Source organism: Jaculus jaculus, chromosome 10 (assembly GCF_020740685.1).
Source record: "Jaculus jaculus isolate mJacJac1 chromosome 10, mJacJac1.mat.Y.cur, whole genome shotgun sequence".
NCBI lineage: Eukaryota > Metazoa > Chordata > Mammalia > Rodentia > Dipodidae > Jaculus > Jaculus jaculus.
Genome location: NC_059111.1, coordinates 86,981,911 through 88,135,343, shown reverse-complemented (window position 1 = coordinate 88,135,343; position 1,153,433 = coordinate 86,981,911). Strand labels below are relative to the sequence as shown.

Genomic DNA, 1,153,433 nt, shown 5'->3' with positions numbered 1-1,153,433 from the left:
TTACCCACCAAGGCTGTGTGCCACCATTGCACTGGTGTGTACTTCTTGTCAAGGTGGTTGCTTCTGAGAAGCTTAGACCCCTGCTTGCCCACACTGTTCTTGGCCTCGTTCCCCCAGTAGCTCATGTGGTGCTTTCCAGAACTAGATGGGCTGGCTGACTGGGGACTGGCTCTCTTCCGGATTCTACCAGGTCTCGGTGTTCTGTGTCAGCAGCAGATGGTGTCTTCAGCAATAAGGTCTTACCTTTTACCTCAGGCAGGTTATAAGTGCTTTGAAGGAAACCTGTCTTGTTTTGGGGACCTCATATGCCTTTCTGATCAACAGCTCAATATGGGTATGTGGTGGTTTGATTCAGGTGTTCCCCCATAAACTTAGGTGTTCTGAATGCTAGGTTCCCAGCTGATGGAGATTTGGGAATTAATGCCTCCTGGAGGGAGTGTATTGTTGGGGGCCGGCTTATGGGTATTAAAGCCAGTTTCCCCTCGCCAGTGTTTGGCACACCCTCCTGAGGCTGTGGTCCACCTTATGTTGGCCAGGGGGTGATGTCCACCCTCTTCTCATGCCATCCTTTTCCCCTGCCATCGTGGAGCTTCCCCTCGAGCCTGTGAGCCAAGATAAATCTCTTTTTCCCAGAAGCTGCTCTTTGTTGGGTGATTTCTACCAGCAATGCGAACCGGGCTACAACAGGTAGCACTGATTTCTGGTGCTGGGAGTTACAGGTTAGAGTAAAATGTCTTATGGTTAGGGTTCACCTCACTCTCCCCAGGGCCCTTCTTTCCAGAAGCCACCCCCCCCAATACTCCTGTTGAGGTTTAAATCTTTTAGCCTACCTTCAAGAAGAAAGGTTTCTATGGCACCAGTTCATTTTGGGTTTAGTTTTGCGTTTATTTTTCCCCAACTTCCCCTCCCCCTCCCCGCAAACCCTTCCATTCCTATTGTCTGGGTCTTGAGTTGCCTGTCAGATATGCCAGCAACTCAGGCTGATCCAGGTTAGGAACTGCAGATGAGTGAGAACACGTGGTGTTTGTCTTTCTGTGGTTGTGTGTGTTCACAGAGTATGATCTGTTCCAAGGCCGTCCATTTTCCTACAGACTTCATTGCATCATTATTTTTTTTTTTTTCTTACTGCAGAGTCGTATGAATGAGCCACAACTTTGTTATCCATTCATCATATGACGGGCACCTGGGCTGATTCCAGATCTTAGCTATTATGGATTGAGCAGCTATGAACATAGCTGTACTGAAGTGTGGAGCTTTTAGGGTCAATGCCCAGTAAGAGAATAGCTGGGACTGTTGGCAGTTCTGTCTTCATCTTTTCCAGAGTCTACATGCTAATTTCCATGGAGGTTGCACAAGTTGGCATTCCCGCCAACAGTGAATGAGGGTTCCTCTTTCCCTACATCCTCAGCAACATTTACTGTTGCTTGATTTTTTTTTTTTTTTAATGATTGCCATCCTGACTAGGGTAAGGGGGAATCTCATAGTTGTTTTAATTTGCATTTCCCTGATGATTAAGTATGTGTTAGCCATCTGTGTTTCTTCCTCTGAGACCTCCCTATTCAGTTCTCTACCCCATTTTTTCAGTGGGTTGTGTGTGTGTGTGTGTTTTGTAATCTTATTTTATTTAAATTATTTTTATTATTGACAACTTCCATAATACCATGAGAGTTCCCTCCCCCATCACTTTCCCCTTCACAATTCCACTCTCCATCATATCCCCTCTCCATCTCAACAGTCTCTCTTTTATTTTGATGTCATCATCTTTTCCTCCTATTGTATTGGTCTTGTGTAGGTAGTGCCAGGCACTGTGAGGTCATGAACATCCAGGCCATTTAGTGTCTGGAAGAGCACGTTGTAAGGAGTCCTACCCTTCCTTTGTCTCTTACATTCTTCCTGCCACCTTTTCCACTTGTTTGTGTTTTTATTGTTCAGGTTTTTTGTACATTCTAGATATTAGGTCTCTGTGGTATAGCTGGTGAGGGTTTTCTCCCATTGTGTGGGTAATTTATTTGCTCTGATTATGGTATTTTTTGCCTATGCAAAAGCTGTTTTGCTTCATGAGGTCCCACTGGTTGTGTGATTGTTTAATTTCCTAGAGTACTGGAATATTGCTCAGGAAGTTTTTCACCACTCCTATAACATGAAGAGTTCCTCCTATTTTTTTTTTCTTCCAATAGTAGAAGAGTTTATGGTCTTATGTTGAGGTCTTTAATCCATTTGAAGTTGATTTTTGTGTATGGTGAGATGAATGGATCTAATTCATTTTCTTATATGTAGTTGCCCAATTTGTCCAGCATCATTTGTTGAAGGTGCTGTCTTTTCTTCAGTATACATTATTGGTACTGTTGTCAAAGATCAAGTAGCTGTATTGACTTGACCTAAGGGTCAGGCCTTCAATTCTGTTCCATTGGTGTATATGTCTGTTTTTATGCCAGTACCATGCTGTTTTTGTTACGATGGATTTGTAGTGTAGCTTTAGATCAGTTGTGATGACACCTCTAGAGGTGTTTCTTTTGCTGAGGATATGTTTTGATATCCTAGGCCTGCTGCCATTCCATATGAATTGAGATAATTTTTTCAATCTCTGTGCAGAATGATGATGGGATGTTTATTGGTATAACATTGAACATGTATATTGCTTTTGGTAGAATTGCCATTTTCAGTCAGGTGTGGTGGTGCATGCCTTGAATCCCAACATGCTAGAGGCAGAGATAGGAGGATCACTGTGAGTTCAAGACCACCCTGAGATTACATAGCGAATTCCAGGTCAGCCTGAGCTAGAGTGAGACCCTACCTTGAAAAACAAAACAAAACAAGAAAAGAGTTGCCGTTTTCATAATATTAATTCTATCTATCCAGGAGCATGGGAGGTCTTTCCATCTTCTCTTGAGTGTTTTTATGTTTGTGTTATATAGCTCTTTCACATCCTTGGTTAGTGTTATTCCTAGGCATTTATTTATTTTTTTGTGTGTGGCTATTGAAAATGGGACAGCCTCACTAATTATTCTATGTATTTTTACCCTTTGCATATACACAGGCTGCTGATTTTTGTGTGTTGATTTTGATTTATTTTATTTTTTATTTTTATTTATTTGAGAGAGGGAGAGAGAGGGAGAGAGAGGGAAAGAGAAAGAGGCAAGGGCGGGGGGAGGGAGAGAATGGGCATGCCAGGACCTTAAGCTGCAAAAGAACTCCACATGCATGTACTACCTTGTGCATATGGCTTATGTGGGTCCTGGGGAATCAAACCTGGATTCTTTGGCTTTGCAGACAAGGGCCTTAACTACTAAACCATCTCTCCAGCCCTGTATGTTGATTTTGTATCCCACCACCTTGCTGAAGGAATTAATCACCTCTAGAAGTTTTGAGGGGAAACTTTTGGGTCACTTATGTATAGGATTATGTCATCTGCAAATAGGGCTAATTTGACTTCTTCCTTTCCAATTTGTATGACTTTTATATCTTCCTCCTGTCTTATTGCTTGGGCTAATACTTCTAGTAGTATATTGAAGAGCAGTGGTGAGAGTGGGCACCCCATCTTGTTCCCGATCTCAGTGGGAACTCCTTGAGTCTTTCCCTATTAAGTTTTACCTGCGATTTAGGTGCTTTATATATAGCCTTCTTTGTTGAGATATAAATCCTCCACACCTATTCTCTCCAGCATTTTATTTATTTATTTATTTATTTACTTGAGAGCGACAGACACAGAGAGAAAGACAGATAGAGGGAGAGAGAGAGAATGGGCGCGCCAGGGCTTCCAGCCTCTGCAAACGAACTCCAGACGCGTGCGCCCCCTTGTGCATCTGGCTAACGTGGAACCTAGGGAACTGAGCCTTGAACCGGGGTCCTTAGGCTTCACAGGCAAGCACTTAACCGCTAAGCCATCTCTCCAGCCCCTCTCCAGCATTTTGATCATGAAGTGATGTTGTATTTTGTTGAAGGCTTTCTCTGCATCTATTGAAATGATCATGTGATTCTTGTGATTGTTTATATATGTCGTATATGTTGACAGATTTCCATATGTTGAACCAACCCTGCGTCCCTGGGATAAACCCTAATTGATCAATGTAGATTAATGCATTTAATGTATTGTTGAATTTGGTTTGTGAGGATTTTGCTCAGGATCTTTGCATCAAAGTTCATCAGTGATGTAGGCCTATAGTTACCTTTTCTTGTTGTATATCTGTCTGGTTTTTATACTAGAATGATGGTAGCTTTATAAAAGGAGCTGAGAAACATTCCCTGTTTTCCAATTATGTGAAATGGTTTACGAACAAGTGGTTTAAGTTCTTCAATGAAGGTTTGGTCCTTTCTTGGTCTTTGTACTTTTTTTTTTTCCTGTTGGACTTTGTACTCTTCTGTGTGGAGTATTCCCTGAACTATTTTCTGTAGGTCTGGATTTGTGTTCATATAATCATAGTGTTTACTTTTATCATAGAAATGTTTCCTTTCACTGTCTATTATGAGGGATATTTTCACTGGGTACAGTAGTTTGGGTTGGAAGTCATAGTTTTTTAGACTTTGAAATGTCCTATTCCAGGCCCTCTGGCTTTCGGGCCTTCCAGTGAGAAATCTGAGGTACTTCTGATGGATGGCCTTTATATGTAACATGTTGTTTCTCTTTTGCTCTTTGTTTTTATTGTTTAGAGTTTAAACAATAATGTGCCTTGGAGAATTTCTTTTTTGGTGAAGTCTGTTTGGAGTTCTGCTATCTTCTTCTATCTGGATGGCACTTTCTTTTGAGAGGGTGGAGAAGTTTTCTTTGATAATTTTGTTGAATAAGTTCTTCATGCCTTTGGTCTGAATTTCTTTCCTTCTGGTATACCCATGATCCAGGTATTGGATCACTTTATGATAGTTCCCTCATGTTCTGGTCACAGGATTTTTTTGAATTTATCAAACTTTTTGGACTCCTGAACTTTTTCTTCTGTCTTCTCTTGTAGCTCTGAGGTTCTGTGTTCCACATTATTAATTCTCTAGAAATTGAGAGTTTCTAGAGAGGTTTTTCACAAGTTCAGTTTGATTTGTATTTTCTGTACAATATTCAAACCTTTGTCAAGTTCCTATTTTAGATCATGTTTTAATTTTCTTAATGCTTCTTGGAATTCATTCTTTTATTTTTTATTTATTTATTTTTTTTGGTTTTTGAGGTAACGTCTCACTGTAGCCCAGGCTGACCTGGAATTCACTATGGAGTCTCAGGGTGTCCTCGAACTCACAATCCTCCCACCTCTGCCTCCTGAGTGCTGGGATTAAAGGCGTGCACCACCACGCCCAGTGGGATTCATTCTTGTATTTAATTAAGCTTCATTAAGCTTAACCAGCTGATTGTTGAGATTCTCTATTTTTTGTCTCACTTTTAATTAATTTATCTCTCTTTTGAGATCTCTCTGGTTTTCTTCAATTAAATTAAGCCTATTGAAGACAGCTGTGTGCATTTCATTTATGCAATTTTTTTTGTTGTTATTGTTGATTTGCTACCAGTTCTGCAATTTGCTTGGTCAGGGTCACATATCTTGTGTTTTCAAAATTTGGGGAATTCATTCCTGTTGTCTCCTCTATGTTTTCACTGGAGATTTCCATTGTAGGACTAGAAAACTTTATTGGACATCACTCAGTTTGTTGTTTTGTGTTTGTCTTTGTTTACATTGGAGTCTGTCCATGTCAGTGTGGGACCCTTATTTACTTAAGGAGGAAGCAAGATTTTTCTCTTGTAGTGTCTGCATTGGGTGTTTTTTTTTTTTCATTTATTTACTTTTAAATTTTTTTATTTTAGAGAGAGAAAATTGATATGCCTATGCCTCAGCCACTGCAGAAGAGAGATCAAACATGGGGGCCTGGGCTTTGCCAGCCAATGCCTTAACCACTAAGCCATATCTCCAACCTGAGTGCTCTGCTCTGTGTTTGAAAAGAATAGGTCTGTAATGTCTTTATATTTAGGGTTGTGCAGGTTGAGGAGGGCTTAAGCGCACCAGCAGCTCTGGGCTGGTGCTTAACACCAAAGGTGCGGTTGGAGGTCTGGGGTCTCTTCATCCTGCTCTGTGCTGTGTCTTGCCTGTGGCTCCAGGGCCATAGCACTTGCCCTTGCTCCCCTAATGTACCCAGGTGGGCAGGTTATGGAAGACTCACTGATTCCCCCTGGCAGGTGGTTGTCACATATTCTTGTGCTCCCTTCTTGGGCTGAGGTAATACCCCAAGTAATCACTGGCAGATGGGTGAATAGATGGTAGGGTTCACTGTGTTCCATTGGCCAGGCTGTATCGGGCAGTTGGCTGGTGTGGGAGAGACAGGAACGCTGGCCAAGGGTCACACACAAAGGTGCCTGCAGGTCCTTCTCTTTAGGCCAGGCTGCCCTTGAACCTACTTATGTAGCTGAAGGTGGCTTGAACTCCTAATTCTTCTGCCTTCATTCCCAACAGCTAGTATTATTTATAAACATTCATTGCCATACCTTGACAGAAATGTCAAAATTTATGTAAAAATATTCTTGTGTCTTTTATGCTAAGATGCTTTAGGGACAAAAACTAAATATAAAATAATAAAAGAGAGATCAAATAACAGGTACATTTGACAAATTATATAACCACTACATATTTAAATTTAGAAAACCATAAGATCATAAGTAATTTAAAATGCTAAATAGTTTTCTAGTCAGGTTGTCTACCAGCAGGGTTTGAAAACATCCATCTTGTCTTACCCTTGTATGAATGTTTAGAAAAAGCAGGATGTCTGGTTAAGATGGTGATGTAGGAACCACACTAAAGCAGTCTAGGGGAGAAAAAGCCAAAAATAAACCCAGCAAAATACACCCTTCTATACTAAAAAGTGGGGTGTATAAGAAGTTATCAACTGCAGCAGAGAAGCAGGAGAGATGCAGAGCATCTAGAGATCACAGAAGCGGTCAGAAGAGGCTCCAGCAGGGGCAGCACCAGGTCCACATGGCCAAAGCCACAAGGCTCGGCCTGAGCTGCCGGGAAGGCCAGGTGAGGGGATTCTCTCACTCACACTGCAGCTCCTCGCAAAGAGGTATACAAAGGGAAAGAAAGACGAAGAGAAGATGGCGAGGACCAATGGAGGAGTGGCTTGTGAGGAAGAGGATCATGAGGACCAGCGGGAGAACTTCATCCACCATCCACAAGCTCCCCTCCCCCACGGCCAGCACAAGCTCCAGCAAGCACCAGAGACCTGGGGAAGGGAGCTCACCTACACAGCACCCGGCACAGGCGACCAGAGCAGCAACCTCCCAACCCAGCCAGCCTACCTGAGCCCACAGCACAGCAAAGAGGGACCCAAACAAGAGCACAGTATAATTCAGATCAAAACCATCCCAAAAGGTAACACCAGGTCAGTACCTGCCAAATAAGCCTGGTATATAGGCTTGAATCAGAATTGCTAACTGCACCTTCCATGTCAGGAGAAATTATATATTAAATCTGATGGGTGGTCAATGGATTTGCCATTCTTTTTAAAGAATATTTTGTTTTACTGATTTGGCAGAGAAGGAGAGAGAGAGAGAGAGAGAAAGAGAGAGAGAATGGGCACGCCAGGGCCTCTAGCCACTGCAAATGAACCCAGACGTGTGTACCCCCTTGTGCATCTGGCTAATGTGGATCCTGGGGAAATAGAACCTGGGTCCTTTGGCTTTGCAGGCAAATGCCTTAACTGCTAAGCCATCCCTCCAGCCCAGATTTGCCATTCTTAAGTAAGCTATATTTTGGGCTTTTCATTTGTTGCTTTCTCATTTATGGTGCCTTTGTTTCCTCTTCTGTCATTTGTGACGGAAGGATCTCACTTGGTCACAGCTAACTTGGAACCCTCAACAGACCAGAAATCCGAGTTAACAGGATTAAGGGCATGGGGCAACACACATCCTAAAGGACTGTGATTTTGTTAGGGGATCTGGTTGTCATAATACCTACTCTTACATAAATACCTGTGCTGTTTTTCGTTGAATGTATACATTGTTTAGTTGAATTTTAGAATCTTCCTGTATTTTGTTCCACTCAGTCTACTTGAATACTCTCATATCAGACAAACCCAACATCTAGGATCACTTTTGTAGTTGCTCTGAGAGTCTTAAGAGCCATTCCTAGTGCCTTAAGCTCCTACCCTGAAGCTATATAATATCAGGTTGATTGATACATCTAGAAAAAGCAGGATGTAGTATAATCCCAAATAGGCATGTAACCTTTAATATACCATAAAGTTAGCTTGGATAGCAGAAATGGCATCTCATTTTAATTTTTAATTCTTAGATTATTTTGAAAAGTTTAATATATGAACATGCAGCATTTTAATCATATTCCCATTCCTTTATCCTGTTTTTGGTCTCCCTCCCTCTTGCCCCAATATTTTGAGGATCCTCCTCTTTCTAAGTCTTCCTCCTCTGTTGTCTTGTTCCTTTTGGCCTCCCCCATCTGCCATGTCAAGATGTTGATGGGCTTGGAACCATGTTGGTCTTGTGAGGGCATCAGTAACCATCCTGTGGTCATGAATGCACCAGTCAGTTCATGTCAGGGGGACATGAACCCTAAAGTAGCCTATAGCCTCTGTGGCTCTTCCATTCTTTCTGTCCCATCTTTTGCCATGTTCCCTGAGCCTGGGACGGCATGGTAGAAATCTCCTTTACCGTTGAACTCTCAATGGCCTCTTATTTTATACTTTGATGAGTTTTTGTAAAAAGATTTATTTATTTATTTATTTATTTATTTATTTATTTATAAGAGAGAGAATGGGCACACCAGGGCCTCCAGCCACTGTAAACAAACTCCAGGAGAATCGAACCCGGATCCTTAGGCTTAAGCCATCTCTCCAGCCCTACTTTGATGAGTTTTGAGACACCTCATTCCCTACCACCATCGCTATAGAGATGGTTCTCTGGCTAGCAGTGAGAGAAGCACTCGTTCTTTCTGTGTCTACTTCTACAACGTTCCCTGAGCCTTACTTAGGTTAGAGATGGCTCATCCAGTGCTAAACCCTGAGTTTTCCTTGTCATGTCGATGAGCCTTTGGTCTCTCCAGTATTTGGAACTATCTTTAAAAATAAGGTTGTGTAACTAAAAGTGAGAACAGCATTAATCACATAGCTTAAACATATCACTTAGAAGCCTTTTTGATGGCATAACATCTCTGTTTAGTCAAAAAAGATTCCCCCTACCTTCTATGATTTTTCAAGCATAGAATTTTGACAAGGTTGCATATGCACACTAGGTGGCACAAGCATCTGGAGTTTGATTGCAGTGGTTGAGGCCCTGGTGTTCCAATTCTCTCTCTCTAAAAAAATAAAAATCCTACCATTGCATGACGTGGTGGCCTATGCCTTTGATCCCAACACTTGGGAGGCAGAGGTAGGAGGATCGTCATAAGTTTGAGGCCAGCTTGGGACTACAGAGTAAGCACTAGGTCAGCCTGGGCTAGAGTGAGATCCTACCTAAAAAAAAAAAAAAAAAAAAGGGCTGGATGTGGTAGTACACACCAGCACTTGGGAGGCAGAGGTAGGTGGACTGCCATGAATTCAAGGCCACTCTGAGGCTATATAATAAATTTCAGGTCAGCCTGGGCTAGAGAACAAGACAAAAAAAAAAACAAAAAAAAAACAAGGGCTGGAGAGATGGCTTAGTGGTTAAGCACTTGCCTGTGAAGCCTAAGGACCCTGGTTCAAGGCTCGATTCCCCAGGACCAACTTTAGCCAGATGCACAAGGTGGCGCATGCATCTGGAGTTCGTTTGCAGTGGCTGGAGGCCCTGGCGCGCCCATTCTCTCTCTCTCTCTCCCTCTTTCTCTCTCTGTTGCTCTCAAATACATAAATGTAAAATTAAAAAAAAAAACAACAACAAAAAGCCTACTTTTCAGTAGAGCATTGGTTATGTTGTTGATTTTGTTTATTGTTTTAGATAGTTTAAAATATGTATGCCTTACATATTTGAGTGCCATACATTTCACTCTTCTCTGTTCTTGAGTACATCTGCTATAGAAGATTTTTAAAACTGAAAAAGTTATAGAACTTAAAAATTTTCATTTGCATGTGTATGAATTTGTGTAAGAGTATTTATGGGTGTGTGTATTTATTTATTTTGCAAGCAGAGTGAGACATACACACACACAGAGGGAACCCACACACAAAGTGAGTGTGCCAGGGTCTCCAGCCACTGCTAATGAACTTCAGATGCATGTGCCACCTTATTCACCTGGCTATATATGGGTACTGGGGAATCAAACCAGGTTGTTAGTTTTGCAAACACCTTAATCACTGAGCCCTCTCTCTAGCCCAAATTTTTATTTTTTTTATTTTGTTTTGAGTTGGGTCTCACTCTAGCTCAGACTGTCCTGGAATTCACTCTGTAGTCTCAGGGTGGCCTCAAACTCATAGGGATTGTCCTACCTCTGCCTCCTGAGAGCTGGGATTAAAGGCGTGTGCCACCATGCCTGGCTCAAATTTTTATTTTTAAAAATAATTTATGTATTTATTTATTTGAGAGAGAAGAGAGAAATTGCTAGAGAGATAGAAAGAGAGACAGAAAGAAAATGGCCATGCTAGGGCCTCCTGCTACTGTAAGCAAACTCCCAGCACTCTGGGAGGCAGAGGTAGGAGGATTGCTGAGAGTCTGAGGCCACCCTGAGACTCCAGAGTGAATTCCAGGTCAGCTTGGACTAGAGTGAGACCCTACCTCAAAAAAGAAAAAAAAAAAAAAGGAGCTAAAACTGTCTGCCTATTTCTCAAGTGTACCCGTTTCTCCTCTCAAGTTAATGTCCTCCCTAGTTCTGACCTCATATCACCTTTCTCTTTTTTTCTTTCTTTTTTCTTTCCTTTGTGGCAGTACTTAGTGTCCAACAGGAACCCTTCCTCTAGCCCTGTAAACGAACTCCAAATACATGTGCCACCTTGTGCATCTGGCTTATGTGGGTTCTAGGGAATTGGACCTGGGTTCTTTGGCTTTTCAGGCGAGAGCCTTAACTGCTAAGCCATCTCCCCAGTTCTGCAAATATATTCTTGTTGCTAATCTTTACCCCAACTCCAACACAATTCACCAAAACTAAACAACAATGGTAATTACATTTTTGCTTTTTATTTTCTTCTGTGTTAGAGATAGGACATGGGGCCTTTCACATGGTAGACGAAAGCTCTTCTATTTTGGGGGGGGGGTTGAGGTAGGGTCTTGCTCTAGCTCAGGCTGACCTGGAATTCACTATGGAGTCTCAGGGTGGCCTCGAACTCACTGCGACCCTCCTACCTCTGCCTCCCGAGTGCTGGGATTAAAGGCGTGCGCTACATGCCTGGCTTAGACAAGAGCTCTTCTACCACTGAGTGACATCCCCCCCTCCAGGCCCTTCTCTAGATTTTGTATACATACCCACTGTTACAGTCAGGTTCACATTGCTGGCAGAAAAGACCCGACCAAGAACATCTTGTGTGAAAAAGGGTTTATTGTGGCTTACAGACACAAGGGGAAATGATGGTATGAGCAGAGGGTGGACATCACCTCCTGGGCAACAGCAGATGGACAACAGCAACAGAAGAGTGTGATAAACACTGGCAAGAGGAAGCTGGCTATAACACCCATAAGCCTGCCCCCAACAATACGCTGCCTCCAAGAGGATTCAATTCCCAAATTTCCATCAGCTGGGAACCTAGGCATTCAGAACACAAGTTTATGAGGGACACCTGAGTCAAGCCACCACACCATCTATGGAATATCCACATTTGGGCTTGTGTACCTCCCCCACCAAGTGTGTACTTTAAGTGGTTATGACTAGCTAAGGAAAAAGATAGGCAGTAGTTGCACGTGGGATTCCCAGAGGCAAAGTAAGGAGGAAGAATACTGCGTTACCTTTGAGACTGGAGGACAGGGTCAGAGGAGCTTTGTCATGATAGCTGTTCTGTGGGGAAGACAGGAGCTCAAGGTAAGTGGCTTTTGGAGACCAAATAACTGGTTGGATTGGAGGCTGGCAGGGGTGGAATGGCAGGAGAGCACTTGGGGTGTTTGTGGGAGTAAAGTATGGAGATTAAATGTTGCTTAGCAGGAGCCCCACCTTCCTCTTATTTGTAATGGGAAAGGTATTGTTTGCATGTTGTTTGTGTCCAGGGATGGGAACACACCAAGACTGAGAATGAGCCAGCTGGGAACTCATATACTAGGCATGGCGATGCTTAAACTCCAGAAATATCTATGGTGCGTGGGATGAAGGATGCTTAGAAAGGGGTTTCGATATGGAGGGGACCTGACGTCTGAGGGGGCAGTGGAGTTTCAGGTTCACTGTGTACAGGAAAGATGGTGGCACTCAGGAGGGCAGGACTGTTTATGTCTGGGTCACTGCTGCACACCCAGGACTGAACCCACTGGTACAGTGAGTCATTGCTGGGTGAAGAGATGAATGAGCAGGCAAGGAATTTGCTGTTCCACTGGGAACTTGAATTGTTAGGCGTGTGGGTTTTAGTGCTGTGTGATGAAGGAGTTCAGAATGTGGACCATTAGAAGGTTGCAAAGGGTGGGAACGTTTGATGGAGTGGGGCAGGGCAAGGAGCTGAGGTTAAGGATTCCAGTGATTCATTGCCAGCTATTAAAATTGCTAAGGAGGTTTATGTATATGGAGGAAAAATAAAACCCCAGAGCCATCAGAAGTAAATTTTTTTTGAAGGGATAAATATTGGTGGCGATTATTTGGAAGTTATACAGTATTATGGCCTTAAAATGAAGAGGCTTAGCTGGGTGTGGTGGCGCATGTCTTTAAGGCCAGCCCTCAGAAGGCAGAGGTAGGAAGATCACTGTGTGTTTGAGACCACCCTGAGACTACATAGTGAATTCCAGGTCGGCTTGGGTTAGTGAGACCTTACCTTGGAGAAGTAAGTGAAATGGCTTAGAAAGGGTGGTGGGTCAATGTGTCACACTGAGCTCTGGGATACTGGTAGGCTTAGAAGTGAGACCGTTCCAGAAGTAGTTCCTGTTACATTTGTTTCATGGGTCTACAACTTCATGTCTGATCCACTGGGGTTATTAGGAGCTATAAGACCCAACTCTACTCTTTACTGCCTTAAGATAGATAATGCGTGGTCATTTGTGGGATCCAGCACTGTTATTCCTTTCCTAAAATCGGTTAGATGTCAAGTTTCATGAACTCACTAGTCTATAAAATTCCTTCTCACTGAAGGATAAGGGCCATGGAGAGGACTAGGGCGAAGTGGGCTTTCAACATCGTCGACAATGGAAGGGAGAAGAGGAGAATGCATTTTTCCTGGTGCCAGGTCTGGAGCCCAGCAATTAGTGCCCACTAGGCAAGCATTCTATGACTGAGCTACACCCCCAAGCCATTTAGGTCACCTTTCTTTTTTCATTTTTGTTTTCTTTTTTTAAGGTAGGGTCATGCTCTAGCCCAGGCTGACCTGGAATTCACTATGTAGTCTCAAGGTGGCCTCGAACTCATGGTGATCCTCCTACCTCTGCCTCCCAAGTGCTGGGATTAAAGGCATGTGCCACCATGCCCGACCATTTAGGTTACCTTTTGATGAAAGGAAATATTTGAGAAAGACAAAGGATCATCCTTAGCTTCTTCTCCAAAATATATAAACATACAATTATAAATTTTCTTTAAAAACCCATACTCAACGTATAATTTATTTATTTATTTATTTTGGTTTTTTGGAGTCTCAGGGTGGCCTCAAACTCATGGCAATCCTCCTACCTCTGCCTCCAGAGTGCTGGGATACAAGGCGTGCGCCACCACGCCCGGCATCAAAGTATAATTTATTATAATGTTTTCAAATGAAAAAGAAAGGAAAGGAGGGCTGGGGAGATGGCTCAGTGGGTAGTTTTCTGGGCAAGCCTGATGACTGGAGCTCAGAACGGCAGAAACCAAGTAAGGTCGGGTGCAGTAGTGCATCTGTAATGTAGCACTCCTCTGAGAGATGGGAGGTAGAGGCAGGAGAATCCCAGAAGCTCACGGTATGCTGCAGGGAACAAGAGACCTTGTGCAAGGACTGACACCAGAAATTCCCTGACCTCCACACGTGCACTCTGGCACACGTACTACATTCCCATGCACGCACACACACAAAGGTAAGAAAGAAGAGGTTTTTTAAAAGATAAAAAGAAAGGCACACACACAGGCATGCTTTTGGAGTCACTTTTGCGAGAAGAGAGAGAGAGTGTGTGTGTATGGGCATGTCAGGACCTCTGACTACTGCAAATGAACTCCAAATATATGCACCACTTTGTGCAGCTGGCTTTACATGGGTAACTGGGTAATTGAGCCCCGGTTGTTAGGCTTTGCAGGCAACCACTTAACCATCTCTCCAGCCCCATATATCTTTTTTTAAAAAAATGCTTAATTATTTAAGAGAGAGAGAGAAAGAGAATGGGTATGCCATTCTACTATGAAGAAACTCTAGATGCATTTGCCACTTTGTGCATCTGGCTTTACATGAGTACTGGGGAATCAAACCCAGTTCATCAGGCTTTGCAAGCAAACACCTTTAACTACTGAGCTATCTATCCAGTACTATCATATAACTTTTAAAATATTTTCATGTATTATGAAAGAGAAAGTGTGTGCAAGAGAGAATGGGCATGCCAAGGGCTCTAGCCACTGTAAACAAACCCCAAATGCATGTGTCACCAGGTGCATTTGGTTTGGCTCTAGAGAATCGAACCTGGGTCCTTTGGCTTCCCAGGCAAGCAGTTTAACTGCTAAGCCATCTCTCCAGCCCTCATGTATCTTTTAAAATTACGCTTATTGAGGAAACTCAGGAAAACCTCTGAACAACGTTATGTGAGGTATACTGATAATTGTCAGGAAACAAAAAGGAAATGAAAACATTCAGAAAGGGTTTGATAATCAAAACTACAATCAATAGAGATTACAGGTGAAAACCTTTTGATGAAGTTGGTTCCTAATTATAATGGCAGCTATAGGCGCTAGTTTACTTTGACCACGTATGTTAACGGCTGGGATGGTGTCAGCAGACTTTACAGCATCCCAGCAATGGTTCTGCATCACGCCGCATGCATGGCACAAGTTACCACTTTTTGCCTCTGTGCTTTCCATCTGTTGTATCATAATTAATTTCTGTCTCTTCCCAGTTATGATTTGACTGGGCCATTAACACTTGTGGTTTAGATTTTTTTTTTCTTTTGTTTTTTCGAGGTAGGGTCTTGCTCTAACTCAGACTGACCTGGAATTCACTGTGTAGTCTCAGGGTGGCCTCGAACTCATGGTGATCCTCCTACCTCTGCCTCCCGAGTGTTGGGATTAAAGGCGTGTGCCACTACACCCAGCTTGTGGTTTAGATTTTTCATGAGTGTGAATTATATAATGAACACAACCTCTAGGACTTTCCCTTGCTTACTATATCAGGAGCTCCCCAGGATTTTTTTTTTTTTTTTTTTGAGATAAGGTTTCACTCTAGCTTAGGCTGACCTGGAACTCACTCTGTAGTCCTAGGCTGGTCTTGAACTCATAGCAATCCTCCTACTTCATCCTCCCAAGTACTGGGATTAAAGGTGTGTGTCACCACCCTCGGCTCAATTCTTAATTTATTTCATCCCTCCATCCTTAGGTCTGTGATAAAGACTTTCCTTTTCTCCTTAGCATTGACATCTTTTACATTTGTTTACAACTTCATCATTTTGCTCTATTATCTTGATAGGTTCTGCATATGTATTTAATTATTATTATTTTCTGGTTTGTTGAGGCAGGGTTTCACTCTGGTCCGGGCTGACCTGGAATTCACTATGGAGTCTCAGGGTGGCTTCGCACTCATGGCGATCCTCCTACCTCTGCCTCCCTAGTGCTGGGATTAAAGGCGTGCACCACCACGCCTGGCGTATTTAAATATTTTTGATGAATGAAGCCTTAAATGCTCTTAGTTTTTCTAGGCATAACTGGTCACAGGTTTCCTGAATGTCCCATTTGGGCACTACACAGATCTCAGCAGCGGTGAGGAAAGGCAGTCTTTTCCTTCAGTACCAGTGCAAGACAGTGCGGACCTGTTTTCACTTACATCGCTGGAAACCAGTCTGCCTTTGCTTCCCATGGTCGGCTGCCACCTTCCGGCCTCTAGGGTGCTGCTCCTCCCGCCGCTTGCTGTTCTCCAGGCATCTCTATGGTCGAATATGCATGCAAAGAACAGTGTCCCTGGACATGTTGGGTCGCATGTTTTTCAAGATTTAAAAACTGTCACGTTTACCCAGCTATAGCCCTCCTAGGCATACATCCCAAGGACTCATCTCATTTCCTTAGAAGTACGTGCTCTACCATGTTTATTGCTGCTCAATTTATAATAGCTGGGAAATGGAACCAGCCTAGATGTCCCTCAACTGATGAGTGGATAATGAAGATGTGGCACATTTATGCAATGGAGTTCTACTCAGTGGTAAGGAAAAATGAAGTTATGAAATTTGCAGAAAAATGGATGGACCTGGAAAGGATTATACTCAGTGAGGTAACCCAGGCCCAGAAAGCCAAGTGCCACATGTTCTCCCTCATATGTGGATCCTAGCTACAGATGACTGGGCTTCTGCATGAGAATGAAAATACTTAGTAGCAGAGGCCAGTAAGTTAAAAAGGAGACATAAAGAGAAGAGACAGGAAGGGAGGAGGGTACTTAACAGGTTGATATAGTATATATGTAAATACAATGATTGTGATGGGGAGGTAATATGATGGAGAATGGAATTTCAAAGGGGAAAGTGTCAGGGGGGAGGGAGGGAATTACCATGGGAGTTTTTTTATAATCATGGAAAATGTTAATAAAAATTTAAAAATAAGAAAAAAAAACTGCCACGTTTATTAATGAACTGTGTAGGCACTCCATGTCTGGAGTAGCCTGTTTTCTGCAATGCTTTCTGTCGCTTTGCCAAGATGCTACTTGAAATATGACTTACTATGCCTCCAGCTTCCTTTCACAAACTATTAATCTATGAACTAGTATCAGAATCAAAGCAACAGTTAGCCTATTTTTTTTAAGTTTATTATATTTACTTATTTATTTTTGGTTTTTCGAGGTTGGATCTCACTCTAGCTCAGGCTGACCTGGAACTCACTATGTAGTCTCAGGGTGGCCTTGAACTCACTGTGATCCTCCTACCTCTGCCTCCCAGTGCTGGTCTTACTCTAGCCCAGGATGACATGGAATTCACTATGTAGTCTTGAGCTGGCCTCAGACTCATGGTGATCCTCCTACCTTCTGCTTCTCACATGCTGGGGTTAAAGGCGTGCACCACCACTCCTGGCATTGCTTTCAACTTTTTTTTTTAAAAAAAATTTATTTATTTGAGAGCAGCAGACAGAGAGAGAAGAGGGAGATAGAGAGAGAGGGCACGCCAGGGCCTCCAGCCACTGCAAACGAACTCCAGATGCGTGCGCCCCCTTGTGCATCTGGCTAACGTGGGTCCTGGGTAATTGAGGCTTGAACTGGGGTCCTTAGGCTTCACAGGCAAGAGCTTAACTGCTAAGCCATCTCTCCAGCCCTGCTTTCAACTGTTAATGATACAGGACTTAACCATACAGAAAAATTGAAAGACTAGCATAATGGACCCATGCATATCTACTGTCAAGATTCAATATTTGGGGCTAGAGAAATGGCTTAGCAGCTAAGATGCTTGTCTGCAATGCCTAAGGAACCAAGTGCAAGTCTCCAGGTCCCACGTTAGCCAGATGCACATGGTGGCGCATGGGTCTGGAGTTCGTTTGAAGTGGCTAGAGGCCCTGGCACATCCATTCTCTCTCATTCTATTTGCATCTTTCTCTAAAATAAATAAGTAAGTAAAATTAAAAAAAAAAACTATTTTGTCTACATTTGTTACCTGGAATTACACTGGAGATCAGAGAACAATTTTGGTCCTTGCCTTCCTCATTGCTTGTTGCAGGGTCTCTCATCCACTGCTTCACCAGGCTACCTGGCTTGTGATTCTCCCGTTTCTGCCTCCTTTCTCACCTTAGGTACACTGAGATTGCAGACGTACACCATAGTGTCTGGTTTTACATGGGCTCTGGGGATCTGAACTAGGGTAATTGTGCTTGCTCAGCAAGTGCTTTATCTACTGAGCCATATCTCCAGCCTTTTTAAAGTACAAATGTGAAATAATAATGCATAAGCTGTTTTTATAACTCTGTCCCATTGATATACAATAGTTGGCATTTTCTCCTACCTGGAAAATACTGAGCTGTAATTATTCACAAGTATCTTTTTTAATGACCACATGCGCTCTTTCAGTATGGTTGTATCAAAATTTATTTTTCTACTATGTGTTTAGGATGCTTCAAGTTATTCATTTTCACAAAAATATTTTAGGATACTTATCTTTAAATTTTGAATTCTTTCCTGGGAATAGTGTTTCTATATTCTTAAGATCTAAACCACGCACATGACTTAGAAAGCACTCTGGTCAGTGACCTGCTCATAAGCTATCTTGGGATTTCACTGAATGCTGGCTCTCCTCTCTCTAGATCTAATGCCCATCAAGTTGTAGTTTGCCTCATGCCTCCTTGAATTTTGCTTCACTTTTCAATTGGTATGCTCTCTTTTTCAACTACCTTAAAAGCCTGCTAAGTTCAGATATTCTGTTTTATTTCCCTGCACAGTCATAGCATCGTGCACTATGTTTTACTCATCATAGTGGCTCAACAATATTTTACTGCTGTGACAAATTTAGTTGGCTTAAAGTGATTTGAATTGCCTCTGAATTTGAAGGCTTACGTCTCATGGAAGGATCCTTTGCTGTGCTCTTCACAGTTAAGCTTGGACAGCCTTGTGTGTGTGGAGCGGAGGGCTGGGCAGGATGCTGCTCCTGTGTTTCTTGAATCAGTCCTATGTTCTGACTGAGATAGTGTTACTCTTGGCGCTATGATCATTCTTTAATTTATAAATTTTTACTTATTTGCAAGTGGAGAGAGAGATGGAGGGAAGAGAGACAGACAGGATGGGTGCACTAGGTCCTCCAGCCACTGCAAATGAACTCCAGGTGCATGCACCACACTGTGCATCTGGCTTTACATGGGCACTGGGGAATAGAACCCAGGTTGTGAGGCTTTGCAGGCAAGTGTCTTAACCTCTGAGCCATCTCTCCAGCCCCTGTGGTGTGCATGTAGGAGGGGGCAGGTATGGACCAGTTACAAGTAAGATGGCTGGGTGTCACTCTCTACATGTGACGAAGACTTTCTTGACAGATGAGTGCACGGAAGGGGTTCACATGCCTTGTGAAACAGATAAGTGAGGATAATCATTACTTATTGACTATTACTAGAACAAAGTTACGTTCCATGCTTTTTCATGGCTTATTGTCATGAAATAAGACCTGATCAGTGGCAAAACTTTTTCTTTGAGAATCTTTTGGGTTTTATTTCAGTTAAAGTTAATATTTAAGTCAATGTTATCACTTACATTAAGTATTTTTTTCTTAGCTATTCTTCAAATCTATGTTTAAAGCTTCACAGTTTTAAATATAAGTTTTAAAGCTTGAAACACTTTATATTCAGGAAGGTTTAAATCTAGAATTATGAATTGTCTCTTAAGCAACAACTGATACTTGGACACAATCATTCTTCTCCATGAGAAAGTTATATCTTTGCCGCATAGGTTGCAGCATAAACTTTACAATGAATAATTGCAGTTTTCTTTTATTATCATTTTTAAGAGGATGAGAATTTCTTTAATGGATTGTATATTGAGGATGGAAATAATGTCTTTTTGACAAATAGAACCTGATCTCGGGCCTGCAACTGCTATTGGACTACTGTAAGCTAATCCAATAAATTCCCTTTAAAAAAAAAAAGAACCTGAAAGTAAGTACTCAATAAATGTTTCTTGATCTATGAATAAACTTTTCTGGGTTGCTATTGGTGGAGCATGATCAAAGAACAAAGCACTTCCTCTGAGACTACCATAAGATGTTTTGCAACTGAGATAGATGATAGTAATACCTCCTTGCAACTTGAGGCATTGGGAAAATCTTCAATTTGCAATAGTCATCCCTTAGAGAAACCTCACTGGCTATGGTACTACCACTGTGCACAACCAAAATAAAAGTTTAATTTATGTCTTATAGCATGATGGACTGTCACCATTTCTCTCTCTCTTTTTTTTTTTTTTTTTTTTGGTTTTCTGAGGTAGGATCTCACTCTAGCTCAGGTTGACCTGTAATTCACTATGTAGTCTCAGGGTGGCCTCAAACTCATGACAATCCTCCACCCTCAGCCTCCCAAGTGCTGGGATTAAAGGCATGTACCACCACACCCGGCTACTGTCACCATTTTCTTAAGATGAGTAATGTTCATACAAACATAATGCTGGAAAAACATATCAGAATTTAAATCCAGTATGTTCGTTGTCTTGTAAGCAGTGGCTTGATTTCCCCATAATGACATCCTTAGAAAATCAATACTGGCCACAGCACCCTGCTGTGTCCCGCAGGCTAAACGTGTCCCACGCTACAGAGACTGAGCACTGCATCGAGTCCCTGATTGCTGTTTCCAGAAGCGTACAGGAAGGGAGAGGAAGAGCAGTACCTTCTCCAAGACGGAGCTCCCAGCCTTCATGAAGACAGAGCTGGCCGCCTTCGCAAAGAACCAGAAAGACTCTTGATCCTTGACCGCACCCTGAAGAAGCTGGACGTCAACAGTGTTGGGCAACTAGATTTCTCAGAATTTCGCAATCCTATTGGAGCCATAACTATAGCCACTATTCCTTCCTGGGGCTTCCAGGAAGCATTTCTAGCCCCCTCCCTTCCCTTCCAGCCACTCAGTCATCACCTCCTCCTCCAGCCCACACCTCCAGAGCCCGGCCATACCTCCCACATCGTGCAGCTCCCTGTGACTGGTAGAAATAAAACAATGTCTTAAAAAAAAACTTTAAAGAAAAAAGAAAATAAATACTGTTACCTTTTTCACATGGGTAAATCAATTAAAGGATCATGTGTAAACATAAATGTTAGTGTCATGTGAATATTCTCATTCTTATGTAAGGGACACAGAATCCATTCATACTTTTTATTTTTTAAATTATTTTATTGATTTATTTAAGAAAGACAGAGAACCAGGCATGGTGATGCACGCCTTTAATCCCAGCCCTTGGGAGGCAGAGGTAGGAGGATCGCAGTGATTCGAGGCCACCCTGAGACTACAGAGTGAACTCCAGGTCAGCCTGGGCTACAGTGAGACCCTACCTCAAAAACAAAAAACAAACAAACAAACAACAACAACAACAACAAAAACCCAGAGAGACAGAGAAAGGATGGGAGAGAGAGAATGGGTGTGTCAGGGTCTCCTGCCATTGTAAACAAACTCCAGACACATGCTCCATCACGTGTATTTGGCTTAGGAGAGTTCTGGAGAACCTACCCTGGGTCCTTTGGCTTTGTAGGCAAGTGCTTAACTGCTAAGTCATCTCTCTAGCCCCATACATTTTATTTGTTTTTAATATTTTTATTGAGCTAGGCATGGTGGTGCATGCCTTTAATCCCAGCACTCGGGAGGCAGAGGTAGGAGGATCGCCATGAGTTCAAGGCCACCCTGAGACAACATAGTGAATTCCAGGTCAGCCTGAGCTAGAGTGAGACTCAACCTCAAAAAAACAAAGAAAGAAAGAAAGAGAGAGAGAGAGAGAAAGAGAGAAAGAAAGAGGAAGGGAAAGGAAAGGAAAAGGAGAGGAGAGGAGAGGAGAGGAGAGGAGAGGAGAGGAGAGGAGAGGAGAGGAGAGGAGAGGAGAGGAGAGGAGAGGAGAGGAGAGGAGAGGAGAGGAAAGGAGAGGAGAGGAGAGGAAAGGAGAGGAAAGGAAAGGAAAGGAAAGGAAAGGAAAGGAAAGAGAGATGGAGATAGATAGGTAGAGAGAATGGGCACACCAGGGCCTCTAGCCCCTGCAAATGAACTCCAGGTGCATGTGCCACCTTGTGCATCTGGATTACTTGGGTACTGGGGAATCAAACCTGGGTTGGTAGGGTTTGCAGTCAAGCGCTTTAACTTCTGAGCCATCTTTCCTGCCCCATTCATACTTTTGATAGAATGCCATTTTCTCATCATTATTGCTTGTTCACGTGAACCAATTTATTATTTTGTGCACTACCAGATAGGTCTTTTTAAGGGACTGGAAAGCGACTCAAGTATCCTTGCGGTGACAGATGCTTTACTCAGCAGTGTGTGTGGTGGGGGGATGTGATAAAGGAGACCAACTTCCCAGCTGCACCCCTTCCTCTGCCTGTGCTCCCCACAAACAACCTGTAATTGCCAAATACATGTCAAATTCCTGTTAATAGTGGCTTGTTCTGTTTCCCCAGTTATTCCAAGATTCAATACTATGTATATGTATATGTGTGTGTGTGTGTGTGTGTGTGTGTGTACACACACACACACATATACACATATATGTTCTCTGTTTGTTTTTCAAACTCCTCTGGGACCATTTCATTCACACATTTAATGTAATCCACTTTTTCTTTACCTTCTACTTACCTTCACAAGGCTAAGCGACCCTGTGTATGTCTACATATACAACTATTAGGCCATCCGTCTGTTCTGTGTCACAGAGCTCCTGTATGTAACGGGAGCTGGAGGAACAAATATGGCTGTGGCTTCTGAAGGAACCAGACAAGTAGTTGTCCCTGTTGCAAAGTTCCTGTGGGTAACATCATGTTCCTTTTCTAGGATTTTTCAATATGTATGCATTTCTCTTGCATGTGTGTACGCGTGTGGGCACACCTGTGTGCAAGTGTGTGTGCATATGTAGACATACGCCTGTGGAGCTCAGAGTCTGCTATCTGTATCTTCTTCAGTTGTTGTCCACTTTATTTATTTTTCTTTTCTTTCTTTATTTTTCTTTCTTTATTTATTTAGTTTTGATTTTTTGAGGTAGGGTCTCACTCTCGTCCAGGCTGACCTGGAACTCACTATATAGTCTCAGGGTGGCCTTGAACCCACAGTGATCCGCCTACCTCTGCCTTCCGAGTGCTGGGATTAAAGGTGTGTGCCACCACGCTCGGCTCCACTTTATTTCTTGAGACACGGTCTCTGATTGAATCTGGAGCGTACCAGTTTGGTTGGACTAGTTAGCCAGCAAGCCCTAGAGATGCCTGTTTCTGTGTCTCCAGCACTGGGTTTATAGCAGCACCTCGCCAAGTGGCCTGGACTGAGCCATCTCCCCAGTCCTGCTTCTAGGAGTTTTACTAATACTTCTAACCCTAACCCTAGATATGCTTACAGAATAGAACGCACAGGCCTCATTGAAAACTTCTTAACAAAGAAAGAGTGCTAATTGAAAAACAAAAAGCAGGGATGTAGAAAAGCAGCACCTGGAAGTAGTAGTAAGGAGGAGACAGGGCAAATTTTAAGCTCTGCTCTGAAGACGGATTTTTATCTCCCTCGAATAACTCCCTTTCCACCCTCTAGTTAATTCTTGATACCCCAGATATTTGAGTCAGGTCAGAAAACAATGAAAGTAATCATTGTGAAATTTTACTGCAATCCTGTTATTTTTACAGCCTCTCTGATATAGTTAATCTTACTCCCATTTTACAGCTGAGAAAATTGGAGTTCAAAGACACCAAGTGATTCCTAGAGTCAATAAGTGGCAGAACTTGGACGTGATCCAAGGGCCTTTGATTCTGTACTTCCTTCACTAAATCACGGTGGGAAGACAATAGCTCAGTATTTGGGAGATGACTTGGGAGATGACAAAAAAAAAAAAAAATGAGCACATAAAAAGTGACTATATTTGGGATCTCAAATGTAGTCTAACAGAATTACATACAGAGTCATTTACAGGGTAGGGAATGACAGAGAAATAGAGTGTCGAGCTTTCTTCTAGCTCCCTAGATGGGTGCATGTCAACCTATAAAGAAAGGCTAGGCTTCACTGGCTTCCGAAATGACAACCATAGCTCCACAAAGCACAGACTCGTAAAAGTCTCAGGAAGTCCCAAAGAGAAACCTAAATTGAAAAAAAAAAAAATTAAAAAGAAAACACACACACACACACACACACATACACACATTAAGGTGTGTGTGGGTGGGGTGGGAAGAAGAACCACTTCAGTCTTTGTTGCTACAATAAATGGGGAGCAGCTAAAATCTGGATCCCTTTTCATTACATTGCAGCTGCCAATCAAGCGAAGAGAGAAGTCCACAGTACTGGGACCAGTAAGCACAGCAAGGGATTACATACAGCGGTTCTGTGTGATATAAAAAGGGCTTCTTGGTAGATACCAGAGGATGGTCTCCACTTAGAATAGGGAACATCTCAACATTTACAAAGACTCTGTTATAGCCGGGCATGGTGGCGCACACCTTTAATCCCAGCACTCAGGAGGCAGAGCTAGGAGGATCACCGTGAGTTCAAGGCCACCAGACTACACAGTGAATTCCAGGTCAGCCTGAGTTAGAGCAAGACCCTACCTTAAGAAACAAAACATAACAAAAAGAGAGTACTTCCTAGAATCCAGACTTCCCTGTTTATGTACATCTATAAATATTTATAATGGCATGCTGATGGCCCAGATGTAGTCATTATGAATGGTATACGTGTACTGAAATGCTACCTTATCCCACAAATATGCATAGTTGCTGTGCTAATTAAAATTTTTTTAAATCTATCTTTAAAAATTACAGACTAAACATACTTAGGTTTGGGATTCCAGTTGTAAAGAGAGGAGTGAATGAATGATAAGGAGCATTTAAGAAGTATAGAAGCTCAATGAGCAGGTATGGCATAAGCTGTTTTCTGTATTCTAAACTTGGATCCCTGAGTTTCCTCTTCTGTTACCATGGCGAGCATCAGCACAGATGTCTCTGGTACTTGGACAGCCCCCTCTTTTCCTAAAATGCTCACATCCTCTGATGTCCTATGCCATATTTGAATATAGACTGGAGCACGAGGCAAGGACAGTGGGTCTCAGGACATTGCTAGATAACCATATACTAGCCTGGCAACCTTTTCCTTGTGCAGCTGGCTATACATGGGTACTGGAGAATCGAACCTTGGTCCTTTGGCTTTGCCAGCAAGAGACTTAACCACTAAGCCATCTCTCTAGCCTGACATGGCTTTTTCTTTGTTTTTCCTTTCCAAATTTATTCTTCTTATAAAGACACCAATCCTATTGGATTAGTTAGGACTCAATTTAGTAATTTCATTTGAAGCTGTTTACATTTTGTTTTGTTTTCTGAGGTAGGGTCTCACTCTGGCTCAGGCTGACCTGGAATCACTATGTAGTCTCAGGGTGGCATTGATCTCTTGGCGTTCCTCCTACCTCTGCCTCCCGAGTACTGGGATTAAAGGTGTGTGCCACTATGCCTTGATACTTTTTTTTTTTAATTTTACCCCTGCTCCCATTTCCCAGGGGGCTCTCCTCAGTGGGGTTATGATATTCACTGTGGGGTCATGAAGGCCTCAGTCAGGCCTTGTGAGGTAATGGTTTAGGGGGTGTTGACGGTGCCTCAGGGTATTCCTATCCACTCTATGGCACTTATAATCTTTCTGCTCCCTCTTCTACAGTGTTCCCTGAGCCATGGCAGGCCTGTTGGCAGTCTGATTTAGTGTTGAGTTCTCTGTAGCCTCTGGGTTTCTGCTTTCATGGGTTTTGATTGATCACTATGTCTGTCACCATTGTTCTGGAGCTGGTTGTCAGGCTAGCAGTGAGAGCAGTATTCATGTCACTACTTAGTCTAGTTTCTCCTGGGCCCTGGCAGATGTATTAGGGGTGTCATGTCTCACAGTGGATGGGTGGCTATCTTCTTGTCTTATTGATGGATCTTGGTTGTCCTGTGTTTTCTCTGCCATCTGTAAAATAAAACAGATTCTCCAACCAATAATGAGAGCAGAAGCTAGTTTCTTCTTCAAAAATTCTCTCCAAATATGCTGGTATTCCGAGATATTGGGTGTTAGAACCTGAACATATGTAATATCCCAGAACAATGGCTAAGCTTGTAATTTTGGCCTTCTCCCACCTTAATGGAGTTGATAAGTAGTTATGATAAATTTATCCTTAATATTTGGTCTTTAGTTTCTGTCCTCTGAGTCTCTTCATGATGAACAAAAGACTATCCAAAAAGCAAAGCAAAGCAGAAATGCCATCCTCATCCGCATCCCTGGTAAAACTAAAGGGAAGAAGCTGGTTGTGAGCTCACTCTCGGATCTGATTTGTCTAAGAACAGATGTCCTCTCTTTCTGCCAACAAAGCTGATTAGCCACAACCTAAGTGCCTTTGTGGCAAGAGCTAATTTTCACATTCCATGCTGCCTGCTGTGTGGACACCCATTAAGCAACAAGTTACTGCTCCTGTGAGCTGTTGCCTGGCAAAGCTCTGTGATCCACTGGACCTCCTGTTTCTGCCTTGTGTTCTTAACTCACAAGGAATTAGTGCTTGCCAGGCCAGTCAGCGTGCTTGTTAAGACCCATGTGGACACAGTCTATTGGCAAACCAGCAATTCTGCCGCTGGCATTGGAAGAATGAATGCATCAGCTCCCCTGGGCTCAAGGTCATAACAGGGATGTTCTCCTAGGCGTGAAGGAGACGGTGTTTGAACTTGTGCCAAGCTTCATGCTTGGGACGAAATTGGTGCTCAGTGAATGCCGTTATTATTCACTCTGTCAAAAAAGTCTCAACTCGCTGTGGCCATAAATGAGATGGCTTTGTTTTCAAGTGACGCTCTGTTCAGGATGACAGGCTTCCTTGATGCATGTGCGTACAACTCCACAACTTGGAAGTCACACAAGTTATTACAACAGTTTCTCAACCATGGTCTAAGAGTCAATATTATTTCCTACCAGAATGAGATAGGAAGGAAAATATACAATACTAATACAATCTTAATTTTTTATTTTTTAGAGAGAGCACATGTGAGAGAGAGTGGGGGCTGAAAGAGAGAATTGGCACTCTCTGGCCTCAGCTACTGAAATCACACTCCAGACACCTGCGCCATCTAATGGGCATGTGCAACCCTGCGCTTGCCTTGCCTTTTTATTGCACCTGTCTTAGGTGGGATCCCCTAGGCTTCGCAGGCAAGTGCCTTAACTGCTAAGCCATCTCTCCACCCCTCAATATTAATTTTTAAATGTTCAACTCATGCTTAGCCCAACCTCTACCTATACCCTATACGTACAAATAAAGCCTTTTTATTTATTTATTTATTTTGCGTTTTCAAAGGGTTTATTAAAGAATGTTCTTAAAAGCTAATTTGCTCGTGCTGTCTGCATAGTAAAGGTGATGGAAGAGAGCAGGGTCCCAGGCCTCGTTCTGCTGCAGTTCCCGTGGCAGAGCAGCGTGGTCGTTCCTGCAATGTGAGAATAAATTAAAAAGAGTCTCTTCCCAAGACGAGGCGTAACAACAGGAGACGCAGTGAAAAGCCGTCTTCCTTTCGTTCTGGGGTGTTGGAGCCCGTATTTTTACCATCACAGGCTACAGTTTTCACTTTATCCACCTTAATAAGTTCCGTCACTTCTCTGGATTCAACATCATTCAATGCAAAAGCCCACGCATTATCGCAGCATCTGTATGTGTTTAGAGAGCCCCTGAAGTTGACTCTGCTCCTGACCCTCTGGGCCAGCGCTGAGTTTGTAGCCTTATCGGACTGAAGCAGAACTTGAAGGCAAGTTGAGGGGTGATCTGTTGAGACTGTATGCGCTCATCTAGGCTCTCCTGAAGGCTGTTCCCCAAAGTGGTATTTCTGTACAGCTGATATGCCATGGCTTAGGAGGAAGAAATTGCTTTTTTCAGGCTTGCGTTGATGTCCTGGGGGAGGCGTCTCCCGCCGCCGCGAGCCCCGAGGGAGGCGCCCACCCGCCAGGACTCTCGCTCTGCCGCTGCCACCGAAACCCTATTTATTTATTTTTGAGACAGGGTCCCGCTCTAGCTCAGGCTGACCCAGAGCTCTTTCTGTAGTAGCTCTAGCTTGCCTTAAACTCAGGGTGATCTTCTTACCTTAACCTCCTGAGTGCTGGGATTACAGGTGTGAGCCACCACACTCGGGACTCCGGCTGGTTGGTGTTGACAGTGATGGCCATGGTAGGGAGTGGTCGTGGTGGTAGCCGAGGTGCTGCTGTGGACGCAAGCAGTGGTGGGGTTGGTGGTGGTGCAAGTTGGGTTGCTGTACTTGGTGATGGTAGCAGTGGGGCTTCTGCTGGTTGTTGCTGCTGATGGTAGTGGTGGCAGAGATGTCGGCGGCAGCGGCAGGATTGTTGCTGGTGTTACCGTTGCTGCTGGTGGTGATCGGGTTGCTGGTGGTGTGGGTGGTGGCTGCAGTTGTGATGGGGTGCGGGTGATGATGGTGATAGTGAGGTTGCTGCGGCTGGACGCAGTTGTGGTGGGGTTGCTGCTGGCTGTTGTTCGTGATGGTGTTGGCCGCATCACTGCTGGTGATGCTGTGGCTGCTGGTGGCGATGGGGTTGCTGGTGGTGTGGGTCGTGGCTGCGGTTGTGATGGGCGGGGGTGGAGACGGTAGCCGTGGCGGTGTTGCTGCTGGTTGTTGGTGGCGATGGTGGTGGTGGTCGTCATGGTGGGGCTGCATCGGCTGTGGGAGAAGCTGGGGCGGTGGTTCCTGCTGCTTCAGTGTCCATTCTCTGAGAGCCCGCGCTTCAAGCCCTCCTTTTCCACCATCTCCCTTCTGATATGGTGGTGGGCTGAGGCGGAGGTCTCCTGACAGAGTGACTTGTCAGGAAGTTACTGATTTTCTGATGCTCGCCCATGCTTATAAGTTCATGTTTTACAGCAGCAGTACAGTTCTGATTCTCTCTGAGGTGTATCTGTTAGTTCCTTGAAGGGTGCCAAGGACATACTTGGTCTTTGCTCCATCCTTGGCCTGGCAGATCTGCCATACAGGGGTGGTCTACTCCACTTGCCCTTTGCGCCAGCAGACCTGCCAACTGTTAGGTGATTGCTGGTGGAGTAGAAGGAAGAGAACTCAGTACCAGACTCCCTCAGCAAGAGTCATCTTGGCCCACAGACGCTTGGGAGTCCTTGTTGCTGCCAGTAGGAACATTCCAGTTGCCCCACCCAGCTAAACCATCTCATATCTACCAGCATCCTCTGATGCAGCACCAGCCATGTGGCCAGGCCAGGCCAGTCGCTGATCTGCTCTCTGACACGACACTACCACACAACACTGCTCCTACCCCTGGTTTTGTTGATGGGCAGGGTCTGGGAGTTATCTGGCTTCCTGATTTAGTTTCTAAAGGTAAAGGAGGAGTACGGCTATGTTTCAATGAAATTTTAGCCTCCCAAACTGTGACCACCTCGCTTCTAGTGTCCCCTCCCTCCTTAGGTTCTCTTGGAAAGGTGGACACGCAGTTGGGGTGGTAGCACATTCACACCAGCTGTGGCCTTGTTCCAAGCTGTGGGGCATTTTCTGGCTCTTCTTTATCCATGGTGGGTCAAGTTGGCCACTTTGCCACTCAGAACCTAAAGCCATACATACCATTCCTTTGGCTTTGGTCCCCTAAGCTGAAGCAGAAAAAGAAAGGGCTGGGCTGGATGGCCTTGAACATCCCACGTCTCTTTGAAGTATGAAAACCACTTGATAAGGAAGGGAGTCTCTATCTCAAGAAGCAAGTTCACTGAAGAAAGTGTAGAGATAGACTTTAAAGGGCAGAGACTGTAAATACACTGTGTGATGCTCCAAATGCAGAGCATGTGCTACGTAAATAGCCAGATGCACTTGGCTTTAAAAGAATTAATTTTGAGGGAATTACCATGGGACTTTTTTTATAATCATGGAAAATGTTAATAAAAATTTAAAAATTAAAAAAAATGATTTTAGCTGGGCGTGGTGGCACATGCCTTTAATCCCAGCACTTGGGAGGCAGAGGTAGGAGGATCGCTGTGAGTTCGAGTCCACCCTGAGACTACATAGTTAATTCCAGGTCATCCTGGGCCAGAGCGAGACCCTACCTCGAAAAACTAAAAAATAAAATAAAAATAATTAATTTTATTTATGTATTTGAGAGAGGGAAAGACGGGGAGAGAAAGAGAGGGAGTGAGGGAGGGAGAGAGAATGGGTTTGCCAGGGCTTCTAGCCACTGCAAACAAACTCTAGATGCATGCACCACCTTGTGCAGCTGGCTTACATGGGTCTTGGGGAATCAAACCTGGATCCTTTGGCTTTGCAGGCAAACGCCTTAACCGCTAAGCCATCTCTCCAGCCTCTGGGCTTTCTTTACTGGATACTTTGCTATTCTATCTCTCATCTTCACAACTTATTATACCACAGGCTTTTTATTCATTCATCTCTCTTACGGATGAGGACCTTGAAGTTCAGAGAAGTTGTCCAAGTTATGTGAGCCTCTTAAGTAACAGCATCAGGACTTGAGCATGGATGTGTTCATTTCAACCTCTGAACTATGTTGTACAAAAAGCTTCCCAAGACATGTACAAGCAGTGTAGGTTGTGGTAACGAATAGACCCCCAACACATACACTCAAGAGAAGAGGATTTCATCTGTCTCATACAAACAGCATACAAACAGCCCAGATGCATTGCACAGGTCGGTGGGATGGGCTTTCTTCATGTTGTCCTGCCTCTCTGTTACGTGACTCTGCTGTCCCATAGCATGGGTATTTTCTTATTCTAAAAGTCAGGCTTACTTGGGTACAATTTGTGTGCAATAATGTTCTTAATTTTAGGTATACAGTTTATTTTATTTTTATTTTTTTGGTTTTTTTTTTTTTTTGAGGCAGGGTCTCACTCTAGCCCAGGCTGACCTGGACTTCACTAAGGAGTCTCAGGGTGGCCTCGAACTCACAGTGATCCTCCTACCTCTGCCTCCCGAGTGCTGGGATTAAAAGTGTGCGCCACCACGTCCGGCTAGGTATACAGTTTAAAGAGGGTTTTGTTTTGTTTGTTTTTGAGGTAGGATCTCGCTCTAGTCCAGGCTGACCTGGAATTCACTATGTAGTCTCAGGGTGGCCTCGAACTCACGGTGATCCTCTTATCTCTGCCTCCTGGGATTCAAGACATGTGCCACCAAACTGGGTCCTCAAAGAGTTTTGTTTTATTTATTTATTTATTTATTTATTTTTACAAATACAGACACTTGTGTAACCGTCATTACATTTGCAATACAGAACATGTTCATTGCACCCAAAGTTCCCAGAATCCCCTTGTGGTCATCTGTTTGCTCCCCTGCCAATTTCTGTTCCTCCAAATATGCCTTTTCCACAAGATCATGTAGATGAAATAGCGCAGAAATAACTTCTTATGTGTAGAAATGTTCTCCTTAGCATAATCTTGTCAGTATTTCTAAACATTTTAATGTGTCATGGGCCCCTTAGGCTGTCTGGCCAAGCCTCCAACTTACTTCTTAGAATAAAGTTTACAAATGCATAAAATAATATATGTAAGATTGCATAATGGACCTTATGCTCAATTTTAGTGATTAAAGTATTAAAAGACCTGATTTATGATACGGGAATATGTTTTTATCAATACATTAAATATTAAGAAATAGAAGTAGGGCTGGAGAGATGGCTTAGCAGTTGAGCGCTTGCCTGTGAAGCCTAAGGACTCCAGTTCGAGGCTCGATTCCCCAAGACCCACGTTAGCCAGATGCACAAGAGGGCGTATACATCTGGAGTTCATTTGCAGTGGCTGAAGGCCCTGGTGTGCCCATTCTCTCTCTCTCTCTCTCTCTCTCTCTCTCTGTACCTTTCTCTCTCTGTCTGTCGCTCTTAAATAAATAAATAAATAAAAGAAATCGAAGTAGATGCAGCAAGTATTATAATATCAAGTACTGATGAGAATACAGTGTATTTTGAGATATTTATCTGCATCAAGTATAATAAAATAGAATAGTTTTAGTGATTTATATCCATGAAAGAATTATCCTCTTCTCATATATATTGTCCCTGGTTTCCCACATTGGTCATGATAGAAAATGGTGAAATTCTCTCTGTCTCTCTGCTTTTCTCTATCTATTTCTATCAAATAAATACAAAATAAAGTGATATTAAAAGAAATAATGGGCTGGAGAGATGGCTTAGTGGTTAAGGCACTTGCCTGCAAAGCCAAAGGACCCAGGCTTCATTCCCCAGGACCCATGTAAACCAAATGTAGAAGGTGGTACATGTGTCTGGAGTTTGCAGAGGCTGAAGGCATACCCATTCTTTCCCTCCCTCCCTCTTTCTCAAATAAATTTTAAAAAAAGAAATAAAAAAAAAAGAAAATGGTGAATTTCAGATAGAGGCTATTGAAAATGAGATTTAAAATGGGCTGGAGCAATGGCTCAGAAGTTGAGGACACTTGCTTGAAAATAAAGATTTGAAGGCCATTTTCATCTTAATTGTAGAGTCCCCAAATTGTATCTGTGTATCCCTTAGGGGTCTGTGGTTCCATATTTCCTGTTTCTAATGCTTCTTTACCATCTGCCATCGGCTAGTTCGCAGGAAAAGGTCTGTAGGAGGTATGTCTGGGCCTGGCCTGCAAGTGGCAGATGTCAACTCTGCTCATGTTCTATGGGAAAGAACTTAAGTCATATGGCTCCACCTACCTGTAAGAGAGATGAGGGAGCCTGGTACTCAAAGATGAGGTGAGTGCCGTTTGATAGATGTGCCACGGTCTCCATCACACTGATCTTGCCAGCGTCAACACTCACAGTGTATCTCTGAACACACGACCATCATATTGATAACATTAATATGAAAAGTTTAATGATAACATCATTTAGTTAGCCTGAAATGCTGGGCACAAATATGGATTTTCTCATTCCAAATCCTATGCTCTGAAGAATGTTTTGCCATATATATATATTTTTTCATGGTATGTGTTTAAAGGAATACTAGAAAGGTCTATTTGCATGAAAATACTGTTTTTTTTTTTTTTTTTTTCTAGCCTAGTCTGACCTGGAATTCACTATGGAGTCTCATGGTGGCCTTGAGCTCAGAGAAATCCTCCCACTTCAGCCTTCCAAGTGCTAGGATTAAAGGCATGTGCCACCATGCCAGGCACTTGCCTTATTTTTCTATAGGATCCTTGTATTTGGGGTCTAATGCTCTGTGGCTGCTGTCTTTAAATTTTCTTTCTTTTATAATTTTTTTCAAGGCAGTGTCTCACTCTGGCACAGGCTGACCTGGAAGTTACACTGTAGTCCCATGCTGGCCTCAAACTCTTGATTTATGAGTGCAGGGATTGAAGGTATGCACCACCATGCCTGGCTCTGTCTTGAATTTTTTTTTTTTTTTTGAGGTAGGTTTTCACTCTAGCCCAGGCTAACCTGGAATTCACTATGGCGTCTCAGGGTGGTCTCGAACTCATGGGAATCCTCCTACCTCTGCCTCCCGAGTACTAGGATTAAAGGTGTGTGCCACCATGCCAGTTTGAATTTTTTTTTAATTTAATTTTTATTAACATTTTCCATGATTATAAAATATATCCCATGGTAATTCACTCCTTCCCCACCCCCACACTTTCCTGTTTGAAATTCCATTCTCCATCATATTACCTCCCCATTACAATCATTGTAATTACATATATACAATATCAACCTATTAAGTATCCTCCTCCCTTCCTTTCTCCACCCTTTATGTCTCCTTTTCAACTTACTGGCCTCTGCTACTAAGTATTTTCATTCTCACGCAGAAGCCCAGTCATCTGTAGCTAGGATCCACATATGAGAGAGAACATGTGGCGCTTGGCTTTCTGGGCCTGGGTTACCTGACTTAGTATAATACTTTCCAGGTCCATCCATTTTTCTGCAAATTTCCTAACTTCATTTTTTTTTTAATTTATTTATTTGAGAGTGACAGACACAGAGAGAAAGACAGATAGAGGGAGAGAGAGAGAATGGGCGCGCCAGGGCTTCCAGCCTCTGCAAACGAACTCCAGATGCGTGCGCCCCCTTGTGCATCTGGCTAACGTGGGACCTGGGGAACCGAGCCTCGAACCAGAGTCCTTAGGCTTCACAGGCAAGCGCTTAACCGCTAAGCCATCTCTCCAGCCCTTTACCGCTGAGTAGAACTCCATTGTATAAATGTACCACATCTTCATTATCCACTCATCTGTTGAGGGACATCTAGGCTGGTTCCATTTCCCAGCTATTATAAATTGAGCAGCAATAAACATGGTTGAGCACGTACTTCTAAGGAAATGAGATGAGTCCTTTGGATATATGCCTAGGAGCGCTATAGCTGGGTCATATGGTAGATCAATCTCTAGCTGCTTTAGGAACTTCCACACTGTTTTCCACAATGGCTGGACCAGATTGCATTCCCACCAGCAGTGCAGAAGGGTTCCTTTTTTTCCACATCCCCGCCAACATTTATGATCATTTGTTTTCATGATGGTGGCCAATCTGACAGGAGTGAGATGGAATCTCAATGTAGTTTTAATCTGCATTTCCCTGATGACTAGTGACGTAGAACATTTTTTTAGATGCTTATATGCCATTCGTATTTCTTCCTTTGAGAACTCTCTATTTAGCTCCATAGCCCATTTTTTGATTGGCTTGTTTGATTCCTTATTATTTAACTTTTTGAGTTCTTTGTATATCCTAGATATTAATCCTCTATCAGATATATAGCTGGCGAAGATTTTTTCCCATTCTGTAGGGTGCCTCTTTGCTTTTTTCACTGTGTCCTTTGCGGTGCAAAATCTTTGTAATTTCATTAGGTCCCAGTGGTTAATCTGTGGTTTTATTGCCTGAGCAATTGGGGTTGTATTCAGAACGTTTTTGCCAAGACCAATATGTTGAAGGGTTTCCCCTACTTTTTCCTCTAGCAGTTTCAGAGTTTCCGGTCTGATGTTAAGGTCTTTAATCCATTTGGACTTAATTCTTGTGCATGGCGAGAGAGAAGAATCTATTTTCATCCTTCTGCAGATATTTATCCAGTTTTCAAAACACCATTTGCTGAAGAGGCTGTCTCTTCTCCAATGAGTATTTTTGGCATTTTTATCAAATATCAGGTGGCTATAGCTACTTGGGCTTACATCTGGGTCCTCTGTTCTGTTCCACTGATCTACATGTCTGTTTTTGTGCCAGTACCATGCTGTTTTTGTTACTATGGCTCTGTAGTATAGGGTAAAATCAGGTATGGTGATACCACCAGCCTCTTTTTTGTTGCTCAGTATTATTTTAGATATTCGAGGTTTTTTGTGATTCCAAATGAATTTTTGGATTGTTTTTTCTATTTCCATGAAGAAAGCCTTCGGAATTTTGATAGGTATTGCATTAAATGTGTAGATTGCTTTAGGTAAGATTGCCATTTTCACAATATTGATTCTTCCAATCCAGGAACAAGGGATGTTTCTCCACTTTCTAGTGTCTTCTGCAATTTCTCGCTTGAGTGTTTTAAAGTTCTCATTGTATAGATTCTTTACTTCCTTGGTTAGGTTTATTCCAAGGTATTTTATTTTTCTTGGTGCAATTGTGAATGGGAGTGATTCTCTGATTTCATCCTCTGTGTGTTTGTTGTTAGCATATATGAAGGCTACTGATTTCTGTGTATTTATTTTGTATCCTGCTACATTGCTGTAGGTTTTGATCAGCTCTAACAGCTTGCTAGTAGAGTCTTTAGGGTCCTTTATGTATAGAATCATGTCATCTGCAAATAATGATAACTTGATCTCTTCCTTTCCAATTTGTATCCCTTTTATGTGTGTCTCTTGCCTTATTGCTATGGCTAAGACTTCCAAAACTATATTAAATAGAAGTGGGGACAGTGGACACCCTTGTCTTGTTCCTGATTTTAGTGGAAAAGCTTCCAGTTTTTCCCCATTTAGTAATATGTTGGCTGTAGGCTTGTCATAAATAGCCTTTATTATATTGAGATATGTTCCTTCTATATTCCCAGTCTCTGTAGGACTTTTATCATGAAGGGATGTTAGATTTTGTCAAATGCTTTCTCTGCATCTAATGAGATGATCATGTGATTTTTGTCCTTCAACCCGTTTATGTAATGTATTACATTTATAGATTTGCATATGTTGAACCATCCATGCATCTCTGGGATAAAGCCTACTTGGTCAGGGTGAATGATCTTTTTGATATACTCTTGTATTCTGTTTGCCAATATTTTGTTGAGAATTTTTGCATCTATGTTCATGAGGGAGATTGGTCTGTAATTTTCTTTTTTTGTTCTATCTTTGCCTGCTTTTGGTATCAGGGTGATGCTGGCCTCACAGAAAGAGTTTGGTAGAATTCCTTCTTTTTCTATTTCCTGGAAAAGCTTAAGAAGCAATGGTGTTAGCTCTTCCTTAAAAGTCTGGTAAAATTCAGCAGTGAATCCATCTGGGCCTGGGCTTTTTTTAGTTGGGAGATTATTGATAACTGTTCGGATCTCCATGTTTGTTATAGGTCTATTTAAGTGATTAATCTCATTTTGATTTAATTTAGGTAGGTCATATAGATCAAGGAAATCATCCATTTCTTTCAGATTTTCATACTTTGTGGAGTATATGCTTTTATAGTATGTCCCTATGATTTTTTGAATTTCTCTGGAATCTGTTGTGATGTTACCTTGTTCATCTCTGATTTTATTAATTTGTGTCTCTTCTCTCTTTCTTTTGGTCAGATTTGCTAAGGGTTTATCAATCTTGTTTATCCTTTCAAAGAACCAACTCTTTGTTTCATTAGTTCTTTGGATTGTTCTTTTTGTTTCTATTTCATTAATTTCTGCCCTAATCTTTATTATTTCTTCCCGTCTACTAATTTTTGGTTTGCCTTGTTCTTCTTTTTCCAAGGCTTTAAGGCGAAGCATTAGGTCGTTTACTTGCGACCTTTCTAATTTCTTAATATAGGCACTTAAGGCTATAAATTTACCTCTTAGAACTGCCTTCATTGTGTCCCAGAGATTTTGGTATGTTGTGTTCTCATTATCATTTGACTCTATAAATTTTTGATTTCCTTTTTGATTTCTTCATTGACCCACTCATCATTTAGTAGTGTATTGTTTAGTTTCCATGATTTTGTGTATGCTCTATAGCCTTTCTTGCTACTGATTTGTAGTTTAATTCCATTGTGGTCAGATAGAATGCAAGGAATTATTTCAATTTTCCTGAATTTGTTAAGATTTGCTTTGTGTCCTAATATATGGTCTATTGTAGAGAATGTTCCATGTGCTGCTGAAAAGAATGTATATTCTGCAGCCTTTGGATGAAATGTCCTGTATATATCTGTTAGGTCCATTCCTTCTATGACCTCATTTAGTCCAGATGCCTCTCTGTTTATTCTTTCCCTGGATGACCTGTCAATTGATGAGAGTGGGGTGTTAAAGTCACCCACCACCACTGTGTTTGGTGTTATCTGTGACCTTAGTTCTAGTGGTGTTTGTTTGACGAATTTGGGAGCCCCCATGTTAGGTGCATATATGTTTAGGATTGTAATGTCCTCCTGTTGGAGTGTGCCCTTAATCAATATAAAGTGACCTTCCTTATCTTTCTTGACTAACGTCGGACTAAAGTCTACCCTGTCTGATATTAGGATAGCAACCCCTGCTTGTTTTCTAGGCCCATTTGCTTGAAACACCGTCTTCCAACCTTTCACCCTAAGATAATGTCTATCCTTTGTAGAAAGGTGAGTTTCTTGGAGACAACAAATTGTAGGATCCTGCTTTTTAACCCAGTCTGCAAATCTATGTCTTTTTCTTGGGGCATTGAGACCGTTGATATTAAGAGATATTATTGAAAGGTGTGTATTTATGTTTGCCATTTTTGTGTGTGTGTGTGTGTGTGTGTGTGTTACTGGTTCTACCTGTGCTCTCTTCTGTTAACTGGTATTTGAGTATAGCTTGTTTTTTCTAGGTTCCTTATATGTGTGCTTTTCCTTTTGTTCAGCATGGAGGATTCTATCAAGTATTTTCTGTAGAGCTGGTTTTGTCTTCAAGTACTCCTTTAACCTGCTTTTGTCATGGAATGTCTTTATTTCTCCATCTATTTGAATGGATAACTTTGCAGGATAAAGTAACCTTGGTTGACAGTTGTTATCTTTCAGAACTTGGAATATATCACTCCAAGCCCTTCTGGCTTTAAAAGTTTGTGTTGAATAATCTGCTGTAATCCTGATGGGCTTGCTTTTGTAGGTAACTTGATTTTTCTCTCTAACTGCTTTCAATATTTTTTCTTTGGTGTGTGTGTTTGGAAGTTTGATTATAATATGGCGAGGAGAGGTTCTTTCTGGGTTTTGTCTGGCTGGGATTCTAAAGGCTTCCTGTATCTGTATTGGCACCTCTTTCCCAATTTGGGGGAAATTTTCCTCTATGATTTTGTTGAAGATGCCTACTATGCCTCTGGAGTGGAGTTCTTCTCCTTCTACTATGCCCTGAATTCTTATATTGGATCTTTTCATAGTGTCCCGAATATCTTGAAATTCCCACTCATACTTTTCTATAAGTTTGTCTTTCTCTTTGTTGGACTGCATTAGGTCTGCCACCTGGTCTTCTAGCTTAGATATTCTGTCCTCTCCCTCATCCATCCTACTGGTGAGATTTTCTACAGAGTTTTTTTATTTCATTAACTGTGTTCTTCATTGCTAGTAATTCTGACTGGTTTTTCTTTATTATTTCTATTTCCCTATTATGTCTTGTATTGCCTTCTTTATTTCATTAAATTGGTGTCCTGCCTCTTCTTTGATTCCTTTGATTTCCTCTTTGATTGTTTTCATGTGTTCTTTGACCTCCTTGAACATATTTATAATTATTCTTTTGAACTCTTTCTCAGGCATTTCCTCTAACTCTTTCTCACTGGAGGACATTTCTGATGCATTAATACTTTTAGGTGGATTTATATCATCTTGCTTTTTAGTGTTTCTTGTGTTATAATGTATATATTTTTGCATCTTGGATTAAGTTAATGCTTGGATTTTCTAGCTAGCTGTGTATTCTTAGCTGTATCAATTGATTTGATGTAATATATTTTCAGGGTAGGACCTTAAGGTATTAGGTGTGGCTCTTAAGACTCTCAGAGTATCTACAAAGATGTTCTTAGGGGTTGAGTTTCCCTGCTATAGGAGTTTTCAAGCAGGCTGAGTGGAATAAAATACAGGTAGATTCTACAAGTTAACTAAACACTGTACACATTCAATCAAAAACAGCTCCGAGTATGTATGCAAGAGTAGTTATTATAATGACCAGATCCTCTATCAACAAAGAGGTTTAGATTTCTGGTCTGTTGAGGGATCCAAGTCAGCTTGTGACCAAGTGAGACCCTTCCCTGGTGCAATCCCAGTTACCTTGAGTGATTTTGGTCTCAGTCAAGTTGCTGCCTGGGTCGTCGGGCTGCTGTTCTGATTTCTGGAGCTGGGTACTTGCTTTTCCTACGGGGCAAACCGAGCCGCTGCTGCTGCCTCTGCTGCTGCCGTAGCTGCCACCACCAGAGCCACCACCAGAGCCACCACCGCTGCTGAAGCTGCCGCTGCCGTGACCACCGCCGCTGCTCCCCCCAAAGCCGCTGCTGCGGGATCTGCCGCTGCTGCCGCTCCTGGGTCCGCTGCTGCTGGGGCCGCTGGTACCGGTGCTGGAGCCGCTGAAGTTGCTGCCGAACTCTGCTCCTGCTTGGGTCCCGCTGTCAGCCCAAGTTGGCGTGGCCGGGTCCCAGGCCGCTGCTGTGTTCGCTGGAGCTGGGTTCAGGCGTTGGGGGATGGGAGGGAGCCGCAGCTGCTCTGGCTCTCTCACTGCTCCACGTGTTCTTCTACCTCGTGGTCTTCTCCTCTGCTGCTCGCTGCCGCTCTCCCCTCACGTTTCCCGAGTTGCGGAGAGCACGGTGTGAGGGGAAGCGCCCGCACCTGGCTTTTCCTGCGGTTCGAGCCGAGAGTCTGGCGGCTTTCTGCTGCGCCGCGGCCGAGCTGCCAGAGCCGCTTTTCCCGCCTGTGCAGGCTCTGGATGCTCTATAACTCTTCTACTTCTCCGCTGCCGCCTCAATTTCCTATACACCTCACTTTTTAGTAAAAGCGTGTATTTTGCTGAGTTTTTTTGGTCTTTTTCCCCCCTAGGCTGCTTTGGTGTGGTACCTACGCCGCCATCTTAACCAGAAGTCCAGTTTGAATTTTTTAATAGTGTTTTATTTATTTAATTGAGAAAGAGGGATAGAGAGAAAGTGAGTGAGAGAGAGAGAGAGAGAGAGAGAAATAACGGGCATGCCAGGGCCTGCAGCCACCACAAATGAACTGCAGCCGCATGTGCCACCTTCTGTATCTGGCTTTACGTGGGTACCGGAGAATAAAACCTAGATCCTTTGGCTTTGCAGGCAGGCGCCTTACCACTAAGCCGTCTCTCCAGCCCTATCTTGAAATTTTTAACAGTAAGTCTGGAGGGATAATACAGCATTTTCTGGGTACTTGGATGTTTACTCACATGAAATGTCATTTATCACGCTCCCTGACTTATCAGCTTAGGTTTTTCAGCGGCGTTCTGCCTGTTGCTTGATACACTGGGTTCATCTTGCCTCCACACATGACCACAGCCACCCTCTGCCTGGACCAGCAACCACATTGTTCTGGCAGAAGGGGGAAACTCATTCTGCTTTTATCTTTTGCTCCTATAGTGGCCCTGGGTGCAGGCACAAGGAAAGGCAGAGTTGAGTATGTTCCCTATAGGGTCTCAGGACAGGACAAGTTGGCAGTCTCCACCCCAGGATTAAGGCACATTTGGCAGGGGGTTGACGAGGCACTGGCCTCTTAAATTCAATCAGTCCATTCCAGGTACTGATTATTAGCATATATTAGCAAGCTGAGTACAGTTCTTTGAGGTTGCTTTTCCCAAAGTGCTAGGCATGGGGCCCTGCATTTGCCCTAGACCCTGCATCTTATATAGTTGGCCTGGCCTGAGATTTCAATTAAAAACTGTTTGTGGATAAGAGACAACATACTTTATTTCAGAACAACCTTCCTTCCTCTTCTCCTCCTGTTCTTCCTTTTCCTCCTCCTTCTCCCCTTTCTTGTTCTCCTGTTCCTCCACCTCCTTTTTTTCTTGTAGCATGGATTTTCCTAGAAGGTATGGAAGGATACTACAAAACTCCTTTATCTATATTCTACTACTGTATTAGCACAGTCAATTAATTAGTTTTAATAACTGTGATCAAAAAAGCCAAGGAATCTGACTGCAGAGAAATCTATGGGATTTCCCTGTGTGAAGTCATAATAATAAATCCTGAGTGATTGTGGCAGGAAGGGCCAAACAAGAAGGCTCATGCAGAGTGGTTAGAGCACCCCAAAAGATGCTAGCCTGCAAAGGCACACAAAGCACAGAGCAGTGGTTTGGGCTTGCTGTGCAAGGGGAGGAAGCAGAGGAGGAAGGAAAAGAAACAGACAAAAGGTGACTCTCCTTTATTTCACAGGGTTTGTGAAAGCAAGCATGTGTGACTGTGCTTGGCTTTGAAGATTCTTAAAAGAGAGAAAAGGGGCAGCATGAAGCTGAGGTGCATATTAACAGTGCTTATGTGGTGAACTCTAAAGAGAAGACTTGTCTGATAATGCAGTTTGGCTGGTAATTTTGTCAATTCCGCTACAAGTTGACTGTATCTCTATTGGTATTAGAGTCTCTATCATGAAAAATCACTCTGCTCAGGACTTCTTTTTTTTTTTTTCTTCACTATCAAAAAGAAAAGACAGCAAAGTCGGGCATGGTGGCGCACGCCTTTAATCCCAGCACTCGGGAGGCAGAGGTAGGAGGATTGCCGTGAGTTCAAGGCCACCCTGAGACTACAGAGTTAATTCCAGGTCAGCCTGGACCAGAGTGAGACCCTACCTTGAAAAGGAAAAAAAAAAAAAAAAAAAAGAAAAGACAGCAGAAGAAGGATTAGAAACTGAAACTATAAGTTGTTACTATGCTACTATTCAAAACCAGTACGCTACTTCCTTCCCCTCAGCCATGCACAGATAGTAAGCATTGCTTTCAGCACAAAAGGTAAATGTTTTATGTCAAATTGTGTTCCCTTCCTCAGAAATTTGTATTTTAAGGAACTAAACCCCACTACCTTGGAATATGGCCTCATTTTGAAACAGCATCATTGCAGAGCCACGACAGGCTGGATCCCTAATCCAGTCTGACTGGTATTGTTATGAGAAGGGGAACTGGGGCACATGCACACGCAGGGAGAGAACACTGTGTGGGGATAGGAGCAGAGCTTCCTCAAGCCAAGGATCCACCAGCAGTTAAGAGAGTCATGCATCCGAACACCCCTAGTGCCTTCGGCGGGGGCACAGTCCTGCTTGCAAAGTCCTGCAACCTGTGCTTCTTACCCCCAGAACTCCAGAGGAACACATGTATGTTGCGTAAGCACTCCGTTTGTGATACTTTGCAATACAGATCTCCAAACCAATACAACAAGCAGAAGTATTGCTGCATCTGTGAGAGGTAAGTCACGTTTCAAAAGAGTCATTTTATTAAAAACTGGCTGGTTCAAATGAGTTACGAAACAGAAAGCAGGTGCTCCTCAGGTACACAGAGAAAATCACCAGTTTCGGTCATGTACATGTAATCAGTCAGCCCCCACTTACATTTCTGAAGGAATCAGAAACTCCTCAAAAGGTACAAAGAATAGCCAGGTGTGGTGGAGCAAGCCTTTAATCCCAGCACATGGGAGGCAGAAGTGGGAGAATCACCGAGTTCGAGGCCATCCTGAGACTACAGTCAGCCTGAGCTAGCGTGAGACCTTACCTCGGAAAAAAAAAGGGGGGGGGTACAAAGAAGCACAATAAGCCTATTCCTCTTTTGGCTTATTTTTTGGAGAAACAAAGGTGTTTTTTAAAAATTTATTAATTTTTTTGTTTATTTTTATTTATTTATTTGAAAGCAACAGGCAGACAAAGAAAGAGGCAGATAGATACAGAGAGAATGGATGCTCCAGAACCTCCAGCCACTGCAAATGAACTCCAGATGCATGTGCCACCTTGTGCATCTGGCTAACGTGGGTCCTGGGGAATCAAACCTGGGTCCTTTGGCTTGGTAAGCAAATGCCTTAACCACTAAGCCATCCTTCCAGCCCCAGAGAGGCTCTTGAGCCTCTCACAGTCAATTCTCTACACAGCAGCTGGAGTTCATAGAATCAAACCTGATTATATATTTTCTTACTTTGCTTAAGCCCTTTCTAGTTAGCTGTCATTAATATCACACATCCTAACCTGTCCCTTAAATCATGACTTATATCATTTTCTACTTGTGAAGTTGAGTCTGGAGGCAGTATTAGGTGACTTCATTAATCTTGAAACCAGGCTGTGACTGTAAAACTGTCTAATTTTTTTTAACATATGGAGAACCAAAACCACTCACCTGAGATCACAGAGCTTGACACAGCACAGGGAAGATGATGCCCTTCCCCACTCTGGGAGTCAGAGGAGGGTGTGAAGCAGACAGACTACTATCTCTCAGACCTACTTTCTCATTTCTATAACTAATGTCTCATAAAACTTCTTTTATTACTCTTAAATAAAAATTGTAGATAATATAAATTATCCACATATATTTTCAAAAATCAATATAGTAACTTAATCTAATATAGAAGAGAAATAAGAGGAAAGTAATATATTTTAAAAGAATAGCTCTTTCAATGTGTAAGTGCCTAGGCATGTCTAGACTAGAAGATATAATGGAATTAGATTTTTCTGTCTTTTAATAATAGAAAAGCTTGAATTTAAGAGAAGAAACTATTTTGCATAATAAATACAGGAAAATAACAGAGCAGAGTATGAGTGGAAATGAAAATAAATACTAGAAGTAGTTTATGTAATAAGAGATCAGACTTATTTGAATATGATACAAGAGAGGAAATAACCATCACTGAAGTAGGAATAAGAGCTGAGAGAAATTACAGGTAGCCAAAAAGGTGAAAATGAGGGACTGCCATGTTTGTACAGCTTTTTTTTTTGTATTATTTGTTAATTTATTGTAGAATAAGTCTCCTCATTATGACATTGCACAGAAAGTGACATCATACCCAAAATACACCTTTTGTCTTAAAGATTTTTATTTATTTATTTATTTATTCGAGACAGAGAATGTAGGGGGAGAGAGAATGAATGGGTATTCCAGGGCCTCTAGCCATTTTAAAACAAAACCCAGATGCATGCACCACCATGTGTATCTGGCTTACATGGGTCCTAGAGAATTGAATCAGGGTCCTTAGGCTTCACAGGTATGCACCTTTACTGCTAAGTCATCTCTTCGCCCCCACCTCTTGTCTTAAGATCCCACTAGGTCTATGGCTGAAGAGATTGCTCAGTGGTTAAAGCACTTGCCTGCAAAGCTTAAGGACCAGGGTTCAATTCCCCAGTACCCATGTAAAGCCAGATGTACAAGGTAGCTATATGTCTAGAGTTCATTTCCAGTGGCTAGAAGCCCTGGTGTACCTATTCTCTCCCTCCCTCTCTCGCTGTCTCTCTCTGCCTCTTTCTCTCTTTCTCTCTCTAAATAAAATAAGTAAAATATTTAAAAAAATCATGCTAGGGGCTGGAGAGATGGCTTAGTGGTTAAGCGCTTGCCTGTGAAGCCTAAGGATCCCAGTTCGAGGCTCGGTTCCCCAGGTCCCACGTTAGCCAGATGCACAAGGGGGCGCATGCGTCTGGAGTTCGTTTGCAGAGGCTGGAGGCCCTGGCGTGCCCATTCTCTCTCTCTCCCTCTATCTGTCTTTCTCTCTGTGTCTGTCGCTCTCAAATAAATAAATAAATTAATTAATTAAAAAAAAATCATGCTAGGCCTGGCATGATGGCGCATGCCTTTAATCCCAGCACTTAGGAGGCAGAGGTAGGAGGATTGCCATGAGTTTGAGGCTAACCTGAGACTTCATAGTGAATTCCAGGTCAGCCTGGGGTAGAGTGAAACCTTACCTCGCAAAACCAAAAAAAAAAAAAAAAAATCATGCTAGGTCTAATATTAGGTATCTAAAACGATTTGGATACTAAATCCTTAGCTAAGTAAAGAGGAACAAGGCAGACTGGTAAACAAAAGGTATTAAAAGAGTCCACCAAAGGGATTATTTTATAGGTTTCTGGGAATGAAAGTATTGTTGAAAAATAATAAGCCACTAAAATCATATAATTTCATATGTAATTTTCACAACACAGACTGCTAACTCTAATATAGCATTAAAGTATTTCAATTGGAAATGGCAAAGTATTTTTAATTAATTTATTTTATTTGCAAGAGGGTGAGAGAGACAGATGAGAGAGCAAGAGAGAGACAGAAAGAGGGAGAAAGAACAGGCACAGCAGGGCCTCCCGCCACTGCAAACGAACTCCAAACATGTGCTCCACCTTCGGCAGCTGGCTTATGTGGGTGCTGGGGAATTGAACCTGGGTTGTTAGGCTTTGCAGGCAAGTACCTTAACTGTTAAGCCATCTCTCCAGCACTGGCAAAGTATATTTTTTTTTTCCCCCTAGTTAGGGTCTCACTCTAACCCAGGCTGACCTGGAATTCACTATGTAGTCTCAGGGTGGCCTCGAATTCACAGCGATCCTCCCACCTCTGCCTCTCAGTGCTGGGATTAAAGGCGTGCGCCACCACGCCTGGCCTTGAAAAGTCTTTTTAAAATGTTTCGCTGTTAACATTCAATAATATCTCTGTGTTTGTAAATTTGTGAAAAAGTGGTCTCAAATTCTGCCTCACCAATGTTGGTGAATCAGTGAGTTTATTGGGGGTCGCTTCCAGAGCAGGGCGAGAGGTTACTTACTGGAGCACGGATGACTTACAGACAGCTCTACAGGGGCCGGGCGTGGGGCACACGACTTTAATTCTAGCACTTGGGAGGCAAAGGTAGGAGGATGGCCACGAGTTCCAAGCCACCTAGGGACTACGTAGTGAATTCAAGGTCAGCCTGGGCTAGAGCAAAAAGAAAAAATGAAAAAAAAAGACAGCTCTGGGCTGGAGGGATGCCTTAGTAGTAAATGCCTGCAAAGCCAAAGGACCCAGGTTCGATTCCCCAGGACCCACGTTAACCACATGCACAAGGGAGCGCACGCATCTGGAGTACATTTGCAGTGGCTGAAGGCCCTGTGACACCCATTCATTCTCTCTCTCTCTCTCTCTCTCTCTCTCTCTCTGTCTCTCTCTCTCTCTCTCTCTCTCTCTCCCACCCTCTTTCTCTGTCAACTAAATAAATAAATAATAATAAACATTTTTAAAAAAAGATAGCCCTGCATCATTGAAAAGGCCCCTTGAAGCCGGGCGTGGTGGCGCATGCCTTTAATCCCAGCCCTTGGGAGGCAGAGGTGGGAGGATCGCCGTGAGTTCGAGGCCACCCTGAGACTCCATAGTGAATTCTAGGTCAGCCTGGGCTAGAGTGAGACCCTACCTCAAAAAAACAAAAAAAAACAAAAGAAAAAGAAAAAAGGCTCCTTGAGCAAAGGTGATGTCTCTTCGAAGCTGCATCTCTTAATGTGCAGGCAGCTCAGCTGGTCAGAGAATCTCCTTCACCCCACCCTTCAGCAATTGTTTATTCTTTACATAACCTTGGGGGTGGTCTTCCAACCTTTTCTCTAGACTTGTTGACCTCTATGTCTTCTGAGCCTCCCTCCTCCCACTCCCCAGGAGAGAATGTTGCAATTCAGAGAAAAAGCTGGTCAGAGTCTGTCCTTCAGTGCTCCTTAACTTTGGGGTGTGCTCCTATGACCTTTTATGTTTCAGCTCCCCCAGGTTTGTTGATCTGTGACTCCCCCTCCCTTCAGGAGGTAGCAGTCCATGCACAGGAATTTGCTGTACAACAGAGGGCTATCAGAAAAAAAAAAGGCAGTAACAATTGTTGGCAATGACGTAGAGACACTGGAACCTTCCAACACTTCAGGTATGGTGATAAAATGGCACAACAACTTGGGAAAAATCTGCCTTTTCCTCCAAAGGGTGGTGTTTAGCTACCATGTGTGTAGTTACTTTCTCATTACTGTGAACAAATATTTGACCAGAAGCTACTCGTGGAAGGAAAGAGTGTATTTCGGTTTACGGTTCCAGAGGGTAGAGGCCATCATGGCAGGGGAGGCATGTTGGCAGGAAGGGGAAGCTGGCCTCACACCGCAGCAGAGTTAGGAAGCAGAACAAAGCAAGTGGGGCTGGACCATAAACTATCCAGGCCCTCCTCCAGTGACCCAAATCTTCCATACGGCTCTACTTCCTAATGGATCCACAGCCTTCCCAAATAGGACCACCAGCTGGTGACCATGTATTTTAAAAATGCCCATGTGGCAGTGACCTCGGGATGACTCAGAAGGTACCATTGTGCTGGAAAGAAGTGACTGGAGTTCTGAGTAACATCTCGATCACACCTGCCAAGGCTCAGGGTCTAATGCGGAAGAGGTGGAGGAAAGAATGTAAGAGCCAAAGGAAGGGTAGGACTCCTTACAACATGCTCCTCCAGACACAAAATGACCTGGATATCCATGACCTCACAGTGCCTGACACTACCTACACAAGACCATCATAAGAGGAGGAAAAGATCATGATATCAAAATAAAAGAGCTGGGCGTGGTGGCGCACGCCTTTAATCCCAGCACTTGGGAGGCAGAGGTAAGAGGACTGCCGTGAGTTCGAGGTCATCCTGAGACTACATAGTGAATTCCAGGTCACCCTGGGCTAGAGTGAGACCCTACCTCAAAAAACAAACAAAAACAAATTTAAAAAAAATTAAAGAGAGACTGATTGAAATGGGGAGGGGATATGATGAAAAATGGAATTTCAAAGCAAAAGTAGGGGGGGTGGAGGGAGGTTATGACCATGGGATATTTTTTATAATTATGGAAAATGTTAATAAGTATTGAGAAAAAAAAGAATTGCCAAAAAGGCTCCAGGTTAGTGTCCTGGCTGATGCCTTCTGAGCTGGACGCTGGACAGTCGAACGAGTGGTGTCCAGGAGAATTATGCATGGCTGTTAATAAACTACCTTGCATTGAGCCAAGCAGTTAAATTTAGCTTTAACGGTAATCACAGCCAAATGGCCTCTAAGAATTGCATTCCTGGGCTGGACCAGAGGCATTCCTGCCCCCACAAAAGTAACTGATGGCTCCTACAACGCATAAACTACAACCCCATGGGGAATACCTGCAACCCTACCAAGGAGTGTCCCCAAAGGAATGGGGGGGGGCAGGGATGAGGGAAAAGAGGGTACCAACACATGAAAGAAAGTGGATTTCAAGCAAAGCCAATAACCTAGGGCCAGAGAGGTGGCTCAGTGGTTAAAGGAGCTTGCTTGCAAAGCCTGATGGCCTGGGTCCGATTCCCCAGTATCCACATAAAGCAGATGCACAAAGTGGCATATGTGTCTGGAGTTCTTCTGCAGTGACAGGGTCCTCTGGCATACCCATTCTTTCTCTCTCTCAAAATAAATAAATATTTAAAAAGTGAAAAAAAAATAAAGATGCCCATGTGGGGCATTTTGCATTCATACCACCACCGTTACACTCCTAGGCTTATATCCAGGAAAATTTAAAACTGTGTGCTTATACAAAAAAAAAAAACAAAAAAAAAAAAACTTACATACCAATGTTCATGCCAATTCTATAGTAACCCAAAGTAGAAGCAACCTAAATGTCCATCAGTAGATGGAAAGTTAAATGAGGGCTAGAGAGATGGCTTAGTGGTTAAGGTGCTTGCCTGTAAAACCTAAGGACCAGGTTCGATAACCCGGTACCCATGTACAGCCAGATGCACAAGGTGGTGCATGTGTCTGGAGTTCATTTACAGAGGCTTTCAGCGGCCCTAGTGTGTCCATTCTCTCTCATCTGCCTCTTTCTCTCTCCCAAATAAAATAAATAAATAAAATATTAAAAAAGAAAAGTAAGTGCAATGTGGTATATCAATAAAACAGTATATTTTTTAGCCATGATAATAAAGCACTGCCACATGGTACAACATAAATGAACTTGAGCCAAATTATGGTAAGTGAAAGAAGCCATACACAAAAAGCCATATATTAGGTTAGTCCATTTATGTAAAATATACATAACAAATCCATAGACAGAGAAGGCAGATTTCTGTCTAACTAAGGATAGTGAATTAAGGAGAAATGGGAAGGGAGAACTAAAAGGTACAGGGCTTCTTTTAAAATGCTCTAAAATTGGTTTTATCATTGCCTTACATTTATGAATTCATGAAAAATCTTTTGCGGGTAGTGAGGAAAGGCATAGTTTTGTTACAGTTATGTAATTAGAGTTAAGAGTAAGATGTTTTTGGTATACTATTGCACAGCGAGGTGACTGCTGATAAAAAAAAAAAAAGGTATTTCCAAGAGCTAGAAGAGGAATATGAATGGGCTCACCACAAGGTGATGCATATGTTTAATCTGATTTAAACATCACACAATATTTTGAAACACCACATGCTATCCTATAGATATGCATTTTTAATATATTAATTAAATTTAAAAATTGCATGAAAAATACAAAAAAGAAATTAGGTTTCAAGTTGTGTGTGTTGGGAAACCTATTGCTCTGGGTTGGATCAAATTTGTTCTGTTTCTCTGTCTCCTCATCTTTCATGTAACTTTTAATTTCTGGAGTATGTATAAATTAGGCATCATACCACATTCTCACTTATTTCCCAAATATGAAAGCAGATTACTTCAAAGTAGCCCTATTAACTCTACTTATACTTTCATCTGAAATTAATATTTGAGTGGAACACGTGTCTCACACCGCACTAGTTTTCTACTGGCACTTAAGAACCACCTGGTGAGACAGGGCACAGTGGCACATGCCTGTCATCCTGGCAGATTTGAGGCCGGCCTGGTCCACACAGAGAGTGCCAGGCCAGTCAAGGCTGGATAGGAAGACCCTGTCTCAAAACAGTAAAGTAAAAATTCACCACGTGATGCTTAGACCTAGGCAAGTGTTAGAATTTATAGTAATTTTACCATCTATAAACTTCTAGATAATACTGGGTGACTTTTTTCCCCAAAGTATAAACAGGTAAAATAAAAGCGCACACAATTAAATAAAAACCTACAGTTTAAGAGACATGTCACACCATAAATAGATCAAGTCTCAACAGTACCCACTTGCATATAAAAAATGGAAAAGAAAAAGAAAAAGAAACCTTTAGGGAAAGCCAACTTCAGTCCTGGCTCACCTCACGGGAGCAAAATCTTGGATGGCTCCTTTTGTTCAAGGACGACTGGAAAAGTTGAAATACAATCTTAGCTGCTACCTATGATGCTTGTTCAGAAATCTTTCCACACCAACCAGACAGTGGGTAAAGTATGACTTGAGAAACAGAGTGGCACTACATCAGTTCAAGACCCAGCCACCAGCAGTTGGCACAGATCATCCCTCGGTTCTGCATGACTCAAAGTTAGAAGGTCCCTGTGCTGAAAGCCCTGGGCTGAAACAGGAGATGCCATGACACCGTACCAGGCTACAGGGGAGAACGCATCCTGACTACTACTGCCAGGAGACTGGGATTTAGATAAGCACTGGACTGACTTTAAAGCTAACTAAAGAGCATTTCAAATTCATTAAAGAAAACAAAGCTTAAAAATTATGTTTGGGGGCTGGAGAGATGGCTTAGCGGTTAAGCGCTTGCCTGTGAAGCCTAAGGACCCCGGTTCGAGGCTCGGTTCCCCAGGTCCCACGTTAGCCAGATGCACAAGGGGGTGCACGTGTCTGGAGTTCGTTTGCAGAGGCTGGATGCCCTGGTGCGCCCATTCTCTCTTTCTCTCCCTCTATCTGTCTTTCTCTCTGTGTCTGTCGCTCTCAAATAAATAAATTAAAAAAAAATTTAAAAATTATGTTTGGTCAGTATTAACCTGCTTAAGTCACTAAGTAAATATTAAATAGGCTACCACCAATGGTAAACAGAATACTCAGTACTTGGTATAGATAAGAATAAGCCAGGCTTTACCCCGACAGGACAATGTTTGTGTGCAAAGTGCCAGTTTTATTTACAAAACTAGTTAAGTAAACTTTAAAGCTTGCTTTGAAGCAGAAAGGCTAGCATCTCTTCAGCTGCCTATGGAAGTGGTGATGTTCAATCTTGTGGATGTGAGTCACCTCAGGTTAAAGCCCAGACTGCCAGTGAGTGCCAGGATGAAGTCATGGGCAGCCAGCATGTTTGCAAAAGCCAACAAGGCTACCTCAAAACTAATCTTGTTCACTATTGCTAATGATGTCACCTAGAAAGAAAATGTATATTTAAAACAATAGCTCCTTGGATTCTTAAAGATTTTATTTTTATATATAGAGACAGACAGAGACAGCGAGAGGGAGAGAGAGAGCCAGAGAGAGAGAGAGAGAGAGAGAGAGAGAGAGAGAGAAAGTGAGAACGGGCACGCCAGGGCCTCTAGCCATTGCAAACGAACTCCAGACGCATGTTCCACCATGTGCATCTAGCCTACGTGGGACCTGGAGAATTGAACCTGGGTTCTTGAGCTTTGAAGGCATGCACCTTACCCACTAAGCCATCTCTCCAGCCCTGATTCAAATTTTTGAAGAAAAAAGGACCCCTTTGGCACAAGGTTCACAGGCTAGTCAAATTACCAAGCTTGAAAGATTTTGTCTGTGTGAATGAATTTGTTTGAAATCTAACCCATGACTCCATGGTGCAGTGGGGTGGAGTGTTCATGGTGCATGTTTATTTACAACATTTGTTTTTTTCAACACATTTGTTTGAATTTTTGTTTGTTTTTATTATATCTTGTCTCTGTGACGTACATAGATTAAATATTCATTTTCCTTCACAATTCAAATGTCCACTAATGGATAATGGATAGGTAAATAAAATGGACTATAAGCATACTAGAAAATATTATTAGACATTCAATAGAAGTAACATTCTGGTATATACAATAGACTGGATGAACCTTGAAAAACGTGCTGAGTAAAAGAAGCCAGACACAAAGGGCCGTGGCCCCACTTTCATTTATATGAAAAGTCCAGAGCAGGCAAGTCCATAGAGAAAACAAGAGGATTTGTGATTTCTAGAGCCTGGAGGGAGAGCAAACATAGTAACTACTAATGGGTATGGGATTTGTTTTTGGATAAAATTAAAATTTTCAGCAATTATATCACATGATGGTCACACAATTTAGTAAATATACTGAAACCCACTGGATTATTCATCTCAGAAGGGCAAGTTTTACTCTAAGTCAGTGATAATGTAGTGAAAAATATATGTAAGTACATTTTATACCCATAACAAAATGATGTCATATATCTTATACACTTGAGTGCAGGATGATACAGTTAACCTTGTTTCAGACCTGGTGCATTCAGTATGATGTTAAGATAGAAAACCTCATTCTGTGACTTACAAAGGTCTCCCAACCTCATTTCATACCGTGTCCCTGAGCAACACTCACACTAGCACTCCTTCCACAGACACCTTTGTACCTGTCTGAACTGCTTCTCTGAATGCTCCATTTGGGGACTTAATGGTTGCTTCATTTATTTTTATTTTTTAAATGCTTTTAAAAATTATTATTTATTGGGCTGGAGGGATGGCTTAATGGTTAAGCGCTTGCCTGTGAAGCCTAAGGACCCCGGTTCGAGGCTCGGTTCCCCAGGTCCCACGTTAGCCAGATGCACAAGGGGGCGCACACGTCTGGAGTTCGTTTGCAGAGGCTGGAAGCCCTGGTGCGCCCATTCTGTCTCTCTCCCTCTATCTGTCTTTCTCTCTGTGTCTGTCGCTCTCAAATAAATAAATTTAAAAAAAATTAAAAAAAAATTAAAAAAATATTATTTATTTATTTAAGAGGGAGAGAGGGGGAGAGAGAGAATGGGTGCACCAGGACCTTCAGTCACTGCAAACAAGTTCCAGATACATGCACCCCCTTGTGCATCTGGCTTATGTAGGTCCTGGAGATTTGAACCAGAATCCTTCGGCTTTGCAGGCAAATGCCTTAGCTGCAAAGCCATCTCTCCAGCCCTAATTTTTTAAAATTCATTTTCAGTTTATTTTTATTTATTTGAGAATGACAGACCGAGAGAGAAAGAGGCAGATATATAGAAAGAATGGGTGAACCAGGGCTTCCAGCCACTGCAAATGAACTCCAGATGCGTGCACCCCCTTGTGCATCTGGCTAACATGGGTCCTGGGGAATGAAGTCTCAAACCAGGGTCCTTAAGCTTCACAGGCAAGTGCTTAACTGCTAAGCCATCTCTCCAGCCCCAGCCCTAATTTTTTAAATACTTTTATTTAGCTGAGTGTGGTGGCACATGCCTTTAATCCTAGCACTTGGGAGGCAGAGGTAGGAGGATTGCTGTGAGTTCGAGGCCACCCTGATACTACATAGTGAAATCTAGTGTTGCAGTCAGGTTCACATTGCTGGTAGAAACCACCCAACCAAGAGCAGCTTGTGGGAAAAGGAGGTTTATTTTGGCTTACAAGCTCGAGGGGGAAGCTCCATGATGGCAGGGAGAATGATGGCATGAGCGAGGGTGGACATCACCCCCTGGCCAACATCAGGTGGACAATAGCAACAGGAGAGTGTGCCAAACACTGGCATGGGGAAACTGGCTATAACACTGATAAGTCCACCCCCAACAATACACTCCCTCCAGAAGGCATTAATTCCCAAATCTTTATCAGCTGGGAACCTAGCATTCAGAACACCTAAGTTTATGAGGGACACCTGAGTCAAACCACCACATTCTGTCCCTGGCCCCCATAAACTGATAACCATATGTGATATAAAATGCAATGCATTCATCCAACTTTAAAGTTCTCCATAGTTTTTATCAATTCCAATGATGTTCATACATCTCCATAGTCAAAGATCTTTTAACTGAGCCATAATACCAAAAAATAACCTCAAAAAATCCATTATGGCAAAGAATAAACATTCACACTGCAAAAGATGGCATTGGGCATAGCAAAGAATATTCAGTCAATACAAGATTTAAAACAACCAGGGCAAACATCAAATTCTGTAGCTTCAAGTCCACAAACTCTAGTCAGTGACAAATCTCCAAGTCTCTGGCATTCCAATTCCACCCCTCCAGCTAGGCTACTTGGAAAACTTCAGTGGGGCCAGTAGCTCTCCTTAGCAGCCATCTTGTGGTCCCAGCATCTCCACTGGGTCTCCACTGCAAGCCAAGGTTGACCCTCATGGCCCCATGGGGTCTCCATGCAGGCCACCAACAAACCTGCTTCACACTGCCCACGGCCATTTCCAAAACACAAGACTGTGTTGCAAACTCAATGAACCTCTCTTTCCTGCATTTCTTATACTCCACAATGCCAGGTAGGGTGCCAGTTTGTAAATCCAAGGGGGGAGTAAAGCAGACTATGAAGAATAGGACTCTCCTTGAGCACTCAGGCCCCTTCAAAAGGGTCTTTTGTTGCCCCAGTGCAGCCCAGTCTCAATGGTTGTAATCTCTCAAACAATTTGCAGGTGAACAGGCAGTTTAGGCCCAAAGATTTTTCTTTATGTGCCATATCCCTCTGCTCACACCAGTCCATTTCTATGCAAAGCAATCCTGCACAACTTCTCAGGACATGGGCATAACAGCAAGCTTTTCACACAAACTGCTAGTCCAATACAAGCAAAGCTCTTTCTCATCCTTGTAGGCCAAACCTCACAGTCCATAGTTCTTACTGCATTCAGGCCTTTAACTCTGACCAGAATAGTCCATCAAGCTGTACTTACAGCACTGCAAGGCATCTCTTAGGCCAAGGTTTCAAATCCTTCCACATTCCTCTTGAAAATCAGCTCCAAAAGGCCAAAGCTACATAGTCAGGTGTCTAGCAGCAATCTCACTCCTTGGTACCACTTTACTGTTGCAGTCAGGTTTGCATTGCTGGTAGAAATCACCCAACCAAGAGCAGCTTGTGGGAAAAAGAGGTTTATTTTGGCTTACAGGCTCGAGGGAAAGCTCCATGATGGCAGGGGAAAATGATGGCATGACAGGCCAACATAAGGTAGACAACAGGAAAAAGAGAGTGTGCCAAACACTGGCAAGGGGAAACTGGTTACAACACCCATAATCCTGCCTGAACAATACACTGCCTCCAGAGGCATTAATTCCCAAATCTCCATCAGCTGGGAACCTAGCATTCAGAACACCTAAGTTTATGGGAGACACTTGAATCAAACACCACATCAAGGTTAGCCTGAGCTAGAGTGATACCCTACCTTGAAAAAAAAATACTTTTATTTATTTATTTATTTGCAAGGAGAGAAAGAATATCAATATGAGTACACCAGGCCTCTAGCCACTACAAATGAGCTCCAGATGCACGTGCCACTTTGTGCATCTGGCCTTACTTTGGTTCTGGGGGATCAAACCTGGGTTATTAAGCTTTGCAGGCAAGCACCTTAACTGCTGAGCCTTCTCTCCAGTTCATTTTTGACACTTTCATTCATATACATAATGCATACTCATCCAAATACCTTCCCTTTTGTTCCTCCCCTCCCATTAAAGCCCTTCTTCTTCCCCTTAGACCCCCATCCTACTTTCATGCATTTTATAATCCACTGAATGAAATCAGAATCACTTGCATGATGGGGGGAGGTGATTTGCTGAAGAATGAGTACCCCACCAGTGGTTACACTGCTGCTGGATGTGTTTTCTCATGTTCCAGCAATCAGCCATTGTCACATTTTCTCCTGGGAAGTGTGTGGTCTCATGGACCCTTCCCTCATCTACAGTGAAATATGGACGGGCTCAGTCTTTGCACAGGTAGCCACATCTGCTGTGAGTTCATGAGGGTAGCTAACTGTTGCCCCCAGAAGACAGCATTCTGTAGCCCTACTTCTTCTTCTGCTGGTTTTATATTCTTTCTGCCTCCTCTTTCATAAACTCCCCTGAGCCCTAGAGGGTGTAGTTTAGATGTCATGTTTAGGGCTGAGCACACACTAGTCACTTATTCTTGGTAACTTTGCCAGCTATGTATTTCTGTTTCTTTCTTTTTTTCTTTTATTTATTTATTTGAGAGTGACAGACAGAAAGAGGGAGATAGAGAGAGAGAGAGAATGGGTGTGCCAGGGCCTCCAGCCACTGCAAACGAACTCCAGACACATGTGTCCATCTGTGCATCTGGCTAATGTGGGTCCTGGGGAATCGAGCCTCAAACCGGGGTCCTTAGGCTTCACAGACAAGGGCTCAACCACTAAGCCGTCTCTCCAGCCCACTTTTATTTTTTAATCAAATCTTCCCTGATTTTCCTGACAATGTCAAATACCTCTACGATACCCTTTCATGGCACTATATCTGTTACTATACTACTTAGTATGTATACATGTTAAATTTGCATTTGATGGTATGTTTTGAATGAGTATTTCTCTTCAGTTAGATGACTAAACTCTTAGAGGGCTAGTATATCATGTCTGTTAGTATATCATATATGCACAATTACAGTACCTGTGGTAGTTTGACTAGATGGCCCCCAATATATTCAGCATTTTGTTACTCTGTAGTTTGCATCTGCAGCCACCTGGCTGAAGGCAGTGTCACTGGGCAGATCTTAAGGTGTGGTGGTGAGTTTGAGATTTCAATCTAATGATATGCAAAGTATGCCTAGCTGGAGTTCCTGAAGTGTGCTGTGTGGCTTTTGGACTTATGCTTCTCTCTCTGTGTGTTTGGTCCTGTGAAGGCAGGCCAGCTTCAGCCATTATGGAACTTTCCCTGGATCTGTAGGCTTCAATAAATCCCTTCCTCCATAACTGTGCCTGATCTGGAAGTTCATCTCAGCGAACCTGAGGCTGCCTGCTACAGTATCTAATACAGTGCCTAATTTATCTTTAGAAATCAGCAAACACTTATTGAATGAATTAAAGAGTGGGTCATTTTTTTCTGGTTCGTTCCTGTGATAACACTTTAGCGTTAGTTTATTTCTACTAATGTCCATTTATTCCTTCATTTAAAAATGTCCAGAGTGCCTTCTATGTGCCAGGGTATATTACCTATGGCTCATGAAATGACAACTGGATAATCAATTATGATTAAGGTAGAGGAGTAATTTTTACCTTGAGAGTATTTTTTTCTTAAATATTTTTCTGCTTTTTTTAATTTGTTTGTTTGTTTTGTTTTATCAAGGTAGAGTCTCACTCTAGCCCAGGCTGACCTGAAATTCACTATGTAGTCTTAGGGTAGCCTCGTCTGCCTCTTTTTTGTTTTTTAATTTTGCATTTATTTATTTATTTGACAGAGAGAAAGAGGGAGAGAAAGAGAGAGAATGGGCACACCAGGGTCTCTAGCCACTGCAAACTAACTCCAGATGCCTGTACCACTGTGCATCTGGCTAACATGGGTCCTGGGGAATGGAACCTGTGTTCTTTGGCTTTGCAGGCAAATGACTTAACTGCTAAGCCATCCCTCCAGCCCTTGTCTTCCTCTTTTTAACACAATGCAGGATGAACTAGTAGACAATGATATATTTTTCTGTTGGCTCTCTTGTACTTCCCAGAAGATAGCATTTCTTTGTGTTCAAACAGAATCCTAAGAAACAGCTAGATGAAATACAAATGAAGATATGCTTCAAATAAAAAATAAATAATAATAATAATAAAAATCTTAACAAACTTTAGTCTTTTATCTTAGTTCCCTAATTAACTTATGTGTTATTTCATACCTATATTTATATGGCTAGATTTTGCATTTAAAATGAGGAAGAACAAATATTGAAGGGTTTCAATGATGTCTTTTCTTACCTCACTTATTATATTACAGTTCTCACCTTAGCAAGAGATTAAGAAAAGAGAACTAAACTCAATGCGGTAAATTTTGAATATTCTGAAGTAGCTGTTCCTTGTTGTATGAAATTTTGAGAAATGTAAAGTGACTTTTTTCCTGTAGATGAAAATGACATTACCCAAGTTGCTGGCAAAGTCTTCCAGCAGTAAAATCATTAAAAACATACTGTGCATTGACCCAGTTTCTGCCACTACCAGAAGACATTTATTTTAGAAAAGTGAGTCAAAGTCAATTTAGGTACCCCCCCCACACCAAGGTGCTGAGAAAGAAATGTTTTTTGCATGACCATGAAAACAAGGATACTGCCTCCAACATCTAGTTGTCGCTGGGTGATTTAGTGTTGACTGATTGTACTATGCTTCTGTGTCATTTTGACAGAAATCCCTGACAGAAACAACATAAAGGAGGAAGGGTTTACTTTTGCTCATGGTTTCAGAGGTGTCAGTCCATCATGGCAGGGAAGACATGGAGGAGTTTGTGGCAGCAGGAATGTGCGGTGGAGGTTCCTCACATGGTGCTGGATCAGGAAGCAAAGAGTGGCTGGAACTGAGGGCAGGGAAATAACCTTTAAAGGCCTACCTCTAGTGGTCTACTTCCCACCACTCAGTCTCTACCCCCTGAAAATTCCACCCACCCAAAATATTGCCACCCATTGAGAGACAAATATTCAAAAAAATGAGGGCTGGAGAAGATGATGGCTTAGCGGTTAAGGTGCTTGTCTGCAAAGCCAAAAGACCCCAGTTCCATTCCCTATGACCCACATAAGTCAGATGCACAAGGTGGCACATGCATTTGGAGTTCATTTGCAGCAGCTGAAAGTCCTGGAACACCCATTCTCTCTCTCTCTCTCTCTGTCTCTCAAGTAAATTAAAAAATATAAAAAAATAAAAACGTGGGGGAAAATTTCAGACCAAAACTCACACAGACATCAGAGGTCTTGCCAAGAATCTGGACACTGATTTCAATGGGGCTTTCTCCTATCTGGAAATTATTCCACTTTCACTTTCCTGATGTCTTTTTTCTTTCTTTTATATTATTTTTAAAAATATTTTATTTATTTATTTATTTGAGAAGGGGTGGGGAGAGAGAGAGAGAGGAGAGGAGGGAGGGAGGGAGGGAGGGAGGGAGGGAGGGAGGGAGGGAGGGGAAGAACAGCCAAGCCAGGGCCTCCAGCCATTGCAAATAAATTACAGACGAAAGCACCACCTTGTGCATCTAACTTACCTGGATCCTGGGGAATCGAACCTTGGTCCTTTGGCCTTGCAGGCAAATGTCTTAACTGCTAAGCCATGTTTTAAAATTTATTTTAATTTTTAATTTATTAAGTATATACTTTGTATGGACACATCATGTGTTGGTACCATCATTTCCCTCCTCCCTGCCCTCATTCTACTGAGGACCCTCCTCAGTGGGATTGCTGGTATTCCCCATGGGGATGTGAGTTATGAGTTGTGAGAGCAGCAGTCAGTTATTGTGGGGTGAGGCAGAGCCTCTGGATAGCTCCTCCCACTCTCTGCAAAATTCCCTAAGTCATGGCGGCTGTGTTTTAAGACTACTTTAGTGTTGAGCTCTCAGGAGGTTCTGGACTTCTGCGTTGGTGTGTGTTGAGTATCCTCAGTGTGTGACACCTTCGCCTGGTACAGCTTGTCAGGCTCCCCTTGGAAGCAGCACTCTTGCTCATCTCACCAATTTCTCTGTGGTTTCACCTGGGTCCTGTGTGATGGGGCGCTTCATCTTCTGCCAGGAAGTCAGTAGAGTTTGTTTGTCTTTGGTTTTCATTGCCTTCTGAAGAAGAAAACAGATTCTCCAATGGAGAGTGAGATCAGCATAGGCTAAAAGGGTATTTAGAGAGGTTTTGATGGATGTAGCCCAATTTTTTTGGCCAAAAACTAGTGAGAACTTGGTGTTGGAGACCATAATATTGTTCTCCATAGGATTCTAACTTGGTTCCAGTTCCAGCTATGGGTTCCTTTCCACTGAGTGATCTCATAGCCAATCAGAAAGCTAGTGGTTACCCATGAAGGCTAAGTACCACCACGGCACAAGTGTGTGTGTCTTGTCAGGCATGTGTCCTTTTTTTTTTTTTTTTTTTGAGGTAGGGTCTCACTCTAACCCAGGCTGACCTGGAATTCACTATGTAGTCTCAGGGTGGCTTCAAACTCACTACGATCCTCCTACCTCTGCCTCCCAAGTGCTGGGATTAAAGGCGTGTGGCACCATGCCTGACCTTTCTTTCTGTTTTGTTTTTAAACAATTTTTTTTAATTTATTTGAGATGGTGGTGGGGGGGAATAGGCAGGGAGAGAGAGAGAGAGAGAGAGAGAGAGAATGGGTGTACTAGGGCCTCTAGCCACTGCAAATGAACTCCAGATGCATGTGCTACCTTGTGCATCTAACTTATGTGGTACCTGGAGAATTGAACCTGGATCCTTAGGCTTCACAGGCAAGCACCTTAACCACTAAGCCATCTCACCAGCCCTGGATTTTTTTTTTTAAATGTTTAACTTTGTTCTTAAAAGTCAAAAGTAAACATCCTTCCAATAATTTTCCATTGCAGAGGAGACACACTCTCCCTTTTCAGGCAAGATTTCAGATCTGGTAGTCCAATCAGGATGCTAATGAAATGAGAGTGACAAGTTCATGCACATAAAAGAGCTAACTTCAGGGCTGGAGAGATGGCTTAGCAGTTAAGCGCTTGCCTGTGAAGCCTAAGGACCCAGGTTCGAGGCTCGTTTCCCCAGGTCCCACATTAGCCAGATGTACAAGGGGGCGCATGCATCTGGAGTTCATTTGCAGTGGCTGGAAGTCCTGGCGCTCCCATTCTCAATATCTCTCTCTGTCTCTTTCTCTCTCTCTGTGTCACTCTCAAATAAATAAATAAAAAATGAACAAAAAAAATTAAAGAAAAAGCGCTAACTTCATTCTGTTCCATGCTCTTGAACTTTCGTCTTGCAAATAAATCTCCTTGCCAATGGGGAGAAGCAACTGGGAAAATTAAAGAAGAGGGAGAATGCAATTTTACATATCTTTATGATGAAGCTGGATGCTCTTTGAGAACTAGACTGCAAACTGAGAGAGTAAGAACTTGCTTATTCGTGGATATTCCTAGCAAATAGATACTAAGTAAGCTTTCGTTTTTAAAGGCAAGAGACTGTGCCTTTCATTAATATAGCCTTGGTTTATCATAGTGTTTAGAATAAGATACTCAGTAAATATCAATTACATGAATTTATTGATAATAACCTAATTCTCATAGTAATTGAAAATTTTTTCTCACTTCATATTATGGATTTATTGATAATGACCTAACCCCAAGGTAAGTGCAATCTTTTTCTAACTTCATATTATAAGTTAGGAAAGAACGGTTTCTGTTTATATAAATAATCATTAGTTGGTTAGATTCTTACATTATAGATCAATTCAGTTAGTATTGACTCTCTTTGACTTATATTTCCACACTGATAATTAGAAAAACCTAAGTGGGATTATCAAAATTATTTTTGAAAGGAATTTCTAAAAATAATTGTTCCCACAAACACTAATAACAAAAGGAAAAATATTAATTATGTAGTTGAGAAAACAACCCCTTAAGCCAGTGATCATGATTAGCATTATATACAGACATCACATTGCCTCTGTATGTGACAACCTGAGAAAGATTTATGTGCTATCCCATTGAAAATGCACAGACTTGGGCTGGAGGGATGGCTTAATGGTTAATGTGTTTGCCTACAAAGACAAAGGACCCAGGTTCAATTTCCCAGGACCCATGTTAACCAGATGCACAAGGGGGTGCATGCATCTGGAGTTCGTTTGCAGTGGCTGGAGGCCCTGATACACCCATTCTCTCTCTGCCTCTTTCTCTCTGTCGCTCTCAAATAAATAAATAAATAAATATAAACAATTTTTTTAAAATGTACAGACTCATCTATTCATGAAGAAACATCAGATGGGCCCAAACTGACTCATCCTAAAAAACAATTGGTCTACATTTTCCCAAATGTTATTATAATGAAAGATTGGCAAAGGCTGAAGAACTGTTTTCAGTTAAAGAGCAGAGACATGACAACTAAATGCAATATGTGATCCTGAGTTGGACTTTATTCTTGGAACAAGGAATAGCAAAATCATGGGCTGGAGAGGTGGCTTAGTAGTTAAGGCTTGCCTATGAAGCCTAAGGACCCAGGTTTGATTCCCCAGTACCCATGTAAGCCAGATGCACAAGGTGGCACATGTGTCTGGAGTTTGTTTGCAGTGGCTAGAGACTCTGGTGCATTCCCTCCCTCTCTCTGTCTCAAATAAATAAAATATTAAAGAAATAACACAATCAAAATTTAAAAAGCAGGGCTGGAGGGATTGCTTAGTGGTTAAGGCACTTGCCTGCAAAGCCAAAGGACCCAGGTTTGATTCCCCAGGACCCACATTAGCCAGATGCACAAGGGGGCACATGCATCTGGAGTTCATTTGCAGAGGCTGGAGGCCTTGGCATGCCCATTCTCTCACTCTCTCTCCCTCTTTCTCTTTCAAATAAGTAAATGAAAGAAAATAAATTATTTAAAAAAAAATTAAAAAGCATTATCAGGAGACCAGGCATGTGCCACCATGCCCGGCTAATTTTCTGAGTTTTTTAGTCATGCTGTGGTTATGTAAGAAAAAGATATCCTGTCATGGTGTTTGACAGTTATGGGAGTGACCAACTACTCTCCGATTGGATTTGAGGCTCACTCCACCATAGAGAAATCACACCTGGGTGGCTGGGGAGACGGCTTAGCAGTTAAGGCGCTTGCCTACAAAGCCTAAGGACCCAGGTTCAATTCCCCAGCACCCATGTAAGCCAGATGCACAAGGTGGCACATGCATCTGGAGTTCATTTGCAGTGGCTGGGGACCCTTGCTTGCCCGCCCATTCTCTCTCTCTAGCTGCCTCTTTCTCTCTTTTGCTCTCCCCCTCTCTCAAACAAATAAATTTAAAAAATATTAAAGAAAAAGAATTGAAAAGCAGGAGGATGGGATGTGAGGCTTCAGAATGTTGTTTTCTGGACTGGACCAGTCCAATAAGTCCACTGAACTCACAGAGAATGTGGTTAATTGCATAAGACTGAGCTCGTCAATACTTCATCAAAGGTGAGAGAGGAGTCCATGAGACCCCACACCACCAAATGAATAGTGGCAAGGGATGATTAGTCAGTGAGGGACAGTCAAGTTGTCATGTCCTTCAGTGGTGCAGCCAAGGTGGGTTGCCCATTCTCTACCCACGATCATGCAAGTGACTCTAATTTAACTTACTAGGTCAAAACAAACAAAAACAAACAAACAAACAAACAAACAAGAAACAATGCATGACCATAGAGTGAGGATCTCATCAGAAGAAGAGTTTTAGCAAGAGGGGAAAGATGGAGGGTAATTGGGTGAGGGAAAAGTATGATCACAAAAGCATTGTGTACATGTGTGAAAGTGTCAAAAATACAAAGTCAAAACACATATTTATATGGAGAAAGGAGGAATGGAGGGAGGGAGACAGAGAAGGAAGAAAGGAGGAGAGAGAGAGAATAGATGTTTATTGCTATGATAAACAACTTGAGGGATGAAGGGTTTCTTCTGCCTCGTGGCTATAGGTATGTGAACTCATAGCTGCTGGCTCCATTGAGTCTGGGCTGCAGTGACGCAGAGCACCATGGCACTGGAAACATGGGAAGAGACTACGTACAGTGTGGCAGGCAGGAAGCAAAGAAAGAGTAAGGGATGGGGACCTGGTATGACCCTCAAATGCACATCCTCAGTGACCTACTTCTTCCTGTTCAGGCCCTTCCTTTAAAGTTTCTGCCACCCTCAAAATATCAACACCAGGCACTAGCTAGGGGCCAATTGTCCCATACATGAGCCTGTGGGGGACATTGCGTAGTCAAACCAGAAGAGAGAGAGGGAGCGAATGAAGGACAAATTATTACAAATTGATGAATCTGAGTAACAGAAACATTGGGATTATTATTCTTGCAATTTACTTCTGAATTTGACATTATCTGAAAATTAAATTATAAGGCTAGGCATGGTGGTGCATGCTTTTGATCTCAGCACTCAGGAGGCAGAGCTAGGAGGACTGCCATGAGTTCAAAGCTATCCTGAGACTGCATAGTGAATTGCAGGTCAGTCTGGGGTAGAGTGAGGCCCTACCATAAAAAAAAAAGAGAACAAAATTAAATCATAAAAAGTCAACTATAAATTACCACTCTTCAAAATAAGATTGGGGCTGGAGAGCTGGCTCAGTGTTTAAGGTGTTTACCTGCAAAGCCTAACAACCTGGGTCTGATTCCCCAGTACCTACGTAAAGCCAGATGCACAAAAGTGGCATGTGTGTACCGAGTCCACTGCAGTGGCAAAAGACCCTGGCATGCCTGTTCTCACTCCTCTCCTTGGAGATAAATGAATAATTATATTAAAGAAACACAATTAAAATCATGCCTCTACATGATGACCAGCAACTTTAAGTATCCAGCTATGGAATATATTATTTCTTTGTTTTTTGTTTTCTGAGGTAGGGTATCACTCCAGTCCAGGATGACCTGGAATTCACTATGTAGTCTCAGAGTGGCCTTGAACTCACAGTGATCCTCCTACCTCTGTCTCTTAATAATACATGATGATAATACATGATAATATTGACTACTTTACATATACATTGTATCTGACGTCTTTCACTCTACATTGTTTTCTAAGATTCAGTTATTGTCACGGTATAATTTCTTTACTTTTATTTTTCATATTCTGTTATATGAATTTACCATATTTTTGGTCCATTCTGTTGCTGGACATTTAAATTGTTACGAGTTTTTCGGCATGATGAATGAAGTTGCTGTAGAGTTTGTCTTTTGCTATAAACATAAATGCATTTCTGGTGTGATATATTTGAAGAGTAAAATCGGAGGCTCTTACGATAGGGACATTTTCAAATTTAGTTGATAATGCCAAACAGTTTTTCAAAATCATTGCCCAGTGTACATTGTCCCTAGTAGTTTATGCTCTATCCACATCTTTTTAATGTGAATTCCAAATTAGTACTTGGCTTTTTAATTTTTTTTTTCAGTTTTCTGAATTCTGATGGCGATTTATTGATCTCTCATTGTGGGTATAATTTGTAACTTTATTAATGAAATTGAACGTATCTCAATACTTTTAAATGTACAAATTAAGCATATACAACACACGCAGGACATTTCCATGAATCTTTCTGTACTTAAGACTTCAACTAATATCCTGCCTTCCCCCTCCCCCCCCCCACCCTCCGTGGTAGGATCGCTCTAGCCCAGGCTGTCTGGGACTCACTGTGTATTCTCAGGGTGGCCTCAAACTCATAGTGATCCTCCTACCTCTGCCTCCTACTGGGATCAAAGGGAGCTTATCCTGCCATTCTTTTAAAAACATTATTTATTTCAGAGTGAGAGACAGAGACAAAGATAAACAGAGAGTATGGGTGTGCCAGGGCCTTCTGCCACTGCAGACAAACTCCAGACACATGTGCCAGTTTGCATCTGGCTTTTACCTGGGTAAGAGGGAATCGAATCCCAGCTGTCTGGCTTTGCAAGCAAGCATCTTTAACTGCTGAGCTATCTCCCCATTTCCCCAGCTCTCAATTTAAAAATTATTTTGTGAATATGCACTTTTATCTGGCCAGTCTTGTATTTCCAGTGCTTCCATCCATGTTCATCCCACTCTGTTACTTTTTATGTTTTCTTTCTTGCTTCTGTGTGTATAATAACTATTTACAAGCCCAGGTGGTGCCCAATGTGTCCTCCTGTGGTGGGGTACACTGTCCTGTAGTGGGAGAGTGCTGTCTGTGGTGGGGTGCGCTGTCCTGTTATGGGGCTTGCTGTCCTATGATGGGGTGTGCTGTCCTGTGATGGGGCGTGCTGTCCTGTTTGGGGCTTGCTGTCCTATGATGGGGTGCGCTGTCCTGTTATGGGGCTTGCTGTCCTATGATGGGGTGTGCTGTCCTGTGGGGGATGCGCTGTCCTGTGGTGGGGTGCGCTCTCCTGTGGGGGTGCACTCTCCTGTGGTGGGGTGCACTCTTCTGTGGGGGGTGTGCTCTCCTGTGGTAGGGTGCGCTCTCCTGTAAGGGGTGCGCTCTCCTGTGGGGGGGTGCGCTCTCCTGTGGTAGGGTGCCCTCTCCTGTAAGGGGTGCGCTCTCCTGTGGTGGGGTGTGCTCTCCTGTGGGGGGTGTGCTCTCCTGTGGCGGGGTGCGCTGTCCTGTGGTGGCTGGAGCAGAATTCCAGGTGTCCATTGCTCTACCCCCGTTCTCATTTGAGCCAGAGTCTCGTACAGGTCCTGGAGCTTTCCCTTCCCCTCCCCTCCAGGACGTCAGGGGATTCTTGGGTCTGTTTCCCTATGCACTGGGGTTATAGGTGACCCCCACCATGGCAACGCCCAGCTGTTTATGTGGCTGCTGGAGATCTGGGATCTCTCATGTATCACAGGAAGTTTTCTTAACATTCTTTGTTGTTGTTGGTTTTTCCAAGTAGAGTCTCCTTCTAGCCTAGGCTGACCTGGAACTCACCCTGTAGTCTCAGAGTGGCCTGGAGCTCACAGCGATCCTCCACTTCTGCCTGCCCAGTGCTGGGCTCAAAGGCCGGCGGCACCACGCCCGGCTGCGCTTGACTTCTAAGTCATATCTCCAGGCTTTTAAATACTTTTGAAAGATAAATGTGAACACAGTGAGAGAGGTTCACACTTGTTTCCTCACAAAACTTTTGGTGAAGGACCTTTGGGTTTTTCTGACTCCAAAATAATTACTATTTAAAAATAAAACAACTATGGCCTCGAGAGATTGCTTAGTGGTTAAGGGGCTTGCCTTTGGAGCCTAAGAACCCAAGTTCCATTCCCCATTACCAGTGTAAGCCAGACGCACAAGGTGGTACATGCGTCTGGAGTTCATTTGCACCCTGACTCTCTCTCTTTCTCTTTCCAATATACAAATAAAATATTTAAATAAAACCCTAATGTTTCTTGTTAATAGCTAACTTATTTATAAATGCAGTTGGCAGTCAAAAGGGATTTTGAAGCCAAGTGTGATGGTGCATACCTACAATTCCTGCACTTGGGAGCCTGAGGTAAGAGATAGTGATTGGAAGCCAGCCTGGGATACATTGTCAGACCCTGTCTCATTCTTTGTGGAAACAAAACAAAACAAAACAAACAAACAAACAAAAAAAAAAACAGGAACAACAGAGTGATAAGAGATTGGTAGTAAAATAAGATTTATCTGGACAATATCTGTTGATGGTGTGGACTACTGAAGGAGAGATTAGTAGTAGGGAAACCACAGAGGTGATTATTTCAATGGTTCAGAGATAAAGTCTGGGGCCAAAAGATTGATGGTGCATATATGAAGAGGAAGTGTTTTTTAATTTTTAATTGTTATTTATTTGAGAGAGACCGACAGAGAGAGAAAGAGGGGGAGAGAGAGAGAGAGAGAGAGAATGGGCATGCCAGGGCCTCCAGCCACTGCAAACGAACTCTAGATGTGTGCACTGCCTTGTGCATCTGGCTAACATGGGTCCTGGGGAATCGAGCCTTGAACCCGGGTCCTTAGGCTTCACAGGCAAGCGCTTAACCGCTAAGCCATTTCTCCAGCTCATGAAGAGGAAACTTTTATTGGCAAAACTACTAGCTTATGGTTGTAGGTTAGCTGTTGGGCATAAGTGTACAGGTAACTTTCATTACTTTGCATCAACCTCTGTCTCTTTCTCCAAGGCTTCTAGGGGATCTGATGGGCAGCAACACTGTCACTGGCATGAGGAAGGGAAGATCAGGTTGGTGAGAAGATAAATTTAGTTTTGGTCCTGCTTATTTTGAGATGTCTGGGAAAATTCACATGGTGGGCCTCATGGGCAGTTAGAAGCATGACTTACAGGCTCCAGAGGCAAGTCTGAGAAGGAGCTAAATTTCCAGGTATCACCAGAGTATATGTAACTCAAATCACAAACTCTGGACCCATTGCAGCTCAGACGTCACCCACTTCCTTATTTTATTTTAATGGAATAATAACATTTAACATAGTATCTGTGTGATGATTCAATGAAAGAGTTATAGGGCTGAATGTCTTGTCTGAGGTTAGTGATAAATTTATCATTAGGTATTATGATTAGATTATAATACAGGCTCACTTGTGAGAAACCTTACTTATAACAACTTTTCTGGAATTTATATAAAGGTAATATGAAATGCATTTGAGTGCAAGACCTGAAAGGTAGGGTTTGGTGTCTACAAAGCAACATGGTGTCACCTAGCCAGCAGGGCTTTAGCACTAGAGGGGAACAGTGGTGCTGAGAAAATTGGATATCCAAGTATGGAATAAAACTAGATCTATATTTATCACTCTGAATAGTAATCCATTCAAAAATGAATGAAAGATGGGCTGGAGAGATGGCTTAGCGGTTAAGCATTTGCCTGTGAAGCCTAAGGACCTCGGTTCGAGGCTCGGTTCCCCAGGTCCCACGTTAGCCAGATGCACAAGGGGGTGCACGCGTCTGGAGTTCGTTTGCAGAGGCTGGAAGCCCTGGCGCGCCCATTCTCTCTCTCCCTCTATCTGTCTTTCTCTCTGTGTCTGTCGCTCTCAAATAAATAAATAAATAAAATTAAAAAAAATAAATGAAAGACTTAAATGCAAGATCTGTAAGTATGAAAATGTTCCAGTGGATGTGAGGGCGATCTGGATGCAACACCTGTCATTGATTGCCAGGGTTTGATTCGGCTGATCTGGCCTGCCAAGTGAGTGTCCCCTTCCTCCCTCACTGCTCCATGTGCAACCCTTTCGAAGCTGTGTGCTCCCTCGAAGAGGATCACCTTCCCCAATAGAGGAGGACCGGTCTTTGGTCAAGGGTACCTGAGTAGCTGAGACACAGGGAAAACACTTCAAGATGTAGCCGTAGGGAAGGACTTTCTGAACAGGACTCTAGTAGCTCAGGAAAAGATTCTAAGAACTGACACATGAGATTAAAGGAAATTTTTAATAGCTTCTGCATAGCAAAAGAAAGAACAGAGTGAAGAGAATGACTATGGCATAGGAGAAAATTTTGCTAGCTATATATCTGACAGAGGATTAGTCTCTATCACACATATAAAGAACTAAAAAAATTAACACCAAAATTAAACAATCCAGTCAAGGCTGTGTGTGGTGACACATGCCTTTTCTCCCAACACTCGGGAGGCAGAGGTAGAAGGATTGCCTTGAGTTCAAGGCCACTCTGAGACTACATAGTGAATTCCAGGTCAGCCTAGGCTAGAGGGTGACACCCTACCTCAACAAACAAATAAACAAAAAATTGAAACAAACAAACAAAAAACCCGAAACCAAACAGTAGGGACTGGAGAGAGAGCTCAGCAGTTAAAGGTGCTTGCTTGCAAAGCCTGAAGGCCCAGGTTCGATATGCCAGTATTCACATGCACAAAGTGGCACATTTATCTGGAATTTGCAGTGGCAGGGGGCCCTAACACCTATTCTCTTTTTCTCTTTCTCATTTTCTCTCTCTCAATTAAAAACATAAATATTACCCAGCACTCGGGAGGCAGAGGTAGGAGGATCGCCGTGAGTTCGAGGCCACCCTGAGACTACATAGTTAATTCCAGGTCAGCCTGGACCAGAGTGAGACCCTACCTCGAAAAAACAAAAACAAAAACAAAAACAAAACAAACATAAATATTAAAACAAGCAAACAAACAAGCAATGGGCTAGAGAGATGGCTTAGCAGTTAAGCGCTTGCCTGTGAAGCCTAAGGACCTCGGTTCGAGGCTCTATTCCCCAGGACCCACGTTAGCCATATGCACAAGGGGGCGCATGCGTCTGAAGTTTGTTTGCAGTGGCTGGAAGTCCTGGCATACCCATTCTTTCTCTCTCTCTCTCTCTCTCTCTCTGTTTCTGTCTCTGCCTCTTTCTCTCTGTCTGTCGCTCTCAAATAAGTAAATAAAAATAAAAACAGACAAACAATACATACTGGCAAGGAGGTGGGGGAAAAGTAAACCTTATACATTATTGGTGGGAATGTAAACTAGTGTGGTACTTACCTTCTTGTTTCTGGCAAAAACAGGTGACAGGAGGAAAGGGTTTTATTTTGGCTTACAGTCTTGAAGGGATGCTTCATAATGGCAGGGTAAAGATGGTGGAGCAGTGCCTGGACATCATCTCCTTGCACACATAAGGTGGACAGTAACAGCAGGAAAGTGAGCCAAGTTCTGGCTGCAATACTCTTACGCTTGCCCCCAGAAATACATCTCTTCTCCCAGAGGTCCACTTCCCAAAATGCCATCAGCTGGTGACCAAGCATTCGGAACACATGAGGGTATGTGGGACTTCTGATTCAAACCGCCACAACTAGTGTGCTAACCTACAAGGAAAGAGGTCCAGTCAGCAGACAGCTCCAGCTGCGGAGAATGTGAATGGCTCTGTCGCACTGCTAGATGACTTAGAACTGTGTGACTCAGGCAAGGCCAACGCAAATTACTGATCTACAGAATTGAAATTGAAAGCCTATATAACGGTTTTGTGTTACTAATTGTGGGTGATGTGTTATGTATCATGTGTGTGTGTGTGTGTGTTTCTCTCACCTGAAGGGAAAGAAAGAATAACTCTTAACTATAGAATAGACTTAGGACTACTCATTAGGATGTATTTCCGGGCTTTTAATGAGGAATGCTAGTTTGAGGGTAGCTTGGGCTACAGCGAGATTGTCTCATAAAAAAAAAAAAGAGAGCCGGGTGTGGTGGCGCACGCCTTTAATCCCAGCACTCGGGAGGCAGAGGTAGGAGGATCGCCATGAGTTCAAGGCCACCCTGAGACTACATAGTGAATTCCAGGTCAGCCTGGACCAGAGTGAGACCCTACCTTGAAAAACCAAAAAAAAAAAAAAGAAAGAAAGAAACAGAAAGAAATTCTTGAAGAATGTGTTAGGCCATTCATTACTGTGACCAAATACTACTGACATGAACAACTTAAAGGGCAGGGGCACATTTTAGGCTCATGTTTTCAGAGATCCCGGTTCACAGGCCCTGGCTTTGTTGGCCCTGGACTTATAGGAAAGCAGAACATCACAGCTCCAGGAGCATGTGGCATGAATCAGAGGAAGCTGAAGGGTCAGGTACAACCTGCAAAGCATGTCTCCAGCTATCCAAGTCCTCTAGGAAGGCCCTGCCTCCCACAACAGTGCCACCAGCTGGTGTTGTAACAAATAAGTGTTCAACATTTGAGCCTGGAGGAAACATTTCATATTCAAACCATGACATGTTACCTATGTTGCTGCAGCAAACAGGAAGGAAGCTCAGGGCTTTCTGAGAGTTTGAGTACCTTGTTTTCAGAGGCTGAGTGGTAATACTAAATGTCCAAAATCTCCCTAAACTCTAGGGCTTGGGCTAGGGAGATGGTTTACCAGTGAAGGCACTTGCTTGTGAAGCCAAAGGACTCAGGTTCGATTTCCCAGTACCCATATACACCAGATGCACAAGGTGGCACATGCATCTGAAGTTCATCTGTGGTGGCTGGAGGCCCTGGCCATTAAAATCTCTCTCAAATAAACTCTAGAGCTCTGAAAAAAAAATTAAATTCTTGTAATTCAACAACTCCATTTTGACTTTATAAACATATATAATACCTTGTTTTTTAAAAAATTTTTATTTATTTGAAAGAAACAGGGACAGAAGAATGGAGGAGGGGGGAGGATATACAAGAGCATGCCAGGGTCTCCATCTGCTGCAAACAAACTCCAGATGTAAGCACCACCTCATGCATCTGGCTGACGTGGGTCCTGGGGAATTACACCTGGTTCCTTTGGCTTTGCAGTCAAGTGCTTTAACTGCTAAGCTATATCCCCAGCCCCCCCCTTTTTTTTTGAGATAGAGTCTCATGGAGCTGAAGGTGGCCTTTAACTCCTGGCTCCATCTCTCAGGACTGGGATTATAGGCATGTGCATGGCACCTGGTTCTGTACATAGTACCTCAATATTTGTCACAACTGGCAGGACCTACTGGTTCACCTTCCATACTCAGTGTGCTCCAAGAAGCTTTGGCATGGTGAAAACAACACAATAAAGGCAATATAGCACAATGGCTATGTTGATGCATTCCAGAGCCAAATTGTTTGGGTTAAAAATTTGACTCAACTCTCAGTTGCAACCTTGATAAGCTTTTTTTATTTTTATTTTTTGGTCCCCCCAAGGAAGGGTCTCACTCTAGTCCAGGCTGACCTGGAATTCACTATTAGTCTCAGGGTGGCCTGAGAACCCGTGGCAATCCTCCTGCCTCCTGAGTGCTGGGATTAATGGCATGTGCTACCACGACCGACTTGATAAGCTTTTTTTTTTTTGCATGTATATATGTGCAGTATGTGTACATGCATGCTTGTGTGTGTGCAGGTGCACATGCATGTATTTGTGTGCATGTGGAAACCAGAGAAAAAAGCCTCAGATATCATCCTGTGGGTTCACTGTCCACTGGCATTTATGTGAGCATTGGGGATTAAAGTCTGGCCCTCATGCTTACGAGGACAGCCCTTTACCAAATCATCTCTCCAGGCTTTGATAGGTAGTTTCTTCCTCCTCCTCTTCTTCCTCTTCTTTCTCTTCTTTTTTCAAGGTAGGGTCTTGCTCTAGTCCAGACTGACCTGCAATTCACGATGCAGTCTTGGGGTGGCTTTGAACTCCTATCTCTGTTGCCTGAGTACTGGGATTAAAGGTATGCAACACCACCCCTGACATTTTGACCAATACTCATTTATCAAACATTTATAACTCACGTCCAGCCTGAGTTGTTAAAGTTATTTTTTTTTATTAACAACTTCCATGATTATAAAAAATATCCCATGGTAATACCCTCCCCCCCCTTGCCCCTTTGAAACTCCATTCTCCATCATATCTCCTCTCCATCTCAACCAGTCTCTCTTTTATTTTGATATCATGATCTTTTCCTCCTATTATGATGGTCTTGTATAGGTAGTGTCAGGCACTGGGAGGTCATGGATATCCAGGCCATTTTGTGTCTGGGGGGAGCACGTTGTAAGGAGTCCTACCCTTCCATTGGCTCTTACATTCTTTCTGTTACCTCTTCCACAATAGACCCTGAACCTTGGAAGGTATGATAGGGATATTGAAGTACTGAGCACTCCTGTCACTTCTTCTCAGCACTGTGATGCCTTCTGAGTCATCCCAAGGTCACTGCCATCTGAAAAGATTGTCTACCAAAAGTGAGACTAGCATTAATATAAGGGTATGAACATTAAGAGAAGTGCTTACTGGGCAGTTTGATAAGCATAGTATATACATTTAGCCAGACAGCAGTAGACGTTACACCCCTAGGGCTCATGAGTACCCCTGTTTTAAGTTTTCAGTATCAGGGATGTATTCCCTCCCATGGAGCGGGCCTCAAGTCCAATTAGAGAGCAACTGGTTTCCACCATGTCAGATGTGCCACTATTGCACCCTTTGGCTCATTTGGCCTGGCTGGCCAAATATAAGGCTTGCAGTGTCCACTGTTGAGTATCTTCACTGGTGAGTTCTCTCTCTCCCATTGAACTGCATGCAGAATTGCTTCTTCTAGCTTTCTGTCAGCTGGTCTACATGGAGGAGGTTATCAGCTCAGTTCCAACAGGATTTCTCAGTTACCTTGTAGCCCAAGTATGTGGAGTCTTCAGCAATAGGGTCTTACCACCTATTTCTGGTGGGAAACCAAGGGCCTCTGCAATGAGCCTGTAATGTTTTGGGGGCATCAGGGACCTCACTGGCCAATACTGAGTTGTTAATGTTTTAAATTCACATAGTAACTCATTTAGGGACTGGAAGATAGCTCAGTCTGAAAAGTGCTTGCCTAATTAGCATGAAGACCTGACTTCCATGCCCAGTATCTACATAAATGCCAGGTGCTCACACCTATAATGCCAAGAGGTAGAGCCATTCCAATTCCCAGGGCTTGCTGGCCTGCCAGTATAGCCTAACCTATGAGCTCCAGGCCAATGAGAGATCCTATCTCAAGAACAAACAAACACAACAAAAAAAGGTGGGCCAGGCATGGGGGCACATGCCTTTAATCCCAGCACTGGGAAGGCAGAGGTAGGAGGATCACTGTGAGTTCAAGGCCTGCCTGGGACTACATAGTGAATTCCAGTCTGGGCTATAGTAAGACCTTATCTTGAAAACAAACAAAGATTAAAAGTTTATCAAGGAGCCACTTGAACACCTTTAATCTCAGCACTCAGGAGGCAGAGGTGGGAAGATTGCTGTGTGGCCAGCCTGAGACTACATAGTGAATTCTAGGTCAGCCTGGGCTAGAGCAAGATGCTGCTTTAGAAAAACACAAAACATTAACAATTCAGCACATCTTAGAGGTTAGTATTCTCATCATCAGAATTACCTAGGTCCTGAAGCCAGTTCTGTTACTGACATGGGGCACATACTTAATATCTCAGGCTCTGTTAAATTTCCTTAGGTACAAAATATGGTTAACTGGCAAGTTCAATAGCTTATTTTCATTTTTAAAATTTGCTGGAGAGGTGGCTTAGCGGTTAAGGTGCTTGACTGTGAAGCCTAAGGACCCAGGTTCAATTCCTCAATACCCACAGAAGCCAGATAGATATACAAGGTGGTGCATGTGTGAAGTTCATTTGCAGTGGCTAGAGGCCCTGGCACTCCCATTCTATCTGCCTCTTTCTCTCTCAAATAAATAAGTATTTAAGAAACAAAACAAAAAAAAAAAATTTAAAACTTATGACCCAGTACTTAATATATATCATGCTCATTTCAATCTTGTCTCTAATTTTTCTGTTTGTCGTCTATTGTTATCTATAACAATTCTGAGGATCCTCTAACCCTGACCCATTTGTTGTATTACTTATAGCACATTTCCTCAGTTATATATATATATAAATATATTTTGTTGTTGTTATTGTTTGAGGTAGCTTCTCACTTTGGTCCAGGCTGACCTGGAATTCACTATGTAGTCTCAGGGTGGCCTTGAACTCACTGTGATCCTCCTATCTCTGCCTTGGAGTGCTGGGATTAAAGGCGTGTGCCACCACGCCTGGCATACTTTTTTTTTTTTTTTTTAAGGTAGGGTTTACTCTGCCCCAGGGTGGCCTGTAACTCACAGCAGTCCTCCTACCTTTGCCTTCTGAGTACTGGGCTTAAAGGCATGTACCACCATGCCTGGCATTTTTACCAATACTTGTTGACCAAACATTTATAACTCCCACAAATCACAAACAAAGTCTTTTCAAGGTCACCAGAACTTAGAATTGGGTATTTGTTTTCATATGTGTAATATACTTGTGTAAAAATTAGAAAAACATCTCAAGACAAAAAAATAAAATTCACCTCAAATTTTACCAAACACCTTCAATACTGACATTTTAGTCTTCTTTCAGTTTTTTTTTTTTTTTCAAGGAAGGGTCTCACCTGTAATTCATTATGTAGTCTCAAAGTGGCCTTGAACTCATAATGATCCTCCTTCCTTGACCTCCCAAGTGCTGGAATAACTTTTGTCAAGTTTAAAAAGAGAGAGAGAGAATAAATGGGCATGTCACGGTCTCCAGCCACTGCAAATGAGCTGCGGGCACATGTGCCACCATGTGCATCTGGTTTATGTGGGTCCTGCGGAATCAAACCTGGGTCTTCAGGCTTTGCACTGCAAGTGCCTTAACCACTAAGCCATCTCTCCAGCCCACCCCCCTATATTTTTGAGGTAGGGTCTCCTGTAGTCCACGCTGACCTGGAATTCAGTGTGGTCTCAACTCAAAGCAATCCTCCTACCTTTGCCTCCTGAGTGCTGGATTAAAGTTGTGTGCTGATATCCTTTTCACATGGCTTAGGAGTAGGATTTAATCTTTATTTACAGGACACAGAAAGATAACTTTTTTTGTGTTTTTGAGGTTGGGTCTTAGTCTAGTTTAGGCTGACCTGGAATTCACTATGTAGTCTCAGGGTGGCCTTGAACCCAGAGATCCTCCAACCTCTGCCACCCAAGTGCTGGGACCAAAGGTATGTGCCACCACACCCAGCAAAGATAACTTTTTTTTTTTTTTGGTTTTTCAAGGTAGGGTCTCACTCTGGCTCAGGCTGACCTGGAATTCACTATGTAGTCTCAGGGTGGCCTTGAACTCTCGGTGATCCTCCTACCTCTGCCTCCCAAGTGCTGGGATTAAAGGCATGCGTCACCACGCCCGGCTTAAAGATAACTTTTTGACTGCAATTCTAATTAAAGTTTAGGTGCCTAATTCAGAAAAAATATCAACGTAAACAAAAGCATAACTAAAAAAAAAATCTTCTAGTTTCAGCATCACATTTCAAAAACTACATTGTTTTTTATTTTCAAAATTTTTTAATTAACTTTCATGATTATAAACAATATCCCATGGTAATGCCCTCCATCTCCCCCCCCACTTTCCCCTTTGAAACTCCATTTTCCATCATATCCCCTCCCCCTCTCAATCTGTCTTTTATTTTGATGTCATGATCTTTTCCTCCTAATATGATGGTCTTGTGTAGGTAGTGTCAGACACTGTAAGGTGATGGATATCCAGGCCATTTTGTGTCTGGAGGAAGCATGAAAAACTACATTTTTAAAGCTGAGGTATATTACATATAGCTATTTTATAAATTATGTTTTTGTTGGTTGCCATCATACAGAAGTACCAATTTGTTGCATGCCCATTTATAATGTCTGACATTTCATGTTTGTTTCATGTGGATGCTTCTTGTCAAGGGGACGGATACTGAGCACACACACACATACTATTTAATATGGTTGCTGATCACTTTTTCTAGTCTCTTTATTGTCAGTTCCATAATCAGGCTGCTACAATCCATGAAGTCCTGTTTAAATGCTTCACTCAATTTGTTTTCTTCTTTAGTTTTCGCGGTATGGTTTTGCTCTAGCTCAGGCTGACCTGGAATTCACTATGTAGTCTCAGGCTGGACTTGAACTCATAGCAATCCTCCTACCTCTGCCTCCTCAATGCTGGGATTAAAGGTGTGTGCCACCATCCCCGGCTTCATTCAATACTTTTACAGTAACTATCCACTTACAATTATTTTTTTTTTCCGAGGTAGAATCCCACTCTAGCCCAGGCTGACCTGGAATTCACTCTGTAGTTTCAGGGTGGCCTTGAACTCACAGTGATCCTACCTTTGCTTCCTGAGTGTTGGGATTAAAGGTGTATGTCACCACATCCAGCTCTTTCTCAAATGGATTTTAGTCATTCCTTTTTTCTTCCAAACACACACAGCTGAGTTGAGTTCCAGGCTAGCTTTGTTTAAATAGCAAGCCCATCCTAAAATACAAGCCCACAGAGCCAACCTACTGAACTTTTTTTTTGGTCCATCTTCTCCAGGGCCTTGCTCTAGCCCAGGCTGACCTGGAACTCACTATGTAGCCTCAGGCTGGTTTAGAACTCACAGCGATCCTACCTCAGCTTCTCAGTGTGCTGGGATTACAGGCACGTGCCACCATGCCCAGTGAACTACTTTTTCAGTAGGCAGCAAACTGGCATCTTGAGACAACTGTGAACATTTTCACTGATCGTGGGGGAGGAGCAGATAAACAGGACTAATGGGCATTTATTTTTCCTTTCTTAAAATTTCCTGACCAACCTTGAACACATTTGATTGACGCTATCCAGGGCAAGAACTCCATTCTCCGAGCTGGGGAGAAAGAAGGGGCGGATCCTCCCTCGTGTTGAGAAGCCGCCCGGTGTTTGCACATTTGACAGAAGACTCAGATCTTCTAGGTTCAGGGATTTTCCAAGCAGGATGCAGACGCAGAAAGAGGAGGGAAAGTGCGTATTAGCCACGTGACCCAAGTTCACTTTTCAGGTTGCAAAAGAAAACTGCTGGAATAAATACCGATGTCCTTCTGCCGCAGTTTACATTAGTAGCCTGACCAAGGTCACCCTTGCAAAAAAAAAAAAAAAATTAAATTAAAAAAAATATATATGTTGGGGGAGTTCACTTCTAAACTTGTGTAGGAAAACAGCTGGAGTTGGACTTCTCTGCCATTTCCGAACGCACCTGACAAGCCTTTTCAAGATCGCCAGTTCTCGGGGTTCACAAGCGTCCCCTTTCCTACTTTCCTCCGGTGCACGGGCCACAGCTCCCTGGGTCCGGGTCCCGCCGAAGGACAGCGCGCGCAACAGTTTGGTGGCCGCGGCCGCGCGCGCCCAGGGTCTCCCACATCCCGGCGGGCGCACGGCGCTCCAGGCTCCGGGGGGCTCCCCCGGGAGGACGCACGCGCGCTGCTCGCCCGCGCCGGGCTGGCTGGAGACCCTGCCGCGCGCGAAACCGCGCCGTCGTCTCCCAGCGGGCCCCCTGCGCCCCCGACCCAGGCCGGGCCCCGCGCGCGTCGCCTCCCACCCCACAAACACACGCATGGTGGTGGTGGTGGTGGTGGGGGTGCGGGCCGGGCGCATGCGCGCGGAGCCGCCGGGCGTGCCGGCCACACTCCCCCCACCCACTCGGTGAGCTTGTCACTTCCTGCCCTCGCCCCATCTCCGTCCGGGGTCAGTCAGTCGCTCCCTGTCGCCGCCGGAGCCTGTGGGCTTTTTTTCCTCCACCCCCCGCCGTCTCTCGGGCTGTCCGGAGAGGAGAGGGGCGGCCGAGGCCCGGAAGGACTGACTTTAATAAAAGTTTCCAGAAACATCTGCAGCCGGGGCCGGGGCCGAGGTCGTGCTGGCTTGGGTGTGGGTGGGGAGGGGGCCCGCCGCGCGCCTCCCCGCCCCTCTCTCCACACACTCCCCCCCCGCCCCGCCCGACAAGCCGCGGGGACCGTTGCAGGTGGAGCGGCGCCGAGCGACGGAGCCGCGATCCCGGGCTGCGCCCGCGGCGGCCGTTGCCTTGGCGAAGGGGGGGGGCGCCCGGGCTCCTGCCCGCTCCGGTTCCGGCGTCTCCGGCCGCCGCCGCTGCAAAGCCGGCCGGGCGGTTCCTCCTGTCAACTGTCCCCTGCGCCCGGGAACCGGACGGACGCTCGCCGCGAACCGTCGCCGCCGCCGCCTCGGGCCCCGAGCCCCGGGCACGGACGGGGTTGAGCCGCGGCGCTTCCGCGTCGGCGCCCGCGGGGGACTCTGTGGAGCGCGTCGGGCCGCGCCGCGCTCGGCTTCGCGTGGTCCTCCTCGGAGGCTGCGCCAGGTGGGGGCCCTCCGCTGCCGCCGCCGCCGCCGCCGCCTCCGCCGGGCTTTAGTTCCGCAGCCGCCGCCGCCGCCCGCCCGCCGCCGCCGCCGCCGGCCCGCCGCCTCCGGAGTTAAGTAAGTTGCGCGCACTCGGTGGTTGGGGACCCGGACTGCGCCACCGGAGACTTCCCACCGACCCCCCACGCCCCCGGACCCTCCGCGGTCCTCCTCCAACGCACGTGCGCGGCGTGGGCCGGCCGCGGGCGGGAGCCGCACCTCGGAGGGCCGCGCAAGGAGCCTCGGCGACGGCGGCGACCGCGGTGCCGACCGCGCTCCGCTCCGCGCCGCTCTCCGCGCACCGAGGCCGCGGCCGCCCGCGCAGCGCAGCGCAGCGCAGCGCAGCGAGCCGGGCCTTGGCGCAGCCGTGGCCGCGCCGTGCGCTCCGGGCTGCGTTTCCGGGTAGGGTGGTGAACCTGTGCCGTGGGGCCGAGGCCGGACACGGGTCCTGAGCGCGTCGGTTTCCTCCCCCGGAGACGAAGAAGGTTGCCCGGGGTGGAAGGAGAAGCGGGAGGGCGCGCGACGCTGGGGAACGCGAGGTGGGAAACTGCAGCCCGAGCCCCCTCAGGAAGTTTCTCAGGGTCAGTGACGGGGGTTTGTGCTTCTCTCCCGTAGCCAGGCCGCCATGAAGAGCTTCTCACAGTGAAAGGAAAAGTAGGTCGTACCCACTTGAAAATGCCTTTAAGGGACAAATACTGTCAGACTGACCACCATCACCATGGATGCTGTGAACCAGGTATGTCTCTCCTCTTTCCCAGTGACTTTATCAGAGACGCTTGGCTTTCCGTTTTTGTTTTCTTTTTTTGTTTTTTTTCCTCCTTTCCTCCACTTGCCCAATAAAAAAAACATGCCTTAGGAAAGCAGGCTATAATTTTCTTCAGCATAACACCAGTTATGTAGCTAAAAGCCTGCATCCAACCAGAGGTCTCTCATGCTTGATCCCCTAAAGAAAGTGCTGAAAGTGTCACTTCCAATCACTTCCACAACATCGGCCAGCTCTTTCCCTTCTCTTTCAAGGCAGCCTGAAGTTGGTGGTATACCCCACGCTCTGTGAAGGTTTGAAAGGAAAGAGAAAGGCAAATGGAAGTATTCGGGCACTATTTGTCTTTATAAAATAGTTTTAAGTCTAAAAACCGAAAAGTTTCTCATGCAGTTTTTAACCATGGAATAGTGCTGAAACCCTAAAAACAACTTTAGTTTGCCTTAAGTAGGGTTTCTTGCATTTGTTGACAGAATCAGATTTTATTTAAAAAATGCTAAGTTTATATTGCATATTACTTACAATAAGGATTTTAAGGTGGAACTACTTCAGTTAAATTTATGAAATGAAAACAGGTTTTGGATCCTCATGAAGAGTGTTAGCAAACTTAGTTTGATAGACATGGTGTGTAAATTATTGGTAGCTCCATCTAGACTTGCTTTGTGACACTGGGGGGTATAATTTCAAACAGAACCTTGAAGACAGTCACTATATCACATATTGTAATTCAAAGGCAAATATTTATCATTATTATGATTGTTAGTATTATTTTGCACCAGCACTCTCTACAGTGCACTTTTTGCTCCGTGGAGGATTCTGTGAGCTCTGTATAGGCCACCATGAACTTGATACAGGACACTATAAGCTCTATATAATGTACTGTGAACTCTATGCAGGATACTGTGAGTTCTGTGCAGGACATTGTGAGTTCTGTACAGGACACTGTGAGCTCTCTACATGACACTGCGTTTATATTGGGCACTTTATCGTTTCAGACCTAAAAGTTAATACATTTTTTTTTTTTTCCTTTTGCTCTTTCTTATGTTGGAGCATTTTAACTACACTAGTCTATTTAGGTTTTTATCGTAATAGAGTTCATTTAAAATAATTTTCTGAGAGAAAAATGCAGCGGTAAACTTTTTCTGACAACTTTTCTACACATGACTGTAACGTTTGCACTATAGTCTTATACTCTGTTGGGGTCAGTAATAACTGATCTTGTCTAATACACAGGGCAGTCCTGGAATGGGATTTCATTTCTATTCCACTGCTCCTGACCTATCTAAATTTCAGTACCCTTTTGTACCGTATATTTGAATTTGTATTTGGAGTGAAGATAAATTCTTATATATATTATATTACAGAGCTGGAGTTTGTTTGCTTATTCATTTCTTTGACAAATTACCATTGAGCACCTATTAGATATCAGGTATTGGCCAAGGCAGTAGGCATATAAACAGTGACAATGATAACGTGTTTTCCTCATACAACTTGTGAGTGAAAAAGAGGTAGATATAAACAGGTAAACTAAACATGGTTTACTTGGTACATGTTAGTAATTAAGTTTACTAGAGGCTTTTAATGCCTTCAAAATGTTTTCTGGAATTTGACTTTTTAAAGTATATTGGATTCTTTTTTCTTCTGCTTTTTTCCCCTATTAGTAGAAAATCTGATCAACTGTGTTCACTGAACATGATTAGTTTTCTTTTATGAGAGCTTTTTCATGTACTACTTATCAGAGTTACCAGACTAAAGGTTATTGCCCATTATCATCATCATCATTATCATCTTGCTTTCTTAGGGTTAGTATTTTCTGAAGGTTTGGTTCAGAGGAAAGCTGAAATTTGCTAATTTACAGGGTTGTTCATTGTCATTTGAAGGGAAAATGTGTGTGGAGTGGGAGTCTGTTTTAGCACTAAAAGAAGTGTAGTATGGTATGGTAGTTATTAAGCTGTCCTCAAACCAGACGTGGTAGCCATGCCTTTAATCCCAGCACTCTGGAGGCAGAGGTAGAAGAATCGCTGTGAGTTTGAGGCCACCCTGAGACTACATATTGAATTCCCAGTCAGCCTGGGCTGGTCTAGTGTGAAACCCTACCTCGAAAAACCAAAACACAAAACCCAAAACAAACAAACAAAAGTCCTCAGATGGAGGGAAGAAGATGAAGGTGACATGATATCATATTTGAGAAATTCTTTTTTTTTTAATTTAATTTTTAAATTTTTATTTTAAGCCAGGTGTGTTGGCGCAAACCTTTAATCCCATCCCTGGGGAGACAGAGGTAGGAGGATTGCTGTGAGTTCCAGGCCACCCTGAGACTCCATGGTGAATTCCAGGTCAGCCTGGGCTAGAGTGAGACCCTACCTTGAAAAACCAAAAAAATTTTTTTAAATTATCTTTTTATTTGTTTCAGAGAGAGAGAGAGAGACAGACAGACAGACACAGAGACAGAGACAGATAGAAAATGAGCAAACCAGGGCATCTAGCAAGCGAACTCCAGACTCATGTGCCACCTTGTACATCTGGCTTACGTGTGTCCTGGGGAATTGAACCTAGGTCCTTTAGCTTTGCAGACAAGCACCTTAACCGCTAAGCCCGTGTTTGAGAAATTATTAAGTGTGCTTTCCTGAGCCATCTGTCCTCATTTGAATTATGGTCAGTGGATGAGTCCTCAGATGAGAATATTCTTGAAGGACATCATGTCTTAGTGGGATGGGTCAATCTGTAGTGAGGGGTAGTGTTCTAAGCCTTGTCAGTATGTGTATATTCTTGCATAAGAAATCTGAGTAGTTGTCATGCAGCTCCATCTGTGTGCTCTCTCTTTCCTGAACGGTTCCCCTCTTTTGCCCTGCAACTATTGCCTCATTCCATATTTTTTGTAAGGACATTCCAGACATAGCTACATGTTCAAAGATTTTGTTCTAAGGTAGAAAGGAGTTTTTAAAAAGTGGACATGTAGTCTTAGAAGGATGTGAAGAAAAATATTCTGAGGGTATGGGTTTTTTGGTTGGAGGGAGATAATTTTTAAGTGGTTGTGACTTGGGTGGGTCTGATCTTGGAAGGGATAGCAGGATATGTAGGTGGAACTACACAGATTATGCATACCAAGTAAATGGGTATAGGCAGTGCTGGGTTAACCTTGGCTTTATTTTGAATGTTATATCAGGATCCCTATGTGTTTTGGTGGTAGTTAATAAAATTCTGAAGATGGTAGGTAAAAAGCTTTGTTCTAGCATTAAAACAAGGTATTGTTATGTGGAAGTAGAAGTTGGTGTATTATAGAAAGTTTTCTGGAGCATATGCCAAATGAGGAACTCTGATACCAAGCTTCTTTGTTTCTCCTCATGTCTCTCCCTTAGCATTTCTCTTTCTCCCATTCTCAAGTTCTTATCACTGACAGCCAGACCTTGAAATGTTTAGTTCTTTACATTTGTTTTTATCCCACTCTCACTTGTCCATCTAGTTAAGGTAGACAATATTGTCGGTTTGCTTTTAAACCCTTGCTGTTGTTTCTCTGACAGGTTGAATCCTACTTAAATTATGTAAAAAGATCAGTTTTTGGTGTCAGGAAAGTGGCTGACTTTTAATGAAGATGCAGCTGTTGGAGGACCTGCTGTGTACCAGCTGGGTTTCAAGCTTCCTTAGCTCACTTCATCCTGGCACAGTCCTGCTTTTGGTACTTCATTAGCCCCATTTTAGAGAAGAGGAATGAGATCTGAGGGTTTAGTTTGTCCTAGTCTTGCCTTCATAAATGGCTAAACAACAGTGCAGGGGTCTGTGCTCCATAGCTGCAGTTACTGCCAGTGTGAGCCTGTTCTTAAGACCAGTGTATGATGAGTGCATGTATATGCGTTCCTAACTGAGTTAAAATACTCCTAAAGCATCTCTTAAAGTTGGGAAATACTGTTTGGTAAAATGACTTGATCTAAGACATAGCTTTTCTTGTCTGTGTACACTGAGTACTTGACATGAAGTATGAAGGAGAATTTATACACATAGCAGGTTCCAGACTCTTTAGCAAAAAGCTGAGTGCTATTTAGATCTAAGTCTCAAGCTGGAGTAGCACACACTGTAGAAGTCCCCTTGCACTGAGTGGATGGTCCCTGCTTAGGATGGCATTAATTGAGTGGAACATTATGATCTGTCAAAAAAGCCAGTTTTTCTCCACCACCACCCTTTGCCTTTATTTGATAACTGGTAGAAAAACATAGTTTTCCCTTTCAGCTACCTTGTTTTATATGATCTGATTGTAGATTTTATTGCTAATCTGAGATATGAAAGTGAAAATTTTATTTTTAAAATGAAAAGGTAATTTTTATTTTTACTTGCAAAAATGTGTTTCTTCTAAAATGTGTATTTCCAGGGTCTGAACTAATAATCCTTGGTGATCCACCCTGATAGAACCATTACTAAATTTTGTTGCTATAGTCTCCAAGATACTTCTGTTTCCTTAGCATCTATTTATACATCTCTACATATATTCATCTCTGTATCTATATAAATATGTATTCATGTAAAAGGATCATCATCTATAGTCTGGTTGGTTGTTTAACAATTATTGATATCCTTTGTTGTCAGTACATACAGAGCTGGCTTGTGGTTTTCAGCAGTCATGACACATTTTGTTTTACTGAATATTTAAAAATTTTATCCTGGTTGCTATAAAGAGACTTCGAAGTTTAAAGTTTTTCTCACTTGTATACAGTGCTATAGAGTGCTGCAGTGGAAATTCACATCCGTAATTATGTACTTGTCTTGTTTCTCTTTATGGCAATTGGGTTTGATTTTCACTCTTAACATTGTCCATAGAGCTGCAGATTATCCCAAAACTTTTGAAATGGGTTTTTGGCCACCATTGCCTTGGAGTTTTTGTTAAATGTAATGATTCCTTGATGACAGGAATAAAGAAGCAGACATTATGTGTACTAATGGATGCCAAAGTACAAAAAGTAAGCCTTTATGGTTAAATCTAATAACTAGCTTTAACTGGCCACATACAGCCTTTAATATTGAGATTTATTTTAATTCTCTCCCACATTTATGCCTAATTGATGATGAACTATACATATGTGACATATGCATGTGATTATTATTAGCATCATTGTAGCAAACTTGCTTATTTCAATAGTGAATGATTTAAATAACCCTTTTTTGTGGGGCTTGGGGGTCTTTGTTTTCCATGTAGTTTTTATCCTGGAGCCTGGAGATCCTCCCTTGTTACAGCAACCACTACAGACATCCAAATCTGGCATTCAACAAATAATTGAGTGCTTTCGATCAGGTATGAATGCTTTAGGATGTATTGTTCAATCTTCATAGCAGTTTACTGTTATCAGAAGACATTGTACCTCAATTTAAAAAAAAAATCTATAGATTAGTTTTCTTTATAGGATACTTTTGTCACATTTTAAAGACATAAATATTGACTTGATCTAGAAATTTATTTTCAATACTACATACTAAAAGTTTAAAATCAATTAATACAACTTAAGGAAATGTAGTTTGTGTGCAAGAAAAATGCCACTTATTCCTAAAGCAGTGAATTATTTTGAGTCTTTATAAGCTTCAGCACAGATTGTTTTCTTAGAATGTAAGATGATGTTTGTTTATTTCTGTTCAGGCATCTCACTTTCTCTGCCCAGTTCTAGAGTTTTTAGTATCTTTAATAGAGCAGAGAGAATAGACAAAACATGTGTTCCAGCCCTGATATATTTGTTAAGCTTATGTTTCAGTTAGATCATTAGCCTAGTGTGGTGGTGCACACCTTTCATCCCAGCCCTTGGGAGGCAGAGGTAGGAGGATTGCCGTGAGTTCGAGGCCACCTTGAGACTACATAGTGAATTCCAAGTCAGCCTAGGCTAGAGTGAGACCTTACCTTGAAAATCACCTCCCCCACAAAAAAAGGAAAAAACATTCTCATCCATAGTTATCCTTTGAACCTTGAAAATTTTCATGAAGATGATAAGCTTTGAAATAATAAGATATCACTTTACTCTTTTTTAATTTTTTTTTTTTTTTTTTAAGGTAGGGTCTCACTCTAGCACAGGACTCTGTATTCTCAGGGTGGCCTCGAACTCACGGCTATCCACCTACCTCTGCCTCCCAAGGGCTGGGATTAAAGGCGTGCGCCACCACACCCGACAAGACATCACTTTAATGGTCAGTAAATGTTCATTAGTTTTTTTTTTAATTTTTTATTAGCATTTTCCATGATTATAAAAAAATATCCCATGGTAATTCCCTCCCTCCCCACACACACTTTCCCCTTTGTGTTCATTAGTTTTATTTGGAATTCACTATGTAGTCTCAGGCTGGCCTTGAACTCATAGCAGTTTTCTTACCTCTGCCTCCCCAAGCCTGGGATTAGGGGCATGAGAAGTTTTTTGAAGTCTTTTTCTTTTTTACTTTTTAATTAATTTATTTATTTGAGGGAGGGAGAGAAAGAATGGGCATGCCAGGGCCTCCAGCCATTGTAAACAAACTCCAGACGCATGTGCCCCCTTGTGCATCTGGGTTATGTGGGTCCTGAGGAATCAAACTGAGGTCCTTTGGCTTTGCAGGCAACCGCCTTAACTGCTAAAACTTTAAAGTTGTCAAAGGGGTTGGAGAGATGGCTTAGCGGTTAAGGTACTTGTCTGCGAAGCCTAAGGACCCAGGTTCAATTCTCTAGTACCCACCTAAGAAAGGTGGCACATGTGTCTGGAGTTTGTTTGCAGTGGCTAGAGTCCCTGGTGTGTCCATTCATTCATTCATTCTCTCTCTCTCATGCTCTCTCTCTCAAATAAATAAAGATAAATAATTTAAAGTTGTAAAGGGAAAAATCACATACTTGTTTTACTTAAGGATTCTTAGAAATAGGTTTTCATTAATTTTTTTAAATGAATCTCTAAGACATATTTAGGGGGGTGTGTGTGTGTGTGTGTGAGTGATTATGGGTTTTAAGTGCAGACCCACGTGTGCCACAGTCTGCACATGGTGGTCAGAACAATTTTGTGTTGGGTTTTGCCTTCTACCTCGTTTGAGGCAGGGTCTCTTGTTCAGTGATAGGCTTACCAGACTAGCTAGCCTTCGAGCATCTGGGTGATTCTCACCCTAGAGCTCTGGGATTATAGATGATACTAGTGATAAAATGGCTTTACATGGGTTCTGGGGATCTGAACGTACATATTCAAGCTTGTGTGGCAGGTGCTTTATGAACTGAGCCATCTCCCGAGCCCAAGATCTGTTTCTTAGACTTCTTAATCTGTATTCCTCATAAGATTGCTTCTGTGTACATTGTATCTAATTCAGTGTTAAGTGTGTCTTGTGTGCCTGCCTATTTTAAATTAGATAGATGGTCTTATAACCTGTTTCTGCATTTTGTTGTTGTTTGATTTTAACTTTTGGTAAGTGTCCTTGGTTAATAGAAATAACCTACAGATCATAGGTTTCCTATGGTGAATATATCTTTTCTTTTTATGTATTTATTTGAGGGGGGGGCAGTGGGCACACCAGGGCCTCCAGCCACTGCAGACGAACTCCAGATGTGTGTGCCACTTTGTGTACCGGGCTTACTTGGGTCCTGGGAGATCAAACCTGAGTCCTTGGGCTTTTCAGGCAAACGCCTTAACCTCTAAGCCACCTCTCTAGCCCCAAACTCAGATTCTTTTTTTAAAAAATATTTTATTTTTATTTATGTATTGAGAGAGGGAAAGAGGCACAGTGAGAGAGAGAGAATGGGCATGCCAGGGCTTTCAGCCATTGCAAATAAACTCCAGACACTTGCACCACCTATGGTGAATATATTTAAAATAAAATTTTACTTGTTGGATGCAGTATGTATATTTCTGGCATAACATAAAATACTTAATTTCTGTTTGTTATAGATATTCTGAAAAGACAGTTGAGTTCTTTTTGTTTTTTGTCATGGCAATAATAGGAATAGTTTTTTCCATTTAGTAATATTACCTAAAAGTATTTTTGTTTATTTATTTATTCATGTGTGTGTGCGCACGAGAGAGGGAGAAAGAAAGAAAATGGGCAGCCAGGGCCTCTTGCCACTACGGAGAAAGTCCAGATGCATTCACCACTTACTGCATCCAGCTTTAGATGGGTGCTGGGGAATTGAACTGGGACCATTGTCATGCTTTGTAAGCAAGTGCCTTTTTTCCTTTTTTTTTTGAGGTAGGGTCTCACTCTAGCAAAGGCTGACCTGGAACTCACTATGTAGTCTCAGGGTGGCCTTGAATTCACAGCGATCCTCCTACCTCTGCCTCCGGAGTGCTGGGATTAAAGACACGCACCACCACGCGTGGCTTGTAAGCAAGTGCCTTTAACTGCTGAGCCATCTCTCCAGTCTGAGTAGTATTACTTGGTTTCTACTTTAATAAATTGCAGTAAGGTTATTTAAATTTTTTCTCATAATTTGTTTGCGAAGGGAGAGATAGAATATGGATGCTCCAGAGCTTCTTGCCACTGCAAAGGAATTCCAGATACATATGCCACTTTGTATCTGACTTTAGGTGGGCACTGGGGAATTGAACCTTGGCAATCAGGCTTTGTGAGCAGTGCCTTTAATTGCTGAAACATCTCAGCCTTGAGTTGAGTTAAGGTAATTTTAACTTATTTTATGTGTTATTTGAAAAAGAAGTTAGAATTGGTTAATTCATAGTGCTTTGTAATATAAAAATGCCTTTTTCACAATATTCTGTGTGCAGGGTCATGTGTGTGGCCTGGGTGTGTATATGCATGTTCGTATGTGTGGGCCCACGTGTGTGCGGGTACATGTTGAGGCTAGCAGTTGACATTAAATGTTTTCCTCAGTTACTTTCCACCTTATTTTTTGAGACAACCTCTCCACTGAAGCTGGACTTGACCAATTCAGCTAGATTAGCTAGTTTGCAAGCCCTAGGGATTCCTTATCCCTGCTTCTCCAGCATTGGGGTTACAGGTGTGCACCACCAAGCTCAGCTATTTTTGTGGGTGCCAGGGATCTGAACTCAGGGCTTCATGTTTTTGTGACCAGCACTTTAACTGACTAGACCATCTTCCTACCTCCTTGGAAGGAATTTTTTTTTTTAAATTTTTCCCCGAGGTAGGGTCTCACTCTAGCCCAGGTTGACCTGGAATTCATTCTTTAGTCACAGGGTGGCCTCGAACTCATGGTGAGCCTCATACCTCTGCCTCCTGAGTGCTGGGATTAAAGGCATGTGCTAGCATGCCTGGCTGGAAAATATTTAAAGATGAAATTAATTATCTTCCTGTTACATTGTAGTCCTATCAGTTTTCTTTGCATTTCTTTATTGTTTGAATAAGCTAAAGGACAGTAAGTGTGACATGGGTAATCTGAATTGGTATCATTCCACAGTGATTTATATTTATTTTTTGAAATGTATTATTTAAAAAAATTCTCAAGCAAATTAGCCTTCAGTTATTTTTTTTTTAGTGTAGGAAAATCCTAAATATATTATAATTTCTTTTTTTTTAATTTTTATTAACATTTTCCATGATTATAAAATATATCCCATGGTAATTCCCTCCCTCCTCACCCCCACACTTTTCCATTTGAAATTCCAATCTCCATCATATTACCTCCCCATTACAATCATTGTAATTACATATATACAATATCAACCTATTAAGTATCCTCCTCCCTTCCTTTCTCTACCCTTTATGTCTCCTTTTTAACTTACTGGCCTCTGATACTAAGTATTTTCATTCTCATGCAGATATTATAATTTAAATTAGAACTTGTTTAGAAATAATGTTGAGTGGCATAGAAAAACTAACTTTATTGATAAGTAAGGTATTTTAATATCTTCTAGACAGTGATCTCTTGTCTGTTGGCTAATCTAAAAGGTCCTGAAGTAGCTCTTCCTTAGTATAGAGCTGTCTGAATTAAGGCCCATTAAGACCTTATCAGAATGGGATGGAATGACTGGGGACTTGATAAAGATTGAACCCTGACAGTGGCAGTGCCTCTCTGACCAGTCTTCTCAGCATACCCTTAGTGACTCACCTCTTGTACGCTCTTTCCATTACGGTAGGTCACAGTTGAGAAGTCTGTCCTGCTGGTACTGCATGTCTTTGGTACTAGTCTAATGGAACTCTGATGACCATGCTTTTGTGCCCATTAACCTGTAGAAGCTTAGTCAGGGCAGACAGTAGTAATTTTAAGATATCTATCTATGTCCACAAGCTCAGACAGCTATCTTCAGCTTTCTTGGAGGGTTTAACCTTCTTGTACCTATACTGCGCAGTTCACACACTGATGTTAATTCCTGCCCAACCTGGATTCTGTCTGAGGAAGACGCTGACTTTTTTTTTTTAATTTAAGGTAGGGTCTTGCTCTAGCCCAGGCTGACCTGGAATTCACTATGTAGTCCCAGGATAGCTTTGCACTCATGGTGATCCTCCTCACTTTGCCTCCCAAGTGCTGGAACTAAAGGCGTGAGCCACCATGCCTGGCTCAGTTTTGAGGTTTACCAATCCCATGTCTGCTGTACTGGCTGTGTGACCAGTTTTAAAGATTTAGTTATTTATTTTTTTGGTTTTTCGAGGTAAGGTCTCACTCTGGTCCAGGCTGACCTGGAATTAACTCTGTAGTCTCAGGGTGGCCTTGAACTCATTGTGATCCTCCTACCTCTCCTCCCGAGGGCTGGGATTAAAGGCGTGAGCCACCATGCCTGGCTCAGTTTTGAGGTTTACCAATCCCATGTCTGCTGTACTGGCTGCGTGACCAGTTTTAAAGATTTAGTTATTTATTTTTTTGGTTTTTCGAGGTAAGGTCTCACTCTGGTCCAGGCTGACCTGGAATTAACTCTGTAGTCTCAGGGTGGCCTTGAACTCATGGCGATCCTCCTACCTCTCCTCCCGAGGGCTGGGATTAAAGGCGTGTGCCACCATGCCCGGCATAAGATTTATTTATTTATTTATTTTTTAATATTTTTTAAATTTTATTTATTTATTTATTTATTTGGAGCGACAGACACAGAAAGACAGAGAGAGAGAGAGAGAGAGAGAGAGAGAGAGAGAGAGAGAGAGTGGGCGCGCCAGGGCTTCCAGCCTCTGCAAACGAACTCCAGACGTGTGTGCCCCCTTGTGCATCTGGCTAACGTGGGACCTGGGGAACCGAGCCTCGAACCAGGGTCCTTAGGCTTCACAGGCAAGCGCTTAACCGCTAAGCCATCTCTCCAGCCCAAGATTTATTTATTTATTTGAGACAGAGAGAGGGAGGGAGGGAAGACGGGAGGGGATATGAATGAATGAGAATGGATGCGCCAGGGCCTCTAGCCACTGCAGATGAACTCTAGACACATGTGCCACCTTGTGCATATATAGCTTACATGGGTACTGGGGAATGGAACCTGGGTCCTTAGGCTTCACAGGCAAGCACCTTAACCACTAAGCCATCTCTCCAGCACACTCTTGGCCTTTTATTTCAGGTTTTTCTTTGGATTGTTTTCTTGACTTTAAATTTTATCTTTCTCACTTCTGATACCTCTTTTATTTCTGGGTACTTGATTTGTAAATTAAATGTTTCTACTAATATATGGACTCTGAGTTAAAAAATAATAAACCACTGCAGGATGCAGGACAAAAGGTACAACTATTAATTGTTCTGTTCCCTACTACCTCTTTGCTCAGCAGCTACTTGCTGTGTGGTTTATGGGGTGGTTTTCTTCTAGGGTCCTTTTATATGTACAAACAAATATCCTTGCTTTTCTTCCCAGTAGAAATGGTAGCAAGTTGCACATGCTTGTATAGCTTTGTTTTGTGGCTGTACATTTGGTTATTGACATTACTCCAGTGATAGATGTCTCATTTCTTTTGAAGACTGCTGGTTTAGCACCTATATTTTCTACTGTGAGCGCTAGTGTGTGACTAACTTGAAACCTACTGTTTGTTCTAAATCCTTGGCCTCTGGGCCCACTTTGACTGTACTGTTTCCTTTTGTGGTCTTACCTGTGTAAATTGCTAGGATCACATTTATTTAAGTATTTTTATCTTTATTTATTTATTTGGGAAAGAGGCTGACAGAGAGAGAGAGAGAGAGAGACAGCGAGTGAGAAGGAGAGAATGGGTACACAAGGGCCTCCAGCCACTGCATGTGCTACCTGTACATCTGGCTTATGTGGGTACTAGGAAACTGAATCTGGGTCCTTAGGCTTCACAGGCAAGTGCCTTAACCACTAAGCCATGTCTTCAGACCCAGGATCTCATCTTTGATTTGGCATCTTCACATCCTTCCTTTCGAAGAATACTTTGCTTTTCTTGCCCTTTGACCGCCTCTCCAAACAAAATCTTAAATAAAATGTGTGATGCCTTTAGATACCAAATATCTTTTAGGTATTTATTAAATTGATTTGAAATTAGTATATTTTTGGGGGGGCTTCAAGGTAGGTTCTTGGTCTAGACCAGGCTGACCTGGAATTCACTATATAGTGTCAAGGTGGCCTTGAACTCATAGCGATCCTTCTACCTCTACCTCCCAAGTGATGGGATTAAAATGTGCTCCACCACACCTGGCTGAAATTAATATTCTTTTAAAACATTTTTGTTTTATTTGTGAGCAGAGAGAGGACAGGAGAGAGAGAGAGAAACAGAGTGAGTTTGTTTGGATGTGTCAAGGCCTCTTGGTGCTGTAAATGAACACCAGATACATGCACCACTTTGTGCATTTTGCTTTACGTGGGTACTGGGGAATTGAACCTGGGCCAACAGGCTTTGCAAGCTATTGCTTTTAAACACGGAGCCATCTCCCCAGTCCCTGAAATTAATATTCTTAGTTTCTTAGACATCTTAGGGAGGCAACAAAGCTGTAGAATGCCTTTGATCAGAAAGAAAATTGAGGGAGGGTGTCAGATATTCAATACTAGCCTTTAATAAGAAGTTAACATCATCTTATTCTTATAATATAATATTATAATATTCTTATAATATTATTAGAATATTATATTGTAGTACTGGGCAGATAGCTCAATAGTTAAACGATAGTCACTTGTAAAACCTGCTGGTCCAAGTTCAGTTCTCCAGTACCCATGTAAAGCCAGATATATAAAGTGACACATGTGTCTGGAGTTTGTTTGCAGTAAGAGACCTTGTGTTCATGTTCTAGTTTTCTCTCTCTGTCTTATAAATCAGTTAAAAGAATAAAAAAGAATATAGTGTAATGTAATATTGTAAAAAGAAATGACATATAACTTTATAGAGAAAAGGTTCTTCATGTAGAATATTAGCATACTATGTAAAGGAACTCCCATTTTCTTTTTTGACTCAGGGAGGAATAAATTAACTTTTATAGTATGCCAATGAAAAGAATTCTGTGTAATGTTGGCTATGTGATTGTTTTTCTGGGTTTTGTCATTTAACTTCTTAGAGGTATTTTGTTTCTTCTAGGATTGAAGCTACTTTAATTGTAGGTGTTATAGCTGTGACTGAATTATGATGCCTCAGTTTTAATTCTTGATAAGCTTAGGATGAAAGTATGGTTTATGAGACACACACAGGAAAGTGCCCTGTTCTATGATGGAGTTTTTTTAATCCTCTTCCTTCCCTCCCTCTCTCTCTCTCTTTCTTCTTCTTGGCACAGTCTCACTCTAGCACAGACTGAACTGGAATTCATTCTGTAGCCCCATGCTAGATTCTCCTACGTCAACCTCTTGAGTGCTTGTGACTAAAGGCATGTGTCACCACTCCTGGCTCTTAGGATGGAATTTAAAAAAATTATTCATTTATTTGCATGTGTATGTAGATTGGCATGGATCTGTATATGTGGATGGGTACACCAGGGTCTCTTGCAAATAAATGCCAGATGCCTGCATCACTTTCTGATTCTGACTTTACATGGTACTGGGAAATTGAACCCTGGGCTAGTAGGCTTTTGTAGGCAAGCATTTTTAACTACTGAGCCATCTACCAGCTGAAATGTTTTTTTTTTTTTTCTTTTTTGACTGTTTGATAGCAACTATAGGAAAATTAAAATGGGACTAGATTTTTTTTTTTTTTTTTTTTTGAGGTAGAGTCTCACTCTAGTCCAGGCTGACCTGGAATTCACTATGTAGTCTCAGGGTGGTTTCGAACTCACAGTGCTCCTTCTACCTGTGCCTACCTAGTGCTGGGATTAAAGATGTACAACACCATGCCTGGTGGGACTAGATATTTTTATATGTAATTATTTGATTTATCATTTTTAGCATTCATTTTTAAAGCATGTCTTGTCTTCTTAATCATGCTCCCGGGAGAGCAGCTATTTATAACTCTGAAGTTCTCAGGGTCACAGACCACATCTTTCATTTTCATATTTCCAGTGAATAACATTGTACCTGGTATTTACTAGGTGCCCTATTAAGTATTAGATTAACCTGAAAGATTCAGAGGTAGGAGGATCGCTGAGAGATTGAGGCTACCCTGAGAGTACATTGAATTCCAGGTCAGCCTGGGCTAGAGTGAAACCCTACATCCGCCCCCCCAAAACCAAAAAATAAACAACAATAGGAAAAAGAAAGTATCCAGGTAAATTGAAGGATTCATCAAGTAGACATGGTTCTCAGCCAATTTTATTTTGTTGAGTTTTTTAAAATTATCTTTTAGTGCTTCCTTACCTTTTTAAGAATCTCTTTAAAAATTAAATTAATTAATTTGTTTATTTAATCTTGGTTTTTTCAAGGTAGGGTCTTACTCTGGCCTAGGCTGACCTGGAATTAACTATGGAGTCTCAGGGTGGCCTCAAACTCACAGCCATCCTCCTAACTCTGCCTCTCCAGTGCTGGGATTAAAGGCATGTGCCACCACACCTGGCTTATTTTATTTTATGTATTTGAGAGAGAGATAGAAAGAAGGATATATAGAGAGAATGGGTGCTCCAGGGCTTTCAGCCACTGCATATGAACTCCAGATGTATGCAGTACCTTGTGTATCTGGCTTACGTGGATCCTGGGGAATCAAACTTGAGTCTTTAGGTTTTGCACGCAAATGCCTTAACTGCTAAGCCATTTCTCCAGCTCTGTTTTTTGAGGTAGGGTCTCAGTCTGTAGCCCAGGCTGGAATTCACTATGTATTGTCAGGGTGACCTCAAACTCACAGCAGTCCACCTCTTTCTACCTCCAGAATGCTGGGTGTATGTCACCATGCCTGATTTTATTCTTTTCTCTTTTTTGGTTTTTTAAGGTAGGGTCTCACTCTGGCCTGGGTGTGCGCCACCATGCCTGCTTTACTCTTACTTACAAGTTTATTATGGTCTGTGTCAGTGTTCTATCATAAAAAAATGACACATCTTATCCTTTGGAGGGATTTTTAAAAATTGTTAAATTATTATATTTATTGAAGGAGATACAGAACCGAGGGAAGTAAATAGAATGCACTTATTGGCCTGAGAATACATGTAATGAACCTGAAAAACCTGTAGAGAGAACAGGAAAACAAACAAACAAAACAGAAAGCTCCTGCCATGTGAAGGGCAGAAGGACAGAAAAGAGCCCTTGTGGGAAGTAGGAGCACGGGGATTCTCCCTCGTCTTGATGATGAGATGCTTACCAGAAGCTGGAGGTTCATGAGTAGTCAGGCAGCCCAGAGAGCTCCTGCCCCCCTCCCCCCTGATATATTTATAACCTTATGGTGGTGGGCCCTACATTCCAGTTCAGGTGAACCAGAGAGACAGCTGGTTGGTCTGTGCTTGGGGCTGTCTCAGGAAGAGGCTAGCCATGATGCTCTGGGGGCTGAACTTGGCAATCATGATGTTTAAATCCTAGGAAAGACCTCCCTCCCATGATGGGCCCAGGTTGTGGAAAAACAGATCTCCTTTAGAAAAGAGATAAGGAGTCAGATCATCCTTTGATCTCTAGCAAAGTGGAGACTGCAAGGATGGGCCCAAAGACATTCCTACTTCTTACTTTCAGGGCCCAATTACCCTTACTGCCTAACAGAGCTACTTGATTGGAGGGATTCTTTTTTTAAAGTTCTTGGCTGATTAACTATGGAAGCAATAAGTAATGACTTCTCAGATCATTTAGAAATCTAAGGCAAGGAAAAAAGTGCAAAAAAGGAAATAATTTGGAGAAAAACAGCATGGTTCTGTTTATCAGCATCAAGATTAGTGGAAGAACTTTATTGCTACTTAGATGTGTGAGGAAAGAAAAATGGTAGCTTGACTTTTGGGTTTTTTGAGGTAGGGTCTCATTCTAGCCCAGGCTGACCTGGAATTCACTGTGGAATCTCGGGGTGGCCTTGAACTCACGACAGTCCTCCTACCTCTCCCGAGTGGATTTGGGACATAGTGATAAATACGTTTCTTCCAGTAAAAACTTAGGTGTATAATTTAATTTTATTGGGAATTAGGTTCATATTTTTTCATAATTCTTCATGATAGTTTTGGCTAGTTCTCTGATGCTTAATGGATAAGCCAAAATGTAGAGATTGTGTAGCTCTTTAAGAGTGTATTACCTAGATAAGTCAGATTTAGTATCTACAGAAGTAATAATATTCCAGTAACCCAGTAATATCTTGTGAGAGAGTTTTGATGGCTAATAAGGATAAAATAAACCTTCAAAGTTAAGTGTAAATACATTTCAGAAGGTTGGAACTGAAACATATGACTTTCATAGACCCTCTGATGTTAATTATTCTGCTTATAACAGTTAATATTCACTAGTAGTACCAAAGGTAAAGCTAAGCAGGTATTCAAATGTTGGCTGAATGATGAAACATTCTGTATGTAAAGGCCCTGAAGGGTATTATTAAGGGTACGTGTGTTAATATTAAGTAACAAAGTAAGTCAGAACTAGTACCATTTTTTTAAATTGGAGAAAATTCAAGAAATGAAATGTATTAGTAACTTACCTGTGGCAAAGGTGTAGGAAGTAACAAAAAACTTTTATTTTTATTTCATTATTGTGAATGCTTTAAAGATTTGATGCTTTTTGCCTTTTATTTTTTCTTTGATCTTTTATCATAATACTTAGATTAGTGTCAGTTCTTTAACAAATACTCATTATTATTAGAAGTGAACACTTTGTAGTGTTAGTGCTGGTCTTGGCTGATTGGAGGGTTTATAATGTAAAGGATGGAACAAACACTGAACTGATAATTATATTGAAAACTAATTGCAGTTGAGTTCTGAGAAAGACCTTGAATAAATTTACAGTGCTTTCAAGATACAGTAAAATTCAAAATTACCTCTCAGTATGGACCAAGATTCTTTGCTATAACACTAAATAGTTATGACTCTACATTGGTCTATTTAAGTAATGTAAGCTGATTAAAAAAAGGGAGGTAGGGCTTGGGAGATGGATCAGCAGTTTAAAGGCACCTCTTGGCAAAAGCTAATGGCCTGTAGGATTGATAGCCCAGTATGCATGTAAAGCCAGATACACAGTAACATATGCATCTGGCGTTTGTTTGTAGTATCAAGAGGCCCTCATGTGCCCATTCTCTCTCTTTCTCTCCCTTTCCTTCCCCTCTCTCTCTGCTTGCAAATAAATAAAAATACTTAAAAACATAAATAAAAAAGGAGATCTTAGACAATCCTGTGACAGAGTTTTGATCTTTACTGAACTGGGAAAATGTGTTGGAAAGAACTCTTTTATTTTTCACTTTCTAATTCATAGGAGAATGCCAAAAACATGTAGAATGTGAAGGAACACATTCTACACACTGACTCTTGAAGTAGAAAAAGGGCATCAGTTTTGCTATTGAGATCGTCAGTGCAGATTAAGATTTTGCTTAGGACCTAGCTTATAGCTTCTAAACATAGTAGTAGATATTGGAAGTATCTATTTTGTTTTCAAAGAGTAATTCTACTGTTGGATTATTAGGTTATTGTTCAGTTTAAAAGTGAATGCCAAGGTTACCTTTTACATTTTTTTTTCTTTTTTGTTCCAGGAACCAAACAACTTAAGCATATTTTATTAAAAGATGTGGACACTATTTTTGAATGTAAATTATGCCGTAGTCTTTTCAGAGGATTACCAAATTTAATTACCCACAAGAAATTTTACTGCCCACCAAGTCTCCAGATGGATGACAGTAAGTTTTATTTGTATATTCACTTATGCATTTTATAATTAATTCTAATCCTGTGGTTGCACATTTGTATTAAAATGATAATGCTACCTAGTTGCAGATAATTTTTTTAAAATTTTATTTACTTATTTGAGAGAGACAAACAGAGAGAAAGGGGCAGAGAGAGAGAGAGGGAGAGGGAGAGGGAAGGAGGGAGACAGGGAAGGAGGGAGGGAGGGAGAGAGGGAGAAAATGGGCACTCCAGGGCCACCAGGCACTGCAAATGAACTCCAGATGCATGCGCCCCCTTGTGCATCTAGCTAATGTGGGTCCTGGGGAATCAAGCCTCGACCCTGGGTCCTTAGGCTACACAGGCAAGCACTTAACCACCAAGCCACCTCTTCAGCCCAAGTTGCAGCTAATTTAATGATGGAGGATAAAAATTAAATGCTTGTTATATTCAATTTCTTGGGTAGGTATTGTCATATCAATGCTCTCTGCTTGGTTTTTCCTAGGTAAGCTATGAGGTTAAAATGTATGATTATATATATTTGTATTCAGGTATTGTGTTTTATTTGTAAATGTTTGCATGGGCCATATAGCTAATATTTATAAGTTAAAATATTATTATTACTTTTTATGAATGTGTGTGCGTACATGCAGGAATATGGAGGCCAGAGGATAATCTTGAGTGTCTTTTTTTTTGGGGGGGGTTTCAAGATAAGGTCTCACTTTAGCCCAGGCTGACCTGGAATTCACTATGGAGTCTCAGGGTGGCCTCGAACTCATGGCAATCCTCCTACCTCTGCCTCCTGAGTGCTGGGATTAAAGGCGTGCACCACCATGCCCAGCTTTGAGTGTCTGTTTTTTAAAAAAAATTTTTAGTTAAAGTTATTTTATTTTATTTATTTGAGAGAGAGAAACAGACAGGTACACAGAGAGAGACAGACAGACAGACAGAGGATGAGCATGCCAAGGCAACCAGCCGCTACAAATGCAGTACCACCTTGTACATCTGGCATACATGGGTCCTGAAGAATCAAACCTGGGTCCTTTGGCTTTCCAGGCAAGCACCTTAACCACTAAGCCATCCCTTCAGCTCTTGAGTGTCATTCTTAAAGCTTCATTCACCGTTTTGGCAATAGGATCTTTCAGTGGCCAGGAGCTTTCCAAGTAGACTAGACTGTTAGGGCACTGAGCCTCAGGGATTTGCTTCTCCCTTCCCAGTGCTGGGATTACAAACATGTGCCAACACCTGGTTTGTTTTATGTGGGTTCTTGAGATTCACCTCATGTCCTCATGCTTGTAAGGCAAGCACTGTACCAACAAAGCTACTTCCTCAGCCCATTGGTATTTTAAAATTTATTAGCATTTGCAAGGAGGGAGAGAGAGGGAGTGAATGGGTGCATTGGGGCCTCCTGCCACTGTAAATGAACTCCAGGTACATGTGCCACTTTGTGCATCTGGTTTTAAGTGGGTACTGAGGATTGACCTTGGGCTGTCAGAGTTTCAAGCAAGTGCCTTAACCACCGAGCCATCTGTCCAGCCCCATTTTGAATCTTTAAATAAACCTTTTTGATGTGGATGTGGGGATGAATTGGAAACCCCAAATCAAATCAAAGTACTGCTTTGATTATTATCAAGCTAACTTTATTTTTTTAAGTATTGTATTTATTTGTTTATTTGAGAGAGAAAAAGAGAGGGAGGGAGAGAACTGGCGTGCCAGTGCCTCTCGCCGCCCCACCTTGTGCATCTGGCTTTGCGTGGAAGCCTGGGTCCTTTGGCCTTGCAGGCCAGCACCATGACTGCTGTCACCTCCAGCCTGTCAAGGCTGACTGTAAATAGAATAGGGAGTATAGATAAAACAAATACATATTTTGTCTACACATACTTAGGCTTCATTTATTTACATTTTATTACAAATGTATACCAACGTTTTTCATGTTATTTTGTCCATCCTGGATTATGAGGACTTTGAATTAGCTTTACTAGTCTAAAACTTTTAGACTAAGCTGGGCATGGTGGCACACACTTTTAATCTCAGCACTCGGGAGACAGAGGTAGGAGAATCACCATGAGTTCAAGGCCACCGTGAGACTACATAGTGAATTTCAGGTCAGCCTGGGCTAGAGTGAGACCCTACCTCAAAAAAAAAAAAAAAAACACAAAAAATTTGAGACTGAAAATAAGTAATAGTCTTTTTGTTGTTTAGGACAATCTCTGAGCTTACATTTGATCTTTTTTATTGTACTAAAAATTAAATGGTACACTACAGAAATTAGTTGAAAATGTCAAATAGAAAATTAATTTCTTGGTATTTATTATATTTAGATTATGGAATTAGCTTACTGAATGAAATTGATGTGTATTTGTCAGATTATTGTGCATTTCTTGGTAATTCTACCAGTACTTTTGTGGAAGTATTATCATACTACTTCATTATTTAAAAAAGAAGGAGACGACTATAAAAATCTACTGATTCATTTGTTTCTCAATCGATACTAGATTTGGTTATCTGTTTATAGCTAGATTTTTAGACTTGAATGTGGAGATAATAACTGATACTGGTCAACTCTCTTGCTACCAAATAGGTAGGCTTTTTGATTGCCTGTGAATGGTATATAAAATTAGCTCTTTTAAAATAAATTTATAGTTTTTCATCTTTTTTTGGTAAAATTGTGTCATGTTAAGAAAATTGTATGATAGAACTACATTTTTATTCATTGAGCCATTTATGTTTTCTTGCAATTATTTACTTTTTTTTTTTTTTTTTTGAGGTAGGGTTTCTCTCTAGCACAGGCTGACTTGGAATTTACTATGTAATCTCAGGGTGGCCTTGAACTCACAGCGATCCTCTTACCTCTGCCTCCTGAGTGCTGGGATTAAAGGCGTGGGCCACTATGCCCAGCTTTTAATTATTTTTATTTCTGTGAGATGTTCAAATGGTGATATCATTGAGGTATGTTATTTGTTAAGGTTTGCATTAACAAGAATACTGTTATGTTTTATTAACAGTCATTTATGCAGTAACATTTTTTAAAAATTTTTTATTTATTTATTTGAGAGCGACAGACATAGAGAGAAAGACAGATAGAGGGAGAGAGAGAATGGGCGTGCCAGGGCTTCCAGCCTCTGCAAACGAACTCCAGATGCGTGCGCCCCCTTGTGCATCTGGCTAACGTGGGACCTGGAGAACCGAGCCTCGAACTGGGGTCCTTAGGCTTCACAGGCAAGCGCTTAACTGCTAAGCCATCTCTCCAGCCCACAGTAACATTTTTTAATGTTAATTTTATCCATCGTCAGTCATGAGAATTTTAAGTTGGTTTTATGAAACTGAAACTTTCAAACTGAAATAAGAAATAGTCTTTTTGTCATAGGAGTAGAAGTAGCTCTTTAACTTTCTTAATAGTCATGTAACATGATGATAATTTAAATTAAAGCAGTTTTTAGCTCAGCTAATACTAGTTTTATGTTGATAAAATACTGAGAATGCTTATATCCAAATAAATAGGTACCAGAAGTAAATTTTTTGGCAGAGTTTCTTTTTTTTTTCCTCAATTTTTTTTTTTTATTAACATTTTCCATGATTATAAAATATATCCCATGGTAATTCCCTCCCTCCCCACCCCCACACTTTCCCATTTGAAATTCCATTCTCCATCATATTACCTCCCCGTTACAATCATTGTAATTACATATATACAATATCAACCTATTAAGTATCCTCCTCCCTTCCTTTCTCCACCCTTTATGTCTCCTTTTCAACTTACTGGCCTCTGCTACTAAGTATTTTCATTCTCACACAGAAGCCCAGTCATCTGTAGCTAGGATCCACATATGAGAGAGAACATGTGGCGCTTGGCTTTCTGGGCCTGGGTTACCTGACTTAGTATAATACTTTCCAGGTCCATCCATTTTTCTGCAAATTTCCTAACTTCATTTTTCTTTACCACTGAGTAGAACTCCATTGTATAAATGTACCACATCTTCATTATCCACTCATCTGTTGAGGGACAGCTAGCCTGGTTCCATTTCCCAGCTATTATGAATTGAGCAGCAATAAACATGGTTGAGCACGTACTTCTAAGGAAATGAGATGAGTCCTTTGGATATATGCCTAGGAGCGCTATAGCTGGGTCATATGGTAGATCAATCTCTAGCTGTTTTAGGAAAATCCACACTGTTTTCCACAATGGCTGGACCAGATTACATTCCCACCAGCAGTGCAGAAGGGTTCCTTTTTTTCCACATCCCCGCCAACATTTATGATCATTTGTTTTCATGATGGTGGCCAATCTGACAGGAGTGAGATGGAATTTCAATGTAGTTTTAATCTGCATTTCCCTGATGACTAGTGACGTAGAACATTTTTTAAGATGCTTATATGCCATTCGTATTTCTTCCTTTGAGAACTCTCTATTTAGCTCCATAGCCCATTTTTTGATTGGCTTGTTTGATTCCTTATTATTTAACTTTTTGAGTTCTTTGTATATCCTAGATATTAATCCTCTATCAGATATATAGCTGGTGAAGATTTTTTCCCATTCTGTAGGTTGCCTCTTTGCTTTTTTCAGTGTGTCCTTTGCGGTGCAAAATCTTTGTAATTTCATTAGGTCCCAGTGGTTAAACTGTGGTTTTATTGCCTGAGCAATTGGGGTTGTATTCAGAAAGTCTTTGCCAAGACCAATATGTTGAAGGGTTTCCCCTACTTTTTCCTCTAGCAGTTTCAAAGTTTCCGGTCTGATGTTAAGGTCTTTAATCCATTTGGACTTAATTCTTGTGCATGGCGAGAGAGAAGAATCTATTTTCATCCTTCTGCAGATATTTATCCAGTTTTCAAAACACCATTTGCTGAAGAGGCTGTCTCTTCTCCAATGAGTATTTTTGGCATTTTTATCGAATATCAGGTGGCTATAGCTACTTGGGCTTACATCTGGGTCCTCTATTCTGTTCCACTGATCTACATGTCTGTTTTTGTGCCAGTACCACGCTGTTTTTGTTACTATGGCTCTGTAGTATAGGATAAAATCAGGTATGGTGATACCACCAGCCTCTTTTTTGTTGCTCAGTATTATTTTAGATATTCGAGGTTTTTTGTGATTCCAAATGAATTTTTGGATTGTTTTTTCTATTTCCATGAAGAAAGCCTTTGGAATTTTGATAGGTATTGCATTAAATGTGTAGATTGCTTTAGGTAAGATTGCCATTTTCACGATATTGATTCTTCCAATCCAGGAACAAGGGATGTTTCTCCACTTTCTAGTGTCTTCTGCAATTTCTCGCTTGAGTGTTTTAAAGTTCTCATTGTATAGATTCTTTACTTCCTTGGTTAGGTTTATTCCAAGGTATTTTATTTTTTTTGATGCAATTGTGAATGGGAGTGATTCTCTGATTTCATCCTCTGTATGTTTGTTGTTAGCATATATGAAGGCTACTAATTTCTGTGTATTTATTTTGTATTCTGCTACATTGCTGTAGGTTTTGATCAGCTCTAACAGCTTGCTAGTAGAGTCTTTAGGGTCCTTTATGTATAGAATCATGTCATCTGCAAATAATGATAACTTGATCTCTTCCTTTCCAATTTGTATCCCTTTTATGTGTGTCTCTTGCCTTATTGCTATGGCTAAGACTTCCAAAACTATATTAAATAGAAGTGGGGACAGTGGACACCCTTGTCTTGTTCCTGATTTTAGTGGAAAAGCTTCCAGTTTTTCCCCATTTAGTAATATGTTGGCTGTAGGCTTGTCATAAATAGCCTTTATTATATTGAGATATGTTCCTTCTATTCCCAGTCTCTGTAGGACTTTTATCATGAAGGGATGTTGGATTTTGTCAAATGCTTTCTCTGCATCTAATGAGATGATCATGTGATTTTTGTCCTTCAACTCGTTTATGTAATGTATTACATTTATAGATTTGCGTATGTTGAACCATCCCTGCATCTCTGGGATAAAGCCTACTTGGTCAGGGTGAATGATCTTTTTGATATACTCTTGTATTCTGTTTGCCAATATTTTGTTGAGAATTTTTGCATCTATGTTCATGAGGGAGATTGGTCTGTAATTTTCTTTCAGAGTTTCTTAATAGAGAATTTGAGTAGGATTATTATTTCAGATTAAAATATTACTTTTCCCTTAACAGATCTTCCTGATGTAAATGATAAACAGAGCCAAGCCATAAGCGATCTTCTAGAAGCCATCTATCCCAGAGTGGACAAGAGAGAATACATTATTAAGCTGGAACCCATAGAGACGAACCAGAATGCAGTGTTTCAGTATATTTCGAGGACAGATAATCCTGCTGAAGTCACAGAGTCCAACAGTGCTCCCGAGCAAACTGAAGTTCAAGTACAGGAAACAAGCCCTGAGCAGCCCACAGCAGTACCAGATGCAGACGCCGCAGTGGAAAGTGTGGCCCCCCCTCCTGTGGAGGGTGCTGCAGACGAAGCTGTGCCTGCATCTGAGGAGCAGCCTCAGGAGTCACAGGCTGACCTGGAAACGTCTGACAATTCAGATTTTGGACATCAGTTGATATGTTGCCTTTGTAGAAAAGAATTCAATTCTAGACGAGGTGTTCGTCGTCACATTCGAAAAGTACACAAGAAAAAGATGGAAGAACTAAAAAAGTACATTGAAACACGAAAGAATCCAAACCAATCCTCTAAAGGACGCAGTAAGAATGTTCTAGTTTCATTAAGTAGAAGTTGTCCAGTATGTTGTAAATCATTTGCTACAAAAGCGAATGTAAGGAGGCATTTTGATGAAGTTCATAGAGGACTAAGGAGGGATTCAATTACTCCTGATATAGCAACAAAGCCTGGGCAACCTTTGTTCCTGGATTCTGTTTCTCCTAAAAAATCTTTTAAGACTCGAAAACAAAAGTCTTCTTCAAAGGCTGAATACAATTTAACTGCATGCAAATGTCTCCTTTGCAAGAGGAAATATAGTTCACAAATAATGCTTAAAAGACATATGCAAATTGTCCACAAGATAACTCTTTCTGGAACAAACTCTAAAAGAGAGAAAGGGCCTAATAATACTGCCAACAGTTCAGAAATAAAAGTTAAAGTTGAACCAGCAGATTCTGTAGAATCTTCACCCCCTTCCATTACCCATTCTCCACAGAATGAATTAAAGGGAACAAATCATTCCAATGAAAAAAAGAACACACCGGCAGCACAGAAAAATAAAGTTAAACAAGACTCTGAAAGCCCTAAATCAACTAGCCCGTCAGCTGCAGGTGGTCAGCAAAAAACCAGAAAACCAAAACTTTCAGCTGGCTTTGACTTTAAGCAACTTTACTGTAAACTTTGTAAACGTCAGTTTACTTCCAAACAGAACTTGACTAAACATATTGAGTTGCACACAGATGGAAATAACATTTATGTTAAATTCTACAAGTGTCCTCTTTGCACTTACGAGACTCGTCGGAAACGTGATGTGATACGACATATAACTGTGGTTCATAAAAAGTCATCTCGCTACCTTGGGAAAATCACAGCCAGTTTAGAGATCAGGGCTATAAAAAAACCTATTGATTTTGTTCTAAATAAAGTGGCAAAAAGAGGCCCTTCAAGGGACGAAGCAAAACACAGTGATTCGAAACATGATGGCACTTCTAATTCTCCTAGTAAAAAGTACGAAGTAGCTGACGTCGGTATTGAAGTAAAAGTTACAAAAAACTTTTCTCTTCACAGATGCAATAAGTGTGGAAAGGCATTTGCCAAAAAGACTTACCTTGAACATCATAAGAAAACTCATAAGGCAAATGCTTCCAACTCACCTGAAGGAAACAAAACCAAAGGCCGAAGTACACGATCTAAGGCTCTTGTCTGGTGAGGAAGTTAGAGTTTTGCTTTTATTTCCCCCCACCGAACTAAAAAAAAAAAAGTCATTTGACCATAATTTATAGCTGGTTCCATTTTAACACACATACTGTTTCCATGTATCTTACAGCAGTGGGAGCTGCAAGAGGGATGCACATACTGCGTTTACCTCTTCAGTCCTTTATTCCAGTGGCTTGGGAACACAAGTTAACTTCAGAACTTACCTTCCACAGGACAATGCAGTGTAGTCATAGGTAGTTGAGACAGGCTCAGTGCTTTCCTTTTAATGCTGTAAAGTCTATACAATTATTTTGGCATGTGTTTACAATAGAAATCTTGTGTTTAACTAACTTTGCACAGATTTAATTTGATTTAGTGAGTTAGTCTATTAATTTTAATGCATCATAGGAAAGCTAAATACATTAGAAAGAATTTATGAAGGAGATAATTGCAGAAAAATATTTTGAGGCACTGTAATTATTGTAAAAATTCCTCTGTGATGACTAAATAAAGTGCTGTACTTAGGAAAAAAACCCAGATTGAATTTAAAATGGTTAGCATTCATTATTTACTTTGAACACAGTGCTTGGCAAAGGGAAAAGTTAGTAAACAAGTTTAGATTGTTTTTCCTTTTCATTGTGAATGTGTGTTAATAAGTTTCTTTTTTAGTTTTGATCGATAAGAAAAAATATTTAGGTTCAGATACTTGTGTACTTTATGTTTAATAAATTTTCTAGTGAAGAGTTCAACACAGGTAATATTTTTAAAGAGGAATTTTTTGTGTGTGGTTGTGCATCACAGGAAAAGTAAAATCTATCTGGAAGAAAGAACAATACTACTTTTAGAAGATGATTTTGGAGCAAATTAAAATTTTAATATAAATATCAAAGTAGTAGATTGCCTGTCCTTGTTTTCACAAGTCAATATTTGTAGCTTCTTTTCAGTATCTATCCCTTGTATTAAGGCATTTAATGTACTTAGTGTTAAATTAGTTTCAGGTTTAGGTTCTAAAACAAAATAACTTAGTTTGAATACTTAGTAGGTTAAATGTTGTGGTTTTATTATCACACATTGTTTTTACTTGTGTGAAAATGAGAAGAAACCATCCTTTAGAAGTTATTTACTACTGTATAATTTTAAGACCAAGGTTTTGTTGGTAAACTTAAGTGTTTATTTATTCCCATTTCTCCTCAGATAACTTCAAGTGATGTACGAAAAGGTTTGGAGTTCATGTTTGTGGAAAGACTTTAAGTTGTTGTTAGAACCACTAAACGTCTTCACATGGTACTATGAGGAAAAAAAAAGAACGTTTTCATAACTTTCCACCCGTAACTGCTGTAAAATAATAACCATCTAACCAGGTCTAATCCCAGTGCCTACCCTGCACTTTGAAGTCGCTGTGACTTACATCTTGTCTTCATAGGCCTTCAGCCAACCAATTTGACCTTGTGCATTTGGTCTACAGTTTCTACAAAACTGTTGCGTATTTTGTTTTTCAAATAATTTGTTGATTAAAGTGATCAACAACTTGAAGAAAAGAACAGTCAATTGACATAAATTTTATGTTTAGTGGATTTAAGTTTTGTTTCACTTTATATGGAAAAATTTTCATCTGAATTGTACAGATAAATAAGATTCTCTAGTGAGCATATGTTAGGAACAAAAGACAAATTAGTGTCAACACATTATAAATATTTAGCCTACTAAATATTTGTAAGCATTTTACATCCATTTATTTCTAGCTTTTTCTTCAGCACTTAAATATTTGAAAGTTTTATTTGAAAATATTTACTAAAGTTCTAGTTCATTTTCACATGTAGATCATTACATTTTTCATTTGTAAACATCTGAAATTTTTATGAAAATTAAACATTCCCCTGTTTTTCTTTAAATTTTATATAAAGCACTTTAATGATAGATGCAATCTTATTTTTCAGTTCTTACTTTTTTAAAGGCCACACATTTAACTAATGTTTATATGAAGGTAGCTTTCTGATACTTTATAGATGCAGACAATCCATGCACAGCCACTTAGTTTATTTCTTTACTGCTAAAAAAGGAAGATGAGGGTGTTAACCCTGATCCCCCCCCAAAAAAAATTTCAAATGACTACTTTAGATAATATTGGATTTTACTGTAAAACTTAAAAAATGACGAGTTCTTGTCCATTTTTGTAATCAAGATTTTAGGAAAACAGAAATCTATCTTTATGAAAATTTGGACAGGTTTTTGTGTATCAATATTTTGTACTTTTTAGGGGATACTTTATTTTTTAGTAATTTGTGTCAAATTATTTTAAAAGGTACTGCAGAAATTATACCATGTTTTTATATGGGTTCACTCCTGTATTTAGAATGGACCCTGTCCACTTTTTGTATCAAATTTTAAATGTTGAAGGTCTAGAAGGTCATAATAAAATGCTTCTGTAGCTAGAAAAACATTTACCCTTCTCAGTGCTTTGCACTAAAATATACTGTGAAAGGAAATTAGAAAGACTGTAATTGTTGCTGGAAATGTTCTTTATTGAATGTACATGTTCTTGTTCAAAAAAATGTACTATATGTGATGAAAATAAACCAGACTAAAAGTTATTTCAGCTAAATGTGCTTCCACAAAGGTGCATTGGTTGAAACTTAAAATGTTTTATTAAAACTTACTCAGTGACTATGGGCAGCTACATTTGGATGATATCCTGATAGTTTATTTTTAAGAAGTAGTGATTTCTCTTTAATTTAAAAATAGATTACTTTTCCACAGATAGAAAATTTATGCTTACAGATCTAACTTTAATGACTAATAGCATAATATATTTAGGGGCTAAATGTGTAGTAGGTATTTAGTTTATAAACCATCTTCTTTAGTTGCACATTATTAAACCTGTATTTTTGACATTTGCAAGGTGTTATCTTTTTATGCATTCTTACACATAATACATACACTATTTCACCCTATCCCATTCTGGTTTACTTGTTAAATACTGTAGATTTTTTTTTTTTAAATGGTTATTGGAGGAGGGGAGGCTAACTGCTCGAAATCCTTTATCCCATCCACTGGAGTCACAGGATCATTTAGTATGTATCCTTCTTAATAATTCTTGGGCGACAGAACAGGACTTAAGGAGAAATTAGGTGTTAAGGAGAAATTAGTTGTTCCAGGGACTATCAGAAGATTTAAGCTAGCCATGGTGGTGCCTTTGATCCTAGCACTTGGGAGGCAGAGGTAGGAAGATCGCCTTGAGTTTGAGGCCACCCTGAGACTACATAGTGAATTCCAGGTCAGCCTGGGCTAGAGTGAGACCCTACCTTGAAAAACCAAAAAAAAAAAAAAAAAAAATTTAAGATTTAATCTAGGTCATATAGGTTAAAAAAAAAAAAAAAAAAAAAGAAAGCACTGTGTCAGGGCTTTCCTCAATTCAAGGGCCTAGAGAGATGAGGAACATTTTACCATTGTAGGGATCACAACAGATGTCATGGGCTAAACGGTCCAGTTTAGGAAGGTAGCACGAACAAAGGTCAGTTAGAAAGTCTGTTCTTCCTTTTTTTTTTTTTTTTTAAATTATTTATTTATTTATTTGAGACAAACAGACACAGAGAGAAAGACAGAGGGAGAGAGAGAGAATGGGCGCGCCAGGGCTTCCAGCCTCTGCAAACGAACTCCAGACGCATGCGCCCCCTTGTGCATCTGGCTAACGTGGGACCTGGGGAACCAAGCCTCGAACCGGGGTCCTTAGGCTTCACAGGCAAGCGCTTAACTGCTAAGCCATCTCTCCAGCCCTGTTCTTCCTTTCTGATTGTATACTTTTTGATTTTATTTTGACTTTTGAGCTGTGTAATTTCAGAGGTTTAGGATTAAGGCTCTTGAGGACAAGAGGCCTCTACAGAGTTTGTGCCAGAAGCTTTTTTTGCACATAGGTAAACAGAAAACATGCTTATATGACTTGTGTAGTGAGGAACAGTACAGTAGATAGTTATCGAATACTGGATGGTTTTATCTTTAGACCTAGCTGGTACTATAAAATTGTGTCTGCTGCTTCTGCCATTGGTTCAGTTAAGAGTGTTTCTAAGCCAAGTGTGGCAGTGAATGCCTGTAATCCCCATCTTGGAGGTAGAGCAGGTGAATCATGAGTACATGGCCAGACCGGACTGCATAGTAAGACACAACAAATTTAAAAGATTTTTTTGATTAACTTTGTTTCCTAAAGACACCTCCCATTGTGTTGGAAAAAGAGAAATAGGGATAGGGGTAGTATTTCCACTTCATAAGACAAATTAGTACATGTGAGAGGTGGAGGAGGTCTGGCTGATAATAGGCAAGTGTTTGTTAGGATGTGTGGATTTACCTTTAATATGCAACCATTATTGTTACGATTTTTTGTTCATGTCTTTAATTTTTTAAAAATTTTATTTATTTATTTGAGAGAGAGAGAGAGAGAGAGGGAAGAGACAGGATGGGTGCACCAGGGCCTAGTCACCGCACACGAACTCCCAGTGCATGCGCCACCCTGTGCCTCTGGCCTTTGTAGGTACTAGGGAGTTGAATGTAGGTCTTTAGGCTTTGCAGGCAAGCCTCTTGACCCCCAAGCCATCATATTCATATATATATATGGCTTCAAGAAGAAGAAACCTTTGGAAAGACAAGTTCGGGCTTGGGAGGTGGCTCAGTGGCTAAAATGCCTGTCATGCTATCATGAGGACCTGAGTTCAGATCTCAGCACCCATATAACAAAAATGCCAGGAGTGGTGGTGTACACCTAGTCCTGGGAAGTGAGGGCAGGGAAGACTTAGAACTGACTGGTTAGCTAATCTTAACTGAATGGGTGAGCCCTAGGTTCAGTGAGAGACCCTGCTTCAAAGAATAAGATGAAGCGATTGAGATGCCCAAGGTTGACCTCGCTCCACATATACATTATGGATACGTGCACGTCCACGCACATGCATGTCCACACACACATGCACACACACACACACACACACACACACACACACACACACACAATACCCTGAATTTTTCATATAGTTTTGATCATATTAGCTGACATGAGTGCTTGACACAGGCTGTTTTATTGTTGAGAAGTGCCTTCACCATTTTTAAAGAAAATGTATCTATTACTGATTTTTAGGCAATTAGAGTGTTCTATTGAGCTTTAAAACTGGGCACAGTAACAGAAAGTTCTGTGGTTTTTCTATGGCTTAATTTATGAGTTATCCTTATAGGTATTATGACAAATGTGTATGGAAATAGATACATTGCTTCCTATTGTGAAGTTGAAAAAGACCTTTTCAAGCAGCATGACTACTGAGTATGAGATAGTAATGCCAAGAGTTTAGAAAATAGATTTCCTGCAGTGGCCACAGCAGTATTCTAGATACTCATTTTTGGCGTTGTAGAAGTTACTTTTCTAGTGGGATCCATAGTCTTATGAGGAGTATGATGTAGCCATGACTCTCATCGTTGATTTGAAGCCAAGGTGTAGGATCTATGAAGGGTGATGTTGGCGCCTAACTAGACAAAACCCCTCTACTCTGCTCTTCTATCTCTGACTCTATGTGCCAAGGAGAGTAGGATAGGCAATTTTAGGAGCAGGTGTTTTTTTTTGTTTGTTTGTTTGTTTTTATTTATTTGAGAGTGACAGAGAAAGAGGCAGAGAGAAAGAAAGAGAGAGAGAATATGAATAAGTGTGCCAGGGCCTCTGGCCACTGCAAATGAACTCTAGATGCATGCACCACCTTAGGCATCTGGCTTATGTGCGTCCTGGGGGTCGAGCCTCAAACTGGGGTCCTCAGGCTTCACAGGCCACCGCTTAACTGCTAAGTCATCTCTCCAGCCCTAGTATGTGTTTTTTAAGGCACTAGGCACAGGATAAAATGCAGAATAACGAGAAGTTTCACTTAATACTTTACTAACTTTACAAATCATCTCTCTTCTCTTACAATTGCTTCTTTATCCCTTTCTTGTAAATTTCTAATCCCAGCCTGTCTTTTCTTCTGTTTAATTAAAAGAGATTATTTGGCCGGGCGTGGTGGTGCATGTCTTTAATCCCAGCACGTGGGAGGCAGAGTTAGGAGGATTGTTGTGAGTTTGAGGCCACCCTGAGACTGCATAGTGAATTCTAAGTCAGCTTGAGCTAGAGCAAAACCCTACCTCAAAAAAACAAAACCAAAACCAAAAAAAGATCATTTGTACCTGATGGCTAAAACATTTTGGTGTGGGGGTGGTGAAGGTAGGATTGTGCATTCCATTTTCTTAGGAAGTTTTATTGGTTCATGCTAGATTTGGAAGTATTGTTTTCAAGCTTCTTCCTGAACATCTTTTTTTGGTCTTTTTGATCCCCCCATCCCCACATGCTTAGTTGTTACATGGAGTCACCAGTGAGAATGTTTCCAGTCTTCTGGTTGTCATCACCTCCTTTTACATGTTGGTCTCTCCAGGATGGCTTCTAAGAGCCTCAGCATTTCACACAAAGGTGACACTGTCTTATCTTTTGCAGACACATGAGAGTCACTGGCTAGAGGTTTTGGCTAGAATTAGTTCCTCAGTGGTCCCATTTCAAGAAGGATGCTTGGCCACATTCTGCCATGGTCTTACACATATTGACACCACAGCACCTGAAGTAAGGAAGGTTTTGGTAATTGTGCCCTTAGGCAGTCAAGTTGCTGAGACTGTTTTGCACATTGCCTATCTATTATATTTAGTACTTTATTTATATATTTATTGAGGTAGGATTTTGCCTTATAGCTCTGGCTGATCTCAAACTCACAATCTTTTGCCGTATTACTCCTAATTCTGGGATTAAAGGCATGTGCCATCATATCTAGCTCATCTAGGCTCTTTCAATAAGGGCTTGATAATTGTATTGAAGCATGTTTCGCTTTTCAAAATTCTCTCATTTGAGACTGAGTCGTAATTTCACAAACTTTTATCGTCTCAATATTGGATCATATTTAATTTAATTTATTTATTTATATTTTATTTTTTGTTTTTTGAGGTAGGGTCTCGCTCTAGCCCAGGCTGACCTGAAATTCACTGTAGTCTCCGGGTGGCCTCGAACTCATGGCAATCCTCCTACCTCTGCTTCCCGAGTGCTGGGATTAAAGGCGTGCATTACCATTCCCGGTCTGGATCATATTCTAGAAAGTATCACCAGTACTAAGAAGAGTTTATGAAAATAAAGTCAATGTTAATTAATAATAACAAACATTTATGGAACACTTGAATGCCATATACCACTAACATTTTATATACATAGTGATTTAATCCTACCAACAGACCTGTTTCATTATTTCTATTGTAGAGAAAGAAAATGGAAGCTTGGAGAAGGTCAGTGACATTCGTGGTTTCACGTAGTGAGCAGGCTTGATCCAATACTTCATAACTAAGTGTGCACCTTTACTCAGTGCAGCCTTGCCTTTGCACATTGACCATGTTATGTTGTTGCCACCTTATAGTAGTGAGCAGGAGTAGATTAGCTGGTAACATTTTTTTGTTGTTGTTTTTTGTTTTTTGAGGTAGGGTCTCACTCTGGCCCAGGCTGACCTGGAATTCACTATGTAGTCTCAGGGTGGCCTTGAACTCACAGTAATCCTACTTCTGCCTCCTGAGTGCTGGGATTAAAGGTGCGTGCCACCATGCCTGGCTTTTTTTTTTTTTTTTTTTTTGTGGTAGAGAGACACTGTAGCCCAGGCTGACCTGGAATCACTCTGTAGTCTCAGGGTGGCCTCAAACTCATGGCAGTCCTCTTACCTCTGCCTCCCCCCTGCTGGGATTAAAGGTGGGCAGCACCACTGCCCAGCAGTTGGTAATTTTTACATCCACTAATTATTTCCTGTATGATCTTTGCACACTTATTTAAATGTTCTGTGGCTTAGTGATCTCAGCTATAGATGTGGATAATATTTATTACAAGAAGAAGAATACATGCAAAACACTTAGAGCCATGCCTGGCATGGTACCGTAAATGTTAGATGTTATTACTATAAATGACTTACATGTAGTATTTGCAGGCAGAACTTTACTTAAGTTACATTCTTATAGAGATTTATACATTGAAAGAGAGAAATTTATTGCTACCCAACAGATTTTATTTGTTGAAACCAAAATTACTTGCTATTAATTATCCTCTTAATCAGATGTTAGTTGCTCATCTTAAAAACCACTTTTTTCTGGGCTGGGGAGATGGCTTAGTGGTTAAGCGCTTGCCTGTGAAGCCTGAGGACCCTGGTTCAAGGCTGTTAGCCAGATGCACAGGGGGTGCACACGTCTGGAGTTTGTTTGCAGTGGCTGGAGACCCTGGCATGCCCATTCTGTCTGTCTATCTGCCTCTTTCTCTGTCAGTCACTCTCAAATAAATTAAAAAAACCAAACAAACATTTTTTCTGCCCGGTGTGGTGGTACATGCCATTAATCCCAGCACTTGGGAGACAGAGGTAAAAGGATTGCTATGAGTTCGAGGCCACCCTGAGACTTCATAGTGATTCTAGGTTAGCCTGTGCTAGAGTGAGACCCTACCTTGAAAAACAAAATAAACAAACAAAAAACCCTATTTTTCTTTTGTCTTGAAAGGTAATAGGGAGCTTTAAGTATATTCATTACAGGTTAAGCTTTGTTGTTTTTATGTCTTTTACTGCAACCACCCATCTGTTTGAAAAATCTCATTGGCATCTTTTCTGTTATACAATTTTTAAGAAAATTTTTTTTTCATTTTAATTTATTTATTTGAGAATGACCGAGACAGAAGGAGGCAGAGAGAGAGAGAGAATGAGAATGGGCGCACCAGGGCCTCCAGCCACTGCAAATGAGCTCCAGACATGTGCGCCCCCTTGTGCATCTGGCTAACATGGGTCCTGGAGAATCGAGCCTTGAACTGGGGTCCTTAGGCTTCACAGGCAAGCGCTTAACCACTAAGCCATCTCTCCAGCCCTGTTATACAATTTTTCTCAAGACTTTCAATCTTTAAATTTTTTTTAAAATTTATTTGAGAGAGTGAGAGAATGAGAATTTCTGGGTGGGCCAGGGCCTCCAGTTACTGCAAACGAACTGCAGATGCATGTGGCACTTTATGTATCTGGCTTATGTGGGTCCTGGGGAGTTGAACCTGGATCGTTTGGCTTTGCAGGCAAGCAACTTAACCACTAAGACATATCTCCAGCCCTCACACACATAGTTTTGGTCATGCGTAAAATGTTGACAGGGAACAAATTAATTGAATAATTTTGAAATATTTTTAAAATATAAAACAAGACTGTTTGAAAGAAGGCATTTATGAAAAGAGACTTCAGGAGAGCACTGTTTAGCTGAGTGAGGAACTTTGATGAATGTGTCATGAAGAGATAAGACGAAATGCCACCCATCAAAAGCCCTGCCCATAGTAGGCACTGGTGACAGTACTTCACCTTCCAGACAAGGCCCTTCTTCAGTTATGTTATCTGCTGGGAGAATTGACCACACGCTTGATGCTTCTTTGTTAAGGTGATGATTTGGAACTTGTACTGTTCCAATTTGCATTACTAGACGACCTTGTCCCTGAGTTAAACAAGCCTTTATATTTGAAAATTCAGATGTGTGGCTGGATTTTCTTTTTTTAAATTTAAAAAAAATATTAGAAAGAGGCAAATAGAAAGAGAGAATATAAATGAATGAATGGGTGTGCCAGGACCTCTTGCCTCCACAAGAAAACTTCAGACATGATGTGCTATTTTGTGCATTAGGTTTTATGTGGGAACTGGGGAATTGAGCCTGGGCCATCAGGCTTTGTAAGCAAGTACTTTTAACTACTAAGCCATCTCTCCAGCCCTCTTCTCCCTCTCCTCTGTCCTCCCCTTTCTCTTCCTTTTTCTGTAGTGCTGAGAGAATGAGTCTAGATGTTGTGTGTGGTACATAGGTATTCTTATTACTGAGCTGCTTCTCTCGCCTGTGGGTTTTTTTGTTTTTTTTTTTAAGGTAGGATTTCACTCTAGTCTAGGCTTACCTGGAATTCACTCTATTCTCAGGGTGGCCTCCCAATTCGCAGCTATCCTCCTACCTCTGTCTCCTGAGTGCTGGGATTAAAGGTGTGTGCCACCATGCCTGGCTTGTTTTTTTTTTTTTTTTTTTTTTTTTTGGTGAGACAGGGTATCACATGCTATAGGCTGGCTTAACACTTGCTGTGCAGCCCGGGCTGTCTTCAAAAATCAAGATCTTCCTGCTTCAGCCTCTTGAGTGCTGGGCTATAGGCTTATACCATGATGATACCTGGCTTGTGGGACTTCATAATGAATCTGAGACTCAAATGCTTGTCTTAGGTATATTCTTGGCAAACCATATCACCCTATTGCTTTAAATGCTTACTCCTGAGAGCTAGGATTAAAGGTGTACCACTACACCCAGCCCTCTGGACATCTGGTAATGCTCAAGAGTGTCCCAGCATTCTCTTTGTATGGGCAGGGTTCAAGGATGAAAGATAGGCTAATGGGACACATAAGGTTAACACATGTAGTGAAATTTATGAATAATTTTCAAGACATGGATTTTTTTAAGTTAGATTTCCCATAAAAAAAATCATAATCTTCCAGTTTGTCCTTTCTTTGCTTAGCTCTCAACTATTGTTCAGTGTGATTCTAAGAAAACTGGTTAATGTGCCACAGAGTTTTCACACAAACAGATTTATGCACAAATGAGAGTAGGAACTTTTAAGAGATGGGTTTGTTTCCTGTAGCTGTCCAGGATCTCCTGTTAATCTCTTCAGTACAGAATTGTATTAATTTTTAAGGTTTAGTTAGCATGCCCCTTTTTGATTGATGAAATATTTATGGGCTCAATTTTATGCAGGTCTTCTGCAGGAAGGGACAGTCACTGTGAGGTCATAAATGCAATGGCCACTTCATGTCCAGAAGACAGGGTTTCCCAGCACTCTTCCCATTTGTGGCTTTCACCTTCTTTTTGCCTCCTCTTGGGTTGGATACCTCATTCAGGATCCTTCTCCCTAGGACAGTTACGCAGGGCTCAGTAACAGTGTCAAAATCACAGATGTCACAGAAATGAGACCCTGTAAGCTTGGTTTGTCACCATCCAGCTGGCCTGTTCCCTAATTGCAGGTATGTGGGGACATGGGCTCTCATACAAATTTTGTGTTAAAGTTTATCTTTTGTTTTTATTTATTTGTTTATTTTTAGTTGCAAGCATGCAATTTTGTTTGGGTTGTAGCTAGTAAGGGGAGGTTTCTTACAAGTTTTTGGTGATGAAAATATAGGAGTAATTGTACTAGTTGACTTCACTGTATAGATTTTAAGTAGGTAAGGTATTAAGGAATCTAGGGGAAAGACTGGGTGTTGGTTTCAGCAGTTGAAGTGTTGTGTCTCTTCTACTAGCCTTTTTTCAGACTTAAAAAAAAAATTTATCCTCTCAACATGGTTGTAACTGCCTCGTTATTTCTATTTTCTGCCTTCTCTATACTTTAGGTTACTTTCCCTCTGCAGATAGCTTGTGTTGAGACCTTGTGAAGGAGAATCTGTGTTAGATGTAATACCTGTTGGGTAATGTCCCATACCAGCTTTCTTCATAGGTTACTGGCTAGTGTATTAACTGTCTTTAGGACAGGGTTCTCTGCTGGTCAGTCAGTAGGTAAAACATGGCTCAGAGCCCAACAAAGGGAACCTTTTTTTAAAGGGGTGTGTGTGTGTGTGTGTGTGCGCGCGCGCATGCGTGTGTGCACGTGTGCATGCGTGTGTGTATATATGTTTATTTCAAAGTGGGCACACCAGAGCCCCCTGCCACTACAAACGAAGTCCAGACGTGCACTACTTTGTGCATCTGGCTTTATGTGGGGACTGGGAAATCAAACCCGGGGCCATCAGGTTTTCCACACAAGTGCCCTTAACTGCTGAGTCATGTCTCCAGCCTGAGGGATGCTTTTGGTAAGAATATTTTTGAAAGCGTACTGTTGGAATGTAATAATAGCTTTAAAATCTCTGCTTTTATTTATTTCTTTGTAGAGTTAAAGGTAATGATTGTGACTGTTACATCAAAGCATTAGTAGTCCTTTCCATAGAGAGGAACTGTGGGAAACAGTCCTTTGGCCAGCACCTGCAGACCCTTCTCTGAACTGCTGTTGCTGTTTCCATCTTTGGCTTTGTGGATTTGTAGGGGTCCTGAGGTGTTTGCTGAGAAGGAGCTCTTACATTTCCCGTAGCTGCCTATTAGGCTGTTCTGCCAGTTGCTACTGTTTTCCAGACACTCACAATTGAGCTGCACAGTTTGAATTGGTGATTTAGTCAATCCTAAATCTTTAAGGTATTGTTCCTGCTTTTCTGCCCATGTTCTCAGCATTGGGGCTGACTCTGCAATAGCTGCTTTATCCTGTCACACATTCCTTCAGCAGTAGACACTAGGGGCCATGGAGGGCCTGGCATCAGTTTTGCATTTGTTGGGGAAAAGAATCTAATAATCATTAAAGTGTGGCGTTTGAGCAACTGCTTAATCTTTCTAAGCTTCAGTTTGTATGTCTGTGAAATATTAGAAACTTCATTGTATGTAGGTTTCCGGTGGATGATGATGTGTGTATAAGTACTTCACACCATATTGGATATAATATACTTGGCTTTTCTTTGCCTAATTCAAGTAAGTGTCCAACGTATTTATTGCTGTTGTAGTGATCACTAAAGTTGGTATCATATTATGCCTGAAATACTTTCTAGCACGTAGTTTCTGTTTATCTTGCTTAGCCATTTGTTGCTCGTTGCTTTTTGGATTAATTCAACCGTTGAATATAAAGTCAGTTGTAACATCTGTGTGATAAAGCCAAGATACCCAGCAGTTCACTAAGTTAGAGCAGATCTGCTGGAATGTGATGATGTTTTTGGCAGAACCTTTGTTAATTGTTCAATAATTTTCTGATCCTTTGACAGTTTTTTCTTTGTTAGTGTGTTTACTAAACAATATGCAGTTTTGAGTAGCGAAACTTCCTCTTTCTCCATCCCTCACTTCCTCCTACTTTCCCTCTCATCTTTCTCGTTCAACTGTACTGTGGGTGCATAGGCAGATTTTGAATTTACAGGCATCAGTTCTGTCTTGACGTTGTGTTATTGAAGGAAAGAAGGTAGGGGTATTATGTCGTCTATCTTCGGGCTTGTGAGGAGTCAGTAGTCTTACCATGGTTTTGCTTTATCAGCTACCATGTAGGGCTTCTCTACACATGCGTTTCTCTTCATTGGTGTTACAATGACCTGTGGCCGACATTGGCTTTCTGTTTGAGCCCTCCATTGTTACTAAGTAATGGTACAGGTTCAAACTTGCAGGCAGTGTTGACTGTATAGCCCACAATTAATTGCATGTTATATGGGTATGTTCTTGATGGTTTTTTTTTGATAATTTTTTTTAGATTTATCTTTGTTTAAGTCACATCTACTGAGTTTCATGAAATATAGCTCACCTTGGTAAACCAAACTTACCATCTTTTCAAGCTCATTCCTCCCCTACATGTTTCTGGCGTGTTCTCACCCTTCCCTCTCCGTTACCTACCTATTCAGAATCCTAACAAATACCTTGACTGCTTTTCCTTACCTCTGTCTGCCATGTCATCACTGACCAGTGCCTGTCCATCCTGCTTATGACTGTTTCCACATTTGACTCCTCGTCACCTCACTCAGCATTTAGCAGCTTAGCGTGGCTTCGTCTATTGCACCTTCATTTTTGTTGTAGTTTCTTAACTGACTTTTTTTTTCATCTTTCATCTTGTTGTCAGAAATGACTTAAAACATAGATTTGGGTTTTTGTACTTTTCATCATTTGGCTCAAAAAAGTCTCAGCTTAAATGTTGCTTCTGAATAATCTAAAATATGTCTTCCTGCCTCATTTTATCATCTTACTTTCATATTGTCTGCTAACTTAGTTTGTAATCATCCTGATATTGTTTGTTAATTTGTTTTTTCATATTTATTTTTATTTATTTATTAGAAGGAGGGAAAGAGAATGGGCAGGCCAGGGCCTCTAGCCACTGCAACTGAACTGCAGATGTGTGTGCCACCATGTGCATCTGGCTTACTTGGGCCCTGGAGAATCAATCCTGGGTCCTTAGGCTTCTCAGGCAGATACCTTAACTAAGCCATCTCTCCAGCCCTGCCTTGTTTTAATATCTGCCTTCCCACTGAAGCAACTTATGTAAGGTAAAGGATTGTGGATAGAGTAGTGTTGATCCTGTGCTTCGCACAGTGCTTGGGACTTAGTAATGCTCAAAAAACTTTGAAGTGGATGAATGATAATTTATCATTACAAATAGGCAATGGCTGAGGTAGCGATATCATAGGGTTCTGGGATCTTTTTACATTCTCATGGTCCTTAGTCTGTAGTGCTGACCTTTCTGAAATACTCATCATCCTTATCCTGTCTTTATTTCCCCAAGGGTGGGAGTCAACAGTTACATTGCCTACCACATTGACACTTCTGTGGAGCTACTGTGGGTCTTTTATTAACCACAGAATTATGAGTGAATCAGAGCACTTTTAGATCCACACTTGCCTCATGAATTTGGTTCTGAGGGAGTTCCAGTCAAATAACAGGCCATTAGGTCTGCTTTCTATGTAAATGTTTTTCTCTGTGCATTTTCCCCAGAAAGCTTTTTGAGATAGGTGGTTCTCAAGCTGCAGCTTGGAATAATTGTGTCTCTGTAGAAGCTCTGCACACTAGTCCAAGAGCTCATATGGGACATTTAATACATGCCTTCCTACTCACGTAGCATCTTAGGAGATAATGTGTTTAGATTATTATTTTTAGTGGCAGCAGCTTTCCCTCAGGTGCTAAAGCTTAACAAAATGACTAAATAGGGATCTTTTCAAAAGATACACTTTTATGCTTTTATAAACCAAGTTTGTTTATCCATAATCATTAGGAATAAGTCAAACCTGGAACATGTAGAGTAACAAATGCTAATGAACATATCAGTTTAGTTATTGGTTAAACTTAATTTGCCTTTTTTTATCGAGACAGGGTCTCCCTCTAGCCCAGGCTGACCTGGAATTCACTATGTAGTCTCAGGGTGGCCTCCAATTCTTGGCAATCCTCCTACCTCTGCCTTGCGGGTACTCGGATTAAAGGAGTGTGTCACCATGCCCAGCTAATTTGCCTTTTAAATTTATCAGTTTACTCATTTCTTCGTCTATCTCCTTTGTGTACCAAACATTTAGGATTTGAAGAAGAGACTTGGTTATTCCATAACTATAAACAGTATACTGATAATTCCCACCCCACTGCTATTTTCCCCTCTCAAATCCATCCTTTATTGAATCCTATCTTCTTTCCAATTAGTTTCTCTTCTACATTGATGCCATCATCTTTTCCACTTATCTGAAGGACTTGTGTAGGTAGTATCAGGTACTGTGAGGTCATGAATATCAAGGCCATTTTGTGTCTGGAAGAGTACATTGTAAGCAGTCCTACCCTTCCTTTGGATCTTACATTCTTTCTACCATTTCTTCTGCAATGGGCCTTGAACCTTGAAGGGTGTGACAGAGATGTCTCAGTGCTGAACACTCCACTATTCTCCGCACTTTGGTGAGTGGTCACCACCATCTGAAAAGAGAAGCTTCTCTAAGTCAAAATGAGAGTAGCATTAATATATAGGTATGAACATTTAAAAAAGTGCTTAGAGGGCAGTTTAGTGCGTATAATATATACATTTAGCCAGACAATAGCAGGTGCCCCTAGAGCTCATGACCACCTCAGCCATAGGCTTTTGAGTAGGTTTTCAATACTAGGCATGTATTCCCTCCTGTAGAGCAGGCCTTGAGTCCAAGTAGAGAGCAGCTGGTTTCTCCCACAACAGGCATATTGCACCAGTTGGCACATATGGCTTGGCTGGCCAATCTTAACAAGGCCCAGTGTTCTTAACATTGTTGATGACTTCTCTCTTTCCCGAAGGGCTATATGCAATATAGCTCTTTCCAGCTTTCTGACAGCTAGTCAACAGAAAGGAGCTTTCCAGCTTGGCTCTAGCTTGATTTCTCAGTGACCTGCAGCCCAAGCATGCTTTTCCTGCCTCTTAAACTCCATGTGTCATCGTTCTCTTCATCTCTTCCACCTACTTCCTTAATATATCTTGAATCTGCCTGTTTTTCCCAAGCCCCACCCCTTTCTTGGCTTACATTACCTTTGTCTCATGTCTACACTAAGCACTAAAGTAATAAGATAATACCTTTCTGTGTTTCCACTTTGCCCTTCCTTGGTCCATTACTTCAGACCATGGCCCTAGATAGAACAAAATCTTGAGCTATGCTCTTTTTCCAGAAGGCTCTGTTGCCTCAGTTTGAAGAGTCCTTTGTGTTACCTTTCTAACTTTCTCCTTGGAAACTCATTTTCCCTGTTTCTGGCTAGGAGTAGATGTCCCTTCAGGGTAATCATTTTATCTCCCTGTCCCTTGGTAGTCATTACTGCTATGCTCCAAAACTAGACTGGAAAGGCCCTTCAAGGCAGAGATGGGTCTGTTCATCTTTGTGTCCTCAGAGTTTAGAACAGTATCTGGCACATAGTATATAATCTGTAGTATTTGTGCAGGAAATGAGTTTTGCATGGAGATTGTCAGTTAAGTGATAGGCAAAACTGCTCCAGAATATCCCATGATCATCTTTATTCCCAACTTAATTTATAATAAATTCTTTTCTTTAAATTATGTAGAGAGAGGGACTGCCTGACCTCCCAGGGCCTGCCACTACAAATGAACTCCAGACACATATGCCACTTTTGTGCATCTGGCTTTACATGGGTATTGGGGAGTCAAACCCAAACCATCAGGATTTACAAGCAAGTGCCTTAACTGCCCCTTAGTGCCAATTCTAAACACAATATTTGCACATTTGGAATATGGTGATAAAAATTAATAAAGTATATCTTTAGTTCTAATAGCTTTTAAAAATATGTATGTATATCCAATGAGAGAAGGAAAGAAGCAGGAAGGGGAGGAGGGAAGGAGAGGGAGGGAAGAGAAAATGGTATAATAGGGCTTCTAGTCCCTGCAAACAAACTCCAGCTGAATATGTCACTTGTGCATCTGACTTTATGTGGGTACTGGGGAGTGAACCCAGGTTGTTAGGCTTTGTAGGCAAGTGCCTTAGCCACTGAGCCATCTTTCTAGCCCTAGTTCTAATGTTTTTAACTTATTTTACTTTTGATATTGCTTGAATAGAGTATTTGAATTTCGACTAGTATGAATAAAATTGCTGTCTTGGAAAATCTTTTTATTATTTATTAAAATTTCTGCTTTTACTTCTTTTGCATTAGAATGGTTGCAACTTAAGTGACTTATGATGTTAGAAGCACAGCTGTGTCCTGAGCTCATTTAAAACTGAGGTCCTTATCTTTCGTGGGGAAATACCAGTTAGAAAGGGCTGTGTGATGGTGTTAAATTTTACTTCTCACTGTTTGCATATGAATGCTTTTAAATCAGTTATCAGGTGACTTGGTTTCATCATGATTATGGAGTCAAAGGCAAATCATTTTTTTGGGGGGTGTTTGAGGTAGGGTCTCACTCTAGCCCAGGGTGACCTAGAATTCACTATGTAGTCTCAGGGTGACCTTGAACACATGGTGATCCTCCTACCTCTGCTTCCTGAGGGCTGGGATTAAAGGCGCGTGCCACGACGCCTGGTTCGGCTTAAAATTTTTTACAAATATATTTTATACTTTATTTATTTGAGAGAGAGAAAGGCAGGGACAGCGAATGGGTACTGCAGGGTCTCTAGTCACTGCCTATGAACTCCCCGTGCATGTGCCATTTAGTACATGTGGCTTTACATGGGCACTTGGGAATTGAACCTGGATTCTTCGGCTTTGCAGGCAAGCACCTTAACAGCTAAGCCATCTCTCCAGCCCTACTTTAAAATTTTATTTACATATAGCATGCGTTTTGGTCATATTCACTCCCATTTTCTTCTCTTGTCCCCTTCTCACTCCCAAGGAACCCTTCTTCCCAGCCACTCCCGCTTCTGCTTTGATGTCATCTTTTTTTTTTTATGACCCACTGAGTTGAACCAAAGTAGTTTGCATGAACGTGGGTGAGGTTGTTTACTGGAGCACAGGCAATTTACCTGTGACTACAACATTAAAGAAAATGTCTTCCCCTTTCCCAAGTCTTACCATGATGCTAAAAGAAAGGTAAGCCAGGCCGGGCGTGGTGGCGCATGCCTTTAATGCCAGCACTCGGGAGGCAGAGGTAGGAGGATTGCCGTGAGTTCGAGGCCACCCTGAGACACCATAGTGAATTCCAGGTCAGCCTGGGTTAGAGTGAGACCCTACCTCGAAAAAGAAAAAAAAAGAAAAGAAAAAAGAAAAGAGAAAAGTAAGGCATGCTTGTGCTAGTGGTGCCTGTTGTCATAAAATGTGTTTTGTTCCAACAGAGAACCGACGTGGGTCTTTTTGGAAGGGCATTCTTATGAGTTGATCGTAACCTTTTCTGTAGACTACTCAAAGGATTTCATATAAATCTACCAATGAGCATTTGTCTTCTTTTTACAGAATGAGTGCCTGTAAGACTAGTGATACATAGAACTATACTTTGAGTATACTGGAGGAGTTTAGTGTTTAAAGGAGTTCTGCATTTGGTAAGGTCAGTGTTCCTTAGGTTTGCATTAGTGTTTGGCTGTTCAATGATACGAAATTGAATGGTCTATGAAAAATTGAGAATGCACAGATGCCTGGCCTTCCTCATATATCAAATTGCAGCTTCTGGTGGTAGGGAATGAGACCCTCTGTAGGTTTTCTTTTTTTTTTTTTTTTTTAATTTTTATTAGCATTTTCCATGATTATAAAAAAAATCCCATGTTAATCTGTAGGTTTTCTTATCTGAAATGTTTGAGACTAGAAGCATCTTAGAGTTTTGATTTTTCTTTTAATTTTTTGAGATACTTACATATAATGAGATATCTTATAGCTTCTGATTGTAGATTTGTTCAGTAAGTTTGGGACAGAACCTGAGATTTTCCTGTTCCAGTAGCTTTCATGTAAAACCCATGCTGCTGGCCTATGTTCTTTGCTTTGTGAGTGATACGTTACCAAGAATAGTCTATGGTTTAAAAAATTTCCTTTTATTAGCTGGGTGTGGTGGTTGTTCATGCCTTTAATTCTAGCACTTGGGAGGCAAAGGTAGGGGAATCACTGTGATTTCAAGGCCAGTCTGGGTCAGCCTGGGCTAGAGTGAGACCCTACTCAAAAAAAAAAAAGGTACTTTAACAATTACAGTATAAATTGGGTGTGGTGACACAGTGTCATTGATTCTAGTACTTGGGAGGTGGAGGCAAGATCAGTTCAAGGCCAGCCTTGGCTACATAGAGTTTGAGACCAGCTGGGGAACATGAGACTTCTTGAGCTTTTATATCTAGTTTAAAATACTCTTTTTTATTCAAGATTCAGTACATAGAGGACAACCTTTGTCCTTTTCTTCTATGACCATAAGATGTGTGACAAATGTGAATCTGAAAATAATTTCTCACTGCTGACCCTCCTCTGATCTATCTATGATCCTGTGAGGTGAAATGAAGACAAATATAAGGGAGAGGGGGTGTCTGTTCAGAGACCTTGCTGCCTCTTAGCAATAAGTGGACCGTGATCTCTTCCAGATTACGTGCCTTTCATTTTTCAGTGTGATACTGTTGGAGGTGGGTGGACTACTAGACTTTAGGTGTTAATTGACAATTTTGTCTTTTCATAAGCTCAGTAAAAAGGTAGAAATAGTTTTATAGCCTTTAAGTAACTAAGTGACCTTTGATTCTAAGAATTACAAATAATAACCCAGTTCTTACTGGGGTTGGTGATGGGAAACCAGAGGGCTCTGGTGCTATGACACATGGCAGGAAGTTGGCTGCCTTGACTACAGCTGATTAGGGGCTGGAGGGTGATGTCAGCAAGTTTACCTGTTACTGATGCATAGGTGGTACCGTGGGCATGCAGTCAGACAGGTGTTTACTAGGTTGAATTAACCTAGATTCCTATTTGATCTTCTGAGTGATGCTAATGAGTTTACTGCTTCTAAGACTAGTTGTGTTTGAAGTTAGGTTTATATTTCCCTTTTACAAGACAGGTGCTTTATCCAGCTAAGCAATGGTTATTTCCTTTTCAAATATTAAAATTTTTCATTTTAAATTTTTAGTTAGTAGAAGATGAAATAAATTGTTTAAATATTTTTTTTTGTTCATTATTTATTTATTTATTTGAGAGCGACAGACACAGGGAGAAAGACAGAGGGAGAGAGAGGATGGGCGCGCCAGGGCTTCCAGCCACTGCAAACGAACTCCAGATGCATACACCCCCTTGTGCATCTGGCTAACGTGGGACTGGGGAACCGAGCCTCGAACCGGGGTCTTTAGGCTTCACAGGCAAGTGCTTAACCGCTAAGCCATCTCTCCAGCCCTGAAATAAATTGTTTAAAACATCAGGGGACAAGTTGGTAATGGTAAGGGAATAAAATCTTTTTAGAAAATTTATTGACTTGTTTAGATGTGCATGCCTTATACTTGTAGAGGTCAGAAGAGGATATCAGGGGTCTTCTTCTGTTGGCCCTCCCTGTACCTTATTTCTAAGACAGAGTCTCCCACTGAATCTGGAGCGTGTACCATTTTTTGGTTAGACTGGTTGATGTGGGAGCCCCCAGTGATCCTCCTGTCCCCTCCAATCCCAGAACTAGGGTTACAGGCATGTGCTGACATGCCTGGCTTTTTACATGGGAAGGGTGCTGGGGATGGCACTCAACTTCTCATGCACTTTTATCTAGTGGGCCGTTTTCTTACCTCTCTCTCATTTGATACAGGGTCTTGCTATGTAGCCCAGGCTGACGTAGAACTCACTATGTAGACTGCCTTCAATGCACAGTCATGTCTCAGCTTCCTACATGCTGGGATTAGATGGCTGTGTTAAAATGCTTGGCTTAAATTTTTTTCTTTCTTTCTTTCTTTCTAGAAGTTGCTCAGCTGCTAGCTAAAGAAAGCCAAGGAATTTCATGAGTATCAGACAGTTTGAGCTTTAGTATCAGGCAGACTCAGATGCTGTGGATACAAAGAGGAATGCATTGTAAGAATGAGAGGGTAGTCTTAAGGCACATTAAGGCTATTATACCTAAACTTATCCTTGAGGATTTTAAAACATATTTTATTTGAGAGAGAGAGCGAGAAAAGAGAAAGAATGGGTGCACCAGGGCCTCTAGCCACTGCAAATGAACTCCAGATGTGTGTGCCACCTTATGCATCTGGCTTTATGAGGGTCCTGGGGAATTGAACCCAGGTCCTTAAGCTTTGCAGGCAAGCCCCTTAACCACTGAGCCATCTCTCCAGCCCCATTTTTGAGTTTGGACAGAGTTAGCTAGGCAGAAAAAAATTGTCAGATAGGTACAGAGACATGAAATGGTATGTAGATTAAGGGAAAGAATATAAGCCAAGGCAAAACATAGCCAAATTAAAAAGGATCTTAGTTTTGGTCTTTTTAGGAGTTGTACGTGATACTGTCCTTATGCTTCTGACCAAGGCAAAAACTGCACCTGTGTTCCAATCCAGGCAACAAAAGTCGAGGGCAAGCAGACACAATTCATATGGCAAACTTAAGTAGCACCCATCACAGAGTCTAAGGGGAAAGATGCTATTAAAAGCTAAACAAGGGCTGGGGAGATGGCTCAGTGGTTAAATGCACTTGCTGCTTAAGTGTAATGGCCTCTTTGGCTGAAAACTGCCAAGTTAGACTTCCCAGAATCTGTGTAAAAAGCTAGGCGTGGCCAAGTACTTCTGTAACTCCAATAAAGCAACAGGGGAGGAACTAGGGGTCACTGGAGAGTTGCTGGGGCTTGGTGACAGCAGCTCCATGTTGATAGACCTTATCTCAAGTGGCTGAGCGATAAGAGGACCCTTGATGGTGTCTGGCCTGCACCTCCACGTCCATGGGGCACACACATCTCTCTCTCTCACACGCACACACATACTACACACTCAAAAGCTGAAAAAATGACTGGAATACATTAGTTTCACTGTGCAGAGCTGCACTTTTGGAACTACTGTATACTTGCCAATAAAAGACAAGTCTTGCATTGCTGCATATGTTCCCTGGCTCGCTCTGCCCTCTCTCCTTTTCACCTCTTTTCCGAAGAAGAACGTAGCAGTGAAACTTTCCTTGTTCTTGCCATCTAGACAGCCACTGGAGTTCAGACGGAAATCTTGCTTCTCTAGAGAAGTGAAGTGGTACATAGGCCAAGGGTCTTGGGAAGTTTCGCAGGCTGGCTTCACAGAAGTCAGCCCTGCTTGCCACCGAGTGCACTGACTTGATACAGAGTGTAAGCCTGCATATCATTTGCACCATCTCTTTTGATTGACTTTAAAGAGCCGACTGTAAAGGGAAGAATTCTCCAGAGACTTTGTGTGTGAGTTTTAATAGAGCAAGTTTTATGGATGAGTTATGACCCCTGACCTGAAGACCAGCGTCAATAATAGAAATGCTGACAGACCCAAATTAGAAGAGGGTAGTTACAATAAAGGAACGATTTTTATTCCCATGTGATCTATAGGGAAATGGAAACCCTCCCACAACTTTCTGTTTTAATGCCTTGAAAATGGTTTCTTGATGTTTTAGCTTTAAATCAATAGATATTTGCATAAAACTTGCAACATCCTGTCCCTATCAAGTGACAGAGCATACTGCTGTAGCACAGAACCATATTAATCATACACTTTGACTGGTACCTGTTTCAAACATAATGTATCTGTTTAGTGTAAACACTGATTTTTCCCCTAGCAAGCTTCAGTATACCAATGTGTACCTCAGTACATCACTAATAGGTTGACAAATAAAACAGTGCATGTATCATTTGAAGTGTGACAACAAAACAAACTACAGAACTTAGAGTGAAGTTCTGCACTGAACATTTCGTTAGCTGCCTTTTTTATACTTGTTATTCTTTCTTGCTGTATGTATATTGACATTTTAGAGATAAATTTTTAGCAAGTTCTTACAAGGTTTATTAGTATGTTATCAGTGACGACACATAATTCTTTGTCCGTGTAGTAGCGAGCACTGAGTGTATATTGTGTATGTTGTTGAGACTTAAGTACATTATAATTTTAGCTTTATAATGTCAGCGAATCACAGATAGATAGTAGTTTTTCCCATGTTGTGAAACCCTTACTGCTTTATTCCATCCAGTAGACCCAATGTATAATCTTACCAGATAAATAGGACTGGCCTCTCTAGATTTCCTGGTTTTGTGGGTGAGCTGATTTGACTTGTGAGTATGAAGGTTGTTATAAGAATAATATCAGGCACCTGCAAGAAAATATTGGAAAAGTTTCCCAAATATTTGGCATGTATATGTTTTTCTCATGCCTTGGGACCCTGCCTTACCAAAAACTTGGATCTAAGAGCATGTTGATCTCTTATCTGAGCCTTAGACAGTAAGTTTTAGTACATTGCTAACACGTCATCACTCCTTTGGAGCAGATTATAGAGGTTTGACATCTTTTAAAGAAATGAATACTCTTAGTGGTTATTACTTAGAAGCATACCATGCCTACAGTGAATTCATCACCTCACTACCTCCTGCTACTGCTGCCACCATCTAAGTAGGCAAGACTCCCCTTTGGCAATTTCTCACTGGCCCATGCTTGCATTGTCCTCTTGCTGATGCCACACTTAGCGTCTTCTGTGAATCTGTTGTTGATGGTTCTAGTCCATGAGACTTAGTCCTTACAACTTTGCCTTTCCATTCATTTTCATGTTTACTGTTTGTGTTAACATTGCATTATCACTAATTGCACTGTCCTCATGACTAAAGCGCATGTCCTTGGAGATGAAGACTATTACTTTAACCCGACAACATGTGGGCTTATGCATGGTGGATCTCCAGGCCTGTTCCCCATTGTACCAGGCCTATTGAGTTAGTGCCTTCTCCATATCCTGTTTTCTTCTGGTCTTGGTCTTCTGTTGCTCTACTTGGGTTCTGCTTAGGAAGATTACCGATGGCTTTAGAGGATTCTTGGGCCAACTATGAGAATCAACATTTTCCAATTTTAGAATATATGCTTTAAATTCTATTACAAAAATTTCCCTCCTTTATAACATTAACATGTGTTGGGCTGTTTGGAACATGTGTGTCTTAGAAGCAGTAGTTGAGCTATATTAAACAGATTTTTTTAACAAGAAATAGAAGCATTGTCGAGTTTGCAAGCCTGAATGTTTTTCTAGACTCTTGGTTACTCTGCTGTTTTTGCAGCCTGATGGAGATGGTGCAGGCAGAGGTAGAGAGAAAGAATTACGCTATGTAAGCTGCTGCAAAGGAAGGCTCGTAGTTAGCTGCTTTTTCCAGCTGGCATCTTCAGTATGCCTTTAGAACCATAATTCTGTTGAAATGGGGATGGAGAGCTAGAGACTTGGTATAACTCCATTTAAAATGGAGAAAGCGGAGGTAAGTGGTTGCACAGGGCACGTGTAGTTACTGAAGAGGTCAGGGACAGAAGGGAGCTGTTCCTTATGATTATTTTAATAGGCAATAGCGTAGATCTGAAAAACACTGCAAGGATGTAAACTGAAAGTTAAGTTTTATTCCAACCTCATCGGATTTTCCATTCCCTTCCCCAGAGACAAGCAGTTATTAGTGTCTTGGGCTTTCAAGAGCTGTTTTATGTTTATGGAACCATCTAGATGTATACATTATCCTTGATAAGAATGGTAGCTTATTACACATATTTTTCTAAATCTTTTTCCCCTTGTTCAGTAGTTATGTGAAAACTGTAAAATACAGGTATTGTTATTTTTGCTTTTGGTGTTTATCATGCCCCATTTTATGGAGAGATGGCATAGCAGTTAAGGTGCTGGCCGGCAGAGCCAAAGGACTCAGGTTCTGTTCTCCAGGACCCATGTAAAGCCAGCTGCACAAGGTGGTACATGTGTCTGGAGTTCGTTTGGAGTGACTAAAGGCCCTAAGCATGCCCATTCTATCTGCCTCTCTCTTTCTCAAATAGATAAATAAAATCAAAAGAAAGAAATGGCAGAAGGCTAGAGATGTAGCAGGTCCTGTGTTCAATCCCTAGCATACAGCAGCAACAAAAACCTAAAAGACATGGCAGAGATAAAGATTTCAGGTAGTGGCATGATTTTAGATTTGTACAGAAGACTGTATAGGGCTGGAGAGATGGCTTAGTGGTTAAGTGTTTGCCTGTGAAGCTTAAGGAACCTGATTCAAGGTTCAATTCCCCAGGACCCACATTAGCACAAGGGGTCGCTCATGTCTGGAGTTCTTTTGCAGTGGCTGGAGGCCCTGGCATGCCCATTCTTTCTCTCTCTCTCTCTCTCTGCCTCTTTCTATGTCTGTAGCTCTCAAATAAATAAATAAAAATTTTTTAAAAAGATGCTCCCTGTGACAGTTTAGTCAGTCAAGTAAAAAAAAAAATCTTAAGCCGGGCATGGTGGCGCATGCCTTTAATCCCAGCACTTGGGAGGCAGAGGTAGGAGGATCGCTGTGAGTTCGAGGCCACCCTGAGACTACATAGTGAATTCCAGGTCAGTCTGGGCTAGAGTAAGACCCTACCTCAAAAAACCCCCAAAAAATCGTAAAAAAATTCTGTATGGTATGTACCAAATAGTCTTATGGAAATGAGATGCAATAATGTTATAAATAATAAAAAGTAATAAGTAATATTATAAATCACTAATGTTTCATTTTCTAAATCTTTAAATTTCAACATCATTTTCAAATTACAGAAGTTTTTCATTTGTTTCCAGAGACAGTTTGTAGCTATGTATTTTAATTTTGATATGATCCACAATTTAATATGCTCATCTGTATAAAAATATACAATAAAATTTGGTCATTCTGGATTTATAGGAGCTCTTATCAACCAATGCAATTATTGCTTTGTTTTTCAATAAGTGTAACTGATGTTGGGTCCATCCCAGCTTGTTGCTTGCAATTTTAGAGGCAGTGTTTTGGGCCATTTCTATAGATAATTGACCTTTTAAAAATACTTTGAGTAATTCTTATTCTTACAATCCTTTAATTCTTCCAATTTACTTCCTTAATTTCATTTATGCTTAATGTTGACTATGTGAATTTACTAATTCAGTATCTTTTGGCTGTTCATTAGTTCATAACTATTTTGTCTTTGAGATATTTTAAAATTTCAGTTTCTTGCCTCCAAATACCCTTATTCCCTGTACTTTTCCCATCTGCAGTGTAGATCTGTTGGAAGAGATTACCTTAATCTTACTGTGAGCTCCATAGCAGACTTGATTTGTGTCTCACTTGAGTAGATGATGTTAGTTGTGGTTCTTTCCACTTAAACTGTGCTTATGTTCATTTCAAGCTCTGATTAAATTCTCACAGAGTGGAAAGTTGTTTTGAAAATGGTAGCCGCATCTTATAATAGGAAGTTTGCCGTGGTGATGGGCGATGGTGATTAGAAATTCAAGGGTAGAGGTAGGATGATGGTAAATTCAGCAGTCAACAATGATGCTGCAGATCTAACAAACACAATGGGCGAATCAGAACTTTTGTGTGTACATGAATACAGAAAAGAATGATTCAGATGAGGCAGTCACTCTATCAGAAATCAGTGCTGTTAGCTTTCTCTTCTCCGTCCATCCGGAGGCTGGATTGTTCTTCTTAAAGTAGCAAATGGTAGGAAAATTGCCATAGACTGCTCTGGTGTTTTTTAGAGAAAGCACATGGTTCAGTTCTGAAGCTAGAGGTCAGAGCCACACTTTGCGATCAGTCAGAATTAGGCAGCACTGTACGAGTTCATTAGAGAAGTAGATCAGTTCAGACTGGAGAGATCATGGGAAACAATGAGAGGCAGACTTTGGTCTGTGTCTTCAGAGAATGAGAGCACTTGAATAGTAAGAGAGGGAGAAAGCTTTTTTTTTTTTTTTTAAATGGGCAAAGTGCCAAGAACAAGAGCACAGGGGCAGGAAGTAGAGCTTTTTAGGGGAATGAGGAATCAGTTTGTCTCCCCCCAGTTTATTATTTATTTACTTAATTAATTTATTTAGTATGGGGAGAGAGGGAAAGAATGGGCACACCAGGGCCTCCAGCCACTGCAGTCTAACTCCACAGGCATGTACCACCTTGTGCATCTAGCTTACAGGGGGTCCAGCAGTATCAAACCTGGGTCCTTTGGCTTTGTAGGCAAGTGCCTTAAAACTGCTAAGTCATCTCTCCAGCCTCCAAAACTTCTTAAATACAGTCCATGAAAGAGAACAGATGAGGCTTGTCAAGTGATAGCGTTCACTCCAGACTTGGAAAACATAGGCAGCTATGCTATTTTTCTTTGGCATGCAAATGAATGAATCTGTTGGTGTTTGTCAGTCCTTCCAGCACCAAGTTTCCTGTGCTTTCCAACATCATCAAAGAATTTCATTTCAGGACTCTGGAAGCTGGAAAGATGGTACATCTTTCACATACATTTTCACTCTTGCTTTAGCTTTTACTGTAAAGTAAAATTCAAATGGAAGAAGAAAAAAAAAAAAAACCAGGGTTGGAGAGATGGCTTAGCAGTTAAGCGCTTGCCTGTGAAGCCTAAGGACCCCGGTTCGAGGCTCGGTTCCCCAGGTCCCACGTTAGCCAGATGCACAAGGGGGCGCACGCGTCTGGAGTTCGTTTGCAGTGGCTGGAAGCCCTGGTGTGCCCATTCTCTCTCTCTCCCTCTGTCTTTCTCTCTGTGTCTGTCACTCTCAAATAAATAAATAAATAAATGAACAAAAAATATTAAAAAAAAAAAACAGTGCTGGGAAGGAGGGTGGATGGTACACCTGTGATCCCAGGCATGCAGCATGGCTTTGAACAAAGGACAGTCACTTATTATTGTACCTCATTACTTCCCTTATCCCTGGCTGGCACCACCTTTCCAAGATGTATGTCAAGAAATAGGAATAGAGTATATTTTTCTCTGCCACACAGGATTTGCAGAGATTTTACATGGATTTAAGGTAGAGTATATAATGTAAGATGTCTGTAGCATGAAAGTCTTGGGGGAATTTGATGTCCCATTATATAGACTAAATCTGGCAAAACATATTATCTTTGAATATTTTATTTGTCATTTGTTTATGTATTTATTTGAGAGAGAAAGAAAGAGGCAGATAGAATGAAAGGGAAATGGCATGTCAGGGGCTTTAGCGGCTGCAAATGAACTCCAGATGCATGTGCTACCTTGTGCATCTGACTTATGTGGGTTCTGAGGAATTAAACCTGGGTTTTTCGGCTTTGCAGACCAGCGCCTTAATCACTAAGCCATTCATCTGGCCCAAAACATACTATTTTGGTGGCATATACCTTGACAAGTCAAAGTTTTCCACTCTGCCTCCGGGGAAAAGTCTCTATTGATTATTAGAGATGAAGTATGTGTTCCTATGTTACAGGCCTTTACACAATTCTAAGTGAGCGAAATATCATTGAACTTTACTACTGAGCAGTTGGCAGTTTTTAAAAATTCTCAGGAAGCAGCCATTTTTCATACATGAAAATAACAATGTAAGGGAAGCATAACCCCTTTGTTGCTTTTTACATGTTTATATTTAGGAAATCAGTTTCCAGTACAGTCCTGTATATCTTTTTGGAGGAGGGTCAGAATCTCAAAGGTTAACAACTATTGATTTAGCTAGTGTGGAGATGTTGGGATGTTCTATGAATCTCAGCAAAGGAATAATAGGAAATTAGAAAGTCTGAAAAACATGAAGTGAAAAGCTTCTGCAGGACTGCAGGGTGATTTAGGGAATCCAGGTTAGCCTTGGGGTTCTGAGTCATCCTAGTAATCAGAAAGTAGTATTTTAGATAGCCTGTCCTTCTCAACGTAGAAATCGCGTTACCTATTTTTTTTGTTGTTGTTGTTCTTAGTGTCGAGCACAGCTCCAAGACATAACAGGCATTCCAAATGTTGAATTAACTTGAAACTACCATATGACTATGAAAGCAGGATTATAGCACCAATAATAAATGGTTTTCTCTCTCCATCTATATTTAATACTATTGCATTAGATAATTTGGTGAATAATAAGATTGGTTTTTTTATTATTTTTTTTTGGTTTCTTGAGGTAGGGTCTCATTCAAGTCCAGGCTGACCTGGAATTCACTATGTAGTCTCAGGGTGGCCTTGAACTCATGGTGATCTTCCTACCTCTGCCTTCTGAGTGCTGGGGTTAAAGGCATGCGCCACCATGCCCAGCCAAATTTTTTAAAGAAATAATGCTTTATGGGCAGGAGAGATGGTTTAGTGAGTAAGGCACTTGCCTGCAAACCCTAAGGACCCATGTTCAACTCTATAGGTCCCCATGTAAGCCAGATGCACAAGGTGGCTCAAGTGTTTGAGGTCGCACATGCACACAAGGTGGTGCATGCATCTAGAGTTTGATTGCAGTAGCTGGAGGCCCTGGTGCTCCAATTCTCTCTCACCCTCTCATAAAAAAAAATTACCAAAAAAAAAAAAAAAAGGAAATACTATGTAAAGATCTTCTTCCCAACCCCAAACCCCCTCCAAAAAGAAAAAAAAAAAAAAAAAAGCAGCCAGACATGGTGCTGTGTGCTTTTAATCCCAGCACTTGGGAGGCAGAGGTAGGAGGATCACTGAGTTTGAGGGCAGCCTGAGACCACATAGTGAATTCCAGGTCAGCCTGGGCTATTGCGAGGCCCTACCCTGAAAAACAAAACAAACAGAAAATAAAACCAAAAGAAAAGCTTCTATAGCCTTCATTTTGTTTAGGAAGTCAGTCAAGACCAATGCTTGGCCTTGGGATTTGTTTTTTGTATATTTTATTTCAGAACATTACTAAAGGCGTGCCTCTTGTCATAATTCTATCAAGTGCTGTCAGAAAACAGGAGACTTGTAGGCTGATGCTGGTATGATTGATTATATCATCATCTATTTAAGCCACGAAACAACATTCCAATAACCATCTAATCTTTTTAATTTGCTCATCATTAAATAAAATCAGTCTGACAACTTTGAGGTCACTTTGGCTTAAAATATCTTTGGAGCTTATAATGGATTTTCTGTCAATTTAATAATAGAGTCCTGCCACCAATCCTCTATATTACTTGATTATCCCCTTTATATATTTCCTAGAATAATTTTTAGCAAAACAGAATCCCTAGGTATAACTAAAAATTTAAATTATGATTGAAAGATCACAATGTTTAGGCTGTAGATTATTGTAATATTTTACTTTTTCTCACATTGAATTCTTTCAAATAACAGGGAAATTACTGAGACTACAGGCCATTTGTATTATTTAAATACTCCATTCCAAAAACATGGTGAATTTTTCCAGTTTCAGCAAACTGTGTTCCCAAGTCTGTGGAAATTACAAGACAAGTTACCTATCAAAAGCCCAGAAGACTTTCTCAACTAGAAATGATTAATAGAGTAAAAAAGGTACAATTTTATAAAAGACAGTGGTTTTGGTTAGCTTATTTTTTTCAAGGTAGGATCTTACTCTAGATCAGGCTGACCTGGAATTTACTGTGTAATCTTAGGGTAGCCTTGAACTCACAGTGACTCCTACCTCTGCGTCCTGAGCTGGGATTAAACGCATGCACCACCACGTCTGGAGTAACTGTTAATATTAGGGACCAGCTGCTCAGGAATACTCTGAGTTACATGGATTATTTTAAAATTTATTTTTATTTATTTATTTGACAGCAAGAGAGAGAGAGAAAGAGGCAGTTAAGAGAGAGAGAATGGGTGAGCCAGGGCCTCCAGCCACTGCAAACAAACTCCAGACGCGTATGCCCCCTTGTGCATCTGGCTAACGTGGGTCCTAGGGAATTGAGCCTCAAACTAGGGTCCTCAGGCTTCACAGGCAAGCACTTAACCGCTAAGCCATCTCTCCAGCCCAGATTTATTTATTTATTTTTTGAGGTAAGGTCTCACTGTAGTTCAGACTGACCTGAATTTTTACTATGTAGTCTCAGGGTGTCCCCTAACTCATGGTGATCCTCCTACCTCTGCCTCCCGAGTGTTGGGATTAAAGGCGTGTGCTACCACGTCCATTTACATAGAAAATTTAAACGACGGTAAACTTATTCAGTGAGTTATCCATTCTTTCAAATCTCTTCATGCCAATCATCACATAAATTCATAAGTGCGTAAAAGTGGAATAAAACTATAAATTGTGTTGATATTTTTACTAAGAAAGTGAAACACACTGTATGAAATTTGGGAATTATATAAAAAAATGTTTTCTGCAGACTTATTACCAGGAAATAACGACCTCACATATTGCTGTGTTTCTCCATTATTTTATGAATGTGTGTTGTCTGTGCACAACACCCACACACTGCAAAAGTGGATGAAACGTTTTTTTTTCATTGAATAAATACTTTTCCATAATATACTTTTTTTAAAAAAAAAAACATCATTCGAGAATGGATGCAGCAAGTGAACTGCAGACAATTGGGCCAGTGTGCATCTGCCCTGGGCACTGGGGAGTGGAACCCAGGCTGCCAGGCTTTGCAAGCAAGTTTCTTTAGTCACTGAGCCATCTCTCCAGCCCTCCTTCCGTGTTGTTTGTATTACTACCCACTATGCTTTCTCGGCCGGCCCTCCACTTCCCGCCCCCTATAGCCCGAATTTTCCCCCACGGTAGGCGTTGCGATGCCGATTTCGTTTGAACCTTCCTTCCTTGCGGGACTCGCTTCGCTCGGGTCGGTGCGTCCGAGCCAGCCGCTGCGCTCCCGCGGGCCCGGGCACGTCCGTCCGCCGCCTGCGGGGCGGGCACCGCGGGGCCCGGTGGGGGGGCGGGCTTCCCGGGGCTCGCGCGGCGTTTCGCGCCCGATGCTAACGCGCCTGTCTCTCTTTCCTCCCTGGGGTCCGTCCGCCGCGCCCGTGCCGGCCGAAGCCTGGCGAAGCCGTCGCCCCGCAGCGCCGCCGTCACCACGCGCCAGGCCGCCGCCAGCTGCCGCGCCAAGCTCCGCGGCGCCGCCAGGGAGCGCCAGCACGCGGCGCGCGGCCTCGGCAAGCCCGGCAAGCCCGGCGCCCCGTGAGCCGAGCCGCCGCGGGACCCGCGCCAGCCTGCGCCGCGAGCTCCGCCCTCGGCCCGAGCAGCTCCCGCCGCGGAGCTCCCGGCCCCAGCCCCGGACCAGTGCCTTAGGGCCGAGCCGCCACGGCGCAGTTCGTCCACCCGGGCCTGCCAACGTCCCCGCCCCGGTCCCTGCTTCCTTCCTGTAACGCAGACGTAGTAGATGTTGGCTTCGCAGTCATCCCTAGTTGGTCCCTTACATCCTTAGTTCTTGAGAGACTAGCTGCTGTCGTCGTCTTCACCTCCGACCTGTCATCAGCAACCTCCATCTGCAGAAGGTTTTTTTTGTTGTTGTTGTTGTTGTTTTTGTTTTTTAAACCTCTCAAAGCCCCATCGACTACAGGGGTGGTTGACATTACCCTGGGTCCCGCAGCATGCACCACTCTTGGTCGAGCTGAATCTTCCGCGTCCAAGTCCTGTCCTTCCTGCAACTTCATCTTCAGTGACCATCTCCTCCCTTTGGAATCAGTCCTTGTCGCCTCGGACGGACCTGAGCTTGCCATCCTCGGAAACGGCCTCCCCCTCTGGCATCTTGTCCCGTGGTGACCGTGAGATTGCGTTTCTCAGGTCAGCACCATCGACTGATCCATAGCCTCTTCTCCTGCCTTCCCAGAGGCTCCACCATTGGGTTTGCATTGAGGGCGCGCTTCCCACTGAGTTATTCCCAGTTGATTGGTCACAACCAACTTTGGTTGATTGGTGATGGCCCCTTCATGTGACATGCATGACTTCTCAAAAGAGCAGTTTTACTCCGGGGACCACTCAACACCTGGCTGAGACTCTTAGCACTGTGGATGTGCAGTAGTCTCCGGCTCTCGCCTCTCCTTCGTAGGTGGATCAGCCTGTTTTATGATATAAAGAGCCTTTCCCCTCTTGCTTTCCTGTGTTCGCAGGTGTCCCCGCAATAGAACCTTTTGCACAGTGACTCCTGTTGTCTGAACTAACACATTGTTAAACATTCCACTCTTTTCACAGCCAGCCAGTTCATTAAACAAGGGTCAGCCCTTGTCTTGGAGGCACTTCAGTCCACTGTCAGAGTTCCTCTCTGAAATGCAATGTTTTCAGCATTCTTTTTAAAAAAGATTTTATTTATTTAATTTATTTGAGAGAGGGAGAGGGAGAACAATACGCATGCCAGGGCCTTCAGCCCTGCAAATGAACTCCAGATGTGTGCGCCACCTTGTACACCTGGCTCATGTGGGTCCTGGGGAATCAAACCTGGGTCCTTTGGCTTTGCAGGTAAGCACCTTAACTGCTAAGCCACCTCTCCAGCCCGTTTTCAGCACTCTTGAACCTTGGTTCCTTCCAAGTCATTTTCCTGACAAAAATCTCAGCCCTGGGTAAACTTTGCCATTTTCATGAATAGGCCCAACTGAAACAAGTGAAATTTTTCTCTAAGAAAATCACAGAATTCAACCAACTAGGTTTACTTTCAATCCATTATCTCAGACTTTCAACTGTGCTATTGTTCCTAAGACAACCTCATTTCCCCATGCTAAACCCACTGTTTGTATGTTTTCATCTCCCAGAATGTTTTGATTCTTCCTATTTCCCTGAGAAATAGGAGTCACCGTATACACATTTCCTCATCTTTACATGACACGAGCCTCTAAACCAGTGTGGAAACCATCTTGTCCTTTTTCTGGCTGGAGGAAACAAAGGCCAGTCTTTCTCCCCCATGCTCTGGATTCCATCCCTCTTGCCTTTTGAATAACTTTAGGTTCTCTTCTTCCTCTGCCCGGTCATTGGTTACCCATCAGTGGGTTGTTCTCATTAGCCTACAAGCATATTCCACTGCCCTCCTCCATTTTACCAAAACCTTCCACGTGTCCGTCCTTTGCATCACTAACAAATTCTCTGTAGCCACACTTTTTATTGGCAATTTTCAGGCATGTTCGTATGTATTTTGATTGTAACCCCTCCTATTATTTTCTTTTGTTTCTCTCTATATACCTCTTCACTGAAAGACTTCTTCTTTCCCACTAGTCCCTATTCTATGTTGATGTCTTCTTTTTAAATTGTCCTCCTTAATCCTCCATGGTGACACATTGAAGGGCCCAATTGTGCTGGTAATAGTAGCCACTGTGAGACACAGAAGAGTGTCCCAAGACACTCATCCCCATCCTCCGGCTCTTGCAGTTTTTCTCCTGAGCCTTTGAGGGTGTGGTAGAGATGTCTCATTTAGTGCTGAGCCTTCCACTGGCACTTGTAGCACTTTGATGGGTTTTTAGTGTCTCTGCTAGTCACCACCACGTGCACAAAGAAGCTTCTCTGACTCACATCGTCAGGTGTAATCTGACCCTCGCCTCTTTCTCCAGCCCCCTCCATGGTCCCCTCTATTGTCTATCATGATGTGGCTATGTTAGTTCCTCCAAGATGCTACACAAGACCTTTGCTTGCACCTCAGGGCTCAGTATATGCTCCTCTTAAGCTGCTCTTCAGACCACTGTCCCCACCACAGCCTATCCTCTAGATGTAGGTCCCGGACACTGCGTGGAGAAAAGCCTGCCCAGAGTACCGTATTGAAAGTGGTCCTCACTTTCCTTCCCATTTGCTGTCTCAGTCTTTTATTTGTAACCTTATTTATTTGTTTTTTTACTTCTTGGGGCCCATCTCCTACACTGTAACGTATGCGGGAAGACACTGTGCACGGGTGTCTGGGTCCTTCAACACTGCATTCCCTGCCCGTAGCACAGTGTTGGGTGCATAGCAGGTGCACAGTAAGCATCAGCTGAAGGAACAAGTAAGTGAATATGCTAATTCTTCTGTGTGTGGGGGGGTCACTTTTTATTGATTAGTAAGAGTGCTTTATATATTAAAACCACTAACCATTTGTTTATATTGTATCTTGCCCTTTCTCAGATTATGCCAGTTTATGTTTGAAAACATCCTCTCCATGCTGTTATATAAATGTGTGTTTCCTTTTATTTTAATATTTTAGAATTAAATATTTACTCCAAATGGAATTTATTTTTGATATAGTTGTAATTAAGGGCATAAATATTTATTTAGTTGTTGCTTCCTCCTTTATTGAAAATTGCCTTTTCTACTGTTTTGAATATTCCACATTCATCAAATATTAAACTCTTATTCATACTTGGAGTGGTTTCTAAATTTATTGTTTCTTTGCTGATTTTTTTTTTTGTATCCTGTTCCTGAACCATTATATTTTAATTATTGTCATTTTATCATTTGCTTTACTGTGTGTTTACAATTGGGTAAATGTTACTCTTATTTTTCAAAATATCTTAGCTATATTTGTGCATTTATTTTTCATGATAAGCTTTAGTTATATTTTTGTCAAGTCCAAAAGAAATCCTACTGTCATTTTATTTAGACTTGTTTTAACAGTATAGATTATTTGGGAGACAATTACCAACTTTATAATATTAAGTTTCCTTTTCAGAATCTTGTCATATGTCAAGGTTGCTGCAAATATGTATGTTCTTTAATCTTTTTATGTGTGGCATAATTCAATTAGTTACTAGATATTTTGTATCTTTGTTGCTATTTGACTATGATCACTTTTTCCATTTTTAATTTTTATAACTAGCTTGCTCCTTGTAGAATCAAGCAATTGGTTTTGTATTTGGCAACTTTTCTGAATTCGGGCTAATCTTTCTTGTTGATACCCTTCTAAATAGCCAAAATTTTAAGTATAATTGGTGATAATTTTATCTCTTCCTTTACAATATTTATACCTCAACTAAATAAATAATGGTGATAACTTTGCTCTTATTCCTAACTTTTTAGGGATGCCATTAATATTTCACCAGCTTTTAGCTGTTGGACTGAAATACAGATCTTCATCAGACAAAGGAAATAGTTTTCTGGTTCAAGTATGCTAAACATTAGTTCTTGCTGAATTACATTAAATCTATTCCAGGCAACTAGAGATTATCATGTGTCTTTCCTCTTGTGCCCTATTATCACAATAAATTACATTAATAGATTTCTCAATGTTGGGTTGTTTCTGCATGAGAAGCGTTCTGTTTAATCATGGGAATTTTTTTTTTTCCTGTTTAAGTTTGATAATGATGATGTAAACTCCTTACATTTTATTTGGGATTACTTCACTTGCATTCATGGAAAAGATTGGATTTCAATTGTGTCATTTGCTATGCTATTTTATTTACCTTCAAAAGATATATTTTCTATATTGCTTTATGCTTTAAATTAATGTATCATGTAGGAATTGCTTATTATTTAAGGCCTGGAAGATCTCATCCATAATACTATTTAGAGTTATAAGATAAAAGATATAAGATAATTTTCTGGAAACCTTAAAAACTTTAAAAAAGTCTTCAATGTTTTACCCTAGACATTTCTTGAATATCAACATAAAATTATATTTTTAAAGAAAGTTATAAATTTTCATACAATTTTAAATTTTGTTAGCAGATTTCTACACATATTTATCTTGAAATTAAAAATGTTTTTCTCTGTATCTGTGGCTGTAACTTCTTTCTCACTTCCAAGTACTAACCAGGCCCGACCCTACTTAGCTTTGGAGATCAGAAAAGATCGGGCAAGTTCAGGGTGGTATGGCCATAGATTTCTCTCTTATTTATAAGCTTTTAGATATAGTTTTCCTTTCTTTTCTTAGATTTGCCAGTCTTTTTAAAGAACAAACACTTAGATATTTTATCAATTCTATTTTTTCTACTGCATATGTCAATATAAAATTTCATCTTTAATTATTTCCTATTTTTTCATAAGTTTATTTTTTAATTGTTTCTTTGTAATTGGTGACTTAGTTCTTATTTAATAATGGGATGCCTAAGTCTGTAAGTTTACCTCTGGGCACAGCTTTGACTGCACCTCAAAATTTGGTATGTAGCCTCTTGATGTTACTATTTAACAATGAGTTATAGTTGCTGTCTGGATTTCATTTTTAACTGGTGTAATTTAAAATAGTGTTTTGCTGTTAATTCTTTAATAAAAAACAAGTTTATTAGTATTTATGTTGCTATTTTAATAAAGTAAAAATTTTGTTTGTAAAAAGTGAAATTAGCTGTGAAATAGTTTTACCTTACATTGTATATAAGCACTACTATTGAGTTCCCCCTTAACAAAATCTCACCAATAGTGCCAGCCACTGTCAGCTTTACCTACAGAAGATCAAGGTTTGAGATGCTACTGGTGCTAGCAACTGTCCTTGTTACCCAGTAAGAAAGAGCTTAAAAATATTTACTGCATAAATCCTCAAATAAAAGATCATCTAATAATTAGAAACTTTCATTAACGTTTATGAATTCAGGAATGGTTTGAGTGAGTATTGTGAACTTTTTAAAAAAATATTTTTATTTATTTATTTGACAGAGAGAGAAGAGAGAGAGAGAATGGGCACACCAGGGCTTCCAGCCACTACAGACAAACTCCAGACGCATGTGCCCTCTTGTGCATCTGGCTAACGTGGGTCCTAGGGAATTGAACCTGGGTCCTTTGGCTTTGCAGGCAAATGCCTTAACTGCTAAGCCATCTCTCCTGCCCTATTGTGAGCTTTTGACATTAGAAAAATTTTCTTTTTGACTTGGAGAAAGAATATTTTTAAATATTTTGTAAAAAAATCTCCCATGCGGGCTGGAGAGATGGCTTAGCGGTTAAGCGCTTGCCTGTGAAGCCTAAGGACCCCGGTTCAAGGCTCGGTTCCCCAGGTCCCACGTTAGCCAGATGCACAAGGGGGCGCACGCGTCTGGAGTTCGTTTGCAGAGGCTGGAAGCCCTGGCGCTCCCATTCTCTCTCTCTCCCTCTCTCTGTCTTTCTCTCTGTGTCTATTGCTCTCAAATAAATAAATAAAAATTAAAAAAAAAAAACAAAAACCTGTCTCTTGAAAAAAAAAAAATCTCCCATGTGATCAATATATATAAATAAAACTAACCATAATTCCTTTAGTCAAAGAAAATCATTGTTAATATTTTATTTCCTTCTGAGACCGTTTCTCTATATTTGCCTCTTGCTGTGGTAGAACTGTGCTCATTCTTTTGCACTGGTTTTTATTTATTAACTATTACTTGAATTTCCTTACAACAAAAGGAAGTGGAGATGGTAGGAAAAGAATTTGTCTTAGTAATCAGAGTGTCGGGACAGAGCTGTTTCTGCTTTGGTTGCCAGTGTCTAATGGGCTTGCATTCCTGGAAGACCTCCTGGTACTCCTGTTTAATTCCTCTGCTTCTTGAGTTGGCCATACGTAGTTTCTATCACACTGAAGAGCTCTGACTGAAAACAGTGATTTTGTTTGGATTGACTTAAAGTATTTTCAGAATGCTAGTCTCAAGAGACCCACTACATGCATGTGTACATACACCACTTACATTTGGAAGACATCTTACTTTATTTATGGATATGGAGTTTCAGAGTACATTTTTATATTAGTGTCTTTTGGGAGTTCTACATTATGACCAGAAACTTCTCTTTAAAACTGCATATTTCAAGCCGGGCGTGGTGGTGCACTTGGGAGGCAGAGGTAGGAGGATTGCCATGAGTTCAAGGCCACCCTGAGATGACAGTGTTAATTCTAGGTCAGCCTGGACCAGAGTGAGACCCTACCTCGAAAAACCAAAAAAAAAAAAAAAAAAAAAAAAAAACAAAACCAAAAACTGCATATTTCAAGCTGGGCGTGGTGGCACATGCCTTTAATCACGGCACTCAGGAGGCAGAGGTAGGAGGATTGCCTTGAGTTCGAGGCCACCCCGAGACATCATAATGAATTCCAGGTCAGCCTGGGCTACAGTGAGACTCTACCTTGAAAAACTAAATAAAAATAAAAAAATAGAAAACCTACATATTTCAAGGTAAGGGAAAATGGAAGATTGCTCAGTGGTTAAAAGTGATTGTTGCACAAATCTGATAACCAGAGTTTGGATACCCAGAACCCATGTAAAGCTGAACATAGGTAACTCACACATCTCGAATCCCAAGGCACCTATGGCAGTGAGAGGTAGAGTGAGAAGACTCTGGAACCTTATTGCACTACTAGTCTGGTTTACACAGTGGCAGAACCCAGGAGACCCTGTCATCAACGAGGCGGAAGGTGAGGTTTGACATCCTGAGCTTGTTCTCTGATCTACACACACACACTGTGGCATGTACATGCCCATACATAAATACACACACACACACACATCAACCATTTCATTTTATTTGAACGCTTTCTTTCAATAAAACCTGTTAGTAGCCTTTATAACTTTGCAAGTGATTTGGTTTGTTAAATGACTAACATCCCACCATGTCCACTAAGGTAGCATTGACAATTAAGTCTCAACTGATTTAAAAGTACATTAGAAAGTTTATTCTGTGTGTTCATATTTGGTTATACTTGTTTGGTCACTGGTATGATGATTTTGGTGTGGCTCCTGTCATTAGGTACTGAGGACTCATTTCCAGCGTTGCCTTCACATTAAGGCAAGAAAGGTTCTGCTTTGGGCTCTATGCGTCTGAGAGCCTTGCTCTGGCCCTCTTTGGTGACTTCTGTTCTGATGGTTGAAGAGGCATTTGGGCCAGGGAATGTGATCACCTGGCAGGTGAGCATCTTTGGACTATATTCTGGACACCTGGCACCAGCAGTCTCAACTCAGACAGCACCACTTTCCATTCTTTTCAAGCCATCATTTCAGCCCAAAGTATGGCTGAAGGAGGCCTGTGCACTATGGCGTAGGCATAACTTGGTTCTATAGGCTTGACCCATGCCTGTGAGGCACCTTGAAGGGTGATATGCACATGGAGCCATCGGGTCAGTACTAACCAGGCTCCCATGTTCCAGCATGGGGCACTGAGCAATCCAGTTAGTCTTAGTTTGAATGTGACCTGGTGGTAAATTATAAAGGCATGTTTTTCAGCATAGACCAATAGAAGGTGTTTTATTTAACAGCTCATTGTCTTGTTTGTAACTTTGAATGTACTTGGACATGTGGTATAAAAGCCTGTATTTCATTCTGGTGCCACACTCTGCAGGTGTTTAGCTTGAGATTGGCATTTGGAGGCTAGAAGCTGTGGGGCTTTGATTCAGGTGTCCCCCATAAACTTAGGTGTTCTGAATGCAGGTTCCCAGCTGATGGAGATTTGGGACTTAACGCCCCCCAGGAGGCAGTGTGTTGTTGGGGGCAGGCTTATGGGCATTATAGCCAGCTTCCCTTTGTTAGCATTTGGCACACTCTCCTGTTGGTGTTGTCCATCTGATGTTGGCGAGGAGGTGATGGCCACCCTCTGCTCATGCCATCATTTCCCCTGCCATCATGGAGCTTCCCTCTAGTCTGTAAGCCAAAATAAACCTTTTCTTTCCCACCAGCTGCTCTTGGTTGGGGGTTTTGTGCCAGCAATGCAAACCTGACTGCTTAACCAACTGCAACAGAAGGAAAATGTGCAATCCTGAAGGTACTAAGAAGTGTTGAAGCTTTGGAGGAAAGTTGCTACAACATGTCATTTGAGAGTAAACCCTGGGCACCAGTGACACTCAGCCTTATGGAGCCCTTAAGCTTCACATGGAGTACTGCTGCCTTCTGTCCTGGATTGGACCATAAACTAGACAATGAGTATTTCCACGGAGCTCCTGGACCACAATGGACTGAGGATGTCAAATCCCAGCACAGAACTGCTCTGTGTTCTAACAGGCTGGCCCGAACATGGCTGATTTTCGTACGTCTTTGTTTTTGGCCTTACCAGTAAGTAAGACATTCAGAATTAGATCTTGTTTATAAAATTAAGGTAATAGCATGGCTCATATACTCATGTACAGTGGTCAAGGATTTTCAAGTAGCTACATTTTAACAAATATAAAAGAGTACAAAAAGGTGTACTATGCCTTGAAAGGGTAAAACAGGGTTCTCTCTTGGTCTTCAAGTTCAGGGAAATTCCAGGAAGAATCTGTGTGTGTGTGTGTGTGTGTGTGTGTGTGTGTGTGTGTGTGTGTATTTTATTTTTATTTTTTTATTTTTTTTGAGAGAGAGAGAGAGAAAATGAGCAGAAAACCAAGGGACAGAGTTCCAGGAGGGAAAACAACAACAACATAACAACATTGTAAGCAGCAGAGAAGACATCATAAGAAGTTGAGGGCCCAAGAGAACATGAGGAATTAGGATCGAATGAAAGTCTGTGCCATTAAAGAGGTTGAAAGCAAGCTGGGGAGTGTGGCTGGATAAGACAGAGCAAGCAGAAGCCAATTGTATCAGGCTGTATTCACAAGTCCTGAATGTTTCCAGTAAAGCAGCCAGAATATTGCTGTACCTTCTATGAGTTCGTGGTCTCAGAGACACAAAAAAAATGTAGTAAGAAAATAATTTATAAAAGAAAGAGATAAAGTGCTGCTGTAAAGATACACCAGTTATCTGGAAGTATAGGAGAAGATCTCAACTACTGCTGAGTCACTCAGAGAAAGGTTTTCAAGGACTTCCAAGGAGATGGGCCCAAGGGCTGCTTTAGTAATAAAGGAGCCACCAGGCTTCCCCAAGATTCTCATGTTGGAAGTCTCATCTTGGCCTCAGATGACCAGCATATTCATAGCTGAAACTGTACACCAATGAAGCAGTGGCTCACAAGGTCCAGTGCTCTTTCTCAGAGACCTTTGAATTTAAAGTCTGCCTGGAATAAACAGTAACTATGTTCAATAGTGATGTTTCAGACACTTTGATCTTGATGGGGGGGAGGGGGTACCAAGATTCATTGTGGGTGAGGGAGGGCATGGAGCAGGAAGACCAGTGATCCCTTCTAACAGTGGTTCTCAACTGGGGGAAGTTTTACTCCATCTCCCAACTGTGAACATTTGGAAACTTCTGGAGATATTTTTGATGGGTTGTCATGCCTTGGGCTGGAACTGGGAGAGGCTGGAGGTGAGGGATGCTGCTGAACATCCGGTAAGGGCAGGACAGGCCAGTTCTGCACTGAGGGCCCACCTAGCCCAGTGTAGCCATAGGCCTGAGGTTGAGAAAGCCTGCCTCACATCATGACATGGAATTTCCATAAAGAGCCCTGCCTTGTCTCTGAGTTATATACTTACCAGGTTGAACAATCATAACTTGAGGGAAGCCACAATGTAACTTCTGTTGTAATCTTCAACTGTTCCTTTAAAATGGGTCTGTGGGGGCTGGAGAGATGGCTTAGCGGTTAAGCGCTTGCCTGTGAAGCCTAAGGACCCCGGTTCAAGGCTCGGTTCCCCAGGTCCCACGTTAGCCAGATGCACAAGGGGGCGCTCGCGTCTGGAGTTCGTTTGCAGTGGCTGGAAGCCCTGGCGTGCCCATTCTCTCTCTCTCCCTCTATCTGTCCTTCTCTCTCTGTCTGTCACTCTCAAATAAATAAATAAATAAATTTTAAAAAAAATGGGTCTGTGGGGGTTGCTTCTGCTCTGTTCTTGGATGAAGACAGGGACAGACCTTATGAACTGTCTGCTCATTGTTACACAATGAAAGAAGTTCTATGTTGATTTTAAATCACATGCCACACTGTCATTTCAGTGATTAAAATGTCTAGTCAGGTGTCGTGATAGAAACTTGCCAAAAACTGGGGGTTGAGGCAGGAGGAAAAGGGAAAAGGAAGATTCTTAATGGACAAATAGTGTTCTTGGGCATTAGGGGACCATTCACTAAATGTGCTCAGAGCTTCCTGAAACACAACAGTATTTTTGTTTTCTTTTACAAAATCTTTTACATAACTTTTACAAATTAAAAATTTTTACAAAGTAGTAACTTTGAAAATACACAATAAAAAAGAATTGCAAAGAAAGGCAAAAAAAAAGACAGGTATACAAATAGAAACCCACACTTCAATGTTAGCATTTAACAGACATCAAATTAATCTATCACAGTACTATGAGGTTTTCTAAAAGCTTTGATCTAATTTTCATCAAAAGACTTCACCATGAATACCAGTTTATGGAATGGCACCATCTCTCATACTCGTTTTTGCTTAATCCTTCCCTAGGGTACAAAAACATGTGACGTGATCTTTTTCCTCTAAGGCTTGTCTTTGTTTTGTACTGAATCCATCTCTCTCTCTCCTCACTCTCTCTGCCCCCCTTCTCTCTCAATTCAAGACATCTGTTGAACTTACTCTGGAGATGCTGGGACAAAACACTAGACCAGAAGCAGATGATGGGAGGAAAGAGTTTATTTCTGTTTACCATCTTGAGGGGACGTTTCAGCATGGCAAGGAAAAAGATGGTAGATCAGAGGCTGGACATCACTTATTGCCACAACAGCTGGCAGAAAGCAGCAAGAGAATGAGCTGAGCTCTGGCAAGGGGGAAGCTGGGCTACAACACTCCAAAGCCAGGCCCAGTCACAAACCTCCTCTAACAAAGTTCCACCTCCTAAATTGCCGACAAGTGAGAGCAAGTATGCAAAACATGCGAGGCTATGGGGACACTGTATACTCAAACCATCACAGCATCCCGTGTCCTGACACCATCTTGGAGAACAGATTGCCTCATTCTCTGGCTCACTTCTCAGGCCCCAAACAGCAGGAACTCCTCAAATTCTGTCAGCAGAATAACTGCCACCTCCCAAGATGTTGCTGTTTTATTCCTATCACTTACAACCATGTTACTTTACATAGCAAAGAGGACTGTGAAAAGGGATTGGAAAAAGTTAAGATTGTTAAAATGGGAGTATATACTAGATTTCACAGGTGGGTGCCTTTAAGTGAGAGAGGAGGCATGAGAATCAGAGGAGGTGAGGCAATGACAGAAGCCAAGTTCCAGTGACACCGAGGCATGCCAGCAGCCCACAGAAGCTGGGTTAGGTCAGGGAGCTCTTCTCCAGAACCTCGTAGAGTAAAAGGTTCTGCTCACACCTTGATTTTACCTCATGATATGACTGGCTTCGAGATCTGTAAGATCAGTGCTGTTTTAAGCCATGAAGGTTGTTGTCGTTAGTTGGAGCAGTAGTAGGGGACAAACAAATCAGACCGACATTCATGGGAGCCCCAAACTTGAAGAGACTCATCAAAGGTGGTTCAGATGGCTCTTTAAGTCACTTTGGTTTGACTCTTTTTTTAAAAAAATGTTTATTTATTGAGAGACAGAGAGTGGGTAAGCCAGGGCCACTGCAAATGAACTCCAGATGCATGTGCCCCTTTGTGCATCTGGCTTACATGGGTCCTGGAGAATCGAACCAAGGTCCTTTGGCTTTGCAGGCAAAAGCCTTAATTGCTAAGCCATCTCTTCAGCCCCTTCAGTTTCAGTTTTAGACAGCACAGGGCTGGCTTCCTCCTTAGCGGACCTCCCCTTTCAGCAGCTTCTTTGTTTGGGAGAAAGACATAGAGCCGAGAATTTAACGGACAACCTGTAATGACTAGTTTAGTAATTTTGAGCCAAATGCTCCTTGAGATGGGTGTGGTGGCACACAGCCTTTAAAGAGGCTGAGGTAGGAGGATCCCTATGAGTTCAAAGCCAACCTGAGACTACATAGTGAATTCCAGGTCAGCCTGGGCTAGAGACCCTGCCTTAAAAAAAAATCTCTAAATTAGAAACAATTTTCAGTTTTATTTCTATGCCATTCCTTATCATCAGTTTGTTTCTAACTAAAAGGGATATGCAATTAGCACTTTCACATATTTGATTGTTTTAATAATTTCCTCTGACATTTTTCTTTCTCTTGGATATTATAAAAGTGCTGTGTAGAAATTAGATTCCAGTGAATAATATGATTAATCCCCCCATGTGGGTTTTTGTTTCTAGTGTTAGCTGGAATCTGAAAATGATAGATTCACACCCAAGTTTCTTAAGATAAAGCTACACTTAAAAGGAAACAGTTTGGTATTGTTTTACTTATCAGACTCTTGATCCTCGATGATACACAATTAGTTATCATTGCACATAATAAATCAAGCAATGACCCAATACTTATCTCCAAAAAGTACTCTGGTTATTATTACACAGTTTCGGTTTTTGAAACCTTAGTCTAAGTTCTTTTTTTAAGAGAGTAAGGCTGCATTTCTGAAAGGAAGAACAGTGAGGACAAGATTCAGAAGCGTTCCTATTCATACTTCACAAAGTAGCCATTTGCTGACTGTTTAAAATGTATGCCAGTGCCCTCAATTCAGTAGGATGTCAGGAATTATTTCTCCTGATTAATTGCCCAGGAAATATCCAGAAGTGATTGGGTGATCATCCTTTTGGATGTCACTATTTCCAGTAGTTACCACATCAGCACTGAAGAAACCGAATGAGGAACTGGAGCTACATAACCACAGAAGACCCACTATGAAAGGACAGGGCTGTCGGGCCGAAGCAAGCCACTTTAGAATAATGAAACTTTTAGAAAAGTGTTGTAAGTTTATGAATTCTTTTTCTTTGAGATGTCTGGATTCTTGCATAAGTTGAAAATGGCTTGCCTTTGAGCTGTTGCCCTTCTGGAACCCCTATCAAAACAATTCAGCTCATTTCGATTGAACAAGTTAACAGAAATGAATTAGGATTGAAGTTCAAATGGAAAAGGGTATTGCCTAATAGGACAGTAAAAGATCAAGACATGGGTCTTACATCTACTAGTCTTTGACTATAGACACTAATTTTACCTTTTTAAAAGTACTTATTTACTCATGAGCGAGTGAGCAAGCAAGAGAGGAAGAGAGAGAGAGAGAGAATGGCCACACCAGGGCCTCCAGCCACTGCAAATGAACTCCAGATGCATGTGCTACCTTGTGCATCTGGCTTACATGGGTCCTGGGAAATCAAACCTGGATCCTTTGGCTTTGCAGGAAAGTGCCTTAAACACTAAGCCATCTCTCCAGCTCAAATTTCATCTTTTGATGTCTTTTATGTTTATGAAATTAGTGGAATCTACAAAACTCATTTAATTGAGTCTCTTAGAAAACATGTTAATAAAAACGGGACATTCTTAAGACATAGAGGAGACTTGGAATCTGCTTTATGATATGGTTAAAGCCTGGATGTTTGTAGTCAGGAATCAGTCTAGCTCTGCAGAGTCCTATAAAGCATCAAATTTGCTCCAGTTATCCTCCATACAGTAATTCTAAAGCATGGAGAGGCAGTGTGTACCTAAGTGTGAAATGCCAATCTGCCCTAGAACCAGCCTCAGGATGTGGTATCCCAGAGAGGAAGACCAGAGACTTTGAAGGAGTCAGGCAAGCACAGGTGGACCACTGACTTGATGTGTGGCCTGGGTTACATCACTGCCTGACTCAGCTTTATCAGAAAAATATCAAAACAGTCCATTCTAAGACAATGGGGTTGTGTGTTCAACACAGTATCTGTCACATGAGTGTCTAGTGAATGTTATCAGCATTCAAGATTGAAGGGGTTATTGCAGTTACCTTCTCATTGCTGGGACAAAACATCTGACCAGAAACAGCTTATGGAAAGAAAGAATTTATTTCTGAATCAAGGGCAAGAGGAATTTTTTTTTTTTTATGAGAGAGAGAGAAAGAGAGAATATGCATGCCAGGGCCTCCAGCCACTATAATTGAACTCTGTGTATCTGGCTTCCATGGGATCTGGGGAGTGGAACATGGGTCCTTAGGCTTCCCAGGCAAGGCGCCTTACCCACTAAGCCATCTCTCCAGCCCATAGGGGAAATTTTATCATGGCAGGTAAAGTATGGCAAAGCAGACCTCCAGGATGTCACATCTTGTCATAGCATCTGGGAAGAAGCAGCAAGAGTGAGCTCTTGAACACGGGGTGGACCAGGTTAGCAAGCCTCAAGGTCCACTCCCAGTGACAAATGTCTTTCAGCAAGACTCCACTTCCCACAGGGGCCACAACCTTCTAAAGTTGCCACAAGTCAGGGACAAGCTATTCAAGGCACATAAGCCTATGGAAGGGGGGAGCATTTCTTTCAAACCACCTCAGAAGAAAATGTTTTTGTCCTCTCAAAATGCTCAGAGAGGAAAATGGATGAGAAATTACATAAACAAGATTTAGCAACCAAGGTGCCTGATATTATGAACACTAGAAACACCAAATGTTGGAGAGCATGCAGAATGATCAAATTTTTTACATTTATTGTTGCTGGGAGTATTAAGTAATATAATTATTTTGAAAAACTTCTAGCAGTTCTTTATCAGCTTCAATTAAGAATACCTGATGACCCAGAAATTTCACTCCTAAGGGAAACAAGGCATATGCCTACTTACAGACTTCCTCATGTAAATTCACATTGGCTTTATTCGTAATAGCTGGTTACTGGGAACATGTGTGGTATTATTCAAGAGCAGAATGGACAATTGTGGTGTACATACAATCCACGAACAATGATTGTCAAAGAATGGACTTTGGAACAGTCCTCACAGAAACATGACCAATGTTGAGGAGACTATTTAATTCAAAGAAACCTTACACAACAGAATTTTTAGTGTATAACTTCATTTTAATAAAGTGATTATTATTTCTGTATATATTTATTTTTTGAGAGACAGAAAGAGATATGAGTATGGGCACACTAGGCCTCTGATCACTGAAAACAAACTCCAAATGCATGCATCACTTTGTATGTCTGACTTTATGTGGGTACTGGGGAATCAAACTGGGGCTGACAGGCTTTGCAAGCAAGCACCTTTAACCAATGATCAATGATCTATCTCTCCATCCCTCAACAAGGTTTTAGATCGGCAAAACTGATTTATGCTAAAAAAATCAGAACAGTAGTTTTCTCTTGTGTGGAGCATGTCTACTGACTGGAGAGGATACTTTCTGGAATGAGAATAATATTCTATGTTTTGACAGGGGTTTGGATAAACAGTTGCTTGCATTTATCAGCACACAATGACAGCCTTAAAATTTTGATACTTCCCTCCATGTAAATTTATTCTCAGTAACAGACAAGAGCTAGAAACAAGTATTGAACTCAACTTGATGCTACTGATGTGTTCAAGAGTGATATATACGAATATCTGCAACCTGCTTTGAAATGCAGCAATAAGATAGACAAGCCAGGTGTGGTAGCATATGTCTATAACCTCGGCATTTCAAAGGAGAGGGCGCAGAGACTGGAGGATTAACCCAAGTTTGAGGCCAACATAGATGACATAGGGAGTTGCAGGCCAGCTAGGGCCTGGAAATATAGCAAGCTTCTGTTTCAAAAAGAGAGAGAAAGAAACAAGGAGAGAGAATAAAAAGGGAGAGGAGGAAGGATTAATGCATCACAATGCAAATTCAGTAAGATGTAAGTGTAGCAGAATTTGAAAGACCAAAAAAAAAATGATAGAACAATGGATAAATGTGTTATGAATCAAATGTAGTAAATATTAATTATCAAGTTAAGACAGGAGAATTCACTCTTCTCAGTTCCTGGTCCCTCCCAACTGTAGTGCGACTGGAGGAGATAAGCTACCCCTCACACTTCAGCCAAGCCACAGCTGAATCCACAGAGGAATGGGGAGAGACTAGTAAGAGAGCTGCTTCTAGGCTGTTCCTGATAATCAGCGCCAGGGTGAAGGAGACAGACCCTGAGGACACTCAACACCTACCAAAGCAGAGATCCAGAGGCTCCCAAGAGCTCATCACTGAAGTAGATTTAAAACTCACCCATCACGGCTCAGGGACTCTTGCGGAAGAGGGAGCAGAAAGACTGTAAGAACCACAGGTTGGGACATCATGCCCAGAGGAATCCCCCCCCCATAACTGACTACTTCTCCCACAATGCATAAACTACAACTGCGTGGTGAATACCTGCAACCCCACTGAGGAGCGTCTGCAATGGAATGGAGGCAGGGACGAGGGAACAGAGGTACCAACACATGATGTACCCACACGAAACATCTTGTTAATAATAAAAAACATTTAAAAAAGATGGGAGAATTCAGGTGTAGGCTGTAAAATCTTCCCAACTCTTCTGTATATTGAAAAGTTCTTTAATAAAATGATAGGAAACATGCCATTATTAATACTTGTATATGCTATCTTCCTCTTTGTGAAGTTGAAGGCACTCATTGACTGGTTAGATCTAATCCTCTATTTTTCTTCTTCCTGGAAGTACTTGACTTCTGGGATTTGGCTGGTGAGGACTGGTTTCCGGTGTTTCCAGTGCTCTCGGCAGCACCTGCAACCCCCACACCTCTTGGCAGCTCAGCTTCTTTGCCGTAACTGATGGCAGTTCCTTGGGCCACTCAAATTCCTGTCCTCAAGGATCTTACCACGTTAAGTCTTGTAAATCCTCCTAGGGGTGCTCTGCATGGGATGCTCTTGTGTCCACTGCCCACAGGCTCCTCTAGGATGGCAGGTGGAGGAGCCAGGGACCGCTGGACTGACTTGGTCTATCAATACGGATTTTTAAAAAAATATTTTCAATTAGCCTACCAAGGATTGGGTTTCATCATGGCATTTTCCCACATGCTTTGTTTTTGTTGATCCTCTTCTCCCGTGATCTTTTCCTCATCCCGCATCCCCTTCTGCTGGTCGTCCTCCTCCCTGCTCTACCTCCTCCTGCTTTTGTGTCACATGCATTCTGCTGCCCTCCCACGCAGCCCAACAGATGTGTTCATGTGTGTGCCTGATGGTATTTCATATGGGACATATCTTTTCTTTCTCTCTTTCATTCATTTATTTTTTTAGCTCTAGGAATTAGAATATGAGGTTTATCTCACAAGGATAAAGGTTGTCATATTGACAGTTTCTAGTGTCAAGGGCACTAATCTAGAAGTCAGGGGAACCTTACTTCTCACTGTGTTCTTCCCCTAATTTTGGGCACAACTCAGAATGAGTCCTTTAATCTATATAACGAGCTATTGGATTAGAGACTGTGTAAGGATTGTTTCAGTCTTAAATTCTAGGGCCAGGTGTTTTTTTTTTTTTGTTGTTGTTGTTTGTTTTTCAATTTTTCAAAAAGAATGGTTGGCAATTTTTATACATGAGCATAATGTAATTTGATCATAAATCCCTCCCAGTACCTTCTTTTGTTCCCCCCTTTCACCTTTTCTTTCCAGTTAGATCTTCTTCCATTATGATGACTTTCCCCCATTTCCTTCTGCCCTCCTTCTATTACCCATGTTGAAAGTTGATGTGTTCACTTGTGTGGAGGTCTTGGGGAAGTAGCCACAGCCACCCTGAGGTCACAATGCAGAGGATATTTCATGTCTGGAAGACAGTGTCTCCAAAAGCACTTCTCTCTGGGCACTGGAGAGATGGTTTAGCATTTAAAGCACTTAGCTGCAAAGCCTAAGGACTGGAGTTCATTTCCCAGTACCTATGGAAAGCCAGATGCACAAGGTGACACATGTGTCTGGGGATTGTTTATAGCAGCTAGACACCCTGGTATGCCCATTCTCTCTCTCTCTCAAATAAGTAAATTTTTTGTGGGTTTTTTTGTTTGTTTGTTTGTTTTGTTTGTTTTTCAAAGTAGAGACTCACTCTAGTCCAGGCTAATCTGGAATTCACTGTGTAGTCTCAGGGTGGCCTTGAACTCAATGCCATCCTCCTACCTCTGCCTCCCGAGTGCTGGGATTAAAGGCATGCGCCACTGTCCCCCACACTCCCCACAATGGCAAATAAAATGTTTTTAAAAAGTGCTCCTGTCCATTCACTGGCTCTTACATTCTTTCTACCCCAGTTTCTGCAATGCTCAGTAGGATTTTGTGGGGTGATAAAGATATCTCACTTTGTGCCGTGTTTTCATTCTTTACTTACCCTCAGCACTTTGGTGAGTTTTGAATCTCCTTAGTAGCCGCCACCATCTGCAAAAAAGCAGCTTCTGTGACCAAAGGTGTCATTAGCACCAATGTTTGGGATTAGGCATAAATATTTTTAGGGTAATTTGATGGGTTCAGTGTACCCATTGAATCAATTAACAGCCTACTGTGGTGTCCTCCACAGATCTATGACCTTTACACCCTTAAGCTTCTGACTAATTTTTCAGTGTCAAGCCTGTATCCTTTCTCATGGAGTGGGTCCCTGATCCAGACAGCAGTTGGTTACTCCAATACCACTCATGCCACTATTGTACCAGTGGGCACCTCTTATCTAGCTAGTCAATTGTGTAGCAATGCGAGGTTGTTCTGTGGTTGGGTAAGTCTGTTGAATTTTCTCACCCAGCAGCCTGCATAGTACTTTCCTGAATTTTGGCAGCAAGCAAGCAAGGAGGGAGTAGGCTTCCTGCTCGGTTCTGACTTGGTTTTTCAGTTTCGATGCAGACCTGCATTCAGATCCTGACTTAGGGCTGTAGAGATGGCTTAGTGGTTAAGGCATTTATTTGTCTAAAAAGCCAAAGCACCCAGGTTTGATTCCCTAAAACCCACATAAGCCAGATGCACAAGGTGGCACATGTGTCTGGAGTTCACTTACATACAGCAGCTGGAGGCCCTGGTGCACCCATTCTCTCTCTCAAATAAATAAATAAAAATATTAAAAAAATCCCGATTTATTGCTTTTTAATTATGTAACCTTAGACAAATTGCCTACATTTTTTGAAGGGCTGCTTTTCTTATCTGCATAATTAGAATAGTTAATAATAATATTCTCTACATCTCTAAGTTCTGCTTCCATGGATTTGATTAATTCTGGATTAAAATTATACAGAAAAAATTTAGTGAATATATACATATTTTTTGTCATTCTCTAAACAATATAGTGCAACAACTACTTATAAAGCCTTTACATTGCGTTCAGCCTTGTAAGTAATAATAGAAATGATTTAAAGTACATGGGAAGATGTCTGTAGGCTATTTACTTTTGGCTTTGCAGATAAGCACCTTAACCACTAAGCCATGTCTCCAGCCCAGGGCGCATGTTTGATTCCCCAGTACCCATGTAAAACCAGATGCACAGGGCAGCACATGCGTCTGGAGTTTGTTTGCCAGGGCTAGAGGCTCTAATGTGCTTATTCTCTCTATCTGCCTCTTTCTCTCTCTTACATAAATAAATAAATTAATATTAAAAGAAAAAAGTATGAGACAAAATAAGCATTTTCCTTTTATTTTATATATTATGTATTTTCAAGGTGAGAGAGGGTGAGCCAGGGCTTCTTGCCACTGAAAACAAACTCTAGACACATGTGCCACTTTGTACCTCTTGCATTATGTGGGTACTGGGGAATTGAACTGAAGGAACCCCACGCTCTGCCCGGGTATGGCGACACCCCAAATCACTCACGAGAAGTGGTCTTGATGCAAACTATAAGAGGATTTTATTCCAAGCGCGCTGGGGCCCACAGTCATACACCGCACAGGGGTAGAGGACTGCAGAGCCCCGAATGCAGGAACAGGACAGTTTTTATAGGGTTTCTAACAAAGCCTGTGCATTAGACCAATCATTTTTTTAACATCAGGAGCCCGTGGGGTGCGAGCCAGTCAGTTTGTGCCACTCCATAGTTTCTAAGCCAATTAGTTTAATTTGTTCAAGCCCCTCGTGGATCAATCAGTCTCCTATGACCTTGGTGGTCAGCATTTGCGCAGGTCCTTGGGTGGGGGTAGCAGAGTGTGGTATCAGTCTCCTATGACCTTAGTGGTCTGAGGCAGGCTGCTACGGCTTATGGTGTGGGCTACTAAGGCTTACGGGTGTGAGCTATTAAGGCTTATGGTGCAGGCTATTTACAGAAACCAAATAAGTGGTTCACTTCATTACTCATTTCCCATCCTTGAGGGCTATCTCATGCCCTTTTTACCTAGTTTTATATTAGGAGCGGGCTCTGATATAATGGAAGAGGGATTCTTTACTTGCTTCCAACAGAGAGTAAAGCCTGGAGTTTGAGGTATGCAGGGGCCCGCTTAAGCGCCCTTTGGAGCGTGATAGTATTTCTGGGCTTCTGAATTCTTGGGCTTTTCAGAACCTGACACCATCAGGCTTTGTAAGCAAGCATATTTAACTGCTGAGCTAATCTCTCAAGCCCAACATTTCCTCTTTGTAATTGATTTTTAAAAATGTATTTATTTTTATTTATTTATTTGACAGAGAAAGAGAGAGGGAGGGAGAGAAAGAGAGAGAGAAAGAGGAGAATGGGCACACCCGGGACACCAGCCACTGCAAATGAACTCCAGATGCGTGCACCCCCTTGTGCATCTGGCTAACTTGGGTCCTGGGGAATCAAACCTGGGTCCTTTGGCTTTGTAGGCAAATGCCTTAAGCACTAAGCAATCCCTCCAGTCCCTCCTCTTTGTAATTAATTTATCTCTAGTACCTGTTCCAGTGATGGGAAACTAAGACACAAACACTACATCAAAAATATAAAGATAGGGCTGGAGAGATGGCTTAGTGGTTAACGAATTTGCCTGTGAAGCCAAAGGACCTAGGTTTGATTCCCCAAGACCCATGTTAGCCAGATGCTTATATGGTGCTTGTATCTGGAGTTCATTTGAAGTGGCCAGAGGCCCTGGTGCACCCATTCTCTCTCTCTCTCTGCCTCTCTCTCTCTCTCAAAATTAAAAAAAAAATCTCAAAAATTGAAATATAGGGCTGGAGAGATTGCTCAGTGGTTAAGGCTGTAATGCCTAACAACCCAGGTAATAGTCCCCAGTCCATGTGTAGCAGACAGATTCAGGTTCCCTGAAATGAACTTTCAGACCAGGCACAGTTATGGAGGAAGGGATTTATTGAAGCTTACAGATCCGGGGGAAGTTCCATAATGGCAGAAGAAGCTGGCCTGCCTTCACAGGCCCAAGCAGACAGAGAGAAGCACAAGCCTTAAGGTCAAAAGCCACAGCACACTTCAGGAACTCCAGCTAGGCACACTTTTCAGATCTTTAGATTGAAATCGGAAACCCACCACCACACCTTAAGATCACCCAGTGACATTGCCTCTAGCCAGGTAGCTGCAGATGCAAACTACAAACAACTGAATATATTGGGGGCCATCTATTCTATTCAAACCACCACACCATGCAAAGTCAGATGTACAAAGTGGCACAGGTATCTGGAGTTCATTTGCGGTGGCTAGAGGCCCCGGCACACCTATTCTCTTTCTCTTTCCCTGTCTCCTTGCGAATAACTAAACTATTTTAAACAAGCAAAAAATAATAAATGTAAAGATATAAGGGACTTATATTGAAAAAGTTCAGGAACTAATTTTCCAGTGATGCCAAACATGGCTGTTTAGACAGTGTCTATCTTTCCATGGTTTAAATTATGATTTTTCAGTATTATGACTGAATTTTGATGTTTCTCTAGGCTAGCAAGAGTCCTGTGCTGCTATGTTCAGATGTTTGGTAAATTGGGTGTATTTAGTGCTTTTCCAGCTTATAGTATTTTCAACGTACAGTGGGTGTATTGGGATGTAGATATGCCAGAGATAGGGGAGCATTTGAATTTATCTTTTAGGGTTTTCTTAGGCATTGAAAAAGACCGTGGGAAGGCTCCAGTCAGGTCTGAATACAAGGTGAGCAAGCAGCCCAACCTTGGCTGTCACTATTGCCACTCTTGCTGCTGCAGCCATGGCTGGTCTTTGGATAGCTGTCATGAGCATATTTATCTGCAAATGTCCTCCAGTGCTTCATGCTTCTTTCTCTCTTAACAGACCTTTACTGTTATTCTTTTTTTTTTTTTTTGGTTTAAATAAAGCTAACTTAAACACTTTTCTTTCTGATTTAGAATGGCTAGATGTATTTGCAGTAAACTATAGAGGGTGTGCTTTATCTTTTAAACCATATTGATTTTTTTCAGAAAGGATGCCATATTAAAAATAAGGGTCCATTTTAATTTCACACACTCATCATGATCTTTCATCTTCTAAAGGCAAAAATCTTCATATTCTTTCTTCTCTGAATCATAAGGGCTAAACTGAAAAATCAATTCTTCCTGAGAAAGGAGAAAAAGAGTGTTATTACAAAGTAAAGAATAGCCCAAGAACGGTGTGAGTGGATCAATGGAACCATTGGAGATGCCATTAGTTCCCTACTAAAAACTAAACCATCACCCGTGGCTGTGGATGCCAAACATCTATCCCCATCTGAGTTGATCTGTAGGAATATAAGCAAATACTCATTGGCCTCAGCTCAAGATCTCAGTCTCTCACTTCCCCTCTCAAACTACATGACAACTGAAAATATTAACCCAATTAGATAAGTGCAAATGCATTTAGAAATAATTTTAGCCAAAGGAAGGGTAGGACTGCTTACAATGCAGTCTTCCAGACCCAAAATGGCCTGGATACCCATGACCTCACAAAGCCTGGTAGTATCTATACATCACCCTCATAATAGGAGGAAAAAATGATGACAACAAACTAAAAGATAGACTAATTGAGAGGGGGAGGGGATATGATGGAGAGTGGATTTGTGAAGGGGAAAGTGGGAGAGGGGAGGAGTTATCATGGTTATTGTTTATAATTGTGGAAGTTGTTAAAAAAATTAAACTAATTTTTTAGAAAGGAATGTTTTTAGTTATAAAGTAGTCTATACTCACTGGAAGCATTTATAACTTTTAGAAGCCAGAAGATAAAAACTTTAAAAAAAATTTTTTTTTTTTTTATTTTTTGAGGTAGGGTTTCACTCTAGCTCAGGCTGACCTGGAATTCACTATGTAGTCTCAGGGTGGCCTCGAACTCACGATGATTCTCCTACCTCTGCCTCCCAAGTGCTAGGATTAAAGGTGTGTGCCATCATGCCTGGCTTCAGAGGACGAAAAGTTTATTCTAAACATTGGATTATATGTTTAACATAATGATAACTTGTTTTGGAGTGCTTGGGTTCTAGAATTTTAGTGTATATGCTCTTTACACACATGTATGCAGATGCACATGCTCTGCGTGTATGTCTGTGAAGGACAGTGTCAGTGACCCTTCTCCATTGCTCATTAATGGGTTTCCTTAAGAAACCTCTCAAAGTTTCCTTGAGATGAATCTCTTACTGATTCTAGAGTTCATTTTTTTTTGATGGGGGGTGAGCCACAGTGATTCCCTGGTCTCTGATCTCCACAGGACTAGAGCTAAGGCATGTCAGGCCATCTCCAGCTGGGGATGTGGGTTCTGGGGAGTTCAACTTCCGTGGTCTTAGGACCCCTCAGGCCCTCATGCTTGTATAGGAGGTGCTCTAACTGCTAAGTTATCTCTCTAGCCTGGTTCTAGAATCTTTTTTTTTCTTTTTAAATTTTTTTTTTACTAATTAGTTTTGTACTCAGCGAATACAGTCAGTTTGGTACCATTATTATTATTTTTTTAATTATTTATTTATTTTGAGAGCGACAGACACAGAGAGAAAGACAGATAGAGGGAGAGAGAGAGAATGGGCGCGCCAGGGCTTCCAGCCTCTGCAAACGAACTCCAGACGCGTGCGCCCCCTTGTGCATCTATCTGGCTAACGTGGGACCTGGGGAACCGAGCCTCGAACCGGGGTCCTTAGGCTTCACAGGCAAGCGCTTAACCGCTAAGCCATCTCTCCAGCCCCAGTTTGGTACCATTATTAAGCTCATATGTGACCTCCCCTCTCCCCCTGGCCCCTCCTTGTTGAGGTATATGGGTCATGCATTCTAGAGTTAGCCCACAGTTATGGGTAGGATAAATGTCTCTGCATATCATGACCCAACATGTGGCTCTGACATTCTTTTCCGACCCCTCTTCTGCAAAATTTCCCTGGGGTCTTTCTTCATCAATTCTTAGACCCTTACATTAGAAACTTCCGAACAAATATTACTATCTTATTTTTATTTAAGATTCTAGAACCATGAAGCACACCAAAAATGAACCCAACATGGACCCATGAAGAAAGACCCCAGACCTAAATAGTATGTAAAGGCAAAGAGCATTTATTCTGCAGAATTAGCCAGCATGTGGGGGGGTCAACCATTCATACAAAATGGGCAAGGAGCACATAGACTCCTTTTAAGCACAGCTAGAGGAATTTTGGTGGGTTTAGTCTTTTCTAACATGATTGGCTAATTTGAACAGTAACTGTACTTGTATTCTTTTGATTGGTCCTAAGGTTTTGGCTGGCTAGGTCTAGGGGGATTCTAGGCAGGTCAGGTAATCTTTAAAATGATTGGCTAGGCAAGCAGCAGTTATAGTTGTGCATCTCTGATTGGTTGGGGCAGAAGGCACAAAGGGACATGTCTGGGCATGTCCAGGAACTGACTTAGCCTCTGGGCTGCTATCTTCCTGGCCACATGTCAGGGTAAGGCCCTTTCTAGAAGTCCCGCCTGCCTCTCTGGGAAACTGAAACTAAGGCCTTGTTAGAGTGGTGCCTTACTGAAACCTATCATGGCATCAGTTTGGTTTCTTCACTAACATAACCCTTGTCTTGAAACAACTTGCCAGGCCGGCAAGGGACTTGTGGGACACACAGGCACAAAGGACAGAAGCTCACAAGTGTATGTTTGTTAAACTTTTTATTTATTTATTTATTTTTTTTGCTCCAGCCCTTCTGTGAAAGTACAGATCCTTTGGTTACTACAAGAAACAGCTGGGATGTGTGCTCTATAGCAGATGGAAGGAGTACTCTTTCACTTAAGCTCATTTACAAGACTCATGTTCTACCACCAATGGCAGGGAAAGGCCTTTTATTTTATTTTATTTATTTAAGTACAAGGTCTCATTCTGTAGCCCAGAACCCTGAACTCATGATCCTCAGCCCCCTGAATGCTGGGTTACAGACATGCACTACTTTACTCAGCTGGAAAAGCTTCAAGGCCCTAGATCCGTCCTAATGATAATTTTTTTTGGCTGGATTACAAGCTCATTGGCTGGGTGAGAGTCTGTGTTTCAACTTGAGAGATATGCAGAGCCATTTTTAAACATTTATTTTTTTCGGGCTGGAGAGATGGCTTAACATTTAAGACACATACCTGTGAAGCCCAAGGACCCTTCCAGATCCCACTAAGGTAAGGAAAGTGCTAGGTTGCACATGCCCACTAGGTGGTGCAAGTGTCTGGAGTTTGATTTTAGTCGCTGAGGTCCTGGTGTGCCAGTTCTCTCTCTCTCTCTCGCTCTCAAATAAAAAAATTAAGAAAAAAAAATTATGTTTTCCATTTTTGATGTTTGTATTTGTATATGTAATGTCTTTTGAGTGTATTCCCTACAATTTCCTCTTATTCTTCTCCTCCTCCTTCCATGAATACCCTCTTCTATTAATCCCTATTTTACTTTCATGCTTTGAAAATATTTTATTTATTTGAGGGGGGGGGGAATGGGCACACCAGGGCCTTCAGCCTCAAATGAACCCCAGAAAGAATAAAGGTGATTACATCCAAGCCACAGCTTGGGTAGAACAAAGGGTTAAAGTGTTCATTTTCACAAAGAATTGAAATTTTGATGCATAAGCCTATCACAACATTTCCTACCACTCATCTACTTAAATGGTACTTACTGTAGAGTTTTTGCCTACTTAACCAGAGTAAATTTCACTTTGGGGAAGGACATTCAAGAAGAATTTCATCTTCTCACCATTCAGATCAGTATGGTTTCAAACTTCAGGCATGTGGGGATAGAGAGGCCCTCTGTTGCAGTCGGGTTCGCATTGCTGGTAGAAATCACCCAACCAAGAGCAGCCTGTGGGGAAAAGAGGTTTATTTAGGCTTGCAGGTTCAAGGGGAAAGCTCCACAATGGCAGGGGAAAATGATGGCATGAGCAGAGGGTGGACATCAACCCCTGGCCAACATAAGGTGTACCATAGCAACAGGAGCATATGCCAAACATTGGCAAGGGGAAACTGGCTGTAACACCCATAAGCCCACCTCCAACAACACACTTCCTCCAGGAGCCATTAATTCCCAAATCTCCATCAGCTGGGAACCTAGCATTCAGAGTACCTAAGTTTATGGGGGACACCTGACTCAAACCACCACACCCTCACTCACATGACTGTCACTCCCTTTCCCCAGTCATGTTGGAAGCTCATTTGAGAAGAGGGCCTCTGCAGAGCAGTAACACACTGGTTTATTTCTTTAGCACTAACCCTATTCTGTCTAGAAATTTACCACTAGTCACTTTAAGAGAATAGATGGGCTAAAAGGATTGGAGGGAGTTCACAGTTAAAAAATCTGAAGTTTTTCCAGGTTAAATGCTCGTCTTGGGTTTGACTTTGAAATCCAAATTCCTAGCCCGTAGTGAAGGAGGTGAAAGCGGGGAGAAGGCGCTACCTGAGAAACGCATGGTGTGTGTTTTGTGTGTGGCAGCCATGACGTTTGGATAGTTACAAATTCAAGGGGTCTAAAACCATCCTGGTCTTGAGGAAAAGGTATTGTCGTCCGTTTAAAGTAGCTCAATCCCTGTCAGATTAGTTATCCTTCTTTTCCTTCCCTTCTCCCTGCATGTGACCTGAGTCCCCGAGGGGTTTACCCCTCATCCCAGCATCTGCCAGAGCATCTGTGATGCCCGGCTCCGCTGTGGGGCATGTGCACTCACGTGACTTGTCATCTGTCCTCTCAAGCGCAGGCCACATGCAACGAGCGTTCTCCCGAAGCTCAGCATCTTGCGCTCCAGCTTTGGTCCCAAGCATGGCTCTCAGAGGGACTGGGTCTTCTCAGAGGCCCATCCTTCTCCTGATCTCAGAGGGCCCACCGGCAATGGCAGCGGGAGGCCACGTGCCTCGAGCCACAGTCGTGGCTGATATCTGAAGTTCGGCTTCCATCAGGGAGGAATTGAGATTTCTGACCTATCTTTTCTTTGAGGGTCAGTGGTCAGGTACCATGCTGGTGGGGAGAATGCCCAGGCACCTTCCTCTAGACATCTGGGATGGCAATCAAGACCCAGCCCTCCTTAGTTTCCGGATTTCTAGTCTACTGGAAAATGTCAACTCCTTTCCCTCTTTCACTCTTGGGAGTAAGCAGGCAACAGTGTATGTCTCCCGGGGCCACCATGAAACGGTTATGTATTTCACAGTGTCACATCTGATAGAGCACTACCCTATCACAGGCACCACTGAGTCCTGCATCTCTTGTGATGGCTTTCTGGAAAATAGAAGTCATATATCTTGAAGAAGGAGCACGTTTTCACCTAATTCACACCAAGATATTCATGGTAAATGAAACTCAAGTAACCTGGCTAGTATGGAAACATCTTTTATTTTCCCTCCAGTCCAGAATTTCACTTCTGTGAGGAGGAAAATGGCCTATGACATCTTCAGGCACCCTTGGCCATCACCTGGCTTGCTGATTCAATGCTGTGCTTAGTGGGGATGGGGATATGGCACCATGGCTCAGTGGCTGCTGGGCTCACTGCCCAGGATTGTGAGGCACGTAGTCCTGCTTCCTTCCTCTGTTGTTGTCTCTACCTCGTCTGTCCCTCCCACCCCACAAGACCTCACACACACCGCTGAGCTGCATCCCTGGCCATGTCAGCTCTCCCCCAGCCTGGGAGCTTCACTATTACCTCTAATCCCAGAGAACTACAGAAAGCCTGCCGTGCCCCAGCCATGTTGCTGAATGTACATAATAGTCTTTCTGATGAAATTAGAATCAAAATAGCAGAAAGCCTATTCCATTTTAACTATTATTTGTGCAAGTTTTATTTCTACAAATCTATGGGAATAAATAACAAATCTATGACCTTAAAGATGTGTTTGCTTCTCGGCTGGGGGGATTGCTCAGTGGTTAAGGTACTTGCCTACAAAGACTAAGAACCCAGGTTCGATTCCCCAGTACCGACATAAAGCCAGATGCACAAGGCGGCACATGCATCTGGAGTTTGTTTGCAGTGGCTATAGGCCTTATTGTATCCATTCTCTCTCTCTCTCTCTCTCTCTCTCAAATAAATAAACATATTTTTTTTTTTTTAAAAAAAAAGATGTGCTTTCCCTGGACTAGAGAGAGACCCTACCTCAAACACACACAAAAAAGGTTGTGTTTTCTTTTTGAATAAGAAGCTAAGGCCACTATTAACCTTCTATGCACTAAGGAATGAATGATAAGTGTATAGTAAGTCTTTGCGAATCTATTTTCCCTATAACAGTAGCCTCTGAGTTCATGGAGTCCCTTATGGGAAGAAGCACAACATTTGGCTTTAAAAAATGCTGGGAATGATAGCTTTTGGGGTGAAGAAGAGAGGAGAAAAGAGAGTAATGAGCTGGGGGTATAGTTCAGTTGGTGGGGCACTTACTAGAGTACATGAGGCTCTGGGTTAGAGCCCCGGCACTGCAAACCAAACACTGCTGCTAATAATGAAGCAAAGCAGTAGGTACTGCACTTTTTGCTCTGAGCAGTTCCGTAGAATATACAATTAGAATGCCGATTTATAGGGTAGGGAAAGGAGATTGCAGGAAATTATACAATGGAATCACGATAAGCCCGCTGATAAGTAGGATTTGAATCCAGGATTGCCTAACTTATTCTAAAGCCTATGGCATTTTGTTGTTGTTGTGAATGTAGCAATGAAGGTCCAAATGGTTCAGCCTTATACCTGATTTGTGTGCATTGGGATTAGAAGAGACCAGTTTCTCAAGTTCTCCTTCGTTTACAAATTCTGTCAAATACTATTACCTATTAAACCTTAGACCAACCCACAAACTCTAAAAAATAAAATAAAATAAAATAAAATAAAATAAAATAAACCCTAATCCAAATCTCATGGCAAATGCTGTCTTCCTGTCAGACAGGTTTATGTGATTATCTGTACATATCACCAAAAGAAACCTGTTAGAACCTTATAGGCTTCCTTAAAATTAGGCCTCTGATGCTTCTGTATTGATGACTAGACTTACTTTAATATTTGTTACTTAATGGAGACAAATTTGATTTTTTTAGAACAACATGTATAATGATTCCCCCATTAGTCTGTCTCATCAGATAGATAGATAGATAGAGAGAGAGAGAGAGAGAGAGAGAGAGAGAGAGAGGGAGGGAGGGAAGGAGGGAGGGAGTTGGTGCACCAGGGCCTCTAACCACTGCAACTTCAGACACACGGGCTACCTTGTACATCTCGCTTACGTACGTACTGGGGAATCAAATTTGGGTCCTTGGGTTTTACAGACAAGGACCTTAACTGATGAGCTATCTCTCCAGCCCTGTCTTGCCAATTTTGATCATGAAGACATTGTTGACTTTGAAACATTGCATAGGAAGGGGCACAGGAGTCTCAAGAGATAAATAAATATTTCTAATATATATATTTTAAAACGTTTTCAAAGCAAGCCCAATAGACTGACCTTTTTTTTTTAAATGTGAGAGAACAAGAGTGGGAGCAGGAGCCGGGGGTGGGTGGGGGGGATGGAGGAAGAATGAGAATCGGTGCACCAGGGTCTCCAGCCACTATAATTTCAAACTCCAGATGCATGGACCACTTAGTGCACATGTGCGACCTTGCATGCTTGCATCACCTTGCGTCTGGTTTATGTGGGACCTGGAGAGTCAAACATGGGTGCTTAGGCTTCATAGGCAAGTGCCTTAACTGCTAAGCCATCTCTCCAACCCGTATCTTTTCTTTTAATTTTTATTTTAATTTGGGTCATAACACTTGGAAATGGCAGTGCCTCCATAGACATATGTTAAAGTGAATGGAGCACTGTAAGCTACTTTGTACTTACCCTGCAAACTTTATTTGTCTTATCACTCATTATTTCATTCATTCAATTCCTTATTTTGTTAAGAAAAATGCAGTCTAGAAGAATAGTCTAGGCTGCAGCCCAGTGAGAAAACTTACTAGGACTCTCCCAATCAGGCGTGTGGGCCACTACATGGTTGGCTCATATGATGGGGAGACAGTGCTGCTGCAAGAATCCTTGCTTAGGAGTAGCCGCTCACCTGCTCACACTGGTCCCGTAGTATACATGGGGATGATCAGGAACCTGCTGGGCCATCAGAAGGGAGCTGCGTAGTTGGGCCCAGTGCCATACACCTGTAATTCTAGCTGCTTGGGAGGTTGAGGCAGGAGGATCACAACCTCAAGGCCTGCCTGGACAACCTTACTAAAACTGTGTCTCAAAATAAAAACTAAAAAGGAGGCTAATGCTATAGCTCTGTGGGAGAGCACTTATCTAGCATACACAGGTCCTAGGTTCAAATGCAAGTATGAAAATAAACAAACAAACAAACAGATGGGGGGGGCTTGTATTTGATCTGATTCAGAAACCAGCTGATTTTTCATGTGGGAGCTGGAGTATGGTCTGTTTACGTCCATAGTTCCCACCTTTGACACACCCCTGAGGTGCTTTTGAACATGAGTATTCTAGACCCCATCAACAGAATTCAGATGTACTGCTGGGCTGGGGTCCTGAGGATGTTTCCTCTTTAAAAAAATATTTTATTTATTTATTTATTAAAGAGAAAGAGTGAGAGAGAAGGCGGGGGGAAGGGGCATGATGGCGTCAGTAACTACTGCAAGCAAAGTCCAGACTCATGTGCCACCTGCCTCCTTGTGCATCTGGCTTTACATAGGTACTGGAGAATCAAACCTGGGTCCTCTGGCTTTTCCAGCAAGTGCCTTAACAGCTCAGTCCTAGTCCCCTACTTTAAAAATATTCTATTTATTTATTTGAAAGAGAGAGAGAGAGAGGGGGAGGGGGCACATATTAAGAGAGAATGGGGGTATTTCCTCTTTCTCATGGTTGTGAAGCAAACATCAGATTGACTGAAAAATACTGTTCAATGTAATTAGTCTCCTAAGCTGGAGAAGTCTGAGCATTGTATTTCCAGGGTCTAGATGCTTAAGTTCTGCATTCTGTACAATTTTAACTAAATTATGCAATAATTTTTTTGCTCAATTTCCCAAATGAAAAAGGGAGTGAATCAAACTCACAAGATGGGTGGTAAATGTGTTAATCCATTTGTAGCAATTACCTTACATTGCTGGGAAGAAGAAGCAGTCTATAGAAGGAAAGGATATCCAGCTTGTCCTTTGGAGGGGAAATTTCTTCATGATGGGGAGAGCATGCCCTGAACAGAAAGCTGGATGTAACATCTTGTCACATTGGCAGGGAGGAAGCAATAAGCGTGAGCTTGTTATGAACACCCAGTTGAACTGAACTAATCAACCTCAAGGCCTGCCTCCCATGATACACCTCCTCCAGCAAGGCTCCACCTCCTAAAGCCTCCATCAGCTGGGAACTAAGTATGAGGCCATGGGGGACATTTTATACTCAAAGCACCACACCATTGAAAGCATGTAGAAGTCTGGCACATATCAATAAGTGTTATTGCTAAGAACCAAGGAGAGTCAGAGTGCTTGATGACCCACCATAGATTAGTGGTAAGACCCCACTGCTGAAGACACCATACACTGTTAACATGTATCATGGAGCGACATGGCTAGCAGCCTGAAGAGAGTCAGTCCCCAGACAGTGTGTCTAGTGCCAGAAGGTGCTACATGAGCAACTGGGGGAAAATGACCAGTATCTCTCCAACCAACACATGGTCTAATTTACCTATCAGCAAATTACCTGATGTGATGCTCATACAAGTGCAATAGTGGAACATAGCCATGGTGGGAAACCAACTGCTCTCGATTTGGTGAACTGATCTGCTCAGTGGAATGGAATTCATGGCTGGAGCTGGGAAACAAGTCAGAACCATATCCAAAAATGAGCCCGCTCTCCACTAAACTCTCTAAAAAACAGTGGTTATCACATTTACTTGGTGTTAACTTTACTGTCTGGAGAATCTGCTTCTCTTTTTCAGATTGACACAGATCCTAAGGAAAGAACCACCCCATCCTACCTCAAAAGGGCCCCAGCTGCAACTAAGAATAATTGGTGAAACAAGCAAGGGTGCTGTTTTCTTAGTGAGCCTGGTACCAGCACAAGGATGAAGGAGATGGACACAGAGAACAATCAACTGCTACCAAACAAGATACCTGGAGACACAGAGGCCCCCAAGACCTCATCACTGAAGCAGACCTAATATGAACCCAACATGGCTCAGGGAAATTTGTGGAAGAGGGGGCAGAAAGAATGTCAGAGCCACACGTTGGGTCATGACACGCAGAGACATTTCCTCCTATCTATAATTGAGGGCTAATCCCATAATGCACGACCCATATACCCCAATAAGGAGGGTCCCTGTGGAGGGGGAAGGCAAGGAGGAGGCTAACAATGGTACCAAGTTGACTGTATTCACTGACTACAAAAATAAAAAAAAAATAAAAAAATAAAAAGAACCAAGGAGAGCCAGGCATGGTGTTGCATACCTTTAATCCCAACACTTGGGAGGCCAAGGTAGGAGTGCTGTGTGTTCGAGGTTAGCCTTGGACTACAGAGTGAGTTCCAGGTCAACTGAGGCTAAAATGAGACCCTACCTCAAAAAGAAGGAAAGAAAGAAAGAAAGAAAGAAAGAAAGAAAGAAAGAAAGAAAGAAAGAAAGAAGAAAGAAAGAGGGAAAAGAACCAAGGGGAGAATTTATTGCTTTGAGGCTTCTTTGAAATTATTTATCACAGAATAATCCAGAGATCATGCTACAGAGGGAGCTTGTAGCTACACAGGCCCATGACTCTATTACCAACTGGATGTGTTGAAGGTTTTTTTTTTTTTTTTTCTTTCCTTTCTGTTCAAAACTATAAGGAAGAGACGTGGTAGAATTTTGCCAAGGGGGAACCCTCTCCACTAAGCTGGCAAGGAGACATTTCCCAGGTGTTTGATTTAGACAGAACTTAGAAACAACTCAATCTTGAGAGCGGGTAGTACAAGGAGAACAGTGGATGGGCGCTGCCTCAATGGCCCAAGAAGTGTGCTTTATCTCTCTACCGCTGAGAAGCTGCTAGTGTATTTTACATATCATTTCCAGGATTCTCATGGTTCTTATTGGAGAAATGGGGAAACCTATGTCTTTTTTATGTTCTGAGAGGCAGCCGTCTTCTGAAAACTATACTTAAAATAGAAGACTTATGCATCGAGTTGCCATCATGCTTCTTAACCCCTCTGCCACAGGGAGTGGAAAAATCTTGTTTTCTGATAAGAAGGCCAAAACAGTTTGCCACGAAGCAATGGGATGCCCATAACAAATCACTTCATTAACAAACAAACAAAAAAAGCTAAAATACGTATATGGCCTCTTGATTAATTTAAATAATTAACATATGGTTATAGCCAGTCTTGAGCACATTGATAGTAACTAATTTTAACATTATTATTCATGATTTTTTATAACAGAAGTAAAGAACTTCTGCTCCTTAAATATCATAAATTAAGGGCTTACAGCAGAACATAACCCCTCAATGCTTGTTTGTACCTCTGTACTTTGTACCACATTCCGATTTCACTAAATCCCGGAGGCATGCTAGGTGGCCACCTTATGTTCCTCTACAGCTAGAAACAAGAGCTTTAAAAAAACCTGTTGCTTTTAGCCTCTTTGCCAAATCATACATGGTGGAATGATAGGATCTGTAAGTCTAGAATTTGCAATGTTATGGCCAGAATCTTTTTCTTCTATCCTTTTCTCCCACACATAAAAATAAAAATAGTGGATAAGCTTCCATTTTTTTGCAAGCTACTTTGAATATAGGATAGAGCTGAGAACTTGTAGGACACTTTTTTAAATGTTAAATTTGAAATGAGGTATTGTGTATTATCATCTCTTTCTTCATGTTAACAAGCAAGCTGTTTACTATATTGGTTTATCAGGGTTATACCCCAACTTATATCTATACAATAGAGAAAATTCATCCAATAATTGAGTCATGTGAGATGGAATATTTCTTTTCTTTTTTTAAAGGTTTCTTATTTTTTTATTTTTATTTTTTTTGGTTTTTCGAGGTAGGGTCTCACTCTGGTCCAGGCTGACCTGGAATTAATTCTGTCATGTCAGGGTGGCCTTGAACTCATGGCGATCCTCCTACCTCTGCCTCCCGAGTGCTGGGATTAAAGGCGTGCGCCACCACGCCAGGCAAAGTTTCTTATTTTTTTCTTTTCAATTTTTTTAATTAACAACTTCCATGATTATAAAAATATCCCATGATAATACCCTCCCTGCCCCCCACTTTCCCCTTTGAAATCCCATTCTTCATCATACCCCCTCCCCCTCTCAATCAGTCTCTCTTTTATTTTGATGTCTTGATCTTTTCTTCCCATTATGATGGTCTTGCATAGGTAGTGTCAGGCACTGGAGGTCATGGATATCCAGGCCATTTTGTGTCTGGGGGGAGTATGTTATAAGGAGTCCTGCTCTTCCTTTGGCTCTTACATTCTTTCTGCCACCTCTTTCACAATAGACCCTGACTTGGCAGGTGTGATAGAAATATTGCAGTACTGAGCACTCCTGTCACTTCTTTCCAGCACCATGATGTCTTCTGAGTCATCCTAAGGTCACTGCCATCTGGAAAGAGAAGATTCTCTACCAAAAGTAAGAATAGCATTAATATAAGGGTATGAACATTAAGAGAAGTGCTTACTGGGCAGTTTGATAAGCATAGTATATACATTTAGCCAGACAGCAGCAGACATGATACCCCTAGGGCTCATGACTACCCCCGTTTTAAGTTTTCAGTATCAGGGATGTATTTCCTCCCATGGAGCGGACCTAAGATGACATATTTCTTAAGTCTTGTACTTCAACTTAATCCAGTGAGCATTTGTCTCATATATAGAGGGTATTATAGGTTAAACAAGATAAAAACAATAATGCCTATTAAAGATTCATATTCTCATGGTCAAGAAAGATGTTCACTACTAAAATAATTAAAATCCAAAGAAAATTTTGGTTAAATGCTTTGAGGTAGAAATTATAATCCAAAATGATATCTGGTTTACTATAAAGCAGACATTTCCAAATATTTATTTTCACTCAAGATAATATAATATCAATATCATTATATCTGAAAATAATGTATTTAAAATTCTTCATTTGATCAGGATGGGAAACTTGAGACCCAAGCAGGCAGAGTGATTTGCTCATGGTCAGATTAGCTTCCATGCTCACGTTGTACCCATGACAGAAATTTGCTTTGCTTTTGGTTTCCCATCGTGATGAGACACAAAAATACTTCTCGATGAGGTGACGAGCTAACCCTGAAGCTAAATACGTCTCCTAATTTTTCTTCATCTAGAAAAATGATTTTATGTCATTTTAAGGAGATTACAATTAAAGTAAATTTTGCTGTGGCTCCTGTTCAAATGTATTTGCCTTCATTCAGGGGAGACAGTCACTGAGAGGGAGAGAAGGGTTGAGGTATGTGTGTGTGAGAGAAATACACACATACACACAGACACACACACACACCACACAGAAACAATAATGCTATAGGGGGGAATTTTGTGGGAGGGATACAATGAAATGAATTCAGAACCTTTTGTTCATTTATTTATTTTGGCATAGTGAGATTATCTAATACATCAGGGATTTATGTTTACTTCTGTTGTTTAGAGGTCCTTTACCATCCTTTCTTCCCTCTCCCAAAATACTGAAAAACATTTACAGAATTTTGCTCCTCTTCTGCTACTTCCCTATTCCTTTCAGGCAGATTCAGAAAAACTTTTACTCACTTGACACATTTTTCAAAAGTTTCCTTCATTCCCATGGTCAGCCCAATTCCCATTCTCAGATACTTTTTTCCTTTTCTTTCTATTTTTCTTTTTTGTCTGCCAGGCATCTTTACAAACAGGTTCCTTTGTAGATAGTCCTTTGGACTGCCCCATCGTGAGTTCTGAGTCTGCTAAACTAATTATGTGCTAAAGCAAACCTTGTCCATTATCATATTGTCCTCGGTTGGATTACCCCTAGGAAGAAGGCTCCTATTGTATCATTTTCCTGCCTTTATAATGTGATCTTCCCTAGCTCCTGTTCTCATGCGTGTATCCTTGTCTTCCCTACATCCTGTGCTCATGCTTATATTCTTGTCTTCCCTAGCTCCTGTGGTCATGAATATATTGTTATCTTCCATAGCTCCTGGTCCCATGCTTATATTGTTATATTCCCTAGCTCCCTTGCTCATACATATACTGCTGTCTTCCTTATTTCCTGTACTCATGTCCTCAGAGTGGCACTTTCTTTTTTTTTTGTTTGTTTATTTTTGTTTATTTGAGAGTGATAGATAGATAGATATAGATAGATAGATAGAGGGAGAGAGAGAGAGATAATGGGCACATCAGGGCCTTTAGCCACTGCAAACAAATTCCAGATGTATGTGCCACCTTGTGCATCTGGCTTACATGGGTACTGGGGAATCAAGCCTCGAACCGGAGTCCTTAGGCTTCACAGGCAAACACTTAATTGCTAAGCCATCTCTCCAGCCCCAGAGTTGCACTTTCTTGACTTCCCCAAATATACTCTCCCAGGACATTGCCTATAAACCAACCAACCACACAACTAACCAAGTAACCAACAATGAAACTATTGTCCTGAAACTCAACAAGAATTTCTTAGAAAATTTTCTACTAGTCATATATTATTCCAATATGTACATTTTTTGGAATTTTATATAAAATGAGCAAAATAAGATATTGAGGCAAATCCTATACAAAGTTACCATAATAAAAAAAGAACAAGGAATAGAATGACATCATTACAAGAAAAAAATCACACTGAAAATTATCCATTAGATGAAAAAATTATGTATATAGACTACTACTTTAAAGTAAGCTAAGGGCTGGAGAGATGGTTCAATTGTAAGGTACTTGTCTGCAAAGCCTAAGGACCTGAGTTTGATTCCCCAGTACCCACGTAAAGCTAGATGCACAAGGTGACACATGTTTGGAGTTTGTTTGCAGTGGCTAGAATCCCTGGTGTGCCCATTCTCTCTATATATTTGCCTTTCCCTCTCTTCAATTCTCTCTCAAATAAATAAAATTGTTTCAAGCAATCTAAAAGACCTTTGAAATGGTATAAGACAGAATTGTAAAGTTTCAAGTAGCAGCAATCAGTGCTTCAGATAAACCTCACTGGTGATGATACTTCCACTCTGCGCAGGTCAGAATTATAGAGATTCAAATAAATTGACAGACAACTGCAGAAAGAATTATGAATTAACAAAAAGTAAGAATTGGAGCTGGAGAAATGGATTAGTGGTTAAGGCACTTGCCTGAGAAGCACAAGGACCCAGGCTTGATTCCCCAGTACCCATGTAAGTCAGACACACAAGGTGGCACTTGCATCTGGAGTTTGTTCACAATGGCTAGAGGCCATGACTATTCTCTCTCTCTCTCTCTCTGTCTTCCTCTGTCTCTCTTTGAAATAAATAAAATATTTTTAAAAATCATAAGATTAAAAAAAAACAGGGATGGAGAAGATGAGTCAGTGAGTACGAACACTTGTACAAGTATAAGTACTTGAGTTTGATCTTTGGAGCTCATATGAAAAGCCAGGCATGGGCTGGAGAGATGGCTTAGTGGTTAAGCACTTGCCTGTGAAGCCTAAGGACCCCAGTTCAAGGCTCGATTCCCCAGGACCCACGTTAACCAGGTGCACGAGGGGGTTCGTTTGCGGCAGTTGGAGGCCCTGGCATGCCCATTCTCTATCAATCTGCCTCTTTCTCTCTCTGCCTGTCACTCTCAAATAAATAAATAAAAATAAACAACAACAACAACAAAAATTATCCAGGCATGGCTGGGTGTGCATGTAGCTCCAACAATGAAAGGTGGGCTGAGATAGAATTGCTGGGGCTAGTTTGGTGAGCCAGTCTAAGTGATAAACAGTAAGCTTCAGGTTCAGCAAGAGTCCCTGTCTCCTGGAAATAAGGCAGAAGAGTGATACAGAGGATACCTGATGTTCTCCTCTGACCTTTTCACGTGCACCCATGGGCCACGTGCATCTGTATGACATGTGCATATGCCACACTCCCCCCACAATGCTACACACAAAAATAAAAAAAGAATAAAAAGACATCAGAAGGATCCTAAAATGAATGGGCACAAGTAATAACCACAGAGGAAAGAAGGGAGGGTTTTAAAAATAGACAAACATGATTCAAAAGAAGACAGATATAGGCCATATTAAAGATGGGGCCAAGAGGACCCAACCTATCAATGAGGAAGAAATTCCAAGGAAGCAAACAGAATACATTATTAAAAATCACAGATGAAAATATACCCCCCCCCCAACAACAGAAATTGCATATGGAAAGCACACATAGGGGACCTTAAAATATAAACCCAGGGGCTGGGGAATTGCTCAGTGCAAAGCCTGCCAGTCTAGGTTCAATTCTCCAGTGCCCATGTAAAGTCTTATTCACAATGTTGTGCATGTGTCTGGAGTTTGTTCACAGGGCACGAAGCCCTGGCATGTCCCTTCTCTCTCTCTCTCTCTCAAATAAATAGATTAATTAAAAAATTATATCCAAGAAGACCTACATCAAGAAATATTGTAGCAAAATTAGTAGACTTTCAAAGAAAAGAAGAGTGCCTGGTGGTAATCAAGCTGCTCAAGAATCACTGCACAGGCTGGAGAGATGGCTAAGTGGTTAATCGCTTGCCTGTGAAGCCTAAGAACCTCGGTTCGAGGCTCAGTTCCCCAGGACCCGGGTTAGCCAGATGCATAAAAGAGTGCATGCGTCTGGAGTTCATTTGTAGTGGATGGAAGCCCTGATGCTCCCATTCTCTCTCTCTCTCTCACTCTCAAATAAATAAATAAAAATGAACAATTTTTTTTAAAAACAGAATCACTAAATTGCATTGCAAATTCAAAGCCTGTCTTGGCTTTAGTGCAAGTTCAAGGCCAGCCTGGGCAACTTAGTGAGACCATCACAAAACTAAAAATCCAAAAAAGGGGTCTGGAGAGATGACTTAGTGGTTAAGGTACTTGCCTGCTAAGCCTAAAGACCCAGGTTTGATCCCTAGAATTCACACAGGGCAGATGCGCATGATGGCACATGGGCCTGGTATTTGTTTGCAGTGGTTAGAGGCCCTGGTGCATCCATCGTCTCTCTCTCTCTCTCTCTCTCTCTCTCTCTCTCTCTCTCTCTCTCTATATATATATATATATATATATATATATATATATATCACAAATGCATAAATAAAAATAAAATATTTTACAATAATGCAAAAAGGCTAAAGATATAGCTCAGGGGCAGGACATTTGCCTAATGTGCATGAGGGCCTGGGTTTAATCCCGATAATATATATGTATATATTTCTTATGTACATATGTCTATATTCTCTCTCTCCACATATATAATTATTTATGCATATAACCAAAAGCAAAAAGCAGCTAATCACCCACCAAGGTCAGAACACATGGCCCCTAAGGGAAATAGTGGTGGACTATTATTTTAGACCATATGCAAAAATGGACTATGAGTTTTGTACCTCAAAACTGTCCAGTCTAAAAAGTAGACAAACATTTTTGTTTTCAAGCAAATGTCTCACTCTCACCCAGGCTGACCTGGAACTCACTCTGTAGTCCCAGACTGGTCTTGAACTCATGTCAATCCTCTTACCTCAGCCTCCCAAGTACTGGGATTAAAGGTGTGAGCCACCAGGTCTGGTTGGACAAATATTTTGATGTACAAAATATTATTGCTGTGAACATTTCCTAAGTAGTCTAATGGAGAACAGGCTTTAGCTAACTGTGATGGAGAGATGTCAGTAGGAATACTGGTGTGAGTGTAACTAGAGAAAGGGCATTACTATGACTTAGAGGACTGCCGTGTTTGTGACGTGGGACAAAGCTCATGAGTTGTCCCAGGATATAGTACGTCTGTCATTCCTGTGTCTGTCCTAGAGAACTAGGATCTAGGGTGTGGAATAAAGATTTTGGACATAGTATAGATGAGGCTAATGAAAAAGCCACAGTGTTGGTTTTTTAAATTTTTTATTGATAATTGTTTTAATTTTTTAAGTATTTTATTTATTTATTCATTTGACAAAGAAAGAGGGAGGGAGGGAGAAAGAGAGAGAGAGAAAAAATGTGCACACTCGGGCCTCCAGTCACTGCATACAAACTCCAGACGCATGAGCCCCCTTGTGCATCTGGCTAATGTGGGTCCTGGGGAATCAAACCTGGGTCCTTTGGCTTTGCAGGCAAATGCCTTGACCACTAAGCCATCCCTCCAGCCCCTATAATTGTTTTAATTTTAAATATTTAGATTTGTTGGCCTTTCATAAGTTGAGTACAATCTTTATAGCAAACTACCTGTGACAATAATTAATGGCTTTATAAAACTATCTACAAAATATATTAGGTTATAGCAACATTTAGAAACAAAAATTATAACAATTATATCCATGATGTTTTCCAGTTAACTCCTGTCCAGTCCATGGTACTAATTTTTTTTTCAAGCTAGGGTCTCTAGCACAAGGTGACCTGGAATTCACTAGGTAGTTTCAGGGTGGCCTTGAACTCACAGCAATCCTCCTACTCCTGCCTCCCAAGTGCTGGGATTAAAGGTGTGTACCACCAAACTGGCCTAATTTTAAGTTAGAAGTACCAACATGTATTTCTGGCCACCACTTTGCTTGGATTGTGGTCTTGTAATATCACTCCCATTAACAGAAACCAAGAGTCTGTAGGAAATCACTGGTTCCAGATATGAGATGAAAATGTGCATGATGAGACTAGAATATTTTGTCTATATGGTGTAAGATGGCTATTAAAAACCACTATAAACCAGGCATTGTGGCGCATGCCTTTATTCCCAGCATTCACGGGCAGAGGTAGGAGGATTGCTGAGTGTTCAAGGCCACCCTGAGACTACATAGTGAATTCCAGGTCAGCCTGGGGCTACAGAGTGAGTTCCAGGTCAGCCTAGGCAAGAGTGAGACCCCTGCATTAAAAAAAAAAAAAAAGATAGAAGGGAAAACCAAACAAATAAAATAAAAAATTATAGTCTAGTCTGACGCTGCATAACCAGTTTCCTACATATTGTGATGGTGTGTGGTTATGAGCAATGCAGATTAAACATCCTTGGTCTGAAAATCCCCAAATATGAGACAATTATAAATCTCACTCTTGGAGGGGCAGCGTGTGGTGGTGCACACCCTTAATTCCAGCACTTGGGAGGCAGAGGTAGGAGGATTGCTGTGAGTTTGAGGCCACCCTGAGACTACATAGTGAATTCCAGGTCAGCCTGGGCTAGAGTGAGACCCTGCCTTGGAAAAACAAACAAACAAACAAACAAACAAACAAACAAACAAGCAAGCAAACAAACAAAAAACCCCCACTATAATAGTGTCAGAAAGAGTCGGGAATCAACTATATTTGCTGGTCAAAAATTGGGCAATTTTGAGCTATAGTACGGGTAGGAGGCTAAATGGATTGAAGTGTATGTCTGAAATAATCAGTTTGTAATAATATAAAACTTAGTAATAATGAGGGAATGGTAGGGAAGTGATTTATTACCTTGACACTTCCCTCCTTTATTAGGAGGGAAAGAATCAAGCATTTCCTATATGATCTATACCAGTGGGTATGCTAGATAATTAAATAATAGATGAGAAATGTCTCTTTATAAAAAAATTCCAGCTAGTAAATGAAGATAAAATGTTAGCAATAAAACATCACCATTTTGTACCTCCCAGTGAATTAATGGACCTAGACAATAGCCATCAATGACAGCTAATATCACAGGAAACAAAATAATCACATGAGGACTTACCAAAAGGATTTTTTTTTCTTATGAAACAATTTTGGTTTGTTTCTTAGACTGGCCTTGAACTTACTATATAGCTCAGGCTGGCCTCAAACTCACAGCAATCCTCCAACTTACAGTCTCTTGGTTTTACAGGCATACCCCCAAGATACCCAGCAGATACCAATGTATACCTAAGTCCAATATTTGGATCCAGCTTCCAATTTTTAGGAAATGTAGAGGTCAGTAAATGTGAACAGAACTGTACATATGTAGACAGCACAATGCAGCCAGTGGGAAATCAGGCCAGTGGTATGAGATTTTTCACAGATAAAATGTAATGTAAAGAAAAATGATGAGAAGGAAATCTGAAGATTTTGACAGCTAATCAGTGTGTGGTGGTGCACACCTATAACACTGGCTGAGGTAGGAAGATCCAGTGTATATCCAGCCTGGGATATATAGAAGACAGAGAGAGAGAGGGAGAGAGAGAGAGAGAGAAAAGGAAGAAGGGGAAGAAGGAGGGGGAAGGAGGGAAGAAGGCAGAAGGGAAAGAGGGAGGGAGAAATAATGAAGGGAAGAAGGGAGGGAGAGAGAACATTGTGAAATTTATAAAACAGGAAAGGCTAAATAAATTATTGAGTTTAATGATAGACACATGGAAATAAAACAAGCAAAAGGAAATATTAGGCAATGATTACTAGGATAGGGAAAACAGTTTACTTTTGGAGGGAAGGTGAGAGAAAGGAGAGAAAAGTTTAGAATTGGGAGAAGGCATGTGATGGGCTTCTGGTAAAAGAGAGAGAAAGAGCGAAAGTGCACGAGAGAGGACAATTTCTTTACTTGTGTGATGGTTATAAGACCCAATAAAGAAGTTTCCTCTGAAACTCTCACATGTGAAATGGTTTTCTGCAGTGCTGTTTCCTGGAACAGTTGGAAGTTGACAGCTTGATTTAATTTGGGATAGAATTTTGCTAGGTGCGATGTGACTTCTCAGGACAAATATCAACCAATTACAATACAGATTTATTTGGATCAAACATATCACTTATATAAAAATGAAACAAGGGATGGAGAGATGGCTTAGTGGTTAAGTGCTTGCCTGCGAAACCTAAGGACCCCGGTTCGAGGCTCGGTTCCCCAGGTCCCACATTAGCCAGATGCACAAGGGGGCGCACGCATCTGGAGTTCGTTTGCAGAGGCTGGAAGCCCTGGTGCGCCCATTCTCTCTCCCTCCCTCTATCTGTCTTTCTTTCTGTGTCTGTCACTCTCAAATAAATAAATAAATTAATTAATTAAAAAAAATAAAAAAAAATGAAACAAGTAGGAAATTCAACACTGACTACATGATATTATGGAATACTTATTTTTGTTTTATTTTTATGAGAGAGAGAGAGAGAGAGAATGAATTAGCATGCCAGGGCCTTCAGCCACTGAAATTGAACTCCAGACGTATGCTCCATCTTGTGCTCACGTGCAACCTTGTATGCTGGCATTACCTTGTGCATCTGGCTTACATGGGACCTGAAGAGTCTAACATGACTCCTTAGGCTTCACAAGCAAGCCCCTTAACTGCTAAGCCATCTCTCCAGCACAGGAATACTTATTTCTACAAAATTATAGTGGCACTGTATAATGCTTTCTTTAGAGATACATCAGGAAATAACGATGAATACAATGGTATGATAACATGTATTGTCCTCAAAATTATCCAGTAGGAATGGCATTGTGTATAAAAGCTGGTCCAGGTGACACCCATCTGGGCATAGACTGAGGCTCAAGAAACATAGTTTTTGCTTGAGATACTAGGAGTCACTGACCAATTTTTTTTCCTTTTTTATTATTTTATTGATAACTTCTATACTTACAGACAATAAACCATGATATTTCATTCCTTCCTTCCCTTCCCAAATTTCCCCTTCACAACTCTGCTCTCCATCATATCCCCTCCCTCTCTCTATTAGTCTCTCTTTTATTTTGATGTCATCATCTTTTTTTTTTTTTTTTGAGGTAGGGTTTCACTTTAGCCCACGATGTAGTTTCAGGCTGGCCTTGAACTCATGGTGATCCTCCCACCTCTGCCTCCCAAGTGCTGGAATTAAAGGCATGTGCCACCATGCCTGGCATCATCGTCTTTTTCTCCTACTATGAGAGTCTTCTGAAAATATTGCTAGGCACTGTGAGGTCATGGATATCAAGGATAATTTCTGTTTGGGCAGTTGCACTGTAAGGAGTGGTACTCTTCCTTGGGCTCTTACATTCTTTCTGCCACCTCTTCCGTGATGGACCCTGAGCCTTGGAGGGTGTGATAGAGATGTTTCAGTGCTGAGCAGTCCTCCGTCACTTCTCAGCACTATGTTACCTTTTGGGTCATCCCAGTGGTCACCACCATCTGAAAAGAGAAGCTTTGCTAACTAAAAGTGAGAGTAGCATTAATATATGAATAGGAACATTAGGTGTAGTGCTTTCAGGGCAGTTTGGTGAGAAGAATATATGCATTTATCCAGATAAGAGCAGGCTTTATACCCTTTAGGCACATGACATCCCCTGCCATGGGCTTTTGATTAGGTTTTAGTACCAGGCACGTATTTCCTCCCATAGAGTGGGCTTTCAGTACAATTAGAGAGCAGTTGGTTTCCCCCGGAGCAGACATGCCACTACTGTGCTTGTTCTGTCATTTGGCCTGTCTGGCCAAACTTGAGGCTTGCAGTGTCCACTGTTCTCACTGCCGATGACTTCTGTCTCCTATTGGGCTGCACACAGTGCCATTTTTTCCATCTTACAGTTGGCTGGTCTACAGGGAGAAGGTTTTCAGCTCAACACCAGCTTGAGTTTTCAGTGATCTTGCTGCTCATGCATGTGAAGTCCTCAGCCATAGGGTCTTACTATCTGTTCCTTGTGGGAAACCAAGACTGGCCACATTTTTTTTATGTGTGAGATAGAGATAGATAGATGGAGATATAAAAAGAAAGATCAAAAAGAGAGAGAGAGAGAGAGAGAGAGAGAGAGAGAGAGAGAGAACTCCAGGGCCTTCTGCTACTGCAGATGTATGTGCCTCTTTAGATATCTGGCTTTACATGGGTAGTGAATTTAACTGCTGAGTCATCTCTCCAGCTACATCACTAGCCACCTTTAAGAAAGGAGTTTTTTTTTTTTTTTTTTAAATTCTAATCTTATTTGAGAAAGAAATAGAAAGAGGGAGACAGAGAGAGGAAGAGAGAGAGAATGGGGATGTCTTGGCCTTCAGCCATTGCAAATAAACTCCAGATGCATGTGCCACCTTGTGCATCTGGCTTATGTGGGTCCTGGGGCATCGATCCTGGGTCCTGGGGAATGGAACCTGGGTCCTCTGGCTTCACAGGCAAATGCTTTAACCGCTAAGCCCTCTCTCCAGTCCAAGAAAGTAGTTTAATAGGCAATGATGAGTCAGCAGATGGGAGTGAGCTATATTTCAAGTCTTTAAGGAGTGAGAAATTAGGAAAAAGAATATGTGCTATCATGAATATTTAATGATGAAGGGAAGGACATTAGAACTGGCAACAATGTAATAAATGAATGTGCCCTGCTCTGCCTGTTTTGAATCTTATACATGTACACAAAAATAAGTTCAAATTTAGGATCTTTTTTTTTAAAATTTTTTATTTATTTATTTGAGAGCGACAGACACAGAGAGAAAGACAGATAGAGGGAGAGAGAGAATGGGCGCGCCAGGGCTTCCAGCCTCTGCAAACGAACTCCAGACGCGTGCGCCCCCTTGTGCATCTGGCTAACGTGGGACCTGGGGAACCGAGCCTCGAACCGGGGTCCTTAGGCTTCACAGGCAAGCGCTTAACCGCTAAGCCATCTCTCCAGCCCAAATTTAGGATCTTTTTGACAGCACAATTGAACGACACATTACTATGGAGGCGAACATGCAATTATGGGTATTTTCTACCATATTGTGAAAAAAGAATAAAGTACTAAAATTATTTACTTCTCAGCTTTCTAGGATCTGATAATAGCTACAATTTTTTTTTTTTTACTTTTTATTTAACAATAACTTGACACTTGCAAAAAAGTTTTTAAGAGTGTGATGTGTATCTGCAAATCTTTTATCCATATTTTAAGTATTTCATCCCTTACCTCAAAATAGTGCAATTATTAAAATCAGGGAGTTTACATTGATATAGTGTTATTAAGTATATCTAATTTTATTAACTGTTCCACTGATATCCTTTTTAGTTCAGAGTCTAATCCAGGTTTTCATAGTGGATTGAGTTATCATGTCTCCTGGGATCATTTGCTATGGATTAGTTCCTTGACTTTAAGTTAATTAATTAATTTTATTTTATTTATTTATTTTGGTCCTTCATTGGCTTTGACCAGCTGTTGTGAAAAGCGTCATACAGTTTATATTCTTTTTAAAAAATATTTTATTTTTATTTATTTATTTAATAGAGGGGTAGATAATATGTGTACCAGGACCTTCGGCCACTGCAAATAACTCCAGATGCATATTCCACCTTGTGCATCTGGCTTATGTGGGTACTGAGGAATCAAACCTGGGTCCTTTGGCTTTGCAGACAAGTGCCTTAACCACTAAGCCATTTTTCCAGCCCGTTTTCATTCTTATCTTTCCTCACAGTTCAATTTAGGTTATGTAATTTTTTTTTCTTTTTTGGCAAAAATACCACCACAGTGAAATTCTGGGCATCATACTGATAGGCATGTGATATGTTTTTTTTTTTTTTTTCCACCACTGCTATTAACCTTATCCACGCATTAATGGGATATCTGCTAGGGTTTCCCCAAAGGGTTCATCTTTTCTCTCTTATAATTAATATTCATCTTATGGAAAGATACTTTGGGACTCTGAAATTATCTACTCTCTTGTCAAACATTTCACCCATAAATTTAAGCCTTTCGCAGTGGTTCTTGTTTAACTGAATGGCTTCCGTGGTATCCATCCAATTGATTTTTTGTTTTCATTATTCTTTCATCCAACATTTATTACTTGAAAATCCACACTTCAGAAGATTTATTTATTCTTTATTTACTCATTATAGATCTTAGGATTTTATTTTAGTCTATGGGCTATAATCCATTCCTACTTTTTTTTCTTGTTGTTACTTAAATTGTCTTAGCTATGATCCTTGGGAGTCCCTCCAAGTTGACTACCGTTTTCGTTTGATGCATTTGAGTTTGTTTTTGTTAGAAACAAGGACGCGCTAAAAATATTGGCTCTGACCCTGAAAAGATACCAATGCAGACACTTCTGGATGTTCATTTTCCTTCTTCTGAAATCTTGGAAAGAGACCACTCTGCGGAACAATAGGCGGTCCCACAGGCTGAGCTAGGTAGTATTTCTCCCTCCCCTCCTCTCCCCTCCCCTTTAGTAGCAAAGCCACCTCTCCTGTTCTGAAGCCCCGTCAGTCTCATAGTTATCTACATCTTTTCCTGGCCCCTTTCAGTTCTGCTGTGGAGACCGAAAGTATGGCACCAAACGGAGAACCAGTGGATGGGGCTCTCCACTCTGCTTTTTCTTTGCTTATATGTTTTTCCAGAAACTTTGTTTTGCACTTATGTCATATGGTGGCCTTACCTGTTCTCACAAGCGCAGCTCTGCTCTTGTTCACCCCAGTGTTATCCTGGCAAGCTGGCCTGTGCACTGTTGGGAGATTGCTCTGTGTGGAATTGAACCTGGGTCCTTTGGCTTCGCAGGCAAGCACCTTAACTGCTAAGCCATCTCTCCAGCCCAGGTGTCTGGCTTTCTATGTGGGTTTTGGGATTCCAAACTCTGGTATTCACACTTGCATAACAAGCATTTTATCTACCCTTCCATCTCCCCAACCCAGAAAGGAGGAAAATGAAACATCTAATTGAGGCTAAATATAAATAAATGAATTTGAGGCTGACAGGTACAGAAGGCTGAGTCTCAGTGTCTAGTGGAATTGGGTAGCGCAGGCTGTGGTATAGTTTCAGTTGGTCAAGCGTGGAGGCTCAGAAATCAGACAGACCTGGCTTTAGTCCTGTAGTGGTTTGATTCAGGTGTCCCCCATAAACTTAGGTGTTCTGAATGCTAGGTTCCCAGCTGATGGATATTTGGGAATTAATGCCTCCTGGAGTGTATTGTTGGGGGCGGGCTTAAGGGCTTTATAGCCAGTTTCCCCATGCCAGTGTTTGGCACACCCTCCTGTTGCTGTGTTCCACCTTACGTTGGCCAGGGGGTGATGTCCACCCTCTGCTCATGCCATCGTTTTCCCCTGTCATCGTGGAGTTTCCCCTCGAGCCTGTAAGCCAAAATAAATCTCTTTTTCCCAGAAGCTGCTCTTGAGGAGTGGGATTGCTGCTAGACACCTGACTGTGGCTTTGGCCTTTTGGAGCTGGTTTTCAAGAGGAATGTGGAAGGAGTTGAAACCTTGGCCTAAGAGATGCCTTGCAGTGCTGTAAGTACAGCTTGATGGTCTATCCCGGTCAGAGCTGAAAGACCTGAAGGCAGTAAGAACTATGTACTGTGAAGTTTGGCTTATGAGGGAAAGAAAGAGCTTTGCTTGGACTGGGCTAGCAGTTTGTGTGAGAAGCTTGCTGTTATGCCCATGTCCTGAGAAGTTGTGCAGGGTTGCTTTGCATAGAAATGAACTGGTGTGAGCAGAGGGATATGGCACAGAAAGAAAAATCTTTGGGTGAATTGTTGCCCATTCAGCTGCAACTGAGAGATTACAACCTTTGAGATGGGTTAGCTGACCTGCGCTGGGGCAACAAGAAGAATGTAGACTCTTTTGAAAGGGCCTGAGTGCTCAAGGAGTCCTGTTCTTCAAAGTCTGCTGTATTCCCCCCTGGATTAACAAATTGGCATCTACCTGGTATCATGGAGTATAAGAAATGCTGGAAAGAGGGTCATTGAGTTTGCAACATGGTCTTGTGTTTTGGAAATGGCCATGGGCAGTGTGAAGTAGGTTTGCTGGTTGCCTGCATAGAGACCCCGTGGGGCCATGAGGATGAACCGTGGCTTGCAGTGGAGACCCAGTGGAGATGCCGGGACCATGAGATGGCTGCCGAGGAGCTGCTGGCACCAATGAAGTTTCCCAGGACTGTGAGTAGCCTAGCTGGAGGGGCGGAATTGGAATGCCAGAGACTTGTTGCTGGTTAGAATTATCGGACTTGAAGATTTGTCACTGGTTTGAGTTGCTGGACTTGAAGCTACAGAGTTTGATGTTTGCCCTGGTTGTTTTAAATCTTGTATTGGTTGAATGTTTCTTTGCTATGCTCAATGCCATCTATTGCAGTGTGAATATTTATTCTGTGCCATTATGGGGTTTTTGAGGTTATTTTTTGGTATTATGGCTCAGTTAAAAGATCTTGAACTATGGGGATGTATGAACATCACTGGAATTGATAAAAACTATGGGGACTTTTAAAGTCAGACTGAATGCATTATATTTTACATCATGTATGGATATCAGTTTATGGGGGCCAGGGGCAGAATGTGGTGGTTTGATTCAGGTGTCCCCCATAAACTTAGGTGTTCTGAATGCTAGGTTCCCAGCTGATGGATATTTGGGAATTAACGCCTCCTGGAGGGAGTCTATTGTTGGGGGCGGGCTTAAGGGCTTTATAGCCAGTGTCCCCATGCCAGTGTTTGGCACACCCTCCTGTTGCTGTGTTCCACCTTATATTGGCCAGGGGGTTATGTCCACCCCCTGCTCATGCCATCATTTTTCCCTGCCATCATGGAGCTTCCCCTCGAGCCTGTAAGCCAAAATAAATCTCTTTTTTCCAGAAGCTGCTCTTGGTTGGGTGATTTCTACCAGCAATGCAAACCGGACTGCAACAAGTCCCATGCCACTACCCATGTGTGAACTCAGGCATATTCCTGGACCTTCTTGAGGCTTACCTAAAAGAGCCATGTTTGAATACTAAATTGAACCATTATCATAAAGAACTCAATACAGTGAGTAGACTATAATAAAGCCTCTGCTAAGTGTAAGCTATTACGATGATCTGAGACCAAACAATTACACATTTAATACCAGCCTGAGACTACTAGAATGAAAGTGAGGCCTATGAAAATGATCAATAGTTTTGTGGTTTTACAGGAACACGTAACTGGCTCCATTTACATAAATAAATGAATTTGAGATTTTAAAAGCTCCCTGCCTGGGCATTCTCAAAATTCTCACACATCATAATTGACTCCATTGTAACCACTGAGCTGGAGCTCTGGATTCATTAGTCTCTAAAAAGCTGACATTTAAAACACGTGTTTGGGGCTGGAGAGATGGCTTAGTGGTTAAGCGCTTGCCTGTGAAGCCTAAGGACCCCAGTTCGAGGCTCGGTTCCCCAGGTCCCACGTTAGCCAGATGTACAAGAGGGCGCACGCGTCTGGAGTTTGTTTGCAGAGGCTGTAAGCCCTGGCGCGCCCATTCTCTCTCTCTCCCTCTAACTGTCTTTCTCTCTGTGTCTGTCACTCTCAAATAAAAAAATAAAAATAAAATAAAATAAAACACGTATTTGGAGCTGATCAGAGGGTAGTAGATCCTTATGCTGAGGGAGGGCAGGTCTGTTGAGAAACAGGTTTTGCCTTTCCCTTTCTTTCTTTTTTTTTTTTTTCATTTTTAAGTTTTTTGAATTATGATCTTGCTCCAGCTCAGACTGACCTGGAATTCACTATGTAGTCTCAGTGTGGCCTTGAACTCAAGTTGATACTTCTACCTCTGCCTCCCCAGTGCTGGGACTAAAGGCATGTGCTACCATGCCCAGCTATGTTACCTTTCTTACATGAAAGTTGACTACCTCAAGCTCAAATGAGTATGGGTTGACTTTTTTTTTTTTTAAATATATCTTTATTGACAACTTCTATATTTACTAACAACAAACCATGGTATTTCCCTCTTCTCCCCTCCTCCACTTTCCCCTTCATAACTTTGCTCTCCATCATATCCCCTCCCTCTGTCCATTAGTCTCTCTTTTAATTTGATGTCATCATCTTTTCTCCTATTATGAGGGTCTTGTGTGGGTATTGCTAGGCACTGTGAGGTCATGGATATGGATATCGAGGCCAGATTCTGTCTGGACAGTTGTATGTAAGGAGTGGTACCCTTTCTTTAGTTCTTACATTCTTTCCACAACCTCTTCTGCAATGGACCCTGAGCCTTGGAGGGTGTAAGATAGTTCAGTGCTCCTCTGTCCCTTCTTCTCAGCACTATGTTGGGGCATGTTTCTTCTACTCCCAGTTTCTAGAATACTTTTACTATGAAAGGATGCTGGATTTTGTTGAATGCCTTTCCTGAATCTATTGAGATGATCATGTGATTTTTGTCCTTTAGACCATTTATATGATGTATTACATTTATTGATTTGTGTATGTTGAACAATTCCTGCATCCCTGGGATAAAGCCAACTTGGTTAGGGTGAATAATCTTTTCTTTTTTTATTCTGTCTTTGCCTAGTTTTGGTATGAGGGTGATGCTAGCTTCACAGAAGGAATTTGGTAGAATTCCTTCCTTTTCTATTTTGTGGAAAAGTTTGAGAAGCAGTGGTGTTAGTTTTTCCATGCAGGTCTGGTAAAATTCACCAATGAATCCAGCTGGGCCTGGGCTGTTTTTAGTTGGGAGACTTTTTATAACTGCTTGGATCTCTGTACTTGTTATAGTTCTATTTAAATGATTTATCTCATCTTGATTTAATTTTGGTAGGTCATATGAATCTGCAGCCTTTGTAGGTGACTTGTTTTTTCTCTCTAAGTGCTTTCAATATATTTTCTTTGGTTTTTTGTATTTAGTAGTTTAATTATAAGATGGTGAGGAGAGGTTCTTTACATATTTTGTCTGTTTGGTGTTCTAAAAGCTTCTTGTATCTGCATTGCCATTTATTTCCAAACTGGGGGAAATTTTTCTTCTATTATTTTGTTGAAAATGCCTACTAAGCCTCTAGATTGAAATTCTTCTCCTTCTGTTATACCCTGAATTCTTATGTTTGATCTTTTCATAGTGTCCTGAATATCTTGAAATTCCCATTCATACCTTGCTATGAGCTTGTCTTTCTCTTTGTTGGACTGTATTAGCTCTTCCACCTGGCTTTCTAGTTTAGATATTCTGTTCTCTTCTTCATCCATTCTACTGGAGAGACTTTCCACAGAGTTTTTTTTATTTTATTGACTGTATTCTTCAGAGCCAGGATTTCAGCCTGGTTTTTCTTCAATATTTTTATTTCCTTACACATGTCTTGTAATGACCTCTTTATTTCATTAAGCTGCTTTCCTGTGTTCTCTTTCAGAAGTTTGTTTTCTTCTTTAATTCCTTTGTTTTCTTCTTTGATTCCCTTCATTTCTTCTCTGATTTCTTTGAGCATAGATACTATCATTTTCTTGAAATCTTTGTCAGGCATTTCATCTAGAACCATCTCATTGGTGATCATTTCTGATGATTTATAGTTTTGGGTGGGATTGTATTGTCTTGATTCTTTGAGTTTCTTGTATTATATTGCAGTGATTTTTGCATCCTGAATTGATTTAATGCTTGGGTTTTCTACTTATCTGCAGTGTTCCACAGATGTGGCAATCCACCTCTATATACCCTCAGAATATGAGTTCAAGGTGCCAGGTGTAGCTCTTGTCTCCCAATCAAGCCACACAAGTAATCCTAGCTGTTGAGTTTGCTTGCTAAGCAAGTATTCTAGTGGACTGGGTGGAATAATTTACTGGAAAATTCTAAACTTCAACTGAGTAACATACACAATCCATAAAAACCAGCACAAAGTATGCAATTGTGGGGATTAAAACAAACAGTCATATAAAGCCAAAATCCCTAAGGGTGTGTGTTGTTCTACATCCTTAATCTTATCAGCTGGGAGGCAGAGATTTCTGTTCTGAATTGGGTTCCAGGTCAACCTGGATCTGGATCAGACCCTGCCCCCAATAATGACAGAAGCAAAAAACAAATGCCAAAGGTAACAGTATTCAACCCCCAAATACAGGTTATTTGAAAATGTTAAAGCCAACTAAGAATATATACCCCATAACCTGCCCTGACAAGTAAAGAGAGATTAGCATGTGTCTGTTTTTTTTTTTTTTTTTTTTTTTGGTCAGTCAACCTCGTTACCTTTTGGGTGGCTTCCAATCTCATCAATGCTGAGTGCCCGCCTTGATCCCTCCATGTTGTGCTGTGCAGCTGTACCTCTGATCCGCTCTGATGGCTGCACAGCCCCTGAGGGCTGAATGCAGGAGGTTCTAGGTTCTCATGGTGGGGGATGGGAGAGTTCAGACTTCTGGAGTTGCTTGCACTTTCAGTAGCTCTTTAGTTGATCTCAGCTGTCTTTCCTTCAGATTTCTTAACGTTGCAAGAAGGCTGATGGAGTGGAAACGTCTGTTGCTTGGTCTCTGCTGCTGCTGCTGCTGCCTGTGCGCCCTGCGGGTGTGTGGGTGGTGGGGCCACAAGCGACTCAGTGGGACTCTGGCCATTTTCCTCCTTTCTGGTGGATCTTGGTCTCTTGGCTTCTCCACTGTGTCTAAGAATAACCTGTATTTCTTTACTGTTTAGAAGAAGAGTGTATTTTGCTGGGGTTTTGTTTAAGTCCTTCCCTAGGCTGGTATGGCATGGCTCCTATGCTGCCATCTTACCTGGAATTCATGGGTTGACTTTTAAACAATATTTTATTTGAGGGGGGAGGGAGAGAGAGAGAAGTAGATAGAGAGAATGGGCATGCCAGGGCCTCTAGCCACTGCAAACTAACTCCAGATGCATGAGCCACCATGAGCATCTGGCTTATGTGGGTATTGGAGAATGAAATCTGGGTCCTTAGGCTTTGCAGGTAAGGGCCTTCACCATTAAGCCATCTCTCCAGCTCATGGGTCAATTTTTATTGCCTGGTGGTATTAAGTAGTTGAACTTAAAAGGGCTCTTGAAGACTTTAGGCTGTAACTTTGGAGCCTATGGAGTCAAACAGATGCTCTTAGGGGCTCTGTGAGTAAGATTCGCCCATTGCCAGGGTCCCAACTCATCAGATACTGTCCTAGTGGCCTGGGTGAGGTGATATATATCTGAGTATGCTCAGAGGATAGACTGTCATGCCAGAGGATCTGGTTCAGTAACCAAAAAACATAGCAGGAAGGGATAATGTGGAGACAGAGGCAGATGACAGCGGCTGGAGGTGCCCCTTTGGGTGTGAGAAGCTGCCTCACTCCCAGTACTGCAGCGCTAACAACCCTACCGAACTCTGCTGCCGCCCAAGAGAGTGAAGAGAAAGCAAACTCAATTGTCCACCTTTGCCCTTGGCATGACTGAAGAAGCACTAATTTCAGTTAACGTAATTGGAAGATTAAATTTCCTATAGCAGAGATGACTAAGAGACTGAGAGAGAACTTAAGTCCAGCTATGGAAAAAGTAAAGGTTGTATTTTTATATCCTTAAATATTGGCTTGCAACTAAAAAAAAAACCTGTATTCAGTACATAATTCTATAGAAACCATATGAATTCAGTGCAAGAAGCCACCATAGCAACTTTCTGTTATGTTTTCAAGTGAAAAATGCTCTATATTTTGCTTGGGGAGAGGAAGATGGTCTTTCAGTCCCTCTCCCCATATTTGTAGTTCAATTAAAGCTCCTTGAAAAGCACTATCCAATCAATTGCATTTACTTTTTCCATGGGCCAGAAGCCATTAAGGGAAATGAAGGAAATTTTGGTACCAAGGATATATTAGTTACTAATCCGAAATTATTTCTGGATTAGGAACACTGTGGTCCATGTTGTGGGCAGTAAAAAGTGCATTACACCTCGTCTGTGGACTAGGATAATGTGCCAGTTTATAGACCTTGCATGTCCCAGAGGGCCTCAATTTATAGACCTTGCATCCCCCAGAGGGCCTTATAAGTCTGGTAGTTGTTCTCAAGAGCTCTATTTGTTTTGCATTTAGATCCCCAAGAGAGCTGGAAAATCAAATGAATAAACACACATATACAAAGAGGTACCTGGTTAATTATGTGTTGCAGGAGCTACACACACTCCATTTCTTCTTTCCTGTTTCTTTTATAAACTTTAGAAAACTTTGTCAAATAAACACTTTCTGATGTGAGAGGCTTCTATTTTCCAAATACAAGATACAAAATACCATAGTAAAATTTTTTTCTCACCATGAAAAGAAGTTGAAATGGACAAAGTAGTGCTGGGATGTATTCCTGAGTGGAGAGCAACCAGATAATTGTGATACTTACAGTTGTTGAGAATCATCACTGTGGAGAGCTCTGTTTGGGACTTGCTGCATTGCTCCTTAGATTTGTTGCTAGAAAATAAGTCTTTTCCATCAAAATTATCTCCATTGAACCTATGTCCATGGTCCTCTGATAAATCAACCTGCTGGCTGGGAGCCTGGTGAGGCTCTGAGCTGTCCTATGACTCAATGCTTCAATTTCTTCCTATTGCTAAAATGGAGATGATATTTGCCACAGACATATGTTGCAGAGATGTCAGGGTAATTTGTGAGCTATTACTGAAAAGTACTTTAAGTAGTTTACATGAAGAAAAAGAATTGTGAAGTGGAGATGAGGATTACTTTCACATTGCAAAAAGATTTCACTTTGTACCAGAGCTCTGCAGACACATCCACTGGGGATAAGAATTGATGACTCACAGGTCTCTCTGCAAATTCATCTCACATTTTTCAACATCTCCTCATCCTAACACAGGACTCAAGAGAGCTGCAGGTCTTCAGCCAGTGATGTAATCTTAGCATTTTAATTCTTGCAGTCAGTCATCCCAGAAAATGCCATTCACAGGGTTGCCATATGGAGCAAGTCCTCAGAACAATTGGAAAACCCTTTACAAATTAACAGTGTTACATATAAATAGAGCATAGATCATGAATTTTGAGCGAGGACATATGGGTGTCTGCTCAACCCTTTCTTTTTTTTTAATTGACAACTTCCATAATTGTAAACAATATCCCATGGTAATTCTCTCCCTCCCCCCACTTTCTCATTTGAATTTCCACTCTATATCATATCCCCTTCCCCTATCAATCAGTCTCTCTTTTATTTTGATTTATCACCTTTTCCTCCTATTATGATGGTCTTGTGTAGGTAGTGTCAGGCACTGTGAGATCATGGATACCCAGTCAATTTTGCATCTGGAGGAGCACGTTGTAAGGAGTCCTACCCTTCCTTTGGTTCTTATATTCTTTCTGCTACCTCTTCTGCAATGGACGATGGGCCTTGGAAAGTGTGATAGAGATATTGCAGTGCTGAGCACTCCTCTGTCACTTCTTCTCAGCACCATGGTGCCTTCTGAGTCATCCCAAGGTCACTACCATCCGAAAAGAGAAGGTTCTCTACCCAAAAGTGAGAGAAACATTAATATATAGGAATGAACATTAAGAGAGGTACTTACCAGGCAGATTGGTGAGCATAGTACATACTGTTAGCCGGACAGTAGCAGACATGACAATCCTAGGGCTCATGACTACCCCTGTTGTAGGTTTACAGTATCGGTTGCATTGAGTCATAGGATATTCTAGATTACCCTGGTATACTCAGGCCAGCAAACTCTCTTGACTGGGTCTTACATGCTGCTTCTAAGATAAGGTAGCTATGAAACAGTCATTCTCTTTTCACCCAGTAAGTACTCTAAATTTAACACCCACCTAAGCATCAGGACTTGTTCTAGATAAAGTCTGTAGAGCTGCGTGGACCAAGTGCAGGACTTAGATCTGTTAATCAGTTCCATTTCTAGTATTTTTAGACCTTAAACAGTGCTTTTTTTTTTTTTTCTGGAGCTGCCTTAGATTTGGGATTGAAGTATAAACTTCATTAAAATATACAAAGCCAGAAAGAATTCTGACAAAAAAAGATTCCAAATAGCAGACAAGGCCCACTAAACTAAACAACACCATATGCTAATGTAATCAGTATTCAGAGAAGTCATGCTCAAGTTGGGCAGAGATCTGGGATCCTTCCTGTGAGGTCTGAATCCTTTCTCTTCAGTTTTGTATTTCTGAAGATTCTTGGAGATTGATATAAAGAGAGGTGCACCAGGGCCTCACCCACTGCAATTGAAGTCCAGATGCTTTTGCCACCTGGTGGGCATGTGTGACCTTGTGCTTGCCTCACCTTTGTGTGTCTAGCTTAGGTGGGATTTGGAAAGAGATCGAACATGGGTCCTTAGGCTTCGCAGGCAAGTGCCTTAACGGTTAAGCCATCTCTCCAGCCCCAAGCTCGTGTTATTTCTCTCTCTCTCTCTCTTTCTCTCTCTCTCTTTTTTTTTTTTTAATAAAGTCATGTTTTTTAAATCCATCTTCTAGCTCAGCTCTATTTTACCTTATATTCCTTAGAACAGTTTGGGTCATGCATAGAAGTGTAAAGGGAGAATTTGAGGCAGAATAAACTAGAGGCCCATTTTCTTTTCTTGGTTAATTCACTTGTTTTTCATTTCCCTCTATTAGAAAAAAATCAGTGAAAATGATATAGGTGGCACACAGACAATATTATCATTACTTACTTGTCTAATGGTCTTTCCATTTTCAGACTTTGTTCCATGAAAAGTTGACTTTTTAATATCAAATAATATTTCCTCCCATTTTCTGCCATAGAACTGAAAAAGAGGTATCATTTTGCAAGTCATTTGGTATATAAGATTTTGTGAAAGGACATTGTATCTGAGACATCCACAATTTTTAAGTACATCTCCATGTTTTCATAAATTTTCAAGAAACTAAAAGCCACAACTTTGTTTGAGAATCATAGAAAGCTGGGCATGGTGGTGAATGCCTTTAATCCCAGCACTTGGGAGGTAGAGGTAAGAGGATTGCTGTGAGTTCAAGGCCAGCCTGGGACTACAGAGTGAGTTCCAGGTTTGCTTTGGCTAGAGTAAGACCCTACTTCAAACAAAGAAACAAACACAACAAAAAAGAAAATCATAGGATACCAGGCATTTAAGTATTCATAACACATTCACACCAAGATGAAAATAGTGCTTCAATCTTGAGACCACCTGAGCAGCCAAAGTGATCTTCCCTTATCTGCAAGAGGATAGGTTCAAGGACCTCCAGTGGATGTCTGAAATGAGGTTAGTATCAATCCTATACTTAACATCCAGTTTTCCTATTCTGATGATAAAGTTTAATTGACCGGTTAGTCATATAAAAGATTAACAGCAGTAGTTAATAATAGCATGGAATGGTTAAAACCAGATACTGAAATAAAAGCTGCATGAATGTGGTCTCTTCCTCTAGAAATGGCTTATTGTACTGTGCTCATCCCTCTTGTAATGATGTGAGAAAAGTGAGGTGGGCACTGAGATTTGTCTACTATATAAGGATCACTTGAGCACCAAGCCCCGTAGAAACGTGGCAGTTGATCTGATGGCTACTGACTACTGGGCGTTTAGCCCATACAGAGGAAAGATACCAGACAAGGGATGCTTTATGCCCTAAGTGGGATAGAGCAGGATGGGTGTTGCCATTATATTTTTTGTTGCTGGAACAAAACACTTTACCAGAAGCAGCTCACAGGAGAAAAGGGTTTAATTCAAGCTTACAGTTTGAGGGGAAGCATCACCTTGGTGGAGAAAGCTGTCTTACTTCATCACACATCCACAGCAGAGAGAACAGCAGCATGAGCAGGCTCTGAACACACCCAGCTTAGACTCAAGGCTCACCTCCAGGGACACACCTCATCTAGTGGGGCTCCACCTGCTGGAGACTAAGCAGAAAGCTTAATCAAAAATGTGAGCCTGGGCTGGACAGATGGCTCAGCAGTTAAGCGCTTGCCTGTGAAGCCTAAGGAAAGAGGTTAGCCAGATGCACAAGGGGGCACACGCGTCTGGAGTTCGTTTGCAGTGGCTGGAAACCCTGGCACGCCCGTTCTCTGTCTCTATCTGCCTCTTTCTCTCTCTGTCACTCTTAAATAAATAAATAAACAAAAAATTTTTTTCAAAAATGCCTGAGCCTATGAAGAACATGTATACTCAAACCACCACAACGGAACTGTATGGGATTTCAACATGCTTCTCAAAACACAATTTAAAATTATGAAGTGGTGGGTTGGAGGGATGGCTTAGCAGTTAAGGTGTTTGCCTGCAAAGCCAAAAGATCCAGGTTCAATTCCCCAGGACCCATGTTAGCTTGATGCACAAGGGGGTGCATGCATCTGGAGTTTGTTTACAGTGGCTGGAGGCCCTGGTGAGCTCATTTTCTCTCTCTCCCTCCCCCTCCCTCTTTCTCTGTCAAATAAATAAATAAATAAACATTTAAAATATTTAAAATTATGAAATGCTAGTTTCTGAAAATTGCCATTTAACAATTTTAGACTGTAGTTGAGTTTAGGTAACTGAAACTGCAGAAAGCAAAACTGTAAATAAGAGAGCTACCACAATTGGGTGCAGAGGTGCTGGTACCCGACGTCTTTCTTTACAGAAAGAAATGAAGGTATGATAATGGAAGGCTCAGCTGTCTTGTTCCAAAGATAAGTTAGTTTTTGCAGCTATATCTCATGAAGCAGGTAGTAAAAGTTAATTTATTCCCACATTCAAATTTCCAGTAGAGAATCAAAACTCTAGCTGAGTTGATTTTCACATTATATACGGGACCACACCTGAATAGCTAATGGAACAGAAGGCTTACTCCTTCCATCTCAATATGATGAAGGGGAGCTATTGAGGTGAGCCCAGGACAGGATAAACACAGATATAGTTAGTGACAGGAGTCTCATAGGTAATGAATGAAAAATGTTCCAGGCTGCATTGTCATCAGGGAATAAATTCCAAACTGTCAGACTCTGGTGGTCTCTCAAGGTTGCCTGTGTTGCCCAGGGGGTGCTTTAGTCATATTTGCGTACCATCCCAGCTGTCATTGCCGCCACATCTTGCCTTGATTTTCTCAATTCTAACTCTTATGTGACACTGTTTATTTAGTGACTGTTTTGTCATGCCTAGCATGAGCATTCCAGGAGGAATAAGAAAACTCAGTAGCAGAGGCCAGTAAGCTAAAAGGAGATATAAAGGGAATAGAAAGGGAGGAAGGGGGACCTAATAGGATAGTATTGTATATATGTAAGTAGAAGAACAGATCAATGGGGATGAAAAGGCCTGAGTGAGGTCAGGGGAAGAGATTGGGTAAGGAAATGTGGAGGGAGGGCTAATCAAAATCTAAGAGGGTATAGATAAGTCATATGATAACCTACTTTTTTGGACAATGGAACACACAGAAGCCATAGATTTTTACTAGAAATTTTCAGTGCTAGGGATGGGATACCTTCCAGTGAGTTGTTGGCCCCAAAACATTACAGGCCATTGCTGAGGCCCTTGGTTTCCCACCAGGACTAGATGGTAAGACCCTATTGCTGAATACTCCATATACATGGACTGCAAGGTCACTGAGAAACCCTGCTGGAGCTGAGCTGAGCTGATAACCTCCTCCATGTACACCAGCTGACAGAAAGCTGGAAAAAGCCATTCTGCGTGCAGTTCAAAGGGAGAGAAATTACCAGTGAAGATACTCAACAGTGGACACTGCAAGTCTTATATTTGGCCATTCAGGCCAAATAAGCCAATGGGTGCAATAGTGGCACGTCTGTTATGGGGCAAACCAACTGCCCTCTAATTTGACTGGGTGCCTGCCCCATGGGAGGGAATACATCCCTGATACTGAAAACCTACAACAGGGGTAGTCATGAACCCTAGGAGTATAACATCTGTTGCTGTCTGGCTAAAAGTATGTATTATGCTCACCAAACTGCCTGGTAAGCATGTTCCTTAATGTTTCTACCTATATATTAATGCTGCTCTCACTTGTAGTTAGAGGACCTTCTCTTTTCAGATGACAGTGACCTTGGGATGACTCAGAAGGCACCGTGGTGCTGAGAAGTGACAGAGGAGTGCTCAGCACTGAAATATCTCAATCATACCTTCCATGGCTCAGGGTCCTTTGTGGAAGAGGTGGCAGAAAGAATGTAAGAGCCAAAGGATGGACTCCTTACAGCATGCTCCTCCAGGCACAAAATGGCCTGGATATCCATGACCTCACAGTGCCTGACACTACCTACAACAAGACCATTATAATAGGAAAAAAGATCATGACATCAAAATAAAAGAGAGACTGATTGAGAGGGAGAAGGCATATGATGGAAAGTGGAGCTTCAAAGGGGAAAGTGTGTGGGTGGGAGGGAATTACCATCGGATATTGTTTACAATGATGGAAGTTGTTAATAAAAAATACATTAAATTAAAAAAAATAGAATCCTAGGACCATGTTTAGGTTGACTGTACACTTTCACTGTTTGTGAGGTCCTGGCATTCCTGTCTTCATAGAGGGGCTGAGAAGATGTCCCCAACTGCCCTGCTCTTCTCCCCTGGATTAGCACAGAGCTCTGCTCATCTGGAGCTGCTCAGTTCTTTCTGGAAATCATCAACTGGGTTCTATACATTCTTCCCTTCAAGCAGGCTAGAGAGGAGTGAGGGGCAAGAACAGACACCTTGCTCTTGCTTCTGATTCTTTTTCCTTTCCCTCCCCTTCCCCTCCCTCCCTTCCTCCTTCCCTCCCTCCTTCCTTCTTTTTCTTCCTCCTCTTCATTTTCTCCTTTCTTCCTTATTTCTCATGCTTCTTTATTTTTCCTCTCCCCTCCTCCTCTTTCTTCCATTCTTAATTTTCTTTTCCTTCACCACACCCATCCCAGTCTCTCCCAGGTGGAAGACACAATTGCTGTGCAAAGTGCATATGAGCAGGTGGACACTGAAACTGAGATGCAGAGACACAGGGTCATAGAGACTGGGGTGGGGGTAGAAGACAGCGTCATTAAGGAAAGGGGAGTTGTAGTTTAACTGGACTCAAGATTTGTGGTTCTACTTGGCATGTGCACAAATTGATGAAACACATGGGTGAGAACTGCTGGATTCCATCATTCTCTGCTTTTCTTCTATTTGAGTCTCTGAATTTTTATATTTATTTATTTATTTATTTATTTTTTTGGTAATCTCTCTGCTAAGATGGGACTGTTGGCTCTTCTTGCATGAGTCCCTTTACATTTTTTTTTTTTTTTCCTGAGCTCAGAGATACTAGGGAACATTCTGGCTGGCAGAGCAAGCCATTTCCCAAAAGCAAAGGAAGGTTGTACCTTCTTCTGCTCAGACCTTGCCTTTACTGTGGGGACCAACTCTGATCCCTCCCATAGTAGGGATTTGAGCTTTTGAAACAGCAGAGAAGGTAATTGCCTGTTGATCTCTGGAAGTAGCTTACCCAGGGGTTGTTGGCATCAGATGAGATCACCTTGATGAAATCTGGCAGGTCTAAATCATATTTTAGATAAGATGTTAAAACAACTTAATAAATAGACTGCTTCGGCATCTGAGAATGCTCATTTATAGAAAGTCAGTAGGCTAATTATTTCTAGTTATTTATAGAAAGAAGTTTTCCAAGGACAGAAAGATACTAGACAACATTTTATTAGATGATTATACTTAATGAATAGTAAGAAAAAGATTCTTTAAAAAAATCTTAAATTGCCCTCCCTTTAATAAATGAAATGGCTGGAATTAATAAAGTCTATAGAAGCATATAGTTGACAAAGCTTATTCTAACACACATTCTAGTTAATTTTACAACGGCTCTGTGTGATGATGGGGAATAGGGACCATAGGCCCTTGCCCAGGGTCACGCAGCCAGCAGGGAGCTGAGCAGATCGCCAGCTTTTAAATCTTGTTTCATGGTTCTTTAGTACATCTTAAACTCAGAGTGAACTTGAACAAGGTGAATGCAAAGCCTGCAGCACTTTTGTGGCCCGATAAGCCATCCCATGGCCCCATGTATACATTGTAGCTGTGTTAGTTAGCCCCGCATAATTCTTTCACCTTCTTTGGTAAAGCGCCAGTGGCCCCTGTTCTCCACACATAAACACGTAATTCTATACACACGGAAAAAATTCCCTTTGATAATTTTCAGAGACTTTTTTAATTTTAATTTTTATTAGCATATACTAATTAAACAAAATAGTAGGTTCGATTGTGATATTTTAATACATGCTTATCTAGCTCAGGCTGACATGGAATTCACTGTGGAGTCTCAGGATGGCCTCAAACTCACAGCGATCCTCCTACCTCTGCCTCCAAAGTGCTGTGATTAAAGGAGTGTGCCACACTCCCAGCTTCTTTGATCATATCTATCTCCACTACTACCCCTTCTCATTCATCTTCTCCTTTTCTTCCCAAGGCATCTCCCTTCTGCTTTCATGTCTTTATTTTTTAAAGAAATCTAGAATATGCATGTTTTCTTAGAGAAACATGCAGTATTGTTTCTCTCAGTCTGGCTTACTTTGTTTAATATGATGATCTCCAGTTACGTCAATTTTCATGATTAAAATTTTCATCTTTTTTTTTTAATTTTTTTAATTTATTTATTTGAGAGCGACAGACACAGAGAGAAAGACAGATAGAGGGAGAGAGAGAATGGGCGCGCCAGGGCTTCCAGCCTCTGCAAATGAACTCCAGATGCGTGCGCCCCCTTGTGCATCTGGCTAACGTGGAACCTGGGGAACCAAGCCTCGAACCGGGGTCCATAGGCTTCACAGGCGAGCGCTTAACCGCTAAGCCATCTCTCCAGCCCAAATTTTCATCTTTTAGTTATTTGGCTATGAATACTAATTTTACTTAAAGGTTGGCTATGATGTTTTAGCAGGCACAGTGGATATTTAGAAATTCTTGCAAGTGAGAAAAAATATCTATCCTACAAGTTGTTTTTGATTATAATACAGATTCTAAGTATAGTAGATTCAATAATTAATAGTACAAATAATAAGGTAAAATTTTTCTGAAGCCTTTGTGTTTTGATCTTGGAGTTTGCTTTTCATATCTTTTTAGGGATCACGTATTTTCCAAGGTCTTTTAAAAAAAGCACAACCTAGCCGGCCGTGGTGGCGCAGGCCTTTAATCCCAGCACTCAGGAGGCAGAGGTAGGAGGATCGCCGTGAGTTCAAGGCCACCCTGAGACTACATATTGAATTCGAGGTCAGCCTGGGCTAGAGTGAGAGCATACCTCCTCGTCCACCTTCTTCGTGTGGACCTGCTGGGAGCAGCACAAGAAGAAGCACCCCGACTCCTCGGTCAGCTTCACCGAGTTCTCTGAGAAGTGCTCGGAGAGATGGAAGACCATGTCTGCAAAGGAGAAGTCCAAGTTTGAGGACATGGCCAAAAGCCATCAAGCTCGCTCTGACAGGGAGATGAAAAACTATGTTTCTCCCAAAGGCGATAAGAAAGGAAAGAAAAAGGATCCCAATGCTCCCCAAAGACCACCCTCTGCTTTCTTCCTGTTTTGCTATGAACATCACCCAAAGATCAAAAGTGAACATCCAGGCTTGTCTACTGGGGGTACTGCAAGAAAGTTGGGTGAGACTAAGCTAAAGGAGTATGAAAAGGAGATTGCGGTGGCACGCTGTGCCAAGGGCAAGGGAGGTAGGACAGAAGGGCCCTGGTCCGTCAACTGGCTCAAAGAAGAAGGATGATGTGAAAGACGAGGAAGAGGAGGAGGAAGAAGATGAAGAGGAGGAACAGGAGGAAGATGAAGAATAAATGGCTGTCCTATAATGTGTGTGTGCTCAGGCCACTGTTTTGCTAAGAATGTGAAATTGAAGGCAGTTCAATGTTAGCTGCAGTATAAAGACTGTACAGAGTTGTGTATAACTGATGAGATTCTTTGTAGAGAAAACACTTTAAAAAATGTATTTACTTATTTGACAGAGAAGGGGGAATGCGGGGAGGGAAAGAGAGAGAATGGGCGCGCCAGGGCCTCCAGCCACTGCAAATGAACTTCAGACGTGTGTGCCACCTTGTGCATCTGGCTAATGTGGGTCCTGGGGAATCGAACCTGGGTCCTTAGGCTTTGGAGGCAGCACCTTAACCACTAAGCCATCTTTCCAGCCTGAGAAAATACCTTTTTTTTTTTTTTTTAAAGAATGCAAGTTGTAGCTTTTTGAGGAGCAACTTACAGTTAGAGTTTTTTAAGCTTTTAATGTTGAATGTTCCTAAATATTTAATGGTTTCTTTAATTTCTTGTGTATTGTAGAATAGCAAAGTTGATAGGAATTCATGTGAGTAGTAAGTTTCGTGATCTCTAGGATGTTGAATTATTTTTAATCACAATAAAATTATGTATATTAAAAAAAGCACAACTTCAGTTTTCTCCTGTATACATGGAATGCAATAGCAGTGTCTATCTCATAACATTAAGAAAATTAAATAAATTTTAATTGATATGTTTAAAGCTGTCAAGACAATACCTAGCATATACTATTCAATAATACTTAGCTATTGTTATTTTTCCTACTAGCCAAAATATCTTTCATTATATTCATCACTGCAGAACAAGTTTTATGGGGAGCCAGTAATTTGAATCCTGCTCCACAACTACAAGCATATTGTTGAATATTCAAATAACTTTGGAATATATTTCTTAAGAAATGATATGGTTTAAAAGACGAGACAATATACTATAATTAAACTCTGGCAAGGATATCAATGAATATTTTATTGAGGCAAGCATGAATTTCTTCCGTTACATTATGGTGGCCCAGTACAGTAGAGGAAGAGGGATGAGGTGGCGTTTTGAATCTTGGATTTGAGTTTTGTTATCTAGGCAATATTGGGTGAGTTACTTGAGCCTTCAAAGTATCAACTTCTTCCTCCATGAATGGTGGTGCTCCTAGTGTGGGTAGTGGAGGGTTGGGGAAGGCTAACTGGAGTAGTGCCCACACCCGTGCTTAGCATACATCCTTGGATCCTAGAACCATGACTGTGAATTCAGCATCAGACCCCAGAGAATGGTCCTTCTTGAGCCCAGTGCTAGATGGTCACTCAGGCTTTTGTTTTTCACATAGAAATACTTGGAAAACCTTCAAATTCCTTGTTTACAGCTGATTTAAAAAAATCCACACCTTTTCTTTGTTTTGAGATTCCCTGCCCTGTCTTCCCACACTCCCAGGGTGAACTACTATTTGAGAATCACTATGTATTTGGCATTTTTCTTCCAGCAAAGAAACTGTTGTTTTCTATGCTTTTCTTTCCCTTTTGGGGTGTGTGTGTGTGTGTGTGTGTGTGTGTGTGTGTGTGAAAAAGTCAGAGGACACCTTCTGATGTTAGGTACTCACCTTGCATAAGAATTTCTGGGCCACTCTGCTGTCTTGGCCTCTCGTCTCCCTTGGGATTATAGTTGCTTGTGCTATAGTATCAAGCATATTATATGGGCTTTGGAGATCAATGTGGCAGGTTACCCCTCTGTACTTTCTATTATGAAAAATGCTGTGTTTATACCCATGCTTTTAGGTACATGCTCTCTTTTTAAATAGTCTAACATTTCATAAGTCATTTCTTGGCACACTGTTGTCAAATGTAATTTATTTGTCATTTAAGAGAAATATTGAATAGTTTTTCATTAACTATTTTTCTCTTTTCTCCTTCTGTAATAATTTTCTGTTTCAATCACAACTTCTTTTACTTAAACATGAAATTTACAAGCCAAATATGTCAAATTCTCTGAAATACAAAATTATCTTTAATTTGTTACTCTGCAGTTTTATTCATTTCTACAAAAGGTTTCATGTTGGCAAAGTATTGACTTGAAGACAATTCCTTGGATTCCTACTTATTTTATTATTTAATTTATTTATTTTTATTGACACTTCCATAATTCAATAACTTGTGATAATTGCATCCCTTCCCCCATTTTCACCTTTGAAACTCCCCTCTCCACCATCCCCTTCCTCCTCCTCTCAATCAGTGTCTCTTTTATTTTGATGTCATGATCTTTTCTTCCTGTTATGATGGCCTTGTGTAGGTAGTATCAGTAACTATGAGGTCATGGATATCCAGGCCATTTTGTGTCTGGGGGAGCACGTTGTAAGGAGTCCTACCCTTCCTTTGGCTCTTATATTCTTTCTGTCACCTTTTATGCAATGGACCCTGAGCCTTGGAAGGTGTGATAGAGATATTGTACTGCTGAGCATTCCTGTCATTTCTTTCCAACACCATGATGCCTTTTGAGTCATCCCAAGGTCACTGCCATATGAAAAGAGAAAGTTCTCTACCAAAAGTGAGAGTAGCATTAATATAAGTATATGGACATTAAGAAAAGTGCTTACTGGGCAGTTTGGTGTGCATAGTATATATATTTAGCCATATAGCAGCAGACATTGCACCCCTAGGGCTCATGACAACCCCTGTTTTAAGTTTTCAGTATCAGGGATGTATTCCCTCTCATGGAGTGGGCCTCCAGTCCAATTAGAGAGGGGGTGGTTTCCCCTATAACAGACATGCCATTATTATGCCCATTGGCTCATTTGGCCTAGCTGGCCAAATTTAAGGCTTGCGGTGTCCACTGTTGAGTATCTCCACTGGTGATTTCTCTCTCTCCCATTGAATTGCACACAGTATGGCTTTTTTCCAGCTTTCTGTCAGCTAGTTTACATGGAGGAGGTTTTCATCTCAGCTCCAGCAGGATTTCTCAGTGACCTTGCAGCCCAAGTATGTGGAGTTGTCAGCAGTGGTGTCTTACCATCTATTTCTGATGGGAAACCAAGAGCATTGGCAATGGCCTGTAATGTTTTGGGGATATCAGGAACTTCCCTGTCCAACATCTCACTGGAAAGTATCCCACCCTTGGCATTGAAAATTTTCTAGTAACAATCTATGGCTTCTGAGTGTTCCATTGTCCAAAAAGGTAGTTTCCATATGACTTATTTATATCCTCTTAGATTTTGATTACCTCTCCCTCTACCTTTCCTTTACTCAACCTCTTTCCCTGACCTCACTTAGGCCTTTTTTACCCCATTCATATATTCTTCTACTTGTATAAATACAATACCATCCTATTAAGTCCTTCTCACTCCCTTTCTATTCCCTTTATATCCTCTTTTTAGCTTACTGGCCTCTGCTACTGAGTAGGGTCCATGTATGAGAGAGAACATGTGATGTTTGGCTTTCTGGGCCTGGGTTACCTCACTAAGTATAATACTTTCAAGATCCATTAAGTTCCCTGCAAATTATATAATTAATGTATTACATTTATTGATTTGCATATGTTGAACCATCTCTGCATCCCTGGGATAACAACTTGGTTGGGGTAATAATATTTCTGATAGATTCTTGTATTCTGTTTGCCAGTATCTTGTGGAGAACTTTTGCATCTATGTTCGTGGGGGAGATTAGTCTGTACTTTTCTTTTTTAGTTCTATTTTTGTCTGGTTTTGATATCAAGATGATGCTTGCTTCCTAGAGGGAATTTGATAGGATTCCTTCTTTTCTATTCCATGGAAAAGTTTAAGAAGCCTTGTTGTTAGTTCTTCCATGAAGTTCTGGTAAGATTCACTGGTGAATCCATCTGGGCCTGGATTTTTTTATTTGGGAGATTTTTGATAACTGCTTGGATCTCCATACTTGTTATAGGTCTATTTAAGTGGTTAATCTCATCTTGATTTAATTTTGGTAGGTCATATAAATCAAGGAAATCATCCATTTCTTTCAGAGTTTCAAACTTAGTGGAGTGTATGTTCTTATAGCATGTCCCTGTGATATTTTTGAATTTCTCTTGTATCTGTTGTGATGTTGCCTTTTTCACATGAAATTTTATTAATTTGTGTCTCTTCTCTCTTTCTTTTGGTCAGATTTGCTAAGGGTTTATCAATCCTTTTATCCTTTCAAAGAATAAACTCTGTATCATTGATTCTTTGGATTTTTTTATTATTTGTTTATTTATATTTCATTATTTTCTGTCCTAATCCTTCTTATTTCTTCCTGTCTACTGATTTTTGGTTTTCCTTGTTCTTCTTTTTCCAAGGCCTTAAGGTAAAGCATTATGTTTTTACTTGCAACCTTTCTAATTTGTTAATATAGACAGTTAAAGCTATAAAGTTCCCTCTATGGACTGCCTTCATTGTGTCCTAAAGGTTTTGGTATGTTGTGTTCTCATTATCATTTGATTCTATGAACTTTTTATTTCCTTGTTTAGTTCTTTCTTGACCCATAAATCATTTGGTAGTGTAATGTTTAGTTACCACGATTTTGTGTATGTTCTATAGCTTTTCTTGCTGTTGGTTTCTTGTTTGGTCCCATTGTGGTCAGATAGAATGCAAGGAATTATTTCAATTTTCCTGAATTTGTTAAGATTTGCTTTGTGTCCTAATATATGGTCTATTTTAGAGAATGTTCCATGTGCTGCTGAAAAAAATGTGTATTCTGCAGCATTTGGATGAAGTGTCCTGTAGATATCTGTTAGGTCCATTTGTCCTATGACCTCATTTAATCCAGATGCCTCTCTGTTTATTTCTGCCAGGATGACTTGTCAGTTGATGAGAGTGGGGTGTTGAAGTCACCCACTACAACTGTGTTTGGTGTTATCTGTGACCTTAGTTCTAATAGCATTTGTTTGATGAAATTGTGAGCCCCCATGTTAGGTACATATATGTTTATGATTATACTGTTCTCCTGTTGGAGTATTCCTTTAATCAATGTAAAGTGACCTTTATCTTTCTTAACTAATGCTGGTCTGAAGTCTACTCTGTCAGATATTAGGATAGTGACCCCTGCTTGTTTTCTAGGCCCATTTGCTTGAAACAATGTTTTCTAACCTCTCATCCTTGAATAGTGCCCATCCTTTGTAGAAAGGTGAGTTTCTTGGAGGCAACAAATAGAAGGATCCTGCTTTTTAACCCCGTCTGCAAACCTGTGCCTTTTTGTTGGGGCCTTGAGGCCATTGATATTAAGAATTATTAAAAGCTGTGTGTTTATTTTTGCCATTTTACTTGTTTTGTAGTTCTTACAGTTTTACATTTGATCTCTTATATCAGCTAGTATTTGGGTATTTTTTTTTTTACTTTACTTATTTATTTATTTGACAGAGAAAGAGGGAAGGAGGGAAGGAGAGAGAGAGAGAAAGAGAGAGAGAGAGAGAGAGAGAGAGAGAGAGAGAGAGAGAGAGAGAGAAAAGGAGAGAGAGAGACAAAGATAGAGATAGATAGAGAGAGAAAGAGAATGGGCATGCCAGGGCCTCTAGCCACTGCAGGTGAACTCTAGATGCGTGCATCCCCTTGTGCATCTGGCTAACATGGGCTCTGGGGAATCAAACTTGGGTCCTTTGGCTTTGCAGGCAAACTCCTTAACTGCTAAGCCATCCTTCCAGCCTTCAAGTATTTTTTTTTCCAGGTTCTTTATATGTATGCTATTCTTTCTATTCATCCTGGAGGATCATTTCAATATTTTCTGTAGGGCTGGTCTTGTCTTCAAATATTCCTTTAGCCTGCTTTTGTTGTTGAATGTCCTTATTTTTCCATCTCTTTGATTGGACAGTTTTGCTGGATAAAGTATTTTGGTTGACAGTTGTTATCTTTCAGAACTTGGGCTACATCATTCCAAGCCCTTCTGGCTTTTAAAGTTTGTGTTGAGTAATCTGCTGTGATCCTGATGGGCTTGCCTTTTTATGTGACTTGGTTTTTCTCTATAACTGCTTTCAACATATTTTCTTTGGTTTGTGTGTTTCATAGTTTAATTATAATATGCAAAGGAGAGGTTCTTTGCAGGTTTTGTCTGTTTGGTGTTCTAAAAGATTCCTGTATCTATTGGCATCACTTTCCCAATTTGGGGGAAGTTTTCTTCTAGGATCTTACTGAAAATGCTTACTATGCTTTTGGAATGAAATGCTTCTCCTACTACACCCTGAATTTTTATGTTTGATCTATTCATAGTGTCCCAAATGTCTTGAGATTTCCATTCATACCTTCCTATTAGTTTGTCTTTCTCTTTGTTGAACTATATTAGATCTGCCATCTGGTCTTCTAGTTAAGATATTCTGTCCTCTCCTTCATCCATTATCCTGGTGAGATTTTCTACAGGGTTTTATTCTTTTAAATTTGGCTTACTGTATTTTTCATTGCTAGCATTTTTGACTGGTTTTTCTTTATTATTGCTATTTCCTTATTCATGTCTTGTAACGACCTCCTTATTTCAATATATTGGTATCCTGTGTCTTTTTTGATTCATTTGATTTCTTCAACCATATTTATAATCATTCTTTTGAAATCCTTCTGAGGCATTTCCTCTATGTCAGTTTCACTGGAAATAATTTATGATGGATTTATTGTTTTTGGTGGATTTATATTGTCTTGATTTTTCTGTGTGTTCCTTGTATTTTAATGTAGAGACTTTTGCATCTTGGATTAATTTCATGCTTGGGTTTTATAATTATCTGCAGTATTATTAGGTATATCAATCAATCTGATATTATGTATCTTCAGGGTGGGTGCTTAAGGTGCTAGGTGTGGCTTTTATAACTTTCACAGCAACCACAAAAGTGACCCTGGGTGTTGGGTTTGCCTGGTATGGTGGTATTCTAGTAGGCTGGGTGAAAAAATCCAGGCAGATTCTAAAATTTAACTGATCAATATGCACATTCAGTGAAAACCAGCACAGAGTATTTATGCAAGCGTAGGTATTGTGACAAACAGATCTAACAATGTCAAAGTCCCTAAGGATTTGTGTTGCCTCACACCCTTAATCCTGTCAACTGGGAGGCTGAGATTTCTGATCTGTAGAGGGTTCCAAGTCAGCTTGTGACCAAGTGAGAGCCTGCCCCAACGAATGACAGAAGAGGAGACAAAGGAACTATAAGTCACGAAGCAACAAATGACAAACCCAAAATATGGCTTATTTAAAAATGGCAAATCTGTGCTGGAGAGATGGCTTAGTGGTTAAGGTGTTTGCCTGCAAAGCCAAAGGACCCAGTTTTAATTCCCCAGGACACCACGTTGGCCAGATGCACAAGGGGGGGCATGCATTTGGAGTTCATTTGTAGTGGCTGGAGGCCCTGGTGCGCCCATTCTCCCTCTCTCTCTCTCTCTCTCTCTCTCTCTCTCTCTCTCTCTCTCTCTCTCCCTCTTTCTCCATCAAATAAACAAAATTGAAGAAAGGTTTTTTAAAAAATGGCAAATCTAACCATCCATCAGATTTAACACATAATTTACCCTGAAATGGAAGGTACAATTAGCTCTTCTGATGCAAGCCTATATACTAGGCTTTTTTTTTATTGGGTACTGACCTGGTGTAGTCCCAGTTACCTTTTGGGGTGGCTTTGGCCCCAGCTATGCTGTGTTCCCACTTGTGCCCCTCTTTGCTGTGCTGTGGGCTCAGGTAGGCTGGCTGGGTCAGAGGGTCACTGCTCTGATCACTGGGTGATCACTCTGGGTGCTGTGTAGGTGAGCTCCCTTCCCCAGGTCTCTGGTGCTTGCTGGCACTTCTGCTAGTGGTGGGGGAAGGGGAGGCTGTGGATGATGGCTGAAGTTCTCCCGCTGGTACTTGCAATCTTCTTTCTCGTGAATTGCTCTGCTGGTCCCTGCTATTCTCCCCTTCACATTTCTTGAGTTTGCAAGGAGGCTGGTACGAGTGGTAAACCCCCTTCACCTGGCTTTTCCTGCAGCTCAGTCCTAGTCTGGTGGCCTTGGCTGTGCAGACCTGGTGCCACCACTACTGGAGCTGCTTCTGCCTGCTTCTGTGCTCTCCAGATGCTCTGCATCTCTCCCCCCTCTCTGATGTGGGCTGTGGTTGATAATTTCTTATACACCTTCACTTTTTAGTAGAAGAGTGTATTTTGCTGTTTCTTTTTTCTTTTCTTTTCTGTTCTTGTTTTCTTCTTTTACTCCCCTAGGCTGCTTTGGTGTGGTTCCTACACTGCCATATCAACTGGAAGTCTGGCCCATTAACTGGATTCCTAGTTCTAAGATACTACACTGATCCTAAACTATTTCTGTGGGTAACTTCTTTTTTTTTTTTTTTTTTAGGTTGTTTCTTTGTTGTTTTTTTTTTTAAATTTTTTATTAGCATTTTTCATGATGTGGCTAACTTCTCTTAGGGACAGGTGAGCCACAGAACAGTTTGGTAAGAATTGAAAATCTGAAAATGGGAATAAAAGAAGCGGGAAGAGATTTACGTGGGATAGAAATTTGTATATTATGCCTGGGAGGAGAGATAGGACAAATGAAGGAAAGCGTTTGGAAAGGAGGAAAGGAAGAAGTGGATGTAATGACTTCATAAGGCCGAGCGTGTGAAAATAAAGGCACGTTAGTTAGCATTAGAGGCCCAAGCACCATAATTGGAAATGAATTACATAAGACATTGAGATTTTTCCTCTTCCTTTAAAAAATATTCATTTATTTATTTCCAGCCAGAGAGAAGGAGAGAGAGAGAGAGAGAAAGAGGGAATGAATAAGAATGAGAGAGGGAATGGGTGTGTCAGAGTTTCTTCCTACTGCAAACAAATTCCAAATGCATGCCATCACTTTGTGCATATGGCTTTATGTGGGTTCTGGGGATTTGAACCCAGGATGTCAGGCTTTGCAAGCAAGTGCTTTTAACTGCTGAGCCACCTTTTTAGCCTGAAACACTAGGATTTTTCAATTCATGTATGTGTGTGTGTATGCATGCGCACATGCACGTGCGTGTGTGTCTGCTTGTGCATGTGGAGGACAAAGAAACCTCAGGTACTGTTCTTTTTTTTTTTTTGGAGATTGGATCTCTTATTGTCCTGAAGAAGGGAATGTGTGAGTGTGAGCTGTATTAAGTCATTCTATACAGGAGTAGCAAATGCAGAATCCTCAGGAGGAGGATGGATGGGAGACTGATTTGAATGACTGTTCCTCCTCCGTGTGTGGCCAGGTGCATGATTTTGTGCACATTCCCCTGACTCACCCCATCAGGATGACAGGGCCAGCCTTTCAGCAGGGCGCCCGAGAGCTGGGGATCTGTAAAGCCATTTCCTTATGTTCTTCACCACACCTTCAGGGTATGTAGCTCCACATAGTCCCCATAAAATCCAATATAGTAAGTCTTCAAACCCCAGCAGAAGACTCTAAGTCGGTGGTCTCACCAAACACAGGAGCAAAGGGGCAGATTTAATCATCCATATTTTCCATTCCAGAGGAAGACAGTTAATTTTGAATATCAATGTCAGCACCTTTAGGAAAATAAAAATTTGACAATAGAAAGTATCATGTTTTGACTACATGACATCAGAAGGGAGGTAGAGAAGAAAGTTTATTAGCTTGTATGCTCAATCAGAAGATTTCACTTGGCTTAATTCGATTTTCCAGATGAATTAAAAAAGTGAAAATAATACAGGGTCATATTTTATTGCATTTGGTTCTTATTAGATAAACATAATAATATCTTATTAGCTAAACATGTTAATGCAATGCATTTTCCTCTTTGAACATTAAGGTTTAGTACTTAAAGTTAAGCTCATCATATTTTCAGTAGGGATCAGTCAAGAAAGAGGGGGAGGCTCAAGGCCCTCATTCAACAGCACTATATTTACCACTCCATGGGACAAATTTTACCTTATACTGCACCATGACATTTTACTTGGGCAATATTAGCAAGTACAACAGCCTGTGAAGAAAAGTTAACTTTCAACAAAGACATCAGGAATGAAGTAAAATATGAGAAGTCAGTGTCATTGCTGTTAGGATCCCTAAAATGTGCCACAAAGTTCTAGCAGTAAAACTTCTTTGAGGTGTGTTGTGCAGAGCAGTAAGGTTTATGTGGAAAAATAAAATGTGAAAGAATGTACTTTTGCCCTTTCATGGTGTGGTGCCTCCTAAACGCTGGCCCCTTTCCTTCATGCACAAGATCTAAACACTGTATCATCTCTCAACTATGAGAATTGATAAAATACACAGTTTATAAAGTCTTTCACTAGAATGTCAAGTATCCTGAGCTGTGTATAGGTGAACTGCGTTTTCATCTCTTAATGAGGTAAAGTAGCCCATGTCTGGAGATCCATGGCCTTCTCAGACCCCGTTCCATATGGTAGAGCTCGTGTTTGAATCTAGCCGTCAGAGTAGGGCTTCAGATGGCTTTAGATGTGCACAGCTTCCAAGTATGAGCTAGAGAGTGTGCTTGTACACATACGCCATGCATGTGCATTCACATATACATGTTTCAACACATTCACACAAACACATGTGCCATACACACACTTAGACACATTGACACACAGACATATATGCATTCACCTACATACAGACATACTCATATATTCACACACATACACACCACACACATCTTTATACATATAGACACATTCCCACACACACTCTGCATGTGTATGCATGCGCAGTGGCCCCCAGAGATGGCACATTTAAAGGTGTCTCTGTGGGAGTGGGAGGTTTTCAGCTAAGCAGTAGTGACTCCTTGTCACCCAGCTCTTCTGATGTGGTCTGTGTATTCCCACTCGAGGGGACAGTTACGGTGAGGGCGAAGTTGCTACCACGTGGCTTGTGGCTTGGTTCTCAGCTTCTCAGGTTCTCAGTTCTCAGCCCCTGTGTGGTGGGGACTCCTGAGGGGTCTCACCTCCCTCTGGACTAGGGTTGGTCAACAGTCCTGCCTATTAGGCACAATGGCATTTTCCTGGTGGTGGCAGGCAGATGAGCCCTGGGCAGTGGTGCCCTGCCAGGTCCTCTCTATTTTGTATTTGCTGCTGTTTTCCATCCTCCTTACCTTCCTCCTCAACATTGTCTACTTGATCATTAAAAGTACCAAAGCCCAGGCCTTGAAAGTCTGTCCAGAGTAAAGCTGCGCCACCTCCATTCCCATTCACACTTTCCGTGTCAGAAGCCAGAACATCCATCACTCAGAGCTGTGCTTTCTTTGGTCTTGCCCCATTTGTCTTCTCTGCCTAGATGGAAATCCCCGGCCCATGTTGACAACTATGATTATGATTATGATTATGATTATGATTATTATTGGTTTTTCAGGGTAGGGTCTCACTGTAGCCCAGGCTGACCTGGAATTCACTATGTAGTCTCAGGGTGGCCTTGAACTCATGGCAGTCCTCCTACCTCTGCTTCCCGAGTGCTGGGATTAAAGGCGTGCGCCACCACGCCCAGCTTTTTTTGGCAACTATTTTAAGGAAGGCATTTTTTTTTTGAGTTTGTTTGTTTTTATTTTTATTTATTTATTTTTATTTCAGAGAGATAAAGAAAGAGAGAGAGAGGGAGAAAGAGAGAGAGAAGGAGGGAGAGAATGGGCATGCCAGGGTCTCCAGTCACTGCAAAAGAACTCAAGATGCATATGCTACCTTGTACATCTGGCTTATGTAGCTACTGGAGAATCAAGCCTAGGTACTTTGGCTTTGCAGACAAGTAAGCGAACTACTAAGCCATCTCTCCAGCCGAGGTTCTTTAAATTAAATTGGCATTGAACACATATGTTGAAACTTTAGCATGATTATTTAAATAGTACCAAGACAACTTGTAATTAGGGTAGGCTATCTATAAAACCAAAGATATCAATTTATAAATGCTTAAAGATATATTATGCACTTATTTCTTTAAGGACAGGAATTTCCACCCCACATCCCCAATTTTAATTTTTATAGGTAAAATAACCTCTTTGTCTTGTACTGTTCAAAACCTAATATGGGGTACAAAGTTATATTGCAAGGTCTGCTGTCTATGCTTGCTACTGTGTCTGAAGTCGGACATCCTGGCAGGGTTAGAATTAAAATGAAGAGTGCTTTCATTTATTTTTTGCAAATCTTATATATATGTATGACATAGTTTGAGGATTACACTGGAAAGGATCATATTTGAATTTAAATCTGTTTTCATTAACATGTGACCTTGACCAAGATATTGAGAAATAAAAAAAAATAATAAATGGAGTATGTCATGTACAGATGGTTACATAAACATGGAAGAGCCCCTTGGCAAATTTAATACAATTTTAAAGTTCTATTGTAAAGAATACTCATTGTAAGCCTGTGCAGAATCACTTGCCTTTTAAAAACTCTCATCTGTTTAGAGCTTTCTTGGATTGAAGGTTATATCTCAGAATGTATAATTGATGTGTCAGCTTCTTTCGTTCCAAGCACTCAGCTCTTCTTTGTTTCACGCAGGGTGGAAGCCCAGGTCCTTACAGCAGTTTGTAAGGCATTTCCTCCACACTTCTCATCTTTGGACTCTCACTCTTTTTAAAAACTTTCTTTGCTTTAACTTTAAAAAAATTTTTTATTTACTTAAGAGAGTGGGCGAAAGAGAAAATGGGCACATCAGGTCCTCAAGCCACTGTAAACAAACTCCAGTTGCATGCACCGCCTTGTGCATCTGTTTCATGTGGGTACTGGGTGATCAAACCTGGGTCCTTAGGCTTTGCCGGTAAACGTCTTAACCACTGGTCCATCTCTCCAGCCCCGGGGCCATAAGTGTTGTTATTCCTTTGCATGCATGCTCTTCTGCCTCCTTCCTTCCAGTCAGCTTGATATCGTGTTCCCACAGAGGTCCTAACCCACTCTCCCACTCATGCTATGCTGCCCAGGTTTTCCCACTCTCCTTCTATTTATTTATTTATTTTAGAGAGGATTTTAAATTATTTTATCTTTTTTTACTTTTTATAATTTTATTACCATATAATTTTATAAAATATTTTAATTAGTTTTGTACTCAGTGAATATAGTCAAGTTGGTATCATAGTTAGCCTCCTCTCTGTCCTCCCCCCTCTACCTGGCCCCTCCTTGTTGGGGTAATGGGTCATGCATTTGTTGGGTTAGCCATCAGTTATGGGTAGGAGGCAATGTCTCTGAGTATCACGACCCAACCTGTGGCTCTGACATTGTTTCTGTCCTCTCTTCCATAAGTTTCCCTGAGCCATGTTGGGTTTGTTTTAGGTCTGCTTCAGTGATCAGGTGTTGGGGGCCTCTGGGTCTCTGGATATCTGATTTGGTAGGAGTTGACTGTTCTCTGTGTCGATCTCCTTCACCCTTGTGCTTGTACCAGGCTCACCAAGAAAACAGCACACTTGCCTGTTTCACCAATTAATTTTAGTTTCAGCTGGGGCCCTTTTGAGGTAGGATGGGGTGATTCTCTCCTCATGATCTGTGTCTACTTGAAAAAGAGAAGCAGATTCTCCAATGGAAAGTAAAGTTAGCACCAGATAAACAGGATAACCATTATTTTTTTAGAGAGAATTTAATAGATGCAGACCCTCTTGTAGCCCATGATTGGTGGGAGCTTGATAATGGAGAGCAGGCTCATGTTTGGATATATTTCTGACTTGTTTCCCAGCTCCAGCTATGGGTCCTGTTCCACTGAGAGGATTAGTTAGCCGAATCAAGAGCAGTTGGTTTCTACCATGGTTGTGTGCATCTATTGTATTTGTGTGAGCATCACAACAGGTTATTTGCTGCTAAGTAGGTTGGACCATGAGTTGCTTGGACAGATATTGGTCATTTTCCCCCAGTCACCCATGTAGCACCTTCTGGCACTAGACGTGCTGACTGTCTGAGGACTGACTCTCTTCTAGCTTCCAGCCATGTCACTCCATGTTATGTGTCATATGGTGTCTTCAGTAGTAGGGTCTTACCACTAACCTTTGGTGGGTCATCAAGTACTCTGACAGAAATCTGTCATTCTTTTAGGAAACCTTGTAGGTCTCTCTAATCAAAAGTTCATTGTGGATAATAGCCACCTAGCCACCTGCTGGTACTGGGAGTTACAGGTCAGTGCCCATGAAGAGAAGGAAGAAAAAGATAAGTAATATAAAAGAGTGAGAGAGAAGAGGGACAGAAAGAGAGAGAGAGAGAAGCAGTAGAAGATTAAGGTCAGTCTTCATCGTACCCTCTCCAGGGCCTTGTGACTCAGGTGTTTCCTCTAAGGGCCTAGTGAAGGTTCAACCATTTGTTCAGCCTTTTAGGATGTAGAATTTTATGGTACCATTGCCATTTGGGTCCAGATTTGTGGCCCCTCCCCCTCCCTTCCCCTCCCCACCTTCCCCACCCACCCTATTGTCCAGTCCTTGAGATGCTTGCTGGGTATGTTGGCATCTTGGGTAGATTCAAGTTAGGTGCTGTAGATGAGTGAGACTATGCAGCGATTATCTTTCTGTGATTGGGTGAGTTTACTGAGAATGATCTGTTCCAGGTTCGACCATTTTTCTTCAAATTTCATTGTGTTGATTTTTCTTACTGCTGTGTAGAATTCCATCGTGTAGATATACCACATCTTAGTTATCCATTTGTCTAGTGATGGACATCTGGGTTGATTCTAGCTCTTAGCTATTACGAATTGAGCCACTATAAACATGGTTGAGCAAATCTTTCTGGACTAAGGCTTGGAAGTTTTAGGGTATATGCCCAGTAAGGGAATAACTGGGTCTGTTGGTAACTCTATAGTCAGTTTTTTTAGGAGTCTCCATATTGCTTTCCAAAGTGGTTGTACCATTTTACATTCCCACCAACAGTGGATGAAGGTTCCTATTTCTCCATATCCTCACCAGCATTTGTTTTCATTTGATTTTTTAGTGTTTGATATCCTTACTGGGGTAAGGTGGAATATCATAGTTGTTTTCACTTGCATTTCCCTGATAATTAGGGATGATGAACATTTTCTTAAGTGTGTGTTTGCTATTTGTATTTCTTCCTCTGTGAACTGCCTATCCAGTTCTTTGCCCCATTTTGTGAGTGGGTTGTTTGACTTTTTATTGTTTAGGTTTTTGAGTTCTTTGTAGATTCTAGAGATTAGCCTCTGTCAGTTGGATATTCAGCAAATATTTTATCCCATTCTGTGGGTAATCTATTGGCTTTGCTTATTGTATGTTTATGTGTGAAGAAGCCCTTCAGCTTCATGTGGTCCCATTGGTTGAGTGATTGTTTAAGATCCTGTGCTACAGGGGTTTTGTTCAGGAAGTATGTTTTCATTCCTATATCATGGAGAGCTCCTCTTATATTTTCTTCCAGTAGTAGCCGAATTTCTGTTCTCATATTGAGGTCTTTGATCCATTTGGACTTGAGTGTTATACATGTGTGAATCAAGTTTCAATTTCCTGCATATGGTTATCCAGTTTGTCCAGCACCATTTGTTGAAGATGCTGTCTTTTTTTCCAGCCTATATTGTTAGGGCCTTTGTCAAATATCAAGTAGCTATAGTTGCTTGACCAAAAGTCTGGGTCTTTGATTCTATTCCATTGGTCTATACTCCTGTTTTTATGCCACTACTATGCTGTTTTTATTACTATGGCTTTGTAATATAGCCTTAGATCAGGTATGGTGATGCCTCCAGAGGTATTTCTTTTGCTGATGATATTCTTGGATATCGAAGGCCTTCTGCCTTTCCATATGAATTTTGAGATCATTTTTTCTATCTCTGTGAAGAACAATGTTGGGATTTTAATTGGAATTGCATTAATCTGTATATTGCCTTTGGTAGGATTGTCATTTTCACAATGTTAATTTTGCCTATCCAGGAGCATGGGAGGTCTTTCCATTTTCTCAAGTCCTCCTCAATTTCTTTTTTGAGTGTTTTTATGTTTTTGTTGTATAGATCTTTCTCTTCCTTGGTTAACTTTTTTCCAAGGTATTTTTTTTGTTGCTATGGAAAATGGGGCAATGTCTCTTATTTCTTTCTCTGTATCTTTGCCATTTGCATATAGAAAGGCTACTGATTTTTTTTTGCATTGATTTTGTATCCTGCTACTTTGCTAAGAGTTTTGGTATGGAGTCTGTCAGGTCTCTTATGTATAGAATCATGTCATCTTCGAATAGAGCTAACTTATTTGAGAGAGAGAGAGGGAGAATAGGCATGCCAGGACCTCTAGCCACTGCAAAGAAACTTCAGATGCATGTGCCACTCTGTGCATCTGGCATAGGTGTGTACTGGGGAATTGAACCTGGGTCCTTAGACTTTGCAGGCAAGTGCCTTAATTGTTAAACCATCTCTCCAGGCTCCTATTCTTCTTTTATATTGTATTTATCACTTTTAACCTATGGCATGATATATTTATTTTTAGTATGTTGCTTCTTTTTCTTTTTTTAAAATTTTTTATTTGCAAGCAGACAGAGATAGAAAGAGAGAGAGAATAGAGAGAGAATGAGCATCCCAGGGCCTCCAGCCACTGCAAACAAACTCTAGATGCATGTGCTATCTTGTGCATCTGGCTTATGTGGGTACTGGAAAATTGAACGTGGGTCATTAGGCTTCACAGAAAAATGCCTTAACTGCTATGTATCTTTTCTTTCTTAAGTTGTAAGCTCCATAGGAACAAGAATCTTTGCTTCTCCCAGTGATGGAACCTCAAAAAAATCCTTGCATTTCTTGTGGTGCTCTGTTGAATGAATGATTGGTACATGGGGGGAAAACTCACTCCAGAAATGATCTTTTATTCCTTTAAAACTCCCAAGCACTACAATTTCTGTTTTATAATTGGAAAACTGGAGCTCAGCAAGATTAATTATGTTGTTCATATTAAGATATGTTACCACGAGTCACTGACAGGATTGTACCCAGATCTGCCTGTCACTAAAGTCTCTTTCTCTCTGAAATAGGATCATCATTGATAAAAAAAAAATGGAATGAATCATGTTTTGTTATAGTGTGATGGAGGCAACCTCAGACTAATCAAGTAAAGCTCTTGGGTTTTGGGATTCTATACGAGTTGTGTGCTTTTGAGATTTTTGAATAAGTGCTTGAGGATAGAAGAGAGGGTGCTATAGTCTGAATGCTCATGTCCTTCAAAAACTCACATGGTAAAATTCTAATCGCTGAGATAATTGTTATTTGTGGCAGCTAGAGCTTTTAGGAGATAGTTAGGTCACAGTTAATACCCTTTATCATATACACCTAAGGGAAGCCATTCATTTGGCCACCATGTGAGGACCAAGCTAGAAGTCACCATCTATGAGCCAGCAAGCCCTCACTAGACACTGCATCTGTGACCACCCTTGATCTTGGTGTTTCCAGTCCCCAGAACTTCAGGAAATAAATTTCTATTATTTGGAAGCCATATAGTTTAGAGTATTTTGTCATAATATCTGAAAGGACTAGGATGGGATGATTCCAAAGAGTTTAATTATATGTTCTTGAATTTGTATGTAAAAGAAACTTGCCTAAGCCGGGAATGGTGGCACATGCCTTTAGTCCCAGTGCTCAGGAGGCAGTGGTAGGAGGATCACCATGAGTTCAAGGCCACCCTGAGACTACATAGTGAATTTCAGGTCAGCCTGGAGTAGAGTGAGACCTTACCTCGAAAAACCAAGGGGGGGGGGGGCGCGGGGAAAACACCTAATCTAGAGGAGATGGGAGAAGAATGATATAGATGTAGATGAATGAAAGATCTACAGTAAGCAATGCGGTGTTCCATTTTTTTTTTTTTTTATTTTTAGGCTCCTATTTACCTAACATCTCTTAAGATGACATCACTCAGATTTGTGTGTTCAGACCAATGTGTTAACAATACAGATTCTGGGGCCAGGGAGAAGGCTCAACTGGTTCTTGCTGTGCAAGTTTGAGGACTTGAGTTTGGATCCATAGTGTAGCCACATAAAAGCAGGTTGTGGCATCTGGAGTTCCAGAGCTGGAGAGGCAACGACAGGAGGAACCCCAAGGTCTTCTGGCCAGCTTTTCTAGCCAATCCCCTGGCCTAAAAAAATATGCTGGAGAGAAATAGAGGAAGACAACTGATGTCAACCTCTGGCCTCTAAATGTATAGGACACATATGCAAACACACTTGCATACACCTGTGCCTAAACAGACATACATGCATGCATGCACACACACATGCAAAAGACAGGGTACAGACCTCTAATCTACTTCAGAATTGCTGGGTTAGTAAGTGTGTGGCCCCAGAAATCTGCATTCTCAACAATCTCCTCATTGAGACTTTCAAGCTAGTGACCCAGAGATGGCAGTCTGAAACCTGCCATAAGGCTTGAAAGTGAAAAAGATGACTTTAGGGATTTTTCAAGTCTCTAAAGTGTTCAATATTTAACTTTTATCTTTTTATTTTTTCTCTAAAAAACTGGAGGATTGTGTCATATTAAGACATTCAAATTGGCTAACAGCTCTCTCCAAGGAGCCTTTGCCATTTGGCTGGTTAGTGATTGGAACCCACTGACAGAGTAGTGATTGAAATATGTAGTCCTTGCATGTAGCTTGCCTTCTGGGCATACTTATTGAATGCAAGTACTCTACAAACCCACCTTGGAAATGAAGTGTGACAATTGTTCTTGCTACTGTCATTAAGGATGAATGCTAATTTCCGAAGCATATATATTTCTAAACTACTCTTCTAAGGTCCACCATTTATGAGAAGTCTAGAGAGGTGAGAACATTGAAGAAATGCCTTTCATTTTGTAGAAAAGTCCTCTTTTTTTCTTGAAATCTCTTAGTTATCACCATGTGGTTGAGAGATGTGCCTTAAGAAAGACGTGATTAAAGGGAAGCCTAATCAGTGTGTCTGCTTAGTATTTCCCTGTTTCCAACTTAACAGGGAAATGAAACCCTACATATGTACTATTGTTTGCAGGTGAGGGTTTGGCTGGTTGAGTTTTAGGGGGACAAACAAGTAGATTGCAGTTTTGGTGACATTCTAGCACAGGATAAAAACCTTAATTTAAAAAATATTTTATTAAATTTTTTGTTGAAAACTTCCATAATTGTAAACAATATCCCATGGCAATTCACTTTCTACCCCTTCGCTCCCCTTTGAAGCTCCACTCTTCATCATAGTCCTTCCCCCTCTCAATCAGTCTCTCTTTTATTTTGATGTCACCTTTTCCTCCTATTATGATGGTCTTGTGTAGGTAGTGTCAGGCACTGTGAGGTCATGGACATACAGACCATTCTGTGTTTGGAGGAGCATGTTGTAAGGAGCCCTACCCTTCCTTTGTCTCTTACTTTCTTTCTGCCACCTCTTCCGCAATGGACCCTGAGCCTTGGAAGCTGTGAAGAGATATTTCAGTGCTGAGCATTCCTCTGTCACTTCCTCTCAGCACCATGGTGCCTCCTGGGTCATCTCAAGGTCACCACCATCTGAAAAGAGAAGGTTCTCTAAACCAAAAATGAGAGTAGAATTACTATATAGGTATGAACATTAAGAGAAGTACTTACTGGGCAGTTTGGTGAGTATAATATATACACTTAGCCAGACATCAGAAGACATTACACCCCTAGGGCTCATGATTACCCCTGTTTTAAGTTTTCAGTATCAAGGATATATTCCCTCCCATGGAGCAGGCCTCCAGTCAAATTAGAAGGCAGTTGTTTTCCACCATCACAGACGTGGTACTATGGCACCCATTGGCTCATTTGGCCTGGCTGGCCAAATAGAAGGCTTACAGTGTCCACTGTTGAGTATCTTCACTGGTGATTTCTCTCTCTCCCATTGAACTTCATGCAGTGTGGCTTTTTCCAGCTTTCTGTCAGCTGGTCTACATGGAAGAGGCTTTCAGCTTAGCTCAGCTCCAGCAGGACTTCTCAGGGGCCTTGCAGTCCAAGCATGTGGAGTCTTCAGCAATAGGGTCTTACCATCTATTCTTGGTGGGAAACCAAGGGCTTCAGCAATAGCCTATAATGTTTTGGGGGCATCAGGGACCTCCCTGGCCAACAACTCCCTGAAAAGTCTTCCATCCCTGGCACTGAAAATTTTCTAGTAACCAGCTATGGCTACTGAGTGTTCCCATTGTCCAAAAAAGTAGGTTTCCATATGATTTATTTATATCTGATTAGATTTTGATTAGCCCTCCCTCCACCTTTGCTTTACTTAATATCTTCCCCTGACCTCACTTAGGCCTCTTCACCCCCATCAATATGTTCATCTACTTACATATATATACAATACCATTGTATTAAGTCCCCCCTCCCTTTCTATTCTCTTTATAGCTCCTTTCTAGCTTTCTGGCCTCTGCCACTGAGTTTTATTCCTACTCACATAGAAGTCCAATCATTTGCAGCTAGGATCCACACATGAGAGAGAATATGTGATGTTTGGCTTTCTGGGCTTGGGTTACCTCACTAAGTATAATACTTCCCAGATCAATCCATTTTACTGCAAATTTATTAACTTCATTTTTCTTTCTTTCTTTTTTTTGTTGTTTGTTTTTTCAAGGTAGGGTCTCATTCTAGCTCAGGCTGACCTGGAATTCACTATGTAGTCTCAGGGTGGCCTTGAACTCATGGTGATCCTCCTACCTCTGCCTCCCAAGTGCTGGGATTAAATACATGCACCACCACACCTGGCTCATTTTTCTTTACCACTGAGTAGAACTCTGTTGTGTAAATGTGCCACATCTACATTATCCACTCATCAGTTGAGGGATATCTAGGCTGGTTCCATTTCCTAGCTATTGTGAATAGAGTGGCAATAAACAGGTTGAGCAAGTATCTCTAAGGTAGTGAGAGGAGTCCTTAGGATATGTGCCTAGGAGTGGTATCACTGGGTCATATGGTAGATCTATTTTTAGCTGCCTCAAGAACCTCCACATTGATTTCCACAATGGTTGGACCAGATTGCATTCCCACCAACAGTGTAGAAGGGTTCCTCTTTTTATACATCCTCACTAGAATTTATGGCCATTTGTTTTCATGATGTTAGCCAATCTGACAAGAGTGAGATGGAATCTCAATGTAGTTTTAATCTGCATTTCCCTGATGACTAGGGATATAGAACACTTTTTTTTAGATGTTTATATGCCATCTTTATTTCTTCTTTTGAGAACTCTCTATTTACTTCCATAGCCAATTTTTTTAACTGGGTTGTGTGATTTCATATTATTTAATTTTTTGAGTTCTTTGTATATCTTAGACTTTAATCCTCTATCAGATGTATAACTGGCAAAGATTTTCTTCCATTCTGTAGGTTGCCTCTTTGCTCTATTCACAGTGTCCTTTGCTGTACGAAAACATTATAATTTCATGAGGGCCCAGTGGTTGATCTGTGGTTTTATTTCCTGAGTAAAAATATTTAATTTTTGTTCATTTATTTGAGAGGGAGGGAGAGAGATACATAGATAGATGATAGATAGATAGATAGATAGATAGATAGATTGATAGATAGATAGATAGAATGAATATGGGTGCACCAAGGCCTCCAGCCACTACAAATGTTCTCCAGATGCATGTGCCACCTTGTGCATCTGGCTTATGTGGATCCTGGGGAATTGGACCTGGGTCCTTTGGCTTTACAGGCAAGTACCTTAACCACTAAGCCATGTATTCAGCCTAAACCTTTTGTTTTTTAAAGTCTTGAAACTGGACTGTAACTTCATAAAGCTTAATTTGTGTTAGAGTTGGTTATATTAAATGAATTCATTGGAGACTTTAATTAACAAGCTGGAGTCCCAGTTTATCAAGCGTTGATGGCAGGAACATTGCCCATTTGAAGGAGTAATCCATTTTGGGTGAGTATGGTAGCATTGCTGGGAATTCCCCCTGGCACATGCAGGCTTAGAGTGAGGAAACTGGGCATTGATAAAATAATACTTAGCTTAGGCTGATATTGCTTGCCACTTTAGTTTTCTTGAGTTTAGGAGTGGAGATTTTTCTTTCTTTTAAACTGAAGTTTCATGCATCTATTTCAGTGATCTTATTTCTTATGCCATTTTCAACTGCCACAAAATTTTACCAAAACATTACTTAAAAAAATAACATTACTTGTTAATGCCATATCCATAATTTATTGTTACATTTTTAAAAAACAAGTTCTTTGCTAATCCTCCATTGTTTATTTATTTATTTGAGAGAGAGAGAGAGAGAGAGAGAGAGAGAGAGAGAGAGAGAAAGAAAGAAAGAGAGAGGGAGAGAATGGGTGCACTGGGGCCTCCAACTGCTGCAGATGAATTCGGATGTATGCACCACCTTGTGCATCTGGATTATGTGGGGAATCAAACCTGGGTCCTTTGGCTTTGCAGGCAAATGCCTTAACTGCTAGGGAATCCCACCAACCCTGATCCTCCAATTTTATTAGCAAACCATCTAAATCAAGTATACTTGAAGATGTTCCTGTTAAAGTGGTTTGTGACATATCTCAGGCCATTTGGCCTCTTAGCGGCAGGACTAAGTCCTGTGTGCTCACTGTGGATGCTTTCCTTTGACTTATATACTTTCCCCCATTCCTGTGGTTAACTAGAGATAGGGGAACAGTTTTCAGGTGGGGAATTGATAATTATCTAAGTCCCCTCAGAAGAGTATCTATCATCATGATCTCTTCTTATTTTATTTTATTTATTTATTTAAGAGAGAGAGAAGGAGAAAAGAGAAAAAGGCAGGTAGAAGAGAGAGAATGGGCTTCCCAGGCCTCTAGCCTCTGCAAAGGAACTCCAGCTGCATGTGCCATCTTGTGCATCTGGCTTTACAGGGGCACAGGGGAATCGAACCTGAGTAGTCAGGGTTTGTGGTCAAGTGCCTTAACTACTAATCCACCTCTCCCACCCTCTTTTTATTTGTTTTTATTAGCATACAAAGAATTAGGTTCCATGCTGGGGCCATTGCTCAGTGGTAAGTCGCTTTCCTGGCCTGTGTAGATATATGAGGCCCTGGGTTTCATAGTCCAGTCCTGCAATCAAACAGAGACATACATGTGGCAAAACAGTTAGGTTTCATGATGGAATTTCCAAACATTTTTTGTGTTTCTTCTTCTTTCCCCTTGTGCCCACCTTTTTTTAACCCCTTTTCTTCTTTTGTATATGTTTCCCTTTGTCCTTTTTTCCCTTCTCCTCACCCTCATTCCCTTCTTGTGGTTTCCCGTCTCACATCATAGCCTCTGCTTCACAGCCCTTATTTACTACAGCTACACAAACACAAGAGTTAGAATCCACAGATGAGAGAAACATGTGGTTTTTGTCTTTCTGGGGTTAGATTACCCCCCCCTTAGTATAATTTTTCCCAGTGCCACCCATTTTCCTGCAAATTTCATAGCTTCATCTTCATGATCTCTTTAGTAGCATTCTAACCAAGCTAACCATGCCACGTGGACTCAGATGACCAGTCGTGTTAATTGCTATACTGAAGGGATGACTGGGCAACACTTGGTGTGTATAGAATTACTATAACTAGAGGAATTTGCCTGAAAATTACCAAAAGCTTTATCTTTTATTTATTTATTTTTTCCCTTAAGCATTTCCCTACTAATGTATGCTACCACCACCAGCTAAAATGCCTTACTTTCTATACTTTAAAATTTTCACATAGAAGCATTTTGAAATAAATTACCCCTACCCATTTTGAAGTGTAGAACTTCAAAGCTCAGTTGCCTTTCAACAAAAAAAGAAACTACTATATTTCTGTTTTAAATTTAAAAAAAAAAACAACTGTACAATGTTTTTTTAAATAGTCCTTTAATTTAACTAAAATTTTTCTAAAGCATATTTTCTTAATTTTATTAGTGCAAAATTATATGCTATCTCAGCAGAGCATGGTGGTGCACGCCTTTAATCCCAGCTCTTGGGAGGCAGAGGTAGGAGGATTGTTGTGAGTTTGAGGCCACCCTGAGACTACATAGTAAATTCTAGGTCAGCCTGAGCTAGAGTGAGACCCTACCTTGAAAAACAAAAAAAAACCAAAAATATGATATCTCAAATATTATAGAACTGATGAAAATATTACTTTAATCATTAATAAAGACATGTTTAAAGCTATGTTTATATTACTTATCAGTCTTAGTGACACTGACTGAAGGTGAAATGATGCTTTGAAAAGAGAAGCCAAATACCAAAGGATTAGCCAGATGTCTGGTGGTATTGTGGAGCCCAAGAAGCAAGAAGAACTGAAGGTGAAAATCCTAATTGCCTAATAGTTCCTTAGTGATAGTTGTATCTGTTATAATTTTTGTAAAGAGAAAAATCATTATCTCTCCAAATATAAAATGAACATCTGTCAAAAACTTTTTTTTTTTCAGTTCACTAATAAATATGGGAACCAGTAGGATGTAACAATTGGTTCAAAGAACTGCTGAGTTGTTAGACATTTGTAGGCAATGCTAAAAGAAGACTGAGGGATTAAATAGAAAAGTGATTAATATCCAACACAGTCATAAACCATAACCTCTTTGGTTATCTATGCTATCAGGGACAAGACTACAAATAACCTCTGTTAACCACAGAGTTGTAAACTGGCCCAGATAATAAAAAGTCAAATCCAGTACTGCATGTGTCCTCTTTCCAAGGCCTTCTGACTATCAGAGCCTACTTGTCTTAAACTGATTCCTCTTTACTTCCTTTAATTACCCCTTTGTGTTTCCAATACATATTTGCTTTTTAATGGGAATTCTACTTTTGTCTTGGGTAAAATTGAGTTATATCATTTAGTCAGTGATAAATATTTTCCTTTTTTATTTTCATCTGTCCAATCATGCTTCTACCCACTCTTCTATCCATCTACTCATTCATTTTTTCTATCCTCTTTTAATTTTTATTTATGTGAGAGCAACAGACAGAGAGAGAAAGAGGGAGAGGGAGAGTGAGAGAGAGAGAATGGGCGCGCCAGGGCCTCCAGCCACTGCAAATGAACTCCATACGCATGCGCCCCCTTGTGCATCTGGCTAACGTGGGTCCTGGGGAATTGAGCCTCGAACTTAGGCTTCATAGGCCAGTGCTTAACCGCTAAGCCATCTCTCCAGCCCTCTATCCTTTTTATTTTTTGATGGTGTTATGGCTGGAAACAAAGGCCTGTTCAGGTGAAGCAAACACTATACTATTGGGCTCCATTATAATCCCATTTTTCTATCCATTTTATTAATTTATTACCATACATATTCAATAAGCATGTACTGAATTCTGACTATAGGTATGTGTTAGGAGGTATGGTTACTATTCATGCTTTCTCTGAATTCAGGGTTGTAAGCTAATTGGGGTAACAAGCTATCCATGAAAACTAAGAGTTATTTTGTTTATCAAGACTAAAAATTTTTTTTAATCAATGTCTATCAAGATGAGACTGTAACATCTTCCTAAAAGAACTATTTTCTTTTTTTTTTTTTTTAAATTTTTTTTTTTTTTAATATTTATTTGAGAGCGACAGACACAGAGAGAAAGACAGATAGAGGGAGAGAGAGGGAATGGGCGCGCCAGGGCTTCCAGCCTCTGCAAACGAACTCCAGACATGTGTGCCCCCTTGTGCATCTGGCTAACGTGGGACCTGGGGAACTGAGCCTCAAACCGGGGTCCTTAGGCTTCACAGGCAAGCGCTTAACCGCTAAGCCATCTCTCCAGCCCAAAAGAACTATTTTCAATAGGAAGTGTAACTCTTTTGAAGCAGTACTATAATGAAGACAGTGTTGTGTTGTGTTTGGAAATCTTTAATTTTGCCTAGTGAGTCACATGTCAATTCAATTCAACAGAAATTTAGAGAGCTGTACAAAGTGCTGCTTGCCCATAATCCCACCATGGGAGGCTGAGGCAGGAAGATCATGAGTTTGAGATCAGTTAAATCCTGCCTCAAAAAAAAAAAAAAAAAAAAAACCCATAAAAAAGAAAAGAAAAAGATAACAATGTGCCTTAGGAACTAGGAGAAGGCTGGGTGAACACTTTTGCAGAATTTAGCTGGGAGGCAAATCCTCTCCCAAATGCCTGAGAAAATAGTTCAATGGGAGTGCTTGCCTAGCATGTGAAGGAGCCTGGGCTCACCTTCAACATCCTAAGGTGGGACGGGAGGGAAGAAGGGAAGGATGGAGAGAGAGTGAGGGAAAACAAATCCTACTCAAAAATCAACATGATTATTGGCAAATACAAGCCCTTTTGTGGGGAGGAGAGGGGACAGAATTGTATGAGCTCAGGCCTGGAACTCAAAATCCTCTTGCTGAGATTAATAGAATAAACCATCCAACCCAGCTTCTCTTGAGTGTAGATTTTTTTTTATAAAGAAAGAGAATATGGCTGGGCGTGGTGGTGCACGCCTTTAATCCCAGCATTCGGGAGGCAGAGGTAGGAGGATTGCTGTGAGTTCAAGGCCACCCTGAGACTCCATAGTGAATTCCAGGTCAGCCTGGGCTAGAGTGAGACCTTACCTCGTAAAACCAAAAAAAAAAAAAAAAAAAAAGAAAGAGAATGTGAGTATATTTAAATACCCAAGGTGTTTTCTTTTACGTAGTGAAATGAGGAAAATTGATGATGAATGTATTAGCTAACTTTCCACCGCTATAACAAAAAATATCTAGATAACTAATTTACCAGGAGTGAGTGTTTATTTTGGGTCACAGTTGTGGAGGTTCCAGCCCATGACTGGTCAGCTCTGTTGCTTTTGATTCGCGAGGAAGCAAAGCATCATGCACGAGTCCACAATGGAGTAAAGCTAGTCACAGCTTGGAAGCAAAGGGTGAAGAAAATGGATTTTCATCACTCCCTTCTGGGACATACCTCCAACGATCTGGAGACTTCTTGTGGGGTCTTACCTCTGGGACACTCCACTTCACTGGAGAAGAAGCCTTTAATGGTGGACCATTGAGGGACATTCAAAATTTAAACCATCAGAATGGAATTTCAGTCGTTTTATGAATGTATTTTTTGTGGGATTGTTTGAGCTGATTTATAGTTTAGAAAAGTTTGGTTGGTTATTTGTTGGTTGGTTAAGGAAAGAAAGCAGGAAACAGAAGAGGGGAAGGAAGGATATTACATTCCACTAAGGTGTCCTAGCTACCAGAACCATAATTGAGAAATGGGGCTGTAACAGAAAGGTACAAGATCTAAAAATGAGTGTTATATTGCCTTGCTACACATAGAGAATAGCCAAAGTATGTCATAGAGGATTTCACAGTAAGTCACTTAGAGGCCATTCCTAGTTGAGGGAAAATTCTAGGAAGTTATATTTCCTTGTCTATCTAAGTAACATGTATAGGGCTGCTTTCAATATTCTATAATTTGTCTTAATACAGTTTAGTTATCTCAGCCATGTTCACTAGAGAAGAAATAGTATGCATGTGTTGAGATTTAGACTTTCTATTGTCCCTGTGTTAAAATGTTCATAGTTTTCCTTTTTGTGGGAGAACTACGGGGAGCTGATTAGGTTGGATTAGTTTAGGGAGACAAGGTTTAGAAGTATTTGCCAGTCTGTCTGTGTGGCCCACAATTACTCTTATTCTGAGGGAAGAGTCCAGGATACTACAGGACCCATCCTTATAAAAATGTAAATCATGTCAACTGATCATATTCCCATCAAATTATCCTCTCCCATGCCCTTCCCCCAGCCTTCATTCCAGCGAGGGCTTTCCCCAACGTGTATCAGTAGTCACTGTGGCCATGAATGCACCAGTCAGTTCACAGATCTGTAGGACAGTGCTCCACGGTACCCCTTCCCACCCTGTGGCTTTTACATTTTCTTTCTCCCTTGTCAGCATTGTTCCCTGAGCTTTGCGGAGGGTATTTGAAATCTACAGTGTTAAGCTCTCAACAGCCTCTTATTTTCTGCTTTAATGAGTTTTGAGCCTCCTCAGTACCTCTGCCACAATCTTCACAGAGAAGGTTCTCTGGCTAGCAATGGGAGCAGCACTCATATTTCATCTACCACGTCCTCTACAATGTTTCTTGGGTCCTGATGGATGTGATGGCCATGACTCATCCAGTGCCAGACACTTGACTTTCTCATCATTTTATTGGTTCTCAGTACCAGACATTAATTCCGTCCCATTAAACAGGCCTCATATCCTATTGTGGGCCCCTGGTTCCACAGGAGATCGATGTGCACTGGCTCCCCAGAGGCATCCAGGCAGCTGTGGAGCAGGGTCTTGACTGGCTGTGAGTGCATAGGCAGAAACACCCGGTGGGCAGTGTTGGAGAGCAGCTCATTATTTGTCAGGGGAATGGGTTTATAAACATTTGTGGAAGAGCAGGAAGAGGTATGGTCATAAGGGGATTGGTTAGTACAGAGGTCCTGCTGATGCCTAATTAGCATGTAGTGACATCACGGGTGAGTGGGGAAGAGGGTCACAAGGTCTAAGTAGCGGTGGGAAAAGGTATAGGGTACAGGTCACAGGGACATTGGCTGTGGGAAGGCTGCTGGCTGATACCTCATTAACATATAGGGATGTGCTGGGCAAGCAGCAAGGGGTCACAAGGCCCTGGGGAAAGGGGAACCTAAGTCTTATCAGGATGTCCAGGAGTCTTGGGCTGGGGAAGGGAGTGGCCTCACTCCTGCCAGCCTTGGGGCCCAAAGTTATCAGGGTCTAGGACAGCTGCAACCTCCTGTGGTCTGGCCATTAGCCATGCCTGGCATCTCAGGCCCACTTTTACCCTCAGTGGCCTGGGGCCCTTACCTGTGCCCCATATCTATGTGCCACTATTGTACTCACAGGTACACCTTGCCTGGATGATAGTGTTTGTAGCTTGTGGGCTCTACTGTTCACACTGTTGATGATTTTTATCCCCAGCAGCTCCCACAGAGTGCTTTTCAGCAGTATGACAGCTAGCTAGCTAGCAGGATATCTCAATATAGCTACCTTGATATCTCAATATCCTGCAACTGCAGCCTGTGGTGTCTTTCAGCAATAGGATCTTACCATTTAGTTCTGGAGGGACCCATCCTTTTTATTCACATATTGTGAAAATAAGATTGGATTTATAAAGCTACAGCTAGGAGAACACTGTACTCAAGAGTATATAATACATACGTGCCTTGAGAAGTGTAAGTAAATCACAGTATTCACTCTTCTTATCTGTCTCCTTCTTTGAACATATTTGTGATTAAGACTTTTGGCCAGGTAAGTTAAAAACCTGGAGGGATGGCTTAGCAGTTAAGGCACTTGCCTGTAAAGCCTAAGGATCCAGGTTCAATTCTCCAGGACCCATGTAAGCCATATGTACATGGTGACACATGCATCTGGAGTTTGTTTCTAGTGGCTGGAGGCCCTGGTGCACCCATTCTCTGTCTCTAATAAACAAATACAGATAAAATATTTAAAAAAAACAAAACACTGCTGTAACTCTGAAAGAAAAAAAGTCCAAGTGTATTCCTGGTTAATGCCAAGCCTAATGCCCCCAGCCTCCTCAGACATCTGTGGCAGCAAGAAGCAGCATTAGATGGCCAGTCTTCCACTCACATTCTCCTCTTTAACTAACTCAGCAGGGGACTTTGGCCAGTCATATGGTGGTTCTGGGCATCCGTTTCCATTACGATATGAAGGGTTTGGATAAGATCAGTTCAAATGGGTTTTGTAGGTTAGTGATTCCAGATTTGGACAAAATTTGAGTTCTGTAGGAGAAAATGCTTTTGTTATTTGGTGACTTTAATTCTGTTCCTTTATTTTGGTGCAACCGTCTGGGTTCTCTCCCTGCCTTGTCTCCCTTTCTCTTTCCTCTCTCTTGCTGCTTTCTTTTGTCTCTCTTCAAAGTTCCATAATAGTTTCTTCTAATAGAAGAAAGATATGAATTTCTTCCCCTAATAGTTTTGAATTTTTTGGGGTGGTGGTGGTGAGGTAGGGTCTCTCTCTAGCCCAAACTGACCGGGGAATTCACTATGCAGACTCAGGGTGCCCTTGATCCTCCTACCTCTGCCTCCCGAATGCTGGGATTAAAGGCGCGCACCACCACATCCAGCGGCTTTGAACTTTTTATGAAAGAAAATCTCAGCCCCTGATTGCTTAATTTGAGCTTCAGAGATGTCTATATGAGAACGTATTTTTCTTTTAAAACTATTTACTTGCAAGCAGAGAGACAGAGACAGACAGACAGACACACACACACACACAGAGCTCTGGGATCTTCTGCCAGTGCAAATGACCCCTTGATGCATAAGCCACTTTGTGTACCTGGCTTATGTGGGTACTGGGGAACTGAACTCAGGTCGTCAAGCTTTGCAACCAAGTACCTTTAACCACCGAGCCATCTCCCTAGCCTGAGAATGTTTTTCTGCAAATAGTTCATCCGAGGAAGCCACAGTGGTGAAATTGCTGCTCTTGTCCGATGGTGTATACTGTGCAGACTGGGCTTATCGTGGCCTCCGAGGACAGGGTAGTATTGTTCGTTAGGGCATTTCGATACCCTCAACTGATTTAGATTTGAACACGCTGAATTATAGAAATGTCTTTGTGGCAGGGCACTGGATTTGCCTGAACGGGTAACTTGACTTGAGGAGATTTATTCTTCCCTGAGCAGTGGTAGGCGAGGATGAGACCTCTCCTTACCTGTGGACGCTGAAGCACGATCCAGGGCCATCGAGGCCTCTCTGGGACTTCTAGTCACAGTCACACGCTTCTCCTTAAATTGCAACACGGACAGGATCGCACCTTAGAGTGTAGCTGCTGGAGGCCCTGCACATGTTGCTAAAATAGTATCAGAACTGAGGTGAAAGGTTTAATTTTAGGCTTCTTAAAAACTGGGCTCTTCTTCCAAGTCTGGGATCAAATTGTTGCTTACTGTCTCCTTTTTTCTCTCCCCACCTCCTTGATGGCTGCAAAGTTCTCTGTAACCACCCAGAATTAAGAGAACAAAGTTAAAGCTGCTAAAAAGCAGAGATTTCCCACACCACTGTATTTTTTTTTTCCTCCCCTTAAATGCAATAATGAGTTAGCTCTTGGTTAAAGGAAATTCTGTGTAGGTGGTATATATACTTCCTTGTGAAATAGCTATTTCGGTGTGTGATATGTTGGACATGGGTGTGTTTAAAGCTCTCCAAGTAGTTGGACCTGTGAAGGTAGTTCAGTGGTTAAAGGCACTTGCTTGCAAAGCCTGATGGCCCAGGGTTCAATTCCCGAGTCCCTCATATAAGCCAGAGGTACAAAGTGGTACAAGCATCTGGTATTTTATTTCTAGCGGCAAGAGGCCTTGGCATGCCCCACTCCCACACATGCAAATAAACAAATGATAATAAAAATTGACAGATGAAAACCCTTGCCAGTCATGGGACATGCAGCCCAATCTCCTGCACAGACCCACTCGAGATGGCAGGCTTCTGGGATGATCCTCTGTAGTCCTTGCTTCCTGGTATTTATGTCTTGTGTAATCCGCTTATTTCCCCTGAGTGTGGGCTGGACCTAGAGTGTCACTTCTAATGAATAGAAGGCGACAAATGTGGTAGCATATCATTTCCAGGAGTAGGTTACAGAAGGCTGTGACTGCCATCTTCCTGGCGATCGTGGCTCTTTTCTTTCTTGTTTGTTCTGATGAATCCCGATGTGTTGCGAACGGCCTTGTCAGAGGCCCATGTGGCAAAGAGCTCGGGGGGTGGCCACCAGCTCACAGCCAGCAAGGATTCATGATCAACAAAATCTGTGAGATATAAAAACATTTACATGGCAGTAGATAGTTCGAACTAAACCCTTCTTTAACAAGGTTATTATTTTTGGTTCCAAGTACCTAAAAGGGATTCATGATTTGTTTACTTTAAGTCACATTTTGTAGTTGGAAAATCCTGTTTTAGTAAGATACTAGAAAAACAGTTTTTTGAGGCAAGCCCAGCAGATTGGCCTCTTTTTCGATGGGGGGGGGGAGAGAAAGAGGGAAAAGGGGGTGGAGAGAGAGAAATAACTGGCAAGCCAGCCCCTTCAATGAAACTTTAGATGCATGTGCCCTTTTTGTGCACATGTGCAATATTGTGCACTCACGTCACTGTGCATCTGGCTTAAGTGGGACCTGGAGAGTCAAACATGAGTCCTTAGTCTTTTCAGGCAAGCACCTTAGTAAGATTATTATTGCTATTGTTATTATTTTTATTTTGGGGGGAGAGAGAGAGAGAGAGAATCAGCATGCATGCCAGGACCTTCAGCCCGCACCAAACGAATTCCAGATAGAGGTGTGACCCCTCATGGCGCACATGAGACATTGTGTGCTGGCATCACTGTGCCTCTGGCTACATGGAACCTGGAGATTCAGACATGAGTTCTTAGGCTTTGCAGGCAAGTGCCTTAACTGCTAAGCCATCTCTCCAGCCAGTGAGATTCTTCTTAACTGCCAAGGAGGGGAAGCTGCTTTCCACAGCCCCATAGCCACTGCTTGTTTCTTCTCTCCCTGTTCTTCCTGGACTAGCTTGATTGCTTCTGCCCATAGCCTTTCCAAATACCCAGAACCCTCAGACTGGCTTGTATGATTTAGTTGTGGGTTGTTAATTTTCTTCCACTTTCTACACTATTGCACATCTGGCAGCCTGGGTTGGAATGCCTGTGGTCTTGTGGCTGGACTTCATTTGGGTCCTTATGCAAAATAGGTAATCATGAGTCACTTGGTTATTACCTCAGAAAGAATCGAATAGCATAATGGTACTTATTTTTGAGTTCATGTTCATTCACATACTTGTGATTGGCTACTATGACTCGACCAGTTGAAAGACAACCAAACAAGACAAAATAATCTGCCACCACAGTGAGCTAATGATCATTTCTGACACCACGATTATCACAAGAAGTTTTTTATTATAAATTTAGTCCCATCTGAAATATAATACAGATTGTTTTTTGAATAATATTGGCTAGCAGGTACCATTTATGTTCTTTCTACTTGCCATTGTCCTAAGTGGTTTTCTTATATCAGCTCTCAGAGATTCATATTTAAAATCTAATGAATAATTAAAAAATATGAAGTTTAAATAATTTTTAAATCTGAAGAGCTTAAATGCCTGAATGAAAGTCACATTAAAGATTAAGTTACATGAAGCAATTTTCACAAAGTGATTTTAAAATGTGATGTATGCTAAGCTTTCTTCAGTGTCAACTTCTAACCTTAGATGAAACTAAGTTGTCTGGCATGATGGTGGTTCTGGAGGTGATGATGTGTCCTTTGATTCTTTGCCAGGTCAATAGTCAAGTATATCATAATTATTTACTACCAGAGACCCAAATGTTGTCATAGCCTCAAACCCACAAGATAGCAAGTTCAAAAGCAGGGTGTGGTGGCATGGACCTGCAGTTCCAGAGCTAGGAAAGTGGAGAAGGGATCCTTGGGGCTTGCTAGCTAGCTAGTTTAACTGAATGAGAATGCTCTAGGTTCACTGAGATACTGTCTCAACAAAATAAAATAGGGCTGGGCAGGGTAATGCACACTTTTTTAATCTCAGCACTTGGGAGGCAGAAGTAAGAGGATTTCTATGAGTTCAAGGCCACCTTGAGACTACACAGGGAATTCCAGGTCAGCCTGGGCTAGAGTGAGACCCTACCTCAAAAAACCAAAACTAAATAAATAAAGTAGATGCTGGATATTGACCTCTGGCCTCCACACATTTCATTTTTCTTCCAGGCCATGCTATGCTAGTGGGGAAGAGGGCTGTGCTTTGGTGTAGGTGATTCTGTGCCTCTGAGCACATAATCATTGCTTAGAAAGGTCATGTGACCATGCTCAGTTGGACCTCAAGGGGTTCTTTGAGCAGCAGGAACACTTATCCCCATGGCTCTGGGTAAAGGGTGGCAGATGTTACCATGGTCACTTTATTAATAAGAATAATACTAGGTGTGGGCTGGACAGATGGCTTAGCGGTTAAGGCACATGCCTGTGAAGCCTAAGGACCCTGGTTTGATTCTCCAGATCCCACGTAAGACAGATGGTGGCGCATATATCTGGAGTTCATTTGCAGTGGCTAGAGGCCCCGGAATGCCCATTTTCTCTCTCTCTTTCCTCCCTGTCTCTAATAAATAGATAAAAATAAGATCTTTTAAAAAAGAATACTAGGTGCTATCGCAATTAAATCCCATATTCCAGTGACTCAACACAAGTTTCTTATTTAACAATTCCATGTGCATATCTGGTGGTCAGGCAGCATTTCATAGCTTGGAGATATAAGGACCCAAGGGACCTTCCATATATGTTAGCTTTCTGCCATTATAACAAATACTTGTACTAATCAATGTACTTAAAAAATACTTTATTCATTCATTTATTTATTTGAGAGAGAGAGAGGGAGAGAAGGAGGGGGTGGGGGAGAATGGGTGCACCAGGGCCTGTAGCCATAGCAAACAAACTCCAGACACATGTACCACCTAGTGCATCTGGCTTTACATGGGTACTGGGGAATCAAACCTGGGTCCTTTGGCTTTATGAGCAAGTGCCTTAACTGCTAAGCCATCTCTCCAGCCCCATCAATGTGCTTTTGATTTTGGGGTTCAGTCCATGATCAAAATCTTACTGCTTTTGAATCTATTGTGATACATCATCTTGGAAGCACGACAAAGTGAGACTGCTCACCTCATGGCTGAGAAGAAAGAGAGGAAGAGGAAGTGACCAGAGCCTCTATCTCTTTTGAGGACATGATCCCAGTGACCCAAAGACCTCTCATTATGCTGCCATCTTCAAGTTTCTACAACCTACTAATAGTGTCACTCATGACCTAAAGCCTTTGATGCACTGACCACTGAGGGACACTTAGGATACAGACTATTGCCACCGCCAATCCTGGGAACACAGAATTCTCTGCCTCCAATTGGCAGAGGGAAGAAAGAAAGGGAATATGGCACCTTGGCCCATACGTGACATAAGTCACCTCTGTTTATTTTGTAAGTGTGAACTAGATATATGAACTCCCCTACAGTGGTTGGAGAAATGTAGGTCTGAGTGGGTATATGTGTGTGTTGTGGGGGAGGGAGGGATGTAGCCTCTTTTCAGCGACAATTCCATCCTGTTGAAAGAGAAGCATGAATTATGGCTTAAGAGGTGTGTGTCTGCCATGCAAGCATTATAGATAAAGAATTGTAATGCAGGCAGAAATGTAAAAGTTCATGATTATATAATTTGTTAATGGCAAAGTTAGAGTTTGAACTTGAACTCTCAACACCCTGCACCCACCAAAAAACAAAAACAAAAACAAAGCCAACACCAACAGCAAAACTATATGGATGGAGTGTGTAAAGAAAAAAGATTTGTGGCTATGAACAAGTATAGGACAGTGTAGGTATCTACTCCAAGGGCTCCTGATATCTACTCTAAGGGCTCCAAGATATACCACCTGGGACTTTGCAAGCAAGTTCATCCATTAATTAATTGATTTACTCTTCTGAGGTAGGGTCTTGCTCTAGTCCAGACTGACCTGGAATTCACTATGTAGTCAGTCTCAGGCTGGCCTTGAACTCACAGTGATCCTTGAACTCACAGTGATCCTCCCACCTCTGCCTCCTGAGTGATGGGATTAAAGGCATGTGCCACCACACCCAGCCAGTTTAAAAATTTTTAATGGGGCATAGGGTTTGCCTGACCTTTGGAGGGTCCTTTACCACCCGTATGACATACCGGAATTATTGGGGAATCAACATTATCTAGGAGCAGTTCATGACCAACAACAGGTAGGTGTGTATTGATACCCCACTTCCCTCAGCTCACTGGTATTGCAGCTCACATGTGTGCCCTCTACACTGACTTCTGGAAGAGGTCTGAGAGTAAATTCTAGGTGTATGTGTTGTGTGTGTGTGTGTGTGTGTGTGTGTGTCGCAGCAGTACCAAACTGGATTACTCTCTCTTTCTTTCTTTCTTTTTTTTTTTTTTTTTTTTTTTTTTTTTTGGTTTTTCGAGGTAGGGTCTCACTTTAGCTCAGGCTGACCTGGAATTCTCTATGTAGTCTCAGGGTGGCCTTGAACTCACAGCGATCCTCCTACCTCTGCCTCCCGAGTGCTGGGATTAAAGGCGTGCGCCACCACGCCCGGCTTACTCTCTCTTTCTTGACTCATGTCTCCTCTTTTTTTTTTTTTTGAGTCAATATATATATTTTTTATTTGTCAATAAATAAAATAAAAAAATTTAAAGGCACGATGGAAGCAAAGACATCATTTTTTTGGCATCTAACAACTTTTTGTTAAAGCTTCAAGAAAATCCAAATAAACCTAAAAGAGTGAGAGAAGCATTGACTTGGGAAAGAAAAACAGTCTAATTGCCTCAAATCCTTCCCAAGTTCTAAACTTAAAGAGTGAGAGAAGTATTTTGTTTGGAAAGAAAAAAAATTGCCTCAACTCCTTCCCAAGTTCTTCCTCTTAAGGGAACTGAACTGCCTGCCCTTGCATCTCTGCCTAGTGCCTTCTCACGGAGCTCAAACGAAGCTGGCAGAGATACCCATGTCCTCTACTGGATGCGCCCTCTTGGGAGAACTTCTCCTGCACATCTATTATGCAGGAACTAGACAACTGTGGGGGTGAGGAGCACATTGCTCTTGTGAACCTCATTGGCACTGTGTGATTGTCGGTGTAACATGTCTGATCTTGTTTCCAGCAGCCAGTGCCTTAATGAACTGAGAAAAGCCTACGTGATGCACTCCTTGACAATTGCAGATATCTAGTAAGAAAAACAACTTAAGAAACCTCCTTCATTGGGTTTGCTCCACATAGAAGAACTTCATTCAGGATCCATAATCTTGGGTGAATGGCCTGCAAAGGTTCTAGTCTTAATGATTACTCCCCAAACAGAAATAAATCTCCATGCACGGCCTAACTCTCACAGCTTGAGCTAAATGGGCCCAAACATATGGTATCTTTTTTTCTTTTCATTTTCCAACACATGGATAATTTCTCACATTTTAAATCAACTGAAAATGAGAAGATTATAGGAAAATCTTCATGGAGGATTAGCTACCAGGATATATAGTTTGTTTGCATAAACATTTGTGGTGGGATGGACGATGAGGTCACTTTACATAGGCATATTCCACACTGTAGAAAGTTGGAACCCAAGAAGAATCTCCATAGATGACTCTGGAATTATCTGCTTGTTGGACAAGCCTGGGGCATCTGTCACTCTCTCCTGACTTGGCTTTAATGAAGACCAAGTAGAGCGTTATGTCTGGGCTTGTATAGCCAATGCTTCTGCCACGTAAGTGTGGTTGACAGGGACCCACCTCTGTAGAGGGCAGTCTTTTTGTGCTGAAGTGTGGCAGGTTATAACTTGCGTATGAGCCCATGCCACTTGCTCAGGACCTTCCAGGTAGAGTCATTCGAAATACTCCAGATTGGGCTGGAGAGATAGCCCTTAAGGCGCTTGCCTGCAAAGCCTAAGGACACATATTCTGCTCTCCAGATCCCACGTTAGCCAGATGCACAAAGGTGAGGCAAGCGCAAGGTCATACATGCCCACTAGGTGGCGCAAACGTCTGGAGTTCGATTGCAGTGGCTGAGGCCCTGGCGTGCCAATTCTCTCTCTCTCTCTCTGTTGCTCTCAAAAAAGAAAGAAAGAAAGAAGGAAAGAAAGAAGGAAAGAAAGAAAGAAAAGCAAAAAGAAAAAGAAATACTCCGGAGTTAGGAGAAGTACCCCATTCCTAATGAACTATTGACTAGATTTCAGAGGGCGCAAAACTGAGCATCTGAATACTTTCCCTAAGAGAGATCACGGCTACTTAGTTCACACAGGGTGGCATCAGAAGAGGCAGCGATGCGCCTGGAAGACACCAGTTCTCTGCAGGTAATGATCAATAGGGAAAAGAGAAAAGCAGCTCATTAGGCACTTCCCTCCCAGGGAGCTTGCTGGGCCTGGTCACATCTCCAAAGCCACAGACAGCTGTGTTGTCCTCATGACCATGGGCCTGCTCAGGCAAACACCAGACAGGGGACCAGTCCTCAGTCAGCTGCTCTGTGTGTCAGGGTATTTTCAGACGTGTCCTGCCTGCTTCCTCTTCTATGTGTGTGTCTTTTCCCTAATTGTACCGTAGAATCTACACAGGGAGTCATTCATGCCCCGATGATCCCCGTGTCTGCTCAGACAGAGGTCACCAGTATGGGGGCTGAGCTGTATGATGTAGACACCAGGCTCTGGAGGTTTTCTTTCTACCTCTGGGGTAAGGGGGGGGGGCGATTAAGATCCCTGAAAAAGTCCCCATAAGCTCCATATCAGAGATGCAGCCAGACAGTCTACTCAGCCCCATTTGTATCTAAAAGGGATGTTCGGCACTGGCTTATTTTATCCCTTCAAATCCTCTTCCCTCCTTCCAGCTGTCTGTGACCATACAAAAAATGATTCGATAGCCAAGTGGCTTCTGCTGATCAGATGAGAGAGGATGAACGAATAGAGAAGAGGACCCCCACTCCCGCTGAGCTGCAGATCTGTTTGTCTAAGTGAAAGACGGCGAGTGTAGCTTCAAGGAAAGGAGGAAAGAGACAGCTGTCTTTTCCACTGAAACTTCACACACTAATGCCAGCCTTGGGAGAGGCACCTGCAAAGTAGTGTCTAGGTAGGGCCCTGTCAACTCTCACTGCTAGCTCTAGTGCTGTCTGGTCCTGCCTCTGCACGCGGGTCTCCTTCTTCATCTGCCTAGTGGGATTAACAATTTTGGTCGTTTCGTGGACATGACTGGAGCCTTAAAGCCTGAAATGGACAAGGTGTACACAGTATACAGGAGGTAAATCAAGTTACCTGTCATGGTGCTTATAAGTTCACGCTGCGCATGAAGTTGAAATTCGAAGCAGGGGAGGGTTTGTCTAGTTTTGAGTCGATCCTGGCTCCTGCACCCTCCTCATCTCCCAGTGGCTGCCCTCCGCAAGCATCCACCCCTTCCTCCACCCCGGCTCGGGGCTCCGGCTGCAGTTGCGCGCCGCCGCCTCTAGATGGAACTTTCTCACCAACACAAAGCCAGGCGGGCTTGGGCGCCCCGGGAGCCGCGCTGCGCGGCTAGGGGCTTCCGGTTTTCTCTCTGCCCGGCTGGTGCAGAGTGAGTGCGGGGGCCTGGGCGGGACTTGGCGGGGAGGGGCCCTGGACTGTGCGTTTGGAACCAGCGGGTTACTATCCACCGGATGCTAGGGAATCCCGAGGTTTTCCCGTTCTTCCGCGCGGCTCCTCGGGAGTTTCCTACCCGCGTCTGGGCTCCTCTCCGTCTCCATAAAATGACAGTCGCCTGCTGTGGCCGCCCCTCCCCGTGCAGTGCCCGCAGTAGGACCGGGATCATGTCCAACTTCGAGCTCAAGGGCTCGGGAGCCGCTCACCTCCCTCCTCAGATTGCTGCTGGACAGGACCGATGACCGAACAGGCGCGCAGCGGGAGGCAAACTTTGCGGGACAACCGCGCGGCTTGCGGGCTCTACTTTGAGCATCGTCCAGAAGAAAGGAGGGTGGCGGGATTCTGTCACTGGTCATTCTTCTTCACAGTGACCTTTTTCCGAGCTGTGCTCAGGAGAGGGGACCCCGGGGCCGAGGCTCTCCAGGCAGTCGGAGGCGCCCTGCCGCCGCACCTCTCCCCGCGCCCTCCCCGCGCCACCTCCCTCTCTCCGCACCTCTGGGTCCTCCCTTTTCTTGTTAAGGGCGGGGCACGCGGGAGTGATTGCTTAAAAACAACAGCAACAACAACAAAAAATTAGAACTACTGATATTTCTGGTCCCTGCGTCGTTTGGGGCTGAAGCGCAAAGGGGGTTCTGCGCGCAAGAGCTCGCCCCGTTCTTGCCCACGCCGGGGAAGAGGGGGGGGAGGTCACTTCGTGACATCGGAAATCCAGGGGTCCCTCCCCTCGGGGTTCTTCTTCCTCGCTTCCCGGGGTGACTGGTTGGCGCGAAGCGATTGGCGATCGGGGGGCGCGCGGGGGGTGGGTGGTGCGCGATTCCAGCCGTGGCTCCCCGCGCCGCGCGGGGTGAATGGCCGCGGGCGGAGGATCGGGAGGCGCCCTGCGCAGACCAATCGCGGCCGCCGGTGGGAGTATTTGTTATTCACAAGGAAGAGACTTGGTGGCCAGCTCAGCACCCTCAGCCCCGAGATCAGCCACAAGTGCGGCCGCGGTGCTGTCCTTAGGCGGCGGCGGCGGTGGTGGCGGCGGCGGCGGCGGCGCTGACATGGAGCTGCGGGTTCCCCGCGGGCTTCCTCACCGCGCCCTCTGCGGGGAGCAGGGTAAGACTTCCCGCCGAGCAGCAGGCACAGGAAGAGAGGAAAGAAAGCAAGTGCTGAACCACAGGGACAAAAACCAAAACCCAAACAAAACAAGCCCCCCCCCAGCCGTCCAACTCTCCCCAAAACAACCGAGCTTGCTGAAAAGAGGGGCATCACCCCCTGTTTCATTATCTTTCCCATTTTCTTGCCCCAAACCATTCAGCCGACAGCCAGGTGCCCGGATCCTTCTAAGAGTACTTTAGTGATTGGCTTTTTCCAGGGCACAAGTAGATGGCCTTGCATACTCAAGAGTCTGGGAAAGAACAGGCAGGTGGAGGAAACGCGAATAGAGAGAGAGAGAGAGAGAGAGAGAGAGAGAGAGAGAGAGAGAGAGGGAGAGAGAGAGAAAGGGAGAGAGAAAGAGAGAGTGGGCACCAGGGGGCGAGGGGCTGGCCGGGCATTGGAGCTTGATTGGATGTCTGTTGATTTTACGTTGCAAATAACAAGGCAGCCAGCCCTCTTGTCTTCCTATGATTACGTTCCACCGAAGAGGTTCCGAATAGAGGGAGGCTGAGCTTGGAACTCCCAAGCCTTGGAGATGCGATTCCCCCAAAAGTTTTGACAGCGAACGGGAGATTGAAGGGTGACTGGAAGCGGGCAGGAGCTCCAGGGATGCTCTAATGGGGCGTGCGGTGGTAGGATTTTAAGTCGCTCTGCCTCGGATTGCCTGCCCTGGGTGAGCTGGACCTGCCCGGGCCGAATCCGGACTTGCCCTGCTGAAATGCCCAGGTACCTTCATTATGCTAAACCAGAGGGATTTCCTAAGTTAGCGGATTCCAGTTTGAGTTTGGGGCTAGAGCCCCCCTCTTCGCCCCCGGTCTTTCCCAGTTTGGGTTGGAAGGATGTCTAGCAAGGATCTAGGGAAGGGGCGGGGGCGTCGCAGGAAACGCCCGGTGGTGTGGGGGTCCTGGAGACCCCCATCTTTGCGCAGCGCACGCTCTGCCTTGAGTTTGCGTCCCCTCACCCCCACCCCCACGAGGTTGGGATTCCCGTGTCTGCCCCCCACGGTGGCTCTGGGAAACCGTGGAGTTCGTGTTCTGTTGGGAGAGGTGGGGGAGGAGGAAAGGTCTCCGGGGGGTATCTTGAGTTTCCTAAGCCAAGGCTAACGCTCCCCTCCCCCGACAGCTCTCCCGCAGCACCTCCAGATAGAGTAGCTCCGGTGTGTGGTGGACCTGCTCGGGGTGTGGGCGCTCGTGGCCACCAGGTGTGGCGGGGCCGGAGGCGCTCCCGGCAGTGGGGAGCGCAGAGGCTGGAGCCCCCGGCGCGCGGGGAGGACTGGGGCGGTGCCGCGGTGCACCCGAGAGGCAAGAGTAACCAGGTACTTCCACGCGGCCCTAGAATCTACCCAGAGTTGGGCTCCTGCAGTCCAAGGAACTGGGAAGAGAAAGGAAGATGCAGAGGGGAAGAGGGGAGCCCTAGCAGGGTGAGTGGCTTCTTTCTGGCGGAGATGTAGAGACCTCTCAGCTGCGCAGACGAGTGAGCCCTGCTGCTCAAACAGCTGAGAGATCCCTTTAGGTTCGTTCCTTCAGTTGATGAATATGTGACAGAATCCTGCCCCACCGCCCCAATTCCACAACCACCCTGTTTGTCTGACAAGCTTCTTTGGTGCAAATGAAATGCAGAGGCGCGTGCTAGTCACCCAATTGCGCAAGACGGCACCCCCGCGCTTCCCCGAGGCATTGCTTCCAGCACAGATTGGGGAGCCCGAGGGGGGGGGGGTCAGAGCGTGTCTCCCTGCCCAGGATAAATGGGAGGGGGCGAAAATACCCACTTGCTGGTTGCAGGAGCTAAAACCCCCCGTCGCCCCAAGTGAGTCCCACCCGTGGAGGGAAAGCCTTTTTCGTCAACCGGGGCTGATCTTTTCCCTCAGACCTGAGAGCATGGAAGTCTCCTGAACACCCGAGGATTTACTAGCGTCTTGGCCACTAAGGCGCCAGAAGAGAGATCTTACCAATGGACGGAGCTGGAAGACAGGGTTTGCGTTTGCGGTGGAGCTATTTACAAGAAAAATTACAAACAGGGGATACACATTCCGATGATAGCTTGTATTTTGCTTAAAAGAAAAATAAAAAGAGGAAAAGAGCCACCAGCAGGTAGATCTTGGATAAACAGCTTATTGCACTTGACCGTAATTTCCATTTTCCGTTATGAAATTGTTTGTCAATAACTGCAAATGGCTAAGAAACCACTTTAGTTGACTTAGGTCACCTGCTTGTGAACAGGGTCTTGGTAGGAGACAGAATCTGCTGTATGAACTCGATTCTCTGGCTCTTAAAAATACACGGCTTGGTAATTTTGAAAAGAGCTGTATTCACTAGGGAAATGATTTACTAATGTAATTTTCCCACTTCAGAGTCAACCACAGGTTGTTACCACATCTAAGATAAAGGCAGGGAATATTTGCTCTTAAATCAGGGACGTGGAGACAGTCTGATGAGGGGAGGCTTTCCAGGAGACATTTTGCCCAGAATAAAGAAAAACATGCTGAGAACACAGTTCTCTACTGTCTGTAAGCTCAATTTGTTTCACTTGGCTTGTGTCGCCTAGTTCTGCCCTATTGCCCTGTTGCAAAGTTATGGCTGCTTGAATAATCCTAACCATCTCAATCCCAAAGGAAGAAGAGGGAAGGAGGCACTGAGCTCCAGTGCGTGCAGGAGAAAGTTAGAGGTCTGGAGAGAGGTGCTCTTTTCAAATCTGGCCGGGCAGGTTGAAGCTGCTATGGGGCTTGTTGAATTGGTATTTACGCAATAAATGACCCAGCTGACATTCACGTTGGTAGACAATCTTTGTGTAAGAACGTCCATTGTCTTTGGGCCAAAACACGCGCGGGGACTGCTTCACCCACACCCGTGCTTTTGCAGCAGTTATATAGTCTTTTTTATTATTTTTTTCTCACAAGTCTCTTTTCCTCTGTCTTCCTCCTGTAGTTCCTGTACCTCCAGCGTCCAACGTGAGGAGCACTGTGCTTTAGTCGATGAATGGCACTGCTGTGTCTTAGAAAGGAGATGCTAGCGGGCTTATCCCTCACGAGATGCATAGCAGAGACCTGGTCACCTCTCAGCGCCTGTTGAATAAGCTGCCTTCCAAAGGTTCAGCAATTGCTGCTGTGTTCTTTATAGAGCCTGACTGGGTGTCACGCATCTCATGCATAGGGTTTCACTGGAGGGAGCCCTTGGAGCCAGTACCTTATTGTTTCCATCACAACAGAAGTTTTCCCTCCCTTCCTTTCTGCCTCCCACCCGACCCCTCCATGCCTTTCTCCTTCTCTTTCTTTCCACTCAGAGCATTTTTGTTGATTTTCACTTATGTTTGGTGCTTTGACAGGTTGCAGCAGACTCATGCACAGACTGGAAGGGTCTCCAGTAGTGTGTTGTCCCATCCAGTCCTCACATTCTGCATGCTGGGTATGTCTGTTGGGGTGATTTGAGGGGCACAGTGGAGAGAAGGTGCTTGGTTCACAGCTCCCTGCTGTGCCTAGTCACACAAACACACTCTCAACTATTACCGATGGTAATTAAAAAAATTTTTTTTTTTTTTGCTCAATCTAATATGGCCTGTCCTAAGCATCGTTTTATAAATGCAGATGTTTAGGTTGGGGAGATGGCTCAGTGTAAAAAAAAAAAAACAAAAACAAAAAACATTTGCTATGCAAGTCTGAGTACCTGAGTTTGGGTCCTCAGGACCTTCATGCCAAATCCCTGGGCATCTGTAATCCCAGTGGCCCTACGGGGAGAAGAGAGATGAAGACATGAGACTTGCCTGGAAGTTCTCAGGCCAACTGGTCTGGGGAAGGCAGCTATGAACAATGAAGCCCACAGACGAAGCTATCCACTCCACACGCACTCTATGCCACGTACATGGCTGCACTACCCATGCTTACGCACATAAACATGCATGCGGGCACACATATACACTCCAAAAAAAAAAAAAAGTTAAGAAAAGAAAGAAAATGTAGATCCTCCAGTTGCAAGCTGGTTGAAATTCACCAGGTTTTGATACTGGCTGATGAATCCACTTCCTCCTATCTAGTGTGGGCTATGATGCACCTTCATAGGGGCATGTCAGGGGGGAATGAGATAATATGTGCAATGCTGCAGGCATATTGTCAGCATTCAGAGTTGGTTTCCCTTTATCTGCTGCAAACTGTAAACATGACTTCCCATTTCTTTAAATATGGTCGTTTTATGCAACAGTGGTTATCAGAAAAAAAGAACGGTACAAATTGAATTCTACTAAATCAGATTGTACTGTATCTAGCTATTTAAAGAAAAATCTGTGGTGAATTCTTTTGTTATGCAAATCATCTTGTTATAATTTATCTATCTAGTAGGTTGAGCTTCTTGTGGATCAGATTTTCTTCATATGGGCCTTGTTTGTGTAGAAGAGCTTTGAAAACCTTTCCTCGTGGCTGGGGAAAAGTCACTCAGCTTGCAAACAAGATCAGTTACTGCGTTCAGCTGGGAAAGCCTTGCTCTTGTGTTTGAGGACAATCTCATATGGCCTTAGACTGAAACAAGAGAACGTCAGAGTGGGAAGCAGGAAGACAGTTGGGAGACTGCGTGGCCTATGTCCCTCATTTCACAGACAAGGAGGTACAAGCACAGAGGTGGAGTGACAGGATCAGTGTCACCAGCCTGTGACTCCCAGACAAAGATCCAATTCCAGGCCTCTGTTGCCAGGAGAGCTCACTGGTCCCCATCCATACTCTGCCCCTCCTCCCCCAACCCAAGGATCTGCACATGGACCAGCCTGGGAGATGATACAGACATCTGACGGATTTCCGAGCAGCTCAGAGAACTGCAAGTATAGGCAGCTTCAGATGAAACTTTGGGTTTGGATGGCAACATCCATTCAGTTGCAGCCCCTTCTGTTAGGGAGCAGAGTGGAATGTGGCATAGCTATGCTGCTTGGGCTGTTTTATGATTAAAAAAAATGTATTTCTAGGTGAATGATGTTTCTCCATAAGGATTTTATCAGGTCAGAACTTAATGGCCCTTGCTATGTGCTGGGAGAAGATGTGAAAGTTGATGTGGATAGACTCCATGTGTGTTGGTAGTCTCATCCCCTTGGCACCATGTGGCCAGAAAGCCAAATTTGCAGTGTGGATGAAACACACTGGATATGTTTAACCCTTTGAGAGAAATTAGAAATACCTCTGTCTCTTGGAAATGTCCCAAGTGTCCCTTCTTAGAGATCTCCTCAGTGTTTTTAAGGAGCTAACCACTGAGATGCACCTCGTTGAGAAGGATTTCAGGGGCACGGGGGAGCCCTCACCCCTCTGTACTGTCACAACCAGTCCCTGCGCTACTGGGGAGCTCTCAAAGGCAGGGCCCACCTTGGGGGTTGAGGATTTTGTGGGTGTTTCTACCTGCTAGTTCTAGCCTTGGAGTTCTACTGGATTTTTGGGGAGCCTTCTTTTCTGACTTATACAAGAGGCAATGATCAGCAAGCGGAAAATCCGTGAGACACTCTTAGGTGCTTAAGACTTTGGCATAGAGAAGGTTCATAGAAAATGAAAGGATCCAGATGTGGTGGTACAAGCCTGTAACCCACGCTACTTGGAGTGGCTGAGGCAGGAAGATTGCAAATTCAAGGCAATCATCAGCAGCTTATTGAGGTCCTGTCTCAAAGTAAGTTAAAAAATGACTGGGGATATAGCTTAGTGGTAGAATGACAGCCTAGCATGCCTGAGGCCCTAGGTTCAATCCCTGGCTAAAGTAAAATAATAAAACATACAAACAAATAAATAAAGCAAAAAGAAACACAAATCAGGACTCTGGTCTCTAAGAAGCTGTTCTGACTAGCTTCTCAGGAAATGGTTTCAACACAGACTTAAATTACAGCCAGGGAACCTGCCCATCAAGAGACCCAGGTCTGTAGGACAGTCAGTGAAAGGGTGGGCGTTGCAGTCAGCTTCACATTGCTGACAGAAAACACCCTACTAAAAGCAGCTTGTGGGAGGAGAGGGTTCAATTTGGCTTACAGACTCCAGGGGAAGCTCCATGATGGCAGGATAAAAAGATGGCATGAGCACAGGCTGGACATCACCAGGTCACCAGGTGGACAACAGCAGCAGGGGAGTGTGCCAGGCACTGGCAAGGGAAAGCTGGCTATAATGTCCGTAAGCCCATCCCCCCAAATACACTGCCTCTAGGAGGCTTCAATTTCCAAATTACCACCAGCTGTGTACCTAAGCATTCAGAACACATGAGTTTGTGGGGGAGCACCTGGATCAAACTACCACAGCTGGTGATGTGTGATGTTCAGCACACTTAGAGGAGGAGAGAGGCCTGGACAGGAAGTCTCTGACAGTTCCTGGTTATGCCTTGCTGCATAGTTAGCCTCTCCACTGGATCCTGTAATCATGCAGGGAATCTGCAACCCTAAGAATTTCCAGGGTAAAGGACTCACGCCTCCTTTAAGAAGTCCATTGTTATAGGTGATTTTTCTTCCAAGCCCAGAGGAAAGTCGGTTTGGAAGAAAAGCCATTTTACTTGAAATCCAACACAGAGCATGAAGTAGAACTATTTGGATCCATAGCACAGGAAGGTCATTATTCCTTTAAAACTTAGTAATTCCAACTAGGGCAAGTTTAGATGAAAGCTCACAAGAATACTATAAGAGCCAGACTAGGCAGTGTAACATTATACAGTGAGACATGAATGAAGTCATTTTCCACAAATTTTCACAACCCGATTTCCCCAAGAATTTAAAAGAGAAAGTAAACCTTCCTGCCCTCAGGTCTCAGCTTTTCAATGGCAGTGTGTCAGATTTTGAAACAAATGCAATACTTTAATAAACAATTCTGATCTTATTTTTTTAAAAAAAACATTTTGTTCTTGTTACTTTTATATATTTATTTGAGAGTGACAGACAGAGAGAAAAAGAGGCAGATAGAGAGATGGAGAGAGAATGGGTGCACCAGGGCCTCCAGCCACTGCAGATGAGCTCCAGACACGTGCGCCCCCTTGTGTATCTGGCAAATGTAGGTCCTAGGGAATCAAGCCTCAAAATTGGGTCCTTACGCTTCACAGGCAAGCACTTAACTGCTAAGCCATCTCTCCAGCCCAATTCTGATCTTATTTTTAAAGTGGCAAACAAAATCCAGTAAAAATTTACCAACTGGGCAAATAGACACACAGTTGCTCACTTCTAGTAGAAAAGGAATTACAGACCAGGTTAGCTTCCATTTACTGAGCACATACCCTGGGCCACATATTGTGTTTTCCGTAGGAGCTTGCCAGCAGGGCCTGTCCTCTGTTCTGACAAGAAAATCAAGCATCAGAGAGCTTGTAACTCGTTCTATGCTAAGAGGAGAAAACTCAAGCAAAAATTGAAGCAAACTGTCCAATACATGATAACTCAAATGGAACCTCTCCTTTTTCTTAATTTTTTTTAAAAAATTCTTTTTATTTATTTGAGAGAGAGAGAGAGAGAGAGAGAGGGAGAGAGAGAGAGAAGAGAAGAGAATGGGCATTCTGGGGCCTGTAGCCACTGCAAACAAACTCCAGATGCATGTGCCACCTTGTGCATCTTGTTTATGTGAGTCCTGGGGAATTGAACTGAGGTCCTTTGGCTTTGCAGGCAAATGCCTTAACTGCTAAGCCATCTCTCCAACCCAATCTCTCCATTTTCTCTTGCACTGCATTGAGCTGCTAAACAAAACAATTCTCCCTGACCGTTCTTAAAATTAAAGCCCCAAACACACCCATGAGACACTGCGTGAGTAGTTAAGGAAATCTGGTGATTAGTAGACTGTCTCCATGTTTATCTGTAAGTGCAAGCCTCATATTCTTTTGGTTGTTAAGTACTTGGGAGGTAACATGCTGTCATGAAGGAAGGATACAGAGAACAGGTTCTATCCATTCTTGAAGTTTCTTCATCTTCTTCTTCTATTCCAGGCTCTGCCAAAGAGGATTAGCTCAGCCATATGGACTTGGTCTAATTTCTAAATTACTGATCTGAGTTATTGAGATTTTCCTGACATGACACCAGCCTTCTTTGTGAAACTGTAAATTATAATCCTGCTTGTAGTCATGAGTAATGAATTCTCCATCATTTAAATGCTTTCATCCAGGAATTCAAGTCATCTTTCTGAGTGTTTTCTTTTGTGGAATGCCTGAGGTCAGGCTGTTGTGGAATCTGAGTTTCTGAGGTGAAAGCACCTGCTGGATGAACTAAGTGGTAACAAAAAAATCAGAAAAGGACTAGGAATTTGGGGCAGCATAGAGGGAAGCAAAGTGTAGCATGTGCCAGGATGCAGGGAACTCTTGTTGCAGGTAGCATAGACATATCTCAGCAGAGGGGACAGCAGTTGGCTCAGACTCCCATGCACACTCAGAAAGCTGGTGCAGTGGGCTGCTTGCTGTGTGCCTCTTTTCAAACCTGGAAGTGAACAACAAAAAAAAAAAAGTGCAACTTTCTCTGAAGGTACTTGGACATATGTTCAGTTGTCCCCTAGGGAGGCTCCATCCTTTCTTTCAAGACAAAGAAGATGGAAAGAAAATTTTATGAGCTGGAACTTGAATAAGTGAATGGAAAATACAAGCAGATGTTGGTTGGCTTGGGTGGAGGGAAATGGTCCAAACTCCGGATTTCAAACTCATATGTAAATAGCTGAGAAGTGAACATTAGATTAACCATTCTGCCAAAATAAATTGGTGCTGTTTATTCTCTTTATTACATGTGCATTTTAAACCTCAGATTCCCTATGTTAAGTCAACTCTCATTTTCAGCTAAATCGCCTCAAAACTGTTTTGAAAGAATCTCATGGAATTCTTTAAGGCCCTAGAATAAACTTTTTCCTCTAAATTTGCCCCTAGACGTTTTCACTCTAGATGAGTCTTGATGAAATAACTGTTTTCCCCACTGAGTCAGACAAAATTAAGAATCTCTGCAATCGATCTACAACTCTGATGTGCTCCTGGTGATGCTAGGATCAAGGCATATTTACTTCAGATCTACAGGCATGCCCATTGCTTCCATCCTGACAGATTAATTGTGAACTCTGACAATGGTAACAGGAAGATCTTCACATATAACCCTCCCCTTGTGTTTAATTTTCAAGCCTTTGTTTTATTACCAGAGAACAATAGGATCATTTTATATGAAATCTTTGATGTTCTATGCTAAATATTTTCACAGGATATAAGATATATCTTTGCCTGCCTTCCTTCTTTCCTTTTTTTCTTCCTTCCTTCCTTCCATTGAAAAATCATTGTTTCCCACTGGGAAATCTGGGCTGCTGAAAAAAATGTCATTAACAGACTACTGTCTTTTTTGAATATGTCACAGAAAATAACCTTTCATTATCATTTTGTGGAAAAAATTTAAATGTTAAATTCAGATTGTTGTAAAGGCAAAGCAGATTTGAAAAGAAACAATGACGTACATCAAAGGGTTTCTATTTTTATGGAAAAAAGGATTTATCGAAATAAAATGCTAAATAAAAAGACTATCTGGCTGGGAAGAAGCAATCTAGCTTCAAATACTTTTCTCTTTCTCTTGCTCTAACCATGTCATCAACCTTCCTGTGTCGATACAGTGCGGCCAGGTGTTCAGAATCACAGGGGACAAAAAGAGTTAGTTTCCTACTGAATGGGGGAAAGAAAAAGTTGGCGCAGACAGGGCTTAAATATATGAAAAATATAGTCCCACTGAGCTGAAGCTCCTCTTTTCCCTACCCCTCTCCCCAGGAGTGATTGTGCTGCAGGGCTGACTCCCAGGACGTGAACTGTTGACCTCATCCCAGCACCAGAACCCCGGATGTTATTCTCATTTCGGCATCATCCCAGGGATGTTAACTTTCCATGGGGAATAAACTCGAACCTTAAGGATCTGATGGAAATTCACTGTGACGTTCAAACAAAACACTTGCTGAAACCCACAGAGCCTTTTTCTCATGGGCCCCGATGGTAGCCTCCAGAAGGTGCAGGCTCAGGTGGTCCCCCTTCTTCTGCGTCGAGAATAAACTTCGGGTCAGAGATTGCAATACCACCTGTGGAGAAAATGGTATGCGACGGAAAGCGCACAACCTCTTGCCCTTGTTTCTTCCTCTTGACGGCCAAGTTCTACTGGATCCTCACGATGATGCAAAGAACTCACAGCCAGGAGTATGCCCATTCCATTCGGGTAGATGGGGACATCATTTTGGGGGGTCTCTTCCCTGTCCATGCAAAGGGAGAGAGAGGGGTGCCTTGTGGGGAGTTGAAGAAGGAAAAGGGCATCCACAGACTTGAGGCCATGCTTTATGCAATCGACCAGATTAACAAGGACCCAGATCTCCTCTCCAACATCACTCTGGGCGTCCGGATCCTTGACACGTGCTCCAGGGACACCTATGCTTTGGAGCAGTCGCTGACTTTCGTGCAGGCGCTGATAGAGAAAGATGCCTCCGACGTAAAATGTGCTAATGGAGACCCACCCATATTTACCAAGCCTGACAAGATCTCTGGTGTCATAGGTGCTGCTGCGAGCTCTGTATCCATCATGGTGGCTAACATTTTACGACTTTTTAAGGTAGGTAAAGGCCTCGTTTATTTAAGCAGTGTGAGAGTACCATAAATCGTTGTGATTTCTGGTGTGCGTTTACAGAAGAAAGTGAGGATGAAGATGCTCACAGAACCTCTCTCTGTCATTGGGTAGCCTCAAGTGGGGATTCTGTGACTGGGTTTCTACCTGCGTCGCTATTGATGATGAATGGGTTAATCCTGACACTCTTTTGTTGAAAAAAAAAATGGTGGAAGATTCTGTGACCTGTTGGGTTATCTCCTCAGTGAGGCATTTTCAATCAAAGCAAGCATCTTTGCTTTGGAGAATGATGAACCTCCAGTCATATGGAACGTTTCCCCTCTGCTTGAGGTACGTGTGAGATAATTCATAAGGTGAAACTTCTCCAAGGTGGGATGCTCTGTTGTGACAAAAGTTCCTGCGTGGAGAAAAAGCAATTATTACTAACATGCAGATAGGAATGACACCCTGGGAAATAAGGTGGCCATAAAGTTGTCAGGCTTCTTAAAACTAGAATAGAGTAGGTCCTCATTAATTCAGACTTGGAATTATTACGAATAATTCTTTTTTTTTTTTTTTTTGAGGTAGGTTCTCACTCTGTTCCAGGCTGACCTGGAATTCACTATGAAGTGTCAGGGTGGCCTCGAACTCACAGTGATCCTCCTACCTCTGCCTCCTAACTGCTGAGTGCTGGGATTAAAGGCGTGTGCCACCACACCTGGCATTACGAATAACTCTTATTGAGTTAATAGTTCAAATTTAGCAGGATAAATCAAGACATTTTTACTTAGGTTTGATGATCCCTTTCATATACTTTTATTTATATAATGAATAAAATTGGAAGCATTAAAACATATATATATATATGCATATATACATGCATATATATGCATACATACATACTTTGGACATTATAAAGTGCCATCTAGGTATTGTAATTCACCATTTTCATTGAGTTTCTCACCTTACTTATTAATATACATTATGGAGACTTTTGTGAAGACATATTTTTTTTTAATTGAAACTACTTTTCAGTTTGATTTCTTACTCAGTGAGACTTGACTTTTCCAACTTAATCTGAAGTAATGTAACTTGATTTTATGTTGTTCAAAAGTATGTCTATGTATGTCAGATTTAAAGTTGGACTGATGACAGATAAGAGTGATAAAAATGAACAAAGTGATGGAAAACTTCACACACACACACACACACACACACACACACACACACACGAAGATCAAAGGAATGGAATCAAAGGCTTTCTGGTTGGGAAGACACCTGGGAGGCCCATGAAGTCTGGCCTGTCTCTCATGCTGGGATACTCCTGAAACATCCCTCATGAGGCTCCACAGTCTCTCTGTGAATAGCTTTCACTGAGCAATGAGAATGCTAAGGGTAGTTTAATGTCTGTTTGCAGATTGATGAAAATCCCTCACATGAGGAGGCTGCTCTCTGCATCTCACAGAATCTCTCTGTGTCTCCGGCAGACTGAAGAGGCACAAAGAGGCCCCAGGGAATGTGGGAGTCATTTGAGCAGGACATTAGAACAGTCTCCTGGCAGCGAGAAGGACTTGAGATGAGAACTGGCAGCCAAAGGTGCTGTCATTCTCCATCTCTGGAAACTCTCGAAGGAAGCCAGGCAGCTAGCTGTGAGGTCTCTCGGGGTGGCCACCCCTTCTCTAGAGGCAGACATGGAACCCCGGCTGCTCCGGGATTCTCTCACCTCTTGGGAGCTAGGATTCCTCTAGGGAGTATTGTTTCTCTGCCACCCATGTCTTGCTTTGTGCTGGGTACAGACCAGCCATTGCCTCCCCTAACCCCTCTCTTATTTGACATCCCTCCTCACTTGCTCCACAGCATTTCTCCTCAGTTCTAAACTCTGTGACCTACTGCTAAGAAACACCCACTCTTGGAGATGAGGAGAACCTTCTTGAGGATCTTTCCCTTCTAGGACATTTCCTTTAGATACGAATTGCTATTCCTGTCAACCTCATAGCGATTTCCTTTAAGGCTGCCTTTTTCCTATAGCCTGTTGCTCAGATAAAAGTATGTCAGGATCTGAGGAGTGGTACAGGAGATAAAGTGCTTATCTGAGGTTTTCAAAAAACTTGTTTGTATTATTATTATTTTTTTTGCCACAGAATCAGCTTATCTATGACAGTGATGATGATGACATTGGTGATGATGATGAATAATAATGACACTGGGTTGGGTTGGTGTATTTAATGTGAAAATGCAGGTGAAGCATTCTGGCAGAGCCTGGTGTATCCTTCAGTTGCTCAGGCTGCTGAAGGAAAGTTGAAACCATCTGGAGGCAAGAGGAGAGCTTTGTGTTGTACAGACCATACCTGGCTCCCCTCCACTCAGTTCTCCCCTCACTGGACACTCTATGACTCTCTTGTCTACTTCTGGAGGGAGCCCATCAGAGGAGGGGAATTACTGCTGGGCTTCTGAGTGGAGTCAGTACTTCAGGATATCTCTTGATACACTAGCCTGAATGCCTGGGGCCCTCTACCTCCTTTGATGGGCATGTACGGAGTAGGTCACTTTTAGCCAGAAGGGGAACTGGTTATGGTAGATGTAGTTAACATTAATTTTTAAAAATTAATTGATTTATTTGCAAGGAGAGAGAAAGAGAAGACGGGGGTGGGGTGGGGAGAATGGGCATGATAGAGCTTCCAGCTGTTGCAAACAAACTCCGGATGCATGCACCACTTTGTGCATCTGGCTTTATGTGGGTATTGGAGAATCAAACCTGGGTGGTTAGGCTTTTCAGGCAAGTTTAACGACTGATCCATTTCTCCAGCCTGGTAGATGTAATTAACATTTTCAGTACACTGGCACAGAACAAACACTTAACTTATTGGAAACAAATGTGCATTTTAACCATATTACTAGATTTGAAAAACTGATCTCATCAAAGTCTCTCTGCTGCACAGTATAGGTGCTCATCACATCTTCTAGCTGACCCTGGAAATACACAGATGTGAGGTTGGTAGCTGAAACCTACCATTGTGTTGTCTTCATTTATTATGATGATATATGTGTGACAAGGCAGCACTTCACAGAGATTATAATTATGATGTAATGCTGGTTACTCTTGGGATAGAAAATGGTCTATTTTAAGTACAGATGGCTTTTACTTATACCTCTATGACATGAAGTATTAGAATGATTATCAAACGAATGATTTAATAAGTTAACATATTCTAGATTGGAATACAACTACAGTTTGAAAAATAATTTTCTAAAGGTAACTGTTATGATGACATGAGTGAAAATAGATTTTATTACAGTTTATGTGCCCCTAGAACAGCATACTCTGAGTAGAAGCAAAAAAGATGCCCAGAAATCCTTATATTGCTTTTTTGATTATTTTTAATATCTATTTAGAGAGAGAGAGAAAGAGAGAGAGAGAGAGGGAGAGAGAATGGGCATACCAGGGCCCTCAGTCACTGCAGACAAACTCCAGACATAGGCACCACCACGTGCATCTGGCTTATGTGGGTACTGAGAAATCAAACCTGGGCCCTTAGGCTTCACAGGCAAGTGCCTTAACTTCTAAGCCATCTCACCTGTCCCCATGCATTGATCTTTATTCTCTCTTGGTTTTTGAGGAAAGCAGTGTTGTCCTGTCTTTCTTTTCTTATCAAATTTCAGAAGAAAATGAAAAAGTTGGTCCCTTAACTTTATGGAGAGTCAGACGAGGTACTGGAGCCAGACACTTCCTGAGGGCAGGAAACAATGTGCGGCTGAGGCTTACAGGATACTGAGTGTCTCAGGAGTCCAGGGGTCTTCAGCCCTGAGGACAGGTGCTACTCATGCCACTTTCTTACCTGCTAGGAAACTTTCCAAGTGGCAGGACCACATAAATAAGTAGTGCATCTTACCCTGTCTGGGGACTATTTGCAAAGAGAGGGGTAGTGATGACTCATTCCCCAGGTATGTTTGTTGGGAGTATAACCAGGCTTGCAAGTCACAGAACAAGATTTTGATGATCTGCACTTTCTGGAAGCACTACGATGCTAGAACACACATATGGGCTGGCATCAAGCATCAATGATAATTCAACCTACAGCAAGTTAATAGCTTTAGATGACAGCAGTATGAATTATTACAATTATGTGATATGTAATTATGGAATAGCAGACCCAGAAGAGTTTCTCAAAACAGCAATCAGATGTCTTATTTTGAGCAAGGATTGAGCATTGTACATTAAAAATAACACATCGATGCTGGAGGTAACTCACATTAATGTGTACAGAGATGCACTGAGTTATACAAGAAGACAGTGTCAGATCTAATTTCTCTCTTTTCTGTTTGGCTAGTTAACTTTACCTGGACTGGTAAGTTTTTACTGTTGAATAATGGGGGTTAGATAGCCTGTGGTGCATCCTTCCACAAAACAATCAAACAAAACTTTTCAACAGAAATCCATTTTTGAGTAGGCTAGAAAATTTCTCCCCATGTGGATTTGCAGCGGTTATTCATGTCTAAAATTGATCTTCATGTTAAGTTAATGAAATACAGAGAAGTGTCTCATTCCCCTGGAAGTCTTTGCCTGCTCTGCAATGTTTACAAAGATATATTTTTTTCCAAGAGACTCTACCAGTTGTACAAATCATTAAAGCCAAGTGTTTTGTGAGTTATTTATTGTACACAATGGGTTTTATTAACTGTAAACTACAAAAGGTAAATCTGCAATATCAAGGCTCATTTAGTTAGAGGGATAGATAAATGTGCACACTCCATAAACTCAACAGGAGGCAACACATTATGCAAATCTTGCTTGATAACAAGTAGATGATGGTGAGTTGAAGGAGGGACTCATTTATACCGTCTTTTGGTTCTGTATCAACTAAACTTCAAAAGAGCCCATTCACATTAGAGGAGGTATCATACGTACATTGTCACAAAGTAGAGCATTGGATGAGAACGAGTACTGCCCATGGTAGGTGGCACTTAAAACTCACAGCTAGGGAGGGCTGGAGAGATGGCTTAGCAGTTAAGGCACTTGCCTGCGAAGCCTAAGAGCTCTGGTCTGACTCTCTAGGTCCCATGTAAGCCGAATGTGCAAGGTGACTCAAGTGCCCAAGGTCACACATGCACACAAGGTGGTGCACACATCTGGAGTTGGATTTCAGTGGCTGGAGGCCCTGGTGTGCCAGTTCTCTTCCTTCCTCTCATTCTTGCTCTCTCTCTCTTTCCCTCTATATCTTTCATCAAAAATTACAAAGAAAAAAAAAAAGATTTAAAACAAAACACAGCCAGGGAAACTGTCACAACATTCCAACTTGCTTTACAAAGGCTTTTCTCAATTTCTTTACCTAGGGTTTCTTTGATGTATAACCATGAGGCAGCAGGCTATACTTCCTGTTAACTCTACCCACACTAAGGTCGTTACACTTGTCCTTATTCCCCACTAGTCTGTAAGCTCATTGAGTTCAGGATCAGTGTCTATATCATTTGTTACTCTGAGCCTATCCTTGATTCTGGACCTGCCCCGAAACCTAAGCATTATAGAGTTAATTAATGAACAAAGCAACCATGTCTTTCTACTCACTTATTTATCCTAGTTCCAATACTAGACATAATATTTGAGTACTTAGGAAAGTAGAATTTTGTTTTCCTTTTTCCTTTTTAGTAAAAAGAATAGAACAAGGGGATGAAAAAAACAGTATATTTTTGGAGTTCCTCATTAAAATATATATACACACATTACATTGTATTGACAACTTCTATACTTTCAGACAACAAACCATGGTATTTTCCTCCCCTCCCCCACTTTCCCCTTCATAACTCTGCTCTCTGTCATATCCCCTCTCTCTCTCCATTAGTTTCTCTTTTAATTTGATGTCATCATCTTTTTCTGCTATTATGAGGGTCTTGTGTAGGTATTGCTAGGCACTGTGAGGTCTTGGATATCGAGGCCAAATTCTGTCTGCACAGTTGTATGTAAGGAGTTGTGCCCTTCCTTTGGCTCTTACATTCTTTCCGCCACCTCTTCCACAACGGGCCCTGAGCCTTGGAGGGTGTGAGATGTTTCAGTGCTGGACACTCCTCCATCCCTTCTTCTCAGCACTATGTTGCCTTTTGGGTCATCCCAGTGGTCATCACCTTCTGAAAAGAGAAGCTTATTTAACCAGAAGTGAGAGTAGCATTAATATATGAGTATGAACATTAAGTTGGAGTTCCTGATTTTTATATACATTCACATCTTTTAAAAAATATTTTGTGGGCTGGAGAGATGGCTTAGCAGTTAAGTGCTTGCCTGTGAAGCCTAAGGACCCCGGTTCGAGGCTTGATTCCCCAGGTCCCACATTAGCCAGATGCACAAGGGGGTGCACGCGTCTGGAGTTCGCTTGCAGTGGCCGGAAGCCCTGGCATGCCCATTCTCTCTCTCTCTCTCCCTCTATCTGTCTTTCACTCTGTGTCTGTCACTCTCAAATAAATAAATAAAAATGGACAAAAATATTTAAAAAATATTTTGTTTATTTTTATTTATTTATTTGAGAGTGACATAGAGAGAAAGAGGCAGAGAGAGAGAGAGAGAGAGAGAGAGAGAGAGAGAGAGAGAGAGAGAGAGAATGGACCCTCCAGGGCTTCCAGCCACTGCAGATGAACTCCAGACATATGTGCCCCCTTGTGCATCTGGCTAACGTGGTCCTGGAGAATCTAACCTTGAACTGGTGTCCTTAGGCTTCACAGGCAAGCACTTAACTGCTAAGCCACCTCTCCAGCCCCTACATTCACAACCTTTAAAAACAGATTTTTGTAATTAAAAATTAAATAATAAAGAAGGGGATGGAGAGATGGCTTAGCTGTTAAGGCACTTGCTTGCAAAGCCTAAGGACCCAAGTTCGATTCTCCAGGTCCCACATAAGCCAGGTGCACAGGGTGGTGCATGCATCTGGAGTTTGTTTAGGGTAGCTAGAGGCCATAGGGTGTCCATTCTCTCTCTCTCTCTCCCTGTCCCTAATAAATAAATAAAAATAAAAGCTTAAAAAAATAGTGAATGAGTAATATATGAATGCATTCTCATTCTGAAAGGTTTAAACACCAAATAATCATCTAAACTAAAAAGTCCACTTCCCAGAACACTATTAATAAAATCACATATGCACACATGGCTTTATTTATAGCCCAGTCTTATGACTTTCTTTTCCACTTAATAACATATATGGGAGAGATTTCTGCATTGGCTAGTGCAGGTCTTCTAACTCAGTAATTTTCAACCCTGGCTGCACATTAGCATTACCTAGATAGAGGGATGCATGAACTTTATCCAAAGACCAAAGAAACTAGATGGAGCCCTGCCTGCCTGGCATGTTTTAAAGGCTTTCTAGGTGATTTAAATATTTTTCCAGGATTGAGAACACAAGACTTTGTTTTCTTGTTTTAGTGCATTCTTGGTTTTCAATTATAGGGGTAGACCATAATTTATTTTACAAATTCTTGATAGGAAAATAGTCAAAGATTATTTCCTTCAATTTCTTTTTATTTTAATATTAGTAGTTATCTAGAAAAGATAACTTGAAACATACCAAGTATTATGATATGCAATATACCATGATGCCTGATCTTGGTCAAACATAAACAATGATGATTATGCTCAGGGGACCTTTTAACATTATTTTAAAAATATTTATTTTTTAAAATTACAGACATACTTAGTATGGACACATCATGTGTTAATAACCTGCTTTCCCTTGTCTCTTCCCCCATTCTGCTGGTGGTCCTCCTAAGTGAGGTTGAGGTTATCACCCATGGGATTGTGGGTTATGCATTGTGGGAAGAGCAGTCAATTGTTGGAGGGAAGGCAATGCCTCTGGGCATGATGTCTCAACCTGTGGCTCTTACAATCTTTCTGCCCCCTCTTCCACAAAATTCCTTGAGCCCTGGTGGGTGGATTTTAAGTCTACTTCAGAGACAAGCTCATAGGAACCTCTGGATCTCTGCTTTGGTAGGTGTTGAGTATCCCCAGTGACCGTCTCCTTCACCCGGGTGCTGATTGCCAGGTTCACCATGGAGGCAGCACTCTTGCTCATCTTCCTAATTCCTCTGTGGTTTGAGCTGTGGCTTGGCTGAAGTGTGAGAGGTAGTTTATCTCCTTGGGTCTTGCTACCTTCTGAAAAAGAAAAACAGAATCTCTAATGGAGTGTGAAGTCAGCATAGGGTAATTGGGATAAGTATTAATTTAGGAAGAATTTGATGGATATAGCCCCTGTTTTAGCCAAAGACTAGTGGGAACTTGATATGGAGAGAACATAATCTTTGTCTCCATAGGGTTCTGACCTGCTTTCCAGTCCCAGATCTGGGTTCCTTTCCACTGAGCAGATCTCTGAGCCAATCAGAAAGCGGTTGGTTTCCCACCAAGGGTGGGCACCACTATTGCACAGGCGTGTCAGGCTGTTTGTCAGGCTGGTTGCTTTCACATAGCAGTGTCCGCTGCTACCACACAAGGTTGTTGGCCATTTTCCCCCCAGCAGCTCATGTAGCACTCTCCAGCACTATAGGGGAAGACTGTCTGCGAACTTGCTTTCTTCCAGATTCCAGCCAGATCTCTTGACGGTCTGTGTCGGCAGAATGTGGTTTCTTCAGCAACAAGGTCTTACCTTTCGCCTCAGGTAATTAAGCGCTTTGACAGGCACCTGTCTTGTTTTGGGGAACTTGCAGGTTTCTTTGGGGACCTCATAGGTCTCTCATGTGTAGCCCAGGCTGACCTCAAATTCCTGATCCTTCTATCTCGGTCACTTTGGCAATATCCTACCAGCGTGCACCACTCTTTCGATTTCTTAGGATGGTTTGAAAAATGGTTGTAACAATGCTACACCTCACCCGATGTTGGCTCTACAGTGAATCTAAGCATCAGTAGAACCCTTTCTTTGAGCAACAACCACACTGCCATCGGTGGCTGGCTTACACCAGGTAGGAATACATCACAGGCAGGGATTTCTGCAACATGTAGTGATTTAGCATCTGTTGCTGTAACACTCAGGCTGTGAAAGAAGCATAGTGGCTTTTCCTGGGTAGAATAGATTTTAAACTTGGTGAAATTAAATATTACTTTCATTTTCTGCAGCCCACCAATGGTCTGAAATTCTACAGTGAATATTGAAGATATTGTAAGAACTTTCATAATGATTAATGTCCATCTTTGGTGTATTTTAACACAACAAGGGTGGCTTAAAAGTAGTGAATGGAATAAAAAAAAAGTAGTGAATGGACTAGAGAGATAGGTCAAGTGTACTTCCTAAGTAAGCATGAGGGCCTGAGAGAGCCCGAGACCACCCGAGTTCCATCTTCAAGACACACATAAACAGCTGGGCACTTAAACAGCTGGACATGGCTACACATGTCTGTAGCTCCAATCCCATAGGAAAGCAGAGACCCAGGAATTGCCAGAGCTTATGTGAAGAAACAGCCAGCTCTGGGATCAGTAACAGACTCTGGCTCAAACAAGGTATCTCAGTGGTTAAGGTGCTTGCTTGCAAAGCCTAACGACCTAGGTTCCAGGCCCTCGTACCCATGTAAAGCCAGATATACAAAGTGGTGCATGTATCTGGAGTTTGTTGTGGCTGGAGGCCCTGGTGCACCCGTTCTCTCTCGCTCTCTCTCCCACTCCTCTGTCTTTTCTGTTTGTAAATAAATGAATAAATAACTAATTGGTGGAAGAGTGATAGATTGAGGCTCTCTACCTTCTACCTGGACCACTGCAGGGGAGTGCACTCTACCTAAGGTAAGTGGCACATGGATGCTTTATGAGCACATGCATATGCCTGTGCTCCACATACATGCAAAAAAATGTAGGAAATATTTTCCAAGAAAATAGCTTGGATATAGATGAAAGTAGATATTTGGTTTTTCAAGGTAGGGTCTCACTTAAGCCCAGGCTGATCTGGAATTCAGTATGTAGTTACAGGCTGGCCTTGAACACACAGAAATCCTTTTTCCTTTGCTTCCTGAATGCTAGGATGAAAGGTGTGCGCCACCATGCCTGGCTGAAACATGTGTTTTAAAAAGTTGTTTGCAAACCTTTCTAGAACAAGGGTAGAAGTAAATAAATAAATAAATTTTCATAAGGAAAATACAAAAAAAACTTATAAATTTTATAGACTTTTTTTGGAGAAGTTTTAAGTTTATAGAAAAACTGAAGAGAAGTATTTTTATTTGCTTTCAGCTCAGGTGGCTTTTATAGATTTTATTTTATTTTATTTTTTTATTAGCAAACAAAAGTTATCTCTTCCTAGGAAGGTTTAAACTCTGGAGACTATCCTGTGGCTGTGGTTCAGTGACCCTCAAGCTCAGCGTGCATCACAATTGCCCAGAGGCTAGCTGAGACACAGATTACCGAGCCCACCCTCCAAGTTTCCGATTCAGTAGGTCCAGGACAGGGTCTGAGAACTGGCATTTCCGGGAGGTTCCTACGTGATGCTGAGGTTGCTGTTTCCCAGACTCTGCTCTGAAACCACTGCTCCATATAAATTGCTGGCTGGCTGACTTAGCAGGTCAAAGGATGCAAAACAGAAACGACAGATTTAACAATGTTTTCTCTGACAGCAGTGTTTTCTTCCCCTTTTGACTCATACCTGGTTAGACTCCCGCGCGTGTTGGTCAGCATTGCCACAGCTGCTGTGTGGACCTATTTTTAATTGTGTGCTCCTCTGGAAGTTGCCTTCCATATTAAAGAATTCATCGCTCAGGAGTCATGATCCATGTCATGGTCACTTGAACAAGATTCTTAAAGCAGGGTCACCCACATTACCATTTTTACTAATGAGACTATAGAGCAAAGTGACTTACATTGTAAAATACACCCTAACTGGGATTTGAGCACAGAAAGAAACAAAGAGGCTATGATTTGTTTTCAGTGCCCAGCAATTTGTCTTCAGACTCCATGGCAGCAACTTCCTGATTTACATTATGAACTGAGATTGGCAATAACATTCTATAGCAGTCTTGATCAATTGGGGATCATGAAAGGCTTCTTTCTTTCCCCATGGTGGGGAAAGGGCCTGTTTACTCATTTAATTGATATAATACATATGTTGGCAAAATAAAGCGACGTCTCTTTAGGCTGTAATGGGGGACTTTTCCTATTCTCAAGCCCTCATAATGGCATAAAAATATACATGCAATTATTACGTATTTTAAATATATAACAAACACCAGGTGGAAAGATGATGAGGTGGTCTGGGTATAGTATTGTCAGTGGACCCCTTTATCTGCTCCCAGAATGAGGCCAATCTTCAGTTTTCATGTGGGTCCAATATTGGTGTGCCCAATGCTGCTAGTTTCCCTTCCTGTGGGCATCCTTTGGGCATAGATGTATATATTGATATATTATACCCCAGACCTACCAGTTAATCCCAGACTTACAGAAATCACGGGTTTTCCTCTCCATATCCCCCACCAAGTCACACAAGGCTCCCCTGGGCTGTGTGCATGGGAACTATTCTTGTCCTAGCACCTCCCCTTGCCTTCCTTCTCTCTGGCTTTGATTAGTGCTTGCATTATCTCTTACCCTTTATGTCAAAGGATCTACCTACACCATGGCAATTCCATAATTAGCATCCTTGGAATGTTTGTGCTTATGTTGTTTATAGAACAAATCCCACATCCTGCTTATGCAGATTTGTTAGACACTTGTGACTTATAGATAGTATCCTTGTTATTATGATAGTTTGTTTAAATTGTAAATTATTATGATGTACTTATCTAGTGATCCTAATATTCCCCTTTTAGGTAAAATAAATAAATATAAATTACATAAAATAGGCTAGACTCTATAGTCATACATTCTGGATTCAAATTTTGATATAATGCTTATTAACTGTATGCAATAGTGTTATGTAATAGTGTTAATCTCTCTCTCCATATATATAGCTTGATTATGTATAAAAAGTAGACTGTGAGTACCTTCTCCATAAAGGTTTAAAATTATTATAAATAAATAAATGTAATATTTTCATCATCTTTAGTCCCATTACATTCGCTTGTGCCCCTAGCCCTTCTGCTGAACCTTTTCTTCCTCCCAACTAGTCCTCTTTCTACTTTGATGTCTCTTTGTTTTGCCTATTTAGAGGGGGTTGGGTATTTGCTGGAGCATGGACAACTTACCAGTGGCTATACCACTGAATAAGATGTCTCCCTCTCCTTCTCCGTCTCCTCCAGCCACCATTAACACCTGTCAACAACACCCCAGGGAGGTATGAATGCTGATAAGACAAAAGGAAGAGTGTGTAATGGTTAGTCTGTGGTAGTCGATTCCACAGGATTTACAATCATCATGGAGACACACTTCTGGTCATGTCTGAGGAATTTTCCATATTAGGTTAACTGAGGTGGGAAGACATGCCCTAACTGGGCAGCAACATCCCACAAGTTGGGTTTCCACACGGTGTAAAGGGAGAAAGATAGCAGAGTATTCAGCATCCATTGCTTTCTCTACTTCTTCTCTGCTTATGTGATAATATAACTCTGGGTTGCTGCTCCTGCCATACTTTCCCTGCTGGTGATGGACTCTTATCTTCTGGAATTGTAAGTGGAAATAAACACTTCCCTTGCCTAATTAGCTTTTGGTGGAGTATTTGTTCATAGCTATGAGAACGTAACTGACACAGAGCTCTAAGACAAGCCCTGCTCTACAGCAAGCACGACAAATATTCATTATGAAAGGTAACTATCTTCATTGGATAGTTTGAGTTTTTTAAAAATTTCCTCCAATTTCTTAGCCATTTGTACTGTTCCTAGCTTGTGAATAATGGCAGACTAGCTTTAAAGTCAATGGTCAAGAAAAAGAACAAATAAGATGGTAGGTTCAAGTGGGCTCTGGCATATGGCATGCTGTCTTGTTCTCTTGATGGTCACACAGGGACCTTACTGGCTCCATGTTGCAGCCAGGAGATCTAAGAAAGCAGTTACTGCTGATAACCTAGTCAAAATTCAGTGTCTGGGAGGGCCACATGCCCTAGGAGGGAAGTTCCTTCTGCTGTTCAGCTATGTAGGTACATTATGCCTGCTAAATAGACCTCTGAATGCTTACAGTTATGCATATATATCAGTGCCATTCTTACTTTTCATTAGAGAAGTCTTTCTCTTCATATGGTGGTGACACTAAGGAGCCTGAAAGCTCATCAAAGTACTGAGAAGAAGTGAGAGTAGAGTGTTTAATACTTATTAAGATACCTTTTCATACCCTCTAATGGCTCAGAATTGTGTTGGAAAAGGTAGAGGAAAGAATGTGACAGCCAAAGGATGGGGAGGAATGTTGGTCTCTCTCAGACAAAAAAATGGTCCTTGTATTTGTGACCTCACAGCCCTGGTTGTTTTCTACACAAGGCCTGCTCATAATATTGGGCCCTCCAATAGGCTGCTGTGGATGGTGGACGAGGGCAAAACAGAAAAGACATCAATACTGAACAGGGATAATAGGAAAAAAGTGGAGGTTCAGTGGTGGTGTATAAGGGAAGAAGGACAAAGGAGAGTGATGGGGGAGATCATGTAAGGTTTTTTTTGTTGTTTGTTTGGTTGTTTTATTTTTTTGTTTTTCAAGGTAGGGACTTGTGCTAACTCAGGCTGACCTGGAATTCAGCATGTAGTCTCCTGCTGGCCTCGAACTCATAGCCATCCTTCTACCTCAGCTTCCTAAGCGCTGGGATTAAAGGCATGTACTACCACCCTCAGCTAAATTTTTTATTTCATGTTTGTCTAAGTTTTTTATTTTATAAATTAAAAAAATAAGAAAGCAGTGTACTTGTATACTTTCAAAGTACATGTGTTAGGGCATAAGAGTCAGCTTTATTTAAAAATTATCAAATGAAGGATTTTTTAGGTGACCTAGAGGTAAACTCTGTTAAGTTTTAATATTGTTTATGTACACAGGCAAAAAGTGCCCTTAGGATTCAGTTTGGAGGGACAAAACAATACAAAAGCAATTTTGGGTGGCCTACATCCCTAGGACCCCAAGATTTATAGAGGAGTTGTGGTTGAAAGTGGACAACAGACTAACCTGAGGGGTGAATGGCAGCTTTAAATCTATTTTGGTTATGAATTACTTTTCTTTGCCATGTTTGGTGCCTTGACCCAAAGGCACAGACTACTTTGTTGATTGATGAGCTATTTATCTTCCAGGATTGTCCAATATGACAGACACCAATTCCTGTCAAAGGGAAGGAGAGAGGATGTTTTTATAGTGCAGACTTATCTAATTAAAAATGATGTTTAGGGTTGGAGAGATGGCACAGCAATTAAGGCAATTGTGTACAAAGCCTAATGACCTGGTGTTGTAGTCAGGTTTACATTTCTGGCAGAAATCACCAGACCAAGAGCAGTTTGTGGGGAAAAAAGAGGGTTATTTACAGACTCGAGGGGAAGCTCCATGATGACAGGGGAAAACAATGCATGAACAGAGGGTGGACATCACCCCCTGGCCAACCTAAGGTGGACAATAGTAACAGAAGAGTATGTCAAATACTGGCATGGGGAAACAGGCTATAATACCCATAAACTTGCCCCCAACAATGTACCGCATCCAGGAAGTGTTAATTCCCAAATCTCCACCAGCTGGGAACCTAGCATTCAGAATACCTAAGTTTATGGGGAACACCTGAATCAAACCACCACAATCTGCTCCTTTCTTCCATAAAGTGATAACAATCCATGATATAAAATGCAATGCATTCAGTCCAACTTTAAAAGTCTCCAATTTTTATTAATTCTAATAATGTTCAAATATCTCCACAATCCAATGTCTTTTAACTGAGCCATAATACCAAAAAAATCCCCCGAATCCATAATGGCACAGAATAAACATTCACACTGCAAAAGATAGCATTGGGCATAGCAAAGACATATTCAAAAAATACAAGATTTAAACAGGGCAAGCATCAAACTTTGTAACTCCAAGTCCAACAACTCTAGTCAGTAACAAATCTCCAAGACTTATAATATTAACCAGCAACAAGTCTCTGGAGTCCCAGTTCCGCCCCTTCAGCTAGGCTACTTCATCCAAGGCTGGAAGCTTTCCTTAGCAGCCATCTCATGGTCCCGGCACCTCCACTGCAATCCATGGTCCATCCTCACAGTTCCATTAGGTCTTCATGCAGACATCCAGTAAACCTGCTTCACACTGCCCCTGCCCATGGCTATTTCCAAAACACAAGACCGCAGCAAACTCAATGGCCCTCTCTTTCCTGCATTTCTTATACTCCACAATACTAGATTGGGTGCCAATTTGTTAATCCAGGGGGAAATAAAGCACACCTTGAAGAACAGGACACTCCTTGAGCACTCAGACCCCTTCAAAAGAGCCTACATTCTTCCCGTTGCCCCAGAGCAGGTCAGCTGGTCCAATCTCAAAGGTTGTAATCTTTCACTTGCTGCTGAATGGACAGCAGTTTTGGCTCAAGATTTCATTTCTGTACCATATCCCTCTGCACACACCAGTTTGTTTCTATGCAATGCAACCCTGCACAAGTTCGCAGGACATGGGCATAACAGCAAGCTTTTCACACACACTGCTTCTAGCCCAGTCAAGACAAAGCTGCTTTTCACCCTCATAAGCCAAACCTCACAGTCCATCGTTCTTACTGCATTCAGGCCTTGCATCTCTGATCAAGCTGTACTTCCAGCACTGCAACAGGGCATCTCTTAGGCCAAGGTTTCAAATCCTTCTTGTTCTTCTTGAAAATCAGTTCCTCAAGGTCAAAGCCACATGGTCAGGTGTGTAGCAGCAATGGCACTCTTGGTACCAACTTTACTGTTGCAGTCAGGTTCACATTGCTGGTAGAAATCATCTGATCAAGAGCAGTTTGTGGGGAAAAGAGTTTATTTTGGCTTATAGGCTTGAGGGGAAGCTCCATGATGGCAAAGGAAAGTGATGGCATGAGCAGAGGGTGGACATCACCCCTTGTCCAACATAAGATGAACAATAGCAACAGGAGAGTGTGCCATACACTGGCATGGGAAACTGGCTATAACACCCATAAGCCTGCCCTCAACAATACACTACCTCCAAGAGGTGTTAATTCCCAAATCTCCATCAGCTGGGAACCTAGCATTCAGAACACCTAAGTTGATGGGGGACACCTGAATCAAATCACCACACCTGAGTTTAATTCCCCGGTACCCACATAAGGCCAGAGACACAAAGTATCACATGTATCTGGAGTTCCTTTGCAGGCTGATCTGGAAATCACTATGTAGTCTCAGGCTAGCCTTGAACTCACAGCGATCCTCCTACCTCGCCCCCCCTCCCCCCAGTGTTGAGATTAAAGGCATGCACCACCATGCCTGGATTTAATGATTTTTTTTTTAAACGAAATCCAAGTCAGCCACTTAAACAGTAATCTTTTTTAGTTTAGTTGGAATACAGAGATTTTAGGAGTCATTCATTACGGAATTTTCAAAAACAATTTGTTTTCGTTGGGTCTCATCCCCCCTCCTCTCCCTGGTCTCCTTCTCCCCTCTCCCTCATTATCCTCCCTCCTGTTTACATTCAAATGCCAATTTTAGAAGTTAAACATTTTAACAAAATACAATCAAAAGATATACTAATTTAGTACTTGCTGCTCAAAAATGACAGTACAAAAATATCAAAAGTCTGATTTCCTTAATTACATCTCTGTTTCTACAAGACCAGAAAACCTTATGTGTAACGTAGAGCAGTTTGTAATATATGGTTGTCTTGAATCTGCGCCAAGGTGTTTATTTTCCTCATGACCACATATCTGACAGAAGCAACTGCAGGAGGCCAGGTTTACTTTGGTTGCACTAGAAGGTGCAGCTTATCACGGGCGTGAAGCAGCTGGTCACATGCAGCCTGCCGTCAGGAAGCAGTGAGTGATGAACGCTGGTTTTCAGTTTGGTCTCCCATTTGTGTTTGGTCCAGGGCCTCAGTCCATGAAATAATACCATGTACACTTAGGGTGGGTCTTCCCACTTCCTTTATCCTAATCTGGAAACTCCCTCACAGACATGCCCAGAGATTTGTTTTCATGGTGATTCAAATGTCCCATTAAGTTGACAATCAAGACTTGACGTCACAAGTTTCATTGGCATCATGTGATGTCACGTGCAGGGCCAAGTGCCTGTGCTGTGTTGTTCAGAACCAAGGCTTCTGTAAAAGCATCTGATGCACACAGCTAAGGAGCCTCAGTTAAAAGCCATGTCAGCCAGGGCTGGAGAGATGGCTTAGGAGTTAGTCTGCAAAGCCAAAGGACCCAAGTCTGACTCTCCAATATCCACATAAAGCCAGTTGCACAACGTGGTGCATGCATCTAGAGTTCTGCTGCAGTGGCTGGAGGCCCTTGTGTGCCCATTCTCTCTCTCTCTTCAAATAAGTAAATAAATAAAAAACTAATATTAAAAAAAAATCCATGGCAGTGGGCATGAAGCATCTACAGGGCAGAATGCTGAAGATGAAGGGTGTGAATTGTGGGATTTAAGGAGGGCGTTGTCAAACCCAGAAGGAACCATATGTTATCCTTTGTTCTTTGGAAAGCTATACAACCCAATATCAAAACTTTTGCTCTTTATTTCATTCGCCACATGGAGATATATATACACATATATATACACACACACACACACACACACACACACACATATATCATGTACATATATATGTATGTATGTACATACGTATATTGTTGCAGTCACATTTGCATTGCTGGTAGAAATCACCCAACCAAGATCAGCTTGTGGGAAAAAGAGGTTTGTTTTGGCTTACAGGCTCAAGGAGAAATCTCCATGATGGCAGGGAAAATGATGGCATGAGCAGAGAGTTGACATCACCCCCTGGCCAACATAAGGTGGACAATAACAATAGGAGAGTATGCCAAACACTGGCATGGGGAACCTGGCTTATAACACTCCTAAGCCTGCCCCCAACAAATGCCTTAACCACTAAGCCATCTCTCCAGCCCCCACACGGATCTTTTTGCTATTCATACCATGTTCAGTAACCATGTAGAAGCACAATTAATCACTAACAGATAAATTGAAAGAATTATCAATGAATTGATGCTATCTGCCTTTTTCTCACAAAGCGAGCTTCTCCTTCAGACACACCACACTTTCTTTCAGTCTCCTGACTCCTGAGTAGATGTGAAGTCTTATCCACACTGTCTCTCACCGCGTGTTCATAGATCTCAGTAAGGTAAAAATTTTGAGCAGAAGGCATTTTGAGTGATTTGGAAATAGGTTCTGAACTGAAAATGGTATAAATGATTATTTTACTTTTGAATACTGTAGTGCTTTACCTGGCATTTCTAGCCTCATAATGTCACCTACTGAAATGGGAGCTTTTTTTTTTGTTGTCTTTAGAACCACAGGAGTGGAATTTTAAATTCTTGGGGTTTTTCCCTCTTCTGCCTGAGGAAAAAAGATACTGTAAATTCCATTTTTTAAAAGAGTTTGGCTTCCTCTATTTCATTTATATTCATGTGGCTCAAGCATCTAGTGAGCTTGGCTGGTGTATAAATTAATATTTACAGGTAAAACCTCTCTGAAAATAAAATAGATTAAGTGGAGAATATTTTTTTTCCCACAGCTTCCTTCTCTAACGAAAATGAAATAACCCAGCACCACTTCTGTGCTCAATGCCCCATCTGTCAGCTCCATGCTGATTTGAGCTCAGATTGTCTTGGGAGTGTTTGGGGCCAGGGTCTTCATGTGAAGTGGGGGAAGAGGGGTCAGTATGTGCTAGGAGAATTGGAAATTGGACATTTAGGCTTATTTTCACCTTTAACTATTTCTCTGAATTATATAGAGAGACTAAATGAAAACCTATATTGGTATATTGCAATAATTCAATTTCACTCTCTCCTCACCAGTATTATGCATAGCACAAATAAAGTTTTTAGATATTACATCAGTGGTATGAAATATGATATGGTATATGACTGGTAGAGAGATAATATTTTGACATTAATAAAAGTTCATGGTTTCCTCTAATAGCATTAATATTTCATTTTGGTAACATAGTATAAGTTTAGGTTTGGATAATAAAATTAATGTAAAGCTTATAAATAATACTTATATGCACTTGATGAGAATTGCTCCTAAAGTGTGTGTCTAGAGGGTATTTACATCCCTTTAGAAAACGGTTCTCTTGCGAGCATACAGTTTTCCTTTGTACTTTATTTTAGACAGTTCAGGCTTAAGTGCTGTGGCGTTTCATGGGTTTTAAATTGGATCCCTTCATACCCATTATTATCCATGGACATTTAAACACTGATCCCACAATTGGCAGTTGAAAGATGCTTCATGAAGCTTTATAATAGATGTTTAGAAAGTGATTGTTTTTGCCTATTTTCCAAACACTTGTAATCATGGAATGTTAAAGTTAGAAGGGATTTTTGAGGTCTTCTTTTATAGTCCTCCAACCAACTCAAAACCTAATTATATAGGGGTAGGTATGGTGGCACACCTGTCACTCAAGCACTAATGAGGCAGAGGCATAGGCATTGGAAGTTCAAGGCCAGTCTAGGCTACATAATAAGGTGCCATTCTTTAAAAACAAACAAACCAAATCTCAATGTATTTTATGAAGACCCTCCATCGGCAGTTATAGGTGGGTAGAATATTGCATGGCTCTTGGGTTAATCATGACTCCACCCAACCCCGTGTTCTGATGAACACTTGGAGGGATAATCTTCAGATGTCCAAGGACTCCTCCTGTTCCTGAGCCTTGAATGCTGCAGGTTACATATTCTCTTTGCAGTGTCAGCTTCTCATAGCAACAGCCTCAGAGCTAATAATTATTGACAGCTACCTATATGCCAGGCACTGTTAAACAGTATGCCTGGTCTAATTTAATCATCATCACAGTGATCAGGAGAGTATGATTTGGGAATGAGGAAATGAGGCTGATCTTAGGCTACCCAGAAAGTATGTAGCCACTCCATACCAAACTTGGGCCTCATGGACTCAGAAGTTTCAAACTGTTCCTACGTACCACCTTTCAGATTATTATTATTATTATTATTTGAGGTAGGGTCTCACTGTAGCTCAGGCTAACCTGGAATTCACTATGTAGTCTCAGGCTGGCCTTGAACTCATAGGAATCTTTCTACCTCTGCCTTCCAAGTGCTGGGATTAAAAGCATGCTCTACCATGTCTGACAATATGGTAAATTTTCATATTTTCTGATGGTGTCCTTTTTTGATTACATTCCTATTGTTAGTTATCCCTATCCTGAGTTAAATCCACTTTCCTTGCTGTTCTAAAAGATTGTCTTTGGGTAGAGAATTTAAACCCTCCACATGGATGATGTCAGCTTTGTAAGCCTCATATTCTTTTTTTAAAAAATTATTTATTTGCAAGGGGGGAGAGAGAGAGAGGGAGAGACATAAGAGAGACAGATAGAGAGTGGGCACACCAGGGCCTGTATCCATTGCAAATGAACTCCAGATGCATGTGGCCCTGGTACATCTGGCTTATGTGGGTACTGGGGAATCGAGCCTGGGTCTTTTGGCTTAACTGCTAAGGCATCTCTCCAGCCCCAAGCCTCATTTTCTTGGTGTGTAGGTGGTTGAAATGCAAGTGGGCTGTTCAGTACATCCATGATGGACACTGACCTTTGCACAAGGAGAGGATAGACCTTGTGACCCCGTGTGCCTGCCTTCCTGCTGAGGTAGCCGCATGAATCCCAGGGAATGCTGGGAAACTTGAATTCCTTAAGCGGCTCTAGTGGGACCTTCTTATTGTTCCAGATGTTTTCTGAGGACGTCCGATAGGAAGAGTTTGTATTATCACAGATGGTCAGGGAAGTTTGTGTGTCAGGAAGTTTTCCATGCAAAGATTAGTATATCTAAAACTCTTATTATTTTTTTTTTTGAACTTGAGGGCAGGATTGATGAAATTGCTTCAACTTCAAGAAAACACTAAAAACATGAAAATAAATACATGTTTTTTTTTTTTTTTGCCTACTCTTTTCCCAAAATAAAACATTCCCTGTGTCAACATTCCCTTAGCATGTGGAATCAAGTTCTAGATCGAACAGAGGGATGACAAAATGAGCTTATCCAAATGAAGATTCTTTCATTGACTTTTTCCAGTAGATTCTAGATTCGAATAGTTTAAATGCATAGATTGGGACCAAGGAGTAGATGACATTAGCAATGCCAGAGTAGAGTCTTTCAGCCACTCTGTGGGGTGGTCCCATCCTGAGAACCTCTCCTTGAAGCTCCTGTGTTTACCACTTGTACTCTGTTAGCTCATCTTGATTTCCCATCCCTCATTCTTTAAGACACACCATATTTGCTTACACTTTCACTTTGAAAACACTTTTGAGCTTTTTAGAGTTCTATTGCATAAAACACCTTTTTATACCTTTTGTTTCCATGGTAATCGACTCCAGGACTGCTCTAGAACAACACTATCTTCATGTGCAAGGGGGAAATTGGAGCATTATGGATTAATACAGTAAATACCAATACCCCTGTATGAGCATGTGCAAGGCTGATCAAAGCACTTAGAAGGTGACCATGAAGTGATGTGAGCCCATTTTCCCCTTCACAGTCAGTTGGAATTTAGAGGGTGAATTCTGCATTGTTGACGAATGGCTTGGGAACATTGGCATGAAATTTAGTGTTCCCTAATCAGTTCAAAGCAGAAAGGACAAAATTAACTTGAGGCAGTATTTTTGAATTTAACATGGCATAAGAAGCAGTGGAGGCTCCCTTTCTGAATTTTCCACAATTTTCTGTAATTTTCCCAAGTGCCAGTTCTGCTTTTGGGAAGTCAGGTGGAGGAGGCAAAGCTTTCTCCAGCCATTCGTCTGGGCAAAAGAAGATTGTGTCCAAAAACCTCAGGGATGTCTATTTGGTATTGTCTGAAAACATATCTTTTTAGGAAGTTTGGTTATAGAGCAAAATGCAATAGAAAAACCTACACAGGGAGAGACTTGGCTAAATACAGGACAAACATACAAAGTAAAGATTTTCTTGGGTAAAAACAGAACTAGGTTTGTCAAAAGCTTTAAGTTTGTGAATATGTAGAAGAAGAAGTAATCAGGCGTGTTTGTCAGCCCTGACTTTTATGCCCCCCACCCTGGACTTTTGTTAACTCATTGGAATAGGGCAGGGTGGGGGAGAGAGGGAGGAATGAAAAATCTGAGAGAAGGAAGGAGGATGGAAGGTTAAAAGGAATATCAGAAGTGTGCCACAGTGATGGTATTTATCTGGAAAGAGACAATGAATTAAATCCCATTTTCACTAATGCAGATTTTAGTATTTTAAGTCACCAGTGCCATTATTGGGTATATTAAGCAGCTGTTTTTATGTTGACATGATTAAAGCTACATCCAGGATAGTGAGTGCCGTCTAATGCACAAATACTCTTCCAAAATTTCTTTCTCTGTTTGTGCTTCAAGCATAACAATGATCAACGACTATAATGCAAAGTTTTCAAAAGCATTCTTCCAGGATGTACAAAGTTGAGAAGCCAGAGCATGGTATAAAGTGATTTACTCTATATAAGACCGGAGGGCTCCCCACCTGCCTGGGAGAACTCAGTACTTTATTTCCTAAGTATATTAAAGGGAAGGCCATTCATTTCGGTGTTCAGTATTCATTTTGTTTCTCATTTTCTTTTCGGACTGGAAAATACCTGCTGAAAGGTATTTTCTGTGTGCCGGGATGGCTCAGCAAGACTGGCTGACATGGAACCCGTACCACTGGCACATACGGGGCCCTGCCAGGAGAGTTGCATTTAGGGCTTGCTGTTCCACCCGTTACAAACCTTTATCCAAGCTTTCCTGGTTCATTCCTCCATGAGAACAGGTTGCACACAAGGTAGGACTTCTGGCCTTTGTAGTCAGAAGTTAAATAACCCTCCCACCCCCAGGAAGGAAGGTTAGCCTGTACCCAAGCCCTGGCAAGGAACTCCTTGGGTGTGCTGGCACGTCAGCTTGCTACTCCTGAGAAGCCATCCATGATTGCTAGTACGAGCTTCCACCAACCCACGTTACACTCACGGTAGAGCTCTGAGGAGGAGCATGCTGAGGTCGTCTCAGTACCCACCCCAAATACAGCCTCGCTTTGCAGAGGGACCGTCCTTTCCTAAGGTGAAAGTGTATGTAGTTTGCATCAAAGGGAGACTCCTCCACCTCCTTTCTGTTTCTCCTTCACTCATTGCCTGCTTTTCTCTGGTTCTTTGAGCATTTTATAGAATTCCATTTTGATGTATCTATAGTGTGTTAGAGTATCCTTTGTATAGCTCTTTTTTTACATGCACACATGAATGATTTATTCCAGTCTGCTGGTGGTGTCACTCTATTAGAGCCAGTGAAGTATAGAAACTTACTTCCTTTTGCCCTTCCTCCTGTGTGACATGATTGCCCCAGATATTTCCTCTGTGCACTTTGAGAAGCATGTTAGATAGTATTATGATTTTTGCTTTAATCATCAGCCAAATTTAGAAAATTTAAGAGAAGCAAAGTCTATCACATTTACCCATATTTCTGCTTGCTGTTCTTTTTCCTTCTGGATATTCTAAATTCTTCCTTTCATCTTTTCCTTTATGCTTAGAGAATGTTTTTTTAGATATTTATTTATTTGAAGGACAGAGGGGGGGGGGAGGGAGGGAGGGAGAGAGAGGGAGAGAAAGGGAGGCAGAGAGAGAGAGAATGGGTGCACCAGGGCCTTCACCCACTGCAAACGAACTCCAGATGCATGTGTCACCTTGTGCATCTGGCTTATGTGGGTCTTGGGGTATCAAACCTGCATCCTTTGGCTTTTCAGGTAAGCACCTTAACCACTAAGGCATCTCTCTAGCCCTTAGAGAATGTTTCTACCCACTCCTATGTCTGCTAGTGACAAATTGGCTTAGTCCTCAGTGAGGACCTGAGAATGCCATCCCTGAAGAGTCTTTGCTCTGGATATAGAATCCTGATTGACAGTTCTTTTCCTTCGGCACTTGGAAAATATTGTACCAGTTCCTTTGAGCCTCCTTGATTTCTTTTGAGAAATCTTCTGAAAAAAAAAAATATGCAGTTTCATCCTGTTTAACTTTATCTGCCTGCCTCTCCAAGTTGGGGTTGGATATAATGTAGTTTACCACTGTGCCTATGGGATGGGTAGGGAAGACAGCATGCATGCTCAGTCTTCCTGTCAAAGTCCCTTTGAATCTTCATTTCTAGCCACACCAGATTTCCTTTATGTTGCCTCACCTTTTCAAGGTCAGAGAATGTGGTGTGATTCCAAGCGCACACACTAACTCATGGGAAGCTTAGCTTGGAAGGGAGCAGCTGCGTCTCTAGCACTGGAGCAATGGGAAGGGCAGGTTCCCCCTCACCACCGCATGCTTTGTCCTTAGACAAACCTGGGTTCAAATCCCATTCCTACCATGCACTTGACACTGAACCTTAATCGATATATTTAACTTTCCTAATCCCTATTTTTTAAATTTATCCATTATGAAGACTCAGGAGTGACATATTTCTTGTACCAGGAACATATTTGGTGCTATAAAAGAATTGTTATTATTATAAAATTATTATTATTATAGATTACAAATTCCCAGAGATTTTTGTTACAGATATAATATCTACCAGGAGACAAACCCATCCAAGCTCCTTTTCTAGAATGCTGTTTTATGTCTCAGATAGTTACATGGTAATTTCCAGAAATGACAAGCCCACATCCCAAATTCTGCCTCCAGGGGAGGTGCATTTGGACATGGCACAAGAACTGACTCCTCTGAGGAGGCGGGATGATATTGGAAGGTGGGGAGCTTATTGGTGCTGTTAATACTGTGACGAAACCCCAAAATTTGTGTAAGAGATTTTACAGCAGAAGAAGCCAGTTAGAGGAAGATGGGGGAAGTTTTTCCTTTTTTGTTCTCCAACAAGAATTGGAAGAGCAGGGATTCTAGGGAGTGTTCAGGCAGTGGCAACCTCAGCTTGATTAGTCACCGCTCCTAAGTACAGTGAGGTGAGAAGGAGGCCACTGGTAGTTTTCCCAAGAGGAAGGGAAGAGAGAATGGACACGCCAGGGCCTCCAGCCACTGAAAACAAACTCCAGATGTGTGCACCCCCTTGTGCATCTGGCTAACATGGGTCCTGGGGAATTGAGCCTTGAACCGGGGTCCTTAGGCTTCACAGGTGAGTGCTTAACCACTAAGCCATCTCTCCAGCCCTAGCCAAGCACTTTTTAAGACTTGGAGATAAGGAGGCTTCCTCCTTTGGGGTCTGAAGACTGTGGTGGAAAGGCCAAGAAACTTAGTAATTGAAGAGTGATGAAAAAGTTCACCTTAAATCTTAAGTCTTGAAAGCAGATTCTGGGGGCTGGAGGGGTGGCTTAGTGGTTAAGGCATTTGCCTGCAAAGCCAAGGACCCAGGGGCTGGAGGCATTGGCATGCCCATTCTCTCTCTCTCTATCTGCTTCTTTTCCTCTATAAAATAAAATAAAATAAAATAAAATAAAATAAAATAAAATAAAATAAAATAAAATAAAATAAAGTAGATTCTGAGAGGAATTAAGCTCTCCTGTTACAGTGGGACTATGCTGTGAGTAGAAGTTGAGTAAATGGGTTCAGAATATTGCAGTCACCTTCTTGTTGCTGGACAAACACCCAACCAGAAACAGCCCAAGGGAGGAAAGAGCTCATTTCAGGCTCACGGATTCCAGGGGAAGCGCCATCGTGGCAGAAGCAGGTTGCTCACTTCATCCCATATCCCTAGCAGACAGACACCAGCTGGTACCAGCAAGCATGAACTGAGCACATAGGGCTGGACCCACCCCTGATGTCCACCCTGGTGACACACTTCCCCCAAGCAGGCTTTGTCTCCCCAAAGCACTCCCAGCTGGGGACCGAGTAGGAAATGGTCAAGAACACCCGAGGCTGTGGGGGTATTTTGTACAAACTACCACAGCACCTGAACTTCTGCTGCTTGCAGTCCGTCAACTTTATCCTTGATTTTCATTTCATCTATTAGAAGATACCCCCATTCTCAAATTGATTGAGTTAGTGGTAATATTTGGCGATAATTCTTTGGCTCATTGGTGCAGCTTATGCCTGTCAGGGGGAGAGGCAGATTTCCACCCTGTTTTTCTATGTTCCCACGTGCAGAGACTGGAGAGCTCTAGGGAGTAGTGAAAGGAGGTGAAGTTGGGAAGATTGTATGTAACCTTAGCAGTGTCAGCCTTGCAGATATCTGAGGACAGTTTCCTTCTGGAGAACAGAAGTTTGTAATGGGAAGCTTGTCATGTAACATGAGTGGTTTTTTTTTTTTTTTTTTTTTTTTTTTTTTTTGCTTTGCCATGACTCTTGATGAACTAGTGTCACAGATTCACTGCTTGTCCCCGAGACTTGTTTTGGCATTTCAGGAAATTGGAGACCAAACATCAGAATGTACTCCTTCCTTTCATGCATGGCTACTTACAAAGCTGTCATCATTGTCAAACCTCAGCTCCTTCTGAGCACCCTTTCTGGCTGGAGCCCCACATTAAGGAGTTGAAATTTGGTGCCAAAACGACTGGATGGATAGTAAGGCAAGGAAGGCATCTCGAACAAGCTTTTTCTGTGGACATAGTTGCCTTTGTTCACTTTCAATGAGAGTCAAGCATTTCTTACCTGGAGTTGGAATTATAAGTTGATCATCTTCCCCTTTTGTTACTCTCTTTTGTCCCCTTCCCCCAGTCTACTGAGGAACCTCTTGTTGCTAGGTAGTCCTTCCTCTGTTTTGTTGTCTCATTCCTTTCGTCCTCCTCTTTATTCTATAGCAAAATGTTGATGGGCCCAGAATAGTGCAGGTCTTGTGGAGGCATCGGTAGCCACTTTGGAGTCATCTCCCTGCTACTGAGCTGTCATATGTCACTATGCGACCTGCTGGGGGAGAAGAGTCATCAACAGTCAGAACAAGCAGTGGATCCTTCAGGCTGCAAAGCCAACCACCTACCTAGTCAGGGAAGACCCACTGGTACAATAGTGGTAATATGTTATGGGAGTCATCAACCACTCTCTGGATGTTTCAAAGGTGTTTTCAGGTTTTATTGATTTGTTATAAAAGACTAAGTTCTTGTGGGACAATTTTCCAAAGGGTTCTCATCTTCCCAGAATTCAGTCATTTGAGAGGTAAGTAAGAAGTGCCCAGCTAGATGCAGCAGTTGGGGCATCTTGCTAAGCAGTGAGCTGCTTGCTTTGAAGGGGGGTGAGTTTGAGTGTTGCTCAGTACATTGGTCGTTTTATAAGGAAAAGTTACCTTGTGACATGGGAGGCAGACTGGTGCTCTGCTGGGGTTTATGCACTTGTGACATCTGTTCCCACTGGGTGGAGCTTCAGAATCAGTGCAGAGGCTTAAATAACCATTTTTGCTGGATTTCAGTAAGGCTCCTTTATCAATGCCACTTTCTCTGCTGACTCTCCTTTTAACTTGAGTTCTTGAATTATCTGTGGTCATAAATAGTGACTTGCTTAAAATTCTATGTTCAACTCTAAAAATAAGTTTTGTTTAGAAAAAAAAATTAATAATTCTTGTATCTCCTTAAGATTTAGTGGAGATATGACTTGTCGGAATAATTTTTTGTCAGAGAGGCAAATGTTCTTTATGGCATTTCTATATTTCAGTCTGCCTCCTTTGGGTTAGATATCACCTGCACAGATATCACTACTTGCTACTGATGATGACTGATGTTAGTCAAAAAAAGTTCTTCTGTGTCAAGAGGGCACTCGGGAAGCCGGCTGTGAAGAGCCGTTCTCACCATGGGAACGCATTCATTATCACTCATTCCACTTTGATGCAGCAACACATTACAGTTCCTGGCATAATGAGAGGCAGGTTTCAGGAGCTACTGTTGCACCCCACTCATACCTGCCAAAGTATAAAGACAAACTGTGTTGGGATTAAAGGATGGAGTCCCTTTGAGCTTCACTGTGGCAGAATGGGAAAGGCTCATAATGACAGACAGAACCATTAAGAGGCGCGAAAGGAAAAGCAACAGCCAGGCCGAATGTGTTCTGGGCCAGAAAGGAGTTGACGCCCTTTGAACATTTAGGTTCAAATGATGTGCCATCTTTGATCCGCGAAGACCACGCTGCCGACCTGGTGTCAGAGGAGCGAGCGCTGTGGGCTGTTTTCGGCTGGAGGGATGGATGGGCTTCCTTCCGCTTCGTCTTCTCAGGACTGGCAGAGTTCTCGTTTGGGACCAGCGACAGCACTGAGGAGCCTGTTGAATGTTTGTCATAGGCCAGGCCCCCTCCTCATTACCTTCCATTATTTTTCACATCCACCAACCTTTGAGGGAGGAATGTGGCCTCTTGAAAAAAAAATATATTTTTTTGAGGCAAGCCCAACAGATTGGCCTTATTTTATGAGAGAGAGAGAGAGAGGGAGAGAGGGAGGGAGGGAGGGGGAAAGAGAGAGAGAGAGAGAGAGAGAGAGAGAGAGAGAGAGAGAGAGAGAGAGAGAGAGAGAGAGAGAGAGGGAGAATATGAATTGGCATGCCAGAGCCTCCAGCCACCGCAGCCAAGTTCCAGACATGTGCGCCCTCTTGTGTGTATGTGCCACATTGCATGCTTGCGTCACCTGTGTCTGGCTTAAGTGAGACCTGGAGAGCTGAACTTAAGCCCCATAGCCTTCACAGGCGCGAGAGAGCCTTAACCACTGTGGTGGTTTGATTCAGGCGTCCCCCATCAACTTAGGTGTTCTGAATGCTAGGTTCCCAGCTGATGGAGATGTGGGAATTAATGCCACCTGGAGGGAGTACATTGTTTTGGGTGGGCTTATGGGCGTTATAGCCAGTTTCCCCATGCCAGTGTTTGGCACACTGTCCTGTGCAATTGCCCACCTTATGTTGGCCAGGGGGTGATGTACACCCTCTGCTCATGCCATTGGTTCCCCTTGCCATCATGGAGCTTCCCCTCGAGCCTGTAAGCCAAAATAAATCTTTTTCCCACAAGCTGCTCTTGGTTGGGTGATTTCTACCAGCAATGCGAACCTGACTGCAACAACCACTGAGCCATCTCTGCGGCCCAGGCATGTGTCCTCTTCACACACAACAAATGGGGACATGGAGACCTAAGTGGGCACAAGCACTTGCACAAGGCCGTGCAGATGGTGTGGTGTTTGATACAGCGACAACAGCCCCACCAAACAGCAGCTGTAATGTACCATCTCTTACTACGGTCTGTTTAGCAGTTGAGGACAGCACCTGGGAGTGAGAGGAATGTGGAATGACTCCTGGTTTCCCCAATGTCCTGCTCTTTGAACCTGGGCCATTTCCTTAAGAGTGGTGGGGCAAGCAAGGGAGCGAGAGAGACCGTTATTATCAGTGTTCTCTTTTATTATTTTGCATTTGCCCCAAATCAGAACAAAGCTAAGAAGTGGTGGTTCTCTTGTGAGCCTGTGTTGTATACACGAGTGTGTGCTTGTATGTGTGTGTGTGTGTGTGTGTGTGTACATGAGAGGGGGCAGGCTCACATGTGTAGATGAGGTCGTAGGCTGATGTCAAGTGTTTTCCTTAATAGATCTTCACTTTACTATTCTTTAGCTTTTTGTTTTTTTGTTATTTCATTGGCAACTTTATACATGGACATAAACCAGCAAAAGATTTTAATTACTGCAAGGAGCTTAAGTGTCAGGGTCTCAGGATGAGTTGATTCAGAATGTGTGCTGGGCAATCCCCCGGGGGTACCCCAGGGGCTTCCAGAGCTGAAGGGTGTTTCAGAGATCTCTGATTTGCACCCTGATTTTTACAAAGGCTGGGCCCAAGGACCCAAGAACAGAAGGGGATCTGCTTGAATATGACTGATTTTTAGTTGGCTGAAAATGTTGATACTGGGGCAGCTGTACAAGGGGCTCAAGCTTGGAACATTCTGGAAATCCTGTCTTCTCCAGATTCAGGGTGGCAGTAGAGGAATGAGGAACTTCACCCTTGCTTGTGCTCTGTGAGCTTTTTCATCATGACCAGCCAGTAAATGCACCCTATTTTTAGGGTTTTTTTTTTTTTTTTTTTTTTTTTTTGTATCTCCTACAATGGTCACAACAAAGTTCATTATTTTCTTTTGGGCTCCTATTGAACCTAATGTCATTTATTGTACTTAGTAGGATTTTTTATTTTTTTTTGCTATTAGTCTTTCTTGGGATTCAATTAGATGGTGCAAGGAAAGCTGCTCTTTTACCTTTTATAAAATTTTATTTATTTATTTATTTTGAGAGAGAGAGAGAGAAAGAGACAGATATATAGAGAGAATAGGCATGCCAGGTCCTATAGCTACTGAAGAGGAACTCCAGACACATGTGCTCCCTTGTGCATCTGCCTTACCTGGGTACTGGGAAATTGATCCTGGTTCCTTAGGCTTCACAGGCAAATGCCTTATCTGCTAAGCTGTATCTCCAGTCCTTTTTTTTTTTTTTTTTTTTTTAATAACATGGTCTCATGTGTCCCAGGCTGGTGTTAAACTTGTTATGTGGTTAAGGATGACCTTGAATTCCTGATTCTTCTGTCTTCACAAGTGAGCCCCACCATCCCCAATTTATGTGGTACTAAAGACTGAACCCATGGCTGTGCCCATGGTAGGCTACTAACTGGGCCACAGCCCCTTTCCCAGTGCTCTTCTATTTTGTACACTTGCAGATGTCCTTCCCTATTTATTCACGTATATGTCAAGTCCATTTAGAGAATATAGAATGATATGCGTTCAATAACTGCAAAGTACATGAATAACTGGATAAATTAAGATACCTAAATGGACTCCGAATAAAGTAAAACATGCATGATATGATAAATGGTATGATCTGTGGAACTCCTTTTGATCAAGTGACCAGAAATGGGTCCCTCTTATTTGATCTGAGACCCAGATGACACAATATGGTATCCATGTATGTATCTGAGAGAAGAGAGAATGCTGGACATGAGGTAGAGAATGGGAAAAGAGCTGATGTGAGAAAATGAACAGAGTAGGCCAGTGTGGGAGAGATGGAGTGAGAAGAGGAAGATGGGAAGAAAGACAGGTCTCCTGTAAGGCCAGAAGGAGTTTGGCTGATATTGTCTGGACAGTGGGAAATGATTGGAGAAGCTGAATCCACAGGTCTTCATGTTCACTAAGTCACTTGTCAGATTCTTAACACAGGGTTCTAGGCAATTTCTATTTGTCAATCAGCTTGCATTTCTGTGGAAACAAACAAACAAACATTTCGGAGCTGGAGAGATGGCTTAGCAGTTAGAGCACTTGTCTGCAAAGCCTAAGGATCTAGGTTCAATTCCCCAGTACCCACATAAGCCAGATGTACTTGGTGGTATACATGTCTGGAGTTTGTTTGTAGTGCCTAGAGGCCCTGGTATGTCCATTCTCTCTCTTTAATAAATAAATAAAATATTAAAAAAAACATTTTAGGGGCTGGAGGGATGGCTTAGTGGTTAAGGCATTTGCCTGCAAAGCCAAAGTACCCAGGTTTGATTCCCCAGGACCCATGTTAGCCAGATGCACAAGGAGGCTCATGTGTCTGGAGTTTGTTTGCAGTGGCTGGAGGTCCTGGTGTGCCAATTTTCTCTTTCTCTCTCTCTCTCTTTCTCTGTCAAATAAATAAATAAATAAATAAATAAATAAATAAAAATAAAATATTAAAAAAATTAAAGACATCTTTGCTATACTCTTTGAGGGCCAGATTCATGTTTTAATTACTTTTGTATGTCTTTCATTTTAAGTGCCCAGTAAAGAAGAAGTTAGTTTATATTTGATGTATATATGAATGGTTTCTGGATTATTTTATCTTTTGAAATTAAGAAGGGGTAGATCTGTTTCTGTTGGGTGATGTTTTAGCAAGTCTACAAAATGGTAGGTCTCACCATCCATGACAAGTGGGCTGGTTGATACTCCCCATTACCTTGGCTCACTTCAAGTGGATTTTCCATTCAGGTATAGTAAGCTTAGAGGTAACACAGTTGGGGTCTGGCAAAGCCTGCGGTTATAGCTATGTTGTTGTACCAACTAAATCAGCAGATAGAGAAAGCCTGGGCAATGCCTGGCTCTGGCATAAGACAGATTGGATACTGAGAACCTCTCTCTCTCTTTTAAAGGGAGGGAGGGAGGCAAAGCAAGGGAGATAGATAGATAGAGAGAGAGAGAGAGAGAGAGAGAGAGAGAGAGAGAGAGGGAGAGATAGATACAAAAAGCAACCTTTTAAATGTATAACTAAACATAAATTAGAAAATAAATCCATAGGAGCTAAAAATGGAGAGAGCTTACATCAGGATGAAGAGCAAGCATCAAGTATCTTAGGCTATAAGCTGCTCTGTGGGTGTCTGCAGATCACAGAAACCTACAGTCCTGTGTGTTGTCTGTGTGCATGTGTGTGTGTGTGTGTGTGTGTGTGTGTGTGTGTGTGTGTGTGAGAGAGAGAGAGAGAGAGAGGGAGAGAGAGAGAGAGAGAGACACATGAATGTGCTGCCCCATCCGCTCACCTGCAGGGGCCAGAGGAGAATGTCATGTAGCCTCCTCCATCACTTACCCATCTGCTTTTTTTTTATTTTTTATTTTTATTTTTTTTTAAATTTTTATTTATTTATTTATTTATTTATTTATTTATTTATTTATTTATTTATTTGAGAGCGACAGACACAGAGAGAAAGACAGACAGAGGGAGAGAGAGAGAATGGGCGCGCCAGGGCTTCCAGCCTCTGCAAACGAACTCCAGACGCGTGCGCCCCCTTGTGCATCTGGCTAATGTGGGACCTGGGGAACCGAGCCTCGAACCGGGGTCCTTAGGCTTCACAGGCAAGTGCTTAACCGCTAAGCCATCTCTCCAGCCCTGCTTTTTATTTTTTTTTCCTTGCATTGGAGCCTACCGATTCAGAAGCTTATCATTCATGAGTCCCAGTGCTCTGCTCTTCACTCTCCCCAGAACTGGGATAACAAGCACCTATAGCCCTGCCCAGCTGTTTATGTGGGTTCTGGAGATTTGAACTTGAATGGCCTCAGGAAGTGCACTTAACTGCTGAGCCCCTGCTCCAGCCTGAGTCCTGGTTTTACTTTCAACTGCTTTTAACAGGTAGTAAGTAGGGGTGTGTGTGTGGTAGAATGGGACACAGGTGGCAAGGACTGTAACATTGGCAGGACTGATGAGGAACCTGCAAATCCCAAGGCTTGCAGATATGTACTCTCAGTGAAAACGGACTAGAAAAATATTCAGGTGGGAAAGAAAGTTGGTATGAACATTATTTATTCTAGCCTGTGCTGGGGATAAGGTAGTAAAAAGAATCTCTCTTGAAAATTCAGACCTCATGAGGATTTGAGACTTAAATTTCCATTATCTTTGTATGCTGTCCCAGAAACCAACCACAAGGGACACATTAAGTAAAGAACATTTTCCTGTGCAGGAGATTAAGCCTGCCTAACAGTCAGAAGAGAAGCCACTTTGGAAGCTCATACTCACAGCTGGGACTCCTCAGGGGTCCCACAGGTTGAAATCAGCCATGTGTGAGTTTACAAGAAAAAGTTACCAAATACATGGAGGAAACATGCCATTGGTAGAAACAACTAACAATAGAACTGGACTTTCCAAAAACATCAGTGCAAGATTATAAACAAAATGCCCTTAAAATGCTTCCTGAAATAAAAGAACTGACAATGTAAGCAGAAAACAAAAGGCAGTTGAAAAATGACTAGGCATCATTTGAAAAAGAACTATAGTGAAATTTATTTATTCATTTTTATTAATTATTTTTGTTCTCAGTGAATGCAGTCAAGTTGGTACCACTGTTAGCCTCCTCCATGTCCTCCCCCCTCCCCCGGCCCTTCCTTGTTGAGGTATATGGGCCATGTGTTGTGGAGTTAGCCCTCAGTTATGGGTAGGAAATGTCTCTGTGTATCATGACCCAACAGTGTGGCTCTGATATTCTTTCCACCCCCTCTTCCACAAAATTTCCCTTAGCCATGTTCGGTTCATTTTGGGTCTGCTTTAGTGATAGGTGTTGGGAGCCTCTGGGTGTCTGGATATCTGATTTGGTAGGAGTTGATCACTCTCTGTGTCGATCTCCTTCACCCTTGTGCTGGTACCAGGTTCACCAAGAAAACAGCACCCTTGCTTGTTTTGCCAATTATTCTTAGTTTCAGCTGGGGCCCTTTTGAGGTATGATGGGGTGGTTCTCTCCTTAGGATCTGTGTCTATCTGAAAAAGAGAAGCAGATTCTCCAACCGAGAGTAAAGTTAGTACCAGATAAATGGGATAATCCTTTTTTTTATTTATAGAGATTTTAATAGGTGTAGGCCCTCTTGTAGCCCATGATTGGTGTTAGCTTGATAATGGAGAATGGGCTCATGTTTGGATATGGTTCTGACTTGTTTCCCAGCTCCAGCTATGGGTCCTGTTCCACTGAGTGGATCGGTTAGCCAAATCAAGAGCAGTCAATTTCACACCATAGCTGTGCACCACTATTGCACTTGTGAGAGCATCACAACAGGTTATTTGCTGCTATGTAGGTTAGACCATGAGTTGCTTGGACAGATATTGGTCATTTTCCCCCAGTCTCCCATGTAGCACCTTCTGGCACTAGATGCACTGACTATCTGGGGACTCACTCTCTTCCAGATTCCAGGTTTCTTCAGCAGTAGGGTCTTACCACTAACCTTTGGTGGGTCATCAAGTACTCTGACAGAAATCTGTCTTTCTTTTAGGAAACCTTGTAAATCTCTCTGATCAAAAGCTCATTGTGGATCATAGCCACCTGCTGGTACTGGGAGTTACAGGTCAGTGCCCATGAAGAGAAGGAAGAAAAAGATAAATAATATAAAAGAGCTAGAGAGAAGAGGGAGAGAGAGGGAAGCAGTAGAAGATTAAAGTCAGCCTTCATTGTACCCTCTCCAGGGCTTTGTGATCTGGTATTCCCTCTAAGGGCCTGGTGAAAGTTCAACCATTTTGTCGGCCTTTTAGGATGTAGAATTTTATGGGACCATTGTTGTTTGGGTCTAGATTTGTGTCCCCCCTCCCTTACCCTCCCCTTCCTCCCCACAGACCCTATTGTCTGGCCCACGAGATGCTTGCTGGGTATGTTGGCATCTTGGGTAGATTCAGGTTAGGTGCTGTATATGAGTGAGACTATGTGGCAAAAGGAAGAGAATATTATATTTAAATTTAAAAGTATACCATGATGCACAGAGCAGCACATACAACTGTAATTTGTTTGCAGCACTGTGCATCTGGAGTATACCATGGTGAAATTCCAGAAATTAATGCACCATCTATCTATACTGTGTCCAGATCAATAAAAAGAAAATTATTAGTATTTTAGAAGCTATCTTCATGTCCCTTTGCATATAATCTTACCCCAAGGTCAATAAGTAACTTGACTCCTAATACCATGTAATTTTGTCTGTTTTTAAGAAACATGTTATAAATAGATTTGTAAAGTATATACTCTTTGACACATGACCTTTGCCTCTCTGCATTTGAAACCAGTAAGAAGTGAACTCACTCATATTTTAAAATACATTTTTCTTATTTAAGGCAGCATTCTGTTGTATAAATATACAATTTATCCCACTCTGTACCTGATGGGCATTTGGATAATTTCCTGTGTAGGGCTTTCTGTTACCTATTTCCTATTGGCTTGTTCTGAGGAGGGAAATTGCTGGTCTCAGAGCCTGCATATATGCAGTATTAGTAGAATTGCTTAATAGTTTCCAATATTTTTCTCACTTACTTGAAATTTTGTGCAGAAATTCAACCAACAAAGCCATATTAAAATGACAAAACAAGCCATATGGGATGGATTAACAAAAAAATATGATTCAGTGATCTGGAAGAAAAATTTGATAAGGTAGAGCTGGAGATGGCTTAGTGGTTAAGGTGTTTGTCTGTGAAGCCTAAGGATCTAGGTTCAATTCCCCAGTGTTGCAGTCAGGTTTGCATTGCTGATAGAAATCACCCAACCTAGAAAAACTTGTGGGGAAAAGAGGTTTATTTTGGCTTACAGACTTGAGGGGAAGCTCCATAAAGGCAAGGGAAAACGCTGGCATGAGCAGAGGGTAGATATCACCTATTGGCCAACCTAAGGTGGACAATAACAACAGGAGAGTGTGCCAAACACTAGCAAGGGGGAGCTGACTATAACACCCATAAAGCCTGCCCCCAACAATACACTGCCTCTGGGAGGTGTTAATCCCAAAATCTCCATCAGCTAGGAACCTAGCATTTAGAACACCTAAATTTATGGGGGACACCTGAATCAAACCACCACATTCCACCCATTGCCCCCATAAACTCAGCCATGCATGATGTAAAATACAATGCATTCATCCAACTTTAAAAGTCCCCATAGATTATTTTTGTTAATCAATTCCAAAGATGTTCATACATCCCCATAGTCCAAGGTCTTTTAACTGACCCATAAACACCAAAAAAAAAAAAAAAAAGAACCACTACAAAAAACCCATAATGACACAGAATAAACATTCATACTCCAAAAGATGGCATTGGGTATAGCAAAGAACTATTCAGCAATACAAGATTTAAAACAACCAGGGCAAACATCAAACTCTGTGCCTTTAAGTCCAATAACTCTAGCCAGTGACAAATCTCCAAGTCTGATAATTCTAACCAGCCACAAGTCTCTGGTATTCCAATTCCACCCCTCCAGCTAGGCTACTCACAGTCCTGGAAAACTTCTTCCAGGGCTGTCAGCTTTCCTTAGCAGTCATCTCATGGTCCTGACATCTCCACTGGGTCTCCACTGCAATCCACGGTTCATCTTTACAGCTCTGTCAAGTCTGCATGCAGGCAATCTTGCTTTACATTGCCCATGGCCATTTCCAAAACACAAGACCATATTGCAAATTCAACAACCCTCTTTCTCCTGCATTTTTTATGCTCCATAATACCAGGTAGGGTGCCAATTTGTTGATCCGGGGTGGGGGGGATAAAGTAGATTTTGAAGAACAGGACACTCCTGGACCACTCAGTCCCCTTCAAAAGAGTCTACATTCTTCCTATTGCTCCAGTGCACATCAGCTGGCCCAATCACAAAGGTTGTAATCTCTCATATAATTGCATCTGGAGGAGCAGAAATTTCAGTCCAAAGATTTCATTTCTGTGCCATAACCCTCTGCACATACCAGTCTCTTTCTATGCATTGCAACCCTGCACAAGTTATCAGGATGTGGGCATAACAGCAAGCCTCTCACACACACTGCTTCTATCCCAGTCCAGACAAAACTCCTTTTCACCTTCATAAGCCAAACTTCACAGTCCATAGTTCTTATTGCATTCAGGTCTTGCAATTCTGACCAGAATAATCCATCAAGCTTACTTACAGCACTGCAAGGTGACTCTTAGGCAAAGGTTTCAAATCCTTCCACATTCCTCTTGAAAATCAGTTTAAAAGGCCAAAGCTACACAGTCAGGTGTCTTGCAGCAAATGACCCCACTGCTGGTACCAACATCACATGGACAATAGCAACATGAGAGTGTGCCAAACACTAGCCAGGGGGAGCTGGCTATAACACCCATAAACTCACCCCAAGCAATACACTGCCTCCTGGAGGTGTTAATTCTCAAATCTTCATCAGCCAGGAATCTAGCAATCAGAACACCTAAGTTTATGGGGGACACCTGAATCAAACCACCACACCCAGTATCCATGTAAGCCAGTTTCACAAGGTGGTGCCTATGCCTAGTGTTTGTTTTCAGTGGCTAGGGGCCCTGGCATGCCCATTCTCTCTCTCTCTCTCAAATAAATATATGAAATAAAAATTTAAAATATGAGAAAATACCCAGGAGTCAGCCCAGAAAGAGGCAAGGATTGAAAAGGAGCTAGATTAAGAAACAGATTAAGGGCTGGAGAGATGGCTTAGTGGTTAAGGCACTTGCCTGCAAAGTCTAAGGATACAGGTTTGATTCCCTAGAACACACATAAGCCCGATTCACAAGATGGTACATGTATCTGGAGTTTGTTTGCATCACTCCCATTCTCTCTACATGCCTCTTTCTCTCACAAATAAATAAAGTAAAACAAACATTTGAAAAAAGGACATATTAAAATTAGAGGACCCAATTTATGTTTAATGTTGAAGGAGACACAGTGGGACTGAGTCGGAGAAAGAGAGCCTAAAACTGTCCAATTGGATATTATTCAATAGAAACATGATTTGACCTACAAGTGTAATTTTAAAATTTCCAATTAATTGTTTAACTCGATGTATACAAAATATTCTAACATATCATTATAAAATATTTTACATTCCTTTTTCATACTAAGTCTTCAAAGTCAAGCAAATAATTTTATGCTTATGGTGCACTTCAATTAGATAAACTTTTCTTTTTTTTTAGTTTATTTATTTGTAAGGTGGGGGGAAGAGAAAGAGAGAGAATGAATGGGCATTCCAGGGCATCTAGCAGTTGCAAATGAACTCCAGATGCATGTGCCACTTTTCACATCTTGCTGATGGTTCTGGGAAACTGAACTCTGCTTGTTAGGCTTTTCACGTAAGCACTTTAACCACTGAGCAATTTCTCTAGCCCAGATCAGCCACATTTTTCAGAGTTCAGTAGCCATACAAGGCTACTGGCCACCATATTAGACCAGGCAAGATTAACCAGTGAAGCTTCATGAAGGCAGACAAACGAAATGAAGGTCACTAGGTTTCAGGAGAAGTGAGACAGTTGCAGTAAAAAGCTATGTTATGAAGGCAGGAGGAATGTGGGTTAGTGTGTCGCTGTGTGGCAGCCTCTTTGAATTTACGCACATTCACATCCCTTTATATACCTACATCCTTCAACATCCAGTGAAAGGCAGAATTACAGGTGTTGAGCAGTTTAGAGCAGTGGTAAACAATAGTTTAGTACAAGAAAGGAGATATATCATATCTGTTGAATTTACAGAGAGGATTTGGAAACTCAGAATTTAATTATCCCCATGCCAATTTGACCAGAAGCCTAAAGTGAGTCTGTCTGACATTTACATCAAAGTTCACTGTGCGTATTAATACAAGCAGGCAGGCTGGAAGTGGTTTTCATTTCTTTGGCTGTAATGATATGAAAACTTGACAATGAATACAAGCAGGTCATTAATTTGGTTTTCATGTCTCACTTAAAAGATAGCACCGTGTCCTTGTGTGCTCCTACAATACAGAAGGTATATTATCAGGCTCTGGATCAAATACCATGTAAACTTGACCCAAGTAGCCCCAGATTTCCGGGAACATTCTATCTCTGAGTAAAATACATGACCGTGGGCAGTTAGTTCTCTCTTGCAACGGCTTCAAAAGCAATGAATCTAGGCACTTGGAATTTCTGTCTAGCTTCTACAGTTTGAAAGGCAGAAATAAAATTGAAAATGTCCTTAGAAAAACCTCTAAGATCCAATGTTTCTTTGTATAATGATAGAACTATTTTATGCTTGTTCTACCAATCCCAAAATAAGGTTGGGGTACTGGTAGGCAAAGGAGATCATTATGTAAGCTTGTGGTCTTGATGATGGAAAGAAAGTTCTTTTTTCCTTACCTCGATAATGGAACTGCCTCAAACAAGTGCTACCATTACGTTTGATTATGGGGTTAATAGTGAAAGAATTGGTTTAATCCCATTATCCCAAATGCTGGGATATAACATTGTGCCAATCCAGTCTTGTGGCTGTAACAAGATACTTTGACTGAGTCATTTATAAATAATAGAATCTTATTTCTTAAAGTTATGGAGGTTGGTATATTTAAGATCAAGTCACCAGCACATTTGGCATCCGGCAAGACCTTGTGGTGTAAGGGCTGAAGAGGAATAACCTGCTGTCACCTTGGGGATTAAGTTCTGACACAGACATTTTGGAGAGACATCAACATTCATGCCATGCAGGTTTTCTGGGAGATTCTACTGCAGTAACTGCTAGATGCTTTATGTTGGCATTTAGAAATTTAGGAAAAACAGTCTCAATCTAGTTTACTAGTTTCTATCTAAAATTATGTCCATATGCACCTGAGCATTTATAAAATACATGAAACTATATCCATCAGATATTGTGCTTTTATTTACAACCATTATCGATGAGGAACTTTTCACACCAATCTCATTGTTTCCTGGATTCCTGGGATTGACTGTATTGATAGTAGTGGAAGAACATTCAGTGGAAGGAGTAGGTGGTGGAGTGTTTGCTTGTACCACTTGGGCATTTACTAACCACCTCACATTTGTTTTTTTCGAAGACAGATTCATCATGAGTGTTAAGACTGGTATAAATCATACAGGTTATTTACTTTTACCCTCACATCGAAAGTTATAGCTATAATTCTTTTTTATTTCTTTTTTTTTTATTGACAACTACTATAATTGTAGACAATAACCCATGGTAATCCTCTCCTTCCTCCCCACTTTCCCCTTTGAAGCTCTGCTTTCCATCATATTCCCTCCCCCTCTCAATCAGTCTCTTTTCTATTTTGATGTCATGATCTTTTCCTCCTAGTATGATGGTCTTGTGTAGGTACTGTCAGGCACTGTGAGGTCATGGATATCCAGACAATTTTGGGTCTGGAGGAGAACATTGTAAGGAGTTCTGCCCTTCCTTTGGCTCTTATATTCTTAAACTATTTTTTTGTTGTTGTTCATTTTTTATTTATTTGAGAATGACAGGCAGAGAGAGAGAGAGAGAGAGAGAGAGGCAGAAAGAGAGATAGAGAGGTGGGGATGGGCAATCCAGGGCCTCCATCCACTGCAAACGAACTCCAGACACGTGCGCCCCCTTGTGCATCTGGCTAACGTGGGTCCTGGGGAATTGAGCCTTGAACCGTGGTCCTTAGGCTTCACAGGCAAACACTTAACCGCAAAGCCATTTCTCCAGCCTGGCTCTTATATTCTTTCTGCTACCTCTTCTGCAATGGGCCCAGAACCTTAAAAATTGTGATAGAGATATTTCAGTGCTGAGCACTCCTCTGTCACTTCTCAGCACCATGGTGCCTTCTGAGTCATCCCAAGGTCACTTCCATCTGAAAAGAGAAGCTTCTATAACCAAAAGTGAGAGTAGCATTAATATATGGGTATGAACATTAAGAGAAGTGCTTACTGGACAGTTTGGTGAGCATAGTATATACATTTAGTCAGATACCAGCAGACAGTACACCTCTAGGGCTCATGACTACCCCTCTTGTAGGTTTTCAGTATTAGAGATGTATTCCTTCCCATGGGGCAGGCCTCCAGTCCAATTAAAGAGTGGTTGGTTTCCCCCATAACAGACATGCCACTATTGCACCCGTTGGTTCATTTGGCCTGACTCTCCTGGCTCCATCTCCTGTTGCTCTAGACACATTTAGAACAGTCCATTTTGCATCTGAATTTATATGGGTGCTGGAGAATTGAACCTGTGCCAGAAGGTTTTGTAAGCAAGTGCCTCTAAGTGCTGAGCCGTCTTCTTAGTCTTTGATTAGCATCTTGATAAAAGTTTAATCTTCATTTAATCAGTCCCCTTCCTTGCCAGTTAATATCATCTGCTGAGCCAGTAAGACAGGAAACATGGAGCAAGGGTTCTGAAGATGATGATCAATGATAACAATTCAAACATCTTTCTTTTTTCAAATTTAAAAATTTTAATTTAAAAATTATGTGTGTACACGTTAGGGTGGGGTGCATGTATGCACATGTACACATGTTAGCACATGCATGTGGAGGAAAGGACAACCATAGGTGTCATTCTTAGGAACAATGTCACCCTCCTTTGAGACAGGACCTTTCATTGGCCTGAAGCTCACCAATTAGACTACACTGGCTGCCCAGTGAGTCCCAGTGATCTGGCTCCAACTGCCCAGTGCTGGGATTATAGGTACTGTTGCCATGCTGGTTTAAGAATATAATAGGCATTGAGCTGGGAAGATGGCTCAGTGGCTAAAGCACTTTCTGAGTTTGGACCCTCAGAACCCAGACAAAAAGCCAAACACTGTCATGGGTCTCTGTGACCTCAGCACACCTGTGATGAGATAGATGTTAAGTGGAGACAGGGCGTTCTCCCAGAAGCTTGAGGGCCAGCTGACCTGGTGAACTCAACTGTGAACAACCAGAGACTGTGCATCAACAAAAGTGAAGGCAAGGGCCACATCTCAGGTTGTTCTCTGACCTCCGCATGCAGGCTCTGGCACACCAATTTCCCCCTTTCCCTCTAACACACACACACACACACACACACACACACACACACACACACACACACAAATATAGCAAATATTTGTATTGCTCATATTTTTTGGCTGCTGTGACAAAATATCGACAAAAGCAACCTATTTATTTTAAAAGTAATTTATTTTATTTGTTAGAGACAGAAAGAGGAAGAGAGAGAAAGAGAGAGAGAGAGAGAGGGAGTAAGAGAGAGAGAGGGAGAATGGGTGTGCCAGGGCATCTAGCCACTGGAAACGAATTACGGACACATGTGCTTTATGTGGGTACGGGGCCTGGGTCCTTTGGTTTTGCAGGCAAGCACCTTAACTGCTAAGCCGTCTCTCCAGCCTAGGAAAGATTTATTTTGACTCGTCATTTGAGCGTAACAGTTGAATGGCAGCAGGAGCTTGCTGTGGCTGGTCACACTCGTGAAGCAGAAAGAGATGAATGAATGCTTCTGCTCTGTTTTTTCTCTCCTTTTGTTTCAGTCCACAACCCTCAGCCAATTCTGCCACCCGTACTTAGGGTGGTTCTCACCACCTCAATTAGCCTAATATAGAAACTCCCTCTCACAGGCATGCCCAGAGACTTGTTTCCATAGTAATTCTAGATTCATCCAACTTGACATTGAGATTAAGCATCACAGTATTTTTGAAATATATCCCCACCACAGGCCTTATCATTTTGCCAATACAAATTAATATGTAATTAATCATATTTCTCCCAAGATCTGCTCCTCCTGTGTTTAGTAAAAAAGTGGCTGCATCATCTCTACACTGTAATAAATCTTAGAATGATTGCTACCTCCTATTTTCTCTTGATTCCCTGTATGCAGTAATGTTTGTGGGCATACAAGCCACATCCATTTCATCTCCTGATGGGCTTCTGAATCTGTCTTGTGTATCTTCCTCTTTGTTGAGCTACTGTCAACTCTTATTTACATTAATGTCATAGTGCCCTGACTGATAATTAAGGCAAAGTCTTCTAAGAATGTCTACAACAGCCGATTGAACTTCCTGCTGGCAAGCTCTCCAGTGCTCAAGCACATAGGACTTATAAATGATTTAAGCAGCTTGGATTTCCATGGGCTTGCAGAATGTTGGAGGTGCTTGGTTTTCCCTCCTACAGAATTACGCACGAGGAGACTGCTGCACTTGGACCTACATCTGAAGCGCACCTAATGGGGTTGTTCTGAAGTTGGCCCTTTTCATGGAGGTGTGCTAATTCTGAGGAAACAAAACTTATGATTGCAGAAGATCTAGGTGTGGAGAAATCCAACAGAGAAAGATGAGAAAACTATTTTTTTTTTAAAATTCAAATTTCATTGGCAAAAGGATACTTAGGGCAGCTGATAGCCAAGAAAATTCCAGTGGGACTATGGAATCAGTAATTCAGAGTTCAGAGGTTGAGCATTGCTGTATTGACTAGAAAATACCAAGTGTAATGGGTGCATACTCAAGCCAGCAGTTCTAAAAGATGACTTTAGCATGTTTGAACAAGTTTACTGACAGAATTATCAGGATGGTTAGGAAATCCAGCTTAGCGAGGACCACGAAGCACTTTGGTGGAGTGACCTGACTGGTCCTCACCCACGGGGTCCAGTGTTCTACCTGTAGAAGGAGGTTGAAGGAAATGCGCAGAGGAAATGGCTGGCTGCAGAATACATTTGTCAGGAAATGAAATTGAATTGTTCAAAGACTGATTCCGGTGCTGGTGCTTTCCATGCCAATGGCTGCCAGTTTTTTCATCCATCTGTAAAGATGAAGATGGACTGTAGCTTTCAGAATATCAGGTTTGTGAATCCCATGAGATGATGCTTATGAATGCACCTGTTTCTGAAGGGAAATAGGTACCTGGAGAGAGTGGGGGGGGGGGAGATGAAAGGATAAAGAATGCCCAGAGGCTACTTAGAAAGAGTGAAGCCAGATGTGGTGGTGCATGCCTTTCATCCCAGCACTCCTGAGGAAGAGGTAGGAGGATCTGTGAGTTTGAGGTCACCTGGATATTACTTAGTGAATATTGCATAGGTCAGCCTGGGCTAGAGTGAGACCCTGCCTTGAAAAACTAAAGAGAAAGAGAGAGAGAGAAGGTAGAAGTTTGGAACAAGTTAAGGAGCCTCCAGTTTTCTCTCCTCACCTTGCCATAGACCCCCAGGTGAAGTGTGACACTCACCGTGGGCCCAGCAGAGTGCAGTAGGTAGCTGAGAATGGTACCGGGAGGTCGCTGCATCCTGAGCCCGTGGTCCAACGGAGCCCTAGAGCGTGGTGGCGTGCAGGTCTCTAAACCTGACTCACAGACAGGTGAGTGGCAAGGAGGCCAAAATGCCAAGGTGGAGCATTGCTGTGGTTGGTTTTGTGCCTATGGCATACAAACCAATGGGCAAGATTCAAAGGAAGCTTAGTGCTGGTCATTCAAGCACTGGTGGGAATGTTGTCACACTTATATTAGTGGGCTGGTGAAACTTGGAATATTTGGAATCATATACAGCACCTTAATTTTAAAATGCTCTGATTATGCTATATTTAATGGTATTCACACATAGTGAGACAAAAAAAAAACTACTTAACACTAATTTGCAAGTGAATCACAGAATTTTCTTTTTTAGCCCAGGAAGAAACTTCAGGAATCATCCACTTCAACCCCCACAGTTTGGAAATTAGAGCCAGAGAGCAAAAGATGGGAAGTGACTAAGCTCTGTGACATTGCATGCTAGTGGCAGAATTAGGATTGTATCTAGGTCTCCTGAGTCCTAGATTTGGTCAATTTAGGACCAAAAGGAGGAAAAATTTTAAAAAAACATTGGTCAAAATATCCAGTACAACTTAGTTTCAATCAAATTAGAAATCTAAAAAAGATTACATTTTCACCATAGTTATAGATTAAAGCCTCAAGAAGCTTTCTAAATAGTAGTGCCTATTTAAAGAAAAGGTTCTGAAACTTCAACTGTATGGTTCAGTTTCACCATACATTGCATCTTTGGCCACTGCAATTTTAGTAGATTTTATTAGGTCATTTTTGTGGTGGTTTTGCTGTACAGGGGAGTTCAGGCTTCAATGCACACTGGCTCTCACCCTAGAGCCTTGTCTATCCTTCCTGTCTCTCTTAACATACTTCCTCTACATGGTTCTTAGACTGTTTTCTCCTCCTCTGTGTATCAACCACTGTGTCACCTCTCAAGCACTGCTGTTCAGCAGGCCTGGCTCCCAAGGTTCATGTCTTTCTTGGTGTCTGTCAACAGAAGAAGGTACTTTTGCACCCCAAGGTGTAGTTGCTAATGTCAGAATCATGATACAGTGAGTGGTGGCCAGGAATGTTGCCAAATAGCCTATACGCCCATAGGATGCCTCCCCAAATTAAAAAAAATAATTAGCTAAGCACGTGTCGATGGCACCACAATTGAGAAAACTCATCCTATTCTATTTTCTTAGCTTTTCTCCTCCAAGCTCAGACTGTATTGCATTGTTATTTATTTATTACTCCCTCTCCTCCCAAGGAAAGCTCTACAACCAGAAAAGTTGTTTTGTTCATTGTTGTATAAACTTCCAGAACGATCTTCTGCACCTGCTTGGGACTCCATAAATATGGATGAGATTGACTGAATGAATCGCTCCATCACTGGTCATCAGAAACCCATCCTCTGGGGATAGCTGTGCCGGCAATACATCATTCTTACTGATGGGAGAAACTAAGGCAGAGATCCCAGGTCACATAGTTGGCCTGGGTTTTGTTGTTGTCATTCCTGGCACCAGTCAGGATCAGCATGATTTTGTCTTTCAGAAAAGCAACAAAAGGTAAAGGGAATTGAAAACAAGTGGGTTCTGCCTGTGTGACAGCTGCCAGTGCAATCCTGTGGAGGCCGTAACTGTGGTTATCTCCTCTCCCAGGGTGAAGAGGGACAGGAAGGAAACCATTTGTACATAAGCTGCAATTGGCAAGGAGTAACGACTTATTGATTCAGGCTGCCCAGGAAGGCCATGCTTCTCCATGTCTTTTCACTCCTAACCTGGGTTGCACTCAGAACACAAATTCTACTGAGATGTATTAATAGCTTTCTGATGTAAACTATCAGTCATGAAGAAATGAAAAGAAAGGCCCGAGTTTCAGGCTGGAGCATTTTACCTGGTATGTTACAAATGAAAAAGAAAAGAAAGCACACCCCTCCACTCCTGTCAAAGTGGAGATTGCCTTGGTTCGGTTTTCTCAATAGAACAGAATATCTCTAGTTCACCTAACTAGCAAATGTGATCAGGAGCTGTGTGGAAATAAAGACAAAGAAAAAAAAAAAAAAAGCTCCTTAATGGCTTTACAATCCACAGATGGCAAATCAAGTAAAAGATCTGTTTATCACTCTCTGAACACCCTATAAAGTGCACATCTAAGGGCCTGGATGTTTCTAATGGCAACTGCTGCACTTTTGGAAACCTCAGTGGAACCCTTGACTCTCTGATATTAAGCTTTTCCAATGTCTTGCGGCAGAATGGGGAAGCCACTTTCCCGACCACACAGCTTCAGTAAAATACAGTGGGCCAGCCATTCTGCGTTGCCAGGAACATCTGCAGACAAAAATTAGAGAGTCTGATATGTATAATAATGCTTCTGAGATGGTTATGCCATGTGCCGTGCTTCATAAAGCCTTGCACAAGCAGCTTGATATGGAGCGATACAGAATATTAAAAGCTGTTTTCTAGTGTTTGAATTCTTTTGGTCTACAGTTCAGTGAATGTTGGGTATATTCATTACATAGCTTGTGTGCCACTTAATTTTTTTTTTTTTTTGCATGACGTGCTTGTGTGTAGACATACTTGTGTGCAGCTGCTCATGCATGCGTGTGTGTGTGTGTGTGTGTGTGTGTGTGTGTGATAGATGTCAATAGTGGGTGTCCTCCTCCGTCACTCTCCACCCTAGTTCTTGAGACAGGATCTCTTGCTGAACGTACAGCTCACCAACTTGGCTAAATTAGCTAGCTAGTGAGCCCCTGGGAACTGCTTGTGTAGAGTGTTGGGAATATAGGTATGGCATGTATAACCATGCCTGGCATTTTGTATGGCTCATGGGAATCCAAATTCAGGTCCTTATGTTTGTGCAGCAAGAACTTTAGTCACCGAGCCATCTCATCAGTCATGGATACCACTTTAAAAATATTTTATTTTTATTTATTCATTTGTGAGAGAGAGAAAAAGAGGCAGATAGAGAGTATGGGTGCAACAGGGTCACTAGCTACTGCAAACGAACTCCAGATGCACGCACCACCTTGTGCATCTGACTTACGTGGTTACTGGGGAATGAACCTGGGTCCTTAGGCTTTGTAGGCAAGTGCCTTAACCACTGAGAAATCTCTCCAGCCTGACACCACTATTTTTAAACTTCACTTTTATTTATTTATTTGAGAGAGAGAGAGGGAATGGGTGCACCAGAGCCTCCAGCTACTGCAAGAGAACTCCAGATGCATGCACCCTCTTGTGCATCTGGCTTATGTGGGTCCTGCGGAATTGAACAGAGGTCCTTTAGCTTTGCAGGCAAACGCCTTAATCACTAAGCAATCTCTCCAGCCCCTGACACCACTTAAAAAAAAAAAAAACACTTAAAATTATTTTATTTATATGCAAGCAGAAAGAGAGAGAATGAAAGAGAAAATGGATAGACTAGATCCTCTGGCCACTGTAAACGAATTCTAGATGTATGTGCCATTTTGTGCATCTGGCTTTACATAGGTATCAGGGAATCAAACCTGGGCCATCAGGTTCTGCTAGCAAGCACTTTTAACCACTAATATATGTTTCCAATCCCTTAATACATTTTTTTTGTTTGTTTTTTCGAGGTAGGGTCTCACTCTGGCTCAGGCTGACCTAGAATTCACTTTGTAGTTGGCCTTGAACCCTCGGTGATCCTTCTATCTCTGCCTCCTGAGTGCTGGGATTAAAGGCATGCACCACCACACCTGGCACCCTTAGTACATTTTAAAATATTTACTATTATTAACAAGTTGTTTTGTATGGATACAACATGTATTGGTACCCTCTTTTTAAAAAAATATTTATTTATTTATTTGACAGAGAAAGTGGGAGGGAGGGAGGGATGGAGAGAGAGATTAAGAGAGAGAGAGAGAGAATGAATGGGCACGCCAGGGCCTCTAGCCACTGCAAATGAATTCCAGACGCATGCGCCCCCCATGTACATCTGGCTAATGTGGGTCCTGGAGAGTAAAACCTGGGTCCTTTGGCTCTGCAGGCAAATGCCTTAACCACTAAGTTATCCCTCCGTTCTGGTACCCTCTTTTCCCTCATCCGAACACCACTTTTAATTCCATGAAAATATGAATCATTTTTTTCTTTTTTTTATAATTTATTTATTTATTTATTTGAGAGCGACAGACACAGAGAGAAAGACAGATAGAGGGAGAGAGAGAGAATGGGTGCGCCAGGGCTTCCAGCCTCTGCAAACGAACTCCAGATGCGTATGCCTCCTTGTGCATCTGGCTAACGTGGGACCTGGGGAACCGAGCCTCGAACCGGGGTCCTTAGGCTTCACAGGCAAGCGCTTAACTGCTAAGCCATCTTTCCAGCCCTGAATCATTTTTTTAATGTCACAAAAATATGAGTTATCTGAAAAACTAATACATTTGACCATAACTTACATTTAGCCTATTTTACATGTTAAAAATATTTTAACATCTACTTTTATTTGTATCATTTGCATTTAAAAATGTTATAAAAATTCAAAAATTCTATAATTCAGACATTTCTTTTTTAGTTATGGAAAGAAGAAACCCTTTTCTTCTTTTTTCTTACACTCCCTCTTCCATCTTCCCTGCTTCCCCTTCCTTCCTTCCTTCCTTCCTTCCCCCCTTCCTTCCTTCCTTCCTTCCTTCCTTCCTTCCTTCCTTCCTTCCTTCCTTCCTTCCTCTCTTTCTTTCTTCCTTCTTTTTTTCCCAGGTAGTTTTTCACTCTAGCTCAGGCTGAACTGGAGCTCACTCTGTACTCCAGGCTGGTCTTAAACTCACAGTGATCCTCCTACCTCCCTTTTCTTCATTAAAATAATTCTTGCCAGGTTCAGCCTTTTATAGCCCCAAATTTAGTCATCTTACTTAAACATGTTTCATATTAAATACAAACACACTTGGCACTCTTCACCTCTGCATCAATTAGCTATGACAGCATCCTTTATGCCAGTGATCTCTAGATCTTCTGAAACCTAATTTATGATGGAAATCTGCTATGTAGAACTTCTCCCCTCAGACGAGTTTTAGGCGTGTCTTCTAATTGAACATGAGGAGATTGTATCGTTAGTGGAGTCCCAAGAGCCCTGGCTTCATTGAGCTAAAGAGATGAATGTGTTCTGAAGATAAAGATTGCAACCTCTGAATCATTGTTAGTGCAGAGAGATCTCAAAAGACAAGAATGGCTGATTCAGCTTTTGTTAGAGCTAGGATGAAATAAAGCGAATTTGAGAGGTTCATGATGTTGTAAATGAATGAGTAGACAAGTTCCTTATGTGGAGGCTATCTTTGGAGTGAGGCAGACTTGAATCTAAATTCTGCTTAATCCACTTGTCAGGTCTTGAGTAACTTATTTAAATTTCTTAGAGGGGTCTTGTATTAGATACTTTTCTCATTGCAGCAGCAAATACCTGCCAAAAGTGATGTAAGGAAAGAAGGTTTATAATTTTTGTTCACAGTGTGCCAGCCATATTATAGCCTCAGTCAGGGAGGAGAATGAGATGATTGTTAGTGCTTAGTTTGCTTTCTACTTTTTATTCAACCTGGGACCCTGGTCCATGGAATGATTAGGTTTTGTCTTCCCATCTCAGGTAAGTTAATGCATAAACTTCTTCACAGACATGCCCAGAGAGAGATTTGTCTCCCAGATGATCGTAAATCCCATCAAGTTGATAATAGAGATTAACCATCATACAGACTCTTCTGTTTGAGGAGGCATTGGTGTGCTCTTTATCCTGTCCCCCATCCCAAAACCAACAAAACAGTTCTTAGATTATATGTTGATAAAACGTAACAAGTTCCTTGTAGGATTGTTGTAAGAACTAGGAATATGTACAAAAATTGCAGTTACCTGGCCCCTAGCAGGCATTCAGTAGATAGTAGCTATTTGCAATATTATTTGTAGATAAGTAAAATACAGTGTGCTAAAATCTTAAAAAGAAAGTTCTGGTTTTGTGACAATGTATTAAGTATTTATGATAAAGAACTGATGATGTTATATCTAATATAAGCTCCATGCAGAAGCACATACGTGCATATAACTTTACATCCGAGGCTGAGCTGGGTTGTCAGACTCAAGAAGGCATCTTTAGTGAATGGTAGCTTCTCAGGAAAGGTACAACTATTTAAAGGCAGGCTCATAATTTGTGTGTTTTCTCTACTGCTTGTCAGGTACATGGTATATGCTTAACAAGTACTTGTTGATTTGAAAGATCAAAGCAAGTTCAAGTTGCCCTCATTTGGGACAATGATTTCTACTGTTCTCTTTCAAGGTTATGACAACTTATTTTGCTTAAATGATTCAGCTACCAACAGAGATATGTCTTGAGAATCCCTTCTCCACACAATGAAAGTCATTTTTTTTCAAAAAAGAATTTCTTGGGCTGGAGAGATGGCTTAGCGGTTAAGCTCTTGCCTGTGAAGCCTAAGGACCCCGGTTCGAGGCTCGGTTCCCCAGGTCCCACGTTAGCCAGATGCACAAGGGGGCACACGCGTCTGGAGTTCGTTTGCAGTGGCTGGAAGCCCTGGCGCGCCCATTCTCTCTTCCCTCTATGTGTCTTTCTCTCTATGTCTGTCGCTCTCAAATAAATAAATAAAAAATGAACCAAAAAACTTTAAAAAAAAAAAAGAATTTCTTTAAGAGAAAGAGAGATATAAAGAGAGAGAGAGAGAGAATGGGTGCGCCACTGCAAGTGAACATGTTTCACCATATGCACTTGGCTTAGATTGGTTCTGGAGAATTGAGCCTGGGTCCTTAGGCTTTACAGGCAAGCACCTTAACCACTAGGCAATCTCTCCAGCATGAAAGTCATTTCTTTACTATACTCTCTTGGCCCTCATGGAAAAGGAAAAAGGAGAAACCTTCAGCAATGCTACAGCTAAGGTTGTATTCAAGCAGTATTTGGTTGAGGGGCTGGAGAAATATCTGGCCCAGAGGTTAAAGGCACTTGCTTGCACAGCCTAATGGCCTGGGCTCAATTCCCCAGTACCCACATAAAGCTTGGTGTACAAACTGGTGCATGTGCCTGGAGTACATTTGCAATGGCAGGAGACCCTGGTGTACCCATCTTTTGTCTTTCTTTCTCTCCCTCTCCTTGCAAATAAATAAACTATTTAAAACAAAATACTTCCCCCCCCCACAGTATTTGGTTGCATTTTTGACCATCCTTGCCACCACAGCACTTTATTTTCAAAAACCCTGCACTTCTTCCCTATATGCTGCTCGTGAGCATTCCCTGGGAACCCTCAAAGATAGGGAAATAGGTGCATCTTCCTGCAGCCTCAATGGTGACGACACAGAGTAAAACCACACAGTCCCTTAGATGTGCCACGATCAGTGGCCCCAGTCCCACTGTTCAGATTCCTTTAGCGAATTACTGGACCTCTGCTTTGACTGGGAAGGAATGTCATGGGATAAGATCACTAAATATATTTTAGCAAGCCCTGATCCTAAACAAGGTTAAAGGCTTATTAGAAGGCAGACTAAATTGTAGATGGACCAGAGCACAGGTACTGGAGTCCTTAGCTATCATTTGCCAGCATTGACCTTGGGCCAGTGCATTTTCCTCATCTTTCATTTTCCTCATCTCTCATCTTTAGAACAGAAATGACATCACATACACTTACCTTGCAGTCTTGTTTTTTGTTTTCGAGGTAGGGTCTCACTCTAGCCCAGTCTGACCTGGAATTCACTATGTGGTCTCAGGGTGATCTTGAACTCTCAGTGATCCTCCCACATCTGCCTCCCAAATGCTTGGGGTTAAAGGTGTGCACCACAATGCCCAGCACCTTGCAGTCTTTATATGGATCGAATAAGGTATCTCTTGAAGTGCTAAAAGACAGTGTCCAGCAGGGAGTTAATATTTAATACACTTCCCTAATCACTTTACCTATCATAGGACTTGATATTTGCCTGAGAGTACTTGAATGTGTGAGGACTGCATTGGTGAGCACCAAGTAAGAAAATATGAAAAACATTTTTCAAATAGAAAGCACAACATCATCATAAGTAATGAAAATGTCAGGTTTCATGATACTAGCTACGAAAAAGCTTTATGGCTGTTGAGAATTTGGTAGTGGCTCCAGTGAACTTTGACTCCCTTGGAAATTCCTTGGCAATTGAGAAGTGAGTAGTTTTTATACCATATATTTAGTGGATTGCATAATGTTCCCACCAAAATGCATGTCAGCTTGGAATCTCAGAATCTGAGCATATTTGGAAATAGCCTTCAAATATTTAATTAGTTAAGTTGGGTGAGGATCATACTGGCTTAAGGTGGGACCAATGACTTCTGCTTTTGTTAGGAGAGAAACACATACAGATAGACATATTAAGGGGAGAAGGCTCTGTAAAGGGTGAAGCAGAGATTAGAGTGACATGTCTAAGAACCAGGAATTCCAGGGATTGGTGGCAGCTGAGCTGGAAGAGCAGGAAAGGTCCTCCCCAGAGCCTTCAGAAGAGTCTTGATCTTTCTGACTCCTGACTTTAGATTTCCAAACTCAGACAGCAAATTTTTGTTGCTTTAAGCCCTCTAAGCTTGTGGTTATTTGTTCCAAGAGCCCTTCAAAATGAATACTAGATATACATAATCGCCAACTGATCATGTTTGGCTAAAGTTTTTCCCAATTTTATGATGATACAAAAGTGTACCCATATAGCCACCATTCTGGGTTTTGCTTTCAGAATAGTATCCAATAAATTCTACGAGAAATTCAGTGCCTTGTTATAAAATGAGCTTTGTGTTAGATAGTTTTGCTCATCTTCATTGTAAAATAGGTTTGTGTTAGGACATTTTACATGGTAAGCTAGTGTAAGTGTTCAGTTCACATATAGGGTAGGCTCGGCCAAACTATAATGTTTGGTAAGTTAGGTATATTAAATGCATCTTTGATCTATAATATTTTCAGCTTGTCAGGATATACCCATCAAATGTCAAGAAATATCTTTATTTTACCTTCTTTTATTGATTAGAATTTTACATATTTTAAAGTGATATAAGATGTTGCTTTAATTTAAAAATAGAGATTAGAAAGAAATCTAAGAGCTGTACTAAAATCCTGTTATAAGTGGAAATAAAATTTTATATTATGTACATGTAAAAGCTTCCAAGGCATTGGGATATTTTTATTGTTTTATTTTATTTTGGAAAGCCACAAAAGAACATGGAATGAACTCAGAGTTAGGGGAGGGTTTTGAGCCTCTGATTGGTCAGTTCCATCCACTAGATAACCAGGTGAATCATGTAGAGCCAAAATGGAGAGGGATATTATGCAGTGGATTTAAAAGCATCAACTCCTATCAAACCAGATATCCAGAGACACAGATGCTCCCAAGACTTCATCACTGAAGTAGACCTAAAATGAACTCAATATGGCTCAGGGAAATTTGTAGACGAGGGGGCGGAAAGACTGTTAGAGCCACAAGTTGGAACATTATATATTATACACAGAGACATTGCCTCTTACCCATAACTGATGGCTAATCCCACAATGCACAACCCAAATTCCCCAATGAGGAGGGTCCCTGCAGAGGGAGGAGGGCAAGGAGGAGGCTAACAATGGTATCAACATGGTGTATACACACCGTGTACATAACTAATAAAAAATAAAATTAAAAATTAAAGATGCTTTTTCAAACAAACAAAAAAATCATGTTGACTGTCTTTTTTTTTTTTTTGGTGGGGGGGAGGGTTCAGGTAGGGTCCCACTTTAGCTCAGGCTGACTTGGAATTCACTACGTAGTCTCAGACTGGCTTGGAACTCACAGCCATCCTCCTACCTCTGCCTCCCAAGTGCTGGGATTAAAGGCATGTGCCACCATTCCCGGCAATGTTGGCTTTTTCGATCATGGTCACTTAACTATTTTACCTCACGAATACTTCTGGGCTGTTGTGCAAGCTACAGAAGACTGGAAATTGAACAAGTTTGGCAATGGTTCTGTTAGTTCCTCCAGGGAGGGAATCTATTTTCTTCTTGGTAACCTGCCCCCTCACCAAATATAGACCCTCCCCAGGCCTCTGGCTAGCATTTATTGAGCCAACATGAGGTTATATAAAGGGAATGGCAGCTGGATCAAGTTGATATTTCCCATGGGAATAGACCCACACATCCAGAACATCTCAATTACTGTTCAATTTTTAACTGTCTATAGAAGATTGAAGAAATGCACAGGGTTTCGTGAGATTTCCATGTTCCTATCTTTCCCGAAGCTCAGCCTCACAGATCTGTAGATAGTCCATACCAAAGTGCTTGATTTATTCTTGAGGAAAAATGTGTATGTGACAGCATTCTACTTGTGACTTACAACACTCCTGCCTATTAAACATGCACCCACAAAAGAGCAAAGCTGAAGTCAAAATTTCTAAAGATCAATAGTATAATGAACTGAATAGTGTTTTGTCTAAAACCTTTTCTTCCCTCTTAAAAAAAAAATCTTTCTGCTTAAAATAGGCGCTGCCATCGGCATCATGTTCCTCTGGTTAATTAGGATCCTGTGTAGCTCTTGGACTGGGGGAAAGTGGGGGAAGGTTTGAGCCTTTCCAAAGGGAGGCACAGTGTGCATCATTTTAAACAATAGGCAGCATGGTTTCAGACAAGGCTGCTGCAAAGGAAGCAGAGAGAAGTGTATCCTCAAGTGGCCCTGTTTCTGTGATCCCCACAACTGAGGCCTGGAGCAGGCTGTGGCCATCTGAAAGCAGAATCAGCATCGGGACCAGTGGCACCTGATACCATTGTGACTCTGCAAAGGCCTTGGTCTCCTTCTCACAGACAGATGTGTGTGTCTATAAGCAAGGGACTTCTCACCGGTGCAGTGGTGGAAGCATACTAATTCTTTGTCCAGGTATACCAAGTCTGGCTCCCTGCATCTGTGATTCTCACTTTAGTTGAAAACACTTTAAAATTTTCCTTAGTAAGCATTCTTTTGCCATCTCCCAGCACTCCTCTTTGAAAAGAGTTAAGTTGAAAATTATTGACTATGAGGGGGCTGGAGAGATGGCTTAACTATTAAGGCACCTGCCTACAAAGCCAAAAGATCCAGGTTTGATTCCCTAGTACCCACGTAAGCCAGATGCACCAGGTGGCGCATGCGTTCTGGGGTTTGTTTGCACTGGCTGGAGGCCCTGGCACACCCAGTCTCACTCTATCTGCCTCTTTATCTTCTCTTTCTCTCTTTTATTCTCAAATAAATAAATAAAATTAAAAAATAAAATTATTGAATATGGGATGAGAAAGAATATATATTGTTAGTACTGGACAGTATAAGTCAGGGATCAGACTCTAGATAAGAATAGTAGACCAAAAACCAAAACAAAATAATATAACCTTCACAAGGTATCTGAATGAAGGCAGTAAGGCAATACCAACAGCTAACATTTATTAGGGTCTTACTGTGTACAGAGTGTTTATAGGTATTAACTCACTGGGCCTTTTTAGCAGTCATTCAAAGAGAAGCCCCACAACTGTTATCATTTTCATTTCACAGGAAATCGAGGCCACTGAAAACATGACATTTGAATTCAGGACTGACTACATGTAGTGCTTGCTGTGACATAATGACTTTTGTCTGATTTCTGTGCATCACATTGTGCTCTGTGTCTGAGATGGCATGAGTATTCATTAGAATTAATTAGTTGGGAATCAAGAATGAAGGTAAACCTCTTTAGTTTGCCCATTTGTTAGAAAGCAAAAGACAGAGTAGTACACACATAATCTGGAGTTTGGATTTCAAAATTTACAGATAAACAAATGGAAGAGTCTACATATATTATTGCCCAGAGAAAGTAAACCTATAGAGTATAAATATCCTTGCCTCCTTTGCTGTCTCTGAATCTTTCAATACGATACTCAGGAAGTCCACATAGTTGAAAAAAATGTTATCTTGCTTACCTGTGCCGAATTTTCAATCAGTTTCCCTTGAATGTTCGATATCTTTGTCTCTCCCACATAAATGGGGAATATCAATGATGTTCCTGGAACATTTTATTGTGTTGCCTTCTGTTTTTCCACTCTTCTCTGAAGAATAATTTCTCTTCACAACTTCCCTTTTTCTTTTCCTGACAGATGTGTTTCTTTTCATACTGAAAGAGATGAAAGGACCCCCCTTTTTTGTTTAGTGATGGATGCTAAAACATGCATAAAAATGCAAATGTGCACATATGAAGCAATGAGTTTTGGGTTGTAATGCATGGTAGCTAAAAACCTTCTCCCTCTTGCTTGCCATGCCAGGGTTGGTAAATGAGTGACTCTTCTGTGGTGAAGATTTTTGTAGTAAAAAAACCAGTTTGATCCTTCTTAAAATTTCTTTAGTGGTTACATATCTGCATGGGTTTCTGAGACTTTGTGAAAAGATCTTAAAATGTAGTTTACCATTTTTGTTTGTTTTTGAGGTACTGAGTCTCAAATCCAGGTCCCAACATTTAGTAGACAAGCACTCTATCATTGAGCTATATCCCCAGACCTTTAAAATGTAGTTTATAAGTAGACATAAGCCATTTTGTACACAAGTAAAATTGCAGCCTTGACCTGAAGTGATTAGCTGTATTATCTGATAGTTTTGATTTGTATTTTTTTTTTTTTTTGAGGTAGGGTCTTCCTCTGGCCTAGGCTGACTTGGCCCTCGCTCTGTAGTCCAGGCTAGCCTCGAACTCACAGAAATCTTCCTACCTCTGTTTATTGAGTGCACCAGTGGGCACCACCATGCCCAGCTAGAGTTTTTATTGTAACTAGCTAGCTAGCTAGCTAGCTAGCTAACTAACTAACTAACTAACTAAACTGACTCAATCTTTTGAGTCTTTTCAAAGTAGAATCTCAGTCTAGCCCAGGCCAACCTGGAACTCACTCTGCAGTCCCAGGCTGGCCTCAAGTTCACAGTGATCCTCTTACCTCTGCCTCCTGAGTGCTGAGATTAAAGATGTGCTCCACCATACCTGGCTCCACTGGAGTCTTTGCAAGCAGAAAATTATTTTTTGGTTGTGGTATAAGGTTGAAGGCAGTAGAAAGAATATTGCTGGCTTTGAAGGCAGAGGAAGGGGCCCAGAGCCAAGGAAGGTGTTTACACTATAGAATCTAGTAAAAGAGAGCAGTGGACTTTCTTATGGAGCCTCTGTAGAGGAACTCAGTCCTGTGGCACTTTGATTTTAGGCCAATGAGAACCCCCACTTTTTGATTTCTTACCTCTAGAACTACAAGATAATATTTTAAGCTACCAAGTTTGTAATATTATGAAAGCTTTTCAAATTACATTTCATTAAGAAATAAAGAGGTTTTGCTAGTTTGGAAGTGAATTTCATTCACATTTATCCTAGATATTGATCATTTATATTTTAAACCATAGTTTCTGGTGATGGCCTTTTGAACCTACATTTCCTGGGCCCCAGGTGCCTCCTCTGAAGGCTTTGGTCTCTGGACAGTGACATGAAGACTCAGTCAGGTATTGGGGAATGGTGGTGCGCTGACATAAGAAGGACAATACTTTTTTTGCTATAGGGGAAAGCTTTTACTTAGAACTTACACACATAAAGTGAGTGAATGAATGGGACATATGTTGAAGCTCTTGCCTGGGAAGGAGCTCCTTGCAGTAGGCACCATCCCCATTCGTTCCTAGTAAATAGAAGAGCTTTCAAGACTATGGAAATCCAAACTTTATTTTGATATTTTTATGACCCGTTCATTGTTTCAAGTGGAATCTGGGATGGGAAAGGTACAAAACACTTGGTACCTACAAGTCCTTGGAACATACATCTTAATATATGCTTATTAATCCTTTTCACATAAAATCTCTCAAAATGATTTCCTTTATGTAAGTGTGACTCAGGAGGAGTAATTTATGCTGATTTTGCTGGATGTCTTGCCAAAATCAGTCTCGTTACTTGGTATTCACATTTTCCATCCCCTATATAATTAGTCTATCAAAAAAGCTAGTTAAATGAGAGGGTTGGGATCATTTCTTATGGATTAACCATCAAGAGCTTTGTTAAATTGGGGTCCTTTTGCAAGAGTTATATTCTCAGTTTTAAAAATAAAACATATTGGGTGCTTAAAGAGAAATGATCCTGAGTCAACAAGTGTGCCTTCCCTTTTCAAAGGGCTATAGGAGAACCACTTAAACTGTAGGGGAAAGAAAGTGAGAAGCTGCATAACAGAGCTTTCTTCAGTCTCTTCTAGTTATTCCATGAACCTTCAGAATGGTTATTTAGAAGACAGTCCAATTTAACTCCCTTATAATAATAGTACTGATAAAAACAGTGTTTGTTGTTGCCTATATGTTACCTCAGTCAGTTTGTGCTTCCATGAGCATTATTCTCACTTGTCAGATGAAGAAACCAGAGCTTAACCTGATTAGCTAACACATTCAAATTCATGTAGCAAATCAATGTCCAGGATGGTGTTTGGACCTATGTTTGTTAGAGTCAAACTTTAAAGCCCGTATATTATGTTGTCATTCTTTACTGCTACATTAACTGAACAAACCGAGGTGGAGAAAAGCTCATTAAGGAAAGCATAGGAATAGTTCTTTACAGAGTTGGGGGTAGAAACTTCATTTTTGGACTCAGAGTTATGGGAAGGCTTCAAAACCTGTCAGTTAGCTGGTGGTAAAGCTAGTCTTGCCCCTCCTTGGATGCCTTCCCTCACCAGTGGTGCTGCTTGTTACTGAGATGGACTCATGTGTCTTGCTCATGGTTCTAGGATAATTCATATGATAACAGGGATCAGATGCTAACATTCTTGGGATATTTTTGTCTGTGTAATTTCTGTGTGTATGCATGTATGTGTGTAAGTATGTACACACATATATGCATACGCATGTGGAGGCCAAAGACTGATGTTGGGTGTCCTTCTCAGTCACCGCCCACCTTATTCTTTGAGACAGTGTCTTCTGCTGAACCTGGAGCTCAATGATTTGGCCAGACTAGTTGGCCCCAAAGCCTCAGACATTCTCTGGTCTCTTCCTCCCCAACACTGGGATCAGAGCTCAGGCCCTCATGTTTGTGTGATAGGTACTTTACTGACTGAACCAGTCTCCCCAGTCTCCTTGGAAACTAAAGTTCAATTTTATTTTCATGTTTTTCTGTTTTCTGATGCTTATAGCAATGAAAGAAAATGTTTCCTGAAATCAGATATTGCAGAAAGGGCTCCTTGGGTGGGATGGATTCTAACTTTTTGAGACATTCAAACGAACAGGCCCAGTTTCCTGAACTTTGATCATCTTATTTTATTGCAAATTGCAAAGACTATAATATTTGAGAAAGGGATTCAGAAGCTATATTGCATAACCACTGTTCTTGGTCTTAAAGTATTCACAGTTGCTCAAGAAAAGCTGCTGCCTTGCTCTTTATGCCCCAGGAACACCTGAAGCCTCTGGAAATGCCCCCGGAGTGTTGCTTTAAATGGGAATTGGGAGTTAATCTATCTCACATTCACTTTGAAGTTCTGTGCTGTGGAGTTGACCCACACAGGGATCCACTCTGATGAGGAAAGTAGGTTTTGACTAAATTGAATCCTGTAACAAATATAATATAAAAAATTTCCACTTCACAGCCTGAAACACCTGTCTGGACCAATCATGTTCGTTCTTCTTCCAGTGAATAGCACCTTGAATGGCAGGTGATGGGAGTTATGACTTCTACATTATTGCTAATGCTTGAAAGGCTATATGATGGCACTATCTTCTTCTTTTTTTAAACAAGAAAGTTCTTTAGAATAACAATACAAAATATATGGAAAGCATACAATCAAATTTGTGTTTTATATTTACTTTGAGTCAAGCATAGTACACAGTGTGCATGGTTTAGGTCTATAGTTGTATGTTCTAAAATGGTTTTATCCTTATAAAATATTGCTTATCAGGGAGACATTGAATTCTTATGTAAAGCATATGGTAGATATGTGGGTGGTAGAAAAAATACAACACTATAATTTCCATGGAAAAAGCATTGGCTTTGGATTAGAGGACTATAAGACAGCAAGGAGAGGAAAAGTTGTAGAGAGACCTGAAGGTGGAAGACTTACGGTCCATTTCAGGGATGTGTATGTCAGCCTGGCTGCTTGGATCCGAGTGTGGACCATCTCTAGGGTAGGTAGAGTACAACCAGGCTGCCCTCCAGCCTGGTACCTCTTGTCCAGCATAAGGCTTTGGAAAACTTCAAGTATAATTAGACATTTGGTTTCAACATCATGAAGGGTGTCAGGATGGCAGCTCAGTCCTTGTACTTGTTCAGAACTTGACCTTCACGCTTAGCCATTCCAGGGGTGCCTGTGGTACCTACAATATGAAATGCTCTCTGACTGAGAGTCAAGCATTTTTATGTCTCTCCGACTTCCTTTCCTTTGTAAGCCCTGATGGGCTCTCTGAAACTTGTGATAAAGTGCAAACCTAGCAGATGAAAGCAGAGAAGCCATAAATTAACGTTCAGGAGCTCAGAGAAGCCTTCTTTGGAACAGTCTGGAAGCTGAGGCCACAGTGTGCAGTTTCTTCAGAAACGGATTTTTAAGAGTTCAGCTCCCTAGAGAAGCCACTTTCTCTGCAGTGCTCCCCCTGCCCAGCTCTTGCTTTAGGAAGTAAAATTAAAAGAAAATGCAAACAAACCAAAATTTAAATGAAGCATTGATGTCTGTGACACACTTTGCTATTCAAAATAATGATGCATGATTTGGTAGCATAAAACATATGTTCCTCCTTTATGCATTTGTGCTATTCCTTCCTCCAAGTTTTGACTTGAAAAGGTACTTCACATATATTCTAGTGCCCCAGGTACTCTTTCCTAGTCAGAATATGGTATCGATCTTCCTGCGTTGAGATTACTTAGGGCATAACAGCGCATCAATGGGTTCAGCAGTTGCTAAACACCATCTTACAAAAAAAAGAGGGAAAATGTGTTTCGTCAGTTTGCTTCCAATGGAAACATACAATGCAAAACCATGGGTTTTAATGAATGTGGCATAAGTTAACAGAGCATGGGAAACAGGAGAATGGAAAATGGTGTCCCTAAACCAATCTAATATGGTTAAGAGCCCCCAAATAAACAACAGATTGAGCCTCTTCAGCAGAGCACCCTAGAAAAATGAAGGTTGTCAGAAATTGTTCATTGTATATTCATCAAATTTCATTGGAGACTATCTGACAGAATTAAGTACAAAGTCAGTTATAAGAAATTTGTCCTCTATGTAGCTACTGCTGAGAGTATTATTTATATTAGCAGGCAAAATAGGCTGGTGCTACACAAGCAATTATCTAAATTTTATGGATGTGGCTCTGATCATAAATCTGGGTAATGATGACATATCTCTTGGGGCCCTGTATTGACTTATGGATGATCGTAATCACATTAAGTCAAAACAGTGTCCACTTGAAGAGTAAGGCATTCAAGTGACAGTCACAAGCTGGTATCCAGGCAGGTGGGAAAGTCCTGGGCTCCCATAACCAAAGAGACTTTTCAATTAACCATAAATGCATGTAATTTGAACACTAACACCTTTTATATTCATTACATTCCCCAGAACTGTTTCATTTCAAGATGGATAAAATATGTGGGATTAAAGTACTATCCCTTTTCATTTGATAAAAAGAAGGTAGATAGTTAAACTGTCAAATGCATTGAACCCAGAAATAGGGATGTTGATTTCTGTAGAGATGTGATTTCATTTTAACATTCCTTCAGTATGACACTGCCTCTGATACTGTAGTGATTTTTGTACTGGACCTAATGTTACTGAGTTGGCATTTACTATATATGAACTTACATAATTAAATCATGTGAGAAATAAAAATTTGGGAATCAGAACATGATACTATTTTGTTTTTGTCAAAACTATTGCATGAATGCAATTATTAAATTTAAAATGCTGAAACAAAATTTTATTTCATTCATAACCTTTCTTATATAAGCTAGGGCATTTCCATTTTCATTTCTCTAAAAATTAAAAAAGTTTATACTTGTCATAGATTTACAGAATGTTCAATGCTTTGTTGTCTTGTGAAATTGTTTTATCAGGCCACTTAACTTCAGGATACTGAGAGAGGAAAGAAATCAATTTACACTCCGCATAAATGTTATTTATCTCAAGTTAATATTTAACTAATGCTAATAAAAGTAAGACTGGAGTTCCAAAGTAAAGTCTGAGCTACATATTAATTTAAACAAAGAAGCACCATCCTTCAGTTTGGCTTCCTCGTCAGTGCCTCCAAATGTATGCAGTCCCTCTTTGCAACTAAAATAACATGGCTTTATTTATTTATTTATTTTTTGTATGTTATTTTTGAGAAAGTGTCTCCTCATGTAGTCCACACTGGCCTTGAACTCTCAATCCTCCTGCTTCCGAATATACTTTTTGGTAGATTACATCATTGGCCTTGCTTCTCCATCTTGCCCTGTTCTGTTCCTTTGCCATTTAACTTTCTAGTCCATTTCTACCGAGCGTAAGGCACAGTCCCCTGTTCTTGGATTTGGCTGAATGGCTCCCTTTGGCCAGTAGAATGTGGTGAAGGGGAAGTGTAGCAGTCAGCTTCACTTCACTGGGATGAACCTCCTGACCAGGCACAGTTATGGAGGAAGGGATTTCCTGAAGCTTGCAGATAGAGAGGAAGTTCCGTAATGGCGAAAAAAGTTGGCCTCCTTTACCAAATCCACACACGGAGAGAAAAGCCACCGCCAACACGATGAGCAAGCAGGCAAAGCTTAAGCACTTTGCATACCTTACACTGGAATTTCCCCCAAACACACCGTAGGGCTGGACCCTAGGATCCACCCACAGTGGCACCTCCTCTAGCCAGGCAACTGGGGATCTAAGTTACAAGCTTGAATAAGACTCCTGAATGTATTGGGGGACATCCATTCAAACTATCACAGGAAGGGATGGCAGATCTAAGCTTAGGCTCAAGAGCCCTGTGTGTTTGTAATGGCAGGCTCCTCTCCCATTGCCATGGCAATATGTCTGGATGATCTTCTGCAGGATGAGCCACATGTGGGCCAGAGCTGGGTCATGGCAGCTGTTCTACCCCGGGCCAGCTGATACTGTCTAAGAGAAACTGACTGACTATAGACAGGTATGCAGATCTGACCAAGATTAGTGCCATTAAACCAACAAATGAAATAAAATGTTTGTTGGCAAATGCTTCAGATGTGTTGTTGGCTGCTTGTTATGCACTACTATATTGAAAGTAGCCATCTCATACATTACTTCTGCTGGTCCACCATCAGAGGCCAAGGTATATAGAGAGTAGTCATTTCCAGTGCTGCTGTGAGTTGCCCTCTTTCATAAAGTTCTAATAATAAAACTTCAAGATGGTACTGGCCAACTCTTGGGCTTACGCAGTGTTTGACCTTGAGAGGCTTAATATGACACGAGCCACAGCGATGTCACTTTTGACTTTGACATCTTTTCACCTGCACTTTGTAAGTTTTACATCCTTCCCTCTTGCTTCTGTTTTTATTATCCAGCAAATGGTAACTAAACATTTATTTGGTACCCCCTATGTGTCAGAAAGTCATTCTGGGGCCCCACAGAGGGAGAAAGCCTCATTAAGGAAATAGTTTGCAAGATGCACTTTATTTGAATTAATTAAGGAATCATATTTTTAGGTAAAGCATCAATTTGGGGAGCTATGCTAAATATTTAAGAGGGTCCTCTGGGTGCATTGCTGTATGCTGTCAGGATGGAAGCCCCTTCTCTCACACACTGGCTTGGGGACTCAAGGCACACCTTTCTCATACACATACCTTAGGGGAAACAAACAGGAAGAAACTAGACCTTCCTCCCAGGGCAAGCGAGACAGAATCCTGCAGATACTCTATCAGACGGAATATAATGATGCCCATCCCCCTCTGGCCAGTGCTAAATAAAGCTACTTCTCTGCGCTGGAGATGAATCATTGTGTTCGCAATAAGACACTTGAGAATTACTTGCTGTTGTTTACAGAAAGCACCACCAGCAGCAGGGTTTAAGAATACCCCACAGTTAAATCATAAACACATTTGCAATGATGGGGGATAGAAAAACAGCTTGAACCTGCTTAGGTCTGCAGGTCTTCTTAACACACTGCACGTGCTCCTTTGAGGTCATGGAGGAAGATATGTCCCCGCTTAAAAGAGAATGCTGAGGGTATATGTTTGACCCATATCCAAATTCTGACAAAGTCATTTTGAAGCTTCTAACTTTTATGGCAGTTTTGGATTTACAATATAATATAAAAGCCCAGGAGATGGAAACCATGAGAGAGACAGTAAAAGTTCCTTCCACTACTTTGGAGGCTCGGTGTCTATATTATCATTTAATGCAAGATAAAAGTCACAGGGACGAACATGTGGAAATCTGATTGGAGAATGCTTTGTTTTCATCTTGTCCCTGGTAGATTGACAGGGGAGGCTGTGCCAGGTCAAGGTTAGTGAGTGTCCTCAGACTGGTTTGGATGGGATGGATTGGACTCTGGATAAAGTGAACTACTTGATTTATTACAGACCTTGCTAGCTATTTGACAAACACTGTGCCAGGCTTGGCCAGAGATGTCCTTGATAGATTGGTGGGGGAGATGAAACATGGCACCAGAACAAGTTAAAAAAATATATATTAGATGTGGTATATGGACAAAGTAGCAATCTTTACACGTTCAGAATAACAAAGCACAGACAACCATCGATTCATTTTTGGTGTTCTTATCTTCTCTTCCCTGAATCATGAACTCCTGGCCTTTCCTCCGCGTGACTCCTTAAAGATGGCATTTTTTTCAAGGTACTGTCCTTTAACTAATGTTTGATATAAAGATGGTTTGGCTGAGGCTATGTTGGGGCCATGACATCAACATGGGAAGGGATGAAAAACACTTAAAGCCCTACCCTGGATGTCTTAGCGGAGCTACGATCTTCCTTTCCAGCACTTTCTGAAGGTATTTCAATAAGCTTTTTCAGTGTTATTTAAGAGACATTATCATTTAGAACCATTGGTTCTTGCCTCAGCCACTTACTCACTGTCTCAGTTGGGTCAGGTTAATGATCTCTGTGTCCCAGTTTTGTCATCATGAAATGGAATTATGAGTAGTGTCTCTGTCATAGGATTGTTGTAAGGATTCAGTTCAGTGACCTCTGTTTAAATACCCCATACAGCAGCGCTCAGAAGTGTCAACTGCAGACACAGAGCACGGGCTGTGTTTTATATTCTGAGGACCTGGTCTTGTGTTCTTTCATGTGAATCTGCCGAGTAAACTGGGTGCATATGTGACGATGGGCAGATACCAAGGGGCCAACTCTGCGTAGATTATTATACAAGGCTAGAAGAGTTCACTGGAGGGATGATAAGATTGGAACTAAAAGAAACCACTAATATTGCTTAGCTATATTCTGTTATCATCTCTTTAGGTGAGAAAACAGGCCTGGGTGCATTCATGTTAACATGAGCTATTTGAACAAGATGATCCGGAGAATGATAAGAGTCTTGCACTGGACAAAACAGTGCTGGGCTGGGAGATGAAAGGAGTCCAGGAAGTGAAGGCAGGACCCCTGTGATGGGAAACGAGCACAGAGGGGGCTGCAAGGGAGGAATCTACTCAGGAGTCACACAGAGGGAAGGCTCAGAGTTTGTGATCTAGGGAAGAGGAGATAAGGACACCAAAGGCAGATATATGACAAAGGAGTTTGAGTCTGTCATGAGATCCATTACCTGGTATCTTTGAGGGTCATCTGGGTATGTTCGTATAGCAGCCCCCAATTTCACGTTCTGACTTCAAAGGTTGGAGAGTCACTTTGATTTTTATACACATACATGTGTGTTTCCTCTTTGAACATGTATGTTAAAAATTCACTCTTACTTTGACATGGACATTCTTTAAAAAAAAAAAAAAGAATCCTCTTTCAAAATCATTTGGCATTGTTAATGGGAACCCTCCCCCTCCCCCAAGAAAAGTGTGTGCCTGTGCGTGTGTGTGTAAAAACATTTCAATGTGCATATTGTTAAGGTCATTATAACCTAGATGTTTTGATATTAAATGGTGTTCTTGGAAACAGCCTGTGCTTATTTCTGTTGGTGGAACTGTCACTTGGAAGGCAGCTCTGGGTTTGTTAATAAACACTGATTGTGTTCTTTGTCTTCTCAACTAGAGTTCCAGGTCAACAGGTGTTTTATTGGGCACTGGGCTAGAGCTGAGAATAAAGAGAAGATGAAAGCTCCCCTTTTGATCTTAGAGTTGGAGAAGGCAGATTTATTAGGGAAGGAGGGCCTCAGTGAATTGTGCAGCACTTGTTGTATATAAGCTGAAAGCCAGCTGCAGCTGCCTGAGTTGACAAAGCCCCAGCTCTCACAGCTCAGATCCCTCACTTCATGCAATTCTTCCCATAGGATGTCCCCCCTGTCGGAGCCCATTCTTACCCACCACAATCTCATGACAATTATATGCTATATCCAAAGAAAGAAAAAAAAGGGAGGTGTACCTAACTGTTAGGAGTTGGAGAAGGCTCTATAGTGGAGGTGAATCCTATGTGCACTAACTTTATGTTAAGATCTATTTCATTAAAATTGAAGCCCCTTGTCTGCAAATTACTATGTTTTATGTTCTCTTTTGTGTGGACAGATCTTATACTTCCATCAGTTAGACTATAGAGAGGTAACACATGGGGAGAAATTTAAAAAAGGGGATAATTTCAAAGATGTAAGCAGGTCTAGAGAAGCCAACATGGGAAGTACAAAAGCAGAGAATGGAACCATCTTTATGGTTGAAGCTATGTGGGAGAGCTAGAAGAGATGGAACTCTGTCCTTGGGAGAGAAATATGGCCACTGTCCATCTACAGCAGGATGGCAGGGTGGGAGCTAAGAAATATATACTGTTGACTTTCTCTTGATCTCCTGTAACTTTCCCATCATTGGAAGCTAGAGTGGGGCTGGATTGATGGCTTAGTGGTTAAGGTGTTTGCCAGCAAAGCCAAAGGACTCAGGTTCAATTCCCCAGGACCCATGTTAGTCAGATGCACAAGGGGGCACATGCATCTGGAGTTTGTTCGTAGTGGCTAGAGGCCCTGGTGCACCCATTCTCTCCTCTCCCTTTCTCTGTTAAATAAATAAATAAAAGGTGGAAGCTAGAGTGAATGATTCCTTCAATGCAGACCATAAAGGTCAGATCCTTGGAGGTCTCTGATTAGAGACACTGAAGGGTTTTCTCCTGGGGAGGCGATGGAAAAGATCCAGCATGATAACTGTCATATTTCTTGATTTCAGCCTTCATATGTGCCTATGTCTGATGAAGACACAGGCTATCCCCACTTTTCCTTCCAAAACATTCATTGTTTAACCATAACAATGATTGCAATGGCCTATAGGTAATAATTGAAAAACAATCTGCTCTGGTTTCTTCTTTAGACATGGTTTATGCAATTTATTTGTCTCCTTTCTGTATGTCTCTCTCCGCTGATCTGTCTGGTCCAGAAAGCTCTTTTTTGTTTTTATCATTACAGTCTATTTATCAGGGTACAATATCTCTACATGTGTGCACGCATGCTTGTGTGTGTGTGTGGGGGGGAGCGTTAATTTTCTTTGGCTTTTTTCTCCTTTATGACTGAAATCAGTGCATTCTACTAAGCCTCAAAATCCCTTAGTGAGATTGCTATTATTGTACATTTAATGAAAAAGATGAGACAGAACTTTATTAACATGATTCAGTGAATGAGAATTTTCATGTGTGCAGGGTGTGAAAGATTAAAATACCTACAACCCTCTTTATGCATAGATCCTTGTTCTGAAATGTTATGGTCCAAGCACTGTATCACCAGGTGTTGTAGTTATCTTGTCACTGCTGGAATGAAACACTAGACCAGAAGCAACTTATGGAACGAAATGGTTTATTTCAGCTGAAAGTTTTGAAGGGAAGTTTCTTCATGGCAGGAAGACCTAGCAGGAACAGGAATCTGGCTCACATGTCATAAAACATCCACAGCAAGAAAGAAGCAGGAAGAGTGAGCTAACCCACGCTGGCAAGGGGTTATAGTACAAAATCCCAAAGCCTGCCCCCAGTGACACACCTCCTCTGTCAAGGCTCTGTCTACCAAAAACTCTACCAGCTGTGGATTCAGTATAAATCTTAATCACAAACACATGAAGCTATGAGGGACACTCCACATTCAAACGACCACACCAGGAATTCTGGTCCTTTGTCCTCTGGTGTCTTGAGCAGCAGTTCTGGCAGCCAAGCAGATTAATGGGGCTGTGCCCAGTACATGGGTGTCTATTTGGGTCAGGAAACAGAATGGGGAATGGATTATTTTAGCATAAAGTCCAACTTATCAAATTTTCTTTTATGGACTCTTCTTTTGGTATTGATCCTAAAGGTTCATTGCCAAACCTCAAAGCCATAGATTTATGGTCCATTTTGAGTTTTTTTGCTAAATGTGTACAGTCGATGCCTAGATTCTTTCTCTGTTTTTAATACAAATATCCAAATATTCTAGTGACATTTTGAAGAAATTATCTTTCTCCATTGAATTGCTTCTGTTATTTTGTCAAAAACTAGTTGAGGGCTGGGGAGATGGCTCAGTGGCTAGAACCCCTTACAGCTTAAGCCTGATGACCTGAATTAAGATCCCCAGCTGCCACAGTAGCACACATATGTATAATTCTAACATGTCTGCAGCAATTGGAGGAAGTGTCAGGAGAATACTGAAGCTTGCAGGCCAGGTAGTCTGATATTCAGTGACAAACAATGTGAGAGTTTTTGTCTCAAACAAGGTGGGAGGCAAAGAATGACACCCTGAGGCTATGCTCTGACCTCCATGCTGTGACACACATATGCCCAGACATGCACGTCCACATATATGTACATGTGCACACACAAAATCCTCAGTTAATTATATTTGTGTGAGTTCATGTCTGAGCTCTCCATCCTGTTCCGTGGATCTATATGTCTATCATTTTTTGCCAATAACTACACCACCTTGATTACTATACATTATACTAAGTATGAAACTGGGTAGTGAGTCCTGAGTGATGTCTTTCAGTATTGCATTGACTATTTTAGATCTTTTGCCTTTCTAAATAAACTTAACTTAAGCTCATCTACACCGTAAGATAGTTTTCTTATTTTCGATTGTGATTACCTTAAATCTATATACCAACTTGGTAACAATTGACATCTCAGTATTGAACGTTTTTCTCATGAATACTAAATATCTCCGTATTTACTTATTTCTCCAATTCCTTTGATTGAATTTGTAGTTTTGCTCATAGAACTTGTATGTGTGTCATTTGCTTTATATACAGATATCAATTTTTGTGTGTAATGTGGCATAAGTATGTTGTGTGGAATGAGTACAGTGTGTGTGTGCAGGGATGGGGTGTGTGGTGTGTGCACATGTGCCTTTCTGCTGCGCCATGTACTCACCTGTGGTAGGGTGCTCACCTGCCGTGGTCAGAACAGACTGTCAGGTGTCCTGTCCCATCATTCTTCCACCTGTTCTTATTTGAACTGGAGATTTTTACCTTATATACCTTACTTATATACCCTGCCTCGACTCATTTCATCTAGGGTACTTTCCACTGGGGTTATTGGTCTTCATTGTGGCATCATAAGTGCATCAGGAAGTCTGGGATTATGGAGATCAGTCAGTGCCTCAGAGTGCACCTTCCTACCCTGTGGCTCTTACAGTGTTACCACCCCCTCTTCCACAATGTTCTCTGAGCTTTGGCAGGCATGTTGTAAGTCTGCTTTAGTGTTGAACTTTCCATAGCCTCCGAATTTCTGCTTTGAGGAGTTTTGAGTCTCCTCAGTGTTTGCAACCATCTCCCTAGAGGAGGCTGTCAGGTTAGCTGTGGGAGCTGCTCATGTTTAAATCACCACTCCCTCTAGTCTCTTGGGCCTTGGAAGATGCGACAGAGCTGACTTGTCTCATTAGGCAGCCATCTATCTTTTCTTGTTGCATTGATGGATCTTGGTTCTCCCTGGTATTCACTGCCATTTGTACAAAGAAGATTCTTCAACAAAGAGTGAGAGCAGTATGGACAGTATGGATCAAATGGGACAAGTATAGCCATTATTTATTTGTAAGGAGAGAAAGAGAGAGAGAAGAGAGAGAGAGAGAGAGAACAGAGACAGGGAGAATGGGTATTTTAGAGCCTCTGGTTGCAACAAACAAAGTCCAGATGCATGTACCACACTGTACATTCAGCTCTATATGGGCACTGGGGAATCAAACCTGGGTCATTAGGCTTTTCAGGCTAGTGCCCCAACTGCTGAGCCATCTCCAGCCCCCAGCATAGTCATTTTTGATGGGCATACCCTCTCTTTTTAGCCAGAACAGCAAGAGCTTCTCTCTAGAGTCTATCCTTAGTATTCTTACTTGGTTCTCAGTACCAGGTATGAATTCTCTCCCACTGAGAAGGCTCATATCCAATCAGAGAGCAGTTGATTACCCTATAGCCTATATGCCACTATTGCACAGGTATTTACATCTTGCCCAGCTGGTTGATTTTGTAGCTTGCAGGATCCCTTGCCTTTTTCATTGGAGAGCATTATTCTCCAACAGTTCACAAAGCACTTTATAGCAGTATGAGAACTACCCCACAGGGAGCTGGCTTCCTTCTCAGTTCCAGTGAGATGTCTCACTATCCTGTGAACACAGACTGTAGTGTCTTCAGAAATAAGCTCTTACCATTTAGCTCTGGTGAATAACCAAGCTTTCTGTCCAGGGCAACCCAGTTCTGGCACTAAGATTTACCAGCCAGAATCTATGGTTTTAGAGTTAAGCTTTTCCCACCCCCTCCAAAGCACTTCTTCTGGGACAACCCCTTTCCCCTCTTATTAGGAGTTATATCTTTCAATTACTAGGAGTTATATCTTTGAATTAGCTAACAAGAAGGAGAGTTTCTAGGAGCTCACATACAAAAAAGCAAATCACAGGATCACTAAAAGAGCTGGAATCTGTATCTGTTTCTCCCCACTGTCCTCCTCCTCCTCCTTCTGTGTGACCATGCCTAATTGTTTATGTGGGTCTTGGAGTTTAAACTTGATCATTCTTTCTGATACCCTCAGACCCTCATGCTTGCACAGGAAGTGCTCTCTCTTTTTTTTTTTTAAATTTTTTTAAATTTATTTATTTGAGAGTGACAGACACAGAGAGAAAGACAGATAGAGGGAGAGAGAGAGAATGGGTGCGCCAGGGCTTCCAGCCTCTGCAAACGAACTCCAGACGCGTGCGCCCCCTTGTGCATCTGGCTAACGTGGGACCTGGGGAACCGAGCCTCGAACCGGGGTCGTTAGGCTTCACAGGCAAGCGCTTAACTGCTAAGCCATCTCTCCAGCCCGGAAGTGCTCTCTTAAGTGCTGAACATTTCTCCAGCTAAAAGGTATTTAATTTTTGTGGTGACATTGCAAATGTATTTTTGTTTTTCTGTTTTTTTTTCTTTTTTTGAGGTAGGGTTTTGCTCCAGCCCAGGCTGACTTAGAACTCACTATGTAGTCTCAGGATAGCCTCGAACTCATGGTGATTCTCTTACCTCTGCCTCCAGAATTCTGGGATTAAAGGCATGCATCACCATGCCCAGCTGCAAATATTTTTTTAAATAATTTCTAATTTGAATTGATCATTGTCAGCATAAGAGTTCATTTCTATATCTACACCTTGTGTCATAGAATGTTCCTGTATATATTCACTTATTAGTTCCAGGATGTCCCCTGTATTCTTTGATATTTCTCTAAGTAATCAGATGCTCTATGAACAAACAAAATTAAAATTTTTCTCTTTAAGTCTGTCTTTCAGCTAGTTACTGCATAGAAAATAATAGTGGGGACTCTAAATCTGCACTGAAGACAACTTATCAGGCAGACTTATGTAAAAATAAAAGAAAGACTGAGAAAAAGAGAAAAAAATCAAGCTAGAGGTCACATCTATTAAACAGAGATAGAAAAATGCAGCAGCAACAACAACACACAAAAAAAGAAACTAGCAAATGAGATAAAAGCCACTATGATACCTCCACAAACTCACAACTCCTTCGTATTAGAAACCAAGGAGAATGAGATAGCTGAAATGTCAGAAAAAGATTTCAGAATCCTACTTTTTAAAAGGGATCAATGACTATGTTGAAGACTCAAACAAATGAATGGCGATAATTCAGGATTCAGATAAGAATGTTAGCAGAGTAAATGAAATGGCCAGCCATTTGGAGAAATCAAAAAATATGGAGGAAGAATTTAGCAAGGAAGTCCAGATAGCTTCACCAGATAAGTTATCTAAAGTAAAAAACCAGCACAGAGATTTCAAAGCTAAACTATCAGTTGGATTTGACAGATATCTACAAAACATCCCATCTAACAGACTTGGAATATGTATTTTGAGAGTTCTGGACAAAGCCTTTTTAAAAAAGTCTATCACATTATATAACAAAGCAAATCCAAACAAAAGAATCCAAATACTTCCTTGTATCTTATCAGGATGTGGTGAAATAAGACTAGCAATAGTCAGCAAGAGAAACCACAGAAGTTACACAGATACTTGAAGACACGACATTACATTTTTAAAAATACTTTTTATTTTTATTATTTGAGAGAGAGAAAGAGAGAGAGAGAGAGAGAGAGAGAGAGAGAGAGAGAGAGAGAGAGAGAAAGAGAGAGAGAATGGGCACGCCAGGGCCTCCAGCTACTGCAAACAAATTCGAGACATATGTGTCAACTTGTGCATCTGGCTATCGTGGGTCCTGAGGAATTGAAACTACATCATTTGGCTTTGCAAGCAAGCACCTTAACTGCTAAGCCATCTCCTAAGTCTTGAGCATTACATTTTTGGACAAACAGTGGGCCATTGAAGAAATCAGAGAAGAATTAAAAAAACAAATCCTTAGATCAAATGGCAATAATATCAGAACTCACCAGAAGAAGTTCAGGTCGAATAGCCAGGGCAGAACTAGAGGGAAGGTTATAGCTACAAGTGTTTGCACTGAAAAAATCCAGAGGTATCTCAAATAACCTAATGATGAACTCATGGTTTTAGACATAAAACAAGGACAAGCAAAGCCCAAATACAGTAGATGGCAAGAAATAATAATGATTACACAGAAGAAAGTCATGAAAAGATACTCAAAGAATACTATGTAGAACCAAATAAAAAATTGGCTGTGTGAAAAGATAAGTGAGATTGATAAGCCCTTAGTTAACCTATTCAAAAGAGAAAGAGACCAGACTCAAATTAATGAAATTATATATGAAAAGGGAAATGTTACAACAGATTTCAGTAAAATACAGAGGAACATGAGGGAATGCTTTGAAAATAGAAAACTGGAAAAGAAAATGCATGTAACTTATCAAAATTAAATAAAAAGATATATACAACTTAGTTACATAATGAACAATGAAATTGAAACAAAAAAGGCCAAGGCTGGACTGATTCAGTGCTGAATTCAATCAGATGTTTAAGGAAGCACTAACACTTAATACTTCTAAAAGTGTTCCACAAACTAGAAAGGAAGAAGTACTACCACGTTCTTTCCATAAAGCCAGTGTTAGCAAAACTAGGTAAGGACACACTAAGCATAGAACACTGTAGGCTGATCTCTTGGATGAACATAGATGCAAAAATTCTCAACAAAATACTTGCATTCCAAATTCAAGAACACATTAAGAAGAACATGTATTTCCCTTCATGATTAAAGTCTTGAAGAAACTTGTAATTGAAGGAATATAGTTCAGTGTAATAAAATAGGTATATAACAGGACTGTAGCTAACATTATGCTAAATGTAGAAAAACTGAGAGCATTTTCTCTAAAATCAGAACAAAAGAAAGATATCTACTCTGTTTACTTTTATTCAGCTTAGTTTTTGAAGTTCTAGCTTGTACCATAAGGTAAGAGAAAGCAATAAATAGTATAAAAACAGGGCAGGAAGAGGTAGGCATGGTGGCTCACACCTTTAATCCAGCACTTGGGAGGCAGAGGTAGGAGAATCACGGAGAGTTGGAGGCCACCCTGAGACCTCATAGTGAATTCCAGGCTAGCCTGAGCTTCAGTAAAACCCTACCTCAAAAAACCAAAAACAGGGGCTGGAGAGATGGCTTAATGGTGAAGCGCTTGCCTTTGAAGCCTAAGGACCCTGGTTTGAGTCTCAATTCCCCAGGACCTATGTTAGCCAGATGCACAAGGGGGTGCAACTGTCTGGAGTTCATTTGCAGTGGTTGGAGGCCCTGATGTACTCATTATCTCTCTCTCTATCGGTCTCTTTCTCTCTGTGTCTGCTGGTGTCACATTAAAAAAAAAAAAAGGCAGGAAGAAGTCAATTTATCCTGATTTTCAGATGACATGACCCTATACTTAAAAGACCCTAAAGATTCCATCAGAAAACTTAAATTTGGCAAATACTTTCAGCAATGTAGCAGGATAGAAAGTCAATGTACAAAATTCAGAGGAGAAATTAGGAAAATTATCCTAATATCACAATAGCTTCAAAAAATACCTAGGAATAAACCCAACCAGGGAGGTGAAAGCTCCCTACAATGACAACTTCAGGACACTGAGGAAGGAAATTGAAAAGGCCCTTGGGACATAGAAAGGCTGCTCATGCACATGAGTTGACAGAATTTATATTGTAAAAATGGCCTTCGCCGGGCATGGTGGCGCATGCCTTTAATCCCAGCACTCGGGAGGCAGAGGTAGGAGAATAGCCGTGAGTTCAAGGCCACCCTGAGACTACCGAGTTAATTCCAGGTCAGCCTGGACCAGAGTGAGACCCTACCTCGAAAAAAAAAAAAAAATGGCCATGTTACTGGAAGTGGTCTAGAGAATCAGTGTAGTCCACATCAACTTCCAATAACTAGAAAAAAAAAAAAAAGATGTAAAAACTCACACAGATGCATGGAAGCAGAAAGAGATGTCCTAGAGATTTCATGATACTCCAAATACCTCAAATTGTAGCATAGGGACCCAGCAACAAAGATAGCATGGTACTGGTGCACAATAGACATAAAGACCAATGAAATAGGGTAAAAGCCTCAGGAGAAAATAAAAAAAAAAACAGCTCACATACAACTGGACATGGTGGTGCACGCCTTTAATCCCAGCACTCAGGAGGCAGAGGTAGGAGGATTGCCATGAGTTCAAGGGCACCCTGAGACTACCTAGTGAATTCAAGGTCAGCCTGGACTAGAGTGAAACCCTACCTTGAAAAACCAAAAATAAATAAATAAATAAATAAAATAAAAAACCCCAAACAAAACAAAGAAAAATCTCACATACTATAAGCCACCTTTTTTTTTTTTTTTTTTTTGACAAAGGTATGAAAACAATACATTGGAAAAAAAAAGACAGCAGCTTCAACAAATGTCCTGGAAAAATCTCAATATCCACATGTAGAATGAAATTAAATTGTGTCTCTCACCTTGCACACAGACAATTCAGAATGAATCAATGACTTAATAAAAGACCCAAAATATAGGCTTTACTTTTTTGAAAGTAGAAATAATAGAAGTTAGATTTGTTTTTTTTGGGGGGGGTTATGTTTAGAATTTTTAATTGTTTTTTAAATTTTATTTATTATTATTTGCAAGGAGAGAGAGAGAGAGAGAGAGAGAGAGAGCGAGAGAGAGAGAAGTCACACCAGAACTTCTTGCCACTGCAAACAAACACCAGACAGATATGTGTGCCCCTTTGTACCTCTGGATTTATGTGTGTACTGGGGAATCAGATATGGGCCATTAGGCTTACAAGCAAGCACCTTAATTGCAAAGCCATCTTTCAAGTCCCAATATTTAGAAATTTTAATATAGTTATTATTCTAGTAATATCTCATTCATTTCAAAATTTGAATGGGAAGAGAGATGAGATGGAGAGGAATACTATAGAACTTAACATTTGCTGTGGCAAGGGGCTCTCTCAGGAAATACCTTCAGAAGTTGTTATACTCCATGTAGCCTTTTCCTAGTGGCTTTTAGGTCACCAGGAACTGTAGTCCTATTAGCCAACATTTTTAAATGCACATACCCTTTTGAGTTCTTTCTCCTTTAACTCACAGAAGTCTGTTTTAACCAAGGTATAGGATAATGGTCTCTGAGGTCTTAGTATCAGTTTTCACACTGGTATATTTGAATTTTAAGAGTCATCTCTTTTTAAAAAGTATATTTTAAAGATAATTTATTTATTTATTGGAGAGACAGAGAGAGAGGCAGATATGGAGAGAGAGAACGCGTATGACTCCAGCCACTCAAACAAACTTCAGACGCATGTGCTGCCTTGTGCATCTGGCTTACATGGGTACTGGGGAATCCAACCTAGGTCCTTTAGCTTCGCAGACAGTTCCTTAACTGCTGAGCCATCTCTCCAGCCCAAGTCATCTCTTATTGTGCCATCTTTGTCCTTTGCTAAACATGTCATGGTATCAGTGTTTAAGTGGGTAAGCTTTGTGGATGATGGAGTCAAGGCATTAAGTACATTGGATGTCAAGTGGAGAGTTGACATCTCCTCAGACTTACTGGGTGGAAGCTGTCACAAATGGAAAAGAGGGAGACTTGTTAGGCTTTGACACAAAGCTCCCTGTGTGCCCATAGCTGCCTGTTCTAAGAAAAAGGAAGCATGTGTAATGGAGCATTTCGATGGAGGTTTCAGAACAGGGTGACAGAGTTACCATCTCAGGTCTATGAAAACTGGCAAAACACTTGATGCTAGAAAACATCAGAGAGCACTTTTAAATAGCTTGTTAGGAAATAGTCATTCTTGTACTTGTTCAGTTCTAGCCTTAAATCCAACCTTTAGTGGGAAGTGTGGGTGAAAATTGACACTCACCTTGATGCATTTCATCTTGCTTTGATGGCGCTGCCCATGGAAGAGATTTTAAAACATAGTTGAGCAGTTGAAAGCTTTCCATTGTGACAAAGAAATTTTATTGAAAAAATTCTAGGGTATGTGAATGTAATAATCGTTTTTTTTTTTTTTTTTTTTTAAATAGAATTTAAGGACCAAGAAGACTAGTTGGGCTACCAAAAGACATCTTTTGGTTAGCTGTCCTGGAGTGAGCGTCAGAGACCAGGGCAGGACATCCGGAGGGATTCTTTCTGGCTGAAGTCAGTGACTCAGCCTGATGTAGGATTTGGCTCTAGTTCAGACTTTAAGCAAATAACGCTTTCTCTATGGGGTTTCTTTTGTCTGTGTTTCTCACCTTTTAGCATGATTGCCACACACATTTCCTGGGATTGCATTTCCTTTCGGTTTCCTCGCCAACCATTCCTTTTCCGAGCTAGGTCTAGCAGGAAGGAAACACAAACTGACAGGGCATTATGTAATCTTGGGTTGTATGTTTTGTACCTTATTGATTAATTGTGGATAGAATATGCATGGGTAATGAGAATCCAAATATTGAGCTGTGTGTGCTGCTGTGCATATTCCTGGATTTTATTCTCTCCCAGTTGCCAGTTACTTGGTTGCTGGCCATTCAAGAGGGATGAATTGGCTTAGTTCAAAGGTAATTTGCACAGGTTAGACACACCCAGGTGCAAATGTATCACTATATAGAAAACTTTTGGAGATATTCAATGCAATATAATTAATCTCAAGTGGTAAAACTGGAGCATCTGACAGCACCTCTAGACCCGATCTTGGAGAGTGTCTCTCCTACATGCAGAGAGTAGAACATATTGCACCTGCGGGAGGAAAGCAGAGCACAAAGGGGGAGGGCCAGTCTCCTAGCCAGCCAATCAGATGTGTCAGTCTTGGCAGTAAAGGGTCTTGGGCCATCCCACCTGCCCTGGGCAGGCTTTCAAGGTGGGTGCTTCACTTTACTAAGGATACTCTTTTAAAAGCCATAATGTCAGGGCTGGAAAGATGGTGCAGCAGTTAAAGGTGCTTCCTTGCAAGGCCTGACAGCCTGGGTTCGATTCCCCAGAACCCATATAAAGCCAGATGCACAGAGTGGTGCATGTATCTGGAGTTTGTTTACAGTGTCAGGACGCCATGGTGTATCCATTTCATAGTCTCTCTCTCTCTTTCTGTTTGTCTCTCTGCCTCTTTCTTTATCAACTAAATAAATAATATTTAAAAAATCATAATGTGTCATGCCATTACTCTTCTTAAAGCCTTGAAATGTTTCTTTTTTACCCTAAATAAAAGACAAAGCTTTTTACAAAGCCTAATAAAATGCTACACAAGCTCACCCTCCTGACCTCTATTGCTTCATCTACTATCACTTCATTTTTTTCAAAAAAATTTTATTTATTTATTTATTTGGGGTGGGGGGAGAGAGAGAGAGAGAGAGAGAGAGAGAGAGAGAGAGAGAGAGAGAGAGAGAGAGGGGAAGGGAGAGAGAATGGTGTTCCTGGGCCTCTAGCCACTGCAAACGAACTCCAGACACATGCTCCACTTTGTGTATCTGGCTTATGTCCCATCCTCCTTGTCTTTCTGGAACATTCCAGGCATGCTCCCTTCCCCTATCTTTGCCCTGGCTGCCTTTTCTGCCCAGAATGCTCTTTCCTTGGATGTTCATAGGGCTAATTCCCACCTTCTTGAAGTCTTTGATGACAAGTCATCTTTCCCAGGACCCACAACTACCCTGTTTAAAACGGTAGCCTCCTGGCGCTCTCCCACGCTGGACTGATGAGTTTCTTCATAGCACTTAGTACCTTCAATCATACGATGCAGTTTACCTGCTCATCATGTTTGGTACTTATTGTCTGTTTTTTGTTATATCTTTCACTGTGATGGAAGCTCCAGAGGGCATGAAACTCATTTCAGCCACAGCACAATGCTGCATGCTTAATAGTTATTTGTTGGATGAAAAAAAAAAAAAAAAAGTGCTGAATGCGTCAAGGCATATTATGTTGGCCTCTCTCTTTCTATGAGGTATTTTCTTCCAGCTGCCTTATAACCTACCACACTAGGTCAGGTCATACTTTCTCTTCTTCTTCTTCTTTTTTTTAATGTGTTATGCATGTGTATATGGTGCGGTGCCCCATATGCTCACCTGTGCTGGGAGGCACCTTCTATGGGTATCCTGTCTCTTTGCTCTTCCATCTGGTTTATTTATTTTATTGTTACTGATTCTGGAGCCTGAAGGGCTCCTAGGACTCTCCTGTCTCTGCTTCCCTGCAGGACTGGGGCTGCAGGTGCGTGTGGCTATTCCTTGAGGTTTATGAAGGGTCTGGAGAGTTGAACTCTGGCAGTCTCGGGCTCCCCCAGGCCCTCACACGTGTACAGGAAGCCCATTTTACCATGCAGCTAACTCTCCAGCCTCATGTCACAATTTTGATGTAAGCTCATGTTAGGCCTGAGCTGGAGACAAACGTTCAGGAACTCCAAGAGTCTAATAAAATTCCATAAAATCTAGTATACAAAATACATATACACTCAGCGCACATGATTATTTTCAACCCTCCTTCCCCTACGTAATGAAGCTATCTTCAAGATGATTTTCTGTGAAATAATTAATGCCCATAAAGGAAAGGCAGATTGTGGAATGAAAGAAAATATGTATTTTATTTCATGCCAGTGGAATTTGAAAAGAAAATGTGTTATGTACAAAAATAAAATTAATGTGTTGATAATTTAAAATGTATAACAGCGTATCAATATCTCAAATAATTTGCAAGGTACCTAGAATGTCACCAGTGATAATCCTTATATTTTAAACTAGAGTTCTAATTGTGATTAACAATAATAACAAAATTAGAGATTTTATTATCTACTACATAAGATAAGAAATTAAGGGTACTGTTTTGCATGTGTATGTGTTTGCAATCAGGTTTGCATTGTTGGTAGAAATCACCTGACCAAGAGCAGCTTGTGGGAAAAAACAAACAAACAAAAAAGGTTTATTTTGGCTTAAAGTCTTGAGGGGAAGCTCCATGATGACAGGGGAAAATGAAGGCATGAGTGGAGGGTGGACATCACCCCCTTGCCAACATCAGGTGGACAATAGCAATAGGAGAGTGTGCCAAACAGTGGCGTGGGGAAACTGGCCATAACACCCATAAGCCCGTCCCCAACAACACACTGCTTTCAGGAGGCTTTAATTTCCAATTGCTGTCAGCTGGGGAGACTAGCACTCAGAATACATGTTTGTGGGGGACACCTGAATCAAACCACCACAGCATGTGTGTGTGTGTGTGTGTGTGTGTGTATGCATGTAGGTGGACATGTATGTGTGGGTGTGCATCATGTGTGTGCATGGAGGCCAGAGGTTGATAGCAGGCATCTTGTCGTCCTTGATCTCTCTCCTTTTTTAAAAAAAATTTATTTTTTGAGGCAATGGCTTATGTGGGACCTGGAGAGTAGAACTTGAGTCTTCAGGCTTCCCAGGCAAGTGGCTTATCAGCTAAGCCATCTCTCCAGCCTGATGACTCTCCTTTTTCTTTATTTAGGCAGGGTCTCTCACTTGAGTCCAGAGATTGCCTATTAAACTGGTCCTCACACTTACATGGCAAGTACTTTATCTACTAAGCCATTTTCCTAGCACCTGGGGCATTTTCATCTCTTTTCCTGTTTTCTACTTTCACTTTTTAAGTTAAGGTAATCTGTTAGTTTAATCAATTTTCAATTAAATTATTATGTTTTCATTGTTCATAGTATTGGATTGGTATATATATTTTTTTCCAGGTAGGGTCTTGCTCTATCTAGCCCAGGCTGACCTGGAATTCACCTTGTAGTCTCAGGGTGGCCTTGAGCTCACAGTGATCCTCCTACCTCTCCCTCTGGAGTGTTAGAATTAAAGGCGTGTGCCACCACACCCAGCTGATACTTTAAAATCATGCTAAGATAACTTCTGGTGAAAGGGAAAGCCTTTATTTATTTACTGGTTTATGAATGACATTGCAGTTTAACATCAGTTAAGTAAAAGTACAGAATTAAAAAGAAGGATCATATCAGGCGTGATGGCACACACTTTTAATCCCAGAACTCTGGAGGCAGAAGTAGGAGGATGACCATGATTTCGAGGCCACCCTGAGACTACATAGTGAATTCCAGGTTAGCCTGGACTAGAGTGAGACCCTACCTCACAAAGCAAACAAACAAAACAAAACAAAACAAAACAAAACAAAACAAAAAAACAGAAGGATCTTGGGCTGAAAAGATGGTTTAGTGATCAAGGAGCTTGCCTGTGAAGCCAAAGTACCTTGGTTTGATTCCCCTGGACCCACGTAAGCCAGATGCACAAGGTGGCACATGCATCTGGAGTTCTTTTGCAGTGGCTAAAGGCCTTGGCATACCCATTCTCTCTCTTTCTGCTTCTTTCCCTCTTTCAATTAAATAAAGAAATAAAATATTAAAAAAAGAAGGATCTTAATTGAAAAAATATTATTCAAATCAAAGAAAATAATTAAACAATGCATATACTCACATATGTACATATATTACATATTGCATTCTAGAAAAATTATGAATTAAATGTTACACACATGTATGATTACATATAGCATAGCTAATATATACTATATAAAATATGTACTACATTACATATGTTTATATATATAGTATATATAATATATACCAATACTAATATATATGTTATATATTGCATTCCATCTTTGTGATGGTTAATCTTCATTGTCAAGTCGAAGGGATTTATAATCACTGAGGAAGCATACTTCTGGGCATGTCTGTGAAGTTGTTTCCAGAGAGGTTTTCAGCAGAGAAGACCTGTTCTGAATGTTGTCAGCACCATCGTATAAGTTGGGGTCCTAGAGTGAACAGTGAGAAGAAAAGTGAGTAGAGGCCCAGCATTCATCTCTTCTCTCTCCTGAATGTGGATGTCATGTGACTAGCTAATGGCTTTGCTTACTTTTGCTGCCACTTCTTTCATGTGCAAGCCTTTCTTGCCGTGATGCACTATAGCCAAAACTGTCAGCCAAAACAAATCTTTCCTCTTGTAGGTTGCTTTTATCTGAGATTCTGGCACAATAATGAGAAAAGTAACTGATACTTCATTATATATATATATCACATATATATATATATATATATATAACATTTTATTTATTTGTATTTAAGATATATGTATATATCACATTTTATTTGTATTTAAGATATATATATATATATACATACATATACATATATATACATACATACATACATACATATATATATATATATATATATATATATATATATATATATATATGGAGAGAGAGAGAGAGAGAAGGGGGGGGTGCACCAGGGCCTCTGGCCACTACAAACTCCAGATGCATATGCTACCATGTGCATCTGGTTTACGTGGGTTCTGGGGAATTGAACCTTGGTTCTTGGGTTTTCCAGGCAAGTACCTTAAACACTAAGCCATCTCTTCAGCCCTGATTTATATTTTTTTAAAAAAAATTTTTTTTAAATTTATTTATTTGAGAGCGACAGACACAGAGAGAAAGACAGATACAGGGAGAGAGAGAGAATGGGCGCGCCAGGGCTTCCAGCCTCTGCAAACGAACTCCAGACGCGTGCACCCCCTTGTGTATCTGGCTAATGTGGGACCTGGGGAACTGGGGTCCTTAGGCTTCACAGGCAAGCGCTTAACCGCTAAGCCATCTCTCCAGCCCCTGATTAATATTTTTTAACACAAATAATACTTTTCAGCTGGAGAAATGGCTTAGCAGTTAAAGTGCTTGCCTGTGAATCCTAAGGACTAATGTTTGATTTCCCAGAACCCATATAAGCCAGATGTACATGGTGGCACATACATCTGGAGTTTGCTTGCATTGGCCGAAAGCCCTGATGTGTCCATTCTCTCTCTCTCTCTCAAATAATAAATAAATAAAATATTAAAAGTTCTGTGGTGAAATGGAATGATGAATTGAAAGTACTGAGTTGTTTCTTACAATTAACATTGCTGTTTATTTTAATCTGTATTTTTTTGTTCATTTTTATTTATTTATTTGAAAGTGACAGAGACAGAAAGAGGAAGGGGGGGGGGGAGGGAGAGAATGGGCGCGCCAGGGCTTCCAGCCACTGCAAATGAACTCCAGACGCGTGCGCCCCCTTGTGCATCTGGCTAACGTGGGTCATGGAGAATCGAGCCTCCAACCGGGGTTCTTAGGCTTCAGAGGCAAGTGCTTAACCTCTAAGCCATCTCTCCAGCCCTTAATCTGTATTTTTGATGAAAACATAGTTTAGTTGCAATTTTAAGTACTTTTCTTGGAAGTGGAAACATAGAATACCCACAGAAAATTCTAGAACAAAAAGTCAAATTCAGTTTTCAGTTATGTCTCGTGTTTGTATCCCCAATTTTACATTAAGCAATAAGTGCTAAATTATAACACAGAAGACAAACTGTTATTTCTCTATCTTTCTCTTTCTCTCTCTCACATAGTAACATATATAAATCTAAACAAACTATCAAAGCACTGTGTTGATGCTTAAATGCAAGGATATAGGAATTTTTAAGTCTTGAATAACTTGCTTAGGAGTGTGTGTTTAGGACTTCATGTATGTGGAGTCAACTATATTACTGGGAATTGTTCTAGTTCATTTATTTGTAGACTAAAAGTGTATATAAAAGGATAAGCAGTAAAATTATGCTAAATTAAAGTTTACATGTGTATTATTAAAACCAAACAATTACTCAACAATTGTTAGAACTTATATAGTGAAGATTTATAGTATTTAGCAGAGAGAATATTATTTTATCACAACCCTATTTTCAATTGTTGGCACATGGTGACAATAGCAAGTAGTCTGAATTTTCGTTAGTTTTATCATTAAATATTATTCACATAGGAAAATTCATGATGATTTAGGTTCTCTACAGACATGACACCTTTTTTTCTAAATTTAATTTATTAGTTTTCTTTTCAACAAATACAGGCAGTTTGGTACCATTGTTTAGGCTCATCCATGATCTACCCCCTCCCATTGGATCCTCCTTGTTGATGTAAATGGGTCGTGCATTGTGGAGTTAGCCCATAGTTATTGGTATGATAAATTTCTCTGCATATCATGACCCAACATGTGACTCTGACATTCTTTCTGCCCCCTCTTCCGCAAAATTTCCCTGAGCCATGTTGGGTTCATTTTTGGTCTGCTTCAGTGCTGAGGTGTTGGGGGCCTCTGAGGCTCTGGCTCTCTGATTTAGTAGGAGTTGATTTTTCTCTGTGTTGGTCTCCTTCCCCTTTGTACTGGTATCTGGTTCATCAGGAAAACATCACCCTTGCTTGTTTCACCAATTGTCCTTAGTTTCAGTCGGGCCCCCTTTTGAGGTATGTTGGGGCAGCTCTCTCCTTGATCTGCATCTATCTGAAAAAGAGAAGCAGATTCTCCAACGGAGAGTAAGTTAGCACCCAGAAATTTGAGATAACAATTACTTTTTTGATAGAGAGTTTGATTGGTATAGGACCTCTTGTACCCCATGATTGATGGTAGCTTGATATTGGAGAGTGGGCCTATGTTTGGGTATGGTTCTGACTTGTTTCCCAGCTCCAGCTATGGGTTTCATACCACTGAGTGGATCAGTTAGACAAATCAAGAGCAGTTGGTTCCCCACCATGGCTGTGTGCCACTATTGCACTTGTGGGGGCATCACATCCGGTTATTTGTTGCTAATTAGATTAGACAATGAGTTGCTTAGACAGATATTGGTCATTTCCCACAGTCGCCCATGTAGCACCTTCTGGCACTAGACACGCTGACTGTCTGGGGACTGACTCTCTCCTGGCTTCCAGCCATGCCATTCCATTTTACCTGTCAGCTGCATATGGAATCTTCAGCAATAGGGTCTTACTGCTGGCCTTTGGTGGGTCATCAAGTATTCTGACAGAAGTCTGGACATGACACCTTTTGATCTGCATTTCAACACACTGTCCCTTTGCCTTTGCTTGCCACTGGAAAGTCTAGACTCTTTCTAAACTTTTGTCCTTTGTTCCCTGATAATAAATTAAGGGGCTGGGGAGATGGCTCAGTGGTTAAAGGTACATACTTGATAATTAGTTAATTTATTTATTTTGATTGGCACAATATCCCTACACATTCATGAAGTACAGTGTGGGGTTTTGATTCGTGTATTCATTGGGTAGTGATCAGTTGAGGGTTATTGGCTCATCTATCACCTTATGCTTTTGTCCTTTATGGTGAGTGTATTCAAATTCTCCTCTGCTAAGTACTCTGAAACATATAATTCCAATCCCTGGATTTTAAAGAACATTTTAGAATTAGTGATTTACTTCCTTAGTGATGAAACTTTCAGTTTTGTTCAACTCATGCTTGTAGCTCATAATTTTTAATCCAAATACAAAAGGAGGGGGAAAAAAAAGCCTTTCCTTTGATGTGAATAAAGCATTGTCTGGAAGATTAAAATAAGTCACACCAGAGGCCAGTAGAAGGTGAACCAACAGTAGCTTAAACATGTTATTTGAAAAGAAATATAAAAATCCTCTTAAAATTAAACTAGGACAAAGCAGGATATTTTTATGAGGGAAATCTCTATAAAGGTGGTAAGGGAGTAAAAGGCTAGACCTCTCAGATATTTTAACTTGGGAGATAATGAAATTGAGTTTTTATTATCATTTAGAAGGGGCGTCATTTTTCCTCCCGTGCGTTCTTTGCATTTGAAACTTTCATCCCTTCTTTCTTGGAGCCTGGCATGCTTTGTGCATAGATAGGCCAGTCTTTGGATGGGGACCCCACATGAGCTCTCACGTGGGACGCGGGACACCACGCGAACCTGTGTCACCCTCACATCACCACTGCCGGAAGCAGTGCCGTTAATCCGCGTTGTTGAGCTCCTGGGCAAAAATTAGCACGGTTGTAAGTGCATTTGTTAGGAGCTAATCTTAAATTAATTTCTAAGGCTTTTATGTTTTCTAATCTTCAGTAACTTTGAGCCCTGAGTATGAAGGTAGGAGGAGGAGGGGAAGAAAACAAACAAGAAAGAACAGCGTATACCATCAGAGCAGAGCTGCGGTCATGCCTGCAATATTGGTGCTGGAATGACTGCGGCAAGGAGGATAGCCATGGGTTTGGCAAGCCTGTGCTCCATGGTGAATTTAGGGTGGCCTGGTATAGTAGTTACTTTCTTGTTGTTGGGACAGACTGCCTGGATGGGATGGAAGAGGCTTATGGAAGGAAGGGAAAAGGTTTATTTACAGCTTAGTTCCAAGGTCAAGTTTCATCATGACGTGGAAAGCCTAGCAGGTGCAGATAGTGGGGTATCACATCTTCGCAGCAGCAGGGAAGTAGTACAGAGAGTGAATTAAGCTGCAAGTAGGGATGGTCTATAAGACCCCAACTCCTACCCAACATTACACACTTCTTCCAGCAAGGGCATGCCTCCCAAAGGCCTTACAACCTTCCCAAACAGTGCCACCAATTGAGAATTTTGTATTCAAGCACATGAGGCTATGGGGGTATGGGGGGCATTGTACATTCCTAAACTGCCACACCTGGGCTACAGAATTAGGTCCTGTCTAGAAAACACAAAAAAACAAAACAAAACAAAACAAAAAAGAAAAACAAAAAGAAATAAAATATCACCAGAACAAAAGTGTATGAAGTAAATCGAGTATGTTTATTCAGGATCAAATTATCCCCTGCCATTTTATATAACTAGAAATATGTGTGTGTGTGTGTGTGTGTGTGTGTGTGCATGCATGCATGTGTGCATTTTAAATACTGTCACTTAGTCTTCTTATGAAGGACTTATCAGTTGGCAGTTTTCAGGACTAGAAATGTTTTCTCCTTGGTGGAAATAAGCATCATATTTATCTTCATGGATCTCCTGACACATTCTAACATAAATCCTTATTTGATTAATTTTCTGATTCTGAAACTGTCAGAGAAGTGATGGCAGGGGTTTTGGATCATGTTACTTCTCTCCTGTGTCCTATGTCTCTGCCTCCCCCACTTCTGCCAGGGTAGCTTCTCACCAGCCTCTCCTTCCAAGTGCACACCTCCCCCAGGGGCTGGCAGCCTCTTTTGGAATTTCCTCTCACTTAGGCTATATATGGAAGCAAAGAAAATGAAGAAGAAAGATGAGTGAGGATCAAAGGACTTGGTGACAGTGACTGTGATATTAAAGGAAAACAGGTGAACAGTAGCCTAAAAGCAGTTTTAAGGTGTAAGTCAGACTTCAGGTGATTTCTTAGGAAATGGTAAAAGGTGAAAAAGAAATTCAAAAGCCCAGCAGATGCAACAGCAGAAAAAGAAGACCCTGTCAACTGTGTGAACACGTGGTGTGACAAAGCAATGTGTGTAAGCAGTTAGGTTGGTGTGACAACGGCAACACGGGGAAGCTGATCCCATTTAAAAAGACAACAAAATACAGCATTACGGATACTTAAGGTTTGTGATGTGATCCTGTCCATTATCATGGCTGCTTAGTTGGAAGACATACCGTTCCCAAATACTTGAAAGCTTTTGACAGTTAAGAGTTTTCTTAGGCAATAAAACTGGTTTAAAAACTGATCTCTATATGCTTGCCATCGAAATGTCCCATGCTTAGAGAGACCATCCAAGGCTATTTTATCAAAACTAGTATCTTCCATCATTTTCACTCTGTTTAAGTTTTTTATAGCATTGTACCACTCAAAACCTGTACACACACACACACACACACACACACACACACACTTCTTATACTTACGAATTTAATATCTGCCTTTCCTGCTTAGACAGCAAGCTCCATGAGGGGACAAGCATTTTTGTTTATTGTTGTTTCCTTAAGATTTGGAAAAATCCAGTGCACACTGGGAAATAATAGCAGCCATTAGTGTTTGAATGCCTACTATTGCCCAACCCAAAATAGACTGAGGACCCACACACATCTTAATAAATATAATCTAGCCATTAACCCCATTGTACAGCTGATGAAACTTAGGCCTTGAGGGTAATCAGCATCATGGAGGCAGCAAGTAATTGGATACAGATTCCTAAGAATTCATTTTGGGCCAAGATAGTTAAGACAAAAATTTTATTGAGATAAAACAAGCTGAATTCTGGGATGCATAAATTTTGACATGGAGAGGACAGAACCAGATTTATTCCATGATAAGATGAGGAAAATCTCACCCAAAAGAACTGTAAGGGAAGTTTTCATAAAGTTTTGCAAAATGATGCAATTTAGGTAAGACTTGGAGTGTAGAGCATTGTGGAACATGCCTTTAATCTCAGCACTCAGGTGCCAGAGGTAGGCAGATTGCCATGAGTTTGAGATCGGAGTGAGTTCCAGGTCAGCCTCCTGGGATAGAGTGAGACCTTACCTTTGAGTCACTTAGGGTGAACGGTGCCCTGAAAGTAAAGGCAGGAGTGCCTTCAAGTCTGTCCTTGAAGTCTCCACTTTGCTAGCGATCTGAAAAGCTGGCTTCTCCTTATCTCTTGCCTAAAAGAGTTCCCTAAATCTACTTTTCCATGAATAACCTGAGCCCCTTCCTGGGAGGGAGGTCCCTCTTTTTAGAATTTAAATCTAATCCTGACATTGTGGTTGGTCAAGTTCAGCCTCCAGAACCTGGCATTATGGCTGGCCTTTTCTTGAGCCAGCCTCTAGCTCAGACTAACCAACTGTCTCTCAGGTTGACCTGAGTTTGATGATAAAATCCACCACAATAAGGTTATAAATAGATGCATGCGAAAGGACAAGCTTTCTTGACTTCCCTATCACTCCAGAATCCGGAACCCCAGGTCCTGGTAAGCCTCCCCTTGTCTTGGGCTGAGAGAAGGAGAGAACCTCCCCTGGCTGCTCTCTACCCACTCCTGCCCTCCATGTGGCAGGAGCTCTCTGCATCTTCTTTTCTTTTCTTTCCTCTCTAAATCTCTTTTCACATTTCTTCCGGGACTATCCCATGGGATCTCAGACCGTGTGGGGATATCCATTTCTCTTCCTTTGGTTTTATACTTTGCTACATAAATATAACAATTTAATAATTATCCTTTTCCGTTTGTTTTACCCAATTTGTTGGTTGAATACAAACATGAACTCAGGATTTGGAGTTCAAAGACTTTCTTGAACTTCCAAAGCACATATCCTGTAACACCTTGATAAACCAAATGCAAACAAACAAACAAACAACAAACAAAAGACAACAAAAACTGATTGGAGAGGGTATGAAGGCCAGTCTGAACAGTTCCTTCCCCACGTTCCAGTTCCCTGGACCAAGTCCCCCTGTTACTGGCTTGGAGCTGCCTAAACTTAAGGTAAATAAAATGCTCAATATCTTTAAAAATTGGAAATAATTTACAACCAACATTGATCTTTGCTAAGTTAGATTGAATTTTCCTTCTTAATTAGGAAACGTATGGAGGTTTGCTATCTAGTTACAGTTTAGAAAGTCCCACACATTCATTATTTTTAGCCCTTGCCTTTAAATATATTTTAATTGACACATGATAATTGTATGTATTTATAGGGCACGATGTAATGCATAGTGATCAGATTAGAAAAATCAGCATATTCTTTTTCTCAACCTTGTATCATTTATTAGTGTTGGAGCCATCTAATATCTTCCCTACTTATCACCAAGAAGAGGTGATTAAGAACAATTATTTTCATTAGAAATCTCTTTATGATGAATAATTTTATACCTGCTCCAAAGTAAATGAAATTTATAAAAAGATACTGTACCTATTCGTAGACCTCTTAGATTGGCAATTGTCAATTCATGGCCAAAGATATTTCAGTTCATTTAGTCCTTGAACAATTCAGGATGTACCTCTAAAAGCCTAAAAGACTACTTGAAAAGATGGCTACAATGTCACTGTAACACTCAGAGCAATAGTAATTCTAAAGACTGTTATTACTGAAGGGTACATTCACGAGGGACTAAGCGCTGAAGAAGTTCAATAAGGAATGGCAGCACACTTCTCTCTTTGCTATGATAAAATACCTAACAAAAAACAGCTTAAGGGAGGATTTGTTTTGGCTTACAGTTTGAAGGATGATAGTCCCTGATGTCAGGGAAAGGGTGGCAGCAAAAGAGTGATACAGCCTTCAATCGGAGGGCATGCTGGTGCTCACTTGTTTTCTGCCTTTTATTCATTCAGGGGGCCCATGGCACACATCCAGGGACTCAGTCTTCTTTCCTTAGGTAAAGCTGTCCCAGATTATTCACCATCTCAGCATCTAAGGGTTAACTTCAGGGAGTGGGGAAGCCCCTCTCACCAGTCTTGAAGTGGTCGCTGAAATTTACGAAGACCTGTAGCTGTAGGCACTGTGGGCATAAGCATGGAACCCCGGACACTGTCAACCCAACCAGAAGAGACAGAGTGCCATAAGAATTACAGCTGTTCTCCCCTTCTGCCTTGTCATCCCTTGGCAATACCTTAGAAACAATTCGACTCAACAGGAAGCCTGAGGGAAGGTCAGGCTTATGCAAACATAGAGCAGGATGGAGAAGGGCGCAGGTTGGGTTCAGATCTGCAGCTCATCCCCACCTAGCCTCATGCAGATTCCTCCAGGACACGTGCTTCCCTGTAAGGGCGCCTTTTGAGAAATGCGTTCAGCTCCCAGCACTGGAAACCCTTAGTCTATTGCTTTTGGCTACATGTTTTGTGCATGACAGAAGAAAATAATCTCCTCTGTCAACAGGCATGAGCTGGTGGAGTTAGATATTTTGGTAAAGAAAACCCTTCCCTATTTCTCTTCCAAAGGCATTCTTTTTCTTAGTAGATCTTTATGCTGCACAAGAAGAGCTATATTTCAATATACTAGTTTCTGACGTTGATAAATCAAGGCACAAGGAAGCTATTTTTACGTGCTTTTCAAACTTGCTTTGCTGTGTTCCAATTAGGTTTAAAATATTTAGATGAGGAAAAAGTTGTTCTGGTTCATTTAAGACAAGCCTCCAGTAAGAGGCAGTTTGGAGTTTGCTGTCGGAAGCCAGCAGGGGTTATAAAACCCAGAGTCTGGTTAAATAAATCCTTTTACTATTAACTCTCTAGTAAGATAGGAAAGAGGAACCAGAAGAATTCCATAGTTTAGCAAAAGCGAGAGAAGAGGAGTTACTTACAATTAATTCTTGGTTACCAGGGCAACTATCCCTGGGCTGCAAGAAGTCATCCCAGAGGCAGATTACATGCAAGAAAAAGACCTTTGGTCTTTATATCCATATTTTTCTCTTTGAATCTAGGAGAAAAGACACAAAAAGAAAAGGCATCTAAGACAAAACAAGTAGGGGAAACTTCTGAGGGGTGGTGTTGGTGAGAGAGGTGGATGCTCAGGCTGCCTTGTCACTGGGGCCTGCTTCCCCTTCGAATTTTGGTGAAAGGGCTCAGACAAGGCTTACAGTCCCTGCAGGTTTTCCAAAGAGCAGAACTTACCTTCAACTCCTGCCTCTCATTGACTGCTAGGTCCCAAGATTCCAAAATATCTTAGCTCTGGAATAAAACTAGAGTCCCAGAGCCACAAAATTTTTAGAATGTACAGGATCTTAAAATTGATGATCTGAGCAGGATGGTACATGCCTTTAGTTTCAGCACTCGGCAGCATCATTTTGAATTCGAGGCTAGCCTGGGGCTACAGAGTGAGTTCCAGGTCAGCCTAGGCAAGAGTAAGACCCTGCATAAAAAAAGAAAGAAAGAAAGAAAGAAAGAAAGGAAGAAAGAAAGAAAGAAAGAAAGAAAGAAAAGCCAAACAAATAAAATACAAAATTATAGTCTAGTCTGATGCTGCATAACCAGTTTCCTACATATTGTGATGGTGTGTGGTTATGAGCAATGCAGGTTAAACATCCTTGGTCTGAAAATCCCAAATATGAGACAATTAGAAATCCTAAGTCTTGGGGAGTCAGGGTGTGGTGGTGCATACCTTTAATTCCAGCACTTGGGAGGCAGAGGCAGGAGGATCACTGTGAGTTTGAGGCCACCCTGAGACTACATAGTGAATCCCAGGTCAGCCTGGGTTAGAGTGAGACCCTACCTCAAAAAACAAAACAAAACAACAACAAAAAAATCCTCCGTCATGGGCACACTGAAACTACTGTACTACTGTACAACATTACCTTTAGCATACATAAACCACATGTATTATTAATTTCATGTTTGATTTGTCACCTCTCCCAAATCTCCTACACATTGTATGTGTATATATTCCAAAACCTGAAAACATTTGATACCCAAGCACTTCTGTTTCCAAGCATTTTGAATAAGGATTACTCAATATTTATTGCATTTTACCTATTCCCCACGTCACAACCTCTTAGAGCTCAGGTGATAAGGAGGTACTGAGTTATAGCTTCCTGGGTACTGATTTTTCTTTTCTAGACACATAATGATACATTGAAGACTGGCAATTACCACATGTTCTCATTCATATATAGCCAAAAGAATTGCCCCATAGAGGTAGACAGTAGGATAGTTAACATCACAAGCTGGGGAGGGTAGCAAGAGGAGATAGAGAAGAGAAGTTAATGGGTATAATATAGTTACAGAGCAGGAGGATTAAGCTTAAGTGTTATATAGCATAGTAGGCTCCCTATACTTAGTAATTTGTTGTACACTTAAAAATATCTAAGAGGAAAGATTTTTGAATGTTTTCAACACAAAGAACTGAACATTTGACTTGGTAGATATGTTAATCATGCTGATTTGATTATTCAAGCAGCACACTGTGCCCCATGACTATGTGCCATTATCATGTTTCATTTGAGAATAAAAATAAAACTCCCTATCAACAAGATAATTGGCACGTTGTACAATCAAGTGATCCTTTGATGCACTGGCTTTGGGGATACAGTGATGAGCAATAGCATATTTCTTCTGGGTACCCTTTGAAGCCTGCTCACCATGCTTGTCTTGTTGATTCATGCTTTGTGGAGATTAGTTATTTAATGACTTTTTGATAGTTAATCTTTATTTTAGTAATGAAGTATATATTTTCTCACAATTACAAGTGGTTCCTGGTTTTGGAATCAGTCTATCTCTTCTGGCTAGCCAGCTCAGGGTGGGGTAGTACCCACACCATGTTTTGTAAAATGTTTTTAAATATATTGTAAAGAATATGTAAGCAAATCAGAGAAGTATAGGGAGCAAGGTAGAATAAATGATCTCTAATTCTGTTGAAATAACCACCTTTCTTGATACATGACTTTGTCCTTGACTTTGAGGCCCTCTTGTTTTCACAAAGAAAAGATGACTCAATAGTTGTTTTCTGTACTTAAATGCTATTTTTCTGCATTTGATCCACTGCTCTATTATCTGAGAACATGGTAAGGAGCAGGAGGGCTCAGCTGAGGTTGGCATAGTTGCTGGTGTGGATTTGTGTCTGAACAAGGTGTCAATGTCTACACAATAGACATTATTTCCCATCCTGAGGAAGGGGTCCTCACATGCTGCCTATCTTTCAATTGATTCTGTGGCCCAAAGTGTTTTCTGTTGTTAAAGAAGTGTTATATCTCCCTTGGCGGTCTTCCTACATCTTCTAAGGGGAGGGGAGAGAGGACAAAAAAGGTCAGCCCTCTAAATTTGCTTCTCTCTAGATTTATTATGGATGTGAGGAGGCTGGTGTTTGTTACTCCCCAGTGTAACCTGTGGGGATGTGTGGAAGTGCGTGTGATGGCCAGACCTCCTTACACAGAGCAGCTCTGCCCTACTCTAGAATCTTTTGATTTCTTCTCTCACCCACCATTTTCTGGAATGATTACCTTAGATTGTGCTATATTGTTTGCTATTGGTGAAGTTTGTCTTAAACAATTTTTATTTCATTAAGTTTGAGTAGAAAAGTGTGACACAGCCATTTATTCTGACCTTTAAGCCTGGAGGTTCTGTTGGCATGCTTCCATGCCCAGTTCATTTGAATTTGTGACACTCACTAATAAATCCCACATCTTCCTGCACTGAGGAGCTCCACATGTCTGAGGATGAATATTGATGGTTGGGGTTTTGTCTGGTTGGTGGTATCTATGTGCCACTTCTCCTTTTGCTATGTAAAATTAGATAGTGTTTTCTTGAAAAAGATGTACATGGGCTGGAGAGATGGCTTAGCGGTTAAGTGCTTGCCTGTGAAGCCTAAGGACCCCAGTTCGAGGCTTGGTTCCCCAGGACCCACGTTAGCCAGATGCACAAGGGGGCACACACATCTGGAGTTCGTTTGCAGTGGCTGGAGGCCCTGGTGCACCCATTCTCTCTCTCTGCCTCTTTCTCTGTCTGTCGCTCTCACATAAATAAATAAAAATAAACAAAAAATTAAAAAAAAGAAAAGATGTACATTGATGGCCTTTAGAGTACCATCTCCTAGTTTTCTCATGGTTAGTTGATGCTTTTTGTAAAAAAGTAAGCATCTGTATTAAATATGTTCTTTTATATTCTACTGGCAGACTTACTCTTTAACTGAGTTTAGGTTTCCAACGATGTAAGTAAAGTCAATTTCCAGAATTACCTTTTATTTTTGAAAAGCATAAAACAGTGGCTTAAGCCTTTTGAGTATGTTTTATTACATTTTATATTAGAACTTCAGTGGGTGAAACTGGCATTCGGAATACTTTGCTTTAACTTTCAGAATGCCTTAATTTAATGAAAGACAAGTCTTCTTTATCAATGGCCTAGTTGCATTGCTATAGCATTAACTCCCATGGAAAACAGTAAAGTCTGATGGTTTAAACACACATACAGTTGGCAGCAAAAAAGAAAAGCCTGTGGCAACATGACAATGAATCTGATTTACCGAATGTGGAGTGTGCCAAGGAGAGACATGAGGTTTTACAATGACTAGCATTGTTTTCTAGGGTCACTTTCAATCTCATCCTTTTTCTTTCCCCAGAGACTCAGGTGGCTTTGTGTCCTGGTGTGTTCATTCTGTCATGTTTGACAACTGTATTCAAATCATGCATTCAGCTTTCATAGAACTGCCTCAACCGTATCATGCATTTTAAGTTAGGATAGGGTTTGTCTATATGCATCGCCTGCATTTCTTTCCCCCATATTCTATGTGACAATCAATTAGGTCATCTTTAAAAATGCTGATGGCTAAACTCAGCACATACTCCAACAGTGTTTCCTGTCTATTAATTTTCTGTTTTCACAAGTACTTTATCTTGCATCCATTTGTCAAACAGTCACTAAAAAGCTTAACTTAGATAAGTAATTTTAGACAAGAGGACCTGCTTGTAGATCATATTTGCTATTATTAGTTAATGAAAAAAGATGACTTGAATACCCAAGAGAACTGAAAGCAATGACTTCATTGTCTCAGATGCAAGAAGGCATGCTCCAGCATTATTTCCAGTGGCACCCTTACTGTTGAGTTTACTTCTTGGTATGTTTCCAACCAAAAGGGCTTATCTAGAGAGTTTTTGTAAATTGTTGCCTTACCTTTTGTTGGGAGCCTTCAGGAGATGGTGAAACAAAAACAGAAAGATGGAGGGAAAGCCATTGTTGATTACCACCTGCCAGACTCAGGGACCAGGAAGTGTGTTAAGCATCTTCTCTTTTTTTATTATTTTTACTTATTTGTTTGAGAGGGGTGCACCAGGGCCTCCAGCCACTTCAAATGAACTCCAGATGCATGCATCCTCTTGTGCATCTGGCTTATGTGGATCCTGGGGAATTGAACCGGGGTCCTGTGCTTTGCAGGCAAGTGCCTTAACCACTAAGCCATCTCTTCAGCCATCCCCCTTTTAAAAATATTTTATATATTTGTTTTCAAGCACACACACACACACACACACACACACACACACACACACACACACACAGAGAGAGAGAGAGAGAGAGAGAGAGAGAGAGAGAGAGAGAAAGAGAGAGAGAGAGAGAGACAGAGAGAGAGAGAGAGAGAGAGAGAGAGAGAGAGAGAGAAAGGAGCCACTCTGTGCATCTGGCTTTACATGGATACTGGGGAATCGTACCCAGGTCATTAGGCATTACAGGCACATTCCTTAACAGCTAAGCCATTGCTCTAGCTCAAGCCTCTTCTTTTTTTGCTAGGGACTGTGCTATGGTTTGAATGTTGGTGTTTCCCCCACTTCACCTTCATGTTGGAACCCAATATTCAGTGTGGTGGTATCAGGAAGAAGTCCTGCGGAAAATGATTGTCATGAGGGCACTGCTTCCATGAATAGGATCAGAGCCAGAAATGTAAGTTATACTTGCAAACTGTCTCGTGCTGTTACAGCTTGTTGTGAGCTGAGTCTGGGAATGGAGAAAACTCCCTACACACACCCACACATCCATACCCACATCCCTTCACTGCCCCCACCTTCAGACAGAAGCATGTTTAAAGCCTCAGTGTTATAAACACTATGCCCTGGAGAACAGGTCGAAGGTAGACCATTTCCCAGGCTGTCTGGTGCAACCCTATTCCTAAATCTCAAGATTCCAACAGAATTACCACACTTTCTTTTTTTTCTCATGGTATTAAAATGCCAGTCATTAGGACAGCAAATTGGACGCCTCACCTAAGAGGAGGGCACCCTGTCTGGGACCCTTGATTGACCAATGACTCTAGCTGACTGATTTTTTTTAAGAAGACTCTTCAATCATGCTGGGAGTTCTTAATTCGCAGCTTGATAATTTTATTTGTCGTCCACTACTTGCCATTTCTTCTTCTACCCTTGCTTGCTATTTTCCTGATAAATGCACTCATTCAAAACTGAATGTCCTTTGTGTGTAATTTCTCCATATGATAGAGTACCCTTGTAAATGGAACTACAGCAAACTCTCCCCCACCCCATCCTTTTTTATTTTTTTGTACCCTGTGAGGACACAACATGAGGGCATCATCTTTTATTTATTTTTTATGAAGAACATACTTTTTGTGGATACCTCATGTGTTGGTACCATCTTTTCCCTCCTCCCTGCCCCCATTCCGCTGAGGGCCCTCCTCAGTGGGGTTGCTGGTGTTTCCCATGGGGTTGTGGCTTATGCCTTGTGAGAGCAGCTGTTGGGACATCCTCTTTGAAGCAGGGAGTGATCCCTCACCTTGCCACTGAATCTGCTGGTGTTATTCTAAACAAAAATATTGTTTCTGAGACAGTATCTCATGTGGTACAGGCCGGTTTTGAACTCACTCTGTAGCTAAGGCTGGCCTTGAAATCACTGCATAGCCAAGGCTGGCCTTGAGTTTCTGGTCTTCCTATTTCCAGCTAAGTGTTTCAATTAACTGAATTCTGAGTTGGTGCTGGCTCTACTAACAAGCAAGTGAACAAAGGCTTTGGGGGCAGTTCTTGGCTATTATCCCTCACCCCACTCTCTCTACTCTGGCTGTTATCCCCAATGTGGCTGCAATAGTGTACACTATTTTATTTATTTACTTATTTATTTATTTATTTGTTTATTTATTTATTTTGAGGTAGAGTCTCTCTCTAGCCTAGGCTGACTTGGAATTCACTATGTAGTCTTAGGCTAGCCTTTTACTCACAATGATTCTCCTACCTCTGCCTCCCAAGTGCTGGGATTAAAAGTGTGTGCTACTGTGCCCAGCAAGTGTACACTCTTAAGAAGGAGTGAACAACTGTCCCTCCTCTGTCTCTCTGTACCTCTATTGCCACACCCTGTGGGGGCCCAAATCAGCAATGTTAAGGCTATTAGACTTGATGAAGTTTGTGTCTCTTGGGACAAACTCCTTAGTTGCTATCTTACTGTTTCATTTTTTCCCCTATGTATTTTAATACATGCCAATAGCTTCTTGCTTTTAGCTTCCAGTAATCTGTTATGGCTTTGTGTGCTTCTTTTAATTAGATCTCAGGTACTGAGAGTCAAGTCAATCACTGTTCTTGGTTCAGAGAGCACTGTGGTCACTGATTGGTGCAAACCCTCTCCTTGGCTCTCCCTGCTCCTATCCTCTTGTCTTCCCTGATCATAGTTCAGATTCTCTTTCTCTTGCTAAGCAGCCATTCTGGTGTCTCTGATGTGTCATTTTAAATATGTGCGTATCCTTGTGAAAGCTGTGCTATTTTTGCACCTGAACGTGTCTTTAATTTACATCAATAGTAGTATGCTATACATCGTGCCCTGTTCCCAGCTCTTATTTCTTAGCTCCATTTAAGTAGCTGGATGTATCATAAATGCTTGGTTAGGCTGCAGTTAGAACCAACGCCTTAAGTTTCAGTGTCTGGGACAGCATAATTTCTCTCATTCATACTATATGCTTATGGTAGATTGGCTGTGGCCCTTAAAAATATAGACGTTAGCCAGGCATGGTGGCGCATGCCTTTAATCCCGGCACTCAGGAGGCAGAGGTAGGAGGATTGCCATGAGTTCTAGGCCAACTGGAGACTACACTGTGGAATTCCAGGTCAGTCTGGACCACAGCAAGACCTTACCTCAAAAACAACCCAACAAAAAACCCCCCAAAATATAGAAGTTATTAGATCTTTCATGAGTTATGCTGTGTGTTAGATTAATAGAAGAGGAGAGAGTATCATATCACAGATTTGTTTATACATATGTTACACGTGTTTTAGTAACTAGATTTTAAGATAAATTGCTTCCTTTAGTTATAAAGGTGTTTTAGTTTTTGAGATTGTTATCTTTTATGTAGCCTACGCTGCCCCCAAACTTGTGACCCTCCTGCTTCAGTCTCTTTATAGCTGGGACCGCAGGTGTGCATCACCACATCTGACTTTTAATCCTACATGTTTTGTGTTTTCGAATAAATTCATAGGCTTGACCAGACCGCAAAAATGGTTCATCATGCCAAAACAGAGTAAGAACTTCCAGTCTAGAATATTTGTCTTTGATTATTTTATATGTATTTCAAGTTTTTACTCTCTCCTTTCCCCTCTCCTCGCCTTGTTTCTCTTTGCATTTCTTCTTTCTTCTTTACTTAAAAAAAACAGCAACATATTTTTAAACCGGGCATGGTGGCTCACGCCTTTAATCCCAGCACTTATGAGGCAGAGGTAGGAGGATACCATGAGTTCAAGGCTACCCTGAGACTACATAGTGAATTCCAGGTCAGCCAGAGCTAGAGTGAGACCCTATATATACAGGTAGGGTCTCACTCTAGCTCAGGCTGGCCTGGAACTCACTCTAGTTCCATACTGGCCTCAAACTCACAGTGATCCTCCTACCTACGTCTCCCAAATGCTGGGATTAAAGGTGTGTGCCACCATGTAAGCCCTTCTTTACTTTTTAATCCTCTTTTATATTCTTTTACTTTCTCCTACTTATCCCCTTTTAAGACCTTTAATCTAAAGCTTTTTACCTTTCTTTCTCAGAATTTTTAAAGTAATTTTTTCCCCTTATCTTGGACTTTTCACTTGTTTGATACCATTGTTAAAATAATGTAGAAGTGTGGGTATTTTCCATGTCTTAAATGTTAAATGTCACTTCCTTTTTCTTTGCTGACATCTTATGGGAGGACGCCTGGCTTCCTTTTCTAGATCTCTCCATTACTCCTGGCTGTGCTCACTCTGTTTTCTTCTCCCTGTGGAGTGGTTCCAGCTGTGGTTTTCCTAGTTCTAGAATCTCCATTTGGACCTTTTTTAAGAGCTGCTTTCCCCTGCTTCATGAACAGATTTACACTCTCCCATCTTTGATGACATCTGACTTATTTTACTTCTGTTTCCTGTCAGTTCTGATTTACTGGGTATAGGCTGTTCAGTGTTTTCTCCCTCTGCCCCTTTCTCTCTGCTTGTACCAAGGTCAGGCCACTGCTGACAAAAGCCCAATTGAGCCTGTGCTGCTTTATGTTATCAGTCACATCCCAGGAGCCAAAGCCAGACCCTAGCCTGTGCCACTCCTGCTGTGAATAAGGAGAGGAGCCAGAAGGTGACCCCTGGGATAGAGAGCTTATGGCACTGAGACCTCAACTTAAGTCTTAAATTTTCCGCCCTTTTAACTATGAAACTCCACCTACACAAAATTTCATGCTTCTGCTCTCTTTCTTAAGGTTTTTCTCCTTGGTTGTCAAGTCCTAAGCTTGTCTTATGGATCAGGATGGGGAACTGTGGAACCACTTAGGGGCCGGCTAATCTTCACACACATCCCCTGTCAGCTCTTCCACAGGTACTCCGTGACAATTCTGCCCCAGTGGTAAGAGGGCGCATTGAGTTTTGCAGCGATAAAAGAACTCAACTCCTAAGTTAATGCTTCTTCCTTCACACTGGCTGCCATCTTTCTCCTACCTTGGTCACAATCAGTCTCACAGTGTTTAAATTTGGTTTTCAGATCAACATACTTTTCCTTTACTTTCCTCCAATCCTCTTTAGGATTGGGCGAAGGAAGGATTTCAATAGCATTTGCTTGCTGGCAATATATATATATATATATATATTTGTTTATTTACTTGAGATAGAGATAGAGAGAGAAAGAGAGAGCGGGAGAGGGGGAATCAGAGAGAGAGAGAGAGGGAGAGAGAAAGAATGGGCATGCCAGGGCCTTCAGCCACTGCAAATGAACTCCAGATGCTTGCGCCACGTTATGCATCTGGCTTACATGGGTCCTGGGGAATTGAACCAAGGTCCTTTGGCTTTGCAGGCAAACGCCTTAACCACTAAGCCATCTCTCCAGCATAATCTCTATATATTTTACATAAGTTATAGTCTTGTATCCCTTCACCCCAGTCTCCATTTCCCTGAGGGTCCTCCTCAGTAGGGTCCTTGATGTTCACTGTGAGAGTCTGTTGAGGGAGTGTTTAGTAGTTTGTTTTTAGTGTTGAGTTCTCTGTAGATTCTGTATTTCTGTTACAATGTATTTCAGTTTTCCACCATGTTTGTTGCTATTATGTTATAACGGGACACTAAAATTTTATGTAATATTGTCCTATATGTGCTAGGTCATAATTTTGTTAATGAGAAGTGAAGGATCTTTCCAAATGGTTATTTTTTTCCCCCCAGAAATTCCTTTCACGAAATGAAAAACCTATTACTATCAGTAGCCATGGCTAAAATTAAGCCCATTTTATAGCAATAGCACTGGGGTTAGAAAACACTAATCAGTTGTTAAAGGGTCTGAGTCCCTGATTTTTGGTCATCCTCCTCCATGTGCAGTGAGGAGTTCAGCTTTCTATTGTTTCCCATGTTAACGGGCCAAGAGATTCTTTGATTTTTCTTCCAAGAGCATAGAGTCCTATAGAAATTAGGTCAGAATTGATCTAAAAAGGAAGAGATCATTTTCACTGAAGCTTCTTATTTCCTTAAATAATGCTGATAGAGGATTTCATGTCATTTGTATGCATATGTTGAGTGGAAATTTGAGGTCTCTGCAAGGAAAAGCTTGTGAATAAAACTTTTTTGAACCAAACTTGACATCTGATTTCACATGACTTTTTTTTTTTTAAATCATTTCTTTACTTCCTACATGGTTCAATATTGCTTATACCAAACACCTACTTCAGTCCAGTTGGTAACTCAGCTTTTCCCTTCACAAGCATAGATGACTTAGAAAGACATTCAGCTCACAGATCCCTCATATAGTCTTTCAATGATATAAATTTTAGTAGATACTTTATTTTAAATGGCTGATGACAGCTACATGATGTAAGATGGGTCAAAAAAAAAAAAGAGGGGCTGGAGAAATGGCTTAGCGGTTAAGCGCTCGCCTGTGAAGCCTAAAGACCCCGGTTCGAGGCTCGGTTCCCCAGGTCCCACGTTCGCCAGATGCACAAGGGGGCGCACGCGTCTGGAGTTCGTTTGCAGAGGCTGGAAGCCCTGGCGCGCCCATTCTCTCTCTCTCCCTCTATCTGTCTTTCTCTCTGTGTCTGTCACTCTCAAATAAATAAAAAATAAAAATTAAAAAAAAAAGAGTTGCATGCAGTTTCAATAAAATAAATTTCTCTAAACAATGGTGCTGTGATTTTTTAGAGGGTGCAAAAGAACAAGAAACGCCATGCTGAGTTAGAGCATACAAATTGCACGTATCCTGTTCACGCCCCAGCCATGACTCAGAGGCAAGAGGCACTTTGTGGGGTGAGCATGGGGAGGTGGGCCCTGCTGACAAGGTCAATGGCTCTAATTTCTACTCACTGACATGTTGGAACCATCATACTAGATTATAGCTGAGTCCTTCTTGAGATATATGTGTGTGTTATATATATAACAAAGTAATCAAGATTCATTCAAATTATTTATGGCTTTCAGAAGTTTGATGCAAACCCAAGTAGTGCATGGATGGCATGTACCCCTGGAAACAATTTAGAACAAGGAATTTAGCTCATGTGTTGGAGAAAGAAAATGTCAAAACGAATCAATACCCAAGAAACAGATATTCATCTGCTATAGGTAGATGAATGGTAAAATTTAATTCGATGAACATACATTAAGTATTTATGGGGTACCAGCTAATTTTCAAGCCTCAACGAGCCAGAGTTGGATTAAGTGTGCCTTCCTTAGTGCCTAAAATCATATTCAGGGAAACAGAAAAGAAAAGGGGCAGGGAAGGTTTTGCCTGAAAGGAGACATCCAAATAGGAGAAAAGGAAATTTATAAAGGGCATGGGCAAGCAGAGAAAGGCCTTCAAGGCGGAGAGAGGACATTCCTTATGGAGATAAGATCTTAAAATGATGCATGATGTTTTAAAACAGGAAGTAATGTGTAGGAGCTGGGGCATAAGGTTTCAGGATGGAAGGAAAAAGGGAAAGACGGAGGAAGCTGCAGGCAGAAGAAAGGAGTTGGGTCCTGAGACAGGGAGGTAGGTGTGCTGTTGTTTTTTTCTGCCCAAGTTTTAGTGCCTTTGCAGAACTGAAAAGCTGCATTATTATGATGATAGACTTCCTTGAAAGCTTTTCCCTCAAACTCCAGGCTACAAAACAGAGTCTTCACAGAAATAGTGGTATACAGTTCCTCAGTTTCCTGGCATCTGGAATCCCATGCTGATCAAATGCTGGCATCAGAATGGATGAGGAGCCATCTGTTCAACCAGCACCACCACGCTTCCCTCACTGGGCCTCTCTTCACCTGATCTGCATTGACCCACCTCAAGTGCACTGTCCAGGCTTCAGGATTTCCTATGGGTAGATTTTGGGCATCATTCAAATCAACTGCATTTAATAAGCTTAAGGCTTCTAGTATTCCTTTGCCATCTGTATATGTCTAGATAATTCATATATTTGCCATTTCAATTGAGTTCAAATAACATTTATGAGCATGCACACTGTGACTGGAACTACATTAGGGCCTAGTGACACAAATGAATTAACCCTTTTCAAGAATCCAATGGAGTGGAAAATGGACAGAACTGGAGGGAGAAGTCTGAGGCTTCTGGGTGTGACTCCTATCATAGTCTGGCTATAGTCTGGATATAACGTTCTCTCATTCCCATAGTCTCTGTGCTATAAGTCTTTCTAGAAAATGTCTGTCTGCCCTCTTTACCACATTTCTGACTACCAGGGAGATCAGGATTAAGCTTGCACTATCTGAGCATAGCACTTGTATTAGGTATAACTTTTTGCCACCAGAGTACTTCTAATAGCCATGAAATACATCTTTCCCATGGCCTATAAATAACATTAGCCTCACACTTCATTAATGAATCCTTCCTCTTCACATCCCAAGTGATCCAAATGCTAAAGATACAGTATTTCACAGCAGGTTGTGCGACCTTTTATGTAATATACCCTTTAAGTAAGTGGGTTATGGTCTTGTGATTAATGTGGCCTGATGTTCACATTGAGAAAATGGGAAGGTGTTAACTGCCTTAAGAAACCCAAGAGCTTTAAGGAGTCATGCAAATAAGATTGACTAATTTTTTTTTCCTACACGTACGATGCCTATAATTTAATTTTGACTGGCAGATGGTTCCAAACTGTTGAGAATGTAAGCAGCACAGCAGTTGAACGCTGCTTCTACGAAACACGCCTGAAAAATAATTCTATTCATGGTTTTTCATTTTGGAAAATTTCCTTGGGGATCTTTTAATTGTTTTCTCCAAGTGTTATCAGATGTAGTTCTAATTTGAGGGAATTATTTCTGTCTCAAAATACCTGCACTTATTGATGAAAAAGGCTCAAAGAAAATTTTCCAAGGAAAAAGCCACCTAGAGATACTCACTTTAGGCCACCTCTTCCCCAAAAATCAGTCCTGATGACTGTGGAGTTTTGACTGTGGGGATAGATTAGGTTGAGACCAGCCTGTATGTAGAGACTTATGGAGTTCACAGTCCATATCAAGTGTCTTTCCAAGCAGAATATAGTTGTTAATGACATTGGGAGAATATTACCTTGGTCATGTTCACATTTGGGTCTTAGGGTCCTTTGTCCAGGTCAGGTTGCTGGACCCTTCCACTCTGTCTGACGCCGTTGTGAGCTTTCCCTTTCTGTTCCGTCTTGTCGCTTCTGCCTGTCATCACCAGCACCATTACCCTTTTTGTCATGCTTTGGATTTCTACACCATGCTAAGTGCTTTACATCTGTTTTTGCTAACCCACAGGCCAGCCCCAGCAAAGTGTGCATTACTTTGCAACTAATTCTCTTTCCACTCAGAAAGTGATAGAACCTGCATGGAAACTTGGGTCTGCACCCGTCAGCACATCTACTGTGTTCTCATCTGCCTCCTCCCTGTGTCATGACAGTTTTCCCTGTAGCATCTGTGCCATTACTTTCCCCCTAAGGTGACAGGAAGTAGTGGAGAAATAGCAGTTCCTGCATTTGCAAGATTAAAAATAAACATGAAAATTCAATAATTAACAAGTGAGAAATAGTAAGGGCAATTTTTAAAGTGACCTAGGAGCATCTCAGATTAATTTTTTTTTTTTTTTTTACTTACAGGATTAAAAGCCTTAAAATACAAAAGAGAAACATATAAAACTTTCAGAATATAATGTATAATCTACTTTTAATACTGCTAAGAGAAGGAAAACATAGCATCTGGCTCTATAAAGACCTCTGAAGAGACATAATACCCCTTCTTAGATTTGTAATCTGTAAGAACTTAATAGAAGCAGCTGTCTTCATGCTTCCCAGCTACTGTTTCACACCAATGCCTTTACTCTAAGATTCCCTATAAATAAACGTGCTCAATTTTTGATGAGTATCTATGTATATTTCTTTTTAAAAATTTGTTTTAATTTTTATTTATTTACTTGAGAGAGAGAGAGAGAGAGAGAGAGAGAGAGAGAGAGAGAGAGGAAGAGAGAAAGAGGTAGATAGAGATAGATAGAGAAAGATTAGGTGTGCCAGGGCCTCCAGCTGCTGCAATTGAACTTCAAATGCATGCATCATCTTGTGCATCTTCTGGCTTACATGGGTTCTGGGGAATTGAACCTGGGTCCTTTGGCTTTGCAGGCAAGTGCTGTAACCACTAAGCTATCTCTCCAGACCTCTCTGTCTATCTCTTAAAAGGCCAATAGAGAGCCATAAACTCAGAGACATAAGGACTATGTGATGATGATGAGAGTATAGACAGGAAGTTGAAATATGTCAGAACCCCTTGCAGAAGATCATGTGATATGTGTACTGTAGCAAATCTTGATGCTCCTCTTAGGTAGATGTGACTTTCCTAAACTCCCCTAATTAGAATTTTGGGCTTTTGTTTCTTAGATGGTGTAAGCAAATATTTGGAAGAGATGAGAGTTCCCTAGGTAAGATACTGAACTGCTCCTTAGCTAACCCATAGACAAGACAATAAGTTACTTACTTGTTGGTGAAAGATTTCTGGAGGTGGTTAGTCATATACACAGAGCAGTCAGAACTGTTGGGTGGTTGAGTTTATTGCAGAAGTGTGTAAGATATAATTTCCTTAGGAAGGCCCAGGCTGGAGAAGGATGTGTTACAGCATCGCCCCTTGGGACTGGAAAGGACGCTGTGGGTCAGGCTGTGAGACCTACAGGATATGGAGTCCTTAGAGCTGTCCCAAGGAGACCTGACCTCCCACAAGGTCCTTGTGTATCAAGGAGCCAGGTGGCCACGCACTTTGCCATGCCAGCATATGCTATTCCCTGAGGAAGGAAAATGCTTCATTTTTTTTTTTTTTTTTTTTGCTAAACCTTGATGCTAACTGTAAGGTATAGCACATACCAATTGGGCAAAACCATTTCCTAGTGCCAGCCTCCTTAACTCATGTCAAGGGCAATCTTCTTTTTTTAAGACTGGGCCTGCCTCTTTCAGACATGAGCATGCAGTGGCACCTGGAGAGGTTTTGCAACTGTGGACTTAATGAAGCTAGCCAAATGGACAGCTAGGAATGACCGGGTCCACACTGGTGAGGCCTGCAAGCACAGTCAGAGCAGAGGGACATGGGGCAAAGGGCAGGCTTGAGGGCTGAGGTGGATTTGAATCCTTTATTATCACTTCCGTGGTTTTACTTTTGGATAGGAGTCCCAAAAGCCTTGTTTTTTTCTTTTCCAGTTGCCTTGTTTTGTGGCAAGAATAGCAGAGCTTTACTTATTAACATTAATCATGTGTATAGTACAATATTTATGCTGATAATTCTCATGGCATACATGAAATATCTAGACTTGTTTATCTACCTTTTTTGTGTCCTCCAACTTATATCTCTACACCCTCTACCAAGCCCCTGGCAATGACTGTTCTGTTTTTATCTGTGTGCATTTATGTTTCTCTTCTTCCGATTTCACCTGTGATTGGGATCATGTAGTAGTCTGCTAGGTGTATCTGGCAGTGTTCCCTCAGCATGACACCGTCCAGTCTCACCCATGTGCTGTCAAGTGGAAAGATTTCATTTTTTTATGCATTAATGATATTTTGTTGTACATGCATACCATAGTTTCTTTTTCATCAGTCTTATTTCTTTTAAAAAATATTTTTATTTATTTATTTATTTGCAAGCAGTGAGAGACAGAGAGGAGAGAGACAGGGAGAGAAGAGAGTGAGAGAGAATGGGCATGCAAGGGCGTCTAGCCATTGCAAACTAACTCTAAATGCACACCTTGCTTTGTGCATCTGGCTTTATATGGGTGCTATGGGTGCTGGGGAATCACATTCCTGTTGTTGGGCTTTGCAGCCTGGGGCCTTAACTGCTGATTCATCTCCCCAACCCATTAATCTTATTTATTTTTTAATATTTTACTTTTATTTATTCATTTATTTGACAGAGAAAGAGGGAGAGAGATAGAGAGAGATAGAGGGAGGGAGGGGGGGGAGAGAATAGATGTGCCAGGGCCTCCAGCCACTGCAAATGAATTGCAGACGCGTGTGCCCTCTTCTGCATCTGGCTAATATGGGTCCTGGGGAATCGATCCTGGGTCCTTTGGCTTTGCAGGCAAATGCCTTAACTGCTAAGCCATCGCTCCAGCACAAATCTTATTTTTAAATTAACATATAAAGAAATAAGTGTCCTCATGGCTAATCCTCCTCATCCCCTTCCTTCCCCATTCCCTGTCCCTCTTCCTGCTGGTCCCTTTCCTGTGTCTAACAGGCCTTCCTTCTGCTTGCATGTCATATGAACTCCGTTAACTGCTTTTTTCTCCTGCTTTAGAACTCTTTTATTCTTTCCATAGTTTCCTTATAGTTTCATTAGCCCATATATACAAATATATAAAAAATTAACATGTAAGAGAGAAAACATGTAGTATTTGAATCTGGCTTATTTCACTCAACACAATTTCTAGTTCCACCTACTTTCTTGCAGAGGTCATGTTATTTTTCCTTGTGGCTGAATACAGTTCTGTTATGTCTATGTGCCACATTTTCTTTACCTTTTCATTTGTTGATGGACATTTAGGCTGGTTTCATTTCCCAGCTGCTGTGAATCTAACAGAAATAAACATTCAGGTGCAAGTATCTCTGTGTGCATCATACCTTCTTTATCCACATATCCAACAACAGACACTTAGATTATTTCCCTGTCTTGGCTATTGTAAATACTGCAATGAACATGGGAATACAGATCATGGTTTCATTTCCTTTGGGAATATGTCCAGAAGAGGGCTTACGGGTTATATGATAGCCTATATTTAATGTATTTAGACACCTCCATTTTGTTTTCCATAATAGATATATCAATCTACTTTTCTCTAACAGTTATTAGAGTTCATTTTTTCTCTACACCATCAAATACTTCTTGATTAATTTCTGTCATGCTGGATCATCCATTGTTAAAGCTTGAGGACTGAAGTACCCTGCATAATTTTATTGCTATCAGTGTCTCTTTCTTCATATCCATTAATTTTTGCCTTAATATATTTAAGTGCTTCAGTGTTGGGCAACTAGACATATACAATGGTTACGTGTTCTTGATGAATGAATTAGTCTCTTGAAACTTCCTTAGTGAAAACATTGCTTTATAATTGGTAGGTTGACAGGGCATCACTAGCAATACCTGAATTGTCTATTCTGTTACAGCCATGCAAGAGATATTCACCGTAGATTATTTTATGCCTAGTGTAGATAAAGTGATGACTTCAAAAATTTATTCTGTATAAAAATCACTTTGGGAACTTACTACAATACAAATTTTGATTCAGTGAGACTGGGATGTGGCTTGAGACTCTATGTTCAGCAAGTTTCCTCATGTAAAGGGATGGGCTATATTAAATGGCTTGGAGTTGAGTTCCAGAATACTTAACAGTAGATACATTATGTCTTTGAACAACAGAATGTTCTGTGACCCTCTTTGCTAATGTTCATTTACTTTATCACCATTTGCAGCTTCATTCATGGCTCCAGTAATATGGAAAGCTCTGTTCTTTTTTTTTCCCCTCTGAGTAAGTAACATAAAAATCTATCTATGATAAAGTCTTGACACATAAGTGTACAAGGGTTCAGATATTGCAGATAAAAAGAGAAAACAGCACAATTAAGTAGCATTAGTTAATGCAGATGGACTTCTAAAACAAGATGTTTTGACATGTATAGCAAATGTAGATTAGAGGACTCTGTAAATTTATCAAGCCGATGTCATTACAAGAGGGACAGGGTTAGCAAGCTTGGGGACCCCATTCAAAGCAGAAGAGCACCATGAAAAAAAAAAAATACCAGCCCATAGCTCATTTTAGTTAACAAAGAAGCATCTAGCAGCTAGTAGCCCTCTGTTAGTCCATGAAAAGTCCTACAAAAAAGAGCTTCAGAGATAGGTGATGTATAGAAAGTTACTGTAAAGTGAATAACCTCTAAATTATGATGGACTTTTGAAGAACTACAGGCAAACAGAGGGATAGTTTAGAAAGAGGATTTGTATCCCTAGATAGGTCCTGGAAGAACAGATATGTCTGTTTGACAAACTATCTGGATGATTAATCCAGAATGTTCAGTTAAATCCCCTAGGTTAAAAGACAAGAATCTCAAGAAGACCATATATCCTGATCATCACATCCTTCAGAATACTCCTCTAGGTAGACACATTCGCCTTTGTTATTTCTTTCTTTCTGTCTCTTGTCTCTCCAACTTATTGTTCCCTTGTTCTTTCCCTCAGTAAGCATCCTACTCTTCTGCCTGAAACTTATTTTTTAATGAGATAACAGTTGTAGGTAGCTTCCAGCTCTACTTGTGGGGACCATATTGCTCACAGAGATTTTCCTAAAAGGTCCCACAGAGCCACAAGTGTCTCCTGAGCTGTCTCAAAGACAGAACATTGCCCCTGTCATTTTGTGTTAGTTCTCCCAAGGACTTTCATGTTTTTCTTTACCAACAAGAGGTTAAAACACAACTGAGATAACATTTGGCCACCATATTTCTACTTTTATAGTTCACACTGCAACATTGATGAACAGAATCATCTTGACCTGTAACTGTTCTTTATAAAAGTAAGGTTGCCAGATAAGATATAGAAAACCAGTGAGATTTGAATTTCAGAGAGATAGCAAATAGCCTCTTAGTATAAGCATATGCCATGCAATATGGGGAAAACAAAAACATGAACAAGTATTTTGTTTGTTTCTCTAAATCTGGCAACCCTTACTTAGGGTACAACTGTTCTGTTTTCTTGGCCACACAACAACTAGTAATGTTTTAGGTATTATCTAACATCTTGTCTCACCATTTGGATTCAAACTATTGAACAGCCAATATTTGCTTTAAAATAAATTATATCATTTTACTTTTAAAAACTCATACTGGGCTGGAGAGATGGCTTAGCGGTTAAGCGCTTGCCTGTGAAGCCTAAGGACCCCGATTCGAGGCTCGATTCCCCAGGACCCATATTAGCCAGATGCATAAGGGGGCACGTGCATCTGGAGTTTGTTAGCAGTGGCTGGAAGCCCTGGTGCACCAATTCTCTCTCTCTCTCTGCCTCTTTCTCTCTCTGTCACACTCAAATAAATAAATAAAGATGAACAAACAACTCATACTGCCACTTATCACAACTTTAGTACACTTGGGTTGTTGCAAAACTAGGCAGATGTTCTTTTTCTAAAAAAAATTTTCTTTTTATTTACTTATGTGAAAGACGGAGGGAGGGAGAGAGAGAGAGAGAGAGCGAGAGAGAGAGAGAGAGAGAGGGAGAGAGAGAATATGCGTGCCAGGGCCTCTAGCCACTGGAAATGAATTCCAGACTCATGTGTAACCTTGTGCATCAGGCTTATGTGGGTCCTGGGGAATTGAACCTGTGTCCTTTGGCTTTGTAGGCAAGTGCCTTAACCACTAAACCATCTCTCCAGCCCTAGGCAGATGTTCTTAACTGTTGGTAATATGAAAATTAGGTACAATGGAATTGGGTTGCTATGTTTGGTAATTTTATTTTTTTGCATTCTATGACAAAATGTGTCTGTTTTTTTCTTAATTTTTATTAACATTTTCCATGATTATAAAAAATATCCCATGGTAATACTCTCCCTCCCCCCACTTTCCCCTTTGAAATTCCATTCTCCATCATATCCCTTCCCCATCTCAATCAGTCTCTCTTTTATTTTGATGTTATGATCTTTTCCTCCTGTTATGATGGTCTTGTGTAGGTAGTGTCAGGCACTGGGAGGTCATGGATATCCAGGTCATTCTGTGTCTGGAGGGAGCACATTGTACGGAGTCCTACCCTTCCTTTGGCTCTTACATTCTTTCAGCCACCTTTTCTGCATTAGACCCTGAGCCTTGGAAGGTGTGATTGAGATGTTACTCAGTACTCCAGTCACTTCTTTCCAACATTATGATACCTTCTGAGTCATCCCACAGTCACTGCCATCTGAAAAGAGAAGATTCTCTACCCAAAGTAAGAGTAGCATTACTATAAGGGTATGAATATTAAGAGAAGTGCTAACTGGGCAGTTTGATAAGCATAGGATATACATTTTTCCAGACATCAGTTGATGTTACACCCCTAAGGCTCATGACTACCCCTGTTTTAGGTTTTCAGTATCAGGGATGTATTCCCTCCCATGGAGCGGGCCACCAGTCCAATTGGAGGGCAGTTGGTTTCCACCATGACAGACGTGCCACTATTGCACCTGTTGGCTCATTTGGCCTGGATGGCCAATTATAAGGCTTGCAGTGTCCACTGTTGAGTATCTTCACTGATGGCATCTCTTTTCCCCATTGAACTACATGTAGAATGGCTTCTTCCCGCTTTCTGTCAGTTGGTCTACATGGAGAAGTTTATCAGCTCAGTTCCAGCAGGATCAAAATGTGTCTTTAAAGGTAGAACCATGTCTCAATTTAAATATTATGTTTTGTACATGAGTATGCACATATACTTTGAAATATATTTATTAGACAACTCCACTATTGCTTACATATTACATAAAGAAAGTAAGATTCATAATTCTGAGAGACTTCACTTAAAAAGTTTATTTACAGTTATGACATTATAATTAGGTAAGTACCTAAAAGGGAAATGTTTCTGATCATGAGTAGTTTGAGGTCACTGTTTTTACAAGGAGAAATATTTAACTAGAATCAAATTTAGCAATAATTTCCATCAGGCTATTTACAGTGGAGAAAATTAATGAAAATGTCATCTGTTTAATTACTGTTTGTTACCCTTAATTAAAATGTTAATTGAGTAAATTTGTGTGTGCAACATACTTAGTATGTTTACTTTTTGACAAAGGGAATGACAATGCTGTTCTTTTTGTACCTTCTCCATTTAGATGTTTAATTGTTCTCTTAAATATTTTGGAGAAATGATGAATATACTTGAGGAACTTAGGAGCACAGCTTGAAAACAAAAATCATTTTTTTTCTGCTAGGGCTGTAGGGAGAAGATATGTAGAAAGTCAGCACTTTAATCAGCAGAAAGGAAATCTACCAGAAGGATGCAGTTTAGTCTTGTATTTGCATATGACAAAAGGGACAAAAATTAATCAGCTGGAAAATGTCCATTTAGAATGACATTTGTAAGTAAAGAAATTGATTATAGGAAGTTGTGCTTTAGACATACTCTTGCCTCAGTAGCAGTCAGCAGAGACTAAGGATAATGAGAACCTTTGTGTTCATTTATATTAATGTGCATTTGACCTTTTCATTTGACCAACATTTGAAATAGTTGTTTAAAACAACATGGAGATCTGTGCTGCAAAATTGGATCACATATTCTTTTGACAATGGTTATGATTTCTCTTTTCCACACAAACTGATCTCTGCTTAGTAAATAAACATATGCGGATTGTGTTCTAAAAAGAAAAAAATATATATATATATATCACACATCAGCATAAAACAAAATGGTTCCTTTTCAAATAATTTATGAAGTGTAATGCTTTCCAAAAGCTGCATCAGTTAGGCAATAGCATCCACTGTGCAAGATCTATGAGCAAGCCAGGCAGTGGGAGATGGAGGGGTGGGAGACGGAGTAGATATGTTTCTCTGCCCTTATGTAGCTTCAAGCTCAAAGATTTCTCCCCATGCCTTCCTTGTCCCCCACTGAACTGACTCTTGTTTTTCTTCTTTATAATCTCTCAGACTTTCGAATCTAGTAGAAAGAGATGAACTGGTGCTTCCTAGGAGACAGTAATCATGAGAATAATAAAAAAATACATAGCTTTATTTAGTGGTATACATACCATTCCAAATACATTTTTCCAAGCACATTTCTTAAAGCATGTTATTTAACCCTTAAGCAATGCTGAACGTAAATACTGCCATTGCTCCCATTTTGCAATGAAGAAACTTTCCCAAGGCCACACAGAGATGAAGCATTCTGGAGTTAGTCTCCTGTTTCTTGCTCCCACTATTCTGGTGAATAGAGAAAAGGTTTGGTGCAAGGCATACAAGAAGTGTTAACCATGTGTTAAAACCTATGGCAGCAAAGACAGAAGGTACTTGCGTTAACACCTCAGCTTTGAATTTAATGGTTTGTTTGATTATAGTCTTTTAATGACCATTAAAATATTAAAGAATGATTAACTGGCAGACAAGTCGGAGTGCAGATTTGTAAAATAAGTTTTCTGAGAATAGTTTATAATTTTTTATATATCATAAACCTTCTGCCCTTAATGGGGATACAATTCAGTGAATCAATAGAGCCACATGGCATTTGTTAAAATTTCAGCTCTTCTACTTACTAGCTGAATGAGCATGGGCAAATTATTCAACCTCTATAAGCATCAGTGTATTCTTTTTAAAGAAAAATATTCATTTATTTGAGAAAGAGAGAGAAGAGAGAGAGAGAGGGAGAGAGAGAGAGAGGGAGAGAGGTGCACAACCTTGTGCATCTAGCTTATGTGGGTACTAGGGAGTCGAATCTAGGTCCTTAGGCCAGCCCAGCTTCAGTGTATTCTTTTTTTTTTTTTAATTTTGTTTATTTATTTGAGAGCAACAGAGACAGACAGAGAGAGAGAGAGAGAGAGAATGGGCACGCCGGGGCTTCCAGCCGCTGCAAACGAACTCCAGATGCCTGTGTCCCCTTGTGCATCTGGCTAACGTGGGTCCTGGGGAATCGAGCCTCGAACCGGGGTCCTTAGGCTTCACAGGCAAGCACTTAACCACTAAGCCATCTCTCCAGCCCCAGTGTATTCTTTTATAAAATGCATATAATAATTCCTGCCTCACAGGATTGTTATGAAAACTAAAGGTAAGGCATAGAGCAAGGTGTTGGGCTAATCCTGGATCAGCTGCAACTGGTATGAATTCAGTAAGCAAGACATTACATTGAAACTTTTCAAGACGGACATTCATTAGCATCTATTAAGATGATGAGATTTGGGAACAATATATGTGAACATAGTTTAACTTGCCTAGGAGAATAGGCTAGCACAATTTCAGCGGTTCACCAATTATTAGAAATGAATATTTATTATAAATTTAAAAAGTTCTCCATCTGTTGCCCTACTAGAAAATATCCACTTCTGCTGATTTTTTTATTAGTTATGTACTCAGTGTATACAGTTTTGTTGGTACCATCATTAGCCTCCTCCCTGTCCTCCCCCCTCCACAGGGACCCTCCTCGTTGGGGAATATGGGTCCTGCATTGTGGGGTTAGCTATCAGTTATGGGTTACAGGCAATGTCTCTGTGTATAATGACCCAATGTGTGGCTCTAACAATCTTTCTGCTCCCTCTTCCGCAAATTTCCCTGAGCCATGTTGGGTTCATTTTAGGTCTGCTTCATTGATGAGGTCTTGGGGGCCTCTTTGTCTTTGGATATCTGGTTTGGCAGGAGTTGAGTTTTCTCTGTCTACCTCCTTCCCCCTTGTGCTGGTACCAGGTTCACCAAGAAAGCAGCACTCTTGCTCATTTCCCCAGTTACTCTATGGTTTCAGCTGTGGCTGATGGACTGATTCTCTCCTCAGGATCTGTATCCATCTGAAAAAGGAAGCAAATTCTCCAACAGAGAGTGAAGTCAGCACCAGATAAATGGGATAACCATTATTATTTTAGAGAGAATTTAATAGGGGTAGGCCCTCTTGTAGCCCACGATTGGTGGGAACTTGATAATGGAGAGTGGGCTCAGTTTTGGATATGGTTTTGACTTGATTTCCAGCTATGGGTTCTGTTCCACTGAGCCAAATCAAGAGCAGTTGGTTTCCCACCCTGGCTGTGTATTGTACTTGTGTGATCATTGCATCAGGTTGTTTGCTGCAGAGTAGCTTAGACCACGAGTTGCTTGGACAGTTGTTGGTAATTTTCCTCTAGTTGCTTTGGCACTAGATGAACTTACTGTCTGGGGCTGAATCTTTTCCAGATTCCAGCCAGGTCACTCCATGTTCCAGCTCAGCAGCATATGGTGTCTTCAGCAGTGGGGTCTTCCCACTAACCTTTGGTGGGTCATCAAGTACTCTGTCAGAAATCTGTCTTCTTTTGGGAAACCTTGTAGGTCTCTCTGATCAACAGCTCACTGTGGATGTTAGCCACATCTGCTGTGTTTTGTCCATGACCACAGGTCAATTTTTAGCCAGTATCTCTCCATGATGGAGTGGTGGAAGAAATACATGGGCATTTCTTTCTTTAAAAACTTTGATTTTGAAAATACTATGACATATTGAGAAACACATTTCAGTCTACTTGGCATCATGAGTTCAGGGACTTTTGTCCTACTGTAGTCACTGATGCATCCAAGCGTTTATCTACATGGTACATGACAGGTGCTAAGTGAATAGTTGTATGCCCTTCTGTCTGTCTGTATCTAATCTATCTTGAACCTACTTCATGCTTGAAATGCATTTTGAATTTTTGATTCCATTATATAAAAAGAAAAAAATGCGATCAAGGCTCACTAAATTAAGTTTAGTTCATTCACTGGGGAGAGAGTCTTAATAGGGCATTCTTTCCAATCCTCCGGATGATGATCTGTGTTTTGAAAAGCACAGCTGGTCATTGGGAGTGATTGGCTTTATGTGTAAATTGACTTGTGTCATTGGGACTTATCTTTCTTCTGTCACAATGCTTGGTTCAGCTTGGGTGTTCCCCAGTCACTGCCTTCATACCCACAGTGGCCTAACCATGGTACATGTTGGCAGGATAAGTCATTTTTTTATTGGGAATTCTTGTTCTACATGCAATTATTAGCTGTTAGGTCATACTCTAGTCTAACCAGGGTCTATCTATGCCTCACAGAAATGGTTTAGATCCATGAAGGCAGAGGACTGGAAACGTGTGACTGATAAAGTTCTTTCTGCAGGGCACATACTTTTTTTGCCTTTGCAGATGCAGAAGGAAAATTAATTACAAAGGGATCTTGAGACTTTTTATTTTTGTGTCTGATCTGAGTTACCTGTGCTGAAATTTTCTACTAAGTATAGGAATGATGGAGGAAAATGATGAGGGAAAGAAATTGGTTCAACTAAGTGTTTTGATAGGTTGAAAATTGCAAATGTCTTTCATTATCTGGGAAAATATGTGGGAGTAAGACTGATAATATACTCAAATATTTCATACACTGACAAGGGTAACTGGAGACCATTTCAGTTTCTGTTTACTTTCTAATCTTCTTCCATCTTTGGACCATTTTATGATAAAGGTCAGGATTCTTTCTTAAATCTTGAATAAAATAGCTAGAAGAGCTAATTGAAGAGTAAGTCTAGCATCTAAGCTAGGTCTGAGGTCCATGGCTTAGCTAGAGTAACTGATATTGGGAGCACAGGTGTAGATCTGAAAATGCTGTAAACTTCAGGGCTGAGATGGGTGCCTGGAGGAAGCAAGGTTACAGAACGAGGCTGGCTGGTGTATGACGCCAGCCTGCAGGCTGGTGAAAAGGCAGGAGGGAGCAGCCAGATATAGCCATTGGCATCTTATAGGTGCAAGAAGGTCTAATGAGCTCAGCGATGGTCAACTCTGAAGCAGGTGTCATTTGGAATTCCAAGAAGCATGCAAAACAGCTTTGGGCAAATAATTCCATCAGTATGCACACAGTCACAATTCTGCACTGGGACTTAGAGATAGTTCAGGGATCTGATCCTAGAGGTCCATGACATCATGAGACCAATTAGAAAAGTGTATGTATAAAAAAAGATTATTGTCAGTAGGTGGTAAGTAGAGACATTATATCCTCTTAAATGCACAGATCTGGTTATCAAAACCAGGTTACGAGGGTGTGTTTTTATGATGAGCAGCAGGAGTAACTTGATTGTGACTGTCAGACTATGAGGCCCATGTCTCGTGTGGCCCTCCTTACCAGATCTCGATGAACCTTCGAGCAAAGACAATGTAGGTGGCATCTGGGGGCCTTGGTTATTCACCAAAGGAAGATGGAGAGATGGAAACCTGTTGGAACCTGGCAGTGAGAAACCATTCACCCTTCATCAAGGTTACTTTTAAGTTCCGGAATCAGGAACACCAGAATAAGGAAGGCAGGGTGCTTGAACCCAGATCGTCAGAATGACACCAGTGCATGGGAACATTGGATAGAAGACATCTTTCAATAGTTGCACTGTAGTGTGGAAATATATTTCTCCTTCCTTTCTGGTCTTACTGCTTTCATGGCTCTGTTATTCAAGATAGCACCAGAGTATTGTGAGTTACACTGGCTCATAAGTTTACCTCAAGGTTTATTCAGAGTACATTTTATGATCTTCCTGTGGAAGGAAGAACATGACACCCTTATTAGGTATGTGAGATGTTCAAAGTTCCATGTAGCATAACATCTAAACTATGATGTCCTGGTTCATGGAAAGATTTTTGGATAACTCATAATCCAAGAATTATGAGAACATATCACTCTCCCCATTTCACTTAATCTAGGAGGAAGAGCTAGATGTCAACCTGGTGAAATACTTAAAATTTGTGGGCTTAGGTCAAACATGGCAAAGTCAGATCACTGCTCATTATTATGTTAAGACTTTTCATAGCCTGTTAAGTGGGGGTTATTTTGACAATATAAGTGACTCATTTGACAGAATATTAGTATTTATAAGAACAAAAGAAATATCAATTGCTTTTGTTATCATCACTATTGTTAATTGCAACATGCTTTCTGTTCTGATTTTTTTTTTATTTTTAATTTTTTTTATTTTTTGGTTTTTCGAGGTCAGGTTTCACTCTAGCCCAGGCTGACCTGGAATTCACTATGGAGTCTCAGGGTGGCCTCGAACTCATGGATATCCTCCTACCTCTGCCTCCCAAGTGCTGGGATTAAAGGCGTGCGCCACCACGCCCGGCTTGTTCTGATTTTTTAAAATTTTATTTAGTTATTTGAGAGTGACAGACAGAGAGCATCTGGCTTATATGGGTACTAAGAAATCAAGCCTTGAACTGGGGTCCTTAGGCTTCACAAGAAAGTGCTTAACCACTAAGTCTTCTCTTCAGCCCTCTGTTCTGAATTTTAATCTTCTGGTTAGACACAAACAAAGTGAACTGAAAGCTGGGTTTCAGTGAGGTATGTGGCTTCAGTAGCTTTCCTCACTAAAGAGAGAATTTTTTTGCCTTGGCATATAGCTATTAAACATAAAATTTTAGGACTGGAGAAATGGCTCAGTGGTTAAAGTGCTTACCTGCAAGACCTAAGGACCCAGGTTCAATTCTCCAGTATCCATGTAAAGTCGGATGCACCAGGTGGCACACGTGTCTGGAGTTTGTTTACAGTGGCTAGAAGCCCTGGCACACTTAATCTGTCTTTATCTGCCTCTTTTTCCCTCTCTCAAATGAATAAATAAAATATATTTAAAAAATAAAAATTTAGAATTTATAGAGATACAGACCAAATTCGAAGAGGTAATACTTTATTCACCCAAATATTATTAAGATACGGAAATAATTTAACTCCAGTGCTTTCCTTAACTTTGATCATTTCAGTTGTGGTCATAGGGCCAGCCAGATGACTGTGGCCCTCTGTGCTTTATGAAAATTAAAAGCATGAAGAAAATCTTCCTGGCTGGGCTCTGCGCTGAAGGCTAGAGCAATGTTTCTTGTGGCAGTCACTTGGAGTGCCTGAGAAAACCCAGGACTCTTGGGCCCTGCAGGTTGCTAACTAATTTGACTCTTTGTAGTTGATGTGTGTAGGAAATAGTCAAGCCTCTGGGTATGCCACCCAATTATATGAAAGTCAGAATCAACATAAAGTAAGTAGAAGTATGTTTCAGAGAGTAGAATGGGTGAAAGATTAGATCACATGGTTTATTTGTTCGGAAAAGGTTGAGGGAGGAAAGATGTTCCAGCTCTCAACCTGGGGAGAGATGGCTGGAGACAGATGCCGCTTCGGCAGGTTGGGTGCCATTTGTGAAAAACATTTGAGAACAGATAGGTTTCAGACTTCAGAGTTTTTTGGTTTGGATTTTGGAATATTTATGCATACAGAACGGGTCATCTCATGGATAGGACCCAAATGTATTCATGAAATTCATTTATGATTCATGCACACCTTACCGACCTAGCCTGGAGATTATCTTATTCAGTAGTTATATTATATCAGTGTTTTGACTGGGACCATCACATGAGGTCACTGTGGGGTTTTCTGCTTGTGGCATCACATCAGTGCTACAATACATAAATACATCCTGGAGCATTCTAGATGGCAGTGTTTTAGATTGGGGCTGCTCATCTGTACCTCTGTTTGAGACTTGAGCACTAGTTTGGAACAGAGACAGTGAAAGAATGGAAGAGATCTGATTTGTATCAAATATGATATTGTACTCTTGGTAAGTTTTTAAAAATTAGTATCCACAGTGCACGGCCCACAATCCATATGGGGATGACCTGCATCCCCAATGAGGAGGGTCCCTTTGAAGGGGGGGGGCAGGGATGAGGGAAAGGATGGCACAAACATGTGCTGTTTACATACTGAATATGTCCATAACTAATAAAATTAGTACCTCTATTTTAAAAAGGAAATGAGCTTGAGCCGGAAGCACAGACTTTACCTCAAGACATTCCTATAGGTTTATAATCTGACTAAAGTGTTTTCATGGCTTTACTTTTCAACAAGAATTATAAATGGAGACATTTGCCTTTAGGCAAAACTCAGTTAATTAAATTTTTACCCAGAAAATGATTGCATTTTTGAATCAAAAAAGCAACTCACCTGGTATTCAGGACCCACAGTTATGTCATTTTTTAAATCTCAAAGGAAAGTAAATTTTGGAAAGGGACACAAACTCAGAGATGGTAAAGCAATGGGGGACTTTTAAATATTAAACTTTAAGTAGAAGAACAACACCTGACTGCTATACTAATCAAGTCTCCACTCACATTGTTTACAAAGGCAAGAGAAAGTATAGTAGTGTAAAGACATCAGCTCTTTATTTTATTTATTTTTTTTTAAGATTTTTATTTATTTTTTTGAGAGTGACCGAGGAAGAAAGAGTCAGATAGAGAGCGAGAGAGAGAATGGGCGTGCCAGGGCTTCCAGCCACTGCAAATGAACTCCAGACGCGCGTGCGCACCCTTGTGCGTTTGGCTAACGTGGGTCCTGAGGAATCAAGCCTCGCACCGGAGTCCTTAGGCTTCACAGGCAAGTGCTTAACCGCTACGCCATCTCTCCAGCCCTTTTTGTTTTATTTCACTTGATAAAATATACTCATACATAGGACAGGCTAGCTGGTACTATCATGTGCAAACTGAATTGGTAAGTTTTTACTATAGCCCACGTGTTGTGCTACATCTTGGGGTTAGGTTACAGAACGAAGTGTGATGTAGCTGCTGTCTGCGTTGACACCTACCATAGGAGGAAAGAGAGAACAGTGCAGGTAACGTCTCCATAATGTGGAAACGTCGGGCTACATTATTATGTCTACATTATTACATGTTGACAGCTGCATTTCATAGAGTTCACTATCTGTGGCATTGTGCTCAAGACTTGATTGCGTGTGTGTGTGTGTGTGTGTGTGTGTGTGTGTGATGCACTAGCTGCCATCATAAATGAAAGATAGGTGGAATGAAGAGCTTTGCAACTCTACACTGAAGATCACAAAAATTGAAATTAAAAGTTTTGTAGCCCTGGGCTGGAGAGATGGCTTAGCGGTTAAGCGCTTGCCTGTGAAGCCTAAGGACCCCGGTTCGAGGCTCGGTTCCCCAGGCCCCACGTTAGCCAGATGCACAAGGGGGCGCACGCGTCTGGAGTTGTTTGCAGAGGCTGGAAGCCGTGGCACGCCCATTCTCTCTCTCTCCCTCTATCTGTCTTTCTCTCTGTGTCTGTCGCTCTCAAATAAATAAATAAAAAAAAAATTAAAAAAAAAAAGTTTTGTAGCCCTGTCTTTATTCTCTATTTTGGGCACACTCCATGGGGAAGGAGCTGGAGGGGCTACAGGCTGAGTGTCCTTTATCTAAAATCCTTGTGGTCATAGGGGCTTAAGATTTCAGAGGCTTTTGAACTGTTAAAATATGCACATATGTAATGAGATATCTTGGAGGTAGGACCCAAGTCCAAACATGAATTCTATTACATTTACATGTAGCATTATATCTACTTTAGTCCCCATCTTATAGGTAAGTGAATCAAGGCTTAGAAAGTTTAAGTAATCCACAGCTATATTTTAATGCCAACTTATATTCGAAACTGGCAATTTTAGTGACTTTGAACCCTATTGTTTATCTTGTGACTTTTATCCTCTCACCAAATTCTTTTATGCATTCTGATAGGCTAATATGCAATTACTTATTTTTACAGGGATATCTGGAAACTTCCTTCATTTTACAATATTTTAGAAGCTGCTTACAAATTATGGGGAATTTTCTCAGAAGTGAAATATTTTTTAAAAAGCTAGAATTCATGGGACTGGCAGCTTGAACAACATTGTTTGGTGCACATTACTGTGGGAGAATGAAGTGTAACTGTTCAATACTTCTCAAGTGCTTAATCCATCTTTCTAAATTAACAATAAATGTACTCTCTGTTGAAATATCCATCTCCTGCACATTTAAGTACTTACAGAAATAGTGAGTTGAGCTGGGCATGGTGGCACACATCTTTATCCCAGCACTCAGGAGGCAGAGGTAGGAGAATTGCCATGAGTTCGAGGCTACCCTGAGACTCCATAGTGAATTCTAGGTCATCCTGGACTAGAATGAGACCCTACCTTGAAAAACCAAAACCAAAACCAAAACCAAACAAAACAAAAAAAATAGAAAGAAATAGTGAGTTGTGTCTCAGAGTTTGACACACGTTTCTAAACCCAGGCCAACTGTGTAACTGATCTCAGACAACAGGACTGGAAAGAGTTGAATCAAATAATATTTTACTTTATTGGAAAGAGAATGTCCTATGTCTACCACCATCTACGTTTAGAATGTCTTCAGGTTTTATATTATAAGAGTTCTTCTGGTTTGTGCTTTACAACACACAGTTAAATGATTCTATTATGGATGCTAGCTTCCTTCCTGGAGGGGAATGAATCTAACATAATCCATTCTGCCTTAAGATGAGCTATTAGAGGTGATGTTTCTGGCTTTACAGGGAAAATCCTAAGTATGGAATAAATTAAAAGTTGGGCTGTTTGCAGTGTATTGAATTTTCCTGTTTCACAACTGCATTCATTAAATGCAAATTTGATGAAAGCTGTTCATATTAAATTTGATAACCCCAACTCTAGAAAGTTACACACATTATAAAACTCATTTGAAAATTCTATGACATTTGTGTTATTTTTGTCCTTTAATAACTAGGCCATTTAAAAATTGGCTACCCTTACTTAATCATCTATTAGCAGAAATATGAGTTTTATTGAATTAGTTCAGAATTCAATGCACTTGTCTGATCTTATCTTAATGATTTGACATTGAAGATTCTATAACTAGGGAATCTTAGTTTTGTGATTGAATTTGATGAGCATTTGAGGAACCTTTACAATGTACTCAGTATTGTGGAAGATGTAGTTGCTTTGTAGGAGAAAAAAATAAGAAATTCTCAAACTCTAGAAATAATTGTCTATTGAACTAATGACAAGTAAGGTCTGTATTTTAGGTATGCCCCACATTATTTTACAGAAAAGGACAAATCAGGCCAATAACTTGTCTTACATTTATATATTTTTTTAAATTTTTATTTATTTATTTATTTGAGAGCGACACAGAGAGAAAGACACATAGAGGGAGAGAGAGAATGGGCGCGCCAGGGCTTCCAGCCTCTGCAAACAAACTCCAGATGCGTGCGCCCCCTTGTGCATCTGGCTAACGTGGGACCTGGGGAACCGAGCCTCGAACCGGGGTCCTTAGGCTTCACAGGCAAGTGCTTAACCGCTAAGCTATCTCTCCAGCCCACATTTATATTTTTTTAGGAATAAGAATAATCATTCTTGTTGATGGTAGCAGCACTTGTCCACCTGCTTCCAACAGTTTTATGCCTGGTTCATTTGAAAAAAAAAATTAGTCAACTCTTTATCTCTCAACTCTGACTCACTATGTGTTTTCTTCTCATCCGTTCCTCTGGCCCCATGGGCCCTTTACCCATTCTAAATGGCACACCAAAGTTGCATATTGAGGGGAAGGTGAGAGAGATAAGTTAAAGTTAGTAAGAAAAATGCTTCATTATGAACACTTGAAAGCCTGGCTTCATTATTTTCAAACATCTATAATAACTACAACAATGTCTAGAAGATATTTCTTGGACTATTTTAGTTACAGGGATTTTATAGGCCTACGTAAACGAATAGCTAAGCCATTATAGTTGATGTAATGTATGCACATTTATTTATATGGAAATGGGCACCTTTAGACTTTTCAAACTAGATTTTTTTCCTCTTTTGAATGGATTAAATATTGTTTTCTGAAAACATTCTCACTTTATTAATTTTGTATCAGTTACTTTCTTGCTAGGGCAAAATACCCAACCAGAAGTAACTTATGGAAGGAAAGGGTTTAGTTTGGGCTTTCAGTTTCTAGGACAAGTGTCCGTAATGGCAGGGAAAGCACAGGACGAGCTGACAGCTGCCATCAGATCTTCACAGCAGCAAGGAGGAAGTAGCAGGAGTGAGAAGACATGTGGGGCTGGACTAGAAAATCTCAAGACCCACCGCCCAGTGGTAAACTTCCTCCAGCAAGGTTCCACCTCCTATAGGTTCCACAACTCTCCCAGACAGTGCCGCTGACTGAGGATCACGTATTTAAATACATGAATCTACGGGGGGCATTTTACATTTAAACTGCCACATTCTGCCCCTGACCCTCATAGACTCATGGCCATATCATGAGGTGAAATGCATTCAGTACAACTTTAAAAGGTTTCATAGTCTTTACCAATTCCAGAACTGTTCAAAAGGGGAGTCAAAAGTGTCATTTGACACTCAAGTCAATCTTTATTTATTTATTTTGGGTTTTCAAGGTATGGTCTTACTCTAGTCCAGGCTGACGTGGAATTCACTATGAAGTCTCAGGCTGGCCTCAAACTCCTACCTCTGCTTCCCAAGTGCAGGGATTAGAGATGTGTGCCACCATGCCTTGCTCAAGGCAATCTTTTAACTGTGAGTCCTACAAAATAAAAACACAAGTCACACACTTCTATAACATGTAATGGCATGGAGTCAACATTTCCGTTCCATGGGGGCATGCCAAAGAAAGATCAGACCAAGGAAAGGCTGAAAACCAGCAGGACAAACATCAAATTCAGCAACTCCATGTCAAGTATCTGGGACTCCTGATGAAATCATCCAGATTTCAAAGGCTTAGGTTGTTCTGCCCTTCCTTCTGTGCTACCTGTAGGCCCTCTCCCGGTCAGTATCTGTTCTGAGACAGCAGCTCTTCCTAGCAGATATCCCATGGTCCCGACATCTTCAACGTCCCAGGTTCTCTATAGTATCTGTGGTCTATCTTTCCAGGTTTACTCTATGGCCTCAACAAGGCTTACTTGCAGGGTCTTGGACCTGCCTCTCATTGCTTAGCCTCAGTTGTTCTCTGAAACTGTGGAAAAATCCATGGCCCTCTATTGCTTGCATTTTTCATGCTCTTAAAACTAGTACTGCATGGGTGCCATTGCCAAGTTTTTCTGCCAGGTGGTGATGAAGCCTGATCTTGAGGAGCAGAGATCTCCTTTAGCATTCTTCCTTCAGGCCTTTTCTTTCAAAAGAATTCACATTCTGACTAGCTTGAATATTCAGTGGGTTGAGTCTTGGCTTCAGGGCATCTTTCTATTGTCCCTGTGCAGGGTAGCGTGTCTTATCCTTAGTGGTGGTCATCTCTTCAACCACTGCGGCAGAAGCAGCTGCAATCTCTGGACCCGGGGCTTCCACTTTGCTTGTACTTCTTTCTGTGCCAAACTTCTTATCTTTTAATGTTGTTCTGCTCCATATTGTGCTCTCTTTCATCGTAGATCTGAACTAGAGCAGAAAAGAGATATCAACCCACTGACTCAAGGTGTTTCTGTCTTGAACTTTCCTCTGCCAAACACATTATCCCATTACTTCTAAATTCAACTTCCTCAAGTTACCAGGACATGGGCACGATGAAGTATCTTTGACATAATATTGCATGAACTGCCTCTAGACCAGAACCAAGTCCACATTTCCCTTCAGAACCTCATCTGCCAAGCTTCTACTGTCCATATTTTTCTTGATCCTCTGAGCTTTCAAACACCCACCAAAATGGCCCATTAAGCTCTTCTTACAACATTGTAAGGCTTTTCTAATAAAAAGTTCCAAATACTTCCATAGTCTTCCCACAGACCAGTTCTACCGACTAAGAACAACATGGTCAGGTTTATTACAGAAACAATCCCACTGAAGTCAACTTCTCATTGCTGGGATAACTGACAAAATCAGCTTAATAGGGGAATGGGTTATTTTTGCTTATTTTTTTAAACTTATTTTTATTGACAACTTCCATAAATATAGGCAATATACCATGATCACAATCCCCTTCTACTATTTTCCTCTTTTCCCCTTCCCAAATCTCCCCTCTACTCAATCTATTTTTTCCAAATAGTCTTTCTTCTATTTTGATGTCATCATTATTTCCCTCCTCGTATGTGAGTCTAGTGTAGGCAGCATCAGTCACTGTGAGGTCATGAATACCATGGCCACTTTGTGTCTGGAAGACAGATCTGTAAGCACTCCTCCCCTTCCTTTGTTTCTTACATTCTTGCTGCCATCTTATCTGCAATGGATCCTGAGCCTTTGACGGTGTAACAGAGATGTCTCATTTAGTGCTGAACACTCCACTTTCACTTTTCAGCACACTGGTGAGTTTGGATTCACCCCTATGGTCACTGTCACTTGAAAAGAGAAGATTCTCTAATGAAAAGTGAGAAATAGTATTAATATATGGACATAAGCATAAGTGTTTAGAGGGCAGTTTGGTGAACATAATATATCAATTTATCCATACACCAGTAGCAGTTTCCCCCCTCGGGCTTTTGCCCAGCCAAACCATAGGCTTTGCATTAGGTTTTCGGTACCAGGCATGAATTCCCTCCTATGGAGTGAGCCTCAAGTCCAATCAGAGAACAGTTGATTTCCTCCATAATAGACATGTCACCATTGAACCAGTTTGTATATTTGGCCTGGCTTTCTAGCTGTAAAGCTTGCAGGGTCCACTGCTAGTTAATACTGCTGATGACTTTTCTTCTCCAACAGGCCACACAGGTCTTTCCAGAATCCCGACAGCTAGTCAACAAGGGGGAGGCTTCCAGTTCAGCTCCATCTTGATTTCTCTGTCACCTGCATCCCAACTGGCTTACAGTTTTGAGAAGTTTCATTACAGTTGGAAAGCACGGCAGATGCAGGAAGCCTGGCATGGTATCTTCACATCAGCAGACAGAAAGCAGCAAGAGTGAGAACACTTAGTGGGGCTGGTCTATAAAACTTCAAGGTCCACCTCCAGTGGCACACTTTCTTCAGCAAGGCTCTACCCCCTAAAGGTTCCGTGACTTTGTCAAACAGTGCCACCAACCGAGATTTAAGTATTCAATGACGTGAGGACCAAGTCATTGACTTTTAACAAAATACATTATAAGTGATCTGTTGTTAAGTATAAAAATCCTTTTATATGTTAAATTTTCATCCTATCAAACTTCTTAGTTAACCATTAAGGTTTACAGAAGTGTTGGTCTGTTAGAAGGTCTTTGAGACAATCATACCTATCATTAATAGCTCACAAGAAAGAAAGTTGGGCTGAAATAGAGACATATTTTTCACTTAGATAAAAATGTTTCCTATGTTTTCAACATGTATGTTTTGCCTATATTTTATAGTTAATTAAGGTTCAGGAGCGACCAAGAGCATGGGGACCACTCTGAGGCAAAGATAGAAGCTTTTATTTGGGAAAAACATGAGCTGCCAGCGCTGATTCTCACAGTGGAGCAGTCAATTTGGGATTACAGATAGAGGGCTATATAGAGCTCTTCATTTGGGGGAAGGTGAGGAAGAGGGAAGTAAAAATAAAAAGTTTTCTTTAGGGGAGATCTAAGGGTCGGACACCAGAAGTAACCAGGTGACCTGAGAGATAAGGGGCAAGATAAGGGGTCAAGATAACAGGGCAGGGAACCTAGACCTGGGGCATTGTTAGTCAAGGAAGGGGTAATGGCTGGGTGGTTCCTTGAAGAATGTGGATGACCCACTTCCTATGTCTCTGTCACCCTCCTGCTGTCCTTGGTGACTCCATTTTGTCCTAACCTAACAGTTAGCAGCTTATTTTTTCATATGTTAGAAAAATTTCTATCAGGTAATACTTCAGGAAATATCATTAACATTGCTTTACTATTTAAGATATTTTAAAACATATAACAAACTGGGTAAGATTGAATTTTAATGTCATTTTATTTTTCTTTTTAAAATTGATTTGATTTTCCTACCATCCAAATCATATCTTGGCCATATTTACCTTTGATAGGAAAATGTTTTAGTTTTTTGCTTGAGGTAATCCCACCTGATTGTCACACTTTCTTCATCAAGTCATAGCAGATTTTAAGGGTAAATTGGACTCAGTGGAATTTATGTAATGTGGTTTGTCACATTAAGGTTATATTTTAGGAGGTGAGACCTGTAGCTAGATGTGAATATGGTTTAAACTGATCTTTGAAGTGCTGGTTAACTTTATTTCAGAATTATAGATGCTTTCTCACTTATATTTTTAAGTGTTTATTTTTATTTGTATTCATTTAATTTATTTATTTGAGGAGAGAGAGAGAGAAAGAGAGGGAGAGAGGGAAGAGGGAAAGAGATGGGCATGTCAGGGCCTCCAGTTGCTGCAAACAAACTCCAGACGCACGTATGCCCTTATGCGTCTGGCTTATGTAGAGCCTGGGAAATTGAACCTAGGTCCTTTAGCTTTGCAGGCAAGTGCCTGAACTACTAAGCCATTTCTCCAGCCCTGTATTCTTTTTTTTATAATTCCTATTTTTCTTTATTTCAAAGAAAATCTTTCTGGCCACTAATATGCTTACCAACAAGTCCTTGATATATACAGAAGTTAAATTACTAATAGATTATGATCAGAGTACATTGTATATATGAAGGTTGTCAATAAAAATGTTAAAATGATTTCAAAATTCTAGAAGCAAATATAATGGATATTTTCACCTTAAAATGATTAAAGTTTGATGAGAAACATATATTTTCCCTGGTTTTAATACAACAGAACATATACATGTATTGAAACATCACATAATATCTACAAATATGTTCAATCTTTATGCATCACTTTAAATTAAAATTAAAATTTTAAAAATTACCAATAGAGTAGATATGTGTTAACAAAATAAAATTATGGGCTGGAGAGATGGCTTAGCGGTTAAGCGCTTGCCTGTGAAGCCTAAGGACCCTGGTTCGAGGCTCGGTTCCCCAGGTCCCACGTTAGCCAGATGCACAAGGGGGCGCACGCGTCTGGAGTTCGTTTGCAGAGGCTGGAAGCCCTGGCGCGCCCATTCTCTCTCTCTCCCTCTATCTGTCTTTCTCTCTGTGTGTCTGTCTCTCTCAAATAAATAAATAAATAAAAATTTAAAAAAATATTTAAAAAAAATAAAATTATGATTGTTGTAGTTAATGCCTAATGGTAATTTAGATACTAGACTCTATATTAAATTTTTTATATGTATTATGTTATTAAACCTTCACAGTTCACTCTACCTGTGGTCTATGAAGCTGAGTTATAAATGCATGAAGATGAATAGATATAATGTAAAAATCATAGCTATTATGGGAGGTGGGAGTTGCAGAATCTGTTGCCAGATGCCAAAGTTCATGTGCCAAATGACCACATAAACCTCAGTTAAGGTCCTTGTCTTGGAAGTCTGCCCTCCTTAGCCAGCTACAACTTTTAGCCAACCCTATGGCTTAATAAATTTCCTGGTATAGACAGTAAATAGCTTTCCTTGCAGCATTAGGAGGTAATGCTTACTTTTGACAACTTTGTTATTTATCAGCATACACATTCAAAAGGAAAAAAAAAAAGTAAAAGCAACCTGCTGGCTTATTTATTTATAATTTTCTTCTTAAAAAGTTGGCCAGAATTTGTGGAATTAATTCATCTTAAACTCAGATACTGCTGTAGCCAGAACTTTCTCGAGGAAATATGTGTCTGTGGATAACTCATGCCGCATGTCCTGCTTTCCCCACTGGGCGTTTAGGACTCCTTGTGACACCCATCCACTCTGATTGCAACACTTTGTCAGAGGAGCCATCTCTTTCCTGCACTTCAAAACTTCTTTCTCTACTACTTGCAAAATTTCCTTCCTGTCCTTCCTACCCCAGCTGAAATGTTACTTCTTTAAAAAGTTCCTTGCAGGTCTTCTATGTTGAGACTCCTCATCACTGGTCCACCTCCAGCACACACTATTTCCAGTTTTTGCTCTTGTTAATGTGTGGTCTATATCCCCCAGTAGAACCTGGGCTTCTTGAATTATGCCTGCCATACTGAGTGCCTAGCACCAGGAACACCATGTCACCGATGCTTAACCAGTACTTAAGGAGAAGATAAAAGAAAGAATGGATAAGAGAGCTTTATTAAGAAGTAGTTGAAAGAAAAAATTAGCAAAGCAGTTTTTTTTTTAATTTTTATTTTATTTTTTATTTGAGAGCGACAGACACAGAGAGAAAGACAGATAGAGGGAGAGAGAGAGAATGGGCGTGCCAGGGCTTCCAGCCTCTGCAAACGAACTCCAGACGCGTGCGCCCCCTTGTGCATCTGGCTAACGTGGGACCTGGGGAACCGAACCTCGAACTGGGGTCCTTAAGCTTCACAGTCAAGCGCTTAACCGCTAAGCCATCTCTCCAGCCCAGCAAAGCAGTTTTTAAGCTTACAGCTGAACAGAGCTAGCGGGATGAATGGCAGTGAGAGTCAGAGAATCATCTCCCTTTAGCACTGAATCCCAAAACAAGTACAACTATCCAGACTTCATCCTCTGAATTAGCTACATGCTCCTTCTCATTTCTTTCCCATGGAGAGATCCTGACCCATACTCCAGGCCTCAGATTTGCTATCTCCCAACCAAATGGGCAGCTTATACCCTGCATTGGATAATGTATGACTTGTTGGTGGTGCATAATGGCTTCTAGGTTGTCCTGCCTTTTCTTTCCAAGAGTGCAGAATTCAAAATAAATGACACATGGTAATGTACTATTCTTCATTTTGAAAAAATATTATTAGAATTACAACTTAGGCTCACACTGCTCATATTACCTTTTTGCATTTAAGAGTTTAGAGCTGCGTAGGGTTGGAGAAGAAAACATAATTAAACATGAATAACAGATGCCAGGAAGCAAAGTTTGATAAAGGGAGGGAATGTTAAATTATAACAGTAATGTGGCAAGAAATTATAGACAAACCATGAATCTCCTTCCACTGAAAACTCGTGGTGAATCGGGTCGTTCAGGTCTGTCTCTCAATCCTGGCTTGGAAAAAGACAGAAATGAAAATTATGGAAAATTGTTTGCCTAAAATATGTTAGTGGAATTATTATTTTAAGAAAATTAGGAGCCTGAGGTGATGACATAACCTAAACCAGTGTGCTTACATGCAGATACATCTCTGTCTTACCCTCCAAGGCTCAGGGTCCACTGTGGAAGGGGTAGAAGAAAGAATACAAGAGACAAATGATGGGTAGGATTGTTTATAAGGCTGTCTTTCAGGCACAAAATGGCCTTGATATTCATGTCCTCACAGTGCCTGACACTACCTGTACAAGACCTTCATAATCAGAGGAAAAAGAATGATGACACCAAAATAGAAGACAGAATAATTGGAAAGGATAAGGGATTCAGTGGAGGGAAGATTTGGGAGGGGGAAAATGGAGGATGGTGGGAGGGAATGATTGTATTCTATTGGTTCTACTTATAGAAGTTGTTAACAAAAAGATCAAAAAAAAATAAAGAACTGAGAAAGTGACACAAAGAAGTTCTTGTCATTGGTAGGTTCCTGGCTCTGGAATATGATTCTTACATGTGAATCTGTTTAAAATGGGATGATCTCAAAATGAATAACCTAAAGAGTCAAACAAACACACACACACAAAATTGGAGCCAAATCTTGAAAATCAAAGCAAAATTATGAAACTACTTTCCTCTTGAAACCTCTGGTCTGTTGTTGTTACTTGATCTGTCAGTCTCAGAGGTCACATGTCCATGACTTTGCAGATGATTCCTGGGAGATCTTCAATATGGCTCTCACTGACTTTATACAAGCTGAACCTTTTATAAGACTTCCCATTTCATTTTGCAATTCATTTGCATTGCACTGTTGGTTATTGTAAACATCAACAAGAGGTTGATTACAAAGATTTTGACTGGAACAAAAGCGATGGTTAGGAAGGGACTAATTTTCAGGGGCCAGTGCATTTGCGAACATTCTGTTATAACAGTTTGTTTGCCCATGAAACTCCTTTGCAGAGGGGAGTTGGCTGATGCACCCAAACAATTAAGAACTCTCATATTTCTGCTTGCAAACAAAGACCTCCTCTGGCTTGCCACAGACCCACCTACAGAGAAATGATGGGGAGATTGGGGAAGTTCAAAATTATCCTGATTGGCTACCACAGTGGTTCAAATTCAGAAAACCATTGTTTGGTTCTTGTATTAGTTTGTAAGGGCAAATTAAATGAGTAAAAATACGCTCTCCTTAAGATTCTGGTCTAGGGAAAGATGACTGCTTTCACAACGTATATGCTGGGGTGAGAGGTGGGGGATGGAGGGTGGGAAGGGGACTTTCACATTGACTCTCACTGGTTTAACTTCCCATGGCCTGGGTGTTCAGTCTTCTTTGAGGTGCAATTTAGACTTTTGAGAAGGTTAGTTTTCAGGGAAGCTGTTCTATGTCATGTCTTGAAAGGGGGAAGAAATGAAATTTTAAGCACTTTAGCCCAAGGGATTAAGAATTTGATGCTTGGTTATTTTGAATACTTAATTTCCATGAGCATTTATATTTTTCAGTGTATAGGAAATGATGGTTAAAATGACTCTAGAGAAGGAGCTCATTTTCATGCCCAACATGCTACTCCTCAGAAATAAGGAATGCTTTTGCCTTAATGTGGGGAAAGTATTTCCAAGGAAACAAATATCTTTTCATAAAGTCAAGCTATTAGCTAATAGCTGTGGCAGGGAATGGTAAATAGAAGTGTTAAGTCTTGTTTATACCTCCACTGAAGGGATAATAGCTTTTTGGCTTATACCTTCCTTTGATTCTACAGATTTTTTTAAAATGTCAGGATATGAAAATGTTGACTTAACTGGGTTCCTGCTATGAAATGCATGATGCATGAAATTCTGACAAACTTATAGATATTCACACACATTATTTGTAAGAAGAAATGATTCTGGTTTACTAATGAGGAAAGGATTCTTTAAAGCCATAGGGTTAATAGTGATAATGTTATTACTCAAGACCTTAATCCATATGTTGGGTATTTCTTTTTTCCTGTCAATTGTTTTTCCTGCATACTCAGTTATTGGCTATTGTTCAGTGCTTCTGCTGGGGAAATTATTGTCCATAAGCTGACTGGGGAAGAACAAATTCTGAATATCAGTGGAGAGGAAGTAATGTATACAGAAAGGAATTTTTTTTTTCTTGTTCCTAGAAAAGCCATAGAGTGTTATAGGTGGTGGCCATTAGAATCTGACAGATTTTACCTTAACTCTACCCCTTTGTACATATATCTATCTCACCAAAGGATTTATTTAGGTTTCCGAGTCTTAGGTTTTTTCCTTAATCCATAAAGACAGCTAATGATGTAGATAGCAAGAGTACGTTTAAAGTGGTTACAGGATTTACCATCAATGGTGATGGCTATAGCTATTACTTTGCCACAGTGCAAGGATCTTTCAGATACACAGGGTCACTTGGGTGAGAATAAGCTATCAACCTGCAGCGATGGATGTCAGACTGCGAAAGCATCATGGTGAAAACAAAAGGACTCTGCCTAAAGATGGGGCTTACTTCTGTTGACTCAGGATAGTTAAGATTCCTAAACTTGAATGATTATTAGGGTTATATTGGGAGGAACTATTTGGTGTCTGCTTAAGGCTGAATTAGAGTATCTAGGACCTGAGTTATATATGAGACTAGGGAATATGACAGTTCTTTTGGCATGTGTGTATGTGTGTGTTCCTATGTGTGTGGGTGCAGGCAAGTGTGCATACATATGGAGGCCAGAGGTAGACATCAGGTGGCTTCCTTAATCGTTTTCCAATTACACACACACACACACACACACACACACACACACACACACACACACACACAATTTTTTTTTTTTTTGAGGTAAGGTTTCACTGTAGCCCAGGCTGAACTGGCATACACTATGTACTCTCAGGCTTACCTCAAATTCATAATGATCCTTCTACCGCTGCCTCCTGAGTGCTGGGATTAAAGGCATATGCCATCACACCCACCCCATATTATTTATCTATTTTTATCTTTGCGACAAGGTATTTTACTGAACCTAGAACTTACTTATTTGACTAGACCAGCTGGCTAATTAAGCTCTAGGGACTCTCCTGTTTCTTCCTCGCTAGTGCTGGGATTATGGTTATATACCATCATTTCCAGCTTTATGGGGAGATGGGGATCTGAATTTGGGTGCTCATACCCACATGGCATACACATTGCTGCCTGAGCGCTCCCACAGCTCAGGCACCTGACCTGTCCCAAGCTTCCCAGGTGTTTCTGCTAGTCAGTGTGCATTCGAGCTACTTCTGAAGATTCACATCCAGATTTTCCATGGGCGTCGTTAAGTGGGTACCTACAAATTATTCTTAAGACTCTTTATCTGTTGTTTTTCTGGTGTAACCATTATAATTTTCCATTGTGAACACAAGTAACCCAATTTTTAACATTGTCTAAAACCCAACCCATATTCACTTGTAAAAATTTTCAAGGTTTTCTTCTTGTAATGGTTTGTTTAAAGCAGTATGTGAAATAGGCACAAAGATCACATTTATTTGACATATCCCTTAAAATTTTCTTCTTCATATCATGGTTGAGCAAATCTCTCTGGTTTGTGGTTTAACGATTTTAGGGTAGATGCCCAGTAAGGGAATAACTGGTTTTGTTGGTATCTCTAAGTCAGCTTTTTCAGTAGCCTCCATATTGCTTTCCAAAGTGGTTGTACCATCTTACAGTCCTACCAACAGTGGACCCATATACCTCAACAAGAAGGGGTTAGGGGGAGGGGGTAGGACATGGATGAGCCTAACAATGGTACCAAATTGACTGTATTTGTTGAGTACAAAACTAATTAATAAAAAAAAATCAAAAAAAAATTTTCTTCTTCTTTATGTCATTGATTTGTTAATGACAATGTCATTTACATGATAAGGGTATTCCATATTTTGGGTTTGATTTTCCTCTCATGTTGTCATTTAACTTACTGCTTTATTTTTATATTCTATGTTAACTTGTAGTTTGATATAGTAACATGATTAAATTTATTTTCAGCTAGTTATATTTTTAATGAGTTTCACTTTGTTGTTGTAATTATTCTTTTCAATGCAAATTGCTCTATCCTAGGTAATTGGGAGCTCCATATATCTCAACATAGTATCCTTGATAATATACTTACTTTCCAACACAGTAAGATGCCATGGATTCTCCTTGTTCTATATCCAGAGATATAGAAGCCTGCTTCAGTATTATGGTATTTAGAGACAGTAACCTCAGGACTGGAAGAGTTCATTTAAGAAAGGAGAGAGAGAAAGCTCATTGCTTTTGCATGTCATGACATTTAGCTTTTTCAGAAGATATATTTTTATATCTAAAAATAAAAACAAATCATAAGCTTAGACTGAGATTTCCAATTCAAATTGAAAAATAATAAATTTTTACTTAATTTGCTTGGCTTTTAATTAATCAATTTATTTTTGAGACCAAGTGTTGTGTAGTTCAAGTTGGCCTTGAGCTCAGTCTGTAGTTGAAGATAACTTTGAACTCCTGATCCTCAAGCCTCCATCTTCCAACTGCTGGGATTAAAGGGGATATCATGCCCAGTTTTATGTGGTACTGGAGATCAAATTCCAGGCCTTTCCTACATGCCATAAAGGAACTCACCCAGCTGAACTACAATCCTACTCTGATATACGATATGCTTTTACCTAGGCTGGCCAATGATCTATCTGCTCTCATATCTGTTTTCCATTCCTTTATTTGGTTTCTCCTGCATTGTGGTGAGGGAGAAGACCTTTCAAGTTTACATTGTTCTGGTCCCATTATTGGCCAGTGACATGGCTTCCAGGTTTGTCTTCGTCAGTGGGGGCACTGGCAGGAAACTGTCAGATGAGATGGAGAACAATTTCAAGTTATCTCTTCCTTTCATCTATCTTGAGAATCATTTGTGTCAGTGGCTGGGTCGTCCCTGAAGTCTCCACTCCCAAACCGACTGGCTAGTTGTAGTTTCAGCATTCACTGTGTGACCCTGCCTTTGACTCTCTTCTCCCTCTCCTGCCTATGATAGTCTTTGGCTCCTTATGTTAATCGCCATGTTGCCTTGCTTTTCTCTGAGTTTTCACCTCTAGTGTCACTTGTTCACAATCTTCGTTTTATTTTATTTTGAGACAGAGTCTTGTGATTTAAACTATGCTTGGCTTGAACTAGTGATCCTCCTGCTTCTGCCTCCTGAGTGATGGAATTTCAGACTTGCACCATCAAGCCTGGCCTATAGTCTTTCCGTTTTACCTATTTATTATTTATTTATTTATTTATTTTTATCTTATTGATTTGAGAGAGAAAGAGGTAGTTATATAGAGAGAATGGCCATGCCAGGGTCTTCAGCTGGCATAAACGAACTCTAGATGAATGCGCCACTTTGGGCATCTGGCATATGTGGGTCCTAGGGAATTGAAACTGGATCCTTTGGCTTCACAGACAAATGCCTTAACTGCTAAGCCATTTCTCCAGTCCACATTTTTTAAATTAAAAGATTGAAGATATGAACAATTTTTTTTTGTAATTTAAAGAAAAAATAATTTTACACTTTAAATATTCAAGACAACTACTTTTAACGTACTTATAAAATAGCATTGTTTAATCATTATTCTATTTTAACAAAATACTCAATTTTTAAAATTAATTTTTTATGAATGTCTGTCTCTCTCTCTCCCTCCCTACCTCTCTCTCTCTCTCTTGTGTGTGTGTGTGTGTGTGTGTGTGTGTCTGTACATGTGTATATGTGGCTGCTCAATGACAACTCTGTGAGCTCACCAGTTAGGTTAGAGCAGCAGGCTAGTTACCTCAGGGATCCTCCTGTCTCCTCCTCCCTAGCCTTGGAATTACAGGCACACATCACTACATCCATCATATTACATTGGTTCTGAGATAGATCTCAGGTTCTCATGTTCATGAGGCAAATATTGCATTGACTGAGCTATCTCCCTAGTCCTAGACCCTTATTTTGCTTTAAATGTTATAATACAATGGGCTGAAGGGATGGCTAAGTGGATAAGGCACTTGTCTGTGATGCCTAAGGATCCAGGTTCAATTCCCCAGTACCCATGTAAGCCTGATGTCCAAAGTGGCACATGCATCTGGAATTTGTTGGCAGCAGCTGAAAGCCCTGGTGCACTGATTCTTTCTCTCTCTTTGTCTTTGCCTCTTTCTTAATCTCAAGTAAATAATTAAAAGTTTAAAAAGTTATGATAAAAATGATGGTTTTCATTATGGGTTTTTTTATACACATGTCATTTTATTTTTTTCGTATGCATCCCCTTGCTCCATTGCCCTCCCACATATCCTTAGCCCTTCTCTTACTGATCACTCTCCTCTCCCAAATAGTCCTTTTGTTTTCACATCACACTCCTTTATTCTCTCTTTTTGCGTTTGCCTCCCATAGGAGCTCTTCCTACCCTTCTTGTGGACCTTCTTAATGCTGTGAACTTTTAGCTGCTTAGAGCTTGTGAACGGAGTCCTGACAGTCATTATAGTAATCATCACAAGGCATTTATCAGTCACCACACTGGATATCATTCTCACACTTATGCATTTCACTTTTAGTTTTGGCTGTTAGCCATTGTCTAATTATATTTCCTCTCTGGTTTCCAGAACTGCCATTCCCAATGCTATCACTCCACTTCAGGCTATTATAACAGCTTCCTTAAATGTTGCACTAACTTTACAACTCTTTCCCCACCTTGTCCCTCTATTCTATAGTCTATTTTAATGTGCTGCCAGATTTATTTTTATAAAGTACAACTTTGGTAATGAATGTCACACCTTTAATAAGAAAGAAAATGTTCCGTGGCTGTCCACCACCTACCAAAATGAGCACAACTCCCTTGTGCTGGCCTTCGACATTCTCTGCAAAATAGCCCCAGAAAAGCCTATGTATAGAGTTTTTCTTCATATCATCATGCTTTAGCTTATTGGTCTATTGACACAGAAAATCTTTGGAAGTAAGAAAGATAATCCTGCTTTTGCCATAGAGACTATTTTGAAATACCTTATGGATAAACAAAAATCAAACTAGTCTTAAGGGCAATAACCAAATGTAAGTTACATTTATTATAGGAATTCTTCTATGAAGAACTTTTTCTTATTCACTATTCACTTACCATGAACTTAAAAAGTTATATTAAATATTTGATATTTTTCTTTCTTACCACTTTTCAGAGCAACAAATTAAAATCCAAACAACTTATAATGGTGGAAAATGAACTTTTAGTATTATTATGTATATATTATTATATATTTATATTTATTAAAGGTATTCTTCTGGGTAAACATGTCTCATCTCACATAGGGTCCACCTCTTTTAGATTTTAAAACAAAGAAATTACAGTGAGTAAATGCTTCATGATAGAATGACATTCACATTTTTATAGGCTTGTTTATTCTATTCTGAGTCCTGGGTCCCTCTGGACTCATTTTACAAAGAAAATGTCAGTGATTAAAGGAGCCACTTGCTCTCAGAGAAGGTCACTGTTGACACTTTATTTTATTGTCACTGTGGGGCCACTTGGTTCTTTGTTGTAGGTTTTGTTAATTCATTTATTCATGTTTGTTGAGCCTTTTAATAGATGGTCCTTGGGATATGCTGGTGAATAAGATAGACTGGGCTGTTGTTCTTGTGGAGCTAAAGTCTAACAGGACATACAGATATTAAATAGTAAGATACATAAGTGACAATACAGTTCTAATGTAAGCAAGTACTATGGAGATAGACTCAGAGTGTTGAGAGCCATTGTCAGGGCAGTAACTTGCAGGAGGTAGGGTAGGGAAAGCTTCCCTGATGAAGAGATTCTCAAGCAGAAACTTGAAGGATGAATAGAGGTTTAGGTGAGGGGGGATGTGAACAGAGCACAAGTGAGAGGAATTTAAGGGGTGAGCAATAGTCTCTTCAAGGTCTGAATGAAGGCCACTGTTTACCTTGCATTTTATGAATGAAGCTTTGTGAAGAACATGGGTTTTTAATTTTTATGAAGTTTAATTTATTAATGTTTTAAACAAAGTGTGCTTTTAAAATTGTCTATTGACAATTCCATATATATAAATATATGTATAAAATATATGTATATTGATCACAATCACTCTGCCATTACCATTTCTTGTCCCTTGCACACTCTCACAGAATCCTTTCCTCTTCTCAATTCATCTTCTGATCTTCTTTGATGTCAAACTGCTTTTTCTGTATCCTGTATAAATAGCTGAACTTTAATTTTGTGAAGGTTTCTTCTTATCTTTTCTTATTGTGGTTTTGTCGTTTACTTTTGGCTTACTATTCACTTTGAGTTACTATTTAAGTGTGTGAAAGCCAAGGTTTACGGTGACCTCTACATGGATAGGAAGCTGTTCTAAAGCCATTTGTTGAGATAATTATCCTTTTATTCTGAGTTGCTTTGGCACATGTATAGAAAGTCAATCCACTATTTCTGGACCTTTTATTTCAATGAGCTGTATGTCAACTTTCATACCAATATTTTATTGATTCTTCACCTCACTGTAAGTTTTATAGTGAGGCTTGAAATCAGATAATTTTGCTCTTAGTTTTCAAGATTATTTTAGCATTGTAAATCCTTTGCTTATGAATATAAATATTAACATCATGCTATCAGTTTCTATGGAAAACTTTCTGGAATTTTGGTGTGATTATGTTAATACTCTATGAATTTAGGAATAGCTGATAACCACAACATTGAGTTTTCTGATCAGTTAACATATTTCATTAATGTTTTTTGTTTGTTATTTTGAGGTAGGGTCTCACTCTAGCCCAAGCTGACCTGGAATTCACTCTAGTCTCAGGGTGGCCTCGGACTCACAGTGATCCTCCTACCTCTGCCTCCCGAGTGTTGGGATTAAAGGCGAGCGCCACCACACCTGGCTTATATTTCATTAATTTTACATTTTAAAAATATTTATTTATTTGAGAGAGAGAGAGAGAGGGAGAGGGAGGGAGAGAGAATTGTGCCGGGGTCTGTAGCTGCATATGCCACTATGTGCATCTGGCTTTACATGAGTCCTGGGGAATTGAACCAGGGTCCTTAGGGTTTTCAGGCAGGCACTTTAAATGCTGAGCCATCTCTCCAGCCCAAATTTTTCTTTTTAAAATTTTCTGAGCAATGCTGTATACTTTTAATGTATATGTTTTATATTTATTTGGTTAAATCTATCTGTAAGTATTTATTTTTTAATGTTTTATTTTCTAATACCATTTGGTTAAGTTTAGCTAGTTCAGAGTATACAGAAATATAATTTATTTTTATATGATAACTGTATGTCTTGTAACAGTAATAAAATTACCTATTCATTTATTAGGTTTGTTGTATATTCTTTAGGATTTTTATGTAGACAACTACATCATTTGTAAGTTTATTTTCCCACCTGTGTGCCATTTAGGTATCCATTGCTCCATCTATCTATTATTTCTCTACCTACCTACCTACCTCTCTATCCATCTATCATTTATTCTTTGCTTACTGTATTGTACTGGCTGGGATGTCTAGCATATTGTTCAATGGAGATGGTATGATAGGCATCCTAGCCTTCTAAAGATGCTTAGAGGAAAAGCATTGGGCCTTGCATACTTTTGCCTGAATGTTGTTATAGAATAGAGGCTCTAGTCTGATCATAGCTATTCCATCATGACCAGAAGCACAAGCCTAAGCATTTAACTTAGTATATTTTGAACTTAAAGTAACACTGAAATTTTAATTGGTGGTCTATTATCCTACTGGGGTCTCAATTTTCATTTTAGAGAAGAGATACGTTTTGGAATTACAATTAGATTTTTTGTAATTTAAGCATGATGGAATATTATCCTCTTGTGAGAATGAGAATGTAAAGGAAATTTGACCTAGATATAGGTCCCAAGGAATTTTGTTTTGAAATTCCATGCAGAGAAAGGGAAACTAGAAGAAGTGACAAGGAAGGGGCATCTAAAGAGATAGGAAAAAAAAAAAATCAAGGAATGTGCTGTAGAAGTCAGGGAAGATAATGCCAAGGGTTTCACGCTGCCAGGTCAAGTGAAATGAGAAGTGAAATTTGGTCATTGGATTTGGGGATGGGAAAAGTGCTAGTGACCTTGCCCAGAGTAGCTTAAAGCAAGCATTGAAGCAGAAGCCAGATTTAATGCCAAGGGGCAAATGAGAAAATGAGAAATAAGACACTCACCAAAGAAGGTTAGTTTAGACAATTTTTTGAAAAGTTTGATTGTCAAGGGAAGATGAAAGTCAGTTTGAAAAGTGAAATTGGGTGAGAATTTGAGTATTGGTTTCTTATTTTTTTAAAAATTATTTTCTTTTCAAATACGAGATGTTTGAGTATATAGAAATGGTAGGGGAAGGTCCCAGTTGAGAGAATAAGGTTAATGATTTGAGAGAGAGTGGTGACAATCAATATAGGCCAGCTCAAAATGTCTGTTGTTTGTGTAATTCAGAGCACAAGTTGGGCTTGACCTCAGAAAGAAAAAATAATTATATATATATTTTCATGTAACAGAAAGTGGGAAGAGAGAAAGGTTGACCGGGAAGTTGGGGTTCCTCATTTGATGATGGGGAATTGTGATTAACTGATTGATGGTTTCTGTTTCTTATGGGAAAGAAACAGGTATTCTACAAAATGTCTGAGCAGCATTTACTTATACTGAAATAGACCTGGAGAATTTTCCTTATTCATTTTTAATTAGCACACTAAGTAACAGGTTTCCTTCTGGCATTTTCATCCATACTTAATTTTGTTGTTTCTCCCTCCCTATCACACTCCTCTTCTTCATCTGCTTGCAATTGACCTCATTCTTCTTTCTTCTTCTTTTTTGTTTGTTTTTTCAAGGTATGGTTTCACTCTAGCCTAGACTGACTTGCAATTCAATATGTAGTCTCAGGCTGGCCTTGAACTCACAGCGATCCTCCTATCTCTGCCTCCTGAGTTCTGGGATTAAAGGTGTGTGCCACCATGCCTGGCCAGCCTGTTCTTGATGTACTCTTCTACTCCAGCATTTCACCTTCTACTTTCTTATTACATGTGCTCTATTGCCTTCACCAGCAACTTCCCTTAAGGATCTTTTATCATGTCTTTCCAGTTTCCTGGCCCCTACTGGCATTTAATCCCACACAAATATACCTATGTAATAATTTGAACCTAGGATCTGCATGACAGAACATATAGTATTTGTCTTTCTGAGCCTGGGTAATCTCACTTAATATATTTTGCAGTTTCATCCATTTTCTTGTAAATTTCATAATTTTACTTTCTTTTATAGCAGAATAAAGTCCACTGTGTCTTCCACATTTTCATTGTTCATTCATCTCTTGATGGACATCTAGGCTAATCTCATTTCCTTGCTGCTGTAAAAGAGAAGTAATAAACACGGATGTGTAAGTATGTCTCTGTGTGTGCAGTCTTTTGGGTTTGCGTCCAGGAGTGGGTCAGATCATTTAGTAAGTCTGTTTTTAGTTATAATTTGAAAAACATCTACACTAATTTCTACTGTAGCTCCATCAGTTTACACTCCCACCAATGGTCAATATGGGTTCCTCTTTCCTCACATCCTTACTAGCATTTATTGTTGTTTATTTTCTTCATAATAGCCATTCTGAGTGAGGTGAGATATAAGCTCAAAGTAGTCTTAATTTGCATTTTGCTGATATGAATAATTTTTAAAAACTATTTGGCAGTGTTTAATCAGAAACCATAGACAAATTCATTCATGAGGGAACTCAGTTGGCTCTGCAAACTAGTATAAATGGCTAAGAACACTTTGACCCAAGACTACCCACATCCAGAAAGATGGAAAACAGATGATTCCTACAATGATAGCTCCATACCAAGGGCAAGAGACTGGAGGGAAAACATTGCTTTACTTTCGTGTCTTTCTCTGTTTCTGATGTTCAATCTTGACTCAAGCCACATTGCTTTGCCCACATGCCCTTTTCTCTTAATCTCTAGAATGACTTTTCTAATTCTGTGCATTTACTCTGTCTCTCGCATTTCCTTTATTTTGTTTAAAGATTTTATTTATTTAATTATTTTGAGAGACAGAGAGAAAGAAAGGAAGATTTCATATATATATGGAGAGAGAGAGAGAGAGAGAGAGAGAGAGAGAGAGAGAGAGAGTGAGGGAGAGAGTGAGGGAGAGGGAGAGAGACATATGCCAGGGCCTCTAGCCACTGTAAACAAACTCAAGGTTCATATGTGCATCTGGCTTATGTGGGTCCTGGGGAATTAAACCTGGGTCCTTGGGCTTCACTGGCAAGTGCCTTAACCACTACGCCATCTCTCCAACCCTCACATTGCCTTTCTTTGCATTGTTGGCACTAGGAATTGAAGCCAAGGCTTTATGATTGCTATGAAGAGCTTTACTCCTGAGTTACATGCCCAGCCCTTATATTACTTACCAAAGATCTATATTTTTTCAAATTTTTCAGTTTTTATTTTCTATTTCCTCCACAACTATTTTTCCTTCTATACCTTTTTTTGCATGTTTGTATGCACACACACACACACACATGTGTAGTACCATGAGTGTGTGTATAGTGCGTGCAGGGGCTGGCACCCTGTGTGTTTGTGTTTGAGTCCAGAGGAGAATAGAGGATGTCTTCCTCTTTTACTCATCTGCATGTGTCCTTGAGACAGAGTCTCTCACTGAACCCAGAGCTTTTGGTCAGACTGCCATCCAGTGAGCCCCAGAAGCTCTTTGCTTTCTATTCCCCACAAGACTAGCATTACAGGTACACATGGCTATGTGTGACTTTTTATGTGGGCTCTAAGGAATTGAACTTGGGTCCTCTCAGGCCCTCAGGCTGGTGTGACAAGTGCTCCTACCCACTGAGCCATTTTCCCAGCTTCCCTTCTGCACTAAAAAAAAAATCATTTTATTTATTTGCAAGCAGAGAGAGATAGAGAAAAGAGAGACAGAGAGAAAAGGCGCTCCAGGGCCTCCGGCGGCTGTAAACAAACTCCAGGGGCATGCACAGCTTTGTACATGTGGCTTTATGTGAGTTCTGGGGAATCGAACCTGGGCCATTAGGCTTTTCAGAAAAGTTCCTTAACCGACCTACCTCTCCAGCTCCCTTCATGCAGTTTTTCTTACCTTGAATTCTTAATGTCTTACTCTCTTACAAAAGAAACTAACTGCATTTTCAGCACCCTCAATCTTAATTTCGGGTACATTATTTCACACATATCATCTTGAGCTGCTTTCAGTTTTCTCAAATTTTATTCTTTTTTAAAATATATTTTATTTTTATTTATTTGACAGAGAAAGTGGGGGCAGGGAGAGAATCAGCACACCAGGGCCTCCAGCCACTGCAGATGAACTCCAGACATGTGCGCCCCCCCCCCCCTTGTGCATCTGGCTAATGTGGGTCCTGGGGAATCAAACCTGGGTTCTTTGGATTTGCAGGCAAATGCCTTAACCACTAAGCAATCCCTCCAGCCCTCAAATTTTATTCTTATAATTATAAAAAAGGTCTTTTAAACTCCTAATATTTTGTTAAGAGGCAGAGGCTACATGTGGCCCTAGTTATTCCATTACTTCAATTTTGAGGTCTAATTAGTATTTTTTAAGGATAGAAATGTCTGAAGGGTATTTTTGTTTCATTTTGCTTTTTTTTAGACAATCCAGTGATATTTATATATAGTCTGGCAAAACATTACAAAGGCATTTACATATTTGGAATATTTAGAAAATTAGAGAGACTTGGAAAGAAAACAAACGTCTTCATATATCTAAGTTATAGCTGGTAGTAAAGGAGTCAGCTACTCATAAAAGTAGAATTACCTAAAATATGGGAAGCTTTTGAGAAGCACTAGGTAGATGGTAGATATTAAAAATAAGGAATCCTGAGTTGTGTCACTATCATTGGTAGGCAGTTCATCAACAACATAAATAAATTTATTATGAATTGTGGACAAAGTATGTCCTAGAATCGGCTAGAGCATTCCAGTATATCCAAGGGTCTCAGCTCACAAGCCTACCCTCTAATGGGGAGCATACGGAACGGGTTTGATGTTCACAATTGAGATACACAAAACATTTTCCTTGTCTAATAGCTGACACTGAGCCACACTCAGCATGTTGTTAAGAAATTTGGTGATGGTCATATTTGGGGGACGCAGCCTTTAGTAGCCAAGGCTGTACAGATACTCCCTGTGGAGATGCCCACTGTACCCTGGTGGGCTAGTGAAAGGAGGGGGGGTCCTGCTCCTTTCACGGCAACCACGGGAGGTGCACTCTGTAATGATGGTTCTGGGTTTTCAGACACGATGAAGGAGCAAACTGAAGCTCTCTGTTATTGCCCAGGCCATGGCAAAATACCACCCTCACTTTCCGTTTTCAGTTCTCCCTCAATTCTTGCAGATTCTTCTAGTAATTCAGGCATGTAGCGTCTGTAGGCTAAAACTTCTGCAAACCAGGGCATCCTCCAGGCACATTGGCTTGATTCCTTGTAGGGAGGGCTCAGCAGGAGGAAAAAAAAAAAAAGCTCCTTCATGGCTCTCCTACAGAGGCAAGAATCAGGCAGAAATGAATGTCACTAAATTATACTGCTGAATATGAATGGTATGGGGAATTTATTGATGACAAAGGTATATTGCATCGTGTATTTAGCATTCAATCATGTGGACCTTGTCAAAATTTTATTTTCCAAAAACTCATCTGTTATGTTCAAATAAGTAAGAAATATATTTAAAACCCTCTTACTGACTCAACACTTCATATGATATATTCACTAGTCTATAGATTTGCTATGACATTAAAAATAAACTCCATGCCAGAATTTTATGTAAAAAAAAATTGAAACATGATGCTCTTGAAAATATAACTTTGAAGCCAGACATTTCTGAAAAGAAATGTGCAGTTATTAGGAGATGTTCACTGTAGGGGATGTGAACATCACCATGTTCAAGGCATCAGCTCCTTCATAAAGTGAAAGAGAAGGCGCTTGGCTATTTCCTTATGATGACACCAGCAAGATCTGCCAAAATAATCCTTGCAAGGAATGTACTTAAATCCCTTCAAGCGTGACACAGAAAACAGCCAAAGGAAAACACAGAGCTCTTGATGCTCATTCAAATCTTTTTTATTTTATTTTATTTTATTTTTTTGACTACAGCAGTGCTTCTCCAGCTTCACTGAGCACATGAACTATCACCTGGAGTTGTGGTTAAAATGCAGATTCTCATTCATTCGGTCTAGGGAAGGGCCCAAGATGCTGCATTTGAAACCAAATCCCAGGTGATGCAGATGCAGACGCTAATGCTGTGGGATTTTGCTGACAGAACTCAGTGTCAAGGTCAGAGAGGAAACACCCTCAGTGCTGGCAAGTAGTCTTGTTTCTATCATGCCTAAACGGAAGTATAATTTTTTTTCCTCTTGAGGAAGTGTGGTCCTAAATTTAATTAATTATTTTTTTTTTAATTTTTTGAGGTAGGGTCTTGCTCTAATGCAGGCTGACCTAGAATTCACTCTGTAGTCTCAGAGTGGCCTCAAACTCAATGATTCTCCTCTGCTTCCTGAGTGCTGGAATTAAAGACATGCACCATCATGCCCAGTCCTAAATTTAAGGTTTATAAAGTAATTTTGTATGCACACTCAAAGTCATATATTGCATAACATTTAGTTTACAGCTACCTAGCTAGAAACTATCACGTATTTTAAAATAAAATATGTGGTGTGGTGCTCAGGTATATTTGGAATCAGGTTGGTTAGACAGCCATGATTTGAGGTCACCAGAGCACCCATTAACCTCTGTTTTTTTTTTTTTTTTTGAAGTGGGGTCTCATTGTAGCTCAGGCTGACCTGGAAATCACTCTGTAGTCTCAGGGTAGCCTCGAACTCATGGCAATCCTCCTATGTCTGCCTCCTGAGTGCTGGGATTAAAGGCGTGTGCCACCACACCCAGCTAACCTCTGTTTTTATGGAGACAGGGATGACCAGTTTTAGATGTGTCATTCTAGAACATGTATTGAACACTAAAGCTGAAATGTTAGGTGAGAAGGACAGTCATCTCAGATTGAGTGAAGAGATTTAGAATAGATAGAATAGAATGGTTGTAAAGTGAAAAGAAGAAACACGAGAATACTAAGAGAGGACAATCAACAGAAGAGTCAGAGATTTAAGAGAAAAATTAGAGTGAGTTCTCATAAAAGCCACAGAGGAGAGTGTTGGCATACAGGAACTGTTTAACAACATGCTTTTTGAAATAGAAAGCAGTAAAAAGGAAATACACACTGGAGGTCTGGAGAGATGACTGAGTACTTAAGGCACTTGCAAAGCTTAAGGACTAGGTTTGATTCTCCAGTACCCATGTACACCAGATGGCCAAGGTGGTGCATGTGTCTGGAATTTGTTTGCAGTGGTTGGAAGCCCTGGCATGACCATTCTCTCTCTGTCTCTTCCTCTATCTGCTCTCCCTCCCCCTCCCCCTCTCTCTCTTTCAAATGAATACTTACATAAAAATATTTTTTTTAAGTGTAGACTGGATTCATGACCAATTAGTGGGCTCATGACCTCATGTCAAGACCATTGAATCATTTTTTTAAACCGTTTGTCTCTGAATGGATCATGAAATTGTGGTAGATGTATACAATGAAATTATATTCAGCAATACGGAAAAATGAAATTATGAAATTTACAGGAAAATGGATGGGCCTGGAAAGAATGATAAGATCCTAGCTTGCAATATCTGTAAGTATGTATATATAGGGCATAGATATGAGTAATACCTAAAATGAGGACTGAAGAGATGGATTAGCAGTTAAGGCACTTGCCTGCAAAGCCAAAGGACCCGGGTTTGATTCCGCAGGACCCACATAAGCCAAATGCACAAGGTGGTGCTTGAGCCTGGAGTTCCTGGTGCACTCATGCTCTCCATCCCCACTCCGCCGTCTCTCTCTCAAATAAACAAGTAAAAATAAAATTTAAAAAATAAACCTAAAAGGATAGAATGGTAAACAAATGCAAGTATAAATGGGTGAGTAGGAAGATGGGGCCAGGAAAGGAGGAAAGGACACCCGTGGTCATATGAACAGAAGGGGGAGGGCGTTGCAGAGGGGAAGAAGAAAGGAGAGAATACAGGGTTTGTGGATAGAAGCATAGTTGAGAGGTGATTGAAATTGTGTTTGAAATTGCCAGAATGAAAGACAATATATATGTACCAACCAAAAACTAAAATAAAAGAATAAAACATAGAACAATAACTCCTTTCCCTGGAACACTCTTCAACTTTCTTCCACCTTTTCCTGATTTCTGCCTCATTTCTCCACCTCCTGTCATGTCTGGACATGTTCTCTTTGTCCTTCACTGGGCCAAAAATTACCTGGGCAATTGCTGGTCAACCTGAAAAACCTTTTCTTTTGTCATTTTACTGGTGCCCAACTTGAGCAAGACTCCCCTGACCCTTGGCTACTGCAAGTAATTAAAAAAAAGGGGCCGGGGGAAAGGTCATGTTTGACCGGTAGTAGACATTAATATCTGCTTCTCTGTGGGTGCTATATGTGTTAAAATTCTCATTACCATAATAAAATACATCACTGAAACATTGTTTTTACTTACTTTAAATTTTTTTAATGTTTTTATTTTTATTTATTTATTTGAGAGTGACAGACAGAGAGAGAAAGAGGCAGAGAGAGAGAGGGAGAGAGAGAGAGAATGGGAGCACCAGGGCTTCCAGCCACTGCAAATGAACTCCAGACACATGCACCCCCTTGTGCATCTGGCTTATGTGGGTCCTGGGGAATTGAACCTCAAACTGAGGTCTTTAGGCTTCACAGGCAAGTGCTTAACTGCTAAGCCATCTCTCCAACCCTTTATTTGATTTTTAAAATTTGTTTGGATTTTTTTTTTGAGACAAGGTCTACTGAAGTTCAAGTTGTCCAGAACTTACTCTAGCGTGGGCTGATCTTGAAACTTATGATGATAAGCCTGTTTCAGCCTCTGGAGTGCTAGAGTGACAGGCAGGGTTGGCTTGACAGAAACCCTTTTATAGAAGAAAGGTTCATCTTATCTCACAGTGGAAGGGGATTCAGCCCATCATGGGGGCGCGGGGGCATGATTGAGGAAGTGTGCTGTGACAGCTGCTTCACATCGTGGCTGCTTGTGAAGGTGACGAGAGCTCTAAATCAGAGATTGGCATGTCCTGTGTCCACCTCTAGTGGCTGCATTTGCCAGCTAGGCCCTGAATACCCTGAATTATACAACCTACCCAAACAATGACATCATCTTGGGACCAAGTGCTCAAAACATGATCCTGTGGGGTGGGGGTGGGGGTGGAGGATCATTCCAGATTTAAAGCACAGCAGAGGCTACCTGATGATGGCTGGTGGTTGCTGCAGTCAGGTTCACATTGCTGGTAGAAATCACCCAACCGAGAGCAGCTTGTGGGAAATAAAAAGAGGTTTATTTGGACTTAGAGGCTTGAGGGGGGAAGCTCCATGATGGCAGGAGAAAACGATGGCATGAGCAGAGGGTGGACATCAACCCCTGGCCAATGTCAGGTGGACAATAGCAACAGGAGAGTGTGCCAAACACTGGCATGGGGAAACTGGCAATAACATTCATAAGCCCGCCTCCAACAATATACCACCTCTAGAAGGTGTTAATTCCCAAATCTCCATCAGCTGAGAACCTAGTATTCAGAACACCTAAGTTTATGGGGGACACCTGAATCAAGCCACCACATTCCGCCCCTGGCCCCATAAACTGATAACCATACATGATATAAAATGCAATGCATCCATCCAACTTTAAAAGTCTCCTTATTTTTTTTTAATCAATTCATATATATCCCCAGAATCCAAGGTCTTTTAGCTGAGCATAATACCAAAAAATAACCTCAAAAAACTATAACGGCACAGAATAAACATTCACACTGCAAAAGATGGCATTGGGCATAGTAAAGAAATACTCAAGCAATACATAATTTAAAACAGTCAGGGCAAACATCAAACTCTGTAGTTCTGATTGTCATCAGCTGGGGAAGCTAGCCTTCAGAGCACCTAAATTCATGGGGAACACCTGAATCAGACCAGCACAGTGATGTTCAAGCTGTGACTAAGCCATTGCCAGTGTCCCTGAAGGAATTGTGTATATGATGAGAAATGAACTGTGATTGCTTCCACAGACACTTCAGTATTCATGGAAAGCAGAGCTAACCCAGAAAGAACAGAAGCCTTCAACAGGGATTGAGATAGTGGAGAGTGTGTTTATGGGATGAGTACTGAGTCAGGTTGCCTAGGTTTAAATGCTACTGTGCCATTTGCAGATAATTCATTCTTAGAAAAGTTCCTTCTTCAGGTCTCAGTTCTCTCATCCATAAACTGAAAATAGAGAATTTAACTTACTTTTTGGCCAAAGTCATATTAAATAAATGTTGTCAAAAACCAACGTGTACTCATGTGCCTGCACACACATATGCAAATACACCTTCCGTGAATCAGATATGAGGGTGGAATATGTTTCATAAAGGAGGTTTGTAAGGAAAAGGAAGCCAGCCTTGTCAAAAGGAGATTGAGATGAACACAAAGGGCACATAAGTTCACGCTGGGGACATATTAAATGTGTTGCTCTCTAGATACTATTGATGTTTATGAGAGGAACATATTCTTGGAAAGCAGTCTCCAGAATATAGTCGAATAATGGAATCTGTGTCATTTGTGTTCTTTTATCTCCTTTCTTTCACTCAATGATGGCCATTTATGAAATCCGCTATTCATTCTTCGGAGATGGAGTGAGGCTATTTCCTATCTAAGTGGAGCTCTAATTAAGACCTTTAATCTCATGTGGTCCTTCTAGCTACTGAGTCCACCAACTTGGGTAACATTAAAGAAATGAAAATTCTCACTGGTATTAGGTGGATAGGACAAGTACCTGAATGCCAGCTAGGAAATAAATAATGACCAGTCTAACAGTGAATGTGGATAATCACTGAAAATACTAGAGACTGCCAATCAGGAAACTTATTTGCATAAGCAAATATCCTTATCAACATTTTCTTCTTATTTGCAGGATTAAAATCATGTGTTATTGAGTGGCAAACCGCCAGTCTAAATGGAATATTTGCCAGCTTAAGGTTTATTGACTTCAATTTGTTGGTTATAATTACTAACTTTTTATGTTTAAATGTTCCAGCACTGACATGCTTGGGGGAAAAAAAACCGAACCACAGAGGTGATTGTACAGCAAGGAAATCAGCAGAAGAGGAAAATTAAATGCTAGGTGATAGTTTGAAGTCAGCAGTGATGGGAACGAGTGGGTGGGAAAGGGAAATTCTTAGGTGATTTAGCAAATGATGCTAAGAAAGTGCCACAGCATCATTTTGGTTTTTATATTATAACAAATTATAATTGATCATCTTTTGGTACTCATGTAAGAAAACTACTTTACTGAAAAATTTCACTGCCCTAAGCAACTCATACAAAAAATTATTCCTACCTTTTATTGAAAAGAATACTCAGAAGTAGATTTCGTTTTCAAATCCCAAGTTGCTTGAAAACTTTGTGAAGAGGCATCAAAGAAGTGTCTTTTACTCCAGAATACACTGGAATCAGCAGTAAGAGCTGGAAATAATGAGATCAGGAATGACACTTTCCTTGTCTCCCTGGGATGCTGGGCCACTGAATAGTTTTCAGAGGAGGACAGATCCATTTATTTCTCTTTCCTTCTTCTGAGAAAATGTATATTATCTTGTTACAAAAAAATGGCAGATTACCATCCAGAGGTAGTTCTACCCTGCTTCTCATGCACATTAAAGTACTACTGCTCTAAGCCTTTCCTGCCTGAGACAATGAAGGCAGTATTTCCTTCCGTCTCTCTTTACTTTTTTAAGGAAGCAGATATTAGAGCTTGTAAGTAACAGAAGTACACTTAAGAGTTGGGTGGGGGATGGGCTCTTGTCTTAAAGGTTTTATTTTTGTTGTTGTTGTTGTTTTGGTTTTTTAAGGTAGAGTCTCACTCTAGCCCAGGCTGACTTGGAATTCACTATGTCGCCTAAGGCTGGCCTCGAACTCACAGCAATCCTCTACCTCCCAAGTGCTGGGATTAAAGGCATGTGCCAACATGCCTGGCTCTGCTTTCTCTTTTATGTATTTAGTTTCTTCTATATTCGTTCATCTATTCCCACTCGACTTACCTGCCCTTCTATTTATTCATTCCTTACCTGAGCAAGCCTTAGGATTCCTGCCAATAATTGCTTAGTTTTTTACTCCATTGTTCTGATATAAGAACTCAAATTTGGTATATATTACTTGAAGCTATATTATTAGAGTAATTGTAGTTAATTGTGTATTATATATAATTCAAAATACCTAAAAGAAAATTTTGAATGCTCTTAGTACAAGCAATAATAGATATTCAAGGAGACAGCTATGGTAATTACCCCAGTTTTATCAAGACACAATGTGTATATGCATTGAAAGATTACACTGTATCCCATAAATGCGTACATTTAGTTCGTGTCAATCAAAAATGAAATAAAACAACAACAACAAAAAAGAGGCAACTTCTAAGAAGGATGGGATTTGGTAGACTTTAGTGAATATTATTCAGCCTGGGGCAGGCTTTCTAAAATTAAGTACCTGTTGGTAGCCTGTGTATCCTCTTTAGTTGTACAAGTTGGGTGTTTCACACATCCGGAAGAAGGCTGAGCGAGAAGCCATCTGTGGCTGTGGTTTAGTGTGAGTTCCTTTCTCCAGCCCCATATTTTATGTGTTGGCTTAATGTGACTTCTCAGGGAAGTCTTCCTTGTTCCACACGACCAGGTGAGTTACCCTGGGGCTCTTAGCAATGTGTACCTCGCTTTCTCACTACTCATTACAACTGCTGCTAAGTGTTTCTTTGGTTGGTCGGCTGATTAATGGCCCTCTCTGGGATTAGGGAGAGCATCCCCACGTGCTCCTTGGGAGTAGAGTAAGAAAGTGCCTCCACATGTTCTTTGGAGTAGGAGTGGGGGAGGCAGCCCCGCATGCAGCTTGGGGTCTGAGTGGGAGGAGTATCTCTACGTGCTCTTTGGGGTGGGAGTGGGAGGAATGAGCACCCCCACGTATTCCTTGGGGGTGGGATAACCATGCATCACTTTTCTGCCTCTAGAATTTGCCACAGTGGCTGGCACCTAGTGTGTGCAGATTTGTTGAATAAATTAGTAAAACATCTGAAGTAACCATTCAAAAGACATGAAATTTAATTTAACCACTGATCAGAGAAAGGGTGTACATTGAATCAACCTTTCAAATTTGTGTGCAATATTGAACATGTCCTGGTTATTATTGTCTAGAAATCACAGGGCAGTGAATTGTGGAGAAATAAGAAAAGGAGGAAGACTAAAGACCAGGAAAAGCTTTTAACTAGATAAAGTATAAAATTACTTGGAATGGTGAAATTCTTTTATTAAATAGTGAAGGTTTAATTCTGCCTATTCTTAAAACTTTCAAATGAACATATATAGAGAGAAGTTAGGCTTAAAAGTCTCCTACTAGACTTGATAGATTACCATAGCTCTTTCCCTTAGGAGCTGTTGTGCTCTCTCACTGTAAAATGTAATTAGCAGATGTAAAAAATAAAAGTCTTATTAATCTTACAGGGTATAATTGTGGTTGTTTATAAGTAAATTCTTCTCTGTTCATGGATTTCTTGTCTTTCATTTTAAATAGGCAAGTTAGAAGTCAAATGCCATTACCAATTTGACATCCATCTATCTATCTATCTATCTATCTATCTATCTATCTATCTATCTATCTATCTATCTATCTGTACATATGTGGCAGGCAACATTAGTTATTTTCCAAATGAAATTATAACTCCATTAGCTTAGTTTTAGGGTTGAGAATTTTAAAGCCAAACCAAAATATGTTCGTGTCAATTTTCTGCCAAAGCTGTTGGACAACTTCATGTTATAAGAAAATAAATGTGACATAGCAGAGGCCAAAAATCTTCATAGCCCTTGATAAATGTATTTAAAATTCTCAGACATTAAGGTCAAGCAATACCTGGACTAAATAACTTCTGCTTGCCCTCCACATCTACCTTTTGTCTTGTCTTCTGCCGTCTGTGTGGGAGGGTTCTCTAGGAAGACAATGTTATCAACAGGTTCTACTGTCTGGATTCCAGTGAGTTGTGCATGGAACCCAGAAGGAGGTTTGCAAGGAACCTGGCGGGAAGTATATGTGGGAGAAACCTGGATATAATTTCCTTGTAAACTTGCTAGTGGCTGGCTGTGTCCCTTCAAAAAAGTTTTTTCTTTTTTTCCACCCTCAAGGCTCTGTTGCACCCTTCCTCTGCTATCTGTGACTGACTGTTCCCTCTGCTGACCTGTAATGCTCACGTGGGGCAGCTGCCATGTTGTGACTCCTAATGGATTATGTCTTTCCACTCTCATCCTTATACATTGCTGCCTTGAAAATATTCATTTTATTTAGACTGTAGTTACACTAATTTCAGTGTACCATTTGTTTTTCTTGCTTTCACTACCTCATACAAGACCCTTAAGAAGAAGTGAAAAAATGTATCCTTTTCACAATTCAATAGACCACCCAAATACATTGTTAGAACACAAGAAAAGACATTGTAAGTGAGGTATATGTATATATATTGATACTTTTCAGGAGCTGTCAGGGTTAAGATTATAAACTTCATAGGATCTAGAATCAATCACCTAAGAGAGAAATTTCTACACACGTCTGTCAGGGGTATTCTAGATTAGGCTACCTGAGGTAGGAAGAACCACCCTGACCGTGGGAAGTACCATTCCATGGGTTTGGGGGTGGGGGAGGCAGACTGAACAAAAAGGAGAAAGCAAGCCGAGCACCAGCAGTTATCCATCTCTGAGCCTTGATTGTGATGTAGTGTGACCAGCTGCTTTCTGCTCTGGCCAACACACCTTCCCTGCAGAGACAGACTGTATACCCTAAAAGTGGAAGTGAAAATAAACCCTTCCTCCCTTAAGCTGCTTCTGGTCAGGTGTCTGGGCACAGCAATGAGAAAAGTAACCAATGCAGACAGGGGAACAAGTATACAGAAACGTGTTCTGTATGTTTTGAAGAATTCGTGCCTCCTGGAACTTGGTGCTCTTAGGATCTGCTGTTGAAGTTTCAGGCTCATTTTCACTCTCAAGCCATCTTTGAATCATTTATCCATCAATGAGAAATAGATTAGCCTTGTCCCCTGTCTGGTGGCGTGGCTAGTAGTGCTTTGTATTGTGTGAAGTAGAAATTTTGGTCAGGGTTGTTGCCCATATCTGGGCCCATAACAGGCCATGGCCTGAAACATCTCAGCATTGGATTGTAGTCAGCTGTGTCCAGATCCTTCTGGTGTGGATGCATAGTTAAAACTTTCCTTAGTCTGAGTGAGCTCATATAGAAGACAAGGATAAAAATTCAGTGCAATGAATGATGAAATATCCCTCAGTGTCTCTGATCTTCACAGTTTCCTGTGTTAAAAGGATTCCTCTCCTTTTTTTTTTTTTTCTTTTTGCTAAACTTTATCATACATCAAAATCCAACGAGTTCTTCTCAGGGCCAACTATAGGAGCTCAACTGAGCAGAAAGGTGGGGATGAAATTTTCACTCTTGGTGTTAATTTGCATGATGAGGAAGCTTGGGATTTTGGGAGAGAAATCAGCTCATGCTTTTGAATACAAAATTGGGGCACTTATCACTCTCCTTTATTGTATCAGCTTTCAACACTAGATTTTCTTTTTCCCTTTTTCTTTCCGTACTGTTTTCACAAACTGAGAAGTGCAGGAAAGCTCAAGGCAACATGGGGATAGGAAGATTGGTGCTGGGTATTGACTTCTAGCCCTGACTCCTCATTCTCATCTAATTTCTGATTATATGCTCATGTTTTGCCACAAGCAACCAGTAGATATAGTACTACAGAGTGATGAAGTCTGACCCAACAAAGTTAATGGCACAATCATTATGCTTTTCTTGTCCTGAGTTTTGCAGCAATAACAAATCCATCCTGAGTCTGGGTGACAGAAAGCAATCATTTTGATGGCCACTGTTGCTCAGGCCACCATCACTGGAGAAGTGCCCAGGCCAGCACTACCTCCTGAGGGAAGAGCAGAGTTTCAAGCTGATTGTTCGCTGGAGAAAACCATAGATGTTATTGAACAGCACGAGGCACTCACTTCACTAACTTGCTCCATCAAATGTGGCAATCAGTGAATGATCCAGGTTGTTTTCAGGGATCTTAAAGAACAGAAACCCTGTTTTTTTTTGGAGGGGGGGTGCAGAATTGATGATAAATATATGTATAATTCAGGTTTTATGTGGCAAACTTACATTCATATTGCCTGAGTCTCTTAATGTCTTTACAATTCTGAGGGTTTCCCCTGAGTTTTGGTTTAGGTAGCTTATTGCTAGCTTGTCAGGAGTCTCAGCTTCTTTCAGATATTTGGCAAATCATAAACTATGGAACAGAAGTAGAACTCATGCTGTTTTGAGCAGACGAGGCAAATTTCAAGATCACCTCAATATTTTGCTATGTAAATAGTGATAAACCTTGTTATTTTATTTATTACTTGAGAGAGTTTGAGATAGATTGAGAGAGGCAGATGGAAACAATGGTATGCCAGGTCCTCTAGCCACTGCAAATGAATTCCAGATGCACCTGCCACTGGCTTACATGGGTCCTGGGGAATTGACCATGGGTCCTTTGACTTTGCAAGCAAATGCCAGATGCACCTGCCACTGGCTTACATGAGTCCTGGGGAATTGACCATGGGTCCTTTGACTTTGCAAGCAAATGCCTTGACTGCTAAGCCATCTCTCCAGCCTGAGAAACCTTTTGAAAGGCAGCTGAAGGGATATTGTAACCACTGTGGATACAGAAGCACCACTGTGAGCCTCAGTTACTCCAATTTCTTCCCTCCGTTATGAACAAGTAGATTAAATGAAGGCCACATGGAAAGACACAGTTTGGAAGAAGTATAAGCAGTTTTTACTCTGTTTGGAAGTCAGAATAAGAATTTGTAGATAAAGACAAGCTGGAAGGGACAAATGATTTTCTGTGGCTTTAGCTTTGATTAGAAATTTAATTTTTATTCTTAAATGACAACTAAAGTCTATGAACTTCCAAAGGGCTCACCAAGATACTTAGGAAGCTTTCTTGACCAATAGCGTCCTTCCCTGGGAAGAATCTGTGATGAACAGGCACCTAGTTGAACTGAATCAGAATTATATCACCTCTGCTTGTATAACAGACATCTCATGCTGATGAGAAACTTTAGATGCTGAATAGATCTTTGATTTCTAAGTAATATGAAAAATGGGTAATTTTTACTTAAATAGTTTTATAGGAAAACCTTTCCAAGTTGAATTACAGGGAGGAAAATGATTAGTAGTCCTTGTTTGATGGATGTAGGGATTCAGTTTTCTTTCAGTTGACATTTATTGAGATCTTATTAGGTGTTAGGAGTGCATATTACATCTGTAAAGAATACAGAGAATAGCCGGGCGTGGTGGCACACGTCTTTAATCCCAGCACTTGGGAGGCAGAGGTAGGAGGATCGCTATGAGTTCGAGGCCACCCTGAGACTCCATAGTGAATTCCAGGTCAGCCTGGGCTAGAGTGAAACCCTACCTTGAAAAACCAAAAAAAAAAAAAAAAAAAAAAAAAAAGACTACAGAGAAGTCCTCTGTAAAGTCTATCTAGGAAGGGAAACAGAATCCACTAATACAAGTTGTGATAACAATAAGAAAAGAAATGCATATAATGATGCAATAATAACTGGAGATGGGAAGATACATGAGATGGGAAGATACATGAAATTGGATAGTTAGAGATGGTCTGTATGAGGAAGAGACATTTCAGTTGAGGATCAAAGTTGAGAAAATTCAGGAAGGATGGGAAAAACATGTGAAGTGATATGTATGAGAAGAAGGGATTGATTTGGTCAGAAAGCAAAAAGAAGGCTTCATGACTGGGCTGGGTGAGTACAGGGTGAAGAGGGTCAGATGCCAGGTTCAAGGATCCTGTGACAAGAAGTTCAGGCTTTATTTTAAGAGCAATGGGAGATATGATTGAGGGATCTGATCAGATTCTTGTGAGCTGTTACTTTTCTTTTTTAAGAGGATGTGTTTCCTATTGTAGTGTAGATTTGAGAAAGGTAAGAGTTGAAGAAGGAAGAAGAGTCAAGTAATTTTAGGAATCCAGGTCACAATGGCTTGGCCTAGGGAATGCCTTTTGTCCCATCTTTACTTTGACCTGAGGTGAATGAAGCTCTAGTATCCTACGTCTGCATTCCGTCCAGTGAAAAAGGGTGGGGGGTATGGGGAAGACATGCGATCTATCTCCAAGGACACTTCCAGAAGTTCTTCTCACCACTGCATGGAGGGCTGGGAAGTATAGTTGAGTTTTGAGTGGTCAAGTGCCTAGATAAAAGTCGGATGTTCTGTTGGAAAAGAGGAAAATAGCCAACAGCTAATAGCCTTTGCTACTTTCTTCTATATACATGTATGTATGCATATATATATATATATATATATATATATATATATATATATATATGTATATATATACACACACATACATATACACACACAATATATATACATACACACACATATGTGTGTGTGTATAAATGAATTACTTTTGAAATCAAAGTTTAGCTTCCTTAAGCTCTAAACATTTGGAGTCTCTTTTAGATTGTAGACGTCCAAGATTCACAGAATAGCTAGTTAAACTTAGATTGGGTAATTAGGTTTATTAACAGCTAGGCAAGCATCAAATAGCTCCCCAGGCACATGGCTGTCTATTAAGAACTGGACTGGAGAGAGGTATGCTTGGGCCTGAGGCCAAAATATTGCCTCCTACTCCTGTATTAAGTCTCAACCTTGGGACCCAGTTCTGCTTACTGAGCAGCCTTGATGTGCCCTGAGTTCAAGCCTGCATCATGGGCTTCAGCCCTCTTTCACAAACCTGGCTGTCAGAGGAGTATGGCCACAAGGAGGTTCTGCCCCAAGAAGGGAGGTCTTGCCAAATCTCTTGTCCATATCCTGAAAAGAACAAACCTGAGATGTTTGTGAATAGGTCATAGAACAAAGGAAGAACTTGCTCTGCACTCTTTCCCAATGATGGTAGACCTCTGGTTTCTGGTTTAGTTTCTTCTGACTACTGGTGAGAGTAAGGAAGGGGAGGACATCAGAACAGGAAAGTTTTTGTTCTAAAACTCCCCCAAAAGATGGAGCCTATGTGTGTATGTGAAGGGGAGGAGTGGAAGTGGTAGGAATCTAGTAACCCTGAAAGTGGAGACTCAAGCACTTTAAAGAGAGGGTCTAGTAGTGAGAGCTACATAATTAATTGTCTAAAATGTGCTTTATTTGGGTGACGGAAATGTGGCTTTACTTTCAAGCATACATCATACCATTATGAAACTTCAGCACAAAGAAAATGAGAAATGAAGAAAGGAAAAAAGTGTCAGGTGTTTTCAAATATACAACTTGATGCCTTTAGGAGCTGAAAGAGAAAGAAAAGGGAAATGTCATGTGAGGACAGTTGCAGAGAATATTGCAAGGGGAAGAGGATGCTTGGAGGAAGCTCAGAGGTTAGGTCAGGGCTGAAGGTGTGGAACACAGCCAGGACTGTTTCTACAGAGACCTGTCATGCCGGGGGCGGGGAGGGCATGGATCGGAGTAGTCTGGGTAATGGAAGAGAGGTTGACAACGACACATGCTAAAGTGTGAACATAGTGAAAGGAACTTCCAAGAGATGCTGAAGTACTCAGGGAGTAGCCACAGAGGGGGGATGCGCAGGGGTCAGGGTAGAGAGTGGTCATGGGAGTCTGGTCAGACCTCTGACGGAGGGCTCAGGGAGAGGACAACTGGATATGGAGAAGAAATGGAAGGCATAAACTCTGGCTTCCATCTCCTCTTTCTCTACCCTCTCCTCCTGCTGTCAAAACTCAACTGGAAGCCAAACACCACCGTCTTTTGTCTACCCTTTTGTATATTCTTTTCTATTTCTTTTTTTTTTAATTTTATTTTATTTTTTATTTTTTTTTAAATTTAATTTATTAGTTTTCTTTTCAGTAAATACAGGCATTTTGGTACCATTATTTAGGATCATCTGTGATCTACCCCCTCCCATTAGACCCTCCTTGTTATTGAAAATGGGTCGTGAATTGTGGAGTTAGCCCCCAGTTATTAGTATGATAAATGTCTCTGCAAATCATGACCCAACATGTAACTCTGACATTCTTTCCGCCCCCTCTTCCGCAAGATTTCCCTGAGCCATGTTGGGTTCATTTTTGGTCTGCTTCAGTGCTGAGGTGTTGGGGGCCTCTGAGGCTCTGGCTCTCTGATTTGGTAGGAGTTGATTTTTCTCTGCATTGATCTCCTTCCCCTTTGTGCTGGTATCCAGTTCACAGGAAAACATCACCCTTGCTTATTTCGCCAGTTGTCCTTAGTTTCAGTTGGGCCCCTTTTGAGGTATGTTGGGGCAGATCTCTTCTTAGGATCTGCATCTATCTGGAAAAGAGAAGCAGATTCTCCAACGGAGAGTAAGTTAGCACCCAGAAAATTGAGATAACACTTACTTTTTTGATAGACAGTTTGATAGGTGTAGGCCCTCTTATACCCCATGATTGATGGTAGCTTGATATTGTAGAGTGGGCTTGTGTTTGGGTATGGTTCTGACTTGTTTCCCAGCTCCAGCTAAGGGTCTAGTACCACTGAGTGCATTAGTTAGCCAAATCAAGAGCAATTGATTCCTCACCATGGCTGTGTACCACTATTGTACTTGTGTGGGTATCACATCCGGTTAATTGTTGCTACTTAGGTTAAACGACATAAAGAAATTTGAGGAAAAATGGTTGAACCTGGAACAGATCATTCTCAGCGAACTTACCCAATCACAGAAAAAAAATCGACACATAGTCTCACTCATCTGCAACACCTAACCTGAATTTGCCCAAGATGCCTTACATACCCAGCAAGTACCTCATGGACTAGACAATAAGATGGATGGGAGGGCAGGGAGGGAATCAAAGGGTGGAAAACAGTAATCCGGACCCAAACGGCAATGGTACCATAAAATTCTACTTCCTAAAAGACAGACCAAATGACTGAACCTTCACTAGTCCCTTACAGGAAACACCTGAACCACAAGACACTGGAGAGGGTAGGATCAAGACTGACCTAAATCTCCTACATCTTCCTTCCCTCCCTCTCCCCCTCTCCTCTCTATCTCTCTCCTCTCTAACTCTTGTATATTAGTTATCTTTTTCCTCAATTTCTTAGTGGACACTGACCTGTAACCCCCACTTCCAGCTTGGGCCTACCATCCACAATGAGCTTTTGATCAGAGAAACCTACAAGGTTTCCCAAAACAATGACAGACTTCTGTCAGAGTAATTGATGACCCACCAAAGGCCAGTGGTAAGACCCTATTGCTGAAGACTCCATACGCAGCTGACACGTAAAATGGAATGACATGGCTGGAAGCCAGGAGAGAGTCAGTCCCCAGACAGTCAGCGTGTCTAGTGCCAGAAGGCACTACGTAGGCGACTGGGGGAAGTGACCAAGATCTGTCTTTTCTATTTCTTTAGTTAACCTTTCTTAGAGGTGTAAAGAATGGCCTCTTAGGAAACAAAGCAAGGTGGGGCAGGATTGAATGAGGGACAAATGGGGGAGAACTTGCACCCTTTTAGCAGAAAGCTGGGAGAGGAGGCGGTATGACATTTCCTATCATAGTTTTTCTTTTTTCTTTTTTCTCAAGGTAGGGTCTCGCTCGAACCCAGGTTGACCTGGAATTCACTATGTAGTCTCTCTATGTAGGGTGGCCTTGAACTGGTGGTGATCCTCCTACCTCTGCCTACCGAGTGCTGGGATTAAAGGCACGTGCCACCATGCCTGGCTCTCCTGTCATAGTTTAATAAGTGATTTGCCTCTAACATTCACGGAGCGCTTGCTCTGACAGGAGCTGTGCATAAAAGCTACACAGACATGTCATCCCTGAGAGTCAGACAGTCAGGATTCCAGTCTCAAGTTTGGTGGTGGGGAGGGGTGGTGGGGGAGCGGTACAACAGTGAGGAACAAGGAAGGAACACTGCTTTCCAGAGCCAGGAGAGGCTTCGCATGGAGAGGGTGACACTGGACCTGCACATGGTGTCACCCTGTGGAGGAGAGCACTCTTCCTGCACGGTGGGGGGGGGGGGGAAGGGGGGGAGGGGGCATGGGCGCAGGTGCTACAGAGTTGCAGAAGGGAGACACCAGGCAGGAGGTAGGGTTAGGCAGGGTCTCGTGGTTATCATGAGCCAGATTGAAGTATTTGGATTCTATCTCTAAAAGTGGAAGGTAAGACCTAACAAAGGTGACAAAAGATGCTACTTTTTTCTACTTCTTTTAAGAGATAGGTGAAGGTTGCCTTCCCTAATAGCTCCTTTTGTTGATAGGGTTTCTTTCTTTCTTTCTTTTTTTCTTCTTGCTTTCCTTTACTTGCCTCCCTCACTCAACTCCTTTCTATGGTTGTTTATGATAGGTGAAAGCTTCAGGGTTAGGGGGATAGCTAGGATGGATTTGATATAGGGAAATAAAAAGAAACATTCTAGGTCTTTAATAAATTCTTCAGTTGCAAGTAGGGGTTTAATTTGATGACAGTGGAAATATTGGGGATGCTGGTGAAGAAATAAACATTATTAATGAGCCAATACTTAGTGGTCTGTGACAATAAAAGAAAAATGAAACTTGACTTCATGACAACTTGAAACGTTTTTCTGAAATACTGTTACTACACCATAATGTTACTGTAGACTGTAACATAGGAAGGACACAAACACATAGAAATGCAAGCACATACTCTCACATTACTTTTTCACACATTGCTCTCCAAAAAGAAAACTCTTCAAGACTTTGGGGAGAAAGTCCATTAATGGATTAATCAAGTAACCATCTTCTATCTGCACTTTTATTTTATATACCCTTTACACCTGTTTAATTAATCCTAAACATGAGGCTGACTGCTAATTAAACAGCCCTAGAAGTGACTGACTGAAGGTAGTAATTTGAGATAATTAGTTTTAGTTTCAAACACTCAATTTTCACACTTTGTGCTCATTTTTAGAAAGGGGCTGCTCATTATTATAGGCAGAGTGGGGGTTCTGCAAGGCATCTGACTGATGGACTCTTGAGTAGCTGAGGAAGTGGGAGGATTATGTTTCCAAATAGGACAGGAAAATGGCATAGTACTGTGGAATTCCTACAAAGGGCTTTCTCTCTCCTACACAACACACACACACACACACACACACACACACACACACACACACACACACACCAGGTCAGACTACTCAATATCTTTCATTAGGACATAGAAATGCACATGATTTGATTTTTGAGACCGTTTCCTTGGCAGAGGATAAAGATACCACGGATTCATCATCAGTGGTCTCTTTCCTAGATTCTGCAGAAACAAACAAAGTGTAAAAGGCTCATGTTCATTGAGTGGCTTGTAATTTGGAGTAGTGTCTTTAGGAACAGTCATGTACTACCAAGGCACACGGTCACCTGGAAGAGAAAGCCAAGGGTAGGAAGAAGCAGGTCAGTTGTTTTTCATGGTCACATAGTGTTGATGAGGAAAGTTGAAGTCCATACCAGAACAGAACTGGGGAGAATTTAGGGTCAAGCAGGCTGACCTGTGCAGTCGTTGCCATTGCTTGCATAGGTAGAAGGTCACACAGAGGCTGAGTGGCTCCTTCAGAACCTGGAGTGCTCCAGGCATCCTGTTGTGCTCTATACCTGTGTGACTGCTGCCTTCCTCTCTTCCCTGGGACGTTCAGGGATGCTTCACTGGCTGCCAACATGGAGTGGGGCTTTGTAGACTCAGGAGGACTGTCCAGTGGTTTATAGCTTTTAGAAGATGTCAAAAGTGGAGTCAAAACCTCCATGTGGATTGAGAATCATCTGTCCCAGAGATTGGTGGGAGACCATTGGATCCTGGGATATATTCCTTGTGTGGGAAGCCAAAAGTTCAAACTTTGTCGATGTCTTCTTTGAGCAGTGATGTTCACTGTAGAATCTGATGGCAGAGTAAAGTTCATTGTTTTATGAGAGCATTTTTTAGGAAGTCATCTGGATTGGGGCATCTGAGCATCATCTTGATGAACTTCCATCCATATCACATCACGGCAGCTGACAAGTGATGAGCTATCTAGCTGCATAGCCCATGTACATGTTATTGAGAAATGACATAGAATTCATAATAATAGGATTTTTCCTGTCCATATAAAAAAACAGTCTGTTTGCCTAAAACATTCTAAGATCTGGGTAATTTTTCTTAAGAGTTTTAAAGGTATTGTTTATTTGAAGATACATGGTTGGCCAGTCTCAAGTCTTATTATGTTAATCAATGATTAGTCATCATGAAAAGACTTGATAAACTATGTGTTTAAAATAATTTAACAAAAGGATATTAAAAAAAATTAAATGGAATCGAGTGGCTAAAATGTCTCAAGTTAAATTTTCTGTTAGTCATGACATAACCTTTGTCTGTTCTAAAGCCAAAGGCAGTTTTAGATGTGGCCTCTTCTGATGTGTGTTTGTACTATGCCTTCATTTTTTCTCTCATTTCTGCACCAGAACAATCATGTACAGAATATAAAAGCAGCAACAACAAAAAGCATGGATATTCCCTTTGGCTTCTGAAACAATGAAACCTGAAACCAAATTGTTTCTCACTGTTTACAAGTATGTGCATTGAAAGAAAGTAAGCCCATGGACTGTTATAAAGTACTCTCTAGTTCAATTGGCAGTCCTAAAAACATATTTTTGGAGGGGGCAGAGATATAAAGGTTTCTGTTTATATCTAGCTTTGAGAACTTAGTCTCTTGTTAGAGGCCATCATTCTAGAAGATACTTTATGATTGAAATGATCTGTCATTTGTTTTGCAGATACCTCAAATTAGCTATGCATCCACAGCCCCAGAGCTAAGTGATAACACCAGGTATGACTTCTTCTCTCGGGTGGTCCCGCCTGACTCCTACCAAGCGCAAGCCATGGTGGACATTGTGACGGCCCTGGGATGGAATTATGTATCGACACTAGCTTCTGAGGGGAACTATGGAGAGAGTGGTGTGGAGGCATTCACCCAGATCTCAAGGGAGATTGGTGAGCATATTTCACTAGTTGATTGCATTTGAAGGTGACATGTTGCTAAAATCTGGGCAACACAAAGGCTGCCTGATATTTATGGGATAATTAGAGCTCTTAAAGATGCATGACCCAGGCTATCCCCTGTCCAGGGAAGCTGGGCATATTATACACAAACTTTATTGTCTGGGTCTACAAGGTGACACTTCGGTGCTAATTTAGAAAATAGAGTGCCTGACTTAGGTGAATATGTATGATTTTTTGGAGTTGTCTCTTTTGATGAGAGAGTTTGCTGAGACATTAGAGCCACTGTAAATTTGAATAAATGGCATACTATTTGATTGTTCTAGATGCAAGTTTATATTATTTAGTCAATAAATTAAAAATAAAACAGTGAAATTTAACATCTAATACTAGGGAGATTAACACCAGTAATCATCTTATAGCAATATTGGAGTATCCCCTAAGGTTATAGCTAAGTAATATTTTCAATGTCACATTTAACTTTTTTGCTTTTTTACTCTTTCCTAAAGCTCTGAAGCTTATAGAGGGATGAGGGAAAATGTGAAAACTTTGTTAGGGCAATGTGATGACGAGTTTTATCCTGGGCTTTCTCCACAGAGCTTATTCAAATTTCGGTAGACATTTCACCAACATGAATGTTTACCCATGAGGTGTAAATCTATTCTACTGCTTGGGAAAAACAAAACAAGGTGACAATAGAAAACAACATAGAATACAAATCTTATTGCCATTTAGTCAAAAGTTATGTTTTTGCATGAAAGGAGATGTTAATAATCTCAAGTATTAATAGCTTTTGTTAAATATTAATTTTTACACAAATACAAATATCAATATTAAATTTTTATTTATTTATGAAAATTAATGAATTGGCCTATATGAGTAATAAAATATATTTTGGTAAGGTGAAAGTATCCATTGACTATTTTTAAATAATTTTGAATTTAAAGGAGGAAAATTTGTTTGATCCATTTATTGTCTCCCTTGGAAAGTTCATTTAAGGAAAAGATCATGGGAATGGTTTGGATTTAACCTTAATTGCAAAGAACAGAAAAGTCTGAAGTTATTTAAATAAGGTTTTCACTTGACAGAGTTATAGATGCTTGGAGCCTGGACATAATAGGACAGGGACCATATTATATATAATATTTTCCATATTTAACATTTTTGCTGTATGGCTGTATTGATGCAAGAACTTTAGAGAGAGTCTAGTCTTTTAAACAGATTAGGCTGATTTAACTAGCTAGCTGTTGACAATGACTGTGTCCATGATGCCATAATCTTTGCTCTTTGGAATTTTGAGTTATACCATGATTGCTATAAAAGTGATTCAAAACCTTACATTGGATGTTACACTGCATTATTTTATTAGATAAGAATCCCAAGTTTACCCTTAAAAGAAATGCCCACTCAGATGAAAACAATAGCTTCTGGAAGCAGGGCTAATACATTATTTAAACAGCTGATGTCAGTTCTTACCAGAGTGATAACTCAACACGAGTAGGAAACTAATAGAGTATATATTGAAAAGGTTTTCTGCAGCGATTTTGAATGTATCTCAATGCCTGGACACATTTTGTGTGTCTGAAACAGATTATTATGAAACATTCACTAATGATACACAATTGCAATAAATTGTTCTAAAGAGTTAAGTGAGAGTATCATAGAGTAGAATTTTATTCTTTTGACTAAAATAAGAGGTACCTATTTTTTCACTTCTTAGACAATGTTGTATTTTTGTAATACTGTCACAAATTCCTGTTTCTATCCTAGTTACTAGTATGGGAGGAGATAATTTAGTGCCTTGTATATGTACCTGGTTAGAGCCACATGGTTTCTTTTCCATGTTGCTCCTTCTTTCAGTGTTCTGTGACTTGATTGGCTGTCCATTCTGTTTCATTGTTCACTTATCTGGGGGAATAGAGGAGGGATGGATTGTCAATTAATATGCAGAATACTGAAAAGGCCAAATTAGTATGACACTAGAATATGCCATGGAATATATTAAATATCAGAATCATCCCTCATTTTAATGACAAAGATTTTTATCTAGGGCAAAAATAGCTGAAAATTAAACCTTTTACATGACAGTGATATTAATGGGAATGGCAAATGTTAGCAACTTAACCCGTTCTGAATTTATCTGATGACTTTAATGAAAATTCATTAGTTCTGTAGCATTTGCTGCTCTTACTACAACATGGGTGACATCTTTATCACCACATAATAGTATATATTTAGAAATATTAGCATCTAAAGTGAGATATATAAATTCAATTTTGGGAAATTTTCCTATATAATATTATATATTCCCCTAATGTTCTTAAATAAAAATGTTCATATACTCTTCTGAATTTCTCTCTGTAGCCACATTGAACACTAAGAAATTTCATTGTAAATTGAGACATCCTATGTTTTATCTTTGGCTAATTTAGGTGGATCATAATGGAATGATAGTGACATGAACACTCAATTAGTGATAAATTTCTTGTACTGTTTGATTAGAACATGTTTCATTTCAACAAAATCTGAGACATGGGGAAATGTTTTTGCAAGAATGGAGTTTATGAGTGAATGGGAGTCAGCAACAGATGTTGCTGATGGCTCTTTTCTAGGCAATATCCTGTGAAAGGGAGATGGGAAACATGTGATAAAATAAACACTTGATACTCTAGCTGTAATAGTGTCAGGTACATCTTGACTATCTCCTATTCCGGAGAAGCAAAACAAGCAAGCAAATAAACACACAAACAAAACCCCATCTATCATTTGGTTTTGCACATAGCACAGTTTGACTGGGATATACTACATAGTATGGGAAACAAAATTGAAAGGCTAGACATTGACATATAATTGGATATTTTAATTCACCAAGCATTTATTTTATCTCTAATTTTCCAGAAAATGGAGGCAACATCTGGGGGCTGAAGGAATCTATCAGGATATGTACTTAAGATTGTAATGAAGTAGAAGATGAAGCGAGCAGTTAAGGGGACATTGCAGTACCAGTTTTGGTTTGATATAGGCTGTGGTAATAGAAATGGGAAGGGAGGCAGATGAGAGGCATTTCTGAGCATCGTGTATACAATGTAGTAGCTGATTCCATGTAGAGCTTTGAAGAAAGAAATTAAAATTGGTCATAAGATTCCAAACTCAGAGAAGGCAAAGTGCCATGCACAGAATGGTGGAAAGGCTCATTTTGAGTGAGAGCATGTTTGCTTAAATACAGGGCTTCAGGTGTCAGGACAGATATTTGTGGAGAAGAATAGTAAGGAACAGAGGTGTGGCTGAGCTGAAATTGAGATGGAGCTCTGAATATAATTTTCACAAAACTAATAGTTGAGGAAGAAACTGTGGTGGCTGAGGCAGAATAGTAGAATGAGAAGTAAAGGAGACTGAGGAAAGACTGTTGGCCAGAAGCCACCTGGGAATATAGCCTCTGTACAGTAGTGGGAAGCAGACACTAGGGCAGTGTTTGCTCTGTTTTCTTGCTGGGTTGTGGGTCCTGGGAGGACTCAGCCACCTCTGAAGAAGGTTTTCGGTATGGAGTTGATGGGATGAAATATTTTTAGTGATAGTTCAAGGATTATGAGTAGGTGTTCATGAAAGGCCATGAATTTTTTTCTAGGGAACATAGTTATAAGTGTCTTGTGTATTACTAGAGAAACCAGAAATGTGTTTGAGAGGCGCATCGATATTTCTCAAGGCCATGATTACAAAGTATCGCAATCAGGTTGACTTAAAACAATATACATTCCCTTCATCTCTGATGTACAGAGATCTGCAGGGTCATACTGCTTCCCAAATCTATATGGGAGAATTTTCCTTGCCTTGGAGCTTCTGTTTTTTTTTTTTTTGTCCCCCTCCCCCACGCCCAGAAGTCCGTGGTCTTCCTTGGCCTATGGACACTCTCTTTCTCTATCATGTACCTGATTGTGTTTGTGTCTTCTCTTCCTTAAAGGATGCATCCATGTTTTGTTAAAGGTACACCTTTGTGCTTTGTTGTAACTAGTTACCTCTGCATTGCCTCTGTTTCTAAATGGTCACATTCTGAGATGCTGAGGTGAGGAGCTCAATGCGTCTTTGTGGGAAAAAGGCTTGACTCATCACAGGGTGTGTCTGTGAAGTACTTAGGGGGTAGATAACTTCCAGAGACAGAAATGGGATGTGGCTCAGGAGGATAAGATATTAGCAATAAGGATACAAAGTCTGCTCAGTAGGCAGAATATAGCCAATAGATAAGCCTATAATGCAAATACTTCAGAAGCTTCTTTGGAATGGTGCTTAGTTCTACTCTTCCAATCTTGATTACTTAGGTGGATGGTGTGGCCTGATAGGTAATCCAGAGTTCCAGATTTAGAGGAGGTGGTAGGATCCCAATGTCTGGTTTTCCAAGGCTCCCAGGCTGTCAAGTGCTTACAGTGATTAGACTACCATGGGTGCTGCAAATATAAATGTATTGGCTGTTCAACTGCCTTGCTTTGCACGGTCCCCAAACCTTTTCCTTTTTTTTTTTTTTATAACACCTAGAAAATTATGAACATTCACAGAGTCTCTTCTGGCCTAATTTATTTTTATTTCCCTCTTTGGTCTCTTTTTGCTTGAGGGAAGGGAATAGTTCTGTTGCTGCTGGTTGAGACTTATTCATCACCCACATTACACGCCCTTCATGATTACGACCACAGTCCTTTATTTGTCTTGTTTTAATTATTCAATATAATGTTTCATTGATATTGTAATAAAGAGGTTGGGGATATTTGCTCGTGTTTTTCCATCATAAGCTGCAGGGCTTGTAGCTTCTGACTCAGTAAATGACTTCCTTGAGTCTTTAGACAGGTTCTTTCATTTCTTTGACTCAGCTTATTAAACTATTTTAAAAAGAAGACAGGATAATAAATGTTAATGCTACCACTATTATTATAAGGGGCAAGGAAGCTAAAGCTTTATCTTTGAAGATAAAAGGAATTTTTGAAAGCAAGATATCTTTTCATTGTGGATTTGCATAGTATGGCAACACACCTCCTTTAATCAGTCATCATGTTTATGAACGACTTGTTGAAGATGACAGGCCTTCAAGTCATCATCACATACATTACAAGGGTAGAATAGACCTGAATCTGTCAAATCCTTTACTGTCTGCAGCCTTTTACTTCTGCTTTGCGAATGCTGTGAGTTTTTGACTATTGTCTGACATGCATTAAAATCTCAGTGTTGGAAGTGGCCATAGAGATGGTTGTCTTGGCAATTTATTTGAAATGTTAGCATGAGACATCAACATAATTCATTTTTTTGTATATTGACTGACACTTGCCAAAAATTTTGTGTGTGATTTATTTTGGTGAATATCAAGCAATAAAGGGAAATTTTATTCCTAGTATACAATTGAGAAGTACCCACTGCTCATATATTTTTTTTAAACCTAGCATTGTTTTAAAACAAAGAATTTTCCCCCTTGGGTTATAAACAAGAACCACGTTTCTATTAAGTGAAATGGATTCACTTGAAGATTAAAACAAAGTATTTTCAATGACAGATAGAAGAGAATACATAAAGAACAGCTTTTCCCCTCAGATGCTCATTGCTTTAGAAAAATGACTTCCAGCAGGCAAAAATCAATTTGACAAAAGTATTAATGTTCTAAAATACTATGAATGAAAGGATACATTTTAATTCAATTGAAAAATTTTACTTTATATTCCTACAGCTGAGTTCCATTGATAACACCACATTTCAAGTTGCAAATCATATTTAATTAATATTAACACCAGGTAATTGGGAAGAATAACTTCAAAGGAGGGCTGAGAAAATTGCAAATTGAAACTGCAGGTGTAGCAATATAGCAGAAGCTTTGGAGGGATGCAAAGAAAGTGTATGTTATTTTAACAATTACCACAGAACCTGATCAAATAGAGTATCATTTCAAAGCTGTTCCTCACTCTGGCCTTTCCTAATATTTAGGGCTTAGTCACTGCCAAGTATCAACAGCAGCTGTTCATGGGAACAAGAAAGCACCATGCACAGAAATGCTTTAAAACCTATAATTGAAATGCTTGAGTTAGGTTTTTAGTAAACAATGGCAGTTTGATGCAGTGGAATCCATCTTGGAGTCAAAAGACCTTTTCAGAATCTCTTCTCTTTCATTGTAAGAATTTGTTAATGATCTTGAGGAATGATCACCCTACTAAGCAACCAGAAAAAGGCATAATGCTCATGATTTAAAAATTGTTTATTTGTATGTGTAGTGGGGAGGGGAGGTGCATGTGCCATGATGTGCATGTGGAGATCAGAGGACAGCTTTGAGGTATTTGTGCTGAGGTATTTGCCTCTGCAAATGAACTGCCAGACTACAAATGAACTAAGGTCTGACTAGTTGGCCTGTGAGCTTCAGATTTTCTTAGATTAGCCTCCCATTGTCATAGGAACATTGGGATCATAGATCCACGAGCCACTTTGCATTCGGCTTTATGGGGTTGCTGGGGAATTGGACCTGGGTCAGCAGGCTTTATAAGCAAGCACCTTTAGTCACTGAGCTATCTCCCCAGTTCATCCTTACAAATTTAAAAGTAAACTCTAATATGCTATTTAATGCCAGGTTTTGTTCGTGAGAGGAATGGAGATAAGACAGACTTCTTTCCCCAATGCCTAACAAAGCTGCATGTTATCATAAGTTTGGTGGGCGCAATTGTCTGGTGTATAAGATTTAAGCTGGTAAAGAGGGCTTTGCTTGGTTTGATAATTATCTTCACACTTAACCATGGGAGAAGGACCACCTTCCCCATCCTTTCCTTTTATGGGTCTTCTACCCCTAGTCTTACTTTTGTTACCCTCAGCTGTTCAGTGTTATTGATCATATCACCTGATAGTTATCTTTTCTCATGTCAAATCTGTTGTCCCTTTAAAGGGCTGAGAGTTTAGCACAAGTTGTTGGTATATTGCCTTATCCTCGCTAATGTGCTCCCACACACCCCTGTGCTTTATCTCACGGTACCCACACGCTGCTGTGATCATATGCTGGCTTATCTGTGTGTTACTTCCACAACATATGCTTTACTCAGTGGAGAGACTATCCAGTGCCCAACAGAGTGCCTGGCACGTGACATGTATTTTATGAATTTTTATTGAATGACCATTGTCACCAGATTCATGGCTCTATTGGCCATGTGTACCTAGAAATTAGGCTTGCCCAGAATTTGGGCAATGAAAGGCAAAGATGGCTCCAATGATCACTTATGCATTTTATTTGATAATGTGCAAGCTATAACAGAACCTACAGGAGATTCTTAACATTAGGTCACCTTTTCCTTTGCTGGAAAATACTAAAGCCTATAGTGTATGGGCTCAACCTGGCCTTCTTCTGTCAGTTCAAGAGCACTGGGAGATAACCAAAAGCTTCTTGCTGACTCAGACTCACCATTACAGGCATGTGCCACCGTGTTGGGCTCAGTGTGTATTATATTCGAAGCCTGTACTTACTAATGGGTGGCTTAGTAGTGATCCTACTTTCCTAAGACTATATTCAGTTTGTTCAATGAGAAGAAGGTAGTATTCCTAGTGTGGAATAATACTATGTGAAATAAAATAATGCTATATTTTACTACGTGACAGGTATACCACCTAGGGTATAGTGCTGACATATAGTTAAATATATTAATTAATTAAGTACTGTCAGCATTTCTCACCAAATTTACTTGCTGGTCTTTCAGTTTGAATCTTCCAAATATTAACTAATTCAGCCAGCATCTATAGTGTGCCCACCATGTATCAGGCTATATTTGTGTCAGCTTTGAGGCTAGAGAGATGAATCATGGTTCTTGTCTTCCAGCAGGTCACTATCATTGCATGCTCAAGATTGTAGATACATGAACAGAAAAAATACAGATGCATGTGACCACTGACTCCATGGTGGCAGATCCCAAGTTGGTAGGTCCCAAGGTTAAAGGGAGTGCACAGTGTGATGTGAATTAATCCAGATAACTTCAACAGACAACAGATTCTGGGAACAAAACACTATACAAAAATGGCATGTAGATTATGCCAACTTTGTAATGTAGCAAATGTCTAATAATGTGTAAGATGCAAATAGTGTCTGACAATTTCTATTTGTTCATTGGTGAATGATTACTCCAAGTACCCTTGTCTAGACCATCAATGCCTGACTTCTTCTGACATGCAAATCGTGATCATCCATGCCCGTGGCAGCACTTTCAATCTTGCTCACTTTCTGAGCATGATTTTACTTAGCTTCAACCCATACATTCCAAGGTTTGAGATTATTTGGCCAGGCACGGCTCCTGTTTTCATTTAGTTTCTCATTCCTGGGACATAAACACCTAACTAAACATAGCTGATGGGAATAAAGGGTTAAGTTCAGCTGAACGGAGAAGTTATATCATGGCAGGGGAAGTATAGCTAAGCAAGACAGCAGGGGAAAGGAACAGCCCAAGTAAACTAGCTGAACCCCAAGAAAGGCTGGACTGATAAACTGCAAGGTCCACTCCTAGTGACACACCTCCTCCAGCAAGGCTCCACTTCCCACACGCTTTACTACCTGGCAATTGAGTATGTATGGTGTTTAACCATAAGCACATTATCTTCAAACTACCACAGACCCTTTGAGCTGAGGTAAGCACCAGGCCCCAGTTAGTTATTGTTAACTCATAATGTTGTACTCTTGAGCTGATGGGTCCGTTCCCAGGCTCTGGTCTCCTAGGTTTGGTCAGTAATAAAATTTCTAGTTAACTTTCACCTGGGTGGAAGATCTGCTCAACTGATTATGCGAGACAGCTTTCAGCTGAATCCTGACTTCATCCTGGCCTCTGGTATATGTTAGGGTGCTCATTCTGTGTAACTTGTTTAGAGAGGGAACTGTGAGTGAACAGACATGAGTTCCATATGATGAAGTAGTTCACCATGTGGGAATAGTTTTATTCTCTCAGAGATTCCTATATAAGTGCCTTAGAGAGGGCCAGAGTCTGATCATATCAAAAGTATCATCTCTGCTTGAGATTTTCTTTGTCTTGCTACCTAACTCCTGTTGCCAGCTGCATTACTGTGCTAGGGCTAATAAAAAAAAAATACCACAAGCCTGGTGCATTTAAGCACCATAAACATAATATATCATTCTAGATCAAGGTGTTGGCAGGGTAGGCTCTTTCCATTTTTTTTTGAATCTTTGTCATTGCTTGGAGTGCAGAAGTAACCCTGAGACCCTTGCCTTTATCTTCACATGATGTTCTCTCTCTCTCTCTGTTTATCTCTGTGTCCATATTTCTCTCTGTTTATGAAGATACCAGCAGTATTGAATTAGGGACTTATCTTACTCTAATATGACTTCATCTTAACTTAATTAAATCTACAATAGCCCTTTTTCAAATCAGGTCACATTCAAATATGCTAAGAGTTTGTTTTGGGGAGGTGGGCATGGCACCAAGTATTGTTACTGGAGTGAGCTCTGAATGGTGGAGTTTTGTTTGTACTGAGCCCATATTGTACTAGTACAATGGATGGCCTTCTGGCCACCTGCTTTCCCCCTGAGGGAGCAGCCTTTGCAGTCAGGTGAGATACCTGCTTTCTCCTTGTCCTTGCCAGGTGGTTCCTGCACTCCTTAACATCAAATGACCAAACTACGACATGAAATATGTTTCCCCTTATGCAGAGCCCCATAGAAATCACATCTTGTAATTTCCTTTCCAAAGACATTTCCTTGTTAACTGCATTCTGTTTGGAAACTCCAGCAGTAGACAAGCACTTTAAGGTGCAATCTGTCCTTTACAAGTGTTGATAGAAGCACATAGTATAAAAACACCCTCCTGCAGAAACGAAGCAACATCAGACTCTGTTTATGTCATTTTTTATAGGCCTTAAAAGAGTTGGCCTGAGAATTAGAAGTGTGTATTCCCAGTTTACTTCCTAACTTCTCAACTAAGCAACAATTATAGTTTCCTTGAAAATAAATGGCTCAAAAATAATAAAACCAGGAGGCCATAAGATGAATAGTTGATTGGAATAGGTGCCAATTATTTCAAGGGTTATGTCCCTTGGCGAAACTGTATTGTATGGACTTTATTCTCTAACCTCTGCATGTTTGGCAGATCATGGGCTCCTTCCTTTGCTTCTTTCACTGCTACCCAACCAAAGCCATTTCATGATTCCCTGGGGGCCCCACACAGGGAAAAGGTGGGGGAACGAGAGAGAGTGAACCTCAAGCCAGCATGTTTTGTTTCTTGTTAACAGCTCTGGGAAGAGTTCTGGTCAGGAAAGGAATTTCAAGTAATGATTTAAACATATCTTCTGGCAGTTGAAGCAGTGAGGGGGAAAAAAGTACTGTCTTTGATAGCAGCTCACACCCACTTCCAAGGCGGTGGTATGCACAGCCATGTGACTCTGGAGTCACATTTGCACCATGCATCATGGTTGGCATGCATATAATGGGCTATTAAGGGAAAGAGGGTTGCTCAGAGTGCATTACCAGTCTTTTGTATCATGGAGGGCAATCACTGTTTTCTCCTTTAAAATTCTGCTTGATGTTATTGGCAAAGGAAAACGTATGTTAGATGGACCTATTTATAAAATCTGATGAGACATTCCCCTCAACAAATATTCATGCCACTTTTCTGTGTTAAAGCCTTGTTCTAGGTGGCAGAAATGTGGTGCTGGGTCTGGGAGATGACTTAGTAGTTAAGGCACTTGCCTGCAAAGTCAAGGGACCCAGGCTTGATTCCTCAGGACCCACATAAGCCAGATGCACAAGGCGGCACATGTGTCTAGAGTTTGTTTGCAGTGGCTGGAGGCCCTGGAATACTTGTTATCTTTCTCTCCCTCTTTAGCTCTCTTAAATAAATAAAAATTTTAAAAAAGGATCTTATTTATAAAAACAGAAACATGGTACTACTGAGACTGACCTAGTGGGGTTCCTAGTCAAGCCCCTGTAACCCTATGTTCTTCTTGGACGTGGGAATTTAGTGGGATTCCCTAGACTGACAGTTCATGAAAAAAGTTGAGAGAGAGGGAGGAAGAGTGGGGGGTAGTCTAAATCTGTCATATGTATAGCTGGGCTCCTCAGGTGTTCTGAAGATGATGAAATTTCAAATGTGCATGTCTTGCTGTGGAGAAGAGTGCAGGTCTCAAAGAGACAGCGCTTGTGTGCACACATTGGTGTGGGCATAGGAATTTCCAGAAGATTAGGCATGGACCCATCAAGGAGATAGGCAGCTCACTAGGTGCAGAAATTTGGGAGAACTATCAATTGCAGGGAAGTTGCAAAATTCCATTCAGGCATGAGATTGTCGATTAGACACCATAGTCCTGGTGATGACCGGAGCCTACTGCAGCGTGGTACAGATTCCTGCTTGATGTCTCTCAGCCTGGAATCCTTTCCAGCTATCAGACTGGCCTGCTTAATGTACCCTTGCAGTTCCAGTTTTAGTTATTTCAGGAAGGTTTTGTTAATTTTCATCGTATCCTTTTCCCAGCTAGATTAAGTGCCTTTTGCTGTTATTCTGTCAAATGAAAACTCATCTCAACTTAGATATAAAATAACTATATTCAGGGCTGGAGAGATGGCTTAGCGGTTAAGCACTTGCCTGTGAAGCCTAAGGACCCCGGTTCGAGGCTCGGTTCCCCAAGTCCCACGTTAGCCAGATGCACAAGGGGGCGCACGCGTCTGGAGTTCGTTTGCAGAAGCTGGAAGCCCTGGCGCGCCCATTCTCTCTCTCTCCCTCTATCTGTCTTTCTCTCTGTGTCTGTCACTCTCAAATAAATAAATAAAATAATTTTTTTAAAAAAAAACTATATTCAGAAGAAATAATATGGTAATCAAGAGAATGTGAAGGTCTCAGAAATCTGTGGCCATCACCATGTCATAGAGAAACATCACCATGTCATAGAGAAAGGTAGCAGGGAGAAGTAAATGTTTGCTAGAATGACTAAAGGGAATTTGCAATAGAATTACCTTTTTGGGTCTGACAGTGTAGTTTACTGCGTGTTTAGCTGATTTTCAGGGGGAGTCAAATAAAGGGGACATTCCAGTTGTTATTGTTTTGGGAAATCAGAACTCATGGTCCTGAGGGAAGGAGTTCTGTCCAGACCATGCAGAGTAGAAGTGGGGCATGTTGCATTTTTTAAATGATACCCTGCAGGTTTCTTACCACTGTCTGTTTTAATCCTTTCTTTCAGAAGTGGAGAGTATATTTTATTTATCTTTGTGTAGTTGTAAGACCTAGAAATTCTCTAGATACTTATTGAATGAATCAAGAAATAGATACATAGCAGATGAATGGGTTTGAGAGGCACGGCATCATGAATCAGGTGGCTTGGGGAAAGGTAGGTGAGACAGGCCTGCCGTCTGTAGGAAAGAATTCCAAGGCAGACAGAAGTGGGGCCCTGACCCTGAATTCCACACTGTATCCTGCTCAACAGCACTTGAGAGACATGGAAGGAGGGGGGGGTCATGCTATCTGTGTTTTCAAAGGAAGTACACAGGAGGGAAGGAGAGCCAGGAAACCAAGGTTCACAGCAAGGTTTAAGTTGGGAAACAGGAACATGATCTTAAATAGATGACAGTAAGTTCAATGCCCAGATTGCTACACTTGACTGTGAGAACCAGTACCAGATGGAGGATCTATAGTTCTGTTGGAAAAGAGAAAAAAGAAAACAAAACACTAAGTTAAGCACCAGAGCTCTGCTACGTCTGAAAAGTATGGTTGGATGCAAAAGTCAAGAAGTTGGTTCATGTACTGAGTGTATTAATCCTCTTTTAACTGGCTTTGAGTTTGCAGGCACATAAATGTGTACTGTGAGTTCTGGTTCAAATGGCTGGAAAAGGTCCAGAGCTTCTGATAATTCTCATGTTTACAGTCATGCTCCAGGTCTTGGCTTGAGGAGCCTGGTTATTCAACACTCACTCAGTCTATGCTCGATGCTTACAAGAAGTTCTACACTTGTGCCAGGTGCTAAGAATTCACAGAACTGGCTTCCAGCCTCTCGGGTCTTAGAAGACAAAACAATTATCACAGACCTTTTTTTTTTTTTTTTTAAGTCAAAAAGAGAAACAAACGTGTGTTCATGGTTTATTTGAGAAATAGTCAGGATATCCTAGTGGCTAGAGTGCAGCAAGGGTGGCAATGCATGAGATGAGTAGACAAGGGCTTGATTGGTTACAACTTGGTGGACCATGGAAGGAAGTGTGTGTGTCATTCTCATGCAACGGGAAGACTTGGATGGGATTAGAGAATGCCACGGTCTATTATTGAGGCTTTAAGATAATGTAGAGAAGTTGTACAGCGGTCAGTGGAAAGATGTTGAGTTGGAGATTTACTGTAGATCTTCAGGCAAGGACTGGGATTGGCTTAGGTCAGAGTGGGCAGAAGGGAAAGAATAGGTTTGTATTGGCACACATAGTGACAAGATCATAGACCTGGAAGTCTGATGTCATTTGATACTAGGAAGGATACATGCTTCTGGAACAAAACTCTGGTAGGCTTCTTGGTTAACATCAAGATGTGTCCTGTAGCCCTTAGATTGGGAAGGGTGTGTCTAGGTGGCAAGGTGGCTTTCCTGAATGGATGACTCAGGGTTGGGATATCGAAATTCTCTGGAAAAATTTCACTGTAACTTGTGCTTTTGTGAAGAAGAGCTCAAAAGGTAAATGCCCTCCTACTCATGTTGTTGCTATTGTTTTTAAAAAAAATCTATTTAGACATCTTTATTGCTATTTTTCTATGTGGTAGGAGGACTTAGAATTTAGCATATTCTTAATAGTGCTAAACATTTTCCCCTTAACTCATATTTCGTGTTGCTCCCCCCCCCACTCTCTTGTGTTGCTACTTCATTTTAAAGCTCATTAATCATTATGCAGTTTTCTGGACATTTTTGTGCTCTCATAATAGAATGGTGATTCTAGAATCACTCCTAGGTCCACACAGTCAAAGGTCATCGGAATGGATTATTTAACACTTTTGCCTCTAGAAATTAGGCTTAGCATGCCGTTCATTCAAAGAGTGGGAAATTATCATTTGGCCTAGCTATGTTTGATTTATGAAACTTGGACTGTATCCTACTACGTGTGAGCTATCTGCTCGCTTAACTCACCCAAAACCCACAGTTGGAGATGCAGACCCTCAGAAGACTCTCTCTTTCTGTCTTTGTATTGGTTGCTTCTTTCCTTGCTGTGACAAAATGCCTCACAAGAACAACTTAGGGGAGGAAAGGTTTATGTTGCCTCATACACGGGTACTCTCAGGTCCACAGGAGTGTGAGGCAGTTCATCACATTCAGGGTGCAGTCAAGGAAAACAAAAGCAGATGACAATGAATGCCGGTGCCTAAGCTTACGTTCTCCCTTTTTCTTCAGTCCAGGATCCTGTCCCGTGGAATGGTGCTGCCTGTAGCTATGATGGATCTTCCTGCCTCAATTAAACCTAGTTTAGAAACTCCCTCGCATGCTCATCCTCCCTTTGTTGAGCTGCACTAGGCTAAAGGGACAGTGCTTTTGCACACAGCATCATTTCTTGCTTTTCCTCTCTCCTCCGCTCACCCATGTGTTCTCGCAGTACATCTGGACTTCAAGCATCTTGTTAGTGTGCCTGATGGACATTCTCCCCCTGCTGGAAATGCTGTGTAGACAGTGTTTATCTGCGCTGGTATTCATCCCTTATGACCTAGCGTAAGTGATACTTCCCTGCAGCGCAGCATCCTGGATTGTCTGAAGTAGTTCTGGTTGCCTTTGCTGCAGCCCCTTGTGCACTGCTCAGTCAAGGCTTCCCTCCACAATGAGGAATCTTAGGGTTCGGAAACTGAAAGAAGTCTAGGGGCCAGTCTGACTTCGAGGTGGGGGGGGGGGGCTTAGATTGCGTCACAGCTCCAGATGAAAGGGTTCCTAGGGCTCACAGATGTCTCACTACAGCTTGGGTCTGCTGTTGAGTGCTGCACTCCTTCGTGTGACCAGAAGAAGGGCCACTAGCAGCTTTAGTCTTGCATATTACCATTTAACAACTTTATCCATTTCCCAATGTCACCTTAACAAGTTAGCCTACCCTGGGTGGTTTCAGACAGATTTATTTAACCACAGTGTGGAGCCAGAAGTCTGAAATCAAGGTGTTGGCAGTGCTGGATCCTTGTGAGACGCTGATGTGGCGTGTGTTCCCTGCCCCTGTCCTAGTTTTTGGTGGCTGCCAGCAGTTCTTGGCTTACAGCTGTCTGCCTCACTCCAACCTCTGTCTCTATTGTTACAGCATCATTTTCCTTCTGTATTTGTGTTTTCCCCTTTGCTGTCTCTTAGAAGGACAACACATGTTACTGGATTTAGAGCTTTCTGCCATTCAGAATGATCTCATCTCGAGTTACTGTCCTGAATTATATCACCAGGCACCTTTATTTAAAATAAGGGCACTTTATGAAGTTCCAAGATTTCTGTATCAGTTACTTCTTCAAGAATCGACTTTGGCTTACAGTTCCAGAGGGGTGGAGTCTGTCATGGTAAGGTAAATGGCCGGGACAAGCACCAGCAAATGAAATCGTCACATCGACAGGGAGGAAGCAGAGGGCAAGGAGAAAGAGGGAGGAGGCTACAAGAAAACTCGAGGTCTGCCCTCGGTGGCCCACTTCCCTCAGAAAGGCGTCACCTCCTAAAGATTCTACAACCTTCCTCAACAGCGCCACCAGCTGGGGGATCACGTGTTCAAACACAGGAGCCTATGGTGGGCATTTCACACAAAAACCACCACACAGGTGGACACATCTTCTGGGGGGTACCACTCAGCCAACTATTACGACCTTAATGGAGTAGAAGTGCTTTCCTCCCATCCTTTCCAGTGGAAATCTCAAGGATGGCTCCCACTTTGATGCTCCATCCCTCAACCCTCTTGGCAGACTGCAGAGCATTCCCCTGGCTCTGCGCAAGTCCTGTGCCCACCATCGGAGCTGGGGAGGGGTGAGTAGGGTGGCCTCACTTGAAACACACGGCAGAAGCTGTAGAGTAGCTTCACTCTTCAAAACCAGTTGATGTGAGTTTTCTAGAGCAAGGAGGAAAAGCTGCCTGGAAGGAGAACCAACCACACAGTTGTTGGCTGTACACACTATGACACTGGTTTTGTTGATAGGTCTGCTCTCCTCCTTGACCATGACCTTCTCAAGGGTATGAGCAACCTGGTCTTGCTCATCAATGCCTAGGGCATGATAAAAAACCTTATCAACATATGTTAAATTAAATTACAGAGACCAAAGCTTCCCTATAAAATAGAATCTAAATGTAAGCATGAATCATAATATTTGTTAAAAATAGTTTTGGCCTCTTTCTAAAATGACAAGGAAAGCAGTTTCAAGGATAAGGAAAAAAAAAAAAAAAAAAGCTTTCCCAGGGCATTTGCTTCTACTTTGAAAGGCTCTGCATTCTGCTCTTCTGTGTTGAGAACCAGCGGTATTAACCCAGGGGAATCATGGTCATGGATGGGGCTATCTTTCCTTACCCAGCAGTTATGTATAGCAGGATGTGGACACTTTGTACTCCACCACCATCTCATTGAATTTAGTCCATGGAAATAGCACCAATAACACTGTGGTCAAAGAGCTTCCCTAATGGAATTTCTCAGTCATGGGTCAGTTCTGCTTACTAGCTATCTGGATGGCAATCATAGGAGCCCAAGCTCAAAGGAAAGCACTAGGTAGATATTTTCTTGAGCTGTTACAAACATGGCTGAATCCTTTATTTTTGAGGAAGGTATTTTAGTTCTTTTTATGATTTCCAAATCAATGTTTGTTTGTTTTTTCTTTTTAATCTTTAAAACATGGAATTTTCCTTCAGGAAGTATGGAAGCCTTGTGCAGTTTGTGAATTTGAAGGTGAAAGGCATTTTGAGGAGACCTTGCTATTGACAGCTGAGTTAAAAATGTAAACACAGATAGCATATTGAATAGGGGTTATTCCATTGTACAACTTATTTATTTTAAGATTAAAACCTCTTTATGTTTCATTATCTATCTCATTGTTTTGTGTGATAAGAATTCTAAACATGACATCTACCTTCTGCAACATCTCAGCTGCACAGTTCATTACTGTTTACTACAGGTACAACGTGGCCCACATATCGAGAGCTTATTTATGTTGTTTGACCGAAACTTTAGGCCTGTTGATGCATAACTCCATATTTCCTCCTGCTTCTAGTCCCTGTCTGTCTCCATTCCCTGTTTTGATACTCTGAGTCTAACTCTTTTGATGGCTCATTTAAGTGGCATCTTGCAATATTTGTGACTTTGCAACTAGCTTATTTCACTTAACACAATATAGTTGAGGATCATTTCCCCCCCCCCACAATTTCTTTATTTTTCTACTTCTTATGGAGTCTACATATGCCAAAGTTGTCCTTATCCATATCTGGAAAATATCTTAGTCTTATACTCTTGGTCCTCTGGCCACTACTAACAATATGAGAAGTCTCATTTCAGTTATTAAAATAACTGGTCTTATGAAAAAAAAAAAAAAAGGGAATTCAGTCTGAGTGAAAATTTCTTCCCTCCCACAGCTAGGGGTTAGGCCTGGAGCATGGCTTCCCTTCTGTCCCTTTGTGTTCTTTATTCCATTCCATTTGCCTACCCTGTGCTAATACCCTGTTGCAGTTAACGAAACACCCACTGGTAGAAGTATTTCTGGTATCAAGTGAGCTCCAGTGCTTGTTTTCACTCGAGGTATTTTATTCTTTTTTATTTTTTTTTCCCTTGGAGAAACTTTGGTTTCTCCCTGGCTTTTGGCATCAGGCCCTCCATGTGGTCCAACATATGCTTCAGGTCTTGATCTCAGCAGCATGAACTTGTGAGTTCAGCTTTTCTCTTCCTTGCTTATAAAGATCAAGCTAGAGGTAGGACTTGATTAATGAATCAATGTGCACAAGAACAGAACCTGGTTTCTTTTATTTCCATCACAATGTCCAGTGTCCTTTGGTCATACTCAAGAAGTTGTATTGCATACCAGCTGTGGGTAAGACACTGTGATAGGCACTGGAAAGGGGCACAAAGATGGATGTCGTGTGACTGTTACCCTTAAAAAGCTTAGAGAGCCAAGAGAGAAAATAATTGCTGAATAGTGGTATTAGCTGTGCCACGGCAGACAACGAGGTGGTTGGATCCAACAGAGACATTCTGTGAGGGCTTTATGGAGAAGAAGCGTCAGGTTAGATACTGAAGAGATGATGCCCATAGATGGAGGAAGGGGATTGGCAGGACATAAGAGCACTGAAATAATGTGCACTTCATAGAACTAAAATTTTCCATTGAGGAACTCTCCAAGTTGCTTTGGAATTTGGGTACTTAGATTTCACGATTATAAAAGCAGAGAATTAGTTTGCTTTGTCTAATATGAACACTTTTGTTTTCTTTCTCCCTTCATTTTTGTCATCCCAGAGGGACCTGATCCATCAACGGGATTTATGTTTGTCAAGTCTCAACATTCCCAGCATGCACTTTTTCAACTTATACTGTTTCCCTGGTCAGAGTGTTAAAGATTTTTGTCTTTATTCGCATCCTAAAATATTCAGTGGTCTACAGAACATTATTTGGAATGGTGGTCTCTCTCTCTTTTTTTTTTTTTTGGTGTGCTTTTCTATCAATGATTTCTCACTAGAGACCATGAGGGGTGAGTAAGTTAGCTGTGGAAGAGGAATGCTATTTTGTATCCTCAGGCGTGGCTGAGTTGAGATCAATTCTAGGTCTCCTCAAAAATGACTTTCTCTTCCTTTCTGTAGCTGTGACAGTTATGCCATGATTTTACATTTCTGGCCTCTAGAGTGCAAGGTTTATTACAACAAATGTCCCCATATTATCAGTCACCTTGCACTTACAGAAAATGGTAAAGCTGACCTTCCCTATGATGAGTGTGGCTCATGGTCTCAAACCCTAGTCACTAACACATATGGTGCAGGTTGTACCCAAAGTCCCCTGGTCTGCTCAAACAGATCAAGTCTCTTAAATATTCAGTTGCTGGAGGCAACATAAGACTAAATTTTAGTTTATTTCCTTTCAGGATTTCTGCAAGAAACCTGTTTTGTGTCCCAAGATCCTAGAATTTACAACTGTCTTAAAGGGACAGGCCAATGCATCCCTGTCATTTCTTAATTCTTTCTTTCTAGGCTACTTATTTCCTTTAGAGGTTAAGAAACTTATTTTTTTAACCCATGAAAGAAAAAATTATGCTACTGTAACCTTTCCTGAAGAATAATGGTAGTGATTTGTTATTTCTAGGTGGTATTCATGCTTTTAAGACCTGCATTTACTGGATATTAAGTACAACTTTTTACTAAGAAGGAGAAACAAAAAAAAATATATATATATATATATCCTCTATAAGTCTATATCTCTACTAAGTTCTCTAAGTTCTATAGAAACTATGTTGTCAGAGGTTCAGGTTCTAAAAGGAACAGAACACAGCACTCTTTTCTTGGAATTTATGGTCTGAAGGGGGAGTTATTTCCAATGGATGGAATATTCAGTATTGAGATTGTAGGAGGATAGATATGAAAATATTTTATCTTGCCCAGAAATAGCAGTCAACACTTTCAAAAAAAAATAATATCTGAGCTGATTTGGGGAAACTGAGGCTGACATCTGAGTTAGAGGGGAAACAGTAGCTGTGGAAATCTAGATCCAAGAGAGGATATTGATTGTCAGAGAAGCAAAGAATTTTTTGCAAGGTGGGATGTATGGAATTTAGGATTTAGGGGCAGATGACATGAGACAAGCCTGGAAAATAAATGAGGACAGAACTGCCTAGGAACTTTTCACCAGACTAAGGAGATAGGGTTATAGAAGGATTTAAAATAGGGTGGCAGCATGACTGGATTTGTGGATTAGGAAGGTCCTTCTGACAGTTGGTTGAAAGATGGGTGAAGAGACTCCATCCATCTGCAGGCAACAGGATGAGTTAGTAGGTTATTGCAGTCGTCCAGGCTACATATGACAAGGCCTTAAATAAAGCTGTGGTAGTGAGGACGGAGAGGAGGCGACAAAGAAGAAATAGATTCAATAGGTCATTGCCAGCTCTTGGGAATACTGAGGGAGGAGAGAGAGAGGAGAGTCAGGACAAGTCTCAGACTTTCGGGTTGAATGTCTATGTGGATGATCCTATTGTCAAACAAAATGAGGCATTGGGAAGGTAGTGTTTTGATATGTAATATTTTCAAAAATACTTTAGAAATATTTTTGTTTTTGTTTTTATTTTTTTTAATTTTTATTAACATTTTCCATGATTATAAAATATATCCCATGGTAATTCCCTCCCTCCCCACCCCCACACTTTCCCCTTTGAAATTCCATTCTCCATCATATTACCTCCCCATTACAATCATTGTAATTACATATATACAATATCAATATAAGTATCCTCCTCCCTTACTTTCTCTTATTTTGTTTATGAGAGCGAAAAAGAAAGAGAGAGAGAAAGAGGCTGATAGGGAGAAAGAATAGGTGTCTCAGGGCCTCTAGCCATTGCAAATGAATTCCAGACACATGTGCCGCCTTGTGCATCTGGCTTATGCAGGTACTGGGGAATAGAACTTGAGTTCCTTTGCTTTGAAGGCAGGTACCTTAACTGCTAAACCAACTTTCCATCCCTTTTAAAAATTATTTTTATTTTTTACAGAGTGTGAGAGAGACAGAGAGAGGAGAGAGAGAATTGGTGTGCCAGGACCTCAGCCACTAAAATTGTACTCCAGATGCTTGAGTCACCTAGGGGCATGTGTGACCTTCTGCCTGCTTAACCTTTCATGTGTCTGGTTTATGTGGGATCTGGAGAGAGATTGAACATGGGTCCTTAAAATTTGCAGGCAAACACCTTAACTGCTCAGCCATCTCATCATCCCTGTACAGCCCTTCAAACCTGGGTCCTCAGGCTTTGCAAGCAAGTGCCTTAATCTCTAAGCCATCTCTCTAGCCCTGTAATAATGCTTTTAATGGCATTATTGAGGATCTTATTATGTGAAGAGTCTGGGTATGCTTGCTAAAATTGTGAATCAACTTGAAAGGGCCATGTTGTACAGAGAGTCACATTGTTCTGGATGTTTTGTCAGAGGGTTTTGGATGAGATTGATATTTATATTATTGATCTTTGAAGGAAAACACAGTGTTCTCTATAATGTAGGTGGATAGGGGGTCTCAACAAATCAGTTGAAGATATGAACAGAACAAAATATTAACCTTCTCCAAGCAAGAATCTATTGGTTCTGTTTCTCTGGAGATGGTGGAGCTGTGCTTCTGGGCCTGAGCCGACTCTTCATACTCAATAGTGATATCACTGTGGGAACATTGGGCAAATGACTTCCCAAACACTCACCTATCTCACCTGTACACTGAGCATAATAATATCACCTCACACATCTTCTTGTGGCAACTAAAAGAGAAAATTCATGTAAGTTTTAAAGCATATGGCCTAGCATGTAGTAAACTCTTAGGAAATATCTGCCATTGTTATTATTACCAAGGAAACATTTCCACATTAATGTCAAACTAATCACTGCTCAGATTGTTACCTGTCCCAAGAGGGGTTTATGTGATAATATAGATCAGAGCTTTCCATTAGAAGAATTAGCCTCCTAGCTTAATGTGCTGCACGTTGAAATAGTACTCACTGAGTGACTGAATTCTTCCTGGTTGAAGTGAGTGTGATCCATAGCAGAGAACTATAGCAGGGTAGAAAGGGGGAAAACCAGGATACGGAGATATGAATGGTTTAATGAAGGTCACAGAGTGGGCTACCTGAACACTGATTATCAAGATTCTGGTTTTCTAGCTATTGGTCTCCCATCTTTATCATTGGGGTCAAGGGCCCCAGGTCTGAGTCCACACTCTACAGCCAGGTTTCAGGCTGCCAATCAAGCCCTGGAAGTGTGGTTCTATTTGATATCCCACTTGGACTTATTCCTCTTTTGTTGTTGTTGTTGTGTTTTTGTTTTTCAAGGTATGGTCTCACTCTAGTCCAGGCTGACCTGGAATTCACTATGTAGTCTTAGGGTGGCCTCAAACTTGTGGTGACCCTCCTACCTCTACCTCCCAAGTGCTGAGATTAAAGGCGTGCACCACCATGCTCAGCCTTATTGTAAAGGCATTCTTATTTGTCTCATTAAATAAAAATGGTTTTGGGATTATAGGCTGTGTAACTATGGAGCAAAAATAGGCAAAGATTCATGCATTTTGTTCCCTTGCTTTTTGGAGAGCACCTGAGTAGGGAGGTGCTCACTGCCCATACAGACTCTAGTCACTGTCTCCTTTGGCCTCCACTGTTTGTTATTTCTCTGCTCACTCTCATGCAATCACTTCCTGAAGGTCATCTTTCAGAGGCCATGTCCAAGGTCTTTTCCCAGTCTGTTTTTTTTCATGGCCTTTCTGCATCTTCCAGTACTGTTGGTACTTTCTTCTTCTAGAAAGTGTCTCCTTTGATAGTAGACAGAATTCTTTCCTGTTTCCCTCTCAGCACCCTGGCCTTCTGGCATCCCTTGTGGTAAGTGTTTCTGAGTCAGCATCCTTAGTAGTCTCATCCAAGATTTCAGTTTCGGCTGTCATCTGTGTGCTGGTGATCTTCCAAATGGTCTCGTCAGTCCTCATGCCTCCTCCAAGATTCAGACATACACTCATTCATATTCATCTTCCATCCTCCCTTCCTTCCTCCTTCCCCCTCTCTCCCCTTCTGGGATAGATACGTCCTGGTGTAGGATTTATCTATGAAATATCTACCTTCAAGGGCCAGATTTTTATTCCAGTGGTGGGGGGATGTTGGCTCACACTGTCACAGCAACTCTAACAATGGGAGAATGTGCATGAAGGTTCTGTGGGAACATAAAGTAAGGTTATTAACTTTTAGTTCTCTCTCTCTTTCTCTCTATCTCTCTGTGTGTTTGTGAATACAAGGCATAGCTCCTTGAATCCAATCACTGAATTATGTTGTGAAGAATCAGAAAGCGTTATTCAAGTAAAAAGCTCTGTAGAGTATCCTGTTGAGCAGCAAAGGGATAGGGTGGAGGCATAGGCTTACAATGACAAGTGGTTCAGGATGATGTGCACAGAACCTCAAATCTGAGGCAGGGCATGGTTAGGGGCTTGAGGTAAGAAAGATAAAATAGGCTGGTTATGTGGCCAAAGATCAGCTCAAAAAAGACTTGTAGTCTGGGATTTTAAAGCTGTCAATCATCTTTAATTAGAATCTCATTCTTATAATCTCTCAGGGTGAAATTATCTTCTCCTTATGATATCTCGACTCACCTTGTTACAGTTCATTTAATGAGTGGCTAACTATGGTTTTGTTTATAAAAGTTAACTTTTTGGTAGAAGGAAGAAAGGCTGTTTTTGATGGCAAGCCACAGAAGACCCATCCTTTATTTGGCAAAGTTAGAACTGCATCTTTCTTCCTGCACATCATTAATTCCAGGGGCAGTTCCAGGGATGGCCATGTCAGTACCTAATGAGGATAGCAGTGGTTGGTGTCTCTTTACCTCATCTGTCCTTAGCGCTTGGGTTTTGTCTTTGCCTATCTGTACCTCTTTGAAGGATGATTAGGTTTCACAGGTGGATGGCCCCATGTATGGAAAAATAAAAGATTACTTCACTTATGGAGTTCCTCATCATTTTAAATTTAAGATCAAAGTATTCATTCCAAGAAGCTTCCAGAAGGCATTATCATATCTGTCCAGAATCCTATTATATGCTTGTTTCCAAATCAGTGCTCGGGAAAGAGAATAGAATTGCAATGACTGAGTTAGACTGTACATTCTCCATGATGACAAAATATCCACAATGGGTCTAAAAATTACTCCTGGGGGTGGGAGATGCATTAAGTTCCTATGTTGCTATAGCTTACCAAAAAATTTAGTGGCTTAAGGCAACACAAATTCATTATTTTACAGATTATCAGAAGCCCTAAAATAGGTCTCACTGGACTGTCACTCGGGTATGTCATTTATATAGTAGAGTTGTGTTTCTTTCCAAATCCATTTCCCTGCCTTTTACAGCTTCTTGAAGCTGCCTATATTTCCTGGATCATGTATCCTTAATGTTAGCCATAATAGTTCATAATGAACTGTTTGTGTTTCTGACTCGTCCACTCCCATCTGTCCTATGTAAGAGACTATGGCTACATTGGGCTCACCAGGACAGTCTTGCCATCTCTAATCCAGCTGCTTAGCCATGTTAATTTTATCTGCACCCTTAATTCCTCTTTTGTACCTCCTTATATTCATTATAATTAAGAGATTGGAATGTGGAGAGCTTCAGGGGCCATTATTCTGTCTACCTGAGGGAAGCATCTTAGATGTTATAATGATCTATGTTCCTTCAAAGGGCAGTATACCTATGGAATTCATAGTTCTTAGGAGGGAGATGAGATTTGAGGATTACAAGGGGAGAATTTTCTATGAAGGCTATGTGGCAAAGAGGGCATTTCTGGCTGACAAATATAGATGATTTTTCATATCTTGTGAGTTCTGCATCTATGGCCTGAATCAACCATAATTTGAAAACAGTGTTAAAATTCCATCTGTTCTCAATATATAAAACTTTTGGGCATCACTATCCCTAAATAATATAACAACTATTTACATTGTTTACATTGTTTTAGATATTTAGTTATAGGTAATTTAGAGATAATGAAGGTACATTCTATATATACTGCTACTTTATAAACTAGACTTGAGCATCCATAAATGTGTGTGTGTGTGTGTGTGTGTGTGTAAGAGGTTCTAAACCCTGGGCACTGAGAAATAACTGTACTTTGCTAGACTAGCTAAATGACTATCCACCTGCAACTCATTAGTTTACCAATATGCTGGGAAGCAAATGGATACTGCTGGTTCTTGATCAATCTATTAACAAGGAGGAAAGAGAAATTACTTTTGGGTAAATAGTCAGTAGGATCTGCTGCTCCAGGTGAGACATTTGAAGCTGAGGTAAGAGGTTATATGAACTGTGGTAGGGATGAAGTCATATAGAATCATATGGTTTTTGTTGCCATTTTCTTTTACTTTCTTCCACTTTTTATTTGCTTTCATTTTATACTTAAATAAACAAAACAATGACTGACATATATTTGAAATACATCAAAATTTGATTGTCATAGACTTTTAAAATGATATGAAAGCATTGCCCAGTTCTTTAATTGCTCTTATATATGCCATAGTTGGATGGCTTGATGTAGCAATATCTGAAAAATAGGATTACAATGGTCATAATAAGATTTCTCTTATATGTCCCTTTCTTTATATGTGGGCCTAATTTTTTTTCTTTTCCATTATCTGATTGTTTATTCAGAAGTTACCATTTGAAATTCCATTGCTTCGTGAACTGCTCACAAAGTTTTGGAAAATTACTGCTAATTCTAAAATAATTGTACCACTTACCATTGCTCAGTCAAGAAAAATGGGCATTTATGTGTGCTTTAGAAATATTTAGATAGGCTGTTACACCTCTTCTTTTAAAATAGTCCTGATTGCAATGCAGATTGCAAACTGCGATGCCATGGCTAAAAACTAGAATGGCAATAATCTCAGCTAGTTGAAATCTCCTGTTGACAATGGGAGCCTCTTGGAAGTGTGTTCAGCCATCTTTGTGTCTTTTCACAAAGGGGACTCCAGTGCAATCTCTTCAGCAGAAGCCATACTTTACATCATCATATGGTCATCCCCATGGCAATGTGTGGCTTTCTGTGCAACAGGAATTGTGATGAACCACAGCTGCCAGCACCATCTCCATGATCCTTCCAGGCTTTGTACCAAGACTAAAGGGATTGCTCTATAAGCATTCAATTCAGTTACACAAGTGTTATTAAATGCTACTTCTGTACCAGGAAATGCTCTATGCTGCTAAGCAACTATGGTCTCCCATTTTTATGAACAATAGGACCATGCTGTGTAAGAAGTACTGTGATAACACACAGAGATGTGGAGAGAGGGGTCATGGAAGACTACAGGGGAGATAATATTGATCTGGGTACAACTGAACTTAAAAAAATGCTATTTATAGGCACTTTCTGAGGAGGGTAGAAGACATTCAGATAAACCTAGAGCTACATTTGGGGACAAATCTTACTATGGGTAAGTTATTCTAGATCAATTTTTCAGCCCTCATGTTTCTCACCATGATGAATTTTGGACCAGGTACAATCCATTGTTTTGGGAATCTGTTTGGTACATTTGAAATGCTTAGCAGTGTTGCTGGCCTTTTTCTGTTAGAGGCCAGTAGCCAATGCCTCCTCATTTTTGACAGCCTTAAATGTCTTGCAATATTGTCAAATGCTTCCCTGGATGGGAGGAAGGGCAAAACCATTTCCAGCTGAGTCACTTCTAAATCATATGTTAAGACTCAGAAGTACCAGATATCTTGAAAAGAAGGAGAAGAGGAGTAAAAGCATGGGGAAAAGGACTAAAGATCAAGGAAAAGAAGTAGAAAAGGTATCAAAAAGTTGATTATCAGGGGGATTACTGGGTAAGCACAAATTCTCATTAGAAAAGGGTGCTTTAAAAAACCAGGTATGTCTTCTGGTCATCTTGAAATAGTTTCAATTGTCTTCATGTAAGCAGCTTCCTTCTCTCCTCTCACACGTACGGCTTGTGGGCATGAATTTTGTTTTTGGAGGAGTCTTTGTCTGGAGTTCACATCCCCCTGTGATTTAGAGAAAGTGTCATATTCACTCAATGGTAGGTTCATACTGGAATTCTGCATTAAAACATGAGTTAAAACCATAAGCTGGAACCTATTCTGGATTACACTGGTTGAGATTGCTTATGAATTGCCTTGGCATTTACCTGCCACATCTGAGGGCCAGCATGAGCACGTAGGCACTCTAGCATAATGACCATGCTCAACACAGTTGCACAGTGACTCTCTCTCTCTCCATTAAAGAGTTGGGCTTAAGAAATGGAATGGGAATAAAAGACTGAACAGAATAAGCTAGGCTATCCATAGGGAGAACATGTGCACAGGATACAGGAAGCTAGACTGCGATCAGAGCACGTACAGGGGATTGGCAGAAAGGCTTCTGCCCTGGCTCACCTTCTCAGCTCTGTGGAACCCACCTCTTTGAACTTTTGGTTTTTTCCTTTTCTTGGGCCAAATTGTTTGCTGCTAACTACAGCTTTTCCCAATGCTAACATCATGCGATTCACAAAAGATAAAACATCATAACTGGCCTACCTTCTGTCTGCTACTTGGGCAGGCCTTGCTTATACAAGGCTGGTTGTTGATAGGGCCTGATCAGACCAGCTGAGTTGAAGCCAAACCCAGAGTCGCAATACACATGATGAATTAGCATGGAACACAGGGTCCAGCAGCAGCCTGAGCCACCAGATCCCTGGCGTCCTCACCAGATCTTCTCTTTAGAGGTTCCTTCAAAAAACATTCGGAACAAGCCGAGCACTGTCATTGGAAGAAGCAGAAAGAACTGAAACGAAGAATGGAAGCCATTGCCACAGCAGGCTCTGAACCTGGCAGTGTGTTCTAAAAGCTTTCTGTCCCAACCCAAACTGTGGTCTCTGTTTTCCTTGGCTCAAAGCCTCACCCCTATTAGTGATTATTCACAACTTAATAACTGACCTTCTCCAGAGTCCTTGTTCTGTTTGCTGGGTACATCTACAACATGGATTAGAAATCCAAAGCTTCAGTTCCTGTTGAATGTTGCAGCACTAAAAGTCTGTTTGCTTACTTTTCTTTCTTTCTCTTTTTTTCCTCCTCAACTTGTCCATCTCTGTTTGGGACCCAGGGCTGCTTTAATGAATCTATGGCAAGTTGTTTACTGATTTTTGCTTCTAATGCAGCTGTCAGACACTCAAACTGCCTATTAGCCAAACTGGCATTCTATCAACCACATTTTCCAAGCTGCTGTCTCTCAAACATGTTTTTGACTAGAGTAAGCATTTCAGTCTTTAAGCGTGTTTAGGGCATGGTATATGCCACCATACAGTTTGGTTCAATAAGCACCTCAGCATTTTCTCTGTGTAATGACTTCCACTGGGTCTGTTGGATTATCAAAGGTGAATAAGGCCATCTTGCTTTTTAAAATTTAAGTTGCAACAGAAATTTCGCAGGAAGGGATTGTGTTGCTTTCCTTATTATAGGAAGGCGCTGTGTATTCATCCAACTAGTTTGCAAGCCTTTCCACACCCCAAGAATGGGAAGGGTCCCCTTGACAACTGATTAAAAGATAGGACAGAGAAAAGCAGGACAGGACTATTGCCATGAATGTGATTAATAAATTCTTAGCAGATAAATCATACTGACTCTGCATTACCCCATCCAAAAATAAGGATGTATATTCATATTTTTATAATAAGACACATGCTCTTGTTTCTCATTTTTCCATGTTTGCTATATTTCCTCTCATGTTCACCCCAAAGTTTGAAATTTCAATTCAAACAATTTATTCATTGATAAAGTAAACACAGTACTAGTAAAATTAGTATGTTTCTACCAATTTTAGTTTAATCAGTTTTTATCAATTTAATTTTCCTGACTTCCAATACAGGCACATTTTTGGCAGTCTATTAGTTGAGTTATTGCTATTTTAGGGGAATATCTGCTTCTAATGGACTTATGGCTTAATTCTAAGTAAATAGTTATAAATAATGTTTGGAATCTGCGCTTATTGAGGCAACCTATAGATTGAATTTAAAGCCTAACATGATGAAACTATAAAATGCTGGCTGTCAATATTATGTCTTTCATCCCTACAACTATAGCCTTTAGCAGGAACTTGACTACGGGCAACATTGCTCATGCCTGCAATCTTAGGTTCAGTATAATAAGCTTTGTATCAAATAAGTAAGAACTATCATGTAGGTGGGCGTAAGGGAGGTTGGGGAGGAACCATACCCATGATGCTGAGAGTGAAAATGAATCTAGGTCATAAAGGATGACCTAGCCTTCCGATGGAGCACCTTGGCAGGGAAAAGGCTTGTAACTGGGACACTGCTGGGTCCCGGAAGAGTATCTTAAATTCCAGAATCTTCAATCTGGAGACATAGGTGTAATCCTATATGGATTTAAAACTGGCAGGGAAGGAGGTGCCAACAGAAGATGGGATATATGTGACATGTAAAAGGGGTGTGGGGAGATATACAAGGTAGCTAATGTACAGCAACATGTTAGGACAGGCCAGCAGAAGGAATCAAATCTTAGCATAAGCCAACCGGTATAATGGAGAAGGGTGTTTTATGTTATTTCTATAAGAATGTCTCAAGATCATCTTATTACTTCACGTGATAGTGAAGCTTTGTGAGCATCGGTTGGTAGGAGCCAGTTCCCAGGCAGGTGTCTAACAAAATTGTGTTGCTGCATACACAAAGCTGAGAATTATTATGCATTGAAGGTCAAGTGGGGACAGCCCAGAAGCTCTGTCCCCAAAGCAAGAGCATCACCCTGCCTCGTTCTCTTCCAACGCACATCTGTGACTTTCTGCTGTTCTTGTCCTTTGCCTATATTGTACAATTTCATGCTCATATATGTGTGAATGAAAATTGGAAATATAAAAAAATGGACTATACAAAATTAAATTTTCATAAGTGATAAAAGACTGAATTTTACCTTGAAATCCCCAAACCTTTCCTCTACCCTGTTAGTGGTGCCTATAATGCAGATTATAATCAATCAGAATATTATTTTATTACTACCTTTCATTATTAAAAATGTCTAATATTGTTTGGAATATTGGAGTAGTTCAGAATACTATTATACTGCCATCTGGGCTTATCAGTAGCAACTATTTCCATGTCCAAGTCCTATTAAACCAAACACATTATAGCAATTTGTATGTGAAACATTCCAGCATTACTAAAACTTCCATAATGCTGAAAATACAAATTAAAATAAAGCAGACTCTTTTGGCTACCTAAGCTTTTATTAATTCTAAAGCCCTGTCTGTAAAAGAATTGTCTCTTCAAGGACAAAATATACTCCTTTCAGAGACTTCAAAATATTGAGCCAATGACTCATAGTGAACAGGATTCTGTATACAGCTAGGGCACAGTGTTGTTATATGTAAAACATTTTTTCCTAAGTTGGACGACCTTCCCAAGGTTCCTATGTGTGGGGTCTTTCCTTATGTATCTGTTGTGGTGTGTTTCCCCCTCCTTGTGACTCCTGAGGACCTAGATTGCTCACAAAGCTTAGACTCAAGTGTTCTCATGCTATTTCTACCAAAGCCAGTCCTTGATGGCTCAGTCTTAAGTTTCATGGACTTTAGGGAAAACCAAGCCACCTGTCCCTTGGAATCAGGCAAACTAAGGGTCCTAACTCATCCTTTCACTCTTCTGAAGGAATGCTTGGTGTCTCCTAGGCTGACAGCATCTTAAGCCCCTGATGGTGTTCGCTATCTCAAGACCCAGGCCAGTATACATACACTGAATGGCCATCTCTGGGGTTTCACTGATGGGACATGGGCCATGTTGTCCTGAACTTCCTCCTCTGGCTCCTTTGTAGTCGTGGCTTATTTTTTTTTCCTCTTTATGTTCATGTGGTCACACTGACTCAGAGGATTTGGGCTTCTGTCTCAAGCTCTTGGTGTGGCTAACCTTCGGTAGCTAAATGCCCTGTTTTCACTAATAGGCGCTTTCAACTTCTAGGAGTTTCCCCCTCCACATAGGTCTGTTCTGTGGCCTGGAATGGGGTGATGTTTGTTTCTGACTTCTGGCAGAGGAAGGATACTGTTTTCCAGCTGTGTCTGTGATGAATGACTGGCGCTTTCTCTCTCCTTGTTCCCTTTCCACCTTCACTGTTGTCCTCCAGGAGCTGCTCTATAGAACTACTATTTGAAGCAAGAGCAGGAAAAAGATAGAAGGATGCCTTGTTTGCCCACAACCCAGTGGGCTGGCTTTACCTACATGGCTCCCTTGCCAGAATAAAAAGAGAAAACTTGAATAGTAACCAACAAAACCTTACCTTCATGACTACCTAAAAATAATGTCTTGGATTTATTAGGTGGGCTAGGCTATTCTCTCCATAAATTGGATTTTTTGCCTCCTTGTGATCATTTGTTGCCTTTATTTGTATTTTAAGGTAACATCATGTTCATAATTTATATACCATTATTTTAATTATATTTTTAAAAATTTTATTTTATTTATTTATTTATTGAGAGACAGAGAGAATAAAGGGGCATGCCAGGGCCTCCAGCCACTGCAAACAAACTCTAGACACATGTGCCCCTTGTGCACCCAGCTAATGTGGGTCCTGGGGAATCGAACATGGGTCCTTTGGCTTTGCAGGCAATTGACTTAACTGCTAAGCCATCCCTTCAGCCCCATAATTTATATATAATTTTTGCTCAACGAATAATTATTTGGGGTGCCCATGATCTGTGTAGTTGTAACTCATGCATCACCATCTATATTTTGAGAGTTCAGCATTCAGTTGTTGGTAGGGCGAACGAAGCACACATGAAACTCTTATGTAACAGTTGCAACAAGACCATAATTCAGTTTGAGGATGACTGAGACAGGTATAAATGCTAAAATGTTTCACAGAGGAATTGTTCAATACAATCTGGAGTGGTTATACAGTGAAGCCTTGGAGAGACTTAAATGCTAGGTGCCCTGGATTGAACTTTAAATGGAAAACTGTTTCAGAAATATGTTTGGACTTTCACAGTGTCTTCTTGGAGAGAAGCTCACACAAGGACTCCTTGTGGCTGTGGAGAAAGTGGTTCAGGAAAATGGGAGTGAAGACCTTGTTCAGCCCAGAAGAGGTTGTCTATACCCTCAAATCCAAGTGTGATGGGAATAAAGGAGAGAATTGTATACTAAGCCCAAGGCTAGATCATTGATAGCATCGACCTAACTTACACTGTATAAAGTTTAGGTGAACCATATATTGAGCTAGTAGCCAAAAGACCCAGGGGAAAGGGAGGTCTGATGCACTAGAACAAGGAAGTGAGGAAGCAGCCTTCCAAACAATACTGGATTTCTTATGCTCCAGTGGGTGCACTAGCAGACCTCCAGACATCTTGAGCCATCAAAGGGAAATGGAGAAAGACTTATGGGAGCAGGAGCTCCTGACCCTTAGTGTCATTGCCATTCCCCATGATCATGCAGTGTGTGTGTGGATGGAGAGGGAAAACCCTGAAGGGCAAATATTTCTGGCTTTATCATACATGCCTAATTTCAGCTGGAGATCTGACATTCCATTTGAAATATCTTGGATAGAGGAGAGTCCACTTTGATTTATTTCTGGCAAAAAAAAAAAAAGAGAAAAAAATCAATCATGAACCTTGACTCACCACCATATTTTAATCTATTAATTTGATATATACTCAGAGACATTCTCTTTTGAGTTGTAGCAATTCCTGTCTCTGAACTGACCTCTACAAATAGGAAGAGGAAAGGGGGAAAATGTCTGGCTGGCCATGCAGGATGGGGTTTCCACTTAGCTTTTTATCTGATTCAACTAATGAAGGCCCTGCCAGGGGCTAATGCAGGAGGCTTACTGTGGGTGATGCAGTGAACAGAGCTCTAAATGGTCTTCAATTAATATCTGTTCACCTCTATGCCCGATTCTGACAGAGCATCATGACATCAATGCAAAAAGAAGGCAGATGAGATGGTCTTAAATCATTATCTGAAGAACTGAGCCTGTGGAAAAAGGTCCAGATTTAAGCTCATTAAAGGATACCACTGAATACTGTAGGATATCACATTCACCATTAAAACCTTTGAAAGTTGAGTTTAAAAACTAGGACTTTTTTTTTCTCAAATCTTTTGAGATTCCATTTTTAATGTGAATAAAACTCAGAGTTTATGATGAAGAGAACATTAAGGGGCATTTGCTTAAAGTACTTACATCAAGTGTAGAATTTACTTTGAAGAAAGAATTTCTTCTGCAGCAGTGACTTTATTTTCTACTGGATAACAAGGGTGATCCAAGCCCGCGATTCAGAAAAACAGCCTATATATAGTTGACTGGTATGTGGACTCACTTAGCAATTTGGAAGTGACAATCAAAGAGCTTCTTATGGTACATTGTTTGATCATGTTAGAAATGCAATGAACTTAACTGTCTTGAAATTATTGTGAGGTAGAATTATCATATTACCAAGGACAGAACAATTCTGTTTTTCCCCTTACACAAACTAATGGCTGAAGAGAATGGACTATGAAGGTCTTGCCTCTGCTGCTTCCACTTCTGGTACCTTGAGCTACCTTTTGAGTTTTATCATCTGTAGAAGGAGAATAATCCTCATCCTGTTAGAACAGAATTACTGTGGGAGTTAAATCAATTTACCTAATTCATATAATCTGCTTGGGATAGTACTTAATTTTATTTCTATTTATTTATTTATTGAGGCATGGTCTTTTTTTTTTTTTTGGTGAACAGCACTCGGTTTATTGTCAGGGAAATGGGTTTATAAGCAGTTGAGGGTCCTAAGGGGATTGGATGTACAAGGTTGCTTGCTGATGCCTAATTAGCAAATGGGGACATTCATTCCAGCACGTAGGCAATGGTACAGGGGGAGGGGCTTTGCAAAGGTGCTGGCTGATATCATATAAGGAGTTTCCTAGGTAAATGGCCAAAGGCCACAGGGTTATGGGCAAAGCCTATGTCTTATCTGAATGCCCAGGTATCCTGTGCTTGGAGAGGGAGTGACCTTACTTTCTGCCGATCTCGGAGTTTGAGATTTTTGTCCTGAGGTCCAAGCTCACTGCGACCCCCAAGAATGGGGGGAGGATCCTGGCTCACTGCAACCCCTGAGAATGGGGGGAGGAGCTCCCCTGCCGGTCAGGTCTTGAGATATACTTGGCAGTTCAGGCTGTTGCGACCTCTCCATAGCCTGGGGCCTTCTTTTTTTTTTTTTTAATTTAATTTATTAGTTTTCATTTCAGTGAATACAGGCAGTTTGGTACCATTATTTAGGCTCATCTGTGATCTACCCCCTCCCATTAGACCCTCCTTGTTAATGAAAATGGGTCGTGCATTGTGGAGATAGCCCCCAGTTATTAGTATGATAAATGTCTCTGTAAATCATGACCCAACATGTAACTCTGACATTCTTTCCGCCCCCTCTTCCGCAAGATTTCCCTGAGCCATGTTGGGTTCATTTTTGGTCTGCTTCAGTGCTGAGGTGTTGGGGACCTCTGAGGCTTTGGCTCTCTGATTTGGTAGGAGTTGATTTTTCTCTGCGTTGATCTCCTTCCCCTTTGTGCTGGTATCCAGTTCACAGGAAAACATCACCCTTGCTTATTTCACCAGTTGTCCTTAGTTTCAGTTGGGCCCCTTTTGAGGTATGTTGGGGCAGCTCTCTTCTTAGGATCTGCATCTATCTGGAAAAGAGAAGCAGATTCTCCAACGGAGAGTAAGTTAGCACCCGGAAAATTGAGATAACACTTACTTTTTTGATAGACAGTTTGATAGGTGTAGGCCCTCTTATACCCCGTGATTGATGGTAGCTTGATATTGTAGAGTGGGCTTGTGTTTGGGTATGGTTCTGACTTGTTTCCCAGCTCCAGCTAAGGGTCTAGTACCACTGAGTGGATCAGTTAGCCAAATCAAGAGCAATTGGTTCCTCACCATGGCTGTGTACCACTATTGCACTTGTGTGGGCATCACATCCGGTTATTTGTTGCTAATTAGGTTAAACAATGTGTTGCTTGGATAGATCTTGCTCATTTCCCCCAGTCGCCTATGTAGCACCTTCTGGCACTAGACACGCTGACTGTCTGGGGACTGACTCTCTCCTGGCTTCCAGCCATGTCATTCCATTTTATGCATCAGCTGTGTATGGAGTCTTCAGCAATAGGGTCTTATCACTGGCCTTTGGTGGGTCATCAAGTATTCTGACAGAAGTCTGTCATTGTTTTGGGAAACCTTGTAGGTTTCTCTGATCAAAAGCTCATTGTGGATGGTAGGCCCAAGCTGGAAGTGGGGGTTACAGGTCAGTGTCCACTAAGAAATTGAGGAAAACATAACTAATATACAAGAGTTAGAGAGGAGAGAGATAGAGGGGAGAGGGGGAGAGGGAGGAAGGGAGGATGTAGGAGATTTAGGTCAGTCTTGATCCTACCCTCTCCAGTGTCTTGTGGTTCAGGTGTTTCCTGTAAGGGTCTAGTGAAGGTTCAGCCATTTGGTCTGTCTTTTAGGAAGTAGAATTTTATGGTACCATTGCCGTTTGAGTCTGGATTACTGTTTTCCACCCTTTGATTCCCTCCCCGCCCTCCCATCCATCTTATTGTCTAGTCCATGAGGTGCTTGCTGGGTATGTAAGGCATCTTGGGCAGATTCAGTTTAGGTGTTGCAGATGAGTGAGACTATGTGTCGATTTTTTTTCTGTGATTGGGTAAGTTCGCTGAGAATGATCTGTTCCAGGTTCAACCATTTTTCCTCAAATTTCTTTATGTCGTTTTTTCTTACTGCTGTATAGAATTCCATTGTGTAGATATACCACATCTTTGTTATCCATTCTTCTAATGATGGACATCTGGGTTGATTCCAGCTTTTAGCTATTACGAATTGAGCTGCTACAAACATGGTTGGAGGCATGGTCTTTACAGTAGCCTGGTTGATCTGGAATTTACTCTATAGCCATACTGACCTCTAATTCATAGCAATTCTCTACCTCTGCCTACTGAATGCTATGACTAAATGCATGAGCCACCACAGCAGGCTGGTACTTAATTTTCTGTAGAAATATGAAAGAAGATGTGTGGTTGGACTGTGGGTGTAAGGCTAAATGGGATTGGGGATGGGGAAGAGAGAAGAGGAGTAGATGGGAATGATTAACCAAAACTAAAGATGTATGAAAAAGCTATATGGAAACCTACTACTTTGTAAGCTAATTAAAAACATAACTTAAAAAATACCCTCAACTATGAGATATATAATCCCTACCCTAGCTTACTTAGCTCAGCAAGGTCTTATAATTCATTCTTGCTTATAGTGACTCTAAGGGTCTTTATATTGGCAAGATATCAGAAGAGTTATTGATTTTATGTTGAATTTTATGCATTATTTTAGAAAGAACTGATTTTCTTATTTGATTATTTGAAAATGGTGACAAACTAGATTTCTTTTCCTATATGATAATTGTGTTTGTGATGTAGGCAACATTCCACTTCACAGAGCTGTACTCCTTACCCTTCTACAAAGAAATCACAGTTTGCCTTAGAAGATAATCAGGTACAATGAGGAATCATAATGGGACTTATTTCATATATGGTTCTTATCTAGAAACAAACTTATTGGTAGATAGATATATACATGAACTGACTATCTAAGTGCAGTTTAGAACTTCTCAAGCACAAATATCAGACTGTCTCTTGTACCTACCATCTACCCATTTATCCTGGTGAATGGCATTTTGAAAGGGCACTTAGATTTTGAAGGGTAAGATGCACATAAAAGACAGAGAAAATGAACTTCTGTTATTAATATTGGTAATAAATGGTGATGATGGGCATTTTTCCAAATTTGAGATGGACTGTTAGTTCATGTTCAGACAAGATGGCGTCGAAGAAGGGAAGGAAGACATCTAGCATTTTTGAGTCTCTACTACTGTTAGCCATGACATTCTACAGCTGCTATCTTATCTAATTCTCCCAAATCTATGCACATTGTGAATTTTGCCTCTTATTTTTCAGAGGTTACAGACTAGCTAAGATCATAGCTTAACCATGGAAGAAATGGGTGCTCTTAACTGTGACATCACATTGCAGCTCTATTTGTTAAAGAATGTTATCTCCATCAGTGCAGGAATCCAGCCAACTGAGTACCACGAATGTTTTGTTCTGCAACAGGAATCTTCTGGTAGGAAAAGGTGGATGTTGACAGTTCTACTGTTCTTTGGGGATCCACTCACTCCCCCACAACTGTACAGTGAATGCCATGGTGGTAAGTGGTACTCACAGCGTCCATATTTACAAACATAGAATTTCCTAAGCAGCAGGGAACATTTTCTTCCTTTCCCCCCTTCTTTAACGGTGGCTATCACAGTTTCAGTGAGGCATACTGGCTGCCTGTTGAAAGGATGCAAAGGGACTTTGGTTTTCTTCTGAAGAAAAGTACTTGGATATAGCAGAAACTCAAAATGAATGCCACATATGATATTCCACAACATGCTCTTAATAGTATGTAAATGGTTTCCCCCTTGAAAGCAGGGAAGCCCTCCTTCCCTGGGAAGCCATCCTTACTTCCTCACACTGGTGTTGGAATGGGAGCTTTGCTTTCCTCACACATGTTCAGTGCATCCTGGCTTGAATGGAAGCAAAAGAACGGCAGATAACAGGAGAGCTCAAGAAAGTGAGGCCAGGAGATGTTGTCCTGACTATTTTATTCCCATATTGCTCTTTGCTCCATGGGTGGTGAGGCCATCTGTATATACCCCAAATGAAGGTTCAGCTCTTGGGCCATCTTGTCTTCAGTGACAGACTTTCACTGAATAAGCCATGACATATTCAAAATCAAGGCCTCCTAGTCCGGTTCCCTCCCATCGTACATTCTGGTTCCAGTGATAAAAACCTTTGCTGTCTTCTTAGGACCAAGCTCCCTTATCTGCCTGCTTTATCTCTACTTGAAGAATTTCCTCACATGAATCTAGAGTGGCCAACATGGTTTTCTAGGATTGTCCTGATTTTAGCATTGAAAATCCCATATGAAATCTTGTAATCCCAGAACGTTCACTCACCCTACAAATTCCATCTTGATAATGTGTCTAGAATCTCCTTAGCAGGACATCTGAAATCCGGTGTTTTGATTTTTTTTTTTTTTTTTTTTTTGCTGAGTTTGAATTGAATGCTTAGACAAAATTACTAAAATTCTCTGGTTATTGCTGTGTGTGTTGATAAATTGAATTTGGGATACTGGCTGCAAGTTGTCCTAAATGATGTGATTTTGCTGATCAAACCACCCACATCTTCTAAGCATGAATTGTAATGATTAAACTTTTAATTCATCAAAGAATTCTACTAATACCAGGCCTTTGGGGAAGTTATCCTTGACTAACACGATGAGGTGGAAGAAGTAGAGAATTCTCAAGGCTCACTGTACAAGAATAAATGTTTAATTTCATAGTAAAATATTTCTCTCTGCTATTTTCTTTCAGGAGTTTGAAGGTATAAGGCATAGACAGTTACCTAAATGTGTACAATTATGAATCATGTATGCACTAGTTATTTCAAAATGACAAGCCTTTTTACTTTGTCTAAAAGATCTTTTGTACGGTCCTTGGAGTGCTATGATTTGTGCATAAAACACTTGAATAATAATAATACTAAAATTGAGATGAAAATAAAGATTGTTACAGCAAAGTGATTTCTATTACTAGTGTCCTGATTTATTATTTTAAATCATATCAAGTTTACTTTTGCTGTAAATGAAATGCCAATTTTAGCTAAAAACACTTTTTAATTTCTGTATTCAATGAAGGATAATATTCTCTAAGACAAAGGAGAGATCTTTAGCCATAATAAGGAACTCTGGATAACAGGCTGTAGAATAAAAGCATTGCTTATCAATCATGGAGAAGGATGGAGGGATAGACAACAAGAAGGATGGAGAAAGGGGGTAAGACAGAGAGACAGACAGAGAGAGAGAGAGAGAGAGAGAGAATATGAATATGAGAATATGGTCCAAGAATATTCCAGACAATTTCTACAATGAACAAAACAAACTTTCACAAAAGTAGCTCCTTTGGAGGCAAGTTTCCTTTACAAGTTTTAAATAGAGGCTTGATTGGGTTCGTTCTGTGTACTTCTTGTATGGGCTGTCACAGGGCAGGGGCCATTTAAATAAGAAGCAACACCCGGTAACTATGAAGTGTGTGGCTTCCTTTGCTACAGGGTGAGAGGTATGTTGAAGCGCTTGCAGGTGATGTGGTTCAGGGGCAAACAGAAAAGAAGCATTTTGGCTCTAGAAGTGGTAGGTTGAGAAGTTCCTTTGAAGAAGGCTGTCATGAGATCCCTCGGTCACCAGAAGGAGGCAGCCAACACAGTTGGGGGTGGTCAGCGTCATCATATAAATGGGATGTCCTCAGGATGAGGACAGAGCCTACTGGCATCAGTTTTTTTTTTTTTTTTTTTTTTAACCATGCTGTGGATATTCTGTTGCAGGAGATAACATAGACATTTGGGGGAGCATTTTAGCCCCCATCATTTAATACATTAGGCAGTTGTGGGCTAATCATGTTGTATCCTTGAGTCTTGTTCTCACATGAGAAATGAACCCTCTCTCACAGAGTTTATCTGAACATCAGATGAGATAATGTCTGAGAAAGTACTTTTTAAACTCTTAAATGCTACCTGAAGGTTAACTGTCTTCCCATAATGTGGTTTATAATTGCATCCGTTGAGGTATTCTATGAGTCACAGTGTTACCTCTGAAACCCAAGGCCTGGTGCAAGTTGTTCTGAGACACAGATACTAGTCCTCTCCCCAGGTATAGGCATTATATAAGGTTAGCGCTACATTAAGTAATAGGTCTATTGCTCTGCTAAATTATTAAGGGTTATGTGTTCTGTGAATGATCCGTTTGATTGAAGTAATCATCAGGTGTCCTCTGGGCTCTAGGGGGGAAGTTGTATGTGACATAAGCTCTCTTCACTCTGATGACTTTGCTACCATTAAACATTAAGAAAAACCACTGTCCAAAAAAATGTCATTGTGCTGCTGTTTGGAGTTTATTTATTTATTTTCTATTATTTATGTACACAGTGTTTATACAGCCATGTTGGTACCATCATTAGCCTCCTCATTGGGGAATGTGGGTCATGCACTATGGGGGTAGCCATTAGTTATGGGTAACAGGCAATATCTCTGTGCATAATGTCCCAACCTGTGGCTCTAACAATCTTTCTGCCCCTCTTCTGTGAATTTCTCTGAGCCATGTTGAGTTTGTTTTAGGTCTACTTCAGTGATGAGGTTTTAGGAGCCTCTGTGTCTCTGGATATCAGGTTTGGTAGGAGGTGAGTGTTCTCTGTGTCTATCTCCTTCACCCTTGTGCTGGTACCAGGTTCACCAAGAAAGCAGTATTCTTGCTCATTTCCCCAATTACTCTATGGTTCCAGGTGCGATGGGCTGATTCTCTCCTCAGGTTCTTCATCCATCTGAAAAAGAGAAGCAAATTCTCCAATGAAGAGTGAAGTCAGCACCAGATAAATGGGGTAACTATTATTATTTTAGAGAAAATTTAATAGGTGTAGGCCCTCTTGTAGCCCATGATTGGTGGGAGCTTGGTATTGGAGAGCAGGCTCATTTTTTGCGTGTGGTTCTGATTTGTTTCCCAGTTCCAGCTATGGGTTCCATTCCACTGAGCAGATCAGTTAGCCAAATCAAGAGTAGTTGGTTACCCTCTATGGCTGTGTGCCACTGTTGCACTTATGTGTGCATTGCATCAGGTTGTTTGCTGCAGAGTATCTTAGATCATGAGTTGCTTGGACAGATGTTGGTCATTTTCCCCCAGTTGCTCATGTAGCACCTTCGGCACTAGACTAGCTAACTGTCTGGGGACTGACTCTCTTCCAGATTCCAGCCAGGTCGTTCCGTACCAACAGCAAATGTGTCTTTGGCAGTAGGGTCTTTCTATTAACCTTTGATGGGTCATTAGTATTCTGACAGAAATCTGTCTTCTTTTGGGAATCCTTGTAGGTCTCTCTAATCAACAGCTCACTGTGGATATTAACTACATGCTGGTACTGGGAGTTACAGGCCAGTGCCAGGGAAAAAGAAGGAAGAAAAAGATAGGTAATATAAAAGAGAAAAAGAGAAGAGGGAGGGAGGGAGGGAGAGAGAGAGAGAGAGAGAGAGAGAGAGAGAGAGAGAGAGAGAGAGAGAGAGAGAGAGAGAGAGAGAGAAACAGGAGAAGATTGAGGTTAGTCTTCATCATACCCTTTCCAGGGCCTTGTGATTCAGATGTTCCCTCTAAAGATATGAAGAAGGTTCAACCTTTTAGTCTATCTTTCAGGATATAGGATTTTATGGCACCATTTCCATTTCCATTTGGTCCAGTTTTGTGTCCCTCCCCCACACTTACCCTTCTCTCCCACTCCACCCTCCCTGTTGTCCAGTCCTCAAGATGCTTATTAGGTAGGTCAGCATCTCAGGCAGATTCAGGTTAGGAGCCTCAATGAGTGAGACCATGTGATGGTTATCTTTCTGTGATTGGTGAGTTCACTTAAAATGAACTCTTCCAAGTTCAATCATTTTTCTTCAAATTTCATTGTGTCATTTTTCCTTACTGCTGTGTAAAAGTCCATCCTGTAGATATACTACATATTGGTTATCCATTTGTCTACTGATGTACATCTGGGTTGATTCTAGTTCTTAGCTGAATTGAGCAGCTATAAACATGGTTGAGCAAATCTCTCTGAAAAAAATCTTTAAAACATCATTTATTCTTTGAAGTAATTATTCTAATATTTGAAAGCCTTTCAGAAAAATTTCAGAATAGTGAATGGTTTTAACCCTTTTCTGGAGGTATTTTTCCAGAAGGAGAAAAACCTATTTTTCTAAGCAGGAAAAGATATGTTAAGTTTTTGTTGTCAGATGAATGAATGGCTGAACTTGATTACATTGGTCCAGGAATTCCAAAAGTTGCTGAGAAGGCTTGTGCTGGGCCTCTTCTCATGAAAATAGATCTACTTCTCCTATAGGCACTGGAATCATGGCATCACAATCATAAGAAGTACACTTGAGCATCCTGTTATAATCTCAAATTGCTTACATCTAAAATAAAAGGAATTTTCTCATTTTCCTTTCTTCCTCTACATCTTCCTCTCTCTTCTCCTTTATTGATAACCCATTGCTATCATTCGTTCCATTTCTCATGCCCATATTTGCAGTTATATTCGTCTTTATACTCCAAGATAGTTCAAATGTATATTTGAATATGAACAAATGTATAAACACACACACACACATATATATATAACATAAAACATGCATAGATATCTGTGTACCTTTATTTTTATTTTTTTAATATTTGTTTTTATTTATTTGCAAGCAGAGAGAGTTAGAAGAAACACACACACACACACATACAGAATGGGCACATCAGGGCCTCCATCCACTGCAAACAAACTCCAGATGCATGTGGTGCTTTGTGCATCTGGTTTATGTGGGTACTAAAGAATTGAACCAGGGTCATTAGGCTTTTCAGGCAAGTGCCTTAACTACTTACTGAGCAATATCTCTAGCTCTGCTTCCTGATTTAAAATATATATATTTGAGAGAGAGAGGGAAAGAGGTAGATAGAGGTAGAAAATGGATGCCCCAGGGTGTCTAGCCACTGAAAATAAACTCCAGATACATGTACCGCCTTGTACTGGTGATTGAAACCCAGGTCCTTAGGCTTTGCATGCAAATGCCTTAACCACTGAACAATCTCTTCAGCTCTGCCCTGACTCTCATTTCACTGAAAATACCTCTGGTTGGAACATTTGACACCAGCGTAACTCCAGCATCCATATGTAAAGTGTCACGGTAGCCTGACTTCAGTGGCCTGCTCCTTTAATCCTTCCCCTTCTCTCCATGATACCACTTCCATCACAACATTTCTTCCTCTATACATAGCAAGGGCTGCCTATGATGTGCTACGGCAAGCCCAAATCCTCCTTTGGTGTAGCCTTTTTGTCATATGTGTTCTCCAGATTTTCAAGGTTCCCTGTTTCTGCTCACCTGGGCTTCACTAGCTTAGATGCCTATTTGCATCTGTTAGCAGCTCTTATGTTTAAACTCTCTTATGTTGACCAGCTCCCTACAGAGAAAGCCCACAAACAAGGCAGGCGAGAAGCTGCTTCAACACTTGAAGTTGGACTTGGGAGATGGCTCCATGGTTCAAGGTGCTTGCTTGCTTGTAAAGTCTGCTGGATATTCAATTCCCCTAGCCACCCACATAAAGCTGGACAGCCATTCACTTGCAGCGGCAAGAAACCTTGGCATGCCTACAAGCCTGTGCGAATACATGTGCACATGCACACATGCGAGTGTGCATGTGTGCGTATGTGCATATGTGTATGCACATGCACATACACACGCATGCACACACACACACACACACACACACACGGAGCCACGGCTTGCTATTGCTGTCCAGCATCACACAAGAGTATGACATCACATATGGCTAGCCTAGGTAAAGGCCCTATGTCGTCATTATAAGTCAGGGGCAATCTGCATAGATAATATAAAGGGAAAGAGCCACAAGAAATGGGAAGCCGATGGTATGCAATCGTAGGCTGAGGAGTGAGTAAAGTACTTAACAGTTGTTTCTTTAAGCATCATATCATTTAAAAAAAATTCCAAATCCAGAAGAAAATTCAAGAATAGCAACGCCAGAAATTCCTAGCTTTTCCAGATTGATTCAGCTCTATGTGATAGTGTTATTTTAATGTAGATAGAACTCAGTTTATGCAGAAGTGGCGTGTTGCAAAAATTTTTAACTCAATTTGTATCTTTGAGTAAAAAGAATCTGCAGCAGGATGACTGTAAATAATTTGTCTGTTTTATCATTCCAGAGTTCCGCATTTCTTCCCTCAGACAGGGGCTCAGTTGTGTAAATATGCTGTTATATACTAGCGATCAGGAAGATTTAGGGGGAAAGGCTGCATGTGGGACTTGTCTGCTCTGTGATCCACACCAGCCATGTGCTCCTGAGATCACTGTAGCAAACAGCTGCACTTATTCTTTTAGCCCCATATTTTTTGTTCCACTTGAGGAGTTTTCAAACTAGCATAAATTGGAACAGAACAATCTATGAATATGCTTTAAATTTAATTTAACTATGTGAATAATTTTATTTAAATTGCTGGATACAGATAAAAGCACTTTCATTTCTTAAGGATCTGCTAGCTACCAGAAACTATGCAAGACACTTTACATGTTATTTCACTTAGTTCAGTCACATTGACTTTAAAACAAAATACAGGGTTCTCTTTTTTTTGAAACATGGTCTTCCTATGTAGTCCAGGCTGGCCTTGAACTCATAATACCCCTGCCTCCACCTCCTGAGAGCTGAGATCATAGGTATGGACCACCTAACCAGGTTTCAACCGTAATTATTAAACAACACAACCTACAAAGCTCTGTTTCTTGGATTAATGGGCTAGTCCATCATTTTGAATATATATACATAAACATCTCAAGGACATCTCTGATGAAGACAGTGTTATTTAGCTGAGTTGGCACAAATTAAGTTACCAACTTGATTAAGACCACTGGCTCTGTGGCCTCTATAGTGGAAATTTCGGCCCCAAATTTGATCTTTCCGCATCCTTCCTCTTCCTGCTAATTCTTGTGGACTTTCAAGTTCTTCTGTGTCCCTATAGCATCTGAGTGATATACAACAATTCTCATCTATCCTTCCTGATGACATGGACTTAATTAAAGCCATCCAAAATTTGCATTGCTCACTCGCTGAAACTTGGGTTTTGCATACTAAAGATGAGGAGAATGCTTTTCCCACTGGAATAGAAATGGTCTACATCTTTTCCATAGAAGAGATATTTGCTTTTTCACAATAAAAAGGATGGCTATGACAGACTTAAAAACTCCCAAATTGAAATTGGAGCTTGTATACTTCAATTTTTTAAATATGTGTGCATTTGAGTATATGTGTACATTGTACTGCTAAGCTAGAATGTTCAACAAGTCAGATATAGTCAATGCATTTCCAACTTAAATCCTTGCAGCTAATGATGAGCTTACAATAGTATCAAGCTATGATATAATCCAATCATAAGTTGTAAAACATCTTTATTCTAATTTGTATACTATATTAGTTATCCAAGCAAATATTCCAGCATATTTTAATTCTTTAACCTCCTATTAATGATAAAAATTTTATATGTTCTATATATGGGAAAGATTTAGGATTTCAAAATTTTTGTCTAATAAATTGCTATTTCTTACATATTTCAGATAATATAAGTACTAATGGTCTTTTTAAAATCATATTTATAATAGATATATTAATAGATATATATGCATGTATTTTACCATACTTTAAAATCTATCATATTTCAATTAAGTAATTGCTCTTCTGAATTTCAAAACACCATGTATTTATCTGGCTTAGAAATACCATTTTTCAAACTTGTTTGGAAAGTTCCCTCTCTGCATCCTATAATTTTCAAAAAGTTGAAAACAAGTCTTTAGGGGTTGAATTCCCTCAGAGCTTTCATTCTTTCATCAAGTCTAACACTCAAACATCTCTTGAGGATTAGAGTCATGGTAGAAAACATCAACTAGTGACTTTCAAGCAGGGCCACATGTCAGAATCTATTACTACTTATATTGACTGGAATGAGGTGTTCAGCTACAATATAGTTACAAAAGGAAAGAGAATCTAAAAATATTCATCAGTACTGATCTTAAAATGGTGAAACATTAGCAAGGATTTTTCTACTCCACATTTATATACATACTGGAAAAAGAAGTTTCCAGTGTGTTTGTGGGAAACACAAGAGACTCTGGTTTCTAGTTTGTGTTTGGTTTTGTAGAGAGAAGGGTTATGTTTAGCCTGTGGATAAAAACCTCTCCTGAAAGGTAAGTGCTGAGTGACACAGTACTTGAGGAGCAATCTAGAGAGGGCTGTGAGGAGTCAGTATCCCTCTCAACGGCATCAACAATGAGAGAGTTTAGAGAAAGCATCTACAAAATCATGAACTCAAGATCATGCTGGTGCCCAACTTGCATTTGAATTTGATTTTTTTTTCCTTCCGCTCCATCTTGATTTTTCAAGAAAACAACAGCAAATGATATCATCTCCTTTGCAAGATCATTTTGGCACCTCCAGGCCATCCTTTCCTTTTCTGACTCCACGAACCCCCAACTCTTCATCACTAGAGCCCATTGCAGCTTGTCTTGAAATCTGTTCCACTGTCTTCTTTGTACTTGGTGAGCTCTTCAAGGTGACCTGTATCTCATGCTTGCCCTAAGCCCTTGTGCCTAGGAAAGTGACTGTCACCTAGCTACTGGACGCATGAAGGAAGGTCACACACAGTGTGCACAAACTGCCCTCTGTGTTTAAAGAACTGCAAACTCTAAACTTTTGTAGGAATTAAAAACTGAATTCAGATAACCTTTGCACAAATGTCTCACAAAACCCTCAGGTTCATAGTGACTGTGAACATGCAGATGCAGCTTGTCACCAAGACTGTCACCAAGACTGATGGCCAAAGGCCTTTTTTCATAGCTTTCAGCTTCTCACAAGTCTAATGCAAATGTCTCTAGCTAAGACCATTGACTGGGCCTGCTTCTTGCCTCTTTTTTTTTTTTTTTTTTTTTTTTTACAGCTTCAGGATGTTGTTCAAGATTGCCAGATGAAAGAAACATCCTGGGAGTATGTGGATGATCAGGGCAAGCAACGAGCAAATGCATTAGTTTATTTTTTTTTCCTCCCAGAAGCCCAGACAGACACTATCCTGTTTTACACTGTAGGGAAGAAAAAGGAGGTACTAGCATGTGTAAATATTTATCTTTGAAATGGAGTTCAAGTGTTATTAGTTATGGGGAAAAGCAAGTATCAATCTAGGAAATCTATCCCCATGACAACCTTGAACTGGTCCTGTAACTTTCAAACGCTTCTAAGTGGAGATAAAGCCAGTTTGCAAGGTCCAAGAATGTTATTTCTGCAGTTGCTGTTTCCTTCTATCCACCAAGACTGTTGAACAAGACAAAGGAAAACTGTCTGTCCTTCTTGCTCTTCTGGGGCCCAGGCTGAGGGGGCGCTGATGAATTTAATTTGATGATATTATGCCATGACATTGTGTCAATATGCGATGATGTGTTGTGATGGCACAGCGTCATCACGTGGTGACGCAACATCATGACGTAAGACGTCACATCGCCAGTTAAAGACGTGATTCCAGGAGAGCTTTAAAACAGCAACAGATGTACAATTATTTAATTAAGGTTGAGGTCCGAGATAGCATGGCATATAAACTATAAATTACAAATTAGAAAATGTTTTTTTGGGGATGAATGATGAAGCTTTTTATTTAGAAATTATTCCAAGAAATTATAAACTCTGTTCTTAAAAGGCAGGTTTAGAAATCAAGATGTGATTCAGTTAGTAGACTGCTCCTATTACAGATGGACTCTATATGCATTTTTTTTGCCTGTGGTATATTGTCTTGTGCTAAATATAACTTCATAATAAGATTTAGAAAACATAATCTCTTCTTATTTTTTATATTTGTTAAAATTAGTTAAGTACCTCAGAGATCTACATAAATGACTTATAATTCCAATTACATTGTAACTAATATCTTTATTATACATACATTACATAATAATTTTACACTAAGATTCTAATAAAATGAAAATGTTAGAAAGGAGAAATTATTTGTGAATATACTTGATGTGCATGTATGATATCCTCTATTTCGTACTTCAGTTTTACTATCTTGAAGCTGAAAATAACTTATTTTTTTCCCCTGGTTTTCATGAAGCTCTTGCATGGGCAGTTTAGAGGTTGTATGTAAATGTCCTTTGTTCTCTTTTAAACAAATGTTATGTAAATTTAGGGAAAAATAGTATCTAGAGATTTACATAGACTACTTATGAACTAAACATTAAATGGAAAAAATGCTAGATAAAAATTGGAATGTATTTCATATTTATCTTCATTTTTTCCATTAGTTTCTGTTTTAGGTTTATGTATTAAGCAATGGATTAGATGCTTGAGTGAAGAAGATCTCACACACAAGAGGTTTTATTAGTGATGTTTGTAGGTTTGGTAACTTCTGTTCTGTAGCTGGATGAAGGTGTATATTTTGCACTGGCGAGAGGAACAAGTCATAGTACGGACAGCGCAGTTTGAGTAAGGGCTCAGGGCCCCTTGATTCTCATGCACCTTTGGCAGTTTGCCATCCTGAAAATAAGCTACAAGTGTGTTGTGCATGACTTCTAAGTTTGTGAAACAGAGAGGAGATGACTCTGTCGTCTTCATATTCACACTTGCTTCATCATTCCTTCTGTAACTCCAGTCAAAATGTACCAAAATTCCATGCCTTCTGATAAACGATGCATGCCTTTTTGATGGCTTTTGAAATGTTGGTTGATTTCTTTTGAAGGCGATGCTCTTCAGGATGTGCACAGCCCACATCTGCAGCAGAGAGGAACAGTTAGCAAATTTGTGAATTATCTTTGGTTTACACATTAAACAAGCAAAGCAATTCTTTATAACTTTAACCAACAGGCTGTGTCTTGATTACAGGATATTGTTGCCATTAATAAATAGAGCTACATTTAGATTTTTTTTTTTTTTTACCAATCTCCCTACATCTTGCTTGCTTTTTTTTGTATCTTAGTCACACGATGTGCCTGATGCCAGGACCACCTACATAGTCTGTACCATCCAGCACTCAGAAAAGACATTGGCAGTAAACAGGTACCCAGAGTTAGACACAGAGACCTGTGTAGCGGCACCTGGTGTGTACTCACTCAACCAGCCCTGTGGCTCTGGATCCTATGTCTTCAGTTATAGTCTCTTCATTTAAGGACAGTCTGTAAGTTCCAGTTTTGGTTAAACCCACTAAGGTAAGTTTTGGACTACTTATAATACTTTCTCTTCTCTCTGGTGATAGGAACTTTGTTTTACCTAGGAGTGATCTGTGTCCATTTTTAGATATCCACATTCATGAAGACCCCAGGGCCACGTACTATCTAAAACTTCCTTAAGTAACTTGAATGAATGGGACTTTATTTGAAGTTGGGGAATGCGTGCGTCATATGAAAACCTAATTCCTTTTAAAAACTTTATTTTATTCAAGATTGTGGAGTGTTCAGAGTAAGTGCTACTAATGAGCACGTAGGACCCTTCAGCCCTACCTGAGGCAGTAGATAATGGGTCGTAAAGAAAGAAAGGAATTGTTTGTACAGAAATCATAATCAAATTATTTTCAATGGTATGTTTTCTTGATGAGATATGAAAGAAAGCTTTCCAGAATCTTGTTTACACTAACAACCTACTTGTAAACATTTTTTTTCCCTGATTAAGAGCTAACATTGATCATGTGTTCCCTTCTGAATCATTACAACTTTCAAATAATAGAATCTTGGCTAATAAGGGTTTGGTATTCTGCACTTAGAAAAATTCTCTCTCTCTCTCTCTTTCTCTCACTGTCTGTCTTTCCTGCCTTTCTCCGTCCTCCTACATTTGTATACAGGTGGGTAGCAGGTTGAACTTTAAACCACACTGTATTGAAGCTACTACTAATAAGAATAATATAGGGCTGGAAAGATGGCTTAGCGGTTAAATGCTTGCCTGTGAAGCCTAAGGACCCTGGTTCGAGGCTCGGTTCCCCAGGTCCCACGTTAGCCAGATGCACAAGGGGGCGCACGCATCTGGAGTTCGTTTGCAGAGGCTGGAAGCCCTGGCGCGCCCATTCTCTCTCTCTCCCTCAATCTGTCCTTCTCTCTGTGTCTGTCACTCTCAAATAAATAAATAAATAAAAATTAAAAAAAAAAGAATGAATACCTTTAAAAAAAAAAAGAATAATATGGCTGGAGTGATGGCTTAGTGGTTGAGATGCTTTCCTTGGAAACTTAAGGTCCCAGGATTGATTCCCCAGTGCCCACATAAGCCAGATGCACAAGATGGCGCATGCATCTGGAGTTTGTTGGCAGTGCTTAGAGGCAAGGGCCCTTTCTTTCTCTCTCTCTCTCTGCCTTTCTCTCTTTCTTGAATAAATAAATGAAATATTTTAAAATGCAAAAAAAATGAACAATATTAATAAGTCTTTTGTAATCATCTTACTGCTAGACAACTTTCAGATTAAAAGATTAAAAGGAACTCAAAATTTATTCAAAGAAAACTACCATTGATGCTTATTCATTTCACCAATTAGTTTAGCTGCTGAGCCCATTGCCGCTCTACTGAATGTAAAGAGACTCACAAACTCATCTGCCCATAACAGACATTTCTACACTGTGAAGCTCCTACTCATTTTACCTCTATGGTCCTTCAGAGGAAGACCATTTTCATGCCATGGACCACTTCAAAAATATTTGAAGCTAGCTATCATGTCCATTTAAAGTTTTCCTTCTTTCAGGTTAAAAACATCAGTTTTTTTAAAAAATAAGGTGCCTTCACTTGGCATGGAAAAGTTTGAATTTTCTTACCATTCTGGCATATCTATGTCTTCAAGACTCAGTATCAGTTTGCACCCCCACCCAAGTCATCTACAATGTGGACTTCAAACACCAATGTCAAGAAGGGCAGCAGGCCTGTGGTCTCACAGCTCCAAGATACTTTTATTTCTCTTACTGCACTGAAAGAGGACACCAACATTTGAGTAGCCGAACCTTGTTTCTAAATCAGATTGAGTTTATTGCTAACAAGACTTCCAATATCTCTTTCTAGGTAGTTGCTTAATCATTTCTTTCTTTCTTTTTTTTTTGGTTAAACATTATGTACTTGAAAAGTTTGCTTATTGTATCTTAGACTCACCTCTGTTATATTTGAATTTGTTTAACCTGATCCATTTCTTCACCCTATCAAATCTATTTTACTTTCTACCACATACTTATCATTCCATTCAACTTTTTTTGGTCATCTTGTCACTTCAGGACCTTGCTGACGATATCTATGGCATCAATAATATTTAGGAACACAAGGTCAAAGACAGAATCCTGTGGCTCAATTCACTGTCCAGTCTGAGGTTCCTTTTATTTTCATTAGCCTTCTTGTTAATGCTTTCAAACCAGTTACAAGTTGTCTAGTCTCCAGTAATCATTTTCCACTTGCATATGAAAGGACCTGCCAGATGTTTTGCTATAATGCAATTCACACTATTGACTGCATTTTCTTACCAGTCTATCTGCTTTCTCAGTCAAAGTTATGAAGTTCATGTACAGAATATACTGAGTTAAGTTTTGTAAAGATAAAATAGGTGCCACAGGTAATCCACGACCTCAGTCATTCATGGGTATTAACAGTTGACATACTGTCTAAAAGAGAGTAAGTTCTGGATGGATCACACTATTTTATCATTATTTTAGCTTTGAGTTAGTTTTCTAACCACCAGTGGAGCACATCATCATAAAAGTGTAAATAGGAAATTTCTGGGGAGTACTTACATAAGAAGTTTAGTGTTGTCGGTAAATGTTGAATGGATGGTAAAAGTTGGAGTAATACACAAGAGTCAAGCTATTAAATGTTCATTTTTAAAAACACTTGTCTGTCTTTTGGGTATTAGTATTATCACTGAAATAGCTCCAGACAGATACAGTTCCTCAGTTGACCTAAAAGTACTGTGATAGGGGCTGAACTCAGTGGCTCAGAGGTTAAGAGCACTTGCTTGTAAGGCCTGACAGCCTGAGTTTGACCCACCAGTGACAACGTAAAGCCCGATGCACAAAGTGGCATATGTGTCTGGAGTTTGTTTGTGGTGGCAGGAGGCCTTGATGTGCCCATACTATCTCTCAAACAAATTAAAAAATACAAATATTTTCAAAATGTATTGAGGTAGTATAGGACATAGGATGTTTTTCCAGAGTTATTGCAAGAATTATGGTAAATGGTCATATCTACCTATTATATTCTATGGCTCAATCTTAATAATTAATCCTAGTAATAAATTCAGCAAGCATTAGGTATATGCTATTATGTGGTAGATACTTGGTATATTTATATAAAATTTAGAAAAATGTGGCTTTTAAAATGTTATTTATTTATTTGAGAGAGGGAAAGAGGAAGAAAGAGAGAGAGAGAAAGAGAGAGAGAGAGACAGAGAGACAGAGAGACAGAGAGACAGAGAGAGAGAGAGACAGAGAGAGAGAGAGAGAGAGAGCGAGAGAGGGAGGGAGGGAGAAAGAATGGGCAAATGGGCATGCCAGGGCATCCAGCCACTGCAAATGAATTCCAGATGCATGCACCCCTTGTGCACCTGGCTTACATGGATCCTAGAGAATTGAACCAGGATCCTTTGGCTTTGCAGGTAAGCGCCTTAACCACTAAGCAATCTCTTCAGCCCAAATAGGGCTTTTTATTCTGCCAAATATAATATAGACATACATGTATATAATCAACATAAGGAAACACAAATGCACACCTTCATACTGTGTTGAGTCTAGATTGAATGTCCAAGACTCCTTAGTACATTTTTTTGTTTTGTTTTGTTCAAGGTAAGGTCTTGCTATAGTTCCAGTTGACTTGAAATCTACTATGTAGTCTCAGACTGGCCTCAAACTCATGGTGATCCTCCTACATCTGCCTCCCAAGTGCTGGGTTTAAAGGCATGTGCCCCCACACTGGGTCACCTTCGAACAATTACGACTTTTTAATCAAAACTGTTTGAACATTTAGACTGAGTACAAACTAAGAATAATTGGCTTATTTTTGTAATTGCATAGAATCATTCCAGTACTTGTGAGGCAGAGGTAGATGAATTGCTATGAGTTCAAGGCAAGCCTGAGATGACAGAATGAGATCAGCCTGGGCTAGAGACCCTACCTTGAAAAAAGGAAGCAAGCAAAAAGATTTCAGAAATTCTACTTTGAATATATCATAGATTAAGAATTTGAAACTAAGAGATGTTTTATTATGTTAGAAACCCACTTAGCACATCTTAGAACTAAAACCAGATTTGACTTTTGACTCATGTTCCTAGCCAGTCAATATTAGATGCGTTCCAATAACACGATAACCAAATGCCTAGGGGGTGCCTAGAACACTCAGACTTGTAATATAGTGCCACAAACTACCTGTCTTGCCAATTTTGAATATGAAATTTAGCAAAAAAGATAAAAAATTCAGTGAAGGGTATATATTTTGTATATTTGAATCTTTTATAATAAGCAACAAATTCATTAAAAATACTCACCATTTGCATTCTTATGCTATTGATACTATGAATGGCATTCAAAGTAGAATTTACAACCTCTTGAGACAGGGAATTTTCCATATAAGGAATAACTTGGAGGAAGATGACCAAAAGGATCATTTCCTAAAAGTGAGAAACTAAACTTTCTTCATGGGAAAAGTCAGCTAATAACTGAGGGTGAATAATTTCTGTCATTTCTGACATTGGGGTAACAGGCAGGTGATACCCAAAGAACAGGTATAAAGAAGTGAACATCATTATGATGTTGGTTTGAAATCCTCTTCCACATAATAAAATATGGCAATACTAAGGGACAAGATTCTCCTTTAAGGGAAACTTACTTACAAATTCAAGGTCACTTTCTAAATCCCACACAGCTTGTCTATGGGCCAAACCATTTTTTTTATGGCCTTAAAATATATCTTAGAACACAGGTTCTATGATCCTTGCTTTGTGATATATTATTAGTCCCTGTTCAATTTTCTGGAGCCATTGTAAACAAGGGGCTATTAGGGCGGACAGCTGGACAGGGAACAACCCCTTAGGAGGCTACAGCTCATGCATGGACAGAGAAAGAGAAGGGGCAGAGTATTTTCTGTTTGAACACAAAAATAGATCTCACAGGGTGTAAGAGGCAGAGGACATCATAGGTTGATGAACCCAATCTGCTGTGTTTGGAAAACTGAGGCTCAGAGTTCCAAAATCACCTGCAACACTAGAAGGCTTCCACTGGACTTGGGGTTAAAGTTCAGATCACTTGATTGCAAATTCCAAATGACCTTTGTCCTTATCAAAATTTTAATGGAACATTTCATCCATTTTGAGAAAAAGTTAGTAGACAATTAAGAAGCTTGAGTACCCATCCCTCCACTCCCTGAATCAAACCTAAACCTATTGTCATATTGAAAAATTGATAAAGTCCTATTAATATACTTTCCTGATCCTTTTCCTTCCCTTTCCCCAGATCTAATTGCTTGTGATGATTTGTTTGTCTTATGCATGTTGTTATGATTTCACTACATGTTGGAATGTTACCAATAGCCAACATCATTCAGCATGTTATGAGTGTAAGCATCAGTAAAAATTGTACACACTCTCTTACAATCTGCCTATTTTGTCAAATATTCTGCTTCTAAGATTTCTCTGTGCTTTCACATGAAGTTCCATTCATTTACTTTAAATGTGCCGTATTTCAGTACACAAATGTACCACAACCTACTGGTTCTTCTATGCTGATTGGTATTCCAGTGATTTTTCATCATTAGAAACAATGCCACACTAAGCATTCCTATGCATTTATTTCCTTTTGCTCTCCTGTGTTTCTCTGATGGTGGGCTGGGAAAGGGTTATAGTGAGCTGCTGAGGTCAGCAGGACCTGGGGCAGCTGGCGCCTCTGGGTTTGCAGCTTCAGATCTTTGGCATAATACCAGAGGGTATTATCTATGGACCACTTGGACAAGTGCCATCATTTTGTCTTTTTGTTAAGCTTGAGGAAGTGCATCCCTAAAGTAGAAGTTCTGAAAACCTTAGCAAGTATTGGAATCACAGGAGACCTAGTAGTAAGTCTATCACAATTTCTGTTTCTTTATATCTAGAGTGGGGAACATGTATTTTTATTATAACAAAACTGTAAGTGATATTAATGTTCTTGCTCTAGATATCCCTTTTGAGGGATATATAGAAATCTATCTATCTATCTATCTATCTATCTATCTATCTATCTTCTTCATCATCATCATCTATCTATTTATCTATTATCTATCATATATCTAGATATATAGTACTAACTGATTCAACTGCATTTGCCTTTTTATTTTCATTATGTTGACAATTTTCACACATGCATTTTGACCATCATCACGTGCTATTGCCTTCTCTTCACTCTGTCCTCTTCCATGGAACCCCTTCTTCCCAACAAGACCTCTTCCTACTTTGGTGTCTTTTGTTAAATTTTGCTTTCTAATATTTTTATTTACTTATTTGCAAGCAGAGAGAGAGAGAAAAAAGAGAGACAGAGAGAATGGGTGTGCCAGGGCCTCTAGCCACTGAAAAACGATTCTATATGCATGTGCCACTTTGTGCATCTGGCTTTACATGGATGCTGGGGAATTGAACTTGTGTTGTTGGGCTTTGCAGGCAAGTGCCTTAACTACTGAGCCATACCTGCAGTCCTTGATGTCTTTTTTATAATGTGTGTGTGTATGCCACTGAGTCTATTTTGGGATGCTTGACTGGGTAGGGGTTTTTGACCAGAGCATGGGTATCAGCAGTTACCCCACTGAAGAAAATGTATCCTTCTCCTCCATCAGCCATTAACTGCCAATAACTCCTCAGAAAGCGATAGTGGGCTCAGGTACTCCTCCTCCATTAGCCATGATGGAATGTTGATGGGCATGATAGTTTGTAGTCTTGTGCAGGTTATGACAATTTTGATATTATGATTAGTGTATCACACAGTCTTCCTCTTCCCTATAATAGGAATTTTTTGAGTTCTATAAGCCATAAAGAGAATTTCAAAAATAAAAATGCAGAAGATGGGTCTTCTTTCCCCTGTTGTCTTTATCAAATACTCAGTCGGTCCCACACCTACTTATGAAGGAGGGAGAAGCACAATGGGAAATACTACAACCAAAGCTCTCAATCCTCAGCAGACTTGTGAAGTAACTGGAATGTGCTGTGATGAGCACCTCTTTGGACTCAGCCTGTTTCTGTTGAGGCCCACTGCAGCTCTTGTCATTAAATTTGGGCATGGATTGAACGTGTCTCTCAAAGCCTCATGCACTGGGTAATTGGGCTCTAATATGAAGGCATTGAGAGGTGGCGGGTCTGTAAGACAGAGAACAGTGGAAGTGGTTAGGTCATGGAGATACTCTCATTGGAAAGAATTAATGTTGGTCTCATGGAGGGAGTTGGTTTCCACGGGGTCAGCTTAATACCTGTAGGCTTGGGCTGTTGCCAAAGACCAGAAAGCATCTAGCCTGTGCATGGTCTCCTGATTCCTGGATCACCATTCAATACCATTTGCTACATTTCAACTTAGCAACACAGCCCTCAGTTGAGAGCACCAGATATGATAGCCTAGATTTGGACTTTTAGCTTCCAAAGTGTGAACACACACACACACACACACACACACACACACACACACACACACACATTCCAAAGGCCCAATATAGTGCCTCAGGGCCACTCAATCAATGTAATAAATGTCTGTGGCTTGGAGATTATCTATATCACGTCTCCCACCATCTGGAATGTGATGCACATATACCTCCATTTGCACCTCATCCAGTGCTCAGCTTTCTCTGGTTAGCTTTGCCTTCAGATATCTCCCACCATTCCTTCTGCTCTTCTCAAAGGACATCTCAGTCTCTCCCTTTGTAAGCACTCCATTTTACTATCATTGAGAAGATACTATTGAAATAAAATCCTGTGCAAGTAACAATTCAGATCTTCAGGAAGAAGTGATGTTGAAATGAAGGCTTCATTACAGGCCTTGTTGTAGTCAGTTCCAACTTGCTGGAACAAACTTCCAATCAGACACAGCTTATGGGAGGAACAGGAGTATTTCAAGCTTATAGGTCCAAGGGAAGTTCTATCAATGTAGAAGCAGGTGGCTCCTTTGGAGAGATCCAAACACAGAGAAAAACCACCAAACAGCCAATAAAAACCAAAAACAAGTATAACAAAACCACCTAAGGTCACACTTCTCTTTCCACACCTTTGGGCTGGAATCAGGTCCACCCCCAGTGACATGTCCCTATAGCAGGAATCTGCCTGTTAGGAGCTGAAGTTGTAAAGTCAATTTTATTTTATTTTATTTTATTTTATTTTATTTTATTTTATTTTATTTTATTTTATTTTATTTTATGTATTTGACAGATAAAGAGGGAGAGAGAGAGAGAGAGAGAGAGAGAGAAGGAGAGAATGGGCATGTGATGGCCTCCAGCCACTGCGCTGCAAGGGAACTTCAGACGTGTGCGCCCCTTTAATCATCTGGCTAACATGGGTCCTGCAGAACTGAACCTGGGTCCTTTGGCTATGCAAACAAGTGTCTTAACCACTAAGTCATTCCTTCAGCCCTGTAAAGTCAATTTTAGTAACACACCTGAGTCTATAGGGTCTTACATTTAAACTATTACATACAAACTACCACATCCCCAAAACATACTTGGCATGGATTTAGATCTGGGGCGACATTCTGCCTCCTTTCTCTTCCCCATCTAGCAACTCTTATCTCCTCTCTGCTAAAAAATAAAGAGGCCTCATCAGCATCAAGTCTCATTTACTCCAACACAGACACCGACACCTCACACACCTTCACAAACATAGATACGCACAACACACAAACACCCACACAACACACACCTCACACAACACCTTCAAAACATACATACACACACCACACAGACACACACACAACACACACCTCACACAACACCTTCACAAACATACATACGCACACCACACAGACACACACACAGACACACACCTCACACAACACCTTCAAAACATACATACACACACCACACAGACACCCACACAACACACACCTCACACAACACCTTCAAAACATACATACACACACCACACAGACACACACACAACACACACCTCACAAATCACCTTGACAAACATACATACGCACACCACACAGACACAGATACAACACACACCTCACACAACACCTTCACAAACATACATACGCACACCACACAGACACACACCTCACACAACACCTTCACAAACATACATACGCACACCACACAGACACACACCTCACACAACACCTTCACAAACATGCATATGCACACCACACAGACACACCTCACACAACACCTTCACAAACATACATGTGCACACCACACAGACACACACACAACACACACCCCACACAGCACCTTCACAAACATATATATGCACACCACACAGACACACACACAGACACCCACCTCACACAACACCTTCACAAACATACATATGCACACCACACAGACACACACACACAGACACCCACCTCACACAACACCTTCACAAACATACATATGCACACCACACAGACAAACACACAGACACATACCTCACACAACACCTTCACAAATATGCATATGCACACCACAGAGACACACACCTCACACAAAACCTTAACAAACATACATGTGCACACCACACAGACACACACACAACACACACCTCACACAACACCTTCACAAACTTACATATGTATACCACACACACACACACAGACACTCACCTCACACAACACCTTCACAAACATGCATACGCACACCACACAGACACACACACAACCCACACCTACACAACACCTTCACAAACATACATACGCACACCACACAGACACACACACAACACACACCTCACACAACACCTTCACAAACACGCATACACACTCCACACAGACACACAACACACACTATACTGACACAAAACACACACACAAACACCCCACACATGCACACACAAAACACAGATACACAGCACACAAACACACCACAACCACACACACACACACACACACAACACACACAGACATACAACTCTGACTTGACTCTTTACCTTCACCTGGTTCCTGCCTGTACCTGTGTCCCAGTCACCACACTTCTCAGCTGGATAATTCCTACAGCCTTGCCAGTATGCTCCATCCCATTCCACTCCAAGTTATTCTCACATAGGGGCCAGACTGGTCTCTAAAGAATAAGAACTAGATAAGTCACACCACTGATCAAAGTTCTCTTGAAGTGTCATCTCTGTCTTAGAGTTAAATCCAAATCTTGTTTTCTTAAATCCAAGCTGCCTTTATTGTTTTATAGAAATTAATTAACTGAGGCTAAACTTCATATTGAAATACACCTATCTTGACAAAGAAAACAAAGATGAAGGATATATTTTTTCTAAATTTCAAAATTTATTAACAGCCACAATGGTAAAGAGATACTTAATAGGTTGATATTGTATATATGTAATTACAATGATTGTAATGGGGAGGTAATATGATGGAGAACGGAATTTCAAATGGGAAAGTGTGGGGGTGGGGAGGGAGGGAATTACCATGGGATATATTTTATAATCATGGAAAATGTTAATAAAAATTAAAAAAAAAAAAAGAAAAATTATACAATTCAACAAATCAAAAAAAAAAAAAAGAGATGTTCATTCTCTTAATAGTGCCCTTAGAGACACAACAGTTTTTTATTTTGATAGAATCCAATTTACCTTATAAATTGGCTTCATATATAAAAAGGCACCAGCAAATACAAGGTGACTAAAATTTATTCCGCTTCTTTTAAACAATTTAAAAGTTTTAGCTCCAGATTTTATGCACTTGATCCATTTAGACATGATTTTTGTGTGTGTACAGTATAAAGTAGGACTTTAACTTCATTATTTTGCATGTGGATATCCACTTGTCTCAGTATCATTTGTTGACAAGACCATTCTTGGCCCTATGGAATTGGCTTAATACAAGTGTACAAAGTGGCTGACCATGAATGTGTGTAGTGGTTTCTAGACTATAAATAATACTTTATATGTCATTTTACAATTTATATTATTTAACAATATTTTCTCCCCAAAATTAAAAAAAACTATTTTATTTTTATTTGAGAAGGGGGAGAGGCAGATAGAGAAAGAGGGAGGGAGAGAGGGAGAGAAACAGAGAGAGAATGACAGAGAGTGAGAATGGGTGGGCCAAGCCTTGAGATACTGCAAAGGAACTCTAGACACATGTGCAATGTGCATCGGACTTACATGGGTACTGGGGAATCAAACCCAGTTCCTTAGGCTTCATAGGCAAGCACCTTAACTGCTAAGCCATGTCTTCAGCACCATAAATCCAAATCATTCAACCTGACTTGACCTGGCTCTTGTCTGTCCAGCACTACTATTTGCTATTTCCATCATACTGTTTTCTATTTGGCATACCAGGTTTATACTCTCTCCCTTCTCTCACTCTGATCTTTCTCATTTCTAAGCCTTTTGATTCTCACATGTATGAAGACCTAGAAACAAGATTTCCTGTTACTTCAGAATTCCCCCCCCCCTTGTCCTTCTTGCCAACCCTCATCTATCATTCAAGAGGGTCTTAAACTTCACTTCTGCAGAACAGCTTCTTTGGCCATGCTGTGCTCACTATGCTAAACATGATGCCATGTTAAGAGCAGCCTGAACCCTCTCTTTTCCCTCTTGGCTCTTCTAGTACTTTTAATTATCTATTTATTTTGTTTTACCTTCCAGCTTGTCGGTTCAGCAATTCTCTGCACTGAATTCAAAGTCCTAAGAGAGTGCCTCAGGGTCACTAAGTAAATGCAATAGTTATCTGTGGCTAATTAATATATGTTTCTAATGGCCTAAACCCCCTCTTTTCTGTTAAGGACTCAAGACCTAAGCTGGCATTGAACTCATGGCAATACTCCTCCCTCAGGTATTTTTTGTTGGTTACACACAGACACACATTTAAATTTCTTTTCTTTTCTTTTATCTTAATTTTTTTATTTTTAAATTTTTATTAGCATTTTCCATGATTATAAAAAAATCCCATGTTAATTCTCCCCTCCCCCCACACTTTCTCCTTTGAAATTCCATTCTCCATCATATTACCTCCCCATCACAATCATTGTACTTACATATATATAATATCAATCTATTAAGTACCCTCCTCCCTTCCTTTCTCTTCCCTTTATGTCTCCTTTTTAACTTACTGGCCTCTGCTATTAAGTATTTTTATTCTCACGCAGAAGCCCAGTCATCTGTAGCTAGGATCCACATATGAGAGAGAACATGTGGCGCTTGGCTTTCTGGGCCTGGGTTACCTCACTTAGTATTATCCTTTCCAGGTCCATCCATTTTTCTGCAAATTTCATAACTTCATTTTTCTTTACTGCTGAGTAGAACTCCATTGTATAAATGAGCCACACCTTCATTATCCACTCATCAGTTGAGGGACATCTAGGCAGGTTCCATTTCCCAGCTATTGTAAATTGAGCAGCAATAAACATGGTTGAGTACGTACTTCTAAGGAAATGAGATGAGTCCTTTGGATATATGCCTAGGAGTGCTATAGCTGGGTCATATGGTAGATCAGTCTTTAGCTGTTTTAGGAACTTCCACACTGATTTCCACAATGGCTGGACCAGATTGCATTCCCACAAGCAGTGTAGGAGGGTTCCTCTTTTTCTACATCCCTGTCAACATTTATGATCATTTGTTTTCATGATGGTGGCCAATTTGACAGGAGTGAGATGGAATCTTAATGTAGTTTTAATCTGCATTTCTCTGATGACTAGTGATGTAGAACATTTTTTTAGATGCTTATATGCGATACGTGTTTCTTCCTTTAAGAATGCGCTATTTAGCTCCATAGTCCATTTTTTTGATTGGCTTCTTTGATTCCTTATTATTTAACTTTTTGAGTACTGTTTATATCCTAGATATTAATCCTCTATCAGATATATAGCTGGCAAAGATTTTTTCCCATTCTGTAGGTTGCCTCTTTGCTTTTTTCACTGTGTCCTTTGCAGTGCAAAATCTTTGTAATTTCATGAGGTCCCTGTGATTAATCTGTGGTTTTATTGCCTGAGAAATTGGGGTTGTATTCAGAAAGTCTTTGCCAAGACCAATATGTTGGAGGGTTTCCCCTACTTTTTCCTCTAGCAGTTTCAGAGTTTCAGGTCTGATGTTAAGGTCTTTAATCCATTTGGACTTAATTCTTGTGCATGGCAAGAGAGAAGAATCTATTTTCATCCTTCTGCAGATGTATATCCAGTTTTCCCAACACCATTTGCTGAAGAGGCTGTCTTTTCTCCAGTGAGTATTTTTGGCACTTTTATTGTATATCAGGTGTCTATAGCTACTTGGGCTTACATCTGGGTCCTCTATTCTGTTCCACTGATCTACTTGTCTGTGTTTGTGCCAGTACCACGCTGTTTTTGTTATTATGGCTCTGTAGTATAGGTTAAAATCAGGTATGGTGATACCACCAGCCTTATTTTTGTTGCTCAGTATTATTTTAGATATTCTATGTTTTTTGTGATTCCAAATGAATTTTTGGATTGTTTTTTTCTACTTCCATGAAGAATGCTTTTGGAATTTTGATAGGGATTGCATTAAATGTGTAGATTGCTTTTGGTAAGATTGCCATTTCACAATATTGATTCTTCCAATCCAGGAACAGGGGATTTTTTTCCACTTTCTAGTGTCTTCTGCAATTTCTCGCTTGAGTGTTTTAAAGTTCTCATTGTAGAGATTCTTTACTTCCTTGGTTAGGTTTATTCCAAGGTACTTTATTTTTTTTTTTATGCAATTGTGAATGGGAGCAATTCTCTGATTTCATCCTTTGTGTGTTTGTTGTTAGCATATATGAAGGCTGCTGATTTCTGTGTATTTATTTTGTATCCTGCTACATGGCTGTAGGTTTTGATCAGCTCTAACAGTTTGCTAGTAGAGTTTTTAGGGTCCTTTATGTATAGAATCATGTCATCTGCAAATAATGATAACTTGATCTCTTCCTTTCCAATTTGTACCCCTTTTATGTGTGTCTCTTGCATTATTGCTATGGCTAAGACTTCCAAAACTATATTAAATAAAAGTGGGGACAGTGGACACCCTTGTCTTGTTCCTGATTTTAGTGGAAAAGCTTCCAGTTTTCTCCATTTAGTAATATGTTGGCTGTAGGCTTTTCATAAATAGCCTTTATTATATGTATATACATATGTTGGAGTGTGCCCTTAATCAATATAAAATGACCATCTTTATCTTTCTTGACTAACGTTGGACTAAAGTCTACCTTGTCAGATATTAGGATAGCAACCCCTGCTTGTTTTCTAGGCCCATTTGCTTGAAACACCGTCTTCCAACCTTTCACCCTAAGATAATGTCTATCCTTTGTAGGAAGGTGAGTTTCTTGGAGACAACAAATTGTAGGATCCTGCTTTTTAACCCAGTCTGAAAAACCTATGTCTTTTCATTGGGGCATTGAGGCCATTGATATTAAGAGATATTATTGAAAGGTGTGTATTTATGTTTGCCATTTTTTTTTTTTTTGTGGTTCTGGTTATACCTGTGCTCTCTTGTGTTAACTAGTATTTGAGTATTGCTTGTTTTTTCTAGGTTCCTTATATGTCTGCTTTTCCTTTTCTTCAGCATGGAGGATTCTATCCAGTATTTTCTGTAGAGTTGGTTTTGTCTTCAAATACTCCTTTAACCTGCTTTTGTCATGGAATATCCTTATTTCTCCGTCTATTTGAATGGATAACTTTGCAGGATAAAGTAACCTTGGTTGACAGTTGTTATCTTTCAGAACTTGGAATATATCACTCCAAGCTCTTCTGGCTTTTAAAGTTTGTGTTGAATAATCTGCTGTAATCCTGATGGGCTTGCTTTTGTAGGTAACTTGATTTTTCTAACTGCTTTCAATATTTTTTCTTTGGTGTGTGTGTTTGGAAGTTTGATTATAATATGGCGAGGAGAGTTTCTTTCCAGGTTTTGTCTGGCTGGGGTTCTAAAGGCTTCCTGTATCTACATTGGCAACTCTTTCCCAATTTGGGGGAAATTTTCTTCTATGATTTTGTTGAAGACGCCTACTATGCCTTTGGAGTGGAATTCTTCTCCTTCTACTATGCCCTGAATTCTTATATTTTATCTTTTCATAGTGTCCCGAATATCTTGAAATTCCCACTCATACTTTTCTATAAGTTTGTCTTTCTCTTTGTTGGACTGTATTAGATCTGCCACCTGGTCTTCTAGCTTAGATATTCTGTCCTCTCCTTCATCCATTCTACTGTGATATTTTCTACAGAGTTTTTTTTTTATTTCATTAACTGTGTTCTTCATTGCTAGTAAGTCTGACTGGTTTTTCTTTATTATTTCTATTTCCTTATTTGTGTTTTATATTGCCTTCTTTATTTCATGAAATTGGTGTCCTGCAACTTCTTTGATTCCTTTGATTTCCTCTTTAAGTTCCTCTTTGACTCCTTTGATTTGTTCTCTAACTTCTTTGAACATATTTACAATCATTGTTTTGAACTCTTTCTCAGGCATTTCTTCTAACTCGTTCTCACTGGAGGTCATTTCTGATGCATTAATACTTTTAGGTGGATTTATATCGTCTTGCTTTTCAGTGTTTCTTGTGTTATAATGTATATACTTTTGCAACTTGGATTAAGTTAATGCTTGGATTTTCTAGCTAGCTGGGTATTCTTAGCTGTATCAATTGATTTGATGTTATATATTTTCAGTGTAGGAGCTCCTGGTGTTAGGTGTGGCTCTTAAGACTCAGAGTATCTGCAAAGGTGCTCCTAGGGGTTGAGTTTGCCTGCTATGGGAGTATTCAAATAGGCTGAGTGGAATAAAATACAGGTAGATTCTAAACGTTAACTAAACACTGTACCCATTCAATCAAAAACAGCCCCAAGTATGTATTCCAGAGTAGTTATTATAACAACCAGATCCTCTATCAACCAAGAGGTTAAGATTTCTGGTCTGTTGAGGGATCCAAGTCAGCTTGTGACCAAGTGAGACCCTTCCCTGGTGCAATCTCAGTTACCTTGGATGATTTTGGTCTCAGTCAAGTGCTGCCTGGTTGTCGGGCTGCTGTTCTGATTTCTGGAGCAGGGCACTGGCTTTTCCTGTGGGGCAAACCGAGCCTGGAAACTGTGGCTCTGTAGATCAGCACCCCCGCTCTGGAACTGCTTCTGCTAAAGCTGCCTCTGCTGGGTCTGTCAGTAGCTGAAACTGCTGCTGCTGGGCCCACTGCTGCTGCTGCCTCTGCTGCTGCTGCTGCTGTAGCTGCCACTTCTGGAGCCACTGCTGCTGCTGAAGCTGCTGCTGCTGGGTCCCCTGCCGCTGCTGCCACTGAAGCTGCTGCTAGGTCTGCTGCTCCTGCCACTGAAGCTGCTGCTGCTAGGTCTGCTGCTGCTGCCACTCCTGGGTCTGCTGCTGTTGGGGCCTCTGTTACTGGTGCCGGAGCCGCTGATGTTGCTACTGGACTGTGCTCCTGCTTGGGTTCCGCTGTCAGCCCAAGTTGGCGTGGCCAGGTCCCAGGACCGCTGCTTTGTTCGCTGGAGCTGGGCTCAGGCGGTGGGGGAGGGGAGGGAGCCGCAGCTGCTCTGGTTCTCTTGCTGTTCCATGTGTTCTTCTACCTCGTGGTCTGCTCCTCCATTGCTCACTGCTGCTCTCCCTTCACTTTTCCTGAGTTGCGGAGAGCGCTGGTGTGAGGGGAAGCTCCCGCACCTCGCTTTTCCTGCAGCTGGAGCTGAGCCTGGCGGCTTTCTGGTGCCCCACCGCCACTGTTGGTGGAGCTGCTGGGCGGCTTTTGCTGGCCTGTGTGGGCTCTGGAAGCTCTGGATCTCTTCTACTTCTCCGCTGCTGCTTCAATTTCCTATACACCTCACTTTTTAGTAAAAGTGTGTATTTTGCTGGGGTTTTTGGTCTTTTTTCCTCCCAGGCTGCTTTGGCGTGGTACCCACGCTGCCATCTTAACTGGAAGTCCCTTAAATTTCTTAATATTATTTACCTTTAATTTGGATAAATGTACTTGGTTTAAAACTCAACACAAATATATTGGAGATCAAACTGTACAACCTATTTTTATGTTATTTAACCTAGAGCCACCCAATTTGTCACTGCCATGTTATATGAAAAAAAAATCATTAGCAAGTTCTTCTAAATGTAATATCTTGCCTTTCTGCAAGTGATATTTATGCCATGTATGTGGTGTGTGTGTGTGTGTGTGTGTGTGTGTAGGGGGGAGAGGGGAGATATTAGATTATGTTTCTGCTGATTTGGAAAAATTCTGATGAGAGGTAACATTTCTGGTGTATTGGATGAGATGTGAACTTATAGGTTGAGCCTTTCAGTCACAAATTTTAAAAAGAAGACAGCAATAAAGTATTAAATGACTTTGAAAGAATATAATCTAATACTGCAGGAGATCAGGGACTTAATATTGAGCTCCTAGTTTCTAAGGTTAGAGTGACTCAATCTCTAGGGCCATATGTTTAGTGTAAGGAATTTGAAGATAAAAGTTTAAAATTATTTTGAAGGTGATTCAAGAATGAAATCCAGTAATTCTGAATCTAATGGTCCAACTGCATTTTCTTAAAAATTGTGACTGGAGAGATGGATTAGCAGTTAAGGTGTTTGTCTGTAAAGCCAAAGGACCTCAGTTTGACTCCCCAGGACCCACATAAGCCAGATGCACAAGATGGCACATGCATCTGGAGTTCATTTGCAGTGGCTGGAAGCCCTGGAGTGCCATTGTCTTTCTCTGTCTGCCTCTTTCTCTCTCAAGTAAATAAATAAATAAATTAAAGACATAAACATTATTTAAAAATTATGACCTATTGAAATTCATGAAATATAAAACATATGCTTACTCATGCAACTTAAAATGTAATGCCATACATTAGCACTTATTTGCAAAACATGTTCACAAGGCGAGATCCAAATCAGTCTGATTCTTTGATCTTGAATAGACTGGCTTTGAACTAGCTTGATGGTATCATGTTATCTAACCCTGTCCAGTCATACGTTCTTCATCTGGATTGATGGTATAATATTACTATAATAACAGTAGTGGTGTTATCCAGCTGCTGAAAAGTTAAAGGACAGAAGCTTTCCTTCACAACTACCTGACTTCTGTGACCTGTGGCTTCTGATGTTTGTCTCTACTACAACGGGGGGGGGGGGGGGGGTGATCCTTCAAAATCTCTGCTCAGAACCCTTTTTTGACTCTTGGGTTTTCTAAGAGTCCACCTTGGCCTCCATGCTGTGGCCCCAGTGACTTCCCTGAACTCACTTATGCCCTCTGTTTCTGACAGAAGTGTTCTGACAGAAGTGTCGCAGTCGCTTTGACTCCTCGCTGCTTTCTAAACACACCAGGAACACTCCTACCTTGGGTCTTTGGGCTTATTTCTTCCTTCCTTCCAGTCTTTGTTCCCTTGCTATCTGATCAGTGAGGCCCATGGAGTATTTTTATGAAACTTTCCTTCCCCTCCTCTCTGTCTATGTGTTCTTTCCCTACCACTTACTCTTCGCTCTTTCTTATTACTTATTTCCCTCAGCTAAAATGTAAGCTTCACGAGGGCAATATTCATTGCTTGATTTACTTGAAAGACCTAAAATAAGCAGGTAGTGTTCAAATTTCTGAGGGATTAAATTTTGAATAAACTAATTTAGTATGGTCTAGGAATTTACAGTCTATTGTGGCATAGACTAAATAGTGAAAAACACTGGCCATTTCTATTTGTTATATAATCAGAGGGAGACATTTTGCTTCCCTTTAAAAAATATAGAATTATAAGGAAAAAAAGTGTGAGAAGAGCAAATGTAAAAAAGGAAAAAAGGGAAAGGAAAGAGAAAAGGAGAGGACAAAGAAAGAACGACTAACCAAAGAGAAGATAGAATGAGCAGAAATTAGTGGAAGTTTGAGAAGAAGAAAAACTTTAAAAGTCCCTTTTACCTACTTCCCTACAGGTTTCCTGTCCCCACAAGATAAAGTAAAAGTTGGAACAAGAGGGATTTAATGTGTGAAGATTAGAGAGGGAATTATTTTTTCTATAAAGAACCAGAGGGTGAATGCTTTAGGACATAAGCTTTATGGGCCATGTTGTCACTGGGTCAACTACTCAACTCTATGCACATAGTTTGAAAGAAGTCATTTAAAACATGCAATACTCTGTGTGTGTGTGTATGTGTGTGTGTGTGTGTGTGTGTGTGTGTGTGTGCATGCGTGTGTAGGAGCGTGTGTCCAAATCATCACCATATTCTCCCCCTTTTTCCTTCCTCTATAACTATGTTTTCTGTTGCTTGATGACCCGTGGCTTAACACATGTTGTTGCTAAAAGTTGTTCAATGTAGATATAGCTTAATGATTAAATTAAGAAAGATCAGGCTGGAGGGATGGCTTAGTGGTAAGGTACTTTCCTGCAGAGCCTAAGGACCCTGGTTTGATTCTCTAGTACCCATGTAATCCAGATGCACCAGATTGAGGCAAGAATGTTGCTATACCATTTAGCATGATACTGTGAATTATGGTAATATAATAGAACAAAAGAAAGAAATAATTATGGATACATGGAAGAAGAAAAAATCTAAATTTGTTCTTACATATAGACTGTATCATTATTAAAAAGATAATCCAAGATAAACCATAAATTATTTGAACTAACAGCAGAGTTTATAAGGTTCTTAGACATAAAGTCAATTATGCAAATTAACAACATTCTTATAATAATGAAAGCTAACATTTACATTTGATTATTCTGTGCTAGGCATTGAATATATGAGTGTATTCACTCTTCTAGTTTCTTTATGAGACAGTGCTCATTTGAAATTTAGGAAAACTGAGGTGCAGAGAAAATGGAGTGTTTGTCCACAGTGGCAGGTCTAGTAAGTAAAGAAATCGGTACGAATTAACTGAGAATCCATGATACTACTCTTCCTCTAGTATATCACAACTATCCCATTAAAATAATACAAAATGACTTTCCTTAACATCATTTAAAATATATATGGTCCCCAGATGAAACTAAGGAAAATTGGCGAAACAAGCTTGGGTGCTGTTTTCCTGATGAACCGGATACCAGCACAAAGGGGAAGGAGACCAACGCAGAGAAAAATCAACTCCTACCAAATCAGAGAGCCAGAGCCCCGGAGGCCCCCAACACCTCATCACTGAAGCAGACCAAAAATGAACCCAACATGGCTCAGGGAAATTTTGCGGAAGAGGGGGCGAAAAGAATGTCAGAGCCACATGTTGGGTCATGATATGCAGAGACATTTATCATACCAATAACTGTGGGCTAACTCCACAATGCACGACCCATATACCTAAACAAGGAGGGGCCAATGGGGAGGGGGTAGGTCACAGATGAGCCTAATAATGATACCAAACTGCCTGTACTTTCAGAATAAAAAACTAATAAAAATAAATAAATAAAATAAAATATATATGGTCATTAGGCATACATGTAAGTAAACTTATATAAAACCATCATAGAGAAATTAGTGAAATAATACTGTGCTTATTGAAAATCCAATATTGGGCATATGGCATACAATATCCAAACTTGTCAAGTGTTGTTAAAATGATTTATAAATTTAATGAAATTTTAATAATTGCCAACTTGTAATGATGTATAGATGAAGGACTTTGTAGAGTTTGAAACCCATATGGAAACAGAATTATGAGGTTAGAAAATTATAAAACAACAAGCAGAACCAGGGACTTGGGGCTGGAGAGATGGCTTTGCGGTATAAAGGCAATTGCCTTCAAAGGCAATGAACACAGATTCAATACCCCAGAGTTCACATAAAGCAAGATAAAAAAAGTGGCACATGTATCTGGAGTTCCTTTGAAGTGGCTAGAGGACTTAGCATGCTCATTCGTTCCTCTCTCTCTCTCTCTCTCTCTCTCTACCTTACTGTCTTAAATTAATAAATAAGTAAGAAAACAGGAAATTGCCTATAAATTTATTGCTTTTAAAACTTCAATGCATGACAACAGTTTGGATTTAGAGCTTGATAGTAGCAGGAGGATGAGCAAATAGATGGAATGTAAGTGAGAGGCCTTTCAGAGGTTAAAAACTGAGTAGATGCAGTGGTAATACAAAGTTATTCACTAAGTACATGTGGTGAAAGAAGAGAGGACCTTCAGAGATTACTCCCTGAGTAGATGCAGTGGAGGAGGAGAGGTACATCGGAGATTGCTCCCTGAGTAGATGCAGTGGAGGAGGAGAGGTACATCGGAGATTTTCCCTGAGTAGATGCAGTGGAGGAGGAGAGGTACATCAGAGATTGCTCCCTGAGTAGATGCAGTGGAGGAGGAGAGGTGCATCGGAGATTGCTCCCTGAGTAGATGCAGTGGAGGAGGAGAGGTGCATCAGAGATTGCTCCCTGAGTAGATGCAGTGGAGGAGGAGAGGTGCATCAGAGATTGCTCCCTGAGTAGATGCAGTGGAGGAGGAGGAGAGGTGCATCAGAGATTGTTCACTGAGTAGATGCAGTGGAGGAGGAGAGGTGCATCGGAGATTGCTTCCTGTGTAGATGCAGTGGAGGAGGAGAGGTGCATCGGAGATTGTTCACTGAGTAGATGCAGTGGAGGAGGAGAGGTGCATCGGAGATTGCTTCCTGTATAGATGCAGTGGAGGAGGAGAGGTGCATCGGAGATTGCTCCCTGAGTAGATGCAGTGGAGGAGGAGAGGTGCATTGGAGATTGTTCACTGAGTAGATGCAGTGGAGGAGGAGAGGTGCATCGGAGATTGTTCACTGAGTAGATGCAGTGGAGGAGGATAGGTGCATCAGAGATTGCTCCCTGAGTAGATGCAGTGGAGGAGGAGGAGAGGTGCATCGGAGATTGCTCCCTGAGTAGATGCAGTAGAGGAGGAGAGGTGCATCGGCGATTGTTCACTGAGTAGATGCAGTGGAGGAGGAGGAGAGGTGCATCGGAGATTGTTCACTGAGTAGATGCAGTGAAGGAGGAGAGGTGCATCAGAGTTTGTTCACTGAGTAAATGCAGTGGAGGAGGAGAGGTGCATCGGAGATTGCTTCCTGTGTAGATTCAGTGGAGGAGGAGAGGTGCATCAGAGATTGCTCCCTGAGTAGATTCAGTGGAGGAGGAGAGGTGCGTCAGAGATTGCTCCCTGAGTAGATGCAGTGGAGGAGGAGAGGTGCATCAGGGTTTGCTTCCTGAGTAGATGTAGCGCAGGAGGAGAGGTACTTCTGGGATTGCTCACTGAGTAGATGCAGTGGAGTAGAGGTGCATCAGGTTTTGCTCCCTGAGTAGATGTAGTGTATTAGGAGAAGTGCTTCTGGGATTGTTCACTGAGTAGATGCATTATATTTTTATCCTACTATAAGGATCTTGTGAAGGTTTTTTTTTTTTTTTTTTTTTTGGCTAGGTGAGGTCATAGGTATGGAGACTAATTTCTGCATGGACAGTTGCATTGTAAGGAATTGTACTCTTCTTTTGCATCTTGCATTCTTTATGCCACCTCTTCTGTAAAATGCCCTGACTCTTGGAGGGTGTGATGGAGATGTTTCAGTGCTGTACACGCCTCTGTCCTTTCTTCTCAGCACTATGTTTCCTTTTGGGTTATCCCAGTGGTCGCTCCCATCTGAAAAGAGATGCGTGTCTAACCAAAAGTGAGAGTAGGGTTAATATACGAATATGAACATTAAATGTAGTGCTTACAGTGCAGTTTGGTGAGTATAATATATGCATTTAGCCAGACAAGAGCAGGCTTTATACCCCTAAGGATCATGACCTTCTGCTATAGGATTTTTTAAAAAATCTTTTAATATATATATATATATATATATATATATATATATTATTGACAACTTCTATTCTTACTGACAACAAACCATTATATTTTCCTCCACTTTCCCCCCTTCGTAACTCTGGTCTCCATTATATCCCCTTCTTCTCCCCATTAGTCTCTCTTTTAATTAGCTATCATCATCTTCCTTCTATTATTAGGGTCTTGGGTAGGTATTGCTAGGCACTGCAAGGTCTTGTATATTGAAGCCAATTTCTGTCTTGACAATTGTAGTAGGTAAGGAATGGTACCCTTTCTTTGGCTCTTGCATTCTTTCTGCCACCTCCTTTGCAATGGACCCTGAGCCTTGGAGGGTGTGATATATTAATGCTGGACACTCCTCTGTCCCTTTTTCTCAGAATTATGTTGTCTTTTGGCTCATCCCAGTGGTCATTGCTCTCTGCTTATTTAACCAGAAGTGAGAGTAGCATTAATTTATGAATATAAACATTAAGTGTAGTGTTTTCAGAGCAAATTGGTGAGAGTAATATATGCATTTATCCAGACAAGAGCAGGATTTATACCACTAAGGCTCATGACCTCCCCTGCCATAGGCTATTGATTAGGTTTTCAGTACCAGGCATGTATAAAGTAGGCCTTCAGTCCAATTAGAGAGCAGTTGCTTTCTCCCAGAGCAGACATGCCACTATTGCACTCATTCAGTCATTTGTCCTGGTTGGCCAAACTTGAGGCTTACTGTGTCCACTGTTTTCACCGCTGGGGACTTCTGTCTCCCATAAGGATGCATACAGTGCAGCTTTTTCCAGCTGTCAGCTTTCTGGGCTACAGAGAGAAGATTTTTTAGCTCAGCACCAGCTCGATTTCTCAGTGACTTTGCCACTCAGACATGTGAAGTCTCCATCAATAGGGTGTTACCATCTCTTTCTCATGGGAAACCACAAGCATTGATAATAGCTTATAATGTTTTGGAGGTAACAGGGACCTTCCTGGCCATTGGCTCACTGGAAGGTATCTCATCCCTGGCACTGAAAATTTTCTAGTAACAATTTATGGCTTCTGGATGTGCCATCATTCAAAAAAATAATTTTTCACATGGCTTATTCAGAATATCTTGAATTTTGATTGACCCTCCACCCCACCCTTCTCTTATACAATCTCTTCCCCTGACCTCCCTTAGGCCTTTCCCCTCCCTGTAATCTGTTCTCCTACTTAAATGTATACAAGACAATCCCCCTTAAGACCTTCCCTCTCCTCCCTCCCTTATATCATTGTTCTAGCTTATGGGCCTCTGCTACTGATTTTTTGTTTCAGCTCACACACAAGTCTATACATTTGTAGCTAGGATCCACATATGAGAGAGAACATGTGACATTTGGCTTTCTGGGCCTGGGTTACCTCACTTAGTAACCCTTTCCAGACCCATCCATTTCCCTGCAAATTTCATAATTTCATTTTTCTTGACTATTGAATAGATCTCCATTGTGTAGATGTACCACATCTTTATTATCCATTCATCTGTGGATGGACATCTAGGCTGGTTCCATTTCCTAGCTATTGTGAATAGAGTGGCAATAAACATGGTTGTGCAAGTATCTCTAAGGTAGTGAGAAGAGAAATTAGGATATATGCCTAGGAGTGCTATAACTGGATCATATGGTAAATCTATTTTTAGCTGTTTCAAGAACCTCCACATTAATATCTACAATGGCTGTACCAGATTACATTCCTAACAACAGTGTAGAAGGGTTCCCCTTTTTACTCCATCCTCACCAACATTTATTGTCATTTGTTTTCTTGATGGTAGCCATTCTGACAGGAGAGAGAATCTCAAGGTAGTTTTAATTTGCATTTCCATGATGGCTAAGGATGTAGAACACTTTTTTAGATGGTTCTATGCCATCTGTAATTCTTCTGATGAGAACTCTCTATTCAGTTCCATAGCCCATTTTTTATTGTGTTGTTTGATTTCTTATTGTTCTGTTTTTTGAGTTTTGTATATTCTGGGTATTACCCCTTTGTCAGATGTGTAGCTGGCAAAGATTTTCTCCCATTTTGTAGGTTCTCTCTTTGTCATATTCACAGTGTCCTTTGCTATACAAAAGCTTTGTAATTTCATGAGATCCCAGTGGTTGATTAGTGGGTTTATTTTCTGAGCAATTGGGATTATATTCAGAAATTCATTACCTATGCCAATATGTTTAAGGGTTTTCTCTACCTTTTCCTCTAGAAATTTCAGTTTCAAGTCTGATACTAAGGTCTCTGACCCACTTGGATTTGAGTCTTTTCCATGGAGAAAGAAAAGGATCTATTTTAATCTTTCCACATATAGATATCCAGTTTTCCCAGCACCACTTGTTATAGAGGCTGTATTTTCTCCAATGAATATTTTTGGCATTTTTGTCAAAAATCAGATGTCTGTAGCTGTCTGGATTAACATCTGGGTCCTCTATTTTGTTCTATTGATCTACATGTCAGTCTTTGTGCCAATACCATGCAGTTTTTGTTACTGTGGCTTTGTAATATATCTTAAAATCTGGTATGGTGATACCCGCAGCCTTATTTTGTTGTCCAAAATCATTTTGGATATTTGAGGATTTTGTTCTTCCAAATGAATTTTAGGGATTTTTTTTTCTATTTCTGTGAATAATGCCATTGTAATTTTAATGGGGATTGTATTAAATGTATACATTGCTTTTGGTAAGATTGATATTTTCACAGTATTGATTCTTCCAATCAAAAAACATGGGATGTCTTTGCATTTCCTTGTGTCTTCTGCAATTTCTTACCTCAGTGTTTTAAAATTCTCATTGTAGAGATCCTTCACTTTCTTGGTTAAGTTTATTCCAAGGTACTTTATAATTTTTTTAGACAAGTGTGCATGGGAGAGATTCCCAAATTTTACACTCTGCATGCTTGTTGTTAGTATATAGGAAAACTTCTGATTTCTTTGTATTTATTTTGTGTCCTGCTATGCTGATAAAAGTGGTTATCAGATCTAACAGATTGCTGGTAGAGTTTTTAGGGTCTTTTTTGTGGTATGAGGGTTTTTCTGGCTTCATTGAAGGAGTTCAGTAGAATTCTGTCTTTTCTATTTTATGGAAAAGTTTGAGAAGCAGTGATGTTAGTTTTTCCATGAAGATCTGGTAAAATTCACCAGTGAATCCATCTGGACCTGGAGTCATTTTAGTTGGGAGACTTTTTATAACTGCTTAGATCTCCATACTTATAATAGGTCTATTTAAATGGTTTATCTCATCTTGATTTAATTTTGGTAGGTCATATGAATCAAAGAAGTTATCCATTTCATTCAGATTTTCAAACTTAGAGGCATATATATTCTTAAATATGTCCTTGTAATTTCCTAAATTTCTTTAGTATCTGGTGCCTTTTGCATCTCTAATTTGCCATAGGATTTTGGTTTGCCTTGTTCTTCTTTTTACAAGGCCTAAAGGTTGTTTACTCATGAACTCTCTAATTTCGTCTTCTTCTTCTTCCTTTTTTTTGGGGGGGGGGTTTGAGGTCGGGTCTCACTGTAGCTCAGGCTGACCTGGAATTCACTATGTAGTCTCAGGGTGGCCTTGTACTAATGGCAATCTACCTCTCAAATGCTAGGATTAAAGGCATGAACCACTATGCCCAGCTGTAAATTCTTAATATAAGCACCTAGAACTATAAATTTCCCTCTTAGGACTGCCTTCATTGTGTCCTGAAAGTTTTGGTATGTTGCATTCTCATCATCATTTGATTTTATGAATTTATTGATTTCCTTTTTGATTTCTTCAATGACACATTCACCATTCAATATTCATCATTAAATAATGTACTATTTAGTCTCCATGAATTTCTATATGCTCTGCAGTTTTTCTTGTTGCTGATTTAAAGTTTAATCCCATTGTGATAAAATAAAGTACAAGGGATTATTTCAATTTTCCTGTATTTGTTAAGATTTGCTTTGTGTCCTAACATTTGGTCTATTGTGGTGATTGTTCCATGTGCTCCTGAGAAAAATGTATATTCTGAAGTGTTTGGATGGAATGTTCTGTAGATATCTGTTTGGTCCATTTGTTGCATGACATCATTTAATCCAGATGTCTCTCTGTTTATTTTTTGCTGACATGACCTGTCAGTTGATGAGAGTGGGGTATTGAAGTCACCCACTACAATTGTGTTTGGTGTTATCTGTGACTATACATATAATGGTGTTTGTTTAATGAAATTAGGAGCCCCCATGTTAGGTGAATATACATTTAGGATTGTAATGTCCTCCTGTTGGAATATTCCATTAATTAGTAGAATGTGACCTTTTTATCTTTCCTCTCTAATGTTGGTTTGAAGTCTATCCTATCAGATATTAGTTTAGCAACCCCTGCTTGTTTCCTAGGCCCATTTGCTTGAAATGCCATTTCCATACTTTCATCTGAGACAGTGTCTATCTTTTATTGAGAGATGAGTTTCCTAGAGGCAACAAACAGCAGGATGCCTAATAATCCAGTCTTCAAGCTTGTGTCTTTTGTTTGGGGCATTGAGGCCATTGATATTAAGAGTTATTATAGAAAGGTATATGCTTATTCTTGCCATTCTTCTTGTTTTGTAGTGCTTCCTGATTCCCCTTTACTGTCTTGTTTTAATTGTTATTTAAGTATGATGTGTTTTTTCCTGTTCCCTCTTGTGTATGCTGTTCTTTCTCTTCAGGATGAAGAATTCCTTAAATTATTTTCTATAGAGCTGGCTTAGTTGTCATAAATTCTTTTAGCCTGTTTTTTTTTTTTTTTTTTTTTGTGGAATGTCCTTATTTCTCCTACAATTTGGATAGATAACTTTGCAGGATAAATTAATGTTCATTGACAGTTGTTATCTTTCAGAACTTAGAATACATCATTCCAAGTCCTCTGGCTTAAAACAATTTTTTTTTTCTGAGTAATCTGCTGTGATCATGATGGGCTTGTATTTATAGGTGACTTACTTTTTATCTATAACTGCTTTTAATATATTTTCTTTGGTTTACATGTTTAGTAGTTTAATTATAACATGGTAAGGAGAGTTTCTTATTTTTTTTTCTAAGTTTTGTCTGTTTAGTGTCCTAAAATCTCCCTGTATCCATGCTGGCATTTCTTTCCCAATTTTGGGAAATTCTTCTTCTATGACTTGTTGAAAATACCTACTATGCCTTTGGATTAATTCTCCTTCTACTGTACCCTGAATTCTTTTAAAATATTTTTATTATTAACAACTTCCACGATTATAAAAAATACCCCATGGTATACCCTCTCCCCCCGACATACCCCTTTGAAACTCCACTGTCCATCATACCCCCTCCCCATCTCAATCAGTCTCTTTTACTTTTGATGTTATGATCTTTTCCTCCTCTTATGATGGTCTTGTTTAGGTAGTGTCATGCACTGTGAGGCCATGGATATCCAGGCCATTTTATGTCTGGAGGGAGCACGTTGTAAGGAGTTCTACCCTTCCTTTGGCTCTTACATTCTTTCCACCACCTCTTCCACATTAGAACCTTAGCCTTGGAAGGTGTGATTGAGATGTTACTCGGTATTCAATTCAAGTCACTTCTTTCCAGCACAATGATACCTTCTGAGTCATCCCAAGGTCACTGCCATCTGAAAAGAGAATATTCTCTATCCAAAGTAAGAGTATCATTAGTATAAGGATATAAATATTAAGAAAAGTGCTTACTGGGCAGTTTGATAAGCATAGTATATACATTTTTCCAGACATCAGCAGATGTTACACCCCTAGGGCTCATGATTACCCCTGTTTTCAATTTTCAGTATCAGGGATGTGTTGTCCCCTATGGAGTGGGCCTCCAGTCAAATTGGAGGGCAGTTGGTTTCCACCATGACAGACCTGCCACTATTGCACCCGTTGGCTCATTTGGCCTGGCTGGCCAATTAGAAGGCTTGCAGTGTCCACTGTTGAGTATCTTCACTGGTGGTATCTCTTTCTCCCATTGAACTATATGTAGAATGGCTTCTTCCAGCTTTCTGTAAGCTGGTCTACATGGAAGAGGTTCTCAGCTCAATTCCAGCAGGATTTCTCAGTGGCCTTGCAGCCCAAGTACATGGAGTCTTCAGCAATAGGGTCTTACCATCTATTCCTGGTGGGAAACCAAGGGCCTCGGCAATGGCCTATAATGTTTTGGGGGCATCAGGGACCTCCCTGGCCAACAACTCACTGTGGTATCCCATCCCTGGCACTGAAAATTTTCTAACAATGATCTATGGCTCCTGAGTGTTCCATTATCCGAAACCAGAGGATTCCAAATGATTTATTTGCATCCTCTTAGATTTTGATTATCCCTCTCTCCACCTTCCCTTTACTGAATCTCTTCCCCTGACCTCACTTTGGGCCTTTCACCCCCGTTAATCTATTCTTCTGCTTACATACATACAATACCAACCTATTAAGTTCCCTCTTCCCTTCCTTTATCTTCCCTTTATATCTCTTTTTTAACTTACTGGCCTCAGCTACTGAGTTTTTTCCTTCTCATACAGAAGCCCAATCATCTGTAGCTAGGATCTACATGTGAGGGAGAACATGCAGTGCTTGGCTTTCTGGACCTGGTTTACCTCACTTAGTATAATCCTTTCCAGATCCATCCATTTACCTTCAAATTTCATAACGTCATTTTTCTTTACTGCTGAGTAGAACTTCATTGTATAAATGTGCCGTATCTTCATTATCCATTCATCAGCTGAGGGACATCTAGGCTGGTTCCATTTCCCAGCTATTGTGAATTGAGCAGCAATCAACATGGTAGAGCATGTACTTCTTAAGGAAATGAGATGAATCCTTAGGATATATGCTTAGAAGTGCTATAGCTGTATACCCTGAGTTCTTATGTTTGAGTTTTCATAGAATCCTACATAACTTGACATTCCCATTCATACCTTCCTATTAGCTGAATTTTCTCTTTGTTGGATTGTATTAGATCTACCACCTGGTCTTCTAGTTTAGATATTCTGTTCTCTCATTCATCCATTCTACTGGTGAGAGTTATTTGACTGTCTTTTTCAGTGCAAGAATTTCTGCCTGGACTCTCTTCAGTATTTCCATTTCCTTACTTATGTCTTGTAATGACCTCCTTATTTCAGTCAGCTGGTTTCCTGTGTTCTCTTGGAATTCCTTCAGGAGCTTGTTTTCTTATTTAATTCCTTTGTTTTCTTCTTTTATTCCTTTGAGTATAGGTAAAATCATTTTTTTGAAATCTTTGTCAGGGATTTCATGTATAACGGTCTCACTGGGGTCATTTATGATGGATTTATAATTTTTGGTAGGGTTGTATAGTCTTGATTTTTTGTTTCTTATATTATAATGCAGAAAATTTTGCATCCTGAGTTGATTTGATGCTTTGGTTTTCTAATTATCCAACTTTATGTACAATCAGAGTAGTAGTTTAATGTGCCAAGTGTACATCTTGTACTCCAATCCAACCACAGAAGTAATCCCAGGTATTGAACCTGCCTGCTATTCAAGTATTCTAGTGGGCTGGGTGGGACCATTTACTGGCAAAATTTAAAAACTCAACTAAGCAATATACACATTCAATAAAAATCAGTACAGAGGGCTGGAGAGATGGCATAGTGGTTAAGCGCTTGCCTGTGAAGCCTAAGGACCCTGGTTCGAGGCTCGGTTCCCCAGGTCCCACGTTAGCTAGATGCACAAGGGGGCGCACGCGTCTGGAGTTCGTTTGCAGAGGCTGGAAGCCCTGGCGCGCCCATTCTCTCTCTCTCCCTCTACCTGTCTTTCTCTCTGTGTCTGTCGCTCTCAAATAAATAAATAAAATTAAAAAAAAATCAGTACAGAGTATACAAGTATGGGGATTGAAACAAACAGATAACCTTATAAAGCCAAAATCTATAAGGGTATTTATTGATCTACAGCCTCAATCCTGCCAGCTGGGAGGTTGAGATTTCTGTTCTGGAATGAGTTCCAGGTCAGCCTGGGTCTAAATCAGACCCTATTCCCAATAATGACAGAAGAAAAAGACAAAGGTCCTATGAATCTGAAAGCGTCCAAGGGAAAAATAGTCAATCCCAAATACAGCTTAATTGAAAATGGTAAAGCCTACAATCAATATGTAACCCATAACCTGCCCTGACATGCCCGTGTTGTGCTGTGGAGCTGGTGCTCTGATCAGCTGTGCTGGATGTCCTGCTGCTGGGGTCTGAATGCATTCTTGGGAGGTTCTGTTGGTTGGGGGATGGGACAGTGCAGGAAACCTGGAGTTGAACTGGAACTGCTCAGCTGGTCCCACCTGTATTCCTTACAGCAGCCCCTTAGCTGATCTCTGCTGTCTCCCCTTCAGATTTGATGAGGTTGGAAAATCCCCTTGCTGCAGCTGGATGCTGGGCTGGGTTGGGCGGGTGCACAGATGGGGATGAAAGCGCCTCTGTGGTATTCTGGTAGGTTTCCTCATTTCTTGTAGACCTTGGTCTCTCCTGCTTCTCCACTAAAACCTATGCACTTTCACATTTCAGAAGGAAAGTATATTTTACTGTGGTTTTGCTTAAATCCATCCCTAGGCATGTTTGGTCTGACTCCTATGCAACCATATTACCCAGAAGTCTCCACTGAAATTGGAATTTTTCTATGTGACCAATGACTGAAAACCAAGATAAAGTTATATCACTTCCTGGCACGACATACTTGCATACATAAAAGTACAAAACCTCCTCTAAGTTGTCAAAAAATGACAACAGTCTAGTAAAAATTAAGAGAGTATGGATATGCCTCATAGAAGATGATGCTAGAGAGCCCAGGCATGTATCTTACTAGTGAGTAACCAGGAATATGTAAATAGGAAACTGAGATGCAATTCTTCTTTTATTTAACTTTTAAAATCTAATTTCCCCCAAAGAGAGAAATTCTGGTAATATCAAGTGTCCATGAGGATACAGAGAAGCTGGCGAGAGTAAAGGGTAGTAAACCTCCCTGGAGTGTTGGCTGATAATATCTAGTAAAGTTCAAAGCATACCCATCCAATGCCTTAGTAATTCTCCACTAGATAAATGGCCCAAAGGGCATTTTTCTTATGTATTAAAGACTTTTGCAACATGACTTATAATATCAAAATTGGGGGAATTATTCAAATAAGAGTTCACAGAAATGCATAAATTCTGTATCATACATGCAGTAAGATATTCTACAATTTAAATAAATTATCTAAAAGTATATTGCTTATTCAATAAATATTTTCTAAGCATCTAGATGAAAGGCATTGTGTATATGGTTATGATACATTATTGAGTAAGAGAAAAAAGTCCCCCTTTTTCATGCCAATTGAAAGAAGAAAGCATATAAAAATAAAGCTTAGTGGATTGTGCAAACTTATAAGTACAATGCAACACATTAACTACCTTTGACAGATATATTTTATTTTTATTCATTTATTTATTTTTTGCAAGTAGAGAGGAGAGAGACAGAGAAAGAGAATGAGAAAGAAGGAGAGAATGGGCTGCCAGACTGGGTCTCCTGCCAATGTAAATGAACCCTAAATGCATGCACTGTTTTGTGCATCTGGCTTTACATGGGTACTAGGAAATCAAACTCAGACCATCAGGCCTTGTAAATAAGTGCCTTTAACCACTGAGTAATCTTTCCATTCCCAATATTGATAGATTTTTTTATTAGTTGTATATTTGAACTAATACAAGAAAATTTCAGGAAATAATACATAAAAATAATATTGTAATATGTAGAGTAAATATCAGGCAACTATGTTTGGAGTAGTAGATATGCTAATCACCATAAGTGGTCCATTACATAATATATACATGTATTGAAACAACACATGAAACCTCATGAGTATGCACAATTATAACATGTCAATTGAAAAATTAAATGAAGGAAACAAACCATGACTGAAAATGTTCCACATTCACAACACAATCAGCTTCTGAGGAAACAGAGGGAAATATGATTTCAACTATATAAATTACTTCATTTCTAGTGTTAAATTATTTTTGTGAGACAGGTCTTATAGGCTGGCCTTGAACTTGTGGCAATCTTCCTGCTTCAACCTGTCAAATGCAGAGCTACCATGCCTAACTTGTAATTAAAAAAATATTGACAACTTTTTTACATGTATATATTTTTTATATAAAAGTTAAGCAAATATAACAACATTATTTATTTGGAGTACTAGGCATACAGCTGTTACAGTATTTTTTTTTAAACAGATGGGTTAAAAATTGCAAAGCCACTGAGCATGGTGTTGACTTGTGTACCCATAATAGGAAGTAGTAAGTCAACTTTGGTATTGTTGTCAAGACTGTTCCTATTTAATTCCTATTTAGTCTGCCTGACTCCATCCTTGGCCAGACTTTGACATGGCATTTTTAGCCAAACCTTCTTACTTAATTAAATTCCATGAAGATTGCTTGTTAGAGTACTTACAAATAGAGAGACCTGTGAGAACAATTTAGCTAAATTGCTAATAAAAGATTATTTTAATTACTTTCAATATCTAAATTGTGCTGGAACTTTTGAAATAGGCTGAATTGTAGGCACCACATGGAGAAGTGATTGACATCTCTAAACCTGAAGGCTTTGGAGCAAGGTTTGTGAGCCACCGTCTAATTGATCTTCCTTGGATTCCATAGACTAGTGGAACTGGGAGGGTGGGATGTCCAAGACAATGGGAAACTGGAAACCTGGCTCTTGAACTTCTCCTCCCTAGATGTGTGTGTGTGCATGTGTGTGCGCACGTGCACGTGTAAGTGTATAGGCGGGGTGGCTATTTTAAAATATATTTAATGATTCTGTAGAAGAGCAGCTTCCTCTCAGATGCTCATGTGCAGTGGCTCTTTGTGTCTGAGAACTTTAAGTCACCTCTTCCCATAGGAGTTTTCACATTCTCTGGAGCCACATTAATGTTCCTGGAAGTCCTGTAAGCAAGATTGTTGGAAGGACTTGAAAAAAATCAGGTTGTAAGTAGACTATTTATTTATTTTTACTGAAAAGATTACCAAAGAGTTCCTATGCAAATATGAACAAAAATTTTATGTAGTCTCGGATGTTTTTCAATATCCTTCTCATCCTGCAGACCCTCATCTCTTGTAATGTCTTGGCCATCTCCCATGGCTACTCAGGCTGTTCTTCAGGTGAGCCCACAGCCACTCTCTGCAGAGGCTTTTGAGATTCTATTTCCATTCCTCCCCACAACTGGATCACCCACTTCACTTCCCCATTGCATCTCCATCAAAAGTGTCACCCTTCCGTTGTCTTTGCACCTGCAGTTTCTCTGCACTTCTATCTAGACCGAATCTGCTTCTTTCCCCCTCATGCTCCACTTGGCTCAGTTCAAATGACAATCTGCTACACTGTTATTGCTTACCAGGTGGCCACTGGTGCTTCTCTTTCTGCTTGGGAAACTTTGTGCGCAGGCTCTTAATTTGTCTCCTACATTGTGCTAGAATTGCTTGTTGATCCATTTATATCCCTCCTCAGTGACAGAGAATATGTTATTGATTTGTGTTGCCCTACCTTTGGGTCTGATCAGAGCCAATGAATGACTGAAAGAATGAATGTGCAGTACTTCCATTTTACAGTATCACAAAGACATGGCTAACTTTTGATGTTGAGTTGGAAGAACCCATACATTGCATAGCTCAGCCCTTGATACCTGAGCTTTCCAGTGTGCTTGCTGGTCAGGTGGAAGGAGGATGAAATATTTCAGCCTCCTCATTCCTACAGATGTAACCCTACCCTAAAATTGAGTGTCCCCAGCCCATGGCCTGTACCTCAGTCTTGCTCTCCTGCTTTCCAAGCTGACTCTGCATTCAAAGGACTTCAGAAGATTCTCATTGCATCTTTCTGCTTTGGGTAATTTCCCCTCTCCTCACCTGACCACAGACATGGTGATTATAGTCATTTACAGTCTACTTACATTGATTATTAATCACCATGAGACTCAATGATTCAATATGGATGCCATAATTTGTTCTTCAAATATGAATTGGACACCTGCTATCAATCACTGTGCTAGGCAATTGATGGAGATGCACGGGTTTAACTTGCATGTCAGATTAATTTAGTTGTATTTTCCTTTTGATTTGAATCTGGCAAATACTCTATTCACTCTGTGCTTGTTTTTCCCATTCCCATCCTTATGTAAACCAGTCACTTCAAGGAGGATCACAAGTTCAAGAACAGCCCTAGATTGTATAGCAAAACCCTGTTTGAAAACAAAACAGTTTGCAGTGGTTGGAGGTGTTGGCTATGCCCATTCCCCTCACTCTTCCCCTTTCTCTGCCTCTGTATCTCTCTCAGATAAATAAAATACTTTTTAAATATAATTTTCAGGACAGGCATCTTAAATATGGCTATGATTATTAAGTCAATTGTGTTAGACTAATTGTTTTTTAATTTTATACAGTACTGGACACTATTTGAGAAAAAAATGGGAATACTTTGCAATTCTACAGAGCCAGACAGAAATGGTGGTTCATTTGTGGAATACCTACGGTGTCTGAATGAAGTTCTTCCTGAGTGCCAGGAGCATGGAGGTCCTCTGGTGTGGCAGCTCTGAGGAAGGCTCTTGAGTTTGGGAGGTGTAATAACCCAAGCGTCTGGCTTCTGTGCTCTGAAATCCATCACCAGTGGTGCCTATGAGCTTCTCTCAGCTACTGAGACCAAGGTATCTCAGTCCTGGAAGATACAGGATTCCCCGAGGCCTTGCCAAGCTTACCTCAGCCCTGCACTTCCGACCCAGATACTCTCATCCTTCCTCGCGTTCTCTCTCCTTCCCTTTTCTCCCTCACTCAGGATCAGACCAGCTCTGTGGATTGAGGGTTCTCCTTACAGCCAGCCCCAGCTTGCCCCTCACATCCTCTCAAGGAGTTTCTTATAGTTCTTCAGCCTGCCAGGACCTCTACAACAAATACTATAGACTAGGTGGCTTGACACCAGAAATTTATTTTTCCCAGTTATTGAGACTGAAGACTGATATCAAGGTGTTGGAAGGGTTCCATTTTTCCGAGGCCTCTCTCCTTGACCTCGAGGTGGCTGCCTTTTCTCTGTCTCCACTTCTCCTTTCCGTTTGCTCTGTCTGGGTCTGCATCTCCTTCCTCCTATGGGGAAACCAGCCCTATTGGATTAGAGGTAAAGATCTTATGATGTCATCTTAACTGAGAGCCTCTGTAGCCTCTAGGAAGACTCTTCTCATCTCCAGATAGCCCTGTCATAGGAGCCACAGGAGGCTAGGATTCCACAGGCAGGCACAATGCCTCCCACAAACACCTAAGGTGTGTGTGTGTGTGTGTGTGTGTGTGTGTGTGTGTGTGTGTGTTTTCTCCCTGTTTGTTATCCTGTGTCTGTCTTTTCTTCTTGGAGGACATAAGGCAACACTGTCAGCCTCTGTAGCTGGTCTGACTGGGGCAGGATTGCAGTGCAGTGAGTTTGCTAAGTCTTGGGGTCTACAAAGTGAGGGGAGTGGTCTCTTGTTGTGATAGGTTCCCAAAGTCTTTAGCTGTAACTCAGAATTCAGACATTTTATTGTTCTCAACACACATAATACAAAAGTTTTGCTATGCTTATCATGAATTTAGCAGCCAGCCAGTCATTACCTTTAGTTGTTATTTAGTCAAGCATAGTCAGTGCTTTATTAGGCTCAAACCTAAATGATGAACAAACACCCTTCTGGCTCTTTAACCTACCACCTTGTGTAAGCAGGTGATATAAACTTTGGTGTACCATCTTCTGTTGATCTTATTATTCCATTTTACAACAGACTGCTATATGATTTTTAAAAGCAGATTCCTAACTTGTGGAATTTTCATTTACATTTCTTTAAAAAGACAACCCAAGATTTGAACATATATTTCTATGAGAAAATAAATTTAAAATGATGCTTTTAAGTTCTTTATATGAGGTTATTCAAAGCTTATGTTATTTCATTATAATATAATGGGTACATTAAGATGAAATACAGTTATTTAAATTCGTGAATGTCTTCCATATTAGAGCAAATTATTTTTCTGCCTGGACTGGAATGCCTTTCCATTACATTCACGGTTTAGATTTTTTTTTTTTTTTTTTGAAGGCTAAGTTCAGAAATAACTTTCCTTGTGTAGGTTTTCTAGATTTGGCCTCATTTCCTTTATTTTTGTTTTCCTGTAAGTAATGTGGCCTATAACCTTCTGTATCAGTTATTTTCTCATTGTTTGGATAAATACCTGAATAGAAGCAATTTATGGAAGGAAAAGGGTTTAACTCCGATTATGGCTCCAGAGGCTAGAGTCCATCATGGCCCGGAAGGCATGGAAGGCAGGCGCTGGAAACCATAATTGTTCCCTTCCCAGAGAGAGGAAGCAGAAGAGGAAACTTTAATGCCCACCCCCAATGACCCACCTCCTCAAAGTCCTGAAGGCTCCACACACTTACTGAACAGCGCCACCAGCAGGGGATTCAGTTTTCAAGAGCATGAACCTGCTCGGGACATTCTATATTCAAATCACACCACCCCTGCTTTGCACTGCTTTGTGTAACTCTTTAATGGGTTCAGGAAGGTCTTCACACTCTAATCCACACAGGTAGATTTTGAGTTCCCAGCTATCTCTTTCTGTGTCGTTTATATGCTGAGGGGGAAACAAAAGGAGTATAAGACTTGCTTCCTGGCAAAGTCTCCTGTAATGTTGGAAAACGTGAGCAATGAATTTGAGGCTTCACTGGCAGAAAACAACTTCCAGCATACAAATCAAATGCAATCTAAAATAAAATGAACAATATGTGTGCATATGGCTATACTAGTTATTTAGTATCAGGTTATTAATCATAAGTGGTAAATGTGTTTTATACATAACTATCATTGGTATGTTTTACAAATCAGATGATGGTTTTAGTTTATCTTCTCTTCATTATTAGGTATAAAAGCATTAAAGATGGCAGGGTTTATTTGTTGATATTATACATAGTATTATTCACAGCCACACATACACATATGCACACACACACACACACACACACGCACACACACACACATGACATCTGCTTCGTGATGGTTCCTTGTCACCTATGTGCTCTGTGAGGCTGAAACCTTCTCAGTAACATGGTGTAAATAGCTCCTTCTTGTTTTCTTCTGTCCATCTCTGCAGCTCTAAGACACCAAGACTTTGTGGCCAGAACCTGTGATGGCAAATTGAGCATGGTGGTCATACTTGGAGGGAGTGGAGCCAGATGGATTCTAGGATGCTAGTTAAGGTTGTGGAATAAAATGAGGCAAGGACACTGGAGGACAGAGAGCAGCATTTCAGTTGTTGGACTGAAAAGAGAAAGACAAGAGAGGGAAAAACTCAGACTAGGGAAGTCAGGGCCTCTTGACTCTGTCTTGGTGACAGTGTCTTGAAAAGTTAAAAGCCCATCATACAATGGTATTTCAGAAGGCCCTGGGAGGGACTACTGAAGTGTTTATTTTTCTTGTTCACTGGCATCCATGGACTATGCTCTGCCACAGAGATCCATAAGTTCCTGGGTATATATTTGATGGTTTTAGATTTGATAGTTTTTTTTTCTAGTGAGAAGATCCATACCTATAGCAAAAGGAGCTATGATTCAATATTGGCTTAAAATATTTAAGCTTCATGTAAAATATTAAGATTAGTCTTTAAGCTGTCATGTTAGAAAATGGGGTGTGTGTAAAGGCTGGGAACGTATGAACTGGGAGAAGCTGAGGGATAAGCAAGGCTGGCCCAAATCCTTTTATTTGTCTACTTTAAATTAAAGACAGGAGGAAACTAAAAGGAAAAGTAAATGGTAGTCATTAAGTAGAACCAGGAACAAAATTAAGATGGCTATAAAACTTGTTTATTTGTTTAGGATAGATCACAAATTGGGCTGTAACCTAAAAGGGAAACCTAGCCAGTTAAAAACACCATAAAGTCCAGAAGAGATTGCTTTAGGAAAGTTTCCTCCTTGATATAAAGACCAGATGGGTTTCTCTCCCAAGAATATTAATGAAAAAAATTCTACAGTGTAACAGTGTCCTTACCATCTCTCTATTAGCGATCCATGGTCAAATCCCACAGAGTTGTCTCTGTTATTGATCAAACCTAATGGCAACTTTCCAAATATAAATTTAATAAAAACAATTCTATAAGAGTCAATACCATGGAGGAACAAATGTCCAGATTTCTGCTGTTCTTGCTTGCATGTGGTCAGTGCATTTTCAAATATATGGTGAGTACTTGTGTTCCAGGAAAGCTGTCAAATAAAGAATTCTTTCTACATAGTTGATAATGCAGATTGGAGAACTTCAAGTTTGCATTAGTATTGTGGATTTTATGTTGAAACTTACAAGTCTTAGCAATAGTGTTGAAGAAAGGGTAGAAATCAGAAAATGGAGACACCTTTGTTAAGATATGTGCCCGAATTGACTTGATACTCCACTTCCCCTAAGAGAGGATTCAAGATAACTCTTTTGTTATCATAAGCAGAGTACTCAACTTTTCTATGCCTTTGCTTTCTAACCAGTCTGTTAAGTATGTTGCCTGTGTCTCAACTTATTGTAGTACAGTGTAGAGCACTGGACCACTAATAAGTTGTTGCTGACTGTTTAATTCGTTACAAATAGTCAGCTGAGCATAGTTTAATGATGCACTTGCCTAGATCTCAAAGATCTTAATAATCTTTATGGGTGACAAATATATACTGATAAACACAAAGCAAGCCAGCATTTCATAAATAAATACTCAAATAACTGGATGAAGCAGTTGAGGAAGTCAGAAGAAATATCTTCCATGCTACTAAATAATGCTTCATATGAGTAAGGTGTGGCTCATGAAACTGGGAGAGGTCAAAGCTTGCATAGAGGGAGCAGAGTGGAGAGAGCCATTTGAAAGAGGTCGCAGCACAGAGATGGGAATCTTAGTTGTACCACCAAGGATGTACTTAGCTAACCTTTGTTTATAGGTCTCCATAGACTTGATGAAATCATGTACAGTGATTAATAAACAGGATCAGTTCTGATCACACTCCAAAAGGCAGCTCGTGAATAACTACAGCTCTGACGCTGACCAAGGTACTGAAGCAGGGAGACAGGCTTGTATATGGGCAATCTCTATCATGAAGATGGGCAGTCAGGGCAGTGGAGGACTGTACCAAGTAGCAGAAGGGCAGCTGGTGGCAGAGCAGTACAGAGACAAACCTGTGCCCAGCCCATCAATCAAGCAAGTCAATCATTTTAATTGAGGCAAAAAATATGGGCTTGAATAAATGTTTCACTAAATTGACTGGTTGCTTGAGTGAGTCAACATAATCAAGTGCGTGCTGGCATCATATAGACACAGCCTTAACAATGCAAATATAATTATCATCCTTTTTCTTGGAAATGGTTCTGTGAAACTTTCCTGGGAGTCTGGGCTACCAATGGAATCTAACAAGCTGTGTTTTAATTTAACCTTTTGCTACATGGTGGGAAGAGGATTTTTTTTTTTTTAATGGGATATCATTCACTCATTGTCTGAAAACACTCTCAGATATTTTTATACTGGTATTATTTATATGATTTTAAATCTATTTCTATGATATATTTGATGACTTTCCCCCTCTGGCTTTCTTTCTTTTATTTTATTTTATTCTCTAGGGGAGGGAGAGAGAGAGAGAGAAAAGAGAGAGGAGAGAGAGAGAATGGGCATACCAGGGCCTTTAGCCACTGCAAATGAACTCCAGATTCATGCGCCCCCTTGGGCATCTGGCTTACGTGGGTACTGGGGAATTGAACCTGGGTCCTTTGGCTTCACAAGCAAGCTCCTTAACTGCTAAGCCATCTCTCCAGGCCCCCTGTATTTCTTTCTTTGGCTATTTATTATCAACTGATCCAAACTGAGCTGACTTGGTTTACAACCATGACCACTTTCCTAGCTTTTAAAAATACCTGCTTTAAAAATTCGGCAGATACATTTTCCATGCCAACCCTAACCAAGAACTTTTACAATGACTTGAGTATAAGTTCAGAGTTTTATGGACTTTCCTATAGTAATTCTATTTTTAGGAAGACAAACAGGATATTTAGTTCTTTTCCAAAAAAACAAACAACAAAACTCCATTTTGTCCCCACAATATACTCTAGCAGGTTATTTGAGGGATGGAGTGAGTACAATTTTGCTTTTATTTCCAGGGAGCTGGTACCAACAAAGACAGTTGTGGAAGTCCGGGGGTGTACCTCTGTGATATCGATTATGTAACCAATTTTGTATTCTGACTGTAGCCTGCAGATCTTAGCTTGAAGCACTAGTAAGAACAATTAAACACTGAAAAAAATACTTGGAGCTGGGTCTGGAGGGAAAGAGAAAGGAGCTGAAAGAAGAGCCAGGAGGACTGGGATGCTGGTAGTTAGCTCTGCAGTGGGACAGTCCCTTTTTTCTTCAGTGTAATTTTGGAGTTGTGAGCTTGTAGCAAGTTCTGATTAAAAGGCAAATGGTATGTAACCATAATGTGTGTCTTAGTAATCATACTATGAGACTCTAGTGGATCAACTCAAGGGTATATCTACTCAAATGCTGTAGACCTTGCACCAGGTTATATAAATGAATCATAGCAAGACAGCTGTGGAGACAATAGGGCATGGTATTGCTCATGACAAACTGGAAAATGTTCATACATTTGTGCAGGACAATTAAGGCTTTTTTGTTAGCTAAATTTTGTCACTGACATTACTAATTTGCAAATCCTATATTATAATATAGGGGAAGAAAATATGTTTGTAAATAGCTATGGAGAGATGTGCAAGTTAATTGTGCTATGGTTTCTCTGCATAGTTTTCTCTCCATGTCCATATGCACATTGATTAATGAGATGAGGAAACAGTGGATAGTGACATTCTATCTTGGAGATTGGGAATTTTCATTCTCTCTGAAAACGATTCCATTAGACCATGGCTATGAATCTCCCAAGCTTTAGGTTTTGTGGTATGTCTTCCAGACAGCATAATTTGTGATGCACTGTTAGTGCTTATGGGAAAATAATTGAATAGATTAAAAGCAATGTGTTTACACATGTGATTTTAGCTTTCATTATTAATGGAGTCTATTATTTTTAATGTATGTGCCCAGAATTTTTATGAGGTTGGATTATTCTATGAGTCATCACTCTCATACCTTCTAAAACTTAGCAGTCATGGCTATGGTTTAATTTTTCAGAAGTTCTTTTATAAGTTTTGCAAGTATATGTAGTGTGTTTTTCATAGCCAGCATAGTGCTATGATTTTTTTTTTTGTATGTGGGTGTGGAAATAAAAAACCCAAGTAGCCTTTTTGAATTCTTACTTTAAACTTTACATCCTGTGATATGTTGAATGTATGTCCCCATAGACTTAGGTTTGAATCTTGAGACTCAGGTGAGTGGAGCCCTACTGGTGATGAGGCATGTCACTGGGGCCAGATCTTGAATCCAGTCCTAAGGTGTTGGGAGAGTAGTTTTGGAGCTCTGGCGGTTGGTGCTGGTGTTGGTGTTTGCTTTCTGCAGTTGTTTCTCTCTGCTTGGACATATGGAAATAAGCATCTGCTTCTGCCATTGGTGGAGTTTTCCTTGGATTTTGTAAGCCAGAAGCTGCTTCTGGTTAGTTGTTTGTCCCATCAACAAGGAGATGACTGCAACACAGTTGGTATAATACTGAATGAACTACTTGCCCTCTTGAGTGTTCATTGTCCTCATCCACAAAATGGAGGCTTAAGTGAAATGGCACCGGTAGAATGAGCAGACATCAATATTAAATATAATGAAATATGGTTACCAGTCTTATAAAATAGAAGATTAGAAGTTGAAATAGAAAAAAATATTTAAGATTGGTAAAGTGGTTAAATAAAGCAAAAGGTAAGTAACAGACTAAGAGACAAAAATCACAGGATATACACCAGATGTAGGATTATTATGCAAAAATATACTATTTCTACATTTAGTTAGAAAACAGTATCCAACTCACAAAAATAGGAACAGACAATTCACATGTGAAAAATTCTTCGCTCAGTATGATAGAAATACAATTAAGGCCAGATGTCATTTTGGTACCATAGCAAAACAAAAATAAGTCAAGGCTTCCAAGTAATTTCTAGAGACCTAGTGATTAAGGATGTGTCGAATGGCCTTTGAGAGAATTTTTAGATAAAAGTTCTATCCAGGTTGTACAGCAAAGATCTTTCCCAACACAACCTTTTGCAGAAATAAAACAACAGTCAGAGCAAAAACAAAATTTAAAAATAGAAAACTCTTATCTTCCTCACCTTATGAAAAAAACCACAAAGTCTCTCTCTTATCCCCTTTCATACCCAAATCTGGAGGCTATCCAGTTTAGGAAAAGCAGAATTCTGAGAAGGGAATAGGTAATTTGAAGGCTAAATGTCCTTTTAATATTTTCTTAAATTTCCTATGTTCATGCATAGTTAAAGATTTGGCTATTTATCTCTGCTGGGAATTAAGATTGCTATTGATTTTTTTAAGTACCCCAAATTGAGGCAGTCAGAGAACCTTCCCACAGCACAGGGCTTCAATTTCCCCAAAGGAGCATTATGAGGAAGTCTTCTCTGGTGGTAGACTGTGTGGCTCACACGGAATCCCAGAGAGTGTGTCCTGGAAGGTGATACACAGAGTGGAGCAATTTTCTCTGAAAATGCTTCTATTGGTCACTCAATCATCAATGAAGGAGAGTTGAATGTGACAGCTTTCAGGACAGAAAAGTTCTGAAGAAATACTGATTCATGCATAGAGGGTATGACAAGTAGACAGCCGGGACACTTTTGGACGGTACATGTAAGGCTTGTGTTCCTAGGATGGACATAGTGCTGCCAACAAAGCTCAAAAAGAGAAAGTGGCTCATAAAAATGCTGGAATGAAGCATGTATTTTAAGCTTACAAGGGATAAAAGGTATAATGAAATAATAAGTTTACTGCTTGGAGATGATGGTGCAACAGGATGAGTTATCAAGAAAAGTTAGAATAATTAAAAAAGCTAGTTATCTTCTATTTTATTCTTTCTAGCACAACAAATAGTCATCAAATAGCAAAGGGCTATTAAAGCAATATGAACAGCACAAAGAACTAATTGGTTTCTAAGTTAGATGAGGAGGTAACAGGCACTTTCACCTTGGTGGGTGCAATGGAACAGACATAGATGTTCCTGGGTCCTGAAGGGATATGAAGACTGGGCTCTGGAAATGGCTATGCTCTGTGAGCATTTATGGAACATAAGAGGAATCTGAAGGTGAACAGATTTTCAGCCAAACAATAAATTACTGGATGTTTAGTACAATATTCATATTAGTCCAAAATCATTCAGTAATTTTTATGAGGGAAATAAGCTAGCTATACATATCTCATACTAAGACATACTTTGGAGGAGAGATGACAGAACCATTCTAGAGGAACCCACCCTTTAGTGCATGCATGTATATGTGCAGGCATGTATGTGCCATGTGTGCACATGGTGGTCAGAGAACAACCGTATTGGTCAGTCTTCTCCTTCCACCTTGTCTGAGGCAGAGGGTCTTGTTGGTCACAGCTGTGTTCACCAGGCTAGCTGGACCATGGGCTCCTGATGGTTCTCCTGTCTCCACATCCTATCTTACCATAGAAGTGCTGGGATTACAGACAATCAACTACTGTAGTCCCACTACCACTATGCCTGGCTTTATGTAGGTTCTGGGAATACAAACTCAGATGATCCTCATGCTTTGGCAGTAAATGCTTTATCTACTGAGCCAGCTCGCCAGCCCATAGATTAACCTACTTTTATTTCATCAAACATTTCCTTAAACCTACAGAATTATAGTTACAGAGGAGGGGGGGAGGGAGAGAGAGGGAGAATGCATATGAATGCAGGAATGTGAACTGCATGAAGGCACTACTAGGTAGGTCTAGATAGGTTTGCAGTTGAGTAAACAGTCATAACCAAAGATTCCTGGTCCAGGCAGAGATCTGTAGAACATTCCTGAGCTTTTATTTGGCTCCATTATCTACAGTTCATTGAAAACATATTAAATGATAGCTTACATAAGGATATGTTTTCAAACTCAGCATATCAGCATAGTATTAATATTTCAGTAACTTCTAGAGATTTAAAAAAGGAAAAGGATAAAAGGTAGAGAGTAATGAAGCTAAATATACAATTCAACAGTTATTCTTGAAAATAACTTGAACAAGCACAGGACTTGTAAATCTTACTTGACTGTGCTTACACAGAAAAACCTGGGCTATGAGTTGACCACACGGTTGCCTCATAGTGAGGTTAAGCCACTGTGTGGTTTCTCTGCTTAAAAGAAAATGAGCCCCACACAGCAAATCCCATAAACCTAATGCAATCCCGAGCTCCATTAACAGGAAACATGTGTCTAGTTCTCAGGAAGGGATAATTTTACTACTTTCCTCTCGTATTGGACATCTTCAAAGTAATAACAATGCTTCTAAGTGGGTCAGCAAAGATGGTCAGTGGGTCTGGGGACAATGTGACATGAAAAGCCTAGAGAAGAAGAATTAAGGTCATTGTCTTACTTTAGGCATTTAGAAGTAATGCCACGAAAACGATATAATTCTACTGTGTGTTGGATGGAAATAGGCTTAAGTTGATGTGAATTTTAGCGAGATGGTGATGATTCTTTTGATTTTAAGCCACTAGGGAGATTTCAAAATAATATGATGGAATTAACTTCATGTGTTAGAGGTCTTCAGAGCAGTACTCATTTAGCAAAACTTTCATGAGCCACCTATTTTGTGTTGAACACTATTCTAGATGCCAGTGGTAGTCAGCAGTGGTGGATCTCTTGCAAGTGACACGGATAGAGAGTAAAACAATGTATAGTGATGGTATTTCTCCTCAATCTGGGATGGAGGTTTCAGCTCAAGGTTGAAGACCAGAGCAACTCAGTGCTCTGATATTTAAGTTCAAGGTACTGCTGACCCCTGGAACATGTCTCCTGAACCACCTGCTTGGAAGCACTGGATAAGACTTAGTATCACCACTAGATTTACCCTTTACTAGTCAATGTAAGAGGAAAGTCAGTGAGAGGAGTCAATTTTTGGGTAGAGTGTATTCAGAGCTTGGCTATTCCCTTCTCTCCTCATGAGAGCTGAGGGCTTTTTTGTCCCATTTGTAGCCAAGAGAACAGGATTCTCAGGGAACCAATGTTGGGACATGGGCAGAATGGCAGTCAGAATCAGTAGGACTATTTTGATGTTGAAAGACTAGAATGGTGGACATTTCAGAGAGTGGTTATAGAGCCCAGAAGGGAAGTTTACTGTTCTTTTCCACTCCAATCCTGTATAAAGAGAATAACTGGGATGGGTTTGACTGGAACTCACAAAGAGTGTGGGAGTTACGTCTGGAGTTAAGCCTTGGAGATCTTGGGGCAGAGTCTAGGATATGGGTGTGTAGTGTGACTGGAAGAAAGAGGACCTGAGCCCACACATATTACTGGCAGCCCACGGCAGTGTGCAGCGAAGTCCAGTTGTTAGCATGGCTCCACTTGCAGTGTTCAGAAAGAAGCCGAAGGTCAGGCTTGGAGCTCTCTGCTTGGTAAGTCTGTAGAGGAACCACAGCTGCTCCCATGAATGGACAGGGTAAAAGGTGCTGTTCTCTGAAAACACAGTCTCAACCTCAGCATGTTCCTTGCACAGAACCATCCAGAATGAGACACTCTGGGCCCTTTGTCACCAGCACTTAGTAAGAGTCACTTCAGAGGTACTAGTGGTGAGGCTGTGTGTATAAGTGGGTATGGGCAGTAGCTCTCTAAGAACTCTGTGTACTTTTCACTTAATTTGCTGTGAGCCTAAAGCTTCTCTTAAAAATAAAGTCTATTAAAATGATAGCTTATCTGGCAAAGAGGAGCTCTAACTCTCAGAGTTATCTAGAGTTGATATGATTTTAATTGTTAATTAAAGCATCTCTATTCATTTCTATCAGGAGCAGGTCTAGCTTCTCTGTTTTGCAAGATGATAAAAAAATGACTAAATACAGATAATGGAGGCTGATTTTGGTTAACTCTCCTGCAGACTATCTTTAGGCAGGATATTGACTTTCAAAGAATTGTACAAAGCTTGCAAGAAAAATGAAAGAAGTAAATATCAGAGGTATAGGTTATTCCTAGAAATGTTTGCACATGGGACTCTCATAACTCACTTCCTTTTTTTATATAAAAGAGCTTAAAGGACTAAAAGGAAGATAGAGTTTTATTCCTAAACAAGCACATAGTAGAATAAAACCACTCTTGATGGGGAAGAAGACAAGCTGACTAGAGAAGATGGAAAGACTCTCTTTTCTTTTGTTCTTTTTTTTTTAATTGGTGTTTTTGAGGTAGGGCCTCACTCTAGCCCAGGCTGACATGAAATTCACTATGGAGTCTCAGGGTGGCTTCAAACTCATAGTGATCCTCTTACTTCTGCCTCCCAAGTGCTGGGATTAAAGATGTGCACCACCATGCCCAGCTTAAGACTCTCTTTCCTTTTATAAATTATTTATTTATTTATTTAGTGACAGACAGAGAAAGAGGCAGATAGAGAGAGAGAAAGAGACAAAGAGAGAGAGAGAGAGAGGGAGAGAGAGAATGGGCATGCCAGGGCCTCCAGCCACTGCAAACGAACTGCAGACGCGTGTGCCCCCTTGTGCATCTGGCTAAAATGGGTCCTGGGGAGTCAAGCCTTGAACCGGGGTCCTTAGGCTTCACAGGCAAGTGCTTAACTGCTAAGCCATCTCTCCAGCCCAAGACTCTCTTTATTTATTTATTTATTTATTTATTTATTTGAGAGCGACAGACATAGAGAGAAAGACAGATAGAGGGAGAGAGAGGGAATGGGCGCACCAGGGCTTCCAGCCTCTGCAAACGAACTCCAGACGCGTGCGCCCCCTTGTGCTTCTGGCTAGCGTGGGACCTGGGGAACCGAGCCTCAAACCGGGGTCCTTAGGCTTCACAGGCAAGCGCTTAACCGCTAAGCCATCTCTCCAGCCCAAGACTCTCTTTCTTAATGAAATTCTTCTCCTGGGTATGGTGGATGAATTAAGCTTACTCAAAGGTGAACAGTCTGAGGAGAGAAGAGTAATTTAAAGAGGTAGGAAAATGAACCCTATGGAATAGCCTGTGCTGTGTAAGAGGTATAGAACAGTTTGAATTAAACTTTAAGCATACATTTTAAGGTGAATGAGGCCAAGTCTTGATGCCAAAGTGAGACTATCATCAGTCATATGTGGATAACAATTATGACATTTGGCAGTGATTCTAGAAGAGACCTATTGTTTTACAAAAATCAATGATTGAAATAGTACCACTAGGTACTGTTGGTTTCATATTTCTATCTCACAAGCAAAGCTTTCTCCATAAGTTTGTTAGGTTAAAAAAAAATGAAATGAATACAAACTATAAGGAGAAGTATAAGAAACAAAATTGAATGAATGAGAGAGAATTATGGGAAAGGCCAAGGATTGGAAGAGTTTTTATTGGCAGGGTACCCTGGAGTCAGCTGGAGGAGTCGTCTGTGAACTGAAGTCTTCATGGAAAAAGGCACTCAGTTATGTGAAGACAGGAAGAAAGATATGTAGGCCAGGGCGCCGGCAGTTGCAAAGGTCCTGAGTGGGAAAAACTGGGTCAAGACAAGGAACATAAAAAGGCCAGGATTAATGACAGAGAGAAGGTATGATAGGTGCCGAGGTGAGGGATTATTTTCTGGGAAGCATAGTTGGCTACAGTGATTAATTTTTTATGCATTTACGTGTGTATATGTGTATATATGCATGCATGTGTGTTCATGTGTATGTTTGCACATGTGTGTGTGTGTGTGTGTGCAGATGCATATGTGTGTTTACAGGTATAAGTGCACACTGGTATACAAGCACGTGGAAGCCAGAGAGCGATCATACGTGTTTTTCCTCAGGAATGCTGCCCATTTCTTTTTAAGATAGGGTCTCTTCTTGCTTTGGAGCTCTCCATGTAGGTGAAACTGGCTGACCAGAGAGCACCAGGTAGGCCCAGGTCTGCACTTCCAGAGCACTGGCATGACCAGCATGTACCACTATGCCTAGCATTTTTGTGCGGGCATGAGATTGAACTCAGGTCCTCATGCTTATGAAGCAAGCCACAGAGCCATCTTAGCCCATGATTTTATTCTTGGTGTGAAGTCTTTGGTGGGGGTTCCTACAGGAGAATGGTGTTGTCTGCTGTGCGTGTGAGAAAGATTTTTGAGTGCTCTGTGCATAACAGACACGAGGAAAGCAAGAGTAGAAACAGGGAAGCGAATTAAGTTGCAAACAGCTCTATTTCCTGCCTTATGCATTAAAATATCAGCTGATACTTGTCTTCCTTAATGATGAACCTGGAGATGCCCCAGAAAGCAGAGGACCTCCTGATGGTTAATACTGGGTGAGTCACTCTGTGTTTCCCTCAATTGTAAGATAACGGCTATTAAGATGTTAGCAGCTGCCATGGATTGGGTGCTTATGACGTGCCATGCGCCATGCCAAGCATGTAGATGAATCTTACCTTATTTAATCCTCTTGAGAATGTGTCCCAGTACTGCTGCAGAATAGGTGGTGGCTGGTAATGGCCAAATACAAGACTTGACAAGCCTATGTTTAGTCAAGCAAATTATTAGCCGTGCAGTGATTTTAAACTAATTCCACATTTGACTAAATTTCATCTTTTAATAAATATGGCAGAATGGCAGAACTAGATTTGGAGAAAAAACTTTCATATCACAATGAACACTTGAAATGTTCTTTTCCTAGTGAAGCAATATTTGACATCACAGCCATCATCAAGATTATATGCCATAAAATTATGAAGTTATTTTCTAAAATGTACTTCATATGTAATGATTTTAATATTCTGGTATTTTATGCAACATAGGACAATAACGTAACCTACTATTTGTGGAGGGCCTCATTATAATGAGTACAGGATTCCACAAAGCTGTACAAACTCTGAATGAAAGGTGAGTATGGATTTAAAATAGGAAATTTTTGTCAGCTGAAGAGTTTTTTTTTTTTTTTTTTTTGGTCTGTCTCCATGAATTCAATTTTACAGTTTTCACTTGATGAAATGATCAAAGTCTCTTACTTCTAAGCTAACATCCCTTTGAAATGCAAAATTAATAGTTCAAACCTTAAAGGAATGAATAAGCACGGTTTTAGGTTTCCGAATGTGACTAGTTGTTGTGAATATTTGAAAAGAGAAATTTCTGTTTAAAAATAAGTGTCCAAATTGGAAAAGTAACCCGATTCTCTCCTGTACAGGTAGAAAGTGTTCTCCATGCTTTGTCCCCTTGGTGTGCGTTCTGTGTGGCTTTATGAGTGCTATGAGGTTGCTGCCGCCAAGAGGTGATGAAGACTTCCAAATACGTTTTGCCACAATCATAAACTCTACACCAAGAATAAATAAACAGGATTTCACAAACATTTTGAGTCACTTTTAAATAAAGGGAAAACACTCACGCTAAAATGTAGTGTCTATTATGCAGAAAATAGCTTGGAAACTCAAATACTGCTGAAAACAAAAGGGGCAGTAGCATTTCTGAGCACTGGAAAAAGCACCCTGTTGGTGGAACTGTGCAGTGCTTTCAGAAATGATGGCACATTCCAGAGTCAGCGTTTCAGTGGACTTGCAGAATGCCAGCTAATACTTTAATATCTGATCATTTAATATGTGTGTTAGCAGTATAGATTGTGCAGTTTCATAAGTATTTAAATGTCATCTTAACATAGGTATTATGTTCCCAAATTTATTTATTTTATATTTATGCTTTTTTGTTTGTTTTAAGAGATAGGCTCTTATGTAGCCAACAGGAGCCTCAGACTCACTGTGTAGCTGAAAATAAACGTGGACTCCTGCTGCATCCACCTGCTAAGTGTTGGGATTGCAAGTGTCTACCACCATCCCTACCTCATTATCCCAATTTCATAGATGGGGAGACAGGTTTAGACAGTATGTAAAGGAGTTAGGCTTGAGCTCAGGTCACTCTGTACTAATTTACAGTGTTGGAAAAAACAATAAAGTTTAATTTGTTGTTAAAATAATCTTGCACTAAAATCAGGGGGATTTTATTATTTAGTACACATTTTTATGTCATTTGCCAGTATCCTTCTTCCACGCTTCACATGTTTCTTTCTAGAAGACATGATACTAGAAACTGTGGGTTTGATTCTTACCTTTTTGCCTATTACTGTGTGGTGCTTGAGCCACAGAGTCATCAATATCTTTATTTTTTATTTTGTTTTCTGTGAGAACTTGAGATATGTGATAGAAACTCATTGCATATATGCCTTAACTTCTAAATGAATTAAATTTGAATAATCTTCCAAACATCTGAGAGATCCTTATAACCAGAGTAGACAGAATTAATTACTGTTTCCAAGATAGGTTAAATTCCTACATCATGTAGTGAACTTCGTAACCATAACAAAATGTATGTTAAAATAAAATAAAAGAAACCTCATCAGTATAAGCAGTATTCTAGGGAAATCCAAATACAGTTTAACCATGACTTAGTATCATGTGTGGACTGTGATCCAGTTAGTTCCTAGGCAGAAAGTTTGAACTGATAAGTGCCATTAAAATCTGTTGCCAAATATTAATTGCATAAAACATAGAACTTGGATAACATATTGTTTTATCAGCATTCAACTCAATTATAAATCTGGAATAGAAGAACCAGTAATAAAAAAGGCTCCAAAAGCCTGAAAAAAAATCTATTGATACATTTTCATTGTACTTTACAGTGTCTTTTCTAATCTAAATCTAATCTTGTAATGACTGCCATAAAACATGACTGGATTTAGTCCATCGAGCATAATGCCTGGCATTCATCATTTATTGAATAGTCTTTTTTTTTCTATTTTTTTCTTTCCATATCTGTGATGGTTTGAATCAGCTGTCACCATGAAATCATATGTTCTGAATGCTTGGTCCCCATCTGATGGCAACTTGGAAGGTGGAGCCTTGCTGGAGGAGATGGGTTGCTGAGGGTGGGCTTAGGGATGTTATAACCAGTTCTCCCTTGCCATAGTTGGGCTCACTCCCTTGCTCCTGATATCCATCTGCTGTGGCGAAGGAAGGTAATGTGGGCCTTGTCTGGAAAAACACTTGGTTACTCACCACAACTGGATGGTAAGACTCTATTGCTATAGATAACACAGTATGAATAGGCTGGAACTGAGGTGGAAGCCAGCTTCCTGCCTCCTAGCCAAATTAATGATGCAAGGCACTGACGCTGGATGCTGGGGGAAGTAATTAATAGTGTGAACAGTAGATCCTGCAAAATCAACTAGCTGGGCACGATGTACCCATGGGTGCAATAGTGGCACAAGTTATGGAGGTAATAAACTTTTCTCTGATTGGATATGAGGCCAGCTCAGTGGGAGGGAATCCATGCCTGGTCCTGAGAACTGAGTCAAAATGGTACAGCTCGGAAGGCCATAAACCTACAGGGAAGCTTCCACTGTTTCTTGGCTAAATGGAGATGTTATACCCATACGTTCTAAATATCTGTGTTTATCTCCCTTGATCAATATGGCTCTCGTGGTTTAGAGAAGCTATTCTTTAAAGATGGTTGTGAATACCAGGGAGAGACTCAAAACTCATCAAAAGGACATGAAGAAAAAGCCAAGTGCCTAGAACTACCTGAGTTATCTCTTATCACATCTGGAAGACCCCAAGAAATACTGCTGAGTAAGCAGCAGATTAAATATGTGTGTTGCTCTCACTGCGAGCCAGGGAAACTTCTCTATGGAGATGGTGGAGGACACTGAAGAGACTCACAACTCATCAAAGCAGAAAAGAGGAGGCTTCCAAGAGCTTAACACTAAAGGAGATTTCTAACATGCCCTCCAAGGCTCAGGGTTTATTGTGAAAGAGGGGGTGGAAAAAAAAATCTAAGAGCCACAGGATGGCAATGTGTACAGTGGAGCACTGCCCTCCTGACTTGAACTGCCTGGAGCATTAAAGACCCCACAGTGACTACCAATGCCCACACTGCAAAAGGCCTCAGGAGAATGGGGATGGGGAGAGGCGACACAAGATGAAAAACCGATGGGAATATGGCCAGCTTCTAGTACATTCACATAGTAAAGTTCACAATAAAATTTACATAAAAAAGGAGAGTAGAAACTATCAAGGAGGGAGAACAATTTAACAGTTTAGATTTTTGGCCTATTATACTTCTTTGAGTGAACTTACTTCTTATTTTTTTCTTTCCTCCCTTCCTTCATCCTTCCTTTCCTCCCTCCCTGCCCCTTTCCTTTATCTTTTCATATTTTGAGATATTGCCTTGATATGAAACCCAGGATGCGCTAGAACCTGTGATCCTTCTGCCTTAGCTTCCTTCTAGGTGCTGGGATTACAAATGTTTGCCACCATATCTGGCTCAAAGTACATTTCTTTAAACAGGCTCTCTGTAGTTTTGGGACTACAGTTCCTTCAAAAGAGCAGATGTGTGTGTGTGTGTGTTCATGCATGCACACATGCATGGGCTCAAGGTCTATTGATGAGGGCAGAATTTTAGTGGAAACATTACTGGCCATGGCACTTTACAGTGTAGAAGCCAGGATGTACTCTCTGCTTCTCTTCATATCTGTCTCTGTCTCTTTCTTCTTTAAATATTAACTGCTGTACTTGCAATATCTGCAAGTGCTAGTGAGTCTAAGTGGCTTTCTCCTACAGCAGCATTTTGAAAAATTTGAAGATGTGATGTCTTGTGAGCATTTAGAACTGAAGTTGAAAGATTAAAAGGTGTCTGGCAATTGTACATCACACCATTGCTTATCTCTTTTTCAATAATGTGCTGTTCAGCACAGCACACACTCCCTTAGGAAGCCAAGTGGCCTTTCTTCCACTTCAAAAGAGAGCCTTAATTTCCTTCCTGTATCTATTCTGAATGGTAATAGTACATTGAGACTCTTGTTTCCTGATTTATGCTGATGATTAGGGCAACAAAGGAATCATACAAATTTGGCCACTCTAACATAAAAAAAAAATGAAACATTGTCTGAATAATTACAAGGGTAGATAATGGCAACTCTGTCCCCTCCACCACATTCTTAGGAGTAAACCGACAAGGCAATACATTTGTGCTAACAGACAAATGAACTGAGATTTTTGAAACTGGCCAAGAAAATGTTATCATTCATTGTTCCTGCAGGAAAAATGTGAATTCTAAGTGTCCATAAATATTACAACCGCTTTATCACTGTGGTCCTACTTATAAATGCTCTGCTTTCACTGCTACTTGCCTGCCAGCCTGCCCTGAGGGAGGTGAAAGAGCCAGAGATGCAGCATTGGGAGGTGACACTTGGTGAGCCCTGATGCTCCTATGGGCTGGATGGGGGTGGCGGTGATAATTTGCTTTGTTTTTGTGCTGGTTCATGGTGATGGGGGCAGAAGGCTGTGGGGCAGGCAGTTGTGTATAAAGGAATAACAGGAAGATCAGAGCAGCATGGATTCATCAGGGTTCATCGCTCTGTCCTTAACTCTCCTGTGCTCCATGCTGTGTTCTATCATATCTCCTGCCCCCATGTCTGTAGGACAGGGAAGGAAATTCATTCAAATGCTCTTCTGGTATGGCTTGGTGATTATGTAACAGTAATTTGAACTTTTGAAAATTCTTACTAGGTGTTATGCTATTTTTCATTAATGGGTGTAATTGAGTTTTCCACCCCCACCTTGGATTCCGTATGTTTGTAATATTTGCTTTAGAATTTAAGCAGAACCACGCTTTATGATGCACTTCATTAAGTTAGGATCTGTTCCATGGGAACTTTTACTTTTACTTCTGCTTCCTTTAATGAAAATTTCTCAAGTGCAGTTCAGTGTAGAGAAAGGGCAAAAGAGAACAAAGATACTGTTTGCAGATAGCTTACTACATTGGTGTAGGCAGGACTTTAGGCTCATTCTGTTTGTTTATAGAGGATCCAATTTAATACTCACAGAATATAGGTATTCATGCACCAAAGCTCAGACAGTTTGGGTAACTTGTTTCTGGTAATCCAATTAGCATTTGAAAAAGGATTCATATCCTAAGGTTTGGGGTTTCAAATCTCTGTTAGACTGAAGACACACCTTGGAGTGAATTTTTTGCTACACTGGGCAGCCTTATAGAATGTTCAGGGTAATGATTCTTTGTGTTTACAATGCTTGTCTAAGCTGTCTGGAGCCAATTTTACATACCCTGCAAAATGGCAATGACATGACAAATCAATGTGTATAATTAGTAAAAAGAAAATGTTGAAAATCTATTTATGTCTTAGTAACTAAAAAGGTGCTGGTCTCCTGCCAATTTGACATACAGTTTTGGAGTCAGAGACTCTCAGATACTCCTTTCCATGGTACTTAAGATAAATAATTCTATTTAAGTATCCATAAACCGGCCACAGCACAAAGTTGAGCTCTTATACAATACTCCCTTGACTTCCTCATACAGTCTAGAGATCGGTGTTACAACCATGGAGACAGTGTCTTTCTCAGTGAGTATGTTGTGATATGACAGCTAGATGTTTTTAAATGTATTAATTTTCTGAAGTTTAAAAGCTAAACAACTTCCACAGGATCCCATTTATAGTTCCAAAGCATTTTACTAAACATGGTAATGCAGTGCATGTATAGCTTGATTATTCTGCTTGTGTAATGATAGGAGTATCTGTGTTGTAAAAGGAGATCTTGAAATCATTTTCCAACTCTGTCCGTATCATCACTATCTTGATCTTAACAACTCCTTCTATTCCACCACAACCTTGTGTCACCTACGGATTGTATTTTACCTGAAGTAACAGAGATTAGTCTATACTGACTCACCTAGGTAGGAGTGTCCTTTGTCCCACATAACAGCAAACATACACATAGGAGTCTGGAAGAGGTGTGTTGGCTCAGGGATATCATCAAAGTTCCAAGTGTCCTCTGATTGTCACTTGTGTCTTCTTTAGTAGGTGGCTTTATTCTTTTGGTTGTCTCCTAATGACAAGATGGCAAGTGTACTTCCAACCTTGCCAAGAAGAAAGAAAAAAGTGAGGTGTCAATCAGGAAGGGAGTGTGTTGTTTTCAAGAAACTCTCCAGCAGCCTTCTGCATGTACTTTGTTGGTCAGGGTTTCTTAAATTCACACTTAGCTATAAGGCAGGCTGCCAACATGAGTAATTTAATTGAGCTCATTGATACCCCCAAGATACAGATTTCGGTTAGGAAGTATGACTGTGAATAGGTATTAGGTAATTAGTGAAATTGGTTCACCTGGCTCTAACTCCAACCCTGAACTATGTGCTCATTGAGATGCTGAACTACTATAGAAAGTGTTAGAAGGAAGAAAAAAGGAGACCTCGAGAGTTATGGATGCCTCTTTATGGCTCTGATCGATATGATTTCCTTTTCTTTAGCATTGTGATGCCAGTGCTCTCTTTTAATCTACTGTCCCCTTTGCATCACCACCACCACCATTATTATTTTAGCTGCCCATTGCCAAGTAATGCTGTTTTCTGAGAGTGACCTCTGATGCTCTAGACAAGATCAGATTGACCCTTTCATCTATGCCCATAACACTTGGGCCTTGCTTTTTTGCCACCATTATATTTATATGTGTGTGTGTGTGTGTGTGTGTGTGTGTGTGTGTTTACTTGTCCAAAGCCTTGGTCTCTTTTCCACTAGACTGTGAACTACAGGGGAGCAGCAGCCACACTGATCTTGAACCTGGAAATCCCTCCCTGCCTAGTGTATAACACGGTGCTTGGGACAGAGGCTTTCCTCAGTAGATATCTGTTAAACAAATTAACAATGAATGGGTAGATTTTATTAACTTTATTCTCATTTCCATTTCCTATGTATGTATTTTTGTCTTCTTGCATTAAGTATTTTAAGTGCTATTATTCATATGTATATAGTGTTCATCTATATCTATATCATATCATATCTATCTATCTATCTATCTATCTATCTATCTATCTATCTATCTATCTATCATCTATCTATCACCTTTTCTCTGTCCTTGCTTTTATTTCTGGCTTATTCTTCTTCCTTTTCAAGCAGGCCTTTCCATTCCAGTTCTTTTATTCAGATTTCAGTATCGCAAGTCCTGCTGCTCCTTCACTGGAATGCCTCTCCATCACTGCAAACTCAACAGGTTCCAAATGACACTCATCAGATCCCCATCTCAATTTCCCAGTCTCCAAAGATAATGACACCTTCCAGTCACTTACATTTGAAGACTTGACGTTATTTGTGGCAGCACGTATTTATGTCATTAAGTGCTGTTTCTTTAACTTGGCAAATAGCACCAGCTGTTCTCCATGCTCATGGCTGTCACCTCAGTGTGCAGTGTGTTGGCTGTAGATCTTGGTATATGTGAGTGATAGCAAGGCCAGGGGGGCCAACTGACCAATGTTCCCTGTAAAGCAGGAGTACTTCTCTGCTCTGGTAAATGCACTTACACACCGTGTTTTGGTGCTTGCAACTCATGGGAGAATCAATTAAGATAACCTCAGGTTACTCTGCAGTAACATTTAAGGGGATTTAGCTACTTAAAATAGACGATGCATTTTATGATGATAGGTAAGGACACTATTGATGAAAAAAAAAAAGCTCATGAAAACTCTATTTTAAAAAGCTATTGAAGTTTGCTTGCAGTAATAAAGGGCTTTGCAAAGACAGATTAGATGGTCCCACTCAATCAACTTTATAATACAGAAAATTAGTGGCAACTTATTGAAATTAATAGGTATGAAATTTAGAAAAGTTAGCACAATAGCTTTCCAGATTATCTCATTAATCAAGGCGTTCAGTTTTATTGTACAGAAAGATAGTAAATCATATAAAAAAGGATTGTTTCAATAAGTGAATGAGGCAGTGTCCCTGGTGCCAAAATGACTTAAGAAGGGAAAATATTACAATAAACTCCCTGTTATCATTTACAGAAAAACAAACAAGCAAACAAACAAAACTACTAATAGTTAAAAACAATTCATGTTTGGAAAAACTGAATAAACAAAACCACATTTTACCATGAAACTTTCTTGGTGCCTATGTAGTATGTGGTGTGTAAGGTGTATGCCACATCCTGTGAATATTCATTGTTGAAACCAAGGAAACATCAGGTATCCTCTATTGTTTGCTACCGTATTTCTCTGAGACAGAGCCTTACTGAACCTACAGCTTATTGTTTTTTGGTTAAAGAGGCTTTCCAGGGAGCTCCAGTGGCCTCCCTGTCTCTACTCCCAAACCACTGGGGTTATTGGCATGAACAATGACACCTGGCTTTTTACATGGGCCTAATTGAACAGGTCTTCATGTGTACACAGCACAGCAATCTTACTCACTGAACCCTCTCTCCATCCTCACAAGCATGAAACTTTCAAAAGTGTCATGTGAACAGACAATGTTTGCGTGACTCAAGCTTTATGATCACTTAACATTTCAGAAATGTAGGAATCACCTTCCATGTTTCCCTTTTAGCCTAAGGGTAGGCTTGGTTTATTTAGTTTTATTTTCCTGTTTAGAATGAGAGAGTGGGCAGGCAATGGTTTATAATGCAGTTCATTTTTTACTCCATTGCATTTGTCATGATGAAATTTATCTCATCTTTGTCTCTATGATGTTCTTTGGGATAGATATTCAGAAATGTAGGGCACAGAGGCTCAGATTCATTGATGGTTCAGGGAATATAGTCACATCATTTTTAATTTCCTCAATTTTACGCACTTCTCTTGCATATTGGATACTCAAGTATCCCTTTGGTTATGGTGATTATATCCAGATAAATATTATATATGAGAACGATGAAGCTATGTGTTTGCTTTCAAATTTGCTTTGGTTAATTCTGTTTCTTTTTTAATTTTTTTGTTCAATTTTTATTTATTTATTTGAGATCAACAGACACAGAGAGAAAGACAGATAGAGGGGGAGAGAGAGAATGGGCGCGCCAGGGCTTCCAGCCACTGCAAACAAACTCCAGACACTTGTGCCCCCTTGTGCATCTGGCTAACATGGGACCTGGGGAACCGAGCCTTGAGCCGGGGTCCATAGGCTTCACAGGCGAGCGCTTAACCGCTAAGCCATTTCTCCAGCCCAATTCTGTTTCTTTTAATATATCTAGTGTTAGAATGTAGGAATTAAGGCCAATCTTAGGTTTCTATCACAGTGCTAAACCCATGGGAGGATTCTTGTCTTGAACAGGATACCAGAGATCTAGAATCTATTCTTCTGTATTGGTGCATGCATTTCATTTCATGTGTGTAGAGTTTCTATATTTCTAATAAGGTAAATGTTATTTACCTTATTTATTTATTTATTTACTATGGAAAGCATTTGTCATCAAGAGAAAGTTGAGTCTTGAGAACTTGGGCAATTATGTTAAAAATAATGTATGCTGATTTGTATGATAAAAACAGTGAGAGAAGCTGGGTATGGTGGTGCATGCCTTTAATCCCAGCACTTGGGAGGCAGAGGTAGGAGGATTGCCATGAGTCTGAAGCCATACTGAGACTACATAGTGAATTACAGGTCAGCCTGGATTAGTGTGAAACCCTACCTGAAAAACCAAACAAAAAAACAGTGAGTGAAAGGCACACAAGAGACCCAAAAAAATATGTGCTTCAACTTTTTTCTTTGAAACTCATCATCATGGATGACTCAGGATGGATTATTATAGTTCGTATAGTTAATTCGGTCAGTCTGATTGGTTATAATTATACAACACTAAAACAGAAATTTTTATTTCTCATATGGTTGGACTGACATTTTATGCATATCCAACAAGTCTTCTTTATGAGCATGAAATGTGTCATGCTAGCTAAATAGGAAAGTCAGCTTTATAAGGAACATACACTTTCAGCCATTATTTAGGGGCCTATCTCCACCCAACTATCCCAAGTCTTGGAACTTGTAGATTGGTTTTATAATGATTATGTGATATACAGCCAATATCATGTACTGAAAAGTCAGAGGATTCTTTCTCTTCTTTGATTTTCTGCGTGAGTGTGTGTGTGTGTGTGTGTGTGTGTGTGTGTGTGTGTGTGTGGTGTCCCCTCCTGTGTTGAAGTACACTTTCTCTGGATACTGGTTGTTGAGTTATTTTCATGTTGCCGGAAAAAGGACCTGACCAAAAAGCAGCTTGTGGGAGGAAAGAGTTTATTTTGGTTTAGAAACTCAATAGGAGGCTCCATGATGGCAGGAGAAAACTCGGCATGAGCAGAGGCTGGACATCACCTCCCAGCCAACATCAAGTGGACAAAAAAGCAGAAGAGTGTGCCAAACAACAGCAAAAAGAAACTGGCTGTCTGTAATGCCCATAAGCCTGCCCTCAATAATACACTGCCTCCGGCAAGGCTGCAATTCCCAAATTGACACCAGCTGAGAACCTAGCATTCAGAACACATGAGTTTATGGAGGACACCTGAATCAAACCACCACACTAGTCAACTGACTTTCATTCACAAGGCCAGATGAACTGTGAAATTGATACTGTAGCACAAAGAAAACATCCTATCTCTCCTATCTCATTTAGAACTATCCCCTTAAAAACAAATGACAAGAATAACTTAATTGCCTAAAGTCTTTCCCCCGCCCTAGGTATATAGTCTCACTCTGGCTCAGGCTGTCCTAGAATTCACTATGTAGTCTCAGGGTGACCTCGAAGTCACAGCAATCCTCCTACTTCTGTCTCCCCAGTGCTGGGATTAAAGGCATGAGCCACTATGCCCAGCCGAGTTTCTTTTCTTTCTTTTTATTTTTTTTTCCAAATATGCATATCCAGGTGTGGTGGTGCATGCCTTTAATTCCAGCACTTAGAGGCAGAGGTAGGAGGATCACTATGAGTTTGAGGGCAGCCTGAGGCTACATAGTGAATTCCAGGCCAACCTGGGCCAGAGTGCACTAGTGGGGATTGAATTCAGGTCCTTATGTTCGTGAGGCAAACACTTTGCTCACTGAGCTTGCTCCCCAGCCCCACCTATAATTTCTTTGTCATTCATTTTAGAATTTAATCAAAATTTTAAATATTATATTTTAGAAATGAATATAAATAGCATTTTTCAAGTATTTAAACTAGATATTTTATATCCTTAGTTTCTTCAACATGAGAACATTGTACTATGGGTTCAATATGAACATTCTCCATTTGTAGGAAACTGAGAGCTTAAGTTGTTTGCTAGCAAGTTGAGGTCAGCATTTCATCTTAAAGACCATGTTTCAAATGTACCAATCCACAGCCAGACCTCAAATTTGGAGAAGACGTTTTAGAATGCCAATAGAGTATGCATCCTGAGTAGCTGTAGGACAGAACTTTCAGGAAAGTGTTGCTGATGGCGGGAGTTTTAGCTGTCAGAGAAGTCAGAGTCTTGGTCATGATCGTGTAACAAATGGATGAGAGAAAACTGCTGTGGTATGCTACAAAAATCATTTTGGCTCTATGAATGCAATTCCTTTCACCGTCTTTGAGGTCAGTGGGCTCTGGTGCCGGCTTTGTCTTCCCAGTATCCGCAGGCACCCTGCCTCTCCATCTTTGCTCTTGTCATAATGAATTACCATGTTCTGGGAGCCCAGATGCTGCCTCCTCTGATTAGCCTTGCTGCACTCCAAGGGGAACGCTCCTCTGCATTTCTACAGTGGCCTGTAACTCACGAGTCGTCTACTCTGTCATCTCACTGGAGACTTTCAGCCACCCTCTGAGGCGGGCAGATGCTCTCGTCTTTTCATTTAGGTGCTTGTATGCCAATTTGCTTGGAGTAAACTTTCAACTTTAGTATGTTGTCTCATTGGTGAGTTTGGCTTCTCTCTTGCATGTTGTCAAACTTCCAGTAAGAGTTTAAATTCCATGAAAAGAACTGATTTTAAGTTTTATGTATATCCCTTTAATTATGCACCACCCCCCACATACAGCATAGTGATTTCTTTTTTTTTTTAAATGTTTTTTTAAATTTATTTATTTATTTATTTGATAGCGACAGACACAGAGAGAAACACAGATAGAGGGAGAGAGAGAATGGGTGCGCCAGGGCTTCCAGCTTCTGCAAACGAACTCCAGGCACGTGTGCCCCCTTGTGCATCTGGCTAATGTGGGACCTGGGGAACCGAGCCTCGAACCGGGGTCCTTAGGCTTCACAGGCGAGCGCTTAACCGCTAAGCCATCTCTCCAGCCCCAGCATAGTGATTTCTGAAAACCAGCACCAGACCAACGAGCCAAACAAAAACCAAACTTTAAATTCAAATGTGTAACAGAAAAACATGTATTGTTCTTTCTGGTAGTCACCAGAAGTCACAGGAGTGACATTTTTAGTCAGCGGTTACTATTCAAAACTATGGTCGGCAAGAAGATGGTCACTTGGCATCTGTGGTTGTATTATTTATACCATGAAAACTGGCTAAGGTATACCCTTCATCCCTTCCTATCAGGAGCCAGTCATCAGGATATTCCTGGAAATCAAGCTTGTCACAGGACAGAAGCAACTTTTTTTCTTTCTCCTTTGTGGATTAGCAAATAGCCTGGACCAACCAATAGTTCATGCTAGATGAGAAGGTGGGAGCAAAGTCACGTGGTCTTTGTTGTCCTGAAGCTCCAGGCAAAGGAAGAAGGTTTACGTTCACTGTAATACACCAAACTATTGGAAGCACAGCGAGGAGGAAGGAGCATCACTGTAAGCTGGCATCTTTGCATCAGCCTTATTCTTCCCAAACATCTTTGATTCAACCAGTAAACTGATGAAGCTATGGTTACAGGGCTTGTAAAGACTGTAAGGCCACAGGTAGACTCAGCACTCCTGATTCAAAGGGTTACATGTCACAAAGACCTAATAAGCTTGCTTAACTGAGTGTCTGGAACTGAAAAGTCTCCAGCATTGCTTGCCTTAGCAGGAGCCTCATTGACCCCCAACCCTCCAGGCTTTTTCTTATCCCTTCTCTGCCCTGCTTATTTTGTCTTAATGGTATTTTCCCTTCTGGTTTTGATGGATCTAAACAATGTAAAACTTATACACCATCCAAACCCTGAATCGTTGAGATTTGTGACAAAAAGATTAGAAAGCTTCACATTTTTGTCTCTGTTTTTCAGGTGATGACATTATTTTTCTCCTTAAACAAAGAGTGCATGGAATAAAAGGGAAATGACATATCTTATGAGTTATTAAATATAGCTTTATAGTAAAAATAATTTTGAGTTATTCACTTCCAATTATCATGAACCTCTAGTGATTCTATGTGTTGAGAAATTAAGAGAGCAAGCAATGCATGATCATCACAGAAGCTATAGAATGAACTAAAGGAAAAACATTCTTAGAAGAATAAGCAAAAGCTTTTATTATAACATCAGAGGCAGTAAAATGCTATTTAAGTGGAATTGAAGGCCCAAATAGCTGCAATTATGTGGTATTGAAAAATTTTTCACATTAAGAAAAAATAATATTTTTACTGCCTTTATAGGAATCAAGATTAGGTACAACTGCTGCAGGAGGCAAGCTCTCTGAAACTATAGGAATTAGTGACACCACCCTCTTCCCTCTATTGCAACAGGAACTTTCTTTCCTCTAGGAACATAGTACCTGGCATACTGTATGTGCTGAACAAGAATAAAGACAGTCATTGAGGTACCGGGAGCATGGCACTGCAGGTGCAGAGTGGTCACTGCAGAGGGAGGATGGGTCAGCCCTAGATTGTTGGAAATAAGATAGATTGGCCTTAGGCAGAGGTGTGGAATCACTGGTGTTCAGATCCCATTTTGTGTGCTGCTCAGGAAATGGAGTCTGGGTGAAATGACTGTGACCAGCAGAGAGGCACAGGACTGGGCTTGCTATACCGCTCTTAGAGAGCCGATCTTCTGATTTGCTCTCCTTGATATGTAATGTTACCTTTCTATCCATACTGTTGGCACAAAATGCTCTGATGAAATGATTAATGCTGATTCACAGATGGCTAGTATTTTGTATTAGTTAACTGTTCTATAATTCATTTCAGGTGTGGCAGCTATTCCAAATGTGGACCTGCATGAGAGGGCAGCTAAAGCATTCATGCCACCTGATATATGCATTTGCACTGAGGTAGCATTCTATGCCGAAAAGGAACAGAAAATGTTGACAGGCAGCTTAGAATAAGAATAAAATCTTTGGGATAGTATTGTTATGTTTTCAATATTCATCTGTGAGTATATGTGATATGACACTTGTTGCAAATCTATCTTCAGTAAATCAGACATGGAAATTTCCTATTAAGCATCAACAAAATTTATTTTATTTCCTTTTGTGTGTGTCTATGTGTGTATGCATGTTTGCGTGTGGGGGTGCACTTGTGAAAGGATATGCATTCGTGTGTGTGAAAATTTGTCTGGAGGACATAGGACAACCTTCCTCAGGTATGCCATCCATCTCTTTTTGAGACAAGGTCTCTCATTGGACTGAAACTTGCCAATTAGGCTACGGTAGCTAGTCAGCGAGCTCCAGAGGTCCACCTGCTTCCACCTCCACAGCACTGGAATTACAGTTCTGTGCCAACACACCCAGAATTCTATGTGCGTGCTGGGGATCAAACTCAGGTCTTCATGCTTGCATGGCAAATGCTTTACCAACTCCACCCTCAATGTTTATTTTCACATGTAAGAAATCACCATGTCATTCTTAGAAGACAATAGATCTTGTCTTTTTCTATAGAAGTCTTCGTTAGGCATGACTCAGAGTAAAGAGGAAGAGGACTATAAATGCAAGTCATTAAATACATATATTACAGCTTCATAATTCTGTAGCTTAAATGAGATAGGTAAGTTTACTAAGAACTGGAAACTCTGTGTTTGTGAAGAATAGCTATTTCATTCAAATATAATTCATATACTTAAGCCTTAAGTCATGATTTGTCTATAGGTTTTCACACTAAATGCATATGTCCAAGCTAGCACTATGATTTTATTTTCCTGAATTTTAGTCTTTTTGAGACAGCATCACTCTTTTCAGAAAGAATATATGAAGGACTAGGGCTGTAGAATTCTATAAACCTTACTGTGAATTTAGGATTGTACTGTTTTGTATTCCATGAATTTGTTACTGAGGTCTATAGACTCTGACACTCGAAGGAAATGTCTTTCAAATATTGCCTTTGAATGAATAATACATTGAATCCTTAGAAGTATGTAAGAAAATGAAATTATATCTAAGATAATGAATAAGGTTCAGGACAACAATCAGTAATAATGATTCCAGGGTCCTTTCTTAATAATTGCTTTCTTCTTCCTCCTTCTCTCTACCAACTCCTTCCTATAATTGATTCCTATATAGCAGTGGCTTTAAATATCATGGATACTCAAAAATGGTCTTTGAATTAATGAATGGACACATAAATATGTTTATCCTTCCTATAATCTGTCTCACTCTATTGGGTGTATTTGATTGAAAACCATTTATTAAAGGTAGTTTGTGAGTTACAGCCTTTTTTTTTTTTTCTATAAGGAGTTCAATTTGATAACTTCTGCCCTTGAATTGTACTGAGTGGGAAACCATCCGAATGTTGTTGAATAGAGATTATAATGGGCTCACTTTAATAAATAAGAAGAAACAAAATTAAACATGATGTATGAAAATAAATCCTGGGAAGGAGATGAATATTAACTTGGTTTCCCAAATGTATTATTTTCCTCTTAGCATTTTGTGAATAATTTTTCATATATTGTTTTTAAATGTCATGCATATATAGTTATATCAAGATCTCACCATTTTACCACTTCTTTATTTAATTATTTATATTATTACATTATTTCATTATTGACGTAATTTAGTATTAAATGTATAGTTATTACTCCATATTATTTCTAAATTGATTTACTTTGTAAATAATAAATTTATCTTCACAGAAACTTTAGTACTGTGAAAAGGAAACCAGCAACTTCTGATTAAAATAGAATTCAAGTATAAAAATAAAAGTAATGTGATGAAAATGATATAATTAAAATTTGTCCAAGTTCTGTTGCTTGGGGAAGATTGAGCCTGAGATATTTCCTTAAGAAGTTTGACAACCATTAGAAAAGTCAAAAGACATAAAGATATTAAATTGAGATTTAATTCTATATTATGAGTTGGTGAGTCCAAAGGAAAATTTGTCTCTACACTGAGAAGTATCAATTTCAATAGCAGGAAAAAAATCAACCCCCAACTAATTCCAAATTTGTAGGGTTGTAACTTAAGTTTTACATTAAGTAAAAACATTTTCTTCATTTTTAATTTCCTTTAAAACACATTCGAAATGAAGAGCACAGTTGAGAATGAAGCTTTCATTTTCCCATCATGAAATGTGTTCCTGCTTGACAGCTCACTTAAGCAATGTTCTTGGCCATTGCTCCACGTACTGAGCCAGACCTATACTTCTTGTATTATCAATGCCTCATTGATACTGCCATTCTAGGTGCTATCTATGAAGTTATGATTTATGTTCAAGCAAAAATTTAGTAATACTTTTGAGTCCCATAGAATTAATTAAGCAGGGTATAGAATTAGATGATTTAAAAATTCCAGATTAATGTAGTCACAGATAAAGAGCTTTAGTGTACCAGTTTTGAAGTGCTTTCTTCTTCAGCAATCACTTTGAATTGGTAATGTAAATATGTAAGACATTTTAGGTCATATCTGAAACAAAAACTCTTTGATCTTTTTTTTTTTTTTTCCGTGTGTGTTAGTCTGAGCAGGGACCCCAAGCAATCCTCCTGTCTCTGTCCCCCTCAGCACTAGGATTACAAGCATGTGCATCCACACATCGAAGTTTACATTGGTGTTGTAAGTCATACCAGACTTTTCCTTGGGTGTTGGAATTGAACTCAGGTCATCATGCTCCTCCTCACTGAGTCATCTCTCTAGTCCCAGTTTGATCTTCTAAATTGAAATACAAAATTTCTTAACAAGTAAAGTCATAGTCTGTCAAATTAGCCAACCCCTAGCCCCATGGTCAGTTACTTTAATCAAAGTCAAACTGATTCTGTGCAGAGATGCAAAAGAAAACATTTGAGTTTTTTTTTTTTTTTTATCAGCAGTCACCCCTGACATTTCAGGAAATGATAGGTGGTTTAAAACTCAGCTTTTTCAAAGAAGGCAAACGAAAGATATTATTTGGAAGTTTCAGGTAGAATGGTATTTTGTGTTATGGAATGCTTCCTAATGAGAATTTCATAAATTATTGATCACATTGGTGCAGGGAGAACTATATTAAAAGAAAGTCAAAACACTTGGCATCCTCAATGAGCTGTGGCTATGCTTTCATACCCACGTATGCAGTTAGACACAACACTCTTGAAATTATTTCTCATGCATCCTGCTGACCAATGACTGGTGGTGGTCGGTGAGGAATGGAGGCTGCTTTTAAAATAGCCATGGGGTTTTTGACTACTGTTTTTGTAGGACTAATTGCCTTCAGAATTACAACTCTAAATTAAATGAAGCCAAAGTGTCATTAGAAGACACTCAGGTAAATGTTTTACTTTTAATAGTTTATCTGAACAAACACTGAGAGCTTAAATCTCAGCATAAAAATGTAAGTAGTTTTAAATAATTTAGAGAACAACACATACTTTTCACAAATGCATGGCAAACAATTTAGTACCCAGGTGCTCAGGCATGAGAAATAATTTCAAGACTGTTGTGTCTATCTGCACAAATTTGCTCTAAAATATAGATGGTTAAATTTTGGCCTGTTTTTCTTCCTTTTCATATCCTTATGTCCAGGTGTTTCAAAGATTTTTTTTTTCTAAAAAAGAAGTTCATTACTTAATCAGTCATATGCAATGTGGAGCTACACATGGATGGTGGCTAAAGTTCTTCCCTATCTTTCATGCTAGTGTTGAAAAGATTATATTCAACCCTAGATAGATATTTGGGCCTATATGAGAAATTTCAGCTAAAAACAAATATTTACTCTTTATATCATATAGTGGAATGCATCTTAAAGCCTATACCAGATATAATTAGCCCTGACAAGCAGTGTAGGTGATCTCTAACAACTAGTATATTATAATCTTAAAAGGATTTGGTAAAGTGACTCTTTTAGGAATAAATAGACCATTTTATGAAATAGAAGCCTTGAAAGCTCTGTACAGCCTTGCTTAAAACTCCAGAAGCTATGCAACTTAGGAGCTTTAATAGCAGTTCATGTTATAATAATATCTGAACTGGGCACCTTTGACTCCTCAATCCTATAATCTTATTCGAGGCGCTTAAGCAATAGCTAGGGTGTAGGTTTAAGTTAGAGATGCTTGGTACCAAGATAAAGTTTCACAGGGTGTCTTTATGAAAGCCATGAAAATGCTTTTTCTCATTGTGATTATAAGAAAATTATATTGGCCTTGAACTTTCTAAGAATGCAAAAAAGTTATTCTTCTTTATTAAGATGCTAATCCTTATTATATTACCATATGGTAGTTTGAAAAGAATTCATCAGTGATAAAACATTGCCAGAAGTCAAAAGTTAATAGTAAAATTAATGAAAAAAGTTATTAATATAAAGTGAAGCAGAATGTTGGGAAAAGACAGAGGTTCTTCCCTGAGGGATAAAATGTTTTCTTATTGGAAGGCTAACATTTTTGAAGAAATAGCACATAACATGGCACTAGAAGCCCTTAAATTTTTACCACTCATATTAAGAAAAATTTCTCTTGGAATAATGAGTCATTAATATATCCTTTATTTATTTATTTATATATTTATTTATTTATTTATTTGAGAGCGACAGACACAGAGAGAAAGACAGATAGAGGGAGAGAGAGAGAATGGGTGTGCCAGGGCTTCCAGCCTCTGCAAACAAACTCCAGACTCGTGCGCCCCCTTGTGCATCTGGCTAACGTGGGACCTGGGGAACCGAGCCTCGAACCGGGGTCCTTAGGCTTCACAGGCAAGCGCTTAACCGCTAAGCCATCTCTCCAGCCCAAATATCCTTTATTTTTAAAAGCATGATGGTAATTAAAAATGACAACCCTTCTCATAAGTAAAATTAGCTGCTATGTTCATCACATAGTCCACTCTCTGTAGTAATTTTATACACAAATAATTCCGAGATCATCTAGGAAACAGTGAGCGTCCTGTCAAGGAGAGAATAAAAGGTGTTCAGCATGCCATCTCTGTGATAAAGAGGAAATAGCATGTGCCTTAACTGCTAATTCATCCCTCCAGCCCCAAGCCTTCTCTTTGAATGTCATTAGAGAATATATTTGAGTATTATAAAGTGTCAATTTACGTGACAATACTAGGATAGAAATTCAAGGTGACAACATGTGAAAATGTGGTGAGTGATGGGAATTTTCGGCGTTTTTGACAGGGTGAGAGGGCCTGTGTGGCAAACAGCTCAGCTTGTGATTATGGGAATGTGTAGCAGAGGCTGCTCCTATCACAGCGGACCAGGAGGCAGAGATGAAACAGGCAGTGGGCAGGGACAAGACCTGTTCGGGTGACCTACTTCCTCTAGTTAGGGCCACCTCATGTTCCACAGCCTCCCCACCAACTGAGAGACAAATGTTCAAAGCACGGGCCAGCCAGGTACATTTAAGATTCAAACCATAAGATCATCTACAAAGATCACACTTAGATATTTGGCTTAAAAATAACAATAGATGGGGCTGGTAGCCGGGAAGAGAGTGATCAGAAGGGTTTGAATCGTCAATGATAGCAAGGAAGCTTTGGCTGTTAATTTAAATGGCTTTAAAATATCTAAGTAGAATGGTGAGAATTTTGAGCTTAAAATAGAACACACAGAATAGAATGTTAAACACACACACACACACACACACACACACACACACACACACACACACAGAAGTATCACTATGACCATTATATACTGTAGAACTGAGCGAGATTATCTAGGGAGAACTACATATGAAAAATAAAAACCAGCCAAAGCCTAGCTTTGTAGAATATTAGCAATGAAATGGAGAAGGAGCCAGAAACAGGGGGCGGGGGGGGGGTGAGGGGGGAAAGAGCCAAGCCAAAAAATTAAGAGGAAAGCCAGTAACACACTTCACTGGAAGCCAATTGAAGCTCTTACTTTAAGAACAAAGTTATTATTCATTAACTTGACACTTTTGAGAAGTTGAGTGACTTAGGGGCAGGTGTGACAGGAGGGAGCATCTTAATGACCTTGATTTGAGTAGCTCCTTGGGAGCAGTGGTGGCAGAAGTCTGTTTAGAGTCAATTAAAGAGTGAACGGGAAGGAGGAGAGACACTCTTGTCCGAGGGAGCAGCCGGAAAATGGGGCAGAAGCTGGAGAACGAACAAGAGCCAGGGAACTTGTCTGTTGACTTTCCAAGATGACTTTGTTTTTTACATGCTAATGGAAATGATTCAGTTGAGAGAGGAAATCTCAAAAAGGAACCATAAGGGAGAGGAAGAATTTCACTTAGGAAAACTGGGAATATGTGAGAAGTGATGGAGTCCAATGCAGTTTTGAAGGTTGACTTAGGTTGGCCATGGAGATTACAATCTTCATCTGTACTAGTAGGAAAAACAAAAAGGATGTGTTTGATGCCACCTGGATAGAAGATTTGGTGATAGGAAAGCAAGCGCTTTTTTTTTTCTGATGTTTTTAAAGTTTTTTATTTTAAATTTTAAATTGTAATATGAAATCAAAATCATTATCTCAAAGTAATTATCAGGGTTTTAGGTAAAAGGAAAGTATATAAAATTAATTTTAGGGAGGGGTAGCCAATGCATTTACATAGAAATAGCAAAGGATACTGGTGGCAATTAAGTCAAGAAGTTTGGATCTGTTAATCACTTCCTCAGTACAATGAGATGCCTGAGACAAGGGAATTACACAGGAAAGCTTTACTTGTATCATGCTGGAGCTGGGCATTGGCCCCGTGGTGAGGATCACACATCATGCTAGGTGCATTTGGCAGAGCCAACAGCTTACATCATGAGCCTTGAGGAAAGACCAGGGTTCAGTTATCTCCCCTGAGGACATTTTCCCAGTGATTTTAGGATCTTCCACTAGTCATTACTTGTTAAAAGTCCCACTATATCTCAAAAGTACAATCCTGGGATCAGGCGTTGAACTTATAGACTTTTAAACTGGTACCAAACCATAGTTGTGATCATACATTTACTTTATAAAAATAAAAGATGTTCTTAAAAATCCCTTTATAATATTTAAATGACACCACTGAATTCAAGTAGGTGTTTTTGTTTGTTGCTTCTTGTTTGGGATAGGTTGGTGGGGGCGTTGAGGTCTTGTTCCACTCTTCAAGCGAATGTTTTGCTATAGCCACTCTCAGCTGCTGGAAGCAGAGAGAGAAAGTCAGAATTTCACAGTATTTGAGTTTTGGAAGTGAACACACAGCCAGATAGGGCAACAAGGAATATTGGCATTATTGAAAATAGTGCATGGAGTCATGTTGGAGAAGTTGACAGTGAACTGGTTATTAAATCCCAAATGAAATGTCAGGGAGTGATGGGGAAGATAGTAGATAGTGTAATTGTAAAAGACTCTTTGCAGAGAGAACCATGCTTGGCAGGGCCACTTTGATCTGCAAATTATGTCTAGTTAAGACAACTCACAGCCTGGCCTTAGGGGATCTGCGACAATATCATCATAGCCTTCAATTAGCTTACTTTTTTTTTTTTATCATTACTACTTTCAACATGTAAAGCCAGCCATCATCTGGAACAGAGTTAAAGCACATCCCTTGTCTTCAGGGAATTGACATTCTACCAGAGACTTGCTAGAAAAGATAATTAGATGAAGAAAATGATCCACAATTGTTTTCTTGAGTAGACTCTGTTTAAGTGGGAAAGCAACAGGCACATCAAGTTGTTTCTCTGCTCTTGTAGAGTAGAATGTAAATATTTATGGAATGCAGGTCTCTTTTAATCAGTTGCACAGTTGGATCTCCACAAGTATAGTGTTCTCTATCAGATACTTCAATTTAGAGAGAAATATCAGGCAAAATTACTAACAGTAAAATTCTAATATATCAGGTATAAACAGAAATTCTAAGGAAATCTCATAAATGGTTTGTAATCAACACAAAAATCGATGCTGGTTTCTTTCTACTCTTCTTCTACTTCATCTTATTCCTTCATCCTTTTTAATTACAGGTAATTAGGAAGGCTATAAGTAGTGTATCAGTAAATTAGTATTTTTTCATCCTTTGCCCTTCCATTTCACTCTTTCTTTAAAATAGTTTATTTATTTGAGAGAGAGTGTGAAAGACGTAGTGAGGGGGAGAGAGAGAGAGAGAGAAAGGTCACACTGGGACTCCCAGCCACTGCAATGAACTCCAGATGCATGTGCCACCTTGTGCATCTGGCTTACGTGGGTCCTAGGGAATTGAATCTGGGTCCTTTGGTTTTGCAGGCATGCACCTCAACCACTAAGCCATCTCTCCAGCCCCATCTCACTCTTTTTAAAAAGTATTAATGATTATAGTGCTTTTTTTTTAAAGTAACACATATTAATCTTATAACTGTACAAGCAATCGTGGAAAGTATAAAAATAGGTAGTAATACAGGCCAAATCCCACCTTTCAAAAACAAGCACTATATCTAAATGGCTCTCATTCCTAAAATCTCTCTGTGTTTACGTGCATTTGAAGAATAGCAAGAATTGATAACTAAGTTGTCTTATTTTTGAAGCTGGGTGTATTACTAAGCTTGTTGTCACCAAAACCAAATCCATGAGATAAGTAACTGGTGGGGGTTCTGGGTGGTACTGCCTGGGAGTGTGTGGCAGGGTCTGCTGCTTACCTCATTGTCAGGGAAGCCAAAGAGAGAAAAGAATGAGCTATGATTCCACAGCCTCCTTGAAGGGCACACTCCCAATGATCTAAGGAAGTTTCTACTTCCTCCCAACAGCACCACCTTGACAACCATGCTTTTCATACATGAGCCTTTGGTGAACGCTTAAGCACACCGTAGCATTTGGAAACAACCTTGGCCAATGTATTTTCTTATAGATAATTATTCTTTATCAGTTTTTCTTAGAATTTCATGTGCTATTTAGTCTATGCATTTTTTTTTCTTGTTCATTTTTATTTATTTATTTGAGAGCAACAGACAGAGAGAGAAAGAGGGAGAGAGAGAGAGAGAAAGAGGGAGAGAGAGAATGGGTGCTCCAGGGCCTCCAGCCACTGTAAATGAACTCCAGACATGTGTGCCCCCTTGTTCATCTGGCTTATGTGGGTCCTGGGAAATGGAGCCTTGAACTAGGGTCCTTAGGCTTCACAGGCAAGTGCTTAACTGCTAAGTCATTTCTCCAGCCCTATTATTTTTCTTAAAAGTAGAAAAGTTTTGCTGTCCCATAACTTTTAACAGTTTTCACGCTGCTCTTCTTGTGGTATTGATCTCTTCTTTTCACCTATGTTAGTTTTTGTTAATGGCTTTAATTAATGTATTTTTTAGTTGCATTTGCTGTGACTTTCTCAGACGTCTTCATTAGTATTTCAGTCTTCAACCTTGTGTGTTCACTTCTATGATCTCACAATGTGTTCATTTTTGTGTTGGTGGTATTCTTTTGACCCTCTTTGTTTTCTTCATTCTGTGAATCTTATTTTGTTATTTCATCATCTTGTCCTTGAGTTTGTTTAATTGAATTACTATCGTGAGCTCATTAGGCAAGAGCATTCATAGTGAATTTTCTTAAATGTTAAGAGCCACTAGCACCATGTGTGGTGACATACACAAGGCGTTTCAGCACTCGTGAGGTGGAAGCAGGAGAAGTAGGATTTAAGGTCATTCTCGGCCATACTGCAACTTTGAGGCTGGCCTGGAATACATGAAACCCGTCCACATAACAAAACAAAACAAAGCCACTAGTGAAAAGGGGTATATCTGATCAGAATTATAACTGTTTGTTGGATTTAACTAGCTAGCATACCTTTTTAAACAATGCATGTTGTCATAAAATCTTCTAAAGGATCTACTGAGGATGAGTGGCACTCCCCCTACAAAATAGGTTTAACCTGAACTAAATAGTTTATTAATTTAGACATACACAAAGAAGATTATAAATTAATTGTTAACAGACATATCTATATATTGTTCTCAGGTTAACTGTTTAGGTGTTAGTGAAACCCTTAACCACAAGAGACTAGCAGGGATCTCTAACCGGGTGTAGCTGAATCCTCTCTTTGTTATTTTTCTAGTTCCCTCTCCTTTATCTATCCTTTCTTGTGTCCCATGCTGACTGACCCATGCTGGCTCAAGCTAAATTGGTCATTTTTAAGATCAAAAGCAGATATAATGGTTGGAAAATTGCCAATCCATCTACCATTGTTCAAAGTTTAGACTTTGACATATTACTTTCCCTTCAACTCAATTTCTTTAGTTTAGTTATTTTTTTTTCTATTTGACACTACACAGTTACCCATAATGTGGAGGGCTCCAAAAAGTTACAGTACTCTTCCAATGCACAAATTGCAAAATTTGTCACAAAATGTCCTCCCCTTCTTCCACTATTGTCGATGAGGTTTTATAGACTATCTTCATGTGGGTAGAGAGGGAGGAATTTTCCATCTGGATGACAACTGTAAGAGTTCACATCTTTTTCTCAGAAAGAAATTTTGTCTATTGTGGCAAACTGTTTCATGTTTTTTGAAGCAGACCTGTGACCATTCTCTATGAGTTAAAGGTAAAGATCTTGCATAAGTTATCTTCATAGGGTGTTGCTGATTAGAAAATCAGTGCAGCTTAAATTTAAAATATGCTTTGTTTAAGCTCAGGTTAGCCATCACTTACATTTTTCCCCATGCATGCCACGTCATCATTAAGAACAATTTGTAGAAAGTATGTAGTTACTCATTTGATTTTCATTATGGATTTGGTTACATATGATCTAGCCTGCCTAACAACTCACTCCAGTCTAAGTGGGATGACTAAAAAGTTAGGTGTCTGAGGCAGAGCAACAAGCAAAAGAACCTGTTAGGACAGTATTTCTTAAATAGCATCAAAGTCCAGCTGTCCCAGAATCCCCACAGAGGCATTACACTGCAGATTTCAGACCCTCATTTGTCTCTCTACAGATTTTGGCAATATGACTTAAGAATGTGTAATGTTTAAGAGTCATAATGTTAGTATTATTAGTTGGCTATATACTCATCAGAGAAAAATGAACTTTATTAAGAATTTAGAAAAGCCACAGAATGAGTTTATATCTATAGAAAGAATACATAGGCTTTCAAGAATTTAAAATCATACCCAGTTGAAACTTACACAAATTTCTAAGGGCATACCTCAAAGCTTGGGATTAAGTATTAGTGGGCTGTCCTAGCCAGAGAAGCATCAGAAATGACAAGAGCAAATGGACATGTTATTAATTGGTTTACCAAGAAATCTCCTCTGGAAAGCTGACTATGAGAGAGGTTTCTTGAAGACCTGTCATTGAAACCCATTAGCAAGTGGTTAGCTCCTTTTAGGAGGAAGATGCCATATAGTCATTCTCACAGTTCTCAAGCTACTTAACCTGGAATGTGAACACTGTCATTCGGAAAGAGCATGAAGTTTTCCTAGATAGGCGTGGGGGCAGGTTTGTCTTGGTGCTGACCATTACCTGGAATTCTACTTAGTCTCAAGCTTTAATTCACACCTACACTTTACCTTAGCTGAGGGTAAACTTGCCTGTATTGCCTTGCTGATTCATGTTGTCACAACCTTAACAATGGAATAAGGGGTGAACACTCTAAGATAGCACTTCTCATTGCCCTCTGGAGGCCATCTGCATCAGCATCTCTGGGGAGCTATTACATGGCAAATTTTAGACCCCAGTCTTACTCCTCCTGCAGATGCCGGGGATTTAACTTAAGAATATGCAATGTAATAAGTGTATCATGTTTTTTTTTTTTAATTTTAAAACTTTTTTTTAAAATCAAGGCATGACTTACATTCAATAAAATACATCCATTCTAAGTTATAGAGTGAGGTGAACTTTGACAAATGTTTTCATCTAAGTATACAGAACATTTCCATTCATCCAAAGATGTCCTCTCATGCCACTTTGCAGTGACCTCTCTCTGCTGCAACCCCAGGCAACCACTGATCTGTGTTCTGTCACTACAGATCAGTTTCATCTGGCTGAGAATATCATATAAAAGGAATGATACATTGTACATTTTTCCTTTGGCTCAGCAGAAGATTTTTTGGGATTGATCCATGTCACTGTATGTCACAACAGAAACAATATTTTTTGTTTGTTTTTAGAGAGAGAAAGAGAATATGTGAACTGTGTAATATTCCATTGAATCGATGTATTACACTTTGATTGTCCATTTATATATTAGTAGGTTAGCCCCCATATCCCAGGTTTTTGGTTATTTCAAACAAATCTGATATGGACATTCTTGTGGAGTGGGCATATGATTTCATTACTGTTGTCACATTGAAGGTACAGTTAACTTTACAAGAAACTGCCATACTATACTTGCACCGTTTTACTTTTACACAGCATTGTATGAGATTTGCACTTGTATATTCCTTTTATTTTTAGCCATTCTAATGGGTTTGTTATGGTATCTAAACATGCTTTAAGTTTGCATTTTCCTAATGACTCCTGTAGTTAGTGTAATATGCATGCACTTAGTGGACCTGTGCACTTCTTCTGTGAAGTTGTTTTTCTGTTAAGATCTGACAACTTTGAAAATGTTTTTGTTCATGCTGCTGTGAAGCTATAGGTCATTAAGTTCTGCATGCAAATCCTTGTCATATATTTGATATTCTGCATTTTTCACGTGAGCAGGTGGTGTAATTTATCAGTTTGGATTTAAAAAAAAAAAACCAAATTATTCCCTTAGGAAAGGTATGGTTTCAGTTTCTACATTTAAGTCTGTAATGTGTTTTGAATTAATGTTGTATATGAGCTGTAGAAAGGCCAAAGTTCTTTTATTCATCTACGTGTCCATATGTTCACCCTTCATTTCTTGAGAAAACTCCTTTCCCTATTGAATTAGCTGAGGGATTTGTCAAGAATTAGTTGATGATACAGGTGGCTATGCTGTTCTCTTACATCATGTAAATAGTCATGTTCACATCAATATGATGCTGTCTTGATTATTGTAACTTTATACTGAGTTTTGGACCAGGAAATTTAAGTAATTTATCTTAAGGTTTTTGAGATGATTTGGAGTGCTCTAGATCCTTTGTATATTTTCATTTATACTTCACAGTCAACTTTCTACAAAAATGTCACCTAAGATTTTGCATAATAGTTTTTATTATGTATCATGTATTTGGCATTTAACCATTTCATAACTTAAAATTCAAAGGCATTAATTAGTACATTTGTAATATCATATAACTATTACCATATCATCTTTATCCTTAGCACAAACTATGTTCCTTAAATAACAACTTCCATTTTTTCTAACCCTCAGACATTGGTAATCTAAATTCTATAAATTTACTTATTTGACATAAGTGGACTCATAGCATTTTTCTTTTGTGTATGGTTTGTTTCCTTTAGTAAAATTATTTTAAGAGTTAATATGCTGCAGCATAAATCAGGGCTTAATTATTTTATGGCCAAATTATTTTCCAGTGAATATATGTACCACAGGTTATTTTTTTTTTCTTTTTTCTTTTTGGTTTTTCAAGGTAGGGTCTCACTCTAGCCCAGGCTGTCCTGGAATTCACTAATTCACTATGTAGTCTCAGGCTGGCCTCGAACTCACGGCGATCCTCCTACCTCTGCCTCCCAAGTGCTGGGATTGAAGGCTTGTGCCACCACACCAGGCACAGGTTATTTTTCAACTTACCTGCTTATGGACTCAGGTTGATCACCAGCTCTTGGCATTGTGAACAAGGCTACAATGATTCAATTGTCTTCTTGAATCTATGTTTTCCTTTATTTTGGAACAAGGCAAGAGTGTCTCCTCTTATAACTTCTATGGTTCATTTTGTATTCCTAGGGATGAAATTCCTGGGTCTTTCTGGGCTACTGAGATGTTAGTCGGGACTATGCTGCACTTGTAGAACAATGGGGAGTGATTTTGTATCTTAAATATTAACAATGTTGAATCTTCTACTCTGAATATGATATGGATATGGCCTAGTCCATGTAGGTTTCCATAACAAAGTCCTGTAGAGCGGTAAGTAGTCTTGTGAGTCCAAAATCAAGGCCTGGTTGGATGTTTCATTCTGCAGTTTTGCCTCTTAGCTTTGCCTCTGGCGGCACCATCTCACTTTGTCTCACCTGACCTCTGTTGTATGCATACTTGGAAAGAACATGCTCCTTGGGGTGTCTTCCTACAAGGATCTATCTTCATCTAAACTGTTAGCTACCAATATTCTCATCAACAATACCCTCACATTGAGTGTCAGGGCTTCAACCCATGACCCAAGTGAGGGCATAGCTCGGTCTATAACAATGTCCTCAGTCTATAACAATGCCCTTTCCTTGTCTTTTTTGTTTATTAATCGTATGTCATTAATCATATATCATGCAGCCTTGCTCAATTAACTTGTTAGTTCTGGCATCTGTTTTCGTAGATTTTTACTATTTCTGTGTGCCTAGCCATATTCTATATGGCTCACATCTTCCTTCCATATCCATGGATCTGACACTTTAACCCTTCACTTCCATGGTCTCTAGAACCAGTAAAACGTCCTTGCCTCACTCTTAAGCTTAAGAGCTGCAATTTATTTTATTTGTATTGTTACACTTCTAACTAACTAAGGCCATATGATTAGTTTAGTAGCTACATTATTCCCCTTAATCAGGTTCTATACTCAGTGATTATGGAAGAGTTTACATCTTTCTACATCTTTCCCTTTACCCAGATTTTGTGCTGGGTGACATGGAAGTTCTCAGGCCCTTCAATCCTATTTCCTTTAGAAAACTTATCCATCATCCATTTCATATTTTAAACTGCTGTGCAATTTTCCCCATGTTCCACAGCTAAAAAATAATTTAAAAATTACTGGTCTAAAGATAATTTTTATGAAAGTTCAAAACAGACACTGAATCTCTCTGACAAAACCACTGTATTTTTGAAACATAATTTTCTTTAAATAAGGACAAAAAGATAAGTTCCTACTAGAATTTAGTACAAAGATGACATTTAGTGTATAAAGGCACTGTAGACCTTTTCTATAAAAGAATTAAAATTTCTTAATTAACTGTTTTTCCATTTTTGTCCCAGTGTAGTAGGAGATCAGTTATAATGTTTTCATAATCATGACTATGATAATTTTTATATTTCTATCTACTTTTCACAGTGCTTTCTTATGTTTTGATACATCTTAACAATTTATCTATGTCTTTTGTTGTAATTCAACTCAAATCCTTTTGGAAAGGATTTAGAAGCATAAATTGTAATCTCTTTTTGAATTAATAAAAACTATTTCACAAAGGACCATATCGTTTTAATATTTAATTAGTATAAATACTTACCTTTAAGAGGCTTAATGGAAAGCTATAAATGGAACATCTTTAGGCTCAGGCACATAGTCTGACTGTCTTCCCAAGATAAGCTTCCAAAGGAAAACAGTGGGCATAATGATCTTGTTGAAGGAAAGTTAAAATGCTTTTTACTAAAACAAAACAAAACAAAAGAAAACAAAGCAAAACAGAGAGAGAGAGTTCTGCTCCTTCCTTCAATGATCCAAGAAGAATGGCTGAATGCTCTGATAATATCTAAATAATTGAAGCACTAAGGATTCGGTCTCAGGTGTCTGGGTGAAGGTGTCAGCTGTTTCAGCTATCTAATACTAGGGGAAATAATTTATTTTCTCTAATCAAACTAATATAAAAACTTAAACCACTATTGTAATTACTAGGCAATATTTTTACCAGTTAACTTAATTAAGCATAAGTATATTTGTATATTTTAATGCTAACTGCCCATTGTCTTGAACTAAGACATAATATATATATGTATATGTACATATATGTATATATGTATTATATATCTTACGAATTTTTATAAAGCATTGCATTTTATATTATCATAAATGTTTAATTTAAGTATAATAATTTTGGGAGAAAAGTAGCAAAATTTACTGTAAGGATTTTTTTGCATATATGTGGGTGTGGTGTGTATGATACATAATGTATGCCATGTATGTGCAGATGTGTGATCCCCATGTGGTGTGTATAGAAGCCAGCAGGAGGAATGTTGTGTATCTTCTTCTTACTCATCTCTATATTTTCTTGAGAAAGGGTCCCTACCTTAACAAAAAGCTTTGCCAGTGAGTTGCAGTGATTCTCTGGTTTCTGGCCCCCATGGACTGGGGTTACAGATGTACATGGCCACACTCAGCTTTTTAGTGATTTCTGGGGAGCTGAACTGAGAAACCGGTATGCTAATTGACAAGTTCTCTTAACTGCAGAACCATCTTGCCAGCCTAGTTTAAGAACAGTTTGAAGGGTTTGTACTTTGGCATTAAATGTTTCTTTAGTTTTTGGGAGTACTACATTCCAAGATCAATACAAAGCACTTGGATCAACTCTCACTTCTCACAAAAAAATATTATGATATCAGTTGTACTGATGCCCATCTTAAAGATGAGAAGCTAGAAGTTAGAAGGGTATAGTACATTGTCCAAGGTCACATATCTAGTTAAAGATATAAAGTGCTCAAACTATTAATATCATCATCACTATTGAAGCTGGAAGGCATTCATCTGTAACTAATTTAGACAAGCAAATAGTCCTTTGTCCCTCTCACTTTAAGGTATTCACAGGCAGGGGTTTGCTTGTATTGATTTACTGACTCAAAAAGCCTAATTATTTACTTATTTATTATTAAGTAGAAACTTTGTATGGACACCTCTAGTGTTGGTACGTACCATCATTTCCCTCTTTCCCGTCCTCGTTCTACTGAGGGCCCTCCTGAGTGGGATTGCTGGGATCCACCATGGGCTTGTGGCTTATGAGTTGTGAGAGCAGCAGCTCGTCACTTATAGGGGAACAGCAATGCCTCTGGGTATTCCCTCCCACTTTATGACTCTTACAAGATTTCTGCCCCCTCTTCAACAAAGTTCCCTGAGCTGTGGTGGATGTATTTTAAATATGCTTTAGTGTTGAGCTTTCAGCAGCTTCTGGATTTCAGATTTGATAGTTCTGAGTATCCTCAGTGTCTGTCCCCATCACCCTGGTTCAGGTGGTCAGGCAGGCCCTGGAAGCAGTGCTCTTGCTCATCTGGCCAATTCCTCTGTGGTTCCACGTGGGCCCTGGCTGATGTGTGGGGGATGGTTTATCCACTTGGTTCTCACCACCTTCTGAAAAAGTAAAAACAGATTTTCCAATGGAAATTGAGGTTAGGGTAGATTAAATGGGATAAGCATGTTGTTAATTGAGAGAGATTTTGATGGGTGTTGCCTCTCTTTTTGTCCAAGACTAGAGAAAGCTTCTCACTGGAGTCCATAATCTTGATCTCCGTAGGATTCTGACTCAGGTCTCATTTCCAGCTATCATAAAGCCACTGGTTACCCACCTGGGCTGGGTGACATTATGGCACAGGTATGTAAATCTTGTCAGGCTGGCTGCTTTCATATAGCACTGTCCCCTGCTAGAACACAGAATCGCTGGCCACTTTCCCAATAGCAGCTCATGTAGTGCATTTCAGCGCTATGCGGGCTCACCGTCTGGGAGCTGGCTTCCTTCCAGATTCAGCCAGATCTCTTGGATGTTCTTTGTCAGCAGCATGTGATGCCTTCAGTAATAGGCTCTTACCTTTTACCTCAGGTGGCAATAAAGTAAAAAGTCCATTTCTGTCTCGGTTCTATTGTCCCCAATGAGTTGGGTTTTCATTTTCATGCTTTTGGCTTCATAGTCACAAACTTCACAGAGCAGGCCCAGGTGTCATATACTCAGGACAGAAAGAAAGAGAAAGATGGAAATGCTGGCCATACATTTTTTTTTTTTTTTTTACTTTATGAAATAAAGAAGCCAAGATCTTTCCAAGAAACCTTCTGTTGAATTTTGCTTATGCTGTGTTACTGAGCCCTACCTCCTCGCCACATGAATGCAAAAGTGATGCATTTAGAGGTCCACGCCACAGAAGAAGATGGCTTGGCCAGTGTAGCAGGAGTCTTTGGCTGAGGACACAGGCGTCTGAAGCAATGAATACTGCATGACACTTAAGTAGCAGAGAAGCTTTCGCATGAAATGTAAAGGCAGTGGTTGAGATGGGGAAAGTAAATAACGATGACATTTCACTTTGAATGGGGCTGTGATCCAGTTTTCCAGCAGAGGACTTCAGAGTACTTTCTTTGTTTTCCAGTTCATTTTTTTGTAGAAAAATATTGTCTCCATTGAGTATGTCCTAGGATTAGGTATAGTAGAGTGCATATTGTCAGGGAGGTAGGGATGCCAAGAAAAAAGATAAATACCTGACCCTGTGATAGAGTATCAGGTTTGGCTGGGAGACAAAACAAAAACAAAAGTATAAAGGATACAGGATGGAATGAACGAGGTTGTAGCTTTTATTATCAAACTTATGAAATTAAGCTTGAAACATTGTACATTATTAATATAATGTAAACTGGTAACTTTTGAAGCAAGGTTATAAGTTATCATCTGTTTACCTCTAGTTTAAGAAAACAAAATGGGGGAAAAAAGAGAGAGAAAACATGAAACACCAGATTCAGTGATGAAAGGTTAAGAGGATTAGGAAAATCTAACTGACATTAATGGGTATCAGTATAGCTATAGCTTGTATTGGTTAAATGATCCAATCATGTTGAAAGTATTGTGCCTTAAGAGCTTCCATAGGCTCTCTGCATTTAGGAAGGGATATTATGATAAGCATAGTGGCCAAAATGGCCCCCTTCATGTCTAGTACCTCTTGAAAGTTTTAGAGATGGGAAGTAATTTTATATGTTGGAGTGAGACTAAGAGGGGTCACACATTCATTCAAACAATCATATTGCTGCAATTTATCTTGCCAGAAAACACATCAAGCCCCAGGGGTACAAAAATGATGGTCCTTATTCTCACAAGCCATGGTCTGTGAAGGAAGTGGTCTTCCAGGGATCATCCAGCTTGTTCCATTGTGGATCTGGCAGCAGTAAATTCAGTGCCACAGCCAATTTGGATATTTGAGTACAAATGACTGGTCAAATCAGGCAACAATCCAAAATGAAGTAAGATGCATTCATGTATGTGTATTCCTGCCATCCAAGATTCTTAAAAAGTAGAATTATTTATGCTAACTAAAATTGTGCTTTTCCTTAACTGTGGTACTGAATTTGACTTACTCACTGTCAGTGTTACTAAGTTTGACACACACACAAGAAAAAACCTGGGAATTACTAACCCAATTTAAAAATATGGCCTTACAAGAAGAAAAATTATTCATGCAAATACTCCCCCAAAATAGAATACCTATCATTTAATGGGCACATAATTAACAATTTGAGAAATGAATGTTTCTGAGTGAAATCAAATAAGTTACAATCTTCCTGGAGAATTTTATTTTCCAAGAATTAGTAAGATTTTAATAACTAAATTCTCCCACTTACAAAAAATAGGGGACATTTCAGCAAAGTTTTAGTTTGTGTTGAATAATAATTCTTGTTTGGTTGAAATTATTGGGTCTTAAGATCATCTATAGAAATTTTTCTAGAAAGGCGTAAAGTGGTACATGAAAGGCTTCCCAGGGCATAGCCAAACCCTCTATTAAACTGACAAGTTGTTTTGATGTCCTTTGCACAGAATGACACAATGCCATTTCTTACAGAGAGCAATGTGCTAGCTGGCAATTGCTTGGTTGATTTCTGAATTTTCTGGTAGTTATTTGTTATAGTAGCTTGATACATATCTCAAGATTTTCACCTTGCAAGACTCAATATATCTGTGTTGGTCAATCCTTACATGGGGGACTTTGGAGTTCACAATCCTACCAACTTAGCTCTACGTGAAGATGGAAATGGACATTAATGCATTTTTTTGTAATATTTTCTGTAAGTCACAGGTTTGTTTATAGACACTTGCCAGTCTTAAAACTGCAATGAGTGCATAGTCCTATAGGTAAGGAGAAGTCATGTATTTGCTACAGCTCTCTAACTTGACAGGACATTAGTCTAACTTCTTGGACACTGAGTAATTTGTAACGATGCTTTTTCTGTTCAGGTTATGTGTGTTGGAGACACAACTGTGAAGATGTTCTCCTGGCATGAAAGAATTTAATGTTTAACATGCAAATATCATGGTGGGTTTTGCTGTAGGAGAAAGCCAACTTGGGTAAACACACAGCTGGAGAGTATGTGAGTCAACAGAATGAGGACCACGAGATCTAGGCTTTTTGTGTAGGAGCAGCCACAAAATTTCAGATCTGAACTGGGAAAAGATGTTTTTCCTATGCTGAGGGTCAAACCCAGAGCCTAGAAGATACTAGTAATTTACCATGGAGCTATATCTTCCACCCTTAAAGGCAAACATTTCACAATAATTTAACCTACTAAATTTGTTTCCCAATATGGAAGTAATTTTTAGTCTGCAGAGATAAACTAATAGAGTGATAAAGAGCTCATATTCTGGAGTCAAACTTTTCAGTTCAAATTCTGACTTTGCCATTATTTTGAGGACAAAGGCATGATACCTAAGTCTATTCTACCATATTCTCACTGGCAAGGTGCAGTGTGACAGTCCTAACTTAAAAAGATTCCTGTGAAAATTGTATGAATTAGTAGTTATAAAAGGCTTAAAGTATTGCCTAGTAAGGAAGGGCTGAATCAGTGACAAATAAACATTGTCATACAAATATAGAAACATCTTAACACAATTAAGAACTTGCCTACCTCGTATGCAGCATTTTATATTCTGTACATTTTCAAGTCAATGGTGTAGGTTTAGTTACAATGACATAGCCTAAAGTTGCAGTAAAATAGCATTGGGGATGAGTTAAATATTATTACCTAGTACCTCCTACGGGAGATAAACTGCCTAATTTATATTAATACACATGAATGTTTTATATACATATACTTATAATTTTGAACATTTAAAAGTACCTGTATGCCATCTCAGAGTCCACTGCATTTATGATACTAGGAACAGCAATTGTTAAGAAGAAAATCAAACATGATCTGGATTTTAGCAACTAGAAGCAACAGTTAGCCTTTGTAGTTCTATTTTGGACATACTACTATAAGTGTAAGAATAAACCCATCTGTGATGAAATATGACTGAAAGCTAAGAGGAACTTTATTTCCCTTGATTACTAGAGAAATAATGAAAGGAACTCAAACTTTAGGAACATTTTACCAACCAAGAAAAAGAAATTCTTTATTTTTGAAAAAGTAATTACAATATTATAACAGGAAACTTCTAAGAATATTATTTTTGCTGGGCGTGGTGGTGCATGCCTTTAATCCTAGCACTCAGGAGGCGGCAGAGGTAGGAGGATCACCATGAGTTTGAGACCACCCTGAGACTCCATAGTGAATTCCAGGTCAGCCTGGGCCAGAGTGAGACCCTACCTAGAAAAACCAAAAAAAAAAAAAAAAAGAATATTATTTTTTTTTAATTTTATTTATTTATTTATTTGAGAGCGACAGACACAGAGAGAAAGACAGAAAGAGGGAGAGAGGGAATGGGCGCGCCAGGGCTTCCAGCCTCTGCAAACGAACTCCAGACGCATGCGCCCCATCGCGTATCTGGCTAACATGGGACCTGGGGAACCAAGCCTTGAACCGGGGTCCTTAGGCTTCACAGGCAAGCGCTTAACTGCTAAGCCATCTCTCCAACCCAAGAATATTATTTTAATGACTAAAAACTTCATATCTATATGCTTGGTCTTTCAAATGCAAGAAGCGCTGTGCGCTGTGCCTGTCTGTCTGGTCATGTGCCAGCCCTTGGCCATCTAGGCTGTGAGGGGCCTTGTGTGCAGTAGGCTGGCCAGGAGACTCCATGGAGAAGAGAGTTGCAAGGCCCCGACTAGCCTCCTCTCAATGAACTCCTTTGCCAAGGTCATCTTCTCCCTGCTAGGGCACCTTTCTGGTGCTGATCCCATACTCTACAGGGGCTTGAGAAACCTAGAGATGCAAAGCTGAGAACCTCAGCCTCCCATGACTCATCATGTCCTTTGTGCTTGCTGTAGCTTCACAACCAGCGCTATTTCAAGGGGCATTGACACACATAGAAGCCAGCTTCCTTGGGGGTGAGGCAGCCACAGTAGGAGCAGCTGGCCTCTGAGGCTGGGATCTAGGCAGTGCTTGGAAACACATTGCTTAGGCCAGGGACGCCTTCTTGGAAGCAGCACTTCCCTATGGCATTCTGGGCTCTGCCCTCTGAGAAGCCATGGGTTTCTTTGCTAGGTGGTGGTCTTTCTCATTTCTTCATCATATACAAGAGCTATCTCTTCCTACACAGTCCTTTCCCGCATGTCTCAATGTCCCCATATTTTAATTCTATATCTCCAAGGCAGGGTAAAGTGGTTGGCCCACGATTTGTCAGAGAGAATATAAATAAATATTGTGTTAATAAAAAAAGTAATGCCACCGACTCCTGCACACTGTGGTTACAGGTATGAGTCACCATTCCTGGCTGTTAGATTTCTTTTTTATTACTATTATTTATGTGTGAGAGAGAGAGAGAGAGAGAAAATGGGCATGCCAGACCTGTAACTATTGCAATCAAACTCCAGACACATGTGCCACCTTGTGCATCTGGCTTATGTGGGTACTGGGGAAATCACTGAAGCTGGGACCTTGGGCTTTGAAGGCAAGTGCCTTAACTGCTAAGCCATCTCTTCAGGCCCTGTTCTATTTTGTTACTGAGATTTTCTTTCCATTTGTATTTATCCCTTGCTTATTATTGTTGAGACAGTCTTACTACCTTGCCAAGCTGGCCTCAAAGTTGGGATTATCCTGCCTCCACCTCTCAAGTGCTGGGCTTACAAGGCTTGCCATGTGCTCTGAAGTCCTCACTGAAATGTTATAATGGCTACTTTTAAGTCTTGCCGTCTATGCTACATAGTGAGCTCAAGGCTAGCCTGGGATACAGAGTGAGACCCTGTCTCAAAAAAAAAAAAAAAAGTCAAGGGTTTCATGGGACATGATGGGACATCTCTAGCACCCCATTTCCCATAATGACCCAACTGTTTGCTGTCTATAACCAACTGCTCACAACACTATTTTTATCTGTACATTTTTACAATGGGCACCTTTGTCTAGCAGGTCTTTTTCAGACATAGCTTCTGTGGATTTATTTATTTTTCCTTGGATGATTCATGATTTACTATTTCTTTCTATGGCTTGTGTCTGCCTTACAGTTTTTGAAAACTGTTTAATGGAATCTAAACTATAATAATTCTGGAGGGGGGAAGCTATACCATTGTTCTAGCCAAGAATACGCATCGTCTCTATATTATCTATGTAATCAAATTTCTATATCATTAACTTATTTCTTTTTAATATATGTCTTACTTTGACTCTCTGTTACTAAAGTGACCATTTCATTTGGTAGTAAGAATTAAAACCTGATGGACTATGAAAATATAATACTGGATCTACTGCTGGATTTGTGTTTATTAATCCCAAGGCCAAGGGTCAGTAGCCAATTTCCAAATTCATGTAAGGGCCAGGTTGCTCCACCAGAGAAGAAGACAAGAGAGGAGTTTGGACGAGACCCCTAGTTACCAAATGAAGTTGGATTTGCTGAGTGTGGTAGCTTGAAGTAGATGTCCCCCATAAGCTCATGTGTTTTAAATGCTAGTTCCCTAGCTGATGGACGTTTGGGAGATGGAGCCTTTCTGGAGGATGTGTTTCTGAGGGTGGGCTTTAGGGTGTTATAGCTTCCCCTTGCCAAAGCTTAGCTCACTCTTGCTGTTGTTTCCACCTGCTGTGGGAAGGAAGTGACAACTGGACTTTGCCCTTACCATCCTTTCCCCTTCCATCAGGGAGATTCCCCTTGAGCCTATAAGATAAAGTAAGCCATTCCCTCCCATCAGCTGCTTTTAATGTTTTGTCCCAGGAATGTCATGCTAACTCCGACAATGAGTATCTTTGTGAACATATCTGCGAGGGATATGATCCAGAAATGCATGGTAGAGTCCATTGCGGATGGTGAGAAAGAATTCAAGATTTGGGGATTCTGCTCACCTTTCTTAGAACCACTATAAACAGTAAAATCATTGTTACAGATGGAATAGGCACAAACACTCGTACACTTACTCAGATATCCAGGAAGTCCAAAAAGCAATGACATTGAACATTACAATTATAGACCTATATATTTAAAATATCCACTAAGTTAGACAAATATTGCACCTGTGTATCTAACTTAGGTTAGATTAGAATGGGAATGTCCACTGTTACTGTGCCTTGTGTTTCACAGGTCCCTGATGGTGAGTTATAGCTTCTTGAACAAATAATAGAATCATCCAGATTTCCTTCTGTTCTCCATAGCTGGGATATGTAGGTGGAGCAGGGCATTGTTCAGGAGTGTGTTAAGTTGGCCTTGTATTCTGAATTCACCCAGCAATATTACATATCAATATCACATATTGAACTGTGTGTAGGAGCAGATGTTTGGAATGTTTCAAGCTGCTTTGGGGAATAGGCTCTATTGAAGAAAGGAGAATGTGCTTCAGATCCACTCACATCATTTATGAAAGTGAATAGGGATTTCTCAGAAAAGAAGGATGCTGGGCAGACTATTATATTTAGCAAGATAAAGCAAGCTGTGTGCAAATTACTAACGTCAGCCAGTATAGCAGAGGACAAAGGGATATTAATACATTGTTGGGGAAGGAGATTAGTTCTCTAAACAGCAAGCAACAAAGAAACTAGAGGAGTCTCTTAGGATTTTCTGAAGTTTGGGTTCATCAACCCAAGGCTAACTATTTGTTTTCATTGTTTTTAGAAAAGGAAGTTTTTGGTAAGAATATGATTTTCATTGCAAGAAAATGTTTGATTATTGGAATATTGAGGCATGGAAAGGTATTTAAAGATTATTTAGTCCTACCACTTGTTTTTATATTTATTTGTTTATTTATTTATTTTTATTATAGAGAAAGCGAGAGAGAGAGAGAGAGAATTGGCAGGCCAGGGCCTCAGCCACTGCAATCCAACTCCAGATGCTTGTGCCACTTAGTGGGTATGTGTAACCTTGTACTTGCCTCACCTTTGTGTGACTGGCTAATGTGGGATCTGGAGAATGAAACATGGGTCCTTAGGGCTTTGCAGGCAGTGCCTTAACTGCTAAGCCATCTCGCCAACCCCTACTACTTGTTTCATGCTTGAATTAGTGTCATAGAGTTTTTGTCAAAGATCATCCCTTTAAGTCTTCCTTCTTGAAAGAGTGGTCAGTAGTTCCTGAGCTGAGGCAGTTTGTTCTCCAAGAGCTATAGCCTCATGGCTTTGGTGCCTCTATTCCTTTCTCTGCCTTGTACCACCCAGGTCAAAAGCAATGTCCCAAATTCTTTATCTTATTAAACCTTGTAAGATGTTTGAGCATGACGATGAGGTCTGTGGACAAAGTGTGAGTGAATACTTTGTAAAAGTTTGGGCTGTTTCTGATTTGAGTATTTACATGGCTGTCTCGTATCCCTCTGACTAGGCTGCTTACTCAAATGTGCTTTGTGGTACTTTTTTTCGGTCCCCATTGATACTATATTACATTCATTCATTCAACAAGTATTCCATTTATTACATCTTCAAATTGACCTTTCTATAAACTAAAAAAAATTAAGCCTTATATGCGTGTTTTGTTATATAACTACATGTTTTTTTTTTTTTTAATTTTGAACAAAACAACAATCTTTGGCCTTGTTCATCTCACTTTAAATTTATTTTTATTACATTTTATCTTATTAAGTTGTTCTTCTCAACCTGTCAGTTTCTTTTTGAAAGCTGAGTCAGTCATATAGTATGGCTCTCCCTCTTATAGAATTTTATTTTGTTGTTTTTTGATGTAGAGTCTGGCTCTAGCCCAGACCGACCTGCAATTCATTATGTAGTCTCAGGTTGGCCTTGTATTCAAGGATATCCTCTTACCTCTGCCTCCCGAGTGCTGGGATTAAAGGTGTGGGCCACCACACCTGGCTCCTCCTAAAGAATTTTTGATATCTTCTGAATATTCCCATGGAGGACCTTAAATACGATGTTGAAACAAGCAGAACACAGGGAAAACTTCTTATGCATATCTTTGTGTAAGGGTGGTATGTGTTGGCATATATGTTTCTGTGCGCCTATGTGCTCGTGTGTGTGGAGGCCAGAGGAGAAGGACAACTTCAGGTGTCATTACTCAGAAATGCTTCTACCATTTTTTTGAGTCAGAGTCTCTCATTCACCTGGAGTTCGTCAGTTAGGCTAGACAGGCTGACCAGGCAGCTCAGAAATCCACTTGTTGCTGCCTCCCCAGTACTGGCATTGCAAGAATGCCACCATACTCAGCATTTGTATGTGACTTCTGGGCATAAACTCATGTTCTCAAGATTTCTAGGCAAGCCATTTGGTTGAGCTATCTTCCCAATTCCCAGAGAAGAATCCTTGTGATGCTTAAATATAATGTGAGTTCCATTGATCCATTAATTATGACCCTCTGGACACTGCTGTTGAAATGTCTGTTACACATCTGCCTCACTGCCCATACACTCGCTACTTAACTGCATCCATTATACTGAGTTGAAGGACTTTTAGAAGGTCTCAGTGGAAGTGATGAGTGCTAGGTCATCTTCATTTTCTGCTCTCCTAAGGATTGTACCACCCAGGTCAAAAGGATTGTATCAAAGGAAGGCAAGGCCTAGGACTTTTTATTTCCTCCTGAAATTGTTGCAAAAAGTGTCTCTTTTGACATATTTCTTCTGTTGTGAATAACACTTTTGATTACCTAGTAGACATGTATGACTGAGAGCAGGATATTGACAACAAATTGAAACTTCAGATAATTATTAGAAGTGATGATGGCATTTTATGGGATTACAGATTTCGTTGATGTACCGAGAGATACTATCCTCTCCTTAGCACAGGCTTGAGATAATTGATGTTTGGGTTAACCCTGATCAGACCCTGAACTACTGCTAATGTATAGAGGCCATAATGTCATGATGCTTCAGGAGATTCGTACACATTTTGACTGAATAGAACAGGTTTACAAAGAATCCCTCTGTACAGACAAGGTGCTTGAGGAAGGGTGTGTGGCAGGGAGCCAGTCAGATCATCCAAGATAGGCAGCAGTGAGAAACTTCAAACCCAGACTTTGTTTTCTTAGTAGAAAATACGAATCTTACTCATTGTACAATAAAACTTCCTAAGACAGAAACATTCACCATTGATGGTGTTCCACTGGAATCTGTAAGCCTGAAATAAACAACTTCCTCCCTTCAGCTGCTTCGGGTTAGGTGTTTTTCCAGCAACACAAAACTGACTGCAATAGTAAATGGGTACCAGAAGAGAAGGGTTTCTACCATGATGAATCTCAGCATGTGGGTCTTTTGGAACTTGTATGCTGGAGGAATACAGAAAGATTTGCTACTGTGGATTGGAGAAACCTTACAATGGTATAGTAAGCAAAGCTTGAAGCACCATTTTGGTGAGAGTTTGAAAATGTCACATGCAGACAGAATTGCAGAGTGTGAAGGCATGGCTTGTGAACTTCTAAAGGTGGAAGTGCAAACTTGGCTGGAACAGGACTAGTGGTGTAAAGGCTGCTTGTGGTCTTCTGCCTGTGCCCAGAGAGTGTGATCAAGGTTGAATTTAAAAGTAATGGAGTGCTGTGTTTGACAGAAGGTATAGAACAGAAAGATGTATCGTTTGTCACAGGAAAAATTCAAGCAAGTTTAAAGTTACTGGCACAGAGATTGTAAACAGATTACCACCATTAAGGGTGAATCAACTGCTTTGCATTGGGACAATGGAGAAAGATATCTGAGGGTGAACTCCACCCAGCAAAAGTTCAATGAGTAGGAATGAAACATCTTTTGAAAGGAAGAATTCTGAAGAAATAACCTGCTCTTTAAGGAAAAGGTTTACCCCCCCCCCCAATCCCACATTAAAAAAAAATTTGGCTTACTGAACACCTGGTAACGATTTTGGAAGCATGAAAATGTGGGTCATGAAACACACACTGGTTCACGAGCTACATTAGTGGCATTGGAAGTGTGAAGCAAGGTGAGGTTCCTATGTAGAAGCCCAATAAGGCCATTGCATCAAGTTCCTGAAGCCAATTCTAAGAAGCAGAATGGGAAGAAAGAGTTGAAACAAGCCCTGTACTAGAGGCCATTTAATTAATTGTTTGGAGTTATAAGGTTGGATTGTGGTTTGCAGTGAAGACCTGAAGATATTGTTGATATACTAAGACTGGACAACAACTACCATGGGGCACTTTTGGCTTGGGATGAAAGTTTGCCCTGGGATATTCAGCTCAGCTAGCGGTGTGGAATTAGAAAATTCAGAGACTGTTGTCACTAGTTATAAATGTTGGACTTAAAATGCACATGTTTGATGTTTACCTGATGGTTATTGATTTACATTGATCCAGTCTCATCTCTTCTTGTTTTGCCTTTTGGCAATGAAAAAGTTTACTCTGTGTCATTATGTGTTGGGAGTATGTAACTTGCTTGGATCTTACAGGATTCACAGATAAAGAGATAGTTGAATCTCAGATGAGACTTGGGACTTTGAAACAGTCTTAAAGTTGGAAAATCTTGTGGGGACCTTTGAAGTAGGACTGAATATAATTTATCTTGTGAGGTGGTCATGAGTCTATGGGGGTCAAGGGGGGAATGTAGTGGTTTAAATGTGTGGTCCTATAGACTCAGGCTTGAATCTTGAGTCTCAAGTGGATGGAGCCCTACTAAGAAAAAGGTATGTCACTGGGAGTGGATCTTGGAGTCCTTCCCTAAGGTGTGTTTTGGGGCAGATCTTAAGTCCAGCCCTAAGGTGTGTGGAGAGCACTCTGGAGTTCTGGGTATTCAGGCTCTGGTTGTATGGTGCTCACTAGTTTGATAGCGTCTCTGTGTCATGAATCTCTAGAAGGAAGCCAGCTTCCTCTGCCATTGATGGTGTCCCCCTGCAATTTGTAAGCCTGAAATAAGCCCCTTTCTCCTATAATCTGCTTCCAGAAGGGTGTTTGTCCAGCAACATGAAGCTGATTACAACATAAATGATTTTGAACAAGAATTACCCAGCATATACCCTGGGAATGAAGGTCCACTTCACAACCTCATCAATTCCAAGATGTAACTTTTTCCACTTCTGAAGTCCGATGCCCTTTCAACTAGTTTAATTGTGACACCTTTTGATTTTATCAATGCGATACAATAATAAGTAATTGTCTTAAGACATTTATTGAGGACTTTAATACATGAACATACTGTAATTTGATCATATTTCTGTCACATTACCTTCTTTTGTTATCTTCCTCCCCTTCATTCCCCTGAGGACCCTCCTCTTTCCAAGTAGCCCTTCCTCTGTTGTGATGCCTCATTCCTTTTCTTTCTCGGTCCTCCATGACAAAATGTTGATGGGCTCATAATGTCTTGTGGGGGTAATGATGATCATTTTAAGGTCATAAATGTATTAGTCAGCTCATATCTGGAAGACAGTACCGCCCCCCCAAATTAATTTTGTATATTTGAAACTTGCAACACGATGCTATGAGATGCATATATTCAGTAAAATATGCCACACTGAAGCAAATTAATACATGTGTCATCCTATGTAGTTACTCTTTTGGTGAAAAGAGCAGCTGAAATCTACCTCAGTGGCTTAGAGGTTAAGACACTTGCCTGCAAAACCTAACAACCCATGTAAAGCCAGATGCACAAAGTTCTGCATACATCTGGAGTTCATTTGCAGTGGCTAGAGTCCCTGGTTCTCTCTCTTTCTCTCTCCTTGCAAATAAATAAAAATAGTTTTTCTTAAGTTCCCTAATTCAATACAGTTTTATTAGCTGTAGTTCTCATGTTGAATGTTAGTTCTCTGATTAATTCTGTATAGGTGATGCTTTATATCCTTTAATCTACATCTTTAGTCTACATCTCCTTATTTTCTGACTCTCTCTGCTTTTTGCTACCTTATTTATTCTCTACCTAGGTAGTTTTGCCTTTTAGTAAACATTCCACATATAGGTGAAGTTGTATGATGTATTCCTTTTGCTCCTGGGTTATTTCACCCAGCATAATAATTATCTAATAATTATCTAAATAATTATCTAATATTTTTTAGTATACACATGATAGTGATGCATCCTACAATCAATGACATCTAATAACCAACGAACTATCAATTCCAACAGTATCTCTGGGAGGGTGAGGATGAGTCCTTCCTTGTGGGAATTTTACAAAAGCTCTTCACTTGAGTACAGTGTATACCATTGACTAAAAATATCTTAAACTAGATTTTGGCATATTTCCCCATTAACAATAATAATAAACTGATCACTTTCCTTCACTGATGTGTATGTTACATAGAGTATACACATGGGTATATGCAGATACATATGTATGTATGCATCCATGCCCAGGCTAGAGTAGAATATCAGGTGTCTTCTCTCTTTCTCTCTGCCTCTTCCTCTGTTGCAAACACAGGTGAACTTGAATGTGCAGCTGTAGCTTCTATGAAATACAAAAATGACTTTTAAAATGCATTCTCAGCTAGCAACATCAGCATCTCCTGGAGAACACATCAGAAATGTAAATTTAGGGTCCCAACCCACACTTAAGGATTGAGAAGCTGAGTATGAGTGTCTAGTGATATGCGTTAATAAGTTTCCCAGGTGATTTGGTGCATGCTAAAGTTTGAGGGCCATTGTCATATAGGATACGAATCTCTTACAATAAGGAATACTCCTATTGGCTTATAAATATAGGACCACATAATGTTTATTGGATAGTTGGCTAGCTAATATTGTAATCTTAAGGTAATTCCATATTTGCAAGGTTGACTAAGATTTTAGTTGCTTAATAACAAATAAAATCACATTTGCTCAAACGTGCTTTAATTATAGTTCCCAGTAGGCAGAACTATGGTCACAACATATACTAGGCTGTAACATTTCCTGCACAATGAACATAGTCAAAGCATTGAGCAGGGAGGGATTACAGTTCCTGAACTAGCTGGAAAAACTGCAGCAGGGCCACAGGCATCCTCTCGTCCTCACACTTACCTAAATCCTAGTCCTTCCTCTCTGCAAAGTACAAAAGAGAACATCCTTTTTCCTCAGAGGAAAGGACAAGTTGACAAGATCCCTTCTTAGTCCTATCCTGAGTTGATAGGTTGTTAAATCTAGTATTTGTCATGCAGATAGAAAAATAATTTCTCAACAAAAGATGATTAAAGATTTAGCTGAAAAAAAAAAAACATAGAACCTGCTTACATAGTGAAAAAAAAAAATTGATTGACATTAAGGAATTAAGCATCCCAAAAGGATAAATAAATTTGATTCCAAGAAAACAAGGCAGTTAAAAAATAATCTAGCAAAGTGACAAAGTGATGAACATAATTATACCTACCTAACATCAGTACAACTATTTGAAATAACAACATTCAAATAGTAATTTTTTTTTGCTCTGCATGATGCAAAATAAGCAATTTGATTTTTTCTTTTTCCATTAAATCACCTAGTTTTTGAGTGCAGTTTTTGACCCATAGTCCTGTATTATCCACATTTCCCAGATGAATGAACTAAGTAGATGAGTTGCTGTTGTACTTTTTTCCTAATAGACGTATATGGAATAAAAGTAATGATAATTGGGCAAAGGAGGAAAGCAGAAAATTTGAAAGTTGGGCATGTTTCAAAGCTTGAGAACTACTCTGCCTCGAGACCTGGTCCACTGTGGTGACCTGCTGACCCTGTCTTGAGCTGTGTAGGCTTGTGCACATTCATGATTGCAGGTTAGTCTCATGCATGGCAAAGGGGTCAAGGCCTTGTTGCAGATGGAACTGCTCCCTTTCTGACATCAATTCTTTACTTTTCTCCCAAGTGTATCTTGAACCTCAAAATATGACTTCATTTATTCCCAAGAGCTAGTTATTCCTAGGTCTTTCTGTCTTGAATGAATCTCTGGAAAGATCCCAATTCTATTGCTATCTGTATACCCTCGGCATGGATGCCAGAAGTAGGAGCCCATGGTACCTGCCTAGGATGTGAAGCCTTCCTTACTTCCTTCAGCTTATCCAGCATCTTAGAAATGGATATTACCCCTCCTCGTGGATTATCTGGGAGGTTGGAAGGGCATTAGTGTGAACTGCATTCATGAAGGCTGCCCTCTAGTTTAGGTCCCCACTGGCAATTCAGGAATTGCAAGATCTGGAGTAGTGTTTTATTTATTTATTTATTTTTCGAGGTAGGGCCTTGCTCTAGCCAGGCTGACCTGGAATTCACTCTGTAGTCTCAGGGTGGCCTCAGACTCATGGCAATCCTCCTACCTCTGCCTTTCGAGTGCTGGGATTAAAGGCATGCAATACCACACCCAGCTTGGAGTAATTTTTTGAACCGAAGTTCCTGCACCTATTTTATGTCTAGTAACAAACTGAAATACCTTGATTAAGAGCAAAGTGAAAATACAAGCTTGCCTACACCATCAAGAGGGCCACAGACACCTGAGCAGAAGAGGGCTCAAGGGCCCCAGGATCTCTTTTACAGGAGTCCTTCAGAAAGAATTGTTTGCTAATGGGTATAACTTGGATCATTCTCTATTTTGATTGACAGTTGAGTTATATAAGCTTTTTTTTCTCTTTACTACTATACATGTCCCTTCCCATAATGCATCTGATGTAGGCCCAATTATACATAATATGGCAAATAGGAGGTTCTCCCTAGAGTTCACTCAGAGGACAGTTTGTTTTTCTGAGCATGCACCCAAACCAGTCCAGGCTATAATGTCTCTCTATCTCCGCATATAAGATATATCGTGGAACATGTTTAAATAGAAACAGGGTTTCACCAAGGGGCTCTCAAGGGGAAAAATTTATTTTCATTGCTTAAAGCAGGTATAAGTGCAGTTTGATGAAGGTGGAGGTTCCAGTTTGCCAAAGATACTAGGTGCATTGTTAGCAAAGGGGTATGTTTATTGCCCAAGCTAAGCTTTGTTCAGATTATTAAGTTATTGTTCTATGCTTGCTTCCCTCAATCTTGTTTGGTTTTAATTTTAATTTAACTTACTTACTTGACAAGTAGAATTTACACACACACACACACACACACACACACACACACACACACACACACACACAGAGTAGTAGCATGGTGATTTACTTTTATTCTTTGACATAATCTCTCCCTATATAACCCAAGCTGGCTTTAAAGTCACAGTCATCTTGCCATAGTCTCCTAAGTGTGGGTTCCTGAGCCCTCAGGCTGGCTGCGGTCCCCCAAGGAGACAACAAAAGAAAAGACTTTTGGGAGACAGTCTCTGTGAACATCTCCCATTAATTAATAGGGAAATGGGTTTATAAGCAATTGAGGGTCCTAAGAGGATTGAATGTACAAGGTTGCTTGCTAATGCCTAATTAGCATATGGGGACACACATTCCAGCATGTAGGCAATGGTAAAGGGAAGGTATATGGTACAGGGAGATGGGCTTTACAAATATAAGTAGTTTCCTAGGCAACTAGCCAAGGGTCACAGGATTATGAGCAAAGCCTAAGTCTTATCTGAGTGTCCAGGTATTCCATGTCTGGAGAGGGAGTGGCCTTACTTCCTGCTGATCTCAGCATCTGAGATTTTGTCAAAGGGTCCAGGCACACTGTGATCCCAAAGAATCAGGGGAGGATCCTGGCTCACTGCAACCCCTGAGAATGGGGAGAGGTGCTCCCAGAGATATGACCAAGATATGCTGTTCAGGCTGCTGTGACCTCTCCCTAGCCTGGGGCCTTCGTGTCAGTCAGCCTAGGTTTTTCTTTAACCAGGGGCCCTGCTATGTCCGACATCCTAAGTGCTAGAATTACAGGTATGCACCACCATACCTGCCTCATGGTGTTTAGAGATATGTGTACATTGAAGCATAGCTAAATTAAGCTGCTTGGCATACACACTGCCTTACAAGCACAGCACTTATCTGTTGGTTAGTTCTTGGCTGCCTCCATTTCACATCACAGTCTTCAACACCCTGCCATTGACAAGGCCAATACACATTTAGCAGGAATCCAATAATTTATTTAGAGGAGTCCATTTTTGTCCACTAAGGCTGATTTCTTTGATCCATGGACTCAAATGGTTTCTTTTTTTTGAGCAACAAAAATAATTTTGAGGAGTTTTTTTTTTTTTCTAAAAAGTCAGTGATATCTTTGTAACAGATATAATCACACAGCATGTCTTTTTGTTTCTTAGTTGAGTAGATTGAAGAATTCTAGGAATGCTTAGTCATTTAATATTAAGACTTGCTCATTTATTAGAACAACACAGATATAATCATTGGGTTTGGTTTTAAAGCTTGAATTTTGATTTCTTTGTCCTTGTAGCAACATTCAGCTAATATATGCAATTTGTTATTCTTATAACAAGAGGAAGACCAATAACTGGCAAAGTGGTAAATACATTTGAAAATAATTCAAGTTAAATGGTGATGAGGTTGGCCAATTCTGACTGACATGGGAATGTTTTATTGGCCATGATTTAATACCTTCACACTTTTTATTTCTGTAACACTTACAAACTTCTGAGTTGTCTAGTAAATAAATCTTCACTGGTCTCATATCATAATGATAATACAATGGTAAACTCATAGATCATATTTAATGTTTATCGACATGGATACTTCTCTGAGACTAATGTGTGTTTAAGAGCTATTTACATATGCTGACATTATAATGCACATTTGCATCTGCATATGTATCCTGTCTATTTAAAGGTACACATTTAGCTATCTATAAATATTTATATGGTCCTACACATGAATTGGGATTTATTATGGGTTCTGAATATGGAATTGTAAAGTCATCGTGACTTACGCTAGTATCCTCAAGATCTACTTTTGCTTGATAATGATTTATTAAACTTAACCAGTTGTATATTAATAGTGCTGTTCTCTTTGAAGAGAGGACTGTTAGTTCCAAAGCTTATTAGGACTATATGTGAATTTTCAAGCTATATAAAGCTTGAAAATTGGATAAAGAAACAGCATATAAAATATTGTGAGCTTCTAAGCATGAAGGCTGCTTCCTGTTTTATGGTATTGAATATTTTTTAAATTATTTTTTTATTTTTTATTTTTTAAATTTAATTTATTAGTTTTCTTTTCAGTAAATACAGGCAGTTTGGTACCATTATTTAGGCTCATCTGTGATCTACCCCCTCCCATTAGACCCTCCTTGTTAATGAAAATGGGTCGTGCATTGTGGAGTTAGCCCCCAGTTATTAGTATGATAAATGTCTCTGCAAATCATGACCCAACATATAACTCTGACATTCTTTCCGCCCCCTCTTCTGCAAGATTTCCCTGAGCCATGTTGGGTTCAGTTTTGGTCTGCTTCAGTGCTGAGGTGTTGGGGGCCTCTGAGGCTTTGGCTCTCTGATTTGGTAGGAATTGATTTTTCTCTGCATTGATCTCCTTCCCCTTTGTGCTGGTATCCGGTTCATAGGAAAACATCACCCTTGCTTATTTCGCCAGTTGTCCTTAGTTTCAGTTGGGCCCCTTTTGAGGTATGTTGGGGCAGCTCTCTTCTTAGGATCTGCATCTATCTGGAAAAGAGAAGCAGATTCTCCAACGGAGAGTAAGTTAGCACCCGGAAAATTGAGATAACACTTTTTTGATAGACAGTTTGATAGGTGTAGGCCCTCTTATACCCCGTGGTTGATAGTAGCTTGATATTGTAGAGTGGGCTTGTGTTTGGGTATGGTTCTGACTTGTTTCCCAGCTCCAGCTAAGGGTCTAGTACCACTGAGTGGATCAGTTAGCCAAATCAAGAGCAATTGATTCCTCACCATGGCTGTGTACCACTATTGCACTTGTGTGGGCATCACATCCGGTTATTTGTTGCTAATTAGGTTAAACAATGTGTTGCTTGGACAGATCTTGGTCATTTCCCCCAGTCGCTTATGTAGCACCTTCTGGCACTAGACACGCTGACTGTCTGGGGACTGACTCTCTCCTGGCTTCCAGCCATGTCATTCCATTTTACGCGTCAGCTGCGTATGGAGTCTTCAGCAATAGGGTCTTACCACTGGCCTTTGGTGGGTTATCAAGTACTCTGACAGAAGCCTGTCATTATTGACAGCTTCCATGATTGTAAACTATATCCCATGGTAATTCTCTCCCTCCCCCAACTCCCCCCTTTGAAACTCTACTCTCTACCATATCCCCTCCCCCTCTAAATCAGTCTCTCTTTTGTTTGTCATAATCTTTCCCTCCCATTATGATGGTCTTGTGTAGGTAGTGTCAGGTGCTGTGAGGTCATGGATATTCAGGCCATTTTGTGTCTGGAGGAGCACATTGTAAGGAATCCTGCCCTTCCTTTGGCTCTTACATTCTTTCTGTCACCTCTTCCGCAATGGACTCTAAGCCTTGGAAGGTGTGATAGAGATATTTTAATGCTGAGCACTCCTCTATCACTTCTCAGCACCATGGTACCTTCTGAGTCATCCCATCTGATATGAGAAGCTTCTCTAACCAATAGTGAGAGTAGCATAAATATATGGGTATGAACATTAAGAGAAGTGCTTACTGGGCAGTTTGGTGAGTGTAGTATATACTTTTAGCCAGACAGCAGCAGATGCTACACCCCTAGGGGCTCATGACTACCCCTGTTGTAGGTTTTCAGTATCAGGGATATATTCTCTCCCATGGAGTGGGCCTCAAGTCAAATTAGAGGGCAGTTGGTTTACACCATAGCAGATGTGCCACTAATTCACCCGTTGGCTCATTTGGCCTGGCTGGCCAAATAGAAGGCTTGTAGTGTCCACTGTTGAGTATCTTCACTGGTGATTTCTCTCTCTCCCATTGAGCTGCATGCAGTGTGGCTTTTTCCAGCTTTCTGTCAGCTGGTCCACATGGAGGAGGTTATCAGCTCAGATCCAGCAGGATTTCTCAGTGACCTTGCAGCCCAAGTATGTGGAGTCTTCAGTAATAGGATCTTACCATGTATTACTGGTGGGGAAACCAAGGGCCTCAGCATGGTATTGAATATTTTAAATACTTTTTTTAAAAATTTTTTTTGGTTCATTTTTTATTTATTTATTTGAGAGCGACAGACATAGAGAGAAAGACACATAGAGGGAAAGAGAGAGAATGGGCGTGCCAGGGCTTCCAGCCACTGCAAACGAACTCCAGACATGTGCGCCCCCTTGTGCATCTGGCTAACATGAGACCTGGGGAACCGAGCTTCGAACCAGGGTCCTTAGGCTTCACAGGCAAGTGCTTAACCGCTAAGCCATCTCTCCAGCCCAAATACTTATTTTTTGATGTGCATGTATGTGTGTGCATATTTGTGTGTATAAGCATGGACACACATTTAACTTGGCACACGTGTGGAGGTCATTAGACACTTTTGGGTTCTCAATTTCCACCCTGTTTGAAGACAAGGTTTTTCATTGTTCGCTGCTGTGCTCAGAAGCTTCAGGGAAGTTCTTCTGTCTCTAATTTCCTTCTTGCTGTAGGCATGCTGGGAATACAGAAGTCCACCACAGATTCTGGCTTTTATACAGAGCCTGGGTATCTGAACTCAGGGACTCCTGAGTTCTGCATCAAGCTTTGTGTCCCATCTCTTCAGGCTTTGAAACACTTTTGAAGAGGCAGTTAAATGTGGCGGGAAGTAAAGGAAAGAGAAGATTTCTTAATGAAAGCCAAAAAATGAAACTAGAACCATGTAATACATCTGAGAATGCTGGATTACTTTTTTCCCAATGCATGTAGATTTGAGAGTTTTGCAGATGATCTTAGCTTGTGGGATTCTCATTCTGAAACAGTAATGTCTGAATTTTCTTCTCTTTGATGTTGGTGAGCTGTAGAAGGAAGGCTTCATAATTCAGATGTCTCTGCATTGACATGAACAAAGTAGAAGCAGCCCATTCTCTATCAAGTTTATAAGTTTATTTTTTGTAGCTTAATTATATGTTAGATTGAGCTTTGCATTCTTTATGTGGCTTACAAGGGGAGAAAGAAAGTCATATTTTCACATAACATTTTGATCAACAGTGGATTGCAGATATGGTGGAAGTCTCATAAGACCAGGTTGTCTAATAACAGCATAGCTATGGTAGTTTGTGTAACAATGAATTATGGTATAAACACAATGATGAGATTATGTTAAGAATTATTTCTTTGATTATATTCCTGCCATTAAGCAATGGATGACTCCGTGTGTGCGTTTGTTTGTGTGAGAGCTACTAAATAACAATTCAGAGATCAAATCAAACCATAGTAAAGAAATAAAACAATGTTGACAACAACTAGATAGCCACCCATGACCCATGGCCCCAGTGAGAAAATGCTATACTTGTGGAATCTATCTCTAGGATAGGCGAGTCCGATACATAAGCAGTGTGAGGGAGTCTTATGAATTAAGCTTCTATTATGAAGTCTCTATTATTTTCTGTCCTAAGGTGATTAGGGGAGCTTGGGTTGGAATTAAGGCTGACATTTAAACAATTACAATACAATGCCATGCTATGCAACAAAATCCCAGCAGCCCAGGTACTTTCTCTGTTCTCCCACCTCTCTCTGCGTCATGATTCTTGTCCAACAGACAAGAGTTAAACTGGCTTTGCTCTCTTAAAGGCATCTTATTTTTCATTGATGTTTTTCCCCCTTAAAACCTGGACAGAGCCTTAGGAATCAAGTTGTTTTTCTGTTGGCCCAATGGCTTTTTCCTTTGTTATTAAAATGACAAATTTCATAAATCAAAAGTTTTCTGGGGCTGGAGAGAAGGCTTAGTGGTTAAGGTGCTTGTCTACAAAGCCAAAGGACCCAGGTTCATTTCCCCAGGACCCACATAAGCCAGATGCACAAGGTGGCACATGCATCTACAGTTCGTTTGTGGGGACTGGAGGCCCCGGTGTACTAGTTCTCTCTCTCTCTCTCTCTTTCTTCCCCTCTCTCTCAAATAAATAAATAAGCATTAAAAATTTTAAAAGTTTTCTGGGTGGGTCATGCTGGACAAATTGCTGTACCTCTGATACTTTGTCTATTAGAACACAACTTGTACATTTCCTAGAACCTAAGTACCGTGTGTGTGTGTGTGTGTGTGTGTGTGTGTTTCTTTCATGGCAGTCTAACCATAATAGTATTTTGTAAGAAATTTTCCAAGTTGTAAGTTGATACTTCCTATTGCTTTTCATTTCCTTTCAAGAAGAAATGATTAAAAACAAGGAACAAAACTGCCTTTTCACTTACTGCATAAGTCCTTTATTTTATTCTCATGAGTATATTTGACCCTTATTTTAGTGCTACAAAGCACAACTTTCCGTTTATATCTAATTTGAGCAATATTTTTTGAGTAATTAGTATGTGGCACACATTGTGCTGAGGTAAGAAGACAAAAACTGTTGCAAAAAACAATATTCAATTTTTGCTTATTTATTTATGAGAATAAATGTAAAGAGCAGCTTGTCAATTGTGCACCTGGCGACACAGAAGGTAGAGTTAGTTGGAGCGATTGGTCAGAGAATGCTTTGTGGAAGTGGAGATTTCTGAGCTCATTTTTGAGAAAATAAATAAATAGGGCTTGAGGGGTAGTTCTATGGTTAAAAGCCCTTGTTTCACAAGCCTGAAAACTGGAGTTCACATCCCCAGAGCCCAAGCAAAGCCATATACAGGTAACACATGAATACATAACGTCAGCTCACATATGGGAATGGGAAACGGAGTTGAGATAATCCCAAAACTGGTAGGGACAAACTCCGAGAGAGATTTTATCTCAAAATGGAAGATGAGGACCAACACTACTGGACTATTCTATTACCTCCACATGCATGCTGTGGTGCACACATCCACCCACCGCCCCCCCACACACACTCACACACACACACAGTTGAAGGTAAATTGGCTTTAGAGATCCTTAAGGTAGTTTGTTGGTTGAATTGAAGTATGCTTAGGAGATTAGTGAAGCTCATTTCTAGGTTAGTCTGTGATGGCATTTGTAGAGACTATTAGCTCATATGACAGCAACTAAATGGGAAAGATCCATGCTGACCATCCCACTGCCTTGGAATCCACCTGGAACAAAAGTGGAAGGACACTCAATACTGTAGACAGGATGCTAAGGTTATGGATCAGTGGGTAAACCATTCACCAAACAAACATGAGCACCTGTTGCAGTCCGGTTCGTATTGCTGGTAGAAATCACCCAACCAAGAGCAGCTTCTGGGAAAAAGAGATTTATTTTGGCTTACAGGCTCGAAGGGAAGCTCCATGATGGCAGGGAAAAACGATGGCATGACCAAAGGGTGGACATCACCGCCTGGCCAACATAAGGTGGACAATAGCAACAGGAGAGTGTGCCAAACACTGGCATGGGGAAACTGGCTATAACACCCATAAGCCCGCCCCCAATAATAACTCTCCCTCCAGGAGGCATTAATTCCCAAATCTCCATCAGCTGGGAACCTAGCATTCAGAACACCTAAGTTTATGGGGGACACCTGAAACAAACCACCACAGTATCTGAGTTCAGGTCCCCAGAATCCATGTGGAAGCCAGACGCAGTAACAAACTTGAGTAATCTTAGCTTTTCTATAGTGAGGTGAAAGACTCCCAGAAGCTCATAACAGCAAAAGACCCTACTTCAAATAAGGTAGAAGGTGGGGACTGACACTCGGGGGTTGTCCTCTGACTTTCACATGCACCTCATAGCATGTATGCATAAACATGCATGTGAGTGTACACACACACACACACACACACACACACACACACACACACACACACACACAGAGGGATGCTGTCTCTCTGCTTCCTGGCTGCCATGAAGTGAGCAGCTCTGCTCCCTAATGGTCTCTTCTTCCATGATGATCTGCCTTTCTTCAGACCAGAAGCAAAAGGCTCAGCCTTGCATGTATGATAGAAGTCCTGTGAGATCACATTGCCTAATAACAGCATTGCCATGGTAGTTTGTATAAGAATGTACTATGATGTAAACATAATGATGAAATTGTGTTAAGAATCATTTCTTTGAGTGTCTTTCTGCTATTAGGCAGTGGTGTTCGCTCTCTCTCTCCCTCTCTCTCTTTCACACACACGTGTGTGTGTGTGTGTGTGTGTGTGTGTGTGTGTGTGTGTGTGTTTGTGCCAACCTTGGGCTGAAACCTCTGATACCTGGGTCCAAAATAAGTCTTCCTTCCTTTAGATTGGCTCCCTCAGATAGCTTGTCACAGCAAAAACACAAACAAAAACAAAGCAAAGACAAACTGACAGAGATAAAGAGGGATGTGGGAAGTATATATTCTTATTGTTCAATTATGGTCAGTAATCATTTTATATTTATTACATATTGAAATGACAAAATTTCAAAAATATTGGGTCAGAAATTTGAGTATTAAATTTATTTAACACTAATTAAAATTTTGACTTAACCTGTTTCTTTTTAAAAGGTGTGAGTATTAAAAAAGTTGATGAACCTATTAAAAACTTAGAATAACAGATGCAAATAACTCTAGATCCATGTGTCACCTTGTGCATCTGGCTTTATGTGGGTACTGGGAAACTGAACCAAAGCTATTAGAGTTTTCAGGCAAGCCCTCTCTGTCTCTGTCTCTTTGCCTCTTTGTCTAATTCTCTCTCAAATAAATAAAAAATAATATTTAGAACAATAGATGTGATTTGCATTTCATTTCTATTAAGGAGCACTGATTGAGATAAGTTTCTAAACAGAAGGGACAGAGGTGTTCAATTAACAAAATAATTACTTAATGACAAGTTAATTGAGAGTGTCCATGTTTTGTGTAGCATTTGATACCAATGGTCCCTGTTCCTAGCTGTCAATAGCTATTTAACTAATTCATATTCCTCAATATTTACTGATTGTATAAGTTGTGGAAATTACTATAAGAGAAATAATGCTTGTGTTACAAGCATAAATAAAGCAAAAACTGTATGGTATCAGATATTTATTTTATTTTTATTTATTCATTTGAGAGAGGGGAAAAGGGGGGAGACAGAGAGAGAGAGAGAAAGAGAAAGAGAGAGAGAGGATAGGTGCACCAGTGCTTCCAGCCATTGCAACTGAACTCCAGATGCAGGCGCCACCTTGCATATCTGGTTTACATGGGTCCTGAGGAATTGAACCAAGGTCCTTTATTTTTGCAGTCAAGCACCTTAACCACTAAGCCATTTCTCCAGCCCTGATATTGGATATTTTAAAATGAAGTAACAAGTGCTCTTGGAAAGGGTTATCTGAAATGGATCCAACTAAAGGGAATTAGGAATACAGCAAGTATTATTTTTATTGTAACAATTGCATGCTAAGGTAAAAAATAGTCTTCCTAAACTAGTGTCTATCCTGTTTTAAAAAGTATTCACTGAATTGTTTGGTTTGCACTTAGGAGAGAGAAATCCATTTCTACAAGTGTATGTAAAGAGAGATGTACAATTCATAAGGATTTTGAATGTGAGGTATAGAAAGGGAAATTCATGGAAGAGTTGCCTATGGATTCCACAACTGAGGAGATGGCTACACAGAGCAGAGAACTTTAGAGAACAGAGCCATCTTGGATGCTGGGAACAAAAGTAAGCTTTAGGAGAGGGTCCACACGAATAATCTGACCTGTAGGGCAATCACTAGGCAAAGCAAATATGTGGGAGGCAGGAGTGAAGCTTTCATAGTGGGCTGGGTTGAACTGGTTATCATGGTGGGCAACATTTGCTCTAACCACAGGTATCCAAAGAAAATGATGTTAAATGTTTTGAGCAAGCACTTATTGAAGGGGATTGGTGAAAATTGGAAATTGCCAACTGTGAGTTATTAAGAGTCACAGTACCCATAAATCAATTAAGGTGCATTACAGTCTATTTCATCACCAGTCTTCATGTAAAAGTATCCTACTATATGTTCTACTCAAGCAGAATAAACCAAAAGTTTAGGCAACCTTAGTTTATTTTATTCAGGTTGTCTTTTGTTGAAATAACATGAAATATGTCTTTTCAGATTATCTTCAAGGGAAACACATTCGTATTCAACAAATTCCTGGTGTTCTAATCTTATTGTTGCTCTGTTTTTCACATCTTGACCTCATGAAGCAGTGTTGGGGCATTGTGAAAAGCTGGGGTTTGGCATCTGAACATACATGATTCAAATATTGTCTCCATCACTCACTAGGCCTGACCTTGGCCAAGTCAATATCTACCCAAGCTTCTGTTTTCTTGGTGCTAACGTCAACCTTGTAGGATTCTAGAGTGGAAGAAATGTAAAAAGTATCACTTAAAGCCTGGTGCCTACAAATCTTATTGCTTTTATTATTATAAAATTGAGATGCATTCTAGGAGAAGGGTTAGTTTTGTGCAATAAACTTCTAGATCTTAATAACATCATTTTTTGTTTTAACTCCCTGGAATTGGAAGGAGAGATGGTCTGTAGGGGATAATGGGGCAGAAAGAAAGAGGACATATTGGGTCAACAAAGAAAACCGCCCTACATCTAGCTGAATCCTTTGGGGTGGTAAATCTCTCTGCTAGATGCAAAGGCATCCTTAGAAGCAGAAGAAATGATGTAGGTGGTATAGCAGAGCTGGGTAATCCTCTGGACTGGGATGCAGGGCACAGTCCTATCTGACCAACAGATGTCCAACTAATAACCATAAGAGAAGGAAGTATTAATTCTGGGACAAATACTTTCCTTACTTTTCCTGGGTCTCTAGTTATGATGTGTTCCCTGATAGTCCGTGAACAGAACATGCTGGAATACATATTCTTGGCTTTTCTGAGACTGAGACATGTCAGAAAGTATTTGCAATACTGGGAGGCTGGTGTGCAACCAGCAGCAGCCTTCTTAGCTGGAACCAGGCACACAGTAGGCATGCATAAAGTCGACACAATATAGGCCAGTGCACATGTCGCTCGGTTTACAGGCTCCGTGAGTGTCTGGCACATGGACAATTCTACTCTCTTCTAGACAAATGAGAATCTGTTACATTCCCTCACACATGGTGATGATATAACAAAAAAGAATGGAAATCAATGCCAAATTAAGGGAAGGATATTAACTTCCAAAAGACAAGCACTTTAAATGCCTCTTAGAATTCTGCATCTGCTTGTTTTACAAAATACTTTGATTAATGAAATTCAGTAGGTGAGGAGTTTCACACTCAGTGATTCCTTCTCCAAAGCCTATTTAGAATAGACCAGAAAATCTTCACTTTTTCTTCTATGCTTCACATTTTTACACAGAGAAAGGATTTCTGTTATCTTCATTGAAAGTAAGACTTCGATAACTAAGATCAATTGGGTTTTGAAAGCTGTTCACTTTGTCCTGTAGCTATGATAATGTGGACATAACCGTCTTTATGAAAATGAGGGAAAAGAGGTGTTTGATGTGTGACTAGTTACCGGAGCAGAACTGGCACCAGTTCTGGGCATCACATTTGTTTATATGTCAGTCATCTAATATGATTAAGGAGAGGTAGCTCCTGGGGGTGGGATGTACTTTACTGAATTTTAAGCGTTACTAAACCATTTAGCAAGGGGATTTGGTGTATCACTCAATTCATATAGAAGCCATGAGCAGCAGGGAAAGAAGAGAATTAAATGGCACTATTTTCAACATAGGAATAGTTTGGATATAAAAGTTCTATGTTTGCAAATGACATAGCCCAATGACATTCACATATTTGAATTCAATGCCTTTTTCATGTGGATCTGGGAAGCAGCATGGAAAAATAATTTTTCTGGGTCGAGAATAAAGCCAAATCTATGCCCCAGTTTAAATCTTCAATGTTATTTTCTTGAATATACTCAAAATAAATCAAAATGATTCTTCTCTCCTCTGATAATATTTTTTAAATATATAACTTTATGAAGTATAAAATAATCCCTTCTTCAATTCGAAGTCAATAAGACTAGTACATTCTTTGTGCCATAAAATTTGTTTATTAATTTTTCATTCTGGCTCTAATAAAATATTACACTTGATCAAAAAAGCTAATTTTGGGGCTGGAGAGATGGCTTAGCAGTTAAGCACTTGCCCTTGAAGCCTAAGGACCCTGGTTCAGGGCTTAATTTCCCCAGTACTCACATAAACCAGATGCACAAGGTGGCGCATGCATCTGGAGTTTGTTTTCAGTGGCTGAAGGCCCTGATGCGCCCCCCCCTTTCTCTCTTTCTTTCTCTCTCTCCCTCTTTCTCTCTCTGTCTGCCATTCTCAAATAAATAAATAAAAAACAAAAAAGCTAATTTTCCCATTTTGTTTTTTACTTTTTCCCAAAAGTCAAGACATTTGGATTGTTTTTTAGGTAGAATTTTTTTGTTTGTCTTTTTAACTTTCTTTTTTTTTTTGGCTCTTTGAAGAAAATTAATGAATAAACTAGAATTGTGCTAGAGAATTGTCTTCATTTATAAAGATGTACAATAAATGTGACGGTACATGACTATTTTGATGACAAAGATCCTCTGTCTTTGCAATAGAGTTCTTGTTATCTTTTTTTTTAAATCTTCTTTTTTCTTGTTGTTCCTTACAAGTAGTTGCCAGGATCTTGTCAGAGTGAAAAAATTGGAAGATTGATTGGTGTCCTTTTCTTTTATTGATTTATCTGATTTTCTGGCTGGCTGATGAGTGTGCAACATTAGGTACCATGGCTTATGTGGATAAGAAGGAAACATAAAGAACTCAGTGGTAAAAATAATAAGATTATGATTTGTTCATGCCTACAGTTTGCTAGTGATTGTGCTAATTGTTCCAAGCACATTTTCTCATTTAATCTTTTTAACAATTGGATCTTATAGACAAGGAAGCTAAGTCTAAAGTGGATAATTAATTTGTGCAGGGCCGTACAACTAAGGGTAATGAAGCTGATGTCACTCACATTTATCCAATTTCAGGACAAGATCAAGTGGCTTTCATAATTAAAGTTATATTTGTGCCAGTCACTGTTCTGAGCATTTAGGGGGATTAAAAAAACATAAGAAATTGAGGCTCCCTCACAGTGAAAAAGAAAAGCCATGCACACAAGTGATTAAGTAAAAATTATAACAAATTTTACAGGTAAACTTAAATTTTTCCCTGTAGAAGTGAGTGCTTTCACCTGAAATTTTCTCATTTATCAGGTCCCTCAAGTAGATTATTATTCTTACAAAATTTGGATCCCAGATCCATTGGTTTAAGCTGAATAGACTGGCGACAGAGCATCTTAGGACTTTTTCACAACCTCAGTACAATATTATCATCTTTCAAATAAAGAAATAAAATACTCTTCAGGGCTGCAAGTATGGTTCAGCTGTTAAGGCGCTTGTCTGCAAAGCCTAAGGACCTAGGCTTGATTCCCCAGGACCTGCATAAGCCAGATATACAAGGTGGCACCTTGTCTGGAGTTTGTTTGCAATGGCTAGAGGTTCTGGTGCACCCATTCATATCCTCTCTCTCTCTCTCTCTCTCTCTCTCCCTCTTCTCAAATAAATAAACAAAATATTTAAAAAATACTGTTCAACTGAGTGGCCTGTTTTATTTCTCACGTTCACTTTTGCTAAATTTTGCCCTCCAAATCTTTCCTCTTCCCCTCTCTCCCAATCCTCAGGTGTTCCTGTGGCTCAGGGACTTCCCTTGTCCGATGGATTGATGGTGCTTTTCTTTCCAGGGGCACCAGGTACTTCTCTCTGTCATCTTCCTCTCCTCATTTTGGTGTGTTTGTCTCAATTAAAGATGACAACAAGCTAGTGCTTAAAACTGGATTCACAAGACCCTGTGAATGAGAGCTAACAGCCTCCATCCTCAGCTTCAAAGTTCCTCTTTTCCCAGGGTCGCTCTTACCAGCTCCCTGGCCTCACTGCCTTTTATCTTCTAGCGCTTCCCTTCCATCTACACGCATCAAACTTTTCTCTGCTCCTGAAGCTTGTTAGGGAGTTGATCAAGTGAATTCAGAGTTAAGTATTTGCTAGTTATTCCCTCTCAGTTCTGGTTACATTAGACAACTTTACTAAATGCACTGTGTGAGATAAGTGGGTTGAATGCATTACTTGGTATTTTTCACAGACAGGGTTGAGAGTGGGTAACAGGTAGAAAAAGCTCCTAACTGAATACATATGCCATTGTTCCACCTAGATTTTTCTGTAACCAGGAGACACCATCCAGGGTTTATGTTCTTATCAGATTAATTGCATAAGTGTTAGGAATTAATAAAATAATCAAGATGTGGCTTTTTCAGTTATGTTTTCTCCTAAAAGTAAGTGCTTATTAGGCAGTTGCATGCCTAATGAAGACCTACTTAACTGTCAGAAACAGTTTTTGCTGATGCCGTATCTTATGTTTAATCAAACAGCCTGAGGTAGGCATTGTCGGTGTCCTTTCACAGACAGGGCTGAGGTTCAAAGACAATAGTAAGTAATGCATCAGGAGCCTCCTACGATCCACAGTCATTCTCTTATTGTCTCCTTGGAGACCTTCAAACCTGCCTTTTCCATTTCTTCAAATAAAACTTATGATCACCTAATTTTAGAGTGATAAATTTAGCTTTTATATGATATTTTCATATGAACATTTTTTTCACAGACCTCTTAAGTGCCGTTTATTTTTAGGTAGTTGATGATAAGTTAAATTTTGCTGAACTTGATCCTCTTTTCTGAGGGTGTAGCACAGATGTGTGCAAGGGCTGACACTTAATTTAGCTTTGCCCTCAATCCGATCATTTAAACTCCTTTTTAAAAATAAAAAAGGGAGAGTGTGGCATCTATCTAGAACATAATTCCTACCATTACTAGGAAAATGCCCCCTTCATAGTTTGTATCTGTGATGTTGACAAAGTTGTCAGACTTTTCCCTCTCTTAGTACAGGAATTAGAGAGCCCTATAGACACTGAACAATTAGCCAGTAATGTAACACAGAGGGAAAAAAAACACAAAAAACCATTCATTAAAATGTTGGGATCTGGAGTTTTTCTGATTGCATAAGAAAGAATGGTCCACTGGGATATGTTAACAGGAAGACAGACTTGAATTGGCAGGAATAATTAGTCTCTTGAGATATGATAAAGAAAAAGAACTCATTTGAGTCCATGGGACACCCTCAAATACCTATGAATGCTATTTATAAAGAAAATGAATGTTTGAGGTGGGTCCTGGTTCCTCTGAAGAAGAAACAGTCTTTAGAAAGGGCTGGTTGTAATTGAATGCTCAGAGGCCCCTTTCACCTATTTATTTTTCTATCCTTCTTGTCAGCAGAAAGAATGAGTTGATAGAGAGTCAAAAAATTTCCATTGAGAACCTTTTTGCAGCTTTGGGTTTCGCATTCAGCCAAGAGGAACATGCTATTTTCCAGCCTTTATATTCACGTTGATGGGTTCTGAGGAGGCTTCTTGAAGAAGGGAAGGTGGAGGAGCAAGATAGGATGCTTCTGAGAGAGGGGGCTCAAATGTTGGCTGTTATCCAGGCCCAGGTGATCATGGAAAGGATTATGAACCAGCTTCTTCACAGATATTTTACTAGAGGTCACTGTCAATTCTTTTTCTTTAAGGGCTCATAATAAGTGCATTTTCAATTTACATATATACCTTTTCCTCTTTTTTTTGTGTGTGTGTTTGGGGCTTATCTCAGTTGTTTCATTCCAATTCCCTTTCCTTTTATTCTGAATTGAAATGAAAAATGAAATGTATAAAACATTGCAAGAAAATTCTGTAAGCCTCCCTCATTCTGAAGCCTGACAGTAATTATTATTAAGGGATTATAGGAAAATCTTATGGTATAATTTGGGGACTTTCAATTTATTCACAGACTCTTCTGCTGCCTCTACCTTGCTAGCAAAGACACTTTCTGTCTTTCTGGCAAAATGGAAGCATGGCTTATTGTTAACTTGTTTGCTTTTTCAACAAACATTAATTCAATGCAAGTGATGGCAAAGTAACTACGATACAAATAAGCATTTATTGAATATATGGTGTGTGCCTGGATGTTTTGTAAGCACTGTACAGGTTGATATACTCCTCACAGCCCTGTGAGGCAGCTAATATTATAATTACCACATCTGACTGATAAAGTCTTGGAGAATTTAGGGATACTTGAAACATTTGATCACAGATTAGAAATAACGAATCTATGCATAAATTCTGTTCTGGAAGTTAAATTGTGTCATAACTTATGCATTTGTAAGAAAAGGTTGGAGAATGGCCAGAAAAAAAAGTAGAACAACAGGATGAATTTGGGTTTCACATAAACAATGAAATCTTAGTGCAAATATGTACTAAATATTGCATGGGAAATAACCATTCTTACTTGCTGGATGTGGAAACCCTTGGAATGTTTGATCATTGAAAGAATCAAAAGTGACCTGGGAAATTTGCTAGAGTCCCATTATCTTAGGATATAGGAAAGGAAAGGCTTGGAATCTTAGATTAAAAAAATTATTATTATTATTATTATTAACATATTTTATATGGATACAACATGTGTTGATACCCTCTTTTCCCTTGTCCCTGCCCCCATTCCACTGGGGATCCTCTTCAGTGGGGTTGCAGGTATACCCTATCAGGCTGTGGGTTATGCATTGTGGGAGTAGCCATCAGTGATTTGGGGGGAGGGATGCCTGGGCATGATGTCTCAACTTGTAGCTCTTACAGTCTTTCTGCCCTCTCTTCCACAAAATTCTCTGAGCTATTGTGGGTGCGTTTTAAGTCTACTTCAGTGATGAGCTCTTAGCAGCTTCTGGATCTCTGCTTTGGTAGGTGTTGACTAACCTCAGGGTATGTCTCCTTCACCCTGGTGCTGATTATTAGGTTCAGCATGGAAACAGCACTCTTGCTCATCCCCCAATTCCTCTGTGGATTCAGCTTTGGCTTGGCTGAAGTGCAAGAGGTAGTTTATATCTTGGGGGTCTCATTACAATCTGAAAAAGAACAGATTCTTCAATGGGGAGTGAAGTAAAAACTATTTTTGCTTATTTAATTTTTCCATTGTTTGATGTTTTCATAAATTATTATATTTTTACCTTATTTACTCCCAACCATCCTCTCTTATTCTCTTCCTTTCCCATTAATACCCTTTTTCTTTCCCATTAATCCCCACCTCACTTCACACTTTTTTTGTTTTGTTTTGTTTGAGATAGGGTCTCACTCTAGCCCAGGCTGGTCTGGAATTCACTATGTAGTTTCAGAATGGCCTCAACTGCACAGTGATCCACCTAATTCTGTTTCACAAGTGCTGGGGTTAAAGGTATGCACCACCAAGCCCAACTCACTTCAAACTTTGTTAAAAAGTTAAATTCAGGATGGAGGGATGGCTTAGCAGTTTAAGGCGTTTGCCTGCAAAGCCAAGGACCCAGGTTAGATTCTCCAGGACCCACATTAGCCAGATGCATAAGGGGGCACACACTTTTGGAGTTCTTCTGAAGTGGCTGGAGGCCCTGGTGTGCCCACTCTCTCTCTTTCGTTCTCTCTCTCCCTCTTTCTCTGTCAAATAAATAAACAGTAATCTTTTAAAGTTAAATTAAGATTGCTTGCATGAGCATGGATGAAAAATAATTTACCATGAAATGGGCAACTTTACCTTAATATTTTTATGGTCCCATGACTGGCAACACACTGAGGTCGAGGCCTTTACCATGCTGCCTTTCTGAACGCCTCAGAGGTTTTCTATATGACCACCAAATAAGTTTGTCCTTGCTATTTCTTTTTTTTTTCATTTTTTATTTATTTATTTGAGAGCGACAGACAGAGAGAGAAAGATAGATAGAGGGAGAGAGAGAGAGAACGGGCGCGCCAGGGCTTCCAGCCACTGCAAATGAACTCCAGATGCGTGCGCCCCCTTGTGCATCTGGCTAACATGGGACCTGGGGAACCGAGCCTCGAACCAGTGTCCTTAGGCTTCACAGGCAAGCGCTTAACCGCTAAGCCATCTCTCCAGCTCTGTCCTTGCTATTTCTAAGGTTATTAACTTTTTCCTGTTTTCAACATCATTGATTGGAAAGCCAGTCTTGACAAACACTAAACCATTCATGATGTGCGTTACAAGGAGGCAGGAAAGGAAGAAGACGTAAGTAAAGTTACTGGCTACTGCTGTTTGCCTACTGCAATTTCCATGTGCCATCTCACTAGGCAGAACCAGAGAACAGTGTTCAATAATCTATTTGATGCAGCCAAGTTTCTTTTAGACCTTAGCTGGAGGGGCCACTTTGAATGACTACTCATGCTACCAGAGAATGGATTAAATATAAATATGTTTTCTACAGTAGTCATCCTTTTAGCAGGTAGTAAATTAAAATGTTGTATAATCCACTGGAGTTCAGTAGTGGGTCATTTTCTTCTAAGACCAGAAAAGTATTAATTAGTCTGTTGCTTAGAGGCTTCATTATGGACACTTCATTCCCTGTGCTGTTGTAACAAACAGTTCCTGGATGTTTGGGCCCTGATTGATTAACTTGACCCACTCACTCTTGATAGCTCTCTTTCCACCAGACACTAGTAAATAGAAGTGAATGCCATGGAGAGATAGAAAAACAAAAACAAAACAAAACAAAACAAAAAAAAAAACAACCCAGAAAATAAAACCTGCTCTTTTAGTCATGTAAGAAAGCAAACAAATGCAAGCCCTTAGTAGACTAAAGTGAAATATGCTGCCTGAGTTGTCCACCTAGTGACAGTGTTCCTTCAGGCTGGAAAGCAAATGTGTACTGGGAGCTTTCTACACTTGGAGTTGCAAACCATTAAAATTATGGGAGATTCATGGCAGGACCTTGCCTTTGTGGTGGAGAACAGTGGTTTTCCATTGGTACTGGAAAATTAAGATTATTATAGTTAAGAAATCTCTTGGTACACCTTCCTCGTGCTAGAAATTTCTACGGGAGCTACTAACAGTGGTCACCTGTGGTGGCTTCAATTGATGTCTCCAAGTAGATCCAGGATTTTTGTTGAAGCTTGTGATTCAGAGTTCCAGCCTCCTGTAGGCATATCCTGGGGTCCAACCCTAAAGCCGACATGAATTCTGACCTGAGATCTGAAAAGTGCCGGAGTTCACCCTAGATTCCTGGGGTGTGCTTTCTGGTGCTGGGCCAGCTTCTGCCATTATGGAACTTCCCCTTGATCTGTAAGCTTCAATAAATTCCCTTCCTCCCATATTTGTGCCTGGTCTTGAGGTTCATCACAATAACGTGAGGCTGAGCACTACAGAACTGGTACTGGGGGGCGAGGCAGAGTTGCATGATGAATCTGACCATGTGGGCTTTTCATCTTTTGGAAATTGTGTGCTAGAGGAATGGGAAGCTTGGTGCTTATAACTGAAGATCCCTCCTGTCATGGTAAGGCAAGTATTAATGGACGATTCTGATGAGAATTTAAAGATGCTCAGTGCAGAGAGAATTGTATTTGGAGGCTTGGCTTATGAACTTTCTAAGGGGAAAAAAAGATGGCAGAAAACTTTGCTGGAACTAGGCTACCATACGGCTGCGTTCTTCTGCCCATATCCACAGTGTGATCAAGGTGAAATTTGTAATGGACTGACATGCTTGCCTAAAGATAGGGGACTGAGAAATTTAAGATTCAAAGTTGGAAAACCTCAATCAAGTTTAAAATTCACTGGCACAGACACTGGTTTTAGGATATAGGAGCTCCTATTGTTAAACATATTAGAAATCTTAAGGAAGATGGCCCAAATTGTTTACATTAAAACAATAGAGAGAATGCCTGAGGTGGTTTCACCCCAGAAAGACTAGATGGTAGAAACGTAATTTCTTTGAAAGGAGATCTGAAAAGAAGGAATCTACTCTTAAAGTTCCCCATTTATTTCTTCCCTGAATTAGGAATATGGCTCTTTCCTCCATACTGGTATTTTCTTTGGAAGCATAAACAATGCATGGAGCGGTCATGAAGTAAGCATGGTTCTGGGAGCCACTGCTGAGCTATGGCATACAGGCAGGGCATAGTGACCCTCATGAAAAGGCTGGTGAAGCCATTGGAAGGTGGACTGTGGTTTGCATGGAGACCCAAAGAAATTTTGGATAGACCAGGGCTGTGCAAGTGTGCTGTTAGCTCAGAATGGAAATTTTTGCTGGCTGCTGAGCCCAGCTGGAGGGATGGAATTAGAAATGCCAGAGACTTGTCACTGGTTACTGGTTGAGGGTATTGGACTTGAACTGCAGATGTTTGATATTGGCCTGATGGTTATTTTTTGTAGTCAGATTCACATTGCTGACAGAAATCACCTGACCAAGAGCAGCTTTTGGGAATAAACAAAAGGTTTATTTTGGCTTACAGCCTCAAGGGGAAACTCCATGATGGCATGGGAAAATGATGGCATGAGCAGAGGGTGGACACGTAGTTAGTTGGATTTAAATTATCACTTAAGTGGTCCCTGGCAAAAAGTGAGAAGTCTTAAGCAAATATAGTTTTCTTGGTATTATTTTTATATTGGGATGGTGTTTTTTGCTTCCCTAACATGGTCTTTCCTCCTAAAAGTGTTAATGTCTTCAAAACATTTTTAATTCTAAGTAATGAAAATGAACTTTAAAAAATTGATTTCAAACTACTTTTAGAATTCTAGAAAAGTTGCAAAAATGGTACAGAGTTTTCACACATCTTACCTTAGTCTTCCACAGAGTTAAAACCTTAAGCACAGGGCAATGATTAGAGTCAGTAGATTGACATTGGCACAATGCTAAGAAGTAAACAGGCTAAAGATCTTGTTCATAGTTCACCAGGATTCTCATCAATGTTCTGCTCTTTGCCCAGCATTCCACCCAGGGTTCTGCATTTCATTTTGTAGCTATTTCTCCTTAATATTCTGAAATCTATAACATTTATTTATCTTACTTTAACCCTCACGACCTTGGCATTTTTGATGAGTATAGATCAGTTCTTTTGCCATATGTCCCTCAGTATGGGTCTGTCTGGTGTTTGTGCATAATTAAAAAGAGGTTTTATATATATATTTTGGCAAGAATTCCACAGAAATAATACTGTGGCCTCCTGTGTGCATCACATCACAGGGGTCATGATGTTTTGTCACTGGTGGTGCTGGCTAGCATCCTTTGGTCATTTGGTGAGTTTGTTTCTTCACTTTATAGTGACTATTGTTTTCCTTATTGCTTGCAAATATCTTGGGCAAGATGCTTTGAGACTATGTATGCAAATACAAATACTATTTGTTTTCAACTTTTCCCCACTGATTTTTGGCTGCTACAGTGGACAGACCATGCCTTAGTAATGGTGACTGTCGTGTTTGCTTAACAATGACTGTTTTCCTCTGTCTTTCAACATTTATTAATTGCAAGTATTATAGTAAGGAAGAATCATCATTCCTTTTATCTAGGTTAATTGATTATGCAAGTGTGAACTCATGGACATTCATTTGGTTCTGTGGCTCTTCATTTCGTATGATCATTGTTTAATTTGCTGCTCAGCTTATCCTAGCCTTGGCTGAGAAGAATTCTCCAGATTGTTACTTTTTCTCTTTTGTGAATTTCTTATCTAGTTTTCAAGAAATTCCTTCCTTTCTGGCTTTGTACTATGTTACGGGCTTATGTGTACTTTATTCACCTTAATCCTGAATTCATCTACTTGCTTCAGTTTTCTTTGATTGGAGAATGGTGTTTAGGAACCTGGATGTGGGGGCTGTGAGTGCTGTTACTGAAGAGTCATTGCTATAAGCTCTCTCCGTGGACAGAGATGAACCATCTACACTTACATCAACTTGCACATGCGCCCACATCTACATCTACACATCTGTCTTGATGTTTATATATTCAAATCCATGTGTTTGTATCATGACCTCAAGGCTCATTTTTTTTCCTTCCATCTTTCTTAATCTGTAACTTTTTTATAATAATAAGAAATGCAGCTCTTATTATTTAGGAATAATATAATAATAAGAACTGTAGTTCCTATTTTATAATAATAAGAAATGTAGTTCCTAACAAATGAACTTGTTTAATTCTATCATATCTGTATAAGTGGTTTCAGAATTAGTATCCCAAACCCCAGTAGGAAACACACTGACTAAATCATAGCATTTATATTCTTATCCTTAGCCTAACAGTATCCAGTGAAGATACTATTTTCAATAGTTATTTGGTTTAATTTTATTATTCCTTTCCCTTCAGTATGATTTCATTCATTTGTAATAATTAGGTTCATTTGTTAATTCTTATAATGCATTTGGGAACCCCATCATAGTTAGTGTAATTGTTTATTGCTTGGAGGAATGTGAAAATTATGAATCATTAACTGTGGTTCTAAGAACTGGAACTTTACAAATTGTATTACAGAGAAATGTTACTCCATGCTTGTCCTTGCCATTCCAAAATATTTTCTTCTTCCTTTCTAGGCCCCTAAAGATAACCGGTTTCTTTAGTTGCTATGGAATTCTTCCTATGTTTCCTTGATAGAAATGGTCAATTAGCACATATGTATCATCACTTCTTTCTTACACAAAATGTAGCACACTATGGACATTCTTTTCAAATTTTTAAATTTTATTTATTTATTTGAGAGAAAGAGAGAGAGAGAATGGGCATTCCATGGTCTCTAGCCACAGCAAAGGAACTCCAGATGCATGTGCCACCTTATGCATCTGGGTTTACGTGGGTACTGAGGAATTGAACCTGGGTCCTTAGAGTTTGCAGGCAAGCTCCTTAACTGCTGACATTCTTTTTCACATTGCTTTTCTCCCTTAATACTGTGACCTAGAAACCATTACATATTAGTTCATAGGTAACTTTCCTAATCTTTTTGTGTAGTGCATTGCATCCCATCTTATGCATAAATGAGAATATCTTTCTCATTTACCACTTTCTCTAGGAGAAAGTCAGGCCAGGCAGTAGTCTAAGGTAGTTTAATAATATCAAAAATCAAGAGGGAGGGCTAGAAAGATGGCTTAGTGGTTAAGGCAGTTGCCTGCAAAGCCAAAGGACCTCTGTTCGATTCCCCAGGACCCACATAAACCAGATGCACAAGGGGGCTCTTGCGTCTAGAGTTTGTTTGCAGTGGCTGGAGGGCCTGGTGAGCCCATTATTTCCCTCCCTCTCTCTCTCTCTCCTAAATAAATAAATAAAACCAAAGTTTTCTTAAAAAATCAAGAGGGAGAGTAGAATGTTTTAAAAATACTTTAAAGCTTAGAAAAGTTGGTACATGTGGCTGGTGCATCTAGTATTGGTATAGATACGACAAAACAAAAATAAGTTCTAGTAATTTGTCAACTAATATTCTTGTGGATAAGTCTTTGTTCAGGTCTGCTTTCTTGAAAATACCTAAGCATTGTGACTGATATCAACTTCTGCCATTAGATGGTCAGCTCATCAAAAGATTTGGTATTTTAAAAGTTGATGGTGGTGTGCATTTGGGCAATTTTTTTAAACATCCAATTGCCTCAGTTTGTCTTATTTGTAAGATGGGGATAAAAACAACACTTATTTCACAAGGGGAAAGATAAGCCTTGGGAAAAATATGCATACACATAATTGACAGTAAGCACTAGTTAAAAATAACTGTGTCAAACATAAAAATAAAATAACTGCATCAGATCACAGAACCAGAGAGAGAATGAAAATTATCCCTAATTTTAATAAACAGAGAAGGTCACAGCTAGTAAATATTGATATAAACACTTCTAGATAACTTTCTACACTCATATATAAGATGTATATATCTTAACACACAATGTATTATTTAACTTAAATATTGTCATATTTTATATACATGCATTACTCATGTTAAATATCATTGTGAATAGCCACAATATTATTCTTCTTACAGAAAACCTGGCCAGATCATTTGTCTATTTCAGTCTGAAGTCTGATCAATCAAATGTGAAACATGATTGAGCAAGCAGAAATTACAACCAGCCAAAAAGCTCAGTAAATTGGGTATCGGAATGACCTGGTCTTTGACTCAGTTATCTATTTTTATAAAAGCAGTATTTTCCAAGTACTTGCCTAGAAAAGATATAGTTAAGTCCAAAAAAAAAATCGATCTTTGCTTTTTGAACTTTTATTTGTGATGTTCATTTTAGTGGTATTGCAAAGTGAGGGAATTAACCTTAACTTCAAACCCATGTCTTTGAACAAAACTGATCCACAGAAGCCTGCCAGCTTGCTCTAACTCTGTAGTTCTAAAGGAAGCACTTTCACTATGACTATGGATTTTAGAAATTATGAGTCAAGTTTTACAGTTTTATAGAAGATTTAATTAGGTAAAAGTAAATCCAAAGTTCTCCTTTGCTGCCTTTCTTCTCTCCACTCTTCCTTTTTCCTTCTGCTCCATCATGCCAGTATTGATATTCGATTTAAAAATACAGTCAAAAGTTTAGATGGAGCTAAGACATGAAAATTTCTATAAATGTGGAAGATTGAACTTTACTTTCATTTTTTAACTCATGATGGTAATAATTAAGTGGATGGAAATTCACCAATGTTCTGAAATATAAAGGGGACATCTTTAACTCAAACTTTAAGTTCATCTAACCACAATGAGGTAGCAGAGATAAACAATCTTTATTATATATGAAGCATAAACTTATCATTCATATATATTCTAATACTCAACCTTTTAAAAGAGGACCTTATCAGAAGTAGAGGGAAGAGTTACAAATAAGAATAGCTATTCTGAGAGTATATCTGATGTTTACCCCTAGCATGTGTGGCAGGGTTTAATACCTGCTGTCTCCCCACCAGACGATGAACTATGGGCGGGCAATGAGTTTGTCTTAGAACTCTTGGCAGCCCTAGTACCTAGCATGATGTCTGCTAAACAGTTCAGCAATCTTACTTGAATGGATTGATGGGTGGACTGGGAATCACGAAACATAAAAGTAGGACTTACTTTGCCAGGGTGCTATGATTGGCAACTTACCAGATTGCTCAGGGTCTTAATTTTCTTACCCCTGAGGTGATAATCTTTGCCATCACCTCCAGTGTCTCTTACTTCGATGATATTTAGATAGTTTAACAATGAGGTCATGGCAGCCACTGTTCAGATTGCTTTTGGCTAAAATCTTTATTTCGGTGGTCCAAGTTTTTCAGATGAGTGATTTGGACTGAGAGAAGGGATGCCAAAGTCTATAGAGACAATACTGCAATGAAACAGGTACAATGAAAAGGTTGCTTTTATAACAGGAAGGCCCTAGGGCTTGTTTCATGGTCAGAGGATGTTGAAATGTTCAAATTGGGAGGAATCTAACAAATAAGTAACAGAGTTCCTATTAAAAAAATAATAAAATATCTGAAAGTTTAAGTGACTTGTTCAATGATATAACAGTAGTTTCCAAAAAATGCAATCTTTGATATAGCTTATAGCATAGCCCTGTGATTCCAGTACAGGGAGCCTGAGGCAGGAGGTTAGGCTAGACTGCAGTATATTGTGAGACTTTGCATCAAAAAAAGAAAGAGGGCTGGGGAGATTGCTGAGTGGTTAAGGTGTTTGCCTATGAAACCTAAGGACCCTGGATTGATTTCCCAGAACCCACGTCAGCCAGGTGCCTCCAGGGATGCATACTTCTGGAGTTCATTTGCAGTGGCTGGAGGCCCTGGTGTGCCCATTCTCGCTTTCTCTTTATTTGCCTCTTCCTCTCTTTCTCTCCAATAAATAAAATAAAATATTTTTTTTTAAAAAAGAAAGAAAACAAAATCAGTCTTTGGATTCTTAGGTTTGTACCATTCATTCAGCTAACACTCAGAATTTGCTCTCTATAATTAAATCAAGATGTTGAAAATTGTTTGCTAAGACATCTGAGGGACAATAATTTGATGCTGTTCTCCAAGTTTCATCTGCACATTTGACTACGTTTGAAGTAGAGTCAATGCATGTTGGACTCATTTGGTTTGTCTCCATATTCATGTTGGATTGGAGTCCACTGTCAACTATAGCACAGACATCTAAGCGATTTGCTATCTGGTATTTCCATGGTTGTGATTTTTATCCACTAGATGGGCCCAAGAGCAATAAATGATAGGTAGATAGAGTCACACCAACAGTTGTTGATTACCATGGTGCATCATGCTAGAGGATACACTGAAACTTCTTGTTAAATGTCTGTTATCAGGGTTCAAGCTTCATGGAAGATAAACTTATGCTAGATAATAAATTGGACAATGTTTGAGTAAACTAGAGCAGGTTCTAATGAAAACTCCTAGGGACAATGTTAATTGTGGAACCTTGGACTTGTTACATGTTATGTTTCATTATGAATCAGCAAGTCACCTTAATTATAATGGGTGGATATTTTTCTTAATTTTAATTTATTTATTTGAGAGACAGAGAGAGAAAGAGAGAGAATATGGATGGATCAGGCCTTCCAGCCACTGCAAACGAACTCCAGATGCATACTTCACCTTGTGCATCTGGCTTAGGTGGGTCGTGGGAAATTGAACCTGGGTCCTTTGGCTTTGCAGGCAGACACCTTAACCACTAAGCATTCTCTCCAGCCCAGAACGGATGTTTTTTAGGCCCCTACTTTAGTTTAATGTAAAAACAAAGTGAAGATAGTGGAAAGATCACATTGCAGCAGGCACTGTCTATCCTTGGGATGATCAGGCTGGACCCAGAAAGAATTCTGCTTGATCTTTTTTTTTTTTTTTCTTCTGCTTGATCTTGATCTTTTAATGGTACTGTTTATTTGGTGCACTGGGTTCTGCTGCACATGCCAGTTTATGGAGGGCAGCACTTGGACCCTCTCCAGCTTTTGCCTATATGTTAATTCATCTTATTTCTAATAAAGCCAATTCGTATTTTTCTAAAAAGAAATACATACTCAGGAATATGCAGTATTAGCAGTTGAGATTCAGTGGCTTGTCACAATGGGCATTTAGTTCTGCTCATAAGATTATGGTCTAATTCTTCAAGTCTCTGCTAGGCACCTGGGTAGGCAGGTCTGCTGGTCTTGACCAAGTCTTCTTGTCTATTTTAAAGTAAACTTCCATTAGGTGTGTGTGGAATGCACTAGGTTGAGAGAACTATCTTCATCTCCACATGGCTTATGAGTCTTCAGCAAACTAGTGTAACCTCTTCCTACGAGTATGTGAGTTCAACTATGCAAGAGAGAGGTTAGGGAGAAGTGTGCCAGCTTCTTGAAACCTAATCTTTGACACCTTACTATTTAGTTTTGATTCTGTAGGCAAAACCAAGTCACAGAGCAAGGCTACAAAGCATGTGGCGGTAGAAGGGACAATTGGAGCCTCAGTGCAATCCTTACACTATGACATGTATGTGAGCCTCATAGAATTAAGTGGGCTAGGAGAGAAAATTCCCCTTTGACCTATTCAAAACAAAAAAAAAGATACAATAAAATGTATATGCCCATTAGCCCTTATTCATATAAACATTTATAATATAATTGTGTCACATATTTTTTATGGAGAAATGAAATACTTGGGCTGGAGGTTTTGCTTGATGGTAGAATACTTGCCTACTGTGCCCAAGGCCATGGTTTTCCTCCTCAGCAGCACACACACACACACACACACACACACACACACACACACACACACCACACCACACAAATAAAATAAACATTTATTCATTAATTAATCTTTGCTTGTGAACAGTTAGGTTTTCTTTAAAAAAATTAAGACCTTTAATATATGAACATAATGCAAATTGTTAATATTCCCATTGGGTTCTTCTTTTTTGCCCCATCCTTCATTTTGTCCCATTCCCCTAAGGTCCATCCTCAACGAGGGCATCAGTACTTACTATGGGGTCATGAATGCATCAGTTAGTTCCTGTGGCTAGGACCACACCTTGTAGTAAACCTTCTCATCCTGTGGCTTTTATATGCTTTCCACCCCCTCTTCTGCCCTGTTGCCTGAGCGTTGAAGGGCTTGTTACTAGTACCCTACAGCACTGAGCTCTCGGCATCCTCTGGTTGTCTGCTTTGATGAGTGTAGAGTCTCCTCTGTGTCTACTGCCAGCTCCTTGGAGGAGAAATTTCTCTGCCTAGCAGTTAGGCCTTCTATTTTAACATTATAAATAAACATTTTTTTAGGGAGTATCCTTGCCATAGGCATTACTTACTTTTCTCATGGCTCTCATTTGCATGGCAGTGTTTGGCTGTAGCAACTAGAGAGAGGAAGGCTTCCATTTGCTTTAGTGATTTTAGTCCACCATGGCAGATAAGGTGTGGTAGCTACAACTGCTTTTTCCATGGTAGAGGGAACTTGTTTAGTCACATCTTGGTGGATCAGGAAGAAGAAAAACGCTAGACCTGAAGCAGGGTTGTGCTGTACCCCCAAAACCTCGACTTAGTGGCCTACACAGGTCAGTTAGACACTATGTCTGGAAAAAACAGAGACACCAGCTAAGGACGAAAAGTTCAAACATATGAATCTGTGGTAAACATTTCAGACCCAAATCATAACACTTTTCTCCCTGTACACATGTTGGAGTTTTTTAGTTCACATACTTATCCATATAAGTACTGGGATTTATGGCATCTTTGCTTAGATCATGTCAATATTCTTCCTACTAAATTGGCTTCAATTCCTACCAGTAGGGAATAAAAATTTCTCCACATCTTAACTCATAACAATCATCCAATATTTAAAAAAAAATTAACTTGGTTTATATGAAATATTATTAGTCATCACAGTTTGCATCATTTCTCCTATGGTTAGGCTTTTCCTTACTGGATTTCATAAGTACTTTATATATTTTTGGTATTGATACTCCATGTTGCTTCTATATTCGCTTATTCTCTTTCAGTTTGTGATATTTTTAGTGTAGTTGATGATATTTGGGGAGTATTGATATTATAATAAAACTTTAATTAATTTTCTTCCTTTTTTGAATTCAAGAGGAATTCTGGGAAATCTCAATTGGGATTTTTTTTTGGCCCTAGAGCTTTAGCAACTTCAATAATTTTTTTTTGTAATTTGAAGAAGAGAACTCTATTTTAGCAGTCTAGAAAGGAATATGGTCTTCCAGTTCTTTCTCCTTTAAAATTTTATTTATTTTATGAGAGATAGAGTATGAAAGAATGAGAGAGAGAGAGAGTGAGAGAGTGAGAATTGGTGCATTGGGGCCTCTAGCTATTGCATTCGAACTCCAGATGTGTGTGCCAACTTGTGGGCATGTGTGACCTTGTACACATGTGTCACCATATGTGTCTGGCTTATGTGGGTTCTGGAGAGTCAAACCTGGGTGCTTAGGCTTCTCAGGCAAATACCTTAACCACTAAGCCATCTCTCCAGCCCTCCAGTTCTTATAAAGGGCTAAGCTGTATTTATAAGCCAACTGTCTAATTCTAGTTGTCCACTTGGCCAAGATCCCAGGCCAGGTTTAAATACACAGTATCTATGGTCCATATTCTCTTTTCTTCTTTCAGTACTTTATTGAGAATTTTAATATACAAACATATTGTGATTTGATCATAATCCCTTCCCATTACCCACTTTAGTCCCTTCTCTCACATTCCAGTGCTGGTGAATGTACTTCTGTTTTGATGCCTTGTTCATTTTCCCTTCCTCTTTTGTGATCTATGCCAAAATGTTGATAATGCTCAAAACTGGAGGTAGCTACCTCCACCTTGAGGTCATAAATTCACCAGTCTAGTGGCCTCTGAGCATGTCCTACCTTTCATTTAAGCTCAGGTTACATGAACATATTCATTTTGGTTCTATTATGGTTGGTTGTGGACTTCCAGCATTAGCTAGTGCTCATGTTCTTGGGAGCTTCCTAGAGAGGCTGAGCCTCTAAGATGGGATTCTGATGGGGCCTGTTACTGTCTCCTGGATACTGGTCTAAGGATCTATACTTTATCTGCATGCTACTATTCTCAGCACAGGAAAGGGGTGAGCAAAACTGGCTGCAGAAATACAGGAAGTATTATCAATACAATGTTCAGACATTTTATATTTTAGCATTCATCAAACTCATGAGTCGGATGAGTGTTTAAGAAAAAAAATATTCAGACTATGTCTTCCTTAGACAAATGAAAAGCTCTTTGGCAAATACTTGACAAGTGCCTAAATCAATCCATATACAAATGTAAATTTGTCCATTTATTTACTCTTTATTGAGCTTATGACCAACCCACGCCTATTTACAGTACTTGTTCTATGAACATGACTATAGGCCTAATCTTAGCTGCCTCACCACCTGGTACACTCACAGTCTCAACTGGAAAGAGAGGAATTCATTGGGTTTAGTGTTAATTTATCCCTTGCTTTTCTACCTGTAGAGTTGAACGAACACTGAGGCAGTGAATGTCTCTGAGGTCCCAGGTATGTACCAGGTTATGGTTTTTTTTTTTGTTGTTGTTGTTGTTTGTTTGTTTTTGAGAGAGAGAGAGAGAGAGAGAGAAAGAGAATTAGCATGCCAGAGCTGACACATGCACCATTTTCTGTGAATGTATGATTTTGTGCACTTGCATCACCTTGTGTGTCCTTACATGGGACCTGGAGAGTAGAACATGGATCCTTAGGCTTTGCAGGCAAGTGTCTTAACCACTAAGCCATCTCTACAGCCATATTTTTTTGTTTATTTTTATTTATTTATTTGAAAGCAACAGAGAGAGAGAGAGAGAGAGAGAGAGAGAGAGAGAGAGAGAGAGGGAGAATGGGCATGCCAGGGCTTCCAGCCACTGCAAATGAATTCCAGATGCATGCGCCACCTTGTGTATCTGGCTTACGTGGATACTGGGGAATTAAGCCTCGAACCGGGTTCCTTAGCTTCACAGGCAAGCACTTAACTGCTAAGCCATCTCTCCAGCCCCCTATTTTTTTTTTTTTGGTCATTTTTTATTTATTTATTTGAGAGCGACAGACACAGAAAGACAGATAGAGGGAGAGAGAGAGAATGGGCGCGCCAGGGCTTCTAGCCTCTGCAAACGAACTCCAGACGCGTGCACCCTCTTGTGCATCTGGCTAACGTGGGACCTGGGGAACCGAGCCTCGAACCTGGGTCCTTAGACTTCACAGGCAAGCGCTTAATCGCTAAGCCATCTCTCCAGCCCCAGACCCCTATTTTTTTGAGGTAGGGTCTCATTCTAACTAAGGCTGACCTGGAATTCACTATGTAGTCTCAGGCTGGCCTCAAACTCCCAGCAGTCTTCTGACCTATTCCTCCCACGTGCCACCACACCTGGCTTGTACCAGGCTTTGAATAAAATGATGTGTAAGCCTTTACCAGCATTGCACTTACTCCTGACAGGGATCTGAGATCAGAGTATCTGGCTTCCTGGTGCCCACCATTCCTCTCTCTTTAGTGTCATCATGCTCACTTTTCTCTGCTAATGCCCATAGTATTGAGCTTCTGTCCTGTGTTCCACAGTTGCTAGATGTTCTGGGAAGGAAGCCTTACTCACAAGCTTTGAGCACTGGTTAAGACTGAATCCTGACCCATCTTCCTGGGTCATTGTGACCAAACTGGCTACCAGAGTCCTGAAAACTTAAATGATTCTGACCAAATGCTTTCCAGTTTCTTTAAGCTTTACCTGACGGGACTCTTCCATGAGACTTAGGATTGCAGCAGGCTGAGAAACTCCGGAATCTTACCAAGTGATGTCCAAGGCCCCAGCCTCTTTGACACCACACGAGAGCTTATTAGAAATGAAGAATCTCAGTTCCCTGTCAAGACATATTGCATCAGCATCCGTATCTTAATAAGGCCCCCAAGTGAGTCCCGTGTGTTGCTCCGTTTGATTGAATCTCCACTCAGTCTTATGTATTAGAGTCTGGCAGGGTCCTTTTCCAAATATATGCCCCACAAAATGACGAAGGTAGCTCCTTCACTTGCCCCCCAGGAGAGTAGATTCTCTGATGTCCGGTGCCCATGTGGCTGTGTTCCACATGCAAGTGTGGCCGTTGCTTGAGTGCTTCAGGGAAGGAAACCATGATGAGAAGAAGCAGTGTGTCCTGAGATCATGGTCTCTGCTTCTGACCTGAGCCGCAGGCTCCGGCTCTACACCTTTGTTCCCATCTCCCTGATACTGCTTATGTCTGGGAAAGGCCACAGGAGGCTCCCAGGGTGGTGCCTGTCCCACGTGCTGGGTGAGGGGCCATGCCGAGCCAGCATTTGCCCTATTGTCACGGAGCAGAGCAAACCTCCACCACTGATGGGTTCAGGACCTTGACCTTATTAGCCCTGACCTCCAAACGGAGCTTGTTATTGAGATGTTCCTTGTGAGGTAATGAGTGCCTAAGCACCCACTGCTTCCAATTATAAAGAATTATTGGCAATATGGTGTCAGCCCTCAAGCAGCTTTCATAGTCTGAAATGGGGAAATGATATAAGGAAGAGAGAACAATATACATACAGAATGGAAGAAAAAAAAACACAACATATGGGTTTGTAGAATGATTATCATGGGGCACATGGTGGCCATTTCATTGTTAAGATGCTTTGGCATCTTAAAAATTGTATAGGGACTTTATTGGCAGTGTGGACATTTGTATGCATGGTTGTTCGTGTAGTCAGACTATCTAGATCATAGTTTTCCAGCTTGAGAATCTAAAATGTTCCCTTAAAATTACCTTAAGTTATTACCCAGAAAACAATTAATGAGGTTAATGGGTTTTACCGATTTTCTCAATATTTTACTCTATCTCATATGGGGGGAAAGCATTGCAGAAAAATATGCCCAAGTGCATTTTAATTATAAGATTTATTATTTTCTTAATTATTTATTTAGAATTCAGGGCCTCATTTATATAAGAATTCCACTACTGAATGTTACAGCCCTTGATGTTCATTTCTTAATGAAAGGGAAAGTTGTTGGTTACATGATATATGTGGAAGAACAATTGTGTGCCTTACTTGAGGAAAGTGTGAGGGTGCTTGCCTACAGAAAGCAGCACATTCAAAGAAATACTTTCAGCTAGGCTTGAGTTTGGTGGCTAGTCTATCGAGCTTTAACTTCTATAACTCCAGTTGTGTTTTCAAGTCGGTGGCTATTTTTATGGAAGTAAACCTGGGTTATTTTTAAATAACAGGAATTTGTCCTCCTAATGGAACATTTTCAAGCACATATACTCTATTATACATCTAGGAACAGGTTTAATTTGCTTGCCTAGGCTGCAGCAAGATTCCCTTTCAGAGAGTGAAGAAACAGGATTTGTTCCTACTTGGGTTGAGGAGCTACCTGGGATGCATGCAACATCCTTTGGCCAGTGTTCCTAAGCACGTGGTGAGAACAGGGCTGGCTGCTTGGAAGATTCCAGGGATCAGGTAGGCAGGGAAACTGCTCTGTGTGAGGTTGTGGGTGAGAAGAGGTGACACAAAATGATGGAGACTGTTTTGACATGTGAGTGGAGATAACTCTATGGAGAGTTTACAAACAAGTGCCGTGGATGTTCAATGAAAGGCCCGGTGGAACAGACAGCAAAGGAGTTCAGTGTGAGTAGAAAGAAGAATTGGAACGAGGATTACAGTCCCATATGAAACCCTGCAGTGGGGATGATGAACTAAGATGGAGAACTCTGTGCCTCATTATCCTTGTCTCTGTCTCAAGAAAGACACAAACGGATAGCCTGCAAACTGGCCAGGCAAGAAAATGACAGTATACAAAGTCCCCTTCAATAGTGTAATCTGCAATAGTTACCTAGAGGTCTCTTATTCTGGGTTAGGCTCTTTGTTGGGACAGTCAACCAAGCAGCAAGCAATCCACCTGGACAAAGTCAAAACCACTTTAAGAGAAGAGAAAGGATGTGTGTATATATATATATATATATATATATATATATATATATATATATCCCCAAATGGCAATCATAGAAGCGAGCCCAAACTGAGAGAATACTGTCATCCAGACAGAAATAAAATGGTATATATGAAGTTGCTCAGCAGAACCCTTAAATTTTTGTTTCTGCTTTTGATTTACAGAGAATCATGGATCTTGTCTGTATGGTGACAACACAGATGGATCTGATCTTAGTTCTTCCACCACTGTGCATTGTCACTGGGGGTCTCAGTGAAGAAGGGTGGCCTCTCTTTCATCAAGCACCCGAAGGGCCTATCAGAGGCAGCCAGGATGAACCCATGGCCTGTGACACTCGGGAATGGGGAGCAGAGGGCCTGTGAAACCACTCAGCAGGTCTGGGTCTAGGTCTTGGGGGTGACTATCATCACAAACCTGGGAGAAGAAGCACTATGAACATGTTAACCAGTGCAAAATTGATTGTTTTAAAATAACGATGACACAGTGGATTAAAAGCAGCAATGCTAAGTGTCTCCTGCCCTGATAGAAATGGCATGAGGGGTAGGAATTGCAAGTGGAGGAGGAAAGATTCTATTTTAGTCCAGAAGAAAAAAAAAAAAAGTCCATTTTCTCTGTAGTTTCAAGCATGGGTTTTTTGTTTCACGTTTTTCTCAAGGATAACTCCACCCTGATGTTGAATTAACCAGGTATACTAGTTGCCCCATTCTGCTTCCTGAAGGTTAAGAAGACATTCTGCAGACTTGGTTTAGGTTTGTGAAATCACTAGGTCCTGGGAGATGCTGGGTGGCATACATTGCTGTAATGGTTATTTAGCCAAACCAGGAATTTCCAGGTGGATAGAATATGGTATCAATAAGTAACAGCATAGTGGATTTAATTTCATGGAAGACATTTCTGTTGACCCTGAGGAAAATCTGTTTCATGCATCCTTCCCCTACACAAGTGCTTCTTCTTCTTTTTTTTTTTTTTTCTTTGGTTTCTCAAGGTAGGGTCTCACTCTGGACCAGGCTGACCTGGAATTAACTATGTAGTCTCAGGGTGGCCTCAAACTCACGGTGCTTCTCCTACCTCTGCCTCCCGAGTGATGGGATTAAAAGTGTGCACCACCATGCCTGACCTTTCTTTTTCTTTTTCTTTTTAAATAGGCAGTGAGAGAGAATATGTTTGGTGGTCCACAGGACTAACTAGTATGTAAAGAAAATAGCATAAAGCATGTATCCTACAGCCAGTGTCTCAAAAGCTCACATATGTACCATTGTTTTATGATAAGGGCTATACTTTACTATTTTATTTTAAAATTACCATACCAGTACTCAAGTGTCTATGTCCATTATCTGAATCTGAATACTACAGAGGCATAGTAGTATCTTATATTACCTTATTTGGTGCTTAAAATAATCTGTGAGGTAGTTATTATTGTTTCCACTTTATAGATGAGAAAACCTGTCTCAAAGATATTGGAAGACTTGCCCAATATCATCCAACTATGTAGTAATAGTTCAAATTCCAGGTGTTGTTATTTAGGTCATGTAGTGGTTTGATTCAGGTGTCCACACATAAATTTACATGTTCTGAATGCCAGCTGATGGAGATTTGGGAATTAATGCCTCTTGGAGGCAGTGTATTGTTGGGTACGGGTTTATGGGTATTGTGGCAAGTTTCCCCTTGCCAGTGTTTGGCACAGTCTTCTTTTGTCATTGTCCACCTTATGTTGCCCAGGGGTGATGTCCACTCTCTGCTCATGCCATCATTTTCCCCTGCTGTCATGGAACTTACCCTCAAGTCTGTAAGCCAAAATAGACCCCCCCTTTTTTTTCCCCCAAAAGCTGCTCTTGTTTGGGTAATTTCTGCCAGCAGCGCAAATCTGACTGCAACGGTGCACTTGACATTGAGAAAATGAGACTTGATCTTTCAACCCTAGAGTTGTGATTTAAAAGTACCAAGAATGTGATTTTTATCCATGTATGCATTGTCTTGCATTGATAATCTGCTTAATGCTAATGTTTCAACATCTCTGGCAAACAAAGGAATTCCCTGATTGAAACGCTCTTTCCTTAAAACCCAAGGCATTAGACATTCCGTGGCTTAACATCTTGAAAAAGAAGCCAGTCTCCTTGGGTAAGGTGCTTGCTTGTCTTCTAATAGTGACCTTTTCACAATCGTGTGGTAATTATCTTAGATGGTATTCATTGAAGTCTTACAAAGATCTGGGCATCATCCCAAGTGCTTTGTGTCTTATCTCACTTAATCCACAGGAAACTGCCTGGAGCATAGACATTTGAAGCTGAGAGTCTGGGCAAGTAGTTCAAGGTCAGATAGCTCGGATCTGGGGAGTCAGGACGCATAGCCCATCCATCTCCCTTCAACATCAGAGCTCTTAACCACAATGGTCATCTGTCTCTCTACTAAAGGATTTTCTTTTCTGATATTTGCATGAAACATTTGTACACAAGAACATTTATTTCTTAGATGAATGGGTTCTATGGAACAAAGTAAATGACTTGCTACTGTCTTTACACTATTGAATGAGAAGAAAATGACCTAAATTTTTAAAAATCCTTTTGGACTTGATATTTAGATATAATATTTCCAAACTGAAGGTGTTTTCAGCTATTCCTGTGTGTTTCTGCAGTGGTGCCTTGGTGAGTATTGCTGGATTTTAATACACTCATGTTAGGATTTCTGGACTTTTTAAAGTGACAGTTTCTGTATCCTTTCTCGTAGCTCATGAACATGCATGTTCCTATGTACACTGATGTATACTATATGTTCAAGTCACTTTGCTTTACATTTATCCTCTGTATTAATTAAGGGTTTATTCTTAGCTGCTATGTTAATTAGGGTTTATTCTTAGCTGCTATATAAACAAGGCAGTCAGATAGTTACCTTCCTTACTATTCTAGAGGCTCACAAGGGACCTAGGTTCTTTCCCTCCTTTTGCTCTGTGCTCTATGGCATTATCTCTACCTGTGTGCTCAGTGGTGGCAACCAACATCTCATCTACCTTCTAGGCCCTGGCAAGGGATAAAGGGTGAAGAAAGGTGAGAATAAGCCATTTCCTTTATAAGTGTGTACTCTATTGGCCACTATCCACATCCTTTTACCCTAAATACAGTTATGTAGCTATGCCTACTCAGCTACTAAAGAGGCTGGGAAACACAGGCTCTGCCTAGGGGCACTTAGAGCTCTCTGGGAGTTGCTTATCTGAAGGGATGGGAAGAGTGAGCACTGAAGTTAACTCACACTCTGGCTCAGCTCCCCCTTCTAGCACCCAGACATCCATTCCCACCTCCCTTCTCACACAGAGGACATGGCCACTTGTCTCTGGAGGGAGACAAACAAAACTCTTTCTACTTACTGTATTGAGCTGAGAGAGATTCAGACTTCTCTACCAGGCCACATATTGTCCTGATAAACCCTGCATTACATGACATTATCTGCTATCTGCTGCAAAGTCCTTATTGGATCCATTCTCGGTAAAGAATACTCACAAAGCAAACAAATGAGCAAACAAAGAGACACAAACCCAATTCATTAAAGTCGTGTGGGAATATAATAAGAAGAAGGGTTTTAGTGGGAGACAGATGAGGTTGAGGGAGGATATTAGGGAGTGGAGGGATCAAAATGTAGTGTATATGTATATGAAAGTATCAAAAACAAAAAAAGAAAAAAACAAATTCTTTTTCTTTTTTTGAGGTAGGGTCTCACTCTAGCCCAGGCTGACCTGAAATTCAGTATGTAGTTTCAGTATGGCCTTGAACTCACAGCAATTCTCTTACCTCTGCCTGCTGAGTGCTGGGATTAAAGGTGTGTGCCACCACACCCGGCCAAAAATAAACCAAATTCTTATAGGAAAGGGAGACATAGGATACTCATCACAGAACGGTGCACAGGGCACTTCTTGTTAGGCCTTCTTGGCTGCTCTGAACTTGCTCTGTGGACGTGTTCTCTGGCTGTAACTAACTCCCTTGTCCATCATTCTTGGTTTTTCTTTATATTTCTTGGCCACCTGAGTGCTGGAAGTTGGAAAGTTCTGGCTCCTTGCATGCCATCCCTCATTTATAGGTTCTTTTCTTTTTTTCTTTTTTCCTTGGGTGCAGGCATGGGCACTTGAGATTTGGTGTATTGTCTTCCAGGGTTTTGTCAATTTAAGGGTTTCTACCTTGGGGTCGCAGATGCAATGGTCTTGGGTAGGAAAAGCCTGTCTGTGTCAGCTGAGGTTCTCCCAGGTGGCCCTGGAGAAACCTCTGTGGGTAGCTGGTAAAGTGGGGTCTGGACAACCTTCTCTTACTTTTGTTCTGCTTATGGAGCAGAAACAGGTGAATTTTTCTAGCAAGGTCACTTGCAAAGGAAAGAATAGGTAGCACACCAAAGTTGTCCAGCCTCCACCATCTGTGTCCTCAACACCTGATCTCCAAGCCACTGCTGGATATTTTTGATACTGTTATGACAACACCTGACTGATACACAGCAACTCTGTATTAAGGATGTATCAGGTTATGGTAACAGAGACTTAGCTGACTTTTACAAGAGAGAAAATAGTGTCCTCTTCACGTAATGACCTCTAGATGGGCAGCTAGACAGGCAGGGGTGTCAGTGCTTCTGCTCTATAACATCCACTCGAGATCTGATCCCTCCAAATTGTTCCTGTGCTGAGTAGACCTGGGCTGTTTCTCAACGGTAGTGCTGAGGCTGGTTCCCACCATTATGTCCACTTTCCCGTCAGCAGGAAGTGGGAGAGGGGGAGAAAGAGCGGAGGCACCAGCGATGCCCTTTGGACAACACGAACTGGATTACACTTGTCCTTTCTAGCCACAGCTCACTGGCCGAGAGTCCTTTAGCCACTGTTGGTAAGTAGAGGCTGGTAGAAACAGGAAAGAGGCTCTGGTGGGCTAACGCTGTGTCTAATGAAGTTCTAAGGATTCTACTAAGAGTGAAGGTGGACACTGGAGGACCCGAGGGCTCTACCTCACTCTTGCTGGTTACAGAATGAGCTAAAAACATGAGTAGATCCCTGGAAGGCCTTAAATATTTTCTCCTTCATAAGGAGCCCATCCATTATCAAAAGCGATAGGAAAGAAAAATGTCCTTTCCTCCTGTTACTTGTTCAGCTCTTTGTGTTCTTACAAATATAATGTGAATAGAGTTTTGAGAAAACCTATCACAGGACAAGTGATCAACTGTTTTAAGCCCAAATATCCATCTATTTTTTTTTTAAGTCCCTTTCAGCCAACCACATTATAATTCCATTGCAGGCACATATCTGCATTTTGGAAAGGGCTGATTATAATTAATTCCAAACAGCATGACATAGACACTTTTCATTTTTATTTAATGTCGACCTTGTAGCCAGCCCCTGACAGAGTAATTCCGCTTGGTAGCCATGTGCGTGAAAGCCAGCGCTTTCTGATATCGGTGAGCGAAGACGTGCAAACAATGAGCCTGAATTTCCTTTGCTCCTGAAAACACTGAACCCATAACAGAAATGCTTTCAATGCTGACCATCGGGAGTAAAGTTTATTTAAGGTGAGAAGAGGAAACAACTCAGAAGAGTCATCACACCTTCAAGTGAGTCACTTTGGAAAATGGAACTTGAAATGATGCATATGTATTGTTGTCTGGTGCCGTAAGTTCACCGGGAGATGTATAAACAATTTCCCGTTTACCCTGGCTGAACTCTTACTGTCTCTAACATATAATTGTCACAATTCATTTCTAAGGCTGCCTGAGTGGATGCATACCTCCGCCTCCTCCTCCGTTCACTAAGGGAGCTATAGTATGAGAGAGACTGGCTGTCATCCCAACCTAACCTTGAAATCATTCTCTTCTCCATTCTCAGAATGATATCCCTCCCCCCACCACCATTTTGCATGTGCACGTGTACAAATATATGCGTGTTCATGTACGTGTGTATGTGTGTGCATGCACGCAGACACATGTTTGTATGGAGGCCGGGGGCTGATAGTGGGTGTCTTATTCAGTCATGTTGACCATGTTCCTGGAGGCAGCATTTCTTGTTGAACCTAGAGTTCACCAATTCAGGTAGACTAGCTAGCCAGGGAACCCCGGGCCTTCTCTGCCCCTCGTTCTGCAGTGTAGGCTCACAGGCAAGCACGAAGCCCTTTACCGCCCCCAGTCCTTCTCCCCAGTCCCGCAATGGTGGTCTTCCTCAGTTTCTTGCTGTCTTCATGCCGAGGCATTGAGGATTGCTGGCTGTGGTACATTTGGATTTCCCAACTGTCTCCACAGCCTCTTGCCTCTTGGCATACTTGCTTCTGAGCAAAGCTGGGTCTCAGCCCAATTCTGAATCTGGCTTTCAGGCCTTTCACAAGTTTCCCCTTCCCAAACAAGTCTTTTCCAGTGAAGAGTCCCTCTTCCTCCTAGATCCCTGGGCTTAAAGTACTTTACCAGAATCATGTTATTTTGCAGTTTATTTATTTATTTTTTTCTCGATGCATCTGTATCTTGCATCCAAGGCTGCAACTCTTACTCATTTGTTTAAATCACTCTCAGCTACGGCATTTCTGTCCCCTTCCAATTGCCAAGCAAAACGTGATCTGTAGGAAAACAACCCACGTTTATCCGGTGCTTTGTGTGGTCTTTGGGTACGTTCCTCCAAACCTCCGGGGAGCCAAAGTATTCCAGTTCTAGAAACACCTATTTCCCTTAGCAAGGCAATCAAGCTTTAACTGTAAGGTTTATGCTCAGGGATGCTGGTCCTGATGGGTTTTCCCCAAAAGCCCCAAATTACATCACAAAAAAATTGCTCCTCACGGATCCACTCACACCTGTGGTTCTAGTTCCTGTCCATGTCTTGTTTGGTCCACATACAGGAACACTGCTTTTCTACTGATCTTAACTTCTGGCACAGAGGATGCTTAGTTTTAATCCCTAGTCCTAATAGGTACATACTATTTAGTGGACCTTTGATTTCAGTGTTCCTAGTCACTTAAAGATACACTTTATTCATTTGCCTTTTTTTTTTTTTTGTATTGCTACTTTTTCTGGGCTAGAAATTACTGGCATGTTCATTTTTAACTCTGTGGCTTAACCTCTGTGTACACCATTATGGAAATCAATTTTTAAAAAAAAGTCATAAGTATGCTGCTGAGACCCGTCACCAAACGTTTTTATGAATGATTTAGAATGGGGCTAGATAATTACATTTTGTGGCCAAAAGACTTTGAGCTAGTAAGTTAGAGGAATAACACACTCCTTTGCCTTTCCTAAATGTATATTAGAGTTACATAAATATATACATTTAATCATATAAAAATAGTTTAGTAATGTAATTGAAAACTGGGAGATTTTTGCCTCCACACACATTTCTTTAAATTTGGTTTCTTGTATATTGGAGAAATACCCTAGTACTTAAGAACAAAGAGACAGAGTGATCAGTAAAACACATGTACCCATAACTTGGTGATGGAGTATATAATGGCTTACTTGTTCACTCCACATGCATTGCTGAAATGTCCTACAACATCTCAAACACTGGTTACATCCCAAAAGAGTTGGAGGGGATGACACAGACAGGGGTGCTGTTCCCCTACTTGCAAAGCCTAACAGCTCTCTATCCTGTTGCTAATCTCCATGTTGCTGACTTGCTGTCGTGCACTATCAGCCTCTCTTGATCTTCCTAACTGTGTGGCTGCATATGGTTTGAAAGAGACCTCTACTTGCTTTCCCCCCTTAGCTTTGGAACTTGTTTCTTACCTGAGAGGGGTTAGGGAAGTGTGCTTCCATTCACTGAGCCACTCTGAAGTTAGCACACCCTGCAGGCAGGGTTCTGAGGGCCCATCTCGCAAATGCGTGAAGGTGGCCTTCTAAGCACATATAGCCCAGCAGTTCTTAGAGAATCAGCCTGAAAACTTCACTGTTTCCTGTCTTTTTTTAGTAGTTGAAAACACGTTCATTAAATCATTCTTAAAAACAAAATGTGTGCATAATAACGCACAACATGTGCATCATGTGCAGTATTCAAGTCTGGTCAAACATATTTATCTCCTCAAGCATGCATCCTCTCTACCAGTCCTTCCTCCTGTGCAGCAAAATGATTGGCATTGGAGATCATTATGTTAACTGAAATGTACCAGGCACAGAAAGCCAAATACCTCATGATCGCATTCTGTTTGTAGCTTTCTCTGGATAGGGACTGGGGTGTGTTGGGGGGAGGGCGGTTCCAGTCCTCAGAACTCAGACACAACTCTTAACTGATTAATGATTGTATATCTCTAAAACCTAAACATTTTATGTTTCATTTAATAGCCAACTCAGTTTTAGTCTTCCTAATCCAAATTTCTTGGGTGCTTGTCCCTCTTCATTCCCCCAGTCTGAACTACATAGATTAATTCAAGTAGTCCCTTTGATGTTCTTTTTTGTTATGTGACGTGATACTATTGACATCTGCCTGAACATAGGCTCTGATCATTCTTTTTAAATTATCCTGATAAACAAGACATATACCTCATCAAGAAAGTCTTCTTTACTTATTCAGTTTGTTAAGCTTTATTCTAAATCTCTAGGTAGTATTGTATTTGATTTACATGACATTTTATGAGTTGTTTATTTTCCCTAGCTAGGCCATATACTTTAATTTGAGGGTGACAGCGATGTTTCTTATTTGCAATTCTTCCACACAGTGCTTTATATTGACTGAACGCTCAAAAAGATTTCTTAAGAAAACAAATATATGCTGATTATCTATTGAGTTGTCTATAGTTTTCTTTATGTGGTGTCAACCTCAACTTTATCACATCAGCTAAAAATATACTTTTATTTGATATCAACTAAGGATAACTTATATGCTCATTGTTTGACTTTTTCTTTTTTGAAATAGAAAGGAAGGAAGACAGAGAATTGACACACCAGGGCCTCTAGCCACTGCAATAAAACTCCAGATGCATGCTCACCCTTGTGCCCATGTGCGACCTTGTGTGCACACACCACCTTGTATGTCTGGCTTATGTGGGTTCTGGGAGTGGAACTTGGGTCCTTAGGCTTCACAAGAAAGTGACTTAACTGCTGAGTCATCTATCCAGCCTTTGATTGACTTTTCTAATTTTCCTGCTTCTAACAGTGAGAACGTTACTCTCTCTAAATTAACCTTCTGAATGGATTTCCACTGTTATTACCAAGTGTCAAACAAATACAGATGTGGTTGTACACATCTTGTATTTACATCCCTCAGGAGGTGAGTGAGAAGGATTAGTTGAACCCAGGAGTTCAAGACCAGCTCTGTCATCACAGTGAGAGCTTTTCTCAGTAAATAAATCAATAATCCAAATGCTTCCAAAACCATAACACATTCTTAAGAAAATAATCACAGAAAGTTAAGCTAAACAAAATAGTTTACCTACCAGTGGACAAACAAAATAGTCCTGAAGAAAATGGAAAAATAATTTCTGGCCGCCTGTTGGAGAGAGAGAGATTTTTGTATAAGAAGTTTTGACTCTGCATAAGTCCTGGAGGAGGTGTTATTTTAAAGATTTTTATTTATATTTACTTATTTGAGACAGAGAGAGGAAGAAAGAGAGAGAGAGAGAGAGAGAGAGAGAGAGAGAGAGAGACAGAGAGACAGAGAAGGAGGGAGAATGGTTGTGTCAGGGCCTCTAGCCACTGCAAAAGAACTTCAGATGCATACACCACCATGTGGATGTGGCTTAAGTGGGACCTGGAGAGTCAAATCTGGGTCCTTAGGCTCCACAGGCATGCTCCTTAACCACTAAGCCATATCTCCAGCCCGAAGGTTCTATTTTAAAAATTAGAGTAGAAATTGCAGATAATTAAAAGGAAAGCTAGAAAACTGAATTTATAAATATCCTTATTTATTTGTTTACAAGTAAAACGAGAAAATGGGGGTGGGGGATCCATACTAAGCCCTTTTGCTGCTGCAAAGGAACTCTAGACTCATGAGCCACTTGGTGCATCTGGATTTATGTGAGTACTGAGGAATAGAACCCAAGCTGCCAGACTTTGCCAGCAAGCTCTTTTAACAGCTGAGCCATCTCTCCAGAACCCAAATTGAGTTTAAAAGTGAGACTTTTGAATTTGTTGTGTTAGTTAGTCACTAGTTATTTTCCATTTCACTACATGCAAAGTGCAGTATGATGCTTTCAAAGCAGCCATTATGAATTCCTTTTAATATTTTTAATTTAATTTATTTTATTAATTTGCAAGAGAGAACAAGAGAGACAGAGGGAGAATGGGCATGCCAGGGCTTCTAGCTGCTGCAAATGAACTCCAGACACATGTACTACCTTATGCAGCTGGCTTGTTATGTGGGTCCTGGGGAATTGAACCTGGGTCCTTTGGCTTTGCAGGCAAGTGCTTTAACTGCTAAGTTATCATCCCTCCAGCCACATGATAAATTATTAAGTAGGAGTAATTAATTACACACAGCAGAAAATAATATATTGCCTTGTGAATTGATGTCACTGACCAGTGCAGTATAGTGATTGTCTAGATATTGTGTGAGATTGTCTGAGGAAGCACTGACTTTAACTAGTAACTCACATTTTTGCAGGAGACTAGGTTTTCTTCTTATTAGGAGCCCACCACAATTTCAAACTGTAAACTGAAGAATTGTGAACACATACATTATCCAAGTGTCCTAGTGAGATTTCTTACCTCTCGTATCAGTAAGATCATTGCCAGTCTTTTGCAAAAAAAAAAAAAAGTAAAATAAAATACATGACAGGTCTTAGTCCTTTTTAAAACAAATGTTTTAGGAAGTCTTGATTAAATATATGTTTGAGAGCTTGATATTTTATTTTAGTTATCTGTGGTTGACATGAAATACTATTAATTGTTTGTTAACTTAGTAATAATCTGCATTTCCTATTATGCTCGGTATTTTTTTATGAAGTCAATTCACACTAAACATGCAAAAGCATGCCTCAGGTGAGGATTAATTCATAAAGCCTATAGAGATTATCATTTTTCATCTCATCTTTGCAACCTGAGTGTTTTCTTCTATTGATTCAAAGCACATATTGAATTTGTATTTGGAGAATAAAAAAAAAATTCTTTCATTTTCTTTCCTAGCAATTATATAAGCTCTTGTCATATGTTGTGGCTTGTTAGCTCTATAACACCTTAGAAATCTTTCATTTATTTCACATTACTCGTAAAAATGATTTTTTATCATTCTCTATTTTAACTAATGCATTCCTCTTAGCTATTCTGTATTTCACATCCATTCCAATGCATTTAAAATCAGCTTTTCTTATAGACAAATTATGTTACTGCCTTTGAGAGCTTTCTCACAAAAAGAAAAAAAAAAAACAACTTTAAAGGCTTCTATATAGCTATACCAAACAGTGAGCTAACTGGAGGGAGGAAGAAGCAGAAGAGAGGGGAACATGGTATCAGCTGGCAGTGCATGATGGAAGTTGGGTACATAGAGGGAGAGAGAATTCAAGGGTAGGCCAGGCTTATAACCAAGTGCATGGATTCTGAGTACCTAGAATACTGGCAAGCTGAAAAGTAAGAGACCTTCAAAAATTCTATGATTGTCACTCATAGTGCTTTGTTTATATGAAAATATTCACTATTTGATAGAAACCCATTAGAAGTTGGAAAGTGTGGTAGCTGGAATGGCTGCATCCCAATAAATATATTCAGGATTTTGGTAAAGTTTGTAAATTAGATCTGCAGCGACCTGGCTGGAGGAGGTGTCACTGGGCAGATCCTAAGGTGTGGTGGTGGACTTGGAATTCCAGTCGAAAGATATACAAAGTGCTTGAGCTTAGCCTGTAGTTCCTGAGGTGTGCTTGCCTGTACTAGTGTTGGTGGCTTGTAGCTTTCTCTCTCTGCTTGGTCCTGTGAAGGCAGGCCAGCTTCTTCTTCCATTATGGAACTTCCCCTGGATCTGGAAGCTTCAATAAATCCCTTCTTCCATAATTGTGCCTGGTCTGGAAGTTCATCCCAGCAATGTGAGCCTGTCTGCTACAAAAGACAAAGTGAACACTCAAGTAAAAATTCCAGGCAGGCTCTAACATGATGGAATCTAAAGACCTTCCACTATCTGCTTGATATTGTGCTCTCCTTAGTCTGAACACTTGTCTGATTCCACCTGTGACATTTGTGAACCAAGATATACTGCAGTCAAGAGGGCTGCTCAAGACTAGACCAGTGTGCCTTACGCAAGAGGCTTCCTCAATGCACTGTGGTCTGCTGTAACCATTGCTAGTTGCTAACCTGTATCAAACAGTTTATTATGTCCACTAGACACTGTTCTCACTGTATTGTTTGTGTTAACTCATAGCACCCTTAAAATGTCAATTGTACTACTACTGCTATCGAACAGAGGTGGATGTGGATACATAATTAAGTACCTTAACTGAGGTTAGATGGCTAGTAAATCAGCACTGGATTTTGTGCACAGGAAATCTGGATTCAGAGTCTGCTTCTAGTGGCCACCCTGCCTACCCAGCCTGGCTCAGGAAGTACTTTGCTCACAGGAATCACATTTGACTTAGGTGAGGACACAGAGCTCAGATCCCTTTCCTAACTCTATTCATGAAGAGTCCTATTGGCGCTTAGTTTTTATTTTCTTGCTAATAAAATGGGTGGAAGTGTGTTAAAATGCACAGATCAATAAAAGTATTTTTTTCATTATCTTCAAAACAGGTCAAATATCCATTTATTTCTCATCTTCCCTAAAATTGTTTCACTACCTTAAAAATTTCATATGTCTGGAATATTTTAAAAAATATCTTACTTTTCCTTATTTATTTGAGAGAGGGAACAAGGCTGAGAGAGAAAGAGAGAGAATAGGCATGCCAGGGCTTCCAGCCACTGCAAACGAACTCTAGATGCACGCACCCCCGTTTGTTCATCTGGCTTACGTGGGTCCTAGGGGAATCGAATTGAGGTCCTTTAGCTTTGCAGGCAAGTACCTTAACCAGTAAGCCATCACTCCATCCCTAAATCTGGAATTTTGCTCTGCCTTAAATGTGAGGCACTATCCCCCTTGGCTTAATTAATTAATTAAATAATTAACTCTGAGTATTGAACCTGGGGTCTTGTGTTTGCAAAGCAAGTGCTTTACCACTGAGTTGCATCCATCACTTCTTACCTCTTCTTTTGAAATGGGATGTCACTGGCTTGCTATGTTTCACTTGTACTCACTTTGCGGCTTAGGCAGGCCTTTGTGATCCTCCTGAACAGCTAGCATCATAGGATTATACTACCTGCATTAGTTTCTATTTAAAATTTAAATCAAAACCTCAGTTTCTCTGGTAACACAGCCATGTATCATATGTTCTATATATGTGGCTACTGAGTGTAGTAATGGAAGGGCTGCTATATATAGATACCATGGTCATTGCCACAGAAAGCTCTACTAGGTAGTACTGGACAGAAGGCACATATGGTACTTGTCTCATTTTAGCATTGAACTATCTTATTTTAAAAATAAAGTTCTTCATGCCTATAGGATGAATAGCTGATCTCTTTCCCATCATCTGGCTTATTAATGACCTCACTTACACAAATGCACATGTTCCCCCTTTTCTTCAATTTCTCTTGAGTAAACTCATTCTTCTGTACTGAAAATATGTGGAAGAAGCTGCCAGAACCCCCTTGGGGCAACTTGCTTCCAGACTTGTTGCCTTCAGAAAGGCTGTGCTAAGCAGCACAAAGATTTTATGAAATAGACTGGATGAGGTGTCCTACATCATCAATGAGTACAAATTTTCCTTAGAAGTTCCTCCACTCCCTGCCCCCTCTCTTTCCTTCCTTCCTTTCTTCTTTCCTTCCTTCCTTCCTTCCTTCCTTCCTTCCTTCCTTCCTTCCTTCCTTCCTTCTTTCCTTCCTTCCTTCCCTTCTCCCTTCCTCCTTCCTTCCTTCTTTCCATTTTTCCTTCTTTCCTTCCCTCCTCCTTCCTTTCTTCCATCCTTCCTTTCTCCTTCCTTCCTTCTTTCCCTTTTTTCTTCCTTCCCTCCTCCCTCCTTCCTTTTCTCCATCCTTCCTTCCCCTTTTTCTCCTCTTCCATACTTTATTACTTTCTTTGCAATATTTTCTTTTTAAAATTATTTTTATTTATTTATTTGAGAGCAACAGACAGAGCAAGAGGGAGAGAGAGAGAGAGAGACAGAGAGAGGGAGGGAGAGAGAGAGAGCAGCCAGGGCCTCCAGCCACTGCAAACAAACACCAGACACATCTTGTGCATCTGGCTTATGTGGGTCATGGGGAATTGAACCTGGGTCTTTGGCTTTGCAGGTAAACACCTTAACCACTAAGCCAAGCCATCCTCCAGCCCAATATTTTTTTTTCTTTTCTTTTCTTTTTTTTTCAATTAGGGTCTCACTCTAGTGCAGGCTGACCTGGAATTCACTCTGTATTCTCAGGGTGTGGCCTCAAACTCACAGCAATCCTCCCACCTCTGCTTCCTGAGTGCTGGGATGGAAGGCGTGAGCCACCACGCACAGCTTTCTTTTTCTTTTTTTGAAGGTAGGGTCTCACTCTGGTCCAGGCTGACCTGAAATTAACTCTGTAGTCTCAGGGTGGCCTCAAACTCACAGAGATCCTCCTACCTCTGCCTCCCTAGTGCTTAAAGGTATGGGCCACCATGCCCAGCTAATATTTTCTTTTTTAAAAAGAGATTTTATTTATTTATTTATTTAAGACAGAGAGAGAGAGTGAGAGAGAGAGAGGAAGAGAGAGAGAGAGAATGGGCACACCAGAACCTCTAGCCACTGTAAATGAACTCCAGACGCATGTGTGCATCCAGACCTTGTGCATCTGGCTAACGTGGAAGTGGAACCTGGAGAATTGAACCAGGGTCCTTAGGCTTCACAGGCATGCACTTTAACTGCTAAGCCACCTCTCCAGCTGTCTTTACAATATTTTATATTACACATTTGTCTATTAGTATAAGGAAATCTCACAGTGCACATTTCAAAGATGTTTTTCAATATTCTATTTAATGCACCCAAGAACTCCAAATTCATATATTTTTCTGTGACTAAAATACTTTGAGAGTGTACTTCACATTTTGACTGACTATCTATGCAGCTTTCCTGGGTAGGAGCATGTGAAAGCAGCTTTCTGCTGTGTAAAGGCCAGACACAAAACCAGGATGGAAGTTCTGGTGATGGACCATTGCTGAAAGACATTCAAAGAGACCACTAACAGCATGCCTTTGTAGGGCTCTGGAGACACAGAGTTATGGGTACACTTTTTTTTTTTTTTTTTTTTGGTTTTTCAAGGTAGGGTCTTACTCTAGCCCAAGTTAACTTAGAATTCACTCTGTATTCTCATATTCTCAGGGTGGCCTCGAACTCACAGTTATCTTCCTACCTCTGCCTCCTGAGTGCTGGGATTAAAGGCGTATGCCACCATGCCCAGCCGGATACACTTTTAAGGAGACCTTAATCCATTGAACTCTGGACAGGAACTATCAGCAACTATATAAGCAGCCAGGATGCAATAAAATAAATAGTCTGGAAACATTTTCATCTCTGTTAGTGGAATAAATAATACTCAGCTGGGACTAGGAGGGTGTGGAATCAGGACACATGGAGGAGCATGGCCTCAGATGATTCTTACACGACATGTCCAGATGAAGGTTCTATGCACATACCCCTGAGGATGCTCAGCGGTTGTGGAGTTAATGCAAAGTCAGACTCAAAGCTGAGCTGGGCTAAGCAGTTGCTTATGTACTGTCCCATGAAGTTGGGATTTCATCCTGCACACCAAAACCACCAACACAACAAAAAGGCGTGTCATTCAAGTATTTGAGCAGAGAAGTAATAATTTTGATCGCATATGATACCAAACACTGAAGTAGAGGCAGAAATGCTGCAGAAAACCTTATTTTGGTAAGCCAGGTGTGGTATAAGGGCATAGGCAAAGAAAGGTGGAACAGATTTGAAAGGACTTGGGGCTTGCATTGTAACACACCGAATGAAGGCAATCAAGTACAGTGAGACGTTTAAGGTAATTGTTAGGCTTTTGTGAAAGTTATTGCTGCAAAAGGTCTCTCTATAGGTGAAAGACTAGGTTAAATGATATCTATAGTCCTTTTGTAGATCTATGAGTCAAGACATAAAATTTTATTAGCTTTCAAGTCTCCTGATAGCTTCTACTAATTATCACAAAATTCAATAAATCTAACATTTAATAACTACCCAGTATGGTAGGATATCAATTTTTCAGATATTACACAAGAAAATATTAGCCATATGACATTCACTATTGGCAAGGCTCCTAGACAATCATATATTGTTGATAAAGGTATAATTTGGTATAAATCTTTTGGAAAACAATTTGGTGTTATGTACCAAAAGCTATAAATATGTTCACTCTGCCATGAAGTTATGTCAAAGATAGAGAAAACAGGATATAAGAAAAGAGCTATATCAACGGAGTGTGCAGTGTAGTGGCATTTAGACCTGTGAAATATTGGTCATAACCTAAATGTCCAAGAACAGGGAAGAGTAAGTAAAAATGGTTAAATCAATCCCACAGAATATGAGGTAGCTGAGAGACTGATGACTATCAGAACAATATGTGTGCTGTCACTTAAACCACATCTCAAAAGCCAAGATTCATTTTGTTTCTCTTAAAATGTCATGGAGGACTGTTATTGACATCATGTTAAGTAGCAAGCTAAATTCAAGTAAGTATATTTATATTTGGAATAACAGATTATGGTAGGCTTAAGTGGACCAAGACTAAAATCAATCATCATATATTAATGCTAAAATCATAAGATTCTGGGCAACATCTTTTATCCAGTATTTTTCTTCAGAAATCTTTATATTTCATGTTATGATGCTACAATGATATTTTAATAATTACAACTTAAAACTAACATAACAGGCTTGTTTTTGTTCCAGAATTGTGTGTTGGTCAGATCTTCAGCTTTTCCACTAGATTATTTGTTATTATCCATCTCAATTGAAGAGTTTGGTATTGAACAATATAACACATGTTCACAGGTTCTAGTATTGCTTTCTGCTTTCTAAATATTCATTCAGCATCATTTTTCCAGCAACCTACCTACACATTTGATGCTGTCTAATTTTTCAGTTTCTCCTCATATTGGCACCCATACAAAAATAGACTGAATCCTAACTAGTCTCCAAAAATATATCAGAAATGTATGTTATGAGCTCTAGAAAGGATGAACCTCTTGTCATTTTGGATTGCTTTCCATGCTAAATAATAAACAGAAAATAAGGGGAGAAGGACCTTGTTGTTGAGGTCTTGTTCTCTGAGTGGCATTACATAGGCAGCTGTTAAGAACTATCGCCCCGGTTAAAGCACTTTTCTGAAATCCTAACAACGTGAGTTTGATTTTCTAGCACCCATGTAAAGCCAGATGCACAAAGTGGTGCATGTGCCTGGAGTCATTCGCAGCAGTTGGAGGCCATGGTATGCCCATTCTCTCCTTGATTCTCTCTATTTTTCCCTCTGTTTGAAATAAAATTACTTAAACAAAAGAACTACTATCCTTCTCCCAGAGTGCTGACACTGCCATACTTTCCTTTTGCTTTCCCATCTTTGCCAAGTTTTCTCCTTTCCTCATGTAAATCATGGGCATGCCTGCCCAATCATTACAGATATATTCTTAGACTACAGTAAAGTAAAATTTTAGATTTGGTCTTTATTAAAAGACTGTTTCTCCTATTTCTTCATTAAATCTCGCAGATACATTTTAAACTGCTATGTCCATCAATTTCCTTTGCACAATGCTATGTCCAAGTAGAACCTTATAAGAATGCGATTCTTTTTTTTAAATCAATTAAAAATTTATTGCAGTTTTGAGAAAATAAAGAAACAAAGTACTTTGTATAATATCAAGGTTCAGATTTTAAAAGCATAGTGTATGGTTACATTTATTGATATTTTCATGTTGCATCCAAGAAGATTAATAATATTCTTTATTTAAAAGGAAAGGAACCGGTGGGAGGAGGACAGGTGGAAGAGAGGAAGGAAGGAATATAAAAAGCAATATAATCCTTGTAAGGATTGTAGATATGAGTTGTTGATGGAGGGTAAAAACAGATTTGTGATTAGCATACAATGTGATAACCTGATTTCATACAGGTTATGATGTCTGGGACACTCATGAGAATCTCTAAGATGTAAAAAGAATATTTATTATTTGATAGTAAATTGAAGGAATGTCTTAGAAATCATCATATTTCTTTTATCACCTGGCTATGAAATTTTCTGAAAATGAGGATATGGGCTGGTGTCTCCCCATCTGTCTCCCTACTGATGGAGTCTGATTCCCCTTTCTCCCAAGTGAATGCTGAGGGGCTAGCAGCCTCTTTATTCTCCAGGAGCACTGAAGGTAGGCAGCCCATTTATTGTTGGAAAAGAAATCACTGCTTATCCTTCCTGGAGAATTGTGAGGTAATTAATTCCCAGTGCTTCAAAGTATGCCATATATTTAAAAATACATGTAGATATAGTGCTATCACAGATTAATCTGTGATTTATTTCTCATGTAGGATTCATCAAGCTTCTGGATGAGTTCAAGTTTGCCAAAACATTCTTTCAAACATTCTCATCTCTGCTTGAAGTATCCTTGCCAAGGTTCTGAACTCAGTGGATGACAGCCACTGCTGTATTTCCTTCTGGCCCGTTCTCTCCTAAAATGCCACCAAGGTCTAGCTTTGTATATCTATAGAATTTCCACCAACACTCATAGCTTCAAATATCCACTATGGCTCCTCATGTGTTCTCTGTTCTGTAGCCATTTTACCCATGGATTTCATTTCTATTGTGCTTGAAATGCTTAAAGATTATTTTGAGTAATGATTGCCTTTATGAGAGAGAACTCTTATTTTCTCTTTTCATAACAATAGACAATAACAATAGTATAATAATATAACATGGTAAAGAGTGTCAGATAGAGTGCCAGATTTTTTTGCTGTTGTTGTTTGTTTGTTTCAGTGATGCTTTTATGTCATTAAAACCAGGTCCTGGGGCTGGGGAGGTTATAGTACAATGGGTGCAGTTCTTACCTTGTAAGCATGAAGACCTGAGTTTAAGTACAAGTAACCATGTATAGTGCCATGTGTGGTGATCTATGCCTCTAATCACAACACTGTGAAGCCTGAGACAGGGGATCCCTGAAGGTCACTGGCTAGCCAGTCTAGCTTAATTGATAAGTTCTAGGCTGATGTGGGATCTTGTTTCAAAAAGAGGCTGACTGTGCTACTGAGAATAACACCCATGGTTGTCCTTTGGCCTCCACACAACACAACATTCACACCCATACTCATATGCACAGATGTGCACTTACATACAACAAGAACATATATATGTGTGTAGACCACACACACACATAACAACACAGAAGTGCAACAACAACAAAAAACCCACATTTACTGTAGTTGCCTATTAGACACAGGGCCCTGGCATTGATCCTTAACACCACTAAATAGAAATAAAAATAAAGCCAGTTACTGGCATATTTGCCCTTGGGATTTAAGCATGTGACAATATATAGATTACTTAGCATTGCTCTTCATGAAAAGCTGATGCTTTAAACAAACCACGGCAACAGGGATTGTATGTGATTCTAATTGTCACCAGTAAATGCTATTATCTGGGTTGTGTTCATAAGCGGACTGAATGAACATCTGCTATGCCACAAAAAAAAATAACTCAACAAACCAATCAGCATATGTTATACATGTACAGGTGTAAAGATATAAACATGTTTCAAAGAGAAACCCACTTCTGGAAGATGCTGGTCTAACACAAAGGCTGCAAATCACCTTGCTATCTTGAGACTCTTAAGGATTTAAAAAGCTAAGCCCTGAGTATGTTTCTTTCAATCCAAATGATGGCATATGGAGTGCAATAGAACTTAGGAAAACCTTTTCTTTGGGCTCCTCTCACTTTGGACTCTGATCACAAACAGGAGTTGTCTTCAACCTCATTAACTACTTTCCTATTACTTGTCTCCATATTCCCATATAATATGTGTAGACTGATATATCTGGATTTTTTTTTTTAGCCTTTAACATTATTGTCTTCCTAGTATGGACAACTCCTCACTATATACAGATCATACATTTGCATGTGGGCATGTGTGCGATTCTTTTCCAAAAGTTCAGTATTCAGTCACAATTTTGGTTGAAATATCATTGATTATATTATTATTAGAGTCATACATATAAGTTGATCTCTATATTGTATTAAAATAACATTTCTCTCTTGCATGTGTGTGAGCTGTGCACACATGTGCCTTTTTATGTGTGTGGGCATGTTCGTGGAGGTAACAGGAAAACCTCAGGTGTTTTCTTCAGGAAGGCTGTCGACCTCTAACTGGTTTGAAGCTCAAGGCTATGCTGCTGGCCAGTGATATGCAGGGGTCCTCCTGTCTCTATTTCCTTAATGCTGGGATTATAGGTTGCATGACTGTGCCCTGCATTCTACATGGGGTCAAAGGCAGGTTCTCATGATACAGGCCAAGCGCTTTACTCACTGAGCTGCCTCTCCAGCTGCAACATTTCTTATGTAACATTGTGTTGCTCCTAGAATTCATCATATCTTTCTTTGTCATAGGCTTGGTTTCCTATTATTAATTTATCCTTAAACTCTGACAGAACTGTGAATATCCTTTCAATACACCTGAATACTTCAAACATTAAAAAACCCCCATTAATTCTGATTCCTATTTTACTTGGAGATCCATCTAGAGCTTTTATCTTCCCATTTTGATCTGGATTGGATAATCAATAGAACAACTGTTTGACTTAAGTCCAGTCTTCCTTCATCATGTCTTTGAGAATTCCCTTTACCAGAACTCTATTCCCTATACCTGAACTCTGGCTCTCCTTGTTTATTTACTTCCCAGATTTATGGTAGACATCTTCCAGAAACTTCCTAATAAGCATTCATGGGAGGTAAATATTTTTGAGGTATCTGCTTGTCTAAAATAGACTGTTCTACCCACACACTGCATGATTGATAGTTTTGCTGGCTTGCTGTTGGTGTAAAGTACGTCCTTCCTCTTTCTTCTAAGGGTGTTGCTCCATTTATTTGGATGTTTGGAGCAAGTAGAATGTCACAGCTAAAGTTAAAGCAAAATCCCAGAAAACTGTGGGGCTTAAACAACAAGTATTACTTTCTATCAGTTTTCGAGGCTGAAAGATCAATATTGGGGTGAGGTTCTTGTTGGGGGTTACTTCCTTGCCTGCAGACATCTGTCGTTTCACCGTACTCTGTCATGGCGGAGAGAAAGAAATCTGGACTCATCCTCTTCTTGTAAGAACCCTAATGTCCTCACGGAGGCCTCACCCTAATGACTTTTATTAAACTACTTACTAAATTCTCCACCTGTGAATGCCATCACAGCTGAGAGTACACCTTCAACAACATACAGATTTTGGAAGGACCACAGATAGTTAGTACACACAGCATAGGGACTAACAAATCTATTCCACTTTTGTACTTAACCAAAGACCAGAAATGCAACTATCCTTTTTTTTTTTTTCCTGTTACTGTCATGTTAATGAGTCTGGGGGTAAATCAGTAAAAGTAACTGAAAAGGTGTTTAATCTGAACTTGTTCCATTTTCAGGCTTTTGAAAATGAAGAAGGTTGGAAAAGGGGGGATATGACAAAAAAAGTAAGGTAGTGTTAAGAACTATGAGAAGGAAATGTTCGCTGAACAATGAAGTGGACACTATTACTGGACAAACGGACACGGAGATGATTTCCAAGCTATCCCTCATGCTCGCTTCATTTTTATTACACTGACAAGGGACTATTTTCACTGACCTGTCACCTGTCACAGGTTCTAGTACTCATATGGAAATTAGCTTTTAAGTTAGCAAGTCATATTGTGGCTCAGTAATCCAGCATTTATAGCTTCAGGTCATTTTCCTATGTTTCCTCTAGTTCCTCTCCTGTAGGCTCTTCAGAGAGTTACTTACTGTATTTTACATGATGTTCTGTTCCCATATTAGAACTTACATAATTCATAGTACTCATGAGAGGTAGAGTGTGTAGAATATTTATAGAAACACAAAGTGTTGAAATGCAAAGACATTTTGAGTTCACTGTACCATGCGCTCTTCTTTGTACAGAAAATGAGAGTGATGGGCAGAGAGGTTATGTGTCCTGCCCAGAGACATGCGATGGGACTGCGGTCATGCTCCAGTGTAGGGATGAGAAAATGATTCCGTGCCATGAGTGAACTTCTTATAATGACAGAACTATGCTCTTGCTCTACAGTTTATATTCCAGGATATATATTTTTTCCCCACAGCTGAACTGCTTTTCATTTATAGATACCCACATGCTGTATATGGCTAAGCCATAATGCATTTGTAAGGAAAATGAGTTTTATTTAGGACTCACTGCACAAGTGAAAATTGTAGAAATTATGTCACAGAAATTTATGAGGAAACAAATTGTTATCCCTTTCTCATTTACAGTTCTGAGAAGTTTTTGTTTTCTTGAGCTAAGATGATAAGATTGTGGAAAGCTTCACAACCTTTTCTAAGAACTTGCTTGAATAAACAAATCATGCACAGTGAGAAGTATTATAACCCTAGCTGCTTTTGTGTGTGTGTGTGTGTGTGTGTGTGTGTGTGTGTGTGTGTGTGGTGTATGTGGTGTATGCACCTGTCCTGTGTTCATGCAGAGGTCAGAAGAGCACAGGCAGTGACCTCCTCTATCACTCTACTGCATTACTTCCCTGTGACAGAATCTCAATTAACCTGGAACTCACTTTTTAAAAATTTGTATTTAGTTATACTGACCAGTGAGTGGCAGCGATCCTCTTGTCTTGGCCTCTCTCAGTGCTGGGGTGACAGGCACCTGTTTTTGTTTTGTCTAACCCTCATGCTTGTGTAGCAAGCGCCCTCACCCAGTATCCCATCTCCCTAGCCCCAACTCTACTTTTAGATATTTTTATAACATTGAAGATGTATTCCCTGGTTTCAGTAAAAGTTCATTTGATAGTGAACCTATAAATGATGCAATTTTGACCTGCTTTACATATACTTAGAATTTCCAGTAGTAGAAATACATTTTAAATGAACCAACTTACAAGTTTTTATTTATTATTTTTTCAAATGACAAGTTTTAATGTGCAGTAACATAAGATAGTAAATAAAGCCATTTTAGAAAAAGTTTGATAGATTATGATTAAAAGTTTTGAAATAAACTGAAATCCTTGGCTCTTAAGATTTATAATTTACTTTCTTTTCATGCAATGAATGAACCGTGTTCCTCATATTTTTCTTTTATGCTCCTTCAGTTGAATCGCTTGTTTTCTTCTTGTCAGAAAGTAAAATCAAACAAATGCTCCTTTGTAACTGAATGCAGGGTGTTCAGTACAATAGAGTTAAATTATTAAGTGCAATAATTTTCATTGAAAACGTCCTGTAAGTCTAGTGGCTACTGAATAGTAGCATATGTTAGAAATAGTTGTTTTTTTTTTTTTTTTCTGAATTCTGAACTCTAGACTAGCCATGTCTTCCCACTCCCACAGACTTTCCTGACTAGCAGGTCCTGGCCGCTTGTGCAGCATGCTCCGTGAAGTGACCGCTTGCGCATCTCTGCCAGGTGTTCCCGGGGCCACGGGCCGGAGCCTGTGTGTGTAAGTCACCAGATTGCATTCTGTGGATTCCGTGCGCCCCAGTGCTGACACACCACAGCGACACTGCTTTCATTTACATGTTATACTGTTCACTATCAGCTCCTGAAGAGCAGAGGACACAGACGCCTTACTCATGGGTTTGTACTCCAGATTCCCTAGCACTCAGCTTCTGCTGGGAGCTCAGTCAGTGCTCCTTGAGGGAAAGCCAGCATGGCTAGGTTTGTGGAGTGCGGAAAACCTGCAGGAGGATATTGGTGAATGCGATTTCTTCCCATACTGACTTAAAAGTTTAATTTTGTTCTTGTTGTTTTTTGTTTTTGGTTTTTCGAGGTAGGGTTTTACTCTAGCTCAGGCTGACCTGGAATTCACTATGTAGTCTCAGGGTGGCCTTGAACTCATGGTGATCCTCTTACCTCTGCATCCCTCCCGAGTGCTGGGGTTAAAGGTGTGCGCCACCACACCTGGCTTTAAAAGCATTTTTTCTCAAGTATTTAGCCCTCTTGATGTAAAATTTTGACCTGAGATTTTGACTATACTCTCTTACCTGTTGATAGTGTGTTTAATTAGTTATAATGAGCAGATTCAGTGACCGCTGAGATCATTACCAAGAGATAATAGCAGGGTACAGTGACTGCACTTAGTCATAAGGATTAGGTTCATGAGTTATGTGTTTGACACGATATGAGGTGTATGGTCTTGGGGACAGACAGGTTCCTCACTATAAAAAACAAAAGCAGTTTTTAGTGTTTACTCTGCTTCTCCAGAGAACTGGGATATTATGAAGCTAAATAAGATATTAAGGCCTGAGGGGTGGCTTAATGGTTAAGGCATTTGCCTGCAAAGCCAAAAGAGCCAGGTTCAATTCCCCAGGACCCACGTTAGTCAGATGTACAAGGGGGCACACGTGTCTGGAGTTTGACTGCAGTGGCTGGAGACCCTGGTGTGCCCATTCTCTCTCTCTCCCTCTTTCTCTGTCAAATAAATAAATAACATAAAAATATTTGAAAAGATTAAAATATGATAAGCTAATCTTTTCTATTCATATATATTATTTTTATTTTTTACTTGTTCTAAAATGAAGCTATTTTACTCTATTTTATTTATTTGCACAGAGAGAGAAAGAGAGAGTATATGTGTATGAGGGAAAGAGAGAGAGGTTCAGAATGAAGGAGAGAGAGAGAGAGAGAGAAAGAGAGACAGAATGGGTGCATTAGGGCCTTCAGCTGCTACTAATGACCTCCAAATATATGTGCCATGTTATGCATCTGGCTTTACATGGGTACTGTGGAATTGAACTAGGTCACTAGCTCATTAGGCTTTGTAGGTAAGCACCTTAGCCACTGACCTATCTCTCTAGCACCCTAAAATGGATCTGTTAAAGGAAAAGTAACAGAGCTAATTTCTGTTGGAAGGGTGTCTTGTATCTCAAGCCACTAATTACCTTCCATTTTACATAAAATATAGTCTCAAATTTGTTTGAACAAGAGTCCTTTAAAGGATGAAAATGTAAAACAGCTTCTTACCTACAGCAGTCCATTTACTCTTTTCTGTTTAGAACTATGTGAACCAAAGAAGTTAACTATTACAATTGCACATTTGGCCTTTTTATATCACTAGCAGAAAAGACATAGATCAAATCCTGCTGGGGAAAATGATTTTGGCAACACTTAGAGAAAATTTCAGGTTGTTTCTGGTTGGTGGAAAGACTGAATTTTTAAGTGATTTTTTTGTGCCTATTTTTGTTCTCTGAAGTCCATTTCTTTTGTCACTGCTGTACACTGGTCACAATGGGAGACTTTCTCAGAGGTTATTTAGCTAAAATAATAATCTCTTTGCTGTCAGTTCCTCCTTCCTTAAATTGAGACTGCTACCCTCCTTTGAGTATCTGTTGAAATGCTACCTTGAGCAAAGACCACTGATTGAAAGCCAATGCGTAACTGGATACAAGTAATACCTATAAATTGAGTCAAATGGAACCTGGCCTTGAATAGAATGTTCACGGTTTGTAATCTCTGATAGCTGTTGTTAAAAGAGACTCATAACACACCTTCCAAGGCCCAGGGGACACTGCCAAAGAGGGGACAAAAAGAGTGTAAGAGGTACATTCTTCCCACAGAGTCTCCTCAGGCATTTGTACCCTCCAGGCTCAGAGAGTGACTGTTTCATTTATGACCCCATGGTGATTATGAATATCCCCACTGAGGAGGCCCTTCAGTGTATCAGGGGTTAGGGAGAGGGAATGTAAGTATATGACCTGATGGGAATATGACCAGTATGTAAGGTGTTCATACAATAAAGCTCTAAATAAAACAAAAATGATATAATAGTGTCCTGTTTGGTAGTCAGAAAAGATGTGTGTGTGTGTGTGTGTGTGTGTGTGTGTGTATGTGTAAGAGAGAGAGAGAGTGAGAGAGAGAGAGAGGCAAAGATTTTTTTTCCTGAATGGTAGTGATTTTAAGACATCGACATGCTTATCTCTTTATAAAATCATTCATTATACCATGAAGCATGGAGTATGAGCTTGCTGTTTATTTAGTTATTCATCCCATATCCAGTGAATCCTTACAGGTATCAGGCCTCACTAGCCCCTAGCAAGAAACAGCCATGTGAACTCTACAAGATCAGGGACCTTTTGTATATTGTTCACTACTGTCGTGCCTTGTCTGAGAGTGTCTGACATATAATGCACAATAGAAGTTGTTGAATAATTGAAGGGTACCTGTGGTGAATGTCCTCTTCCCCTTTACTAATTTATGTGACAGTATTATGGGATTACTTCCTAAAATGACTCACACATTTTGAAATGGACTTAATTCAAAGTCCAGTAGTATTTTTTTTTTTTTACATCTACAATGGGTGAGAAATTTAAACAGTTCTTACTTTTATTCAATATTGTCCTTTGCATAGTGATTTTTTCCCAGACAATGTGCTAGAAAATATCAGCTTTCTGTGCCTTGAGCCTGTTCGTGTTAGAGCTATGAGTATGTTGAGGGAGTTTGAGGCCATCCTGCCATCTTCTTGGCTTTGGTATCTGGATCTCTACTTTGCTCTGAGAAAACTACCAACCTTCTAGAACAAGACAGAGATCCTAAGTCACTTTCCCACATAAATACACATGCACACAGTGTAGGAATGAAGTCTTAAGCCTAATCAAGTGCTCCAGGTTCCTTGGATCTTACACAAAACCTGTATGTTGCCTGTTTTTTGTCAATACCTTGGAACTGTTTAGCCTATCTTTCTTCTCTCCCCTTTTCCTGCTATTGTTCTCTCTCATTTTCTCATTCATCCTTTACCCTATTTTATTTATATATCTTTTTGTATGTGTTGCCGTACATACATGTGGGTGTGGGCGTGTACAAGCATGTGAATGTGGAAGTCTGGTATTTATGCAGTGTCTTCTTTTATTGCTCTCAACTTAAGTTTTTGAGGCATAGCCCCATTAAATCCAGAGCTCACCGATTGAGCTAGACAAGCTAGCCAGCAAGCCCTGTTTCTGTCTTTCCAGTGCTAGGATTGCATGTCCCACCACAACCACAATTTTACATGGATTCTTTGATCTGAATTCAGTGCTTACGTGGCAAGCACCTCACCAACTGCGCTGTCTCCCCAGCCCCATATTTCTTGCTTGCTTGCTTTCTCTGAACCACTCCTTTCCTACCTATTGTACCTACACAATGTTCAAGTTCACAGACATAGGACAAGGCAGCAATTTCTCATCCATTCTAGATTATTAAAAAAAAAAAAAGTACAGAAACAACTATTGGACTTTGAGTTAAGTCCATTTCAAAATGTGTGAGTCATTTCAGGAAATAATCCTATGATCCCATCAAATAAATTAGTAAAGAGGAAGAGGACATTCACCAGAGTCACCCTTCAATTATTCAACAACTGTTTTGTGCATTATGTGTCAGATGCTGTCAGACAGGCATGCCAGCAGTGGAATTCACCTCAAGCTGTGGTGGGTGTGCATCGCCTACTAGCAACAGAGTTGTCCACAGCGTACTCAACATCCCCACTGACTGAAATGTCTGATTACTCTTATTATTCTGTGTATGTTTGGGGAATAACATTTGAAAGTTCTGAAAATAAGCAGATATGTATTACTTGCTAGTCAGATCATTTCTCTACTTGGTTTAAGCCATTTACAATTAACAGAGTAGGTTTGAGAGATAGCTTAGTGATTAAAGGCACTTGTTTACAATTAACGGGTTTTCTGAGAAATAAAAACTTTGAGTACTATTTACAATTTTTTGAAAACATTATTTATTTACTTATTTATTTATTTGTGAGAGAGAGATAGAGAATGGGCATGCCAGGACCTCTAGCCACTTAAACAAAATCCAGATGCATGCACTGCCATGTATGCATATGGTTTATGTGACTACTGGAGAATCAATCCTGCATCCTTAGGCTTTGCAGGCAAACATCTTAGCTGCTGAGCTCTCTCTCTAGCCCCTACAAATCTTTGAAAACAGCCTGATTGGGAAGCATTTCCTCAATCATCAGAAGAGGGGCAGAAGAACATAGAAGTCATATCACTTACCCTGTCTGACACGTGGCTGGAGGTAGAAGAGTCCAGATTTGGATCTGGCATGTTTGACCACACAGGTGACATGGCCACTGCACCGCTGCATTCCTCTGGCAGACCTTATGCTGTGTGATGGATGGTGGCTGTGTTGGCCCAAGCCTGTGGACCACCAGAATCTCCCAGAGGAGACATGGAGACAGCAGGAGAAGGCGAGCTGGTGCTTTCCATAGTGGACTGTCCCTATTGCTGCCCTGAAGGGGACATGCATGCCTTGTCATGTTGAGTTGTTGAGTGGCAATTTCCTGGGAACTAAAACACTCCATCCTGGAGGGAGAGTCCTGGAGACTCAGGAAGTAAATATGATGCTAAGGAAGTAAACAGCTCATCTGTCTCAGGAATGACCTGAAACAGAAGATTCACAAGGCCCCTCTTTCCCCAAGATTATTTACGTAGTAATAACTGCTGGGTTGAGGAGAGACTGTACAAACCATGCAAACTCCTGCAAGCAATGCAGTGAACTTTGGGTATTCAGCTTTTGTGGGATATCATCTATGCTGTGGTTGGTGATATGGCTGTCTTTAAGTCATCTATGCTTCTGCAAGTGAGCCTTCATTCATGCTCTTTTAATAACCCTGAGGAACTCACTGGTTCACTAAGATAGACTTAAGCGGAATTGTTTTAATTTGCATTTCTCTGATGATTAGGGATGATGAACATTTTCTTAGGTGTGTGTTTGCCATTTGTATCCCTTCCTCTGTGAATTGCCTGTTTAACTCTGTGCCCCATTTTGTGAGTGGGGTATTTGTCTTCTTATTGTTTAGACTTTTGAGTTCTTTGTAAATTCTAGAGATAAGGCCTCTATCAGTTGGATAACCTGCAAATATTTTCTCCCATTCTGTGGGTATTCTATTGGCTTTGCTTATTATATGCTTGTCTGTAAAGAAACTCTTCAGCTTCATATGATCCCAATGGTTGAGTGACTGTTTAAGAACTTGAGCCACTGGGGTTTTATTCAGGAAGTCTTTTTCCATTCCTATATCATAGAAGGTACTTCCTAAATTTTCTTCCAGTAGTTTTCGAGTTTCTGGTCTTATGTTGAGGTCTTTGATCCATTTGGATTTGAGTGTTGTGCATGGTGAAATGTGTGGATCAAGTTTTAGTTTCCTGCATGTGGTTATCCAGTTTGTCCAGCACCATTTGTTGAAGATGCTATCTTTTTTCCAGTCTATATTGTTTGGGCCTTTGTCGAATATCAAGTAGCTATAGTTGCTTGGCCCAAAATCCGGGTCCTCAAGTCTATTCCATTGGTCTATACTCCTGTTTTTATGCCAGTACCATGCTGTTTTTATTACTATGGCTTTGTAGTATAACTTTATATCGGGTATGGTGATGCCACCAGAGGTATTTCTTTTGCTGAGGATATGTTTGGATATGCGAGGCCTTCTGCCTTTCCATATGAAATTTGAGATCATTTTTTCTATGTCTGTGAAGAACACTGTAGGGATTTTAATTGGAATTGCATTAAATCTATATATTGCCTTTGGTAGGATTGTCATCTTCACAATGTTAATTCTGCCTATCCAGGAGCATGGGAGGTCTTTCCATCATTTCAAGTCCTCCTCAATTTCTTTTTTGAGAGTTTTTATATTTTCGTTGTATAGATCTTTTACTTCCTTGGTTAACGTTATTCCAAGGTATTTTTTTTTTTTTGTTGCTATTGAAAATGGGACTTTGTCCTTTATTTCTTTTTCTGTGTCTTTGTCATTTGCATACAGAAATGCTTCCGATTTTTGTGCATTCATTTTGTATCCTGCTACTTTGTTATAGGAGTTAATCACCTTCAGGAGTTTTGGGATGGAGTCTCTCGGGTCTCTTACATATACAATCATGTCATCGGTGAATAGCACTAACTTAACTTCTTCCTTTCCAGATTGTATCCCTTTTATTTCCTTCTCCTGCCTTATTGCTTGGGCTAGGACTTCCAGAACTATATTGAAAAGCAGAGGTGAGAGAGGACATCCCTGTCTTGTTCCTGATCTCAATGGGAATTCCTCCAGTCTCCCTCCATTAAGTATTATTTGGGCCTTTGGAGCTTTGTATATTGCCTTTATTATCTTAAGATGTGAACCGGCCATGCCGATTCTCTCCAATGTTTTGATCATGAAGTGATGTTGTATCTTGTCGAAGGCCTTTTATGCATCTATCGAAATGATCATGTGATTTTTATGTTTAAGCTTGTTTATGTGGTGTATTACATTGAGAGATACAAATGGCAAACACACACCTAAGAAAATGTTCATCATCCCTAATCATCAGAGAAATGCAAATTAAAACAACTATGAGATTCCACCTTACCCCAATAAGGATGGCCAACATCAAAAGGTCAAATGAAAATAAATGCTGGCGAGGATGTGGAGAAGCAGGGACACTCATTCACTGTTGGTGGGAATGCAGGATGGTACAACCACTTTGGAAAGCAATATGGAGACTCCTGAAAAAGCTGACTATAGAAATACCAACAGACCCAGTTATACCATTACTGGGCATGTACCCTAAAACCCTCAAACCAAAAGCCAGAGAGATTTGCTCAACCATGTTTGTAGCAGCTCAATTCGTAATAGCTAAAAGCTGGAATCAACCCAGATGTTCATCATTAGAAGAATGGATAACAAAGATGTGGTATATCTACACAATGGAATTCTATACAGCAGTAAGAAAAAACGACATAAAGAAATTTGAGGAAAAATGGTTGAACCTGGAACAGATCATTCTCAGCGAACTTACCCAATCACAGAAAAAAAATCGACACATAGTCTCACTCATCTGCAACACCTAAACTGAATTTGCCCAAGATGCCTTACATACCCAGCAAGCACCTCATGGACTAGACAATAAGATGGATGGGAGGGCGGGGAGGGAATCAAAGGGTGGAAAACAGTAATCCAGACTCAAACGGCAATGGTACCATAAAATTCTACTTCCTAAAAGACAGACCAAATGGCTGAACCTTCACTAGACCCTTACAGGAAACACCTGAACCACAAGACACTGGAGAGGGTAGGATCAAGACTGACCTAAATCTCCTACATCCTCCCTTCCTCCCTCTCCCCCTCTCCCCTCTATTTCTCTCCTCTCTAACTCTTGTATATTAGTTATGTTTTCCTCAATTTCTTAGTGGACACTGACCTGTAACCCCCACTTCCAGCTTGGGCCTACCATCCACAATGAGCTTTTGATCAGAGAAACCTACAAGGTTTCCCAAAACAATGACAGACTTCTGTCAGAGTACTTGATGACCCACCAAAGGCCAGGTCATTGTGGGCTGGAGAGATAGCTTAGTGGTTAATCGCTTGCCTGTGAAGCCTAAGGACCCTGATTCAAGGCTTGATTCCCCAGCACCCACGTTAGCCAGATGCACAAGGGGGCGCACGAGTCTGGAGTTCGTTTGCAGTGGCTAAAGGCCCTGGCGCACCCATTCTCTCTCCCTCTCTGCCTCTTTCTCAATCTGTCTGTTACTCTCAAATAAATAAATAAACAAACAAAATTAAAAAAAAAAAAGAGGAATTGTTTCTTTGTTCTGTTGCCTGTGCTTTAAGTGGAATGAATGGATACTGTTAATGACTCCGGGAAAAGTTGAAACAACATGTATGTGTGTCTCTTGACACAGGGTGTTTCACCCTCACACTGTAACCTCTTCTCATGGTCCCTTTGGAGAGCTCACATGGTACTTCATGGAGGAAAAGGGAGAGAGAAAGAAAGGGAAAGAGAGAGAGAGAGACTTAGGTGCAATTTTATTCTTAAGCTATGTTGGTAAAGATAGCAGTTTTCCTTCACAGTGATGACAAATCTTCATTCTCACAAAAGTGCACTTTTAGCTGACAAACTTACATGGTTTCATCATGCTGTGCACTTTCCTGCTAGGTCCCAGTTGCATAACACATGAGGAGGTGAAAATATTGTTACAAGAGGTGTGATTACACTTATTTGAACCCTAGAAAAAATTTATACAGCTCCCACTAAAGAAGCAATTACATGAAGTCAAATTGTTATTTTACTTATGCTTCCAGGAAGATGGAATGAAGCGATGCCATGGGAGTTTAGGGCAGAAAGTTTATGTGCTTCTCTTGAATTTAAAGGGGGGAGGGGTGAGCAACCATGGTTATTTTGTTTTGTTCATTGGTAGTATCTGAAGGTAAACTCATGAAAATAAATAAAAATAGTTGAGTGTATCATATTTTCATTAGATTATTGGAATACAATTGTCAATTATAGGCAAGTATTTTGTTTTGTTTTTTTGTTTTTTGATTTTTTGAAGTAGGGTCTCACTCTAGCCCAGGCTGACCTGCAATTCATTATGTAGTCTCAGGGTGGCCTTTAACTCACAGCAATTCTCCTACCTCTGCCTTTGTCATATATTTTTTTTTTGTAAATATTTTTTAAATATTTATCTGCAAGAAGAGAGAGATAGAAGAGAGAATGGGCATGCCAAGGCCTGTAGCTGCTGCAAATGGACTCCAGATGCATGAGACACTTTGTGCATCTGACTTTATGTGGGTACTGGGGAATTGAATTTGGGTCACTAGGTTTTGTAGGCAAGCACCTTATCCACTGAGTCACCTTCCAGCCCTTTTAAAAAGTGTGTGTGTGTGTGTGTGTGTGTGTGTGTGTGTGTGTGTGTGTGTTTGTTTCTGTGTTTGTGAAAGTGTGGGTATGTATGGAGGTCAAAGGATAACTTTCCGGTCATTTGAGGGAGGATTTTTTTCTCTCTGAGTTTTGCTCTGCTCCTATTCTTTGTACTCTCTGCAAGTCTCTGGGAAATTCTCCTTTTTCTAACCCCCGTGTTGCCATCAGTCTGCTGGGATTATAGAAACTGGCTGTGGTTTCTGGCTTTTTACCTCTGGCCTGGAGATTGAGCTCAGGGACTCAGGCTTGAGCAGTAAGCCCTTTATCCACAAATCATCTCAACAGTGCTGTGATGAACATTGATAGGGGGCTAGAGCAGTTAAGGCACTTGCCTGTGAAGACTAAGGTCCCAGGTTTGATTTCCTAGTACCCACATAGGCCAGATACACAAGGTGGCACACTGTCTGGAATTCCTTTGCAGTTGCTGAAGACATGGCTGTACCCATTCTCTCTCTCTCTCTCTCTCTCTCTCTCTCTCTCTCTCTCTCTCTCTCTCTCCTTCCTCTCTTAAATAAATAAATAAATGTTCAAAATGATATGCAAGCACTTCTGAGATATGGTCACTTGGAGTCTTTTCGTTAAATACTCAGGAGGGTCTAACTGAATCATATGGTTATTCTATTTTTAGTTGTTTGAGGGACCTTTATACTGGTTTCAAAAGTGGCTGGACTAGTTTACATTCCCATTAGCAGTGTATGGGGTTCCTTTTCCACTGCCCCCTCACCAACATTGTTATTACTTGTTTTCTTTGTGATTACCATTTTCACTAAGGTGAGATGGAATCTTGATATGGTTTTCACTTGCTTTTCTTTGATGACTTGTAAGCTAGCCAATCATTTTAAACTAATATCCTAGTTTAACATTTGGTAAAAGGGAATTTTGCTTGCATATTTGTGCACCAAAACTAGTCTGCCATGTACAGCCATCAATTTAAACAATTAAAGAGTTCATCAGACTTCCATAGAACTTAATTTGATGCAGATCGTGAGTCAACTTGAAGACTATTATCATGAAACACATGATGATAGCCATGTTAAGTGTTTTTTTTTTTTTCCAAAATTACATTTAGGATTCTATACACAGCTTTGTAAGTAATTTCATCCTAATAAGATAATTCTCAATTTCCATCACAACTGGAACTTAGAACTATGGCATTGTTTCTTTCTTCTTATGTCATTATCAATAGAGATTTTTCCTTAAAAGTAAACAATAACTAAAATCAGAATTATTTATGATTGTTTTATATTTTTTTAACAAAAATTTCCTGTTGAACTTCCAGGAGGCCTTATGGTCCTAATTTTCTTATCTGTGCTGGTTATAATTCCAGCTTTGTATTGTTCATAGAGTTTGCCTTTTTGTGAAATAAATCTCATTTGGAAGAAAATACAAATCTATTAATCATTTGGCATATACTATAATCTCAGAGACACAATCATCTTCATTTTTCTACAAATTTTATTATTCATACACATATTGTGAGTCCCTCTTTAAGATCAGCAGTCAGCCAAAGAGGCACCTGTTGTTCCTCCTTCTACCCTGGGACTTGGAGGCAGGCAGCCTTCAGCTCTGCCCTTTCCAGGATTGCACTGACTATAAAACACTGCCTTGTATAAGGCTACCCTTGCCTTTCTTGAAAATGGTCTCATGCCAATGATTGCTTGAAATGGCCATGGTTCTCTAGCAAAATAGAACAATGTGCTAAATGAGTTAAGTATGAAGATATTCATTATAAATATTTGCTTATGCAGGTTTGGAAGCTGGACTAGTCCTATAATATGCTATTTACAAGATCCAGATCCAACAATACCCACCATGTAGCTCTAAGACCCCAAAACCAGAAATACTGAGATCAGAAGAAGATAAACATTCCAGTTCAAGTCATCCATCCAAATCAATTCAACCTTACTCCATATTTTCACTTCATCTTGGCTCTCAGTGTACTGGAGGGTATCAGCTCACACTGGGGAGGACCATCTGTTTCACTCAGTTCTCTAATTTAAATGATAATCTCTTCTAGAAAATTCCCATAGATATGCTCATAATGTTTGGCAAGCTATCTGGGCAGTTCATGGTCTAGTCAAGTTGGCCAATAAAAATCAATCATACTGATTGATCTGGAGATTTAATAGGATGGTGTCTGTGACTTTTATTCAAAGCAATGCTGACGTTCTTTCCAGCCTCACAAGTCCCTATGGTGATGATTACTGTCAATGGGGCTTGACCAATTACACTTCTTTGTCCAGTCCTGATACCTCCTAAGTCCTGCATAGTATAGAAACCAAGGATGAATTTCATGCCTTTCAAACTTTTTCTGAAGGCCTACATCTTTAGGATCCCAATCAGCAACAGTATTATCTCAATACTGCAGATTTCAGCTCTTAATAAGGAATGAAAGACATTGCTTTACTCATTTTTATCAGGGACATGAAATTATTATAATAACTTTTCTTCCATGACTGAATACGAAAAGATAATGGAAACAGTGTATTCATGAGCTATAAAGATGGGTGGGATACATCACTATCCATGCAGAGGATTTACTCTAAGTAGTCCTCTGGGAAAACTGTCTGAAGGAGAGCAGGCAATACTTTCACAGGGATTCTTCTGTGGAAGGACCAAACGTGTAAACCCAAGTGTGCCTCAGGTGCCGTGTATTATACCTCTCACACTGGTAACTTGCCTCCTCCACAGAAACTTGTTTTGAAAAAAAAAATAAACACATGCAGAACACAGATATCCATGGGAAAAGGATACTTCTGCTCTTATGATAGGACTCTCAAACTAGTGACAATGCCTCATGCTTTTCGGATAGAACTTGAGGCATGATTTGCATAGTTCCCTTAGATCCAATATTCCTAGTGTTAAATAAACAAGCAGAGTTCTGTGCATACTCAGAATAGTTTTTGTGTTTATAGGTATTTATGATTTGCTTTGTTACCCAACTATTTTCTTTCATAGTTTCCATAAACCAATTTTTTAGTCAGATTATATCAGATTTTTTTTTTTTTGTATTGTGGCCATGCGTGCTATGTGTGGTATATGCACATGTCTATATGATGCAGGGACCAAGGGCTCACCCACACTGCCTGGTGTGCTTGCTTGTGGTGGATGGAAGGGAACATATTGTATCCATCACTTACTCATACTCTATCACTTACCCATCTGTTTTTTTTTTTTTTTTTTCCTTGTGAAGAGAAAAAACCTGACTCCAAAGTTTACCATTTGCAATCCTTGGTGATTTACCCTATCTCCAGTCCCCACAGAGTCAGGATTACAGGGATGAGTGCCCACACTCAACTCCTTATATGGGCTCTGGAGATTCAAACTCAGGCAGTTCTCAGGCCCCCTCCATCTCACACACTTGTGTTGGAAGCGCACGTACCTGCTGAGCCATCTCTTCAGTCTCCAGATTATGTGTTTTGACAGTTGCTTCCCAGGTACTTTTCCTCCCAAATCCCCAGTGTAAGGTCTTGATTTCCATCTCTGCTGAGCTTCTGTGGAGTCAATCTGAGACCTAGGAAAGGGCCCTTCCTCTTCTGGTGTGTGGACTCTTCATAGTTCAGCTGGTACTGGCTGGTATGGTCAGTTGTCACAGGACATCTACTGTAGTCACATTGCTTTTTCCGAGACTGAGTCTTTCCTCTGAGCAGGTCCATACTGAAGGCCCTGGCACATCTGGATTCTTCAGGGATCGCAGTGAGAATAACTCATAATATGGTTCCCGTCCACAGCGGCTTCTAGTGATAATGGCCAATGTGAGAGGTATTCAGTGGACTGGCTACACCAAACGTTGCGAGATTATTATGGGTCCTAGGAGCCTCTAAATATGCACCTGCAGACTCCTCGATGGCTGGCAGCAGGACAGGCTGGGGATGTCAAGATGTAGCTGGCCCCAGGCCTAGCTCAGTCTGGAGGCTGTCATGATACCTGGAAAGAATTACATGAAGAAACATGAGTATTCCCACAACTTTTGCATCTTAATTTACACCATTAACACTTTAATTGTTCACCATTCATTATTGCTTTAGAGTCAAAACATATTTTTAACCCAAATGCTAAAATGTTTATAGACATACTTTGAAAGGATTCTTGTAATATTAATTATGGGGTCAGGAGAAAAAAAATGTAACTATTCCTAGTCTTATATGTTGAAAGTACTCTGATCAATTATGGCCGTTTTATTTATTGACATAGGAAAGTGAGCTGATATCACTTCTCAGAACTTAGGCTCTTTGATGACACTCTAAAAAGAATGATGAAAGGTTCAGTAATTAGTTCTATTGACAACCCCAGGTATAATGTCTGAACATGGAATATCCTCCCTCCTTATGCAGACCATGGTGCTTGATGGTTATTAAGATGAATAGTAAGTGTGCTGACACTGTGATCCTTTTGTATAGAACTTCTTTCTTGGTTGTATCTTCACAACATCTCTGAGCCTCCTCACAGAGATGAAAAACTTGCCCAAGGTCACACCGGCTCCATACTCGGGTCTGCTGACACGAAGTCTGTTTCCTTTCCCATGTCATTGCCACCTTGTCTCTGTACTAGGAAATCAATACAAACAAACCTTTCATCAACTGGGCCTGAGACAGCAGACTACTCACCCTTGAGTCTCAGCTTCCTCAAGAGCTAAAAGCGATGGCATTGTTTACAAATTTGTCCTTGTATAATATGACAAGTTGTAATGCCACGTCACAGATGAATGAACTGAAGCCTTGGTGGTTTTCTGATTCATGGTATTTGGCTAAAAATGATTAGGTGAGGCAGAATTTCATTTGAATTATTTACACCTGGTGCTTTCTTTCTACACCTATTAATGACATATATTTTAGAACATAGATTTACATGCACAAATTTGTTTCTCTGCTTGGCTGAGAGGTAGTATGTGTACTCATTCCACAAATGTCTGTTGCAATTTGTATGTACCAAGCATGGTGTAGTCATTGGGACCATAGTGGTGATTGAGAAAGGCAAGATTTTGTGATCATGGAGTTTTAATGAAAGGACACAGAGAGAAAATAAAACAAGAATATTATTGTGGCTGTGACGCAAATATGAAATTGAAACAAGGGGTCTCAGGAAAGCTTGGGAGGACACACATTTACAGAAAGGATTGGAAACTTGTGAATGTAGAATGACTGAGGTTTAAGCCTGTTCTATAATCTTCCAGAGTCCTAAGTATCTTAATGAGGTTCTTAATGCCCTACAGAAGTTCTGTATTTATGCAGCTGTCAGTCAGATTTACAAGGGACAACCTGCTGGGTATTTTAAATGAGTCTTTAAATTAACTTTATCTTTTTCATCAGTGATTTACAGCCACTGTGCCATTAAGCTATGGGTATAGTCAATTATGGGTCGACAAGATGATGGAGAAAAGACCAGACTTAAATTTTTCCGGCTTTGGACCTAGTTCAGCTTCTAGCCAACTGTTGGTAACCCTATGTCTATTGCCCCATCAGAAGTATGGTAATCACGGCAATCTTAGGGTGCTGCTGGTAGGCACTGCTGATGGAATTATAGAATGGATGAGACTCAAAAGGAATGATCATTAGTGTTATACTTCCATAGATAAATAATAGTTAATTATTGTTAAGTAATTAAAAAAAAGGAAAATAAACTTGGGCTGAGGAGTTTGTTTAAAAGTACTTTCTTTCAAGCCTGCCAACCTGAGTTTGATTCCCCAGGATCCATGGTAAGCCTGACACAAAGTGGCACATGTCTGTGATCCCAATATGTCTATGACCACAGAGGGACAAAGGTGGGAGAATCTGGGAGCTTGTGGGCCAGGCATACTGCCCCAAATCCAGTAGAAAATGACAACAAGGGAGTCTGTCTCCAAAAGGAGAGAAGTGACAGCCTTCATGTGCATGTGCCTGCCCACATAGACACACAGACACACACAGAGACACACATACGTAAAGAGAGAAAAATTATACAGGCAGTAAAGAGAACTAGACAGGAAATTCTAAAGGACCATCAGTTATAAATTCCTCCATACATTGCTTCTTTGTCCTAAGTGTTAAGCTTTAAAAATGTCTTTGTAACCTGGGGCGCCACTGTAGAAAAGGAAAGTTTGTGCTCCTTGGATTATGCACAATCACTAATCTTCCAGGGTAGGGCATGGAAACATAGGTATACTGCAGATTCTTCAGGGAAGAGCAAGTTTGCTTCCTCCCAGGAGTTGAAACCAAGACAGTTTCTGATAAAAGTACAATAGAGGCTGCGTATTATGTGGAAAACATATCTTTGATTAGGACTGAATGTTTGGCTAAGTTTCACTGCATTTTTATAAATTCTCACAGTGTGTGTTGATTGCTTTTCTGTGTAAAGTCATAGACTCTTTGAAGGGCTGAATCATTTGTCAGTACTAGATTTTGATACATCTCTTGAGGTATCGTTCATTGTTGCCTAATTTTATGCTCTCACCTGACTCTCATGTGTATATTTTGTCACTCCATTATCATACAAAGCTGCTGAGGACAGGCATCTCCTATGCCTGTAGCTTCTGAAGTATGGCAGACTGCGAGTGCTTCTGAATGGATTCACTGCCTGTCTCTTTGAATGATGTGAAAATAGAAAGTGTGAGTGAATTTCAAGGGTACAGAAGACGTTCTAATCTTCTAATGCAAATTATTTGAGAAACAATCAGTCTATAAGTTAATAAAAAAAAATCCATAAGGCACCTAACAGCAAAATGCCATGTTCAACGACTTCTCTCCAGAGGTATTTGTTCAGCTGAAATAAGTTAAATGTGCAGTGTCTCCAGGAAAACATAAATTGGTCATGTTGATAAATATAAGGAAAGGAAAAGAAATTGAAAAAAAGTAAAGTGCTTAGAGACTATGTTAAAATGCAGCCTACCTAACTAAGGCTCTTAGTGAAATCAATGAGTTCAGGGTAAACCATATGCTTGGATTGTCTCACCTGTAATAGTCATAATGAAAGTTTTCTGGCTTATATTTCTTCTAGCTCTGGAGTCAGTGGTAGTCTCAAAATGATGCTCAGGTTGTAGCGTGTTTTTTTTTTTAATTTTTATTAACATTTTCCATGATTATAAAATATATCCCATGGTAATTCCCTCCCTCCCCACCCCCACACTTTCCCGTTTGAAATTCCATTCTCAATCATATTACCTCCCCATTACAATCATTGTAATTACATATATACAATATCAACCTATTAAGTATCCTCCTCCCTTCCTTTCTCCACCCTTTATGTCTCCTTTTCAACTTACTGGCCTCTGCTACTAAGTATTTTCATTCTCACACAGAAGCCCAGTCATCTGTAGCTAGGATCCCCATATGAGGGAGAACATGTGGCGCTTGGCTTTCTGGGCCTGGGTTACCTGACTTAGTATAATACTTTCCAGGTCCATCCATTTTTCTGCAAATTTCATAACTTCATTTTTCTTTACCGCTGAGTAGAACTCCATTGTATAAATGTACCACATCTTCATTATCCACTCATCTGTTGAGGGACATCTAGGCTGGTTCCATTTCCCAGCTATTATAAATTGAGCAGCAATAAACATGGTTGAGCATGTACTTCTAAGGAAATGAGATGAGTCCTTTGGATATATGCCTAGGAGTGCTATAGCTGGGTCATATGGTAGATCAATCTCTAGCTGCTTTAGGAACCTCCACACTGTTTTCCACAATGGCTGGACCAGATTGCATTCCCACCAGCAGTGCAGAAGGGTTCCTTTTTTTCCACATCCCCGCCAACATTTATGATCATTTGTTTTCATGATGGTGGCCAATCTGACAGGAGTGAGATGGAATCTCAATGTAGTTTTAATCTGCATTTCCCTGATGACTAGTGACGTAGAACATTTTTTTAGGTGCTTATATGCCATTTGTATTTCTTCCTTTGAGAACTCTCTATTTAGCTCCTTAGCCCATTTTTTGATTGGCTTGTTTGATTCCTTATTAGTTAACTTTTTGAGTTCTTTGTATATCCTAGATATTAATCCTCTATCAGATATATAGCTGGCGAAGATTTTTTCCCATTCTGTAGGTTGCCTCTTTGCTTTTTTCACTGTGTCCTTTGCGGTGCAAAATCTTTGTAATTTCATTAGGTCCCAGTGGTTAATCTGTGGTTTTATTGCCTGAGCAATTGGGGTTGTATTCAGAAAGTCTTTGCCAAGACCAATATGTTGAAGGGTTTCCCCTACTTTTTCCTCTAGCAGTTTCAAAGTTTCCGGTCTGATGTTAAGGTCTTTAATCCATTTGGACTTAATTCTTGTGCATGGCGAGAGAGAAGAATCTATTTTCATCCTTCTGCAGATATTTATCCAGTTTTCAAAACACCATTTGCTGAAGAGGCTGTCTCTTCTCCAATGAGTATTTTTGGCATTTTTATCGAATATCAGGTGGCTATAGCTACTTGGGCTTACATCTGGGTCCTCTATTCTGTTCCACTGATCTACATGTCTGTTTTTGTGCCAGTACCATGCTGTTTTTGTTACTATGGCTCTGTAGTATAGGTTAAAATCAGGTATGGTGATACCACCAGCCTCTTTTTTGTTGCTCAGTATTATTTTAGATATTCGAGGTTTTTTGTGATTCCAAATGAATTTTTGGATTGTTTTTTCTATTTCCATGAAGAAAGCCTTTGGAATTTGATAGGGATTGCATTAAATGTGTAGATTGCTTTTGGTAAGATTGCCATTTTCACGATATTGATTCTTCCAAGCCAGGAACAAGGGATGTTTCTCCACTTTCTAGTGTCTTCTGCAATTTCTCGCTTGAGTGTTTTAAAGTTCTCATTGTATAGATTCTTTACTTCCTTGGTTAGGTTTATTCCAAGGTATTTTATTTTTTTTTGATGCAATTGTGAATGGGAGTGATTCTCTGATTTCATCCTCTGTGTGTTTGTTGTTAGCATATACAAAGGCTACTGATTTCTGTGTATTTATTTTGTATCCTGCTACATTGCTGTAGGTTTTGATCAGCTCTAACAGCTTGCTAGTAGAGTCTTTAGGGTCCTTTATGTATAGAATCATGTCATCTGCAAATAATGATAACTTGATTTCTTCCTTTCCAATTTGTATCCCTTTTATGTGTGTCTTTGCCTTATTGCTATGGCTAAGACTTCCAAAACTATATTAAATAGAAGTGGAGACAGTGGACACCCTTGTCTTGTTCCTGATTTTAGTGGAAAAGCTTCCAGTTTTTCCCCATTTAGTAATATGTTGGCTGTAGGCTTGTCATAAATAGCCTTTATTATATTGAGGTATGTTCCTTCTATTCCCAGTCTCTGTAGGACTTTTATCATGAAGGGATGTTGGATTTTGTCAAATGCTTTCTCTGCATCTAATGAGATGATCATGTGATTTTTGTCCTTCAACCCATTTATGTAATGTATTACATTTATAGATTTGCGTATGTTGAACCATCCCTGCATCTCTGGGATAAAGCCTACTTGGTCAGGGTGAATGATCTTTTTGATATACTCTTGTATTCTGTTTTCCAATATTTTGTTGAGAATTTTTGCATCTATGTTCATGAGGGAGATTGGTCTGTAATTTTCTTTTTTTGTTCTATCTTTGCCTGGTTTTGGTATCAGGGTGATGCTGGCCTCATAGAAGGAGTTTGGTAGGATTCCTTCTTTTTCTATTTCCTGGAAAAGCTTAAGAAGCAATGGTGTTAGCTCTTCCTTAAAAGTCTGGTAAAATTCAGCAGTGAATCCATCCGGGCCTGGGCTTTTTTTAGTTGGGAGATTATTGATAACTGCTCGGATCTCCATGTTTGTTATAGGTCTATTTAAGTGATTAATCTCATTTTGATTTAATTTAGGTAGGTCATATAGATCAAGGAAATCATCCATTTCTTTCAGATTTTCATACTTTGTGGAGTATATGCTTTTATAGTATGTCCCTATAATTTTTTGAATTTCTCTGGAATCTGTTGTGATGTTACCTTGTTCATCTCTGATTTTATTAATTTGTGTCTCTTCTCTCTTTCTTTTGGTCAGATTTGCTAAGGGTTTATCAATCTTGTTTATCCTTTCAAAGAACCAACTCTTTGTTTCATTAATTCTTTGGATTGTTCTTTTTGTTTCTATTTCATTAATTTCTGCCCTAATCTTTATTATTTCTTCCCGTCTACTACTTTTTGGTTTGCCTTGTTCTTCTTTTTCCAAGGCTTTAAGGCGAAGCATTAGGTCGTTTACTTGCGACCTTTGTAATTTCTTAATATAGGCACTTAAGGCTATAAATTTACCTCTTAGAACTGCCTTCATTGTGTCCCAGAGATTTTGGTATGTTGTATTCTCATTATCATTTGACTCTATAAATTTTTTGATTTCCTTTTTGATTTCTTCATTGACCCACTCATCATTTAGTAGTGTATTGTTTAGTTTCCATGATTTTGTGTATGCTCTATAGCCTTTCTTGCTACTGATTTGTAGTTTAATTCCATTGTGGTCAGATAGAATGCAAGGAATTATTTCAATTTTCCTGAATTTGTTAAGATTTGCTTTGTGTCCTAATATATGGTCTATTTTAGAGAATGTTCCATGTGCTGCTGAAAAGAATGTATATTCTGCAGCCTTTGGATGAAATGTCCTGTATATATCTGTTAGGTCCATTCCTTCTATGACCTCATTTAGTCCAGATGCCTCTCTGTTTATTCTTTCCCTGGATGACCTGTCAATTGATGAGAGTGGGGTGTTAAAGTCACCCACCACCACTGTGTTTGGTGTTATCTGTGACCTTAGTTCTAATAGTGTTTGTTTGACGAATTTGGGAGCCCCCATGTTAGGTGCATATATGTTTAGGATTGTAATGTCCTCCTGTTGGAGTGTGCCCTTAATCAATATAAAGTGACCTTCCTTATCTTTTTTGACTAACTTCGGACTAAAGTCCACCCTGTCTGATATTAGGATAGCAACCCCTGCTTGTTTTCTAGGCCCATTTGCTTGAAACACCGTCTTCCAACCTTTCACCCTAAGATAATGTCTATCCTTTGTAGAAAGGTGAGTTTCTTGGAGACAACAAATTGTAGGATCCTGCTTTTTTAACCCAGTCTGCAAATCTATGTCTTTTCGTTGGGGCATTGAGACCGTTGATATTAAGAGATATTATTGAAAGGTGTGTATTTATGTTTGCCATTTGTGTGTGTGTGTGTGTGTGTTACTTGTTCTACCTGTGCTCTCTTCTGTTAACTGGTATTTGAGTATAGCTGGTTTTTTCTAGGTTCCTTATATGTGTGCTTTTCCTTTTGTTCAGCATGGAGGATTCTATCAAGTATTTTCTGTAGAGCTGGTTTTGTCTTCAGATACTCCTTTAACCTGCTTTTGTCATGGAATGTCTTTATTTCTCCATCTATTTGGATGGATAACTTTGCAGGATAAAGTAACCTTGGTTGACAGTTGTTATCTTTCAGAACTTGGAATATATCACTCCAGGCCCTTCTGGCTTTAAAAGTTTGTGTTGAAAAATCTGCTGTAATCCTGATGGGCTTGCTTTTGTAGGTAACTTGATTTTTCTCTCTAACTGCTTTCAATATTTTTTCTTTGGTTTGTGTGTTTGGAAGTTTGAGTATAATGTGGTGAGGAGAGTTTCTTTCTAGGTTTTGTCTGGCTGAGGTTCTAAAGGCTTCCTGTATCTGTATTGGCACCTCTTTCCCAATTTGGGGGAAATTTTCCTCTATGATTTTGTTGAAGATGCCTACTATGCCTCTGGAGTGGAGTTCTTCTCCTTCTACTATGCCCTGAATTCTTATATTGGATCTTTTCATAGTGTCCCGAATATCTTGAAATTCCCACTCATACTTTTCTATAAGTTTGTCTTTCTCTTTGTTGGACTGCATTAGGTCTGCCACCTGATCTTCTAGCTTAGATATTCTGTCCTCTCCATCATCCATCCTACTGGTGAGATTTTCTACAGAGTTTTTTATTTCATTAACTGTGTTCTTCATTGCTAGTAATTCTGACTGGTTTTTCTTTATTATTTCTATTTCTCTATTTATGTCTTGTATTGCCTTCTTTATTTCATTAAATTGGTGTCCTGCCACTTCTTTGATTCCTTTGATTTCCTCTTTGATTTCTTCTTTGATTGTTTTCATGTGTTCTTTGACCTCTTTGAACATATTTATAATTATTCTTTTGAACTCTTTCTCAGGCATTTCCTCTAACTCTTTCTCACTGGAGGACATTTCTGATGCATTAATACTTTTAGGTGGATTTATATCGTCTTGCTTTTTAGTGTTTCTTGTGTTATAATGTATATATTTTTGCATCTTGGATTAAGTTAATGCTTGGATTTTCTAGCTAGCTGTGTATTCTTAGCTGTATCAATTGATTTGATGTAATATATTTTTAGGGTAGGACCTTAAGGTATTAGGTGTGGCTCTTAAGACTCTCAGAGTATCTACAAAGATGTTCTTAGGGGTTGAGTTTCCCTGCTATAGGCGTATTCAAGCAGGCTGAGTGGAATAAAATACTGGTAGATTCTAAAATTTAACTAAACACTGTAGACATTCAATCAAAAACAGCCCCGAGTATGTATGCAAGAGTAGTTATTATAATGACCAGATCCTCTATCAATAAAGAGGTTTAGATTTCTGGTCTGTTGAGGTATCCAAGTCAGCTTGTGACCAAGTGAGACCCTTCCCTGGTGCAATCCCAGTTACCTTGGGTGATTGTGGTCTCAGTCAAGTTGCTGCCTGGGTCGTCGGGCTGCTGTTCTGATTTCTGGAGCTGGGCACTTGCTTTTCCTACGGGGCAAACTGAGCCGCTGCTGCCGCCTCTCCTGCTGTTGTAGCTGCCACCCCCGGAGCCACCACCGCTGCTGAAGCTGCCGTTGCCGTGTCCACCGCTGCTGCTCACCCCAAAGCCGCTGCTGCGGGATCTGCCACCGCTGCCGCTCCTGGGTCCGCTGCTGCTGGGGCCACTGGTACCGGTGCTGGAGCCGCTGAAGTTGCTGCCGAACTCTGCTCCTGCTTGGGTCCCGCCGTCAGCCCAAGTTGGCGTGGCCGGTCCCAGGCCGCTGCTGTGTTCGCTGGAGCTGGGTTCAGACGGCGGGGGAGGGGAGGGAGCCGCGGCTGCTCTGGTTGTATCGCTTCTCCACGTGTGCTTTTACCTCGCGGTCTGCTCCTCCCTCCGTTGCTCGCTGCCGTTCTCCCCTCACGTTTCCCGAGTTGCGGAGAGCGCGGTGTGAGGGGAAAATCCCGCACCTGGCTTGTCCTGCGGCTCGAGCCGACAGTCCGGCGGCTTCTGCCTCTCCGCGGCTGCGGCGGGTGGCCGAGCCGTCCCGGAGCCGCTGTTCCCGCCTGTGCAGTCTCTGGATGCTCTATAACTCTTCCACTTCTCCGCTGCCGCCTCAATTTCCTATACACCTCACTTTTTAGTAAAAGTGTGTATTTTGCTGAGTTTTTTTGGTCTTTTTCCCCCCTAGGCTGCTTTGGCGTGGTACCTACGCCGCCATCTTAACCGGCTGTAGCGTGTTTTTAATGCTTAAGTAGTGCTTAAGTAATCAGGGTAATTTAATTAGAAGGGCAGTCATATTCTGAAATAGTTATTATTCCTTGGAGAATTGTTATAGTCTTGGTGTTACATTTCTGCACTTAGAATGTTTCCTGGCCATTGTTGGCTTTTTAATGTGTGTGTGTGTGTTTGATTGTTTATATGTGTTTGTTGAGGCCATTATTTGATGTCAGTGTCTTTCTCAGTTGCTCTCCATCTGATTTTTTTTTAAGATAGGTTCTCTCACTGATCCTAGAGCTTACCCCTTCCTCTAAATTAGTTAGCAGGTCCCAGAGATTCACCAGTCTCCCCCTCCCCAGTGAAGAGATGACAGGCATCATCTGACACACCTAGCATAATATGTTGTTGTGCCAAGACCCCTGACCAGGAGCCAAGTCCCCTGTCACCCAGAGAACTGCCACAGAAGCTGAGACACTCGAATGTAAAAGCAACAGGTTTATTTATTGCAAGCCTAAGCTTGGGCTCCATCCCCACAGTCTGGCACAGGGGTAGTGAGGGAGAGAGCCCCTTTCTTTTGGGGGAAGGGGTTCATATAGGAATTTGAACAAAGAAGTAGGGGATAGATACATGATTGGTTGAGTTAAACAGTTCTGATTGGCTTGGGGTTTCAGTGGGCAAAGTTGGGAGCAGGATCTAGGGGCACTCTAGGCAAATGAAGTAATCTCCATTGTCCTTGAAGTGGAGATTCCTCAGTAACTTTAGGGGGAAAGGCAGCAATTGAGCAAGCAAGCAAAGTTTACAGAAGCAAACAAAGGTCAGCACATTAGCAGGCTAGTTCTCTATCTAAGTCAGGCCTGGGCCTTTTAACTTAAAATAGTTATATTTGGTCTCTCATTTCCCCCTCTCTATGTACCATGAGGAGCCATTCTTGGATCCCAAGTGAGTTAGTGAGTGGAGTCTATTGGTATATACTGTGATCTTAAAACTATAAGCTGTACTGTATTAATGTGTTCCCTAACAGAAGCAACTAATCTATTAATAATGCAAGGTCCTATTGTGATTACCAACAAAAATAAAAGTAATGGCCCTGCTAAAGCAGACAGAAGAGTTGTTAACCATGGGGAATGACTGAACCATGACTTAAACCATCCTCTATCAGCTTTTTTTTTTCTTTAGTTTTTCCAAATTCTCTCGTATCTTCACTCTTGAGTTTCTAATTATACCTGATTGGTTGATATAAAAACAACATTCTTTCCTAATGCCACATATAGTGCACCTTAGTAGGTGGGTGTGATGAATCCAAGTGGCAATTCTGTCCATCTTCACAGTGGTAGGTGTGGTCAGGAAGAAGACTTAGGGTCCTTTCCAGTGTAGGGTTCTTCCCACAGGGGTTCCAGTGTCTCACCGTGAATGGCAACACCCAGTCTCCCGGATTATTTACATATTTTAGGTTTGAAAATAACATTTTGAACATCTTTTTTTATTATAGAATTAAAACTATGGGGAAAACATGTCTTAATGTTTGTTTCCCCTTTTGGAAAGTTCTTGTGTTACTTAACAGGCCATTCATATATGTAAGGTATTTTTTGTCTTTGGCTGTATATTTCTCTCTGAGTGTTTAAGACCATGCAGATAGCCAAATTTAATTAAGGATTAATTTTGGAGGTCATTAATGGCTCTCCAAAGAGACTTTAGGGACCCAGGAGTAGCCCTATAGCTTACTGGTGTCTTCTGTCTGTTAGGATGAGTCAGGGCTGTGCTGGCCAAGTAGCTTTCCTTTCTTTGGGAAGTCAGGAGGACTGATTGCTTCTCAATTGTGACTCTCCTATTTCAGACTGTGCATCAATTTTTGGGGGTCTCCATATCCTCCCTGCTCAGGAAGACAGGGGGTCAGTGTAGAAGTGTCCCATCACCTCCACTGGCCTCATGACCTGGGAGCACAGGCCAAAATATTGGCGCCTTTTGCTCTGATGATTCCAATTGGCTTTTTGTTTCTACATAGGTGATTAAGACACTTAGAAAGGAAGTTACACCAGCTGGATGTATGTACATATAGAGCACATTTGATTACTGAAATAGACTTAAAGAATGGCACAAGAGCTTTTAAAATCATTTTGTCCTATCTTTAAAATTTTGGTTGTACTATGGCACCATAAGCCTTGTATATGAGGTATAGAAAGTAGACACATCTCATATTTTAAATATCTAACATTTATAAATATAGGCATAACTTGCTACCAGTCTTGAAAATAGTACCAATTGATTTACAGACTAACTCATTTAACCTAGAAATTGTCAGAAAAGGACAAGTAAGACAGTATAAAGTCTTAGCAACTGGGTTTGAAAACATCTTTGATTGGTTCAGATACCTGTGTTGGTAAAAATTTCCCAGAGAACATTGAAAACAGAACCACAGAGCTTGAAAATTTTTTAAACCAAAACACCTAGCTAAATTCTAATATAACCCTTGATAAATCTTTTTGAAAGAAAAAAATAAACATTATTTGACAACCAATGATTTTCCCTTAAACTTGATATGTATTAATTTTATGTACCACAGAAATTTTTATTAACATAAAACAATTTTATGGGGCTGGAGAGATAGCTTAGTGGTTAAGCGCTTGCCTGTGAAGCCGAAGGACCCCAGTTTGAGACTTGATTCTCCAGGACCCACATTAGCCAGATGCACAAGGGGGTGCACGTGTCTGGAGTTCATTTTCAGTGGCTGGAGGCCCTGGAGCGCCTATTCTCTCTCCCTCTCTCTATCTGCCTCTTTCTTTCTCTGCCTGTCACTCTCAAATAAATAAATAATAATTAAAAAAATAATAAATAAATAAAACAATTTTATGTTTTACATATGACTTAAATTTGATAAAACTTAAGCAAGCTTTTCCAACATATCCCAAGAAGATGAAGGTTATCATTAATGAAATTAAATCACTTAAACCTAAGTGATTAAACCTAGTTATGGCTATTTAATAGAATTAGCATAAATAAGACAGAAGCTATCTTTAAAGTCACAATGTTTTTAGGTATGAGTACTTCACCTTTGGAAATTAACCACTTCAATGTGAGCCTTTATCTTAAGAATAGTTAAAACCTTGCTGAAAAGAGGAACCTAATTTACTTTACTGAGAGAGTCTTAAAGCCAGTTTTATAACCCTTAAATCATAACAAATTGTATCAGTGACCTGTTAATGAGTGAGGCCTTATCATTAGACTCAGTTTCTCCACTGATTAAAACCTTGGCATCAGGTAAACATTAGATTTAAGCCAATTAAATGTTTCAGTGAAGGGGTCCTTACCCAGATATACACATTAGATAAGCCTGATGCTTGTCATATGTAAGGAGTTTTTAACCTGATCAAATACCTTGACTCAGTTTACCTACTTAACATTTTATCTAGTGAGAAACTTTATCTAACGGATGTGATTTTAGGTGTTCAAAAGAGAAGAACTAAAGAGAACCACAGTTATATGCTGTACTCCTTTTCATCAGAGACAATTGGCCATTTTGTCTCTAGTCAGATTCTGGGGACACATGGCTTAAACTTGCATGGGCTCTGAGATAAAGGGGGTTCCATCCATTTTTTTCAGAGTTCAGCTTTCCATGAATTTAAGTAGCATATGTTGGAAAACAAGAACAAAATGAAATTACAGAGCAGAGAGATAAGCATCCTGACATTCTTTATCCTATTCTGAAATTGTTTTTACATAGCAAATTTACCTATTTGCAAAACACAAGGTGATAGACTCTTGTCTATGTTTAACCTGGTTAAACCTCCAATTACATCTGTACTTATGACTTTGTGACCCATCTAGCATAAGCATCACCTGTGTCTCATATAAGATGAATTTAGATTAAGACTGTGTCCCTATATAAAACTTTAAAGAGTATCCTTAAGAGTCTGTAAACAGTTGAAAAATCTCTAACTTTAGGCATGGTGTTTAGGTTTAGCCTGAAAATTCTTTCCTATATACGCACATCTTTATTCACCTACTTTAACATTTTCATCTAAGTACCACTCAAAAAGCATTTTTAATAAGCATTCTATGTCCCAACATTGAAAAACTTTTCCCAGTTCCTGCAATCAATTCATCTTATCCCATTATTAACCACCTTTCTTATAAGGATATTATGAAAAACTACACCAAATTAATTAATCCCATTACTCATTAACAAGTGAGTAGTCTAAAGACAATTTTATGTCATTAATACCAATAAGACATTAAACTAAGGCAAATATTGTTGCTATCTTGAGGCAGGCTGGCCTAGAAGTCAGGGCAGTTGCCTCCTCCTTTTAAGTACATTAAAAAAAAAAACTTTTAATACCTGATAAATTACCACTTTTGAGAGAATTCTATTGTTTTATAATCCTCTATGAAAGTTAAAGTTGACCTAGATCATAAATTCAGTAATTATATTCATATCATGTAACAAAGTTGACACATTTTTTTAATGTAAAACTTTAGTTCTTTATAGGCTGCAGTTAAATGTGACCTTTTTTTTTCTCTTTCTTGACGCTTTTTGGTGCGCTGTTGCGGCTGGGTGGGGCTTGCATCATCTTTGATCAGCCTTGTTTTACTCCCGGCACTCCCCAGGGCTCTGGTCTAGTACACATGGAGGTAATGGCCAAGAAGACTGCTGGGAGGCCAAGGATTCTGACTACCTGAAAGGGAAAGGGGGGGGGGGGCTCCAGGACTGCCAGGAGGCCTCTGGAGAAGGTGGTCCACTGGGAGGCTGCTGAAGGAGTGGGCTTGCTGGGGGCCATTGGGAGAGGAGGTGGAGACATGGCACCTGCATGGGCAGAGGGGCCATTGTCTGTCTGCCACCTGACTCTGACCCAAGCCGCTTTGGAGTGCTTGCAAAGCTGGCTTATAGTTTTGCTGCTTAAAGGGAGTGAGGGGAAATTTCCTTCATGAGCTTTTTATTTCCTAGCCAGATAAGCTATGTGGGTCCACATGGATGCCCAGAAATCCAGAAATGACCTGGATGACTTCTGCCCAAAAGGAGCCTGCCTCCCTCTGGGAGAGCTAATTCCGTTAACTTTCAGAAGAGCTCTTATTCCATGAACCTGAGATATATAGATTTATATTTTGGCATGAGGCAATGTTACCCATGACAGAGAAAGATTAGAAATTCCAAGACCAGGGGGCAACGTTCCTGAGGGCTGATTAGCACATGGGGGATTTCCCCAGAGCTCTGGGCATGAGCCTGTCCACAAGTTTAAGAGGCCTGCGATCTGCCCTACAGGCTTTTAAGAGGTCAGTGTGCTACCCATTTCTTTTGTGTGTCACAGAAAAATAGAGAGAGGGTTTTTGCCAGCACACAATGGGCTGTCGGGGTCCAGGCAGAGGACGGCTGGCCTTCAGTCAATACCGAAGAGTGGCCTTGGCCAAGAGACATCAGTTTCCAGTTCGTCGTGTCTGGTCCCACAAGATGGCATGAACCAAAAATAAAGGAGGAGAAAGAGAAACTTGCCAGTCCTCAAAACATGGAGGCAAGGCCGCATGGGCCGATGTCTCCCAGTCCCTCTGGGAGAGCACTCATCCACCCTGTCCATCTCATCAATGGCCCACGCTAGAATTGGGGCTGAGGCTTCAGCAGAGGGCTTGGTGTCTCTTTTGGGTGTAACTGCCAGCACCTGTAAAGGAGGGGGCGAGGAAGGGAGGAAAGACTGCACCCAGGGGAGAGGCTCTTCGGTCAGGTTCCTCCAGGTCACAGTATAAGGGATTTGGTCAGGGTGTCCACTCCTAGGGCGATGAACAATTTTTTTCGACCTCAAGTTTAGTATTTAGATGAAAGGTCCCCTCTGATGGCCATCCTACATTGAAGGTAAGCTATTCAGAGGAACAAAATGTAATCCATCTTTCTTTTTTGTAACATTTACCGTGTTGTTATGGGCAGCTGCTTTGACATCCTTCCATTGTGCAAGGCAGTCCTAAAGGGGAGGAAGGAATCTGTCCACGTTATTGAGTCAGGGGAGAAATGTCCGTAGGATTAGGGCAATGACAAGACACAAGACACAGACACACAGGCTGCCCCCCAAAAATACAGATGTGCCCACTACAGATGATTGGCAGGTTTTCTCTGTCCCAGACGACAGAACCCCACTCAGATTGGCAGGTTTGCTCTGTCCCAGAGGACAGAGTCCCCACTCAGATGAGGGGGCAGGACGTCTCCTTCCTCCTCCAGGTCTGTCCTTACGGGGTCCTATGACCTGATCAGAAAACAGATGTGGCTAGCCTACAGAGTGAAAGGAAAAAGAGAATGCTCAAGTGGAAAACTTACCCGACTGGTCAGAGAAGAAACCTTCAGGGTCTCAGGTTCCTTGGGGTCTCCGGGGATCTAGGACGAGCCCACAAGATGTTGTGTCAAGACCCCTGACCAGGAGCCAAGTCCCCTGTCACCCAGAGAACCTCCACAGAAGCTGAGACACTCGAATGTAAAAGCAACAGGTTTCTTTATTGCAAGCCTAGGCCTGGGCTCCATCCCCACAGTCTGGCACAGCGGTAGTGAGGGAGAGAGCCCCTTTCTTTTGGGGGAAGGGGTTCATATAGGAATTTGAACAAAGAAGTAGGGGATAGATACATGATTGGTTGAGTTAAACAGTTCTGATTGGCTTGGGGTTTCAGTGGGCAAAGTTGGGGGCAGGAGCTAGGGGCACTCTAGGCAGATGAAGTCATCTCCATTGTCCTTGAAGTGGAGATTCCTCAGTAACTTTAGGGGGAAAGGCAGCAATTGAGCAAGCAAGCAAAGTTTACAGAAGCAAAGGTCAGCATATTAGCAGGCTAGTTCTCTAAGTCAGGCCTGGGCCTTTTTACTTAAAATGGTTATATTTGTGGGTACTGGAGATCTGAACTCTGGTCTTTATGCTTGCATGGGAAGCTTTTTATTCGCCGAGCCACCCTCCAATCAACCCCATTTGTTGATTTTTAAAGAAGGTATAATTGTTTTCGTTCCTATAGATTTTGTTCCAGAATTTGTTCTCTAAGTCTGTGATACTCCTGAGTGTCATCCACCAGCTCTCTCTCCAGAACTTGTAGTTGTTCTGAGCTCTGTAAGTCAAGTCTTTCCATTGTTGATTTAAAGAGCAATTACCACTGTATCTGCACCCTGAAGGAAATGAACTTGCATTTCCCCTTTCCCTCCTTAGCTCCAGAAACACTTTTGCTTTTCTTTGCAGTTTGACGTTCCATGGGCACTTGGAAGATAACCTGCTCAAATTGAAATCATTTTTCTCCTGCCAATTTTCTCATCATCCTGTATTTCCTACCTGATTATGTCACCACAAAACTGGTTGCAATGGCCAAATCCTTGGAGGTATAGTCAGCGACTTCCCATTCCTCCCCTACTTACATACTGTCAATACAAAACCTCACTGATTCCATTTCAGAAATTCCATCAGAGCTCTTTCAGCTCCTCCTATATGCCAGTGCATTGCCTTAGTGATGGCTCCCCATCACCTATGCCAATAACTTCCTGAGTGAGCTCCTTCTGGCTTAAGATGGCCTCTACATAAGCGTTCCTCATCCATTTACTTCCATGAAATGCTATGTTTAGGCATGAAACATTTTCCTAAGGGCCATCATGGACTGTCTGTTGCCCCAATTTGTTAGTGCACCAGCTCTTTCCTGCCCTTTGCTGATAGTATTTTCTGTCATATTTTTTCATCTTTTCTTAAAAAACAAAACAAAACATTTTATTTATTTATTTGAGTGAAAAAGAAAGAGAAAGAGGGAGAGACAGAGAGAATGAGCACGCGAGGGCCTCTAGCCACTGCAAACAAATTCCAGATGCATGTGCCACCATGTGCATCTGGCTTATGTGTGTACTGGGAAATCAAACCCAAGTCCTTAGGCTTCGCAGGGAAGCACCTTAACTGCTAATCCATCACTCCAGTCCTTATCCTTTTGCTTGTTAAATGAGGAAATTTGTATGGACATATCATGTGTTGGTACCATCATTTACCTCCTTTTGACTACAATTAAATTCTATTACTTTTAAGGTAGCTTTTCCAGAGCACTCCTTTATCAAACTTAGGCTTCCTTGTCCCTCTTCACAGAGTTTGCCTTCAGTCATAATTGTATGCTTCTTATTGTTTACATGAAGCCTTAGTCACCGCCAACATTGGTGAGCTCTATGAAGGCAGAGGCCAACTCCTGTTTATTCACAGTGCATCCTTAGCTCCCACATGGTTCTTGGCAAATACTGGACACTCAACAAATATTTACTGAGGAACAAATTAGTCATTTTGACTAGTAACGATGTACTAGTAGGCAAGTCAACTTCAGGCATTAGCAGGACCCAACCTGAGCAAGTATGAGCAAGGCTTACTCCTGAAGGAGGTAAGTTAGTATGGCAGACAGCTTCTGGGTTTTCTGAGATGAACTTCCAAACTAGGCACAGTTATGCAGGAAGGGCTATTTATTGAAGCTTATAGATCCCAGGGAAGTTCCATAATGGCAGAAGAAGCTGGCCTGCTTTCATAGGTCCAAGCAGAGAGAAAGAAGCCACAAGACAAAAGAAAAAAGAAAGCCACACCACTCAGCACACTTCATGAACTCCAGGCTGAACGTAGGCACTTTGCATATCTTTAGACTGGAATTCCAAATCTACCACCACACTTTAGGGTTGGACCCTAAAATCCGCCCGGTGACACTTACTCCAGCCAGGCAGCTGGAAATCCAAGAAGTGTTAAAAACAAAACAACAATAACAAACTCCTGAATCTATTAGGGGGCATCTATTCAAACAACCACAGTTAGTAAGTGTATTTCCATTACAGGGATAATTTTGAATGTTCTCAAACTTACCAAGAAATAAATAACTAAATAAAAAATAAAAACGCCTTCAATCTTCTGTGATTGTTCAGTTATACGTTACTGCTGTATACGTCACATCTGATCATGCAGCCTGGGTACCTCTGTGAGCTACCTGACATGTCTTCTTTATATGGCTACCTCAGTTTTCTTCCCAAAGTATAAAGCTTGTCATGTAAGTTTCTTTCTTGCTTATGCACTTTTAATGGGTTCACATTGTTTTCAGAATAATGTCTAAATTATGTTAAGTCTTATTCCAGCCAGGCTTCTATATCACATTACCCTAGGCTGGGCATCTTATCAGCAAGAGAAAGTAATTTTTTACAGCTCTGGAGGCTTGAAATCTAAGATTGGGGTACCAGCGTGGATGGTTCTGGTGATAGTTCACTTCCTGGCTCACACAGTGTCTTTTTATATTGTGTCCTCAGGTGGTAGATGGTGAAAGGGAACTGTTTTGGTTGGTTTTCTTTCTCTTCTCTTCCTTTGTTTTTTTAAATTTCTTCCTTCCTTCCCATAGTTCCTTTGTTCCTTCTTTCCCTTTTTGTCCTTCCCCTCTTCCTTCCTCCTCATCTCTCTTCCTAAAGACACTAATCACACACGTGAGGCTCAATTCTTCTGATCCAATCCCCTCCCAGAGACCTGGCCTCTTCATACCATCACCTTGTGGGTTGTTTCAGATTTTGGGTATTTTATCTACAGCATTTGACATGAGTGACATAGTCATTTTTATTCTGAATCCAGTCATTCTTCCCATTTTCAGCCTTAACCATTTTAAACTGTAGACAAATACCTTGAACTGTGAAAGTCCTACTGTTTCCCACATGTGTATGTCTGTTTGCTTTTTAAAGTCCAATCTGCTCAAGCACTTTTGTTATTTTTTCCTGTCTGCTACCATTGCATGAATTACTTTGGTAGTTCTAAAATTTATTATATATTTTATTATGATATTGTAGAATGTCTCTCAGATAACATGAACTCCTGGATAATACTGTGTTTTTGAAGTGCCAGGCCCTGTATATAATGGCACCCAACAACTGTTGGGTGACTGAAGCTATTGTCAATTGTCTGAAAGTAAAAATCTCTTCACTTACTGAAGCAGTGCTACAAATGGTGATTTAATTCTCAGCTGATTCAACAAGGCCTATTGAATCTATAATGCAAATTGAAACCTATTGCTAATACTGTTTCTTCTTCTAGTGTTAGATTATGTTTTCTCTCTATTCCACTGCGGCTGGGAAAACTTCTTCCTCTCTTCTGGTTCCAGCTCTGAGTCAGAGAACTTTACTAAAATTTCCTTTTATCATTGCTTTAGGAGGAAAAGCAAAAAGAAGAATCTTCCCATCTTTCTTCCCTCCCTATCTCTCTTGTTCCTTCCCTGTCTTTGCCCCTTTATACCTTTCTCTGTAATTTTTATCTTTATGATGGAGGCATATATCAAGGGAATATCTGCATCTGTAGGACTTGCTCGTGACTCAAATATCCCTGAAGACTCTTCTCATAACATGTTATTATGTTCATGCTTAGAAACTAGCTATAACACTATTGGCAACGAAACAGCATTAACTTTAAATAAGATCTATTAGTAAATAAAAGTACCAAAAGACTTTGTTATTTAGGATAGGTCTCAGCTATGAGATAGACTTAGGCTTTAAAAAAAAATAATTTATTTATTTGGGAAAGAAAGAGGGAGAGAGAGAGAGAGAGAGAATAAGAATAGGTGTATCAGTGCCTCTACAAACAAACCCCAGACACATGTGCCCCCTTGTGCATCTGGCTTAGTTGGTAGTGGGAAATTGAACCTGGGTCCTTAGGCTTCATAGGCAAGTGCCTTAACTGCTAAACTATCTCTCCAGCCCCAGACATTAAAAAAAAAAAGGTTATCACTTGAATCACAGATAGCTCCATGTTGCTGGGATGAGCATCCAAACCAGAGAGTTTATGGGAGGAAGGAGTTTGTTTTATCTTATAAATCTAGGGGAAGTTCCATGGATGGTGGATGAGGCTGAGTCCCTTTCACTGATTCAAGCAGAGAGAAACTACCACTTGGCAGCACACACCACCACCAGCAGACAGCACACATACCACCAGAGCTCAGACTGCTCTCTCCATACCTTTGGGCTGTAATCAGATCCTCCCTCAAACACACCTTTGGATTAGGCCCCAGGATCTGCTCCCAATGACCCCTCCTCCAGCCAGGTAGCTGGACACCCACATTATAAGCTTAATCAAACACCTGAGTCTACGGGGGACATACATTCACATGGAAACCACCACAACTTTTATTTTGAATTATGCTTAATAAATCAAAATGGCATTTTTTTTTTTATTCTGCTCCCTGAATTTCATCAGACATCTTAGACATTTTGCCTTTTCTTATATACATCCACAAACATAATGCTGAAATTTAAGGAAAAAAAATAAAACCCTACAACTCATATGTTGATATCACTTATGTGATACATAGATTATAATGCAAACAAACATGATTTCTTATAATGCAAATGAACTATGATGTCTTTTAATAGATGAGAATGACAAATGCTTTGAGAAATAATATCCTGTGTTAAATCATATGCTTTTATAAAGTAGTTAACCTCCGTAAATTTTCACAAAATCAGTGCTCTTCTGAATCACTTTGTGTATGTATGCATTTTTTTTTAAACAGGTGGTGTTTGCATTGCTCAATCACAGAAAATTCCACGTGAACCAAGACCTGGAGAATTTGAAAAAATTATCAAACGCCTGCTAGAAACACCTAATGCTCGAGCAGTGATTATGTTTGCCAATGAGGATGACATCAGGTGCTAATTACTTTTCTAAAATATGTAAGATCACATTTATGCCCCACATCCTTTTGAAATATATTTCATGTACAGTGTAAAAAGCTTGGGAGATTTCACCAGAATTGCTATGTTCCTTTATAATTACAGACTGCCTTCTGCTCCAGACACAATAGCTTTCTAGGTTTTGGTGTCTACATTGTCTATAGAGAAAAGCCTGGCACTAAGAGAAGATAAGTAAGGATGATAGACATAGTGACGGGAACAAGGTCAAGGATAAAGCTAATTAACATGTGCTGGAGACACTGTTTCTTTTAGGAGATAATAAGATGCAAGCAGTTAGAACGATTAACTAGTTGTTTAACAGTGATGGACTGTGCATATTTAACTTCAGAAAGCTGGTTGTCTTAGTCTACTTCCTGTTGCTATCACTGAATACCACAGGCTGGGTAATTTACAAAAAAGCTTGTTCTGTTGGCTCTGGATGTCCAGGAGCAAGGTTCTAGCTTCATCCTGGCAGCTGAGAAATGGCCTTGCTGCTAGTTATGACATGGTGGAAGGTGTCACATGACAAGCCAGAACAGCTTTTTTTTTTTAATTTAAAAAATTTTTACATTCTTTTTTGAATTAATTATTTTTGTACATAGTGAATACAGTCAAGTTGGTACCATTGTTAGTCTCTTCCCTGTCCTCCCTTCTCCTCCTGTCCCCTCCTTGTTGATGTATATGGGTCATGCATTGTGGAGTTAACCCTCAGTTATGGGTAGGAGGAAATGTTCCTGTGTGTCATGACCCAACATGTGGCTCTGGCATTTTTTCCGCCCCCTCTTCCACAAAATTTCTGAGCCATGTTGGGTTCATTTTAGGTCTGCTTCAGTGATGAGGTCTTGGGAGCCTCTGTGTATCTGGATATCTGATTTGATAGAAGTTGATTGTTATCTGTGTCGATCTCCTTCATCCTTGTGCTGGTACCAGGTTCACCAAGAAAAGAGGACCCTTTCTTGTTTCACCAATTATTCTCCTAGTTTCATCTGGGGCCCTTTTGAGGTATGATGGGGTGGTTCTTTCCTTAGGATCTGCATCTATCTGAAAAAGAGAAGCAGATTCTCCAACGGAGAGTAATGTTAGCACCAGATAAATGGGATAGAGAGAATTTAATAGGTGTAAGCCTTCTTGTAGCCCATGATTGGTGGTACCTTGATAATGGAGAGTAGGCTCATTTTTGGATATGGTTCTGACTTGCTTCCCAGTCCCAGCTATGGGTCCCGTTCCACTGAGAAAACCAGTTAGCCAAATCAAGAGCAGTTGGTTTCCCACCATGGCTGTGCACCACTATAGCGCTTGTGTGAGCATCATGACAGGTTATTTGTTGCCAAGTGGGTTAGACCATGACTTGCTTGGACAGGTATAGGTCATTTTCCCCCAGTCACCCATGTAGCACCTTCGGGCACCAGACGCGCTGGCTGTCTGGGGACTGACTCTCTCTCAGCTTCCAGCCATGTCACTCACTCCATGTTACCTGTCAACTGCATATGGTGTCTTCAACAGTAGAGTCTTACCACTAACCTTTGGTGGGTCATCGAGTACTCTGACAGAAATCTGTCATTCTTTTAGGAAACCTTATAGGTCTCTCTGATCAAAAGCTCATTGTGGATGATAGCTACCTGCTGGTACTGGGAGTTATAGGTCAATGCCCATGAATAGAAGGAAGAAAAAGATAAGTAATATAAAAGAGTTAGAGAGGAGAGGGAGAGAGAGAGAGAGAGAGAGAGGAAGTTGTGGAAGATTAAGGCCAGTCTTCATTGTACCCTCTCCAGTGCCTTGTGACTCAGTTTCCCTCTAAGGGCCTCATGAAGGTTCAGCCATTTGGTCTGCCTTGTAGGATGTATAATTTTATGGTACCATTGCCATATTGGTCCAGATTTGTGTTCCCCACCCCCTCCCTTGCCCTCTCCTTCCTCCTTACCCACCCTATTGTCTGGTCCTTGAGATGCTTGCTGGGTATGTCAGCATCTTGGGTAGATTCAGGTTAGGTGCTGTAGATGTGTGAAACTATCTGGTGATTATCTTTCTGTGCTTGGGTGAGTTCACTGAGAATGATCTGTTCCACGTTCAACCATTTTTCTTCAAAATTCATTGTGTCCTTTTTTCTTAATGCTGTGTAGAATTCCATTGTGTAGATATGCCACATCTTAGTTATCCATTCATTTAGTGATGAACATCTGTGTTGATCCCAGCTCTTAGCTATTATGAATTGAGCCGCTATAAACATGGTTGAGCAAAGCTCTCTGGACTGAGGCCTGAATGTTTTATGGTACATGCCCAGTAAGGGAATAACTGGGTCTGTTGGTATCTCTACAGTCAGATTTTTTAGGAGTCTCCATATTGCTTTCCAAAGTGGTTGTACCATCTTACATTCCCACCAACAGTGGATGAGGGTTCCTATTTCTCCACATCCTCACCAGAAGTTATTTTCATTTGACTTTTTGATGTTTGCTATTCTTACTGGGGTAAGGTGGAATCTCATAGTTGTTTTAATTTGCATTTACCTGATAATTAGGGATGATTTTCTGAAGTGTGTGTTTGCCATTTGTATTTCTTCCTCTGTGAACTGCCTGTCCAGCTCTTTGCCCCATTTTGTGAGTGGGTTATTTGACTTTTTATTGTTTAGGTTTTTGAGTTCTTTGTAGATTCTAGAGATTAGGCCTCTGTTAGTCGGATATTCATCAAATATTTTCTCCCATTCTGTGGGTAATCTACTGGCTCTGCTTATTGAATATTTGTCTGTGAAGAAACCCTTCAGCTTCATGTGATTTCATTGGTTGAATGCTTGTTAAAGATCTTGTGCTACTGGGGTTTTGTTCAGGAAGTCTTTTCCCATTCCTATATCATGGAAAGCAGAACAGCTTTTCTTATGAAGTCACACATGCAGTCATAAGGGCCACATTCTCATGACATAGTCAAACTTAATTACCTCTCAAGGAACATACCTTCAAATCATTTACATATGATTTTGGGGGTTAAGTTTTCAAGGCAGATGAGATTTGGTGAACATATAGAAACTATATCAGTTGTGATATGACATTCATAATTGTAGTGTTTCTTGATAAATGGTGCTACATTTGATTTCTTCTTATTCCTACAGGAGGATATTAGAAGCAGCAAAAAAATTAAACCAAAGTGGGCACTTTCTATGGATCGGTTCAGATAGCTGGGGATCCAAAATAGCACCTGTCTATCAGCAGGAAGAGATTGCTGAGGGGGCTGTGACAATTCTGCCCAAACGGGCATCAATTGATGGTAAGAATGCAACAAGAGTGATTTTTTTTTTCATTCCACAGGATTCAATATTCTAAGGCAGGCTAGGGAGGGAGCTTAGTGGTAGAACATTTGCTTAGCAAGAAAAATGTTTCTGGGTTTGATCACTATGCTGGAACAAAAATGAAAGGAAGAAACATTGAAAGGCAAAACTGGAGTATTAGAAAAGAAATGTACTCATTAGTAATGATTCTGAGCAGCATATTTAGTTCTGATGGCAGCCTTGTCATTCCCATAACTATACAACCCAGCATATTTCAAAGAGTGTGCATTAGATTTTCTCTTATGAAAGTGGGCCAATCATTAACCATTAAAATTACATATTTAACAATGTATGCAATTATACTTTAATTTTTCACATTTTCATTCGCATGTATAAGGGTTACAGCATTTTGGAGGAAAAGCACTTGTTCCAAAAACACTGAATACAAGATGATGCTGGGTTAACCATATGCTCAAATAAAGAAACAGGAAATATTTGGAGCAACCTTGAAAAACATTCTTTCTCCATGTATGTTTTCCACATGTCCTGACAATAGTTCAAATTCCACCTTTAATGTTATGCTTTGGAGTAAGATATGATTAGGGGGCTTCCTTCAATAAGGGGATTATCCTAGGAATGCTAATCCTTTAGCCTAAATAGCCATGACTCTATAAGATCTTCTTAGCAGTGATTGTTTTATTAACTTGGCTAAAAATGGGACATATAGGAGATAATGTTTGAATGGGGAGACAGAGGGAAGTCTGAAACATTGATTCATGCTAGGAGAGAGAGAATAATAATAATAATAAAGTTTGAATTAGAATCTGAGTAACCAGGGTCTAATATAAGGCTACTGGGTACTACTGTGGGAGGTTCTCAGCAGAGTGAGAGGCTCCAAGTATGACAACAAGACCAGACTTTCCAATTCGCTTGTGTCTAGAACCAGTGGTAAGGATGAGGCTGTCCATTTGTCCTCCTTGACTTTCTCCATAAGAGAATCCTTATTTTGAGGTGATCGATCTCCTTCTTCTTATATTTGTTATGTGTTCCTATATCATGCGATACGCAAATATAATATCTGCTTGCAAGTTCTAATGGCATTTAGTTATTTAGTTTTGATTTTGAAAGAATATTTTGAACCATATCTTTCTTCTTTAAAACAGGGTTTGATCGATACTTTAGAAGCCGAACTCTTGCCAATAATCGGAGAAATGTGTGGTTTGCTGAATTTTGGGAAGAGAATTTTGGATGCAAGTTAGGATCCCATGGAAAAAGGAATAGCCACATAAAGAAATGCACAGGTAGTCACATGTTTTCTTTGGTGCATTTGTTTTAGTAATGTTTAACAAAGGAAGTGGATCTCTATGTGAGTAACAATGAGCATATCTTCTATTTCTGTTTTTATTTTCTTAGCAAGGTGAACATGAATTGATCATTGACCAATCTGAAAGATTGTTCGTTTTATTCATATTGTTGACCAACAAGTACTCATTGAATATTTACCATGTGTGCAGCATAGGGAATTTCAATTATGTTTGAGTGACATTTGCTAAGTATCTACTTTAGGAAAAGTACTTTATTAGGCTTCAGGGGATATAAACAAATGGACAAGATGTACTATTATTCTCTAGGAGTTCAAATGTAGTGAGTATAACTGACCATAGAGAAATGGTGCTCAATTACTTCACTGTATGACTTCTATTCCATTATGCTATTCTTCTCTACCCAGCATAATAGCTATCCTAGAGCAGCTATGCTTTCTGATGCTTCTCCTTTATGGAGCTTGTGATTTGAAATAGTAATGTTATTAAGTGTCTGCATTTGGTTTTTATTTTTTAATGGATTGGATTTTTCTTTCTTAAAAATATTTTTATTTATTTGAGAGAGAGAGAGAGAGAGAGAGAGAGAGAGAGAGAGAATGGGTGTGCCATGGTCTCTTTAGTCACTGAAAATGCATGTGCTATGTGCATCTGGCTCATAAAGATACTGTGGAATAAAACCTGGGCCCTTAGGCTTCACAAGAAAGCACCATAACTGCTAAGACATCTCTCCAGCCTGAGTGTTTTGTAATATAAGAATGAAACAATATTTATTTGTAGATAACATGTCTGTGTACATAGAAATAACCATGAAATTGTCAGATTTACTTAGCATTAAGAATAAATTTGCAGTCACAGAACCAAGGTCAATGTAGACATTCGTTAATATTAGAGACAAACATTTTGAAATTGATGTTTAATGAATACTGCTGATAGAAGGGTGAAATAGAAACAGAAAACCGGGCTGGAAGATGGCTTAGTGGTTAAGGCACTTGCCTGCAAACCCTAAGAAATCATGTTTGAACCTCCAGGTTCTACATAAGCCAGATGCAAAGTGACATAAGCACTCAATGTCTCACATGTGCACAAGGGGTCACATGTATCTGGAGTTCATTCATAATGGCTGAAGGCCCTGACACACCCATTCTCTCTCTCTCTCCTTTTCTCTCTCTCCTTCTTCCTTTCTCTCTCTGTAAAATCAAAACAAAACAGAAAACCTTTGGAATAATATTAGGAAAGATATGAGCATCCTCCACAATGAGAAATACAAAACTAAAGCAGGTGTTCCCCTCACCCATGTTTTGATATGTCCTTTTCCTTTCCATCTGCCTCACTTCCTCTGGAAATAGATGTTCAAATAAAGAGGTAGTATGGTAAGCACTAGAGCAGAAACATAATCAGAGGGAAGATGAAGGTGTGAAAATTGGTGTGACATTGTGAAGAAGTCTCACTCTTGGTATCTTTACTAAGATTCCCATTCACTGGCTTGCACGTGAGTGTGAGGGGGAAGACACTGAATAAGTAAACAGGAAAATGAACAGAAGCTGGGACAAGTTAAGACGTGTACACTGCTCTGGCAGCTAGCCTGAAAACCAATTCCAGGGAAATTGTTATAGACACTGTGGTCACTCAGACCTCATGAAAACGGAGACCCAGAGTCTACAGAGAAAGCAACACTGCCTCCGATCCCTATTTTGTCCACCAAGGTGCAGGGAGCATCTCTGATGATAGGGCAGAAAGATTGTAAGAGCTTCAAGGTGAGTGTGAATAGTGTGAACTGTTAGTTCGTGTGATCTGAAGGTGAGTCAACTAGGAGGTGATTCTTGAAATGAGATTTTTGTCACCATGTAAAGTTGTTAGCCACATGAAGATATGATGACATCACATCTCAGAATCTAAGTACAACATAAGCTTCTTTTGTTCAAAGTACAGAAAAAGCAACAAACAATAAAAATTAGCTTGGGCTGCAGAGATGGTTTAGTGGCTAAAGTACTTGCCTGCAAAGCCTAAGGACCCAAGTTTGAGTCCCCAATACCCATGTAAGCCAGACGCCTGAGGTTGGTCAATACATCTGGAGTTTGTTTGCAGTGGCTGGAGGCCCTGATATGTCCATTCTTTCTTTCTCTATCTGTCTCTCTCTCTCAATTAAGCTAATAAATTAAATATTAAAAAACAAGCTCTAGGAAGCTAGAGTGAGCAAGAATATTGTGATCAAAAGAGATGCGTAGCTTTGGGTGTGTTGGCACACACCTTTAATCCCAGCACTCGGGAGGCAGAGGTAGGTGGATAACCATGAGTTCGAGGCCACCCTGAGACTATATAGTGAATTCCAGGTCAGTCTCCCCTAGAGTGAGACACTACCTTGAAAAACTATAAAAATAGAGAGAGAGAAAGAGAGAGAGAGAGAGAGAGAGAGAGAGAGAGAGAGATTCATAGTCAGTGAAACCAAAGAAATCAATTGGAAGTTGTTCTATGGCACTGAGCAATTTAAAAAGAAGGATGGTCTTGAAGTTCTATTTAGAGGTTCTACAGTTTAGGAATATTTTTTTCTTCTTCCCTACCTATGATACAGAAGGACATGAGACTTTTCATCAGAGAATTGCTTGGCTTCAAGAAGATTCTTCTAGCAGTGCTGTGAGGAGGACTGAGGTTTTGGGGAGAAAACGGAAGGGATCAGGACCCTGCCAGTACACTGGTGATGGGGCAGTCAACACAAAGGGCGGATGAAGGCTGACAAGTGCAGGACACATGCTCCAGTGGATACTTTTAATAGGAGTTACTAATGCTTGGGCAGGAGTGGTGGCTTTGAGTGATAAATTTCTGTCAGGGATGTCTAGGTAAATGAGTGATGTAATTAGTTGACACAGAAAATAGCAGAACAAATAATAGACGGATGGAGGGAATGAATTTGAGTTTGGTTTTGGTACATTCCCCCGTGCAATTGTCCAGCAGGAGGCAGCAAAGGGTCTGATGCCCTGTGGTGAATTCACTAAAAATTCAAATTATGGAGTTAGGGATACAAACTTGGAAGTTAGAGACGAAGGCAGAGGAAGATTTGAGATAGGAGATGGAGCAAGTTTGAAGAACGAGCATTGAAAACCAAACAAGAGGACTTAGAAAAGGAAACAGGATGGTAGGCTTGGGTGAAGAAGATGAGCTGATAGTCAAGATTCTCTCAGATTGCTGGGAGGAAGCAAATCATTTGCTGCTATAGCGCTGCAGAGAGGTTCGACTGAGGGATTAGAATTGGGGGAGAGACACCCAAAGAATAAGGGTGGAGACAAAACAAAAAATACAAAGTTGAGGAAAAGATACTTTTTTTTTTTGTTTGTTTCAAGAAGCTTGATAGAGAAAAATAGGAGGAATACTAGGGAGCTTCAGATTGAAGTCAAAGTGAAGGGTTTAAAGGCTAGGGCACATTAATGCGTTTTCAGATGAAAGAATGGAAACTTCCTAGAGATGAGAAGAAAGATTAAAGGTAGAGCAGGTCTTGAAGAAATTTTGGAGCAGGCAGAACGAGGGCAGTGTTACCCTTGGATAATTGGCCGTAGTTAGGGAAAATGTTATACACAAACATACATAACAAGATGAGACAATTCCATAGTTAAATAAAAAGTTTCAGTCTAGATGTTAAGGAAGTTCAGAAAATATAGAGCTAACTTCAAGTAAATGTTTGATAACAAGAGACTGGGGAAAGCGCATCCAAGATGGAGGAGAAGGTGGGTTCCTGGGTGAAAGGCAGGGAGATGCAGAAATAGCAAAGAGGTGCAGCTTCTTGGAGAGGAGGGTGCATGTTAAAGAACCCATGGGAAACAAAGAGGTGCTAGTTTATGGAAAATTTGTAAGGAGAGCACATTAACTACTTTTCTCGCCCCTGTAACAAAATACTGGACAGAAACAATTAAAGGGAGGAAGATGTATTTTGGTTTAAGGTTTCAAAGATTTCCATCCATACTCCTTGGCTCCATCCATTCTGGGCCCATGGTGAGGGAGAATATCATAGTGGCAGGGGCCTGCGGAAGAAGAGGTTCTTTATCCCGTGCTAGATGAATGGGAAGCAGAGAGTTAGGAAGGGGCTGTGGCCCAGGTACAGCATTACAGGCGCTCCTCTCATGACTTCCTTCCTCCAGTGAGGCTCTGCATCCTAAAGTTCTCAGAACCTTCTAAAATTGCATTACCAGTTCATCAAAATAGGAGTCAGCGAGGGATAGTGATGGAGACCACAGCAGAGCTTAGAAGTGGTTTTCACTGAGATTTACTGCTATGTGCTTAATTTTGAATTTTAACATAATTTCTCAGCTCTCTACAAATTCAATTTCTAGCCTACCAGTTAATGAAACAGATAAATCTCTGTGTAACTGTATATGTGTGTGTGCATGTGTGCATACGTATGTGTAATTGGCAGGAAACTAGATATCAATCTATTACATAGTTTTGACTGGGCTGTTTGAAGATTAAACTATTTCTCTAAACCTTCATTTTCAAGGAAATTAAGGTCTGTACTTCTTTTTTAGCATCTATATGGCTATATCTCTTTGGTACATAGTAGATACTTACTTCAGTAATGAATACTGAACTGGTTTGTTGAAGAATCTAGATTTGGTGGCAGTTTTGCTTCAAAGCCTTTGATTTATTTGGGTGTTGGTATAATTGTAATATTTTTTTCCAATTGCAACTATTTCTAGTGTAATAAAAATAATGTTATGTGCTAGGGAAGATGTACCCTGAGATAACTGGGTCAATAAACAGATTTCCATGAAAATTCTGTTTGGGGAACACCAGAATGCCTTGTTTCTGAATAAAAAACCCAAATAAATAATGAATAATGGAATAATGTAATAACATATTTTAAACAGAAAACAATAACCCCTGAAAGTTTACACATGGCAAAAGAAAACATTTGTGCCCAAGGTTACCACCACACCCGATTTTTCTTCTCTGTTTTATTTATTTGTGAGATTTGGGTGGGTCACACTAGGGTCTCCAGCCACTGCAAATGAACTCCAGATGCATGTACCACTAAGTACATCTGGCTTATGTGGGTCCAGGGAATTGAACCTGGGTCCTTTGGCTTTGTAGGTAAGTGCTTTAACCACTAAGCAATCTCTTCAGCCTTATTTTCTGTTTTGGAAAAGGGAAGGGGAGATGATCTTGCACAGTAGAGGTTAAATATACTTGAGGAAAAATTGACAGTATTTGTATCAGTAGAGGTGTGGAGCTCTGGCATACCCATTCTCTTCCCCCATCTCCTTGCAAATACATAAATTCATTAATTAGAAAAGAAGCATATAAAATTCCACAAACATTTTGGATAATAGTTTGGCACTTCCTTTCATGGTTAAACAGAGTTGTCAGGGCTGGAGAAATGGCTTAGTGGTTAAGGCACTTGTTTGCAAAACCAAAGGATCCTGGCTTGATTCCGCAGTACCCATGTAAAGCCAAATGCACAAGGTGGCATGTGTGTCTGGAGTTCATTAGCAGTGGCTACAGAACCTGGTGTGCCTATTCCTTCTCTCTCTCGCTCTCTGTCTTTTTCTCTCACCTTCTCAAATAATAAATAAATAAATAAATAAATAAATAAATATAAATAAATAAATAAAATATTTAAAAAACAAATATAGGTCTTCAAAATGTTCATGCTTAAGGGTTAAGGATGTAACCCAGTCAGTACATTGTCTACATATTATGCACAAGGTCCAGGGATTGATCCCTAGCACCATATAAAATTGGACATGGTGTTGCTCACCTATGATCCCATCACTCAGGAAGTAGAGAAAGGAAGATCAGAAGTTCAAGACCATGCTCAGTTACACAGCGAGGTCAACCTGGGTGTCATGAGACCCTGTTTTGTTTTTTTAAACTGCTTGTGTTAATTATTTTACAATGAGAAAATGTTAAGAAACTCCTCTGAGAGTGAGATATTTATAAGGCTCCCCTCTTCATGTAGAGCATCATTTGTGGGTTATGTGTGTTGAGTAAAATTTTACATTAGCCTATGGTAATCTGTGAATGTAACAATTTGCTTCCATTGTGAGGAGATGCTGGCAGTATATTTACATGAAGAAGAGTGTGCTTCCCACCAGGGTTGGGCTTCTGTCTTATTAATTTTCGGGAGACAGAATATCTTCAAGCAGTGAGGAGCATCCTCTTCCTATAACATTAACACGGTTCAGACAGTTCTGTGGATGATTTTCCCCCGAGAGCCTCAGGAAAGCTTTCAGAAAGATGTGGTAGTGCTGCTAACTTTTGATATGCTGGCCAAACTCCAAGTGAGGTAATTCCTATCATCCACTTAGCTATTTATGTAGTTATTATTGTTTCTGGGAGCTGCTGAGTTCTGAAAGCTACCACTACTTAATCCTACTTAAAATTCCCTTTGTCTTTCTCAAGAGGAGAAAAAGGGCTCTTTTATACTTGTTATCAGTGGTGATGGGTATTATTTTGTCGATGTTTGTCTGACCTTTCCCGCCCTCCTTCGTTCATTTTACTCTTAGAATTAATGCCTGTCCACTCTCTGGATGCCAGACACCCACAGTCTCCCTTGAGGAGCGTGTCTCCATCATCTTTCTGTGTTTACACATTTTTGCACACACCTGTTTCACCACTCCAGCCCTGTCTCGACCCCTTTTTCTTTGTCCTCTTTATTACTTCCTTATAGTTCTTTCTGTCTTTTCTCATTAGTCCCTTAGTATACACTATTTTGTTCAGCAAGAGTGTCACTGGGAGCGGAGAGGTTTGCTTTAGAGTGTCAGCGGCCTCTTCTAATGACTACAACTCTTTTTTTTTTTTTTTTGTCTTCTTTCATGAAGACCCAGTGGTGAATATTGCAGGGACCTGAGTACATTTGGTTGACTTCTCATCACAAGGCACACCTTCTTTCAGCACATTCTCTTCCTTTGCCTTCATTTCTCCACTAGGAACTATAAATATCTCTGCCTTTATCAAAACAACACCCTTTCATCAGTGCGATAAATCCAATCAGCTTTACTTCCTGCCTTAGAACCACCTGTAAATTCATTTATTCATCGGTAATTCATTCACTTGTTGATTATTTGAATAGCCCACCATGTATGTGCCAGGAACTGTGTTACAACTACAGAGGTAATAAAGGACCCTCCTTTCCCACAAGGAGCTCACATAGACACACACACACTGCCCTGTGGAATCCCAAGTGTTTCTGTTGTCTGCTGGATTGCAGTCCTCAGCCAGGAGCTTGGAGCATTACAGCTTAGCTTGCATACAGCTGACACTCAGATTCTAAATGGTGGTGAGCATATGCTACATGAAATGGCCTATTGATTCTTATTTATGATGATAGAAATAGTGGTAATGGAAAAAGCAATGCACAAATATGTTTCTTCCCACAAACAAGCAATCTTGTCAGTGAACCAAATAGCAGGCTCAATAATTAGCCTCCTGGAAAGGCCTGTCAGTTTATTTTCTAGAGTCAGTGCCAGAGTAGCTAGGTAAGTTTTCACGGATAACTACCTCTTGGCAATCCTTTATTTGTGGTGGAACTCTGTGAAATGAAGAACCCCTCCTCCTGAACACACACACACACACACACACACACACACACACACACACATTTCATTCACCCAGGATTCATGACACCCTGCAAATGAATTGGGCACTTAGCAAGGGGATCAGATTTTCACAGTTTGATTTGGTGATTTTGAGTGAAAGGATATCAGGCTGATAATCTTCTCTGAATTAAAACGTGTTCTGGCATCCGCATGTGTCTATCCTTTTGCCTACAATGAAATACTCTCAGGGAGAATGTATTTATATTAGTCCTGCAAGGTGGCCATTGGACCATGTGCTTCTGTTCTTGGTAAATAAAATCCCAGGGATGACTTATTAATGCTATCTCCTAGATTCCATATTGAATTCCAGTGGGTGCATATGAGAAGATGAAGATGGCATTGATTTCAGGCATACTAGATTTCTGAATTTGGAGCTAGACTGTAACATCAAAATCACTCTCTAATCTTCTGGGTGAAGAAACTGGAAACCAGAAAAGTGAATTATTAAAACCACTCCCAGTGTTAGTCTCAGAGCCGCTACTAAAGTCCTAGACCCTTTTCCTGAGTTTGCTCTTGATGTTTGTAATTCTCAATTTACTTTGTTATTTGCTTTTAAGAACCTTACTACGTAGTCGAAAAATATTTCTGGTTTGTTCCATAACAAGCATCCTGTGCGTGCTTTAGAAACACTTCTCATCACTGTGGCAGACTGCCTGGCAGAAGGAACCTCAAGGAGAGGTTTGTTTTGGCTCACCGTTTAAAGGTTACAGTCTTTCATGGCAAGGTGCGTAGGGAGGCTGAGGCAGCGCTGTCCATGGTGGCTGGAGCTTCAAATGTGGCTTCTGACATTTCGGAGGCAGAATGGAAGTATAGAGAGAGCTCCTTTGGAAGTGGTGCTTTGCTATGACCTCCCAGGCCTGGTTACCCCCACCTACCTACTTTCCTCCAGCTAAGCCCTACATGTTCCCAAAATAGTGCATATCAGCCGAGACCCAAGTGGTCAAACACCTGTGTGACATATTTTCCATTTAAACCATAATCATATATGACACAATGCATTGTAAGATTCTAAAATCATAAGCTATAAAATAAAACAAACATTTCTTATTAGTTGTTACCTAGTCCTACAGAAAATAGTCAATATCTTAATATCCTTCACGTAGCTTTTCAATTATATATGCGTTTTATAAAATAGTGAGTCAAAATAGCTACAAACTTTTTTATACAGATTTCTCTTCCTTGGCATTTGTAAGAGTAGACCTAGAACTACATTAAGAGAAAGTGAGAGTGCTGGAGAGATGGCTTAGTAGTTAAGGTGTTTGCCTGCAATGCCAGAGGATCCCATTCGATTCTCCAGGACCCACGTAAGCCAGATGTACAAGGGGACACATGCATCTGGAGTTCATTTGCAGTGGCTGGAGGCCCTGGTGTACCCATTCGCTCTCTATCTGCCTCTTTCTCTCTCTCTCAAATAAATAAATAACATATTAAAAAAAGAAAAAGTGAGAGAAAATATAAACTATAAGATCCTATAGCTTTAAGTCCAGTCACACTGAATTAAACTGATTCAGTTTGCTAAATTATAGTCATTTATTCCCTTAGATTAAAAATGAAACTAAGCAGGCTGGAGAGATGGCTTCGTGGTTAAGCGCTTGCCTGTTAAGCCTAAGGACCCCAGTTCGAGGCTCGATTCCCCAGGACCCATGTTAGCCAGATGCACAAGTGGGCGCACACATCTGGAGTTCATTTGCAGTGGCTGGAGGCCCTGGCGCACCCATTCTCTCTCTCTCTCTCTCTCTCTCTCTCTCTCTCTCTTACTCTCTATCTGCCTCTTTCTCTGTCTGTCACTCTGAAATAAATAAAAAATTTTAAAAAATGAAATTAAGCAAAACCAACCAACCAAAAATCCAAACCACTGATATATTGGGAACCATTTGGGGAAGAACTATGATAGGTGACAACATATCTAGAAATTTAGTGTGTACTCAGATTGCTCAAGGATCTTGTTAAGGTACAGATTTTGATTTTGTAGGTTTGGGGTGAAATAGTATAGATTTCTTACCATTTTCCAAGTGACCTGGATACCAATGTGCTATATTTTGAGTAAAGAGGGCTATGATAATTAGCTTTCAGTGGTACCAACCACACCTGAAGCTTAATTAGCAGAATAAATATTCAGTGTTGTTAAAGATTATTGATAAACTCAAGGTGTCTTAGAGTGTCAACTAAATAAAATTTGAAATACATATCATTGAATTGAAAACTGTGCAATCAGAAGCCTATGGTTTACATACTGTCTTCAGTAGTACTTAGATGAATAAGTGTAAAGTCACCCAAATGTGTGTGTGTGTGTGTGTGTGTGTGTGCATGTTCATGTGCATATGCATACACACGCATGCATATGTATGTACATTTTCTCATAAGGAAGTTTCAAGGTGGAGAGCTTCATTACTAAATTTAAATAAATGCACACAGGTGCACCTATATTTTTTTTTAAATCTCAAAATAGATTGAAAAATGTGTTGTGTTAACACAAAAAAAATGTTCTGCAATACCTTAGAAAATTTCAAACATAAGTACACTAAGTCAGAGAGGGAATATGGTCTGTGGTAGTTTGAATGTATGTCCCTCATCACTCAGGTGTTTTACCACAGCTTATCTCCTGCTGCCTGGTTGGAGGAGGTGTCACTAGCGGGGGATCCTGTGGTCCAGCCCTAAGGTGTTTTGGAGGAAGGTCTGATTTCCAGGTCGAATGTATGCAAAGAGGTTTGAGCTCTGAGCTCCTGCTGCTGCTGGTTTTGTGCTTGTTGCTTTGGGCGTTTTCTGGCTGGTGATGGTTTCCCTGTGCTTGGAAGCGGCTTTTCCCACCATTGATGGAACTTGCCCCTGGATCTGTAAGCTTGAAATAAACCTTCTCCTCTCCTACACGGTGCCTGGTTTGTTTGGAGGAAGGTCTGATTTCCAGGTCGAATGTATGCAAAGAGGTTTGAGCTCTGAGCTCCTGCTGCTGCTGGTTTTGTGCTTGTTGCTTTGGGCGTTTTCTGGCTGGTGATGGTTTCCCTGTGCTTGGAAGCGGCTTTTCCCACCATTGATGGAACTTGCCCCTGGATCTGTAAGCTTGAAATAAACCTTCTCCTCTCCTACACGGTGCCTGGTTTGTGTGTTCATCCCAGCAATGTGGAGCTGACTATAACATGGTGCATAGAGGTCAGCCAACTCAAACTCTATCTTGCAGGAAGAGGAACTTAAGTTTCATCTGGTCTAAGTGAACTATCTCAAGGCAAGTGTCCACCTGAAGGACTAAAGTTTAACTTGAGTTTTATTTTATTTTTCAGGTAGGGTTTCACTCTAGTCCAGGCTGACCTGGAATTCACTATGTAGTCTCAGGGTGGCCTCGAACTCATAGCAATTCTCCTACCTCTGCCTCCCAAGTGCTGGAATTAAAGGTGTGCGCCACCATGCCCAGAAGAAATATTTATTTTTATTTTTGCTTATGAGAGTAGGAGAGTGAGAGAAACATATACACACAGAAAGAGAGAGAGAGAGAGAGAGAGAGAGAGAGAGAGAGAGAGAGAGAGAGAGAGAGAACTCGCAAACCAGAGCCTTAGCCACTGCAAATGAACTCCAGACATGTGTGCACATGTCACCTTGTGATCTGGCTTATGTTGGTTCTGGGGAGTCAAACTTAGGTCTGTAGGCTTTGCAGGAAAGCACCTGATTCAGTATGCCATCTCTCCAGCCCAGAATTATTCTTGAAAGAAGTTATACCTTGATATTCCTTTAATCCCATGGAATTTAAAGGACTCCCATAGCTATTATGACTTACTTTAAAAAAATTAACTCAAACTTTTAGAAATATAGTAGAACTCTATAGTTGAAAGAACTCTCTTGCTGAATGAAGAATTAGAAATGTCATGGTTAAGGATACCTAAAACAAAGTGTGTTCTGAGATCACTAGGGCTAAGTGAGAATACCTAATGGAGAATCTTGATTTTTTTGGTTATTTATGGCATTTGTTAAACTCTATGTTATTCTAAACTTCTCCACTCAAGAAAAAGAGGCAAGATAATAGAAGGATGAAGCAGTTAGTCTGTTATTAGTAGGCAGGACTTACATCAGACTTAAAATATGCTTATAAAGATGTCCCACTCTTCATTACAGTCTTGTAGATATGGTGCATGGCACTTAGTATGGAGTATGTTTGATAAATATGTTAATTGTTGGAAGTGTATTTTCACTGAAAGAAGAAACAACACAAGTAAGAAAAGGAAGCCACCTGCCTGGCATGAGACAAGTCATTTCTCTTACACCCACCAGGGCCCAGGAAGCTTCACAGAGGAAGTGGTAGATTAGATGAGCTCTGTGCTCATGGTAGTATGAAAGCCTTTTCTATAGATATGGCAGTAGATCCTGAGGAGATTCCAAACTCATCAAAGCAGAAAATTGGAGGCTCCTGAGAGTTCAACACTGTCAAGACTTACTGCATACCCTCCAAGGCTCAGGGAACATTGTAGAAGAGGGGGTAGAAGTAATGTAAGAGCTACATGCTGGGAAGGTGTACTCTGAGGTGTTATCTATCTCCCTACTGTCCCTAGTGACTGACTGGTGCATTCATGACCCCACAGTGGTAATCAATAGCCCCAATGAGGAGGGTCCTTAGTAGAATAGGGCAGAGGAGGGGAATATAAGGATATAACCCAATGGGTATATGCTGAATTTGCAATATATTCATTTATTAAAGTTACCAACTTTTTTTTTTTTTTAAACAGACCCTCTATAGGGCTGGGGCAATGGCTCAGTGGTTAAAAAACACTTGCTGTGCAAACCTGAGAGCCAGAGTTTGGATCCTCAGATCCCAAGGAATGCTGGATACAGCAGCATAAGTCTGTAATCACAAAGTGCTGATTATAATAGGAAGCAGAGTCGGGAGAACCCAAATCTCACAGGTCAGCTTGTCTAGTGCATGCAGTGGAAAATGACAAGAGGTACCCTAGGTGGAAGACAGGCGTGCTACGGTTGTTCTTTTTCCTACACTGTGTGCCATGGTGTGCATTATGCCCAAAGACACACACATACCAAAAAAAAAAAAAAAAATCCACCCTTTGTCCTTTATTGTAATTTAGGATGAGAGCCAACTCTTCTGGTAGTTTGTGTGAAACTCCTGACCACATTACTGACATAGCTGGGAATATGGTTCTAGAAACACATATCCAGGAGTCAAATTTTAATTGAGATGTTTAGTTTCATGATTGCAAATTCACTGGATTTTCTATATCGCATTTATTTTTTAAGTTATTTATTGATTTTTTTTAAGTAAAAAAAATGTTGTACTCTTAGATCTCCTCACCCCTGCCCCAATCCTGCTGAGAGTCTTCTTCGGTGGGGCTATTTGTATCATGTGGGGACCAAGAGGTCTCGGTCAGTCTCTGGGGGTGGTATACTGCATCCATTCTACATGATGGGACTATACTTTACTCCCATGTTCCCTTTAACAAGGTAACAGAATACTGAAAAGACATCTTGTAATATATGCTGAAAAAAAATATCAGTTTTCAACTTAGATATGTTCCTTTATGTATTGTTGTCTTGTCTCCCTAAGAACACAGGCTTCATGTAGGCAGGGACTTTGTTTCATCCTCTGCTACATGCCTTCAGTGGCCACTGGGAACAAGTAGGTTTTTGAAAAAAAAATATTCCTAAAATAGGTAAATAAATTAAACTCATCATTTATTTCTTATCGGCTTTTTGTTGAACACTGACATGCCAGTGAAGAAAACAGAAATGGTCCTTGTTCTCATTGAGTTTACAAGTTAATGGAAAGATGAATAATTGAGCCAAGCCCTTTACAATACAATGTAGTAAACAAAGGGAATAGAAACACACAGCAGGAGAAGTAACATGGGAAAGAGAGAAGAATGGCGTTATTTAAATTGAAACTAAAACACTATTGCAGCATTAGTATTTTAGTTAGAGGGATGAATAAAGGCAATAGTCATGACAGAGGAGAGCTGGTTAAGTAACTGATTCGGAATGGCTCCTGTATGAGAGTAGATGGGAATGAATACCAGGAAAGTAAGAACAGGGAGGTTGGAGATGTAGCCCAGTGGTAGAGTACTTGCCTAGTATGCACAAGGCCTTGGGTTCAACCACAACTACCACCACCCCAACAAAAAGAGAACCTGAGGCATAGAGGGTATTGCTGAAAAAAAATAATGACAGGCAATAAAAGATTTTATATGTTTATGAGGGTGTTAAAATTTGTCTTGAAAGGCAATGAACAAGCACTAGAAGGTTTTTTGGCAGATTAGTGACAATCAGATTTCCATTTTAGAAAGATTTTTCTGCTTGTAATGTGGAGAATATATTGGTGAGGAAAGATATTGCATGAAGGAAAGTTTAAATGGTATAGTCCTTTAGAGACACTGCTTCCTTGGGTTCTGCAGGCTGTACTGCACTGGGGTTAGACAGAAGCAGATAACTTAAAGGGTGTGTGTGTGTGTGTGTGTGTGTGTGTGTGTGTGTGTTTATACATACATACATACATATATACATATATACATATACATACACACATATATGTGTGTGTATATATATACATATATATACACACACACACACATATATATATGTATATATATATATATATATATATATATATATATATATATATATATATGTATATATATACATACTGTATTGTATACCTGTATACTTAGTGTATTAGAGTTTTCTGGAAGAACAGAACCAATAACTATGTGCCTATATGAATCTATCCATCTATCAGTCCCTATCTATCTATCTATCTATCTATCATCTATCTATCTATCTATCTATCTATCTATCTATCTATCTATCCATCTATCTATCTATCTATCTACCTATCTACCTATCTATCTATTTATCATCAATATAAAAGGGGATTTACTATGATAGGATTGGGTAGTTCAACAATATCCATTTATGTTGGAGAGACCAGTAACCTCTTAGCTTCTCAGTCCATGAAGCTGGATGGCTCAGCAAGTTTGGTCTGTTGGCTTCAGTCAATATTGGATTCAGCTACTATGTCTTTCCCACCATGAAATTTCTCCTTAAAACTATAGTCAAAAGAAATTCTTTCCTTCCATAAGTTGTTTCTGGCCAATTATTTGTTCACAGCAATAAGAAAAGAACTAATGCATCATCTATGGCTAGTGGCTTGCTTAGGAGAAGAAGTCGAGGCTCACAGACTGTTAGACCTTGTTTCAGTGTACAATGAATTTAAGTCTATTAATCTTTCTTTTCTTTTTTGTGTTTTTAAGTTTTTTTGTTTATTTTTACTTATTTATTTGAGAGTGAGAGACAGAGAGAGAAAGAGGCAGAGGGAGAGAATAGGAGCACCAGGGCTTCCAGCCACTGCAAACGAACTCCAGATGTGTGTGGCCCCCTTGTGCATCTGGCTAACGTGGGTCCTGGGGAATCGAGCCTCAAACCGGGGCCCTTAGGCTTCACAGGCAAGTGCTTAACAGCTAAGCCATCTCACCAGCCTCCCCCCCTTTTTTTTGAGGTAGGGTCTCAGTTCTGGCCCAGGCTGACCTAATATTCACTATGTAGTCTCAGGGTCTCCTCAAACTCACCTCCTACTACTAACTCCCAAGTGCTGGGATTAAAGGTATGTACCACCATGCAAGGCGTATTTTTTAATCTTGATTGGTCTTTCTCAGTCATAGTGGTACTATACTGCTGGCAGAAGCTTGTTGCTTCATGGATTCCAGATTCGTTAATGTTGACAATCAGTATCACAGTCCTTGATAGTTACTCAAGAGTTTAAATCAAGGGTGAATCCTGGATGAGACATGGATTCGTGAATGGTAAAAGAGTGGTAGCAAAACAATTCTAGTCCATGAAATAGATTGACAAGCTTTCCAGGACCCTTTAGAAGGAGTTGTCTTTTGTTCCTATGCTCTCTAGTTGGTGGCTGGACCTATAGTAGTTAAAAAGAAAAAAAATACCAAGTTTTTCACAATAGACAAGTATAAAGAAAGTCACTGCTGATAGCTTTGAGTTAACCAGCTCTGAAATGACTTCCCATCTTCATTATATAAGCTGATTATAAGTCTTCTCAATTCTATAGCCATTTTGCATTGGGTTTTCTATTATTTGTAGCTGAAAATACTCTAACATAGCTTATCATAAATAAGAAGAAAATGATTTATTTAAAATGACATGAACATGCCCTTTAGAAAGATACAAAAATTAAAAAAATGTTTGAAAAATAAAAATTCTAAAATTAGTTAGGTGATTTTTGATAATACAAACAAACTATTCAAATTAGATGATGGGTTCACTATTGATTTTTTAAAACTGATCCTCCTATCAGTGAATACAAGGTGTGATTTTTTAACATTAAAATGACAGACAGATTTTCAGAGATATTTCATTTATAGATACATATCAATCATTTTATTTATTTATTTGCAAGAAAAGATAGAAGAGAGGCAGACAGAGAGAATGGGCATGCCAGGGTCTATAGCCACTGCAAATGAATTCTAGATACATGTGCAATTTTGAGCATCTAACTTGACATAAGTACTGGGGAATCAAACTTGGGTTACTAGGCTTTGCAGACAAACTCATTAACTGCTGAGCCTTCACTCCAGCCCCATATTTTAAATATATTTCTATGTAAGTTACAGAATTAAAAACCAGACATATTAAAGAATATTCCTTAATTGTTCAAAAATAATTCACCTTTTGGGTTTCTTTAAACATTATGCCTTCTTGTCTACCAAAACACTTTACAGATACAATGTGTTATCATTCAGATAATAATTTGGCTATATTCAGTTAGATAATTTAACTAAACATCTGTCTTTGTAGTTAAGTGAACACCCATTTTAAAATGCTGGCAAAATTATCAACTAGATCATGATACCTCCGAGGAGCAAAGTATTATATTGTGCTTTCTGTGTTTAGTAAAGTTCTCAGCCTTGTGGATAGCTTGTTGATAGTTGTTTGAGTGTAGGCAGGTAACCTAACCTCCAAAAATTATTGCAAAGTCTCTTCCTGCTACTTCCTATTGCTAGATGTTAGTGATGACAGTGATGGTAGTGGTGGTGGTGGCTGTTATCAGCACTTATTGGTCAAAATTGCACTCAGATTGCACTTTCCTCTTATGATTCAAAATGCCATATTGATAAACCATTGAGTTAAAATATATAGCTTCCATTGCTTTCAGAAATGGTATTTGGCTCTCTATGCATCTCTCCACCACACCCAGTGGAAGGATGCCATGGGGTGAGACTGGTTATTTGTTGGGGAGAAGATAGTGTTCTGACAAGTGGGGTGTGCCATTCCACTCATGTGTTTAAAGCATTGGCCTGTACTTAAACTTTCAGCTGTAGACTTACTTGCATATGTCACTATGGTCACATGGTTAGAAATGCAGACTTTCATTCTGGGAAATAATGTCTTTCATTAAGGACCATAATTCTGGTTTGTATTCTTACTCAGCTCCCATCTAATGAACACGGAAGTTTTCTCTGCCCTTGCTGTGAGAGGAGAGAAAGCACTGTTTGTGTTTCCATCAAGATCTTTCTGAGGAAGAGAGCAGGTAGTGTTAGCTAAGCTGCGGTATGGGAGCAATATTTATTCTTTTGCCATGAGAATCCAGGACTACAAATATGCTGATTCAGCAGACCATAGTGAGATTATCTAAAACCAAAGAAAGCATGGCTCAGGATTCCATCAGCATGTGAGATCATTTAAACTAAATTCAAATTCTAGCAGCCAACAGAGTCAGAGGACATTAGAGAAGGGAGGAAACGTAGAGGTCATTGTGCCCAATGTTTTGCTGAGCTTCTCCTCCCAGGCTGATGGAAAATGAGGACAGAGAGCAGACAGGAACATTTCAGTTTTACTGATTCAGTAGAACTCTTAAAGGCTCTTATTCGTGCAAAATGAGGCTTTCTCGTTGACTCTAAATAGGCTTATTAGCAGCACACAGAAGGATTTCCACTGTGATCTTTCCTTTGTCCCTCCTCAGAGGAAAGGCAGAGGTCTGAAGCAGGCTGATAGCTGTGGAACTGAAAAGTACCCACAGACAGAGGTCAGAGCGTGGGCTGGCTGCCAGCATAGGGTTGACACCCTGAGGAGTGTCATTTGTCTGAGCCACTTTTGTGAAACAGAGTCTTCTTTTGTGTATTTGTACCTGTGAAAAGGAACAGCCGTGCAGCAGATCCCAAGTCCCAGAAAAAACAAATAATTCATATTGACTTAGGATGCCCACTTCCCCCTCTTGTTCTTCTAGTGTTCATTTACATTTCAATACATGGCTGACATCCTGGGAATTTTGGCATGATGTTTTCCATAGGGGTTTATTAATTACTGTAAAGGTTTAATTTAGTAGAGTCCAAGATACTCTTTAGCTCTCTTCTCCCCTCCATCTAGTGACAGAAAGTGTCACTGTTGTTGATTCCTTTGTGGGTCTGGTCTGCATCCTCCCAAAGACAGACATGAAGCAGGGCTTTGGAGTCCTGTATGAACTGTCTGACTCACAATCTCCCTGAAGGGACAAGGGTTTGATTAAATGTTTAAATGACCTTTTAGGAGAGCTTATTATGAAGATTGGCAAACAGTTTGTGCACCTATTCTTAATAACTACAGTGTGTATTTAGGATATGTGTAGACAGAATTGGAAGGAGTGTGAACAAGAGAATTACTGGAAATGTGGGTGTTGGCAATTTTGACATAGATAAGCATAGAATAAGATTTGCTAACAAGAGGGCAAACATCACAATCCATCCCAGATCTCGCCTGTCCCTCTCAGATGTAGACACACATGGCAGGCTGCATTGAGAGCAAGTTGCTATCCACATATGAGTTTCAATATTCCTCAAAGAGTACACCCTGTGGCCAGAGTGCTTCTCTACTTACTGTGTTCTGGGCTGTTTGGCTGCAACTTTAACATAGCAAATATAATTCAAGAGCAGAGTTACTTTGAGGGAGTTTCTGGGAAAATCCTGCGTGCATGTGCAAACTATACTTAGTACTGTCTCATCATTCAATCAGTATTTATGGAATCTCACAAGTTAGCTACAGGTTTCACTTCCTATGTCTTATGTAACTTTGTCCATTTAATTCTCTCTGACTTTGGTTCTTATACTCCCTTTCCTGGTTTATTTGTAGATGTGTCTATCCTCTCTTAGATTCTACAGTGATAACATCCTTACTGAGACACCCACATGGATCAGGCTTTAGTCTATCTGGCTCCTATCATCTACATCCTTTGAATGAGTCGACCTTGTGTGGATACATTTCTAGGTCAATGCTCCTCTGCCTTTCCAAAACATGGCAGCCCTCTATCATTTTATCCCTTTACCATACAGTAGTGCATTCATTCATTACCACTTATGCTAAACACTAGACTAACAGCTACAATTCAACTTTACATCTAAATAGTTTACTAAAAGAAAGCTTATTAAACTCAAATGATAGGATTTAGTGATTGAGTTTATTACTCCAAAATGTCTTAACATAAACATTTCAGATAATGAAATTTTGATTTCATAAGATAAATTACCTATCATTTTCTCCAGAAAAAAAAACATATTCATTGACTTTGCATTTATATTTTTATGCAATTAATCAGTAGGCATTAATGAATTTGTGTAGCCTGCTCAGAAATTAATGAAGCCTGCTTATCCAATGGATGTTTTCATTAGCTCCTTCCCTATTCTCTTGTCTTCTTGGCAGCACTGTTGACATCATAAAAGATGTTCTGAATCTTCCTTGATTCAGCCTTTGCAAATATTTGGGTTATCATTACATTCTCAGGGACTTATATTCTAGTGGCTATCTCATCAAATCATTTTGAAACTTCAATACAAAGTACACAGAAGAAAATGAAAACTAGGCACATTTTTACATTTTAAAATATGTGATCTACATAGACCAAGAGGTATAATTGTGTCTGGAATTTTCCTTTCCCATCTTGTTCATTTGTGAGTTTATGTACTTAACTGGTTGATTGATCTCAATGTATGTTAATAGCTCTATTGCTAATGGTATGTAATTGTGGGGAAACTCAGACAAATTTGCAGTGCATGTTAGTATGCAGAATGCCTCTATTGTCAAGGTCTCTGAGTTATAATGTCTTGTTTGCAAGAAGACCATTTAGGACAAGCAAAACATCATTGTGCCTACAGAGACTTACTTAAGTTTCCTGTGGTTATAAGAAATGGGGTGAGCATCCCAGTACTTTTATCACCTGAAGCTATTTATAAGGTATCTCCATAGAAATGACTCTGAGCCAAGAGCCATGATGAATGTGAAAATACAACCCCATGCCCCTCCTTCTCTAAGAAGCATGAAAACATTCCTCAAGATTCAGGTGAGATTCTTAATTATGAATACATATAGCATTTCTTCATTTTATATCAAGAAAGTTATACTTGAAAATTTAAGATGGTTACAGCTGCCTGCCCTTCTACCTTCTGAAATTCTGAAAACATTCTTGATTAGTAAATGTATTCAAAATTTAAAGTTAATTCATATTTGTTGTATAATATCATCTAAACCTAATTTCTCAATTATAGACATTTTAAACTCGTTCTCTCTTTTTGTTAAAGCACCACCATCCAGTAATTTCCTACTGTGGGAAATAATGATCAATTTCCTGGTGTGGCTCTTGTTCTGCTTCCTAAGCTGAGGGATGATGACTTTGAGGTAGGGGGTTAGGTCTGGGTAGAGTACTCACCTGATTACTCAAAGGACACAGAGATGGGGAACAGAAGGATGAGACTGGGGGATAATCATGAATTCAGTTTGTACACTTTTTAAAAAAAATTGATAGCTACTTTTGGTAAGAACTTTTATTTTTAGAAATGAGGACTTGTTTGTGGCTGGATATATATTTCTCACATATAGAAAGTTCTGTCTTTATTTGTTTCTTCCCCAAGGATTCCTAAACTAGATAGTAGTCCCTGTAGAAATACACTTTTCTCTAAGCAAATAGTTCTGGAGCAATAGCCTTTACCATGGAGAAGATGCAGGCTGAGCTGTCTGGGTTGGACCAAGGAGGTATTTGATAAGGGGAGATTGTTGTGCCCGGTGTTGTGGATTCTTTTGCATGATATACTGTTCTGTCATCAAGTCAAGCTAAAAGCAGAGCCTGCTTGAATATAGGAGTATGGATGCTATCAAGTTAGTAGCTACCCACAAGATATGACTTTGTGGTACCAAGAAAGACATACCAAACATAAATATTTTCCTCTCCTGATTGCTAATAAGCAAGAGTTCAGGAATAAGATAGAGGTCCCAACATCTATCTGCGGTTGGGTCAAATATCCCTTTTAAATGCTCATGAAACATCATGCTAAATTTTTTAGCTTTTATGATAGTTGCACTCTTATTTTTTAGCTTTTATTTCTTTATGAGAATGAGAGAGGGAGATAGAGAATGGGTATACTAGGGTCTTTAGCTGATGCAACTGAGTTCCAGATACACGTGCCAACTTATGCATCTGGCTTACATGGGTCCTGGGGAATCAAACCTGGGTCTTTTGGATTTGGAGGCCAGAGCCTCAACAACTAAACCTTCTCTCCATTCCAATACGTTTAAGATGTTTTTTGTTGTTCTCTGTCCCTCGTTAAAGTATAAGCTCCATGAGGGCAAGAAACACGGGATTGCGGAGCTGTGTGTCCACTCTGTTGACCCGTAGAAGGTACAGGGTAAGCATTTGTTGAATGCTTAACTAGATAAGAAATATTTTTTTTTGTGGTAGATATAATTCATTAACTGTATACTACACTAAAAAATGATTCTCTACAATAGCACTTAATACCTTTTTTTCTCCTGTCTTATTTTAGTCACTCAGTTGAGAAGTTGGACCATGGTTCAATATGTGCATAAACTCTTCAACATATAATATGCTCCATTTTCTTTCATAAATCCAAGATGAGGGTGAAAAAGACAGAACAAAATTGAAAGCTTCTAAAGCTCCTGATGGTTCCAAAAGGTGTCTGCATTGTTTATATTTTGTTTTACCATGAAACTTCTATGTGGATGCTCCTGTCTTTCATGGGTGTATGTGATTGAGCTAGTTGTTCATTCTTCCTTTAGTTTGATTTATTTCACCCCCCAGGTAAATTGTATCCAGTTCTTAGTTGTGGGTGAGGCTCCATGTCCCTATAGTTTAAGGAAATATGCTATAGCTTATTCATGCCTGAGTCATTTTTGTGTTTTGTTTTCTTGTTTATAATTTACTGCATCAGTAAATTCTTTGCCCCATATTGTTGCCCAGTGCCCATGAGGATGCTACTTTTAACTAACTACTGCATAACTAAAAGGAAAACTAGTGGCTTATTTTAGTATTGCATAGAGTCTTAACTAAGAAGTAGACATACTTACCCTAGGTCTTTAAATGTTAAATTATATTGTTTCTAGCCTGATTTTTTTCTATTTCTTTAGATATACTTTCATATATGTTATATTTTGGAAAATGTACATTGAAAATGTCTATTGCCATTCATATCTCTGTTGATTATCATCTATGATCAATCTGGCATCATCTATCTATCATTGTCAACTATCTTCTTTCTAATCAGTCATCCTCATCTCATCGCACTTTTTTGATGTACATCCAAAAAAAAAATGGGTATGGAGTACACTGAGGATATAATTGCAGTATGGTAGTTTGTTTTGATTGAGGGGTTTGACCTGTTCCTGTAAATTGGGCTCTTCAGGTTTTCCTGATCCTGGCTGAACCCTTCTTTAATCTGGTGTTAGGGAGTCATTTAAGACACATCTGGCTGCTTCAGAAATGTCTGAAACACAACCTCATGGGAGTATAGGTTGATGATTAACAAAACAGTACTTTTATCTTTTGCTACATAAAGACATAGCTTTTATTGTAGAGTTAGAAGAAATTTTAGATGTTAACTATTCTCTGTCCCTGTTTCACATATCGGAAACCTGGGAACAAGTGGAGTAACTTGTTTGAGAGCCTAAGAAAGGGATCAAGACTGGAAGCCCCACACATCTCTCTGTCCTATAGTAACTTGCTGTTAATTTATCCTGCTATTCTGAATGATGTATGCATGCCATTCTATTTGCTTTTCAGGTATCAAAATAAAAGAAGACCCAATTTGCTTTACTTTCTTCTACTAATTGCATAGCTCAGGGAATGATTAACATTCGCTTATAAATTTTAAATGTCTATCTGGTCTCGATAAATTGGCTCCCGACAGATGAAGGGGACTTTGAATGATTTATCTAATACAAACATCTAAATTAGTTGCTTTTTTTATTACTTTGTAAAGCCTCTTAAGTTTTGTTTTGGTGTTTTGGATGGAGGCCAATCAGAAATGACCCCAGGAGTTCTACGTCTTGTGAGTCTCCCCTTGACCAAGGAGAACATTTGGGCATGAATTGTAGCTTCTTTTGTCCTGTGACTGACTAACATTAGAAATAGCTACCTGAGGCCAGCCTTTGGTTCTATTTTGATCTAATTATCTTATAGAAACTGCCTTTAGTGTTTTCTTTGACCTTTGAAAACTGCTCTAGGGTACAGGAAAATTATAAATACGAGGAGGCTTGTAGAGTTTTAGTAATGAGAATACAATTTCATGTGTTTAGCAATAGATGCCTTTTCTCTGTGGGATGCCTGAATAGGAAATTTTGATGTCCTCAAATTTGGACACAACAAACATCATCAGAGTCTTCTAGACATTTCCTTGGTTGAACTGTATAGGAGGCTAAAATTGTTGCCAATGCACAATCTAGATATCTAAGAACAAAACTGTGTGCATTCATATATATACACATGCACACACAGACACGATAAGTATGTAGTAGGCATTTTACTTCATAATAGGGTTCAGTCTAGAACCTCATTTCTTGCCAATAAGCACAGCAGCAATTTTCATGAATGTTCTCTTCCAGCCTCTAAGTTTCTTTTTCTACTTGACTCAAATTAGTCAGAGTTTTTTTTTTTTATAGGTTGTCCTTAGAATTCTTATTTCTTATCATTTAAAATATTTAAATATTAACATATTATATTATAAGGAAGTTCAAAGAGAACAAAATGCTTTCCTTACTTGCTTAGTGATATAACAAAACTAGATATTTTTTTAAAAATGCATTCTTAGGCTTTAAAAAAAAATCAAGGACTTTGACTTAGAGTCACAGAGAAAAATAAGCAAAAACCTGAAGCTATAAATTTCTGGGTCAATTCAAATACATAAAGCATTAAAAAATGTCAGCTATGATGCTAGATACAAACTGACAGGGAGAAAAAAAAAATCTGTTTGTGTATTTAAAGCCCCAAACCAAAAGCAAAATTAAAATTTGTGCTGACCTTTCTCCCTTGGGGCTGCAGATGTCACTGCTGTCCAGGGCACCGTCTGTTACTGAGCGAAGGAAGAGGAATGGCATCCAAGTCACCAGTGTACATAAAATGGTCTGCCTGCCAAATCCTGTAGACATTCTGCCATTTTTTTTTAAGGCCGGGGACTAGGGGGTAGAGGTGAGGCATCAAGGTGACCACTAGCTTTCACTGATTTGTATATTTGATGATTCAGTCTTACATATGCACACACAAACATATGTATACATATGTATATATGTATGTATACACTTCATTTAGTATATGCAGCAGCAATAACTGTCATTTGGTACTTATTGATATTATATACGTGTGTGTGTGTGTAATTCAGAACAGTTCTACAGACAATAATATTTTTATAGACAAAGAGAGGAACTGAGCACATAGATTATTCAAGGTGACACACACACACACAGACAAGTCTAAGGTGGCTCTTTAACTCCAAATGTGGGCAACCAGCAAGTATCACCCTTTAGAATCCTAAAATGGGCTTGGAAATAAACCAGAGCTCCATCTAATCTCGACTATTCTTCATCTTCTCTGGGTCCTGGCAAGTTGACTCTTGACAACTACATGGCCAGGGATGTCTTCTTTGTTATAGTCTCAGTTTGACTCCATAGAAAATTCTAGGAGGATATTGGAGGGAAGAAAGAGAGGGAGATGGAGATATTTCCTTTTCATTCCCTGCTTCGACCATGAGCCCTGGCCTTGGCAGTGCCTTCTTAGGCTTTTATTCGCTGAAGTCTGCCCTTCTTCGTGCTACACTTACACTGGGCTCTTAAGGACACACTATTGTTTCTTTTCAATCATTTGGGCCTTAAGAGTCTTATTATCTTCTCACCACTGCTGGCCTTTAGATGTCTCATCATCTCATTTGCTCTTTTTTTATTCGAACTATCTAGGATGAATTCATTTTTCTGTTTTCCTTTTGCAACCCTGATTGACAAAGATACTGATGATACCTCCATGTGAAGGTATGTCAAAGATAATTTGCAAATCATGCTTGGAAGTTGTAAATCATACCAACTAGCATGTATAAAGGTCCTTATAAAAAAAGACAATCAAATATGGGGCATAGTAGAAGACTTTAGTAATAAAGAATGGCTTTGGAAAAAACCAGGGTGGTTGGGTAGAGTATAGAGAGCCTCTAAGTCTTTTGTATGCCAGAAAAAAAATTAGAAAAATTCTGATAGGTTTTTGAGCATGTGATAAAAGATATCTTTGAAGATTTTTAGCATTCATTTGTAGGAAGAGTGAGTTTAAGAAGAAAAAAAGGTTGATAGAGAGGAAATGTAGAAGTAAGACAGTTGTAAGGGACTGAGATAGCTTCACATAGTGGCTGCAGGTGTGCAAAATGGGGCATTAAACCAACATAGGTTCTCCTTGAGCTTGCATTCTTGTCCATGTGATATTGTATTCTTAAATTGGTATAAGCCCCTTACATTTGAAGGCCATATGCGTTGATGTAACAACATTAGATCAAATGGCAAAAGCTGAATTGGGAATCAAGGCAATATTTGGTGGTATGGAGCATCACTCTTCTTTCTATCTCTTGGACTTCATGTGGAAGCTATTAAAGTCCTAACAGGCTAATTTCAACTCAATCTATTTATTTAGCAATATTTCACTTCCTTAATTTTGTGTTTCTAGATAATCATACTCGTCATAGGCATTATAGATTTCGAGGAAATTGCACCTGCATTAAGACTATTGAACTTGGGAAGAGAAATCCTATAAAAGCCCTATCATAACTGAGACATTTTCCTCATCATGCATTCCTCCTGAATGTTCATTTGAAAATGTGCTCTTTCTGTGGGGAGTTAAATGAGCTAACATACTCTGAGTTGCATCCACTGGTATGTATATTTATTTATTAATCTTTTAAACATTTTACTGTGTAGGTACCAGACACATTTATGTTTTACTTACAGGACTCTTTGTTTACCATTCAGCCATTCACCCATTTGTTCATTTATAGTGAAAAGGTTACAGCCTTGGGTTTGAAACCCATCTTTGCCATTTATTGGAGGAGTCATTTTGGGCAAACCAGTTTACAGACTTCTCAAATTAGATGGAAAACCTGTTTTTTGTTTTTTTTTTAAATATTGTGCATTATAGGGCTGAGGAGATGGCTCTGCAGGTAAGAACACTTGTTGCTTAAGCATGAGGGCCCGAGAGCACCTGAGACCACCTAAGTTTGTTTGCCCAGCACTCACATGGAAAATTAGCATGACCATGCACATTTCTAACCCCAGTCCTGTGAGGTGCAGACACTTGAGAAGTATTGGGCCTTCATGACGGGAAAAATGGGGCAGCTCTGTGTTGAGGGAGAGTCTCTGTCTCTAGGAAATATGCAGAGAAGTGACAATGGGGGTCCTGAAACTCCATTCTGGTATGTGCTCATGCATGTATATATACACCACTTACACACATCACATCACATCACATCACACGTCATGCATGCCATGTATATTCTACACAAGCACACACCAAAAATGTGCATTGTGACTGAGAACAGGCACTCAAAATAGATAAGTTTAGTTCTCAGCCCTGACTAGCCTTATATATCATCCAAACCACACAAGGCTCCAAGTTTGATGGGAAGTCAAGGCATGATAGTTACTGTTAAATACAATAGCAGATACAGGACTGCTGTGTGAATTTCTCCTTGGAGATGTGAAGAAATATGTATTCTCCCCAGACTGGGCATCAATTGCAGACTAAAGCAATCTTACTCAAAGTCTGGCTTGATGAACCAGTATGCTTAGTGGGTTACTTGCAGGAGCATGGATAAAAGGTTGCTCATAGGAACATGAGTAATTCAAGAACAGCTATATTCTGGGAAGCTCACCCCAACATGGGTGATGACTTATGGAAGCTATAACCCTGGAGTTCCCTGTAGAATTTGCAGGCAGTTTGGCCAGCTGGAGAGTCTTCTCCCAGAGTCCCCTTTCTCTGGAAATCATTACTGGCTGCATGACCTTGAGGAAGGGCCTTGTAAATCTTGTAGCTTTATCAGCTTCCAGGACCTGTAAGTTGCATGGACTTTCCTGTCGCTTCAAGAGAGAATGTTTCACTTTGGAGGACATGGCTGTACAGTACGCCATCCCTTTCTCCAGCTCTTACATTCTCCCACCCTCTCGCTTTTCCAGTTTTCCCTGAGGGTATGATATAGATGTGTCATATTTTCTTCCATCTGTGACTGAATATTGGGCTACTATGTCACAGAAGAAGTCACTTGCTCCTGGGAGTTTGACAGTTATGAGTCTCTGCAGTACACTTCTAATTCCAAAAAAAAAAAAAAAAAAAAAAAAGAAAAGAAAGAGTGATACATTTCTTCCATGACCAAAGCTGACAACAGTGTTTATTTATGGGCATAAAAACAAACATTTAGAGGCAATTTGAAAGGTACATCAAATGCATTTAACAAAACATTACCAATTGTTTCCCCACCAGGGCCCATGACCTTCCCAACTATATACTTCACCTGGTTTAGAGTACCAGCTATGATTTCCCTGTGGAATATGCCATAAGTACAATCAGAAATCATTTGGTTGCACCCATAATAGTCATGCCACTATTGCAACAACAACCCCATCTTGCCTGGTATGTGGGCTGTGTAGCATGCACAGCCCACCACTGAGCAGGAGTGTCTGTCGGCAACAGTTCTCCCCCAGCAACACGCGCAACAGGCTTCAGCGCTTTGTGGCATTACAAATACTATCCAGCAGGCAGGTGCCTTCCAGCTAAGTCAGAGAATGCTCTCTCCATATTCTGCCTTCACTTCAGCAACAGGGGCTTACCATCCTAGTTCTGGCATGTAATCCACAGCAGCGGCAGTGGTTTATGACTTGTGGGACCTCCTGGGCTTCTACGTCCAGCAGCTCATAAGGAAGTAATCCATCCGCGACACTGGGACCTTCACTCGATAACCTTATGGCTCCTGGGACTGTCCTTCTCTACATATGCCAGTGTCTTCCTTTCAACTCCGTAAGATTCTTTCTTCGCTACTCTTCCAAATGCCTTTCCATATCTTTAAGACTGTCAAAGGTTAGTATTGCACGATGAAACTTGTTTTTATAGGGGGTGGGTAAGCTCTTCCAAGGTCCATCATCATTCATTTCCAGTATGTGCCAATGGGTCTTAGACAGCTAAGAAGAAGCAAATAAAGGAATGTTATCAAGGGCTATCTGGATAGCAGTGAGTGTTGTGGACAATGGCAGGGACGGGAGATGCTGTCCGTTGTAAACCTCCCTAATCCATAGCCATTGTCCCTGAGCCATCCTGATGCCTCATCCTGGGATGCTGTTGTTGTCGGAGTGCCTGCACAGCTCTCCACTCCTACAGTCTCGATGGGGGAAGCTACTTGGCCTAGGTTACGATCAAGGGGTAAGTGGGGCTACACTTGCTTAATGTTCCTTGCCATTGGATCTTACTCTCTGGTTCTGACTGGCTCCAGGCCAGCCCTACAGCCACTGCCTTTCCATCTGCTACACGTAGCAAGTTAAAGAGCCCCAAGATGGGTAAACATTCTTCACTTCTAGCATATCTTTTCATAGGGGAGAAATATCCACACATACAACCACCTCTACAACAAGGAGGCACACTGTCTCACACCACATCAGGAAAACTAGCTACACTGGGATTGTCCCCATCGATGCTCCATCTTCAGGAAGATCAGCCTTGGTTGCCTGTGTTATTATTCATCTCAAAGGCCATGCAAACACTGCTTCCTAACTCTTACTTGGTTCTGTTGAATGTTTTGGTGCCAATGGCATTGTTTGACTACCTGGGTAGATATAAACAAATGCCGGCCTGGGTAGATGAAATGTCTTCTCACCCTATATATGGCACCAATGAAAGACAAAAGAAATGGTTCCATCCATGTCTAGATTGATGAAACCAATGGGTTTATTTGGGTTACTTGCAGGGACATTGGTGAGGGACTACTTACAGGGGCCAGGATGACTCTATGTTACCTGAAAGCCCATCTCAGCCTGCAGAAGACTCATGAACACTACATCTCCTCTCCTTAGCAATTATTTCTTAAAACATTTTTTTTTAAATTTTTATTTATTTATTTATTTGAGAGCGACAGACACAGAGAGAAAGACAGATGGAGAGAGAGAGAATGGGTGCGCCAGGGCTTCCAGCCTCTGCAAACGAACTCCAGACGCATGCTGCCCCCTTGTGCATCTGGCTAACGTGGGACCTGGGGAACCGAGCCTCGAACCAGGGTCCTTAGGCTTCACAGGCAAGTGCCCAACCGCTAAGCCATCTCTCCAGCCCAGCAATTATTTCTTATATAAACTTGGGGAGGGGCCTTTTGAATTTCGCAACTTTCTGGGCTTCCTTAGTCTTATAATGAACTTCTCTCCTCTCTCTAAGGAGCAATGTTTCAATTCAGAGGAAATTGCTACACAACAAGCAGAAAACACAATAGTGTTTAAAGTAGTTTTTTTCTTCTGCTAATTAACTGATATAAATTCCTTGAGTCTCAAATTTTACCAACAAATCTAATGTATCTATTAATGTATCACTTTGCCTTCATAAGGAAAAAAATATTACTGAAGCAGTACAATGTTTAAGAAAATCCTGGGAAATAAGTGTAGTAGAATTATTTTTTTCAATGTGTTTGAATGGCTTTCATGAACAAGAAGAGAAAAAGGAAACAGATACAAATACAGATAAGATCTGTGCATCTTATTATTAGGCTTAAAAATAATCATGCATATTCAGAGCTAAATTGCTAATTAACATTTCCTGAATTTTGCTTAATATAAGCCAGTTATCTTAATGGGGTTAGGGCCAAACAGTATGATAGAGATCTAAATATGTAGCTGTTTCATCGAAATTGAAAACTTGAGGAAGTTTCCTATTCTCTCCCACAGATGTAAACAATGAAACTTCATTATCACGTTTTATTTTTAACAATAAAAAGGGCAAATAGTAAACAGTTTATTAAGATTCACTTTGAGCCTTGTATGATCGTTGATGAGTTGTAAGCCCCCAGGGGATGTAAAGGAAAGGCTGATGGATTTGAAGGCAGAGGACAGGCAAAAATCCTACCCCTGTTACTAAATAGCGATGTGAGCTTCAGGAGGCCTCTGAACCTCTCAGCCTTTGGGAAATGGAGATAACATTTCCTGTGGAGCTGTCTCAGAGCTGCTGGGGAAATAAATTGTAACTGTCAACAAATCTTATGCACTGTATTATATTATCTTCACATAAAGGGAGTCTTTCTCCATTCATTCACCAATGGGATAATGCTTGGAATTATAGACATGTGGGGTGGGCATCAGTTTGATGAGGGAAGCTGTGTATTGTCATGGTGAGGGGCACAGTCTTCAGAGTCAGACGCTCTTCAAGTAACTGGATCCTTGAGATGGATTGGGACCCAGGCTGCCCCAGTTTTTCTTTCTCTGTTAGTTGAGATGCTGAGTATGCGAAGAGAGGAAACTTTTGTTAGATTTGGCAACTCAGAGCTTATTAGAGACTTTAATAGAAAAGTGTCCCACGAGCTGCAGAGGTAAAAGATTATTGGAAGGATTAGGGAGCAAGGTGTGGTGAGTAGGAATAACATGGAACACAGACTTCAATTTGAACATGTTTCTATTCCTAGAGCTATAGAATAAAACATTGCACACTAAGTTTCAGGCAGTACTGCATAATCGCCAGGTAAGTAAGTGGAGTTCTTGCAGGCAAACTAGGTAGTTTCCATGCCAGGTGTGAAATTATAGTGGTTTAGATAAAAATTTGAAGCAATTCTACAAATAACTACTCTGAGTCATGACATTTTTGGGCCACACTGAAAACATGAACTGCAGCAATGCAAACAATAGTGAGGAAATAACCAAGCCCCTTGCTGAGTTTATATTTTAAGTTCAGGATAGATTATCCTTATGCCCTTATTTTTATGTGATGAAAGCCTGTTTTCCTTTCACAGCACAGATGGATATCAGATAAAGGGAAAAGAGTGTCTCCATGGACACCTCAGAGTGGTAACCCACAGACAGAGGCATTTTGTAAAAAGATAGATTTTACTATCTTTCATGGTTAAATGACCACAGTAATTCTCTCAGTGTTCTCAGTGTTATTATGAAAACCACTTGAGATACTTGATAAAGATATAAAATCTTTTGCCTTCAGCCAAAGTGGTCAATTGAAATCTTTAAGGGATTTGCTTGGTGATCTGTGTTTTTAATTAGTAATGATGTTAAAGTTTTGCCACTTTTTGGTAAGTATTGATTGTTGTCACTTATTCATCATTCCAGTAAATATAAATTTAGCATTTTTTTTCACATTTCTGGAACTCAACTAGATACTGGGACACAATGATGACTAAGATGGTGTCTGACTTCAAGGAACTCATCTGGTGGAGGAAAATGCCTTCGCACAGTAAACAGTTTGGTTGATGTTGCAAAGGGAGCACAAAGGAGGAACAGCCCAGCCTGGGAAAAAGCAAGGAGAACTTTCGAAAGGTCAGGTAGAGTTGAGTAGGGTGTGCAATAGTAAGTCAACTGAATAATATGGGAAAGAGGATCATTCTATGCAGGGAAAACATCATATTGGAAGGGAAGAGAAGTTATGTTGTATCAGGGGATATGATTTAATTCAACACAATGGGAAATAGCTTTCCTTGAGAAGTATCTGCTTGTGTGCACAACAAGAAAGACACTGGACAGAGCACAAACATAAATTTTTATTTATTCATAAGGTAATTGAAGTCATGAAAGGTTAATGTGGAGTTGGGAAGATTATAGGTAGATAGGTAGACCTGCTAAATCTTAAAGTGATAATTGAGGTGTGAGGTTCTAAGAATAGCAATTAAGGGAAAGTGGAAATGAGATTTTTGGGTATTAGTTGATGATTTATTATGCATGACATAATCCGATGATAGTTCCCTTGACTCTTTTATTAAGTTTGTCATAACGAGATGAATTGGATTACTACTGAAAAATTGATTTTGTAGATGGTTTTCATGTTGTGTATTTTAGCTATTACAAGGTACATATAATTGTGTGCTTATCTATAGCTACAGTCACTGCTTGAATTGCATTCCTGTTGTATAACCTTTCCAGTATCATCTCATGATTCACAAGGATACCATAGCAGAAGATTGTCTACAGATTTTGTCGAGGCTTCTGTGATTGTGCCTAAGTTTGATGTTAGGTACATGGGAAAGTATATGTGGTCTACTGCCCACTAAAAGTCTTGCTAAGTTTGCCCTGTTGGCTTTCCCTTCTCTGTAATATTAGAACTTGTATTAAAACTACTTAACATCACTTTCTGACACATTACAGAATTGAATTACTATGTAGAATATGTAGATTTCCAAAAGTTAAATGGGATAAATGAATTAAATTTGAGATTGGTTGACACTTTCTCAAAGATTTAAGATGTTTGTGAGTTGTCAGGAAACTAAACTTAAATATTGCTGATTTCTAATGATATTATCTGTGATAATGCAGAAAAAGGGACTTTGGGCATTTCCATAATGTTTAATAAAAGCTGAGTACATGAGCTTCAATTACAAACATTTAGAATATAAAATATTATAGAAGATTTGACTGCCTAATGACTAACACACATATTCTATAAGTTGGAATAACGTGCATGCATATAGCATTTGCAAAAATGTGTGGTTAATATAGTTTAATGTGTTCATTCTATTGTAAAATGTTCTATAAAATAGTTTTTGATGGTTAATATGGTCAACTAGACAAGATTTGACTCACCTAGGAGACAAACTTCTAAAAATGTCTATGAGGGATTTTCTAGACTGAGCTAATTGAGGTTGGCAACATTCCTTGGGTTGATATCCTGGCTGCATACAAAAGAGAAAGTGAGCTGAGCATCAGTATTCATTGTTCTCTGCCTCCTGAGTACTGATGTAATGTGGCCAGGGGTATCACTTTTCTGCAATGATGAACCAAATTCCCTTAAACTGTAGGTGGAAATAAACTCTTTTCCCCTTTAGTACTTTAACAATTTATTTATTTATTTATTTATGAGAGAGAGAGAGAGAGAGAGAGAGAGAGAGAGAGAGGAAGAGAGAGAAGAGGCAGATACAGCAAAAGAACGGGTGCACTAGGACCTATAGTGACTGCAAATAAACTCCAGACGCATGTGTCACCTTGTGCATCTGGCTTTATGTGGCTACTGGGTAATTAAAGCTGCGTTCTTAGGCTTTGCAGGCAAGTGGTTTAACCACTGAGCCATATTTCCAGTCCCCTTTAGTTGCTTTTACAAAGTTTTTTGGTTACAGTAATTAAAAATTTTAATACAGTAATTAAATATTAAATACAGTTATTAATATAGTTGAAATGGTAAAATGTATTTCTATGTTCATACAGTTTGCCTCTATAGGAAGGAAGTGATAGCTGCAGGAGTATAGAGTAGCTGGTACAGCTAAGAAGAGGGAGGGAGGGAGGGAAAGAGAAAAAAGAGAGAGACTAGGGTTTTGACTTTTACAGTATATGAATCTGGATGCATTGGTTTACCTACCAGAAATTAATTTTCCTCAGTAGGAATGTAGGAGGTGGATAGCTCTTACTTTATGAGGTATATTGAGGATCAGATGAGATAATGCAAATCAAATATTCAGTGTGGTACTGACTCATAGCATATCTAGTGCAAAAATATATATATTACAAAAAAGAACATGATTCAAGATCTCTTGGCAGCTAAGCTACAAACTCATGATGATCTTGAAAAACTCACTATTTCTTTCATGGTCTGAGCTTTCTTATCAGTAGAATGAGGCAAGAGGATTAGATGAATTCTAAACTTGATAACTTTTCTGATGAGAACTGGGATTCAGTAATGCATATGAGTCACATCTGAATTTTTCTCCTATAATTTGTCATTTAACAAGTTTTATTTTACCCCAAGTCATGCATTCCTTATCAGCACAGAGGATACATTCCATCTGTCCAGGATTAGAGGTTTCAAGAGTGGTGAAATACTGATTTTAGAAGCATGTTGGGTATCCCAGGTGAAGAATTCCATCAAATAGTTAGAGATGGAACACAGAAGAGATGTGAGACCTTAAAAAATTAGTCTTTTGATTAATTTTTATTTAACGTTTCAACTTTGTAGGTAAGGATCTCACTACATTACACAAGCTGGCTATCCCCCTGCCTGAACCTCCTAAGTCCTAGGATTGTAAGCATGTACCACCATGTCCAGATAAAATATCAAAAGTCTTTAACAATGCACATGGTATTTAAAGAATGACAGACTAGAACTTCCTTGAAAACAAACAAAAATATAAAGGCAAATTTCTCATCTCATTTTGTCACAGCAGAGTAACCCATCTCAAAGTCAGTCATTAGGTATTATGGCTAATTGCAAAGTTTGTATGAAATATTGACTCTTCTAAGAATTTTGAAGATATTTTGATTTCCAGATATTTCTGTCATGGTAGCCAATTTTTGACATAGTTGAAATGGGTAAAGCCAATTTTATTTCTGAGACCATAAATTTTATATGTATGGCCCATTGAACATGTTGAGAACCTGAATGTACTGTGCTGCTCAAGACAAAGTAAAGGCCTGGCAAAGGTAAGGCTGGTGACTGGAAGGTTTGGAGCTTCTTTACTTTAGGTACATGCACTTTATTTGGCTGGATCAAACGTCTCTGCTTATCTTCCTGTTTGCGCGTTAATCCTTAGAGAGGCTGAAAAGTGGCTCAGGGAAATTTTGCGGAAGAGGGGGTGGAAAGAATGTCAGAGTCACATGTTGGGTCATGATTTGCAGAGACATTTATCATACCAATAACTGGGGGCTAACTCCACAATGCATGACCCATTTTCATCAACAAGGAGGGTCCAATGGGAGAGGGTAGATCACAGATGAGCCTAAACAATGGTACCAAATTGCCTGTATTTACTGAAAAGAAAACTAATAAATTAAATTAAAAAAAAAAAGTACAGTGGTTGGGTATTGGTCTGTCTGACTTTGAAGCTAGAATTCTTAGTTCAAGTGGCTTAGGTAGCTTTGGAACTTTGGGAAAGTTATTGCACACACTGGATTTTGGTTCCTGCAGATAGTGAATGGATAGTAGCATCAACCTCATGTGTATTTTTGTTCAGTTAGATAATATCTAGGATACTAGCCCAAACCAGATATATAATCTTCAAGGCTCAGCTATTTTCCACGTTGGTTATTGGGATAAGTTTTGCTTTTACCAATCCAAACTAAAAAAAAAAAAAGTGTTCTCTATTTTAAAGGAAACTAATTTACTCAGCAAATTTGGCCATATATAGAATTAGAAGTATACAGGCAGTGTGGCCGTTTTTGAATTAACCTGTCAACATCATCACAAAGCCAAACTGAGTACACAGTACACAAACAATTTATGTTGAAAAGTGCTCTTCAATGACATTTATCAAGAAATTGTAGGTAGAATATATTTGTAATATTCTTTCTCTCTCTCTCTTCCTTCCTTTTTTCTTTCTTTCTTTCTTTCTTTCTTTCTTTCTTTCTTTCTTTCTTTCTTTCTTTCTTTCTTTCATGTGTATTTAAACTGGAGTAGAGTCTAAATGTCTACCACAATACCGGGAACTTCATAATTACTTGGTGATGCTTTTTATTAATATAAAATGAATTTTAAGCTATTTATATTCTTATTGTTTTATAATTGTGTGCATAAGAAAATAGGCATTTAACAAAAGTTATCTTAGCTTTTCTACTCCAAAACTATGACATATGCCTGATAGATATAGATTTCCATTTTAAAAATTAAAGAGAGGATCAAATGAGTTTAGTTATTTTCTTCAGTGATGAAGTGCTCCCTGGAGGTGGATGGGGAGAAACAATAAATCTTTGATGCACCTGTATAATATATGCAGTCCACTGCTGAGAATATCTGGTTTTGAGGTTACAGTGGCAGAAAACCAACTTCAAGGAATCTGGATAGTCTAGTACAGTTCTGACCTTAACTGTTTTATCCACTGAAACGAATAATGCATATATTCAAAGTTGCAGGCTTGATTCTCCTCCCCTCCAATGATGAGGTTCATTTATTTTCTTATATCTTTCATAACACTATACTAAACCGATTAAAGACACGTATTGCCTTACCTTTAGATGAATTTGGTCACAGAATCTTCAAAGTTAAAGGAACTGTTGCTTCTAGTCCTGGGGAAGGGACTCTGTGAAACAAGACAGATGTGATCTTCTGTATCATTGGCCTTTTTCTCATAACCTCCTTGGCATTTCACAATGAAAAGAGGACATGGGGAAGAACAGGAATGAAGAGAATAGGGAAGGACAGGTTTCAGAAGTGCTTGCTTATCCTCAAAAGTAAAGACCATGAGGTAAGCTGAAGTAAGAACAGAGAGCTCCTTTCCTCCCCTCCAGCCTGTGCAGAACCAAGACGAGAGGCAGAAGCAGGTTCAATGCTCAGGCACAGGTCATGAGTCCAGGACCCACAGACGAGTTTACTCTATAATAGTGCATGTGGGCTGGCAGTGTGGCGGTATGCTGTCTGCAAAGGGAATCCTGCAGAGAGAAGGATGAAACAAAGAACACGAGATATCAGCATCAGAGGGTCAGTACTGCTTTAACGTAACACTGGCATGGGCACTGTGTGTCTTCTCCCTCACACCTCCAGCCAGAGCTCACACAGTGAGTGCTGCTTAAGAAAGTAATTTTGTCTTTCCATTTACAAAATGATTATTTGTTTATGGATTTTTGTTTGTTTGTTTTTCATGGTAGGGTTTCGCTCTAGCCCAGCTGACCTGGAAATCACTATGTAGTCTCAGGGTGGTCTTGAACTCACAGTGATCCTCCTACCTCTGCCTCCCGAGTGCTGGGATTAAAGGTGTATGCCACCACATCCAGCTGTTTATGAAATTTTAATCAAAAGGTATTCACTAATTTTGCTACTTCACTATTTCTACTTTAAGCATATTTTGGGCACTACAACACATCTAGAAAGATCTTTCAGAAAAGCACTTGCCATTTATGACTATGTAGTTGTGAGTTCTTGAGTGCGCACACAAATCAATGTGCATAATATGAAAATACCTTCTAAGCATGACCAGTTTGGCACAGGCATGGAGAGCAACTCCACTCTTTGTGGCCTTGTAATTTATCTCCTTGAAAACCCACAGTCCTGTGTACCCCTGGGGTTGCTTCTACAAGTGGCTTCACAATTCCATTTCAAAAACATTTTCAGGGCTGGAGAGATGGCTTAGCAGTTAAGGCACTTGTCTGAAAAGCCAATGGACCTAGATTCAAATCCATAGAATCCACATAAAGCCAGATGCACAAGGTGGCCCATACATCTGGAGTTCCTTTGCAGTGACTAGAGGCCTTGGTATGCCCATTCTCTCTCTTTTTATCTCTCTCTATCTCTCTAATAAATAAACAAATAAATTCAAAATATGTTTCCAATGACTATCTTCCTTCTTAATTCAAAGGACATTGATTTATAAGGTATCAGATTTTCAAGCATGCCAGAACTTTTTTATACCTGTAAGACTCAGAGGTGACAAAATAAGTTATCTTTTTTTTTTTTTTAAAAAAAAAGGAGGACATATTTGAGAGCAATTGTTACGTATTATCCACAAAAGGAAGTCAGTTTTCCTAGGGGTTGTAGATATTTACTGTTGGCCAAATGTGGCACATGCTGATCCCTCCAACCAATGTATTTGATATACCCTCACTTTTTGTTTTTGTATGTTGGCATCTCTTTCATGAAGTATGTCACCCCAGGTTCAGAATGTGTGTGGCTCCATGGCCTGAGGCCGAAGCTGGCCTTCTGGGCTCTCGCTGGCATTTGAGTGGGCACTGCCCTCCCTCATCTGCCACACGTTCAGCCCAGTGCTTGCATGAACCGTGGTCCTGGTAGCAGCAGCTCAGTGGAGGCCCATAGGCTGGCGTGGGAGTCTAAGCTACTGGTTGTTCCAGCTCACAGAGCTCCAGACAGGACAAGAATCGGAGTTACCTCAGAGCCTGGACTGAGCCAGTCCTGAAGTGGTCACTCTTGTATCCTCAATTTGGCCACCAGTCTGCGGCCTGCAGAGCGTGAGAGTGGAGGCCATACTCCACTTCTCACACTTGGTCCTTAGTTGCATATTTCATTTTTCTGCTGATTAACATTTTAAGATGGATAAAGACCCTGAGGGTTTAATGGTATGCTTTTCTGTGGTAAACTGTTGATAATGTTTGAGAAGCTTTAGAAATACTTTTAGATTTATTGTTTGTTGACTTTTATCTTGAATTCCATTTAAGGTTTTGGTCTTGGTTGGAAAACTGCATGTTGCTTTATATTTACTTTATTTTTTTTTCTCTTCTGTGTATATTTATATGCAGCGTTGTGTGTGTGTGTGTGGTGTATGCATATGTGTAGGTGCATAGGACATAGGCGTCCTGTGCTTACCTGGGGTGGAAGTGCTAGCTTGTGGTGTTAGGTATCTTGCTCCATCTCTCGTCCATTGGCTCTTGCTTCAGCAGGAGTGTTTACTGGTACAACAACTCGCTGCTTTTTGTAAGCCTGGACATTTCCCTGGTCTCTGCTTCCCACTGGCAGACTGGGGCTTGAGCACTCAGCGCCGCCCTCCTCCCGTCGCCGCCCTCCTCCCGTCGCCGCCCTCCTCCCGTCGCCGCCCTCCTCCCGTCGCCGCCCTCCTCCCGTCGCCGCCCTCCTCCCGTCCTCCCGTCGCCGCCCTCCTCCCGTCCTCCCGTCGCCGCCCTCCTCCCGTCCCCGCCCTCCTCCCGTCCTCCCGTCCCCGCCCTCCTCCCGTCCTCCCGTCCCCGCCCTCCTCCCGTCCTCCCGTCCCCGCCCTCCTCCCGTCCCCGCCCTCCTCCCGTCCTCCCGTCCCCGCCCTCCTCCCGTCCTCCCGTCCCCGCCCTCCTCCCGTCCTCCCGTCCCCGCCCTCCTCCCGTCCCCGCCCTCCCCCGTCCTCCCGTTCCCGCCCTCCTCCCGTCCCCGCCCTCCTCCGTCCTCCCGTTCCCGCCCTCCCCCGTCCCCGCCCTCCTCCCGTCCTCCCGTCCCCGCCCTCCTCCCGTCCTCCCGTCCCCGCCCTCCCCCGTCCTCCCGTTCCCGCCCTCCTCCCGTCCCCGCCCTCCTCCGTCCTCCCGTTCCCGCCCTCCCCCGTCCCCGCCCTCCTCCCGTCCCCGCCCTCCTCCGTCCTCCCGTCCCCGCCCTCCCCCCGTCCGTCCTCGCCGTCCTCCGTCCTCCCGTCCTCCGTCCTCGCCCTCCTCCCGTCCTCGCCCTCCTCCCGTCCTCGCCCTCCTCGTCCTCCCGTCCTCGCCCTCCTCCATCCTCGCCCTCCTCCCGTCCTCCCGTCCTCGCCCTCCTCCTCCTCCCATCCTCGCCCTCCTCCGTCCTCCCGTCCTCGCCCTCCTCCTCCTCCCGTCCTCCTGTCCTCGCCCTCCTCCTCCTCCCGTCCTCCCGTCCTCGCCCTCCTCCTCCTCCCGTCCTCCCGTCCTCGCCCTCCTCCGTCCCGCCCTCCTCACATCCTCGCCCTCTGCTGAGCCATGTCCGCAGCCCAGCGCGCGTTCTAAAGCAGGTGGTTGCTAGCACCTTGCTCTCACCACCTTGTCTCTGCACCGGCTCTTGTTTCAGCTCCCAGCAGCCCTTTGCCTTTTCTCTTTTCCTTTTGCTCTTCTCAATCCAGGTAGCGTTCTTATTATCCTTTGTTGCCGCTGATCCTCTGCACAGAATCTGTTCTCACTCCCCATTTAAACTCTCATTTTTTTTTCTTTCTGATTTTATTGTATTGAGAGAAATGCAGTCAAGGATTGCTTTCTGGGATGTACAATATTATACAGAACTTCTATTCTTTCTCCTTTACCTAGGATTCATTACTTGAAAATATTGGCATTGATTTCCAGAAACTTATAAAAGTCTCCAGTCAATACATCTAAATTTCAAATAAACCTCCAGTGGTTTTGGTAAGAAAGTGCCCGATTTATTACTTTCCTTCATTTCTTGTAAATCACAACAGTGAATGTTTGGAACAAGGTTACATCAGGACACTATGAGAAATAACACTATGTAAATGAGTTTTCTATTTCCTTAGGGTCTGTTATAGTAGTGACTAGGGTTCGTTAGGACCCCGAACTGTCTAGCTCCTCAGTTTTCAGTACTGTGTTTGTATTTATATCAAAATCACAACAGTGATATAGCCTTGTAGCTCTGATAATGGTAGAAAAAAACATAAACCTGGAAAAATGGAAGAGATCAATATCCATGACCTAAGATTCTGTAATTTTACCCTTTTTAGAGAGATCAAAGTATCAAGAAGGCTGATGTCTCGTGTCCTCTGCTATTGCTGTGACAGCAATTATGTATACTATACTCCAAATCATGTCATTTTCTTGTCAGATACTTAATGCTTATAGGATACCTTCCCAGGTGGCAACCACTTTAAAAATTACCACTGTGCTCATATCACATAAAATATTAAGTAAAAATAGATCAAAGCCTTAAATGTGAGCTGTAAAACTATAAAGACCTTCGGGGAAATATCTGGTAATCTTTGTGTCCTTGGCTTTTGCCATAATCTCATAGCTGTGTCACCAAAAGCATTAAAACAAAAGAAAAATAGGCAATTGGCCACCATGAAAAATGTATCATGCTTCAAAGGATGCCATCTACAATGTGAAGAAAACAACTTTGTGGGAAAATGTGCACACATGCCTGTGTACATTGTGCATGCACACACACACTTTCCTTCATTTCTTTTAAATTCCAACAGTGAAAGTTTGAAGCAAGGTTTATCAGGACAACATAAGAAAGCAGCCTATGTAAATGAGTTTTTTATTTATATACACATATATACTTATATGGGATTTGTAGCTAGACTACACAGAACACTATTGTAACTTGATAATTAAAGACAAATGAACAATGTAAGTAGACATTTCTCTGAAGAAAATGTACAGATGGCTAATAAAAGCATGAGAAAGATGCCTAACACCATTAATCACCAAGGAAACACATATCAGACCATAATTACACACCACTTTATACTCACTAGAATGGGAACAACAAAAATAATAAGGGCATATGATAACAAGCATTGGAACGGATATGGAAAAATTAGAACTCTCACACTCTTCTGACAGAATGTTGAGATGGTATAGCCACTTGGAAAACTGTTCCTGAAGCAATTAAATGAAGTTACCATATACACCACTGGCAGTTCTATTCTGGAGACTACATCTTCATGGTGGCATTATTCACAGTAGCTAAAAGCAATTTAAATATGAGTCAGCTGATGAATGGGTAAATGTGTCACATCTATACACAGATGGACAATTACTTGACAGTAAGAAAAATAATGGTAGATACTACAACATGAATCTCACAAGCATTTTTCTAAGTGAAATAAGCCCACTACAAACAACCAAATATTGAGAGCCCATTTATATGGAATGCCCAGAATCATCAAATCTGCATAGATGTAAGGATGCATAGTGGCTGCCTAGGGCTAAGATTGGAGATGGCGGGGGGGGAGGGGATGATTTCAGAGTGATACATAAGGCCCACTTTAATCTTTTTATGTGAACTATATATTCTAGAGAGCTGGAGAGATTTCTCACGGAGTTAAAGCACTTGCTGCATAAGCATGAAAGCCTAAATTCAATCTCTGATCCCATGTAAAAACCAGGAGTGGCTGTAAGTGTCTATAGCACCCGACTTGAGGGAGGCAGAGACAGAAAGATTACTTGGGCTTGTTTAACTGTAAAACAATGAACTCCGGGAACAGTGAAAGACTATCTTAGGGAAATAAAGCAGAAGACCTCCACATGTGCACATATACATGCCCACATATCTTTACACGTACATGCACACATGCATGCATACACCCACATATGCAACATACTATATGCCATACACAAACAGTTTTCTAAAATTCGTGTACTCATAGATGAACATCGATATGACTATATTAAAAGGCATTATGCTGTATACTTTAAATGGCTGACTCATGTAACGTGAGTTTTATTTCAATAAATCAAAATACACAGTTTTTACTGTGCTTAGAGAACTCTTTCTTGATGAGAAAATACCAGCATAAGGAAGGCTGCTGCAGGGTCAGGGATCAAGAAGTACCTTTGCAAATATCTAGAAGGATATGAAGGATTACAATAGCATAGAAGGCTCTTTGTTCCATGGCAAAGTAATATAAGCCATGGGCAAAACTATAATAAAATATCCATAGAATATTTTCTAGGTATATCTGAGCTTCTAGAGCTAAGAATCCAAGTTCCATAAACAAAGAAGAAACACAGGAAAGAGAGCTCAGGGAGTATCAAAATTGGATAGAAGGAATCAATACTGGATGCTGAAGCCAAGCTTGGAATTGGCACTTCCCTCCCTGGACAAATCCTGGAGCCAGGAGTCTGCTTACTCCTAAATACAGTACTAGAAAAACAGTCTTCACAAGCACTTGGAAGCAGAAAGAAAATTCCCTATTTTGTTCAGGACTGTAAGTGAAAAATCATATCTTTGCCATATATTATATTATGGTCTGGAGCCACACTACTTACATATAGGAGTCCTAACCTGAAAAAAGTTGTAAATAGTTTTCTGTGACTGATAAAAACTGCAAGGATCCCAGCAGAAAAGACCTAACTATCCTATAGGGCCATTTTTCTTGTAGGCATAGCTTCATGTAAAACAACTACCATAAATAAACAAATCAATAAATAAAGCAGCTTATAGTAAAAATTTGGAAACAATGTCAGGAACTAAATCAGCTTGAGGCAGAACTACTACACGTAAACTGGGGGTACGGGTGGTTTTTTCCTCTACAGACAAATCCATACCTCTCTCCACAAGCAGGGGAAAAGAAGAATAGAAATGCAGAGATTTCAGTACAGTAATTACATCAAGAGAAGAAGCAAGTGGGAAAAAAAGTTACTAATATGCAGGTATTTTATATAACTTTCTTTCTGTACATTTTACATGATGGGAAATTTAGCAAATTTGTAACCCTCATAGCATCCTATGAATTACTAAGATCAAACTGCAGGAGAGTAGCTGGCATGAATATGGATTGAGAAAGCTATGTCTGAGCATGGTTGAAAACCAGTAGAATATCACCAATAAGAGATTTCTAATAACTGTGACATATAATGGTGACTCAGAACAATCTTAACCTGTTCTCTGTATCAAATGGATTCTTCCTTCATTATATGTCTTCTTAATTTTATACCAATATTCATGGGTCATAGTTGTGCTTTTACTTTCTGGAGAACAAAAGAAGGCAAACATTAAAGTAAAAGAGCAAATATATGGATATTTGTATATTTTATATATTCTATATATACATATGTCACACACACATGCAGTATCTTCCCAACTTTTCCAAATTTGATATTGATTTCACCAGCAAATGTGCTATGAAAGAGAAAGCAAAATATTTGGGTCCAGATGTTTATGATCTTCATAAATAAATTGGCTGCCATTTTAGAGAGATAAATACAGTGTCTACAAACTAGGCAAAAATTTAGCAGATTTTAAATTAGATTGCATTTATAATTTTGCTATAAATTATTTTTCCTTAATCATTTTAATTAGTAATAATTTCTCTAGTAAATTCTTAAATTTAATAAATACATCTATATTATAAATATTTTAGTAGAGTTATTCACTTTTAAATAATATTCTTACCAAATTACATTTCTGTAGGAGGCACATGCATTTACTTGTACAGATAAATATGTTTCACAGTAGTGCTTTCAGGGAGAATCTATTAATTGCTTTCATGGTAGATTTTTTCCTTAAAGATATTATTCTAAGAACTGGTGGAGAGGGAGCTAGTGTGGCTCAGATAATATAAGCAAAGAGGAGAGAATCATCCCATCCTACGTCACCAGGGCCCCAGCAAAAACTATTGAGGAAATGGGGAAATGAGAAAGAGTGCTGCTTTCTTGGTGAACCTGGTATCAGTACAAGGGCAAAGGAGATCAACACAGAGAACAACTAACTTCTACCAAACTAGATATACAGAGACACAGAGGCTCTCAAGATCTCATCACTGATTTGGACTTAAAACGAACCCAACATGGCTCAGAGAAATTCATAGAAGAGTGGGCAGAGAGATTGTAAGAGCCACAAGTTGGGACATTATGCACAGAGACATTGCCTCTTCCCCATAACTGATGGCTACCCCACAATGCAACACCCACAATCCCCAAGGAGGAAGGTCCTTTCCTGGAGAGGAAGGACAGGGAGGAGGCTAACCATGGTACCAACATGGCTGTATACATACTGTGTACATAACAACAAAAAGAGAAAAGTGACAGAAGCTGAAGTCAGAGAATCACAAGGAATGTCCATTTGTATATGAAAGAATTAATGCCCCATATGAAAATATAAGGAGTCTAGGCTTCATTGTGGGCATCTAACAAGTAAGTTATGTGACTCTATTTTTCAAGTCTAAAAATGGGGTTCATAGTCTCATAAGCTTGTTTTGATCATTAAATCTGAGAATTTAATTTTATGATAAATAAATATGAGGATTAAATTTAACTCCATGGGGCTGGAGACATGGCTTAGCAGTTAAGGTGCTTGCCTGCAAAGCCAAAGGACCCAGGTTCTATTCCCCAGGACCCACGAAAGCCAGATGCACAAGGGGGTGCATTTGGCTGGAGTTTGTTTGCAACAGCCAAAGGCCTTGGCATGCCCATTTTCTCTTTCTCTCTCTACCTATTTCCCTCTCTGTTTCTCAAATAAATAAATAAATAAAACATTAAAAAAATTAACTCCATAGAAGCTGTATTCCACAGTGCTGGGCACCTATTAGTGTCTAATAAACATTAGTGTTCTTTGTATTCCTCCCATTTTACATGTCCTTCATTTTTAATATGCAACAGCAATGAGAAGTTCAAATTGCTTTGAGGAAGAAGAATAAGACAAGAGTTCTCAGGGGAGAAAGTGAATCTTATTCATGTAAAAATGAAATACAAGAAGTATTGATGTAGAATCCCATCTTCAGAGTCACAATGTAGAAGCATTAGGGGGTCCATGCACCACCTAAATTGAAAGCAAGTTTGTGTGTGCAGGTACTTACCAATGTCTTTTCAAAATATTCATAAACCTTGGCTCTTGGACATGGGTGGAATTTCCTTTAAACATCAGTTTGTGATGATCTTATCAAGGCAGCTTTTCACATATATGCTTTAATTTTAATGTGTTAATTTTACATATATAAAATTTCCTTATTTCTCTCCCCTTCCCAAAAGTGCCATGGACTGGAGACAGTGTGACATCTGGGTAAATTGTGCTTCAGTTTGAGTTTGTGAACTGGAAGTCTAAGGTAGGGTGATGGGCTTTTGACCCAAACTTGCTCATGGCAAGCCCAGCTTTTTTTTTTATTTTTTATTTTTTATTAGTTTTCTATTCTGCAAGTACAGGCAGTTTGGTACCATTATTAGGCTCGTCCGTGACCTACCCCATCCCCATTGGCCCCTCCTTGTTGAGGTATATGGGTCGTGCATTGTGGAGTTAGCCCACAGTTATTGGTACAATAAATGTCTCTGTATATTATGACCCAACTTGTGGCTCTGACAGTCTTTCCGCCCCCTCTTCCAAAAAATTTCCCTGAGCCATGTTGGGTTCATTTTTGGTCTGCTTCAGTGATGAGGTGTTGGGGGCCTCTGAGGCTCTGGCTCTCTGATTTGGTAGGAGTTGATTTTTCTCTGTGTTGGTCTCTTTCCCCCTTGCGCCGGTATCCAGTTCATCAGGAAAACAGCACCCTTGCTTGTTTCCCCAATTGTCCTTAGTTTCAGATGGGGCCCTTTTGAGGTATGATGGGGTGGCTCTCTCCTTAGGATCTGCATCTATCTGAAAAAGAGAAGCAGATTCTCTAATGGAGAGTAAGTGAGCACCAGGACAAATGAGGTAGCCCTTACTTTTTTATAGAGAGTTTAATAGGTGTAGGCCCTCTTGTAGCCCATGATTGATGGTAGCTTGATGTTGGAAAGTGGTCTTATGTTTGGATATGGTTCTGACTTGTTTCCCAGCCCCAGCTATGGGTCTCGTACCACTGAGGGGATCAGTTAGCTGAATCAATAGCAGTTGGTTCCCCACAATGGCTTTGTGCCACTATTTCACTTGTGTGGGCATCACACCAGGTTATTTGCTGCTAAGTAGGTTGGACCATGAGTTCCTTGGACAGATATTGGTTATTTCCCCAAGTTGCCCATGTAGCACCTTCTGGCACTAGATGCACTGACTGTCTGGGGACTGACTCTCTCCTGGCTTCCAGCCATGCCTTTCCATTTTAAGTGTCAGCTGCATATGGTGTCTTCAGCAATAGGGTCTTACCACCAACCTTTGGTGGGTCATCAAGTACTCTGCCATAAATCTGTTATTCTTTTAGAAAACCTTGTAGGTTTCTCTGATCAAAAGCTCATTGTGGGTGATAGCCCCATGCTGGTACTGGGAGTTAGAGGTCAGTGTCCCCTAAGATAATGAGGATAAAAGGTAACTAATATATAGGAGTTAGAGAGGAGAGAGAGAGAGAGAGAGAGAGAGAGAGAGGAAGGGAAGATGTAGAGGATTTAGGTTAGACTTGATCCTACCCTCTCCAGTGTCTTGTGGTTCAGGTGTTTCCTGTAAGGGCCTGGTGACGGTTCAGCCCTTTGGTCTGCCTTTTAGGAAAAGGAATTTTATGGTACCATTGCCGTTTGGGTCTAGATTAGTGTTTCCCACCCCTTTGATGCCCTCTCCTCCCTCTTCATCCCTCCTAGTGTCTAGTCCGTGAGATGCTTGCTTGGTGTATAAGGTATCTTGGGTAGATTCAGGTTAGAAGCTGCAGATGAGTGAGCCTATGTGGCGATTTTTTTTTCTGAGATTGGGTAAGTTCACTGAGAATGATCTGTTCCAGAAGCCCAGTTTTTATTTCCAATTCATGTTCAATATATTTTAGTTGAAAATACACTATGTGCTATAATTTGTAGTAGGCATTTGAGCTGCCACAGAGAACCAGAGAGAGCACTAGCAGAAAAACCAAAAGGAAGATTCCAAATTACAGGGAAAGGGCTTTGGAAAGGAGGTGAAGGTGTGTTGAGATTGGTGTGTACGCTTGGATGAAAAACCATAAGTAACTCTAGGTGAGGCTATCTGCCTCTTTTCTTTCTCTCAAAATAAATGAATAAATGTTAAAGAAAAAGAAAAAGAACGATATGGGAAGGCTTCTACATGACATGAGAGGATAGGAAGAAGCCTCTGTGAGAGGACAGATAAAAGACAAGGTTGGAAGGAGGGGCAGGGATCCTGATTATGAAAACATTTATAGGTTAGCATTACATATTAGGGAGTTTTGTTTCTTTCTGTAAGCACAATGATAACAAACAATTCTGATTAGAGAAAGTAGCCTTGATTAAGTGCTTAAATATGATCCCTAGTCATATTTCTCTCCTTCAAAAAGGCATTGTAGGAGCCAATAATTACTGCTGGGAGACCCCAGTGTCCAAACCACCAATAACTTGTTCTATCAATTCCTAATATATGTGCCAGAATCAGCTTCTTGTTGGCAGCCTCCTTTTGGTTCAAGGTTGGATTAGTTAATGAAGTTTTTGCACTTGCATTAACTGGGTGAATGGAAGTATCATTTTCTTCAGTGGAGAAGACTAGGAAATTCAACATTTCAGTGTATGGAGAGTGTTTTGAATATATTAAGTTATAGGTGCTTCATAAATATCCAGAACAGATTAACACATGGGAGTGAAAAGTGCAGAGGAAATGTAGGGCTGGAGATGAAAATTAAGAAATACAGTATAAAATGTGTGTTAGCCCTCAAACTGATATACCTGAGAAATAAAGTAGAGAGGACCTGAGTAGATAGTACATTTTACTTGATGTGTTTTACTCTGAAGGAAAGCACTGAAATTACTTTGCAGGGAGAGGGAAGTATTGGTTTATGCCTGGGAGGGTTTTTCTGGACGACCCCTTCTTTGTTAAGAAGTGTTTTAGGGCTGGAGAGATGGATTAGTGGTTCAGGTATCTGCCTGCAAAGCCAAAGGATCCTGGTTCCATTCCCCAGGGCCCACACAAACCAGATGCACAAGAGGGGGGACGTGCAGGCATCTAGAGTTTGTTTGCAGCTGCTGGAGGCCCTGGCATGCCCATCCCCTCTCTCTCTCTCTCAGTCCCTCTTTCTCAAACAAATAAATAAACAAAGTATATATTTAAAACAAAGTGTTTTAGAAATGACCTAGTTTTAGTGAGTAAATGATGATGGAAATGAAGTTGGCTCACTGCTACAGTGTGTTGAACATCAATGCATTTCTTCTATCACTAGGATACATGTTCAGTGGCCTTTACATGGGTAATTCAGTGGAAAAGGGTTGCTTCTAAATGCAGCTGCCACCTCTGCCTAGAGAATTACAGTCAATATGGCCATTTGGCTCAGAGGCTTTATAAAGCTAAGACAGGCTTCTCTAGGCATTAATAAAAGGAAAGATACCATCCCACGAAATTGTGCTAACAAACAGAATTTTTAATCTTTAAATTTTATTTTTAGAGAGAGCAAGGGTGGAGTGGAGAATTGGCATGCCAGGGCCTCAGCCATTGCAACTGGACTCCAGATGCTTGCACCACCTAGTGGGCATGTGCAACCTTGCACTTGCCTCACCTTTGTGCATCTAGCTAACATGGGATCTGGAGAGTGGAACATAGGTCCTTAGGCTTTGCAGGTAAGTGCCTTAACCAATAAGCCATCTCTCTAGCCCAACAAACAGAATTATCTCCTACTACTTGTATTTTTTCCCGATCCATCTAGAACAGGCATAGACTCTCTTTGGTGAATAATTGGGTCAAATTTCAAGGTCCTGGAAGTAAAGATCTTCCTTCGCATAGAAAGTTTATTTTGCACTTGTCATAGACTAAATGCATCAAGCAATTAAAAAGAACATCCTTCAAATAAAAACTCTAGCCACTGAGAACTTCCTAAAAAGACTAGAAGAAAATCATACACATTCCCCAAATACCACTTGGCAAGTGTGGAAATTGAACTGCTGAGAAGACTGCCTCCTACAGGCAGAATGAAAGAATGCATAGATGATCTATTTTTGGGATGGTGATCTCCAGAACAAGAATTAAACAGCACTATGGAGCTTACTAACTTTTCCTTAGCCTAAAGGTTTCAAGATCTCATTATTTTCTGGTATGGTGATGTTGACTTATCAGTGCTCTACATTTGTTACCATGTCCAAACTCTGGTATCAAATGAATTAGTTAAAATGTTTCCAGTTCCATTCACTGTATGGTACTAGCTATTATATAGATTGTTCAGTGGTCTGATGGGATTCTCAAATCAGTTGTCTAGCAGAAGATATTATCACATAACAGAATTTACCCCTGAAGCACACCCAGACAAAATTGGGGTGGGGGGGACAAATAGATAAAAATGAAAGACAGATAGAAACAGCAGCATTTTCCCTGGAAGTTTTAATCACTCAAATTCAACATCCATATTTCTGCTGCATCTACTAAGATCTTTTGGAGTACATTGCTGTTAAAAAAAAAAAAAAAAACTTAGCAATGCTATTTTTGTTGATTTTTTTAATTTACAGGCATTCCCTGCAGATATGCCAGTGACAGGAAATTTATAGAGTGCTAATATAAAGGGTGCACTGGCTGGAAATATTTTAAAATATGATATTTCTCAGAGTAATTACTTGAACCAGTCAGGACTGTAACTGTAGATTTCTGCATATAAGCTTGATCTTTCATTATTTTAGTTTAGAAAGAAAGAAACAAGCTTAGAATTTCTTTTGGAAAAAAAAATGTATATTTAAAACAAAATTTTGGAACAATAAAAAATTCTATAAGAGCCCATTCTTTATAATGATTGCCAGTTTTTTTCCTTGTAAATAAAAATAGTCCATTATGCTTTTCCTTAAGATTTTTAATTTTTTTGAGGTCATCTTTAATTACATTAATATATTAAATATTTTTGACAATATGGGTGATGCAATAATTGGTAAATGATTATCCACTCATGAGAAGTATTCACTTACAAATTCAGTTTAATGCAAGATAGGTTCAGGAGAAGTCCAACTAACTACAGAAGAGATTATTTACTTTTGAATTAACTATGTAAGACTTGCAGAAAGATCTAGGAAGAAGGGTAGTATTTTCATATGCATATGAATAGAGGCGTCTCCCAGAGAGAGTAGCCAGTGGTTCTCCATGTGTTGTCTCAGAACCAGTAGCATCTGCATTGACTGGGAATGTTCTATAAATATGAACTCTTGGACTCCACCCCATGCTTGCTGAATCAAAAATGTTGGAGATGGTTCCAGTAATGTCTGTTTTGGTAAGCTCTTCATGAGATCCTGGTGTAGAATAAAATTGATGTCAATTAGATTAGATTACTTGGTGAAAGTAAGAAATTGAGAAACATAAAACAATGTTGCAGAGTGAAAGATAGTTTGAATTTTCTAGATGGTGTGTAATAATAAGTCAAGGGGTTGAAAGAGGGAAACAATAAGTCATGTTTCATCAAGGGGAAAAATTTTAAGTTATGCTCATTCTAGATTAGGAATCTTTGGTTTTGCATTGGCAGAAGGTAGCCATTGAAGACCATTGACTAGGTGAATGACACCATTAAGCCTGACATCAGGAAGGGAAACTCTGGCAGCAGATCTGAGATGCAAAGGAGATGAAAAGTGAAGAGTCCATTTCGGATGCTCCTGCAATTGTCCAGGTAGATATGGCCATAGGGAGAAGTGTGATGGCAGGAACAGAAAGAAAGAGACTTCAAGTCAAATGGGTCCCTGACCCTTTTCTTAGTGCAGAGTTGGGGAAGAGGGAGGAGCAAGAGAGAAATAATCAAGAAGAGGAAAGGATTGTCAGGGATTTGGCTGTAGGAATTCTCAGTTGCTCTTACAGGGCATTGAGGCAGGGTCCTCTTTTGCATAGTCAGCTGAGATTTTTCCCTAGAGGAACGCTGTCTAGTTTGGACCAGAGCTGGTTGCTGGACACTTCCACGTGGCTGGTTGGATGGACGGGCACTAAAGTACAAAATACCTGTTCAGTTTTGAAGAGCACAAAATGTAAAATATCTGAATAAATTTTACATTATTTCTTTAAATGCCAATATTGCAGATATAGTGGGCTATAAGAATGTATTAGTAAAATTGATTTTACCTGGCATATTTTTACTTCGTAAAATATGGTCACAAAGTATTAAACATATTAGATAGTTGGGATACCATGTCAAGTGTGATGGCCCATTTTTATGTATATTGTAATGTAGCCCTGTACTATGCTTGAAAGCATGGGACTGGATGACATCTTAAAGAAAGAGACTTTAAAAATGGTCAAAGGAGCTGAGGAGACAACCTTAGGAAACACTTGAATTAGAGAGATGTGGGAACATGAGAGGCACAGTTCATAGCTTCATCTCTCACATTTACTGCTATGATTTATTTTATTTATATAACTATTTGCTAAAAGAATAAATGTGTACAAAATGATGAATGGACCAACTTGTGCTTAAATCAAGTGGATGTTTCATGCTGCTCAGCAAACATGTTTTCTTTTCTTAGACTTCATTTCCCTTCTCTTAGAAAGTTCCTTCTTTAAAGCCAGGCATGGTGGGACACACTTTTAATCCCAGCACTCAGGAGGCAGAGGTAGGAGGATCACCATGAGTTTGAGGCCACCTTGAGACTACATAGTGAATTCTAGGTCAGCCTGAGCTAGCCTGAGATCCTACCTTGAAAAACCAAAAAAAAAAAAAAAAAAAAAAGTTCCTTTGTTATCCTCAAACCCTCTAACCACCATTCTTTCCTCTTCTGCCCTCACTTTCAACCCCAGCTGACAATTGTTCTTGGTGCCCTTCATTGAAAAGTATCAGAAGACAATGAATTTCTTTCCCATTTCTGCCTCCACCCATGTCTTTTGGGTTGCATGATCTTATACCCATCTCTTGGCTTTGCTGATACTGAGCCAACTTTTCCATTAATATACTATACCTCAGCCCCATTCACATGAGGGTATGCTCAGGCTGTTCTTTCTCCTCTGCATCATGACTTCCCCATCTTGGCTGGATTGCTTCAATCAGTATAGAAAATTGCCCTTTCTCCCATCTTAATAAAGCCTTCTCTCATGCCCACTTCACTCTCCAGTGATTGTTCTCTCTCTCTACTTCCTTTCATATCAAAGTATCTTGAAAGGGTTGCCTGTACATGCTGCCTTCAATTTCTCCTCCTTATCCCCTCCTGAACCCACATCAATCACAATTTTCACCATTCAGCTGACCTTTATCAAGGTCACTAATAACTTCCAAGTTTCCAAATCATTTGCACTTGATGCAGTTGATCTTATCTTCCGCCCTTGGACTCCAGGATGGCGCATGCCTCTGGCTTACATTATGTGTCCTTGGCTGTTCTTCTCAGTGCCTGGGGTGGCCTCTCACATTTTTAATCCTTAGTGCCCATCTGTTGGTTATATGAATTCACTTACATTAGTGCTGTCCATGGAAACAAACCTGGAACACACCTGTGTTGAGCAAGTTGGTTTTATTACTTATGTTACAGGAAGAACTCATTCTATAGGTAACTGTAGGTGCTCTATGACTATGTCAGTACATATAATCTATATGGAAGTACAGACTAGTTCAAAGTTAAATTGGTAAAGAAACAGCAGTGATGAATTAAATAGAAAATAGTTGGACTTTGCACAGTATTTGCATATTGCGTGTGTTGAGACATAGATGTGGAATGGTCTCCTGGCTGTCTTGATCCATTGTGATAAGAGTGGTTTTCTCTGTTGTGAGTGTTCACTGAAAATTTTTAGGGCCAGGGTGTGAACACTAGGTGTAACTGGTGAGTGTCAGATCAGCCTGTAAGAAGAGGAAGGGTTTCCTTCATCATAGGAGGCTGCCCTGTGCATGTGAGGGGTGGCTTTTTTTCTGATGCCATTCAATCATTCTTATAAGAGGACATCATTACAATGACTATTCTCACATTCATATCCTCAGTCCGTAGCATCAAAAGCTGACATGACAATTGGAAAGCTTTCCTTTGGAAGGCTTTGTGTGCACACAGATATATCAGTGATGTGCACGTGTATATTTGCATGTTCGCATGTGTGCGGAGCATGTGTGAGTGTGCAAGTATATTTCTCTCATGTGTGGAGGTCAGAGATTGATGTCAGGTGTCTCCACTTTTTTTTTTTTTAAACAAGTTTTCTCACTGAACCCAGAACTCATCAATTCAACTAGAATAGCTAGTGAGTAAGTCTTGGGGATCTTCCTGTCTCCATCTCCCCAGTGCTGGGGTGTATCACACATCACAAAACCTAGTTTTTAATTTGGGTGTTGGGGATCTGAACTCAGGTTCTCATGCGAGCATGGCAAACACTTTACCAATTGAGCCATCTCTCCAGCCCTGGATGGCTTTTCATATGAATATGTCTGCAGAGAACTGGTAATTCTCTCCAAATCTGCTTCTCATAATAGACTTCCCCATTTTTGTTGGTTAATTCCATTCTTTCCCCCTGTTCATACTTCATAGCTCTCTTGTCTTTGGCTTTCATATACTTTCTTTGTTTACACACATATCTGATATTTGTCAAGTCCTACTGGGTGAGTTTACAGAATGAACCTAGAACATGATGACTTGCCATTGCTCCTGAGCTATCGCTCTGTTCCAAGTCACCAGCATCCCCCTCCTGGATTATGGAAAAGCTCCTAGGTGTTCGTTCTACCAATTCTGTCCTTTCTCTCCTTCAGTCAGGTGTCAGCTTGCCAACCACACTAATAGAATAGTACTATTCTATTAGAAAATATGACCACACTGCCAAGCTGCAAAAAGCCATTCAATAGCTTCTCATGGATGGCTTCCATCTTACAGTAAAAATCTAACATCCATTCTATGCTGTATTTAATATGATATAGTGACATTATCTACTACCTCCACCATTCCCTGTGCTGCTTCAGCTATACCTGTAGTGGCCTCCTTGCTGTCCCTGGAACACCTCAAAAGTCAACCACTTAGTGTTTGAGCAATTTTATACCCCCAGATAATGCTGTCTCAGTAACTATCCCTATGTATTACCTCCTGCTTCCCCCAGTTTTCTACTCCAGTGTTGGAGTGCCTTCCATCACCCTTTATCCTAAATTAAAACCACCCACACCTGACATTACCTCTCTACACTATCACCTGTGCTTTTTGTTAGCATTTGTCATTATATAACATGTCACATATTTTGCTCGCTGGTTTTAATTCATTGCTTCTATCTTCACCTCCAAGGTGTAGGGAAAGGGGGAGGACAGGATATTTGCTTGGCTTAATTGCTGTGTAGAGTGCACCATGGGCATTTGTTCATGAGTACTGTGTTGACATCCCAGTCATGAGAAGGTACTGGGGCAATTAGGGAGTGGGATGACACAGCACCCTTGGAGAACAAGCTGTTCCATGTCTCTGGAACGAGTTGGGGGTATTAATATTAAGACATATGGTGGAGAATATCTACATCCTTTCTCCTGTCTGGCTTTATCCTCATCTGTGGCCAGAGAGTCAACCTTTGGCACATGCTTGGGCTGGTGGGATATCTCCAGCCAAGCCAGCCATTGTTGCCAGAGTGTCACCTGCTCCTGCCATTCTGTGTGCTTGCTTCTGGTTCTGCAGCCCCTTGGCAGCAAGGCTTAATATAATTATATATGCCTTTGGGGCTACTACATATCAGTGACTGGCCTTTCCCCCTTTTATATATCATTAAATGAAAGTTTAAGCAGAGAACTGGCAATATGTAGTACTGACAAAATAAACCACCCTAGCATTTTTCTTTTTATTTCTGTCAGTCACTTGAAGAGCCACAGTTGTCAGGGCAAACTGGCATTGAGTAAATATTAGTTGTATTGTTGTTTTTTTTTTTTTTTTAAATCACCAATCAAATTATCCTAGATCTGGCTAGCAAAAAGGATGAAAATGAAAAACTTGTTTTACATAACTGAACCAGAAGAATCCAAACTCATTTTTTGTACTAGATTGAGACATTTAATAAACCTTAGAGTTCTTATAATGTATTGAGTATGTTTGCCCTCCCTTCCTTCTTCCTTCTTTCCTTCCTTCCTTCCCTCCCTCTTTCCCTCTTTCCTCTTCTTTCAGCTTGGCTAGAACTCACTATGTCAGCAAGTGGCCAAAGCTGGCCTTGAATTTGGGACACACTTACTGCCACAGCCTCCACAGTGCTGAGATCAGGTGTGGCCACTATGCCAAGGTTTAAAAGAATTTTCAAGCACTGTGTTTACACTCTCTAGAAACATTTGTCTTAATCTCTGGTACAGGCCAGCCTTCATCAGTAATCTTTGAATCAAGACATACATGTGCTATGCCATTATACTAAGATGTATTTCTACTTATGCATATTTAAATCTTTGCATTTGGTGATGGTTTCTGTTGATTGTCAGACTTGATGGGAGCTAGAATCACCTGTAAGTGATCATCTAGATTAGCTCATCCTCTGGGCATGCCTGTGAGGGATTATCTTGATTAGGTCAATTGAGGAGTAAAGCCCCACTTTATCTGTGGATAGCACCATTCCACGGGTGGGGTTATAGAGTCTATGAAAAGGAAAGAGCTAGCTGAGTATTTGGATTAATCACTTCCTGCTCTTTCACTGTGGACTGAATGTAACCAGCTATCTCAAGCTCCTTCTGTCATACCTTCTCAGCCCCGATGGACTGTAAGCTGAGATAAACTCCTTCCTTCCTTCCTCAAGCTGCTTCTTGTCAGGTATTTGATCACAGTAATGAGAAAAGTGTAACACATGCACATTTATACAAACACTAGATAAAATTTGACTTGTTAAGTATTTCTAAATTTCTAGCTGATTCAACAAATGATTGATCAACATGTTTCCTTGAGTCTTTCTCAAATGACCCAATGTTGCTACAAATAGAATAGAAGCAAAATGACTGGCACATGCATTGTTTTCCAAAGTAAAGAAAATAATTTTCTGATAGACGAATGTATGTCTTAAAGTCCTGGTTTGAAAAAAGGATGTACCACATACAGTAATTCTAGAACTTCTTATCTTCTCTGTTTGTGTCAGCCATTTCTTATGAACAGTGATGTATGTGACTGGCCTTCAGGCTCAAAGAATCAGATCACCAGAGACAGTTCATGCTGGCTTTGGTATTAGCTTTTCTTTTCATCATCAGTTACTGGCGTTTTGTTTGATGGGTAATATTTAGTAACAGATGATGGAGCCATTTTTTTCTTATTCTTTGTTCCCTCAACTGTGTTGAATTTCTGCTTGCTTGATTTGTACTTAATAGACTCTCAGTCATAGGAAGAAAACGTGAGAGGTGGTATCTAAGGCTTGAAGAGGTCCCTTCTAGATAGAGGATGCCTATAAATCAGGTAGTACCTTTATGGATCTAGAAAACCTTAATAGATGGGCTGGAAAGATGGCTTAGTGGTTAAGGTGCATGCCTGTGAAGCCTAAGGACCCAGGTTCAATTTTCCAGGTCCCATGTAAGCCAGATGCACATGGTGGCACATGCGTCTGGAGTTCATTTGCAGTGGCTAGAGGCCCTGGAGCACCTGTTCTCTCTCCCCCTCTCTCTGTCTCTGTCTCTTTCAACCTCTCTCTGTCAGTCTCTATTAAATAAATAAAAACTGAATCTTTTTTAAAAGGAAAGAGAAAACTTAAATGATGAATAACTCCCTTCATTCATGGCCTATCGCATGTAACTAATATTTGATAGGAGATTACCTACATAAATATTACAAATTTTCTCTTTATGCTTTGGTGAGTAATAAGTAGATTATACAAGATGAAGTTAAATGTGGGGAGGTAGGGTGCCTTGAACCCGATAGGGGAGTAGGTCTGTAGATCTGGAAGTAACAATCCTGTTCTCTCCCATTCCCTTATCTCATGCTCTCCATTTGCCCTTTCCTGTGTTCTTTCAATCATAATAGCTTATTTTCTTACAATAAAAAAGAATGTATTCTCGTTGGTTATGGTTGAATTAGGCACCCATGCTTAACAATGATTGAGGTTGCAGCAAGTTGGGTGAACGGCTGGCAGGAGACTGGACTATAAGGGTGTGGATGACATACAGACATTTGGATTAGGAAGGGGAGCGAATGCTTCTCAGAGAAGGAACTGGGAAGACAATTTCAAATGTCCACTAATGTTCCTTTCTAGTTCAGTGAGATTCCAGGGCGGGGGGGGGGGCAGATAATGAGATGTTCACAAGTCTGGAACCCTTCACAGTGACTCTGACCTTGTTTCCTTGATGGGAAGAGATGCATGTAAGGATAGTTTTCAGAGATCAGCACAGAATATCTCTCTCTCTCATGCTGTCTTCATTGCATCATTAGGTTGTATACATGTAGAGGTAAGCTCCATGTTCGCCTCCTGGGTCTAGACAGGTTTGTAACCCAAACAAGACCAAGAATGCAGAGCTGTTGAGCTAGGTCATAAAAGGCAAGATGGCTTCCACCTGGCCTGAGCCCTGAGACCGCGTATACATAGTTAGGCCATACTGACACTAGCAAGTAGGACAGATGGTGTAGGCCTAGCTGTCATGGGCTTCAGATGTCTCTAATGCCTACATCAGAACCTCCCCCACCCCCACCAGCTGATGCCAGGTCAACTAGGGCTCAGTTACCTTATTTCTACCCAGGTTAGAGATTCAAATAAAAGTACATTTTGCTTTTACTTTTAGCAACAAAGTTTGGTTTTTTAAATAATAACTAAGGGGCTGTGGAGATGGCTCAGCTGGGAAATGTGCTTGTTTGCAAACTGTCTAACCTGAATTTGACTCTCCAGCACCCACACAAAGCTGGACACAAGGTGACACACATATATTTATGTGTCCCTGTTTCCATCTTCCCACTTGTCTGTTTATAGGTCTGCAATGTCATGTCTAACACTTATGTAGGTGCTGGGGATCTGAACTCCACACACTTTACCCACTAAGCTATCTCCCCAGCCCCCATTTCTATTCATTTTATAAGGGAAGGTTCCTTGTTCTACATGGACCTAAGAATTAAAATTTCCCAAGTAGGTCAAGGAGACTAGATCTTTTGTACACTAAAATTTAGGGACATTATGTCAAAACAAGAATACCCTGATCAGTGTCTCAAAATGTTTGTTCAAATTCTTAAATGCTAGGCACTCAGATTTAAGCAGTTTATGTCAGTAGATATCAATTGATGGAGAGAAGATAAACAGAAGTCCCTATCTGAAAACTGTTACTAATGTCTTTCATGGCTGTTGTTGATCTATATGGAAATATTTTAGGTATACCACAAACAACAGTGGATGTGTATTGACTGTATAGTTAAGATAGAATAATGAGACGACTGTGTTATTTTATAAATTTTCACTTTTAAATATCACTTTCTGATCAATAATATGTGAGAACACCAGTGTGTCTTGAAAAAGAAAAAAAGAAACCAGAAGGAAGTTGCTTCTCCTAGCTCTTTATCTGTGCTCTAGAATAAACAGCCAGCAGGTGAAGTCACCGTTCTGTAGGCACATGGAGCAGCTGAGCAGAAGGAAAACATCAGTGTTGTTCCCTCCCTGGCTCACAGAGATATTGACTTCTTTTTTAGTGACACTAAGTCTCATCTAAATGATTAAATCTTTAAAAAGAATGCCAGATACCCAGAAAATGGTAATTACAATGCCTAATCCACCTCCTCACATCTTCCTGCAAGACAATATTTACTCTGGGTTATGTGTTTGCCAGAACAATCACAGCCCAGCTTTAGCTGGTGGGTGTTTAGCTGAATCCCTGCCACACATTTTTGCAAGATGTTACGAAGACCCAACTGGAACTCAGAATCTTTGTCAATGGTTAAAAATGTCTCACTAGAAATATGTTAGCATTTTCACTTGGATCTTAGTCTCATTTCTTTTTTTATTCCAAGCAATTTTAGTTCCCTTCCCTCTTCTTGCCTTTGCTAATATACCTAATTTAACACACCATATGTGATCATGAATTGTGTTGTTTTATAGACCTATTGAGCCTCTAGGATAGATTTATTTCTTCTTGAGGTACTAGAGTGTGTCAGGCACTGAGCTAGTTACTGAAGTCCAGATCTGTCAAAACCAATGTTAAGCAAAACACATTTCTAAACACATTTTGTATAAACCTGGTAGGGCTATGTCAAGAATTATGTTTTGTGAGCAGAATTCTTTCAGTACTTATCTTCCTTTACAATGCATTTGTTACTCAGTATCATTTTTATCATTCTTGAATGACTACCTGCAAATACTTTTAAATGTTTTATTTCTTCCTTCCAACTGTTCCATACATTTTCAAACTTTCATTAGTCCTATTGTTGCTGTAACAAATTACCACTAATATAGTGCCTTAAAACAATGTTTGTATTTCTTAACATTCTGGAAGTCAGATACTTGGAATAGGTCTTATGAGACCAAAGTTAATAGCAGGCTATAGTCCTTTTGGGAGGTCCTAGGGGATAATTTAGTTTTCTGCTTTTTGTAGTTTTTAGAGCTTGCTTATATTCCTTAAATTATGGTCAGCTTACATTTCAAAGCCAGTATTAATCAGATGAATCTTTGGTAGCATATTATTTCTCTCTATCTGACTCTTGCTTCTTCTTCCTCATTGTAGAACCCTAGTGATTATGTCAGGTTTACCTAAATATTCTAGAATAATCTCCCTATTTTAAATTTAATTGATTAATAATCTTAATTCCAATATTGAAACTAATATACACACTGGTTTCAAGGGATGGAATATGGACATCTTATATTTCCCACCACAGACATATAGTCTCTTCCTTTCTTCCTTCCTTCCTTCCTTCCTTCCTTCCTTCCTTCCTTCCTTCCTTCCTTCCTTCCTTCCTTCCTTCCTTCCTTCCTTCCTTCCTTCCCCAATGTTAAATGTGCATAATTTACTATCTCTTGTGCCTCTTATTACATTGTATTGGGAGGGAATGCTTTCTTTTATCTGGCACTGTGGGGTGTAGAAATCATCTGCTGGTAGGTCAGATGAAAGGTTATAAAACGCCATGCTGATTTTCAGTATCTTGTAATCTCTTCGGCATCTTTCTGATCACCTTCGTCCTCTTTTCTTCTAGTGCCCCTCTGCACTAGGCTTCTCCGAGTTACTACCAGGTGGGTGTGTTGCCAGCTGTGCCACTGGCAGTTCTATTTTTCATTTAAAGCTTGTGTTGTCTTCAGAATATTCTCTTCTATGTTCCATTTCAATATAGATAGACAATAACCATACTAATATGTCCTCTTTTATTCCTAATACATCACAAGAATGCTGAATGTTTACATGATGTGTTTATCATATGTTGCTTTTTTTCTGCCAATGTAGGCATGTGAACTTCCTTTTTATCCCACATTAATGAGTTCATGTATTCATCATATCTATTTATATTACACACACATATATACAGATATACCTACATAATCTAAAGATCAAACTTTATTCCTTTATTCAAAATTCTTTGGCTTTACATATTCTCCTTTTTTCCTGTCCTGTGATTGACGTCTCAGTTACCTAGTAAATGCAATGGAATGACATTTGAAGGCTTTTGGTGGTAATGCAGAAGTCTTGGCCCTTCTGTCTAGGTATCTCGGAATTCTATAGGAACCCTAGACTGATATGTAAGACATCCAGTGACCTGTGACAACTGCTTTGGAGGCTATCTGAGGCTTTGCAGTCATCTGTCCAGCTGTACCACAACTCTGGTCATTCTCTCCAACATTCCAGAAACATGACAGAAGCTAGGGTGGGCTTTCTGAAGCAGCTCAACCACAAGCTCCAGAGGACCACCGAGTAATATTAGGCAGTGTCATCTGGCATAGAATTGCTCAGTTAGACCTCTCCTGAAATGTTGAGCCACACAACTGAAATAAATGATCAAGTGGTGGTTGTTATAAGCCACAGAATTGAGGAGTCATTTCTTATGTAGCAAGAGATGACTTATTATTCAGTAGCTTTCAGGGCCTAAAAGTGAGTCATGCAGTACATGTTAATTCTCATTCTATGACATTTTAAAGTTGTCACAATGCTAATGCATGCATTACTCTAGTAGAGAAAATAAAGGACTTCATTTTTAGGTGCTGCCAGAGCCCTTAATCCACACTGCTACTTACACAAAATGAAATACAGTTTCTTTATTAAATTTTCAGATCTTCCTCAGATAGGGTCCAGAGTAATCTATCAAATATTGATTACAGAAACTCTGATCTCATCTGTAACATAAAATTAGTATATATATTCCACTGTTAAAATAAAAATTTGATGGAAAAATTGTCACCTCCCTTTCAGAAGTGGGCTGCCCTATATTTCCTTTCACACATAGTTGAAGATTGCACAGAGTTCATGTTTTGTCTTGTCATATACATGTATTCATTAGCAAGTCTTGTTGTGACTTAGAATCTGCAAGTTTTAATAATAAAAATTGCATGGCCAAAGTGTGTTTAGTCAAAAAAAAAAAGCTTAAATGAATGCATATTGATACAATCTAAGTCCACACTTAAGACATGGTTATAAAAACAACTGAGTAAGAAAACATGTCTAAAACAGCACTAAATTCTCATCTAAGAAAAGATGAAAGTAAGGTAAGTGTGGTTGCACATCACATACCTACTCTCCCAACATTCACAAGGCTGAGGCAGCAGGAATATGAATCAAACAAAGGATTACTGCTAATATGAGTCAAGCAAGGACTACACAGACAGGCCTTTACCTCACTCTGTTTCTTGTACACACACATACAACTGGGTAGATACTGTGGAAATGACTCAGCAAAGTAATACAGAATGAAAGAGAAATGATCGTGTCCAGTTAGTTTTTGATGAAAATACAATTAAATTAACTTAATTGTGATAACTTTAATTATAAATAACCTGACATTTATCTTTTACTATTTGAGAATATAAGGCTATAGCAAATGAATGTCTAACTGACTTAAGACAAAAGGAAACTTTTTTCAAGATCAGATGGTGATTTTTATAAACATGAAATATAATATTTTAATTACTTATCATGTTTTACTGCCATCAATGTAGATTCCAAATGGGATTGTTAGTATGGGGTTTTTTTATGTTTTTTTTTTAAATTTTTTAATGATATTTGGTGGGATAAAACCCCCCAAAATTGGATTTAGGAAATGTCTGACTCAAACTTTTTTTTTTTTTCCCATTTATTAGACTTAGTGAAGTAGTTGTTACCTCTGGAAAACTCAATGTTGAGCTGATTGTCTGATGGCTGAACCTGAAGGGAAGTGTGTGCATTCAGCAAAGCAATGTCTCAGAGTCCTTGCAAGCAGGCTCTGCAGTGCATGGCCTGTGGGAACATCACCTTGTACAAAGTTCAGTGAAGCACTCTTGAGGTCCTTGTATCTGATATCAAAATTGCTTCAGGCAAACCGGGAACCATCTTGAAGGCACAGTCAGTTACCAGCAGCAATCCAGCATTTTGCTCTTACAGACTGATTTAAATGTTTTATGCAATGAATTGAGTTAGCTGGTCCTTAGCCAGACTGAAATGGGCAAAATGTGTTTTCAGCCCAATTTTATTTATTTATTTATTTTTAATAGTGCTCTCCTACTTCTAACCAAGAATAGGTATCTACTTTCACTATGATCCTCAAATCACACTTTCTTCTCTGAAGTTCTCAGTGTCACATTTTTTCAGTTAAGGAAAAACTTCCACCTAAATAAAAATGTTTTTATATTTTCTATTCTTTAGATGCCATCATACCATCAAAAGCTCTGTTAATATCTGAGTCTCTGTGATAGAGATTTCAGATTCTCTTATTTACATATGTCCTCAGTTCTCTGGAGGCTGAGTCTCACATTCTGACTTTTTTTGTTTCTTTGTTTGTTTTTGTTTTTCAAGGTAAGGGTCTTGCTCTAGCCCATGCTGACCTGGAATTCACTTTGTACTCTCAAGATGGCCTCAAACTCATGGCAATCCTCCTACCTCTGACTCCCATATGCTGGGATTAAAGGTGTGTGCCACCATGTCAGGTTTACATTCTGACTTTCTAACAAGCTCCAAGGCAATGCATAGTTCATAATCCATGGACCATGCTTTGTTCAGTAAGAAAGGAAAAAAAAATATAAGCCTAGTGCATGCTTACTTAACACTGCCCCTGTACTTATTGATTGAAAATAATACCTACTTCATACTGATAATGTAGGTATTGTTGAAAGTGTGACATGAATTTCCATGGGGAAAATTCATGATGCAGTAATCAACCAGTGTGCCGTGGCAGTGGCCATGGCAATGGTGGTATGATGGCAGTAAGTGTTTGAATGTATTGGACTAGGTTAGACAGAAATGTCTTAGAAATTAGTTAAAATTTTTAAAATAAATTTTTATTAGTTTGCAGAGAAGGTTTCATCATGATACCTTCATGCACAATTTTTCCTTTCTCTTTTCATTTTTCCCTCTCCTCTTCTGTACATTCCCCTCAAATTCATCTCTTTTCTGCTTTTATACTACAGGTTTCTTTTTGTCCTTCCCCTTTCTCTCATCCCGTCTCTTGTTTCATGATCTCCTGTGTAGATTCGCACACCATATTGCACTTGCCCTTACTTACATACATATAGGCCTTAAAAGTGAGGTAATTCAAGCCTAGAAAGATAAAAATTAAGAGACTGAGGAGGTGGTTCTATGGTTAAAGGTACTTGCTTGCAAATCCTAACTTCCTGAGTTCAATTCCCTAGGACCCATGTAAAGCCAGATGTACAAAGTGGTGCATATGTCTGGAATATATTTGCAGTGGCAAGAGGCTCTGGCATGCCGATATTCATATCCTCTCGGTCTCTTTCTCTCTACTTGCAAATAAATATTTTAAAAATTTATATTTATTTGCCAGAGAAAGAGAGAGAGAGAGAATGGGTGCACCAGGGCCTCCAGGCACTGTAAATGAACTCCAGATGCATGCACCCCCTTGTACATCTGGCTAATGTGGGTCCTGGGAAATCAAACCTAGGCCCTTTGGCTTTGCAGGCAAATGCCTTAACAACTAAGCCATCCCTCCAGCCATCAATAGGATATTTTTAAAAATTACATTTTCTCTCTTATATGCAGATTCTAACTTAATTTCTTTACATATATTCATTTTAAATGTAGGAAGTTAACTGGGGTATTCACTAAAGTCTTCCAGAGACAGACTGCTAGGCTACCTGCCCCTTTGACTTTCTGTGTGGGCAAACCATCCATCTGGATGGTCCACCAGTTGTTTTCTAGTATCTGAAAAGCATGGGGGATTTTTAGAGCAAATGATAATGTTGCCAGGTCTGTAAGCCAGTTGCTGTCTAATACAAGTGCTGCATAACTACTTTTTTTTTTTTTTTTTACAGTCTGATGTAGTTGTTTTAAGTAGGGCATGCAGGAGGAGGGAACAGGGGGAGACTCCTGATTTTGTTTCACTTTGATTATTAATAATCTAAAGATCTAAAAGCTCATTGTGTATGTTAGGAGAGAATTGCTGGTTTACAGAGCCCTTGAATAAAATGAAATATGTAGAAGTAGATTATAGTAACTTCAAAGAGAAAAGTATAGCATGGTGTCTACCTTCCCTTATCTTCAGGCTTCTTGGAGAGCCTGAAATGGAAACTCCCTTTTCCCCTTGGTAATGTATACTAGATAAGGAGGCTATGGGCTTCTTTTTTTGGTTACTTATATTACACTGTAATTCCAGGAAATTCTGCACATAAATGCAGAAAAAAAACCTACTTTTATTCCTTCAATGCTGAATAAGCAGAGCAGAGAAATAAAAGAAGCAAGGTGATATCACCAAAACTTGGCTGTTTCACTGGCCTTTTACTGCTTGTGATTGGCTGATTTTTTTAAAGGAAAAAATGCTTTTTCTCTTTTTTCATCAATATTATTTTTTGAAAAGATTACTTGGTTATCATTCTACCAGTATTTCACATTAAAATGTAGAAATTCATAAAATTAGAGATAGCTAAAAACACTCCAGCATTTTGTTCATGACAGGTTCTTGGTGATGCTGTTTTTAAGATTAGTGTGTTTAGGACTCAAGTAGTGTTTACAATTGAGTGCCTATCAAGATTTTCACTTTTGAGGCAATGGCTATCTTTCATAATCCATTTGAAATATCCTTCACGGTCCCTTTAACTTTAAGAGGATATGTCTTCCTCCTCGGGTTTTGAGGAAAGCACTACAAGTCTTTGATTTTCTGCAGTCCTGCTTGAAAGATGAAGATGTCAAGATGGATGACAGCTAATGAACTGAATGCTCAATAGTTCATCACCTTGCTTTTTCCTGAAACCGTCCCTTGTCCTTGCCCGGTAAATTGAAATCACTTGACTTTGTTACAATACCTGACAGGAGTCAAATCCCTAAAATACCCAGTCAGAAGTAAATTCTTTGAGCATCACAAACCTGCAGTCTGGACCTGTTAGGCTACAGGTTAAGGTGAGGGAAGATGAGGCCATGGTCATGTTCCACTTGGCACTTGTTGGCTATGTTCACTGTGACAGAACAGGCTGTGGACTCAGATCCTCTCACTGTGCTGTGGGATAAGGTACCAAAGTTGGGAGTATGCATGGAGCCAAATAAATGGATTTATACTTAAAAAAATACTCAGATAATAAGCCCACCCATGATTTTCTATTAATGTCCTCTTGTAATATAATTCTCTCTCTGTCTCTCTATCTGCCTCTCTCTCTATCACTCTCAAATAAATAAAGAAAAATGAACCAAAAAATTAAAAATTAAAGTCTATTTATAGTTTTTATGTTAATTTAATTAGTTTTTTTTTTTTTAAAATAGGTTCTCACTCTGGCCACAGCTGCATTGTAACTAATCTTGTATCCCATGCTGGTCTCAAATTCACAACAGTCTTTCTAAGTGCTGTGATTAAAGGCATGTACCACCTTATCTAGTTCAATTTAAGTAGTTTTTTTTCCTTCTCTCTTTTTTCTTCTTTATTAGTTGTGTACATACTCAGTGTGTAAACAGCTATGTTGGTACTATCATTAGCCTCCTCCCTGTCCTCCCCCCTTTGAAGGGATCCTTCTTGTTGGGGATTGTGGATCATGCATTGTGGGGGTAAGGGGAAGAGGCAGTGTCTCTGTGCGATTTAAGTAGTTTTTAATGCCAAGGCATACCTGAATTATAAAGGGGCATGTACCCTGTATTATCTTGTAAATTGCTTAAATAGTATATATAAACAGAAAATTAAGTAATACCAGCTGATTTTCTTATGTGATATTCTAGCATAGACTGTATACCATTTTATATATATATATATATATATATATATATATATATATATATATATATATATACACATACACACACACACGCACACATACATACATACATACATGGAGAGAGACTATAAAGAAAATGTTCTAAAACAAGGATACCTGACATGGTATGATCTTTAGTTGTAAATTAAGGGTCATAATTTGTCATTTATAGTCTATAATATTCTGTAGATAATGCATTGTGGTAGGCTGAATGTGAAATAGTCCCCATAGCTTCATGCATTTGCAATTTAGCCTTATAATCAGTTCCTAGCTGGGAAAATTTGGGGGGTGATGCCTTGACTGAGAAGGTGTCTTTGTGGTGGTAGGCTTTGAGGTGTTACAATATAGTTCCCCCTTGCCTGAGCTCTAGTTCTGCAGCTGATAGGTGACAAGATATGACACCCAGCTTCTGCATTCCCCACTATGATGAAGAATCCACTGGTGTCTGTAAGTTGAAATAAACCTTTTACTCCCATCAGCTGCTTCTGGTCAGGTGTTGTTTTTTAAATTTTTTTAATTTTTATTTATTTGAGAGCGACAGACACAGAGAGAAAGACAGATGGAGGGAGAGAGAGAGAATGGGCACGCCAGGGCTTCCAGCCTCTGCAAATGAACTCCAGACGCGTGCACCCCCTTGAGCATCTGGCTAACGTGGGACCTGGGGAACTGAGCCTCAAACCGGGGTACTTAGGCTTCACAGGCAAGCGCTTAACTGCTAAGCCATCTCTCCAGCCCGAGGTTTTTTTTTTTTTTTCCCAAAATGAGAAGGTGACTGCAACAGAAACCTTATTAGTAATAACTGTGAGGCCTCATGGAAGTATTTATATAATGTCAAAACAATTAAATGAATATTATAGGGGCCAATTAAACATTTGGTTTATGTTATTTTAGTTTAATGTTATGAGATAGAGTTTTGGTAGGTAGCTCAGGCTGGCTTAGAATACGTACTTAGTCCTTCAGCCTCGGTCTTCTATGTGCTGTGACTGTAGTCATATGTCACCATACCTTGTTTGGTTTGTATTCTTGAATAACAAATATAATAATACCTTCACTCTGCAAAATGTCTCCGTAAGTATAATCCTATGTTCAAATATACAGAATTGCTAGGTTATTTCTCAAAATTATAGCACAGTAGAATAGAGATAAGTTGAATAACTGAAAGATAATGATAAATCCAAGAGCTAGAAATTTTAAAGGTAAAGTAGAGCCTTCTTTGAAAAAGAATAGGTCATCTGATGGAAAATATGGATTCCACAAGGAATAACATCAGAGACTCTACAGTTGAGATCTGATGGGTTAGTATGAGAATGCAAGAGGAATGTGAGTATGGGAGGAACTGGAAAGTCTGGTTGAAGTTTAGGCACTTGGGGAACTGAATGTGGCCAGTGTAGCCAGAGGAAATTACGTGATCCAGAGTAAAGCAAGGCTTGTGGTTTAAGTGGCTGGTGCCATTCTGGCAGAGCTCTTGTGGAATTCATGTTTTCTTTTTTAAAAATATTTTTATTTACTTATGAGAGAGAGAGGAAGACACAGATAGAGAGAAAAAGAGAATGGGCAAACCAGGGCCTCTAGTCACTACAAACAAACTACAGATGCTTGCCCCCCCCATGCAACTGGCTTACATGGGTCCTGGGGAATTAACTGGGGTCCATAGGCTTAGCAGGCAAACATCTTAACCACTAAGCCATTCTTGTTTTCTTATCATTATTTACTCAGTGTTTCTAAATACTTTATTCATTTTTATTTATTTATTTGAGAGTGACAGAGAGAGAAAGAGGGAGAGAGAGAAAGAATGGGTGTGCCAGGGCCTCTAGCTACTGCAAATGAACTGCAGATGCATGCATCCCCTTGTGCATCAGGCTAACATGGGTCCTGGAGAATCAAGCCTCGAACCAGCATCTTTAGGCTTCACAGGCAAGCACTTAACCGCTAAGCCATCTCTCCAGCCCAATTTACTCGGTGTTTAAATGCATCATTTATCTTACGTATAATGAGTATATGGACATTTGATCTGTTGGCTACTATAATCCATGATTCTTATAATTTAATTAATTTAGTTAATTAATTTACCATTTGAGAGGACATGATTCTGGTCAAAGAATTAATATGAAGTTTTAGAAATTTTAATTTCAATAACATGAAATTCAACTTAGATTTTTGACATAATTTCTTGATTCTGTTAACAAGTGGTTGCATAAAACTTTTGATCAAAATGGAATGAACTGACTAAAAAGGAACTTTTTCAAGATACCAGATGATGCCCTTGGCTGCTTCTGTTGCCTGTTTCCCTTGCCTGTACCCTCATTCATCAGTCTTAGCAGCCTACATCGAGATGTTGAACAAGTATTCAGCCCTTGAAGATAACCTAGACTTTTTAGAGGTTAGCTTGGCTATGCACTTTAAAGCAGAGAAATGTATTCACTTTGAAGTTTGCTTTAATCCTGCCTATACTTCTGTCCTTTGAATTAATATCTTAAAGTTTTACATTGACAATTAGGGTGCTTTAGATGGGATTTTTCACCTATTTTTTTTTTTTTTTGATTCTTCGTGCCAAATGGCATTTTGAGACTCGTACTTATAAATCACCTGAGACCAAAATCTATCAATAAACTTTTATCTCTGGAAAATGTCATTTACAAGCAACCTAAATGGGCTTAAAGACAGTAAGTATTCAATGTATTTTGACAATAGTTAGCTGTTTATTACTATAAATTTTTAAAAACTATATGCTAGTGATAACAAGTTACTAGATTTCTGAAGCTTGGCTAACAGACTTTTATTGTATTTCCTGAGGCCTAAGATTAATCAGAAACATTTCAACAGATTCAATAATGTTTCAGTTGATGTTAAGGAGGCCCTGAATTTTAAAAAGTGTGGTCTATAGGATTCATACTGCACTTGTCTTTTATTGTCCTAAATTACACCTTGTATCAATCCAGCATTAAATAATTTAATACTACATAACACTGTCATTCTTTTTTCTTTCCCTTGAAACAGTTGTATCTTATATTTGTATTTAAAAGATGGATTAAACTAAGATAAGGCAATATTCAATATGATAACTGTATTTAAAATTCCCTTTCTTTTGGCGCTTCTCTTATGCTTATGAACAGTAATGATTTAAAATCATTATTATGTGTATTGTAAAATACTGGGAAACTGTTAAAGATTATGATTTCAATATTTAAAAATTTTGACATAGCAGTTAATTCTATTAAACCTATCCATTTCAGGGTTTTTGTTATTGTTTTTGAAGTAGGGTCTTGCTCTAGGGCAGGCTGATCTGGAATTCATTATGTAGTGTCAGGGTGGCCTTGAACTCACAGTGACCCTCCTATCTCTGCCTCTCAAGTGTTGGACTTAAAGGCTGAGCCACCACACCTAGTTGACCATTCAGGGTTTTTAATCTGACTATGCTGCATTATCTTTAGGATAATTGAATCATTGTTTCTTGTAATATTTTTCCATCAGTGTTGTTTTGTTTGTTTGAACCAGCATTTTATAGATTTCCCTTGTATTTAGCACAGACAAAATAAACTAATACACTGAAAATTTTTATGTATAATTAAATGGAATCTTCTAGGTTTTTGTGTTGTTTAGTTATGTTTTGCTTCCTCCACAAAGAGATTTTCCCTTGGTATCATATTGGAAGGGAGATTATTTTTTTGCTCAAGCTATGCTATCATTAGCCAGGTCTCCTCCAGTGGGCATTAGCTACATCATATATCTCCAAGAATGTCATGTTTCAGCTACTGTCTCTCCTTAATTAATCTTAAAAGTTCATTTTAAGATTGGATAAGATGCCAGGCATGGTGGCACACACCTTTAATTCCAGCATTTGGTTGGCAGAGGTAGGAGGATTGCCATGAGTTTGAGGCCACCCTGAGACTACATAGTGAATTCCAGGTCAGCCTGAGCTGGAGTGAGACCCTACCTTGAAAAACAATAACAGGATACTTCTCAGGTAAATATATAAACCTGGATCCTTAGGCTTTGTGGGCAAGTGCTTTAATTGCTGAGCCATTTCTCCAGCCCCAGGTTTTCTTTTATATCTTTTTTTTTTTTTAACTACTCAAAGATAGTTTTCTAAAGGTCAGAGAAATGGGATGGGGTGGGAATTGTGCATAGACATTACTCAGATTTCACACAAGAGTGGGCTGTGATGGGGATTAGGTAGTGTGTATAAATACATGACTCAGATCAAACAGAAGTGGGAGTAGGGACTGAGTAGTATGTGCATGTACGAAACCCAGATCAAACAGGAGTGTGACGGGTGGAGTCTGGAAAGTTATGCCCTTGGACCAAACACTATGGGGATGACATTCTGCTTTTCTCTTGTGGCATCTTCTAGTTCTCAGCTTTGTATCTGGAGTTTGTTACATTGCTCTAGGTTCTCCAGAAACATCATGGAAACTTATGAGAAATCCCTTCTTCCAAAAGCTAATCTAGGTTTAGGACAGGTCTCTTCACAATCTCGACAATGAAGATAGAACTCCTTGAAAGGTTTTCAAAAATATGTTCTGTTCACCTCCTAGAGGAAATAAATCAGAATCACAAGTGTTTCAGGATTGATGCACTGCATTTTAAAAAATATATTTTTATTTATTTATTTATTTTAGAGAGAGAGAGAGGGAGAGAGAGAGGCAGCTGGAAAGAGAGAATGGATATGCCACAGCCTCAAGCCACTGAGAATGAACTTCAGACACATACATTACCTTGTGCTTCTGGCTTTTGTGGGTCCTGGGGAATCAAACCTTGGTCCTTTGACTTTGTAGTAAAACACCTTAACCACTAAACTAGTAAACTATCTCTCCAGCTTGGAAGAGCTGAATTTTGACTGTATCTTCCCACATCTGTTTCTTGGAAGTAGTTAAATTTGATGACCAGTATTATAGACTGAATTACCTAAGTTCTCCAACTTCATACACTGAAACCATAGTCTCCACTGTGACAGCGTTAGGAGGTGGGTCCTTTGTGTAGTGATTAAGAATAGCGTAGTTCACGAGAGTGGAAGATTCTATGTGAAGAGAAGAGAATACTTGAGTGTTCTTTCTCCCTTGTGTGGTGCGGTCATTCACAAGTCGTGAGATGGGCCTTGCCAGAACCCGACCTTCCTGGCACTCTGCATATAATTCCAAGCTGCAGAACTGTCTGAAATAAATGACTAGTCTTTAAACTGTCCATCTTATGTTGTCTTAGCAGGCCAAACAAAACAACAAAGTATTCTAAGGGAAACTCCATCTCTCTCTCCATCTCTCTCTTTTTTTTTTTTTTTTGAGAACTTTTAAAAGATTTTATTGACAATTTTCATACTTATGTTTAAGGTATATTTAAATTTTTTAGTTTATTTGAGAGTGACAGAGAGAGAAAGAAGCAGATAGAGAGAAAGAGAGAGAGAATGGGTGCTCCAGGGCCTCCAGCCACTGCAAACAAACTCCAGATGGTACGCCCCCTTGTGCATCTGGCTAACGTGGGTCCTGGAGAATCGAACCTTGAACCGGGGTCCTTAGGCTTCACAGGCAAGCGCTTAACCGCTAAGCCATCTCTCCAGCCCTAAGGTATTTTTAAAACAGATTATACTTTTTATTCCTTTGGCCCTGTTCCCATTTCCCTGGGTCTGTCCTCAGTGGGGTTATTGGGTTCACTGTGGGGTCATGAAGGTCTCAGTCAGTCCCAGTAGGATAGTGGGGAGACCGTGTCTCAGGGTATCCCCACACACTCTGTGGCTCTTACAATCTTTCTACCCCTCTTCTGCCATGTTCCCTGAGCCATAGCAGGATTGTTGTAAGTCTGATTTAGTGTTGAGTTCTTTGTAGCCTCTGGATTTCTGCTTTGATAGGTTTTGCTTGAGCTTCATGTCACCCTCACCCTGGAGCTGGTTGTCAGGCTAGCAGTAAGAGCAGTGTTCATGGTGCCGCTCCCACTGCAGTTCCCCCCCAACCCCCCCCAACCCCCGCTCCCCACCCCCAGGCCCTGACAGATGTAGAAGAGGAGGCAAGTCTCATGGTGGGCTGTCCATTATCTAATTGTCTTATCAATGGAGCTTGACTCTCCTTCCATTTCCTCTGCCATCTATAAAATTGAGCAGATTCTCCAACCAAGAATGGGAACAGCTTGGGTTAAAGTGGGTATGCAAAGTTATTTGAGAGATTTTGGGTGTGCAAGTCGACTCTTCTTCCCCAGAGAGCGGTGAGGGCTTCTCTCTAAAGTGTGGAAACTCTGTATCTTGGCATACAGGTTGCTTCATCCTTCAGTTTGAGAATAAAAAGAAACAAGAAATGGAAAGAATGATTATTTGGACATTGTTGACATACAGTCTAAAATTTTCTACTGTAGTGACTCTTGTCAACAATCAGATATTTTTGTATGCTTCTTTTTAATCTCTAGATAGTTACTTCTAACAGTTGCATTTCATTCATTCAAAAAAAAAAGTTTTCAAAGCACAAGTCAGATGTTTAAACTCCTAAGTGTCCTGTCCTGGTTCCTAATCTGTCCTTGGCTAGCCAAGGGACTGATTGTGTAAGGCTCCTTATGTTTCTGCAGAGTTAACTGAATTTACTTCACCATTAAATTTGAGAACATCATGTGAGCTCCCAGTATACACTAAAATTGACAACATCCCTTTAATCTTCAACATAAGATCATGCAATTATTATTGAAATTCTGAAAAATTCATGAACTGTCATTGAATTTTCTGAAATTGAAACAGCATGTTAAGAAATGGCAGTAACTATGATTTATGGGGTGATGCACCTATTCGACATATGCTGTAGCTTTTAATCCTTGCTTATTACTATTATTTGGGGAATCACTGCCAAATGCTTAAACAAGAAACTAGTTGAAAAATATTTTATACAAACTGAAAGTACAAAATTTGTATGAGTTCCTAAATTTTCGTAAAAGAATATGAAAAGTCACAGGATTCAAAAAATTTTGTCATCCATTAATCTCTCACTGTTACTTGTAATAGAAATTTTATGCTAAATATATGCTCACTGTTATAGCTGTGTTTCATTATGCAGGCTTAAGTTAAGATCAAGAATTTAGGCAAATAGATTTATGAGTTATCAGTAAAGAAAGGAAAATTAAAGAAAAGATAATTTGTTGTTCCTCAGCTCAACTTTATAATGTTGTATTATCTGTTTCCTTTTGCTTTAACTGAAAGGGGATTGAGGTTATATACTGACTATGTAAGTAGATTTCCATGGGGCTTATGTGACTCAAAATAATTACTAAGGTAAATGAAAGATACTTGATACATATCGCTAGCTATATGAAATTGATAATTTATAATAAAACAGGCATTGCCTCCAATGTGTGCCATTTTCATGACAGAACTTGGGGCTAAAGGGATGTGATTTGTGATATGATACACTCTGGTACTTTTTAGAAGACGACATGGTAATGTGTACTGGCACTTGGATAAGACAATGACAATGATATGAGCTCTGGCTGTGACATTGCCAAAACCTTAGGGCTTACTGGATTTTAGTACATAGAAAGTACACCGTATGTTTGGAATATATAAAAATATTTTTAAGAGATGGGTTTTCACAATTGAATAAAAATAATAGCATATGTCAACATGTGTTGCACCATATTTGGGGAGATCCAAGCTTTTAAAGTGAAAGAGAAAACAAGTTAACTCAAATATGTAACATTAAAGGAATTATTTTACAGCCTGGAGAGATGGCTTAGAGGTTAAAGTTTGCTGTGAAGCCTGAGGACCCCAGTTCGAGGCTTGATTCACCAGGACCCACATTAGCCAGATGCACAAGGGGGCACACACGTCTGGAGTTCGTTTGCAGAGGCTGGATGCCCTGGCGCGTCCATTCTCTCTCTGTGTCTGCCTTTCTCTGTCGCTCTCAACTAAATAAATAAAAATGAACAAAAAAAAAATTTAAAAAGGAATTATTTTACCTGTAGGTATGTTTTTGTGTTTAAGAATTTCAAAGTCAGTCTTTCTTTGTTTCTTTCTTTTTTTTTTTCTGCTGTTCTTTCTTTCTTTCTACCTTTTTGCTGGAATCCCTCCTCAGCGCGTTTGCTGGTAACCCATAAGGTTGTGGGTTATGCATCCTGAGAGCAGCTGTCAGATACTGGAGGGAGGGGCAACGCCTCTGGGTATGATGTCCCACCCTGAGGCTCTTCCAGTCTTTCTGCACCGTCTTGTGCAAAATTCGCTAAGCCATTGTGGGTATGTTTTAAATATACTTCAGGGATGAGCTCTTAGGAGCCTCTGTATCTCTCCTTTGGAATGTGCTGAGTAGCCTCAGCATCTGTCTCTTTCACCTTGTCACCGATTGTCAGGCTCACCAAGGAAGCCACACTCCCCACATCTCCCCACTCCCTCTGTGGTTTCAGCTGGGCCTTGGCTGAAGCACAAAGAGTGGTTTATTTCCTCAGGTCTTGCTACCATCTGAAAAAGAAAAACAGATTTCCCAACAGACAGTGAAGTCAGCATAGGTTAAATGGAATAATCTTTTAGCTGAAGATTAGTGGGGACTTGTCACTGGAGAGCATACTCTTTGTTTCAATAGGATCTGACCTGATTTCTAGTTCCAGATAAGGGTTCTTTTCTACTTAGTGGATCTCTTAGCCAATCAGAAAGCTATTGTTTATCCACCAAGTCTGTATATGCCACCATCGCACTGGCATGTACTTCCTGTTCTCTGAGAACTCCCTATTCAGTTCCTTGACCAATTTTTTGAATGGGTTGTTATATTTTTTATTGCTTAGTTTTTTTTTTTCTTTGTGGATTCTAGATATTAGGCTCTGTCAGTGGTATAGCTGGTGAATTTATTTTTTCCCCATTCTGTGGGTGTCCTATTGGCTCTGATTATGGTCTTTTTCTCTGGGCAAAAGCTTTTTAACTTGATGAAATCCCACTGGATGAGGGATTGTTTAATTTCCTGGGCTACTGGGGTTTTGTTCAGGAAGTCTTTCTCCACTCTTATATCATGGAGAGTGCCTCCTATTTTTTTTTTCTAGTGGAGAAGATTTTCAGGTCTTATATTGATGTCTTTAATCTATTTGGATTTGGTTTTTGTGATGCAATGAGTGGGTCTAGTTTCATTTTACTACATATGATTATCAAATTTGTCCAACACCATTTGTTGAAGATGCTATCTTTTCTCCAGTCTAAGTTATTAGCACCTTTGTCACAGATCAAGTAGCTATAGGTAACTTGTCCTAAGGGCCAGGTCTTCAATTTGGTTTCATTGGTCTATATTTCTGTTTTATTTTTTATGCCAGTACCATACTGTTTTTGTTTCTATGGCTTTGTAATATAGTTTTAGGTTGGGTATGGTGATACCTCCAGATATATTTCTTTTGCTGAGGATATGTTTAGATATCCAAGACCTGCTGCCATTCCATGTGGCATATTGAGATCATTTTTTTCTATCTCTGTGAAATATGATGCTTGAATTTTTATTGGTATTGCAATAAATCTATATAGTTCTTTTGGAGGAATTGCCAGTTTCATAATATTTATTCTTTCTATCCAGGAGCTTGGGAGATCTTTCCATCTGCTCAAGTTTTCCTCAATTTCTTTCTTGAGTGTTTTTATGTTTTCATTATATATGTCTTTCACATCTTTGGTTAGTGTTAATCCAAGATATTTATTTTTGTTGTAATTGAAAATAGGATAGTGTCACTGTTTTCTTTCTCTGTATACTTATCCTTTGCATAAAGAAAGGTTATTAATTTTTGTGTGTTGATTTTGTATCCTGCCACTTCACTGAAGGAATTAATCACCTTTAGAATTTTTGAGGTGGAGAAGAATGTCTCCTATTTTTTCCTCCAGTAGTTGAAGTTTCAGGTCTTATATTAATGTCTTTAATCCATTTGGACTTGGTTTTTGTATACAGCGAAATGAGTGGGTCTAATTTCATTTTTCTACAGATGGTAATCCAATTTGTTCACTACAATTTGTTGAAGATGCTGTCTTTTCTCCAGTCTACATTATTGGCACCTTTGCGAAAGAACAATCAGCTGTAGTTGCTTGTCCTGAGGTCTGGGTCTTCAATTCTGTTCCATTGGTCTATGTTTCTGTTTTCATTCCAGTACCATGCTGTTTCTGTTACTATTGCTTTGTAATATAGCTTTAGATTTGGTATGGTGATACCACCAGAGATGCTTTTTTTTGTTGTTGTTGTTGAGGATATGTTTGGATATATCAGGCCTTTGCCATTCTGTATGAATTTTGAGATCATGTTTTCAATATTTGTGAAGAATGATGCTGATATTTAGATTTCCGGGTCACTTAAGTATAGGATCATGTCATCTTCAGACAGGGATAATTTGACTTCTTCCTTTGTAATTTGTATTACCTTTATTTTTTTCTTCTGTCTTATTGCTTGGGCTAGGACTTCTATTACCATGTTGAAGAAAAGTGGTGAGAGTGGGCACCCCTGTCTTTTTCCTGATCTCAATGGGAACTTCTTGAGTCTTTTAACATTAAGTCTTGTTTGGGATTTAGGTTCTTTATATGTAACCTTTGTTGTGTTGAGATATAAACTCTACATGCCTGTTCTCTACAGTGTTTTGATCATGAAGTCATGTTATAATTTGCTGAAGGCTTTGTCTGAATCTATTTAAATGATCATGTAGATCTTGTGATTAAGTTTATTTATGTGGTGTTTTATAATGACTGATTTCTATATGCTGAACCATAACTGTCTCCCTGGGATGAAACCTACTTGATCAAGGTGGATAATGCTTTTGATGTCTTGTTGAATTTGTTTTGTAAGGATTTTCTTCAAGATTTTTGCATTAAGTTCATCAGGGATATAGGCCTATAGTTTTAGTTTCTTTTATCTTGTCTGATTTTTGTATTAGGGTGATGCTAGCTTCATAAAAAGAATTATGAAGCATTCCTTTTCTCTGATTATGTGAAACAGTTTGAGAAAAAAAAAATTGGTCTCAGTCTTCAATGAAGGTTTGATAGAATTTGGCTGAGAAGCTATCTAGTCCTGGACTTCTGTTTCAGGAGGTTTTTAGTTACCTTTCAGTCTCCATGGGAGTGATAGGTTTGTTTAGGAGATTAAGATGCTCTGAGTTTAGTTTGGTAAGTGGTATATGGCTAGAAATTAATCCATTTCTTCCAGATTATGTATCAATGGAAATAAACAAACTAATAAATGCCTCATTGGATTTTTTGTACTGTTAAAGAAGCTCACATTTGGAGAATTACTTAGTAAACTATAATACAATGATAGACATGAAGAGTTGGTCCCACACTTGTTTTCTCCAGAATCCAGTGTTTTCAAACTTTTGTTCTGAGGATGAAGGCCCTTTGTAACAGTTTTGTGGGATAGAGGTTTTCACAACTCGGTTCCTAACACTCATTTGTCCAAATTTACATGTGCATCTGGTTTACATGGTTTCTGGGGAACTTAACCTAGGTCCTTAGGCTTCAAAGGCAAGCATCTTAACTATTAAGCCATCTCTTCAACCCCAACTTTACTATGTTTTAATTTCACCAAACACATATTTAGGAAAAAAAACAATATAATGGGACTGCTAAGAATGTATTAGGGCTGAAAGATTTCAAGGATATTTCCCAGGTACTTAGGACATAAGGATAATAATGAAACATCTTATATTACTTGCTTTATTGTCCTAAGAAAGATATTCCTACTGATATCTCAAACTAAGTTTCATGAGGAGTCTCTTTGTAGTAGACAGATGTAACTAACAGTGATGACTATGACATAACAAGCAGAAAGAATCAGTGGCCCACACCTTGAGTCTCCAAGGTTCAGCTTTATCTTTGGCCAAGATGTTGCCCTTTCATGAAACTCATGACATCCTAGCTTGTACAGTTTATGGGGTATATTCTCCTTTCCGTGCTCAAGATTCTTTTTCCCCCAGTTATCAAGTATGAAAGAGATGGACAGGGATCTGCCACCCATTGTTAGACAATAATGGCTTCATAGGAAGTAGATCAACAGAGTTTTAGAGCTGAGTGTTTTATTTGATTGGTTATTCACCACTGATTCTGATACCTTTGTGTCATCATGTGCATGTAGGACACACATGTAAAAACAAGTATTATTGTGTCTCTGACACAGTTCTCAGTCACTGAAATAAACACAGCCACATCCCCTTTCTGTTCGTATTCTCAGTCTGTCTGCCACTGGAGAGTATGAGGTAAGCCAATGAGAAATGAGCAATGGCCGCCCAACCTAGCCAACAATAGCAATAACATTGATGGCTATGTATTAGCATGAATAGCATTTTCTTCAGTTTTATGTAAAATAGCATAAAAGCATTTTCAGATGTCCTATTTTTATTCATTGGCAATATGCATTCTAAATAGACCACAACATTCTTTATGTATAAGTATAGATTTTATTCATTCCTTTATGTAGCCTGTATTTCACACACACACACACACACACACACACACACACACACACACACACACGTCCTGTCTAGGAACTCTAGGACTCTGATATTCACTGGAAATCAGGAATCTGGACCATGGAACCTTAACTCTAATATAGGTTGTCATGACAGTGACCTGACAGTTTAATCACTACCTCATATCCTCAGGTCATACAATGTGACATCAGAGCTACTGAGATGTTTCTGTGGATTGACTCTTTAATAGGTAGCACAATAAGGCCAAAATTTTCAGAACATATGCAGGAAGGGCAATTAGGCCAAAGAAATAAGGCTCTCAATCCCCCTGCTTCATGGCAAGATCATTTGGAGAATAAAAAACATAATGCAAAGACATTGAAGATGAACTCATAACTCGTTAACTAACTAAATAAGGGCACTGGACGGTTGCTGACTAAATGATTACTATACAAATGTATAAGTCTGGTTGTGTCTGGCAGATTCCACATTATTTATCTATTGTTCTTTTTTCCACTGGTTTGATCTCATGTTTTAGATGAAGATGAACAAGAGATGCTTACTGAATTTTCAGATAGGTGAGCAGAAAACTCAGGCCTTCAATGTGGAGGCTTACTCATCCATGGAGTTCTTTGGGTTACTATTTAAGTTGCTATGCAAGAGTTTCCAATATCTAAATAGCTTCCTTTTTGAGTTCATGAAATGTAAGTCTACTCACTATCCTATTGTCAAGAACGTTTTGCTGGAAAACTAGAATGGCTGCATGCCCTCTGTGAAAATAAAGCTCTCCATGAACCTCCTGCTTATTTCTGAGCAGGGAATCCAACTTGAAAACCCTCTTCCTTGTATAAGCTAGCCCCCCAGAGGCTCACCGATTACTCCTCAGCCAAATTAGGTTTCTTTTTCTCCTGTGGGTATTTTCTGTGATCTCATAATCTACCTTTCCTCCACCTTCATGGACAAGGACCAGGTCATTACTACTTTCATTGTTGTGGACACAATGTTATTTAGAATTAAATAAATGTTTTTACATTAAAAAGAATATCTGGTGGGAAAATGTTATCTCTTAATGTACCCCTAAACTATCCAGGGCAGGAGTCACTCACTGCAAGAGGCTTTTGAGCCCTTGGAATGAGGCAGTTATTTGAAACGTGCTCTACATATACCATCAGCAAAAGATTTAGAATGAAAAAGAATGTATAATATATCATTAATTTTTATATTGATTGCATTTTGAAATGATAATATTTTATATGTATAGGCTCAATATGATGTTGCTAAAGTTAGTTTCATCTCTATTTACTTCTTTTAGAATGTGAAACTCATTATGTTGCTGGATAATAGTTTTTCTCGGTGATGATCAGGAACTGAGATGATATTATGATGCTATGAAATATGGAATTATTTGAGGGTAGAAGTGTCAGTCACCCCACTACTATCTTTCTATTGCTTTACAAATTGTTGATACCTCAAAGTTTAATGTATCTTCACTTAATAGCTAGTTATGTATTACAACCCCCAAATATATCGGATAAAAATAAAGTGTCAGACTGTAGAGATGGCTTAGCAGTTAAGGCATTTGTCTGCAAAGCCAAAGAACTCAGGTTTGATTCCCTAGAACCCATGTAATCCAGATGCACAAAAGGCCACGTTTCTGGAATTCATTTATAGTGGCTGAAAGCCCTGGCATTTCCATTTTCTTTCTCTCTCTCTCTTTCTCCTCATTTCTCTCAAGTAGATAACTAAAACAAATATTTTTCCAAAAGAGTATCAAATTTAATCGTGATGCTATGCATCCTAAATTTTATACTTGTATATACAAGTTTTATATTAAGAAAGACAAGGGCAGCGTGTGGTGGTGCATGACTTTAATCCCAGCCCTCGGGAGGCAGAGGTAGGAGGATGTCCATGAGTTTGAGGCCACTCTGAAACTCCATAGTGAATTCCAGGTCAGCCTGAGATACAGTAAAACCCTACCTTGGGGAAAAAAAAAAAGAAAGACAGACAGACAAAGTGTGCTAAAAGTACTTACATGGGAATTGTCTGTATAGATGACAAATAATACCAGGAATAGTTGATTTTGTTCATGAAGAGTATGTAGTTAGCTAGAAACATTCTAAGATCTACTTAGTGTATTAAATATGGAGCTAGGGGAGAATTGAGGAAATCACTCAGAAGTTAGTGTTATTCAGAAAATTATAGCATTGTGAAGCAGCTGAGTACAAGTGTGAAAAATATGAGAATATCTGCCAGTATTGAGGCTGTATGTGATCCAGGAGTAACTAGAGGGTTCATGATGTTCTCTTTTAAAATTTTTGTTTTTATTTATTTATTTGAGAGCAACAGGCAGACAGAGAGAGAGAGAGAGAGGCAGATAGGGAGAGAGAGAGAATGGGTGTACCAGGGCCTCCAGCCACTGAAAATGAATTCTTGCTCCCCCTTGTGCATCTGGCTAATGTGGCTTCTAGGGAATCAAGCCTCAAACTGGGGTCCTTAGGATTCACAGGCAGGCATTTAACTGCTAAGCCATATTTCCAGCCCACATGATGTTCTTAACTAGAGCAGTTTTAATGGACTGATGAGAACTGAAGCCAGTGAACAATGAATTACAAAACAACAAGAAGAGATGAAGTAAAATCAGTAAGATGAGATAATTCTTACAAGAAGAGTTGCATGACATATTGACATAGTGAATCTCTTGATATGATGCCCTAGGAAGGGCACAGTTTCACTTGTCACAGTCTGGCTAAAACTCATAGATTTGTCAAATTTCAGTCATGAGGAAAATATGTGACAAACCTAAACTGAAGGACATTTTACAAAGTAACTGTTGAGTTCTTTAGGAAAGTGCTGAGATTATAACTAGGAAAAACAAAGGAAGTGTCATAGAGTAAAAGAAACTGCAGAAAAATAGCTAATTGCAATATAGGATTCTGGATTGGACCTTGAAGAGAAAATGAGGTTAGGGAAGAATCTGGTGAAATTTTAAAATGTCTATATTCTTATAATTTTGCACCAATCATTTCCTGGTTATGTCATAACTCTAGCAGAAACTGATAACAGGTATATGAAGGCTCTTCACTACTTTGAAACTTTTCATAAGTCTAAAATTAGTTAAGGAAAACAGAAGATGGAAGATGGATGACAGCAACGTGAGGATGAGGAGAATGTAAGATTAGTAATAGGGATGAAAATGACTGGCAATATTTCTAAGAGGTCTTTATATGCTAGGTACCATGTGAAATACTTTGTGAAAAATTTTCAGTTCTTTAATCCTAGGAATAATGAGATGTAAATGAGCTTAAACATAATCGTGTAAAAGTGAGTGACAGATATGGTATTTTCAGACTGGTTTATAAATGAGTTATAAATCATATTTTGTTTTCAAGATGGGATACAATTATGCACATCTAAATGCTTAAAGGACACATGTTATCTATGGGGAGAAAAAGGAAACACAAGGATGGATAGAAAGCAGAGAGTTAACCTGGGTATGGTGGCATACACTTTTAATTCCAGCATTCAGGAGGCAGAGGTAGGAGGATCACCATGAATTGGAGACCAGCCTGAGACTACATAGTGAATTCCAGATCAGCCTGGGCTAGAGAGAGAGGCTACCTTGAAAAACAAAACAAAGTAGAGGGTAAAATCCAGCATATGGGTAGATTCAAAGGAGTTGGACCTGAGGCAGAATATAGCATGCAGCATAAAAGTGAGGGAAGCTTTAGGAATAAGTAGTGAGGAAGCAAATATGGAAGTTGAGAAAGTTCTTTTCAGATAGTCTTTAATTTCTTTGTGAAGTAAGAGCTGAAACCAACAGCTGATAGTCCAGTTAGAAGGTAGTGTAGATAGAAAACAGGAGAGAATGGAAAAGCAACAAGTATGCAATCTGAAGAAAAATGAGAGCTGGTAAAGAATGCACAAGGGGCAGGCAGACTGTGGGGACAGCAGGGTGGTTAGACCACACCTACCAATGGCTTCTGTGGTGGGTTCTGAAGTGCATGTGGCGTGGGGGCCAAAAATGGATATTATGAAATAGCGATCAAGAAAGAAGCAGAATTGATAAACTCAAATGTAATAAAAAATATGTAGATGCAGGAGAAGGTTTAAGGGGAGTTACAACTGTCCATGTATTGTGTCAATTTTTAATCACTTATTATTTTTTATGCATTTATTGGGCATTTATCATTTTTGTACACCACCTGTGGCTATATTTCTAAAAGAAAGTCTGTTTTTCTAGTTTTGTAGAGAGTAAGTAATGTTAAACGACATGGTATATTTATCAACAGATGTTTTCAAATTTATTTCCAATTTTATGATTCATTGTTTTTATTTAATTTCTAGAGGATTTATTTTAATCTGTAGATTCATTTATTCAAGGTAGAATTTAACTACAAGGGTTATTAAAATTGAATTATATTTAAATCAACTAAGAAAAATTAAAATTCATTCTGCACTCTTAATAACAAAATATATGGCTACCAGTTACTATACTGCACAGTGTAGCTATGAATTTTTAAATTATGGTTCGATGTTGAAATGGAAGTAAATTTTTTAAATTGAAAGTCAATGTTGCTTTCTTTATTTTTTTGGTGAAAAGTTGGAGAATATGTTTTTATCCCAATATATTATGAATGATATTTTTAATTTTCTTCTAGTATTTCTGTAATCTTTTCTACCAAATGCAACATACATTACTAATGTGTCTGGAACACAGTTTATATTGGATGGGCTAAGGTTTTATATTTTGTTTTTGAAGATATTTTGACTAGTAAATTTAAATGTATTTGGAATGGGATCTTTAACATTTAACATTAAATATTTGTGCTTTATTTATTGGACATTTACTATAACGCATTGAATTTTGGGCTAAAATTAATTTGACTTTTATGATACTTTGAAGATTGCTCAATTGGTAAGTGTTGCCTTACAAGTATGAGAACCCAAGTTTGATTCCCCAATTCCTAAGTATCAATGAAAAGTATTGTGACTAGCACACTCTGGCAATCCAATTGCTGGAATGATAGAGAGACGTGAATCCCTGGAACTTGCTAGCCAGCTGTTGCAGTCTGGTTCGTATTGCTGGTAGAAATCACCCAACCAAGAGCAGCTTCTGGGAAAAAGAGGCTTGTTTTGGCTTACAGACTTGAGGGAAAGCTCCATGATGGCAGGGGAAAATGATGGCATGAGCAGAGGGTGGACATCACCCCCTGGCTAACATAAGGTGGACCACAGCAACAGGAGGGGATACCGAACACTGGTATGGGGAAACTAGCTATAAAGCCCATAAGCCTGCCCCCAATAATACACTCCCTCTAGGAGGCATTAATTCCCAAATATCCATCAGCTGGGGACCTAGCATTCAGAACACCTAAGTTTATGAGGGACACCTGAATCAAACCACCACACCAGCCCACAGCCCAGCCTGATTGATAAACTACAGGCCAATGAGAAACTCTGTCTCAAAAAAAAAAAAAAAATGGTGCACAGTGTACCTAAGGAATGATATCTTAGTTTGTCCTTTCACTTCCATATACACATACATACACATACACACATGTGCAAAAATCACCTGTGTACACATGTGTGTGGCCCATACTCATGAATATACACATACATACCACATGCACACAAAAACATTAACTTCACGTTTATCAATTTATCAAGTATATTAATATAAAAAGATTAAGTCATCCCTGTGAAATAGTTTACCAGGGAATACAAAAGATCGAATAAATTATTTCTAGTGTTGTGAGAGTATATTCATATGAATTTGAAAATGTGACATCTTAATGGAGATTATATGACTTTGAATATGGGAGGTTGTGAAGAGATTAAGGTTAACATGCTATGTGTGCACGTGTGTGTGTGTGTGTGTGTGTGTGTGTGTGTGTGTGTGTGAGAGAGAGAGAGAGAGAGAGAGAGAGAGAGAGATGCCTGTGTGCACACATATGCATAAGTATGCAGGACCAAGGAGGAGGAGAGAGGCAGAAATGATCAAGTATGGTGACATTTTCCTGTGAAGTATAGCTTTACAATCATCCAAACATTGTTTTATGGGAAAATTGATGTCCTTTTTGTTCAGTTAAGGATCAGGTGGGTAAATATAGACACAGGGAGTCTCTCTATGGAAACAGATGGCACTCTAGTTACAGTTCAAATAATAGCTGAAAAGGACTTTTTATAAGATATTAGCAATGGCAGGAATGAAATTAGAAGGGCTACCAGAGCTGACCAGATTAGGTACTAGTTGAATTTTGGGGCAAACACTGAGTAACATGCCAAGTATACCTGTGGATGAGTTAAGTATGCTTCAAGGTCTGCCAAGAGTGACCCACACTGCCAACATAGTTAGGCAAGGCACCATTACCTTACTGCTGGTTTTGCCTTGTCAGAGCTCTAGGGTCGAATAGACTCTAACTTAGGAGTTTTCCTTGGGTTTGAACTAGTTGAAATTTACTTTACAAGAAGTTGTTAGGAGTGGAGTAATATTTAGTCTATGTCATGCCAATGCCAAGATTCACTATGATAAAAGCAATGTGGAAACATGTTCACAACTTATGTGAAAACTGAATCCTACAACAGAGTGCATAGATAATACTCCATTATTGTTAACATATATATTGGATTATGGAAATAGATTAATCAGATACTTGATTGTGATTTTCACTGGGTACAGTTGTAAGAGATTTAACCTCTTTATTTTCTTTGGAAATAATTTACAGGGCATATATTATCAGGGAAAGTAAAAAAAAATAGAAAAATGTGGTTATAACTTTGAAACATTTCCTGTATTACAGAGTAGAAAGTAGATTCCCTTTTGTAGAACTTATTGGAGGCAGACTGAATCAGCCAAGAAAATGGAATGGAATTATTGTTTTTGAAAGATTTGACATTTGATATGTTTCATTGTTACTAGGGGTCTACAAGTTAGTTTAATGACAATAAGGAAGAATAAATTGTCTTCGTGTTAGGCAATTATGTCTTCTGGTTCTTCTTCCTGGAAATTTATTTAAAGAACAGTTGACATTATTCACTTTAAAAACATAATCAGCCCCAAGCCAATGTCCAAAAAATTCAATTTAGATTTCATTGTTTCTAGGACATACTTCCACAAATGACTTTAAGTTATATTTCTTAAGTTTTGTTGAAAGCCAATATATTCTCTGGAATCCAATGTTATGTTATTGTTTGATAGGTGAAAATGAGACATTTCTGTAAATACTATAATTGACTAATACATTTTCTAGTAAGATGCTAAAAATGTTATACTTTTCTTGGAATATTTTCCCCATTTACCGTTCTTCTATTTTCTGCTTGGAAAAACATGTCTTAAGGATTTTAAATTGCATTTAGATGTTATTCCTATACATAGTTAAAGACAGTGAAGCTTAGGATTCTTGTGTAATAACTCACCATCAAATTACCTTCAAAGTGGTTTTTATTCATGGGGTATGTGAAAATTTGGTGTGCCATAGTATTTATTATATTTTCAGAATGTATAAAATGTATAAAGGAACTGAAAATGAACATCTAAGAATGAACTTAAAACATTCCCTATTTATCCTTTAAAGAATAGTTTACTTATCTTCATAAAATTAAGCCATTTTCATCGAGGTGAGTTATTGACTCATCAAAACAGGAATGTTCAAACAACCCCCCTTCATCCATTCCACTCAAATGCCTGTTTCTGAAAATCAATTGCTCAAAGACTGATGATGGCGAAAGTGGTCAGGATGTGTTGAAAGGAAGATAAATGATGGGGCAGGACTTTTTGTAAATATGCAACCTCCAGGATATTTGTTAAATTTACTGGTAACTGCACATCAATAATCTCCAGAAAATAAACTGAACCTTACAAACAAACCAGACAAACAAAAACACATCATCATAGAAGTAAATTGTCTCTGAGGGAACTGCTGAATATTCTTAAAAAAAAAAAAAAAAGCTCTTTATAGCATTGATTAAGTGAAGCCTCCTGCACATTCCCCAAGATTTCATTTTACTGTAGTTATTTTTACTGTACTAAAATGAACTGAATTGTAAATAATAAGCAGCCCCTTCTAGGTTGTTTAGAATTTAAAATAACAAAACTATGTAACAAAAACTCATAATAGATAGTAAAAACATATATTAATATAAACAAAATTTACTTCAATTCCAAATACTTCTTGTCAAATATATATATAAGTAATTCAATTAGTAAGCATTAATTTTTTAAAAAATTTTTATTTATTTATTTATTTATTTGAGAGCGACAGACACAGAGAGAAAGACAGATAGAGGGAGAGAGAGAGAATGGGCATACCAGGGCTTCTAGCCTCTGCAAACGAACTCCAGACGCGTGCGCCCTCTTGTGCATCTGGCTAACGTGGGACCTGGGGAACCGAGGCTCGAACCGGGGTCCTTAGGCTTCACAGGCAAGCGCTTAACTGCTAAGCCATCTCTCCAGCCATAAGCATTAATTTTTATAAGCATCATTTCAAAGAAAAATAAAATTGGAGAAAAAGAAGCTATAAATGTGTGCAAAGCATGTATTGAAGCATGTATAAATCAATGTCAATTGATTGTGTGGATAATTTAAGGAATTTTAAGGAGTGATGATGGCATTATGCCTATATTTTATAAGGCTTATTGTATTTATATTGCATGTATTATATGTTATTGTATGTACACAATGAAATATCACCAACTAAATGACAATAGGATTTTGTATTGCCTTCAAGTGAAATGAAATGGAAGAGAAATAATTGGGGGATTATGGATAAAAATGTCATCCCTGGGTTAGAGAGATGGCTTAACAGTTAACACACTTGGCTAGAAAGTCTAAGGACCCAGGTTCAATTCCGCAGTACCTGTGCAAGCCAGATGCACAAGGTGGTACATGCATCTGGAGTTCTTTGCAGTGGCTTGAGGCCCTGGCACACCCACCCTCTCTTACTCTATCTGCTTCTTTCTCTCACTCTCTGTCAAACAGATAAAAAATATTTTACAAAACATCAATCCTGGGTTAACTGGTCCAACAGGATGCTGAATATATTGATGCTTATCATATTCTCTTCTTATTTCTGTATATGATTAAAACCTTAACATTAAACATAGCGTCATTAATCTTTCAATAGTAGAAAGAAGAGTGAGAAAACATTATACCAACGGAAAAAGACACAAAAGACTCTGGGTATGGTCTGATTAGACATTGCTGGCATGAGGAAATCAAAGGCAGGCTAATAAGTGGGGCATTTCATGCGATTGGTTTGGGGTGCATATTTGGCCTTTTCTGGTTGGTCCTGAGATGCAAGTAGGGACAAGGCAGGAAAAGTTGGCTAATGTTGCTGCCGAGGTTTGGGGCCAGAACTTTATTATACATATTACCTGGCTATTGTGCTTCTGTGCTTCAGTATCCCAGCCCTACGGTTGGGCCATTCTCTCACTTCTATGAAGGAGAGCAGTTCCTCAAGTGCCACATATCTAGACCTTAATGCTTCAGGAGGCGTTCAGCTATTACTACACTACTTGAATCCCAAGACCTTGACCTTTGAGTTATATTGTTGTGACTGTTGTGTTATGACGATGGCTACACAGAAGCATTTGAGACTCTAGATAGAAGGCAACAGACAGCTTCAGTATCCTGACTACCAAGGTGTATACCAGAACGCCTCGTCCAAGTCATGAAAACAAATTCAAGAGCAAGATCACCTTAGTGAGCCAGGCAGCTTCCCCAATGTAGAGCATAGCCTGTTTGCTTTGAATACTTCATTAATTCATGTAGAACCAGAAGAATTAGTGATGGCTTAGATGTCACCATAGCTAGCCAACAAGAAATCTAAAGCAATAGGATTGTCTCATAGTACTGCCAATGACTTGAAACTGATGGATATTCCATTTATAATGATTTCCATTAGAACTAGTGGCTGGTTCTTTACAGCCTTCCTGTATATATGATTCCTCCTACTGGGCTCACATAAACAATGAGTCAGTAATTCTCTCAGGCAGACTGAGTAATGAAGCATTGTGGGTTTGAGTCAGAATTTCTAGCCTTGAAGATCTGTAGAATTAGGGACTCTATGTGTAGAAAGTTTTGGAATACTTTTCCGGAAGTGCTGTTCTGAGGCCAAAAGGACCAGGCATCTTGGTCATAAAGGAAGTAATAGCTAACAGGAGCACCTTGAATGTCATGGGAACAAAATCATTCATGATATACTCTATACCTTTGACTTATATTAGCTATATTTTGTATTCAAATCTCTGTTACTTGGAAAGTAGCAAGTCGTTGACCCATTGTTCAGTGACTATTATGGAGTTCACACTTAAAATTACTTTGGGTCTGCCATATAAGTGGTAATGATTTATTCTTTTTCTGAGATAGAAGGAAAATTGAAAAGCCACTGACTGGTTTGTTTAAGGTTTCTTTTTTCATGTAGATACAAATGGAAATGCCATCAACTATAGCCCCATTGGTATCACTTGATGAGAGCAGAATTTCTCAGAGGTCTTTAGCAAGAGATCTGGTGTGTTCTGTAATAACCTATCAAGCAATCTGCAGGGTGGAGGGCATTAGCTACTGTTTGGGAGAATCTAAGAATAACATAAGAATGAGTATGTCCTGACATTTCACATTATATAAAAAATGTAGTAACATATAGAAAAATAAAAATAATCATAAGCAAGGACATAAACAAGCAAACCTAATCCAAACATAAATTATATAGAGCATTTTGTCAGAGGTAATGGATAGAAGCTATCTATTATCTACAGTCATGTATTTTTTTAAACAAAATTTTGGGCCAGCCATATATTTTATTTTAGTGTGTGTGTATGTGTGTGTGGGGTCCAGATATTGATGCTGGTTGTCTCCCTCAGCAGTCATCCAACTTATTTTGAAACAGGGTCATTCACTGTGACTGGAGCTCCCTGATTCAGACAGACTAAAACAGGCCAGAAAGCCCTTAGGGATTTTATTTTTTCCAATTTCCCACTGCTAGGATTACAAATATATGCTTTTATTGCATGGGTGTTAGGGATCTAATATCAGATCCTCATATATTCACAGCAAGCATTACTCACTAAGCCATCTTGCCCACCCCATTTTTTTATATATATATTCTCTTATATAGAATAAAAATAGGATAAAACCTACCTAAACATGTTTAAAGGTTTTGGAGGTTCATAAGCATTTCCCGCATTTACTATTTTTTTCCAGGGTCATGCTATTATCAAAGGTCAGTTTTCACATGATCTGAAAATAGTCTGAAATGTCTACATAAATTTTCTCCACCAATGCTAAGACTATATTCACTTTGTCTATAGTTTCAGTAGCTCCATAGAGACATTTAGTGACCATTTGAAATTAGTTTGTGCTTCAAACATCTTCCCTGGGAATGCCAGAGTCTTTCTTAAAGGTAAAAACTAATTTTCTTCCATTCTTCCATTTTAGAAGCTTTTCATTGGCCTTTTGGGAAGACCTCGTTGAATCCTTCCATGCTGTAACCCTCTGTTAACCTGCAAGGCTATTTTGGTAAAGACTTCCTATGGAGAAGAATTATCTTGTGAAGTATTTCCAATAGCTTTCACATGATCTCGTTTTTTCTGAACCTTCATGCTAGCCATCTTCACTGGAGACATTGCCTTTTTTTTAACTTATTGTCCACTGTGATGCATGTTTCAGTGGAAGTTAGGGACACTTTTGTTTGCAAATTACTCTAAAGTCATGTACAGCTCCAAAAGCAATCTTCTCTGTTTGCACATTTAATCTGTGGTCTTTGGCTAAAGTACAATCTCTGATAAACATAATAATTTCTGCCTCTGAACTAATATTTGAGTTGGAGCACTACATTTGAAGAGAAAGCTTAAGTTAGTGGTGAAATATGTCCTTAATAACCTACATTTTTGTTCATGAAATATGACCAATTGGCAAGAAATTCTAGGTGAGGATTTACAGTGGGATGCTCCACTATATCTGAATGAGGTACAGAAAGTTCCCCAACTTAGGTAAGATCACTGTAAAATGTCCCTTCTTCTGGGAGGAACAGAATCTAGGAGTCTGCTGAGGTGAATAGTAATGTGAGGAAAAAGTAACAAGTGTCTCATGGGAGGTTGGCTGCCTAAAAATCTTGTGTGCTCTCTCAGTCGTAATTTTTGTATTGTGTGAGGTACCTTGAGTCAAGTGGGGAGCTGAGACCTATCTCATAAGCACTGGCCAGTTTTGCATTGGTTGTTACTGTCTTGAAATTAGTAATCATAACTTTACAACAGGACCTTGGCTAAGACTATAGAGTAAGCAATGGGTCTTTGATGTTTCTCATAAAAATTGAATTTGAACCTCACAGTATAGATCATGTGTGCACAGACATGTAAACGGGCCTTTTGAAATCAAGCAAGTGTAGGGAAGAAAGCTTTAATGAACCTTATTGGGCAGGGTAGCAGTGTTTGCCTGGCATGTATGAGGCTCTGGGTTTGATCTACAGACCTAAAACTCAAAAAGAAAAACAAAACAACAAAAAGAGTCTTCTGAGTATAGCTTCCTTTGCTGAAGCAGTAGTCATTTTATGACCAGATATTCCATTCCCAGAAAATGTGTGCCCTCAATGAAACCTGGCAACCCTCAAAGTTGTAAATTTCTTTGGTGTGAAAGGTTTGGACAGTGTCTAACTGGAGAGTGTTTTCCCTCCATCAGTTGCTTACTCTCTAAATAATGAACGCTGTTTTGGCAAAGTTATAATTTATCTTTTAAAATGCTCTGCCCATTCCTACTGAGGCTGATAGAAAGTCAACGGAATCTTTTGTAACTCTTCATTGTCCTTAAAACCAAGCAGGATATCATCTATATACCATAGCAGGGCTGAGTCAAAAGGGAACTTTTTACCTATCAAGACTTATTTGAGAAAAATTGGAGCGAGGTTTAGCAAACCCTTAAGGTATGACTGTTCAGGTATCCTCCTCAGGCGGAAGTGTAAAGGTGTTGATTTCACCATTCTAGAACCTGCCAAAGCTGGAAGAACTGATACCCACTCTAGTGCATTAGGTAGTTTCATTTGGAGTTGGAAGGATGGTATTAAGGTTAAGAACTGTGTGGAAGTGAGAACAATTTTATGAATAGCACCAAGCCTTGGGAATAAAAAAAAAAATAGTGTACTCTGTTGTCTGATTTCTTTCCCACAGGATGGGCATGTTGCACACACCAGTGCAGGATGTGAGAAGGGCTTTCATCATAGAGTTGAACTTTTTGATTTTGCTTCAAAGGATATTGGAGAAATTTGGACTTGTTTGGTAGAATCAACTTGAATTTTAATAAGGTTCTCTTCTAGTTAGTTTCCATACCAGTAGAAATTATAACCTATAAAACACCAGGGACAATGTAATGGCTAACAATGTAGCAATGGTTACAATAGTGACCCTCCAGAATGGCCATACCCTACTCTCCAGAAGCTATTGATTATGTATTTCTTTTTGTTTTCTTTTTTTAAAAATTATTTATTTATTTATTTGAGAGTGACAGACACAGAGAGAAAGACAGATAGAGGGAGAGAGAGAGAATGGTGTGCCAGAGCTTCCAGCCTCTGCAAACGAACTCTAGACGTGTGTGCCCCCTTGTGCATCTGGCTAACGTGGGACCTGGGGAACCAAGCCTCGAACCGGGGTCCTTAGGCTTCACAGGCAAGCGCTTAACCGCTAAGCCATCTCTCCAGCCCGATTATGTATTTCTTTATAGAAATGAGGGTATGGTGGCGCATTAATTCAATCTCAGCACTCTGGAGGCAGAGGTAGGAGGATCACTGAGTTTGGGGCCAGGTCAGCCTGGGTTAGAGTGAGATCCTACCTTGGAAAAGCCAAAAAAAAAAAAAAAAAAAGGGCAAGAAAATGAAGGTGGTGTTTTCTACTTTTGAGTTTGTGGAACTTCTGCTCCAATGTGATAGATATCTATCAAATTCTAGATATTTAAACCTTAAAATCTTAGACCACTATATTTGGTAATTTGTTCTAGTAGCCATTGGTTAGTAACCAAGCTATATGTCCAGATCTTTATCTAGGATGTGTATGGAAAGTTAAAGCATGAGTAAAGATACCATAAAACATACAATGCCACTATGAAGACAGGAGACATTTGGCACCTCAAGGATTAGCCCCTCTGTTTTGTGATTAATATTGCTATTTCATTTGCCAAATCAGTCTCTTCCTACTGAATTTGCATGGTGCTATCTGAAAGCTGGGGAACTTTTCAGTTAAGAGCCTAAGGGTTATACTTCATGACCTAGGGAGAGAAAATCTGCGTACAATTTTGAAGGCCCACCATCTATTCGGTTTGTTTATTCTCGGAAAGAGGTTGGGCAAAGGTGGCAGCGGTTAATAGTGAGAGAGCAGACCTTGTCCTGCCTGGTCACTTCTATTATAGTGAATTCATCTTGAGTATGAGTCTTTAAGGAAGGGTATTTAGTACTTTCTCCTTCTTTATCACACTCTCATGGTACTGACAGATTTTTTTTCTTGTACTTAGAGTTTATTTTGGAGGATGGAATAATCACCCCGCCCAATGTCTCTCCTACCGCTATGCTATGTGCTGTGTGATAAGTGTCCTTGTCAACAGGTGATTACTGTGAAAGATACCTTTTTGAGGTACAGGATTTGTTTAATTCGGCCCTCCACTTGTTTTGATTCTGCAGTCCTTTCAACATGTCATGCAGGATGTTATTATTCAGCGCAACTTCCCAATTTTTCTCTCCACCTCAAGACCAACTCTGCAATGTCAAGTGTAACTTTGACAAAAATTCTATGGGAGGGTTGGTGCCATGTGAGCACCTTCTTTAACTCAAAGATGTTGCCAAAAAGAATTTTCTAGTCCTCACTAAAAGAATGTACTATAGTTTCATGTTTTTTTTTTTTCCTGTTTGCACGATTAAATGATAACCCAATCAACTTCATTGAAAATATTTCAGATAGATAGAATGTGTATTTTAGACCTCTTAGAACCCTCAAATTTACTATAAAGAGAAGAATTTTACATGTCTCCCCTTAGGGTCAGCTTAGTCAATATTTGCCACCTAGGACTTTGCATCTGATATTCAAGCCAGGGTTTATCTAAATTGAGATAGGTCAAGTATGGACTGGAAGACATTCTAAATTCTTCTGTGAAGACCTAATATACCTTTCTTAGTTTATGAAAATAGTTTTTTTTAATTTATTTTGAGAGAGAGAAAGGCAGATAGATAGAGAGAGTGGGTGCACCAGGTCCTTCAGCCACTGAGGACAAAGTCTAGATGCGAATGAACCCTTGTACCATGTACAGCATTGTGCACTCATGTTACGGTGCATCTGGCTTACATGGGAACTAGAGATTTGAACATGAATTCTTAGGCTTCACAGGCAAGTGCCTGGGTGCACCAGGGCCTCTAGCCACTGCAAATAAACTACAAATGCATGTACCCCATGTGCATCTGGCTTATGTGGGTCCTGGAGAATTGAACCTGGGTACTTTGGCTTTGCCAACAAGTGCCTTAACCACTAAGCAATCACTCCAGCCCTGAAAATAGTTTTTAATTGGGCTGATGTCTGAGGTTTAAATTATAGAATTGGCTGTATGCTTGACTTTGGGAAAATGATTTTTTAAAGGCAATTGCCACTTGTGAAATGTTATTTCTTTTGTTAATTTTTTTTGTTGTTTATTTATTTGAGAGTGACAGAGAGAGAGAGAGAGAGAGAGAGAGAGAGAGAGAGAGAGAGAGAGAGAGAGAGAGAGATTGAGAACGGGCTCTCCAGGGCTTCCAGCCACTGCAAACGAACTCCAGACCGTGTGCCCCCTTGTGCATCTGGCTAATGTGGGTCCTGGGAAATTGAGCCTCGAACTGGAGTCCTTAGGCTTCACAGGCAAGCACTTAACCATTAAACCATCTCTCCATCCCTTGAGTGTTATTTCTAAAATCATTTGGAAAAATATCTAGACAAGGGCAAGAGGACAGAGGATGAAAGAAGGGGGAGGATAATAATGAAAGGGTTCGAGCTAAACTCTGATAATAAGGAGGCATGTGATGATGAGGAAGGTGAAGATTTTCAAGAGAAATGAACTTTGCTTTTTGCTTAAGTTTGTCAAATTTTTTGTTAGCTTTGCTCAAAGGTTGTACAATTTTGAATAAAAATTTTCACTTGAACATCTCCTAATGTCAACAGAAAAATTTTGCTCCTTGGGCTTAAGGAATATTGTCGTTTCTTCTAAATTAATTTTCAAGTGAAAAATTTTATCTTATTCAAATATTCCTTAGAATTAGAACCTTTGAATACTCAAATCATCTTTGATAACTGTGGTGGTTTGATTCAGGTGTCCCCCATAAACTTAGGCGTTCTGAATGTGAGGTTCCCAGCTGATGGAGATTTGGGAATTAATGCCTCCTGGAGGGAGAGTTATTATTGGGGGTGGGCTTATAGGTGTTATAGCCAGATTCTCCTTGCCAGAGTTTGGCACACTTTTCTGTTGCTATTGTCCACCTTATGTTGGCCAGGGGGTGATGTCCACCTTCTGCTCATGCCATCATTTTCCCCTGCTATCACGGTGCTTCCCCTCGAGCCTGTAAGCCAAAATAAACCTTTTCCCCCATAAGCTGCTCTTGGTTGGGTGATTTCTACCAGCAATGTGAACCTGACTGCAACACTAAAGTGGTAACAAGAGTGTGTTTGCTGCTAGACACCTGCCTGTGTGGCTTTGGCCTTTTGGAGCTGATTTTCAAGAGGAGTGTGGAAGGATTTGAAACCTTGGCCTAAGAGATGTCTTGCAGTGCTGTAAGTACAGCTTGATGGACTATTCTGATCAGAGTTGAAAAAACCTGAATGCAGTAAGAACTATGGACTGAAAGGTTTGGCTCATGAGAGTGAGAAAGAGTTTTGCTTGGATTGGGCTAGCAGCTTGTGTGAGAATTTTGCTGTTATGCCTATCTCCTGAGAAGTTGTGCAGGGTAGCCTTGCGTAGAAATGAACTGGTGCTAAAAGAGGGATATAGCACAGAAAAAAAAAAATCTTTGGGTGAACTCCTGCCCATTCAGCTATGATTATGAGAGATTACAACCTTTGTGATTGGACCAGCTGACCTGCAATGGGACAACAGCAAGAATGTAGACTCTTAATGGGGCCTGAGTGCTCAAGGAGTGTGCCATTTTGCAAAGTCTGCTTTATTCCCCCTACCCGCCGGACCTGGATTAACAAATTGGCACCCTACCTGGTATTGTGGAGTATAAGAAATGAAGGAAGGAAGTGGTCATTGAGCTTGCAACATGGTCTTGTGCTTTGGAAATGGCCATGGGCATTGTGAAGCAGGTTTGTTGGATGCCTGCATGGAGACCCCATGGGGCCATTAGGATGAATTGTGGCTTGTTGTGGAGACCCAGTGGAGATTCCAGGACCACCAGATGGCTGCTATGGAAAGCTGTCAGCCCTAATGAAGTTTTCTAGGACTGTGAGTAGCCTAGTTGGATGGGAGGAATTGGAATACCAGAAACTTGTTGCTGGTTAGAATAATCAGACTTGGACATTTGTCACTGACTAGAGCTTTTGGACTTGGAGCTACAAAGTTTGATGTTTGCCCTGGTTGTTTAAAATCTTCTATTTGATGAATATTTCTTTGCTATGCCCAATGCCATATTTTTCATTCTGAATGTTTATTCTATGTCATTATGGGTTTTGGGGGGACTTTTTGGTATTATGGCTCAGTTAAAAGACCTCAGAGTATGGGAACATATGAACATCATTGGACTTGATAAAAACTATGTGGACTTTGAAAGTTGGATGAATGCATTGCATTTTATATTGTGTATGGATATTAGTTTATGGGGGCCAGGGGCGGAATGTGGTGGTTTGATTCAGGTGTCCCCGATAAACTTAAGTGCTCTGAATGCTAGGTTCCCAGCTGATCGAGATTTGGGAATTAATGCCTCCTCGAGGGAGTGTATTGTTGGGGGTGGGCTTATAGGTGTTATAGCCAGTTTCCTCATGCCAGTTTGTGGCAAACTCTCCTATTGCTATTATCCACCTGATGTTGGCCAAGGGGTGATATCCACCTTCTGCTCATGCCATCATTTGACTCTTCCATTGTGGAGCTTCCCCTCAAGCCTGTAAGCCAAAATAAACCTCTTTTTCCTACAAGCTGCTGTTGGTTGGGTGATTTCTACCAGCAATGTGAACTGGATTGCAATAATAACCCTGTGCTATCTATAATGCTGTGCTTAAGAATTTGGGTTAAAATGTCAGTGGATAGAAGATGCAGGGTTTTTCTTGGCCCCTATGACACACGATGATGGTTGGTAAACATAGATGATTGCACAGATGCTTTTTAAATTTATATACTTATTTATTTGAGAGAGAGAAAGATAGAAAGACTCAGATGACAGAGGAACAGGCCAGCCAGGGCCTCTAGCCAGTGCAAATTAACTCCAGATGAATGCTCCACTTTTCAACTGGTTTACGTGGGTACTGGGGAACTGAATCTGGGTCATTAGGCTTCACAGGCAAGTACCTTAACTGCTGAGCCATCTCGCCAACCATAGATATTTTTATGTTCCAAGCTTCCAAACTATCAGTTCTCTATATTTGTCATGTTAACCACGTGTACTTTTTGGCATGCAGAGAAACAGAGAATATCCTCTCAGGATCAAACACAAGCTGTCAATATAAAATATGAAATGGAAGCAATCAATCACACGGTTTCCATGTTGATTCACACCAGTGCATGTATACACGAAAGCTGGCTTGGTGAGAACCAAGAACTCACCAGTCTGTCAGAGCAGCTTGGACAGTAGGTTTATAGGATCCATGCCTGGGTTCTGTCTTGTGATCTTGCTTCCTGTGACTGATAACTCTTATAGATTGCAAAACACAAATATGAGCTCAGGAGGAAGCCAATAGGATGACTGGTGGTGATCAGCCAGAGCTGACATACTGAGGGGACGGTATCAAAAGACTTACAATCCAACCTGAGAATAAATCACTAGAGCAATCAATGAAAAAAGCAGAGTTCATATGTCAGGCTGATTGACCACATTGATGTGGACTTGAGTAAATGCCAGGAGATGCTCCTGTGTACCACACCTGACGGAAACCTGTAGCTAGCAATGGGAACTAGAGAGCATATCTCAGGAACCTCCTCCCCGCCAAACAAATGAGTACTCAAGTTAGAACTAGAAGAGAGAATTTTTTTTTCCAGTTTTTCAGAGAAAATAATTTAGCCACCATCACTTGCCTTTATCAGACAAGCAGGTATCAGGGAAGTAGATGGTTGATAGACAGATAGGTAGAGTCATTGGATTAGACATTGTTGGCATGACAAAGCTAAATAAAGGTAACCTCCTAGAGGTTAGGCATCTATAGCAGTTACCTTAAACACTTAACGGAAGCAGCTAATGGAAGGAAAGGGTTTATTCCAACTCAGTTTTGAGGGGAAATTTCATCATGATGGGGGACGTATGGCAAGCACAGATATGTGGGTGTCACATCTTCACATATCATCGGGGAGGAATGACAGTGTAAGATGAGTATGGAAAGCAGGCTTGAGCTCTAACTCTCCAAGGCTTTTCCCAGTGACACACCTCCCTCAGCAAGGCTTCATCACTCCTCAAAGGAATAAGCATGAGGTTTATGACCATCACGTGAGGCTGTGGGGGTCATTTTATGTTCAAAGCATCACATATCTTTTGTGACTAGCTAGCAAAACATATTTAGCTTTTCGGTTCAGAGTTGGCAACAGAGCAGAGACAAACCAATTGAGGAAGAGGATAGTCACAAATTTGGGCCAAGTTTCAAATATGAGGCTACAGTATGGGCCAGAAATCCCCACCCTTGCCATTGGCATGTTTATTAGGGATGGTAAAGGGTTCCTTGTAGAATAATTTCTAACAGAGTAGGTTAAATCTGGTCAAAATTCTAGGATATCTACAGATTATGAACATCCTTTTGCATATAGTAGGTCTTAATGCCACATTATGTCTCTTGGTAAACATAGAAAGGAAATCTAGCTCCCACCCCAGAGGTCCCATACTGCAGCACTAAAGAAAGGGTAATTATTTCTAGTGAGGCAGCAAAGGTAGGTTAGATTCATAAAACATAACAGTGCTTCCGATGGTGAAAATAAAAATGCAGGCATCTTGCTGAATGGGGTTTGAAGTGGAATTATAACAAGGTGCCTTATAAGCTGTAACTTTGAAATAATAACGGAGACAGAGAGAGGAGGGGGAGAAGAGAGCAGTGTGCATGCTAGGTTGTTTACCCGGAATATTCTAAGGTCAATATGTTAGTGACAAAATGCTCACCGCAACTAGCTGACTAATCCGGTGATTATGAGAGGAGACTAAACTAAAGAAAGAGATAGTGTCATGGAATAGAATTGGAAGGGAGTTGGAGAAAACAAAAATGATTTAAGTATGTCTTGGTTATATGTTTGGAAAGATGACTAAAAAAATCACTTTGCTCAGTAATAGATTTCCTTAGAATAGTAACAATGGTGGAGAAAAAAAAAAAACCACACAGAAATGAACAAAATATTTCTAATCAAACTTCCAGGCAACTACAGAAAAGGCCACAGGCTGATTGTGAACCAGTGATGTCTAGCACTGCTCAGAGGTATAGTGGCAAAGATGCAGACTGAGAGGAAGTAAGGATTGGACACTGAAGTCAGTTATAAAGGGAAATGGAGTCAATTTGTTGTGCCTTCTTGATTAGAATAGGAAATCATGGTGAGGTATTCTCAAACTACTTGTATTTATTCATTCATTTATTTAGGGGTGTGTGTGTGTGTGGTGTGTTTATTTATATGTGTGTGTATGGGTGTGCTAGGGTCACTTGCTGCTGAACATGTGCCATTTTTGTGTTTGGCTTTACATGGATGTTGGGGAATTGATTCTGGTTGACAGGCCTTGTAAGCAAGCACCTTTAACCACTGAGCCATCTCCCCAGGACCATTACTTTTTTATTTCACCAATCCAACAGAGGAAAACATGTCCAACGTTTTGTTATAAATGATACTAGAGAACATCTGTGAGGTATTAGTATGTGCCACACATTGTGAAGTCACTAAGAATGTGGATTCCCTTATTTATTTCTAGGTGGCAGAATAATTTTCCATACTCTTACTGATGGGGACACTTAGATTTAACAAAATTAAATAATTTGTCCAAGTAAATGGTAAGCAATTTAAGTCCGTAGTTCTTTCAATATCAGGACCAAAGCTCTTGACCACTCTGTTCAACATTGTCACTTAGAAATAATTAAGGACATCAATTCATTTATTTGTGAAGCTCATGGAATGGTGCTTGAAATTCACAATAACTTCAATTTGGAGAAATGAGACTAAAGCATAAAGAATAAACACTGACGTTGTAGAGAAAAATGCCAATTCTAGTTATATTACCAATTGATCCTTTTTAAAATTTTATATCAGCAAACAATGAGGCTATCAAACTACCCACAGATGTTTTGCAAACTTGATTTATGTTAGAAAATTGAAACATATCCGTTGTATTTCTAAAGTATTTATATCGATTTTTTAGTAAAGATCTCTTGTTCACCACTAGGTTCTAGAAGCTTCACAGTTCTTGTATCTAGATAGACTTGAACCTGTCATGGACGGTGTGCACCCATAGGACGACCCACACTACCTAGTGACTGGTTCTTGGAATGTTGCTCAACAAGCTGATATTGCCATCTACTGGTGGTTTCTCTAGAGCTCAGGCACTGTGTTCCAGGGTCCTTGCTATGGAAGAGTGTTTCAGGGGTGGAATCTTAAAGAGAGATGACTCTCCAAACATTTACAATGAACAGCTGAGAGAACTGTGCACCTCATAAACACTGAAAAAAATGCCAATCTATTCAAAAAAGGATTTCCATTTAATATTAATTAATACTAGATCTTTGATATGCCTTTATAAAATCTTCCAAGGTCCATAAATCCTTCTGTGGCAGTTTAAGTGAATGATACCCAACATATTCAAGATTTAATTACAGTTTGTAATTTAGATCTGCAGCCATCTGGATGGAAGAGGTGTTACTGGGCAGAGCTTAGGGTACAACCCTAAAGGGTATGGTGGTAGATTTGAAATTCTAGTCTAAAGATAGGCAAAGTGTACCCAGCTGGATGGAGTCCCTGAAGTGTGCTGAGTGGCTCTTAGGCTTGTGCTCCTCTGGCTGTGTTTGGTGCTGTGAAAGCAGGCCAGCTTCTTCTGCCATTATGGAACTTCCCCGGGATCTGTAAGCTTCAATAAATCTCTTCCTCCATACCTGTGCCTGGTCTGAAAGTTCATCTCAGAGACCTAAAGCTGTTTACTATACCTTCTAAGAAAGACTGAAAGTTTGTGGGTACTTACCAGGTTTATGCCCCACAGTCTGTCAGTCTGATTCATCTGACAACTTGACCCTGGGGAGGAGCATCCTCCTTCGAAGCATACAGCCATGCCCCTCCCCCTTATATTCTCTGTACATTTTGATTTTGTAATTCCAAATGCTTAATGTTAGCTTAAATTTCTAAGTTGTGAATATATTGTAATGTGTGACACACCCTTTTGATGCCGCCGTCACCTATGTAGCTGTCAAGGAGTGCTGGCGTGGCTGGGACAAGTGTTCTGAAGAAGTAGTCTGAATGTATAAAGTTAAAGAGCAGGCCAGAAAAATCACAGGTGTGGATTTTCTCAAAATTTCTTGTTCTGCTTAACAGAATGTTTCCAGATTCAACCATGATGTCACAAATGACGGGGTTTCCTTCCTGCTTATGGCTAAGTAGCATTGTGTTGTATTTATGTACACACACACACACACACACACACACACACACACACATATATCACAGTTTTTCTATCCACTTATTTTCTAATGCAAATTTGGATTACTAGAAGGAACAGGGTGCAAAAGAAGGCCATTCCTTAGTATGAACTTTCAAACACATGGATGAACACAGCATAGAGAGTTGGCTTCTAGAAAGTAGGTAATGGGGAGATGGTGGTCAAATGATGCAAAATTTCAGAGGGGGGAAATAATTTCCAGAGATTAATTGTACATCATGATATAGCTAATATCAAGGTATTTTATGTTTGAAAATTTATTTATAATTGAGCATAATTTAAGTATTACAAACTTTAAAAAGTGTATGAAGTAAATTATAGTTTAGATAGTTGATTTTCCATCCTTCAATGTACATATATATTAAAGTATCATATTTTAAACCATAACAAATAGAATGTTTATTGGTCAGATGTGTAGTCTTCCTAACTGAAGCAGAGAAACAAAGTGATCACTCTTCTTTGAGATCTCACATAAAGAGTAGACTGACACACATTGTTGAGGTTAACTAAATGAGCTCTCATTACTTACAAGTCCAATCTAACCATGTTGATGTTTAACTGTTTATATCTCCTTTAATGCTTGAGAAGAATGGAATTTAACTCTGAGCCAAGAAGGTTACATCACTGCAGCTTATCGGCCCTCCCTAAGTAACTAGCTTCTGTGAAACAAAAACAAACAAACAAAAAACCTGGCTCTTTTTGCCTTGCTTGCTAAGAGGCTCTCTTCTGAATCTCTAGCATACTAGCTCTCCTTCAACTTCTTACCCTCTGAATTGTAAATAGTAACCCTTATTAACAACATGTGTTTAAGTAACATATACATACATGGTGTATAAAATAACATAGTTCATATAAACTGTAAGTTAAAAATCATTTTAAAATTTAAAAAACCTGCATGAGTAATACTAATATTTTCATGCTCCCTGTGAATAGATACATATAATTTTATTCTATGCAAAATTAGTAATAAATAAAAGTTATATCAACCTGTTTCTTTCCTAATATGATATAGGAATGTGTTATGAATAGCCATTTATGTTAATAATTAAAAGTCTAGATGATAACTTCTTATGGGCATTGAAGAGTATTCCAAATGTCTCCTATTGTTGGTTAGCTTAAAAAATTCTTTAGCATATAAAGAATTAGGTTTTGTTTTGGTGTTTTCAAACAAATTCAGTTCAATTCCCTTCCCTGCTTGTTGCTTTAATAGACAGCAATGACACAACTAAGTAAAACTGGCACTCCTGGGTAAAAAATAAAATAGATGTACATATATATATATAGATATAGATATATAGATAGATATACATACAGTTTCAAGTTTATTTTGCAAATGATGGCAAATACTTATTTAGAATATGTAGATTTTCTTTTACTATCACTGATAATAAATGGAATATTAACAGGTCAAAAAATATAGTTTTGTGAGGCAAGGTTTTAATTTGTACTTGTTTTACAGAAGTTATATTGAACTCATTTTATATACAGTATGCATTGGTTGACTGTATTTCTTAATTTCTCAAAACCCTTTTTGTAATTGTGCAACTAATTTTTTAAAACAATTATTTCAAATGTTTCTTTTTTACTTATTTCAAACAGCTTTGTCTATATGCAGTGCTATATCTTTTGTTCATCGTACATTATAAACGTTCACCTTCAGATACTTATTAGCTTTTAATATTTCTAATAATATATTATTTTTGTATGTCAAATGTTTTAGAATATTCTGTAAAATATATCAATAATTTTCTAAGGTATTATGCTTTAACATTCTTTTAGGTATCTCAACTTAGGTTAATATTAGAATCATGTTTTCCTTTTTAAAATAAAAAAATATTATTTTAGGGGATGGGGAAATGGCTTAGTGGTTAAGGTATTTGCCTGCAAAGCCTTAAGACCCTGGTTCTATTCCCCAGGACCCACACATAAGCCAGAAGCACAAGGGGGCACATGCATCTGGAGTTCGTTTGCAGTGGCTAGAGGCCCTGGTATGGCCATTCTCTCTTTCTATCTTCCCCTTTCTCTCTCGATCTCTCAAATAAATAAATAAAATATATTTAAAAATTATTATTTCATCTAGAATTTACTTTATGCACGTGAGAGGGATTTAACAATTTTTCTCCACGAGTGGTCAGTTGGAACATAACTAAGTAGACAGCACAACCCTCCCAGTATTGACTCGTCTCAGAGAAAGGGTCATATGAGAAGCCAGCTCCAATGGGAAAGCAAAGAAGAATCAGCCTGTCCTGAGCAGGAGAGCATTAGTCCATTATTTGGTACTCCATATTTCTCTGTCATTAAATAAAAGAATTACTACTGAGGCACTAGAGCATGGCTGTATAGCACTCACAAATATTAAGTGAGAAGAACAGGATCAAACATCTACAAAGGTTGTGCTTTCTAGGAAGTAAAGTGAGCAGGTGAAAGGCTTTGAAAAAGAACCCCATCTGCCTTAAAAAAGATACATGATAGAGTCTGGTCTCCTTCCTGGGACTGTACAAAGCAGCACATTAGGATGTGATGAAATTCATAGAGCCTATGGGTTTTAGGAACCACAAAGTAATTTGCCATAGTGCAATACTTTTAGCAACATTAGTCATCATTGTCATCATTGTCATCCCCAAAAGAAAAAAGAAAGAAAAGAAACCAACTTAAAAGCTAGAGCTTATCTTGAGGATAAATATTCCATGGAACTTGAAAAAAAAGGATGTCTATATTTTTCTCATTTTGTAAAGTGGGAAGGAATATTCCAATTTTACATCTTTTAAACAGTCACTATGCCATGGGTGGTGGCACTTGCAATGGGGAGGCAGATGAATCTGGAATTCAAGGTCTTTCTTAGATACATAGCCAGTGGATTGCTTGAGAGCCTGTCTCAAAGAAATTAAGAAAAAGACATTCAAGTGGTTCAACTCCTTTCCATGCCTTGTATTTTAATTTAAGTTATTATTATTATTATTATTTTGGTTTAGTGAAAAGGAGATGGAGCTTTTTATTCTGTCTCAGGTTCTTAAAAGTTCCAAGCAACTATGCAACTCAACCTAGAAGGCTCAGAATGAATAGATGATGAAGCACGGCCAACAAGTTATTATTAGCAACACTTCAGTACAGCAGCAAGAACCAGAAGAAGGTGGTGGGATGCCTAGTGAGCCTCATGTAGTGCTCTACATAGTCTTCGTGAGCTGGGAGCTGAGTACTCCACTTGTGGAATCTGTTTCCTGCAATTCAGAGAAGTGCTAGGGATAGCATTTCCTAAGAACAGTCATGCACTGTTTATTTTACATATCTCTGTATTTGTATGCGCATGGGCACGTGTGCATGCACAGTTGTAAGCACGTGGAGGACAGAGGTTGATGTTCGGTGTCTTCCTCTATCACATTCCACCTTATGTTGGTGAGACCAGTCCTCTCACTGAACCTAGAGCTGATGGATTCGGCTAGCAATCCCTGGGGATTCTCCTGTCTGCCTCCCCAGTGCTGGGATTATAGGCATTTGCCTCTACATCCAGCTCTTATTTGGATTCTGCGGATTCAAATTTGTATCCTCATGTTTACAAGGCAAACAATTTACTGACTACGCCATCTCCCCTGCCCTATGTATTATTTAATGACAGGAACATTTTCTGAGAAATATGTGATAAGATGACTTTGTCACTGTGTAAACTTAATATAGTGGATCTACTAACACAAACTTAGATAGTTAAAAATCATTCATGTAGCTCTTTTTTAAATAGTTTTTTATTTATGAGAGAGAGAAAGAGGGGGGAGAGAGAAAAAGTGGGCATACTAAGGCCTCTAGTCATTGTAAATAAACTCCTAATGCATGCATCACCTTGTGCATTTGGCTTACATGGTTTCTGGGGAATCAAACCTGGATCCTTAGGCTTCACAGGCAAGCACCTTAACCCTTACCTGCTAAGCCATCTCTCTGGTACTCAATGTGGCTCTTGATGTAATTGAGAGGCATGGTTAAACATGAACTGTACGAGGCTGCTGGTAGTGTAACATAGCACACTATTTCACAGTAACATCTGAGTGGAGAGAATATACTTTCAAAGAGCAGTATATACAAGAGTCAGGAGCACATTCAGTATTGGCATCAAGTATGATGTTCTGTTTATGATCGTATGCACTAAATTTCTATATGAGTTGCAGTTTGATGAGTGATATAGCACGCCAACATCTCCACGAACACGAGTCATTCATGATGTCACATGGTGCTACTTGTGCCAATGACCCATGTGATGGGAATCACTTCAGCTCCATCGTAATTTAGAGGGACCACTGTCACATGCTTAGTCAGTTATTAACTGAAATGCAATGTGTGGTATATGACTGGGCAAGGGGGGGGGTAATTGATTTTTAATTCATCTTGTGGTCTTGTGCCAACCTATGGATGAAAAAGGATGTTTAGAGTTGGTTTGACAATCCCTCCTTGTTAGAATTCATCATGTTTACATTTTCTCTACGCTTTTTTCATTGCGGTGTGTGTGTATGGTGTAGTATATGTGTGGAACATGTATGTGTAGTGTGTGCACCCCATATGTAGCAGACAGCTTCAGGTTCACTGAGATGAACTTCCAGACCAGGCACAGTTATGGAGGTAGGGATTTGTTGAAGCTTACAGATCCAGGGGAAGTTCCATAATGGCAGAAGAAACTGGCCTGCTTCACAGGACCAAACAGAGACAGAGAAGTGCAAGCCTAAAGCCAAAAGCCACACACAGCACAGCACACTTCAGGAACTCCAGCTAGGAACACATTGCATATCTTTAGAATGTAATCTGAAACCCACCACCACACCTTAAGATCCTCCCAGTGACACTGCCTTCAGCCAGGTGTCTGCAGATGCAAACTACAAACAAACAACTGAATATATTGGGGGGCTCCCTATTCAAACCACCATGCCATATATACCCATGCAGGGGGCAGAGGAGAATAGTGGGTATCCTCCTCTATTGCTCTTCCACACTATTTGCTTGAGATGGAGTCTCACTGAACCTTGAAATGCTGGTATTTTTTTTGTTGTTTTTTTGTTTTTGTTTTTGTTTTTGCTTTTGCTTTTGGTCAGGTTTTATTACCAGTGAGTCCTTATGATTATTCTGTATCTGCCCTTCCCCACAGAACTGTGGTTACAAGTGTTCTTGGTAAAGTTTGACTTTTTTAATATTGATTTTTATTTTATTAATTACAACAGGTCATTCTCTTTTATCTCCTTGCCCAAGTTTTCATTATCCTCGAGGCCCTTCTCAGTGGGGTTATGGATTCCCTGTGGGATCATGAAGGCCTCAGTCAGTCTCTGTAGGATAGCTGGAGACCCTGCCTCTGGGTATTCTACCCACTCTGTGGCTCTTACCATCTATCCACCCTTTCTTCCACAATGTTCCCTGAGCCATGGCAGGTCTGTTGGCAGTCTAATTTAGTGTTGAGTTCTCTCTCTAGCTTCTGTATTTCTGCTTTGATTGGTTTCAATTGATTACTGTGTTTGTCACCATCAACCTGCGGCTGGTTTTAAGGCTAGCAGTAAGACCATACTTGACTTTTTTTTTTTTTAAATTTTTTTTTATTTATTTATTTGAGAGCGACAGACACAGAGAGAAAGACAGATAGAGGGAGAGAGAGAGAATGGGCGCGCCAGGGCTTCCAGCCTCTGCAAATGAACTCCAGACGCGTGCGCCCCCTTGTGCATCTGGCTAACGTGGGACCTGGGGAACCGAGCCTCGAACCGGGGTCCTTAGGCTTCACAGGCAAGCGCTTAACCGCTAAGCCATCTCTCCAGCCCGACTTTTTTTTTTAATTTAATTTATTAGTTTTCTTTTCAGTAAATACAGGCAGTTTGGTACCATTATTTAGGCTCATCTGTGATCTACGCCCTCCTATTAGACCCTCCTTGTTAATGAAAATGGGTCATGCATTGTGGAGTTAGCTCCCAGTTATTGGTATGATAACATACTTGACTTTTAACATGGGTGTTTGAGATTAAATTCATGCCCTTATGTTTGCATGGGATGTATTTTTACCTGTGTGCCATCTCCTCAGACCCTTGTTTGTGTCTTTTAAATAAATGCAGTGTGCTCCTTTCTACCACATCCATCCTATTCATCTGATTCCGATTAATGCTTATAAACTACTGCTGGGCATTTTCTGTTCTTTATTTGTTTCATCTGGTGTGTTCTTTCCAAAAGTGGAGATTTCCTGAGCTCAACTTGAACTTTTAGGACTGGGCATTCAAGTAAATTCTGAAGCAGGTTCTCTCCAGTATGAGTGTGTATTAGAAACCTGTAAGAGCTTCTCAAAATGTAAAATGTGATTCAGGAGGCCTGGTGGGTAGTGAGGGTCTACATTCCTGTACGTTCCCAGGCTGTGTTGGTATTGCTGGCCCATAGATTACACCTTAGGCTGCAAGGGGTGAGTGTCTCACTGAGCTGTTATGACATTACATTCTCCTGAACTTTGGGGTCCTTTACAACTCTCCACAGGGCTCCTCTGAGATTCTTAGCTAATAGGTCTCAAGCAGTCACTCCAGCTTCTGGAATGTTCTTCAGTACTGCCATATGGACCTTCCCTCAGCACCTGCATGCCTACACTGTCAATGCTATCTTTCTGATCCCCAGCAGACCTGATGAGGCTCACTTCATAGGCAAGATTTTTCCACCAGCCCCAGTCCACGGAATCTCCCTCCTCTCATCCATCCTATATAAATTCCAGTCATCTATCCTTGGTAATGTGTTCAGGCAGCAATTACTATAACATCGCCCCTCAAATAGGAGGAAGTTAGGGGTTATAGTCTTGTTGAAATAAACTCACTTGGTTTCTGTGTACATTTTCTGCACAGGTGTCCCATTTATCAGGAACCAAGACTGTCCTGGAGCATGGTCCTATTTCAAAGCTGTGCTCTCTATGACCATCCTTGTTCACGTTAAGGATGCTGTCTCTGACACAGACCTGTAGTTATCACTGACTTGCACTTATCATTCAAAATCATCTTAAGTATGACAATGGGAGACATAATAAGGTAGACATAATCACATCTCCCTCTTTCTCCACAGTTAATGAAAATGTTCAGTTTACCCAGTTTTCTTTCTCCTTAAGCTACCAGACTTATCTGAAAATGTATATTCTACATCAGAAATTTGTTTGATGTCTTTGTTGTACTTGATGAGATATAAATGCTAAAAATTTTCACTCTTTGTTTATTTTTATTTATTTATTTGAAAACGATGGACACAGAGAGAAAGAGGCAGATAGAGAGAAAGGGAGAATGGGCACGCCAGGGCCTCCAGCCACCACAAATGAACTCCAGACACATGCACACCCTTGTGCATCTGGCTAACGTGGGTCCTGGAGAATTGAGCCTCGAACCAGGGTCCTTAGGCTTCACAGGCAAGCACTTAACTGCTAAGCCATCTTTCCAACCAACATTTTCATTCTTAATCTTTAGTTACACACTTTGGATCTGTCTTTGATCACTCTTATTGCTGATATGAAAGTGATGCATGCTATGTAATGGAAGAAAATATTCTAAAAGAATAACATCAATGAAATGCACGAGAAGGTTAAGGTAATGAACTTAGTATCATGTAGATTTGGAAAAGAATTCTGAGACTTTCTTTAATGCAGAATTTAGGGTTTTGTGATGCCATTAGGGGTTTTCCTATGCAGGAATGACTCTTGTACCTTTCCTGGGGCTTGATGTTTATCCCCAAAGATGATATCCTGAATCTTTTTTGCTGTTGATGGTTAGACATACTTCTAATAATAGATCTGTATGATATTTGTGGTCTCCTTAATCACTTTTAAAGGGGATTTAAAACTGTATCTTTACAGGATGGAGAGACTTCTCAGCGGTTAAGGGATTTGCCTACCAAGCCTAAAGACCAGGGTTTGATTGCCCAGTACCCATGTAAACCCAAATGCACAAAGTGTGTATCTGAAGTTCATTTACAGTAGCTAGAATCTCTGGTGCACTCATTATCTCTCTCCTTGAAAATAAATAAATAATTATTTTTAATTAAAAAAACTGTATCTTTAGATAGTATCAGAGTTGATCCAGGAAAAGAAGTTCAGTTTATGTTACTATTTAAGGGAGAAGAAAGGATACAGCGAAATTTAAGTCTTTGTTTTTTTTACTACCTCAGTGCTAGTTATGGATTTTGGAATAAAATTTTATGTTCCAGGAGTTGTTTCTGACCAATGGTTAAAACTTTCAATGTTTTAGCCCTTTCCCCTAAACCTGTTAAGGTTAAAAGTCATGAATAAATCCATGCTTCATAGACTGAAAGGTTTTAGTTTCAGAGGGCTGTCAGTGTACTTCGAGTTGGAGCAGCCTTTCAGTTCTGTTTCTTGCTGGTTATTGATAAATTTGTATACTGCTCATCACAATCCTGATGAATATATTCATGGTGCACAGAGCATAGCTTGATATTTAGAAAAATCCAAAGTTTGATTTTTATAAAAATTTAAATAGAGTTGGAAATGCCATTTCTGATTAAATATTTTATGAAATAACAAAAATTAAGAATATGTGCTGTTTTACTTTTAATTTCAGATTAGATGTAAAAAAAAAAAGTAAATAATAGATGACAAACCACGCATGATGTTTTTAGGCCATTCACTTTAAGCCATCTTTACTAATGCTAATCACAACACAGATGAAGTATTTATCAAAATCAAGAGCCTTAGCTGATTAAATTCTAACCTTTATCCTGACAGGGAAGCTAAGAGAATTATAAACTGTGGATATCCCCAGAATTAATGAACTGCAAATCTGATAATAACTCAGGTTGTGGGTAGGAAACTTTAACATTTAATGACCATTTATATAGTCTGGAGTTCACTTTGAACTTTTTTCTTTCAGCAAACAAATTATAATTTTAAAATGTCCAACGAGGCTTTCCCACTCATGGGAAAAAATACAAAGATCCTGTGTTCCTGTAATTCAAATTCATCTGAGCATCTTTTGATTTAGTTTATTAAATTGGGCAACTGAGATTTAATAGTTTTGAAAAAAGACATGATAGTGAGCTAAGAGTGAGATTGAAAATTGCAATAAGTGCTTAAAATTGAAGCAAAACACAGTACATCCTCCACAATGTTTCTGGAATTGTTGATGTTGACAGGCTAATAATAAACATCTATGATGAAAAAAAATCTTATTGTATAGTACTATAACAAGAGAATTTTATCCAGTGAAACCTAAATCTTGCATTCATAGAGAACAAGGCATATATTATTGCATAGAATAATGGATTTCTTTTGAATCCATAGATATGTTATAAAACTTGGATCATATTAACAACTATACTACCCTTTCTTCTAATTGCCACTTCTTCCCAAATAGTCCTCCTCCTACTTCTAATTTCATATCTTTTATGTTGTTAAAGAAAATATAAGTTCTGCATATGAGAGAAGACACATGGTATTTGTTTTTGCAGATCTGGCTTATTTCACTTAACCTGTTGAACACTAGTTCTAGTAATTTTTTTGTAAGTGGCATATATATATATATATATATATATATATATATATATATATATATATATATATAAAACCTCTGATTATTTTATAAATATGCCCAGGAATGCTATAGCCAGATCATATGGTAATTCTATTTGTAGTGTTTAGAAACCTACATATTGATTTCCATAGTAGCTGGGATCATTTATATTCCAATAAACAAATTGTAGGACTTCCTCTTTTCTCACAGCCTCTCCTGTATTTTATTTTTGTTTTTTATGATAGCCATTCTGACAGGGAATGACAGTGAAGGGACATCTTAATGTAGTTTTGATTTTTTTCCATGATCACTAAATATATTGATTTTTGTATTGTCCATTTATATTTATTGATGTGAAATATCTTTTCATTCAATTTGCCAATCTATTAATTGAATTACTTTCTCAGTTGGCATTTAGTTTTTGTGTATATGCATATTCAGAATATCATCCCCTTGTTAAATGACTAGCTGGTCAATATTCTCTCCCTTTCTATAATCTGCTTCTTCACTCTTCATGATTGTTGTCTTTGCTTGTTTGTTTGATGAAATTTCATTTATCATTTTTTGCTATTATTTCCTGAACTAGTAGAACACTATTCAGAAAGTTATTGACTCTTCCTATATTTTGAAATTTTTGGAACCATTTGGAATGGGTTTTTGTAAAGGAAAGAAAGAAATAAAGCTTCAGCCTTCTACATGAGGTGTCCTGTTTTCCCATCACCATTTGTTAAATACTAGATCAGTAGGTTCCTAGTATCCAGTATAATACAGCTGTTACCAGGGAACAACTTATAAGGCTAGATGGTCATCGGGACAGCCACTTTAAATTTCACCAAATCCTGTGTGATATATGGGCCAGAGTGATGACAGTCTTGCCAACTGTCAATTAATTATTGTCATTCACTCAGCTGAAGGTAAATTAAATCATCTACTTAACATTTATGTTTTCCTGTTTGGTAAAGACCAAGTCTTAAAGAAGTATGTTAATGACCAGTAAATCTAGAGCTAAGCTAGTAGATATTAAGATCAAATTTAAAATTCTACTTTTATTTTAGAAATAGAACAGCATTAAAAAATATTTGGTTAGAAATATGTTGGCATGATACTAGGAAAATATGAGTAAAAATAAATTCAGAGGAAAAAGCTTAAAATGGGCATATATCTTTCCATATTCACTTATTTGTGATCTTTCTTCATTTACAATGCTGCTTTATACAGTTTGCTAAAGTTCTTTTAGGCCCTAAAAATCTGTAATCTTCTTGCAATTCATCTTTATTTGAATTTAAGACATTAATGTCTCCATGTTGATCATACCTACAAATTGAAATCCTATTTAAGAAAATATGACTTTATTGATAGGTTGATTTTTATTGTAAACTTTATTTATTGTCTTAAAGGGGGAGGAACTTATACTTTTCCAGAGGTTTATAAGTTATTTATCAGTCTTACTGTTCTAACGTCAGTGGCTGTAACAGCATGCATCAGATAGCTTAGATCTTCTTCCTTTTTGTTAATCTATGGATGATTTTTGTATTGGGGTTTGTTCTGTATGGATCCCAGTCATTGGCAAATTAGATAATGTCTAATGACTTTCAATCTGAGGAGGAAACACAATTAATTTTATGCTTAATTGACACTGCATGGCATTGAGAGAGGTAACTGTCATTTCTGACTCTGCTGGAAATTTTGATAAATCTAGAGAAAATATTTTGTGAATGTAGAAACCAATTTACACATTATGAAATAAATAGGTAATTATGAAAGTGGCCTTTTGTAAGCCCTCATTTTATTTGATATATTAAAGAGCATATTTTATTTAAATACAAATGCCTAACTCCCAAATCTCCATCAGCTGGGAACCTAGCATTCAGAACACCTAAGTTTATGGGGGACACCAGAATCAAACTACCACAGCAAGACATACTTTTCTTGATGTTTTTTTTTCTTTATTGTGTAATTGATTTTAAATTAGTTAAATTTCACGAAAGTTTGGGGAAAACAAACATACAATAGTTACTTCACTTTGCCTTCTTCTGAGCTATCTTATCTCAAATCCACCTACCTTATCAAAGTGAATATGTACACATGATGGATATATTCCAACATCTTTATTGTCTATATTTAGACTTGTCTTCAACTGAACTTCCCAGTCATATAAAGAGGGAAGCATTTGTGAAATCATATGCCTAGACCCATAACTTGGGTTGTCCACTTTAGTAAATAAGTATATAGCATGTCCAGTTGAATTTACATTTCTGATAAAGAACAAATAAATTTTAGTATATGTATATCAAATTATGACCTATATTTAATCCATCAACCTTGCCCATGCAAGGCCATTTTTGTTTTCAACTATTATTCACATGAGTATAATGTACAGTGTAGATTCAGGGACCAATGGCTAGAATAATAGTGTCTATCAGTTTTTATTTGAACAGAAGTCACTAGCGATATCTGTACTGGTGCAATATCCCAGTACAGTACACTGGGATAGAACTGAGGAATTCTGGTGAGTAGGTATCATTTATAATGCTGGCTGGAGCGCAGTCAGACAAACACAGTTCTAGGGCATATTATCAGGCCCTGCTATCTCTCACACTCTCCTTCCAAATTAGCATTATGCTGCTTATATTGTAAAAAGAAAAATCTCAGAGTCATAAGTCCCAGGAAACAGCACAGTACACTGGGTGAGAATGAACACCATTTATTTTCATATCATAGAATAAATGGTATGGATTAGGAAAATGTTTTGGGGAGAATATTAAAATTCTATATGGATCGCTTTCTTCTGTTTGGTCTCATTTCTATGTGACAAATGAAAGACATATATCTTCTGAATTGGGACGTGAGGCCTCTGAGATGACAGTATGTGAACTGTGAGGGCCCCACTTCTCTAAGGACGCAGCATCAGTAACGGGAGGACCTTTGAGAATTGACCATGGAATTGACACAATTTAGGATTAGTTGTAAACTCATGCTGAGCAAAAATGTCTATGAGAATGCACTTTCCGAGGTTAATGGGCTGCCTATCTTCAAGACTGCGTACAAGGAAAAATAATGCAGATAATTAACACTGCTAGTGCCGAGGGCTGTTTTCTTCATTTCTAATGTGGTTTCAGTAATAAGGAAAGCAAAGGCATTCTGTCTTAGTTTAGACTCTTGGTTTTGTGATTTCTGAGTTCAAAATCGATATTTTTTTTTCCCCTAAGACTTGAAGAAAGAAACCCAGGGTCATAAATATTGTGCTTAATTTTCAAAGGCCATTGAAATTGATGGGAATCTATACTGTTGCAAATGATCCAAAGTGATTCCTTATGGTTGTGATTATTTCCCATGATCTATTACAACATTGTGGATTAGTCACAATGCCTGTTTTCATCTTAGTAAGCATTTTCATGTGCTGCCAGTGAGACAAAAGTACCTTGAGGTGTGGTCTTTGAGACATTTACTCATTTGTTCCAATTTGGAAATAATTTAGGCCATATTTTCTGAGTGTCTCTGCTTTCAACTGCTTTAGCAAAACAGAACAATTGCTATCTTCTTTTTATTACTAATATGTACTAGCTAGTCAACTGGATCAACTAAATGGAGGCATTGTGATTATAGACTAAACCGCTATTATACCATTATGATAACATTTATGATCACTTTCAAGTCTTACTTCAATCTGTTTCTTGAGTCTAGTAACCTTTCTCACTGTCACTCACTCAGATTGACATAGCTCTTTCCAGTCACTTTGAGCTCACGTGCAGTTTATAATTTGATCTTTTTAGGAGTGTTATGGGATTGCAGGGAAGGGGCCATTGTTCATTCCATTCCTATGTCTGGAAGTCTGCATGGGAGTTCTAAGTGACAAGTTTCTAAGTTATGAGATTGTCCCTTGAATATGGATGGTCTTGCCCACTGTGCCTTTCCTACTGATCATAACTGTCTCTGATTCAAATGGATAAAGCCAGGTTCAATGACATGAGGAGGGTGGGGAATGGCTATTACCAGGGAAACTATTAGTTTCTTTCTTTTTTCCCATAAATATTTATCTGAAAAGAAGTAGTAAAAGGGGCACACTTTTTAAAAAGTAGAGGGCTGGAGATATGGCTTATCTTAGTGATTAAGGCATTTGCCTGTGAAGCTTAAGAACATTGGTTCATGCCCAGTACCCACGTAAGCCATATGTGCAAGGTGGTACATACATGTATCTGGAGTTTGGAGTGGCTAGAGGCCTTCTCTCCCTCTCTCTTTCATAAATAAATAAATAAACAAACAAATAAAGCACAAGTAGTAAAGAAGAAAACAAATAAATGAAGAGTTGAAAGCAAGCTGACAAAAAACTGTCATACCTTCATATAGTAACACAATCTCATTCAACATAGCTTCCAACTTTGTGTTTCTGGGAGGAAAAAGGAGGTACAAAAGGATTAGCACAAACATGAAACATGAAACATGAATTATGTTTCAGGGACACATATAAAAATTCTTTGGCATGGTTCTTGGAGGGGGGAGTATAAGAACAGAAGAATAAAGAAAATGCTTGCATCTTTCAGAGCCATAATCAGCACAGAATGGCCCCCGCTCATGTACATGGTCCCATGCTTTGGCTCACCACTTGATGAGTGGTAAAGGGGTCTTTCCCTCTTACTGAAACAACTCAGAGAAAGTGACTATGCTATTCATGGTTGAAATGGGGGAAAAAAAGCCACCTGATATTCTACTTGGAGAACTTTTTGGTTTTAATTGGAATGCTAACTTTCCTGTTTGGAACTCTCTATGTGTTCAGGCTGAAACTGCTTGATTTTGTAGGGGCTGTGGTAGGAAAGTCAGGGGAGACAAGCAGGATCAGATTAATTAATGGTCAACATGGTCAACGCTGAGAGTAATTTAAGTCATTGCAGCTAGCTGTTTGTCATTTAGGGCAGTAGCCTTCAAGCTTAAGGGTGCAGCAGAATTACTCTGTTAAAAATCTAGATTGCTGGGCCACAGCCAAATGTTTCCAATTTAGTAGATCGGGCTTGAGACATGAGAATTTACTTAAGTTTCCTGTCACTTTGATGCCATTGATGCTGGTGCAGGAATTACATACTGTGATCCCCTGGTTAAATATGAATGATGCCTGCTTCTGGGAGCAATGAACATTGCTTAGAAAAGAGCACAGAATTCACTGTGAAGTTCTTTGGCATTCCTTCAAGAAAACAGACACAGGGAAGATGGCTCAGTGGGTAAAATACTTGCCATAGAAGAAGAGGACCTGAGTATGGCTCCCTATCCTGCTGGTGCCAATCTCTAATTCCAGTGCTGAGGAGGCAGAGACAGCTAGATTCCTAGGGCTTGCTGGCCAGTTAGTCTAGCCAATCCACTAGCTCCAGGTTCAGCCTGAGATCCTATCTCCAAGTACAAGGTTGAGAATGATTGGGGAAGTTATCTAGTATTGAAGTCTGGCCTCCATTTGCACATGCCTATGCACATACACTCACATACTGAAGAACATGCATACACAAGTCAAGTACGTGCATATACACACACGCATGCACTTGCTAAAACACAAGCCAAACCAAATCAACAACCAAACAACAGAACCACATACAGCAGACAGTGAGAGGCCCCACCCCCCACCCCAGTTATAGAGCTCCTGTAACTCTCCTCCTACTCTTCCAAGTCACAGTTCCTAAGGAAGAGTTGGGTGTCATGAGCCCTATCCAGAACATGCTTGACCAGCTACTGGGCTGAGAGCAGCATTGTGAAGGAACTATGTGTTTTCTTAAATCATACCTCTGACCATACCTGGTAGCACAGGACTCAAATGTACTTGGAAGGCTAGGTTCAGGGGATCACACATTTAAGGCCAGCCTGAGCAACTTCATGAGGCCTTGTCTTAAAAAAGTAAAGATGAGGCTGGAGATATATATGTAGCATGAACAAGACCCTAGTTGAATCCTCAATCCTGAAAAAGGATTATTACGACTTTGTACATTTCACTCATAAAGTTTCCTTTGGAAGTATATTTCCAAAGTCAACAGCACTACTGATTTTATTTTTCTGATTTTTTAAAAGGCAGTTTATAAAGTAATGTGATCATTATGACATTTTCATACATATATAGCACAGTACTTTATTATGATTTATTCCCCTCTTCATCTGTCTCAGAACTCTTGATTTCTGAGGCAGTTTCAGATCCTGGACAAAATGGGGAGTTGGAGAGAATGCTCAGGTGTGCCTGTATAGCCACTCGTCCCCTTTCTTCATCTTTCCAAACACCTGTTCCCATTCAACTGCAGGTCAATTTCAAGATACTGATTATTGCTTGATTAAAATGGATGTTTATCTCTTTTTGAGTTTTACTTTATTTTTGTGGAATTCAGTTACCAACTACTTGTGTGGGTTGTCCACCAGAAGCTGTGCCCAAGAATTTAGTTTTTTACTTGATGGCAACAAATTATAATTATGACAAAAACACTTGAAAACATCAATTAAGACCCTGCTTCTGAACAGAATCCTGTGCACTGATACAATGTGTTCACGCTGGTGTCTCCTTCACAGACCCTGAGCAAGGCTTCTTCCTTCATTCTGTTCATAACCGTATGCAGAACTCAAGGGCGAGTCCCCGCCTGGGGCTGGCAGCTTCCCTGGCTACAGCAGGATGTCAACGAACCAACCTGGGAGTGTTGTCTCTTGTGGAATAGTCCAGACAGTGCTTTACATTCAAAGTATGAACACAGTGCTGAAGGCAGAGAGATAATAGTAACCCTGAAGGAAGGTCTGTGTGGTGAATTAAAGTCAGAAACTAAATGTATGCAGGAAAAGGCAGTAAGAAGTGAAGAGATCTATATACTTAAACACAGCATCTCAACTTTTGTCTTTTGTTACGTGAATGTAGTCATGTAATATTTGTGAAAACTATGTGCGGTGCCCCAGACGCCTCTCACTTTCTCTGTCTAGTGTCTTATTTGTGCATAGTAGATGAATGAGTTATTACATCTTGCTTGGAAGGGGGAACATTCTACACTAATAAGATGAGTGATTTAGGAAGGGCATTTCTTCTAACAGATGTTTGAATTTCATTTAGAGGTCTAGCACTACCATTTATTGAATGGCACCTTAGTGATCTCAGAGTGAATTTGAATTTCACCTTTCCTCCCTACTCCCCACAGTAAAGGCATCTGATGCATAATACTGTTGTCTATTATAAAGCAGGAGGCACTCTCTGATAGCCATGGCAAGTTATTCTAGGCTCAGCCCCATGCGGTTCTCTCCCACAGTGTCTCCGGGCATTGCTGCCTTCATCTACGCTATATACTCCACTCAGTGCTCTTCCTCACCCACCTCCAACCGTTTAGACTCTGGGCCGTTCTTGCCATATGTTCCTGGCACCATCAGTGTAGCCTGGCTCCAGAGGTGGTTTCTGATTTGGCAAATCCTCCTGACCTCCTGGTTGCCTTGAAAACAGCTTACTCACCTCTAGGACTTCATTCTACATTGCAAAAATAAACTTTTAAATAAACTGCTAAAAGTTTAGTGTAATGAGTACTACAGGAATGTGGATAATTATTAACATGAGATAAAATGTCCAGCAGTTAATTAAAAACACTGGTGTTAGTGTAAATATTATTTATTATATATTTATATAAAAAGAACTACATAAGCGGGGTGTGGTGGTGCACGCCTTTAATCCCAGCACCCAGGAGGCAGAGGTAGGTGGATCTCTGTGAGTTTGAGGCCACCCTGAAACTACCTAGTGAATTCCAGGTCAGCCTAGGCTAGAGTGAAACCCTACCTCAAAAAAAAAATAACCTATATAAAGGCGAGTTTCTCCTAAAGGCGTAGAGTGTCTTCATATCCTTTGAATTAAATAGAAATTCAATATATACTATGCCACTCATAGGCATTTTTGTTTTCTTAAAAGGTAGGATATCATTTAAATGTTGTTATGATGAGCTGTTGCTTAAATACATTTTGGAATGAAAGAATAGTTTATGATTGGTTTACATATTGCAAACTGTTTAGTGATTCAGCTCTTTGGAAAAACCTAACAGAGAATTTTCATCTTTCTTTCCTAGTATTGATCTCTGAGTCTACATGATATAATTTACACAGAAAACCTCCTCCAGAAAGCCACTGTACAGAAAAGTAAATGACCAGACTAGCAGAAGCAAGTTAGTTCCTGAGCCATTAAAATGCCATGATTTTAACAAGTCATGATATGAGATAGTGTTCATATATTTTAGAGAGTGCATTCTTTATATTTCTTCAAGCTTGTCACTTGTCACTGGCAAACTAGAAGCCACTCTCTCCTGATGCTTACTTGTAGTTATTTATATATTTAATCCTGTGTTATTTGTCATATTCTGTGGGGTTTTAACATTTTAAAAAATAAATTAGCTTCTGAGGAACATTAACCTGTACATCTGGATGTTGGTCCTGATGAGAGACACAGCCGCCTGAGAATTGCAAAGTCCCTGTCATCTGTCATGCATTCAAGATAAAAAGCTTGAAGCCGCCATAAATTTATAACATGGAAGCTGACGAGGAGTTTCTTGCTGTTTCTTTATGTGCTTCCTTGTTTGCAGGGCCATGATTATAAACTGATTACAGCTAGAGAAAAAAATCCCTCCATTGTTCTCCCCACTGAGTAGTAGTTACACTGTGTGTTTCATTGTAAATTTTGTGATACTTTCTTGTACATTATTAGACCATCTTAGATTTCAGTATGGCTTCTGGGAAGTGGGAAATATAAAAATAAGAATAATATATGTAAAATGTTTATAGCCACTATCTCAATGTCAGTTATAAATCATGTGGACGACAAACACCAGTCTCCAGTAGAGACAAGAAATCTTATTTCCCTGTCTAAGGCCGTGTGCGACACATTTGTGTTTTGGTCTGTTCCTCTCCTCCTTGATAACACATAGGCACTTGTGAACAGGCTGATTAAAAGTTAAAATATCACATGTTACAAGGTTTCAGATCTATTCTGGACACTATGAGAAGTCTGTTTCTATGTGAAGAACAGGTGATCTTTCCCCACAGCTGCATTGATCTCAGTTGTAAAGCTAAAACACAGGGACAATTTATTTTCCTTTTCTCAGCTGATTTGTGATTATTTCGTTGTTTTTAAATTGACCTAACTGACTCAATTGCTGTCTCAGGAATAATTTGAGAATTTATTTCCTAGAGTTTAGTTCTAATTAGTCCAAACTCTTTCTAAGTCTGCTACTAATTATGTGTTTCACTGTACAATTATGATGAAGCCCTTTGTAAGGCAAAACAGGATTCATTCTTCACACCCTTTCATGTAGCTGTATTTTATTTTATCCTTGAAATAGGTGGCGGGGGAAGGAGTTCATTTTGCATACATTCCAGGGCCTATAGGATAGTTAAGTGTCTTTGATATAAGTAGATAATGTTAAAAACCACCCATTTGGGGCTGGGGAGATGTCTCGGTGGATAAAGTAACTGCTGCTCAAACTGAAGTCCCTGGGTCCAATTGCCAAATCCCATGTGAAGAGCTGGAAGCTGCAGCTGGCTTCTGTAATCCTGCCGTCGATGCTGATCCAGACATTGAGGCAGATGCAGGAATGTTCCCTGGAAGCTCATAGACAGTGTATCAAGGACCACCACAGAGCAAGAATCCAGAGCAAGAAACTTCCTCAAATGAAGAGAACTTACGTGAATGTTAGTCACTGCCTTCCATGTGCTGTGGTTCATATATGCTGACATACATACTCTCTCACACACACTCTCGTTCACACTCACACACTCTCACTTTCACAAACTCACAACATGTGCAAACACATATACAGAAATACGTAACAAAATAAAGATGTTTAAACAATCACAAGTTTGGATGAACAAGAAATACAGTGAAAGTAAAGCCTATCTGAAAGGCATCTATCTAATGTCTGCATGCCTGCATAATTTTCAGATGATCTGCTGGTTTATTGGATCTGACAAGGTTTTCTGAAGAAAATCAGTAGGTCTAGATAGAAACATGTTCTTTAATCTTAGGCTTGTGTGGTACTTACTTTTGATTTTCAGGTGGAGTCTTTTTGTTTAGAGAATTCAATTGATCACATACTGAAAGTTTGAGAAATTTCTCTAAGTCACAGTTAAATATACAAAAACTTGAAAATTCCAGTATAATTTTTCTTGGTTGAAGAAATTGCATAATTGGGGCATTAGTGAAATACAAATTAGTGAGTTACAAAAGTAGAAATCATAGCAAATCAAGGCAAAAAAGGTTATGAAGCTAGGTATAGTGGCACTTGCCTCTATTCCCAGCACTCAGGAAATAGGCAGGAGGATCGTGACCCAGGTTAGATGGGCTGTGAGACCCTGTTTTAACAAGAGCACAGCCTCGAAGATTATAAAGAAATTAAAAGAAAATGAAAACATAATGGACATCAAATTTATCAGTAAATTAAGTACAAAACCATTTAAAAACTTGCTTTAAAGGAAAACAAATCATCAGTTTGTAACTACAACACAAAAAAGGAAACTTGAGGGCATTTGCTCATAATTCCAGTGAGAGAAAAAACTTGAGAATTTTCAGGAATTTTACTTTTGAAAGAAGTGCTTTTCATTAACAGAGTAATATAATTCATTGTTTTAATATTAAACATATTTGTGTACTTAATTTAAAATCGTGCCTAGTTTTATAAGGAACACTGCAGAATTTTATTGTAGTTATGATTACTTCCTCCTCTCTTTTGAAATATTTTATTTTATTTATATTTATTAGAGAGAAAGGGATAGAGAGAAAATGGGCACACCAGGGCCTCTAGCCATTGCAAATGAACTCCAGACACACATGTACCCATGTGTATCTGGCTTATGTTGATCCTGGGGAATCGAACCTGGATCCTCAGTCTTCACAGGCAAACACCTTAACTGTTAAGCTATCTTCTCTCCTTTTAGCTCCTAGAAATCTAAGGAAAGGTTCATCTTTGTGTTAATACATGTCCATTTGTGTTGGCTTTGCTGTATACACATAAGTTGTTAATATCCTAGATGGCAGAAATGAAGAAGGGAGGTTCTCAAAACACACTCTGGCAGGTACCAGCATTAATGTATCCATCATTGTCATGTCAGAGAGAAGCAGTCTGTTTGCTGATGTGAGCACTTGCTGGGAAAGGATGAGGAAGAAGGATTGCTCCCCAAGAGAAAGTTTTAGACCTGTCCAAGCAAGTGTTGCTGCAGAACAGCTTATTTTTTCATAATTTCTTAAGATATGTGCTAAATATAGGGGTGGAAAGGAGCCAATATTGTGACAAAAACACCATTTGCAAAATAGAAAAGGATATAGCAAGACTGGAAATTTCTCTGTGAAATTGAGAGTAGAATACAATGCTAGAGTTCAGAAACCCTTGGTCAATGTGGTCTGATCTGAAGATCAGAACTTTCAGCTGGTTGCCAGAAAGTCCCCCCACACTAGCCATGATCACCACAGAGAAATTCAAGTTTGTTTGATTTATTAGAAAGAAACCTATTTTGTCTTTATTTATTCAAGAACTAGGAAGAGAGGAGAGAGAAAGAGAACAAATGGGTGCACCAGGGCCTCCAGCCACTTCAAACAAACTCCATGTACATAATCCACCTTGTGCATTTGGTTTACATGGGTCCTGGGGAATTGAACCTGGGCCCTTTGGTTTTGCAGGCAAGTACCTTAACTGCTAATCCATCTTTCCAGCCCCTGTTTCATTTATTATTGTATTTATTACCAGAGTCTGAAAGTGTCAAGTAGAATAATTAGGTCTCATCAAGGATGTAACTTGCCATGGGATTATAATTAGAAAATAAAAGAGGTTACCATGAATGGCCTGTAAGGCATGACATAAATTTACCTTTCAATTTTCATTATATGAGAAGGACCCTTTACTACAGAGGTGCCTACATGGATGGTTAGGAATGGGGGCACTAGTATTTGCTGAGCTATTACTATGTTCATTGGGAATAAAATAGGTGAACATAAACTTGCCCTTGCCCTTGTGAACCATTAAAACATAGAGGACATAGAGATATTTTGGAAATGATAAATGGAGTATCTTTCAGGGCTTTTAAAAAATGTTTTATTTATTTCCAAGTACACAGAAAGAGGGGCATGGAGAGAGAATGGATGATAATGGGCATACCAGGGCTCTTGGCCACTGCAAATGAACTCCAGATGCATGTGCCACTTTATGCATCTGGCTTTACTGAGACACTGGGAAATTGAACCCTGGTTGTTAGGTTTTTCAGGCAAACGCCTTCATTGCTGAGGCATCTCTCTAACCACCATTCAGGAATTTTATTTTCTTCTTGTTTATTATTTATTTATGTGAACATGATAATAATGTTCATCAATTCAGTGAGTTGGTGACACTAGCAAAGGTGGTCAAGGAGAAAAGGGATTTTAAAACTAAGTATAAAACTCTTTAGTCTTAAGTAGCTTGTATGATGAAATTGGGCACAAGAATATTAAAGATCTGTAGTTTTCATTTAGCTGGTCACTTACAGTGTTTTCAAGTAGGAAATCAGTATCTATTCACAGGAAACATTAAAAATAAGACATTGATTTATTTGCACAACATAAAAACGTCATAGGAGTTTCTATGAAATATCTAGGATTTTTTGCTATTATCTCAGACAAATTTAAAACTGATACAATTAAAAGTCAAAACGTGGTGCTGGGGGTACAAGGAAAGTGTAAGAGAAAATCGAAAGAGAACATTGGACTTGATCTCTACAGGCAGACTGCTTATGGAGAGGACTTGATCTCCATAGGCTGACTGTTTGTAGAGAGGACTTGATCTCCATAGGCTGACTGTTTGTGGAGAGGACTTGATCTCCATAGGCTGACTGTTTATGGAGAGGACTTGATCTCCATAGGCTGACTGTTTGTAGAGAGGACTTGATCTCCATAGGCTGACTGTTTGTGGAGAGAAAACAATGAGGGGCAGAGGGAGGGGCAGCAGTCTTCCTGCAGGATGAAGTCTGAAGCACTGGGCCAGGCTGGGGTGTAAGCGCATAAGGAGGATCATAAGAAAAATGGACTGTATCAGCTGTGGGCCCAAGGAAAGTAAATAAGGAACTGTACTTATTTGTGTCCTTGCTCAGAATAAGCTTTTTTAGCCAAATTGTCTAGGGAGGATAACCCACCAGATGGTTTCTCTTCCCTCAAGATTTTCTTAGTTAAGGGAAGTTTATCTATCGGGAGGGAGTAGCCTGTCAAGGCTGCATGTCTCTGTGACTTCTTTATTGCCTGCTAGTTTTAGGGAGAGTTATTAACTCTTTAGTTCCCCCTAGTTTTCAGGGAAGGCTATTAAGCCTTCAGAGTGTGTTACTATTATGCTTGACCTTTTATACAAAAAGACTATAGAGGAAAAGACGAAGAGGAAAAGATCATGACATCAAAATAAAAGAGAGATTGATTGAGATGGGGAGGGGATATGATGGAGAATGAAATTTCAAAGGGGAAAGTGGGGTGGGGGTCAGGGAGGGTATTACCATGGGATGTTTTTTATAATCATGGAAAATGTTAATAAAATTGAGAAAAAAAACAAAAAGACTATAGTTATGTATTATTTAGCACTAAGTCCAGATATAACTGATAGTGTACAAACACTTGCTTAAACAAGTCAGAACTTTTCCTGACATATAATAAGGAATCAGCTCACATTGGTGGAATTCTGGTTTACTGGGGCGGCATGTCTCAGGCCCAGGCTCCTTCTATCTTAATTCTCTGCCCTTTCTACAATGTACCTCTAACTCCACCTAGTTCTAGCATGCCAGGGTGTCTACAGTGATCACATATGACTTTCAGGTGGCAAGACGAAAGAAAGAATGTAAACTAATCAGTGAAAGGACATGTGCCTCCATCATTTAAGAAAGATTCCTGAGATCTTTATTCCAGTGAGATATATACCTTGCTAAAACTCCTAGGTTCTACTACCATCGAAGAGGTGGCGAATGGTATGGAGGAATACCTCAAGATCTCTGCTCAAATAGCCTTGGGTGTGGCTGTAGTCAGGTTGTGCTTTGTGAGGAAGAAGCATGTGCTTTCTCTGGAACCCCGGTTCTGGTAGAATGGGTGTTTTGCCAGAGTATATCTCTGGCACCTGGGTCTCTGTGGTTCCTACAAGAATTTGACTACAAGACTATCAGATACAAATTATAAAAAAAAAAAAAAATAGGGCTAGAGAGATGGCTTAGCGGTTAAGTGCTTGCCTGTGAAGCCTAAGGACCCCGGTTCAAGGCTCTGTTCCCCAGGTCCCACGATAGCCAGATGCACAAGGGGGCACACGCATCTGGAGTTCCTTTGCAGAGGCTGGAAGCCCTGGCGCACCCATTCTCTCTCTCCCTCTATCTGTCTTTCTCTCTGTGTCTGCTGCTCTCAAATAAATAAATAATTAAAAAAAAATAACAACACACTTCATGTGGAAGTTGGAAACAGTAGATGATGAACAGACAAAATCCAACTGTTTACTAGGTACTTGGACTAAATTAGATGAGATAGGTTCATCAGAGGACCTGGCATTGTTTATAGTGTGGATATAAAAGACCCTCCACAGGCTAATGTGTTGAACACTCCATCCCGGATGGTGATACTGCTCTGAGAGGTGGTGGAGACTTTAGGAGCTGGAGGCTCTAGTCACTCATCATGGGCCTTTGAAGGTTATACCTGGTCTCTAGGACCATACTCTCTCTGCTTCCCAGTCACCAGGAAGCGAAGAATACATACGTCCATAGCCATGGTATTCTGCATAAGCACACGGGGCCAAACAACCATGGACACGTTCCTTTGCAACCAAGTGCCAAAAATATCTCCTCCAAGTTGTTCTTGAAGGTATTTTGGTGTTCTTGAAGGTATTTTTGGTCAAGAGCATGCAAAAAAATATAAAACACTTGGTAGTAGGTTACATATTTATTTAAAACCATGATATTTCCTATGGGATTAATTGATCTTTATTATATTAAGTACTAATGCAAAAAGCAAGAGCAGATTTGAGCACCAGCTATAGTTGTGGAGTCTTGGTGGTATGTTTGCTAAGTCTGTGTGCCAGTTACTAATTGCTGTGAACTACATACCTGATGGGGAACAACAGTTTAGGTTAGAAAAGGATTTATTTTGTCTCACAGTTCCATGGTGTTCATCATGTAGTGAAAGCATGGAAGGTAGGAGCAGGAACACCGCTGGTCACATTTTGCCATTACCAGGAAGCAGAGGCAGAGCAGGGTGTGGAGCCAGGCTATAAAATCTCTTGGGGGGCTGGAGAGATGGCTTAGCGGTTAAGCGCTTGCCTGTGAAGCCTAAGGACCCCGGTTCGAGGCTCGGTTCCCCAGGACCCACGTTAGCCAGATGTACAAGGGGGCGCACGCATCTGGAGTTCGTTTGCAGAGGCTGGAAGCCCTGGCGCGCCCATTCTCTCTCTCTCCCTCTATCTGTCTTTCTCTCTGTGTCTGTCGCTCTCAAATAAATAAATAAAAAATTAAAGTCTCTTGGGTTACCACCTAGCCACTCACTTCCTCCAGCAAGCTTCACCTCTGATAGGTTTCACAATCTTCCCAAACTGCATCACCCGCTGGCAACCAAACACAGGAGCCCGTGTGGGACATTGCGTAGCTAAGCAACTATGGTGTGTTTAATCTGTTGAAACCTTTGTTTTCTCGTCTAAAATGGAGCATTAAGAGTTCCTGCAAATTAGGCTATATATATTTGCACCCTAACTGGTGGCAACTGACTCCTTTCAGCTTCTGAGAAGAAAGCTATTTATGTTCACATGTGCACTTGATTCATCATGTCTGGATGATTTTTTATCATATCTTTACCATATCTTCTCTACTTGCTAGCCCAGTCTTTGGTGGCAGTAACATAAGTTAGGTTATAAAAATAAATCACTGAGAAAAACAGATTTGTTAGAAATAAACTGCAACTCAGGACATGATTTTCACATCAGTTCTAAAATTATCAAATTTCTATTTATAGTTTTTCACACAAAATCTGTTTTGATATTCAAAGCCTGTGATGAACATTTAAAGATGAAAATATTTTCATCTTCATTGCCTTGGAGTGCATTGAAAGTTTAAAGATGGAAATATTTTCCACTTCTTTTTTTTCATTTGCATACAAGGGTGCTAAGGAGAGATTCCCATGAGTCTTGTTCTACCTCTCAAGGTGAAACCAGGATTTGTTGCCAGAACAGATCCCAGGTGGTTGATTCATTCTTTCCTGGGCCAGAATTCCACTTTTGTTTTGGAAGGTTTCCTAGGTTTTAATGGAGTCTACATAAAGTGTGAGTTACAAATTAGTTTATTTGTAATGTTGAAGAACATTGTTTTATGAGAGTGAGGTTTTCATTCCCTTTCCATTGTAAGTTATATTCTTAGTCAACAACCACAATTTTGATCTCAGGTAACACTATGTATGAGTTCTGTTAAATGAATACTGATGTTTTATTGATTGTTTAGGAAGTGTCGAAATATAGCCACTGGCTCCTGATTTATGAGGGACTTGAAATGGGTTTTCATGTGAGTCCTCACCTCCTCTTGGGTCTGTTGCTTCAACACTGTCTGATATGATGATCTCCTACTATGGAAATGACCCAGTCCTTTTGGAGAGAAACATCAACAAATAATAGCCCTAACCATTTTGGGGCATTTATTTGAACATAAAAAAATAGAAGGCACAGGTTGAGTCCATATGACCAAAGTTTTCCCAGTTGTACTTTAATATATCTTATAATAGTCTTCCTTGTATGGCATTCCATAGAATATTGAAGTGAAAAAGTCAGGGGCTAATTGGGATTATTTTATTTCTATCCCTTTCTCCACAAGAAACTCATGTTAGATTGGTTTAAAAACATTGCCATTAATCTAAGACATATTGTGTCACCACTTTTGATCCAGAGAGAATTTCAAAGAATTTGATTCATCTCCTGTTCTACATGGAGTTTGAGATGATTATAAAGAGAATATATATATATATATATATATATATATATATATATATATATATATAAATATATATACATAAGCTGTAAATAAAAAAATGTGAATCATAGTTGAACCACACTTGCTGTTGAAGTCCAGCCTTCAGCCTCTGTGTTTACTTAGTCCTGCTGAGGACTTGGAGTGAGTATCCAGTTTGCATCCCTAAAGGTATCCAGCAGCAGCAGAAGCTGATTGAATTAATTAGAAGGCAACAAGAGAGGTCATCTTGTCTAGTCCCTGTCCCTTTGAAGGATGGCATAGAAACTCTCCCAGACAGATTGCGACCTGCTTTAATCAGCCCCTGGCATTATATCTACACCTGTGCTGTGACCCCTAAAATTGGTAAGAAAAGTGAAAGACCCAGTCGGTCACCCAGGGGAGTGACCGCATGGTACAGAGTCAGTGGCTGCCTTTGTTTTTTCATCTGGCAATCCAGTACTGCACACAGATGCTATAAAACTGTAATTTAAAGGGTATGCATCTTATACTTAAGTTACTTTTTGACATTTTTTTAAGACTTAGGTTTCTGTTACAAAATTCTGTGCTTTTTCCATTTCCAACAATATGGTTTCTTATTGTTGGTTTCCATGGATACAATTCCTAATGGATTGAGTCAACCTGCTCTCATAACTCATACCTCCTTGCTCCAGGCTTCTAGTTCCTCATGAACAATCACATTAAGTAACTCTGTTAAGTCTTACTTATTCCTCATGGAACTCAAATTACCAATGGGAGAGAAAATGTGGCCTCATGATCCAAAGAAAGTCATGGAATTAAGTGACAGGGATCCATTCCTGGGTCCTTCTCTTTATGAGCTATGAACCTGAAGAGTATCCTTCAGTGCTTCCATTTCAGTTGGTAAAATAAGAATTGCAGTAGTTTCATGAGTTTACAGCTGTTTTGGCCTGTGCTATAGATTAATAATTTTGGAGGTATGGCAACACATATCTCACTACACATATTTCATAACTGAAATGCATGTTGCACAAGACATTGCCCACTGTTAGTATTTGTAATTTCCGTTTTCTTTGTTTCAAAGATGTGTTGTTTATGATTGACTACATTGATTTAAAACAACATTCATATTTCATGTCATAAAGTCAGAAATTTGGAGCATGGCATTCATATTTTATTATAAGTTCTAAGGGCTCATGTGTTCTATGGCAATGTTTCTCCATTTTTTGCTTCATCTCAAAGTGACTGAGTCTGTAGCAAAGAAGGGAGACAGAACTACAAGAAGTAGGAAGGAGAACAGTTTCACTTTCTTGGGATTCTGGCTGTATTAAAGACTATCATATTTGCTGAGGTGATGCTATGAGCAACAGTATGAATGATCTCAGCTACTGGGTCATATCCTAGTTTGGGAAACAGGCCTTTATTCTGTTTCCTGCTAGTTCCTTGGTTGTAACATACATTTTAGGAAGTTTGTCAGTAACCAAAAAAAAAAAAAAAAAAAAAGCATAGCTCCGTGTTGGGCCTTGAACTTCAACATGCGAACATTACAGATCAGGCGAGGTATACTATCATAATGCTGAGTGAGCAGTTTTTAGGAGGTGAAGGCTCATGAGTTATATAGTTACCTAGTGGGATATTTTAATTTTTGGCCTAGACATTTGCCCATCTCATTCACATCAAGAGCTTTACAGGTATAAAACCAGGAACATAGACATCACTCTAAGTCTCACACTTTAGCTCCAGGAGGATATCCTGTCAATTTCATCTTCTGAGAGCCTTAATCACACCCATATTACTTCCTCTTTAGCTGTCACCTTACTCTGTGCCACTGTATGCTTCTGTCTGATCAGTGCTATCACTTTCCGGTCTGTTCTTCTGGCCCAGGGCTCTTTCTAAAGGGGCACTCTAGTTGCTCCACTGTTTTCTCATTCCCAGCTAATAGGAAGAAAATAAACTGAATTCAGGTAGCCAGCAGTCCCCCCCTACCTGATCCTAGAATTCTTTATGGCTTCAACTGTGAGACCTCCTGCAACCCGAGTCTCAATGATCAGACTACAAGTGACACATTATAGAAGAGGAAGAGGAAAAGGGGGATGGAGGAAGGCAGGGAGACAGACAGATGAGAGAGAGAGAGAGAGAGGGACGGGGGGGGGTATGAATCTAAGTAATGGTGTCTGCTTAGGTAGTAGTGCCTCTTGTTCTTGTTTTCAACTGGCTCTTCAGACTATCTTATGTACATTAAGTCATCTAATCATGATAATAACCCTATGGCCCTATGGGAAGATAACATTTGAAATCATTTCCATTTTACATATGAGAAACTGAAATAAAGCAGATTAAGGGACTAACTCATAGCCCTATAACTACTAAATGATGGTCCCAAGATTTGCATCCTGGCAGATAAGAACCATGGTGGGCTTTCCTAACTACTAAAGTAAGTGCCTTTTCCATGTTTTTTTGAATAAATCTGTATGTTGGGTTTCACTTTCTGATTGCTTTTGTTTGCACGGTTAGAAACATTGGACATTACAGAAGGTTAAGTGTTTTATGGCCCTGCATATCAAATCATGATCAACCACTAAGAAATGTGCCACGTGTGTGTCCTATCTCATTTCATTGAATCCTCACAAGCACCATGCAACAAAGAAAGTAAATTCCAATTTTATGAATGAAAGGGAAGAAAAAGCTACTAGGCAGGATCTTAAATGTTGATCTACCTGAAACAGTAGACCTTAGTTTTCTGCATTTTTTTGTTTTGTGTGGAATGAATAGATAGGACTTATCTCTGGAATTTACACAGGAAAAGAGAAAATATTGAGCCTTAAAAATGAGTTGAGGGCTAAGGAGATGGCTCAGTGGTAAAGTGCTTTCTATGCAAGTTGAAGGACCTAAGTTCAGAACCCTAGAGCCCACATATAAATGCCAGGCATGGTGATGGAGATCTGTAACCCAGATTTTTGGAGGCAGAGGCAAGAGGATCCTTAGGGCTTGCTGCCTAGTTGAATCTGCAAGCTCAAGATTAAGTGAGAGACCCTACCTAAACAAATAAGGTAGAAAGCAACAGAAGTTACCCAGTGTCAACATCTGGTTTCCACATTCATGTGCAACACACATATGCCTGCATACTTGAACACACAAATGTGCTCCCACACACAAACACACATTCACATGCAAAACAAAAAATCAAGAAAAATAATTATGCCAAGTGTGACCAGTTAAGTATCCCCAAATTTCTATTTCACAAAACTATGAAATACAAAATACCAAGGAATAAGCTTAAACGCAAATATGTGTACCATATCTTTACCAAGGATTCAAAAAGATTTGAATCAACAGAAATTTTGTGCTCTCAAGTGGGAATATAATACTTTAGCTATGTCAGATGTTCTGCAATTAATTTTTAAAAATTGATGCAATTGTAATAAAAGCTTAAATTTTTAAAGTAGTGAGAATAGTTAAGAATGTTTAAAGATGAGAATGATATAACCCATAAAATACCATCATTATACAACAATAATTACAAAAAATATTATACTGCCATATGAAGAGACAAATGGCTTAGAGCAGAAACTCCAGATACATATCTGAGAATATATAAGAATTTGATATGTATTAAAAGTGACTTCATATAAAACAATACAGAAAACAGGGAAACACATTCATTATGCATTAATCTTTGGAAGGACATATAGTCTGTGAATATATAACATTCACCTATAAAGAAAAATGAAATTATGATATTTGTAGGAAAATGATAGAACTGGAAAAGACTATAGTGAGTTAACCCATACTGAGAAAGACAAATACTGCACAGTCTTTCTCCTATGCAGATCCTAGCTTCTGATTGCTAAATTTATATGTTTGGGTGGGAGCAAATATGGATAAATGCCAGACAGGTAGAAAGGGTCATGGGAGACTGGGGAAAAGAAGCTTTAAGGGAGTGAGGTGGGACTGAAAGTGGAATAAACAAGAGGCACGGAGGTGGACGGGGGATACTGGGAGCAGAAGGCTCAGGGGGAAAGGGGGGGAGGGAGTGGTCAGGGTTGTGTCTGTGTGCAGGGAATCCATCAGAGAGAAGTATGTATGAAGAAGCCATAAGGAAACCTGTTTACCTTAAATTCTAATTATTATTTTTTAATGGGCTCTCAACAAATAGCATTGGCAGTACTGGTTTGCTATTTATAAAACAAAATTGAGGGGCTAGAGAGATGGCTTAGCAGTAAAGGTGCTTGCCTGTGAAGCCAAAGTACCAAGGTTTGATTCCCCAGTACCCATGTAAGCCGGATGCACAAGGTGGTGGTGCAGACATCTGGAGTTTGTTTGCAGTGGCTGGAGGCCCTGGTGTACCCATTCTCTCTCTGTCTCCTCTCACTCTCTTTCTCAATCTCTCTTTCTATCTCTCTCTCTGCTAGCAAATAAATAAAATAAAGTTTTTTTTTTAAAGAAAACAGAATTGAGAACCTACCTTGCTACAAATACCACATTGAGAGTTAACAAAATAATAAAATGGAAAAAAACCCTGAACGTACTATATGATCAAATCTTACCTAGAAATCTTAATTAAACATAAAAGATAATATTTAAAACCACATTTTCCTGAAATATAGGGAAATTCTCCCTGTAGGTGGAGTGAATGCAACATATTAAAAAGAGTATATCACTTTAATGCTTAAAAAGAAAGAAGCAAAGATGAGAAATGCTATGAGGCACCAGACCAAATATACCAGTGGTGGTTAGAATAGCGGACTGAGAGGGATTCTTTTCTTTCTTCTTCATATAGTTTTCCACATTTTAGTAAAGGTGTATGCTATTGTAATTAGAAAAAAGGAGAAATATATATACATATATGTGTGTGTGTGTGTGTGTGTATATATATATATATATATATATATATATATATATATATGTATGTATATATATGTATATATATGTATATACATGTATAACATATATATATATCCCTGTTTTAATTGTAAAAATAGCATACACTCAGGGTGGGCCTTTATATATATATAATTTGAAGTCAGGATCTATAATAATGACAATGTACTTGGTGAGTGGAACATTATAAACCCTGTTGTCTGAAAGGGCAATTATGAAGGAAAATTTGAATTAATCTATGGAGTGAGCGGCATCTTTAATATACTTAAAATAGAGAAATTTTATTATTCATCAACAGTTTTATACAATATTTCCAATCAAAATCTGTTCGTGATCTAAAATAGATAATTATGTAGAAAAATGCAAATGATTGGATTTAATCAAGCAGTCTTTTCAGTGTTTGGGGACTTGGGGATCTATCTTTGAAATAACTTGCTCTTCTGAATGTCTTTCTTTTAAACTGGTTGTTTTGCCTGAAGGTACATTCTTAATCTTATTTGCCACTTACTTTAGGCTTTCTGGTGTCTTAGAAACCCCAGGGCATTGCATGGAAATTTTAACACCTGAAGGGGACACCTGGCACATGCCTGAAGCACTTTCCATTTCCTGCCAGACACAAAGGCAAAAGGTGTTGTGGGATGTAGAGCTCTTCAGGGCCTGATTTACTAGTGTCTCCTCATGTGTCCACAGGCAGCTAGGAGGCTCCAGCTCCAGATACTACATTCAAATTACAGAAAGAAGAGAGAGAGCAGATGATTTTTTGGCAAAGGACTCTTGTCTTCTAATTTCCCTTTGCTCTCTGTAAACAGATAAGGCAGAAGTTCAATTAGTTTATTTGTGCAATTAATCTATCTGTAAGGTCCTTGACAAAGCTCACTTCCACAAAGTAGAATCTTCGTTAATAATTTTCTCTGGGTTTGATGTTACTTACTTAGATAAATCCCACAGGGGCATAGATACATTCACGTACTTCCAATGATATACTATGGCTTTGCAAATATAAATCATAGATCATTAATTTTGAGTCGTGTCACATGTGTCCAGTCATCACTTGTGGGTTCAGCCATTATATTCAATTTTATCTCAGTGCATGGCTGAAATTCATAAGCAAGATTTCTTTATGGTTCAGAAAAATGCTTGAAGTGTTATAGGAATTTATTTGACCAGTATAGTATATTTCTATGTAAGTGTTATTTGTTCATGTTTGCTAATAGTTGTTAGAAAGAGCAGGAAAGAAACAAGAGAGGAAAGACTTGGCTCAACAGCAGAGACAGGCTTTATTCCGGGAAAACCTGAGAAGGGCTCTGACCGGCAGATCAGAAGCAGCTTCCCTTACAGACTAAGGGATACTTTTGTGGTGGTGAGGGTCACTGGAATTCCTTGGTTGCAAAGCAGTCCACCTTGTCTCAGGGAATGGGCCATTCCAGAAAAGTGGTAATCGGAAGGGGTGGTTGGGTGCCTCTTAGGAAACAGAGAGTTACAATGAAATGGCAGTCGGAGTCCAAAGATGGAGCCATTCTAGTTCTAACAGTTATTAATAGTTCTATAGACGCTTATATACTTAGATCATCCTTATTTCTCACTCTAATGCTTTCTCTAAAGATTAACACATACAGTGGCAACTTACAACTTAATTTATGACATGAGAAAGCTTATGTGTGTAGTGGATGTAAGTTAAATAGATATTCAGAAAAAAGAGCAACAACAAAAACAGCTATAAAGCTGACCAGCCAGGCAACATATGCAAGAGATTGAGTTCTACTTCATGAGAGGGAAATTTATGTCTGTTACTGAAAATTTAGTCAAAATCCTATAGCTGGAAGGGTCAATGGCTCTAGGGGCAAGCTACTACTGTTTGAATAAATGGTTATGTTGTGCCCATCAGGTTACTCTCTAAGCATTTATGTTTATGTCCAGAGAGTACTGCTGCTCTTACCTTTGGTCAGAGAATACTCTTTCTGTAGATGGTGGTTGACTACTGGGGAGAATCAAAATTCATCAAAGTGCTAGGAATAAGTGACTTTTGAGAGCTCTTAAATAAATGAGATCTTTATCATATCCTTCAAAGTTCAGGGGACATTGCAGAGAAGGGGGTGGAAGGAATGTAAAAAGAAGTAGAGGTAGGAAGAAATACTTTTAAAAACTCGTTCAGACATGAAATGGGTAGTGTAATTTTGACCTCACAGCAACTGCCATTACCAGTACATGACCTGTATAATATTGGGTCCATCAACACTTCATCATAGATGATGAGGAGAGCAAACAAGGTGGAGAAAAGGACATCAAAATAGGAGACTAGCTGGGAGGAAGAAGATATTTAGTACTAAGGGAAAAAAGGCAAGGAGAACAAAAGGTGTTAATATGAGGGTTCTATGGTCAAAATAGAGTATGTAAATTATAAAAATTGTCAATAAATATAGTTATAAGAAAGGAAAAATATGAGTTGCCCATCATCACAAAATGAGTTGGTTGCAATGTTAGATGTAGACCACATTTTGATGTCTCAGACTATTGGTTTTATTCTGCATAACACAGATAAAAGTACCATATGCCAGCATGGCTTAAAGTATTGCATCTAAATGACCAGCTAAATTACCATTACATGAGTACTCTAAATATCCAGCCATTTTATTTTCAAAACAATAACTCCATAAATTTATATGAAGCCTGTAATATGTTAGAAAATGTCATAAGAATTGCACAACATGAAAAATCATTGTCATTTCTCTGAGAGAGATGTCATGATCTGAGTTTACTTATTCACCCATTTTCCCTAATTGTATTTAAGGCACTGATGTTCTATATCTACATTAAAAACCTTGAGCTGTTGAGTGTCCCCAAGCTTTGGTTTGCTCCATTATCAAGTGGTCAGTTTCTATCAATTAAGCACCTGCAATATATTTTCTTATTCCTTCACTTTCATTTTCCACTGCCTAATCTCTGTTTCCAAAGTCTGCATGGCCTGTCTCCCAACTTATATCTCTACTTTCCACCCCTGAAACAGTTTCCACCCTGACAATAGTTTCAAATACTGCTCATGATTCTGTATATTAAGTGAAGACTATTCAGTATTTAAGCATAGCATTTAAGATGCCCCATGATCTAAGCTAAACTTTCAAATTGAAAAAAATCATTAAATATTAAAACCATATTGAGGTACCATGAAGTTGGAAGCATGTAGGCCAAAGTGAAGAGGGATACAGGTTGAATGGCTGAATGAGTCAAGTCTAGGGGCTGAAATCTCATGGTATATACAAGGACTTAAGAGTGGGGCAGAGGTGGGTGGCTGATGCTAGAAGGCTAGGCTGAGAGATGAGGAAGCCTATCATTGAGATCCCGGCTGAAGGGCAACTTTCCCAGTTGAGATCCTGGAATGTGTCCAAGACTCCAAACTGGAGTCTTGGACTGACTGGCCCTTGCCCATAGCCAGCTGCTCTCTTCTGCCAGCTTGTTTCTCTGCTTATGTTTTAATTTATCTTGAAGTACACAGTTATCATGAGTATCTTAGTACTCAAAGACATCCCTATGTAATTGAAAATACTCAGGTTTCCACTCTATGCTTCATTTTTTTTTTCTATCTTTTAATTCCACTCGCTACATATTCGGTACAAATGACCTCTGCCTACTGGCTTGATAACAATTGCTCGTTAGAAGACAATGGTGTTCTTACTGTAGTTCTCATTGACTTAGCAGTCACTGTCCTATGCATTTGCAACATATATGTGAAGTGTTGGGGCAACACTGACATAAAACAGGGTATTCATATGCTCGTTACATTCTAGCGAGATCTGTAGAACTCTCGTGGAATTTGGAATGATTTTCAAATGTGTTCCTCCCTGCATTTATTCATAGCAGGTTTACAAATTCTCTTCTTCTTTCTTCTTGCCATTCTATCCACAGCAATTCCAAGGAAATAATTTAATTATTTAAAATACTTGCTGCACATACTTAAGAACACTTCAGGGAGAAATTTAAAAAAGATACCTATTTACTCTGTATATTTAGAGTCAATGAGTCTAAGATTATTTCTAGCACAACTAAAAAGAATAACAAAAATGCATCAAACTGGATATTTGCTTTGCTGAGAAATAAGCAATTGAACCCCCACCCCTTCCAGACATTCACTACATCTTTTTCCATTTTTGTCTTGAATTGCCCACTGTTTACTTTGTCATCACTACATTAAGAGTGAAGATTTGCATGACTAATGAAAATGAAAGCAACCTGTGACATTTCAATTTAGAGAACTGAAATTCTGAAAAGAGGGAAGCTGTTAGAATGTGAAGCTCTATAAGCACCATCTGTCCATCAAAGCTCTGTAAGCGCCATCTGTTCTTCAAAGCCCTGCCATCTCCATCTGTCCATCAAAGCTCTGCCTCCACCATCCGTCCATCGAAGTTCTGCCTCTATCATCTGTCCATCGAAGTTCTGCCTCTACCATCCGTCCATCGAAGCTCTGCCTCCACCATCCGTCCATCGAAGCTCTGCCTCCACCATCCGTCCATCGAAGCTCTGCCTCCACCATCCGTCCATCGAAGCTCTGCCTCCACCATCCGTCCATCGAAGCCCTGCCTCTATCATCTGTCCATCGAAGCTCTGCCTCCACCATCTGTCCATCGAAGCTCTGCCTCCACCATCTGTCCATCGAAGCTCTGCCTCCACCATCTGTCCATCGAAGCCCTGCCTCCACCATCTGTCCATTGAAGCCCTGCCTCCACCATCTGTCCATCGAAGCTCTGCCTCCACCATCTGTCCATCGAAGCTCTGCCTCCACCATCTGTCCATTGAAGCCCTGCCTCCACCATCCATCCATCGAAGCTCTGCCTCCACCATCTGTCCATCGAAGCTCTGCCTCCACCATCTGTCCATCGAAGCTCTGCCTCCACCATCTGTCCATCAAGCTCTGCCTCCACCATCTGTCCATCAAGCTCTGCCTCCACCATCTGCCCATTGAAGCTCTGTCACCGCCATGCATCCACTGAAACTCTGTCACCACTATATATTTATCAAAGAATTTTCAATTCCTGTTGGGCTCTTCTTACAAAATCACATTACATCATATGCAAACTTGACCTAATTTTTCTTTTTTCTAAGAGATAAAAAGGCAAGATAGCCTGTAGATTGTGAATGACTTTAATTGAAGCCCATATAGTATTTCTTAGATCAACTAGAGACATAAAGTCAAACTTTGAATCATTAATGAAAGTGTTAAAAATTCTTGCTGTATAATTTAAGAAGTTGATTTTATCTCCCAACTTCCCAGTGTTCAGTTACTTTGTAGCTCTATACTATTATTTTTAAACTACATAGTAAAGCCCATCACAACTTTACAGTGACATAAATGGATGTCTGACATAGATCCTTTGACAATATTTAGCATTTCATAGTGATATATTCATGGTAACTTTAGAAGCTATAGCATAATGAAATTTTATAGCCAATTAAGTTCATGAGTCACCGTCAGCTTCTTAAGCTTCTGTTTTAGATGAAAGAATTGGGTATAGGAAGGGAAGGACTCACTGTAAATGGCATAAAATCTTAAGTGTTATCATGAGGTTGTTACATTAGCAAAGAGAAAAATATACTATGTAAACAGTCTGAAAGGAACTAAGATACTGCTTTCAAATTTAGAAATGCATTTCAGCCAGGCATGGTGGTGCATGCTTTAATCCCAGCACTTGGGGGGCAGAGGTAAGAGGATCATCATGAGTTTGAGGCAACCCTGAGACTACCTAGTGAATTCCAGGTCAGCCTGGGCTAGAGTGAGATCCTACCTTGAAAAACCATTAAATAAATACCTAAATAAATTTTAAAAAATAAAACGAAATGAATTTCAATCTTTCTATTTGTGAACACATGCTTATATTGATTAGTGGACAATTTTGATTCACACATGAATACCCATAACTAGACAGCCTTCTGAACATTTAGTTTAACATGTAGAAAGAGCCAGGTGATATAAATGCTTGTGATCCCAGAATTTGTTGAAGTGGAGACAAAAATATCAAGAGTACCAGCTGAGCTACATAGGAAGACCCTGTCTAAAAACCGCTGTTTTCTGCCCTCCCCAAGAAAGTAATTGTGCAAACTTTGATATTAATCTTCACTCAATGTAATTGAATCTTACTACTAGCCAGGCAAATAAAAAGTTGGAATAGTGAAAATTCAAACCTATGATGGGTGAGGTCATGAGTCTTAGGGGTGCCAGTGCATATATTATGTTCACCACACTGCTCAGTAAGCATTTCTATTAATGTTCATACCCATATATTAATTCTACTCTCACTTTTGGGTTAGAGAGGTTTCTATTTTCAGATGGCAATGACCTTGAGATGACTCAGAAGGCACCATGGTGCTGAGAAGAAGTGACAGAGGAGTGCTCAGCACTGAAACATCTCAATCACACCTTTCATGGCTCAGGGTACATTGTGGAAGAGGTGGCAGAAAGAATGTAAGAGCCAAAGGAAGGGTAGTACTCCTTACAAAGTGCTCCTCCAGACACAAAATGGCCTGGATATCCATGACCTCACAGTGCCTGACACTACCTACACAAGACCATCATAATAGGAAGAAAAGATCATGACATCAAAATAAAAGAACGACTGATTGAGAGGGGGAGGTGGGAAGTTGGGGGAGGGAGGGAATTACCATGGGATATTGTTTATAATCATGGAATTTGTCAATAAAAAAATAAATTTTAAAAAAGAAAAGTTCAATACACAAATATACTGTAATTTGATCATGTCATAATCACTTCCCATTATCTTCTTTTGTACCTCCTATCCTGCCTTATTCCACTTAACACCCTCCTCTTTCCAACTAGTCCTTATATTGTGATGTTTGATTCTTTTTGTCCTCTTCCATCTGTAACAAAATGTTAGTGGGCTCAATCATGTGCAGGCCTTGTGGCAATAATAACAGCCCACAGCTGCTATGAAGTCCTGAATGCACCACACAACTTCATATTTGGAGGATAGATGACACTGCTCCAACATACTCCTACTCACACTTGCTTTCTTTCCACCTCCTCCTTGTGATGGACCCTGAGCCTTGGAAGGTGTGGCAGAACGCCTCACTTAGGGTTGAATTATCTGCAGCCTCTTATTCTCAGTACACTGAATAGGTTTGGATCTTCCTGGCATCCAGATACATAAGTTCTGGCCAACGGTGAAAGCAATACTAGTATTCTTTCTGTCACTCTTCTGCAATGTATCCCTAGCCCTGGAGAGTGTGGTAGAAAGGTCTCATACAGTGCTGAGGACTCCACTGTTATTTCTTCTTAGCATATTAAAGAATCTTGGGTCTTCCCAATAGTCACAGCTATCTGCAAAATGAAGCTTCTTTGACCAATGAAGTGCTAGGCACCCGTAAAAATTTTTGTTTATTGAAGTAGACTCTCATTCTAGCTAAGGATGGCAAGGAACTTACTCTGTAGCCCAGACTGGCTCAAACTCAGGACAAATCTTCTGCTATATTCCCTCAAGTGCTAATATTATAAGTGAGTGCCATGATGACCAATAATCCAGATTATTAAATAGGGAATATCTTTCTAAATTGACAGTGGAGACATTGCAGTGACATTAAAATAAATTATAATTATGTTCAGAATATTTTGGATAGTATTTTATTATAATGTTTCTTTATTTTTAATATTTTATTTTTATTTGAGAGAGAGAGAAAATGAATGAATGAATGAATGAATATGTGCACACCAGGGCCTCCAGCCACTGCAAACAAATTAAAGATGCATGCACCACCTTGTACATCTGGCTTAAGTGGGTACTGGGTCCTTATATTTTGCTGGAAAGTCCCTTAACCACTAAGCCATCTCTCTAACCTATACTTACTTTCAAAAAATATATATATATGTATGTATATATATGCTATTTTTATCTATATATTTGACAGAGAGAAAGAGGGAGGGAGAGAGAGATTGAGAGAGAGACAGAATGGGCACACCAGGGCTTCCAGCCAATGCAAACGAACTCCAGGTGCATGCACCACCTTGTGCATCTGGCTTACGTGGGTCCTGGGGAATCAAACCTGGGTCCTTTGGCTTTGTAGGCAAGTGCCTTAGACACTAAGCCATACCTCCAGCCCAACTTATTTATTTTTGAGACAGGTTCTTACTATGTAACCCAACCTGACCTTGAATCTATGATCATTCTGTTTCAGTCTCCCAAGTACTGGGATTACAGATTACACACACACACACACACACACACACACACACACACACACACAGAGCCATTACCTATGGCAACAAATGTGAAAGTATAAAATACTCACATATGTCTAGCTTCCATGTGTGGTAAAAGAAATTTCAAATGCTTGAATGTTTTCATGACCAAGAATTCCTTTGAAACAATTTTGAGAAATCATGGCATTCCTATGGTTCCTGCCCACCCTTTACATGTAGTAACTGAAACATGGACATCTTCCCTTTTCTTTGAAGTTTGCAAAAGAAAGAACCAGTAACCCAGGCTCAGAAAAACAAGTATCACATGTTTCCTCTCATATGCAGATCTGGCTTTCAATTTTTATAAGTGTATATATGTGGAAATGGATAAAATTACCAAGAAATTTGTAAGAGACCTTGGGAGCAGGTACGAGGCTGTAAAGGAGACGAGAACAGAGAACTCGTGTAATACAGATGTGGAAGGAGCAGGAATGTTTAAATGGGGACTTGGCAGGGAGATGGCGCAAAAGAAGGGTGAGCGTCAAAGTAAACTAAAGATGTATCTAAAAAAAAAAAAAAAAACAACATAAGACTTTGTACAGAAGTATGCTGCTTGAAAAGATAAAGCTTCTTGTAGAGTCCATGAAGTTTTGAATGAAAATACCCATGCCAGGGGTGGAAAACTTCCCTAGTAGTTGTTGACCAGCAAGGCTCTTAATCCCTCACCACCAACCAATGCAGGCTATTGCCACAATTGTCAGTTGTCCACCAAAACTAGATGGTAAGACCTTATTGGGGAAGATATTACATGCTTGAGCTTCATGACATAAACAAATCAATTCCATCGTGCCAAAAGGTGCTATGCAGTCTCCTAGCTGAGAATTTCATCAGCTGTGGACCTTGCCTGCAGGCAGGATGTATACACTAGTGCAATAGTGGCTCCACTGCTATGGAGATAACCATTTGCTTTCTGATTGGCTTTGAGTTCCACTGCACAGGAGGCAATTCATATTTGGTACTATAAAATTAGTCAAAAAGTAGGGGAGCTACAATAGTTGTTTTGCTAAATGGACATACTGTTCTAGTCAAAATGTCTTCTAAATATTTATGTTTGTATTCCTAGCTTGGTACTGACATCAGTTTCAATCACAGAAACTTCATTTTGTAACTTGCATGGTTACTGCAGACTCATAACTTATCAGAATCCCAAGAATAAATGACTGTTGACATGTTCAGCCCTGAAGTGGCTCATACATAGCACTTCCTCCAAGGCGCACAGAGTATTGCAGAAGGGACACGTAGAAAGAAGGAAGGAAGCCGGGTGGTGTATGCCTTTAATCCCAGCACTCGGGAGGCAGAGGTAGAAGGATCACCGTGAGTTTGAGGCCACCCTGAGATTACATAGTGGATTTCAGGTCAGCATGGGCTAGAGACCCTGCCTCGAGAAAAAAAACAAAGCAAAACAAAGAATGAAGGAAACAGAGGAAAGGATGCAGTAGTACAAAATGCTGTTTTCTGGTCACATGGTCACTGGACTCTCGGATTCTCAGCTGCTATGATAACATGTATTGTATTATATAAGATTGGGCCTGGCAACATTCTTCCACAGAGGAAGGAAGAACTCATGAGGCCCTACTTCCCCGGAGGACTTACAGACAGTTAACTAGTACCAGGGGGGTAATCTCATGAAGACCCATCCCTCCTTGAGGATAAATAGACTTTTGATTTTTTTTTTTTTTTCAGTAGGGTAGCCCCTGGTAAATTACCCATGTGCCTGTAAGCCAGCCCAATTAAACTCACTGTGAATGGGAACAAGTCGAAAAGAGAGAGAGGTTCTGTGGGTGTGGAAGAGGGTCAAGAGAAGATATCAGTGCATGAATATGATCTAAGTACATTGTGTACGTGCATGAAAATGTCATAAACTCATCATGTATAATTTATATTGTCTAAGCAAAACCTTTTAAAAAGAAAGCCCCAGATAAACAATATTCTTTACAGAAGATGTTGTGCATGTTTGTGGGTATGCACACATGCATGCATGTGCGTGCGGCAGAGAGATTTACCAAGCAGCAATATGAAGAGCCTAACCTGGAAGGCGAGACATCCCTGTTTGAAGAAATTCCCATTATGGTTTTTGCCTTTTTTGGCTTGAGATTTTCCTTTTGTGGCTTCCCTTCACTGCCTCTGCCTTTTCTATTCCTTTCCTACCTTCTGTTTCCACCGTCACAAGGGGAAAATGTTTCATTCCTCACACTTTCTTATTTACAGATCACTCATGTCTTTCCTGGCTTCTGCTTGAAATCAGCTCTAGGCTTCCCTGAGTATCTAAGAACATGATAGAATGTTTGAAATCTGTAGTGCAGGGAATTACACAGTTATCCCTTTTTATCCTCAGGGTTTACCTCTGCAGATTGAACTGAGAATGAATCAAAATATATTTTTTTAAATCGTCTATATAGAACATGTCCAACATATTTTTCTTGTCTTTATTCCTTAAAAAAGTTATACGTTTCTATAGTCTTTGCCTTGTATAAATGATCATAAGTCCTCTAAAGATATTTCAAAGAATGTAGATGCTATATGTCAATACAACCCCATTTATTAGAGGGAATTGAGCATCTATGAATAATGACATTGATTGGTGCTCTAGACCCAGTTCCTCAGACATGATGTGGGGTGCTGTATGCCCTTCAACTCTTCATCTGATGCAAACAAGGAGGAACTAATGAGATTTTTTTTCTAGTTGCAAATATTAGTTATTTTGATACTATGATACTATAATATTGTCTAAAGTCTCAGTCAATATAGATTTTTTTTAAGATTAGGATACTGGGGAGCAATGGCTTTCAAATGCTAGTACTTAGACCAGACTGGTTATACCACAATATCTAGGGCAGTTTTTGTTGTTGTTTTGTTTAATGTGAGGTCTCCCATAGCACAGGCTGACCTTGAGTTCACTATGTAGTCTCAGGCTGGCCTTGAACTCACAGCAATCCTCCTACCTCTGCCTCCTGAATGCTGAGATTAAAGGTGTGTGCCAACATGTCTGGCTCTAGGCTCTAGGACAGTTTCTGAAATAATAGAATCTTTATATCTCCACATGAAGAGACTCCAGCAAATCTAGGGTAGCCTTGAGGAATCTATACTTAGCATGACAGTGGTTGCCTTGTGCTCAAAACCATCATTTTCAACCATCAAATTCAGTGAAGCAAAGTCAGTAGAACACAGGGTTAACTATGAACCAATCTTAAATATACTTATTTTAGTTTTCTATTACTAGTTTTCCTATCGTTTGCTGCTGCTGCTCCTTCTCCTCCTCCTCCTTCTCCTTCTTCATTAACCATACCAGCCTTTCTTAGACTGTTCTGAACTAACTGGTACAGTTGGTAACCAGATGAAGAAATAACTAAAAATTTTAGTTTCTATAATTATTTCTCAGTATTATTTGATGAATTGTCTACTCTGCAGTTAAGCTATCAGAGGAAAATTTTAGGCAGAGACAAAAGAGCTGTTTCACAGGTAGCATAATAGGCTCAGTAGTGTTTGTTCCTAGATTCAGAAGAAAAATATGTAGCACAGGGCTAGGAAGGGGACATTTCTCTGTGTGTCATGGATTGTAGCTGAGATCATTCAGCTATCTAAGTTGGGGCACATTATGTCTTTTAGAACCTTGAAGATACTGTTGGTGAAACTCATTTCATTTTTCCCTTAAATCTGCAAAAGTCCCCAAAGGAAGTTTTATTTATTTATTTTTGTTCATTTTTATTTATTTGAGAGTGACAGAGAGTGAGAGAGAGCGAGAGAGGAGAGAGAGAGAGAGAGGCAGATAGAGAAAGAGAGAGAATGGGCGCGCCAGGGCTTCTAGCCACTGCAAACGAACTTCAGATGCATGCACCCCCTTGTGCATCTGGCTAACGTGGGTCCTGGGGAATCGAGCCTTGATCCAGGTTCCTTAGGCTTCACAGGCAAGTGTTTAACCACTAAGCCATCTCTCCAGCCCCCAAAAGGAAGTTTGAAGAAATCATTGCTTTTATTCCCAACATTGATAACTTGATTTTACACACTAAGAATGACTTTGAAACAAACTAGAGATAAAATCTGTGATTACAAGGTAGGTGTGGCACTTGGATGACAACAAAGGTTTAACAAACTTTTTATTTCAAATAGTTTATTTCCAAATGACTTAAATTGATTCCTGTAAGTTGATATATTGTTTAAAACTATATACCCCACATTTTGGGGGGGGGGTGTTTTTTTGAAAGTAGAGTCCACTCCAGCCCAGAATGACCTGGATCTCACTGTAGTCCCAGGCTGGCCTGAAACTCATAATGTTCCTTCTACATCTCAAGTGCTGGGATTAAAGGCATGTACCACTATGCCTGCTTATAACACACGTTTTAAACTTCAATCTTTATGTTAGAACATAAGAATTATTGAGAATGAGTAGATTCTGAGATTTGGAAAAAAGAGATTTAGCTTTGGATAATAGACATTTGAGACCTAAGAAAAATGAAATCAGAAACTCTATACCCGAAATGGAGGAGCAGCATTGAGCATCATGATCAGCCCTGAACAGAGTGATAGTATGATTGAGAGGAAAAAAAAACAAAACAATAATTGGATGAAAGAATTGCAAGTACCTGGTTTTGTCAATGCTAAGTGGCCACATATAAAAGGAACATTTTAATTCTAACCTCTAAATTTAGAAGAACTATGTGTTGGTGTTCATAAAAATAAATATTTACTGGACTTAGACAGCATTTATTATAGGTAATTGAGATCACAAGAATGCTAAAAGTTCTTGCTTCCTTCTTTATTTTTCCCTTCAGTGAGGAATTTATGTCCTTTTTGTGACTTTTTTTTTCTTCCATGCCCCAAATTGTTACCATTTGCAATATTCTTTTCCTCCAATCCCAGAAAAGAGAAAATAGTAAGCTTTCAATCTGACACTTTGGAATGCCTCCTGAATCTGTCCTATGTGGTCCCTGTGACAAAAGTCTCCAAAAGGCCAAGTTTTCTCATCTTCAAAAAGAGAAGATTGTATTACAGCTGATGTCTAATTTATCTTGAGCTCTTAAATTCTGCACCTCATTGAATATGTAAAAAATTCAATGATAAACATCAACTTAAAGGTTATCCCAAATGATAGTACTCAGCCCTAAATATTCCTAAATATGGGTATAATTACTCCGACTGATATTCTTTTTGAGAGATCTACATTATTTTCATAGGAAATTAAGCTAGAAAAGTTCAGTTCAAAGAGAAAAATGAATGAATCCTTTAAAGATAACTAGAATCACTTAAGTAAATATAGTCATAGAATGGTTACAAAATAACTTACAGAAGCAGCACTTTTAAAACAAGAGTGGACATGAGGTGGGTAGAGACCTTACTTTGGATTATTAATTACATGATGCTCCTGGAGCTGAGGTGGATGAAAAAGGTGATGTTCCATATATTTTACTTAAAAGATCTAATCACGACTAAAGTGTTATATAATTACTGGAATCTACAATATAATGGGAGCCCATAAGATAGAAATAAAGATAGTGAAATTACATTTCTCTTATTTGTTTTACCTTTTTTGTATTTTTTTTTCTTGGTATTTTGAGGTAGAGTCTCACTCTAGCCCAGGCTGACCTGAAATTCACTGTGTAGTCTCAGGGTGGCCTTGAACTCCCAGTGATCCTCCTACCTCTGCCTCCTGCTGGGATTAAAATTGTGTGCCACCACACCTGGCTGTTTTACTTATTTTTATTGTTAATGAAATATTTTTTGCTCTATCCAAATTAAAAAAAAAATCCAATAGCATGTATAAAAACCCAATTCCATAAGGGCATGTAAGGATAGGACTAAAGTAGTCAGAGGTAAACATCAAATAGTTGCATTTCACTAAGAATGCCTCCAAAGATAAAAACTGCCACACTAATGCCATCTTTCATTGAAATGTAACGGCAATTGACAGTTTCTCCCCTTCTTTTTTAGGGCTGGAACGAATTGCGCGGGATTCCTCTTATGAACAGGAAGGAAAGGTCCAATTTGTAATTGATGCAGTCTATTCCATGGCTTACGCACTACACAATATGCACAAAGAACTCTGTCCTGGATACATCGGTCTTTGCCCAAGAATGAGTACCATTGATGGGAAAGAACTACTGGGTTACATCAGAGCTGTAAATTTTAATGGTGAGTTACAACTTTTTGTTGTCACACTAAATGCTTTAGACGTGACACAGTTTCTTTTTCTTTTTATTTTTTTTTCTTTCTTTCTCAGCTGTAGAAGTTATTTAGGGAAAGGAAAGAGCACAGGATTAGCGACAGTTTTTTTTAATCAGATGTGTGAAATTTTCCACCTGCTTTTTTAGACTCAAACATGTTTTTTTTTCTTGTACTACCATTAATCTGCTCCTGAAAGAAGCAAACGTTAGAAATATGCCTCTACCAATCAAAATATTCTGCCTATACATTAGAAATAATTTAGGGGACTCATTTGAAACCATGTACAGCAGAATAGATTCATTTAAAAATATTTTGTTCTTGACATTATTAGGGAAGATATTTACAGCCATTTTGTTTGGAAACTGATTTTAGGCTTCTAAACACATTCTTGAAGAGGAACCTGCATGGTTTGGACTTGCTGTGTATTTACATCTTAAGAGAATTAAGTTTCTGTACCCATCTTCCTTCTGCTTTTCTTGATTTAGTCAAGTGGAAGCAAGGACCCAAATGTGATGCATTATAGATGGGATTTTCCTACTGTAAAAGCAAAAACATTGCTTTTGTGACTGTCACAAGAAACGGGTACAGAATAAGCTGGATTCAAGGTGTTTGGATGAGAATAGCTGAACCGCCTGTCTGAGGTGATGGAGTTATTGAATACAGTGGCTCTGTCTTCATGAACATTGTAATGTCTGCTGCCCATGACTCTGGCCATTATTTTCAAATGAAATGATAGAATGCTCTGAGCTGTCTAATTCTTTCAGCTTGGCTGTAATCCACACAATGGACATGCCTCAGAGCCACACAGCACTGCACTGTCTGTTACCATGCACTCAGATGACCTCAGCTGCCAGCCCGTCTCAAAATAGCACAAGGTCATCTTCAATTTAGAATTCAAGTGGAAACTTCTTCTTTGGCTTTTTTTCTTTCTTTCAGGAAACATAAGGAAGAACGTGGTTTGCATTCAGTGTAGAACATCTTCCTCTCCAGCAGAATCCACAGCATTCATTCTTTTATTAATATAAACACGAAGGAGAGTTTGAAAATAATATTCACAGAGTTTGAACAATTGAACAACAGAGCATTGTTACGATGTAAAGTTATTTACTCTAGTGTGAGCTTGGGGAACACTTTATCTCACCAATAGTGGCAGTTAGGATGTGGGAAGAAGAATGCAAAAGAATACATTTTCTCAGTTAATGAAGCTTATAAAGGGAGATATTTAAAAGAAGCACTAGGTGAAATTTAAAGGTGAATTACTATCTTCATATTTATTTATTTATGGTATCTTGAGGTAGGGTCTCACTCTAGCCCAGGCTGACCTGGAATTCACTTTAGCCAAGGATGGCCTTGAATTCATGGCAATCCTTCTACCTTTGGCTCCCAAGTGCAGGAATTAAAGGCGTGTGCCCCCACACCCAGCTCCATCTTTACTTTTAAGCATAGATAAAAACCTAACCCTTCTTATGGCTTCAATTATTACAATAAATTCTTAATATGATGACACATTATGGAATATTAGAGGATGTCTTAATGTCTAATGGCTATTAAAACAATTTGCCTCTAGACTCTAATGATCCCTAAATTCTGCTGTCCATGTTTCTATAGTTGTTTTCCTTTTTACACACTTCAATGTACTATTTATGTGCTTTTTTTAAAGGATTATTCTTTCCAAAATCTGATTCATTCAATACACTATGAACAGAGAAAGAAACATTAATATTTCTTTAATCGAATCAAAGGAAATTTACAGAGCACACATGGTGTTCAGCATTATGATAGGTGCTAAAGATACATACATAGACATAGGAGCTAGGGGATTTAGAATTTATTGGGAACTTAGAGATTGATTAAGTACACAGAAGAGTAATGATATAATCTAACATGAATACTACAATGGGAGAAGCACTATGATTAGAGCTTATGTAGGGGAACTTCTCTAATCTAGGGACTCAAGAGAGATGAAATCTGAAGAGGGTAAACGTCTTAGATAAAGGTGAAGCAGTAGGCAGGTCCAAATAGACAAGACAAAGTTTTAGGAGGCTCTAAGGGTTTGCACTGAGTTTGGAAATCAAAGGGACCCTGCTGAAGTACAATAGGAGTGTGACTGTTACAAGGGTAAGTATGTTCCCATTGAGAGTCATGGCAAATATAAGAGCTTTTGGGTATAAATTTGAAAGAAAATCTCTGAGATCCTTATAGATTTATTTTGTGACATGTTAGACTTGTTTGTGTTCCTGTAGTTGACTAGGCAAATAATTCTATTAATTTTCCTTAAGTTTAATTTTTTTTTAAATCTCATTGTGGGTTATCTAGTAAAGTCCATTCATGATTAATACCTTGCTTCTTCATGATTAAAAAGGCACATATGGAGGAAGGCACAGATATGGAAACCAAACTACTAATTTATGCATTTTCTAGGCAACCGGAACATAAGGGGAACTGCAATGACAACCCTATGATAGGAGCAAATATAAGTATTTATTTGTAAGAGAGGACATATATTTGCAGAAATTATTTCTAAAAGAAAGGTAACATGGGACTTGGACAGTCAAATGAGCAAATTTACAGCAAAAACTGAAGCCTTCTTCTTGAACATTATGGATGCATATTCCCAGTCATTGCTGATAAGTGTGATGCTTGTAATACTAAAGAGTACTTCATTATAGGTGTTTGTCAGGGGCATGTGGATAATTTTCCTTGACATAGATTTCCAACCCTTTTTCTCCCTGATGAGATACAGGTGCATTATACCCTGTGAAGAAGATACGGAAAAAGTCTCCCTGTGCTTTTACAACTATATCTTCAAAATAATCTGTCATGAGAATCTAACTTTTCCAATAACTGAAAATAAGAACCGCTGTGTTGAAAGAATTGTCAAAACCCAGTCCACTGTATTTCCCACAGTCCTATTTATTAGTCTTGGGGATTCCTCAAGGAGTCTCTGTGGCTGTGTGGAGCTCATGCAGATCCACAGAGCCATTCTTCTGCAGGGATATCACAAGCTGGGGGCAGATAATTGGAGTTTGTGTTATGTGCTGAGGACCTACTACACCATTTTCTGTTGCTCATGAGAGACTCATTGAGTGGGTTGTCTTGAGGGGGATCAGTGTTCTCACACAGTGGGACATCCAGCAAAGGTTAGAGCTATGAGGGGCCAGTGGCTGTACCAAATATACTTCAGCATCCATTTTTATTCTGAAGAGCTCAGATGTGCTCAGTTAGACCAGAGCGGCCAGCACATGGCAACAAAAATTATGTATTAGGAGCATTTTAGCAAAGCTATTGGCAATCGTTTAAGAAATGAATTTTGCAGGAAAATAGCCAGTGTTGTACCATATGACCTCCCAAATTATTGTGTGGAATCAGTGACCTATAGAATGTTCTCTCATGTAATTAAAAGGAAACAACCTACCCACCCTCAGATTGGCCCATTGGGTGGATTATTTAGTAATGTCCATTTAAGTAATATATTGTGCTTACTTCTTTATGGACTCTTTGAAATAGTAAAATTACATTGTTGGTTTGGAGAAACACTCTTCGTCTTTGTGAGATCAAGTGGTGCAGCGACCTAAACAACTGCATGCTGCCTGCTGCTGTAGGGGAGCGCACTTGAACTCTGGTCTTGCGGAGATGGCCACCAGGAATGACGCATCTACTCAAGCAGCAGTTTAAAGATACTTGCTTTGCAAGAGCATGCTTCTCCTGGTGTACTGTTTACGTGGTGACATCAAGGCCATTCTAGAATTTTAAAATCAGCAACTAGTATTTCAGCCCAGAATAATTCTATTACAGATGGCTATTATAAATCAAATCTCTAATCCATCAAATTACTAAGCTACAAAGTACAACTTGCCATCAAAGACACAAGCAATGATGGCCTGATTGATTTAATCAAACTGATTTTTTTTTTATTGTGGGAAATATTTACTAAGCCATCTTCTGAATCTGTCTTATGAGCACCTTCTGAATCATATGAAGCCTAGAATCTCTCATAGTTTCCTTGCAAGTGTGAACAACCTCTCTTCTCTGCTTGTGAAGCCAGAGGAGACACAGACTTGCCTTTTCAGGTTACTTTGATTATTACATTTTGAACAAAATGACTTTTGAATGAATTGCTAAGATTAATGAAAAGAAAGACATTAGAAAAAGGAGTTCGTATTTCTACAAACTTGAGCAACAAAGTCAATTTCTTACTCTAAGGTAATAAAATATTAAGCTGTACACCTTGTATAGTATCAAAGCTTTTTTTTTTTTTCCTATTGTTAAAAGATCCATGTTTATCTTTAAAAAGTATTGGGTAGAATTTCCAAGAGAGAGTTTCCCTCCTTTTAAGTATGTTTAATCTCATGTCAGGGTCAAGCTAACCACAATGGCATATTAAACAGGGATTTTTCTTTAATAGATAAGGTTTCATTTTATTTTCCAGGCTAGGCTAGAACTTGTATGTAGCCCAGCTTGCCTTGAACTGGTGATGCTCCTGCCTCAGCACCCTGAGTGATTGCTGGGATAACAGCATTTATCACCATGCCTGTCTGGTTATGGCATATTAAATCCTTATTTTCATATTTCTTGGAAGAACTCTAAGAACATTATTGGCAGAAATTTTATTTGCAGACATATATTGACAAAAGGAAGCAAAATGATTTTTAATTAAAAACCTGTGTTCAATTAAAAAGCATTACCATTTTGTTGTGCATAGCATATCATTTAATAACACCTTAATGAGTATCAGATCTTAGTATTCCTAGTTTGCTGCCTGTTTCGTGTGCCATCAAATCCCTAACCTTCATTTTCTACATGTAAATATGGGCCAAAATGATGCAATCTCTGAGGTCTCTGCTTGTTCCAAAAGCTCTACATATCCTTTTAAAGATAAAAATGCTGTTTTTGAATCATGGATGCTTATCAGTGTTCCTATTACTATTTTCCTTTAGTTAGTTCTATTCATTTTACCCCTTATGAATTATTTATGCTATCTACATTTTATCAGGATTCTTAACAAGGTACCTAATAAAAAGTGCTTTGGGCTAGGCATGGAAGAGCACAAAGAATCATAACCCATGGCTCTGTGGGTCCTCAGATTTCAAAATCTTCCAGGGGAGATATAGGTACATGTGACTAACAATAATGCAATCTGATTAGTTATATGGTATTGGCATGTGCATATCTAAACCCAGCACAGTGGGGATTTCGGAAACAACGACGTAAGTGAAGCTCAACGAGACAGCATACGGCCAGTGATGTCGGATTCAGTTATGAACGGGAAGTGACGTTTCCTCAGGTAGCTGAGACGTAGGTACAGCGTTCATGGCAGAGCACATTAATTACGGTTCGAGGACAGAGAAGAGCACACAGATGTGAGGAAGGCTGAGCGTCAGGACTGGAAGAATGCAAGAGAAAACTTTTGGAGGATGGTTGGCGATGAGACTGCTAAAGTGAGCTTGAGACTTTTAAATCTCTTCCAAAAATGTGGCTCACAAGGCAATCAGGAATGGGCGCTTTGTGCCTATGACAGGAGAGTGCTGAGAATCACGCTGCAGAAAAAATGACTAAGGCAAGACTGTGAAGACTGAGGAGCATGGGGCTGAAGGCAGGGGAGCCTGAGCTACGAGAGAGGCAGATCCAACAGTCCTGGAGAGCGAGGAGCATCTGAAATCAGAAAAGGAAAGGACAAGTGGCAGGGATAGACGGAGGCAAGGGATACAGACCCGCCGGAAATGCTGCTCTGCCTATACCAGGATCAGACTTCCCTAAGTGAGCATTCCTTGTAATTTTGAGACTGTTCCATTGTTGGAGGGTTTTCAGTACTTCAACCTATATACTCTTGATCAAATAGATACTACTTGCTCTTGCATTTCCTTCTATAAGACACATAGGAGGCCAGTATATGGATAAAGTACAAAAATGACATTGCTTTAAGTTATGATGCATAATTTCCTTATTAAATTTCATTCATCTAGTGAACAGATTGAATTCAAAGTTAAAATTTTGAAGTGCTAATTGATCTTAGAAACTATATCCTTTTTTTTTGGATAACTACCCCATTTGAAGCAACATTGAAAAGTTGGAACAACTTGGAAGTATATTACATACTTTATTTATTTATTTAAATATTTTTATTTATTTATTTGAGAGCGACAGACAGAGAAAGAGGCAGATAGATAGAAAGAGAGAGAATGGGTGCACCAGGGCCTCCAGCCACTGCAAACAAATTCCAGATGCGTGCGCCCCCTTGTGCATCTGGCTAACGTGGGTCCTGGGGAGTTGACCCTCGAACAAGGGTCCTTAGACTTCACAGGCAAGCACTTAACCGCTAAGCCATCTCTCCAGCCCACATACTTTATTTTTGAAGCTCAAAAGTTAACAAGTAATTTCTGGAATATTTATAAATTTAAGAAAATTAAATTTAATATATAGTGATAATGAATATGTATATATAACATAATATATAATTTAATTAACATAAATATCTATAACATAAATGTTACGTATTTGTTATAATATAAATATTAATGAGGGGGGTTATTTGAAATTAAGAATTTTTTTAAGTTTCTGATTAAAGAAACTTGAATTTGTTAGAAAGCATTAATCTTACTTGTTAAGTCATCATACAATTAAACACTACAAATGAAACTGCCTGTTTTATGAGTAAGCTGAGTAAACTGTAAGGATTTAAAGACCTAATTCTTTTAGCAGTTGTGAAAGACAAACTTTGTTAATTTTTTATTCCTTCCCTAAAATAAGGATTTACATGTGAACCAAGACCGAGGCAACTTGGAAGAAAAGACAGGCAAATCCTTGAAGTTATTCTAATTTTCTCTACTTCACCCACTGTGTTTGGCTTCTTTTAATGACTGCTTATCTTGTAATTCCTGTAATTCTTTATTTATTATGTACTGAAAACAGGGCTATATGATAATAAAATTCCAGGGAACCATGATGATCCATGGGCTTAATCATCAAAGTTGAGGACCGTCCTTGTTTAAACAGGGATTCAATAATGAGTCTTGAATGAAGCCTGAGGAAGTAGATGAAGGAGTAGAAGGGGGTTGGAGGTAATATGCAAATTTCTGAAGGCATTTAGGTTAATGGTTTGTAGTTTTATTTATTTATTTTTGCTTGTCTTTACAGTGAACATTATCTAAGGGTTTGCTGTCTGATTGTCTTCTAAATAATTATGTTTGCACCCTTAGATGGTGTTGCTGTTGGCTTTGGTCAGAGAAGCTCCTTTCTTTCTTCCTTCCTTCCTTCCTTCCTTCCTTCCTTCCTTCCTTCCTTCCTTCCTTCCTTCCTTCCTTCCTTCCTTCCTTCCTTCCTTCCTTTCTTTCTTTCTTTCTTTCTTTCTTTCTTTCTTTCTTTCTTTCTTTCTTTCTTTCTTTTCTCTCTTTTTGCAGTAGAGATCAGTAACTACAGAGACTCATAACTGGTCAAAGTATTGACTACTGAATGCTTAACCATGAATGGGTTGTATCCCACCTCTCCTCCCCAAGATTCAGTGAACATTACAGAAGAAGGGGTGGAAGGAATGTAAGAGCCAGAGGAAGGAGTGTGGTGAGGTCGAAGCACGATGTGTGTATAACATTGCCACTGTGCCCTGGATCTCACAGTATTTGGGGTTAGTAGTGCAAGACCTGCACAAGATTGAATCTGTCAACATCATAATATGGGGTAGGGGGGTGCAGACAAGGGCTGTGCCCTCCCTTAGGCAGATAATGGTATCTGGGTTGAGGAAAGCTTATAACAACTTCTATCCTAAGTACCTCTGCTAATTGGTCAGTGGGCAAGAGAGAGATATTTTCTTCAGTGATTATTGTAGTTACCTTCTCTTTGCTGGGATTAAACATCCTATCAAAAGCAGCTGATGCGAGGAAATATTTTTATTTTGGTTTATAGTCTCCTTGGGGAAGTTCTGTGATGATGGGGGAAATGATGGCATAAGTAGAGGCTGGATATCACCTCTGCCACAGCAGGTAGAAAACAGTAGCAAGACAGTGAGATAAGTTCTAGCAAGAGGAAGCTGGCTATAATGCTCATGAGCCTGTCTAACTGCTCTAACAACACACTCCCGCTCCTCCCAAATTATCACCAGCTGGGGAGCAAGCATTCAGAACACATGACTTTATGGAGGACAAATAATTTCAACCACCATAGTGGTATAGCCACTGGGAAGGAGCCACTGGTAAGCAACTCTAATGAAACTCATTGGATCATCAAGAAACAACAAAATAAAAGTCTTGCAAGCAGAAGGGGGGGCTAGCTAGGAAGAAGGCACTCTGACAGTAAGTGTGACAGTAAGAGTGGGCAGTGAACAGGAAAGGGTTATCGGAGGTGAATGTGTGAAAATGCATTGTGTATATGTAGGAAAATGTAATGAAGCCCATTAAGAATCAGAAAAAAATATAAAAGCATATACTCAGTGTTGGGATACAGTTTTAGCACTTTTTTAATCAAATAATGAAATCTCCCTTAAATCATTGTTTCCTCATCTATAAGATACAGATACTAATAGACTTCCTGTGAAATAGCATGAAATAATACTTAGAAAGTATTTAGCCAAGATATGTTCAGTAAATGGAAAATCGTCTATCAATAATGCTTTAATGAAGTCAATTCTTGAGACATCCTGATGTGATCATGAGATGGGTGATTTGAGGCTGAGGACCTGAAATGTTCAGGAAGATGCAAACTTCAAATCACTGCCTATGAGGATCAGTTGTAGGAGTCATAAGAAGACACTGGGTGCTTCTGCAATGGTACTGATCTGCTAGGTTCCCAGCAATGTTACCCTCTTGGACATAGGAACAGAGAGGTAAATATATTTTTACAGTCTCCAAGGAAATGGGAAAGTGTATTTGATGCTCAGGTGAACGTTGAATGAGTCCAGAGCAGAAAAATGGGGTTCATTCTCTCATTATTTTCCTATTTCCTTCAAAATTACATGCCTCTTTTTGAAATGAAGGAAGGTACTTAATGGAATAGCTCCCATGTTATTAGGGGTAATTATTTTCTGGCAATATTTCACTTCAGAAAGAATCTATCTGAAAATTAAAATGGAACATTGATTATTTTTCTCTTTGAGGCCATTAACTCTTCTAATTACATTAAGTTCTAATCCCAAAGTTGGTTTGAAAATGAGGGATACGAATAAGAAATGTTTTAAAACTCTGGTGACTAATCATAGCGCTGAGGTTTTTGACTTCTTATTCCTTTGGATGCGTGCAAAATCCATGGCTACAAAGCAACTCTTTGGAACCTTATAAACATGATTTTCTGTAGCTAAGTAAAAATTAAAAAGTTTCAGTTTCCCTCCTTTCATCCCTCCCTGTTACCCTGTCTCTCTCCTTCCCTCCTTCCTGGAATTCACAACTGTTCTGGCTCATCACCCACACAGTGTGGGGATGACAGGCATGGGATACCATGTTTAGAGCACAAGCGTCAAGCAGTTAAGAACTTAGAGAGTGTTCATTCATGAAATCACGTTATAGATTCCTTACTGAATTTAAGGATTTATGAATATATCAAACACATTTAACAAGCACATGGGTTTACTGTGTGTCAGAATACAGCCATTTGGATATCTCCTCCTTTACCTCTGTCAGTTGTTTTCCTTGCTTCATTGTCCTTTGTATCTTATACTTCTATTTTTCTCTCCTCTTTGTTATTGCCATCTCTCTACTTGCTTTTGTGATCATTTGGTAACCAAAAGGGTGCCAGTGGCTAAGAGCATTAGGTCTTGGAAGATGGGCATGTGCTCGTGTCCAAGCTTTTCAACTTAGACCGTGAAACACTGGGTATGTGAGTTAAATTTCATGAGCCTCTAGATTTCCATCTTTCAATTGGAATAATAAGTATCCTTGGCTTATAATATGCTATGAGGTGCGTCTCTTGCATATATAGTGTATGCCTATGAGTGTGCATGTTTATATGTGTGTGGGCATATATTCGTGTGCAGATGCATGTACACATATATGTGTGAGCATGTGGTAGCCAGAGAACAATCAAGTGTCATCCTCTGGACTGCCATCCACCTCTTTTGTCTCAGGGTCTTGCATTGGCTAGGAAGGTTAGACTAGCTGGCCATTGAGTCCCAGAGACCCTCCTGTCTGTTCTGTATAGCAGTAGAATCATGGTATTGTATCACCACACTGAACATTATGCTTGGGTTCTGAGGGCTGAACTCACGTCCTTGGGCTTGTCAGCCAAGCAATTTACTGAGTGAGCTATCTCCTTAGCCCCCTGTGAGCACTTAACTGATAACTTTTGCTTAACAGCTGAGCCCAATGTCTTTACATTGTAAACAGTCAACAAATGCTATTATTTTATCTTCTCCCACCTGAAAAGAAAAAGAACCTCTGAAAATATTTACTGATTTTCAAATAGATGCAAACAGTCCTCAAATATGTGCTCATTGTTCCAAATTTCCCCCTACACACTTTAGATTTCAAAACATCTGCTATCTCCTAGAATTTGAAATGCTGTGCTGTCTGAAATTTATTTATCATTTCAGGGTTTATTGGCCTAGTCTCAAGACTGTCTGGGCTTTCAGTTTGCCCTTTCTTTTTCCTCCTTGTAGCCACCTTCTGAACCTTTCACAAATAATTAGAAAGTCAAGGCAATATATGGGAATAAGAGGGAATAAATTCCACCTGTATCCATTTGGCCTGGAGTGGAATGACAGGATAGGTAAAGAGGTAGGGGTTACTGCCTGTGGTAGTACCAGGGATTGGAAACTAGAATTCCGTATACCTCCCAAAGTCTGACTCTTGGCAGAAGCTCACTCACCAAAGGGCTGAAGCACCAACAGCATGTGCAGTGAATTTAACCAGAATTTAAGTGGTTACACCCAACCAAGCAGAAAAGCTTGTACCTATACACAGCCACAGAAGAGAGAGGAGTGAGGCCCATGTAATAGAATTAGTTGATCATCATAATACCTCAACATTTAAAAAAATATTTATTTGAGAGACAGAGGAAGAGGTAGAGGGAAAGGAGAAAGAGAGAGAGAATAGCTGTGCCAGGGAGGACCTCCTGCCATTGCAAATAAACTCCAGATGTATGCACCATCTCATGCATCTGGCTTTACATGGGTATTGGGGAATTGAACCTGCGTCCTTAGGCTTCACAGGCAAGTGCCTTAACCACTTAGCCATCTCCCTAGCACAATACCTCCACATTTAGAAAACATTTTTTATTCAGAGTTTTAGTACATAAACATATGGCAATTTGATCAATAGGCTTTGTGTCCTGTCCAGTGACCTTTCTCCCTTCTTTCCCATCACTATTCTAAGTCCCCTACTCCAGTAGTCCTGTTTTGATGTCTCATTCTTTTAGACTCCTCTTTTTCTTTTTTCTAAAATGGTGAAGAGTTCTTAATTATTCAAACAGAAAAGAAAATGCATACTTTGGCAGATAAAAAGACTGTGGTACAAATCTTGTAAGAAGTCACTAATGCCCAATTTATTCTTAATCCTAATGAAGAAAGCTCTAATATTCTCCAGGTCTTATGTTTTTCTTTGCTGACTATGTAGGTTATATGAGTGACTCTATGATTTATATTAGCTCATGAATACTGTTGTGAAATTGTGTTCTATGTAATAGCAACTCCTCTTGGCTTCTTAAAGCACTTGTGACTTCGTTTTTGTTATTTATTATATAAATCTTAAGCTTAGTATTAATTTTATGTCTTCTCTAACCTCCTTTGCTATATTTAAAGCTTGAGAAAATAGAAAAAAAACTGTACAAACTGCCTTTTTCTTTTCTTTTTTAAAAATATTTTTTTATTTATTTATTTGAGAGAGAGAGAGAGAAAAAAAAGGAGAGAGGAGAGAAAGAGAGAGAATGGGGATACCAGGGCCTCTAGTTACTGCAAATGAACTCCAGATACATGTGCCCCCTTGCACATCTGGCTTACGTGGATCCTGGAGAGTTGAACCTGGAGCCTTTGCCTTTGCAGACAAATGTCTTAACCACTAAGCCATCTCTCCAGCTCCCTTTTCCTTATTTTTTTTTAAATTATGCATTTATTTGAGAGAGTGAAAGAAAAAGGGAAGGAGAGAGAGGGAAAAAGGAAGACAGAATGAGTAAACCAGAGCCTCTAGCCATTGCAAATGAACTCCATGCACATGTGCTTCTTTGTGCTTATGGCTTTATGTGGGTACTGGGGAATCAAACTCAGGTCCTTAGGCTTTGCTGCCAAGTGCTACAACCACTGAAAATTCTCCCCAGATCCTTTTTCTTTGTTTTAAAGGAAGTATGATATGCATATAGAAGCATAAGTAAGCTGGAAGCACCTAAGCCAGTTTCCAGAATATTCTAAGAGCTTCCACAACAGTGACACAAACCCCTAAACCTTAAAATTCTTCTTGTTTCCTGCCCATCACCACACTACTCTCACTGGAGTTACTAAACTACTTTTTGTCTGGCTTCATTTCACTGCAATTTTTGGTAAAAAGAAAGTGAAGCAACTTAAACTATTAATGTTAGATTCAATTATTTAAATTTACTTTGTTAGATATCCAATATTGAGGTTTTAAAGCCCAATGAACTATTTTATAGAATAATAACATTTGATATCTATTAATGAGGTTTAAATATATGAAGAATTAAATTTTTAACATAACTATAATTTCTTTGAAAGTGGTAAAGAAAATATCTCTCAAAACCTTTTCATCTTGAGCATGCTACCATCATTTAAAAAATAGTAGACTTTAATTTTCAGAGTTTTAGTGTTACAGCAAAATGGAGAGAAAAGTATAAGAATGTATCACTTACATTATGGTTCATTAAGGTTATGCATTGTATGGGATTTCATTAATTTGTCATGACATGTATTCACCAGTATATCATATGGAAGAGTTCCAATGCTCTGAACATCCTCTGTGCTCTTTGTATCTATAAGGAAGGCTTCTCCCCACCCCTGACAATCACAAATAATTTTCATTATCCATATAATTTTGCTTTTCCTAGATATAGCAGGAATTATAAGATGATCTCTAAAAGATTATTTTTTCACCTAGTAATATAAATGTAGGCTTTTTTCCATGTCATTTTTGTGACTAGGAAGTTAATCTTGGTGTGGCATAGAGTCATATGTCATTGTACAGGTGCAGCACAGTTTTTCAGTTCTCACACTGAAGGGCATTTTGGCTGCTTGGTCAACTGGGAATGATCTGTCTATAGAGGTTCATGGCAAGTTGTGTGTGTGTGTGTGTGTGTATGTGTGTGTGTGTGTGTGTGTGTGTGTGTGTACACAGACCTAAGTTTTCTGTGGATAAACAAGGAGCTCATTTCTGGATCATGCAATAATAGTATGTTCGGTTTTTTGAGGCGTTGTTTTGGGGTTATTCCTACCACCAGGGAATTGTGATTTTGCTGCTGCAAAATCTTCACAGCATCTGATGCTGTCACTGTGTTGACTTCTGTCCATTCCAGCCAGTGGTTGTTTTAATTTTCCTTCTTGATTTAATTTAAGTGGTGGTTGTATGTTTAGCTTGCAATTTCTGAGTGACATATGGTAGGCATCATTTTTATATTGGTGAAATTGTGTGTGTGTGTGTGTGTGTGTGTATGTGTGTGTATTCATATGTGTGTGCAGATGTGTGCATCTTATGTGCATGCATGAAGAGACCAGAGGAAAATGTTGTATGTCCTCCTTTATAGTTCCTCCACCTTATTTCCTTGAGACAGGCTCTCACTGAACCTGGGGCTCTCCATTTTTCAGTTAGACTAGACTAGATTGTCACAAGAATACTGCTATCTCTGCTTCTCTCAGTTCTGCGATTATAGGTGTATATGCCCATGTCTAACTGCTTTCCGAGTCTTAGAGATTGAATTCAAGTCCTCATGCTTGCATAGGAAGCACTCTTACCAATGATCCATCACCCCAATTACTTAGTGAGGTTTTTATTAATTTTTTGTCTATTTCTTTCTCTTTCCTTCCTTCTTGTTTACACATATGTGTGTGTTGTGTTCATATGCATGTGGGGGTGCACATGTGTGTATATGAATGTCAGGTTCCAACATTCAGCATCTTCCACAACCACACTCTTCTTTAGTTGTTGAGGCAGGGTCTCTTATTGAGCCCAGAACTTACCAGGTCAGCTAGCCAGCTGGCCTCATGGTTCCTGTCTCTGCTTTCTAATCGCTGGCATCACAGGCAGCATCCATGACACCTGGTGTTAATGTGCGTGTTTGGGATCTGAATTCCCATGCCGATGCATGCACTGCAAATACTTCATCCACTTGTTGCGTGTGTAAACATGTATTTAACTATTGTTAAGTTTTACAGGTTCTGCATCTATTTTGCATCCTTTTGTTTGTTTTCCACTGCGAACAGGATGCATGAGCCACCTTGTACATCTGGCTTACGCGGGTCCTGGGGAGTCAAACCTTGAACCGGGATCCTTAGGCTTCACAGGCAAGTGTTTAACTGCTAAGCCATCTCTCCAACCCCTTTTCATATATTTTGAACAATTATACTTTATCAATTTTTTGTCAGTATTTTGTTCCAGTCATGGCTTGTATTCTCATTCTCCTAATGTCTTTCACCTAGTGAAGTTTTTCATTTCAGTGAAGTCTAGATTATCATCTATCTCATTCAGAGATCTTGCCATTTAGGTCTACTATCCATTTACAGTTAAATTTTATGAAGAATGTAAGATCTATACCTGGATTTTTCCCCAGTTCTGCATGTGGATAATCAACTGTTCTAGCACCATGTGTTAAACATATTAATTTTTGCAAAAGCAGGTGTTATCTCAGCATTTTCACAGGTCAAAGTTGGGGTTTTACAATGTTTTTTTTTCATGAATCTGAGAAAATGATTCAGGAAAGCATTTTCCATTAATTTCTCAAGAAAGATAATCCAATGATGTCTCTCCGTGTGTTTATCATCATTATGGGATATTTTTAATTTATTGGACTTAAGATAGAAAAGCATAATATTACCTATATGGTGCTGAAATAAATTAAAAACTAAGCTTGAATGGAAAGGCTTTCCAGTGAAAATATTGCTATGTTACACATATTCTGGCCTGATGCTGGGCACTTGGTTAATAATAGAAACAGTATAACTCATGAAAAATATTTAATCTTCCAGGAAACAGCATTTTCATGACTCTTTCAGTTTCAATCAGTACCATGGAAAAATACTCTTGATTGCCTAAATCCATTAGTCTTTGTTGTATGTGCTGAAGAGAAGGAAATTACACTGTTCCGTCTAATTCTCTAGAATATTTCCAGACTACTACAGACATCAGCTTAAGGTTTACCAATATATTTTTTTCTACCCTCAGCATGTAATAGTTTCATTTGCCCAGGGAGAAGAACACATTTGCTTTTCCCAATTTAGCTATTAATGACAACATGTCAGAGTTGTCACAAGCTCTGGAGCCAATAAATTCTAAAGTGCATTTGTAAAAACTGCACTATGTGTGAGCATGCATGACTCCTGTTCCCATGCACATTCATAAATACATGGAGTCTCATTTTCCTATTCCGGTCTTTGTCTTCTTTATTAGATAGTTCTAAAAAAAAGTTTTAAACTGATATTTCCAAGAATTTTCTCCAGTATTATTTAAATAAGAATTCACTGGCTATATTTTTCTGATCTTAAAAGATAAACTCTATTAAAAATAATACAAACAACCAGTACTACTTATACATAGAAAAAACTTAGGGAAAGGAGGAGAAATGGTATTCTTACCACTGAGATCTATAAGTAACTAATATATTGTGGGTGAGCACCTTTTTATCTTCCTCTTAAACATGGTCTATCTGTAGAAGCATGAACTGCCAGCTATAGCTAAATGAGAATTTTTATTGTAATATTTACATAATGGTCTCTTTTACACATGTACAAGTTAAATGCAGCATCAATTTTGTATCATTGAAGCCTTTGCAAAGGAGCGTCAGATACAAAATTTAAATTATACTACTGTGAACAATGATATTCTAGTAGATGAATTAACTAATGCCATTTCGTGTTAGATTTTTTTTTTTATTTTAGCATCACTTGAAGCCATTCTTTTTTGGCTTTTGAACATGATAAAAATGTACTTCATTGGTACTTAAGCAGAAAATAACCAGAGCATCAACTTTCAAGCAGCCTCTACATACAAAGTGTGTGTGAAAATAAAACCCATTTAACAAATTCAAGGGTGAATTTAGCCAAGTGGTGTTAAGGCCTAGGACAGCTAAGAAGAAAGGGAAATTCTACAAACAAGAGCTCTTAAGCTTGCAGTGAAATATGTGCAAGAGTGTATGCAAACACACTCACATCTCTTTACATACAAGTAGAGAAACAAAAACTGATAAAACTATATGCAAACAGCCAGAGCATGTCTGTTTCCTTACCAATGCTGAGATAAATTTTGCTCACTTCACAGAGATGCTGGTTTCATATCTTTGAACAGAAATTTGGGTAAGACAAATAGCATTTTCCTTATAATGTGTGGCTGACATTTACAGAAAATGTTCTCAGAGCCACTGCCTACGTTATATCACCTATTATTTATTTAATCTTAAGAATTGTACAACATCAGGAATCAAAACAGTTCCTTTCTTCTAACAAGCATCGTAACTTAGGTGCAACATGGTTGGGAATGAAGGTATTTGCCTGTTTTAAAATGTGAGTGGTCTCCTTCAGGGGTCTGGATAGTTCATTATGGATCTCCCCACAGGAACTCCTGTGTTTTAATTGTCACATGCCATCATAAGTGATCCAGTTTGATGACTTAAGGAATCATACTTACAGATCCATTATAAACAAAACCCCTCTACATTTCCAGGATCCAATTATCCTACACATGCCTATAATTTTGGTGCAGATTAGGAGCGAGAAAGCTTTTTCTTGATAGTCAGCTAGGGACTGGCTCAAAGAAAAACCAGATGCCACCCTGCCTGCCCTGGCAAGACTAGAATTCATGAATGATCCAGTCTCATCCAAGATGTCAATAAACAACAAACTTATAATTCCTCCTTAGCAACAACAACTTCCTGTTTCTTCCCCACTTTCAAGGGCTTATCCTCTGTGTGTGGTCCCTTACTAAATCAATGCTTCTACTAGACCCATCAGTCACTAAGGTCACTCCCTGTACACCAGAGCCTGATGGTGAGGCTCATTTTAATTGGATGTCTGATTCATATAAGTGAGCCTAGAACACATGTGTAAGTTTTTCTCCTTTTCCTCCATTCCCCAGAAGCTTGTGAGGGAAATTTTACCCTGTTTTTTTTTTTTTTTTTTTCCCTCTCCCTTTCTAGCAATGCTGGGAGTGGGGAGGAATTCCTTTTCCCTGCCTTATTTATTTATTTATTTATTTATTTTTCTTGTTTCCACACTATTCTTTTTTTAAATTTTTATTTGTTTATTTGACAGAGACAGGAGAAGAGAGAGAGAGAGAGAGAGAGAGAGAGAGAGAGAGAGAGAGAGAGAGAGAGAGAGAGAGAGAGAATGGTTGCACCAGGACCTCCAGACACTGCAAACGAACTCTAAATGTGTGTGCCCCCTTGTGCATCTGGCTAATATGGGTCCTGGGGAATTGAACCTGGATCCTTTGGCTTTGTAGGCAAATGCCTTAAGTACTAATTCCTCCAGCCCCACACTATTCTTAATAAATTCTCATAACTTATCCTTCTCTGTGTCTGCATTTTTCCATTTTTGGATAACTTGGACAAGGATTCAAGGTTGGGGTTCACAAGCCTGGGGGTCCCCTGTATCTTTCTGGAGATCTAATTCCTCCTAGGACTCAAATCTTACATTGATTTGTTTGGAATTGGGAGTAAAATGCTAAATGCTATGCCATTATCCAGTGATACTTCTCTAAGACTTTAAACACTTCTCATTATGGATAAGTGAATATAGTTACTTAATAACTGACTCAAGAGGCTTTTCAATGTTTCTTGGCAAAAATAATATAAAAAACAGACAAAAGTGATGGATTTAATTCACTTGAAATACAGGTTAAAAAGGATCAAATAAAATCATGAAGAATTTAGGGAAAACATGAAATTGCTTTAAATTGCATATTGTTATTCTTTCCTCTCTGCATCACAGATTTTAAGTTATAAGTATTCTCTTAGTATTTGAGGTAAAAAATGATCTTTTCATATGGGATTTATATTAAAACATTATGCTAATGAAAATATTCTAAGCATAGCTTTTGATTTATCTTATTTATTTATTTTTGTTTAAATTAGTTTTGTACTCAGTGAATACAGTCAAGATGGTACCATTTTTAGGCTCATCCATGTTCTACCCCCTTCCCCGGCCCCTCTTTGTTGAGGTGTATGGTTCATGCATTGTGGAGTTAGCCCACAGTTATGGGCAGGAGAAACTTCTCTGCGTATCATGACCCAACATGTAGCTCTAATATTCTTTCCACCCCCTCTTCAGCAAAATTCCCCTGAGCCATGTTGGGTTCATTTTAGGTCTGCTTCAGTGATGAGGTGTTGGGAGCTTCCGTGTCTCTGGATATCTGATTTGGTAGGAGTTGATTGTTCTCTGTGTATCAATTTCCTTCACCCTTGTGCTGGTACCAGATTCACCGAGAAAATTGCACCCTTGCTGGTGGTAGCTTGATAATGGAGCGTGGACTCATGTTTCCAGGTCCAGCTATGGGTCCTGTACCACTGAGGGGACCATTTAGCCAAATCAAGAGCAGTTGGTTTCCCACCATGGCTGTGCGCCACTATTGCACTTGTGTGATCATCACAACAGATTACTTGCTGCTAAGTGGGTTAAACCATGAGTTGCTTGAACAGATATTGGTCATTTTTCCTCAGTCACCCATGTAGCACCTTCTGGCACTAGACGCGCTGACTGTCTGGGGACTGACTCTCTTCCATATTCCAGCAATGTCATTCCATTTTATGTGTCAACCACATATGGTGTCTTCAGCAGTTGGGTCTTACCATTAACCTTTGGTGGGTCATCAAGTACTCTGAGAGAAATCTGTCTTTTTTTTAGGAAACCTTATAGGTCTCTCTGATCAAAAGCTCATTATGGATGATAGCCACCTGCTGGTACTAGGAGTTACAGGTCAGTGCCCACTAACAGAAAGAAGAAAAAGGTAATTAATATGAAAGAGAGAGAAGAGAAAGAGAGAGAGAGAGAGAGAAATTGTAGAAGATTAAGGTCAGTCTTCATCGTACTCTCTCCAGTGCCTTGTGACTCAAAATTGGAATTCATGTATATTGAGTATTTTTGTCTTTAATTAAGTTAAGGTGCTGGGACAAGACCTGAAACTTTCAGTTGTATATTCAGTGGTTCAAATATCAAAAGGACAGAACTATGACAATGCTCTGAAGGTAACCAATTAAAATTGACATTTTGCATTTGCTCACCAAGCTATTCATTCAATATATTATTGATAAATGTTTTCTGTACACTAGTTAAGAATTTAACAAGTAAAACACAATTCCTGCCTTCAGGAGCAAGGTGTTAACAAGTAATTGAATAGAAGTCATTGGCCATCACGATGATAAGTAGAGCAGAAGGTGGAAAGAGAGGTGCTGGTTCCTTGGAGGATTCAGGAAGGCTGTGTTGGGTGGTGATATCTCAACTGAGGCTGGACTTATGAGGGTGATTAAGAGCCTAAGAAATGTTGGTGCACAAGTACCCTCCTAGATTCTACTGCTGTGAGAATTAGATTCCTTTTTAGCGATATGTACCATTTTCCTGAAATTCACAAATACGGTTTCTAGTCTCCCAAGTTTAAGCTGTCTCCCTGCTATGGTAGGCACCTTGTGGGCACAGATAAAGTCTATGAAGTAGTCTTAGCATTCAGCCTTACTATTCTTTGCTGCTATTGGGAAATACTGATTGGATAAATAATAAGAATTTTTTTTTTTGAAGTTGTGAACATGGGAGTGCTAAACAGAAATGTTTTGCCATGCAACCAAGTCCATGGTCACAGATGTTAGCAAGTATAGCCTAGCATACAGCATCAGATACCAGGAGTCATTAACACCTTAGTTGCCATTTCAGTGACTCTGGAGGGCTTCTAGCCCATTCGTTGAACTCCTCCCTCCCCCAACTCAAGGAGAAAGCAATCAGTTTGGAGGGATCAGATTCAAGTGGGATGTCTGTGCTCCTGGGTGGGGTTGTCTTCTGAATTGACAGGAACAAGGCTTTTATTAGCTGATGCCTGGAAAGCACGGGCAGTGATATGTGCTGAGACATCTATGAAAGCAGGCTTGCTTTTTCATGCCTGGCCCCCGACAGAGGACTGCTGTATTGGCCCGAGAAGGTCTGGCACAGGTTGGTCTCGTTCTACTCAAATCTGGGCCCTGCTTGTGTTCATTTTTCTGCCAAATATAAGGACAAGGAACCTTCCGTATTATCTTTTCTAGCTTATGAATCTCCACCATGGGGTTTGGGGCCAAGTCACAGCTAATTAAGGCATAGCTGTGTCTTCCTTTGCCTCCTGGAATTCGGATGCTTCCTTGGAGACCTCCATAAGAGCAGCATTGGCTAAGACTGGACAGGACCTGTACACTGCTAGCTTTCCTATCCAAACAACAGAAGCCCCTCATAGAAGCTCAAAGGGAACGCAAGTCCCTTAAAGATGCCCAAATTAAAGTTAGGCTGAGATAAATTCAAGTACAGAAACACAGAGTGCAGATGCACAAGTGATATAGGAGGTTATAAGAGGTCTAAGGAATTTCCCTCAAGACATAAGTTTACTTCTATCCATTGTACAATAAACCATAAATTTAAGAATGCAACAAAAATAGCAAAAAGCGAAGAAGCTATGCAAAACTGCAAAGCAACGGATGACTCCTGCTAAATGCTGATGTAGTAGTAATATGTAATTCCTAAATTGAAAAAGAATACATTATTGAGTCACATGTTGTTACAGTTGGGTTCATTTGCATTGCTGCTAGAAATCACCTGACCAAGAGCAGCTTGTGGAAAAAGAGGTTTACTTTGGTTTACAGGCTCGAGGGGAAGCTTCATGATGGCAGGGGAAATGATGGCATGAGCAGAGGGTGGACATCATCCCCTGGTCAACATCAGGTGGACAATAGCAACGGGAGAGTGTGCCAAACATTGGCATGGGGAAACTGGCTATAACACCCATAAGCCGGTCCCCAACAGATGAGAACCTAACATTCAGAACACCTAAGTTAATGGGGGACACCTGAATCAAACCACCACACACGACATTCTTCAGATATTTCCAGTGAGGCAGAAAAATTGTCAATATTTGCTGTTGCTTTGTGGTGTACCAGGTAGATTTCTAAGTGTTGCTCAAAATATTTAATCCTGAAAATAACACCAGGATGAGTATAGGTACAAAATCACCCCCTTTTCTACAGACAAGGAAGGCAAAGCATATGCATGCCCCTGTAATTGAGTGGTGGAGTCAGGATTCAAGCCTCTGAAGAATTACTTAGTTCATAGTTGCAGTCCTAATTACTGTGGTATTTATGGTAATTACTTGGGTAATTAAGGTATATCATCTTTAATGACAACACTATTGAAGAAGTAGGGGAAATCTTCTAGTGAACAAAAATTACATCTAAATGACAAAACAAAGGGCCTTTATAATTTAGACAGAAAACTAGAATTAAAGGAGTTCCATTACTTCTTGGTAGCTATGTAGCTAATGGGAAACAAAGCAGGTGGAAGAGAAAAAAAAAAAATGTGTTCTGAGAATTGGAAGACAAAGGCTAAAACAAGTATGTGGTCAACTTCATTCCAAACATACAAGAAGCCCCACTTTGCCTGTACACACACACACACACACACACACACACACACACACACACACACACACGTCCATGGCTTTCTACAGACTGAGGAAGATACAATAATGGTTCTTCATCAGCTTTAATAAGTTAGCATAGTAGAGATGACTGAGAGATAACACTGGTGGATACAGAGACAGCCCTCAAAAACATTTGTGCACTTTAAAGTGTACGGTCTGATGTTTTATAAAAACATGATAACCAAGATCACAGTCATGGCTTAGGTTTTCATCACCTCATGTTCCTTTCAGTCTTTTTTTTTTTTTTTTTTTTTTTTTGAGATAGGGACTTACTCTAGCCCAAGCTGGCCTGGAATTCACTATGGAGTCTCAGGGTGGCCTTGAACTCATAGCGATCCTCCTACCTCTGCCTCCGAAGTGCTGGGATTAAAGGCATGCACCACCACATCTGGCCCTTTCAGTTTTTTTTTGCACCCAGTCTACTGACCAGGATTCTGTATGCTGGGAAGCAGTAATTTACTTTCTGTCATTAGATTTTTGCTTCTTAAGCTAACAGGAATAGTCATACATTTTGAAAATTTCTTGCCTGATTTCTTCCAATTAGCACAAAGCATTTCAAACAAAAATATGTTGTCATGTATGTCAGTTCACGGCCTTTTATTTCTGGCATGAGTATATAATATCTTATTTATCCTTTCACTAGTTGATGGGCATTTGGGCTGCATTTTTTGCATTATGAATAAATGGAACATTCATGAAATGTTCTATGAATGCTCAAATATAATTAATTGTCAAGTCATGCTTTTATTTTCCCTGTGTAAACACCTGGGCATAGAATTTGTTTATTTTATGGAAAGAGGATATGTTCCTTGATAAGAAAATACCAGATTCTTTTCTAAAGCAGCTACATTATGATGCATACCAACCATAAACATCTGAAAATCCCATTTTCTCTCTTCTCCAGCACTGGCTAGTAACCCACATTTAATTTTTAAGACTATGGGAGGTATATAGTGATTTTCCATCATGGCTCTAATTCACATTTCTATTGTTACTCATCTTGTATATTTTACCGGCCATTTGCATCTGGCTTATGTGGGTTCTGGGGAGTCGAACCTAAGTCCTTAAACATCACAGGCAGCATCTTAACCTCTAAGCAATTTCTCCAGGCCTTTTTTCTCCATTTGCAAGGGGGAAATAAACAACTATGATTCCCTCCTGTCCCTCCCCCCCAATAAAGAAAACTTGCTCTAGTTCTAATTGGAATTCAATTAGATCCATTGACCAATTTTATTGACATAATTTTAGCAATATACATCTTAACATATTGAACTTTTCTAAAATTTTTGTCTAGTCTGCTTCTAATTTTCTATGTGAAATTGTACATACATTTATTTTTATTTTCTCCTATTTTTTAAAGTTGTGAGTATACTTACTTCAAAACTTCTACCTGTAGCTACTTTTTGGTAGTAAGACAACTTACTTTGTATTTTCCTTTCAATCTATTTTCAATCATTCTTATTTTTTAACTATTCACTTAAGAGAGAGAGAGAGAAAGAGAGAGGCAGATATATATGTATATATGCTATATGTATATGTATATGTATATGCATGTATATAGATAGATAGATTAGATAGATAGGTAGAGAATAGACATGCCAGGGCTTCCAGCTACTGCAAATGTACTCCATATACATGCACCACCCTGTGCATCTGGCTTACATGGGTTCTGGGGAAATTGAACCTCTGGGTCTTTAGGCTTTGGAAGGCAAGTGCCTTAACTGCTAAACCCTCTCTCCAGCCTCAGTCAATCTTCTTAATGGCTCATATTGTATCTGATTTCTATATAGACCTCAGATTTTTCTATAAAAGCAATCATATCTACACATAAATACAGATGTCTTCCTTTCCAATAAATATATTATTCCAGTTTTCTCTATGTTTTCCAAAACAGACTGGTCCTTCAGTTAAATGTTGGACAAAAATGGCAAGTATCCTCATCTTTTTATCATTTAATGCCTTTTCCTACTCTATATAATGGTAGAACATGGGTAAATGTAGGAGATATGAATAACAAGGTACTTGTAGAGTATGACATAGAAGGCATTGTAAAATATAATGATAAGTGAGAACAGGTACATATTCTATATCTTTATAGACACAAATGCATATGTAGGATTCATAAAATTTGACAAGCAAGCAGTGGGGAGAAGGAGAATAGTGGATTGGGATAGTTTGTACTTCTTAATTATATTCCAGTGATTTTTATTACTTGAATATATCCAAATCAGTACAATAATTTCCTGAAAATATAACATTTTATTGTATAAGTAGTTTTCAGTTGCTTATGAGATAAAGAAACTAGAATTATGTGAGGCCGCTGAATTATTTTTTCCACTGTGAAGATGATATATGATATTTGAAATGAGAGTGCCACAGGATAAGAAGAACAATCTTGTGAAAATCTTCTGAAAATAAAGAATAAAATTATCTGGGCTGGAGACATGGCTTAATGGTTAAAGTGCTTGCTGGCAAAACCAAAGGATGCAGGTTTGAGTCCCCAGTACCCACGATAAGCCCAGATGCACGTGGTGGTACATAGATCTGGAGTTTGTTTGCAGGGTTAGAGGCCCTGGCCTGCCCATTATATCTCACTGTTTATCTACCTCTTTTTTCTCTCTCAAATAAGTAAATAAAATATTAAAAAGAAGGAAATTATCATGAATTTCATATAGGCACTTGACTGGATACAAAAAATAAATCATTCAGGTGATATTAGAAAGTTGGTGCATTGTTAACACTGGATGCCATACGTATTTTGCTTATAAACAGCAGTGAAATATAATTATTGGATTGAAGACATGTTGATCATTTTGCATGTGTAGATAAGGAACAAAACCCAACAGAATAAAAATTATACCACTGTCAAAGAATGTGTCTTCTTTCCATCAGATTATAGAGAATCCTAACATGTGTGTTCTAAGTCATCAATTCTAAAAAAATTGCTTTTATGCTTAATAATTATTAAACACAAGAAGCTTTTGCATGTCTCTATCATATACATACATATATATATATATATATATATATATATATATATATATATGATTTACATGGAAATTAAAAAAAATTAAGGTGATAATATTTATCAATTCAGTAAAATTAAATAATTAAATCATGTTAAGATAAATAGCATTTAATAAAAATCTTCTAAGAGAAGTATAGCATTGTAAAAAGACAGGGATTGTATTTTTTTTTTTTTTTGAGTCAAGTCCAACAACAGACTGGTATTTTTTATGTGAGAGATTGACAGGGAGAGAGAGAGAAAGAGAGGGGGGGGTAGAGAGGTGGGGGAATTGCTGTGACAGGGCCTTCAGCCATTGCAACTGAACTGCAGATGCATGCACCCCCTTGTGTGGTTGTGAAACCTTGTGTACTTGCATCACTGTGCATTTTGCTTATGTAGGACCTGGAGAGTAGACCATGACTCCTTAGGCTTCACAGGCAAGTGCCTGAACTGCTAAGCCATCTCTCCAGGCCAAGAATTGTACATTTTTTAAATCCTTTTATTGTCCAGATTCAACCTTAAATAGCTTATTTTCAAATTTCAATACTATCATTCAGCATAATTTCTTTAAGGAATACAAAGACAGATAAAATGATCTTTATCCATGGCTATATCGCCTCTCCAGGTATATATTATTTTCATTCATGTTATCATGATTGTACTCTTACTTGGTATAATTTTAAAACTTGCCAAGAGGGTCAATAAAGTATATAGTGTAAAAAGTGGCTGATATTAATAGCACATGCATTGAAATCACTCTCTGATGCTCGTATATTTATAGGCCTTCAAATATTTAAAAATGAAAATGATGGAGGTTGTATTTGATCTTCATTAAAGTATAGTATCATATTGGAGAATGCCTTTTTAAACTTTGAATTAGTTGTGTGCTTTCACTGTAATATTGCTACATATGCCCCTGCTATGTTATACAATACCCTATAAAATATGAAAGCCTTTGTGATTTATTTTTTAGTTCAGCTGTCATCTTGTATACACCATGCACTGAGTTAAAGGGAACATGCCATGTATTAAGTAACTGAAGGGAGTTTTATTTTCCCCATGGCTCCGCCTTGGCTGTGACAGCCTCAGTGCAGCAATACTATTTCAACAAGTATGTGTTTAATACCTACTATGTGCAAAATAACAGGCCAATTTCTCCATGAAAAGAAAAACAAAGTCCTACAGAAATTTGAAATCTAGAGGAAATTCGTCCCTATAAAAGGCGATTGTCAAAAACTATCGATATGAATTTTAATGCCTAGAAGTACAGAGGTATACTCACATGACTTTTCTACAGGATCCCGTTGGAAGGAATGGTGCAACCTGACTGAGAAAGAGAAAGCCACATTGGCATTGGGTCGGATCTTATGTGAGTGAGGTAGGTTTTCCTGGGTAGTGTCCTGTGTGGATTACAATTTGGGAGTAGAGAGTCCATGCACTGAAAGCAAGATACTTGGCACAAGTTATTAATGGCAAGTTGGCAGTGGAGCACAATAGGCTACTAGGCTTGTGTGATAAGCAGAGGCATGTGTGGATAGAATGGGATGAAGGGAGTAAGGGGAGATGAATAATTGAAATGCTTCCAAATCTTGGAAAACAGGAAACTGTTTAGGGTAGTTTAATAGTCTTAACAAAGTCAAGTGCTTCAAGTGCTTTCTCTCTCTGACTTTCTAATCTCTCTGGTGGTTGACGTTTTCTGATGAGGCATAGCTTTTTCTGTTTCTCCATCTGGATGTGAAGAATGGAGAAAATAGGCTTAAAAATCCATCCCTGGACCAGTTTGGTTTCAAATGCTTGATGTAATTAATGCAGCAATGCTAATGGTAAGGCATGCATTATCTCATTTATTCCCCATGACTCTCAGAATCTGGCATTCTTGGAACCCTTGTTTCACTGGATGACAAATTTAATTGCAGAGAAGTGGGAGACAAGATTGGATTCTAAAACACTTTTTTTTTTTTTTTTTCGAGGTAGGGTCTCACTCTAGCCCAGGCTGACCTGGAATCCACTATGTAATCTCAGGGTGGCCTTGAACTCACAGCAGTCCTCCTACTTCTGCCTCTCAAGTGCTGGGATTAAAAGCATGCACCACCATGCCCAGATCCAACATACTTTTAAACATCATGTTGTACTATCTCCTACAACTTCCTGCATGTGGCTCCTATTAGTGCCATTTTATAAGTATGGAAACTAAGGCTCAGGGAGATTATGGAGTTCCCTTGTAGGTTAGGATTCTAGACTCTGATGTGTCTCTCAAAATCTTTGTTATCTTTCTGACATCATGCTGTTAGCTTGCATTGACTTGGTCTTCCTAAGGACATTTCAGGGCTTTCACATTCAAGCCAAAAGTTTGAAGAAAAGACACAAAAATCTTTGTCCTTTTCTGAGCAAATTGATGATTATATACTATTAGTCCTTCCAGGCATATATATGCATCTATGAACTGAGAAATTTATTGTGTGATGTCTTTTCAACAGAAGATCAAATGCTTGGCTTATAAGACTTCTTATTCCTTAGAGTTGCAAATACTGTTTGTATTTTTGACATTGTTTACTCTTTTATTAAAAGGTAAGTGGGGATTGGAGAGATGGCTTAGCGGTTAAACATTTGCCTGTGAAGCTTAAGGACCCTCGTTCGAGGCTTGACTCCCCAGGACCCATGTTAGCCAGATGCACAAGGGCACATGCATCTGGAGTTCGTTTGGAGTGGCTGAAGGCCCTGGTGCACCCATTCTGTCTCTCTCTCTGCCTCTTTCTCTTTCTCTCTGTCACTCTCAAGTAAATTAATTAATTAATTAATTAAAATAAAAATGCAAGTGTATCTAAATGCATACAATCATGATTATAAATAAGTAAGATACTTTTATACTGAATTTTGCCCACAGTCAATATTATTAAAGAAATTTAGTTCATAAATAGCCAAATAATTTTGGGGGCTTTTTAGGTTACCTATCAAAACTAAAAGATATTTTGTCATCTCATCTTCTGCTGAACTTTGATCCATGTGTGTGAAATGATAAACTCAAACTTCTCTGGGCACTGTTAGAAGCTGTAATTCTGTGGTAACTAGAGTTTGAACTTTTTTCTTTCAATTACTTAATCAAAAGCCTTTTTCTAGAACATCATAAATGCATAGCTTTAAGGCAGCTAATTTTCAAATTTTGTGTTCAGTGCTTTCTTTCCCTGCCCTGCCTCAGTGACCTGCTTGTTTCACTACGAAGGACTGCACTCAATTTCCCATCATAGACTATGCCTTGATTCAATTGAAAGCTATAATTGTAAATTTTATTCCTTGTTTTATATTCCATGATTTATTGATATTATTATTCACAATGTATTTGTATGGCTACATCACGTGTTAGGTTTAGTTGATCTATGATGTTGTTGAGCTCTATTATTTCCCTGTTGATTTTCTGTTTGAATGATCTGCCTATTGATAATAGTGAGTATTGAAGTCCCCAACTGTGATGGTGTTGGTATTTATTTTTGTTTTGTTGTCAAGTAGGTTTTGTTTCATAAACTGTGGTACACCTGTGTTTGGTGCATATGGATTTATGATTGTGATGCCCTCATGTTGGATCATTTGCTTGATGAGTAAGAAGTGGCCTTCTTTGTCCTTTTGGATTACTTTTGGTTTGGAATCTATTTTACCAGATATTAATAAAGCAAAACCTGCTTGTTTCTTATTACCATTTGCTTGGAATATCATTTTCTATCTTTTCACCCTGAGGAGGTGCCTTGTCTTTAGTTGTGACGTGTGTTTCTTGGAAACAGCAAAGAGGAGGGTCAATTTTTCTGTTCCATCTTTTAAACTTGTGTCTTTTTATGGGTTAATTAAAATAAATCATTAATATTTAAGATCATAACTGTGAGGTTTGATTAACTCTCTGCCATGAGGGGTGCTTTCTTATTCTTTGTACTTTTTTGAGCCTGCTCTAGTTTTTGTTATTGTGATCTTGTAGGCTCTTGAGATCAGTTGTTTGAGTTTTCTGTGTGGAGTATTCCCTGAAATATTTCCTGTAGGTTTGACCTTGTGTTAATATAATCATAGAGTTGATTTAAAAAAAAATATTTTTATTTATTTATTTGAGAACAACAGACAGAGAGAGAAAGAGGCAGGGAGAAAGAGAGAGAGAGAGAGAGAGAGAGAGAGAGAGAGAGAGAGAGAGAGAGAGAGAGAGAAAGAGAGAGAGAGAGAGAGAGCGCCAGCAAGCCAGTGCCAGGGCCTCTAGTCACAGCAAATGAACTCCAGATGCAAGCGCCCCCTTGTGCATCTGGCTAATGTGGGTCCTGGGGAATCGAGCCTCAGACTGGGGTCCTTAGGCTCCCAGGCAAGTGCTTAACTACTAATCCATCTCTCCAGCCCTAAAGTTGAATATTTAATGGAAAGATTTCCTTTCACCATCTGTTATGAGGGATACTTTCACTGGGTACAGTAATTTGGGTTGAAAGCCATAGTTTTTTAGACTTTGAAGTTATATTGTAGGCCACGATTTCCATTGAGATATCTGAGGTAATTCTGATGGGGTTGCCTTTGCATGTAGTGAGTTGTTTCTCTCTTGTTGCTTTTAGCACTCTCGCTTTGTTTTCATTGTTAAAGAGTTTTAACTATGATGTGCCTTGGATAGTTCCTTTTTTGGTCCTGTCTGGTGTTCTGTGAGCTTCTTGTATCTGGATAGGCTTCTCTTTTCAGAAATTGGGAAAAATTTCTTCAATGATTTTGTGGAATATGGTCTCTATGCCTCTGGCCTGGATTTCCTCTCCTTCTAGTATACCCATGATCTGGATTTTGGGTCATTTTAGGGTATCCCATAGTTCCATCATATTCTGTTAACAGGATTTTTTGAATTTAGTGAAGATTTTGGGTTTCCAACCAATTTCTTCTGTCTTGTTTTCCAGCTCAGAATTTCAGTCTTCCACATGAGTGACTCCATTAGTGAGGGGTTCCAGAGAGTTTTTTGAATGCTCTATTTGATTTTTGTTTTCTGTTGTGTTATTTTGCATCATGACCATCTCCTTTTTGAGTTTTTTTTTTTTTTGAAGTCTGTTTTTCTTGATGCTTCCTGGAATTAATTCGTGCATTTGATTAGTCTTCATTAAGCTTAATCAGCTAGTTATTGAAAGCCTCTATTTACTGTTTCACCTTCAGTTCTTTTATATCTATTTTGAGGCTTCTCTGGGTATCTTCAATTAAGTGAAGCTGAGTGACAAAAGCTGACTGCTCTAAGAGATGATTCTGCTCAATTTCATTTATGTGATTGTTGGTTTTTTGATGATTTGCTTCCAGTTCATCAGTTCCTTTGATCAGGGTCATCTAACTTGTTGTGTCTTCATTTTGGGATTTAATTTCTGTTGATTTCTCTATGATTTAATTGGAGGCTTCCTTTGTAGGCCTAGGCCTCCTTGATGGAGATCTCTCAGTGTTCTGAGTTTTGATGGTTTTATTGTGTTGTGGTCTACCCATCTTGGGGAAGAAGAGTTTTATTTTACTGAAGGGGAAGTAAGTACTTGTTTTTGTAGGATCTACAGTGATTGTTCTGTTTTAAATGTGAACCAGATTGGTGTATGATGGAATTATAACTGCAAATGTGCAGACAGTGGAGATTGCAAGAGGTACCTGGGGAACTTGGAGGCTGGGGACTTGGAGATCTGCCCTACTCATTCCACTTTCATGCCTTCTTCAACACAAAGGGACCAGGAGTTGGGGACACAGGAGCTAGGAAGCTGGGGAGCTAGGGGCAAGAGGCCAGGTCCCACAGTGGCCCATGTACCCTCTGGCTCCAGGGAATCAGGATTTGGATCCCGAGAGTGTTCAATCAGGAAACCTGACCAAAAGGCCTCCTTCCACAACCCACTTGCAGGGACTAGGCCACCCCAAGCCAGCAGCAGGGGTACCAGGACCAGAGGACTAGGAGGTGGGGTACCAAATAGGATCTCTGGCTTAATCATTTCATGCACATAACCTTCAGATCAGGGGAGCTGGGAGCTGGGGATCCAGGGGCCATTCAATCAGGAAATCAGAGCAAGGGGCCTGCTTCTGAAGCAAGCTTGCAGGGCTCAGGCAATCCCAAGCTAGCAGCAGGGCAACTGGGAGGCAGGGAAGGAACTGGGAGTTCTGGCCTAGTCACTCTGCCTGTGCACACTCCAGAGCTGAGCTTGTATTTTTATATATAGCAAGTGGCTATGCTGGAGATTTACATGCATTAGATACAGCATGATTATAATCAATTTATGAGCATTCAACATACATGTACACACAGTGCACATGTGAACCTATGCATGGGTGTGTGCACATGCGTACACTCGCACATGCAATGTCACAAATTTGGACTCTTGATTTAAGAACTGAGGTGGCAGCCAGGTATGGTTATGCATGCTCACATTCCCAGCACTAGGGAAGATGAGGCAGGAGAATCATGAGTTCTAGTCCAGTGGTGACTATATAGACAGATCCTGTCTTATAACAACAACAACAAAAAAGCCACAAACCAACAACAATAACACACATACAACTCTCAACAAACAAGATATCAAAAGAGCTCATGTAGTGTGTTAGCCACTTCTCTTGTGGTAGGTACCAATTACCTGACAAGAAGCAGCTTAATGGAGGAAGGTTTTTTTGTGTCTTATAGTTCTATGGAAGATGGTCTATCATGGTTGAAAGGTATGGTGGAAGGAGCAAGAAACTGCTGGTCACTTTGCATCTATACTCAGGAATTAAAGAGTAAACAGGAAGTAGAGCAGAGCTATAAAACCTCAAGGTCTGTGCCCAGTCATCTACTTCCTCCTTCAAGGGTCTCTGTCCTAAAGGTTTTACAACTTCCAAAATAGCACCAACAGCTAGAGACCAAGTATACAAATACATGAGACTATGGAGAATATTTCACACTTAATATTCAACTCTTGGTCCCCTTAGGCTCAATGCAATCTCATGATACATAGTGAATTAATTCCAAATTCAAATTCCCCATAGTCTTTAGTAGACTCAACACTCTTCACAAGTTCAAAGTGTCTTCTGAGACTCATGACAGTCTCTGTAATTGCTAGCTGCTATATCACCAAAAAAATAATAAGTTACATAGTTCCAGTAAGCAATGACATATAATAAATGTTCCCATTCTAGGAGGGAGGAATGGGGACCTAGCAAGACATGATCCAACCAAGGCATGGCAAACATCAAAGCTTCCAGCTCCATGTCCATCAGTGACATAATAATCTGCACTTCAAAGGGCTCTGGTTGTTGCTCTCTGGTTCTTCTGCCTGCAGCACACAGAATTCCTCTCCACTCCGTGCCTGCAGTTTTCCATAGCAAATGTTCCAAGGTTTTGAACTCTCTAACATCCTGGGGTTTTCATTGCCATTTACAATTCACCTCCATAGCTTTTCATGGTGGCTTTTCAGAGCTGCCTTGCAGAGATTCCAGCCCTGGCATACATTGCCTGGCCTCAGCTGTGATCCAAAACATGAACATCTCACCCTTGGCATCTTTCCTGCCTGCAAAAACAGCGTCACATGGAAGATGCTTCTTGCTGGAGTTGTGGCCTGCTCCTATGTCTTATGCATTAACCCCTATGTACTCTCCAGGTTGACTCTTGAGCAACACTTTCCTAGGTGGTTGTTTTTGATCAGACAACTTGTTCATTGGTCTGAGAAGTTCAGGCTCTCTACTGTCAAATGGAATTGTGATTTTTGTGAGATGGAGCCTTCTGTCTTGGCTGTGGTGTTTCCCTTTAGGCACTTTTCTTGTTGTCTAATTGCAGGGTCAAGTTTCTCTTTAATGCTGCTAATGAACTGCCTCCAGCCCAGCCCCTGATAAGGCCCCTGATCCCCTCTTAAATATCATGAGCAGGGCTGAGAAGATAGCTTAGCACTTAAAGGTGCTTGCTGAAAATGTCCTGAGCCAGGCCTCTATGATCCTCCTTTCTCTTGTCATTCTGCTCTATCAAACTAATATCAGAATGTTTCATTTAACTCTGCTTATGACATTCTAAAATAAAGCTCTCCTAGCCCAAAGTTCCAAACTCTTTCACATTTCTCCCACAACATAGTACTAAAGGCCTAAAAATGGCATGGCCAGGTTTACCGCAACAATGGCCCCACTCTTTGATATCAATATTTCTCATTGCTGGGCCCAGACACCTAATGAGAAACAGCTTAAGGAAGTGCAAGTTTATTTCGGCCTCCAGTTCTAGAGAATGTGGTTCATCATAGAGTAGAACAGGGAGATAGCTGTTCACATTGTATCCAGAGTTAGGGATCATAGAGTGAACAGGAATTGGTGCCAGGCTATAAAACCTCAAGCCCACCCCCCTGTGACCCACTTTTTATCTGATGAAGGTCCACCTCCTAGATGTTCCACAGCTTTCCCAAACAGTGCCACCTGCTGAGCACTAAGCCTGTGACCCTACTGGAGGTCAATTTTACAGTCAACCTGCAGCAGGTAGAGATCTTGTAGTGCCCAGTGGTCTTTTTTTTTTTTTTTTTTTCCTGTGATCTTAGTTTAGGATGTATAGTGAAATGGTAGATAACCTGCTGACCAAAGCAAGATCTTCTGTTTTTTTTTTTTTTTTTCTCAGATGTGTAACATTGGCCACTTATCCCTTAGATTTCCATCTATCTATGAATATTACTATGCTATGATCATTATATACAGTATGGCTTGAGAAATATTGGGGTAGATATAACAGTAGTTAGAGAGATACCAAGTAATGCGTGAGAAAGTTCCATGAAATGTTGGAAAGAAAGGTGACTACCTATGAATGGACCCAGGGCCATCCAATCATGGAGCCTACTTACAATCAGTGTGTGTTATTCCAACATTACAGTAAACAGTACCTGTTTTCGTCTCATCACATTGAAATCTGCATGGTTTTGATGTGGACTGAGAAGAAGTTCATTAGTAAACCATGCATAGCACCAGTACTTGATGCAGATGCTAATTTTGTAATCTAATTGCCTCAGTGTCATCTGACCTAACTATACATAAAGCTAACAATATTTCTTAGTCACCCAGTAGAATACACTCGCAGTCAGTTACATATAAAGATTTTCTAGAAGGCAATATGTTTAAATAATGATTTTCCAGAGTTGTACGACCTTGAAGTTATTCATCTTCATAGATTAAAAAAAAAAAAAAAAGAACTCAAAGGACCAGGAATGTTAAGACCATCTAAAACCTCACAACTGACTAGGAGATGGGTTGTTTTTCTTATTCTATTTGTGTTATTTAAAACTATATTTTACTCAAGTAATTCCAATAATTCAGACCATATGCTAGTCCAGACCCCCTGGGAGATCTGTGATGGGACACAGAACATGGTCTTCGGTGAGTTTTCAGACCTCAATGGGCTGACTTCTCCATTTACTGGATATGTAGCTGATGTGAGCCATTTAGCTTTAATGAACTTCAGAGTCCTCATTTCCTATAAATATAGTTATGTTAAAACTAATCCTAGTCATGTATGCATAGAACACCCACACGTTGCTATATGTAAGATCAACTTTTAACATTCTATGAGGTGAAGTAAACCAAATGCTTCAGTGCAGCTGAATCCCTTAGCTATTGGGTGAGCATAATCAATTAAGCAGAACTTCTCTATTTCTTTACCTCTTTAAAACAAAAGAGCCTCCAAAGACACTCAACTGATGGTGATTCTGGGAAACAGAGCTTTGGATAAATTGAGGTGTAGATTTTCAACTTATATGTTGGTGTAGATCCAAAACATGACTAATTCTGCCATTAAGCCTCACAGTCATAACTCGGAAGAGATTTCTGGTACTATGTAAGACAAATGCTATAGCTTTTGCAAAAAAAATATATCAATGAAAATGAAACTTTAATATAAATTGAAATGTAGGTTTACATGGAATGTATATATAAGAAATCATTTAAGTTTGGATGGGGTTTTAGTTATTAGTATTATTTTTAGTTTTTGGGTTTTTTTTTTCACAGTATCTTGCTATGTAGCTCGATGTAGACCTGGCTGTTCATGAACTTGTCCTATTTCCAAAGTCTTCTTAATTATTGGGCTTATAGGCATGTGTATTGTGCTCAGTTCAGAAATGTGATTTTAAAGGCTACAAAACTCCATGGAATGTCCATATTTGAATATTTAATAATATGCAAAAGTGTATGGGTGCATAGTCCTTAAGATGTGAGACTCTAGTATAAAATTTTTATTAGTTATAGAGTTAGAATAACCTATTATTGGTTTTATACATCAGTACCTTATAAATTTCCTGCTATCAATATTTTCAGAATAAGGTCAATTATTGAAATGAGAATATGTTTTGAGTAATTGGGTTAAATACAACACCTTACATATCTTACATATGCCATGAACAATGTGTGTGTGTGTGTGTGTGTGTGTGTGTGTGTGTGTGTGTGTTTGAATTTACTACTTAAATTTATTTATTTTGGTGCTGAAGATTGACCCCAAGGCCTCATGCTGAGAAAATCTCTTATCATTGATACTATGAGATATTCCCTGTCCCCTCCAAAAGAAGATATTAATCAGGACTTTTCTGTCAATAATTGCCCATTACTCAGTATTTTTTTGAAATACTAAGTTCTATGTATATGAAATATGTTCTATCTATATGAAATATCTATATGAAATAATGTGAGTCTTTAGAACAAGATTCCACTGAAAACCACCTATGGCTACAGGATTCTTAAATCAGACTTACACTATCTTTCAAATAAAGAACTGTTGAGTTCCAGTAAGAAATAATAGAATTTTCCTTTCAGATGTGTGAAATTAATGTTGATAAGTGAGTTGTCCAAGCTCAGAGAGGGAGTGTTTATTTATTTTTTTTTTTTGAGTCTCAGTTTCTGACTTGGGAACCATTTTCTTTTTGGGTCAGTAAGCAACACGATTCTTTGCTTAGCAGTAAATGCTTAGAGCAATACGATTTTCTTCAATGGTGCATAAAGTACTTACATTTTGCTCAAGACTTTGAAAATGTCCATTGATATTTTTAGCAAAGCTAATTCAACTTGATAGGATTCCTAGCCCAGTGAGTAAAACATGACCCCAATTTATTAATCAGAGGCGATGCCAGCTTGTGGTGCATTGTTCAGTGGAGTGTCTCCTCTCCTGTGAGTGATAATAACTCCTATTTTGTGAAGCATCTTTTTGAAGCATATGTTTGAGAGTGAGGTAAATGGCATATTGATTATATTAGGGGATGGTTTGGGCATTCTTGACATTGCCATGGTATTTATGCATTTAAGAAGTATATAGTATGCAAAGGTGCTTTAGAGTAAGTAATGTTATATGTGTAAATTATTCTCATCATTTTTACATTATGTTAAACTAGACTTAAATATAGGGAGAAACAAAGTGTACAAAGGGTAGTGGTAGTATCATCAATATTGAAAAGTAATGGTGCAAGATTATACTAAAAAGATAGAGCAATGATTTAAATCTCGAGGGAAGAAATTATCTGTAATGTTTTTCTGATTAAATGATTAATAGAATTTCATGGTCTTAAAAAGGATATAAGGTATGATAAAGTGACTAGTCCTTATTTGTTTACATTCACAGGATAAATTATGTTTTGGGTGAAAAAGTTTATCTTCTATTCCATTAAAACTGTTTCCAAAACTTTTTATTTCTACTTGGAAAGGATGCTACAAATATGTATTATGAAAAAATAAGTATGCAAATAGCCATTATCCAACTTATCATTGATTTAAAAAAAGCATGACTGTGTCCTTTTCTTTCTTAGATGAACTTTTAGATTTGCTATACTCCCATTGGCCGTTACCTCAGGAAGCCTTCTAGAATCTGGCCCTGTCTTCTTTTGACTTCCCCTAACATTATTCCTTCAGATCAGATTTGCATATTGCTACAGACACTAAACACTTTCTTGTTTATCATTGATGATCTTGCTAGATGAGAAACTTTATCATCTGAGTTCAACATTTTCTGTAGGTGATAGTAACAGTGGCCCATGGTCTCCCTCTTAAGCAATAACATATTTGTTAGAATACTCATTAGTGCTCCCTCTTTAGCAATAACACATTTGTTAGAATGTCCTAGTGGACCTTCTGTTCTTCCTTGTGCAAGTTTCAATTTGCCAAACTTGACCATTCTTGTGGCTTCAATTTACTCTTCTTTAGCTGATGATTCTTGTGTATTTGAACTTGTCCTTTTATTTATCCAGCAATGTTCTGCCATGATCCACTTTGATGTTGAATTCAACAAGTTCAAAATTAGAGTTAACAACACATCCATCCCTTCTCTTGCATTTTATATTATATTAAAGTCTAAATCAACTTCCTGGTCTCCCAATTCTGAACTCAGAAGTAGATTTAGAAATCTACTCCTTCTTACAGCATTTCACTAAGACTGAAATACATTCCAAATCTGTTCTCTCCCCTAGACCACTCCAACTTCAACTTATATCAAGTTATTGAATTCTCTTGCCTTGATTAAGGTATAATTCCATTTTCCTGTCTCTAGTTGGTTCTCTTTGTGTCCTTAATACAGCAGCCACACAGCTTGTCATCAATGTATTTATACTATCATATTTTTCTTCTGCTTAAAGTCATGAAAGTACTTAAATTCATGCAAATGCTTTCAGCATCATGGCCCAATTCCTTGGCTTAGTGCATCACAATTTTTCTGAAATAATCTTATTTTCTCTCTGTATGTCCTCCTTTCTCTGGCTAAAGAGGACTTTCAATTCCATAAATGGACAGTGCTATATCACACCTTTGTGATAAACTCATCTTATTCCTTTTATGTTGGAGAATTCTCCATCCTGTCTTTGACATACCACCTTTCTACCACAGTTTTCAAAACTCAGTTCAAAGGTCAATTCTAGCAAGACTTCCCTGACATGATCTCATGCTCATTAGTGCTACTCTGATTTCCATGCTCATCTGGATGCCCCTCTGTTGGTAGCAATACTGTACTGAAATTAAGTTGCTAATTTTCTTGTCTGCTTCTACCCTAGACTGTAATTTTCTTGAGGGCAGATGTCATGAGTTATTTGACTTTATATTCTCAGGGTTTCACACAGGGCTTCATGAACTAGTGTTCAATAAATGTTTGCTGAAAGAATAAAAAAAAATCAATTAGTGAGATTTTACAATGACTCTTTATGAACCTTCCCATTGTCTAGGAAGGGGATGGAAAAATTACATGCTATTGAGTTTTTAGCCTAGCATCTAATGTAACATCTTGTGAGTGGTTATTTTTAGGTAGAAAATAATAAAGTCTGTATTTTACTGAAATGGTATCAAGTTGAGACATAATTATGAACCTCTAAGAAACATGACATAATTAATGCAATGCCAACAATATTGACTAAAAGTTTTATCAATGTAACTGATCTTTGGATTCTTTGAACTGTAAGTATGTTTGACTTCTTAAAGAATCACTACTTAGGGGAGTGATTGACAGCACTTTCCATTTCTATTAAGACATTCTGGCATCTTCTAGCCACAGAGGATACATAGTAGCAAAGGTTAGGAATAGTTAAAACGCTCCACTAAATGTAATGAGAAGGACACAAAAACATCCAGACTGGAATTATACACTCATAACATTGACACACATAATTAATGAATGACCTTGTCCACACTACAGAATAACCCGAATCTGTCAAGTATGAGAAATGGAAATACTGTGTCTTGGTTCAGTAGGTTATGTTTACAAGTTCTTGGACATCTTTGATCCCTGGTTTGGAGGGTAATGTTTACATGTCATTTAGGTCATTGAAAATAAGCTAGAATTTTATCAGGTGCATAGCTGCAGAGATGTTGTGTATTTCCAACTAGTGGGAACAGCCTTATAAGGCACACGTGTTGTAAGTTAAGTTTTGTTTCTGATTTAACATCGCACATTTGCTTGAAGGATTTCGGGTCCCTGGTTCAAGAAGAGATTATAGGCTTAGGGCTTTTACCTGTACTAAGTAGAGTGGTGTTTGATGTGGGAACATGTTCAGTCTCTCATACCCATAGCTTACACGAGCCTTCTGGAAGAACTTAACATTTACAATGTGTGCACTTCTGTTGAAGGTGCTATATGCAGATATGGGGATCTTCTGCTTCTTGGATCAAATTTAGCATTTGCAAGACTTCATTGTCACCCAGGGAAAGGAAGATGGTTACTGCCCAGGTGTCCATGTTTCTGCTTACAGCTTTTTTAGTGTTCCAGAGAACCCATTTCCAGCAGGTGCACAAATGGGACTCACATTGTCTCCATCTGCCTCTTTTATTCTATGCCTCTTTTTGTTCTCATGATTAGAGCTTTTGAATTGTGGGTGCTATCTGAAAATAAATCTTTGTGTTTACTGGGTTTTAGTATACTGCAAGGACAGAATCTTTATAATATTAAGTAGCCTTTCATTCTGGAAAGATAAATAATTCATTAGAATCTTGATAATAACCTGGTGTCTTTCGTACATGGAAAAGATGATGATAATCATTCAATTAGTTTCTCAACAAAAATTCTTACATGTGTAATTTCTACCTTTAAGATTATTGACAGCTGGTTATCAATATAACCTTTGTAGATTCACTGTACTCATGGACTGGTTTACCTAACTTCCCAAATGTTCACCAGTAAAAGGGGTTTTGAATATATCCATTTGTATTATTATGTATGGTGAAATTATCTTTAAGATATTTATTATTCATTTGCAAGCAGAGAGAGGGAAGGAGTGAGAGCAAGGGAGTATGTGTGAGCCAGGGCCTCTTGCCAATGCGAAAAAACTCCTGATGTATGCACCACTTTGTGCATCTAACTTTACATGCATACTGAGGATTTGAACCCAGACCACCAAGCATAGTAAGCAAGTGCCTTTAACCACTGAGCCATCTCTCCAGTCCAAAATTATTTTTTAAATATCCATATTTCTAATTTATAATTACCAAGAAAGTATTTATGTATTAACCAGTCATTTGTATTTATTCTTTTTGCAAATAGATTCTTTATTACTTTTACTATTTTTATTTTGGGGTATTCTGATGGATTTTTATGAGTTACTTTTAGACTAGGAGTATCAATCTGTTTTACCTTGCATATATTACCAAAATCTGTTTCTATAATTCATCCTTTCACATTTAATATTGCTTGTCCTACATTAAGTTAAATTAGGAGGGCATATTCTGCAGGCTATTCTTCTATACTTCTCTTGGCATGTAATGCCTAAAAACATGTGTTAATAGTCCCATGAAAAGCCTGGATTCACCAAAAAAATATTACCTTTCAATAAGGTACTTTTCTTCTTGCACTCTGGACTCTCCACTAGGTTAAATGGACTCTGAATACTTCAGGTTATAAGTCAGATGATGCAAATTTATTGTAGTGCAATGGTTTGAAGCAAGGTGAACATGACATTTCAAACACAGGAATATGGCTTGATTCCTATGTTGCATTTTCAGAGCTCTATGCATCATCTGTGCTTCTATGGTCCAGCCTGTGGATGTTTTGTCCATAGTAGGAGACGTGCCTATTCTAAGTTCACTCCAGGAGGTAGGACAGGCAGCCGTCTGTCTGCCCTTCTTTCTGGGTAGATAGGAATAAAGGTTGGCATGCATGCAGTTATCCAAAGATATTTTGATTCCCACCATTGCTGTTGCCTATTAGCTGGATTCTGCTGAAAAGATGCTATTTCTTCTGATACCATGAATTAGCTGCAGCCTCAACCCAGCCAGCTGATAACCTTGTGGTGCTAAAATCCTTCCACTGATATTCCCCTGTTCCAGCTGATATGAAATTCTGGAAAACTCATTGCTAACTATGTTCCTCTTTCCTGTGGCTGAAGATACTACCTTTTCCCCGCCAGCTCTTCTTGGAAGGAAGATGTCAATAATTCATTTTGTTTAACACAGACCAACAAGTTTCATTCTTCATAATGTACTGCTTGCATTTTGACCTTGAACTAGTTTTGACCTAGCCTCAAATTGTTATACTCTTTATGATTTTTGAAATGTTTTCTTACAGATTTATCAGGACTTAATTTTTACAAAAAGTATTTTACCTTCACTTTATATTGTAATATCTGAGATTGGCATCTTTATTTTTACTTTCCAAATTGTCAGTGTCTAATTTTATTTGCAGAAACACTCATCAATTTTGTTTTAGTGATTTGATTCTACTTTAACAATTAAATTATGACATTTCTGATTAAAAATATTCTATCCCACTAATCCTACTAATTTTGTGGTAGTACAGAGCTTTTTCAATATTTTCAATTATAGTATATATTTTATAATTTTTTTTTTGAGGTAAGGTCTCACTCTAACCCAGGCTGACATGGAATTCATTATGTAGTCTCAGGGTGGCCTTGAATTTACTCATCTGAATTTTATATTAACTAAGGCTATTTTAATGGGATATATCCCATAGTAGAATATCAGCTGATTAAGTTAGGTTTTCATGTAACCTGTCATAAAAAATGAGGTTAATTTTGCTTCTTTTTCCATACACTTGCATCTCATCTCCTTTCCTCATCTTGTTACATTAATTAGGATATGTAGAAATACATGAAATGCTGATTGTGTTACTTGGTATTATTGCTTTGTTCTAATATTAATTATAATTTGTTGTATAATGTTTGGTGTTTAACACTGATAGTTTTATAGAAACAATAACCATTCAAAGTTTTTATAAAATTATTATTCTATAGAGATTTACTCCTTTGGTTTTTAGTCACAGAGATCATATATATATATATATATATATATATATATATATATGGTATTATATATAGTCCTTTAATATAATTTTCACAACTATTTAATCATGCTTTGATCTATGCATTAAAACTTCATATAGTATATTTTTAAAATATGCTAGGTTGACATCTACTTACTATTTTATTTATTATTTTTTAAAAATTTTTATTTATTTATTTGAGAATGACAGACAGTGAGAGAAAGAGGCAGATAGACAGAGAGGCAGAATGGGCATGCCAGGGCCTCCAGCCACTGAAAACAAACACCAGATGTGTGTGCCCCCTTATGCATCTGGCTAACATGGGTCCTGGGGAACTGAGCCTTGAACCTGGGTCCTTAGGCTTCACAGGCAAACACTTAACCTGCTAAACCATCTCTCCAGCCCTTACTATTTTATTTCACTGAAAATATTTGCATTCATATTTGGAAATAAGATTTAGTTGTCCTAGTTTTTCCATTTTAACCTTTTTCTTAGTACGAAAATATGTTAATTAGGAAGAGACATTGCCAAATATGATGACTACACCAGACTATCAATTTCACGTATAAAGTACAAGATCAACAAAGTGAAAGCAAGAAAAAAATCTTTGCTAACCATTTATATTACAGCTTCCAACCAGACAAACTAGTCAGTATGAAAATTCCTTTAGTAATTTTTATTATTTTTGTTTCAACTTGTCAGAAAGGAGAGTTCCCTTTATAGGCAAGCTAATATAGAAGAAGAAAACTCACAAAGAAGACCTTACCATGGTGATATTATCTGGAACATTGTTTGACATAAAGCGGATGAGTCTTCATCACTATTCTTTAATAATCATTTTTTATTTCTCATGAACGTTTTAATCTAGAAGGCAATGATTCAGTGAGAAATATTTTGTTACAAAGAAAACAAACATGGAAAAAATGACAGAAGGTATTATTATACTCATATATCTCATGATACGCTACCTCATACTTGGTTAGACCTGCACATGCGTCCTTTGGATTATATGTACATGGGAAGATGGGTAAATTTTCCCAATCTGTTTTATAGAGTTATATATGCCCTATCTTCTTATTTTGATAAAACAAATTAGTTTTTGGTTTTATGTTTTCAATGAGGATGACTAAAGAAGATGATTTTGCTAATATGTCTCTCTTTAAATTAGGATGATAATATACTTTGCTGATAAATCTCAAAGGGAAATTCATACAAGATAAAAATTTTAAGAAATCATTGAAAACTGCATGTTTTATTCATGACTAGGAGGTGTTCACTGAATGTATTTGAAGACTTGTTTACATACTTTCTTAGTTTTCTTAACGGATGTTCAAGTTTCACAGCAGATGTTCTTTTACAATTGGTCTTTTATCATCCTTTAATAACCTGCCTATGGTCTTCTGCATTCATAGTTTATATTACCTTAATTGAAATTACATTAGACACCTAATAAGGTGAACGAAATATCATTTTCTTGGCTACTGACAAGATTTGTTTAATATCTGTACATAAGGCCCCCATCGCTGGCACATTTACCAGGTGCATTTTGGATGGGGCTTCCACTCAGAAACAAGAGTCCCCACACCTCCTATGTCCCATGGAAGCTCATCTCATCTTGATGGAGTTTTCATATCTACAGTAGGAAATGCACTTTATCTGTTTTTTAGAGGAAGACTATTGCATGGCACCAAGAAAATCTCATTTAAAACAAGAGCAACAACAACAACCAAACACAAAACAAAACAAACAACAACAACAACAAAAACAGTGGGAACTTCTCATTGGAATCCATAAATTTAGTTTCCATAGGATTCTTCTCAGTTCCCAGTTCCAGCTGTGGGTTACCTTCCACTGAGCAGATTTCTTAGCCAATCAGAGAGCCATAGGTTACCTACGTAGGCTGGATGCCATCCTTGCACACGTGTGTACCTCTTGTCAGACTGCTTGCTTTCCTATAGCAGCGTTCCCTGCTTGCTCACAATGTTGTTGGCCATTTCCCCCCAACAGCTCATATAGCGCTCTCTAATCCTATGTGGTCTAACCACCTGGGAACTGGCTTCCTTCCGGATTCCAGCCAGGTCTCTCCATGTTCCATGTCAGCAGCATGTGGTATCTTCAGCAATAGGGTCTTAGCTTTTACCTTAGGAAGGTAATCAAATGCTTTGACAGTAGCCTGTCTTGTTTTGGGGACCTTGTGGGACTCTCTGATCAACAGCTGAAGGTGGGTTGTAACTGATTTCTGGTACTAGGAGTTACAGGGCAGAGCCAACTGTTTGAGGGTTAGGCTTCATTCCATCCTCTCCAGGCCACTCCCTTTTTGTTAACATACAATATCTCCATACTCCTATTGAGGGTTATAGCTTTCCATCTGCTTTCCAGGAGGAAGGTTTGTGTGGCACCAATTCATTTTGCATTTGGTTTTGTGTGTATCTCCCCCACGCTCTCATTCCCCTCCCCCACAATCCTTCTATCTCTATTACCTGGCCCTGGAGTTGCCTGCCAGGTATGTTTGCACTCAAACTGTTCCAGGTTAGAAACCACAAATGAGAGAGAGGATGTGGTATTTATCTTCTGTGCTTGTGTGAGTTTGCTTAGTTTGATCTATTCCAAGTCTGTCCACTTTCCTACAGATTTCCTACAAATTTAATTATATAAATTTTTCTTATTGCTGAGAATTCCATTGGGTAAATGTACCACATTTTCATTACCCATTCATCAAATGATGGGCAGCTGGGTTGATTCAAGTTCTTTGCTATTGTGAAATGAGCAGTCTATAGGGTAGAGGAATAGCCCTTTTGTTCTTTATGATATCAACTTACTTACTTGATAACTTTCTGTTGACATATAATTATTAAACATAGAAAATGAGAAACAATTTACTCCCATTGTTTTCTGCTAATATAATATTCATAATATCCATAGGTATGCATATGCATTTATCAATAATCCTATGATTATTGTAATGGTGATATGTTATTCTAATCTAAAATGTTGTAATCAAAATTTGGATGTTGGTTTTTAGTTACTTATTTCTGGTGACGCCTGTGGGCTATATTAAATACATAAGCACTGAGAACTTGACAGCTACATATAGTCAGGACTTGGACTAGTTTTGAGTCTCTCTAGTAGTCACTGCCATTTGCAAAAACAAACTTCTCTGTCTAAAAAAGAATAAATATAAATATTTAGAGGGAAATTTTATGGGCCCAACATATCATTTGGCCAAACAATAGTAGCAGCTTCTCTCTAAGGTCTATGACCTTCCAACACATAGATTTTTGACTATGTTTTAGACTAGTACTAGACAAGAGTTCTGTCCTGTCAAGTGGGCCCCAAATCCAATCAGATAGCAGTTGTTTTCCCCCTGTATCAGTCATGCCACTGTTGTGTCAGTGGGAACATCTTATCTTGTCTTGCTATACAACATCGGTAGCCATCAGGAAAATGAAAATTAGAATTATTTTGAGATTCCATCTCACTTGGTTCAGAATGGCAGTAATTAAAAAAAATCAGGGCTGGAATGATGGCTTAGCAGTTAAGGTGCTTTCCTGTTAAGCCTAAGGACCCATCGTGGACTGTCCAGGTCCTATGTATGCCAGATACACAAAGGCAAGGCAAGAACAAGGCTACACATGCCCAGTAGGTGGTACAAGCATTTGAAGTTCGATTTCAGTGGCTGAGGCCCTGGCACACCAATTCTCTCTCTCTCTCTAAAGTAAAAAAAAAAAATGTTTTAAAAAAATCAAGTGACAACAAATTCTTCATATTTGGGAATGACTTAAATCTGTTTCTATATACCTAATGTGACTTTATTCATGGTATTTCAGGTCCTTACTGTTCTATAACTTGAATTTTAATAAAACCACCACATTTCCCCCCCTTATTTTCTAAGTTCATCTTGTGCCTCTTTTTTGTTGTTTTCAAAGATGTTTTCCTGTGGCTTTTCAGAATCAAGTTCCCCCTTATTTTAGAGTGTTTTCCAAGAACACCATGCTATTTATTTATTCATTCATTTATATATTTATTTAGTGCATTTATCTAAAGGGAGCAGAGGCAGTGTACACATATTGCTTTCCAGGAATTCTTTCTCTACTCCTTTATTTTATCACAGAAAGAAGCCCACAGTGATATACAAGATCACAAAACCACAAACTAGCTTTGTAGTATTTTCCATTGTCTGCAACTTCAGTCTTTAGCAATGGGGTCTTTTTCCCTATTCCCCTCACCTCTACTATGAGCTCAGCAGCTGAGTACTCGATTTCTTTGGGAAGAAAAGGGAAATGAGTTCACATGAGCGGAGAGCAGCTAGCTGGGGCTTGGATGCTAGCAATCACACAGTGAGCTCTGTGAGAACAGCCTCAGCTCACGGATATCTCCCTTCTATTTGCTCCTGAGTGCAGACGTCCCAGAGGGATCTGTGAAGAGATGCAGTCAAGGCAGAGTACTTGAGTGCTGGCTGGAGCCTGGCAGAGATGGATGACTCGTGCTGCCTCACAGAGAAGCAACTGGGCAGGGTGACGGTTCTCCATAGTAATGTTCTTCCTGGCATTTATTAAGATGATGTTCTCATCCACAGCCCCTGTCTTTTGCGTCTTCAGGTCTCTGTGATGTTCTTGGTGTGCTAGCATGATGCGGCCTCCCGTCCCTTTCTTTTCAAAGGAGTAGAACTTACCGTGATGCCAGTACTCATAATGTGCTCTTAGATGTAAAGGTGCTCAGGTCCACATTTGGCACTGCAAAAACAAGTCACTTCATGGAGCACAGCTGGCCCCAGACACCAGCTCCTCAGTTTATATGTTGTCAAAAGTTCGACCTATCCTAGAAGGAGCTAGGGCAGAGATGTGGTGTGGGAAGTCACACAGGCAGCATGGGGAGGGAGAACTTATAGTAGCTTTCTTTTCTTTTTTTATTCCCCCTTTTTTCTACATTTCAGGTGAGCAGATGTTCTCTTGATTTGACACTCTGCCAGGTATGCTTTTAAGTGCACTAAGTCATTTTCAAATTCTTTCTAGATCCTGGAACACAGTGGGTGTTTGCTTTAGATGATGTAGGTTTTTTTTTTTTTTTCTTTTGCTGTTTTGTTTTTAACTTACTCTTTACCACTGTGTTAGAGAATTGGAAAAGTCCGTATCACAGAAATCTACCTTGATGATGGCTCTTTGGGAGTTTCAAATTCAGTGTCCTAATTCAGTGGTACGATAGATCTAAAATATTTAAATACAAACAGTGTACTTAAGATTTTATACTATTCTGAGGCAACAAAATCTGAATAACATGTTTTCTGGACTTGTGAAGATCTCATATACTAATTTATAACTATCAATGATCAGAAGCTGGTCATACTATTTTCTTCTTTATGTGCCCATGTGGCAAATCCAGACCCATGGAAGTGTACTGAATGCTCTAATCTTGCTCTATGTAATATATTTTGATATTTACTAATACATAAAAGTATATGTGCATTTTTATTTATTCAAGTAACCATGTGTTTCTAATGAACATTATTTTATGATCAAATAATTACATATAAGCATGTATAGATTTGTATAGTTATGTGAAAGTTTATATTATACTGTAATTGTGATTTAGCTGTTCTACTTTGGTTGTCCTTTATTTTGTAAAACAGGAAAATAATAGGTAGGTAGTTTTAAGTCCTTGATAATTCTTCTTATGAGTGGTGACATATTATTCTTACCAGAGCTAGTCATTTCTAAACCCGCATAGAACAAATGCTAAGTGGCTGGCTGCAGTTCAATTGGGAAAATGTTTAGAAAAGGAGACTTGCTGGATTTACAGTTACAATTTTTAAATGAATTCCACCTGTATAACTTTGCAGTGGGACAGACCAACTGTATCAGTGACTTTCTCACTGCTGTGACCAAATACCTGATAAGAAGAAGCTTAACGGAGTAGAAGGCTTACTTAGCCTTACAGTTCTAAGGCATACTTTCAATTATGGTGGAAAGGCTTGGCAGTAGGATCAGGATGCTGGCTGGTCACACTGCATCCATACTCAGGAAGCAGAGGGTAAACAGGAAGTAGGTCTAGGCTACAAAGTCTCAATGCCTGTTGGGAGATGGCTCAGTGGAGAAAGCCCTTCTCATGCAAGCATGAGTTCCAGAGTTAGGATTCCCAGAAACCACATAAAGTTAAATGGTGGAGTGCAAGGGTCTATAATTCCAGTTCACCTACATCAAGGAGGGGAGCAGAGACAAGAGAATCTTCTGGAAACTTGTGGGCCAGGTTGCTTGGTAAACACATCCAGGAACAATTAGAGACTCTGCCTCAAATAAGGTGTAAGGTGAGGACTGACACTCAAATTCCCTTCTAGCCACCGTATGGGTGCTGTGGCATGTGCACACCTTCATGCACAAACATGGACACACACCAAAAAATAACCTTAAGTCTGGTCCCTAGTGACCCACTTCCTTCAGCATGGTTTCACCTCCTACAGGTTTAATTCCTTTCTAAGCAGTACTATCAGCTGTGGGCCAAATGTGCAAACACTTAAGTCTATGAGAGACATTTTACATTCAAACCAAAGCACCAACCTACATGAAGAAACAGGGTTTTCTAGGAAATAAGAGCAGATGATTCCCAGCTTCTCTTTGTGTTCTGAATTAGGATAGAACTAGGCTCAGTAGCTCAGCAAAGCCATTGACAACTGCATGGAGTTTCAGGAAGATCAGAGAAATAGGACCAGTAGGACTTGGGCCAAAACCCTTGTTCTTGGCTAGTATGGAGAGTGACAGAAAAAAGCGTCATGTCTTCTATTTAATTTATTTTAATTTATTTATTTTTGTTCATTTTTATTTATTTATTTCAGAGTGACAGAGAGTGAGAAAGAGACTGAGAGAGAGAGAGAGAGAGAGAGAGAGAGAGAGAGAGAGAGAGAGAAAGAGGACGTGCTAGCCATTGCAAACGAACTGCAGACGCATGCACCAACTTGTGCATCTGGCTAACGTGGGTTCTGGGGAATCGAGCCTTGAACTGGTGTCCTTAGGCTTCACAGGCAAGCACTTAACTGCTAAGCCATCTCTCCAGCCCTTTAATTTATTTTAATTTGTTAGAGAGAGAGAGAGAGACGGACAGAAAGAAAATGGGAATGACAGGGCCTCTAGCCACTGTAAATGAACTCTAAACACACGTGTCACTTTGTGCATTTGGCTTACTTGAGTAGTGGGAAATAGAACCTGGATTCTTTGGCTTCGCAGGCAAACACCTTAACCACTGAGATATCTCTCCAGGTCTACTCTTTTCAAAGGGCTTAACATATGTTATGTAGTTTCTCAAAACATTCTATGAAAAAATATCTCAGTGAACTTACCCAATCACAAAAATATTGCCACATAGTCTCACTCATCTACAGCACCTAACCTGAACCTACCCAAAATACCTTACATATTTTGCATTTAATAGATGAAGAAAACAAGGTGCAGACAGTTTCATTTAAATCTGCCACCTGGACACTGGTCGAGTTTTCTCATCAGTGGATATTCCTAACTTGCAGATTAGTTCCTTTCTCTTTGGACCTTTTTTCTGCAGTCAGTGTCATACTTACTGGATCAGATTGGATTCTTCTCTATTCCTCCCACACCCAGCCTTCTATTAAGCATTATAGCAAAGTGGGCCCTACAACTACCATAGGTTAAGTCTTGAAAGGTACAGAAAAATGTGATGCTGTTTATGAGGTTTGAGCAGTAACCAGCTGGACCCTGAACATTACCACTGTAGGGATGTATCTTATACCTCAACTTGTAAAGGAGAGGGCCTGGACTAAGATTTGCATGCATCAAATATATGTATGCATGTGGTCATGAGGATATAAATTGAAGGTGATACAGTGAGAAAATAACTTTCTGCCTTAGGGATAATGAGATTACCCTTGGGAATTCCAACTTTGTCTGAGGAGTGAGAGCTGTGGGCAGACCACAACCTATGTTTGAGTTATAACATGTAGACTATGTGTTTCTGATGCTTTCAGACATATCTATATTCATCATGAGCAAATATCTGCACTTGTCATTTCCTTCATAATTATCTTTGAAAGCGTGCACCTCATCTGAGGAAAAAACAAAAAAACAAAAACAGACTGTAAAGCTTGACATGAGGTCCTACCATTTCCAGCTACATATAAAAGTATATGTCAGTTTAAGTAATCTTGAGTACCTTAGTTAGTTTCCATTTCTTCCCAAAGCAATTTATTTTCATTTTATTTTAAACTGACTAGAATTAGTTTTGAAGGTAACTATAGGAGACATGTATTAAAATTATCAAAATTCCACAATATCCTTTGTCAGATCAAAATGTACTCAATATAGGCAGTACATCCAGCTTTTTATTGTTCAGGCATATTTAAATATATTCATATATATTCAAATGTGCCTCAAGTAAAAATTTCTTTAAGTTATATATTTTCTCAACTATAGAAGGGACAATATAGGTATATCATCTTAAGGCATCATTCAGATAGCCACACATGCCTTTCAACAACACACTGTTGTAATAAACAGTTTTAAAATCTCAACAGATTAACATTAGAAAGTGTAATTTTCTTATGATTGTGAAATTATGGTGAATGAGGGTAAGGGAGGAAACTTTCTTCCACTCGGTGATTCAGAGACTCTGTTTCCTTTTATGTAGTGATTTTGCTATCCCAGCTTACCTTGAGGTTTATCTCTGGAGTTTTGTGCATAGCTAGTCAGGAAGAGAGGAGAGAAGACATGGACAAGGCTGCAGGAAGACTTCAGAACCAGGCCTGGAAGTTTCATGCACATTTGTATTTCCATTTCACTGACCAGAACCTAGTCAGGGCTGCAATTACCTGCAGAGTATGCTGGGAAAAGTAACCATCTGCCCAAGAGGGACAGAGACACAATTAGCCAGTCTTAGACATCTAATTACAGAGACTTCATACTAGTACCTGAATTGAATAATGTTCTGTAGCCCCAAGAGACTAGGTCTCTAGTGAATGAAAATATCCTCAAGCAGAGAAAAATATAATAACATATTGTGTTTTATCACCTCACATAGATTCCTGTATAAACATGTATACTCTTGAGGAAAATGTGTACCTTTGGGCTGGGAGTATTATCATACACATAGATCCTGCTTTTGCTAAAACTACTCCTATCTTGCTATTTCTGATTACTTATATTTTTACCTGATATCAGTTCTTTAATGATGTGACTTTCAGCCTCTTCCCAGAGTAGCTTAATGTAGACATAGAATAGAATTTGGATTATATGATTGTCAGATATGGTTAATTGTAAAATTCTCTTAAGCACAAAAAAAATGTTATCCTATGACACTGGAATTCTCACTCCACACTTAGACATATCCAAAGTACTTCTATACATGTTTGTTTTCAGAATAACTATTCTTTTATTTGCCCATGCTTAAGTCCAAACTGCACAGGGTGTTATTATTAATGTGAAGCCCAATTCCTTCATCTATCTGGTCTGTTGTTATTGTCTTGCCTAAGGTTAAGATAAGGCTAATTTGGTTTGCCTCTAAGCATTAATAACTTCATATTCCTGATAGATTGTCCTTATCCCATAGTATACTGATTCTGCCTATAGGTCAAAGTTTATAGAAATGTTAGTTGAAATCAACAGGTAACAACAACATAGAATCATCAGTTGACGTAATTTCTGAACAATAGGTAGATTAACAAAGAATCAAAAGTTTCATAAAGGAGATGTGACTTTAAGGATGGTGTTTCCTTTAACACCTCCTGCAGGAGTCTTAACTGCCTTCTGCAGTATTAGATGTGTTTTCATCCACATAAGAGGGAGAAGAAAGAAAGGTTTTAGTCTTTGAAGATCTATTTCTTCCCATGGAGACAATAGTGTTAACTCTAGTAACAAAGGGGTAAATCTGTCAAGGAGGGGCTACAAAATGGGAAGTCTGGTCTAGTTTATTCATTAACATATCATCCCAGTCTCTGCTTCCAAAACAAAGAGACACATTCTTATACAGTGAAGACCAATCTCTTCACACACTTGTGGGAAAAGGAGCCAGTCTGGCCCCTAACTGTTCCAGGAATCTTAGGTAGTTCTTGGGGATAATTAGCCCTACCTTATTTTCCTGAAACTAATTCTAAATATTCCTGCACTTCTAAATTAGATTTCCACCTTCACCTTCTAGCCCCTATCCTTTACCTATTGTTTTGTACTATAAGTCTAAGAAAACTGTCTACAAATAAGTTCTTCCTTCTTGGTTTCTGATTAGTCTGTCTTTATGATGATATGGCCATGCCCAGTGTTCCCTCCATGGAGAACTGGTGTGTCCTGACACCTATTATAAAACCTCCACATCCTTCCTGATGCTTCCAGTCTTCCATAATAACTGACATCAGAGACACACAGTGAGATCAGATGACTTCCATACTGCGTCTCTGAGCAACTGCTTGGAGTAAAAGCAATTTCGTGTCCTAAGCCCTATCCACAAACTATCATGTGAGGAGAGGTTTTCATATTCTTAAAGACGAAAGCAGTTTCTTTCAATACACAGGGAAAATAACACGCATAGCATTTTAAAGTCACTAACATTCTGCTGTTTTGTTCTGTTTTCTATATTTGTTATGCATGCAATATGGCCTCCTACTTATAACTTTAAATTATGAAGCATTTCCATTTCTGAATCTTATGTTGCCATATATGATCTTTCATATTCTATAAATTTTATGTAGTCTTTTAAAAATATGTTTTTATTTACTTGGGAGGCAGGAAGAAGTCCAAAGTATGTTTCATTAGATTAAAATCTACGTGTGCTCAGGGCTGAATTATTTTCTGAAATATGTAGATAAAATATTAGTGTATTTCCCTGTTATACTCAGTTCCATGTTGGTGGGATGAGCATCCAACCAGACACAGTTAAGGAAGAGATTTACTTCAGGATTAAAGACCCAGAGGAAGTTCCAACAATCTCCCTTTCATAGATCCAAGCAGAGAGAAACCACCAAACAGCCAGCACAACAAGCAAGCATGAACCCACCAGACTTCAAACTGCTCTCTCTATACCTTTTGGCTAGAATTCAGATTTTCCCCCAAACCCACCTTAGGGCTGCACTCCAGGACCTGCGCCCAGTGACACCTCCTCCAGAATGATGGCTGGAGACCCAAATTACAAGTTTACTTTTCATAAAACTCCTGAGTCTATGGAAGCATACATTTATACTATCATATTCAAGATACCATATTACCCTTCCTAGCTCTTTGTAAGAACTTTGTCCCCTTAACTCAGATAATTATTACTTCATCTTTAAATTAAGCCATGTTAGATTTACTTTACCATCAAATCACTCAGGCTTTCTATTCTGTTCCCATCTTTTGTATAAGGATGTTGTGATGACATGGGGGCCTCCCAGATAATTCAAGGTAATCTTTTTTTAAGAGGTCTTGATTATACATTAGTTATATGTTCTCTTAATTTCCTTTTTCCATGCCAACCCATATTTCTAGTTTTTAGGGTTGTGGTAAGGATATCTTTGGTGGTAGATAATTATACTTACTACAAGATTAACAAAAGTTGGGGATAACTCTTGCCCTTTGGTCACAAAGTCTATTTTAGATGACCACTTTTATAGTAACTGATGATGTGGTGATGCATATGGGCTGTAAATTGTTATCACAACATATATGAATACTACCCTAAACATACAGTAGATAGGAAGAGAGAAGATGTTGTGCTGGATGCATTCTGTGTGAGCTTGATTCCTTCAGTGAAGGATGAGTAGGCTTAGATGAGATCAAAACACAACCAGTAGCAAAACGTTTGGAAATGTTTTTGAAGCCTTTGTGATCAACAGAGGCTTTTTAGATAACAGAGTGACATGAATAGTTTCTCTAGAGATATCATCTATTTAGCCCAAGAGGGACTGACTGCAGAGAGATAATCTCAGCAGTAGGATGATCTAAAGTCTATGACATTCATTGAGTACTGATGAGAGCTGTGCAGAATAGAGAAAGAAGATGGAGATGTTGTCAGAACTGATGGTAATAGATCCTTGCATGGCTAGACGGAAGGACAAACAACTAATTCTACAAAAACTCATTTTCTTCTAAGCAATGTTTAAAACTTACACATACTGCAGATTTGTACACACACACATACACATATAAAGGGGAGCACATCTATAGGAAGAAAATGCATTTTATTTTGGATATGGTATACCAAGTAGCCTGCCTTCTAAATTCCACAGCCAGGAGGTCTGGTCCTAGCCCAATTGCCTAGAAAGCAGATACCAAGAAAGACAAAATTGTAACATCACTATGGTCTACATAATGAGAGGGGCACAACACCTTCAAAAGAAAAGAAGTTCCGATCTGAGTACTTTTTCTTCAGGACTTGGGGAATGTCGTAGAAGAATGTAGAGGAGGACTTTGTCAATGCAGCTGACGCTGTCAGGAAGCACATCACAGACAAAGCTTGGCATCCAGTGGCTGTTTGCTACTTGAAGTGAGTCACCATGTAAAGAAAAGTAGTGGGGGTCAGGCCTAAGTAGAGGGAGGTGATAATAGAGAATGGGAGGAAGAAGATATTTAAATTGAATATTCTGGAAAAATCAATTGACAATGTTGAGTTTAAATATTTTTTGTTTTATTTTTATTTATTTGAGAGCAACAAAGAAAGAAAGAGGCAGATAGAGAGAGAGAGAATGGGCGCACCAGGGCCTCCAGCCACTGCAAACAAACTCCGAATGTATGTGCCGACTTGTGCATCTGGCCTACGTGGGTACTGGGGAATTAAGCCTCAAACCAGGATCCTAAGGCTTCACAGGCAAGCGCTTAAGTGCTGAACTATCCCTCCAGTCCAACAATTTTGACTTTTGATAAACCTGGGGAACTATCATTGAAGTCAATTCCAAAGAGGATTTTAAAAATACATAGTCTTGGTAATAGCAATGGTACCCAGAAAGGATTTAATCTTCCAAAGGTATCTCAAAAAAACACATTTCTTTACATGCACACATTGTAGTACAACTGGCTAAAGAAATCTGTTACAATTATTTGTAACTGCTACATGTTTCATGCCTACAAAGCTTAAAGGAGAAAGCAGCATGTTAGTGATGGATGTCTTCTCTATGGTAGAACTGAGTCTGAATTGAAAAGATCTTTGATTGTGTGGATTAAGGATCAGATCCCCAAATTGTGTGCCTTGCAGTTTGATCACCATTCAGGCCAAGCATGTAGGTTTGTGACACTGTGAAGAATGGTGACAGATCAAAGGCTGAAAAGAGAAATCAGTGCAGATGAAATTCAGTTCACACATTTTAAAGACAGGTGTCTCTTCTATACCATGGGGGTGTGAGGTCAAGCTGTTAGTGTTGATGAGATGGTGGCCCAGGAGAGCAGAAAACATTTTATGTTGTGATGACAGTGAATGACCGACACACTGATCTTTAATCCCTGTGTTTGCTAAAGGGAAAAAGCAAAGGAAAGGCAGAAACATAAACACTTTCAAGGCAGTTTCCTCAAAAAATACCATCAAGTCCTCAATCTCCCCAAACTCTTGTTAGTGAAGCTAATACAAATTCAAACCCCATACAGTGAAACATTGCTTTGTCTGTTTTCTTGTTTGTTACAAAAAGGCAAGACTTACGGTGGGACATATTTGGTCAAGGGAGCTTTTCCACATTATAGTCAATTCAGTTTTATATAAGAGATTATGATAGAATTTTTCCTCATTTATTGGTAACCACTAGGTTTTATGTTTTATCAGTATATTCCTTAGAATCAGAATTATGGAATCTTGGAATTTTAAAGAATGTGGAAGGAGTAAGTCAGTGATGATCCTTCCTATGTCATACCTTTAAAATCAATAACAACATTTTTGTTTAAAAACAAAAATTTGGGCTGGAGAGATGGCTTAGTGGTTAAGCACTTGCCTGTGAAGCCTAAGGACCCCGGTTCAAGGCTTGGTTCCCCAGGTCCCACGTTAGCCAGATGCACAAGGGGGCGCACGCGTCTGGAGTTCGTTTGCAGAGGCTGGAAGCCCTGGCGCGCCCATTCTCTCTCTCTCCCTCTATCTGTCTTTCTCTCTGTGTCTGTCGCTCTCAAATAAATAAATAAATAAAATTTAAAAAAAATTTATTTATTTGTCATAATATATAATTCTCATAAGACGATGATAAATTGTCATAAGAATTATTACTCCTTTAGTAGCTGTTTATTCATGTAAAGTATAACTTGTGAGGCTCTTATGAGTTAAATACACATAGAAAAGGTGAGAAATTAAGAGACAGAAGGGAAAAATGAGGGAGTTGAAAGTATGAAAGGATATGTCACTTTCAGTAGGAATATTATAAATTAATGATTCTGGTAGAACTTATGACTGTTGCTTTAAAAATATAACACGTGTTTAGAAAAAGGAAAGAGAGAAAATAGAGTTTGCTTTAGAAATAAGTATTACCATGTATTTTTTGATAGTATTTTTTTAAGATTCAAGATTGCCTTTTATCCTAACAGCTGCTACTTTAAAGAAAAAAATATCCACCCACTCCTCAAGTCTCTGTCTGTTTGTAATTTTCCCTGGAGGCTTGGTGAATTGTGTGGCATTTTTCCAGAAGAAAAGATTGGCTAGCTAAGAAGTATAGTGGATCACAGCCTGAGTAGAACTCAGCTGTCACAGTCCTTTCCCATAGTGCACTTCACTTCCTATAGTGTATCTAGGTAGTTCCTGGGTCTCCTCATGGCCACTTTTCACACAAGGTAACTGTCAGTCTATGATAGTACATTCTCATATAAATGGACCAAATACTTGACAAAGCCCTTTATAACTTCATTCATGGCTCCTTTTAAAGACATTTTCTCTACCTTACTGCCCAAGTTACTCAGAAGAGTTGATTATGATAGAGTTCCAATGAGCTTAAATATTCATACTAGTGATTGCCTTATTGAGTAAATGCTCCATTTTGACTATTTAATACAGTTTAGAAAATGAAACCTCTCTGGTTGTATGTTTGGGTTTGTATAGGTACATTTGTGTGTTCGTGGGTATATATGTCTGTGTATTTGTGGAAACAAGAGGACCACCTCTGATTGTGTTTTTCTCACTTTTTTTTTTTTTTTGAGACAGTCACTCATTGGCTTTGAGCCTCTCAATTATGCTAGACTAGCTCTCAAGCAAGACTTTGGACTGTGCACATCTCTTCTCTGCCTTTCCAGAACTGGGATAACAAGTGAGCACAACTTTTTCTTGTGCACCTTGAAGGTTGATCTCAGGTTCTCATGCTTGTAAAGTAAAGGTTATACCAACTGAGATGACACTCCAGCTCCTCTTTGTGTTAACAAATTATTTTCAAAACATCTCTCTATATAACAAGGGTTAAATAAGTAAAATTGAGTAATATATTATTTGATAATTTATTATTTCTTCCAAATTATGCAAAGTGCTTTAATATTGTCTTACTTATGAATTTATCATTTTATAGTAATTCTAAGAATATATTATAACTATGGCCATGTTAAAACAAAATTCACCTAAGTTAAAATAACTTTCCTAAAAGCATCATACCCCTTAAGAAGCTAATCTAGGAACTTAACTCACATGTTTGATTTCAAGGTTCATATATAACTTGGGGTCACCTTCATGAGCAGTGTTTGTGGGAATCTATAAAAAACTAATAATTAGAGTAAGAGTTTAAGTGTGAATGGTTCTGTTGTATATGAATAATGGTATATGTACTATAACTCTGCCTAGACAGTTCTGGTCAGGGGAGAGAAGGAAGGCACAGACTACACAACAAGCAGATGATGTTAGAGATACAAAGCGATTGGAGAGCGTGAGGGTCATTTCACACTGTATCTCATACCCACTTGGCCAGGATGTCCTCATTAAGTAGCTCATGGAAGTATTATCTTGACAAATTTCACTTTCAAAGTGACTCAGATGCATCAGGGCAAAGTCCAGCCCTGCATATTCTTTTATTATTGACTCATCCCAAGTTACAAAGTATCTGAACCCAAACTTTCAAACCTCTATCATCCAAGTATCTTCTAAGTCAGAATTTGACTCTGAAGTGGGTAGGTTAAAGCACACTTGATCTCTGAAGACTATGTGTCTTTAAAATTTGTAATATGGGTTTAGCTTGATCTTTCCTTTGGCAAACTGAGCAAATACTAAAAAAAGTGAAAAAAGTTACAAAAATTATCAGTTTCAAACTAAGGGACCCACCTATATATGCTTTTGTGAGGGAGTTACTTCCAGATATAAATAAGTAATTTAAGCTTTTAAAAATTATGATCTCAGACTTTTTCCATAAAATTATTCAATATGAAAAAATGATTGTATTATAAGTTTTATTTTGCTTTTTAGAAGTAAACTAGCAATGGATAATTAGGAATCATATGTGGTTTTAGGTACTAGATCTCATAATCTTTTTAGTGTAAATACAATTTACACTAAGTTCTGCAAATTATAATGGTTAGCACCTAGATCTTGACTTCCATTTTGTCCAGATTTCCTTTTGTGGGGGAAGCTTGTCTATTGCTGACTGTCTTTGCCAAGTGTAACTTACTTTCTTAGGAAACAAAAGGAAGTTGATAGAGTGTGCTAATTTGAATGTAAAAGGTCATTTATAGCCTCATATATTTGAACACTTAATCTCTACTTTGTGGTACTGTCTAGGGAGGATATGAAACTTTGTGAATTGGAGACTTGGAGGAGGAAGTGTGTCACAAGGGCCAGGCTGTGAGCTATTACAGCCTAGCCCTGTTTGCTTGCTACTTCCTTTCTGCCCTTGTGAAGGTTTGACACCTGACATCTGCTACTGCCATTCTTTCCTCCTCATGATGAAACTTGCACTTAAAACTGTAAGGTGAAATAAACCCTTTCCTTTCTTAAGTTGCTTACATTTTATATTTTGTCACAGTGATGAGAAGACCACCAATACATAGCGGCTGTGTATACCAAGTGTTATCATTGGGCTCACTCCTTTTTTTTTTTTTTTTTTTTTGAGACAGATTCTTACAGTATTGCCCAGGTCATCTTTAACTTGTATCAATGTTCATACATCAGCCTTCTGAGTGCTGGGCTTACTCACATGTGGCCCCATGTCCATTCCTATCAGTCTCATATCTGTACAGCTCATGCATATTAGGGGTCAGCTTTATGGGCTCTTATACCATTCATGCCCTCCCAGCTTGGACCTCTCTCTCAGTCAGGACAATGCTTCCCATTTCCATGATTTTAGAATTATTTACCTCTAGGATCAGTACAGTTGGTTATATTTTCTTTCTCTTCCCTGTCCAGAGTTGTACAAGAGCCACACATATCCAATGACTATGACATTACACATTCATGCCATAAACTTTTATTTATTTATTTATTTTTAGTTTTTCTAGGTAGGGTCTCACTCTAGCCTAGGATGACCTGGAATTCACTATGGAGCTTCAGGATGGCCTCGAACTCATGGCGATCCTCCTACCTCTGCCTCCCGAATGCTGGGATTAAAGGCATGTGCCAAACGCCTGGCTTTCATGCCATGCACTTTCACTTGCCTCTATCCACTTCTCAATTACATTTTTCCACCAAGATTTCCAGAAGTTTTTTTTGTTTTGTTTTTATGTGTTTTGCTGTGTCTTCCAAGCAAGTGCTTTACCAGCCTATTCCCCCGATGAACTTAGACACAAAGATCCTGAACAAAATCCTTACAAATCAAATCCAACAACACATCAAAAGTATTATCCACCTTGATCAAGTGGTATTCATCCCAGGAATGCAGGGGTGGTTCAACATACAGAAATCTGTCAATGTAGGGCTGGAGAGATGGCGTAGCGGTTAAGCGCTTGCCTGTGAGGCCTAAGGACCCCGGTTCGAGGCTCGGTTCCCCAGGTCCCACGTTAGCCAGATGCACAAGGGGGTGCACGCGTCTGGAGTTCGTTTGCAGAGGCTGGAAGCCCTGGCGCGCCCATTCTCTCTCTCCCCCTCTATCTGTCTTTCTCTCTGTGTCTGTCGCTCTCAAATAAATAAATAAAAATAAAAATTAAAAAAAAAAGAAATCTGTCAATGTAATATACCATACAAACAAGGTTAAACACAAAAACCACATAATCATTTAAATAGATGTGGAAAAGGCCTTTGAAAAAATATAACATCACTTCATGATCAAAACATTGGAGAGAATTGGCAAGGCGGTTCATAATAAAGGCTATATACAAAGCTCCTAAGGACCAAATAATATTTAATGGCAAGAGACTGGAGGAATTCCCATTGAGATCAGGAACAAGACAGGGGTTTCTACTCTCACCTCTGCTTTTCAATATGGCACTGGAAGTCCTAGCTCAAGCAACAAGACAGGAGAAAGAAATAAAAGTGATACAATTTGGAAAGGAAGAAGTTCAATTAGCTCTGTTAGCTGACTATATGATTTTATACATAAGAGACCTGAGAGACTCCATCCCAAAACTCTTGAAGGTGATCAGCTCCTTTGGCAAAGTAGCAGGATACAAGATCAATGCACAAAAATCAGTAGCCTTTCTATATGCAAATGACAAAGATACAGAGAAAGAAATAAGGGACATGGTCCCATTTTCAATAGCAACAACAACAACAACAACAAAAATACCTTGGAATAACATTAACAAAGGAAGTGAAGATCTATACAATAAAAAACATCAATCTCAACTTTTTAAGGAAAATGTTTGGCTCTCTGTGATAATATATAGCACTCCTTTATACTTTAAAATAAATTATCTTTCTCTTCCTTCTTCCCTTAACATATCAGTGATGGAAGAGGTACTCTCTTGCCTCATTTATAAGAGGATTCCACTCATGTTCAAGATCCCCCCCTCCATGTTCTCCTTCCTGTTTTCCCCTCTGTGTTCCTCCATCTCACTGTTCGCAGATACTTCTCTCTGAAAACAATCTCAAAATTACTCTTCATGCATGAAAGCAGATCAATCCTTATAGATTTTCCTAGAGACCATGGAAGTTATTGGCCCTTGATGTTTCTGGGCCAGAGCATGAATGGACCTGATATTACTGGTAAGCAGTGGATACAGCGTGGGTCAGGACAGTGGAGGTGAGAAGCACCCTCCAAGTGGGGCATTTTGGAAATCATGATTGGGATATTAGACATGACTTATCATTAAGTTATGCTTTATAAGAATTCCTGCCTTTGAGACCCTGTATGACAAACCCAGGTAGATGCCATAAGGGAGCAGAGGCTATCATAGAAAAAAATTGGCAGAAAATACCAGACTAACTGATCCCTTTGTAAATTTCAGTGCATTTCTGGATAGAAATAACTTTGCTGTCAAATACACTTCTCTGGCTAACTGCTTCATAACTCTAGATAGTTATAGAAATTGTTGCTGCCAACATGATTTTTAAATTAGGCCCATTAGACTGTAAAGTCAGGATTCTAAAGTCCCGACTCTATATAAGGAAGAGAAAAATCTGTCTTGGAAAAGAAACCAGGTTTCCCTTCTAGAGAAAAAAATGAATGTTTTCATTCATTTTATGTATGTATATTTCAAAGATTCTTCATCCTATTCAATCCAAGTGAATGCATTTTTATGAAGCCTAACTTCTATCCAGCTATTCTAGTAGACTCAAATATGTTTATGACAGAGAGATATAAAGTAGGTTTGGATAGAAAGGATTTAAGCATGTGAAGATATTAGAGAAGAGTTGGATCTTAAGAAGCCATGGAAGCATATGCTTAGTAAACAACCTGTAAGAGTGATCTAAAAAGAGAAAACTCGTGCTGGCTGGAGATGTCTGCAAAGGTAGTAGGAAAGATGAGTCACTGGAGGGGATAAAAAGAATTTGAAAGAGAGCACCTCAAGTATTTCAGCCTGGAATTATGCAAATGTAGCTGCAGTAACAGGGAATTGGCATCCTTCTTGCAATATTTGAATATTGATGTTTAAGAGCTAAGAGTAGAGACAAATATACACATAAAAAGTAGGAAATTATCCTTTCCATTAAATCACTTTACATGACAGCCTTTATTTGGGCTCTCACACACTTGTGAGGAAAACTTCATTTAGCACATTTCACGATAGAATTTTATGGTGAAAAGTGCAATTTCTGCAGCCAGCCTGTTTGACTTCAAAGTCTGGTTACACCATAGAAAAGTGACTTTGATCAAATTATTTGAGATTCTGTTCCTTAGGTAATTTCATGAGTAACATGAAGATTATAAGGGTGATATTTGAAAATGAGTAGGAAAAGTTAAGTGGCTCAATACATAAAGACTGAATGCAACGCTTGTCACAGAGTAAATAGTCCAAAAGTGGGAGCCGCCACTGATAAATTTTTCACTAGTTCCTGAACTACCTAAGTTCTGGAATTGTGCATTTATTTCTTTTAAATATATGTCAATATAAGGATACATTCTAGGCATACAATATAATGATTAGATATGCATAATATATCAGTCCATTTTCCATTGCTATAACAAAACTCCTGAGGAAGGAAAGTTATACTTAAAGAGATTTACTAAATTCACCGTTTTGGAGCTTAAAGGTTAAACCAGTAGCCTGGGTTTCTTAGGCTAGACTATGTCACATGGAGTTAGACGGTATAATGGTGTGTGTGTGTGTGTGTGTGTGTGTGTGTGTGTGTGAGAGAGAGAGAGAGAGAGAGAGAGAGAGAGAGAGAGAGAGAGAGAGAGGGAAAGAGGGAAAATATGAAAATCATATGGTAATACAGACAGGAAATCAGAGAGTACTACTTTTAAGGGGCCAGTCTTGTTCTTTTATATCGACCTCTTGCAACAGTGGAGTAGAGAATTACCTTAGTTTTTCTAAGACTGATGCTCTAGTTGAACTTATCACCTCCCACTCTGCATCTGAAAAGTTTCACCTCCATTTATTATTGTCACATTGATGACCAAGCTTCCAACCCAAACCCTTGGAGACAAAAAATATCCCCAACCATAAGCATTTATATATTGTACACCATGTATCGTGTTCAGATTAATTCATACATCAGTCACCACTCACGCTAGGTAGCAGATGTCCAAAAGGTATCTGTCTTATAATTACATTTGTATACGTTGACTCATACCGCCTCTTATCTCCTACTGCTTAGCTGCTGACAAATAGTGCTCTCCTCTCGGCTGCTATTAGTTCAACATTAAAAAATACATGCATATGAGAACATACAGTATTTGCCACACTTTGTCTGGCTTAGTGTTCTTCTCATTTTGTCTCCTCTGTCTCTCACTCTCTCATGCACAGAAACATTATCTCTCTGCCACAATACACTTGTGGACTGCGGAGTGTTCCCCTCTCTGGATCTTACTCTGCCATTGTACTGTACTTACTATGAGCTTCCAGTGAATTCTTCTGTGTTTGCCTTCCATCTTGTCATCAGTGTTCTGGGATTATAAATACTTACTACAGTTTCTGAGATTATAGATGCTTAACACAGTGTCTGGTTTTCTAGGCAAAGTCTAGGGATTAAGCCCAAATACTAGGGTTTGAGCAGTAGGTGCTGTATTCACTGAGCTATCACCACAGCTCCTATTGATGTTTTAAATGACAAGATTTCTTTTGGAATGGTTGAATGCTATTCTACTTGGATCAATTTCATGTCTTCTCTCCTATAAATAATGAGATTTGGAGATTCTGATTTCACTTTCTTCTGGTGTAGCTATATTGCTACATCACACAGTAGAAGTTTCACTATATTGGACTTCTATATTTTCCCATAATGGCTATAGCAATTTACATTCCCATCATCAGTGTACAAGTGTTTCCCATTCTCCATTCCCTTTCCAACACTTGTTTTCTCCTATCTTTTTCATAATAGCCATATTGCATAGTGTGAAATGATATATCAGTAATTCTGATTTATACTTGTCAGGTGTGATGCTGAGCACTTTTCATGTATCTCCTGACCAGTCTTATAATTTACTTTGGGAAATGCCTATGCAGGCCATTTGTACATTTTAGAGTGTTTTTTTTTTCTTACTATTGAGGTATATATAATAGTATTTTGGATATTGACATACGTTATTAGATATATGTTTACATTTTTCTTCCATTATATGGAACATCTTTTCATTTGATTTCTTGTTTACGTTGCTGTGTAGAGACTTGCAGGTATGATGCAGTTTCCTACAGTCAGTTTTGCTCTTGTTTCTTGTGCTTTTATTATCCAAATCCCTAAAAATTACTGCCAAGACCACTTTCAAAGAGCAATGGTCCCCATGTACCTGGAGAAATGGATAGCACTTTCTTTTCTTCTAGGATTTTTATAGTTTCAGGGAATACACATAGATCTTTGACCCTTATTTTTTTGCATTGACTTTTGTATATAGTATATGATTTGAATCAAATTTTATTCTCATGTGACTATCCAGATCTTCAGTCCTGACACTGTTTTTGCCAGTTTATTCTCGGTGCCAATGCCAGTTGTCCCTATATATATGAGTGCATTTCAGAGATCTTTTCTGTCCCTGTGAGAACCTGCATCTTAATGCTTTCAAATTTGCATGTGTAGCATAAACCTAAAGCATTAGAAAATCTAATAAACTGTTGGAGAAGGAAAGAAAGAACACTTAAATAAGCCATTGCCATCCCCCATGTTTCTTCACTACCCACACACACCTATGGCCGAGATGAAATTCAATTTAATGCACACCATGGCTATCATTATAATGTTCATCTCATTTCCAGTTTTCTTACAACTTTGACTTCTCTTTGAAATTTTGAAAAATCACTGTAAGAATTTTAATGTCTTTTGCTTAAAAAGGCCAAACGTCCTAGTATCTAACCATAGCTTTCACCTCTTGTGGAGGTGAATGATAATGTACCTCTGTTTCTTGTGAGGCACTGTAGGTTCTTGAAAGAGGAGGATTATGGTGACTCAGATAGTGTTTTGGAAAGATTTGTCCGGAAGTTGAGTTGTCATGAAGAAAGAATGGGGCTTTCCAGTAGGGGCGACTTGAAAGGACCAGGACTTAAATGACTATTCTGTGCCCTCCTGGTAGTATACAGCACTCTGAGAGCCACTGGGAATAAAGAAGATGTGAATAAGGCTTTTAAAATAATAAGATTGAGAATTATAGTCTTGGTGATTATCACTAATTGTTCCCTTTCCCCTTTGATCTGACATCTGACTGAAGGCACATCTGGAGAAGGCTGACCTGTGGTGATTGTCCATTCACAGGCCCATTTGACTGGGCCAAGCATCTTTCTGTTTCCAGGAGGCTGTTTAGGGATGAGCTTTGCATTTAAGCCACTAGACTCTCAGTAAGGTAGATTGCCCTCCCTGCAGTCCTTACCCATTCAGTTGAAGAACAAGAGCAATGAACTTCCTCATCACTGAGAGGAGATTCTTCCTTCCTGATTGCCTTCCAGATTTGGATACTGATCTTTTCCTACTTTCAGACTTGAACTGAAGCATCTTCCTGCTTCTTGCACCTGCTGGTCTTTGCAAAGGAGATACACCTTTGACCCTCCGGTTGAGCTAGTGAACTCATCTTATAAGGATGCAGGACTTCGGTGTTTATGAGAGCGTGAGCCAAGTTCTTACAATAGACATATTCACAGTGTTCTGAAGAGTTTGGGCTAGTCTATCGATGTTAAAGAGTTCCTCACTCTATTGGGCAATTTCTCTCAGGCTTACATTAGGTACTAAAACAAAAGAAACATTCATGCTACTTGGAAGCATCTTCAATCTACTGAGTTTACTATCAGAAGCATCAAAATTAATATCACACCTGCAATTATTTGTTCTCTCCTTTCTTAAAATTATGACATTTCATTAAAATTCATTCCCACTAACATATTTAATGGCTACTTGTATATTTTTTACTTACGTTAGCCTTTAACAAACTGGACAATCAATGAGATAATATTTTGAAAGTAATATAGAGTAAATATGTAAAGAAAATAATCTCTTATTTTCTTAATTACTGCTATTCATCAATAAATATTGTAAGGTATTTATTTTTAATATAAATTTTATTTTAATATAAATAATTTCATTTGAAGATAGGCTATTCAAACACCTCGATCCTATTCATTTTTTGATAAATAAAATCCTAAAAGCTTTGCATCTTTCAATGAAAATGATTTCTGATAGCACAGCCATGAGATAATATTGTTCACATGTACATACCCATAAGCATGCATATATTTGAGTGTGTACAGACACACACAGATCCATATTTCTCTTCTCTACAATGATTTCAGACATTTTAAAGTACTTAGGTGGACACAGAGTTGAATATTAAGTGGTGGCAGATGTAGCTGATTTTCAGTCTGTGTGATATATATATATATATATGATATATTATAATATATATTATATTATATATATATATATATAGACAATGGTGTGTAATTATGCTGATAAAAATTGTATGTAGGGTAGCCTTAGCATATTTATGCATCAGCAAGGGCACTGGCAAGGTGGCAAATGATGTCTGTGAGATGAAATTATTTATAAAAAACACAAAATTAGCTCTCCAGGTAGTTACGATTGAAAGATGAGCACATTGGAGCTTATTGACTCAGGGCTACTAGTCTGATTGGGAATTTGAAATAAATATGCAATAAGGAGATTATAGATATTCAGGCATTTGACTAAGTCAATTGCTGATGATAGAAGCAGACAGAAAAGGTCAGGTCCTCCCTGAGACTCAGGGACTATTTACGAATTTGTGCAAAACTAGAAATTTTACAGTTGAAGGAGATAGCAGTTTTGTGTAGCTATGACCAAAAGGACTGGCAAAAAGAAATTAAAAGAGGACAGATTTATTATGGATCATAGTTTTAGAGAGTTCAGTCCTTGAGTGTTTGTGCCCATGCCAAACAGGACAGAGGACAGCTCTTTACATCACAGTAGACAGAAAACAAAGTAAGGGCATCCAGCCACTCAGATAACCTTATTTATTTATTTATTTAAATTTTAGTTTTATTCCTCTTGATCCCTGGCTCACAGAATGGTGCCACCTACATTCAGGTTGGGTCTTCCCAACCTCATTTAACCCTCCATGCTAAAAACTGCAGAGACATAGCCCAAACTGTGCCTTACCAATCTCCTATGGGATTTTAATTCTTGTTAAGTTAATAATAAAGATTTGCCACTATAAGTCTGTCCCATGTCAAGTTGACTACTAATTATATCACTTTGAACCACTATGTTCTGCTCTAGGTCCCCTAAAAGACTCATACCATAAAGCAAAATACATTATTCATGGATCCCTAAAGTCTTAAGTCTCAGCTCTATTTGAAGTCTCAAGTTCAAAGTTGGAATACTCTTCCCTGTACAATTAAAAGAAAGCTACATAATTCCAATGCACAATGGCACAGAGTAAACATTTCCATTCCAAAAGAGAGAAATGAAGATACAAAGAGGGATGGGACACAGAGAAGACAGAAATCCATCATTTTTCATGTTTACAAAATCAGCAGCACATGGATCATTCCAGGGTCTTCCCCCAGCATAAGCCATAGCCTGGCACCCTTAGATATTTGGCTGCAGTGGCCTCTGAGTACCTGGATTGATAGATTAAGGAGATACTTTCCTAGGTATGCCTAAGTGAGTAGGGCTTTGAAAAGGCTCCTCTTTTCAAGTGCATACCTTCCAAATAAATTTAAAATTTTACAACATGGAGGTTGTGATGTGTGGGGAACTGACAAATTCCAGAAATGTCCTTGAGGTATCCTTCCACTGTCCCAAAACAAAGCACTTGGCTTCTTTTCAGCGGCATTAATCTCTTTGACAACAGTACCTTTCTTATACACAGTTTTCAACTCATTCCTTCCTTGGCTAGACTGCACATTTTAAAATCTTCTGTGCTGCCTTTAGGTATCAATTCTCACTCTAATTCTGCTCAAATAAGCCAGTGATAACTGTTCTGCTGCCAGAATGCTATGCTGCCTTGAAATTTCACCCATTAAATTTACTGAATGACTATTCAACTTTAACTTCAGCCTTCCACAAAGTTTTGGAATGTGTAAAAAAAAAAAAAAAATCAAGAGAGATTCTTTGCCACAGTATAACAATGATGTTCTTTAGTACAATTTACAATGAAGTCCTTGTTCTCATCTTAAGCTTCCTGAGCACAGTGTTATTGCTGCATTTCTATTGGCCATTCTATCTTTCACTATACACCAAATTGTCCATTAAGCTCTGCTTACAGCATTGCAGGGGTCCACATCCATAGCAGGGGTCCACATCCATAGCAGGGATTCTCCAGCCTGTATCTCCAAGATTCCTCCTACCGAACCATTCCAAAGATTTAAGAATTTCATGGTCATGTTTAGTCATAGCAACCACTCCATTCCTCATAAAACATCCTGTTAGTTACTTATGTGTTCCTTTTATTTGACAGAAAAACCATAAGAAAGTATATTACTTTTATTATTGCTATGAGAAAATACCTAACAAGAGCCTATAAGGAGCTAAGTCCATTATAGTGGAAAAACATAACAGCAAGAATATGAAGCAGCTGGACTCATCCTGCAGGTTTGTTTTTTTTTTTAACTTACTTAGTTGGCTTCATTCTTTTGCCTTTTTATGTCTCAGTTAAACCTCTCTGCAACCCCTTTTCTCGGTTATTCTGAATTCAGCCAAGCTTATGAAGACTACCATCACAGGGTACAAGGGTCTATTTGGGCTCATAGTTCCAAGATTTTAATTTAATATTATTACAGCATGAGGGTGTGACACAAGACATTTGTTCCCCTTCCAGCAGATAAGGAACAGGGAAAGGAGTGATGGTGCTCATCTGGCTTTCCTTTTTCCTCTATTAGTTCATCTGGGCCTCCAGCCAGTAAGATGGTTCCTTCCTGAGCTAAGTTTTTCTGAATGGCAGAATCTAAATGTAGAACTATCTGTTAAAATAAAAAAAAAGGATGAAAAACATTAATTTTAGTGTTCTGATTTTCAGAGGACAAGAATTCCCCCCCACACCAAAAAAAAAGTAAAGAGGATGATGATCTAAAGTTCTCTCCTATTCCATGTTACTTTTTCTTGAAATAGTCACATCAATCTGTTTACTTAATAATAGCATGTGCTGAAATCTCTCCTTGTCTATTTATTTTTTATTGTAAATATCCTACCACTAAACTATAGACTTAGTAGGCCAGAAAGCTATCTCTGCTTGTGCACGCCTTGTGCTGTATGTGAGGCCAGCACATGGATGTCACTTCATGGAGCTCAGTGAACAAACGGATAGGTGGACCTTTCTGCACTTGTTCTGTCTCCAAACCCGCTGTAGGACCCTGATAGGGTTGTGTGTCAGGAAGATCACATCACTTATTTCTCGCACAGGGGTCCTGAAGAAAAAAGGAGGTAACTGCACTGATTATATTAAGATTTCAGGTATCACATGGCACTCTACAATGCAGATGAGTCTTCTGAGGTTACCTTAGAGGGCCTAAGTGGCTCTCCAAGCCTATTCTTTTAACTTATGTGACACACACACACACACATTTGTGGATGAGCAAAGGTTTCAGTTTCAAGAACTATAACAACTTTTTTTTTTTTTTCTTTTTACTTTTTGTGAGATCTCTGACTAAAAGGATTCTCACAAATTTTTATTATCAACTGTTTGGGCCTGATTCTAGATTTTGTATCAACAAAAGTAAAGGCAGGGTTATATGCTAATGTTTTCAGACATTTTAAACATTGTACAGAGTAGTTCCTGGGAGAGGTACCTAGAGAGATAGATTAAAAAGAAATATGTTGGGGTGGGGAAATGCTGGACAGATTGCTCAGTGGTTAAGCACCTGCCTGCAAAGTATAAGGATGTAAGTTCAATTCTCTAGTGCCCATATAAGCCAGATGCACTGGGTGGCACAAGCATCTGGAGTTCCTTTATAGTGACTACAGGCCCTGGCATGCCCAATCTTCCTCTCTCTCATAAATAAATATATTAAAAAATAAAAAAAGTTTAAAAGCAAAATGGCTGAAGAGATTGCTTAGCAATTAAGGTGCTTGCCTGCAAAGCCTAACAACCTGTGTTTGATTCCTCAGTATTCACATAAAGCCAAATGCACAAAGTGGCACATGTATCTGGAGTTTGTATTCAGGGGCTAGAAGGTCCTGGTTTGCCCATTATCTCTCTTTGTCATTCTCCTTCTCTCTTTTTCCTAGAAAATAAATAAACAAAAATATATTTTAAAATTATAAAAAAAGAAAAAAACGAACAACTTTCTTGATATGTTGACTTCCTTAGGGAGGTTCAGAAATCTATTCCTTCTGAAAATGACCAGGTATGCTAGTAAATGTTTAGATTTAGGAGTTATGAGACTCAAAGTCTCTGAGATCAGTATTCAGTACACAAATACCTTTATGATGTGGAATTGTTAACATTGGCTAAGTTAGGAGGTGTAGAAGATTCAGGAATTTGAACCTATAGGCCACAGGCACCCTTCCTCTATGCTTCATAGCATATAACAAGAATACAAAAGGCATCTGCTGCTCCCATTCTGGAGCCACAGGTAGTACAAGTTGTGACTAACTGATTGCAAAATGAGCTGACTCATTTCTATCTCTTCTTTTTTCTTTAAAAATATTTACTTGTAAGAAGAGAGAGAGAGAGGGAGGAGAGACAAAGAGAATGAATGTGCCAACGCCCCTAGCTGCTGCAAACAAGCTCCAGACACTTGTGCCACTTTGGGAAGCTGGCTTTATGTGGGTACTGGCAAACTGAACCTGGGTCATTAGGCTCTGTGGCAGATATTTTAACCACTGAGCCATCTCTGCAGTCTACTTCTCCTTTATTATATTATTCCTTGAAATATCTGGAATGGAAAGCCTAGAAGACTTTCCTGTGCACTGTAAATGCTTGGTAATGTACATATAGATATGTATTCAGTAGGTCCCCAAGTCACCACTTACCTAGCCTACCTCTAAAAGGTTCTACTGTCTCTTGTTTTTACAGCAAAGACCAAGTTTGTAGAATAGAAACTTTTGGAGACACGCTCAAATCACATCCAAACTACAGCTACTTAGACCTATCTTCTTTCCATCATCCTTTTTAAGCCAGTATTTACTACTGTCCCAAATCTAGAGAAATGCGGCCAGCTCAAGTTTGTATGTCCTTAGTGGGCTGAGGACATATTTGGGCAACCGTGGCACTCTGGAGTCTGGATGTGATTGATCGACAGGTACCAAAGGGAGAGCCTCACCATATATGTAAATGGCACCTTGAAGTGAGAAAACTTTGAAATGCTTTAGGAGTGGAAAAAGGAAAAGTTGCAGAAATAACAAAATCAGATTCTAAGTATAATAGGAAAATAGAAGAGGAAATAGAAAAGGGAGAAGTTGATGAATAGAAAAGTAGGATTTTGTTTTTTTTAGCAATCTTATCAGAATCTTAGGGAGTGTGTTTTGTTTCTCTGAATCCAAGCTCCTTAGGCATCTAATGAAAACATCATGAATTTTCAAAGTGCTTTACATTCTAAGTTTTGAAAGCAAGGGGATTTTCTTATTCTTGGTATCCAGATACAAACTAGCATGGGGAAACTCTTATAAGCTTATTTTTATTGAATTCACTCATAAAAGCAGTACAGTTACAATTGAGGGAAATAATGGAAAATGGCTTTGCCATGAATTTTGATAGCTTTGTTCAATCTTTAAATCCATCCTCATTTTATCATTAGTCTTTTCTTTTTGAGTCCTTTGATGCAATCCTGTTTTACAGATGAGCCCATTAGTTCTCTGGGTGGTTAAGTGATGAGTTTGGCCTGGCAGTCAGGTGCAGGGTAAAGATTAAATAAAAGTCTCTCAGGTTCACATGATTGCTAAACTTTAAAGAAGAGCAACTCTCCTTAGTACAAAACCTTATATCCGAAACTATCTACTAACTTCTTCAACCTCATTCAAATGTAAGTAGATCTACTTTGAAGAGGCAGTGTTTCTGTAAAGGTTTCCAAAATAAAGGTTCCTAGAACATATGCTTTCTCTTTAGATATGAACACATACAGGGAGTATTTCTTGAAGAGATATAAATATATTAACGTATGTAATGCATGCAGATAAAATTAAAATTTCAGTGGGCTTTTATTAGATGTGTTGATATTCTAGGCGTTAACACAGATTCCATTGAAGTTATAATAGTTATTACAATGGGGTTACAAAAGCATGTATTTTATAAGATCTGTCCATATTAATTTCTTGTTCCTTGCTTCATTCATTTATTCATGGAAGCTAATAATTATTGTTACCTGGACAACAAAAGAGCTTAATTTGGGAAGGTTCAATGGCCACTCCACCTGTTACAGGCACAGAGGTCTGAGTCATACCCAGTGTGGGAAACAGCTCCCAAACAATCCTCAGAGCAGAAAGGCCAAGTGGTGATAACAAATAGCAAATGCCTTGATAAACCAGGATGTTCTCTGACATGACCATGATTGGAAACAATGTTAATGCAAATTAACTATTTATAAGCCATCTGATCCTATAAAAGACAAGCATCTTTTCCTTAACTTTCCTTTTGCTTGCTTTTAAGTTAATTTTATGATTTAGCAATATCTAGCTTTCCTTACATGGAAGAAAATAGAACAATTCTGTTATATTGTAATCCTTTCACAACCCTTTCAATAAAACTAAGATCAAGCCACTACATGCAATTTAAAGAATTCCTTTTCTACTTACCATAGGAGAAAATCAACTCTTAAGATTAATTGTGAGGGTTTCACCAGAGCATTGCATAATTAAAGATGACCGGAGAAGAGGGAGTGTGGGAGTCTCCTTTAATTTGACAGCATGGACCCTTAGCATGTTTGAGAAGTAGCCCTCAGGGGCAGAACTCTAGTCTATTCCATTAGTGTAGACCTCTGGAACTTTGCTCAAACAGTAGCAGTGCACAGAGGAATAACTTGCTTCTTCAAATAACAAACATTTGCTGTGTTGGGTTGCATTATTTCTCACCTTCTTAGTACAGATTTTATTACTGGAATGAAAGAACTCTTTTTACAGGGAAATGGCTCCAAGTTGCAGACTTCAGTGAACTTGGGGATCTGGCCATGGCAGCTTTGAGTATAATTTCTACCTGAAGGTTGAGGAAGAACATATTTGAAGAGGTGTGAGTGGCACTTAGATGCCACTTCTATTATTTTCAACAAACAGTGTTTTTAATGCTACTTTGTTCTTCCCTGGTTAAAGCTTCACATTAGGAAATGCTGATTGATGCTTAAAAGAAAGGGATTATGGGAAGATAAGCGCTGCATACTAATTCCTCTGCATGTGGTGATGGTGAGGAGGGGGTTGCAAAAAGAAGTGAGTAAACATTAAACATTTCAGAAGAGAGAAAGGAATGCCCCACAGAGGGAGATGTGCTAACATGGTATTCAGGCAATAAAGTCAGGTTCTTTCTCTGTCTTTTAATTTAAAGTAAGTAATGTGTTTTTGATACACGCATACATAAAGAAATATTTACTATAGCCAAGGAAATTGTTATATTGCTTGTCTTACATAGTTAATTTTTATTGAATTCTAAGTGTATGGTATAGTATTACTAACTCTCGCTCTCTTCACAATGTACAGCTGTAGCTATTGCAACTATCACTGTGTCCATACATCTCTCCATTCCCTGCTCCTCTCTTCTCCCATTTAACCACTGTTAAACTCTATTTATGAGTTCTGCAATTTTTAAAGGATTTTACATATAAATAAAACTGAATCATACTTGTTTTTCTCTACTTAGCTTATTTCATTTAGTATGTTATCCTCAAGACTCATTCATTTTGTAATAAATGACAGGATCTTCTTTTTTGAGACTGAATAATCTCTCTCTGTGTCACACACACTCACATTTTCATTTTCCATTCATTCCCTGTAGGACCTTTAGATTGTTTCCACATGTTTGAATATTGGAATAATACTGCAATGAACAAGAGAGCAGATTCCTGCCCAAGACACTGGCTTTAATTTTTTCTTCCCAGAAAAAGGAATGCCGTATGTTTTGGTCTCACCTCCCAGATGGCCTCATTCTAAATAAAGGTCTTCAGCTATTTTCATCTATGTTTTTCTTCATCCTCCCTTTTTACCCCTGTCCTTCACTCTCGATCATAGCATCCTTTTTTTTCTTTTTTCTTTTCATTTTTTTCAAGGTAGGGTCTTTCTCTAACCCAGGTTGGCTGGCTTCAAACTCACAGAGATCCTCCTACTTCTCTCAGTCTCCCAAGTGCTAGGATTAGAGATGTGTGTCACCACTCTGGGCATCATAGCATTTTTAAAAGAGTGGATATTTGTAACTAGACCACTGCAGATGTGCTAGGATCACTGGCACCGACTTCCCTCTCTAAATGTTTTGTTGTCATGATACTGTGAGTCCCTATTGTTTATACTTGTGTGATGGTTTACGCTGATTGTCAACTTGACAGGCCCTATAATCACCTGTGAGGGATCAGCTAGTCTCCGGGGAATGTCTGTGAGAGATCATCCTGGTTAAGTTAATTGAGTAGGAAGGTCCACTGGGAAATGTCTGTGAGAGATCATCCCAGATAAGTTATTTGAGTAGGAAGGTCCACCTTAACTGTGGGCGGCACTATTCCACAGGCTAGATCCCAGGACTGTGCTTCCTCACTGTGCTAAAGGTGATCAGCTACCTCAAGCTCTGGCCACTGTGCCTGCCCTGCCATGATGGAGTGTAACCTGCATGTGTAAGCTGAGACAAACCCTTCCTTCCTTAAACTGACCTTTTCAGGTATGTTGTCCCAGCAAGAAGGAAGTGAATAACACAACTTGGATATTTTACTCATGGAATTTTGCTTTACTTTTGTTTGATTCTTTTCACTAAAGTGCTTTCTTTACCTTTGATGCTGAGGTTCTGGCATTATTAGTAGCATAGTTTTTTGGCTCATTACATTCATAATCCACTGAGTGACTCCCTTTCCTCACCTGCTGTGCCCTCATCCTGTCTGATTACCCACACATACTTTTCATACTAACCCAGGCTAGTTGTCAACTTGACAACTGAATCTCTCACTGTTGCTCCCTGTATCTGTTCTACTTACATATTATATCCAAAGCACAAATACTGAGTCATGCCACACATGCTTTCCCAAACGTTTTATTTCCATTTCCACAAACATATCAATTCTATAGTTTGCCTCCATCACTTCTCAAATATCTTTCTTCAGAAACATTTCTACTCGAGACCCTTATCAAGTCTTTCTTGAAAAATAAATGTCTTTTACCATTGTTCTTCTTGAATGTGGCCCCTATCCCTCTGATCTGTATGCAGCCAGAAAAATCTTTCTAAATTGCAAATCTGATCATCTCCCCTGAGTTTAGGTAAGTCCTTCAATCACTCCTTATCTGCTTTGAGTAGAATCCATGTTTCTTGCCTAGACATGATAATTTGATGCTGGTAACTCCTTATTTTAATTACTTTCCACTTACCAATTAAGAGGTTTTTTTTTTTTTTTGAAATTCTTAAAGTGTGGGTAATAGACTATCTTCACATACCATTCAACCTCTAATCTTCTATTTATTCTACTTTTAAAAAGTCAGTTCATAGGTCATTTTATCTGGGAAATCTTACAGATGTTTCCAGTTGGAGCTAGTCCTTATGTCCTATGCTACCATTCAGAACCTCCCTCTTACACTTCTGACACTGTCTCCTAGGCAGCCAGCTCTCCATGCAATACGCTGCACAGTAGCAGACTGATGTGTCTCCATGTGTCTCTGTGCAGAGTGCAGGAAACAAATCAGCTACTTCACAAATGATAGAAAACATTAATCTGGAAGCCATTTTCTCTAATTTTATTCATAATAAAATAAGATACACTTTAAAATATCACTAGAGTATTTTGATGGATCATAATTTATCTAACTAGACATTGTATTTCTTAGGTAGAGACATCTGTATCCTTCCTCTCACTATTTCTAGTCTATGGGAAAAGCTACCCTGAACAGAAGTCCCAGTAAAAACAGTGATCATGAAAAATCATGACATTTTTCATAGAAGGCAAATCAGAGCTTCAGAGAAAGGAGAGATGAGAATCAATCAGACCAGACCACACAAATCCTGCTTTTCTATTATTAACCTCTGAACTATAGATACAAAGCATTACCAAGGCAAGAAACCCACTGTTGTCTAGAGAAAATGCCTCTGGCTTTCCAGGATTCCCAGACGAGACAAGCAACTTAGAGGGATAAACATATCTCAAGGATGGCACTGACCCAGGTGAAGATAATTTAATGGAAATACATGAAGGTATCATTAACTTAACTCTTAACTAGTTTTGCCTGAGCCAAATGCAGACAAGAAACAGAGATATAAAATAAGACAATACATTTTAATACTCAAGAGCTTTCTTCATCACAATTAAGGCATGCTAACAATTTTCCATAGATATGACAGTTATGAGGCAATTAATGGAATACTTTGCAAATCAGCTGCATAAAAGGGAGTAAAAAAACTGAGCAAGTAATAGCTGAAGTAAAAAATGAAACTGCTATAAATATAGATAATAGCTTCCATTAAAAGTGTCTTCCAACAGTGGGAAGTTTAATCACAGTTGCACTCAAATCATTGGTTACACTCACTCTATTTCACAGTTATCCAGCTTAGGAAAATCTATACACCATTAAACATGAGAGGTTTCATGTTTTTTTTTTTTTTAAATATCTGGACAGCAGTGGAAATTTTTGTTTGCTAACTTTATTCACAAGTTTCAGTTTCATTTAATTGTTTCAGTAATAGTTTAAAATTAAGTACTATTTGTTACAATAGTAGATACCCATCTAGTAGTGTTTATAGGACTTTAGTGATTGTAGAAATTACTTCTTCATTGTTGGGACAAAACAGCTACCCAGAAGCAACTTATGGAAGGAAAGGGTTTATTTATGGTTTGCAGTTTTGAGTGGCAGCAGTGTCATCATGGAAGGGGAAGCAGGGCAGAGCAGACTGCCAGGGCATCACAATTTGTCACAGCATCAGGAAAGAAGCCTATCACCTGGGTTTGGAGTTGTGCTGCATCATCTCAAAGCCAGCCTCTGGCAACATGCCTCCTCCAGCAAGGCTCCACCTTCCAAAGGCCTAAGGACTTTCCAAAATTTCCACCAACAGACCAAGTTTTCATGACACACATGATGTTATGAGGCAATTTACTTTCAACCCATCACAGTGATACCCTGTATAAGGGGAAGAAAGGCTCCAGATTTACAGGAATTGAGAAACAAAGCTTACAGGTGGCAATATACATAGATTAGTCATGGATATACCATAGGCAATGATGTGATGTAAAGCAGGTTAGTGAACTATTGCTGGCAAATATATGAGAGACATTTAACATGTTGGATATTTATGATGTTCATATGCATTTCCAAATACCTTTAGCTTATTAATCTACAAGGGACCTATTCCAACAATTCACAAAGATAACTTTTCAGGTAAATCCATTTTGTCTTAGAAATGAGCAATGGAACACATAACTTGAGATGTCATTTACTATAGAAAACACTTTCAGAAGAATTATTTTGGGTTGCTAGGAAGGAGGGGCAAAGATCAGGCTGCTCATTTATATGGCTGACAAAACATTAAATGAATTATAAAGCAAAAAATAAATTTAGAGAACAATTTGGCAGCTCTCCACTCATTGGCTCTTTAACTCAGAAATATTAATTATTTCCAAGAGTTATTCAGGGAGTAATGTAAAACTTAGAAGAGTATTAAAAACAGAAATTTTAAAAGATTTTTATTTTTGAAAAATTATTCACAAGCATCCATAAAGTAGAACATGGGAATTAGATTTATGTATATAGTAATATAGCAAATTAAAATATAAAATGCAAATACCTGATATGATACTTAATATTTATGTTTCAAAACACAGAAGGAAGAATGTTAATTGGTTACCATGGTTATCTATGACTGGCATCTTTGTTTTTAATTATTATTTGTTGCTTGTATTTTGTTTGTTTGTTTTCAAGGTCGGGACTCAGTCTAGCCCATGTTGACCTGCAATTCACTATGCAGTCTCAAGTCTCAGGCTCGCCTCAGATTCACAGAGATTCTCCTATGTCTGCCTCACAAGTGTTGGGATTAAAGGTGTGTGACACCTTGCCTGGCTCTTATCTTTTCTCTATGTCTCGGATTTTTGGAAAGAATGTGTAATTATTACTTCCATAATCAAGAAGCAAGCATGGCTAATAATGGGAATTTGGCTGGAAATGAATCTCAAGGAAATTACTTTAGCATATCAGTGTCTGCTATTCATTGACTGGTAGTAAGTTAGATTCTTTGTATCCACAATGAAAATTTCATTTCTGTCTTGTCAGAAATTGTTCTAGTTAATATTATTCTTGTAAATAGCTAATGTGACTTTCAGAGAAGGGTAAAATCCCAGTTCATGTCCTTTGCATTTCAGGTAATTAGATATAATTTGCTTTTCTATCCAATTGTACTACTGAGAATTTGTGTTATGGAGAGACAAAGAAAACGACATACTTTGCACTAAAATAATTTTATAAAGATACTTAAATAACCAACACATTAGCTTATGGAAAAGAAGTCATTCATAAAGCATAATCTTTTAATTTTCAGACTTGCCATTTGGCTTGTGCAGTTGATACTTTGTAGGTGATACTACTCTTTCAGGGTTTACTCTTACAAAGGCATCACCTGCTGAAGGAATAACTTGGTTAGAGCCACTGCTGTAGATGCCAAAGTTAGTAAGAAACTTCCACAATAGAAATGTGAGAATATTTCTTTTTTAAGTAAGAACAGTGTAAAGGTCTATATTCTAGTTAGGAGAAGTGATGTTTGATGTTGTCTTTATAACTTTGATATATTCTCAGTTTATTGCTTAGGGCCCATCATATGATTTCATTCTATGACACCATGAGAGCTCAATCTTCCCAAGATGGCAGATTGAACAAACCTTCCCTCTAGAGAGGGATGCCTTGCATTGAATACAGGCAACCCTGTTCTTTCGCCCATGGACACACATTACCCAATGTTGACATCAGAGATGTGGCGCATCATCACAGTCCATGGGGGAGGAGACCTACATGCTTTTAGGATCAATCATAGCTATTTCCTTATCGTTCCTTCACCTTACTCTGAAGGTTGTGGTTAAAGACAAATTTTTGAGACTCACTGCTGATTTGATAATTTTAGTGACATGCCCCAGGATGTCTTATTATTCTGAGAGGGTGAGTTGCTCCTCTCAATTCTACATCAACTAAAGTGCTCATTATGGGGAAAGGCAGGCTTTGCTATGATTAGGCTACCTTGTCTTTTCCAGTCCTGACTTTTGTTTCACATTGCTTTTACTCAGAAATTTTGTCTTTCTCCCATATCACCCCATAATTATCTCTGAGAGATGTCAGTTAATATCATCATTATTATTATAACCCCACCATGCTTGACTCTAGTCACATTTAAAAGCGTAAGTATTTGAGTGGTCTACAGATTCAAATTCTGAATAGAATTCCAGGAGTTATCCAACCTGCAAAGTGTGATTTGGAGTTGGTTCCTCTTCTGCCTCCTTGTCAGTTCTGGTCTTGGTGAACGAAAACACACACAAAAAAAATGATCTTTCCAATCTTACTCTCTTGCTTTGTGCTCACTTTTCTCATTCTTTAGTTCCTTGTTTATTTGAGAGGGAGAAAAAAAAAAAGCAGATAAAGACAAAGAGAAAGAATGGGCACACCAAGGTCTTCAGCCACTTCAAAAGAACTCCAGAAGCACATGCCACCTGGCTTAAATGGGTCCTAAGGAATTGCACCTGGGTCTTTTGGCTTTGAAGACATGTGCCTTAACCACTAAGCCATCTCTCCAGCCATCCTTTTTTAGTTCTATCCCTGTTGTTGGCTTCACACAGCATCTCATTATTCCCACATTGTCTTGCCCATTTCTCAAATTTGAAAATATCTGACTAGCTACAGAACCAATAGTGTAAATTCAGAAGCAAGTCCTAGCTCCAATACATGAAGGTCAGCCATGATATTGATCATTGGTTGACTGCTTGGTTTATCAAATTTGAGCTTATCATTAATATATTCCTCTGCCTAGGAACCTTATAACCTGCTCTATGGATGCTCATCTTCCTCACAGTTCTGAGAAAGGAAAACATCCTTCTATTAGTCAAGGTTATGTAGAGAAACAAAAACAATGGAATGAATTGGTATTAAAATCATATATATATATATATATATATATATATATATATATATATATATGATTTTATATATAGTTATTTATATTTTAAAGTAGGGCAGTAAAAACAATAGCTGTCTGCAAGCTTGAGAGTTAAGGAACATGATTATACCACTTTCCATGTGACTGAATGTCTCAGCAGTCCTGATCTTATGCTAAAGGCCTAGAGGATTCCCTGAGAGCCTCTGATATTTAGTCAATGTTGGCAGGTTGATAAAACTTGGTTCCAATGCCAATGAAGAATAGCAGAACAGGGTAGATACACATATGAGTGAATAATATGGACAGTCAGGACAAAAATATTCATCAGTGAGTAGCACAGGCAGGCAGGCAGGCAGGCAGAAAAAGTGGCTGTGTCCACTCAAAGCTCCTTATGTATATCCCACCATCAGAAGGCCTACCTACTGTGGAGGAGGGATATTCTAGAAGAAGTATTTCCTCCTTCAGTCAAGACTTCCTGGAAGCAATCTCAGAGACTTGCCCAAGAAGGCTTAACTGTCCCAAGCCCACCCCTTGTTAACTTGTCACAAGCCATATCTTCTAATATCAGGCTTGATTTCTACATAAAGACAATAACGAGGTCATAAATCTGTCTAACATTATATAACTATCTCACATACAACTGGAAATGCATATTTCTCCCCAGACATATGGCAAGGTCTCTTGAGGAATGCTAAACCAAGGCTAGACTAATCTCTAATATTCAATAAGTTAAATATAAAGTCAATAACACTTGACTATTGATATAATATCAATCCATACTAATTATATAATAGAGAAATATAGGTAAGAAAAGTAAGGCATCTGAGTATTTGTGTACATATGCAAATCATTCTTAGACAAAGTAGGACAGAAGCACTTGTGGCAATTGCAATCTTCATTTCTGTAACTGAACAGATAACCTTAGCTGGTATTTGGAATGTCCTTCTTCTACTGTGCATTCTGTATCTCCTCCACCTTAAGCAAGGACTTCAGCAGGTCTTGGTCCTTTATCTGGGGCAGGGGATGACTCATATGTTCAGTCCAGTCCTGAAGTGTTTGGGCCATTTATCACATTGCCATGATTGAGGTCATTGTAATTTCCAATTGACCTTGATCACAGGGCATGGTAACAATAAGAGGAGCCCTAAGCTGAATCCAGACATACTCTTACCTCCTTTGTGAATGAGAAGTCCAATTCCACCCCCCCCCCCCGCCCCCCGATTGTCTGGCTCACTCACCCCTGCTAACACTATAACTCCTTAGCCTGTTGAACCAAGGATAAAAGGAGTCCAAACTGGCCAGGGAGAAGTCTTAGCTTCCAGTTCAATAAAATGGCTTTTGTACCTGTTTTCAAAAATACTTTCCCCTCTGGAAACATGACCTCTAGGATAGCAGAACATGAGGTTGTGAGAAAAGGAAGGAACAATTTGGCCAGTGGATCACTTGGGGTGATGATAAGTGGTACTGTTCCTTGACTCCTCAAGCCAGGCTCTATCTATCAAATTGCCACCAGCTGGGGACCAATCATTCAGAACACTAGAGTTCACACAAAGTATTCAGTGTACCAACTGTTACAGGCATATAAGATCCTCCCAGAATCCAGTCACATTAGCAACACAACATGCTCACAATCATGCAGAGATTTTTGCTCATATACTTGGTAATTGGTATACACACTCAATTAAAAACAGCTATTAAGTCATTTGATTACAAGTACAAATGAAATGTACAACTGTTAGTTGGCTCAGTTTGCCTAATACATGGACTCTTGTTCAGATCCTCACTGTTTACAATCCTTCCTTCAATCATTTTGTTAAAACCTGTACTGTTATCATTCAGTTGAGAAAATGAGGCCTCTCATTCTTAATTATTTGAGCCATAACTAAGCTGTCTTCTACTAACCTTGTAGAATATATCCAGTGTTGGGCATCATAAACACATTTTCTTGCTGAGTCTTCACAATAACTTGTTATTGAACTTGGCATGATTCTTATTTTATATACAAGGACACCAAGGCTAAGAATAGTAGCTACCTGTTTCAGGTCACTGTTTGGCAACATGATTCAGGATAAAGTTGATAAAAACTCATGGTTGGGGCTGGAGAGTTGGCTTAGTGGTTCAGCACTTACTTGTGAAGCCTAAGGACCCCGGTTCAAGGCTTGATTCTCCAGGACCCACATTAGCCAGATGCACAAGGGGGCACACGTGTCTGGAGTTCATTTGCAGTGGCTGGAAGCCCTAGTGTGCCCATTCTCACTCACTCTTTCTCTCTATCTGCCTCTTTCTCTGTCACTCTCAAATAAATATATAAAAATGAAAAAAAATTAAAAACAAACAAACAAACAAAAAAATCATGGTTAGGGAACTGGCCTTATTGGGAAATCTGTGAAGTTGGAGTTGGTGCAGGAGATGGGAAAGGATAGAAACTTGCTACAAGCACAGTGAGTCTGTGTTCCATTATAGGCCAGGGCCCATAACTGGTCTCATTCCATATATAACAAAAGTGAGAGCAGCCTGTGAAGACACTGCATACCATGCAGATGACAGACATAGTTTCAGCTGTTTTTTGAGGAAACCAGGTGCTCTGAACCTTGGGATCTTGAGACTCAGTAGGAGGATGATACCCTTGCTATGGGGAGAATGGGACACAGTAGCACTTTCGTTTGGTAAAGTAAGAGTAGTTTCTCTCACCAACATATTCCCTGTCCATGAGACTGGTTGGAAGTATTCCCAGACACTTTCAAAAACTTAAAAAAGACACGTGACCACGTGTGTGTGTGTGTGTGTGTGTGTGTGTGTGTGTCAGAGACAGGGGAGGAGATAAAGAAAGGACTACAGAATTTAAACCCAAATTTCCCTGCTTTCAAAGCCAATTTGCCTTCAGTGCTTGCCAAGTTGTTTTTGCTCTACAGCACCCCAAACACCCGCTCAGTTCCACTCCACTCTGGGGAAAGTACATTTTTGTTCTGTTCACTTCTTTTCTGAAACACCTAGGAATATGTGAGTGTAACTGTGCCTCTAAATCTGGAGATGATGATTGCTTTTCCATATTTATACGTAAGGATTTGTTATCACTGAAGCCCCTGGGAAAATTCCTGTGGCAGAGTGCTGCTTTGTCACTCAGCTGCATGGATGCTCATGAGAGCAGACTCACGGGCTGAGTTTCTATTGAATCCCTGTGTCTTGACTTCCTATAAATTATGAGAACATGTTTTCAATACTCTACTCACTTACTATTCTATGGCATTGTTTCTTGGTTTCCATCCCTACAAATTAGTCACAAAATAAAGAAGATAACCCAACAGAGAAAAAGAGTGTGTGATTGAACATGTATTTCACTAATACAAAAGATATCAAATGATCCAAAATACCATTAGTATCTAGAAAGTGCGATTTTTAAACCACAAGGAGATCAAAATATCTACCTAGAAAAATGGCTAAATTTGAGCTGGAGAGATAGCTCAGCAGTTAAGGTATTAACTCGTGAAGCCTAACGACCCAGGTTTGAGTCCCCAGTACCCATGTAAGCCAGATGCACTTGGTGGCACATGCATCTGGAGTTCATATGCAGAGGGTACAGGTTCTGTCATGCCCATTCTCTCTCTCTCAAATAAAATAAAACAAAATAAAATAAAATAAAATAAAACCAAATAAGAAATATAAAGAAAAATGGCTAAATTTAAAGAAAATTGAGACTATCTGGTTTTGTCAAAGATCTGAAGCTATAGGGATTCTGATGCACTGCTAATAGGAGTGCAATTGGTTCAAACATTTTTTTTTAAATTTATTTGAGAGTGACAGACACAGAAAGACAGATAGAGAGAGAGAGAGAATGGGCATGCCAGGGCTTCCAGCCTCTGCAAACGAACTCCAGACGCGTGCACCCCCTTGTGCATCTGGCTAACGTGGGACCTGGGGAACTGAGCCTCGAACCAGGGTCCTTAGGCTTCACAGGCAAGTGCTTAACCACTAAGCCGTCTCTCCAGCCCTGGTTCAAACATTTAAATCAGTCAAACACTTTCTACTATGCTTGAAGACAGATGACAGATGATCTGCCAATTACACTCTCAGTTATGTACTCAATGAAAATATATATTCATTTACAATGGGCATTTGTAAAATAACTTTGCTACCAGTAGTTGTACAACATTCCCAACTAGAAATAATACATATGTTAATTAGTACTAGAATAGACACATAAATCGTAGTAAATTTACATAATAAAATGTAATCACACAATGAAACTAGATTACAGATAACTATAATGCTAAAGATGATTCTTACAAAGAAGTCAAAAGTAGTTAAGCAGATTAACTGATTCTGTAATATAAAGGTTCCAGTACAGTAAAGCAATATCTAACTGATTTTGTGTAAAAGTAAAAATATGGTCAAACTAAATGAAAAGGCTTTGGAATGTACAGTTGGGTGGAATGACAGAAAAGTAAGTACCAGAAGCAGTTGTCTTAAAAGTCATTGTTGTCGGGCTGGAGAGATGGCGTAGCAGTTAAGCGCTTGCCTGTGAAGCCTAAGGACCCCGGTTCGAGGCTCGGTTCCCCAGGTCCCACGTTAGCCAGATGCACAAGGGGCCGCACGCGTCTGGAGTTCGTTTGCAGAGGCTGGAAGCCCTGGCGCGCCCATTCTCTCTCTCTCCCTCTACCTGTCTTTCTCTCTGTGTCTGTTGCTCTCAAATAAATAAATAAAATTAAAAAAAAAAGTCATTGTTGTCATCTTTAGACAGGTGGTATCTGTGATAGGAGACAGTACAGTAGAGCACATTTGAACATGCTGGGCACCTTAAGGCATGCTAGTGGGGAGGCACAATCTGCAAGTGTCAACAGGGTCTCATTTCTTGGGTGTTGTGGTTGCACACTTGCTGGCTTCATAATAATTATTAAGCTGTATCACTTTCTTTGTAGCTCATTATGGTATGCCATTTAATTTTATTCATCTGTCTGTATGCATGATACTTATTTAAAGGAAAGTTCTAAAATGAATGGTCTAGGAAGATGGCTCAGCGAATAAAGCACTTGATCCTTAAGCCAGAGTACCCAAGTTTAATGCCCAGACTGCACATAAAAAGTCAGAAGCCATGGGCTTCTTTAATTACCACACTGAGGTAAGAGCCACAGATAAAACAATTTCCCAGATCATGGAGAGTGCAGCAAAGAACAACAGCAGAACCAGAATCCAGAGAGAGAAACCAAGAGGAAAAGTTAAGAGCTGAGCAAAAAGTGTCCTCTGACTGTCACATGTACACTATGGTACAAGTGTACACACACACACACACACACACACACACACACACACACACACACAGAGGCCCTGGCATGCTCATTCTTTCTCTTTTGCTCTCTCTTTCTCTCACTCTTTCTCTCAAATAAATAAATAAAACATACTTCATTTAAAAATATGGCTGAAGGGGCTGGAGAGATGGCTCAGCAGTTAAAGCATTTGTTTACAAAGCTCAAGGACCCCAATTCGATTCCTCAGGGCCCACATAAGCCAGATGCACAAGGGGGCATATGTGTCTGGTATTCGTTTGCAGTGGCTAGCGGCTCTGGAACACCCATTTTCTCTCTCTCTCTGTCTCTGTCTCCCCTTTTCTCTGTCTCTCAAATAAATGAATAAAATATATTGTTAAAAATGATTTTAAAAAGTGTGACTGAGGGCTGGAGAGATGGCTTAGCAATTAAGGTGCTTGCCTGTGAAGCCTAAGGACCCAGGTTTGATTCCCCAGGGCCCATGTAAGCCAGATGCACAAGGTGACACATGCCTCTGGTGTTCGTTTGCATTGGCTAGAGGTGCTGGAGTTCCCATTCTCTCTCTCTCTCAAAAATAAATTAATAAAATATTAAAAATAAAAATACAACTGACAAAATGGACCTCCAAACTAAAAGCTGGAAGAAACCCAGGCTTTACCATGATTTTTCCCAGCCCAAATACTCCTGAGAATTTACAATGTTGTTGGTCAGGTTTAACCATGAGCCTATATGTCTTGCCATTCATCAAATCTATAAAACTTATGTTTCAAAGTAATTGTTCTTTTTTTTCTGATAATGAATAGGTACTGGTTAAAATGTGTATAAAATACTTTCTGGCTAATTTTTTGCTGTTAGCATGCCTGGGTCAAAAGGTAACACCTTTAGCTTGGTGGCATTGGGAGAGCATCTGCCATGGATTTATCCCTCATGATGTGCATCAGTGACTGTGGCAGTGAGGAGATTGTGATAGGTGAGATAGATAGCTCTGTGATGGAACCCAGTGCTGGTGAAGGAGACTGTGTGGCTACTATACAGCAGCAGAGGCTGACTTTTGTTAATAATGATATCATTATGAGGCATGCAAAGATAATGAGGAGCTTATGGGGAGGAACTAGAATTATAGAGATTAAAGAGGCAAATAACTGATTGTCTAGGTATTTATTTTCTACACTTTCTATTTCTAAATAGTTCCAAAATACTTGAGGTTAAGAATCACTTCTTAAGCTGGCGTGTTTGTGTGTGTGTAAATTTTTATTTTTTGTTAACAGGAATGATACTTGAATAATGCCAAAAAGTTGGAGGTAACAACTGTTTCTCAGAAAACAAAATTAGTTATACTTGTACCCTCCTCAGCCAACCAGTCTTTAATAGTGTTAATCAGCAGGACAGAAAGGCAGTGATAAAACAGGCATATTAGTAGTAAATAGGTTAGACATGAGAGTTATAAATCTAAAACTCTCTTTCCTTACTTTGAATTATCAAAAGATCATATAGCATGACACTGAGGGGTAAGATTCAACCATCAGAATAAAATAATTATAAAAATACCCACATGTTCAAATCCATATCAACATGCCAATTTGCTCAATTCTATTATCAATCATGGAACTAACTTGATTTTGTAAATTATTTGAGATTTCAAAAGCATCACAGGTTTAGAACAATTAAAAACATATTCTATTTATTTAGAAACTTCAAACTGTGATAATAAACACCTTTTCATCAAAGAAATATGGGATAATATATATATATATTTGATAGCCTTGTTGAATGATGAGCTGATTGTTCAGGCAAGGCCAGAGATAAACTAATAAACAGTCTTCTGCTGACAGTCTCATTGATGGTATGCAATAAATAATTGCAAGCTGGGGACAAGCCATAACAGAAAATATGTCACTCATGTATTTAAAAAACGCCAGTTCATTCCAGTTGTGAATCTCACTTGTTATGCATATGGGACAAGCTTAATATCCACTAAGTTCTATTTTGAATGAAACCCTTGGAGAGAATCAGATTATTGTTGCATTACCCTATTTCATATTGTCTAAGCCTCTCCTACTGTTCATGTTCCCAATTACTGTAATTATAATTTGATTCTTTGTTCACTACAGCAGAGAAGTGTGGGTCCTATTCATCCATGTAGCTCTACATTCTATCTCACTGCTCACCTATGGTTGATGCTCCAGTCGTATTTCTGAGAAGTTATTTTACTCTATTGACATCAAGGATTCCATCAGTCAGAGAACATTTCACTAAGAGATCTCCAAAGAGTATTTTCTGCCTTAAAATCCTATATTAATTTTCCTTTAATGTATTCTCATTTAAAACTTTACATTCTAGGAAATTTCTAGCTTTTAATCAAGAATTGTTTGTTCGTGCCTCCAAACATAATAATATGTAGAATGCCCATTTGGGAAAGATATATTGTAGCATGTACATTTTATGTGATCATTTTAGTGGTATAAAAATGAAGGACTGAACTAATTAAAAATGAGCTAGCAGACTATAAGCCCCTTGAGGGAAAAGATTAGGTTACTTGTCTTTTTGAATTCTAGTTTATGAAAGAACACCCACAACTGTTACTGAATTAATAAGATAGGTTAAGTGAATAAAATGGTAGGTATGTAGCAGGGAGTATCAATGAAAAATTTTCTGGTACCAGCCTAAAGAATTTGAAGGAAAACAGGATAACATGAAGATATTTAGGTAGGGGGTTTTGATGGATTTAGCTTTATTTTTTTTTTCTTTACCTTAGAATTTTTATTTATTTATTTGAAAGCAGAGAAGGAGATAGAGAGGAGAGAGACAGAAAGAGAGAATGGGCATGGCAGGGCCTCATGTTGTTGCAAAGTCCAGACACATGTATCTGTTAGTGCATCTCATTTTCATGGGTACTGTGGAATTGAACACAGATCCTTAGTCTTTGTAAGCAAGTGCCTTAACTACTGAACCATCTCTTTAGCCTTTCTTTTCCTTTTAAGTAAAAACACACTTTGTATGGATGTGTCACACGTTGGTACCATCCTTTCCCTCCTCCCTGCCCCCATTCCACTGGGAGCCCTCAGTGGGGTTATTGTTCTACTCCATGGGGTCATGGGTTATGCATTGTGAAAACAGCAGTCATATTGCAGGGAGACAGTGCCTCAGGACATGACATCCCAAACTGTGGCTCTTTTCACCCCCTCTTTAGCAAAATTCCCCGAGCCTTGTTGGGTGCATTTTAAGTCTACTTCAGTAATAGACTCTTAGGAGCCTCTGGATCTCTGCTTTGGTAGGTGTTTAGTATCCCCAGCATCTGTCTCCTTCACCCTGGTGCTGATTATCAGGCTCACCATGAAAGCAGTTCTCTTGTTCATCTCCCCAGTTTCTTTGTAGTTTCACCTGGGCTTGGCTGAGATGAGAGGGGTGGTTTATCTCCTTGGGTCTCATTATGTTACCTTCTGAAAAAGAAAAACAGATTCTCTAACAGAGAGTGAAGTCAGCTTAGGTTAACATGGCTAACCTATAGGGAGATTTTGATGGATGTAACCCTTCTTTAAGCCAAAGACTAGTGGGAGCTTGACATTGAAGAGCATAATCTTTGTCTCCACAGGATTCTGATCTGGTTCCCTGTTCCAGATCTGGGTTCCTTCCCACTGAGCAGATTTCTGAGTCCATCAGAAAGTCATTGGTTACCCACCAAGGCTGTGTGCCACCATTGCATTCCTGTGCACTTCCTGGGCTGATTATTTTTGAGTAGCTTAGACCCCTGCTTGCTCACACTGTTTTTGACCACTTTCCCCCAGTACCTCATGCAGCATGTTCCAGCACTAGATGGGCTGCATGTCTTGGGATCTGCTCTCTTCAGGATTCCAGTGGGGTCTCTTGTTGTTCTCTGTCAGCAGCATGTTGTTTCTTCAGCAATAAGGTCTTACCTTTTACTTCAGGCAAGTTATCAAGTGCTTTGGCAGAAGCCTGTCTTGTTTTGGGGACTTCATAGGGGTCTCACCGATCAACAGCTCAATCTGGTACTGGGAGCTACAGGTCAGAACCAAAAAAATATTATGGTTAGGCTTCATCCCACTCCGTCCAGGGTTCTTCTTTTTGGGTGCTTCCCCTGTACTCCTGTTGAGGTGTAAGTCTTTTAGTCTACCTTCAATGAGAAAGGCTTCTATCCTCATCAGCTTGAGTTGCTGGCATATTGGATAGGCCACTTGAGGCCCAGACAATAGGGCTGTAAGGTTTTGGGCAGAGGGGCAGGGGAGGTTGGAGAAAAACAAACCCCCAACTAAACCCAAAATAATGAACTGGTACCATAGCCCTTCTTTTTGTTTGTTTGTTTATTCTTATTCTCTCCCTCCCTCTCTCCCTCCCTCCCTCCCTCCTCCCCCACCCTCTCTCTCTCTCTCTCTCTATCTATCTATCTTTGTATAGTCCAGGCTGCTAAAGCTGACCTTGCATTCCTGGTCCTCTTGCCCACACTTCTGAGATTCCAAGATTACAGGCCTGCACCACCATACCTGCTGGAAATTTTAATTTCTCTAAATTATTTACAGAGGTTCAGATAAGGGCATTTCAGAATTTAAAAATAGTTTTAAAGTTATTTAGCTGTGAGGGTCACTTTTTATAGTGTAAATTGGAAACATTGTGAGATATCCTGTAAGCAGGGCAGGGGAGTTAGTGTTCGGGCTTTGTCCATCTGTGGAGGCATTAACCTTGATTAGAGCCCCACTCTCCAATAACAGTCAGTGGGAAAAGGTCTCTCCTCCTGAAACTGAGGCACAGAGGACAACCACCTCCATAATCATAGTCTGGGTCTTCAGTGAAGAAAAGTAAAAAGGCAGCATAGAGCACATACAAGATCCAGATGCGCCAGATTCTGTAGGCAGCTGAGTGCCTTAGTGGAAGATAATTCATAAGCAATTGAGAATATTTGTAATGAGTGCTTCTGAGTCATCAAAAAGAGGATGGATACTACTGCCTTAAAGGTATGGAAGTAGCATAGATAAAGGCGTCCATGTCCTCCTGCCTTTACAAATATAATTGACTTATATGTTTTCCTGATTTTGCTCCAAGAAGCTTAGAACCAATATTTTCTTCCCAGCTTCACTCAAGCACTATATTTTATGGTTCTTTATAGATAAAAACTTGCAGTATAACCCAAAACACTCTAGTATCAGATGGCTTTTTGACATTATTATTTTTCTTTAATACAGAATATATTTATATTTACTTATCAAATTTTATGCAAGTAATATATATTTTCTAAAGCATAACATAAAAAGCAGAGAGTAATATTTTTGTTCTTGTTTAGATTTATGTAAGTCATTACCTTCATAAGCAGTTTCTCATGTTTGGGTTCCATCACTGTGTGTGTGTGTGTGTGTGTGTGTGTTTGTAGTTTTGTGTCTTTCTCACTCCACCTTATTTTTTGAGATAGACTCTCTCACTGCACCTACAACTCATTAATTTGGCTAGACCAGCTATCCAGAAAGCCTCAGGGTTCCTTCTGTCTCCACCTTTCTTTCTGGCACTGGGATTCCAGACACATGCCACCATACTAAGAGTCTATGTGGATGTTAGCATTTTGACATTGAGCTCTGCCTTTTTAGCAAGTATTGTATCCACTGAGCCATCTCCTGAGTTTGCCATCCTCACTGTTTTTTCTTCAAATGACAAGCAGTCAGCAATGTCTTTGCTTAAGTACTTTGCACAGGCACTTTCCTAGCACCATTACATTCTGAGTTAGCCTTTCAGTGCATGAATTTGGGGAGGACAAACATTGTCTATATTAAGCTCTTTAAGGCTCTTCCCTTCTTACCCCCTTCCTGAAGACTGGAGAGAAGAAATCCTTGTCCATATTGACTCATGCATTTATCACATATCTGTGCATTTTAAGTGTTTGCCTATAAATATAATAATATTGATTCATATATTCAATAATTTCTCCTTATCCTGGTTTATTCAATAGATACAAATCCAATGATAATGTCTAGATTACTTTCACATATTTATATATTTGGATAGATATATTACAGTCTTTATTGTGGCCATAGTAGCTTACCTAAATAATATTTTTCTTCGGCCTAGGACTTTTGGGTTGGGTAATTTCATTATTTTATTTACTACTCTAATTATATTAAATAATATATATTTTTATATTTTTACATTGTGAATTCTTCAATAATGGAAATGACATGTAATTATTTCTCCTGCAGTAAGCATAATTCATGATTATGGAAGGTTTCCTGGAACCCTAAGTTTGACCCATTCTGCAGTCTGACTGAACATTATAACTAGTAGGAATCTAGCATTACCAATGTGAGTAGAATATGGATACAATTTAGTAAGAATTTATTCAGATTTAAGGACAAGAGGACCTACTTCAGGAATACAACATGCCATCTTACGTATGGGAGAAATAATGTCAAATAAATCACAGAAAAGGTTATCACCCACATTTAAATATTATGATTAGGGGAAAGCACACTGCCATTTATGCTCCTTAGTCCTCACATATAAGATAACCATTAATCTAGTCTGTTGTTACTTGGGGATTTTGAAATCTCTGGTAAGCAGGGCAGGAGGGTTAGAGAATGGTTTTTGTTGAATCTGTAGCAGATGGAGAGGAAGGAGATAAATGGGAAGAGGCCAGAGGGTTGAGAGCTAGAATAAGAATGGGAAGAGATTGCATTGCAGTGTTTGGGTTAGTTAGAAATGATGTTCAACTGGAGTGCACTGAATCCTGTAATAGAATTGAGGACAAAGGTCTAGACTGATATATTCAAGTTTCCGATTCACAGAGAAGCATCAGTGAAGATGGCTAATAGAATGCCAACCAAGATTAGGAAAAATATTAATAATATGTAATATTTTTCCAGAACATCACATAAAACCAAGGACTCTGAGTTGGAAGGTCTGTTAGAGGTCTCACAGTCCACCTCTTCCCATATTGTCTTCTTAAACTTTCATGTTAAAAACATACTTCTGAAACTTAGAATTTAGAGCAGCATATTTAGATGGTATTGAGACCTAAACTAACAACTTATAAGTTGGCAGTTATTAACACTCAATGTCTATAATGACAAATTGGTAAGTGCTGAGCTTGCTCTTAAAAAAAAAAAAGTATAGAAATCTCAACTTTGTATGCTTCCGGTCTGTCAGGAACCACTCACCTCTTGATGAAAACTGTAAGGTTAGCGACCTGTATGTTTTCATACTGAACCTGTAATATTTCCCCTTTCTGCGTTAGAGCCTATTTCTTGAGTAACATCATGTAATTCATCTCAAATCCAAACATAAACTTTAAAAAATATTTTATTTATTTATTTATTTGAGAGATAGAAATATGAGAGAGAATGAATCTGAGCATGCCAGGGCCGCTATCTACTCCAAACGAACTCCAGACACATGTGCCACCTTGTGCATTGGACTTTATGTGGGTACTGGGGAATCAAACCTGGGTTTTTAGGTGTTGTAGGCAAGCACCTTAACCACTGAGCAATCTCTCCAGCCCCATGTGTAAACTTGAAAGGGCCCCACCTTGCAAGATATCTATGTGCTTCCTTATCTCCCATTTAAAGCCTTTTGTCCATGTTGTAAAAGTGTGTTTGAGATCCACTCAGTCTGTCCCGGGATTGGGCCCTGCTTCCAGCAGCAGGTGCAGAGGGATGCAGAAGTCTAGAAGTCTAACACTACTGCTTTTCGTGGAACACATAGCGCTCTGTCCCCTGCCATCATGAAGGTCTTGCTTGTCTGGGTGTGGAGGTGGCAGAGTGGACCCCTGGTTCTCCAATACAGCCTCATCTGTTGTACCACAAAGTATCCCCAAAGGATATGACATCCACTGCACCTTTCACATGAGTCAGAAGCTATGTCCAGTGGTGGAGCCCTTGGATCAGCATTTGGTGTCAAAGTCACTGGCTTCTACCACTTCTTTCCTCTATCTACTTGGGTTAGATTGTGTTTGCCTTTCACCAAGTCTTCAACTTTGATTTCTGGAAGTTCTTATTCTCTTCTCCAGAAGAATTTGTTTTTCCATTGTAGCTCTTTTAGGAAGTCATGGCTTGATCAGGTACAAATTAAATTACTTTCTGTTTTCTTTGTTCCTGAACAATTGAAACTCTTTTCTACTAAAATTAAGAGGTTGAGCAAACATGCCAAAAAAAATTCTACTTCAACATATATTTATAACAGCTATATATTTTTAAAAAAGCCTGTGATGGCATCACAATTAAGCTTTGCCTTTTGGAGTTTCCAAATAATCTTTCAGTCAGAAGACAGCTATCAACTATCATATTCTGATTTAAATCACATCCTAGTCAGATGAAGATTTGAGTTTGTTACTATGTGGATTTGGTTAAATCTCTCTGCCTAAGTTAACTTAATTCTACACTGGTAATAAGTGTAGTACATATGTTTCAAGTTATGAGTATTAAAATATGGAAAGTGCTTAGAAAACTACTACACACATAGTAATTATTTTTATCATTACTGTTAATTCCTATTTGTTATTGATTATTCTGTCCTGTCCTTTATCTAAACTTGAGATTAGATATACTTTGAAATTCTTATTATTAGGATTTATGCTAAAAGGCAATATGGAAACCTACTGGTAACATTATGTAAGTTCTTAGGGAATCATGAAGTAACTTCCTATAATCAAGTGCTTTACTATTTCTTCTAATTGCCAAATAAATCAGTGGTAATAGATGGATTGTATGTATTGTCTTATTTCAGGTCCTCATTTGATAATAATTGAGTGAACTTTTCTAAAACTTTTCATACACTTTAGATTTAAGAACTGCAGATAAGAGTGGAAAACTGGGACTGGGTGATAACCCCACTTATGGCTACATATACACAAGACATAAGTACAATATCCAGCATTAACATTAAAACAAAAAACCTTTGCATATGACACCATTACTGAGACAAGAGAATCAGTAAGGCTCACCAGTCAGCCAGTCTAACCAAACAACAAAAAACTCCAGGTTCAGTGAGAGACTCTGTCTCAGGGAAATAAAGCAGTGTGTTGAGGACACCTGACATCTTCCTCTGGCCTCTGCTTTGTGAGCACAATATCCCACACACATATACTACACACACACACACACACACACACACACACACTACAAATACAGTACACACACACACACCAAAATTTGTTGCAAATATATGTTTTTTGTTGCTTTTATTCTTTCCTAATTTTTTTCTTTTTCTTTCTTTCTTTCTTTTTTTTTTTTTTTTTTTTGTTTTTTTGAGGTAGGGTCTCACTCTGGTCCAGGCTGACCTGGAATTAACTCTGTAGTCTCAGGGTGGCCTTGAACTCATGGCGATCCTCCTACCTCTGCCTCTCAAGTGCTGGGATTAAAGGTGTGTGCCACCACGCCCTGCTCTAATTATTTTCTTTAGGGCTCCTAACTTGCCATCATCTTGCTTAGGCTGAGGTACAAAGAATAGAACATGTTTTGTTGGTGTGACATGCTCAGTCAGCAGAATTGTCCTTCAAACCTCTTGTAGTTGATATGCTTTTTGGACAAGCAGCTGTACTCTGATTTCCAGTTAAAACCTTTATTTTTTTCATATGTTCTTTTAAACAATCTGATATCTTGTGTTGTTTTGTGAAACTTGTATTTGGGGAATAAGATTTCCCTTGATGAAATTCTTATTTTGCCATGAAATTTAATTTTTAGGCTTGGCACAATTTCCAATTAGATGAGTTAATTTTGGATCCTTATTCTGTCATCTTATCATCTATTACTGTCATGTTTCAGATGTGACTTTGACTAGATATCTTGGTCCAATTTGGTTAGAAAAATTATTGAAAAATACAGTACCAAGGGAAGAATTAATATTGCCATTAGTGAACATTAGTCACCACTATGTTAAACTGTTACTCAACTTATTAAAATGCATCAAACATTATGATAAATCATGTTCCCGTCCTTCTAATAGTTTTGAGATTGACTAAATATACTTATAATTAATCTACAGAAGTACCATGGGTTTATATTTCAGTAGTCCTAATGAGGGAATCAGGTAGGATCACCATGAGTTCGAGACCATCGTGGACTACACAATGGGTTTCAGGTTAGACCATGTTAGCATGAGTCTTTGCCTCATAAAAGAAACCACCTAAATATTTAAAAATCCTTATTTCTTCTTTCTCTCAAAGTCATTACAAATAAACCTGTGTAATGATATATTCCATGGATAACAAAGGCTCTTTCTCTTGCTCTCTATCTGTATGTATGCATGTATGTATGTGTGTGTGTATATATATAATAGTTGTGTGTGTTTATGTGCATGTAAATGTGTGTGAATGTGAGTGTGGGTGTGCATGTTCCATGGCACAAATGTGGAGATCAAAGGACAATGATGGGTGTCAATCTTTGCTTTCTCCCTTGTTTAAGATGAGGCCTCTTTTCACCACTGTGTATACCATACTAGATGACTAGTGAACCTCTGGGGATTCTTCTATCCCTGCCCTCTAGCTCTCCATAGAAGTGCTGGGGTGCATTACTACATCTGACTTCGTGTGGGGTCTGGGGACATAAATTCAGCTCATCATGCTTATACAGCAAGACCATTATACTCTCAGCCACGTTCCCAGCCCCTACTCTCAAATGTATTGTTTTTTACTCTAGAAACACAGCATTAACTTCTTTCTATAAAGTTATAACTTGTCATGTCTACTTTTGCAGCACAACTCCTATTCCCTATGGTTTATCCTAGAGTATGGTATGTAATTCTCATAGCAGGCAGATATGTGTTGGTACAAAGGACCACGTAGAGACTGGAGATATGGATAAGAGGTTTAGGCACTTGCTTGCAAAAGCTGATGCCCTGTGTCTGATTCCCCACTGCCCATATAAAGCCAGATGCACAAAGCTGTCCATGCATCTGGATTTCATTTGCAGCCCTGACTTTCCCATTCTCTCTCTCCCACCTCTTTCTATTTTTTTTTTAAAAATACTGCATAACCCTTCATCCAAATAAAGATAGATTTAACATGGAGTGGAAGCCCTTTTAATAAATATACTAGGAAGGCAGACATAAGCTAGGATGGCCATGGATAATCAAGGTGCATTCTTTATAATAAATGAAGCTGGCTAATGCTCATTCACCAAAAACAATGCCTTTTAGAATGTCCTCACCTGACCTGTTTCATGCCAGTTTCATGCCCACAATGATTAAATGACTGTACTCTATCTCAGAAGATAACAAAGATTGGTGCCCCACTCATCATTCCCTCCACCAAATTCATTAGCGATTCCATCTATGATGATCAAAAGATATCTTCTTCCATGAATTTTCTTGTATTTATGGAAATTTCAAAAGAAAGAGAGGAGAATATTTTCTGGCCATGTGTATTCTGTCAAGCCTTAGCTTGCTATGAATGTAGATTTCTTGTGGTTTACAGCCATTTTCCTCTTAACTGTTTATCTTCTTATCATGTTCTTAACTCCCCAAGATGATAGACATCATCAGAAATTCCTGCTGATCTATTGAGATAAGTCCTCCCACACTCCTTTATTTGTTTTTGGAATTATTTGCAAAATAAAAATGGAAATGTCTTTATGAATGATCCAATAAATCTCCTGAACTTTTTTCCCCATTTTAGAATCTTATCATGGTTTTATTTCCTGTTGTATTGTGAGCTTCTGAAGGTTCCCATCCTGGCTTCTATGCATGTGTGTAGACTTAACATTTCTCTCACCAGCTCTCCTGAGGAGTGACTGACATGGTGTAGATACCACTTCCCATGTTAGTGTCATTTCATTCACTCACTACTTACCTGATATCCAGAATTAATTTGAAAACTTATTGTTTCTCCTTATTTCTTATTTTATTCTTCACAATTTATGTTTCTTTAACAGATTTCTTGATAGCTTAATTTTCCTTTAAGATTTATAATCCCTGGAGAATATGAAAAAAGAAAAAAAGCCTACAAAGAGCCTGGTAAAAAAGTATAAATTTTAGAGCATTTTGGAGAATTTGAAGATATTTATTATGAAATAAGAATTGAGCAGAGCAGCAATGTGAACATGAAATTTTACCAGTGAGTGACAACAGCTTTCACAGGATCTTTCATAACATACTCTTCACCCACAGAACGATGGAATCACTGAATATAAGAGAGAACAGGGAATCAGGACACCGTGAAGATGTGGAATCATTATTTTGATACATACTCATTTGAAACAACCTGACAAGCAGCTTCTTTATTTTCACTCTATTTCTGTGATGGTATTTACAAAACTTGTCTTGGGAGCAGCAGTAGACTAGCATACTTTTACTCTTTTCACTTCATTTTCCTCCTTTTCAATGGAAGGAGGGATAATTGACTAACCAAAAGAGGCAGATTACGAACTGCATAGCCAAAATACAGGCGACTATACCTTCGTAGGTTTAATTCTGGGCTTCTGTTTTATTGTAGGGGTCTGAAAGTCTGCTTTTGTGACAACCCCATACTGTTTTGTCACCACAGCTCTGTAATACAATTGGCACCAGCCATTGATTCCTCCACAATTGCTCCTTTTGTTTGAGATTCCTGTGGCTACTTAAGTTTCTTTTTTTTGTGCTTGAGTGTAGCCTGGCCTATGTAATGAGTCTGAAGATAGCCTGGGCTATATAGCATGACATCTCTAAAAGAGAATGAAGGGCACAAGAGGAGGAGGAAGAAGAGGAGGAGAAGAAAAAAGTCAAAGCAAATTCTAAACCTCATGGTCATTGTGTATGGGCAGACTTCAGAGGAAGTGCTTCCGTGTGAGTTACCCATTTTCAGACTGTGCAGATTACTGTTGTCTTCTTCCTTGTGGTAACTGATGAAGGGTCTGTTCTGGCTTGTGAACCACTCTTTGTGATCGTCCAAGTCCTCATGTTCTCGAGGGTGGAATTTATGGTGTTAGGAAGCTTATTATATCCCATAATATGGTCTTTAAATGCTTTACCAGGATGCATTTAAACCAGGTTTTTTGGTAATTCATGCTGAATTTATACTTGATATTGCATATTTATATTTGACTGGACAGCACCAAGGGAGTCATTATTGGTGAGGAAAGATTCTGGCTGAAAATTCACCCTGGAATTTCCCTGAAAATAGGCCTTGAAGTGCTCTATAGAGAAGTGATATTTCCTATACTTTTTGTTAATTCTCTTTTGTAACTTTTACCAAGAATTTTGGCAGCCTGATTAGTCAAGGGTATTTTCTGAAACAAGAATAATTATGGAAGGATAATTGCACTAAAAGTAATTAACACATTATTCAACCATACTGATTTTACATGACCAGCCAAGTGGATCAATGGACTTCAATAAAATGTTTAGAAATCTATCCAAACACCTGTAAATATTCAGTATGTAATAGAGGTAGTATTCCAAAATCAGAGAGGTAGAATATGTATTATCCAAAAATACTGTTGGCACAAATTTGGGAAAGCTAAATTTAGATTAATCTTTTAAAATATTTTTCAAAACAATGCTCATATGTATTACAAAGCTAAAGATATCCAGGAATTATTAAAATTACAAGGCATTCATCATGGATTCTTCCATTTATTACATCTGACCCATGTGGCAGATACTGTTAATCATAGATGATGAAGAAATTAAAGCACAGGTCAAATTAAATATCCAGATAAGTGACACAATTAACAGTAATATTAAGCCTACTCATAAAAGAAACATAAATGCCCCAAACTTGAAAAAAGATCAAACTTATTAGCCAAATAAATGCAAACAGAGCCAAGGTTACTAGTTCACAACTTTATATAAAAGACTGGAAACTTGGTGAGCATAGGTTTTAACTTCAGGGAAGTAATTAAAACCAATAGATTTTATGGTAACATTAAAATAATGTCTGAAGATATAATAAAGTTTGCAATGTGTTTACAAGTGACAAGAGAGCATCAGCTTCCAATTCCACTCATAACAAGGTACAAATATACAGATGAGAAAAGACTGTTATAATGTATAATAATGTTAACAGTGATATGATTTATGTGCATCATTTAAGGTTGAATATAGCTCTTTTATTCCTCATATTTTCAAATTCTAAATACTTTAGTATACATGTGTTGGGCAAAGTTTTTTTTAAAATAAAACATTTTATATAATAAAATAAGCATACATTACAAATAATAGAATAACACTATTTTAGAATATATTTCCCTTCTCTAGTAGCACCTGGGTTTCTTCACATTACGCATGCAGGTTCTTATTGCATCTTGAAATAGATTAATTTTATTAAAACATTTCACTAAAACATAAAATTATAAAAATATATATATTTATGGGGTACAGTGTGATGTTTTGTGACACAAACTTTCTTTAATTTCTGTTTATCACTTTGGAAGATTTGCCAAGTCTTTTCCAAAGAACACATTTTTTGGAACTGGTTGGAGTTTCTCCCTCTCCTTTCCTCAAACATATTGTCCATTATTCTTCCTGTGTAAAGAACCAAACCATCCAGTGGACCTGGAAAGCAGTCTTCATGGAAAGTAGCCTGGCAGCCCTGTGCCTCACCGCTGGGTCCATGTTGGCTCAGGTGTGAAACATCAGGGAGACTCTGAGCACAGCTACATGGTGACTGACATGTGTGCCTTTACCAAAGCCCGTGGATGAGATGTTCCCTTAGGTCCCTCTATATCCTCAATGTTTAGGATCTTATTGTCCTCTTCTCTGGTCCCATTCATTGGTTCCAATCACTAATTCCCTTCTTGCTTCATAATTCCTTTTATTTCCTTCCTCACAACCAAGGCCAGGCTATATTTACTTTGGAACCTAGAGAAGCATGCTCTAATCCTTGATTACTTTCCTCAGAACTGCCTTCTACAACTGTGTGAGCTCTAACTCAGACTGTGACTCCCAGACTCCCTTCAGAAACTGGTGTTGTGAGTACATGTTATGTCTATCAGCTTCACTCAGCAGAATCTCCCCTGTTCTTTCCGCTTATTTCTACTTGCTTACATTTTTCTCCTCCCCCCCCCCACTTGGAAACTGACACAGCTCTTAAATGCCCTAGTTTGCTAGAGTTTGTCTCCGTGGAGTCCAGTAATTTAAGCTTTAAGTTATAATTTCTTCTTTTCTGTTCTTGTTTCTATTTTATTAAAGGACAGATCTAGAGTGCTGATCATACAGGAATTCCCCACTCCACAGTAGTTTACAGGTTCTAGTCATCACCCTGTTAAGATTCCCTCCTTACTGCTATTTCTCTCTATTGTCCCCTTACTACATGACCCACTAATAAATGAATGCATTTATGAAATTGACTGAGTCTTCAGCTTATATGCGATGGAAATGCATTTATACAAATGCCAATTTTACTAATATATATATATTAAATATTTATGTGTGTGTACATGAGCATATGCATGTCACAGCATGTGTGTGGTGGTAAGAAGACAATCACAGAGTTTCTGTGTCCTTCTTATTCCTTCTGTGAAACACATTCTCTTGCTACTTGAAATGCACACGACTCTGGCTTCCCCATAGCCAGTGGCCCTGCAGTTCATAAATTTCAGAGGTTCTAGAATTCACAGATACTGAGATAACTCAGAGCTATGTCTCCTGATGAACAATTTTATTTTCATAAGCATGTAATTGACCTAATAACTAGCAAATTTTAGAAATTTTTATTATTCCTATAATTATAATATAGTTCTCTTCTTTCTTAAAATTGAAACTAAAGCTTTCTTTAGACAGAGAAAGATTTTACAGATAAAAACAGAGTATTTCAGTGGCCCAGTTCTATTTAATGTCAAAAAGTACCTTAGAGCTCTTTTTTTTTTCTATTCCAAAATGTTGTTTTTTGTTTACCCAACTTGTTCTCTGTGACTTCATATTAACTACATTACTCCTTATTTCCCTCACCTATGAAACAAAAATGGAGGCAATACCTCATGGAATTGTCTTTAAGAATAACTAGTAGAAACCGTTATAACACTCAGTAAATATAAATTGCTGCTTGCAAATTACTAAATCAAAGCCATTGTGCTGTGTGCATAAGTACTTTTCATTTGGGTTCCTGGTTAACATCTTAATCTGCTTCCAGAGGATAGGCTCTGCAGCCAATGTCAGAAGCAGACAAATGTTTCCCCCTGAGTTCTCATAGCCTTCAAAGACAGTGTTCATAACAGTGAGAGGCAGTATGTTTTAACTTTTTGATTCTCAATAATACACAGCTTGTCTGTGAAAGAAAGCATCATGTTATCCAGAGGCAGGCCCTCTGTCCCAGCTGTTAACTCTGACCCATGCTGATGTCTGCTGTTCTGAATGTAGGTGTTGCTTCTACAGGGATGTCATGAGAAGAGTGTGCATCTATTCAAATGAGATGCTCCAGGCAGTCAAAGCTGGCCTTTGAGTCTCTCTGTCTTTTTCATATACTACTGTTATAATTACCAAATAGGACATAGGCACCACAGCCCCTTAGCCACTCGCTTTTGTGATAAAGTACCATTTGCACATAGCCTACTTTCCAAAATCTCTAAAGATCTGGCTTTCAACGCCCCATGATGTCATTTCATGGTTATTGTTCCTACTTTGTAATTTGTAAGCCATTTGTTCAAAACAGAAAGCCAGTATTGAAAATTCAATGTGAAGTCTCCTGATGATGGTTGCCTAATTTAGGACAGATTTAATTTCTTAGGTTTCATTGCCAGCTATAATGAAATGATTGAGAACAGATCTATGCTCAAGAGAAGAGAATGTCAAGGTTACCCATTTTCTATGCATTTCTTTAATGTGATTATCCTAGAATATGATTTTAATGCTCTGTTTTACCCATATCTTATGCTTTAGAAATGAATCTATCATGGAATTTTGTGTAGTTCTGTGGATTGCTTAATAATTCCTTTTATAACTAAACAAGATAAAATATCTTTTTAAAAATGTGGACAAGGGACTGGAGAGATGGCCTAATGGTTAAGGCATTTGCCTACAAAGCCAAAGGACCCAGATTTGATTCCCCAGGATCTACGTTAGCCAGATACACAAGGGGGCACATTTGACTAGAGTTTGTTTGCAGTGGCTGGAGGCCCTGGCAGGCCCATTCTCTCTTTCTCTGTCAAATAAATAAATAAATAAATAAATAAATAAATAAATAAATAAATAAAAATATTTGAAAAATATAGACAAGCTCTTTGGTTGTTGTCAGTCTCACATTTTCATATGTATGAGATACATTAAAATATTAATGATGATTATAATACCTAATATATGTTTGCAATAAAGCCTCAAAGCAAATGTCATGTTCAATGTTCATTCATGGAGAGTATCTGTCAGAGAAGAGCCTGAGATGCACTTGTGATCTCTTCCCTCAGGTAGGAGGGTAGAGCAGCTTGTAGTAGATATTATCTCATGAAAATAATATGGGCTTTCTGAGTACAGTGTTGAATGAATGACTGAAGGGTAGAGTGATATGTGAATACACAGAGCTAAGGACAAGATAATTGTTTCTGTGATATCATAGATTTTATGCAAAACAGTTTTACGGAGGCTAAATATTCTACCTGGAAAAAAATATTGGCTATATTCACATTTTTTTTTAATTTTAAAGCTTTTATTTATTTATTACGGTAGAGAAAGAGGGAGAGAGAGAGTGAGAATATTAACAGGTGTGTTAGGGCCTTCAGCTACTGCAAACAAACTCCAGATGTATGCACCACCCTGTGCATATGGATTACGTGGGTCCTTGGAAATCGAACTTGGGTTCTTAGGCTTCACAGACAAGTGCCTCACTGCTAAGCCATCTCTCCAGCTCTATACTCACATTTTTCTCCTTTATTTTCTGTAGCCATGTTTCCTGACAAACGTTTCTTCCATTCATTCTCTGTTCCTTGAATTAGTGATAATTAGCATCAGTTCCCTGTAGCTCTTCCTAGATTTTTTTCACCAGAATGGAACATTTTTTTTTAACATTTCCTACTGTTTTAATTTTCACTCCTATTTTAAATTCTTCATTAACTTTAATTAAGCTTTCCTAAGGCTTAAATACCTGTAAAACTTTCTTAGAGTTAATCATTTCATTTGCTGGCTCAGCTTCCGTAGTTTTACCTTGCTTTTAGATTGTGAAAGCCAAAACTATATTTGGAGATGGTGTAGGTACAGAGGAGAGAAAATTAATTATGACATTGTTAGTGATGAATTTTCCAGTAAAATATGATAATTCAGTGTTCTTTTTTTCCAAGCTGAGAAGCAGCTAATAATTTAGTTGCTTTCATTGTAGATTATTAAAATACCTATAGTGTTAGGTCCACATAAATATTAGCACAAGTTTATGCAGTCTACAATGAAATTTACCTTACGTTGTTCTGTGTATATTTTGTTGCTTACTTTAGCCAGTCTGATTTTAATTCTGTAGTCCTTTAGTTGTCTCTTAAGCATGCCATAATTCTCTTAATAAAGAATTTAGGAGGCTGATCTTAAGGACAAAGTAGCCTACTTCTATTTAGTTTACAGAGCAGCACCTGAGCATAATCCTGGGTTTGTGGTCCCTCCACACACTGTCACCAGAGATGTTCACTGTAACCACTGACCCAATAGATACGTTCATTTATCGAGAAAGATAGGTGTTCATCTTACTTTATCACAGGCCCAAATATAGAAGAGTGACTAGGGATCTAATTATGCCTAAAGAACACTCTTAGGTAGAGTTACTCTAATACCAATGTATATAGCATGCTGTCTTCAGTATAGGGAGGATTCTAAGGTTTTTATAGTCCTGATTTATGAACTCTAGGAACTTTGTTTTACTGACTTTTAAACAAAACAGTTGTTCTCCATGATATGCCATAGACCCTACTATGAATTGCTAAAGATTATATTTTACATTATCTGAGGTTACTGTGGGTATTAGTTATTTTCCCATTGCTGTGAACACATACCAGACAAGAAACTCCCTTCCTTAAGGAAGGAGGGAAATGGTTAGGCTTACAGTTCGAGGTTACAGTCCATCCTGGCAGGGTTGGCATGGCAGCATGAGCTTGGGTCATATTCAGCATACAGCGAGGAAGCAGAGAAAGATGATTGCTACTGCTCACTTAACTTCCTCCTCTTTAATCCTGTCCAGGAGCCCATCTGGTGGGATGGTGTTGTCCATGGTTAAGGTGGGTCTTAACTCCTCAATTAGGCTAAATAGGATAATCCTTCATAGGCAGGATCAGAGGCTAGTTTCCTAGGTGATTCAAAGTACTTTCAAAAGCTGGGTGTGGTGGCAAACACCTTTAATCCCAGCCGTTGGGAGGCAGAGGTAGGAGGATCACCATGAGTTCAAGGCCACCAAAAACAAAGTATGTTCAAACATTCAAGTTGGCAGTTAACATAAACTATCCCATTGTTTCTCCTTACTTCCCATGTGTCTATATATATATATATATATTTTTTTTTTTTTTTTCATAGCAAAACCTGTTATTTCTTTTGGAAAGTAGAAGAAATTTTGGTTATTCTTTGATTAGGAGGAAAGTAATTTATTTAATTGAACTGTATTAAAATCAATACCCAGAATATCCGTGTACTTTCTTGCTACATATTAACTGCATTGGTCTACTCTTTTTTTTTGAAGCTTCATTGTTTTTGAAATTTCCACATAGAACACAATCCTTTTACATTGTGAGCCATGGAGGCATGAAAAATGAACCTTTTCCATATGGCAAGGCTTATGTACTTCCAGAGCACATTTTCTCATCAATAGAAGGAATGTAATTGCCCCATCATTTCTGCTGGAGTTACATACTTTATTACAATTTGAGACAACACTAGTTATATTGAGACAATTGAAAAGCTAGCTTTATTCTTATGGAGTCCTTAAGTATGAGGCCAGTGTTCCCATGACCAATCAATAAGAGAAACTATGTGTCACATGGACAATCATCTTCCAAAGCTGCAGTGATTCCTGAAGTCAGGAAGAAGTAGATACATGGGATAAACCTGTTGAGCCTTTGTCTGGGTCACCCATCTGGATGTTTATATTGAAAATGCATATTTTTATGAATATTTGAGCATAGCAGAATTAAATAAGTGACCCCAAATTGACTTAGCTGCAATCGTTCAGCTCAAGGCTATCATTCCATTGACATTGCCTAAATAATTTGCCTTCTATGTCGAATCCGACAAGAAACAAACATGGGAACTGCCGGGGTCCAGCCTCAGCTGGGTTGTAGATCTTGAAGGGGATGTGTGGAGTCTACATTGTGAGGAAATGATTTGGACCAGTAGTTCAGGTGAAGCATACTGTACACAGAGCAAAATTCTGCTTCCTTATTTATACTTAATTTTTTTTGTTCTTTATTTTATTTATTTGAGAGTGACAGAGAGAGAAAGAGGCAGATAGAGAGAGAAAGAGAATGGGCATGCCAGGGCTTCCAGCCACTGCAAACGTACTGCAGATGTGTGCGCCCCCTTGTGCATCTGGCTAACATGGGTCCTGGGGAATTGAGCCTGGAACCGGAGTCCTTAGGCTTCACAGGCAAGCGCTTAACTGCTAAGCCATCTCTCCAGCCCCCTTATTTATACTATTATGTTACATTATTTTTGCAAGCAAGACATAGCAACTTACTCATGTAGCTCCCATTGCCTAAGGGTTTCTCCTGCTTCTGCTTAACTCATGAACCTCTTACCCCAAAGACATTTTGATAACATCTTAAACAAGAAAGTCAAGGATTGTAAGCTGGTTAATATTGTACTCAGGCTCATGGAAACTAGCCAAGAGCTCTGGCAGGTAGCTCTTGTGGCTATAAGGTGATAAACATATTTTTAACTTCAGAAAGGGCAGTGTTAGCCATTCTCTACTTAATATTATCTTGTGGCCTGAATAGTATGTTTCTTTTTAATTTTTTTTATTAATTAGTTTTGTATTCAGCAAATACAGTCAGTTTGGTACCATTATTAGGCTCATCCTTGATCTACCCCCTCCCCATTGGCCCCTCCTTGTTGAGGTATATGGGTCCTGCATTGTGGAGTTAGCCCACAGTTATGGGTTAAATAAATGTCTCTGCATATCATGACCTAACATATGGCTCTGACATTCTTTCTGACCCTTCTGCAAAATTTCTCTGAGCCTGTTGGGTTCATTTTTGGTCTGCTTTAGTGATGAGGTGTTGGGGACCTCTGAGGTTCTGGCTCTCTGATTTGGTAGGAGTTGATTTTTCTCTGTGTTGGGCTCCTTCCCCCTTGTGCTGGTATCCGGTTCATCAGGGAAACAGCATCCTTGCTTGTTTCACCAATTTTTCTTAGTTTCAGCCGGGCCCTTTTGAGGTATGATGGAGTGGCTCTCTCCTTAGGATCTACATCTAACTGAAAAAGAGAAGCAGATTCTCCAATGGAGAGTAAGTGAGCACCAGGACAATTCAGATAACCCTTAGTTTTTTTTTTCTTTTATAGAGAATTTAATAGGTGTAGGCCCTCTTATAGCCCATGATTGATGGTAGCTTGATATTGGAGAGTGGTTTTATGTTTAGATATGGTTCTGACTTTTCTCCCAGCTCCAGCTATGGGTCCTATACCACTGAGGGAATCAGCCAAGTCAAGAGCAGTTGGCTCCCCACCATGGCTGTGTGCCACTATTGCACTTGTGTGGGCATCACAACAAGTTATTTGCTGCTAAATAGGTTAGACCATGAGTTGCTTGGACAGATATTGGTCATTTTCTCTCAGTTGCCCATGTAGCACCTTCTGGCACTAGATGCACTGACTACCTGGGGACTGACAGTCCCCAGTCTTTTCTAGCTTCTAGCCATGCCATTCCATTTTACGTGTCAACAGCATATGGTGTCTTCAGCAGCAGGGTCTTACCACTAACCTTTGGTGGGTCATCAAGTACTATGACTGAAATCTGTCTGTCTTTTAGGAAACCTTGTAGGTCTCTCTGATCAAAAGCTCATTGTGGATGATAGTGCCATACTGTTACTGGGAGTTACAGGTCAGTGCCTGCTATGAAAATGAGTAAAAAGATAACTAATATACAAGAGTTAGAGAGGAGAGAGAGGAGGGTGGTGGAGGGAAGATATAGAAGATTAAGTTTAGCCTTTATCCTACCCTCTCCAGTGTCTTGTGGTTCAGGTGTTCCCTGTAAGGGCCTGGTGAAGGTTCAGCTCTACTTCTAATCCAGTACTGATTTAATTATCTCTCTATGACCTTTCTTTGTTGCTCCATTTTACACTTTGGTCCTGACTTTGCAAGTCTCTCCAAAAAAGGAAGATTTTGATATTTAATTCTTTTGCCATCTTTCCAGTCCATCTTTACTCCATTAGTGCATGTCCCTGTGTATGGTAAAAGTTGATCTAGCCAACCAGTGTTTTTCATTGCTGTCTTTCCTTTAGGAGCCCATCAAACTCTATTGTTAATTCTGAAAGTTACACATTCTGTTTTACTTCCTTGTGTGGGCCCAACCTGATTATTTGAAAGATGTTTACTTTTGCTCCTTAGCATTTCAGGCTCCTTTTCTAGTAAGTCATCTGTAGGTTCAGGAAATGTATTCATTAATTCCTTTAATCATAAGTAATGTTTCTTGGGAACAATTGGTAAGGCACGTAGCATAGCATTGCGAGGAACATGTCTCATTAGGTGAAATATTCATTTTTGGTGTTAAGAAACTTTGTACATTCAAACTATTCATAGTTTCAGTATACATAAACTGTTTACCTGTTTAAACATTACAGCCTCAGAAATTTCTGTTTAATCATTGGTAAAAAAAAAAATCTGAATTGGATTCCCCTATTACTACTGAGAAGGGGAAAGTGAAAGCAAAAATAAGTGGTAATAAACTTATAATAATTCCAAATGCTTCAAGGAAAAGATAGCAATAGCATCAACTGTCAGATGGCAGGCACTCCTGGAGGTCACTGAAAGACTTTTTGGCCCTGCCAAGTAATGTCTCGGATGCCGCAGCCCTGCTGAATGGTGTCCCATCAGCGTCACACTCCAGAGGTGACCATTTCTTACCCACAGAAAACATGATAGACTGGTAAGCAATTGAAGGTGTTACTTTTTGAAAATGTTCATTTCAAACATTGGGATATATATATATATATATATATATATATATATATGTGTGTGTGTGTGTGTGTGTGTGTGTGTGTGTGTGTGTGTATGTATATGTATCTCAGTGTCTGATATTATGTTAGGCATGAAGTGTCTGAGTTAAGTGAAGTAGGTACCTTGTCTTCATAAAAGTAAAATAGAAATATATGTAATAAGGAAAGACATAAATAGTAGGTAATTCCCAACTATGATAGGTATGACCAGAGAAATAATGAAGACACTTGAATAACATCAGAATCAAAAGCATACTTTGAAACTTGGAATAAGGGTACACTTTGGGCAGATAATGTCTGTCAGAGATAACAATATAGATAAAATACCTGAAACAAAAATGCTGACCCATCTGAAGAAGGCAAAATGGAATAGTATGCTGGTGAACTAAATGGGAAGACTGGGGCATAGAATACAACTAGGTAACTGAGAAGAACCCAAATTATTTATTGGTTAGAAGTAATAATAAAAGCCAGGTATGGTGGTGTACACCTTTAATCCCAGCATTCAGGAGGCAGAGATAGGAGGATTGTCATGAGATAGAGGCCACCCTGAGAATACAGAGTTATTTCCAGGCCAGCCAGAGCTAGAGAGTGAGACCCTATCTTGAAAAACAAAACAAACAAAAACAAAAGAAACAAACAAACAAAAAAACCCAAAAAGAGTATTTTTCTAGTATACAATGAAACACCATTGTGAAATTTTAATTTTTAAAATCATTTATTTGCAAGCAGAAAGAAATAAAATAGAGACACACAGAGAAAATAGGCAATCAGGGCTACCAGCTACTGCAAACAAACTCCAGATGCATGTACCAATTTGTGCATATGGCTTTACATAAGTATTTGGGAATTGAACTGGTGTCATTAGGTTTTACAGGAAAGTGCCTTGACCACTGAGCAATCTCTCCAGCCCCATCATTGTGCAATTTTGACTGAGGTGATCATATGATTTTTCTTTCTAAAATCTTATTTTTCTTTGAAAATATATCAGAAGACAACAAAGGGGTGAAGCAATGAGGATTTCTAGAAGCATATGTTTTGATTCATTTTTGAAATAATGATTTTATTTACAGGTGTAATAAGTGGAAATAAAAATAATAGACAAATTGAAGTTGTATCAGGTGAGCAAAAATGAGTATTTGGGCCTGGGGATAATGGCTTAGCAGTTAAGGCACTTGCCTGGAAAGCCAAAAGCCCGGGGTTTGTTTCCCCAGGACCCAGGTAAGCCACATGTACAAGCTGACACATTTGCCTGAAATTCATTTGCAGTGGTTGGAGGCCTTGATGCACCCATTCTCTCTCTCTCTCTCTCTCTCTCTCTCTCTCTTTCTCCTTTTCCCTCTTCTCTCTCTCTCTCAAATAAATAAATAAAAATAAAGAAATGTGGGATGGAGCAATGGCTTAGCAGTTAAGGCATTTGCCTGCAAAGCCAAAGGACCCAGTCTCTCACTCTCTCTCCCTCTTTCTCTGTTAAATAAATAAATAAATAAAATTTATAAAAAATGAACTTTTCAAAAATGTGCACTAAGAGAACATTCCATCAAGGCTGTATGCTCTTTATGTGAGCAATTCTGGGTGGTGTGCAAGACACAAGATGCAAGTGGCATATGTTGGATAGGCGGGGTGCAGGGCTTCAAGTCCACATTATACTAGAAATGTATGAAATATATGAGTGCAAATGTCATGAGCAGAGGTGAATCCGTAAATCTGAATTGTGAAGGGAAGAATAAGCTAAGTTATAAATTACACTGCTTTACCAGTTAGGAACCTTAAATGTGTAGATGATAAAACTAAAGTGTGGGAAAATCACACCAAAACATAAATTTATAGAGTACTGGAAAGTACTCAAAATTTTCCAGTATGACCATTAGGGAAGTAACAATGCTCAGTATAACTCCACAGAAGTTTCGTGGGACACCACCACAGTACTGTAGTAAATGTTGTCTGATAGCTGCATTCAGTGAAGGCAGTAGCCATCTTTCTTCCTCTGGAGAGTGGTGTTGCATGAAATGCACGATAAGGGAACAATTAAAGTAGATCAGCCCCAGTAATATTTCCGGTTTGAGAAACTAGCACTCATAGAATCCTGGCTAAGTGCCAAGAACCTCAGCCACTTTGTGTGGGTTATCTCATTTAGTCACCACACAACCCTGTGAAGGGAAATGATTACTGTCTTCATTTCATACATGAGGATGTTCAAACATTGATGGGTGGGTCCCAAATGTTGTTGGCTTTGGATTCAAAGTTACACAAAGTTTTAGAACTAGGTCTTTTAAAGATGGGAGTGGTATTGTATAGGTGAAAAATCAAGAGAATAAGCACGTAAAATTATTTACTCATTTCTCAACATGGATAAAATTAAAATTTGGCCCCAATATTTTTGAGTTGGAGACAGTATGGTAGGAGCATGTGATGGAATAGTCAGCTTCCTTTGTGGTAGTAGGGAAGCAAGGAAAGGTAGGATCTGGGGCCCCAATATCTTCTTAAAGTTCATGTTACCAGTAACCTAACTGCCCTTCTCTAGGCTCCACTTCTTAAAGATTCCACTATTTTTGAATAGAGCCTGGTTTTTAACACATAGGCTGTTGTGTGACAGTCAAAATCTAATCTAAAGCACAAAGGGAAGCTTCAAGTTAATACTAAGGGAGAGAGGAAATTTGAAAAAAGGGTAAATAATAAGGGAAGATAAGCTTAGTGAAAGAAAACATGCTCTTTGGATAATTTCAAGACTGTAATTGAGAAGAGAAGCCAAGAAATAAGGTGGTCATTTAAGAAGGATCTACTGGTAAAGGAAGATTTCTTTCTTCCTTCATCCTCCTTCCCTTCTTCCATCTGGCCTTTCCCCCAGTTATAAAGTAAATTTATGCACATTTTCAGTGCATATAGGAAAGATTTCCAGTAGGTCTTCTTTTGAAGTTCTTTTATGTACCTCCTTATTATGTATTGACATGCAACCATAAAGCCATCATCCACCACTTTGAGGATTTAATTTATGTTGAATGTTTTCAGGTGGACTTTAAACATATATTGAACATTTGGTATTCAATATAAACTTTATGATTAAATACAGAGTGGCTGCTATTATTATTAGAAGAGGAAGAAAAATAAGTAAGTTATTATGTTATTCATTTTTCATATTTTGAAGATGATTAGCCAAAATGTGCTTCTTTGAATTGCCATCAGAAAAAGAGTATGTAATATCTCTGAACTGGAAAATATTTGTGAAATCAGTGTGCATGTATATTTACTAAGGATTGGTATTGTTATCAGTCTATGAAGCTTGCCATTAAGAACCAGCTGCTTCTCTTAAAATGCGAATATCAAACGGAAATAATTCACTGTGTTGCCAATTGCTCTTTCCCCACTGCGGGAGTTAGAGAGCATCTGGAAATTGGTCATAACATGTAATACTTGCATCATAGATTCAGCCTCTCAGAATGGAGCCTGATAACTGTGTGCTCTAAGTATGAGCCTTCTGTAGAAAATTAGCCAATATTTTCATGAAGTTTTGATTGAATAGGCTGAATTTTATAAAGAGGGAAAGAGTCATTTGCAACATGACTTAGGGACTTGGGGAGATATCATTTCAGCCCATGGAAAACACTGCCATATGGCCACAATAACAGGCATTTTCAATCCTTGAAAATTAAAACTTAAAAGTACAAAAGCCAAGGAGTGATGTGAGTTCTCACACTTTGTCTACTTTCCTTTCCAACAATCGGACCATATTGTGATGTGAAAGGGAACACTTTAATAAGAGCAAATTACAGTGCTGCTGCTGGTATGAAAGATTTATATTGTTAAAACTTTAAATTCACCCATCAAACAACATTCTACTATTAAAATTCAGACATTATTTGTCAGTACTCCTCAAAGACTAATTTGGAATTACATAACATAGTCTAAGATGCTATCTAATGTAAGATTCACCATTGCCTTAGTGAGTATATTTACTTTTGTTGTGTGTGTGCATGTTTGTGTTATGCATGAATCACACAGAGAGCATACAAGGGCCACCACATGTGTGTGGAGGTCAGAGGACAACTTTGGAAAGCTGTCTTCACCTTCATCTTGTTTGGAGACAAGGTCTCTTGTTAACATAGGCTAGCTGGCTTGCAAGCTTTCCAATAATTCTCCTGTGTCTGACTCCCTTCTCACGGTGGATGCACCAGGATTGCAGAGTCACATTAGAGCATCTGACTTTCTATGGATGCTGGGAATCTGAACTTAAGTATTCATACTTGTGGGGAACCACTGTGTCCACTGAGCTATTTTCCCAGTTTCCAATAATCAGATTTCTGGTAAAGAGAAAACAGAACATTAAATAGATAGGATTTAACAAATCCCGTATTATATGTCTTTATTTAAATGATTTCATTTGACTTGATTCATCTGGATCTCAATCAAAAGTTGAGTCTAAACCTGTCTCATATCTGCATCAACTCATTCAGCACAGTGATATGCTGCCTCCCAGAGCCTGCACCAAAGATGTTGACCTCTTTTCCTGCCTCAGGTTTGACAGAATAATTTAGAAGCATGTCAAAGAACACCACATTTTGTTTGTATTTCCTATTTGGATGAATTTATAGTTTCATTTTTTCAATAATGCAGGTATATATTATCAGATATTAAATGATTTATTCTGAATATGTGCTGGTGTCTTGACAGTGACTGAACTTGAGTCTAACGAAACTCTGTATGTCTTAGGAATTTCTTTTAGCTCTTTGACAACCCTGTGGTTTGTTCCAAGATATTGGCAATTTGTGTTGTTTTCCTTTATTCTTTAACATATATGTGAAGTGATTTTGTTATTTTTATAAGAGTGCATATAAATATAAATTCAATATATATGCATAATCATATATATATATATAAAATTTAAATTGCATCTGTATCTCTTCTTTGAAATTAGAAAGCATTTAATTTTGGATTTACATAATGATATCAATGTGCACTGATTCCTGTATAGTGATTCATTGTCTAAAACATCATAATGATGATAAGTAGCATCTATTTAATGCCCCGTGTATGCTGGAGGCAAGTCTTTGCATTTTATTGATTTGTATCCTCTTCATTCTGACTCTGTTGTCACCAGCATTTTATAGATGAGTGACTGCAGATAAAGTGACTTGTACCAGGTAACATAGCTCCTATGTTGTAAACCTAGTGCAAACTTCTATTCTAGCCACCATATTCTTGACCACTAGCCACAAAGCCCCACACTGAAGATTTTCTGACTTGTTTTGTATACTAGCCTTTTGAGTCAAAGCTGAATTTTATATGATTGCACTGTCGCATTATTACAATTAGAAATGTAAAATGTAAAGATCAAATCATGTGTGGTGCTGCCAGTGAAGGCAATGTCACTATAGTGGTGCATAGATGAGCATTTGTTATCTTCAACACAAAGCCAAGTTGTGCCCATTTCCCTGCATTCTGCAAACTGATTTAAGAGAGGTTAGTATGTGGGACATATATTCCTAAGACTTGACAATGTACAATAGCAATAACTAGGAGCTAGCATTATTCCAGTCCTTCCTTGGTATCTGACGCAGTGTGACAGATGATGTGTCCCACCCAATATCCACTCTTCATGCCCAGTTTAATGCAACCTAATTCACCTTTGTGGTAGCAGTGTACCCATTCCAACTCTAACTGAACATGGTCTGGAGATAGTTTGGCTAATGAAGTGTAAATAAAAGGCCAAAGGTTAAGGGTTGAGGACAGTTTATTTCTCCAAATAAACAGGAACATTTTGGCACAAGAGAGAGGTTCTACTTCCTTGTGCGTGTCTATAGTTCTATTCCATTTCTGTGTGAGTTCATGCTGTATATTATGCACAATTCACATTCCCAGGTCTCATCTACTTCCAGTCTGGTTACTGTAACTTCCCATACAATAATGGAAAGAGCTTTATGGACATATGGCTTTTAGCGTTTTTCCCTCATGTTTTGTTTTAACCAAATTAATGAATCTCTCTAAAATTCAGTTTTCACATTATAAAATGAAACAAAAAACTGATTGTCAAGGATATGAGGATTGAATGTAGTTAAGTTATGACATGAGCACCTCATAGGGTTCCTGGTGAAAAAAGAGTTGCTCCTCATAGAAGCTTTCCATATATTCAGCCAACAAGCTTTTGCTCCCCTAAAACTGCTATTCACTGTGTTTGTTCCACATAACATAGGATTTTTTTTTTCATCATTTTGAGTAATAGTATCTGCATCTTCCTTACCGAATTAGAGGAAACTTACTCATATTTAGTATTTGTTTTTACAGGACTAAAATATATGTTTTTTTTTTTTCTGGAGATAAAGCCAACTTGAATTTATTTTCACCGATTTGCAGGGATTTTTTTTCTTTGTTTTGAGTTCAGAGCAGTAGACAGTTCAAAAGGTTTTATTGACTAGTCACAGATCATTGCACCAGGGACAAAGGGAGCAAGTAAATAGATCTGGGCTAGAGGAGCTGAAAAAAAAAAGAAACATTTTTCATTACTAACAAAGCACTTGAAGATTTATGATGCACGCCTTTAATCCCAGCACTTAGGAGGCAGAGGTAGGAGGATCACCATGAATTTGAGGCCACCCAGAAGCTACACAGTAAATTGCAGGTCAGCCTGAGCTACAGTAAGACCCTATCTTGAAAAAAAAAAAAAAAAAAAAGAAAGAAATATAAGTTAATGGTGATGAGGTCCTTTTTAGAAAGTGGCAAAAAATAGAGAAAATTGAACAGTTGATATGACTATGATATGACTATATATGTATAAATAAATATATGATTTATTTATATGATTTTATATTGTTTGACATTTCCATATTTATGTATTGCATTTGGATCACATGTACCCATTACCCTTTAGTATCTCCCTGAGTCTCACTGACTTCCTTCTTATCTCCCTTAGTATGACTTCTCTCCAGCCACTTCTGACGGTCATTAAGTGGTTGGGTAGGGAAGTAATGTACTCAGCCCCTCCACTATTTATAACAGAATGAAGAGTGGCTCCATCATGTCCAGATCTTATAGAGGGAGGTCAGTCATCATTTTGATATGGTATTGTAAGTTGAATTTGCACACATTTTCTTTTAAGATTACTAATAATATATTAGAATACATTGACCCACGTTAAATAATGAAAAGTATTTTGGCTAGAAATAATTACACTTTTTTTTTATATATATTACCCTCTAGTATCATTTTTAGTTAATTTAAGGCTGGTAGGTGGTTTTATTCTGTTCTTTGTTGCTTTTGCCATATATCTAATACAAGCTTAAAGTCTTGAGAGTTGAATTTCAAGAGTAGGAGGGTTTATCTGTCAAAGTCCTTATCCTGGCATAGTACATTGAGGAAAAGCAAAAATGGGCAAACGTCAGAGGGGCATGTGGAAGAAACAAAACAGAGGGGAGCCCCCTTTACAGGATATACATATTCTCATACCAACTCACTCCCTACTTTCAGAATTAATCCAGTACCTTAAGAAGTACATTAATCTGTCTTAGTGAGCTTATTGCTGCTTAAAAGACCTACCTCTCAACATAATCAACAAAATGACAGTCAAATTTTCTCATGAGATTTAGGCAAGAAATATGTAAAATATAAATTAGTCAGGGCAATGGCCACTTGCCTATATACAATTGAAACAAAGAATGGGACCAGGAGAAGAGCGAGCAGAAAGAAAGGGGGAGGGTCTACAGGAGGGAGGTCAGAATAGGTGAAATTTCAGGAAGATGGCTGACACACATTGGTGATCAGTAAAGTTAAAGTACGTACGTATGTATGTATGTATGTATGTATGTATGTATGTATGTATCTATCTATCTATCTATCTATCTATCTATCTATCTATCTATCTATCCTCTATCTGTCATCTGTCTAATCTGGAGAATAAGGACAGGGAGAAGGGACAGAGGGAATAAGTATAAACACACTTTTATACATAAATGAATATATACACTTTCATAGAAATTAGAATAGTATTGATTTTCTCTTAAACATCAATCCAGCTCATTCATGTTGAAGAAAACAAGTATTTCTTGGTTTTCTACTTTAAAATAATACATTTTTAAATTTTATTTGTGTGTGTGTGTGTGTGTGTGTGTGTGTGTGTGTGTGTTTGTGTGTACACTGGAAGGGACTCTTTCTGCTGAAAACAAACTCCAGACACATGTGCCACTTCGTGTCTGGCTTTATATTTTTGCTAAAGAATTGAACCTGGGCTGTCAGACTTTGCAAGCAAGTGCCTTTAACTGCTGAGCCATCTCCCCAAATCCTAAGATTTTATATATATGTTTTGGTGTTTTCAAGGTAGGGTCTCACCCTTGCTCAGGCTGTCCTGGAATTCACTATGTAGTCTCAGGGTGGCCTCGAACTCCTGGAGATCCTCCTACCTCTGCCTCCCAAGTGCTGGGATTAAAGGCGTGCGCCACCATGCCTGGCCTAAAACAATATTTTATCCTTATTTACTCTCAGTCTCACCACATACTCTTTTCCCATCCATGGTAGAAGGCATGCATTGGACATCACCATAACCCTTGGCAATGCTTCCCCTCACCCTGTGTCATAGAACTTAATCTACTGATTGCCCATCAAACTCTCACACATTACAGCTAATTATACTGCTGTGTCATACAACTTCTATAAAGCTTTTTTTTTTTTTCTTTCTGTAAAATGTACTTTTTGATGAGTCGTGCTCTAAGCGAGACTGTTGGAAAGATTTCCTACCCCACATTCTTCAACTGCAATGTTATGGCTCGTGTGCTCTGGTTATGTGTTAATAGTTTTCTGACATCTGAAATAACAGCCCTACTTGAGCCACATGGAGTGCTTTTATCTCAAAGGGATCCAGCCTTAAATACAGATGGGCCTGTCGGCATGGACTAGATGACATTTTTATAACCCGTAATGTTCTCCAGCAAGATGTGGTTAATGATCCTTCACATCATCGAGCCAGCGAGCGCAGAGTTCCTGGTGGAAGATCTCATCCACACCGTGGTTTCAGAGCCCACTGAATACGAGTTATTACTGTGGGAATCAGCTAGTGACAATCTAGACATTGCTACATTATTCATTTTATCATGATTGGTATTATTCCAAATTATTTGTACCCATGTCATACTGTTTCAGCTTAGCTTACTGTGACCTTTTACTTTGGAACAACATACTTTCATGATCAGAGGGAAAGGGATATTTCCCCTAACTGTGCCTCTACTGCTAGGCTCTAACTTCGAAATGAGTTGATCTTGACTTCCAGAAGTTTGATGGACACCCCCAGCTAATGTGATAAAACCAGCTGTTTATAAAACTATCATGAAGTGTACAAAGAAGCTGAGAAATAAGTCTATGAAATACTTGAGACGTACTGTCTTCATGCCCCTTTCATTTGCTCCTCTGTACTTACAACTCTTCCCTCAGACACAAATTCAGTAAATGGTTGTTGATCATGTCCTCTATGATGGGAGGATATTCACCTCATACAATCTGCGGTGGAGAACGTTGATGACATGCTTGGTAGACCCACTTCCTGGTAAAACAAATCAGTGCCAAAAAGACAAGAAGGCAAAGTGGGCCAAGCTACTTTCAAGTGGCAGAAAGAGAAGAAGCACAAAGAGTTTTTTAGGAGATGCAAGCACAGGCGTGTTTGACATGCTTGACCAGTTTTGGGTGGGTGGACAGTGTTCCTTTGGAACATCCTGTGCACCATCAGTAGCCATGTGACCAGAATATATTTGACAGTTAGTTTCAATAGCCTGTAAAGCAACAGTGAAGCCAGTGTAGAGAGTGTATTTCTGGGTATGGAGGGGCTTGGGATGCATGCTGAACACGATTTACTTTAACTCATTGGCATCAGAAGACACCAAGACTTCTTAGGAACAGGATTCAGTTTGGCATCAGACTAATCACAATAGTCACTGCAGGGCCATGGAAATAAATTATAACATGTGTTGATTAGATAAGAATATAGAACATATAGTCCTGAAATAAAAGAAAACAATATGGGGAAATGCTCAGCATTTAAAGACTGTAGTTGGTGAATAACCTGATATGAATAATCAGAGAAATCAGTGCTCTGCGATTGTATCTATACTGGGATGTTGTGGCTGGCCTTTTATTGTAGTGTCAAAACCCATAAACACAGCACAGAAGCAACATTGATTAGATCAGGAAGAAGGAAAATGCTAGTTAGGTACTCTAGTCATCTGTATTTGATATTTGCTCCTTGGTCTCCTGGCACTCTTCCTCCTCCTTCCCTAGTAACTTCTAGCTGTCCTTTGATGCAATCAACAAGGGATTCTCTTAAATACACTGGGCTAATTCTCCAAAGTATCAGTTTGTCGTTATGTCATATATGATCAGAATTTTGCATGATAGTAACAGATAAAATTTTCTGGGCTAGTATATTAAAGTGTTAATGGGCTAACCTTTCAGAGCAATCCTGTCTCATTTTACACAGAATCATTTGCTTAATTCAAATAGTTATGTGAATAAGGAGGATCTCTACTTTATATGAGAGAAGAAGGAAGATATCTGGAGACTTCCATGTTATGCAAGATACATTCTCTTAATGCGTGGATTTGACTCTTTCTGTGGACATAACACCAGATAGGAATGAAGTGATATTTAGGCAAAGTAGGGCGAAAGAGCCAAATATAAATATGTGTGGACACATTATAAAAGTTTAGTGTGAAAATGTAAACAAAATATTTCTTTTAAAATGTCATTGACAGGGCTGGAAAGATAGCTTAACAGTTAAGGCACTTGCATGCAAAGCCAAAGGATCCAGTTTTGATTCCCCAGGACCCACATAAGCCAGATGCACAAAGGGGCACATGCATGTAGAGTTTGTTTGCAGTGGCTAGAGACCCTAGCATGCCCATTCTCTCTATCTGCCTCTTTTTCTCTCTCTCAAATAAATATATTTTTTTAAAAAGTCATTGACTCATTCATGAAAAGTATTGTGTATAGTGCTTTCATTACATTTTAATTTACAAATGAATTTCTATCATGAGACAGAATAATGAAAATAATCTCTGGGAACTAGGAAGAACAGGAGATTCCGGGCACTGCTAACAATCTATATGAAGATTTCACTATCTTCCCCAGGTAGATGTGCATCATGAAACTACAAGGCTGTAATTATTTATTGAGTATTGCTGTAGCACAGGAATCGTCTTCCCTCCTGCTGCCATGCAGACACCTTAGGGGCAGATGGTAATAGCCATTTGAAAGAGCATAGACTGCTATAAACAGATTAAGCAGAGAAGTGACACAGATTATGAGAGACTTCCAGGGAATTTGAGGCAGCTAGAACATAATTACCCAAATTACATTTGGCCCAAACAACAGGCTAATGCTTCCTTTCTTGCCACATGTTTCAGGGAGACATTTTTGTTCTACATTGTAACTTTATGTTCAAGGAGAAACCAATACTTTCAAGCAAAGCAACCATTGGAAATCATTTTTATTTTGGCCATTTGGTTGTTTTGTATTTTGAGAGGTCTATAGTCCTTATTTATTTGTTTTTTTTTTTAATTCAATTTATTTTTTATTTTATTGTGGTTAAATAGATAGAACAAAAGTTGCCATTTTAATCACATTTAAAGGTCTGTTGACATTAGGTATATTTACCTAGTGCAGCCTCCATGCATTGCCAAAGTAATGAGTCCCTATTTTGTTTTTATTATTTTCTCATCAGTTTTGTTTCTATACTTTAAGTAAGTAACATAGGTTTAGTTTTCTTCTTTAAAAAATTGCTTATACTCAGGAGGCAGAGATAGGAGGAGGATTGCCATGAGTTTGAGGCCAGCCTGGGAGTAGAGTGAGCTCCAGGTCAGCCTGGGCTAGAGTAAAACCCTAACTCAAAAAAAAAAAAAATTGTGTGTGTATGTGTGTGTATTAGACAGAGAGCTCACCAAGGCCTCTTGCCACAGCAAATGAATACCAAATGCTTGTGTCACTTTTTGAGACTTGTTTATTTGGGTGGCGTGGGAATTGAACCTGGGCCAGAAGGTTTTGCAAGCAGGTGCCTTTAAGCACTGAGACATCTTTCCAGCCCCAAGTTTTCTTATCATTTTTCTTGGCTATCATAGACTTCTTCCTCTATCATTGCCAATTTTATAACTATTTTTAAAGTAGGTTTTCAATATAAAAGGTGTTTTGCTCAAGAAGATAAACCACACATTCCTCTGAAATGGAGCTAAAATGTCCATTTGTTAACACCAGAGAGGTAGATAATGGTTAACCTCACCAGACCCATGTTCTTACTGCTTTCCCTGTGAGCTGGCCATAGTTTGTAGTTGTGCTAACTCCTAGTTGCCTATCTAGACTTGACACTCATGCTCTACAGAGGCTTCTGGGGAGCTGTTATATGGGAATTAATACACTCTCATTACCTTGAGAGGGGAAATGATTATTTCCAGTTTTAACTCTTCTTGTTTTAAAATTCATTTATTCACTAAACTGATTAATACCTGTCAATTACATATGCATGTATATGCCACAAAATTGCATGAGAGAGAAAAGCATACTTACCTGTGCAATTGTGCACCAGGGCAATGAGTAGTTGGAACTCAAATTGAGCATGTTCCTATTTGATGCATAAATCATACTGAAATATCACGAGTGTGTGCGGTTGTTTGAATGTAAGGTGCCATAGACTCAGGTGTTTTATTAAAATTAAGCTTACAATGTGAGCCCCCAATAGGCAGATTCCTACTACAAGGGGCCATGTCATTGGGGGCTGATCCTGGAGTCCAGCCCTAAGGTGTTTGGGGGGCTGAACTTCAGTCCAGCTGTACTAAGTGTGAAAAGAGCAGTTTGGGCTCTGGCAGGCAGTGCTTGCTGGTCTCCTCACACAGATCTGTGAAAGGGAGCCAGCTTCTTCTGTCATTTCTAATGTTCCCCAGACTCTCTAAGCCTGAAGTATTTCCCTTCCTCCTATGTACTGTATGTACTGTGTCTGGCCGGATGTTTGTCCAGCAATCAGGAGCTGATGGCACCAATGTGTGGTTTTTTTTTGTTGTTGTTGTTTTGTTTTGTTTTTTGTTGTTGTGTTTTTTTTTTTGTGTGAATCTTGGTCACTCTAGTACAGTGCACTTTCAAATACACACAGTATTTTTTTTAACCATTCCAGGTGGTATAATCATTTTAGAAAGCTTGTTCATGAATCCTTCAGGGGCCTTGTTAAATTTAGGTTAACTCTCAGTGATGCACAAGTGATGTGCAGATGTAGAGTTGAAAATATTTCTAGGTGATACAGAGTTAAACTGCACATAGTGTGGTCTGAATACCAGCAAGCTTACAACCATCTGGGAGCTTATTACAAATGCACACACTGGACTAGAGAGATTGCTTAGTGGTTAAGGCACTTGCCTCCAAAGCCTAAAGACCCAGGTTCAGTTCCCCAGAGTCCATATAAGCCAGATACACATGGTGGTGCATGTGTCTGGAGGCTCTGGCTTGCCTATTCTCTCTCATAAGTAAATAAATAAAAATAAAATATTATTTAAAATGAAATGAACCCATTGAGGCATAACTCCAGTCTCATTGAGCTAGTACCTGTCATTTAAAAATGTCCTGTATAGTTTATGTGTATATCAAGTTGTACAAATAAATGGATCAGAAAACAAAGTGTGTGTGTGTTTCCTGGAATAATTTATCTTTTTTATATTATATAAATATCACTACTGCCTCATTGACACTGACATTTAGATATGAAATTAATAAAAGGAAACTTCATCAGGATGTAATATGTATGTGCCCTCTGGTCCAGCAAATCAAGCTCAAGAAATGTTTAAAACAACAGTATTGTGCAAAGAATGAAGTACGAAATGTCATGGCAATGTTGTTATGTAGCCCTGTGATTGTCAATGACATAATTCTCTCTACTGTGGGAATGATGCCATGAATTATGGTGCATATGTAAAGGGAACAATGTATAGCCAATAAATTTGCATTTGTGTTATTTATGTATCCACATGTAGAAGTTTCCATGTAGTTGTATTATTCATTGACAAATTGATGATTCAACACTGAGTGGTTTTACATCACTAAAAACTATTTAGCTTTCAGCACAGTGAGAAGGAATGTATGTCAAATGACAATAATGGTCATTAAATAGTGATAAGGTAGAAGACAAAATATCTATAATATTATTATTCTCTCTTGCATACTTCTGCATTTAATTTTCTTTGTAGTAAATATGAATATCTCTATTAGGAACATGTTAAGTTAAACTAAAATCATCAACACAGTGCTCTCAGCATATGAAATTCAGCCCCTCCCTTATGTTTGATGATACTCTACTTCCTCAAATTTTCAGTGATGGACAATCAAATAAGTTGGGATTTTAACAGCAATAGACAGATAAAACTCTATGCAGTCCTTTGAGTATGTCCTGTTGGTGCACAATACACTACACCAATAATTAAGACAGACTGAACACTAGTTTTGTTCTCTTCTCTAATAAGATAGTTTGACTATGGTGGCTGAAAAGTAACATTGCAGCCTATCTTTTAGAAATGTTATGATTATCTCATTAATATCACGAATATTCAAGTGGTGAAGACTTTTAGATGCTAGTGTTATAAAATTAAAATACCTTCAAAAGTGAATATAAATAGTTCCAAAAATTACACATTTCTGAAATATATAAGGCTATAGAAAGACTGTTAAAGCTGGTTCTAAATATTGTACCTATACTATTTATCTAATTTTTCATCTTTGAGTTGAAGTTAGTTACTATTAGACATTAATTAGGGCATAAGATAAATAAATTAATATATGCTATGTAATATAGATTTCATCTGACAGAAAAAATAAAAATAATTTCAGCATTTTATCTTGGTTTCCTTCAGACTAAAGGTCTTGACACAATCTTGCTTGAAGGTATATATTTCACACACTACTTTTCCAAGCAATTGTCAGGACTTAAAAATCACATAATATATTTTACCTTAGTTTTGATAGTGTTTTAATCATAAAAATGTTTCTATCAACTTTAGAAAGCATTTAAATCAGAAAGCACAAATCATTTATAAATCTCAAAGGATAAAAAAAAAAAATATCTTCCAATCAACATTCCTAAGAGTATTTTTCTTGTTCTCTTCATACATTTGTTGTAGAATAAGTAAGATATCACCTTGTGAATGCACACACATCCACACTTGTGCATGTGGACACATTGATTGCTTCTCTACTAACTTGTTATACCAACTTCCTAAACAATAAAGTTTTCTACTTTCATTAGTAAATTTATGATATCTAAATGGTGGTGTACATTTTGGAAATACAATCATATTTCAACAGACCAGTAAATGTGTTATTTCAAAGACTTTCTATTGCAGCAATTGAGGAACTAATGGTTGAGCCAAGTCACATAAGTCTAGTCCTGAGGCATGCACACTTAGCCAAAATGGCAGCCAGATCTCTCTCTTGGTGTATGTAGGGTAACAGACAGGCTGCCACAACAGATATATATTTGTAAATGGTGCTTTCCCTACTGATGCTAATTCTAGAATTCTTGGGTGGAAGTTCATTAAAAAGTATAAGACATAAAAGGAAATTAAACATAAAACATTCCCAAGACTATCTGTTGCAAAATCTATTCTGGCCATGACATACACCTTTTTTCCAGCATTCAGGAGGCAGAGGTAGGAGGATCACTGTGAATTCAAGGCAAGCCTGAGACTACATAATGAATTCCAGGTCAGCCTAGGCTAGAATGAGATCTTGCCTAAAAATATGTATTTTTATTTTTGAAATATTATATTCCATATTATACCAAAAATTTAAGTCTTATTCCAGAAATAAATAATTACACTATATATCCACTGAACTTGGGATTCAATAGAAGGACTTAAAACTCAAAGGGTCCTATGGATTTTATACTTGTGAGTATTGTGTAAAAGGTCATGTGGGTTTCATGCTTACAATGATTGTGTTTCCTTAAATAAGTTTGGAACCAAAAGATCAGTTTTCCAATTAGTCAAATTTGGAGGGAAATGCTGGTATTAATCTTCATGTGAATACATACAGCAAATAGCTGTAGAGTATTAATTCTTTTCAAATGAAAATTTACATTGAAAAAACTAAATGTCAATTTAGTTAAAATTTTTATCCAACCATGATCAAATCAATGAATGTTTTTTTTTTTTTCCTGATTGATTAATTAATGGCGATGTTGCTCAGCTTTCCCTTCAGATTGTTGTCTGCTCATGACCATCATGGGCATACCTCAACATTCCATCATTGAAAGTCAACATTAACACCTCAGCATTGATGATAAACATTATTTATATCTAACTAATTTTTTTAAAATTTCTTTAAAAATATTTTATCTCTGGGGATCAAAGCTGATTACCTAATACCTGCTAATCATATACTGTGCTACACCCCAGCTCTTATGAGTCTTCTTTTAAAGGACATAACAATGTCTAGGAAATAAAAAGGCCTCAATAGGGTTGGAGAGATGGCTTAGCAGTTAAGGCGCTTACCTGCAAAGCCCAAGTACCCAGATTCAATTCCCTATTACCCATTTAGAGCCAGATGCACAAAAGTGGCACATATAGTTTGTTTGCAGTGGCTAGAGAACCTGGTGTATCCATTCTCTCTCTCTGCCTCAAATATGTAAATATATATTTTTAACACACACACACACACACAAACACACACACACATAATTTATTTATTTATTTATTTATTTGAGAGGGAGAAATAGGGAGAGAGAAAGAGCGAGAGAGAGGGAAAGGGTGCACCAGGGCCTCCAGCCACTGCAAATGAACTCTAGATGCATGCAACCCCTTGTGCATCTGCCTCACATGGATTCTGGGGAATTGAACCTGGGTCCTATGGCTTTGCAGGCAAGCACCTTAACCACTAAACCAACTCTCCAGTGCAATAAATATATTTTTAAAAGAACTCAATAATGGTTTGGTAGTGTTGATGATGTAAATTGTAGAGATGACAATGTTTAGCTCTTAAAGGTCTGGAAGTCACAGGGGAGAAGGCTGCCTGGGACTGACTGGTTAAAGACACCTTGGGGGCATGGTCTATCTAGCTTGGAATGCAATTCACTGCATGAACTTTCAACTTCAGGTGAATAGCAAATATGAAATGCCAATAAATGCTTTAGGCACTATTGAGAGTAAATAGTCTTGAGCTAATTTTGAAATGCAGCTAGAGCCAGGAAAATGGAAACAAAGATTCACAGCCTGGGGAGTCAGGAAACCCACTCAGTTGATGAATGAGAAGGGAAAATAGCCAGAGCCTAGAGAAATTTCAAAGATGGAGTCAGTTGTTCCTCAGAGATGACTTATTTTATGTCATTTTGTGGACTTGGAGGTGGTAATGCAGGGAGCAATGAAAGCTCTGGACAGCATATGATGGTCCAGGGAAGAGCGTCACATTGTTGCAGATACACTTACAACCATTCATCTTTGTATCATGGCACATGCCCATATAAGTGAACTTACCACTCTCAGTTCTTTGTATTTGGACTCTATGTATTTCTATGAAACAGAGTGTTAAAATGGCAATAGGGTATTTCCTCTAGTAATCAAGAGTGATGTATTCCTTTCTCTTTTTTATATGAAACCAATACATTTATTATTAATTGAAAGTAATTTTTATACAGCATTCCAGTGTTAAACTGTCAAAAGTAATATACTGAAAACTTTTATAAACATAGATGTAAAATCTAAAACTTTGTCTTTACGGAACATAGCCATTCTTTCTTGCACTTGTGAAAAACATACTGAAAATCTGAGATTTATTTATTCTCTTTAAATTGGCATATAATATAAACTGAACTAATTTTCTTATGTGGATAATTTATACATACTACATATTGAAATAAATCAATGCTTTTACTACATAACATCTTACTATTTTGTACATATATTATTAATGATTAATGCTTTTCCTAAAGACTAATATATTTTATCTACTTAAAAGTTAAGTCTACACACATATTCATAATCATGATTTGCATAATGAAAAATGAGTTTTAAGCTTTTAAAATTTTTACTTGACTTTTCATTTTTAACATTTTCATACAAGTATACAATTTACTATGATCTTATTTCCCTCAGTTCTGTTCTCTTATACAAGGAGATTGAGAGAGAGAGAGAGAGATGTTTATTGTTGCTCTATTGATAATAACTAAGAACTAGAATCATCCTAGATGCCCTTTGATGGATGAATGTAAATGTGAACAAAATGGATACAGTGAAATTCTATTCTACAGTATTTAAAAATGGAGTTATGATGTTTGCAGGAATACAGACCATGGAACATGAATCAACTAAAACTAATTGCATTTGGAAATGTCAGAGTGAATGATATCTTAATCTCTATGTGCTACCTAAAAATATAAAATAAAATCAAACAAAGGGAATATTCTTTTTAAAATTATTTATTTACTTATTTGCAAATGAGGGGGCAGTAGAGTGACAGAGAAATAATGGGCATGCTAGGGCCTCTAGCCACTGCAAATGAACTCCAGACATGTGCCCCTTGTGCATCCAGCTTGTGTAGGTCCTGGAGAATCAAACCTGGGTCCTTTGGCTTCTCAGGCAAACACCTAAAATGCTAAGCCATCTCTCCAGCCCAGAAGAACATTCTTTAAGATTTCCTCTGAAGGCCTGCTTGGCCAAATACTTTAAGTTTTAAAATATATGCTTCTACAAATATTTTTGTTGTATGCCACAGTGATTATCAGGGGATATGAATTAAGATACATTTTTTTTTTTCAGAAACAGTCCCAGGCTGGTCTTAAACTCACTGTATAGCTGAGGATGATCATTAGTCTTCCTCCCTAATGCTGGGATTAGGTGTGTGTGACACCATACCAGATTTATATGGTTCTGGGTATTGAACCCAGGGGACTATGCATGTTGGGCAACCACTCTATTACTGTGCTGCATCCTTAGTCCTAATATTTCTAATTAAATCTTATTATCAAAATTTTATCTTTTTAAGGAATTAATGACTGAAAATTATTAAATTAAATTGCAAATATTACATAAACATTTGAAAGTAAAATTTATTATTCATTAGTTATTGATTCCATGTAATAGGTCAAATTTTCAAATGGGTTGCTAGGGCTAGAGAGATTGATTAGTGGTTAAGGGATTTATCAGTAAAGCCAAAGGACCTAGGCTTGGCTAGGTTTGGACCTAGCCAAAGGTTCAAGTCCTCTGTACCCACATAAGTCCAATGCACAAAGTGGTACATGCATCTAGAGTCTGTTTACAGTGGTTAGAAGCCCTGGCACGTCCATTCTCTCTTGCTCTCTATCTACCTCTCTCTCTCTTTCTCTTTCTGTCTCTCCCTCCCTCTCTCTCTCTTTTCCTTAAATAAATAAATAAATGTGTATTAATAAAATATTTTAAAATGATTATGCTAAAATGAGATTATATTTTTAATTGTTAACTTATGAGAATATTTTCTCCACATATCCCACTGCTTTCTTTAATTTTGCTCCCAATTATTGTGCATGCTATGTAGAATGTCAAATTACCATAGTAACATAGACAATTTATATCTATCATAGCAGCCTAATATACATTGACAGCTCATGTAATTACAGAAAATCGGGTCTATTATAAATAAATGATTTATATACTTTTAAAATTCTATCCATAAATTATTGTCAGAGAGAAGTAGACCTCAACTAGCTTGATATTTTATTCATTTCTTTAGATACTTTGCTACCTGTTCCTATAAGATTACCTGCATATGACTGTATTATATATAGTATTTCTATAAATATTAACAAAATATTAATCCTAAAATACACTGAAACTTTGTATCTTAGTGGTCTTTTCAACAATGAATTGTTACAAAGGCATGCCAACTCAAGATAGAAAACAATCTGAAGCTTAGTAAAAATGTAATAATGAATCAGATGCATAGATGTAAATTTCAGCTTCCTTTTACTCATTAAAAATAGTTTATATCCAGGAGAAAGGTTTCTATTGAATAAATTCATTTTGAATTTAGTTTTATGTGTATGTCCCCTCTCCCTTTCAGTCTCCCTCCCCCAAAAGACTTCCATCCATGTTATCTGATCCTCAAGTTGCATATCAGGTATACCCACAACTAAAGGTGTTCCAGGTTAATAAGCACAAATGAGAGAGAATATGCAGCATTTGTCTTGCTGTGATTCATTTGGTACACGCTCATTTTCATATACATTTCATCATACCACATTTCCTTACTGCTGAGTAGATTTCCATTATGTGTATGTACCAAATCTTCATTATCCAGTCATCAAGCTATGCATATCTGGGTTGATTCCAGGTTTGGGCTATTGTGAATTCAGCAGCTTTAAACATGGTTGAGCAACTATCTTTGCAGTGAAGAGTGGAGCATTTAGAGTAGATGCCTAATAGAGGAACAGCTGGGTCAGTTGGTAGTTCTATTGTCATATTTTCCAGGAATCTCCATGTTGATGTACATAGTGGATGTATAAATTTGCACTCCAACCAGCAGTGAATGAGGGTTCCTCTTTCCCCACAACATCACAAGCATTTATTGCTGCCTGACATTTAATTATTGTCATCCTGACTGGAGTAAAGTGGAATCAAATTGTTGTTTCAATCTGAAATTTCCTGATTGTTAAGGATGTTGAACATTTTAAGTCAGTGTAAGGCATTTGTATTTCTTCCATTGAGAATTCCCTATTCAATTTCTGTCTCATTTTTTGAGTGGATTGTTTGCTCTTTAATTGTGTAGGTTTTGACTTCTCTATTGATTCTAGATATTAGGCCTCTGTAAGTGGTATATCTGGTGAAGATTTTCTCCCATTCTTTGGGTAGTATGTTGACTCTGTTTATGGTATGTTTATTTGTACAAAATCATTTCTAGCTTCATGAGATCCTATTGGCCACGTAACAGTTTAATTTCCTGGGCTACTGGAGTATTATTCAGGAAGTGTTTACCCACTTCTGTATCATGGAGCATTCCTCCTATTTCTATTTCCAGTACTTGAAGAGTTTCAGGTCTTATGCTGAGCTCTTTAATCTGTTTGTGGTCGATTTCTGTGCATGGTAAGAGGAGTGAGTCTAGTTTTGCTTTTTCTACATGTGGTTATCTAATTTGACCAACAGCATTTGTAAAAGATGTTATCCTTTCTCCAGTGCACATTGTTGACTATTTGTCAAAGATCAAGTGGATGTAATTTCTTGAACTAAGGGCTGGGTCTTCAGTTCTGTTCCATTGGTCTATATATATGTTTTTATGCTGGTACCATGCTGTTTTTGTTACTATGGATTTGTAGTATAGATTTAGATTGGGCATGATTCCTCCAGAGGCATTTCTTTTGCTGAGGATATTTTTTTTTATATCTGAGGTCTTCTGCCATTCAATATGAATTTTGAGATCAGTTTTTCTATTTCTGTGAAGAATGACCCTGGGATTTTTAATGGCACTGTGTGTATATATATATATATATATTGGACTATGGGAATGTTTGAATATATATATATATATATATATATATATATATTTGGTAGTGTTGCAGTTAGGTTCACATTTCTGGCAGAAATCACCCAACCAAGGGCAGCTTGTGAGAAAAAAAAGGTTTATTGTAGCTTTCACACTCGGGACAGTTCCATGAGTACAGAGGAAAGACATAGCATGAGCAAAGGGTGAACATTGCCTCCTGACCAACATCAAATGGACAACAGGAACAGGACAGTATACCAAACACTGGCAAGGGACACTGGCTATAATACTCATAAGCCCACTGCTTCCAGGAGGCTTTAATTTTCAAATATCCATCAGCTGGGAACATGCATTCAGAACAGCTAAGTTTACTGGGGACACCTGAAACAAACCACTACCTTCTGCCCCTAGTCTCAATAAACTGATGAATATCCATAATGTACAGTGCAATGCATTCGGTCCATCTTTAAAAGTCCCCATGGTTTTTATCAATACTAATGATATTCAAACATTCCCATAGTCCAAGATCTTTTGACTGAGCCATAATACCAACCCCCCCCACCAATATATATATATATATATATATATATATATATATATATATATATATATATATATATATGAACCCATAGTAGCACAGAATAAACTTTCACACTGAAAAAGATGCCATTTGGCATAGTAAAGAAATATTCAACCAATACAAGATTTAAACAGGTCAAACATCAAACTATGTAGCTCCAAATCCAACAACTCTAGCCAATGACAAATCTCCAAGTCAAATAATTCTAACCAGCAAGAAGTCTCTGGAGTTCCAATATTGCCCCTCCAGCTAGGCTTCTCACAGTCCTGGAAAACTTGAACAGAAGATGGCAGCTCTCCTTAATATCCATACTGTGGTCCTGGCATCTCCACTCAGTTTCCATTGCAACCTATGATTCATCCTCATGGCCCCATTAGATCTCCATGCAGACATTCCAGCAAACCTGCTACACACTGCCCATAGCTATTTCCAAACCACAAGACCTTGTTGAAAATTCAAGAACCCTCTCTTTTCTGCATTTATTATATTCCATAATACCAGGTATGGTTCCAATTTGTTAATCTGAAGGGGGAAATAAAGGAGACTTTGAAGAGCAGGATACTTTTAGTGTTCAGGCCCATCAAAAGACTGCATTCTTTCTGTTGTCCCAATGCAGGTCAGATGGCCCAATCTTAATGGTGGTAATCTCTCATACAATTGCAGATGAACAGGCAGCAGTTTTGGCCCAAAGATTTTTTTTTTCTGTGCCATATCTCTTTGCTCACATCATTCCATTTTTATGCAAAGCAACCCTGCACAGATTCTCAGGACATAGGTATAACAGCAAGCTTTTCACACAACCTCCTTGTATCCCAGTTCAGACAAAGCTCTTTCTCACCCCCACAATCCAAATCTCACAGTCCATAGTTCTTATTGCATTCAGGTCTTTCAACTCTGTCCACAATGGTGCATCAAGCTGTACTTACAGCACTGCAAGGCATATCTTAGGCCAAGGTTTTAAATTCTTCAACATTCCTCTTGAAAATCACAGTCAGGTGTCTAGCATCAACCCCACTCCTCTGGGACCAACTTTATTGTTGCACTCAGGTTCTTGTTGCTGGCAGAAAACACCCAACCAAGAGCATCTTGTGGGGGGGAAAAAAAGGTTATTTTGGCTTACAGACTCCAGGGGAAGCTCCATGATGGCAGGGGAAAATTATGGCATGAGCAGAGGGTGGACATCACCTCTTTGCCAACATCAGGTAGACAACAGCAACAGAAGAGTCTGCCAAACACTGGCAAGGGGAACTCTCTATAATATGCATAAGCCTACCCCTAATAATATACTGCCTCCAGGAAATGTTAATTCCCAAATCTCCATCAGCTGGGAATCTGCATTCAGAACACCTAAGTTGATGAGGGCCACCTGCATCAAACCTCCACAGGTAGGATTGCCATTTTCCCAGTTACCTATCCAGGATCAAGGAAAGTCTTTCCATCTTCTCATGTCCTCCTCAGGGAGTAAACGAATATAACAAGGCTCAGGAAGTAAACAAGTGACAAGTGTCAGGAAGTTCCAGAAATTTAAAATCCTCACAAGACCACCTTCTCCAAGGTTATATGACCAGTGGCAGCTGAATCATAGATGAACCGACTTTCTGACCAGCAGAGAGTTCCAGTGATGCAGCTTTTTGAGCAGGCTGAGATGGCCTTTATGGTAATGCTGCTGCTTGGAGTCATCCGTGATTTGTTCATAGCCTCTCATCCATGGCCCTGTTAGTAACTCCAATAAGCTCACTGGTCACTCAGACAGACATGAATATGATCTTTTCGTTGGACTGTCCAGGTGCCTTATTTGTGTGAACAGGTATTTGTTTATGTCTGTCTACCCAGGGAAAGTCACACAACAAACTGATAAGTACTCAAAAATGCTTATATCAAAGACAGTACTAAATGTGAAATATAAGATTCATTCTTTTAAAGTAAAAAAAGCAACACTATTAAACAGTGTTCACTATTCCTGTTTCATGTCTAAATTTTATAGTAGTCCTAAAGAGTACAATAATATGAGAAGAAAAAAATGTTTTGTATCCATCCTTAAGGAACAAAAGGACAGAAAACAAAAGATTAGATGTATACAAATTATAAAGGGAGAAATAAAAGTATAAGCATTTGTACATGTTATGATTATTCACATAAAATGAAAATCAAGGAAGAATTTATGGTATAGTAAAAGAGTCTTATAAGGAATTTTCAAACTTGCCAATACTTTTAACTGGAGGTCATTTGTTGTTTTAGAGATGTGTTATAGGGTGTTAAGTAGCATTCCTGGCCTCTTCCATTAGTCATCAGCAGAATCAGTTCATTGGTTGTGATAATCAAAAATATCTCCAGGCATTAACAAATGTCCCCTGGCGAAGAAAATTACTTTTAGTTAAGAACTGCTGTGCTGTATATGTCACTCATGCAGAAAACAGTCAGATGCAGTTTATATGTTCACAACAAAGTAGTAGTCAATGTTATATAAAATGAACTCACAATGGGGCCAGATAATACTGGCTTTGGTGATTTACATATATTATAATATTATCTACAAAACATGGGAAAAAAACCTGTGGAAAGAAAAATTTAAAACTGGAGCTGGAGATGTATCCCAGCAATAGAGTGCTAGTAACTAACTAGAAAAAAAAAAAAGAAAAAGAACAGAAATTGAAATATAAAACTAAATCTATGAAATAAGCAGTAAATAATTGAAATGAAAAAGTACTCAAGGATAGAAAGAATTATAAAAGTATCATTCCCTCCTAGGTAATGTGTAGAGTCTATAAATTTTCCATTAATAACTCAAGTAGGATTGTTGATGAACCTTAAGATGGTCCAAAATTTTATGTAAAAAGCAAAAAGCAAAGAGAAAGCAGGATAGTTGTTCAAATGAATTCAGGATTTGACATGAAACAATGTCTTATTATGGATCTAAGTAATTTGTATCCATATGCTATTGGATATAGTTCGGGCAAATGGCATAATGGAACAGAAGAGCCAGACAGAGAAACTCATTTCTCTCTCTACAGCCAAGTCATTAGGAAAGAGGGAAATATTCAATAAAGCATGTTGAAAATTATTTTAAAAGTGAAATTGGGAAGCTGTGGGGGTACTTCAGATTGTATAGTGCTTGCTATACAATATGAAGATCCAGATTTGGATGCCCAGAACCCATGTAAAAATAATGCAGTAGCACATATTGATAATTTTAGACCTCCTACTATAAAATGGGAGGTGGACACAGAAGAATCTGCCAGCTCCTGGCCAGCTAGCTTGTTCTAGGCTGTATAGAGCTACAAGAACCTTGGTTCAAGCAAGGCAGAAGGCAGACCAGCAATGAGGTGGTACTCTGATCTCTTCTCTGTGGCATGCTTGTGCACATACGCACACATGAGTGCATGCACACATGATGTTTTCCAAAGCAAAATTTATCCCTACCTGTAAGTGAATTAAAATGTATATGTCACATGCAAAATTTCAAAAGGCCTCTCAATAAAGTAAAAACTTACAACAGCTTTTAGACATGAAAAAAATGTATTGCAAAATTAATACATTTGAATATTGGATATTTAAAGAACAAGAACAGCTTTCTTTTATAAGCAATATAGTAGACTATTTGATCAAATACCCCCTTCTAGTATAGCAAGACTGATATATATGATATCACTTTCCCTCTTCCTCTCCCTCTTTCCCTCCCACTATCCTTCCTCTCTCTCTATCTCATGCTAACACACAACATAGTCATACATATTCACATAGGCATTTCATACACACACATATATAGAGTGATTATCAGATATAAATTAGCCATGAAGCTCTTATTTATGAAAAAGTTATATGGAAGATATTTAATACAGCCAAAAGAAACCGTAAAAATGGGGCTGAAGTGATGGCTTAGCTGTTAAGATGCTTGTCTGCGAAGAATCAGGTTCAATTTCACCAGCACCCATGTAAGCCAGATGCACAAGGTGGCGCATGTGTTTGCAGTTCAATTTCAGCGGCTGGAGTCACTGACACTCCCATTATCTCTATTTTCTTTCTCTTTCTCTCCCTCTCTCTTTCTTAAATAAATAAATAAATAAAATATTCTTTAAAAAATAAATGATAATGAGCTTAAATTGCAAATGATTAATAGAAGATTTATGACATAGAATGAATGTATATTGAGTCCATGGAGTTGTAAGGTACATTGCATTGTTCCCAAATTCTAAGGTGTATTATTTAATATTGTTTTATTGTTACATATTCTTTTTTCCATCCCATTCCTTTAACCAAACATTTGCTATTTTAATAGTCACTTTGTTCCCTTTTCTTACATTTAGGCCCCCTAATTTATCTGCTTGACTGAAATGTATATCACTAAGTAAGGAATCTTTTCTTATTTTAAAAGTTCAATTAGTTTATTTGAGTACTATAAATGCAATTATAGGTTGTATTTCTATTTCAGAAATGGGGCTATTTATTAATGATGATGACACTTTGCAGTCATAAAGCACCCTTTAAATCCAAGGATCATGATGACCTTTCCACAGGAAAAGTACTATTGCCAGCTTAGTTTCTTAATGGAAAACTCAAGGAGGAGGGTTGGCTCAGAGAATGGGAGTTGCCATTTAGTTACATTCTAGCCCACCTACTTTGTACACAGCAAAACAGAAAAAGAGATTATTTCAAGCTAAAATAGGGCACACATTTTTAATACCTTTGTTTAACTTTTATGAAACCATCATTAGGCAAGTACCCTTGCACTCACTTAGGTAAATGAACGTGGCAGTTTATACAATCCAATTCTGGAGAGTGATTTGCATATTTTGTCTTCTACCACCTGTTTGTCCACAATCCAGTATTTTACTGCTAATTCTTTAGATGACTCTGGCACGAGTCAGTGACCTATGCCAATGTCTTTGTTTCTCAGTTATAAAATTCTACGCTGTTCCTGAGGTATATAATGTATCATGAAGTGAAGGATTCATTTCCAGGTTCACATGATTTAAACTTATTCATTTAGTAGCCATTCATTGATAACTCACCTTACTAGACACTCAGGGTTATCTGCTGAGGTAGCAGACTTGCAGCCAATAATGACTCAAGCAGAACAAATGGTTACTTTTTACTCACTCAAAGGACTGGATGAATGGTGGTAGTTTAGACTTTCTGCAGAGACACTGTAATATTGGCTGACACATGTTCTACCATCTTTTACATATTGATCCCCAATTTGTCCAGCATATCATTTTCTTCTCACTGGTTTGAAAGAGAATAGAATATGGAAGTCCACTTAGGGATCTTATAGTGATCTTTCTAATTAGTGCCCAGATTTCATATATGATTGGCTAAAACAAATCATTTGTTCACTCCTAAATGCAATGCATAGAAATGGAACCTAACTGTTTGCTCAAATAAGGTAGCTGTTATATATTTGGATGCATATAGCACTTTGAAACAGACTGCATTATTAAATATTGAGATCTGACAGGAACAAACTGTGATTTTTGATGGAATGTATGAATTATAAGCAACTTGTCTGAACATCCAAAGGAAAAATACCAGAAGAAGAGAGAATAGCAACAAACTCTCTGAGATAGAGTAAGCTACATGTTTTTGGAAACAGAAAGATCAGGGTGGGGAAGGAATAGAATATGAGTAAGATTAAACCTACAAAGATATACAACTGTAATCAAAAGTGAATATAAAGTGCTATGGAAGGAGCATGGCATTGGCTGGATCAGGGAGTTGATTTCAACAAGAGAAAAGTTAGTGTTGCTGTGGATGCAGGTAGGATTTTTGGTGGATGATGGGCAAATCCTGTGTTGTTGCTGTTTATTTATTTTTTGTTAATGAGAGAGTATGAAATAAGATGGAAATGCAGAGCAAGAAATGTGTGCATGTGTGAGGAGTGAGAATAAGATCTGATACAGTCATGCATTATGCAGAAGAGAGAGGCCCAATTGAGAAAGTCTGACTGGGTTCAAGAGAAATTGCATATTTGACATCTGAGGTTGTCAATGTGAAGTATCAGTGATCTCCTAATTAAGTAAAGCAAAAGAAAGACCAGGCATGTAATATTTAGGAGACCAATACACAGTCATGCTCTAGGTGCCCTGCTTGCTTCCGCCTAGGTCTGGTCTTCCAGAAGGTCATGTTTTATGTTTGATCTAATGATATCTAATGCTTGAGTACCGGCAATGATGTAGTTGAGTTTAATCACAATTGTGATTGGTAGAGAAACAAAATTGCTCAGAAAGTGGTGTAATAAATATGGCATATTTGTAAGGAAGTATGGAATTTATATAAGAATAGGAAGGACGTTAAATTATCATGAATTAACAAATGAGGCTAAAATTGAAATATTTAGGGGAACATAGAATTATATTTAGTGGAGGATGAAAGACAATGTCAAGAAATTAAAAGTTTGGAAATTAGACTTTCTGAATAGGACATTTTTTGTAATATGTATGCAGGTGGGCTATGTGTATGCACACTCATGTGCATGTCCATTCAGGTGTTTGAGTATTCGTGTGCAAATGTGTATAGAGGCCACAGGTCTATGTCAGTTGCTTTCTTCAAGCACTCTCTATCTTATTTTTGAAAAAAGGTCTTTCATTGTACCCAGAATTCACCAACATGACTATATGAGCAGGAGCTGGGCAAGATCCTCCTGCTCTGCCTTCCCAGTGATGGATCTACAGGCCTGTGCCACCATGAATGGCTTTTTTTTTAAAAATATTTTTTATTTATTTATTTGAGAGTGACAGACACAGAGAGAAAGACAGATAGAGGGAGAGAGAGAGAATGGGCGCGCCAGGGCTTCCAGCCTCTGCAAACGAACTCCAGACGCGTGCGCCCCCTTGTGCATCTGGCTAACGTGGGACCTGGGGAACCAAGCCTCGAACGGGGTCCTTAGGCTTCACAGGCAAGCGCTTAACCGCTAAGCCATCTCTCCAGCCCCCATGCATGGCTTTTATGCCAGTGCTGGGGATCCAAACTCAGGTTCTTTTGTTGTCGTTGTTGTTGTTTGTTTTATTTATTTATTTGAGAGCCACAGACAAAGAGGCAGAGAGAGAGAGAGAGGAAGAGAGAGAGAGGGAGAGAGTGGGTGCGCCAGGGCCTCCAGCCACTGCAAACAAACTCCAGACGTGTGCACTCCCTTGTGAATCTGGTTAACATGGGTCCTGAGGAATCGAGCCTCAAACTGGGGCCCTTAGGCTTCACAGGCAAGCGCTTAACCGCTAAACCATCTCTCCAGCGCCAAACTCAGGTTCTTATGCTTGTGCACCAAATAACTCATCATCTAAAGTATTTTCCCGGCCCCTAGCTAGGAAAGGAAACATTTGATGGAGTGACCCTGTAGCACATGATGAGATGCAAGAAAAAAAAAATTTAAAAGGAAATATTGAGTTAAGCAGATGAATGAAAACCATCAAAAATGATAGCAAGGACACCGGTGGTCAGTAATATGATGGGTCCAATGCAAAAGTATCCAACAAATAAGGTTGAGAAATTGATAGATTGGCCTACTGTGACTTATTCCTACATAATTGCAATATGATTTTAATTCAAATAAATGGCTCTGTTTGCTGTTTTAAACAGATACCTAATAAAGTAAATTGAATAATGCGGAGGTGAACATGACTGAGGACACTGAATGTTGCTGTTTTCTATGCCACATTAGTCAAGATTTAAATCTCATATAGTCTTTCTTCTTGCAAAGGTGCTAAAATTACTAAATCAACTGCTTTAATGGTCATGTTCCCATTTGTCTAATGTAGGGGGTGATCATCAGACTAATGAATCTTTTTTGGTTTTTATGGTTGAAAAGGGTGATAGAAAGTAATATACTTGAAAAAGGACAAGCTGGGTGAATTATACCCAGATTCAAGGGTTTCATATAGAAAGTGAATGAACTGTTCTTGCATTGTAGAAAAAAGAAAATGTGAACCAAAGGAGTGGGCAGAGGACTGGATGCTCATGGTGACAGTTTTATTCGTTGCAGCTTGACACTTGTCAGTCACCTTCTGTGTGCTTTCCCAGAAGCTCCCATGCTGTTCTTGGGCAGCCTGGGGCAGCTGTGGTTATTAGTCTTAACACAGGTGTGAGAAGAAGGAAGGAGGGTCACTTGCTCAGGTAACTTAGGCAGTTGGAAGAGCCAGAAATCAAACTTCAGTTCTGAATCCCAAACCTACAGTTTTCTGCTACATATGCTCAAAGGAACCAACAATTTAAAATGAAATCTTCATTGAATATAAAATTTCTCCAATAAAACTACTTTGGGAGCTGTTGCATGTCAGGTAATTCAATATATTTTTCTACACATTTCTTATGGAACAGGAACTGCTCAATTGGGTACCTGACTCATAAAAGTACAGAGCTTTACTAACTCCACAATGCATGACCATATACCTCAACAAGGAGGGGCAAAGGGGACAGGGTAGGTCATGGATGAGCCTATTAATGGTACCAAACTGACTGTATTTGCTGAATACAAAACTAATTAATAAAACAATTAAAAAATAAACTATCTCAGGGCTGGGGAAAGGGCAAAAATAAACTATCTCAGGGCTGGGGAAAGGGCTTAGCAGTTAAGGTATTTGCCTGTGAAGCCTAAGGACCCTGATTCAATCCCCCAGGACCCACTTAAGCCAGATGCATGGGGGGGGGGGGGGCGGCAGGCACATGTGTCTGGAGTTTGTTTGCAGTGGCTAGAGGCCCTGGCACATCCATTCTCTCTTTTGCTATGCCTCTTCCTCTCTCTCTTCCTCTCTCACTTTCTATCTCTCTCAAATAAAGACATAAAATCTTTAAAAACAATATCATAACTCTATGTGTCTGTTCCCCTTTCTTCATAGTCCCACACGATAAAAAAGTATTTTAAAAATGTAATACATTTCAAAATATCTGAAATACATGGAGTGCATAATAGAAAGAAATAAGATAAGACAGATAATAGAGTATACTTTATAGCATAAAGATAAATATCAAATATCTGAGTAGTACCTTTTCACATATATTTGTTACTCTTCTTAACAGTATTGTTATTAAGCCATAGTGAATTAATGAATCTTGTGAGAAAATTGCCATTTGAATTTTTCTGGTCAAAATGTCAGTTAATTTTTATTATACAGGGTGTTCAATTTCAGCAGAAAATATGACAATTTTTAGACAGAGCAAAACTATACAAAATAATAAATAACGAATCCTCTGTGGCTATTCAAGTATGCTCTTGTAACTTGTCCCAGTATACAGGGCAGGGGTTTGAGTCGAATCAGCATTCATTGGTTCTTTATGTGAAACCGAACTATAGTACTCAGCCATAACCGGAAAGCAGATTAGGACAATGCAAGACTTATCAGTTTTGAAAATTGTCTCAGATACCACTAATTAATCCAACGGCCACCCAAAAACATCTGTGAAAGTTTTGGTTTGGATTTCAAAGAGACATGGCTAGCAATTTGAAAAGGGTTGGCTGGCTCTCCTCACTTGTCAAAGTAGAAGAGAAGAAGTGATAGAAATGACGTTCATAATGGTGTGAAGAGACTGAGCAGAGGTTTACTGGAGCATATTGGGGATGCCTTTCTTGTTGGTGCATAATTTGTGCATTGCTTATTCAGTAGTGAGCACTAAATGTGTTGAAGTATTTATAAGATAGCAGACACATTCTGCATTATCTAAAGAGTCCATAGTTTTCTGTGGAAGACAGAGGGGCATCTTTGAGTTTAGCACATAGTAGGCTCTCTGTAAGTATGTTTAGTACTGTGAGAATTGGTTAAAAAAAAAAAAAACAATGTGCAGAGTAAAAAGTGAATGGTTTTATAGAGAAGATTAGGACAAGAGGAGGTACTCCAGTCTCTACTGGTTCAGTAAGATATGTGTAGAAAAATATATTGAATTACCTGACATGCAACAGCTCCCAATGTGGTTTTACTGGAGAAATTTTATATTCAATGAAGATTCTACAAATCATGGTCATTAAACCACAAATTAAATATATATGGGTTAGGAAACAACCCAAAGGGAATTTACAGGAAATTGCACAGCAAAGAAAGTATGTTATATCAAATTATGGAGAATCCAGAGAAATGGATTTTTTCAATTTTATTAACATTTTCCATGATTATAAAAAATATCCCATGGTAATACCCTCCCGCCCCCCACTTTCCCCTTTGAAATTCCATTCTCCATCATATGCCCTCCCCTTCTCAATCAGTCTCTCTTTTATTTGATGTCATTATCTTTTCCTCCTCTTATGATGGTCTTGTGTAGGTAGTGTCAGGCACTATGATGTCATGGATATCCAGGCCATTTTATGTCTGGAGGGAGCACGTTGTAAGGAGTCCTACCCTTCTTTTGGCTCTTACATTCATTCAACCACCTCTTCCACATTAGACCCTGAGCCTTGGAAGGTGTGATTGAGATGTTATTCAATATTCCAGTACTTCTTTCCAGTACTATGATACCTTCTGAGTTGTCTCAATGTCACTACCACTTGGAAAGAGAAGATTCCCTACCAAAAGTGAGTATAGCATAAATATAAGGGTATAAATATTAATAGAAGTGCTTAGTGGGAAGTTTGGTAAGCATAGTATATACATTTATCCAGACATCAGCATATATTACACCCCTAGGGCTCATGACTACCTCTGTTATAAGTTTTCAGTATAAGGGATGTATTCCCTCCCATGGAGCAGGCCACCAGTCCAATTGGAGGGCAGTTGGTTTCCACCATGACAGATGTGCCACTATTGCACCCATTGGCTCATTTGGCCTGGGTGGCCAACTATAAGGCTTGCAGTATCCACTGTTGAATATCTTCACTGGTGGTATCTCTTTCTCCCATTGAATTACATGTATAATGGCTTCTTCCAGCTTTCTGTCAGCTGGTCTACATGGAGGAGGTTATCAGCTCAGTTCCAGCAGGATTTCTCAGTGGCCTTACAGCCTAAGCATGTGGGGTCTTCAGGAATAAGGTCTTACCATCTATTCCTGGTGGTAAACCTGGGTCCTTGGCAATGACCTATAATGTTTTGGGGGCATCAGGGACCTCCCTGGTCAACAACTCACTGGAGGTATCCCATCTCTGGCACTGAAAATTTTCTAACAATGATCTATGGATCCTTAATGTTCCATTGTCCAAAACCAGAGGATTCCATATGACTTATTTGTATCCTCTTAGATTTTTATTAGCTCTCCCTCCCCCTTTCCTTTACTCTATGTCTTTACCTGACCTCACTTTGGGCCTTTTCACCCCTGTTAATCTATTCTTCTACTTACATATATACAATAACAACCTATTGGGTACCCTCCTTCCTTCCTTTTTCTTCCCTTTATATGTGCTTTTTAACTTACTGGCCTCTGCTACTGAGTTTTTCCTTCCCACACAGAAGCCTGATCATCTGTAGCTAGGATCCACATATGAGAGAGAACATGTGGCACTTGGCTTTCTGGGCCTGGGTTACCTCACTTAGTATAATCCTTTCCAGGTCCATCCATTTTCCTGCAAATTTCATAACTTCATTTTTCTTTACCGCTGAGCAGAACTCCATTTTATAAATGTGCCACATCTTCATTATGCACTCATCAGTTGAGGGACATCTAGGCTTGTTCCATTTCCCAGCTATTATAAATTGAGCAGCAATAAACATGGTTGAGCACATACTTCTAAGGAAATGGGATGAGTCCTTAGGATATATGCTTAGGAGTGCTATAGCTGGGTCATATGGTAAATCAATTTTTAGCTGTCTTTGGAACCTCCACACTGATTTCCACAATGGTGGGACCAGACTGCATTCACACCAACAGTGTAGAAAGGTTCCTCATTTCCACATCCTCGCCAGCATTTATGATCATTTGTTTCCTTGATGGTAGCCAATCTGACAGGAGTGAGATGGAATCTCAATGTGGTTTTAATCTGCATTTCCCTGATGACTAGTGACATAGAACATTTTTTTAGATGCTTATATGCCATTCGTATTTCTTCCTTTGAGAATGCTCTATTTAACTCCATAGCACATTTTTTGATTGGCTTGTTTGATTTCCTATTATTTAACTTTTTGAGTTCTTTGTATATCCTAGATATTAATCCTCTATCAGATATATAGCTGGCAAAGAATTTTTCCCATTCTGTAGGTTGCCTCCTTGCTTTATTCACAGTGTCCTTTGCAGTACAAAATCTTTTTAATTTCATGAGGTCCCAGTGCCTGAGCAATTGGGGTTATATTCAGAAAGTCTTTGATAAGACTGATATATTGAAGGGATTCCCCTACTTTTTCCTCTAGCAATTTCAGACTTTCACTTCTGATGTTAATGTCCTTAGTCCATTTGGACTTAATTCTTGTGCATGGGGAGAGAGAATAATTTATTTTCATCCTTCTACAGATACATATCCAGTTCTCCCAGCACCATTTGCTGAAGAGGCTGTCTTTATTCCAATGAATATTTTTAGTATTTTTATTGAATGTCATGTAGCTATAGCTACTTGGGCTTACATCTGGGTCCTCTATTCTGTTTCATTGATCTACATGTCTGTTTTTGTGCCAGTACCATGCTGTCTTTGTTACTATGGCTCTGTAGTACAGGTTAAAATCAGGTATGGTGATACCACCTTATTTTTGTTGCCCAGTATTATTTTAGATACTTGAAGATTTTTGTGATTCCAAATGAATTTTTGGATTTTTTCTATTTACATGAAGAATGCCATTGGAATTTTGATGGGGATTGCATTAAATGTGTAGATTGCTTTTGGTAAGATTGCCATTTTCACAATATTGATTCTTTCAATCTAGGAACAAGGGATGTTTTTCCATTTCCTAGTGTCTTCTGCAATTTATCACTTGAGTGTTTCATAGTTTTCATTGTAGAGATCCTTTACTTCCTTGGTTAGGTTTATTCCAAGGTACTTTATTTTCGTTGAAGCAATTGTGAATGGGAGTGATTCTCTGATTTCATCCTCTGTGTTTGTTGTTAGCATATATGAAGGCTACAGATTTCTGTGTATTTATTTTGTATCCTGCTATGTGGATGTAGGTGTTTATCAGCTCTAACAGTTTTCTAGTAGAGTCTTTAGGGTCCTTTATGTATAGAATCATGTCATCTGCAAATAATGATAACTAGATTTTTTCCTTTCCAATTTGTATCCCTTTTATGTGTGTCTCTTGCCTTATTGCTATGGCTAAGACTTCCAGTACTATATTAAAGAAAAGTGGGGACAGTGGACACCCTTGTCTTGTTCCTGATTTTAGTGGAAAATCTTCCAAATTTTCCCCATTTAGTAATAAATAGCCTTTATTATGTTGAGATATGTTCCTTCTATTCCCAGTCTCTGTAGGACTTTTATAATGAAGGAATGTTGGATTTTGTCAAACTCTTTCTCTGTGTCATGTGATCATGTGAGTTTTGTCCTTCATTCCATTTATATAATGTATTACATTCATCGATTTGCATATATTGAACCGTCCCTGCATCTCTGGGATAAAGTCTATTTGGTCAGGGTGAATGATCTGTCTGATATTCTTGTATTCTGTTTGCCAGTATTTTTTAAAATTTTTTTGTTTATTTTTATTTATTTATTTGACAGTGACAGACAGAGAGAGGAAGAGGCAGAGAGAGAGAGATAGAGGGAGAGAGAGAGAGAGAGATAGAGAGAGATTATGGGGGCACCGGGGCATCTAGCCTCTGCAAATGAACTCCAGATGCGTGCACCCCCTTGTGCATCTGGCTAACGTGGGTCCTGGGGAATCAAGCCTTGAATTGGGGTCCTTAGGCTTCACAGGCAAGTGCATAACCATTAAGCTATCTCTCCAGCCCATTTTGCCAGTATTTTGTTGAGGAATTTTGCATCTATGTTCATGAGGGAGATTGGTCTATAATTTTCTTTTTTGTTCTATCTTTGCCTGGTTTTGGCATCAGTGTGATGCTGGCTTCATAGAAGGAGTTTGGTTGGATTACTTCTTTTTCTATTTTATGGAAAATCTTAAGAAGCAGTGGTGTTAGTTCTTCCCTGAAGGTCTGGTAAAATTCAGCAGTGAATCCATCTGGGCCTGGATATTTTTTAGTTGGGAGATTTTTGATAACTGCTTGGATCTCCATGCTTGTTATAGGTCTTTTTAAGTGATTAATCTTATCTTGATTTAATTTAGGTAGGCAAGGAAATCATCCATTTCTTTCAGATTTTCATGTTTTGTGGAGAATATGCTTTTATAGTATGTCCCTATGATTTTTGAATTTCTCTGGAATCTGTTATGATATTACCTGTTTCATCCCTAATTTTAATAATTTGTGTTTCTTCTCTTTTTCTTTTGGTCAGATTTGCTAAGGGTTTATCAATCTTGTTTATCCTTTCAAAGAACCAACTGTTTGTTTCATTGATTCTTTGGATTTTATATTTTGGTATATATTTCATTAATTTCTGTCCTAATCTTTATTATTTCTTCCCATGTACTGATTTTTGGTTTACCTTGTTATTCTTTTTCCATGGATTTAAGGTGAAGTATTAGGTTATTTACTTGCAACCTTTCTAATTTCTTAATAGAGGCACTTAAAGCTATAAATATACCTCTTAGGACTGCCTTCATTGTGTCCCAGAGATTTGGTGTGTTGTGTTCTTATTGTTTGACTCTATAGTTTTTGATTTCCTTCTTGATTTCTTCATTGACCCATTCATTATTTAGTAGTGTGTTGTTTAGTTTCCATGATTTTGTGTATGCTCAATAGCCTTTCTTGCTATTGATTTGTAGCTTGATTCCATTGTGGTCAGATAGAGTGCAAGGAATTATTTCAATTTTCCTAAATTTGTTAAGATTTGCTTTGTGTCCTAATATGTGGTCTGTTTTAGAGAATGTTCCATGTGCAGCTGAAAAGAATGTATATTCTTCAGCATTTGGATGAAATATCCTGTACATATCTGTTAGGTCCATTCCTTCTATGACCTCATTTAGTCCAGATGCCTCTTTGTTTAATTTTCCCAGGAAGACCTGTTAACTGATGAGAGAGGGTGTTGAATTCACCCACTACCACTGTGTTTGTTGTTTTCTATGACCTTAGTTCTAATAGCATTTGTTTGATGAATTTGGGGGCCCCCATGTTAGGTGCATATGTGTTTAGGACTGTAATGTCCTCCTGTTGGAGGGTGACTTTAATCAATATAAAGTGGCCTTCCTTATCTTTCTTGACTAATGTTGGACTGAAGTCTACCTTGTCAGATATTAGGATAGCAACCCCTGCTTGTTTTCTATGCCCATTTGCTTGAAACACTGTTTTCCAACCTTTCACCCTACGATAGTGTCCATCCTTTGTAGAAAGGTGGGATTTTTGGAGGCAACAAATTGAAGGATCTGCCTTTTTAACCCAGTATGCAAACCTATGTCTTTTGGTTGGGGCATTGAGGCTGTTGATATTAAGAGATAATTATTGAAAGTTGTATATTAATTTTTTCCATCTTTGTTGTAGTTCTTCTGGTTTTACCTTTGCTCTCTTGTGTTAACTAGTGTTTGAGTATTTTTGTTTTTCCTGGTTCCTTATATGTGTGCTTTTCTTTTTCATCAGCATGGAGGATTCTTTCAAGTATTTTCTGTAGAGCTGGTTTTGTCTTCAAATAGTCCTTTAGCCTCATTTTGTCATGGAATGTCCTTATTTCTCCATCTAGTTGAATGGATAGCTTTGCAGGATAAAGTAATCTTGGTTGACAGTTCTTATCTTTCAGAACTTGGAATACATCATTCCCCACGCTTCTGGCTTTTAGTTTGTGTTGAGTAATCTGCTGTAATCCTCATAGGCTTGCCTTTGTAGGTAACTTGAGTTTTCTCTCTGACTGTTTTCAGTATTTTTTCTTTGGTTTCTATGTTTGGTAGTTTGATTATAATATGGCAAGGAGTGGTTCTTTTCAGGTTTTGTCTTCTGGTGTTATAAAGGATTCCTGTATCTGCATTGGCACCTCTTTCCCAATTTGGGGGAAATTTTCTTCTATGATTTTGTTGAAGATGCCAACCATGCCTTGGAGTGAAATTCTTCTCCTTCTAATATGCCCTGAATTCTTATGTTTGATCTTTTTTCATAGTGTCCCAAATATCTTGAAATTCCCACTCATACTTTTCTATTAGTTTGTCTTTCTCTTTGTTGGACTGTATTAGATCTGCCACCTGGTCTTCTAGCTTAGATATTCTTTCCTCTCCTTCATCCACTCTACTAGTGAGATTTTATATAGAGTTTTTTTTTTTAATTTCATTAATTGTGTTCTTTATTGCTAATAATTCTAACTGGTTTTTCTTTATTATTTCTATTTCCTTATTTATGTTTAGTATTGACCTCTTTATTTCATTAAATTGGCCTTCTGTGTCTTCTTCGCTTACTTTGATTTCTTCTTTGAGTTCTTTGAACATATTTACAATCAATCTTTTGAAATCTTTCTCAGTCATTTTGTCTAACTCATTCTCACTAAAGGTAATTTATAATGCATTAATACTTTTTGATGGATTTATATTATCTTGATGTTTGGTGTTTCTTGTGTTATAATGTATATGTTTTTGCATCTTGGATTATTTAATGATTGGATTTTCCAGTTATATGGGTATTATGGGATGTATCAACCAATCTGATGATATATATCTTCAGGGTAGGAGCTTAAGGCACTAGGTGTGGCTCTCAAGACTCTCAGAGTATTTACAAGAGTGACTCTAGGTGTTGGGTTTGCCTATTATGAGAGTATTCAAGTAGGTTGAGTGGAACCAAATACAGATAGTTTCCAAAATTTTACTAAACAATGTACACTTACAATGCAAAACAGTACAGAGTATTTATCTAAGTGTAGGTATTATAACAACCAGATCCTCTGTCTGTCCCTTAGGTTGTGTGGTGCCTCACGCACTCCCTTAATCCTGACAACAAGGATGTTAAGATTCTGGTCTGTAGAGGGTTCCAAGTCAGGTTGTGACCAGGTGAGACCCTTCCCTAATATATAATAGAAGAGGAAACAAAGCCACTATAAATCAAGAAGCAACAAATAACAAGCCCAAAAATGCAGCTTATTTACTAATGGCAAATCAGACCACCCATCAGATTTAACATATAATTTATCCTGATATGGAAGGTGCAATTAGCACTTCTGGTTCAGGCCTATATACCATGTTTATTAGGTGGGTACTGACCTGTTGTAATCTCAGTTACCTTTTGGAATGATTTTGGTCTCAGTTATGCTTGGGTCCCACTGTTGGTTGAAGTAGGCATGGCTGGACCCCTGGACTGCTGCTCTGTTTGCTGGAGCATGGCACTGGCAGTGGGGGAGGGAGCTGGGCACTGGTGGTGGGGGAGGGGAGGCTGCCAATGCTCCTCTAGTTCTCTCGCTGTTCCACGTGTTCTACCTTGTGATCTGCTCCTTTGTTGCTCACTGCTGTTCTCCCTTCACGTTTCTTGAGTTTGAGGTAAGCTCCAGTGAGTGTGGAAAATCTTTTCACCTGGCTTTTCCTGTGGTTCAAATCGAGCCTGCCTGCTGGCTTCTGTGCAGATCTGCCAATGGTGCTTCTGCTGACTTGTGTGCTCTGGATCTCTCCTACTTTTCCATTGCTGTTTCAACCTTTTTAGTAAAAGTGTGTATTTTGCTGTTTTTGTTTGGGGGGGGTTACCCCCAGGCTGCTTTGGCATGGTACCTATGCCACCATCTTAACCAGAAGTCCTCCAGAGAAATGGGTTTTAAGGACATGTGACATTATGTTGGAAAATCGTGAAGAATAGTAAGAGAAATATGAAAATGATATATAATCATAGAGAAATTAATATCTTTCACATATATCATAGGTCTTAAACACAGCATTATCATAAAATAAAAGACAGTTGTTAGTATGTAAATGAAACTCTCTATGTGTTTACATAAATTGATTCATATAGTGTCTATATACCCCATTTGGGGAGTAATTACTATTAGCTTACTTTGAAGGATAAGATCCAGTGAAATTAGAGAATTTGTCCACTACGTTAACACCTACTAATTGATGGACCTCAGGGCTTTGAGCTTAGCAAAGTTATTCCAGCATCCTCACTCCTGAGCACTTCCATTTATTTTCCTTAATGAGTGGCCAAATTTGTGTAACTTGCTTGATATTAAAAATGGTATTGGAGCCGGGTGTGGTGCTGCATGGCTTTAATCCCAGAACTTGGAAGGTTGAGGTAAGAGGATAGCAGTGAGTTCCAGGTCAGCCTGAGATAGAGCCAGACCCTACATCAGAAAACAAACAAACAAATAAAAGATCTTGGAAGTTTCTGAGTTGGAATCTTCTTGCGATAAAGCAGCTCACATTCACTTGATCCCCAAAATACTATCTTGAACTGGAGAAATCAGGTATTCAAACAGATGGTACATGTGACTATGAAAAACCCAGAGTGTTTTTATCAGAGTATGTTACTAAGTGACATCTGTCTCTTGATGGAAACTGCTGTTACTAGAGAAAAGCAGTCATTTGTTCAAGGAGAACACTTTGGGAATTTTTGGTAGAGAAAATTAAATATCACTTACAAGGGAAGGTGACAATAAATTTTTTTCAAAATTATATATAAATGTAGGAATTGGTGATATGATTGTGAGGTATATAGTTTGTATATTTTCCAAAGCCAAAATCTCCTTATCACTTGAATACCAATAATTATTTGTTTGGGTATTGTTTAATGAAATTTCACCATTTTTTTGTCTATTATGCATCTGTATTTACTGAAAATAAATGAGGGGTGAATAATAACATTTAAATATCCTTTGCATTATTCCAAGCATGGTTAAATCAATTCTCATGACAACTTTATGAGAAAAGAAGAATGTCATTATTTCCCCCTTACAGACATTCTGAAAAAGAGATTAACCTACCAGAAATCAATGGGAATCGGAAAGGTTTTGGGCAGGGATGGCAAATGAGTTTCCACTTGAGTGCCTCAGGAGTAATGAGGGACGGGATGATGAGAGTAATTGCTATTTTCTTCCTGACTTCCTTATTCCTTTGTTCATTTATTAAGCCATTTCCTAAATATATTAATGAAAATTAATGAAAGATAATTTACTCACATACTGTTCTTTTAGGACTTCAATGTGTATTCATGTTTATTATTAAGCTTCCATTATACTTGATGAATGATGGGAAAATGAGTAGGGGACTAAGTTGTGAGCATTCAGCTGCTTTATTCTCTTATCAGCGCTCTTCAACCTATGCCACTTCCTGTGGTCTTGACACTTCTTAACAGCACCACATACCTGTACTCTCTTCAGAGGTGTGATTTCCTATTCAGAAGTTAGGAAAAGTCATGGGAACAGGATGATTAATATCTTTCAAATACTATGAAAATGTACCAATTGCTAAAGGATGATTTTGATTATATTTCTATATAAATTACTATCCTTCTGTTAGATACACATGTTATGTAGTCTTTAAACATTAGAAATTTTACACTTGTTAGGAGTTAAATTAACAATACCAAGAAATTAACAAAATTGGTATAATGTGGAAAAGTTAACATACTTAACTATTAGTCATATATAATTTGGGAGGATGTAATATGGAAAAAGGATGGTAAGAAGAGGAAAGTTTGTATTACGGATGAGAAATTAAATCTACTATCCTTTGAAGAGAAATTCAGGGATGAAAGCCTGCAGAGAGAAGATAGGCACCAAGTGAAGGGATTGGTGTCAGTCGAATTTGTCAAGATGGGAAGTATAATCCGTGAAGATGAAGGGAGGTGAAAAGGCCATTAGAGGGGGAAAAAAGTCCATGTAGATAGTGTGGCTAGATGGAATGAGAAAACATTGGTGGGTGCATCCCTTTCCACTCTTATACCTGTGATTATAGAAAGGTTAATAAGAGGGAAAGTAAAAGTGAGCAGAATTATTGAGAGAAAAGATGAAAGCTTCTGAAAGAAATGGAGTTTAGAAGAGACTACGTTTCTTGCATCCTGCTGCTCTGCCACCATTACGCTCGTCACAGTGAATCAGGGGACTTTGATCATTGGAGCAGAGCTGGGCTTTCCCATTCCTCACTGTGTCACCTATCAGAGAGTCCCAATAGCAGCCCACATTGATCTACTCAGGGGCAGATGTGGTTGAAGCAGGGAGACTGATTCAATTGCTTCAGAGTGGAGCTGAAGTTGTGAAGTTGTGCTGGGGCGACCTTCCAATTGTGAGTTGATGTTTGTAGTTCATATTGTAGGAGAGCAGTTGTACATCAATAGATTTAAATTTTCTCTAATAACTAGCATTCTGGGTAGCTAGTATTGAAGATTCAGCTATTCAACTTCTATTTATTTAGCACCTATATACATTGCTTAATTTGGATTTTCATCATTTACTTTGTAATGTGCATAATAAACTGCATTTTATTCCTATATGCACACCTGGGTTTATTTTCATGTAAAATATCCTATCAAGAATGACTTTGTATGGATTCTAAACTTTGTATCACTTACTATACACAATCTATTTTTATCTACCTTCTTTCAATAGAGAAAAGTAAACCTGATGGGCTACCTTACTAAAACTTTATTAACACTGTTTTCTAAATCTTTGCAGGCAGTGCTGGCACACCAGTCACTTTTAATGAAAATGGAGATGCTCCTGGACGCTATGATATCTTCCAGTACCAAGTCACTAACAAAAGTACGGAGTACAAAATCATTGGGCATTGGACCAATCAGCTTCATCTAAAAGCAAGTATCAGTATAGATGTGCATTGATGTATCTAGAGCTCTTGAGGAGGAATGCTTTGTTTTTAAATATATAAACCTGTGTTGCAAAATCTATGATATCTTTAAGGATTTAGTGAAATCTCATCCTCTTGTAGCTGGCAATTTACTTAAAGAATTTTCTTCTTTTCTGAAATACATGTTCAAATGTGTGTGGGTCTGGCTGAATGTGCAGTGAATTTAAAGTTGGGTTAAAACGTCAGTGTTTGTCAATGTTGCTACCTCATAGGGTGAGGCCTTCTGGCTGTACGTGATTGATGGAAGAGGATCATGCTCTGTATTTTATATGAGCACTTCCATCAGCACCAGTCCAAGTCAAGCTAACTGATGGTGATGTTCAGAGTTTTTGACAGCTCTCTGGCTTCCTGATGTCTCTGTTACCTCAGTATCTAAACATTCCTGTGTATACTTTTATGACTATGGTTAGTGATATTATGTGTAACTTTTATGTAAGTTGATAAGCTTGTACAAGGTTTTCTTTAAGAGTGAAGAGTTTAATGCCCACGTATTTCTCTGCTAAAGTCATTTCATGTGTTTTGATTGCTGTTTTCATTTTGGTCATATCCCTTAATGTTAAGGTTTGCATAATTATATTTTAGTTGTATTGATTTATGTAATATTTAGTGTTAAGTGATTTAATAGTGTTCATTGGCTTAAATATATCTTGGTAGTCTTGTTTTCCTCGAAATACTAGAAGATGCTGTTGTTGAATGTAGTTTCTTACATTAATTGCATACTTAATTAGAGCAGAGTTCAGATGAAGAATATATGTGCATAATGATTTAACACCTGATATGTTCACAATGTGTAATAAAATAATCAAAACTAAAGTAAAATTTCTAAAAAAGAAAAAAATCAAGAAAAAGGAATCATGCAGTTTGTACTAATGATTATGTGAGGGCAGCTTAGAAAGTCCAGCCTAAAGTATGGTTCCAGCACTTGGGGAAATTATTTAACTCAGCTTCTCTTTGGGCTCCATCCCTTCCCACAGTGGTCTTCTAGGAACTTAGTGGGGCTGGCCCAGAGAGGAAGGGGAAGTGAAAGAGTTCTTTCAAGTGAGGCTTGTAGCCTCTGAAGACCCTAAAAGCTAGGGCAAGAGATTTTGGAAAGAACTGACTCATACTCACACTCACCAGCCATAAAGGGCTCTGAAATAGGAAGCCATCCTGAACTTGATAGATAAGGGAGGTCCACAAAATCCCAGGAACCAGAGCCTAGGGCTGAAGATGGTGCGATGGAAATAGTGTAAAGTGGCAGTGAGGTCTGAAGAAGTCCCTGTTTTGTACCTAGCAGAGACACCACATTTTAACTGATCCAGCTACATCATTGCACAATGTCTTCTTTGGGTAAAGCTTATGCCCTGTAGACTCAGCCAAGAGTTGGGAGTTCACTTATTGGCATCATCTCTACAGAAACATGGAAACTTAGTGCCCAACCACCAAGACATTAGCAACACTTCCTCCAAGGGCAGTTAAGAGGCTTTCTGGTATTCCAGCATGTAGTAAATTCACTCTTTCTTCTAATGAAAAATATGTCCTCTGCTTCTGAATGTTACCATAATCCCGGGGTGGAGAAGCATGTAGAAATTTTTCTTTTTCTTTTTGTCTTTGAACACATTCAAAACCATTGAAAATTATCTAATACATTATTAGCTGTATATGCCCAACTATGTCATCTGATGTGATTCGGCTTTGTAGTATATGTAATCTGTGTTCTCATGAAAGAACCAACTAATTAAATTGCAAAGATTGAGTACAGTTTGTTTCTTTGAAGTAACTTCCTGATTATTATCACCTCTCTGAATTCATCAGCACAGAACAGACAGCTTTGTTCCCAACTATTGAATATGTAAGACTAAATCCTGACAGCTACTACATGTAGATATTTCATAAATCCTGTCCATTGTTTTGAGGCACAAATTGATTTGTGCTCACAGAGTTTTGAAAATGCCATGGATTATCAATAATCTGGAAATCAATAACTTTTTCTTTCAAACATCCCGTAAGGCAGATTTATGTGAAATAAAATTGCTCAACATGGCAAAGAAAACTTGATGAGTTAAAATTGTGAATATTTAGCTGTGTGTGGTGATGCATGCCATTGATTCTAGCACTCAGGAGGCAGACCTAGGAGGTTCACTGTGAATTTGAGGCCACTCTAAGACTACATAGTGAATTCCATGTCAACGTTGGCTTATACAGAGACCCTACTTTGAAAACCAAAGATTAAAAAAAAAAAAAACAAAACAAAACAGTGAAGATTTTTAAAATCTAACTTTTGTCAATGCCATAATGCCCATTCTATTCTTTTAATTAATGACTCACATAGCAAAATTAAATGTTTGAGAAATACATGTAGTAAATATAGTATCAATATCCCTAAGATATAGCAAGATCCTTAAAATAATTAATCACACAAATGTTTGCAACACACATCTATGTATGCATAACCTGTTCATTGTAAAACTTCATATTGAATCTCAAGCTGCTCTTTTATGTTCATTTAAGAGTGCATGAAAGTTTTTATAACTTATTGTCCATAAAATATTTCAAAACAGTTTGTAAGAATTATTTCTCATGCATGTTGGCAATCATTTACAACTATATAGTCGTGCTAGCCTCACAGAAAGAGTGAAAGAGTGGGTGAGGCTTAGGGAGAAGATAAGAATCAAGGACTGGAGTTTGGAAGTTATCAGCAAAAAAACCATAAAAACAAAAAACCAACTGATTCTGTGAGAACTGGAACAGCCAAATAATTGAAGGCAGAGTACGAGTGCTTGGGAAACTGTAAATCTGTTGAAGTTCTGCTTAAATTTTGGACAAGGTGCAAAAATGCTTTGCATTAGTTTCATCATGTGCAAAGTGAAATATCATGGTAGCAAACATCTTTTATGACTATAGTAAAAGTAATATGAAATAACATAAGACATAACCTGGTATGTTGCTAAGTGTACATGAGGTTCATAAACACAGTCTAATATCACTCTGGTATATTATGATTCTACATGGTCAGCTGGTGGTCTGATAATAAGAGATGAATATATATAGAGAGAATGGACATGATAGGGCCTCCAGCTATTGCAAATGAACTCCAAATACATGTGCCCCTTTGTGCATCTGGCTTACATATGTCCTGGAGAGTCAAACTGGGATCTTTTGGTTTGCAGGCAAATGCCTTAATTGCTAAGCCATCTCTCCGGCCCCCAAATTTTATTTTTTATTATTATTAAATTTTTTTTGTTTTTTCAAGGTAGGGTCTCACTCTAGCACAGATTGACCTGGAACATACTATGTAGCCTCAGGGTGGCCTCGAACTCACAGCAATCCTCCTGCTTCTACCTCCCGAGTGCTGGGATTAAAGGCGTGTGCCACCATGGCCAGCTCCCAAGCTTTATTTTTAAGTCATGCAATGCTTTAAAAAAAAAAACACAAATTTAAATTTGTTATACTTAATGGAAATATATAAATACATACCTGCATGTATATATTGGATATAAAGTTATATTTTAACACATACTAACATTGTGGGATGATGACAGGCTAATAAATCTATTTCCTCACATAATTAATTTGTGTGTGATGAAAACATTTAAAATCTACTCCTTTGACAATTTTGAATTCTACTGCTCAGAATTTTATAGTCAACATTTTATGATAAAAGGGCATATAATTTGTTAAAAATATTTTATTTATTTGAAACAGAGAGATACAGAAGGGGGAAGAAAGAGAGAGGGAGAATGGGCATGCCAGGGCTTCTAGTCATTGCAAACAAACTCCACCATGTGGATCTGGCTTAGGTGGGTTCTGAGGAATTGAACATGGGTCCTTAGGATTCACAGGCAAGCTCCTTAAAGCACTAAGCAATCTCTGGAACCCTAGAAAGCCATTTTTGAACAGTTTTGTTAATTTCATTCTTTACTGCTACGATGAGTTAGGGTTTGAAGCAAGAGAACAGACACAGGAATCCTCATGAAGATGTCTGTAGTATTACAATGACAGCCTGGGGAGAAGGATCTCTCTTCTCCCCATGGCTGGAGTCATTATAGAGGCAAAGGAGGCCACAAAGGGGAGGATTTATTCTCCAGACCCACCATTTCTCCTTATTCTATTAAACCAGATTTACGATTGGTTTCACACACTCAGTGTTAAGCATTTATCAGCCATTTATTGGACCGAATTCTTCTTGTTTTCAAAGAGCCAGTTTTTCTAGCTGAATTCAACCATGGGATAATTTTGCATACAGACAATAGATGGTTAGGCATATGTGAGTGCAGCAAATTTCCCTGACTATAACTTAATGAAGCAAATGAATTTTTAAATCAAGCAGAGTATTCCTCATTTTTTCCCCTGGAAAATGCCTGAGTTATAGTACCTCCTCAAAAAGTATCCTTCTGACTATTTCAAATATTGTTTTAGCTTTTAATGTAATGAATTTAATTTAGCACGTATGATCAGCTCGTATAATGTACTTATTCGTATTTAGGTTTCATATGCATTAATCTTGGTTGAGGCATGAAAAGTACCCGAGGTCTCTATTTTGATAGGGATGAATGTCTCATGAGACAGGAAGTCCATATTAGTGGTTACAAAACATAATGTAACATAGTGGGTCTGCGTAAATAGAAGAGGCTGACCTGCAAGACTAACAGCCATATGCTTCCTTGAGTCCATAGGGAGAAGGTTTATTGAGGTTACTGGATGGGCCAAAAATAACTCAGCTCTCCCTATTTTATGCTTCCAACAATAGCCACTTTTTCTGAATTACTGCAGGAATGGGATGTAGTCATTTGCTGGCTTTGTTGTTCTATTTTCTTCTTGTTTTATTCAATAAATAAATTCAAGGTAAATAAAAATATCAAAGAATAGTGATATCTCAGTTCTGGCTCAGCCATACTTATGAGCATTCCAAATACATTGGAAAGGTATTGTGGAAGAAAAGGGCTTCATTGAACCTGACTTAATTTTATCAGTGAATCCATCCATGTAGGAGTAGCTACTAATAAAGTCTTGAAATACTAATAGTTTTTCAGCTGTTAGGAGGGGTAATAGATAGTATATATGATCATTAAATGCTTTGTAACATCACAGTCAAGAATTAATGCCCTAACTCAAAAATATGTTTCAATTCTAACCTTCTTTTTGTGAATTGCTGCATTGTTTTTACCTTTCTTAATTCCAAATTATTTTTCAGGTTCTTGAGATAATAAAGAAAATTGAATTACAAAGATCCTGAACAGAACCCAATACATATAAAAATTATGTCAATATATTTATGATAAATTTATTTTAATTTGGCCAGTAAAACCAACCTGCCTCTGAGGACTTGTAATGTGTGTCTCAATGTAAAATTAAATATAAACAGTATATAAAGACTATTATTTTGGCTTCGACCATATATACTCTGGATAGGGAATACATATAAAAAGAAGTTGATATACCATGGTAACCTACTCCTAGTCATTAAGATCAAAGAGCATTTTTGCATGAATGAAAATATGGGCTACGGTGATTCAAATATTTTGGGAACAAATAGAAACTTGTAAAAACTTTCTAGTGCTATTTATCCCAGTTGAGAGTCTTACTGCATTCCTGCATTATAATACCTATAACATATATTTTTTATTGCATATGAAATTTATCCAGTAGATGCTCAGTCTCATAAATCCATACCATCCAGAGAGTTCCTTGTCCATTTTTGTGACCTGAGCCAACAGGGTATGGTGGTTTGATTCAGGTGTCCCCCATAAACTTAGGTGTTCTGGATGCTAGGTTCCCCAGCTGATAGCAGTAGGAAATTAAAGACTCCTGGAGGTGGTGTATTGTTGGGGGCAGGCTTATGGGTGTTATAGGCAGTTTCCCCACACCAGTGTTTGGCACACACTTCTGTTGCTATGGCCCATCTTCTGTTGGTCAGGGGGTGATGTCCACCCTCTGATCATGCCATCATTTTCCCTGCCATCATGGAGCTTATCCCTCAAACTTGTAAGCCAAAATAAACCTCTTTTTTCCCCCAAATCTGCCTTTGGTCAGGTGATTTCTATCAGCAATGCAAACCTGACTGCAACACTAAAGTGGTACCAAGGAGTAGGGTTGCTGCTAGATACCTGACTATATGGCTTTGGCCTTTTGGAACTGATGTTAAAGAGGAATGTGTCTGCCCCAGATGAAGTTTTCCAGGACTGTGAATAGCCTAGGTGGGGGGGCAGAATTGAAACTCCAGAGACTTGTTGCTGGTTAGAATTATTGGACTTGGACACTTGTCACTGGCTAGAGTTGTTGGACTTAGAGCTACAGAGTTTGGTGTTTGCCCTGTTTAAATCATGTATTGCTTAAGTATTTCTTTGCTATGTCTAATGCCATCTTTTGCAGTGTGAATGTTTATTCTGTGCCATGATAGGTTTTTTGGGGTTTTCTCATTTTGGTATTATGGCTCAGTTAAAAGAACTTGGACTATGGGGATGTTTGAACATCATTAGGTTTGATAAAAAATGTGGGGGCTTTGAAAGTTTGAAAATGCATTGCATTTTTACATAATTTATAGTTATCAGTTTATGGGGATCAGTGGCGGAATGTGGTGGTTTGATTCAAGTGTCCTCCATAAACTTAAACATAAAGTGTTCTGGACACTAGGTCCCCCAGCTGATGGCAATTGGAAATTAAAGCCTCCTGGAGGCTGTGTGTTGATGGGGACGGGTTTATGGCTGTCATAGCCAGTTTTCCCATGACACTGTTTGGCACACTCTCCTCTTCCTATGGTCCACCTTATGTTACCATGTGGTGATGTCCCTGCCATCATAGAGCTTCCCCTTCAAGCCTATAAGCCAAAATAAACCTCTTTTTCTCCCAAAATCTACTCTTGGTCAGGTGATTTCTGCCAGCAATGTGAACCTGACTGTAAGAAGGGGCTTATGCAGAATCCAAAGCTATAAAAGGCCCATATCTGATATGCCCTCTCAACCTCTTGCCTCTCCCATCCTCAAAAACCATGAGCTGAATAAACCTTAATTCTTTGCAATATATATATATACACACACACACACACACACACACACACACACACACACATATGTGTCTCTCCATTAGCTGCAAGAGTTTTTTGTTGTGGATTCCAATCTGTATTTTTTTTTTTACCAAAGTCATTAGTTTTATTAGTTTAATGCAATCATAGCTGTGATATAATGAAGGTTATAACATAGGAGCAATTGTGGGCTCAATAAAGTTTGGGACAATGTTGAGGGAAATGTGTTTGTTTTATTTATTATTACATATTCCCTCTTTTGTCGCCTTCTGTATAAAGAAGCTTGCATCTGCAACTGCTTTCTCACATTATTTGTCTACATTAAAGTTCATCAGTATAGAATAATTATTTAAATCACTCCTCCTAAAGTAACTCAATTCCCAGAGACCTTTCTCTAACCTGTCTTAGAACTTTAAATGTCACTATAGTTCTTTCCTTTGTTTACTACCCTGACATTCCATTTGGTTTATTTTCTGTGTAACAAGATAACTAAACATAAAAACTGTTTTATTTATCAGATGTTAATTTACTCTTTTCAAAATGCCATTTGATGTCATTACTTATGTCTGTCTCTGAGCTAATAAGACATTTGATAAAATAATATTTATGACATGGTGCTTGAATGTTAGATGAATAAATTTTAAACCATTTTTGTTTTTGCCAGGCCTATACTAAGTGCTCAATAAGCATTTATTGAGTATGCATGAATAATACTGTGATCTTTTCTAGTTGTGGTTGATTTTGTGAAATGATCCATAGTGATTGACCAATATGTGCTCTGTGTGCTGATTATTTATTCAATGACTACATGATTCCATACAGCAAGATAATCCATTGAGGGGTTTATGGATCAATAAGATATTCTCCCAAATATCAAAGGATTGATGATCTGTTAAAAACATCCCTCAGCCTTGTGTGGTGGCGCATGCCTAGGCCTTTTATCTGAGCCCTCAAGAGGCAGAGTTTGGAGGATTTCTGTGAGTTTGAGGCTACATTCTGAGACTACAGAGTGCATTACAGCTTTGGCTACAAGGAAGACACCACCTTGAAAAAATAAGTAACTAAAACACAACCATATATTTAAGTAAATATAGTAAAAACATAGTGATGTGGGTGCAGATTAAACGAAAACCTCAAGAAATTTGGATATCTCCAATTTGAGTGTTGTATAAAGTATTGTGACATAGTTATAATTCAAACTATATCTTCATTACTTTTATGCCTACAATTTGCTGTTAGATCATATAGAGAACAGACACAGTTACTTTCTTATTGCTAGATTGTTGGGACAAAAATACCCTATTCAAGTTAACATGGGAAGGAAAGGTTTATTTCAGTTTGTAGTTTCAAAAAGAAGTCTATATTTACATAGAAACTATGGTAAGAAAAGAAACCTGGTATCATATCTTCCTTAGCTGGGAGGAGGATGTAGAAGGAGCCAGATGAGCTGGACTGCAACACCTTAAATCCCATCCCTAGTGGCACACTTAATCCAGCAAAGTTTTACCCCATAAAGGTTCCACAACCTTCCAAACAGTGCAAATTGGTGATTATTTAAACCCTTGAGTCTATGAAGTCCATTTTACATTCAAACCACACCACCCACTTACCCACTCATCTGCCCATCATTCATTACTTTTGTAATTAAATACCTCCAATGCATTTTGCTAGGTGCTATAATGAGTTAGACATATCTCACATTCAGTCTGTTATATCTGGGTCAGCAGTACTATGCAGGAAAAGAAAGAAAAACACATGCCTCTTCATGATCCCCTTACGTACTCATCCTTCTGCCTTTGTTCTTGTTGACATTAAACATGCATTCTCATTAACTGGGGAGGATCAGTGTTCACAAGGAAGCTGCTGTTGTCTGGGAATAGAGGCTGTTTTAGTTTAGTAGGTTCTTACCTTTTTAGTGAAGCTAGATAAAGAAGGTCCTAGCATTTGTATATTGTGATAGAGGCAGTCTGTTATTCAAGAGTCCTCTGCCTTCCACTCTCAGAACAGCAAAATATCTTGGGCAAGTAAACTGTTCTTTTTGGTTATATAACTTTAACAATAGACACAGTATGATATTCTGGATACAAAGTGGCCATGCCATTTATGACCTCACAGTGGCCATCATTACTTCCATGATATTATGTGGTCATGGATAGTGGAGAAGGGAATAATTAAAAAATATATAAACATAGAAGAGGGTTTAGTTGTAAAGAAAAAAGAGATTTAGTAGAAGGGGTATGAGAGGAGGAACAAAGTAAAATGAGAGGGGATTATGATCAAAACATATTACATACATGTATATAATTTTAATAGTAAGTTTTATAAAACACAAAAAAGCACAGTGTGTGGGTCACACTAAATATTCTTCAAATAAGTTGAACAAAAATTATAGTTTTGCTATTTTTTTCACAGGACCATATACTGGAGCTGACCTTTAGATATCAATACTAAGGCCACAGTATAACCTAAGAGCACATCACAGTAAGAGTAGAGAGTTAGATGCAGTCATTACAAAGCTAGTCAAGCTGGGCATGGTGGCACATGCCTTTAATCCCAGCACTTGTGAGGCAGAGGTAGGAGGATCGCCATGAGTTCAAGGCCACCCTGAAATTCCTTAGTGAATTCCAGATGAGCCTGGGATAGAGTGAGACCCTACCTCAACCCCCCCCCAAAAAAAAGCTAGTCAAGGGCTAGAGAGATGGCTTAGTGGTTAAGCGTTTGCCTGTGATGTCTAAGAACCCCAGTTCAAGGCTCGATTTCCTAGGACCCACGTTATCCAGATGCACAAGGGGGTACACGTGTCTGGAGTTTGTTTGTAGTGGCTAGAGGCCCTGGTGCACCCTTCTCTCTCTCACTCTCCCTCCCTCCCTCTTTCTCTGTCACTTTTAAATAAATAAATAAAAATAAACATAAAAAGGTTTTTGTTTTGTTTTGTTTTGTTTTAAAAAAGCTAGTCAAGGACAAACTCCAGCATAGAGACTCTAGTTACATCTATGAAATCAAGTCAGATAAAAGCCAAGAGCAAGTCCAAAGTAACTTACAAGAGCAAATAGACCATAAGCATGGCACCCAGGGAAAATCCTGAAGGAGTCATTTTTACTATTATTACTAGATTCTGTAGGATTTTAGAGTTTGTGAGTAGCTGCTTATGCTGCCCTTTGAAGATCAGTATACATTTCAAGGGCAGTCCTATCCTACCTATGGAAGGACGTCATGATGTAAGTTGTGAGTACAGTGGTATAAATGACATTCACAGATAAAATATAGCTTGCCAGCTGAGTGACCCTGATGAAGAAAGATGACTTGAAACTGAATGTTATAGTCTCCAATATTGTGAGGATATTTTTATATATGGTTTTGATATACAAAGTTTTTTTGAAGAGATAGGCTCAGTTTTGAACTTAGGAGAATATTTTTGACAGTAAACTTTATGGTGGCTGGAGAAAAATCACTTCATGAATAGGTAAAGGCCTTAATTAAAATTAATTTTGCTCCTATTTTGTGTAATTGCCTGATTGATTTATTTTGCCTTACCTCTTCATTTTCTTGTTCTAGAATTTTCTCATAAAAATTCTGAAGATACTTACAAGAGAACATTTATCCTAGTAGGGTGAACAAATGTGCCAACAAGCGAGAAAATTAATAAGAACTAAAAGAAAGTGAATTTAATAAGTAGTTGGCTTTGATTTTCCCATCAGTAATTATAACCAACAGTTACCCAAGCTGTTCCATAAAGTGAAGTAATGTTTTAAGCACATACTTAACTATGATCTGGGATATCTCCTGTGGAGCCCTTTGTAATATATTCACCCCAGAAAAGGCATCAATAATAGATCCAAAAAATATCCACCCAAGTGTAACTTGAGGAAACAAGGACTTTATCAGGGCTACTTCAGGACCATAGGTAACTCAAGGACAGCTCAATAGGGGGAAAGGTAAGCCCAGAGTGGTTGGTTCATGACTCACAAAACCTGCATCTATACAACTCTATGCAGCTCCCCAAGAGTGGACTCTTCCTTGGTGTTTGTTTATTGCTTGTATAACCTTGTTAAGGTTTCTTGTAGATCTTGGAACTTCATGAACTCGAGTTTCATTAGCTCCCTGTGTCTTATATGCCTCCCTCCTCTACCCAGAATAGAATGTTTCACCATATCAAATTGGCTTCACTATGATCCTGAGTTGAGTAGCTGAATTCAGTCATCTGGGTCCATTCATAAATGATGGGGTTGAATTGGCAAAAGCAAATCAAAGGATATAACTTAAAAGCAGGCCTAGGAAATTAGAACATGTCTCTTTATATTGGCACCAAGGAAAATAAAGGGAATGCTTATTCTAGAATTTTGTGGAATAATAAAGTAATAAAAATAAGAAATGTTTTTTAATCCTAATTTTAACCTTGGGAGGGGTAAAGTGAGTACAATTTTAACATGATGAGAGGAATAAGCAAGGTTAAAATAAGGTTATAATCATAAAACACTACTCTGGACTAGAAATATGGGTACAATCATTTTCTTGTGGTAGAGTTACTAAAATATATGTGATTTCTGTATCCTGTGGTACTTTTAAAAGCTCAAAGGACTCATCAGTGTTATATGAAATCTACAATGTACAGAGAATTACAAGTAGGAACTGAAAAGTGTGATATACGAATAGAATATGTCGTTCCCCAGCTGCAGATAAAGGTCAGTGCTGGTAAGAGCATGAGACCAAAAGGAATAAAGTTATTATGTCTGCTTACTGAATCAGAAGTTTTAAGTGTCAATTCTCCCTGAAGTTCTCAGTGTTGAGGGAAGGGAAATGGAGACAGAGCATGGACTCCTCCACTGCTCCTTATCCTGTTATTCAGAGGTTTTGGATCCCTTATCTCAAAGGAAGGTGCAGAAAGATGTAACTCTTCTTATACTCTAAAAATGTATGCTACATTAAAGAATTAAAGGCAACTTCTTAAAAGTGTTATAGGCATTACTCATCGCCATCTTGGCCAGAAGTCCACTCATTTCAGTTTTAAGATAGAATCCTCCTCTTAAAAGTCTCCAGTGTGGGCTGGAGAGATGGCTTAGTGGTTAAGCTCTTGCCTGTGAAGCCTAAGGACCCCGGTTCGAGGCTTGGTTCCCCAGGTCTCACGTTAGCCAGATGCACAAGGGGGCGCACGCGTCTGGAGTTCGTTTGCAGTGGCTGGAAGCCCTGGCCCGCCCATTCTCTCTCTCTCTCCCTGTCTTTCTCTTTGTGTCTGTCGCTCTCAAATAAATAAATAATGAACAAAATATTAAAAAAAAAGCTTTCAAAAGTCTCCAGTGATGTTTGGATTGGTGCAGAAGGCTTAACTAGGAGTTAAGAGACATTATAATATTCAGTTGATATGTAAATTTTTCAATATTTTTAGCACCTCATTTTCCTGGTTTATAAAATTTGAAGTCTGTTGTAGTTAACCATGAATAATTCTTCCAAATCTATATACTTTTCTGGTAAGATATTTCAGATATTAAGAGTTGGACTAGAATACATATTTTAATGTGTTTATTTATTTAGAGACAAAAGTAAGGATAAGATCTCAATTGTTTCTCATACAGAAATGAGTCAGTCTAAAGATCACACTGTAAAAGTATACTTTATTTCAAACTTGGGGAATTTAAAGGAACATGAAGTCTACTACATGGAGTCTGCAAAATCTAAAAGAGATGAGGATCATAATGTATTAGATATTTTGTTAAGTTTAGGTTTAATAATGCTGTAAAATTGTCAAAATGATTTGTTATTACTTTTGCTATTATAGTAAGATGATTTTTACAAAATGCTTTTCAAATAGGGCTCTGCTACAGGTAAGCTAAGTTTAATGGACTGCATTTGAGCAAGGTTAGGTAAAAATGACTAATATGATTTGTGAAATGTTAATTTGCATGTACAGCAAGTCTCCATGAAGATAAAAGGAGATAATTCTATGCTTGTACGGAGTTAGGGGATGGCATGGCTTAGAGGAGAGCAGACCACCGATGAGCAATAAAGGCAGCCTTGCCTTATTTTTGTTCCTATAAAAAGAAAAGAGAAAATGATTTCAGAATCCCCACTGTGTCATCTAAAATTTGGCTGCATTCAGCTTGTAACCTTGAGACAATCAGTCCACAGGCATTTATTGCTGTTTTACCTTGCACATAGTAAACTCTTATATTTGGAGGTGAATGTGTCTGAACTCAGGCACAGAGATTGCATCTCCATCCTGCCTCCTCGCAGCTAGGAGCTTGTCCATTTTGGGGGGTTCCTGAGAGCTCAGTGTATACTTTACAGATTGCCGCATATTTGTATGTTAAACTTTTCCCTTGAGAGGAAATCTTGCATCTGCTACTGGCTGGATAAGCAACTTCTGTGCATTGAATGAAGAAATAGAACACTTCCATTTCATTGAAGATAATGTTAAGTAATAATTGGGCTTGGAAAGTTAATACAGTTCTACTATACTTACAGCATAACTACTTACTAGACAGAATTGTGTTGTTTTTTTTAATTTATAATAAATCTGCATATAAGGAGATAGTATTTTTTTTTACCAGTGAAAACTTGTTAGTAAGTGACCTGAGGCTGAAATAATTTTTAAGATAATAACTGGGGGTTTTGTCCAAATCAGCATTTATTTTTAAAAATTTTGCTCCAGACATTGATTTTGCAGGTTTTAAATATCAACTATACATGTTAGATGGTGGCTTTCTGGACAAATAATCAAAGTGGCTTTTTAGGTCAACTGTTTTGTTTCTTTGACATTTAAAGCCTTTGATAGGATCATTGACATCATGATTGATGGAAAAGTGGGAATGAGACATGCTGTTTAGTTGTGTTTGCTTCATTTTCATATTTATTAATTGTCTCATTATCCTAACCTACACTACTAGTTACTTTACTCATTGTTGGCACTAAATGTTTGACAAGAAGCAACTTAAGACAGGAAGGTGTATTTTGACTGAACCATTCTTACAGAACACAATCGGACATGGTGGATGTGCAAGGAATGGTGAGAGGAGCAGAATGCCAGCTCAGAGTACAACTGGAGTCAGAAAACAGGGTGAACAGGGAGTGGAGCTCGACTATGAAACCTCAAGGCCCATTCCTCGCTGTGGTGCCAGTGAGGCTCCACCACCTAAAGATTCCATAACCTTCCCAAATGGCATCACTGTCTGGTGACCAAGTGTTCAAACACAGGAGCCCATGAGGGACTTTTCACATTCTACCCACAGCACCTATGCTTTAGGCACCTGTGGACAGGCTCTTTTCTTGAGCTGGGCATGGAGGCAAGTGTGTATTGCACTAGCCCTTGGGAGGTCAAGGCTCACTGTGGGCTATCAGGTAAATTCCAGGTCAGCCTGGATTACAAAGAGAAGCCTTGCCTCATAAAACAACAACAACCACAACAAAGAAAACATCATTTTTACAAGATAAAAATTGTTTTAGCCACAGGCATCTTATTTAGGACCACTTAGTTATTGGAAATATACATAATATTTAAGATGTTTCTAAGGTGGAGTCACATGAATGTGACTCAAAGTATGTTCTTTTAACAATATGAGGGTTGTAATCAAGCAGAAGTTCACCAGTGGAGGCAGAAAACAAGGAGAAAACAGAACCCATAATGACTCTTCAGCAAATGACAATGTGAAAGGCAGAAAGTTTAGGAGACGGGGACAGTTTCAAGGAAAGTGTGTATAAACAGTGATTCTGGAATATTCTGGATAAGGAACAGAAAGGCAGGGCATGCTAGGAATGTTGTATTACACAAAATATAACAAAGAGTTTTGAAGGGAAATCTTAGCTCTATATAGCAAACAAATTTTAATCCAATGCCTTAGACCGCTCAGCCATGCAACCAGCTACAAACAAATTTTAAAATAGATCCTAGCTTTGAATTAATTCAAACCAATAGCTAGTAGCAGTCATTGTAAAGAAATGTCCTGATCATAAGTGGACATTAGAAAGATTAACTCTGTCAGACTCTAAACCATATTCTTTAAAGATAATCATCATCCCCATCAGAATCAGGGATGAGGGAAGTACCTACACATGATATAGCCATACAAAATATGTTGATAATAATAATAATAATAATAATAATAATAATAATAATAATAAAGAATTATCAGCTAAAAACTTAAGAATACCAAATCACAAATTCAATATTTCTCTTCCTTTTTTTCTGTTTTAATTTTTTTATTTGCAAAGAGAGACAGAGAGAATGGCCAGGACCTCTATCCACTGCAAATGAACTACAGATGCATGTGCCCCTTGTGCATCTGGCCTATGTGAGTCCTGAGGAATCGAACCTGGGTCCTTTGGCTTTACAGGCAAATGCCTTAACCACTGAACCCTTTCTCCAGCTCTTACCCTTTCTATTTGGGAAGAAGCTTGACATATTTTGAAGCATGTAATAAGTGTAGTCAGAATTAGATTTATACCTACTCAGACAGGACAAAATTTTAACATTTCACTATATCATTATTTAAGTGAAATGAGAACCTCAGATAAGATTTGCCCATGGAAAAGTCTGGTACTGTCATAACACAGAGAACAAGTTCATATCAATATGAAACTGAAGAATTCTCTTATAGGGCTACCACTTGCCTCTTTATTCCTTGCTTCAAATGTATAAAGGTATAATAGAAAATGGAAAAAATATGTTTTATTTTTTTATTTGCTAATTATCCCTATGGCCAATATGTATCTTGGAATACTTCTAAAAATAGGAACTAAATTAAAGACCCATGTTAAAAATGGTATTTTTTTTCCATGGATGTGCCTTTTGCAGCCTGCTAATAGATCATATGTAAAGTGTGTGTATATAGCTGCTTTTTGTACCAGGAGCCCTCTCCATTCATGAGTACACCTCCCGAGCATGGCAGCCATCTGCTCTTGCTCCCTGGTGACTACCTACTAACTTCCCAGACTCTTAAATGTTGATAGCAAGGGGAAAATGGAGCAGCTGTTCTGGAGCTCTGTGCCTGCCTCTTCCCTCCTCACCACCTGGTGGATGCACAGTTCAGCTCCTGGAGAGAGCAGACGCAGTAAGCGGAGTTGTATCCTTCACACCTCTGGCCCATTCTCATCAGAACCGCTGATCTCTCTCCTGTGATTTTTTTAGCCTCTCCTTTCTCTTATGGCCATCCTCACTTCAGGATGCTAAAGGGGAACACAAGTGGGAAAGGGAAAGGTTGTCTCCAAACAGTGCATGTTGCTCATCCAATTATATCCTGCTTCCCATATCACTTTATTATTTCTTTTTTCTTCCATTTATTTATTTGAGAGAAGGAAAGAGGCAGAGAGATAGATAGAGGGAAAGAGAGTGAGCATGCCAAGACTTTCAGCCACTGTTATTGAGCTCCAGATACATGCTCCACCTTGTGCATCTGGCTGACATGTGTACTAGGGAATTGAACTAAGGTCCTTGGGCTTTGCAGGCAAGTGCCTTAACTGCTAAGCCATTTCTCTAGCCCCTCATTATATTATTTCTTTAAATTCTTAATAATCTATGTATCAACAATACATGAGATACATCTTTTACATTAGTTTCCAACCAATCTCCTTAAATGTGTATCATAGGAAAACAAGAAAAAAATATAGGTATAAAACTACTGAAAGACAGTTCATTCTGTCTCTTTAAACATGTTGCTCTATGCAGCAGGATATATAATGAGAGGATCAGTAATGACTGAATGCATACCCAGACTTATACTAAAAGAGTCCAGGAAAGAGAAGAAGGAGGATAGCAAAAAAAAAAAAAAAGAACATTAGTTGTGCTAGGTGGGATATTATGAGTTACAAAAGAAGACTTTTTTTTTTTCTGGGAAGCTGCAGAAAGAAGAGGATACATGTGTAGAGAGAGGGGAAACATAAGAGACAAGGACACAATGAATGCTTGAGAGCAGTTATAAGAACTGCCATCCAAGGAAACATGCTTACAAGGAGTACAAAAGAGCTTCGCAGTAGGGAGTGGTGGTGCACACCTTTAATCCCAGCAATTGGGAAGCAGAGTAGGAGGATTGCTGTGAGTTCAAGACTACCCTGAGACTACATAGTGAATTCCAGGTCAGCCTAGGTCAGATTGAGACCCTACCTCAAAAACTGGGGTGAAAAAGACTACACATTGCATTGTGTCCTGTGGTTTCACAGAGATTCATCATTGGCCATTGCTTGGAAATATCAATCTAATTGATTTGACAACATGTTTTGGATATTTTGACTTAATGCTGCAGTTTCATGAGGTATTGAGTTTTCTCTTTTGTAATGGGATATAAAATGTCCTATTTGTGTCTTTTGGAGTGGGTAGTAATTTAGGACATAGAGTAGAAGAAGCCCCAGCATTTTATAGTTTAGAAATGTCAAAGAAATTTCAAGATGACTAAGTTGTTACCTGTTGTTACTGGACTTTTATAGGAAATCTATGGAAATCTTTGTTACTACCCTGAGATTAGAATAATGCTTTGGAGTGATAATCTACTATTTCAATTATTTATTAATGTAGTATTAAATTAATACACTAGATTGATACTGTCTAGGATGTTCCTTTAGGTAAGGAAAGTTCAGTAATTATAGATTTATCTCCCTCAAATTAACTATATTAAAAATGACCATTCAGGTCTGGAGGGATGGCTTATCAGTTAAGGTGTTTGCCTGCAAAGCCAAAGGACACAGGTTCGATTCCCCAGGACCCACTTTAGCCAGATGCACAAGGGGGTGCACATGTCTGGAGTTCGTTTGCAGTGGCTGGAGTCCCTGGCGTGCCCATTCTCTCTCTCTCTCTCTCCCTCTCTCTCTCTTCCTCTTTCTCTGTCAAATAGATAAATATATAAAAATAAAATATTTTTTTAAAATTACCATTCAGAATGGAGGAAGGAGGTATTGTATGAGTACTTGGATTGGTAATGACTTAAATTTGTACTCTTAAGAGACATATAAACCACCACTTCCCTTCTACCCTGTGGCTCTTACATTCTTTCCAAGTTAAGCCTTTTCTACCCTCTGTCCGGACTGCCCTCTTCCTTTTTATTGGTGTTTATACTGTGTCTATATTGGTGTTTTGCAGAGTGTTAGCCAGAATGAGAGTTTCTGTGGAACTGACTCACGTTTTTAGTATTAACTATTTGGGAGGAGAATGGATAGAGGTCTGGGGGAGGGCTACATATTGAACTATAACAGAAAAGGCTTTGTCTGGTAGTCCTAAAATTCTGATTGGAAATTAAGTTACAATAAAAAAAAAATACAAAGTATGTAATGAAATTCCTAATAGTACCTTGAGACATAATGGTGTGAAAAGTATTGTCCCAAGAATGTGAACACCATGGATTTACAATGTCAAAAATGTGCTGTATGTAAAGAAATAATTTTTTGAATCCCACATTGACATCAAGTTATTCTGTTTACCTGATTGATATTTTCTTTTTTGTCCCCATGAGTCTAAAGAGAAGATTCATGGGTTTAGGGGCAGATTAGCTTTCACGCCCTAAAGGATCCATTGTCTATCCTTTAGTAGCATGAAATTAACTCGGGGAAAAGAACCAGCACTTAATTTAAAGGCTCAACATTCCGTTTTAAGACAGAGTTTGGGGTGCTGTAAGGCTGACAGAGGCCTGTGAGTCATGGCAAGCTGTCCTGGTCTAATTGATTTAGTATTCATCAGGGATCCTCTTGACAGGAGTGCTGATTGCACAACTAAGAGCCAAGTCAATCAAGAGACAAGGAGTCGGGGCCAGTTGGCAAAATTGTCCAAATAATCCCTTCTCCTCCTTCTTTTTAAGGGAATAGTATGCTGTACTTTGTAAGAAGGAGGACAAACAGAGAGTGAAGAAGAAGAAGTGGACATTCTGGTAGCTTTAGTAGATTTCAGACCAGAAACCATTCAATGGTTTACTTTTGTAAAAAAAAAAAAGAAAAAAGAAAAAAGAAAAGAAAGTGAAAACAAAGGTTAAAATGCACTCAAAATTTAGATAGTTAAGACTTCCCACCCATACTCATACAGGCAACCCTGATTTAACTAAATACATACCACACACACACACACACACACTGAAAATAGGAAAAGGATCAGATGGAAAGAAAAAGGATTTTAGTAGGAGGAGAATAATAGGTGATGATAAGAATAAAATGTATTAAATACATGTATAAAATTGTAAAAAGAAGTAAAATGAAATTACTAGGTTACAAAAAGAAAAACAGATATTAAAAAAAAAAAAGGCCTGGCTTGAATTTGTAACGTCACCACTGACATTATGTGACATATGGGAAAGCTCCAGTTTCTATAGGATGTGAACACCCAGCTCTGTTCATGAGGGTGTGTTTTCTGTGAAGATCACATGAATCACAACATTTTTTGTGAACCCATCAATCTGAGTTCACAGACTAAAGGGAACACTCACTACACTTCTACTTAGTCAAGTCAGTCTCTAGAGTCATCCTGAAAGAATTGCTACATCCCAGCTGAAATCCGTGGATTTTCATGGATCAGAGTTCAGTATTCTTCCAGTTACTTTAGTAATATGGTTGATTCCATATTTTATACACAGTTTTTCACGTGTATGTGTGTACGGTATGCTTGTGTGTTGTGGGGACTCATTTGCTTGTGTATGCATGTACATGCAAGAGGTCGACATTAGGTGTTGGTGTCATCATGAGCCTGTTTCTGCTGTCCCAGCATTGGAGAACAAGCAGAAAACACCACACCCTGCTTTTATATGGGTGCTGGGTATCTGAGCTCAATTTCTTATGCTTGCAAGGCAAGCAGGCTAGTACATTATTTAAAAAGCAATTTTCCCAGCCCCTATTTTTAAAAGTTTTATTTATTAAGTAATCAGTTTATTTATTCACTTAGGTATGTTTGCATGGATGTATGGGTGAACGGATGTGTATGCACATGTATGTGGAGTCAAGGGAAAACTTTGAGGTATCTGTGATCTTCTTCGATCTTCTTTCAGACAGGGTCTATTTCTGCTGCAAAGCAATGCCTGTCTAGCTGTTTTGCTAGCTTTGGATTTACTGGCTTTGCCTCCCATTGTGGTAGGTACATTGGGATGACAGAAGCGTGTGTCTTTTTGAATCAGGATTTTGGTAGCTTTTCAAGCACCATTAATTGCTGAGCCATCTTCCCAGCCTCTTGTCTGGATTTTGAGATAAGGCCTCATGGGTCCTGCCTGGCCTTGAACCTCCGGTTGAGGAGTAAGGGTTAAAGGTAGGTAGTAACTTTTGAATTTCTGGTTCTCCTGGCTTACCTCTCAAGTCATGGGGTAATAGGTATGTATCACTATGACTGATTCATGTTCTTGGCATCAAACCAGGACCTCAGCATGCTACTTGAGCACTCCTTTTTTTTTTTTTTTTTTTGAATCACACTTAGCTTTTACACATTAAGTTGTTAGCATTGCATTACATTATATAAAGCTAAGCCTTTCCTATTGTCTTTATCACTGGTTAATGCACAAACTATACAGCAAACATTATTATGCCTATGTAATCATTAAATTCTGGCCTAAGACTCATGTTTTGTATCCCAAGTAATCTGATGTCATATTACCTGTAGCTACCAAAAGGGCAATATTGGCAGGAAAACTGGATAATTTGTCTTTTCTTATTCAATATATTACTTAACATTCTAGTGTGTTTTACTTGTCTTATATTCAGACTTTACCATCATTTTCCTGATGTGTCTAGTCACCATTTGTCTTGTTTTCTTGTTGCACAGCTGGTGGTTCTCATCCTCCCCCCCCCCCCCACCCATTTCCTCTTGGCTCTTCCTCCTTTAGCTGTCTGTGTACCTGTCTCTGACTGCGGCTTCGCTGGTTGTTTTCTAAGTCCTATTAAATCCCATCACTGTCCTTTTGGGAAAGTATTTCATCTCAAGAATTTCACATTTTCCTCTTTCTTATCTTATTCCAGTAGTTTTGTGGTATTCCTCAAATAAATTCTCACAAGAGGGTGAAATGAAAAGAAACTATCTCAGAAGATATCTGATAATGAGCTTTAGCACTGCATACAACAAAAATGGCCAGTTTATTTAGATTTTGAGGCACTGATAGAAAACTTCTAGCAGAGCTCTAGAGGGATTGCATAGCTGTTTTTAATATCCACTACTAATGAGAAATCAAATACCTTTGTAAGACACTCAAGATGACTCATTGTCATTTGCCATTCTTTTATAGAGGGTCCAGTGGTGCCTTTCAATGTGAAAATCATGTCTTTTAGCTCAGGAAAATTTCTGTGTAGTATTTATTAGATACTAAACAAACCCTCAGTCTTATCTAACCTTTCTTTTTGAGATTCTATCAACCAACTTCACACTGTAGGAGGATTTTTTTTTTTACTTTGTTTGCATTTTCTCTCATATTTGTTTTTATCTTACACAGCCTACATATCCATGTTTATTTTCTAATTTTTGAAGTTTTTATGTCAGCATTTATATTATTTTCCTTCATGTTCAGTTTAACATTATCATTAACATATAGATGTATTTGCCTTTTGAAACTATATGGTATATCTTATGAAATAATTCACTTTCCTCCAATACCACAAATTTTCATTTGTTTATTTTGACTATCCTACTACTGCTAGTACTTTTTTATGAGATTTAATAAGTGGATACTAGAGACTGGAGAGAAGGCTCAGCAGTTAAAGGCACTTGCTTGAAGAGCCTGATGGCCTAGGTTCATTTCCCCTGTACCCACATAAAGCCAGATGCACAAAGTGGTAGATGCACTGGTCGGGCATACTTGCTCTCTCTTTGCCCCCCTTCTCTTAAATAAATAAATAAATAATATTGGTATAAAGGCAATGGATGTTGGGATAGATTTATGTTGGTACAGGGAGAGGGTTGTTTAAGTACTAACATAGCAAGATAGGTGTTTCATTTTGATCCTGTACAGAGTCCATCAATCATCCCATACATAAACTGTATTTTTAGGCCAGTGTCAATTTCAGTTAGACACCAAAATGTAAATTAATCGACGTCTTTCTGTGCTATATTTCTATGCTGTTTCCAGTGAGAAAGCTGCCTTCTTTTGAAGCTTTCTTGCATTATTGTTTAGTTTGTGAATTTTCTACTTGTTTTTAATCTCTAAGACTTTGAAGATAGATAACTCATATTTATGAGATTTATTTTAAAAATCTGTGTTAGTGACACTTGCACTTGCATTTCATGTAACTCCATAGTCTCTAATGATGTTATTCACTCTTGCCCATGTAGACTTATTACACAGGGTTCTACAGTGATGGATAGCAAATTCATCGGTTAGCTCTCCATTCTAGAATGGCTGTGTCAATGAAGTTTCAAAAATAACCTTAGAAAATATCTCATTGTGAAGAGGGTAGTTGTTGGTGGTTGTTTAAATGATTAGATTTAGAAAAAAAAAAAAGAGTTGAACAGTTATGAATGAATGTTTGAATTAATCAGTATTTTCCAGGAAAAAAAAAAAAAAAAAGAAAGTTCAGGATTTCATGCCATGTGGGGAGCTGGAGGGGATAAAGAATCCATGTGGACAGTAAGGGCTATGGGGCCCTCTCAGCTGGGCCTGGAGCAGCCGGGCCTGGGCCTGAGCCTAGCCATCCTGGGCTTAGGTGAACTAGAGGGACAGCTGGGGATGTCTCAGGATGAGGTTAGCCCTGACATCAACTTCTGGGACTAAACTTAATTAACTACAATGTTTAAATCCTGATAAAGACCTCCCTCCCAGGAGGGGTCCTTGTTGTTTGTGAAAAAACAGGTCTCAGGAACTAGGCAAGAGATAAAATGTCAGATAATTTTTTATTTCTAGCAAGTGTACACTTTCTTACTTCCAGGGATCCAGTCACCCTAACTGTACCCACCTCTCATTTCCCTCAGGACTGGTTATCCATGGGAAGTATTGTCATGGTAACTCTGATAAATGGGAATGTAGGAGAAAATGGAAAGAACAGTCCTGAAAATTGTGACAGTTTTATAATTAAGTGGCAGTGAAAGTAGAGTAATGGAAGGTGCTTTGAAAGACCTCTTCAACCATTCAATAAATGGATAATAGGAAGAGTATTAAAGTAAATTATTCATTGTTGCCCCTTATGAAAATTGCTACCTAGAAGTACAGAAGATATTTTGAATATTTTTTTTTCCTTTTGTTTTTTTTTTTTTCAAGCTAGGTTCTCACTCTAGCTCACTCAGGCTGACCTGGAATTCAATATGTAGTCTCAGGGTGGACTTGGAAATCCTCCTACCTCTGCCTTGCAAGTGCTGGGTTTAAGTTTCTAATTTCTAGTTTATTTTATATTCCTAAAATGAAGTTGGCTTCTGTAGCTGGAAATTCTTAATGCTTAGAGACCTAAAATCATAATTTAAGAAATATCCTACTTGACAAGTGTTTGGGGCTCATATCATACTTCATGATCATTGACATGTGGTTCTTTCATCCAAAGCTACTCTATACTGCCTCCCAGCTGGGGAATATAGGTGAAGTGAAATCATATATCAAATAACTGAAGACTAAAAAAAATATGAATATCTGATGTACAGAGTACATGTGATATAGTACTAATGGAAAGAAGTGAGAAAGAGGTTGTGAGGGGAAAGAAAAAGACAACAGAAATCAAGAGAAAACCTCAAGCTAGCTTTAGGAATCAAGGACACTGGAAAATATGATGCAGTCAAGAGCCAGGGAGGGGTTAATAGGAAAATCAAAATGTTTGAGATGGTTATTCACTCAAGTGAATGAGCAATAATCTCGCACTTTAGGTGAGTGGAAAGAGAGTATTTGATACTATGGGTATAGGTTACCTCTCAAACTCTGATGGGATCACTGAGCAATTGTAAGGAGTATATATTTAAAAGGATAACTTGTCAGATGGGTATTGTTTAAATCTGAAATTCTGGGAAATTTCAAGTGGACTTGGGATTCTGTAATTTGCCTTCCTGTGTTTGGCTTTGAATCTTAATACCTTGGGACTACTGATAGAGTTTTCTGTCTATGTGGACAAGCCTGCATTTTTGGATAACTTACATTGTTAGAGGTGTGGGAGAAGTGACAGTGTAGCCCACACTGCAGGGAGAAAGTTCCTGACGTCTTCTAATGTCACAGCCAAACAGAGAGGGAGCGTCTGCAGAAAGAATCCTTCTCCAGTGCTCTCCCTGTGGTTGCAATTCTACTGACAGCATACCTACACACCCTGCAAAGTAGTCTGTCAGCATGACTGGCAGCTCTGACTTGAATACAAAGCATCCTTACCTTCTTGTGATAGAATAAAATTAAAACTAAAATTCAGTTTCAGCATTTTTTTTTCTTCTTTGAGAAATTTCAGTATATCTTGGGAGAACAAAAATTCAGTTCCATTGAGCTTGTCATGCTTATTAAATACTCAGGTTAAAAAGCACCATGTTGCAAACAATGGTGCCTTGGCACAATTTTCAACTCCATTTTATGAGACAAATTAGAGAATCACGGGTTTATGGCTAGATTATGTAAAACACAAAACAAAACTAGATTAAGAAACTCTTTAATACTTACATGGCCTGTTGTTTTGAGAAAAGGAACAGAATATTCCTTATTACATAATTGTCAATTTTTTCAGTATCTCTTTAGAACAATTAAACCTGAGGGAATAAATTTGTTAAATAATAATTTTGTAAGAGTGAAAGAATGGAATTTTGAAGAACCAAGAGACTATGGGCCTAGAAAGTTGCTGTTTAGTGATTCATTTTCAAAGACTTAGTATTTCTTTGCTTTATTTTTTCAGGGATTACATGTCTTGATTTGTTCTTTCTCCTCAATTTCCCTTGCAATACTATAAACCTTGATAGTGATTTTACATTTGCTTAGTATGCTTCTTCCTAGCCAGGTCTCAAATCTCTTTGTAATGATTTCCAAGTCATTAAAGTGCTACAAACAATTCTCACAATACTGAAGCCACCAAATAGGATCTAGCAGTGTCCTTTGTTTCAAGTTAATTATAGTGTTATAAAAATCTTATGGAAGAACAGTCCCATTTATTTTTTAACCTGATTGACATTTTTAACTTCATTGTTGTTATTTATAACTAAAATGAGGGATATTATACATGTTTATACTTCTTATCAGCCTTGTGTATGAATTTAGGAGGATAATCATTTACCCTAGTCAATATTGTAGATATATTCTAAGATTCACAATAATATAAAGTTAAGATATTATTCCACAATAGTGATGAATGAAAGGAGGTAGGAAAGGAGAAGAGAGATAGACAGACAGAGTCAGAAAGACACAGAGAAAGACTGTTTTGCATACCAGTGTTGCTATCCCATTCTGGGCATTTACCCACAGAAGTTGATATTCTACCCTATAGACACTGCACATCTATGTTCACTAAGAAACAAAATCAGTCTAAATGTCCACAGATTGATAACTATATAAGGAAAATATAGTACACATAAAAAATGAAATTTTATTCTGACATATAGGAAAATGATATTATGAAATTTGAAGGTTAATGACTCAAAAGATAAAAATCCATGCTCTTTCTCACATGCAGATTCTGATTTTCAACATTTTTATTTAAGTAAACAATAGGTGTGAGAGTGAGTATAGATGTATGAATCAAGACAGGAGACCACAAGAGACAATAGGGTGAGAAGGACAATAGAATAAATGGAGGACAAGGGCAACAGAAACACAAAATCTGGTTGAAATACAGTATAATGAAATCTAGTTCTTTATGTTAGTGAAAAATAAGAACAAAGCAATCGCCCAACAATCAATAAAACCCATAATTGAACACCTCAAAAATAAATTGAAATTATACTTTAATTTGAAAAAAAAATTAGAAATATCTTCTTTTTGGAAGTATGTTTTCTCTCTGGTAGCATAAATGTAAATATTATTATGTTTATTTGGTACATTAAAGATGGTTATCAAGTAAAACAGTGAATTTCTGTTGGAAACTTGTCAGTCAGGAAGAAATATACACAGTTTTAAGTTTTCTCTTTTGGGGAGGAAGCTGTTGAGCTCTGTTCATTCTAAGTTTGAGAGTTTCCAACTTATATAAAACAGCAGTAATATTTCCATTATACATAGTTTATTAAATTTTTACTTATTTCTGATATGAAATTATTTCTTGTTCTCATATCCTTTAGAAAACGTGTATGCATATTCTAGTTTTCTGATAGTTGGGGATAGAAAATATAAACCAGGCCAGGTGTGGGATACATATCTATTATTCCAGCACTGGGAATGCTGAGGCACAAAGAAAGTGAATTCAATGCTGTGCTGACTGAATAGTGAGATCAAGTCTCTGAACTGGCTAAATCAGGATTCAAGTACCTACAATTATGTGGAGTTATCTCCGGATCCTTTATTGTATTCCACTGATCTATGTGTCTATTTTGTATCAGTGTGATGCTGTTTAGTTATTATGGTTCTTTAGTATAACTTGAAATCAGGTATGGCGATTTCTCCCACACAATTCTTGTTGCTCAGGATTGCTTTAGCTATCTTGTATCAGAACATTTTCATATTGATTCTTCTGCTCTATGAGCAGGGGAGGTTTTTCCAAGTTATAGTATCTTATTTAATATATGTTTTTCGGTGTCCTAAAGTTTTTATTGTAGGCATCTTTAACTTCCTTTTCATTAGGCTTATTCCAGGTTAGTTTTTTTAAAATATATTCTATTTATTAGAGACAGAGTGGGGGGAGAGAGATAGAGAAAGCGAGAATGGGCATGCCAGGGTCCCTAGCCAATGCAAACGAAGTCCAAGTGCATGCACCACCATGTGCATCTGGCTTATGTGGGACCTGCAGAATTGAACCTGGGTCCTTAAGCTTCACAGACATGTGCCTTAACCACTAAACCATTTCTCCAGCCCCCAGGTTAGATTTAAGGATATTGTAAATGGGATTTTTTTCTTGATTTCTCTCTCAGTATGTCTGTTACTGGCATACAGAAAATCATTTTGCTGAAGCTGTTTAGCAGGTCTGAGTGTTTTCTGATGGAGTCTTTAGGGTCTTTCATTTATTGGATCATATAGGCATATAAAGATGCTTTAAATTCTTCTATATAAATATGTATTCTTTTAATAATACTTTTAAAGTTTTTGATATTTAGATCTTATTTATTTGAAGTAAATTTTTAGGATGCCATACCTGAATTTCACTTCCTAATTCATATTCTTACAGTATATCTCACCTTGAATCCTTTCACTTAGTCTATATGACCTGGGCATTTGTTCAGCAATAACTTGAGCATTGTACTTTATCAACTAGATGAAACTCAACACAGCAAACACTCCTGATATGAGGAGTCCCTTGTCAATTTGTGAATTAAGATTCAGAGAACATACTGAAAGTCCAACTAGCTAATATTAGCTGTTCATACAAAAAAAAAAGTTTGGGATAAAATTGGGAATCACTCATTTCTTTCACCACAAGAAGTAACAGAATATTAGTGATGGCTTTGAGAAAAGTATTTTTTTTTTTCTCACTTTGGAGAATTTCCCCCACCTACTCCTAGAGAAAACTTTGGACAGGATCAATGCTACCTCTTTCAACCCTTGTTCAGTCTTAATATCATAATGACTTGCTATCTTAGTGGGTCAGGATTTTCCTATCTACACCATTTGTTGTTTTCATTCTTGGCCCTCTGAATAATATTTTCAAATTTCAGAGTTTGGGGAAACAAATCTGATAAGGCTAACTCAGATGGATATTATCTATAAAATTCAAAAGAAACTGGCACATGTCACATATACTTTTTAAAATATTTATTTGCAAGCACAGAGAGTTAGAGGAGAGACAGAGAAAAGAGGCATGCCATGGCCTCTAGATGCTGCAAACAGACTCCAGATTCATGAGCCACTTTCTGCATTGGGCTTTATGTGAGCACTGAGGAATCAAAATTGGGTTATTAGACTTTGCAGGCAAGTGCCTTAACTGTTGCATTATCCTTCCAGCCCTCCATTTTTAAAAATGATGAAATGTATAATTAATTTTGAAATGCCTGATGTGAAAGTTGATTTGTTGACAGATGGAGGGAAGTCTGAGATGATGTTGGCCAGATTATTGTACTGTGTTGTCATTTTGGGAATCCTATAGATATAGAGAGCCAATGATCATTATAGTAGACATAAATAAAATAAGAATAGGGTCAAGTATATATTTATATAATTTCAGTTTCTTAACATCTGGTAGGTCATGTGCTATGTCTGTCCTGAGAAGAAATTTAATTACTAAAGATTTACATAAGGCAGCAGGGTTCTAATATTTCATATTTTTACATAAACTTAAGGAGGAGATTTAGAAAAACTCATGAATTTTTAGGCTGCTAAATGAAACAAATTACAAGACTGTCACTTTTTATTTTGTATTTGCAGTCTAGTTATCCAACTTTGGTAAATAAACATTTTACTTATTTTCACTTTATTTTATACTATACTATTTTCATTTTATTTTGTACTATCCTTATCCCATTTCTTAATATCATTGATTCAAGAACTGTTTAAACCCATCTTGAAATACTTTAAAGTAATATTTATAAAATTATTGCTGTGATGCTGAATATAATTTTTAATATGCTTGGGGAAACCATTGGAAGAAAGAATTCTATTTATTGTGTCAGTCTTGACAACTCATCATGCTGTGTTCTTATCCAAGAAAGACATATTTTGGTAAGTAAATCTCATCTATGGTATCACTTTGCTTTTTGTATTGTACTCTTTGGTAGTTTTTTTGGTTCATTTCATCTCTATGCAGCAATTACCTTTTATTTATTGGCTCATTTGTGAGTAACAAAAGAAGTTTGACTACAAGCACTTACCCCAGTGTTGTGAAATCTCACAATATAAATCAGTACTTTCCTAGAATTTCCAACTTCAGCAATACAGTCCATTTATGCATTCTTTCTGCCTTACCATTAAACAGATTAATGCTAATTTTCAGTGGCTTGTATCATATAAAATATTAGTAATTACTTATAATTAAAACCTCATTTCTAATTCTATTTCCATTTCAAAATCAGAACTAGTAACTAATATAGACAGAGATATAGTTTGGAAGCATTTTATTTTAGTTTTTTAAAATCTGAAGTACAGATTCAGGTATGCCACCTACGCTGCAAGTGTTGCTGACATGTAAGAATGCTTTAGCCTTTGCTCCAAAAGTGCAGCTTTCCATCTCTGGCTTAGAACTTTACTGCAATGCCTTTGTTGCTCTGGTTTTCTTAGACAATGAAATGATCATGTATGTGGACCCACTTACAGATGTTGTTATTCAAAGCTGGTGAGCAGTTGAAGAGAATGTTAAAGACAGAATACCTTATCTCTAGTTGCAAATGGAGATATGTACATTTTCAGAGGCAGTAAACTCAGTAGTGTTACTCTGAACCTGCAAAGCAGAAAAATGAGGTTGAAAATTTTAGTTCGCATTTTTTTTAAATTTTATTTTAATATACTTTTTTTTTTATTTGAGAGCGACAGACACAGAGAGAAAGACAGATAGAGGGAGAGAGAGAGAATGGGCACGCCAGGGCTTCCAGCCTCTGCAAACGAACTCCAGATGCGTGCGCCCCCTTGTGCATCTGGCTAACGTGGGACCTGGGGAACCGAGCCTCGAACCGGGGTCCTTAGGCTTCACAGGCAAGCGCTTAACCGCTAAGCCATCTCTCCAGCCCTTAATATACTTTTTTTTTTAAAATTTAACTTATTAGTTTTCATTTCAGTGAATACAGGCAATTTGGTACCATTATTTAGGCTCATCTGTGATCTACCCCCTCCCATTAGACCCTCCTTGTTAATGAAAATGGGTCGTGCATTGTGGAGTTAGCCCCCAGTTATTAGTATGATAAATGTCTCTGCAAATCATGACCCAACATGTAACTCTGACATTCTTTCCGCCCCCTCTTCCGCAAGATTTCCCTGAGCCATGTTGGGTTCATTTTTGGTCTGCTTCAGTGCTGAGGTGTTTAGTTCGCATTTTAAATAATGCTTTATATGGATACCATGTGGATTCTTGGCAGTTCCGAATTGCACTCAAGTATTTCTGTACAGTTGGAACAACTCATGAAATGAATTGTGATTTTTTTAAAAGTATAAAATATTTCCATTAGTGTGTGTTGTTAACCTGTTTCAATAGGATTTTCGATGTGTCGGTGTCAGTATAAAACAGTGCGATCTGCTCAGGAATTATCAACCATGACAGTAACTGAGATAAGGTTTGGACCTTGTTAAAGCTGAAGAGATCCTGTTGCTCTTTAGCTGGTGAGGAATTTATCAGCAACTGAAGCTTCCTTCAAAAGTAGTACTGGACTAGTTCTGACTGTCAGCTCCCTGGAAGCCTTGTGCATGTGACGCATGCGGTGATCTGCCCCAACACAATGGATGTTAGGACACCCTGTATCAGTTGCCATTTCTTCCCTGATTCTTGATGCTATCAGTCCATTTGGCTTATTTACTGAATTTCTAACCTTATTCCTGGTCTTTGATTACGGCTTTTACACTACATCTCAGTTATTTTGTACAGATACCATCTAGAGTTCAATAATACTTATGTGAAAAAGTTTACTTGCAAATCAACATACACAGGCTGAGAGAGTTGGATTTATTAAGTTATTTGACCATTCTTTCATTTGATTTAGTTTCTCTAAACAACAGGTTGCTATAGCACTAAGCATGCCAACATATGACAGCAAATGAATCTAAAGTTCTTATTGAGAAAACTTAAAACTTCCTAAAGAACAACTCATTACATTGATATTTGCTGCTTTTATATTTTATTCTTTAATTACCGATGAGTTTTATGATGCAGAGGATTGTATAACCACAAAGACTTATCTCCAGAAGTTTCTAGTGGTGGCCCTTTGTGGTTTTAATATATCTGTAAGGGGGAAAAAAAAAAAAGTCCTCTCTAAGCTTGAAGACGGGTCTTCCAAGAAGGAAACAGAGTCAGCTATGGAAGCCCTGCACGAGAGTGACAGAAGGGCCGTAAGTGGGGACGTGTCAAAGGACGATTTCGGGGGCTGGAGAGATGGCTTAGCGGTTAAGCGCTTGCCTGTGAAACCTAAGGACCCCGGTTCAAGGCTCAGTTCCCCAGGTCCCACGTTAGCCAGATGCACAAGGGTGTGCACGCGTCTGGAGTTCGTTTGCAGAGGCTGGAAGCCCTGGCGCGCCCATTCTCTCTCTCTCCCTCTATCTGTCTTTCTCTCTGTGTCTGTCGCTCTCAAATAAATAAATAAAAAATAATAATAATAAATAAAAATAAAAAAAAGGACGATTTCGGGGCAGCAGCATAGTTGAGTCTGTCTGTGTGGAATGTAACTGTTCTACTTGCCCCAGCTCTCTCTGCCTGCAGTTCTGGGTTTGAGCATCATCTTCTCTCACACTCACACTGCTGTCTAGTCTGTGCTCTAGAATATCAAATCTCTCCCTCTCTCTCTCTCTCTCTCTCTCTCTCTCTCTCTCTCTCTCTCTCTCTTTCTTAACAAGAGGAGACCCATCACTAACAAGACATAGCTGAAGCACAAGACCCTTTTCAGGATCTTTTGGAGCCAGGTATCCATGTGGAAACCACATAAGGCAGAGGCTCTTTCCCTGCAGACCACCGCAAAGTTGGACTCTCTGGTGTTTGATTTTTTTTTTCTTTTATGTTTCCCTGCTAATTCAGCAAAAATGTATCTAGGATATTATATTAACTATTTTAAGTCTCACTTATTGTGTTTGTAATGGTTGAGATTTCCTCAGAAAAAGAGGAATGGCTTCTAACTAATGCTTGTAAAAGTGTGTCTACACACTTCACTCAACCCCCTCACCCAGGAGGAAAAGCGTCCTCCATCATAACTCCACTTGCTTATCATTCCTGGGCTTGGCTCTGAGGCTTCATGGCATAGCTGCCAATCAGAAAAATCACAACGCAAAAATAGTTTTGAACTTCTCATCTCTCTTTGAGAATTGAAATTTTTGACACCTGCATCTGTTCCCATGAGTTGTTTCATTTCATGGATATAGTGTTTTGTCTCTCATTCAAGTGACATTAAACAAAGAGATATAATTTTCCAACTGTTTATTTCTGACCCCAAAATTATTATTGGGGAAGAGAGAGTAAGCAATAAGCAAAGCTAGGGTTTTGGCATTTCAGAGAAGCCCCTATATTTACCTTGCAACTCTCTGTCTTTGGTTCTCTGCAGATGTAGCCAAGTTTACTCTATCTTTGTATTCTGTGAGAGGAGTTGTCCTTCGTGTGTTCCATTTAAAAAAAAAATAATAATCTTGTTCCTTTTTTTCTGAGAATTATCAAGTTTTAAGCAGAGAAAATCTAAATGTAATGTTTCAGGTAGAATTAACTGTGAGAGTATTTATATTCTATACTTATTCCTGGCTCTTAGCGAAGGCTTTGTAGATATGCTCTTAGCTGGAGAAATTCACTGGAAGCTTCCTTCTCCTTTTCTTTTGTCCCTCTGTTTCTTCACATTGTGCTGCGAAAACTGGGAAAACTGACCCTGTGTCATGGAAACAGGCTATCAATTGTGCCTTACTCTCCTAGAGTCACAAGAATTTTTATTAAGGCTTAGATGAATCTATCAAAAAGGTAGATTTATCTGTTTTTGCTCAAGTGCAGTTTCTATTCTACATCATCTCATTCGTGTTCCTTGTAGTTTTGTGTTTAAGTGTTTCTCTCAGTTTTGAATTCATAATTTATGCTAGCCACTCTCATCTCTTCATTTTGAGTTGTAGACAACACATGAATCATTTCCATGATATTCTTCTAAGCATAAGAAGGATCTGTGCTCATCAACTGTAGTTCAAATGCCAGCTTATTCAAGCCTTTTTACAACTATTATATGCCCAGGAGAAAATAAGAACTTCTTTAAGATTGATGAACAGTAACCATGTGATATTCTTAATGCTCTCTAAAGTTATATAATTCAGTGCCCTAGAAAATAACATATATGTAAATAAATAGGAAGCCAAATTGAAAAAGTCAAAGAAACAAAGATGCTCTTAAATATATTTACACAATAAATTTTGTTAATCATGCTTTCTGTCCCAATTCCTCCTTAAAAGTAGAAAATCATTTCTATGTTTTGTTATACTGTGTGCATTCTCTTTCATTGCTATTATTCTTATACCCCTCTTTTGCCTATGGAGAAAATTTAAAATTTTTGATAGAAAGCTGGATATGGTAGCCCACTCCTTTCATCTCAACACTCTGGAAACATAAGTAGGAGGATCACTGTGTGTTCTAGGCCACCTTGGGAGTACAGAGTGATTTCCAGGTCATCCTAGGCTAGGTTTGAGTGAGACCTTACCTCAAAATAATAATAATAATAAAGTATGGAACAGCACATTATACTGGTATTAGCTATTTTCATATTTAATTCAATTTCTTCTTTTTTTTTTTTAAGGCAGGGTCTCACTTTACCTCAGTCTGACCTGGAATTCACTATGTAGTCTCAGGGTGGCCTTGAACTTACAGTAGTGATCTTCCTACCTCTGCCTCCTGAGTGCTGGGATTAAGGCATACACAACCATGCCCAGCTTTAATTCAATTTCTGATGAGTTTGATAATATAGAGGATTATATAACCACCAAAGGTGATTTACAGAAGTTTATCAAGGTTTCCTCTGTGGTTAACCATTTAGCTATGTTTTCCTCAACCAGATGTTTTGATTTTCATCTATAAAGTTTAACTAATATATTTGCCCTCATCCATTCACTGATTCACTTCACAGTTTGTAAAACTGAGAACAAAGACAAGTTTAGAAGGCTCATTTTTAATCTCAGCTCCTTGTGATACAATTGATATGTTTATACAAAAAAATGACAAATTATTATATATGCATTTATACAAGAAACATAACAGAAACAAAAGAAACACATATCAACACAGCATATGATAGCACTCACCTACATAATCCTAGGGCTCAGGAAACTAAAGAAGGAAGCTCGAGTGTGGTGCCAGCCTGAGCAACAAAAGAAGACCTTATCTCAAAATAATGAAAATACTATTTCATGTCATCATAAGTTTGGATGAATAATGAACTTAACTGGCAGTCCAAAACTTATCAAATTTCATCTTGACTTCACATCTATTGTTTTAGGATGATTAATTTCTATCCACATTCATAGTTACATGTGTATACCTTTCATAAAATTTATTGCCTAACAAATCTTTGGAGATATAGAAAGATGAGTTGGTGTACTTAAATATACCAACTCATATTTCACATGTGATACATGCAGTTTGATTAAAATAGTTTAATATGTTAGGTTACTAGACTGGACTGGTTGTCATGCTTTGCAGATAGAGACATAATCAAGGGAAAGTAGAGTATATTCCTTTGAGATTCATACATATAACAAAATCACATTCAGAATATCCATGTTAAAAAAATGGCTCAGATAACAAGGTGATACAGATAATGTTCTAATACTGTACTTGCAAATATTTCCATATATGAAAAATATTTACAAAGATTTATTGTTGTATTCATTGCAATAAAATGAAAAGAATACAGTACCTAGAAAATCAGTCATATAATAATGAAACTCCAATAATGATGGATGCTTCAGAACTACAACTTTCCTAGAACAAATTTTGTACAGACAAATAGAACATTGGGAATTTAAAAACAGTTCAGATTTTTATTATATTTACTTAAAGTTATAAATAGAAAATATAAATTTCAATCTATTTAAATAAAAATTAAAGGATACATTACATTAATTTTGGAGCTAGGTATGATGGCTTACACTTGAAATCCAAGCACTTGGTGGAGGCAGAGAGATCACAAACTCAGTAACAGCCTGGGCTATATAGATAGAACCTGTTTTAAACAACAAATAATCCAATGTTATTTCTGGAAGAATAAGAGAAGGGACATTTTGTGAAGAATTATAATGTTAGTCAAGAGATGGTAGTTGATGGTGACTGTTGTTGATGGTTTTAATTAGGCCAATTATGCTTTCTTTGGTCAAGACCTCTTAAGTACTTTCATTCATTCATTTTCATGAAACTCTTTTGAAACAAAGTCCTATTGCCCAACTTTTCATAAATAGGGAAATGGGAGCTCAGAGAAATGCCTTTATCAATTTACATATCAGAGATATAAATATCTATCCCATTTAAAAACCTAATACAAATTTAAAGATAGAGATTTTCAAGATTTTCTTGTCAAAGTAGCTTTTAAGTTGTGTAGGGTGATTTTGTTGTTGGAAGCTAGAAAGTTATAATGACACAAAAAGGCAGATACAATTTTTTTTTTACATTGAAAGATAAACCAATGACATATATAACCACATTAAATAAACACAATTAGCTAAAATGCTTTGAGTTACATTTGACACATGGTAAGTACTTGAGAGTCTTGTCACTATGCATTTTTTATATCTTAGAGTAAGTTTAACTGGAGATACAAGCCAGGAAATCATGTGTAATAAAGTGAAAGTGTCACGAAAAGCATCCTGGAGTGTCACTTGTATTATGTAAGTCTCAAAAATTCACAAAGATTGAAAGTGCATATTTACCTTATTACAATTTGCTATTATTTCCTAATGCCTATGAAATTGAAAATTAGATTAGATTATCTTGAGATTTGTGCATTAAAAAATATCATTAGAACCTGTATTTTGGATTGCTAGGTTACATAGTGTAATATCGATTTACAAAGTATAAAGCATATTTAAGGTACTTATTAGGTACCATCTCTGATTCCATCCCTGATTTAAAGGAGATAAAAAGCTAATAGGATAGTTAATTATTATATCAGAATGTTGAAATTATTGTAGATATGATACAAATACAATTACATGAGGTGAGAGGGAAGATGGACCACTTTTGGTTTAAGTGCTAAGGGATAGATGAGTAGAGGAAGCAATTAAAATTATTCTAGAAGAAACAGTTGTGTCTTGATTATTAATTATGAGCTAATGATTATTAAGGATAGCATTTTTGGCAGAGGCGACATAAAAATTATCATGGAAAGAAGGCAGAGAAATCTGTAGGAATAGACGAATACAAAAATTAAGTGAGCCCTGAATTGTCTGTAAGGGGATTTTGTACAATGCTCCAAAGACTCATTGGGACAGAATGTTTGAAGCTGTGAAGACATGTTGCCATTTTTTTTTTAATGTAATCAGAGATGTTATAGTAACTTTCCATCAGAGAGATTAACAAATAAAAACATACTTCGAATATTTTGCTTGTTGCCTTGAGACAGGTTCTTCTTATGTAGCCCAAGCCAACAAACTAGGTGGCTTGCAGCCCACACTGATGTCAAACTCATGCACACTCTCCCTCTGCCTCCCATAATGGTGGAAATTCAGGTGTGTCTCCTTACTGTTGGCTAGAATACTTTCTTATTTCATCCTGATTTAATACAGAACATGGAGGAGAAGAGAAAGGGTGGCAGGTCATAATTCTTTAATTGTCAATTATGAATGCCAACATAAGTGAGTCCAGGCAGAACTATGGATGGGTAGTGGGAAAAGTATAATGTGTTGGCTTATAAAGTATAAGGCTGTTTTAAAGAAGTTATAAAAGGAAAATGCTAAAAGTCAGGGAGAAATACATTTTTGTTATGATAAGATTTATATCACCCATTTCACCTCTGTCCTGCGGTAGTCAGTCAATGGCCAAGGGGCGTGTTTTTGTTTGCGAATATCTGGATCCAGATTTAAGAACAACTAGTATGTTATAAGAGGTTGGGGCCTGTGATAGAGAAAGACAGTTCAGAGAACATTAAGGACAAAATCACGAATCAAAGAGTGATCATCAAGAAAACCTGAGAGAACTAACCCTTAAGATGAAAGGAGAGAAAGCAATGGTAGTGTTCAGATGTCAAAATTGAGGCTGATAGAGAAAAAAAAAAAAAAAAACAGACTTTGGATTGCAATGCTTATGCATTTATCATGAATATCCATGAAGAGCTGATTGCCAATGCTTTATATGTAATTGACAATACAGAGGGAATGAACATTGTACGGGATGGGCTGAGAAAGAAGGAGAAAAACAGCAAAAATGAACAGTTATAGCACAGAAAATATATTTTAGGTCTTAAAGAACAGGATATGTTTAAGAAAAAATACAGCAACATTATGTAATATTACTATTTTATATTAAATGATCTGTATATATATTATGTATATATAATGCTATAGATTTTAATTTTTTTTTGTTTTGTTTTCTATCAGTAATTTTGTTGACTATTCCATAGAGGCCATTCTTAGATTGGGCTTGTAATTCAGTATTATAGTATCATTTGAGCTTCTTCTTATTATTAACTTGCTCCACTCTTTTCTTAGCTTTCTGTATCATTTTGTGTACTTTCTAGAGTTTAATACTAAGTTCACTTAATTTTCATTTCCATTAAAAATATTGAAGACCTCAAAATTTTATTTTAAATTCAGATTTATCTGCGCTACATAAGTCTTATGCCTAACATCCTCCTTTTGTTTTATTTCCAATTGGTCCAAATTATAGTTTTGTCTAGATTTATTAAGGATAGTTATAAAAGTTAGGAATAGTTAAATGGTTGTATTTTATGTTAAAGACATTTCTATATTTTTAGTTATTAGGAAATGTGGCCCAAACCATGCTTACTTTAGGTCTATTTGTGTGTGTGTATGTTGTGCACATATATGTATTTGTGTGTACATGTACATGGGGAGGCCAGGGGACAACCTCAGGTGTCATTCCTCATGCTCTATCTACCTTTTATTTGAGACAAGATGTCTCATTGGTCTTGAATTCACCACATAAGCTAGACTGCCTGACCAGAGAGCCCCAGGGATCCACATGTCTGCCTCCCCAGCACTGGGATAACAAGCATGCATCACTGCATCTGGCTCTATATACTCAAGTTCTGGAGATCAAACTCAGGTACTCATGTTTTCAGGGCAAGTACTTTCAAACCATGCTGAGAATTTCTTTATACTCCGTTGTTACTGAGTTTTTACTGTGTTCTGGACATTGTCAATTTATCATTTTTTTTTCCTTGACAGGCCTGTGTGTGTGTATGTGTGTAAGTTTTCTTCCCCTAAGAGCACATTCAAGTTAAATTTTCACTGAGACCTGGGGATTTGTATTGTTGTTGTTAAAGTTTTAGTCTCAGGTTCCTATTTATATATTGTTTTAAACTATTTCAGATAGTTGAATTCAGGGTTCTAACTAGGTTTTCTCTCATCTTTTGTAGGTTTCCCCCATGCTTCAGAGTTCATAGCTATCTTTAGTGCAGTGGCTTTCTGTCTGCTTTAATGCCCAGCAGACTGCATTAGTTACTGAGACGTTCTTTCCAATAAAACACCTTTCTCATGTTATGTTTTCTGAGTAGTTTCAGACCATAAAAGTTTTCCTCTAGTCCTTCAATGTGAAAATAACTTGATATGGGGCTGGAGAGATTGCTTAGTGGTTAAGGCATTTGCCTGCAAAGCCAAAGGACCCTGGTTCAATTCTCCAGGTCCCCCATAAGCCAGATGCTCAAGAGGGCTCATGTGTCTGGACTTCATTTGCATTGGCTGGAGGCCCTGGTGTGCCCATTTTCTCTTTCTCTCAGGCTCTTTCTCTCAAATAAATAAACAAAATATATTTTAAAATAACTTGATATGTTATTAATTATGTCATCACAAGATTTTTTAATGTCGCGTTTCTGTTTGTCCTGTATCTGTGCTAAGATAAACATGTTTAAATTTTACATGTTTATTTTTCTAGTGAGATTTTGTTTTATTTGGTTTTATCATTTTTGGGGGGTCAAGCCAAATTATGTTGGGATTTCTTACATTTGATACTGTAATCAAAAAGGTTATTCCAAGCGATTTTTATGAATGTTCAATCTATTCATATAGACATTTCTCTAATTTTTTCTCATCCTTTATATCCCTTATTTTTCCATATCTATTACCTTTTGTCTTATTTCTTATTGTTTTATCTTATACTCACCTTATTATTCTCCTTATGCTTAAAACTAAGTTGGCAATATCTAGGGTGGAAGTCATTTTACCATAGGATGAAGAGTAACTACACAGTGCCCTGGGGTTAAGCAGTATTTTGAAATACTATCAAGATACATACCAACATTTGTATACCTTTATAAATCTGTGGGGGTCTCAGTAGGATTTTTTTAAAATATATTTTATTTATTTAGTTAGTTGAGAGAAAGAAATAGGCAGAGAGAGAGAGAGAGAGAGAGAGGGAGGGAGGGGGAGAAAAAGAGGGAGAGAATGGGTGTGCTAGGGCCTCCAGTCACTGCAAATGAACTCCAGATGCATGCATCTGCTTGTGCATCTGGCTTACATGGGTCTTGGAGAATCAAACCAGGATCCTTTGGCTTTGCAGGCAAACACCTTAACTGCTAAGCCATCTCTCCAACCCTCAGTAGAATTTTTACATAAATAATTACATATGCTCTTTAAAAAATATTTAATTTATTGTCACGTATCTCTGTGCTTGGGGAATGGACATGCTAGGGTCTCATATCACTGTAAATTTGCAGCTTGCTTTATATGAGTGCTAGGGAGTTGAACCCAGTCCAGCAGGCTTTGAAAGCAAGTTCCTCTAACTGCTGAGCTAGCTCCCCAGGCCTTTCATGCTTTTATTTTGGTCAGTCCTTACAATCTTTTCATTTGATATTCTCTGCTTCAAAATTTCTCTTTCTTTTTCTTTTTTCTTTATTTTGTTTATTAGTTATGGACATAGTGTGGATACATCATGTGTTGGAACCACCCTTTCCCTTGTTCCTGCTCCCATTCTGCTGGTAGCCCTCTTCAGTGGGGTTGCAGTGGGCTCACTATGGAAGCAGCACTCTTGTTCATCCCCCAGTTCCACTGTGGATTCAGCTGTGGCTTGGCAGAAGTGTGAGGGCTAGTTTATCTCCTTGGGTCTCCCTACCTTCTGACAAAGTAAAACAGATTCCCCAACAGAGAGTGAAGTCAGCACAGGTTAAATGGGATAAGCATTATTAAGTTAGGGAGAATTTGATAGATGTAGTCCTTCTTTTACTCCAAGACTAGTCGGAGCTTGACATTGGAGACCATAATCTTTGACTCCATAAAATTCTGCCCTGGTTCTCACTTCCAGATGTGGGTTCCTGTCCACTGAGCACTGATACTCATTCCTTATCCTTCTTTTTTATTCCTTATTAACTTCTTTCCCTTTAATTGCTCTACTTTCTAGGCAAGAACATTAAATTTATCTTTGGATTCTTCTGTAAAGCTCCATTCCTCAAATTATAATTAATAATGTTATCAAAACTATAATTAATTAATATAATAATGACAATCAATGCAACTATAAATATATTACTAGTCATGACTATAATTTATTATTTAAATTTTTTCCTCTGAATATTTTTATAGAAATTTTTTCTGTTTTTGCATGCATTTAAAACTCCTTAGATAGATGTAAATGTTTAGATTTATTTTACCCAAATTTTATTTTTCCTTTATTGCTTAACATCTATTTTCATCAGAAAACTTCTTTAAACAGCCGATAATCCTTGGACTTGACTCATATTTAAGGATAAATAAAAGTTGATTTAAAACTGTACCCATGGATATGTTGGCTTTCAGAAGATTTCACTAGAAATCACCTGTTGCATAAAATTTATAGGGTTTCTTTTAGGTTACTGAATCTAAACATTCCCAGAATTAGATTTTCAGATCTCCTGCTATGAGTATATAAAGACTCCTAGTATTCTGTGGCCCAATTAGAGAAGAGGGTGAGAAAACTTCAAAGTCAGCATTCACTTAGTATAAGGCAGCACTCCAATTCCAACTGTACCAGCTATCTTGCATGTACGAAATCGTCAGCCTACTTTTTTTTAAAAAAAATATTTATTTATTTATTTTAATTTTTTTATTTTATTAACAACTTCCATGATTATAAAAAATACCCCATGGTGATACCTTCCCTCCCCCTACTCTCCCCTTTGAAACCCCACTCTCCATCATACCCCCTCCCCATCTCAATCAGTCTCTCTTTGACTTTTGATGTCTTGATCTTTTCCTCCTCTTATGATGGTCTTATGCAGGTACTATCAGGCCCTGTGAGGCCATGGATACCCAGGCCATTTTATGTCTGGAGGGAGTGTTCAGCCTACTTTTAACAAGAGTTCAATTTAGGACTTTTTTTTTAATAAAACATGCTCCATTCATAGAGGAATGGCAACAGCAGGCTGAGTGCCAGAGTGCCCCCATGATCAGGAACTAAGAAAGACTTGAGGGATCAAGACTTCACACTCTCCAAGGACCTAGAGAAATTCCACTGTGCCTCATCTCATCCATGGCTTTCCAAAGGTACCTTGCTGGAGACTAAATTTTTACCTCATGGCCTTTGGGGGACACTTACTATCCTGTGTGAAAGAAAACCTCTTTATATAATAAGGTATATTGAGACTTCTTTTTACATCTATTTTTTTTTCTTTTATTCATTTTTGTTGTTGTTGTTGGTTTTTGTTTTTTTGTAACATAGGGTCTCTTTTTATCTCAGGTTGATCTGACACTCACTCTGCAGTCCCAGGTTGGCCTCAAACTAAATGATTCTGCTATCTCTGCCTCCTGTGTACATCTTTTTTTTTTTTTTTTGTCTTACTCTTTCTTTAGTAATAGTTAGCTAGACTTTAGGTTTAAAATATAGCCATTATAGTTACATTTATTTTTAAAAAATGTTTATTTAATATTTAAGAGAGATGAGAGAGAGAGAGAGAAAGAGAGAGAGAATGGGCAAAAAGGGCCTCCTGCCACTGCAAACAAACTCCAGATGCATGTGCCACTTTGTACATTGTGGTTTTATTTGGGTTCTGTGGAATGAGACCCAAGTTGTTAGGCTTTATAAGCAAGTACCTTTAACATCTCTCCAGCCTTTACTTTTCAATAACTGAAAAATGTGCTAAAACACTCTGAGAAGTAAAATAGTCATTTTCATAGCAAACATTTAAATGTTTAAAATATTGAAGAAAGTATTTGAAACTCTTATTCTGGTCAGTGAGAATGTCATAGTGAATATAGTGATATAATCATACCTCAATTTCTTGTGATTAAAAATAATCTCTCGGGCTGGAGAGATGGCTTAGCAGTTAAGCGCTTGCCTGTGAAGCCTAAGGATCCTGGTTCGAGGCTCGGTTCCCCAGGTCCCACGTTAGCCAGATGCACAAGGGGGTGCTCGCGTCTGAAGTTCGTTTGCAGTGGCTGGAAGCCCTGGCGTGCCCATTCTCTCCCTCTCTCTCTATCTGTCTTTCTCTCTGTGTCTGTCGCTCTCAAATAAATAAATAAAAAATGAACAAAAAAAATTTTTAAAAAAATCTCTCCATAGATTTCAAATTAGAGTAATCATGAACTTTGAATTGAAGTTCAGTATTGTTCTGTCAAAGACCACATGTTCCTTGATTGTTTGCATTTACACTGTGTTGGGAGGAAATCTCTATCAGGGTTGCTTTATCCCAGTTAGGAAAGAGATCACATGCTTGACTTCCTGCACTCATTCCAAACTACAGATACCAACACTTACCAACCAAAAACTGTTACTGCCAAGCTCAAGGATCAAGGGCTTCAGGCTCTCTTCCTCTGCACAAAACCAAAATTAAATATGCAGTACCCATGTTCCAACTACTAGACAACTGCATTAGAGACTAAAGTTGTATCAAGATAAAAACCAAACAACAGACCTGGATAAAATGTGGACAGACTGTCTTTGGACTTGTCACTGCTTGCATTGTTTTTTTCAGAGAGAATATTTATGTAGTGACATGTATGGTGTGGGATATTTCTTCCCAGTACTTCCTCTTGGTTCTAGATGGAGGGGTAAGCATGTTTTTTCCCTGTTTTTTACATTTTTGACTCACAAAACATTTTAAAATGTTGCAATTTTTTAGAACCTTCCAAAATCCTTGTAATATGCATGCCTGTAATTTAACTCCTCAAAATCTGTTGCTCTGAAGGTAAAGATGAAACATCTATAAGCCGAACAGATGTGGTAAACAGTAATTTAGTACTAAAATTTGCCCACTGCCCAAAGCCTGGATACTCAAAACAAGAAATAGAGAGCAGGGCTGGAGAGATGGATTAACAATGAAGTACTTGCCTGTGAAGCCTAAAGGCCTCAGTTTGAGGCTGGATTCCCCAGGACCCAGTTAGCCAGATGCTCAAGGGGGCGCACATGTCTGGAGTTCGTTTGCAGTGGCTGGAAGCCCTGGAGTACCCATTCTCTCTCTCTCTTTGTCTGTCACTCTCAAATAAATAAAAATAAACAAAAAAAATTAAAAAAGAGTAGAGAGCAGTTATATATTATAGTTATAGACATCTTCAACATATATTCTCTTTATTTATCAATTTATACATTTGTCAAGCATAGGATTTCTAATGAACCCTATTTACAGCTAATACAGATGTTGTAGTATAAAAGTAACATGTCTTGATTCTTCGACTAATGCAGTCTTATGTGAAAATATACCCAGCAATAAATAACTGTGGTACGAAGGCAAAGAGTTGCAATGCAAGAATGAACTTGAGTCTGCTGCTGCACCAGAAAGTAGCATCCCTTCCTATAGGAATAGGCAGGTGGGGCTCCAAATCCTCTTCTCATAAAACTGGACTGTCTTTGGGCATCACAGACCACCTCCTCATTTCTGAAATTGTCTATTTGGCTTCTTGGATTTTGTACTGGAATCTTCCTTAGTTTCCATGTTGACCTAAATTTCCTCCCTTTTCACAGCTCTTCTTGAGTCTATTTCTTAAAATTGACTGTGTCCAGGACTGACGTGTGCTATCATTGCTTTGTAATTTCTACCATTTCTGTGGATAATAACCTCTTCATAAATATTTATAGTCTCAGTTGCCTTGCATATGACTGTGCCTTTGAACTTTTTCATGTCCACTAATTCTGACTCATAAACTCATGGACCAAGTTGTGGTTACTTTTTCAAAGCCGACAGTCTTTTCTTCCACCCTTTCCAGTAATGCACCCCATAGCTTGTTTTTTGGTTCTGTCTTCAATCTTTAAAATGTATTTATTTTATTTTTATTTTTTAACATATTTTTATTAGTTATATACACAGTGTGTATACAATCATGTTGGTACCATCATTAGCCTCCTCCCTGTCCTCCCTCCTCCAAAGTGACTCTCTTCATTGGGGAATGTGGGTCATGCATTTTGGGGTTAGCCATCAGTTATGGGTAAGAAGCAATGTGTCTGTGCATAATGGCATAATGTTCCAACATATTGCTCTAACAATTTTCTGTCCCCCTCTTCTGCAAATTTCCCTGAGTCATGTTGGGTTCATTTTAGGTCTACTTCAGTGATGAGGTCTTGGGAGCTTCTGTGTCTGTGGATATCTGGCTGGTAGGAGTTGAGTGTTCTCTGTGTCTATCTCCTTCACCCTTGTGCTGGTACTGGGTTCACCAAGAAAGCAGCACTCTTGCTCATTTTCCCAATTACTCGTGGTTTCAGTTAGGGCTCTGTTGAGATGCAATGGGCTGATTATCTCCTCAGGTTCTATGTCCATCTGAAAAAGGGAAGTGCATTATTATATGAAATTAAAATACCATGGAAAAGCTGGAGAGATTAGGAGTTAAGGCACTTGTCTGCAAAGCCTGAGAAATCATGTTTGAACCTCCAGTTCCCACATAGCCAGATGTACAGTGATGCAAGCACGCTGTTGCACATGCACATGAGGGGTAGCATGTCTTGAGTTTATTTGTAGTGGCTAAGGCTCTGGTGTGCCTATTGTCTCTCTCTCAAAATAAGTTTTTAAAAAAATGGAAAGTTTGACCGATAATGGCTATCGCTTACCTGGGAGTTTAACAGGAATAAGATGTAGGTAAATGACTTATCAAACATAATAATTAGAAGGTGAAATACTATGCATGAAAAAATCTGCATTCTAGATGCCAGATTTGGTTCCTTTCTTGCTTAGCTCTCCCCATGTTTCTGTTGTCTAATATATGTTGCCTATAAGTCAGTTAGTAGGTCTCCTTTTTTACCATGTTAATGCAAAGCACTCCCTTTGTCCTAATAGCTATTCAAAGTAGTTTATTCAAGGGAAAATATGAGTAGCCATGGCTTGATGATATGAGTTCAGGTTTCCTTGAATAATATAAAGAAATGATTCTATGAACCTTTTAGTCAGAGAATAAGAGTCAATGATGTCAGTGAATTTATAAATACAGTGGTAGAGATGTTAGGTAGGCAGGGTATAGCAAAGTGAGTATACCTCTCATATTATCTGATGATAACCTTAACTTTTGCATTAGTGAAAAATAATGATCTGATAAATATACATTCCATGGGTTTTAACATATAATCAAATGTTTGTTAGGATACATTCAGAAGTTGATGATAAATGGCTTTTAAGGGACTAAAGATTGTACAAGGTAATCTTGGCTCTCAGTCTCAACAACTCCAACTCTGTACCATCATAAAGTTCTAATCAGTCAATAAGCCTGCCAAACAGTCCCCCGCACTGTGGCGTTTTGGAAAAGTTCAGTTTACAACTCACCATTCACAGTCTTGTTTTGCCTGGTGTCATTATGGCAAGATTGCTCAAATTCTTACTCTAGCTTTAATATCATCCTCCCTGATCTGTTGCCACTTTGGTATTACCAAATAAAACTTTTAAATTTTATTTAATAAAATTAAAAAAAAACCAGTAATACCATGTCTTATATATACTTAAATTTCTTAACTCACTTCCCATGACTTTGGGAGTAAAGTCTGAAAATGTTCTATTATAAAACTTTTCTCAATGCCCCTGGTTATCTCTTCTTCCTGCATTAGTACACACTATATTCTATGTGTGTGTGTGTGTGTGTGTGTGTGTGTGTGTATAGCATATGTTCCATAGTGTGTGAGGTAATGTGTGTAGTATATGCACATGTGTAATATGTAGAGATGTATGCTTCCTATACACATGCATGTGAAGGACATGTGTCCTCTTTTCTCTCATCTACCTGTTTCCTTGAGATGGAGTCTCTCAATCAACTGGGATCCCCCAAGATTCTCAAGTATCTGCCTGCCTTCTCCCATTCCCTCCATAGGACAGATAGGACAGGAGTTACAGTTTGTGTGTGTGTGTGTGTGTGTGTGTGTGTGTGTGTGTGTGTGTGTGTGTATGCCTTGCTGTTTATCTGGATGCTGGGAACATAACTCAGGAGATCTCAGGCCCTGTAAGACCCTTAAGTTGTTCAAGAAGCACTCTTACCTGTTGTGTCATCTGCCCAGCCCTTATATATGCCACACGCTAATCATGCAGATTGCTTACAGAGAGTAATCTGTATGTGTGCGCATGGGAATTATCCTGCCTAAAATGTATTTCTCTGACTTCTACACCTCCTTTGTGTCTTCCAAGACTGCCCTCACCTCCAAGACAATTTTTTTTTCCCCACTCCTGTGCCAGTGCTGAAGGGCTCCACGTTCCCTCATAGACTTTGCCTAACTCTTTCACATCATAGATGCTTTCATCACCATCATTGGTTTTCTCCCTGTCATACTGGTTGTGACTCTGTGAGACAAGAAATGATCTCATTCTTCTCTTTATGTACAACCCTACTACAAAATTATGTTTGCTAGCTGATGAGTGAGCTACCTTATATATACACCCTATAACAAGAAGGCTATTACCCTACAATTGAGTGTCGTAGTTAGTTTTCTAGTGCCATGATGGAATGTCACATTCCATATCAATTCAAAAACAGAAATTTATTTTCTTACCATTCTAGAATCTGAAAACATTTAAGATGTGGTTTTCAGTACAGTTGTTTTCTGAAGGCTTTTCCCTTGACTGGTAGATGGTGGTTTTTTCTCCAATATACATCCTAATTTCCTCTTCTTTTAAAGACAGCTATTCATATTAAAAAATTGTCTACTCTATTGATATCATTTTACTTAATGACCTATTCACAGACTCTGTCTCCAACTAGAGTAACATTCTAAGGCAATGAAGTATAGTTTTGACATATGAATCAGGAAACACACAGCTCAGACCATGGTGGTCTTTAAGCACTGCTAAGGAAGAAAGTGTTTACAATACAATGATCTATTTTTTCTTATATATTCTGGTACCTGAAAACTTAGTTTCTACCATATTTTGTTGTAGCTTTTAAAGAAGCAATAGTTTGATTCCTCATCTTCCAAACTCACCAACATTAATTTAGTGTTCATTGATAAAGCCTAGCTAATCTATTTGTATTTTTATTGTTTTTGCTTTTGGTATAATAGCTAAGAAATCATGCTTTAACCCAATATCACAACAAATTAATCCAATGTTTTATTCGTTTTCACTTACTCTTTGTTTTGTCTTAGCTTCTACATGAAATCTTTGATTCATTTTGGATTAAGTTTTACATACTAGATAAAATTTAGTTCTCATTTCTTCTTTGAAAATTTTTTGTTTACTTTTATTTATTTATTTGAGAGTGACAGACAGAGGAAGAGGGAGAGAGTGGGCACACTGTAAATGAACTGCAGACATGTATGCCCCCTTGTGCATCTGGCTAATATGGGTGTTGGGGAATCCAGCCTCAAACTGGGGTCTATAGGCTTCACAGGCAAGCACTTAACCGCTAAGCCATCTCTCCAGCCTATAGTTCTCATTTCTTTTGCATATGGCTATATTTGATTATTTAAGTATCTTATGGTGAAACAATTATTCATTATCTATTTAATTTTGTTTTGATTTCCTTACAAAAATGCTGTTGATCACAAGCATAGGTTTACATCTGAATTCTATTTCATTAATTTGTTAATGTATAGCCCAACATTTTGTATCATAAGTATTGCACCTCTAATACCAAGGTTTAAAATCAACGGGAGAAGTCTAATGTTGTCCTTTGCTTTCAAGTTGTTTTGCATTTTCTGGATTTTTTAACATGAATTTTTGAATCAGTTTGTCAACCTGTAATGGAGCCACCTGGAATATGATAAAGGTTCTTTAGAATCTATAGATAATTTGAAATATTCCTTTTTTAGTATAGATGTGGGATTTTGTTTCAGCTTTTAGAATTTGTTTTATCTTAAAAGTGTTTACAGCTTTTAATGAATAAAGATTGTGCTTCTGTTGCAAGCTTATTTCTAAGTATTTTATTTTTTTGTTGCCACTAAAAATGAAATTATTCCTCTTAGTTTCAGTTCTAATTGTATTTAAATGGAAAAATCTTTTCATTTTTAAGTGTTCTAAGTTTGGAACATTATATAAAACCTAGTGTTTCAGTCAGGCGATTATAGCATCCATATTAGATTTTCAAAGGACACCAAAATTACCATTCTAACAAGGAGTAAAATAATAGTGTCATCTTTGTGGTCACTTTAAAGTTAAACTGAAGGTAGGCTTGGGAAGATGAGTCAGTGGTTAAATGTGTTTGATGGTAATGCCTGCTGGCCAGGGTTCAATCCAAATAGGCATTTGATAGCAGTTCCCCCTCATACACACATGTGTGAATAAATAAATGTGTGAATGAATAAATATAAAAGAATGATTAATATAATGAAAATTATGCATACAAATGGTTCTGGTGACACTAGATTTTTTTTTTAACTCTTATTACTTAAAGTCCATGTACTCAATAGGCTTTAAAAACTGTACTAAAAGCTCAGTGGAGTGTGCAACTAGTTGCCTAAAGGACTAATGATATTGTGTTTATAGAGCAAGATAAAAATAGTTTATAATGATATGCCTATATATTACTATTCCATATTTTGCTTAAAATGTTATCACTCATATGATAATTGTACTAGTGAAGATACCACTTAATATCTTTAAAATGCTGTCATGTGACTATTATACTGAGTGAAAGTTTTGTAGTGAATACTGTAATTTATTATTTATGATTGGGCGTTTAGTCTGTTTATCAAGAGTTTTAAGGCTATACAGAATTATGTGTTCTTCAAAGAGTTTATAACTATTGTACTAGGTTGACTCTTCTGGAAAGATATGAGTTAATAAATGCAGGCGCACTTATTCAGAAAAAAATAATTTATCCCAATTTCACATTTCTATCATTTTGTTTTAAATGTTTGTTTTCTGCAGGGTCATTATGTCTCCTAGGCTCTCTTAGAACTAGCTATCTGAGCAAGGTCAGCCTCAAATTGGAAATTCTATGTTCTGGGATTACAGACCTTTGCCACCATCTCCCAGCTCAGGAGCATTTTCTTGTATAATTTCTGGGGTAGTTTTTCACAGTATCAACAAGATTTGACAAAAGAAATCAGCTGATGGCCTATAGTCTCTGAAATGGGTTGGACTGAGTCTCACCAAATCAATTACTGTTTGAGAGAATGTTGTTGATAATAACAGGCTATTGTTTTGTCCCTGGAAAGTCTACCTATGTAACTACCATCAGTTTATTAGATTATATGTTCTAGACAGAAACACCCTAATGTTATAGTAATAATAAGGATGACTAGTTTAAAAAATATTTGTATAGTCTTCCTTTTATGAATGATGGCACATTTGTTAGTAGAATGTAGAAGGCTTATGTGACCCTTTATTACATATGATTTTTAAAAGTTGTAGAAATTAAACAATTTAATTCATTTTCAAGTGTTATTTTAAATCATCATTTAATGATTATGTAAAATAAGTTATCAGTGTCAAATATCATCCTATTTATAAGATGTTCATTTAATTATAACTTTATTGTCTGAGTGGATTGGTTTCCAACCTTAGCTGTGATGTCAATCCATAACACAGTTAGACATTAATAGTTTTTTTATTTTTTATTTTTTATTAAGGTAGACCCATACATAGATTGCATGTTTACAAAAACATACTCTGTATTAAGATGTGTCATGCATTAACCAATAAACAAAATTCACATCTCTTAAAAAGTGGTTTATTATGGTATATTTCATTTGTTTGCTTGCTTGCTTGTTTCATACAGAGTCTAACTCTATCCCAGGGTGTTTCAGATTCCCAAGGCCTGGGATTACAGGTGTGAGCTATCAGGCCCGACTATATTCTGTAACTTTTTAAATTACTTTTCACTTATTAAGAACATTTTCTATTGATTTAATAAGTAGAAAATTTGCCAAGAATTTTTTCAGTTTTTATTTTCTTTTTTAAAATTTTATTTAATTACTGGAGACACACACACACACATACACACACAGAGAGAGACAGAGAGAGAGAGAGAGAGAGAGAGAGAGAGAGAGAGAGAGAGAGAGAGAGAGAGAGGGAGAAAGGCAGGTAGATAGATAAAGAGAAATAAGGAAAGAGAGAGAAAAAAAAAAGAGAATTGGCTTTCCAGGACTTCTAGCCATTGGAAACAAACTTCAGATACATGAGCCACCTTTGCATCTGGTTACATGGGTACTGGGAAATGGATCCTTGGTCCTTAGGCTTTGTAGGTAAGTGATTATACTGCTAAGCTTCCAGACTGAAAAATTTCACTTTCGATTATAATGACAGACACTTGCCCTGCATAATGAGAATTGCCCAGTTTGTATATATTATTTTACCAACATATTTTATTTCCTTTTGGAAAGTAAAATATACTGAAAATAAAAGTACCACATATTATGGCTAGGTATATTTTTTTTCTGCCAATCATAAAGTGTCTGATATTTTTCTTGCTGAGCTTTTGTTTAATTTCTTTATGGACTATAACATCATAAATCTTTATATATTATCGATGACATGCAATTTGAGTTTTACAACAATTAGCATTGAAACATAACCTTCAAAGTATATTTTATCATCTTATGAATCCATTATGGTATAAAGTCAATATTACAGCCACTTAGTGGAATGTTGCAAGTTTTAAATATTTTTAAAAAGCCACGATGTTATTTAACACTTTTTCTGTCTTATAAAAATGTTCCAAGCAAATAAAATTACCTTTTAAAATCATTAAAACTTAATAGAAAATTATAGAGCTATGATATATTAGTAATTTTGTGGTGAACAGACAGGATAGTTCTAATATTCTTGTGACCTTATGACACACAGAGTAGCATCTCATTTCTCAAGGGAGGATGTTTAAAATTAAAGACCCAGGGCTAGAGAGATGGCTTAGTGGTTGCCTGTGAAGCCTAAAAATTCATGTTCCACACTCCAGATCCCAGGTAAGCTGGATGCACAAAGGTGAGGCAACCACAGGGTTGCACATATATACTAGGTGGCTCACAGGTCTGGAGTTTGATTGTAGTGTCTGAGGCCCTGGTGCGCCAATTCTCTCTCTCTCTCTCTCTCTCTCTCTCTCTCTCTCTCTCTCTCTCAAATAAATTAAAAATAAAAACTAAAGACCCATAAATTCCTTACCCACCTTGGTTAGATTAGGCAGTTCTGAGATTCAAACTGCAATTCTCTGCTCTCAACTCTTCAGAGAATATTCGAGTAAGGAAAATATTCTTAAGGAATTGTTTATAAAAAAACAACCAGTCACCTGGTTGCCAAAAAAACAAAACAAAACAAAAAAAACAACCTTGGGGCTGGAGAGATGGCTTAGCAGTTAAGTACTTGCCTGTGAAGCCAAAGGACCCCAGTTCAAGGCTGGATTACCCAGGACCCATGGAAACCAGATGCACAAGGGGGCCCACGTGTCTGGAGTTCATTTGCAGTGGCTGGATGCCCTGGTGTGCCCATTCTTTCTCTCTCTCTCTTTCTCTCTTTCTTTCTCTCTCTGTCTTTTACTCTCAAATAAATAAATAAATAAATAAATACACAAAAATTATTTTAAAAAACAACCTTAAAAATAAGGAGATATGTTAAGATTCTGCACTTGGTGTTTTGAGGTATATGGCAACTGTCATTGAATGTGACTTTTCTTTTCTTTTTTTTAAAGGAATTTATTTATTTATTTATTTATTTATTTATTTATTTATTTATTTATTTGGGAGCAACAGACACAGAGAGAAAGACAGATAGAGGGAGAGAGAGAGAATGGGCGTGCCAGGGCTTCCAGCCTCTGCAAATGAACTCCAGACGCGTGCGCCCCCTTGTGCATCTGGCTAACGTGGGACCTGGGGAACCGAGCCTCGAACCAGGGTCCTTAGGCTTCACAGGCAAGCGCTTAACTGCTAAGCCATCTCTCCAGCCCTGAATGTGACTTTTCAACAGTTTACTCTTCTCCTGTTGGAATGACGGTGGCCACAGAATGCAAAAGCTTCAGTTGAGCTGCATTAGTTTTGATTTTCTTTTCTATTGCTATGTAAAAATAACTCCAGAATTTAGCGGATTAGAACAATCACCATCTATCATCTCTCATCCTTTCTGCACATGGGAATTCAGGAGCTTAACTGGACTATTCAAGCTCAGGGATTCTCAAGAGTCAAGAAGTAAGGACTAAAATCATCTGAGGCTTGACTAACATCAGGCCATTACTTTCCAGGTGGCTTCCATTCATGGCAAGCTGGTGCTTCTGGCTGGCAGGAGACCACCATTCCTTTTCACAGGACTTCCTGAGAAAGTCTAGGACATTGTCACGCTAACCTGGGAATGATGACTCTGTAAAAAGCAAAGTTGAGATTAGCGAGCAATGGCTTTTTTGGCCTAGCCTCAGTAGTCATGCAGCATCATTTCTGGTACAAAGTAATGTTTCATAGATCAGCTGTTTTCAGAGAAGGAGGGAACCATGTGTGTGCATGAGGGAGGGCACTGGGGACTGTCTTTGAAGAAGACTATCACAGAATAAAATAATCTTTCTTGAAGATTGCTAGCATAAAAACATCCCTTCATTTCTTTTTCCTGTGCTTCTGAGAAACCTTCCATTCCTAAATCCCAGGATTTTCAAGTTGGCCCTTCTGAGCTGTACTCCGGTTTCCATGAAGCACCTTTTCTGTCTTGACTTCCTTGTCCATTCAGCAAATTTTTAGTGAGAGCCGACTGCATGTTAGTCACCATTCCTGACAATTAGAAAATCCCTGCCTTCCTGCATAGAACTTCCTTTCATAGCTGCATTGCCGAATAAGTGGTCTTTTGTCATCTATAACTTCCAGTTCTGTACTATCAGCTCAGCAGGCTACTAAACTTATTGTAAATCAATGATATGAAGAGATTCCTGGTCAGAGGTCACTGGCACCAATCTGTTAAGTAGCATAGCTTGTTATTATTATCTCAGCACAGTGTTCTGTAATTTAGAAGACTCAACTTTAAGGTTGTAAGCAAATACTAATCACATATGGAGAACCCTGCATTGGTAGTAATTTTATGCTTTAAACCACCTAAAAGGTTGCACGTGTTCAATAGAAAACATTACTGTTACCTATGTTGTCCCATGTCTAATTTTTCACAGTGTGTAAATATAGCTGGAAAGAAATAAAACAGTGTATTTTTAAAGCCTTGGCAGGAGTTAAACATGTGAATATTATCATCTCATGAGCACATGAAGACTCAGTGAATAAAATAATAACTCCTTGTGTCATTTCCTTTTGAAATAGAAGGTGCCATCTGAGTTTCCCCACATATAGTAAATTATCTGTCACATGTTTCTATTGGAATCCAGTTTCAAAGACTCTGACATGTGTACTTGTATCAGCTCTAATAGCTTTTTTGTTTTGTCTTGTTTATGGTTTTCAATAACTAAAACATTAAAACAGTCCAGACCAGTGCATCTTTCTTTCTCCAATTTCCATACTGGTCAGCAATGAAGAGGTACATGAAAACTAGAGACATCATCCAGCTGGTGACCTGAATGATTTATCGGACCCCATCATTTAGCACGTTCTATAAAGTCAATATCAGGGAAAGAAACGGGGCTGTTATTATGGCCAACTGTATTTGTACTTGTCAGCGTTCGGTGATTGATTACGAAACCTGCGGCCGGGATTAGGAAACGTATAAACGGGGGACAAATGGAAGGCTCACTAATTCTTTATGCCCACAGGTGGAAGCCATGCAGTGGGCTCCCAGAGAACGCACGCGGCCGCCGTCGGTCTGCAGCCTGCCCTGCAAGCCCGGGGAGAGGAAGAAAACCGTGAAGGGAGTGCCCTGCTGCTGGCACTGCGAGCGCTGTGAGGGTTACAACTACCAGGTGGACGAGCTCTCCTGCGAGCTCTGCCCCCTGGATCAGAGGCCCACCGCCAACCGCACAGGCTGCCAGCGGATCCCCATCATCAAACTGGAGTGGCATTCCCCCTGGGCCGTGGTGCCCGTGTTCATTGCCATCTTGGGGATCATCGCCACCACCTTCGTGATCGTGACCTTCGTCCGCTACAACGACACGCCGATCGTGAGGGCTTCCGGGCGGGAACTCAGTTACGTGCTCCTGACGGGGATTTTCCTCTGCTACTCCATCACCTTTCTGATGATCGCGGCGCCGGACACCGCCATATGCTCCTTTCGGCGGATCTTCCTGGGACTTGGCATGTGTTTCAGCTATGCAGCCCTTTTGACCAAGACAAACCGTATCCACCGAATATTTGAGCAGGGCAAAAAATCGGTCACAGCACCCAAATTCATCAGCCCGGCGTCTCAGCTGGTGATCACCTTCAGCCTCATCTCCGTACAGCTCCTGGGAGTGTTCGTGTGGTTCGTGGTGGACCCGCCCCACACCATCATTGACTACGGGGAGCAGCGGACCCTCGATCCCGAGAACGCCAGGGGAGTGCTCAAGTGTGACATCTCTGATCTCTCGCTCATCTGCTCACTTGGGTACAGTATCCTCTTGATGGTCACTTGCACTGTGTATGCCATTAAAACGAGAGGCGTTCCAGAGACGTTCAACGAAGCCAAACCCATTGGGTTTACCATGTACACCACCTGCATCATTTGGTTAGCCTTCATCCCCATCTTCTTCGGTACAGCTCAGTCAGCGGAAAAGGTAAGTAGCAGGAAACGTGTTTGACAACCTTTTCTCTAGATTTAACATCTCCTTTCAGGACATTGTTCCAACTGGGGCTCATTGATATTCTCTCAAGATGCTCCAGTCTCTACTATTATATTTTAGAAACACCGAAACTAAGTATATGCAATATATTTGTGTATAAAGTCATATTGCTTTGAGTATGTAAAAAAAAAAAAATCTAGAAAAAAACACAAACACTTAGCAAGATTGTAGTTTCACAGCGTTCACATCTCTTTCTGGGTCTCTCTTCCCAGCTGTGTTACCTATTCATGTCCTTGTCCTTTTCCAAACGTTAATTAAAATAAGGAGAGGAAAAGGGCAGATGTGATCACAGGAGCAAGCTGTCCCAGAAAGATACCACTGCATAACAAATGACATCTTTCCTGTTTTACTAGAACTCTGGAAGGAAAAATGCCACTTCTTCATGGTGATGATGGTTTCATTCATGGAAGGAGAATTTGTAATAAAACAACTAAAACAAAGAGATGATAAGATGGTTTAGTACAAGCTAAACAATGTTACTGCCTCTTCCCTGCCCTTATTCATATTCTTTTGTTTTTTTCCCCAATTTGAATGATAATGATGGAGGATAATAAAAACAAAAAAGATATAAAGTTGTTTCTATTTTAAGGTGAAGATTTTCTGAAGTTATTTCTCTTGTCACTAATCTCCAAGCATATGTTTTTTTTTTTTTTTCAAATAAAGCACTGTTAATAAGGAATGTCTTCTTATGAAACGTGGAACTTGTTGAAGTAGATGCATATAGTTCTATGCATGCAGAAGCTAGAAATCAAGATAACCTTGAATTTCCAGATTTGGGTGGTGGGATAGCGATAAACCAACTTGTAGAAGAGAGACAGGTACTGTCTTTTTTGTAGTAATAGCCCTTCATCACTAATATGTATGTGAGAAAGATCTCTCAAAGTGAGGACTAAAACACTGGCCCAACCTTTGTCACCAGAGTTTCTGAAGACATAAAATATCCTTTTGGAAGTTATGTTCTTATAGCCATAACATATTCCAGGTGAGGTTCTTCATGACTTAAAATTCCAGCAGTCAGAAAACAAACTTGTCCACAAGCCAGCAGAGGGGAGAGAAAGAGAAAGAGAGAGAGAGAGAGAGCTCATTAGGATGGTCAGTCACCCCTTACTGGATCACTGTGGCCTTCAACCTATGTTTACACAAAATAAAATGTTCCTCAGTACACATCAATGAGTAGAAGGCACTTTCCATGTACTCCAGACCCTTTGCACTCTCCTAGCTGCATGATCTGGTAAGGTACATGAACATTTCATGGGGGGCCAATCTTGGCTAGAAGCCTAATAATAAAAGACAACAAATTTTCATATGTGAGGATAGGTATTTATTAGAATCAAAGTCATAAGTCTAACTTGTAAAATAATGTGTATAAGCTGGAAAACAACATACTCTGCTTTTCATATGATATATTGAGCTGGTCAGGGAAAAATAATACTTTTTCAAAGGTTAAAAAGGTTTGTATATTATGTGAGTTATTAACATAAACTTATATTTGTGTTTGGACCTTTGGCCTTTTTAAATAGTTATTTGTGTGTGTGCGTGCATTTGTGTGCAGATGTCGTTTGGGCCCAGCACCAGGGCCTCTTGCAAATGAACACTAGACCCTTGCATCACTTACTTGGGTGGCTTCGGAATTGAATTGTATGCTGGAAGGCTTTAAAAGCAAGCCCCCTTCACTGTTAAACCACCTTCCCAGGCCTCTGTGGATACTGACTTACCTTACAAGAGAGGGCCATATTGACTAGTTTACTCTGGTTTCTGGTGAACAATAAATGCTTGAAACAACAAGCAGTTCCTGAATTGACATTTATTATTATTTTTTCTTTATTTTATGTTATAGTTTTAGAAACTTTTTTTTTTGTTGTTTTTTTGAGGTAGGGTCTCACTCTAGCCCAGGCTGACCTGGATCACTATGGAGTTTCAGGGTGGCCTCGAACTCACGGCAATCCTGCTACCTCTGCCTCTCAAGTGCTGGAATTAAAGGCGCGCGCCACCATGCCTGGCTTGAGACATTGTTTTTTTTTTTTTTTTCATTTAATAACTTCTATGGATTGGAAGAAGTCAAATACAAATATGAATAAGATGTGATGATTTTTTCTCAGGTTCTACAGTGAATTAAAATCTTGCACCTCTTCATAGTTATAATCACCAAAGTATTTCAAGCATGAATCAGCAGTATTTTAAGGTGATTAAGAATCATGTGTGTCCATTCTCTCTCTGTCTCCACTTGATCTCTCTCTGTGTGTGTGTGTGTGTGTGTGTGTGTTTTGCTGGGAATTGAGCCTGGGCCCTCCCGTGCTAGGAAAAAACTCTACCACTGAGCTGTATTCTCTGTCCTAAAATTATTTTCTCTCAGAACAATAATATTATGAAGTTGAAACTGCATCCTGAGGAGCAGTGATGGAGGTAAGAATCCTGGGGTGAAATGGACATGCATATATGCCATGAAATTCAGTTGTCTTTGTGGTATTGAGCCTATGATAGCTGTTTTTCATTTGGATAACTGGCCCTTATTTTCATTTTCATTTTTATGAGTGTGGAAAAATAGCCATGTCTTTAGAGGTAATGATTGAATGTAACTTGTAAATTTCTTTCTTAGCTTTGTGAAATCAATGTAAATCTTAGAAACAAATTGTAAAACAAATGAAAAAGAGGCTAATTGGAATGTATTTTGTATTTATGGTAGGATTAAATGTTGAACAGTCTGAAAAGTACAGTAAGAAGCAATAACTCTTGGAATTTTCAGGACATTGTAGAGTTGCATTGTTTAGCCTTGGAATTGTTAAATCAGACTAGCTCTACATCAAGAGCTATTGGATCATAAATAGATTTTTTTTTTTTTTGCCACAGAGGTACTTTATATTGTAGAATTGTATGTTAATCTAAAATTTACCTTAAAATTCACTACCTACTATTTTCTCTCAAAACATCTTTTGTTATTTAAGATAGATAAACTGCTTGAGAGTTTTTAACTTTTTAACATTGCTAATATGATTCTGATGCCTATGAAAACGAATAAATCATTTATATCTCTAAAAGGAGCCCTTAAATAAGTCAATCTATTGACTTTGGAGAAGAGAATGGTTGGTCACTCCTCAATTTTCATTTATAATGCTCAGCCAATTAGCCTCATGTTATCCACCTGAAGCATTTACAACAGCAAGGCAACACACGCACATCCATTAATTCAGCAGAGCTTTATCGAGCCTTGTGTCTGGCATTGTGCTAATTATTGAACCCATGTCAGTCTGCTCCTCTGAGCTTCCTTGTGTGGCTCTGTCTGGCTCTCAGCCCACGCCTTCCTGACATCTGCCACCACTACCAAGGTGCCAGGCTCAAGGGCAGGGAATATGGTGATAGGTCAGATGTAAAGTGAGAAGGCAAAGAATGACACCTCCTCTAATCATACTTTTGTGACACAGAATTTAGAGCATGGAAGATAGAAAGAAAAAAAAAATTCTTCTGGTTTGCAGATGATCAGTTCTTCTCAGACTAATGTACATAGCACAGAACACTGATTTTCTCTGAAATAACAAGAGACAAGAGGAAAAAGTTCAATAATCTACATAGGAGTTTTGGGAAATATTTGTATCAAATGAGATTGTACAAAGGACACCTGTAGCAGTATCAGAGACTAATAGCTGTGTGAAGTGGGTCTTCATTGAATAGTAAAGCATTATTTCTTTTCTCTACATTTTCTTTATTTTTTAAAATTATTGTTGTTATTTTTATTTATTTATTTGAGAGCAACAGAGATAGAAAGAGGCAGATTGAAAGAGAGAATGGGCATGCCAGGGCCTCCAGCCATTGCAAATGAATTGCAGACGCATGCACCCCCTTGTGCATCTGGCTAAAGTGGGTCCTGGGGAATCGAGCCTCGAACCGGGGTCCTTAGGCTTCACAGACAAGCGCTTAACCACTAAGCTATCTCTCCAGCCCCTACCTTTTCTTTATATATTTATTTAGTTATTTGATTTTTCGAGGCAGGGTTGCACTCTAGCTCAGGCTAACCTCGAATTCGCTATGTAGTCTCAGGGTGGCCTCAAACTCATGGCAATCCTCCTACCTCTGCCTCTTAACTGCTTGGATTAAAGGCATGTGCCAGCACGCCTGGCCCTTTCTTTAGATTTTAAAATTAGGATGACTTGTTTTTATTAGGTTTAAGTGATCTTATTTATGCATTCTAGTAAATTCTACTTAATCATGGCATAAATGCACTTTTTCTTTCTCTATAAAGAAATAGTGTAAAGGAAGGGTAAGCTTACTGAGGCATGGCCACAGGCAAACAAACTGACAACTGCACTGAAAAAGAATAAAGAAATAAAATCGTTAACTTAATAGTCAGGAAAAGAGTCCTTAGTGGTAGTTATTGGCTGGTAGGATGGCAGAAAATGTCTTAAACACATAGTTTATCCTTCCTAATTGGCTCATATAATGCAGATAACCAGCCAAGGGTTATGACACTGACAAGCCCCAAGGAGCACAGTGCTTAAACCAGAACACTGGATGGAAAAATAAAATAATGTCATAATGAAAAAAATAATGAAGCTCAAAAATTGGCAAAAAAAAAAGAAAAAAAAACCCACTGGAAACAAAGATCAAAACAACAAATCCAAACCATGTAGAACTAATATTTCCAATTGTGCACTGAGGATACATAGTGCATTACCTAGCTCATACTTCAATCCAGAAATGTAGGATCATCCTAATCCCAATTTCTACTAACTCAATTCCCATATTTGCTTTCTAGCCATTACATGTCATCCCATATTAATTGTGGACCCTGACCCTTGTTCATCTGTCATCTATCTGAATGAATTCATCTCTATATTGAAATCTTCCTGTGGAATATTCTCAATAAGGACCTGTTAACTGAATGTGATGCATTGCACAATAATGACACATCATACAGCATTATAATGTAAATGTTTACTTATGATTTTTATATTATTATATAACAGGTATCACTTATACACATCTTTTAAGAATATTTTTATTTATTACTTTGCAAGTACACAGAGCGAGAGAAAGAGAGAGAGTGAGGAGGGAGAGAATGGTTGGGTATACAGGGCCTCTTGCCATTGAACACAAACTCCAGATGCATGTCCTACTTTGTGCGTCTGGCTTTATATGGGTCATGGGGAATCAAACCCAGGTTGTCAGGCTTTGTAAATATGTGCTGTTAACTGATAAGCCATCACTCCAGTACTCAGGCACATTTTATGATCAACTTTTTTTCTTAAAAAAATTACATTCAAGTAATACATTTTTGAACAACAATTTTGTCACTATCATTTATTGTGACACTGGGCTACTAAGTATTTATGTGCATGATGTATGCATTTCCTATGTGCGTGTATGATATATGCATGATTTGTGTGTATGTGTGTATATGACTTATGTATGATCTGTGTGTCCATGATATAAATATATGTTCACTGTGCATGTGGTGTATGTATTATCTGTATGAGCATGTGTATGCACACAATTTATGTATGATCTGTGTGTGCACATGACATATGTATGATCTGTGTGCATGATGTATGTATGACTGTGTGTGTATATGTGTGTGCATGCATGGTATAGGTATGATCTGTATATATGATCTGTGTGTGTTTGTGCATGTGCATTCACAATGTATGTATGGCTGTGGGGGGTGTACAATGTATGTTTGTATGAGCTGCATGTATTTGTATGTGTGTCTGTGCATGATATACGTATGATCTGTGTGTGTTTGTGTGTGTGTATGAATATGGGCACACATGCCATGGTATGTATGTGGAGGTCAGAGGACAGCCTTGCATCAGACCTTTCATTTCACCTTGTGTGGCAGGAGCTTTCTAGTTCGCACTGGATTCACCAGGTTAGCCGACTCACAAGTTTCTGAATGCTCTTGTCTCCACCTTTCATTTTGGTTTTGGTACAGTGGAATCACGCACATTCAGCTTCATGTGGATCCTTAGGATTTGAACTCAGGTTGTTTGGCTTGTGCAAGAAGTCCTTTACACAATGAGCCATCTCAGCACATGGCTGCTAAATATTTAGGAAAAAAATCAAAATAATTATGATAATTTTCCATCATATATGAAATTCACAAAGCCAAGAAAAATGGATGCAGTATCTGATTATCCTATGCTTGTGCTTTTCTGTATGTTTAGCATCTGTGTAGAGGAGGAGGAGGAGTATCCGGGTACAGTGGTGCAGGGTACAGGTTGCAGAGGGTAGGAAGGACGTGCATGAGCTCCAGGGGATGGTGACTTGGGTTGAACTGCTGGGCCTGATAAATTAGCTGAGAACATAAGCGACAGGTTGTACTTTTGCAGGCAGGGTTATGTTCATCCTGCTAGTTCAGGTTCAGTGCTAGAAACATGGAAAGAAATCACCTGCTATCTTTCCACACCCCTATTCTAAAACCAGAGAAAACTTGAATTCACATATCCTGGGACAGGGTGGGAAGATAGTTGATGTTTTTGAAACCTATTTTTGTGTAATTAAGGTATTTTTTTCCAACTACGACACACCTCATTCTAGTTTCACACAGTTACATAATTCATAAATCATGAAAATTGTCTAACACTAAATAAACCATAAATAAATATTGGGTATTCTTGTTAGATTTTTTTTTTATTCATGGGGAAAATGTGTTTAGTTTCTTTGGTGCACCATTTTATCCTCAGGATATGCCACAACCAGTTTTGAAATAAAGGCTGAAAATATTGGTTTAATGACTTGTATAGTAAAATGAATTGAGTTCAAGAATTTGATTTCATTTATCTAATCAATTGTGTCAATTTCTCTACCTATTTAGAACCTGTCTCTGTAACCCTATAACCTCAATGTTTTCTTAAATATTGAGGTGTGCTCGTGAGTGCAGAAAAAAAAAAAATTATAGTACTGAACAGTGTTGTGGAGGAGACATGCATCTGTAGGATTTAGGAGGAGAGAGATACTCTCCAGGCAATGTGGAACTGGCTTCAACTATTTCACAGAAATAATGTATAGGGAAGCAATGTCCTCAGAAGCTGTTGCCAAAATCTTTATGTTGCAAGTGGAAATATGATTAGCTTTAAGAATAGCTGTGAGAAGTAGCTCCGTGGCTTGTAGTAAAATTCCTGCTGTCAAGGATGGAATGGTTAAAGGACACAGGTGACATGTAAATAGGAGTGGGGAGTGCCTTAGGGAGAGGTGAAATTGGGAGAAAGGGATGTTAGGGAGAGATGTGGAATGAAAATCATCTGCAAACAATTTGTATTTGAAAGTGCCAGAACAAATGCTGCCTAAATCTCTGTATGTCAACCAAAAGAAAAAAGAAAAAGAAAAAAAGGGCAAAAACAGAATAATCCAGAGGCATCGAAAGCAACCTGAAGATCCAAGGTCCTTTTCTGTCTCCTAACCCTTCCTTGACAAGGGCTCAATGGAATGGGGTAGGGAGAGGTATGATCTATATCTATCCTTGTGCATGTTGCCTATTTTGTCATATTGTCTGTTGATTAACTGAATATCATTTGTTTTCCCAGTCACCTTATACTCTGTTAAAGTGGATCTCTGATGATGCCAGTGAAATAGTTACAGAACTCTTCCAAGGATTGTGTTGACTTGTTTTGCAAAAAGTTTAATTATACCAAGATGTTTCCTTCTACTCTGGAAGGAGAAAAACAAATGAAAAAAAAAAAAAGCCTGAAAGGAAGCATTTATATGATCTCATTTTTGCAGTCATGTAAAATGTAAAAGCTTTGTGACTCTTTGGAAGAGAAAGGGAGTAAGATGGGCTGGAGAAATGGCTTAATGGTTAAGGTAATTGTGTGCACAGCCAAAGTACCCAGGTTCAATTCCCCAGGACCCACGTAAGCCAGATACACATAGCATATGCATGTGGAGTTCATTTGCAGAGGCTGGGTGCCCCCCACCCCCGTCTAATAAAGAAAACATACTTTTTAAAGAAATAGAGTAAGAGGGTTCTGAGCCTGCTTGGAGCTTTTCTTGGAGATTCCCCTATGCCCAACTTTACAAAAGAACTTCTAACTTTCAACATTTAGGGCAATATTTTGGAGATACTCACCTCCTTGGACCAAAAAGAAAGATTTGCCTGATGAACATTGATTTAGATTCCAAAATTTTCCTGTTTGGGGGATCTAAGAAAGCAATAGGTCTAGAATTATTGATGTGAGCCCTTGTTTTCAAAGAAGATTCTTGTATTTTTTCATTCTCTTTTTTAAAACATTGAATTTGGGCTGGAGAGATGGCTTGGTGGTTAAGGTACTTGCCTATGAAGCCTAAGGACCCATGTTTAACTCTCCAGATCCCACATTAGCTAGACCCAAGGGTGAGGCAAGTACAAGGACACACATGCCCAGTAGGTAGTGTAAGCATCTGGAGTTGGTTAGCAGTGGCTGAGGCCTGACATCCAAATTATAATATATTAACCAGTTAGACAATTATATACTCTGCCTGGAAGCATGGTAATATAGTTAACATAACCTTATCAAAATGATTTCACGTTCTTTGTATAGCCAAACAGGTAAACAACACCAGATTTGATTAATATTAAGACATGAATTTTTCAGAATATGTGTGTGTATGTGTGTGTGTGTGCGCACACATGCATGCACACACGCACACACACACACCATGGTGTTACAGTTACCTTCTCAATGCAGGAACAAAACATTCAACCAGAAGCAGTGTATGAAAGAACAGGGTTTATTTCAGCTTGTAATCTCCAGGGGAGGTTTTATCATGAAGCATGGCAGAGCAGATTCTGGGCATCACATCTTGTCACCTGAGCTGCAAGGAAACAGCAAGGATGAGCAAGTTGAAAACACACAGTAGGGCTGGACATGTAAACCCCAAGGCCTGTCCCTTGTGAAACACATTCTCTACCCAGAGTCTCCACTAGCTGGGGATTGAATATGGGCTTAATCATAGACACACAGGGCTATCGGGAACATTTCGCATTCACCACCACACATGGCTTCATTTCAAGATGTTTATAAATATGCCATACAAATAAGTTGAAATTTTCCTATATAGATAGGGTGTTAATGACATGCAGTCAAGACTGTTGGTAGTACAGAATGTGGTGATTTACTTATTGCAACTTTGAATCACGTGTTCTATGACATAGTAGATGCTCACAATGCATGAAAGCATACAGGGTGCCAGAAAGAGCAGATGGCAACCAAACCGTTCCTTTCAGCTAAAACCATACACACAATTTTACGTTGAGAAATTAAAGTTATATATTTAAATGTCATATCACATATGGGTTAATAGCATTTACCTTGAAGTATGGAAAATATTTAACTGAATTAAACTGAGTATTAAAATGATTCCTAGACTACATAAAATAAATGTTAAGCATATGTATTTGAATATTAAAATGAATATAAAAATATTAACTATAAAAAGCTTTTACCTCAAAATAAGAACTCACCATATATATATATATATATATATATATATATATATATATATATATGTCTCCACATTCAAAGAACAAAATGGTAAACATGTGGCAGGCTGGAAGGAAGGAAGGGATCCAAATATACACACATCTGAGCAAGAGATTATACTTTTAGAATTAATATTAGATAAAAACAGTATGAAAATTCTTTAGCAACAGTCTCTGAATTATGAATAAATAAAAGAAAGGACCCAGCACACCTTCTAAGAGGCACAAACAGTTCTTCATGTGGAACCTGGCTCTCAACTAGATGGCATTACAGACATGAGCATGGGGCATGGCTCAAAAGCCATCATCTTGTGTTTGTGTTATATGTCTCATTATTCTACCTGATGAATCTGATGTATTCAATATTTAAAAGCCATCCCATAGCAATTATATTTAATTATGCTCTTGCATTGTTACAGTACCCTGTACACAAAACATAGGAATATGAATTGATTTGCTTGAATGCATGTAAATATCATTAACCCTGTATTTTAAAAATAGTAGGATGACTTAAAAATAAGGAACTTTTAAAACTAAGAAAGAGGGGCTGGAGAGATGACTTTGCGGTTTAGGTACTTGCCTGTGAAGCCAAAGTTTGATTCCCCAGGACCCACATAAGCTGCATACACAAGGTGGCACGTATATCTGGAGTTCATTTGCAGTGGCTGGAAGCCCTGGATGCCATTTTCTCTCTCTCTCACTCTGCCTCTCTCATATAAATAAATAAAACCACAATATTTTTTAAAAAATAAAGAAGAGGATGTAAGAGATGGAGTGTGCAAACATATCACATGGCCAAAATTCTACTGTGAGGGGCCAGGAGATGCCACTTAAGGTTCATAGCTCAGGACACATAATTATATCATCCTACCAACTGCAAAAATGAAACAAATCAAGAAACCAACTAAACTTTTCATTTCTATAGAATGACATCAAAGTGATGTAGATGGATCACACAGAATGTTATCTAACAAATACTTTTATTTTATTTAACCCCTAAATTTATGATAGAAATATAAATACCTAAATATAGGAGGTTCTAAACAAAGGCCTTCATAAATCTTATCTAAAACCATGGGAAAGCACCTTGCTATGTTAGAGACTTCCAAGTGTAATATTAAATTCATAAGAGAATCTTTTAGATACAGCAATTTGAATTATCAGGATTACTCAAATATTTTGCCATTACAAAGAGCTTATGAATCTTCCCCTTTTTGGTGTGTATGCAGTGGCTTACGCATGTTACATTGCGGCGAGTACATAGTCATGTGCACACAGAGGTGGCGACAGAGTGCCGTATCAGGTATCCTCCTCTATCACTCTTGTATCTTGTTTCTCTGAGACAGAGTTTCTCCCTGAACCTGGAGCTCCCCATTTTTTTTTTTCAGTTATATCTGCTAACAAGTGAGTCAAATGATTCTCCTCTCTCCACCTGCCCCTCCGTATGTGGACTGCAGGTATGCGGCTGTTGCAATCAGCTTAGGTCCTCCTGCTTATACAGCAAGCGCTCTTCCCCACAGAGCCATCTACCCGGATCTGGTTTTCTAAATTCATGCCTTTTTAAAGTCCAAATATTACTTAGTTTACATCTGGTGATCAAAGTTCAACAAACATGTTTCTGTTGGCTGGGGAACTTGCTCGGTCGGTAAAGCACTTGTTGCAAAAGCCCGAGAACCTGAATTAGAACCTTCAGAATCCATGTGCAGCAGATCCTATTATGTTTCTGAAATCGGGTCCTGCTGAGGTAAGACTGGAGGCAGGGACAGAATCCACAGCAACCAGAGATGTCTAACCTGGCTTATGCAGCGGAGAAGAGCAGAGAGAATATCGCGTGGTTATCCATAAAATCATGCCAGCCAGATCATTGGAAGGTGTTTTGTGGAGGGACTTCTTCCAAGTTTATATTTCATTTACTAAGATTTGAATATATTCAAATAATTCAGAGCATGGGTAGATTTTTCCATAGAAAAAAGGTTTGTAATATGTCTCTGCCTTTGGAGAATTGGCTGAATTACAGCACGCTAGGTTAAGAAAGAAGGAAAACAAGGTTACTGAAGAGATAAAGACAAGAACTATTTGGACTTAGTTAAAATTGAATTGGAAACAGTAGACACAAACAGAAGATGAAGTGCTTACAGAGTATGGTCTGTAATTGTACTTGTGATATCAAAAGGCAGGCGTAGTAAGTACCCAGGTGTACTTCAGAGAGCAATTGTTTTCTCTTGGTCTGGGCAAAAAGAGAGAAAGCAATTCATTATTGGAGGAGGTAGAACCCAGGGCTTTAGTTATGCTTAGCCAGTGCCCTACTCTGACCTGCACACCAAACTCATTAATATTTTTGTTGATGATGCTGTGCTTAGGAAGAGGTTCTTCTTAATTACTGCTTCAAGCCAAGAATGGATAAGCATATTTGGGATTACAGTTTTTAAAATGGATATAAAATCAATTTATACAGAGTAAAACAAAGGTAAGGGTGCACAGACAATTCCTGGTAGATTATGATTTTGAGCAAATATACCACTAAACAATAATTAACTACATTTTGAAAGCTGATATACAAGTCAAATTATTTCTAAATGATAATCACATTTAAATATATAATTACCATACTATTAAGTAACTAGAGTTTGAATAAACTTGGGCAAATTTTAAAGTAATTTCATTTCCCTTACTTACCATTACCAAATCTACTAAATTTTCTCTTCATAATAGCTCTCTCTTTCTTTGTGATTTGGATACCTGGAATATGAATTATATTCTTCCTTTTCCCTTAAAATCACTTATTAAAAATTCATAGCCAGGTATGGTGGTGCATGCCTTTAATCCCACTAGGGAGGCAGAGGTAGAAGGATTACCATGAGTTCGAGGCTACCCTGAGACTACATAGTGAATTCCAGGTCAGCCTGGGCTAGAGTGAGACCCTATCTCCAAAAACAAACCAAAAAAACTTAAGTAAGTGAGTACTTAAGATAATCTGAAAGATTTACATTTTGGCAGAGTCTGAACCCTATCATCATCAACAGTAGTTTTGAACCAGTAAAAGATAATCAGGCCTATTTGTAGATTTGAAGGATTTTTAAAATTTTGTTTTAAAGATGGATTAGATTGTAATCATTTTTAGAAAAAAAATATTTGGAAAAATTAGAGTTACCATGTCCATGTTGAAATTTTAAAATTTGACTTGTTTGTTCAGTTAAGTATATTTTTGAAAAAATGTCAAGAAATGTATGACTTTTTGCTTTCTGTAGGCACATATCCTATAGAATTTATTTATAACCTTTGAGAGTATATACAAAATATTATAATAATAGACACATATATGCTACATACACATATAAAATATATATTGTAATCATACATAATGCATATATATAATTATATAAAATGTATAAAATTAGATGTGCATGTACGTGCATGCCTGCATGCATGAATGTGTGTGTGTAATTTATGTAGAAGACTTGACATTCTCAGGCAAGCTTTAAAATTTACCTATTTCTCCTGCCTGCTGATTTTTCTTGAAAACTCTCATCTACTAGAATTCAATTGTAAATAATGGTGGTTGACTGTAAGCATGTTATAAGATGCTGCAAGTGTTTACATCAGCCAGCATGTTATCCCTGTAGCTCTGCCCTTTCTTCAATAAAACATTGCCTCATCCTAAAATTCCCAGTCAAACCACACTTTATCAAACACTTGGTTATATTAAATTATACTGAATCAAAATTCCCAGTTAACACTTACTGTTAAGCACTGACAACAATGATGGGTGCTACAAGTACATTTGGGATGCAAAAATCTCTTATAGGAGGTATCAAGAAAAACAGCATTGAGCAGAGGTCATTAGGTACCATAAGGATTATAAAATGCATGCCACCAAAAAAGGTATTTAAATCTCTATTTTCTACCTTGCTTATTTGCTATAGTCCTTTATCCACAATTTATGTAGACATTTGACTGATGCCTGTACTTTATACTTGGGAATCCACACTGCTTTGAGTCTCCTTGTTTCATTATCTCATTTTCCTTCTGCTTAAGTTGCCCCTGATCTTGGGCTTTCTCCCAGATGCCATTCCCTTGAAACGCCCATCATCTACATAGCATCTGTGAGGAGGGCTGCCCGTGCTTGCCTAACTACTCTCTGAAGCTCTGCCCTTTTCCATGTTCAAAGATGGCTCTGAAACAATCCAAAACTGAAATCTGAAAGAAACGCAAAAGCCTAAATTGTCAAACTGAACTGTCTACAAAATAAAATGTATCATATTTGAAATAGTTACTACTTCCACTTTCTCATGATATGCCAAAAACACAGGATAAATTCTTGATGAATATGGTTGGTTCCCTTACTTCTCTAAGGAGCTAAATCTTCAAGGAGATTCTAAGTCTCAGAAGTGAATGTTTCAGGTAAATTAAATGAAGAATTTTTGGATTTGTGTCCAAAGTAGACCTGGAGTTCAGCTTATGTTGTCTACAAGACTTAAGCTTTTTTATCATTGACTTTTAATTTCTCCTTTCTGCTCAATCTCTATCATTGTTCTTATTTTTTAGAAATATAGCATCAGTTTTTCAGTCTCAAAGTTGGGCATTGATTTTCACCCCTGTTTCGCTTCTGTCAATGAATTATATAATTGTATTTCAGTTTCTATGTTTGCAAGTTTTACCACACACATCTTTTATTTCCCTCCCTCTAAGGGAAAATCCATAATTCCTATCCAGATACTGCTGGGATAGATGAGGTAATCTGCTAGATTTGCCATTTGACAGTTCTCTCCAGATTTCTATCATGAAATTATTGTACAGCACTTCTATTTCTTCATCCCTTTCATGGTTCTACTTAATCAGCTAGTTCTTATTTAACCCCTTCTCTTAATACTCACTGTGTTGTTTGAGACAGACACTGGCTGCCTTCATGAAACATAAATTACACTAGAGGAGTGAACTTATTTAGATGCATAGTTATAGAATGGATTAATAGTAACAGTTCTTGTTTGTGCTATCAATGATCTCATGAAGGATTTGGAAACTATAAATTATTTTCTATTCACCAATTAGCTAAAGACTAGTATTTACAAATTTTGTCTTTCTATCATCACCAACTCATTTATAAGCACATTTAGGTCATTATTTTACATTTCTACATATGTGTGGAGTGTTGATACACCCATGGTTGTAATCCTGTTCAGTAACTCTTCAGAAGGAAAGAATCATTGTATTTCTTTGTTCTTTTCCAGACTTACTCTTTACCAGTTTTAGTGCCTGCCAATATGCTTTGCAAATAGTTTCAGGTTGCTTTTTTTTTTTTTTTCTAGTGGATGAAAAAGAAAGTGTTTACCATTTTTGTGTTAGTGGGTTTGATGTCATTAGCACTGCCCTTGCTGTGGTCATGTCTCATCTGCTCTGAAAAGCAGTCTTGACTCCAGGGAAAAGGACATCTTCTAGTGTCTAATTCTAAAATGCTCTTATTGTGAAGAAAATTGACAGTTACTCAAGAAATGGACAACCCCTAATACACACATGTTCAATCTTTAAGCAAATGTTCAAGATGATTGCTACATATATGCAGTAAGTACTGAAAATGGATCCGTAGAGCATGTTAGAAGATAAATGTACCTGAGGCAGTTATTGGTTTCATAAACCTTCATCAAATTCATTCTATCAACATAGCATGATACACACATAGGATCCAGCATCTGAATTCCTTTTCTAAAGAGCACTATGAGGCACCTACTCACATTCTATGTTTCTTTCATCCTCTTGAGATATGTTAGGAAGAAAAATAGAAAAAAAAAAAACATTCAGGAGCTGGAGAGATGGTTTAGCAGTTAAGCACTTGCCTGTGAAGCCTAAGGACCTAGATTTGAGGCTCAACTCCCCAGGACCCACGTTAGCCAGATGCACAAGGGGGTGCATGCGTCTGGAATTCATTTGCAGTGGCTGGAGGCCCTGGTGCGCCCATTCTCTCTCTCTCTCTCTCTCTCTCTCTCTCTCTCTCTCTCTCTCTCTCTCTCTCTCTGTCTGTCTCTGCCTTTTTCTCTGTCTGTTGCTCTCAAATAAATAAATAAAATAAACAAAATTAACAAAAAAACATCCAGTGCATTAGTTTATAAATTTCTTTGCTCTCTGTGGTAAAAAAAATATAGAACACAAGAAAAGAGGAAAAGGAGAAAGGCATGTCATGTCAGGTAGCTGACAGAGTTCTACTTCATCAGATTGTTCTTCTTTAACACATTACCCTCATTCCTATTTCCCATTCAAACCACTGTTTCTAGTCTAGAAAAACTAGAGCCACTGGCTGTGATATTTCAAAATGACTCCAGAATAATTAATGTTTAAGGAAATCTCTTGTTAGGTGTTGATTTTTTTTCCTGAGGCAAGCCCAGCAGACTGGACCTTTCTTTTATGTGAGAAAGTAAGAGAGAGAGAGAGAAAGAGAGAGAGAGAGAATATGAATTGGCACACCAGGGCTTCCAGCTACTGCAATCGAACTCCACATGCATGCACCCCCTTGTGCACATGTGTGATCTTGTATGCTTGCATCACTTTGTGCATTTGGCTTACATGGAACTTGGAGTGTAGAGCTGAGTGCTTAGGCTTCACAGGCAAGTGCCTTAACTGCTAAGCCAGCTCTCCAGCCCAGTGATTGATTTTTAATTCACCTCACATTAGTGAGTTACTTGTCCCCTTTTACTACATTTCACTCGAACTTCCAGTTAGTGCAGTATCAGAAATTGCTCCTCTACATGCCTACAAAAGGGAAAGGGAAATTTTATCCACTGAGAAGTCCTTTCTTGACAAATCTGGAAGTGTTGATAACAAGAACCAGTTAAGTTCCCTTGGATACTTTTGATTTTTCTTTCATGTGATTTTTACTTCATGCTTTCTAATGTAACTCAACCAGAACCCCCTTAGAGAAAACCAAGGCTTTAAAATCCTCTGGAGGGAATAAGAAAGATTTATTTTTAAAAAACAAACTGTTATGATAGCTTCAGGCTTATTTTAAATATAATAGCCAATAATAAGAGTCTTTTTTTTCCTTTGATTGAGAACATTATTAGGCAAATATCTATGTTTAGTTTTTTCCCTTAGACCTAAAAGCAATTAGTTTTGTGAGAATGTCATTCTACAAACTTTTGTCTTTTATACAAATGTTGTATGCAGATATATGTGTGAAAGTGATGTTTGAATTCACATTGTTTTTAAATTAAGGCCCTTTTTCCTACATGGACTATTTTAGGGTCAATTTTAACTAGTCACAGTGTGTCATAGTTTCTAATTTCACACCATGTTAAGTATCTCCTTAAGCAAGTAACCCGTATTCACTTTAGTTACATGGAGGTAGCATGGTAGAGTGGCATGTTTACATGTTTGAATTCTTCATCCAAACCTTGCTCTAGATGTGCACTGTGTAATGCCACCCATGTTGCTTCAATGAGCATCAGCTCTCATTTGTCAAATTGGGATACAGACAGTGTTTAGCTTACTTAATTGATCTAGGTATTGAGCAAGATTCTCAATGTTGGTGATTGTGGGTGATGTGAGCTGGGAGCTCTTCATTCTGCTTGCCCAAATAACATTACCTCCTTTTTTCTCTATCCTCACCTTCCTATCCTTTTTTGCTAATAGACTTGTATACTTGGTTTTAAGTTTCTCTCATGTGAGAATGGTATCACACTGTTCTACTATGTAGCTAGCCTATAAAAACCGCTGTACACTTAACATTTTCATGTTGATTAAGGAAGTAGAACCTAGTTATTCAATATCAATTAATACAAGATTTTATACTAAAAGTGTTTTGTGACTTATAATACCATTTCATATAAAATGGCATAACTGTTTATAAGATTTTTCTTTCTTAACTCTATCATGGTAATACTTCTTATCAAGGAATCATTTTTAGCTATGTCAGTTTACAAAAGAATTGTCTCATTTGTAATATTTGATTAAAATGATAAGTAATTTAATTTCTGGATGAAAATGGATATATTTGTTTAATGTTTGCGATACAAAAACACATTTATGCACAGTGAAATTCATTTTGAGATAATTTTGGAATATGCCTTAAAGCATGTGTGTCATATCATTTTTCAGTTTAATCCAATAATGTTATAAATTCCTAAAGCCAGGCTTATTTTTCAAGTCAATTTACATGTTCTCCTTTGTAGAATATTGCAGTAACTTAAAGCTATTCCATATCATCAGGTGCTCTACCAAAGGAATCTCCCTTCAGCCCACTATTAGGTTAACATTGTGCCTCTGAAAGGCATGGATGCATGCTTGGTTACTTGTGCACCCACAGCATCATGTTACCTTATATTAACAAAATATTTATTTTGGTCACTTAAAACTCTGAAGGATATTGTCCTACATGAAACCATCTCACTTATCAGTGGCGTGTTTGTTTGATCTCAGTTTCCCATAATGTTCTCAGTGGCTGATCCCATACATTCTAGCTCACTTCACACTTAAGCTCCATTTTAAGGAAAAGCCTTGTTGATCAATAAATAATTTAAGTATTTAATTTGGGATAGTTTATTCCCATCACCACTGCTATTATTGAATTGTAGTGCTGTATACAATATAATAAACCAGCTATATGACTAGCTTTGAAAGAAAAATTTCACCATAACATCATCCAACTTCAGTGATATAAAATATTAAAGCAAGTCAGGCATTGACAGAATAATTATTATCATTGTAATAATATAATATACTATTTCTATATGTAGTGCTGAAAAAACATCATTCCATTTCACATATCTTATTAGCAGGTACTCAGTCAGTATTCTCCAACTTGCATGCTTAAAAGTGAACCTGATTCTAGTTTAGAGTTGACAGATTTATTAAATAAAAATACAGATGTTCAATTAAATTCTAATTTCAGATAAACAACAGATAATCATTTCAAGTCTGTTCCAAATACTTAATGACATCTAAATATACTTTTGGTTTATCTGAAATTAACCCTTAAGTCAATATCTTATATTTTATCAAGCAAACCTATTACAGGTTAATGAGATGAATGTAAATAACAAATTAATTTAAAATCCTCAAATTGCTTCTTATTAGAATTTTACATAAAGTATTTTGTATAGGTTGAAAGCAGTTACTATTAGTAGGACAAACACAAGTTTAAATCACCTGAAAAAAAAATTACAGGAACTAGAACAAATTCTCATGACTGTCATGAACCACAATTGTTAGTAGCTGTAACGAAGGAGAAGAAAAGGATGGTGTGTCCATTCCTGTCAGCTCCACCTGTGAATATGTTATGGCACATGGGAAGGGGGATTAAAGTAGCACGTGCAATCTAAGTTGCTCATCATCTGCAGTGATATCAAGAAAGTTATACTACATCTACATTTTCGGTCCTAGGTAGCTCCATTTTCCAGGCTCAGGGTCTTGAGGGAGACTATGGGGAGATTTATTGAGTAGATACTTCTTAGCCTGGACTCAAAGCTACATGCTTTACTTGTCTATAGTCAATTAAAAGTTCTAAGAATGTCATACATGTGAGCACATGTGTATGTAGGTTGATGTGTGTTGAGGCCAGAGGACAACCTTTGGTGTCAATCCACAGATGCTATGTACGGTTTCCGAGACAGCCTCTCTCATTGGGTTGGGACACCTCTAACTGGGCTGGACTGGCTAATCAGTGAGCCCCAGGTATCCTTTTTTCTCCACCTACCCAACTAGATTAGAAACATGCCATGCCCATTATTACCCTTGGCTTTTGACACTGCAGACTAAGCTGTCTCCACAGTCCCAAGATTCTGTGAGCTTTGAAGCCAGAATTAAGTTCCCTTGTGAAAGCCTAAGTCTCCAAAGTCTAAATGGCTTCCACAACATTACAGTGCTTCACTTAAGCATTCACTACAGCTTGACAGAATTGGGCTAATATAAAACAACGTAGTGAGGTGACATCAAATAACTTGTTGATAACCCAGTCGCAAGTCAATAAAGAAACAAGCACAGCTGGGTCATGTCTTTGTCATCTGCAGCCCTTGCTGGGGCTGTTTAAGTCAGTAGATGCTAAGCATCTCCAAGCTCTGGGAGGTTGTTTTCCTCATGTCTGTGCTTCCTGCACCCAACACAGTGCTTTACCTGTTGGTGTGCAGGAAAGATTTTTGAAGGGGGAAAAAAATCAGTGCATGAACCAAGAAAATTTTCTTCACATTGCTTTTCTTTTTTTTTCTTTCTAAGTAATGAAATTACATTCTTGAGAATTCTGGGGGGGGGGGGAAAAAAGCAGCTTCATGTGGGCGTTTTTATTTATTTTCCAGGAGTGAGATATTGGGCATTCCAGGGCCTCTTGCTGTTGCAAACAAACTTAGATGTCAGTTAATAGATGATTCGATAATGAAAATATGGAATATATATGTGCAATAAAATTTTATTTATAACAAAATTAAATTATAAAAATCACAAGTACACATATGGATCTGAAAACAAGCTAATCTAGGTCCGGAAAGACAAAAAACCATTGACTTTTAATATTTCTATGTATGTGACTATGGAGTGTGAGAGTAGGTATAAGCTATGAAACTGAATAGGAGAGAGAACATGAAAGGGGAGACAGATATTGAGGAAGGATGGGGTTGGCAAGAGGACTTGAAAGAAGAAGGAAGAATATGGTTAGCTGAGTGCATGGAGGGAGGGGTTGGAAAAAAAAGAAGAGAGAAGGGGAAGAGAAAGGGAAAAAAAACACTTATAAATATCATGAAACCCAGTTCTTTGTATGCTAATAATTTTTTAATGGAGGGGAAATGATAATTTCATTATCTGAAATTTGATATCAGAGGCTTTTGTAAGTTTTGAAACTGGAACATAAATTCAAGTTTACGTATCACACACAAAACCAAGAAACTGGTAATTATAGGAAAACTATAAACTTTTCATAATTTATATATGGAATAAAGCTTTCTTATTGACTATTCCATTTATATATTTTGAAGTTGTGGTCTTTTAGAATAGTGAGTGTGTCTTAAGTTCACATCAAGGAAAGACATATTTCACAAATTCACAGACCAAATACAATATTTTGATGCATGTATATTATGTATGCATGTATGTGTATGGGTTAGTGCCATTCTGTGTAGCTTTCTTTATGATATGGTAAGGTACCTCAGCATGAAGAACGTACAGTAAATGTTACATTTCATAGCTGTATGTTTTGTAGTACTACCCTTATGTTTTCCCAGTCATGTTCAAATGCAAGTTTGAGTGTCAGCGTATATTTTTTCTGTCCCTTTCAGTTTCCTAGGGAATTCTGAGGCAGCACAGAAATGGTCAGTCTAATATACCCATTTCATCTGTCAATTATGGTGTCTTCAAAGATTAAATCACAGGCCTGGACCTCTCAGAGAAGCATAACCTGTGCATTGGAGCAGTTTCCTGATGGTCAATTTCCACTTAGTAGTGGGACTGATATATCTGAGCAATAATGGGGAATCCACTCTGAACTGTTAGGTGTGGAGGCCTAGTATTGAGAGTGTGGCCCAGTGGCATATAGCGCCTTTGTCCATAGAATTCTATATTGTTGTCAGTGAATATGAGGTCTCAGCAAACTCAGATGTTGAATGTATATGAAGGAAATGGGCGTGTATTTAACAAAGAATAAGATACAGATGAGTCAAAGGAAATCTAGCCATTGATTGCATGGACCAGTTGACTTGCTTAATTTTTTTTAATCTTATTTTTAAATTATATATAACACAAATTATGCATACTGTTGATATGCATATATCGTGATATTCCAATACATATATGCATTTTGTAATCAGACTAAATGCATTTATCTTTTAATCACTCATTTTTCATCATGATGTAAACATTTGAAATCTTATTCTCATAGTTTTTTTTTTTTTTTTGAGAACACGAAGTTCACGATCCCACTGTAGCCAGATTCTGCAGTAGTAATCTAGAACCTCTTGATCCTTGTAACAGCCCATTTATCAACCTTTGCCCATCCCTCCCTGCTTGTCTCGATCTTTAAAAAGCCACTTATAATCTTCATTTCCCTTCTTATTTTCTATGAAATCAACTCTCACATTGGACATGTGAGGGAAATCATAAAGAATTTGGTTTTGTGGTTGTTTCGGTTTGGTTTCTGGTGACCATCAGTTTAATCATATTCCCTAATTTATTCTGGAAAGAAGAGTGGCTTGGTGACTAAAATGACCCATTCTCTTCCTTTTCATTTTGGAAGAAAACACAGATGGACCTACCTCTTTGTATTTCTCATCCTCCAATATGACTGACAGACAAAACTTTATCCTGAACTTCTACATGTTGATGAAGTTAGCTATCCAGACTTCTATATTTTAGAAATGTAGTTAATTTCCTATACTGGCTAAATTCTGTCCTTTTAGAGGATCATATTTTTGTTCTACTTCAGTCTTTTTACTACATAATAAACTTTGTCCTTCATGTAGTAACGGATAGTGATTTTTGACATTGATATTTTACATTTAATCCTTTCTGAGCATGTTAATACTCTTATATTTTATGATTCATAGCTGAGGTCAAAAGAGACCTCATTATGGTAGCATTTCACTTCCCCATTTAGGATTTTACCAAATCACTTAGAGATTTATATCCAGCAGTAATTTTATATATATTATATACAGCTTTAGTTTTCTGAACTTACGTGATTGGTATATACTTTATTAAATTTTCATAGACGTTGATCTAATAACATAAAACACAGCTACTAGTTAAGTACATCTGGTTCATCTTCTTTTTAAAAATAGTTATTTATTTATTTATTGGGCATATCATGATATCCAGCCACTACAAATGAACTCCAGACACATGCACTATCATGTACATTTGGCTTACCTGTTTTCTGGAGAATTGAACCCGGGTCGTTAGGCTTCATAGGCAAGCACCTTAACCACTAAGTCTCCTCTCCAATCCTGGTTCATATTCCTGATGGCTTCTGTGGTGATATTATGACACTTTCCCTCAATAGCATACACTACAGAAACCATAGTACCATTCTCTTCATAATATACCTGGTGGGAGGAATTATTCAAAAATACAGGAAATATATTGGCTTATTTGTCCAAGAGGATTCTCCATGAAATGTATTGCTGAGATAAGATAACTAATAATTAACTTTCACTTATATCAAAGGTCATGATATTTACTCCACATTTGACCTCAGCAGCCACTGGAACCTGGCAAATGTGTAAAGCAGGGGGTGGTGGATGATCATCCCATAGCTGACTTGAATAGACAGTACATACCTGAAGGATTTATCACATTTTTAATGAGATTCTTCATGGTGACATGAGTCTCCTGTGTATATGGGAAGCATGGGACACCTGACACTGGCCAACTTCATCTGTATACCTCCCCATACAGTTTTTGTATTTTCCATAGGAAATGAACTATATTTCCACAGCATATTGATATGAGTAAATGGTGAGGATCTCTGCACACGGTTTTGTCCCTATATCTCCATCAGTACTTTGACCAGGGCTATGTCAAAACCAGGTTTGGAAGATTTGGTACTAATGTACTCAAGGCCACAGGTTAAATAGTCGAGGAGACATTAAAGCAAATCCTCAAGATGTACTCTTTAGGTGTATCTAAAGAGAAAGTTTTAATTTGGGCCAAAATATTTAACAAGTGTGTGGATTTAAACAAGGGGGGCTGTGAAAAAAGGATGTGCTGATCAGTGTGTTGTCAATAATAAAGAATTATCTCACAAAACTCTTAGGCCAATTAACTCTCAAAAAATAATGCTGAATAGTATGTTCAGGTGAGAAATGAAACTGCCAGTGACTATGATATCTTTATCTCCCAAGCTAACCTATAACATGGTTGACAGCAATAATTCTAAGTTATTACTTAGTGTAAACATTCTCTCTATTGAATTTATACTCAAAAGGCCATAAAATAATATAATAATAAAAAGACAAGGCTTCCACCTTTAAACATTAATTCATGTCTCATTATATGAAAGACATATCCATGCAGTCTTTCATATATATACATACATGTGTAGATACATGTGGGAAATAATTTAGAATGTTTTCTGCCTTCTGCTGAATGAGACATGCATCAATAAATGAATGAATGAAGGAATGAATGCACAAAAAAATGAATGAATATTTTCTCTTATGACACCATTGACCTTGTATAAGAAACACTTTATTTGTGTTTTTTATCTACCCAAGGAGAATTTGGTACATATTTAAATTTACAGATGATTTTACCTGTCTCTTTTGGAATAGATTGGTGTGTGTGTGTTTTAAAGATTCCTATCCAGGTATTACCTAAGTGACCACAACGGGGATATTCCATCACTTTCCCAAGATTTGTGGAGTTGTGAGGTCCTAGAATCATCTGCATTGTCCTCACAACCTCTTGTCATGAAGGTCTTTTTCTGCACTATTCTCTAGATGTTTCTACATGAAGATCTAGCTGTTGTGGTGACTTTTACAGTGAGATCATTCTGATTCACTTTCTATTTTTCCTATTTACTAGCACTGAGATTTTTATGGAGTCTTAAACCAATAGAATCTCAAATATTAAAATCTGAATATTAGGAATAATGATTATACCAAAGGGATATTAGAATATTGAATCAGATTTTTGCAAGTGCCTGAGAAATGTTAAGCATTCAATAGGTGATAATAATCATTTTGATTATTGCTGTCTTGTGATTTCTGCACTATGTTCATCTTCATAATGCATACTATTTGTCATTGATTTCCTACCTTAATGTGGGCTTTTATTCATCTTCCTCCATGTTTAACTTAAATTAAGTATCAGTACATCATCTATCCCCTGAACAAATGTATACTTTCTGTTTCTCATGCAATAGCATACTTAGTCTTCTCAAGGGTCTTTCTTGCAGCATAAGCCACAATGCAGAAATAAAAATCCCATTATGTGATGTTATGTATGCAGCCAAATATTCTCTTCCATGAGTTAATATCTAGCGCAACATTTTAAGCATTAATTAAAAGAAACACAAGTTAAAAAGTTTATCCCAAAATATTCATTTTCTCATCCCTGTCTTCATAGTTCTAAAATGATTCCCAGATATATCCTAGAGTTATCATTTGTCAATTTGCTCCTGGAATAAGTAGGAATCAGTTGGTGCTGTGTCCTAGTATATTTATGGACAGAACTGACACATAACTGTATTTGTTCATCTCTGTGTAGGAATACTCCATTGATGTTCTCCTTTTGTTATGAGACTACTTGTGAATACAATTACAGTCTGATAACCATTTACTAATTAATGGTCCTTGTTCTTGCAGTGGGACATAACCCCATATATGTCAGGCAATTCTTGTGTGGAAAAATTTCTTTAAACAATTTTTATATATGTCATGTATTCTTCAGAACATATGTTAGATATATTACTTCTCTCTCAGCTCTTAGTGGATGAACTTGATAACACTGAGTCTAAATTGTTCTGAAGTTTTGTTAATAACACAATTTGTATCTGCTGAAATGAGCTCCTATGAATCATTGAAACATAGAATTAATTACAAGAAAAAATTATGGCCATTTATGATTTTTATGCATTGAATATTTGTCTCCTCCCAAACTGACATTGAAAATTGTTTATTGGCTCAGTGCTATATGTAGATAGAACATAATGAAGGATGCACAGGATATGAAGGCTCTGTCCCCTTGAGTGGGCTTCTTTATGCATACAGTCTGCAGGAATAGATTCTCTTCTTTTTAACCTTTTGTCATAAGGAAGCAGGCTATTAGCACTTGATCATATTGGTTTATTCAGCTTCTAGAACTGTGAAAATAAAATGTGTTTTTAATGAATTACCTAGTCTATGTTACTATGGACTAAGAAGTCATAAATATTTTTTAAACTATGTAATTTAGCCCAGAATTTGAAAGTGATTTTCTTCCTCAATCATAATTAATTAGCATGCCAATAAACTCTCGTATGTTGCCACTTTATACCTTTCCTACCAGTCCAAGTTTTTTATGTCACTGTATATAAAATAATGGCAACATAAAGAGCTTCTGAATGAAGATGTAGGTTGGGAAGAAGAAATGTGGACTAAAAGGAGGAAGAATCAAAACCCCAGAGAAGATATTTGGATTGAGAGAAATGTGGTTCTGGTAGAATAATGTGACATTGTGGAAATCTTGGAAGGAGTCATACAAGGAGGTAGTCTTGCAGATGAAACTGTAGGTAGGGTTTATATTGAAAATGTGTTGCAGTTATCTGCTCATTTCTGGGATAAAGCACCCAACAAAAATTAGCTTATGGTGGTGCAGTGGTTTGAAGCCCTGGCATGCCCATTCTCTCTCTCTTTCTATGTATCTGCCTCTTTCTCTCTCTCAAATAAATAAATAAAAATAGTTTTTGTATAAAAATAGCAGCTCATGGGAGGAAAGTGTTTATGTTAAGCTTGTAGTCTCAAGGGGAAGCTTTATGATGGTGGGGGCAACATGGCATGAGCAGAAGCTGGACTCCATGCCTGCCACAGCATTAGTAAAACATCAGCCAGAGAGTGAGCCAAGTTCTGGCAAGGAGAAGGTGGATATAACACCTGTAAACCTTCCCCAAGAATGCCTCATCCAGCAAGACTCAACCTCCAAACTTGCCAGCATCTCAGGTCCATGCATTCAGAAGACAAGAGTTTATTGGAAACAGATATTCAACCCAACACAGAACTCTGAGTGAAAACAAAGGACAAATTCCAAGCTGAAGGAAATGCTTATAGGAGCAGATGCTTTACTTAGGTCTTGGCCTTTCATTTTAACCTTGCTTTAAGAGAAGGTAGTGCTTTATTACAGCCAGAAGTGAACACTAATGAAAATCATGGAAGTTCAAGACAAAAAGAGGAATCCAGAAATTTACAAAGAAAAAAAAAATATTGATTTAGCAACAGTTACTGATATTGATTTTTTGCATTCACATGATTTTCCAAAATAAAGATGCAGTTTCTTAAAGGTTACAGTTACACTGAAAAACAGTTACACTTAAAAAAAAAATCTCTGGGGCTGGAGAGATGGCTTAGCAGTTAAGCGCTTGCCTGTGAAGCCTAAGGACCCTGGTTCGAGTCTCGACTCCCCAGGACTCATGTTAGCCAGATAGATGCACAAGGGGGAGCACGCATCTGGAATTCGTTTGCAGTGGCTGAAGGCCCTGGCACACCCATTCTCTCTCCCTCTGTCTATCTGCCTCTTTCTTTGTCTGTCGCTCTCAAATAAATAAATAAAAATATTTTTTTAAAAAAATCTCTGGGCTGGAGAGATGGCTTAGCGGTTGGGCGCTTGCCTGTGAAGCCTAAGAACCCTGGTTCGAGGCTCGGTTCCCCAGGTCCCACATTAGCCAGATGCACAAGGGGGCGCACGCATCTGGAGTTCGTTTGCAGAGGCTGGAAGTCCTGGCGTGCCCATTCTCTCTCTCCCTCTGTCTTTCTCTTTGTGTCTGTCGCTTTCAAATAAATTAATAAAAAATTAAAAAAAATTCTCTGATTGTTGAGGGAGGAAAATGATATATCTATAGTCAATATCAATTGAGTAATAATCATCAAGAATTGCTTTAGCAATGTTCTAAATTGATTGATCTAATTTATTTTCATACCAACACCCAAAGATTTGTGCTTTTTTAATTCTATCATGTAGATGAATTGATTGATTCATGGGGAGGGTAAGTGATTTTAATGAGATCATAGACATAGGATATTGACAGACCTTGGTTTTGAAGCTACTCCCTTGGGATTCATAATTATTTCTTTAATCATGGACAGTTGAACTATGTGGAGAAAGAAAATGGAATGTTTGGGAAACTTCACTGACAATGTCTTGACATTAGTTTAGCTCACTTTTTGATATCTCTGTAGCATCTTTTGTATGCCACACCCATTGTGGGTGTTTGAATGTAAAGTGCCCACCACAGCCTCGTGTGTTTGTGATTAGGATTCCTACTTAGTTCCTAGCTGGTGGAGTTTTGGGGAGGTGGAGCCTTCCCAGAGAATTGTATTGCTGGGCCCGACTTTGAGGTCATTAGTCCAATCCACAGGGTGTTCAGAGCACCTTTGTTCTTGTGCTCTCTTTCTCTCTCTTTCACACACACACACACACACACACACACATACACACACACACACGTGGAGTTTTGAGCTGACTGTTAAGCTTTTATTGGCCATGGTGAAACTTCCTCTCAAAATTATAAGCTTGAAATAAATCCTATTCTTCTATTTGCCGCTTTTGACCTATTCTACTGTCCTACCAATGAGAACATATCTGCTATACCCATAAAACTTTTTCTCTCTCTTTCTGTGTGTGTGTGTGTGTGTGTGTGTATGTAGTTAATTTATGTCTGTTTTTTAGAACTAGAATGTTATTTCTTTGAAAGGAGGAGTTGTCTTTTTAAATATGTCATCTTGTCTAGAAGAGGCCACATGGAAACACATTCAAGGACAATTTCTTGGCTGGCTGTGGTGGCACATGCTATAATTTGCAGGAGGGAATGTAGCAATAAGTTCCAAGCCAGCCTGGATATATAGTAGAATCCCTTCTCAAGGAACAAAACTGAGTTGAAGAGATGGTTCACTGGTTAAGGTGCTTGCCTGCAAATCCTAATGACATGAGTTCATTTCCTTAGTACCCACATAAAGGCAGATGTACAAAGTGGTAAATGCACCTGGAGTCTGTTTGCAGTGATTAGAAGCGCTGGTAGACCCATTTTCTGCCCTCTCACCTCCTGTCTCTCTCCATGTATCTTTTTCCCTTTCTCTTTCTCTCACTGATTGCAAATAAATAATTTTTTAAAAAGAGAACCAAATTAACACAAATTTCTTGAATAAATTACTCAATGAGATTGAACAATGAGCATGATCTTACTGAAAGAAATTTGAGGAAAAAGAAAGAGGATTCTTTAAGAGATTTTTCAGAGAAGGTAGTAGATTTGGCACCTAGATTGCCAAAAAGAGGCCTTAAACTCAGATAGAGACAACCTAAATGTTTAATGATCGATAAATGAATAAAGAAAGTATGGTATAAATCTCCTGTGAAATACTACTTGTCCTTACAAAGTAAGGGTATCATGTCCTTTTTGTCAACATCTATGAAACTAGGAGATAAGTCAAATATATTAGATACAGAAAGACAAATCCTACATGATCTCATTTAGATGTGGAAGTTTTTAAAATATTTTATTATTTATTTATTAAAGAGAGAGAGAGTGCAAGAAGAAGCAGGTGGGGAGAGAGAGAGTGTGAAAAAGGTACACCAGCTCCTCCAGCCACAGCAAATGAGCTCCAGATGCATGCACCCTTTTGTGCATCTGGGTTACATGGGTCCTGGGGAATCAAACCAGGGTCCTTGATCTTCACAAGCAAATGCCTTAACTGCTAAACCATTTCCTCAGCCCCTTTAAAAAATATTTATTTGCATGTGGAATTTAAATAATCAAATTTGCAGAAAGTAAGTATAGAATGGTTATTGTCAAGGACTAGGAGGGGGAAGAACAGAGGAACCTAGTCAAAATTATGAAGTTTCATTCATACATGACATCTTATATCATACTGATGCTATAGGAAAATGTACTGTGCTTGAAATACTGTGTTCCCAACACAAAAAGGAAAGGAGAAAATAATAAGTGCATGAGAGGATGGATGTATGGATTAGTCAGTTATAGCAATCATCTCATGTTATATATTTAAAGACATCATGCTATACAATTTGAAATATAATTTTCCTTCAAATTATTCACCAATAAGGTATTTTAAAAAGTGGATTAAACCTAAAAAATAAAGTGGAACAGAAAGCACATAGACTGAGTCTAAGCTTCTCTTTAATTTACTTGCTAGACTTTTTTACTTACCATCAACTATATACAGATAAAATGTTGCAGAGTGAAATATTTACTCATCCTTTTACTCCATAGTCTTGGGAACACAGAGTGCTTTTCGTAAACTTTGAGAGGTTCTCATATCAGCACTGTTCTGAACTGGACTCTACTGGGAAAGGACCATCTTGAGATTTCATGTTGCATAGTTAGCAAAACCGTCATTTAGCACATTCGATAAATGTGAGGGCTGATTGCCTATTCAAATATTAAATACACGAAGGTATTAAATTGGGGCCACTCTAATCAGTGTTCATGTTAATTAGAGGTTAAATCAATTAGTAAGCCGACACAATTAATAAGTAAGACACCAGTAGAAACTTGGCCAGTGATAGAAGGAAAACAGAATGGTTGTAGGTTTTATAAGTGTGCAAGTCTACATTTGCAACAAATCAATTTTAGCCCTGGTAAAGGTTTGTGCATCCATCAACCTGCAACCTAATTGGTGACAAGCATTGCTTCTCCTGTTCATTATTCCACTTTGGACACTTCAAGCTGAAAAATGACTCCAGCTGCACAATGGAAGACCTTCATTTTTCCTTCTTGCTCTGAAAAGTCTTTATAATTTGGCCCCAGTCTCAGGCATCACTACTTACTAGCTTTTGAATTTGATATTTTGTAATCTAATTAATAACAAGAAACTTTGGTTATTTGGAAATTAGTGGATGAGGAATTCTGTTCCAGAATGCTTACATAAAATTTCTGGCACACAATAATTTTTCCCTATATAAACATTAGTTAAATATTTTACTGGCAAAATGAAATCAGGGACAAGCAGTTGACAGAATAGAATAGATTTCATCATTAGCAATGCATGACTTCAGTAGAGAAAATCAGTGAATTGGGGAATTAAAACACAGTATTTCATGTTTATTCATACTTAAAGGACTAAAACAATCAGTGACAAAATCATCATCACAGTAATATTATACAAATGTTATCATTACAAGTGTAGTGAACAGGAAAAATTAGTCAGCTGGAGAACATCTATATTATAATGGAAATAAAGTTTTAATATATACTACTGAATTAATGTGAAAATGTAGACTGTTAAAATGCCTTAATTTAAAATTGAGCAGGCCTGCATCTTGTTGCAATACTGGACATATAATATGGTCAATAGTTATGAAACTTTTTTAAAAATATTTTTTGTCCATTTTTTATTTATTTGAGAGTGACAGACACTGAGAGAAAGACAGATAGAGGGAGAGAGAGAGAATGGGCGCGCCAGGGCTTCTAGCCTCTGCAAACGAAACTCCAGAGGCGTGCGCCCCCTTGTGCATCTGGCTAACGTGGGACCTGGGGAACCAAGCCTCGAACCGGGGTCCTTAGGCTTCACAGGCAAGTGCTTAACCGCTAAGCCATCTCTCCATCCCAGTTATGAAACTTTTGCTAATTATAAACAAGATGATTCCATGAAAACAGAATATCCATATATCACATTTATACTTCCTAAATGGTACTATGGAGTTTTTAGGGGGTTTTTGTTTGCTTTTTAAATATATTTTATTTGTTTATTTGAGAGTGAGAAAGAGACAGAGAAAGAATGGGCACACCAGTGCTTCCAGCCATGGCAAACGAACTCCAGATGTGTGCTCCCCCTTGTGCATCTGGCTTGCATGGGTCCTGGAGAAATGAACCAAGATCCTTTGGCTTTGCAGGCAAATTCCTTAACCACTAAGCCATCTCTCTAGCTCTCTAGGGGGATTTTTTGTTTTGAAAACTTCTTATGAGATACCACAGAACTAAACTTCATGAGCTAAATCAAATAGGAGCAGAAAAATATTAGGAAAGTTAGAAAATAAGTTTTGTTGAGTTGATAGAATAATCGACAAATCTCAGTGGCTCATAAGAATAGAAGTTCTTTCTTTCCTATTACTTATAGTGAGTTATTGTCCTCCATGGGATCACTTAGCAAGGAGATAGATGAAAGTAGCAAGAGGATGGAGCATTGGTTATTTTATTAGCATGTAAGTACATACCCTAGTCCTATAGTGATTGATTCTTCTGCTCAAGTCTCATTGGTCTTACTTAGTCACATGTTTCCCATCCTACATGAGTGTGACGAAAGGTAGCCTTAACACACACTGCTAACTGATGAGTAGCATCTTATTACCATCATAATTAATGCTCAATAATTTCTTCTTTTATCCATGTTTTGTGTTTAATAAATTAGTATAGACCAATTGTGTAATGTAGTGATTTCATACATGTAGAAAATATGCTTTGATCATATTATCCTTGTGTCATCTTATTAAATCTTCAACATCCCTAATAATTCTTCTTTCAATTTTATATCTGTTCATTATTGTGTCTCCCAGATCCCATATATGGAAGAAAACATGCATAAAGTGCCTTTTCAAGTCTAATTTCTAGTGTACAAATGTACTATGATGAATATCCATTTTACAGAAACATATAACTCCACCATTATAGATTAATAAAATATTATTGTCTATAGAACAATTTATTAATGCATAAATTTTAAATAGTAGTTTATCAATCCATTACTCCATACTTGTTGCTAAAATTGCCTTCTACTTAAAAGCCTTATGTCACACTTTTGTAACTGTTTCCTTTCCAGGTATTCCTTGATGTCTAGTACTATGCCCATGTCAATATTTCATATTCCCACTTGGCTTTCATATGTCATATATAATTTGGACAACTTGCTTTGTTTTCCTAAATTTTCATTTATGAAGGAGAGATACTAATCTGGTGCCTGTTCAGTCCTTTCCAGAGTACTCTTGTGCATCTTCTCATAGTGCACTCTGACCTGCTTTCTCCCACTGGCACCTCTCAGCTACACCTTTGCCTTCTTTAGCTGAGTTCTCTCAGCTGCAGATGCGCTTCTTCATGACAAAGGAACATGAGCCTCACATCATATCTTCCCAGCTTAGTCCCTCCACCAGAAGGAATATTCAAGTATTTATCCCTTCCTAGGAATCTCTTTGATGCATGGACACCACTCCCTCACTCAATCTTAGTTGCTATGAGAATGACGTTCTGGTGTGTAAAGTTTGAGATCCAATACCTGTTACCTCAGGGCAAAGATGACAGATGGCCAAATGGGCCTTTACTGAAAGGACCAGACACACCTGGTGGATGTAAAGTGATGGACTTTTCCCAGGGAAACAGATAGGTCTCAACCATCTGCATCCTCTGCTCTGTTATTAGCCTTTATACTTATTTCTCCAATTCTCTCTTCTTATGAGGTAGCCCAAATTACCTGCTATAAAGTATACATCCAGTCAACAGAATGTTTATGACTTTAATTTTTAAACTGTATTAACTAAGCAATAAGGAGGAGATAAGAGCATTTTCAAATCATTTACCAGAATAACTCATGAGGAATAAAAATCTATTTTGTCTGTAAAAATTATGTTGACAAACTAGGAAACTGCAGAGTTTTATTGAACCAATTTCAGCATGTGAACCAGTGTGTTATTTTCCATGGGTACTCCATCGAACTTTCTCTTCAAGTCACATATAAATATTCCTATTTTCTCTTAAAAATTAGAATAGCTTTGTAAATGCTAATTTAGACAACATTTGTATACTAAAAGAGACTGCAGCTCAGCCTATCTCACACTTTAAGTACGAAATTTTGAAAATTTCTTGTTCTGCTGTCCTGTAAATAGATTCTAGAGGAAATTTTCCAATTTTCATTTGGTTTGATGGTTAAGCCTACCCTGCTATGCCACTACTTAGCATGTCATCCTACACACGGCTTTTCACTGCTGTAGGCTTCAGGACATGTAGTTTGCTGTTGTCTATTTTCTCTAGATCATCATAGATCTGTCGCATGGTTGCTTTTTTTTTTTTTTTTCTTTTTCATCCTTGGAATAAGCATTCTTAGCCCCTGTGGTAAACAGGCAAAGCCATGCACTCTTATAAGTATGTTCTCCATTAAGACTAAAGGTTTATAACTAATTCTGAGAGATCACATGTAACTGAAATTGATCCAGCCTTGCTCACAATCTTGTTCTAAAAAGCAAATCAAATCTAGCCATCAACTCCTGTAACCCCTTCAGAAGCACCGCTATCAGCCAGGCATTGATCCCCCCTGTCACACACTTCCTGCTACTGCACCCCAGTCCTCCTGGCCGATGAAAATCCATACTGCCCACAGGTGGCCTGCCTAGGCCTGATGTCAGTCTTCCAGGTCCCATCAACACTCTACCCCATGAGGCATCCAGTACTGGTGTCATTTTCTCAGACACCCACTGTCTGCCTGCCGGAAGCTGCTGTCCGAGGAGGAATTTGAATCTCCAGAATTAGTTTTCTGTGTCCCTAGAACATGTCCAACTTTATCTGACCTGGTCTAAAGTTTCCAAGCCTCGTGATGGCAATCCCATGATCTCTTATTCAGTCTGCCTTTTACACATTTGTTTCTAACGTTGTCTTTATCATTTTTATTGACCTGTCAGCATTTCCCTTTCCTTTTCTGTGGTGGCCTGAATGTGTGTCCTTCATAGACTCAGGGGTTTCCTTAAAGCTTGTAACTTGGGTCTCTAGGAGCCTGGTTAGAGGAGGTGTCACTGGGGGGTGGATCCTCTAGTCCAGCCCTAAGGTGTGTTTTGGGGTGGACCTGATTTCAAGGCCAAAGGTATGCCGAGCAGTGTGAGCTATGGGGTCCTGCTTGCTGCCAGATTCTGCGCTCGCTGCTTTTGGTTTATATGGACTGCTTCACTGTTTCTCTGTGTTTGGGTGTACGTATGGAAACAGGTTCTTCGACAGAGCTTCCCCTGATCTGTAAGCCTTCCTCCTCTAAACTGTTCCTGGTTTGGATGTTCATCCCAGCAATGTGGAAAATGACTACTACATTTTCCTTCCTCCCTCCCTCCTTTCTTTCCTTTCTCCCTCCTCCTCCCTTCCTTTTCACTGACAGCAAATCCACGATCTCTTCTCAGCCTTCACATTCTTAGCCAGAGTCAGTGTAACTTTGGGAGTCTAGAATTTTTTTCAGTTGTGATTTCATGGGAATTTAGATACACAGTGAATAACTTTTATGTGGAAAACAACAATTATTATGTTTTTTTTTTTAAATATGTGTCTAAGATTTCTTCTGGCTCCCAAACTGGGTGATATTTCTTTGAACTTAAGAAAACATTTTTACTAAATTGAATTCTAATAACAATTACTTCCAAGGATATGGTAGAAAGTAAGGAATCACTGTTATGTTATTTACTAAAGTATTTTATTTAGTTAGCCGTGAGCAGAGAGAAGGGAAAAGGAGAGATATTATGAATGGATGTACCAGGGACTCTTGCCACTGCAAATAAACTCTAGCCCAGATGCATGTTCCACTTTTGTGTATCTGGCTTTATGTGGTTTATGGGTAATTGAACCTTGGCTAGTAGACTGCAAGCAAGCACCTTTAACCACTGAGCTGTCTTTCCCAGCTCCTACAGTGAATACTTTTGTTTCTCTTTCCTACTGCTTCAGAGTCTAAGCATTCTATTAATGAGGCCTATTACTCTAAAGTTAATTCATGCGCAGCCTTTGTTTTACTGGACCTTCATTATGAATCCATGTTCTTTCAGATATTCTGTGAATTTTTCATATTAATTGTACTCTTTTTAAAAAAGATGCTTTATAAATAAACCTTGGTGGCTATGAGGATTGATCTCAGCTTTAATCATGCTAGACATACACTCTATCCACTTCATTTTCAAATAATAGAGAAAACAATGCTTTTACTTTTGCCACTCCCTCTCTACAGTTAAAAGTAAGTAATCTGGGCTGGAGAGATGGGTTAGCGGTTAAGCGCTTGCCTGTGAAGCCTAAGGAACCCGGTTCAAGGCTCGGTTCCCCAGGTCCCATGTTAGCCAGATGCACAAGGGGGCGCACGCATCTGGAGTTCGTTTGCAGAAGCTGGAAGCCCTGGCGCGCCCATTCCCTCTCCCTCCCTCTATCTGTCTTTCTCTCTGTGTCTGTCGCTCTCAAATAAATAAATAAATAATTTTTTAAAAATTTAAAAAAAAGTAAGTAATCCATGAAGAACTTTTAGGAATCAGTTCATAAACTTGTGCAACAAATGCAGATTCTTACCATTATTTAAACAAGTATATTATTGTTAGCTGGATGTGAACACAATAAAAGGCATCATCAAAGGAATTACGAAAAGCAAGTACATAAGTAAAGAAATTTGCTTTAAGGGTTTAGAAAAATTAAATATTATGGTCTGCAGAACAAATAGTAGCAGAGAGCCTGGCAGAAGACAAATAGCTTGATGGTGTGCAAAGTACACAAACATGTATATGATGCTGGTTTGACCTAATGCAATTAAAATTAGGTAGGATTTCCTTTGTGTTAATACAGTACCTCACAATTTATATTCATAATGCCTTGAAAACTATACAAGGAAGACTTCCTTAGATTACTAGTAGATACTGATCCTTTGCTATCTAATAACTGGTCACACTTGTTCACGCTTGCTCTGGACCAAGCATTGCTTCATTCCTTATTAACTAAATTGCTGAGAATTATAACTAAGCATGCCTTACATATTACCTCTCCATATACTTTTTGTTTCTAGGCACATTACTTTTACTTCTGTCCTTTTCTGTGAGCACCAGAACTCTATTTTCAGTTGCCACTGAACATGATTGGTCAGGTGTCTGGAAGGTGGTTCAAGGAAGCAAATCAAGAATTGAATTCAAGCGTTGTCTTTCACTGTCTAAGCCCTGATTCCTCTGTTTCTCCCAACCCCATGTGCATTTTGTCACGAACACCAAGTTCTGAAATTCCCCAGAAGCCTCCTAGATCTGCCCCTTACTTCTTTCTTCATTATTCTACTTCCAGGAAGTTAAGTGCTATTTCCTACCTCTTTTTATTGTTTATTTTTTATTTTAATTTTTTTTAGCAGTACTAGCCTGCCTATCTCTTATCTATTAATGATTTTGGCCCTTGAAAATCAGCCTTTGAGTTTTGTCAGTATTGTTCAACTTTGTTTTATGTGATAGATTTTTCTCTATTCATTTTGTCTGGAAAGCCTGGGACCTAAAGACCCTTGATTCTATTTTTTGTTTTTCTTATTCACATAAAACTTAATTTTCATCACTGCTAGTATATATGCATTTCCCACTTGAGGGAAGTAATATTCAGTCCAAGGGTTATACTGGATTCATCTTGATAACCGCTGCATTTAATAAGAGGCCTGGATCAATGGAGGATTTTAATTTTTTTCCTAAATAAATATAAGTATATTTGATAATTTACAATATAGCTTAATAAAACATTTTAGTTTACCTAAATACTGAGGTACAATATATTAATTGTTTAATGCACAGAAGGGAGAAAATATGTAGTATCACTTATAGTTTTAATTTAAAATAGTCTGTTAGCCTTGAGTTGACATCAACAAATATCAGGTGCTCTTTATTGGATACTAACAGGAAATACTCTTCCTTTGTGATTTAAAAGTAACTATTGTCCTTAAGGATTCTCATATAATAAATATGAAGGTTCAGGTGCTGTGAGTGAGCTATATTTTCACTTGAATGTATAATAATATGTAAACACGTGTGTGTGATCAATTATGCTAAGATTAATGCACATCTTTGCAGCAGTCTGCTTTAAATATTAAAAATGAACAAATAAAAGATAGGAAGCTCAAGAACTAAGATGTATTTTTTTTTTATTAAGAACAAACTTTGTATGGATAAATCATGTGTTGGTACCATCATTTCCCTCCTTTCTGCACCCATTCCGCTGGGGCCCTCCTCAGTGGGGTTGCTGGTATTCCCCATGGGTCTGTGGGTTATGCATTGTGGGAGCAGGAGTCAGTAATTGGGAGGAGGCAATGCCTTTAGTTATGACATTTCAACCTGTGATTCTTACAATCTTTTCATATCCTCTTCCACAAAATTCCCTGCACCTTGGTTGGTGTGTTTTAAGTCTACTTCAGTGATGAGCTCTTAGGATCCTCCGTTTTTATGCTTTGGTAGGTTTTGAGTATCCACAAGGTCTGTCTCCTGCACCCTGGTACTGCTTGTCAGGCTCACCATGGCAGCAGCTCTGTTGCTCCTCTGTGGTTTTGCCTGTGCCTTGACTGAGATGTGATGGGTAATTTATCTCTTGGGGACTCACTATGTTCTGAAAAAGAAAAACAGATTCTCCAACAGAATAGGTTAAATTGTATAAGCATTATTAACTTAGGAAGATTTTCATGGATGTGCTTCCTCTTTTAGTTGAAGACTAGTGGGAGCTTGTCATTGGAGAACATAACTTTTGTCTGGATAGGATTCAGAGCTGGCTCCCAGTTCCAGATAGGGGTTACTTTCCACTGAGTGGATCTCTCAGCCAATCAGAAAGCCATTGGTTACCCATAAAGGTTGTGTGCCACCATTGCACTGGTATGTACTTCTTGTCAGACTGGTTGCTCCAAGATTTCTTAAATATACAGAGGCCCAACCAGTTATTAAAGTGGACAACTTCAGGGCTATGTTCTGTTGTATTTAAAGTAACACTAGTCAGGCATGGTGACTCATGCCTATAGTCCAAGCTTTAAGGAAGCTTAGGTAAGAGGTATGCCAGGAATATGAGGCCAGGCTGGGCTACAAAGTGAGTGTAGGTCAGGCTGGACTTGAGTGAATCCCTGCCTCAAAGACAAACTCATGAATTAATAAATAAATAGAGTAACAATAAGAAGCTGTTAAATTTTATATAAATTTAGGTTGTGATTATAAATTCAGGAAACCTTTTTAATATGCATATTATGTTCAGTCTGAGTTCCCATAAGGGAAATAAAAACAATTCAGTAAACATCAGAGAGCATTTAAAAAGAGTGGTAGTGGAAAAGATGTCAGAGCAATAAAAAGTTGCCGAGTAAGTTAATGCAATAGTACGTTTGAGAATGAAGTCTACTTGCTAGGGCAGTAGAAGGAAACACTGGGGTTATGAGATTCTTACACCCATGCACAGCAACCCTGTAGATTTATGATTGGGACACCATGTGGGAGGAAAAGGAAACATTTTAGAGATCAGGCTAAGCTTAGAAGTACCAGTTGCTGCTGGTACCTCAGAAGCTTGGAGAAAGGCCTCCTGGACCTTTAGCCCTCAGCAGAAGAGTGCTGTCCACTGTGCTGGTTCTTACTAGGGTGTACGTGAGACTCCCCTGGCAGTTTTAACCAGAACTAAATGCTGCTATTGCTGTTGGGATATGGGTCATTGTTGAGTGGCCTGCAGGAAGAAGTTCCTCTTTCTTCTTACTGCCTACTACTCTCTAGTACCGTCCATACACCAAACGTGTTAGAAAACCAGGTAACAAGCTACAAAAAGGGTATAAATAGAATTTTATAAAGAGAAGTTCATAGAAGCAGACAGTAGGGGAAGCATGGGTTCAGGGATACAAAGTTTCAATTAGACAATAGTTTCTGGGTATTTGCTTCCACAGCAAGGTGTCTACAGTTAATAATACTACATTGTATATTTAAACTAGCTAAAAGTGGATTTTGGGGCTGGAGCGATGGCTTAGCGGTTAAGCGCTTGCCTGTGAAGCCTAAGGACCCCGGTTCGAGGCTCGGTTCCCCAGGTCCCACGTCAGCCAGATGCACAAGGGGGCGCACGCGTCTGGAGTTCGTTTGCAGAGGCTGGAAGCCCTGGCGCGCCCATTCTCTCTCTCCCCCTCTATCTGTCTTTCTCTCTGTGTCTGTCTCTCTCAAATAAATAAATAAATAAAAATTAAAAAAAAATAAATAAATAAATAAAAAATAAAAGTGGATTTTGTATATTTTTCCTAAAGAAACAGTAAATATTGGAGGTTATGGCATGTAATTAGCATGATTATCCCACAATGTATAGATAAATGAAAACCCATAAACTTTCACAAATTGTTATTTATCAAAAAAGTAAAATTTGGGGTAAAAGCCAATAATAATTGTGAAACACATCTTTAATCCAGTATTTGGGAGCCTGGGGCAGGAGTATAATGAATGCAATTTTATCTGGGCTACATAGAGAGTCTAAAGAAAGAGGAGCAATAGGAGGAGAGCAATACTTTGCAGGAGCCCTGCCCCACCATCAGCACCTGGAACATATAGGAGGGTACACATAGAGTGATCAAAATTTGGAGAGAAAATAACTTCATGGCCTGCAAAGATAACCATCTGAATTCTGAATAAATCTTTCATGATTTTTCCCCAGTGAGTAGAGGTTTATGTTTATTTTCATAGGGACTTAAAAAAAACATGCATGTCTAGTAACAAAATAAATATGTATTTATATTCCTGTCATGATAGTCAGATTTATGCCAACAATAAAAGCAGAAGAGATTCAGTATAGGTCAATACCTTTGATTTCTTCTAATTAACAAGTTACTTTCATCAGTTAATGTAAGATAAATACATAATTTATCACCTACAATCAAATCTCATATAATAAAAGGCCTAATTTGACACCATCGTTACATTATGCCCATTAGTGCCCGTCCTTTATAGCTTGTGCACGCTGCTAGAGAACAGGGCAGAAGTAAGGTGGATTAGTGAAGTAAATGATGCTATAAAATATTTAATATCATTTGCCAGCTCATTAATCAGATAAAAAAACAGCAAGACACCCAGCAGTGCCATTCCCACCACTTTTCTGGAGACACATCTTCTCTTGTGTGGGTGTTTTCTGCAGAGCATTTTCAGTTGCCCTGTGGATTGTATGAGAAAGTAACTTCCCATGCAGTAGTCTATTACTATGGGGTCCTGGAAACCAGACAGTCTTTCTGGAAGCTTGTTCTCCTAAGCCTCCTACCAGTGCTTACGGCCAAAGGGCTAATTGTCCTGCTTGGTCTTATGGTAGATTCTGAGAATCTATCTTTCCTTTCTTTCTTTCTTTCTTTCTTTCTTTCTTTCTTTCTTTCTTTCTTTCTTTCTTTCTTTCTTCTTTTTTTCTTTCTTTCCTTCTTAACAGAGAAAGATGGAGGGAGAGAGAGAGAGAGAGAAAATGGGTGCAACAGGGCCTTCAGCCACTGCATATGAACTCCAGACATGTGTGCCTCCTTGTGCATCTGTCTAATGTGAGTTCTGGGGAACTGAACCTGGGTCCTTTGACTTTGCAGGCAAATGCCTTAACCATTAAGCCAACTCTCCAGCCCGATTCTCAGAATCTTTAAAACCTCACAGCCTACCTCTTCTCATGAAATATGATAAATCTTCTGGACTTCCTTGAATTTCTACAGTCTATTTTCTATCTTCTTTAGGAGACATTTCAGTGTCAAGAGGTTTTTATTGCATTAGCCTTACTAGAAATCTGTTCCTTTTGAAGTTTGTTCTTTGCTTTTGAACTTTGCATTCTTTTCAAGAAGTAAGCGATCCCATGTCCACTGTACTGACAAATGTTCCTCAGTGCTTTCTTTCATATGTAACAAAATGGCTTCCCTTTCTTCCCTCCCTTTACCAATAGGACACTTCTAACACAATAGCCTTTAATTGTATGCCATTTAAGACTCACACAGGTATATAAATGCATATAGCTTTAGCCCAAAATTGTGAAGGAAAACTTTCAGCTTCACATCTACAAATTACAAAATGAAATTATTGTAATTCTTTCAGAGAAGATAGAAAACACTACATTCAGGAAAATAAATAAATATACAATAAAGTTTAAACCACTTACTTAATGGTTCTAATGACAACAAGTGGTCAAGGCAACATCAGGCCAAAAAAAAAATGCCCTGCCCGGCTGGACAATTCCAACTAGGGTTATATAATGTATCTCTCATACACACACAGAGAGTTAGAGAACCAGATAGAGGTAAATGACAGGTAGGTAGATGATAGATAGATAAGATAGATAGATATATAGTCATTTGGTAAGTATAGGTGCTTAAACCTTGGTTAGAAATGACTAAATTCAGACAGATGTAGCTTAGAAAGCCTCAGCAGATGTCAGTGTGCTAATTAAGGAATCTTGATTTAGGAAACAGATACATCCATATTTGAAGGGTAACATTTTTTAATTTTAAATTAAGTAACTCATTTAAATTTACTATATATGTCTTCAATATATTTTTTAGTTAAGGTTCTGTGTTTGTGTGCGTATGTATGTGTGCATGGCGTATGCACATATGTGCAAATGTATGTGTCTTCTTGTGCACATCTCTGTGATATGGTAATTGGGATGTCTTTGAGAGTATTAGGCCTTTTCTTGGCTCTTGGTTGGGCAGTAACTCAGGAGTTATGGGGTTGGTATTTACAGTCACATAAAACTTCCACTGACTCAGTGGCCTCCAGATTCTCTTCATATGAATTGCAAGGAATTAAATTCACAACCAAAGAAAGTGAAGTTTAGAAAGATGTTCATACAAAGCCTATGGAAGGGGAAAAAAAAAGGCAGACTCCACTATAGCAAGAGGGGGGTTCTCAGAAATAAAAATGGCTTTTAGTGGCAATATTTTGTGAAAGCAATGGTGAAACACTGCTATATTATTTTTCAGAATCCTAATTTCTTCTACAACTATCCTAGGCATATGACAAAATGTTTAGAGATAAAAATTACTTCTCCAAATCCAGAGAAAGAGTGAGTTATAGTCACATGGTATAAGTGACACAGACCTCTGACAAATTCCCATTTAGAATGGGAGGTGGAAATTTATATAGTATGGACAACCATTACAAGAACATTGTCCCAACTAAATCTGTTTTAGAAATATCATTGGTATTTGAATGGACACCATGTTTTGTCATGGTTCCATATCAGTTAAATCATTGACACTTTTGGATCAAAACACCTGAAAATTCTTCTAAATTATAAATGGAGCTACCAAGACTTCTTGTCATGGAAGAAAGGAGGTGTGAGGCTGAATTCCACCTGTATAATGAATGGAGGGAATACCACTGAATACATCCAGAACTCATTTGGCTAATCAATAAAAATCTGTAGATTCATGGCCAGGTGTGGTGGCACATGCCTTTGATCTCAGCACTTGGGAGGCAGAGGTATGAGGATCACTGTCAACTTTGAGGCCACCCTGAGACTACATATACAAAATGAATTCCTGTGCAAGAGCAAGACCTTACCTTGAAAGAAAGAAAGAAAGAAAGAAGAAAGAAAGAAAGAAAGAAAGAAAGAAAGAAGGAAAGGAGGGAGGGAGGGAGGGAGGGAGGGAATGATGGAACGAAGGAACGAAGGAAGGAAACAGAAGAGACAGGGCTTCAGGTCTTCCTGCTCCTACAGTCAATGACTTTGGGCATTGGTAGGAGGAGACTTCAGCACAATCACCTAGTGTTATCAACACTGTGTGTTCTCAGCCACTCTCATGACTGAGATTTGTTTTGGAGTCCATAGGTTTTAGAAGCTTTTTGATTTACTTTTAATTTTCTTTATTCATTTGAGAAACAGAGAAAGACGCAATGGGTGCACCAGGACTGCCAGCCTCTGCAAACAAACTCCAGACACATGCACCACCTTGTGCATCTAGCTTATGTGTATCCTGAGGAATGGAACCTGGGTCCATTGCCTTTGCAGACAAGTGCTTTAAGTTCTCAGCCATCTCTCCAGCCCAAAAGCCTCATTTTGTCCTTCATTGGCATTGTCAGAATCTCATTTCTCCCCAGGCCCTATCCCAGGTCTACTACATAGTTTCAAATGTTTTGATTATTCATATCTCTTGAAAAATAGTTATATATTATATGCAGGTTATAAGTTTAATGTGTTTACTTGATTTTGAAATTAATATTTTATTAGAAAAGCCTATTAGCTCATGCAAAATTATTTGTGATATGTGGCTAATTTAACATATTTTTATCAGCAGTCATCTACTTTAAACAAATATATATTTCCCTATTGAATGTCCTTCAAAAGGAACACATTTTATACACTCGAAGATTACATTTTGTGATTTTAGTAAACCTACATGGGCACAGGGTATCAACATGTTTTCTAGAAAAGTGCAGTTGGAAAATCTGAACCATTTATCACTGGAGCAGCATTCAATTTTATGACAATTTTATTTCTGAAATTACATATGTATTTTTTCCTCTCTTGATTTTTTTTTTTGACGAAATGTACAACAGACTCTGTTGAAATTCAAAGAACACCAGAGAGAATTGTGTCTTTCAGTTGACTTAACACCAGCTTTTCTGTCAGGGGTTCATCCTAGTACTGCAACAGTTACTATGTTACTTCCCATGATATGAGCTTAGGTTTTACTGATTTTACTTGTTGAAAGAGTTAAGAAAATCATGGGTAATGAGCATAAAGGCTTGAGATTGAGTATTGTGATATAGGGTAGAGCTATGAAGAGTATAAAATTAGTAGTCAAAGATCTGACACTGACAGTGAAGCTATATGTGGTTCCTAGACATTCACTGAGATTTTTTTTTTTATATGATGCATTTGGCTTATATATTTGTAAGTAGTATGTCCATCTATCTGAACTAATATGAGATTTCTTAGAAAAGTCATGACATTATTTATGTGAAAGATTTATTAGTGTGTGAGAAAAGAAAAGAAAAGAAAACCCTCTTTGAATCTGACAACTACACATTCCCCTCCAAACACCTCACCTGCCCCAGTGGCCATCATCATGGTTCTTTCTTGAAGCTCAGTATGAAAAAGAGAGCAAGTTGCCAAGCTGAGACTCCACCTGCCAGCCATGCCATGCGGAGCCGCTCCTGGAGACAGCAGTGTCAGAGAGAGGAATGTGCCTCTTTCGGCTGTATGACTCGGAAAGGAGAGTCCGGAAGGGGCTCAGCTGCACATTCTTCGTGTCTTTGCCTCACCTTACTGGGCAGATGAATCACTTGCCCTTGCAGAGGGAATATACAGGTGTCTGGGCAGGAGATAGATTAGAGAAACTCCCTATAGAACTGGTCAGCAGAAAGTATAAAGTAGCCATTGTTATTCCAACTTAGAAAATAAGGAAGCATCCTGCTAGAGGTTAAGGACTTGGTTAAAGTCACAACAGAGCTAGTAAGGGAAGGAGCCGAGCTTCTGATGTTCTGTTCAGCGAGGGCTGCCTTAGTGCACGACGCACAGCTGTGCTTGGGGTAAATGCACATCTGCTCCTTTCTTCTGACAGAGGGGCTCAGACCTATCCTGTGTGGAAATCTGTTCTTCGGGGAAAGATGCTAATTGCTCTCTTAGCACGTTTCTATTTATCTTTTGTGACATGTGTCTCTTCTTTGTCTTGGAGAAATCTCACTCACTTTCTTTGAGCCAGATCCGCCATTGTATAAAGGCACCTGTCCTCTACTGTATTTCGGTCATTGCTCAAAGTGTTGGAGACACCCTGTGCTCAGCTACCTGCCATCTGGGCATGCTCTGTTTCTCCTGCTGGGAGTCATGCAGGGGCATCTTGTAACAGAGACCCTGGTTTGTTAAAGTTAGATGCTTTTAGCTTCTATTTTCTACCTTAAATATATTAATATGAATTAAGACAATTAACCTAAAAAGGAGAGGAAATTTCATGATAAGACCATTATATTAGGTGGAACTATTTTATGCTCTCTGCTTTCTAATAAAAATAAGCTTTTGGGCTGGAGAGATGGCTTAGCGGTTAAGCGCTTGCCTGTGAAGCCTAAGGACCCCGGTTCGAGGCTCGGTTCCCCAGGTCCCACGTTAGCCAGATGCACAAGGGGGCGCACGCGTCTGGAGTTCGTTTGCAGAGGCTGGAGGTCCTGGCGCGCCCATTCTCTCTCTCTCCCTCTATCTGTCTTTCTCTCTGTGTCTGTCGCTCTCAAATAAATAAATAAATTAAAAAAAATAAGCTTTTAACAAAGGATGACTAAAAAAGATCTCAACAATTATTTTTAGTAAAATTGATAAATAGACCATCCTAGGGCCCCTTTGTTTCCATCCCACGCATGTAAGTGACCATTTTATGTTCACTATTTATTTTAAGCAAGAATAATTTTACGGACTTGGAGACAATTTTCAGGCAATATTCAAAGAGGTTGATTATATATTTTTTAAAATATTTATTTATTAGGAAGCAGAGAGAGATAGAAGCAAAACAGGGAGAACGGGCATGCCAGGGACTCCAGCCACTGTAAATGGACTCTAGATATTGTAGCGAGTCCCAGACCAAAAATGAACAGAAGACCATCTGAATAAAAATTAAAAAGGGGAGTCTTTATTAAGCCAGCTGGAACCTGTCCCCTCACAGCAAGGAGGAGAGCAGCCCCATCCTACTTTTACAGTGAGTTTTTAAAGGCAAAAGCCACATTCTTTTACCATGAACTGAAAGCCCAGCCACCCCCTCCATACACAATTGTCTTTAGAGAGAGCAAGCAAGCAAGCATGATTACAAAAGCAGAATTTTTGCAGTTAGCACCAGGTATGAAGCAGTTACCAAATTTGACCTCAAGGTGAGATTAAATACCATATGCCTTACTGGGACCCATCCACATTCTTGTAATTAATGCTCTGTGCTAATCTTTAATCTCTTATGGCTCCTTGAGAATGTCAAGATGGCTGACTGGCCTAAGATGGCTTCCATTAGGTCTGTTCACCAGAGGTTGTTTCAATACATGCACACCTTTGTGCATCTCACTTTATGTAAAAGCAATCATGTTAACCTCTAAGCCATCTGTCCAGCCCCATCATTGATTATGATTTCTGCCTATGTTGCATTTTATATTTTAAGTTGTCTTTGCCAATGATTATATTTGATTAACATAATTATCTAATTTTGAATTTATGTGCAAACAAATAACCTTAGATGAACAAAATTAATAATATTTTTATTTATAAAAGCAAGTTTCAAACATAAAAATGAAACTAAGTTCAAAATATGGGTTCCAAGTAATTATAGAATTATAATGTTTACTTAGTAAACATTAGAGTATATTTGATGTAATGTTAGCATATTAATAAAGAACTGACATGAGTGGAACATGAATTCAAATAATATGACACATGAGTGAAGGACCAGCTATCACACTGACCATGTGACTGCAGCCTTCTGCAACTCAGAAGTCTATCCTATTTGTATTTCAAGTCTCTTAGTGACCCAACTCATTGATTATATACATATATAACAGGATTGAATTATTATAAGACATATAAGAATATAATGTCCTTGGATAGTTACTGTACATGAAAAAGTTCTTCAAAATGAGGGGCCAATGAGGAGAGGCTAGGTCACAGATGAGACTAATAATGGTACCAAACTGCCTGTATTTGCTGAATAGAAAACTAACAAAAAAAAAAAGAGAGGAAAAAAAAAGATTATTATGTAACCATTGGATTTTTTTTAGGCTTTGTAAAACCTCGCCATAATTAATGTTCACCAAAGAAAGAAAAAACAGCTTGCTAATTTTTCTGAAATTAACTTCTCATTATAGATATTGATAAAATAGGGTAAACAGATAAGGAATGTGTATTGTATACACATAAAATGATTAAAATATTCTGAATATTTTAATATTGTTGAGATCTTTTTTAGTCATCCTTTGTTAAAAGCTTATTTTTTTTAATTTATTTATTTATTTGATTTTTTTTAATTTATTTATTTATTTTAATAGTTATTTGGAAAATCCTCTTGATGGATTGTTCCCTTTATAAGTAGGAAGTAGCCTTCTTTGTCTTTTTTGATTGTTTTTGGTTTGAAGTCAGTTGTATCTGATATTAATATAGCTACACCTGCTTGTTTCTTATTCATATTTGCTTGGTATATTGTTTTCCACCCTTTCACCCTGAGGAGTTTTTTGTCTTTAGTGGTAAGGTGGGTTTCTTGAAGGCAGCAGATTGAGGGGTCAAATTTTTTGATCAACCCTGTTACCTTGTGTCTCTTGATGGGTGAATTAAGGCCATTAATATTTAGGGTGATGACTGTGAGATTTGATTTGATCCCTGCCATGTTATGGTGGTAGAGGTGTGTTGGTGAAAAAAATGTGATTCTTTCAATAACCACACATATTTGTTTTATATTGTTAAATTATTTTCAACTATTTTAAATTGTTCAATAGCCCTTCAATTATTAACCTTATTTTACACATAAGACACCTGTGGCTAAGCAGGTAAATTATGTCATTATGATAGAAGTCACATGAAAGGAGTAAGAAATAAAATTCAGGGCCAGGCATGGTGGCACATGCCTTTAGTCCCAGCACTAAGAGGCAGAGGTAGGAGGATCACCCTAAGTTCAAGGCCAGCCTGAGACTAGAATTTCAGCTCAGCCTGAACTAGAGTGAAACCCTACCTCAAAAAAATAAAATAAAATAAATAAAAAAGAAGAAGAAGTAAAATTCATCTTCTTCACCACTAATTCTTCATGGTTGTCATAAATCCCCAGATCTACTCCCAGTATGAAAAGTTGTGAAAGTTCTGTACGTTTATAGTTTCATACTTATAAAATGCAAGCAAATTACATTTGTAACAATCCTTTTCTTAAAGTTCCTTGAAGAAGTGCATAAAGCTTTTTTTTTTTAATGAAAATGTAAATGACAAACAACTCCCATTTCATTTTAAATGACTGTAAAATGCAGATCATAGAACACTATTTTTAGGACTCCTTTAGTTTCTCAACATTTGTAATGGTGTTGGATTAAACTTCATTATAATAAAAGACAAAGATGGGCTACATTGAAGAAATTGTCTAGAAGCTATAGAAGTGAAATAGTACAGTGGTAAGAAACTCACTCTTATTTATTCAGCAATACTGATTTTAAAAATTTCATGGAAATTGAAGAGTTTGCCTCATCTCCATTTACCCTATACATTGTGAAGTCTGAGTTGAGAAGTTTCTTACCCAATTGGCTATCTTAAAATTTCTTTTATACCATGATAATAATTATGTCAACAATTAGAAACAAGACTTGAAATAATTGTTGAAAAAATTATCTTAACATAAAAACGAATAGTTAAACTTGGAGATAAGTACTTCAAAAGTTTCTTAGTATGTGACTGCTATGATTATGTGGCCGCATATAACCAAACTCCAAGTTATTCTATCTTTACTCTTAAAATGGAAACCTGCCAGGAATATTGCAGAATTAGAGATCATCTATTTGAATAAAGTATATATTATATCATGCAGGCTCAATGTAAAGTGGTGACTGATGGTTTGTAGAGATGACTAAATAGTTAAGGCATTTGTCTATGAAGCCTAAGAATCCATGTTCTATCCCCCAGTACCTTTGTAAGCTACATGTACAAGGTGGTGCATGTGTCTGGAGTTCATTTGCAATGGCTGGAGGCCCTGGAATGATCATTATCTTTCTACCTCTCTCTCAATCTCTCTCTCTCTCTCTCTCTCTCTCTCTCTCTAATAAATAAATAAAATATTTTTTAAATGTGGTGATTGAGCTTGATTTTTTCTATAAACAGAAATCTGAGAAAAAGGAGTGAGTGAAAGTCATATACTTGGGAGAAGTGGCATAAACAGGATTGTGGGAGGAGCACTGGGGGCTGGGAAGGAAGCAGGGCTATGCCACAGTAATCTGTATTCCATGAATATTCATCTTTTTCTCACCTCTTCCCATATTGAGGCTACGTTCCCTATTTATCCAATTAAATAACAAGAGACTAGAGCATTTGCCCATAACATAGCTAACACTCTGTAGGGTTTTCTTTATTATAATATTATTTTATTTTTTTACATATTTTATTTATTTATTTATTTTGACTGAGAGAGAAGATAGAAAATTGGCATGCCAGGACCTCTAGCCACTCCAGATGAACTTCAGACACATCTACCACCTTGTTCATCTGGCTTACATAAGTACTGGGGAATCAAATGTATATGTATGTATGTATGTATACTCTTTATTGTCAGGATCTGATGTGTGACTACCAAAACTTTATAAGGTTAGTCTTTCTACTTTAGAGACTTCATTATGTTTTTTTAGATGCAATATTCATTTATCACAAAATTGCTGCCACATTCAATAGAATCTTAGAAATCTTGGCTCACATGAAGACACTGGGCACTGAATGGAATTTGGACAGTAGGTAAAAGGAATGAGGGCAGAGCTTATTAGTAAAGATAGTGTTTGGATCTCCAGAGAAGCAGAAACAATGACGCATACATAGGTAATTTATGCAAGGTGATGTTTATAGTTGTGGGAACAGAGAAGACCACCTGCCTTCAGTAATCTTGGCAACCAGGATAGTTAATGTACAAAAACTATCCAAAAAGTGAGCCTTCAAATATTGAGGTGAAAGACTAAGAATTAAAGCAAGAGTGAGTCATATCTGTAAGTCTCAGAGCATGATGTCTCAATAACCAGGAGCTTCAATGTGAGAGGGCAAAAGAAATAGATGTTCTGAATGAGAGAGAGAGAGAGAGAGAGGGAGAGAGAGGGAGAGAGGGGGAGAGAGAGAGAGAGAAACAAATTTGCTTTTTAGCTTATTCTGGCCTTCTATGCATTGTAAAATATCTGCCACATTAATGAAGGTAGCTCTCCTTTAATCAGTCTGGTAATTCATATGATTATTGGTTCTAGAAATACCTTTATAGATACACCCAAAATAATGTCAACCAGCTATCTGGGCAGCCATTAAGCCAGTCAGGTTAACATATGCATGCACCCACCATAGATAATGTTCAGAGAATGAGGACAGCAGCTGATGAAGATAAAACTTTAAAAAGAGAAAGAGAGTCTTTAGATTTTTATTAGATTTTTCTTTTTGGTGATCTATATAAAATGCAGCATCTGTGTCTCTTCAGTATTATACTTTAGAGCTAATAGAATCAAACTAATATTGGACCATAAGGTTTCGGTGATTTATGTGAATTCCATACAAAATATATGCACAAATGGAACTATACCGATATGTTAGAAGGTCTTTAGGTACAGTGTTAGGTACCTCAAGATACTTGGACTTAATTTTCAAAGATGTTTTAACCATGCGTCTTAAGTCCTAATTGTTATAATATTCATCTAATCATTATGAAATAGATATTGGTTTTCAGTGTGTGTAAATCTCAGGGTGTTTAAGTCTTACACCCAATATTCCATATATTGACTATTTTTTCAAATATATTAAAAACAAACTTGTAAGATTCCTCATTTAAGTATCACAAAGGGTGTACTGTTACACATACCAATAGTATATGACGAATCATCTTTTGATTCCCTAAGTCTATAGTATATAGACTCTTAAATGTGTATTATAACCTCGTGGTCTACTTCTCTTTCCACTCACTCCTTATTAGATGCAGTATTGTAATGTTTCTATATTTTATATTATGCTTAGCTTGTAAAATGACATTTTAGATCAAATTAAGTATACCTTGGAAATGTATCAGCTAACATAAAAGACATTACAAAATAACATAATAAATTGCTTTTTATACATTTATATCCATAATATCACATGCATATTTGTGACTTTCTCAAAAAATTTAAGGTATAAAATTCAATATATTATCAATATCATAATTATAATAGGTGCATCTCTGGGCAAAATATTCCAGTAAAACCAGAATTATAAGAGTCCTTACCTATGGTAGTTAAAGTCTACTTAGGTACACAATTGTAATTTCCAAAGAATAATCATAAATACTTCATAATTGAGTGTCCAATGTAAGAAAATAGAAACTCTCCAGTGGCATGCACTGGTGATAAACCAGGCTGAATGTTGTCATATGGAATGATTTATAAATTATGAAACCTTGGAAGGCCATGAAATTAGGACCTGACCAAAAAAAAAAAAAGGTATTTTTCAAAAGTGAGAAAATTTGTTTTACTCAAATCCATCAGTAAAGTGGAACCAGATTATGGATGGATGTTAGTTACAGGCTTGAGGCTTTCACAGCATTTCTTTCTGAGTCTTTTTATCGATACACACCCTTATTTTAGGGGATTGTAAAGTAAAATCTGTGTTCCTTCCAATATAAAGATATCCTCTTTCTTTATATAAAGGTGACACTTACACTGTTACTACAAGTGTGTGGATAGGAAAACCCGCGCTGGTGTCTCAACACGAATCAATGCAACAAGACGTAAATTATCATTAGTCATTGTATAGTCTATAATCATGCAGTGTGTGTGTGTGTGCACACATGTGTGTGTGTGTGTGTGTGTGTGTGTGTGTGTATTTGCCACAGAGTCTCACTCTATACCCCAGTGTAGCTTGAACTCACTTTGTAATCCAAGCTGGCTTTAGATTTAGCAATTCTCTAAAGACTCCTGAATGCTGGTGTTACAGGCATGAGACACCACACCTAGCAACAGCTATTTATGCAACCCAGGTTCAGTTAAGTGCTATTACTAAAACAGCAAGAATTCTTACTTTTCTTAAGCCTATTTTCCCCAGGTTCTATTTGATGAAAAAAGCCCTTCATATTTTGCTAAAATATTTTTTTTTTCATTTTTATAGGGTTGAGATTTAAGATGATGAAGTTTTTATTTCATGGAATAACATTTTTACTTAAAGAAATAACTGGCATATAAATTATGGTTATTCAAATTTAAATATATGGCAGACAATACCTTGAAAATGAATAAGCTCATCACAGTGAGGAAAATAAGTGACAGTATCTGTTGCCACTGATGAAATTTTAACTTTTTGGCAAAATATAATTATTTTTGAAAAATGTACATGTACACTATGAGTTTCTGAGCTTTCCATATGTTAAAAAATCGTCTGGGGCTAGAGGGATGGCTTAGTGGTTAAAGCATTAAAGGACCTAGGTTTGATTTCCCAGGACCCACATTAGCCAGATGCACAAGAAGGTGCATACATCTGAAGTTCGCTTACAGAGGCTGAAGTCTCTGCCATGCCCATTTTCTCTCTCTCTCTTGCTCTCTCCCTCTTTCTCTGTCAAATAAATTAATAAAAAAATGTATTATTAAAAATTTCCAATGAGGACAGTGGTTATATTAGCAAATGTAATATTTTGTGTTGTTTAATAAAATTTGTCAATATGAAACTAATAAATGTTTAATAGTTATTATGAAACAGTAAATGAATATCAGATGATGAATAGATGATGTTATAAAATCATTTTGAATATACAATACAAAAATGAAGCATCCACTAAGTAAAATGTGGACAAATGGATATTGATATAATAGTATATGGAAAGGTCACTTACTTTGTTTTGGATTCTGCATCACATCTACCTTTAAGAATGACTATAGTAAAATAATAAAGTTGTATGAAATGTAATGATCAGAAAAGCTTATTAAAATGCTTCCCAGTTTTTCAATCATATTATTTATGTGAAGCTCAACTCTCATTATATACTGTAGCCAATATAATTTGTGCATTGAATCTAGAAGAACATGAAAGGATCCAATTATCTTTTAGTAAGTGAGGAATAAAAAAAAAATTGCAAAATGCAAATCATGACCTCTATTTAATAATTCTTTGTTTTGAAAATTTGTAGTAATCTTTGATCATATGTACTTTTTGAACACATAGCTAGTTTGCCATTACGATTTTTAAATGAATTTGTAAGTAAACATTTTTAAATTTCTCAGTTTTAATTTCAAATATGGCAAATATCAAGAGAAAGCCCACACAAACAAAAGCCCTCCTATACTTTTCAGTTGTCATGGTGAAAGGTCTTGAGGCCTAAGATTGTAATCATTGCTACTTTGTCGCCACCAAAGGTTTTTGAGTCCTGAGTGCTTTCCCCATTATACTCAGTCTCTATTGTTATAATTCATTTTTTAGATGTGGTAATAGAGAGCTATGGTACACTTTCTTCTTCCAATCCCTCCAGGGACCAAATACTTAACATTCTTTACTGTTTCATATAAATGCCCTGTGGTGATGCCTTAACTTTGGTTCCTAGACACCACTCATTGTTTCACGTATTACAGCTATCTCTGGAGAACAGCAGATTCTTGTGTCATCACACTTAGCTTGTCCTATTTCCTTTGCCTGGAAAAACTCATTTGCTAGGTTAATAAGCGATATAATGAAATGCTTGTTAGAATTAGACAATGACTTCAAGTCAAAAGCATGAGCACTGTAACCAAAATCACAAACAAGATAAATATATAAACCCATCTGAATTTTTCATACCTTATGACCTGGATATCACATACCAATAAAAATATTGACAAAAGCATACAAAATCCATGTAAATGGAATCTTACTCTGTTTTACAGAAAGTAAGTCAATTACTTAATATCTTTAAAAGTAAATATGTTTTGCTAAGATCAACTTTAACAACTCAATTTCATTTTGAAAGTCAGATTTTATGAGAAATTTGTGCAAAATGTTTTAAGGAAACAAGAATCAGACTTTTTTGTTTGTTTGTTTTTTCGAGGTGGGGTCTTACTCTAGCCCAGGCTGACCTGGAATTCACTATGGAGTCTCAGGGTGGCCTCGAACTCATGGCAATCCTCCTACCTCTGCCTCCCAATTGCTGGGATTAAAGGCATGTGCCACCATGTCTGTGAATCAGAGGGTTTTGAAGTAAGAGTTTAACAAATCAGTATGCTGTTATTAATGTAATAAATAAATTGAGTCTAGATTTGTGTCTAGATTTCTTATTTAACTTAAGTATGGTCTGTAACAGCTACATTTAAAAATGAGGGCATATTATTATAAATGTGCTTATTGAGAAAATGACAAATGTATTTCCACAAAAGAAACATATTTGACGACAGGAATGGTAAACTTTTACATACTAACACAACTGAAATGCATGCTCACAGCTATAAGGACTTGCCTGACTGCTTGTGTCCCTAGATGTTATTCCATCCCAGCTATTTCCTTAGCCGTGATGGAAGTCTATTAGCATACTGCGTGGGTTCAGTTTGCACAGCTGTCCTTGCCAAGGGCTTCCCTGCAGTTGCTCCATCATTGGGGTAACCAGCTGTTACTTATTTAAAGCCTCCATCATTTTCTATGACAGAGTAACTTAATTATGCCCTGCTTTAGAGATGTTAAATAAAATTATCCTCAAAACAAGTGCACTTCATTTAATATTTTTCTCCATCAAGTACTTGAACTGTGACATTTACGTCATGAGCACTCAGTAACTAAATGCTTTATAAATTGAGGCTTTCTCATAGGCTAATTATTATTGAAACCGGTTGCTATCCTGAAGTACCTGTAATAAAAATTGTTATAGCTGGTTCTTATGTCTTGGATAGTTTGAAAGTTGTAGTTTTTAACTCTCTGGACAAGTCAAATAATATTTTTCAAATCTGGGATCTAGAAACAGTGGCTTTAGTAAGCCCCTAAATAGATCATAATATGTGTTTATTGGAGCAGAACTAGCATTGTAAAGAAGGAAAGGAGAGAGGAAGTTGAAGGAAAGACGGAAGGAAGGAAGAGAGGGAAGGAAGGAGGGAAGAAGTAAGGGATATAACATGATATATAGTGTGTAATAAGGATAAGTTTTGAACCACAAAATATTGATCTTAGTTATATACATTCTGGATCAAATAGTTTTTCTTACAATGGATGCTGTCTTTCAGACACAAAGTGGCCTTGGTATCTATATCCTCACAGTGTCTGGAACTACCTACACAAGACCCATATAATATGAGGAAAAAAGATCATGACATAAAAATAGAAAAACTAATTACAAAGAAGAAGGGATTGAGTGAATGGGGATTTTGCAGCAGGAAAGAGAGTGGTAGGAGGGATTATGATTATGGCATATTGTCTATATTTATGAAATTTGTCAATAAAACATTAAACAAGAAAAGTTTACAAACCAAAGTTAACTATAAAACCACCTACTGTTTTTTTTTAATTTTTTTTTGTTGTTGTTCATTTTTTATTTATTTGAGAGCGACAGACACAGAGAGAAAGACAGATAGAGGGAGAGAGAGAGAATGGGCGCGCCAGGGCTTCCAGCCTCTGCAAATGAACTCCAGACGCATGCGCCCCCTTGTGCATCTGGCTAACGTGGGACCTGGGGAAGCGAGCCTCGAACCGGGGTCGTTAGGCTTCACAGGCAAGCGCTTAACCGCTAAGCCATCTCTCCAGCCCCACCTACTGTTTTTTAATGGAAGTTTAACTTTTAAATAAACTTGACTGGTGTTTGTCCCTGGTCATGACCCCAAGCCTCTGTTTTTTTTTCCATTACATTTACAGTGGTAAAATATTCATAATATAAAATTTATAGTCAGTCATTTAAGTGTGCAGTTCCATGATAATACAGTTATTTTAGGAATACAGTCAGCACCATCAGATTCCAGAGCTCCTCTTCCCTTGTAACTGAAACTCTCACCATTAAACAAACCTCCTCACTCCAATTCTCCCAATCCCTGGACCACGAGTCTACTTTATCTCTGTGAGTTGACTTCTGTGGCTAACTCATTACTGCAGTAGGGTTTGTATTGCTGGTAGAAATCATCCAACCAAGAGCAGCTTGTGGTGGGAAAAACAAGGTTTATTTTGGCTTACAGGCTCGAGGAGAAGTTCCATGATGTCAGGAAAAACAATGGCTTGAGCAGAAGGTGTACATCACCACTGGCCAACATCAGGTGGACAATAGCAACAGAAAATGACAAATGTATTTCCACAAAAGAAACATATTTGACTACAGGAATGGTAAACTTTTACATACTAACACAACTGAAATGCATGCTCACAGCTATAAGGACTTGCCTGAACACATAGCTAGTTTGCCAAACCCTGGCATTAGGAAACTGGCTATAATACCCATAAGCCTGCCCCCAACAATACACTGCTTCAAGGAGGCTTTAATTTCCAATTGCCATCAGCTGGGAAACCTAGCATCCAGAACAGATAAAATTTTAGGGGACACCTGAATCAAACCACCACACTCACTTAAGTGAAATCATGTTATTATCTTTCTCTCTCTCTCTCTCTCTCTCTCTATCCATCCATCCATCTATCCATACATACATACATACATACATCCATATTGATATCATGCTTCATATATATACATACATATACATACATATATATATTGAAATAATGTTTCATATATTTATATGTATATATTTAAAGCACAGTACAGATAACTTTATTTTAGTATCCATATGCACGTATATAATATGCATATGTATATATATTCATATGATGTAATATCCTATGATTTTCCACTGATAACTGCATCATTAGTTAAACATTTCTGGGCTCACTCTACCATTTCCTTCTTTGCAAACTGTGCCTTCTTTCTTAGCAAGTAATCTAATTTTTTTCTGTCAACAATACAGTTACTTTAGTAAATCATAGAATAAATGACATCTATAATGTGATAAAACTACTTTGTAAAACCATCATCCTTTCAATGCTCTCTTGAGTCCTTATATTGCAGCCTCAGATTAAGGGATTAACCCTTTCTCTGTAAGACTACAAAATAAAAGGCTCTAGTAGTGTTAGAAGTTTCTCTGGCTTATCCTAGATCTCATTGTATATGTTTTGGGGCTGGATGGTCACCTAGGGACTATATGTATATTGAACAACATCCTTTAATATGCTTTTTATATTTTCTGAAATAGAATGGTTAGAATTATTATTATTAAGATAAGAGAATTTTAGGAATAATTAAAGATTTTAAGTCCAACACTTCCTTATGATTAATGTTGCTACCTAATGAGATAGAGCTACAATCACTTAAATTATTGAATTCCATTTTACAAATATACTGAAATTTCAGTTACAAATCTATTATTTTGTGTTTTTGTTTTGTTTTGTTTTTGGTTTTCTAAGGTAGGGTCTCACTCTAGCTCAGGCTGACCTGGAATTCTCTATGTATTCTCAGGGTGGCCTCATACTCTCAGCGATCCTCCTACCTCTGCCTCCCGAATGCTGGGATTAAAGGTGTGCACCACCACGCCCAGCTTAAATCTATTATTTTATTTGGAAATGTGGAAAATCAAACATCTCAAGTTGTTTTACTATGTCAACCAAAATTTACTGTGATGATTGAATGTACCAGATGTTACTGAGATACTAGTAGAAATAAAGGTTGAGAGATATTCCAGTTTGGTAGCATGGAGCAAAACTTGAGTGGATACATTTTCATAGAGGGTGGGAAAAGAATAAAATTGGAGTAGATTTAAGAAAGGATTGGAGGAAAGCAAGTATATTTGGCATATATGTATAAAATCTTGTTGAATTTTATTGTTAAAACTACAATGTATTTTCAATGCATTCAAATTATAGTCATGCAAAGCTTTTCATAAGTTAGAATGATATAACTTGCTTGTATTGTACTCAAATAAACCTGAGAATATCATGGTAGATGAAGGGTATTATGCACATGTGACGGGTTGGTCTAATGTCCTAACAGAGCACAGATGAAATGGTCACTACAGAAACCAGTGGGTTACTGAAAGTGCTGTAGAAGGTTGAGAGTCTTAAGTGTCTCTGTGGTTTTCTTAGTGAAATAAGAACTAGCTATCAGAGAAAAGTAAGGAGAAGAGTGAGTGGGCACTGTGGCCTTAAGGAAGGAGATGTGAATTACTGACATTCCTGAGGAGTAGGGAGATGAATCTTATAACATAGAGGCCCTCTTCATCATTACCATTAACAGTTAAAAGTTATTTCAGAATAAAACTGCAATGTACCTTTCTGGCAGGCATTGTCACAGAACAAGTAGAGTTGGGGTTCTATTTTCTGGACATAGATGGAAACACAAGAGAGAACAAGAGAGCACTCGTAGTATTTGCAAAGCAGGGATTTTCCTAACAGGTGACGAGAATCTAAGACAGACAGGGAGGACTTTAAGAATTGGAAAAGGCTTGTACACTGGTTTATCTGAGGACATTGTCAGGTTGAAATGTACTACTGCAAGGGATAGGTTTGAAAGAGATAGGGTTTATCTGAGGTTAGAATGCTTAAAGTTGAGACATTATCAGGCGTTCAGTTAAGAAAAAGAGAGTTGGAGGGATGTCCCAGCAGTTAAATGTGCTTGCTTACAAAGGTTGCTGCTCTGGGTTAGATCCCCACGTACACATGTAATACACAAAGTAGTGCATGCATCTGGAGTTTGTAGTGGCAGTAGGCCATGGCATACCCATATTTTCTCTCTCTATTTCTCTCTGTGTGTGCCAGCATTTTTCTCTCTTTCAAATAGATTAAATAAAAATTAAGAGAATAAAAAAATAAATATATGGCATTGTAAATACACATGAGAAAAAGATACAAGCAGCCCAAGAATTAGAGGTCTCATCAATATAGATATTATCATTGTCCTTTTATTGTTATTAGTATTTTACCTCTTGGATTATAGACAAGTGACAAAGGCATATACTGAAATTTTATGGTCAACACTTGGTATCTGAAGCATCTTACAGCACTTTGTGGTTTCTATGTTTTATGAGGCAATTTTACATGAATTATATGATTTCATTTTCATCGTTATCTTGCCAGAAAATTAGAGATGGTATTAATGTAAAATCTTTATAGATTAAGAAATTGAAACTTGATTACATGAAATTATTTGTCAAAAGATCTCTGACTAGGATGTAATATACTTTCCCCCATATTCTTCATGGTTATATTCTGACCCTGGCAAGTGGTTTCTTGTTTAATATCATAGCCAAATATGTTAACCTTTTTTATATTTTCATAAAATTTTTGTTTTAGAATGATCATCTTTTGTGCAATGGAAACTTCATCATAAGAAAAATGTATGTTTTGAAAATTCAGACATATTTTAGATTGGTTTCATAGTGTACTCTTTTTTTTCTGTACTAAGCACTTAACACTATTTTAAGCATGAAATGCTTTCTGAAAAAGTATACTGTGGTAGTTTGAATAGATGGTCCCCAATATATTCAGTTCTTTATTGTTTGTAGTTTGCATCTATCTGCAGCCACATGGCTGGAGGCAGTGTCACTGGGTGGATATTAAGGTGTGGTGGTGGGTTTCAGATTTCAATCTAAAGATATGCAACGTGTGCCTAGTAGGAGTTCCTGAAGTGTGCTGGGGCTTTTGGCTTTAGGCTTGTGCTTCTCTCTCTCTCTGCTTGGGCCTTTGAAGGCAGGCCAGCTTCTTCTGCCATTATGGAACTTCCCCTGGATCTGTAATCTTCAATAAATATCCCTTCCTCCATAACTGTGCCTGGTTTGGAAGTTCATCTCAGTGAACCTGAAGCTGTCTGCTACATATACATACCAATGATAGCACGTCTTAATTATTGTAAGGCAATTCATTATAAGAAAGTACACTTTGGGGCTGGAGGGATTGCTTAGTGATTAAGGCATTTGCCTGCAAAGCCAAAGGGCCCTGGTTCGACTCCCCAGGACCCATGTTAGCCAGATGAACAAGGGGGCATATGCATCTGGAGTTCATTTACAGTGGCTGGAGGCCCTGATGTGCCCATTCTCTCTCTTTGTTTTTTTCTGTTAATAAATAAAATCATTTTTTAAAAAAAGAAAGTATACTTTGTTTAGAAAAAGATATATTCTACTTCTGAACATAGACATAAAAGTATAAAAACTACACAAGATCAAATTTATGTAACTTCATCAGGATTACAAGGGATTAAGTGATGGTAGCTTGCTTAGTTTTCTTCATTGTTGATGAAGTCTAGTGTGTGTGTGTTGTAAAAGGTGATATTGCGGGGTGTGGTGGCACACGCTTTTAATCTCAGCACTGGGGAGGCAGAGGTAGGAGGATCACTGTGAGTTCGAGGCCACCCTGAGACTGCATAGTGAATTCCAGAACAGCTTGAATTAGAATGAAACCCTACCTAAAAAAAAAAAAAAAGTTGATCTTAGTTACAGTCTAATATTGTTTGTATACACACACACACACACACACACATACACACACACACACACACTCATGGTGATCCTCCTACCTCTACCTATCAAGTGCTAGAATTGAAGGCATGAGTCATCACACCTAGCTTATATTTCTTGTTTTTTTTTTAATATAAACACACACACACACACACACACACACACACACACACACACGTGCCTGTAAGTAAAAGAAAGTGTCTTGTATAGGTTCTACTGCATTTTTATATTCATTTTGGAAACTCAGTAAAATTTACACCAATTCTTCTACTCTTAATATTAAATGGAATAAACATTATTAGTGATTATGACATATATAAATATCTAGTGTTAATACTGTTTTAAAAAGTATTTCCTTCCAATGTCAGTCTTATAGATTCACATTTGTTTTAGAATCTTAGAATAGATGCAGTTCTGGTTTATGCATATATTATTCATAAAATTCTGCTGTTTCTATTGTTAGTAATTTTTTTCATATTTGCAAATTATGGGACATACATTTATTTACATAGTTATTCTATTTTGGTCAGTATATTTGCCATTTTTATGAATTATTCCTAAAATAACATCTTTATGGATATATAGTTGTTTACATATCTACTGTATCATGGATTTCAAGTTTAAAAAGAGTAGACTATAATCTCAAAAACCCCAAAATTTCAGGTTAACACTTTCTATTTTCCCCCACATTTAATTATTTTTGTCATTAAGACTCTTTGTGAGAAATACTAATATTCCCTAATATGTTATCAATTGTTATAGTTTTACCACTAAATGAGATAATAGTGAAATGGTTTTTCAAGATTTGTCAAACTTCACTTACATCCTTTACAAAAATATTTTATAGGGATTTGGAGATGGTTAAGCAGGTAAAGTAGATCAAGCCACGGTATCCAAGCTCAATCCCATGACCCCACATAAAAGCTAGAAAAAGTATCAGGCTTCTGTTATCCAAGGATAGTGATGGCGAGATAGTAGGTGGAGAGAATTTCCTGGAAGGACATGGTGAGCATAGGAAAGCATAACAAAAGACTTGAAACTCAGAGAGAGATACCCTGTATCAAAGGACAGGGAATGTTTTTCTCTGCCCTCCACACAAGCAACGTAGCACAGGGGCACATGCACGCAAACATACGCATACTAAAAAAGAAAAAAAATAGTGCTTATCAGACATTTACATTTCAAAATTGTACTTGGCATGTACAGCATGGGATTTCATAGTATATATACACTGTGGGAAGACTAATTGTATAGACTTAGCATACTTTCCTTCACATGTTGTTATTATTATTATTATTATTATTACTGTGGTGAAATTTTAGCCTTCTTATATCACTTAAGTCATAGAGTATTATTCTTTTGTGCCTGGCTTGTTTTACTTAACATAATGTTCTCCAGGTTCATCCATGCTTCTGAAAGTAGCAAGATTTCCTGCTGTGCTGTTATCCTTAAATATTTGTTAGAAAATATGAAATCTTCACAAACTACCATTAGTTAAAAATTACTTCAGGGTACAAAATGCCATTGTCCATTATAATTTCAGTGACAAGCTTATATCACAGATCTCTTGAATACATTCCTTTTATCTAATGTAAGTTTTGTACCATTTGATCGAAATCTCTCTCACCAACTTCATCCATCCAAATCCTTTGTAATCTCCATCACACCCTGCTTCTCTAAGATCAGTCACTTGAGAATATTTATATGGGGATTTTCCTTTGTTTGCTTTGCTTATTTCACTTAATATATGTCCTGTGGTTATCCATGTCATTGAAAAATGCAGGATTTTCTTCTTCTTTTTTTTTTTTTTTTTATAGCTGAATGGCATTACTTCATTCATGCACACTGTTTTCCTTACCTTTTTATCCACTGGTGCATGCTTAGGGTGATTTCTTATCTTGTCTGCAGGGAGTTTCGAGATAGCCAATATTAGAGTCCTAGAACTGTTGCTAAGGTCAAAGGAACTATACATGATATGGTACAAGATTAGCTACACCGGCAGGCCCACTCTGCCCCTTTCAAGCCTTGTGCCGTTCAAGACAAGTGACCTAACATTTGTGTGCAGGATCTTTCCTTGCAAAAGCAGGGACAAACAGACTTCCTTTTGCAAAATGTTGGGTGGTGTTTTATATACAAAATGGGAATCCATGTTAAGTGCATAGCCTGTTATATAATGTACTCTGATTAAAAATAGTTTCTTATTATCCTGTATCTTTAGGAGTTCTCCCTCTGGCATGCTCTGTTTTAAGTATTATTAAAGTATACAAACCAGAACATTCTTTTTCTCTATCAAAAAGGGAAGAGAAAGGCTAGGCTTTTATGGATTCCTAACAGCGCAATGGTTTGAGCAGGATGAGCTGATTTTTTCCCTCCAGTGGCTCAGTTGGCACATTGTGCCTCGAAAACCTGACTTGGCCCTGGTAAACATTTAGTGAAAGAAGAAAGTTTCTAAATCCTCTATTCCACAGGGAAGATAAAAGCACAAATACTTAAAGGAAAATATTGATACTAAGTAATATTAACAGCCAACATTTATGTGTTATTTCAGTACTTGTGAAAATACTATTTATTCTTCACAATGCACAACTACTCTTGAGAGTTTATCATATCAGGAATAACACTTCCTATTTGACATTAGAAGATCAAGGCTCACAGGAGTCTTCACTGGCCTGGAGTTTCTATATCCAGAAGTGGCAATTAGGCATTTAATGTTGGTTTCCTGATTTTTCTCAGTAGAATGGCTTTCTGAGTATACTAAACTGGGTCTCCAGACTATACTAAGCAGACTGTACTGATGTGTACTGCTGTAACAGGTCACTCCTAGACCAGTGATTTACAAAAACAACTATGCATTGTTTCTCACCTGCATCACATGTCAGGAAAGTGCAGTTCTACTGCTGAGGAACAGCCCCTGTGTGTAATAATGCTCTTGAAAAAGCATACAGCAAAGTGTCAACTATTCAGTAATACTAAGAGATTCTGCTCTTGGTGGTATAAGTTACACTTGCTGGCAACTCATCTTCTAAAATATATCACATTATGAACCCTGTGATAGATGGGGAAAGGAAAATGTCCATCATCTGGCCTTAAAATCAAATGACACGGGCTGGAGAGATGGCTTAGCGGTTAAGCGCTTGCCTGTGAAGCCTAAGGACCCCAGTTCGAGGCTCAGTTCCCCAGGTCCCACGTTAACCAGATGCACAAGGGGGCGCACGCGTCTGGAGTTCGTTTGCAGAGGCTGGAAGCCCTGGCGCGCCCATTCTCTCTCTCTCCCTCTATCTGTCTTTCTCTCTGTGTCCATCTCTCTCAAATAAATAAATAATTTTTTTTAAAAAAAATCAAATGACACAATTAAAATCATGTTATAGAGATGCAGGTGCCTTATATTACTGAAGACAATAGCATGGTGTAACTCATGAAATGATAATACACAGGGCTGGAGAGATGGCTTAGTGGTTAAGCGCTCGCCTGTGAAGCCTAAGGACCCCGGTTCGAGGCTCAGTTCCCCAGGTCCCACGTTAACCAGATGCACAAGGGGGCGCACGTGTCTGGAGTTCGTTTGCAGAGGCTGGAAGCCCTGGCGTGCCCATTCTCTCTCTCTCCCTCTATCTGTCTTTCTCTCTGTGTCTGTCGCTCTCAAATAAATAAAAAAAAATTTAAAAAAATTTAAAAAAAAGAAATGATAATACACAAATGAACGTTTTAACAGTACAAACAAAAAGTAAATATTAACATTTAAACAGTAAATGAAAAATTTAAAACTCATAATAAGTTTACTGTATAAAACATTTGCTAAGGATAATTTTTCTTAGATATTCAGAGATCAGGGTTTGTTCTTTCCAGTGACAAAGAATGTAGCTCAAGACATTGTTGGATATGAACTATGAGGGAAAGAGATCCCCCCCCCCCAAAAAAAAAGAAGAAGAAAAACTACATGTGGTATAAGAGCAAAGTTTAGACTGTGGGATTTTAGACCACTTATTTGACAACCCAGCTTCCTTTTGAAAGGGATGGGTTATATAGACTTCTTTTTCCCTATAAACTCTGTCAGGTCCTACAGCCTACATAAATGCATGAAACGGTTTTTCCTTGCAAATTTAACAGAAATATAGCTTGGTGTTTCCTGCACTGAAGCCTGAGGTCACTGAACCTAGGAATGAATTTAATAGATTAGGGTTATATTTGATGGATGGACACTTTGTTAGAACAGGTAATGATGTGAGCAAGGTCAATCATTACCGTCCATCTGAGAATGTTGTAACTTCATTTTTCTGTTGTAGCCATAGAAATCATCCCTCATTCGGCTCCGTCATCCCCATTAGTCAGAGGGGTTGGCCTGTCTGCTACATATAGAAAAGCAATAAAAGATACATGCTTTGAATAGACACATGTTTCACCTATATAAGAGCCTGGGACGTGTTCAGAGAATTGATTGACAAACTCCCTTCTATGTGGTGATACAGGAATCTCTCTTTTTGAGAATTTTTTTTTTTTTTTTTTTTTTTTGTGATCAGACTAAACCCAATACCTTGTGCTTGCTAGGCAAGCACTTTTCTACTGAACTAAATCCCCAACAAAATCCAGGAACTTCTTTTACCCTTATTTCAAAAGCTTTAGCATTCTTAAATATTTGCTTATCATGTATATTATATATATATATATATATATATATATATATATATATATATATGTAGATATAGAGCAAATCAGCATTAAAAGGGAAAATTGATAAATCTTATATATTTGTTGTATCTTATAATAAATTCTATATACCACTTTTATGATACTTATAACTTATTAAATTATATTGGTTAAAAGCAGTCAAAAATGGCCATACTAAACCAGGCATGGTGGTGCTGTGCACACCTTTATTCCCAGCACTCAGGAGGCAGGGATAAGAGGATCACTGTGAGTCTGAGGCCACCCTAACACTACATAGTGAATTCCAGGTCAGCCTGGGCCAGAGTGAGACCCTACCTTGAAATTCACACCAAAATAAATGGCCACACTATCTTCAGTCAGAGTATCCTAGACAGGCCAGGCACACCTCTGAACCAGTTCCTCACAATCGAAGGAGAAGCACATATTGTGTGGGACTTTGGCTTGTTATGCCTTAGTCTACCTCTTTATTAGAAATATCTATCTGTTCTTCTCATTTTTCTCCTTTGTATGTTGCTGTACATACACATTTGGTTGTGTGTTTCATAATAAAATAATAAATGTAGGAATGTTATTTCCATAACATTAAAAGAAGAGACAATGATATCTCCTCAGGTTTCACCTGGCTGCAATTATACTCTAAATCTAAGTATCTATATTTCAAACTACTTTGAACTCAATCTACTATATTTACCAGTGGAATAATTTATCTATGTATTTTTTTATCCCTCATTTCAAGAAAACAGCTTTATCAATGGCATCTAGATAGTCCTCAAACATAAAAACAGTATTTATCTTCTAATATTCTGTGTGTGGAAATTGAGATGTGATTTAATACATATGGCATTACAAATGTGATAATTGCCTTAATCTATTTATAAAAGTCTAGTAAACAAATCAGTTAACTGAAATATAGGAACTTTGCTCTGAAAACCTAGTAAATATTGTTGTGATGTTGCTAATTAGTATAAAATCTAGAAATTGAAAGTTACTTTGATTATTAGATATTTAATTAAAATGTTGCCTTTATAATGAATAAACAACACTATGTTAAATTATTATGATGATGAATGGTATTGCTTACTTAATATTTAGGAAAATGCAGACACCACTGTTCAATGCTTATATTTTCATATTTGGAAAAGTCTCCTCTATACCAGGCTGAAATGTGGTCAAACTTTTACCACTTTTCAAATATGAGGAACAGGTCATAATAACTGACATGAATTTGAATTTAACTGAATTCCCACACTCTCTCTGCTGAGCCATTTCCATTCAGAGCACATTATGAGAAACAAGACATGCCCTGTATATTCTGTGTATCCACTTGTCATTCACTGGGCAACCATGCATACATCACTAAGTCTATAGATGTATCAGTTTATTTTAAGTGAAAAATGAAGTGAATTGAGGAAATAAAAGGTCAGCTGCCTACAGATCTCACAAACACGGATACAAGATTAGCTCACATCATTTGGGATTGACAGTGAGTGTAGACCAGAGACTGGCTTTCAAATTGAAAAGGACAAATGATGGTAGATAGAGGGACCAGGGTGACAGAGGAGATTACTTTGTACTGTGAGAGTCTAATGGGTGTGATATTTGAAGATAAAAATGACTTCAGTGATCCAACAGCAACAAAAAGTAATAACGGGGGACCCTACTGCAACACTTCCTGTTGTAGTTACACTGCCATTGCACAGGTATACATCCAGCCCAAAGCAACTTGTGTGAGGTTAAGGGTCTATTTCAGGCTTATATCATAGGTGGGAAGTTTCAACATAGTGGGGAAAACATGACTGTCACATGCTGTCACAGTAGCAGGGGAAAGACCTAGTCTGAGGAAGATGGCCCTGAATATCCAGGGATGACAAACCAACCTCAAGATCTGTCTGCAATGACATACTCCTCCAGCATGGGTCAACCTCCAAAACTGCCACCAGCTGAGGACCAAGTATTCAAAACCTATGACCTGGGGAATATTTCATTCAAATTGCTACATAATATTACAAGTAAAGTCCATGCAATGATTATCAATGTCCCCACTGAAGAGGGTCCTTAGTAGAATGGGGGTGGGGGACAAAAGAGGATAATCTCATGGGAATATGACCAATTTTTACTATATTAATATATTGTATTAAAATCCCTAATAAAACTCATTTTTAAAATATCATTACTCGAAAGACTGGAGAGGAATTGCAGCTCAGGGGAAGAGCAAGATTTCCATAAAGACCATGGGATAGAGAGAGAAAGAAAATCGAGTATGAAGAAGATTGTTATAAAATAGAAGTTCAAAAACATTCCTAAACATATGTACATGTGAGCCGAGATTTTTAGGTACAGATAAGTTTCATGAAAATCCAGAGTTCTTGGCTCAGCAGACTATCAATTGTCACTTGGAAATTCATCAATGATCCGATTGCTAATCTGAGTGGTTCCTTGCAACACAACAACACAAGGCCCCAGGGAGGGAAGACATAAGCTGGGCAGCAGTGAATATACCACTCAAAACCTCAACATGGTTCCACACCATCTATGTAGTAAAGATGGGAAGAATCTCCTACAAGAGGAATATAGATAAAGTCAATCATGTCCTCTGAAAAAGAAAAGCTGAGATGAAATTTGGGCTCACTCTGCTACATGTAAATGTTTGAGAGTTGTTACAAATTAATACTTAGATCCAGAATATTTACATATTCTGAGGCTCTAAATAATATGTCAAAAGTTTTGCAATATGGGCTAGAGAGATGGCTTAGTGGATAAGACATTTGGCTGCAAAGCCAAAGGATCCCAGTTTGATTTTCCAGGACCCATGTAAGCCAGATGTGCAAAAGGGCACATGCATCTGGAATTCATTTGCAGTGGCTGGAGACCCTAGGGTGCCCATTCTCTCTCTCTGCCTCTTTCTCAAATAAAAATAAAGTTCTACAATATGAAAATCAGGATGATATGAGTGTGATGGGGTGGCTCTGACAGCTGTGTAGAACTCTTTTAAGAGTATCCTTGGGGAGATATATATATATATATATATATATATATATATATATATATATATATATATATATAATTTCCAGGTGTGGTGGTGTGGTGGTGCATGTCTTTAATCACAGCACTTGAGAGGCAGAAGTAGGAGGATTGCCATGAGTTTGAGGTCACCCTGAGACTACATAGTGAATTCCAGGTCAGCCTGCACTAGAGTGAGACTCTACCTCAAAAAATTATATATATATGTATGTATATTTATGAATAAAAGAGGCAGAGAAAGAGAGAGAGGGCCTCCAGCCACCGTAAACAAACTCCAGAAGCATGTGCCCCCTTGTGTATCTGGCTTATGTCGGTCCTGGGGAATCGAACCGGGATCCTTTAGCTTTGCAGGCAAATGCCTTAACCACTAAGCCATTTCTCCAGCCCCCCTTTTTAAATTGAAAATTACACAGAATTTTCCTCTTTCCTTCATTTGTATTTAGCATCTTTAAGTTCATAATCATGGCATTCTTGAAGCCCTGTTACACGTTCTCTCCTCTGCTAAAGCTGAGTGAGGGCTTTTAGCCTTAGGGAAGATTTGGAAAGACTGGACCCTTTCACATCACAGAGTGTATAGATTACTGTGCAAGAAAAGGACTTTTACATGGGTCTGAAAGTATGAGCAATAAAAAAAGCAGTCCGAACCTTTTAGTGGTTGTGAGGAACTCTATAACTTTTGATCCATTTGAAATATTTTTTACTTTTTTTGAAACAAGCTGACATTACCATAATTATTAAGTCTCCAACATAAGATTCTCAGGTCAGTTTTTGGTGCTAACTGTTCATGCTATAGCAGTGTGGCCTGGTATGAGCCCTTCACTGTGGCCAAGTGTATTAAACAGGACCGGTCATCCTACATGTAGATGAATTTTTCATTTTCTGGAATGCTTTAGCCATATTGCTGTCCAGGAAGAATTTGGTATGAATTAGACATAAAAAGTTACACAAAGTATAAAACAGTATATGTGTGAGGCACCAGTAGGTAAAACAAAGTATAGAATGTCTCAGAAATTGCAATTTGATAAGTACAGGGATTAAAGCAAAAGCAAGAGAAGGTACAGGTATTGTTTGGCAAGGGAGTTGTGAATCTGAGTGACAAGACTCCACTCATCAGAGTCTAGAACCACCAAAGTGTTCTACATCTTTGATGTTGAATTAGAAGTGGGTAGCTATTGCCTGCCTTTTCTGACTGAATTGCATTTGTATCCTCCCCAGTCACCTCACTTTAGGGCTAATAATAGTTATTGGTAAACCTCAATAACTATTCAGGATCTCCAGATATGGTTCATGGAGAAGGGGTCAGTGGAGACCCTGAAATGCCACAGTAATTAGTGTTTTCTGCTCTCTGGAGGAAAACACTCTTCAGGTAAGCTTCCTGTCAAATAGCAGCAAGGGAGGAGATTGTCAGATGCCAGAAAACGTGCTGTTGCTATGCTATTTCTTAAACACTGGATTTCTAAATCAAATAGGGATATTGCGCATTTGAAACTCTTACGCCATACCCAGCAGAGGAACAAGAAGTGGGTCCAACACTGGGGCTGGAGGTGGATCTTTTCCTGTGTTTACTCATGGTCTAGTGCAAAGAACACTGGTCTCTCATCAGCCCTGAGTTGCAGAGCAATAATCACATCTTCCTTTCTGGTCTTGCCTCATCATTCTTCATCTATTTAAGTTTTTCTCCTTATCACTGATTATGAATAATCATACATTTTTTTTTCTAGATGGGTATATTTAGTGGTGTGAAGTTATGCCTCATTCTCTCTTGCAATTTCAAAATCTAATTCATCTTTACACATTTGAGTGTTGATTAGCCATATCTGTGACCAAATGTCAGCAAAAGACTTGTTTTTGATAAGTGTACAGATTTTATTGTATGTCTTATCCATTTTGTTGCAATCACATTCATATTGCTGGCAAAGAGCAGCTTCTGGGGAACAAAATGTGTATTTTGTCTTACAGAATTGAGGGGAAGCTCTGTTACAGCAGGGAAAATGATACATGAGCACTGAGTGGACATCACCTCCTGCCCAACATCAGGTGGACAACAGCAACAAGAGAGTATGCCAAACACTGGCAAGAGGAAACTTGCTATAACGCCCATAAGCCCACCCACCCCCAACAGTACACTGCCTTCCAGAGGCATTAATTCCCAAACCTCCATCAGCTGGGAACCTAGCATTCAGAACACCTAAGTTTATGGGCAACACCTAAATCAAACCACCTCATTCTGCACCTGCCTCCATAAACTGATAATAATACGTGATGGAAAATGCAGTGTGTTCAGTCCAATTTTAACAGTCCCCATAGTTCTTATCAATCCCACTGATGTTCAAACATTTCCACAGTCTCAGATCTTTTAACTGAGCCATAATACCAAAAACATCCCCACAAAACCCATAATGGCACAGAAAAAAATGCTCACACTGCAAAAGATGGCACTGGGCATAGTCGGGAAATATTCAAACAATATAAGATTTAAAACAACCAGGGCAAACATCAGACTCTGTAGCTCCAAGTCCAACAACTCTAGCCGTGACAAGTCTCCAAGTCTGATAATTCTAATCAGCAACAAGTCTCTGGAGTTTCAATTCTGCCCTCCAGCTATATTATTAACAGACCTGGCAAACTTCATCAGGGACTGGCAGCTTTCCTTAGCAGCCATCTCATGGTCTAGGTCTCTCCACTGGGTCTCCACTGCAACCTATGGTCCATTCTCACAGCTCCATGGAGTCTTCATGCAGGGAATCCAGCAAACCTGCTTCACACTACCCATGGCAGTTTCCAAAACACAAGACTGTGTTGCAAATTAAATGACTGTCTCTCCTGCATTTATTATACTCAATAATATTAGGTAGGGTCCCAATTTGGTAATCCAGGGGGAAATAAAGAAGACTTTGAAGAACAGGACATTCCTTGAGCACTCAGGCCCCTTCCCAAAGAGTCTACATTCTTTATTATTGCCCCAATGCAGGTCAGTTGACCTAATCCCAAAGGTTGTAATCTGTCATGTAATTGCAGCTGAACAGATAGCAGTTTCAGTCCAAAGATTTCATTTCTGTGTCATATTCCTTTGCTCATACCAGTTTGTTTCTATGCAAAGAAACCTTGTACAACTTCTCAGGACATGGGCATAAACAGCAAGCCTCTCAAACAAACTAGCCAGGCCCAGGCAAAGTTCTTTCTCACCCTCATAAGCCAAACCTCACAATCCATAGTTCTTATTGCACTCAGGTCTTTCAACTCTGATCATAATAGTTCATCAAGCTATGCTTACAGCACTTCAAGATGTCTTAGGACAAAGTTTCAAATCCTTCCATATTTCTCTTGAAAATTAGCACCAAAAGGCAAAAGCTACACAGTTAGGTATCTAGCAGCAATCCCACTCCTTGGTGCCAACCATACTGTTGCAGTCAGGCTTGCATTTCTGGCAGTAATCACCTGTCCAAGAGCAGCTCGTTGGAAAAAATGGTTTATTTTGGCTTACAGACTTGAGGGGAACCTCCATGATGGTACAGAAAAACGATAGCATGAGCAGAGGGTGGACATCACTTCCTGGCCAACATCATGTGGACAACAGGAACAGGAGAGTGTGTCAAACAATGGCAAGGGGAAACTGGCAATAATCCATGTCAGCCCACCCCCAAAAGTACACTGCCTTCAGAAGATGTTAATTCTCAAATCTCCATTAGCTGGGAACCTAGCATTCAGAATACCTAAGTTTATGGGGGACACCTGAATAAAACCACACATTTCTTCTTTGAAAGTCAGATGTATACTTTCTTCTGTTTTTATTAGCTTTTCTTATTATTAACTTTGACTTACATCATGATTCATTTTGAGGCTTTTCTTAAAGATTTTCTTTGAATGCTTTGAAGTTTCCTTTAAGCATCAGTTAGATTTTATAGAAAGGTTTCACATGCATTTATAGCATGATGCTTGTGTCTAAATAGTTTGTAATTTCTACTTTTACCACTCTGAAGGAACACCAGACAGTTGAACCAATTTTTAAAATTTTTATTTATTTGCAAGAAGAGAGAGAGAGCATAAGAGTGCATTGTCATGCCAGAGCCGCTAGCCACTGCAAACAAACTCCAGATGCATGAGTCACTGCATCTGGTTTTATGTGAGTACTGAGGAATTGAACCCACATCTTTAAGCTTTGCAGGCAAAGCTTCTTAACCACTATGCCACTCTGCAGTCATTGAATCAATCTTTATGTTTGGCTTACATGGGTGATTTGGGACTTGAACTAGAGTCAGCAGGCTTTAAACACTGAGCAATCTTCCCAGCTCCAGAGTCCCTGGTTTTTGTTTATGGATTTAGAGAAATTTGCACAGAGAAAGGATATTTCAGGAAAGACCTAAAGGGAGGAAAGGAACAAGCCATCAAATGTAAAAGCCTGAAGGCAGAAGGGTGATTGGTCTGTTTTGGCATCTGCCAGGGATCAGTTTGTTTAGAAGAGGAAGCACAAAGCAAACTTTAAACCCAGGTCTGTTCACGGGACCTTTAGGGTCATTGTGAAAGAACTAACAATGGGAGTTCTTTGCTGAGTTCTGAGAGTAAGAGGGATGTAACCTGATTTGTGGGACTTACTTTATTCAATTTACTTCATAGAATTATTCTAGCTTCTGTTGTAGGATCAGTCAGGTGACAAAGCCGAAGAGAAGAAAGACAGAAGGAGGGAGATCAATGATCCCATGAGAACTGATAGTGGCTGTGAGCAGTGCCACTCCCATGGAAGTAGTTGAATATGTCTGGGGGAAAAAAAAAAAAAAAAGATGAAGATGCAATGCAACGGGCAGAGTGTGGTCATAGAGAGGGTTAGGAGGGTGGTAAAGAGGAGTGAAGATTAATTTCAAGGTTTCTGGTTCCAGGAACTGAAAAGATAGCATTAGCAGGGTGGGTCACACCACTGCAAATACAATTTTAGGAGATAAAATGGGGAATCAGAGCATTGTGAAATTTTCAGGTGTTGCCAGACATCCATGGGAGCCACCCAGATGACACTTGAATTTATCAAGAAAAGTCTGGAATCTGTCAGGAGATAAATACTACTTTGAGAGGATCAACTGGTTAACTTATGAAATGTAGTGAAAATTAAATTGTTTCTCCATTCAAAAAATATTAAAAATTTCAAAGACAGTAATATCACAGCCTTGAACCCAGCATAGAGACCCTCAGAGCAAAGGACACTATAGGTGAGTACTTGCCCAGGAAGCCAGGCGTGGATGGATAAATGGATTGAGAAGATAATGGAGTCTCAGTATTTCAGTGGAAAGAGAGTAAAATATGGGAAAGATATCTCAGAACTGAAAGAGAAACAGAAGCCAGGAAGAAATTGAACTGATCAAAAGATAAAATAGTAATATGATGTTTGATATGGTCAGTCTGATGGTTTTTCAGCAAAAGTCTCAGAAGATGTAGAGAAAGCTAGAGTTGTTTTTGAACCAATGCTCATCTTCATACTTTTCATATGATCTCTTCATCCATCTTTAATACTGAATATAGTATGACTCCTATAACTCCTAGAACCCACGAAGGTCAGGACTTAGCTTCTCTGGAATAAGAATAGACTAGGCCACTCTGTTGATTGCTATTTGTTTATTTCATTGCAGGCAGTTCATTTATGATGTTCAGTTCACTAAATACTCAAGGTTGAAATTAAAACATTCACTCCATCTATAGTCCAGTGCTCTGTAACAAGTACTAGACAAGTGTAAGAGTTTAGATTTTAGGGTGTGATTTTTGTGTGGATGCTTTTAATACATTGAACTCACAGATTCTTTTCTTTTATTTCAGAGGCTGTTTTAAGTGTACATAATTAAGATGTATGTTTTGGTGTAATTTGAAAGTATAATGTCTAATGACGGCCTTGGTACACGAAGCATAGCACTATTTAATTCTCAAGCTTGTGGTTTATTACATCTTCCACTGAGTTAGCTTGCTGAAAGGATAGACTGCAGTAATATATCTAATGAAGAAGCTATTATTCCAGAATCTTCCTCATGCCGAATATTCAGCAAGATTAAATTCACTGTGTGTTTCACAGACTGTTGTGGATAATGAAAGACAATAATTTGTATTTTGGTAATTGAGTGTATTTTAAAATGTAAAAGGTTCTACACTATTTGAGATTAGGATGTATACATTTTAGCAAGACTAAATGATTAAGGCACATGAAAAAGTCCATCAAATCAATACAGATGCTTATATCATCTCATGGTTGTTTCATGACTAGATTTTGTTTCTTTTTAGACTGACATCACTTGCCAGAGTTTCACAAACAAATTGGCTTCTCAACTCAAGTGGTTTTAGAAAACTTATGTGTGATTGGAACTTGAAAGCATTTTTTTTTTTCATTCAGACCCTACATTTCTCATTGCATCTTTTTAGAATAGAGTTTTGCAACAATGCTAGCTTGAAAACTATGCAGGCATTCCATTAAGATTAAGCTGCACATGAGGAGCTTAGGAAGACTTATAATGATAAGTTATTGAAAAGTAGATGACAGAGCTCATGGAAATTAATTGGGCTTTAAAAGCACATAACGAAACTCGGTTGGGATCTTCTTAATTGTGGTAAATCTTCAGTGCTTTCCAGTTTAATGTTGGATTTTACATATTGGCAGGCACCATGAGAGAGATCATGGCACATTGTCTCCTATCACTTTTCTGAGGGGTGTGTTTGAATCAGGTCTCTATTGAGGAAGATGTAAGGAGCCTCGCTTAATCCTCTTACCCTCCTTATTTTGCTTCTTCTTCAAAATGTCATCAGCGGGGCTGGAGAGATGGCTTAGCAGTTAAGCACTTGCCTGTGAAGTCTAAGGACCCCGGTTCAAGGCTCGATTCCCCAGGACCCATGTTAGCCAGATGCACAAGGGAGCGCATGCATCTGGAGTTTGTTTGCAGTGGCTGGAGGCCCTGGTGTGCCCATTCTCTCCCCCCTCTCTCTCTCTTTCTCTCTCTCTCTTTCTCTCTCTCTCTCTCTCTCTGTGACTCTCAAATAAATAAAAATAAGCCAAAAAAATTTTAAAATAAATGTCATCAGCTCTGCTTGATGCCATTACTGATGCCTATGTGGCTGAATGGGAAATGACTTGAAGCATAATCTGTACAATTTGCATAAGTCAAAGAAGTCTTGAAGGTCTTCATATATCTAAATTTAAGGAACAATTTCCTCATAAATATCATGTCTCAAATCTTACATAGTTTCTGGGGGATGTGTATAAGAATAAAACTATAGTCTAATGGCTCTAAATAATTTTATACTTGAAAATCATACTTAACAATGAATACAAAGTTCATATAAATGAATATGATTACATAGCTATACATTACACATCAGGAGGTATTATATTATGTTCATTCTGATGTATTGATACTTAGGGGTAAAGTGGAATATTATAATTGAAGTAATATTTGTCATGTAGAACTTGCTGACAGGGGTGATATTTGAGACAAATCAATTTGGTATTACATTATTAAAAAGTATTCCTAGATTTCCTACAAAATGTCTTATACAATAGCTGTTGTGGCAAATTAACTCGTCAGCACAAGCAGCAGTCTACATAGTGTGACACCATAGTTAATAACGGGGCTTTTACTTGTGTTGACATTCTCCTCGTGGTTCTAGAAGGTCTCAACCTGAGTTTCTGTCATCTGTTAGGAACAGCCACTTCTCTCAGGATAAAAACAACATTAATATATATTCAAGGGTTTATGTTAATAACAAATACCTTTAAATTTTTCTTTTAAATATTTTATTTATGTATTTGAGAGAGAGGCATGGGCAGGGGGGATGAGTACACCATCACCTTCAGCCATTGCAAATGAATTCCAGACTTATGTGCCACCTAGTGCATCTAGCTTAAATGCAGTTACTGGGGAATTGAAACTAGGCCTCCAGACTCCTCAGGCCAAGTGCCTTAACAATGAAGCCATCTCTCCAGAACTTTTATTTAGAAATTATTTATTCATTTGCATTCAGAGACAGAGACAGAAAGAGAATGGGCATGCCAGGGCTTCTAGCTGCTGAAAATGAACTCCAGATGCATGCGCTACCTTGTGCATACGGCTTTACTTGGGTACTGGGGAATCAAACTCTGGTTGTTAGTTTTTGCGGGCAAGCACCTTAACTGCTGATCCATTACTTCAACCACGTTTTTCTTTTAAAAATCAGTTTGGCTATTGAAGATGATCAGATGAAATCTGACAACTTACCATTTTCAAAGGAATTATCAAATGAGCAAATCTACTAATGAGGGTTGTGGATATAGAAGAGTATCTCTTTTCACCATATTCCAAGGGTTTAGAGGTCATTATATTTTTGAGCTCAAAATATGATCAGTAGAATCACAACACAAGTTTTTGTTCTAAAAGTTAAGATATTGTCATGTTTTTTTTTCGATCCCATTAAAAAAACTCAAAGCCATGATTGCACAGTTTAAATTTTCAACTTTTTCAGTCTCATTTGTAAAAAAAAAATGAAATAATTTAGAGGGCTAAGAGATGGCTTAGCAGTTAGGGTGTTGTCCTGCAAAGCCAAAAGACCTAAGTTCAGTTCCCCAGGACTCATGTAAGCCAGATGCACAAGGTGGCACACGCGTCTGGAGTTTGTTTGCAGTGGCTGGAGGCCCTGGTGCACCTATTCTCTCTCTCTCTCTCTCTCTCACTGTCAAGTAAGTAAAAATAAATAAAATATTTTTAAAATGAAGTAATTTTGAGACCTCTATTTTCTAAGTAACACAGAATCTTATTTCATTGTATTATGATAAGGAATGAACACAAGGGGGACATTTTCATAACACAGGTGGCAGGACCCTTTTACTAGAATACATATCTGCATTTTTTTTTGGAAGGAGGAGTTCTGAAACATTCTGTTAGTGCTCTTGTACTTATTCTGAATGAATGACATCTGTTCTTTAGCTCGTCTACTAAAACAATATAGCCCTTGGAGAACGCTTGTGATTTCTGCCATGTTTTGTGCTTAGAACTCGGTAACGATGTGAAGAACACCAGCGCTATGCAAGCAACAGCGTGTATCAGTAATTTTCCAGAAAGCGTTAGTTCCTCTTTCGTCTGTCCTGTATGTGATTCATCTTCTGGCTTAAAAAGTGGTAAAAGAATAACATTTAACCCGCGAGTACATCCTGAAGAGGGAGTGTGGTACAGAGAGCTGGTCTCTTGTCAAGTCGATTTTCACCTTTTCTTTGTACAGTTTATTTATCATCTAACAAAGAAAATATGCTCCAACTCACTTGGTGTTTTTTTTTTTTCTCTCTTTTTTCCTACTTGTTTTAAGAAATCAGATTTTAAAACACAAACTTGCTCATCTTTTATAGGCTGAGATATAGGAAGGCTTGACTATAGAAAAGGGCAATTTCAATAAGTACTTCCTAATGCACTTGTAAAAGAGAAGCTGGATTCATTTTAGAAAATGATATGTTATTTGCTTTTTCTCCTACTAGTCACACTTAACAGCCATGATTCTTTTTCTTTTTTTTCCTCCCCTCAGATGTACATCCAGACAACAACACTTACTGTCTCCATGAGTTTAAGTGCTTCGGTGTCTCTGGGGATGCTCTATATGCCCAAGGTTTATATTATAATTTTTCATCCGGAGCAGAATGTTCAAAAACGCAAAAGAAGCTTCAAGGCTGTGGTGACAGCTGCCACCATGCAAAGCAAACTGATCCAGAAAGGCAATGACAGACCAAATGGCGAGGTGAAAAGCGAACTCTGTGAGAGCCTTGAAACCAACAGTAAGTCATCTGTAGACTTTCAGATGGTCAAGAGCGGGAGCACTTCCTAATAGATGTACGTTGAATATTCTTCTACTGGCGTTGGGGACTATGCTACACATTTCTAGGGGCATGACAGTGTGCATACCCACTCACTCCCAAGGCTGTCACAACAGTCAGAAGCATTTGGTAAGAGCTAAATGCTTGCAAGATGAGTAGTTATTCTCCATTGCACAAACTGCCAAGGTCATCTCTTTGACAAAGAATCACACTCTGATCTTTCTTTTGAGGCAGTGCAAAGCCTGGAATTTGGAATTCTCTTTCATTTACAAAATTCTCTCTTGAAACCGAGAAACTATCCTAAATTTTAGAAATATTTTTATTATTTATTTATTTGAGAGAGAGTGAAAGAGAGAGAGAGAATGGGTGCTCCAGGGCCTATAACAGCTGCAAACAAACTCCAGATGTATGCACCATCTTGTGCATCTGGGTTACATGGGTCCTATGGAATGGAACCTGGATCCATTGGCTTTGCAGGCAAGCACCTCAATTGCTAAGCCATCTCTCCAGCCCTAATGTACATTTTTTTTATTGCAGTATTGCTGATGTTTGTAATAGTTTAGTAATATTTATGGAGTATGCTCGTAGAAATACTGCACAAATAAGTACCATGCTGTTTTGATCTTTATGGAGATGAAAAATGAATTAATATGTTTAGTTGGGTCATTATAAACACTTTTCCCACACATGCCCATTTTGTTTTGACTTCCTATCATTTTCCTTTTGGATACATAAAAATAAGCAGTCCTTTTCTTTGAAAGTTTCATGCTGCTAAAGAAAGTACTTTTTCTTCAACTACCACTCCTTTATCTTTTCTTTGACAATTTTTCTCTTCTCTTACAGTCGAACCCAGATTCATTGCATGATAGCAGTATATCATCACCCAGGCTATCCACACCCATAAAATTTAACTGATTTTATGTGTGCTCTTGCTATATCTAGAAAAGTAATAAACAGATTGAAGACTTGTATTGCAAAGTACCAGAAAGTGGAAATTAGTAGAATTTTCAAACTTTATATCACTTGGTTCTATAGAAAGACCAAAATAAATGAATCAAAGCTAATGTCATTAGAATGGGAATATAACATACATATGTATCATAATGAATGATAAATACACTCATCACTTTTGCACATCTGAAACCCCAGAACTTGGCAAGCTAAGACAGAAATATTGTAAATTTACAGACAGCATGGGCTACATAGCATGATCCTCTCAGAAAAACAAAAGCAAACAACAAAAATATTCTCTTTGCCTCACAGTCCTTTAGCAGACTGAATTTCTGTGTTTTTAAGTAAATATAGCAGATGTCTAAGGATTGGTTTAATTACTGTGACATTCTACAGTGTTCACTAGACTGACAAATCACCCCAAGTATTAAGATTTCCAGGTGAGCACTGCCCACTGAAATTCCCCAGGCATAGAACTAACTTCAGATGGGTAAGCATTGCTTAATTAAACTTATTAGCTTCAATTGCTATCAGACTATACAGAATTACTGGCTACATTGGCTAGAGGAAGATTGTCTCCAAATCAGTGTATCAAGTTTAGTCACTTTTACAACCCCACAAACACTCTCGTCATATTCACCTTTCTGTCAACATGCAGCCTTATGACACTGCAAGAGAAGGCACACTAAGATGGATTTTGGTAACACATTGTCTTCATCATTTCCTGTTATAGAGAAGCAGCTTACAAATACTGGGAGTATTCTGGTGCACACATTTAATCCCAGCACTTGGGAGGCAGAGGTAGTAGGATGGCCGAGAGTTGGAGATTGACCTGGGCTACAGTGAGAACCTACCTCAAAAACAAAACAAAACAAAAAAAACAAATATATAATGACTACTGTTAAGGTTATCAGAGTTGAATGTTTGTGACCTGAGGGCAGAGTTTTTCTGTCTGTTTTTCCTCCTTGGAAACATCAGTTTAGGAAGTTTGAGCCCATGAAGATGCCAGTATGGTACTGTTGACAACGACGCACTGGCATTCTTGGGGAGACTTAGGGCTCCATCTGTTTTTTAGTAGCAAACAATAAAATGTATTATGGTTTATTTTAATAACAAAACATTCCACCTTACAGTAGGATAAATTTCAATTATCCCAGACCCTCTATTGTAGAACAAAAATGTTCTTTAAAAAGGATATTTTCAGTATTGCTAAGGACTAATCTTGTATTACTGAAAGAAGTCATTTTCATTTCTTGTTTCCCTTGTTATTTCCAGTTGAGGTTGAAATAAAAATGTGAACTGGAAGTAGCCCAAGTGTGTTTCTCTATTTCTCTAATATAAGACTGAGAGATTCCATACATGAAACCTGTTTACAGGATGAGTCAAAAATATTCTGGAAGAATTTAAGATCCTCTTTTGGAAGGAGAAGTACCATGGGAAACTTTTTCCATACGGAAACTTTGGTAGATGTGAACACATGTCTATTCACCTTAGCTAGGGCTCAGATGACAGACCAAAATGCAATTGCACCAAAACCAGTTTTGGTGAACCAGTGACTTTCTTGGGGTTACTTACAGAGAAGAGTGAGAGACTGCTTATAGGAGCAATGGATAACTCAAAGGCAGCTGCATCACCAAAAAGGCCCCCTAGCACAGGTGAAGATTCACCGAACCTGGGCCTCTGGAGATCACTCACAGACAGCATGGCTGGTTGGAGAGTCTCTTTCTAGGCAGCTGTTTTCCTTTCAAGGTGCCTTACGGGCAGGTCTGTCAATCTCCTTCCAGACTTGTGTTGACTTCCTGAGTCAGTTCTGAGCTTCCTTACTCCCTCAGGAGGGAAGGTTTCAATTACTAATTAACACTGGTCAATGTCATACCTTTAACCATAACTCGGACTCAAAAATGAGGTGGAAGTTGATGGAGGAAACCAATAAAGTTGGCCTCCACATGCATATGCAAATGAATGCACACTTGAGCATACACACAAATACATACACCACACATAAATATTCCTACAATAAATACTTTCATATTTTCTTCTCAAAATGACATGCATTTCTTTAGGAGTATAATGGAATATTAGAAATGCCTTTGTCATTTGAGTGTAACAGTCAGGTCACCTCCAAATTTAAGGCTTCTCTCACAAAATAAAGTCGATTTCCTATAAATCCAAGAGTTATTAGTCCACTGGAACACTGCATGTTGCTACATCTTCATGGTTTTTGCTACCACATTTTTGGTAAATCAGCATTACTACAGTGAGAAAATAATGACATATAAAAAAGAGTTGTGTAAACTATAGAGTAATCACTGTAATACATAAAGGTACCATTATGCCCTAAATGTACTTTGGCCTGTGGCTAATATAGGATTATCCTGGAATGTAAAATGGTTTAAAGAAGCTATTGTCTAGTAGCTTGCTTTACTTTAATATGTGAAAGATTAGGATCATTTGGGAGACTATTCCATTTTTGAGATTTTTCTTACTCTAACGTAATAGCAGTGTATTCATTCATGCATGCAAAGCACTTCTTTCGTGGTTAGAAGCTCTACAAATCCTCATGTTCAGAGAGCTTATCTTAAATATGGATTGCTCATGCCAGATGTTATGGTCACATGTTTAAGATTTCAGAACTCCATGGAGTAAATATAAATAGGATAAACTAGAAAACAAGCCAATTGGCTGAATTTTCAAAATACTACATTTCCTATGACACTGGTTCTCAGCATTGGATGAGAGGGGAATTAGTAACAAAGTTGGTATATTCAAGTTTTTCCCGATGTTGCCTGATTAATCATTGCACTACGTGGAGTTCCTTATGCTATGTGCATGAATAAGTTATGAAAGCAGCTGCCACAGAAGGTGGATTTTCTTTTTTAGCTAACGGGAACAGTTGTGGCACACTCAGGCATATTCATCACCGTGGGCTTTCACATGAGAATACCCACCGCCACATCCACACAACCCCCACTCTGTTAGTTATCTGGGTGTTTTTTTTTTTTTAATTTTATTTATTTATTTATTTGAGAGCGACAGACACAGAGAGAAAGACAGATAGAGGGAGAGAGAGAGAATGGGCGCACCAGGGCTTCCAGCCTCTGCAAACGAACTCCAGATGCGTGCGCCCCCTTGTGCATCTGGCTAACGTGGGACCTGGGGAACTGAGCCTCGAACCGGGGTCCTTAGGCTTCACAGGCAAGCGCTTAACCGCTAAGCCATCTCTCCAGCCCTATCTGGGTGTTTTTGACTCACTTTCTTCCACAGTACTTCTGTCATAATGATCCATGCAGTTATCTGTCTGCCATTCACATTGTCCCTTATCATTATTTGCAGATTAGCCAAACTATTTCCAGAACTTTGTATTTCTTCATGGCCATGAATGGAAAAGTTAACCTTATTCTCCTATGAATCATAGTCTTACCATGAGACTTAATAGACTTCTACCTTTCTTTCTGGAGATCACTTTGATTACCTCAAAAGAAGATGTACAAACCTTATACATTATTTATAAATTCTCAAAATGTGATCTTAAAAATCAGGCTGATCCAAATCATATGTTACACATAATCTCTAGGAAATCATACTAGTTAAGGCCTTTTCTACCTAAATTGTGATTTCTCCCCCTTTTTTTAAATCTGCTTATTTGGTTAATATTTCCTGCTGCTTTCACTATTGAAGTGGGCAGGAGGTTGAGTACCCTTTACTTAGTTACTTTTCTAACTCATGATAATTTTTCTTCACTTTGTATACAAAGATTTTAAGAAAAATCCATCAGAGACTATCCAAGTATAAAGAAATTATTTTCTTAGAAGACGTTTCTAGGCATATAAAAATTATATAAATTTAAAAGTGAAAAATGAAAGAAATTATAAAATCATTGTGTTTCATGTAGCACAATAGAAGTCCTGCAGATAGCTTACGTTTTCAAAAATGGGGATACAAAATCCAATTCCACATTGCTTCTCTTAAACTATTCACCCCCAGACATATTCAACTTCTAACATCAAACCTAATTCTGTAAGCTCTTAATCAGTGTTGAAACTGGAACTCAGGCATCTGTTTCATTCTTATTCATGTTGTATAAATAGAATATAATTTAAAACCAGATTAAATTCTACTTCTGGCGCTGGGAAGAGTATCCAGTGGATTAAGGAACTTGCTTGCAAAGCCTGCAAGCCCAGGTTCAATTCCTAAAGTAGCCTCATAAACTAGACACAAAAAGTGGTGAAAGATCTGGTGTTTTGTTTTGTTTTATTGCAGAAGCAAGAGGCCCTGGTGTGTGCCTGCACACGCACACTCTCACACACACACGCACACACACAAACATAGAAACCCACATAAAAAAGCAAAAAATTATGGTACAATAATAATCAAGAACTGCGAATAAAACAATCTAGATAAAATAAGGACATGTGGGGCTATAGGCACGGCTTATCAGATAAGGTACTCACCTGTAAAGCCAAAGGACCCAGGTTTGATTCCCCAGTAATAACAATCTAAGCCAGATACACAAGGTGGCACGTGCTTCTAGAATTCATTTGTAGCAGTTGAATGCCCTGGGGTGCCCATTCTCTCTCTGTCTCTCTGAAATAAATAAAATAAAAAGAAATTAAAAAAGAAAAAAGTAAACAGGTGCAACATTTATGTTTGATATATACTTCATAATATTGAGTGAAATGCAGATTAGTAAACCCATTTGCCTTTGGGATATCTATGTAGTTTCAGTGACTAAACTGTATGTTTTTGTTTTTGTTTTTTTTTTTCTGTGAAACAGACTAGTCCATTAGCAGGGATGCATAGCACACTACAGTGAAATAAGTCTGATTATCAGTTATATCATAAGAGAAACCATGATTTCTAGTTTTGTTTAGTATCTAAGATCTCAATTATTTTCTAAATATATTTCATCCTGGATTGGATTTATATACTGAAATACTTTGGGGGATTTTTAAATATTATTGTGTATTCCTCAGTTTCACTATAAAAGCAAATCAAATGTGTAGCATACAGCTTCAGGTTCACTGAAATGAATTTCCAGACCAGGCACAGTTATGGAGAAAGGGATCTATTGTAGCTTACAGATCCAAGGGAAGTTCCATAATGGCAGAAGAAGCTGGTCTGCCTTTACAGGTCAAAACACACACACACACACACACACACACACACACATACACACACACACACAAACACACACACACACACACACACACACACAGGGGGGGGGGAGCACAAGCCAAAAGCTACAAAGTAAAGCACACTTTGCTTATCTTTAGACTGAAATCTCAAACTCACCACCATACCTTAAGATCTGCCCAGTGACACTGCCTCCAGCTAGGTGGCTGCAGATGCAAACTACAAACTAAAATATTACTGAATATATTAGAGGCCATCTATTCAAACCACCACAAAATGTTTACACAATTTTCATTACATCTTTAATATAGGCAGATGGATTATTTTTATTTAGATTCATATTCTCTGGAAGTTTCAAAGGACTGTAAATTTGAGAGACTATTTTGTTATTTATATCTATCTTTCTAGTAATCTTAAAATAGTGTTATTCTACAGCCAGATGCTAACAGAACAACTAAATAGTCCTTTCATCCTATGTTTCTTTACTTTCTCAACATCTCCATATATATTCTTTATGCAAAACCAAATCACAAATATGTATTGACCATGTTAATATTTTTTACACATAAATATAGTATGTATTTGACATTTTATCATGTTTACTTTTCTTTTGTTTTGCATATATGTAAATTTGGATATACCAAACACTTTTAATTAGTATTTCACCTAGATCTACTAGTGATTATAATTTTTATATATTTAATTTTCTGCTAAATACTGTTCTGGTAACCAGCGGATTACTGGCTTCTAGAGACTAAAGTGGCCACTCCATTTGTGTTTCAATACTAATTTATGTAATTTGTCTCAACAGCTTCCTCTACCAAGACAACATATATCAGCTACAGCAATCATTCAATATGAACAAGGAAATGATACCATCAGAAGAAGTGTGGTATCTGATCTTAAATAATGAACAAGAGACTGCAAAAATTCACTCCTGGAGATCTCCGTAGACTACAACCAATCAGATCAATAGTCAGTCTTGTAAGGAACAAAATTTAGCCAAGAGCCAAAAGTATCAATATTGGGGAACAAAGAAACCCATTTTTTAAAAATACAACCAATGAGCGTCAAGCTAAAGTATTGCTTACCTATGGTCAATTTAAAACAAACAAACAAAAAAATCTCAAAAGGAAAACTAATGTTAGCTTGTGAAAAAAAAAATGCTGTTGAAATAAACCATGTCTGATGTTATTCTTGTAAGTATTTTTCTGTGATTGTGAGAACTCCCGTTCCTGTCCCACATTGTTCAACTTGTATAAGACTATGAGTCTGTTTCTCGTAATGGCTGACTGGATTGAAGCCTTGGGTTGTGCTAAAAAATAAATGCAATGATTGACGCATGCAATTTTTTATACAAATAATTTATTTCTAATAATAAAGGAATGTTTTGCAAATGTTGAGAGTTGTTTCGTTCCAGTTTTAAAAGTGAGAGAATTTCTTCTTTCCAGCTGGCATTTTTGTTGTTTCCAGATCCCCTCAGTGTCCCACAGCAATGTCACTGCCTTCAGGGATGCGCTTCGTAGATGGACCTGTGGTTGAAGAAGTCTGTTGTTATTTTCTGAGAAAGCATTGCTCTGTAAGAGTTCGTGAATACGTCCAGATTCCTCTAATAGATTTGCATAGGAACTGTTTTCTTTTTTTTTTTTTAATTTTATTTATTTATTTATTTATTTGAGAGCGACAGACACAGAGAGAAAGACAGATAGAGGGAGAGAGAGAATGGATGTGCCAGGGCTTCCAGACTCTGCAAACGAACTCCAGACGCGTGCGCCCCCTTGTGCATCTGGCTAACGTGGGACCTGGGGAACCGAGCCTCGAACCGGGGTCCTTAGGCTTCACAGGCAAGCGCTTAACCGCTAAGCCATCTCTCCAGCCCTCTTTTTTTTTTTTCTTGAAGGGTCAAGTAATGGCTTGAAGTAGATTTCTTCAAGTAACATTATCTGACAAACTATGAGCTGAACATTTACTTTGGAGAAAATAATGAATACTACCATGTAAAATATATTGAGGTGTTAGTGAATGTCTTCAGCAACTTTTTAATTCAAAACTTTTGTGTAATGAAACATTTCTTTGGTATGTGGTACTAACCTTTTCTCTCCTGGGTCTAGCAGTCACTGAAATCAGTAATTTAAAGGGCCTCACGTAGGGCAGGCTTCAAAGACCAGAATTAGCATATTTAGTCCTTTGGCATCACTAAAGAAACCACAGTTCAGAAAACATGTCAATACTTTCTTATTTTCCAAATGAAAACATCCAGTGGTTCATAGAACGATATTTTTAAACAGAAAAAACAGGAAGCCTGTGTCACACTAATAAAGCATGCCAAGATAGATAAAAGGAGTCTGTGGCCAGCTTTCAAATCTGTTACCATCTTGGTCAGGGCTAATCTGTTGCGTTCAATCCCAGGCATCCATCAAGTCAGTCCATCTCTATGGTCATTTTGTTGGTAAATGGTCTCTCTGCTTAGTGATCTTGGATGACTCTTTGCTTTTCTCACAGATATTAAAAGCTCTCTACTCCGTAGCTTTAACCTAGACATCAGGTGTCTTTATTTCCCCACGCAGGCTTTTTCCCCATGAAGGAAACATTTCCTAGATACCTAGGGAAACATATTTTAACAGATAGAAGAAAATGCATATTGATTGACCTTTGGTCCAGCTTCTCCAAATAGTATTTGTTCTTTGTTGATAATGTTAAATGATCTGAATTATTGATAACACAATACTGGTATCTGGATTCTACCTCCATTTCTAGGAGTGCCTTTCTGGATAAGACTGAGACTAACCAAAATAAATGCATAGTTTATTTTATTGTACCATGTAGCTCAATACTGTTAAAGGTACCAAGAAGTAATTTTAATTTTTAAATTGACAGTTTTCTTGCAATAGAGAGTATTGGTGGTTTGTACAATTTTTTTTTTACTAGATTTAAAGCATACATCCATATGCTTAGCTGAGAAAAAAATGTTTTTGTAAGCCTTGAATTTCATTCAGAGAGAGAAAAAAAACTCAGTATATTTTCATGTATCAATTGACTAATCAGAATGAATGGATATGACAGGGTACTTCTGGAGCAAAGCCTGGTTTCAGACCAACTGAAGGTTTTATTAATATTATGTTTTAATTTTTAATTTTAGGAAGAAAATAAGCATGTTTCATAGCATTGCAAAATCATCCTCATTACAAATTTACCAATGGGTTATATTTCCCCAAATTTTTATAAATAATTAATTCCTATCTGATGTAATATAAAATTGTATTTAACACATAATAGAGCTGAATAATTGTTCTCATGGATTTAAATATGCCAATCATCCTCTATAGCATTATCCCAGTGAGAAACATTCTAGTGACAAACCATCACCCTTCCCAAGTAGCAGGAGAAAAATTCCTTTAGCTTTTTACAGTAGGAACTGAAGAATTATCCCCTCCAGTGTGGTTATTTTTCAGGAATTTTGCTGAGGGCTCACAGGTAGCCCTAGGCTGGGACAGTGGTAGCATCTGTGAGGAGGATTCAGCATGTGGTAGTGGTTCATAAGACCTGGGCTTCAGAATGAACTGCCTGTGTCCTATAGATAAGCAAATGCAAACTTGCAGGAAAAAAAAATACAGCATTATATTCTTTAGAATTGACCTTGTGTTTTATTCTGGACAAGAAATGTCACTTCTAATCTCAGCATGCCAGAGGGAATGCTAAAAACCTAGCTAGAGGTAATATTCAGCAAATTCCATTAGTAGATATATTAATGTGACCTTGGGCAGAATCTGACCTCAGTGTTTTTTAATAGCTAATGATAAATAATACCAAGTAAACTTTAAATTAATGACAGTTGGTCTGCTACAAGTTAATTCTATTTTTTTGAGTAATTTAACCTTAAGAATAAACATTGTGATATAAATAGGAACTGTAAGACTAACTTAATTTTTAGTGTTTACCAGGAATTTTTGTCAAGAATTAGTATCTGAGATTAACATGATTTTACTAGATTTTATTTTTTCTTTAAATTACTACAGCATGGAACATCTAACTAGGAATAGAAGTTTTTGTCATTTATAATTTATGCTCCCTTTAATTCAAAATTTACATTATTTATAAATACCTTTTGACAATATAGACAAAATATTAACAATTTTCTAAATTGTATTACTCAGCTTTGATAATTTACTCAGTCAGCAAGTGGGTAAAATATCATTTTACAATTCTATTATGTACTTATCAATTTTCTTTTCATTTACTGAATTGTATTTATTATCAGCATTTTTCATCCAGTTTCTAGAATGAAATGATCAATGGGAACAATGAGTTTTCATGAAAGTATGACTGAGAAATAATATTGAAATCATGTAATACCCTAATCATGCATAATTATCATCAGAAGTGCTTCTTTTTGCTTTTTATATTTCTATTGAATGAATATAAGAGTAGGTAAGAAAAATTTGAGCACAGTTAGTCAAAAATTTCATTAAGAAGAAAAATTATATCTATGAATGCCCAGAAATTTGGTTATTGGTACTTAGTGTCATATGAGTGAAATAATGAAAAATGAGTACATGATTTGGTTTTAAAAACATGTTCTATGTTCTATTATAGTGTTTTTTTTTTAAGTATAATCTAATGGTGTTGTCACTAACTTCTGTACCTCATTATCTTTCATCTCATATAATCCCTCATAGGGCTTTCAGGAAGAACTTTTCTTGGTTAAAGTCAATCTATGCTCAATACAGAGCCCTATATCACATTTTGGTCTGTTTTCCAAGTGATAAGGATGGAGGAAAATAAATTTTGCCTACTATATGTTTACCAACTATTCTGTTTACCTACCATAAAGTAGTTCAGGGAAAGCTGACTTTGCCAAGTATCCTTGACAGAAAGTTGTAAATTGCAAAGCATATGAAAATCCAAGAATTAATCTTATAATGACTTAGCTAGGAGGTGCAGGCGATGTGATTGCAGAAACAAGAAAAGCAAAGTATCAGTGATATATCTGGTTGTGAAGTAAGTATGAGTAATTTACAGTGGATTAAAACCCATTATGTCAGTTAGCTAGAATGTTGGATTGCTTTGAGAGTCAGTAAAAAGTGCAAAAATGTTAAAGTATAATATTGAAAAAGTTAGACAAGAACTCTTGTAACAAAGGTAAAATGAAGAAGTCAAAGGTTTTATTCATATCCTAGTGTGATGATTTGTATCAGCTGCCCTCCATAAACTCATGTGATTTCAGTGTTTGGTCCCCAGACGGTGACAATTTGGGAGGTGGAGCCTTGCTGGAGGGAGTGTGGTGTTGGGCAGGTTTAGAAGTGTGGGAGCCAGTTCCCCTTATCAGAGCCTGCCTTCGTTTCTTGCTGTTGTTATGTTTCACCTGTCACGGTGGCAAGGTCCAGCCACTGTTCATGTCTGGCTTTCCTCTGCCTTCATGAGACATTCTGCCTCGGACTATCAGCCAAAATAAACCCCTTCTTTCTATCAGTTGCTTTTAGTCAGGTGTTCCCTCCCACCTATGTGAAAGTAACTATACCACCTAGTGAGACAACCAAGAAGGATTAAAACAGGTGCAATATCACTGATGTTATTCTAATGGGCAAACATCACTTGAATTTCTACTTAACAAAATTCCCCAATTACCCTTGTGCCTAAGGTCACAGAGTAGCTTTGCTGATAGAAATTCAAATGTAACCATACATTGAAGGTGCATCCAGTCTTATGTTTTGCCTGTTTCAGTATTTTGTTAATTTCTCTGGTCAGAGTGATACTTCACAGCCTTGGCAGTATGTGAATGATAAAGATCGAGGTTATACTCACACAATTTAACCTAGTAAAAGAAGTACCCTGACATACAACTCAGTTTTAAGTATTTATTCCTATCACATATTTTTAATTTATGTTTTAAAACATTTTATTTATTTATTTTTTATTAGAGAGAGAGAAAGAGAAAGAATGGGCATTCCAGGGCCTCTAGTCACAGCAGACAAACTCCAGATGCATATATCACTGTGTGCATATGGCTTATGTGAGTACTGGAGAATTGAACCCATATCCTTATGTTTTTCAAGCAAACATCTTTACCACTGAGCAATCTCTCCAGCCCCCTAATTTTAATTTTTTTTTAAATATATTTTATTTATTTATTTATTTGAGAGAGAGAGAAAGAGGGGTAGAATGGGCATGCCAGGGCCTCCAGCCACTGAAAACGAACTCATGCATGCGCCCCCTTGTGCATCTGGTTTATGTGGGTCCTGGAGAGTTAAACAGGATCCTTTGGCTCTGCAGGCAAATGCCTTAACCACTAAGCCATCTCTCTAGCCTTCTAATTTTATTTTTTAATTTGCTTACCAACTAGTATGCTCCCTTATGTCATTTTCATGCATGCTTAATTTTGTCTAACCTTTCCCTCTACTCCTTCCCCTTCTCCATTTCCCTTCCGTGATCCCTGCTCATACGTTTTCATCTCCAGTGTCTCTTCTTCCATGTCAGCAACACAAATCCTCTATTACCCTCCCCACCTCTCCTCCTTAAAGCCTTTTTTCTCCCCTCTGATGTCCTGTTCTAGTTCTCTGGCCTATATGCCCACCCATGTCCACATATATAGAAATATATAAAACTTAGAAGCTAGGACCCACAGATGAGAAGACTTGAAGTGCTTGCCTTTCTGAAACTGGGTTGACTCACTTAATATAATTTTTAGTTGGTCCATCCATGGATTCCCCAAATAATTTTTCCCTAGACATTATTTCTGGTGGGCATTTCATTTCCCTGTATATAGTATATTACTTTAAGGGGGCAAATCAGTTCTTCAGAGTGTCCCTGAAGATAACAAGCATTATAAAATCTACTCTATGTGTTTGAATCTCCTCCTCCTCCTCCTCCTCCTCCTCCTCCTCTTCTTCTTCTTCTTCTTCTCCTTCTTCTTATTATTATTATTTTAATGCTATTAACCTTGAGCCTTCCAAGCAAATCCTATTCTACATGATTTCTACTGGCATCGTGTAGACAGAAGAAGCAATAATGAAGAGTTTGTTCTCAGTAAGGGGTGGAGAAGGGAAGCAGGCACAGTGAGAAAAACTTCCACCTCTCCTCACATCAGACTGCTGTCTTAACTCTAGATGGTAAGGTATTGATGACAGTAGAAGCTCCCTTCTTCAATGGATCCTTGTTGCATAAATGGAAGACCAGAAGCTCTTATGCTCAGTGGTCTCTTAGAGGTTCCTTACTCACCTTCCAGAAGGAAGTAGAAGCAGGTCTAACATCCAGGATTATGAAGTAGATGAAACAGATTTTACTTTGTGTTGAACTGATATCAGTTTCTTTTACCCATTATGGATGCCACTCAAACAACCAGTGCCCTCAGTGAACATCCCAGGTTCTTAGAGTTACCTTCTCCTACTTACATTGTCTTGTTTGAGGACTTTAGTCAGCTCCAATAGCTTGGTTGTTTTATGACAAATACTCCTTACGCCAACAAACATGGCTATATAAGGAAGCACGTCAGAGGCTCTGAGGGAAGGAGCCTACATTTGGATTTGATGTGCTATACTCTGCAATTGGAACAGTTTACTTATTTATTTTTTTCAGGCATAATCTTGCAGACATTGGCTAGGTCCCATGAATGTAACAATGCTCCAAACAATCTTCCCCATCATGCCATTTATATTTCTGCAGAAAAGACCAAATTTTAATTGTAAATATATAAATAGTTTAGACAGTGATACACACTTAGAAAAGCAGTAAATTGGGGAAAATGTTTAGGAAATATGTTATGAAGTAACACTGAGAAGTAAAATGAATAGTTGTCAGATTACATGGCCAAGGAAGTTAGTGTTTGCATAAAATATGAGAAAATGTGTGATTGATATTTATCTATGTACACTATCTTGGGGAAGGGAATTTTTAGGAAGAGGAAAACAGGAAACATCCCTTGAGGCAGAAGTTTATCTAGAGCCAGAGAATGTGAAAATGTCTTCAAGTGGATTATAAGATTTTATAGATCCTAATGGTTCAATGAACAATCATTAACTTTTCTCTTTATAACCAGAGGAACATTAGGAGTTTTTGAGCAAAATAATAACAAGAGCTTTAACTTCGTCTGATTCTTTCTGGTTTCTATGATACAATCAGGTTAGCTCTAAGGAGGCGATAACAGAAGTACAGATTTCTATCAGAAGACGTGGATGACCTGGGTTAGAAATGATCATTACGTAGGCTGGGAAGATCAGTGGTTAGACTACGTTTTGACTGATGAACCTACTTGTTAGTATGCATTGAGAGGGAAGGATGGGTTCAGGGCCTTGATCTGAGTAAGTGAACAGATTCCATTGTTTATGAAGATGGGGTCGACCGTGAGCAGAATGAACACAAGGCAGTAAAATTGACACTGCAGCAGGAATGTTCTCTACTTCTTCCCACTTCGCATCTTTCCTTTGCATCTTTAAAGATACATGAATAAATTAAATAACTCCAGAGAGCCAGGGGTAAATTTCAGAATTACAAAGTGGCCAAGCACCTTTTCTCTGTGAGCTATTTTTAGTAGATACTCGGGTCATGTCTCTGTCAGAAAGCCTTTCTTCCCCCCACGTCCACTAGTCCAGGATAAATCCTGAGCTGATATTTCTTACTTGTGAAAATTCATATTTCCCCCAAGTTCCACCTCAATTCATTGTGGTTGTATTTAAGTCTGGTTGTTGCTGTTATTACTGTTATTTTTGTGTCATTATTTTCCCTGAAGTGTCTGAGTGTTTTTGGGACTACTTTAATCCCCCCCCCCTTTTTTTTTCTTAATGTTCTGGTGCTCCTTGGAATCTACCCTGGGGGAAATTTACCTCAGTCCCTTATTCTAATCAAGATTCCCTCTTCATCCTCTCATGAAAGGTCAGGTGCTTTGTAGTAAGTGTATCTGCCTGATACAGAATGAATAAAGGGACTATTACTTGTTGTCACAAATATTGAGAGGCTATAGCAATATACTAGTTTAATTTTGATGGAGCCTTCTTGTATACTACTTCCTGTCTTTCCATTGCTTGCCTGTATTTATCCATTATTTTACCAACTTAACCTTCACCTTTTTTTAAAATGAAATGTGAAAATATTATGGATTAATTTATTTCACTTAATAAGAATGTAAATATGTTACTGAGTGGAAAGGATGAGAAGGCAAGTAATAATAGAATTTACATTGATTATGTCATCAGTAATTATAACAGTGGAGGTTATTAGCCATTTGGATGCCCAGAACCTTACCAAGGGCTGTGAAGGAGTATTTCTACCTATCACCTAGTGAGGGAGATATTGATGATTATCTGTGTTTATAGATGGTGAAATAGAGCAAAGATGCTTAAAACTCCGAGAGGATAGAGGCCCAGAGCTGCAGCAGCAAAGTATGCCAACATTGTCCAGGGCAGGGTAAAGTTAAGGGGCAGTGTAGGGACATCCACATTTAACAAGAAACAGAAATGTCTGTACAAGAAGGCTCTGGAATTTGTGATTTCTTTACTGATATCAATGTGTCAGTCATGCAAAAGCAATCTGTTTCCTATAGAATTATACAACCTTAGCCTTGGGAATATTTTTAGTTCAAGGGATAAGTTGTAAATAAATTCAAGTTAATGACAAATATTTGTGTTTGAGAGATCTCTCTCTCTCTCTCTCTCTCTCTCTTTTTCTTTTGAGGTAGGGTCTTGCTCTAGCTCAGGCTGACCTGGAATTCACTGTGTAGTCTCAGGGTGGCCTTGCCAATCCTCCTACCACTGCCTCCAGAGTGCTGAGATTAAAAGCATGTGCCACCACACCCAGCTGAGATTTCAATTTTATTGTGTTTCCCTTAATGAGTTTATCACGTGACAAGATGACATATGCCTTTTACCTCATCATTCATGATTTGTTATATGGCAAATTTGTTATTTTTTAAAATTAGAATGAAAGAAATTGGAAAACAGGACAATTTGGGAGACTTACAAGTAAGTGTGAAGTTAACCTAATTACATAATTTGCTATATTTAAAATTACTCAGATGTTCACCCAACTTGTTTGTAAATGCACTTTTATTATACTCCTACGATGGCAAGCTATGATTGTTTCTTTCATTCACAAGTAGTTTCTGAGCTAACTAGCACATGAACTTCTTCCAAAGATGCAAAACATTATTATTATAATGTCTTCCACATAGGAAAATCAAGCCCAATGATTAGGATTAGCCAAACTAAATGTCAAGTCATCCACTAGGAAGTGGGCCAAGAATAAAATGTTACAATTCTCAAGGAGGGGTTAACATCCATCTCTTAGAACATGTGGTCATCCTCATCATTCATCCTTGGACACTGTTTGTACCTAGTGATTATTTCCTAGATGCACAGTCTGACTGTTGTTCTGAGTAGAAGTGATCTGCATTCCTGAGCTCCGTTACAATGGAAACCAATGGCAGAAAGAAACAACAACAAAAATACAAAAGGTAGGCTTAAGGATTGGTGGTGATTTTGCTACATTTTTCTAACAGGTGTAAATCCTGGTTGGCCAGAAGAAGGAAGGTGTTTGAATCCTCAGCTGACACCTTAAATGCTGCAAAGCTGGGTTCAGCAAAGAATTCAGCAAAAAGGTTTTCAAGATATTTTAAAGCTGTGAAAGTCCAAGTACTATCCCATTACACACACACACTCACACACACACACACACACACACACACACACACACACACACACCAGCAAGGATGGCATTTTTAAAATTTTTATTTATCTGTATGTGTACGTGGGTTATGGATGTAACAGACATCTTATTTTATATGAAGACCAGATGCTTGTGTCACTTTTTGCATTTAGCTGATGTGGGTAGTTTGGGAACTGATGCTGGGCTGACAGGCTTGTCAAGCGAGCGCTTGTAACCGCTTAGCCATCTTCCCAGCTTAGATAATGAGTTTTAAAGTACAAAACCCAAATTCCATTTGTAAGTGCACATAAAATGAAGTTTTCAAATTTGAAATTGTTAGGTCCATTCCCATATGCCTCTGGGATCTAAATTCAATAGCTAAAGGGACCTTGGAGCTGTGGAGAAGTGGGTCAGACAGAAAGTCCTTCATGATGTTATGGGGTTGGGACAGCAAACCAAAAGACTGAGGGTTTATGTGTTGGGCCTAACTGCTATCAAGAAGCTATAATGGCTTACTGTAGCAAATGCTCACTTTTCAGAAAGTACATGAATGCCAATCTACACAGTAGAAATTTTTAGCTCACAGTTTCTGTGTTTTCTTTGGAGAAGGTATGTTTGTTTGTTTATTTATTTATTTTTACTAGTAAGTAATAATAATTTGGCTGCTTCCATTTGTTTGATTTCTAGTTGTATTTACTCTAAGATATAATAACTCTATAAGTTTCATTTTGCCTACAAAACATAAAAGTGGCATATTAAGTATGACTATTAAAGGAAGAATGTTATCTCATTATATTTCTAGTTGATTTTAGTTTTAGAAACTTGCAAGTATGATAAAATATATTTTTACCTATGAATTTTAATTTATATTTATATAAATCTATTTATATAGATTATATTTAATTTATATTTTAATTTTCATCAGCAATACATAAGAAGTTCATCTTTCAACATGATAGGTTGTGAAGTTAACTTTAAAGTCCTAGATGAAATGACTCACACTGAATTAAGCTAAGTCAATATTTTAAATTTATATGAACTTGCAGTAATGACAAGTTTCAGCCACACTATGACATTGAAATACTTCATGGGGGTATTTTGTTTAATGATTATTCACAAGTCACTTGCATTAAAATATGCTAATTAAAAAACTTTTCATCAGTAGATAAAGTCCACTTATGATTACAAAGATTAAAGATATTTCTTCTTAATGGAAATTTTGGAAGCAAATATTCATGGTGTATTCTCCAATTGTGTGTTTTAAATGGCAGAATATTAATGCTATAATCATGATATGATCCCTTCACCTAATAAGCTGTCTGGCATTTTGAAGCCTAAAAATACATGCAAAAAAAGTATATAGTATATATCAATTTGTGATGATAAATGTCTAAAATAAGGAGCACATTGGACTGTTGAATCTCAAGTTTCTAATGATAGATAGGTTAGATAGATAGATAAATAGATAAACATGTAGATAGATAATAGATGATAGATTCCACCATGCTCACTATCACAGAAGGAACCCTCCAAATAGAGTATTTAAATAACTTATTAATCTATATGTCTAAAATTAGCTCAAAAGAAAAGGTTTTGGAAACAATGGTTTGATTTGAGGGTAAAAAAAGAGACCAATATTTCAGATGTCACACAAAATGTAACCCCTTCAATGTCTTCCATCCAGTGTTTCTCCCAGTATGGTCTAGCATTGCCCACATCAGGACCAATTAAGGCTGGGGTCTCAGAGTACAATGTGCTGTGGAACTAGACCATAAAAAGTTAAAACTGCTTGATGCAGGGCTTGAGAATCTAACTTTTATATATTTTTTTTAAAAAAATATTTTTATTTATTTATTTGAGAGCACTGCAAATGAACTCCAGATGCATGCATCACCTTGTGCGTTTGGCTTATGTGGGTCCTGGGGAATAAAGCCTTGAAACTGGGTCTTTGGCTTCACAGGCAAGTGCATAACCTCTAAGCCATCTCTCTGGCTCTCTATATATTTTTTTAAATTTATTATTTATTTATTTGCAAGCAGAGAGATAAGAAGAGGAGAAGAAGAAGAAAGAGGAGGAAGAAGAGGGAGAAGAAGAAGAAGACGAAGAAGAAGAAGAAGAAGAAGAAGAAGAAGAAGAAGAAGAAGAAGAAGAAGAAGAAGAAGAAGAAGAAGAAGAAGAAGAAAGAGGAATGGGAAGGGGAAGGAGAGAGACAGAGAGATAGAATGGGCATGCCATGGCCTCCAGCCTGTGCAAATGAACCCCAGATGCATGTACCACTTTGTGCCTCTGGCTTTATGTGGATACTAGGGAATCAAATCCAGGTTGTTAGGCTTTACAACCAAGTTCCAAGAGCTGCTAAGCCATCTCTCCAGCTCCTGAGAATCTACATTTCAAAATTATTGCCTGTGCTGTCTTTCCTCAAGCACCTTGACAGCCACTGTGTGAACAGGTGAGTTGGTAGAACTTCCTCCTAAAAATGTGGCCCATACTGCTTGTGAGTACACCCACCACTGTGTTTCTACCCCCAGTACCCATGATACTTATCAGCTTAAGCCTACAATTTTACTCTTCTGTAGCCAAATACTCTGATTCCCTGGCCGCCATTATATTTGCTTAATTTTTGAAGATTTTAACTATTTAACATTATAGTAAAGAGTTTTAAGTGCCCATGACCATGTATAGTTCTATGCATATGATATTACGAACCTTTCTTGGCTTTCCCCTTATTGTCTGAATGAAGTGTCTAATGCATGGCAAGAATTTAGCCCTCCCTATGTAATAAATTCTAAAGTCAATATTATCACATCTCAGCTTAGTGAACTGCTCTACACAGACCTCCACATAAAGAGTAGTGAACATCCTCCCACCAACGTTTTGTTCATGTAGATCAATAGGACTAAACTTAGAAGGATATCACTAATCATGTCATGGGTTCCTTAGGAGTCAATATAGCAATCAAACTCAGCTAAATTACAACTGCTCATGGTAATGACAATATATAGTCTACTTAATGAAAATTACATATTATTTCTGTAAGAATGCTTGAAATGTTGACCTGTGTGCACACCTAAATTTAATGTCCCCTTTCTCCTTGGTCAATATTTCTTCATATTACAAAACTCATTTTATATATCTTTTAAAAATAGTCATTTTTTGCATAAATAAATGCATACCATCATTGGTGTGTGTGTGTGTGTGTGTCTGTGTGTATTTTCAGCACCTTGCTTCTCTCTATATAGCATGGAATAGAGGCTATTGAAACAGTAAAAGCTAGCTACTGAAAAGCCAAACCTCACCAATCCATCATTTCATTGAGCTCCACAAGATAGAATAGTATGTTCTTTGGAGGCAATGACATACACTCAGGTTTAAACTCAGTATGGTGTCCAGGAGAGGAGCAAGGAAGTGTCTGTTACATCCTATAGTAATCTAGCCAAACCAAAATGTTTTATATTTAATTGTATTTGAAAAGAGACAGAAGGAAACTAGAATATAATCATATGAACATGAGTTGAAATAATTTACTGTCTGGAGTTTTGAAGGATAAAAACAGGCAAATTAAAATTGAAGAGAAGACTTTAGTGGAGCACAAACATAGGAGAGCGGACTTCAGATTCAGGGCTGTCTTCAGAAGAAGCAGTGACTGGGTCCAGCTCCTGGTACACGAAGCGAGATTTTAAAGGGCAGCTGATGATCATTGATTGGGAGAAATGTCTTTGTTTAAACCATAAAGGGTGACTAGATGACCTCTGAATATTTCTCAGTAATTATTGCTAAGTACATGCAATGTATATATTCACCCTTTCAAGGGCTACATGAAGAACAGAGGAGGTAAGACACCATCTTACCTGTGGTCTCAACTGTGCTAGTCATTAGAAGAAAAGCTAAGAAATCCTAGGAGATTTTGAGGTAGGGATATATTTGTCCCGGGAAGACACGGTTTTGTGTGTGCCATTTGAAATTTATCTTGTGGTCATTAGCATGACACTAAGACTTAAAATCTATAAATTGAAACTAACCTGGAGCTAGAGTCATCTTGTATCAAAGACAAATCCTAGGGAGATGGACAAAGTTAAGTAGTGGTAGAGTGTTTTAGAGAATTTAGAGAGCAATTAGAGAAGATTTTTTTTCCTTACAGTGTCTAATCACATACCTGACTGAAGTAGGTCTTTCAGGCATAAATGTATATAATCTACACTTGCCAATAAAAGAAAGACAATATCATGAAAATCCACATAAGATTACACTATAATTTATTTTAATAAACTGTCTTATTGATTTGTATTTTAAATAGTTTTCTCATGATCCACCTGATAAAAATGTTAGATTTCTAGGAAAGAGAGCTTATTTGGCATGTGTGTTTGCATGTGTCTGTGGGTATATGTATGGTGTGGTGTGTGTCTAGTATACACACATATGTGAGCAGATGCATGTATCCTGTAGGCAAGTGTGTGTAAGCTAAAAGAGAAGTTCGGGTGTCTTCTTCTATCACTCCCACTTGTTGCTTGGATGCAGACTCTCTCACTGAACTTGGAGCTGCTGTTTTTAGTCAAACTGGTTGGCCGGTAAGTCTAGTGTTCCACCTGTCTCTTCTGTCACAGGACTGGGCTTAAGGGTGTGTGTGGTCACACCCTTCTTTCGATGTGGGTTCTGGGGATGGATTTTTGGCTCTCTCAGGCCTTCCTGCTTACATGAGATGCACTCTTAACCACTGAACTATCTTCTAAGGCTCTGCAATATACCTCTTAAGTGATGGTTTTGCTTTGGTTACATGTATTTTCAACTGTTTAATGATCATGGCTGTCATTACTGTGTAAAACCTCATGACATTCTTTATACACACTGTCATGGGGATTGCAGTAGTTAAACCTTAGCAAACCAGAAGGGGAGAGTCAATAGGTAAACTACCACAATCCCACTCTCCTTCTGCTATGAATTTGTCTTACTACTGGCTGAACCCAAAGGAACATCTTAACGGTTTCCATGGGCCAACTGTCTAGCACAGTGTAAGCATGCAAGGCCAGGACAGACAAAGCTCAGACACAGCTGCATTATGTGTAAGGCTCTTTTCTATGTACTTGGGCTATCACAATTGACTTTCCAAAGCCTTGCCTAGCCTATGTGTCAGGCTCTGTGTTTAGCCCCCAGCACCTGGATTGAGGGGTTATAAAAGAAGGAAGGGAGGAAAGAGAAAGAGAGAGAGAGAGAGATTGGGAGAGATTCTGCCTTTCATAAATTCAAACAAGTAAATAGGTAGCTTCAAAGCAGTCTATTGAACAAATAAGCAAGATATGAGATGGTGGCATGGGAAGGAAGCTCTGGAGCAGATAGGAGGAAGCTAACTTGTTCTATAGATTCACAGCATTTACGTACAAAGGGGCTAAAATGATGGAAAGGAATAAAGGTAAAATAAACAGAGTAGGAGAACGTTTCTGTGTGTGTGTGTGTGTGTGTGTGTGTGTGTGTGTGTGTGTGTGTGTGTGTGTTGTATGCAAGCGCTTATTCAGATTAAAGCGCCCCTGTAAACATAGAAGCCCCTCCCTCTCTCCCTCTTTCTTATTCAACCCTGAACTGCAGGTTTTTTGTTGTTTGTTGTTTTGTTTTGTTTATGAGCTCCACTGATGGATTTGCTGGACTAGAGTGACAGATGTGTGTGGCTATGCCCAAGTGTTTACCTGTGTGCTGGGGACTTGAACTCAGTTCTTCTTGGGCCCTTTCAGGATTTCCTCTTGTGTGGCAAGCATTTTTAACCCTTGAGCCATCTCTCCAGCCCTCAGTTTCTAAGTGCTATCTATGCTTTCACTAAGCTCCAAACCTACGAAGAGTTTTCTGAATGAAACTGATTATGCTAATGAAAAATACAGATTAAACACTATTAAAGTCTCTGTTTAATAAAACAGTCTCATCCAATAAAAATAACGTGAGGCAGAAAAAAATGTTTTGTTGCTTCATGAATCACATATAAGTTATGATAAATTTGTCAGATAGAAAGTTCTACTCTCTCTGAACTTCGGAAAGGACAAAACATATTTCACACAGCAGGGTTATGTTGTTATTCTCATTTCTAGATGTCAGGCCCCTGACCTGAAAAACACAAGCTACAGATTCTTTGAGGCCACTGAACAATCATTTAGCCTTTGGGCCTTGACTACTTTATCTGTAAAATGGAAGTAATAAGGCCTTTTTCTATCTCCCACAGAAGACCTCAATTTTGATAACTAATAAGAAACTAATAATAGAATGTCTTGAGTTCCCTGGAGTACAGCTACTAGCTGTATAAAGTGGTTTATTACAACAGCTTTTCTTGAGCTATGAGTACTTACAGCAACCAAAAACAAAATACATCATATCCTGTTGAAACTGCCCTTGGATAGAAAATATGTGATTATCCAAGGTTGAATTTGATTGCAGAGTATCTGTGAACATCTGGGCTTTTATCAAGAATGTCTTTTGAGGTGGAAGATATGTTTGCAGAAGTGGATTATTCTCATAGAAGAGGTAAGCATAATACATGCTTCCTGTCTTGGAAATTTTAGCATGTGGGATGGTCAAAAGCGATAAAATTCCCTTTCCTTTGCAGTGTCAGCCACATGCGATGTTGTCTCTTCTAAGGGAGAGGGAGGAAGATTTTTCCTTCTACTGGAATAATTATTACCAGATGGGTAAACAGCGAGTATGGTTTCACACAATTGCATTTTAAACCCAACTAGGCAGTGTGTGATATTAAAAAGCTCTCATTTATGAAATCAAACCTATTGAACCAAACCCTAGTCATGAGTGATGCTCAGGCTGGTGCATGCAAATATAAGCTCTATTGGAGGAGTCGAGGCTCCTAACACAGTTCTGTTTATGACATAGTCAGGTAGCCTTAGGTCTTTCTTTTCTCCATAAGCTTGTAGCAGCTATACCTCAGCCACATGTTCTCCATGCCAAAATAAATAAATAAATAAATAAAAACTAACGAACAAAAGCTTGGTTGTAAATACCTAACTGGAACACAGAAACCACCCACTAACTCATGTTCTGCTTTGTCTATAGGAAGATAAAAAAAAATAGTGATGTATGGGGTACAGTTGTGTTTACTTATCTGTTAAATGTATTATTACCTGTTGAATATTAAATAGAATCCACTGGTTAGCTAGTTTCTGTTTGAGCCAGTTTCCCTCACCTTGAAATTCAAGTCAGGAAATTAAGAGTCATTAAGAATACGCTAAAAAAAAAATTGCAAGATACAGTAGAAAATGAAGTATTCCACTTATTTAATCTACTTAATAATATTTATTTAATATTATTCTAAAAGCCATTAGTTCAGCGGATCCCATTGGTGTGAGTCTTCCCCTCTGCCACCACTATTGGTTCCCCCAGCGTTCTCTGGAAGCACACAGATACGCACAAGAAGAGCTGGAAAAGAAAGCAAAGGACCTTGTCACCAGGAGGCAGAGTGCGGGACGTAAATTGTAAAGCAGTACTGCCTAAAACACTCATTCTCCAACCAGAGCAACATCTTAAGCTTTAAACCAAAATTTGTTAGAAATGTACATCCTCAGGTCCCAGCCCAGGTTTATTAAATCTGACATCTGGCAATAAGACCTAGAAGTCTACTTGTGACAGATCCTCTGAACTTATGTGAATTTGGTACAATAATTAAGTTTAAGGACCTTTAAGACTTAAAGGAACAATATATAGGCTGTGGCCATGAGACCCTCCTACTTTCTGTCAAATCTATTGCAGGTATTGGGTTTTCAATTTTTCACAAGGGAAGAAAACCACAGTCAGAGGAAAAGTAGTGAGAGAAAGAATAAGGGAAATTCTTTGCATCCATGGCTGTTCAGACCTTTTCCTGCTCTTGGAATTTCTAAGTCAGGATATAGCTGTTAGATGTTACACTGGCAAAGAAAACACTGGAGATAAAGGAAAGCCTCTGACACCTAAGGACAGACGCACCACTCTGTTTGTTGAAGGCCATAACATTAAAAAAGGAAGAAAAGAGCTGGGCGTAGTGGCACATACCTTTAATACCAGCACTAGGGAGGAAGAGGTAGGTGGATAGCTGTGAGTTCGAGGCCACCCTGAGACTAGTGAATTCCAGTTCAGCCTGGGATAAAGCAAGTCCCTACCTTGGAAAACAATAAAACAACAAAAACAACAACAACAACAACAACAACAAAAAGAATTAAAAAAGGAAGAAAAAGCAAAATAACTTGCTGTATATTTTTACATTTGTTTTTCTTTTTATTGGTTATTAATTAGAAACTTTGTTGAATGGACAAATTATGTATTCATCCAATTTTCCTCCTCCCTTCCCTCATTCCATGGAGGGCCCTTCTCAGTGGGGTAACTAGTATTCACAATGGGACTATGGGTTATGAATGCAACAGTCAGTCCTGTGCGTGGAGGGGTGAGTTGACAATGCCTCCGGCTACTCCTTCCCACTTTGTGGCTCTTTCAACCTTTCTGGCCCCTCTTCCAAAATGTCCTCTGATCCTTAGAGGGTAAATTCCTTTTTCTCTCTGATATTTTCATTGATAATGGTAACTACCTGAAAAGCCATCATCTTGAAACACATGTGGTTTCTAAATATATGAATTTTACTTTTGAAAATATAGCACAGTTCAGGAATATTTGAGAGTTAGCCAGCAGCCCTTCTAACCTCTAAGCAAGAGACATCAACTGCCCTCTTGCCATTCAGGTTCTGTTGATGTTAATAAAGCTATACACTGTCATCATTGTCTTTTGCTCTGCATTCACTGATTGGTGTTCCAATCTGTATTATCAACTGTGCCTTACATTTGCTTTCTTGATTGGAAAGATCTGTCTTGGAATTGTTCCTCTTTAGAAGACTAAGGGGTATGGCAGAATTTCTTGGGATCCAACTATAGGTAGGAATCTTTTATTTTTCTCAGGATGTTGATTTTCACAGGACACATTTCTTTGTGTCCTTCTTGCATAGAGAAGAAAATTAATTTTTTTTTTTAAATTTTGGCTTCCTAAATTGTTCAAGGTGACAGAGTTTATGTCATCTTCCAAAGCCATGCTATTTCCAGAATAAACCTACGGGTAGCTGCTTGGGTATTTTTTTAAATTATTAAATGCAATTAAAGTTGGAAGTTCAGTTCCTCAATCACATGAGCAACATTTAAAGTGTTCAATAACCATATATGGCCAGTATCTTCCATATTTGGGGAGGTCTTAAAGATCAGAATGAGGAAAGTGGCAAAAAATCAGTATTAGTGAGAATAATAAGCCACCTACTAAGTCAATGACATTTGATGTCTAGATTCCAATTCATTTTTCTGAATGCAGTTTCATACATTTCCAAGTTAAAGGTCAACTGAAAGGAAATAGTATCCCGCATCCTAGGTCAGCCAGTATTTCAGAGACAAAGATATATCATCATTATCTTTATGGCCAACTGATTTTCTGTGGTGCTCAGTTGTAGCCCATAAGCACTAAGAGAACCACCGATTGTCATTTCCTTCAACCCTTCCTTCTATGCTCCTCTGTATATTGTTCCTGTATCTTGTCATCTAGACCCACTTCTAGGTAATTTGTACATATTTCTTATTTACCCAGGCTTGTAGTACTTATGGTACTGCTCCTTTGTTTTACCAATCACTGTACCAGTTTGTTTTCATGAGCAGAGACCCTTTGCCGTATAGGTATGGAAGATCAAAATGTTTTCTCTAAGTTTCTTTCTAGGATCAGAGAGATGGGAATCCGATGTGCCAAAGAAGGACTACAGTGCCAGCGGCACTCTTACCCATGCTCCCAACTTTTAGGCAAGAGAATTATGTACCAAGAAGAGGAATTGCATTTTTCACTAATTGGCTTTCAAATATAAAGATGGAGATTCCTAAATTCCTGCAACCTCCCCTTTTGTTCTTGTGGCACGGAGAAAATTAGTAGTTTTTTTTTTTCTCCAGCTCACTGATGAGCATGGAAACGTAATGGAGCCAATTTTATGTATGAAGTAGCAGAGGAGAGTATTACTAAGTTTCTGCTTATTTGTTTTGCTTGATTTTGTGATCATCTTTGCTGATATGGCTCAAGGATTTCTGGGAGCTCTACCCTTCCAGGATCATTTAAGTGGTTCTTTCCCAGAACAGGAAGGCTACAAAAACAATTGCAGCTGTTGTGTCTGTAAGTTTACTTTCAGTACCTTGTATCAGAAAGGACTTAAGGACAGTTTTCCTGCTAAAATTATATTTTTGAGCAATAATAAATCTATGATTATACAGATGACAATAAAATTATCCAAATGTGTCCTTGGACACACACAACCATTTTACTAACTGATAGTCATAGCTTTTAAAATAGTTTTATTTATTCATTTTCAAGGAGATGGGGAGAGGAAGAGGGAGCAAGAGAAAAAGAGAGAGAGAGAGAATGGTTATACCAGGGCCTCCCTCCAGTGCAAATTAACTCCAGATGCATGTGCCATTTTGTGCATCTATCTTTACATTGGTACCAGGAAATCAAACCTGGGTTGTTCGGCTTTGCAGGCAAGCACCTTAACCCCTGAGCAATATCTCCAGTCTCATAGTCATATATTTTAAATAGCAAATACATTCTACGGCAGATTTATGTTATTTGCTATTCACATAGAGTCTAATGTAACTAGACAGCATGAAAAGAATATAAAAGACAAAAATTGAGATGCTTTAATCATGTATAGAACAAAACTTTACTACAGTTTTAAAATTAAACATATAAAGTACAGCAATGATAATTTATACAAGTTAGAATGTAACTCTGTACATAAAATTAAATAAAAATCAGCACTAACATTGCAAGACTGCACATTACACTGATTGCCACCTGGGGTGATAAAATAAGTTAGAAAATCCAATTATTAGAATATGTTATAGTTATACTGTAATCTTGTCACAGTCAAAGAAACAGCATTGATGACAACAACAACAAAAACTGCTAGCTACTTCTGTGTAATAGCTGGTCTCTTTCACGGACATATTTTATCACAAAATGAGTAGAAGACTGTTTTATTGGTAAGTAACAGCTAAATCAGACACCTGCAAGCTCTTCCCAGAGTTGGCTTGTGATTCTATAGCCTATACACAGCACACCTAGTCATATAAAACGAATTAGTGTGGTGAAGCTATTAAGCACATTTCTTTCAAATGAATTAAGTGTTTTGCATACTGTTCTTATGCTTCACCATTTGAGAGATAGTATAAAATTTTACTACGTAAATTAAAGATCACATTTCCCATGAAAGAAAACCTGAATTAATATTGTTAGTATTTGGTAAATGTCTCCAGTTTGGCTATTTGAGAGCAAAGGGTAAAGTCCCAGCCCTGCCTCATATAAAACTGCTTCACCTCCCTAAGCTCTAGTAACTAGTTTGAATCCTGTGGTCTCAAAGTCTTATGTCTGACTTCTGCTTAATGTACAGTTTTAATTTCCTCACAATCTCCATACCACACATGATTTTAATCCAAAGGAATGAAGGGATTAGGGTACATTTCTTACTGAATTGATTTGCTCTTGCTTTAAAACCAAAGAGAACCAATTTACCTGCAGTCTTGATTTGCTTTCTGCTACTGAAATGACTGAAAACCTCTTGGATGATTCCTTTTACACGTGATGTAAAAAAAAATCCATCCATGTATTTTATACCTTAAAAAAAAAAAAGGCACACAAAATGCCCTGTGATTCTTTCATTTCCAATTGTCTTTCTTATAACCTAGACATGGTAACAAGAAAAAAAGAAGCCTTTAAGAAGGGATGTTAGTGAGGACAGATGAATCCTCCTAATCATGCATCTTCTGGGAAAATGTAATGTCAGATGATCAGTGAAACTTGAACTTTCTCATAAGGCTGAGTTTCTTCAAGATTAGTAGGAGGTTGTCTTATTCTACTCTGGCTGCTATAATGAAAAACCATGTTTGAGGTTTATCCAACACACATTTATATCTCGCAGGTTTGGAGACAGGAGACTCCATGGTCAAGATGCTGGCACCTTGAGATTCTAGTATAAGCTTTCCTCTTCTAACGCATTCATATAATTCAGAGAAAAAGACACAAAATGTTCTCTTTTTTCATATTGAAGCACCATTTCTAATGTTAGTGCCCCACCCTTATGATCTAAATGATTTACCTTCTAAGCTCTCATCTTCAAATACCATCATGTTGATAGTTCAAACATCAGCATATCAATTATGGGGAGAACAAAGTTATGTTCATAGCATACGTAGAGCTTTTGAAGTACCTCACAGCCATGTATTCAAAAACAAAAATTGGAGAGCAAACCACAGCCTCATAATCAATTTCAAAGTTCAGTGGACTCCTGGAGAGCTTAAGGTTACTTTTTAAAAAAAATTTTCTTCATGTTGTAAACAATGAGAAGCAGAAATAAACCCCCAAGAACAATTGATATTAAAAATTAGAAAAGTGTTATACTTTTTGTATAAACTGGAAGTCAAGACATTGGTTTCTTTTTGAGGACAATGAAACAGTAAGTAGAGGAAATAAACTCATTTGGGTAAAAATAGACAGTGTGGGAATTGCACATTAATTTTTTTGTATCCATATGACACTTGACTTTCAAGCTTGGAATACAATGGTCGCAACCAACCAAGACTGAGTTTGTTTTATTGTGATTGCTGGTCTTAATACCAGCTGCTCAGTATAATCAATCAATAGAAAATGCATTCAATTTTATATTTTCATATCCAAGTAGAAACCTCAAATTTAAAATATCATTGTATATAATTTTATTACCTTTTAGATAACATTCATCATTCAGGGCCATCTTGTTTATAGGACTGAAAATTTTTAGGACTCTTAACCTGACAGCTACATCAGTTAACCAATATTAAAATTTTATTTTACATTTTGAAAGTCTGAACTTTGCTTAAACGAAATATTAGTGCCTTTGCCCCACCCCACATGATGAAGAATTTGTTTCACTAAGTACTTGTTTATGCTCTTGTCTATTTTGCAGCAGCTCTGATCCAAGACCTTGTCTTGGTTTTTGTTAAACTGGATCAGCAACGCAAGACATGGGGAAGAAACAACAACTTCTCTTTGAGGACGAGCAAATATCCTATTGAAATTCAGCTGTAGCTTCTGAAAATGCTCACAGGATGCTCGGAAATTGCATTTCTAAATGTTATGGGCTCCGAGTCTTTCAACCATGTAATGAATATATATTTTTTCTCCGTTTATTTATTATTGGTAGAAATTGAGTGATGGACTTTTCCACAGAGGCTCCTGTCCATGTTGATTTTTTTTTCATTGCTCCAGTCTGTATTGTTATCTGCCAATGCCAAACAAGTTATGTTTGGGCTGATGATCAGTGGTAATCCCTCTTTCAAAGAATTTTCTTCTGCCATCATCATCTCTGCTAAAATGAAGAACTGGGATGACAGAATGATTGGTTTTATCTACATTTTTCATTTATTTTTCTTTGAATGGCCATCCCAGAGAACACAATTTTCAAGATAAAATAACAAAACAGTGATTATTTAAAATGGCAAGGTATGATGGAGGATTATAAATTATTGCCTGAAAGTACCGAATATTTGAAACCAGTAGCAGAAAGATGTTCTGGAGACAGTTTAGAATGACTGCTTCTTTGACTGTCTCCTTTATTTAGTAAAATGAACTCATTCTTAAAGATGGCAGAATGCCAATGAAGAAAAATAAAAAATAATAAATTGCCACAAAAATATCAAGGTCAAAACAAATTCAACTAAAATTGCCTACATATTTCTCTCACACAAGTTGCATTTGCTCATAGAACTTTTCAAAGAGATGCTTTGTTTTCAAATGGATAAAAGGTTTACTAAATCTCATTTAACCTCAGCTTTTCAGTTGATGCATATCCAAATGCAATTGTATATAGCTCATATACCTGACATAATGTGTGTTTCAAAACTCCTAACAGCAGGTTCACAACGCTATTACGTACATGATTTTAAAAAGAGAAATTATGTGGGAGATGGAAACAAAGTTATGGTTGGTCTTTTTATAAAGGATGATCTCAATTGTAGTCAGCTCCATGCTGTTGGGATCAGCTTCCAAACCAGACACAGTTTATGGGAGGACAGAATTTATTTGAAGTTTATAGATCCAGGGGACGTTTCACTCATGGCAGAAGAAGCTGGCTTCCTTTTACAGATCTAAGCAGAGACACAACCACACAGCCAGCACCACCACAAGCAGGAGCAAAGCCTGCACCCAAACAGCAAAGAACCGAGCAGAGCTCAAGCACTGTGCATACCAGTCAGGCTGGAAATCAGATCCACCCCAAACACACCTTTGGGCTGGACCCCTGATAAGCCCTCAGTGACACCTCTTCAAGCCAGGCACCTGGGAATCTGAATTTCAAGCTTTAATAAAGCTCCTGAGTCTACTGGGGATGCGGGGGGGGGGGGGGAGCCAAGCTACCACAATCTCCTACAATTGACACCTGCTTCTTGAAGGTGTGGCCAAACAGAGCAATGACTGCAGGAGTACAGTGACTCCTTTGGTAAAAGATGGCCTTGTTGACTCAACTATTCTGGACCGGATTCGTCTTCACCACAGCAGAACAATCACAGTATCATCAAATTTAGATGAAGACATTACTGTTCCAAATCCCATTTATGCTTAACGTGTAGCAGTGGGTGACTTGACCATGTTCCTATGTAGGTTTCAAGGGTAAGAAAAGAAGGCCCCTAAAAGGTGGGAAGTAATTCTGTCTCCATAATCAGCACAGTTTGACTTACTGATGTCAATTGCATGTATCAGGTTTCCCCCCAACCTGTGCAAGGAGCAAGTATTTGTGGAAATTAGGGCAGTGGATTTACAAATATAGTTGTCTGATTTCAAGGAAAAATGTTTTGGCAATCTGATTGAGCATGTAATTACAGACTCCACTGATATCCTATCAATTGTTCCCACTATTAAAATAAAACTTGTTACGTCAAGCCAGGCATGATGGCTCATGCCTTCAATTCCAGCACTAGGGAGGCAAAGGTAGGAGGATCGCAGTGACTTTGAGGCTACCCTGAGACTACAGAGTGAATTCCAGGTCAGCGAGACCCTATCTTGACAAAGCAACAGCAGCAACAACAAAACTTGTTAGGCAGATTAGCAATGCTAACACTAGCCAGTATTTACTCTGTGTGGAAACAAGGCCAAGCCTGATGTGGAGGCCCAGGTTTGAATGTATAGATTTCAGGGAAGCTGAGTCAAGAAAATCTCAAGTTTGAGGCCATCTTGAGCAGCTAAGTGACACAGAGTATCAAAATAAATGTTTAAAAAAAGTGCTTTATATATAACCACACAGAAGGTCAAAACTACTGTTTGCAGGAAAATAAAATAGAGATCACTATGTAAATCAAATAAACCAGACTGTGAAGGACAACTATGCAATTTTTAAAAAATATGTGAAATCTCTACTAAAGAAACACATGAAGATAGACAGGGGTTATTTGAGAGGAGGGAAGGGATCCGCAGGGGCAAGGAGAAGAGATAAAAGAACAGAATGGAGGTGAATATGGTCACACCTGCTGTGCACGCATGAAAATTTCACAGTTAAACCCATTATGTTATACAATTAAATATACTAATAAATTAAAATAAAAAGTGCTAGGGATAAAGTTCAGCATTAGGGCCCTTACAGTTTGTAACAAGTCCTCCTGGGTTCAAATCCTAGTGCTACAAAAAATTACCTGACAGAAGGCTAGGTTCCTTGTCATGTCTTAACCCATGGAAATAGCCATCCAGATCGCCAAGAAGAAAAAGAAAAAAATAGATGTATATAAATTAGTGAACCAAATTAATTTGAATTCAATAATTTCTGTTTTGCTTTGCTAGTAAATGGGTAAAACCTTACATTGCTTCTTAGAACAGTGGTAAGTGATAAATGCCTTAAGCCCTCAATGCAAAAATGGCTATAATCAAAATGAATAGTGAATGAATGATGTATAGTCTGCGGACTTTGCATTGGATTATATATCAGCAAGCCTGAAACATAAATGTTATAGCGAAGCAATTTTGAAATGGATGGGCAAACACAGACACATCTGCTTTATGAAGCATTAGATAAGAGATGGAAAGTTTCTCTTTGGATCAACATCTTCAAATGCACCTGATTTTCATAGTATACTTGGAAGAGCAGTGAGAAGAAGAGGGAAAGGGAATAAGGAAAAATGCTATGAGATCAAATAGAATGAAGGACAAGCCAAATGCTGGAACACCTGTGAATGCATTGTTGTTGCAGGGAAGGGGAAGTGGTGAGCACATTGGTCCTAACCCTGGGCCTTATGCATGTAAGGCAAGCACTGTACCACTGAATTTTATCTCCAGACTGTCAGTAGTTCTACTCAATTTGAAAAAATAGAGGGCTGGAGAGATGGCTTAGCAATTAAACGCTTGCCTGTGAAGCCTAAGGACCGGGGTTAGAGGTCTGATTCTCCAGGATCCACGTTAGCCAGATGCACAAGGGGGAACACGCGTCTGGAGTTCGTTTGCAGTGGCTGGAAGCTCTGGTGAACCCATTCTCTCTCTCTCTATCTGCCTCTTTCTCTCTCTGGCTTTCACTCACAAATAAATACAAAGAAAAGAAAAGAAAAGAAAAGAAAAGAAAAGAAAAGAAAAGAAAAGAAAAGAAAAGAAAAGAAAAGAAAAGAAAAGAAAAGAAAAGAAAAGAAAAGAAAAGAAAAGAAAAAGAAAAAGAAAAAGAAAAAGAAAAAGAAAAAGAAAAGATAGAAACACTACACTACAGTAAGACCTAAAGCGTACCCTTTCCCATTTCAAACATGTGAGCTCCTCCAGGAAATTACCTCAATTACTTTGATAAGTCACTAAAACTCTTCAGAAAAGGTAACATTGATTTAAATATTAGAGTTATGGTGATTATAAAATGAATATTTAATTCTTATTAAAAAGAAAAGCTGTGGGCTGATGGGATGGCTTAGTAGTTAAGGTGTTTGCCTGCAAACACAAAGCACTTGGGTTTGGTTCCCCAGGACCCACATTAGCCAGGTGCACAAGGGGGCGCATGCGTCTGGAGTCCATTTACAGTGCCAGGAGGTCCTGGCGCGCCCATTCTCTCTCTCTCTCTTTCCCTCTTTCTCTGTCAAATAAATAAATATTAAAAAAAAAAAAAAAAAAGGAAAAGCTGAGAATCTAGCTCAGTGGTATGGTGATAATGACCTAGCGTACTTGAGTGAATCTGAGTCAATAGCTGGAAAACACAAAGCAAAAGACTCAGTGATTATTTGACACTGTTGAGATGAAGAGCAAGATAGTACTATGCAAATCCAAGTTGCTTATGGGTTACCATATTTTGTCTCTCAAGTCATTTTGTGAAAAGATTCATTCTATCTAAAAATGAAATACGTATCATTCTGTAAAAATAAATCACATGGATGGAATCATATATTGCTAATATTGCACATCTGGGGGCTTTTCATATTAATTTTTCTGTAGGTAAATATTGTCCTTAAATTCCTGAAGAAAAGTTGCAGGTTTATTTACTGTCCTTCAGCAGGAGATAAGTGACAGCATGGAATGTTGCAAGTGACATGGTGTCCAACCCTCTTGAAAAGCATGTTGAAAGAAGCAAAGAATTATTGTAGAGCCAAAGGCTAAAAAATGAAATTTAGTGTTGCTACCTGTGTTTCTCAAAATCCACAAGTACCTTTTTAAAGGCTTTCTTCCTTTACTCAATTAAAATTTAGCATTGAAATATATTTGATAATGTAACATTATATATATTTATGGCATATTACATATAATGTTATTATTCAATGCAGAAAAGTCAGATCAAGCTAATTTGCATAGGCATTAACTAATTTGCTTACCTTTTGCCATTAGAATATTTAATATCTACCCCTTTTGAAATTTTCAGATGCACTATGTAAAAACCTTCTTCAGTAAGCAGGATATTGTACTAAATCAAGTCAGTATTGGAGTCATGCCCTACCTCACTGGACAGTCTCTGAAAAGAAGAAAAGCAAAATCTGTAACTAGAACTAGTGATAATGTGTAAGTTTAAATTTAAATATTTTAGGTGCAAGGAAAACAAGGCACTTTAAACATTTAGAATGTATTAAGGACTCAGAAAGTTAAATACCAAGAAAGAGAACAATACAATCAATTACTAGACACTTAACAAAAGATGAAATGAAAGTAAAAAACATACGAAAAAAAAAAATTACTCAATCTCACTAACCATCAGATAACTGCAAGTTTAAACTACCTGGATATTCCATCTCACCCCATTCAGAACGACAGTCTTTAAGGAAACAAAAACATCAAACATTGGCCAGGATGTGGGAAAAAAGAAAATGTTATACACTGCTGGCTGGAGTGTAAACTAGTCGAGCCATAATGGAAATCAGTATGGAGGTTTCTCAAGAAACTAAAACTATATTGGTCTACTTACTTCATGAACCACCACTACTGGGTATTTACCCAAAGGAATCCACGTTAAAATTTCACAGCGATACTGGCATGTCAATGTTATTGTAGCACCATTCATAATAGCTAAGTTATGGAACCAGTTTAGCTATTCACTGACAGAGGGAGGGATAAAGAAATTATGGTATGGTACAGATGGGCGGCAGAATATTTTCAGAAATAAAGAAGTTATGCCATTTGCAGAGAAATAGAAGCAATTGGAAATAATCAAGTGAACTAAGTGAGTCTCAGAAAGACAAGCATCATATATTTTATCTTATTCTGTGGTTCCTAGATTTTATACATAACATCATGTGTGTACGTGTAACATGAAAGCAGAAGTGAAAGTGTCTGTGGGAACAAGAGAGACTAGTGGGAGGGAGAGCTGGAAGAGGGCTATACAGAGTCTAAGTCCATCTTATAAACATACTAACATGAGAATATTCATATGTAACAAACTGACATGTGTAATAGATGTACACAATGAAAATATTATTTTAATGTAATAATAAGTCATTTTAGAAGAAACAAATTAGGCAACATACTCAGAATGTGGTTACATGGTGTAGCAGACAGCTTCAGGTTCACTGAGATGAACTTTCAGACCAGACACAGTTATGGAGGAAGGGATTTATTGAAGGTTACAGATCCAGGGGAAGTTCCATAATGGCAGAAGAAGCTGGTCTGCCTTCACAGGTCCAAGTGGGGCAGGGGTGGGGGGAGAAGCACAAGCCAAAACCCAAAAGCCACAGCGCACTTCAAGAACTCCAGCTAGGCACACTTTGCATATCTTTAGATTGAAGTCTAAAACCCACCACCACACCTTCAGATCACCCAGTGACACTACCTCCAGCAGGTGGCTACAGATGCCAACTACAAACAAACAACTGAATATATTGGGGGCTATCTATTCTATTCAAACCACCATACATGGTTAACCTGTACTTTAAGCATAGATTCCTTAGGGTAAAGATATCTTCTGTTTTATTCACTGATAAATCCTTGTGTATTAGAACAACAAATACATGGTAGGTATGTAAGTGTTAAATACTTATCTAATGATTAAGTGAATGAATGTACTTAAGAAATGTTAGCAAATATGAAATGAGTAAAATATTCAAAGTTATTATACTAATTTATATGGAATATGTCCTCTAACAACTGTATATGGCATTTGTAGTGATTTGATTCAGGTGTCCTCCATAAACTATGTGTTCTGAATGCTTAGATATCCAGCTGGTGGGAATTTGGGAATTGGAGCCTCCTGGAGGTGATGTATTGTTGGGAGTGGGCTTATGGGTATTACAGCCAGCTTCCCCTTGCCAGTGTTTGGCACACTCTCCTGCTTCTATTGTCCATCTGATATTGGACAGGAGGTGATGTCCACCCTCTGTTCAGGCCATCATTTTCCCCTGCTATCGTGGAGTTTCCCTTCAAGCCTGTAAGCCAAAATAAACCCTTTCTTTACACAAGCTGCTCTTGGTCAGGCCTTTTCTGCCAGCAATGTGAAGCTGACTGCAACAGAATTTAATAACCATTCTCCATGTTGCTTGTAGAAAATATAAATGCAAAGAGAAATAAAGTGTTGCCAACATTAGAACATAGTCCATTTGACTTAAAAACCCATCGTCTTTAGCACTTCTTACCTCACAAGCAGCTGTTTATGTCACTTCCTTATGTCTAATACCATTCAAGCAGAGAAATAAAAACCAAAGTTGATTGTCAAACATCACCTTTTATATATGTCAAAACTCACTGATAAGTGTGATAAAATGTATATTCTATTAATGATTAGACTGAATACCTGATGCTGGGAGTATGTAAGCTTTTTGACATATTAATATATGCTGGTATTGAATATGATATAATTATTATGTTTATTTATTTTCTCAATTTTATTCAGTTAAAAATTATTTGAAACCTTAAGTATTATATTTGAATTCTAAAAAGAGGTATAATCATCTTACCAAGGTACCCTCAAGAATTCTATATATTGATCTACTTCTGTACCTACTTGTCAGTCACATAAAATCTAGTTCACATTATAAAGCTTAACAGTTTTAGGAGAAAAACACAGTAACAAAAATGACAGTTTCTCTCCCAGTGGGTCAGACAACTTGATTCATCTGTTGATGACATTCGTTCCCTGTTCCAGCCAAGCTCCCATTCCAGCTGTAACTTGATGCCAAGTCAACTGGATGCCGACCAGTCTGATCCTCCCTTGGAACTAGAAAGGGCAGATTTTCTAATGATGCTTAGCTCCTCATATGAGTAGAAAATGTCAGGGATCCCTTGGGCACTATCTAAAACTTCAAGTGATACCCATCTGCCACTATTAACAATGAGATTGGCTATCCCTGCTCTCTCAAATGCCCCAATGACTTTTGCCAAAGGTTTCTGGGTGTAAGCAAGTCTTTTCCCTGACATTCAATCCAACTCTACTTTCCAAGTTTATCACTCATATCTCTCCCATAGAACTCAATGCTTGGGAAAAGGGAATATGCTTTTTGATTTGAGTTCTGAGGCCATCTATCTGTAAATCAGTAGTTAATATATCTCCTAAATTTACAGGAGTTGAGTCAGAAAGAAATCATAAACTGAAAGAATCCAAAGGTGCTTTAGCAAGCCCAAAGCTGGGCTGTTGAAGTTACGATCTAATTATGAAGTAGAGCTAAAGTGCTGGTGTTAAATATTATGTCAGTACTGAGGCAGGCAGAAAGAACTTGGAGACTTTTAGCGCCCAGAGATATTACTGGCTTCTCTGCCAGATCTTGATGGGAAGGAAAATTTTCTTAACTGCTGAGTTAGGGGTTTGCCTTTGTTTTTATCTACAACTGTTCTGATGAAGACTTCTAATTGTCCATATCATTCTTTTCTTACATAGTAGTATTTTATCTGAACACATACAATAAGTACCCCATTTGTTGGGAATAAGCATGTTCAAAAGATATGTGCACTTTCATGTTCATTATAGCACTATGTACTATACCAAGAGATGGAGATAACTGAAGTGTGTGTCAATCAATGAATGCATAAAGAAAATATGGCACATGTAAAGTGGAAAATTGTTCAATCATAAAGAAAATTTAATCCTGTTGTTTGGACAACTCGTATGGAGCTGGGTATCATTGTGTTAAGTGGAAAAAAAACAAAACAGGCTCATAAAGGCAAGTACATCCATCATCTTATGATGGTATTTAAAAAATTGATCTCATAGAAGTTGAAAGTGGAGTGATTGTTACCAGAGACTGGAGAGAGTAGTTGGGACAGATAAAGGGCAAGGCTGATTAATAAGAACTAAGCTACTGTCAAAAGGAAAGAATACAAAATTCTGGTACTCATACACAGTAAGGTGACTGTAGTCAACAATATTCTGTATATTTCAAAAAGCTAGAATAAGGTCTTTTAGTTATTAAATAAGATTTATTAAAGGTAAATATTTACAAAAAGCTTATAGATATCACAGCAAATTATTCATGTGTTTGTGTAAATAATTGTATTTAGGTAGTATTGAGCTAGCCAATGCCATATACTACCTTAATTTAAAATCAATTTTTATTATTCATTTTTTTAATATAAAATGATTCTACACTTAGACTTTCTCTCCCCACTCCAATTCTGCTGAGGGTCTTTTTCGGTGGGATGTTGGTATTGGTTTTCATTGTGGGGATCAAGATGCCTCAATCAGTCTGGGGGGGAGGTTACACACAGTGCCTCAGGCTATTCACACCTACCCTGAATCTATTATAATCTTTCTGGCCCCCTGGCCCTTGGTGGACAAGATAGGGATCTGATTTAGTGTTGTTTCCTGTAGCATCTGGAACTCTGCTTTGATAAAGTTTCAGTGAACACATTGTCTCTGGCCACCTCCCTGGAGCTGGTTTTCTGGCTAACCATGATAGCAGTAGCCACCACTTCCTCTGTAGTGACTTGTGGGCCTGGGCAGATGAGGTGGAGGTGACTCATCTCATGGTATGGAGTAGGTTCTCTATCCTTGATATATTAGGTATCCTGATTCTCCCCAGTATTCTCTACCATTTGTAAGACAGAACAGATTCTCCAACAAAAGGTGAAGAAGTTTGAATTAAAGGGAATGTGGTAGTTTGAATGGATGGCCCCCAGTATACTCAGGATTTTATGAAAGTTTGCAATTCAGTTCTGCAGCCACATGGCTGGAGAAGGTGTTACTGTGGGCAGATCCTATGGTTCAGTCCTAAGGTATAGGGGTGGATTTGGAATTCCAGTCTAAAGACTTGCAAAGTGCCTGAGCTTTGCCTGGAGTTCCTAAAGTGTGCTTGCTTGTGGTGCTGGAGGTGGCTTTTGCCTTTTCTATCTCTGCTTGGATCTCTGAAAGTGGGCCAGCTGCTTCTGCCATTATGGAACATTTGCTACTTCAATAAATCCCTTTTTCCTCCATAAACTGTCTGTCTAGAGGTTCATCCCAGTAACCTGAGGTTGTCTCCTATGGGGGATAAGCCTAGTTATTAGAGAGACTCATTGATGTGTATGCCCACAATTCTTAGTTACAGAGCAATGAAGGTTCTCTCTGGAGCCTATTGGTTTCTTGTCCTAGGGGATCTTACTTGGTTCCCAGAGCTAGATATGAGTTACTCCCCACATGTCCAATCCATGAACAGTGATTACCACATTGGCTGTATGCCACTCTTGCACAAATGTATGTTTCTTGCTGGGCTGGTTGATTTTGGATCTGGCAGGATCCCCTGCTTATGCAAACTGTTAGTAACCATTGTAGAATAAGGGTTTTGCAAGCATTAGCCATGCATTAAGGTATAGTTAATGAGATACATTTAACCTGATTTAAACACTAAAGTATATTAATGTGTAGAAATTTAACAGTACTCTATTAATATATACAACTCTTATTTAATTAATTATTAACCTCTAAATAAAATAATCACAAATGTTTCTTCTGTCTCACATAGCTGCTGTGACCATGAACCTGCTTTATTTTTTTTTCAGCTCCCAGCTGGTTTATTGACAGATGTGAATAAATATGCCCAAATAATTTTTGACAAAGAAGCGAAATTTTGATGGCTTATATTGATTGACAAATTCTAGACTCATCTGTGAGAGATTATGCAGATTAGGTTAGCCTGTGGGCATGCCTGTGAGCGGTTAACTTGATTAGGTTAATGGATGTGGGGAGACCTGCCTTAGCTGTGGACGGCACCATTCCGTGTGCTGGCATCTTGGACTATGTAAAAAAGAGAGCTGGCTGAGCGCTAGTATTTGTAGCCTCCTGATTCCTACTCATTGTGGACCTTTGTCAAGCTGCTTCAAACACCTGAAACCGTGATGGACTGTAACAGGAGATCAACTTTATGCTGAAGTAAACCTATCCTCACCTAAATTTATTTTTGTCAGGTATTTTGTCCCATTAATGACAAGACAACTAATACAAAAACTGATTTAGAGAAATATAAAGAGAACTATTTTCTAATAAAACTATGTTGTGATTGTTTCCATTAATTTCCATGAAAAGATGAACCTTGAACACATTTTAAAACTATTCAAAATAGATTAGGTATAAGTGTAAAACTATAAAACTTAAAAATCAATAGCCTTGAGTTTCTTAGGCACAACATCTAAGTCAATATAAGAGCAGACTGGAGAGATGAAGTAATGGTTATAGGTACTTACTTTCAAAGTCTGATGGCTGGGGTTTTATTCCCTAGTACCCTTGTAAAGCCAAATGTACAAAGTAGCACAGGCATCTGGAGTTTATCTGCAGAGGCAGGAGGCCCTAGTTTACCTATTCTCTCTTTTTCTCTTACAATAAATAAATAAATAAATATAAAAATACTTGCATAATATGTATAAGAAAAAAACTCAATTATTGTCCTTTATGATGTTTAGTCTGAATTGTGAATTTAATAAGATCATAAAAGGCCAAGAGGGGCTTACCAATGTTTGTGTCTGCCAGGAATTGTTCAAATACAGAAGGTCTGACCTAATCAGTGGACTTTTTGATAGATTCATGATATGCCCCAATAAGAAGTGGTGAAAATAGGAGGTGGAGTCGCTGGAAGAAGTGAGTGACTGGCAACATGATGGTTGGGTCTGCCTTTTGTGTGGTCTCTTTCTTTTGCTTCCTTGTCTGTCAGGATGTCAGCTGATCTGTTATGCCTTCCCTGTCATGAGGCACAAAATGCTCTAAAACTGTTATTGCTAGTCAATCTTTCATCTTTAAAGTTCTCTGCATCTGGTATTTTTGTCTCAAAGCTAATGGTACAACTTCCATCAGAGTTAACTATGCATATTCTTTGAAATACTAGTTTCAGTAAATGAAAAAACAAGCCATTCATTCATAGAAAATATTTGCAGATCACATATCAGATATAAGTCTCATATATGTAATATATAAAAAGAAACTAATTAGCAAATTAGCAAAATACTCTAGTATGTTACCCCTGGTGTATATAGGTGGTAAATAATGTCCCAAAACATTAGCCATTAGGTATTGCAAGTTAAGGATGGGTGGAGAGGGAGGGGAGGGAAACGGAGGGGTGGGAAACACAAATCTAGACCCAAATGGCAATGATGCAATAAAATTCTAGTTCCTAGAAGGCAGACCAAATGGTTAAACCTTCACCAGGCCCTTACAGGGAACACCTGAACCATAAGACACTGGAGAGGGTATGATGAAGACTAACCTTAATCTTCTACAGCTTCTCTCCCTCTCTCTCTCTCTCTCTCTCTCTCTCTCTCTCTCTCTCTCTCTCTCTCTCTCCCCCCCCCCCCTCTCTCTCTCTCTTCTCTCTAACTCTAGTATATTAGCTATCTTTTTCCTCCTTTTCTTAGTGGGTACTGACCTGTAACTCCCAGTACCAGCATGTAGCTATCATCCACAATGAGCTTTTGATCAGAGAGACCTACAAGGTTTCCTAAAAGAAAGACAAGTTTCTGTCCTAATACTTGATGACCCTCCAAAGGTTAGTGTTAAGACCCTACTGCTGAATACACCTTATGTGGTCCACACATAAAATGGACTGGCATGGCTAGATGCTGGAAGAGAGTGAGTCCCCAGACAGTCAGTGCATCTAGTGCCAGAAGGTGCTACATGGGTGACTGGGGGAAAATGATCAGCATCTGTCCAAGCAGCTCATGGTCTAACCTACTTATCAACAAATAACCTGTCATGATGCTTACACAAGTACAATAGTGGTGCACAGCCATTGTGGGAAACCAACTGCTGTTTATTTGTCTAACTGATCTCCTAAGTGGAACAGGACCCATAGCTGTTGCTGGGAAATAAGTCAGAACTATATCGAAACATGAGCCTGCTTTCCATTATCAAATTACCACCAATGGTGAGCTATAAGAGTGCCTACACCTATTAAATTCTCTACTAAAAAAATAAATAAGGGTTATCTCATTTGTCTGGTGCTAACTTTACTCTCCGTTGGAGTATCCACTTATCTTTTTCAGATAGATGCAGATCTTAAGGAGAGAACCACCCCATCATACCTCAAAAGGGCCCCAGCTGAAACTAAGAACAATTGGTGAAACAAGTCAGGGTGCTGTTTTCTTGGTGAACCAGGTACCAGCACAAGGGTGAGGAGATCAACACAGAGAAAAATCAACTCCTACCAAATCAGATATCCAGAGACCCAGAGGCCTCCTACACCTCATCTCTGAAGTAGACCAAACATGAACCCAATATGGCTCAGGGAAATTTTGCTGAAGAGGGACAGAAAGAATGTCAGAGCCACATGTTGGGTCATGATATGCAGAGATATTTCTCCTATCCATAACTGTGGGCCAACTCCACAGTGCATGACCCATATACCTCAACAAGGAGGGTCCACGGGGAGGGGGTAGGACATGGATAAGCCTAACAGTGGTACCAAACTGAGTGTATTCACTGAGTACAAAACTAGTTAATAAATTTTTTTAAAAAAAGAATTGCAAGTTAAAACTCCAGTGAAAGACATACCTACAAATGAGCTAAAATAAATGCCTAAACAAAATACTGAAAATATTATATGGTGCTGACATAGTGAATGAACTACATTTCACAGACATTTCTGGGAAACATGTCGATAATTTGGCCACTGAGAAACGTAATCTGCTACTTTCTTACAATGTTGTGCACATGTTTAGCAACTACCCTAGCTCCTAGAATCCTGGACATTTATCCTAGAGAGATGAAAACTTCTGCTTATATTGAAGTGTACACGTGAATATTTATAGCATACACAATCGCTACAACTCCCAATTGAAAATGACTCCAGTGTCCTTCTGAGAGTATACTTTAGCAGTCACCCAGGCTTGGTGGGAGATAAAATCAGATGTGAATATTGGTGGGTGCTTTCAGACCCCGGCAAGTTGCCTCCAGTAACTTCTTAGCAACGCACTCACCATTCTCTCATTCATGCAAATGTCCCGGTTCGTGATTGTGAGCACTTTATATCAAGCTGATTTCTGTCTCTTTGATTACTTTACATTTCACCCTTTAGTTAGAATTAGATATGACTCCAAATTACAATTATTTTTATTATCTTAAATATCTTTTATCTAAATGTAGCATAATCCAAAGTACTGAACAATATTTGCTACCATCTAAATTCTGAATGTATTTCAAAACAGAGCAATTTGACAGAGAATTCAATAGAGAAATCTAATGACCATAGGTGTGAGCCAAGCCAGTTAGAGGGCAAATGCATGTCATATAGCACAGGACAGTTCAATTATTCTAATAATTATGTTGTGATCTTATTCCTAGCCTTAACAGAAGATAGCTACCTACTACTCACCCATGGCTATGTGTTCTCTACCTGTTTTAGTTATGACCAAATATCAAAGGACCATAATACTTTCTAGAGTGATCAAATATAAATGCTTGGCTTGCCCCAATAACTACTTAGTGCATCTAATGATGTAGTGTCAATTTCTTTCTGCTATAAAATTTCAAGATTTAGGCCAGTAATAATCCCTAAATGATGACCTTTATCTAGTAGATGAAGTAGTGTCATTTTTATGTTTATTTTCTGACTGCAGAAAATAAGCCCAACAGTACCATTATTTACATTCATTAAACTTGTGCTGTCTGAATAAATGTGCACATGAAGAAAATGAATGGTGGAGGCAGAAGCTTGCTCCCTGTCACCAAGGAAACAATATAATCTCAGCCTGTCTTATATCAAGTAATAAACTCTTTATTATGGTGCAAGTCTTGGACAGGGCTGGGTAATGGCTTTCTTGTAAAATTTGCATTGAAGAAGATGAAAAGATTATCCATAAGGAAAATATTATAAATCCATCATAAATTTACAATGTATTTGTAAGGTTCAGGAGTGACCAAGACCACATAAACCACTCTGATGCAAAGATGAAAACTTTTATTCAGGAAAAACATGAGCTGCCAGGGTTGGTGCGCAAGAGAGGAACACAGCCATCCTGAGAGTCCAGGCAATGGGCTTTATAGGGCTCTTCAGTTGGGGAAAGGTGAGGAAGGGAAAAGAACTTCTTTGTTCTTTACATTAGCCATTTCAAATAGCTAGGGTGTGAGACCAGAACAGTGAGCAAGAGACTTATGAGATAAGGGGGCAGGAAACCATGACCTGGGAGCATTGTTAGGCAAGGAAGGGATAATGGCTGGGTGGTTTCTTGAGGAATGTGGATGAGTCTCTTGCCATCCTTCTATCCTTGGTGACTCCTTTTGGGAAGTCTGTCCTGACCTAACAGTATTAATATAAAAGTTTAAGCTGGGCTATGTTGGGTTTTATTTACTCTTTTTTCTTCTTTTAAAAGTTATCATCTGTCTTAATTTATTTACTTATTTATTCAATTTTAGTTTTGGCATATATTCAGTGTACATAGTACTGTATTTTATACAGACATGTTTAAGAGAGAGAAGCAACTAAAACACAGAACTCGATATTTAGAAAGCACTGATTTGTATTTAGTAAATAATTAAATCCTTTAACTCTAGAATTTTAAATTATCTTTTATAAAATTGTTCCTGTTATTAATGTCCTATGTCTTTCATGCTTTCCAATCTGATTCATTATCCCCTTATCTTTTCATTTGCCTAATTCAGGTCTCAGAATCCAGGGATATTTCATTCAGAGGTTTTGAAGACCTGAACATCAAAGTCTGTGCTAATCATAAAACAAAAAAAAAAGAAAATCAGTCTCTTACCCAATGAAACCCAATGAATAACATAATAACTGCATTTTTACGTAAACTGTAAATTTTAACATTGTGCAGCGTGGTAAGTCAATATATTGCCTCTTTTCAGAAGTATTCAAGATTTTGGAATAATTACAACTTTTTTGTTTGTTTTTGTTTTTCATGGTAGGATCTCACTCTATCCCAGGCTGAACTGGAATTCACTCTGCATTCTCAGGGTGGCCCTGAACTCAAGGCAATCTTCCTACCACTGCCTCTCTGATTGCTGGGATTAAAGAAGTGTACTACCATGCCTAGCTGATGAATTGCAATTTTTTTGTCTGCTAAAGAAGCCAAAGATAACTTCTATTTTTTTTCTATTTTTATGAAAAGAAGATTAAATAAACAACCAATGTCTTATAAGTATAGTGCTTGTTGTGATTTAAAAAGTTTTTTTTTTAGATATTAATTTTCTTTGTACAATTCCCACATGGTGGTTTAAAGGTGAAGCTTAACTAGATAACAGATGAGTTTGTTAACAGTTCTCTATCATGGCAACATTCACTAAAGCCAGTGATGTCTTTTTCAGAATCAGAAAGGATCTTCAAAACATCCATACACTTGTCAGACATGATGGCACACACCTTTAATATTCCAGCATTTGGGAGGCAGAGGTAGAAGGATTGACATGCACTCAAGGCCCCCCTTATGAGACTACATAATGAATTCCAGGTCAGTCTGGGCTAGATGGAGACCTGACCTCATAAACAAACCAAAAAAAAAAAAAAAAAAAAACAGCAAAAGTCCCAACCACAACAAATGGCAAAATATCCATAAACTCAACCATGGCATCAGATTCCATGTGCAAATTGGTTTAAAATATTTTCTACTCACCTATTTTTTTTGCTAAACTTTTCAGTTTAAGGGTAAACAGGTGTGAACTAAAGTTCCCAGAACACAGCTCCATCTGCTACGCCTACTGCCAGCCAGGCTGCGTGGACCGATAAAGTTCCTGTGATCGCAGAGAGATAGAACGTTGCAAGTCAGAGCCAGATTACCTTGTGCTACCTTTAGCCCCTTAATAGCCATTTATTGCCCACCTCTCTATCTGAACCAACATCTTGGGGAGTATCACTTGATCAGGTGTAATCTTTTTTGAAATGCAAGAACAGACCCCCAGCTCCCATCAACCCAAGGGCTAAGAATGCCATCAGATAGCAACCCAACCGGGGCCTATGGCATAGATTTCCCAGCTTTGTTTGCTATAACCTGCCTACCTAACAGTGAGCCAGGGTATTTGAAAAGTGCCTTGATTTATGACTTCTTTTTTGTTGTTGTTCTGTAGCTATAAAACTTTGTTAACACATTGGAACATGGGATTTGGGGTAACTTAAATCTGTGTTCCTGGGCCATGGCCACTCATGTTTGGCTCCAGAATAAACTATCTCTTATCCTCTTTGAGGTGAGGGCTGTGTCTTTTGCATCAGCACAGGTACTAATCAGATGGACCAAAATCTAAGGAATGATTGAGTCATACATAAATGGCTAGAAAGAAAAAAAACAGTAACTTTAGATTTCTGTCTTTTTTTTTTTTTTTTTTTTTTTTTTTTTTTTTTGGTTTTTCACAGTTAGGGTCTCACCTTACCTCAGGCTGAGCTGGAATTCTATATATGTAGTTTCAGGGTGGCCTCGAAGTCATGGTGATCCTCCTACCTCTATAATACCAATAAAAATTCCAACATCTTCACAGAGATAGCAAAAATGATCTCAAAATTCATATGGAATGGCAGAAGGCTTTGGATATTCAAGAATGTACTCAGCAAAAGGATCACCTCTGGGGGCATCACCATACCTGATCTAAAGTTATACTACAAAGCCATAGTAATAAAAACAACATGGTACTGGCACAAAAACAGGAACATAGACCAATGGAACAGAATAGAAGACCTGGACTTTGGGTTGAATAACTACAACTACTTGATATTTGACAAAGGCCATAACAATGTAGACTGGAAAAAAGACAGCATCTTCAACAAATGGTGCTGGACAAACTGTGCACCACTATTGCACTTGTGTGAGCATCACGACATGGCTGGATAATCATATGCAGAAAAATGAAACATGATCCACATGTTTCACCATGCACAGAAATCAAGTCCAAATGGATCAAAGTCCTTAATATAAGACCACAAAGTCTGCTAGTACTGGAAGAAAAACTAGGAGGAACTTTCCATGATACAGGAGTGGGAAAATACTTCCTGAACAAAACTCCAGTAGCTCAGGAAATTAAATAATCATGCAAGGACTGGGATCTCAGGAAGCTGAAAAGCTTTTTCACAGACAAACAAACAATAAGCAGAACCAACAAATTGCCCATAGAATGGAAGTAAAGCTTTGCCAGATATACATCAGACAGAAGCCTAATTTCTAGAATCTACAAAGAACCCGAAAGCTTAATCGATAAAAAGTCAAACAACACACTCACAAAATGGGGCAGAAAACTGCATAAGGAGTCCTCAGAGGAAGTAATATCCCCAAGATGTTGGTGATTTCCTTTTTGGTAAAATATGAGAATTTGGGCTTGAGAGATAAACCGCTTAGTGGTGTCAACACAAATGACACAGTTCTCACCTCAAAGAGAATAAGAAATGGTTTATTTTTGAGCTAAATATGAGTGACTGTGTCCTGGAACACAGATTTAGATTACCCCAAATTCCATGTTTCAACGTGTTAACAATTTTATGAAGGTTTATAGTGACAGAACAAAAGAAATTCATAAAGCAAGGCACTTTTCAAATACACTGACTGACCGTCAGGTAGGGAGCTTACAGCAAAGAAGGGAAATCTGCATCATAGGTCTCACATGTTGTCTGATGACATCCTTAGCCCTTGGGTTGGTGGGAGCTGGGGTCTGTTCTTACAGTTCAGTCAGATTATATCTGATCAAGTGATAGTCACCAGGGTGTTCAGACAGAGAGGTGGGCAATAAATGGCTATTAAGGGGCTAAAGGTAGTCCAAGGTAATCTGGCTCTGACTTGCAACATTCCATCTCTGTGATCACAGGAGCTTTGTCTGTCCATTCAGCCTTGCTGGCATAGGTGCAGCAGATAGAGCTGTGTTCTGGGAACTTCTATTCACAGCAGTGTAGGTGCTTGCCTAAGAAGCCCAAGGGCCCACACAAAACCAGATGCACAAGGTGACACATGCAACTAGCGTTTGCAGTGGCTAGAGGCCTTGGCTCACCCCTTCATTCATTCATTCATTCATTCATTCATTCTCTCTCTCTCTCTTTCTGGTGTGTTTCTCTCTCTCAAATAAACAAACAAAATCTGAGAATGTCTTGGGACAATTAAGAAAAACGTTTATGCTGTCTTATATGATGAAATAGCATGGGCAGAGATGCATTACCTGAGCTAGAAATGACAGGAGACCAGAGAACTAAGAAAACAGGAATAAGTGATGCTCCGGCTCCACAAAACACATCTGTATTTACTGAGGTTTCTCAAAAATAGGAAGGGGGTATTTCTAGATTTTTCTGAATAACGGTGGCAGAAAATATGGAAACGAAATGGATGATCCTTAGAGGCTAGATACAAAGATCTAAAGATGGGTTTGGCAAGATTTTCTGCTTAAATAAGTGAACTGTTTAAATTTAATTTAATTTTTAACAGGAAAAAGGCCACTGCTTAAAGAATTAGTGTATAGGGTGATGCTTAAGAAACTCGTCATTATTAAGCTATCTTTTGAAAAATCATCATTGAATTATTGTATGCTGATTTATGCAAAAATGCATTTTAGACACAAATGACATTACATGTGAAACAGTTCATGGAGCACAGTAAGTAAGCATTCTGTGATTAATTGATTCAAAGATTCAGTTTGAAAAGGCTGAGAGTAACTATACCCCACAGGGTTTAGGGCTTTAGAACATAAGGCAATGCTGATGTACACAAAGCTGAGTGATTAATCAAGGCAATGAGTCAGATTAATGCAGCCAGGCAACCTGAAGACTATGGAGGAAGTGTTTTCATTTTCCTCCACAGCAAGTAGTTCTGCCTGTAATTGTTCTTAATTAATAAAGTAATTGTAATAGCTGTTCCATTCTGCATTTTTTTGAATTTTCTAGACTTATTTAAGGATTTCATCTCTGAATAGTTTCTACCATATTCCCTGCCTTTGTTGGTGGTCCTATAAAAATTGTCCTTGAGGTTCATTTCTCCCCATAAAATATATGTCATTTCAATTACTTGACTTTTTTCCTTCTTCATCTTATTAGTGTAAATATATTTGATGATAACCACACATGGATTGTGACCTTGATTTTCCTGTTTAAATTTCATTTTATCTTCTTATAATATTTTCATTTCCTTTGTTTATACTTTTATCTTAATTAGCTTGCAGTTCCTTAAGCATATCTCTATCAGTGTTTGCTGTGCTCAGGATAAGTGGTGGACACTCGTGCTATTTTAAGCAATTATGAGTCAAATGACTGCACCTATGGAAAACTTTTTGTTTGTTTTTACTACCTCTAGGATGTCCAAGGACCTAAGAGGACATATGAAGGTTTTATAATGAGGATTATACCTTCCTAGCAGGTCCAAGGAGACAATGAATAGAGTTGCTCCTACTTTGTTTGAGTGGCCGTCAAAAATAGCTTTTATGTAATTGTTGTTGTAAAGATCCTAAATCCAGTACTTGCATACTATTAAGTAAACCCCTTGTATTTACAGGGGAACATTTTGATTTTCTGGAATGCATTGCTTATTTTATGTAGTAAGAAGTTATATTGTAGCACTTACCTTCTTATTTCTGAGAAGAAAACAACAACGCTTGACTAGAAGAAGCTTATGGAAGAAAAGGGTTTATTTTGCCTTTTAGTTTCAAGGGTAATCAGAGGGTAAGCATGGCAGAACAGGCAGCTGGGGCTTCATATCTTCTCAACACAACTGGGAGAGCATAGAGTGAGGGAGCTAGTCTGGACACCCACTGGGTTGAACTAATAACCTTTAATGTTCATCCTCAGTGACATACCTGCTTCAGCAAGGGTCCACCTCTCAAAGGATCCACCAGCTGTGCATCAAGTAGGGGGCTTAGTCACCAACACTGGAGTCTTGGGGAATATTTTATAATTTTATTCACCAGGAAGACCTAGGATAGTTTTGTCTTGTGGAAATTTAAGGAAAAAAAAAGGGAGAGTTGCTGTTCTAAGAGAAATAACCCAGCAAATCATAGCATTTGCTTTGTCCAGTTCTCTTGTCATGAAAACAATAAAAGTAATATTAAGAAAATGTAGAAAGTTGGGGCTGGCTGGAGAGATGGATCAGTGGGAGAAAGGAACTTACTTGCAAAGCCTGATGGCCTGGGTCCAAATCCCCAGTATCCATGGAAAGCCAGATGCACAAAGTGGCTAATGTATTTGGAGTTCACTTGCAATGTGGCAGGAGGCCCTGGTGCCCATTCTCTTTTTCTTCTCTTTGAAAATAAATAAAATATTGTTTTAATAAAATAAGATGTAGAAAACTATTTACTTTGATATAGTTAGAAATCTCATGTGAGATAAATTTCATAACAAATGGTAAGAATATGTAGCTTATATTGCAGATGGTGAGACATAACTATGTTAAGATACACACATTTGCAACATTTCTCTTAACATATATAATTTTTGGCTCCAGATACTAATTTTTAATATTTTATTTATTTATTTGAGAGAAAGAAGCAGAGAAAGTGAGAGAAGGAATGGGTGCACAGGGCCTCTAGCCACTACATATGAACTCCAGGTAAATGTACCACCTTGTACATCTAGCTTTACATGGGTATTTAGGATTGAACCAGGGTCCTTAGGCTTCGTAAGCAAGCACCTTAAGCACTGAGCAATCTCTCCAGCCATCCAGATCCTATTTTATTTTCTCTGTAACCTATGTGATTTGTTGACCATCTCTACTTTTACACTTTATAAGATTTTTGAAGAAATACTGTTTGCTTTATTACTATAAATTGTGTCTGTGACTTTCATAAATCTTTCCTTTCTTACAAAATGAAACTCTAGTTCAATATATCCAGCTAACTGAAATTGGTGGTTAAAAGATAAGTGCAAATAAGATGAAGAAAAACAAAACAGGTTTAGGAGAAACATTCTTTAAATGGCCAACTAAGGCATTATTAGATTTTAATGCTGCATCGGATATTACAAAGAATTTTAAGCAATATTTTTATTTCACAAATGTAGAAACTGAAACTCAGGCATTTTAAAGAACTTCCCCTGAGCTTTTGGATCAAAGTACAGATAGCTGTGAGGTGTTTGAGCTGTGACTTGGTTGTACAAGGCTTAACTTAGGAAGTCCAAAACAGAACTCACTGTACCATACACTTGAACTCCTGGTCCAAAGCTGATGAATCAGGACTGCATCGTGTCAAGGTTCCAAATAGGAAGTAAAGCCAAAACACTTCTTCCTGCAGTTACAAAATTGTTATATGTACATGTCCAATCTTATTTCCTTTGTTTGCATGAAAATACAATGAGTAAAAATGAGAAAGGTAGAACCCAATTTCTCCTTTATTGTTAGAAATCGCAGTCTCCCAAGACCTACTTAAGCGATCCATCATTCAGAAAGTTTTGAATGTTTCTTCCCAGGACTGTCCTTCCATGAGCTTACCATCTTTACACTCATGGTAGATAGTAATAACAGGAGAACATTTATTTAAAATGGAAAAAAACAGTGGCACAAAATACTTAAAGAAGAGGGTCATGTTCTTATGTTTTCCGAGCCTTGTTCCACTCACAAGTCCGCAATGCCTACTTCAAGCTTTTTAATGTATGCATTTATTATTTTCCTATTTTCCTTTTGTTATGTACTTTTCTTGGCAGAAAGCAAATTGTGTTTACATGTACATGAAAACCGACACCCTAGCTTGTATTTAAATACAAATGAACCTTTGAAAGGATGTGGGAAAAGCTGAATATGTGAGGATCAATTAGCCTCCAAGGGTTTATTCTGCTTTCCTGTGTAGATGTCCTTTCCCCCTCAGGATATCATCTACCATAATTGTTTTTTCAATAGCTCTAGTGATTTTAACAACCTTGCCTTGTAGTTTCTCGTTTTGTTTGTCCCTTTTGCTTAAATTTTTTATGACAAGATAATCTCTGACATTTGCTCCTTCCATGTAAGTTCCATTGATGCCCTTGTTCTCTTGTTTCTGGGAAGTGGGAAATGGAAACTTTGTATACAGTCAAGGATACTCATGAGTACAGGCCTCTCATGATTTTTTTATTTTTTTCCTAGTTTTCTGGGTGGAAGCTTCAGCGTGAGAAAATAAAGGAACAGTGTTAATATTTACCAGGGGACATTGTTCTTTGTTCTTAGTGAGCTTCAGTACACTAGAGAGAGTGGCTATCATCCTGATGTGCCCTGGATAAGAATGCTCATCATTTTCTTGTATAAACTTTAAGTGTAAAAGAGTACTGGAAACATAGTAACAGGCAATGACTCAACTCCAAATCTATCCAGGATAAAAATGAAAACAAATAGGATATATATATTTGTTTGATTTTTGAGTTAGATAATTGAGTATCGTCTATCATTATAGGCACCAGGAATTCAACTGGAATTTGTTAAGCTTTGGGTCAAGATCTTTGAGTTCATGGGTTATTTAAAGCATCTGCAATTCATAAACATCATGATTGGGTATTTTTAGCCAGGTAGAACAAGCAAGTATTTTCTAAGGATGATATGAAATGTATCAGAACAGGAACTACACATTCAAGCACCCATCTCAATGAATACCTCATCATGACATGTTCTAAAGAAAAGGCCAGCTTAGAATAAATATTTTAAAAATATTTTTTAATCTGCTATATTATAACAGCATATCACCTTTTAGGCTTAAAATTTTCAGGAGGTCTAAAATCTTTAAGCCTAAAATTTCATTCTGCACATGGCTATTTCTCTGTGCAAGTGGTCCCCTTGGTCCCTGGAAACTCAGCTAGAAAACAAGAGCTGAGCATCAATCTGGAGTGAGAACTCAGTGCCAGGCACCTGATTCGGGTGGAGACTCAATCTAAGAAAGGAGGAAGCAACAAAACTGCCAGTGTTCTCTTTCATTTCTCACCCCAGACAGAAATAATACTTTGCAGGTTTTTTTTTTATATGGCTAAAAGTCAAATTAAACACACATACGGAAATATATATATATATATATATATATATATATATATATATATAGAGAGAGAGAGAGAGAGAGAGAGAGAGAGAGAGAGAGAGAGAGAGAGAAACCATACAGCTGAATTATCTTGTAATTAGTTTTTGTCAAGAAAATTATCTATTCCTAGGAACCTTATATGCTGCATTCCTCTTCTTTTTAAGGTAACCATTCTCTGCACTTCCATAGTAATCACTTTTTTTACATTTATTTATAATTGTGCTACTTAACTGTTATAAAAACTAGAGCAAAGCATTGAAAATAGCATTCATTCAGTAGCCTCAAGCTATTGATAATGCATTTTAAGTGGACATACCTAATCTCGATTGCACTCATATTTATTTTTTAGTTAATATTTTTCATGGATTATTGATGTCTCTCATGTCACTGCCATGGTGAATTTTCACTGTCAACCTGACTGGGTTTGGAATAATCTAGTAGATATTACTTTGTGTCTGTGTGAATGTTTCCAGAAAGGTTGAACTGAGGAGGGAAGACATATACTGATTGTGGGTGGTATCATCCCATGAGCTGGGGTCCTGGTTCTGAACACTCATTCTCCCCACCACCCAGCCCCACCCTACTTTATTCTCTTTCCTGATCGTCTCAGATAGAAACAAGCCACCCACTGCCATGCTTTCCTTTCCATGCTGGGCTGCATTCCTTTCAACTATGAACTAAAATAGTATGTTGATACACACTACTATTGATGACACCAGATATGTTTTATTCTTTATTTTATTTCCTACTCTCATAATAACAAATTTGTCCCAGAACACTTTCTGAAAGTAACCATTTTTTTGAAGCACTAAGAATTCACATGTATGAATGATGGAGTTAAACCGATTGCTTCCATTAACCTTTGTGGAATCTAAATTGTCTAATACTTGGCCAGTGAGACCTGCGCTCTTGTGTACGGCCCCTTCTGTAGAAAATGTAGACTGAGGCATGCGCCTGTCGGCTCCAGCAGGCTGGCCCAGACCTCAGCACAGTGGTTTCAGAGCTCCAGACACCAGTCAGAGAGGGCAAGCCTTAATGAACAGATAATCATGAATTATGCGTAGTAATCCATCTGTTTTTTGCTACAATAGCCAAAGCAAGTTACACAGCCAAACCTAGGCTCAGTGCTGAAGAGTGACATATGGTGACATTTGTCCAATATACCACATGTCAATTTTCTTTCTCTATTATTGCCCTAAAACACTTTTGTCTTTTCTTTAAAATCTAGTGATTTTGATACATTATGTTTAGATGCTGGTCATTCTAGCTCAATATTTATGCAAAATTATGTAGTTTTTTTAATGCAGTTTTTAAAATTTGGGGAAAGTTTCATTATAATTTTAGATTATTTTTTCCTTTTTCTTTGATTTCAGTTTCTGAAGGCATCATTATTATCCAAACGCTTAATTTTTTAAAGTCTATCTTCAATGTATGCTGTTTTCTCTTCAGTATTTTATATTTATTTTTTTCATGTTCCAATAAAAATTATTTATAGAGTTGGGCAGTGGGGTATATTTTTAATTTATTTTTTATTAATTAGTTTTGTACTCAGTGAATACAGACACATGGTACCATTGTTAGCCTCCTCCATGTCCTGCCCCCTCCCCTTGGCCCCTCCTTGTTGAGGTATATGGGTCATGCATTGTGGAGTTAGCCCAGCATTATGGATAGAAGGAAATCTCTCTGTATATCATGGCCCAACATGTGGCTCTGACATTCTTTCCACACCCTCTTCCACAAAATGTCCCTGAGCCCTGTTGGCTTCATTTTGGGTCTGCTTCAGTGATGAGTTATTGGGAGCCTCTGTGTCTCTGGATATCTGATTTGGTAGGAGTTGGTTGTTCTCTGTGTCTATCTCCTTCACTGTTGTGCTGGTACCAGGTTCACCAAGAAAATAGCACCCTGGCTTGTTTTGCCAATTATTCTTAGTTTTAGCTGGGGCCCTTTTGAGGTATGATGGGCTGATTCTCTCCTTCAGGTCTACCTCTATCTGAAAAAGAGAAGCACATTCTCCAGTGGAGAGTAAAGTTAGTACCAGATAAATGGGACAATCCTTTTTTTATATAGAGAGATTTTAATAGGTGTAGGCCGTCTTATAGCCCATGATTGGCAGTAGCTTGATAATGGAGAGTGGACTCATGTTTGGATATGGTTCTGACTTGTTTTCCAGCTATGGGTCCCATTCCACTGAGTGGATCAGTTAGCCAATAAACAGCAGTTAGTTCCCCACCATGGCTGTGTGGCACTATTGTACTTGTGTGAGCATCAAGGCAGGTTATTTGCTGTTAAGTATTTTAGACCATGAGTTGCTTGGACGGATATTGGTCATTTTTTTGTTGTTGTTGTTTATTTTTACTTATTTGAGAGCGACAGAGAGAGAGAGAGAGAAAGAGGCAGATAGAGAAAGAGAATGGGCGCGCCAGGGCCGCCAGCCACTGCAAACCAAACTCCAGAGGCGTGTGCCCCCTTGTGTATCTGGCTAACGTGGGTCCTGGAGAATCGAGCCTGGAACTGGGGTCCTCAGGCTTCACAGGCAAGCGCTTAACCGCTAAGCCATCTCTCCAGCCCAATATTGGTCATTTTCCCCTAGTTGCCCAGGTAGCACTATCAGGCACTAGACACACTGCCTGGGGACTGACTCTCTCCCAGCTTCCAGCCAAGTCACTCCATGTTACATGTCACACACAAATGGTGTCTTCAGCAGTAGGGTCTTACCACTAACCTTTGGTGGGTCATCAAGTATTCTGGTAGAAATCTGTCATTCTTTTTGGAAACCTTGTAGGTCTCTCTGATTAAAAGCTTACTGTGGATGATAGCCACCTGCTGGTACTGGGAGTTACAGGTAAGTGTCCACTAAGAGAAGGAATAAAAAGATAACTAATATAAAAGAGAGAGAAAGGCTGTAGAAGATAAAGGTCAGTCTTCATCACACTTTCCAGTGCCTTGTGACACAAATGTTCCCTCTAAGGGCCTGGTGAAGATTCAATCATTTGGTCTGCCTTTTAGGATGTAGAATTTTATGGTACCATTGCCATTTGGGTCTAAATTTGTGTTCCCCACCCTCTCCCTTGCCCTACTCTCCCTTCCCACCAATGCTATTGTCTAGTCCTGGTGATGCTTGCTGGGTATCTCAGCATTTTGGGTAGATTCAGGTTAGGTGCTGTAAATGAGTGATACTATGCAGTGATTATCTTTCTGTGATTGGGTAAGTTCATTGAGAATGATCTGTTCTAGGTTCAACCATTTTTCTTCATATTTCATTGTGTTATTTTTTTCTTATTGCTGTGTAGAATTCCATTGTCTAGATATACCACATCTTAGTTATCCATTCTTCTAGTGATGGACACCTGGGTTGATTCCAGCTCTTAGATATTATGAATTGAGCAACTAAACATGGTTTAGAAAAGCTCTCTGGACTGAGGCTTGAAAGTTTTAGGGCACATGCCCAGTAAGGGAATAGCTGGATCAGTTGGTAACTGTATAAACAGCTTTTCTAGGAGTCACCATATTGCTTTCCAATGTGGTTGTACCATCTTACATTCCCACCAACAGTGGATGAGGGTTCCTATTTCTCCACATCCTCTCCAGCATTTATTTTCATTTGATTTTTTTTTGTTTTTTGATGTTTGCTATCCTTACTGGGGTAAGGTGGAATCTTATAATTGTTTTAATTTGCATTTCCCTGAAAATTAGGGATGATAAACATTTTCTTAAGTGTGTCTTTGCCAGTTGTATTTCTTCCTCTGTGAGCTTCCTTTCCAGGTTATTGACCCATTTTGTGAGTGGGTTGTTTGACTTTTTATTCTTTAGGTTTTTGGGTTCTTTGTAGATTCTAGAGATTAGACCTCTGTCAGTTGGATATTCAGTTTCTGGTCTTACATTGAGGTATTTGATCCATTTGGACTTGAGTGTTGTTCATGGAAAGATGTGTGGATCAAGTTTCAATTTCCCTCATGTGGTTTTCAAGTTTGTCCAGCACCATTTGTTGAAGATCCTGTCTTTTTTTCCAGCCTATATTGTTAGTTTCTTTGTCAAATATCACATAGCTGTAGTTGCTTGACCCAAAGTCCAGGCCCTCAATTCTGTTCCATTGGCCTATGCTCTTGTTTTTATGCCCCTACCATGTTGTTTTTATTACTATAGCTTTGTAACATAACTTTAGATCAGGTATGGTGATGCCTCCAGAGGTATTTCTTTTGCTGAGGATATGCTTGGATATCCAAGGTCTTCTGCCTTTCCATATGAACTTTGAGATCATTTTTTCTATCTCTGTGAAGAACAATGTTGGGATTTTAATTGGAATCGCATTAAATCTCTATATTGCCTTTGGTAGGATTGTCATTTTCACAATGTTAATTCTTCCTATCCAGGTGCATGGGAGGTCTTTCCATTTTTTCAAGTCCTCCTCAATTTCATTTTTGAGTGTTGTTATGTTTTCATTGTATAGGTTTTTCATTTCCTTGGTTAACATTATTCAAAGGTATTTAAATTTTTGGTGCTATGGAAAATGGGGCAATGTCCCTTATTTCTTTCTCTGTATCTTTGTCATTTGCATATAGAAAGGCTACTGATTTTTGTGCATTGATTTTGTATCCTGATACTTTGCTAGAATTTGCAAGAGTTTGGGGATGGAGTTTCTTGGGACTCTTATGTATAGAATTATGTCATTAGTGAATAGAGCTAACTTAACTTCTTCCTTTCCATATTGTATCCCTTTTATTTCTTTCTCCTAATTTATTGCTTGAGCTAGGACTTCCAGTACTATATTGAAGAACAGAGGTGAGAGTGAACAACCCTGTCTTGTTTCTGATCTTAATGGGAATTCATCCAGTCTCTTTCCATTATGTATTATTTGGGCCTTAGGAGTTTTGTATATTGCCTTTATTATATTAAGATATGAAACAACCATGCCAATTCTCTCCAATGGTTTGATCATGAAGTGATGTTATATTTTATCAAAGGCCTTTTCTGCATCTATTGAAATGATCATGTGGTTTTTGTGTTTAACCTTGTTTATGTGGTTTATAACATTGACAGGTATCCATATGTTGAGCCACCCCTGCATTCCTGGGATTAATCCCACTTGACCAAGATGGATAATGCTTTTGATGTGTTTTTGAATTCAGTTTGCAAGGATTTCATTCGGAACCTTTGTGTCTAAGTTCATTAGGGAAATAGGCCGGTAGTTTTATTTTCTTGTGGCATCTCTGCCTGGTTTTGAAATTAGGGTAATACTAGCTTCATAGAAGGAGTTGGGGAGCTTGCCCTGTTCTCCAGTTGCGAGGCATAGTTTGAGAAGTATTGATTTGAGTTCTTCCATGATGGTTTGATAGAACTCAGCTGTAAGCCATCTGGTCCTGGACTTTTCTTTGGAGAGAGGTTTCTTTTTATTACTTTTTCAATCTCGGTGAGTGTGATAGGTTTGTTTAGGAGATTAGTCTGCTCTGAGTTTAGCTTTGGTAGATGGGGTATGTCCAGGAATTTATCCATTTCCTCCATATTATCCAGTTTTGTGGAGTAGAGGTTTTTGAAATAAGTCCAGATGATTCTCCCAATTTCACTTATGTATGTTGTGATCTCTCATTTTTCATTTTTAATTTTGTTAACTTGAAGTTCCTCTTTTTTTTTTTCACTTAATCAAATTGGCTATGGGTTTGTCAATCTTGTTTTTTTTTTTTTTTTTTTTTTTCCAAGAAACAGCTCTTTGTTTTGTCAATTTTCTTAATTGGTTTCTTAGTTTCCAATTCATTAATTTCTGCTCTGATCTTAATTATTTCTTTCCTTCTGGAGCCTTTTGGGTTGGATTCTTCTTTCTTTTCCAGTGCCTTTAGGTGGATGGTTAGGTTATTGATTTGGGATCTCTCTGTCTCTGTTATGAAGGCATTTAGTGTTATGAATTTTCCCCTGAGGACCGCCTTCATTGTGTCCCATAAGTTTTGGTACAATGTGTTCTCATCGTCATTCATTTCTGGAATTTTTGCAATTTCATTTTTTATTTCATCCACTCCCCATTTATTGTTTAAAAGTATGCTGTTCAGTTTCCAGGAGCTGATGGATTTCTTGCTGGTCTTTTTTGTTATTTTCTACCAATATAGAGAATTGTGATCTGATATCATTCAGGGAATTATGTCAATCTTCCTAAATATATGGATGCAGGCTTTGTGACCCAATATATGATCTACTTTAGAAAATGTTCCATGGGCTGCTGAGAAGAATGTGTAGTCTGTGGATTTGGGATGGAATGTTCTGTAGATGTCTGTTAGGTGCAAGTGATCTATAGTTTTGTTTAGCTCTCTTACTTCCCTGTTGAATTTCTGTTTGGGTAATCTATCTATTACTGAAAATGGTGTACTGAAGACCCCAACTATGATGGTGTTGGTGGTTATTTCTGTGTTATTGTCAAGTAGGTTTTATTTTATGGACTGTGGTGCCTGTGTGTTTGGTGCATACAGATTTATGATTGTAATTTCCTTTTGATGGATCTTTCCCTAGATAAGTAGGAAGTGGCCTTATTTGTCTTTTTTGATAATTTTTGGTTTGAAGTCTATTTTATCTGATATTAATATAGCTATGTCTGCTTGTTTCTTATTCCTGTTTGCTTGGAATATTGTTTTCTACCCTTTCACCCTGAGGAGGTATCTGTCTTTAGTGGTGAGGCGGGTTTCTTGAAGACAACAGATTGAAGGGTATAATTTTGTGATCCATTCTGTTGGCTTGTGTCTCTTGATGGATGAATTAAGGCCATCAATATTTAGGGTAATGACGGTGTGGGTTGATTTGATCCTTGCCATATTGTGTTGGTATATGTGGTTTGTGGTTTGGTGTTTTCATGGACTTTGATGTTTTCTGTACCTTCTCTGAGTTTGGTTACTGTGATCTACTTTTTATAGGCATTTGAGATTGATTAATTGATTCTTCTGTGTGGAGAATTTCCTGAAATACTCTCTGTAGGTTTGGTTTTGTGTTCATATAATTGTAAAGCTGAGTTTTGTCATGGGAAGTTTTTCTTTCACCATCTATTATGAGGATACTTTTGCTGATAAAGTAGTTTGTATTGGAAGCCATAGGTTCATAGACTTTACAGTGTTCCATTCCAGGCACTTTCACAGTTTCCATTGAGAAATTGGAAGTAATTCTGATGGGGTTAGCTTTAAAAGTGATATGCTGTTTTTCCCTAGCTGCTTTTAGGAATTTCTCTTTGGTGTCAATGTTTAGAGTCTTAATGCAATATGTTTGGGAGAGTTTCTCCTTTGGTCCATTCTGTTTGGAGTTCTGTTAGTTTCTTGTGTCTTGATGGACCTGTCTTTTGACAGAGTGGGAAAGTTTTCTTCAATTATTTTGTTAAATAAGATTTTCATGCCTTTGATCTGAATTTCTTCCCTTTCTGGTATTCCCATGATCCAGATGTTAGGAAGTTTAAGGGTATTCCACCATTCCCTCATGTTCTGTTCACACAAAGTTTTGAACTTATTGAAACTTTTGAACTCTCAAACTGCTTCTTCTGTCTTGTCTTCCAGATCGGAATTTCTATCCTCCACATGGCTGACTCTATTCTTGAGAGCTTCTAAAGGGTTTGGGGCTTGTTCAATTAGGTTTGCATTTTCTGCTACTTTTCTATGTATAGTTTCCATCCCTCTGTCAAGCTCCCTTTTCACACCATTTTCTGATTTTCTGATGCTTCTTGGAATTCATCATTGCAATTCTTTATGTCTTCATTTAGCATTGACAGCTAATTTTGGAGGTACTCTTTTTTTAACCCCCACTCTCCTTCATATCTCTTAACTGTCTTTGAACTCCTTCCTCCTTCCATTTTGTTATCTATTAGGTCCAGTCTAGTGATGGGTGCATCCACATGATTATTGGTCCTTTGTTGCTTTTTTGAAAGTTCTGCCAGTAGCTTGGTCAGGGCTGCTATGCTCATAGCTTCATTTTGGTGTTCTGATCCTGTCTCTTCTATGTTTTGATTAGAGACATTCATTGTAGGACTGTGTGATCTTACTGGATATACTTGCATTTGATTTTTCATGTTATTTCTTTTGTGCTGTGGTCTGCCTATTACAATGTATGGAAAGGGAGAATAGGACTGTGGTCTCGATGGGCGGGGGAAGTGGTGCCTCTTGGGGGAGCTGGCCTGAGCTAGCAGGCAGACCAGCAGATGGGCAGAGTGGTCCTAAGCTAACACGTGGGTAGGTGGGTGGGTAGATCAGCTTGAACTCAGGAGCAGGGGGAAGCTGAAGCAGCCTGAGGCCTCATGCTGAAGCAGCCTGAGCTCTCATTGGGTGGAATGCCAAAGCAGCCTATATGCATCTCCTGATGCTGAAGCATCAAGCACCAAAGCAGCCTAAACTCATGTGTGGCAGGACATTGGGACACTGAAGCAGCCTGAGCGACCATGTAGCAGGACACCTGCTGCAGGCAGATGAGCGGGCAGGGCAAGGTGATCACCCCTGTGCAGTGAGGCAACTGGAGCTATGCTGGCCTGGGTCTTCATTTCTACAGTAAGTACTGGAGCATCCTGATGCTGAGACTATGGGTAAGGCGGTTGCTTAGGGGAACTGGGGGATTGATGAGCTACCCATGAGCTAGGAAATCAGTTATTCCCTTTGTGCCCTCCCCACTGGCTATCTATTAGAGATTGCTCTCCACTAAAAGACCCAGTGAACCCTTAATAACTTGCCTTTCTTTCCCCATGAGGTGCGGCGTAGTTAGGAGGTCATCATCTTGACCAGAAGTCGGTCCATCGATATTTAATTATTTATTGCTTTAAGATTTTGTTACTTTTATTTTACTACTTAAAATTTGCTGTCCACTTATGTAGTTTCCATTTTTTAATAGATCCCCAATTTATGACTCAAATTTTATTAATTCTTACTTTTCTAATTTTAATTTATGTTCTTTTATATTTTATATTGTTTCTTAATGTCTTATCTCATTTTGAAAGTCATTAGGATATTATCTCATTTTGTGGTTGGGTTCTTTATTTTCTTTATTATTATAGTAAATGTATATATTAATTGACTTCATATTCTTTAATTTCTGCACAGTTTTAAATAAAATGTAGTTTTTAATCCTTGAGCTTTTATTTCTTTCTGAGATATTCTTTTCTTTTAACTAAATATTTTTCTTTCTTCTTTTCTATTATCTTCATTTGTCTGAATTCTAGTCATACTTGGAAATCTTCCTTGCTGGTTTCAACCCTGCCAAGAGAGTGGGCCTGGGTTTGTCACCCTCAAAGGCTTACAACAAGGCCTGGGCTGAGCCACATGTCACCATTTGCAGGAAGCTACTGGGCCTGTGCAAGGCCTTCTGGTTGAACCTATTGTTCTTAGTTTGCTGTGATGTGTTTTTCTATTCAGGTTTGGTAGCCATTATGGACTTCTCCTTTATAGGACCCTCATAGACTTGTCCTTCTTCCCAAATAGATGTTAACAACACAAACATCCTGGCCTTGTGGCTATTGGTGATTTTTCTTTTTCTTTTTAATTTGTATTTTGGAGTTGTAGTTGGTATCATGCCACCAGGTAGATGTTAATATTGTATACTGGTTTGAGAGTTGTACTACTTTATTAATATGTTTCTATTACAGGATTTGGAATAATTCACAAACTATGTAGCTATATAGCCCAGCTACTAATCTCTTTCCTGATTCACTCACTTCCTTAATTGTTCTTTTATTTTTTCAACTTTTCTCATTTCCTCTAAAGTCACTCAAAACATCTTTGTTCTTCCTGAAAAGTTAATTCCTTAAGTTAGCATCACAAATTGCATCTTTGAGGTTACATTCTATTATCTTGAATTTTTTTTAAATAGATGTGAATTTACTGGCTACAGATACATTAATTATAGATATTTTCTTCACACGAACCTAAGACATTATGTATTATGTCCAGCAAGAATTTCTATTTAATGTTTTCAGTGTAGATACATGTTCCTCACAGGCTCATGTTTCTGAACCCTTAGTCCTTAGCTTGTGGAGTTATTTTAAGATGTAAAACTTTTGGGACTGTGGTCTAGGTAGCAAAAATGAGTCATTGGAGGCAGACGTTGTAGTTAATGTTTGCTTTTGCTTCTGTCTGAGCTTTCTGCTTCAAGATCCACCAAGATGTGAGTAAGCCACACATCCCTACCTACATGGAGCAAATCTTCAGCTTGTATGCCATTCTCATCACAATGAACTCATATTCCCTGAAATCATGAACTGAAAGAAATCCATCCTCCTGGCATTGCTTATGTCAAGGAATCTGTCATAAAGTCAAAAACAGTAACTATCTGGTTGTGGTGGCACATGCCTTTAATCATAGCACTCAGGAGGCAGAGGTTAGGAGGATCGCCGTGAGTTCAAGGCCAGCCTGAGACTAGACAGTGAATTCCAGGTCAGCCTGCACTAGAGTGAGATCCTACCTCAAAAAAAAAAAAAAAAAAAAAAAGAAAGAAAGAAAGAAAGAAAAGTAACTAATACCATCCCTCTTCAGCATTTGGAAGTATGATAAAAAGAGAGAAAAAGTTGGTCTGCCTTACAGCACCTCAGGAAATCATGATTACTGTATATCCCAAATGGCAGGTGGGACATGGTTTTATGTGACCTAACTCCACCTGTTGCTTAGTTTTAATAGATTACACCCAAGGAAGAGAAAACCTTCTCTCCAAATGTAGCACTTCACAATGTTCTCTCACCTAGACTCCCATTCTAGTACCCCAGGAGAAAACATTGCAAGGCCTGAAGAGGGTGTTCTTTTTTATAACATTTCCATTGACAACTTTCATACATACACATATTGCATGTTGCTCCTAATCTCCTATTGCCCTTTTTTTTTTTTTTTTTTTTTTTTTTGCCTCTATGCCCTCCTTCCATTGAACTCCTTCTTTTTAGCAGGATGAGACCTTTCTCTGTGCCAGGATATGAACTGATTTTTCCATAGGGGACTTTATTATTTTAGCCTTTCAGAGAGGTAATTTTGCACTGACTGAAATATACAAAGTTATTTCCTGCTCCTCTTTAGGACCACTCATAATTTTTTGTAATCAACAATCAGGTTTAGACGAGCTGTCAGTGGCCACAGACTAAAGAGAACTAACTGGCTCTTACTCAGGCTCAGTCTCATCAGCACCAGCTTTTAGCCAAATGAACATGTGATGTATGAGCAATCTTTAAGGCATAATTAGTATGTTTTCTTTAATGTGAGAAATAAATTGGCAATGTAATGCTTATTTATTTAAAAGTGAGTGACATGACAGTTCTTTACATGTATCAAAAGAAAAGTGGCCAAATGCTAAATTCAAACTAAGTTTTGCAGGTCTCATGTTTATAGATATATTTTTAATTTCAAAAGTTTCCAGTAACCAGTCTTTGATCTAAAAGCTGCCAGGTTACATTGGATTACAATGCAATTGTCTTCATTTTACACAAAATGACAAATTTTGTGCTATAATTGGGCTATAATACAATCTCATTATTGTGTGATCTGGAGTGCCTCATAAAATAAAATGTGGTTTATTTGGCAAGCAGATGAAAAACTATTTAGGATTCCTCCTACCTGGGATGAAGACCTAAAATGTCTTCCTGTTGACCAAGTTGGTGCACACACACACACACACACACACACACACACACACACATATGCTACTCTCTCAATATATATTCCTATGCTTTTCTATCATTTATGTATTTGTGTGTGTGTGTGTGTGTGTGTGTGTGTGTGTTTATAGCAAATGAATTTTATACCAAAGTAATTTCTGGAAAGAAGAAACAAAGGCTCAAAGATGACAACAAAACCATGATGATAGTTCTATAAGAACCAAACACTAGACAATATACTCAATTCTGGATTTCATTTATTTAATTATTATTTATTAATTTTTATTCATTTATGAGAGAACGAGAGAGAGAGAGAGAGAGAGAGAGAGAGAGAGAGAGAGAGAGAGAGAATGGGCATGCTAGGGCCTCTAGCCACTGCAAACGAACTCCAGATGCATGTTCCACCATGCGCATCTGGCTTACGTGGGACCTGGGTAACTGAACCTGGGTTCTTAGGCTTCACAGGCATATGCCTTCACCACTGAGCAAGCTCTCCAGTCCCTCCTTCTGAATTTCATTTGAAAGATACATTGATTAACCATTTTCAACTCGGATTTTATCTCAATGTGATTATGGCATAATGGATTTTTCTTTCTAACATTAGATGTATGCATATGTATGTTTGGAAGAAAAAAAGATTATAAATGTGTAGTCACGTTGTCATAATAGAATAAAAATAAAAATAAAAAACTGGCACTTTCCCTAATGTCACTTATTTTGACCACCCAAGACAATATATATTG

General features: G+C 39.3%; 2 protein-coding genes, 1 long non-coding RNA gene and 2 pseudogenes across 8 annotated transcripts; 3 read left to right on the top strand and 2 right to left on the bottom strand.

The window, feature by feature from the left end:
* Nucleotides 1–27,265: 27,265 nt before the first annotated feature.
* LOC101594086 lies at nucleotides 27,266–27,660 on the bottom strand (annotated as a pseudogene).
* Nucleotides 27,661–76,484: 48,824 nt separating this feature from the next.
* LOC123464085 lies at nucleotides 76,485–77,695 on the bottom strand. The gene is made up of 2 exons (XR_006639344.1): nucleotides 77,531–77,695; nucleotides 76,485–77,413 (listed from the first exon to the last, which is right to left on the bottom strand). It is a non-coding gene; the product is annotated as an uncharacterized LOC123464085 (long non-coding RNA).
* A 1,021-nt stretch (nucleotides 77,696–78,716) lies between these two features.
* On the top strand, nucleotides 78,717–107,833 carry Znf800 (zinc finger protein 800). Its single transcript, XM_045161063.1, has 6 exons — nucleotides 78,717–78,759; nucleotides 79,297–79,417; nucleotides 84,627–84,722; nucleotides 97,298–97,441; nucleotides 103,559–105,251; nucleotides 106,437–107,833. Coding segments are annotated over exons 2-6 (1,995 nt in total). The 5' UTR covers nucleotides 78,717–78,759; nucleotides 79,297–79,356; the 3' UTR covers nucleotides 106,438–107,833.
* A 38,025-nt stretch (nucleotides 107,834–145,858) lies between these two features.
* LOC123463977 lies at nucleotides 145,859–201,982 on the top strand (annotated as a pseudogene).
* A 38,364-nt stretch (nucleotides 201,983–240,346) lies between these two features.
* On the top strand, nucleotides 240,347–1,095,045 carry Grm8 (glutamate metabotropic receptor 8). Of its 6 annotated transcripts, none has more exons than XM_045159898.1 (11): nucleotides 240,347–240,433; nucleotides 251,640–252,462; nucleotides 416,867–417,083; nucleotides 653,331–653,466; nucleotides 656,591–656,745; nucleotides 657,910–658,047; nucleotides 804,792–804,992; nucleotides 955,358–955,494; nucleotides 1,009,293–1,010,228; nucleotides 1,087,366–1,087,612; nucleotides 1,094,547–1,095,045. In XM_045159898.1, exons 2-11 carry the CDS (start codon nucleotides 251,953–251,955, stop codon nucleotides 1,094,594–1,094,596), a joined length of 2,727 nt encoding a protein of 908 aa, XP_045015833.1. In that variant the 5' UTR covers nucleotides 240,347–240,433; nucleotides 251,640–251,952; the 3' UTR covers nucleotides 1,094,597–1,095,045. The 6 variants fall into 6 exon arrangements, with proteins under 6 accessions (XP_045015833.1, XP_045015831.1, XP_004658663.1 ...); XM_045159896.1 differs by lacking the exon at nucleotides 240,347–240,433 and adding an exon at nucleotides 241,825–241,905; XM_004658606.2 differs by lacking the exon at nucleotides 240,347–240,433 and adding an exon at nucleotides 242,339–242,673 and having other exon boundaries at nucleotides 1,087,366–1,087,667.
* Nucleotides 1,095,046–1,153,433: the final 58,388 nt, after the last annotated feature.

Excerpts from the sequence above, each read along its gene's own strand:
- Znf800 (XM_045161063.1), top strand. The coding sequence starts at position 79,357 with ATGCCTTTAAGGGACAAATACTGTCAGACTGACCACCATCACCATGGA. Across the intron at positions 84,723-97,297 it reads AATTGAGTGCTTTCGATCAG|GAACCAAACAACTTAAGCAT; the intron begins GTATGAATGCTT and ends TTTTTGTTCCAG. Across the intron at positions 97,442-103,558 it reads AAGTCTCCAGATGGATGACA|ATCTTCCTGATGTAAATGAT; the intron begins GTAAGTTTTATT and ends TTCCCTTAACAG.
- Grm8 (XM_045159898.1), top strand. The coding sequence starts at position 251,953 with ATGGTATGCGACGGAAAGCGCACAACCTCTTGCCCTTGTTTCTTCCTC. Across the intron at positions 955,495-1,009,292 it reads CCAATCAGCTTCATCTAAAA|GTGGAAGCCATGCAGTGGGC; the intron begins GCAAGTATCAGT and ends TTATGCCCACAG. Across the intron at positions 1,087,613-1,094,546 it reads TGAGAGCCTTGAAACCAACA|CTTCCTCTACCAAGACAACA; the intron begins GTAAGTCATCTG and ends TTGTCTCAACAG.